Genomic DNA, 1,153,433 nt, shown 5'->3' with positions numbered 1-1,153,433 from the left:
CACAAAGGTTAACTGGAGTGCATTATTTGGACTTTACTGTATTGCCTACTTTGCTGGAGGCTATGCCACTGCAGCAGCGAATACAAATGTGGTTCATGCATGATGGCACACCAGCACACTTCCGTCACAATGTGCGCGAACATATGACGCAGAGATTACAGGACTGCTGGATTGGTCGGGGGGCCCCAAACCTTGACCTGCTCGTTCCCCAGTCCTGAATCTCCTAGACTTTTGGTTACGGAGACACTTGAAGGAATTGGTCTACGCTACGGCAACCAACGACGTGCGGACACTACAGGTTCGCTTCTTTAATGCATACCAGCAGGTACAACAACAATCGGGTGTACTTCAAAGGGTGCGTCATTCTTTTCCCAGAGGGCAGAGGGGTGCACTGTTATGAATGCCACGTTGAACACCCCTTGTAAACACGTGTTCATCGCAGAAATTATGCATTTCCAGACCTATGTTTATTTGACTTATCTCAAAAAGTACGCATTTTTGGACCGTGTTTGCTGGACTTATTTTTATTGTTTCGATGAGTACTACCACCTCTCAAAGTATTCGACACTTTTCTTTAAACACCTTGTATACTTCCGGTCTCTCAAATACCAGGTCAACAAAATTCAGCTACGCGGACGATATCGCTCTTGCTTGTAGAACCAAAGATCTCGGACAAGCGGAGACAGCTCTCACAGAAAATCTAGCCGTTATGGAATCCTGTTTTAGAAAGTGTCGGCTTACATCCAGTACAAGTGAAACTGAAGTATGTATTTTCCATCTGAACAACAAACAAGCTAACACGGAGATCAGAGTTAAACTTAAAGGAAACACTCTTTGCCGCAACAAGTACCCTAAGTACTTTGGTGTCACCCTTGACCGCGTCCTTTCATATAAAAAACATCTCGAAAATACTGCTGCAAGATAAAAACTCGTAGAAATATTATTCAAAAATTGTGTCAAATGACATGGGGAGCTTTAGCAGATACCTTGCGCACATCATCCATTGCGCTGGTGTTCCAGCAACCGAGTATTGTGCTCCGGTGTGCCTCAACAGCTATCATACCAACTTGATCGATGCCTATTTGAACCATACGATGCGGTTAATAACTGGGACAATCCTACCAACACCCACTTTTTAGCTTCCTCTGCTGAGCATCATCTGTCCACCCGCAATCCGAAGAAGCGAAGCTTTGCTTGGGGAATACCGCAAGCTACAGGAGAACCTGGAATTACACATTCGCACAAGAAGACATACCAAGCCTACGATGTAACACGATGTGGATTACAAATCCAGTTACGGATGGGTTACGTATCCAGTTACTGTTGCGTCCATTTTCCAATTTATATGTAACAGACTCCATTCAAGAAACCCACAATTACGGCAAGCAGTATATCGAGGTGAGAGACCTGTGGGGCCAGAACTGTCAAATTATTGAAAATTCTGAAAGTTCAACTGTGATACTGCTGACACAGAACAGGGTAGGAAACTGTGGGTCAAATTGAACAGAGCTCGCAATGGGCGTGGCCAATACACAGACTCACTTTACAAATCGGGTCTTGATGAGTCTCGGGTTTGCAGCTGTGGGACTCCGAACTAGACAATCAAGCACATTAGAGATGAATGCTCCTTGCGTTCCTATCAGGAGAGTTAGAACGACCTCATGAAAGCTGACTATACAACTCTTATATGGATTACGAACTTAGATATTGACATTTCGTTAGTTTTATATATAGTTTTGTCTTTCTTTATTCATGTTATATACATACACGTACTAATGTTATATACCTGCATTTTTACAGTGCATGTGAGACATACGAATAAATCAACAAATCTTCAGTTTGCAGACCTAAGAAAGAGGCAAGTGCATAACCACAATCCGACGACCTACCTTACCTCGCGCTTCACCCCCCTACGCCTCGCCAATTCCGCTCCACCCTGCTACAGCCCCGGAATACAATTCATCCCTTAACACGGCTCTACTGCAGTTAGACGTGGTAAATATATTTAATATTTGTTCTTAAGCCATTTCATTTTACAGTAAACTTTAATTTTGTATAATAATAATAATAATAATATGTTTATTGCAGCCAAACAGCCATACAAATCGTAGTACAATAATAATAATGAACGAAATTAGAAATTTTACGTGCATACGTCACTTTTGGTATAGAGTTTATGTGGCAATGCTTCCATATTCGATGACACAGTTGAGGCTCACACATTGCATTTCGTTCATGATATGACGTGTTGTTGCAAACAAGGCGGTGGAAACCATGGACTGCCTTTCTGTGTCTCACACGTCTCAAATGGTTCACATGGTTCTGAGCACCATGGGACTTAATATCTGAGTTTCACAAGCTGCGACAAAAAATGGCTCTGAGCACTATGAGACTTAACTGCTTAGGTCATCAGTCCCCTAGAACTTAGAACTACTTAAACCTAATTAACCTAAGGACATCACACACACCCATGCCCGAGGCAAGATTCGAACCTGCGACCATAGCGGTAGCGCGGTTCCAGACTGCAGCGCCTAGAACTGCTCGGCCACTGCGGCCGGCTCACACGTCTCATCTCGAAGTTTTCCTTCGTCGATGTTCGGTCAGTCACGGCGCCTGTGCCGTAAAATTCTGGAATTATGTCTTCCCTTTTACCTTCAATGTTTGCAGTAGACTTTCTGAAGCGCACTTTCGTCTGTAGGTCTTCGATGAGGAAGGATTCCTCCGTCATGATGTATACGAGTCTGGATCGTGTTGTTTTGGACATTCTGATCGCTTTCTTTATATAGGACTTATAGGTCGCCATTACTCTTTCTACTGTCGTTAGGTTTTCACTGTGAAATGTGGTCCGATGATTTCCATGCCATTAACACACTGCAATTTCTCCATCCTCTGAAATGCGGAAACATTTAGTCCCAGAGAAAAAATGAAGTGGACTTTTTTCACAGGAAATTTAACGTAGGTTAATTTTGTACTGGGAAACATTTTCGCTGGAAACCACTGTTTTCGAACTGTTCAGAAGAAATATTAAAAAGTCACCTTAAAATGCCTCCCCACCCCCACTCACACATCCCCTGGTATGAATTCGCTACGGTCGCAGGTTCGAATCCTGCCTCGGGCATGGATGTTTGTGATGTCCTTAGGTTAGTTAGGTTTAACTAGTTCTAAGTTCTAGGGGACTAATGACCTCAGCAGTTGAGTCCCATAGTGCTCAGAGCCATTTGAACCATTTTTTTGGTATGAATTTTTAGTACGCTAGTCATAGCAATGCCTCGCACTACTGTACAAAAATTTGCAACTACGCGATTTTTTCCCTGATACGAGCTTTTTTTGGTCTTCTTTGCCTGGGATAAAACGTGTGGATGAGAGATGGTTGTAATCTGAGGGGACGGAGGGAAAGACGGTAATAAGCAGAGCTCCATCTCACTCCCCCAACTCCTCCCCGGGAACGGTACCACGGATTCGGTTCTGATTACTGCATTCTGGAATCTGTACAGGATGTAGAATTTTTCCTTGATAACTCCAAAATTTCAGTGAGCGTCTATCGGTTTTTCTCAATGTGTTCCTCCACTAATTTTTTGCTCATGAAAGCGATTTAAATCTGTAGCTGTCTCGTCATGCGCTATAGACACTATTATCGTAAAAAACTCAACTTTTTCATTTCAGAATAAAAACAGTTTTGGTTGCGAAATTATTGCCGGCCAGTGCGGCTGAGCGGTTCTAGGCGCTACAGTCTGGAACCGCGCTACTGCTCCGGCCGCAGGTTCGAATCCTGCTTCGGGCATGGATGTGTGTGATGTCCTTAGGTTAGTTAGGTTTAAGTAGTTCTAAGTTCTAGGGGACTGGTGACCTCAGCTGTTAAGTCCCAGCCGGCCGAAGTGGCCGTGCGGTTAAAGGCGCTGCAGTCTGGAACCGCAAGACCGCTACGGTCGCAGGTTCGAATCCTGCCTAGGGCATGGATGTTTGTGATGTCCTTAGGTTAGTTAGGTTTAACTAGTTCTAAGTTCTAGGGGACTAATGACCTCAGCAGTTGAGTCCCATAGTGCTCAGAGCCATTTGAACCATTTTTTTTGTTAAGTCCCATAGTGCTCAGAGCCATTTTTTTGTTTTTTTTTGTTTTTTGCGAAATTATTTGATATCAAATGGCGCGATTCGGCCTTTTGGGGCATCTTCAGACTGTGTAAAAGTAGCTGGATATGTAAACCATCCGTCATAAAGACATAAAATGAAAAACGGACGCAACGTTATGACGAGTGGATTACACATCCTGTTACGGACGGGTTACGTATCCAGTTACTGTTGCGTCCATATTCCAATTTATATGGCTTTATGACAGATATGTTACACAGCCAGCTACTTTTACGCAATCTGATGATGCCCCAAAAGGATCAAAAGCGCGTTATTGTTATTAAATAATTTCGCAGCCAGGACTGTTTTTGTTCTGAAATAATTCGTAACTGGTTGCTGTAGCACCCTGCCGCAATGGAATGGAATACTTCTCGACTTTTTCAGTGTCATCCCTTGCCCCGCGAGAGACTGCAGTCTCGGCTACTGCGTCGCCGGCCCGCCTCACGCGACGCCACTTGTTCGGCCGGACAAGGTCGTGCCAAGGAAGTGACGGACAGCCTCCCGGGTATCGACCGCGCAGTGCCAGCCGAGTGCGGCAGCACGCCACGGCACAGCACACAGTACAGAACACCGCAGCCGCCTGCCTCTCTTGGCACCGCTGCCGGACAAACACGGCATCAGTTACAGGAGTTGCGGCAGCTATCGAGCCGCCTGCTGCTCCCCCTCTCGCCCGCCAGTGGAGAGTGCTGTGACGTCACGGGCACTGCCGAGTGGTGAGTCACGCGGCTGGGCTACGTCACGAGGCGGCAGACCAGCAAGAGTGCGGCAAGTTGAATGACCAACCAGCGCGCCGGCTCGAGCGGGCGGACGTAACGGCTCACGGCACTGCGCGCTGGCAGCGCCGCGCTGCTGCAGAATGCTGTACCACCACCCACTTCGCGACAGGGATGTGCGATGTTGGCAGATAGACGACGCTGATTTCGATTTCGTTATCGACGTCTAAACAACACTGACGAATAATAACCGAACCTAAAATATCGCCCTGTACGAGATTCAACAATACGCTTTCTGGATGGTTCTAGTCCGGATCTCGGAAAGAGGGTAGACAAAGGTAAACATTGCTGTCGTCACATCATTGTGTTTTTGAAATAAGTATCATTGCCATATCGCGTAGCTGAAGTCCCTTGCGAATGAGACAGGAACTGAAACTGAGGGTAGCAAAGTAAAAGATGAAATGCTTGACTCAGTTTTCAAATGTCCCTTTACTAAGGTAAATTCAGCAGAATTGCCCCACTTTAATCCTCGTACCACTGAAAAGATAAATGAAATATGTGTCAGCGTCAGTGGTGTCGAGAAACAGCTGAAATAGTTAAAATTGAACAAAGCTCCAGGCCATGGAATCCCTGTGAGGTTCTATACTGAATTTGCGGCTGAGTTAGCCCCTCTTTTCACTACAACTATCGTAGATCCCTCGAACAAACAACCGTGCCCAGTTCTTGGCAAAGGGCTCTATATTTTTCGTGCTAGCTATAGCAGAAAGTTGAGATAGCACAACGACATTGTAACCATGACACTCAGCTTAGGTTGTGGTCTTAACAGTATACAACTGGACGAGGAGGAGATGAGCGTTCAAAGTCTCATCGACTACGAGGTCATTGTAGACGGGGCACAAAATTCGTTTCTACAGTAATACCAAAATACAGGGTGTATCAAAAAGAAACATCCGATCTGGCGCGGCTGGTCCCGGCGGAGGTTCGAGTCCTCCCTAGGGCATGCGTGTGTGTGTTTGTCCTTAGGATAATTTAGGTTAAGTAGTGTGTAAGATTTGGGACTGATGACCTTAGAAGTTAAGTCCCATACGATTTCACACACATTTGAACATTTTTGAACATCCGATCTGGCACGTCTAAATTTATGAAGCTAATAAGCATATACAATGAATTTTGTTTTTTGATGAACGGGAAACTCAAAAACTTTTTTTACATACCTTTTCTCTGGTGTTCAATATGCATATGTTCCTGCGGTATTCAAATTGTACGCACACTGCAGCGAGCATGTCTTGGGTTACAGCTTCCACATCTGCCGTTATACGATGTCTCAGTTCATACATTGTTGTTGACAAAAGAAAGACATAAACAAGAGTCTTTTAAAACCCACACAATAAATAATCACATACAATCAGGTACGGGGATCTTGGAGGCCAGAAATGCAAGGCTGAATCATTTGCTTCCTGTAAAAGTGTTCTCGGCAAAGAAAAATGGACCATACACCTTTTACCGTGAAACTGTACAAAACACAAGAAATTTTGGAGAATCCCTCACATGATGTACAACAGCATGTGGTAGTTCCGTACCCCATATTTTCACATTATGACGGTTCATCTTAAAATTTAAATGGGATGTTGCCTCGCCACCAAACACTAAGCGTGCAAGAAAACTGTCAAAAAATGGCTCTGAGTACTATGGGGCTTAACACCTGAGGTCATCAGTACCCTAGAACTTAGAACTACTTAAACCTAACCAACCTAAGGACATCACACAATCCGTGCTCGAGGTAGGATTCGAACCTGCGACCGTAGCAGTCGCGCTGTTCCGGACTGAAGCACCTAGAACCCCTTGGCCAGAACGCCCAGAAAACTGTCATCCTCTATCTTGCCAAGAACGAAATCACAGAACTCCACACGTTGTTGTTTGTCACCTTCACGAAGAGCTTGCAGTAGCTGAATTTTGTGTGGTTTCATGTGTAAACGTCGACGCAACACACACCAGACGTACATCGCGGGCATGTTGAGGTGTCGAGCTGCATGGCGTACGGATTTCTGCGGACTCCTTGAGAAACTATGGGGAATGCGTTCGACGATTGCGTCAGACATTCGGGGACGGCCCGGCGATTTGCCTTTCGACAAAGAAGCTGTTTCTCGGAATTGTTCATGCCATCGTCTAATGCTCTGTGCTGTAGGAGGATCCACATCATACCTAGTCGAAAGTCACGCTGAACAGTTATTATTGACCCGCACTGCGCAAAACGTAGAACACAAAAAGCTTTGTTGTCCCGACAGCACTTTACTCTATGTTTACATCGCTCTTGTTTGTAACTAGAATATTATGTCAGGTGAGAACGAGAGCATTTTATGCTTTCCGTCTGGTCACTTAAGAAGCGCGCGGTAATGCAGGAGTTTTGCCGAATATTATTTCATTCTCTTTAAAAATTAAATGACATTCGAAGCTATATTGTTTCTATTCCCCCTCATTTTACGTCTGAACTGCAACTGCTCACATTATTCAGGCTAGTTGGACCACTGGGCCGGCCGGAGTGGGCGTGCGGTTCTAGGCGCTACAGTCTGGAGCCGAGCGACCGCTACGGTTGCAGGTTCGAATCCTGCCTCGGGCATGGATGTGTGTGATGTCCTTAGGTTAGTCAGGTTTAACTAGTTCTAAGTTCTGGGCGATGATGACCTCAGAAGTTAAGTCGCATAGTGCTCAGAGCCATTTGAACCATTTAGACCACTGGTTGGCCAGTGCTGTTCAAGTGTAATACGCCGGAAAAGCTGTTGTCCCGCACATTATCGCTCAGTCTATGTGCGTGTAACACAGCATCAAACGAATCATTATGATCGTACTTGACTGTACTGGTCACAACTTGGCTTCCGTTCCATGTGAAACGAAATCCAATGAGATTCAAGCAAACGCGGGAGAATACATGGCGTAATGTTTACATCAGGTTTATTCTTATGATGAACAGAGTACAGAACTGAAGTGGGCACACGTTGCTGCCACCTATCGGGACTCATGTAAAACTCGAGAGTTTGCTCTTGAAACACGTATGTAACGCAGCAGCGATGGCGAGGCATTGTAGCATCTGTGACCAGAGAGTATGCGCTTGACCGCGCGAGTGTTGCGAGCGGTTCTCAGTCAGTAGTAGTCTTTGCGAGTTAGTTGTCGCTATGCAGAGTAGCAGTCAGTCAGTCGTTAGGAGTCTGTCAGTTCAGTCGTTGCGAGTCTGTAGCTCTGTCTAGTTGAGAGCAGTACTCAGTCTGTAGTCGTCATGCAGAGCGGTCGGTCAGTAGTAGCAGCCCAGTGCGGTTGTGTGATGTAGGCGGTCGGCAACAATGGTCAAGATGAGGAATAAGGTATACTGTTAATTAATATAATCATTAGATAATGAAAAATTTTATTTATTGTAATTATTCTCCAACAAGTCTCCCAATAATAATTTTTATTTCAAAAGCATTTTCTCAAAAGTTTAATTTTTTTGAACTAAAGATCTCGTTGCACTTCCCATTTCATTCCACTTCTTTTTGAAGAAAAATTTCACTAGAATTACAAAAAAAAAGGAGAATATTATTATTTGCAATGCAGTTCCTCCAAGTGGTGCGCAACAACAAGAGCAGATATGTGACATCCATTTATTCTGAGGTAAGACTTTAATTCTGATTGTTTTACACAGGGCCAAAGACCGATATTTCGGTTTAATTGAATTTTCTTGTCACTGAATGGACTTTAATTTTTTGAAGGATTTATAATTGAGTCAGATTGCGAATTTCACATTTGTTGCTATTGTCAGTACATTTGATTGTAGGCAGGTTACGCATAGAGCCATGTCCATCAGCATTTCTAATTAGTATCGTCCTTTTCTTTTAAAATTTTTGTAGGGAGGTTACACTTGGCTCCACATTTCTATTAAGTATTGCTATATTTTCTTTTAAAAATTGCGGTGGGGAGGTTACACTTGGCGACACCCAGTCCAGGATCGTATTTCGTTGAGAGTCTTTTGAGCGACAGTCAGATATCTGCTCTTATTTGCTTAGATAATTAGGATTTGGCGCAACGCTTTTAATAATATTGTGACTTTCTTTCTACAGGTCAACGGCAATTTGCTGCTTTGTTGTATTTGTGTGTTGCTTTTGCATTGTGCTTATTTGTTTTGTGAAAAATTTTGACTATTGTAAAAATGCCGCGAAAGACTGTGAATAGTGTATCGCGAAGTATTGTGAATGAAATTACCGACTTAAACAACGTGACCGATAGTAATTGTGATACGCAACGTAATGATGACAATCCTGCGTTCACTAACAATCAGTGCATTCCAACCACTAATGATGACTTTCACCTTAATGATGAACAAACGAACTCAATTGTCTCGTCTGTTAACTTGACGACAATTGATGACGCAGAATGCTCTATGGTAATGAGCGCTGTAGAGCTTAACACACCCGATTTGGAAAATTCAAGTAATGTACAGTCAAATCTGCCTAATGAAAATGAACAGATCACACAAAGTAGGACAGATGTATTTAATTCCGAAACAATGACTGATAGTATACATTTGACTGACAAACCTTTTTGTAAATTTCAAAATGACCAAATGGTCACAGAAAGTGAAACAATTCCAGATCCACTATTGAACAGCACAGAGAATAGAAATGCTGACCTTGAGTCGAATCCAATTATGGCTTTGTTGCGACAAATGAGCAAACAACTTAGTGAACGGGACGAAAAACTTAATAAAATTAATGAAAAACTTGATAAGCAGAACAAACGACTGGAAAAAGAGAATAAACAATTTAGAGAACGGAACAAACAATTTTCTGAATGTATTAAACAGCCGAGGGAAAAACACGATAACCTTAATGAACAGAACAAACAAGCTAGCGAACAGATTACAGCTGTTACCATACAATGTCAGGACACTAAAGTACAATTACGTGTGAATACTATGACTTGTGCTAATAACAGTAATGAAAAAGTTGGCACTGTTGCACAAGAATTAAGTAGCACACGTGTAGGCACAACAGAATCACATAAAGACGAAGTTAATGTAGTCACTGAACAATGTTCAGCAAACGCAACACTGATACACGAAATTAATGCAGTCACTGAAGAATGCCCTAAAAACGAAGTACAGATTCGCGACGAAACTAATTTAGAGTCAGTAGAAGTTTCACACACTCCGAATACGGAAGCTGACGAGAAATTTGCACGACAGATCAAACAAATTGACGAAAGTATTACAGTAACAGAGTTGAGGGCTAATTCAGTCACCAATACGTCACAGAATCCACTGCTTTGCGAACATTTGTCGGACTTGCGCAGCGCGTGTGGTGTGGGCGGTTTACAGAGACTACGAGACGTGGGATCCGAAAGGCCACGCGACTTAAAATCTGAAAAGCTGTGCAACTTGAGATCCGAAACGACACAGACAAACAAATTCACACACAAACCTGAACGTATTATCAAACTAAGTGACGAGAACGTAGATTTCGAGCAATTTGCATTTGTAAGAAAATGTAAGGAATTTAATAATGGCAGAACACAGATACACGATTTGCACTGTATACGACAATTTATCTTTGTACATTCACCGCTACTGCCTGTAAATGACAGCGTACAGGTACACGCTTTGCACTGTATACGACAATTTATCTTTGGACATTCACCGATATTGCCTGTAATGCAGAAGCTGGCTTTGAACCTGATAAGACAATTTGCTATTGTACTTTCAACAGCATTACCTGTAATGCAGAAATTGGAATTAGCAAGAATGCAGCAATTTGTATTTGGAATTTTACCGCTATTGCCTGTAACGCAAAAACTAAAATTTATTCGCAGCGCGTAATTGACCTCAGGGGATTCATTACGCTTTAATGAATATGTGCCGTAGCGAGCATAGGGCCCCGAGCTGTAGTAGTGCTGTTTCATCTTTAGTTTTCTGCACTGCTGCCTTTTCTTCTACTATCCTTTATATCTATCCAAACTGCTCTTTAACTATTGCTCTTTGTAGTATTAAGAAACGTATGTAATGAAAACCGGATACGACAAATCTTTTACCGAATGTGACAATTTTCAGTAGGCACTCCAGTACCGCCGTAATTTTAATTACAGATAAAATCGTAATCATCAGTATGTGTAAAAGTAAAATTAACAGCAAACCACATTTTGGTAACAATAGATGTTTTTCACCACAATAGCATGAAAGTCAACCGCTTAGCATACGTAACCAACAATGCAGTCTACAAGGTCAACCAAACTTTAATGTTTCGCCGCGTGCACGTATAGTCCCAGCCCCAACAAATAGTAACGCATGGCAGCAAAGAAATAACTACGTACAGACAACACACTATTTCAACTCGCATCGCTATGCGCCGTATAGAAATTACTATCATGACAGACGTAAAAATGATGAGCACAATTTTCAGCGTACATTTAATAACAGTCGATCTTTTCAGCAGCAAGAACATTAGCAACAACACATTATCATGAATGATCCAGACAATAGGTGTCATCCATAGCGTAACACGTCAGTATGAAATAACAGAACAGTTCATACAGTGGATATGCCACAACATTCTCCCGTAAATAATAACACGTACGATAGAATTTAACCAGATACAGCACAGATTGCATACTACAGTAACGCAAACATTACTTTTGACAAGCAGAATTTTGCTCACGAGAATGTTATTTGAAGCATGCTTTGTTGAATGCTCCACTATTATCGCACCCAGATCTTACTAGAAATTTTTCCATTGCTACCGACAGTTATAACACCGCTTTAGGCGTACACATTTTCCAGGAAATTGAAGAAGATGGTTCAATAGTAATCAAAAACATCGCATTTGCAAGCCGCATTCTGTCACCTGCTGAGCGAAATTACTCTGTTACAGAATTGGAAACATTATGCGTTGTCTGGGCTTTTACGAGATTTCGGCACTTTCTTTATGGCAGACATACCACCGTTTACACAGACCATAGAGCGATACAATTTTTACTTTCAGCTAAATTCACTCACGACAGGTTAAGCAGATGGAAACTATATTTACAGGAATTTAATTTTACAATAGTTCACATTCCCGGTACGCAAAATGTTATAGCAGACGCACTATCGCGTTCTCTCGGCAACAATCAGCAAGACGTAGCAACCAACTTCTGCAAAACAAATTTCAGCGTCATGTACATTCAACAAGTTGCATTTGAAAATTTCATTTCGTCGTCATTACGAGACATAGTATTCTTTTTTTTTCTTTCACATGCTTTGGTCAGCTGCACGAGCTAATGCTTCTGTCCGTCAGCTGTGTTGTCTTCTGCTGTCACTACCAATTTACGACACTCACAAAACACAAACAAATGTTTTTCAGCAAATGATTAATTTTGACACGTGCAAACTATTACGGATAGTAACAAAGTAGAATCGGAACACAAAAGAACATGTCCGACCTCACTACCATGTTTTTACTACATCTTTGTCGCTGTTGAACTCACTTCAACATTTGTTACTTTCACTCCATTACGCAAAGCTACTGCTAAAACTGTTTCAAATGCATTTATAAAACATTTTCTATTTCATGTAGGGCATGTAATGAAAGTAATTTCTGATAATGGATCTCAATTTCGTAGTAGTGTATGGACACGCATGTTACGAGCTAGAAACATTTCTCCGATCTATATATCCAAGTACCACGCTTCTTCGAACCCTTGTGAAAGATTAATGAAGGAAATTGGTAAGCTGTGCAGAATATACTGCCACAAAAGACATATTGATTGGGATACACACATACTCTCATTCCAAGATGTAATTAATTCCATTCCAAATGAATCCACTATGCTATCTCCGACTGTTATACTGAAAAACGTTGAACCACCGAACAAAATTAAAGAATTAATAGAATTCCCCAAAAATCGTCGCCTACGACACCACGAAATAATTGACATTGCGCTGAACAACATCAAACGTGCCGCAGAGCGCCGGAGAAGACAGCAAAAACAGGTTTGTACACGCCGCGACTTTCACGTTGGACAGAAGATATTAGTACGTACACACTATTTATCCAGCAAATTAAAAGGTAAGTGCAGTAAATTTGAACTTCTATACGCAGGTCCGTATCGGATTCGCAGCATCCCTCACCCCAATGTTGTACACGTCGAAACTTTGAGAACCAGAAAATCGAAAGGCAATCACCATATCTCAAACATTAAACCGTTTATTGAGTGAAACCACTGTATGATTCAACACACTATGATGCCATTTACTAATGCAATTAATTCACCTGACTAATTATTGATGATTATCGTATTTTTTTTTCTTGGCAAGTGCCCGGCAAGGTAAGGTTAGCAGGTCGCTCTTCTTGTCGTCACACATCAGACCGTGCATATTTTTCCAGATGAATTTACACATTTACGACTATTTCTGCAATTATATTTATGTGACTACTTATTGATGATTATCGTATTTTTTTCTTGGCAAGTGCCCGGCAAGGTAAGGTTAGCAGGTCGCTCTTCTTGTCGTTACACATCAGACCATGCATATTTTTCCAGATGAATTTACACATTTATGACTATTTCTGCAATTATATTTATGTGACTACTTATTGATGATTATCGTATTCTTTCTTGGCAAGTGCCCGGCAAGGTAAGGTTAGCAGGTCGCTTTTCTTGTCGTTACACATCAGACCGTGCACATTTTCCATTTTTTTGTGTATATGACTGTACTCCAGTTTTGTTTGTATGCACTATGAAATAGTTAAGATATAACACACACCAGTCGACTTTGACATTTTTTTTTTTGCCTTATGACATCTCAACATCGTGACTGTTTCACATTTTTTTTTGCTACTGCATTGTATTATTCTGTGTACATTTTTTCGCATCCGAACACTGTCAATGTCTTGGACATATTACGTTTTCTGTCATGTTATGCTGTATGGTTAATTGTGTCACCATAAACCAGTCATTATTTAGTGGGTATAGGATTTAAATGCAAGACATTAATCTTTGTTCATCAATTTCAGAAAGGAATGATGATTCTAAGAAATAAATTTAACATAAATGGGAATTTCACCTACGGAATAAACGAAAGGAGATGCAATAACTTTATGAGGAAGAGTAAATGGATCAGGATTAACAAACATTAACAAGACTATACTATACTCATCACAGAATAGCAGTCTTAACTAATTTTTTCTTTCAGAATACAAGGTGATTGATGCAGGCTGTCAGAGAGAACTACACATCTTAGTTTTAGTGATGAAATATGCTAGAGATAAGGAATAGTTATGTAATGAGTAATGAAGTGATTTTTTGCAGATGATAATGAATACTGATGAATAATGATGAAGGATATGCTGTTATGAATAATGAAGTTTTTCTTTACAGGTGGTGATAATAATGAAGTTATGATAATATGGATAATGAAGTGATGGATAATGAAGTTTTTTTTTACAGATGAGGATAATGTTGAAGTAATGTATTTATGCTACGTAGTTATTTAAGTATTTGTTGCAGTTTGCTTTGACAGCAGGTGTTACATTGCATAGTAGGATGACGGAAAGTTTTGGAAAGGACAGCTATGGAACACATTTTATACACATTTCACTACTTGTTAATTCGAAGTTCACTACTTTTCAGCATAGTGTGCGTTTCTTCTTTCAGGTCAATAATCCGTTTTTGTATTTTTTCCAGGAGAAGTTTTTCATGACACTTACTAAACCTGTTACTTATTATACCTGTTCTAGTACTTGCATTTTTATATTTTTTTACCCATTTGTGTTTATCATTTATAAATGTGATCACATGTACTGCCTTGTTACATAATCTTGCTACAGCTGACTCATGACGAATGACGTTACCTATCCTCATTTGCAGCAATAGGTCAAAAGCAAAAAGTATTATGCCTCAGCAATTAATTATCGATCCCAACGCAATGCATTGCTACCAAAAAAAATGTATTACCAGTCCCACATAATGTCACTAGTTTATGATAATTCTGAATAATACTGATCAACTCTGAATAGCATGTCACTCGAGTAATGACCTCTTAATGAGACTATATTCAAAATAATGCTTTGTCACTAGCTAATAACTGCCACTGTTTATTGTAATGCCTGTGATTACTAATGATTTGACTGTAATTAACTGATTTTTAATAATGACTTTGTAATGATCTGAATAATACTGAATGATGAACTATGTTTTATTCTATTGAATACTTGATGGCCACTGAGTGCCAATAATTAATGTCAATCAACGAAATTGTTATTAATTATGCCATTAATTAACTCTTGTTTTCAATGTTCATACTTTGTATTTGGAAATGAATGTGACTGTTTCATAATGCTTTGTAATTAGGAAAAGACTAATGATTCTTAATAGATTGGAATGACACATAATTAATTAACTATGGTACTGTTTAATAATGCTTTGTAATTAATTAAGGCTACAAATGATTAATTAATTAACTGTAATTAGACAAATGATTAATTAACGACAAATGATTAATTAACTGTAATTATACAAATGATTAATTAACTGTAATTAGACAAATGATTAATTAATGACAAATGATTAATTAACTGTAATTAGGAGAAGGTTAATGATTCTTAATTATACTCTGTAACTGAAAAGAATGCGATTATTTCATAATATTTTGTAACCAGGAAAAGAAGGCTACTGATTCTATGTAAAACAATTAATGAACATTTTTCTGTAATACTACATACTTGGTACAGAAATGTTCAATAACTGGGCTATGAATGCCACGAACTATCAATGAAGACTGTAATTGTCAATGTTATGTGACTTGATGTCCTTCACCTCATAAGCTGACTACCCTGAATTACTGCAATGTCCATTTGTCCTGTTTATCCCAGTGATCATGGAGCACTATATTTGGTTTTGCACTAATTCTACGTTGGTGTGCCTTGTAAGAGTGTGGTGTTGACACGACATGCTGTCCACCACCATGAGCGATGAAGACATTATTATGGTCCCACTGTTTGGTGTACCTAATGTACTGCCAAAATGAAAACATGGAACATTACTACGACAGTTCAGTGTCTTGGCTACACTGATAAATTCTGATGGGAAAAGAACTTCAAGTTGTGTCACTTGGTGTTGTACTACTGTGGAAAGATATGGACTTTCAGAGCAGCTGTGTGCAATCTAAAGTGCTACAACCATGATGCAATCCTTCCCTTTCCTATCCTGATTCTTGTCACATAAAGAAAAAATTTTTTTTTGGTAACATCATTTATGTTCATAGGTTATACATTTTTCGATTCGCTAAACTCCAGTGTGAGTACACTTATGTCACTGGTCGACATGATGTTTGCCATTATGTTTATTTGTTGTGAAAATACTAAAGACATTTTTCAGTGCATGTGCACTTTGGACATGAATTTTTTTTTTTGCCATTATGTTTGTTTGTTGTGAAAATGCTAAAGACATTTTTCAGTGCATGTACACTTGTCAACATAATATTTTGCCAGTCTGTTTATTTGTTCTGAATATGCTAAAGAATTTTTTCAGTGCCTGTGCACTTTGTTATCTGTCAAATAATTTGTATATACTTTTCTGATTTGCTACTATGTTTTGTACTCACATTTTGTCTTTGTCTGATATATTTTGTACTTAGTGCGTGTGCACAACATTTACTTTATGTACTACATCTAATTATTCTTGCCAGTCTGTTTATTTGTTCTGCATATGCTAAAGAATTTTTTCAGTGCCTGTGCACTTTGTTATCTGTCAAATAATTTGTATATACTTTTCTGATTTGCTACTATGTTTTGTACTCACATTTTGTCTTTGTCTGATATATTTTGTACTTAGTGCGTGTGCACAACATTTACTTTATGTACTACATCTAATTATTCTTGCCAGTCTGTTTATTTGTTCTGCATATGCTAAAGAATTTTTTCAGTGCCTGTGCACTTTGTTATCTGTCAAATAATTTGTATATACTTTTCTGATTTGCTACTATGTTTTGTACTCACATTTTGTCTTTGTCTGATATATTTTGTACTTAGTGCGTGTGCACAACATTTACTTTATGTACTACATCTAATTATTCTTGCCAGTCTGTTTATTTGTTCTGCATATGCTAAAGAATTTTCAGTGCCTGTGCACTTTATCTGTCAAAAAGTTTGTATATACTTTTTTTTCTGATTTGCTACTATGTTTAGTATTCACATTTTGTCCTTGTCTGATATATTTTGTACTTAGTGCGTGTGCACAACATTTAAATATTCTGTAAATTGTAGGATTTTGTTAATTAAAGAAAAATTTTGCCGCGCTTGGCAAGTCCAAATGACTCACCATCGCTGCCAAATTTTTGCCCCCCGAGTGGAGGGTTATGAAACACGTATGTAACGCAGCAGCGATGGCGAGGCATTGTAGCATCTGTGACCAGAGAGTATGCGCTTGACCGCGCGAGTGTTGCGAGCGGTTCTCAGTCAGTAGTAGTCTTTGCGAGTTAGTTGTCGCTATGCAGAGTAGCAGTCAGTCAGTCGTTAGGAGTCTGTCAGTTCAGTCGTTGCGAGTCTGTAGCTCTGTCTAGTTGAGAGCAGTACTCAGTCTGTAGTCGTCATGCAGAGCGGTCGGTCAGTAGTAGCAGCCCAGTGCGGTTGTGTGATGTAGGCGGTCGGCAACAATGGTCAAGATGAGGAATAAGGTATACTGTTAATTAATATAATCATTAGATAATGAAAAATTTTATTTATTGTAATTATTCTCCAACAAGTCTCCCAATAATAATTTTTATTTCAAAAGCATTTTCTCAAAAGTTTAATTTTTTTGAACTAAAGATCTCGTTGCACTTCCCATTTCATTCCACTTCTTTTTGAAGAAAAATTTCACTAGAATTACAAAAAAAAAGGAGAATATTATTATTTGCAATGCAGTTCCTCCAAGTGGTGCGCAACAACAAGAGCAGATATGTGACATCCATTTATTCTGAGGTAAGACTTTAATTCTGATTGTTTTACACAGGGCCAAAGACCGATATTTCGGTTTAATTGAATTTTCTTGTCACTGAATGGACTTTAATTTTTTGAAGGATTTATAATTGAGTCAGATTGCGAATTTCACATTTGTTGCTATTGTCAGTACATTTGATTGTAGGCAGGTTACGCATAGAGCCATGTCCATCAGCATTTCTAATTAGTATCGTTATTTTCTTTTAAAATTTTTGTGGGGAGGTTACACTTGGCTCCCATTTCTATTAAGTATTGCTATATTTTCTTTTAAAAAATTGCGGTGGGGAGGTTACACTCTTTGCAGCAGTACGTTGTTAACGTACATATCTCAGATAACATAATAGTTATGATTTTTTTTTAATCGGATGATTCTTTTTGATATACCTGTATATTAAATGTGATCTGTCTGTCTATCTGGAAACCATTCGAAAGGGCATACGTCCATATCAAGTTTTTTTGTTCATAATCACTAATACTATCTCCCCTAATAGCATGTAGCTTCTCTCCTGATTCACCCTGTACAGAGTGGCTTAAAAAGAAGCAGACAAACATATTTAATATCACTTTATTAATAAACACAGCAATAATTAGAGGATGTTGATTAACGGTAGTGTGGGTGCACGACAGCGAGGTCTTCAGCGCCTGTACTAAAATGTAATGAGACGAGTGTGGATAATATCGCAAAACTATTAAAATGGGAATTGCAAATAAACGGGGTAGAAACATCCTAAAACTTGCGCGCGTACACACAAAAAAATGGCTCTGAGCACTATGGAACTTAACATCTGAGGTCATCAGTCTCCTAGAACTTAGAACTACTTAAACCTAACTAACCTAAGGACTTCACACACATCCATGCCCGAGGCAGGATTCGAACCTGCGACCGTAGCGGTCAAGCGGTTCCAGACTGAAGCGTACACACACACACACACACACACACACACACACACACACACACACACACACACACACACACACAAATGTACACGCGCGCTTACTCACAACAACGAGGATCACATTTCAGATATAATACTCAGTGGAAAGGGAAAAGGTAATGAGAAGAATTAAAAGTGGACAACAGATACCTACAGCTGGCTGGTCACCGAATAAAATGGATGAGCCAGCACTTCAGCACTGGACGAGTGTCGTTCAGTGATATCGATCTCTCCGTATGCTCTCAAGCCCTTGCACAAGCTGCTCAATGGGAAGTGGTCCGTGACTTGCCCTCAGGTGATCACGTCCCGATCTGGATCCACCCGCCAGAGTTTTGCCCGAAAGAAAGCCGCCGCGATGGCTGCTCAAGAAGAGGCGGACTCGCTGTGTTTGAACACCGTGACATGGTCCAGGAATGGTGAGTCATATTACCCAAATGCGCCACCGCGCCGCTGAAGCACCCATTCCGCAATCTTCAGGCCAGATAACAAGGTAACCAGCCCTTGGTGGAGCGAAGGATGCCGCCCTGCAACAAGGATCAGGTGGGCGGCCCGGAATAGGTTCAAATGCCTACCAACTGCAGAGAATCTCGCAGCCTTTCGAGTAGCGACGGCGGCATGTCGCCGAATTATTAAGGAGAGCCAAGCTATTGGCTAATGCGTACGACGTCAGCGGGAATACTGTTCGGAACTCCGCTCGTTAGCCTTGGAATATTGTCTGCCGCTGTCAGCAAGAGTTTTAACACCAGCCTCCTTAACTGTATGTTGTAAACTGCTGATGCACATTATTAAGCATCGCTTAAATCTAGCCGGTCGCGGTGGCCGAGCGGTTCTAGGCGCCTCAGTCCGGAACTGCGAGACTGCTACGGTCGTAGGTCCGAATCCTGCCTCGGGCATGGATGTGTGTGATGTCCTTAGGTTAGTTAGGTTTAAGTAGTTCTAAGTTCTAGGGGACTGATGACCTCAGATGTTAAGTCCCATAGTGCTCAGACCCATTTTTTTGAACTTAAATCTAAAATTATCAAGCACTTGTATTCTATAATGATAACCACCTTCAGAGACTTAATATTAAGAGCTAGAACATCTTACTGCGTTCAAACATACCCAACATAGCTCAGAAAAATCACGAAGCAACCCACTGAAGATTTCTCTTTGCGGCAAGTTTTTTGTGTTTTCTGGTCTAGCTTGTATGTATAGGTGGCTTATCCTAACGAAGGTTTTTGGGATTACGTAGAGAGAAACCACTTTGTGATACATTACAGGAAACTGTGGCGCTATTGTGGGAATTATCTTTTGCATCACTCCGTCACACTTAGCAACATGTCGCCCATGAAAACTGCAAAATGTCACTTCAAACATATTTAATTTATTGAACCCGTCAGCTGAAGAAGTGAGCCTACCTCTGTATATTGCGAAGATCGAGTCACTAATGATACTGATCTCAAGGAACTATCCATGTAGGATAAAATGTGGCCTGATGTGAAAAACTGTCTAATTTATTGTTTTATTGGAGAAGAAAACTGGTAACTGATTCTAAGTAATGAAAATGTGAAGTCATCTACACGAGTACCAAAAGAAATCCGCTAAATTTCGGTTATACGGTAAAGTACATAAATTTAAAGGTTGTAAATTCAACTAAATACTTACGGATTGCAGTTATGAATAACTTCAATTGCAACGGTCACTGACTGCGATTTATCGGCAAAACACTCACAAAATGCAACAGGGCTGCTAAAGAGACTGCTTACACTACACTTAACGATTGTCCGTCATCTTCTGGAATACCATTGTGCGGTGTGGGATCCGCATCAGACGGGATTGACGGAGGACTTCGAAAAAGTTCAGAGAAGGGCAGCTCGTTTTGTAATATCGCGAAACAGGGGAGAGAGTGCCACAAATACGATACGCGAATTAGGGTGGCAATCATTAAAACAAAGGCGTTTTTGCTTGCGGTAGGATCTTCTCATGAAATTTCAATCACCATCTTTCTCCGCCAAAGGTGAAAATATTTTTTTTTTTGCCGCCCCATGCGTAGGGAGAAATGATCATCGTAATAAAATACGAGAAATCAGAGCTCGACGGAAAGATTTAAATGTTCGTTATTACCGCTGTTTCAGAGTGGAACGCTAGAGAAATAGCTTGAAGATGGTTCGGTGAACCCTCCGCCGGACAGTTAACTGTGAAATTCAGAGTAGTCGTGTGGATGTAGAAGGAGTACATCTGTTTATTGCCACAGCTTATTTCGAATACTTGGCTTGCAGGGCCCTGTTGCTTCTTTTCAAAGTGTCGTCTTCTCTCCTTAGTTTATTAATCTATTTCGTGTTTAGCAGCAACATCTAAGTCAAGAACTACCTCTATGCTGACCGGCTGATCTAATGCAATTTTCTTCAGAGATAAAGCTTCTAAAGCAGACAGCGTAGTCTTCTCTTTTCACATCGGCGATCTCTAAATATATAAAAAAACAATGCTGTAATAAGTCCATAGCCGATAGCACATAAAAACGTGTTTCTAAGGAGGATTAATATCTGGCAATTATATGTACGTTGTCCTTGCTGGTGCTTGCGACAACCTTGGATGCACCTCCGTGCCAATCTCGAATTTTTCTTGATGGTAAAAAGTGACTCTTTAACTACCTTTTGAAAGAAAACCCAATAAGTTCATTTTTGAAGTTCGATCCAAACAAATCCTTGCATTATTCACATTAACATGATCAGCTCTCTTACAGCGTGACACACGTTTGCACTGTAGTGCTCTTATCTTTCGGAAATCGATGGTAAATGAGAAACGCACTTTTTGCATTCAGTAATAGCACAATGATTTCTAATTTTGCTCTTAGTTCTAGAAGGCCACCAGCAAGAAGAACAGCTAATAAGCAACTGCCTTCTATTTATTTCAACGCATGGGTTCGGGAATTTTCTTGCGTTAACAACTCACGTGTAGTGTTCTCGCCTCCCGCTTCTCGCTTTCCGTATTCCTAATGACGTCACGCCGTTCCGGCAACGTCTGCGCGCGATGCCGATATGGCATGCCCTGTGGAGGGCATCGTTCTAATAAGAGTTCAGTCGTATGGGAGTCCATCACGAGGATCTCTAGCAGAGGAGGGAGGTGCCCAGTGGCTGCTGCAGGGGGGAATGACAGTCTCCATACCAACCCGCGAGACATTGCCCAGGCTATGTCGGCCTGTTTTGTTCAAAAACATGGCTCTAAGCGCTGTGGGACTTAACATCTGTAGTCATTAGTCCCCTAGATTTAGAACTAATAAAACCTAACCAACCTAAGGACGTCACACACATCCATGCCCGAGGCAGGATTCGAACCTGCGACCGTAGCAGCAGCGCGGTTCCGGACTGATGTGCCTGTTTTGTCACAGTTACCACCATTGCCAGTCAGGATTCAGCTTTCTGATGCTGCAGAGTGGGTACTGAGAGGGACAGTTGGAACTTCACTTACACCACTCGTGACGAATACAGCTGCCCCTTCTGCGAATGGAAGCTGTATTCTGCGTTATCTGCGTCATCTGGTCACGACGGGTCCATTATACTATACTACGGATTTCACAGGGCCCAACAAAGAAATTACTTCTCGCCCTTTTCAACCTCACTTTCCTACTCGTGGTGAGAGACAATTTTAATTCCACTTTTAAAACTCGGAAAGGCCTGCACATACCAGAGAATTTGCCGTAGTGTTCCCCTCAATAGCTGCGTGATAAATAACCTCAAAATAGATGGTCAATTGCTGCCCTTGTCTGGTTCTGCGAATTCGCACAGCTCCTTAGTCACTTTCAGAGTGGATTCAGGACTCCTGAATCAGGAGATATCGCTCCACTTTGATAAGCTAGCCCTCCTGGAAGCGGCTATACAACCGGATTTCCTGCGCCAGCGTCATCTTCTTGGTATATTTTTTGACATCAAGAAGGCCTACGTACTACCTGGAAGCATGTTACCCTCAGGCAACTCCATGAATGGGGTTTTCGAGGATGTCTTCCCATCTTTATACGGTACTTCCTCTCACACTGCTGTTTTATACATCGAGTCGCTGACGTCCTCTCTGACTGCTTTGTACGGGTAAACGGTGTCTCTTAATATAGCGTCCTAAGTGTGTTTGACTTTGCCATAGTTATCACAATATCACACCCGTTGTTACATAACCTGTCAAGTTTTCTTTCTTTCTTGATGACTTCTCCGTCTTTTGTTCCTCTTCGAACAACAGTTCGTCAGTTGCAACAGACTTCCCGACGGTTAGATGAATGGGCGGAAAAGAGGGGTTTTAAATTCTCGACCGAGAAGACTGTGTCGGTTCTTTTTAACTTTTCGAGTTCTGTTCCAAATTTTCTTGAGTTGAGGATGAGGGACACCCTTCTTCATTTTAAAGATACAATGAAGTTTCTGGGCCTCACATTAGACTCTCAGCTTGCATGGTTGGCTCACCTCAAGGATCTGAAAAGATGGTCTCTAAAGGTACTCAGTATTTTAAGATGTGTTAGCCACAATTCGTGCAGAGCAGACCGTAGTTTTCTGCTCCAGTTTTACAGGGTCATCGTGAGATCTCGGCTTGATTATGCGTTCTCAATATATGAAGGAATTCGGCTGGCCATTGGGGCCTTTAGAACCAGCCGCTTACCGACGCCTTGCAATCAGCCTAGTGAGCCGCTGCTTCACATCAGGAGACCATTCCCCATGGTGCGACAATAGTACATTACTGGCCTTTAAAATTGCTACGCCAACAAGAAATGCAGGTCATAAACGGGTATTCATTGGGCAAATATATTATACCAGAAATGAAATGTGATTACGTGTTTACGCGATTTGGGTGCATACATCCTGAGAAATCAGTACCCAGAACAACGACCTCTGGCCGTAATAACGGTCTTGATACGCCAGGGCATTGAGTCAAACAGAGCTTGGATAGCGTGTACAGGTACAGCTGCACATGCAGCTTGAACACGATACCACAGTTCATCAAGAGTAGTGACTGCCGCATTGTGACGAGCCAGTTGCTCGACCACCATTGACCAGACGTTTTCATTTGGTGAGAGATATGGAGAATGTGCTGGCCAGGGCAGCAGTCGAACATTTTCTGTATCCAGAAAGGCCCGTACAGGACCTGCAACAAGCAGTCGTGCATTATCCTCCTAAAAAGTAGGGTTTCGCAGGGATCGAATGAAGGGTAGAGCCACGGGTCGTAACACATCTGAAATGTAACGTCCACTGTTCAAAGTGCCGTCAATGCGTACAAGAGGTGACCAAGATGTCTAACCAAAGGCACCCCATACCATCACGCCGGGTGATACGCCAGTATGGCGATGACGAATGTGCGTTCACCCCGACGTCGGCAAACACGGATGCGACCATCATGATGCTGTAAAGAGAACCTGCTTTCATCCGAAAAAATGACGTTTTGCCATTCGTGCACCCTGGTTCGTCGTTGAGTACACCATCGCAGGCGCTCCTGTCTGTGATGCAGCGTCAAGGGTAACTGCAGCCATGGTCTCCGAGCTGATAGTCCATGCTGCTGCAAACGTCGTCGAACTGTTCGGGCAGATGGTTGTTGTCTTGAAAACGTCCCCATCTGTTGACTCAGGGATCTAGACGTGGCTGTACGATCCGTTACAGCAATGAGAATAAGATGCCTGTCATCTCGACTGCTAGTGATACGAGGCCGTTGGGATCCAGCACGCCGTTCCGTATTACTCTTCTGAACCCAACGATTCTGCTAACAGTCATTGGATCCCGACCAACGCGAGCAGCAATGTCGCGATACGATAAACCGCAATCGCGATAGGATACAATCCGACCTTTATCAAAGTCGGAAACGTGATGGTATGCATTTCTCCTCCTTACACGAGGCATCACAACAACGTTTCACCAGGCAACGCCTGTCAACTGCTGTTTGTGTATGAGAAATCGGTTGGAAACTTTCCTCATGTCAGCACGTTGTAGATGTCGCCACCAGCGCCAGCCTTGTGTGAATGCTCTGAAAAGCTAACCATTGCATATCACAGCATCTTCTTGCTGTCGGTTAAATTTCGCGTCTGTAGCACGTCATCTTCGTGGTGTAGCAATTTTAATGGACAGTAGTGTATAAGACAGTGACCACGACATACACAGCCGGCCGCTGTGGCCGAGCGGTTATAGGCACTTCAGTCCGGAAACGCGCTGCTGCTACGGTCGCAGATGTGAATCCTGTCTCGGGCATGGATGTGTGTGTGGTGTCCTTAGGTTAGTTAGGTTTAAGTAATTCTAAGTCCAGGGGACTGATGACCTCGGATGTTAAGTCCCATAGTGCTCAGAGCCATTTGAACCATCTGAACGCCATGTACACATGCATACCGTACTGTTGCTCGGCCACCAGTGGTGAGGCTCTTTCATTCTCTACACCGAGCGACGGAGGCCCTATGGGACTCGTGCGAAAGATTGCCTTCTGGGGATGGATGTGCCCTGGTTTTAAAGTTTTACGCCAAAATTGGAGCTGGGCTCCATCTTGGCTCGTATAGAGGCCCAGAATTATTTTAGAACTGGCGAATTTTAAGGAATAGTGCACTCCAGATTTTACTTCTCAATACATACTTTTTTAATATCTTAGACAGGCATCAGAGTTTTACAACTGCGTACACACATGGCTCTCAACAAGAGGACTCCCTCGGCTATTCATTCATATTCCCCGAAAGTGTTTTCCTAATTCGCTTCCACTGTGGGCAGCGATAATGAAGCATGGAAACTACCCATTAGAGTAACGAGGAATAAAAGATACTTGCAGGAAGATACTGAATTTAGAAGTAATATGGAGATGCTAATGTCGAAGAGAACTACATCCTGGAGGAAATAGACACAAGGGACAGTCAACGTATCAAATTTATATTAAACGGGAGCCAGAATTAAGGGAAGTATTAACCACCCACCATAATGTATTCTCCACACACTTGTTGTGAGAAAGAAAGCTGTTAAAGACAGGTAAGCCTCATGCAAACGCATACCGGCTACAATACCCAAAAAGTAAGAGAGAACTATGTCTACGAAACATTGTAGATGTAATTAGATTCTGTAGGAAATCTGCCTCTCTTTGAAGGATATACAGTTTGGCGTACTGTGCGGTCCCAGCTGGATGAAATGTTATTTCCCTTTCAAGTTTCATTTCTTCTTCTGTTCTATATATGATCAGTAAGGAATATACGCCTTCACGTTGCACATACGCTATTAGATTGTAAAATCTTCCTGGTAAGTAAATGATTCCCAAAAATGACTGCATCTGAATGATGACATATAAGGAAATATGAGATGTAATTTACAGTACTAAGTTCTAAAATTAAAATAGCAATGGGTGACTTATGAGCACCAGTGATGGATAAATAATGGTTAAAGTATACAAGTAACAAATAACATCCGCAAAAAGGATTTTTGACAACATACAATAGTAATTTTGCGTTAAGAGAAGTAACTGAAGCTGAATATCACTAAAATCAGAAAGAATAAACTGTAGATAATAATAATTTTCATGTTGGAAGTCAGGTTGCTTGTAGGTAAAAGAGGGTAATAATATGGTGCCACTACAGGCAAGCAGAACCTTTTTGATATTAACTGAAGTAGATGCCTGAAAGTTGTGCGAGAATCACACCTATAATAGGTGAAAATAATTAGGTCAATATGATGAGGAAGATAAAAGAGAGAAAGAAGTGTCGAAACATGTAGGAAAGTGAAATATATGGATAAATGAAAACAGGGAGAAATTAGAGAAATGAAATGGTAAAATGGTTGAAAACTGGTGGTTAATTCCCTCACGTCTCGTAAAAATGGTCGAGAAATGCGTAATCTTACTTAAGGCATATGGTCAATTAACAGCTAAATATTGACACGTAGAGACAAAAACACAGATAAACAAATGTGTTAAGAAATGCAGATTGTAGTGTGTTGGTATGTTATAGAAAAAATGGTTCAAATGGCTCTTAGCACTATGGGACTTAACATCTGAGGTCATCAGTCCCCTAAACTTAGAACTACTTAAACCCAACTAACCTAAGGACATCACACACATCTATAGCCGAGGCAGGATTCGAACCTGCGACCGTAGCAGAAGCGCGGTTCCGGACTGAAGCGCCTAGAACCGCTCGGTCACAACGGCCGGCTATGTTACAGAAAAACAGGTTTTTAGTGGGGTGTGTAACAAAGCAAAGTAACTGTTGTCGAACTAATGACTTCTTTGGCATACTAATCCGTGCGATAATTGAGTTATATGAAGATAGAACTTACAAAAGTTGCTCGATTTTCTGAGTAAAGCAACATCTAAGGTGATGAAATAAATTGCAAACTAGCCCAAAATATGACTATTTAAAATCCATGTTGACGTTCAGACCACAACAGCTAAGATTTATAAAAAATTTTTTTTTGCAAAATTCCTGATTCAAGTGTAATAAAGATGTATTCAGTGAAGGCAGCTGGAGTAACGTCACGATTCTGTGCAGTGCCATGTGGCTAATAACCACTTTGAAAAAGTTAATATTAGTTTTCGAAAAAAATTTTTAAAAAAAGATAAGTTCTTTCTGGTAACTTCTCAACTGTTGAATTATAGAAGGGAAATAGAATATAGAATTGTGTTTTGTCCTCCCTTAGATGCAAGTAGAGAACAAAATCTTAGACTATGTTATCTGTCTTTCAGGGACATGGAGGCTTCGTGAATGGCAGCCTAGTAGCTGTATTGGGAAAGAAAGCGAGAACGACATCAGCCACAGTGCCTCCTCCCCATTCCCTTTTGTAATAGAGAATTATGAAGGACGCCATACATACTCACTTCCCGTCTTGTACGTAAAATGTTTTACTGAAAGCTGTTCGTAAGCACACACTCCACAGTGCCTACTTTTGTGATTAAATGAAAGAGTATTGAAAAGCGAAATGTTTTTGTGTGTTTCTCTTTCAGATAAAGACAGAAAACACTAAATTACAAAATTGCATATGTAAAAAATCTCTAGGTAAAGTTTCTATGATTTTTAAAAATGCTCTATATTATGTTCATACTCACACACACACACACACACACACACACACACACACACACACATATACAGGGTGGTCCATTGATAGTGACCGAGCCAAATATCTCACGAAATAAGTATCAAACGAAAAAGCTACAAAGAACGAAACTCGTCTAGCTTGAAGGGGGAAAACCAGATGGCGCTATGGTTGGCCCGCTATATTGCGCTGCCATAGGTCAAACGGATATCAACTGCGTTTTTTTTTAATAGGAACCCCCATTTTTATTACATATTTGTGTAGTACGTAAAGAAATATGAATATTTTAGTTGGACCACTTTTCTCGCTTTGTGATAGACGGCGCTGTAATAGTCACAAACGGATAAGTACGTGGTATCACGTAACATTCCGCCAGTGCGGACGGTATTTGCTTCGTGATACATTACCCATGTTAAAATGGACCATTTAACAATTACGGAAAAGGTCAATATCGTGTTGATGTATGGCTACTGTGATCAAAATGCACAACAGGCGTGTGCTGTGTGTGCTGCTCGGTGTCCTGGACGACATCATCCAAGTGTCCGGACCGTTCGACGGATAGTTACGTTAATTAAGGAAACAGGCAGTGTTCAGCCACATATGAAACGTCAGCCACGACCTGCAACCAATGATGATGCCCAAGTAGGTGTTTTAGTTGCTGTCGCGGCGAATCCGCACATCTGTAGCAGACAAATTGCGCGAGAATCGGGAATCTCGAAAACGTCGATGTTGAGAATGCTACATCAACATCGATTGCACCCGTACCATATTTCTATGCACCAGGAATTGTATGGCGACGACTTTGAACGTCTTGTACAGTTCTGCCACTGGGCTCAAGAGAAATTACGGGACGATGACAGATTTTTTGCACGGGTTCTATTTAGCGACGAAGCGTCATTCACCAACAGCGGCAACGTAAACCGGCATAATATGCACTATTGGGCAACGGAAAATCCACGATGGCTGCGCCAAGTGGAACATCAGCGACCTTAGCGGGTTAATGTATGGTGCGGCATTATGGAAGGAAGGATAATTGGCCCCATTTTATCGATGGCCATCTAAATAGTGCAATGTATGCTGATTTCCTACGTAATGTTCTACCGATGTTACTACAAGATGTTTCACTGCATGACAGAATGGCGATGTACTTCCAACATGATGGTGTCCGGCACATAACTCGCGTGCGGTTGAAGCGGTATTGAATTGCATATTTCATGACAGGTGGATTTGTCGTCGAAGCACCATACCATGGCCCGCACGTTCACCGGATGTGACGTCCCCGGATTTCTTTCTGTGGGGAAAGTTGAAGGATATGTGCTATCGAGATCCACTGACAACGTTTGACAACATGCGTCAGCGTATTGTCAATGCATGTGCGAACATTACAGAAGGCGAACTACTCGCTGTTGAGAGGAATGTTGTTACACGTATTGCCAAATGCATTGAGGTTGACGGACATCATTTTGAGCATTTATTGTATTAATGTGGTATTTACAGGTAATCACGCTGTAACAGCATGCGTTCTCAGAAATTAGAAGTTCACAAAGGTACATGTATCACATTGGAACAACCGAAATAAAATGTTCAAATGTACTTACGTTCTGTATTTTAATTTAAGAAACCTACCTGTAACCAACTGTTCGTCTAAAATTGTGAGCCATATGTTTGTGACTATTACAGTGTCATCTATCACAAAGCGAAAAAAGTGGTCCAACTAAAACATTCATATTTCTTTACGTACTACACGAATATGTAATAAAATGGGAGTTCCTATTTAAAAAAAAACGCAGTTGATATCCGTTTGACCTATGGCAGCGCCATCTAGCGGACCAACCATAGCGCCATCTGGTTTCCCCCTTCAAGCTAGACAAGTTTCGTTCTTGTAATTTTTTCGTTTGACGCTTATTTCGTGAGATATTTGGCCCGGTCACGATCAATGGACCACCCTGTTGTACCTAGTTTCAAGACTTTATTGTAAATAACAGTCATTACAAGGTATCTTACAGACACATTAGTTAATACATGTCCAAGAAACGGTTCATTTAGATGCTGCTACCTGTGCCTAGTGCGGGTGATAGCAGATGTTGCGTTCGGCGATTCGCTACGCCCATATATAAACATTGGCAGTGAGGCAGTGCGTAGAAGAGACACTTCGCATCGAGATACCAATTTGTCCGTGTCAGTCAAAAGCCAGCTTGCTCTGTACCTCGGATGACTTCAGAGTCATGCAGTTACGAAAGGCGCATTTGGCAAAGCGTCCTGGATCGCTTAGTTTTCATGCAAGTAACGTTTGTGTGCCGCCCGTAATGTTGACAAAACCGCGTGGCAAGTGGCGAGAATATTTTGCACTTTTAAGGCGAGCAAAGTCAGGGCGACAGACCATTTTACTTGTAATTTCCCATAGAGGTCACCTCTGAACTGTTAATAATGCTGTTTCCGATAATGGCATTGTTACTGTTATCAGGTAAATTATTATATTTTGTTCGTGTGAACTTTTATTGATATGTTAATCAGTTAAAACTCAAAACTTTTATTTATAGTCATAGTTCTTGATCCCGCTGAGTAAATAGCATGTAGCAACATTTTCTTTCAGTCAGTAGGAAGAGTAATGTGAACATGCATACTGGAAAGAATGATCACTATGTTCTCCATCGCTATCTTGCTGACCGTGAAAACAGTTTTCAGGCTCTTGTAAACGGCGAAGGTAGGTGTAAAGCAAGCACAGATAATTTTAGATTCATTTCCATAACGGCGAAACAAAAAGTAAGGGGTAGTAATATTATTTACCCGCTGCCTCATACATTTCTTCAAAAATTGCATTTTAACATAACGCAAAATAAAAATGGAAATACATTGTAAGAAAAGAAAAAAAATGACGCACCACGAAAGAATTATCTGATTGGGACGGAATTCGATAGATGTGATGTACATGTATGGACAAACAAATGATTACAGTTTCAGAAAAAATAGATGATTTATTCAGGAGAAGGAGATTCACAATTTGAACAAGTCAGTAACACGTTGGTCTACCTCTCGCCAAATGCAGGCAATTATTTGGCTTGTATCGATTAGTACTCTTATTACATATCCCTAAGAGTGATATCGTGACAAATTGTGTCCAATTGGCTAGTTAAATCGTCGAAATCGCAAGCTTCTTGGATGGCCTGACCCATAATGCTCCAAACGCTCTCGGATGAGGAGAGATCCAGATACGCCTTCAGCCTGGAATAAGACTGGCTGGTGTAATATTGTCTTCAGTGATGAGTACTGATGACCAGCAAAGACGTTCCGGACAGCTGTGGGATACCAACTTGGCTTTCGCCCGTCGTAAGGCCCAACAACAAGGAGTGATAATCTGGAGTGCCATTTCTTTTCATCGCAACAGCCTTTGGTTGCCGTCTATGGTAATCTTACAGCACGGTGTTCTACGCCCTGTTTTGTTGCCCTACATGGCAAGCCGTCCTGGGCTTATATTTCAGCGTAGTAAGGCCTGTCTGCTAAGGGTGAGTGGTTCTACTACTTATTTTCGTGCTAGCCACACACTAGCTTTGCCAGAAAGTTCGCCGCACCTCTCCACAGTTAAGAATGTTTGGAACATTGGGGGCAGGGTCCTCCAACGAACTCGGGACATTGGCGATCTACTGCACCAGTTGGACAGAATTTGGCACGATATCCTCAAGAAGACATCCTCAACTCTATCAATCAGTGATACGCTGAATAACTGCCTGCAAAGGACCAGAGGTGGATAAATGTGCTAAAGACTTGCTCGATTTGTGAAACTCTTTCTCTCGAGTAAATAGTCCTGCTTTTCAGAAATTGTAACCACTTGTTTAAATGTACATCACATCTATTGATTTGCGTCCCATTCAGATTATAAAAGGTAGAATCGCCCCAACAGCGCGGTCGCATTCCATGTTGAACTGTAGAAGGACATCTTCAGATGTTACACTACTGGCCATTAAAATTGCTACACCACGAAGATGACGTGCTACAGACGAGAAATTTAACCGACAGGAAGAAGATGATGTGATATGCAAATGATTAGCTTTTCAGACATTCATACAAGGTTGCCGCCAGCGGCGACACCCACAACGTGCTGACATGAGGAGAGTTTCCAACCGATTTCTCATACACAAACAGCAGTTGACAGGCGTTGATTTGTGAAACGTCGTTGTGATGCCTCGTGTCAGGAGGGTAAATGCGTACCATCACGTTTCCGACTTTGATAAAGGTCGGATTGTAGCCTATAGCAATTGTGGTTTATCGTATCGCGACATTGCTGCTCGCGTTGGTCGTGATCCAATGACTGTTAGCAGAATATCGAATCGGTGGGTTCAGGAGGGTAATACGGAACGCCGTGCTGGATCCCAACGGCCTCATATCACTAGCAGTCGAGTTGACAGGCATCTTATCCGCATGGCTGTAACGGATCGTGCAGCCACGTCTCGATCCCTGAGTCAACAGATGGGGACGTTTGCAAGACAACAACCATCTGCACGAACACTTCGACGACGTTTGCAGCATCATGGACTATCAGCTCGGAGACAATGGCTGCGGTTACCCTTGGCACTGCATCACAGACAGGAGCACCTGCGATGGTGTACTCAACGACGAACCAGGGTGCACGAATGGCAAAACGTAACTTTTTCGGATGAATCCAGGTTCTGTTTACAGCATCATGATGGTCGCATCCGTGGTTGGCGAAATCGCGGTGAATGCAAATTGGAAGCGTGTATTCGTCACCACGCCGGCGTGATGGTATGGGGTGCCATTGGTTACACGTCTCGGTCATCTCTTGTTCACATTGACGGCACCTTGAACAGTGGACGTCACATTACAGATGTGTTACGTCCTGTGGCTCTACCCTTCATTCGATCCCTGCGAAACCCTACATTTCAGCAGGATAATGCACGACCGCATGTTGCAGGTCCTGTACGGGCCTTTCTGGATACGGAAAATGTTCGACTGCTGCCATGGCCAGCACATTCTCCAGATCTATCACCAATTGAAAACGTCTGGTCAATGGTGGCCGAGCAACTGCCTCGTCACAATACGCCAGTCACTACTCTTGATGAACTGTGGTATCGTGTTGAAGCTGCATGGGCAGCTGTACCTGTACACGCCATCCAAGCTCTGTTTGACTTAATGCCCAGGCGTATCAAGGTCGTTATCACGGCCAGAGGTGGTTGTTCTGGGTACTGATTTCTCGGGATCTATGTACCCACATTGCGTGAAAATGTAATCACGTGTCAGTTCTAGTATAATATGTTTGTCCAATGAATACCCGTTTATCATCTGCTTTTTTTTCTTGGTGTAGCAATTTTAATGGCCAGTAGTGTGCATTAGAGATCAGAAAAGATTAAATCAACAAGTGTAATTACACTGACGAAAAAAAATCGCAACTCCAAGGAGATGTGCGACGTAAACGAAAGTTGGTGGCGTGTTAAACACGATGTCTATTCAAATTTCGCGCCAGTCGCATAAGGATGCAAATCAAGTTTGCTTTAAATATACGCTGTAACGGTCGTGAGAGTTAGTTACCTTTGAGATTGGACGTGGTGAACTCATGTTAGTGAAGAATGCCTTTGAGACGCCATTATCAACACCTCATTGAATTCGAGCGGAGTCATGTAATAGGATTACGAGAAGCTGGATGTTCCTTCTGCGACACTGCAGAAAGACTTGGGCAGGAATGTAGCCACTGTACATGATTACGGATAGCGGTGGTAAAGAAAATATGTGGTTGAAGAAGACAGGGCTGCGGACGAGCACGTGGCACTACCGGGAGGAAAGACCATCGTGTTCGGCGTAGGTCTCTGGCGGATCGTACTCCAACTGCAGCAGCAGTTGGCACCACAGTGACACAACCAACTGTTACAAGTCGGTTACTTGAAGGACAGCTCCGAGCTAGAAGCCTGTAGCGCGCATTCCAGTGGCCCCAAACCACCGCCATTTGCGACTTCAGTAGTGTCAAGAGAGAGCTCATTGGAAGGCAGGAAGGAAATGTGTTGTATCTTACGACGGAAGCTGGTTCTGCTTCTGTGCGAGTGATGGTCGACTGTTGGTTAGAAGGAGGCCAACTGAGGGCTTTAACCAACCTGTCTGCGTGCTAGACATATTGGACCTACACCTGGAGCTGTTATGGTCTGGGGTACGATTTCGTATGATTGCAGTAGCACTCTCTTGGTTATGCTACGCACCCTCATTGCAAATTTGAACGTCAGTCTGGTGATTCGACTTGTAATGCTAGCATTCATGACAACATTGTGGGGGTAGGTGCTTTCCAACTGGATAACGTCAGCCCACACATGGCTGTTGAAACCCAACATGCTCTACAGAGTGTCAACATGTTGCCTTGGCCTGCTTGGTTACCAGATCCGTTTCCAACCGAACGCATGTGGGACGTCATAGGACGACAACTCCAGAATCATCCACAAACAGCATTATCCGTCCGTGTATTAACCAACCAAGTGCGACAGGCATGGAACTTCATCCCAAAACTGACATCCGGCACCTGTACAACAAAATGCATGGATCTCTGCATGTTGGCATTCAACATTCTTGCGGTTACACCCGTTATTAATGTGCCAGCAATTCATATTTGCAATGGCTTATCTTGTGCTTGCATTAACCTGTGGTCTTGCAATGTTAATCACTTAAATATATTACCTAGACAATTGTACTGCCGAAATTTCATTACTTTACATTAATTATTTTTTGATGTTGCAATTTTTTTCGTCACTGTACTTTCAATAGATCTACCTGTGAGCTTAGTAAAGTGGAGTGAACTAATTGCCATGTAGATCATTAGTAGAGTACGTAATCTTTCTCTACTTATTGTAATGATCTAATTTTCTGAGAACAGAGTTGGACAGTGGTTGCCTCGTGACTGGCGCCGAGCAGCGCTTGTGGCTGCCTGACCACTCCATGCGGTCTGGCGAACGCCGTGTATAAATATAGCCAGGCGCGAGAAGTTGGTAGGAGCCGTCTGACGGCCTTGATAGGCGCGATAGGAGCCCGGCTGCGTGGCAGATCAACAAACTCGCCTGTCTCGTGAACGTCTCATCACCTTGCAAACGCTGCCCATGTCTTTCAGTAAGTGTCGATGGTGACTGGAAGGGCGGCTGGTTCACGTGTGGTGGGCATAAGGACGCGGAGGAAGTATCGATTTCTGTTGGTATCGAGTTCTTACTCTCGACACCACTTTCATGATCGATACGTTTCAACTGATACTTTTGCTCGTATCAGTACTTTATAGCAGGTCTCGTATCGATGATCCTAGTAATGGTTTATACATTTGTATCACATACCCAAAATTTTGGCGGCATAGCTCGGTTCCAACACTTTAAACAATTGAGCACATGAGTACTAACAGACCAACAATTGAACGAGCGGGGTGTGCTAACGACAGAAAGACTGTTTGAAAATTTTTGCGACACTTCGCCAAACTTGACAATTTTTCGTTCGCAATCTATTGATTCACTTGGAAACCCTCTGTTTTCAAGATCCGATTTACTTGTTTTTTTTTCATAATTTAGTTTTATTTGTTGATATTTTTCTGTATTTGGGCATGTTTAATGAAGAATTTGGAGAGGGCAGCATTTATTGTTTTCATAATTTTAAGAGTGACGATTGTTTGTTTATTCTGTAGTTACATAAAAGATTTGCTGATTAATGGTAATTGAGAGTAAAGTATAAGATTTTTGTGTGATGAATGATGAGATATGGGGGCTACCATTCGTTTGGGTCATGTAAATGTAAAATTTGTTTGTAGACGTGTAGAATAGGTAATGTTAAGTTATATGCGAGGTAGCATTTTATCATCTGAATAATTCTCGCTGTACTAATGACAATAATAAGTTTATTTGCAAGTACTTGGTTAAGTCACGATATGGTCTTTATATTGTTCAAGGTATGAATTGGATAAATTAGAATGTCACTCTATGCTGAGCTAAGGCACGGAACTGAGCATTCAGTTTTCTGTATTTAGATTTTTTGTTTTGTCTGTATGGTTTTTCCACGTTTTTGTTTGTTATATAGCTCTTATGAACTTGGTAGCTTATTTTCAATTTTTTGTGAGAGTGAATGTGATGGATGAATATGATGATTGAGTGAATAGTAGACAAGATGCTAATTGCATTGCATTGTTCAGAGCCAGAAACTGGAGGACTCGCAGGAAGTTTGGCCTTGGTGCTGTGTAGCAAGAAAAGAGACTGCAGTATAATCTGTAAGTGCATCCAAGAACTGAAGAAGTTAGTGTGGCGAAAGCGCTCCAGCGAAAATTTTAAGTGATATTGCTGACAGAAATCTCTGTTTCTATGATGAATGATTGGAATCAATGTTTCCGCAAAGATACTTTTTATTTTCTTTCTTTTACTGAAAGAATTATTTCTTTGGTATGGAATTTCTGTTTTTGTTATAAATGTTAAACAGCAGCACATGGTGATTTAATACTCACAATTGTAGATACTTAAATACAAAGGTACGGGAAAAACATGATTGTTTTGGTATTTTCTAGAGCTCATCTTAAATTTTGTTTCAAATTTATGTTAGGCGCTATTTTCATTTATCAAAATTATTACAAGTTTGATTTGTTGAGCTGCAAACCCAATGAAGGCTGGAGAAAAAACAACTGTTGGTATACAGTTAACGACAACCAAGTGAACTCACACCTTTCACAATTAATTTGCGAATATTTTCTAATGAATCTCTACTGTTACCTTGCATTTTTAATTTGATAGTTTAATAGTTAAGTACCTACATGATATTATTAGTAGTAGAAGTGTCAATTTGTTTGATCTGACCACTTCTAAAATTTTATTTTGTCTTTTGTTTCAACATTACCTATATTATGGGTAACAGCCATTTTTTAAAAAAAAACAAAAGCTGCTCATATTATTTCTGTCAACGTTTTTGGGTGGTATTGCGACAATACAACTCACAGTAGTTGTTTATGTGACCAGAGATATACCTGCATTACATTTGTGTCATAAACAAACCCTCTGTAGTTAGCGCCTGTGATGTCAGACATGGGATGTGGAGAGAACAAGGAGCAGCCATACTGTTATTGGCAGATGTGGGAGGCAATATGTTTCAATAAATGCATTATTTAAAAGTCGAAATTTTATTCAAAGTATTATGGCAAATATTCAAGCGTATAATAGTTGTTATTTTCAAACCGCAGCAGAATTTGATATACTCCTACAATTGTTATTTTCAAATTGTAGTAGACCTTTATACCCTCCTTGGTAAAAGGATGGGGGTTATGGAATTACTCTTATCAAATAATGCGGAGGCAGTATAGAATTCACATCGGAATCAGCAGATAACTGTGCTACTGACACCCAATAAGTTATTTCCTTATACAAACTGACGATACATACATAATCAAGGAAACAAAAAGGGGGGAACCTCACCTTCACAATTAAATAATGACATCTACTCACTTGATGTATTGCATACAGTTGTGTTACTACTGCCTAGGTTACAACAGTTGGAAATATACAGGTCAGCTATTGCCCCTAATTTTAGACACCATGCGGCAAGGATGGGCAAACATTGCCCCATAAGGTACATGTGGCCCACAAAGGGTTTTTGTATAACCTGCCAAGCTGTAGCTTAGGTGCCTTTCGCTGGCCAATTTGAGGGTGTTTCCCCACTTGATGGATCAATAGCGTTCTGTATCAATCTTTTCATCTCGGCTTCACGTACAATCTAAACAGTTATTGTTTATATACGTGGTGAACCGACAAACTGCAGGGACGGTTTCCTGACTTAAAACGGAGGAAAAAAGGTCCTATGAACACGTATCCGGAAAGGTATAGTTGCCACGGTAGACGGCGCTGACGAATGACAGTTCCTTTGACTATGTGCCGTGTGTTCCCTGCGAGTTGCAGGCTGTTTCATTGACGCAGCGTACTGTAAGCAGCAGAATGGTCCGGCATTTATGTCGGGAACAAACAGAGATGGTGTTTGTATATGGCCAAGCAGATGGAAACGGTCGAGAGGCAGCACGGCTATACCAGAACAAGTGCCGTCACAGTCACCAACCACATCGGACAACATTTCAAGCCCTTTTTGGGCGTTTGTATGATCATGGGTCCTTTCAGATAGATGAACGTGCATTGAGGAGGCAGACTGTGCGTACACCAGACTTGGAGGACCAGGTTCAATAAGATATTGAGACGAACCCTAACACAAGCTCCAGGCAAGTGGCCCGCCAACATGTATAAGCCAAAATATGATTATGTGTATCCTGCCTGACAATCGCTACTGCACCTGCACCTGCAATCCCATGGAGCCCACTTTGAACATCTGCTGTGCCGTGGATGCAGCTCTGTACTGTGTTCTGGGACGATTTGTTGTCGTTGCACGCACACCGTCCAGTTCCGGACACATTTTCATAGGATCTTTTTTGTTCCATTTCCAGTCAGGAATCCGTCCCAGTAATCTGTCGTTTTTATTAACGTCCACCCTATACCGTATATATCGTGTGCAGCATTTTTGCATGAATTTTCCATACAGTCAGGAATAATCTTGTTTAATTCTGTAAAAAGAAGTACTTATATTTTTGCTGCAGGTCCTTTTTATTTTAAACTAAAAAGCATAGCTATGCTTTTCACATGCCACTCATAATGTGACACTACTGAAAATCCACTCTTCTTTCTAAAGAGTTAAGTTCTGAGGAGTTTAGTGAAAACTCAGCGCTCTACCAAGCGGTTACGACCATCACATTCTTACGTGAGCTGCATAAGATAATACCTGGGACCCAGAAGAAAGGAGTCTGTGACTTTTGATCAGGTCTTGTACGTATTAACGGAGATTTTTATAGGTACAGTAACATTCATCTGTCACTATCGGATGTTGACAGTAAGTGAGGAAAGGTTAGAGTTTAACGCCCCATCCACCACAAGGGCATTAGGGACAGAGCACGAGGTCGGATTGGGGAAAGGATGGGGAAAGTAATAAAGCCGTGTCTTTTCAAAGGAACCATCCCGACATTTATTTTTGCGGTTTAGGGGAGCCACAGACAATCTAAATCCTGATGTCTGGAAGGGGGGTTTGAACTGCAGTCCATCCGAATGCGAATCCATTGTCTTACAAAAGCACTCCGTGAATCTGGCAGAGTTTGAACGAAAACCTGTACCTCTCGAGAACCACTTCAGGTGCAGTCCAGATGCACACATACACAGTGTGATTCCGTGACGATGTTACAAACTTGCAGGAATGATGAAGAAGGCTAAGTGTATCAGTCTGAGGTAGGAGACCCTGGTCCAGAATGTATGTTAAGTCATCACGGAATCACCCTGCACACAGAATATTTGGTTACTATAGGTACAAAAGAAAGTGGGCGAGCAGAGGACAAAGAAACAAGCACATAATCCTAATAAACACTGGTCCGGAATCAATGATTTCCCTTACAAGATGTATTAGGGAAGAGTACATGAGCATTTCATAACAGCGTCTCCGAGGATCCAAACTGGAGGTATAACTTCAGGACAAACACGTTACAGCAAGTGTTATACACGTCCACCGTTCATGTAAACGTAGGTTTCAGCACGTCTCCTCTTCAATGCTCGAACACGTTCAAAAATCCCAGATGTGTTCGGAATTCACTGACAACCATCCAAAATGCATTTCCAGAGTTCAGCGGCACTGTTAACAGGGTTTGAATATTCCAAAGCTTTTACATATCGGCACACAAAATGTCCAACTGGTTGAATCGGGGGACCTGGGAGGCGGTGTTACTGGTGAGGCACGACCGATACAGTCGTAGCGGAAGATTCGTGCTGCGTTACGTATTTTCGAACAGCCAGATGAAAGTGTGGCGATGCAACATCATGCACATACCACATACGCATCCTTTCATCATTCGGAACATCATCCAAACAGTCCTTTATAAGGTGTTCATGTACTCACTCGTAATGTGTCGTATCGGGGAAACCATTAGTTTCCGGACACATATTTACTGGGATTATTTGGCTGTTTCACTGCCCTCTACTCGCGATTTTCGTTTGTACCTGTAATAGTGAAATACCCTGTATAGTACTAGTCATGCTTCATAGCCACACTGAAACCATGAGCACTTTATTAAAAAGGACAAATGTACGATCAATAAATATGAGCCCTATTACACTTGCAGGGTCGTCTACATTTTTGGTATCATTAACTTAGCCCATTAAAGTTTTTTTCTGAAAAAGGAATAAAGTTAAGTCCACGTTAGTAGCATACATTTTTCCCTTTTACCGCCATGGTTGCCATTCAGGGCTGATAAAAAAATATGAGGGTAACTAAATGTGAGGTGTAACGGCAGAACTGATTTGGTAATGCTCAGTAGTGGCAAGAACGGCAAACTTCGTCGTCATATCCTCCATGACCAGGATACCTAGTGGCATATTCCAGCAGGATAATGCAAGACCCCATGCCGCAGTTCATACCACAAACGCCTCCAGAAATGTACGGACTCTAGAGTGGCCTGCCCAGTCCCAAGCCTTGTCACCCATAGAGCGTGTCTCGGGTGCGATGGGAAGAAGTATACTTCCGTCCAGCAGTCTATCCGTACTAGCCATAAACCAGCAACTGTCGTTAACTGACATGCCATGTGTTTCTGTTTCAGGCATGACAAGATATTCCTCAAGATGGCATGCGACAGATGGTTTCTTCCACGTCGTAACGAATACAGCAGTCTATCCGTGCCCGCTGGAGACAGAGGACAGTGTCAGTGTTAGATAGACGTGTATAAGCTCCAAGAAAAGAACATCAAGCCAGTTTAGAAATAAATACAGTAACAGTTTCCGAAACGGAGTGCAGAGGAACAAAGGTGTGACCCATGAGGAAAACCCGAAGAGTGCCTAATAGCAGCTTCGCAGGAAGACATAAGTACGGGAAAGAGAAATCAATTAGCTACATGTGACAGTTATGCAGATAAAGCACGTGCTGTTTCCACAAAAACCTGCAGCTGAATAAACCAGTGGCAATGAATCAAAGGCAGTGTTCTTCCTCTGTGGCCAGAAGAGCGAGTTCATTGCACCGCGAACGAGTAATGTGATTACGCAGCATTCAGTTCCCGACCACTTGGCCTCTTCTCTCCAGGCTTGTCGTCCTACCTCTACCGTGTTGAAGCTACTTACGTCAGAAATGCGTCCAACAATTCATCTTTCAGTTACTTTTCGGTTGTAAATGCTTTGCAACGTCGGTTAATGCTTTACGATAACACAGGACGCGCAAATTTTTGAAACAAACGTCTACTTTTCATTAAGGAGTGTTGATATGATTATTCCATACACTCGGAAAAGAATTACGTTTGAAATCAAGCCGATTGTGGGAAACCTACAGTTTAATGTGGCACCTAAGTCATTGCTTGATACGTACATTGTTTCTCTAGGGGTGCAGCTGTGTTAGGAGCAAAAAAAAAAATAAATAAATAAATAAAAAATAAACCTATCGTGTTGGTGATGTAACTTGAAACATTTCTACAGAGTGAAGAAACTTACGGCAGCTCGCACCCAAAACCAAAGTAAGTATCCCTCCACCACCCAAGAAGGGGGATTTCCACACAACTTTTATGACATTTTCTGGCTTAATGCCTTTGTGTCTTGCAATTACGCAAAGATGTAATGCACTGCACAGTAGACACAGTGCCCAGCCATCGTGAAAGGCGCTAAACAAGGGATTAGAGAAAAAATCATAAGACACTTTCTCCTAGACCAGGCACTAGAGGGAGATCCTGCTGCGTCAACTATGCAGGGAAGATGCGTAAATTATAAACGTCTAGGTTATATTTGAGTGGTCCACGTGTTACATCTCTTATGTAATTATTAAACGGCAGATAAACAGTTTCTGTGCGTTCTGCCACATAATGGATTGGATGCTTTCACCGGATGTCTTTGAACTAGCTGTACCATCGTTTATAAAATTAATAATTCACTATTTGTACACCCACACTACGTATCATGCACGGGGTGTTCCAATAAGCGATACCGGTAGCATCGCTTCATATGTAACCGGCTTCATTGCATTTATCCGGGAGATTTTGCACAGCTTATACTCACAACTCCTCTTCTGTGGCGTCTGGGTGATGCTTTCGCTCTTATTAAATGAACTCATGACCATAGGTGCTGCGCTTCTCTGGATCTTCTCAATTATATTTCCCATAACGATCAGACAAGCGAGCAATACTTACCTACCGGTCGCAAAAGCCTTTCGTAAGCTATCTCCGTCGTGAGTGTACTAACGTACTGAGGATTCTTACAATTAATAAGCAATGTCAATGGCCTTTCCTACAATTAATACTATGAGATCGTTCCACTCCATATTGCTCAGTACGCGTACTACCAGATATTGAATATGTACAATGTTTTCGCCTATTACGCGCAGTGCGTTTCATTTGTTTTATATTTAGAATCAACTGCTATAATCCGTTCATCATAAGAATAGGCCTAATGTAAACAAACACAAAGGCGATGATTGGTCAGAAGCCGCAGCACACGTACGTTGGTGTTGTTACATCCTAGGAAGTAGGTCCTATTTATGTATTAGATATCTTATTACTAAGTTACGTTAAATGAAACTTTAAGATATTCAAATGTATTAACAGACATCAACGTTTTTCTTAATCACGCTTTAGCTACGTAGGTTTTATTTCAAAACTCGTGTACAGTCTCAGCCTCTGCAGCGTTGTGCTGATTGTCGCGCTGTTAATGCACAGTATGAAAATGGCTCAGGCTGCTTTCTGTCCTGTAGTGAAGCGTGCGTGGAACACGATTAAAAAGTGCCGAGAAATAGGCTGTTCTTAACGTTTTTCATAAATTTACGGAGACAATCGGCTGTTGCTTTTCCCAGCCATATACTGGGAGGTCCATTGATAGTGACCGGGCCAAATATCTCACGAAATAAGCATCAAACGAAAATACTACAAAGAACGAAACTCGTCTAGCTTGAAGGGGGAAACCAGATGGCGCTATGGTTGACCCGCTAGATGGCGCTGCCATAGGTCAAACGGATATCAACTGCTTTTTTTTTAATAGGAACCCCCATTTTTATTACATATAACGGATAAAAAAAATGGTTCAAATGGCTCTGTGCACTATGGGACTTAACATCTGTGGTCATCAGTCCCCTAGAACTTAGAACTACTTAAACCTAACTAACTTAAGAACATCACACACATCCATGCCCGAGGCAGGATTCGAACCTGCGACCGTAGCGGTCACGCGGATCCAGACTGAAGCGCCTAGAACCGCACGGCCACACCAGCTGGCTCAAACGGATATCAACTGCGTTTTTTTAATAGCAACCCCCATTTTTATTATATATTTGTGTAGTACGTAAAGAAATATGAATGTTTTAGTTGGCTCAATTTTTTCGCTTTGTGATAGATAGCGCTGTAATAGTCACAAACGCATAAGTGCGTGGTATCACGTAACATTCCGCCAGTGCGGACGGTATTTGCTTCGTGATAAATTACCCGTGTTAAAATGGACCGTTTACCAATTGCAGAAAAGATCGATATCGTGTTGATGTATGGCTATTGTGATAAAATGCCCAACGGGCGTGTGCGACTGCTCGGTATCCTGGACGACATCATCCAAGTGTCCGGACCGTTCGCCGGATAGTTACGTTATTTTAGGATACAAGAAGTGTTCAGCCACATGTGAAACGTCAACCACGACCTGAAACAAATGATGATACCCAAGTAGGTGTTTTAGCTGCTGTCGCGGCTAATCCGCACATCAGTAGCAGACAAATTGCGCGAGAATCGGGAATCTCGAAAACGTCGGTGTTGAGAATGCTACATCAACATCGATTGCACCCGTACCATATTTCTATGCACCAGGAGTTGCATGGCGACGACTTTGAACGTCGTGTACAGTTCTGTCACTGGGCACAAGAGAAATTACGGGACGATGACAGATTTTTTGCACGGGTTCTGTTTAGCGACGAAGCGTCATTCACTAACAGCGGTAACGTAAACCGGCATAATATGCACTATTGGGCAATGGAAAATCCACGATGGCTGCGCCAAGTGGAACATCAGCGACCTTGGCGGGTTGACGTATGGTGCGGCATTATGGGAGGAAAGATAATTGGCCCCATTTAATCGATGGCAATCTATATTGTGCAACGTATGCTGATTTCCTACGTAATGTTCTACCGATGTTACTACAAGATGTTTCACTGCATGACAGAATGGCGATGTACTTCCAACATGATGGTGTCCGGCACATAACTCGCGTGCGGTTGAAGCGGTATTGAATTGCATATTTCATGACAGGTGGATTGGTCGTCGAAGCACCATACCATGGCCCGCACGTTCACCGGATGTGACGTCCCCGGATTTTTTTCTGTGGGGAAAGTTGACGGATATTTGCTATCGTGATCCACCGACAACGCTTGACAACATGCGTCAGCGTATTGTCAATGCATGTGAGAGCATTACAGAAGGCGAACTACTCGCTGTTGAGAGAAATGTTGTTACACGTATTGCCAAATGCTTTGAGGTTGACGGACATCATTTTGAGCATTTATTGTATTAATGTGGTATTTACAGGTAATCACGCTGTAACAGCATGCGTTCTCAGAAATTAGAAGTTCACAAAGGTACATGTATCACATTGGAACAACCGAAATAAAATGTTCAAACGTACCTACGTTCTGTATTTTAATTTAAAAAACCTACCTGTTACCAACTGTTCGTCTAAAATTGCGAGCCATATGCTTGTGACTATTACAGCGCCATATATCACAAAGCGAAAACAGTGGTCCAACTAAAACATTCATGCCGGCCGCGGTGGTCTCGCGGTTCTAGGCGCGCAGTCCGGAACCGTGCGACTGCTACGGTCGCAGGTTCGAATCCTGCCTCGGGCATGGATGTGTTTGATGTCCTTAGGTTAGTTAGGTTTAAGTAGTTCTAAGTTCTAGGGGACTGATGACCACAGCTGTTAAGTCCCATAGTGCTCAGAGCCATTTGAACCATTGAAAACATTCATATTTCTTTACATACTACACGAATATGTAATAAAAAATGGGGGTTCCTGTTTAAAAAAACGCAGTTGATATCCGTTTGACCCATGGCAGCGCCGTCTAGCAGGCCAACCATAGCGCCATCTGGTTTCCCCCTTCAAGTTAGACAAGTTTCGTTCTTTGTGGTTCTTTCGTTTGACGCTTATTTCGTGAGATATTTGGCCCGCTCACGATCAATGGACCACCCTGTATTTACTGCAGTTGTATAACAAACCTAGATTGAAGGTGTAGCTCAGTAGATAGCATGTTGTTGTTGTGGTCTTCGGTTCAGAGACTGCTTTGATGCAGCTCTCCATGCTACTCTATCCTGCGCGAGCTACTTCATCTCCCAGTATCTACTGCAACCTCCATCCTACTGAATCTGTTTAGTGTATTCATCTCTTGGTCTCCCTCTACGATTTTTACTCTCTACGCTGCCCTCCAATACTAAATTGGTGATCCCTTGATGCCTCAGAATATGTCCTACCAACCGATCCTTTCTTCTAGTCTAGTTGTGCCACAAATTTCTGTTCTCCCCAGTTCTGTTCAATACTTCCTCATTAGTTATGTGGTCTACCCATCTAATCTTCAGCATTCTTCTGTAGCACCACATTTCGAAAGCTTCTAATGGATGTATAAGTCAATCGCAGTTATTCGTGTGTTGCTTCGTAGCTCAAAAAATCATTTTTTTCTCGTTCAATTTGAAATACCTTTATCTCGTAATTTTAAAACTCATCGCCATTTTTTATGAATGTACGTCTTCTTGTTTCTAATTAGATATTGGACGCGAAATTCTTGTTTCCTTTTCAAATACAAATTCTTAATTATCGATGTTTTATGAAAGACTGTTCATAAAAGTTGTTTAAATTAAGAAAACATAACAATTTAATTTTTAATCAAAAAATGAAAAACCAGATCCTCTTTATTGGGACTATGTCCATCGTTTTATACTACAGAGGTAGATAAGAATCGTAGAAACATGAAAAAGAATCATTTTCACAGCGTCGAGCACATCATACAAATGCTGCATTTTTACGTTTGCTACTATACCATTACAATATGAACCCAACAGAAATTGTCTGGAGCGAAGGTGCGGGATTTGGCCCGAGAAGTAACAAGACTGTTAAGCTGCCAGACGTACTGGAACTAACGCACGCACCTTGGGCTTCTTTGATTCTGTTGTTGATAGGCTCGTTATCAACGTAGCAGGTGACACTTTCAGAACTGAAGTGTATTTCTCGGATTTCGGGTAAGGGAGGAGCTAAGAGATTACCAGACGACTGATTGTAAGTAAAACGTTCACTAGTTTCAGTATCAACTATACTGCGAAATCCTTCAATAATTTCTTACGTTACACTCACTTATGCAGAAATATTACCCTGTGGTTAAGTCAGGAATTTTCATCATTCTTGTTTTTAATTACAGTAGTACGTTAGCCAAAACTAACAACGTGCTGCGATTTTCGTCTAGTCGTGTGAGATTTGCAGTGTATTATTTATTAGTAATTTAATTTGTGGAAAGGAATCGTATTTTGATTTCATTAAATTGTATCTAGTTTCGGAATTACGAGATTTCTAGTATAAGTTACGCGTGGTAATGACATTAGAAATACAGCGAGTATAGAAGTGCTCGAGATGATCTGATTGGCTGTTTAACATACTGGCCAATAGGAATTCAGCATTTCCCGCGCATTTGAGTAGGGCTTTGTGCCTCTGATCGGAGTCAAGATAGTCGATCGGGAGCCGTCTTTTGGTTAACGCCTATGTTAAATCGCGTAGATCAAATTTGCGCCAAAAGCAAGAAATCCGAGCGCTTTATTGGTTCTCGTATAGTTGATGAAAAGCAACTACAGTATTGAGTATTTTGAGAAAGTACGAGCTTTGTGATTTATTTTAGGAGGTACCGTGTGTGAGCACTTCAAGTCGTAAATAAACTCTGCGTGGCGTGTTTCGTGCAAATTACGAGAGATTATGGCGAACACTTCTGTACAGGAACACTACTGAACGACTGACTGTGTTAAATCCCAAATAGTCATGGGCCGGTGACTGTTTAGGACGTTTAAAATATAGGGCGGGACTAAATACGAGGGTTGTCCAGAAAGTAAGTTCCGATCGGTCGCGAAATGGAAACCACAGTGAAAACCAGAAAGATTTATTTGCAACAGTTAGGTACATCTTCCACCTACTTCTCTACATAGTCGCCGCTCCAACTTCGAGTTTGTCATAGTGTTGTATCATCTTTCCAATATCCTCGTCATAGCCGGCCGCTGTGGTCTAGCGGTTCTAGGCGCTCAGTCCGGAACCGCGCGACTGCTACGGTCACAGGTTCGAATCCTGCCTCGGGCATGGATGTGTGTGATGTCCTTAGGTTAGTTAAGTTTAAGTAGTTCTAAGTTCTAGGGGACTGATGACCACCGATGTTAAGTCCCATAGTGCTCAGAGCCATTTGAACTATTTTCCTCGTCATAGAAAGCAGCCGGCTGTGCTTTCGGCCAGTTATCTGCTCTGGTCTGCAGCTCGTTGTCTGTGGAAAAATTTTGTCTTCATTGCCAGCGGTTCTTGCGAGCAGAGACGAGACTCAGGGCGAGCCAATTACGGACTGTACTGTGGGTGATCAAACACTTCTAATCGGAAACGCTGCAGGAGCGCCTTCATTGCCCCTGCAGGGTGCAGCCGAGAACTGGCATGAAGAAGGAACTGCTCGACAGTTGTGTTATGTAGGCTGCATGACACAGGCGAAATCTCTAACCAGGCCCTCATACTTGGTGGGAGACGCTATTCCCTATGCATCGCCGGCCGGGGTGGCCGAGCGGTTCTAGGCGCTACAGTCTGGAACCGCGCGACCGCTACGGTCGCAGGTTCGAATCCTGCCTCGGGCATGGATATGTGTGATCTCCTTAGGTTAGTTAGGTTTAAGTAGTTTTAAGTTTTAGGGGACTAATGACCTCAGAAGTTAAGTCCCATAGTGAACAGAGCCATTTGAACCCTGTGCATCTTTACGTGCTCACTGTTCACTCAAAACTGAAAAGAGCGACGCGACACGATCGACGGGCATATTACAGATACTGCCCAACACATCTGCACAAAGTTTTACCGGATTTTCCCAGTGGTTTCCATTTCGCGACCGATCGGAACTTACTTTTTGAACAACTCTCGTATCTTCTGGCTGCTTTTGGGTGTGAACTTTTTACAGAGACAGTCAGTGACATTGCATAAATAGTGTCGGGATATTACATACAGTCCAAGAAGCTACTCCAGGCGGATGTAAAAATAAATGTGCGCAGCGGAAAATAATAAACGCTCAAATGAAGATTTGGCCCTGGCTGACTACCCGCCTGAAGCAGATCTTAGGATCTCTTAATGGACTTCAACATATAAATTACAACCTAAACACAAATGAATGATTAAGGCAACTAGTACTACTATATGATAAACGTTGTTCCTGCTTATATATTTATTGTAGATTAAAAAACCTTTATATTACAAAGTTTACATTTCCTAAGTAAAATTACTAGTCAAATGGTTCAATTGGCTCTGAGCACTATGGGACTTAACATCTGAGGTCATCAGTCCCCTAGAACCTAACTAACCTAAAGACATCACACACATCCATGCCCGAGGTAGGATTCAAACCTGCGACTGTAGCGGTCACGCGGTTCCAGAATGAAGCGCCTAGAACCGCACGGCCACACGGGCCGGCTTACTAGTCAAGTGCCCAACTCTGCCCCTTATTATAACTGCGCGATTTAATATCAATAACGCGAAATGACTGACGTCATCTACATACCAAACACTACTAGAAGACACTACTTTCAAAGATGATCTATGGTGGTGTGGAGCCTCAGTATAAATAAACTAAAGTGATCACAGCTGTTTAGCTTTCATAGCACTAATACGCCGAAGCAGTTTGCGATATCACCATATGTACTGCGTCCGGTGCGTCGAAGTTATGGTCCTCGTACTCGTCTGCGACCATGGAAGAACTGCAGCCACAAATAAACCCTTTCAAACACTAGGACGGCAGAAGGTGGTCCTCTGACTAATTTACTCTAATACTGTTTTCTTCTCTCTGTGTTCTACAGACGAGAAACACGAACTCCCAGCCACAAGGACGGAATTCAAATAACGTCTCAACGTAAGTACAAGCAGAGGAAGTGCTCTCAGTTACTGAACGCTGCATACTCAACGACGACTTCCAACCCGGAGGTGACGTCCAGAATCGTATAGGTTCGCAATAGCGCAGTGGCTAACTGTTCTAACTATAAACTCACCTGAGAGCAAGGACAGCAAGTCCGTCTGTACCAACAAAGCTGATACCGAGCGACCGTCACACACGGACGCTCACAACGGAAGACCTCGTCTCTCCACCGCTGGCTTTCCAGCGAGGCTCGGCTCCCCACCCTCGTAATTCCGAAAACGAATCGTATTCCCGAAACCACGGAATATTCTCCCTCTCTACAGATTCTTTCGAACGCCGACCAACCATATTTTAATCTTTTGTCGTCCAGCGCGGAAAGTTTGAGAGGAAAAATCTATACTCGTACAATGGTACGCTTCTGAGTAAAAATCCTTGGAAATAACCCAGCCTGCGTGATTTCCGAGGTGCCGTTTCTTCGTTCCTCTCACCTGCGTCCAAGCTTTTCAGAATTCGGAAGTATAATCCCTCCCGTCCGGCTACAAAATCCCGACCAGTCACGACTCTATTGTGCCCCAGGGCTCAGGTGTCCCAACGTCCGTCTTGCTGCTTCCTGTGTTTAAGCAGGACCAACACACCTGTGTGGGCCTTCCACCCAGGGCTTGAGTACCGCATGCCGTTTCATTTCCACTTTCGCTCCAACCTCTACTAATATGATAATAAAGACACTCCGTTCAAAACGGTTCAAATGGCTCTAAGCACAATGGGACTTAACATCTGAGGTCATCAGTCCCCTAGAACTTAGAACTACTAAAACCTAACTAACCTAAGGACATCACACACATCCATGCCCGAGGCAGGATTCGAACCTGCGACCGTAGCACCAGCGCGGTTCCGGACTGAAGCGCCTAGCACCGCTCGGCCACAGCAGCCGGCACAGACACTCCGTCACCCTTCATGCAATAAGCGTTAACAACTATTTACAAGGTATACGTGATAATGTCAGTCTTCTTTATATATTCATATATACAATGCACAACCTATAACATGATACAGCGGATATGTGAGCCTTGTTCCTTGTTTTAGAGACAGTAAACAACTAAAACAAAATTTAATACATTTTTTTCAAACGAGTCACGCAAGAATCCCGAACATTAGGTATAACTAACTTTTAGCTTCTACCCAGCTTGTGTGACCTTCGGTGGTAGATATTTAGTCGAATTTTTGTCATCGCTGCTTTTGTGGGCTAAACCAGTATCTACCATCGGGGAGTGAAGGTGCAGATACCCTGAAACCTATCTAGGTATGGTAACGGATTGTTTAGTGGATGGTGAGAGAGCAACCCGCCCCGCCGTAAGATCACATGCAGTTAGGAAGCAGCCCCATAGTGTCCTTAGAGAAGGGCTGAAACGTAGAGGGGTGTCAGCAGTGCCCAACGTCGTCAAGAACGTAGTTGTGTTGCACACCACACCGTGAAGTGTGAACGAGGCCTGGCGAAGCGTGGCACGCGAGGCATTCCCCTCCAGTGGGCGCTTCTCCCTCCAACTCTCTCGCACTGAGTGGCCACGGCCACGCACCAGCATACGACGCGCTTATTTATCTGCAGTCTAGACTTCTAGAGGGTCAGCTTCTTCCTTCGACCGCATTCTGGAAGCATGTGCTCCCGCACCTCGGCAGGCGCACGTTGCACTCGGCGATTTATTCCGATTCACTGTCCTTAATATTTCTCTACCGTTCAGGTTGTCATTTGGGTGGCTGCTGTGGCTATTACTCTGGTTTCGATTCTGCTTATTACTGTGTCTGTTATAGTTTTTGAGAATGTCGAAAAGAAAGAACACTGCAAACCGTTTTTTCCTCTAGGAGAGGGGAATTACGTTTTTTTTGTACACAATTCTGATAAAAAATCCGAACGTTTAATACGTAAAAAGATCTGATCTTGCTCAGCATTCCTCTTCGCTTCACGACAGAACACGCGGGTTTTCTCTCATGACAAACGATGAGATTTGGTGGATAAGTTAAAAACAGTGATACAAAAGTTGCCTGAACCATCAAGTGTTATGCATTTTGCTCAGTATTCGGAAAAGACCAGAAATGCTTCGGTAACGGCATAACCGTGAAAAAATGTGCAATAGATACGGCAAAAGCATTTGGTTACGACGACGACGACGCTGACATTTAGAATAGCTGCTTTGTAACATAGTGCTGTAAAAGGGCTGCCGGCCGTTGTGGCCGAGCAGTTCTAGGCTCTTCAGTCCGGAACCGCGCTGCTGGTACGGTCGCAGGTTCGAATCCTGCCTCCGGCATGGATGAGTGTGATGTCCTTAGGTTAGTTAGGTTTAAGTAGTTCTAAGTCTAGGGGACTGATGACCTTAGATATTAAGTCCCATAGTGCTTAGAGCCATTTTAACCATTTTTATCGCTGCCTTGGTGTGCATGTTCCCCATATCTTCTCACGTAATGGAGAATGATTGGTCATGGCTTGCCGAGAGATTCACATGCCTCCACTTGTCAGTTACCTGGACTGATGAACGTCCACATAGAGGTTGTGCAGAGTTGAATGACATAGACATTTCTGTCATCAAGGTTCAGATGAAGTCAACCTGCACACCAAGGCAACGATGAAAATGGTTCAAATGGCTCTGAGCACTATGGGACTTAACATCTGAGGTCATCAGTCCCCTAGACTTAGAACTACTTGAACCTAACTAACCTAAGGACATCACACACATCCATGCCCGAGGCAGGATTCGAACCTGCGACCATAGCAGCAGCGTGGTTTCGGACTGAGGGGCCTAGAACCGCTCGGCCACAGCGGCCGGCTGACCTCAGATGTTAAGTCCCACAGTGCTTAGAGCCATTTGAACCATTTGTAAAAGGTCTACTTCTTGCTATGAGTCACAGCAGGAAACTAAACAACTTAATTGTAAACTGTCGGTCTAGAGTACTGATCTAACAGATCTCAGTCAACAATTAATTTTTATTCACATAATAATAGACTACTTTTCTGTGCTCGAAGAGCTATTTGCTTTAGCTCCGTTGCTAGGAACAACGGCTTTGGAAATTTTTAACGCTCTTAAAAAGTACCCTGTATAATTGGTGGTTTTCAAAAATACTCTGCAATTTGCACTGGAAGTGTACCAGCTATGATCGGTAGCGCAAATAGCTTCGTTGGTCAATTATGAAAAAAGCGGATTACATTATTTAACTTTTCATCAGAAAATACTGCGTGAGAAAATGTCAGGATGCTGTCCGCAATGAAAAATGTAACGAAAATTACGAAAATAATACGCTGAGGAAATGCACCACTGTTTCATCGGAAGTTTAAGTAATTTTTGGTAGAATATGATGCACTATATGGAGAGAGAGTTCTTCAGTCCGAAAATCGCTTGTTGAGTGCAAAAAACAGGGTTCTCTTTTTTCAGAATTAGCATTTCTAGCAAATGTTACAGATCACTTAAATAATTTGAATTTACGTTTGCTTGTAGGGAGTAAGTAGGGTTCGTAATTCAGGACGACTGACTGTTGTCGCTGGCGAGGCCGTGACGCCAGTGCACGTCTAAAGTTGAAGGGGGGGGGGGGGGGGGATGGGGCACTAGCTGGAGGGGAATGATTCGCGAGCCACGATTTGCCAGCCCTCCTGTAAACCGTCGTATTTGCCTGCGAAATGTGTGTAAATGAACGCCCCATGGGAAGGAGTGGTTTCTTTGGCACCCTTTAAGACACCTCCTGAGGGCTTTCCGTGTCGATTCTGAGCCATGGTATGTTTTCCTCTGTCTGCCATAAGAAATCCGCGATTTCAACACCGGACATCGCAGTTCTAACTGAACTGCAGGGGCCTCAAGAGGATGGTTGAGATGTGGGTAAGTGGGGTGTGACGTCCTTCCCATGGTGTGACACATCAACGGTGGCACTGCGCTTAATTGAGGTGAAATTTGGTGCCCATGTGACATCGTTAACCCATCATACACCTCGCATGAACTTCTGAGCTCTGGCCCCCTCTTCCACATTTGTAAATACCTGTTTGAAGTGTCGGCGAGCCTCAAAGTGACTTTGCAAGACGTCACGCTTTTGCAGCATTATCGAGGAAGGTTGTCTACGCCTGATTTCACACTTCTGCATCGCAATGGCTGAAAATGACGGGCTTTCAAAAAGTGACCCTTTAATTCTTTCTCAAACTATAGAAGGTCAGAAAAAGAGCACCATTTTCGTTATAGGTTCATTTAATAAGCGCAAAAGCGTCACGGAGATCCTCATTCAACTTCTGTGGTAGATTCCGCGAGACAGGCGCTGTGTATCAAAGTGTGTTTCACTATTGAAATTCCTAGAACGTACTGTAGCGTTTATGCCACATCACTCCACAAATTTATTACATTTTGTTGCTGTATTTTAATGCACAATATAGGGAGATTTTGCTACGGAAGGCTAGCGACTAGGTAGGGTCACAAGGCAGACTCATCGAACGCCGCGTCAGCTGGTCACATAGCATGAGAACTGCCGGGTCAGCAACAGTCGTATCGTACTGGAGGAGAGAGAGACAGTAGCGATTCTCTACGACGTTGTGTGCTAAGAAGCTGATCTTGTATTATTTATATTTTCTGTTTACATATTAATATACAGCTCCAAACCTGCTGATGACATTACTTGCACTGAGAATTCGTTAACAACGATTTCAACACTCAATTCATCAGGAAATGATAATTACAAGATTCAGTTACTGTCAGCGCTTATTGACGGAAAAGATGGACCAATCACATGAGCGCTCTGAGAGGGCAGGCGCCAAACTACTAAGATACCGGTTGCTCACGACTAGTCTATGGCCGTTTTCGGAGGAGGCAGTACGCGTGTAAAATGTGACCTCGCGCTAACACGGAATAATTTATTAGAGTTGCCTCGAATGACGTTCTTGTGCCATCTGGTGGAGACTTTTACTATGTCTTTTGCGATGTTCTAGAAATGATTGCCATCCAGAAACTTTGCCATGAATAATGATAGACTAGCTTTCAGAATCTTTTTCTTGATTTTTTCCCAGAACTCTGTAATTTCAATTTTAATAGCACTGAAATCTTCCTCATCTGTGACTTCGTTATGTATTGTTTACTGCATGCACGTCACAGCCAACGGCCAGCGGAAAAGAAACGTATTTGGGAGAAGAGCTATATCTTTACAAGAGGTAAGCAGTTTGCCCTCAGTTATGCTAGGGATAGTGAGCACGGACATTACTTACTGAAATCCGCCGCGTTTGTTAATCACGGCACATGTTTTTCGTGGAAAGCGTTACTTTCAGGAACCCATTCGGTAGTACTTAAAGTTAACAGTTTGCATCTTCCGGAAATTATACCTGATGTACTCTCATGAATACTTTACAGTACGTTCTTAGAAGAATCGGCCAATACATTGTTTTCCCCTACGGATATCCCTCGGAAAGACAATGAAGGTAAAACTCAAGAGATCTGAACTCACACGGTAGCTTACCAATAACCGTTCATCCTGCAGATCATTCACAACTGGAACAGGAAAGGATGAGGGACAGAGTACATAAAGGTCTAATCACATACGGTACCGAGCGAGGTGGCGCAGTGGTTAGCACACTGGACTCGCGTTCGGGAGGACGATGGTTCAAACCCGCGTCCGGCCATCCTGATCAAGTTATTCCGTGATCTTCCTAAAACGCTTCAGGCAAATACCGGGATAATTCCATTGAAAGGACACGGCCGATTTCCTTCCCCATCCTTCCCTAATCCGAGCTTGTGTTCCCTCTCTAACGATCTAGTTGTCGACGGGACAAACAATAAACTCACATAGGCTGGTTTGTAGAGCATTATCGTAGATGAAGAAGAGCAGTCTGGGAAGCTCGCGGATTTACCGCCGGAAGTCAGTGCTGATGCAAGTAGGTTTCCCGATAATGCTTTGTCATCCTTTATGAGTGAACAGGTGAAGCATCAGTGCAGTAGGTAGAGATCTGTGATGCAGATGTCTCTCTGTAGTTGTTCCCACGTAGTGTTTAGTGAAGATGGAAAAATATCGAGATTTAAACAGTGATTGAATACTTCGTAAAGACAGGTGTGAAAGCAAAGTAAATCCGTGCCGATTTTCAGAACACACTGGGACTCTGCTCCATCAAACGGTTCAAATGGCTCTGAGCACTATGGGACTTAACTGCTTTGATCATCAGTCCCCTAGAACTTAGAACTATTTAAACCTAAATAACCTAAGGACATCACACACATCCATTCCCGAGGCAGGATTCGAACCTGCGACCGTAGCGGTCGCGCATTTGCAGACTGTAGCGCCTAGAACCGCTCGGCCACACAGACCGGCTCTGCTCCATCATAACCAACTGTTGACAAGTGGACAAACGAATTTAAACTTGGTGGGAACATCCCAGATGATGCTCCGCCCAGTGGTCGGCAAAGATGGGCCACTACCACAGAAATTATTGCAGAAGTGCATAAAACATCATGTAGGATCGTCGACTGAAAGTATGGGAAATTGCTGAAGCTACAGGGACAACTGAATGAGCATATCACGTTTTAACAGTGGGAGTGTAGATGAGAAAATTATCTACTAATTATCTTAACACAGCAACAGAAATACATCAAATTGGAAATGTCTAAACAAATCACTACTACACCCCGGAGACAAAACGATCAAAGCAGTGGAAACGTGGCGATTCACCACAACAAAAGAAAGCAAGGGCAATGTGTTCCGCCAGAAAGGTCATGGTGTCAGTTTTCTGTAGTGAGAAACAGATTCTACTGATCGATTATCTTCCCACTGGTCAAACAATTACAAGCGAGAACTGTGCTAAATTCCTGGATCGAATAAAGTATTTTACAGATTATAAGATGCGATTATTTCTTCGAAAAATTGCCTTCAAAATTCAGGTGCATCTTATACTCGAAATCAATATAAAAATGGCCAGTGTCCGATTTAAAAGTTCCGCAAGTCTTAAAAATGGCCATATATTTGATGCCGTGAGAAACCTATCTCTATCTGGCAACACTGGATTCAACTGGCTGCAACAGAGTACACCGATGCGACGAACAAGAGTTGGGGGATTCACAAGCTTGCTAACACTGTCTCCCACCTGCCCCACCATCACAAACCCAGAACACTGTACAGCCTATGATGCGTCATTGCAGTCCACAGTGCCAGTGAACTTGAATTAAAAGTGATTTGTGTTACCGGTAACTGTACAATATTTTTGATCGTAGCTCGATTTGTATTTGAAAAATTAAAGGTATTCATACGATGGGGGCTGTAAATTGAAAGTGATAACATATACAGACGAACATGGAAACCGAGCAGCTGAAATGTTAAAATATTCATAAATTCCTCGAATTTCAAAAACGGTCCGAGATATCGAAACAAGATTTTGGCGAATGATAGCGCGCAAACACTAAAGTATATTGCCATATGATTAATACATGTAATTTTCGTTTCTACTCCGGTTTTCAAGTAACTACAATTTTTTTCAATGAAATAATGTAATTGAGGGCCATTGATAGCTGGTGAAACGAGAACTGCTGTGAGTTTTGTAACAATGTAAATGAAGAAGTTACTCGTTTATTTTTATACTGAGAATGGGACATTTCATGAACTATTGACCTGAATCGCACTCAGCTGTTAGTTTAATAATACACTGTTTCACAATTCTGTCGCAATTTCAACTGCATCAGAATGTTAAAGAGATGAATTCTTCTAAGATCTAATGCGTTTCGACAAAAGAAGCAGGTTTTAACATGATAACAATAGAAGCTACGTATTCCTCAAAACTCGTTACAGTCCTTCATGAATCAGTGTCTCCTCAACTATCTTCTTGGTCTGGCGAACAACTCAAAATCAATCCTGTCGTGTAAAATTTTCAGTGGCTTCTTTTGTCAGCATTCCAACCGCAGTGAGCGTAAAATTCTTGCTGTTTTTTGTCACACTACTTTTCACCTAGACCCATATATTCTCAGTCAGATTTAAAGGAGCATAATATGGAGGAAGCCTGATTAAAGCAGGCCCTGTTTACGGTGTCCTTGAATCCATTTCGATATGTCATCTTCTAGTTTTGGCCATTTTGCATTGAGTCCTCTATTTGGACTTTTAGTGTTCCTCATATTTTTCAGTTCTTTCGTAGCCCACAAATCATGAATGGTCTTTCATGACAGAAATCTGCCAAGGACAGTAGTTCTACTTACGGCATGTATCGGTTAGAAAAATGCACCGATGATGACTGATATCAGTCGAAATCGATTTGCAACAAGATAAATAAATTATGTTTCCGCGACTGGTTGCCACATTCTTTATAATTTCATATTCCACGGTCGCTGCACAGAAAGGAAATCTTATGGAGCCAAACATTCAAAAATATTCCATTCTAGTTTTTTTTTACTGACGCACAATTTCTTGACAGAACGCTTTACGTAGATTCCATTTTCTCGAGATTGGAAACAGAGAGGGTACCCACACACAACTGTCGTTGCCCTGGCAAAACTCCATTAACTAAAATAGTAATTGTTGGCACACCAGACTTATTCGCCTGATTGAGCTCCATCACACTTCCATCTCTTTCTCAATCTCCAAATATTCCGTAAACGAAGAACCAACAGTCGGAGTTGACAAATATCTTGCAGTCTTAGGGGAATCTATACTCCTGGAAATGGAAAAAAGAACACATTGACACCGGTGTGTCAGACCCACCATACTTTCTCCGGACACTGCGAGAGGGCTGTACAAGCAATGATCACACGCACGGCACAGCGGACACACCAGGAACCGCGGTGTTGGCCGTCGAATGGCGCTAGCCGCGCTGCATTTGTGCACCGCCGCCGTCAGTGTCAGCCAGTTTGCCGTGGCATACGGAGCTCCATCGCAGTCTTTAACACTGGTAGTATGCCGCGACAGCGTGGACGTTTACCGTATGTGCAGTTGACGGACTTTGAGCGAGGGCGTATAGTGGGCATGCGGGAGGCCGGGTGGACGTACCGCCGAATTGCTCAACACGTGGGGCGTGAGGTCTCCACAGTACATCGATGTTGTCGCCAGTGGTCGGCGGAAGGTGCACGTGCCCGTCGACCTGGGACCGGACCGCAGCGACGCACGGATGCACGCCAAGACCGTAGGATCCTACGCAGTGCCGTAGGGGACCGCACCGCCACTTCCCAGCAAATTAGGGACATTGTTGCTCCTGGGGTATCAGCGAGGACCATTCGCAACCGTCTCCATGAAGCTGGGCTACGGTCCCGCACACCGTTAGGCCGTCTTCCGCTCACGCCCCAACATCGTGCAGCCCGCCTCCAGTGGTGTCGCGACAGGCGTGAATGGAGGGACGAATGGAGACGTGTCGTCTTCAGCGATGAGAGTCGCTTCTGCCTTGGTGCCAATGATGGTCGTATGCGTGTTTGGCGCCGTGCAGGTGAGCGCCACAATCAGGACTGCATACGACCGAGGCACACAGGGCCAACACCCGGCATCATGGTGTGGGGAGCGATCTCCTACACTGGCCGTACACCACTGGTGATCGTCGAGGGGACACTGAATAGTGCACGGTACATCCAAACCGTCATCGAACCCATCGCTCTACCATTCCTAGACCGGCAAGGGAACGTGCTGTTCCAACAGGACAATGCACGTCCGCACGTATCCCGTGCCACCCAACGTGCTCTAGAAGGTGTAAGTCAACTACCCTGGCCAGCAAGATCTCCGGATCTGTCCCCCATTGAGCATGTTTGGGACTGGATGAAGCGTCGTCTCACGCGGTCTGCACGTCCAGCACGAACGCTGGTCCAACTGAGGCGCTAGGTGGAAATGGCATGGCAAGCCGTTCCACAGGACTACATCCAGCATCTCTACGATCGTCTCCATGGGAGAATAGCAGCCTGTATTGCTGTGAAAGGTGGATATACACTGTATTAGTGCCGACATTGTGCATGCTCTGTTGCCTGTGTCTATGTGCTTGTGGTTCTGTCAGTGTGATCATGTGATGTATCTGACCCCAGGAATGTGTCAATAAAGTTTCCCCTTCCTGGGACAATGAATTCACGGTGTTCTTATTTCAATTTCCAGGAGTGTAATTTAAGAGTGGAATCAAGGCGTTGGAACATCGCTGGACCAAGTGCAATACGGTACATTGAAAACTAAAAATGTGTCACTGGCGTAAGTCATTTCCATTCCATTCCGAGAATTTTTCAAACTATCCTCAAAGATTTGTTTGATGAAATGTTTAGTTCATCACATCGTGACTGAAATGAGCAGTTCCATGCATATTTCTATTAATTTTTCTCGTGTTTCTAGACTGCCAACTGTCAACGAAATTATATCTATACTAATAATAAATCTCTAAAACCGTCTTGTCGATCTGTCTTTGAACAAGCTAATCTCGAAAACTACTACACGAATTTTCATGGGGTTTACGCAGGTAATTTGACCATAGTTTGCGGCACCGTACGGGGTCAGTTAATCAAAATCCGATTACGAAAAATCGATATTGTGACCTGAAGTTTTACTGAAACTTTCTTGTCGTGCCTGTCTGCACACGCTAATTTCAAAACCTACTGGACGGATTTTATGGAGTTTTCACTGGTAACTAAGCGTAGCTAGGGGCACCGTATAAGCTGTATTTCATGAAAATCGGAACACACACACACACACACACACACACACACACTATATATACGTTCCACTCCTCCGAAATCACTGTACAGATTTCAACCAAACTTACCGTTTGGGAAAAATCGCTGTCTGGGTAACAACGCCGTGGGGATAAGAAACACCTACTTGTCAGTGGGGAAGGTTGGGGGGGGGGGGGGAGGGGGAGGGGTGAAAAAGAAGTGTAGACCAGTAGTGCGTGAATATTCAGATTTTACTCATCCAGTATCTGAGGACGAGAGCACTTAGCGACTTGCAACAAACTTTACACATAATTTAAAACTTTACGAAGCTTCTTGCTGCTGTCACCCCGCACATAATGACAAAAGGAAAAACGTTTATCGCTTACTACATTTTCACTGTTCATTTTCGCATAATGCATGGCGTTTTGATTTATTACTTCGTTACTACTAACTGTACTTGCGACACATTTTACAGAGAATATTCGCATATACCACTGAATGTATCTGCGAACTTTTATCATTATACAACACATAGTTCAGGATATATGACGTCAACAGCACTAAGATGCGTAAAAAACAACCGCACCTTGCATAAGGCTTAAATTTATTATTAATAACCCACTGGACCGATCTCGATGAAGGAGATAGTTTGAACCCTGAAAAAGAACATAGGCAACGTTACAAAGTGTGTGGTACAAGATACTTCTTGATTTGAAGAGTACTGCGCGAATTAGGGAAAAATATTTACTGTTTGGAAAAGCTATTTACTCTTTGACTTTTGGGCTTTATCATAATTGTGAAAATGGTTTTCTTGATTGATATGTGCCACGTGATACGATTCAAAGTAATAAATAGAATGCTTAGTTTCAAACTTTTTCGAAAATTGTTTCGCTTCCAACTCGCACAAAATGACGAAAGGAAAGAAGTTTATCATTTCCTACATTTCCTCTGTTCATGCAGTAAAACTGTTACATCAGCCGCCGGCCGCGGTGGTCTCGCGGTTTTAGGCGCGCAGTCCGGAACCGTGTGACTGCTACGGTCGCAGGTTCGAATCCTGCCTCGGGCACGGATGTGTGTGATGTCCTTAGGTTAGTTAGGTTTAAGTAGTTCTAAGTTCTAGGGGACTGATGACCACAGCTGTTAAGTCCCATAGTGCTCAGAGCCATTTGAACCATTTGTTACATCAGCCATGATGTTTTAATTTATTACTTCTTTACTGCTAACTGTTTTCACGACTCATTTTGTGGACAGTGTTCTCATACAGTACTGAATATAAGTATTGGACAAAGCTAGTTCTATGCCACTCTGCTTTGTAGCCAGATGTATCCAAGATGGCAGCGATGACATCATACAAGATCGCGGCCATAGCGTCAGCTGATGACACAAGTATCATTATCTACGCTGGCGGCTTTTGGCGGGAAAGTGACACGCCCCCATCCCCTCCCCCCCCCCCCTCCTCCAGAAAAATGGCGAAAAGTTCATATTCCAGCAGGATAATGCATCACACCACAGTTATCTCTACTAACCTAAGAAAATCGCAGGGAAGATAGGTCACTTGAGCTACCTCCATTAACCTAAGTCATCCGTCTGCTACTTCTTCCTATGAACTGGCGCCAAGTTTGAATTCTGGCTGTAAATAAAGGTCAATTCGCGAATCGCTACTAAGCTAAGAAAATGACGTGAAAGAAAGGACACTTGGACTAACCTCAGTCAGCCGACCACCACCACTTCCTCCTAAGGATTCGTGGGGAAAGGACTCGACCAGTGCTGGGTGTAAGTCTTTATTTCCCATGTACCAGTCTTTATTTAAACAATTTCATGCAACACAGCCATCCAGAGTGTTCACCATGAGTTCCGGACTCCAACTGATTTAGGACACAGTACCACCACCAGAGGGCACTCTCATCTGTGACATAATCCAAGATGGCAGGAAACTGTGTGTTCGTCACGAGGTCCAGACTCAAACTGACCTAGTACACAGAGCCACCACCAGAGGGCGCTGTCGTCCAAGATGGCGGTCATGATGTCAGGTGATGACGCAAGTACCATTAGACCTGTGACATCACAGACACACTGATAGGGTTCCCACCACAAATCAAAGATGGCGGTGGCGGCAAATTCAAAAAGGGCCATGCCCCCTCCCAGGCAGGAAATTCAAATTTTGTCAAATTTTCGTGAGTACAACGCCCACCTCGACTTGGAAGGAAATGGTTAAAGTCTCCACCATGATCCTCAACCGACTGCCACATTCCCTTACCAACCCATGTTGGCAGGCTAACATGCACTAACATGTACTAATGTGCACAGTGCATGACATCATCCAAGATGACAGCTATGACATCAGTTGATGACGCAAGTGCCACCCCCCCCCCCCCCCCTGACAATAAGTTTGAATTTTGGAGGGAAGATAGGTCAATTGGGTTACCCCCACTAACCTAATTCCCATCCCCTCCCCTAGAAAAACGGTGGGAAGTTCAAATTCCAGCAGAATAATGCATCACACCATGGTTATCTCTACTAACCTAAGAAAATCGAGGGAAAATATGTCACTTGAGCTACCCCCACTAACCTAAGCCATCCAACCGCTACCTCTTCCCAGGAACTGTCGCCAAATTTGAATTTTGTTGGTAGAGAAAGGTCGATTCGCGTATCTCTAATAAACTAAGAAAATGGCGTGAGAGAAAGTGCACTTGGACTACTTCCACTAACCTAAGTCTTCCGACCACCACCTCATCCTAGGAACTGGCGCCAAGTTTGAATTTTGGCGAGGAATAGGTCAACTGGGCTACCTCTGCTACACTAAGAAAATGGTGCAAAAGAAAGGAAACTTGGACTACCTCCACTAACCTAAGTCACCTGACCGCCACCTCCTAGGGATTTGTGGGAGAAGGACTCAGCCTGCACTGGGCTGGTGGAGAGAGGAAGGAGTGTACCTTATTTATTTTGGAACAATTTATTTAGGGAGGGAGTGTATTTATTACACTGATACAAAACACACTCTGACATGCATGTGGTCACGTCACTCAGCCTACAGACATGCGAACCACTAAAACACTCTGCAAGCATGCTTGCTAATCATCTACTGTCGAAATCATACACCAGTCTTTGTTTAAACAATTTGAGCCACTACCACCATCCGGTGTGTTCACCACGAGGTTCAGAGCCCAACTGATCTAGTACACAGCACCACCACCAGAGCGCGCTATCATCCCTCTCATCTGTTCGACCGCTTTCTCTCTATCGCCATTCTAACGGGACACCTCTGACGCACCGATACTGACGTCACAGATCGTGCTGTTCCTCTTCTCGTGACGTGTGTGTGCGTGCGTGCGTGTGTGTGTGTGTGTGTGTGTGTGTGTGTGTGTGTGTGTGTGTGTGTGTGTGTGTGTGTGTGTGTGTGTGCGTGCGTGTGTGTGTGTGTGACGTATATACGGACGTCACAGATCGTGCTATACAAAAACTGTTCCACCTCTTCTAAATAATTCAGTACACTGATGTGCGGACACGAAATCAACTCTTTAACTCTCCAAATAATTTGCCCCTGAAATTCTAGTAATTTGTCTGTCTGCAGAAAGTAGTGGGCAATGCTCCTACATCGGGCTCTGCTGCAGACAATCCCTATGTGTTCCAAAGTCGATCCAACGACATCAACAATTACGAATGCAGTGGGCACGGGATAGTCAGGACTGAACCGTGGATCAATGGAAACGTGTAGCCTTGTCGGCTGTATCACGTTTCTTGTTATACTGTGTATCGTAAGAATAAACCTGATACAAACATTCCACCATGTATTCTTCTGCGTTTGCTGGAATCTCATTGGATTTTGGTTCATATGGAGCGGAAACCAAGCTGTCTCGAATACAGTCAAGTACGATGATCGAGACAGGTTTTAAGCAATGCGTTACGCGCGTATCAACTGACAGATAATACGGGACAACAGCTTTACTGGCGCATTTAACTTGTACAACACAGACGAGCCAGCTGGCCCAAGTAAAGACACTACTTCGCTGCGACTGCCAGCCCTAACTGCCAACCATCATTGCCTGTGATTTCGTTGAAACTGCTCGCCACAGCTGTCGCGCCACTCAGTGTGCGTAAAAGGAACACGCACATGAGTACGCAACATGGATGCTAATACCATTCTAGATTTTTTGGTGGACGAGGAAGAAGAGGAGAAGCAAATTATAGTAATGGTTACAACATCTTGCCCTCACAGCATTTTCCGAACACAGAAATATGAAGGAATTTATGCTAACTTAGTAACCTGCCACTTGCGAAATGATTAAGAGAGGTTGACTATTTTTTATGCTTAATCTATCTCAGTTCGATTTTGTTTTAAGCCTGGCGAAAGAATATATAGCAGGAACAGCTTGTAACCTACCCATGCCTCCTTTATTGTCGCTACTGGCTGCCATGATAAAGTCTTTCCATAAGATTCGAGAGGAGTTGGATTTACAATAAACTTTTTACTTATCTTTTCACCCGTAGCTGGCTCCAATTCTTCATGTCTAGGGGTCTGATTGTTGAAGCTGAAATTTTCACATTTTAGGTTCTCATGGTCCATTGATAAATTTGAAGAATATCTGTGCAAACTGTTTTTTCGATGTTTATTTGCGTCACGTTTTAATATATCACACTGTCTTTAGAATTTTCACATTAACAAAGCCAAAATTACATTGTTTGTCCAAAATACAAAAACACATCCCATCACATCAGAGGCATGCTTACTACAACTTCACTCGGCAGTAATACCAACATTCCAAATGGTCTGCAAGTTTTCTTGACAAGTGAAATTCTATTAGATTAGATTATTATTTTATAAATGAATCCAGAAATAACATAACAAACAGTACTTGTTTGCGTAATTAATAATAGAAATTTTAAGTATGACAAATATTTTGTAATTTCAAATGTTTCTAAAAAAAATAATTTTCAGAGCTAGTACATACCAATGGTAATAACGAAAATAATGTAATTCCTTTTCATAAATTTTACCTTGAAATATAACATATTGTGTATAAAATTATATGATTCTTTTCAGAAAAGCAGCTGAAATAATACTGACCTATCAAAGACTCCAAAAAATTTTCTGGTATCGACTGCTTCTGTCGAGGAAGAGTAACGCTAGAGGAGGATGTCCCTTTACAAGCTACCAGTGCAGTGCAAACTTCAACAAAAGCTGGTGAAAAAATGGCAGTGGTTTCACGGTAAATAGCAGTATAAACACACAAAAATTCATCAACATCGGTTTAAAAAGGTGATTTCCCATTTCTGTGAGCTAAGATAAAATTCTACGAAATTTATATGGAAATAACTCAGTGCTTGTACAGTTTGTTGTTTATTTTTACATTATCTTTGCGTTGTGTTTATATTAATAATTATTTTCCAAAGTAATAACAGTATCACCTACCCGCGGTTCGACGGTTATTAACAGGGTGAAAGTGTACCCATCGTCTCCAACCTACGAAATATCTCATGGTTGTAAAGTTCGTTCCAGCGCAGATGGAAGGGAACAAAAGCTGGAAGGACTGATGGTGGCAGCCTGTGGCACAAGAGATGATTCTGAAGAATATACAAGTCCCTTAACATAGCTTAACGTTTCTCGCTTTATTAATGAGTTGATGTGGCAGTTCCCTAATAGGCGCTGCCTCTCATGAATATCCCCACATCATCTTGGGACTCCTGCTTATCAACGAAGCACTGCAGTAGTTCCTACCATTGTTGGCACTGGTTGTTGACTGAAATCCAATAGGTTTTCCTCGAACAGCGAAATAGGGATTGGCAGTGTGTGTGTCACTAGAGGACAAGGAAGAAATGGCTTGTGGAGTGTTGCTTCCAGTTTCACCAGTATTTTGTCCGTCTCCATCAGATGACAGTCCTTCAACATTTGTTGGGTATTCTAGCGGAACGCTACAAAAAGAGGATCACTTCCTTTCTACATCGCTCAAGAAATTTAATCTGTCCAACAAACGTCATTTTTGGATGAACTTCATGCTGCAGAACCTGTTTGCAAATTTTTCTTTTCGAAACGTTTTCCAGTAGTTTTCTTTTATGTCTTTCCACCTCTTCTTACAATGGTTACCTAAAACAGAAAGATAATTATTTAGTTGTTTAATTAGTAGAATATACATTATTTATGTTTCATATATTAACAGTAATTATGGTTTGTGTTACAGGTTTATAGCTACAGGGGAGAGTTTCGTGTCCCTTTGGTATGGTTTTCGGATATCACCAAACTACGTAAGCGTCATAGTTCGTGAAACATATTTGCTATGTGCAGATACTTTGCATCTGGCTTCCTCCTTCCTCCGTCTCGAGACTTCGAGAATCTTTCCGTAAAAGTGCAAAAAAATTGTACACTCTTTGGGGTTTCCCTAACTGTTGTGCTGCTGTTGATGGGAGGTATAAGGATACGATGTTCTGGAAAAAGTGGTTCTCTTTTCTGGAATTATAAAGGCTACTTCTCCGTAGTACTTTTGGTATTGGTTGACGCGAACTGTAATTTCGTTGGGATTGACGTCTGTTCATATAGGAAGGAAGAAAACATGGCATATTTAATAAGTCGTCAGTGCGAAAAATTGTCATGAACGGTGACATATTTCCAGCAGCTAAAGAGCTTCCATTAAAATCAAGTTGCCACTTGTTATTGTTGGCAACTAGGCATTCCGTTCGCGAAAACATATTCTCAACCATTACACTCGTTCGGCTGCCCAGCAAGGTAAATCAAAAGCTGCCTTCAACTATAAACTGTCACGAGTGCACGCTGAGCTTCTGGAAATGCTTTTGGACTTAAGTGTCAGGTATTTCGGGTGTTTTACGCAAATGTGAATCCTCAACTAACTCGTTAATCAATCTCCATAGGGATGCCTATTCAGAAAAAAAGAGGACGACTCTTTTAAGAACTTAACCATGACGTGATTTTATCACAAAATATTAATCCTCTGCATCGAACAGGGGGATCCTACCAAGCTGAAGGGTTTTAGGTACTAGATAAATTCAAACATTACTTCTGTGCACCTACAAACCAATGATTACAACCAGGAAAAGAACTAAAGCTCAAATAAAGGAAATAAGTAATTGTTGCTACTCATAATTACTATTGTTGCAATAATTTGGCGACAGGAAGAAGGAAGGTATTGTTCTAACGTCATTGTTGTGAAATTACGTGTCACAGCAAGAGAAAGACATAACTAAATAAATGTGTATATGCAAAAAGAACTTACCATTTTTTTTCACTGCTTCTCCAATCTTCATCCACACCTGATCCTTTGCCCACCACATTTCTGAAATCTGTATAGTTATGAACATATGACATGTGCCTGCTCTCATACCTTCCTTGGACATTGCGCGTCTTTGCTTATTGCAGTTGTTAAAGACCCGGCACTCGCGGCCCAACTGTCAGACAGCCTCTGCAAAAATGGAGCCGCGGCAGTCGCGATAGCGTTACGACCGTTGACTGGGGGCCAACGAGATACACAGGCCCTACAACAAACTTGTGACGTTACGCTAGTCAGCTTGTACGCCACACTTCGTGAACGCTCGGCCCGTGCAGGGCCCACGGGAAATCAACATTTAATTGAAAAGGTGCCCAATAAAGATTTTAATTTTGTCGTGTGCTTTCGAGACCTTCCCAGAATTTAAACACGCAGTCAAGAATTACTAAACTCGTCTCAAGTAGTTACTCGCTCCCCGTCGGAGACGGTTGCTGGTACTCGTAGGACCTGTAGCGTCACGAGCTTTGTCGTGGACCTCGCATTGACTGCCGAGCAGTTACATCGACATAATTATGGTCCTTTGCTTTGCCTACGAACAGCATTCAACTGCCACAGTCACTACGGCCAGCACTCACAGCGAAATAATAAGTTAACCTGCAGTTTTGTGAGCAACTGCAGTTGAGGTGTAAAAAGAGACTTGCAGTGGAACAATATGGCTTCGAATGTCATTTAATTTTTAAGCAGAATGAAGTAATATACGACAAAACTCCAGCAATACTGCACGCTTCTTAGGGCACCAGACGGAAAGCGTAACAGGATCTCGTTCTTAGCCGACATAGTACTGTAACTAAAAACAAGAGTGATGAAAATTCCTAATTTAAACACAGGGCAATTTTTCTGCCCGAGCTGTGTGTGACTCAAAAGCGTATTGCAATGATTTCTCTCTATAGTTACATATTGAAGCCATTGAACGTATTACAGTCATTCGTCTGATAATCTCTGAACTCCTTACATATCCGAATCCGAGAAATACACTTCAGTACGATAACTGTCATCTGCGACGTTGATAACGAGTCGATCAACAAACATAATCCACGAAGCCATCCAAGTGCCACATTTTCTCCTCTTGCTGTTCTGCCTCCTGCCAGAGATCGGCAGTGATGTGTGACAACGCTTCGTGCATTAGTTCCTGTCACGTGTGGCAGCTTAAATGTCTTGTTACTTCTCCCGACAAATCCTTTAACTTGGCTCCAGATCAGTTCTGCTGGGTTCGTATAGCAGTGGTACGGCGGCAACTGTAAAAATGCAGCATTTATTGTTTTCTATGTTTCTACGGCACTTATCATGCTGGCTCGTGCAAGACATCTATGGTGCAAAACAATGGGCAGTCCGAGTAAAGATTATTTGAGTTTTCATTTTCATCCTAAAAATTTGTTCTCTTAATTGAAATGCTCTTTCCACATTTTTTTTATAAAATATCAATAATTCTTCTTCTTCTTCTTCTTGTGTCTTCACAACCCTGTGTGGGTCTTTGCTTTATTAACATTTTCCTTCCATTCTGCCTTCTCGTTTACTTTCCTTTTCCATCCTCTGATTCCTAGGGCTTTGATGTTTTATTCCACACTGTACAGCCATCACTTACGTCGTCTTCCTTTTAAACTTCTTCCTGTCAGTTTCCACTGGAAGACCTTCTTTGTAGTTCTTATGTCCTTCATCCTTAGGACATGTCCCAGCCGGGCTATTGTTTTACTTTTAATTAGCCTTACAATATCAGCTCCTTGTATGAGATGACCCAACTCATAACTGGTCCTTGCTCTCCAGACAACATCATTATTTTGAACCTCTCCATAAATTTTCCGTAATATTCTTCATTCAAATGCTCGGAGTTGTTGTTCATCAGTGCTGGTTAACGTCCATGCTTCACATCCAATGTAACCATTGGCCTAATCAGAACCTTGCATACAGCCATTCTGAGCTGTCAGTTTAACATCCTAGATGTCATTAGGGTTATTTAAATGTATGATAACATCTACTACTACCACCTAAAATTCGGGCTTTTATTGCAGTGGACATGGATTTTACTTTATTACTATTAACTCTTAGATATTCAAAACCCTCTACATGCTGAAAATTAAAACTTGGCGCTGGCAAGTCATCCTTATTGTTGTCCCCTGTTCTATGGAATTTTATATATTTAGTTTTGGATTCGTTGCGCGGCTTCTTTCAGTTCCACTACTACTCTCTCCAGTGACATCTCGTCTACTAACAACTGCAGCATCCATCAGCATATGTAGACAATTGTGTGTTTCCTATATCTATGTGTTCAAATATTTGTAGTTGATGTATAACTCCTTTATTGATACTGAAACAGTTGCTTAATTCCCCATCCACTCTCACAATTGCCTTATAAACTGCCAAGGTTGCATTAATAACCGAAATAAGGATACATCAAAAAAAGTTTTGCATCACCTCAGTTCCGAGATTTCCGGAACGTGTACAGAAAATTGGAATAAAGATCGACATAAACATAATTTCCGCCCTTTTTATTGCTCATGAAAGCCACACATTGCATGTTGTACAACCATACAGCGAGACCTTCAGAGGTGGTGGTCCAGATTGCTGTACACACTACTACCTCTAATACCCAGTAGCACGTCGTCTTGCATTAATGCTTGCCCGTATTCGTCGTAGCGTACTATCCAGTTCATCACGGCACTGCTTGTCCAGATTGTCCCACTCCTCAATGGCGATTCTGCATAGATCCCTCAGAGTGGTTGGTGGGTCACGTCGTCCATAAACAGCCCTTTTCAATCTATCCCAGGCATGTTCGATAGTGTTAATGTCTGGAGAACATGCTGGCCACTCTAGTCGAGTGACGTTATCCTGAAGGAAGTCTTTCACAAGATGTGCACGATGGGGGCGCGAATTGACGTCCATAAAGACAAGTGCCTCGGCAATATGCTGCCAATATGGTCGCACTATCGGTCAGAGGATGGCATTTACGTATCGTATAGTAGTTACGGCGCCTTCCATGACCACCAGCGGCATAAATCAGCCCCACATAATGCCACCCCAAAACAGCAGGGAACCTCCACCTTGCTGCACTCGCTGGACAGTGTGTCTAATGCGTTCAGCCTGACCGGGTTGCCTCTAAACAAGTCTCCGACGAGTGTCTGGTTGAAGGCATATGAGACACTCATCGGTAAAGAGAGTATGAGGCCAATCCTGAGTGGTCCATTCAGCATGTTGTTGGGCCCATCCGTATCGCACTGCATGGTATCGTGGTTGCAAAGATGAACCTTGCCATGGACGTCGGGTGTGAAGTTGCGCATCATGCAGCCCATAGTGCACAGTTTGAGCCATAACACGACGTCCTGTGGCTGCACTAACAGCATCATTGAACATAGTGGCATTGCTGTCAGGGTTCCTCCGAGCCATAATGCGTAGGTATCGGTCATCCACGGCAGTAACACCCTTTGGGCGGCCTGAGCGAGGCATGTCATCGACAGTTCCTCTCTCTCTCTCTATATCTCCTCCACATCCGAACAACATCGCTTTGTTTCACTCCGAGATGCCTGGACACTTCCCCAGTTGAGAGCCCTTCTTGGCACAAAGTAACAATTCGCACGCGATCGAACCGCAGTATTGACCATCTAGACATGGTTGAACTATGGACAACACGAGTCGTGTACTTCTTTCCTGGTGGAATGACTGGAACTGATCGGCTGTCGGACCCCCTCCATCTAATAGGCGCTGCTCAAGCATGGTTGTTTGGGCGGGTTGAGTGACATTTCTGAACAGCCAAAAGGACTGTGTCTATGATACAATATGCACAGTCAACGTCTATCTTCAGGAGTTTTGGGAACTAGGGTGATGCAAAACTTTTTTTGATGTGTGTAATTGGATGGTATGTCAAACAGTTTTATATCTTATAACACCTCTTCCCTATTTAGACTATCGAAGACCTGCTTGAAATCCACATAGATATTGCTGAATTCTATATTATATTGACATGCTTTTTCCTGTATGTGACCCTGTACAAATATTTTGTCCACAGTTGATCTTTCAGGTCAAAAGCCACACTGGTAATCACCCAGTATATCTTCCACATATGGGACTGATCTACTGCATAGGATTCTGGAAAAAATCTTACAGGCCACATTCAATAGAGTGATTTCTCAGTAGATAGAGCTACATGCCTTTGTCACCTTTCTTATGTATGGGCTGGATTACACCTATGGTCATCTCTTCTGCAATTGCTTCCCCCAGCATTCTTCATGAATATTGTTCACGTATCCTTTCACAGGCTTTGTGCAGCTGATAGTAAAAGCTGTCCACCAAGTCCTCATCTGATCCTTCTGCTGAGGTGTATATGTTTACAAAAGTCTTATGATGGAGTCTTCCTTTTATTCTCAAGGTACATATTCTGTCATTATATGGCATAAAGGCAAGGATAAATTTGCACATATTTTTGCTACAATGAACCGAACAACATGATCTACTTGACTATCAGCTTTACCACAGTAATACAAAGTAAATTCTGCTTCTGTACCTCTCCTTGCCTTTCCCTCTGATCTATTTGAGGGAAATTAATTTCAGTCCATAATTCAACAATCTTTGGTTACACTTTTCACTACTCCTGACTGCAGCATGGCACATACACTATGTGATCAAAAGTATCCGAGCACCCACAGAACATACGTTTTTCATATTAGGTGCATTGTACTGCCACCTACTCCGTATCAGCGACCTCTGTAGTCATTAGACATCATGAGAGACTAGAATGGTGTGCTCCACAGAACTCACGGACTTCAAACGTGGTCAGGTGATTGGGTGTCACTTGTGTCATACGTCTGTACACGAGATTTCCACACTCCTAAACATCACTAGGTCCACTGTTTACAATGTGATAGTGAAGTGGTAACGTGAAGGGACACGTACAGCACAAAATCGTACATGCTGACCTCATCTGTTAACTGATAGAGACCGTCAACAGTTGAAGAGGGTCGTAGCGTGTAATAGGCAGACATCTATCCAGACCATCACACAGAAAATCCAATCTGCGTCAGGATCCACTGCCAGTACTATGACAGTTTGGCAGGTGGTGAGAAAACTTGGATTTCATAATCGAGCGGCTGTTCATAAGCCACACATCACGTTGGTAAATGTCAAATGACGCCTCACTTGGTGGAAGGAGCATAAATACTGGACGATTGAACACAGGAAATACGTTGTGTGGAGTGACGGATCACGGTACACAATGTGGCATCCGATGGCACGGTGTGGGTATGGCGAATGCCCGGTGAACGTCATCTGCCAGTGTGTGTAGTGCCAACAGTAAAATTCGGAAGCGATGGTGTTACGGTATGGTCGTGTTTTTCGTTGAGGGGGCTTGCATCCCTTGTTGTTTTGCGTGGCACTATCACAGCAAAGGCCTACACTGATTTTTAAGCACCTTTTTGCTTCTCACTGCTGAAGAGTAATTCGGGGATGGCGACTGCATCTTTCAACACGATCAAGCACCTGTTCATAATGCACGGCCTGCAGCGGAGTGCTTACACGATAATAACATCCCTGCAATGGACTGACCTACCCAGAGTCCTGACCTGAATCCTATAGAACATCTTTGGGATGTTTTGGAAAGCCGACTTTCTGACAGGCCTCACCGGCCGAAATCGATACCTCTCCTCAGGGGAGCACTCCATGAAGTATGGGCTGCCATTCCCCAAGAAACCTGCCAGCACCTGATTGTACGTATGCCTGCGAGAGTGGAAGCTGTCATCAAGTCTCAGGGTGGGCCAACACCATATTGAATTACAGCATTACCGATGGAGGGCGCAACGAACCTGTTAGTCTTTTCAGCCAGGTGTCTGCATACTTTCGGCCACGTAGTATACACGGTGGTCCATTGATAGCGACCGGGCCAAATATCTCACGAAGTAAGCATCAAACAAAAAAACTACAAACAACGAAACTCGTCTAGCTTGAAGGGGGAAACCAGATGGCGCTATGGTTAGCCAACTAGATAGCGCTGCCATAGGTCAAACGGATATCAACTGCGTTTTTTTAAAATAGGAACCCCCATTTTTATTACATATTCGTGTAGTACGTAAAGAAATATGAATGTTTTAGTTGGACCACTTTTTTCACTTCGTTACAGATGGCGCTGTAATAGTCACAAACGTATAGGCACGTGGTATCACGTTACATTCCCCCAGTGCGGACAATATTTGCTTCGTGATACATTACTCGTGTTAAAATGGACCGTTTACCAATTACGGAAGAGGTCGATATCGTGTTGATGTATGGCTATTGTGATCAAAATGGCCAACGGGCGTGTGCTATGTATGCTGCTCGGTATTCTGGACGACATCATCCAAGTGTCCGGGCCGTTCGGCGGATAGTTACGTTATTTAAGGAAACAGGAAGTGTTCAGCCACATGTTAAACGTCAACCACGACCTCAACAATTGATGATATCCAAGTAGGTGTTTTAGGTGCTGTCGCGGCAAATCCGCACATCAGTAGCAGACAAATTGCGCGAGAATCGGGAATCTCAAAAACGTCGGTGCTGAGAAGCTACATCAACACCGACTGCACCCGTACCATATGTCTATGCACCAGGAATTGCATGGCGACGACTTTGAACGTCGTGTATAGTTTTGCCACTGGGCACAAGGGAAATTACGGGACGATGACAGATTTTTTGCACGCTTTCTATTTAGCGACGAAGCGTCATTCACCAACAGCGGTAACGTAAACCGGCATAATATGCACTACGTTCTGAATTTTAATTTAAAAAACCTACCTGTAACCAACTGTTCGTCTAAAATTGTGAACCATGTGTTTGTGACTACTACAGCGCCATCTATCACAAAGCGAAAAAAGTGGTCCAACTAAAACATTCATATTTCTTTACGTACTACACGAATATGTAATAAAAAATGGGGGATCCTATTTTAAAAAAAGCAGTTGACATCAGTTTGACCTATGGCAGCGCCATCTAGCGGGCCAACCATAGCGCCATCTGCCTTCCCCCTTCAAGCTAGACAAGTTTCGTTCTTTGTAGTTTTTCGTTTGACGCTTATTTCGTGAGATATTTGGCCCGGTCACGATCAATGGACCACCCTGTATATTCCATGTTTCAAATTTAAGAGTCCTATTCATATCCTTGTTCCTTAGCTTATTTCGTTTTCAGAACAGCAGTTCGTCTTTCTCTGTTAGGTTATTCGCAACAGTCGAATTAAGTCGAGTGATGTCGAGGGAACTAGATTAGGAAATGAGACACTTAAAGTAGTAAAGGAGTTTTGCTATTTGGGGAGCAAAATAACTGATGATGGTCGAAGTAGAGAGGACATAAAATGTAGACTGGCAATGGCAAGGAAAGCGTTTCTGAAGAAGAGAAATTTGTTAACATCGAGTATAGATTAAGTGTCAGGAAGTCATTTCTGAAAGTATTCGTATGGAGTGTAGCCATGTATGGAAGTAAAACATGGACGATAAATAGTTTGGACAAGAAGAGAATAGAAGCTTTCGAAATGTGGTGCTACAGAAGAATGCTGAAGATTAGATGGGTAGATCATGTAACTAATGAGGAAGTATTGAATAGGATTGGGGAGAAGAGAAGTTTGTGGCACAACTTGACCAGAAGACGGGATCGGTTGGTAGGACATGTTCTGAGGCATCAAGGGATCACCAATTTAGTATTGGAGGGCAGAGTGGAGGGTAAACATCTTAGAGGGAGACCAAGAGATGACTACACTAAGCAGATTCAGAAGGATGTAGGTTGCAGTAGGTACTGGGAGATGAAGAAGCCTGCACAGGATAGATTAGCATGGAGAGCTGCATCGAACCAGTCTCAAGACTGAAGACCATAACAACAACAACAAGTTTCTTTGAAGGCAGGGGTGTTAAGACTTGTGCTCAATCTCCTATTCTTAGGAGGACTATTTCTCCCAGACTCGTCTGCCCTGCCCTGTTTCCTAATGGAGATGGGCAAGCAATCTTCCACAGGGTTGTTCATGATCCCGGGGTTCGCCAACTAGGAGATGAGAAACAGGATTGAATGGGAGAGGCTATGTGACTTTATCTTGCCTGAAGTCGTGTTTTACGCTTCACTACCCCATTTGAACCCCAAAAATCGATAGTCAGGAATTTATATTTGCAATGAAAGCTTGAAAAGTGCATGCAACATATAATTAGAAACAAGATGTGCATTTCTCATAAAAAAGTATGGTTTGTTAGGTGTTAGTAAGCAAGCATTTGATGAGTTTTATATTTAAAATATGTAGGTATTCCAATCTGAAAGAAAGAAAGAATACCAATGCGATGCTTGAACTGTGGTGTATATGTTATCGGAAAACTTCAAAGCCGATTTTTTCTGTGAACTCGTGAGCAACACAGATAACGCTTTGTTGCTCTCCACAGGAATTCCACCTGCGTGTTTCACTAAGGAACAGGAAGCAGTTAGCGATTTTCACACAACAGTACTTATTAACAGCGCGACTATCAGAGCACAACAGTACCGAGGCTGTGACTGTACACGACTCTTTTAAATAAAAACGTAGCTGGCTGTTGACACATTCGAGTACGAAATCTCATTTGCCGTAACATAATAACAAGATATTTAATACTTACGTAGGACCTTCTCCGAAGATCGTACCAACATCAATGTACATCTCTTCGGCAGCTGACCAATCATCGCGTTTGTGTTTGCTTACATCAGGTTTATTCATGGGATGAACAAGGCACACACCGGGTGCAGTATGACGTCATCCAGGCGAACGACTGTCCGAAACTTGCACCACGCCACGGATGTAGGACATTCGCCAGTGTCTCCATGGGACCTGTGGCAAAAATCGAAGGCACCACAACAGCAGTGGATTACGTGTGAACATTATTGTGGAACACCCGCACCCCTTCATGCTCGATGTCTTTTCCGATGGCGTTTGAACATTACTGCCAGAGTCACAGCGCCAAAATCGTGCGTTAGCTGTTTGTGGAGTGTAATAGTGAATTCACATTTGTGTTTTGGCCATCCAGTTCGCCTGTTCTGGACCCGAAGGAAAACATCTTGGACGCCAGCTCCAGCTCTGCGCACGCAAATAACCAGTTCGTAATTTAAGGGTATTGTGTGACCTGTGCATAGGCATTTGATGTCACGTACCTCCAGATACCTACTAACAAGGGAAACTCCCCATCGGACCCCCTCAGATTTAGTGGTAAGATTGCCCAGTGGATAGCCCGTCAGAAGCTGAACACAGATGAAGCTGGAAAACAGGAAGAAAGTGTACTTAACTGTGAAAAAAGCAGCAAAATAGAAACGGTGACCGGTCCAAGTTGAGCGCCGAGCCAACATGAGTGGCAGTGGTAACAAGGTTATATGGTCATGGTGTTGGACTGCGAAAGAGGAGATCCGTGTTCTTTTTTTTACGAAATTACGAACTATCCGCCCGGTCATTGACGTGTCTGTTCGCTGTATTCAGATTTGTCTCTGTCGTGGTTAGTTGGTTGACTGATTTGACAAAAGGGGACCAAACAACGAGGTCATCGGTCCCATCGTATTAAGGAACGATGGCGAGGGAAGCCGGCCGTGCACTTTCAAAGGAACCGTTTGCCTGAACCGATTTAGGGCAATAACGGGAAACCTAAATCAAGATGGTCGGACGCGAGTTTGAACCGTCGTCCTCCCGAATGTGAGTCCAGTGTGCTAACCAAAGCGCCACCTCGCTCGGTGTGTTGTGGTCTAACGTCCGTTTGCAACAGTGAGGTGTAAGGAAGGAGCATACCCGTTTATTTGTTGTCATTTTTGAGAGAGGTCTCTGCAGCATCTCGTCTACTCTCACTATTACTCACATTTAGTAGCGACGGTAATATAATCTTACGGTATAACTCATATTCTATAATCAATGTATAGCTTGACAACTGTCATTGACTCGCACGTCGCCAAAGTGGCGTCAAAGAAAAAGGACTTGCAATACGGCGACCGAACTTCCCCGCAAGGGGCCTCCCGGCCAACAATGCCATACGATCATTTCATTTCACCGTGACATAAAAGGGCACGAGGGAGATTTGAACACGGATTTCCCACTTTATTGTCCAGCCCCGTTACCACACAACCACGACGCTGTGGCTCTTGCAATTTGCTCGATGTTGCCCATCTTTAACTTGGACTGTTTCTATTTTTTCACGGCTCAGTAAACCTTCTTTCTGTTTTCATGCTTAATGTGTGTTCAGTTTTTGACGAGTTATCCGCTGTGTCATTTTGCCACTAAATCTGAGGGGATGGGAGTGTGCGATGGAGAGTTTCTCCTGTAAGGGTGTGTCTGTCGAACCCACGCCACGAAGATTCACTGCTGTATTGCGTTAGAAAGGTGGACCAAGAAGTTACTAATCAGGTAGTCATAATGTTTTGGCTCGTCCGTGTACATACTTCTAACTTGGCGTCTAGTCTCGTGCCGTGACTGTTTGCTGATGCATTAATCCCCTGACCAGCGGAGGGCACTCGCACGGACGGCTCCGTACTCAGCGAGGCCACACCTATTGAGCGTTAAGGCTATCGCCGGCGGAAAAAGCATTTATGGATGTGTAGCACTATTTCCGACTCATCCCACTTTTAAGTTTCAATGTCACAATAAATGTTGAAATATTGTTTGTTAAAAGCTACATCTTCTGTGTAGGCTTAAAATATGTCTACATGCGAGAGGTAAACCTTAAAAATCACACTGAAATTGACCGAAAAAATAATAAACGATCTACGAGTGGTCCAAGACAGTCCCCGCGTCTCAAGTTTGACACCCGAGAGACGGGTAACGAGAAAATCTCGGATTGATTTCGCGCACTGGAAAGGTTTTCGGCAACTCAGTAATGGCACGCACAAGCAATTGAAAGTAGAAAAGTGTAAGACTCAATTTTGGGACTGCTCTGTAAAGGGTCGCATCCGTCTTCGTGGTATCATGACGCCATGAGCACCTCAGGCTAGAGAGAATGGCTTCATTCTACAGAAAACCGTATGACAGACAAACAAACCAACCTAAAAGATACACCAGTTGAGAGGGTCAACGGTAATTTGATCTTGCTCAGTACCGTGACGGCCAAAGCAGTCTGAACTTCACGGTTAAGTAGATTCACGGGTAATCGTTTGTAACAAACTAAGCATTAGAATTCTGAAATGAATAGAATGTTATATGCCTGGATGGGAGGGGCTGGGCGCAATTTTCATTTAGTGCTCTTTATTCTAAATCTCTATTTTATCAACTTCAACTTTTAAAAGACGCTAGTTGACAATGTAAAGAGCCTTATCAGATTATTCGAGCGAATAATCTTTCTTTTCTAACAAAACGTTAAGGTATAATGTTTGTTCTTGGGACAAAATCGCGACGTGCAATGTCCAAAGCTACTTCACTCACGCTTCCTAGCAAAATTAGCACGTACAGTGAGTCCAAAAAGTATTCGTCTAGCTGCATATCTTTTAAAAAACAAAGTCTGTGTAACATGAAAAGAAATGTATACAAAATCTAAAGAGCCAGTCATGTAAGAAGTACCTCGGCAAGTCATTTTTGTTGAAAAGTAAGGAAAGAAATACATCCAAATCGACAGTAAGGTCAAGAAAATAGAAAATAAAATACAAGAGCTCGTTCATAAAGTATTCGTCCACCATCTCAACATGCCGAAATTCTGCGCGCAGTGATGAAACTATAATGCTGACTCATGGCGCACACGAGTCAATCGTGCGCGGCCCCACACTATCGCCTGTTGTGGTTCTGAACGGCGCCTATGATAAGAGTACAATTAGAGCCATGGGCCATAAGGGTGGTGAGACGACGCTGTTCGAAAGGAAACTTATTCTGCGCTTACATAATGAGTGCAAATCTTCTTACGAGATTGTTAAAGTAGCCTGTAGACTTAGATCGACAGTTCAGTCGATAATAGATCGATATTGCGCAACAAAATCATTAAGACACCAACCACATACCGGACACCTTCACACTTTGACTGATGCAGACGTGAGATTTATCATGAGGGAAATGAAGAGGAAACCTAAAACGAGCGCTCCTAAGTTTGCTGGGGAGTTAAGAGTCTAGGGGAAAGAAGGAATGTGCCAACACAATCAGAAATACTTTCTAAACGTATGGGTATCACGGCCGGGTAGCGCGCAAGAAATTTTGGGTCAGTGAACACAATCGAAAGAAACGTCATTTTGCGAAGGAACATAAATTCAAAAAGGAAGACTTCCGGAATTGAGTAACATTTTCTGATGAGAGTAAATATAACGTATTCGGGTCGGATGGCAGGCGAATGGTGAGGCGTAAGAAGAATGCGGAGATGTTGCCACGCCATCTTGGGTCAACGGTTAAACACAGTGGCGGCTCCCTGATGGTGTGGTGCTGTGTAAGTGCTGCAGGTGTTGGAAAATTACATTTCATAGAAGGTACAATGGGTCACCATATGTATATCAACATTTTAAAGGACAAGCTGAATCTTAGAGCCGAAAAATTAGGTCTGCAAGGAAATTACGTTTTTCAACAAGATAACGACTAGACTTGGCCACTGTTTCTATGTTTCGATACAGTGTATCGATACGTGGAACTGTTTCAGTGTTTCGGAACGACTACGGTTCACTGTTTCAAAACAGTGGTGTTTCATTCCACCCCTGTCTCCGATAACTGGACCAGATTCGGTCTCGAGCCAGACACAGAAACTGTATCATTGTTTCAAAATAAGGCTGTTTCAGTCCACCAGTGCTTGGAACGGACTAATTCTATCGAAACAGTGATGTTTCATTCCCCTGTGTCGGACGAGATTCCGGCTCGGCACAGGTACTGAAACACATTTAACATACCACTTCATGAAACACTTTCAAGAGTGTCAAAATCTTTTTGACAAGCAATAGCATGAAGCTTAAGATATCCGAAAATAAAGCTTCGTTTCTAGCTGACTGTCATATTCCGAAATGGCGTAACATCTGCTTTATAAACACTAACCAAGCAATAAAACAACGCACACTATTCACATTCAAAATAATAAATATGTGAAATACGTGGGCAATACATACCCACATGTTTCTCATCTACGTACCCGATACAGTAGGGAAGCTAATTTCTTCCAAAAGCCGCCTCCGATTGGATTGACGTCGTCATCTACGTGTAACTCATTGTTACAGCCAGAGGTTTCTCTGAATATTTCGGACCTGAGTGCTAGCTACCTGTGAAGAATATACTGAAATGTCTCTCTGGTTACAATGTAGCAATCCATTTTTTCCCATTCCTCTTCAGTCTTTGTTGGAGGTGATGAAATTCTCCAAGCTGCTCACATTTAATCCAGTACTCGCTTAGTTTTCGTTTGTTTCTTCGTCTCATGAGGTATTAGTTTTCCAAAACAATAAAACTGACCAGCAGCTGCCAAAGAATCGATGTTATTTGATGCGAGGGGGTTGGATTCGTTGATCAGCCATATTCCTGCTATGTTTGCAGCAGCAGTCTGACGAATACTTTTCTGGAGGATTGCCAAACTCAAGTGTATGTGTCTTCTGATCAGTGCAATTCAACAAACTGTGGATTATACAAATATCTTTCATTCGGTACAACGACGAGCACACAAGGGAATTCAACACATCGGTAACCCACACTGGAAGACCGAAACTGTTTTGTCTCGTCTTGCCGCATTGCATGGAGAGCTCATGTAAAATTACTCCCTGCAAAATGAATTGCCATCGTTTGAAGTTTCCTCTGGTTACAAGACAAGTTGTCCCTTTCAGTGCGACGGATTCACTGCACATTCTTTTACATCACTTCAAGTATCTGCTAAATCTACACTTTCTTACTGACGGCTCAACCTCACCAGTCAAGATCGTTTGGCATCTGTCGTCCGTGAGGATATGATACAAAGCAAAGTACAAGAGAAAACATACTAGTTACTGGCTCACATCTCTGTACAGTGTGACCCTCGAAACTTGCACCATGACTTCAACGCCGCGAAATGTACGTAATCAATAAAGGAAGTTTTTAATACCAGAACGCATCTTTTCATTGCATCATTATTGGCTCTATCTGATTTCTTGCGACATCATAACTGTTGGTAAATTCAAGCATTCAACAAGTTCATCTATAGTCATTGTTTGTATTAACATGCCATGTGGTACTTTCGCATTTAGTTGGGCAACTTATATGAATTACCAGAGAGCCTATTAACACGAGATAACTCTGGCGACAACAACGATGCAAGTTTACCAACATCTGACACAACAGGGTATCTGAGAAACATTTAATCAACCTTATATACAAGCACTGCAACAACCGGTCGAAAGTAGCGTGCTCCTAAAATGGCATAAAACATCTTTCTATGTGCCTAAAATGGAGGCTTAGGTGCAACAACATACAAGGCATAATTTACTACTAAATATCATCCATAAAATACTTGGAAATGGCCTAAGACCAAAATTGTATAATCATTCGTGAAATAAAGAGAATAGCAGCCAATGCCATAGCGTAATCAGTCAAAAAATTTCATCAGAGCTGCTGATCCTATCACACTGAAAATTTCTATGGATAAAATTTTACATTCGAATTCCAAAACTATTCGCACTTTTATACTGTAGGCCTATTACTTGCATGTTGATGGTATTCAATAACATTGCATAAATAGCAAATGACTTTCAACATTGTTTAGCTTTTCATCATTGTTTCCTAAAATATTTTCTATTCTTTCCGCTACATCCTACAAAATGAGTGGCAAAATTGGCCTCCACTTTCCCACCTCAAACAGAGCACAAAACAGTCATGAAAAATGAAACAGTAAGATACGTCAACAGACTCAAGTTCATGATTTGTACATGAGCCTTGGCCAGAGGTGTTTACGTAGAGTTGTTTGGTTAAATTCACTAAACTCTTGCCATTCAACTGTTACTTGCTGAATAACTATCCACCTTCCAAGGTGAAGTATGTAGCAGTTCAGTTAAGGGTGGGCATACTTTTCTGATCCAATAGCCAAATAATTGACACCTAAAAAGGTTGTATTTAGATTAATTCCAAAATTAATGTGTAAAAGATATATCTACAGCAACACTTTTCACTCTAGGTTGACATTTTCCATTTCACATTGTGGAATGTAACACTGAATAAAATGTATATATAAATTTCTACAAGACATCTCTTCTAAATTGAACTATCACCACAAATTGTTGCAAGTGTTTCTCCAAACCAACATTTGGCCTACAAAATCTGTAGGATATTTCACTGTCCCTGAAAAGGACGTACTAATCCAAAAAACTACAAACAAAATAGTTTGTAAGCATTTTAGTAGAAAAGTGCCATTGCAATGTAAAAATATTTGCCTGCTGCCAAAATATATCTTGCATGTCCCTGACAAGGAAATTAATTTTCAAAACATGGACTGAGCCTCAAACGTACAAGTAATCCCTATTTTGCACCTGAATGGGAGCCTATACACAAAAACAGTTCAGTTACAAAAAACAAACGCTATTCTCAGCCCCCTGACCTCAACGGAATTGGTGTAGAATGATTTACAATATGTAAGAAAAATGCAGTTATCGGACGAGAAACTGCCAACATGTTTCACTATCTAATATTCTTTTATAACAAATTCTTACATAAATATGTATTTCAGTATTGGAGGTTTAAGACAAGTGTTAAAGAAGCATCAGCATGTATTATACAATTTAATCAGAACACAGCATACCAGAAAGTATTGTGATTAGAGTACCAATACCAAAATACTATGGGATCCAGTATTACAGCCAAGAGTTTTGATGGGTCGATGAGGTATTGCATGTTCAGCAAGGCACAACCAATAGGTAACATTCCTACTGAATTTCTTAAGTCGATAAGTGACAGTCTTACAATTATTGAAATTAATGAGTAAATTCTATGAGTCCAGACACTGTCTACACGTTTTCAGAAGAATATTATCCACACAATCCCGAACAATACAAGGATATGCAGAATCATTTTGAAATCTGAAGCATCCAATTTACTAATTAGAGTATACAGAAGATTAGAAAACTGAGAATCTACAAAATAACGAAACAAGGATATAGTGAGAATACTTTGGTAAGCACAATCATTCCTCACCAAAAGGAGACTACTGGAATCCAACATGGACCATTAACTTAAGAAATTTGAGAATTAACATCTGTTCATCGTTCTATGGAAGTGATTCACTGCCTGTCAGAAAACTGAACACAGTATTATTACGACAAACATAAATCCACCATCTATCCAGATGAATGTGTTGCTAGCTACCTGCCTTCTTTACTTTGAAGTTGACTAGCCATTAAATTCAAAAGTTAAATATTAATCCCATAGGTTTCTTTCTTTCATTTTGAAATGTTCTCAGTTCTCTCGTCTTGTGTCTTTTGCAAAATATACACAGAAAAATTACGAAATCTGAAGACTAGAAGGGTATCACTCCATTTACCAACAATACTACAGACTCAACAATGACTATCAAACTCTGTGGTCATTACACTAAACACCCAGCAATACTTTCAAATAAAAAGTGACAAATATGCAGAAGAGTGTAACTGCAGGTGTGCTCAAAAGTTTGATGTGCACATTACAACAGGATTTAACAGAATGGACTCTAAGATTCACATTCACACACAAGAATGAGAAACTGTCAAACCTGCCTTACCACAATTACAGAAAATGTTACTGGACTCAATGTAAATTCAGAAGACATGCAACACAAGTGAGATCTATATCTAGCAGTAAAATAATCTAATTTGCGTGGGGAGCGGGGGTGCATCATTACTTGTATTTTTAATCTCTAAGCAATCAGCATGGTTAGAAACATTCTTGAAAGACCACCATCTTTGCCTTCAGTAGCTAGTGAAACTGCAATTTCAGACAGTCATCAAAAGGGCACCCGGATTTGAAGTCTAGCAGATACACCCACAATCCTGAAATAATCTCCTTAATCTGCACAATTGTACTGAACATACTCATGGTGAACGATGTCAAATTAATCCCAAATATAAACTGCCATTACACAACATCCATGCACAAGTTACGATGAGCAATCAAAACTTTCCTAGTGTGTTGTGAGAAAGACTACTCAGAAACAAACTTCTGTAACACTGTTGACACCTCCCTCTTCATAATCTTTCCAAGATATTTAGACTAAAATTGATACCTGCCAAACATATCCATGGGCAAAGACAAATGGAAAACAAGCGCACAATGAAAATCATAATGGACAACACTCAATACATAGTATGCTGAAGTGAAGACCACAGTATACTATTAACTGGATATCTAATATTTTAGTGGAAGAAAAATTAAAATGACTTGCAAATAGCAGTTTCATTAAGACATAGCACTACCTCAGATCATGGAAAGACAAGGAAAGAAATTAGTCACCCTTTTCTAAGAGACGGTCACAGTATATACCTGGAGTGATATAAGGAAACCATGTAAAACCTAAATATGTGTGGTTTAAGAGGGATTTGAACAATCCTCCTCCCAAATGCAAGTCCAGTGGAAAATTGTTGGAGGATTCAGCTAAATTCAGTGAACACACTGGACACTCAAGTGAATAATACATGCTGGAATATCGGTTGCATGCATTGCATGTACTTAACCAAAAAAATGTATGCATCAATATTTCACAATAAGCTATGCATATTTAAATTCTAATGAGGAGCAAAGTTTGGATTCAGCTGATTTAGTAGTCTGCTGAACCTTTATAATCATGTTTAATGTGTTAAGGCAATCCTAGCAGTGTGCACTCTTCCATAGAAGAAATTCACTTAAAAAAAATATCTGCCTGGACTAATTGCTTAATAGATATTTGGCAAATTTTTGCCCAATTAGAACTACTGCTGCATCAAGTCATCATCATGGAAAATAACTGATTTTCTCCCCCCCCCCCCCCCCCCCCAAGTCTCCTTTGAATACATAGTAAGGAACATCATCTTCCCCCAACCCCCTCCCCCCCCCCGATAATTTTATTTTACTACAGCGCACAAAGTAAACAACTGCCATTATGCACCATTCGGAGGAAAAATCTACGTCAATGCAGGCTGAGTACCACATAACTACCTACATTGTCATATTTTTAAGCAACATGTAAGCAAGGTCAAGCAAAGCTGAGAACATATTACCAGTCAATTCAGCTTTAACCACATCAATTTATTTTGTACAAATTTTGATCATGACAGCATAATACTACAAAGGAAAGTGTTGAGAAATAGGATTTATCTACAAGAAATATTTAACTGCAGACAAAAATTTACCTTGATTTCAAGTAGTCTTACAACTGTGTAATAGATTATACTGAACTACATCTGTTACAGTCCCGAGTCTGATATTAAAAAGTAAGTCAAAATATTGTGCAGGTTGGAATTGTTCTGACAAAAACATGATGTCTTGAACCCTTTCAATTAGATCTCACCCACACTATAACAGTGGGAATTTGAAGCTTAAGCTCAAAACACCTATGTCAACTTTACACAAGGTGTTATGAGCAGAACTACTATTGCCTGGCATATTTTCACTAGCAGGCAGTACAACACACAAATGAGTTTCTTTTCTTGAGACTGCAAACACCTAGATGTATCTTTCTTATCAAAGAAGTGTCAGTAATAGTCTACAGCAATAAATACTCTGAAGACTTAGCCAATGACGGTCCTTTAATTTCATGTGTAAAAATTGCTGCTCAAGGTAGTTTGCTCGCTGAGAAGCAACTTTCAGTGTTCTAGTGGAGAGTTTCCCATAGAGATGTTTCACACTTGGTATGTCCTATCTGTTCTCCAGTCGATTGTCAGTATCACGTGAAAGCTTAAAATAACTTTAGGTCTAAAGTTTCACTCATTTTATTGTGTTTCCTTGTGTGTAATTTTTGCACTGTACAATGCCAAGCAAAAATATATAACTAACTGAAAAGAATGCATTTGCATTTGTTATTGTACAATGAATGGATCACACCCACTTTCAAAACATCAGGAACCAATAAATATTAAAATGCAATTTTCTTTAGCTTCAGGCTTTTTCAGTCAAGTTTACCACTATCACCTCTGAAGACAACATGCAACAACATATCTCAGCACTTCACACATGAACACTACCAATAAAAATGAATAGGGGACAGGATGAAAAACTCAATCCTTTGAACATTGTACTATTACAATAAGCTCTGTTAAATTAATTTACCATAAGCCACAGCCTATGATGCATTATGCATCATTTGCCTACTCCAGGGTATGCCCCAAGTTCCAGTCCACTGAGGTTTGATAAATACAGAAATTTCATTATCTAGTTACAAATAGTTGGCTATTGTCAACAACAGCCAGTTACTGAACAAAATTTACTTGATGCCGACACGTAAAAGCCTATATTCTAAATGAAATTTCTGCAAAATGTTAATCATGCTACTCTTACAGCAACGCACCTCTCATTTCGATCAATGCAAAGTGGAGGGTGCTGAGGTCTTCTGGTATGCAATTTAATACTAGGTTTACAAATGAACAATCTTTACTGATATATACATACAAAACTTGCCGAATTAATTACAGTTTCATTTCGAAATCACAATTTACATCAGAACATCAATATAAACAAAACTTATTTATTAAAAGTGGTGCACTATCTAGTAGCATCCACTGCAGAGCTCACATGTATCTGAAAGTTATTTTAAAAGAATACTATGGAGCAAGGAAAAATAAGTGACTAAAAACCAATACTAAGCAGGATGCATCATCAAAACATATCAGAAAAAAAGGTTTTAAAGTGTAATAAATAGTAATGTTCTCAAAATCTATCCCTGATAAATAATTTAACTAATTAATGTTCAATGTTTATTAACAAGATCATAAGTTTCATACATGTCCACTTTAGATGGAGTATGGAGAAAATGTACAATGAGAAAAATTAATATGGGCTCCACATTTGATGTTAAAAGTAATCAAAACCTGGTGCCTTCTTCGCATTCTGCACCACACATTGTTATTTTTCTTGTTCTTTGAAGATCACAGCACTAGTAGCTCCCACCTTAAGTTAGGATTAGAATGGGAGGGCAATGCTATGATAAGTAAATTAAGATGGAACCATGAGACAGCAATGATCAAGTAAACTGGATACAAGATAATGGCAGCAAAATATTTTTACTAACTATATCTGACTTGCATACACAATAAGGGCATACCAAAAGGTGACAGAAGGACAGAGGAACTTCCTGTGACCGGGCATAAAGTAAGTTCCAACATACAATTCCCAAGCCTTTCCTGCCTTGACTGATCAAGTCTCTCGAAATATTTCAACAACATATCACATTTTAAAAAGAAGTAAATCATAGCTAAGTCTAACACCACAAAATAAATCAGGCATTCTTCTTCATTAAAACCACAGAAGTTTAAGTGAAAATTATTCAGTAGGACCAATTGCATTTCCCTTTCTTATTTCTCAAAAAGTAAAAGCTGTGGAGCTTTCTGCTGAAATGCTAGCAACGGTCAGAATCAAAACACCAGTGTCAGGAAGTCCCTTAAGTTGCTTGAAATCTTTTGTTGTTTCATGTTCTATTGTTTTTTGGAAATTAACCGACAGCTGATTTTGGTGAGCCGGGCCGCTGCTGGTGTTGAGAGCATCACATAGCATATTTCCGCGTCCACTCTCTTGCCAGTTCATTATATTTTTCCCTATCTGTTTTGTATATCCTAGCTATCTCTGGCACTAGTGGATCATCTGGATTAGGATCACACAAAAGAGAGCATATGGACAGTAAAACTGAAAAAGAAAGGACATACAGAATCAGAAAAAAAAAAATCACTATGTCTAGCCTTCTAATTAATTTTAATACAAATAATTCATATATATTAAGCAAGCTTACCTTTTGATATAGTAAGCGCTGGGGACCACTGCGATCTCAAAATGTCCAAACAGATACTGCCATTGCTATTTATATTAGGGTGATATATTCTTGTCGTAAATGCAACCTACAACAGACAATTATTTATGTAAAAGCTTATTTTCCTGCATTCACAAAATTTAGCTTCCATTTCAGTACTGAAAAGATTCACATCTTTCTGGGATACATAGATTTACGATTAATCAAAATCTGGAATCTACTTTTTGTTAACTGACAGCCTGATTAACAAAGTAGTGAGACATCACTAAAGATGCACATGGAAATTGACTAAACCGATGTAAATGTCAAGCCTACTTACATTTCACAAAAAGCTTGTTTAAACAGTATCAAACAAATATCTAAAAAGTCTAAAAATTCAAATTAATATGTTCACTAATGTACAGCCGTACATTATGTTACTGCTCACCACCTACAAAATTTTATGTACAGTCTGCAATCGAGAAGAATGCACTTGCAGGAATGAGACTGGGAGTAATGTGGTCCAAACATGTATATGCTGTTCGAAAAACCATTTTCATGAATGTGGTGATGGCGACGTAGTTAACACTGACGAAGAGGTTCTAGCAATGTAATCATATTAAATTTGCAAACTTTTTCAGTACTAAGTTGGCATGGTGGTCTAGTGCTCAAGTGTGAGCCTGGAGTCTTTACAGCCACAGAACTGAATCTCACTCAAGATGAATTTTTCAGTCTGCATTTACAGTGGTCTTCACCTACATGATGTGATGATACGACACGAACAACGTGTGGTTCAGATTCCACATGAAACTGTAGGTCTTTTCCCTGGTATCATTACTACAGTATGTTATGAGCACCAAAGTCGTAAAAGTGGCATCCAATTATGATAACTTGGAAACATGTGCCTTAACATTTCTTTCAGGCTCCTTGTCAGCCAAGGAATATTAATTTGCTTTCTTCAGTGCAATGATACTATCCAAAATATTATTTGTCAAACTGTTCATGTGTCCATTGGATTAATACTGCTATTGGGCATCCAATTACTGAAATGTTTCTCATGACACATGTTTCACTTAAGTCAATTAAAGCATCACCAACACTAATTTTTTCTTAAATTAATGGCTTGTAATATGGCTGTGACTCATGCATTGTTTCCTCACTGTCCAACTCCCCAAAACCATTCTTTTTAACAGCCTACTATAATTACTACATGACAAGTTACACAGCCCAATTTCTATACACACAAGAGTATTTCAACTAACAGCATATTCTAACATCTAACAGTACAAAGCCCCCCCCCCATGTTATTTTTGGACTTACTGTGAACACAAAACAATCATTTCAACAGCAAGCACCAGGAACAAATGCTAGTTATTTTTTAACACTTTCTCAAACCTGTTGCACCTAACAGAAAAGTGTTCTTTTTAATGCAGCATCTTAATAATGCCCAACAAACACCACCTGCTAACAATTGCCTCACTAATTGTACAATATGAATGTACCGACTCACAATTATTTCAAGAAGAACAATTTTAATCCAATTTCAAAAAATTGCAAAATGATTTTAAGCAAGACAACTCTGAAAACTCTGAGGTATTTCAATAACAGTTCCATAACACAGTTCCATAACACTTCAAAATTATATAGCATGGTGCACATTGTCTGGAGAAATGAAAATCAAGACTTCACGGAACACACACTAAAAGTTTACATAATACACACCATATTGTGAAAAATACTGCACGAATGCAATACAGAATTACTCAAAATTTTAAGTGTCTGGTTTCAGAGACATTAACCTGCAGTTTAAAAGAAATTTATATGGAGCTTCGCAGGGCCAATTTGTATGTACAACGAATTCCAAAGCTACACTTCGTCAACAGTTTGGACCGTTATCCATACACTTGGGATGCAGGAAAGTGAAGGTCATCTCATACTTTCAATACGACAGTTTAGTAGTTCAGATAGCCTTACATCAGCAAAAACTTCTGACTTCGAAGGACATTACTAAATGGTGGAGATGCAGCAGTGGTTTTAGTATAATCATGATCAATTCTCTTTACAAGAACTTTGTGGAAGAAAGGGTGAAAGCAGAAAGGGACAAACTTCAAAACTACTTAACTTTGCATCAAGCAGACGTTTGCATTATTGTGAAAAGAAAAGTCGCTACTCGCCATATAGCGGAGATGCTGAGTCGCACAGGCACAATAAGAAGACAGTCACAAATATAGGTTTTGGCCAGTAAGGCCTTCATCAAAATTAAACACACACACACACACACACACACACACACACACACACACACACACACACACACTTAAATGAAGGCCTTACTGGCCAAAAGCTATATTTGTGACAGTTTTTATTGTGCTATCTTCAACTCAGCATATCTGTCTTGCTATATGGCGAGGAGCAACTTTCCTTTTCACAATACTGTTACATTCTATCCTGTATTTTCCTTGTTTAACCATTTGCATTACTAATGATATAGAACAGGCAAAATAGTTTCAGGGAACCAGACACTTTACAGGCACTGGCACAAGTCTATGAAAAAAAAATCAAGTAACTGGTGCTTATTTTCTACAGAACCATAAACCTGAATCAAAAGCTTTTTTTTCTTCACAGCAACAAAGGCTTGTGCTGTATTTACATTTTATGTCTTTCACTGGCCCAATTCACTCATTTTGTAATGAGACTTAGGTTTGAATCTGGTTCAGTAGTTCAGTCTCTCAGGTCTCAGCTTTCTTTCAACTGAAACCACACTTCCTCCTGTGTTTACCTTTGTCAATTTCTCTGAATTTATAATATCTTTTTTAAAATTATCTACACTTTTCTTTGTGATTGCTGTCGTTACTGATCCCATTACATTGCCAATTCTAATTAGAATCTTGTCTCCCGCATCTCCTTGGTACATATTTGTTGAATCATGTTTTGATTACATCTCAAACACTTCTAAGAACTGCCTTTGGGATAGTTTTTCACTCCCTCAACTACGTGTTTTAGCTTATGAAACAGTAACCTATTAAAGTTTTATTTTAATGGAAAACCACATAATGCCATTCATGGCAAATACACATGCTGAAGCATTATTACATACTGTTTCTGATCAAAAATCAATAAACTGTATTGTCAAACAACTGAGCAGGTTCTTTCGGGTTACCTCAGGCAAATTGTGTTGAAACTTGCATTATTACTCATTTGACTTTGTGGTAGGAGGCGGTAGTGCACGATGTCTAAAAATCAATGAGTGAGCATTACCCCCCCCCCCCCCCCCACACACACACACACACACACACACACACACACACCTTTTCAGTCTTGGGAACCCCAAACACGTTTATTGTGATGACACCCTCAGTTTCAGCAGTGTATCTGTACATGCCTATTACATTATGACATTTCAAAGTTGTGCTTCATTGTCGATTTCATTACAGACTGCTGGGCAACTTTCCTTCCCCTCTTTCTTCAAAAGTCAATGGTCTTGCAAACTAATTTTGCGATCATACATTTCATACCTAAAACACCTGTAGAAATCTAATAGCAAGAGCCAACTGAAACGTCAATATCACGAAATTTTCCAACTGATTAGGGGATTGTTCATAAACTTACGTTCCGACACTGGCAAGGATTTGAGCCTTCCAAAGGTTACATCCAGATGATTGTGGCCGACTGATATAGTATTACCACTACATATCTCACTGACACCTTTTCATGATACACCACATTCATCACAAGAGACACGTCCCTATCTTAATAACTGCCCCCTATCACTGCAATGCATCCACCAAACTGTGTTTGGTCAACGTGTCTCCCCCACAATCACACCACTAATCCACCTGTGAATGTAGTCATGAATTACATGCTGTCAGATGCATCACAGAGGGTGTGGTGGGGGGTGGGGGGGTGGGGGGGGGGGGGAGGATTGGGGCTGTTACCACACACAATGGAGCAGTTCCATGACAGCTTAGTACCTCATGATCAACTAGTACACTAACAAATTGCTTTGCAACCCCACACAACCATACGGCTGAATACCCATGGAGAATAAAATTAAATATCTTTCACTTTTTTCTACCACTTCAGCGGCTCGTGCTCGAGTACCCAGGGCACACATTTTCATGACTGTTTTGTAACACTTATACCACTCTTAAATCCAAGTTTTACTCCTACTTGTCTCATGAATAGCAATTTGACATTTCTAAAACTTTGCTGCATTTTGTTCTGGTCTTGTACGAAAAATTCTCTTAGCAACTTTTAAAGAAACTAGATAATTGCAGATACTACCAAAACACATGCAACTTCTATGAGCTGACAACATAATATCCCACAGGTCTGAACCTCCATAACTACTGCAGACATAAATAATAGATTTCAGCTTCATCCACAGTGTGGATGAAGTCCAACAGGCATTACATTCACTGATCAAAAATGATAGTGCACTGAGAATGGCTAATTTCTAGTTGAAATCTAGATCTGCCAATAAAATTTAAAAAGGACAACCAATAGCTCAAATCTATTATTTACAAGTCAATATAACAGTAACCGAGTGCAACAGCTTTCTGAATGGAAGGTAACCTGACTTCAGATGTTACACCACGAAGAAGAACATCACAATCTACAACACATGAAATTACAGCATTCCCATTACATTCTGCATTTGCAACATGTTTCTGTTATGTTATTTGTTCAGAAAATGGTTTTACACGAGTGTTTTGGCTCTAGCCGTGTAAACATTTGTATACATGTATCAAATGAAAGAGGCTTTATTTTGTATAAACTGTTCCCACATCTCAACAGAGATAAAAGTGTAAATTTCTTATTAACACACACTGATGCTTTTACAAGTGACATCACTGGCCCTATTTTTATTAATCTTAAGTTTGTAGCGAATGTATAGGTTATACTTCATACAGAAAAAAAGGTCCTGGCAGTTGGAACCACTTGCCAATTTTCAACTTAAGCACGAAAGGCTACTGGCATTACCAAAGCTGTACGAACACCAAGATGCTGCCATCACGGCATAAAAAAAAAATTGTTCTGCACGACTGGCTTTGGTAACCATACAAAGCAGCTGGGCCAGGTTCACTTTTACTCTCATGCATGCGAACTGTAGGGTGGAAGGTTACACAAGTCTTTCGAAGTTGTTGAAGTCACTGAATGTGTAACAGAAATAGGCTATTTTTAATTAAAGTTGTGGTAACCAACTTTTAGCACAGTTCGAGCTCTAGGTTACAATGGGATGTCATAATTGGATTTTGAGTACATGCTTTTAAACGCTGCACTCCACTATGTATCACTGACAAAAATCAAACTGAAGTGGAAGAGAGATTTTCAAATTTGTGATAGGGCTGAAAGCATTTGTGCTTGAATGTTCTGTAGGGGACCAAACTTTGTTTTTTTTTAAGTTAAAGTGTTTGACAGACATTAAAAGGGCAAATACAAACTCAGTGTGTCCGTATGTCAACTCAAGATGAGAGACCTACCTTTAAACTTAGACCAGTCATGAAGGAAACTGGGCACATTCAATTAAAATGTAAAAATTTTAAGCATAATCTGGTGGATCTTCCTGATGTAGACATGCCTTATACAGTCAGGACAAGATCATTTTTACTTTTTCCAACCAATAGGTCATTATGCTGAATTAATTTACAAGTTAGTGCTGGAGTGTCCTACATGCCACTTCTGCTACAACTTGTCATTTTCCTAGATTTCAATGTGTATTGCTAAACAACAAAATTACACATGCTTAACTTTGATTGTAACAGGGGAAGTCTATGGTGTTTCGGGACATTTAACTCACTGTCAGTGGGAACATTTATTCAAGTATATGAAAGTGGTGAGGAAATTTGGGCAGATTTTATCTTTCTGTATTTCATTAGAATTGTATTGAACTATTTCACGTTTATCATAATTACAACATATTTTCTTTCTCTTCAATCTCCACATTTAAAGACACTAACAGATAAAATTTAAATTTAGGGTTTGTTTCAATGTGTCTTTCAGAACAGCACAATTACCCGAGACAATCCTTACATTCAGTATGACTATGTACACTTTACTTTCCTACCTTACATTCGCAATTCACAATTCACTATCCAGCAGTGCCTCATTCAACAAAACTTAACATACACAGATATGAAGTTGATCATTGCTTCAGGGACTGTGTGACGATGCAATGAAGTGTGGTTACACTGTGTCAGAAGGGTGCAGAATTTCATGGAATATGACTGCTTTATTGTGTCCGTAACTTGAGGGGGAATATGGGATTCTTTAATTTTTTGTTTTAAATCTGACCTTGTACCTTTCTGAACCTAAGAAACTTCAATGTATAATTCTTCTGGCACAAATTATCAAATTTAACCATTTTATGAACAGCAGGAAAGGGAACTAAAACTCACAACAGAGACTAAAAACAACGTTACCGGAAGGACTTGCCTAACAAATGTCAAACCATTGGTACTGCACATGGTTACTGGGTTCTAGATGAAGCAGAAAATATACATAGCAAGAAAAAATTAATGTAGTAGATAGCAGCTTATGTCTGTTCATACAGATCTCTGTTACCAGTATGTGGTTTATTTGTCAACATAGCTGATAATGTGAGCAAACTAATCCCTATTAAAATGAGGCTTAGCACTTTCTTCCACTGATCCATCAAGCTGTGACAGATGCAACAGCTTACATTCCTACAGAATTTTCTATCAGATGGTGTATTTCAAAATATTTATGACGTACAAACACATACCATGCACTACTGCTTGAAGAGTAACTTTCGTCCCTTCCCACGGTTTGCTTTATCCCATTAATTTGCTGAAGTTTGGGAAATGCGAATCAGTGGTAGAAGATGTGGCAGAACTAAATTTTTTTTACAATGCCCACTACTTACAACTGTACCTGTAAACTATGTCCATTTGGTACCTTATACAATCAGTCCGAGCCTATTACAGTACCTTCATACTACTCTGAAAAATGTCGAGTTCAAAAGGATCAAACGCTAAAACTATAAAACCCATTTACATAAATCCATCCTATATTACTGCATTTTCCACGTATCTTGACAAATGCACACTTCTCAGTGTATGTAACAACCAAAACCCTTAAGGTATTTGCATTAAATTAAGAGCCTGAACTGGTGTTCTCAAATTACAGATCTAAATCCAAAAGCCCTGCAACTATTGTGATATAGTAACATTTTTTAGATAAAAATGTCCAAAAGTTGACTTTTTGTTCAAAAATTATGTGGCAAGTAGTACAGAGAAGTCTAAGGATAATAAGTGTTTTCCACTGAATCCCACTGCAGACAAACAGTTGAGCACATTGACAATGGCCTCACAGTACTTTTGCTACCTTAGTAAGCTTGTTGTCAACTATAGTAACTTTCATAAGAAGCCCAAGTGACTTACATCAGCCTTCGTGTGGCACAAAATGGCACGAGATGTTTAGCCATAAGAATCTTTAAGCTTCTACTCCTTCATTTCAGGCATTTCTGAGGTAATACAAGCAACTTCAAGCACAAACAAATCTTGTGTGACAACTAGCCCACAGAACAATTTTTGAATGTATAATGTATATATGTGTTTTTCAATTGTCTATCGGACGTAGAAATAACTAGCTATGGTTATTAGCAAGTTTAACTACAAAATTATGACTGGGGTTTATGTAAAACCCATCTCTTACCTTCGGAGGTTTAAATGGATAATCTGTAGGAAAATGAATTGTTAGGAAGAATACACCTCCCTGGTACGGGCTGTCTGGCTGTAACAAATATAAAAATTTGAGTGTACACAATTTTACCCAGAAGAGATGGATTAAACATAGTTAACATTCCATAATTTAATTCTTCGCTAGTACATTAACAAAACTGAAAATCTTAACTAGAACATTATTCTGTACAGTGAAACCTCTGTATAACGTTCCTCCATATAACATTTTCCTCTTTGTTACATCTGTTTTTTTCGGTCCCGGCTAAAAGCCCATATAAACAATGTTAAATTTTCCTCTTTACTGTGTTTCCTCTATATTACAATTTCCTCCATGTAACGCTCATATTTTTGGAACCCTGGTCAATTATTTACCTCTTTATAACGTTTAAATGACTGGATGTAGACGTATCGTTTTCCGTTCTGTGGATTCACAGTTTGCACCGGCTCGGAAAGCCCACACTCAGCGTATTTCATATGTCAGTGGCAGAACCTGGCCACATGACATGTGACGCACATTCTGCTTGCAATCTTTTTGGCACAATTTACTTTCACCCATCCACCTACTGGGCCCCATGTTTTAATTACAAAAAACAAATCATTTGATACATTGATAATTTGCAATGAATATCACATTACAGTGTTGTGAAAATTTAAAATGTCACCTATGGCACCATTTGTCAAAGCTGATTAATGGTATCCAAATCTTCAGTAACGCCCTATAATTATTATTTGGAAGCCTTCCTCTTTATAGTATTTTCCTTTATACAGTGTTCAGAGTTTGTGGTCCCTTGAAAAACGTTATATAGAGGTTTCACTGTATATCAAAAGGAAAATTACAGAATTTTCAGGTAGTAACACTGGCCAGTACTTGCCTCCACACAGATGTCAGAGGGCCATGAAAGTACACATTATCCCATCTTCAGGCACATTACTCCTTTCACTTACACTTGAAGGAGGAGTAAATATCCTTGCAATGAGATGGGAGACTGATGCTGAATGCCATGAAACCCCTGTGACGTTTGCGTAGATAATAACAGGGTAACCTTGCCATGGGTCCCTGGTCACCCAGGAATTAATGTTAAACATAGGTTATCAGAATGAAATTTTCACTCTGCATCAGCACGTGCACTGATATGTAAGATAGAGCACTACACCACAAAAGGCAAAGGTCCCGAGATTAAGTCTCTGTCCGGAACCAGTTTTAATCTGCCACGAAGTTGCAAGCATATGTTGGCTAGGGCTGGGGCAATGACCATTTGCTGGACTGGAATCTGATGTAACTATAACAAACTTTAACAGGAGGTAGACTGAAATCATAGATCTAATGACAGCTCATGGTAAATATCATGGGTATAAGCAGAAAAATAGCCCTTACATGCAGACTATGTGACCTGGGTAAGAAATTGCACGACACTTAATGTTCAAATACTAAACATTGAAAACCAACAGAAAAAAACATTGTGTCAGTGACTCCAGCAGAAACTGTGCCTACCAGATCTACCAAAGCAACTTACTACCCTTCAAAGGTACCAGTTGGCTCTTTTAGAATAAGAAGGGGTGGGGGGGGGGGGGGGAGAGAGGGAGGGAGGGAGCGCACCCAACCACAAATTGTTTCAGTGTGGGCATCAGGAGAGCTGGGATTACCGTTCAGTCTATCAATGGGATGCATACACTACCAGTAAATATGTACTATATGCGCAAACTAAGTTGACACTCAGTGCAGTGGCTGATGAGAGCAACTGTAAATGAGGAATGGCGTATCAAGTTAGTGTGTGTATTATCCTAAACTGTATCAGGTACCAGTAATTCAAAGCAAATCCCTGTCCATTCAATAATAAAATTATCTCTTTGGCTACTAGAAAAAAGTGACAGCAGGGATAAAACAAAAGTGATGTAAGTTCGAGATGTAAATCTAAGGTTTTTCTTAGTAGCATTTGTTTTGGAAACTGGAAAAGAATCTTGATTGGAACACTGCATTAGTATCTGACTATAAATTGAAAGGCCTGTCACAAGATATTCTCCTGAACTCATCTTACTGATCATCATGATACTATTAAACCATTTTATTACTGCTGTACTTTGGGGTTTGCAAATTTGTGGCCTCTACAAAACAGTCAAGGACGGGATTTGACTCCCCCAAAATAGGTCACACACAAGTTAATAAATTTCGTAACAACACAGTTGCTTGTCAAGCAAGATTACTTATCAAATCAGACATTATAGCTGAGTTGATCCGTTTCCGTGTTATAATCTGCAACAGTTTTTTATGCCACTTCCATCCACCAATGGAAATGATTCGTAAATATGAAAACTGTTTCATATTCTGATTCTACACTGAACTAGTTTGCAGTCATTTCAAATGAAATGAAGGCAGGGACATTTCTCATATTAAGACCATGACGAAGCATTGCTGTGTTTAAACCAACATATCACAAGGTCCTTAAACACCATTTAACCACATCTTTAGTAATATGAAATGACACCAAATTTATGATCCACAAACAAAATGCGTAGTAAAACTTAATGTTTGCGAACAGTTGCACCAGTTTTGGTTCAGTCACTGATGCAAAGCTGTTCACATGTAACAGCCCTAGAATGGCTTGCCAACTGCCAGATTGGAACTAGCAGCTTCTTTCACACTGCTGTTTTATATCTATTCCATTATGAAAATTAATTACTGGTGGCAAATGCCAGTGAACCCAACAAAACCTGGGACTAAAGAAAAGTTTCAAGATATCAGCATTTATTTCTTCTCAACTGAAGAGAACTCTCCCTCCCTCCCCCCTTTTCTGATTTATATTCCAGTGAAATTACTTTGAAAAGGCTATTGCACAGAGTTTCAAATTCTAAGTCTTATTCTGAAAAGAATATCTACAAAATAATGTTCTAACCATGTTTTCTTTTCCCACTTCAAACCAGTGCAAGTGATAAATGGGTCTTCGTATGGAAGGAAAATTTAGTATTGTGAGAAACACACTTTACTAGTAAATCACAAAAACTAAATGAATTTTTACTGTATCTGGCACAGACTTGTTGGTACATAGACAAGAGAAAATTTTTATCATAATTGTACACAACTGGAAGTTTAAATTGAAGTTTTGCACCACTGATTTTGGAACAGCACCCACAGTAAACTGATATGAGCAGGGTAAAAATTACAGTCACTAACAGGTGACTAGTGTGCATTTGCAAACTGGTGTACTAGCACCAAATCATGCTTCAATATCAATGTATTTTCAATTATACTACAATAACCACCACAGATAATTTTTTCACTCTTACTCCTGCATCACTTGACAATATTTTCTATGAAATATTTTGATGAAAGTGTTCAATGATTTCCAGAATAACGAATGCTTCATTACATCTTGGCACACCATTCTGATAAACAGCCTCGTGTGGCATCTCACAACAGGAAGTATTACACATGAGAAGTTTTCAGCTTTAAAAAGTTACACAGTTACAAACTGAAAGTAGTAATTTTTGGTACCTAGATTCTTACAAGATTAATTGTTGCATCCATTCAGAGAGAGGAAATCTACTAGCTCCCTCCTCATTCATATTTCACTACTCTTAAACCCATGTCACAATGGATGCTTTGGTCAAACATTTACTTGCAGAACAGTCAGTAGAAAGAACATAGATGATGTACTTACTGGTCCCATTATTGTGGCCTGCCAGTGGAACACTGCAAAAGAAACGATCAACATAAGGATCAGAAACTAAGAATTTAATCAGTAAACCACAGGCTATGTAAGTTCATGCATGAAAAACTCTACTAAGGTTCCTCAATGTTTAACATCTATTCAAATATGAGCAGAACATTACTTCTGTCTGCTTTTCCCAAATGTTACACAAAATAATAAAACCAACTAATCTGAAGAATTAGGCCTACACATTGCTAGGGAAAGTAACCCTCATAAAATTCACTTTGAATGCCTTTACAACTGTGTTGTAACTTAAAATGCAGGTATTGTAATGTCACTGTCTAAGGGAGTAGCAAATAATTTAAATTCAGAAGGAGTGAACTTTTTTTTTCTCCGGGTCCTTAGTTCAGAGAACAAGACACTAAAGTGGTTCATATTTATCCAGTTATTTCAAATAATCATTACACTTAAGCTGTGTATTATCAAAAAGTACTAACTGTCCCATTTGTTAAGACGAATTTTGTGGTACGTCATTTTAGAAAGAAAAAACTCAAAATATAAAAGCTATTTAATTAGCTCTTTCCACAACACTTAAAATTTCAGTATTTTCAAGTGATTATCAGAGTAAGCAACTGTCACTGCACGATATGTCAACTTCTCTGATAGATTTGAGAGTATCGCTGCTACAACAAAGACATACAGAATTGGGGGATGTTTGACATTACTTGTGAAAATTAATTTTCAACGCTATCGTTCACCCGCCTACACATTTTAGATACCGCACATTTTGTAAGACAGCTTTTGATTTCTTTCATCACATTTAAATTAGCCAATTTTTAAGTAAATACTGTAATCAAGTAATAAATTATGTCTAATATACAGACAAAAACTTACAATCATCGCCCACAGGTCCTGCTGAGCATTGTGCTGGAGGATCTCTACCCAGGTCTTGCAGTTCCTGAAACAAGGGCCGTGCATGTCAAATTATGAAGCCCATGTATAGTTAAAAATAACTAACTGCATGTTATTTGTCACAGTTTATTCTGAATGGCAGGTGCCCAAATTCACAATACTACACGAAGACATACTAAACCAAGTCTCGTATCAGATCACAGCAGCGTATACTGTAAAACCCTGGAACACCAAACCTTCAAATCACCTCCCACGTTGTTCAATCGTCCAGCTCTACAACCAAGTACTGTCTTACTTTACTGTACGACCTACCGAAAAGTACACTTCCTGGTTGGTCAAGAAGCACTTGCAAGGCACGCCGATTTCTACTATGATCTTAATCAGAAACTTAGTATAATATCAACTTTAGGCACTCACATGAGTGCACAATCTACACTGTTCACAATGATAACTGCACCACTTTTGTCACCTGCCATCACTACCACAACGTGCTTTACGAATTTCGAAGTATATGAGGCTCACATTGTAGGCACAAAATCGTTACTGTAGTAACACACGTCCGCAGCGCGTAAACTAGTTGTTTATAACTTATGAGCAGTACACATGTGCAGACATAGATTATTTACCTTATTAATTCGTTTTAACGCCATTTGACGGGCTGTGTATTATATATTTCTGGTTTGAAACCAGACAATGAAACCGCTAGCCAAAGACCTTTGATTGGGTAAGTAAGATGGCTGCTTTCTAATTCTAACGCGATGATACACAGCTAGTCAAGCTGAATCCTGCACTTTCACAGAAGTGACACAAAATCACCGATTAACCACTGAAAACAACGCACACCAACAACGTCAATTAATATGATTTATATATTGATAACCACTGCTCCGAAACGATAAGACATTTCTCCTCTTTCATATGTTTCAACAACTCAGCAATGATAGTGCTTCCTTTCCGCTTGAGACTTCACGTCTGTCCGGCACCACATTCGAAGCTTCACTACGAGAGGGCAGTGATGTTTATACCGACCAGATAGTTCTGCTGCCGCCCGACAGAGTACACTTTATAAAGAGTGTCTTTGACAGAAGACTAGTTACGATTTAGGAAGCACTTCAGAACTTTTAGTTAGTTAGGTTCTTAGATAATTCTTAAATTATGTTGAGTTCACATTGCACTATGCATTTTATAACAGTGCAAGCAATTTTAATGTCAATTTATGAGGAGTGGAATCTCTCTCTACCTCACACGCACTTTCGTTTCAAGCAATATTCTCTTCCTCCTTCCAAATACCTGTAAATTCTATGAATCCACATTAATTTAATGAAGTTAATTTCTTAGAAAATTTCACCTGGTTACACAGGATCAGCGGTAACGATATAAGTCCACAAAAAGTAACTTCGAAGCTCCTACAATTGATTGAAATTCCTTATGAACAATACTTTCAGTACCCACAAATGTATTATTATATTAATATATACTATATTCTTTCTTTACCCCTGCATTCTTTCAACGTATGCCGTGCATTATCGTACGATTTGCCAAACTACTTTTGTCCGTCTCGCATTTCGACGACTAAAAATGAGGAAGTGATAGTCGACAGCGCGGCCATTAGAGACAGAGCACAAACTCGGATTGCGAAAGGATAGGGAAGGAAATCGGCCGTGTAATTTTCAAAGTAACCATCCAGGCATTTGGTTGGAACGGTTTAGCAAACTCCCGGAAAACATGAATACCGATAGCCGGACAGGGATTTGAACCGTAGTCCCGAATGTGAGTCCAGCGAGCTAAGTAACTGCTACTCCACCTCGCTCGCTGGGTACAACCATAGTGAAAAGAAACCATGTGCTGTAAAGTTGCTAGGCGTTATTACATTGACTGGTCAAAAGTCGTGGGAAGGCACAGGATGTGGTGTTGATGGGTCGACTGTTGAAGCCTTTGCGGTGCGTTTGTTCCCTTGCAATCCAAATAGAAATGGATTCCTGACCTCCCAAATTCAAATCGACGACAGTCTGACTAGCAGCTGACCGACGATCGCCCTGGTATGGCTCTGCGGAGGTGACATGACCTCTGCTCGTTAAACACTTGTGATCGTCTTATGTGGCAGTTTACGCGAATGGCAGTATTGTCTCTGCGATTCTGAGGATCCACTCTAAAAGCCTTGATATCGAAATTACAAATTCTTGTGTAATTTCCAATCTCCAACGCATGACCGTGCGTCTTGCGCCGATTATCGTCTCACGTTCCAAATCGGCTAACGGGCGGTGTCCTGCCACGTTCACAGCTGTGTGTGACGTTCTTCTTCAGGTCCCAACATACGCCGCATCGACCGCAACATTCGGATGTCATACACGACATAACTTTCAATGGAACAAGCTTTCCGTGTCTTTTGGCCACCTAAATGCAACATAGCCTATTTACTTCTAAAAGTGATTTTGAAAGACAGTTTTGTGTGTGCTATAAAGCAAAACAAGTAGTTTCTACTCAGTTGAATGAGCAGGGCGAGATACTTTCGTAGACTAAAACAAAAAAAAACTCTTCCAAGACGAAAGCATCCACACCCACGTCACAATCCCAGAAACGTCCAAAATGATCATTGCTAAATGTATGCGTGCGATGTGGCTCTACTGGTTAGTTCAGAATCTTGGTAGAGCACCAATTAGTTTCATGTCCATGGATCATTTGCACGATAAGTCGTAATGATGTGTAACGAGTAATTTTACATTGAAATAAATTTGTTACATGCTGATAATTTGCAATTTTTTATGTACATAAATACACAGATGTGAGTTAATGTTTCCTACCTACAACCTTTTACACATTACAATAGTAGAAACTCCTATAGGGAGTATAGGGGGTCGCCGAGGGGAAATTTATTTCGCTTTGTTTTCAAATTTTACTTTGCATCGTATCACAGAGTAAGTAATCAAAAATTTTTGGTTGCAGCATTGTGCGTTTGTGCACCCCTTTCTGTGCTAAAGACAACCTTAACGTGGATTAATGAATGCCATTTTTAATGATATTGTACTTATGTACATCATCCTTCCTTTTGAACTGCAGTGAATTATTTACAAAAAACTTCACGAGGAAATAAATGTACTGATAAGCAGTAGTCAAAATGCCTAACTCCTTAAACAAATAACTATAAGAAGATCTTGAGCGAGCACCACGTCTTATTCTTACAGGATGTTTTTTCAGCAACGAAGACTTCCTTTCATTAAAATGAGTTACTCCAAAACATTGTTTCATTGGACATTCGACATTATAGTACGAAAACATGAAAAATACGTCAACTTAATGATATGTCTCTCCTCAAGATTTGCAGTGATTTGAGATGCCGGCCGAAGTGGCCGCGCGGTTAAAGGCGCTGCAGTCTGGAACCGCAAGACCGCTACGGTCGCAGGTTCGAATCCTGCCTCGGGCATGGATGTTTGTGATGTCCTTAGGTTAGTTAGGTTTAACTAGTTCTGAGTTCTAGGGGACTAATGACCTCAGCAGTTGAGTCCCATAGTGCTCAGAGCCATTTTTTTGATTTGAGGTGCAAATGTGACTGAACTATATTGTTTTAGGAGTTCCAAAACGTGCTTTTTCCAATTTAAATCGTAATCAATATGGGCACCAAGAAATTTTGAAGTTTGCACCCTATTTATTATTTCCGCATCATATGCTACACTTATCATTGCTGTGGTATCTCTAAACGTGCAGAACTGAATATGTTGTGTCTTCTTCAAATTGAGGGTGAGCCTATTAGCAGAAATCCCGTCAATGGTACTTTTAAGAATATTGTTTACCATTTCTTCTGTTGCTGTATGTATGCTAGTATTGATTCAATACTAGTGTCACCCGCAAAAAGAACTAATTCTGCTTTTTGTCTATTAGTAGGAACCGTTTATCTGTATTGTGAAGAGCAATAGCGGACAAATATAACCGCTTTCAAAAACCGGGAAAATAGTCTCATGCGGCAAAGTCGTCCCAGTTGACGGTAATTTGTCACTTGTACGTTTTGTTTGATTGGAGACGCTGATTTTTATTATACGCAGAAGAGAGATTCTGTGACTCTGAAGACTGCTGCATTTGACGAGTGGTCCTGAGGAAGAATGCCTAGCATTCCTTGCATAGTTCTTTCAACAAATGACACGACCACAGCGGAGGTTAACATATACCCTCTACAGCAACGTACGGCAGGGATATAATAACTTAGAAAAATTAATTGGATTATGAAAAAAGAAACAAACAGCTCTGTGACTGCTGTCCTGGCGAAACCTGAAAGTTGTTGGATGTAAGGGGCTGTGATGATGCAAGTGGACTGGAGTGTTAAGTCTGCGTAGAAAATGATTTGAAGTGCTGATGACGAAAGGTGGTGAAACGTGGTGTCTGGCGGGTCACAGTCTGCTCCGTTCGAATGGCAAGAAGGAGGCCACCACACTTAACGTCCCCATCTGACTGACTCATCACTATCAACATGCCACACACTACTGGAGCCTGCGGAAGGGTTGTCTCGTGATTTGGAATTGGCGCCAACACCTCTCCTAACTGTTCTCGACAAACTGCGGCGGCGAAAATCTTTACCAAATTCGGAATTGGAAGCAGCTAACTCCGGGACTGATAAGAGTTCCAAAGCACCTACGTGGATTACTGACCTCAGCGACGGAAGCGGGTTTCATATTGTGAAATGTGCCCGACATAACAGAACAGGGCGGATTCCAGGATGCGGAATGAATATGCAGACAAGATGAGAAATCGTACATCTGTAATGAACAAATGGTGTCAAGTAGTTTGCTAGGGGACTTGACCTCTATTCCTGACAGTACTGTAGCCAACGTTAAACGCTTCTTCGGTTTTTTTTTTTAGGGAACTAGTGTTACACTTTAACCCTTAGGAAAGTAGTCAGAGCTGACTTAAACTACTTTAGCATCACTGCTAGGATCAGAGTTGCATCGAGATGACTCTGTGCCCCTGGTAGAACTCCCATCCCTCTGCCATCTATCCCACACTTTCTCTATACACAGGTTTATCAAATTTTATAATTTTGTGCCTCAGTTTAATAAAAACGAAGTATTACTGAAAAATATTGCTTAAAAGAATTATACTGATGAAAAATAATGCATACAAAAAATTAAAAGCATCATTGTAGTAAATAAGTTACAAACTGAATAAACTATCTAAAAAACGGAAAGTAAAACAAAATCTATATTTTATTGTCTATAGTAGTTGCTCTGCATTGGTGTATGATAACAAACAGCTTTTATTTGTCCCTCATACATTTTTAATAGTGCCTAAATTATTAGTGAAAAATAAAAGAAAAAGACCGTAATTAATAACTGAGAAAATGACCTTTCTAGGAATTGTTTTCCTATGTGACTGAAGTCAAATTTAGCAGCTATGGCAAATTCTGTCGACAAGGTAGCTAAAGCCGACGGTCTGCTTTCACTCATACTCGACCTTAAGTAGTTTCTTATAACAGTTAATTTGCTGAAACTACATTCGCAAGATGCTGCAGTCACTGGGACTGTCATAAATATCCTCAACTCTAGTTTGGTGTCTCCATAAGCATATCGTAAGCTCTTCCTCGAAGAAACCTTCAAAATATACAAATGAGAAGCCGTGTAAATGCTCTTCATCATCTCTTTCACCTGGAACTTGAATGCAGCTATATTGTTAACTAGCTCCGCTGACCATTATCCCTGCTGTACACTGACGGGAAAAAAGTCGCAGCACCAAAAAAAGAAATGATATAGTGTAATGAAAATTCGACGGTACATCTGGCTAGGTAACATATTTCAGTAGTGATTAACATTGCAAGATCAGAGGTTAACACAAGCATGCGGAATATCAATTTGTGGGATGGAGTTCCATACCTGCTACGCGTCACTGGTCACTACAAGGGAGGTTAATGCTGCTCGTGGATGACGCTAGAGTTGTCGTCCCATGATGTCCTATATGTGATCGTTTGGAGACAGATATGGTAATCGAGCAGGCCAAGACAACATGTCGACACCCTGTATAGCATGTAGGATTACAACAGCGTTACGTGGTCGAGGGTTATCCTGTTGGAAAACACCCCCTGAAATGGTGTTCATGAATGGCAACGCAGCATGTCGAATCACCAGATGAACGTACACATTTTCAGTTATGGAGCGTGGGATAACAACGAGAGTACTCCTGTTGTCATGTGAAATCGCACCCCTGATCATAACTCCAGCTGTAGAACTAGTGTGTCTAGCAAACACACGGGTTGGTTGTAAGTCCTCAATGGCGGCCTTCTAACCAAGAGACGGCCATCACTGGCACCATATTTCAACAGAAAACACAACAGATCTTCACCCTTACCTCCAATGAGCTCTCACTCGACACCACTGAAGTCGCAAATGACGGTGGTTAGTGGTCAGTAGAATGCAAACTATAGTGCATCGGGCTCGGAGCTGTCCTTGAAGTAACCGATTTGTCGTTATGTCACTGTGGTGCGAACTGTTGCTAAAATTGCTGCTGCAGATGCTGTGTGTTGCACCAGAGTCATACGCCAAACACATCTACATCTACATGAATACTCTGCAATTCACATTTAAGGGCTTGGCAGAGGGTTCATCGAACCACAATCATACTATCTCTCTACCATTCCACTCCCTAACACCTAAACCTTTCTGTTCGAGATCTGATTTCTCTTATTTTATTTTGATTATCATTCCTACCTATGTAGGTTGGGCTCAACAAAATATTTTCGCATTCGGAAGAGAAAGTTGGTGACTGAAATTTCGTAAATAGATCTCGCCGCGACGAAAAACGTCTTTGCTTTAATGACTTCCAACCCAACTCGCGTATTATATCTGCGACACTCTCTCCCCTATTACGTGATAATACAAAACGAGCTGCACTTTTTTGCACCCTTTCGATGTACTCCGTCAATCCCACCCGGTAAGGATCCCACACCGCACAGCAATGTTCTAACAGAGGACGAACGAGTGTAGTATAAGCTGTCTCTTTAGTGGACTTGTTGCAACTTCTAAGTGTCCTGCCAATGAAACGCAACCTTTTGTTCGCCTTCCGCACAATATTATCTATGTGGTCTTTCCAACTGAAGTTGTTCGTAATTTTTACACCCAGGTACTTAGTTGAATTGACAGGCTTGAGAATTGTACTATTTATCGAGTAATCGAATTCCAACGGATTTCTTTTGGAACTCATGTGGACCACCTCACACTTTTCGTTATTTAGCGTCAACTGCCACCTGCCACACCATACAGCAATCTTTTCTAAATCGCTTTGCAACTGATACTGGTCCTCGGATGACCTTACTAGACGGTAAATTACAGCATCATCTGCGAACAACCTAAGAGAACTGCTCAGATTGTCACCCAGGTCATTTATACAGATCAGGAACAGCAGAGGTCCCAGGACGCTTCCCTGGGGAACGCTGATATCACTTCAGTTTTACTCGATGATTTGCCGTCTATTACTACGAACTGCGACCTTCCTGACAGGAAATCACGAATACAGTCGCACAACTGAGACGATACCCCATAGGCCCGCAGCGTGATTAGAAGTCGCTTGTGAGGAACGGTGTCAAAAGCTTTCCGGAAATCAAGACCTACGGAATCAACTTGAGATCCCCTGTCGATAGCGGCCATTACTTCGTGCGAATAAAGAGCTAGCTGCGTTGCACAAGAACGATGTTTTCTGAAACCATGCTGATTACGTATCAATAGATCGTTCTCTTCGAGGTGAGTCATAATGTTTGAATGCAGTATATGCTCTTACTGCTCGATAGTGCCATGTGGTACCGTCTGGAGCCCATTCTTCTTGCGACAGTACATTCCCATGACCACGGCTGCCAGAAGTCATGTGTAGTGGCTATATTCCTGCTAAGTCTTTCAGTAATATCGCAGAACGAACATCCAGCTTCTCGTAGCCCTATCACAAGACCTCGTTCAAACTCAGTGAGGTGTTGATAATGGCGTCTTTGTCTCCTTAAAGGCATTCTTGACTAACATCAGCTCACCACGTTCAATCTAAAAGGTAACTAACACTCACGATCTTTACAACGTGAATTTGAAGCAAACCTGATATGCACCCTCATAGTGGCGCTGTAGAGCCACTCTTGTGCGACTGCAGCGAAATTTGAAGAGACGTTCACCTACCAACTTTCGTTTATGTCTTGGTGTTGTGATTTTTTTTACATCAGTCAATTGACCCCAAAATCTCTTGGAAAGTTTACAAGATAAGGTAAAAAGATTTCATTTAAGGTGTTTCCTAACAGGAAACAGTGTGTTACGTGCGAGACATGTTCTTCACTTCATTTATTGTTCTATCAAATGCTTAGGAGCACTGTAGTTCAAACTGTTTCTCAGCACACATAAAGTGTGCCTCTAATTGAGTCATCTTTCCAGCCATCTTCCTCGGCACTCTCAAATCTTTTAATAACAGAACTGCACTGGATGTGTATAGAATCACAAATCTCTTTGGCTCTGTATTTCTGCACTCCTTCTTCGCGTAGGTATTTAATATCCTTCGGCAGACCAGAGATCAAACTCGATGCTACATCAAGCAAAGCAATCGCTCCTTGCAGCAATTCAATCTTATTAAAACATCAGGCCTTACCTCTGAGAAACATAAAGATTCATAATCAGTTTCTCTGAGGTGGATTATAGCACGATGAGTGGTGCATTTGTCTCTATTGGTAACACCTTGTGTGTCTTCTGAAGAGTTGTCACGCTTGACGCCTACGAGACTATCTTGTATTGCAGGGTGGTTCAAAAAAGGCTCTGAGCACTATGGGACTTGGAATCTGTGCTCATCAGTCCCCTAGAACTTAGAACTACTTAAACCTAACTAACCTAAGGAAATCACACACATCCATGCCCGAGGCAGGATTCGAACCTGCGACCGTAGCGGTCACGCGGTTCCAGAATTAAGCGCCTAGAACCGCACGGCCACACCGGCCGGCGTATTGCAGGGTGTTTTGAGATTCCTTTTAATACAATCGATAAAGCGGAACACTTCAAAGTAGAGCTGTTGATGTACTTAATAAACTTAAATAGTTTTCCAGAATAGTTACCTTAAGAACAGAGTTTTCCAAAATAGTGACCTTAAAACCGACACTTAACGCGGCATACGTGCCAACTAGATTTAGGTCGTGTGCTGCTGCAGAAGGCACAAATTCAACAAGGTGTTTTTGATATATGTGCCTGAACGCATTCTTATTTTCCTGCCATTATTGAAACCTTGACCACGATAGCTCTGAATGACCAGATCATCATTTCTCAGCTTCTGCAATTTTTTTTCTAGATAGCCCCTTCCAGTTCCCAGATGATTTATGATGAAATCAACAAAAATTTCTTCCACTGAACATTCTCCATTGTTAACGTAGGTATACATAATGATTTCACTCGTCTGTTATCAATGCACTGTCTGTAGTGTAATCAGACTTAATACCGAAGTGCTAAGCACTTTTTGTCTTCCTCATTATTTCAGGTCGAACCTTATTTCCGAGCTTTCTCTAACCTCGTACTGAATTTAACAAAAAAAAAAGCATGAAACATGATTTCGACTTCCTACATTTTCTAGGCGATCAAACTCACAATTACACCGCAGATGCTCTCATTGATACAGAATCGGAATCTCCTCTTAAAAGTAATTTGTTCCTGGCGCTATGGAGAACGATGTTTATATAGATAAAGAACAGCAGAGGGCCTATAACACTACCTCGAGGAACGCTAGAAATCACTTCTGTTTTACTCGATGACTTTCCGTCGACTACTACGAACTGCGGCCTCTTTGACAGGAAATCATGAATCCAGTTGCACAACTTAGACGTTACTCCATAGACACGCAATCTGATTGTAAGCTGTTTGTGAGGAATGATGACAAAAGCCTTCTGGGCATCAAAAAATATAGAATCAGTTTCAACACTCAGTCGATAGCACTAATTGTTTCGTGTGAATGAGACCTGCTTTTGTTTCACGAGAACGATTTTTTCCGGGAGAGAATGCTTCATTTTATATTGAATGAAGAGTCATCGAAGTCACTTCTTGCGTCCCCCGAGTAATGTGTTAGGACTCTTGCCGTTCATATAGTATATCAATGACCTAGCAGACAATGTTACTTGTAACCTAGCGCATTTCGCAGATAATGCAGTTATGTATAATGAAGTACTCCTCCAAGAAAACGATTTATTCTCAAACAGCCAATAAATCGTTTTCTTGGAGGTAATTCGCAATGTTCGAAAACAGTTTATTTTCAAAATACTGCTACAAATCGACGTTAGTGGTCTGTAATGCAGCTCATCGCTCCTATTTCATTTCCTGCGTACTGGTGCGATCTGTACAAGTTTTCATTCTTTAAGTAGGGGTCTTCCGCCGGGCGAGCGGTTGTCCTTGATTGCTAAGAATGGAGTTACTGTATCAGCATATTCTGAAAGGAACCTGCCTGGTACAAAATCCAGATCGAAGGTCTTGCCTTCATTAAGTGATTTAAGAAACGTCATTGCACTGAATGTGTCTAAAATACCTTTGAGAATATTGCGTCACTTTTTTTTTTAGCTAGTTTGCTCGTTTGGAGGTCGGCATCAATACGGGGTGCCTCAAACCTTTTGAGTCAAATCGAAATTGGTGGTAATGGGTCCACAACCGATTATATTGAGATAGGGAGCCAGTGGTCGGAAACGCTAATTTATTGTGTTTTGGACATTCATGGCGTGCACCGCATGACAACAACATAGCTCATAGTAACTGTTTAAAGTGACGACCACCAGTCTCAACGCATGTATTGTATCGGCGCATGCAGTTCTGCCGCACTCTCGCAAACATCCAGGATGTTTGTTGCACACTGGAACAGCCAGCAGGTGAGAAACAGCGTACACTCCTGGCCACCAAACAGACAAACAGTACTGTACAGAACCCAGCGCATAGCACGTGTTTCGTGGGATGACCGCATGCTTACCCGCATAGTAATGTGTGCCGCACGCACACCGCTATCCCTGGTGTCACTTGTCCGCTGCATCAGAGAGCTTGTGACGTGTCCATGGTGACGTGTAGTACTGTGTGCAGTGCATGGCACGTAGCAAAGATGGAACGGTACTCGTCACGAGAATTGGCAGACAGGTAGTACGAATGCACAGAGAACACTTACCCAACAGGCGTCATTCTAAATGGAAGAAGTTTATCTCTGTGGATACCAACTTATCCCTTTCAGGGGCAAAATAAAAAAAATAAAAAATTAATTTTTAATTTTTCCTTGTTTTTATTGTATTAATTTTCATACAGTGAGACAGAAAAATGTAAAAATTAGATGAAATACACATAAACTGAACATATACAGGGTGGTTTCAAATGGAGCCACTGCCCGCTAAATGTCATCACTTTTGATGATACAGTAAAAAGCAATTCCTTTCTGCAGATAAGGATAAGGCTACCTGGCAGTGACTACATGTCCATATGCTTATGTGGGTTTTTTTCTTTGTGCTGCAGTGCACACAGCGCCTTGAGGTTCCATGTTGTGGCAGATGTTTTGCTTCCGATATACGTTTCTCATGAGGAACAACAGTTTTGAATTTTTTTGCAGATGGTTCTGACGGTGTACTGGGATGGCCAGGACTATCTTTGAAGACATTACTGCCTACCAAGCCTGTGGCAACACGTCCTCGAAAATCCTTTAGCACTTGCTTCGCAGTTGGATTACATAATCGAAACAGAATAAATGCATTTCCAATAGAAATATCAACTATATACCAAAATGATATTAGCCACCACCTTCGTGATTTCCTGTCCATTGCATAAAAACTGTTCATCATATCTGCCTTATCGGCACATCCCGTATTTGCATTACATGATTTCACTATTTTTGGGCAAGGTACCTTTGTGATTTTTCCATCCTTTTCTTTACAGTTGACTTCTTCAACATATACTGGCGAATCAATTGTGGACAGCAACATGACTACACGTTTGTCTTTCCATTTGATGCAGGCAATGCCATCAGAATGAACTGACCAGTCAAACTCTCCTCTTTGCAACTCTTTGTCTGTTTTTTTTTTTTTTTTTTTTTTTTTTTTTTTTGCGTAGGAAGTCCTTTTCTGTGCGATCTAATTGTTCCACAGGCAAAACGTCTGTCATCTTTTAGCTTCTGTAAAAGTGAGACACCGGTAAAAAAATTGTCAAAGTATATGTGGAATCTCTTTCCTTCCAAGCCTTTACACATATCTCTCACAATTCTCTCTCCTAAGGATTTTTCCATATGCCTTCAATTTTTCCAGTATATACCTGAAAATCACAAATATATCCAAGCTTATCAGCTCTGACCCAGATTTTGTATCCCCTCTTGATTGGCTTTTGGGGCATATATTGTTGGAATGCGATTCGTCCTTTGAACTTCATGCATTCATCTATAGCTTGCTCCTTAGTAGGTGCATAGAATTCTTTGACGATTATCCGTATCTGATTGATTAGTGGACGGATTTTATGTAATTTATCATAATTTCTGCTCTCTCTTGAACGCATAATAGCGTTGTCATTGATGTGAATATGTGTCAAAATCCAGCTGAACCTTTTTACCGATATTAGTGAGGAAATGTACTCATCTCGAAGTTCCTTATGGGACGACCAGCAATCACGATAATAACAAGGTTTCTTGGTTCGCATTAGAATGTTTATAGCCAAAAATACTTTTAGTTCTGCTTTAGAAAGAGGCCTGAAATTGCCACCTTTCTGTGTTGCGTACAGGTTAGACTGGAAAACTATGTGTTCTAATATAGTGTCACAAAACAGACACAAAAAAAGATACTGGTTGCATACCTTCACTGTCATTTTTAAGTTATCCTCGTACACCAGCTTCCTCTGAAAAATTGGCGGCAAAGTTCATTGCACTGACGTCCTTTCTCCATGAAAAATTCGCAATGGAAGACAGTGGCAAATCGTCATAAGTGCTGAAACTATCATCACTGTCATTGTCAAAATGGTCCTCACTCTCACTTTCCGAAATAATTTGAGATAAAACTCGTGTTTTCATTCGCAAATCCAGATCACTGTCTGCAGCTAGCACATCACTTTCACTGTCACTGCTAGTGTCAATCTGTGGGTCGGGATCTGAAGGAGTATCTGCGAAAAGGCACTCCAGAATTTCCTCATCCTTTAGTCTGTGAGAATAAATCACGTGAAACTGGAAAAAAAAATTCGTTACACGTACTAATGCTGCCGTTACAGGAGCAGTAGTTTCAAATGGAACCACCACAACATTCACGGAAATAAATGCAGTATTTTGGTTATTATTGCAGTACATATAGTATTAATGTAAACAGAACAGTATTCCGCATTTAATACATGCATAAAAGTTACCTAATACAGAAGAATTCAGTCACAATTTGAGAACAAAGACGTTCGCGCACAGTGTACAAAAATGGCTATCCAACTCGCCTCACTACTTGCTAATATTTACAGATTTTGAAGCGGTTCCAGTGACAGCCGCTAAAGGGCAGCACCAACTAGGCTGCTGAATGGTGTCCCAAATGTAGCCACTGCCCTTTTGCCACAAAATCAGAAAATTGTAGGTGGTTTCAAACGGGACCAACGAATTCTGAGCTGCGCTTTCACTTCTGTCAATGGATTATTCACTGCAATGTTGTAATGCCGAACCTCGTACAGTTTGTTTTGATCACGGATGAGACTTCATTCACCTGTGATGGTGTTTTCAAAAGCCGCAACAGACATGTCTGGAGTGAGGAAAATCCCCACACCACCAACACTGGTGAGCGCCAGCAACGGTTCTCTGTCAACGTACGGGTGGACGTTGTCCAAGGTCACCTAACAGCACATTCTCTTCTACCTCCGCATTTGACTGGTCAGTGTTATCTGGTGTTCCTGCGATATGTGGTGCCACAGTTCTTGGGGACTGTACCCCTTGTTCATCGCGAAAAGATGTGGTTTCAACACTACCGTGCATCAGCGCACTCTGATGTTAATGTCCGCGAGCGTCTGAACAACATGTACCACCATCGTTGGGTTGGAAGGAGAGGTCCTGACCCATGGCCAGCGTGACTGCCGGATCCTTTTCCTCTGGGGTTACTTCAAGGCATTCCTGCGCAAAACCCCCGTAGAAACGGATGACGATCTGCCTGCTAGGATGCAGGCTGACTGTCTCCTGGTACGAAAGACATCAGGGAACTTTGAGAGAGTGCGGCAGAACTGCATGCGACGTTGCCATCCATGCACTAAGACTGGCGGTCGTCACTTTGAACAGTTGCTATGTGCAGTCTGGAACAGCGCGACCGTTACGGTCGCAGGTTCGAATCCTACCTCGGGCATGGATGTGTGTGATGTCCTTAGGTTAGTTAGGTTTAAGTAGTTCTAAGTTCTAGGGGACTGATGACCTCAAAAGTTAAGTCCCCTAGTGCTTATGAAACGTCCCCTTTGAACAATTCTACACGAGACTGTGCTTAACCTGACACACAATATTTTGTTAGCGCAACGCAATCTGACTTTCAAAATTCCCTACAAAAGAATGGCCCTGACAAACATTAAACTATACCTTTCACAAATCACTTACCTCACAAAAATCTTCGCTGCTCAAGCTACTGCAGTACAGCGAGCGCCACTACTGCCAGCTAAATAGAAGATTCAAACTACTGAAGGCACTAACTACTGATAGGGATAGTTAGCGAATGAAAGATATTAATAGAGAGCAAACAATGTATTTACCTTAATATCATCACAAGTCATAATATATATATCAGTTCATGACAAATTACAAACCTCCGCCATCTCTCTCCCCACATCCACCACTGCTGGCGGCTCACCTCCAACTGCGCAACGCTACGCGCTGTTCACATCCAGCTGCCGCTGCCCAACACTACAATGGCAGACAACAATGCAAACTAGCCACAGACTGCACACAGCACAGCCAGTGATTTTCATATTGAGTGCTACGTAACGTTGCCAATAAGAAAACGTAAACAGCCTACTTACATAGAGAAAACATAAACAGCCTACTTACATAGAGAAAACATAAACAGCCTACTTACATAGCCCCCATGCTCCCCACAAAAATTTTACAAAATATTTTTTGGGCAGTGGCCAATAATGATTTGATAAAATTTTTCATAATTAAAATAACAAACATGTCAAATGCACACACTTATTGATACAATGTTGGTCAAAAGCTAAAATTTTCTCACAGTCCATAAAGATAGTCCTGATCATTCATTACAGTAGAATATCAGTGTTTTTCTCAAAGTCTGAGCAGTAAAAGAAAATGCACACGGAAGTAGTGGATTTCCATGGAGTCTTGAAGAAGCAGTGCTGTCCTCCGAACGGAAAGACAGTGCTGACTCTTGACATGCATACAGGTAATGGGCCACAACAGAGCAAACCCACAGCAGAGTCAGTCGTAGTTTGGAAGAATATTGGTAGGTAGGTCATCACAGAACAGACCCACTGTAGTCCTGGTAGAGATTACGGTATTGGTGGGCCACCAGAGGTGCAGACCCACTGCAGTCCTTGTAGAAATAATGGTATTGATGGATCATCAAAGATGTAGACCCACTGTAGTCCTTGTAGAGACAATGGTACTGGTGGGTCATCAAAGATGCAGACCCACTGCAGTCCTTGTAGAGATAATGGTACTGGTGGGTCATCAAAGATGCAGACCCACTGCAGTCCTTGTAGAGATGGTCAGCAGCCATCTGTTGTGACTGTGCAGGTGCACAATCGCCATTGAAGAGTCTTGCGGATAATGTAGCAAGTCCATAACCACCACTTGTGCACTCACAAAGTTTTTGAAATTGTCCTTAGAACCAGCAATGCTGTTTTCCAGTCCCTTGCTGAGTTATTAACACACGTGCAAACACTAACAGTCCCTACTTCTCACATATTGTCCATATACTATGACCAACGGAAATGTGTGCAGTGAAATGAATGCTTACATGTTACTTAGTTTGATAAACTGGTGTCAATTACAGTTTTATAACATGAGAATACAATAACAAAGGTACAGAATACATCATTAAAGAACATAACAATACAGATAACATTTGTAGCAAAACAGGCTTTACAAAAGAATAGAAATAGACATATACATCTGTGTTACAGGAATTATGACATAAGTAGATACATAAAATATCATAATAACTTTTGGAACATCAACTTTATACATGAGCACTTAAACAGAATGAATAATGTCTAACATCTTTACAAAGTAAATAACATATTATTAATGCCAATTATATTTGAGGATAACAGTATTCCTCATCATAGTGAATGTAGCTTAATATTAAAAGAGAAAAAAATTCTATGAAACTACACAGAGACAGGAAGTAAACAAATACACAAGGGTACACAAACACATAGTGGGATAACACCAATAGGAAAGGACAGGGTTCGTTTTCAGTGTAACATTTGGTACTGCAGTCCAACCCAAAACTTCATATATCTTCCCTCTTATTTCATCCTTTGTTTCCACCAAAAAAAATTCTATCTAAGCATGCTTTCTGTATTTATATGTTCACACATTTCTTACCTCAACATTTATTTCCAAGAAAATCCTACCTAAACCTGTTTTCTCAATGCATTTCTTCCAATTCATCGCAACTCATTCTCTTAGAGGCTACCCCCTCTTAAGCTAACTTAAATCTACTGAGCTCAGATGCTAAACTAAGGGACGAGGCAATGCAGCATCACATAACAAATCAACACAAACAGCAATGCAAAAAATGCAAATTGGCAAAGCTAGCAGCATAAATCAGCAAAAGTCAAATTCAATAACACTATGCCTGGCAAACAGCAGCAACTTATACCTAAACATGACATAGCGCAAGCAGAAAAAATATTACACTAAACAACAATGCAGATAAGGGAAATGTATATTCACATCTTAATGTCTATGTAATTAAAGTGGTGCACCACAAGAAGTTATTCTACCAAAAAGTTACCAATTACTTGAAAAGAAAATTATGAATGCAGTTACTAGTTCCTTCTTATTGTTCTTTCCTTTCCAAGTGCTCCTTTTTTAAAGAATGTGGATCATAAAATAATTATTTAATAGATCTGTTGACAGAAAGTGTTCACATTAGCAAATGCATTTTATTTTATAAAAGCAATGCTGCAACACAGCTGGAAAACAGATGTCAAATGAAATAAGCAACTATGAAAAGCAAAGCATAAAAATATCATTCAGTAGTCATGTGACATTTCGTAAGTTAGTAGAAATTCTCTCAACTCTCATAGAAAGACGCTTGTCATAATCAGGTGTGCAGATGTAAAAATATTTCTTGTCATTTTATTAGGCATTTCAGTAAATATCGTAAATTAAGAGCTAGTGTAATCATATGTTTTCAAGTTCGACCGTGTCGTTTTTGCGATGCTTTCTCTAAAGGAATGACAATGGCCAGGATAATGGCCTTCCCTTTCTTTTTTTTTCTTTCTTCCTGTGCTCTGAAAGGCACGCGCTAATGACTTTTTCTCCAGGCGTCTGACACAGCTGGGTGCCCGCGACGCATTACGTGCAGGTGGTCACTTAACTTTCGTACGGAAATATTTACGACAGCAATTTTCGCTAAAGTGACAGTCTCACATAAAAATACTTCACAGGTCAAGAATTAGCGTTGCAAATCTGTAGAAACAAAATCCTATGAATATAACAGTGTCCAAAAAATGTTCAGTGGCATTGTGATACATTCACACATGATTCACACATGTCATAACTCTTAAAGTACGATTCTTGGTTTCCAACATCCTTTTTCACAAGTCAAGAGTCCCTACCCACTATTCATTACTCCTTACCTTATTACACATATACGTATCCATCGACACTCGTCAATATTTCGTCATTATAAATATGAAGCATAATCAAATAACTCATATAGTAGCCTCAGCCTATTAATCGTAAACATACCTCAGCAGCATAATACACATCGTCGTCGTAAAAATAACATCATAACACCTCAGTCAAATCTCAAAATCGTCGTAGCTTCCTCCAATAATTAAAAAAAATTCTCTGCTCATGTCAAAAGTGTCATCTGCCTCAAACGTACTTTAAAAATCATAATCCCTTTACCAAATACATCATTCAAAGCTCTCATAGTATCACAATGGTTCCGAAAAAATATGAACAGTTTACAATGCACAGACAAAATGCAGTTTCATAAGTGTGAAGTTATCCAACTGTGTAATTGCGTAAACATGTGTCACAGATGTAGTAAAAAAAGTTTCTTTCTCAGTTACATGATCAGATAGCTGTGTAATTTGTGTGTTAGAGAAATATGGTACCGATGTGTAAAATTGTATAAGCAAATACCATATTAGCTAGGGTTCCTTGTGGTTGCCACACACATGGTACACAAAGTAAGTGTGTACCCCCCTGAGGATTAATGTAATTATACCCTCAGGTGTTACAGATTACAGCAATGAAATGAAATGTATCACTGAAAACTTTCTTTGTAATTCAAAAATCTTTAAAAATAAATGTTTTAAGTATAAAATTGATCACTGGAATGCGTGTCCTGTAGCGCTAAATGTGCATCTTGTTGTAAGATAATCTCTGTGGAAGTGTCGTAGTTATTTTCCTCCAAAAGCTAAGTTCTGCAGAAGCCAATGTACTTACCTCATGATAAACAAAAGTGAAATGCTTTGCGTATAGATATCGTAGTTATTATGCTTATTGGCGTGATGAAGAAAGTACTGTACAGTAACGTATTGTTGTGTCACGAAAAAAGGCTGTCTCATTGTTGCTATACCACAAAAGTTACTACTAAAACATGTTTTTCTTTCCAGAAGAATTCAGAAAACTGTGCAGATATAAAACAGATACACCGCAAAAGCAACATTGTAAATTGTCACTCATTAGTAGCGTCGTGATAAAAATCGTGTAGCTGTCACATAAACTAACCTCTGTGTCATCTGGTATCTCTCAGAAAGCACTTTAAATTCAGAATGTATTTTCAAATAAACCAAAATGTTGCATTAAAATCTCATTAGCAGTACTGATAAATGTTCTAAGTATGTGAGCCTTATAGTCGTTACGTAATCGTGCAACAAACAAGCAAGAATGTACACACACAATAACACTGTGACGTCTGTTCACTATACAGTGCATTCGTCATTTCTGTTTAAATAAGTTCTCTTGGTTCTTGACTGGATATTTCACTTCAAACATTGTTACATGTTAACAGTTTCTAAAGCATACTAGTAACGTGAAGTGAAACGTTTTATGGCAAAGACAAAGTTAAAAGGCAGATTATCTGTCAATAAATGGTTTTACATGAGAAATATGGTGTAAACCTTTACTCTTCCTAGTACGCAGAATTTCAACTTGAATGCAATTATCATGCGGTATTCGTCCGTAAAGAATACTGGAATTTTGCTCAAGGTTAGCGTCAATGTTATTTTTCTCTGAGCCAGCCGGCGCACGCGGCTGCCTGCGGTGTGAGTCATTGTCTGTTTCTTTGTTGCCGCGCGTCGTTACTGGGATTAGGAGGTCTAACTTCCACAAATTCGCCTTGCCGAGAGGGCCCAGCTCTGTTTAAAGCTCGCCAGTTCTGATGCAATTCAGGTCTGTCGTTACGATCATATCGTCTGTCGTCATGTCGGTAGATTCTGTAGTTTCTTCCTTGTCGGTCATGTAGTGGAGAATTTCTCCCTGAATCGTAACTCCGCGCTGAACTGTTGCGTCTGAAGTTATTCTGTCTCCCCCGGTAATAATTGTTTTGGTTCCCATATTGCCTGTTTCTGTGGTTATCTCTGTCATATTCATTACTACGGAAATGCGATCTTTCTCTGTAACTATTACTACTCTGCCAGCGGTTGTCATATGGGTGGTGTCTGTTTTGGTCACGATTTGCGTTGTAAGAATAGCCTTTTCGTGTCCAGTTATTGTTTCTGTCATCACGGAATTGTGACGTATGTGACCTGTAGTGATTGTTTTCCTGTTTTCGCATCCGGCGACTGTCTGTGTCAATTTCTAATTCTTGTAAGAGTCCCTGAAATGCTTCAATGTCGTCTTTGCAACGTCCTGCTAAAATAATATGTCGTAAATGTTTAGGCAGTTTGATTAAGCAAATGCGGATGAGTTCTGAGGGGCTGTATGGGTTTGACAGGTATTGATTCTTGTGCAACATGTCTTCAAAATATTTCACAAGACTGGAAAATTCAGATTGTTCGAAATGTTTCATCATTATGATACCATGTTTTACCCGGTCTTGTGTGGCTTGAGACCAATATGCTGAGAGGAAGGCATGGTAAAATTCTCCTTCACTGTGGCAATCGTGAATGACCGATCGCATTCTTACAGCTGGTTCATTCTCTAAGTAGCCACACATAAATTCTAACCTGTGCTCCAATGACCAGTTGGGAGGGAAACAATGAGAGAATTGATGGAGCCACGCTTGTGGATGAATGTCGTTGGCAGAATTCTTAAATGTTTTGAATTTACGTGTAGTAACGAACAGCTTATAGTCAAAATCATCATGTCGGCGAGTCGCATATCGGTCATTGTTAGGTCGTGTCGGCCGTTCCATCTCGAAATTCGGTGCACATTGCCAGTTTCTTTCATAACTTCCGAAATGCCCTGTGTTATTATTTTGCGTCTTTTCCGTATTTCTAAGTCCCTCTTCCCGTGTTGGGGCGCGAGTGTCCTCTGAAATGCGTAATTCTTGTATTAACTGTGTCAGCTGATCTTGTACTTCCCGGATTTCTCTTTGGTGTTGCGTATTAATCTGATTCTGATTTTGTTTGAATTTCCTAATTTGTTCGCACTCTTCAGTGTCAGTGAAGGCTACAGGTCTTGTGTCATTCAGATCATCATCTACCTTTGTAGATAAGTTAGTGACCTGATCCGAAAGTTCGGCTACTTTCTCCGATAGTGAACACATTTCCTCAGTATGTTTTTCTGAACCAAGTTTCAGAGTATCTACTGTGTCCTTTAAGTTTTCCTGAGTTTTTGCAAGTTGCGTAACCGAATCGGTAGATGCAACTGAGTCAATTTTAGCCCACAAGGTCTCATGATTTTCATGAACAATGGCTTGCAGTTCTTTTATGGCTGCTTCGTGATTCTGTAATGCATTTTCATGCCGCGAAAAAATAGGTTGAAAATGCTCACAAATTTGTGTTTTTACGTCATTACAGACTTTTTGACATTTCGATTCAATGTTATGTAACTCAGTGGTTAAATCTTCACGTGTTTGTTCAAGTGTAGTGTCTAACTTTTGAAGATTTTGTTCCATTGTGTCTAACTTTTTGAGATTTTGTTCCACTGTGTCTAACTGTTGCTGTGTTTGTCTCTGGTGTTGTTCCATTGTGTCTAACTTTTTTAGATTTTGTTCCACTGTGTCTAACTTTTGAAGCTTTTGCTGTGTCTGTCCCATTTGTTGTATTAATTGTAATAACAATGCATTGGTGTCTGAAACATGTTCCTCAGTGCTTTTCGGCAGTGAATTTACACCGGAAACATTCACATTTTGACAAGCAGAAAATGTGTCTTGACTTATTTGAGAAAACTGTGAGGATCCAAAACCTGAATCTACAGTATTTGCGAGATCGTGTCGTGTCATTTCGGCTCCCTGAGGCGAGCTATTGCCGACCGGTCGATCGATAATACTTCCCTCTTCACTAATTGTTTCACTGTCCACGCCATTGTTTGACGCCCGCTCCATTTCCCTGTGCACAGTTACCAAATTACTACTTTGAACATTAGTAAATTCATTACTCGGCGGCGCTGATAAGCTACGCTCGTCATCACTATTATTTCTCAGTTTAGTTTGGAGCCTAGTGTTACGTTTTTCACACGCCATTATTGTCACAGTATTTCACACGACAACACAGAAAAACACAATTTGAAGATCAAAAATAAGAGAACACATTAACATAGCACTGAAAATAATATCTAGTTAATTGCAAGCGCAGCTGCGAAATACTTGGTGCAAATCTACATGCATGCCACAACTGTTTTACTATACAACAATGAAAGACTGCAACTACAAAGGAAATTCTCTCTACAATTACGCGCTAGCAATAAACAAAAGCTACACTAAATACACAAACTACAAGAAAAAATCAGAAGATTCCAGTGAGGTATCCTAGGCTAAGGGTCGACATATGAAACGTCCCCTTTGAACAATTCTACACGAGACTGTGCTTAACCTGACACACAATATTTTGTTAGCGCAACGCAATCTGACTTTCAAAATTCCCTACAAAAGAATGGCCCTGACAAACATTAAACTATACCTTTCACAAATCACTTACCTCACAAAAATCTTCGCTGCTCAAGCTACTGCAGTACAGCGAGCGCCACTACTGCCAGCTAAATAGAAGATTCAAACTACTGAAGGCACTAACTACTGATAGGGATAGTTAGCGAATGAAAGATATTAATAGAGAGCAAACAATGTATTTACCTTAATATCATCACAAGTCATAATATATATATCAGTTCATGACAAATTACAAACCTCCGCCATCTCTCTCCCCACATCCACCACTGCTGGCGGCTCACCTCCAACTGCGCAACGCTACGCGCTGTTCACATCCAGCTGCCGCTGCCCAACACTACAATGGCAGACAACAATGCAAACTAGCCACAGACTGCACACAGCACAGCCAGTGATTTTCATATTGAGTGCTACGTAACGTTGCCAATAAGAAAACGTAAACAGCCTACTTACATAGAGAAAACATAAACAGCCTACTTACATAGAGAAAACATAAACAGCCTACTTACACTTAGAGCCATTTTTGAATTGCTATGAGCTACGTTGTTGTTATGCGGTGTAGCTGTGTATGTCCATAACACAATACGAGTATGCATTTCCCACCATTGGTTCCCTGTCTCAATACAGTCGGCTGTGGACCCACTATCACCTGCTTAAGTTTGACCCAAAAGGTTTGAGACGCCCTGTAGAAGTACCAAGGCTCGACTGTCACTCACAGCGGAAACGACTGTCCGATGAGATTTGATACAAGAACTACATAGGTTTATCGTTTAGAACAGTGGTTAGCAAAGAGACTTGAGACTTTCGGTGCTTTAGCATATGTCAGAGTTTTATTCACGCTATAATAACAACAGAATATCCAATACATACGTAAGACAGACTTCCAGTGGTTTTACGACACCAGATGCTTGAGCAATGCAGCCGATGACCAATCGCAGAGTATATGTTTGTTAAACATAATATAACTATAGACACGATGACTAAGATCTCCCGCTAAGTCATTAATCAGCCGCAAAAGGCTACTTTTTGAAGCATTTTTATTTGCACAGCATATCGTACCAAACGAACCTTGGGAGCACCAGGAATTCTGGTTTGAAGGACAAGTAAATTAATGTCTCCTCTATCGTTTTCGCTTCCTTCCTCCACTGTCTGTCTCGTTCCAGTCGAGAGTCGGCAGAAATGGACAAAAATCTGAAGCCTTCCGGCTAATAGCATATTAGGTTGAGCGCCTACTCGATGACACTTGAGATCTCTCATACCGTAGTGAAGTAGCAGCGAGAACTCCATAGTTGAACATACTAAGTTAGCTGTGCCAGCAGCTGTGTGAATGAAGCACACTATTGCCACACGGGCCATGTTTGCGATAGACCATAGGCGTATGTTCATCTGCTGACGCTCAATGGAACGCAATAACAAACCAACCGACGCAAAATAATCTAATATCAGTTTCGTTATGTTGGACTAATTGGTTATAACAACAGTGGTCTCACCTAGTAGCCGCAAACAAATATGATAGTGGCCGTTCACTGCCTATTATCAGTGCCACTCGTTGCAACAGGCAGGTCTGCCTCCTTCCAGAAAGAACGTCCAAGTGCCCAGAATCGCTCTCTGGAGCTCTTCACTCAAAAAGTTCCAGTCTCCAGCTAACTCATGTAGTGTTTTGTTACTGCCTGCTTCTCCATTGGCTGTAGGCCATCCCCACCAAAAATACATCATTCTAACATTCTGCAGACATCATTTGAGTCAATCTGATCACTTCCCTGCCTAAACTAAAGTATCACAACAATATTTAAATAAAGAAATATCATAGATATTCGGTCATACTCAAATCATACACAATAATTACAAATAAATGGGTGTTCATAAATAGATAAGCTAGTATTCCTGTGCAAGTACACTCACATTAAATGACAGTGATTTGTTGTTAAATATTATTTAAACAATTATTCATGCCTTCTTGACAGAATCGTCTTTTGGTTCTCTTTTCAACTGTAGTGACCGCTAACACACTCGATTGACCAGTTTTAACTTAGCACAATTTTTAATAGCACTTGCAATCAACATTTAAATAAAATTACTGGCAAAATAGTAAACTGTTCATTAAATAACTTCACAAGTATAACAATATGTAGGGTACTCATACTGTATCCATTTGCTATGTTAGTGTGGAGAATATCATGTTCTAACAAACCATTTGCATAGTAAAAGAGATATAAAAGGCATCATAAGTCAATAAATAAAATAGATGCAGATGAATAGCTTTGTGGGATAATAGCTACCGTGCAGTGCTATCATCTGAGATACCGTCTGTTGAAATCATGAAGCGTTTAAAAGTTGTTAATTCAGAGGTTCATTGTGAAAATGTTTATTCGCTGTGAAATATCAACTTCTGCAGTTTTAAAGATATTGAAGTTGTGTCACTGAATGTACCTCATTTTTTTCTGAGCTCGCAGATGTAATCAGATTTGCTTTAATACTTGACTGTGAATTATTATAAACGCTGTAAGAAGCCATTTTTCAGCTTCTTCGACAAGCCGCCAGTTTTTGGAGTATCGTCTGTCCTCTTACGCGTCAAAATTTAGTGAAGTGATAATTAAATCGACACCCTAGCTGCAAACAGGCTTTGATATAAATCATTGGGGGTATGTTGAGAATGTGTGCCCCGACCGGGACTCGACCCCGGGATATCCTGCTTACATGGCAGACGCTTTATCCATCTGATTGTGAGTCACCTAGGGCACAGAGGATAGTGCGCCTGCACCCTCGCGCGCTCCCCGTGAGACTCGCATTCCCAACATGTCCACACCACTACATTCGTAGTGCGCATAATACACTCCTGGAAATGGAAAAAAGAACACATTGACACCGGTGTGTCAGACCCACCATACTTGCTCCGGACACTGCGAGAGGGCTGTACAAGCAATGATCACACGCACGGCACAGCGGACACACCAGGAACCGCGGTGTTGGCCGTCGAATGGCGCTAGCTGCGCAGCATTTGTGCACCGCCGCCGTCAGTGTCAGCCAGTTTGCCGTGGCATACGGAGCTCCATCGCAGTCTTTAACACTGGTAGCATGCCGCGACAGCGTGGACGTGAACCGTATGTGCAGTTGACGGACTTTGAGCGAGGGCGTATAGTGGGCATGCGGGAGGCCGGGTGGACGTACCGCCGAATTGCTCAACACGTGGGGCGTGAGGTCTCCACAGTACATCGATGTTGTCGCCAGTGGTCGGCGGAAGGTGCACGTGCCCGTCGACCTGGGACCGGACCGCAGCGACGCACGGATGCACGCCAAGACCGTAGGATCCTACGCAGTGCCGTAGGGGACCGCACCGCCACTTCCCAGCAAATTAGGGACACTGTTGCTCCTGGGGTATCGGCGAGGACCATTCGCAACCGTCTCCATGAAGCTGGGCTACGGTCCCGCACACCGTTAGGCCGTCTTCCGCTCACGCCCCAACATCGTGCAGCCCGCCTCCAGTGGTGTCGCGACAGGCGTGAATGGAGGGACGAATGGAGACGTGTCGTCTTCAGCGATGAGAGTCGCTTCTGCCTTGGTGCCAATGGTGGTCGTATGCGTGTTTGGCGCCGTGCAGGTGAGCGCCACAATCAGGACTGCATACGACCGAGGCACACAGGGCCAACACCTGGCATCATGGTGTGGGGAGCGATCTCCTACACTGGCCGTACACCACTGGTGATCGTCGAGGGGACACTGAATAGTGCACGGTACATCCAAACCGTCATCGAACCCATCGTTCTACCATTCCTAGACCGGCAAGGGAACTTGCTGTTCCAACAGGACAATGCACGTCCGCATGTATCCCGTGCCACCCAACGTGCTCTAGAAGGTGTAAGTCAACTACCCTGGCCAGCAAGATCTCCGGATCTGTCCCCCATTGAGCATGTTTGGGACTGGATGAAGCGTCGTCTCACGCGGTCTGCACGTCCAGCACGAACGCTGGTCCAACTGAGGCGCCAGGTGGAAATGGCATGGCAAGCCGTTCCACAGGACTACATCCAGCATCTCTACGATCGTCTCCATGGGAGAATAGGAGCCTGCATTGCTGCGAAAGGTGGATATACACTGTACTAGTGCCGACATTGTGCATGCTCTGTTGCCTGTGTCTATGTGCCTGTGGTTCTGTCAGTGTGATCATGTGATGTATCTGACCCCAGGAATGTGTCAATAAAGTTTCCCCTTCCTGGGACAATGAATTCACGGTGTTCTTATTTCAATTTCCAGGAGTGTAGATGTTTGCCCATCACACTCATGGCAGATTAATCTACCAAGTCCCGTGCGAGTTGGGGCATAGCAGGTGCGTTCGCACAAGAACGTCAGTGGCCGGGTAGCCATATTTTGACTATATATGAAGGTAGTATCTGACCCCTGCAGGTGCACTATCCTCTGTGCCCTCGGTGTCTCAGATGGATAGAGCGTCTGCCATGTAAGCAGGAAGTCCCGGGTTCGAGTCCCAGTCGGGGCACACATTTTCAACATGTCCCCAATGATGTATATCAACGCCTGTTTGCAGCTAGGGTGTCGATTTAATTACCATTTCAGTCTAGAGAAGCTGCACGGTCATCAATGGTATCTGTTCTTTGGGGAACAGATACTACCTTCATTGTTGTTGTTGTTGTCTTCAGTCCTGAGACTGGTTTGATGCAGGTCTCCATGCTACTCTATCCTGTGCGAGGTTCTTCATCTCCCAGTACGTACTGCAACCTACATCCTTCTGAATCTGTTTAGTGTATTCATCTTTTGGTCTCCCTCTGCAGTTTTTACCCTCCACGCTGCCCTCCAATACTAAATTGGTGATCCCTTGATGCCTCATATTATGCCCTGCCAACCGATCCCTTCTTCTAGTCAAGTTGTGCCACAAATTTCTCTTCTCTCCAATGCTATTCAGTACCTCCTCATTAGTTATTTGATCTACCCATCATATAGTCAAAATTTACACATTGGTTTTTCTCCCATTTCAGACAAAGCCTTTGTACCCGTACCCTGGCTCGTCAGCGACGGTCGCTGCCTCTGGACCTGAGCCCTGAGCCAGCTAGTGTTCAGCCGTACAACAATTTCATCTTACGCCGTATCAATACTAGGAGGCCGACTAGCTCGCCTACATATGCCTACATACAGTGCATGTTACTTCTGACTCTGCAGCTGAGCGGACAACAAGTGTGATTGTCATGTGGAGGACCCAAGTTCAGTTCCTGGCGCAGCCAGGGATTTTTCTTTGGTGCTATAGCAGAAACTGAAGCGCGGGATTTTTGCATACCTATAATGTGTATGATGAGGGGACACGCAAAAGTAAATAAAGAAGAAAATAAACTAATTTTATGTAGTTTAATAGAAAAGGGATGTGCAGCATATTTTCTATCTCCGAAAATATTATCTACTAATTTACATCTGGCATTAAACTTTGTCTACCTGGTGAACTGTACGCTGATCTTCACCATCTAGACAGTTAAAAACACTGTCGTAGACTGAACTGTTAAAGATTTCGACTGCAGCTTTACCATAAAGCCACAAAAAAAAATTGTGGTAAAGAACTACCTAGTATCATTTTCATAGAGGGAAGTAGTACAAAAGGAAATAACTCAAATGTTGGAGTGGAGATTGACAGAATGGACTAGAAATGAGCACATCAGCCTTTCATTTGTAGTTCCGAAAAAGGATGGTAGTGTAGATCTGGTTCTAGATCCTCAGAAGCTGAACAAAATAGTACGGAGGGAGAGTGACAAAACAGTTTGGATGGGTTAGCTGCTGCAAAGATATCATGGAGCGAAACTTTTGTCGTCATTGAATATTACACGTGGTTACTGGAACCTGCGGTTAGCAGTGGAATTGTTGAAGTACTCCACGTTCTTGCAAAGCGGTTTGTACTACCAGTTCTGTGTAGCGCCTTTTGGTTTCAATATCTCTGTGCTTTCTTGAGGGCGTTGCATAAGGTACTGGCCCCTGAAGTCGTAGAATCACTATTATTTTATGATGATGCCTTACTGCAAGTTGCGTCAACTTGGGGGCAGCTTGTTAATGCCTACGCAGGATGCTGGGATAAAGTTAACACTCAGTAAGATTGAAGGTGCGAAATTAAATTCTTGTGCCACAGCAGTAGTAGAAGTTATAGCCACGGAAAAATGTGAATTAAGTGCTATAAGGATCCCAAGAGTAAAAAGTAGTCGTGAGCAATGTTCAGGATGTTTAGCTTCTATAGGCACTCCGTATGTTCGCAAGCATTTAACTATCCGCTTTTAAACCAACTTCCTGAGAGAAATGGGATATGGCCCAAGATGACAGAATGCGAAGGACGTTTCGGAAACTTAAGACGAATTACTAAATAGCAAGATTTTTGTCTCATCCCGATTTTACTAAACCTTTTTTTATATCCTCTGATGCTTGTTTCTATGGTGTCGGAAAGGAGATCTTCCAATTTGGAGGTCAGAGGTAAGGAAGGCGATAATCTATACTGCACTGCTTCATCTGCGAATCGAACATGGACAACGGCCAAAAAAACTGTTGTGTGGCCGAACAGGAAGCATTAGCCATAGTGTATGGCTTACGAAAGTTCAAACGTTATTTGCTAGACAATTATATTGTGTTATTAACAGACCACTAAATCCACTAAAAATTAATGAATATTAAGAATTAACGTTAGAGCATCCCAGGTTCCCAAAAAACGCTCAACGTGGATATTATAAGCAATCTCTTTCACATGTAAACTACAGCTCCATATATGAAACTTCCTGGCAGATTAAAACTGTGTGCCCGACCGAGACTCGAACTCGGGACCTTTACCTTTCGCGGGCAAGTGCTCTACCAACTGAGCTACCGAAGCACGACTCACGACCGGTACTCACAGCACTTGCCCGCGAAAGGCAAAGGTCCCGAGTTCGAGTCTCGGTCGGGCACACAGTTTTAATCTGCCAGGAAGTTTCATATCAGTGCACACTCCGCTGCAGAGTGAAAATCTCATTCTACAGCTCCATGTGACTATTTCAATAAATCTTAAACCTGGTATCTGTTACCGAATCCTGTGACTCGTCCTCACTAATGAAGTTCTCAGATGATATGACACCTTATGTCCATTTATACATAAGGCACTGATTTTATTTATGCTTAGACTCAGTTGCTAATACTTGCATCAGGTGTCAACCAACTGTAAATTAAATTCCTAATGATATCGCCCAACCCCTCCCTCCCTTCAGTGCAACGGAATTCCCTGCGAACAGCCCCATAAAGCAACAGACGTTATCCACAAGGTCATTTGTGTATGTCTGTCAAGAACTTCAACAAATTACTGCAGTGGCTCAATCGCGTATTGCTATTCAAAAACCTGAGATGCTTGAAAGAGATTATTTGTCTTTCCTGCTTTTTCTCAGAAGTCTTTAAACTATGTCTAGACTTTATCATACGTTACTGGAGAATATCAAATAATAATCCATGTTTATAGGCTACCATTAGAAGTTGCCTACGCAACATGAGGAAGAATTAGCAAGCACATGATGAACTTCGAGTTCAGAACTGGTGTTAGACAAGTAGGTGGTCTGTCCCTAATTCTCTTCAGCTGCCAGCTGGTGAAAGTTATTCATGCATAGATGAAGATGATTCTGGACTGAGAGTCCGCAACAAAAAGGGCAAGTTAGTACTCAACGGCCTAACCTTTCCAGGTGATCTCACATTTTTGAACACATTGTAGAAGACGCCACTTACGGTCGCAGGTTCGAATCCTGCCTCGGGCATGGATGTTTGTGATGTTCTTAGGTTAGTTAGGTTTAACTAGTTCTAAGTTCTAGGGGACTAATGACCTCAGCAGTTGAGTCCCATAGTGCTCAGAGCCATTTGAACCATTTTTGAAGACGCCACTTGCCCCTCTCACCCCCTCAACCATATGGGACCTAAAACTGTTACTTATTCTCCTTGTGAAAATTTGTATTTATTTTCCAAGATCGCTATGTTAACACATTAGTGGATTACTAGTTTTGGAAATATAAATCGCCATTTTGAGAACTATAAGAGAAAAGATGCTGAGTTTTCAGGCCTAAAGCAATATAAAAACTTCTGTAAATAGTTCAGACATGCGAATACGAGAAACTTTTACGTCATCCTTGGCTAAAGAAAATGATGGGTGTTATCAGGGTGGAGGCTACAATATACAACTACAGAATGGATCGTCTGTTTGATCCTGTGCAGGACTGTTTAAGTGTTTGAAACTCTCGCAAACACATTTTGCAATGTTCTCCACTGTACTCTGTGCTAATCGCATCCATATGTTGTCAGCTAACAAATAACTTGTACAACATGTGCAGTGTGGTGTTTTACAACGTTCTGCAGTTTGTCTCATGAAGAACTAGGAATATCCAAAAACTGACTGGTGCACAACTAACCTTTCCTGGCGCTCAAAAGGGAGAAAAACTGATAAACTATGTTTTGTCTGCATATATCTTTAATGATCTACCTGTAAACTACGTGCAGATTCTTAACACTGACTCCAACAAAGACGACATAAGTATTACAGAGAAGTGCTATATTAAAGCGGGAGAAACATGTTTTTCCCAATCCAGGTCATCGTTCTCCACAATACTGTCAGACAAGGACATCGCCGAATTAGGACTGGTATCCACAAAGCAATGTTGTCCCACAAGTTCTAAGAGAAAGAGTAAACGTATTGCACGGACTTAAGTCATTTCTCATTAAAGAAATAATGCCTTTAAATGGAGTTAAAGTGTTGTGTGTATGAAAAAGATAATTGGAAATGCACGAAATCGAAAACAAGAAACCAAAACTGGAGTATGGGCAAAGGCACCTGCCACAAAGAATGAATATAAACTGAATTTGGAAAAAGAAGACGGTGTTGCAGATGTGCAAGAGAGGTTTACATATTGCTTTAAACGCAGTGCATGGCGAAATCTGGCTGTGACAGGGGAATTAAAATATCTGCATTTACAGTGTACAGCAATGGAAATTGGTCACATGTCAGAGTACTGTACGTAGATAAACCTCTGTTCTCATTTGGATCTGCTTAAACAGAGTGGTTATGTTCTGTCAAATTGTGGCGGTCTGGAAGTTGGGTTCCTAGCAACAGAAAAACCATTTGTAGAGTTTAAAAGCGCTGTAATAACATCATTTAACGGACACTCATTTGCAAAAATTGTTAACTTTAAGTTATATACAGAAATTCAGCGAGAATGTGGAGCAGAAGAGTTGCCAATGTACACACAGGTAGGTGTGGAGGTTTTTAACAAGAGTGTTACACTGGAGGGAAGAGGCAAAATTATACTCCCCGAATGCTCTCGCCCAGAAGAACTGCAGGAAGGAGCAGAACTAGTTGTTAAAGGCACAAAATACATATTTTACAAGAAGAAAATTAGGTATATACTAGAATTCGTGAATATTCCTCCTCTGTATTAGTCAGATTACTGGATAGAGAAGATATAGATTCAAATTATAAATTAGAAAATAAGCTGGATGCTACAGGAACTTCTCCAAATAAAAAAGAACTATTTTCTGTGTGTAGAGTATGTGCATGAATTAATAAAGTTTTTGTACGAGAATATATCACGGTTTCTAATTTGCTGTCCTACCAAAAATCCTAAAAAGTCTCTTATGATGATCTACATATGTGGGATGTGGGTAGTTGCATGCTTTTGAAAAGTACTTGAAACTAGATAGTTGAAAGCGTAGTGACCCTCGATATGATTTCTGGATCGCACATTTCCGATTTTCTTTTATTTTTCGTATACATGGCACATTAACTGTGCTTAGGGGCCTATGACTCCAGTATGCAAACTGCAGAACACCACACGTAGATTGGATTTTTTTTTCTGTATGGAGAGAGGCTCCCTATTGGAATATAACGGCAGACCGATAAGGAGCGCTTCCGTGTTACCGTTACAAGCTGTTATTCCATTAGTTTTAAACTCTGCAAACAGTTACTGTGTTGCTATCGCAAGAACGTTACTTGCAGCTCATATCTATAGGGATTGAATTTCACAGCATTTAGAATATGGTTTAAAGGGTACAAGAGAATCTCATAACTGAGAACAGGATGGATCATAGGTTTTGACCCTGTGCAAGACTCCTTAAGTGTATTAAACACCATCGAAGAGTACTGAGGATGTGGTCGATTCTACTCTGTCCCAACTGCTTCCTCTTCGTGTCACTTAACGAATAACTTACAGAACAGTCACTGTGTGGTGTTTAGCAACGTTTCTGTTGTTTGTCTGTTAGCGTACAGGTAGACCGTTAACTGTATTCTATCTGCGTATAGGTTTAATGACCTACTCTGACTCCGATAAATACGACACAGAAATGGTATATTAATACAGGGGAAAACATTGTCCTCCACAGTACCGCCAGAGGCACAGTCTGTCCGTCATGATTCGGTACTTCTGTCACACACATATCTCGGAATTTATCTTTAAATTATTCCGTTACGTTATTATTCGTCGCCGTTTTGCGTAATATCCTATGACATCATTAATTTATATACGTCACACTTTGAGTTCACATACTATTCTGCCTCACGAACTATATTATAGATCTACATTAACGGTTTGAAACGCTCTCTATGGTTCTTCACCGCCATTACAGCAATCATAGGAATTGTAGGAACTAGCCTGCTTCGGTAGTTCTATAAAGTTTCCTAGGTGGACCGTAATGTTCGCTCAGAGATGGCATCTCACATGGAACTGAAGATTGCAGTTTATATTGCCGAAACTAGTAATCCACTTATGTGCTGACATAGCTATCTTGGCAAATAAACAAACATTTTCATAGGAAGAGTACCTGCACCGACTGATCATGCCAGGTAACCACAACTAAAGGTAAGTTGAAGGTCGTCATGAATAAAACAGAGTTCACCACAAACATGAAGGATGCGCGTAATACGATACCATTGGTGCTAACACATTAATACAGAGGACTAACTACTTAAAATGGCTTTGAGAATACTGAACCCGGGAAATCAGTGAAAATCTGGTCATGAACAGTAGGCGCACCAAACTTGAGAAAGCCTACTAACTCTATAAGAACTTTTTTGGGTCTGAATCTTTTTTCCTCAAACCTAAAGCTCCGAAACTACACCACCTATGTCAGACGTTCAGTGCAATGCTTGAAATTGGCCACAAATGGGTAACTCAGGAAGCTATAACTAAAGAACAGAAAGATACTTAGAAATGTCATGGACCCCATCAAAAAAGTTGTGTCCACAGACTGAGACAAAATTTGAACTCTATCAACAGGAATGAAAAAGCGGAGAATCATCTACTACATTCAGGACGGACAAAAGGATACTGAATTCAAGGATCTTTGGTACTATCTCTAGAGTGTATACGACTAAAGCCAAATGGGCAAGAAATAAGAAAGTGAACTATCAATTGGCCATAACGGCATTCAGGACAGAGTTCAGTACACGAATGCTCGTGGGAGAATCAGATTCTCTCCAGTTACCAACAGCAGTAAAAGTCTGTCCAGGAATTGGAGTGAAACGGACTCACAGAACAGAAAGCACCCATAGCGCCAGTATGAGGGAGTACTGCGATGAGAGTTCAGCTCACCAGAATTAACAACCCTACATGGTCTATTGCAGGCCTAAATGACCTATAATATGGTGGTAAATATAAAATCTCCAATATCTCTGTTGATTTCACTGTGGTACATTGTAAAACATCATTAAAAGCTTAAGGCATGATGTTATGACTTGCTGAACAAATGATAAGAAGGACCAGCACAGAAATTTAAAAAAAACATCTCAAAAGAAATACACGAAAGATGATAGAGACATTTTGCCGTAGACAATCTACCTACAGGTTGTTCCATTGATGTCGAATCACCCTTCTAAAATAAAATAAGTTTGATAAACAGAAATTCTAAGTCAAAAAGTATTTTGTAGAAGAGGGGGGAAACCTGTGGGCTACCTTACCAAAATGGCAGTCATTTTAGAAGTCACCATCTTGGATACAACTCGTACTTTTCAAATCAGAAGGGAATCATCCGACATATCAAACAAATATCTATTTACAAGTTTGTGTTTACAAATGCTCTGTCAAATGGAAAGTGTGTTTATGTAGTCTACGTAAACATGTTTACTCATACTGTGCTTCAAAACCATGTATCCACTACTGGAAACAGTAAGTTATTTTTCGATTTGTCTTAGTTTTGTAAATTTATATTCACAATGCACCGCTTTGTAATATACCGTCTAATCTTACCAAGAACAGAATGAAACTAAATCCGAAAAAAATTGACGTAGGCTCTCAGAACTCCTGGAAATGAGCCCCCCCCCCCCCCCCCCCGAACTTGAAATGCATCTTGTATTGAAATGAAGTCACAATTGTGACTGAAGGCGGTTGTTCTTTATTTTGTGAAAGCTCTACATTCACAGAAGAAACACTGAAAACAGTGAATAAAATTAAGTTATATTTGCATAAGCAGACACTGACGACAGTGCATGCATTTAAAAATACGAAACTTAACCTAACCGCACACTGCGTCGTTAACAAGCAGCCAAAATAACAAGTTGGTTCTCCTAGCAAATAATAATAATGAAATTATTCACCAAGAAAAGAAAAAAGTAAATCAGTGCTCCAATAACTCCAATACAGTCTTTGAAGAAAATAAAGTGTCAGAACAGTTGAAACATAAACTAAATTAATTTGATGCTATCGTTATTAAGGTTGATAAAGGAAACTCCACTGTTGTCCTTTACAGAAATGATTATATTAGTGACAATGACCCAACCACAAAATTCCAGAAAAAAATAAAGAAAATTCTTACACTATTCATTGTACCACGACAGAAACACAAAGTTCCAGAGAAAATTAAAGGAAATGCTTACCCTATTTGACTTCCTGGTGTCTGATTAACAAGTGAAAATTTGAACATTAATGAACTCCACCAACTCCAAACTCAGAGCACAACCAAAGACCCACTAACCTAAATCTGTAGTCAGACCAATTGTCAACGCCAAGAATACCCCAGTATACAAACTTTCCCACTATTAAATAATATCCTCAGGGAATTTTACACTTTTAAATCACATGCTCAATATAAAAATACACATGAGTTAACTATGATCATTAAAAATGTTAAAACCCCCATAGAAGCTTCATTTGGCATTGTTAATCTATTCACAAGTGTACCTGTCAAAGAGACAATCGAAATTATCAGAGAAAACTTTATGAAAAACTAAAAGCTGACCGTACCAGAAAGTTCTGAGTTAGTCGATCTGCTTGTACTGGTACTGCCCCATAACTACTTTTCATTTAATGATAAAACCTACCAATAGAAATGTGGCTTAGCTGTATGTGAAATAAGCGAAGCCTCCTAGCTGTCATATACATCAACCACTTAGAAAACAAATTTTTAAGGAAAAAATATACTTTCTGAAATATTATTTATTGTAGAAGACATGCAGATGACACTCTATTCCTGCTTGATGGTAAAAAAGAACTTCTTACATTATTCAGTTCATTCCACAGTAAAATTAAATTCACAGCTGAACATGAAACAATTAAATTCATAAATTTCTTAGACCTTACAACTTTCAATGAACAGCAAGAACACTTACAGGAAAGCAACCTACACTTGTGTTTCACTACACAGATCAACAGACCATTCAGACACACACAAGTATGTGGCATTTAGATCCACGTTGAACAGAATACACACATCACCTTTGAAACCCAAAGAATTAACACAAGACATTGCTATGATCAAAGGAAATGTAGTAAATAATGAGTATTCAGAAAAATCAATTGCCAAACTATCCATCAAAATATAGGCCAATATCAGTAGTAGAATCACTACAAGAATAACAACTGACACACACATACCTTCACAAGCGTTCCCTATTTAGGCACAGCCCTGCAAAATGTTGTTCACTTGTTTAGAAAAACCTATATTGGAATATCCTTCTCCACAAACAACAAAGTTGGACACCATTTATGACAGACAATAAACAAAAAGATCCCAAAATAAAAGCATAGTGGACTATATAAATTACAGTGTAACAGTTGCTCTGCATTTTACATAGGCAAAACAGGAAGAACCTTCCACACATGCTACAAGGAGCACACTGATGCTTTTAGACTTAACAATTTTGACAAATCCACAATAGCTAATCACATATACATTAAGAGACACTAAATAACACCCAAAACAGCCTAACTTCACCCCAGACAGAATACCATGGTGAAAAACTTGATCTACTGGAAGCAGTAGAAATAATTTTACACAAGAACAAATCTTCTGAAAACATGTTGAATGAACAGAGTTCAGCAGCCCCAGTTTTATCAGTAACTTTTAAAGTTTATTTTTCCAAAAGAAACAAATATATAAAAGTGCAACCATTTAATAATATTCAGTGTATTTGTAGAAATGCAGCTTTTTTTACTTTTCAAATTCTTTGACTTGTATTGTGTTTACAAATGTGCTGTAGAAAGTAAAGTATGTGTACTCGAATGCACAGAAACATTTTTACTCATAGTGCTCTTCAAAACCATGTACCTCTACTGGAAACAGAAAGTAATTTTTCGACTTGTCCTAGTTTTGTAAATTTATATTCACAATGTGCCATTTTATAGTATACCATTGTAATCTTATCAGGACCAGGATCAACCCAAATCTGCAAATATATATATATATATATATATATATATATATATATATGTGTGTGTGTGTGTGTGTGTGTGTGTGTGTGTGTGTGTTTGTGTGTGTGTGAAATAAAATAACTATTGTGACTGAAGGAGGTTATTCTTTAATTTATCAAAGTAATACAATTACGAAGAAATACAGTAGAGTCCCATTAATTCGAACTAATTGGGACCAGACCTTGTTCGGATTACCGATTTGTTCAGATTAGCCGGAATTACGGTGACGAGTTTCTAGATTGAAGTATACCAAGCGGATAAGTAGGTACACCATGGTAACAAATGAGAACAAGTGTGGGAACAATGACTCACTCTCAATCCCTGCCCTTATTGCTGTGCATTGTTGAGACCTTTGTAGTGTCTGAGGTCAGTGCACTGCCAGCTGGCTCGCAAAGCGCTTGGTAATGTTAGTTATCGATCGCTGGCACGCGTAACAGTTGTATTGTATTCGTTCAGGTGTAGTGGTGTACGTATTTTCGTCATGAGTAAACGGAAACATACAACGTTAACCCTCAAAGAAAAACTGAGTGCTTTGAAATGGATAGACAATAGTGAGAATGTATCTAACCTGGCAACGGAAATGGGTGTTGGTAAATCAACCATTTGCGATTGGAAGAAGAACATAGTGAAGCTTGAACAGTCCTGTGCAACGTCTTCGGGAGAAACATTCGAAATTCGTCAGACTTTGAAACAGTCCCAGTACGATAAAGTGGATGAAGTACTTTTCCTTTGGTTTACGCAGGAAAGAGAAAGGGAAACTCCATTGAGTGGAGCACTGGTTCAGGAGAAGGCTGTTTACCTGCCAAGTTAATGAATGGTGATGAGTCTTTTAGTGCGTGTACTGGTTGGTTGAACAGATTCAAAAACCGTCATAGGATCCGTCTGCTAACAATTACTGGAGAGAAGCCTTCTTCTCACCGTGATGCAGCGAGGGAATACTGGGGTGGGCTTGAAAAAATGATAAGAGAGGAAAGTATTCTCCCCAACAAATTTATAACGCTGACGAGACTGGCATTAATTTTAGGGGATTGCCTACAAAAAGTCTGGCATCAAAAGCAGAAGACCATGCACCTGGTTTTAAAATGTGCAAAGATCGTGTGACTTTATTGTCGTGCAGCAACACTGCTGGTAATCATAAGCTGCCTTTAATGCTGATCGGCAAATCTGCTACGCCCAGAGCTTTTAAAAACTGCAACATGAAGTCCCTGCCCGTATATTATCGCAACCAGAAAGCATGGCTGGTAAGCTGTTCAAAGAATGGTTTCACGGCCAGTTTGTTCCCTATGTTCGACGGTTTCCTAAGGGAAATCATTTGTCTCTTCGTGCAATCCTTTTGACTGATAACGCGCCATCTCACCCCAGCACTGATGATTTATGTGATGGAGAAACTGTGGCGAAGTTTTTGCCGCCGAATATTAACACCACTTCTACACCCGATGGACCAGGGCGTACTGCAAACATTAAAACTGATTTACAGAAAACAATTTTTCAGATTGCTGGTCCAAGATGATTCGTTTGGTGGACAAAATCAAAAAGACCAATGTGAAGGATCTTGTTTATTGGGCCGCTGCGGAATGGCAGAATATTTCAGAAAATACTCTAAGGAAATCGTTGAGAAAAATGTGGACGTCTCTTGAATTTCAAGACAACTTAGTTGAAAATGAAGAGGAAAATCTACTACAAATGGTACAGACAATCCCTGGATTTGAAGAGGCTAGTGAAGGAGACGTAGATGAGTGGAAGGCAGCGGATGGGGCATGTGTGGGGAACCTCACTGACGCTGACTTAGTTGCTGCTGTGACTCAAGGCCAGGAAGAAGTGGACTGCTGTGACGGAAGTGACAGTGAGTCTGAAAGCGACAAAGGAGAGCTGATCCCACACAGTGACGCAGCAGAAGTCCTTCACTTCGCGCTACGTTACTTGGAGCAACAGTCCACTGATACACCTGCTAATTTGATGTGTATGAGACGATGGCGCAACTATGCGACATATAACAGACTGTCTCCATTACACCAAAAAACAACGACTGAGTTTTTGTCATCTAAAAAGTAAGGGATAAAGTGTCCTCTGTATTTTAGTAAGTTTGACAGCTTTTCATTCATTGTTATGCATTGTTTACACCTAACGTTTTCTTGCCAATTTTTCTAATACATGTTTACTGTACTGTGTAAATTAAAATAGTGTGTATGTACAGCAGTTTAGCGCACAGTTATCCATACTCAGACTATCGTTTCTTATGTTCAGATTAACCGAACGTTCGTATTACCGGGTTTCGGATTAGCAGGACTCTGTTGCACTGACAACAATAGATAAATTTAACACAAAGAAATACAGAAGGAAAACGATATTTCCCGTCATATGATGGCAGTTTCATTTCTTCTGACTGACGTTTCTTCGTTACAGGTGACGTGAAAACTGATGGTGTTAAGACAATCTGATCGTCCTGATATTAGAAGAGAGGATCACCCGCGTTATCGCATAGGATCTCAACCAAAACCGCTCAGACTCACCGACCATCACACACAATGTGGTGATGAAAGCTCTCGAGAAATTCTATGAAACTAGCTCAGCCGCCGGAAAACGTAAAGCCGAGCGACTGAAAATGGCTACGGATGAAGCAACATCAACAGCTGTGCCGGCATCGTTCAGTTAGAGTACATGTCGCAGTACTCACCACATTGCGCAGGAAATTGGGGTCGTCAATAGTGAGAAATTCGGCCACTCATAAATGGCACCTTTAATAAAATGCAAATTTTACAACGTCCCACTGACGACGATCCATATCGTTGAGTTCAGTTTCCAGAATGGGTGATACGCTAGCTGAACTAAAACCGTCGTTTCCTCTGTGACGTACAGTTTACGGATGAAGCTCTTTTATGTTTGAATGGAAACGTAAATAAACACAATGACAAATACAGGTCAGAAGTCAAAGATACTCGGTGCATCAAAATGATGCACCTGCAGTTGTTAGATGAAAATCTGTTACCATCCAACTTTCTTTCAGCACGATGGTACTCCACCTCACCACAGGCTAGCAGTAAGGGCATACCTGAACATCCAAGTTTCCCCTGATATGGATAGGTCGCAGTAGTCCAGCGAAGTGGCTGCCGATTTTCTCGGATTTAATTTCATTACATTTCTTTCCATTGGGCATGTGAAAGCAATTCCGTCTGAGGCAATCTTGGGAGACAGACATGTGGTCTCCCTTGGTTGGTATCGGTCAAGAATTCAATTAGCAATCTCTGGTTATGTGAACATGTAACTGAGAACAATTTGACAGTTGTAGTTGTTGTGATCTTCAGTCCTGAGACCGGTTTGATGCAGCTCTCCATGCTACTCTATCCCGTGCAAGCTTCTTCATCCCCCACTACCTACTGCAACCTACATCCTTCTGAATCTGTTTAGTGTATTCATCTCTTGGTCTCCCTCTAAGATTTTTACCGTCCACGCTGCCCTCCAGTACTAAATTGGTGATCCCTTGAGGCCTCAGAATATGCCCTAGCAACCGATCGCTTCTTCTAGTCAAGTTGTGCCACAAAATTCTCTTCTCTCCAATTCTATTCAATACCTCCTCATTAGTTATGTGATCTACCCATATAATCTTCATCATTCTTCTGTAGCACCACATTTAGAAAGCTTCTATTCTCTTCTTGTCTAAACTATTTATCGTCCATGTTTCACTTCCATACATGGCTACACTCCATACAAATACTTTCAGAAACGACTTCCTGACACTTAAATCTATACTCGATGTTAACAAATTTCTCTTCTTCAGAAACGCTTTCCTTGCCATTGCCAGTCTACATTTTATATCCTCTCTACTTCGACCATCATCAGTTATTTTGCTCCCGAAATAGCAGAACTCATTTACTACTTTAAGCGTCTCATTTCCTAGTCTAATTCCCGCAGCATCACCCAATTTAATTCGACTACATTCCATTATTCTCGTTTTGCTTTTGTTGATGTTATTTCTTCTCCATGGATTTTAATTCCAACTCCGAATTTTTCTTTTGTTTCCTTTACTGCTTGCTCAATATACAGATTGAATAACATCGGGGAGAGTATTCCACTCAACATTGTCAAAAGCTTTCTCCAAGTCTACAAATGCTAGAAACGTAGGTTTGCCTTTCCTTAATCTTTCTTCTAAGATAAGTCGTAGGGTCAGTATTGCCTCACGTGTTCCAACATTTCTACGGAATCCAAACTGATCATCCCTGTCTGAGGGTATTTCGCCTGTCTCATACATCTTGCTCACCAGATGGTAGAGCTTTGTCAGGGCTGGCTCTCCCAAGGCTGTCAGTAGTTCTAATGGAATGTTGTTTAGCTTCAGGGAGAGCATTAGGGAACGATTGACAAGAATGGGTAGCTTTGAGAGACGAAATAGTGAAGGTAGCAGAGGATCAAGTAGGTAAGAAGACGAGGGCTAAAAGAAATCATTGGGTAACAGAAAATATATTGAATATAATTGATGAAAGGAGAAAATATAAAAATGCAGTAAATGAAGCAGGCAAAACGGAATACAAACGTCTCAAAAATGAGAACTTCAGGAAGTGCAAAATGGATAAGCAGGGATGGCTAGAGGACAAATGTAAGGACGTAGAGGCTTATCTCACTAGGGGTAAGATAGATGCTGCCTGCAGGAAAATTAAAGAGACCTTTGGAGACAAGAGAACGACTTGTATGAATATCAAGAGCTCAGATGGAAACCCAGTTCTAAGCAAAGAAGGGAAAGCAGAAAGGTGGAAGCAGTATATGGAGGGTCTATACAAGGGCGATGTACTTGAGGACAATATTATAGAAATGGAAGAGGATGTAGATGAAGATGAAATGGGAGATATGATACTGCGTGAAGAGTTTGACATAACTCAAGAATGAATAGAACTATGTACACTCAAAAAGACGTCATTGTTTTTCTCGTCTAATTGTCTAACTGTTTCGTGCGTCATATGCACACCTTCCCCATCTGAAAATTACGAATTAAACCCAAAATGGCCGCCATTGTGGTAGCAGTGTCAAAGGTTTTCCCCCTCTCTCGTCTCATAATACTTGATTTTAAATTTCTGTATTGTTTTAGAAAAATACTACGAACCAGGCCTATTTATCCCGACTGACAGAAAATGTGAAGCATTGGGAAGAAATGGAGGAAGCGAAATGAACCTTCACGCGTTGGGAGCGTATGTGATGTTATTTCAGAAATTACAAAACCGAGTCAAATTTACAAGGAACTTTGCAGTGTGAACCCATTTATCAGCGTTACGATGCTAACCCACAGGCCTGATTGGATGACTGATTCATTCGAGAAAGGTGTCATAAAACGATTGAACTCTATCCTGAGGCAAACTGGCCTACAGCCATTGTAAATGCGATATTGCGGTGCTTGTGTTATCTTTGACGACTACAGCCGTTACGAAATACGTGAAATGTATACGCAGTTGCGAATATGGACAATCATTAGCTGTGTAATGGAATGACAACAGTGAAAGTTTATGCTGGAGGGGGAGACAAACTTGAATTTCCCTCTTATCGCAAGCGCTGTTCACGGCCGGACTCAAACTTCCGAATGTCGTCGTTCCTGCATCACAGCTTGTACTGGTACACACATTATGCACGGAGTGATTCAGGAGGAACGTCACATAATTTTCTACATATAAAAATAAACTGAAAGGCTCCTATGAACGTATGTGCGATTTTCGATCGTTACGGAACAGGTTGAAGACTCCACACACCCATAAATGAATATGAAGACAAGTGTGAATATTACTTATCTAAATGCTGTTTAGGTGCTGTGATGGACAGAATAATGGTGGGACAGATGACTGATCCATGCTGAAAGAGGTGTGGGCGTTCCCCAACGGGTGACAGTACTATGACGTCGCACCGAGGCAACAGCTGCGAGTGTATCCAGTGTACAATCGTGGGTTGGATGAGTGGGCAGTCTGTAAATACCAACATGTCGCATACATTCTCTCACGCAAAATACGCAGACATGTTTGTTTAAGGGTACTGAGCTGGCAGTTCCCGTGGTGTTCTGACAGAATACTAGTGACGTCTCCCTGATTGACAAATCCCGTACAGCCAGGGCATTTCCAAGGGTTTCTCAAACATTACGTTAATCTGGAGCACTACCCAGTGTACACAAAACATCAGAACGTGAAGTCGTCTAGTCAGTTGAGGAAAGGGAAGACACTGCACAACCCCCACCACTGCACAGCGCAGTAGCCGTCAGCTCGATATTCCACAAACTCGAGAGTGGTGTACATTACATTCCGAGGGTTTGTACACATTCTATGTGCTGCCCGTGCAACATCTTGGTGACTCAGCAAGCAGACAACAATTTTTGTAAATGGTTGGTCGTATGCAGAGACATCAGTTCATTTACAGATGAGGTAACGTTTACACACAGTCGTATCATGAATACCCACAATTCTCATACATGAGCGATGATGATGATGTTTGGTCTGTGGGGCGCTCAACTGTCATCAGCGCTCATGCACATTCCCAATCTGTACACAGTCCAAGCGAAAAACTTTCATGAATGATGATGGAATGATGAGCACAACAGCCGGGCGGTGGACCGAGCGGTTCTAGGCGCATCAGTCTGGAACCGCGTGACCGCTACGCTCGCGGGTTCGAATCCTGCTTCGGGCATGGATGTGTGTGATGTCCTTAGGTTAGTAAGGTTTAAGTAGTTCTAAGTTGTAGGGGACTGATGACCTCAGATGTTAAGTCCCATAGTGCTCAGAGCCATTTGAACCATTTTTGAGGACAACACAAACACCCAGTCTCCGGGCAGATAAAATCCGCAACCCGGCCGAAATCGAACCCGGGACCCTGTGATCCGGAGGTAGCAACGCTAGCCACTAAACCACGAGCTGCGGACTACATGAGCGATGAAGAACCTCCCTGACACAAGGGAAACAGGCTTCCAAGTTAGCTTCTCTGTGAACGTTGGGTGTGATACTATTGATGACCTGGTGATAGGGCGTGTGTTCCTGCCAAATCGCATGATAACGTCAGCATGCGCACGTTTCCTGACAGAAGATGTACCTGCACTTCTGGAAGATTTAACATTAGAGCAACGACGACAAATGTACCTGCAACATGATGGATCACCGATTCGCTGTACCAGACAACTATCCCAGCTTCTGAATAACACTTTCCCTCAGGGGTGGATTGACTGTAACGGACTCATTAACTTGCCTGCCAGATTACAAGACCTAGGCCCGTTAGTTTTCTCTTTATGGGGCTGGTTAAAGGGGGATGCGTACCCTGCGGAAGTGGATGCACGTGAAGAGCTTGTCGCTCCCATGACCGACGATGTTGCCCGCGTTAAAGCCCGCCAAGATTATGTTCGATATGCAACGCAAAAGACCCTCCAACACGCTGACAAGTGTACTGAGATGGGTGGGGGACATTTTAAACACCATTTGTAGGAGAGATCAGTGATCTGTCCCACCATTATTCTGTCTATCACAGCGCCTACACAGCATGTCGGTAAGTCATATTCACACTTGTTTTCATAATCGTTCATGGATGTGTGTAGTCTTCAAACCGCTCCAGTTCCGTAACCATAGAAAGTCGGACACATGTTCATACGACTTTTTCGTTTTATTTTCTCATGCACAATCGCCTCACAACTTACGCGACGTTCCTCCTGAATAAGCTTGTATATTCCTGTGCAGAGGAGACATAATAATTGAAAGTCGCTTGCCAGTGTCGGCGGTTAAACGCATGACGAATGAACTTTGCATCCTACTTCTGAACAACACAGGTACTGCAATATCGCATCGCATCACAACTGAAAGAGTTGAAAACAAATAAGCAGCCAGCCACGGAATTTCTGGAAAGCGTTCGATACACTGCGCCACTGTAGACTGTCAACTAAGGTCCGCTCATACGGAATGGGTTCCCAGATGTATAACTGGCTCGAAGACTTTTTAAATAATAGAACTCAGTACGATGTCCTCGATGGCGAGTGCCCACCAGAGACAAGGGTATCGTCAGGTATGTCCCAGGGAAGTGTGATAGGACCTCTCTTATTCTTTACATACATAAATGATCTGACGGACAGGGGGAGCAGCAACCTGCGACTTTTTGCTGATGATGCTGCGGTGTACGTAAGGGTATCATCGTTGAGTGACTGTAGGAGTATATAAGATACCTTAGAGAAAATTTCTGGTTGGTGTGATGAATGGCAGCTTGCTCTAAATGTAGAAAACTCTAAGTTAACCTATATGAATAGAAAATACAATCTCGTGATCTTAGAATACAGCATTAGTAATTTACTGCTGCACACAGTGATATCGATTAAACATCGAAGCGTAACGCTGCAAAGCGATATGAAGTGGAACGAGCAGGGAAGGCGAATGGTCGATTCTGGTTTATTGGGAGGATTTTAGGAAAGTGCTGTTCATCTTTAAAAGAGATTGGGTTAGAACACTAATGTGATTCATTCTTGAGTACTCGTCGAGTGTTTGGGATCGCCTACGATTTCGAATTAAAAGAAGACATTGAATCAGTTGAGAGGCGGGACGCCAGATTTGTTTCCGGTAGGTTCCTTCTACACGCTAGTCTTACGGAGATGCTTTGCGAACCCAAATGGAAATCCTTGGAAGGAAGGTGACGTTCGTTTCGTGGAACACTACCGAGAAAATTTAGAGAACCAGCACCTGAGGTGTTTGTAGAACGATTCTATTGCCACCAGTGTACATTCGCTTAAGGACCACTAAGAAAAGATAAGAGAAATTAGGGGTCGTGCGGAGGCATACAAACAGTTGTATTTCCCTCGCTCTGTTTGCGAGTGCAGCAGGAAAAGAAATGACTACTAGTGGTACAAGTTAAAAGGCACCATCTGCTATACACCATACGGTGACTTGCGGAGTACGCATGTAGACTGTAGATGTAGATGTAGGCGTAGAATATTCACTTAAAGACTCCTAGGAAGTTATTAGTATACGAGGCGCAAGGCCTTTAATTTAGTGAGAGAATATAATTATGTTTTTAATTCAGTTAACAACAGTTTAAATCTACTGAGTGAACTTATCTGAAAGTGCGCCCTTGTATCTTCGGTAGCTTTGCATAGAGTGCAGTTTTCAAATCACATCGTGAAGCTGAGGCAAATATTTATATTTTGTTTCAACATTTGGTGTTTTTGGGTTTTGCTTAACGGCGCCAGCAGCAGCAGAACAGTTTTTCATGCAGTTTGATGCTAAATCTAGGGGGCCAGCTACGATCTTTATACCGGTAACTTAAATTTTCCAGCGGTTTTTATTTTCGGTCCTTTATTGCGGTGGTGCACCCGAGGCAGACTGTTATGAGCTATGTTATTACCGACCTCAGTGCTAAATTCAGGTACCATTCTTAAGTAACGGAGCTACCACAGTATTTAGTTAGAGGTGGCCGTTATCCTCCATAGACCTACATGGTCCGGATAGCAGAAACAAGTATTTCAAGAATTATCCCACAAGTATGCAGGGCTATAATACATGTTCGATGATTTTAAGGAGGTTCCTGTAAAATAGTGGCATTTCAAACTGTTAATAATTGGCAACCAATGTTGTACAATCGCAATAGAGTCATGAGATGTTCAATTGACTCTTTTATTAGAACATGTTACGCGTCTCAGGATTTCACCCATCTTCAGACATCACAAACTTCAACTACCTCCTAACCAACAAGGAGGGCAGCCTTGACAACTCAAAGAAAGTGTCGAATAACATTTGACTATAACTGCGACACAAGTAGTCTTGAAGCAGAGCTGTACGGCTGGTTGGTTAGGAAAGAGTTGAAGTTTGTGATGTCTGAAGATGGGTGTAATGCCGAAACGCGTAACATGTTCTAATAAAAGAGTCAATTGAACATCTCATGATTTTACTTCGATTGTAAAGCATTGGTTGCCAATTATAAACATAAAAATGATCGCAGGCCTCAGACGGGATTTTATGTCCTGTATATCATTTCAAAATGTTGCATAGCACATGCGAACCCTGTATACATTGTGAACAATAACGGCCCCATACGCCTTGCTCAGGGCCTCCCCGAAGGTCCTTTTACATCTGACGATTTCACCCTGGACGGTTCTAAAATGCTGCGAAGATTTATTATACAGGGTAAAGGGTGGTGACACGAGGAAACCTTCGGTGCTGTGCGATCCTGCGTTTATGTTGTTCCGTATGACTATGGAAACTGAAGATAATGAAGTCCTCTACCGGTTCATAATCTACTCCAGTCATGTGGCACCAAGCTTAGCCGCGGAACATAACCTTTCCATTTAACGGATCGGCATCGATAGTGTCACATGACTTGACTCTGTGAGACCTATATAGGAGGTGCGACATTGATAAAGCAATGTGAGTCCCCCACCCCCTTCCACTACCACCTCCTTCTCCTTTCTGGAAAATGCTGATGATGCAAACTTCTTCTAACACCCTACTGCAACCAGTTGCCTTTGCGGTGAGAACCATCAAAGAAACGTGTGTTGCCTACCTCGACTATGGAGGTGTGTTTTATCATGGGCGAGGCAAATGTCGTCAGACGGCATTCCAAGACGTTTCATCTCCTTCGCGCCTCTATTTGTGCTGTGTGTCACCGCAAGAGTGACATACGAGACAAGAATGCGTCCCTGTCATCAATGTAGGTCTGTGCGTGATCCAGAGGAACAGCTATCGCCGGAAACTCTCGCAACACGTTGCGAATTGCATGCACGTTGTGTACTCTGTTAAGAACATGCAAAACCGTTGCACTTGAATTACCCAAATTAGAAATAAACTCGTAGATCACAAATAATGAAAATACGTGTTGTTTTGTTTTGTTGAGTAGCTTATTATAATTTTTAGCAGTCATATTAGCAGTATTAGCTTCGTGGAGTGTGGATAATACTGCTACTTTGTCAATCTGAGAGTGATACCTAAGAGTTGTGGGTCCATTTTCCAACGGGGCGATTGTAGTGATGAAATGAAAAATAAACTCAGCAAGACTCTAGCAAGCAAGTGTAGACTAGACGAAAAGACAACAAACAAGGGACGGAAAGATAACATTGATGAAAAGCCATTAGAGCTGTTAATAGGCAATAAATTTAGCTTGTTACGAAGAAGGGTAGAGTCTTGTGATTTACGACCATAGAAACATAACGTGATAGTTAGATGAGACATGTCATCCTAATTGAAAAAGAAGGGAAAGCAGTAACTCATAGATACAGTAATTTCAGCTAACTCATAGCTACAGTAACTTTATTTCATGTGGTCTAGATAAATACATTGTGTTGTTAATTTTGGTACGTTGGATACAGTGCTTTCATATATCGTTACAACGCGGAAGCACTGTAAGAATTATGTACGAAAAGGCGGAAGTACTGTAACAAACTTGTATGAAAAGGACGCGTGCAGAATCACGGTTTGAGGAGGGCGTCCAGGTGCCCGGTTCTTAATTGAGCTAAAAATATGGGGTAAGAAGTGTTTTTGGTTTAGCCCTGACCAGCGGCCATTTGCATAGCCATTCGAACATGTCTTACTGGACCTATGTTACAACGTATTAAGCAACGTTTGAACGACAAATCGGAGCTGGTGCCCAGACAAACTGTACGATCTGAGTTATTCCTTTCGCAAAAGATTTTATTTGGGCTCAAATTAACGCTCAGCTAACGGCACCATGTGTATGTGGACCGTTCGCATTTTATGTGCAAAGAAAGTCCCCCTCATTCGGATATAACATGCGAAAACAGTCACCCTTAAATAACTCCAGACTGGAGAGAGACTGATGGTTCAGATTTGGTCTACCAGTGTATCAGACGTTGGTGTAACGTAAGGTTTAACCGTTTGAAAAAATCTGTCTTCGTGCAAAAAAAAAAAAAAAAAAAAAAAAAAAAAAAAAAAAAAAAAAAAAAAAAAAAAAGTTCTTCTTGGATGTCTTTTTTAAGCTTGCCACGTTTATACTTTAAACTAGTACGAGTCGATCTAAGCTTTGAACTAAGTTAAATAAGTGTACAAAGTCAAAGCGAATTTTTTTTTTATTCATTAATCTTTAACCGTTGTCGAGATACGATGGTTTAAAATCGAGCTAAATGTAGCACGTTAAATTAGTTCAGGCGTCATCTGAATGCGCGAAAACGGGTTAAAATGAATCAAATTAAAAAAAATGGATTCTTGCAATAAAAGTGTAAACTGTCCTTCAAAAAAATCTAGCTTCATACGAATTTTACTTGCAAAAAACACGTTTTTTGTCAGATTTTTACGCGCGCCACTTCTATGTCTCAAAATTGTGCAAATCGGGTCAAATTTTGTAAGAAAGTAGACAAATAAATGTGATTAATGGTCGTGCTGTTGTTTTGTGACATCATGATCGCTTACCACGATGTAACGGTCTGAAGTTGCACATAAAATGCTCGAAAAATTCGGTTTTACGGAATCGCATGTGCTGAGACGGTTTAAAGTGATACAGATGATAATAAAAAACTATGTTCTTACGGTAACCATAAACAGTGTTTGCAAAAATCTTTCATCGTTCGGATTTTACGTGCGAAAAATTACACGTTTGCACGTGCAACTGTGTTTTGTAGAAAAGAGTTGCATTTTAAGTGCTGCATCTGGATACAGCAAAAAACTGGTTATTACAGTTGATTTTCGTTTCGTTGTTTATATGTTACAGATTTTATTCACCAATCATCGAAAAATCTTTGGACGTGCAAAACAATGAATGCACCATAAATATGCACAGCGCTGTACAGAATGAGTTACTGTCCGACCGATCAATTAAAGCTTTATCGATGATCACGCAGGAATTAAACTAATCCGAAAATTACTATAAAAATAATTGTCAGGAAAAAAGTGGCGTTATTTCTAACCAGTAGAAAGTATTCTAGTGCGTTCTTCAAAAACCACTATGCTATCTTGTAGAAAATTTATTTTCAGACAAACCAAGCTTAAGTTCGTCAATTTTCGTGCAGGAGTGAAAATTTGATACTATGCTGTCGTGCATAAATAGTTTCGCAGTTGTTCTTCTAATTTCAGCTAATCACACTCATACTTAATTCCGATTTATTGCGACATTTCGTGCCAAAATTATTCACATGAGTTGTCCCAGTGGCGGGTTGTTAATTTCCAATTTTTATTATTGCGAACTTTAAAACGAACAACGATAAGAATTTTAAGATAAGAGATAACAACAAGATGTATGCTTTTCATTTGTTGCGCAGATCGTCCAGCTTGCGATATAGTAAGCTTTTAAGTAAATTTATCTACATAATATAAATTATTTACATACATTATTATCATAAACTTCGAACAGTATTTCATATTTCGTTCGGTATCGTAACTATGTTTGCTGTTATTTTGTGCACTGTATTAAGTATTTATGCTTGTTTTTCATATGTCTGCGTATACGGTGCCATGTGTACATGAATAAAATGTGTGTAACAACAAAGCAAGAAATTAAAAAACAATAAAAAACAAAACTTTTAAAAAATTTAAAAATTTAAAAAATCATAAAATTAAAAAATAAAAAAAAATTCCACGGGCATGTGAAAAAAATAAAACTATACAAGATTAGTCGTCGCCCGCGTCAACAAAAGTCTAAATAGGTTGCCAAACTGTTGTGGCCTGATTTTAAAATTATGGCAACCACCTCCACTAGGACCTTGCCTAGTACGGCGGTGTGGGTCTCCCGCATCGTTCCCCTACGCTCTGTCACGGAATATGGGACTTCATCGTCATCATCATCATCATCATCATCAGAGTAAAAGTTGAGAACCAGAATAAAAAATTCTCCTAACACAGCACAAAAAAGGTGAATATATGCTGAGCAGAGTTAGGGATGTGAAATAAGGAAACTACCTTTTCCACTCATCTGACAGCTTCAAAGATATTTAAATCAAAACGTCTTGGCATACTCACGCTTTTTTAGAAGTTACGCTAATTCCCGAGCGCAGTCAGTTTTCTTAACTGCAAGGTGTCTGCATATCTGCATCTTGCAATTTATCGGATAAAGTCGCTCATCCTGTACTCAGAATCCAGAAAATTTTTCAGCCGTAGTAAATGATGTATGTCACATGGCTGAAGAGCATACCTGGTTTGGAACTTAAATAGTGGCAACTATTTATTCACAATCGATACAAAAGAGTTACATATTTGCACCTGTTACTGTCCTTCAAAGTAGTCACCAGCGTTGTGTAGAACCTGTTGCCAGAGATGCAGAAGGCGTAGTATACCGTTAACAGAGCCTGTTCTGTTGATGATGCGAATGGAGCGGTCTACTGCCTATCGAATCTCTGGAACAGTTCTGAAGCGAATGTCACGAAGTGGTTCATTCATCTTCGGAATCAAACCAAAGTCACAAGGACTTAAGTCCGGGGAGTATGGTGGATGGTGCAGTATGTCCCAGTCCCAGCGACCGAACAGAGCAGCCACAGCTTGCGCTGTATGCGCGCGCGCATTGTCGTGCAAATTGCACAGAAAGTGTCGCCGCTCCTTTCGGAAAGCTCGTCGTAGATGATGCTCCAGAGCCGCAATTTGCACGATATTGCGCGGGCGCATTCAGCGCAAGCTGTGGGTGCTCTGTTCGGTCGATTGGACTGGGACGTACTGTACCATTCACCATACTCCCCGGACTTAAGTCCTTGTGTCTTTGATTTGATTCCGAAGATGAAGGAACCGCTTCGTGGCATTCGCTTCAGAACTGTTCCAGAGATTCGACAGGCAGTAGACCGCTCCATTCGCACCATCAACAGAACAGACTCTGCTAACGGTATACTACGCCTTTCACATCGCTGGCAACGGGTTCTACACAACGCTGGTGACTACTTTGAAGGACAGTAACAGGTGCAAATATGTACCTCTTTTGTATCGGCTGTGAATAAATAGTTGCCACTACTTAAGTTCCAACCCTCGTACGTACAATACTAAAAAACGTTTTTCTGCGATGTTAAAAAGCTAAAACAATCTTTTTGTTTCTGTGCGTGTGTGTGTGGGGGGGAGTTGATTTTTCCCCCGAGGTGACCATTTATTCCCCAAACCTACCCTGTTAGATGTGAGGTAAGGGGTGCAAGAATGGGCTTCTAGGGAGAGGGTTGCATATACAGTAGGGAGTATCCCAGAGTGAGGGCGTATCTGCAATAAGAACTGTCGCGGAGTAGGTGTTGCATTCATCCTAAACTCTAATGACGCGTTCTCTCATATTGCACGACATGACAAATTCCATATTGGATGACGTGATGGCATGTCACATCATGTATCATGTAACTTTACTTGATACGAAGCGTTATATTACGTGATATGGGTACTAATTTTAACAAGTAAAAAACCGCGAATATTTCAAAATATTTTGATTTAAATGTCATTGAAGTTGCCAGGTAAGTCGAAAAGTTAGTTCCCCTAATTTAAATCCCTAACTGCGCTCAGGACATACTCGCCTTTTGTTGTGCTATAGTAGCAGCATTTTTCAGTTCGGTATTTGAAAAAAATTTACAATTAATCTAAAAGTTCAAAAAATAAAAAACTACTTTTACACTCAATTTTTCCGTTTTCCGTCGTTCCTTAGTTGCTTTAAATCTCACGGTTGTATATTCCGTCTATGCAACTAAATGAAAGACAGCTCGTTTTTTGCCACACGCGTTTCGCTTTTTTATTTATGAAGCATCCTTAGTAACCTGTATACGTGTTTCTTTTCACATCTATAATAAGCGTATTTTGCGGTAGTTACTATATGTTACTATGTGACATTTTGTCATATTTTCTCGTGTTTTACAGATTAGAAACAATTTTTGTGACACAAATTTCGCGAGATTGAATTATCGTTTGGTGTTATGATTTTTAGTGTTGGTTCTGGAGTTGTGTTCACTCGGTCCCCATGCTCCAGCTGGCCAATTTCCACCGTTTTTACACCCAAATTTATTACAACACATCACTTGCGCTTTTCATTTTGTAATTAACATGTATGTGTTCTCAGTGTGTAGTGTTGCCAACTGTTGCTGTGTGTTTCTCTCTCGACTTTTATTTGTGTTGTGTGTGTGATTCCAAAACTAGGTATAAAGAACAAATAAAAAGCTGGAAGTATGAAAACAGGCATTCTATCTTTGCGGAATACCTGATAAAACAAGATCGTCAATCATCCAACAAGACATGAAAAGTATTAGAGTGAACATTCACAACAAAAAACTCCTGACATTACAAGAAAACTTTAAAATACAGAGAGCCTTTGCAATGAAAAAGTAAGTGGTTAAGGAGAAAATCAATATAAGTGATAACACACTGATCATGTTAACCACTAAAACAATAACAAATAGAAACCTGGAACATAACCAGAGCAAATAATTAATGAATCTTACTCTCTTCCCCCCCTCCCCCTCTATCTCTATCACACCCACATACTTTTTCGAATAGTATCAGGTATTTGACAGCACTTTTGCTATTCTATTGAATTGTTTATTTTGTTCGTGTGGTCTTCAGAAAAAAGCTGAGTCAGCACCTCGATGAGCTCAGTAAACCGAAAATTCTTTTGAATTATCCATCACAGATCCTGTAATAATATTGTACAGTAAGATTCGTTAGACTAAAATAGTTTACTACACAATGACAGTTGTTCGTTACTAAATTTTATACCATTCCCTCCTGGATAATCAATATATATTCCTTGACTTCGTATTATAAATTATTTAAGAGGTGTGAGTTGACTGATTTTTTAAATCTTTGGATTTTAGTTGTCTGTTTAATCTCATTCGACAATTGATTGTACTAGCTACAGACACTATAGTCATAGAAAAGAAGAAATTACACCTACAGATCCCCTTAAACGTGCAAGCTGAGGAACTTTTACCCCACACATAAACAGCGAACTTTGGAGATAAGAATGTAATAAGTTTGTTTACTTTACTTACTTTTACAGACCAATGCTTTTGGTCGTTATATTCTGGAGCCACTCTTCACTGAGATAAGACGTGTTAACGGTATGAAAGTAATGTGGATGATAAGTGGTTTCCACTCTATGACCTCTAGTAGACAGCTCTATAAATCAGTTGGACATACTGACATCTAGGGTTGCCAGATTAAATTGACAAAATTACCCAACATTTCGTGGTGAAAAGATATGCTGAGTTGGGGATTGACGCTGAACGCAATAAAATACCGAGTACACATTAAAAAATTATGTTTATTAGTGCTATTTACAGCTTTCAACACATTTTTGTTACGTTTAATACATTGGCAAAAGTCGTTGCATGTAGCGGAATTCAAATTACAACTAACGCATAATTCTGCTTTCGCCATATCGACACTCAATTTGTTTCTAGCGTCAGACCACAGACGATTTATCTGACTGAAGACTCTTGCATTGCTACAGGGAACCGCCATTATGCTTTAGGTATTTTTTATGTTAGGCGTTTCTTCTCCATTTAAAAGCGTTTTCCAGAAAAGCTATTTTGTGGATGTAGAAGCACGATTTTGTAAATGTTGTAAAGATTTGTTTAGAATTCGGATCTCTTCGTATTAACTGTTTAAATGAGTGATAAAAGCAACTGTAAAATTATCACTCATATGTCGGGACCGAACACTGAACACGGGTCCGAAATACGCAACAGTTCGGTAAAAACCGACACCTGGCGATCCAGCTCACAACAGCTTCACAGTACATTTACTCCATCATGAAGTTTGTTGTCAACAACCACTCATGTTGGAAAAGAACACTAACATGCATAAATGTTGTGTTAGAGAGAGAAATGACGTACACAACCCATCACTCTGTCTTAATGTAGAGCAGACAGGGGTGACGTCTCAGCCATATCTTTGATCTCTTACGTATTTATAGTGATGTCAAGCACGTAGGTTGGTGGTTATGTGATTGGGCCGTTGTGTGAATGTAGATAGTGTTAACCATGAATCGTACAAGAAATATTTATCTAAAAGATATCCATGTAAATGTTCAGCTTGTTATCATATAACCATCTGAGGAAGTTTATAACATGAACAATGAAACATTTGACGATAGTAAAAGAAGCGAGTAAAGAACAGATCATTAAAAAAAAAACAAAAAAAAAACAGATGTTAGAAAGTCTTACACATGGAAGTGTGAGTAAAGTAATTAGTTATACGTAAGAGTATGAGAGGAAAGGTAGTGGAATATATTATGCAAAAAAATGTGCTCATTGGTGGAACATCGGTTCTGTCTAATATGTCGTGACAGTTGTAAGTGGGACGACGACGAGCGTCAGAATCACATGCTAATGAATGTGGACCGCAACCGCTGACGTGTCGTCGGCGAGCTTCGGAGAACAGCCACAAGAGTGCTCTCCTAGCATCAGACAAAGCTTACACACGGGTGGATGTTTGATACTACTTCCAGGAAGACGGACCGGAGGTATTTCCTTTGTGTTTCACTTTCATATTTCCATTTCACGCTTTTCATATAAAAACTCTTTGACATAGAAGAAAAAATAATATTTATAACTTTTCATATCGTGCAAATATTAAAAACCTTGCGCACAATATGTCTAAGCCCGACAAAGCGATATTAACGAAACAAACGTGACGTGACTTAACCTGACCCTGTCCCTGCCATTTCGCAGTTATATTCTCGTCATCAAAGATTCACAATGGACCAAAATCAATAACACAGTGACCCCTATCTCAGCAAACATGACTTGTATATCACGTGAAACTTCTCTGGTTGACGTCTTCTATTTCCATCGGAAATCACATTAATAGCATTTCCCCAAACGGTTAAAAACTTTGCAATATTTCTTTCATTTACTTTGGTGATTTCTGCGGGCGATTCTCGCCCATCAGCCCGCTACAATTGACAAAGCGACATTAACGGAATAACACAAAGTGACTTAACCTAATCCTGTTCCTGCCATTCCGCAGTAATTTACAATCCTTAAATAATGTTCGTAACTGAAATATATTTCCCGCGAGGCAGTGTTAGCAAAATTTTTCAAGGTAGTGACTTTTAACTTGCAATTACTCGTTCTACTGCAGGAAATCGCAGGTCTGCTATTCTGATCGTGTTTTACTAAGCACAGCCACGTTTCTATAGGGGTAATATCAACATTTCTAAATTTACCACTTACGCAAACGTTATGAAATGCGAGAGTCACGGTTACCAGGGAAACACTAGCCCCAACTGAAACCGTAAAGTTAATCCCTTACCTCTGTAATCCATTGTCAAATCTGTTATCTCATCCTTCTAACCGTTATTGATTTTCAGATGCTCTTGCGCGCTGCTAGTCGAGCGTCTTTCTTGTTCGCGATATAACATGATCTCACAAACAGCCACGTGAAACCCTCAGTTTCTTTCCTCATACAGGGTGAACCAGGGCTCTACCGACCAACTTTCAGAAGTGGTAGTATGAACAAAAAAAAAAAAAAAAAAAAAAAAAAAACAAGCTAATGTTTACTGAACATTTTTTCCTTGTTCTGCTTCATATTACCTTGTCACAAAATATGGAAAGCAAAGAGCTTGCAGTAAAATAGATTTGTTTCAGAGAACAGAAGATGGTTCAAATGGCTCTGAGCACTATGGGACTTAACATCTGAGGTCATCAGTCCCCTAGAACTTAAACTACTGGCCATTAAAATTGCTACACCACGAAGATGACGTGCCACAGACGCGAAATTTAACCGACAGGAAGAAGATGCTGTGATATACAAAATGATTAGCTTTTCAGAGCATTCACACAAGATTGGCGCCGGTGACGACACCTACAACGTGCTGACATCAGGAAAGTTTCCAACCGATTTCTCATATACAAACAGCAGTTGACCGGCGTTCCCTGGTGAAAGGTTGTTGTGATGCCTCGTGTAAGGAGGAGAAATGCGTACCATCACGTTTCCGACTTTGATCAAGGTCGGATTGTAGCCTGTCGCGATTGCGGTTTATCGTATCGCGATATTGCTGCTCGCGTTGGTCGAGATCCAATGACTGTTAGCAGAATATGGAATCGGTGGGTTCAGGAGGGTAATACGGAACGGCGTGCTGGATCCCAACGGCCTCGTATCACTAGCAGTCGAGATGACAGGCATCTTATCCGCATGGCTGTAACAGATCGTGCAGCCACGTCTCGATCCCTGAGTCAACAGATGGGGACGTTTGCAAGACGACAACCATCTGCACGAACAGTTCGACGACGTTTGCAGCAGCATGGACTATCAGCTCGGAGACCATGGCTGCGGTTACCCTCGACGCTGCATCACAGACAGGAGCGCCTGCGATGGTGTGCTCAAAGACGAACCCGGGTGCACGAATGGCAATATGTCATTTTTTCGAATGAATCCAGGTTCTGTTTACAGCACCATGATGGTCGCATCCGTGTTTGGCGACATCGCGGTGAACGCACATTGGAAGCGTGTATTCGTCATCGCCATACTGGCGTATCACCCGCCGTGATGGTATGGGGTGCCATTGGTTACACGTCTCGGTCACCTCTTGTTCGCATTGACGGCACTCTGAACAGTGGACATTACATTTCAGATGTGTTACGACCCGTGGGTCTACACTTCATTCGATCCCTGCGAAACCCTACATTTGAGCAGGATAATGCACGATCGCATGTTGCAGGTCCTGTACGGGCCTTTCTGGATACAGAAAATGTTCGACTGCTGCCCTGGTCAGCACATTCTCCAGATCTCTCACCAATTGAAAACGTGTGGCCAATGGTGACCGAGCAACTGGCTCGTCTCAATACGACAGTTACTACTCTTGATGAACTGTGGTATCGTGTTGAAGCTGCATGGGCAGCTGTACCTCTACACGCCATCCAAGCTCTGTTTGACTCAATTCCCAGGCGTATCAAGGCCGTTATTACGGCCAGTGGTGGTTGTTCTGGGTACTTATTTCTCAGGATCTATGCACCCAAACTGCGTGAAAATGTAATCACATGTCAGTTCTAGTATAATGTATGTGTCCAATGAATACCCGTTTATCATTTGCATTTCTTCTTGGTGTAGCAATTTTAATGGCCAGTAGTGTAGAACTAGTTAAACCTAACTAACGTAAGGACATCACACACATCCATGCCCGAGGCAGGATTCGAACCTGCGACGGTAGCGGTCGCGCGGTTCCAGACTGAAGTGCCTAGAACTGCTCGGTGACACCGGCTGGCGAACAGAAGATGAACAAATGCTCGTAGCTCTTAAGCTACGTATTTTCGATTCCACGTTTACTATGAATTTTATTCTTGTTGTGGTCCATGCTGCCATCTCTGAAAGTTTGTCGGTTGAGTTCTGGTTCACCCTGTATAAGGAAAGACGCTGCGTGTTTCGCATTCAGAAATCTTATTTGGATGCTGGTTGTTTGTGAGAAGATAGTGTTACATTTTGTTCAAGAAGAGGATCGACCACCACCGTATTAGGTCATCTGAAAATCTATGACGGTTAGAAGCAGCACATAACAGACTTGACAATGGACCGGAAAGATAAGGAATTAACATTACAACTTCAGGTGGGAATAGTGATTCCCTGGTAAGCGTTATTCTCGAACTATAATTATACAGGTTGTGGAAAAATTAAAGTGGCCCGGAGAACAGAGTTCCAGGAAACAAACACAGCAGATGAAAGGAAATACAGCACTAACATGACTGTAGCAGATGTTGGAAGTGACCATCATTGATCTCTTAACACTTTTGGGCCCTAGTCAGAAAGTGGCTGAAGGCGGATCGAAGCTTGATTGCTTGACTTGCTGCAATTTCAGCCGAAGGGTTCTGCTGTAATTCCTGAAGACCATGCGGGTTGTTGCGATACACCTTAAATTTGAGATCTTCCCACACAAAGCAATCGCACACTGACAGAACAGGTGACCTGGATGGCAAGCTAGGGCCGCGACCAGGTTGGCCTCAGTTAACAACTCTGTCAGACATGGAGATTGTGTAAATGTGCTCCTAGGTTCGGCTGGCTGTATGGGCAGTTGCTCCATCCTGTTGGAAGTAATTGTAGGTTCCTTCCTCCTCCGTTAATGCTGCCACAAATGGTTTCCATTCGTCCGGGCCACATTTATTTGCATCTCACTGTAGTTCTGTATATCCAATGTTTTACTGTTTAAACAGCAGTGATCTGCGCTGATTTCCAGTAGCACGGCACTACTTTCCGTAAGTATGAGCTAGGAAAGAAGCTAATGCCGCAGCGTACTCAGTATAAAACCTAACTAGAATTTCATCCGGCCTGGTGCGATGTGCGCCTTAAGTAGTCTCAGTTGTTTTTAAGTTCGTAGGGATGATAATCCGATTCAGATTTTCAATGTGGCGGTTTTTTTTCCCCTTTCGAGCCTGACGCGAAAAACTGCCGCACCATGGGGGCGGTATCTTGGGTGTCAGCGATGCTAGAGCTGGCGTCCGGAAGTATTTCCTTTTTTTATTGTACTGCACTGAATGCTGTTTTTCCCGTCTGCTAGGCTTACTTAGCGGTTAGAAACTTTCCCATAGCGTCGAGTATTTTCCCTGTACGATTTTCGTTGGAAGCACGCTAAAGCATCAATATCTGAATACCGATCAACCGAAACAGGTCTTAACCGAAAATGTTCATGTCGGCAAATTTAAATGCTATTCTGCTGCCGCTGGGCTGGCCATTTAGAGGGACTCCGTCCTCCATGTCAACCGTCATTGTTATTGATTTTCCTTTATGACAGGCCATGCTGTTCTTACGCTATTCCTATTGACGACTAAACGTAGAATCATTATTCTTATTGTTTCGAGTAAAGATAAAATAATAGATTAGTTGAAGAAAGGCGCTATTGGGTCGAGTTTAGCCCGTGGATATGGGGCTGCAAAACAAAATTATACGACATTGAAGAGTCCAGTAGCACCATTAGAGACAATACGAGTGTGGTTGACACTGAAGATGGAAGCTAGCACAGCAAACCGATGAAAATTGCAGAAAAAACAGGACTTAGACACTGCACAAAGCTCGGATTAAGAGCTTTCCTTCGCTCGAGTCTATCGTTGTGCCTGAAGAGCCACCAAAGGACCATCCAGTGAGGCTGAGGAAGCGTTTCGCTGCTCTGTGGCGACAGTGAAGTGTTCAAAACACCAAGAAGAATGTGATGCTGTCATATTGTTGTCTCTTAAAACGTTTTCCTGATTTAGAGGCCAGAAAAATAGTGTGAGCTCTGAAGGAAAAATAAATTTCACACGTCTTTCCTTAAAATGGAGGCCTAATTTACTGAAAATTTTGAACTTTTCAAACTAAACTATGAAGTGATCCGTGTGTTATTTGTAAGATGTCTGCTACAAAACACACTGTGTGAGCCGGCCGGTGTGGCCGAGCGGTTCTAGGCGCTTCAGTCTGGAACCGGGCGACCGCTACGGTGGCAGGTTCGAATCCTGCCTCGGGCATGGATGTGTGTGATGTCCTTAGGTTAGTTATGTTTAAGTAGTTCTAAGTTCTAGGTGACTGATGACCTCAGATGTTAAGTCCCATAGTGTTCAGAGCCATTTGAACCATTTGAACACTGTCTGACAAAAGAATGAAGCACCCGGAAGACATGGTCGGATTTCATTGTAACTTCGTACAAGTACACATCATCGACGGGTATGTAAATGATTCGAATTGCAATTCTGGGTGACGGGCACCAGCGCGCATTAATACTGCTTGTGTTTAGTGTTGATACCAGGCCCGGTATATTGCATAAAGAGCGTGAACGGGGGAATGGGGTCAGATGTTGAGCGTTGACTATATGAAGGAAACAGACATTCCGGTTCACGTGAGTCAGCGTTATCAACACGTGACAGAGTTCGAAAAGGGCCTCATTGTGGATCTGCATTTGACAGTCATGTGAAGTTGGCACCCGACTTTTGAGAAATATACATTTTTTTCAGAGTTCTTGATAGGTATGCCATAGTTCTACAGTTCTCTGTACGAAATTTGAATAGTTCTGCAGAGTTTCGCGAAGAAAACATTAGTAATCGGGAAAATTTTAATATTGTATAAAAAAATTAATTGCTAAATTTGCGAAAAAACAGTAATCACAACTTTGAATATCTCCCCAAGACCTGTACAGAAAATCCTAATGACTTTTTTGAGCAAATGATAGTTTATGAGATAATTGCGATAATGCGGGACGCATTTTCAGTCGTGTGAAGCCGGCACCCGGTTTTCGAGAAATATACTTTTTTTTCAGTGTTCTTGATAGGTATGCCGTAGTTCTACAGTTGTCTGTACAAAATTTGAATAGTTGTGCGGAATTCCGCTAAGAAAACATTAGTAATCGGGAAAGTTTTAATTAACATTGCATAAAAAATTAATTGCCAAATTTGCGAAAAAAATTAGTAATCACAATTTTGAATAGCTCCCCAAGACTTGTACAGAAAATCCTAATGACTTTTTTGTGCAGATAATAGTTTATGAGATAACTGCGATAATGAGGGACGCATTTTCACTGTCATGTGAAGCTGACAGCCGGTTTTCGAGAAGTATACATTTTTTCAGAGTTCTTTATAGATATGCTATAGTTCTAGAGTTCTCTGTGCAAATTTTGAATAGTTATGGAGAACTTCGTGAAAAAAATACACTTCTGAATAGCAGACTAGTTGTGAAGTTGGCACCCGACTTCCGAGAAGTAGACTTTTTTTCAGAGTTCTTGTGAATATGCTACAGTTATAGAGTTTTCTGTACCGAGTTTCGCGAAAAAAACTCTCGTAGAGGTGTGTTGTCCAAGGCGCGACAGCGACTTGCGGCGGCGACGGACCCCCCGCTGTGAAATGGGTCGCCTGCTCACTCAGGTATACGGCGACGCGACAGAATTTCGTCCGCAGTCGCCGGTGTTTCCCCAGGCGCTGCCCAGGCGTAGCTACGACACCAGCGGCAACGGGATGGCGAGAAGCGCTATCGAATTGAATCTGACTTTCAGCTACTTACAAGGGAACCTCCCCATCGCACACCCCTCATATTTAGTTATAAGTTGGCACAGTGGATAGGCCTTGAAAAACTGAACACAGATCAATCGAGAAAACAGGAAGAAGTTGTGTGGAACTATGAAAAAATAAGCAAAATATACAAACAGAGTCGTCCATGTACAAGATAAGCAACATAAAGGGTTCTGTGAGGACAGGAGCGCCGTGGTACCGTGGTTAGCGTGAGCCCCTGTGGAACGACTTGGTTCAAGTCTTACCTCGAGTGAAAAGTTTATTTTCTTTATTTTCGCAAAGTTATGGTCTGTCCGTTCGTTCATTGACGTCTCAGTTCACTTTAATAAGATTAGTGTCTGTGTTTTGCGACCGCACCGCAAAATCGTGCGATTCCTAGACAGGAAAACACGTCTGATATATTCTATACGACACTGGTGACGGCATGACAGGAATATGATGTCGACCCACCTAATTTGTACACTTGGCGAATGGGTAAAAAGATTCTTCTACCTTGCCCGATTTAGGTTTTCTTGTGGATGTGATAATCACTCCCAAAAAAGTGATGAAAACATGAGAGTTTGTCACATAAACTGCAACAAATGAATGCAACAGTTTCACAGTCGCACAGTTTTCCCTGTGCTCTGTCAAAACATATGTTTTAACGTTTTCAAATTTTTCAGTGTGTAGACCGTCAAATCCTGTATATGTCCAAGCAAATCTGAACATGTCCTGGAATTTTGGAGAGCGAAGTTGATTATGCGTGAGTGCCCGAACTCTGATAATTTACACACGATCACGTAAACAATACTGCTCTGTGTACTTGTGCAGCTTCGCAAAATAATTGTCCGAAAATAAAAAAATTGACATCTCACTCGAGGGAAGACTTGAATCAACGACCTCTCGTTCCGCAGTTGCTCACGCTAACCACGAGACCTCGGCGCTCTTGAGCTGATATTAACCTTGATGTTTCCTGTCTCCGGCATGGACTACTCAGTTTGTATATTTTTCTTGTTTTTTTCATAGTTCCACACAACTTCTTCCTGTTTTCTCGATTGATCTGTGTTCAGTTTTTCAAGGCCTATCCACTGTGCCAACTTATAACTAAATCTGAGGGGGGTGCGATGGGGAGGTTCCCTTGTTGGATATTTTACTACAAGATGAAAATGACACGGTAAAATTATCGTGGCGCTTCAATTGGCTGAAGGGGAAGAAGAAGATTAATAGTATTTTTGCCGCACATGACAGTGAATGTTGTCGTAACATCTTGAATAACAGGCATCTTGTAAACGACGACACCAAATTCAGAATTTAGTTTAGGTTAGTTCGCGTGTATTTTGCAGTTTGCAGAAAAAAGTGCAACCTGTTGAAGTAACCCATCAGCGCAGCTGAAAAACACGCAGTTACGCTCATTTTCTTCTGTAATACACAGATTTTTGGCGTAACATTATTAAAATAATTTTTCTCTTTGTCATAGTTCTAATAATTTAACAACTCGTAACGATTTAACACATCATTTATTATTAAGAACGGACGTTTTCATGTGGTAATTGAACCCCTTCCTGCTACATTACGTCACATTTATCCTTTAAGATAAAAACAGTGAAACGTTTGGAAAATAGCCACTTATTCACACTCATTTAGGTAATAGCTTCTGCATTGTACTGAATCACTGCGATAAAAGCCCTTATTTACTCCCCCACCATCGACAGCTTTACAGCAAGGAAGAGAGAGAGAACTTAATATATACTGTATGCATTAAAATTGCAAGCTGCTTTTAAGAAACTTACAAGATGCAGTAAAAAATTAAAGAACACTTTAATTTTATTTTAAAAGGAAATACATCACGCCCATAAGATCATCGTTCTCAAATAGTATGAGCCTGATCTGACACTTTTAAACTTCTTATTTTTGACTCTCATATCCACCAGTTAAATCCTAAATTCCATATGCTTTTGTGACTCAACTAAAATAGTGGGGTGGGATGTTCTCATAGCCATACCCATGCTCAGTAGAAATAAATCTATATATCCCTTCGTAGACGCCTCTAGGTATTTTATTTTCAATTTTGCGGATGCTTTCTCCTTTTGAGCCTGTCTTTTTCTTCGAGGAGGAGATACATCTTGTCCTCAAGGCACATTTTCTTGCTGTTATACTACCTACCGTTTTAAGTTTACTTTAGTGTTGTTTTATTTCATATCACTATGAACACTAGTGCAACATGTTTTCATAACTGATAGGTTCTCCGAACACCAGCTATCGTCAGCCACTTCATCTACATATAGATGGATACTCTGCAAATCATATTTAAGTGCCTGGCAGAGAGTTCATCGAACCACCTTCACAATTCTCTATTATTCCAGTCTCGTATAGCGCGCGGAAAGAATCAGCACCTATATCTTTCCGTATGAACTCTGATTTCCCTTATTTTATCGTGGTGATCGTTCCTCCCTATGTAGGTCGGTGTCAACAAAATATTTTCAAATTCGAAGGAGAAAGTTGGTGATTGGAATTTCGTGAGAAGATTCCGTCGCAACGAAAAACGCCTTTCTTTTAATGATTTCCAGCCAAAATCCTGTATTATTTCTGTGACACTCTCTTCCATATTTCGCGATGATAAAAAACGTGCTGCCTTTATTTGAATTTTTCGATGTATTCCGTTAGTCCTATCTGGTAAGGATCCAACATCGCGCAGCAGTATTCTAAAAGAGGACAGACAACCGTAGTGTAGGTAGTCTCCCTAGTAGGTCTGTTACATTTTCTAAGTGTCCTGCCAATAAAACGCAGTTGAAGTCGTCGCCGACAATATAATTCTCCTGACGTCCTCGAAATGGCGGTGACACATCCTCTGTGTCAAAGGCTGTGCGTTTGTGTCTCTTTGTTCAGCCAGATGGTGCGTAAACATTCGTCAAACGGACATTCCCTACAGTCAGGACAACACCACGAGTCGATGCTAAGTTTTCCATATCTTCCGCCACTATTCCTTCTCGTGCCACCGCTGGCGTCGTAATCTGTTAAACGATAGACGTCATAGCCATAAAACTCAACTGGGTCATCGTTTCGTACCTCCTGCAGAAAATCTATGTCGACGTCCGCTGCCCGCAGCATATCTTGTAGCAATCGGATCTTTTCTGGGGTGCGAATACCATTGATGTTAACTGTACCAATACGGTAGACGCATGACATCTTATCGGTTGTGCACTGCCCTACGAATCGGCTGTCTACGGAGCTTTCTTCCTGGACAGGGACCACACAAAGTAGCCTTATTGGCTGCCAAGGCCGAAGTTGCCTCCCGACTCGTTGTCGGTGGGAGTCAATAACTGAACGTCGACCCCCTGCGTATCATCAGTTTGTGTCCATTTCTTGTGCCCAATCTCCTAAAGCATTGGTGGGGACTCTCGCTGTTCACAGGCATTCATCTCTGTGGACAGCCGTCTCTTCTTTCGCTTCTTCGACCGCTGTTTCCGTGGTGGAGCCTCCACGTCTGCTGAGGGATGCTGTTCAGTGGGATCCTCTTGCGGATCCGCTTCCATACCTGAAGATGGGATCGACTGGAGCGTGGTAGCACCTCGGCTGCGCAGCTGTTGCGGGGCGTCTGTCTGATGGTGTGACGAGGTCATTTGCGCCGTCAGTGACGTGGGATCGGGAGCGATACTCGCAGACTCTACGGGCAACGGCCTCTCATGCGCGTCGCTCACGTCGCTCCCTAACGCTTCCACATACGTAACAGGCAGCGATGTCATCTGCTGTGGCGGGTGCTGGGTGTCCTGAGGAAGCTGTACGAGACGTCGCTGAATACAGTCAGTTCGGACATGGCCTTCCTGCCCGCAGCCAGAGCAGGTTTTCGGTTGACCATCCTATGTAACGGTTGCTCGACAGCCACCTATTGTCACAGAAGATGGTATGTGCTTCCGGAGTTCAATTCTTATTTTGCGCACTCCGTTGAGTATGGGATACGTCTCGAAGCTCATCCATTCTCCGCACCATGATTAAGGACCGTGCCATGGACGCGAAGTGTTGTGATAACCATGTCCGCAGGAACTTCAAGCGGAAGTTCGAATACACGTACCGTTCTCATTCCGAGACCGGCATGATCAACAGAAACCACGCCCACGTTCCAGTCGGTGTGGCAAAAACGATAACCGTCGACGAATGAGTCTGTCGCACGGTGCCTCGTCTACGAGTTTTACGTACACGATGCTGGCCACTACTGATAGGCGAATTCCTATCACCTCCCGGGGATCTAGTTTCACCACTTCGAGCGTGAAACGTTCGATTTCGTTTGCTTTTGGTCACGTGTATTGTACGTCGAACGTGAACTTGATAGTCGCCTTCCGGTAAGAATGAGCCATCGTGATCTGTAGTAATCAATGCACCGCTATGCGAAGCCTCACGGATGTAAACAAAGCTCGCGCTAAACGGGGCGCGGCCGGTGCGCTAGGCACGTCCGAGCCGCTACAACGTGGAAGGCGGACTGACCACTGAATCACGACGCGTCACTCTTCGAGCTTCTTCTATATTGCACTTCTTGTCCTTGGACCGTTTAGTGTTTCTATTTTGCTTTTTTTTCGCAGTTCAGTACACTTTATTCCTGTTTTCATACTTGATCTGTGTTCAGTTTTTGACGGGCTGCCCACTTTGGATCCTCTTACCACTTAATCTCAGCGGGGAGCGATTTGTAGTTTCCCTTGTTGGTACAAATGAGATCAGTCATCGGTCGTAACGTGGAAGACGAATGAAAGAGAGCAATTTTCAAGGGAAGGGGTTCTTCATATACACGTATATATCCCCCTCTCTCCCTCACTTCTCCCACTTGCCATACATGGCATCCTTGGTGGGAATGATCTCTGAAGTCGAAGTGCTTTGTAATTATGAGACTAGAGTTTATTCGGGAGAACTGTGAATTGTAACCGATCAGCACATATGTAAGTACTGTGATTCGTGTGAACTGTAAATGACCAGAGAACTGTGTAAGAACTGTGGTACTTAGGCTTGGAATTGTATTTGAACTGGTTTTTGAAATTCAGCTGAACTATGGAATTTTTTTGGAAATTTGTGGTAAAGTCTTATGGGACCAAACTGCTGAGGTCACCGGTCCCTAAGCTTACAAACTACTTTATCTAACTTAAACTAACTTACGCTAAAGACAACACACACCCATGCCTGAGGGAGGACCCGAACTTCCGACTTGGAGGAGTCGCGCGGACCGTGAGAAGGCGCCTCAGACCGCGCGGCTACACCGCGCGGCGAACTATGATAACAGATGCCGCAAAATCAACTTTTCCTTCAGATGAAAGTAGAATCGGTGTAAATCAGGAATAGGAAGTGCTGAAGTGCTACGAGAATAAAAGTTAACGCTATGTGCGCGGTCCATGGGATTACGTTATAAATCATCACTTCAAGATTCTCAGTGCTACGAGAAGGCGCAGCATGCAGAGCAGCGTGAAGCAACCACAGACAACAGGTGCGGCGCAGCAAGCAGCGGCCGGCGGAGTTAACAGCACAGGGAGCGTCCGACTTGCCAGCTTCAGCGCGGACCTGCAGCCAGCTGTGCAGCCAATAGCTACGAGAATCAGCGGCAGTACGTCGAGGAAGGAAAGTAGTGTTAAGTGTTGCGCCTGCATAGGGCAGTCTATGATTTGTAACTGGAACATTACTATTAGCAAAATGTCTGGGGAAAGGAAGTAAGATACACTCTCAGAGGTAGAGAAGGAGTATTAGTGACGATCCGGTGGGTCAGATACAAATAACTTTAGGGAAGTCAGATATGGGTTTAATCATCCGTCAAATTTAGTCACAAATAACCCAAGCGAAAATGTAAATTCAAAGTTTAGCGATGAATCTTAAATAGTAAATTCAACAAACAATAATCTCATTGAGAATTCTGAAGTAGCCATGAATGATTTCACTGGGAACGTAGAGTTACCTAACAATGAAGACAGTGAAAATATAGATTTAGTGGGAAACAATGATAACGTAAATCCAGAATGTTTGGTACCTAGTCAAAATGAAATGATAAATTGGAATGACGCTGCCAGAGAAAATGACTCTGGCGTCGACTTTACTAATGAGCCAACAGATAAGTTACATTAAGTCATGGTACAGCATCAGCTGAGATTTTGCCAACTCAGATTGATGATGAAGATATAAGGTCTATGTTAAAATTAATTTTGCAAGAATAAAAAGAGGCACAAAAAGAAAATAAGAAGGAATTAAGAATACCTCTAAATAGAGTAGATAAGAGGTTAAAAGAAGTCAACGTAGAAATAGCTCAAATTAACGCTATATTCGATGCTTTGGAACAAAATGTTACAAATCTTGAAGCTAAAACTGAGTGATGTAGTAAAGAAATAGATTATGAAACAAAATAATGAGGTAAAAAATTAGAACTGTGTAGGACAGGAATGAATCAAAAGGTTGACCATGAAATCAACAATTAAATAAGGATCTGCAGGATCAAAGTGGGGCAATACAATCAATAATTAATGACTTTAGTTATGTACCACAAGAGCGAAGCAAAGCTAGCAAAGCATGTAATGATAATCATAAAATACTACTGAATAATTTACAGTTCATCAAAACTGACTTTGAAATACCTAATTGTAACATTTCACATGTAGAATCCTCTTGTAAAGGCAACACAAGTGCGATTCAGGTTACATTGAGAGAAACAGAGCAAAAAATACTTCCCGGAATGCAAGGCAAAATAGAAAACGAAGTTTAAAAAAAATAGAAATTTGGTGTGAACAAGAAAGAAAGGAAGGTGTTGCTCCTGTAAGTGAGATAGCAAATGTCGCTAAGTCGTGTAAATTCCGTCAGTTCTCTAGTAAGGGAGCTATTCATTCGGTAACCTTCTTTAGGTAGTTTGCTGGCATCATTCCTGAAAACATGACAGAACAACAAAAAATAAAATTCTTGGTCAGTGGGTTAGAAGGGGAACCAGTATCATGGGGAACGAAGGTCAGTAACATATGCACGGGTAAAACATAAAGAATTCGTTCAAGCATTTTTGAATCAATACTGACCTTGCAGCACACAAAACAGAGTGAGATATTGCAAATTTGTGGTAAGATCCTATGGGACCAAACTGCTGAGATCATCGGCCCCTAAGCTTACACACTAATTAATCTAACTTAAACTATGATAATTAATTGAAACTCTCAGCAGTCGACAGGTGTTGTTGATATACCTCCATGAGGACAGCTGAAAATGTGTGCCCGACAGGAACTCGAACCCGGAATCTCCTGCTTACATGGCACACGCTCTATCCATCCGAGCCACCGAGGAAACAGATCAATAGCACGACTGCAGGGACTTATCCCTTGCACCTGTCGGCAGCTGAGGATTTCGATTAATTGTCATTTGTTCTAGAGAAGCTGCACGGTCATCAATAATACCTGTTCTTTCGAGAACAGTTACTATCTTCATATATAACTTAAACTATCTTACGCTAAGGACAACACACTCACCCATGCCCCAGGGAGGACTCGAACCTTCGACGGGGAAGAGCCGCGTGAACCGTGACAAGGCGCCCAAGACCGCGCGGCTACCTCGCGCGGCACAGAGCGAGAGGTGAAGTACTTTTGCAAAAATGTTTGATTGTGAAAAAGTCATTATACCACAAATGAATATGAGTAAAGTACTAGAAGGTCCCTGCCAGCGTTCAGTGGCGTCAAGATATCAATAAACACAGACTTTACAGCCAGTTTCTGTTATAGGCTGCTAACAAAAAATGGTGAAATGTATACTGCATTCGTCTATGGGAGACAAAATTATCAGATCAGTTCTAAGAAGCTTCATATGGTGTTAAATTACATGGTTCAATTTGAGAAAGTTGTGAATGAAGAGCCTCATTCTGCGACAGTAATACCGCAACAACGATCATTATATTAAATTTCAATCAGCGACATGAAAACATATTATGATTGCTAAAACCCCAGGGGGCAATAACTTTCTTTGTATCGCTAGGTAATTGACGATTACCAGGTCCCCGAGTTAACTGGTACTATATACTGGTACTATAAGCATGCTTCATTTTCTTTTCCTGCTGTTAGCTCTTCCTCTTCAGAATAAACATCTGCATAGTATGAGTGAAAACAGACATTTGACGGAATATATGTCAACAGGCTAGACTATACGAAGTATAGAATTACAGATACACCGGCAAGAGAACACAGTATATGGTTCCAACAGGACACTAGTACCATATTAATCCACATAACAGAAAACATATTATGAAGAACATAGTGGAACAAGTTTTGAATATTTACTACAACAATAAACAAACCATGCCTGAAAATATTTTAAGAATAGGAAAGCAAGACGATGGCTATTATATATAACACAGGTGAAATAACGCTTAAGAATAAGCTGAATGCTGCAGAAGATGAGGACGATGCTAAATCAAGTAAGTGAATATGACTAAGTTCATAGAAGCAATTCTTGTGTCAAAAAGTAATGGAAATAACTAATATTGTTTTTAAATGATTTACAGATTGTGTCCAATGGACATATCGTTATTCTATAGTAGGAACTGAGACGGGGAAGTGGTTCACGTAGTAATTAATGATGATACACTAATAGACTAGGAACAGTCCTGCCAAAGAGGTTTTGTGGTAAATGGAGAGTTATGTTTATTACGCGACAGAAAAATCGAAAAGTCGGCCAATTATGTACATAGAGAAAGTAGAAGAATGGTTACTAGGCGACAGGAGAGTGGGCCAATTATTTATTAAGAGTAAGAGAGGAGAGGCAAATGGTGACGTGTAAATCGGCCATTAAGTAGTATTTATGTGCAAAGTTGTTTCCCCAATTATTTTATGAAGTACAAGGGAGAAGACATATTGTCGACGTACGACACAACACTGACAAGGATTGAATAGAAGGTCACGTAGTATGAAGTACAGAGAGTAATGACACACGCTGGTTTCAGATATGAAAGGAAGGTAAAATAAAGGTCTAGTTAAGAATAAGGTAATTAGCGCCTATATATTATATAGTGACATAAAGCTCTCATATGAAAGTCAGTATAAAATATACAGTACGGTTTGCAGTAACAGTGACACTCAAATATAGAAGGAATGATACCTCATACTGTGGAACGAAGCAACGATTTGGTAAACGAACGAATGTGCAGTACGCTTCAAGCAAGACTCTAAAAGGTTCTGTCAGTGTTATCTGTGAATCGCAATTATAAGCCACCATATGCCCATCTGCAAGATTTTAAGAAAACGGCGCGAGTCATTACGAAGCGGGCCAGTAGTAACAGATGTTGTGAGCAAGCACCGATCTCTTATAAAGAGTGCGAAGGGCAATGCCCCAGCTGTATGTAAACAGTGGATACAGCTGTGACCAAAACAAAAACGATGATAAACCACTCTCGTCGGATTAAACAGTGTCGTTGTTTACATAAACACAAAACATTACGTGTTATATATTTATATTGTGATAGTGCATGAAAATATGTTTACTTAAAATTTGTTTCAACTTATAAAGAAACTAATTTAAGTAATTTTGTATTGTTCCATGGTATCGTACAGGGGCTGTACGCTGAGTTTGGAGATGGGAGAATTGACTGACAGTTGTTGAACTTGTAAGTAGCCTGTTTGTATGTTGGCAGCGCTATAGACTGTTTTAATATGGCTGACAGCGACGGACTAGCAGTTAGCGAGTGGATAGGGAAGTGTATGGACATGATTTTCTTAATGGAGACTCTATGTTGGTAGGACACGCCATGTAAAGTGAGATGAAATGATATGTTTATAAGAAAATATGCAAGGAAATGTAAGATAATGGATGTATGATTGATAACGTTTGGGCGGTGGAATTATTGGCAACTATATAATTTTTGGAACTGGATGTCACATGAATAAGGTAAAATTTTCTAAATACATTGTTTGCTCTTCAACAAAATATTTGTTTTACTAACCTATGCCACCTAGTTGTTAATCTATAGCAGTTAGAATCTTTTTATCTAGCTGGCTTTAGCTACTGTTTGCTGCAATTGCTGTAGTTCGTGTTATGAACATGTTCTATGAGGTAAGTGACTTATTGAAAAGAATGGGGTTTGAACTATCGGGATTCGTGATTGAAATGAGTTTAGGCAATTAACAGAGTTGGAGGTAGTTTCATATTTCTTTAATCTCATGTTTTTTTGGATTTGTATATTGTTAGAATTTCTTGCAATTCGGGGCCATTATTTTGTGTTACATATTGGAAGTCATGTTGTCAATGTGTAGCAGTCAGATTGCGTTGGGCTTGCATATTGTTGGTAATAAATTAATAGGTTAAGCTTAAGTTGTCTTTGTCAGGGAAAATTCTGTAGGTCAGTGATTAATAAAAAAGAATAATTAAAGAGGTAGTTTCAAACTTAACACCAGTTGGCAACTCTGGAGTTTCACAATGCAAGACCACACTAAAGACAACAGAATCATCAATATAGGTTGCTGTTGGTGACTGCTCGCGTATGTTCTGTTAAAAGGTGTGAGTGTAATGCTCTTCACCCTTGACGTATTTCAGAAATATGTCGATGTTGTGGTTGTTTCAATTGTAACCATGTGAATTGGACGTCTTTATGACGCATTCGACTCTAAATACGTGCGGAAAGGGCATGGCGCCGACGTAATAGGTGTAAAGAATGTTTCATCGTATTGAAAGGACGGCAATGCGTCGATAGTAGTTGTGTAGTAGTGTAACTTTTTATGACAGACAGTTGGTCAATTTAAAGAAAGAAAAAACTAAACATGATTGGCTGAGGGTAACAATTAGTTTTCTCTAACCACAAAATACTTCAGTACATGATTGTATACGTTAATTAATAATATGAGAATGAAAAAATACAAAATAGAATCAGTTTTTGTGAAACGATAACAAATTACAAGTATAGTAGAATGGCATGGCTCTTGAAAGATGATAGATGAAACATTTATAGAAATTTGAGAAAAAGTTTGCTTATATCCAAAATTGATAGCTGCCTGCGAGAACATCCCAATTTTTGGAAATCTCAGAAGGACGGCGATGTGTAATATTTCTGACTTTACAGTCATCACATTCAGCTACAGGAAGATCTTCTTACAGCAGTTGAGAAGGCTGCAGTGGGGAAATGTCGTAATGTGGCGTAAGGTACAAGTTGGTTGGTTGGTTGGTTTTGGGGAAGGAGACCAGACAGCGAGGTCATCGGTCTCATCGGATTAGGGAAGGACGGGGAAGGAAGTCGGCCGTGCCCTTTGAAAGGAACCATCTCGGCATTTGCCTGGAGCGATTTAGGGAAATCACGGAAAACCTAAATCAGGATGGCCGGACGAGGGATTGAACCGTCGTCCTCCCGAATGCGAGTCCAGTGTCTAACCACTGCGCCACCTCGCTCGGTAAGGTACAAGTGACAGACGGCTTATTCGGTACGGCAATCGTAAGAAAGGCCGCGTAAATTATGATCCTTCTCCGTGATTGGCTGCTGCGTTCGGAAGTAGCGCCCCAGGACGATAAACATGTTATCAATATTATTGAATATCATTGCCTTCCATATAAAAGCACCCCTCAATAGAGGTTATCATTGCATTATTTCAAAAATGTTAATTACCAGCAGAATAATAAACAATTGCCAAACGAAAAGGCATACACTTCGGAATTTGCGAGCTTCTTCAAAAAATTAAAGCGACTCGCCTGATTATCGTCTTTGTAAGGATTGTGAAGGACAAACGCGTTCATCACACTTACGTCCAACGTGCGGAAAAATGTCGTCCTTCGTTGGAAGAGGCTTCGACGACCAGCGATATTTTATTTCAACTATATATATTTGTAGCAGAATTCTGCCTTCATCACTTTAATCACTTGTTTCATTGAAGGATTTTATAGGTGGCAAAAAAATCGTCTTCCCTTTCGCACCGATCCTATTCTGAAGTATATTCGCCTTCAGTTTCGTTGTCACTATCTAATCCAACATCACTTCCTAAACTGTCCTCAAACCATTTTAAAACAGTATGCTCAAAGTCAAGGTCCGTAACATGAACAGGAGATGAAGACTAGGCTATTGAATCCATAACTCAAAATCCTCAGTGCGGTCTCAGAGACCGCTAGCACGAAAGAAGCAATAATAGCCTAGACTCACTTCACATTAAAGTGGCTACTGACAAAGGAAACCACTGCAGCTTCGGAAAAGAACAACTAAATAACGTTGTAATCTCTTGACCCACCCCAAACCGTTAGCAACAGAATAACGATAAACGCTAGCGGTCTGTGAGACCGCACCTGGGACGTTAATGGTTGAGGTGCTTCTTACTTTTTGAATGGCTTTTAGTGTTTTGAACACCAGAAACCGTACCTACATCACAGCATCTGCACCGCACCCTGTACGAATCACTATAACGCACTAGCCTATTACGGATCTCTGGTATATTTTGTCATTTTCGTCGAAATTGTTGCAATCTATGCACAGGACGTTCGGTTTTACAGGTTTCACCTCTCTTTAGACGCTTTTTTTTCAAATTCAATTGGGTTTAATCCAAATTCACCATCACTTCCCAACCGCCGAGCCGAACGCGCAGCAGAGCAGCAGCAGCACTTGTCTGATAGACAGTAAATTAATTTAGTCTTTGTTTTTTTGTTCACGTGCTTCTGAAAAGCAGTGAACTGTACATGTGTATTTTACTGTGTATACTAGTGATTAGAAAATTAAACGTAGTTTTTGTTTTTGCGTAAATCTTCTGAATATCCTTGTGTAGAGCGGCTTCCTAGTACACATTTTCAGTGTAGAGAAATTTATTTCTGTTTAATAGCTTGCCGTCCCAGAGTTCAGTGAGAAATTTGCACACCAACTTGTGTATTTTCAAACTCAGTAGCGCCATTTGAGACCACATATCTATTTTATACACCATACGATATGGTTAGGGACTGTGCTTACTGTAAGCGGACACAAGTAGAGTTGGCTGCTGTCCGTAAACAGCTGGAAGCCGCCTTGGCTGCCGTCGACAAGCTCCTAGCTACTGCTCGAAGTTGCGGTGACGTCGGGGCGCCAGTGACGAGACCTACGACACCTTTGGTGCCACTGGAATCTCCTGGTGGCCCGGACGTCGCTGCGGCAACACCTGACCGGTCCGTCCTCACTCAGAGTGGGTTGCAGACAGTGGTGGGTTCGCATGTCACTGGGCGGAAGGCTAAAGTGGGAGCAGGCCGTGCGGCTGGCTCCCTACGTCTTAGCATCAGGTACGAGGTGCTTCCCAGTGTTAACGATAAATCTGAGCCAGCAAGGGATGCCTCTCCTGTTGGGCTAGCGGTCGATTTTCCTGCCCAGTCCGGACAAGTACAGAGGGTGGGTATGCTAGTCATTGGGAGCTCTAATGTTAGGCGGGCGATGTAGCCCCTCAGGAAGATAGCAGGCAAGGCAGGAAAGAATTCCAAAGTGCATTTAGTATCCAGAATGAGATTTTCACTCTGCAGCGGAGTGTGCGCTGATATGAAACTTCCTGGCAGATTAAAACTGTGTGCCCGACCGAGACTCGAACTCGGTTCTGCAAGGTTCGCAGGAGAGCTTCTGTAAAGTTTGGAAGGTAGGAGACGAGATACTGGCAGAAGTAAAGCTGTGAGTACCGGGCGTGAGTCGTGCTTCGGTAGCTCAGATGGTAGAGCACTTGCCCGCGAAAGGCAAAGGTCCCGAGTTCGAGTCTCGGTCGGGCACACAGTTTTAATCTGCCAGGAAGTTTCTGCATTTAGTATGTTTGCCGGGAGGTCGCATCCGTGATGTGGAGGAGGCCCTGCCGGCGGCTATCGAGCGCACTGGGTGCAACCGGCTGCATGTATTGGCACTTGCTGACACGAATGACGCGTGCTGCTTGGGTTCTGAGGCCATCCTCGGATCCTTTCGGCGGTTGGCTAATTTGGTGATGGCAACTAGCAAAGCACGCGGAGTGCAGGCTAAGCTGTCTATTTGTAGCATCGTACCCAGAGATGATCGCGGTCCTCTGGTTTGGAGCAGAGTGGAAGGTCTAAACCAGAGGCTGACACGACTCTGCGATGGTATCGGATTTCTCGATCTCCGCTATCGGGTGCAAAATTGTAGGGTTTCCCTTAATAGGTCTGGCGTGCACTACACGCAGGAAGCGGCTACTAGGGTAGCAGAGTACGTGTGGTGTGCACGTGGAGCTTTTTTTTGGGTTAGAGGACCCGATTTGCCTGTTAAATCAGCCACAGTGACCTCAGAGAATCTGGGTCCTGAAAAGATTAATATGATTCAGTATGCTGCAGGAGCATCCAAGGAAAGGTCTCAGAATTAATATCGCTTATTGAAGTTTATAATGTACAGATAGTATTGGGAACAGAAAGCTGGTTGAAGCCAGACGTCAATGACCATGAAACCCTAAGTTCAGACTGGAACGTTTATCTTAAGCATAGGTTAGTCGCCGCCAATGGTGGTGGCGTGTTTATTTCGGTTAAAAATTCAACAAAATCTAGCGAGATTATCACGGATTCTGAATCTGAATTAATCTGGGTAAAACTGAGTATCAAAGAACGGTCAAAACTGGTGATAGGATGCTTTTATAGACCACCTGGGTCAGGATCTGTAGTAGTAGAGCGCTTCAGACAGAGCTTGCAGAATATCATTAGTAATTTTCCTGATCATGCCGTTGTAATCGGGGGTGACTTCAACTTGCCAGGTATAGATTGGGAGTGTTATGCCATCAAAACTGGTGCCATAGATAGAGAATCGTGTGGCATTGTTCTGGATGTCTTGTCCGAAAAGTACTTTGAGCAGACACAGAACCAACTCGTGATGGTAACGGCTTAGACCTCCTGGCAACGAACAGACCTGAACTTATCGAATCATTTAACGTAAAGGACGGTATCAGCGATCATAAGGCTGTGACAGCATCTATGACGACAGGTCCTACAAGGAATGTTAAAAAAGGCAGGAAGATATATTTGTTCAGCAAGGGTGACATGATACAAATTTTAGAATATCTCAGCAGTCAGTATCATATGTTCAGTGATGAGGACGAAGATGTGGAGAACAAATGGAAAAAATTACAAAGCATCGTTCAATATGGCCTAGACCAGGGGCTCCCAACAAAATTTTCCCGAGGATCCCCTCATCGAGCATGATTGGTACCTTGTCATATCACAGTATCAAGTACCTAAAAAAGCAAGAATCTTTTTATATGTTTTCTATTTTTGGTACTTAGAAAAAACATTGACATATTCATTATTGAAAAAACATTGAGCTTCAAACTTTTTCAATTTAGCCATAATTGTTACTGTTAAATTTTTGATTCTTGCTCAAAACCTTTGGCTTCAAATCTGGGTGTGTAGTATAACAAATTCCTTTAAAAAATAAAAATTGAGTATGAACTGAAAATGACAGGAAAAAATTAAAACTGGGTGTATTGGTCTTTCAAGTGTACTACACTTGAGATTGCACTGAGCAAAATAAGAAAACACTAATTTTATACAGGGTGTTATTTATTTGAAAAAATACAGTTACAATAGAGTGCTCCATCAGTGTACAGTTATTTTTAATTGTCAGGTCTTAATGAGATGAGATCAATCTGACCTTTGAGTCCATTATTTCTGAAATATTAGGTTCCAAACTTGAAAATTTCATCCTGAAATTCGACCGCAAAAATGGCTCTGAGCACTATGCGACTTAACTTCTGAGGTCATCAGTCGCCTAGAACTTAGAACTAATTAAACCTAACTAACCTAAGGACATCACACACATCCATGCCCGAGGCAGGATTTGAACCTGCGACCGTAGCGGTCGCTCGGCTCCAGACTGTAGCGCCTAGAACCGCACTGCTACTCCCGCCGGCTAAATCCGACCGCATGTCGAGCCGATTCCTATATTTGTTTTTTATGAAACACATGGAAGAAAATGCTTGCTCACACCAATATGTGGTTGCAAATGGAAGGATCTTTTTCATTGCCTTATCTCCAAGTTTCTTGTAGTCCTTGCATGCTGATGCCCAGAAGTCTGTAATTTTATCACCGATTAAAATGTTTATCATCGTAACACAGCTGGACAGATCCACAAGTTGATCTTGCTCTTCTACAGTGAGGCCTTGGATTTAGTCTATTTCTTCACAGCTGAAGGGATTTCGAATCCATTTGTCGTCAGGTTCAGGGAAATACTCTCTAAAAGTGGTGGCTAGGTTGCGTAGATGCTCGGCTACATTTATCTTGATCTGGTCAGGCAAACTCTCCTCTGATGACTCCAAGAATTCTTTTAAAGTAGAAAAGTTAGTTAGTGACTCGTTTTTTATCCTTGACGCCTAGATCTGACACTTTTTGACCATAGCACTAATCTTATCCTCAACTTTGAACATGTCTTGTAAACTCAAGTTTAACACATTCAAGTGTTCAAACACATCAGCTAAGTACGCAAAGCAAAGCCAAGAGAAGTTAGTGAGAAAATCCACGTACTTTGTGTCAAGAAGAAGACACGAACCTCGTCTCTATGTTCAAAAAATCTTGACAAGATCCTACCTCGAGAAAGCCATCTTATTTCCGTATGAACAAGAAGTTGCTCATGCTTACTGCCGATCTCTTTACACAACAAAGAAAATAATCTGGATTGCAGATGTCGAGTTTTAATGTAGTTGATGATTTGAACTACTTCGTTAAGTATCTTTAACAAAGGTTCAGGCAATATTTTGGGTACTAAGGTTTCAGGATGTTTCGAGTTTTAATGTAGTTGATGATTTGAACTACTTCGTTAAGTATCTTTTACAAAGGTTCAGGCAATCCTTTGGCTGCTAAGGCTTCACGATGGATACAACAGTGAATCCATTTCACCTCAGGGGCTACAGCTTTGATACGAGCTAGAAGTCCTGTTTTTTTGCCCGCCATTGACTTTGCTCCATCCGTCGACAAGTGTCTGTGCTTTCATCCAATTGTAGAGCGTACATGTCACTCATGCAAAGTCTAGCCAGCAATGTGTCTTCGATGTTAACTGCCGTTTCAGTAATTCGTCTTTGAACAGTATTATTTGAGAGTGAGACACGCAAGGTACTCGTACTATTGCTGATGGCACTATAAGTTCCTCAGCAATTGTGTGGTTTCTCCCACATTTAGCAACAAGCTGAGCCACCTCGTAAGACGCAAGGGTTGCATTTTCATTTACATTTCCACCAGAATGTTTTGCAATTGTTTTACGAGGTGTTTTCAACTCTCCTAATTTATTTTTGAAAAAAAACTAATGACTTACTTTTGTACTCTGGGTACTTTGTTTCAAGATGGCGCCGGAGTTTTGCTGGTTTCATACATTCATTCACAAGGCTTTCATAGCAAATTGCCAAATTACACATTGAGGTTTAGGCTGTTGGTCATTTGCTCCAGTGAACATAAAAACGATTTCCAAGTAATCAGAGTTATATTTTCTAATTTTTCCAGTAAGCTTAACACTGATCTTAGAAGGTTTAGGTTCAAGGGACGCCGACGATTTATGTTCATTGACACTGACAACTTCGGTTCGAGAGTCAGTGACTTACTTGCTTGAACATCAAATGCATAATCTTCCTCTTCATCTGTAGGCCTTTCTCGTTTTAATGAACCACTTTTTAACCAACGGTCCATTTTTAACTACGCGAATTGTAGCTTCCGCGAAAAACAACGCTTTACAAGCACTACCGCTTTAATACAGAATATTGAATATGTAAACAACAAGGTCTGTGAAAGCACTGGCAATAAATTAACAATGGCCGACTGTCGTCTGAAATGCGAGTGTCAGTTGTCAGTTGTCAGTTGTCAGCTGCAAAGAGGCAGCACGCGCAGTCTAGCGGCATACAGCAGAACTATTTGTCTCTATCTAATTCTACTTTTGCGCTAGAGTGTGCTAGTGTCAGTTGGCTCTAGGAAGACGCTAGACGCAGAAGTTAGCGTTCGCTAAAGCTCTGCTCATACAGGAAGCGGCCAAAACAAAAAATCTGTTATCGTACGAAATATATTTAATATATTTTTTATTCTAATAGCATCTTGCGGATTCCTCTGGCATAGCTCACGGGCCCCTGGGTGTCCGCGGACCACCTGTTGGGAACCACTAGCCTAGACAAATATGTTCCGAGTAAGGTTTTAAGGGATGGGAAAGATCCACCATGGTTTAATAGCCGTGTTAGAAAAGCGTTACGTAAACAAAGTGCACTTCATCTCAGATTCAAGAGAAGTAAAAACATACTAACAAACAAAAGCAGAACGATGCGAAAATGAGCGTAAGGAGAGCAATGAGAGAAGCGTTCAATGATTTTGAAAGTAAGACGTTGTCAACCGACCTGAGTAAAAACCCTCAGAGATTTTGGTCGTATGTAAAATCAGTAAGTGGGTCAAAATCATCTATTCCTTCTCTCAGCGACCACACCGGCTCCGAAACGGAAGATAACAGAGAGAAGGTCAAAATACTGAATTCGGTCTTCCCAAGTTGTTTCACCGCAGAAGATCGAAACACTGTCCCTCCTTTCAATGGCAGATATTGAGATAACCGATCGAGTAATTGAAAATCAGCTACAATCGCTTAGTAGTGGAAAGGCTTCATGACCAGACGAGATACCTACAAGATTCTATAACGATTATGCGAAAGAACTTGCTCCCCTTCTAACAGCAATTTATCGTAGATCGCTTGAGCAACGAAAGGTGCCTAATGACTGGAACAAGGAACAGGTCATTTCAGTTTTTAAGAAAGGCCGTCAGACAGATCGACTCATTTATAGATCTATATCGTTGGCGTCAATCTGTTGCAGAATTATGGAACATGTTTTATGTTCAAGATTTATGACGTTCTTGCAATATGAACAGCTCCTCTATAAAAATAAACATGGATTCGGCAAACAGAGATCCTGCGAAACTCAGCTCGCTCTGTTCCTCCATGAGATCCACAGCGCAGTGGACAACGGCGCTCAGGTTGATGCCGTGTTCCTTGATTTCAGTAAGGCATTTGACACCGTCCCACTTTGCCGTTTAATGAAAAAAATATGAGCTTACGGAGTATCGTAGCAGACCTGCGATTGGATTCAAGACTTTCTTGCAGATAGATCTCAACACGTCGCCCTTAACGGAACTAAATCGACAGATGTAAAGGTAATATTCGAAGTACCACAGGGAATTGTGATAGGACCGTTGCTGTTCACGATATATATAAATGATGTAGTAGAAAGCGTCGGATGCTCTTTAAGGCTATTCGCAGATGATGCAGTTGTTCATACAAAAGTAGCAACGCCAGAAGATAGTAAGAATTTGCAGAACGACCTGCAGAGAATTGATGAATGGTGCAGACTCTGGTAGTTGACCCTGAACGTAAATAAATGCAACATATTGCACATACATAGGAAAAGAAATCCACTACTGTACAGCTACACTATTGATGACAAACAGCTGGAGACAGCGTCTGTCGTAAAATATCTAGGCGTAATTATCCAGAGCGACCTTAAGTGGAATGACTATATAAAATAGATAGTGGGAAAAGCAGACTCCAGACTCAGATTCATCGGAAGAATCTTAAGGAAATGTAACTCATCCACGAAAGAAGTGGCTTATAAGGTGCTTGTTCGCCCGATTCTTGAGTATTGTTCATCTATCTGAGATCCCTATCTGGTAGGACTGATAGAGGAGATAGAGAAGATCCAACGAAGAGCGGCGTGTTTCGTCACGGGATCGTTTAGCTGGCGAGACAGCGTTACGGAGACGCTAAGCAAACTCCACTGGTAGACGTTACAAGAGAGACATTGTGCATCACAGAGAGATTTACTATTGAAATTTCGGGACAGCGCTTTTCAAGAGAAGTCAGACAACATATTAGTTTCCCCCATATACATCCCGCGTATTGACCACGAGGAGAAAATTCGAGAAATTGGAGCCAATACAGAGGTTTACCGACAATCATTCTTCCCACGCACTATTCGCGAGTGGTATAGGGTTGGAGGGATCAGATAGCGGTACCGAAAGTACACTCCACGACACACCATTAGTTGGCTTGTGGAGTATGATGTAGATGTTTGTATACACTCACAGCAACACGCAGTAACATGAAACACAGAAACTGAATAGTAAGTGAATGCAGCAGAACGTACTGCGGCTGTGAATCACTTATTGTTGAGAGTATCGTTTGTTGAAGCCGTAACCATGCCGCCTCATACAGTGTCATTCTAAAGCCGTGGTTCGCAACCTGGGTGTTACTACCCCCAAGGAGTAGAATGAAATTTTCTGAGGTGTAAAAAACAATTCACGAAATTAAATTCTTTTAAATGATCATTACTATTACCACAATTTTCTAATACTCTAAAGCTGAGTTATCAATAATTAATTTTTTCCAATTAGTAATATTAGTGCGGTGGAGGTTATAGGTTCCTCACATAGACCACCCACTACACACACATGTTGCGCATTGTCTAGTGAGACATACTCGTATACATAACAAAAGCTAAAGATATCAAGAAAAAGTCTTCTCCAAGCTGCAGATAGTAACTGCAGTAGTCAAGAAATTGCTTGATTACTCGCTTCGAGACAGATAAAAGAATTAATAAACAGCACGACACAGCAGTAACTACATAAGTGCTGCTGTAGTGCTGTACACATAGTTATTATTATGATTAGAGTGGTTAGACACAAAGCAGCAATCAAGTGATTTACAAACAGTAAGTAAAGTCACGCGTCTGATCCTGTCCGATTTTAAATGGGGTTGCGGTGTGCAGGTCAAGCAACTGCCAATGGAGAGGAGTAATGCAGGGGAAGTATGTTTTGTAACCTACCCTCAATTTGGATAGTTGTGGGTAGCACTTGCGATGCACCACGAATTCATTCGTCATTCATTCTAATACACACACACACACACACACATGCACAAACTAAATATCATTCATCTTTCGATCGTTTTAAAAATAAAATTGTTCCAAGAAGGGACAGGGGAGGGGAGAGGGGAGGAAGGAGGGCGAGAGTACTAATGTCTGACTGTCTGACTGCACTTATCACGGTTCTGAAGTTATTATTACTAAGACAGTTGTTTGTATTTAACAATTCCACTAGGGATTCCAGAGTATTGTAGGATTAATTCTTTTATGATTATATGAAAGTATTGTTTGAAATGATGTTTTATCTGTCTATTTCTGAATCTTAAAAATCCGAACTGAGTGCAAAACGCTATACAAAACAAGGTGACTCGTTATTGTTAGCTTTTTCATTTTTTCCCCAAGGTCAAGTTTTGAATCCTCATTCTCGACTTCAGTTGTTGAGCCATAGTCTACGACTCAGTGCCAAGCCTTTATGGCTGAAGTTGTTGATTGACAGAGACGGCATAGTCGTTAATCATGATGATGATGTTGGGTTGTGGAGCATTCAACATCGTGGTCATCAGCGCCAGTACAAGTTCCAAATCTTTCCATTTACAATATTGGCACTTCCTGAATGATGATGAGGACAACACAAACACTCACTACCTGGACAGAGAAAATCTCCGACCCGGCTTGGAACCGAACCTGGGACTCCGTTATGTAGAGGCAGCAACGCTATCCACTGCTAGCTGCGGACATTGTCCTTAATCATGAATCCGTAACACCTGAGGCGCATTAATTAAATATGCAAGATGAATTAATTATTTCACCAGCAAATGTGTATGTGTTGCTAAAAACTTAGGCCTTAGGAAAAATTCTCGTGTGTTTGCGTACGATATTTGCTTTTGCCTCATACCTCGTACAAACGTGAAATTCTCGTATGCGTACGAGAATTCTCGTACATATCACAACCCTGCTCTGAGACAACATTTCCGCTGCTGCCGAGTAAGAATTACCGCACGATACTCCGCCTCGCCAGGGGACTTCACTAGCTTGTTTTTGCTCCTCCAGCGGCGTGCTACACTACTGTGGCGCGGGGAATTCAGCATGTGCCAGGACAGTAAACATGTATCTGCAAGCAAACAAAAATTAATTTGTTAATTTCGTTTTGTCGAGATATAATTAAAACTGTGCCTTGAAAGGATAATATAAGATGAACATCAATGAAAGCAATATGCGGATAATCGAATGTAGTCGAATTAAAGCAGGTGATGCTGAGAAATTAGATTAGTAAACGAGATGCTCAAAGTACTAGATGAGTTTTGCTATTTGCACTCTGTCTTCAGGTCACAAGTGGCCCATCGGGACCATCCGACCGCCGCGTCATCCTCAGAGGAGGATTCGGATAGGAGGGGCGTGTGGTCAGCACACCACTCGCCCGGTCGTTATGATGGTTTTCTTTGACCGGAGCCGCAACTATTCGGTCGAGTAGCTCCTCAACTGACATCACGAGGCTGAGTGTACCCCGAAAATAGGCAACAGCGAATGGCGGCCCGGACGGTCACCCATCCAAGTGCCGGCCACGCCCGACAGCGCTTAACTTCGGTGATCTGATGGGAACCGGTGTTTCCACTGCGGCAAGGCCGTTACCGTTTGCTATTTGGGCAGCAAAATACCTAATGATGGTCGAGGTAGGGAGAATATAAGTGTAGACTGGCAATGGCAAGAAAAGGATTTCTGGAGAAGAAAAATTTGTTAACATCAAGTACAGATTTAAGTGCCAGGAAGCCTTTTTTGAAAGTATTTGCATGGAATGTAGCCATGTATGGAAGTGAAATGTGGACGATAAACAGTTTAGACAAGAAGAGAATAGCAGTTTTTGAAATGTGATGCTGCAGAAGAATGCTGAAGATTAGCTGGGTAGATCACGTAACAATTAAGGAGCAACCAAAAGGAATTGGGGTGAAGAGAAATTTGTGAAACAACCTGACTAGAAGAAGGGATCTGTTGGTAGGACAGATTCCGCGGCATCAAGGGATCACCAATTTAGTATTGGAGGGAAAAAGCGTGGGCGGTAAAAATCGTAGATGGACACCAAGAGATGAATACAGTAAGTAGATTCAGAAGGATTTTCGGAGATGAAGAGGCTTGCACAGGATAGGGTAGCATGGAGAGCTGCATCAAACCAGTCTTTGAACTGAAGACCACAACAACAATTAAAACTTTATGAGTACCTTCATATACAAACCTTCAGCCGTGAGGTAATATGCGGCAGACCTTTTGAGGAGAATCTCAGACAGCAAACTCCTACCCTTATCAGACAGCGGCGCGATGATTAGCGGGGTAGTCTTGTGAGGCAGTGCATTGCGAGACCCAGAACTGCTGTCTCATCCTTCCGCGTCACGCCTTCGTTAGTTTCCTTTAATTTGTCTCGGTCAGGTGAGCGTGGAAACGGCGTTCGCGGTACTCGGTTGGCTAACGCAACATGTTGCAGCTCGCGAAATTCTCTCGCTCAAGGCGGAGGCTTCCGAAATTAAACATTACATCATACAATCATAAATATTCCTGTCGATTACTAGATTATAAGCTCACCGGTCGAAGTATTAGTGTCCACCCAATTACAAGAGCACACTGTTCGCTTTGGAGCGCTTTAACAGTTATATTGTAGTCTGATTAAAATTACTTGATAGTTGACTTCTGTCACCTGCAGCTACAGTGTTGCCACATCGGCTGCTGACTACCGCTCGGTTATAAATGGCGACATAAGAAACACGACCGCTCACTTCAAAAATGAACTGACAATGCGGCAGACGGCGGGTTTTCAAGCCCTAACCACAAGCTCGTGATATGCAACGTATCCGAGAAAAGAGTGATCGACAGTCTGCGGCAGAACTAAAATCACGGTCTCTTTGCTCACGGCCTTTTAAGGCTAATCTCTACGAGCAAACCCAAGAAAGAAAAATTTCATAATGTGTTTGTTTGTTCAGCCACATTTCGCAGCAAAATTTCAGTTTCAGCAGTAAAACGAGCAGTAATTTCTCGCTATCATTGTTTACCAGATACTATCCTCACACTGGCAACACGGGATACCACGTTACCGACCGATGAGCAGTCCAGCTTGGCATTTGGTTGTAGATTACTGGCGACACAAGCAGATAATCAAGAAAGAAAAATAAGATTTTATGAAAAAGTCGATACGATGATGGAAATGACGCGTCAAAGTAATGGAAATAAAAAATTACATTTGAACAAATTAATGGTATAAAATTATAATGGAAGTCTTTTGATTAGGTTTAGAAAAATAAAAAAAATTGACTGTATTTGATAAGACTCAAACTTTCGACCTTCTACACATCAACTTAATACGCTCAGCATTACGCTATGCCTTTACATTGCAGCAGTCTCTTGAATTTATAACTCTCGTGTTCAAGTCGCAACGATTAATTAACAGTCCTTAAAAATTCAGCCTCACGCATTGTCGTGCGAAACTTATCTAATGTAAGCCGATGCCTACCTCTGTGATCGTAAATGACGCTGAATCGCGTCTTGTGCGGAAGTATCCAGTAGTGCTTGTTTAGTGCGTGTGTGAAACGTGTGTATTTCGTTGGCGTCGTTTTGCGTGTGTGTGTGTGTGTGTGTGTGTGTGTGTGTGTGTGTGTGTGTGTGTGTGTTTATCATATGTAATGAAATACGAAATAAAAGGGCCAGACACAGCATTCGGAATCCAAACATATCAAGAAATAAAGAGGGACAAGGTACTGAAAGTAAACCAATTGTTGTGGTAGTTTGACATCGGCGAACGGTTCCGGCGTAACGTTGAGCGTTCCGACTGGGGGAAACCAGCTACAGCTATCAAGTAATCTTAATCGGACTATAGTACTAGGCGGCCATGTGATTAAAAACCGTCTGCTAGAAACGTCTTACACATTATGTATCAATACACAAGCTGCGGGTCACTCGTGTGGCTGAAATACTATATACGGGTGGTGGGCAACAATATGGAAACACTACAAACAACACAACAGTTTAGAAAAATCATTGACATTCAAAACAGCTTCCAGTCGTCCCGAAACGTATAAATACAGGTCCAGTAACATTATTGAGGGAATCTAATACGTCCTGCAAACTAGTAGCAAGTTCAGGTAACGATGGTGGAGGTATTTAGCTGTCATGAACTCTTCTTTCCAAAATATACCACGATTGCTCAACAATTCTGAGATCTTGTGATTTTGGTGGCCAGGGAAGATGCGACAATTTACCCTAGTGCACAGGAAACGAATCCGGGACGATGAGAACTGTGTAAACAGAGGCACTGTAGCCTTGGAACACAGCATCACCATTGGGGATCAAACATTGTGTCATGGGATGGATCTGATCATCCAATATCGTCACATGATCCTTGAAAGTAATGCGACTTTGCAGAATAACCGTGGGACCCAAAGAAAACTACGTACGATATGGCTGCCCAAATCATCGTCGATATTCCTCTATGTTTCACGCTTGGCAGTACTGTCTGCATCGTAGGCTTGGGGCCGTGTGCGCCAAATGTAAACTTGGCCAGAAGTTGCAAATAGTGTGAAACAAAACTCATCTGCCCAAATGCCCAAACGACTTTCTTCTATTGTTCCGTGGTCCAGGTTTTATGGCTTTGGCACCACATTTCCTTTGTATGGGCATTTGGATCACAGATATGTGGTTCTGGAATTCTAGCTCGTCCTGCAATTCTTTAGTTATGGAGCTACCTCCGTGTTGTTCTGGTGCTGAAGGGTTTGATGAGTGCGATATTGAGTTGGGTACATTGGCTGTTCAAGCCGTCGTCCTCTTAAATGGTCCAAATGGCTCTGAGCACTATGGGACTTCACTGACTGAGGTCATCAGTCCCCAAGAACTTACAACTACTTAAACCTAACTAGCCTAAGGGCATCACACACATACATGCCCGAGGCAGGATTCGAACCTGCGACCGTAGCAGTCGCGCGGTTCCGGACTGAAGCGCCCAGAACCGCTCGGTCACTCCGGCCGGCCGTCGCCCTCTTATTTTTTGTCACAATTCTCTTCAGTGATCGTCTGTCACGATCACTCAACCAACACTTTTCTGCGCTTTGTGACTTAGTAGATGATGTTTTACCGCTTTTCCTGTAAATCCGCCATAAGGTGACTCTTGAAGCACCAAACATTTCGGTTCCATTGGTTACGGAAGCAGCCACTATAAGAGCACCAACAGTTTTACCACGTGCGAATTCACTTAACTCCCACATGATGCACTCACAACATAGAACACTGTTCTGACCACGACTGACACTTGCAATGTATTGAGGACATTTCACAGGTGCCGTTCGTGGCCAAACAGAATAGCGCCACCTGTAGGTTTGGCCGTCATCCGCATTTATTTTCAAGCATGCATTACTCGCGGTTTTCCCATATTTTTGTCCAATCTCTGTTTTCCATGCTCTCATCTGTTAGAGAAGCCTTATCTTTGGTCGAGTAGTGAGAACGCAAGTCTTCTAGCTGTCTTTGAGCGCGGAGCCTCGTCAGGCAATCAGGTTGCTTGGTGCAGAGTTTGAAGTTCGAATAGGTCATGAGGAGACACGCATGCCTTGGAACGCCTAGAGATTTTAACATTGTTCTGTCTACTGTTGCCGGCCGCGGTGGTCTAGCGGTTCTAGGCGCGCAGTCCGGAACCGCGCGACTGCTACGGTCGCAGGTTCGAATCCTGCCATGGATGTGTGTGATGTCCTTAGGTTAGTTAGGTTTAAGTAGTTCTAAGTTCTAGGGGACTGATGACCACAGTAGTTAAGTCCCATAGTGCTCAGAGCCATTTGAACCATTTTTTTGTCTACTGTTCAGAAATTTTGTCTTGTGTGCAGTGTTACTAAGAAGGACATTTCTAAGCTGCAGCGTTCAGGATTTTTCGGGAGAGCGTTGCTTGATGGCATTGCATCAGCGAAATTCTGTATTTGATGACTTTCAGGTTTCCGAATGTGTTTTCAAGTGAGCGAAGTCTGCCCTTTGTTCGGTACACGTCTTTGTCTGAGTTAGTGAGGATTAATCCTTCTTTCTCTTCAGTTATCTGCATTTATCAATAGCTTTTCATTTGAATTTCCCCCTATGTTCTGAAATCATACAGGGTTAATTTTCTGCTTTTGTGTATGTGTGGTATTGTTCCCTGAAGAACATTAGTTAAACATGTGACACCTTCTCCATACTCAGTTTACTTGCACTGCACTTCCTGGAAAGTCTATTACTGTAGCTGGGCTCCTAAAAGCCGTTTCTCTGTGTTTTCATAAGATGCTTGCAAGTTTTTGTCGAAATTGCGTAATTTTTTATTTCGTCAGTCTTAGTTGCTTTGATGTACAGTTTTTGCTGCAGACGTTACTGGTTTTGGGCTGACACACACCTTGTTATTAACAGTAACTAGTCGCACAATATGGTACCAAAAGGCCGCGAATAGTTTATGTACAGAAAGTGAAACTGTGGGCAACAAGTACTCTCACTGATATAAGCCTATGTGTCTAGAATTGCACCCGTTGGTAGTGTCAGTCAGGTGCAACAGTAGTCACATGGGCTAATATCAATGAGAGTACACATCTAGCCTAGTCAAATATAGCATGTTAATTCTCAACCAGTTCACGTTTGCTACAAAGTACTGAAGTACAAATGTCGCCTATTCAAGCATTTAAGTCACAGTGGAACGGGATGCACAATTAGTTATAATATATTTTTCTAAATGTTCTGTTGCCAAGCACAGTCTGTCTCACAATATGTTTTTATAAACAGAGAACGATCGCAAGTCAACGGTGCACATTTATATAGAGGGACTGTGTTAGGCGGTTCTACAGTTTCACCATTAAATAAGCAAGACAAAATAACAAGATTTGAGTATCCAGGGTTCTTATTCAGTACTGGAAACTAAATTACCCACTTCACTTGGTACAACAGTGGACTGCCGAACTGCATCTTCTATTATTCCCACAGCCTCATGGACAGGTACACTTGAAGCATCCAGCATCATAATACAGTCAGGAATCCAACTGAAGTGATTCACTTGTATGAAACTGAACTGAGCACTGCAGAACTGTTCTGTGCTGACAAGGATTCACTCACGATCACTGCAGGATCAGAAGAAAGGGCCTCCATCACTGACTTACTGTAAAAAATCGCAACTTCAGTCCACATTGCCCACCTTGTTGTCATTGGATCCGGAGGCAGAGGTACATCAGTAAGCTGCTTCTTGTAACGTTGTACACGATGAGGACATTTCAAGAAAACCTGTTTCGTTGCTGATATCAGTGTATTTACTTCGGGGAACTGATGTCTAACTGCCTCTGCCACTCGTTGCAATGCATGAGCCGTACATGTAACATGCGCTAAGTTTGGATAAAATAAATTAAACTATTTCCCCGCTTTCAACATCTATGGAGCCGTGTACATCAGTCGGACTCACTCTTCTTTTACGTCATGTTGCCATAGTACTCTAAGTCCACCATTAATGACTCAGGCCGCTGTTGACTATTTATTGTATCCAGAGGTTTACTATAAATTAAATAGGGTTTAGAAGCAGCCTCAGAGTCCAGCTTGCCCATGGTTAGATTAGCTATGAAACGACTTATAGCATCTGTTGTCCCATCAGCAGAGATCCACATCGCACATTTTTCAGTGTCAGCCCTGACTTTCTCTAATATGTCAACCTGCTAAGAATCCAGATGATTCCTCCTGAGAGTGGACTCGACAGGAATGTTGCGGTTGCAGTACTTCAGCAAGGAAATGGTTACATAGAGATACCTGAAGCTTGTTCCAGGGTTGTGTTTCCTGTAAGCAATGCAGAACACAGTTCATGTAAAATACACTATTAGATGATGTAAACTGTTCCTGCAACTGTATATGTAGAACCTGTTTCTTTGAAAAAGTCCGTTGTTTGTTTCTAGTATGTAGACTGCTTCGTAAATGTTGTTCACCTAGAGATTTCATCGTACATCTTATATGGTTCGCATGTTTGGCGGTGGACTATTTTACCATCAGTGGTTAAAGCACTGCCAATAGAAATCCATGTTTCAGCTTTGGTGAGAATGAAAGCGCAACCGGTGCCTTGGTTAATTTAAAGGCAACTGACAGTTGCATAGTATGAAGCATTAGAGAACAAGAAAAGAAAATGTATAAAACGAGTCACTGCTGTTCGCAACGAACTTATGCAGTGTGGTTTTTAGTGCATTGGCGCTGGCGACAGTATGAGAAACAGAATAACAAAACTAATTTCTTTTCCTTTCTTGCTGGCCGGAGTGGACAAGCGGTTCTACGCGCTACAGTCTGGAACCGCGCGACCGCTACGGTCGCAGGTTCGGATCCTGCCTCGGGCATGGATGTGTGTGATGTCCTTAGCTTAGTTAGGTTTAAGTAGTTCTAAGTTCTAGGGGACTGATGACCTCAGAAGTTAAGTCCCATAGTGCTCAGAGCCATTTGAACCATTTTTCCTTTCTTGCTAAGTAACGAAAATACATGGGACTCACGAAAATGTATGATAATTCTGCAATAATATTAAAATTTTTAAAAAATTATGTAGTACAGTGGGAAATACGTATTATACCTCAAAATTTGTAATTTAAAACTTTGAAATAAGTGTCCTTTCAGTGTGATTCGTTGACATTTTAGTTTTTCTTTTAACTACATGTAATGGAGCAGAATACCGGGATGTAATTACATAAAATCCGGGATCTAATCAGGACATAAATGGTCAGCTTGCTTTAGGGATAGACCAACTGCAACATTACCCACGCCCAGCAACTAGACCATTTATGTCATGACTTAAGCACAAATCGGCAACCTGCAGATGTTCAGTTAGTTAGTTAGTTAGTGTATCATTTTCCGCGAAAATTCGTAATGACGTGGAACTTCTTATTTTTCAACAAAAGAAACCGGGTGTAACACAATAAATGCGTAATAATACAGCGAAGGTGGCTTTTATTAATCATGAACATTGTCAGCTGTGGTGTTCAACATGATCAACATTATCTTGACGGAGTCCTGAGCAGAACGCAGCGCGACATGCGGAATCAGATTAAAATAAATTCGAATACAAGAAGGAAGAATGTTTCTATGAACTACATGAATAACAAAAACGTAGAAAAAAGTTGAACTTCGTGAATAAATGTCTTACGTTTCTTTTGGAATGACATTCGTCGTAATCCATACACGAGGAGTGTTCAAAAAGCAACTGAATTTGTGGAATTTTCTATGGAATTTTATTTATTCTTCATTGTTGTGGTTTCAAAATAGTCTCCTTTAGATATTATACATGTTCGACAGCACTTTTGTAATCCTCAAAACACTTCATGAACGCGACCTTTGTGATAACTTTCAGGTCTCTTAGCGATCCGTTTGTAATCTCTGTGTGCTTGCAAAGTGCTGGTCCTTTACGGTTTTCTTTCTTTCTGAGAACAGAAAAAGTCACGTGAGACCATTTCTGGTGAATATGGAGGCTGTTGCTTCATTACAGTATTGTTTTTGGCCAAATACCTACACCTTAGTGTGACCAATATTGTGATGCAAAAGCCATGAATTGCTTCGCCACAAATCCACCATTTTTTTTTTCGTATTGCTTCACCCGAAACGGCGTTGAAATAGTAAGTAGTACTCCTTGTGACTGACCTTGCGGCAAGAACTCATGGTACACTATGCTATTAAAACTGAAGAACACAGCACTTGCCGAGCGTTTTCCGGTCTTGGCGATCCAGAATTCTTCTACTGCGACTTTTGAGCCTAAGTTTCGGCGTCATATCCGTAAAATCGTGTTTCACCTCCTGTTATGACACGTTTCAACTGTTCCGCATCGTTGTTAACTTCATCTACAGACTCCTCAGTAACTTCCATTGCTGCAGTTTTCGTTCGAAGTAAACAATTTTGAAACAAATTTTGCTATCACACGTTTCATAGTCAAAAAATAAAAAAAGTCATGGCGTGAAACAGTTGATAAGGCAACATCATCAGCGATTTCTCTGACTGCGATCTGGCGATTGTTTATAATCATTTCTTTCACTTTTTCCACGATTTCGTCTGTCGACGCTATTCTGGGGCTCATCTACCTCTTCGCGGACTTCTCGCAAACGTCTATAACACTCGCAAATTCGTGTTTTCCTCATATCAGACGCACGAAATGCAATATTTAACATTTGTAAAATTTCGCTCTGCTTTATTCCGTTCTTACAGGAAAACTGAATACTTATCTTCTGATCAACTTTAATACAAAACAAATAATTGCCGATACTATCAAAACAAATGTAGTCTTTTAGACAGCTGACAACAGACTAAATATCTGGTACGTCTAACACCGTGTAGATATTTCTCACGCATTCCTACCAATCCAACAATGCAGAAATTGCGGGAATCGATCGTATTTCACCCGAGAAGCAACGCAATTTTCGTTGCTTTTTGAACACACCTCGTATGTACCAACTTTGGTTGAAAATTTTGTAGGTGTTCCGCAGTTACGTTTAGAAGTCACGTCCATCCATCGCCCTACCTTCTCCCCCGTCCCTACGACTGAAAGGAGCGTCCTAAAACTTTTATTTATTTTTTCAAGCTGAAAGTCACGAGTGCACAAGATACACGAAGGATATGAGCGTGTAGTGATAACTGAAAATTGACTTACGCATACACGTCACCAGATTTATGCTTATCTGTCACCACTTTTATGACCTCTCGCAAATAGTAGTGCCAATTTTGTTACGCCCCTGCCCCCAGAGAATCCCATTCTTCGCTAGTAACGAGTATGGTCTGAAGCTAGGCAAAAATGTCTCCATGCGAAAGCAGCCATTAATGTTTGTATCACTGACAGTGCTATTATTATACCTAGGTCAGAAGAACAAAGTGGCTGACAGCTATTTCTCAGTCATCAGTCTACTGACTGGTTTGGTTCTGTGCAACACAGATTCCTCTCTTACACCAAACTCTTCATTTCAGGAGTACCAGTTGTGCCATAATTCCTCAATTATTTGTTGGGTGTATTTCAGTCTCTGTCTTTCCCTCCAGCTTTTATCTTATACAGTTCCATTTACACTCCGCAACAAAATTAAAGTATCGCTTTTTGGAAACCCTGTAATTCCCATCGTTTGCGACACTTACGTTTGAAATTTATCTCAAATGTGCGTACAACTTTTCTGTGCAAAGGTGCAAAAGGTTGGTGCCCTGCGACGTCACCCTGTGGTTTGACAACGCTTCAAACAGGAAGATGTCGATTCTTGCGAAAAAAGGCCACAACTCAGAAGTTCATGTGACGTGTAAGGTGCGTTAATTATGTCACATAGGCACCAAATATCACCGCAGTTCTGTTCAATGCCACGGTTTTTGTCACACGATCGGAAGGCCGCTACATCCCCTCTTACCCACATTTAACTCGTTCTTTTGACGCCTCTGCAATGGAGGTCGGAACCGTGACGCCCAGCTTTGAAATCGCACGGTTTTCTGATGAGGTGGCGAGGAAACCATTACAGACACAGTCACGAAAAGGCCGCAGGGGTGGCATACAGGGCGTCAATGAAACCACCCCCTTCCTTGGGTCATTGATTGCCACACATTTCGTGGTCGAAAACGACAATTTGCAGAGTGATGAGCAACAGGAGGATATTCTTGACAACCTCAGACGTTTTCACCCTTCTCTCAGCACGTTGTGGAGTTGCATCCACATCGAGTGTGATTGCAGCCATTTGGTGTGTAGCACCACCGCAATTTTTGCTCTCGTGTACAAGCGGTACCTCTAGGGACCATTCAAAACCATTCGACGAAACCAGCTAAGGGTGCTTACGATCTTCCAGCACTCCTTTTTTGTGCCCCCCTGTGTTGTGATCACGGCGGGATGCGACACTGACACATGCGAGCATAAAACAGCAAGACCCACCCCCACCCTACCTCCCAGTTCGGCAGAAGTCACGGTAGTAACCGCTCATCGTTATTGGGAATTTTAAAAAAGCATCTGCACAGATAGAACGCGTGACGAGAGTACTAGGCGGCTTCAGGCAGGCTACACTACTGCTCTTTCGCGACTACAATGCCGCTCTTGCGCCTGATAGTAGGCCATCCGGAATGGGGAGTGTAAAAGGGGTTGCCGGCCTGCAGGCGCCTAGGACGGGTCATGGGTTCTGGCTGTACAGAAGTGATCCTTTAATTCTGTTTCGCAGTGTAGTACCATGGAAGTTATTCGTTGGTGTCTTAACACATGTCCTATCGCCTTGACCCTTCTTCCTGCTAGTGTTTTCACGTTCCTTTGATTGGTGATTCTGTAGCGAACATTTCTACTCCTCACCTTTTAAGTCTACTTAATTTTCAACACCCCTCTACAGCACCACGTCTCAAACCCTTCGACTTTTTTCTTTCCGGTTTTCTCACAGCTAGTAGTTTACAAAAGAGTGTAGCAACAACCTACCAGAGAACGAACTTGGTCGCGCTTCTACTAAGTTCGCCATTGTCAAATCGCTGTACGGGTGGCAAGTACGGCCATTATCATGACAGTCGTGATTCGTTTTCACCGTACCTTTTTTGTTTCCATGTGCTTTTTTTCTTCAGAATATGCAAAAGAACATCTGCAGCTAATTGCAAAAATGAGCAGCAAAGAAAAAGTAAGGCTATTAAGTTCTTACTCTGTGCTAAAAAGCAGACTCTACTCAGAGGAATATGCGAAAGGGAGCAGATGCAGTAACATTGCACCGCCGTCATATACAAGAGCCCAGTGGAGTTGGTTTGCCGTTGCTTTCCGCCGATCTGTTGTGAACTATCACTGGTGTAACTGCATCGTGTGGATGGCTTTGATGGGTGCTTGTACAGAGTAATGCTGGATACATGTTGTCACGTACGAATGGATGGGAGAGGGTGAAACTCGCTACTCCTCTCGAAAATCGTTAAGAGTTTCGTATACCCTCATTTCATGAGAGACTGTAGAGAGGTTGGGGCTAAATCCAGGAAACTGGCATAACCACTGGTGATGAGGAATTTCACGCCGCCACCTCTCCTCCCCTTGTCAGCCAAATAGGGGCAATGAAAATTTAATCACCACCTGGATTCGAACCAGCTTAACTCCGAGTCGAGCACGACCGCACAGGCGTGCGTTAGCGACAGCTGCTACATTTTTTTTTCTTTTTGCTTGGCAAGAGGTTTTCTAGTATTCTTTATTTATCATTAATTTATAACTATGCATTTTCTTACAATGTACTTTATATTTTTTACAGTAAATACTCTTTGTAACATATTTTTGTAAATACTTAAAACCTGAGACATTACTTGATAATTTTGCAATTTTGCCTCATTGATATCTCAGGTGCGGCTTAATGAAATGCCATGGTACAAAAATTATCAAACAGCGTTTCAAATTAAAGGAAAAAGTGCAGAAATTGGTATTCTTCTGAAAGCATTATGTTGTATCTAGTCACACGCGAAAACTAAATAAGAGAGTCTAAGACAAAAGCCTGTGCGACACTTTCACAAGAGAATAAAAATACAACAAAATTCAGAGTACTGTGTTGGGAGCACGCCCGCATGAGCAGACCCCCGCTTGTACACACATTAGTAGCACATTATTAAAAACATAATCTGAAGTACACACACACACGCATATATGATACAAATGGACTATTCTTACATATATTTACGTAAATAAAAATTCTGCAATAGTAAAGTGTAGAATGATGATAAACAGGTGCAGATGACAGTTATCATTCAACATCTGAGTTTTAAAATTCTCTCGAGAAAAGTACATAGGTCAATAATTGTAACAATAAAAATTTACAAATCAAATATTTTTCAAACGAAAAATGGCGAGCGAAGAAGATTTGGCAAATTTTGTTTAGTAGTTACTATCTTCTCAGTATAAACGATGTAACAGTTGATACTGACAGATCGTGCGATAAATACTTTGTTGTTGCGTGTTTGTCGGCAGTCATCAACTTTACCACAAATATTTAAGAGCATTTTTGTCGATCCGTTTATCTCTGAATTTCAGATCGTCTTGCAGGCCTCATGTATATATGTTCATGTACTTCTAATACTGCTTCATTAGCTTGAAAAGTGTGTCGGCATATATCCTGTTGGATTACTTTAAAAAAAGTTAGTGTCTAATGCAAAGATTACCGTTATGCCAGTTTGATCTTCACAAATTAAATCAGCAGATTTATTTAACATTGAGGAATTCTTTTACTACGTGTGTAGCTCCATTTTCTCCCAACACAGATGGCCATGAGAGAAACAGGCCCTTTTTAACACTGTGATAACAACTGACCACTGTTGACACAATGTGAATAACATGGATATTGGGAAAATGCTTTGTGCTAAAGCTAAAACACTCAACCCAATCGCCCACGATGTATAGCCCTTTAATTTGCTGACCTCTGAACTACTTGTTGGTGAAGTTATTGGCGGGTTTCTTTATCAGCTACTGTCCCCCACATCTAGATTTATATCTAGCTACCTGACTCCTACGACATTCACGCCGGACGTGACAGCCAAACTGGTGTCACCATGCTCTCCAATCATCCACCCATGACAGCTTGTGGGAGCAACATTTAATTTCTGTGGCGCCGGGAACCGGAAACGAGATGACTCTAAGCTTGTACGAGAGCCATTGTCACGATTCTTTGGAGGGCTATTCAGATTCCAAGCAACATACGTTAGGATATCAACTGATTTAGTAACAATGAGCAAAATGGTATTTGGACTGTGCTTCACCAAGTTCTGAATCATTCCTTTGAACCTAGTAGTGTTTCTATGAACCAAGTCCAACCATAATTCTCCTTCCTTCTGAGAGGTCGCAGAATTCACTATGTACAGCCTTGACCCTGCAACTATAGCACAATCAATGCTAGTAACAATCTTCCCTGTTTTCATAAACGTAAGGTTCGTATTGAAAATCCACCGTTTCACTCTTCAGTTCGACAGCAACCACATGAGGTAGTGGAACTTCACTTGCATCATGCTGTGTCAGTATAATGAAGGCACACAGCATTCCAACCTGGCCGGTTCCCACCACCACGACCTTGTTGCCGGATGTTCCCTGTGGCTCCGCAACTTCGCTCAAGAGAGCACTTGCCATTTCAGCCATTCCGAAAACTTCCTGTCGTCTGTTTTCGCTGCTACAGTCTCCAATGCTATGCACCCGCTCACAATTCCTCTTCATATTCGAACCATGTCTGTAACGGAGTTCGTTGTCCTGTACGAGACGCGATCTATGGCCAGTCGTACAAAGCTACGGAAGCGAGTATTCAGTAACACAAGTTAACGGAAAATATACAACAGTATTTAGTACTAAATTACGCAGCTGTCGCTGCCGCGGCAGAAATCAACCCTACGCATCTCTGACTGTAAATTACGTTATAAAATTGACTGGATTTTCTGTCGATGCTTGGCAGAACATGATAATAATAATAATAATAATAATAATAATAATAATACGAGTACAGTATTAAATAGTGTAATACCTCCTAATGTTTTGCAAAATTATATTTATATAGTCATGAACCGTCTTTGGGCTTCTTAGGCCATCTTCAGCTGACAACTAAGTGCTGTTACACAGGTAAAAATGATGTGCGATTTACATAGACGTTATCTGTACCGAAGATAAAAATGTGACGTTAAGCGTAATTCTTCACTTTCTCGCCGATCTATTCGCGTCCTGAGGTACTGGGTATTCTGCCGGATATCAGTGTTGTTCATGCACGATATTTCGGCAACGTGACTCGTTGTCTTTATGGGGTGCTATCTTAAAGTCGTGCATGCACGACGCTGATATCCGGCGGAATACCCGACACTTCAAGACGTCACGATGCACAGTGTTTACCTATGTAAACATTAAATATTTGTCACACAGAAATAATTACATTAACAAAAAAGGGGGGAGGACAATTTTTATATGAGATACATTTAATAACTGATGAGAAATGAGATGAATTTACTGTTTGAATCTAGTATTTGTGATCAAAACTTAGTTTAATAAAAGAGAAAACGGAAACTGAGCCTGTTTAAATTACTGAGTGCTTTAATTCTCAGATGACATTCTGTCTCATATGTTTGTTGATTTCCAGTGTTTCCAGTAGTATCACCTTTGTGCTTTCTCAACAGAACGTAAAACTTCGCTTTCTACAGCCTATAAACGATTTTCTGTTAAAAAATGATCAGCAAAGATTGAATACTTCTTCCTTAATTTCCAGCTTCTCTCTTGTTCAGGTAACTTAATTTTACATTCTGTTAAGAAAAGCAGAACAATGACCCTACCGGAAATAGTGGAAATCAACAAACACATGACACAGAATGCCAGCTTAGTATTAAATGGTGAGACTAAATTTCCTCTTTCTCCTTTGTTACATTGAACTGTTGTCACAAATACTATATTCAGGTTGCAGATTCCTAATTCATCTTATTTCTCATCAAATATTAAGCGTATCACCACACACAAAAATTGTTCTCCCTTTTTTATAGTTAAAATTTAATGTTCCCTTTCTCAAATACTCCACGTCATATTTGTATCTTCTGTGCAAGTAATATCTGTGTAAGTCGAACATCATTTTAGTCTATGTTTGCGACATTCAGTTGTTACCTGAATATGGCTTAAGAAACCGAAAGCGGGTCCGTGAGCAAATAAACAATTATTCAGATAATTAGGAAGTGCTTCTTATTTAATATTATTAATAATTTGTCTTGACAGATAGGTACAGCTGGACAGATGTATTAATGTGTCATTAATGTAATGTATAGACTGCAGTTTTAATTTATAATCAGTTACATCCAATGTATATTTCACTCGTAGCCCGAGGTCTAACGTCTTAAGCAGTTAGTAGCTTAGATCTTAGTTTTGAGCCATCTGTAACCTGAAGTTTACTTTTGTTATATGCGCGGTTCAGTACAGACAAGCACATGGATTAATTTTTACACAATACTTTGTTTGTATGATTAGCTCACGTAGTTGACACATTGGTGTACAAATGTTATTCCTGTATACATTGACACTTATAGCTAACTGTTTAGTATTATTAGGGAAATGTAAATAGTGTGGTTTTATTTCATAATCAGTCACACCCAATTTATGTTTCAGCCATAGCCCGAGGTCTAAGTTTTCTGTTATTGGCAGCATGTCGTCTGTAGCCCAAGGTCTACATCGTGATACACGCGTATCTTATTGATCTGTAATGTAGGTCTATTCTCTAATATAATTCCCAACATCCCTTGTTTCTACAAATTGCACATTAGCATTTTGTGTTATACAGGGCGTCTCTCGTACGAGTCGTCAGACGTGTATTCTCTGGTTTTTCGGCAGTCCTGTTTCTGCAACACGTAGCTGCTGTCAGCCAAACAAATGCTGCTCATCAAGTCTTTCATGCGACCCCAGCGCCGACAGAAAGCGTACGTAGGTTGGTTTCCGGTTACGAACAAAATGACTCTTAAATCAGCATTTTACGTGCCATTCGATAGAGCGCTCCAAGGTTACTCTAACGCATTATTCATTTTGTCGATACGTATTAACAGGAGCAGTGAAACACGAGGAATAATCAGTACTCCAGCAGCAACCGATCAGCGCAGTCATCACGAGCCAGGGCAGTGCTATCGCAGCTGGAGTACTCGTTATTCCTCTTGTTTTGCTGTTCCTCTTAATACGTATCGATAAAACGACGCTTTCCATAGACGCTGGGCGTCACACGAAAGACGTGATGAGGAATATTTGTTCAGTTGAGTTGAATTACACGATGCAAAAACAAAACTCCAAATAGCTGCCGAAACACCAGAGAAAATGCGCCTTACTACCCTTAGGAGAGACACCCTGCGTATGCAATAGTTTGACCTCATTGTTTTGGAGCACTCCATTACTAACGTACAACAAAAATGTTTTATTGTGATTATTACATAAATGTTCATTTATGCATCCAATGAGATTATATATTATGTTTGTTGACTTGCATTTTATTGGTGGTAAAGATGCCAGTTTTTATTGTAGCGTAGATACACTACTGGCCATTAAAATTGCTACACCACGAAGATGACGTGCTACAGACACGAAATTTAACCGACAGGAAGAACATGCTGTGATATGCAAACGATTAGTTTTTCAGAGCATTCACACAAGGTTGGCGCCGGTAGCGACACCTACAAAGTGCTGACATGAGGAAAGTTTCCAACCGATTTCTCATACACAAACAGCAGTTGACCGGCGTTGCCTGGTGAAACGTTGTTGTGATGCCTCGTGTAAGGAGGAGAAACGCGTACCATCAAGTTTCCGGATTGTAGCCTATCGCGATTGCGGTTTATCGTATCGCGACATTGCTGCTCGCGTTGGTCGAGATCCAATGACTGTTAGCAGAATATGGAATCGGTGGGTTCAGGAGGGTAATACGGAACGCCTTGCTGGATCCCAACGGCCTCGTATCACTAGCAGTCGAGATGACAGGCATCCTATCCGCATGGCTGTAGTGGATCGTGCAGCCACGTCTCGATCCCTGAGTCAACAGATGGGGACGTTTGCAAGACAACAACCATCTGCACGAACAGTTCGACGACGTTTGCAGCAGCATAGACTATCGGCTCGGAGACCATGGCTGCGGTTACCCTTGACACTGTATCACAGACAGGAGGGCCTGCGATGGTGTACTCAAAGACGAACCTGAGTGCACGAATGGCAGAACGTCATTTCTTTGGATGAATCCAGGTCTGTTTACAGCATCATGATGGTCGCATCCGTGTTTGGCGACATCGCGGTGAACGCACATTGGAAGCGTGTATTCGTCATCGCCATACGAGCGTATCACCCAGCGTGATGGTATGGGATGCCATTGGTTACACGTCTCGATCACCTCTTGTTCACATTGACGGCACTTTGAACAGTGGACGTTACATTTCAGATGTGTTACGACCCGTGGCTCTACCCTTCATTCGATCCCTGCGAAACCCTACATTTCAGCAGGATAATGCACGACCACATGTTGCAGGTCCTGTACGGGCCTTTCTGGCTGCAGAAAATGTTTTACTGCTGCCGTGGCCAGCACATTCTACAGATCTCTCACCAGCTGAAAACGTCTGGTCAATGGTGGCCGAGTAACTGGCTGGTCACAATACGCCAGTCACTACTCTTGATGAACTGTGGTATCGTGTTGAAGCTGCATGGGCAACTGTACCTGTACACAGCATCCAAGCTCTGTTTGACTCAGTGCCCAAGCGTATCAAGGCTGTTATTACGGCCAGAGGTGGTTGTTCTGGGTACTGATTTCTCAGGATCTAAGCACCCAAATTGCGTGAAAATGTAATCACATTTCAGTTCTAGTATAATATATTTGTCCAATGAATGCCCGTTTATCATCTGCATTTCTTCTTGGTGTAGCAATTTTAATGGCCATTAGTGTATGTAATCTGGACTTTCTCTTCACTGAATGATAAGCTCATTTATCGTAATTACTATTCACAAATGTTTTACAGAGCTTCTTATGTTTTTACTAAAAATGGTTCAAATGGCTCTGAGCACTATGGGACTCAACTGCTGTGATCATCAGTCCCCTAGAACTTAGAACTACTTAAACCTAACTAACCTAAGGACAGCACACACATCCATGCCCGAGGCAGGATTCGAACCTGCGACCGCAGCAGTCGCACGGTTCCGGACTGCGCTCCTAGAACCGCGAGTATGTTTTTACTCTATGATATTAAACTCTTCAGTCATCTGAGGTTATATAGCCCTGAGATGCCAGTTGCAGGCCTTCACAAAAATAAATGAAGTGTTGTGATGGTCCTCAACTACTTACCCTCAGACTCAGAGTTAAAATATTAAAAGTTTTGGCTGGTTTCGTTGTCTAGGGGCTGGGATACGTAGTTGCCGCATTACAGGCCTAATACTGCTGAGTCTACAGTATACAATATGAATATAGACATGAATCGAATGGTCGAAGGTTCCTATCACTCAGCAATTCCAAATTATTGAATGAAATATTGCAATCACATAAAATCTGCAGATGCTATTCTTAACGACTTTAAATGATGAGTAAGATAGTAGACGTACCTATAATAATGCCGTTTATTACTGCAAAACACTTATTGGTGTGGATGGTCCAGCAAGTAAATAAAATATAAGTTGAATAACAGGGAAACTAAAGATTCCTACTTCACGTAATTAGTTGTGAACAACAACATAGCTTGCGAGATATTCACTTCTAAACGCATATCACGTCTTCACTGCAGAAGCCACTGAAATCTCACAAGTGCACAAGTCGGCACTACGAAATATTTCTATCTCCCGCGAACACGCGCAAACCGCTCCACAGTCTCCAAGTCCCTGTCCGCCGCTCGTGGTCTCGCGGTTGCGTTCTCGCTTCCCGAGCACGGGGTCCCGGGTTCGATTCCCGGCGGGGTCAGGAATTTTCACCTGCCTCGAGATGACTGGGTGTTTGTGTTGTCCTCATCATTTCATCATCATCCAGGACAGTGGCGAAATTGGGCTGAGCAAAGGTTGGGAAATTGTACGGGCGCTGATAACCGCGCCGTTGAGCGCCCTACAAACCAAACATCATCATCATCATCATCCAAGTCCCTCCTGCGACCGTGCGTCAGTCGCGCCGTCCTGTCCAGACTCTCCCGTGTCCTCTCCCGTACCATCCCTCGCGGCGCACTGTTCAGAACTCTTTCACCATGTCCTGTGCGACTGCTTTTGGAACGATCGCTGTGATTGGCTAGAGCGCTCCCGCCCTGTCTCCAAGCCAACGCACACTCACAAACATAATGAAACACATTCGAAATACTGGATTTACATTTAAATAACTCGAAATTAAATAAATATTCTTAAGTCTGGACGATAAACACGCTCTAAAACACGTTATTAAATACATAAACAAATTAAATAAACATATATCAAAGGAATAGTGTAATCCCTGACACAGTACTCGTTAAAGCCTGTGCTATGGTAAGTGAGCGGGATTCACCTTATGAGAAAGGATTTTCGCATAGATATCTACCGTGTGTACCTGAATGGTGGCAAATCAGACTTGCATCCACTCTGTAATAACAATGATCCGTCAAGTAAGTACGGAATGCAATTACACGTCAGGATGGATCAAAAGCAAACAAGAAGATGCTACCAATTAGACAATAATACGGTCGCCAGCCTAATTAGGCATTAACTGAGTTTCTTCCCCGTACAAGTTGGTATATATTCATGCAAAACAACAGGCTGTAACACTGCATAATATAGTAGAATTTTAGAACCAGAAAATCTATTGAACTGATAGTTTCACGTTCTGTACTGATATGGAAATTCATGAATACATAACACTACACTATAATGGTTACTAAAAAACTTTTTACTGTCTATTAATCTGACTAAAATCGGGCATAGGTTACCGTAGAAATTGTACTTTCATGCCACACACACAAAATTTCAATTTTGAGAAAGATAAAACACTGATAAATTTTGACTTTTGTATGGCGAGGCACAGAGCACACATACAATCACAGCTGTGGCTCTTGACGTATCGGCACTTTAATTCTTCTTAGCGTAGCAATACTTTTCCATTTAGTGCCTATGCAATTTTGCCATGCTGTGTGGGCGTTGGAACGGCATACCCGAGGCTCAGTGAAGCTATGTCTTCCAGGAGAGCCTCCTCGCTCCAGAAGGTGTTGCTCAAACCAGTGCCAAACTCCAACTACAACTGCTGAGCCCGTTGTGCCGTGCAGTGCCCGCGCGCATTTTCCCGCGCTCGCCTGCCATCCACCTTTTACCGCTCCCTGACAGACAGGGTATTCACCCGAGGTTTTGCATTCTACATATCCTAACACATTGCCTACGTGTGGACCAGACGCACAGTTACAATTTTAAACATCTTACAACAGTTTCAACATTTGTTACATTTCAATTCTATTAGAATATTACATGACATTTGACATAAACATTAATATTCACATTGAAACTTATTTACAGTTTTCTTAACATAATGGCATGAAACAAAAAGAAATGAAATCAGAACATCTATTACACAAGTTTATCCTAAAATCAGATGAAAAGAATTATTAGATGTACAAAAGTACAGAGTCATTGTTGTTACAATAGGAATAAAAGGTAGGACAGTAGCCTAATGTCTCTGTGCTTTCTAAAACACAGTAAATATTTAACCAATTTCTTCATGAATAGTATATACCGGATATAAACGAAGACATAATTGAATAAATATATTTATAAGCATGCTGCTACCGTTTCCCGTGTAACTGTGGAGTACTTAAGGCCTTACGCGACCGATACTAATAGGCCACTTTGACCCGCAGTATCTCATTTACTATTCAAGTTACTGCCTGAAATTTATACGAATTTAGGTTTACACTAATAGCTTTGTAAAGACACGTCGATCAAAAAAATCGGATGAACCGTTTAGATTTTGGAAATTCGTTGCTGAGTGTTACTTGTGTAATTTATCATCAGATACTAAACTTTAAACTAATAAAGATATTGAAAATCTGATTACACCTTCAGAATTGTCGTGCAGATTATGGTAATATACATGTTTCTTTTTGGGGTATCGTGATTCATCTGGATACTAGTCATTTCTATGCAAAATGTGAAATGGCTGCATTAAGGTTTCACAAAGTCCACCATATTTGGCACTACCGGCATGTCTCCTTCATCGACACAGCGTCACCATGGAATTCCCAGCCATGCGGTGCCTGGACCCTGGCTAATGTTCGGCACCATGTGGCTGCCAACGAGCCGTGGACCGCCGAGCGTGGCCACGCCAACTCCAAACTTAGAATATTTTCGGGGCGCCATAACTCGCCCGTTACCTCACACAGTCGACTGTTAACTGTCAGTAGCATGTATACAATTTGCCAGTGTTTTTCCAGATATTACCAAATTAAAGTTATTTTACATTCCCAAGTTTGTCACCATTTCATTTACTATGCTGATGTGTCGCTATGAGTAATATGCATTTTTGATCCATCAGATGTATAATTTTGTTAAGTACTGTAACCTCCCCGCAAATAATAAAGAAAGATAATGCTCAAATGTAAATGGACATAGAGCTAAGTGTAAGCTCCCCAGAGAAATTTTGAAACACAGTAATTGAATGTTAACTAGAATACAACTTAATGTAACCTCCCAGCAAATAAATTTAATGACAATGACAATTAAATAAAAATAGCAATCTGACCCAAATGTAATCTTCCCACAAAAATGAAAGTCAATTCAGTGATAATAAAATCTCAGTGACAATGAAAACGCAAATAGACCGAAATGTCGATCTTAGGCCCTGTTCAATAATTAAACTGTAATTCTTACCTTAGTAAAACTGCATCTGCTCTTATTTTTCGCCATAGCTTGGAGGAAATTCATTGCAAAAATTTTGAATTTAAGGGAAACTTTTCTTTAAGGAATAGCAAGGGAAATATTTCTTTCATTAAAGGATTCTTTGTTAAAAAATTGCTTTGAAAACAAAATTATTATTGGGGCGATTCTTGGACAAATTAGTTACAGTTAATTTACATCATTAGCTGAGCGCAATGCTGCTTCATTACCTTATTTAATAATAATATACCTCGTCCTGAATCTTGACCAGAATGCCATGTCGACGCCCGCCGACTGCTCACACACAACTGCTAACACGCAACTGAACTGTCTCGTAACTCGACTGCCACAGAACTGAACTCTCGCGCGGTCAAGCGCAGACTAGGAACGACAAATAGCTCTCTGGTCAGAGACTCTGCAATGCCTCGCCATCGCCGCCACACAACATACGTGTTTCAGTACTGTATATGACGTTGATATTCAGAGGTGGTTCTTATGTTTCGATCTTTTCATCTCTGTATGCTACAGCTATTTTTTCTGTTTGTTCAATCTTGTGATGATGGTTGAAGTAACCACAACTGGTCCAGAATAAATTTAAGTATCCGGGTGTTCCACAGTCCATGTAGCACTCCTCTAGAGATTGTAGAAGGGGCTTAGCAGATCAACTTTTTGACATAGGAGCCCATGTCTGGAAACGTCATCCAACGTCGCTACTGTACGTCAAATTTATAGGCGCCAGCGCCAGTAAATGTACATGCATACAGGGTGATTCTCGTGTTCAAAGCTTTCTAGGATGATAGGGGAGAATAAAGGTATCAATTTGAGGTAAGGGTTCCTTTGCCGGAAGCGAAAGAGTCGAAAGTTATAAGCCAAAACCGACTTGATACCTCAGACAGTGGAATACATGTACTGAAACTGTAGTTGCTAAGATTGTAAGGTAGGAAACTTTCGAAGGTGGTAGTATGAACTAAAACAAGGAAGAAATGTCCAGTAAACATGGGTTCTCAAATGTATACCTGAGGGGCTTATGAGCACTTTTCCATCTTCTATGTTGTCAAACACATCTTCTCTATTGAACAAGCGCTCACAGTTCTTACGATAAGCGCTTTAGAGCCCATGTTTACTGGACTTTTTCCCTTGTTTTGGTGTATAGTACCCTATGATCTTAGCGACAACATCACCAGTACATGTATTCCACTATCAGAGGTATCAGAACGGTTTTCGCTTATAACTTTCGACGCGTTTGTTTCCGGTACAGGGGCCCTTGCCTTAAATTGATATATTTATCCTTTTACATCACCCTTGAAAGTTTTTAACATAATCACGGAATCACTCTGTATGTACTTATATTTACAGGGCCGGCGCCTATAACTTTGATGTTCTGTAGCGTCGTTGGATGACGTTTCTGGAAATGTCTCTGTAAGTCCTTCTTCATACAGATGGTTGTGGGACCTAGGCTGTTCAATATAAAATATCGAAGCGAAACACCTAAATTTCCAACTGTTGTTTTATTTGAGAAACCAGTTTCAGCGCTAAATTTTGCTATATTCAGGCCCCATCACCGACGTGTAGGAAGAACCTCATCTCTGGTCCAGTCAAAACAGGGACCAGCATTCAATGACTTGTATCCGCAGATTTCTACTTAACACACCAATCCCTTCGATCGTCACTTGCCGGACATGGGTTACAATGTAAAACGTGATCCACCAAGTTCCTTCTGCAACCTCTAGGGGTATGTAAAATGATTTATGAAACACCTTGTATGCATCTGGCGGCAAAAAATGCTTTTCTTTGAATACTTATTAGTAGTAAATCACCTTGTTGTTGTGATAAGGAATAAATCGCGGATAGGACTCCCTCACGCCTGATCTTGCCTGGAGCATGTGGGTTGCTGCCGAGGACTCATCCTTGGCGACCACATGGAAGATCAGAGATTAAATTAGATTCATTTTTCGTTCCGTAGACCAAAAAAATGAGATGATTCTCGTGACTGTGGAACATATCAGAAAGTATAAGGTAAAAGGCATAAAACCTTTGCATATAATACTTGCTACACTGGTCATTTGTCAGGAGATTGTCAAAACAGGTGAATACATTACAGTAAACTGGAACCGCTAACATTTACAGAACTAATACGTTGTCAGAATGAAACATTGTTATGCACTTTTAATAAATTTATCATACACAGAATACCTAATCATGTCTGTTGTGACAAAGTGCTGTCAGAACTGAAATCTAACATATTTTTACATAAGCTGATTTAACAGTCCCTGATTCATCTATAGAGTAGGAGTTGCCTATTAAGAAGTCTTTCAGACTCTGCTTAAACCGTGTTTTATCTAAAACCAAGTTTTTTAATGGTTGCTAGAAATTCATTGAAAATGTATGTTCCTGGATATTGGACCTCTTTTTCGACCAAGGTAAGTGATTTTAGGTCTTTATGTATATTGTGCTTATTCCTAGTATTGATACTATGTATTAAGCTATTGGTTGGAAATAGAGATATATTACTTGCAACAAATTTGGTTAAGGAATAAATATACTGAGAAACAGTGGTTAGAATACAAAGTTTCTTGAAAAGGTTTCTACATGATGTTCCTGAATTTACACCACAAATGATTACTATTATACGCCTTTGCACGTTAAAAACTTTTGCTCGGTTTGATGAACTACCCCAGAATATGATCCCGTATGGCATAATAGAATGAAAGTAAGCAAAATATGCAAGTTTTTTTATATTTATATCTCCTACATCTGACATCATTCTCATTGCGAATACATCCTTGTTTGTGTGCTTAAGTAATTCTGTGGCATGCCCATCCCAACTGAACCAATTATTGAGTTGCAATCCCAGAAATTTAACGCTGTCGATCTCATCGATCTGCATATCTCCATATGTTATACACATGAAGGAAGGAAAGCTCTTACAGGTTCTGAACTGCATATAGTGGGTCTTATCAAAGTGTAAGGACAGATAATTAGCTTTAAACCATTTATTAATGTCACTGAAATTTTGATTAGCAGCTATTTCTAAATCTGTACTTGACTTGCGACTTACTGCAATGTTTGTATCTGCTAACAAAACAAACTAAGCATCTGGCAATATAACAGCCAAGAGGTTATTAATATACCACAAGAAATAGTAACGGACCCAAGATGGAACCTTCAGGAACACCACATGTAGTTATTTTCCAGTCAGATGAAACTGCTTAGTGGCCAGGTACTTCGCAACAACACCCTTTGTTTCCAGTTAGTTAGATAAGACTCAAACCTTTTCGCAGCATTGCGGGTAACACCATAATATTCTAATTTACTTAAGAGAATACTGTGGTTCACACAGTCAAAGGCATTTGACAGGTCACAGAAACTGGCAGTAGCCTCTAATTTATTATCTAATGAATTAAGTACATTCTCACTGTAAGTGTAAATACCTTTCTCTATAACAGGACCCTTAAGAAAACTGAACTATGAGTTGAACCATATATTATTTGGGGTCAGTTACTTAAGGAGACGCTTGGGCATAAACTTTTCAAACATTTTGAGAAAGCTGGGAAAAGTGAAATTGGTCGAGAATTTGATGGCATCTCTTTATTCCTCTTCTTGTAAAGAGGCTTAACTTCACCATATTTTAGCCTATCTGGAAATGTTCTGCTCATAAGAGACTGATTACACAAATAACTTAAGGTAGAACTCAACTCGCTTGAGCACTCTCTGATTAACTTCGTTGATCCAATAAGTTCTCTCTTCAGTTTGTAGAAGTATACGTAACATGAATTGTGAAATACCTTGTATACAGCTGGTGTCACAAAGCATTTCCTCTAATACACTACTGTCCATTAAAACTGCTACACCAAGAAGAAATGCAGATGATAAACTGGTATTCATTGGACAAATATGTTATACTAGAGCTGGCATGTGATTACATTTTCACGCAATTTGGGGGCATAGATCCTGAGAAATCAGTGCCCACAACAACCACCTCTGGCCGTAATAACGGCCTTGATACGCCTGCGCATTGAGTCAAACAGAGCTTAGATGCCGTGTACAGCTACAGCTGCCCATGAAGCTTCAACACGATACCACAGTTCATCAAGAGTAGTGACTGGCGTATTGTGAGGAGGCAGTTACTCGGCCAGCATTGACCAGACGTTTTCAGTTGGTGAAAGATGGAGAATGTGCTGGCCAGGGCAGCAGTCGAACATTTTCTGTATCCAGAAAGGCCCGTACAGGACCTGTAACATGGGGTTGTGCATTATCCCGCTGAAATATAGGCTTCCGCGGGGACCGAATGAAGGGTAGAGCCACGGGTCGTAACACATCTGAAATGTAACGTCCACTGTTCAAAGTGCCGTCAATGTGAACAAGAGGTGACCGAGATGTGTAACCAATGGCACCCCATACCATCACGCCGGGTGATACGCCAGTATGGCGATGACGAATACACGCATCCAATGTGTGTTCACCGCGATGTCGCCAAACACGGATGCGACCATCATGATGCTGTAAACAGAACCTGGATTCATCCGAAAAAATGACGTTTTGCCATTCGTGCACCCAGATTCGTCGTTGAGTACACCATCACAGGCATTCATGTCTGTGACGCAGCGTCAAGGGTAAACGCAGCCATGGTCCCCGAGCTGACAGTACATGCTGCTGCAAACGTCGTCGAACTGTTGGTGCAGATGGTTGTTGTCTTGCAGACGTCCCCATCTGTTCACTCAGGGATCGAGACGTGGCTGCAAGATCCGTTACAGCCATGCGGTTAAGATGCCTGTCATCTCGACTGCTAGTGATACGAGGCCGTTGGAATCCAGCACGGCGTTCCGTATTACCCTCCTGAACCCACCGATTCCATATTCTGCTAATAGTCATTGGATCTCGACCAACGCGAGCAGCAATGTCGCGATACGATAAACCGCAATCGCGATAGGCTACAATCCGACCTTTATCAAAGCCGGGAACGTGATGGTACGCATTTCTCCTCCTTACACGAGGCATCACAACAACGTTCCACCAGGCAACGCCGGTCAACTGCTGTTTGTGTATGAGAAATCGGTTGGAAACGTTCCTCATGTCAGCACGTTGTAGGTGTCGCCACCGGCGCCAACCTTGTGTGAATGCTCTGAAAAGCTAATCATTTTGCATATCACAGCATCTTCTTCCTGTCGGATAAATTTCGCGCCTGTAGCACGTCATCTTCGTGGCGTAGAAATTTTAATGGCCAGTAGTGCCAGTTTCAAGTACTTAGGATGCATATTCTCACACGATGGCAACATAGTGAAAGAACTGGAAGCGAGGTGTCGCAAAGCTAATGCAGTGAGCGCTCAGCTACGATCTACTCTCTTCTGCAAGAAGGAAGTCAGTACGAAGACTAAGTTATCTGTACACCGTTCAATCTTTCGACCAACTTTGTTGTATGGGAGGGAAAGCTGGGTGGATTCAGGTTACCTTATCAATAAGGTGGAGGTTACGGATATGAAAGTAGCTAGGATGATTGCAGGTACTAGTAGATGGGAACTATGGCAGGAGGGTGTCCACAATGAGGAAATCAAAGAAAAACTGGGAATGAACTCTATAGATGTAGCAGTCAGGGCGAAGAGGGTTAGTTGGTGGGGTCATGTTACACGCATGGGAGAAGCAAGGTTATCCAAGGGTGTCATGGGTTCAGCAGTAGAGGGTAGGAGGAGTCGGTGTAGACCAAGAGAAGGTACCTGGATTCGGTTAAGAATGATTTTGAAGTAATAGGCTTAACATCAGAAGAGGCACCAATGTTAGTACTGAATAAGGGATCTTGGAGGAATTTTATAAGGAGGCTATGCTCTAGACTGAACGATGAAAGGCATAATCAGTCTTAAATGATGATGATGATGATGAGTAGTGTAGTAAATCACTTTGTTCTTGTGATCAGGAGTAAATCGCGGAGCGAACTCTTACGCCTCATCTTGCCTGGAGCACGTAGACTGCGGCCGAGGACTCATCCTTGGCGACCACGTGGAACAGACGAACGTTCGTCGGCTAGCGTAGTGGTCTGTACAAAGTCTTTCAAGTGCTTCGGATAGAGTCCTGTCGACTTGGGTCGCACCCTTGAACGACCAGCTTGTAGAAGGAAATGTTTCTTCCTCTCGGGCGCGAAGGTCGGCGGCCGTCGAGGGGTAGGTGAGGGCGCACCGGCACCACCCGTTGGTCTGCGGGGCGGGGGAATCGACCCACGGGGGGCGCGGCGTAGCGTAGCGCCGAGCGCCAAGCCCGGACGTCAGTGTTTTTGGGTCGCGCGGCGCGGCGCGGCAGTGTGCGGCCTGGCGTGGCGTCTCGGTCGGCTTCGCAGCAGCGGCCGCGGCGCAGCACGGCGAGCCGCGCTAGAGGTAGGCCAGCAGGCGCGCCGGCTCGCCCGCTCAGTGGTTCGCGGACGCTCGGCGCCGAAGCACGCCGCCGACACCCACGCTGCGCGGCGTCGCCTCCGACTCTCCGTGGAGCAGCCGCGATGTACCCCGTCGGCGACGGAGCGCGTCTCGTCGCTGTCAGTGCTACGTTTAAACAACTTCACCGTCTTCTTGTGCTACAAGACACGACTTCACTGCTTCCTTCTGTGATTTAGGTAATGGTTGTGCCGGTGTCGAAGGTAACAGTGCTGCTCCGTTGTCATTAAACGCTAATACACAATTCGATGCACCACGCTTCCGAGGTACCACTCCACCACGATATTACTGCACTTCGCTTGCTGTGTCAGTTACTGGAAAGACGCTGTGACCGTACAGTAAGCAAGTACAGTGGTGACTAAAGAAAACGCAGGGCACTGTGGAGATTTCCAGACAGGCGCGGACATACTATCAAGCGTTCCAGCGTGTTCTCGTGAAACATCATGACAAGCACTTAATCCTACCTTATCGCCCCTACTCCCAGGTGCAGTAATATCATGGTAGACTAATAATTTCGTTGCAACGTCAACTCAATATTATCTCTTCATTCAATGTATACAAACATTCGCTATTTTTAGCAGATAAAAAATTCTCCCTGAGTACTTTGGTGAGCCGATCACGCTGTTTCAATCCATGATAGCTGTGCATCACGAGCACAGTAATGATACCTCAGAAATTACGTGGTGGTGTCTGATCCATCTTTATGATATAAATTGAAGCTTATGAATCTTGTACGTGGCGTGTCAGGCCTGGTGTAAATTTCCCAAGTGCGCTGAGAGCTGATGTTACAGAGTGTCCATTGTAAACTTTTACTCACATGGTAACGATTTTACTAGCGTGGATTACGATTACCTCAAACGTATATCACTATAGTCGACCAGACAGTGGTTTATGCAGGTAGTGGCTCCTCAGTCGCACGCTCTTTAGGATTAAATCATATATTAGAATTTACGTAATAGCGTCCTATAACTAACGGCGTGTGTCAAACGTGTTAACGTCCTCGTTATCGGGTCTATCAACAATGGAAGCGGATGGGTGTCATTGATACAATACCAGCTGTGCTACCAGAAATGTGGATACTTCGTATAAGTTAACAGTTACCATGGAAACCTTGGTCGTCCAAGCATTTTTAATGGTATCAAAGTATCTGATTCCTCTTTACACTTGAGAGTGACAGATCCTCCGTCAGCAATCAGAGTGACGTGTGAAAAAACTCGGCGACGTCTGGGTGTAGTTTGATGCTACTCTCAGTCTGACGAGCTGAGGTGTTCCATCAGCGTGTGACGATTACTGTAGAGCGATATTCGTTGAATCGGCCCTGCACGCGGCGGCTGTAGTGCGGTGGCGGTCAGTGAGGACGATAGTGCTGGTGAGACGCTGGTTGCCTCCAGTCGCCTTCCAGCCGCTCCAGTGCCGCCGGGCAGGTGTTCTGCGGAACGCCGAGGGTCTGATGAGCTACCTCAGCGCGCTCTGCGGCGGATGCCGGTCCTGGGTGAGTACACGCTGTCCCTGCCTGCCGCTGTCCCAACACAGCGGCGCTACGCTACAGACGTGTGAATGTTCTTAGACTCAAGTAGGACTCTTGCAAAAAAAGGCCTTTCATTGAATGTTTATGGCTAATTAAATGTGATTCTTTGCAGTGTACAGATGTGCCACACGTATTAAAAATTTTAATAAAAAAAATATTACACTACTGGTCATTAAAATTGCTACACCACGAAGTTGACGTGCTACAGACGCGAAATTTAACCGACAGGAAGAAGATGCTGTGATATGCAAATGATTAGCTTTTCAGAGCATTCACACAAGGTTGGCGCCGGTGGCAACACCTACAACGTGCTGACATGAGGAAAGTTTCCAACCGATTTCTCATACACAAACAGCAGTTGACCTGCGTTTCCTGGTGAAACGTTATTGTGATGCCTTGTGTAAGGAGGAGAAACGCGTACCATCATGTTTCCGACTTTGATAAAGCTCGGATTGTAGCCTATCGCGATTATGGTTTATTGTATCGCGACACTGCTGCTCGCGTTGGTCGAGATCCAATAACTGTTAGCAGAACATCGAATCGGTGGGTTCAGGAGGGTAATACGGAACGCCGTTCTGGATCCCAACGCCCTCGTATCACTAGCACTCGAGATGACAAGCATCATATCCGCATGGCTGTAACGGGTCGTGCAGCCACGTCTCGATCCCTGAGTCAACAGATGGAGACGTTTGCAAGACAACAACCATCTGCACGAACAGTTCGACGATGTTTGTAGCAGCGTGGACTATCAGTCCGGAGACCATGGCTGCGGTTACCCTTGGCGCTGCCTCACAGACAGGAGTGCCTGCGATGGTGTACTCAACAACGAAACTGGGTGTACGAATGGCAAAACGTCATTTTTTCGGATGAATCCAGGTTCTGCTTACAGCGTCATGATGGTCGCATCCGTGTTTGGCGACATCGCGGTGAACGCACATTGGAAGCGTGTATTCGTCATCGCCATACTGGCGTATCACCCGGCGTGATGGTATGGGGTGCAATTGGTTACACGTCTCGGTCACCTCTTGTTCGCATTGACGGCACTTTGAACAGTGGACATTACATTTCAGATGTGTTACGACCCGTGGCTCTACCCTTCATTCGATCCCTGAGAAACCCTACATTACAGCAGGATAATGCACGACCGCATGTTGCAGGTCCTGTACGGGCCTTTCTGGATACAGAAAATGTTCGACTGCTGCCCTGGCCAGCACTTTCTCCAGATATCTCACCAATTGAAAACGTCTGGTCAAGGATGGCCGAGCAACTGGCTCGTCACAATACGCCAGTCACTACTCTTGATGAACTGTGGTATCGTGTTGAAGCTGCATGGGCAGCTGTAGCTGTACACGCCATCCAAGCTCCGTTTGACTCAATGCCCAGGAGTATCAAGGCCGTTATTGCGGCCACAGGTGGTTGTTCTGGGTACTGATTTCTCAGGATCTACGCACCCAAATTGCGTGAAAATGTAATCACATGTCAGTTCTAGAATAATTTATTTGTCCAATGAATACCCGTTTATCATCTGCATTTCATTTTGGTGTAGCAATTTTAATGGCCAGTGGTGTATATTTTACTTGCCTTTTGTTCGACTCTACTGCAGACCAGTTGATTTCAATATTCATGCTGGTTCCAAGTTGTTCGTAATACCCGTAACTGGAACTGATGACTTTTAGTTTTTCTATTAATTATTTTCTTCTCTTTTCGTCTGGCACAGTGTTTTTTGGCTTTTAATTATACAGGCTGAATGTGAATAAGAAACATAATCCATGGATAACAAACTACACGAAATAGTTCTCCATATGTAAGCTTCACAAAATTTTTACCTATGGGTATAGGTCAGCCCAACGACATAAAAACAGGTTTGGTACACAAAAACAAACTTGTCACAGCTCAGGACTGGCCAAATACAATAATGGTAAGACCAAAAATGGGCACATACCACGATTTTTACCTGAACGTGCTTTTTAAGGATTAGATCATTAATAAAAATTCAACGCAGACGATACTCTAACATCCCTCATGTTTGCAGATGACATGGTGTACTAATCTACATCTGTGGTTGATTTCGGTTGACAGTCACAGGACACACAATGTAAAATGAAAGTTAAATTGCAAATATAATTTAAATAACAATCAAATCGATATTTTCTAATCTAAACATAATCTGTATGTATTATTTCTGGAAAATAAAGTAAAAAAAGCTCATTGCGGATGCCATTGCTGTGGTGAAACGTTTTTTGGTGTTAAAATAATAATTATGTGTACAAGAATTGCTTTGTGGGTTGAAGAAACGTACAGGGTAAATAACCTAAAACTTGCACCTCAGATATTGCGGAAATGGGAAGTGCTATTGGTGCATGGGTACTCAGGGGCTCGTATTGTTAGCCAATAAACAGATTATAATAATAATTAGAAAATCTAGTTTTTGTGCAAGCATACACTTTTTCAAACGGAACAAGGCCTACTGACGTTAAAAAACTAAAAATCAGAACGTCCGTGGTGTTTATTGCAGGAGTGTATTGCGATTCTTTTACGAAATATCGTATTTTGAAGAGTCTCCACACCGACACTTGTTTGTGCTATTCATCCTGCGTAGATGCTAGGTACAATGTTGTGGCGTTTGCTTATAGTGTGCATGTGTTTTCCTTGAGTGCAGTGCGACTGGCTAGTCAGTGTGTGGCAGTTCAAGCAGTAGGTCTTGACTGGACGATGGATTTACCAACGTAGAACAAGCTGATATGCTCATGGTGTATGGAGAGTGAAGTAACAATGCAGTTCGTTCTTGTACGGTGTATGCGGCAAGATATCGCAATAGATTTCAACCGACTCTGCACTTATTTATCAACCTCTTCAAGCATTTGCGCGAAAGTGGTGATGTAAACACCTAGACAGCATAATAGAACGAAACGGGCGACGACAGAAGAAGGGGAAATTAAAGTTCTTGCTGCTGTTGCAGTTGATCCGCACGTTAGAACACGCACCAACTAATGAGAAAGTGGCATGAGACCTATGCATTCTCCATGGACATCGATTCCAGTCCAATCACATCTGTATCCATGACGAGCTGCATGGAAGCGATTATGATAATCGTGTTAATTTCTGTTCATGGATACTCCAGATCTATCACCTATCTTCTCCAGATCTATCACCTATCTTCGATAATGATCGAAGCAGACGAAATGAATTAAAATTTGTGCTGCGGCCGGGACACGAACTCGGGGTCCTCTTGCTTGTTAGGTCGCAATGCTAACCATTACACCAACGCAGTACAATGGTCAATGTTGCTGCACTAAGTACTTACGCCAAGTGCCCTCCTCAACACAAACTTCAATTCATTTTTCCCTTACATATTGTCATTACTGCCAGGGCTCTCCGATATTGGCAAGCACCCCAGCAATGGACGTAATGGGACGTCCTTGTACCATTGGTGATCTTATAGGCCTTATAATTAAATGTTTCCCAGAGACATTTAAGGCCCTTTTTATTATCTACGATAATGATCGAAGCAGACGAAATGAATTAAAATTACGAGTCCCGGCCGCAGCACAAATTTTAATTCATTTCATCTGCTTCGACCATTATCGTAGATAATAAAAAGAGACTTAAATGTACCAGGGAAACATTTAATTATAACATCACGCATCTTGTTTAGATATGAAGCCGCATTTACCAATCATGACTAGGTAAACCACCAGACATGCACAATTGGACTATTGACAATTCTGATTTGTTTCGTCAGGTGGAACGTCAGCATCCATGGAGTGTAAACGTGTGGTGTGGGATAGTGAACCATAAGCTCATTGGCCTGTTTTTCGTAGATCGAACACTGGTGCGCACAAGTATTGCAGCCTCCTAACAGACCATTTCCACTGATGCTAGAAGAAGTTCCTCTGCAGACTAGAAGGAACCTGTGGTACCAACATGACGGCTGTCCAGCCCATAGTACACGAAGTACTACAGCATGTTTTCACGAATTGTTTCGGAATCGTTGGATTGGACGCAGAGGACCTGAACCTTGGCCGGCTCATTCCCCGGATTTGACACCTGAAGACTTTTTTATGCAGGGAAAACTGAAACAATCTGTCTACAAGGACATGCCAACTACACCCGATGACGTGCAACGGAGTTTTACTGCAACCTGCTCCGACATCTCTGCTCAAATGCTAGCACCCTGTGCAGCATTCGTTCCATACTAGACTGGAAGCGTTTACTGCCGCTGCCGGTGGTCGTTTTGAACCCAACCTGTGATGGTCAATTCACTCGTTACTGGTTAGAATCCACATAATTAGAATATGCAGTTGTGCTGTTCTTTAGTGTGTGCTGTCGCAGGTATTGCACAAGTGTCGGCGTGGAACTTTTCAAAATACGGTATCCTGTAAACGACTCGCACTAGATCCTACAACGTATACCACTGACATTCTAATTTATCCTACCTTGGGTTTGTTAATATCAATAGACACTACTCCATTTAAAACGCAGTATGTCTGTACAAAAATGTACTTTCTAAGTTTCATTACGATACGTTTCTTGGCTACCAATAGAAGCTCCTGACCGCCAATCTATTCTGTGAAAACCTTACATCAATAGCATTTTCCATTTCCACAATATTTGCGGTAAAAATTTTAGGTTATTTACCCTGTACGTTTCAATTATTGTTTTATTTTAACACCCAAACGCGTTTCACCACAGTAATGGCATCCGCTATGAGCTTTTTTTTACTTTATTTTCCAGAAATAATACATACAGATTATGTTTAGATTAGAAAATATGGACTTTATTGTTATTTAAATTACATTTGCAATTTAACTTTCATTTTACATTGCCTGTCCTGCGGCTGTCAACCGAAATCAACCACAGATCTAAATTATTACATCATGTCAGCTGCAAACATGAGGGATGTCAAGAGTATCGTCTGCGTTGAATTTTTATTAATGATCTAATCCTTAAAAAGCATGTTCAGGTAAAAATCGTGGCATGTGCCCATTTTTGGTCTTACCATTGTTGTATTTGGCCAGTCCTGAGCTGTGACAAGTTTGTGTTTGTGTGCCAAACCTGTTTTTATGTCGTTGGGCTGAACTATACACATAGGTAAAAATTTTGCGAAGCTTACATATGGAGAACTATTTCGTGTAGTTTGTTATTCGTGGATTACGTTTCTTATTTTGACAGTGTTTATTCACATTTTCTCCTGCTCATCTGTAAATAATGCGTTTTGCTATGTTTTTATGGCTTGGACAAACGTTTCACTTCACAAATTTACGTTTGCGACGCGCTTCCGACTGTCGTTTGTTTACTGTTTTGTTTTGGTTTGACGTCCCCGAACTTTGAGTCTGCTCCTTTTGTTTTCGTTCTGCGTGTTTGTGTGTGTGTGTGTGTGTGTGTGTGTGTGTGTGTTCGTGTGCATGTGCTTATTTTGTGTCGTCCGATATTTCATTTAGTGTGTTCAAAAGTGTTTTGCTGCATAGAACTGTTTGGACATTGATAACTTTTTCGCCCTGTGTAATTGCTTTTTGAATGTGGTAATTTTCTTCTATTGTTGAAAACTGGAACATATGATTACAGTGTTTTAGGATTTGGAGGTCTGTTACAATGCCACTGGCGTGGTGGTTAATTTTGATGCAAGTATTTTACCCTGAGATTTCTGCATATTTGTCCGATGTATACTAAAACACAGTCTTTGTAGGTTAGCTGGTATATATATATATATATATATATATATATATATATATATATATATATATATATATATACACTCGTGGAAATTGAAATAAGAACACCGTGAATTCATTGTCCCAGGAAGGGGAAACTTTATTGACACATTCCTGGGGTCAGATACATCACATGATCACACTGACAGAACCACAGGCACATAGACACAGGCAACAGAGCATGCACAATGTCGGCACTAGTACAGTGTATATCCCCCTTTCGCAGCAATGCAGGCTGCTATTCTCCCATGGAGACGATCGTAGAGATGCTGGATGTAGTCCTGCGGAACGGCTTGCCATGCCATTTCCACCTGGCGCCTCAGTTGGACCAGCGTTCGTGCTGGACGTGCAGACCGCGTGAGACGACGCTTCATCCAGTCCCAAACATGCTCAATGGGGGACAGATCCGGAGATCTTGCTGGCCGGGGTAGTTGACTTACACCTTCTAGAGCACATTGGGTGGCACGGGATACATGCGGACGTGCATTGTCCTGTTGGAACAGCAAGTTCCCTTGCCGGTCTAGGAATGGTAGAACGATGGGTTCGATGACGGTTTGGATGTGCCGTGCACTATTCAGTGTCCCCTCGACGATCACCAGTGGTGTACGGCCAGTGTAGGAGATCGCTCCCCACACCATGATGCCGGGTGTTGGCCCTGTGTGCCTCGGTCGTATGCAGTCCTGATTGTGGCTCTCACCTGCACGGCGCCAAACACGCATACTACCATCATTGGCACCAAGGCAGAAGCGACTCTCATCGCTGAAGACGACACGTCTCCATTCGTCCCTCCATTCACGCCTGTCGCGACACCACTGGAGGCGAGCTGCACGATGTTGGGGCGTGAGCGGAAGACGGCCTAACGGTGTGCGGGACCGTAGCCCAGCTTCATGGAGACGGTTGCGAATGGTCCTCGCCGATACCCCAGAAGCAACAGTGTCCCTAATTTGCTGGGAAGTGGCGGTGCGGTCCCCTACGGCACTGCGTAGGATCCTACGGTCTTGGCGTGCATCCGTGCGTCGCTGCGGTCCGGTCCCAGGTCGACGGGCACGTGCACCTTCCGCCGACCACTGGCGACAACATCGATGTACTGTGGAGACCTCACGCCCCACGTGTTGAGCAATTCGGCGGTACGTCCACCCGGCCTCCCGCATGCCCACTATACGCCCTCGCTCAAAGTCCGTCAACTGCACATACGGTTCACGTCCACGCTGTCGCGGCATGCTACCAGTGTTAAAGACTGCGATGGAGCTCCGTATGCCACGGCATACTGGCTGACACTGACGGCGGCGGTGCACAAATGCTGCGCAGCTAGCGCCATTCGACGGCCAACACCGCGGTTCCTGGTGTGTCCGCTGTGCCGTGCGTGTGATCATTGCTTGTACAGCCCTCTCGCAGTGTCCGGAGCAAGTATGGTGGGTCTGACACACCGGTGTCAATGTGTTCTTTATTCCATTTCCAGGAGTATATATATATATATACACTCCTGGAAATATATATATACACTCCTGGAAATGGAAAAAAGAACACATTGACACCGGTGTGTCAGACCCACCATACTTGCTCCGGACACTGCGAGAGGGCTGTACAAGCAATGATCACACGCACGGCACAGCGGACACACCAGGAACCGCGGTGTTGGCCGTCGAATGGCGCTAGCTGCGCAGCATTTGTGCACCGCCGCCGTCAGTGTCAGCCAGTATGCCGTGGCATACGGAGCTCCATCGCAGTCTTTAACACTGGTAGCATGCCGCGACAGCGTGGACGTGAACCGTATGTGCAGTTGACGGACTTTGAGCGAGGGCGTATAGTGGGCATGCGGGAGGCCGGGTGGACGTACCGCCGAATTGCTCAACACGTGGGGCGTGAGGTCTCCACAGTACATCGATGTTGTCGCCAGTGGTCGGCGGAAGGTGCACGTGCCCGTCGACCTGGGACCGGACCGCAGCGACGCACGGATGCACGCCAAGACCGTAGGATCCTACGCAGTGTCGTAGGGGACCGCACCGCCACTTCCCAGCAAATTAGGGACACTGTTGCTCCTGGGGTATCGGCGAGGACCATTCGCAACCGTCTCCATGAAGCTGGGCTACGGTCCCGCACACCGTTAGGCCGTCTTCCGCTCACGCCCCAACATCGTGCAGCCCGCCTCCAGTGGTGTCGCGACAGGCGTGAATGGAGGGACGAATGGAGACGTGTCGTCTTCAACGATGAGAGTCGCTTCTGCCCTGGTGCCAATGATGGTCGTATGCGTGTTTGGCGCCGTGCATGTGAGCGCCACAATCAGGACTGCATACGACCGAGGCACACAGGGCCAACACCCGGCATCATGGTGTGGGGAGCGATCTCCTACACTGGCCGTACACCACTGGTGATCGTCGAGGGGACACTGAATAGTGCACGGTACATCCAAACCGTCATCGAACCCATCGTTCTACCATTCCTAGACCGGCAAGGGAACTTGCTGTTCCAACAGGACAATGCACGTCCGCATGTATCCCGTGCCACCCAACGTGCTCTAGAAGGTGTAAGTCAACTACCCTGGCCAGTAAGATCTCCGGATCTGTCCCCCATTGAGCATGTTTGGGACTGGATGAAGCGTCGTCTCACACGGTCTGCACGTCCAGCACGAACGCTGGTCCAACTGAGGCGCCAGGTGGAAATGGCATGGCAAGCCGTTCCACAGGACTACATCCAGCATCTCTACGATCGTCTCCATGGGGGAATAGCAGCGTGCATTGCTGCGAAAGGTGGATATACACTGTACTAGTGCCGACATTGTGCATGCTCTGTTGCCTGTGTCTATGTGCCTGTGGTTCTGTCAGTGTGATCATGTGATGTATCTGACCCCAGGAATGTGTCAATAAAGTTTCCCCTTCCTGGGACAATGAATTCACGGTGTTCTTATTTCAATTTCCAGGAGTGTATATATATATATATATATATATATATATATATATATATATATATATATATATATATATGCTTTTTTGAATTTATCTGTGGTGGTGCTGGGTATTTTTGATCTTTTTTGCAGAATGTTGTTCCTTTTATACACAACATGTATGCCGCAACTAATCTTCACAACTAATACAGTCTAACTCCAGAGTTCAGCAATGTCTTCCTCAAGACAGCTAACGCCAAAGATGATGTACCAATCATAGAGATATATCTAAGGAGTGAGCATTCTCAACTACACATGTTACCAACATCAAACTGGGCTAGTCACTTGATTTTGGGATGATGCTGCTTGTCTAAAATTTGCGGTAATAGAGAAACTTGAATATTATATGTATTTGCCTTGTTTTGCCTTGTTTCACTTTCAGTAAGAGTTATAGTAGAATATTGATGTTGCTACGGATGTAAAGATAAGTAGTTGAAACAAGGACTAGTTACTTTTTATAAGTGTGTACAATGAATGTATAATTTAAATGTCATACTGATATGAGGCACTTCATATATGGAAAAATGTCGAGACGTGGTATTATAATGTCTTGTACTGGAGAGATAATTTTTGCCTTTTTTTGGCTGTGTGCTTACGAGACAGATGCTAGATAGAATTGAAAGTATGTTACAGTACATAAACTGCCTGTCAGTGCATACATATTGATACTATGTTCAAATGCAGATATGACAACCTGAATCAGTGCAATAGAAAACATAAAAAGTATTGTTGGTTACGACTTCTTTTATTACTCCAAAATTTGAGCACTGATCTGGTACGTTTTATTTTTTTTGTGCTTATCGTATGGTTTTACTTTTCTGATGAGATGGCGAAAAAATATTATAGATTTTTTATTTGTATATAAAAATCAGAAGGGTAAACAAAGAAAAACAGAAAATTATAATAGGTGGTGCAAATCGCTTTCCATATCTGCTGTAACAGTTTCACAGTTCCAGAGGCGTTGTTTTTTCGTGACGCTTCGGCTCCGTCTACCTTGTCATTGTAACGTAAATAATTAGAGCAGAGATTCGACAATATGAATAAGTGCTACAGAAAACGTAAAAAAATATTGTTGATTGTCATTTCTTATTCCGATATCGAAAAAACGTAAATAATGTGGACTCTGAGCTATGATACTGTGGCGAAAAAGCACAATACCACTGCTCTTCACATCTTCAAGCCAATTCGGTATCTGATGTCAAACTGTTAAGATGTCTCTGAAACGCATACACGAAGTTTCATTGCAATTCTGAAGACAATTTATCCGCAGAAGCGATGTAACAACACTAAAAATACGCTAAGCGCTATACAGGCTAATATGCGCCGTCCCAAAACCACGTGACTTGAGCTGCAGGAGATCATGCGGACAGAATTCTCGTTCTGCAAATCCGAATGCTCAGTCCTTAGCTGTTTATACTTTATGGTACCAATCAGCGATAACTGTACAATGCAAAGATTTGACATTGAGTGTTTGTAAAAATTAAACTTTTTAAATAACTGATTTAGAATTTTTCGTATGTTAACAATATGTATTCAGATTTACATAAATAAAATTTAAATAACGTTCTAAGACAATGTCTTTTTATATTGTGATCAGAAAAACTGAAAAAAATATTAGTAGCACCAGATTTAGAAGTGACAGAAACACACGTACAAGTACCCTTACACAAATACTATCTCAAAAAAAGATAAAAAAGAAAAAAAAAATGAACACTGGTAAAACTGGGCCTCATCTTACGAAAATGATAAAATGAGTTGATCGATTAGCCGCCTGATTTCGATATACATCTCACGAATCTAGCGTAGGCTTGCCCATTCCAATTTTGCAAACGTTGTCTGCGTCTGTAGTTTACTAAAGGGCAGATGAATTTCTCCAAACAAAGTAACAAATCTTTGAGTGGAGAGGGGAGGTGGCGAATCACAGTCTGCTTCCATCATTTTACGAGGTTCTCATTGGATCTTGCACGAGATGAACGGTTATTTGCGTTGTCTTTCGCAGATATCCAGAATCCCCATCTGCAAACAAATTACACATCACAAGAAGCAATATTCTGGTTCTTCCGGTTATGCAGTTTTCTTAGAGCCTTTGTACAAACGTCTACAGTGTCTTACTAAAATAGACATCACCTAGAAATGTGTCATAATATATCCAGTTTCTGCCAGTTGAGAAATTCATCCTGTGTCTTGTTAGAATAAACATTCTTTTTGTTTTTTCTTCCCCGACTTTATCAAATTTTCACCCCTTTAGGTATATTTTCACAGCGTGAGGAGATGCAGTGGTTAAGATACCGGATGAAAACCTCTGAAGAACGAAGTTCATACTTCCATCGATCATTCAGACTAAAGTTTTCACAGATTTTTCAGTAGCACTTTAGTTCACTTAGGGGTAGGGGTGGGGGGAAGGTCTTCAGACAACAGTTTGATTTTCGCGTTTTGGAGGAGAAACTGTTACATGTAATTAAGTTTGGGAGGGGGGGGGGGGGCTACTGCAGAAGAGGAAATACTCTCATCCTGTATCTAGCAACATATTTCTAGCAAAATACTCTTGCACTCTGCACCCACAATCAACGCAGTTATGAGCTGTCATGATGGCGTACCTGACTTCTATGGAAGATCCTCCTCGTCTTCGCTCGAATACCTTAAAACATTGCGATAAAACTCTTTCCCAAGTAGCTGACGAGATTGAACAGTCCCTTATTTAGTACCAGAATAGGACTTCTTAGTTACGAAGTTGTAGCCAGGCAGCAAGATTTGGTCATCAGTAGCCTTTTAGGAAGTATGGATCTTACTGAACTTGCCGCTAAACTTACGAGCGGAGCTGATTTTTCCATAGTACAGTACTCGTGGCGTAAACTTCGCCAGTGTCAATTGCGTGTTTAATTTCTATTTCTATTTCTATTTCTTGAAAAGGCCTTGAGAAAACCAGGAGCGTGCGGTTTGTCTCTAATTACCTCGGCGTCGACGGGACGTTAAACCGCAATTTTCTTCCTTCCTAGCTAAAAATGGAACTTCAGATACACAAAGTATTTTACAAGGCCAGCCACAATAAAACATCTGACTTTCGGAGGCATAGCAGTGAGACCACGTTCGCCGAAAACCGACCCATTCGAAGAGATTGGTGTCGCTTGACGTACAGCTGTAAGAGGAGTACACGGCTGATCTACGAGTAGTAGTACTTGTTAGGCGCACTCACACATACTCTCACCTTATTGGAACTTGTGGACAGTGTAACGTCGTCACTGGAGAGCACATGAGTGACATATAAGTGGATCCGCTGTTCTTCGTGTCATCTACAAATTTGTGTTAGTTCTATTTTGTCAGATAACGACATTATTTGAAAACCACGCCTGTTATGTGACACAGAATGTTGATGTTACACAGAGCAACCAGTCGTAATTTGGTTTTATTGTACTTTATTAAAAAGGCGTTGTGAGCTGCTAAAGAAAAACTCTCTCAACAAGAAACACGGAAAACAACATGAAGATATTACACTTAGCAGAAAAGGCAGCCACTATGAGTGTGTTAGATCAAATTGAGATAAACACACACAAAAACAATTTCCGTTTCCACGTCCCCAGCGAGAACATTGAGTTGGCAGCCCTCCTTTTCTAAAAGGTTTCCAGAAGTTACTTCCCACACTCGACTATAAATAACGTTTCTCCACCAGCCTGCAGGGCAAACTACTTACGATGTATCTATCTTTGGTATAGTAAATAAGTTTTATGGTACTAAATATTAAAAAACTAGTAATGTATTTGACAGCGATATTCAGACAGCACATGTGGTTTCACACTTTTACTTCACAGCACTTATTTCTGTGCTATTTTGTAAAGTAGATTGTTAATGCGGTAAATTCCCAAATGCTATTTTTTCTCTGTTAAGTACGTTATGTTTAGTCTGAAATACTATCTCAATCCAACTTAGCTGCAATATATGCCTCCTTATCTTGAGGTGCCAGGTATTTTGTGCATTATCACTATATCGCAGCAACTCTGGCGCTCGTGTACCTAGTGGCTATCCTGTATGGGTTTTCATCTGATGCGAGTCGAGATCTTGTGTCGTTGCTTTATGAACTAGAATACTAATGAAAATCGCACTATGTGTATGTGAAAACACGAAGAACAACATATTTGTTATTCATTCGGGAAAGACAATAAAAACAAATTTTTCTGGGTTCACTTCAGGTAAGTTTCGTTCCAACACGGGCTTATAGCTAAACCAACATTGTTATGCTCTTGAAACTATAAATTTTTGTTTTTTCCAAGGCAACTTTCCTTTAAACAAATGTCCACGTACTTTGATAAAAGTACGCAACCACCTGAAGATGAATGTACAGGGTGTTACAAAAAGGTACGGTCAAACTTTCAGGAAACATTCCTCACACACAAATAAAGAAAAGATGTTATGTGGACATGTGTCCGGAAACGCTTCATTTCCATGTTAGAGCTCATTTTAGTTTCGCCAGTATGTACTGTACTTCCTCGATTCACCGCCAGTTGGCCCAATTGAAGGAAGGTAATGTTGACTTCGGTGCTTGTGTTGACATGCGACTCATTGCTCTACAGTATTAGCATCAAGCACATCAGTACATAGCATCAACAGGTTAGTGTTCATCACGAACGTGGTTTTGCAGTCAGTGCAATGTTTACAAATGCGGAGTTGGCAGATGCCCATTTGACGTATGGATTAGCACGGGGCAATAGCCGTGGCGCGGTACGTTTGTATCGAGACAGATTTCCAGAACGAAGGTGTCCCGACAGGAAGACGTTCGAAGCAATTGATCGGCGTCTTAGGGAGCACGGAACATTCCAGCCTATGACTCGCGACTGGGGAAGACCTAGCACGACGAGGACACCTGCAATGGACGAGCCAATTCTTCGTGCAGTTGACGATAACCCTAATGTCAGCGTCAGAGAAGTTGCTACTGTACAAGGTAACGTTGACCACGTCACTGTATGGAGAGTGCTACGGGAGAACCAGTTGTTTCCGTACCATGTACAGCGTGTGCAGGCACTATCAGCAGCTGATTGGCCACCACGGGTACACTTCTGTGAATGGTTCATCCAGCAATGTGTCAATCCTAATTCCAGTGCATATGTTCTCTTTACGGATGAGGCTTCATTCCAACGTGATCAAAATGTAAATTTTCGCAATCAACATGTGTGGGCTGACGGGAATCCGCACGCAATTGTGCAATCACGTCATCAACACAGATTTTCTGTGAACGTTTGGACAGGTATTGTTGGTGATGTCTTGATTGGGCCCCATGTTCTTCCACCTACGCTCAATGGAGCACGTTATCATGATTTCATACGGGATACTCTACCTGTGCTGCTAGAACATGTGCCTTTACAAGTACGACACAACATGTGGTTCATGCACAATGGAGCTCCTGCACATTTCAGTCGAAGTGTTCGTACGCTTCTCAACAACAGATTCGGTGACCGATGGATTGGTAGAGGCGGACCAATTCCATGGCCTCCACGCTCTCCTGACCTCAACCCTCTTGACTTTCATTTATGGGGGCATTTGAAAGCTCTTGTCTATGCAACCCAGTTACCAAATGTAGAGACTCTTCGTGCTCGTATTGTGGACGGCTGTGATACAATACGCCATTCTCGAGGGCTGAATCAGCGCATCAGGGATTCCATGCGACGGAGGGTGGATGCATGTATCCTCGCTAACGGAGGACACTTTGAACATTTCCTGTAACAAAGTGTTTGAAGTCACTCTGGTATGTTCTGTTGCTGTGTGTTTCCATTCCATGATTAATGTGATTTGAAGAGACGTAATAAAATGAGCTAACATGGAAAGTAAGCGTTTCCGGACACATGTCCACATAAAATATTTTCTTTCTTTGTGTGTGAGGAATGTTTCCTGAAAGTTTGGCCGTACCTTTTTGTAACACCCTGTATAATTAGAAACCAGTAATGATGCTTTTTGAATAAAGTACTACAAAACCAAATTGCGCTTTGTTGCTCTTATATATTATCAACATTATGCTTTTTGTTAGTTGTAGAGCGAAAGGATAGGCAGTTAATATGCCTACCACCCGAATGAATACCGCAACTGTCTGTAAATTAGTCTGCAACTGCCGGTATTGACGGGCCGCGGCTCGTTAATTCTACTTGTGGATCCGAAATGGAATTGGTTCACCACGGTCCCACGCCCTTCCGTTCTCTCCTTCGTTCGCTACACCACCCTCTCCTCCTCTACCCTCACCACACTGTAAACTGTGTACTTGGTCATCCCACAATTACAACTTGACACGTTAATCTACATTATTCCTATCAGCGACTGTGTAGAGGCTTACTTACCGAAGACGGTAAGATTGCATCGTGCGAATTACTAGTTGAATAATCGGCAACATGTCCTCGCGTCAATATGTGCTCAAACGCTTCAGACCAAATATTCGTCACATGATACAATAAGTCCCGTTGTTGTATTTATCATGGAACATGGCAATCACAAACGACAAAAAATCATCTGCAATATAACGTGAAGTGCAATAATTTTAAGTAAACATACAAGCAGGATATGGTAATGTGGATGAAAGCTTTCCTCTAAGTAAATGTGTTGCATCTTGCATATGGATGACATATACAGGGTGGTCGAAAATTCCCGTTACAGACTTCTAGGACTTGTAGCGGGGAGTGAGTACATCGTATTTTGAATAGGAACCCGTGTCCAGAAACGTCATCCAGCGAGACTACAGAGCGTCAAAGTTATAGGTACGTGCGTCTGTAAATGTACGTATACACGGGGTGATTACGTGATGATGTTACAGACTTTCTAGGATGATGGAGAACGATAAATACATTAATTTGAAGACAGGATCCCTGTACCGGAAACGAACGAGTGGAAAGTTATAAACGAGAAAAGTTCTGATACCTCTGACAGTTGAATACATGTACCGGTTCTTGCGTTGCGAAGAGTGTAGGGCTGGTAACTTTCAGTGGTAGTGTGGACAAAAATGGGAAAAAATGTCCAATAAACGTGGGCACTAAAGTGCGTACCTTAACACCTATGAATACTTGCACAATAGAGGAGATGTGTTTCACATTAGCGAAGATGAACGAATGGTCATAGCTCCTCAGGTATTCAATTTTGAGCCCACGTTTATTGGACATTTTTTCTCGTTTTTTTCCACACTACCACCACTGAAAGTTACCAGCCCTACACTCTTCGCAACACAAGAACCGGTACATGTATTCAACTGTGTGAGGTATCAGAACGGTTTTCGTTTATAACTTTCGACTCTTTCGTTTCCGGTACAGGGATCCATACTTCAAATTAATACATTTATTGTTCTCCATCATTCTAGAAAGTCTGTAACATCATCATGGAATCATCCCATGTATACGTACATTTACAGAGCGCCCAGGCGTATAACTTTGACGCTCTATACTCTCGTTGGATGACGTTTCCGGACATGGGTTCCTATTCAAAATACGATGTACTCACTCCCCTCTACAAGTCCTAGAAGTCTGTAACGGGAATTACCGACCACCCTGTAATCGAAGTACAATACACACCTTAAGGAAAAAGAATCCGACCCACCACGAAGGAATGATCCGAATGGAACGGAAATCGGTAGATATGACGTACGTGTATTGACAAACAAATAGTTACAATTTCAGGAATACTGGACGATTTAATCAAGACAAAAAGCTTCTCAAATTGAGCAAGTCAATAAAGCGTTGATCCACCTTTGCCCCTCGTGAAAGCAGTTGTTCGGCTGGGCACTGATTGTTAGAGTTGTTGGATGCCATCCTTGAGGATATCGTGCCAAATTCTGTCCAAGTGGCGCATTAGATCGTCAGAATCTTGAGATGGTCGGAGGACCTGCCCATAATGTTCTAAACGTTCTCGATTTCGGAAAGGATCCGGCGACCTTGCTGGCCATGAAAGGCAAGTGAATGAGGCGTAGAATATCGTCGATGTACCGCAGTGCTGTGAGGATGCCACGGATGATAAACCAAAGGCGTCCTGCTATGAAAAGAAGTGACACCCCAGACCATCACTACTGGTTGTCGGATCATATGGCGGGCGACAGTCAGGCTGGTATCCCACCGCTGCCTGAGGCATACATGTCTTCGGACTGGAATCTCATTGATTGGGAGTAGAATTGTCTTCAGTGATGTAGCCCTCTTCGAACTGAAACCCAGTCGTAATATGACACTAAAGAAATAATTAAAAACTAATTTCATCTACATCTCCATTAATACTCCGCAAGCCACCCAACGGTGTGTGGCGGAGGGCACTTCCTTTCCTGTTGCAGTCGCGTATGGTTCGCAGGAAGAACGACTGCCGGAAAGCCTCCGTGCGCGCTCGAATCTCTCTAATTTTGCATTCGTGATCTCCTCGGGAGGTATAAGTAGGGGGAAGCGATATATTCGATACCTCATCCAGAAAACGCACTCTCTCGAAACCTGGACAGCAAGCTACACCTCGATGCAGAGCGCCTCTCTTGCAGAGTCTGCCACTTCAGTTTGCTAAACATCTCCGTAACGCTATCACGCTTTCCAAATAACCCTGTGACGAAACGCGCCGCTATTCTTTGGATCTTCTCTATCTCCTCTGTCAACCCGACCTGGTACGGATCCCACACTGATGAGCAATACTCAAGCAGTAGTACCGAGCGGGGTGGCGCAGTGGTTAGACACTGGACTCGCATTCGGGAGGACGACGGTTCAATCCCGCGTCCGGCAATCCTGATTTAGGTTTTCCATGATTTCCCTAAATCACTGCAGGTAAATGCCGGGATGGTTCCTCTGAAAGGGCACGGCCGACTTCCTTCCCTAATCCGATGAGACCGATGACCACACTGTCTGGTCTCCTTCCCCAAACCAACCAACCAACCAATACTCAAGTATAGGTCGAACGAGTGTTTTGTAAGCCACCTCCTTTGTTGATGGACTACATTTCCTAAGGACTCTCCCAATGAATCTCAACCTGGTACCCGCCTTACCAACAATTAACTTTATATGATCATTCCACTTCAAATCGTTCCGCACGCACACTCCCAGATGTTTTACAGAAGTAACTGCTACCAGTGTTTGTTCCGCTACCATATAATCATACAATAAAGGATCCTTCTTTCGATGTATTCGCAATACATCACATTTGTCTATGTTAAGGGTCAGTTGCCACTCCCTGCACCAAGTGCCTATCCGCTGCAGATCTTCCTGCATTTCGCTGCAATTTTCTAATGCTGCAACTTCTCTGTATACTACTGCATCATCCGCGAAAAACCGCATGGAACTTCCGACACTATCTACTAGGTCATTTATATATATTGTGAAAAGCAATGGTCCCATAACACTCCCCTGTGGCACGCCAGAGGTTACTTTAACGTCTGTAGACGTCTCTCCATTGATAACAACATGTTGTGTTCTGTTTGCTAAAAACTCTTCAATCCAGCAACACAGCTGGTCTGATATTCCGTAGGCTCTTACTTTATCAGGCGACAGTGCGGAACTGTATCGAACGCCTTCCGGAAGTCAAGGAACAAGAGTCTTGTAACACACTGAATCAAAGGCGCTCTAAATGAGTTTGTACATTTATCCAGCCTTTGATACTAGAAACGAGGCTTAGATGCAGGCGAACAGATTTCCTTGAACTTGCTAAATTTTGTCTCTTGCTGGAATATGATAAAAACTCATTCAGATGGCCTGAAGAGCATCATAGACCAGTTCCACGCCCTCAAAAGTCTGAAAATGCGTTTACTTTATACTTTATAACAGTTCGATTAAGAATTTCTAACGGTGCAAAAAGGTGCCTATCTATTTCTCTCTCCCTCTCTGTCCTTGTAGTTGTGTGCGTGCGTGTGTGTGTGTGTGTGTGTGTGTGTGTGTGTGAGAGAGAGAGAGTGAGTGAGTGAGTGCAGTTTTATGTACGCATGTGTTTACACTCTGCCTCGTCTAATTAATGTCACAAATATAACAGTAAACCACGCAAATAGCTGTTCGCTGGAGCGTTTATTTGACGTGAGATCACGGGAGACAGTGAGACAGCACGCTTAGCACTCAGCAAGGCGGCGTTCCGGTATAGCGCAAAACATGTTGTCTGAAGGAACAGCGATCAAATCTCGCTTGGGACATCCCCGCGAATAATGTTTTCTCCGTTCACGTACTCCCGCTAGGAAGAACGTAGGAAAATTCTAATTTTCATCGTGGGCGCATGTAACTTAGTGCTAACTGTTTTGTTTAAGATTATTATGAGCCGTAAGGACATCCCACAACTGTAGAAGTGTACGATAATTATGCAGCAACTCTAGATGCAATTTTATTTACTGCAATGCATCGCTTCAACTCATAGGTATTATCGGGTTTCTGCGAATAATTATACGGTTAATGACTGGAGCTTTTGTGGCCACATACAGCAGTACGATTTTTGCGGTGGCTATGTTGTTCAGAACTACGATGCTACATTCCTTCGGAAATGCGGGCATATATGTCCGAGGGAACACTTCTGAACGACATAGGCACTGCAATATCGTATTTATTCGTCAACAACCGCTAACTGACTTTCAAGCAAAATGTCTCCCCTGTACGGGAGTACATATAATGAATGTAGAGTATAGGTTGTAGACGCATGGTTGATGACACATGGAAGTTACGGTCTAGCCGTGAGTCATATTCAGACAGCCTAATGGTAAGGCGACCACTCGAGATAAACGAGAAACCCGGGTTGGAGGCCAAGTCCGGCACAAATTTTCATTGTTGTCATTCCGCATAGTTTCATATTGGCAACTGCGAATACATGTCATCTACATACAGGAGTTGTTACTGACGTATGTAATAACCAACATATTTGCTAGGAAATGATGTTAAATCTGCAACAAACACGGTGAACCAACGGCCGTATGTCATTACACACCTCAAAAGTAATTATTCAAGAGGGTAACTGGTTCTTGGGCTGGACATCATTAAAAGACAGGCGTTTTTCGTTGCGATGTAATCGTCTCACGAAATTCCTATCACCAACTTTCTCCTCTGAATGCGAAAATATTTTGTTGACACCGACCTTCATAGGGAGAAACGATCACCACGATAAAATAAGGGAAATCAGAACTCGTACGGAAAGATATAGGTGTTCGTTCTTTCCGCGCGCTGTACGAGATTGGAATAATAGCGAATTGTGAAGGTGGTTCGATGAACCCTCTGCCAGAAACTTAAATGTGATTTCAGTGTCCGTGTAGATGTAAATAGATGACGTAAGTTCAAATTTCGCGCCAGTCGCATAAGAATGGCGCTAGTACCGCCACTATGAGGATGGGAATCAGGTTTGCTTTAAATACGCGCTGTAAGGGTCGTGAGCGTTGGTTACCTTTGAAAGGCAACGAAGGCGCCATTATCAACACCTCACTGAGTTTGAAAGAGGTCGTGTAGTAGGGCTACGAGAAGCTGGATGATCCTTCTGCGATACTGCGGGAAGACTTGGCCGGAATGTAACCACTGTACATGACTGCTGGCAGCGGTGGTCACGAGAATATACGGTCGCAAGAAGATCGGATTCTGGACGGCCACGTGGCACTAACGAGAGGGAAGTCCATCGTGTTCGGCGTACGACTCTGGCGCATCGTGCTGCGTATGACGGAGCAGTCTGAACAGCACGAACTATTACAAATCGGTCACCTCAAGGACAACTCCGAGCCAGACGCCCTGTAGCGTGCGTTCCACTGACCCCAAACCATTGCCATTTGCGCCTTCAGTAGTGTGAAGCGAGAGCTCATTGGAGGATGGGGTGGAGATTTGCTGCGTTTTCTGATGAAAGCTGGTTCTGCATCGGTTCCAGCGATCGACGTGTGCTGAGCGCCAGCAACCAAACCGTCTGCGTGTTAGTGACACTGGACCTTCATCTGGAGTTCTGGTCTGCGGTGCGATTTCTATGACATTAGGAGCACTCTCATGGTTATCCTGCGCCCCTCCACTGCAAATTGTTTCGACCTGTTGTACTGCCATTCATGAACAGCGTTCCAGGGGCTGTTTTCCCTCTCGATAACGCTCATCCACATACCGTCCGCCCCCTGTAGCTGAGTGGTAGGCGGCACGGTAGCTCAGCGTGTTCGGTCAGAGTGTTAGCTGCCCTCTGTAATAAAAAAATCTGAGTGAATGGATCAATAACGAACTTCAACGGGCATCAGGGGACGTCCGCCACGAACAATTTCAACGAACCGTAATGAACAAAATGAGATTAAAAAAAAAAGTGGTCAGTGCGACAGGATGTCAATCCTAAGATCCTGGGTTCGATTCCCGGGTGGGTCGCAGATTTTTCTCCGCTCAGGGAGTGGCTGTTGTGTTGTCCTAATCATCATCATTTCATCTCCATCGACGCGCAAGCCGCCGAAGTGGCGTCAAATCGAAAGACTTGCACCCGGCGAGCGTTCTACCCGACGAGACGCTCTAGTAAAACGACATTTTTTTTACTAATGATAATTAAAGACGCAAAAAAATCATTTAAGGAGGCAAATAACAAAACAAGATGGGAACGGGTCCCAGATTGCTGTGCTACATAGTCTTGTAAAAGGGACCCATGTTCTCCGGTGGCTTGTTGCAGAATAATAATGCAATTGTGATTTATTTGGTTTGTTGCCACCATTACATTTGTTCCTGTGAAAATTCTTCCAAAGCATTGAAAAGGCCTGAAAACTGCAGTTACTAAAATGGTCAATATAAAACACAGAGTAATGCAACAGCCCTCGGATACGAAGGCACTGTGGTGTTTTTGACGTCGCTACGGGAACAGCTCAGTATCGCGTCGTTGCGTCCCTATTCCACTGAATCCAATGAACTCATGCATGAAGTACATATCGGCCATTTCTTCATCAGTAAACTTATCAGTATTGCGATGTCTCATTGTTAACGTACAATTAACACTGCAGTAAAAGTAAACGCGAGACGTGAGTGGAGCTTTGTTGAATGCAAGCTCAGAGACGAAGAATAAAGCGGCCATTAGTGTTGTCAGCAACAAGTAGGCGTACAGCGAGTGAACAGAACAAGTTTGTTAAACAAGACACACAACGCATTTCGTCTACACTTGCCCTGTTGTGTATTTTCAGGTCAGTACCGTTCTGAGTTAAATGGAGGATAAGAAATCTCACGAAACGCGGTTACGCTGTCGTGAGCCAACTGAGAACGCAGATACTATACACGAAAATGCTCGGGGAATATTTCCGAACAATCTCAAAAGTTTTGTCGATGGAGTTCGGGTTCACCCTGAAGTCATCCTTGCTCGGCTGCAAGAACTGTAAAAATCTAGTGTCAGAGATTGATAAATAATAATAACGATGGCATTTCAGAGGAACGAACAGACGAGAATATTGCCCGTAAATGTATTTTTCTGACGGGTTCCTGTGCTGGACAAATCTCGGTGATTCCAACGGCAACCAATCAGTGTCAAGTTATTGGCAACAGTGTTTTCCGCTGCACGCCGTACCGTAGTCTGTCCTTCACGGTTGAAACTTTAGCTTTGTGTCCGCATAAAAGGAGGACAGCTGACGGCTGCTTGTGGTTTCCATTTTGTGTCAGCGTAACAAAAGGACAAAGACAAATGAAGGTTCAGACGGATTCGTAATCGAAGACCGGAACACTTCTCGATTCAGGGACACTGAAATTTGAAAGTGCCGTTGGGCTCACCAATTGAGAATAACCAACAAAACACTTCAATATATGTGTAACGTAAGATGGCGCACTACCACAATTATGACGCAACAGACGTGAATGTGTTTTAAAATCATAGCTTTGAAAAATATAATCTTGAGGAATCCGCCTTGAACAAAATACAACTGTTTTTTTCCGCTCTGTTTAGCTATGCACGTTTCAGTGATGCGACACTATCATCATTGGGTTTCATTTTTTTCTTAATAATATGTTTGGTAGTTCATGACGCTTTTTGTACAGGGGAGATAGTATTTGTACATGGTTTCATCTGCAACTTTGTTATTGGCGCTAGCGATTTTCACAGTTCTACGGACTGTGACAAAAATGTGGAAACACTAAAAACATGACACATTACCACCCCTACTACGATGTAGAAAAATCGTTGGAGTTCAAAACAACTTCCAGTCGTTCTGGAATGGATAAATACAGGTCCTGTATAGTTTTCAAGGGAATCTTATGCCATTCTCCCTGTGAAGTAAAGGGAAGTCCAGGTAACGATAGTGAAGATGGGTAGCGTTTACATAACCTGCTCTCCAAGGCAGACCGCAAATGCTTAATACACACCTCAAAAAAAAAAAAAAAAAAAAAGTTTGCATCACCTCGGTTCCTACACACCTCAAAAAAAGTTTTGCATCACCTCGGTTCCGAGAGTACAGAATATTGGAATAGAGATCAACATAAAAATCATTTCCTCCCTTATCCACACATGTCGTTATCCTGAAGGAAGTCATTCACAAGAGGTGCATGATGGGGGGCACAAATTGTCGTCCATGAAGACGAATGCCTCGCCAATATGCTGCCGATATGGTTGCGCTATAGGTCGGAGGATGGCATTCGCGTATCGTACAGCCGTTACGACGCTTTCCATGACCACCAGCAGCGTATGTCGGCCCCACGTAATGCCACGCCAAAAAAGCAGGGAATCTCCACCGTACTGCACTCGCTGGGCAGTGTGTGTAAGGCGTTCAGCCTGATCGGGTTGCCTCCAAACACGTCTCCGACGTCTGTCTGGTTGAAGGCATATGCGACACTCATCGGTGAAGAGAACGTGATGTCAATTCTGAGCGGTCCATTCGGCATGTTGTTGGGCCGATCTGTGCCGCGCTGCGCGGTGTCGTGGTTGCAAAGATGGACCTCGCCATGGACGTCAGGAGTGAAGCTGTGCATCATGCAGCTTATTGCGAGCAGTTTGACGTCCAGTGGCTGCACGAAAAGCATTATTCAACATGGTCATGGTTCCTCCGAGCCATAATCCGTAGGTAGTGCTCATCCACTGCAGTAGTAGCCCTTGGGCGGCCTGAGTGAGGCATGTCATCGACAGTTCCTGTCTCTCTGTATGTCCTCCATGTCCGAACAACATCGTTTTGTTTCACTCCAAGACGCCTGGACACTTCTCTTGTTGAGAGCCCTTCCTGGCACAAAGTAACAACGCGGACGCGATCGAACCGCGGTATTGACCGTCCAGGCATGGTTGAACTACAGACAACACAAGCCGTGTACCTCCTTCCTGGTGGGATGACTGGAACTGATCGCCTGTCGGACCTCGTTCGTCTAATAGGCGCTGCTCATGCATGGGAACTGGGGTGATGTAAAGCTTTTTTTGTTACGTGTAATATTGAGGTCTGGTGACTAGAGACCACGGGCGATGCGAAAATTCATCCTCGTGCTCACAAAACTTGTCCTGGACGATGAGATCTGTGTGAACAGGCTCCCTGTCGTCTTGAAACACATCACAATTTAGGAACACACATTGTAGCATGAGATGGACCTGGTCAGCCACAATGTACACATAATCCCTGGCAGGAATGCGACGTTGCAAAGTAACCATAGTGCTCATGGAATACCACTCATCCGACCAAATGACATTCTTTCATTGTTCTATACTCCACGTTTTATGACTTCGGCGGTACGTTTTCCTGTTACGGGTATTTTCCTGCTTTTCCTGTATGCTGTATAAATCTTCATCATGGTGCCTCTTGGTTCAAATTGCTCTAAGAACTATGGGACTTAACACCTGAGTTCATCAATCCCCTAGACTTAGAACTACTTAAACCTAACTAACCTAAGGACATCGCACACATCTATGCCCGAGGCAGGATTCGAACCTGCGACCGTAGCAGCAGCGCGGTTCCGGAACAAATGTAATGGTGGCAACAGACCAAATAAGTCGCAACTGCATTATTACTCTGCAAGAAGCCACCGGAGACCACAGTCCCTTTTACTAGTGTATATAGCACAACATTCTGGGACCTGTTCCCATATTGTTTTGTTATTTGCCCGCTTAAATGATTTTTTGAGTCTTTAATTACATTAGTGTTAGTGACAGATGTGCAAAAGATAAAGCTGTCATTCTGTGATTCCAAGTATAATACCAGGCCCAACTTTGCTAAATTACATTAGTCAGAATAATTTCCTAATTAATTTGAACCATTTCAAGTAACAAGTTCTTCTAAAGCTCAGTTCAGGAAACTAACAGTAATTATTTCATATCCCAGTTACATTGTTGGCATGTAAACGTTTGCAGTTACTACAGTACTGATAAAGTTTGGAAAACAACCAATAAAAACCCTTAAAGTATTCATGAAGCTAATTTAAAGAAAATGGTAGAACATCAGCACTCCTTTAGTTTCCAGGTAACTAACACGTTTATTTATGGTATTGTTTATTTGGCTATTTTTGCAGTTTTAGTCATCGAGAAGGCTTATTTCAGTCGAGACTCTCATTGTAACACAAAGTTCAGCCCAAAACCAGCTTTTGTGCACTATTCAATTAATTTCAGATGTAAAATTCTAATTGTATATTATCGAAATTATTTATTTCATAATGCAAAACTTTAGTAACCATTTTTGCAAAGCTGTATGAGCACTGAGCCTAAAGCCAGTTTAAGTCGGTCTGTTCCGAGATTTCGAGCTTGGAACCCGTGCCACGCGGGATTAGCCGTGTGGTCTAAGGCGCTGCAATCATGGACTGTGCGGCTGGTCCAGGCGGAGGTTCGAGTCCTCCCTCGGGCATGGGTCTGTTTGTCCTTAGGATAATTTAGGTTAAGTAGTGTGTAAGCTTAGGGACTGATGACCTTAACAGTCAAGTCCCATAAGATTTCACACACATTTGAACATTTTTTGGAACCCGTGTCAGTCAAAACAGCTATAATGTACTTGTACATTAATGCATTCAACTTAATATGGAATCGGACTGTGAATTCGAACTATTAATAACGTATGCGGATTAACTTGAATATGAAAGAGAGTTAGTGTTTAGATTCTGAGTGTGGAACCCATGTCAATTTGAACCGTAATAATGTGATGGTGCAATGGTGTGTTGTCGGGAATAAGAAGGCGGGTAGTGATGTAGAACCTTAACAATGACTGCTGATTAACTTTAATATAAAAGTGCCACGTATATTGTTCATCTGAGTGAGACTGTTGTTGGTTGGTTAGGTTATACTGCACGTTGACTACTGTCGTAAAATTAAAAGGTCCAGTCAGTGCATGCCTGATAAATGAGACTTAACTGCGTAATTAAGACTCGGACTGGCCATAACTAATACAGTGAAGGGCGTGGGGTCTGACGTTTATGGAAGAGCCTAGAACCGCTCGGCCACAGCGGCCGGCGATGCCTCTTGAAACACCAAATATTTAAGCTCACTTGGTTACGAGAAAAGCCACTGTACGAGTACCAACAATTTGCCCACGTTCGACTTCACTTGGCTCCAACGTAATGCACCCACAACTATGCAGAACACTGTTCCCACCACGAATAATAATACTTGCAACGTATTGAGACCATTGCACAAGTGCCGATTGTTGTCAGATACAACAGCGCCACCAGCAGGCTTGGCAAGAATATGCATTTATATTCAAGTACGCATTTCTCGTGGTGTTTTGTATTTTTGTCCAACCCTATATTTCCAGCATGCACTATTTCACTATTCAAAATACGTTCATGTGCTGTTAAGAATGAAGTGCAAGGCACTGTGGTGGCGTAAGATCACCGAAGCATATACGAGTACATTTGTTGAAATAATCAGCAAGCAGTTGAACAAAAGAAATTTTATTTCCGTTACCGGATTCAGGCACTTAGTGCTCTTCTTCAGACGGTTATAATTACGGCATTGTTTTCGAGTGACAAAAACATGTCATGCGGCCTTCGGAAATCTTTTCGCATGAATCACCTGAGTACAAATGACAGCTCCGCCAACGCACTGTCCTTTTACGATACCCTGTCTACGTGATACTACCGCCATCTGTAAACGTGCACATCGCTATACCGTGACTTTCGTCACCGCAGTGTACGATGCCACATACCTCCGGAAACCTGACAGCGACTTGTCGAATTCATGCCACGAAGACCGATCGCTATTGTACTGCGTTCCAAAGGCGGACCAATGCGTTCTTAAATCAGTAGTCACAAGTTTTGCTCTCATCAGTGTACCTAGATCTACTGTTGCTGACTATTCTCTCACTGAGACCAGAGAATGTGACTCTTTAGTTTCTCCCAGCGCATTTGTTGGCAGAACAGGTCGTGGGGGTAAGTACACGAGTGAACTGTTTTGTCAATTCTGAGTATGTTTCGACAGTCATAATTCGACACTCACCTCACATGTTTTCTTTGTTGTTTTGTTGTTGTGGTCTTCAGTCCAGAGACTGGTTTGATGCAGCTCTCCAAGCTACTCGATCCTGTGCAAGCTTCTTCATCTCCAAGTAACTACTGCAGCCTGCATCCTTCTGAACCTGATTAGTGTATTCATCTCTTGGTCTCCCTCTACGATTTCTACCCTCCACGCCGCCCTACAATACTAAACTGGTGATCCCTTGATGCCTCAGAACATGTCCCACCAACCGATCCCTTCTTCTAGTCAAGTTGTGCCACAAATTCCTCTTCTCTCCAATTCTGTTCAGTACCTCCTCATTAGTTACGTCATGTACCATCTCATCTTCAGCATTCTTCTGTAGCACAACATTTAGAAAGCTTCTATTCTCTTATTGTCTACACTGTTTATCGTCCATGTTTCACCTCCATACATGGCTACACTCCATACAAATACTTTCAGAAACGACTTCCTGACACTTAAATCTATACTCGATCTTAACAAACTTCTCTTCCTTGCCATTGCCAGTCTACATTTTATATCCTCTCTACCTCGACCATCATCAGTTATTTTCCTCCCCAAATAGCAAAACTCATCTACTACTTTAAGTGTCTCGTTTCCTAATATAATTCGATCAGTATCACCTGATTTAATTCGACAGCATTCCATTATCGTCGTTTTGCTTTTGTTGATGCTCATCTTATATCCTCCTTTCAAGACACTGTCCTTTCCGTTCAACTGCCCTTCCAGGTCCTTTGCTGTCTCCAACAGAATTACAATGTCATCGGCAAACCTCAAAGTTTTTATTTCTTCTCCATGGATTCTAATTCTTACTCGAAACTTTTCTTTTGTTTCATTTACTGCTTACTCAGTAAACAGATTGAATAACGTCGGGGATGGGCTACAACCCTGTCTCCCCAACCACTGCTTCCCTTCCATGCCTCTCGACTCTTGTAACTGCCATCTGGTTTCTGTACAAATTGTAAATAGCCTTTCGCTTCCTGTTCAAAATGACTCGGAGCACTATAGAATTTAACATCTAAGGTCATCAGTCCCCTAGGCTTAGAACTACTTAAACCTAATTAACCTAAGGACATCACACACATCCATGCCTGACGCAGGATTCGAACCTGCGACCGTAGCAGGAGCGCGGTTCCGGACTGAAGCGCCTAGAACCGCTCGGCCACAACAGCCGGCTTCGCTCCCTGTATGTTTCCCCTGCCAACCTCAGAATTTGAAAGAGAGTATTCCAGTCAACATTATCAAAAGCTTTCTTTAAATCTACAAACGCTAGAAACGTAAGTTTTCTTTTCCTAAATCTATCTTCTAATACAAGTCGTAGGGTGAGTATTGCCTCACGTGTTACAACATTTCTACGGAATCCAAACTGTTCTTCCCCGAGGTCGGCTTCTACCAGACTTATTAAACTGATAGTTCAGTAATTTTCACACGTGTCAGCACCTGCTTTTGTTTATAACTTCGAAAACCTGCAGTAAACAGGAAGTGGTTAGTATAAACTCCATATATAGGGAGAAGGAGAAGATTCAATGCCAAAATTGCGGCTTTAAGATGGTTCAAACGGCTCTGATTACTATGGGACTTCTGAGGTCATCAGTCCCCTAGATCTTAGAACTACTTAAACCTAACTAACCTAAGGACATCACACACATCCATCCTCGAGGCAGGATTCGAACCTGCGACCGTAGCGGTAGCGCGGTTCCAGACTGTAGCGCCTAGAACCGCTCGGCCACTTCGGCCGGCGCGGCTTTAAGAGCAGAGAAATTACGTAACATGTAAACCGGCTAAGAAATTTCCTGTGATGCATCATTTTACATCACACTATAATGAGACGACTTAGCAACTTTTATTAACCACACACATTCATTATAATTCCACTTCTGTAAAGAATTGCACTCACGCCACCTTCTGTCGCAATATGAATGAAACTGATACGGAATTTAAAAACCAGCTGCTGTTTTTTTACCAAGTAGTATTAAAGAAATGTTAATAATAATCACTGTTTTTGCTGATATTTAAACCCATTGAAACAAGCGTTAGACAGAATCTTTCTATTCTTCTCTGTCGTTAATGTTCTTTTGTCACTCTAGTCAAGTAGTGATAGCTGATACATATGGATACTTAACTTACATCTACGTTATTTCCTTTTCTAATTGTGTGCTTTTAAATTAAGGTTTACAGTAGGGAACTTCTGACGTAATCTTTCAGGATTACTTCTCGACTAAAGTCGCTAATGAAACGCAACTTTTCCCGAAGTCTCTAATTTTTTTCTTCTTCACTTGAAGCAAGTAAGTCAGGAACTTCGAAACTTTCGACCCGTCTGCAAGTTTACTTGGTGGACAGCTCAAAGAGATAACTTGGCATTAACTCGCCGAAAAAGGTCTACGTTCTCATATACGCCGGAATAATTTATTCCGTGTATCATGGCACATAGTTTCCTGGAATGCTGCTTTTCAAAGGTCTTCATTCACTATTAAATAAAACGACAAACGGTAAAGATAAAGTGGATGTGTTCCTCGTGTCTCTTCGAGTTACCTCTCGGTTGCGCTACACTCTCTTAAACAAGAGGCCTATTTTTTAATCTCTATTGATATTATTATATCATCTATACTACTTTTCTTTTACAGTCTTTCAACAGTCGCTGTAAAGATGCAGTGGTGCGTTGCCTAAGTAATATCAGGGAAACTTAATTGGCCGTGGCATGTCACTGAACTAATTTATACTATTTCGAGATTTAAGACTAAAGCACATGCTGTGTAATGAGTTTTGAGTTTTCAGGGGTTGTGTTCAAACCAACAACTTGTTATCATTTCACTGCACACACCAAATATGTTCTGGAATCAGGAGAGACGTTTACATTGCTAACTTTATACACTTTCATACTCCGATGTGGTTACAAATAATCTGTGCAACCTAATAATTTTAGCTCCCACCTATGGGAGCTTTCTGTTGTAAAATCGAGGTTCGTCCGGCAGCTCGTGATGGTAGGACAAGTACCTGTGATATAAAGTTCGTGCTCAACTGTCTGTAAATGGCTAAGAAACGTACCTATTTTAACGGATACTACGTGCTTACCTGTTGTGTAAATGTTGTTTTAGACTGTGTTGTCAGTGTCAATGAATGCAACAAGTAAATTTTTAAAATTATAACAGCAGTTTATGTATTGAATTCTCGTCCTTCCGTGATATATACATCTGTTACTGCAGTGGCGACATCAGCTCGGATTTTTACAGTATTCCTCAGTGCTTGGTGTTAAACGAAATGAAGAGTCTCGGCTCCAACAGAGCTTGCGTATAATTTTTACTTCTGATATTTTTGAACTGTGGCCGAAAAGAAAGGCCGTCAGGCTTGTCTTAAAATTGTTAAACACTCTAGTTTCGAGCATGAGTTACAACACTCTCTTGGTTTTAATTACAGGGCTTTTCGTTATTTGTAGAAATGTTCTGAAACAGTGTTCGTTTCCATTTCCACCTCCTTTTTTCGGAAAATATGCATACTGTTTTTCTATGCGTATATTTTACTTCACTCAATATAACACTGAAGAGCCAAAGAAAGTGGCACACGTTCGTAATATCGTGTAGGGCCCCCGCGAGCACGAAGAAGTGCCGTAACACGGCGTGGCATGGGCTCGACTAATTTCTGAAGAAGTGCTGGAGGGAATTGCCACTATGAATCCCGCAGGACTGTCCATAAATCCGTAAGAGTACGAGGGGGTGGAGATCCTTCTGAACAGCACGCTGCAAGGCATCCCAGAGGTGTTCAATAATGTTCATGTCTACGGAGTTTGGCGGCCGGCGGAAGGGTTTAAACTCAGAAGAGTGTTCCTGGAGCCACTCTGTAACAATTCTGAATGTGTGGGGTGTCGCATCGTCCTGTTGGAATTGTACAAGTCTGTCGGAATGTTTGGACATGAATGGATGCGGGTCGTCAGGCAAGATGCTTACGTACGTGTCACTTGTCAGAGTCGTATTTAGACGTATAAGGGGTCCCATATCACTCCAACTGCACACGCCCCACACCATTACGGTGCCTCCACCAGCTTGAACAGTCCTGTGCTGACATGCATGGTCCATGGATTCATGAGGTTGTCTCCATATCCGTACACTCCCATCCGCTCGATACAATTTGAAACGAGACTCTTCCGACCAGGCAACTTGTTTCCAGTCATCAACAGTCCAATTTCGGTATCGACGGGTCTAGGCGAGGAGTAAAGCTTTGTGTCGTACAATCATCAAGGGTACACGAGTGGGCCTTCAGCTCCGAAACCCCATATCGATGAAGTTTCGCTGAATGGTTCGCACACTGACACTTGTTGATACCCAACACTGAAATACGCAGCAATTTGCGGAAGGGTTGCACTTTTGTCACGTTGAACGATTCTCTTCACTCGTCGTTGGTCCCATTCTTGCAGGATCTTTTTCCGGCAGTAACGATGTCGGAGATTTGATATTTTACCGGATTCCTGATATTCAAGATACACTCGTAAAATGGTCATACAGGAAAATCCCCCAATTCATTGCTACCTCTGAGACGGTGTGTCCCATCGCTCGTGCGCTGACTATAACACCACGTTCAAACTCAGTTAAATCTTGATAACCTGCCATTGTAGCAGCAGTAACTGATGTAACAACTGCGCCAGACACTTGTGGTCTTATATAGGCGTTGGCAACCGCAGTGCCGTATTCTACCTGTTTACATACCTCTGTATTTGAATTCGCATGTCTATATGAGTTTCTTTGGCGCTTCAGTTTATATTAAATTTAAAATCAAAATGGGATGAAAAATTCAACTGAGTTAACGAATGACTGCTACTAGTATCTCATAGCCCTCCCGGCTAGCCGCGCGGTCTAACGCGCTGCTTCCTAAGCGAGAAGGCGTGCCGATCCCCGGCACGAATCCGCCCGGCGGATTTGTGCCGAGGTCCGGTGTGCCGGCCAGCCTGAGGATGGTTTTTAAGACGGTTTTCCATCTGCCTCGGCGAATGCGGGCTGGTTCACCTTATTCCGCCTCAGTTATACTGTGTCGGCTATTGCTGCGCAAACACTGTCTCCACGTACGCGTACACCACGCAAACATTGGGGTTACAATCGTCTGGTATGAGACGTTCCCCGTGGGGGAAGGGGGGGGGGGGTCCATTGGGGGACGATCCGGACAATAACCCTGGCGGATTCGGCCTGTTGTAGGGTTGTAAACCACTGAGGGCTACGGCGGGACGAAGCCTCTCCGTCGTTTGTAAGTCTCCGGTTCAATACACAATACGCACACAATACACAAGTATCTCCCATCGTTGTCCAGCATTATGTATTGTTTCTGTAGCAGCAATTCGGTATTCAAGCCATCGACGAGTCCAGTATCTGCTTCGCCATTTTCTCCGCTCTTCTTCGACAATCGCTAACAGAGTTAATGCAGCTATTTTAAGGGCGGATATTTTCGTAAAGAAACTTTGTGGTTTGCGAGCTAAATAAAGCTGACAACGGCCGCTCGAGAGAGCTGAGAGCGTAAATCACATTAACCCTTTCAGTTTCGAAATATTGAAACTTATCTTTTTTGAATTATTTTCGTCTGTTATTAGGTTATTAGGCATACATTGAAACAGGACACTGTGAAAATGAAGTGTTACTTACATTAATTGAATAGATACGGGATGGTTACAAACGGAGCGACTGCGCAGACCACACTTCCATCTGAGTCTGTGAGGTTCCTTCTTTCTGCTACAGTGCACACAGTGCCTTGAGGTGTCATGTATTGGTAGAGGCTGTGCTTCTGTTGTTCGTTTTTCAACTGGAACAAGAGTTTTACATATTTTTGCTAATGGTTCGGATGATGTTCTTGGGCGTCCAGGACTTTCTGATTACTCTGGAAAACTATTTGTTGTAGCAGGTAATGGTACTTGAGTTACGCAACCATTACGGCAACTCACCTGAACCTCTCGATATCAGTAATATTCTACTGTGTTTTTGTAAAGTAGTTGACATATTTCTGAGACAACATTCAGATTTGATTTCATTAATGTAGAAGTACTTTGATTCATCGATATGTTTATATTGCAATGATATTATTCTTGTGTGTATTCTTTCTTTTGTCACTACGATCTTTGACGTACTTGTAACTCCGATTTTTGGGCGCGTAAGCGATTATTAGTTAGTTAGAGAGTTAGTGTCGGACCTTGAAAGAGTCAAGTCTTGGACGTCATGTTGGAAAGACGCATATTGTAGGTAGCTTATAAAATGTGAGGAAGATGTTTTCAAGTACGTTTTGTATTGTGAAGTGATGTTTTGTGTGTTTCGTGATATTGCAACAAAAGCAATAAAAAGGAAATGTAACTTAAATTCGGAGTGCTGGTTATTTTTTTACATCACCATTGTGCTAACTTTCAAAGGTTTAATCTTCAAGAATGGTTTGTGAAACACATCTATAAAACTTTTGAATATAGCAGAATAAAACCTAGGCCTCTTTGCATCCGAGTTTGGAATCATCACCACCTAGATTTTCGACGATTGAGCCATTATTTTACAACGAGACCAGCGTGCGAAACACGAAAAGATGAGTGCCTAGTTTAATCATTATTACATGAAATGACTTTATTAACTGTGCTCTAATGACACCTGGCACATGATAACTTTGTTGTTGCCCGAAAATGCAGTATTTAGCAGCGTGAGCAACACCACAGTCATTATTAAATTTTGACCTTTGTTGTGGTAGGGTTGTTAGAAGCATACTATCCCCATATCAAGATCACTGCCTTCAGATAACACATCACGTCTCCTTCCACTGCTGTTATGAATCTCTGAATCGGCATTAGAAGAAATCCCTTCCAAAAGGCACGTCAGAATTTCCTCTTTCTTTTTATCTGCGAGAGTACGTCGTGTGAAACTAAGAATACAACAACCTGGTACAGCCAGTCATGTTGCCCGTAGAACTGCAGTGGTTTCAAAAAGAACCACCATGATAATTACGAAAACAACTGCATAAATTTAATTATTGCCGCAATGTACAGGGTATAAATTTGAACATGACAGTTTTTTATACCTAATCCATGCGTAAAACATGCCTTATAGAGTAATTCAATCACAATTTGCAAAACAGACAGTTATACATTCAATACAGAAATGGCTCCTACGTTTGTTCGTCTAACTGCTAGCAAGGGAAATTCCCCACCGCATCCCCCCCCCCCTCAGATTTAATGGTAAGATGGTCCAGTGGATAGTCTGCCAAAAACTGAACACACATCAAGCATGAAAACAGGAACAAGGTGTACTGAACTGTGAAAAAGAAGCAAAATCGAAACAGTGAACGGTCCAAGCTGAAAATGTGCAACATCGAGCGAATACGAATAACCGATTCGTTGTGGTTATGTGATCACGATAGTAGACTATGAAGGGGGAGATCCGTGTTCAACTCTCCCCTTTGCCCCATTTATTTGAATTTTTTTTCGCAAACTTACGAATTGACCGTCCAGTCACTGATGTGTCTGTTCGTTGCAATCAAATTTGTGTCTGTAACTTACGCCTGCAACAGCGAGGTGCAAGGAAGGAACCTTTAGGCGTACGTTTCTCCTACTATTCTACACAAGTGTCACACGTTATGAGTCTTGCGTTCCGTTTTGGAAGTTTTGACTCTTGAATTCCTTTGTTGTAACATAGTACACACCCATTTATTTGTTATGTTCATTTCTGTGAGAGGTTTATACAGCATCTCGCCTCCTCTCTCTATTCATCATATTTAGTAGTAATATGTTCTTACTACGAGGGTTATTCCAAAAGTAAGGTCCGATTGATTGCCAAATTGAAACCACAGTGAACATCAGAAATGTTTTACTTGTAACAATTAGCTACACCTTTCAGCTACTTCTCTACGTAGTCGCCGTTCTGACTTAGACTTTTGTCATAGCGTTGTACCAACTTTTCAATAGCCTCATCATAGAAGGCAGCCGCCAGTGCTTTCCGCCAATTCTCCACGCTGGCCTACACCTCGTTGTCTGTGTCAAAATGTTGTCTTCAAAGACAGCGGTTCATGTGACCAGAGATGAAACTCAGGGGGAGACAATTGCGGACTGTATTGTGGGTAATCTAACATTTCCATTTGAAAACGATGCAGGAGCATCTTCATTGCCCCTGCAGAATGCGGCTGAGAATTGTCGTGAAGACAAAACAGCACGACAGTTATGTAATGTTGGCTGCATAGCTTCAGGCGAAATTTCTCACCAGGCCCTCGTACTTGGCGGCAGACACTATTTTCTAGACATCTTTACGCACTCACTGCGAGCTCAGAAATGAGAAGAGCGACGTGATGCTAACTGGGGTTATACTAGAGACACTACCCAACACATCTGTGCAAAGCTTTATCGGATTTTCATAGTCGTTTCCATTTCGCGACCGATCGGACCTTACTTTTGGAATAACCCTCGTACATGACTCATATGCTGTGACTAATTAGTATGACAGCTGCCAAGACTACAGAAAAAGAACAAACATTTCAGTGCCCAGACGAACTGTTGATAATTTTGTGAAAAAAATAAATTAAAAAAATGGCACTAGAGAGTTTCGAAAACTCTATCTAAATCTGTGGTGGCTGCGACAGGGGGGGGGGGGGGGGGGCGGCTTCCCTTGTAAGATTTGAAACATATGAAGTAGTTCAAGCTGCAGCTACTAGATGGCAGCACTTGGATATGTCAAGTGTGGCTACAGATGTGCTTATGCCACGAAATGAAAAAATCCTATGTGACTTAAACAAAACAACATCATTTGAAAGCGTTAACCAGCTCATCCCGTGTGCCGACGGCGCTCTCTACCCCGAAATCGGATGCCCCGTCTGCGTCCACGTCAAGGTTAGCTGCCTCGCCCCATGGGAGGATGCGTTTAAAGCCGTGTTAGTGAAACTAGTAGAAGCGGATCCATCTCCTCCTACCGTCCCATCAGCCTTACCTCGGTCATCAGCAAGGTCATGGAATCTATCCTCACCAAACGCATCCACCAGCATCTCCACCAGCACCGCCTCCTTCCCGTTACCCAGTGTGGCTTTCGGCCGTCCTTCTCTTCCGACGATCTTCTCCTTCACCTCACTCATCTCCTTTCCGAACAGCTCAATTCCCATCGCTCCGCAATCTTCCTCTCTCTTGACCTCGAACGCGCTTATGACCGCGTATGGCATTCCGGTCTCCTCTTCAAGCTCCAAACCTTCGCCCTTCCCATTAAATACGTCCGTCTGATCGGTTCCTTTCTCTCCCGCCGTCCTTCCTATGTCACCATCCATAACACCGATTCCTACACCTTTTTCCCCTCCACCGGTGTGCCCCAAGGCTCCGTCCTCTCCCCCCTTCTGTACCTGTTGTACATGGCGGACATGCCGCCGCCGTCACCCCCCGTCCACCTTCTCCAGTTTGCCGATGACACCGCCTTCCTTGCCCTTGCCCCCACCCTGCAACGCTCCCAACGCCTTCTCCAATCCCATCTTGACCGGTTCACCGCTTGGTGCAACCAGTGGTTGCTCAAGGTCAATCCTTCCAAAACCCAGGCGATCATTGTAGGCAAAACCACCCCTTCTTTCCGCCTCCTTGATTTCTATCTCACCATCTATGGCCGTCCCATCGCCCTCACTCCCACCCTTAAGTACCTTGGCGTCACCCTCGACCGTCGCCTCTCCTGGACTCCCCATCTCCAGACAATCCGAGCCAAGGCACGTTCCCGACTCCGTCTCCTCAAGCTCCTTTCCGGGCGTACGTGGGGTGTGGACCCCTCCACCGTCCTCCACACCTATAAATCCCTCATCCGCCCTATCCTTTGTTATGCCCACCCAGCATGGATCTCCGCTCCCCCTACCTTTTATAAATCCCTCAAAATCCTTGAACCCCATGCTCTCCGCCTCGCCTATCGCATCCGTCTCCCCTCCCCCACGCGGATCCTGTATGATCTCATCCCCTTCCCCCACCTCCTCCTTTTCCTTGAAAGGATACGGATCCTGTACACCTCCCGTAAACTTGATCCTCCTCACCCGCTTTTATCCCCAATCCTCTCCCATCCCCACCCGCTGCCGTGCCTGTATTCCCACGTCCCGCCCGGTCTCCATCTCTCCACCCTCCTTACCCTCTCCCAAGGTGGCTTCCACCAGCTCCCTCTCCCTGATGATGCCCTCCTCCCCTCCATCTACCCCTCCTACCAACTTTGATCCTCCCGCCCTCCTCCTGTACTTACTCCTCTGGCCACCCTCCCTCCCTTCTCTCCCTTTTCCCTCCCTCCTCCTTTTCTCCCCCCTCGTCTCCCGGGCCTCCCCTCCCCTGTCCCTCTCCTCCTGCCCCCGTCTCCTAAGCCATTGGCATCCTTTTTTCCTCCCCTCTCCCCCACCTCACCCCTGTTCCCCTCTTGGCAGGTCCCCGGACTCGCACACGCTCAGTGGACATTCGCGCGCCGGAGATCACCGCCATCAGTGTATCGTGTGTGCCGTCATGTTTAGTGTTCAGTTTCGCCGTCACACTCCATTGTTCACCAGTGCCATCGTCTTCTTCAGTGTTTGTGCGTCGTGTCAACAGTTCGTCGTGTGGATTATCATCGAGTGTGAACGGCTTCTTGTGTTTTTATGTTCATGTGTCTCCTGTTTTTTCCCGCCGTTTTTCTAAGTGATGTCTCTTCCCTGTTTATCTCCTTGTAATCTCTTCGGCTGAAGAGCGGCGTATTGTGCTGCTGCCAGCCTACCTGATTGTTCAGGTGTCAAAATAACAATAAAGTAAAAAAAAAAAAAACTAGTAGAAGCGGATGACGAACTTCGCCATGACATCTACCCTTCCTTCCAACTATAACCTGGCCTTGTTCACCCCCCCCCTCCCCAGGGCCCCCTTTTTTCCTCTTCCTTCCTTCTCCCAGAGCGGATTTTCCTCCACTCCCCTCTCCCCTGAGGCCCTGCACCTCATACTTGCCTCTTTCCTTCCCACATCCCTCCCTACCTGGCCCTCCTCCGTGCGCCCCCCGCTCATCTCCCCCCTCTCTTCCCCTCCCTCCCTTCTTCAGGTCTCCCTCATCTCCTTGCGCCTGGCAGATCCTCTGTATTGATCATCATCAGTGTTGTGTTTAGTGCTGTTCCTCCTGTGCGTCAAGAGGTGTGATTTTAATTGTGTATTGCCTTGAGGTCCGCCGTCAGTGTTACGTTATGTGCTATGCCATCCGTCGATACCTTATGCTCCAGTCATACTGTGCCTTGTGTTCTTTTAATCGTCGCCATGTGTGGCTTTTTGTGTGTGCTACTTTTAAACAGTTTTTTATCTCCATTTTACAGTCACCCCGTTTTTTGTCTATTGCCTTCCCTGATGTTCCCCCTTTGTTGTATCTATGTTCACCTTATTCTCTCCTTTGCTGTTTTAAATGTCTTCTATTGTTTTGTTCTATGTCTTTCGGCTGAAGAGCAGCGCATATGCTGCTGCCAGCCCGCCCCGATGGGGAATTGAAATACAATAAAGAAAAAAAAAAAAACTAGTAGAAGCCGACCTCAGGGAAGATCAGTTTGGATTCCGTAGAAATACTGGAACACGTGAGGCAATACTGACCTTACGACTTATCTTAGAAGAAAGATTAAGGAAAGGCAAACCTACGTTTCTAGCATTTGTAGACTTAGAGAAAGCTTTTGACAATGTTGACTGGAATACTCTCTTTCAAACTCTAAAGGTGGCAGGGGTAAAATACAGGGAGCGAAAGGCTATTTATAATTTGTATAGAAACCAGATGGCAGTTATAAGAGTCGAGGGACATGAAAGGGAAGCAGTTGTTGGGAAGGGAGTAAGACAGGGTTGTAGCCTCTCCCCAATGTTATTCAATCTGTATATTGAGCAAGCAGTAAAGGAAGCAAAAGAAAAATTCGGAGTAGGTATTAAAATCCATGGAGAAGAAATAAAAACTTTGAGGTTCGCCGGTGACATTGTAATTCTGTCAGAGACAGCAAAGGACTTGGAAGAGCAGTTGAATGGAATGGATAGCGTCTTGAAAGGAGGATATAAGATGAACAACAACAAAAGCAAAACAAGGATAATGGAATGTAGTCGAATTAAGTCGGGTGATGCTGAGGGAATTAGATTAGGAAATGAGACACTTAAAGTAGTAAAGGAGTTCTGCTATTTGGGGAGCAAAATAACTGATGATGGTCGAAGTAGAGAGGATATAAAATGTAGACTGGCAATGGCAAGGAAAGCATTTCTGAAGAAGAGAAATTCGTTAACATCGAGTATAGATTTAAGTGTCAGGAAGTCGTTTCTGAAAGTATTTGTATGGAGTGTGGCCTTGTATGGAAGTGAAACATGGACGATAAATAGTTCGGACAGGAAGAGAATAGAAGCTTTCGAAATGTGGTGCTACAGAAGAATGCTGAAGATTAGATGGGTAGATAACATAACTAATGAGGAGGTATTGAATAGGATTGGGGAGAAGAGAAGTTTGTGCCACAACTTGACCAGAAGAAGGGATCGGTTGGTAGGACATGTTCTGAGGCATCAAGGGATCACCAATTTAGTATTGGAGGGCAGCGTGGAGGGTAAAAATCGTAGAGGGAGACCAAGAGATGAATACACTAAGCAGATTCAGAAGGATGTAGGTTGCAGTAGGTACTGGGAGATGAAGAAGCTTGCACAGGATAGAGTAGCACGGAGAGCTGCATCAAACCAGTCTCAGGACTGAAGACCACAACAACAACAACAACATAGTGAAACATCTACACTCATGCTCATAAATTAAGGATAATGTTGCTACATGGTGAAACAACGCTCTGGTGGGCGGTTAGCGGGCTTAAATCACCTCGGGGTATCACCATGCGGTGCATTTGACCTGCGGTCGTCGCACGGTGGCGCTGGCGGCAGTCCACATACGCAGAGGTGTGTTGGTGCATATCAGAGTACGGTGCAGCGAATAATCGTGCAGACGTTTTCAGGCGTGACTGTGTGTTGAAAATGGCTCAAAGAACACATACTGATGACGTTTTGAGGGTTAGAATACCAGGGCGACTGGAGGCTGGTCAGACACAGCAGGTCGTAGCACTGGCCGTCCGCCTGCCACAAAGTGTGATCTCAGTATTATGGCAACGATTCCAGCAGACAGGAAACGTGTCCAGGCTCTACAGTACGGGACGTCCACAGTGTACAACACCACAAGAAGACCGATATCTGACCATCAGTGCCCGTAGACGGCCACGGACTGCTGCAGGTAGCCTTGCTCGGGACGTTACCGCAGCCACTGGAACAGTTGTCGCCAGACACACAGTCTACAGGCGACTGAACAGACATAGTTTATTCACCCAGAGACCTACAAGGTGCATTCCACTGACCCCTAGTCACAAGAGAGCCTGTAAAGCCTGGTGTCAAGAACACAGTACATGGTCATTGGAACAGTGGTCCCAGGATATGTTCACGGGCGAGTCCAGGTACAGTCTGAACAGTGGTTCTCGCCGGGTTTTCATCTGGCGTGAACCAGGAACTAGATACCAACCCCTTAACGTCCTTGAAAGGGACCTGTATGGAGGTCGTGGTTTGATGGTGTGCGGTGGGATTATGATTGGTGCACGTACACCCCTGCATGTCTTTGACAGAGGAACTGTAACAGGTCAGGTGTATCGGGACGTCATTTTGCACCAGCCTTTTCAGGGGTGCAGTGGGTCTCACCTTCCTCCTGATGGATTATAACGCACGTCCCCACCGAGCTGTGATCGTGGAGGAGCGAATGGAGTGCCTGCTTGTTCTCCAGACCTAAATCCCATCGATCACGTCTGGGATGCTCTCGGTCGACGTATCGCTGCACGTCTTCAAACCCATAGGACACTTCAGGAGCTCCGACAGGCACTGGTGCAAGAATGGGAGGCTATACCCCAGCAGCTGCTCGACCACCTGATCCAAAGTATGCCAACCCGTCGTGCGGCATGTGTACGTGTGCATGGTGATCATATGCCATATTGATGTAGGGGTACATGCGCAGGAAACAGAGGCGTTTTGTAGCACATGTTTTTCGGGACGGTTTTCTCAACTTATCACCAACACCGTGGATTTACAGATCTGTCTCGTGTGTGTTCCTTATTTTCCTATGCTATTAGCACCAGTTTCGTGTAGTACCACATTGTGTGGTACCACTTTCTGCAACTATCCTTAATTTATGAGCAAGAGTGATGGAAAAGTCTTACTTTATAACATCATTTATCACAATTACGCACTACTTAATACAAATGTGCCAGACTTATCACTCCATCCCCATACTGCGTTGCGAGAATCAAGAAGTCGTGTTCTGCCCGTCAAAAAACTGAAGTGGCGTCACACTCAAACGCTGGATGCCGCGCCGTTCCAGAAGGGACGAGACCGGGGCGCCACAGGGCGGCAGCCGGTGTGCCGCCGCCGCCTGCCGTGTCCGGCGTTCCGTCATTGTGCCGGCAGCGGACAATGCGGCTTCCGGCCCGCGGCGCGGACTTTTAGAATAAAACTCGGCTTGCGCAAGAGGCTGTGCCGCAACCGCCACGTGAGAACTCGCGGCTAAAAAGCGGCCCGTCGGCTGGCGCTAATTTCTCCCGCGCGGAAGCGCGCCTGCGACCGCTCCTGCAGTTGCGTCAGCCGCCCCGTCCACTGCTGCTCCCGAGGCCGGCTTCCCGCATCCTGCGCGCGTACCTCTCGCCTCCCGTTTGCGCTGTTACGACTTCCCCCAGCGCCGCGCACGACGGGTGCTCGCGGAGCGTGGGTGGCGGAACAGGAAAACGCGGCGTAAAAATAGTTCCACATTCGCTGCATCCTGAAACCGTAACGGAGCTCTTACCCTGGCGGAAATGGGGAGTGCTCTTCTTCCTCGGCTCGTCCCCTATCTCCGCGAGATCAGCATGCTATTTCGGTTTCGGCAATGTTGAAACTTCCTGGCAGATTAAAACAGTGTGTCGGACCGAGACTCGAACTCGGGACCTTTGCCTTTCGCGGGCAAGTGCTCTACCACTGAGCTACCCAACCAAGCACGACTCACGCCCTTCCTCACAGCTTTACTTTGGCAATGATACTGGTAGTTGGCAGGGATGGGAAAAACCCACCGGAAAAAACCGATACCGGTATTTCAGTTCTCCATAAGCGGTATTCTTCGGTATTTATTTGGTCTCTGTTTTAACAAATTATTGGTTTTACTGATAACTGGATAGAAAGCGGCATACCAATTTGCCACAGCTCTAGAGCTCAAATTTTTGGTTTTTAATAAAACATTTTTTTACCAATGAGTAATGCATATTTTTAAATTTCCATTGCTTTAAAATATTGGGCTATTACACAAAACGGAAGAAATGATCAGTGCTATTTTAATAAAAATGCCAACAGTTGGGAACTACCAACAAAAACTTAAGAGTCGGTACAGAATTTCTGAGACAATAATGAACCTGTTGCCGTATGGCGTGGCCTATCAGATCAGTGGTAGCCAACCTGCTCCCTAGCGCCATTAATGACCATTCCAGCTTTCGTGGAAGGCAGTAGGCGGTAGAGAATTTAAAAAACATTTTCATTATATTTAACTAAAATTTTGACAAAGTCATATGTTTCTGAGTGGGGTCTGCCTTTAGCAAAACACTGCAGTTGCAGCAGCATCAGTGTGTTTTTTTATTGTTATGGCTGTTAAACATAAGGAATGTTCTTTACTGTTTAAATACATACAAATATTGGTTTCTAAATCGTAATTACCTGTAAACCCACTGATGATGCTGCAACTGCAGTGAAACATGTCTGGGACAAAACAAAATAGTGTTTTGCTAAAGGCGGACCCCACTTAAAGACATATGTTATTGTTAAAGCAAACACAGACAAAAGAGCTTCAGCATCAAGATGATGATTTTCACAAAGTATTTGGCATATAATTATTGTTATTATAATTATTATTATATGCTTTAACTTCCTGAAACTCTGCTTTATAAATTTAATAAACGGGCGGACTGTTAGATAATTTTACTGCTAACAGAGACACAGAAATGGGTGATAGGTAATGAAGGTGTACTATCCCTGTATTAGACGATACACGTGTACGTCCTGAGCGCAAGACTTGCCCCCACCTGGTCTATACGTTAGTTTCTCACCGTCGCCCTCCGACATCGGTTGTATTGCAAAATGGCATGAATCCCTACTCTGGAAGTATTTTACGAAGTGCGGTAACAGTCAAGTACAATGCGCCATTAGCTTTAAAAGATAAAAAACGGAAGGAGGCAACATAAGGAGAAAGCATACACAGTGACCTTTGGGTGGGAAGGTGAATTTGACTGATATACATATACACTACTGGCCATTAAAATTGCTACACCAAGAAGAAATGTAGATCATAGACGGGTATTCATTCGCCAAATGTATTATACTAGAACTGACATGTGATTACATTTTCAAGCAATTTGGGTGCATAGATCCTGCGAAATCAGTGCCCAGAACAACCACCTCTGGCCGTAATAACGGCCTTGATACGCCTGGGCATTGAGTCAAACAGAGTTTGGATGGCGTGTACAGGTACAGCTGCCCATGCAGCTTCAACACGGTACCACAGTTCATCAAGAGTAGTGACTGGCGTATTGTGACGAGCCAGTTGCTCGGCCATCATTGACCAGACGTTTTCAATTGGTGAGAGATCTGGAGAATGTGCTGGTCAGGGCAGCAGTCGAACATTTCCTGTATCCAGAAAGGCCCGTACAGGACCTGCAACATGTGGTCGTGCATTATCCTGCTGAAATGTAGGGTTTCGCAGGGATCGAATGAAGGGTAAAGCCACGGGTCGTAACACATCTGAAATGTAACGTCCACTGTTCAAAGTGTCGTCAATGCGAACAAGAGGTGGCCGAGACGTGTAACCAATGCCACCCCATACCATCACGCCGGGTGATACGCCAGTATGGCGATGACGAATACACGCTTCCAATGTGCGTTCACCGCGATGTAGCCAAACATGGATGCGACCATCATGATGCTGTAAACAGAACCTGGATTCATCCGAAAAAATGACGTTTCGCCATTCGTCCACCCAGGTTCGTCGTTGAGTACACCATCGCAGGCGCTCCTGTCTGTGGTGCAGCGTTAAGGGTAACCGCAGCCATGGTCTCCGAGCTGGTATTCCATGCTGCTGCAAACGCCGTCGAACTGTTCGTGCAGATGGTTTTTGTCTTGCAAACGTCCCCATCTGTTGAGTCAAGAATCGAGGCGTGGCTGCACGATCCGTTACAGCCATGCGGATAAGATGCCTGTCAATTCGACTGCTAGTGATATGAGGCCGTTGGGATTCAGCACGGCGTTCCGTATTACCCTCCTGAACCAACCGATTCCATATTCTGTTAACAGTCATTGGATTTCGACCAACGCGAGCAGCAATGTCGCGATACGATAAACCGCAATCGTGATAGGTTACAATCCGACCTCTATCAAAGTCGGAAACGTGATGGTACGCATTTCTCCTCCTTATACGAGGCATCACAACAACGTTTCACCAGGCAACGCCGGTCAACTGCTGTTCGTGTATGAGAAATCGGTTGGAAACTTTCATCATGTCAGCACGTTGTAGGTGTCGCCACCGGCGCCAACCTTGTGTGAATGCTCTGAAAAGCTAATCATTTGCATATCACAGCATCTTCTTCCTGTGGTTAAATTGCACGTCTGTAGCACGTCATCTTCATGGTGTAGCAATTTTAATGGCCAGTAGTGTAATTTTATTGATGTGCTATAAACTTGGAACCCTAAATTTTGTGTTTGCTTCTGGATGAAAACTTGTATCATAAAAATAGAGACGCAGAAAAGTCATCGACTTGTGATATTTTGTTCTCTCTATCGCGCTCGTCTGCTTCAACTTCGCGTCTTTCCCAGCGACAGTGAAACCTCATATGATCGAGATCTCCTACTCCTTCACTTTCATTAGAATTGTTCAGTCTTTGTTCGAATTCCAAAAAATAGCAGCAATAAAAAATCGGAAACCGGTCACTTCAGAAACCGATTATATTGATAAATTTTAACAGTCAGGTTGAACTGAATACTGAAAAAACGTTATAACCGAAAATCGGTTATGTCAAGTTTAACCACTATCCCTAGCCCGGGGAGGGGGGGAGGGGTAGAGGGGGGGGGGGGGGGAAGGGGGGTTATATAGACAGACAGACAGTCTTACGAAGCACTTTCGAACACATTTTCTGAAAATTGTCTTGAGCAGGTAGTTCGGCAGCCCACCTGCAATGGAAATATCTTACTCCCTGTAGCTACAAATTCAGTCAAGATGGCTAGGAGGGTACTTCTGCTAGAAAGAGCAGATAGGCAGTTGTATGTACCTCACTTGGATATCACTTAGTTCCAGTAAGAGGAATTATTGGCAAAGCTTAAGCCGATTGTAAATCGTGTTCTGGAGAGTTTTGAGCCTAGTAAGTCGATTAAGGATGGAAAGGTCCCACCATGGCTTGAAAACGATATTCGGAAAATGCTGAGGAAGCAGAGGCTGTTGTACTCTCGGTTCAAACGAGAACGCACAAATGATAAAAAGAAAAGGTTAGTAGAGATTCGTGCGTCTGTGAAAAGATCTATGCGTGAAGCACAGAATTACCTTTGTCATAGCTGGCGGGGAACCCGAGTAAATCCTGAACGTATGTAAAGCGCGTCTATAGGCTTCCGTCCAGTATCCTGTCGACCACTCCGACGTGGCAGTTGAAGAGAGCAAAACGAAATCCGAAGTTTAAAATTTCTAGTTCAAGAAATCGGCCATGGCCATCGGACAGACTCCCGTATGGATGACATAGTAATAAGCATCCCTGGCGTAGAGAAACAACTGAGAGATTTGAAAGCAAATAATCACCTGGTCCAGATGGAGTCCCAGTTCGGTTTTACAAAGAGTACTCTTCGACATTAGTCCCTTACTAGCTTGCACTTACTGCGAATCTCTTGCCCGGCGCAAGGCTTATGCCCAAGAACCAGCATGGTTTTAGATTGCATCGCTCGTGCGAAACTCAGCTTGCCCATTTCTCACGTGATACAATGCGAACTATGGATGAAGGGCAACAGCACATTCCATATTTCTAGGTTTCTGGAAAGCATTTGACACGGTGCCTCATTGCACGCTGCAAAGGAGCATATGGAATAGGTTCCCAGATATGCGAGTGTTTCGAATACTTCTTAAGTGTTAGAACACAGTATGTTGTCCCCGACGGCAGTATTAGTGTTCATCGCAGGCAAGAGTATCGTCAGGAGTACCCCAGGGAAGTGTAATGGGACCGCTGTTGTTCTCTATATACATAAATTATTTGTCGGGAAGGGCAGGTAGCAATCTGCTGACGATGTTGTGTCATGCGGTAAGGTGTTGAAGTTGAGTAACTGTAGGAGGATACAAAATTAGTTAGGCACAGTTTCTAGTTGGTGCGGTGGATGTCAGCTAGCTCTAAAAGTCGAAAGATGTAAGTTAATGCGGATGAGTAGTTGCATCGAAAATCGTTCAAATGTCTCTGAGTACTATGGGTCTTAACATCTGAGGTCATCAGTCCCCTAGAACTTAGAATTACTTAAACCTAACTAACCTAAGGACATCACACACATGCATGCCCGAGGCAGGATTCGAACCTGCGACCGTAGCAGTCTCGCGGTTCCAGACTGAAGCGCCTAGAACCGCTCGGTCACACCAGCTGGCCAGTTATGCTGAATTAGGGCTCATACGCGGACATATAGAGAGTCGTTTCTCCCTCGCTCTGTTTGCGAGTGGAACAGGAAAGGAAATGACTAGTAGTGGTGCAAGGTACCCTCCCCAAGCGCCTACGGTGACTTGCGGAGTGCTGATGTAAATGTAAGTGCAGAGGTAATAGATGGTGGGCAGATGCCGTTCATGACGCTACCACTACCTCCTGGGGCGTAAGTTGTACATCTCTACTCCCTGCGTATGGAGCGAATTTAGTGTTCAAGACTGAGAGGGAGAGCCGACAAAAGATTTCCCGTCCCATGCATAGGTTGTCGTAAACATCATAACACAAAAGGCTGCGTCTGGAGTGGCGCCGTGACCGAGAAGCTTGGACTGCTGTTAAATGGCGTCGAACTGTGATCAGCGACGAATCGCGATTCTGCACTACCCCGAATGTCCATCGTTGCCGAGTAAGGCGGCGACCTGGAGAGACGTCACATTCTTCCAATGTTTTCGAGAGGCACAGAGGTGTTACTTCTGGCGTCATTGTATGGGGAGGCATCGGGTATGACTTCAGCTCACGGCTAGTGGAGACTGAGGGGACTCTGACGGCACAAAGATACGCCTCGGACGTCCTACGTCCTCATGTTTTTCCTCTCATGCGACAGTATGGCGAAGCCTGTTTTCAGCAGGAAAATGCTCGTCCGCGAATGCTTAGGTGTCTATAAAGTTTCTTCGTGATGTTGAAGTACTCCTGCCGCCAGCAAGATCCCTAGATTTGTCCTCAAAGGGATCAGATCGGACGTCCACTACGTCTCAGTGCCAGAATACAGGATATCAAAGACCAGTTACGTAACTTGTGAACCAGCTCGTCTCAGGAGAGGGTACAAAGGCTTTACGACACTCTTCCCAACGGAATCAGCGCATTCATCCGGTTCAAATGGTTCAAATGGCTCTAAGCACTAAGGGACTTAACATCTGAGGTCATCAGTCCCCTAGACTTAGAATACTTAAACCTAACTAACCTAAGGATATCACGCACATTCTTGCCCCAGTCAGCATTGGAACCTGCGACTGGAGCAGCAGCGCGGTTCCGGACTGAAGCGCCTAGAACCGCTCGGCTCATCCGGTTCAAAGAGGGTGCATTGTCACACTGATAAGTGGCCTCATTCTGCCAAGTTCATTGTAAATTTGAGTCAATTTGATATTCACTGAAATAATATCACATACCCTCTCAGCCCATGATGTGTAATTCTCACCTTCTCTTCTGGACGCACCACTTTATTTGACTGGCAATGTATATCTATAACATGTAAAAATTTTTTAGAATCTTTTCAACTCTTTTCAGCAAAAATGTTATGGCAGCCCCTGCCCCTGCTGTTTGAATGTTTGTGTGTAAATCACGCGGAGGGTAGCAAAGAAGTAGTTTTTGAGTCATAGGCTGACATAAACTAGCCAGGCCACTGCCGCGAACTACTCAACGACGCCGAAATCATAGTAGTAACATGTGCCCAGAATACTACCCACGCCGGCTGGAGTGGCCGTGCGGTTCTAGGCGCTACAGTCTGGAACCGAGCGACCGCTACGGTCGCAGGTTCGAATCCTGCCTCGCGCATGGATGTGTGTGATGTCCTTAGGTTAGTTAGGTTTAAGTAGTTCTAAGTTCTAGGCGACTGATGACCTCAGAAGTTAAGCCGCATAGTGCTCAGAGACATTTGAACCAATACTACCCACGAACAAAGACGAAATCGTGTCAAATAACAACAGGAACAGAGATCCAGAATCCAAGTCCAGGGTGAGAACGCGAGATAGCCTGTTGTAATTGAGGATCTGCCTTCAGAGGTTTCAACATCAAGATACCAACGGACAACCAACAGCTGCGCCCGTCATTTGTTTCCTGTAGCGGACCAGCTGGCGCCTGCATGTGAGTGCAACTAAAGTCATCCTCTTACCCGCCGCCGTCTGTAGTTCGTGATTGGCTGAAATCGAGCCACGTGATATTTTGCGCCATATTGGGCCTTTAAGTTGTTTTTGTAATATAGGAAGTATTGTGTATTTCCGCAAGCTGCGTGATAATTAATGCCACATTACTGTGCTTTCAGATGTAGTTTCCAAGCTCAGAAGGGAGCTCCTCCTGAAAGGAGAGCTGTAGCAAGAAAAAGAATCTGGATGATGAAAATCGGCATAACTAACTGGCAGCGCCGGCCGTTGTGGCCGAGCGGTTCTAGGCGCTGCGCCGGCCGAAGTGGCCGTGCGGTTAAAGGCGCTGCAGTCTGGAACCGCAAGACCGTTACGGTCGCAGGTTCGAATCCTGCCTCGGGCATGGATGTTTGTGATGTCCTTAGGTTAGTTAGGTTTAACTAGTTCTAACTTCTAGGGGACTAATGACCTCAGCAGTTGAGTCCCATAGTGCTCAGAGCCATTTTTCTAGGCGCTGCAGTCTGGAACCGCGCGACCGCTACGGTCGCAGGTTCGAATCCTGCCTCGGGCATGGATGTGTGTGTTAGTTAGGCTTAAGTAGTTCTAAGTTATATGGAACTGATGACCTAAGTCCCATAGTGCTCAGAGCCATTTTTGAACTGGCAGCCTACAAGGAAAGCTCAGCTGTGTGCAGCAAGTACAATTTTTATGCATCAACGAAAATTATCTGATCTGAGATTCAACAACAAGTATATCACGTACCAAAGACCTGCCGCGTCCTTACTCGAACAAATTCATGATGAACATTGTTGCATAATGTTGTTAGATTAAATTCTTGACATATTGATGATTTTGCTAAGGAGCAGTTGTTTGAAGCGTACAAAAAACAAGACATGTGACTGAGCCAACAAAACTTGTTCTTATCTCGATTTGTAGTTAATGTGAAATTCTTAACCCACACTTTTTCATTTTTTTTGATTTCCGTGTAGTGTATCATTACAGGAAAAACAAAAGAATTGTAATAGGGCAAGAAAAGCATAAGAGTCATATAAATCTGATCGGAATGATCTAGCCGATTGTTTAATTTATCGCTCTTTTATAGCTGTTTCTATATTACAGTAAACAATCTCAGATGAAAATCCTATGCACGCTACGTGTGTTTAAAACCATTGTCATACATGAAACGAACTAACTTTTACACCACCCACCCACACACACACACACACACACACACACACACACACACACACACACACACACCTCATATACGGTATATATAAAGCTAAACTGCTTTCGAGCAGTTTGACAGATGGAAAAATGTATTACTGAAACAAGTTGTACACATTCAGCGTTATCAATGATGTGCGCAAATTTTTGTTGTTCCACAGATGAACATATTTCTTTACTTGTAAAGATAACTCTAACGGGCAATATACCTGAGCCTGCTTCTTCAACAGACACAGATAAGTATGCTATAGCAGTTCATCTGTATGCAGCAGCCGGATAGGAGCAATATGGTGGGCACCGGCAAGTTGCCCATACTAGAGCTTTATACTGAGGTGACAAAAGTCATAGGATACTTCCTCACATTGTATCGAACCTCCTTTTTCCCGGCGTACTGCAGTAACTTTACGTGGGATGGCCTCAACAAGTCGTTCGAACTCCTCTGCAGAAATATTGAGCCATACTGAATGTGTACCCCTCCGTAATTGCGAAAGTGTTGCCGGTGCAGGGTTTTGTTATGAACGGACCTCTCGATTATCTCCCATAAATGTTCTACGGGATTCATGTAGGGTATGTGAATGGCCAAAGCATTCTATCGAATTGTCAAGAATGTTCTTCAAACCAGTCGCGAAAACTGCGGCCTGGTGACATGTTTGGGAGCATGAAGTCCATGAGTCGCAGTAAATAGGCTCCAAGTAGCCGAACACGGCCACGGCCAGCCAATGATCGTTTCAGTTGGACCAGAATGTAAACACGGCCCACACCATTATGGAGCCACCACCAACTTACACAGTGGCTTTATGGAGTCTGCGTCACACTCGAACCTTGCCAAAAGCTCTTACCAACAGAAATCGGGACTCATCTGACCTGGCAACGGTTTTCCAGTCGTCTAGGGTTCAACTAGCATAGTCACGAACCCAGGAGAGGCGCTGCAGGCGATGCCGTGCTGTTACTAAATGATATGGCCTCGGTCGTCTGCTGCCGCAGCCAATTAACGCCAAATTTCGCAGCACTGTCCTAACGGATGCGTTTGTTGTACATCCCACATTGAGTTCTGTGGTTATTTTACGCAGTATTGCTTGTCTGTTAACAACTCTTGTGCTGTCCGTGGTGAGAGGTAATGCTTGAAATCTAGTACTCTCAGCACACTCTTGACACTGTGGATCTCGGAATATTAAATTCCCCAAATGGAGTGTCCCTTGCCTCTAGTTCCAACTAGTCTTCCGCGTTCAAAGACTGTTAATTCACGTCGTACGGCCATAATCACGTCGGACACCTGTCCACATGAATCACCTGAATAGAAATTACGGCTCCGCCAATGCACTGCCCTATTATAGCTTGCGTACGCGATACTACCCCCATCTGTAAATGTGCTTATCGCTATCCTATGGCTTCTGTCACCTCAGTGTGTGTGACAGATGGGAACGTATATTACTGAAGCTAGTTGTGCACGTTAGTGTTAAGTTATCGATAATATGTGCAACGTTCTGTTGTTATGCAGCTGGATATTTTTTTTATTTTTGAAGATAATTCCAATAGACAATGTGTGAGGTACCTGAGCCTACTTCTTTAATGAAAATGGCTAAATATACTGTTGTGGTCAATCTGTAGGCAGCAGCGCGATAGGCCCAATATGGCGGCCGACGGCAAGTTGACCATACTAGAGCTTTGTATGTAACTTGCTTGGCGCGACGTCTGGAAAGGCGGGATGTTAGAGCAGTTGCAGGGAGATGTAGCAAATTCATTCGCACAGTTCCGTGAGCGCGAAACGACGAAGGCTGATGATCTAAGCGACTTTGACAGAGGGCAGATTGTAATCGCACGGTGCCTGGGAACTTCGACGGGAAGTGTGACGATTACAGCGAAGCTCGTTACATGTGCACGTCATTACGATATCTGAGAAGTGCACTGATATATAGTGCGAGGAGGGGTGGAAGGGGTAAAGGGGAGGGGAAAGGGGAAGGCGTTCTTCACCCAAGAGCTTCGCCTGTGTAAGCACGTAGAGCAGAGCAGGGAGTAATCTGTGGCGCAGCTGATATCGCAGTAATCTTTCAAGAATTGACATATTGCCATATTTTCTGTTTCCCGTCTTTCCTTAGTTGCTTTAAATTCGAGGAGGTATGTTTCGTCTATGCAACTGATTAAAGGCAGTTTGTTTATTGCCATACGCGGTTTGCTTCTTTTATGTGTGAACCATTCGGATCGCCTCCCCACGCCACACACGCACATACACACACACACACACACACACACACACACACACACACACACAGACAAATATATATTAAAAAACGAATCGCACTCTCAGAAAGTATGGTATAGTTACACACAGCAAAATACATACACACACAAATATCCACATACACAAAAAAAGATATATTCACACACAGCAAAATACAGACACAAAGGCACACAGAAATATCCACTTAAAAAAAATTACCCCCTCAAGAAAGAATGACTCAATTTCGCACAGGAAATGCGCGCACACACACACACACACACACACACGCAACAAATGAAAAATATCAAACCACACACACACAACACAAACAAAAGATCACGGATAAATACACAAAAACAACTGGCAACATTACACACCGAAAACACTCATATGTTGTTCAAAAAATGAAAAATTGCGAGCGATGTATGCGATGTGACAAATGTGGGTGAAAGAATGCCAGAAATCGGCCAGCTGGAGCATGCAAACTAACGAATACATCTCTAGGACCACACGCAAGAGTTAATAGAGCTGGAAATCGTAAGAAACATCGAACTATAATTACACATTACGAAATTTGTGCTACAACAGTTGTTTTTAACCTAAAAAACAAGAGAAAAACACGACAAAATGTAATGTAGCAACATACTGTATCTACCACATAGTACGTTTATTGTATGCATAAAAAGATACATGTATTACAGGCCACTGAAGATGCTTCACAAATAAAAGAAACGAAACGCGTATGGCAATAAACAAATTGCCTTCAGTTAGTTGCATAGACGGAACATACCTCCATGGAACCACACAACCTTATAAACTTTATATATTACGAGGGTCACTCCAAAAGAAATGCACACTACTTTTTTTAAATCCATCTTTTATTCTACATGTTTGATAGTTTTACAGTGTGTGGATACATCCTTTAGGAACAATATTTTCATTTCTCCATATAATTTCCATCCTTCTCAACTGCCTTACGCCATCTTGGAACCAGCGCCTGTATACTCGCACGGTAAAATTCTGGACCAACCTGTTAGAGCCACTGTTTGGCAGCGTGCACAAGGGAGTCATCATCTTCAAACCTTGTTCCCAACATAGCGTGAAAATTCGTTCACTGTGGTGCGTCTGTCAGCAGTCACCAATTCCGTTAACTCTCGGCACATTGTCTGGAGTGTGTGCAGTACGAGGCCTGCCGCTGCGAGGACAATCCTCAATATTGCCGTGCCCGCTTTCATCACGTGACCTGCTTGCCCACCGACAACTGTACTGCGATCGACAGCAGCATCTCCATACACCTTTTTCAACCTCTTGTGGATGTTTCCCACCGTCTCGTTTTCACAGCACAGGAATTCTATGACAGTACGTTGCTTCTGACGAACGTCAAGTGTAGCAGCCATCTTGAAGACATGCTGTGACGGCTCCACTCATGGGAACAGGTTGAACTAAGTTTGAAAACAAGCGGGAGGGATGTATATACACACTGTAAGACTTTCACACATGCAGTATGAAAACTGTATTTTTACAAAAATAGTGATCATTTCTTTTGGAGTGACGCTCGTATTTTACTAAGTCAAACTCGCTTAAAAATTACAATGTTCATATTACAGGATTTGACAGATGATTGCCATCTTCAGATACGATTAATCCAGTAACAGCTTCGTAATATTATAACTGGATTGTTAGACATGGTGGTTGTAATTAAACTTTCACTACTTGACCCGCTGCAGACAGAAAACTGTTTACTGTATAAGTACCCAACTTACAGGGATGTCGAGACTGTGCATTGTAAGATTTGCGTTATTAGCAGTCTTTGTGTCATGACATTCCGTAAGGTGGCGGTACTGCTACGGCGACGTAGGGTTGGAACACAAGCATCAGTGTGCATGGGTCTGGAACGGACGAGCAGGGTTTTACTCGCAAAACTGTTTCATCAAAACAACAGCAGCAGTGCTGCTGCTCTTCGAGTATTGACACTTTAAAGAAATATCTACATCTAAATCCATACTCCGCAAGCCACCTGACGGTGTGTGGTGGAGGGTTCCTTGAGTATGGAGAGGTCCTCTTTTCGCACCGAGGTTGAAGAGCATGATTCGTAAGTTCGGATTAACTGTCGATTTGGAAATTGCTCCTCGGAGGGGCAGACTGGATCAAAAAATTTTGAATAAGTTACTGTTGCCGTGGCTGAGAATGTGCTGTCTCCAAGCTGTGCACAAGATATGTCACGACAGTTGAACTTTTCATGGTCCACCGTTCGAAAAGCGCTACGAACAGTTGTGAAATGCTATCCATGCAAACTTCCAGGCTGCCGTGCATGCAGATGGTCGTCACATTGTGCAACGTTTGTCACCTGGAACGTAAACATTGTACGCGGTTAACGTGTGTTATGCCCACATGTGGAAATTAAAATGTTTTTCTTTGAATGGTTTATTCATTATTTCTCTTCTGCATGTTAAAAATGCTCCCACAAAGTTTCATTATGCTACAATCAGCCGATTTTCATGGGGGCCCTCTCGAGTAGCGAAATTTTAATTATAACCACCCTGAATATCACGACGAAGCTGTCAGTGGATTAATCACATCTAAAGATGGTAATTTATTGCCGAAACCGATAACGTGAACATTGTAATTATTAAGCGATTCTGACTTAATGAATTATTATATAAATAAGCATCAGAGTAAAACAACAGAGAAAGAACAAGTGTCTTGGACAACAAAACGTCTCATAGTTTATTGTAAGTAGTGCTCGGAAGCGGAAACCCATGTATGTGTGTATGTAGGTGAGTAATAGTTCACCTAACGACATCATCAATTACTATTTCAACGGTCACGGGAGTAATTTTAGTGGACTGTAGAAAAGCGTAAATGAGTCCTCTGGTCTGACGAATAACACTTCCTGTTGCATCACTTCGGTGTTTGTGTAACATAGGTCGAGTTCCAGGAATAAGTCCGCTGGACACTTGCACTGCGAAATGTACACGTGCGGGTGACAACAGCACAATGAGGTCGTGGAGTGATTGGAGCATTGAAGCTGTGGGGCTTGTCATTGACACGACTATTCACTTTATGGTTGTTTTCTTACCTACGAAACAGGCACAATTTCCAACTTGATAATTAGCTTTGTGAAATGCTCGGTCACTGAAACAAGTATGACTACCTATTTAATACGGTAGTGGGCTTCACTTGGCATCAAAAACAACTTGAATCTTCTCGCGTATCTACACACATAGATCACAAAAACTGGTCTCTTAGATTATTCACTGACAAAAGGCAAGAAATACTCCTAATATCGTGTCGGACCTCCTTTTGCCCTGAAAAGTGCAGCAATTCGACATGGCATAGACTCAACGAATTCGTTGGAAGTCCCCTTCAGAAACATTGAGCTATGCTGCCTGTATAACCGTCCATAATTGCGAAAGAATTGCCAATGCAGGATGTTGTGCACGAACTGACCTTTCGGTTATGTCCCATAGATGTTCGATGGGTTTTTTGTCGAGTGATCTGGATGGCCAAATCGTTCACTCGGATTGGAGGAATGTTCTTCAAACCAGTCACGAACGGTTGTAGCCTGTAGACAAGGGGCACTGTCATCCATAAAAATTCTCTCGTTGTTTAGAAACACGAAGTCCACGAATGGCTGCAAATGGTCTCCAAGAAGCCTATCATAACTATTTCCCGTCAATGATCCGTTCAGTTGGTCCAGAGAACCAAGACCATTCCATGTAAATACAGCTCGCACGATTATGGAGCCACCACCAGCTTGTACAGCCCGCACATGGCGAGAGTTTCTACGGCTTGTGTTTGGTCTTGCCAAATCCTATCTTGGCCAGCAAAGTCACAGGATCTTTCCTCAATTGAGAACGTTTGGAGCGTCATGGGCATGGCTGTCCAAGCAGCTCAGGATTTTGATCGTCACACCCCAGACCATCATTCCTGGATGTCGGGGCGTGTGACGGGAGGCAGTAGGTTGATACCCCACCGCTGTCTGAGCCGTCTACAGATGTATCTCCTCTGGTCGTCTGGGCCCAGTTCATGCAGAACTCATCACTGAAGATAATTCTACTCCAGTCAAAGAGATTCCAGGCCAAAGACGTTGACTGGAGACGACCCGGATACCGATGAGATGCTAACCTCTCTGTCGCCCGCCATATGGACTGACAAACAAGAGTGATGGTCTGCGGTGTCATTTCTTTTCGTAGCAAGACCCCTGTGTTTGCCATCGGCGGTATACTTACAACACCGCGGTAGGTGGACGGTATTGTACGCTCCGTTTTGTTGCCCTTCATGGGAAGCCATCCCAGACTTACAGTTCAGCAAGATAATTCCCACCCGCACAAAGTGAGACCTTCTACTGCTTGCCTTCTTGCTTGTCAAACCCTACTTTGGCCAGCAAGGTCGCCGGAACTCTCCCTAATTGAGAACGTTTGGAGCATTATAGGCAGGGCCTTCCAAACAGCTCAGGATTTTGACGATCTAACGCTCCAATTGGACATAATTTGGCACGATATACGTCAGGAGGAAATCTAACGCCGGATGTGAAATGGGTACAAGTTTTTCACATGTTATGTTCCCCATACATGTGTTCGTACGGAAAGTCGGCTTGTGTTGTTTGACACATGCAGAAAGTCGTCGTGTGCTGGTAGGAGCACTACGCTGCACCATTTCAACAATGTGTCGCTGATCCTGCACAGGCGATTGAACTACACTTCAGAAGGAAAATAGGAACTTGGAAGAATACCTGTTTCACACGATGTGCTATAAACTTTGGTACACACTCTACGATCAGGAATTCGATGCGTCGATAAGCGCCGACGGTATTCTTAGACAGCAGCAGGGGCATTACCATCACAGAAGCAGCAAACATACACCGTATCTGCATATTCTTCATTAGTGTAGATGAGTGGAATTTTTTGCCAGCGCGTGCACAAACACAGTTAATCGATGCTTCTCGTTGATATACTCTCAATACCTTGCACTACCTCATTCAACTGCGCATTTAACGGGCTATTTTAATAGAAGAATGACATCCGTAGCAAAGAGGTTGAAAGCAGCAAGGTAGGCTTGGCTCTGGTGAAACGTCAAACAGGTTGAGTGGGTAAGATGCATATGTGCGCGCCACTAGCACAAAAACAAATGTACATTAAATGTGTTCTACACTCCTGGAAATTGAAATAAGAACACCGTGAATTCATTGTCCCAGGAAGGGGAAACTTTATTGACACATTCCTGGGGTCAGATACATCACATGATCACACTGACAGAACCACAGGCACATAGACACAGGCAACAGAGCATGCACAATGTCGGCACTAGTACAGTGTATATCCACCTTTCGCAGCAATGCAGGCTGCTATTCTCCCATGGAGACGATCGTAGAGATTCTGGATGTAGTCCTGTGGAACGGCTTGCCATGCCATTTCCACCTGGCGCCTCAGTTGGACCAGCGTTCGTGCTGGACGTGCAGACCACGTGAGACGACGCTTCATCCAGTCCCAAACATGCTCAATGGGGGACAGATCCGGAGATCTTGCTGGCCAGGGTAGTTGACTTACACCCTCTAGAGCACGTTGGGTGGCACGGGATACATGCGGAAGTGCATTGTCCTGTTGGAACAGCAAGTTCCCTTGCCGGTCTAGGAATGGTAGAACGATGGGTTCGATGACGGTTTGGATGTACCGTGCACTATTCAGTGTCCCCTCGACGATCACCAGTGGTGTACGGCCAGTGTAGGAGATCGCTCCCCACACCATGATGCCGGGTGTTGGCCCTGTGTGCCTCGGTCGTATACAGTCCTGATTGTGGCGCTCACGTGCACGGCGCCAAACACGCATACGACCATCATTGGCACCAAGGCAGAAGCGACTCTCATCGCTGAAGACGACACGTCTCCATTCGTCCCTCCATTCACGCCTGTCGCGACACCACTGGAGGCGGGCTGCACGATGTTGGGGCGTGAACGGAAGACGGCCTAACGGTGTGCGGGACCGTAGCCCAGCTTCATGGAGACGGTTGCGAATGGTCCTCGCCGATACCCCAGGAGCAACAGTGTCCCTAATTTGCTGGGAAGTGGCGGTGCGGTCCCCTACGGCACTGCGTAGGATCCTACGGTCTTGGCGTGCATCCGTGCGTCGCTGCGGTCCGGTCCCAGGTCGACGGGCACGTGCACCTTCCGCCGACCACTGGCGACAACATCGATGTACTGTGGAGACCTCACGCCCCACGTGTTGAGCAATTCGGCGGTACGTCCACCCGGCCCCCCGCATGCCCACTATACGCCCTCGCTCAAAGTCCGTCAACTGCACATACGGTTCACGTCCACGCTGTCGCGGCATGCTACCGGTGTTAAAGACTGCGATGGAGCTCCGTATGCCACGGCAAACTGTCTGACACTGACGGCGGCGGTGCACAAATGCTGCGCAGCTAGCGCCATTCGACGGCCAACACCGCGGTTCCTGGTGTGTCCTCTGTGCCGTGCGTGTGATCATTGCTTGTACAGCCCTCTCGCAGTGTCCGGAGCAAGTATGGTGGGTCTGACACACCGGTGTCAATGTGTTCTTTTTTCCATTTCCAGGAGTGTATCTAGGAAACCATTCGGAATAGGGCGTACGTCCTCATGAAGCTTCCTGCTTCAAATAATCGGTCCTGTCATATCCCAGAATACTGACCATTCCTTCTGGGACACACTGCATACTCACACCATCAGGAGAAAAATAATTAGGTTGATGTTGAAGTGGCCATCCTCAGATCTGACGTCAGGTGACAACTGTACTCATAACTCTGACGCCTTTGTGTCTGGGAGAACACGAAGAAGACCCTGAAGACGATAGTTAGCCATCGTGCACAATTATCAAATGACCATAAATAAAGAGGGATATTTATCAATCACATGTAGCCACAGGTAAAGGTAAATAGTTTCTAGGAGTTCCTGTGCATCATAAGGGCAGGACTACGATCTTCGCTTGTAGCGTAACGCGCAGCGCGCCACCTTGCAAGACCGGAAAGTGAGCTACTACCGGATCGAATCCCTGTGACGGACCGACGACCGTGACTGAGTGAGCTTTTTAGAGGGTTTCCCACGCTCGTTTAGGCAAATGCAGCTCTCCACTTTCCGCCTCAGAGAATACGACACACAAACAGCTAAAATACGACCACGCCGAGAACAAAGTTTACAGAGAGGCGGCCCACATTTCTGCCCCTCCGTGGGTAACTGACGACTATCACGACACAAAGGCATCCGGTCGCGAAGTAATATTAAAAAAATAAATTTGCCGAAACTTGAGTACAGAGGATCCCGTAATTAGACGAGGTAAAAGCTAACGAAAATAAGAAGATAAAGGAGATAAACATTCAGATATTTCTGTAAATGTACTTGCCTTTTACTTGAAATATAGCCCACCTCTGCAGTATTGGCACATTAGAATCCTGATACTGGAAGAATTTTTCAACTCCAGTGTTTCGCCGGTAAAGGAATGAAGTTCATGATCACCAGCCTTCGTTTAGATGCCCTTTATTGAATTGTAAACTTCTCCACAGCGCCTCAAAGAGTGAGCACAGATGAGGCTATTGATGGTCATCCGTCTATTGAATGTGTAACACCTCCGTTTTTATCCTGACCTGATCTGATCGAATAGCAGCCCAATATTTATTATTAACATGACCGTGAACCTAATGGGGCTGGTAATCGGAACTGACTGCTATGGAAGTTGTTACTTTCCATTTCGTCCTGTTCAATACTATAATACTGAATGTATGGTAATAAGGAACACCAACACAGTTTTACTATATACGAACTTATATTCTTCTCAAAACACAAAAAAAGGAGACAGCCACTGCCTTCGTCATACATATCTAATTACGGCTAATATCAGCACAGGCTTTCTTCATTTGCCATTATCGTCACATGCTAATACATCACTGCATCCAACGCTGCAATCCAAGGTTAGGCCGGCGCGGTAGACGCGAAATTAAATATCGGCACTAGTAACGTCACTGATCACTTTTATAAAGATACTTCATCACTTTCCCGGTATTTATTTATTATTTGGGGGTCTAACTACGGCGATGGTGACACCCTCCTCGGTTAAAAACCCTGTATTCCAATAATGGCCTCCACACTCACACCATTCCCGCCAACCACTCTGGCGCATCTCGACACTCGCTCTCACAACACGTCACAATCGATTGTTCGCCCTATCGACCTGTGCCGAGTGCCGAAGGACCCCTTATAAATGGGAAGGTCAAGCCCGGAGGACATCTTCGTACTATTTGAGAGCAATAAGTTATATTCCACCATCGTTTTACCCGCTCCCTTCTCTCATCATCGTATTTTTTTCATTTACAGCCTCGTGATGACTGGGTGTTGTGTGATGTCCTTAGGTTAGTTAGGTTTAAGTAGTTCTAAGTTCTAGGGGACTGATGACCACAGATGTTAAGTCCCATAGTGCTCAGAGCCATTTTCTTTTACAGCACATGTGTGGCCAATCAGTTGCCCTTACACTCTACAGATACACTTGGACACGCAACTCTCGTCCGCAGCTCGTGGTCGTGCGGTAGCGTTCTCGCTTCCCACACCCGGGTTCCCGGGTTCGATTCCCGGCGGGGTTAGGGATTTTCTCTGCCTCGTGATGACTGGGTGTTGTGTGATGTCTTTAGGTTAGTTAGGTTTAAGTAGTTCTAAATTCTAGGGGACTGATGACCATTGATGTTAAGTCCCATAATGCTCAGAGCCATTTGAACGCAACTCTCATATATCGAGGGCAAACGGGTCATTGTGCGCGAGGGAGGAAAATCCTCTCCCATTGGGCGGCTAAAGCTACCACACGGAATCTCTCAGCCAAAATTACTGTAAGCCTCTGTCCTCTCCTTACGCGAAATAACTATAGTTTATTAATTTTCTTCTTTTATACTAACACACTAGCTGTAACTGTTTGAGATAAACCGCAATAAATTAGTCATCTATATTGGAACTGCATATCTACATCCACAGCTGTATCTACACTCAGGAACGTTGAAAACAGCGCAGCGAGAGAGAGAGAAGCAAAAACGCGAAACTTAGCAAATAGGTACACTGAGATCCGATATTTGTTTTATTTTTTTATTTATTTGTTGCAAAATTAAAGACCTGTTACGTGGTGTTTTAAAACAGGTCGTACATCTCACAGTTTTCGTTTGTCGTCTTTTTCGTAGATTTTTTGATTTGTTTTTATCTACAACATCTGACAAAGAATAATACCTTTTTAAAAATAACAATAATTTAAGATTGAAATATAAGTAAAATTTTATTGTTTTAAGAAAAATACAAAAAGATGATGCGACAGGGGAGAGATTTATTAGTGCCATCGCCGATTGTGACTGGCGGTGAATGCCTTGGAATGGTTTCTTCTCGCTGTTGATCACCAGTCGCAACAAAAAGTATAGTTAGTAGTAGAGTAGTAACGCTAATCCTATGCATTAACATGAGGTGCTCGTCTGTGTACAACATTGGAAGCTTTCTTGGCTAGATCACAGCACCTGCCGTCTTCCTATGCCTCTTCCTCTCCCTCTTCAGTGTCACTATTTTCGCTGCCACTGCGGGTGTCATTGTCCACTATCTGGAGATTGTTGTTACGTTCATATAGGCATGTGTGTTATGTCGTGTCCGCAGGTATTCTTCGTGTGTTGCTTTTAAAATACTGTTTGTCAATGTACACTCCTGGAAATGGAAAAAAGAACACATTGACACCGGTGTGTCAGACCCACCATACTTGCTCCGGACACTGCGAGAGGGCTGTACAAGCAATGATCACACGCACGGCACAGCGGACACACCAGGAAACGCGGTGTTGGCCGTCGAATGGCGCTAGCTGCACAGCATTTGTGAACCGCCGCCGTCAGTGTCAGACAGTTTGCCGTGGCATACGGAGCTCCATCGCAGTCTTTAACACTGGTAGCATGCCGCGACAGCGTGGACGTGAACCGTATGTGCAGTTGACGGACTTTGAGCGAGGGCGTATAGTGGGCATGCGGGAGGCCGGGTGGACGTACCGCCGAATTGTTCAACACGTGGGGCGTGAGGTCTCCACAGTACATCGATGTTGTCGCCAGTGGTCGGCGGAAGGTGCACGTGCCCGTCGACCTGGGACCGGACCGCAGCGACGCACGGATGCACGCCAAGACCGTAGGATCCTACGCAGTGCCGTAGGGGACCACACCGCCACTTCCCAGCAAATTAGGGACACTGTTGCTCCTGGGGTATCGGCGAGGACCATTCGCAACCGTCTCCATGAAGCTGGGCTACGGTCCCGCACACCGTTAGGCCGTCTTCCGCTCACGCCCCAACATCGTGCAGCCCGCCTCCAGTGGTGTTGCGACAGGCGTGAATGGAGGGACGAATGGAGACGTGTCGTCTTCAGCGATGAGAGTCGCTTCTGCCTTGGTGCCAATGATGGTCGTATTCGTGTTTGGCGCCGTGCAGGTGAGCGCCACAATCAGGACTGCATACGACCGAGGCACACAGGGCCAACACCCGGCATCATGGTGTGGGGAGCGATCTCCTACACTGGCCGTACACCACTGGTGATCGTCGAGGGGACACTGAATAGTGCACGGTACATCCAAACCGTCATCGAACCCATAGTTCTACCATTCCTAGACCGGCAAGGGAACTTGCTGTTCCAACAGGACAATGCACATCCGCATGTATCCCGTGCCACCCAACGTGCTCTAGAAGGTGTAAGTCAACTACCCTGGCCAGCAAGATCTCCGGATCTGTCCCCCATTGAGCATGTTTGGGACTGGATGAAGCGTCGTCTCACGCGGTCTGCACGTCCAGCACGAACGCTGGTCCAACTGAGGCGCCAGGTGGAAATGGCATGGCAAGCCGTTCCACAGGACTACATCCAGCATCTCTACGATCGTCTCCATGGGAGAATAGCAGCCTGCATTGCTGCGAAAGGTGTATATACACTGTACTAGTGCCGACATTGTGCATGCTCTGTTGCCTGTGTCTATGTGCCTGTGGTTCTGTCAGTGTGATCATGTGATGTATCTGACCCCAGGAATGTGTCAATAAAGTTTCCCCTTCCTGGGACAATGAATTCACGGTGTTCTTATTTCAATTTCCAGGAGTGTATTTGTTCAAATGTGTGTGAAATCTTGTGGGACTTAACTGTTATAGTCATCAGTCCCTAAGTTTACACACTACTTAACCTAAATTATCCTAAGGACAAACACACACAGCCATGCCCGAGGGAGTACTCGAACCTCCGCCGGGACCAGCTGCACAGTCCATGACTGCAGCGCCTAAGACCGCTCGGCTAATCCCGCGCGGCGTCAATGCATTTAGTTGTGCCCATTGTCCTCCGACTCTTATTACTGCTTATGTGTGTATGTCTGTTTCTGTATAGGCTAAGTGCGGTACGTGTTTATTGTTCGTGTACTGCCCGCAGACGAAGACAGTGTCTTCCGGGGAACCTTCCTCCCCGCATGTGCATATGGGTGTGTGTCTCAGACTCGTGCGGTTTAAGTGCGTGGGATAAGGTCCGTGTCCAGTTAAGAAATGTACCATACCGCGGCTGAGATCAACATGTTTCATTCTCAACCGCGCCCTTAGGTTAGGGAGTAAGTCGTGCGTTCTACGTCCCTTATCACTTACATCCCACTCACCTTGCCACGAATAAAAACTCAACCTTTTAAGGTGACATGTCGTCTGTATCGGTACACCCCGTCCAGCCTCCTCATCTTTAACCAATACCTCCCAGCTCTGTATTTGATCGTGATATCTATGGGACGTATTCCGAGCATCACACATAGTGCATCCCCTGACGTGTTTGCCGAAGACTCCAGATAGCCGAAGTAGGACGCTTCGCTACCCTTGTCTGATTGATGCATTGCTGATGGCCAGATTCAGTCTATGCCAAGTTCTAGCTGCGAACAGAGCATTGATCTGAAGAGCGGTATCTGCTTATGACTGGCAGAGGTAATCTATATTGTTTCGAATTTACTCTCACCAGGCTATGTAGTATTTCTTCCGCTTTATCTGTTGGTAGCGTGGAAATTCAATTTCTCATCTGTGTGTACCCCTAGATAGAGGGTAACATGTGCTCGTTTTATGTTTGTGTTCTCTGTTTTAACTGGAGATTTTGTTTTGTTTTTTTTTTTTTTTTTTTTTTTTTTTGCTGAATCCTTTCAGTAATGTGTGTGTTGTTTTGTTTTCCGTTATTCTGAGTTTGTTGTTATGACGTCATCGTGTAACTGTTTGTAGTGTTCCATAAGCTTCTTCTTCTAGCTGGGACCTATCGTTTGCAGTGACTGCAACTAATAGGTCATCTGCGAAGGCGGCAATTTCGTCTGACCTGATATCCCCTTCTGGAAGTTGTAGGAGGAGTTCGATTGTTGTATCCCAGAAGATGGGGCCGCAGATCAACTCTTGAGGACGGCCTTTGGTAATTTTTTAAAATTACTTTCTACTGTCCACCTGCCATTCGACTACTTTGTCTGTACAGTAGTCTAGGAAACAATTGTACAGCGAGGCAGTACCTCCGGATGCCTTAATCTCTGAAACACTGCGGGCCACCAGAGGTTACCGAATGCCCAGTCAGTGTCTGTCATTATTGCCATGGCGTTATTTCTGTGTTGTAGTATTAACTACGTGTAGAGCATGGTTGATGGCGTCATATATGGATTTGCCGGTTCTGAAGCCGAATTGGTGGAGGCTCATGCCCCTGAGAGCTCTGCGGGTTTGCAAGCGCTTACACAGTAGCTTCTCCTGAGTCTTTGCTAAGGTATTTATTAGGCATATTGGCTTGTAAGTCTTTGGATCTGAAGGACACCGTCTGCTGATTTCTTAATAATGAGTGCTTTGCAGATTTTCCATACTGCAGGTACCCTGTCCAGCCGTAAGGCACCGTTCAGTGACGTGACGTTTTTTTATGTTGAGGGCCTGTCTCATAATCAGCACGCCCGTATTCTGTTCGTTAGACAACAATGCGGAACTATACCGAACGCGTTCCGGAAGTTAGAGAAGATGCCATCAACGTTGGGCCCGGTATGTGCCGCTTCCTGTGCCTCGTGAACAACCAGACAGATCTGGCTATCACACGAGTCCACGTCAACTCCTACAGAGGGGATTTTGTGTCCACAGGAAAGTCATAACACGCGAGGATAATACGTGTTCTACAATTTTACAACAGACTGTCGTGTAGGCCTATAGTAGTGGGTGTCTGCTGGATAACCTTTCTTTAAAACGAGAATGGCATGTCCATTTTACGAACACTAGGAAAGCTTCACTTCTTACTAATTTTGCCTCGGTAGAAACATCTTAGCAATTGCTGAATTTATAAAAGGTACTACTAGTTACTATACAGCATACTGGAGTATTCTTTAAATCAGTAAGGTGGTAAGCGTGCTACAAACAGCGTGCAGAATGACCTGTAGGTGGCAGCATAGTGCAGATGCACACATACCGCCGCAGTATCAGTATAAAGATGGCCGCCCCACTTGCGACTTGCAGCAGGGAAGAACAGCGTTCTGTTATTTAGTTTTTGCGTAGTGAACGTGTGAAACGTATTGAAATTCATCGACGAATGAAGGTTCAGTAGGGTGATGCATGTTTGTCACAGCAGCAAGTCTACGAATGGAGTAGGAAGTTTGCAAATGGTGTGACTTCAGTGGAATATGCTCCTCGTTCAGGTCAGGCACAACGAGTTGTGACTCCACAGAACATTGCAGCAGTTGAAGACATAGTGAAGGAAAACCGCCGAGTGACACTGAATGACATTGCAGCATGTTTACAGATTATTCATAGGTCAGCACACCACATTGTGCATGATGTGCTCCAGTTTCACAAACTGTCTGCAAGATGGGTGCCACGACAGCTGACTCCTGAAATGAGAGAACGACGTGTTGATGCTTGTGAAGAACTTCTTCGTCGCTTTGAACGAGAAGGTGATGGCTTCCTTGCAAGAATCGTTACTGGGGACGAAACCTGGGTTCACTTCCACCAACCCGAAACGAAGTGAGCGAGGAACGAATGGCGCCATTCCTCATCACCAAAACCAAAGAAGTTTCGAACAGAACCATCAGCAGATAAGGTTATGCTAAGTCTCTTTTGGGGCGAAAAAGGCGTCATTTTGGAGCATTACATGCCTAGAGGGACCACTGTCACCAGTGCATCATACACAGATCTCCTAAAAACTCCTCTGCGGCCTGCAGTCAAATCAAAGCGATGTGGATTGCTGTCAGCAGGTGTCCTTTTGCAACATGACAATGCAAGGCCCCACACTGCCCGTACAACAGTTGCAACAATCACAGACCTGCATTTTGAGTGTCTTCCTCATCCACCATTCTCACCACACCTTGTACCAAGTGATTTTCATATGTTTGGACCACTCGAAGACGCAATGGGAGGAAAGAAGTTCCGTTCTGATGAAGAGGTACGCTACGCGGTACATGAGTGGTTGCGCGGACTACCAAAAGAATTTTTTTCTAATGGAATTTATGCACTTTGTAATCGCTGGAGGACTTGCATTGAGCATGGGGGAGATTATGTTGAAAAGTGATACAGCTTTGTACCACTTCTGCACAATAAATGATATTTTAAAAAATATTTAAGGTTTTCATTTGACTCACCCTCGTACAAAATAACGTTTACACATAATCTTTAAGATCATATGCACCAAACCCATCTGTAATTCTGTAAGTTGCATTAGTAATGCGTCATTAAATATAGAAGCAATATTCTGTACATATGTTAATGGAAGATAATAACAGAACTCTAACTAGTACTTCTTTTACAGAACACTAAGCATTTCATCTCCTTCGCTCCACTTCACAATTTTTTTGATGTTCCTCTAGCTTCGTTCCCGTTACTCTGTTTTATTTACTGTCGAAGCTCCGAGAAATTCAGTGGCGTTTTGGGTTAAAAATTCTCCAACGATACTTTGGCCACTGTGGAAACTTGTGCGATCACACAAGCTGACATGTGCCCGGTCTTGCTACGGCTCTTGAATACCGGTTTGCCATTTTATTTTTTTGCGTGCGCCCTGTCGTGTCAGGCGATCCACAAGCTGCAACCTGCGCCTGTCACCCATACACGAGGCGGCTGCGGATCGTTTACGTCCTTGTGCGGTCGTGCCGCCCACCTGACAGCGGGTCGCCAGCGTAGCCGTCACCTGTCTCTCGCGAACAACGTGACTGAAGTTGCTGTGGGCCCCGCGCTGCTCATGCGCTGGAAAGGAGAGCAGGCTGGGATTTAATACCCAGTTGTGAACTAGGTCACAAAATGAAGAAGAAGAAGGTGCAATGAAATATGTGAAAAATTTATAGTCGAACTACATAAGCTCATCGGACATCCTTAAAAAACGGACTGATCTCCTTGGAGGGCTGCAGATCACGGATGTCTAACCCGTGACCCAAAGCAAGTATCAGTGCATCAGTGTTGCCCAAGAAGTGAGCATCAATTACACGCTCAGTAAAAAAAAAAAAAAAAAAAAAAAAAGTTATGTTAAATTTGATATCTGCAAATTTAAACTTACTCCGCAAGATAGTGTGGTGTGCGGCACAAAAGTAATAGTCTTCTTCCAGTGAGTGGTACGTAAGCTAAAGGGCTGGACACGCCTGCTGTAGGTGGTACAGAATTGGTACCAGGTGATGATGTCAACCCTTGCCTCAAACATAGGCATTCGACAGAATGACAGAAAGGAGCTATCGGGTTTGGACGATTTAAATTACGGGGTTTTCCGGTCTGGTTTGAGAATATCAGACAACAGACAAATAATAGTAGAAAAAAATGGTTCAAATGGCTCTGAGCACTATGGCACTCAACTGCTGAGGTCATTAGTCCCCTAGAACTTAGAACTAGTTAAAAATAACTAACCTAAGGACATCACAAACATCCATGCCCGAGGCAGGATTCGAACCCGCGACCGTAGCGGTCTTGCGGTTCCAGACTGCAGCGCCTTTAACCGCACGGCCACTTCGGCCGGGAATAATAGCAGATAATGATAATAGTATGTGATGAGGGCATAAATTTCTAATGGTGCTTAATACAAACTGCTGCGCTTGTGTCAGTCCTAGTTGAGGAAAAGGGAAATTTTATCAAAATTCAATGAAGGTGCAGTTGGGCGATGAAATCTGGGGCCGCTGGCAGTGTGTGGTAACAGACGACAGACAGCAGGCCAGGCAAGGTAAACATGGCACTCGCGGGCGTGGAGCTGCGACGGCGATATTGCACGCACAATTTGTTTTGTGTGGAGCAACTATGAGGCAGGAAACGGCAGCGTTGATTTAAGTTACTGCGATGTATGAGGAGGGGCACTAGGCCAGAGCCAGGAGGGCAATTTGTAGGTGGCTGACGGGTGGGAATTTATCCCTGCCATAGTTTCTGTCTCTCTCTCTGACACTACGTCAGAAGTGAGGGGAAAACCAGTGTATATAGATGGGCAATTTTAGCTAGAGACAGAGTGTGCCAGGACAGTCAGCGTCGGGACAGACCTCTGCTGGTCTACGCTTATAGGGCCAGTCTGGCAGCAATGTCATAAGTATTTGGCATGAACTTGTACTTTGAAACTTCCTGGCAGATTAAAACTGTGTGCCCGACCGAGACTCGAACTCGGGACCTTTGCCTTTCGCGGGCAAGTGCTCTACCATCTGAGCTACCGAAGCACGACTCACGCCTGGTCGGTCGGGCACACAGTTTTAATCTGCCAGGAAGTTTCATATCAGCGCACACTCCGCTGCAGAGTGAAAATCTCATTCTGGAAACATCCCCCAGGCTGTGGCTAAGCCATGTCTCCGCAATAGCCTTTCTTTCAGGAGTGCTAGTTCTGCAAGGTTCGCAGGAGAGCTTCTGTAAAGTTTGGAAGGTAGGAGACGAGATACTGGCAGAAGTAAAGCTGTGAGGACCGGGCGTGAGTCGTGCTTCGGTAGCTCAGATGGTAGAGCACTTTCCCGCGAAAGGCAAAGGTCCCGAGTTCGAGTCTCGGTCGGGCACACAGTTTTAATCCGCCAGGAAGTTTCATATCAGCGCACACTCCGCTGCAGAATGAAAATCTCATTCTGGAAACTTGTACTTTGTTTCTATGTACTTGTTTGGGCTATATTCCACCCCCAGGGACACAACACTGGGAGGGATGGAACGGCAGCCTGGAACTTGGAGATCGCATGGTCTGCCTGAAAGCAGTGACAGCTCTCTGTAGTGGGTCCACGAGGGGCTCGGTTCAAATCCAGTCTACGGGCCACGTTTACTTCCCACCTAGCGTACCGGTGCCTGGGCGAGGTGTACGCTGCGTGAGTCACAGCAGCGCTGCAGCAGCGCCAGAGACGGTGGCGGGTGTTGCCATCCGGCAAGCACCACTAGCGCCAAGTTGTGGTACAGCGTCCAGGAGGGTGCTGGTTCGAGTCCGGTCCTGTCCTGAGGGCAGAGGCTGCCTGAGGGCTATGAGTGACCAGTACATCCACCTTCGTCCCATGGTCAGACAGAGCAGGCCAAACGGGGCGGAGGGTGGCGAGGACCAGGGACTGTAGCAGTCTCCAGAATCGTGGACAGCTACATGGCGCAAGACGGGATGCATCGGCGGGAGGCGACCAGGGAGCACTAGGCCGATTTCCAGCTGAGCGGCCTTGATGGCAGCAGCAGCAGCAGCGTCGGCATACCAGGAGTTGCTGAGCCGGCTGGACTCGTGGGACAGCGCTGCGGGCGGCATGCCGACACCACGCTGCACCTATTGAATACTGTACATTAGCTGAATAAAGAAATGCTACCGAATACCACTGTATCACTCTGCACTGCCCCTTGACGCTCTTGAACTTGCTCGACCTCCTGACGAAATACGGTGCGGTGGGTTCCGGCTTCAGCTCGGCCATCTGGAGTCCTGGGTTCGACCCCCCGACCCCGCAGGGAAACTTTGGGTGCTTGACAATGGCTTTTTGCATAAGGTCTGTTCATTGTAAGTTTGACGATGAGTGACTCTTCTGAAAATATTCCTTTATCGGACTTTGTAGATTGAATAATTCCAAATCATTGGCTCATGCTGGACCATTCATAAGATTTGTAACATGGAACGTTTAGCCATGCCAAGATGCTGTTTAATTGGAGCAATAGCTTGCAACATAAATGAAACACAAGATTAAATACGAAGGTTGGAAATTTAATAGTGGCAACTATTTATTTACAGTTCGTACAAAATAAATACGTGTTTCAAAGTTTTAATTACCTTCGCAGTAGTCACCAGCATTGCGTATAACCCGTTGCCAGCAATGTGGAAGTCGTAGGATACTCTTAGCAGTGCCAGTTGTGTTGACAGTTCGAGCTGGGCAGTCTATTGTTCGACGAATTTGTAGTAGTTCTGAAGCGCATGTCGTGAAGTATTTCCTTCAGTTTTGAAATCGAATTGAACTCACGAGGGCTTAAGTCAGGGGAGTGCAGTAGGTGGTATAGCACTTAGCAGCCCCATCAGTCAAACAAAGCAGTAACAGCTTGCACTGTACGTGTTTGACCATTGTCCTGCAAAATGATGGTCAGGTCCTGCAGAAAGTGTCATCACTTCTGTCTCTATGCTGTTCATTTTTGGAAAACAGCCTACAACCAACTTAGAGACAGAAGTGATGACGCTTTCTGCAGGACCTGACCATCATTTTGCAGGACAGTGCTCTAGCACGTACAGTGCAAGCTGTTACTGATTTGTTGGACTGATGGGGCTGCTAAGTGCTATACCACCTACTGCACTCCCCAGACTTAAGCCCTCGTGAGTTCAACTGGATTTCTAAACGGAAGGAAACACTTCACGACATTCGCTTCAGAACTGCTACAAATTCGTCGGGCAGTAGACCGCACCGCTAGAACTGTAAACACTACTGGCACTGCTAAGAATATCCTACGACTTCCACATCGCTGGCAACGGGTTATACACAATGCTGGTGACTACTTTGAAGGTCAGTAAAACTTTGAAACAAATATCTATTTCGTACGACCTGTAAATAAATAGTTGCCACTATTAAAGTCCCAACCCTCGTAGTATCACTGTATTCACAAAACATTACACTAAATTAAATTATATACACTTACATTAACTCTGTTGCTGTGTGTAACTAGGAGTACACCTAGTGAGATTGCGTCTCAATAAAACAATAATAGTAATAATGGCGGTGTGCCAAATAATTATCTGCAGCGATGGCAAATATGCGTCCGATATGGACCGGTACAAGAACAAAAAAGGTGCCGTCTTCTCGGAAAGACAACTGAACTGCGTAATTATTCTAATGTTTCAGCGATTGCACGCCGCAATCGATACAACCGCTTATACTAATTAATATCTAAAGTAATTCTTCATTTATACTCTCAACTTATATCTAAGTTTTTGCAATGTATCAACGATCATACTGCAAATGTGTCTTTAAAACGTGAGCATAAGCAAACCGTGAATGAAGTTGACAAATTTGTTGTTGTATCAACAGGAGCTGCTCAACGTGTTTACAAGGACTGGTAGAGCGTAAGAGCACTGGTTGTAAAAAGATCCTATCCGACAAGGACCAGAGACGTTGTCATGCCTTGTGAAAGACAATCGGCTTCAAACGCGACAAAAATTGCTAATGTCAGCGAATTCATGTCCATCTCAACCAGTTATCGAGCGAACATTGGGAAGTGAACTGGTCGCAGTGGACGCTTGAAGCCGGGTACCTCATGAAACACCGTTGCTCACAGTAGCACATAAAATTACACGTCTTCAGTGGGCCAAAAATAGAAACTGGGCGGTCGCTGACTGAGGCGTGTAATGTGGTGTGACGAGTCGCTATTTTGCTTCTTTTCCAATACCTCAAGGCGTCGAGAGCACAAACGATCCAATGAAGCGTTTAACCTGCTGTGTGTGCAGGGTGTAGGTAAAGCAGGAGGCGATAGTGTGAAGTTTCTGGTGTGTTTTTCGTACCATGTTGTTGGCCAATGCATTTAGGTTACCGTGAACGATAATGTTTATTCCAACATTCTCGGTGAACAAGTATTATTCTTTCTTTTACATCTTCACAATGAGTATGCTGTGGACACTTCCGTCTTCCAAGCCATGTTTGCAGGGCTGCACGCAAACGGTCCGTGTTTGATGAAGGCTCAGTAACCCTATTGCACTGACTATCCTATCCAAAATTTCAAGGACTACTTGGAACCTTGGTTGCAACGTTGCAGTCATTACCTCTCCAATATGGTAGCTTTCCCTGATATAATGATCAATGAATGGCTTCGTCTGAAGCAAAAAAAAAAAAAAAAAAAAAGCGACGTACCACGAAGGAATTATCCGAATTGGACGGATATTGGCAGATGTGATGTACATGTACAGACAAACAAATGATTACAATTTCAGGAAAAAAATTGTTGATTTACTCAAGAGAAAAAGCTTCACAAACTAAACAATTTAATAACGTGTTGGTCCACCTCTGGTCCTTATTCAAGCAGATATTCGACTTCGCATTGATTGACAGAGTTGTTGGATGGCATCCTGAGGCATACCGTGACAAACTCTGTCCAATTGGAGAGTTAGGTCGTCAAAATCCCGAGACGGTTGGAGGGCCCTGCCTATAATGCTCCAAACGTTCTCAATTGAGGAGAGATCCCGCGATCTTGCTGGCCAATGTACGGTTTGACAAGCAGTAGAAACCCTCGCCTTGTGCAGGCGGACATCATCTGGCTCAAATGTAAGCCCAGAATGGCTTGTCGTGAAGGGCAACAAAAAAGGGAGGGGGAGTAGAATGTCGACGACTTACTACTGTGCTGCAAGGATGGCGCGGATGAGAACGAAAGGGGTCCTCCAATGAAGTAAAATGGTACCCGAAACCACCATTCCTAGTTATGGGGTCGTAGTCAGGTTGGTATCGCACCACTGTCCGGAATGTCTCCACTCACGTCTTCGCTGGTCACCTGTGCTCAGTTAGAAGCGGGACTTATCACTACAGACAGTTCTACTCAAGTTTTCACTGAGAATATGGCAGTTCCATGTGAGCCCAAAACATCAATCACAAGTCCAACGAGGGAGTTAATGAACTGGTGTACAGAATCGGAACGATGAGACGCTTTAACAGCGGCCTACAGAAATTTCGTGAGGTGACACCTAAGATCGTTTTGAATGCTCTTTTCTGGGCTCAGAATACTTCTTGTGATAGCCGAGCGGTCTAAGGCGCTGCAGTCATGGACTCTGCGGATGGTCCCGGCGGAGGCTCGAGTCCTCCCTTGGGCATGGGTATGTGTGTTTGTCCTTAGGATAATTTAGGTTAAGTAGTGTGTAAGCTTAGGGACTGATGACCTTAGCAGTTAAGTCCCATAAGATTTCACACACACACACACTTCTTGTGAATGCTCCAAGTGTCCCCAAAACGTAATGGCATAGGATGTAATAAAATGACAGCACTGAAAGTAAACACGTTTTCGTTTTGCAGTGTCAGAGACAGTGGAGATTTTTCTCATGGTGAAGACAGCAACAGTTAGTTGCTGCACAAGACAGTCAATGTGATGTTTACAAGAAAGCTTTCTATTTATCTTCAGACCCAAGAATTTAAAGTGTTCAATCTCACTGTTATTCGATCACCTCGTGACAACAAGATTTCGCTTCTGCGAGAGTCCAGTACCAGAAACTGAATTTACTCTGTTCAGTTGCCACTAAGCATGAATCAGTTTTCTGCATGCCACGAGCTAATATCCTGCACAAGCGTAACTGCTAAATTATTTACAGAAGATTCCACGTCTTTCAGCTACAAACAGAAATTTTTTCTGAATTGCCTATCATTTTCATTAGGAGATCGTTGGTACGTTCAGTGCTGGTCATTAAAGTCGTAACACCAGGAAGGATAAAGAAAAACGAAATTTTACTTATTGTGCGTACAATGTAGCGTACAAAAACTACTTGATTAAGTTTGTAGGTAATTTAGAGGCACACAGGGTACGAAAGTTAGTATAGAGGACTGCCAAGTTTGTCAGCAACACTGGCTGGCCGTTGACTCCATCTGAACCTTGATTACAGAAATGTCTATGTCATTCAACGCTGCACCACCTCTACGCGAACGTTCATCAGTCCGGGTAGCTGACAAGTGGTGGTGTGCCAGCCTCTTAGCAAGCCATGACCAGACGTTCTCATTACGTGAAAGATATGGGGAACCTGCTCACCAAGGCAACGATAGAACGATATCAAGGCAGGCCAGGACAGGATGGGCATCACGCGGTCTTGCGTTATCATGTTGACATAAAATGTCACGGACATCTCGAAGATAAGACACATCATTGATCCTTATATATCAGAACTGTAACGGCTGCTGTCCGAATTAACGACTATGCGATCAAGAGGTCATCGCATTGAATATTCAGTGGCATATCACGTCACTGTGCAATGTGCTGGGCGCGTATGACAATAGCGGATGCAATCTGGCAATCTCCTTTATCATCTGGGCCTCCACACACGGAAACGTCCATCACGATGCTGTATGCTGAACTAGGACTCGTCTGAAAAGATGAGGTGGTGCCATATCTACATCCAGTGTTGTTGGGGCATCGACTATCGGCGGGCTTCCCGCTACTGGAGCGGCAAGGGAAGCTGCTACATTGGTCGCCGTGCCGACAGTCCGTGATGCCCCAGGTATTGTCAATGTGGATACTTGTCTTGCTGTAGACAGGCCTGTTTCGAGACTCAGAGTACGTGTCAAGGCCGTAGGATCCTGTACAGTCGAGTGAACAATGTCTGTCCTCGGCGGGTTCTAGTCATGTGTAACTATTGTGATCCTTCATGGCATTGAATACGGCCTTCTCAATCCATTGATTCCATATTTGCAGGACAATCGTAGGGTCGTGGAATGATTATAGACATTATGGGTAGGCCGCAATTTAACCACTGTCGAATACCGACACGTGATAGTAGAAATTTCTCCTTCTTAAGTGAGACATTACCTATTACTTCACAAAATACCAACATTCATTATATTACGAGAACACAGGACTTGAAACATCTATAGGCATAACATACAACAAATAAACGGTGAAGGCTGAAAATTTATGCCGGACTGGGACTTGGACCCGGATGTTCCGCTTTTCAAGAACGGTTGCCTTAGCCGCTTCGGCCATCCGGGCACACTTCCCGTCCAACCAATTCTCGACGTGTCACGCGCAAGTAGCGCCCCAACCCGTTAGTTCCACTACTCGTAGCAGTAGAGCCACCACCCACTAGTTCCACTACTGGTAGCATTCGCTAAGCAGCGCAGCTGTTCGGAAGACATGGTGCAACTGCTTTGAAAGTACTTACAGCCGTCCTTTCTCACAAATATACGAGCGAGGACGTTCTAGTTATTATCACTCGGGATGCACCCCATCTCGTGAACCCCTGCAGGGCTTAACGAATGCTACTAGCAATGGGACTAATGAATGAGGGCGCCAATTGTGCGTGACAGGTTGAGAATTTGGGTTGGACACGTCTCACAGAACAGACCCACCCCCCCCCCCCCCTCCACACACACACACACACACTTACATACATACATACACATAAATACAAACACACACTGAAGCGCCAAAGAAACTGGAATACGCGTGCCTATTCAGTTACAGACTTACGTAAGGAGGCAGAATACGGCGCTGCGGTTGGCAACGCCTATGTAAGACAGCAAGTGTCTGGCGCAGTAGTTAGATCGGATACTGCTGCTACAATGGCAAGTTATCAAGATTTAAGTGAGTTTGAAGGTGATGTTATAGCCGGCGCATGAGCGAAGGGACACAGCGTCTCCGACGTAGCGATGAAGTGGGGATTTTACAGTACGACCATTTCACGAGTGTATCGTGAATATCAGGAATCCGGCAAAATATCAAATCTCCGACATCGCTAGGGCCGGAGAAGGATCCTGCAAAAATGGGACCAACGACGACTGAAGAGAATCGTTCAACGTGACAAAAGTGCAACCCTTCCGCAAATTGCAGCAGATTTCAATGCTGGGCCATCAACAAGTGTCAGTGTGCGAACCATTCAGCGAAATTTCATCGATATGGGCTTTCGGAGCTGAAGCCCCACTCGTGTATCCTTGATGATGGCACGGCCCAAAGCTTTACTCCTTGCTTAGGCCCGTCAATACCGACTGTTGATGACTGGAAACAAGTTGCCTGGTTGGACGAGTCTCGTTTCAAACTGTATCTAGCGGATGGGTGTGTACGGGTATGGAAACAATCTCATGAATCCATGGACCCTGCATGTCAGCAAAGGACTGTTCAAGCTGGTGGAGGCTCCGTAATGGTGTGGGGCGTGTGCTGTTGGAGTGATATGTGACCCTTGATACGTCTAGGTACGATTCTGACAGGCGACACGTACGTAAGCATCCTGTCTGATCACCTGCATCCATTCATGTCCATTGTGCATTCCGACGGACTTCGGCATTTCCAACAGGACAATGCGACATCCCACACGTCAAGAATTGCTACGTAGTGGCTCCAGGAGCACTCTTCTGAGTTTAAGTACTTCCGCTGGCCAGCAAACTCCCCAGACAAGAACATTATTAAGCATATCTGGGATGCCTTACAACGTGCTGTTCAGAAGAGTTCTCCATCCCGTCGTACTTTTACGTATTTATGGGCAGCCCGGCGCGATTCATTGTGTAAATTCCCTCCAGCACTACTTTAGACACTTGTCGAGTCCATGCCACGTCGTGTTGCTGCACTTCTGCGTGTTCGCAGGAGCCCTACACGATGTTAGGCAGCTGTAACAAATTCTTTGCCTCGCCAGTGATGAGCGATAGCGCCCCTAGGTATTTTCAGGGCAGATGCACAATGTCTTCTGAACCCCTGCGGGACTTAAGTGAACGAATGCTCCGAGCAGTGGGGCTAATGGATGGGGGCGCTACTTAAGCGTGACAGCTTGAGAATTTGGGTTGGACGGGAATTGGGTCCAGATGGCCGACGTCATCGCCGGCACGGTAACTCAGCCTGTTCGGTCAGAGGGCTGGCCACCCTCTGTAATAAGGAAAAAAACTGAGTGAGATGTTCAACGATCAACTTGAACAGGTGTCATCTGACGCCTGCTCACACCATATGCCGAGAACAATAACGATCAAAATGGGGGAAAAAAAAGTTTTTAAGGCTAGTGTTCTAGAGAAGTGGAGCACCTGGAATCGAATACCAGTCTGGCACAATTTTTCAACGTTCACCATCGATTTTTACAATGCCTGTGGGGAGCTGAAGTCCTAATTTCTCATAATATAAATTATTTACGGCCGCTGCTACCTTACACTGTCTTTCGGTGATCATGTCCCAATTTGAAGGTCGTCGTGAACTAGTATTTGTTCCTCCAGCTTCATTATGGAAATCCTATTTTATTATTTATTTCCGTATAATCCAATCATTGCCAACATTGTTTATTCAACATTAAAAGCCAGTCATTCGTACGTAAATGTGTTCCTAGAGCAAAGAAACTAGAGAAAGAGCGTCATTAAAATTCGTTCTGGCGCAAATAACATGGTCACATGTGTCGTTATTTTCGCTCTTTCACACATGTGTGAGACAGTCCAAGATAAAAGGTCGATATTTTCTTTTTGCCACTCGTTCGAATGCTTCATTCTCAAAAATGTGTTCTTGCTGCGCAGAACAAGGAAGAAATTAGAGATAAATGATTTTTTTTTTCATGAAACAACTCCAGCTCTCTGCTCAGAAGTCCAGTAGAGCCTAAAACTGACGGGCTAGCAGTCGGAAAAATCTTACAGCAACAAAAAACGGATTATTCTTTATTTGTTGTCATCACATAATATTGTCTAAGGATTGGAAATTCCTGTACTTTCTAGATCATTGTGTGTATAAATGCGATTATGTCGCAGCCTTTAAAAATAAAGATAACCGAGAGCTGAAGGATAAACTCCTCATGAAAAGATAGTATTCGTTACAAAGGAATAAGGGGCAGTCAAATGAAACTGTGACAGATACAAAAAATTAAGTAAACTGCTTATTATTTAAAGTGTAATCGCCATAACAGTTAATGTATTTATCCTAATGTGATGAAAGACGAACAATGCCTTCATGGAAAAGTGTTTCTGGTTGCCCATGGAACCACGATTGCACGCAGGCGTGGACCAGTTCGTCCTAAGCAAAAACCAACGGCCACGAAAGACGTTCTACAGGGCTCCAAAAATATGAAAATTACGTGGGGATTGATTCGGGCTACATGTAGGATGTGTAAAGGTTTTCCAACAAAACTTCTGCAGCTTAGTCGAAACAACCTTGGCAACATAAGCGCTGGCATTTTTTTAGCAGGTTGTTTCAACTGCGCAGCAGAAGTTTCGCTTGGAAGCCCTTACTCATCCTCCACCGAGTCCCAATCCATCTCATTGCGATTTCCATTATTTTTGACCCCTGAAAAAAAAATTCGTGGCCGTCGATTTCCTTTGGACGAAGAGTTGCACGCCAGGGGAAATCATGGTCTCACAGGCAACCGCAAACATTTTTACGTGAAGGCATTGACCGTTTGTCCCAGAGTGGGATAAATGTGTTGACAGTTATGGTGATTACTTTTGAAATTATAAACAGCTTTATTACTTTTCCCCAACTGTCACGTTTTCATATGAATGCAGCTTATAGTATTATAAACATGATGAGTCGTACTTACCAGCAGAATGAAGCACAACGCTGCCTTGGCATGCCTCCCAGCGAACACTTCGTCATGCAAGGTTGCATAAGTCGCAGGCGTCTCGGTGGCGCTGGCTCGATATTGCTGCTTTATATCCAATGTTCTATACCCTTCCGTTGTCCAAACAGAAAACTTAACTGTGTCGTATAATTTCGCTTTTATGCGTAGCATAGGTGTTATGCAGAAACATCTAAGCTTAATTTCTAGTCGACAAGACGGTCATTAAAAACATAGCACCAATTCCTTTTGAGGTGTATTTATTTATTAGTTGTTTCTTTATTCTAACCAGGTTAAGGCCTTAAAACCTCCTCTTACATCGGAGCTGGAGCAATGCAAACCAAAAAATTTACAAAAACATTCTCAGTTTCTATGCATACTTATAGTTCAGTCATATACATCTGAGAAATTGTTATGTGGAAATTATAATTACCAATACAAATAAGAGCAGTAAATAATAATTATAATAATTGGCATAAGTAGAAATAATAATAAAGGATATTAAGAATAACAATAGTATTAATTAGTGCAGCACATTTGAAACCATGTTTAGTATTATCAGAAACGAAAGGATTAATGAAAGAGGGAAAAATCGAAAGGACAGTGATAGTGGGTATTAAGAAAGAACTGATTTTCAATAGAGGACTCGGTGCCAAGGGGGAGGGGGGCAGGAAAGTGGTGGGGCAGGGGGGGTTCACAAGAGTGAGCCTGCAAGCAAGTATATGGAAGAGATAGCTGTTATGATAGAAGGTGGGCCGGCCGGTGTGGCAGAGAGGTTCTAAGCGCTTCGGTCTGCAACCGCGCGACCGCTACGGTCGCAGGTTCGAATCCTGTCTCGGGCATAGATGTGTGTGATGTTCTTTGGTTAGTTAGGTTAAAGTAGTTCTAAGTTCTAGGGGACTGATGACCTCAGATGTTAAGTCCCATAGTGCTCAGAGCCATTTGAACCATTTGATAGAAGGCGGACCATTGGATACCTTTTGAAATGGGAAAGGAATTTAATTTCTCTGATATTTTGTGGTAGATCGGTCCGAAGTTGGGTTCACGATACAGAAAATAATTTAGAGAACATGTCAGCTTTATACACTAATGTGGGGAGGACTTTCTTGAGTGTGAGTATTTATGCTGTGCTGTTCAAATAGTAGCGTAAGAGCTGAAAGATGCATAAAAGCGAGTGCAAGGATTGAGGAGACGAAACATAGGGTATGATATCTCTACACGTATCGGCACGTACCCACAAAATTGTTCCCAGGCAGGAGTGACGTGGTGGAAATATGGAATTACAAATGTACCGCACACAAAGATTCGTCGGCAGTTCAAACGGGCATGAGCTCCCATATAAAGTCCTTGGAGAATCTTGTATGGGAACTATTAGTGATACTTCGAGTTTATTTTCAAGCTCAAGACGAAATACCTTTATTCTTTAGTGAATGAAGTGGCGATGACGTCTTATAGATTGCAGTTGTTTGTTCAGCTCAGTCTAATTAATAGTCTAGAATTATCCCCAAGTTCTTTTCAAAAGAAGGAAAAGAGTTTTTGCAGTTTAGGTCTTGGGTTGGAAAGGATTATCAGAACTCAGAAGTGACAAGTCTTTTGTGAGCGACTAAGTTTGCTTGCGCATTAGATGGGTTAAGTTTCAAACCTATGTTCTGCGCTCGCTCTGATAAGAACAATAGGGGAAATAAGCGGCTACGGATTGTTTACGGAACATGGAGAGATTTAACAGAACAGAAGAATCAAGATGTCAGGCCGGGGCTTTGAACCTCAAACTACATAATACGAGAGCAGCGTCTCAACCACTGCGTTATACTGCACAGTAATAGAAATGAAATTTTTGTCTTTTTCACCCTTGACTTAATCAGCCGCTATTACCGTTAATGGTATTTCCAGGCATTTTCTGATGAAATGCTTATCGGGAAAACTTTTAAGTGCAAATTAATTGTTGAATTTCAAACTGTGTGCAAACTGCAGCAGACTGGGAGAAACGAGGTCAACTATAGAATTTCAGACAGGGAAATTCTAACAAAATTAGGCTAATAACGATGAGCAGAGCACTGGATATTGATATTTTTCTGGTATTTTGCGTCGATACCATGGTATCATAAAAATACCTTGCTGGCGCAATCTCTTAATGAAAGAAACAAAAATTTTGTAGTTCAGTGTACGACCTCAAAAGATATCTTGTAATGTAGTAAGGGAAAAACTTTTTCTTGTAATTCCTATTAAAAGAAAAGTATTTTCGCTATTTCAACATAAAACTACAAATAACTTTCCTGTTCAGAAATTGTCCCAAAGAACACATTTGTCTATGTTAAGATTCCTGTAATTGATGTATTCTCGGTTTTCTTGCGGCACCAATTTAGAGTAAAAATTCAAGCTTTCTGTTCTAACCTCCAGTCGATGTTCGCAATGCTAGCCGTGCCCAGTGAAATGACTTTTTACAAAGCTTCCTGTCGCAGATTCTTTGAAACTAATCGTAAAGTTTCAGGCAGATATCACTGTTTTGTTTCGGCACGCTCTATCCTCAACCTATTTCATGTTCAACCAACAATATTTTGAACAGACTCACTGCGTCGTCACTGACAGCCTTTGTCTTCCTTAGTGATCAACCTTTCTATGGAGGATTTCGAGGAGAGAAGACTTGGATTTGCTACCCTTAAACCAACTGTATTTTGGAGGCATGTGACCGATATTTTCATAGTGTAGCGTCATGAAGGAAATAAATTGACAGAGTTTCTTCACCACCTCGAGTACATTCAAAACAACATTCGGTACACTATGAAAATAGAGAAAGATGGTTGTGTGCCTTTCTTGGATGTCTTGGTTAGACAAAATAGTGATGGCTTACTAGGGCATTCAGTTTGTAGTAAGCCCACTCATACTGATTTGTATTTGCAAGCCTCAAGTTGTCATCATCCGTCGTAAACAATGAGCGTGCTGAAAACACTCGTACTCAGAGTTCACACTGTCTCAGGCCTAGATAGTTAGCCTAAAAAGCTGGCCCATCTAAAGACAGCGTTCAGAAGAAATGGATATTCCACCCGGCAGATTAACAGGGCACAGTCGGTTAAAAGTAAGGATCGGGAAGTGGATAAAGAGGAGAACATGCCAGCTTAATCCTTAGCTTCTCTTCCTTTTGTGGGCAGAATTTAGTTTAAAATGGAAAAATCCTCCGTAAATTTCAGAGGAAACTGATTTTCTGTCCAACATCTAAGGTTGCAGACCTTTTGAGAGCAGTGAAGGACGACTTGTTACTTCGGAAGGCCAGACTTTGCAAAATATCTTGTAAATTCGGCATGTCTTACACAGGACAGACCCATCTATTGTGAAAGAACGTTGCACTGAAATCAACATTGCACTCGCCTTTTGCAACCAAGCAAGCCTGCTATTGCCGAACACCGCATTTCCATTGGGCATTCAATGGAGTATGACAGAACTATGACTCCGACCACAGAACATGTTTTTGGGACTCCCTTTATTAAAGAATTCGTGGAAATACACCTGGTGGAAAAGTTGCTGAACTGTGATAGCGGCTACCAGTTGGACAGAGCATGGAACCCAGTCATGTCCACTATTTGTACTAATCGAAGAAAGCTGAGTGCACCAACAGCCGAGACGAGTGGTAATGCGGAAGAGTTCCGCCATTCCACCACCAAGCGCGCTGTCGCTGGGAAGTTTTGGTCGTCTGTCAGTTTGATTTTGATGCATGCATTGAATACTCGCAGCACGCTATATATTGCGGAACGGAGCAAGTCTTTGTCATTCTTCGATGGTTCACCTGAAGAGTATTGGCATGTGTCCAGTTGGAATATCGTGGTATGTATTAGATGACGAACGGCTGCAAGCCCGAAATTTGTTTGGACTGCAAATAACTCGGCGACTTTTTCTGCTGTCTGTATAGCGTCTTTACAAGAAACAACGGTTTCGTACTCCTCTAACAAATGTCCAAAATAATTTACTACTCTTCCCTGTAGCGTTTTCGTGGACTTAGGATAACGCGAAATATCTCTGCAGTCGGCATCAGGTGACATGTTTCTTACCTATGATTTCTCATTCCACTTCTTGTTAAATGGCGCTATTGGTACTCTTATTTCTCTTTTGCAAAAAGTATCAAGGGAATATTAGTTTTGTGAGTGTTTTGCCCAATTTGTCGACAAGGAAATATTTATTTGCAGCACATCAAGCCAACAAGACAAAATGAGAGTGGCATAAACTGGAGATCACACTCAATTTGTTTTATAATTTTTAAACACAAATATTATTATTACTATTCCAAAAATTACACATGTAAAAAATTAAACTGTAAAAATATGTTTATTTAAATAATAAATTGTAAGTTAAAGTTTTTCTTTAGTACAACATTAAAAACATATACTTGACCACGCCTATCAGCCAACAAAATATTGGTTGCTTCTTTCAACGATCGTTCTGCTGATCACCGCGATGCATATTCTTTGTGCTACCATCGACTCGTCACAACGAAGTAAATAATTTGTTCGACAAAAACGTTCAGTTCGGAAAATTATATTTAACAATACTAATTTCGTATCGTCTCACTATTTGAAATTTTGAAGATGACGTCGTCCAGTATCCATAAAATCCCAGGTAATATAAAGTTACCACTTAATTCGTCCCTGAAAGTTTTCTCAAGATGCACATTCAGAGAAAGTACACTAGTACACCCGATATGTTGCCACTTGTTGTTGGCAGCGAAATTTATTGATTGTAGAGTATGAAAAACACCAGATCTAAAATTCAAAAGCAGCCATGCTTCACCAAATTATTATAAAGGAAAAGGACGACAAACCTTCTGTAGTGATTATGAATATAAACACCACAAAAATATTAAATGTATTCAGTATTTTTTATTTAGTCGGAACTGCTAATTATTACAAAAATGGCCACATTGCCGGTCATTTCCATCGTAATATGTGATACGAATATTCGCAACACGTCGGGTCCGAACCGCATTTAATAAAACACGAAAAAATTGTAACTGACGGCAATTTTATTCACACTTCCTATGTACAAAACGTTTCGTTCGAGACTATAGGAAATAGCTGTACAAGCTCGAATAACATCTACGATCATTAACACAAATTTACCAAAATACAAGGACATTCCAATTCACTATATAAATGCACCTTCACTTTCGGTATATGATATTCTGCACTAAAACGTATTTTTATTTTGGTAAACCTGAGTTCGTCACTGGGAGAACTATACTCTTTAGTTTTGAACGAAACATTTTGCGAGTACTCATACTCTATCCGTCGATGTCTGTATCTTGGTAACACCGGTATTGTGAGCATTTTTGCAGTTGTTGTTGATGTTAACTAAATAAAAAAAAGGATCGTGTGCCTTCAATTGACATTATGTCAGACCATATTAAATGCATTACAAAAATAGTTTGTTGTTTTTAGTCCTTCACGGATAATCTAATCAATTGCAATCCTCGGAAAACAGTCCCGTATGGACTCAGCATTTAATAAAAGTGTACTATAAAAAGATTCCCGAAAGATAAGACTGAGCCAGCAGATATGGTTTATATATAATACTGAAAACTTTCACTGGCTTCAAAAGACCTGTGTATAAATTATCTGATCCAGTGTATTTCGGATTCATCTTTAACGCGAAAAGAATATGGAAAAAAGAGTTATATCACAGGGAAGTGAACGTAGACATTAGACTCACGTTATCGGGAAAGTTACTGAAGATCATGAAAATTTGGTGGGAGACATTTGCCACACAGGACTTCAAATTTTTTCCTCGAAAAACCCGTTTTCAATATCTGGCACAAAAATAATATCCATTTTTCTTCCTTAGTGACAAGACATTACAGCATATGCACATATTCACAGCTAATTACCTTCATCAGAAATAGGGATAACATTTGTATTACGCGATATGTGCACTCAAAATGACGTATGTTGCCAACATAACAGACTTAAATGCCGGGTGTTTCATAATTACATGATTCTAGGGGTTCTGGAGGGAACTTAGTAGATAAGGTTTTAACAAGGAAGCAATGTCAGGAAACTCACCTATTGGGTGTAAAATTAGTTTTAAGAATGGATAACTTTCAAATCTTCGATGTCACGCTGCGCTCACTGCGGAGACAACGAGGTCTGACCTATGTGCTCCACAGGAGCCTATGGCATGGCCAGTGTTTCGAGTACTCGTCGTCGGCTCTTGTACGAGCGGAAGGTCGTCTTCTATAACGGTTAGAATGTGATGCGCCCGTGGAGCGCCACAGTCAATTCTCCTAGTTGCGAACATACCAGTTTCTCGCAGCCGTTGTTGTAGTGGGAAGAAAATAGTATGTGACGTCATAATTACAACATGAACGAAGCCCTCTTCTCTGAGTGCTAACCGTGAAGCGGAAGATTTGAAAGTGATCTGATCTTCAAACTTATTTTATATCCCAAATGTACATTTGCGGACATGGGTTCCTTATCAAAACTTTATCTACCAAGTCCTCTCTACAACCCCTACAAGACTTTAACAGGAATTGTTAAACACTCTGCACAAACAAAAAAGAAACAAAGTATATTTCTCCTCAGTGGTGATCGAAATATTCCGTGGTGCTTATATCACAAATCTAATTTTTTGCCTTCAGCGTCATGAAACCTGGCTGTACTTTGCTTCGCTTCAAATTATAGTCCCTGGTGAAGCCTGTCTTGTGCAGCAATTTAGTTTCCTTGCTAACATTTTCTGACTTAATCCGTGCTTGCCTCCATGAATCACGCAGTCTGCTATGGCTCGAAGCAGCAATTTTAGCATAATGGCCCTCAGCCAAGAATCAGCCCACGTTGTAGTTGCTATCGTAATACTTGTCTCTCGCTCTAAGTCTAGTGACACTGGACAGTTATGAATCATGCTTTTCCATCGACACAAAGAAAGAAATGTCTTCTGATTCAGCGGTTACCTAGACTTGTATGAAGTATATTGTGTCAGATCGTTTACCTCGGTCGCTCGGCGCTCTCATGACCATAATTCCACACATCAGGCAACTACACCAGTGCACCGTATGACGAAACTAAACGTTGTGCATCTCAGTTCACCAAAAACAGCAAAGATATTTCAGAAGACTCTCAACCAATGTGTCAAGAAGGCAATCGTTAGTTAGTATGAAAACTGCATTGCATAGTTAACACGCTACTATGTGTTCTTATTGTTCACAATACCACTAAGAACATGCAAAATGACTTTCAAATCGTTAGTCTTTCCACGTGTTTCATTTTATGTACCATATCTTCTCTTCTGTTAGGATTTTCACCTCCACGCCCCCCCTCCTTCTCCCCTCCCCCTTCCGTACCAACCGTAATCTGTTTTGCATAGCCTATTCAGTGACTACCACTATAGCTTTTCTCCTACGCTACTGCATCGAATATGCAGTGCGGAAGTCAATGCGAGATGATTTTAATAGTTTCCACAATGAAACATTGTCTCAAAATATGGTAGAAAACCCTAAGAGATTCTGATCGTATGTAAAGTACACCAGTGGCAAAAAACAGTCAATGCAGTCACTGCGCGATAGCGATGGAAATGTTACCGATGATGATGCCACTAAAGCGGAGTTACTAAATACAGTTTTCCGTAATTCCTTCAATAAAGAAGACGAAGTAAATGTTCCAGCATTCGAAACCAGAACAGCTGTTAGCATGAGTGACATAAAAGTAGATATCTTAGGTGTTGCGAAACAACTCAAATCAATTAGGAAAGGCAAGTCTTCCGGTCCAGATGATATACCAATCAGGTTCCTTTCAGAGTATACAGACACAATAATGCCTTTCTTAGCAATCATATACAACCGCTCACTTGACGAAAGGTCTTTTCCTAATGACTGGAAAGTAGCACAGGTCACACCAACACACCAGAAAGGCAATAGGAGTAACCTATTGAATTAGAGACCCATATCACAGACCTCAATTTGCAGTAGGATATTGGAGCATATACTGTATTGGAACATTATGAATCACCTTGAAGAAAATTACTTATTGATACATAACCAACACGGATTCAGAAAATATCGTTCTTGTGTAACGCAGCTAGTTCTTTATTCCCATGAAGTAATGAGTGCTTTCGACAAGCGATCTCAGATCGATTCCATATTCCTAGATTTCCAGAAGGCTTTTGATACCGTTCCTCACAAGCGACTATTAATCAAATTGCGTGCATTTGGAGTATCGTCTCAGTTGTGTGACTGGATTCGTGATTTCCTTTCAGAAAGGTAACAGTTCGTAGTGATAGACGGTAAATCATCGAGTAGAACAGAAGTGATATCTGGCGTTTCGCAAGGTAGTGTCATAGGCCCTCTGCTGTTCCTGATTTACGTAAATGATCTAGGTGATACTCTCAGCAGCCCCCTTAGATTGTTTGCAGATGACGCTGTAATTTACCGTCTAGTAAAATCATCAGACGAGCAATTCCAATTACAAAATGATCTAGAGAGAATTTCTGTTTGGTGCGATAAGTGGCAATTGGCACTAAACAAAGAAAAATGCGAGGTCATCCACTTGGGTACTGAAAGAAATCCGATAAAGTTTGGGTATATGATAAATCGCACAAATCTAAGGGCTGTCAATTCGACTCACTACCTAGGAATTACTACTACGAGCAACTTAAATTAGAAACACCACATAGGCAATATTGTGGGGAAAGCGAAACAAAGACTGCGCTTTGTTGGCAGAACACTTAGAAGGTGCGACAAACCCACTAAAGAGACAGCCTACATTACACTTGTCCGTCCTCTGCTGGAATATTGCTGCGCGGTGTGAGATCCTTACCAGGTAGGATTGACGGAGGACATCGAAAAAGTGCAAAGCAGGGCAGCTTATTTTATGTTATCGCGCAATAGGGGTGAGAGTGTCACTGATTTGATACGCGAGTTGGGGTGGCAGTCACTGAAACAAAGGCAATTTTCTTTGCGGCTAGATCTGTTTACGAAATTTCAAGCACCAACTTTCTCTTCCTAATGCGAAAATTTTTTGTTGACGCCCACCTCCATAGGGAGAAATGATCATCATAATAAAACAAGAGAAATCAGAGCTCGAACGGAAAGATTTAGATGATCCTTTTTCCCACGGGCCATTCGAGAGTGGAATGATAGAGAAGTATTATAAAAATTGTTCGATGAACCCTCTGCCAGGCACTTAAGTGTGAATTGTAGAGTAACCATGTAGATGTAGATGTAGGTCGACTTCATTCCTTCCCCCGACCGGTCTTCTATTTTGATGTGTTCCTAAGACTTCTTTTCTGTCCTATTTCTTTTGTACCCCTTCATTTCATGCCTTACCTAGTGTGTAATTTTTAACAATTCGCTTTTGTTCTACAATATTATTTTTATTGCTAACCGGTTTTCGGCTTACAAGGCCGTCTTCAGACATTTACTGAGTATTGTCACCAAAGTAGTTAAATGTTAGCAGACAACATTGGAAGAGAAGTAACATGTCTAGAGTGAAGTAGAAACATACAGTGAGTAACATCTTTGCAATGAAATAGTAAAAACTGAACAGTACATAAATAACAATGGAGTTGACAGGAAAACCTTTAGCACAAAATAGGAATAGCATGCCTACATAACAGTTTTTATTAATAAACAAAACTAATAAAATAAGATAAAATTAGTACTAGACAAGGCTGCATCAAGAGGTATGAAACATGGAGAGTGATACACAACCAATTAAAAAAGAAGAGACAGTTGTCAATGTAAATACAGAAGGCACGAGGAACTTAAGCGTGCGTGACCGCTATCCACCTTCATCATCGCTACCTCAATTTGCCACTACTTTGCAGCAAGAATATATATATATATATATATATATATATATATATATATATATATAGAGAGAGAGAGAGAGAGAGAGAGAGAGAGAGAGAGAGAGAGGGAGAGAGAGAGAGAGAGAGAGAGAGAGATACTGTGAAAAGTAATGATGCTATAACACTCCCTTGCGATTCGCCCGAAGTTACTTTTGCCTCTGAACGGTTCTCCCCGCTTCAGCCACTCTGAGATATGACTTAGAGTGTTCGGCGCGCAACCTACCTAACAAGTACAGCGACAAAGCTATCTGACATCGTCATTGATTCAGTATTAAGCTGGCGCGAACGAGGTGTTGCCTGACGCGAGCGAAATTCGGTGGACGGTATGTCACACACGATTTAGTGCTACCTGCGCTGCGGGTAGCCTACCACACAGGCGACTCTGGGTACGAAACCGTCACGTGTGTGTCACCCGGCGAATGCAGCTATGATATCGGATACTTATAGATGCTGCTCGTGCAGTATCTCATCACAATGCCTTTGCTCGATTGCACTGTCATTTTAGTTCCTTAACATAACAATTTAGTCCACACTCATCTGGGCAGTGTAGGCTTCAAACTTTTTTTTGACAAAACTGGACGTGTTTGACAGAAATTGTTACCCGCAATTCTTATTTTTACAAAAATATTTATTTCTAAATGACCGGTTTCGGATAATGTCGCCCATGTTCAGATCGTACGACGTACGTATGGGGTAACCTGTGCTAATGCAACTATCAGTTCATTGTCACATACAACAAATATGACAGTGAACTAATAGTTCCAATCAGACAGATTACTCTGTAACTACGACATATGATCTGAGGAAGCGAAACATTACCCAAAATAGGTAGTTCTTAAATTATAAGCAGTGCTCGACAAACAGAAGACAAGCTTTTTTTTATGTCGTATCTTTTGACTGGTTCTATGCAATTCACCATCTTTCCCTACCTTGTGTTTAACTTTTCAACTCTAAGTAACGACTACAACCGATAACCTACTCAATCCTTATTGTTTATTGTAGTCTTCGTGAGCCCTTGCTGTTTGTCCTCTATGCTGCTCCTACCATTGCCAAGTTAACTGTTGCGGTCTAAAGCGTCCTTAATCGATATAAAAAGTTGCTGAAGAATATACACTCATGCTCATAAATTAAGTATAATGCTGATACATGGTGAAACAATGCTCTGGTGGCCGGTTGGCGGGTTTAAATCATCTCGGGGTATGACCATGAGGTGCATTTGACCTGCGGTCGTCGCACGGTGCATGTCAGAGTACGGTGCAGCGAGTAAGTGTGCAGACGTTTTCAGGCGTGCTAATGGTGACTGTGTGTTGAAAATGGCTCTACAACACATATGATGATGTTATGAGGGGTAAAATACTAGGGCGACTGGAGGCTAGTCAAACACAGCAGGTCGTAGCACGGGCCCTCCGTGTGCCACGAAGTATGATCTCACGATTCTGGCAACTGTGCGGCTGATCCCGGCGGAGGTTCGAGTCCTCCCTCGGGCATGGGTGTGTGTGTTTGTCCTTAGGATAATTTAGGTTAAGTAGTGTGTAAGCTTAGGGACTCATGACCTTAGCAGTTAAGTCCCATAAGATTTCACACACATTTGAACATTTTTGATTCTGGCAACGATTCCAGCAGACAGGGAACGTGACCAGGCGCTACAGTACGGGATGTCCACAGTGTACAACACCACAAGAAGACCGACATCTGACCGTCAGTGCCCACAGACGGCCACGGAGTACTGCAGGTGGCCTTCCTTGGGACCTTACCGCAGCCACTGGAACAGTTGTCTTCAGACAAACAGTCTACAGACGATTGAACAGACATGGTTTATTCGACCGAAGACCTTGAAGATGCATTCCATTGACCCTGGTCACAGGAGAGCCCGTAAAGGCTTGTGTCAAGAACACAGTACATGGTCTTTGGAACAGTGGTCCCAGGTTATGTTCACGGACGAGTCCAGTTATAGTCTGAACAGTGTTTCTCGCCGGGTTTTCATCTGGTCTGAACCAGGAACCAGATACCAAGCCCTTAATGTCCTTGAAACGGACCTGTATGGAGGTCGTGCTTTGATGGTGTTGGGTGGGATTATGATTGGTTCAAAATGGCTCTGAGCATTATGGGACTTAACTTCTGAGGTCATCAATCCTCTAGAACCTAGAACTACTTAAACCTATCTAACCTAAGGACATCAGAGACATCCATGCCCGAGGCAGGATTCGAACCTGCGACCGTAGCGGTCTCGCGGTTCCAGACTGTAGTGCCTAGAACCGCTCGGTCACTCCGGCCGGCATTATGATTGCCGCACGTACACTCCTGCATGTCTTTGACAGGGGAACTGTAACAGGTCAGGTGTATCGGGACTTCATTTTGCACCAGTATGTGCGCCTTCTCAGGGGTGCAGTGGGTCCCACCTTCCTCCTTATGGATGAGAACGCACGGCCCCACCGAGCTGCCATCGTGGAAGAGTACCTTGAATCAGAAGATATCAGGCGAATGGAGTGGCCTGCCTATTCTCCAGACCTAAACCCCACCGAGCATGTCTGGAATGTTCTCGGTCGACGTATCGCTGCACGTCTTCAGACCCCTACGACACTTCAGGAGCTCCGACAGGCACTGGCTGTACCCCAGCAGCTGCTCGACCACCTGATCCAGAGTATGCCAACCCGTTGCGCGGCCTGTGTACGTGTGCATGGTAATCATATGCCATATTGATGTTGGGGTACATGAGCAGGAAACAGTGGCGTTTGTAGCAAATGTGTTTCGGGACTGTCTTCTCTATTTATCACCAATACCGTGGACTTACAGATCTGTGTCGTGTGTTTTCCCTATGTGCCTATGCTATTAGCACCAGTTTTGTGTAGTGCCACGTTGTGTGGCACCACATTCTGCAATTATCTTTAATTTATGAGCATGAGTGTATTTTGCGATATCCCTATAGTATGCTATTCCCTAACTACCACAAGTGCATCTGATACTACGCGGTCCAGTCACATTAACGTGACCACCGCCTGTGTTCGATGTCAGCGTTGAATAACCACTCACAGACGACAGGTGACAGCACTAGCAATGGCGGTTACATAAAGCGTATCGGGGGGCGGGGGGGGGGGGGGGACGCGTGAAACAGTGCAGTCGTTGTCATATTGATGGAACGATTTATCTGACGTCCAAAACGGCATCATCATTGGCTTTCAAGCCAAGGGTGGAAGCATTTACGAAACAGCTACGTTTGTAAACTTTTCACGTGGCGCCGTCGGTGAAGTATACTGAATACGGCAAAATGACGCTCTCCAAAACCGGCGCCGAGGCATCTGTGATGCACCACGGGTCGTAGATGACAGAGGTGAATGACAGCTGCTGAGATGTGCACCGACGAATAGATGTGCAACTGTCTAGTACCTGAATGCCTAGATGAACCAAGAGGCCACCAACAGCATCTCCTCAGCAACTCTATCCTTGGGGACCAAGTCTACCCCTACATGCAGTTTGTTTTTCCTCGTCACGGTGGTATCTACCAGCAGAACAACGCAACGTCCCACACAGCTCGCTGTGTACGTGCGTGGTTCAATGACAACAGGGTGATTTTACCGTACTCCTCTGGCCACCAAACTCCCCGGATTTAAACCCAGTGGAGAATCAGTCGGACTATCTTGATCGGGCTGTACGCGCTATGGATCCTCAACCGATAAACCTAGTGCAGCTGGCTACTGCACTGCAGTCGGCATGGCTTCACATCCCTGTCGATGCCTTCCAGAACCTCACTAACTCTCTTCCCGCACACATCGCAACTGTCCACGCTGCAAAATGTGGTTATTCAGGTTTTTGACAGGTTGTCAAATGGTTCAGATGGCTCTGAGCACTATGGGACTTAACTGCTGAGGTCATCAGTCCCCTAGAACTTAGAACTACTTAAACCTAACTGACCTAAGGACATCACACACATCCATGCCCGAAGCCGGATTCGAACCTGCGACCGTAGCGGTCTCGCGGTTCCAGACTGTAGCGCCTAGAACCGCTCTGCCACCCGAACCGGCTGACAGGTTGTCACATTAATGTTACTGGACAGTGTAAAACTTCACTGTCTCCTCCAAGTTAGTAAATTTTTAACTCTTAAGTACGGGGTGTTCAAAAAGTCTCTCCGCAGTGCCGTATGAATGTTAGCCGCGGGTGTCGTATGGATTGTTCGCCTGCATGGGTTACTTCCCTTCAAGTGGACTCTCCCAACATTCCAATGTTTCGTTTGTCTCAGTCAGCGTCATTAGTATCGTTGATGTGCGTCGTTACGTGTTGACGTAAACATTTAAGTTTAGTTCCTTTGTTCGTTTCTTTCGTTTTTGTCACTATTAAAATGCTAACCATTGAAGAACGTGTGTTTTTAGTCGAACAAGTGTTCAAATCTGACAGTAAACACACAGTTTCAGTTCGTCAAACATTTAATTCAGTTTTCCCGGAGAGACCACTCCCACATCGCGATACTGTGCGAGATTTGATTAACAAATTTCGAAGTACGGGTTCAGTGACAGATACGCCGAGAAGTGGGCGTCCTAGCGTTTTGTCTGAGGATAAACAACTCGATATTTCCGATAAAATGTCCATGAGTCCGAACAAGTCAGTAAGAAAATTTGCCCAGGAAATCGATTTTAGTATCGTAACGGTCCACACAGCTGTAAGGAAATAATTAGAACTTTTCCCATAGAAAGTGACAGTCGTGCAAGAACTGAATAATACTTCTCATGGCAAGAGACTGCATTAGTGTCAATGGTTCAAAAATTTCGTTCAACAAAATGGAAAGGATGTGAAAATTTCTAAGTAAAAAAGAATATACAATAAGTTAATGATTTGTATTTCACTGAGTTTCATTTCGGTATATTCACTCCGGCATACGGCACGGGCGGCTAACAATCATACGGCAGTGGGAGACTTTTTGAACACCCCGTATATTGGACTTTTACGTCAGAGCCCACATCGTTTTCATAAATCTACAACATTTCTGTATACAATAAATAATTCCGTTGACTGTTAGTCGTCCGTTTCTTCTACTGAGTCTTTTCGACGATGCTGTTTAAACAGACGCTCAATAAAATCAGTGAATCGTTGTGTTCTGTACTAGCACCTACACTTGGAAATAATATGTTTCAACATTTATTTTCCATAAGATTAATTTTCAGATAATTGGACTGTGTACTTTTTGATTAACACGTTGTTTGTAGCTTTTTCTTCTGCTGAAGCACCAATATATTCTTTCGTAAATATTTTCCGTCAAATATTGTACTCGTGAGATCAAAGCTGTACTTCCGACCTTTAGTGCTCCTCAAAATTAAACAACTTCTTCATACTCATTTAACCAATTAATTATTTATTTATTTAGTGTATAGCATTACATAAAAATGCATCCAGAGGACACTACACGACGTCGGTGAAAGGTCTTCGAGGAGTCCGAGGGCGGTTGATGGGAGCTCTGAACGCCAGATACAGATAATACGTTAAAAAACATTTGCTACGTGCTACGTGCTAATGTCCAGTCTCTTGGCCACGTCGAGTCTTTATGTTGTAGCCACGAAAAAGTCGTTTCGGTCATCAAGGTAGGCTCCTCAACAATGTGCCGGACGGTTTGGTTCACTGTTTCACAATCACAGTTTGGGCTGGACTGCTTAACCCATTTGTGCTGGTTGTATTGTAACCTCCCCACCGTTATTTTATAAGAAATGACATGACTCAATAGAAATGGGAGCCAAGTGTAACCTCCCCACAAAATTTTTAAAGAAAGGACGATACTAATTAGAAATGCTGATGGACATTACGCTAATTGTAACCTCGCCCACAATGAGAGGTATTGAAAATGGCAACAAAAATGTGAAATACGCAATCTGACTCAAATATAACTCCTTCAAAAAATTAAAGTCCATTCAGTGACAAAAAAATTCAATTAAACCGAAATATCGGTCTTTGGCCCTGTGTAAAACAATCAGAATTAAAGTCTTACCTCAGAATAAATGGATGTCACATATCTGCTCTTGTTGTTGCGCACCGCTTGGAGGAACTGCATTGCAAATAATAATATTCTCTTTTTTTGTGATTTTAGTGGAATTTTTCTTCAAAAGAAGTGGAATGAAATGGGAAGTGCAACGAAATCTTGAGTTCAATAAAAAATTAAATTTTTGAGAAAATGCTTTTGAAATAAAAAAATTATTATTGGGAGACTTGTTGGAGAATAATTACAATAAATAAAATTTTCCATTATCTAATGATTATATTAATTAACAGTATACCTTATTCCTCATCTTGACCAGTGTTGCCGACCGCCTACATCACACAACCGCACTGGGCTGCTACTACTGACCGACCGCTCTGCATGACGACTACAGACTGAGTACTGCTCTCAACTAGACAGAGCTACAGACTCGCAACGACTAAACTGACAGACTCGCAACGACAGACTGAGAACCGCTCGCAACACTCGCGCGGTCAAGCGCATACTCTCTGGTCACAGATGCTACAATGCCTCGCCATCGCTGCTGCGTTACATACGTGTTTCATAACCCTCCACTGGGGGGGCAAAAATTTGGCAGCGATGGTGAGTCATTTGGACTTGCCAAGCGCGGCAAAATTTTTCTTTAACTAACAAAATTCTACAACTTACAGAATATTTAAATGTTGTGCACACGCACTAAGTACAAAATATATCAGACAAAGACAAAATGTGAATACTAAACATAGTAGCAAATCAGAAAAAAAGTATATACAAATGTTTTGACAGATAAAGTGCACAGGCACTGAAAAAATTCTTTAGCATATTCAGAACAAATAAACAGACTGGCAAAAAATATTATGTTGACAAGTGTACATGCACTGAAAAATGTCTTTAGCATTTTCACAACAAATAAACATAATGGCAAAAAAAAAATCATGTCCAAAGTGCACATGCACTGAAAAATGTCTTTAGTATTTTCACAACAAATAAACATAATGGCAAACATCATGTCGACCAGTGACATAAGTGTACTCACACTGGAGTTTAGCGAATCGGAAAATGTATAACCTATGAACATAAATGATGTTACCAAAAAATTTTTTCTTTATGTGACAAGAATCAGGATAGGGAAGGGAAGGATTGCATCATGGTTGTAGCACTTTAGATTGCACACAGCTGCTCTGAAAGTCCATATCTTTCCACAGAAGTACAACACCAAGTGACACAACTTGAAGTTCTTTTCCCATCAGAATTTATCAGTGTAGCCAAGACACTGAACTGTCGTAGTAATGTTCCATGTTTTCATTTTGGCAGTACATTACGTACACCAAACAGTGGGACCATAATAATGTCTTCATCGCTCATGGTGGTGGACAGCATGTCGTGTCAACACCACACTCTTACAAGGCACACCAACGTAGAATTAGTGCAAAACCAAATATAGTGCTCCATGATCACTGGGATAAACAGGACAAATGGACATTGCAGTAATTCAGGGTAGTCAGCTTATGAGGTGAAGGACATCAAGTCACATAATATTGACAATTACAGACTTAATTAGTAGTTTGTGGCATTCATAGCCCAGTTATTGAACATTTCTGTACCAAGTATGTAGTATTACAGAAAAATGTTCATTAATTGTTGTACATAGAATCAGTAGCCTTCTTTTCCTGGTTACAAAGCATTATGAAATAATCGCATTCTTTTCAGTTACAGAGTATAATCAAGAATCATTAACCTTCTCCTAATTACAGTTAATTAATCATTTGTCATTCCAATAATCATTAGCCTTTGCCTAATTACAGTTAATTAATCATTTGTCGTTAATTATTCATTTGTCTAATTACAGTTAATTAATCATTTGTCTAATTACAGTTAATTAATCATTTGTCGTTAATTAATCATTTGTCTAATTACAGTTAATTAATTGATCATTGTCATTTCAATATAGTAAGAATTATTAGCCTTAATTAATTACAAAGCATTATTAAACAGTACCATAGTTAATTAATTATGTGTCATTCCAATCTATTAAGAATCACTAGCTGGCATCATGGGTGATCGTATTACAATAAACAGTGGTGGTCCTTGGCCAGTTACAAAGTATATTTAGTACGACAGAATAATGTTCATCAGAAGTCTTAGTTGAAAAGGAGAGTCAATTATTGGCCTAGCATTAACATAATACATTGAGTGATACAAATTATTGGCACTCATTGGCCATTAACCAAAACATGAAAACTCAACATGGAAAACAAGAGCGAATTAATGGCATAATTAATAACAATTCATCGAGCGACATTAATTATTGGCACTCAGTGGCCAGCAAGTATTGAATAGAATCATCATTCAGTATTATTCAGATTATTACGAAGTCATTATTAAAAATCAGTTAATTACAGTCAAATCATTAATAATCACAGGCATTATAAGTGGTATCATTACAATAAACAGTGGCAGTTATTAGCTAGTGACAAAGCATCATTTTGAATATAGTCTCATTAAGAGGTCATTAATCAAGTGACATGCTATTCAGAGTTGATCAGTATTATTCAGAATTATCATAAACTAGTGACATTAAGTGCGACTGGTAATACATTTTTTTGTTAGCAATGCATTGCGTTGGGATCGATAATTAATTGCTGAGGCATAATACGTTTTGCTTTTGACCTATTGCTGCAAATGAGGATAGGTAACGTCATTCGTCATGAGTCAGCTGTAGCAAGATTATGTAACAAGGCAGTACATGTGATCACATTTATAAATGATAAACACAAATGGGTAAAAAATATAAAAATGCAAGTACTAGAACAGGTATAATAAGTAACAGGTTTAGTAAGTGTCATCAAAAACTTCTCCTGGAAAAAATACAAAAACGGATTATTGACCTGAAAGAAGGAACGCACACTATGCTGAAAAGTAGTGAACTTCGAATTAACAGGCAGTGAAGTGTGTATAAAAATGTGTTCCATAGCTGTCCTTTCCAAAACTTTCAGTCATCCTACTATGCAATGTAACACCTGCTGTCAAAGCAAACTGCAACAAATACTTAAATAACTACGTAGCATAAATACATTACTTCAACATTATCCTCATCTGTAAAGAAAAAAACTTCATTATCCATATCATCATAACTTCACCATTATCATCACCTGTAAAGAAAAACTTCATTATTCATAATACCATATCCTTCATCATTATTCATCAATACTCATTATCATCTGCAAAAAATCACTTCGTTACTCATTACATAACTATTCCTTATCTCTAGCATATTTCATCACTAAAACTAAGATGTGTAGTTCTCTCTGACAGCCTGCATCAATCACCTTGTATTCTGAAAGAAAAAATTAGTTAAGACTGCTATTCTATGGTGAGTATTGTATATTCTTGTTAATGTTTGTTAATCCTGATCCATTTACTCTTCCTCATAAAGTTATTGCATCTCCTTTCGTTTATTCCGTAGGTGAAATTCCCATTTATGCTAAATTTATTTCTTAGAATCATCATTTCTTTCTGAAATTGATGAACAAAGATTAATGTCCTGCATTTAAATCATATACCCACTAGATAATGACTGGTTTATGGTAACATAATTAACCCTACAGCATAACATGACAGAAAACGTAATATGTCAAAAACATTGACAGTGTTCAAAAACAAAGATATATACAGAATAATACAATGTAGCAGCAAAAAAAATGTGAAACAGTCACGATGTTGAGATGTCATAAGGCAAAAAAAAAATGTCAAAGTCGACTGGTGTGTGTTATATCTTAACTATTTCATAGTCCATACAAACAAAACTGGAGTACAGTCATATACACAAAAAAGTGGAAAATGTGCACGGTCTGATGTGTAACGACAAGAAAAGCGACCTGCTAACCTTACCTTGCCGGGCACTTGCCAAGAAAAAATACGATAATCATCAGTAATTAGTCACGTGAATTAATTGCATTAGTAAATGACATCATAGTGTGTTGAATCATAAAGTGTCTTCATTCAATAAACGGTTTAATGTTTGAGATATGGTGATTGCCTTTCGATTTTCTGGTTCTCAAAGTTTCGACGTGTACAACATTGGGGTGAGGGATGCTGCGAATCCGATATGGACCTGCGTATAGAAGTTCAAATTTACTGCACTTACCTTTTAATTTACTGGATAAATAGTGTGTACGTACTAGTATCTTCTGTCCAACGTGAAAGTCGCGGCGTGTACAAACCTGTTTTTGCTGTCTTCTCCGGCGCTCTGCGGCACGTTTGATGTTCTTCAGCGCAATGTCAATTATTTCGTGGTGTCGTAGGCGACGACTTTTGGGAAATTCTATTAATTCTTTAATTTTGTTCGGTGGTTCAACGTTTTTCAGTATAACAGTCGGAGATAGCATAGTGGATTCATTTGGAATGGAATTAATTACATCTTGGAATGAGAGTATGTATATATCCCAATCAATATGTCTTTTGTGGCAGTATATTCGGCACAGCTTACCAATTTCTTTCATTAATCTTTCACAAGGGTTCGAAGAAGCGTGGTACTTGGATATATAGATCGGAGAAATGTTTCTGGCTCGTAACATGCGTGTCCATACACTACTACGAAATTGTGATCCATTGTCGGAAATTACTTTCATTACATGCCCTAAATGAGATAGAAAATGTTTTACAAATGCTTTCGAAACAGTTTTAGCAGTAGCTTTGCGTAATGGAGTGAAAGTAACAAATTTTGAAGTGAGCTCAACAGCGACAAAGATGTAGCAAAAACCTCTGTTAGTTCTGGGAATCGGACCAAAAATATCTACTGCGGCCATGTGTCTTAATTTAACAGGTATAATGGGATATAAAGGAGGAATATGTGAAGTGGTGTCTGATTTAGCTTTCTGGCAAATTTTACAAGACGCTAAAACTCGTCGTATACGTTTCTCCATGTTGGTAAAATAACAGTTCTGTCTCAGTATAAGAAAACATTTTCGTGCTCCGTAATGTGCGTAACTTAAATGAGTGTACCAAATTAATTTGTTAACCAGTTCGTCAGGTATGCATAATAACCAATTGTTGCTGTCAGGATGAGAGCGGCGAAACAGAATGTCATTGCGTACAGTGTAGTGGTTCCTAATCGTAACATTATTCTTATCTAGCCAAAGCTGTTTAATTTCTTTCCACACATTGTCTTTGTTTTGTTCTTGTGCTATGTCCTGTAATGACGATGAAATAAAGTTTTCAAATGCAACTTGCTGAATGTACATGACACTGAAATTTGCTTTGCAGAAGTTGGTTGCTACGTCTTGCTGATTGTTGCTGAGAGAACGCGATAGTGCGTCTGCTATAACATTTTGCGTACCGGGAATGTGAACAATCGTAAAATTAAATTCCTGTAAATAAAGTTTCCATCTACTTAACCTGTCGTGAGTAAATTTAGCTGAAAGTAAAAATTGTATCGCTCTGTGGTCTGTGTAAACTGTGGTATGTCTGCCATAAAGAAAGTGCCTAAATCTCGTGAAAGCCCATACAACACATAATGTTTCCAATTCTGTAACGGAATAATTTCGCTCAGCAGATGACAAAATGCGGCTTGCAAATGCGATGTTTTTAATTACTGTAGAGCCATCTTCTTCAATTTCCTGGAAAATATGTACGCCTAAAGCGGTGTTGGAACTGTCGGTGGCAATGGAAAAATTTCTGGTAAGATCTGGGTGCGATAATAGTGGAGCATTCAACAAAGCATGTTTCAAATAACATTCTCGTGAGCAAAATTCTGCGTGTCAAAAGTAATGTTTGCGTTACTGTAATATGCAATCTGTGCTGTATCTGGTTAAAATCTATCGTACGTGTTATTATTTACTGGAGAATGTTGTGGCATATCCACTATATGAACTGTTCTGTTATTTCTTATTGACGTGTTACGCTATAGATGACACCTATTGTCTGTTTCATTCGTGATAATACGTTGTTGCTAATGTTCTTGCTGCTCATAATATCGACTGTTATTAAATGTACGCTGAAAATTGTGCTCGTTATTTTTACGTCTGTCAAGATAGTAATTTCTATACGGTGTATTGCGATACGAGTTGAAATAGAGTGTTGTCTGTACGTGGTTATTTCTTTGCTGCCATGCGTTACCATTTGTTGGAGCTGGGACTATACGTGCACGCGGCGAAACATTAAAGTTTGGTTGACCTTGTAGACTTCATTGTTGGTTACGTGTGCTAAGCGGCTGACTTTCATGCTATTGTGGTGGAAAACGTCTATTGTTACCAAAATGTGGTTGCGACTGCCGAAAATTTTGTACATACTGATGATTACGATTTTATCTGTTAATAAAGTTCTCGTGATTCTGGAGTGCCTAATGAAAATTGTCACAGTCGGTAAAAGTTTGTCATATTCGGTTTTCATTACATATTCTTAATCCTACAAAGAGCAATAGTTAAAGAGCAGTTTTGATAGATATAAAGGATAGTAGAAGAGAAGGCAGCAGTGCAGAAAACTAAAGATGAAACAGCACTACTACAGCTCGGGGCCCTATGCTCGCTACGGCACATATTCATTAAAGCGTAATGAATCCCCTGAGGTCAATTACGCACTGCAACTAAATTTCAGCTTTTGTGTTATACGCAATGGCGCTACAAATTCAGAAATAAATTGCTGTCTGCATGCTAATTCTAGTTTCTTCATTATAGGCAATGCTGTTGTAAATACAAAAATAAATTGTCGCCTCAGGTTCAAAGCTAGCTTCTGCATTACAGGCAGTAGCGGTGAAAGCATAAAAACAAATTGTCGTATACAGCGCAAATCGTGTATCTGTGTTCTGCCATTATTAAATTCCTTACACTTCCTTACAAATGCAAACTGCTTATTATCAACGTTCTCGTCACTGAATTTGAGAACACGTTCGGGTTTGCGTGAGAATTTGTTTGTCTGTGTCATTTCGTACTTCAAGTTACGTAGCTTTTCAGATTTTAAGTCGCGTGTCTTTTCGGATTTTACATCTCGCAGTCTCTGTAAATTGCTCACATTATACACGCTGCGTGAGTCAGGCAAATGCTCGCAAAGTGGCGGATTCTGTGACGTATTGGTGACTGAAATAATTGTTAATTCTGTTACTTTAATACTTTCGTCAATTTGGTTGTTGTGTCGTTCACTTTTATTAACAACTTCCGTATTAACAGTGTGTAAAACTTCCACTGACTCTAAATTAACTTCGTCGCGAATCTGTACTTCGTTTTTAGGACATTCTTCAGTGACTGCATTAATTTCGTGGATCTGTGTTGCATTTGAATTATCTAAGCCTTGTGCAACAGTGCCAACTTCTTCATTACTGTTATTAGCATTTTCGATAACATCAATACGACTGGCCAATTCATCACATCTTTCAGTCAGTATTTTAACCTGATCATCGGTTTTAGAATCAGACGCATTAATCTGTTTTTGCAACTTGCGCGTAGTTTCGCTCAGTTTTTTAACATCAGCTTTGATGACATCGCAATCCTGTGTTAGATCTAGTTGTTCGAATCTATCTGTCACTGTTTGAATATTTACTGTGTGTGTATCTGTTTTTGATTTAAGGTCAGAAATTTCATCCCGTAATTCCGCGTTCAATTGTTCTATGGTATTAATTTTGTCGGACACTGTAGTAATATTATTGTCTACATACGTCTTCGCTTTCGCGAATATTTTACGTTTGTCCTCTTGTCTTTGTGCAGTGATTGTTTCCATGACTTGTCGTTTTACTTTGTTTTGATCCTGAATAAATCTGCGGAAACGCGTATCACTGTTCTGTATGTGCTGATTAAAGCGCTCGTTAATCTGAGTGTTCTGCTGTTCGAATTTCGCGTCTATCTTTGCGTCCACTGAGCGCGAAAGTTCTACCGTCATTGCTTTAAACTCGTCCCGTAATTGTGTAGCTTTTTCAGAGCATTGTTTAGCGACTCCGCTAATTTCGTCTCTGAGTGTTTCTGTTGCGGCTGTTTGCATTTCCCTTAATTCTTGTGCAACAGACTTTATTTCTTCGCTATTTTTTTGTGAACAAGCCTCAATTTCCACGCGCAACTGTTCCTTAGTGTCATGGCACTGCGCGGCAACGTCTCTAATTTGTTCACTAAGTTTGTCTTGTTTTTTGTCATTATTGTCAAGTTTTTCGTTCTGTTGTTTGAAATTTTCATCGATTTTATTAAATCTTTCATTAAACTGTTTGAAATTTTCACTCTGTTGTTGTAGCAATCTTACCATAATTTGTTCAAAGCCAAAGTTAGCGTTTATACTCTCTGTGCTGTTTAGTGGTGGATCTGGAACTCTCTCGCTTACTGTAACCATTTGGTTATTCTGAGATTTACAAAAAGGTTTGTCAGTCGGATGTACATTGTCAGACGTTATTTCGGAATTAAATAAATCCGTCGTACTTTCACTACACTGACCATTTTCATTCGAAAAATTTGTTTGTATGTTACTTGAATTTTCCAGATCGGGTGTGTTAAGCTGGGCAGCGCTCATTACAATAGAGCGTCCCGCGTCATCAATTGTCGTCAAATTAACAGACGAGACAATTGAGTTCGCTTGTTCATCATTAATATAAAAGTCATCACTAGTGGTTATAATGCACTGATTGTTAGTGGACGCAGGATTGTCATCATCACACTGCGTGTCGTAATTACTATCGGTCACGCTGTTTAAGTCGGTAATTTCATTCACAATACTTCGCGATACACTATTCACAGTCTTTCGCGGCATTTTTACAATAGTCAAAATTTTTCACAAAACAAATGAGCACAATGCAAAAGCAACACACAAATACAACAAAGCAACAAATTGCCGTTGACCTGTAGAGAGAAAGTCACAAGATTAATAAAAGCGTAGTGCCAAATCCTAATTATATCTAAGCAAATAAGAGCAGATATCTGACTGTTGCTCAAAAGACTCTCAACGAAATACGATCCTGGCAGGGTCGCCAAGTGTAACCTCCCCACCGTTATTTTATAAGAAATGACATGACTCAATAGAAATGGGAGCCAAGTGTAACCTCCCCACAAAATTTTTAAAGAAAGGACGATACTAATTAGAAATGCTGATGGACATTACGCTAATTGTAACCTCGCCCACAATGAGAGGTATTGAAAATGGCAACAAAAATGTGAAATACGCAATCTGACTCAAATATAACTCCTTCAAAAAATTAAAGTCCATTCAGTGACAAAAAAATTCAATTAAACCGAAATATCGGTCTTTGGCCCTGTGTAAAACAATCAGAATTAAAGTCTTACCTCAGAATAAATGGATGTCACATATCTGCTCTTGTTGTTGCGCACCGCTTGGAGGAACTGCATTGCAAATAATAATATTCTCTTTTTTTGTGATTTTAGTGGAATTTTTCTTCAAAAGAAGTGGAATGAAATGGGAAGTGCAACGAAATCTTGAGTTCAATAAAAAATTAAATTTTTGAGAAAATGCTTTTGAAATAAAAAAATTATTATTGGGAGACTTGTTGGAGAATAATTACAATAAATAAAATTTTCCATTATCTAATGATTATATTAATTAACAGTATACCTTATTCCTCATCTTGACCAGTGTTGCCGACCGCCTACATCACACAACCGCACTGGGCTGCTACTACTGACCGACCGCTCTGCATGACGGCTACAGACTGAGTACTGCTCTCAACTAGACAGAGCTACAGACTCGCAACGACTAAACTGACAGACTCGCAACGACAGACTGAGAACCGCTCGCAACACTCGCGCGGTCAAGCGCATACTCTCTGGTCACAGATGCTACAATGCCTCGCCATCGCTGCTGCGTTACATACGTGTTTCAGTATGCTCTACCGAAACTATCTTCCTCTTAGTAAATAAAATAGTTGAGTATCAGTCAAAGAATATTCGTTAGTCTTCATAAAACAATTCAACTTCATTTATTCATATCACAGATGTAGAGTGATTGGTCACGTAATGAAATGCATTAACTCATGCCATAAAGTGAGGTTTCTGTCGATGGAGGTCAAGAGGAAACTAACTACATTTTTTAAACACAAAGCGGGGGTCGAAGGAAGCAAGCTCGGACCCCACATAGACAGCGATGGGGTGAGTTGCTTGAGGGTTTCCTGTGAGTGGCGTAGAGCCAAGTTCGAGTCCCTGGTTGAGAATAGAAGAGAAATCTAAGCTCCAGATGAAAGATTATTTTTTACAAAGGCTGACAACTTAGAAATAAAGTAGAGGGCGATTAAAGTCTTAAGCCTTGTACACACCTAGCGACAAAATCCCGCGAAATTATATACAAACTATTCGATACACTCTACCGCGACTGTCCTTATACAAAGACGCGCTTCCACCTCTTCAAAATCAGTTACACTACATTAGAGGTCAAATGTTAAAAGAAATGGGTTAATAACTGAGATCAAGCGGGAAAGACAATATAAACAACAACAATGACGGTAGAAAATGATTTATTATAACATGTGATATTAAAATGCGGATGAGGGAATATTAATTTACTGAATATCTACACATACATATAGTTTTTAATCAAAATGATACATTTTAATCAAAATGATACTTACATATGTATACTTATATAAGCAGTATTTCTCATTGCAGTACTGATGAAAGTTAGTGAACCATACTGTCAGAAGCAAAACAGAACATTAAGTTAATTGGGAGTTTGTAGGTGACTTCCCCTGGATTCCACGCCTTGTCGTAGAAACTTTGATGGATGGTAACCAAACCAGTTCGATTTCTTCGGAGAAGAACACTTTTGTTTTTAGTCGCATAGCTCCATGGTTCTCTCCCGTATTGGGATTTTAAATTGTGTAGTTTTTCCATGTATTGTGACCGTTTGGTATTTTTAGACGAAATACTCCATAGCATGCCTTCTTTGCTTCTGTTTTTGTAGTTTTCTGCTGATACATCTCAGAGACATGGGAGGACCTCAAGATCTTAAATTATTTTCAATGTTACCTGAATGGCAACCAAATAGAAACGGACTCTGGTAACGTACAGACCACCATCAGCCGAGTAAGATTGTCGCACGTTCCTTGTTTGTCTGTGGAACCTGAGACATGCGACTTTAGTACCGTGACAGTCGCTGAACAAGATAAACATGCTGCGGAACAGCTCTGATATTGTCCCGCGACTCGTGTTCCTTGACTTGACAGTTATGCCGTTAAGCGTTCACGTTTATCTAGAATGCCATGTATCTGCGTACCCCACACACACAGAATTTCAGTTATTTTCCGGCATCGTAGACAACACTGTCCCACAAATAAAGTAATTCCAAACCCGCAGTCCTACCAAGTTTTCAGGAGATTTCCTTGCTCATCAAGTGAACGCCGCAACGGAGAGTCATCTACCTAACAAGTTACCAAGTGGGATTACCTCTGCGCACAGCCAGCCTGCTGGGATAGTTGGCTGAAAACAACGAAGTTCTACAACGACGTCGGAAGGAAATACGTAACAAAAAACTTTTAAAAATGCGTCAGAGCTTACTACATTCTGCTGAACTAATGGCGCTCGACGTTCCACATCTACATCTACACCTACAAGACTCTTCTGCAGTTCACACTTAAGTGCCTGGCAGAGAATTCATCAAACAGCCTCCGGACTATTTCTCAACGGTTCCATTCTCTGCGTGGTAAAAATGAACTCTTACATATTTCTGTACGAGCTTTGATAGTTCTTATTTCATTACGATGGTCATTTCTCTATAAGTAAGCTGGTGTGAATAAAATATTTTCGGATTCATGGGAGAAAGCTGGTGATTGAAATTTCCTGAAAACATCTCGTCGCAACGATAAACGCCTTTGTTTTAATGATTAACACCCCCAACTCGCTTATCATATACGTGACATTCTTTCCCTATTTCTTGATAATGCAAAACGAACTGGCCCTTTTTGCGCTTTTTCGATGTTCTCTATCAATCCTGCCTCGTAAGGATCCCATACTGCACAGCAGAGGACCGAGAAGCATAGTGTAGGCAGTCTCTCCACAACACCTACTGGATCTAAGTGTTCCCCCAGTAAAATGCAGTCTTTGGTTTACTTTACCCAATACATCGTCTATGCGATAGTTACAATTTAAGTTGTTCGTAATTGTACTTCCTAAGTATTTAGTGGTATTGATAGCCTTTAGATGCGTGTGATTTATCGTGCAACCGGATTTGAAAGGATTTCTTTTATAGTAACCGCGTGGATGACACTTTTCCTCATTTAGAGTAAACTGTCACTTTTCGCACCATACAGACATCTAATCTAATCATTTTGCAATTTCTTTCAATATTTTAATGACTTTACTAGGCGTTAAATAACACCATCATCAGCAAACAATATAAGAGGGCTGCTCAGATTGTCTCCTAAATTGATTAAACAGATTAGAAACGGCAGAGGGCTTGTAACACGTCCTCGGGAAACGCCGGGTATCACTTCTGTTTTACTCGATGACTTTCCCTCAATTACTATGTACTTACACATTTCTGACAACAAATCACGAATCCAGTAGCACAACTTAGATTATATTCCACAAGCATGCAATTCGATTACAAGTCTCTTGTGAGGAACGCTGCCAAAAGCCTTCAGGAAGCCTAAAAACATGGAATCCATTTGAGACCCCCTGTCGACAGCACTCATCACTTCCTGTGAATAAAGAGTTGGTTCTGTTTCAAAAGAACGATATTTCCTCAATCCGTTGCAGTCATGGACTGTGCGGCTGATCCCGCCGGAGGTTCGAGTCCTCCCTCGGGCATGGGTGTGTGTGTTTGTCCTTAGGATAATTTAAGTTAAGTAGTGTGTAAGCTTAGGGACTGATGAACTTAGCAGTTAAGTCACATACGATTTCACACACATTTGAACATTCAATCCGTGCTATGTGTCAATAGACCATTTTCTTGGAGATAATTCATGATGTTAGAATACAATATGTGTTCCAAAATCCTACTGCAAAACGATAGCAGTTGTATGGGTCTGTAATTCATCGGATTACTCCTATGTCCTTTCCTGAGTATTGCTGTGATCTGTGCAACTTTCCAGTCATTAGGGTAAATGAGTTGTTTCGAACTGCACTGTTCGAATGATCTTTCATAACTGGAATTCCACAGTCGGTATTGCACAGGCAATGGTATATAGTTCGAAGGACACCATAATAAGTTAGTGATCAGAGTCACATCGAAATCTCGTTTCATTGTCTAGAGAGGAACACTGGTAATCCTAGAGGTAGTAATAGTAGTTAGTAGTAGTTTTCTTCATATGTAGATATCCTTTGGAAAGATACCGGGCATATTTTAGTATTACAATTTAAGAACAACATAAATAAAGTAATTCGCTCATACAAACGTTTACGGACTTCCAGGTCTAGAATGATAAGGATATGACACCTCGCACTAGACAATGTTCTGCTTTTCAAAGAAATGAAATTCAACATTAGCGTTCCACTGACAGCGAGGGATTTTTACGAGGGGCGTTCAATAAGTAATGCATTCCATTTTTTTCTGAAATCGAATTGGTTTTATTCAGGATTCCAATACACTATATTATTGCCCACTCTTTTGGCTACAAAATACTGTTTTTCAGTGCAATCTCCGTTCAATACGACGGCCTTATACCGCTTTACTGGAAGGGCCTGCATGCCCGCACGGTACCATTCTAATGGTCGACACCACAGCCAAAGTTTTGCTGCATCAATAAACCAAACTCCTCGCCATCCGCGTACTGCTTCCGGCGGAGGGCATCTTCAATTGTGCCAAACACATGGAAATCGGAAGGTGCGAGATCCGGGCTGTAGGGCAGGTGAGGAAAACAATAGAGTTAAGTTTTGTGAGCTGCTCTCGGGTGCGCAGACTTACATGAGGCGCTGCGTTGTCATGGAGAAGGAGAAGTTCGTTTGCATTTCTGCGGCGATCACCTCAATTGAGAGTGTCCACACTTCCATCATTGCAGGAGTGCCTATGCAGAAGTCACAGCTGTGTGCGGCAGGCCGGCACGCGGGATATCGGAGAGGTTTGCGCGACCTTGTTGTGATAAGAGACAACGGCCAGCCGTGTTTTTGTTCACTGCCAGGACTCTGTAGACATTGTGCGAAAGCCTAGAAATATCTGCGATGCTTTGGTTTTCCACTAGAAGAAACTCAGGGACAGCTCTCTGCTTGGAACACATCTCCGTTCCAGACGCTATTTTGAAGGCAGCGTACAGCACCGCCACCTACCGCAACTAAATCAAACTGTAGACTATAGAGGCTGAAACGATAATATCCCACGATGTCCCACAACAAATGCCGCGTTTTTTTCAACCGAAACTGGCCGATAAAAAAAAATGTTTCATTACTTACTGAACGTAGCTCGTACACTACTGGCCATTAAATTTGCTACACCAAGAAGAAATGCAGATAACAAATAGGTATTCATTGGACAAATATATTATACTAGAACTGACATGTGATTACATTTTCACGCAATTTGGGTGCATAAATCCTGAGAAATCAGTACCCAGAACAATCACCGCTGGCCGTAATAACGGCCTTGATACGCCTGGGCATTGAGTCAATCAGAGCTTGGGCTTGGATGGCTTGTACAGGTACAGCTGTCCATGCAGCTTCAACACGATACCACAGTTCCTCAAGAGTAGTGACTGGCGTATTGTGACGAGCCAGTTGCTCGGCCACCACTGACCAGACGTTTTCAATTGGTGAGAGATCTGGAGAATGTGCTGGCCAGGGCAGCAGCCGAACATTTTCTGTATCCAGAAAGGCCCGTACAGGATCTGCAACATGTGGTCGTGCATTATCCTGCTGAAATGCAGGGTTTCGCAGGGATCGAATGTAGGGTAGAGCCACGGGTCGTAACACATCTGAAATGTAACGTCCACTGCTCAAAGTGCCGTCAATGCGAACAAGAGGTGACCGAGACGTGTAACCAATTGCACCCCATACCATCACGCCGGGTAATACGCCAGTATGGCGATGACGAATACACGCTTCCAATGTGCGTTCACCGCGATCTCGTCAAACACGGATGCGACCATCATGATGCTGTAAACAGAACCTGGATTCATCCGAAAAAATGACGTTTTGCCATTCGTGCACCCATGTTCGTCATTGAGTACACCATCGCAGGCGCTCCTGTCTGTGATGCAGCGTCAAGGGTAACCGCAGTCATGGTCTCCGAGCTGATAGTCCGTGCTGCTGCAAACGACGTCGAACTGTTCGTGCAGATGGTTGTTGTCTTGCAAACGTCCCCATCTGTTGACTCAGGGATCGAGACGTGGCTGCACGATCCGTTACAACCATGCGGATAAGATGCCTGTCATCTCGACTGCTAGTGATACGTAGCCGTTGGGATCCAGCACGGCGTTCCGTATTACCCTCCTGAACCCATCGATTCCATATACCGCTAACAGTCATTGGATCTCGACCAACGCGAGCAGCAATGTCGCGATGCGATAAACCGCAATCGTGATAGGCTACAATCCGACCTTTATCAAAGTCGGAAACGTGATGGTACGCATTTCTCTGCCTTACACGAGGCATCACAACAACGTTTCACCAGGCAACGCCGGTCATCTGCTGTTTGTGTATGAGAAATCGAGTGGCAATTTTCCTCATGTCAGCACGTTGTAGGTGTCGCCACCGGCGCCAACCTTGTGTGAATGCTCTGAAAAGCTAATCATTCGCATATCACAGCATCTTCTTCCTGTCGGTTAAATTTCGCGTCTGTCGCACGTCATCTTCGTGGTGTAGCAATTTTAATGGCCAGTAGTGTATTATCAATAGGACAGCGTAGTTATACTGTCAGTTATATTAAGGTATTCTATGAGGCTATTGATTCCGAATAACACTGTGCGATAATGATCATTAGAAAGGATAAGGTAAATTAAAAAGATCTACCCAATAGAAGAGAAAGGGAGAAAAACATTCAGATTTTAGGGAACTGGGGATCGAACATAGCAAAATGTGAATGGGGGGGGGGGGGGGGAGGGGAAGAAGATGGTCGACAGAGAAGGCGGAAGAAAGGCCAGCGAAGCTTCCGGGCGCGGTGGAAAGAGACCGACTAATTAAGAAGACTAATGAACGCCCACGGAGAAAGCACGCCGGAAGTAAAGAAGACTGGGATCACCCAACCAAAGAGGCTTCTTAACGGCAAACGAATGCTACAGACAGGTATTTATTGACCGCATCGGGAAGAAGAATTGCGGAATCTGTTCCGCCGAACAGTGAAAGCTTCGATGACTTGGAAAAGAAAGGCTCGCAATACTCAGAGAACTGCTGGTCATAAACTAAGGACGAAATGCTTCACTCATCGAATTACAATCTGATACTTCCGTGCTGGTAAAAGGGTAGCCTCTTCGTGAAACTGGCTTAGTATATAGCGCCAGTCACTACTTTATTATATCCACTACACGCTCCAGTGACCGTGCCACCAATATCACGTAAATTCTAATCATGTGATTAGTGAAGTGCATAAACGACTTTTTGCAACAAGGAGTCAAATAATGAACAAATTATTTGTCGTCTTGATGGAGGTAGAAGAACAATGAGAATGTTATATACTGCTGATGGTAGCATGCGCACTATTCACACTACTCGCTCAAATAGTTTCATTGTAAAATAAATAAAGATTGCTTCATAACATTTGGAGAAGGACATTGTAAACGATCAAAAATCTGCTCCTATGAGATGTTCTTTATTGTAGCGCCTAGTTTCTAAGGCGAGATCATCACAACTCGACCTACACCTACACAGAAACATATAAATTATCATTATTGCAAAGGCTGTATAAATAATCTCACACATTCATATAATTAATTAAATTTCAAGCATATGTTGTATCATATGTTGCGTAACGATCTACATCTACATGTATGATTACTCTACTATTCACAATAAAGTGCCTGGCAGAGGGTTCAATGAACCTCCTTCAAGCTGTCTCTCTACCGTTCCACTCTCGAACGGCACGCGGAAAAAAAGAGCACTTAAATTTTTCTGTGCGAACTCTGATTTCTCTTATTATATCGTGACGATTATTTCTCCCTATTTAGGTGGGTGCCAACAGAATGTTTTCGCAATCGGAGGAGAAAACTGGTGATTGAAATTTCATGAGAAGATCCCGTCGCAACGAAAAACGCCTTTGTTTTAATGATTGCCACTCCAAATCACGTATCATGTCTGTGACACTATGTCCTCTATTTCGCGATAATACAAAACGAGCTGCCCTTCTTTGTACTTTTTCGATGTCATCCGTCAGTCCCACCTGATGCGGATCCCACACCGCACAGCAATACTTCAGAATAGGGCGGACAAGCGTGGCGTAAGCAGTCTCTTTAGTAGACCTGTTGCACCTTCTAAGTGTTCTGCCAATCGCAGTCTTTGGTTTGCTCTACCCACAATATTATCTATGTGATCGTTCCAGTTTAGGTTATTTGTAATTGTAATCCCTAAGTACTTAGCTGAATTTACAGACTTCGGATTTCTGTGACTTATCGCGTAATCGAAATTTAGCCGATTTCTTTTAGTAGTCATGTGAATAACTTCACACACTTCCTTATTCAGCTTCAATTGCCACTTTTCGCACCATACAGATATTTTATCTAAATCATTTTGCAAGTCGTTTTAACCATCTGATGACATTACAAGACAGTAAATGACAGCATCATCTGCAAACAATCTAAGACAGCTACTCAGATTGTCTGCTATGTAGTTAATATAGATCAGGAACAACAGAGGGCCTATAACACTTCCTTGGGGAACGCCGGGTATTACTTCTGTTTTACTCGATGACTTTCCGTCCATTACTATGAACTGTGACATTTCTGACAGGAAATCACGAATCCAGTTGCGCAACTGAGGTGATACTCCGTAGGCACGCAGTTTGGTTAGAAGACGCTTGTGAGGAAATCTAAAAATATGGAATCAATTTGACATCCCCTGTCGATAGCACTTATTACTTCATGAGTATAAAGGGCTAGTTGTGTTTCACAAGAACGATATTTTCTGAAACCGTGCTGACTATGCGTCAATAAGTCGTTTCCTTCGAGGTACTTCATAATGTTCGAATACAGTATATGTTCCAAACCCTACTACAAATCGACGTTAGTGATATAGGCCTGTAACGATCGTCTGTATTCAATTTCATTTTCAGTTTTTTAGCTACCGTCCGCTGGCAGGTGATGCTCGATTGTTATGTTCAGTTTTTTTAGACCTATATGGCAATATCTCCCTTTTACAGTATCCTTTTCTATGTCCTGTACCTCTTAAACAGATGTAACAGTTACGTGCCTGTGGCTAATCTTCTTGCTACAATCGATCACCCAGATTTCTTTGACTTGGTTAAACGATTATCGCTGGACTCCTTGTGTAACACGTACCAGCTGATCGAACGTTTAGTTTTGTAGGAACTCTGACTAGCATCCATAAAAGTTTGACAAATCTGTTGCTGTAATGTCGTTTGCAGCTGAGGCGTCTACAGCGCAAACATCTAACAGACAGAACAAGGTTGTATATTGCCAGCAGTATGATTTTTTATTCGTTTTGTCTCCTAGGACTCTGCTCATTTTTCAGTGTTCGCTTCAAATTTAGAGAGATTCTTTGTACAGCCTTTCAGTCTTTCTTAACTTACATGTGTCTGTATATGAATAAGTCACCTGAGGACGATAATTTGAGAGGTATTAATCACGAGAGTTAAGAGTATACCCTTGCAGCAATGTTTTTGTGTAAATGATTCTATTCTTAAAATATTTAGAATTTTAAGAGCATTGCTTACAAAAATGTTTTTAAATATTTGTAACATATCATGAAGGTAATCCCGGGATCACAGGATAAAATATGCCTATGAACATATGTCCTGCAGTATTGACGATATTCGGCCCCAATATCAATCTATGATTACTGCCACAAGATGTTTCGGGGCAACGTTATCCCATTTTAAGCGCTAAAAACAAGGAAACCAGATAAAACAGTCTTCCTTATACCGACAGACACATAAGGATTATATACGTCCTGAGTTACAACCGGTCTTAAAAAATTTAGGCCTCGTAACAACTTGAAAACAAGCTGCACACCTGCATTGTCATTTAGGCGTAGAATTGTATACGTAGAAGCGTAGCGTGGACATTCGAAACTACGGAGAAGAAAGAACTGGATGCATCAACAATATTAGCTATGAGTTCACACTAAATGTGTGTCAAGCTGCAGTAAAATCTTCTCTTTTCCGTGGCCCAGAAACACAGATTACTTACAGAAAATATCTAAAGCATCTTGTAAGTTACAATCATCTATGCACCGAGAAGATCCCTTGACTGAAGAGGTGAGACTTGTGTTTTGGAAGTGGGGGTTACCAACCAGCAATGAAGACAAAATTTTATTTTTGTTCGTCAGTCCTAAGGTTGGTTTGGCGCAGTTCTCAAATCCTGCCGCTTTCCGCATTACACGCCATTTCAGCATAAGCACTGCTTTCCATATAATCCTAGTTCTGTCAAACTTCGTAACTATAGCGCTTACCCGGGGCATTGTGCCATTTACTAGGTGTCTATATAACAAACTTCCACGAGCAACAAACATTTGATTTTCAATATTTTATACAGTTACTGGCCGAATTCGAAAACTTAAAAAGTTGTCATAATAAACTCATTAATAGCTACAATCTTATGCTAAAGGTTTAACGCAGTAAGTTAACATCTAGAAACTGTGTATATGTCTTGAGGAGCATAACTCACATCATGAAAATTACCAGGACTATACTCATCCAATATTTGAGATTGAGAACATTTAGTAACTTGCCACAAACTTTACACATCATTTCAAACATTTACGAAACATTTTCTCGCTGACACTTCCACCACAACGATTGTAACCTCTCCACCGTAATTTTTTTTATATGAAAATATAGCAATACTTAATAGAAATGGGGGCCAAGTGTAACCTCCCTACAAAAATTTTAAAAGAAAAGGACGATACTAATTAGAAATGCTGATGGACATGGCTCTATGCGTAACCTGCCCACAATGAAATGTACTGACAATGGCAACAAAAATGTGAAATTCGCAATCTGACTCAAATATAATTTCTTCACAAAATTTAAAGTCCGTTCAGTGACAAGAAAATACAATTAAACCGAAATATCGGTCTTTGGCCCTGTGTAAAACAATCAGAATTAAAGTCTTACCTCAGAATAAATTGATGTCACATATCTGCTCTTGTTGTTGCGCACCGCTTGGAGGAACTGCATTGCAAATAATAATATTCTCCTTTTTTTTTTGTAATTCTAGTGAAATTTTTCTTCAAAAGAAGTGGAATGAAATGGGAAGTGCAACGAAATCTTTAGTTCAAAAAAATTAGAGTTTTGAGAAAATGCTTTTGAAATAAAAAATTATTATTGGGAGACTTGTTGGAGAATAATTACAATAAATAAAATTTTTCATTATCTAATGATTATATTAATTAACAGTATACCTTATTCCTCATCTTGACCATTGTTGCCGACCGCCTACATCACACAACCGCACTGGGCTGCTACTACTGACCGACCGCTCTGCATGACGACTACAGACTGAGTACTGCTCTCAACTAGACAGAGCTACAGACTCGCAACGACTACTACTGACTGAGAACCGCTCGCAACACTCGCGCGGTCAAGCGCATACTCTCTGGTCACAGATGCTACAATGCCTCGCCATCGCTGCTGCGTTACATACGTGTTTCATAACCCTCCACTCGGGGGGCAAAAATTTGGCAGCGATGGTGAGTCATTTGGACTTGCCAAGCGCGGCAAAATTTTTCTTTAATTAACAAAATCCTACAACTTACAGAATATTTAAATGTTGTGCACACGCACTAAGTACAAAATATATCAGACAAGGACAAAATGTGAATACTAAACATAGTAGCAAATCAGAAAAAAGTATATACAAACTTTTTGACAGATAAAGTGCACAGGCACTGAAAAAATTCTTTAGCATATGCAGAACAAATAAACAGACTGGCAAGAATAATTAGATGTAGTACATAAAGTAAATGTTGTGCACACGCACTAAGTACAAAATATATCAGACAAAGACAAAATGTGAGTACAAAACATAGTAGCAAATCAGAAAAGTATATACAAATTATTTGACAGATAACAAAGTGCACAGGCACTGAAAAAATTCTTTAGCATATTCAGAACAAATAAACAGACTGGCAAAAAATATTATGTTGACAAGTGTACATGCACTGAAAAATGTCTTTAGCATTTTCACAACAAATAAACATAATGGCAAAAAAAAAAAATTCATGTCCAAAGTGCACATGCACTGAAAAATGTCTTTAGCATTTTCACAACAAATAAACATAATGGCAAAAAAAATTCATGTCCAAAGTGCACATGCACTGAAAAATGTCTTTAGTATTTTCACAACAAATAAACATAATGGCAAACATCATGTCGACCAGTGACATAAGTGTACTCACACTGGAGTTTAGCGAATCGAAAAATGTATAACCTATGAACATAAATGATGTTACCAAAAAAATTTTTTCTTTATGTGACAAGAATCAGGATAGGAAAGGGAAGGATTGCATCATGGTTGTAGCACTTTAGATTGCACACAGCTGCTCTGAAAGTCCATATCTTTCCACAGTAGTACAACACCAAGTGACACAACTTGAAGTTCTTTTCCCATCAGAATTTATCAGTGTAGCCAAGACACTGAACTGTCGTAGTAATGTTCCATGTTTTCATTTTGGCAGTACATTAGGTACACCAAACAGTGGGACCATAATAACGTCTTCATCGCTCATGGTGGTGGACAGCATGTCGTGTCAACACCACACTCTTACAAGGCACACCAACGTAGAATTAGTGCAAAACCAAAGATAGTGCTCCATGATCACTAGGATAAACAGGACAAATGGACATTGCAGTAATTCAGGGTAGTCAGCTTATGAGGTGAAGGACATCAAGTCACATAATATTGACAATTACAGTCTTCATTGATAGTTCGTGGCATTCATAGCCCAGTTATTGAACATTTCTGTACCAAGTATGTAGTATTACAGAAAAATGTTCATTAATTGTTTTACATAGAATCAGTAATCTTCTTTTCCTAGTTACAAAGCATTATTAAATAATCGCATTCTTTTCCAGTTACAGTGTATAATTAAGAATCATTAGCCTTTTCCTAATTACAGTTAATTAATCATTTGTCATTAATTAATCATTTGTCTAATTACAGTTAATTAATCATTTGTATAATTACAGTTAATTAATCATTTGTCGTTAATTAATCATTTGTCTAATTACAGTTAATTAATCATTTGTATAATTACAGTTAATTAATCATTTGTCGTTAATTAATCATTTGTCTAATTACAGTTAATTAATCATTTGTCGTTAATTAATCATTTGTCTAATTACAGTTAATTAATTAATCATTTGTCATTTCAATATACTAAGAATTATTAGCCTTAATTAATTACAAAGCATTATTAAACAGTACCATAGTTAATTAATTATGTGTCATTCCAATCTATTAAGAATCATTAGTCTTTTCCTAATTACAAACCATTATGAAACAGTCACATTCATTTCCAACAACAAAGTATCAACATTGGAAACAAGAGCTAATCAATGGCATAATTAATAACAATTCGTGGAGTGACATTAATTATCGGCACTCAGTGGCCAGCAAGTATTGAATAAAATCATCATTCAGTATTATTCAGATTATTACGAAGTCATTATTAAAAATCAGTTAATTACAGTCAAATCATTAGTAATCACAGGCATTACAATAAACAGTGGCAGTTATTAGCTAGTGACAAAGCATTATTTTGAATATAGTCTCATTAAGAGGTCATTACTCGAGTGACATGCTATTCAGAGTTGATCAGTATTATTCAGAATTATCATAAACTAGTGACATTATGTGGGACTGGTAATACATTTTTTTGGTAGCAATGCATTGCGTTGGGATCGATAATTAATTGCTGAGGCATAATACTTTTTGCTTTTGACCTATTGCTGCAAATGAGGATAGGTAACGTCATTCGTCATGAGTCAGCTGTAGCAAGATTATGTAACAAGGCAGTACATGTGATCACATTTATAAATAATAAACACAAATGGGTAAAAAATATAAAAATGCAAGTACTAGAACAGGTATAATAAGTAACAGGTTTAGTAAGTGTCATGAAAAACTTCTCCTGGAAAAAATACAAAAACGGATTATTGACCTGAAAGAAGAAACGCACACTATGCTGAAAAGTAGTGAACTTCGAATTAACAAGTAGTGAAATGTGTATAAAATGTGTTCCATAGCTGTCCTTTCCAAAACTTTCCGTCATCCTACTATGCAATGTAACACCTGCTGTCAAAGCAAACCGCAACAAATACTTAAATAACTACGTGGCATTAAGAAAAAAACTTCATTATCCATATCATCATAACTTCACCATTATCATCACCTGCAAAGAAAAACTTCATTATTCATAATACCATTTCCTTCATCATTATTCATCAGTATTCACTATCATCTGCAAAAAATCACTTCATTACTCATTTCATAACTATTCCTTATCTCTAGCATATTTCATCACTAAAAATAAGATGTGTAGTTCTCTCTGACAGCCTGCATCAATCACCTTGTATTCTGAAAGAAAAAATTAGTTAAGACTGCTATTCTGTGATGAGTATAGTATAGTCTTGTTAATGCTTGTTAATCCTGATCCCTTTACTCTTCCTCATAAAGTTATTGCATCTCCTTTCGTTTATTCCGTAGGTGAAATTCCCATTTATGTTAAATTTATTTCTTAGAATCATCATTCCTTTCTGAAATTGATGAACAAAGATTAATGTCTTGCATTTAAATCCTATACCCACTAAATAATGACTGGTTTATGGTGACACAATTAACCACACAGCATAACATGACAGAAAACGTAATATGTCCAAGACATTGACAGTGTTCGGATGCGAAAAAATGTACACAGAATAATACAATGCAGTAGCAAAAAAAAATGTGAAACAGTCACGATGTTGAGATGTCATAAGGCAAAAAAAAAATGTCAAAGTCGACTGGTGTGTGTTATATCTTAACTATTTCATAGTGCATACAAACAAAACTGGAGTACAGTCATATACACAAAAAAATGGAAAATGTGCACGGTCTGATGTGTAACGACAAGAAAAGCGACCTGCTAACCTTACCTTGCCGGGCACTTGCCAAGAAAAAAAATACGATAATCATCAATAAGTAGTCACATAAATATAATTGCAGAAATAGTCGTAAATGTGTAAATTCATCTGGAAAAATATGCACGGTCTGATGTGTGACGACAAGAAGAGCGACCTGCTAACCTTACCTTGCCGGGCACTTGCCAAGAAAAAAAATACGATAATCATCAATAATTAGTCAGGTGAATTAATTGCATTAGTAAATGGCATCACAGTGTGTTGAATCATACAGTGGTTTCACTCAATAAACGGTTTAATGTTTGAGATATGGTGATTGCCTTTCGATTTTCTGGTTCTCAAAGTTTCGACGTGTACAACATTGGGGTGAGGGATGCTGCGAATCCGATACGGACCTGCGTATAGAAGTTCAAATTTACTGCACTTACCTTTTAATTTGCTGGATAAATAGTGTGTACGTACTAATATCTTCTGTCCAACGTGAAAGTCGCGGCGTGTACAAACCAGTTTTTGCTGTCTTCTCCGGCGCTCTGCGGCACGTTTGATGTTGTTCAGCGCAATGTCAATTATTTCGTGGTGTCGTAGGCGACGATTTTTGGGGAATTCTATTAATTCTTTAATTTTGTTCGGTGGTTCAACGTTTTTCAGTATAACAGTCGGAGATAGCATAGTGGATTCATTTGGAATGGAATTAATTACATCTTGGAATGAGAGTATGTGTGTATCCCAATCAATATGTCTTTTGTGGCAGTATATTCTGCACAGCTTACCAATTTCCTTCATTAATCTTTCACAAGGGTTCGAAGAAGCGTGGTACTTGGATATATAGATCGGAGAAATGTTTCTAGCTCGTAACATGCGTGTCCATACACTACTACGAAATTGAGATCCATTATCAGAAATTACTTTCATTACATGCCCTACATGAAATAGAAAATGTTTTACAAATGCTTTCGAAACAGTTTTAGCAGTAGCTTTGCGTAACGGAGTGAAAGTAACAAATTTTGAAGTGAGCTCAACAGCGACAAAAATGTAGCAAAAACCTCTGTTAGTTCTCGGAATCGGACCAAAAATATCTACTGCGGCCATGTGTCTTAATTTCACAGGTATAATGGGATATAAAGGAGGAATATGTGAAGTGGTGTCTGATTTAGCTTTCTGGCAAATTTTACAAGACGCTAAAACTCGTCGTATACGTTTTTCCATGTTGGTAAAATAACAGTTCTGTCTCAGTATAAGAAAACATTTTCGTGCTCCGTAATGTGCGTAACTTAAATGAGTGTACCAAATTAGTTTGTTAACCAGTTCGTCAGGAATGCATAATAACCAAATGTTGCTGTCAGGATGAGAGCGGCGAAACAGAATGTCATTGCGTACAGTGTAGTGGTTCCTAATCGTAACATTTTTCCTATCTTGCCAAAGGTGTCTAATTTCTTTCCACACATTGTCCTTATTTTGTTCTTGTGCTATGTCCTGTAATGACGATGAAATAAAATTTTCAAATGCAACCTGCTGAATGTACATGACACTGAAGTTTGCTTTGCAGAAGTTGGTTGCTACGTCTTGCTGATTGTTACTGAGAGAACGCGATAGTGCGTCTGCTATAACATTTTGCGTACCGGGAATGTGAACTATTGTAAAATTAAATTCCTGTAAATATAGTTTCCATCTGCTTAACCTGTCGTGAGTGAATTTAGCTGAAAGTAAAAATTGTATCGCTCTATGGTCTGTGTAGACGGTGGTATGTCTGCCGTAAAGAAAGTGCCTAAATCTCGTGAAAGCCCATACAACACATAATGTTTCAAGTTCTGTGACGGAATAATTTCGTTCAGCAGGTGACAAAATGCGACTTGCAAATGCGATGTTTTTAATTACTGTAGAACCATCTTCTTCTATTTCCTGGAAAATGTGTACGCCTAAAGCGGTGTTGGAACTGTCGGTAGCAATGGAAAAATTTCTAGTAAGATCTGGATGCGATAAAAGTGGTGCATTCAACAAAGCATGCTTCAAATAACATTCTCGTGAGCAAAATTCTGCTTGTCAAAAGTAATGTTTGCGTTACTGTAGTATGCAATCTGTGCTGTATCTGGTTAAATTCTATCGTACGTGTTATTATTTACGGGAGAATGTTGTGGCATATCCACTGTATGAACTGTTCTTTTATTTCTTACTGACGTATTACTCTATCGATGACACCTATTGTCTGGATCATTCATGATAATGTGTTGTTGCTGATGTTGTTGCTGCTCATAAGATCGACTGTTATTAAAATGTACGCTGAAAATTGTGCTCGTTATTTTTACGTCTGTCATGATAGTAATTTCTATACGGCGCATTGCGATACGAGTTGAAATAGAGTGTTGTCTGTACGTAGTTATTTCTTTGCTGCCATGCGTTACTATTTGTTGGAGCTGGGACTATACGTGCACGCGGCGAAACATTAAAGTTTGGTTGACCTTGTAGACTGCATTGTTGGTTACGTATGCTAAGCGGTTGACTTTCATGCTATTGTGGTGAAAAAAACATCTATTGTTACAAAAATATGGTTCCGACTGCTCAAAATTTTATACATACTGATGATTACGATTTTATCTGTAATTAAAATTACGGCGGTACTGGAGTGCCTACTGAAAATTGTCACATTCGGTAAAAGATTTGTCGTATCCGGTTTTCATTACATACGTTTCTTAATACTAGGTAGAGCAATAGTTAAAGAGCAGTTTGGATAGATATAAAGGATAGTAGAAGAAAAGGCAGCAGTGCAGAAAACTAAAGATGAAACAGCACTACTACAGCTCGGGGCCCTATGCTCGCTACGGCACATATTCATTAAAGCGTAATGAATCCCCTGAGGTCTATTACGCACTGCAAATAAATTTCAGCTTTTGTGTTATAGGCAATGGCGGTAAAATTCCAAAAGTAAATCGCTGTATTCTTGCTAATTCCAGTTTCTGCATAATACGTAATGCTGATGAAAATACAATAGCAAATTGTCGCCTCTGGTTCAAAGCTAGTTTCTGCATTACGGGTAATAGCGGTGAATGTACAAAGATAAATTGTCGTATACAGTGCAAATCGTGTACCTGTACGCTGTCATTATTAAATTCCTTACATTTTCTTACAAATGCAAATTGCTCGAAATCTACGTTCTCGTCACTGAATTTGAGAACACGTTCAGGTTTGTGTGAAAGTCTATTCGTCTGTGTCGTTTCGTACTTCAAGTTACGTAGCTTTTCAGATTTTAAGTCGCGTGGCTTTTCGGATTTCACGTCTCGTAGTTGCTGTAAATTGCTCACATTATACACGCTGCGTGACTCTGATAAATGCTCGCAAAGTGGCGGATTCTGCGACGTATTGGTGACTGGAATAATTGTTAATTCTGTTACTTTAATACTTTCGTCAATCTGGTTATTGTGTCGTTCACTTTTCTCGTCAACTTCCGTATTCGGAGTGTATGAAACTTCCACTGACTCTAAATTAACTTCGTCGCGAATCTGTACTTCGTTTTTAGGACATTCTTCAGTGACTGCATTAATTTCGTGTATCTGTGTATCGTTCGCTGAACATTGTTCAGTGACTGCAATAATCTCGTCTTTATGTGATTCGGTTGTGCCTACACGTGTGCTACTGAATTCTTGTGCAACAGTGCCAACTTCTTCATTACTGTTATTAGCACAAGTCTGAGTATCCTCACGTAATTGTTCTTTATTGTCCTGGCATTGCACGGTAATAGCTGTATTCTCTTCACTAACTTGTCTGCTCCGTTCGTTAAGGTTGTCTTGTTTCTCGTTCGTCAGTTTGAAACTTTCATTAATTGTTTCGCTAAGTTGTTTGTAATGGTTGTCGACACTTTCATTTCGTTGTTTGAACTGTTCCCTAAGTTGTCTAAAATTTTCATTTTGTTGTTTGGACTGTTCCCTAAGTTGTCTAAAATTTTCATTTTGTTGTTTGAACTGTTCCCTAAGTTGTCTAAAATTTTCATTTTGTTGTTTGAACATTTTATTTAGTTCTTCACTGAGTTGTAGTAAAAATGCGATAGCTTGAGCCTCAGTAACATTACCCATTTGTTGTGCCAATACTCTAATTTCATTCTTAGTAACATCACCTACTATATTCTCTGTGCTGTTTAGTGGTGGATCTGGAACTTTCTCGCTTACTGTAACCATTTGGTTATTCTGAGATTTAGAAAAAGGTTTGCCAGTCGAATGTACACTGTCGGTCATTATTTCTGAATTAAATAAATCCGTCGTACTTTCAGTACACTGACCATTTTCACTAGACAAATTTGTCTGTATATTACTTGAGTTTTTCGAATCGGGTGTGTTAAGCTGGGCAGCGCTCATTATAATAGGGCATTCTGCGTCATCAATTGTCGTCAAGTTAACAGACGAGACAATTGAGTTCGTTTGTTCATCATTAAGGTGAAAGTCATCATTAGTGGTTGGAATGCACTGATTGTTAGTGAACGCAGGATTGTCATCATTACGTTGCGTATCACAATTACTATCGGTCACGTTGTTTAAGTCGGTAATTTCATTCACAATACTTCGCGATACACTATTCACAGTCTTTCGCGGCATTTTTACAATAGTCAAAATTTTTCACAAAGCAAATAAACACAATGCAAAAGCAACACACAAATACAACAAAGCAGCAAATTGCCGTTGACCTGTAGAAAGAAAGTCACAATATTATTAAAAGCGTTGCGCCAAATCCTAATTATCTAAGCAAATAAGAGCAGATATCTGACTGTCGCTCAAAAGACTCTCAACGAAATACAATCCTGGCAGGGTCGCCAAGTGTAACCTCTCCACCGTAATTTTTTTTATATGAAAATATAGCAATACTTAATAGAAATGGGGGCCAAGTGTAACCTCCCTACAAAAATTTTAAAAGAAAAGGACGATACTAATTAGAAATGCTGATGGACATGGCTCTATGCGTAACCTGCCCACAATGAAATGTACTGACAATGGCAACAAAAATGTGAAATTCGCAATCTGACTCAAATATAATTTCTTCACAAAATTTAAAGTCCGTTCAGTGACAAGAAAATACAATTAAACCGAAATATCGGTCTTTGGCCCTGTGTAAAACAATCAGAATTAAAGTCTTACCTCAGAATAAATTGATGTCACATATCTGCTCTTGTTGTTGCGCACCGCTTGGAGGAACTGCATTGCAAATAATAATATTCTCCTTTTTTTTTTTGTAATTCTAGTGAAATTTTTCTTCAAAAGAAGTGGAATGAAATGGGAAGTGCAACGAAATCTTTAGTTCAAAAAAATTAGAGTTTTGAGAAAATGCTTTTGAAATAAAAAATTATTATTGGGAGACTTGTTGGAGAATAATTACAATAAATAAAATTTTTCATTATCTAATGATTATATTAATTAACAGTATACCTTATTCCTCATCTTGACCATTGTTGCCGACCGCCTACATCACACAACCGCACTGGGCTGCTACTACTGACCGACCGCTCTGCATGACGACTACAGACTGAGTACTGCTCTCAACTAGACAGAGCTACAGACTCGCAACGACTACTACTGACTGAGAACCGCTCGCAACACTCGCGCGGTCAAGCGCATACTCTCTGGTCACAGATGCTACAATGCCTCGCCATCGCTGCTGCGTTACATACGTGTTTCACGATTAAAAGGAAAAAGTTTATCGCTTACTATATTTACGCCGTTCATCCAGTAAAAGTGCAGCGTCAGGCATGACATTTTAATTTGTTACTTCTTTGCTAGAAACTCTAGTCGCAACACAATTTGCGAGCAGTACTGACATACACACATCAAAAGAAGTTTTGCATCGCCCCGGTTCCCAGAACTCCTGAAAATAGACGTTGACTGTGGATACTGTATCACAGTCACTGTCCCTTTGATTGTTCAGAGATGTCTCTAAACCCGCCCAAAGATGTAAACAACCATGTACGGGCAGCGCCTATTAGACGGAGGGGGTCCGACAACCGATCAGTTCCAGTCATTCCACCAAGCAGGAGGTACACGGTTCGTGTTGTCTGTAGTTCAACCGTGCCTAGAAGGTCAATACCGCGGTTCGATCGCGTCCACGTTGTTACTTTGTGCCAGGAAGGGCTCTCAACAAGTGAAGTGTCCACGCGTGTCGGAGAGAACCAATGCGATGTTGTTTGGACATGGAGGAGCTACAGAGAGGCAAGAACTGTCGATGACATGCCTCGCTCAGGCCATCCAAGGACTACTACTGCAGTGGATGACCGCTACCTACGGATTATGGCTCGGAGGAATCCTGACAGCAACGCCACCATGTTGAATAACGCTTTTGGTGTAGCCACAGGACGTCGTGTTACGACTCAAACTGTGCGCAACTTCACTCAAGACGTCCATGGCAAGTTCCATCTTTGCAACCACGACACCATGCAGCGCGGTGCAGATGGGCCAAACAACAAGCCGAATGGACCGCTCAGGATTAGCATCACATTCTCTTCACCGATGAGTGTCGCATATGCCTTCAACTAGACAATCGTCGGAGACGTGTTTGGATCAACCCGGTCAGGCTGAACGCCTTAGACACACTATCCAGCGAGTACAGCAAGGTAGAGGTTCCCTGCTGTTTTGCGGTGACATCATGTGAGGACGACGTACGCCGCTGTTGGTCATGGAAGGCTCTGTAACGGCTGTACAATACGTGAATGACATCCTCCGACCGATAGTGCAACCATATCGGAAGCATACTGGCGAGGCATTCGTCTTCATGGACGACAATTGGCGCCCCCATCGTGCACATCTTGTGAATGACTTCCTTCAGGATAACCACATCGCTCGACTTGAGTGGCCAGCATGTTCTCCAGACATGAACCCTATCGATCATGCCTGGGATAGATTGGACAGGGCTGTTTATGGACGACGTGACACACCAACCACTCTGAGGGATCTACCCTGAATCGCCATTGAGGAGTGGGACAATCTGGACCAACAGTGCCTTGATGAAATTGTGGATAGTATGCCACGACGAATACAGGCATGCATCAATGCAAGAGGACGTGCTACTGGGTATTAGAGGTACCAGTGTGTACAGCAATCTGGACCACCACCGCTGAAGGTCTCGATGTATGGTGGTACAACATGTAGTGTGTGGTTTTCATGAGTAATAAAAAGGGTGGTAATGATGTTTATGATGATCTCTGTTCCATTTTTCTATACAGGTTCCAGAACTCTCGGAAACGAGGGGATGCTAAACTTTTTTTGATGTGTGTATATCACTGACTGCACCTTCAAAATTGCTTCACAGTGCGACACATAGTTCGAGAGGTACGACATTTTATACATGGAAATTATTTCTTTAAAGAAGGCTTTACTGATTGCGTACTAAGCGATGTGAAGTCGAATTTTAAGAAGTATCAAAGCAGCTTTGGTAGCTCAGGAAATATCGCTTCTGTTCGACAGCATGGCGTCGTCTTGTCCACGAAGGTCCACAGTGTTTCGAAAGAGGAATTCGAAAATATGACTTAGACAGCCGGACGGTTAGGGAGAGATAGACAGCCGAGCAACCAATTCCCTCCATTTACTGCCAGATGCGGTCATTAGGTCTGCAACTCAAGAAATGGACTCTACTGTCACCAATGTAGACAAAATCGTAAGAATAACTGAGGAACACAACTATACTCGTTAGTATAGGATGATGGCCTATGATGGTGATGGTTGAATCAGGGGGCATTCAGTTCAGCGGGAAATTAGAAACAGTGTATAGCTTGATATTTTTCATATGTACAGAGCATTTGCACATGTGGAAGTTCTTATATGTTCTAGAAGAAAAAGCCTTCAAATCAACTAGGGGTGGAACACCGAACATTTGAATTTCTAGTCTGACATTTACTGGTGTGCAAAAATACACACGAGGAGTAGAATGAAGTAAACGATTTAAATTTAAGGTTTACCGCATTACATTCAACGATCATCATGTTCTACTGGTATCTTTAGCTGAATTAAAAGCGTCTCCTCACTCTGGTGTTGGAGCGACAAAACATCTGACGTATTTCACTCGCAGTGGTTAGCACACTGGACTCACATTCGGGAGGACGACTGTTCAATCCCGCGCCCGGTCATCTTGATTTAGGTGATTTCCCTAAATCGCTCCAGGAAAATGCCGGGATGGTTCCTTTGAAAGGGCACGGCCGACTTCCTTCCCTGTCCTTCCCCAATCCGATGAGACCGATGACCTTGCTGTTCGGTCTTTATCCCCCAAAACAACCCAACCCAACGTATTTCATTGCCTTTGACCCAAATTCAGTTACTCATTTATGTTTACTACCGAAGAGGTTCATGGGATAACTAAGGAACCATCATAAGCCATATATGTCTTGCGGTCGACGTCTCTTGGTATCTGGTAAATGTAGGATGAAACCTTTCTTGCTGTGCTGTGAAGACCACACAAATACTCTGATACTAATGAGTAGGGCATACTCTTGAACCATGTTGTACGAAATGGAGAAACTCTGGTCTGTACAATTTCCCTCTCTGTTCGTCGCGTAGGAAAAACATCGATTATTGACAATTAGCCATGAGACCTCAAAGGTTCAGTCTTGTTGGTAATTCAATGCAGTCTCGAAAACGAAAGCTGGAGCGTGATCGTGAACTGTAAGTGCGTTAACGTTTTTCAATAGATCGCTCTGCCAGCCGATTATCGCTTTAGGAGAGAGCTTCGTTTTCTATGTGCACTTGATAATTCATACAAAGCAGACGTGATGACTTCGTCTATTTCGGATATCATAAGCAGGTTCCGTTAGTAGTGGCTGTTGTTGATCCCTGCAGCACTTATTATGCCTATGGTACTGGAGAACGCAAAGCCACAGCCTTCCTTCACCAAGCGGATTGGGTTATACACTCCTGGAAATTGAAATAAGAACACCGTGAATTCATTGTCCCAGGAAGGGGAAACTTTATTGACACATTCCTGGGGTCAGATACATCACATGATCACACTGACAGAACCACAGGCACATAGACACAGGCAACAGAGCATGCACAATGTCGGCACTAGTACAGTGTATATCCACCTTTCGCAGCAATGCAGGCTGCTATTCTCCCATGGAGACGATCGAAGAGATGCTGGATGTAGTCCTGTGGAACGGCTTGCCATGCCATTTCCACCTGGCGCCTCAGATGGACCAGCGTTCGTGCTGGACGTGCAGACCGCGTGAGACGACGCTTCATCCAGTCCCAAACATGCTCAATGGGGGACAGATCCGGAGATCTTGCTGGCCAGGGTAGTTGACTTACACCTTCTAGAGCACGTTGGGTGGCACGGGATACATGCGGACGTGCATTGTCCTGTTGGAACAGCACGTTCCCTTGCCGGTCTAGGAATGGTAGAACGATGGGTTCGATGACGGTTTGGATGTACTGTGCACTATTCAGTGTCCCCTCGACGATCACCAGTGGTGTACGGCCAGTGTAGGAGATCGCTCCCCACACCATGATGCCGGGTGTTGGCCCTGTGTGCCTCGGTCGTATGCAGTCCTGATTGTGGTGCTCACCTGCACGGCGCCAAACACGCATACGACCATCATTGGCACCAAGGCAGAAGCGACTCTCATCGCTGAATACGACACGTCTCCATTCGTCCCTCCATTCACGCCTGTCGCGACACCACTGGAGGCGGGCTGCACGATGTTGGGGCGTGAGCGGAAGACGGCCTAACGGTGTGCGGGACCGTAGCCCAGCTTCATGGAGACGGTTGCGAATGGTCCTCGCCGATACCCCAGGAGCAATAGTGTCCCTAATTTGCTGGGAAGTGGCGGTGCGGTCCCCTACGGCACTGCGTAGGATCCTACGGTCTTGGCGTGCATCCGTGCGTCGCTGCGGTCCGGTCCCAGGTCGACGGGTACGTGCACCTTCCGCCGACCACTGGCGACAACATCGATGTACTGTGGAGACCTCACGCCCCACGTGTTGAGCAATTCGGCGGTACGTCCACCCGGCCTCCCGCATGCCCACTATACGCCCTCGCTCAAAGTCCGTCAACTGCACATACGGTTCACGTCCACGCTGTCGCGGCATGCTACCAGTGTTAAAGACTGCGATGGAGCTCCGTATGCCACGGCAAACTGGCTGACACTGACGGCGGCGGTGCACAAATGCTGCGCAGCTAGTGCCATTCGACGGCCAACACCGCGGTTCCTGGTGTGTCCGCTGTGCCGTGCGTGTGATCATTGCTTGTACAGCCCTCTCGCAGTGTCCGGAGCAAGTATGGTGGGTCTGACACACCGGTGTCAATGTGTTCTTTTTTCCATTTCCAGGAGTGTATTTGATCACGACGTGTGATTACTTCTAGCAACAACAGATGAAGTCTTCTGTCTGGAGCGGATACTGTTCATTTCCCAATTAGCTGTTTGGGCTAGCATTTGATCGTGAAGCTCATTTTAGTGAACTAGAAGTGTTACTTAAGAAAATAACAAGCCTGATGAAGACGATCAGTAAGTCATCAGATTTAGACAAGATATCTGTATGGGGTGAAAAGTGGCAACTGACTCGAAATAATGAAAAGCATGAAGTCATCCACACGAGTAATAAAAGTAATCCGCTACATTTCGGTTACACGATAAATCGCACAAATCTAAAGGCTGTAAATTCGACTAAATACTTAAGGATTAAAATTACGAATAACTTAAGCTGGAACGGTCACAAAGATAATGTTCTGAGTAAATCAAACCAGAGACTACTATTTATGGCAGGACAATGAAAAAAATGCGAGAGGTCTACGAAAGAGACTGTCTACATTACACTTGTGGGTCCTTTTCTCGAATAATACTGTCCATGTGGGATTTGCATCGGATATGATCGACGGACGACACCGAAAAAGTTCAGAGAAGACAGCTCGTTTTGTGCTACCGCGAAACAGGGAGAAACCGCCTCGTATATGATACGTGAATTAGGGTGAAATCATTAAAACAAAGGAGTTTTTCATTGCGGCAGGATTTTCTCATGAAATTTTAATCGCCGACTTTCTCCTCAGAGTGTGAAAACATTCTGTTAGCGCCCACCTATGTAGGCAGGAGTGATCATCACAATAAAATCGAAGCTCGCGCATAAAGATTTAAGCGTTCGTTTTTCCCGCGCGTGGTTCGAGAGTAGAACGGCAGAGAAATAGCTTCAAGCTGGTTCGATGAGCCCCCAGCCAGGCACTTATTTGTGAACTGCAGAGTAATCATGTAGATGTAGACCACTAGTATCGTACACCATGCTGTGGCTATATACCCATGAAACGTTTATTCAGGGTTGCTCTGACTGGACTGAGATTTGTGCTTACACATGGCTTAAAAGTGTACCACAGAAGTCAGTATGGACAGAACACTGGTGGTATAAACACGACATTAAATGACTATCTGCTGAAAAGAACCCGCTTCCATAAATCTTTACTTGGAAAAAACTACAGTTAATCATCTCATATGTACAGCATCTAACTGATTCTGAATACACTAATGGCCATTAAAATTGCTACACCACGAAGATGACGTGCTACAGAGGCGAAATTTAACTGACAGGAAGAAGACGCTGTGATATGCAAATGATTAGCTTTTCAGAGCATTCACACAAGGTTGGCGCCGGTGGCGACACCTACAACGTGCTGACATGAAGAGAGCTCCCAACCGATTTCTCATACACAAACAGCAGTTGACCGGCGTTGCCTGGTGAAACGTTGTTGTGATGCCTCGTGTAAGGCAGAGAAATGCGTACCATCACGTTTCCGACTTTTGATAAAGGTCGGATCGTAGCCAACCGCGATTGCGGTTTATTGTATCGCAACATTGCTGCTCGCGTTGGTCGAGAGCCAATGACTGTTAGCAGAATATGGAATCAGTGGGTTCAGGAGGATAATACGGAACGCCGTGCTGGATCCCAACGCTCTCGTATCACTAGCAGTCGAGATGACAGGCATCTTAACCGCATGGCTGTAACGGATCGTGCAGCCACGTCTCGATCCCTGAGTCAACAGATGGCGACGTTTGCAAGAACAGTTCGACGACGTTTGCAGCGGCATGGACTATCAGCTCGGAGACCATGGCTGCGGTTACCCTTGGCGCTGCATCACATAGAGGAGTGCCTGCGGTGGTGTACTCAACGACGAACCTGGGTGCACGAATGGCAAAACGTCATTTTTTCGGATGAATCCAGGTTCTGCTTACAGCATCATGATGGTCGCATCCGTGTTTGGCGACATCGCGGTGAACGCACATTGGAAGCGTGTATTCGTCATCGCCATACTGGCGTATTACCCGGCGTGATGGTATGGGGTGCAATTGGTTACACGTCTCGGTCACCTCTTGTTCGCATTGACGGCACTTTGAACAGTGGACGTTACATTTCAGATGTGTTACGACCCGTGGCTCTATCCCTCATTCGATCCCTGCGAAACCCTACATTTCAGCAGGATAATGCACGACCGCATGTTGCAGGTCCTGTACGGGCCCTTCTGGATATAGAAAATGTTCGACTGGTGCCCTGGCCAGCACATTCTCCAGATCTCTCACCAATTGAAAACTTCTGGTCAATGGTGGCCGAGCAAACTGGCTCGTAACAATACGCCAGTCACTACAATTGATGAACTGTGTGATGAACTGTGGTAACGTGTTGAAGCTGCATGGGCAGCTGTACCTGTACACGCCATCCAAGCTCTATTTGACTCAATGCGCGGGCGTATCAAGGCCGTTATTACGGCCAGAGGTGGTTGTTCTGGGTACTGATTTCTCAGGATCTATGCACCCAAATTGCGTGAAAATGTAATCACATGTCAGTTATAGTATAATATACAGGGTGTTACAAAAAGGTACGTGCCAAACTTACAGGAAACATTCCTCACACACAAATAAAGAAAAGATGTTATGTGGACATGTGTCCGGAAACGCTTCATTTCCATGTTAGAGCACATTTTAGTTTCGTCAGTATGTACTGTACTTCCTCGATTCACCGCCAGTTGGCCCAATTTAAGGAAGGTAATGTTGACTTCGGTGCTTGTGTTGACATGCGATGCATTGCTCTACAGTACTAGCATCAAGCACATCAGTACGTGGCATCAACAGGTTAGCTTTCATCACGAACGTGGTTTTGCAGTCAGTGCAATGTTTACAAATGCGGAGCTCGCAGATGCCCATTTGATGTATGGATTAGCATGGGGCAATAGCCGTGGCGCGGTACGTTTGTATCGAGACAGATTTCCAGAACGAAGGTGTCCCGACAGGAAGACGTTCGAAGCAATTGATCGGCGTCTTAGGGAGCACGGAACATTCCAGCCTATGACTCGCGACTGGGGAAGACCTAGCACGACGAGGACACCTGCAATGGACGAGGCAATTCTTCGTGCAGTTGACGATAATCCTAACGTCAGCGTCAGAGAAGTTGCTGCTGTACAAGGTAACGTTGACCACGTCACTGTATGGAGAGTGCTACGGGAGAACCAGTTGTTTCCGTACCATGTACGGCGTGTGCAGGCACTATCAGCAGCTGATTGGCCTCCACGGGTACACTTCTGCGAATGGTTCATCCAACAATGCGTCAATCCTCATTTCAAGTGCAAATGTTTTCTTTCCGGACGAGGCTTCATTCCAACGTGATCAAATTGTAAATTTTCACAATCAACATGTGTGGGCTGACCAGAATCCGCACGCAATTGTGCAATCACGTCATCAACACAGATTTTCTGTGAACGTTTGGGCAGGCATTGTTGGTGATGTCTTGATTGGGCCCCATGTTCTTCCACCTACGCTCAATGGAGCACGTTATCATGATTTCATACGGGAAACTCTACCTGAGCAGCTAGAACAAGTACGACACAACATGTGGTTCATGCACGATGGAGCTCCTGCACATTTCAGTCGAAGTGTTCGTACGCTTCTCAACAACAGATTCGGTGACCGATGGATTGGCAGAGGCGGACCAATTCCATGGCCTCCACGCTCTCCTGACCTCAACCCTCTTGACTTTCATTTATGGGGGCATTTGAAAGCTCTTGTCTACGCAACCCCGGTACCAAATGTAGAGACTCTTCGTGCTCGTATTGTGGACGGCTGTGATACAATACGCCATTCTCCAGGGCTGCATCAGCGCATCAGGGATTCCATGCGACGGAGGGTGAATACATGTATCCTCGCTAACGGAGGACATTTTGAACATTTCCTGTAACAAAGTGTTTGAAGTCACGCTGGTACGTTCTGTTGCTGTGTGTTTCCATTCCGTGATTAATGTGATTTGAAGAGACGTAATAAAATGAGCTCCAACATGAAAAGGAAGCGTTTCCGGACACCAGTCCACATAACATATTTTCTTTCTTTGTGCGTGAGGAATGTTTCCTGAAAGTTTGGCCGTACCTTTTTGTAATACCCTGTATTTGGCCAATGAATACCCATTTATGATCTGCATTTCTTCTTGGTGTAGCAAATTTAATAGCCAGTACTGTATATTCTTACAAACTACATCTGGTATTTGTTTTCGGATGCAAACACGAATAGCTTTCAAGGTTTTCAATACGCGAATATGCTACGCATAGTTATACGTGCGAGAAACACGATTCTTTCAAATTCACTACGCAACAATGAAATATTTGCCCTTATGCTTTATTGTACGTTAATCTTACTTGAAATTTGAGCGTTTTAAAGTTGAATGGTAAGTCAGCTGAAGTGAGTGAAAGTGAAGTTCGTAGTATGAATACTGACTTTCCTTGCTCCTTCCGCTTAACATTTCCGCTTCTACGGTGTTGTTTAGAAGTGGCTGAACAAGGTCATTTTTGTTGCTAAACTTGTTCGCCCACGCCATCATTCTTTGTTTACGTATTTTCTCTCTATTAGCTGATAGACTTGTTCGGTGAGTCCTCCCTCTGTGTTTACTACGTTGCAAACAGAAAATACCTGATTTCCTGCAATAATGTGGATTTATTAGTCCAAAACTTTAAAGTAAAATTACATACATGTGGGACAAATTCAAAGCATTTGGATCAATTCCTGTGGGGTTTAGTAATTGCTGCCTGATCAGTCGACAATATTACAGTTTTTTGGTTGTTTAGTTACCTGATTGGTCCTCATTTGCTTCCTTAATAAATCGTCGAGTTTTTGGTCCAGTCATTTCTGCAAAAGAAACTGTCTTGAGGTCTTGAGTATTTTTTTTTTCACAAAAATCATCACCAGTGTCTTGAAATTACTTTACACTTATACGTGTTTATGATTATTTTAAACAATTGGTTTCATACACTCGTTAACGTTCTTGCAAATGAAAGAACCATTTCTAACCTAAAAAGTTAACGCTGGCATCACAACCTCAAAGAACTGTTAACGATATTTGTGTGCACAAACACATTTTTTGTTTACTATTAGCACCTACATTCTACTCACGTTGCATTAAAAATGAAAGAAAGCGCCAAAGAGAGTGACTGTCAGCACATTCTATTGCCATAGAGATGAACAATAACCAATAATTACCAAGGAACTTATGGGAACATACCTCAGAGTAACATTGATAGCTTCGAAAATAACTCTTACATCTACTTGGATACAATTAGCGGAAAGCTCTCGAGTTTCCAGTTGAGTGGCGGTATTATAAAACTGCGATGTTGCAACGAGTGACATACTCTTTTTCTTCTGACGAAGACACCGAGAAAGTCTACATTCACACATGCTTGGATATAGTGTCATGTTTCTTTGTTCAAAAGAATACGCCACAACTATAGCATACAGCTACTGAAAGACCAGTAGAGTCCCCAGACTGCAGAGTTTTTATCAAACTTGTATGCTACAAAGTAAAAAAAAAGTCCAAAAAATGTTATCTGAACACTGATATTATTCTCCAGAACTTCTTATTGTGAGCAGTAAAATTACCAAAAACATTGACTGCTTGCAACGTGTATCCTTGTACGCAAAATAAAAACGTTGGATTCGTTAGTGATAATCTTGAACTAACAGCTAGTAACTTAATAGCACAGAGTCCCAGTGCATTTATAAGTAAACAAACACAGTTTCTCTCTTTTTCTCCTTTTGTTTAATTAAGCGCATGTCGTTACGGCCTACTACAAACTTACTTTCACGATTCACATGTGCTCTGCCTGGGTGCTGTCTTCCGCTGGAACTTAAAAAGCGCGCCGCCGACGGATGTTCTGCAGCTGGTCAAGAGTAGTACTCCAGCTGGCCGCGGCAGGAAGTGGTGGCGCGGTGGTCGCAGAACAGTCGGCGCACGCTCAGAGCTGAGTCAGACACGACGGCGAGCAGTATGGCGACATGTCGCTTCGTGCGTAAACAGTGAGTGTAGGCACTTGTCTCATCGTGGCGGGATAAATATTGTCTGACTGGCTAAAGTGTGCTTCTACACGTCGTTCAAGATCGTACAGCTTACAGGACGTCTCATTTAAAGAGCAGAAACAGTGATATTTCTTCGCAGTGAGCATTTGACAGATTATCACCTTTGCTTGCCGTTTACAGTTATGTGTTAGCTTATCAATGAGAAAGGACAGAGCTTTGTGACTCGTGGAAAAGGCGTGAATATTCTATTGCGACTGAGAGGAGACGAAATGAGCGGGTCTGCAGTGCCCTGGCGTGGAAAATTCCGACTGATACCGTGTTAGCTGAACCGTAGCGAGAAGATTTGGATTATGTGGAGTGTTAAGACCAGCAAGACGAAGAATTCTCAAGGATGAGCCGTGGGTACTACGTACCCTGTGCGCCGTTCCTCTACTTGGTAAGTACGAACTCAAAATACCATCCTTTCTGTATTGCAATAAGAACAAATCATCCAGAAGAAACAGATGGCATTGCAAGTGAATATGTATTATTTTGGTACTTTACGAAGATAATTGAGCGTATTAAGTGACAAAGAACGAAATAATTGCATATTTTCGCACTGTTGTTGCAGGTTTTTACTTGTACCATTGTTAAGTCAAATGCTAGGTACACATTGGTTTTTTAATGTTTCTCTTGTGGTATGTTACGTTCCGTGCATTTTCGTGGATTTCTTTGACTGGAGAAGATAAAATTTTATTTCTATCAAAAGTGTACTCAAACTGTTGGCATTACGCGTTACATCCCACCCGGTTTTAGAGGCGCTGTTTTCAAAAAACTATCTAGATATTATATTATTGACTAATTTACTGACTGAAGTGTAGGGACTAGTGTAGCAGGGGATACAACCCGTGTAATATTGTAGAGGAAATGTTTTTCATCAACAAATGCCAGAGGACAGGAGCTATCTTCATGTCGAACAGCTTTTTCTGTTTGAAACTGAGATAAGAATCAGTGGAGGGTTTGCCGATGGGGTGGGAGTATATACAGAAATCGTACGTACACTGTATCGACGCGCAGAAGTTGGCTTTTGTGTGTTTTCTCAGTTTTGTGTCATTTTAATTGTTAACGGGCAGAAGTGCCCTGTTGATTAAGGAGTTCATAATGGGTGCCTTGTTCTCCGTAACAATATCAGCCGGCCAGCAGATGTTTGGTTGGATACCGAAAGTACTAAAGCCATGATATGTGGTGTACAGCCAGCTGAAGATATTGTCTGATGTGTGTAGTGTATGCGTGCGCCGCTATTGAGTTGTTTGTCGCCTGGTGCGAATCGCAGCTGCAAGGCGGTGCGACCTTGCGCAGTCAGCTGTTTGGCGCATCTCCAGGCCACCGCCCGCCACATATGCAAGACCCTTCTCGCTTTCCTTCCTGTCACTTCTTTTCTGCCTGACGTGCTTGTAGCAGTTAAGCGACCTCAAATGGCAGCGAATTATTCCTTGTGAAATGTACAGCACCGCGAGATAAATTGTCACAAGTAAAGAAATACGATTTAACTTGAAACGAAACTTCAGCGAGTAATGATTAATTACCACTTTTATAACCAGTAATCGTGTACAGGCAGTGAGTGAGTCTGTTAATGTACTATCTTACACTGCATAACTGTTATAGTACGTACGAGTTCTTGTATGCCTTCATACATTAAATTTTCTAATCCTTTTTGCGCGATGCATGCACTAGTTGACCAGCATATGAAAGGGCTATAGGCTGCAGCTAGGTTCCTCACAAGATGCCTAGTGCTTTTACCGAGCTGTTTTTCATCAAATAGTAGGCATTTTTTATTCAACTTTCTGCAGTCGAAACTTGTTCTCGCTTTTTCTACCTCTGAATTTGTGTGGTATTTCTGTTTCGTGAAAATTATTGCTTCCAGGTGTGATTGCAGGCCCACTGTCAAACGCCACTGCATATTTTGTGAATGCCATTGTTGTACATTTGACTGCTTTTAGAGCTACTTGCCGATGTTACGAGCGTGTAGCAATCTTGTCGAAATGGAAGCAACCATCTGTGGTTTTCTACATTGCAACGTTCAGGCTTATCACACCAACAAAAAATATTTTAACGAGTAAAACGCCTAGTTGTTAAGCATCTACCTTTCGTTTTTGATTTTTACTTATTTAGGACTACTGTGAAACAACCGAACACAAACATATATTCCATATAATCAACCATCGTCAACTGGAGTATAGGACCTTATGTTCAGGATGAAACAAGAAACCAAACTTTCATTTTTTTCATTTATTCCTTTTTAATTTTTGTTTACTGTAGTAAACACGTTCATGCTTTACAATTAGTCATGGTAACATTAAGTTGAATCTTAATAAAAGATAAATAAGTTGTGCATTGCCCACAAACATGCAAGGTATCAAATAAAAACTAATAACAATTAATGACTTAGCATTGCAAAATTCACATAAATGAGACGTGTTCGTTGAAAATATATAGGAAGATTTAGTAGTCCTTCCTTTGGAATTAAATTCGTAGTTCCGAAGCCTGTATTTACTGTGGTCCATTCAACCATGTGATTTTGCAGATAATGCGCTTGGTAACTATCAGCCGAAGTTACTTTGCAAATAAAACTCCAGGTGTGTAATACTCATTGCGATTTATTATGTATTTCGAAAATCACCTCATTTCGAATGCCATGTTTCCATGGCAAGGTTCTTCCTGGATCGAATTTGGCCGTAAAGGAATTCGCTAACCAGGTTCGTGCTATATGAATCCGTCTTAATGTTACAAGTCACTGCCTTCCAGGTTAAATGCGATTTTTGAAGAGAATCTGATCATTTCGTGGTACCGGTACTTGCTAATTCATTTAGTCTAATAAATTCTGTTAGACGTCTGCGTTCTGTAACTGCTGGTATATAACAGTTATTGACACACCCAGCTGTCAAACTCGCTTTCTCTTATCATGCAAAGTTCTCTGCTTGATATAAGTTATGAGAAGAGACACGAAATTGGGATCTGTTGCAGAACCTACGTGGGGAGTGTCTGCCACAACGTAACCGCAAATCATCAGCTTTTTTAGTTCGTGGATGAATATTGTACATGTTACCTACTTAGAAAACAAAGGAAGACCATTTATAACTCCGCCTGATCGTGGCTTGAACTCTTATTAAATGCAATACTAATTCCCGTAACTCGACGCTTATTGTTTGTTTATCGCGAGGGCAGGTTCTCCTTAACGAATTTTCGAAAATAGTTTCGCTCTGGTGTTGCAAGAGTTCATTCTACGTTAGTCGGAGCCTTCAGTATTCCTCTGTGCCACAAAATTATTTCCACTCATTAAAGTAATTAAAAACTGCACTAGACGCTCGGCAACTGTCTTAGCGCCGCAAGTTTACTTCATTAAGGACTGATACGTGTGTGTGTGTGTGTGTGTGTGTGTGTGTGTGTGTGTGTGTGTGTCGATAGGTGCAGTCATAACGCCTCCCAGTAACCGACCTTCTGCAGTGTGTGTTTTGCTGCTGAAGTTGCTATCATTCCTGCCACTTTACATGTCAGCAGTTTGCCCACCTTCTTGTTGCGTTCATTCTCCTGACGAAACTGTCGACTTCCTGTTGTTAAAAAAAGACATTACTCTCCTCTAATTTTCCCCTACGCTTTTTCGTTCCCCAAGATTATTTAATGACAAATAATAGCTTGAATATTGGTTAATCTGTCGTGATGTGACTAAGCTGCAGGATGCAGCTGGACCATAAATTGTTTTGAGTCGCGACATAATTTACTGGTGGACTTACAGCTTCCCGCCATTGTTTCGGACAGTAAACCGCGAGATACACAGTACTTAGCCACTGATAAGTCCTCTGGCTTCCAGTCGAGTATCAGTGTTGCAGTACCGCTACCTTTCGATGAGTATCACACCCATTATTTTGTGGTTAACTTTTCGTCAGCAGTTTTTCTGCAAGTCCTGGTCCAAGATTTCGGTTTTATTTTTGGTTGTGAAAATTTAAACGAAATAGATGCAACAAATTATCCTGATCGGTGAGAAATCTTTGCCCCAGTTTTAAATAACTGTGGCATTTTTACAGTTTCTATTGTTTTCACTCAACTATTCGATCAAATTAGATTTATGTGCAGTTGAATGCTTTGTGACGCTAGTAAATTCCAGGCTACATATCCCAAGTAACATCTCATAACATGTGGAAGCATGGGCATATCCGGAGGGGGTAACTACACCTACCCGCCTTTTTAAAATAAAATATAAAGAAAAATAGCCTCACAGACCGAACTTTCTCTCCCTGCCAAGCCACACAGACAGGCGTATCAGTTCAGCATCATCCTGAAGAAAAGTGTAGTATGTAAATAATACTAATAGCTAGTGCACCCAGAGTCATTCACCACGAAACTAATGAGTAGCACCCCTTCCACCCCAATTCAGATATTGGGACCGCTCTTGTGAGTTTAAGATTTTCTCAGTAATTGTTGTTTTTTTGTCTAATTGGCTCTGAGCACTACGGGACTTAACATCTACGGCCATCAGTCCCCTAGAACTTAGAACTACTTAAACCTAACTAACCTAAGGACATCACACAACACCCAGTCATCACGAGGCAGAGAAAATCCCTGACCCCGCCGGGAATCGAACCCGGGATTTGTCTAATTCTGTTGGCTTTCATTTATATGAGCATATACGACGATTTTAGACAGTAACGTTTATACTTTGCACTTTCTTTACGGCCGAGTACTGGTGCATTTTTAAATAATAATGAAACGTGGTGCTGCAGAAAAGTGTTGAAGATTAGACGTGTTGATCGGATAACTAATGAGAAAGTACTAAATCTGAGAAAATGTTACGGCACAACTTGGTTAAAAGATGAGGTCGGTTGATAGGACACGAGGAAGGAGTCGTCAGTTTGGTAAATGAGGAAAGTAATGGTGGTGATGAGGTGGAGGGGTCATTAAAGTCGCAGAGGGATTACAGTAAGCAGGTTCAAGTGGATATACTCTGCATCAATTAATGTAGAGTGAAGAGATCTGCATACGATGGACTAACGTGAAAAGCTGCATCGAACCAATCTTCGGACGGAATACCTCAACAACGATAACACACTTATTCCATGTTAGCATCACCGTACATTTCAACTGTACTACTGTTTGTAAAATCGTACGTGCCCTGTTCGGAAATAAACTGTGAATTACTTTTTCTAAGCAAGTAAGGCTTCTGAATGCATGAAACTTACCGAGCAAGCTACCAGCAACGGAAAACGTACATGAGTCACTAAAGATGGGTGAAATACAGGGTGATCTTTACATGGTTACGAAAATTTATTTCTAAGGAACTATGGTAGATACAACATAGGTAGATTATTTTGTGCCCTGTCTGTTGCTCGTAGAACATCTAGATTCTACGTCATATGCACTTTATCTCCATATCTTTGGCGTCAACGCCTCTGCATTATCTCGTATTCGTGCCATAATAGTTTGTACATCAGCAGCTGGTGAACGGAACACTTTATCCTTAACGTAATCCCATAAAAAATGCTTGAAGGGTTATGCCCGGCGAGCGTGGTAGTAATGTTATTGACTTAAGAGTTAAGCTACAGTTTGCAACAGACCACATAGGTATGTTTCGCATAGTTCCTTAGAAAAAATATTTGTGATCAGGGCAAGACTTTATGCTCACCCTGTATTTCTTTGGGCGTTGAAACCAGCATTTCTTAAAGGTCAGTTACTGCATACGTGAATACTGGATTTCAGCCGGTGTCGGAGAAGCTGTAAAATGAACTACGACATAGTCTGTTCAAGACAATGATTTCATTTGACAGCGAGATTATTTTGAAGCGATCAGCTACTTTGTTAGAGAATAAATAAGTAGTTTTTCCTAGTTTCGAAGGTAATTGATTTGTTTGCTTGTAGGACACTCAGTAAATACAATGCCTGATCGTCCTTCTATGTAAATGCGACAACTGGAAAAGATCTAGCTGATCTAATTGTAAATATGGCGTACTTTGTGCAGCGCTATGTTGTCGGCTGTGCCTAGAAAAATGCGTCCGTTGTCTAAGCTGAAACAAAACAAGCCTGTTCGCTTGAGTAGGTTGGCCGCCCTTCCTCGCGCTGCCAGCTAAGCGTAGCCGCTTTTCTCCGACACTTTTCCTGTGTTCCGAAACTGCCGTTGGTAATGAGCTTCGCGGTTTCCCAGTGAAACTGCAGGGCGCTCTCGGATGCGACATCTGGCTTGGCGAGCTACGGTACTTGGCGCATTGTGTATTGTCACGTGCCGTATATGTAATAAAACCAGCTTTTTTTTTTTTCAAAAATTATATATCTCTATTTTTCCGCCTTAGTTGCATATTCTTACTACAGTATGACTAATTTCGATCAAGCTCGATTATCCTCAAATCTAAAAACTAAGTAAAACTGAAAGTTTACTTTGTTCTTAGACCTGAAGATGACCGAGTGTGATTGAAATAGTCATAGCGTAAAAAAAGATGGGAAAAATCACAGCTGAATTCTACCACGGTGAATATGTCGGCTCTAGTGACCAATTTAGTTTTTTATGTATGTTACAATTTACGTATGTGTACGAAACACGGAAGTGACTAGCTTGGACATAATTTGTGAATCTCCTGCGTAATCTCGTACTGCTTTAAGCAGGTTTAGGAACAAATTGGGGGAAAGGGGAGGGGGGGATTTGTTACAGACACAATGTGTCAGAGAACAATTTTCTTTTTAGTTCTTCTTTCATTTTCAGAAAGAAATTGTAGCTGCAGTGGTTCGCGTCAGCCGAGTAGCACTGCCAACACTGTGTGTGCCATTTTTGTTTCACGTCACACGACTTGTCTTTGTTGTAAAGAAGGGGTAATTTAATGGGTAATTATACAGCTGGCGTAGTTTGGTCACAAATGAGGACGTCCATAGATAATGTCAATAGGTATTTCCGGACTATTTTAGGTGCGATAAGATGCTAGGAAGTTTTTCTGACTGCACGATTAACTTGACACACTACACATTCGCAGGAAAGAGGATAGGAAATAGTTTTAGAAAAATACAGGTTAGTTCTACACTCCGCGGAGGTCATAGACAGCGAGTACTTCGCTTAGACTGCTATGTTTTAGTGGAAAAAACTGACTGCGACCTTGTTGAAGAGTCCACCCCACCGTGCGCCCACCGTGATTCAGCGGGGCTACGGTAAACTGTATAGCCGGACGCCGGTTTGAACCTCACACTCCCCTCACACTCTGGGTGCCATCTCTTTCCTACAGTTTGTTAAATGAAGTCATATTGTAAACCGCTCCAGACGCACACTGCTAGATATTTAACGACTGCGACTCTCCATGGATTTATCGTCTGTCGAAATTTAAGGGCTCTTCGTGATCATTTACGCAAAGTAGCGCGATACTGCCAATCACTGCATCATGCACACCTTCTTGCTTTTCGCTACATGTTTCTGGCGTTGCGAATTCCCTGCGCGTTCGCAGCTCGTGGTCTAGTGGTTAGCGTTGCTGCCTCTGGATCACTTCGTCTCGGGTTCGAGTCCCGGCCGTGTTGGGGACTTTCTCTGCACGGGGGCTGGGTGCCTGTGTTGTCCACGTGATCTCATCATCGTCATTCGTGCTGTAGCTAGATTGGACTGTGTACAAAATTGGACTGTGTGCAAAATTGGACTGTGTGCAAAATTGGACTGTGTGCAAAATTGGACTGTGTGCAAAATTGGACTGTGTGCAAAATTGGACTGTGTGCAAAATTGGACTGTGTGCAAAATTGGACTGTGTGCAAAATTGGACTGTGTGCAAAATTGGACTGTGTGCAAAATTGGACTGTGTGAACACTGGGACTTTGTACGGGCACTGATGATCGCCCCACAAACCAACCATCATCGTAATTCTCTGCGTACAAACAGCTTCATGTTCCAGGTCATATATACACATTCCTGTATTTTAACCATAGTCCCATCTGGCAAGAAGAAACTTTTGATGTATTAAACACCTTGTCTGACGAAATTTCACAAAAGGTCTTGAAAGATTTCTTACAGGAAAATGGCCAATAGTAGAACACACAGACGTAGCTAGGTCGCACCTGTCCGTTGAGGAGGAAAGTGCGACGATTATCATGAACCTGACAACAGTCCTTAATTTAGTACTAGTATAGAATTAGATTTAAGGTGGGAAGCATATTTCATTTGGAAGTTATCTTTTAAGAAGACTGCAGTGAGAGATAAAGTCTTGTGGGCCAGCCCAGTGTCTGCGGCACGCCCACTGAGATTAGCTGGGTGGGCATCAGCCGATAAATTGTGCTAGGCTTGTATATCCACTGGCACAACCTGTAACGCTGTAGGCAGGAGATGTAATTCTTAGAAATTAACCAAATTATAAATTATTTTTACTTTTATCATGATTTCTGTTGGAAGTGTAATATCGCTGCAGTTGTCATGTATACTAATAGATCCCACAAATTAGCATCGGAAGTGGGTTTATTGTAGATTTGATCAAGTAAAGAATTCTTTTAAAAAGGTATTGCATGAAATATTTCACCAGGAGCAGCAAGTGAAAGCAATTTGATGACAAACGTGACGTATAAGACATCACTAAGAAAGGAGGAAAGGGTAGAGAAATTAAAAGAAACATGAGACAGAAGAGCCATTTATGAAGATATTAATATGTTAAAGTTCTTATGACTCTAAGAGTACTTTTGAGTACGACATAATGAGGACATGTCGTTTCCTTTGTATTTATTTCATTTTCCGTACTCTTGTTCGAAGAGCCGGCAGTCTCCAATCGTGCAGAGAGAGACAAAAAAAAAAAAAAAAATTCAATGCATGCTGATTAGTCAAACATTGATCTCACCTTCACTACGTATTAGATAAATTATTCTCTTTCATTTAACTATTATGTTCTTATTTCTCACGGGGTATTTCCTTTTGAAATTGTGTCTCAACTTATCATTTTTCAGTTGAGAGTTAAGGTGCCTTGCAGTTCAGTATGGGATGTTGTGCGACGTAAGTTATGCTCCAGTTGCATAGCGCAACTTAACCAAGTGTCCGTTTGGACACAGACACTTTCGTATTCTTTAAACGGAACTACGAGTGGTTGATGTGCACAAACGGCTTATTGTTGCTTTGCAACGTACTCTGTGTTGGAATGGATATACCAACGATTTTAACTCTAATACTTGACATTATACTGAACAAAAATTGCATATTTCAGTGAGCTCATGTTGGAACGGTTCCTGTTACAAATGCACTTCTTTATGCAGCTTGATTACAGTTATAAACTAAAAACTCCTTACAGCTGCACTTTTTTTCCATATCCTCCGATATTCTTATGTTAGCAAACACGTTCCTAATATCTTGTTATTTGCCGTTACTATCTTAGCTGTTATTGCACGTGACAGGTGTGCTGGTATGCAGAAGCTCTTATCATTTCCTGTTCTGCTCGAAATACATACTCTTATCCCAACTCACCCAATCCACCGACACCTGTTATCCAATCAGGAAAAGCAGTCGCGCGTCACTGCTAGAGAGAACTTCCGTGTATCTTTTTGTCGAACCCAGCCTTGATCTTTCAGTATGATAGTCTCCACTCACATACTGATAACAGTGATCGGGAACAATGTGATTTGATGGTACTAAAAAAAAATACACAAGCCATCATGATACTGAACAGTGTAAAAGGAAAAGAAGCCTTCAGTAAAAAGTAATCAGGTTTTATTCAACGTTAATCGTTTACTCGACAGTTAAATCTTTGTAGACAATGATGCTAATCCGTAGCAAATATGCAATGAGGGAGTGTGTCATGATTACTTGGCAACACCTTTGTGGTTAATGGCAGTGTTTGAAACACTAGACTCTTGTTAAGTAGCGTTCAGATTCAAACGCCGTCTGCCATCCTAAACTAGATGTTTTTGTCTTCTAATACCACGTGATGCAAACGCTAGTGTAATTCATTTCGATGAGGCCACGCCCATTGGCCGTATTCTTCTACAGTACTAAGTCGATTCTCTCTCTCACATGCAGAGTAATAACAAAGTCTGAAAAGCTTGTAAGGCTGTTAAAGAGGAGGTGGTGCTGAGAAATAACTGTTAAGAAGAAATTTCGATATGTTGGACTGTTTCTGGGTTAATAAGCGTTGAAGTTAGCCAGTCATGCCGTTAAGCCGCAAAATCATGTGACCCACCAGAGATGGGATAGCCGAACGTTTTCTGCTTTTGGTTTCCTAAAAGCAAACAAGAGAGCGATGCAAAAATTGGACACGGGCCATAGTAAGGACATAACCCGAGCGAAAGGCTGAGCAGTCTCGTGCGCTATCATTTACACTATGAGATCAACTGACAATTGTGTCTGCTGACCGCGTGAATTTGCGCGCGGAGCGATCTGATTGGCTAAATTCAGTGCTAATTAATATGGAAACAACGCAACATACCGAATTTTTTTCTTATCACTTATTTCTCAGCACAACCTACCCTGCTGTACCCTTACAAGCTTTTCGGGGTGTTTCCTACCACCCTCTATACTAATGAGTATACTGTTTCATACTGAAATCAGTGATGGCTCTTAACCACACATTTGCAAGCGGCTAGAACGGTGTGAATTTCCTAGAGATTTAGCACGTTGACTTCAGCAATCAACAACTCACTCGCAGAGAAGTAATAGATTAAATCATTTGCCATGGACCAGAATGAATTTTCACTCTGCAATGGAGTGTGCGCTGATTTGAAACTTACGTCCTGCGAGGTTAAAACTGTGTCCCGGACCGCGGGACTCGAACCTGGGGCGTTTAGTAGGTAAATTAGGTAGGTAGACTAGAGTTTATATTTAATTTCACTGATTACAGTAAATGTTTACGCACGCACAAAACCAGTGCTGGACGGTGATAGCTGTGTGAATTGTGACCCGTCGTCTGGGAACACCGCGACACTATTGGGGAACAAAAAATCGTACGATGGGATGGATCTGATCAGCCAAAATGGCCACACAATCCTTCACAGCAATGTGACGTAGCAGAGTAGCCGTGGGGCGCTTGGGATACCAAGCTATGGCTGCCCAAATCATCACTGAACCTCCGCCACGTTACACTCTTGGGACGTGAACTCGGCTAGAAGTTGCAGACTTTGTGAAACAAGACTCATCCGACCAAATGACTTTCTTCCATGTCTCCGAGCTTTGTGGCTTCGGAACCACGATTTCCTGTTAAGGGCATGTGAATCACTGATAGTGGTTTTGGAATTGTGGCTCACCTTGCAGTTTGTGGAGCTTCCTTCTCGTTGTTTTGACGCGGACAGGGTACAAGTTTCGGAATTCAGTACTGCAATGATTTTTGCAGCTGTGATCCCCTTATTTTTCCCCACTATCCTGTTCAATGGCTGCCTGTCACGATCACACTTTCGCCCGCATTGTGACGTAGCCTATTTTTTTCGCTTCCCCTGTATGCGGTATAAACCTTGCAAACCGTGACCTCTTGAAGCACCAAACACTTCGGGTACTTTGGTTACGGAAGTACCCACCAAACGAACTACAACAATTTTGCCTCGTGCGTATTCAGGTATCTTCGACATAATGCGCTCGCAATTACACAGAACACTGTTCTGACTACGACGGACATTTTGTAGCTCGTCTATTCGCTGACTAGGGAATGATGGAATAAGCGGCTTCGGGTGATTTACTGACTAGCGTTGTTCCCTAACAGATCACTCACCTGCTCATCTTCTGTCACAGCGGTCGGACTTTGTCTCCTATTACAAGTGTTTCATCGCCTAGTAATGAATTAAACAAGAAGGGACGGTAGGGAAGCTAAAAACCAATGAAAGTTAGTAGATTCTGGTAATGAAACCATCAATTCAGAAATAAACACAGAAATGCGGGGTAGCTCTGTCACAAGTCCCCTAAAGGTATCTCATACATGTAAGAGCGATTTGGCGAGCATTTGACTTCCTGTAGGCCAAGTTAGAAGTCACAAATGGCTCCATAACTAGTTACACGTACAGAGAGAGTGTGGAAAGTATACCAGATTTAAACACAATAAAAAAATAAGCCAGCCGTGGGTAGTGAATGCTATGACAGAAAACAGGTGTCTGGCAGTAAAGCTTAACTCGCTACGACATGTGGATTTGTAGTGCTGATACCTCATGGTGTAGATCTCACGATAGCACAGTCACACCACAGAAGTTGCGCCGCTCTCCGTGACATAAACCATGACGAACATATCGCGGATGGCTAGACGCAAGGTTATCCGCAGAGTATTGGAAGGCAAAACCTGAAGCAAAATGGCGTAACTTCCGCACAATAACTCTCACGATGTAGTTTTATTCAGAAACTGCAAACGAATGGTGCCAGAGGGGGGCGCTGTGTGCTTTTGGTAACCGCGGGTGGCGCACAGTTATGTGCGTCCGCGAGTAACAAATAGTTTCCCGCAGCCAACATAACAGGAATTGGAGGCGTAGTTCACGTAGCCTCGACCGGACGGGGCAGCACCGTCCTATGATGCCCAGGTTAGGACACCTGTTGGGCACTAATTGTCAGAACGAGGGACGGAACTGTTATCCTCCGCCACCGCACGGCATTAGCTTAAATTTTAACCAACAGCTGGCCCTCCATATAGACGAGATATCGGTGGTCTGCTGGCGTAGGGATGTTAATATGAGTTGCATAAAAAGCGGAATTAAGTGTGGAAAATTATTAATTAATGAACTGACTGGTCTAAGCTGACTGTCCAATTCCTCGGAATTTTATCAGGAGTCCGATTCTGTGAACGAAATTAAACAATTAATTTCATTTCGCTCTCTTATTTGTGGTAGGGACTGGTTTAGTCAGTAGCTGTGGCCTCACCATGTGCGATATCCATGCTTATATAAATCACTGCGTTACAACTTGCAAGGTACTGAGGGCATTTCACAGGTGCCGATCGCAGTCAGATATGCCAGCATCACCTGCAGGCTTTGCTGGAATCTATATTTACGGTCAAGCATGCACTTCTCTTGTGGTGTTTCCATGTTTATGTCCAAACCACCTCAATCTTGCGTGTGCATGTGGGACTAGCAGGGAGTAACAAACGTTGTTACGTAGTACCCACTGCCACGCACTGTAGAGTACGGGATCGACGAGAGCCTCCAGCCTACATTGACACAGGCGCCCAGTGGGCCAGAATCCTGAAAAGGTGGCCACAAATAAAGGAAAAAAAGTTCAGAGTTCAGAAGTATCGTTTTATCGGTCGGTTCTCTTAGGTTGTTCGCAGATGATGCTGTAATTTACCGTCTAGTTAGATCATCCGAAGACCAGTATCAGTTGAAAAGCGATTTAGAAAAGATTGCCGTATGGTGTGGCAGGTGGCAGTTGACGCTAAATAACGAAAAGTGTGAGGTGATCCACATGAGTTCCAAAAGAAATCCGTTGGAATTCGATTACTCGATAAATAGTACAATTCTTAAGGCTGTCAATTCAACTAAGTACCTGGGTGTTAAAATTACGAACAACTTCAGTTGGAAAGACCACATAGACAATATTGTGGGGAAGGCGAGCCAAAGGTTGCGTTTTATTGGCAGGACACATAGAAGATGCAACAAGTCCGCTAAAGAGACAGCTTACACTACACTCGTTCGTCCTCTGTTAGAATATTGCTGCGCGGTGTGGGATCCTTACCAGGTGGAATTGACGGAGGACATCGAAAGAGTGCAAAAAAGGGCAGCTCGTTTTGTATTATCACATAATAGGGGAGAGAGTGTGGCAGGTATGATACGCGAGTTGGGATGGAGGTCATTAAAGCAAAGACGTTTTTCGTCGCGGCGAGATCTATTTACGAAATTTCAGTCACCAACTTTCTCTTCCGAATGCGAAAATATTTTGTTGAGCCCAACCTACATAGGTAGGAATGATCATCAAAATAAAATAAGAGAAATCAGTGCTCGAACAGAAAGGTTTAGGTGTTCGTTTTTCCCGCGCGCTGTTCGGGAGTGTAATGGTAGAGAGATAGTATGATTTTGGTTCGATGAACCCTCTGCTAAGCACTTAAATGTGAATTGTAAAGTAGTGATGTAGATGTGGAGTGATGCTGGTACTATTGAATCCTAATCTTAGAATCGGCCAGCTGTTTCTTACAAAGGAAGTTGGAAAATACCGTTATTTACACTAAGAAAATAGAATTGAAAATTTTAGTAAAATGCGAATAAAGAACATATGTAGACATAATCATACAATCTCTATTTCTATTGACTGCTAATAAACTGTTACAAAATAAAAATATAACTACTACAGTTTTACCAATCAGTCGACTGTCGGAAGGTGCACAGGAATCAACAAACAAGTTAGTAGGCAATATAGCCTAAGAATAGTCCATAAGTCTTCTCGCGTGAAAAATATGGAGGACGTGTTCCGGAATCTTCTTTGAAACAACCGATCTTAATATTTCTTCTTTGCGGAAACAATCTCCGAGAAGAGTGAAAACTTTGTTTCGGAATCTGTTGCCCTCTTGGTATCTTCTGCAGAGCATCACGGGGAATCAGATGCTAAGGATGATGAAGAGGATACAGGTGTCGGTCAGGAAGAAGGTGGCGGAGGAAATGAAGAACAAGACTCACAAGAAGAAGATTTTTGAGTCATTTGTCTTCTGACTGGTTTGATGCGGCCCGCCACGAATTCTTCTCTTGTGCCAAACATTTATTTGTTGGGTGTATTCTAATCCCTGTCCTCCTTTATAGTTTTTACCTTCTACACTCCCTCGAGCTCTATGCAAGTTATTCCCTGATTTCTTAACATGTTCTATCATCCTGTCCCTTCTTTTTGGCAGTGTTTCCCATATATTTCTTTCCGGTTCTGCGGAGAAACACCTCATTCTTTACCTTATCACACCGCACAATTTTCAACATTCTTTGTAGCACGACACTTGAAATGATTCGATTTTCTTCTCTTCCGTTTTTCCCACAGCCCATGTTTCACTACCAAACAATACTGTGGTCCAAACGTACATTTTCAGAAATTTCTTCTTCAAATCAAGCCCAAATCGTACTGGTAGACTTCTCTCGGCCAGGAAAGCTCTTTTTGCCAGTGCTACGTTGCCTTTTATGACCTGCTTGCTCCATCCGTCATGGATTGTTTTGCTGCCTATATAGCAGAATTCCAACTTCGTCATTTCCAATTCTGAGGTTAAGTTTGTCGATGTTCTCATTTCTGCTACTTCTCATTACTTTTTTCCTCGGTTTTCTCTCAATCCATATTCTGTACCCACTATTATAATGTTCATTCCATTCAACAGATCGTGTAATTCTTAATTTCCCCTCAGCAAAAGTATTAAGACGACTTATAAGACGTTCAGTTTTTGGAACTAATATATATATTTTCTGTAATGTAAACAGTAGCAGAGGCAATTTTGTAATAAAGTTCAGAATTAAAATCATAAATGTTATTGAAAACGTTTTTTGTGCACCTCTTTTTTTCCAGGGTCTTTTCGCCATATTGGATCCTTTATTTAGAATTTGGAAATTTTGATATAAAAATTATCAGAAAAGTCAGAAAGCCTATTGTACCCCTTTTTGGCCATATTCGAGCATATTTTGAACTTTTGACAAGGTTTTCAAGATTCTGACACTCTTGGCAGCGCTCTATTAAGACAGCACCTGCACCAGCGAATGCAGATGTGATTCGCCGGCATTGGCAGCCATCAGGCCCCCCCGTTTTGGCCGTCTGGCGCCCGCCGTTGGCCCCTGACCGCAGCCGCCGGCTTAACCAGCTCAAGTGGGTCCTGGCGGACACCATTGTGTGTCGCTGCGGGCGCATTCATCCGATCCCAGCCTCGCCTCGACCCCTATTTCTCTCGGAATTGTCTGCGGATCTCGCGCGCCGGCTGCCTTCACACGGCTCTGCAGCTGGGAGCGCGGCCAGGACTTGGCTTCTCAACTGCAGCCTGCCTTGGCAGCGCCTTTTGTTTCTCGTGGCCCACTTTTGAATGCGGCGGTGTTTGGGTGCGTTGCCAAGCCCACCAGGAGGAGATGAGAGTCACTCGAGCGGTATCTGCGTGCGCCTTTCTTTTCGGTCAAAAGTCAAATTAAAACACCAATCTGCGCTAGTCACGCGTACTTTCTTCTGGGACGCGTTTTCAAGGCGTAGATCCTCATCTCGTGGTGGGTCAGTGTGGATTAAATGACTTTTTTTTCTGGGTATGGAAAGGTGTCTGCTTACACTTCCTTTCGAAGAAGTTCCAGCTAAAAGAACACTGAGGTCCGTTATATACAGTACTGGGCAAAAGTACCCCGACACCGGTATGTAATGCGGAACTGACCGGTAGACGTCACGAGACGAGGATCCGCCAGTATAAAACGAAACAGGGAGTACTGTGTTGTGAGAGAGAACCAGCAACAATGAGACGGTCAAAACAGATCAGCGCCTTCGAACGTGGACTAGTCATTTTATGCCACCTCAGTAACAAATCAGTTCGGGACATTTCATTCCTTATTAAGCTGGCCGGCTGCTGTGGTTGAGCGGTTCTAGGAGCTTCAGTCCGGAACCACACGGCTGCTACGGTCGCAGGTTCGAATCCTGCCTCGGGCATGGATGTGTGTCATGTCCTTAGGTTAGTTAGATTTAAGTAGTTCTAAGTCTAGGGGACTGATGACCTCAGATGTTAAGTCGCATAGTGCTTAGAGCCATTTGAACCATTTGGAACCTTATAAAGCTGCCCAAGTTGACAGTTGGCGATGCGATTGTGGAGACGCGAAAGAACAACCACAGCTAGTAGTCGGAGACCAGGAACACCTCATGTACTGACTGATAGGACCGTCGATCGTTGCGAAGGATGGCTGTAAAAAGTCGCATGAAGTCAGCAGAAGGAACCATTCGTGAGTTCCAGAGGGTTTTCAACAACCCAGCTAGCACAGTCGCTGTGCGGAGGGAGTTGAAAGGAACAGATTGCAATGGTCGAGTGGCGCCTCATTATCTACGAATGTCTGTAGTCACTGATACGGTACCCTTGACGTGGTGTAAAGAGCGACGCCAGTGGACAGTGGATGATTGGAAACGGATGATTTGGAGTGATTAATCACGCTATACCCTGTGGCAATCTGTCGAGGGATTTGTGTGTGGCGAATACCAGGAGAATGTCACCTTGCCACCATATGTAGTGGCAACATTGAAGTACGGAGGACGTGGTGTTACAGCAAGAGATTTTTGTCGTGTAATATTATGATCCCCTTATTGCCCTTAAGAAAACTAAATGCGGAAGGATATGAACACATTTACTGCTTTGTGTAATGTGTACAGAACAAAAACTGTTCAGAGAGGATAACTGATTGTATCAGCGTGACATTGCACCATGTCATAAAACAGCATCTGTAAAGCAACAGTTTGTAGGTGATAACATTCCTGAAATAGACGGGCCTGCACGGAGTCCCGATCTGAATCGAATGGGACTCCTTTGGAATAAGTTACAATGTCGAATTCGCTCCAGACCCTAGCACCCAATATCTAGTTTCGGCCCTTGGGGAACAATAGGCTGTCATTTGTCCACAGACCTTGAGACACGTCATTGACACTGTCACCAAGGGGTTCAAGCAGTTATAAACGCAGAGTGTGAGCACACGCCATATTGATGTCGGATAATATGTGTTAGGACACTTGTGATCAGATAGTGTACATACATTTGTGTTACCGAATAGCGTGTTTGTATTAATACAAAAGTGACTATGCAATGATCCTCAGCTTTAGTTTTGGTCGAAATGAATTGTAAGCTAGAAATCTTTGAATATCCGCGATAAAATTTTTCATGCCATTGATAAACAGTAAGTCTCGAAACGCATCGTGGGATAGAATGAGAGTGAATGAAGCAGATATTGGTTTAATTTGTCTTTTGTGTCACAAACAGTCCCAGTTCCCAAATTACATTACAACATGGACACTATACATGGTCTGTTCAAAAAATTCCGGAACTTTGTCCACAGAATTATTCTACGCTTACTTTTTACTTATTGTGCATGGTCTCCTTTGCAATACTGTATTCCACGATTGCTCCCAAAGCCCTTTTCACTTCCGGAAAAAGTCTTGGTACGCCTCTTGCTGGACCGCGCGAAGCGCCGTCTGCGAATTCTCTTTTATCTGATCTATCGCAGCAAATCTTCGTCCTTTCAACTGGGTTTTCAACTTTGGAAATAAAGTCTACAATGGCCAGGTACGGAGGATAAGGCAGCACAGTGATTTCGTTTTTTGCCCAATAGTCACCTCAACAGGGATGAATGTGCTGGTGTATTTTCGTGATGCAAGAGACATGAATTTACTCGCCAAATTTCAGGCCATTTCCTTCTCACATTTTTTCTCAGGCGTCGCAAGATATCCCGACAGTATTATCGAGTAACAGCTTGTCCCTGCGGCACGAATTCGTGATGAATAACTCATTCACCATGTCAAAGAAAACTACCAGCATAGCTCAGACATTTGACTTGACGATCTTTTTTTTTTTCTTGGAGAACCTTTCCGGGCCATTGTGAAGACTGAACGTTGGTCTCACCGTCATAACAGCTGGCTCACGTCTCATCACTAGTTATGATTTATCTTAAGAACCATCTGGTCCTCATTTGCGCGATCCGAAAGCTCTTCACATATCGTGAGGCAAAGTTTTTTTTTTTTTTTTTTTTTTTTTTTTTTTTTTTTTTTTTTTTTTTTTTTTTTACCCCGCTATGGGACTTAACATCTGAGGTCATCAGTCCCCTAGACTTAGAACTACTGAAACCTAACTAACCAAGGATATCACACACATCCATGCCCGAGGCAGGATTCGAACCTGCGACCACAGCAGCAGCGCGTTTCCGGACTGAAGCGCCTAGAACCGCTCGGCCACAGCGGCTGGCAGTTCTTTCTGGTCTTGACTCATTATCCCTGGGACGGCGTTGCCGGCAACACGATGCATTCCAAGATGCTGTGTCAGGATTTCATGCCGTGATCCAACTGAAATGTTAACATTCTTCTGCACTCTCTCTGACAGTCTGTCTACGATTGGCAGGCACAACTTCGTTGACGTCCCTGATATGAGCGTTGTCGGTAGTGGTCGAAAGGCGTCCTGAATGAGTGCCAACTTCAACTTCCGTCCGGCCATTTTTAAACTGTGTGGACTTCCGTTACACTTCTTTGCAAAGGTTTGTAAGTAGGCTTTAGCCGAATAATTGGCGTATATCTGCAAACGCCTGTTAGGCGCCATTCTCAGCACACAGTTGTTCTAAAGTCTCTAAAACTACTTCTCTGTGTTTGAAGATAGACCGTTTGCGTAGGTTAACTTGTACCAATAGCTATACACAAAGAGAATAGATCGGATGCAAAACATGATAATGCTGGACACTAAAGAGCTGTGAATGTTGTAGTTAGCGTCATCATTACAAGCGAAAAATCCACCCAGTATGTGAATTACAGAATGGCTTCATGTTTGTTCACAGCTGAGAAGTGGCTTATTGTTTTACATATTCAAAAATGAATCTGCTCTCGAAGCAGAGCGTTCGCGGCAGATTGTTCAGCTTGTCGACATTCGCCCTATGTTTCTAGCCACAGAGAAAATGTCAATACAGATTGACAAATAAAAGTCTGTTGTATCCTCTCTGCTGTATATAATAAGGAAATAATATGGCGGTGTTTTCGCGCAGCTATAGTTGCCTCGTTTCGCACGGAATTTATTCCCCTCGCCCAGTCGCAGTCAGGTAGTGAACCGGTTGTTATCGGAGAGCAACGGACGATGGGGGGTGGGGGGGGGGGGGGGGGAAGACTGGAAATTTAACCCCCTCGAGCCTGGCGCGAACTGTATTGCCTTACCCGCTGCGGAGCTTGCGGTTCCTTTCCACACCCTGCCTCGCCGCTTAATTTCAAGCAGCTTCTCAAGAAACTCTTAAAAATATTATTTTACTCATTTTCTTTGCACTGTTATAGGCTGTTACTGAGGGAGTCTTTTTTTTCATGTGGGCGGTGTAGGTGAACGTGATGGATGAATAACGTGTACCAGTGTTTCGTTAAGTGCACTGGTTCACCAGAAAATTTGGAGTGAATGTCGCTCTAGCGAAGCAGTGTGTATCTGTGTGTGTGTGAGGGGGACATGTCACGTTTCCCCTCAGGAATAAATACTGTTTGTTTCGACTGCACTATTCAAAAGAAAATTGGAGAAGAAAAGCAATTGTTGCTCTGACGCTTTTCTCCCTTACCCGAATTCCGCGCCGAGAGCGGTGACACAATATTTAAGGTACTGCAGACATATTAGGGTAGGGGCAGGTGTCTAATTCTCGTTCAGCCATTTAGATTTGGATTTTACTGAATCTACTACCGCGAAGGAGACAGCCAGTTCCCTTCACCATTCGTTGTCAGGAGAAAGATTATTACGCACAATTGGCCAGCCGTCGAGGCCGTGCGGTTCTAGGCCCTTCAGTCTGGGACCGCGTGACCGCTACGGTCGCAGGTTCGAATCCTGTCTCGGGCATGGATGTGTGTGATGTCCTTAGGTTAGTTAGGTTTAAGTAGTTATAAGTTCTAGTGGACTGATAACCACAGCTATTAAGTCCCGTAGTGCTCAGAGCCATTTGAACCATTTTTGAACAGACTGTTGATGACTGGAAACAAGTTGCCCGGTCGGACGAGTCTCGTTTCAAACTGTATCGAGCGGATGGGCGTGTACGGGTATGGAAACAACCTCATGAATCCATGGGCCCTGCATGTCAGCAGGGGACTGTTCAAGCTGGTCGAGGCTTTGTAATAGTGTGAGACGTGTGCAGTTGGAGTGATATGTGACCCCTGATACGTCTAGGTACGATTCTGACAGGCGACACGTACGTAAGCATCCGGTCTGATCACCTGCATCCATTCATGTCCATTGTGCATTCCGACGGACTTCGGCATTTCCAGCAGGACAATGCGACATCCCACACGTCAAGAATTGCTACGTAGTGGCGGTTCTAGGCGCTTCAGTTCGGAATCGCGCTGCTGCTACGGTCTCAGGTTCGAATCCTGCCTCGGACATGAATGTGTGTGATGTCCTTAGATTAGTTAGGCTTAAGTAGTTCTAAGTCTAGGGGACTGATGACCTCGGATGTTAAGTCCCATAGTGCTCAGAGCCATTGGAACCATTACGCACAATTAGTCGAAAATCATTGATTTATTTAACACGCGTTTCGGGAGCACATTATGTAAATATCAAGCTCCGCGCAAAACAAACACAAACCGTTACTTCGCATTATTGCACATACTAACGTTCGTTCATGTATGAAAATCGTTCTATACTGTCATGTAGTATTACGTACTCTAAAATTAATATGCCATTACGCACAACCAAAAATAGGAAGCAAGCACCGTGCATTGTCAAACCTGTAAGACGGGACATTAAACCTAAGTCGTCCTTCCTATGATATTCGTATCTAGTTCAAAGATTCTGTCTTATGTACTGTTTATCTAAGTCTTTGTTAATATGCAATCTAGCAACAGACTCTGCTGGAGAAATGTCTAGTAAGTATGTTTTGGCTTGTGAAGTGTCTTTGAAGGCCCAGTTGTCGCAGTGAAAATTAGTGCTAACTGGAGCTATCCTTGGTTCTGACATCACAGTTCTGGGCTGACTTAACACAGCGTGCTGCAGGACGACCTGCAGTGTAATATGGACCCCGGACCGCACTGCACTTAACTATTTATCACATAATACTAGACTAGCGAGGGTAAAATGGCCCCTTTGAGAGAACAACAGCTGCTTCTCGTGAAAGCGACTCTGGCATCCCAGTACTGCACAACCAGGCTTTTATCTGGCGAAACCTGGCAGACGTTGCTGAAACTCAGGTTGCTTATCTGGGCAAGGCTCGTGGATGCCAACAGCTGCAGGCTTCTTTCGACATTCTTGTACTTACCGTTCACCAAGTGGACACAGGAACAAGTCACGTTTTATTCAAGGCTATAACCACTTCGTCTTCCTTTAAGACGTCTATTACAGTACACGATTAATCTACGTGTGGTTTGTGTGTTGTTCGTCTTTGGTTGCTTAGTGGCCGCACTTCTACCAGATGCGTTTCTAGTATGCACGTTCTCCACTACCGCCAAAATACCGAATCAGACTTTATAACGTCGGTGACTTCTATTAACGATACATGTTTTCATATACCATTAAAAGCTCCTATTAAATAAAATTTTATTCTGGTGCAGCTAGCGACGTCGTAGTGCGATTATCAAGCAGATTTGGATTTAGTGCATTATAAGAGCATACAGTTTTTTTTAAATCAAGAAAGAGTATTTATTACACCATAATCGCCTTACATAGGTAAGCCCTTCTTTCACTGTTCGAAGTTGTGTAAACAACGTGTAGATGATAACAGTCCATATCTAATACATAAACACCACTGAGAAAGCAAGTGAATATACAGATACCAGCATAATAGGCATCAGAACCAGTATTACGTGTCAATATCTGCATCGGCTAGTTATACTTGATCGGGAATTATCTGTCGTTGAGACACACTTATATTTTAAATGACTTTAGTTCGAGCCCCCAATGATAACGTAGTTCCCAAATCCACTACTCCCATGGGTATATTTACCTAGTAGTCATTTGTTGTCAAGGGCTACAGTCGTTGGGTTCATATGTTGAGAAAGAAGTACGAGTAATTTTGGTTTACTATTCTGTACGTAAACAATAACACGAGATTTCTACCATTTATATACTTACTGCCATAGTGAGCCCGTGTTGCCATCTTTACCCAAGGCGAAAGCAATACCACTCCACTTTAGAACATCTGAAACTGGTTCAAATAGCTCTGACCACTGTGGGACTTAACTTCTGAGGTCATCAGTCCCCTAGAACTTAGAACTACTTAAACCTAACTAACCTAAGTACATCACACACATCCATGCCCGAGGCAGGATTCGAACCTGCGACCGTAGCGTCGCGCGGTTCCAGACTGTAGCGCCTAGAACCGCTCGACCACAGCGGCCGGTTATCTGTAACTGTTGGTAGCTGTTACGATTGTAGTAACTGAATAGTACTGTTAATTCAGCCCAAACATCCACGGTAGCAGGAAAGCGTTTCCCTGCTATAGTTGCTGTGATTAGGAATGTAGTAACTGAATGGTGTTTTTAATGCAGCCCAAACATCCACGGTAGCAGAAAAGTGTTTCCGTGATGTAGTTCCTAAAAGGTAGGCATTGCACGCTATGTTTATTAAATACTTGCCTGACGGAAAGGTGCTATAACACAAGGGTGGCAAAAACAATAACAAATGACATATTAAGAGTATGTTACAAAATAGTACTTCGCTATGGTACAATTTGTTGTGTGACACTTGTGGTCGTCAATCTAATACAGTGATAACTAAATATTAAGTTGGCGCGTAAGTTTGTAGAGATTTTCCAAAGGTTTAATAAACACAATAGGTACACATAACAGAGGCTTTAGACATAAAATACATTGTCCTTCACTGTTTACAACAGTCTGTCGACGCTAAGATAGCTTTTCAATTCCGCGACTGCAGAAATCATGTGGTTCTGAGGCGAAGAACTCGTAGAGCCATCTTCGGAGCGCACTTTCATTTGGAAAAGAAGTTCCTCCAAGACATGTTAGTAAAGCTGGAATTTCTAAAAGAGAAATCGAATATGAAAACTTGAACCGCGCGAAGAAAGCTGACAAAATAAAAATAAGTAAAAATGTCAGTTTGATGAGTGACATAATTTCAAACAGTGTCGTTTAGTAGCCGAAAGTGCGTATATGTAATATCGCAACTAACTTTTATTAGGTAGAATTTAGGTTTTGACGAACCATGCAGTTTTCATATGAAGCAGTCTATTTGGAATACATCGTTTGGTCGCAATCAATCTCGAATTTATGAAAAGTGTAATGACTAAAATATGACAATTATATAATCGTGTTACATAGCCAAGCGCTTCATTTACTACTCAGTGATTTAAACCACAGGTCCATAATAACAATGTGGGCCAGTGTCGCTTACGTAATTAACAATGTGGGAGCAAGTAGTACTATAAACACCCGCGTAATAGACATCAGTCATTGTGCTGTATGTCAGTATCAGAACCGGCTACTTGTACTTCCTCAAGAATTATATGTTGCAACGCACGACATCGTCCACCGCTATAACACAAGTGAGCGGGAGGTCAGGGCTGCGTATCGTACACAGGAATTTACGTAACGTGTAGCATGGAATCGCAAAGTTTTAAACATGGCTGCTTGGTTCAGTGACCGTTTATAAATTAAAATTGAAACAAATGAGCCCTCGGTCACAATTTTTTAGTCTTATTAACAAGGTTTCAACACTTCGTCTAAGAGTGCCTTCATCAGAATTGAGACATTTAAACTGGTCTATAACATAATTACAAATACAAGGCCACCACGCTGGTGAAGGGTGTTTTCATATTTCGGACGATATATCTGTGCTACTAAGTTCGCGTTCATTGCGTTTGCAGCGGCTGCCTTGAGTGGCAGGTGCTCATAAAGCGACCAGAAGCCGGTCAGCTACAGCCGCCAGGAATTCGGTCAGCGACGTGCAGAAAAAAACGCGAGCCTCGGTAAACTTTCACCCTCTGCCCGCGTCCAGTTAGAAAGTCGCCGCCGCTGCTGCAACCGCATATCTTTTGCAGCTCCCGTTGTCGTCTGGAATCGAGTGGGTGCGCAGTTCGCACAAATGACTCAAGGGCGTTCGGTTTATGCCCATTGCATCTCGTTCTGCTTTACCAACAGTGAAGCTCCTGTGTTTGTTTCATCTCGTTTCTGCGTCCGTCTTCAGTACCAGGCATCTGACCACCTTGAGTGATTCCTGCTATCGCTTGATTGTAATGTAAACAAAGGCTTTTTTAGGAGATATGTTTACGGGTACCCAATCGGGTCCAGGAAACCATTATACTGCACAGTATTTCTACAACTATCGTCTGTGGGTCCTGTTTTTTTTTACTGTGGGGAGCGTGGGTCCTGTGCCGCTATAAACTGCTTACGTTTCATAAGAAACCAGTCAGCCGCCCCGATGTCGGTGCAACTCAGAACCGAAATTCCTACCACTTGTCCTTTTCATTAAATATTCATCTCCGACCAATGCTTCCTGCAAGTACTCAGTCTAGCCTCTTCTGCACCTGTATAATTATAATCCTAAAGTTTTGGTTCTCCCTGCGCGTCAAACTCTTACTTTGAAAGAATCATGCAAGGTATGACGTAATTTCCCGCTTGGACTATTATTTATTTATTCAGAATCGCGATTTCGGGTATTGTGTCATTCTCAAGGGTCAGGTAATTACGAAGTGCATCAAAGTATGAGGGTGGTTTGGTAAGTACGGTAAAAAAACAAGAAAAATGTTTCTTTGCTAGACAATTAACCGTACTTCTCGACATAGTCTCGTTTGAGGGATATACACTAGTTCCGCGATCCTCTAGTTTTTTTTCACCCTATCGGAAAAATTGTTTCTGTCCGACTCTGCAAAGTACTCGTTGAGTGCAACTATCACTGATTCACGCGATGAAAATTTCTTCCCAGCAATCCAAAGTTTCAAGTTAGGAAACAGGAACAAGTCACTCGGATATATTGATAGTTTTTACTTATGGACCGTCTGACAGCAACTGAATAAAACACAATTTTAGTGCCATACGCGTTTCGCCTTCATTTTCTGCAAGGCATCATCAGTGGCAAGTTGGGTGGACAATTTCCTACATATTACGTTCCTGTTCCATTTTTGGTGTTGTTCTTCTTATAAATGCCAATTTGAGGGGTTTTTCCCTCACATTTCGCTGTGAAATGTTCTCTACTCTCACAGGGAAGCTTGTAATATCACTAAGAAGTAGCGTGCCTATGAAGGATTTCAGCTTCTCTTGGGCCAAAAAAAATTTTTTTTTTGTTCTTGTATTGGCAAACATCAGTTTGATCTTGTTCTGTAATAGTATTCACTAGTTCCTCAGGAAAAAAATCCTCGAACGCCTAGGGTGGTATCTTATTTGCTAGACGTTATGAACGTATTTTTTGTTGCTCTTACCTGGTTCCTTAGGTTTGTACTCGTTGGTTCACAGTTATGCCAGTTAAATTTGTATTGTTTTTGTATGCTTTCCGCTTAGCTTGTGGAGATAAATCGGCGATATTAGCTTCATCCCTTCTGGTTATAAATTCTAAAGTACTGCTACATCTTGTTCAGTATAGCGATTGTTCAGTGCATTTTCTTCAATGTTTTCTTCATCTGTTATTTCATATACATAGGGTGGAATAATCTCCAGTTTTAAATCATCAACATCATATTCACTCACTTCATTGTTCTCCAGTTCTCCTAAAACATCAACTGTAAATCCACACGAAGTGTTTTTATCCAATTGAAATCGTAAAATGTGAAAGGAAATACATCATTCTATTACCTACCCTGGAGAAACACTCATACAGCGTAAACATAGCAAATCACAACGATGTAAATGCTAATTTCTGTATATGTGTGCAAATAGGCACACCTACAAAGGAGTGATAGTGTAACATGCCATTGTCCCATTATTGGGACGTTTAAAATAAATTGATACTGCACTTACTTCGGGAAACCTAAAATACACTGAATGTTGCTTGGACATCCGTGCCGGGCGGTGTGTTGGAGCGGTTGTAGGCATTTCAGTCTGGAACCGCGCTGCTGTTACGGTCGGAGGTTCGAATCCTGCCTCGGGCAGGGATGTGTGTGATGTCCTTAGGTTAGTTAGGTTTAAGTAGTTCTAAGTTCTAGGGGACTGATGACCTCAGAAGTTAAGTCCCATAGTGCTCAGAGCCATTACAACCAAATACTTCCAGAAACGACTTCCTGACACTTAAATCAATACTCGATGTTAACAAATTTCTCTTCTTCAGAAACGATTGCCTTGTCATTGCCAGTCTACATTTTATATCCTCTCTACTTCGACCATCATCAGTTATTTTGCACCCCAAATAGCAAAACTCCTTTACTACTTTAAGCGTCTCATTTCCTAATCTAATTCCCGCAGCATCACCCGATTTAATTCGACTACATTCCATTATCCTCGTTTTGCTTTCGTTGATGTTCATCTTATATCCTCCTTTCAACTGCTCTTCCAAGTCCTTTGTTGTCTCTGACAGAATTACAATGTCATCGGCAAACCTCAAAGTTTTTATTTCTTCTACATGGATTTTAATACCTACTCCGAATTTTTCTTTTGTTTCCTCTACTGCTTGCTCAATATACAGATTGAATAGCAACAGGGAGACGCTACAACTCTGTCTCACTCCCTTCCCAATCACTGCTTCCCTTTCATGTCCCTCGACTCTAATAACTGCCATCTGTACAAATTGTAAATAGCTTTTCGCTCCCTGTAATTTACCCCTGCCACCTTTAGAATTTGAAAGAGAGTATTCCAGTCAACATTGTCAACTTCCTTTCTAAAATACTGAGGGACTGTTGACGTGCGTCAACAGTAAATAATGTTATAATCTTATCGTGTAAGAAACTGACGTCTTGCGTTTCAGCGTGAGTCACCGCGCCGATGTGGACGAGCAGGCTGCGCGTTTATGTCGGAAGTGGGTAAATCGCCCGCAGTTCCAGGAAGTATTAAGCGAAACGGCGCTGTTCGCGGCATCTTAATCCTGCAATTGAATGCGTTAATACGTCCGCAGCGGAGTCGCTTGACGGTTTTGAACAGCAAAGCGGAACAAAGAGCCTCCCCAGCTGTGGCCCGCGGACTGCTGGCTGCAGCTGTCTCCTACAGCCAGCAGGTAGCGGCGATAAGGCACGGCTGGGGCACTCGTCCACTGATAACCTCGCCTCGCCTCGGCCGCAGCGCGCTCGCCACTCCATTGCGGCAGTAGCTGTGCTGACACGTTACGAAAGAAAACAGCTACTACCGTGGCCGTCCGCAGAAATTTATCAGAGAGCGTTTAATTAATATTGTGTTTATACTGGTTGCTGGCGAGGAGGAAAGTTAGTTATTAGTATTGTATTAATGACCTCATTCATAAGCAGCTATATCACAGTCGCTCACGAAAGCTATAATTAAGCTTTACTTGTTTAATCAGAATCGGACGATGACTCTCCTTGTCCGCAGTCTCGATGATTCGAAGCGATCTGCAATTCTGTGTAAATAAAATGTCTTGGTTTTCTTGCGTTGCGTAGTCAGCCGGGAAACCTCAGATCAAGCGGAAAGTTTGCTTTGATAGAGTTTAATTATCCGATGAAATAATGGAGCTCTTGGATCTGATAATTGTAGGTTCGTTTCCAGTTCATCGGAAGTTCCCTTCTGATTACCAACGAAACGACACCTCCGTGCAAATTTCCAATTAGAGAATACATATATAATGAAATTCCTTACACGCCTTTGATGTAAATGCTCACTATATAACTTATTGAGTAGCATGCAATATATTTTCAATCTCTTTCTTCCAGTAATCTCGGTAGCAAAATTACAATTATTCAGTGCGGCTATTCGGCACGGAGAAGATCCTAGAAGTCCTCTCAACACACCAGAGAGAATATTACAAAGAGTAATTATGCGCTCATGTAATAGTACTGTACTACTTTGCGCATAGATTCTGCGAGTATATAGATGGTCAAGTAGGAAACGTAATTCACTTATAGAATTGTGCAGGGATAATTAGTAGAATATAAAGAGATATTACAAGCGGATGCAGTATTGTGAACTTTTTCATGCAACTTTTTCGGCGAGTTTGAGAACGTGTTATGCCCAGGGAACGATTTTCTCCATACATTTTCCAAATCTTATCACAAAAAACAGTAATCCATTCAGTATTTATTGGAAGCGATATTATTTTGACACATAAAAGGTAGGCATGTTTCATTAGTTAGGAAATATCCAGAGAAGATATTTAGATTCACATACCCGTTAAGCTGACATTGCACATTAAAAATCTCGGTTCGAATTCTGGTGGTGGCCGTGTTGTGAACCACGACGTATCCTAACAGGCGTTGCACTGCGACCGGAGCTCACGTATCGTGCAGACGTATAGAACAGATAGCGGCTCTAAACATTACAGTACTTGCGCAGTGTTTATTGCCTGCACACCTATCTATCATTTGGAGAACAGACGTGGAAGTGTACGATGAATGTTGCAGTCACAGAAGAATTTCTCTAAGCAAGTCCGACGTTATCTGTATGACATCGTTTCAGGACCTTGTGTTGGAAGAGGAGATGCAGAAGATGAACTTCATCGTCGGTGGCCTCCCAGGTCTCCAGATCTCACAACTTGTGACTTTTACCCGTGTCTTTATCTCCCCCCCCCCCCATGCCTGACACTGTATTATAATTAGATTAGAAGCTGTGAATTCAATTTCGAGAGACCAGCTGCTTCGTGTTCCTTTAGTTCGGAAGCTTAAATGTTTGAAATCCTCTTCCTTCTTTATGAATACCCCCCTCACACACACACACACACACACACACACACACACACACACTGGTGTTTCGCGAGGATATTTATACTTTCGTTTCTGCAATTTGCAGATGAAGTCATCCCAAAGGAATACTGTGCGAGTGTATCATATGTTTTATGCAACGCCCAGTGACAGCGCAAGGCGCCGGTTTGTTTCCATTAAAAACAGAATAATTTAAGCGGAATTTTACGCGCCCATTCGATAGAGCGGTCCCAAGTTACTCTTGTGCAATATCCGTTTTATCAGTGTGTATTAACAGAAACAGTAAAACAAAGAATAACCAGTACTCGAGCAGCAATTCCCGTGTCGCACTGCCCCGCACTGTCTGGTATTGTCATGTAGCAGCGCTACTCAGTCGCTGCTGGAATACTGGTTATTTTTATTTTACTGTTAATACATACTGACAAGGCGGATATTGCGCAAGACTAATCTAGGACAGCTGTAACGGATGTGTACGCCTAATTCCGCTTTAAAAGTTATTTTTTTTTTGTAACAGAAACAAAACGAAGCTTTCCGCTGACGCCGGGTTTTGCATGAAACATGATTTACACTATTTGTCTGTGATGATTTCATCTGCATACTGCAGAAACGAAACTACAAATATGTAACGACCGTCGAAACACAAGAGGATATATATATATATATATATATATATATATATATATATATATATATATATATTGTGTGTTCACTCTTATTATTTGGACTTACGGTGTGTCCAGATGACATGAGACCCATTTTTCCTGATACGGCTCTGAGCACTATGGGACTTAACTTCTGACGTCATCAGTCCCCTAGAACTTAGAACTACTTAAACCTAACCAACCTAAGGACATCACACACATCCATGCCCGAGGCAGGATTCGAACCGGCGACCGTAGCAGTCGCGCAGTTCCAGACTGAAGCGCCTAGAACCGCTCGGCCACTGCGGCCGACTTTCCTGATATGTTTCAGTATTCACCTACTGAATTTTTTTCGCCTCTTAAGTTGACAAATTCATTATTGATAATCGTGTACGCACATGAATCGCTTTCAGTAACGAACCTGCCTGACACCTTTTATATTTCTTTTTTTTTTTTTTTTAACTTTTGGATAATTTATTTCGGAGGGGAGAGGGTGCAAGATACAGGGTGATCAAAAAGTCAGTATAAATTTGAAAACTTAATAAACCACGGAATAATGAAGATAGGGAGGTAAAAATTGACACATGCTTGGAATGACATGGGGTGTTATTAGAACAAAAAAAAAACAAAGTTCACAAAATGTCCGACTGATGGCGCTGGACAGCAAAACTGCTACCGTGACGGGTGAGAGGTACGCCGATATGGTACACAATCGCATCATCTCCAGCCTGGCTGATAAACGCCTACTGGAATGTACGATGTTCATGCAGGATGGCGCTCCACTCCATATTGCTAGACGTGTGATAGATCTCTTGCGCGCGTCGTTTGGTGGTGATCGTGTGCTCAGCCACCACTTTCGTCATGCTTAGCCTCCCCGGTCCCCAGACCTCAGTCCGTGCGATTATTGGCTTTGGGGTTACCTGAAGTCGCAAGTGTATCGTGATCGACCGACATCTCTAGGGAAGATGAAAGGCAACATCCGACGCCAAAGCCTCACCATAACTCCGGACATGCTTTACAGTGCTGTTCACAACATTATTCCTCGACTACAGCTATTGTTGAGGAATTATGGTGGCCATGTTGAGCATTTCCTGTAAAGAACATCATCTTTGCTTTGTCTTACTTTGTTACGCTAATTATTGCTATTCTGATCGGATGAAGCGCCATCTGTCGGACATTTTTGAACGTTTGCATTTTTTTTTTGTTTTAATAAAACCCCATGTCATTCCAAGTATGTGTGTCAATTTGTACCTCTATCTACATTATTCCGTGATTTATTCAGTTTTCAAATTTATACTGACTTTTTGATCACCTGGTATTAATTCCCCTAACAACACTCAACAACTCGACATGACAGATACTTTTTCATCCAAATACTAACTATTTTAGTGATCTAACTGTGAGTACTGTATCGGATCGAACCGCAGAGACTACCGCAAGCCGTTTCGGCCAAGCAGCAGACGGCTCGATTGCATCCATAATACTGCCGGGAATTCTGATGCGTGAAAAAGAGCAGTTCGTGCAGGTGATATGAGAGAAGCCGCTGGGAACGGGATTGGAGCCGTGTTCTGGGAAGGGCTGCCTGGCTGCATCGCGGACCGCTGTGGGGTAACCAGAGCACGGCCGGTCCCTGCACGCACCTGCCGCCGCCCGCAGCGCTTCCGCAACGCAATCTGGCCATCTGGCCACCGGCGTCTCTGTATGTCGTGGTTCTGCGTCCGCAGGTGCGTGCTCACCGACGCACAGTGCAAACTAGCCATGCGTCGAAAAATCAACGAACACTACATCATAAGTCTATGGTCGAGGGTAGACTCGAATACAAATTCCACAGAGGGGCGATATATATTAAGCTACCGCTTCTGTTTTGCTCTTTTCTGCTGATGGGTAAGCCTGCGAGCCGAACGTATAAGTGAAAAATTTTGCACAACGGATTTTATAACGCTAATTTGTCGCCCTGACACTTATACTCTCTCCAGAAGGGTAAGCTTATCCTTTGGTCTATATGTGACGTTAACTAGTCGTATGCAAATCTTGTTGGTTTCTAACCATATCCTCAGTATATGGTAGAATGTTCAGATGTGCTGAGCCACAAACACTGCCTCCACCAGATTATTGCAAACATGAAATACACAAATAAGGAGATAATAAAATGAGAAAGGAAAGTACTAGCTATGAAATGATACACTCAGTAGTGTTAAATTCTTTACTCTTCTGCAATTTACTCTATACAAGAGTACACAGTACCAGCAACATTTTAGTTGTGCCTATTCACATTTGGTAATCGCTCTGTCTGGCACTGTCCTGTGATATATTCGCGGTCGTTAATTCAAGCGCGGAATACTGACATCAGCTATGGCAATTGTAATTATATTTAGAACTACACTCGCGACTAGCAACGTGAAGCCTCAGCATAGAACGAAAAAGACACGTGATCAGCAGTTCACTTTACTTCCCTAACCGCCGTTGCGAATGTGCGACCACTACTGTGATCTAACAGTTATCGCTGCAAAGGTTCTCGCCTCAGCGAGATAACATAAATTCTACCTCACCAAAAGCTTCCGTAGGCACCTCCACGGCTGCCGTGGAACACCAGACGATCCTCAGGCTCTCGCTACAAGTACTCTGTCCCAGTAACGAGGTCGCACACCTCGCCAGGATCAACCTCTCTCCTCGACACCCCAGGAACAAGTGTTTCTCAGTCGCTACGCTTTTTCGTAGGTCCTGTTCTTTTTTCTTCCCCCTTTTAATGTGCGTGGCCAATCATGTTGCTGGAAGGCGTTCGTTTCCGAGCGCCGACCAATCTCATTTTTGCAACCGACCGAAGCTTCTAAAAGTTTCCAGACTGTTCCAGAAGCTTCCGCTCCGGCCGTTGGGAAAACCACCTACACGCCGCCACGCCTTTTGTGAGCGAGCCCCTGTGTCTTCTTCTAGTCCTCGGCCACGTGGCTGCCGCTAAGCCGCGGTCCACCCGCCTGGTGTTTCCAGGAGCTTACGTTCGCTGTTGTCTTCAGCTCTCAGGCCTGCCTGCCACGCTTTTGTCTTTCCCGTTCTCCTGCCAGCCTCCGGTCTCCCTCCGCTTCACTATCGCCCAACGTGCAGATATTCTGCTACAAATTAAGATCCCTAGCCGATGTCAGTATCGTTAATGGTTTCCTGTCTCGATGTTTATACTATTAAAGGGTCTTCTTTCCGGAGTGGTAGTTGTAATGTGGCTCAAAATGATGCCATCTTACAATATATATATAAGATTACATTTAGGCAAGCTTTCGGAGCCAGTGGCTCCTTCAGACAGAAGGGTTGAAGGAGAAGGCTGAAGGAAAAGGACTGAAGAGGCGCAGGAAAAGGGGTAGACTTCGGGGAAGTCACCCAGAACTGCGGGTCAGGGGATCCTTACCGAACGGAAGTCCTTCCTTCTCATCCCGTCCGGGAAGTCTCCCCCGACACGCGGTTCTGGGTGATTTTCCCGAAATCTGCGCCTTTTCCAAGACCTCTCCAGTCCTTTTCCTTCACCCCTTTTCCTTCCCCTTCAACCCTTTTGCCTGAAGGAGGAGCCACTGGCTCCGAAAGCTTGCCTAATTGTAATCTTTTATGCGTGTGTTCCTCCGTCTCTTGGTGAGTAGATTTTTTGGCGACTGTGCTGCGGTAAAAGTAAAACTGTGGTTTAAAACTGGATGCCGGCGAGTTCCAGCTGCTAGTTGTCGACGGCGATTCAATAGGAATATATGGACGTAATAAAAATACACTGACAGAGAAAATAGAAACATCAAGATGGAGATCTGCGACATAAACGAAACTTGGTACCCGTCTTTCTACATCTCGTACATAACAGCTCTTCAAATTTCGATCTAATCGCATAGTGTGGCACTAGTAGCGCGTATGTGAGAATGCAAATAAAATTTGTCTTGAATGCACTCCTGAACGATCGTGAGCCTTAGTTACCTTTGGTATTGGACTTGTTGTTATTCAAGAACGCTTTTTTTATTTTTTATTCCACAAAAACAGTACCAAAAATGGCTATCTTACAATGAAATGAGATAAATTAGGTGACAGATAACAGCAGTCATAAATTACAGCATTCAAAGAGTAGGGTATGACATTCAATCTTTAGCAGTAGCACAGTTTAGCACCTTCAACTGGTGGCAGTTCATCATGCATATTTTCTTCTTCTGCAGCTTGAAGTTCCTCATCATCATTTCCCAGACCCGAATTAATCATTCAGTGAATCCTTGATGTGTGTTTCTTCCAGGGTAAATGATATGGACAGAAGAGCAGTCCCGAACAGCGACATCGCAAAATCCGTCACTGCCTTGTTATTTTTGTCAGCTCCTGCCTTCTAAACGCATCCTTAGAGGTTAAAGATTTTCCTTTATAACCGACACCAGATGTTTGCCGTCATATTCTTGTATCTGCTGTACTACTGATTTATTTTTCATGTGTGACTTGCAGGTGAGGTTAGGGTCTGGAGCGTGACCCAGCCCATCCCCTCTCCACGAGGAATCCAGTTCCTAACCTATACCCAGTCTGTTGAAGACAATTCGGAGCATGTTACCATATTTCTTATTGTGATTCTGATGCTTAAGTGTTTTCTCGGATTCATTTACCATATACATCTTGTATTCAATATGTTAATCGCTCCCAATATTGTTAAAAATGTAACTTGTATATTTGCCCATTAACCAAATCACTGCGTTATTTTTTGCCTGAGGGTAGTAACTTTGTTCTGGTCTGAAGAAAGTGGTAGTCGGTACATTTCTCCCTGGTCCACCTCCAGTTGATAATCCGATCTCCACATGTGTAACGATGAGGTATACTATCAACGACAACACTTCAGTGAGTTTGAACATGGTCGTGTAATGGGGCTACGAGAAGCTGGATGTTCATTCTGCGATATTGCAGATAGACTTTGCGTGAATGTAGCCATTGTATTTGATGGCTGGTAGCTGTGGTCGCGAGAATGTTCCGTCGCAAGAAGACTGGGCTCCGGACGGTCCACGTGCCACTACCTAGAGAGGGAAGACCATCATGTTCAGCGTACGGCTGTGACAGATCTTTCCGCATTTGCAGCAGCAATTTCAGCAGAATTTGGCCCACAGTGACACAAAGAACCGTTACAAATCGGTTACTTGAAGGACAGCTCCGAGCCACACGCCCTGTATCGTGCAGTCCATGGACACCAAACCACCGCCATTTGCGACTTCAGTGGTGTCAAGTGAGAGCTCACTGGAGAGCGGAGTAGACGTCTGTTGTGTTTCCTGATGAAAGCACGTTCTGCCTCGGTGGCAGTGATGGCCGTGTGTTGTTTAGGAGTATGCCAGTTTAGGGCCTGCAGCCAACCTGTCTGCTTGCTACACACACTAAACCGAGACCCGTAGTTTTGGTCTGGGTTACGATTTCGTAAAACAGCAGGAGCAATATCGAATTGTGTAAGCAATATCGTATCCCACGCTTCCTGACTGCAAAATTGTACCTCGAGCTGATGGTTCGACGTGTTGTGCTGCCATTCATGAACAGCAGTCCAGGGGATGTCCTCCATACGCGATAACTCTCGGCCACATTCCGTTGCTGTAACCCAAGTTCTACAGTATGTTGACGTTTTGTGTTTGTGGTATCGATAGCTCCGATGCCACAGTGTAGGCTAAAGTTCTTAGGTTGGTACTAAGACACCGACACCGAAGAGAGCGCCCTCTAGCCGGCACTGTACAGCTCTACGAGCGCTGCTCCACATTCTCCCCATTTGTTCGCGAGCTGACTACCAACCAACATTGGTTCATCTTCATAGTGGGCGAGCCACTACAGATTTTGCCTGTGTTAGTTTTGATACATCCGGTTTCGCACCTACGTGCTCATCTTTACCAAAAGTTACGTGTATGTCATTGACTAATATTCTCTATTAAATGTACTTTTACGTTAAAAGCAGTACCGAGATTTTTACCTCATCTGCTCCTACTCGGTTCCTATATTCGGCCTACCCTTCAGTTTACAGGAGCGCCGCCTTCCAGGCGGGATACAAAAATCTTGGCCTGCTCGATCACGAGATCTTTCTCCAATCGAGCACCAAGTGCAACAGACATGGAATTCTGTCCCACAAACTGACACCTGGCGCCTGTACAGCACAGTTCATGCACTTTTGCATGATTTCATTCAACATTTGGTGTTTACACCGGTTACTAATGTACCATTTCGCATACGCGATGGCTTATCCACGCTTACATTAACCTGTCGAATTATTCTTTGGTGTTGCTGTTCTTTTTACATCGCTGGAGTACACTTACTATCAGGCAGGGGGGGGGGGGCAAATGGTTATACATTTTCTTTTGTCGTGGGATAAATTTTGTAAGAACCGTTGCTGTTCTTTTAACATCAGATCAGCTGTATGATTGGAAAGAGAACACAACATGGGTTTCTCAAAGGAGAAAAGTCTCCAGACGAAAAAGTAATTTCGGGCGTGCCGCATGACAGTGCTATTAGACCATTACTTTTCACAGCGTATATATGAATGATTTAGTAGAACGTCGGAAGTTGCGTGAGACTTTTCCCGGTTGATACCGTTGTATACAGAGAAGTCGCAACTCTGAAACAGCAGAGGGAGAGTTCAAATTCCTGTCGAGTGTTTGATGTGGGCGGAAGCCGATGTTTTCTCGGGATGCAGGATATCACGCAGTTGACGTACTGTGACTAATGGGGAGTTAAGAGAAGCGCCTGCGCGCACTGTGCCAGCCAGTCGTCGCAACGAAAAACAGATGTCTGCGTTCACCCAGTAGTGGAAGCGGTCTGTCAAAGATTTACGCGACCAGCTTCTTTCAGCTGAAATTGTTTGTAAAGATTACGCAGCCGAAATGTCTTTAGCCAAGATGCTCTTGTTCTTCCGAGGCGTAATCCGAACTCAGACCCCTGCTGTTGCCAGTATGCCACCTTTAAGCCCACGGCTTCCCCATAGTATGGTGCTCCAGTTTGTTAGGCGATCGCTATTCCTATCGAAGGGGCGTCATCTGAGCGACTGCGTGTTCGGCAGCCTGGCATCTGTTAACCGAAACTGGTGAGACGCATCAATGAACGGAGAGGCATTTGCGCAAATTGTACCTACTATTTGGAGGTGAGAGACGAACTAAATTGACAAGTACTCGTATTTCGATTCTTATTCTTTTTGATCGCTCTGCTTGATGAGTCCTTAGTGAACTTTCTTAATGTCGCGTTGTTTCACTTCGAGAAGCGTCCAAAACCTCGATCTACAAACACACTGTGCAGCTCAGTGTGCAGTCTCTGGTGAAGGGTACTTCCAGATGTGCACGCCGGCTGCAGAGAGCGCTGAAGGCTGAGTCCACGATCCTTCACCAGGCTAATTATTAATTTGTTCTCAGAGCTAACATATTAACGATTTTATTTGACTTACTAAACATGAGCAACACATTCCGTCATGTAAGTAAGAGGCTTCCAGACATTTGTGAGTTGCATGTTTAATTTGGCCTTCGTTTAAGTCAAATTGAAATTAGCTTCATCGAAGGATTTTTTGAATACTAAAGCTCGGAAACTATATTTTCACTAAACATATTCGTTATTTTTTAAATTGTGTAAATGATTATATGTTTCATTGTTGTATACGTGATGATAAATTGTGTTACAAAATGTGTTCTTTTGCGAATATTAGAACTAAAGAAAGTGCTGCTCCGACGAGAAGAAGTTGGCACAGGAGAGGAATTCTTGGCGGATCGCTTTAAACCAGTCAGAAGGCTGATGACAAAAAAAATTAACATTTCAATCCCAAGGTATTGGATAACTAAAGGGGTTTCAGTACTGAACGTCAGGTACAAGGAATTCCATAGGCTGTTCAGTAGAGTTGAAGAGCATCTCGAGTCAAGCCTTGGAAACTGTCAGGCTGGTTTCCGTAAAGGTGGGAACTGTAACTAGCAGATTTTTGGACTCAAAAGGATATTACAACATCGTCACAGGAAAGGTAAAACCGCTGTAGTGATCGTCGTGGACATAACAAAAGCTTCCGATTCTGTAGACAAATTGATACGGAACACTTTGAAAGGTAAAACTGCTATTCAAGTACCGAAGCTCTATGTAGGGAAGCACCGAAATAGAGTCGAGAGTTCGTCAAGGAGAAGGGTTGTAACCGATTGTGTTCAACTTGTTGCTGGATGAAATAATCAAACAGTGGAAACAACTGGACAGAACCGTGGCTATTGAAGGCGTAAAAATCGGGTACAAAGTAGAACACAGCATCTCAGTACACTGCGTAGCCTTTGCCGATGATGCGATTGCTGCGTGCGAACGAAACGCGCCGCTCTTTGTTGGATATTCTCTATCTTTTCTACCAGTCCTACCTGGTATGGATCCCAGACAGGCGAACAATACTCAAAAATCGGTAGAACAAGAGCCTAATAAGCCACTTCTTTCGTGGATGGGCTACATTTTATTAAGATTCTTCCTACGAATCTGAGTCTGGCATCTGCTTTTCCCATTCTTTGTTTTATGTGGTCATTCCACTTAAGGTCGCTCTGGATAGTTACTCGTAGATATTTTACGGTAGATACAGTTTCCAGCGGTTTGTCATCAATAGTGTATCATAACGCTGAAGCAAGTATATTTTATGAATTAACAAGCATTGAATGTCGATGTTTCCATTTTTAGATTTCATTTGCGATCAGCATCGGAAATAAAACCTAAAAAGAGGACGTATTCGTTCCATGTGCCACACGAGACCATTACGAACTCGTTAAACAAAATGAAAAGTCATTCATTTCTTGCGTTTACATTGCTATACTCCTCGCACGACGTGTCCCACAAACATCTGCAGTCATTCAGTTTCTCCAGAAACCTGCCAAAATTTTGTTTGCCTCACACCATGTCATGTGTATTAGAACTGCACTTAATCCCGCGCGCACTGACAAAAGACGAACTCGGGAGGCCGGTACAGTCCACAAGCGCGAGTGACCGGATGCCGGTTGTCGGAGGATGGTGCCCGCCCGACAACCCGGCAAGGAATGTTCGTCGGTCGGCCAAAACGCCAACACTAGTGCTGTTTGTCGGTCGGTGCGTGTGTTGGGTCCTTTATTCGCACTCGGTTGGCGCCGCTAAGGACTGAGCGCAGCGCTCAGCCGTATTACCGTGATGAACAGCGCATTCACGCCGCGGCAAACTGTCGTGAGCGTACGCGCTGCAGTCAGTGTTGTTCTGTCCACAGCTGCACTCGCTAATTGCGTGTCGCAGGTGAACACTGGCGGGCTTGTTAGGCACACTCTGTGCACACGTCCTGTGCCAGTGACTGTGCGCCGCCGGCATACCGTTGTCTGGCCGCGCCGCTACCCAGCCCTGGAGCGTGAAGCGAAGGCGCCCACCAGCACCGCTGCTGCTGCTGCTGCTCTCTGTCCCAGAGATCTCCGCTTTTGAAGATAAATCGTCAGGTAGGCATACTAGTTGTTGCCGGTGCATTTCTGTACAGTGTGTGTGTGTGTGTGTGTGTGTGTGTGTGTGTGTGTGTGTGTGTGTGATTTCATATCATCTGCGAAATATTAATGGGCCCTATAAATGCACCGACCGACCGACAAACTGGACATGTCTAGGCGTTTTGATCGACCGAGTCACGAATTTTCCATGTCGGGATGTCGTGCTGATACGACCACATGACAGCGGAGTCCCCGACCCCCACCACCACTCCATCCAACTTTTTTTTTCAGTGTGTAGCAATATCGAGGCAGCCGCCCTACAAAAGTATATATAATTTTTTGCGCTGCGCGCGGGATTAAATACTGTTGTGAGGCGGATGAAACTTTTACAAAGCTTCTAAAGAAACGTACAGACTGGAGACGTTTTCGAGGCCTGTCGTGCGCGAAGTATAGCAATAGACATTCAAGGAATGGAGCACTTGTTTCATTTTGAACAAATCCTTAACGACTTACGTGGCATATAGAACGAGTTCAATGGAATGGACAGTGTCTTGAAAGGAGGATGTAAGATGAACATCAACAAAAGCACAACGAGGATAATGGAATGCAGTCGAGTAAACACGGGTGATGCCGAGGGAATTAGATTAGGAAATGAGAAACTTAAAGTAGTTAAGGAGTTTTGCTATTTGGGGAGCAAAATAACTGACGATGGTCGAAGTAGAGAGGATATAAAATGTAGACTGGCAATGGCAAGGAAAGCGTTTCTGAAGAAGAGAAATATGTTAACATCGAGTATTGATTTAAGTGCCAGGAAGTCGTTTCTGAAAGTATTTGTATGGAATGTAGCCATGTATGGAAGTGAAACATGGTCGATAAGTAGTTTGGACAAGAAGAGAATAGAAGCTCTCGAAATGTGGTGCTACAGAAGAATGCTGAAGATTAGGTGGGTAGATCACATAACTAATGAGGAAGTATTGAATAGAATTGGGGAGAAGAGGAGTTTGTTGGCACAACTTGACTAGAAGAAGGGATCGGTTGGTAGGACATGTACTGAGGCATCAAGGGATCAGCAATTTAGTTATGGAGGGCAGCGTGGAGGGTAAAAATCGTAGAGGGAGACCAAGACATGACTACACTAAGGAGGCTCAGAAGGATGTAGGCTGCAGTACGTACTGGGAAATGAAGCAGCTTGCACAGGATAGAGTAGCGTGGAGAGCTGCATCAAACCAGTCTCAGGACTGAAGACAACAACAACAACATAGAACGAGTAAAAGATGTATATTATATGAATAAAAGTCCGTCGACCTGTATTTCGGTTTTTAGATTTTTATTTCCGATAATCATCGGAAATGAAATCTAAAAACCGAAATACCGACAGATTAGGTCTTAATTTCATAAAAAACAAAGACCAAGCCTACAGCCAAACCTTCTGCTATGAAGAGCAAAGTGTGGGAGTTTCTTTTTTTTTTTTTTCAGTCCTAATAGTTGCTAAATGCCTCATTCCTTATATACCTGTTGTATGTATTAGATGTATTCTCATTTGAAATAAGTTTCTTAAACTTACAGGGGCATCTTTTATGCTACATAGATATATAAATTAATAAAGTTTACATGTACAGCTTTCGTTGTATTTATTTTGCTTTACCATGCTGTATTTCTGCAAGCAGCTATAAATCACGTTGCAAGTTTCAGGAATAATTTTACATAATAATTGTAGGGATACATCACTGAATTTGAGGTTCTCTTAACTTTTGCCGACGGCTAGAAACCGCAATATAGCGAACGGCCTCTCCTCGCAGCTTACAGCCTCTGACTATATTCGTTTTCGTTAAGAATACTTTGATGATTTCGGCAGCTCCGAAAAACATGTTTCATGCGTTCCCACATAATTATGAAAATCATGGGCTCGCAGCTGCTTAAGTGACAGAGCGTGGGTTATTTCTTTTTTTCGCATTAGCCACTTCCTTGCACACAGTTTGACCTCTCTTTTTTTTATATCTAAAACAGCCAAGGCAAATATGTTTCTGTTTCTGTGTAAACCGAGCAGGATCTCGTAGAAGATAAGTTCAGTGAACTAAAGACAGACAAATCAGAGCAAAAGGGCGGCGGTGTAATCGCTAAGCACAGTCGGTCGGGACGTGTGTAGGATGCCACGGCATTCCTCGGTCGGTCGGCCGGCCGATAAATTGTCGCCTGTGAAGGGACCTTTAATTAGTGCTGGCGCAAGTTTGTCGTGCGTTGCCGGTGGCATATAGCAACACTGTGTTTTCAGAATGTCTTGCACTCTGCACAATGCGTACGTACTTTCGAAACTTCCTGGCAGGTTATAACTGGGATTCGAAACCTTATCCATACCACAGCTTTGAAACTGAGAGGGGGCGGATCATGCGTCGTGCCTGGATAACTCAGAAGACAAGAGTATTGGCTGCGAAGGGTGACGTTAACGGTTCGCAGTTGTAATCCGCCAGGATGTCTCAAAGTTGGACTCACTCCGCTGCAGAATGAAAGACTCATTCTGGAAACAATGCCCTAGGCTGTGGATAAGACACTTATAAGCAATACACTCTCTTGCAGCAGTGCTGGACCCACGAAGTACTCAGGGCACAGCGTGTATGCGTAGTTCAGGAGGTAGAAGAGAAATGTTTCATATCTTGTAGATTATGAGGAATTACTATCCGTGACATTACTCCTTTCCGCTGATCTTTATCTTTCTGGTACTCATTACGGTAACAGTCCCGGTCGATTAGAGGGTCTATCGGACAGAATTGAACAGAGGAGAATGTTCGCACTGTAGCAGTAGTCTCACTGTAAGATCAAGGCATCTCCTATAGTGTAACTCCTCGCTTTCTAAATAGAATCAATATCCTGAATGTGTTGTTTCACATGAACAAGCAGTGAAAGTAATGAGATAATAAAAAGTTGCTATCCTCTTTCTCTGAAGAGCAAGTCTTCGATTCTCAGTCCAATTGCATCTAGACGCATCAGTAAAGATACCCAGTAAATTGCTTCACAAAAATATCCACAAAATATCTCCTCGTTCTCTGCACGTTGCGAAGGAAAAAGTGTCAGGTGTCGTCATAAGTCATAAAATTGTACTCTTACATATGTGAAAAGGAACGGAGTTCAAAGTCCCGCTTTGTTTTTCGTGTCGTCGGTAATAAACGCAAATGTTTGGTTAGTTCCTTCGAAGATACAGCCAGTTTCCTTCTCCCCTCACTTTCGTCTCCATTTCACGCATCTGCGTGCATGTCGATCGCCGTTCGTAGTGTCGGCTACGTCTGTGACGTTAAAATCAAGCTCTTCTTTCTCGTCCCCGGATTGAGGAATCACAGTTTCGTTCTTCCCCACCTGTGAACCGGCAGATACCTGTCAGTATTTTGATACCTGTCAGTATTTTGTATCTACTTGTATCATTTGCAGGTATGCGCTTTAAATTTGCGAATTGTTTGACGAATTAAATGGCGGGATCGTAATGTTTGGTGTCGAGGAGCACTTTCCCCGCTTGTCAGAATATATTCTGACGATGCAGAACCGTGCCTAGATTGATAGTGAAGGTAAGTGCTCGCATGCAGGTATGTCTCCATGACAGATATTACATATTCGTTACCTATGCGTGAATAATTATTTATGGAACGTTTCGTCGATCTCTACTGAACTTAGTTGCAGCTCTCGTTCTGCCTTCTGAAGATACAATTCCGGTGTCCCACGTTATCTGAGGACTTGTAAACATCATTTGTTTGATCGGTAAACCCTGCTGAGTAGGATAATATTAAGAGTCTGTTACCCCAAGAGGAAGTGGTGACGTGAGTGAGTGTTCCTGCAACGACTGTTACATTTCAGGAACGGTACGTTGTCTCATTTGTCGTGTTGGCGTGCTGTTGCTTCTTGTAGTGGAATAAAAAAAATTACCTCGTCTGATAGAAGGTGTGCCTTTCGGCCACCGGTGAGGGCAGAAATACTAGCTGCCCCGTTCCATTTCATAAAAACGCTTCTAGACGAAGATAGCACCTCCAGTATAAATCTAGCTTTGAGAGACAGCCGTACTCAAATACATCTATGTACCACTACTCATTTGACCATGCCAAGCGACCTGTGACAGTGCTTCGAACTGCCGTGTGACACCTGGTTCGCAAGCTTGCTCACGTAGATTTGCGGCTTTTCAACTCCGGCGCCTGATTCTGGACATTATCAAACGTTGTTGCCACTCTGATCTGCTAAGTAATGCGATGTAGTGTTGTCCCTATAGCCACTCCTACAATCCCAGGTGGCCGATGGTGTCATTTTGTGAAACACTTTGTTGACGTCGGCAGTTACCTGCCTCACGTATAAACGTAGACTATGGGTATAATGGCCCGTCGAAATCTGGGCTTTGTGGGTCTGGATACGGTGCCCAATAGGAGTGGAGTCGGCCAAATGCAGGGATCCTGTGTAGCATTGCCTGTCACATTACAGTACAAGGCCAAACTATTTTACGGTTCTGGCGTATCACCGAGAACCTCTTACATGTATCCTGTCGTTACTGCCTTCCAGACCTTTGTAATATTGTCAAGGAAGTTCGAAAAAACACTTTTAAAAGCTATGTGCCAGCTCATAAGGTGTATTCGCTTAGCCCAGCTAACTATCCATGGTAAGAAATGACAGTCATTTCAGTCATTAGCGCAGTTTGGAAGTCGACGCAGTGCAGAATAATTAGGGTCGCTAATTTCTGTGTGTAAGTAACGAGTATCTTTGGAATTTCACTTGTTAACTCTGCGATAATTCTTACTGCGCTAAGAAAATTTCCCCCCTATCATGAGAAGTACGAAGGCATAGCAAAGGTTGGGTTCCATTATAAAGTGTAAGGTTTTCTATGAGGCACTGGGACTCATTCTCAGATTGAAGGAAACTGAGACAGTATTTTTTCCACTGAGGCAGTCTCTCTTTGATATTCAGATTGAGTTAATGGCTGATTCACTTCTCAGGCTGTTCCAGCCATAAATCCGATGAGCAGTGTCACTTTTTATCTGGAGTATCAGCGTCTTCGCCGCGTCTTCAGTACCGAACACATTGGAAAGCACATGAAAAGGACTTAACAAGGAATAACCAATGTGGGGATCTGTATCTTACGTTTTTTACTAGCTCTGATTTTAAAAGGTCTTCGTCGTCGTGATATTGGCTTTGATGGACAGAAGAGAAATTTAATCTTGTTGAGTTTATTGTAGATATTTCAGCGACGTGATGGAGTGTCATGTGTAAACGAACATTCGAAATCCACAACATAAACTTTTTGTTGAATTCTTCTGGATTGTTAACTACAGCACATTTTCATTATTCTTTATGTATTACTCTTACATGATCAGGAAAGTAGTAGGGTGACGTACTTCAATTTTGAGCTTTCACTGTGACTCATACATTGCCATCCTGAAGCTCGCGTGCTGACGCGTGTTTTCCCGCAGTAATTACAGCAACATGAAATAAACGAAATTGCTCGCTTTACTAGCGTACTGTCTCCTCTAGAATATTAGTGAGACTCTGTTTTTCGACCTTGGACTGTGTTCGTAGGCTGTCACCTTTCATCAGAACCGATCAAGTCGTTAGCAGCTGACGAGCAGTTAATTACAAGCACGTATGTCCTTGCCTCCACTGGAAGGCAAAAAGGCAGAGCTTTTGCGCAGCTTCGTGGAAGGCGACGTGTAGAAGCGTCTTCAGACGTGAAGTAAGCTAATGCAGCCCTGAGTGGTGTCAGATGCGTCATACTACGAAAGCCACTGCTGGTTGAACGTAAGTAAAATTCTTAAGTACACGTATTTGCAGCATCTTCCCTAATTCTCGTAGACGTCATTTTCCAGTGGGATGCAAGAGCAAGACTGTACTAAACTGCTCGTTCACTGCAGCTGAATTTTTCAGTGAAACATGTCACAGAGTAAGGGCATCACTGATGAGGCAAGAACTCAATAAAGCGGAAATTCTTCGATTCTGTGTGGCATGAACCCCACAAGTCCTCGGTGGGTTTCCGGAGGTATGTGGCTCCTTATGGCTACGCTCAGGTTACGTATTCCTCGTAAATAACAGGCCAGAGGTTAGTGGACTCGGAGGTAGCGGCCAGTAGCTTTCCGTATGTGTTCCTTCGAGTTCACATCAAGCGAACTGGGTGGTCAGTACATCAATGTGAGTTCACTATCATTTTGCTCAAACCACTGTTGCACTATTTTGGCCTCATGCCCGTGACAGCTATCCCGCTGGAAGGTGTCGTCACCATCGCAGAAGACATCAAGCGTGAAGCGAAGCAGGATCCGAAGTTACATTTGCATACCTCACAGCTGTCTCGGTGCGTTTTATTACCACCACAGGTCCAGTGGAAGCCCAGGTGAATGTCCCTTATAGCATAATATTGCCCCACTGGACTACACTCTGCATTCGTGATTGACAATGTCGTTGGATCAACATGGGTACAGGTAGGAGTCGCCTACTGTGAAGCACAATTTTCAACAATTTTTACTGAACGGTGTACTCGCACTCACTTATGTCTTCACAAGAATTGTAATCTGTCGTCAGATCTGCCATACATCGCCGCCTATTCTGTTATACACGTTTGGACGTCCAAGTACTCGCCATCTTCTCGTGGTTTCATCGTCCTTCAACCACTTTTCAGAGAGGCTCACGGCAGCCGACCAGTTTCTCAGTTCCCGAGATGACCTTTCCTAGGGGCCAGGCATAACAATCAGCCCTTCGCCAAAGTTGCTTACGCCAGTGGTTTCTCCCATTTGTGATCCAGAGGGTGAGGGCGCAACATAATGCCTCAGTAATACGTCAGGACAAGTAGTTTCTTTCTACGTTTCTTGTGTGTTTATGCAGACACATTCGTGTCGGCGCCAATACACGCGAGCGTCAGCATGTCGTTGTAAGGGGCTCAGTGAAAGTTGAGATGATTTCACGATGAAAGTTGAAGCGAAAGTACGAGAAGTCGGAAATGTGACGAAAATGGAACTAGTTGTGGTGCGAGAGGAAGTGCGTGTTTGCGTGTCTGTCTCTGCTGAAATACGCGCCGTGGAAGCAGCTGTTTTTAACGGAAACAGCTGTACACGCTACTCCATTGCGCCCAACTTTCTTCCGACTGCCGCTACATATTTCAGCTCTATGTGCTATTTCTGTGAGTTACAATTTCTTAACAACGTATATTACACGCATGAAGAAGCAGTAACCCCTCAGATGATGTCTCAAGGTGGTGAAAGCATCTTCGGGTGAGAAAACCAGAAGTGTGTAATTCATAACAAACAAACAAATTACTTCTTTTTGCAAACACATACGAGAAAGTATTCTTTATGACGCCTTTTATTTTGTCATTCCTATACTTCTGTTTGTGTTTAAAGTGAAACCTTGTCACTTGGACATTAATTTCGTGGCATCCGTCTTCGCATACTGAGCGAGGGGCCCCTCACACATTCAATAATATTGTTAAATCGTCAATATAGTGACGGTCTGAGGGCGCGTATTAACGTATTTTCATTACTAGAAATATGACGAGCAGTATTGTTGGCCCTAAAATTAATCTCAATATTGTCAATACGTAGTGGACATTTGAGGTCAAATATTGACAGTTTCACAATATTCTCTATTCGTATGTTGACAGAGCTTTATGAACTAACCACACGGTTTTAGTGTGTGCTGTTTATTTTCAATTCGCCTTTGAGCATATCATACCTCAGATTCAATTTTTGAATTAGTCTTCTAACACAAAATAATTTTAATAGGCCTACGCAAGAGTAATATACGACTCCGCGATAGTTAGCGGAGAATTCTCTATAATACTGTTTACTTTATTAATTTTAAAATACGTTATATGCTGGTGGATTACATAATAGTTCGGAAAACGCTTCCTCTTCAAAACAAATGAAATGAAATGATCGTATGGCAATGTTGGCCGGGAGGTTCCATGCGGGGAAGTTCGGCCGCCGTATTGCAAGTCCTTTTTAGTTGACGCCACTTCGGCGACTTGCGAGTCAATGAAGATGAAATGATGATGAACACACAACACCCAGTCATCACGAGGCAGAGAAAATTCCCTGACCCCGCCGGGAATCGAACCCGGGACCCCGTGCGCGGGAAGCGAGAACGCTACCGCAAGACCACGAGCTGCGGACTCATTAAAACAAATTCGTTATATATGTGCAACGACTAGCCGGAGGTATGCGAAATGCTTTACAGTTTCAGCAAATTGTCAGAAAATGTAAGATGGTGTTTTATTGTAATCGGCTGAGCTTCTCTTCGCAAGGCAGACATAAAATTGCTTCACAGGTTACCGTTGCATTTTAATTATTGTGTTTTCTGATGTAGCAGAACTAAACTTCAAGCATCCGAATGGCCTTCCTGTCGTCAGAAATTTCGAAGTTACCCCAATATCTCGTCGACTGCGATTGCCTCTCTCATTACCGTACTTTGCTTCTCTATTTTATCTTGAATCAACTTTAATAACTTTTACGATGCAAGACTAATCGGAAAATAATTTACCGTGGCTTTCGTGTCTATGGTCTGATGTCAGTCAATAAATTAACATATGACCAGTCGCTTCTTTTTTATCACATTCTCGGACATATCTCCTCTTTCTCGTCGTTTCCTTTTGCTTGCAAGCTGTAACTAATATAACTGCAGCACACGCTTTCTTTTGGGTGTTCGGCCTTGTAAAACCGTGTTGCCAATTGACAATTTTTGCCCCTATTTTCTATGACGTGAGGTTGCTTCATTATCTTGACGGTTTGACAAACTAGTATTGTCAATAAATGTTGAACATGTGCAGCCCTCATAAGACACTGGGCTTGCGTTCTGGAGGATGACAATTCAAGCCCCATTCTGGCCTTACAGAGTTAACTTTCCCCTGGTTTCCCCAAGGCGCTCAACACAAATGACAGAGTGATTTCTTTGAAACGGATACGACCGATTTCCGTACCCATCCTGCCTTATTCCGGACGTTTGCTTCGTCCTTAATAACATAGAAGTCGACGGGAGGTTAAACTCTATTTTTCCTCTTGCTCTAAAAAGCACTGGGTATTTCCGTACTGATTTTCTCGTCAGCTGCATTTGTTCACATTATTTGCAATCGATTGCGAATTCTTTATGGCTTAATCTTTAGGTACTTGGGTACAGTTACCGAAATGAAATATCTGCATGTGCATACATTCTCTGCAAGCCACCGTACGACGTGTGGCGGAGGATACCTCTAACACTAGTAGTCATTTCATTTCCTGTTTCACTCGCTAGTAGAACGAGGAAAGATTACTGTGTACAATATGCCTGCGTGGGAGCCCTAATTTCTGTTCTCTTCGTGGTTCTTAAGCGAAATGTATGTTGGCGGCAGTAGAATCGTTCTGCCCTCAACTTCGAATGGCGGTTTTATAAATTTTCTCAGTAGTGTTCCTCTGAAAGAGCGTCGCCTTCCCTCCAGGGGTTCCCATCTGAGTTAGCGAAGCATCTCCGTAATACTTCAGTGTTTAGCGAACGTAATAAATCTAGCTTCCCACATCTGAATTGCTTCGATGTCTTCCTCTAGTCCGACGGCGGATCAGAAAAACTTGAGCTGTACTCAAGAATAGTTAGCACCAGTGTTCTATACGCGGTCTCCATTACAGATCAACCTCACTTCCATAAAATTCTGTCAGTAAACCGATGTCGACCATTCGTCTTTACTAGTGCAATCTGTATATGCTAGTTCCATTCCGTATCGCTTTGGAACGTTACGTTTGGATATTTAATCGATTTGACTGTGTCAAGTAGCACACCACTGATGTATTCGAACAACACGGGATTGTTTTTCCTGCTCATCTGCATTAACTTACATTTTTCTACTTTTAGAGCTAGCTGCAATTCATCAAACCAGATAGAAATTTTGTGTAAGTCTTCTTGTATCTTCCTAAAGACACTCAACTCCGACACCTCCCCGTACACGACAGCATCATCAGCAAACAGCCGCAGATTGCTGTTCAACTTGTCCATCAGATCCTTTATGTACACACAGAATAATACCTGTCCTTATCAAACTTCGCTGAGGCACTCCTGACGACACTTCGTGCCTGATGAACCCTCGCCGTCGAGGACAACATACTGGGTTCAACATACTGGGTTCAACATACTGGGTTCAACATACTGGGTTCAACATACTGGGTTCAACATACTGGGTTCAACATACTGGGTTCAACATACTGGGTTCAACATACTGGGTTCAACATACTGGGTTCAACATACTGGGTTCAACATACCGGGTTCTATTACTTAAGAAGTCTTAGGGCCACTCACATATCTAGGAACCTATTCCAAATGCTAGTATCTCCGTTAAGTTTGCAATACGGCACCATCTCAAACGCTTTTCGGAAATCTAGGAACATTTTTGCCCTTCATCCATAGTTGGCACGGTATCATGCGAGAAAACGGTTAACAGAGTTTCGCGGGAACGATGCTTTCTAAAACCGTACTGGCTCGTGGACAGAAGCTTTTCCTTCTGAAAGAACTTTATTATATTCGAAATGAGAATATGTTCAATGATTCTGCAGGAGAACCGTTGTTAAGGACATTGGTTTGTAATTTTGCGGGTGCGTTCTTTTACCTTTCGTTAGTACTGTGGTCACATGCGCTTTTTTCCAGTCGCGTGGTACATTGTTTTGGGCGAGAGATTCGCTATAAATGCAAGCTTAGTGAGGGTTCAGTGCCACAGAGTACTCTTCGTAAAACCGATTTTGCATTCCAGGCGGACTTGGCGACTTAAAAGACGGCCGTCGTTAATACTGCCGTGCCCGTACAGCCACTGTTTGTTGCGGCGAGCGTTCCTGTTTCCCTGCAGACTGAGCTCACAACTCACTCGTTAGGTGGCAAGACGGACGAAGTTCCCTCCCCTCCCCTCCCCTCCCCTCCCCTCCCCTCCCTCTACACGTCCGCGGCAACTTGTTCTCGAGAAGCTGCGAGCAGCAGGAAGCGTCCGTCTGCGGCGAGAGGCCGTTTCCTCCCCTATTCCGCCCTCGTCGTCGTCGCTTGGCTGGGAAACAAGGCCTCGCTACTGTCTCCCCTGTTTACACACCTTTACGGTGTGTCGAGTAGTCCGCTGCTGGTGATGGTACTTAACGCCTTCCTCCATCCGGCCAAGGTCCGGCGCGTCTTCCCGCCTGTAGCGCCTACCTTCCGGTATCTCTCGGCCTCGGGCGTAGACGTTTCCCATGTCTACAGAGTGCAAAGCGGGATGTAACTAAGAGGCACGTGGGACGCTTCGTCCAAGATGTCTCCCGTGACAACACTTTATCGAAAAGTAGAAGAGCCTTCAGAGAATCGGCGATTGGGGCAGGGGTTTGTTTGTTGACTCTGAACGTAAATAAATGTAATGGCGAAGAGACTCGCCATTGTTCGATTATGCTGTTGACGAAAAATCGCCATAAACGAAATGCGGAATGACCACATAAACTAAAGAAATAGTGAGAGAGAATGTGCACCTTCAGGGAATGCAGTTCGTCCACGAAACAAGAGGCCTACAAAACTCTTCGAGCTATTCCTGAGGTAGAGCGACACACACACACACACACACACACACACACACACACACACACACACACACACAATTTCCTCACGTGATCGTTTGGTGGATGCGTGTTTACTGTAGAATTTCCGAGACCGTACGATCCAAGAAGAACTGGGTGGTACGCTATTTTCTTTTACATACGTCTCCCGAAACGAATACGATAATAAAATTAAGTAAATAAGTGCTCGTATAGAGATTCACTGACAATCATACCACCCACATACAAACATCAAAAAAGTTTTGCGGCCCCACGGTTCCGAGAGTTTTGAAACCTGTACCGAAAATTTGAATAGACATCATTTCCGCCCTTTTTATTGCCCATGAAAACCACACATTGCATGTTGCACCACCACACAGCGAGACCTTCCGTGGTGGTGGTCCAGATTGCTGTACACACCGGTACCTCTAATATCCAGTTACACGTCCTTTTGCATTGATGCATTCTTCGTGGCATGCTATCGACAAGTTCATCAAGGCACTGTTGGTCCAGATTGTCTCACTACTCAACGCCGATTCGGCGTAGATCGTTCAGAGTGATTGGTGGGTCATATCGTCCATAAACAGCCCTTTTCAATCTATCCCAGGCATGTTCGATAGAGTTCATGTCTGGAGAACATGCTGGCCACTCTAGTCGAGCGATGTCGTTATCCTGAAGTGTACGAAGGGGCGCGAATTGTCGCCCGCCAATATGCTGCCGATAAGGCTGCACTATCGGTCCGAGAATGGCATTCACGTATTGTACAGCCGTTGCGGCGTCTTCCATTACTACCAGCGGAGTACGTCGGCCCCACATAATGCCACCCTAACACATCAGGGAACCTCCACTCGCTCACCCAGGACAGAATGGGATGAGTGATTCGTATTCATAACAGCGCGTCTTACCACGAGACACGTTTGAATGATCTCTTGTTCAGTGTCTAAGAGAGGAACTTCGGTATCGCGAAGAAACAAAATATCTGAAGAGGTTGAAAAATCGACCAACCAATTGCAAATAAAGATATATTAGCCCTTGATCATGGTTTCGATGTTTGTACAAATATCGTCTTCAGAAGTAGTGGCCTTATTACATCACCTGATGACACAATAAGGTAGATGAAGCCGAGCGGCTCTTGTCGTAAACAAAATTGATAAATTAATAATTATTGCAAGCCATGGCTTTTGATAGCGCCGGATTACCTATATCGTACTTACGCCAGAGACTAACGCCTTAGTCTCTGGCAGAAGGGACGATATAGGTAACCTGGCGCTATCAAAAGCCTTTGGCTTGCAATAATTCTTGTTTTATCAATTTTATTTGTGACAAGAGCCTCTCGGCTTCATCTAAAATATTATGCCACCATGTGATGGAAGGCCATTACTTTCGAAGAAGATATTTTTACAAATATCGATATCGTGGTCAAGGGCTAATAAACTTTCATTTGCAACTGGTTGGCTGATTTTTCAACCTCTTCAGATTGACACATTTGCTGTTTCGAAGCCATGTTTAAGATTTGAAACAAAATATCGATATAATAGCACCAAAAGCACAAACATTTCAAAGTCGTGGCTTATTGCTATTTTCCCATGGCTTAATTACCCTAACTGAACAACAACGTACTTCTACTGACCTGATAATGTTGCAGAGGTATTTAAATATGAGTCTTCAGAGTCTAGGTGTAGTAGTTTAAAGAAATGATCAAACCAAAGTAGAACAGAGTAATATCCAATCCGACTAAAGGCACTTTTTCATTTTCAACGTTTCTACAGTGAAACATTCTAATACCGAACGCAAGAGTAATTTGAGTTTCAAACGATGGTATTGGTATGTCAGTGTCATTATCTGGCGTTTGCCAAACATATTTTAGCATAGGCTTGTACTTCAGTACAGAAAGTTGACTATATAGCACAGAGTGAGGCCTGATGATGAAATGACGATTGTGTACTTCTGGTACGTAGTACGTCGTGACTTTGCATATAATATTTTGACATCCATGGATTAAGTCGCCTCATGATAAAGATACACACTACGTACTCACTAGCAGATAACCGCACACTCCAAAAGATGGTCTGCTACTGCAGTTGTATTGTTGTTATAACTCTAGAGAAGTGCTTATTAATTGAGTTACAGTGTGCCAACGTGAATGGCGCTAATAGAGAAACACGTGTGTTTTGAATGCGAATGGCTCGTATAACTGTTTTCGGGATGAGCGATTTATTTTCAAAGTACTTATTAGTGCGCCGGCCGAAGTGGCCGTGCGGTTAAAGGCGCTGCAGTCTGGAACCGCAAGACCACTACGGTCGCAGGTTCGAATCCTGCCTCGGGCATGGATGTTTGTGATGTCCTTAGGTTAGTTAGGTTTAACTAGTTCTAAGTTCTAGGGGACTGATGACCTCAGCAGTTGAGTCCCATAGTGCTCAGAGCCATTTTTGAACTTATTAGTGCGGTTCTGAGAGTTACCTTGGGAGTGGACTGGCAGTTCTTAAACGATCTACACGTGGTAATCGAACCATCCGCAGATACTGTTTTCATCTAGTTTTTCTCCTACACTACCCTCGCACTCGTTTGACGGGCAGATTGACAAGACAGCAAATTTAGCATCCTCAGGTATGCTGCGTACTTTCGACCTCCCAAATACGGTAACTTTTTCTTACGTGTCATTGACGTCGTCTTTTAAGCATTTTGTATAAATACACAATGTCACATTGCACTCCGTATGCAATTTCTGTGATCTAGTTTGCGTTTCACCACAGCAGAGAGGATTCTATTCTGGCTACCAGTCGTTATCTGAGGATGCCCACCCGTATCGTTGGAGTGTTCAAAGTTTCTGTCCTAGTGCTCTTGTGCTATTAGTGTACACGGTTCCTCGAGCTGTGATCCTCAGTAAGAGCACGACGCGACGGCGCGGCGGTCGGAAAAGCTGGCCAGAGGAGGATCTTCGGGGAGAGTCGCGTGTGCCGGCGGCAGTTGGTAGCCAGCCGCTGTCCCACTGGAACACTTGGCAGGACTGGTTCCTGCTCTCAGGGCACCGACTAGTCCCAGACGCGGGTTGCAGGCGCGTACCGCAGCGCACACTGGAAGCAGCCAAATACCACCAAAGCTGACGGCAACACTGTTGCGGCCATACACTGTAGTAAAACATGGCTGGTACTACGTACCAGAAGTACACAATCGTCATTTCATCATCAGGCCTCACTCTGTGCTATATAGTCAACTAACTTCGAAGTCGGAAAGTGAATCGCGACATGTCTTACTGAAGTCAGTTAAATCGCTATTGAAACACAGTGGCCCTGACTTACCGAATCAGCCAGCTCCTCTGGACTCTTTCTTCAGCATCGCCACTTAGCGATGTTGTGCAGCGACTTAGGGTGCGTTTTCGCGGGCCATGTTTTACTACAGTGTATGGCCGCAACAGTGTTGCCATCAGCTTTGGTGGTATTTGGCTGCAATACACGGTAAAACTGCGGATGGAGCAGGCAGCTTAAAGTAGCTGCCGACGTACTGCCCAGGACCGTAGGTGCCATTGATGTCCACGGAGGATGGAGAGTATTTCTGATCGGCGTGGCAAATTACCTCTGTACTTGTCTATAAAATGTCAAAAACAGCCTGCCTGCCTCTCTCTCTCTCTCTCTCTCTCTCTCTCTCTCTCTCTCTCTCTCTCTGTGTCTGTGTCTGTGTGTGTGTGTGTGTGTGTGTGTGTGTGTGTGTGTGTGTGTGTGTGTTCCTTCCTCTCATGTCGATTGCGCTACAGTGCCAATGCACACAATGCGAGCGGTGAAACATTACTGTTTCGCTTCAATTTGAGGGATGGCGCGCATATGTAGAGTCACTCCATTTGTTTGTTTGCCACAGGAATACAGAAGTGAAAAAACGAGACGACCTTGACTACAATAAATGTGGTTACGTACATTCTGCGACCAGAGCTATCGAGCACAGAAAGTGATAACACTAAAACTCCAATCTGCAAAGGACGTTCTCGCTGCTGCCGTCACAAATGCAATAATGACGCATAATTTAATTCTTCGAGGCTCATAAGACTTCTAAAATTTCTGAAGGTTCATCACGTGTTTTTCCGTTGTCACCTCGCCAGTTGTCTTTTTTTGTATTACTATCTGTATGTAAATTACATTTCATGTCCCATAAGCCAGATCGCAGATGTATCGCATCCTTGGCCGGCCGCGGTGGCCGAGCGGTTCTAGGAGCATCAGTCTAGAACAAGGCGGCTGCTACGGTCGCAGGTTCGAATCCTGTGTCGGGCATGGGTGTGTGTGATGTCCTTAGGTTAGTTAGGTTTAAGTAGCTCTAAGTTCAGGCGACTGATGACCTCAGCTGTTGAGTCCCATAGTGCTTAGAGCCATTTGAACCATTTGTATCGCATCCTTATTTCTATCAATGTACTAGTGAACCTCAATAAAGTTATAAGATAAACACCTGATTCTTGTTAACAGAATCTTCCGTCGGTTCTTGGCAGAACAACATTATAATAAATGAAAAGCACCAGTTTGCTTTTGTAGAGAGGTGAATGAATCCTTTTTTACGAACCACCAGTAGTCGAAAAAGGAAGCGCGATAACCAATTTGGTTTCACTTGTATGCAGATTTTCATACTGGTATTCGCCTTAAGTATTCGTAGAAAAATTGCTATTAAGTGATAACACTCTAAAATGCGTTTCAGCTTTTCAGTATCACTTCACAAGTTTAAGTTTCGGAAGCAGTTCGTTTACTTAAAGAATGGATTCACTAAACGGATTTGACTCATTTTTATCTAACATGTAAATGCACGAGATCCGAATACACTGCCACTGGCTCGCTTACGTCCACTTCGCTGCCGTAGTTTTTCCTCTGTGAACACTTTTGGTCTGGTAATACATTTCACAAACATGTTGTTGTTGTTGTGGTCTTCAGTCCTGAGACTGGTTTGATGCAGCTCTCCATGCTACTCTATCCTGTGCAAGCTTCTTCATCTCCCAGTACCTACTGCAACCTACATCCTTCTGAATCTGCTTAGTGTATTCATCTCTTGGTCTCCCTCTACGATTTTTACCCTCCACGCTGCCCTCCAATGCTAAATTTGTGATCCCTCGATGCCTCAAAACATGTCCTACCAACCGATCCCTTCTTCTAGTCAAGTTGTGCCACAAACTTCTCTTCTCCCCCATCTTATTCAATACCTCCTCATTAGTTACGTGATCTACCCACCTTATCTTCAGCATTCTTCTGTAGCACCACATTTCGAAAGCTTCTATTCTCTTCTTGTCCAAACTAGTTATCGTCCATGTTTCACTTCCATACATGGTTACACTCCATACAAATACTTTCAGAAACGACTTCCTGACAAATCTATACTCGATGTTAACAAATTTCTCTTCTTGAGAAACGCTTTCCTTGCCATTGCCAGTCTACATTTTATATGCTCTCTACTTCGACCATCATCGTTTATTTTACTCCCTAAATAGCAAAACTCCTTTACTACTTTAAGTGTCTCATTTCCTAATCTAATTCCCTAAGCATCACCCGACTTAATTTGACTACATTACATTATCCTCGTTTTGCTTTTGTTGATGTTCATCTTATATCCTCCTTTCAAGACATTGTCCATTCCGTTCAACTGCTCTTCCAAGTCCTTTGCTGTCTCTTGACAGAATTACAATGTCATCGGCGAACCTCAAAGTTTTTATTTCTTCTCCATGAATTTTAATACCTACTCCGAATTTTTCTTTTCTTTCCTTTACTGCTTGCTCAATATACAGATTGAATAACATCGGGGAAAGGCTACAACCCTGTCTCACTCCTTTCCCAACCACTGCTTCCCTTTCATACCCCTCGAACCTTATAACTGCCATCTGGTTTCTGTACAAATTGTAAATAGCCTTTCGCTCCCTGTATTTTACTCCTGCTACCTTCAGAATTTGAAAGAGAGTATTCCAGTTAACATTGTCAAAAGCTTTCTCTAAGTCTACAAATGCTAGAAACGTAGGTTTGCCTTTTCTTAATCTTTCTTCTAAGATAAGTCGTAAGGTCAGTATTGCCTCACGTGTTCCAACATTTCTACGGAATCCAAACTGATGTTCCCCAAGTCGGCTCCTACCAGTTTTTCCATTCGTCTGTAAAGAATTCGCGTTAGTATTTTGCAGCTGTGACTTATTAAACTGGTAGTTCGGTAATTTTCACATCTGTCAACACCTGCTTTCTTTGGGATTGGAATTATTATATTCTTCTTGAAGTCTGAGGGTATTTCGCCTGTCTCATACATCTTGCTCACCAGATGGTAGAGTTTTGTCATGACTGGGTCTCCCAAGGCCATCAGTAGTTCTAATGGAATGTTGTCTACTCCCGGAGCCTTGTTTCGACTCAGGTCTTTCAGTGCTCTGTCAAACTCTTCACGCAGTATCTTATCTCCCATTTCGTCTTCATCTACATCCTCTTCCATTTCCATAATATTGTCCTCAAGTACATCGCCCTTGTATAAATCCTCTAGATACTCCTTCCACCTTTCTGCCTTCCCTTCTTTGCTTAGAACTGGGTTGCCATCTGAGCTCTTGATATTCATACAAGTGGTTCTCTTCTCTCCAAAGGTCTCTTTAATTTTCCTCTAGGCAGTATCTATCTTACCCCTAGGGAGACAAGCCTCTACATCCTCACAAACATTGCTGGGCAATAATGACCGGTGATCTTGGTGAACATTTTGTTGCAATTTTTAGGGCCAGCACGTTGCCTGACAACATTGCTGTACTATATTATTGGTAATGTGAAATTTTTATGCCCCGTGTAAACGTGTCTTTAGCCACTGAAATTACATCAGTGAAGGTATTGAGAGGCGCGGATTCACCGACCACCACCCCCACACCACCCACACTCTCACTGGCCCAAAGAAAAAAGTGTTTGTATTTTTCCCTACACACTTCTCCAAATTTCTCCGTTAAGTTTCGGAAAATAAAGTAGCATGTAAACTAAGAGCATCTACAATGGTAAGGAATTAGAGAAAATGCAGACTGTGGCTGTATTCTTGACCGAAGCCGCTACTGTTGGGTCGAGTAGCTCCTCAATTGGCATCAAGAGGCTGAGTGCACCCCGAGAAATGGCAGCAGCGCATGGCGGCCTGGATGGTCACCCATCCAAGTGCCGACCACGCCCGACAGCGCCTAACTTCGATCTCACGGGAACCGTTGTATCCATTGCGGCAAGGCCGTTGCCTAGACTGCGGTTAACACAGGATTTTTTTTTTTTTTTTTTGCATCTTGGATGGCCTTGCTTCCTCACCACTTGCGGAGAAAATTTCTACCAGATATACATCGCCCTCTCGCAAGATGATGATCCCTTCTCCCTACAACAAATGTCAAATGGTTGGAGTGTCTACAGTTTCAGCCGGAAAACCATAGGAATATTTGTGGCTCGTTGCGTTATTCACCTACAAAAGTCGTTGTGAATTGAGTAGGGCAAGACAAAAATGTGGAAAATCATTCGATGAGAAAAGAAGTAACAAAGACTGACATCGCCAATGTTGGAGGAAATGACTGAAAGAAACACCATTTTACTCATTTACACTCCAGCACGGTCATAGTCTGCTGATCTGTGTCCATTATCGCAATGCTAAGTCAAATACTGATAACGCTTAAATGCACATCTCGACTTCGTGAAATGCGCATTTTGATGTTAAAGGTGAGCGTTTGTTGCTGTCAGAGTTCTTAAATAATGTGCATGAGACACGTACTTCCCAAATTTTCGGACAGATTCATTCTGGAAACATCCTTGAGACTGTGACCAAACCGTGTTGCGCAATATCCTTTCTTCCCGGAGTGTGCTGGTCCTGCAAGTTTCGCTGGAGAGCTCCGAAATTTGGAAGGTAGACGACGAAGTGCTAGCGGAAGTAAAACTGTGAGGATAGGTCGTGAGTCGTACTTACGTAGGTTAGTTGGTAGAGCACCTGCCCGCGAAAGGCAAAGGTCCCGAGTTCGAGTCTCGTTCCGGCACACAGTTTTAATCTGACAAAGTTTGAATTATTATTTTATTATAACCTTTTATATACTTCATTATTAAAATCGGGGCATCTGTGATACGTCGAAAGTTAATGGTACCAGCAGATTACATTAAGCGGATCGAGAGACTGTAATAACCTTACAGTGAATCTTTCATCTGCACAACACACGTCTTCTTGCATGAATAACAATGAAGCCATATTTCTGTAGGTACGAAATGAAAGTAGACTACCTGGCTCACCCACAGATAGCCCCCTCGACCTTTTCGCTTAGTTTAACGCGCAGCGCGCCAATTTAAAAGAAACGGGTGTGAGACAGGGGCACGGATGGAATCAGCTCGCCGATTTAGCATCAATCACTCAGGCACACGTAGGAGTCCTTTGTAGTTTTTAGGCTTTTTCCCCATGCTTGTTTAGCAAATACTGGACAGTTCAGAATCCCTGCTCAGAAACGCGAACAGTTAAACCAAAATGAAGCATAATTTTGTTTCCACGATTCACTGACACAGGAGGGCGGATTTCCTCCCTTTAGTTAACTGACGACGGGGAGGGATATGCTATCATAAAAGTTAAATAAACTGCTAGACCATAAAACGGCACACTCCACTAGTCGAATCCCATAACTACGAGACTGTAGCTAGGGAGAGAAGGCTAAGGAGAACAGGGAAGACGAGGAGGAGAAGTGTTGCGATTATTTACTCAGAGTCGCCTGCGGTGGTGCATTGTAGGTCTTAAATCCACCTTTCTGTGCACTTTGACATTATACCCCATCTGCAAAAGCTACCAGCTTTCTCGAGCTTTGCAGTAGAAATGGGAACTGTCGGTCGTGAGCCACGTTTTACGAATGCACCGTCTCTGTAAGAGCATTGCTGCCCGTTAGTCATTTCCAGCAACCGCCGGTAAGCGCTTCTAGCAAGCGCATAAAACGGGAACCCGCGATTTGTGCTGCTACTGCTGCTGCATCGTGCTGCGGATTAGCCGCCAGGTACTGTCGTAATATACGCCTGCAAGCCTGTCAGTGCCAGTAAAATTGGCATTTTACCAACCGACATTCCTCCACTACTACGTGTCACGAAATGCACAAAACACCTCCTGAGATGCTTTATCTTATCAGTTTCATCTAGAGATGTAGTCATGGAGAGCAACGAAAAACATTCAGGTAAAATACAGAGCATTTCGGTATGCACTTGACTCGCAGAATTTTTCTCCACAAAGCGTGCACTGCTGCTCTGAATTCGACAGGCATGATTTAGCTGGCTAGATTTTGGTTCCGAACGCAGCGTTCCTGTGTTTCTCAGGTCTCGGCCTTCAATTCCTTGTTTATAACTGTATTTATTTACATTTTAGAACGCACTGCTACACCCAACAGTCTTATAAATTTATACCAAACTAATGTATTGTAAGACCATAAAATTACAGTCTCTACTGCAAGCCTAGGTAGTATCCATTTCAGTTTTGCTTAAATTTATGAAATAAATATTGAGAACTTATTTTCTTTATTGATGAATTTTTTTTATCTGTTTATTATTTTCGGCCCTGTCGACCAAGAAATCGTATCGCTGGTGCGAGTCTATGTCCCAGCGCTTGTGTTAGAAGTTACTCTATCTTTTGTTATTCCTATTCTGGGTTGCGATGAGCTAGTGAGCGGTACGTATTCTGGTTGCTCTTGGAATTCCTGTTACTATAAGCCAAAACGCTTGCATTGTCAATTCAGGACTTGAATTTTGAGTATACGGATAGGTACGAGGAACACATGCCAAGTCATTAAATAAATAAAAGTAAAGAGTATATATCGACACTACACATATCTCTAGGAGACGTGTTCAGCATGACACGCAGTAGAGGTTCCATGGAGTATAGATTGTTGTAGAGAATACCGCTAAGATTGCAACGTTAGAGTCGCTCCGACATACGCACCCGGATGACACAGATGAACAGCGAAGGGCAGTCTTGAGCAGACACTGTTAATTATCCGGAATTATGTCGGGGAGGGGCGGGGGAGGTGATTACACTTCCTTTATCGAGCGAATGTTTAGTTACTCTGCGAATGAATACACCCAGAGAGGTGCCGAAGAAACAATTCTGGCCATTATAAGAAGCCAGTGTCTTGCAACCTAACGCCGCCTTTCCAGAACGCTTCAGATGGACACGGTTAGGCTGCTTAAGAAGAGCAGAGGAATCGGTGCAGTCAGCGGTTCGATTCCGGCGGGGTCAGGGATTTTCACCTGCCTGGAGATGACTGAGTGTCCTCATCATTTCATCATCATTCATGGAAGTGGCGAGATTTGACTGAGCAAAGGTTTGGAATTTGTACGGGCGCTGATAATCGCACAGTTGAGAGCCCCTCAAACCCATCATCATCTACCTCACTGGGACCAAATTTGTTTTGCCATAAATAAGCGTTTCCGCGATTGGGACGGGCGGTCTCCAGTTCACGTGGTTCTACTATTTATATACCATGTTAAAGCAATTGAAGCGCTACACGCATTAGCAGGTCTATAAAAATACGTTTTCTTCTATCCATTAGAAATTATTGAACAAAGGCTGCGATTTTTACTGTGGATTTGTTAAAAAAAAAACTTCTACATGTAGCGATTTTCTTTAGATTTACAGTTTGACATGTTTCGGGAAATGATTACCATTTTTCAGTGCGTTTTTCGTGTGCTGTGCCATGTATTGTTGATGTTGACCTGTGAGATTCTATGTTGTTCTGTTGTCTTTATTGGAGTATATAAAATGTGTAATTTCTAATTAATGAGGAGTTGGTGGCGAATTTGGAAAGAATTTTTACTTACGATTTCCTCGTGGTCCCCTTGCGCAGAAACTCCAAATTAAACTTCACACATAGTGTGATGTCACAATATGCAATGAAAACAGCAAACTTACCAAAACAAAAATTAAACCTTTCGTGGTTGTTGGGATACACACATTAATGAACCAGACCATTATGGCCACTTGCTTAATAGCTTGTTTGTCCGTCTTTGGAACGAAATACATCACTGATTCTGAGTGTAAGGTATCCGACAATTTGGTGTTAGGTTTTTGGAGGTATGTGGCATTAGACGTCTACGCCAGTCATGTAATTCGCGTAAATAACGGGCCGCTGATTTGCGTACGCGATGATGCCGCCCGATAGCGACCCAGATGCGTTCCATAGGATTTACATCAGGCGAATTTGGTTGCCGAGAAGTCAACGTGAGTTCACTATAATGCCCCTCAAACCACTGTAGCACCGTTCTGGCTCCGGGAGACGGACAGTTATACTGCTGAAAGATAACATCGCCTTCGGGGAAGACATCATCAAACACGAAGGTATGCAGATGGTTCGCTGCTGTAAGCGTTTCTTCGATTACTACCACAGGTCCCACGCTAGCGCAGGAGCATGTGTCCCATTGCATAAATCCTGCTCCTACCAGCCTGCGTCCGTGGCGCGCTGCACATTTCGAGCCGCCATTCGCCACGATGACGGCATTCGTGGGGACGACCCTCGACGTACAGTAACAAAAATGTTATTAACCCGAAGAGCCGACACGTTTCCATAATCGAATCCCTATGATCTCGTGCCCACTGCAATCGTAACTGACGGTGTCGTTGGGTTAACATGTGAACTCGAAGGGGTGGCGTGCTGCGGAGCTCAATGTTCAACAATGTACGATGAACAGTGTGCTCCGAAACACTTGCGCGTGCACCATCATTGTGCTCTTTCAGCAGAGATGCTACAGATCACAACATCTATCCTACGTTTCAGAGCAGACAAGCCTCCGAACCCCACGTTCTGTGAAGAGTCGTGGACGTCCAACCACTTAGCGCCCAGTGGTAGTTTCACTGTCGTCCTCTCTCTTTCCGTAGATGCTAACGACATGTGAAAATTTGACCAGCTTTGCCGGTTTCGAGAGACTCGTTCAAAGGCTCCGCGTGATAATAATGTGCCCTTCGTCAGAGCCACTTATCTCAATGGATTTCCCCAATTGCAGCCCATATCTTCGCTAGGGTGATCCCCGCCTGTGTCGGCTCCGCTTATACTTTTCTGTTACCGCGTCACGTGTCCTCAACACCGCCAGGCGGCATCCAACGTTGCGGTGAGCAGTAGTCATAATGCTTCGGCTTACCAGTGTGTGTCCCACTAAAGTAATAGGCAGTTACGAGCGTAGGGGCGACTTTATCTCATATCAGTGGAGTGCTAGCATCTAGCGAAAGGCTTTCGGAACTTGGAGAAAACTACTACGGACGATGGAGTGGATATATAGCAGGCTGTTAGCGGTCATTTGATGCGGCGTGTGTTTATAGCGTGCCGGTTTCACGAAAATCAGATCGGATCACAATCTTCTTAACTCCAAGAACGTCTGAAATAACTGACTTTTTTCTTGCACATCGTAAATATTGTTTTGAAACACTACTACACACCTTATTAATTCTACTGATTTGTACATAATTTGTATATAATGGGGCATATGTGCCCCAGAAAATTTCAGAGAATGCAGAAAGCGTTACTGTGTGATCCGTCAAAGCAATCTTCAGATGTTAAGTTGGAATAATTCATGTCTTTCTCAGGAGAATAAAAGTTTTGGTTGTACTGATTTGTCATATTTTTTCCATAATTTCTATCCTGGCGAAATAATTCTGAATTTAAGAATTCAAGTCTGAAAATCCTAGATGCACACGAAAACATCAATCTAGTTAGTTTCGTGAGACACAGGTATCCCGAAGTCAGTTTTTGATCTTTTATTTTTCAAATACAGGCAAAATAAATTTTAAGCATGAAAGAGTTAAACAGAAATTTTCACAGTCAACAGAGATTACGCTCTAAGTGATCTATGTATGATATTTTGTTCTTTCGTACGCCGGCTAAATAAATGGTATAAAATGGATACAGATCTGTTGCAAGAAATGGAGATACAGTCCCACAAAAAATATGAAGACAAAATATTAAATGGAAAAACTAGTAAGTGAATCAGTGAATTTCTTCAGAAGATCCGATAGTATACGGTATTCACGTAAAAATAGTGACACATATAAATAACTACAAATGGTTCAAATGGCTCTGAGCACTATGGGACTTAACTTCTGAGGTCATCAGTCCCCTAGAACTTAGAACTACTTAAACTTAACTAACCTAAGGACATCACACACATCCATGCCCGAGGCAGGATTCGAACCTGCGACCGTAGCAGTCGCGCGGTTTCTAGAACCTCTCAGCCACCACGGCCGGCTATAAATAAGTACCTTCCCAAATATGTGTAAGCAAAGAATGATCCATATTCTTAACAAATACCATCTGTATGAAAAAGCCGGCCGCTGTGGCCGAGCGGTTCTAGACGCAACAGTCTGGAGCCGCGCGACCGCTACGGTCGCAGGTTCGAATCCTGCCTCGGGCATGGATGTGTGTGATGTCCTTAGGTTAGTTAGGTTTACGTAGTTATAAGTTCTAGGGGACTGATGACATCAGAAGTTAAGTCCCATAGTGCTCAGAGCCATGTGAACCATTTTTTTGCATGAAAGAATAGCAAAACATACTCCATGGAATTTTCTCTGTCGACTGTATGTAAAAATATCTTTGTATCTTATTTTTACCAGTGTTTGAAAAAACAGACATTGGTGAGGATCTTGCAGCTGCCTCTATGGACAAAATGACGAGCGTAATACTAACGTTGAACACATTCGTCTCTTTGAAACCCTGTGGCGGGAATCCAAGTGATGGGGTCGTAGTTGGTGTGAAATTTAGAAGTATGGAACTGCCCTGGAAGCATTCTCGGGTAGCCTAACTAGTTACGGCGACCGCCCGTGATAAGCTGGAAATGCTGGCTCGAGTCCCAGTCCGTCACAAATTTTCATGTGTCAGCCAATAGGTGATATCTTCATTCCTAATGCAGTTAATCTCAGGAAGATTGCGCAACTGCAAATAAAATTCATATGTTTGTAACTGGCTTTTTTGTATGTTCGCTGTTTTAATTGTGTTTTGTGCACAGAAAATCGTGTCAGTGAGAAGTTCTGCTCAAGGGGATCACAAGTAAATTGTTAAGACAACAGATGAATGTAGCACCTCACTCGTCGAAGTTCGCAGCTCGTGGTCTGCTTCTACATCCATACTCCGCAAGCCACCTGACGGTGTGTGGCGGAGGGTACATTGAGTACCTCTAACGGTTCTCCCTTCTATTCCAGTCTCGTATTGTTCGCGGAAAGAAACATTGTCGGTATGCCTCTGTGTAGGCTCTAATCTCTCTGATTTTATCCTCATGGTCTCTTCGCGAGATATACGTAGGAGGGAGCAATATACCGCTTGACTCCTCGGTGAAGGTATGTTCTCGAAACTTCAACAAAAGCCCGTACCGAGCTACTGAGCGTCTCTCTTGCAGAGTTTTCCACTGGAGTCTGTCATCTCCATAATGCTTTCGCGATTACTAAATGATCCTGTAACGAAGCGCGCTGCTCCCCGTTGGATCTTCTCTCTCTCTCTCTCTCTCTCTCTCTCTACCATATCTAGTACGGATCCCACACCGGCGAGCAGTATTCAAGCAGTGGGCGACAAGTGTACTGTAACCCACTTCCTTTGTTTTCGGACTGCATTTCCTTAGGATTCTTCAAATGAATCTGTCTGGCATCTGCTTTACCGACGATTAATTTTATATGGTCATTCCATTTTAAATCACTCCTAATGCCTACTCCCAGATAATTTATGGAATTAACTGCTTCCATTTGCTGACCTGCTATATTGTAGCTAAATGATAAAGGATATTTCTGTCTATGTATTCGTAGCACATTACACTTGTCTACAATGAGATTCAATTGCCATTCCCTGCACCGTGCGTCAATTCGTTGCAGATCCCCCTGCTTTTCAGTACAATTTTACATTGTTACAACCTATCGATATACCGCAGCATCATCCGCAAAAAGCGTCAGTGAACTTCCGATGTTATCCACAAGGTCATTTATAGTGGTTAGCGTTGCTACCTCTGAGTCACGAGGTCTCGGGTTCGATTCCGGGCCAGGTTGAGGATTTTCTCTTCCCGAGGACTGGATGTTTGTGTTGTCCTCCTCATTTCATCATCATCATCATCATCATTCGTGACAGTGGCTAGATTGGACTGTGAAAAGAAATTGGACTGTGAATAAATTGGGTCTTTGTACGGGCGCTGATGACCACGCAGTTGAGCGCCCTACAAACCAATAATAATAATAATCAGCAGCAGCAGCAGCACTCGTCGAAAACGTCAGGAATAAATGGCATAGCACACGGTAGAAGCGCTTGCAAATGGGAATCATTGCCCGAAACGCGCCGTACAAAGTATAGATAAAAAAGCGTGACAGGTGGCGGAACGTAAATTTTATAAACAAACTCATCGGTAAAAGACGGAAGAGGAACAGTGCATTCTACTAAACGCATCGAGATGCCTTCAGAATCAATTCACGCGTGTGATTTGTGTGTTGTGGTGGAGCAGCCGGCGCCGTAGCCAGGCCAGTGGGTTAGTGGTGTGGCCGCGAGCGTCGACGGCAGAGCCAGTGAAAGTAGCGGCTGAGGTGTGTGTGTGTGTGTGTGTGTGTGTGTGTGTGTGTGTGTCCCACTGTACCGCTCTGCTGGACGCGTGAAATCTGCCGCGCACACCGCCTCGACTTGCGTCACGCCCCAGCCGCGCGCGACGCAATTAGCGCCCTCTTGTTCCCATAATGACGCATTGCACGGTACCGATGCCGAGCAGTCGCTATCTCATTTCGTTCGTATTCAATGCTCACTTCTTTTTTTTACGAACGCATCTGTGCTCCTTTTAATCAGATTCTACCTTTGGCAGAAAATTGAGATTGCACAACGAAATTGTAGCGATTACACTTAGCCTGGATCGTGGTTTTAACAGAACTGAGCTGGAGGAAGAGGAGGAGATTAGTGTTCAATGTCCCATCAACAACGAGTTCATTAGTGACAGAGCACAAGCTCAAGTTAGGGAAGCATTGGGAAGGAACCATCCTGGCATTTGCCTGAAGAGATTTAGGGAAATCACTGAAAACCTAAATCAGGATGGCCAGACGCAGGTTTGAACCGTCGTCCTCCCGAATGCGAGTCCACTCGGTTAACCACTGGGCCACCTCATTAGATAGTACTGAACTGCAATGGCGTGTGAGTATTTACTAGTTAATATTATCTGAACCACGTACGATTAGTGTGTGGCATTATTTTGTTCGTTCCGACTGGAGCCAAACAAAGACTGATTGAACTGTAAATTATAGGAAACGAGCTATCAAAATTCGTTGCTACAGTAAATCAAATATTGCATCTTACGAAATTAAAGCCGCCCCGCTCGTTTTTCTGTCTGTATGTGAAGGTTAATATCACGAACTACTGCAGAAAGTCTGATACGATTCACTGACAGTGATTCACGAGAAAGGTTTGTGTATATAATTGTATCACCGCTACGCTACACAATTAGTGCCTCCCGTGCGAAGCTGAGGTAGGGTGTTACTGAGGTATAATTTGCAAGCCACTGGAAGATATTTAAAATATTTCGTTCGGTTTGCCGCCTCAGTTACTCACTTATTTTCTTAATATGCCTGGATTTGATGTCACGCAGTTCTCGGTTTCTGGATGGTTTAAGGATTAAGAACACAGCTTCAGTTGGGATTCGAAAGATACTTGTGCCTCTATGTAGATCTTAAAATGACCGGCTTTGATCTAAACTGTTCGTATCATAAAAATGAATATGGAACTGAGAAGGTAGCCGGCCGGTGTGGCCGAGCGGTTCTAGGTGCTTCAGTCTGGAACCGCGCAATCTCTACGGTCGCAGGTTCGAATCATGCCCCGGACAAGGACGTGTGTGATGTCCTTAGCTTAGTTAGGTTTAAGTAGTTCTAAGTTCTAGGGGACTGATGACCTCAGAAGTCAAGTCCCATAGTGCCCAGAACCATTTGAACCATTTGAGAAGGCAAAAACACGATAAATTTTAAACATCAACGCAGTTGCGAACTCGCAGAAAATGTGAAAACGAGGTATTGATCTCCGATAAAAAGAACAAAGGAATAAAATTGTTTCGGAATTGATCCATAAAATTGTTGCCTAAGACGGAGAAGATCATTATCAGCCTAAAGCTGTGTCCTTAATCCTTAAACCATCCAGAAATAGAGAACTGCCTGACAGAACACAGTAAGAATAATCTTTGCGAGTAACGGAAACGATTAGGAAAACGAATTAATGGTTCCTAGGAAAGTGGTTTCTAGGATGTCATGGTGTGACTCATGTGTATTCGCAACACAGCCAAATGGACTATCTGACTAAAAAGTAACCTGTATTCTTCGTAAAACGAAACCACCTACGTGAAGGCTGATTGGTGATTGAAGGGAACGCGAAACTATGTTCCATGTATTACTTTTTATGAGAATTTACCTCATGACTTCAGTTTTCAATAAAATATATATGCGTCATAATTTTCTGTGCCACTTTGCTTTTCTTTAAACATGTCGACATATTTAAATACGTTTTAATCTTTGACTCTCAAATAGTTGGTGGCTTCCAAAATAGCTGGCCAGAGTTATCAGGAAGATCAAAGTCATGATACTGACGCGGAGCAGACAGCACGGAGCGAGACTTCGCGGTAGTCATGGCATTGGACTCGCACACGGGAACCTGGGGCTCAAATACCTCTCAGGTGATCTGTTATGAAGCCGTCGTACAACTGTATACGAATCAATGCTAAGATTATTACGCACCGGCTGTTGAAAGTGTGTGGTACATTTGACACAATTAATTACATTATAACATTATCAAGAGAGCTAATCTCCTTAATTTTCATTAGTTAATGATTCTCATTCGTTATTGTCAATGGACGCAAACATTGCAAAACATGTGCGGGATTGTTTTTAGGATTTGCTACGACTTGACACACAAACGCTCAAAAAGTTTAAAGTCGACGGCTATCTGTAATACATACGTAAAAATACAGTGCAGTCATTGATAGGTGCGAGCAGTTGACTTAATAAATTGAGCTTGGTGAGAGCGAAACCATGGCATGTACACGGAAGTGTCTCATATGCTTGATAGCGTATATTTTCTGCTTGCTTAGTATTTTTGCCTGTGACTAATGCCACATTAATTTTATGATATATAATACTACAGGACAATGTAGGTAGTTCTACATTATATGTGTGCTAGTGCGTGTATTAATGCGAAATAATAATTTGTTTCCTAGTTTTATAGTACTTCATAACGGAAGGGAGTAGTTACGAAACATTTTCTGTTGAATAAAACACACTTGAGACAACTGGTGCGTAATAAGTCTGGTACCGCGCGCGCGGAATTTGAATCCGCGCCAGACGTCATGGACGTCGAAGACCCCTAGAGGTCTCTGCACCATCGCGCCGTGAGCTGTGGCGGCGCGCGCCTCCTGGCCCGCTTTTGGTGTGAGGGCGCCACAGTTGAACACGTGGTCCCAGCGGCCAATAGCGGCGGCCCCGATAGCGTACTTACGCGCCTGCCTCGCGCTCAGCCAGCAGTCTGTTCCGGTCGCCGTTACAACAATAAGCAGCATACCTGTCAGGCCATCTATAAGTAGGTTTTTGTTTCCCTAAAGTGCTTAAGACAAATGCTGGTCCGGTTTCTAGGAAACGACGCAGACTATTGCCTTCTCGGTCTTTACTGTATCTGGGAACGTACCCTACTCCCACCCCTCCCCGTCCCCCGTCAGTAAAGACCGCGTCAGCGACGGAACCATGAATCCTCTGATTCTTCTTTTGAAAGCTGATTTTGTCCAGGCAAACACTCACTTTTGAATATGGAAGTTAAAACGTATGGTAGAACACTGTGTGCCTTGGTGTGTGCGTGTAAGCTTCAGCAGATAAACGTCCTTATTAGTTTCCCTGTTCATATGTGTATTCGCAGGACTCCGCGCCGAGAAACTGCTGGAAGTGCTTGAAAGGGATCAGTCCGCCCCCGTAGGCAGTGCGCTTGCCCTCAGCGCAGAGACCAGACTAGAGACGGTAATCGACAAGACATAACTCTGGCGAAACAATGGGTGACATGAATATATGGTAATTAGAATTCATAAAGATGCGTGTCCTGCCTGCATGCAGCCTGGAGGTCGTACGCGGCGCGAGATGCTATCGGCGGCCTTTGTTGCTGGAACGGCCGGCCACGCGGCCTGCCGCTCGCCTACTTGGCGTGGGAGCAGTCCTGCCGGCCAGACGCCCACGTACACAGTACGTAAGTCTTGCCGCCGCACCGCGGGCTGTCCTCTCGTCTACTGTGCACACCGGACTTCTGTGTGCTGCACCTCCATAGTCACTATGTCCGCATTCATTTCCCGGAGTTTTCGTCAGTGACGGCGGAGACTCGACGACTTCGATGCAAGGTGTCCTAGAAGGAATGGTCAGATTTCTGGGCTATGACAGGAGGAACGATCATTTGAAGCTGAAGGCTTCTCAGGGACATATGTCCTATTCCGAATGGTTTTGGAGATAGAACACATTTAATGTAGATCGTAACTCATTTTCTTTACTAGTCAATTCATTCTCAGGTTTACAAATCTACAGCCACAAGCATACTTCGCAAGCACCGTGCGATGCAAGGCGGAGGATACCCGTATCACTACTACTCATTTCCTTTCGTGTTCCACTCGCAAATAGGACTAGGGAAACACGGCTGTCTATATGACTCCGTATGAACACGTGAGGCAATACTGCCCCTCCGACTTATCTTAGAAGCTAGATTAAGAAAAGGCAAACGTACGTTTCTAGCATTTGTAGACGTAGAGAAAGCTTTCGACAATGTTGACTGGAATACTCTCTTTCAAATTCTGAAGGTGGCAGGGGTAAAATACGGGCAGCGAAAGGCTGTTTACAATTTGTACAGAAACCAGATGGCAGTTATAAGAGTCGAGGGGCATGAAAGGGAAGCAGTGGTTGGGAAGGGAGTGAGACAGGGTTGTAGCCCCTCCCCAATGTTATTCAACATGTATATTGAATGTTATTCAATCTGTATATTGAGCAAGCAGTAAAGGAAACAAAAGAAAAAATTTGGGGTAGGTATTAAAATCCATGGAGAAGAATAAAAACGTTGCGATTTGCCAATGACATTGTAATTCTGTCAGAGACAGCAAAGGACCTGGAAGAGCAGCTGAACGGAATGGACAGTGCCTTGAAAGGAGGATATAAGATGAACATCAACAAAAGCAAAACGAGGATAATGGAATGTAGTCGAATTAAATCAGGTGATGCTGAGGAATTAGGTTTAGAAATGAAACACGTAAAGTAGTAAATGAGTTTTGCTATTTGGGGAGCAAAATACCTGATGATAGTCGAAGTAGCGGAGATATAAAATGTAGACTGGCAATGGCAAGGAAAGCATTTCTGAAGAAGAGAAATTTGTTGACATCGAGTATAGATTTAAGTGTCAGGAAGTCTTTTCTGAAAGTATTTGTATGGAGTGTAGCCATGTATGGAAGTGAAGCGTGGACGATAAATAGTTTGGACAATTTCGAAATGTGGTGTTACAGAAGAATGCTGAAGATTAGATGGGTAGATCACATAACTAATGAGGAGGTATTGAATAGATTTGGGGAGGAGTTTGTGTGCACAACTTGACTAGAAGAAGGGATCGGTTAGTAGAACACGTTCTGAGGCATGAAGGATCACCAATTTAGTATCGGAGGGTACCGTGGAGGTAAAACTCGTAGAGGGAGACCGAGAGATGAATACACTAAGCAGATTCAGAAGGATGTAGCTGCACTAGGTAGTGGTAGATTAAGAGGCTTGCACAGGATAGAGTAGCATGGAGAGCTGCATCAAACCAGTCTCAGGACTGAAGACCACAACAACAACAACAACATGAGACCTGATGTCTCGTATCTTATCTACGTGGTTCGTAAGCTCAGTGTTTGTTGGCGCTAGTAGAATCGTTCGGCAAACAGCTTCAGATTTTCTAAATTTTCTCAATATGTATCTCGAAAAGACTGTTGTTTTCCCTCCAGCGATTCCCTTTTGAGTTCCCGAAGCATCTCCGTAACACTTAGGTGTTGTTCGCACCTACCGGTAACAAATCTAGCAGCCCTTCTCTGAATTGTTTCGATGTTTTCCTACAATCCGATCTGGTACGGATCCCAAACACTCGAGCAGTACTCAAGAATAGGTCGCACCAGCGTCCTACCTGCGGTCTCCTTTACAGGTGAACCGCTTGAAACACGTATGTATTGAGTCGCAGCGATGGCGAGGCATGACAGAATCTCTGACCAGAGAGTTATTTATCGTTGCTAGTCTGCGCTTGACCGCGCGAGAGTTCAGTTCAGTTGCGAGAAAGTTGTTGTACGTAGCGAGTCGCGAGAGCATGTAGTTCAGTCAGTGCTAGTAGCGCGCACGAGACAGTCGGAGTTGTGTGTGAGGAGTCGGCGGGCGTCGACATGGGTCTCTGGTCACGGTTCGGGACGAGGTATATTGTTAAATAAGGTAATGAAGCAGCATTGCGCTCAGCCAATACCATCTGTTAATTGTAATTAATTTGTTCAAGAAATGCCCCAATAATAATTTTGTTTTCAAAGCAATCTTTTTTAAGAAAAGAATCATTCCAAATGAAACAATATTTCCTATGCTTTTCCTCCCAGAATCAATTTATCAGATTAATTATTGCACAGGGCCTAAGGTCAGCGATGCTGCCCTTATAAAATTTATCAGGTTGATCTTAACGTTAATTTTGTGGGGACTTAACATTTTTGCACATTTTTATTATCAATGAGTTTTATTACTGTGGGAAGCTAAGATTTGGCACTATTCGCAATTCTATTCCATTCTTTTCATTTTCATATTTTTATGGGGAGGTTACACTTGGCTCCCATTTATATTTAATAATTATCATTCATACATTTTTGTGGGGAGGTTACGCGCTTTTCGCTGAAATTCTCCCAATAAACCCAAGTTGACGATTCGCCTTCCCTACCGCAGTTGTCTCATGCTCGTTCCACCTCATATCACTTTGCAGCGTTGCCTCCAGATATTTAAACGACTTGACTGTGACAAGCAGGACGCTAGTAATAGTGTATCTGAACGTCCGCATTAACTTAAATTTTTCCATATTGGTCACACCACCTGGGAATTTTGTCTAAGTCGTCTTCCACCTTCCTACAGTCCCTCAACTTCGATGCCTTACCGTACACCGTGGCATCATCAACTAACAACCTCAGGATGCTGCCAACCCTGTCTGCCAAATGGCTTACGTATATCGAGAACAGCAGCGATCCTATCAAACTTTCCTGGGGCACTCCTGACTATACCCTTGTCTCTGATGAACACTGGCTGTCGAGGTCAGCATACTGGGTTTTATTATTTAAGAATCCTTCAAGCCACTCACATATCTGTGAACTTGTTCCATATGCTCGTACCTTCGTGATCAGCCTCCAGTGTGACACCGTGTCAAATGCTTTCCGGAAAAACTTAAATGAGCGTTTGGCATTGTTGGCCGGGAGGCCCCATACGTGGAAGTTGCCCTTCATCCATAGTTCTCAGTTTATCATGTGAGAAAAGGTAAGCTGAATTACGCACGAGCGTTGCTTTCTTAAACTGGGCTGATTCGCGGACGTAAACTTCTCGGTCCCAAGACAGTTCATTACATTCGCAATGAGAATAGGTTCAACGTTCTGCAGCAAACCAGTGTTAGGGATAATCGTTTGCAATTTTTCAGATTCAGTCTTGTACCCTTCCTATATGCGGAAGATACCTATTAGTCACTGTTAATATTCCAACATGCGTTTTACAATTTTTCATTTCAAAAATACATATTTTCAACACATTCCTCTCTGAGCATTATCGCACACGTCACATTACGGTTCACAATAAATGTTCGACTACCCACCCTCAACTTCAGTGCATTTGTTAACTGTTGGAAGAACATGTTGTGTTGCTTGTCTGAATGCCTGTACACGTTCCCTAAAGAGGGCAACAGCGTCCATGATGCGACCAAGCAGATCATCTCGCGTATTCACCTTTCGTTTACCTCACACCTCATCCAACCCCATAAACAAAACTCTAATGCGTAAGGTCTGGTGATCTTGGTGCCCAGTTAACTGTACTACAATGATAATCGCTGTTGGAACAGGAAGCTAACTAACATCTGGTAAAATGTGGAGTACATTGCAGTCCTCGCAGCCAAAGGGACATCCTCAAGGTGCTCAACAAACGAATTTAAAAAAATGTTTCCACTGTAGCGTGTAGATTTTCCTGCAGCCATCAATGATAATTACGTGTGTTGTTGATTCCATTGCGTGGAGACGTAGCTTCATGGCTTCATGGGTGAACACTATTAATGGAAACGACTGTCATTTAACCAGTGACAAATTCAAGTCGATGTGAATATTATGGACACAGTATGTGAAATAGGCACAACTCTTTCGCATGTAATGTACGCCTTACACTTGTTTGTCGGACAGAAAGTGCAGAAAGTCATCGTGTGCTGGTAATAGGTCTACGCTGCACCATTTCAACGTGTTGCTGGCCTTGCACAGGATGTTAAACTACACATTCAGTAGAAGAAATGGGAACCGGAAGAATACCAGTTTCTCGCAGTGTGCTGAAAGCGCTGGTAAACTCTCCACGACCAGAAATTCGACGCTCTGGGAAGCGCAAACTGTATTTTCGACAGCAGCAGCAGCGGCGCTGCCATTGCAGAAGCCGTAAACATACACCATATTTGCATATTCTTCATTTGTGTAGATACGTGGCATTTAAGCCAGCACGTGTAGAAACACAGTTAACTAATTCTCCTTCACATACTCAAAATCCCTCACACTACACTCAAAACACGCCGTGGGCAGTTGCAAGCTAACAGGGTTAGTTTAATGGCTGAAAGACATCCCGAACAAAGAGGTTGGAAAGCAATGAGGTAATCTAGTCCGGAATCAAACGTTAAAGAGGCTGGGTGGGTAAGACACATACGTGCGCGCCACCAGCCCAAAAACAAATGTACATTAGATGTGTTCTATCTCAGAAAACATTTAGAATAGCTTTTTGGTTCAGATGAGCGTTCCTGTCATATCCCGGAATAATGACCATTCCTTCAGGGATATCTAGTATAAGGTGTAGACGAAGAACCTCGTAATGTCAGAGGAGGGTGATGGTAGGGCACAAACACTCCAAAAACATTTTCCCCGTGGCGGGACCTGATGTTCTTACAAGTTGTATAGCCTTTGGGCCGGACCTGTCCAGGAAGCGATTGTCCTTACCTTCGTTTCTCCTTCAGCGGCGCACACTTTACTGCTTGGATTAATTCTGCTTTTGTATTTATTACAGGACTTGTCCTTTCGCTAGTACTACGTCATACTCCACCTTCGAGCTTCGTATTCAGAGAATTCCGCGCTATTATCTGAGGACGTCGCTGAAAGCTGTAGTCTGAAAATCACGCTAGCGGCATGCAGTAATGAAGTTCCAGTAACGCAGTTACCGACGAAAATTGGGCGTATACGAGGTCCGCGGAACATAATATCCGACGCTGTTTTCACCTGTTATTAATGAGCTGTATACAACAGTAATGAGAACGCTGCAGCAGTTCTCATATTTAGCCGGAAATATTGGATTTAGCGGACAGATTCCGTTCCTGAGCTCAAAAGTCGCTTAATATCAGTTCTGCTAATTTGGCTCGGGATATGTGACGTTAATGGGGGCCTGACATAAAAATGTCGGAGTATCGGAACTTACCCAGTACGTAACGGCCTACTGCGCATAAAATTTGTAATCTGGCTTCGTTTTTGGTCCCAAATTTTCTGCGCCTTTGGACGCGGAAAAAAATCCAGAGAATAATTCGCCATAATCAATAAGTACCACTCCGCATTTCACGAAACATTCACTAAATAAAGAGCATGTGTAACGTCCTTGCTGCCCTGTTTGTTTTCTCGGTTTCGCCCATTACGCGTCGTCTTCCCTTGGTTGGAGCAGCTGCGTAGCGGTTTGGTACTCTAACTTGTTATAATTTTCTTAAAAAACAATTAATAAAATGATTTTCTCGAGCTTGTAACCCTTATTCCATCACTATGCAAACATTTTTACATTAACATAGCTTTTTTTATTTTGAATTAATATTGTAGGAGGAGACACACAAATCCTAATGCGCAGTGAATATAGTCCGACCGTTACAACGCGCAGAAGTGATTCCATTTTTGTGTCTGTACTACTGTTATGTCCTAGAAAGTGATTTGCCCAGTCACCTCCTATATAGCGAAAATTTTCATTTGTTGGAATGAATTCTAGGTATCTGTCAATGCGGATAAATGGAAGAGAGAGAACTCGACATTATCCGGTCTGAAGATATGCCCCGAATATCTGGATTACGTCGCGTCGTTGAAATATTTACAGTAATATTAAGAAGCGATACGAAATGGGATTAGGCGAGTGGAAGACTTGGATTTCTTAAAAGGGTTCTCGTGAAGTGCGGGGGATTTGTCAAGCAAATTGCATGTGAGGCACTAGCGTAACAACTGTTGTTCCAGCGACTGGAATCCTTTCCAAGTAGACATCGTAAGAGTTCGGAGATGCTATTTATTTAATTATTTGTCTATTCTGAGTGTCCATGACTTAGATAATACAAAATAATAAAAAGAATAACAGAAATCTGCCACGCTCTGCTGATTTTTTGCTAGGTGGGCCTTAAGCTCCAGAATTCCGCTGTCTTGAATGCCTTACCACTTGCTCCATATAGATCTTCTACGGTACGAGGATCGTGAAGATTTCAGCAAACCAGTAGATGTTACGGGCCCTCACAGTCATGAAGCCCCACTTGTTCGCTTTACCTCGTGACCTCAGTCTGTTTAGCGCCTTCCATGTAGCATACAGCAGATGGAAATCCTGAAATCCCGCAGCAGCTTCCTCTTCGACGTTCACGCTAATGCATTGACTTAATGAAATTCGCCATAGCTGTGTTGGGCACCTTCCAGGTGTTGATGAAATTGCTCTTGTTGCTCTTGTTATGTACGTGAAGCTCCTCCTAGTCCTCAACCTAGGTTTTTGTGGTTCATGGCCGGGCAGGGGGTGTGTAGGGCCGATTTCTGGGTCTCCATTTCTGCTACTGTTCTCCCGTGGATGCCAGGTGGCCAAGTACCCTTCATTTGATAAAATTTTGGTGACACTCATTTCACGCAACCTGTTCGGCATTTGTGGAATCTCACCAGACTGGTTCCGCGTATTCTGCTGCAGCGAAGCATAGTGCCAGGACAGATGCAAGGAGCACGTTTGGCTATGAGCTCCAGGTGGTGCCATTAACTTTAGGGGATGATGATGATGATCCGGGCAGACTTTTGGCTTTCTTTCTGGGCAGTGAGCTCTGAAAGTGAGGCTACAATCCAACTTTACTTCCAGGGACTAGAACCGTAACAGGTCGGTATAGTATGTAACAGAGATGCTCAGAGGACTTAGATGGGAACGTGTGGAAGAAAGACAACTTAGTTAACACTAATCCCAATTCGGTACATTCAGAGAATCGATATGCTTGAAAATAGTGCGACCATTCTGTTGTCGCCATCGTAAATCTCGCATACGAATTATGAGAATAAGGTAAGAAAGATAACGTGCATGCAGACAATTATGGACACCTTTCCAACACTCGGTATGTGGGTGGAATAGGAGAAAAAATCGTTAATATTTGTACGATGTACTTGTACACTCCGCCACAGTACTACATCCGTGAAGAATCCATCCATACCACATCCTTCTGTGTATGGTGAAGGTTACTTAGTGTACCGCTGTCACCCCTCCCTCCCCCCCCCCTCCCCGCCCATCCCCCTCCCCCACCCCGTACCAGTCGCGAGTGCTGCGAGGGAAGAAAGGTTGCTAGGAAACCTGTAACGAAAAGCGCTGCTCTCCTTTGTATCTTCCGTTATTTCCCCTATTAATATTTTCTGGTACGGGTCCCAGACTGACGAGCAGTATTCGAGTATTGGTCTAACGAGTGTTTCGTACGTTCTTCCTACGTTGAACGGCTTCTTTTCCAGAGAATTCTTCCAACAAATTTGTTTGCCATTTGTCTCACCTGCTACCCCTAAATATTTTTTTTATGTGGCTGAATCTAGTGATTGTTCTACAGCCGTGTAATCATAGAGTAATAGATCTTTCGGCTTGTTCATGCACAATACGTTACATCCTTTTATGTTGGGGTCAATTACTAATTCGTGCACCAAACGTAAACTCTGTACAGGCCTACCCGTATTTCGCTAAAATTTTCTAACTGTGCGACTTCTCTGCGTATACCACTTCATCATATGCTAAAAGGCTCGTGTAACATCGGTATCTGCTAGGTCGTATTTATGTAGGGTGAAAAATAACGAATTTACTTTTACGTCTGTAGCTTTCTCTCCGTTAGGAGTGATGTTGTATTGAATCATTCTGTTTGCTAGGAACTCCTCAATCTAATCACAAAGCTGTTCTCATATTCCGCACACTCGTATTTTGTTCATTAGGCGGCAGTGCGGATCTATAAAGCAAACTTTGCAGACGTCAACCGGAGCGCCGGTGTTTACGTGTACTGCTTTCTGGATCTCGTGGACAAAGAACTGAGCTGTTTTTCAACACAACCATTGTATGCGACCGTAGTGATGCCCACAGAGGAGATTTTCAGTCTGCAGAAGTGTCTTAATACCAAAGCATAAAACGTGTTCTAAAATGAAATTTTTATGAAAAGTTAAAGGATGGACTCTCAGAGATAATTTACAAAGCATATTACAGGAGAAGAACTATATATGTATTGCATAAACAGGGCCAGTTTAAGGCCTAAGCGGCCACTTGGCGTCGTGCTGAGAGAAGAGCCAGAGGCATGGGATCATTGAGATGGACCTCGGATCAATGAAGACCTGTCACCTGGGTAGATGAATCACGTTTCTTGTTACATGAGGTCAATGACAGTCCGCCGGGACCAGCCGCACAGTCCATGACTGCAGCGCCTGAGACCGCTCGGTCTGGAAGGTTATTTACTTCTTCAGACTTCAGATGTCATTTTCACCGATGCTGCAGGATAAAAGTATTTAAATTATACACGAATGTTAAATTACCTGTTATTTTAAGTGTGTTCGGTAAATGTAGGTTATTTATTAAAGTTGATGAACACAAAGGTACCCTCTCTGTTGAGTATATCACAGTCATAGTACCATTTTTCACTGGGTGTATCATGGTTCAAATGGCTCTGAGCACTATGGGACTCAACTGCTGAGGTCGTTAGTCCCCTAGAACTAAGAACTAGTTAAACCTAACTAACCTAAGGACATCACACACATCCATGCCCGAGGCAGGATTCGAACCTGCGACCGTAGCGGTCTTGCGGTTCCAGACTGCAGCGCCTTTAACCGCACGGCCACTTCGGCCGGCCTGGGTGTATCATGAGTAATAACGAAAACAATTTCGACGGTCACTAGGTTCAGATTTATTAATGAATGAACGGCACCTAACATGGGAGAGGAAGGCAAGGGAGGGGGGGGGGGGGGGGCGCCAAATCATACATCGCTTAAATAAAAAATGGAGAGGTGGCGCCAAATTATATGTCAGATTGTGTGGAAAGATGTTTTCGAACCGGCCCTGTGTATAAATGACAAAACAGATCAAGGAGACATCAAGCAGAAACATTTTAACATAATGGGGAAAGACATTTAAACAAGGAATCGATTATAAAGCAATAGAAAAGAGATACAGGTCGATCGAGAAGAAGATGGCTTCAGTGAAGATGGAATAGACTTTAAGTTAAGGAGAAATCTTACAACCGATTGACGTCAACGATGTAGGCCTATAGTTGGGTGCGTCTTTTCGACGACACTTTGCAATTACAAACAACAGTTCACTCCTCTAGCGACCTACAGTACTATTGCAGTAAGAAGATCTTTTGCATACTCCGTCTCATACATGGAACGACTCTCCTAACGCTTGCTAGCAACGGGAGAATCACCCAAGACGGCCAGCCACCATTGTGTAGAGCGCAGCGTGGGTTGATGCACATCCGCCCTCTGACGACCTCGAGCGAGGAAGAGAGTAACACATTGTTTGGCGGCGTGATGAGGAAGAGTTTACAGCCAGAGGCGTCGATGCGCCGCGGACAATGGGTGCGGAGAGTTAGGACCTCGTTAGCGGATTGCCGTCGGGTGGGCGTGGCGGGCGTCGCCGTGTGGAGAGCAGAGGACCCAAGGCCGTCTGCGGCGCCCACGCCACGCACTGTCTCCAGACTGCGCTTCCCGCGTCGCGTTCGCCTCGCGACGGACGCGCCGAGCCGCAAGGTCTGGGCCGCTGCCAACAAAAACTGCTGCCAGCCGGCGTTACTCACCGCCACACATCATCACTCAGGGGACGGCGCCCAACCTTGGCGGCCCTTACGTAACAAGAATGTGCTTCTGTTCCTCCCGTGCGCTTCCGCGTCCCCAATACGTAATTTTGCCACGTTCTTCTGGTACGGACTTGAGCGATCGCGTTTCATTTCGGTACAAGTTGCCGGGCCAAGCTGCTGGAGTATGTAAGTGATAAGAGCGGCACCCTCGTGTGACTGTGGTGCCGAAACGGGTACACCGGATCACGTGGTCTATGAGTGTCCCCGTTTCGACGACGTTGCCGCTGAGTTAAGAAATTCATTGCCAAATACAGACACCTTCCATCTTATTAGCGATCCAATCACCTTCACTATCGTTGATAAATTGGCCAGCGAGGTATCCGCCAAGGTCCTGAGAGAATATCGTTGGGAGATTCACTCAACTGTGATTACTTCACTCTTTCAGAAACACAGTAACCGAGAACACAAACAGTGTTACCGTTAGGTACAGTTTGAAAGACTGAGCGCAAGGTCTCTGTTTCTCAGGCAGTTGTATGCAGAATGATGAGCAACTGTTACTTGCATATAAGCGCAGAGGTTATTGGTGTAACTAATAGATTGGATAGTTGGGTGCCTTGGACTGTCTCCAAGAACATAAACTGAAGATCGTTACCCGAGACAAGTAAAAGTTTTGTCCTGATTTCAGTTTGTACCGAAATCGCCTAAGTTGCGACGATGGCGGTGACAAATTGAACAGAATACGGTAACAAACCGCCCCGTCCATTTAGTGTATCTGCAAATCACCCTTGGCAGTGACCTGGTTCTAGAGATACTGTAGCGATAATGGGGTCGCCGGATGGCCGGGTCTCACGCAGGAGGTAGCGGCAGCCTCCAGTGCTGCCAACCCCCTCCCCCCCCCCCCCCGCTCTACCCATCCTCCCCTCCGCCTCCCTCCCCCACTACCGATCAAGCTCTATGCTGTGTATAGTCCCACCAGGCACCATCAGTGCTCCACCTGTGTCGCTATGCACTTACCATTAGTCCCGTTTCTAGGACACTTGTATCGCTTACGTCATTCATCATGTGTTCGTTTCTGTGTCATCTTCTTTTCTGTAAGTGTATTTATTTTTCAATCACTTTTGACATATTTCGACTTCCTTATTAATGTATCTTCATCCGTAACTGTGATTATTGAAATGTGACAAGTTTCCATTTTGCTTGTGTACCTTCTGCGTCCCGACTAATTCCATGCACCTTATACTTCTCGTCATTTCCCTTCAAATTATTCTTGGTCAGTTTCGATATAGTGCACTTCGAGCCATTACCCTCTTCGCCATAGTTTTCACTACTTTGTCTTTTCAGGAAAAGATTTTTCTCCGAAAAGTATCTGCTACAAAAAATCAATTTGCACGTTACTTTAACTCCGGTCGATATGACGCTTTACTTCGCCAGTACGTACGCTGCCATGAGTTTGGCAAAAATGGTGTTTTGCGTAACTAACTGATGATGCCCGAATCTCTCTTCTAACATTTCAGAAATAAGCAAGGTTTCATTTTTCTATCGTTCGTAGCAAAAGACCGTTCAGTTTACTTTTTACCTTTATTTTTCATAATAAAAGGTGCAGTGTTTTCCGTAGTAGTAAAGGTAAATTCGGCGTGAACTGAGTCAACATAATGTGTCTGCATTTTAAATTGCGATTGTGAATGACAAAGATTGGGAAATGGATGATGACATGGTAAATTACGTTAATTTTGATTGATTTAGAAAAGTTACTTTACAAAAGTACTCGTCATTATAATAAAAAATTGCAAAGAAATGAAAAACTCTGAAAATACTTGTAAAGTTCTTTAACAGTGCAATGTTTAAAGAATTATTACGAAATATATACTGGGTGGTCAAAAAGGCAGTATAAATTTGAAAACTGAACAAATCACGGAATAATGTAGATAGAGAGGTACAAATTGACACACATGCTTGGAATGACATGGGGTTTTATTAGAACCAAAAAATACAACAGTTCAAAAAACGTCCGACAGATGGCGCTTCATCTGGTCAGAATAGCAATAATTAGCATAACAAAGTAAGACAAAGCAAAAATGTTGTTCTTTACAGGAAATACTCAATATGTCCACCATCATTCCTCAAAAATAGCTGTAGTCGAGGAATAATGTTGTGAACTGCACTGTAAAGCATGTCCGGCGTTATGGTGAGGCATTGGCGTCGGATGTTGCCTTTCAGCATCCCTAGAGATGTCGGTCGATCACGGTACACTTGCGACTTCAGGTAACCCCAAAGCCAATAATCGCACGGGCTGAGGTTTGGGGACCTGGGAGGCCAAGCATGACGAAAGTGGCGGCTGAGCACACGATCATCACCAAACGACGCGCACAAGAGATCTTTCACGCGTCTAGCAATATGGGGTGGTTCTAATAAAACCCCATGTCATTCCAAGTAAGTGTGTCAATTTTTACCCCTCTATCTACATTATTCCGTGGTTTTCAAATTTATACTGATTTTTTGATCACCCGGTATCTTCATCATAGATTACAAAACGTTATATTAATCTGTCTCAAATGATTGCTAGTCTTACCTAATTAAGAAGAGGGGAAAGTTCTTTGTTGGATACTAAATTGTTGTAATGGTGTGCAGGTAGCAGCTCACGCACAATTAAAGCAACGAAAATTAATTATTGTCCTAGTGTGAAGTCTTCATCAATCAATCAAAAAAATCTTTCTTTCTTGCAGTAAAGATAACAAAAAAGTATTTTGAAATCAGTTTTCTGAATTGAGATAAATTTTCATCATTGTTGCAATGCCGCTTTCTCGGTGTGCGTCACTTCACGATTTACACTTCGCGGACTGACTGTCTTTGCGACCAGCATCCGTGAGGAGCGGCCGATGCAAAGATGCTATTGCAGACGCGCCGTGTCGCAGATGAAATTGCGCGCTGGCCGAGAAACGAATCAGTCGCGACCGCCGCCTGTGTATCCAGGTTAGAAGGGAAGATGACAGTGAACAAATATCACTCATTTCAAACTTTCTATGTTTCTGTCCATTGTCCGATTTCCTGCTCAACTGACTTACCATAGTTTTTCGGAGCGGTGGACATGTTCGGAGCTGTGGACGTGTGGTAGGTGAAGTGTCTACTGCCGTAACGAAGAGAGGAGAAGCCTTGCCGACGGTCTGGGGCCCTCGGCTGTAGGCTGCCAGGGAAAGGCGAGCCACAGCGCTAGGTAACCCGAGCGCCCGCCGAAGGCAGTGCCCGCCACAGGACCACAACCCGACACCCACGCCGAGGACAAGCCGGCCGGTCACGGCACGCGGATTACTGGCCGCTCCGCTCCTGTCTAGCTGGCGGTCCTACCTGCTGCAAGGGTGCCTTACCCAGTACCAATACATAGTGTCCAGCCGAAACCTTTCCTTATTTCCAAATGCAATAATATCAGGCAAGTTCAATAAGTAATGCAATGCTTTTTTTTCTGAAAGCAGACTCATTTTATGTAGGATTCGAGGACACCGTGTTGTTTCCCCCACTCTCTTTGGCCACAAAACCGTATTTTTCACCATAATCTCCGTTCAGTGCGACGGGCTCTTCATAGTCTTCAGCTAAGCGCCGAGCAACCCAGCGGACACACACACACACACACACACACACACACACACACACACACACACACACACACACACCTTCCTTTGAGTACCCCAACTGGTCGACGAGTGAGACAGCACTACCAACAGAGATGTCCAGGTGTCCGATTGTGATCCGTCGATCACCTCGAGTGAGAGTGTCTGCACGTTCCAACATTACAGGACTCACAGCTGCGTGCGGTCGGCCGGCACGCGGGATATCCGGACAGGTTTGCACGACCTTGGTGCAATAATGACAGATGTCCCGCCCAACGACTCACCATGATTCTGTTCACTGCCAGGTCTCCGCATACATCCTGCAAGCGCCTATGAATATCTGCGATGCTCTGGTTTTCCGCAAATAGAAATTCAGTGACAACTTCGTGCTTGTAAAGCATCTCTGTTACAGATAGCATTTTGAAGGCTACTTACAGCACCGCCACATATCGGAACTTCTTGAAACTATGGGAGCTGAAGCGGGAATACGTATACAACTACGTCGCACAGCAAATTTCGCATTTGCTTCAACCGAAACTGGCCGAGGAAAAAAAAAGGATGCATTCCTTTTTGATCGCCCCTCGTAGATAATTGGGGTTTGCGGCATCACACAAAATAACTCAAAGTTCTGTCCGCCCCCGGTAGCTGAATGGTCAGCGTGACGGAATGTCAATCCTCTGGGCCCGGGTTCGATTCCCGGCTGGGTAGGGGAATTTTCTCCGCCCAGGGACTGGGTGTTGCGCTGTCCTCACCATTATCCTTTCATCCCCCATCGATTGCAGGTCGCCGAAGTGGCGTCAAATTGAAAGACCAGCATCCGGCGACCGGTTTGCCCGAAGGACGGCCCTAGCCATACGATTAAATAAAACTCAAAGTTTTGTACAAAAAATTAATACGCCTCTACCCAGGCTCCTTTCATAACCCGTAAAATGTCACGACATTACTCTGTCTCAATCCACATGAACACAAGCATGTCTGGAGCGCTGGAAGCCATGGCATCAACAGTACTTATGCGGAGATCGCCAAGACGACGTAGAGATGAGACGTACACTATGTCTTTTACATAACACTATAGGAAGAAATCCAGAAGGCTTATGTCCGGAGATCGCAGTGACCACTAGGTCCATCATGTCCCACACATCGCCGTAGAAATATTCGGTCCAGGAAGTCACGAACGCGTAAACTCGAGTACAGTGGTGTACTATCCTACTTGAAGATCTCATTTGGTTCAAGCGGAAGAAGCTGAGGGGCTGCCTTTCATTAGCACGCTATACACATTAACCTTTTCGCTGTCTCTGGCATATTCCCGGAAACTGTGTGGGTTTTCCGAGCCCCAGAAGCGAATGTTGTGCCGATTAACCTTTCCACATGTGTTAAATGTTGCTTCGTCAAAGAAAGCGACATTTGCTGGATAGTTGTTTTACTCGATCCGGCCCAACACCTTAGCAGTAAATTCGTGGCGAAGCTGCAAGACGTTCCCCTTCAATCCTCAGACAATTTAAACTGCAAGCGTGCAAGCGAAGTCGTTACGTAGCACCTTGTGAGCTATTGAGCAAGGGATGTTAAGCTCACGTAATGCTCGGCGATTTGGGTGTTCTTGTTTTCTTTTCCTTTTTCCTCCTCTACCATTTCATCAGACGTGCATTTTATGCCATAGCCTGTCGATCCCCAGTGGCTAGAGACTTCAACTACTTTGCATAATGTCGCAAGCTCCAACTATGTATGTGATCCAGTTTTTTGGTTTTTAATTACATTCGGGAATCAGGGAGGTATCACATGTACACCCTGTACTACACTACTTGGGTGAAACGTTGGATGAATGATCTCTAAAGTTGTGGTGAATCGCACCGAGCAGACCATCTAGACTTAGCTAGATGGTAATTTTTTGGATGTCTTCTTCGGGGATTGGATTGAATCATAGTGATACCATGAGCTAGACCCAATATGTGATAACGATGTGACATGTAACGTCATGCTTGCAAAAAATAGAGATAAAACGAAATTCTGTCTTTTAAAGTTCTTGACAGAGTAAAACCATCTACCAGACCATGATTCGAACACAGGACCTTAGCTTTTGCGGGCGATGCTCATACTGACTGAGCGATCCAGGCACGACTCCTGACCGGCCATCACATCGTTACTTTCGCCAGTTATCTTTGTAAATATGTTGGGAACAGCAGCGATAGCAGTGAACTAGTAATAAAATATTATATAGAACAGTCCTGATAGCATAATGAACTTTTATTCGTAAGTGAATAGGTGCGGGCGCGCGTCTCTGTGATTTTATCTACATGGTCTTTCCGCGAGGTATACGTAGGAGGAAGCAATATTATCTGACTCTTCTAGGAAAGTACGCTTTGGGAATTTCAGCAGTTCACCATACCGGGATGTAGTAAGCTTCTCTTGCCTTGGCTGCCACTGGCGTTGATGAACATTTCCGAGACGCCTTCGCCCTTACTAACTGTACCTGTAATGAAACGTACTGCTCCACTTGGGTCTTGTCTGTATCCTCTAGCAATCCTATCTGTTGCGGATCGCAGGTTGACGAACAATATTCGAGACCTCCTTTATGGCCGAGTTCTCTCTGTCTTTATGATGTGGACTAGTACTTACTACATTCTTGACGACAATCTGATCCAATAACAAGAGGAAAATACAAAGTTTCGCCGATAAAATGGGGGCGGGTGATGTTCAGTCGAAGAAACTGTTGGAAGATAAAAGGTGCTCCGATTGCAGCTAGAACTAAAAGAGCAAACTTATGTTACTCGCAAAGTTGTCAAATGGTAGCGCGTTACTGTTCATTGTGTGGGAACGAAACAACTGGAAGACCGGGACAAGTAGTATGTAACTTCTTTCTTTCAATCGTAGACCAGCACTGATAAGGTACACTGCTCATGACATAAACAATCCCTAAATTAAACACAATATCCCGCAAGGTAGTTAATTCTGTGTAACAACATTGACAAGACCCATTGTTTCGTTCACATTAGCTGGAGAGAGAAGGCAGTAGTATTATTTCTGTCATAAATTCAAAAGTAATCGGGAAGGCTCTCTTGTATTCTGCTCCTCTTACTCATGATTGAAACCAAAATTGAAGTATGTACTGTCGATTTGACGTAGTGTCCTTCAACACTTGTCATCCGCCAGGAGTGTGAACTTTATGCGTGTCATAAAATGACATACTTTGTGCGTCATGGTGGGGTAGGTATTCACGTTCACCTTTGTAATCGACACACTGCGCGAGGAGGGGCGAATAGTCAACGTGAGAGAACTGTAAGCCCGCATGGCACTTCCGCGTGTAGTGTATGTTTTATTGTTTCTAGTGAAATGTTTGTGGCTGAGTCAGTAAGCTAAGACGTAAACGCTGGATCAGCTCACCACACTGCTTCATGAGTGTAGGGAATTCCTGGAATTCCCGAGTCTCTTGATAGAGCGGGACTGCGGTTATCTCCGTAACAGCCCCCCTTGCTGTCCTGTGACACACACACACACACACACACACACACACACACAAAGCGCTCTAGCTCTCGTCCTCGCTATTCAGTCTGTAAGATTCTACGGGTAAAGCATTGTCTTCCTCTGTTGCGACGTCTTCGTGGGTTAGCTATTTCATATCGAGCTAGTGTTGTGATGTAGGGCGTGTCATTTGCACAACAGTTACACCGTACTGCAACAGGGCCACGTTTTCTTACTTATTAGCCATTTACAGGTACGTAACTGACTACTTACTTCTGTAAAGCATTCGTCTACGCTTGTCGAGGATAAAAACTTTCCTTTGTAAATTTTTGCTGTCTCTGACACACTTATTTCCCCTGGATACTTCAGTCCTTATAGATTCAAAATAAATTTTGATTAACGGAAGTCATTAAAATGAAAGTGAGAAATTGACTAGAAAGTGAGACGCAGGAATACCGCAACAGTCGGTTGGGAAGTGTGCAGGTATTAGTGCTTTACTGTTTTCTTTGGTCAGTGAACTGATGACTCGATTAAGACTCATCGAAAGTAGGTTGACGGGAAGGGATTCTTGTTAACGAATCCTTTGACGCGGCCTAAGTCTGTGACACAGTCTTTCTAGCGCTCCTATGGGATGTTTATAGTTCTCGGACGCTGGTAGTATTTTCCAAGAAGCACAGCAGGAATAGAGGAGACACGAGTAGAAAGTTCTCTCTCAAATAACTGTTGCGCGTCGCTTATCACGAAGTCAGATACTTTCGTATAACCTGATTAACTGCGTCGTATCTTTAGATCTTAGTGACTGCTTGAAATCTGTGTCATAAACATACACACTACGCCTTGCTGCGAACGCACGCTCTGTCCGAACCTCTTGGTCATGGTATCTAATTGGACGCCGCTAACAGTAGCAGAAGGGGGACTGCCAGCGTAGGCCGTTAATAGTACAGTCAGACTTTATTCTGCGTGGGCACATCTGCCGAGTGTCGAGTGTACAAAAGGTGATCTGGTCTAAAGGCTTGCTTTCACTGTCTGAAAGTACGTTGCTCATTGGGTAAATTTCACTGGGATAATTCCCTCTGACATATGTGCTCAGTAACAAATAGGTTACATACGTGCGCACCGAGCGAGGTGGCGCAGTGGCTAGCACACTGGACTCGCATTCGGGAGGACAACGGTTCAATCCCGCGTCCGGCCATCCTTATTTAGGTTTTCCGTGATTTCCCTAAATCACTCCAGGCAAACGCCGGGATGGTTCCTTTGAAAGGGCACGGCCGACTTCCTTCTCTGTCCTTCCCTAACCCGATGAGACCGATGACCTCGCTGTTTGGTCTCATCCCCCAAACCAACCAACCAACATAAGTGCGTTTGAGGCTATTTCTGACTCTGTAAGTGTCCTTCTGTTATGCAATACATTGACTGTACTTTTTTGTGTATAGCTTTTGTGTGACTACTCTGATGTTCTTTATGCCACCGAATCACGGCCAGTTTTCCGGTAGCTGTAGATTCCTCCTCACCCAAACGTTGTAGTGTAAGGCATTTGAATCAGGTTTTTGTTCGTCAGTCAACTAAAACAAATTTATGATCGTTTGCGCAAAATTCGTATTATTTAGGTAAGCGCAGCGAGAGCAATTCGTTACCGATTCCATAGAGTCTATTAAAGAAAGGATCGAAGAAATGTTTCAGCAAATATCGACAAACGGCAGTTTCTTAGTGTCCCAACTGAGAATTCTTCCATAAACCCCCCCCCCCCCCCTTTCCGACACGCATTATTATTCTCAGACATTTGTACTCCAACGAAGTGAAGTGATGCAATATTCTCGTTATAGAGCAAGTTTCAATTCACGTAGCATACAAAAAATCGGCTTTGTTCGATAAGTTTTTTTGTTGTATTTTCGCCAGGTTTCTATTTTAAGTCACCAGCTTTTCTACTGGTTTTATTTTATCTGTCTTACAGTGTTGTTATTTTTAATCAATGCGTCTCTACTGCATCCAAGGCACAGGTGTTTCCTATCTAATCTTTGTCAGCCACTTCGTCTTGTCACTTAAGGCTGTACCATTAGGTATAAAGTTAGCCATTCATCCATCGATGTCTTCCTAACATGTCCTCTTCTGATAAATTGCCACGCATATTGTTTTTAGTCTGTTCAACAGCATATTATACTTCCATCTGGCTGCTTAATATTTAACTTCGTTCTATAGCACTACGTTTCAAACGCTTCGTTATCTCTCCTTTGGGTGTTTGTACCATATCATGTGTAGTGAAAAACACTTAACATACATGAAGTAACCTGTGTTTTCAAATTAAATTTTCACAGCTACGCCAGTTAAATAACAAGTATTACTTCATTCCATCTACATTTTATTACTAATTAAAACGTCTCGCTAAATTAGTACTAAATTCCTCATAGCTTGAAGCAACACTTGTTTTGTCCGGTGTAGCTATTGTGAAAACTTACTTTTTTTTACCGGTTCACTGCTATCAAATATGACAGCAGATTTTTCATCTGTAATCTGTTTGACAGCCTTCCGCGCTAGATAAAATTCTGTAAAATTCTGGCAGTCGAGAAGCAGCCATTTCAACCACAAACGCGGCTGGGTACGCCTTAGGAACACTGCGAGCGGGAGAAGCGAGGCTCAAATACCCCTACGGCTCTCACATTTGCCTTTCCGCGTTCCCCTAATCACTCAACGTAAATGCCGGAATGGTTCCTTTGAATAGGACGCTAGCGATTCTCATCCTGTCCTGTCCGAGCTAATGATTCTTCTCTAATGAAGTCGTTGTTGACAATACGTTCCATCAGACAATAGTCATTTTTCTAGTACCGATTTTCTGAAAATCTAAGAGCGCAGGATCCACTTAATTCCTTCGAATACTTCCTTACAAGATACAGCCTCGGTACTGTCGCTTTTCGCTCGAGTCACTGCAGTTACAGTTGGGGAGCGAATTTTCAGACGTGCATTGCCGCCGTGTGGACACTTCCGGCTCTCGACGTAATTAGCGCACTTCCTGGTCCCATCACGCGGGAAGTGGGAAGCAACGTGCTTTCACCGCCTCGGCGCGTCATCGGGCACTGACGAAACAGTAGCGATGGATCTCGCTCGCTGCTACAAATAGCAAAACACTACTGTCTCGGTAGTGAGGGGGACCCTACATCCTCTCTTTGTATCGTATCGTTTTAGACAGTGAGCGCATTCACAAATAATAACGACGTTACAAAGTTTCTTGGGAACGACTCGCGGCATCACTAAATTATTCAGGGTAGTTCATTTTTAGTGTGCGTTTCGGCAGCTCAGTGATGAAGTGTGAGACTATGGATCCAAACGTCAAGGGTTCGATCTCCGATCAACCATAGGATTTATACGATATTGTAGTGCCTGTGTTGTTACGTATTGCGATGTAAAGTTCTTTCGGACACGCATGCTTGTCCTAAGGAACAGGCACTGCGGCGACTACAGCCGTTATCAAATACAAGAAATGTATTTGCAGATGTGAATATGTACAACCATCTGTCGTATAATGAAATGATGACAATGAAAATTTGTGCCGGACTGGGATTCAAATCTGGATTTTCCGCTTATCGCGAGCCGTCACCTTACCATTTGGCTATCCGAACACGTCTCACAGCGAAGCCAAAACTTCCATATATCGTCAACCATGCGTCAACAGCCTGCACGCGTACATCCACCGTGTGTATAGCCGTACAGGAGAGCCATTTTACTTGAAAGTCACGTGCCCGGTGTTGGCTGATAAATACGACATTGCAGTGCATGTGTTGTTACGAATTACGATGCAAAGTTCCTTCGGACATGCATGCATCATATTTATATATTTATCCCCCAATACCAGGCAAGCGGCTTTCAAGTAAAATGTCTCCCCTGTTCGGGAATATACATGATGGATATTCGTGTACAGATTGTAGACATATGCTGGATGACATGCGGAAGTTTCGGTTGGGCGCAAGCCGTGCTAGGGTAGCTAAATGGTAAGGCGACCACTCGCGATAAGCGCGAAATCCGGGTTCGGGTCCCGGTCCGGCATAAATTTCCATTGTCATTAAAGTATACAGCTGATGGTTGCAACTGCGAAAACGTTTCTTGCATAGGATTTTTATGCCACTTTTCATTTTTTTCATCTCTGGTAATGTTTGTTAATTTGAAAAATGTTGAGTTACCCCATAGTTCTGAGACCTCAATAAGCTATACGTCCCGCTATAACTGGCACGGTAAGTCAGTTCAAAGATTGTGGAAGACAAGAATGTACCGCCTCCCGCAGGTCCTCCCATGCCTAGTGAAGCACTGTGGTGTTCAAACCAACCTACGGGTTGACGATAGTTTCATCTTTCACACCAGTACATAGTGGCAAGTCACGGTACGTCTTTTTAAATGTCCTGCATAACTTAAAAGGACCACAGGAGCGTGCGATGGCAACCGCTCGCCCTGTCATGCTCTGCCATACGGCATCATGCGGATGCCGTATGGAGACGGGCACGGGGCTAGTGCACCGCTCCCCCGGCCGTTTTCGACGTTACACAACTTTGAATCCCTGCTTTCCATGCAAGTAGCTTCTCAGCTGTCATCGTGCGTTTGAATGGTCCACTTTCCAGTCCTACTCCCAACGAAAAATCGCTGTCACTGCCGGGAACTGAATCCGGATAGTCCGCGTGGCAGTCAGACGCGTTGGCCAGTCAGTTACGGAGGTGGGAAAAAGTACTGCGTAGTCAGCTAAGCACAATATATGGTCAGCTAGGTTGTTTTCAACACAACGTTGCCAAGCGTGCTCGTTTCGTAGGTTGTATCCTTCTCCCATTTTTCGACCATCGCCGGGAACCTATAGATCAACGTTACATCCGTACTACGATGCAAGGTGATCATTGCTACACATTTACGGCAATACTAGAGATTAAAGACACAGCAATTATCAGAAAAGAATAAATCTTAATGTCTGGTTAGGAACTTTTGGTCAGCCACCTTGCAGCTTGAGAAATCAGTGTGCAGTAGAACGCAACATAACACACTTTCGGCGAACAGTAAGGGGTGACGACGTCTTACAATGCAGGATCACCGTGTGTTACATGCGGTCGCAGGATGGACAGAATGCGCTTTAGCCGCGGGAAGTCGCCTGCACACCGCAGCGCAAAGTAGCATTAGCATATAATGTCGCCGTGGGTGGCTGGTCGCCGTCTCCTTGTTCTCAGCCCGCCGAGATCCGGCGGGGAAACTGCAAACCCATCCCTGTCTGCACCGAAGTCCGCCTCCGGCAGTTCTCTCTGGTTCATTGAAGTTGAATCGTACTGCACTCTATAATACCCCGAAGAATAACAAAAACTGTCTGCTGATAACAATGGGACGTAAGTTAAGCTTAAAACGCTCACTCGAAAAACGTCCCTCAGTTGCAACAATCCTGTTTGCATAGCACTATCATTTTTCAGCGGTAGTGCGTGCATGGGCGATGTTAGCGCATTTGTTGGCGGACACATCGTGCACTGTAAACGCATAGAACGCACCATCTCTGACATCATGCAGGCACCAGCGTGTCAAGTGAATGCCGCGAGTATTTCGATGCGGGGAGGGGGGGGGAGGGAATTGCCGCCACCATAGTGCTAACTACCTGTTGATGACACGGGCTGCATACAGTTGTAACAGCGGATACACCGCTCACAGAGAAGTGGAACGCACATCGAGAGCCATTTGACAAACCACACATCCGGAACCCAACTCCACACATTGGGGTAAAATAAAACAGCCATTCTGCCTCGTCATACATATACCTCTGCTCATCGCATGTCACACGGGAAAGAGGTTACTATTCGCGCAGGGGCGCAGGTACATGAGCCCGAAGCACGGAAAAAAATTCGTTCGGGCTGTCTAGTTGCAGTACTTTTGGATACGTCCATAGGCAGCATGAGAGTGTACAGTATGTCGAAAACCATTGGGTCTGTGTGTCCCCTTGCCAACAGCGAACTTAGAGCTGTTGAAGTTATTCACGTGTAGGAAACATTTACAGGGGATGAAATGCGGCCGCTGATGAGTCACTCGCCGGAATATGAACCTATTGTCTGATAATGTACGTCCATTTGTTCAGTTGGAGCACATCTCAGGCAGTCCATTTCCCCGTTGCTCCCAAATACCTCAGAACAGGTTGAGCACTCCACGGATATGATGGTGTGCTTCCGTAAACCATTTTACCTCAATCCTGTTACGAATTCTTGAGCCGTCTTCGACCGAGACGAGTAAGTCTTGAACTCAGTTGCGCCCACTTTCGGAGAGTTGTGGGCGAAGTTCGAGCGATTATGTAGTAAATCTTTCCAACGTCGGTGTTTCGTACAGCTTTCATGGGTGTTTTGCTCCTGCTACTATTACTATATTATAATTATTATTATTATTAATTTTGCTCACAATGGCGAATGTGTTGAGGGATATAGTGAGGTCTGCTACAGGTTTCAATTTCCTCAGTAGTAGTCCTGGTGATTTGAATGTCTTTACAGTACCCAACGCATGGTACGGGCCGTTACGAACAGTATTATATCTTATATATCATTGCCTGCACTATACCTACCCCTGGTTTCAGAACAGAGCGCTCTTCAAGCTATGTGACATCGAACCCACAGCCCCAGTGACGAAAGGTATGACATTTGTTATAACATTCTACTCCTCTCAATGCTCACACCCTTACATTTCAGTTACTTCTGAGCCGCCTTGTCGTTACTGTTACCATCACGTGGTTATGTCATGTTAACCGGGGACCTAGAAACGACCGAGAGGCTCCGTCCCCGCCGCAGCCGCAGTGGTCCACAACCCCACGACGACTACCGCAGTCCACTTCACCCATCCGCCGCCCCACACCGAACCCAGGGCTATTTGTGCGGTTCGGCCCCCGGTGGACACCCCCCTCCCCCCGCAGGGAACGTCTCACACCAGACGAGTGTAACCCCTATGTTTGCGTGGTCGAGTAACGGTGGTGTACGCATACGTGGAGAACTTGTTTGCGCAGCAATCGTCGACATAGTTACCATCACATGGTTCTGATACATCGATAAAGCGGCCGATTCTTGTGTCTGGCTGACATACAACAGTTTCAGGATTGTTGGCTGCTAGAGTTCGGCGTGTATGCACTCGAATTTCCCGATCGTACATGATAGTGTTACGTCCAATTTTCGTGACCACAGTCGATTTGATCGTTCGATTTGTTGGAGAGATCTCTTCCTCATATAGCGCTGGATATTTGCCAATAAAGGTATGAGCAAACCTTATTGTCCTCCTTTATGTATTCACTTTCCGCCGAAGTAGGATAGTTTCATACATTGTGGCCTGCGATGGGAGAGTATCCACAGTCGATATTTATCGTCTGAAGTCATTTTCCTTGTAACTTTTTTGTAGTTCTTCCTCAAAGTTTGATATTGTGCCGACGGTAGTATACTTTCTCATTCTTTCCCTTTAAGCTCCAGAAGCGTCTGATCACTATCAATATTGAAATCCTACAGGTGCCTCTTGTACTGACCATGAGGATACTTTTGTGTAAAGGTTTGTTTGAAAGTTTTCTAAATGTCCAATCTGCTTTAGCTTTGCAAATATATGGCAGATCAGCACATTATAAACTCTGTGAGAACTTTTTTAGCGTGGGCAATAATTCGTCCGTGTCCACTTGCCATCGCAAACTGTATTATTATTATTACTACTATTAATTTTTGTGAATTATGTTGGAGAGATTTACAGAGGTTGTCTGCCTTTTTCTGATTATTTAAGAACATACTCATTTTTAAGCAATCGTCACTGGCCTTATCTAACTTGGGGTGTGAAAATGGAGTCGCTGAAGTTTAGCTGAGTGATAGAGGTTTGTAACTAAGACCTTCCAGAATATCAGCGATTTTCTACCAACGCCGTAGCTTTGTCACATCGTCAGCGATCGTTTGGATGCGTACTATAAGAAAGCTGGTTTAGAAAATAAGAGCGGCTTGGGCATTCGCGGTTGACTAAAAAATCGCAAAATATTTGCGGGGTTAGTGTCGATAATGTGTTGTTGGTGCCGTTGGACAGGTACGGTGTATTTCGTCAAGGGTTTCTTACCAGTCTCCCCAACTCACAATCAAGTGACACGTGCAGTGCTGGGGCGATGCCTGTTTCTGCGGTGTAAGTACGTTACCTGTTTTTGTGTGTCATTATATATCATAAAGCTTTCAGTGATACTGGATAACGTGGTAAGAGAGCACTACGTTCTCCTCTAATAGAAGACACTAACAGCAGCGAAGGCACCTCTTTTTACATGGTAGTGCTAATTGGGAAAGACCTTTTGTTATGTGCATTGTTACGATTATTTACCTAAAATGAGAATGGTTCATTCAGAAATGCTCTCTTACCTGAATGCGTCAACAAGCTCTTTTTTTTTCATTTGTATTGCATAAGCACTGGTTTCTTACGATCCGTTAGAATAATTCTGTTTTCTCCAGTATTCAGTAACCATTCACTTAATTTACTCACAAGCTGCAACAATTAAAATATTTCATACATCGCCTTTATTCATCCAATTACGTCTTATTGTTGCTGAACAAGGCATACTCCGTTATGACATTCTTCAGCCGGCCGTTGTGACCGAGCGGTTCTAGGCGCTGCTGCAACGGTCGCAGGTTCGAATCCTGCCTCGGGCATGGATGTGTGTGATGTCCTTAGGTCAGTTAGGTTTAAGTAGTTCTAAGTCTAGGGGACTGATGACCTCAGATATTAAATCCCATAGTGCTTAGAGCCATTTGAATCATTTGAAATGACATTCTTCCTTACGGACACGTAAAGTTACTAAAAATATGACAGATGTTGTGAATATACACGTGTGTAACAAGTTTATGATACTACTACGACGGCTGAGTGACATAAAACACCATTACTGAACTCTTAAAACTGGTATTCCCGTCGCTAATGTACGCTAGTGCAGGGGCGAAATCCTCGGACACAGTGTGTCAGCGAAACTAACGTCTTCGGACTTCTTAACGTTGTTCAAGAGAGATTCTTCACGTAGTACGCCACATTCATAAATTTATTGGAGGACAATATTGTTAACATTTTAGGCAAGGGGGATTACTCTGTACGATGTGCCCGGGTTTGTCCCTCCTATTTCCTTTCGTTGTCATAATCACCCATAACTAACGGAAAAGTAACACTATATTACACGATCACTGAACATAGATATAAGAGTAGGTCTATACTTCACGGACTACTCTAAATAAATAAACGGAAACATGCAATGAGGTGACAAAAGTCGTGGGATAGTTATACGCACATATACAAATCGCGATACTATCGCGTACACGGGGTATAAAAGGGCAGACCATTGACGGAGCTCTCATTTGTAATCAGGTGATCCACATGAAAAGGTTTGCGACGTAATTTTGGCCGCATGACGGGAGTTAAGACTTTGAACACTGGATAGTAGTTGGAACTAGACGCACGGGACATTCCATTTCAGAAATCGTTTGGGGATTCACTGTCCCGAGATCCACAATTTCGAGAGTCTGCCGAGAATACCAAATTCACCCAGACAACGCAGTGCCAACTTCCTGAACGATCGGGAGTAAGGCGTTTCCGTAGAGTTGTCAGTGCTAACAGACGGGCAACTCTGCGTGAAATAACCGCTTGAATCAATGTGGGACGTACGACGAACGTATCCATGAGGAGAGTGCGGCGGAATTTGGCGTTGGTGGCCTGTGGCAGCAGACGTCCGACACGAGTGGCTTTAGTAACAGCACGATATCGCCTGCAGAACCTCTCCTGTGGTTGCGACCCTCGACGACTGGGAAACCGTGGCCTCATTAGATGAGTCCTGATACCTGTTGGTAAGAGCTGATGGTTAGGGTTCGTGTGTGGCGCAGACCCCCAATAAGCCAGGGATCCAACAGTCAAATGTTCAAATGTCCGTGAATTCCTAAGGGGACAAACTGCTGAGGTCATCGGTCCCTAGATTTACGCACTTCTTAAAGTAACTTAAACTAGCTCATGCTAAGAACAACACACACACACACACACACACACACACACACACACACACACACGCACGTCCAAGGGAGGACTCGAACCTCCGGCGGTAGAGGCCGCGCTATCCATGACATGGCTCCACTAACCGAGCGGCCACAACTGTCAACAAGGGCTGTGCAAGCTGGTGATGGCTCCATCTACATCTACATCCATACTCCGCAAGCCACCTGACGGTGTGTGGCGGAGGGTACCTTGAGTACCTCTATCGGTTCTCCCTTCTATTCCAGTCTCGTATTGTTCGTGGAAAGAAGGATTGTCGGTATGCCTCTGTGTGGGCTCTAATCTCTCTGATTATATCCTCATGGTCTCTTCGCGAGATATACGTAGGAGGGAGCAATATACTGCTTGACTCTTCGGTGAAGGTATGTTCTCGAAACGTTGACAAAAGCCCGTACCGAGCTACTGAGCGTCTCTTCTGCAGAGTCTTCCGCTGGAGTTTATCTATCATCTCCGTAACGCTTTCGCGATTACTAAATGATCCTGTAACGAAGCGCGCTGCTCTCCGTTGGATCTTCTCTATATCTTCTATCAACCCTATCTGGTACGGATCCCACACTGCTGAGCAGTATTCAAGCACTGGGCGAACAAACGTACTGTAATCTACTTCCTTTGTTTTCGGATTGCATTTCCTTAGGATTCATCCAATGAATCTCAGTCTGGCATCTGCTTTACCGACGATCAACATTATATGATCATTCCATTTTAAATCACTCCTAATGCGTACTCCCAGATAATTTATGGTATTAACTGCTTCCAGTTGTTGACCTGCTATTTTGTAGCTAAATGATAAAGGATCTATCTTTCTGTGTATTCGCAGCACATTACACTTGTCTACATTGAGATTGGATTGCCATTCCCTGCACCATGCGTCAATTCGCTGCAGATCCTCCTGCATTTCAGTACAATTTTCCATTGTTACAACCTCTCGATACACCACAGCATCATCTGCAAAAAGCCTCAGTGAACTTCCGATGTCATCCACAAGGTCATTTATGTATATTGTGAATAGCAACGGTCCTATGACACTCCCCTGCGGCACACCTGAAATCACTCTTACTTCGGAAGACTTCTCTCCATTGAGAATGACATGCTGCGTCCTGTTATCTAGGAACTCCTCAATCCAATCACACAATTGGTCTGATAGTCCATATGCTCTTACTTTGTTCATTAAACGACTGTGGGGAACTGTATCGAACGCCTTGCGGAAGTCAAGAAACACGGCATCTACCTGTGAACTCGTGTCTATGGCCCTCTGAGTCTCGTGGACGAATAGCGCGAGCTGGGTTTCACATGACCGTCTTTTTCGAAACCCATGCTGATTCCTACAGAGTAGATTTCTAGTCTCCAGAAAAGTCATTATACTCGAACACAATACGTGTTCCAAAATTCTACATCTGATCGACGTTAGAGATATAGGTCTATAGTTCTGCACATCTGCTCGACGTCCCTTCTTGAAAACGGGGATGACCTGTGCCCTTTTCCAATCCTTTGGTATGGTATTGGCTGTGTTTACGTGGAAAGGAACCGATCTTTGGCTGGAAATGGGTTTGTTCGGCTTCGGCTCCTGGAGTTAATGTTCCCAAACAACGATGGAATTTTTATGGATGACAGTGGTCATCGGGCCACAGTTTTCGCGGTTGATTTGAAGATTCTGGACAGTCCCAGCGAGTGATTTGGCTACCCAGATCCCCCTAAATGAACTCTATCGAATATTTGACATAATAGAGGAGTCAGTTACAGCGCAACATCCCACACCGGCAACACTTTCGCAATTATGGACGGGTATACAGGCAGTATGGCTCAATATTTCTGCGGGAGGCTCCCGACGACTTGTTGAGTCCATGCCACGCGGAGCTGCTGTACTACACCAGGTGAAAGGAGGTCCGACACGATATTAGGAAGTATCCCTTGACTCTCGTCACATCAGTGTGTTTCAGTATTCTCCAAGAACACCCAAAGTTCGGGAAAGAAAGGTAAATATTTAAATTCCCAGTGAGCATAAAACGTCAGTAAAGGTGAAGCACAAGCTGCTTTTGGACAAGAGTGGGGAAGGAGATTATGGTGACTTACGCAGTAAAGCAGGTCTACTGTTGGAAATTTTCCAGACGCTGTGCTTGTTCGTAGGACAGTCTGGAATCAAAATGAATACAGTTAGTTACGCATATTCCAAAGTATACCAAAGAGTGAGCGGTCCCTGGTGGTCTGGGCTGAAGCGACCGCTGACTTGTGTGGGGCTGCCTGGTGTTGAACGTGCCGCAAACAGCGCCGATCCATTTGCGGCCACCCACCCGTGTGCATCAGGGAAATGAGGACTAGAAGCGAGTGGGAAGCACGGAGCCAAGAAGAAATTTTCCGTTTCACTTGCCTCTAACGCAGCGTGGGCAGAGCTGCACCCAGTAAAACTAATGGATGGCCGTATATATCAGTAGCAGGTTTGAGAAACGGACTGTCATTAAAATGTCAAAATGCTAAGCTGTGCACTCAGATTTTATTCATGCTCTGAGGCAATGCGTGGCTTGAGGAATACCACGTTCATGGAACTATCTGCATTTGTGTCGTCTTTTTCTCCAATTCAAGGTTTGCGTAATTACTAGTTTTTGTTTGTGATCGTACTATTTTTCTCTCGTATTACACACCATGGCAAGTTTTCGAAATAAATACGTTTTAGTTTTTATTTCCAGAAGAACAGCAGGCATGTATGGCCGAGCGATTCTAGGCGCTTCAGTCTGGAACCGCGCGACCGCTACGGTCGCAGGTTCGAATCCTGCCTCGGGCGTAGATGTGTGTGATGTCCTTAGGTTAGTTAGGTTTAAGTAGTTCTAAGTTCTAGGGCACTGATGACCTCAGAAGTTAAGTCCCATAGTGCTCAGAGCCATTTGAACCAGATGAACAACACTTTCTCTAGCACTTTTTTCTTGTTTTCTTGTCCTCCTCCTCCTCGCCCGAACCTCCGTCCCCCGCTCTTTTGTTTATTCTAGTGTGAAATAAGATTGACGTGACTAAAAACTTGCATGCTAAAATGAAACTTGCTAAAATTAATCAAAGACGCACGTGAAATGCTGTCACTGGTGACGGTTGATGCGTAAGTTCTGATAAATGGCGTGCACCATGCCGCTTTTTAAGCTCCAAATTAAATTTTGGTGCAGAGTTAGATTTGAATTAATAAGTGTGTAGTGGGTTGAAATAAAAGTTTAGTTTCTGAATGTGGGAGGAGGACACAAACTCTAGAAGCCCAGAGACGGGTACAATGTCAGTTTCGAACATTCCATAACTAAATTACCATAGATTTGCTCACCAAAGCTTACAATTTCAGAAGCTAGCCCTCATTCCCTGGAAAATGTCACTGTGTGAATGAAGTTCCGAACCAGAATTCCATACAGATGAAACGACAGAGCGGGATACAAAACCCCGTCTTGACATGCGTATTTTCGCCGAACGCTCCAAGAGAACCTCTTCGTTTTTGTTTCGCGTGTTCCATGAATACGTTACAGAACACTGAAACACAAAATGTACATAAATTTGAAAATGAATGTTGATCATGGAATGTTAGCGTTTAACACAATATATCAAACTTATTGACATTAATGTCACTGACGGACCGTATTTCGTGTTTGTTTAAAAACCTAAAATGTTACGGTACGGTACTGCACACTTTTCTTTATTCGAAATTTGTACTCCATGATGACTGATGCAACGACTTGAAAAGCTCCTCTTTGCAGAGACAAGGATTATCCCGTATGAAGTTGCGAATAATATACTGCATTTTCAGGTATTATTCACTACAATAAGTAGACGTCTTTAACTTCCATTAGAATCAAATATTCGCAGTAAAGGACGCTGGAATTTGGCTTCAGCTTACATTTACGTTGCCGTGAAGCAACTTGTTCAGTTCACACACGACTGCACCACTTTCAATTCCGTATCAAATAGCGATAAGTGAGGCATCTTCATAATAACTTCTGTCATGCTTGAAAATATTTAAAATCTTTGGAATATTACGCTATTATTTAGGATGTCACACACTTCATGAAGTCCTTTTGTTAAAATACACAGATTACCAGTAACACAATTACTACAGTAGTAGCCGGCCGGAGTGGCCGAGCGGTTCTAGGCGCTACAGTGTGGAACCGTGCGACCGCTACGGTCCCAGGATCGAATCCTGCCTCAGGCATGGATGTGTGTGATGTCCTTAGGTTAGTTAGGTTTAAGTAGTTCTAAGTTCTAGGGGACTGATGACCTCAGAAGTTAAATCCCATAGTGCTCAGAGCCATTTGAACTACAGTAGTATGATAATTGTTTATTGCCTTCATATGTCGACTAAACGAATTGATGTGTCGCGTCGTTAGAAGACATTTACAACTCTCCTTCGTGGAGGAACTTTGAAGACAAAGCGCAATTAGCAACGGGTTTTTGTTTATTCTTCACGAGTCGTATTCAAGACGCCTGCAACAGCTTATGTTAGAAGCAGGATTATCTCAAAATACTATTTATATGGTCTCAGAGTACATTCCATTCTCTGTCATTCATCTCTTAATTGCCAACAAGGAAAAATGTTTCTTGGCGAAGTTAACAGTCCTCTCCGTGTGGAGGAAACGTTTACAAAAAGCAAAGAACTGCAGTAAATGCCATTTGCATTGCCTAGAGTTACATGTGACATCATTATGACTTGCCAACACAAGAACGTCTACAAAGAACACAGTGCGCAGCTTACGCAAAGAATCACGCCGTGAAACTGCGCATTATTATTCTACAGTTTTGCATTATTCAGTTGTGAGATAAAGTTCTAGCGAGACACCGGTATCTCTTCTTACACAAGCACTAAAATGATGCTGTAAAGAATGTAATTTAAAGCAGCATTAGTTGAGGTCGACTGTTCCTACAGGGCGCAGTCAATCGCTTAAAATGACAATAAGATTTCGATACTGTAGGACAAATTGCGCTTACACATAAGCATCTGTTGGGTACCTGACACAGTTATCCGAACGACACTACAATAGTGACTGCAAAATTAGATTTCACTGAGGGTTGCTGTATTTTATCCTGCTCGAAAGGTATGATGGATACTTACCACGTGACGTTTTATCCTATCGGCGTAAATCCGCGGCACTTTGGCACTTGGAAGAGATGTGTGTCAAGTGCTAGCAGGAAGCAGTGAAGATATCATCGGTATATGGTCTAAAAAGGAACAATAGAGTGAATGAAAGGTAGCAACCATATGCTGTTTTATTAAGAAAGATATTAATCCAGAACAGAATTCTGTTCACGCAGTGCTTGCCTTCATTGGGGGCACCATATTGCACATCACATCCTTCACTCCTGTGTACAACTTCTACTGTACTTTTGCAAAGCAAATATGCTGCAGCTGATGGTAAAATATAGTGACAAACTAAAACATCGAACTAAAGCAGCAGGAATTGCACACCTCAGAACGCAGTTTAAACAAGAATAAGCATGTGTAGCCCCGTGGTCGTATGTGGCTACGAACGGGATGTCCCGTGTTCTGAATTTTTGGCTGACTGTGTTGACATCTATTTGTCCCACATTATGCAAATTCAAACAGATGTGCAAGGCAGCCCATGGGGAACGTGATATATGTGTCATTGTATTTCAACAGAGGATGTTGCATGTATTTACAGTTGTGTGTAAATTCTTGCTTCAGAATGGCTGAGAAAATTTTCCACGTTCCACACACAGATCAATCTTCACGGTGATGTTGCTTTCGTAACCTCTGCCCACACGAGAAACCTTGGAATATAATCGCCTAATAACAGGTGGAAAACGTGTTAATTGCCTGCATACTGAATTGTTCAGTAGACTGACAAGCTGTAACATTTTTTCTAAGTATGCGAATAAACACTGCAGTAGTTGGTAGAGATATTTTTATATTGACCTTCAAAACACTTGAGTTCGAGCTTACAGGATTTGTGAAGGATAATAGTATAAAAGTATTATACATTCTAAGCATTTACAACTTAGTGCAATAATTTCTTGCAACACTGTCCGGGAATTAACAACAAATTTTCAGATACATGTTTTCTACTTTTTTCAGTTTGTTGTTTGGGGCAAGTTATTACGGCAAGAACCCTGTGAATGGGGCACTGCAGTCCAAATTTAATATCTGCACCTGCCTTACATTTGCCACGAATACAAACACACAATACTATTGGTGCAGAACTCGTTGTCATAAGACTGCTGAACATAGATTACATTAACCCAGTTCCATTAACCGAGGAGCTGCTCTCGCAGAAGAGAGAGTTTTGAAGCGCTTGGCAGTTTAAAAAGTGAGGCGCTGCTTTACATTTAGAAGACTACTTTGAGGGCTACTATACTAGCTAATATGCTATGCTACGTGATATGTATGAAGTCTGATTTTATAGTGACCAGTAGGATATTTAAGTACGGTGTCATTGGGGTAAGACTGACACAGCGTTGCTGCAGGTAAACGGGAGCATCAAACAAAACGGCGCCTCTAATGGCAAATACGTCATGCCAGAAAAAAAGAACGAACCTAAGTGTTCTGGAAACACCTGGTGTTTCACGGAATACTGGTGCTGTGCATAATGGCCTCAGAACTGTGCATGCTGTCATGCTGCTGCTCATGTGACCCTCCCGTGCCTTCATGGTTTTGTGATTGCAAATATTCTGGATCGGTCGTTTATTTGTGAAGCTCGATTTTGTGTTGAAGTGCTGGGACCTACTAGTTTAACACCTACGATCCAATTTTCCTCAGATGCAGATGTCTGTGATTCCGTGTTTACTTGTGTTATTAAATTGTGTGTTTCTTGGCTGCAAAAATAAATAAATAAAAAATAAAAAGGTCTGCAGTTATGATGATGATGATTGCTTTATGGTCAAATGGCGTATTCTAGTCATATATGCGCAACTACGGTGACGTTTTTAAGGATTTGCCTCTTGCTTTTTCATAATATTTTTTTTTTGTCTTATTTTCTTCTTGCTTTCATTGTAGTGTAGAGATCTTGTGATAATTTAGTTGTATATAAACTAGCTGTTTATGATGTACCCTGCACGTACGAAAAAAATAACATGTGCTGTGTGAGCAAGCTAGAAACCAATAGCGTTGTTAAAATTTATGACAGACATAGAGTGAAGTGGCTCCTGTTTTTGAGGCACCGAACTCGAATCTTGGAGTTGCGGAGTTCAAATAAACTATGACCAATTTCTTCTCCCTTCCTTGAACTGAAATGCTCAGTCTTAATAACCTTGTAGTCGAAGAGTCGTTAGACCCTAGAATAGTTTCCTGTCTTCGTTTCACTCGAACGAAAGAAACGAATATCTAACGAGAAAGACAGAAAATCAGAAAGTATGGACGTTGGGGAAGACAGAAATGAAACAATTCCAGGACTTCAATGTGTGGTCTTACAGGAGAGTGTCGAAGATCAGATAGTGAGATCGAATAAAGAATAAAGACGTCTCGCCCGAGTCAATGAGTAAAACAGTCTACTAAACAAAATAATAAATGAGAGGGAAAATTTTATCGTATGTTACAGCACTAGTCGTTGCTGGAACATTATCGTTAAAGATACGGTGGAAGGAAGGAGTCGCTGGGGCAGACCTAGATATAAGCCTGGTGATTGATGATGTAGGTTGCTACAGGTATTATGAAATGAGAGGATAACTGGCAAGCTACATAAATGTCGAGTTGCATGAAACCGAGCTGAGGGTTGACGACCAAGGCAACGCTTTTCGCGCATTTATCATCGTCCGAGAAGACGGGAAAATGTATATCCTATTTTGTTCAGTGGAGCTTTCGGGTTTATATTGATGTTATGTAACACGTATTTTTTGTATGCCTGCTGGAGTATTGTTCACTTAGTGGATGTGTATTGCATGATTCTAATGCGTTTTATATAGGGGCAGCGATGTTTCGTAACTGGGAAGCATCTCGACCATTGATCTCAAGTGCAGATTTCCATCTCTGTTGAAATCGAGGTGTGCTGGAAATAACTGCATTCTCACCAAAACAAGTTTTCAGGAGAATGATTTCCACTTTCTACAAAGACACTCCCCGACGCACGGTCTGCGGTAAATATGACGGAGAAGGGTTCCTTTAATTAAAGCAGTGGTGTCTAGTTCGTTAGCCGCTCGCGGGAAAGCGTATGCAACACGTGCTCGGATAGCGTGAGAGAGCGTATCTGCCGGACAGACGCGGAACACGGCTGCGTCCACAGAAATGACGACTGGCTGGCACGCAGTCCCAGGGACCCGACTGTCGTTCCGCTTTCGTGCGCCGACACTTTCGTGGGCAGCCCCACACCTGGTCGTATGACCGGCGCGCTTTTCAACCCCTGGAAAGCTCCGTTTACGCGATCGACTTTCTTGTTACAATCGACTACTCGAGACAAATGCGTCTACTGCAGCGCCCCTGGCGTTCTGTTTCCGTTCCGAGTCTTGTCTGTTTCGAGTGGTCATTTTCGTTTACACGTCAGCGCCAAAATCACGTGTGTTACGACAGCTGTCTTGTTGTGCAGTTTGTCACGTGAGCGGTGAAAGTGGCGTTATGAGGGACGATATTTTTTTCAAAAAAAATCGAAATATAGTAACAATGTAGGAACAAGCAACAATACAGTTTACGAATGACCAAAGAAAAATTCATCGTGAACGTCCCTGTCAAAGGTCGTGTAGTAAAATCTCTACACTCCTTAGAACTGAAAGTGTAAGAAAAATGTCGTTCAAACAATTCAAAACGTGTACATTTATTTACTCGAGAAAATATACACTTTTGAGGACGTTAAAACAGTATCTATAACGCAGTAAATAGCGCCTTTTTACTTTATCCTTTCTTTATAGCTTCTGTTCTTGCTAAGTGCCGAACTTCACCGAAAATTATTTTTCTCGTCAGATAATTCTGACTTTTTCACTATTCAAATAATTTTCATTATCTGTTTACCATCTTTTTTACACTTAATACAGACTTTACCTCTGTAAAACCTAAATATCTATAAGAGGCAATCAAAAAGTTTCTGCTTGAGGGCTTTGCTGCAGCGCATACGCGAAGTAACGCGACTCCGATGAGGGTATATAAGCACTGACATGTAGACATGGGATTAGTGTGACATTCGTTCCGTTCCTCGGTGCGTGCGGCAAATGCGGAAACGTGAACTACGACGAAATTACCACAAAATGCGTCCAAACAGGACCATCGCGCTTCTATATTTTTCTTAACTTCCAAAGGACAAAAGCTGGTAGAAATCCATCGGAGAACGAGTAATGTGTACGGGGCAGCATTTCTGTCGAAAAGCATCGTTGCAGAAAACTGCGACAGGGGGTGCTGCTGCTGTTTAATAAATAAATGTCGTGTGACTAGGGCCTCCCGTCGGGCAGACCGTTCGCCTGGTGCAAGTCTTTCGATATGACGCCACTTCGGCGATTTGCACGTCGATGGGGATGAAATGATGATTAGGACAACACCCAGCCCCTGAGTGGAGAAAATCTCCGACCCGCCCGGGAATCGAACCCAGGCCCTTAGGATTGACATTCTGTCGCGCTGACCACGCAGCTACCGGGGGCGGACTGCTGTTTAATGATAACGCGCGTCTCCATATCGCGAATGTCGTAACGCAAAAGTTACGCCAACTCAAGTGCGAGACACTCCAGCACCTTCCCTGTAGTCCCATACGATTATTATGCCTGAGGTCCCTTATAAAACACCTTGAAGAGTAGACAGTTCCAATCGGACGAGGATGTGGAGCAGGCAGTTACGGACTTTTTCACGTAGCGGGACACGGTGTTCATCAAACAGGTGTCCTCAGTCTGGTGGGTCGTTGATCAAGGAGATTTCGCGCGAGTGGCGAAAAGGTTCTGGACTGTACGGCCTTTCACCAGAAACTTTTTGTCGCCTCTACGGTTTTGTTTTAGAATTGCGGATTCTCTAGCACGAAAAACGTCAGGACCTCATGCAACCTTTTCAGTGTGTCACAGAAGCAACGCAAACAACACAGTAAATATTAAGAAGACACAAGAGCACAAAACCTATTTCTATAGTAGTAGTTAGCTGGGCCAAAACTGGTTTTCCGATGTTAGCAATCGCCGTCACAGTTGCCTGTTTCTGCGCATGCACATTGTGTAGCACTCACAGAAATTAAGAATTCCGCACTGTGCACAGTCTATAGAGCATTGACGTCATAGACACACTCGCGACGTGATTGGCTGCTGATTTACGCGCAGGAACGAAAGTCGCACACACTTCGAGTAGTGGATTGTGACCAGATAGTCACTAGTGTAAAAACCCGCCAGCGTAGCCGAGAGCGCTAACGCGCTGCTTACTGGACGCGGGATTAACGACGAGGGCTGGTGTGCCTACCAGCCTAGATGTGGTTTTTAGGCGGTTTTCCACATCCCACTAGGTGAATACCGGGCTGGTCCCCACGTTCCGCTTCAGTTACACGGCTGTCAGAGATCTTAACACATACGCACTATTCCATGGATTACACTAGATGCAGACTGTTTGGGTACACAAATTCCTTCCCAGGGGGTAGGAGGTGGCGACAGGAAGGGCATCCGGCCACCACTTCAAATTAACATGCCACATCCGATTAACCAGCAGACCCCGCAAGTCGGGATAAATGCTTGGAAAGAGAGTCGCTTAGGCGTGGATCCAAGATTCCGATCTGGTTGGGGTTATGCGTAGTTCCTGATTTAGGATAATTTTCAAAATGTTTCGTCTTTGGCGTGTCTGTTGAGGAGGGAGGGGGGGGGGGGTGCGATGAGAGTGACACCTGAACGCCCTCCAGAGTTTTTTTGCTCGTGTCTAGTAAGTAAGTTACCTTGGCTGTGCGTTCCCCATGTCAACAGTTTCTGCTTCCCTCTCCACACCCATCCCTACGAGCATAACTTGAGATTACTTCAAGTTTTAGTATTGCACACATGCCAAGGATTTTAATTATTTCAGAAACTTCAAAATATATGAAATATATTAATATAGTGATTGATTTCCATCAACACTTCGTCCATCGCTATAGCGTAACTTAAAGGAATCTGAAATTCAGAAAAGTACATCATTTCAAGAGAAACTCTTCCGAAATTTGAGACATTACGTGGATAATGCAATTCTTTCAAGGATTTTAATAGAAGCCTTCACAACTTTGCCGACGTCATAATTTACACGACACAAAATCGAAATGCGGATTCAGTATTATCAGTATTTCACGTAGCACAACGATTTTGGACATAGGTCTGCACACTGTGACTATGGAAGTGTGTAAATTGGGGGATGGTCTTTGCTTCTATCTTTTGGAAAAGATTTATCTTTCTTCCATGCCATTATCAAGATCTTTGTTATTTAATAAACATCATACTCGATAAGTTGGCTAAAAATAAATTAGTAAATTTACCCTCGCCTTGGATCCGCGCCTTTTTCTTGTGTCAGCCGCCTATCAGTGGCTAGTGAGATGGCTGTAGCGTCCCTAACGTTTTAATCCTGTATTGAGTCTCGCCTGTCGAGAGTTTGTTTATACGTTGGCGTCAAATTTACGTGTGTTCCGAATGCTGCCTGCTGTAAAGATTGGCTCCTGAACGGTGACATTGGGTTAAAGAGGGATCGCCCTTAAAAAAAAAGAGTCGTAGGCATGCAACAGCATTAAGGAAATGGTAGTGACAACAGAGTTTATGAATAAAAAAAGCAAAATTAAGAGTCGATGTTCCTGACAAAGACAGTATGCTATATTCTTCACAATGCTTATAACTGAAAGAATGGGAGAAGTATCGTCCAAACATTTCAAAAAAATCAACACTTTCTTGCTCGAGAAATATGTACGTTACGAACACGTAAGCAGTACTTAGAAGGCAGTAAGCAACCCCTTTTTTAAATCGTATTTGCCTCTTCTTGCTTTCTGAGTGCCGAATGTTGAAAATTATTCTTCAGGTACAACAGACACGAGTTTTTCACTGTCGGAGGAGTTTTTATTAAAAATCTTTCATTTATTTACGTTCTTCCTTACGCACAGTATAGGCTTTATCTTTGACCACGTATTGTATAAAGGAAAGTTTTCAGATATTTTGTATCTCTTGTGGGAGAATGTTAGTGGGAAAAATATGAAATCCTCATGCAGCTTCTGCAACGTATCACGAAAACAAAGGAAACAAGAAAATGAAGATTAAGAAGACGTATAAGCATCAAATCCCGCACTACAGCACGATAGATCGCGGCGAGTGCAGATTAACTTCCACAGTTAGCAGACGGAGCCCGGGCCCGCTGCCTTCGCCTATGAATAGTCTTCAGCTTCCTCAGGATTTTGGAACTCTGCTGTCGGCGCTGTCGCCCGCATCTCGTGGTCGTGCGGTAGCGTTCTTGCTTCCCACGCCCGGGTTCCCGGGTTCGATTCCCGGCGGGGTCAGGGATTTTCTCTGCCTCGTGATGGCTGGGTGTTGTGTGCTGTCCTTAGGTTAGTTAGGTTTAAGTAGTTCTAAGTTCTAGGGGACTTATGACCACAGCAGTTGAGTCCCATAGTGCTCAGAGCCATTTGAACCATTTTTTGTCGGCGCTGTCAGTTGTTTACTGACGTCCCTGGCCCACTCGCGACATGGTCGGCGGCTGGTTTACACGCTGGCCTGTGACGCACACCCACCGCGAGACACCGGAAAGCCGTTCGTGTGTAACGGGCTTTACGGGGATTGCCGCCGCCAGGTCAGCGGCTGCGGGAGTTTTCATTACGACGCGACGTGGCGTGCTCTCCGACGGCTTCCGGGAAGGCAGTGCTCTGAAGAGAGCCCTCTCCCGCAACTCTTCCACGCTGGCAGTGAAGTCGATACTAGCGGCATTGTTCGCGCAGCCCCTTTTGTCGCCACTGTACTTCCTCTAGTCCCCCCCCCCCCCTCTCTCTCTCTCTCTCTCTTTATCTCTCTGTCTGTGTGTGTGTGTGTGTGTGTGTGTGTGTGTGTGTGTGTACGCACACTCCATTTTCTCTTTTTTTCCTTCGTTCGTCCTTACGGCCGTGTGGAAGGCAACGACCTACGACCATTCAAAACAGTTCATCGCCTCCAACCTGTTGCTGCGTAGGCCTTTCATTTGATCTCATTCCTGTAATAAATTCCTTTCTTAAGTATTACACGACGAAAGGACACACAAAAAAGACCACTGTAATCGGACTAATCTGTTAAATTTCTATAGTTTCTGTTCACTGTTACCCGGATTAAACTGGTTATTGGCTGTCACATTTAAAGTGTCTAGTACCGGGCATGATTATACGCTGCTTCTACGAGGTGCGACAATAAACTAATGAGACTGATGTGAAAAAAAGTTGCTCAAGTAGTTCCCTTCTGATTGCACACACTTTTTCCAGCGCTTCTGCCATTGATGGTAACTTTCCTGGAACTCGTTTTCTGTAATGCCCTCCAAGTGTTGTTTGAAAATGATGTCCCTTGACCGCCGTCTTGACTCTTGTAAATAGAAAAAAGTCGCACGGAGCAATATCTGGTGAATAAGGTGGCTGTGGTAGTACTGAAATTTGTTTTGAGGTTAAAAATTGCTGTACTGACAGAGCAGTATGGGATGGCGCGTTCTCGTGGTGCAGAATACAGTTATCAGCAATGTTGGCAAGGACACGAAGAACTCTTTTTACGAAGTGTTTCTAAAATTTCTTTGTGGTAATATTGGTTAACTGTTTGTCCAGGACGCACTAACTCCTTACGAACAATTCCCTTGGAATCAAAGAAGCACACAAGCATGTATTCACTTTTGACTTTGACATGCGAGTTTCTTTTGGTCTGGGTGATCCCTTTCAGCACCATTGGGAACTTAAGCGTTTTGTCTCTGGATCGTACTGAAAAAAACAACTTTCATCACCAGTGATAACACGGCTTAACAATTCTGAATTGATTTCCGTTTGCTCTAGCAGATCGACTCCCACATTTTCCCGTGTATCTCGCTGTTGTGGTGTGAGATTTTTTGTGACCATTTTTGCACAAATCTTTCTCATACCAAGATCTTCAGTTATTATTAGATGAACCGTTTCTCGTTTGATGTTCAGTTCTTCTGCAATCATTTTCACGGATAATCTTCGATCAGATCGTACGAGTTCACGCACCCTGGCCGAGTTGATATCCGTCCGTGAGGTTCATGGTCGTCTACTACGGTCTTCATCTTCAACATTCGTTCTCCCTTGAAGCTTACCGTAAGTTGTCGCGTTTTCACCCAATTTAACGCAAAAAGAAATGGCATACCGTTGGCAATATTATGCGGTTCCACTTCCATGACGAGAGACACAAACACGTGTTAACTTATTACAGCACAACTCACGACTGAGCAGTTGCATCGATGTGCCGCTTGGACTAGAAGTACCTTATAGACCAAGGTCAGAGATATTGTGGCTACGCAAGCCTGCAGGGTTGCCACATCTTGCAAAGAAAATCAGTCTCATTACTTTATTGTCGCACCTCGTATATCCCCTAATACAGCGTCTCTCTCCTAAGAGTCGCTTGGCGCGTTTCCTCTGTTGTTTCGGCATGAATTTGCAATTCCTTTCCTGCAACGTAGCTGTAGTCAGTCCACACACATCCTGCTCCTTACGTCTTTCATACGACACCTAGCGTCAACAGAAAGCGTCGGTTTGTTTCCCGTTACAAACAACCTGTTTGTAAAGTGTATTTCTGATGGTCCATTCGGTAGAGCGCTCCCAAATTAGTCTAGTGCGATATTCTTCCTATCGATATTTATTAATAGGGGCAGTAATACACGAAGTACTCCAGTACTCCAGCAGCGACAACAGCACCCTGACCGGAGGTGATTGCTGCCGTCTTGCAGAAGCGCTGCTCAGTCGCAATGGTTATTCTTTCTCGTGTTATTAAACTAAAACTAAACTCCGCCCGAACAGGCCGTGAAGGCCCGACGGTACTGACCGGCCGCCGTGCCAACCTCATCCCACAGGCGTCACTGGATGCAGATATGGAGGGGCACTTCGTGAGCCACCACCAACTACAATGGTGGTGGGTCAGCACACTGTTCTCCCAGCCGTATGTCAGTTCACAAGCATCTCTTCAGCGTGCCTCACAAGGTATGAGTGCACCACGCTTGTTAACAGCGCTCGGCAGACCGGATGGTCACCCATCCAAGTGCTAGCTCAGCCCGACAGCGCTTAACTTCGATGGACTGACGGGAACTGGTGTTACCACTGCGGTGTTCCTGTTAAAACATATCGATACAACGTATAACGCACAAGACTAATCTGGTACTGCTCTATCGAATGGGCACGTAAAATTCCACTTCAAAAATTATTTAGTTTGTAATGGGAAACAAACCGAAGCTCTCACTCGACGCTGGGCGACGCATGAAAGACGCGATGAGCATGACTGCTTTGGGATGACTCCAGCTACACATTGCAAAAAAGATGTTAATTCCTGCAGAGCACGAGATAAAATGGTACTGACGACCCATGTATACTGTCCATCGATGGCACTGATTTGCTTACTCTCGACAGATAGACGTATGGATCACTAGGGCTGTTTCTATTATTTCACAGATCTGTAAACACGTTGTGGTAAGGTCGCAGCGTCGCTCTACCGTGCGGAGTCTCTCTCGTTATTCCAAGAATCTTTAATAATTTCAAACTATGTACAAGAATGACTTGCGCTGAATGAGCGGGCTTTCTACCATTCTTAGTACTGAACACGCCTTTTTGTGTATCACATATTTATGTAGCCTTGTATTCAGTGTCGAAGGCAGTTCCGTACTGACAGACAATCACAAGATACACGAAATTGGCATCGTTACATCAACAAAATAACGTACATAATCTTCGCCTGACTCCGCAAGCACCTATATTACAGACAAGACTATCTCAAGTTGAAAAAGTCAGTTAATACTTCAACTATCTGGACAGGCTCCAGTGCGACTACAGTGCTTTCTACTTCTAAGGTACTGCACTGCGCCAAGATTGATATCTTTACAATTTTGAACTGTCTTTATGCATCTTCGTAAACTTTCGTGTATGATCCTGCAACAGACTCACATTAGGTATACTGACATCCATTTCTGCACATCCATTCTTTTAGTCTTCGTGTCATCAAGTACCTTCGCAGGTCCTACCACCAGATTTTGACGAAAGTGCATCCTGCTTGGCAGGATGTGGGCTGTGAGGTCTACCAAGGTACCTTTACAGGAGTGAGGAGGAGGAAGTGTCTTAGTGTGCTTGACGGGTTGAGTTTGGAAACGAGAGGAAAAGTTACTGGCTTCATAGGAAGTGAATAAGGGTCCAAACACTTAACGATACAATTTAAGAAGAATTTATTTTCCAATAGTTCATCCTTATTCGCAAAGGTGTCGTACAGTGGCTTTAGATCATTGCAAATCACTGAGTATATTCTGCCACTCTGTGTGTTAGTCCTTCCCAGTAGCTCCCGGCTCCTGACAGTTCTAAATTTCGACATCAATGACGAGCATTCTTGCTTACAACTCGCTCCGATAATACTCAAATACTTTAACCATATTGGACGACAAGTGCAAAGCAGCACTTCTTCCTTCCTGTATTCTGGCGCACAGAAAATGTCAAATATTACTCGTTGTGAGTATACTCATTCATTACAACAGGAGACGAGTGCGAGACAGTGCTTCCCTCTCTCTATTCTGACACAGAGAAAATTTTAAACTATCACTCATTGCTTCTGCCAGACATAAACTGCTCAGAAATTGTTTTCTCACAGGCAGAAAACTGAAGATAACAACAGTTATGAAACTTCCTGGCAGATTAAAATTTTGTGCCGGACCGAGACTCGAACTCGGGACAGAATTTCATTCTGGATAATAACTGTTGCTGAATACGTGTCGAAAACTCAGTTGCCCTCCCTCAAATCTATACTAACTTCTTGTAGTTTTCACTGCGTCACCATCAAAGTGTCACGTTCTAGTGTCTGCTCCCGACAACTCGGCTGCTGTATTTCTCCTAGCTGCTTTCTGGTAACGACTAATTCTAACTCAAGATACTGATTGCGACTGCCTTGTTCTTGTGCACTAGTCGCTTACGTATTGATTGTTCAGTGACTGCTGGATAAGTTTCTCTAACAGCATTGCCTTCCCCTGACGCTGTCGAAGGTCTTTCAAATGAACGAATTCTTTCCCGAACCTTGCAGAAGTTTCTCGAACACACTAGCTGTAGGTTCCTGTTTGCTATTCACGTTGGCGCCTGTGGCTGTTGCCCTCGCTAGACCTTACCGTACTGGCGTGGCGTCAGCAGTTTTGTCAAAAAGTTTTACTTCGTACGGAGTGCTAGCTCCTTCCAAGATGCCCATCTGGCATCACGCTTTGTACTTAGTCTGAATATTAGAGCTTCCTGCCCTTTCTTTGTAGCTATACTACATTTTATATTAAAAAAATTGATAGCCATGTCACTAAACAAAAGTGAGCTACGCTCCTTTCCATAAGTAGGTATACAGCGTGACTGAGCTGCCCCTACCTGTGGGTTGTATAAAACCCACAACGCCTTCCAAAACCACGCACAACAAATTCATTTTCTCTCACTCGCTACGCGCAGACTATTAGCCGTACAGATAAAGTAAACAGGACCTTTTTGTAAGAGTTAAGTGAAGGTACATTTTGTGGTGTGGTACGTTTTCGCAAGAGACCGTAGTTTTCGAATTGTTGTTGTGGTCTTCAGTCCAGAGACTGGTTTGATGCAGCTCTCCATGCTACTCTCCCTGTGCAAGCTTCTTGATCTCCCAGTACCTACTACAACCTACATCCTTCGGAATCTGTTTAGTGTATTCATCTCTTGGTCTCCCTTTACGATTTTTACCTTCTGCGCTGCCCTCCAATACAAAATTGGTGATCCCTTGATGCCTCAGAATATGTCCTACCAACCGATCCCTTCTTCTAGTCAAGTTGTGCCACAAATTTCTCTTCTCTCCAATTCTGTTTAATACCTCCTCATTAGTTACGTGATCTACCCATCTAATCATCAGCATTCTTCTGTAGCACCACATTTCGAAGCTTCTACTCTTTTTTTGTCTAAACTATTTATCGTCCACGTTCCAGTTCCATGCATAGCTACACCGCATACAAATACTTCCAGAAAAGACTTCCTGACACTTAACTCTATACTCGATGTTAACAAATTTCTCTTCTTTAGAAACGCTTTCCTTGCCATTGCCAGTCTACATTTTATATCCTCTCTACTTCAACCATCATCAGTTATTTTGCTCCCCAGATACCAAAACTCATTCAGTACTTTAAGCGTCTCATTTCCTAATCTAACTCCCGCAGCACCAAACAATGGCTCTGAGCACTATGGGACTCAACTTCTGAGGTCAGTAGTCCCCTAGAACTTAGAACTAGTTAAACCTAACTAACCTAAGGACATCACACACCCATGCCCGAGGCAGGATTCGAACCTGCGACCGTAGCGGTCTCGCGGTTCAGACTGCAGCGCCTAGAACCGCACTGCCACTTCGGCCGGCCCCGCAGCATCACTCGATTTAATTCGACTAAATTCAGTTATCCTAGTTTTGCTTTTGTTGATGTTCATTACTCGAGAAAGAAGCGTTTGAAGGTAACTGTTATACGTTTTTCTTGGAAAGTTACCTTCAAACACATTTTTCTTGAATAATGCAAAAACTGTGGTTTTCCGCAAAAAACAGATCCCAGTAAAAAATTCACACACATTCAGTTTTATACCGGAAGATCCTCTCGATTTTTTTCTGTAGGACTAATGGTTTGTGTGTAGCGAGAGGGAGAGAGTACGAAAATATCGTGGGTGGTTTTGAAGGTGCTGCAGGTTGCATAAAACCCATAGGTAGGGGCAGCTCCTGTGTAGCCTTGTGGTATTCCGAAGCAATTAAGTCTTTTCACTAATCGTCCCCGCCCAGCATCCTCACTGCCAAAGCCCTCGTGATCTCTTTCCGCTGACTTCATTCCGTTCGCTTTTCCCGGAGATTTCAGTTTCGGTAGCGACCCGACGAGTTCTTCCATCGGAGGCTGTTATCCGTGTCGCCTCGTCCCCGCGGCGCGGAGAAAAACGCGTTCTGCACGGCGGGAGAGGGGTCGTCGTTTCACGGTGGACGCGCCGTAATTTGTCGCTCGGCTGTAGACGCGGTGTGCGCCCGCGGCGCGGGCTGACAGCCGGTACCGCCGCCCGGAGAGATTGACGGCGGCCTCCAGGAATAGGAGAGGCCCGCACCGCACCGCATTCAATCTGGTAACGGTGCGCTGCGCCGGCCGCCGGATGTGCAGTGGCTCGGCTTCCCGTGCCGCGGGCCGTTACCGCGGCGGGCGCTTCTGCCGACGCGCGAGCGGACGCCGCCGCTTTCAAGTCGCCGGCCGTGGCGGAAAGCCGTTCGGGAAAGTCGTTCCAGGACCCCTCACGCAACTCTTGACAGTTTCTGCTCGACGTGGCCGCCTATGCTGGACTTCACGAAGGAGGGATGGTGCGCGGCATAGGTCCTGTTGAGGTGGAAAAAATTGACATGCTCACTCTGCGTTCTATGTCCGTCCCGCACGACGTGGTTCAGTACCCTGTCTTGCGGCGTTTCTTGTACTTGATGGTGTTAGCTGGAAACCAGAGTCTGCACTCAAACTTCAGTAAGTTTATACAGGGTAGTCCACTGATCGTGACCGGGCCAAATATCTCACGAAATAAGCGTCAAACGAAAAAACTACAAAGGACGAAACTTGTCTAGCTTGAAGGGGGAAACCAGATGGCGCTATGGTTGGCCCGCTAAATGACGCCGCTATAGGTGGCTCTGAGCACTATGGGACTTAACATCTGATGTCATCAGTCCCCTAGAACTTAGAGCTACTTTAACCTAACTAACCTAAGGACATTACACACATCCATGCACGAGGCAGGATTCGAACCTGCGACCGTAGCAGCAGCGCGGTTTCTGACAAGCGCCTAGAACCGCTCGGCCACCGTGGCCGGCGCTGTCATAGGTGAAACTGATATCAACTGCGATTTTTTAAAAATAGAAACCACCATTTTTATTACATATAGGTGTACTAGGTAAAGAAATATGAATGTTTTAGTTGGATCACTTTCTTCGCTTTGTGACAGATGGCGCTGTAATAGTCACAAAGGTATAAGTGCGTGGTATCACATAGAATTCTCCCCCCCCCACCCCCACACCCCTTCGAGTCCTATTGTATTCCCCTCCTCTGCCTTTCCCACTCCCTGTCGCGTCTGCCCAGCACCCCCTCCCTTCCCCCCTCTTATGGGTACTCGTCCTCCATCGGTTCCTTCTCCCCCCCCCCCCTTCGTTTTTCCTCACCTTCTCACTTTTCTTTCCCATCGTCTGTCAAGGTTCCCCCCGTCTGCCCCCGGCTGTCCTATGTCATATTTGTGCCAACTTTTTAGTGCAGTGTTCAAGTGAATGTTCAGTGCTGTTCGTCTTTCCAAAGTGTTGCGAACAGAAACCAGACTGTCGCCGTGTTTTTTCACTGTCTATTATTTTACCTGTCTGCTTTATATGTATTTGATTAGCATTATCAACCCTTTGTTCTATGTTTTAAGTTCCACGATTTTCCGCCATGTTAGCATTTAAATCTCCGATTTTATCACCTGTTTTTATTAGTTATTATCTTCATCTTTTTAAAACAAATTCTGTAGTCTGAAGAGCGGCATACTAAGCTGCTGCCAGCCTGCCCCCTTCGGGGGGAATCGAAACTCAATAAAGAGAAAAAAAAACATTCCGCCAGTGCGGACGTTATTTGCTTCGTGATACATTACCCGTGTTAAAATGAACCGTTTACCAATTGCGGAAAAGGTCGATGTCGTGTTGACGTGTGGTTATTGTGATCAAAATGCCCATCGGGCGAGTGCTATGTATGCTGCTCGGTATCCTGGACGACATCATCCAAGTGTCCGGACCGTTCGCCGGATAGTTACGTTATTTAAGGGAACAGGAAGTGTTCAGCCACATGTTAAACGTCAAATACGATCTCAACAAATGATGATGCCCAAGTAGGTGTTTTAGCTGCTGTCGCGGCTAATCCGCACATCAGTAGCAGACAAATTGCGCGAGAATCGTGAATCTCGAAAACGTCGGTGTTGAGAACTTTACATCAACATCAGTTGCACCCGTACCATATTTCTATGCACCAGGAATTGCATGGCGTCGACTTTGAACGTCGTGTACAGTTCTGCCACTGGGCACGAGAGAAATTACGGGACGATGACAGATTTTTTGTGCGCGTTCTATTTAGCGACGAAGCGTCATTCACCAACAGCGGTAACGTAAACCGGCATAATATGCACCATTGGGCAACGGAAAATCCACGATGGCTGCGACAAGTGGAACATCAGCGACCTTGGCAGGTTAATGTATGGTGCTGCATTATGAGCGGAAGGATAACTGGCCCCCATTTTATCGATGGCAGTCCAACTGGTGCAATGTACGCTGATTTCCTAAGCAGTGTTCTACCGATGTTACTACTAGATGTTTCACTGCATGACAGAATGCCGATGTACTTCCAACATTATGGATGTCCGGCACATAGCTCGCGTGCGGTTGAAGCGGTATTGAACAGCATATTTCATGACAGGTCGTCAAAGAACCATACCATGGCCCGCACGTTCACCGGATCTGACGTCCCCGGATTTCTTTCTGTGGGGAAAGTTGAAGGATATTTGCTATCGTGATCCACCGACAACGCCTGACAAGATGCGTTAACGCATATGTAAATGCATGTGTGAACATTACGGAAGGCGAACTACTCGCTGTTGAGAGGAATGTCGTTACACGTATTGCCAAATGTATTGAGGTTGACGGACATCATTTTGAGCATTTATTGCATTAATGTGGTATTTACAGGTAATCACCCTATAACAGCATGCGTTCTCAGAAATGATAAGTTTACAAAGGTACATGTATGACATTGGAACAACAGAAATAAGATGTTTAAACGTACCTACGTTCCGTATTTTAATTTAAAAAACCTACCTGTTACCAACTGTTCGTCTAAAATTGTGAGCCATATGTTTGTGACTATTACAGCACTATCTATCACAAAGCGAAAAAAGTGGTCCAGCTAAAACATTCATATTTCTATACTTACTACTCGAATATGTAATAAAAAAGGGGATTCCTATTTTTAAAAAAACGCAGTTGATATCCGTTTGAACTATGGCAGCGCCATGTAGCGGGCCAACCATAGCGCCATCTGGTTTCCCCCTTCAAGCTAGACGAGTTTCGTTCTTTGTAGTTTTTATCGTTTGACGCTTATTTCGTGAGATATTTTCATATACTTGTCTTCTTTTTTTTAATGCGAGGGCGAAATAACAATGCTACTAAAAGTTTGTCTGTCCATTCGGGGAAAGTTGATTTGATGATCAGGCTCAGAGTGTAATATTTCCTTTAGCGCATTTTCCTCTCTCAATTTCAACCATTCCTTGAAACAGCTTATTTGTTTCCTTTTTCTTCTTTATACACAGTGCTGAAACCAATTCAAGAAACGCTTTATCTGTATTTGTAGCCATTAGCACTAGTGTCAATATGTCTCATGACACGAACAGCATCTGCTTGAAAACTTGGTACATGTGTGGGCGTGTTTGGCAAACCCGTGTATTGAAAAGAGAGAATTCGACAAACTAGTACGATCCTGTAGCTAGTGTGGGACTTGGGTATTCAGCCCGGTATTCACCCAGTGGGATGTGGGAAACACGTAAAAAGAACATCCCGGCTGAACGGCACGCCGATCCTCATCGTTAAATCGCCGGGCGTGAATGGATGTAAATAAAAATAAAAAATAATATTGTTCTGAGAAATGTTATTGGATCGCGAAGCGAATAATGTGTATCGAAGCCTTTACGAGAAACTGAGATTGTGCCATTAACCAATTCCATTACAAGGTGCACCAGAGATGAACAGTCATGAAAAAATTTCATTGTTTTCTTCCCAAATATGTTCTCCGGAGATTTTGGGAGCGAAGATGAAGAAAAACAATTTCAGCACCGACTGAGTATTTAGTATAGTTCCGTTTCACGCTGAAATATTGTAATTGCAGTGCCTAATTTGTTTATCCTGCATGGCTGCTTAGCAGTAGTTTCTGAATTCGGCTGAGGATCAATCCAGAATTTCTGAGGGTCCATTGTGCGCTCATTCTATCGTCGGAATTGCCAATATTTGATTCTTTTGTGCAAGCTGATACGGTTCGCTGAACCTCATTGTGACGCCGTATTGAGCACCGGTTTTTCATTTGTAGATTGATCCAACGCTTCCTGTGCGGCCTGCGAAGAGGATGCAGTACCGTTCTGTGTGTGTGTGTGTGTGTGTGTGTGTGTGTGTGTGTGTGTGTGTGTGTGTGTAACGAGCTGCCGTGGTTGGCTGCAGCAAGAGTTCTCAGAACTCCTGGAGCGGTGGCCGTACCGGGAATGGCTTGCCTGGATGGCCACGTAACAGCTCCTGGAAAGATTGGGGAAACTATTTGCCCAGTGCAAGGGGCTACTCATGCGCCTGTCTTCTCTGTTAAGAATGAAATGTTGGGTGCGGGATGCGATGCAAAACTCTGGAACAACGCTTTGAATTAATGTCTTGGGATGATGGGTTGCTTTTATCGAGGATACTTCTAAAAGAATTCTATGTCTACTTCTACATCTGTATTCTACAAACTACTGCGAAGTGCATGCCAGAGGATACTTCCTTTTTTGCCGCGTATTAAAATTTTTTCCCGTTCCATCGAGTGCCGGAGATAATGACTGCTTAAATGTCCCTGTGCGTGCTATCGTCAATCTGAACTTGTCGTTAGGGTCTCCACAGCAGCGATACGTAGGATCCTAATAATATTTCTTGAAACGTTCCACGTAGTATACCAATTAGGTACCTTTGGGAGTATGCTGATGCATTAGCTTAATACTTAACAAGCATATACAACCGTTCGCTCGACGAAAGATCCGTACCCAAAGACTGGAAAGTTGCACCGGTCACACCAATATTCAAGAAAGGTAGTAGGAGTAATCCACTAAATTACAGGCCCATATCGCTAACGTCGATATGCAGCAGAATTTTAGAACATATATTGTGTTCGAACATCATGAATTACCTCTAAGAAAACTGTCCTTTGACACACAGTCAACATGGATTTAGAAAATATCGTTCCTGCGGAACACAACTAGCTCTTTACTCACATGAAGTGTTGAGTGCTATTGACAAGGGATTTAAGATCGAATCCCTATTTTTGGATTTCCGGAAGGCTTTTGACAGTGTACCACACAAGCGGCTCGTAGTGAAATTGCCTGCTTATGGAATATCGTCTCAGTTAAGAGCCTGGATTTGTGATTTCCTGTCAGAGAGATCACAACAGTTCGTAGTAATTGATGAAAAGTCATCGAGTAAAACGGAAGTGATTTCTGGCGTTCCTGAAGGTGGTGTTATAGGACCTTTGCTGTTCCTTATCTATATTAACGATTTTGGAGACCATTTGAGCAGCCGTCTTCGGTTGTTTGCAGATGACGCTGTCGTTTATCGGCTAATAAAGTGATCAGAAGATCAAAACAAATTGCAAAACGATTTAGAAAACTTATCTGAATGGTACGAAAAGTGGCAGTTGACCCTAAATAACGAAAAGTTCGAGGTCACCCACATGAGAGCAAATGAAACTCGTTAAACTTCGATTACATGATAAATCAGTCTAATCTAAAAGCCGTAAATTCAACTAAATACCTAGGTATTACAATTACGAACAACTTCAATTGGAAGGAACACATGGAAAATGTTGTGGGGAAGGCTAACCAGAGACTGCGTTTTATTGGCAGGACACTTAGAAAATGTAACAGATCTAATAAGGAGACTGCCTACACTACACTTGTCAGTCCTCTTTTAGAATACCGCTACGCGGTGTGGGATCCTTACCTGATAGGGCTGACGGGGTACATCGAAAAAGTTCAAAGGAAGGCAGCACGTTTTGTATTATCGCGAAATATGGGAGAGAGTGTCACAGAAATGATAAAGGATTTGGACTGGAAATCATTAAAAGAAAGGCGTTTTTCGTTGCGATGGAATCTTCTCACGAAATTCCAATCACCAACCTTCTCCTCCGAATGCGAAAATATTTTGTTGACACCGACCTACATAGGGATGAATGATCACCACGATAAAATAAGGGAAATCAGAGCTCGTACGGAAAGATATAGGTGTTCATTCTTTCCGAGTACTATACGAGATTGGAATAATTGAGAATTGTGAAGGTGGTTCGATGAACCCTCTGCCAGGCACTTAAATGTGATTTGCATAGTATCCATGTAGATGTAGTCTTTTGCGCGGCAGTTCTTGTCTGTCTTAAAGCGTTTGCCAGTTCAGGATATTCAGCTTCTGTGACGCTTTCCTGTTGGTCACACACCTGTGGCAATTAGTGCTAATCTGCTTTTCGTACGTTCAAATCCCCTGTTCTTCCTATTTGGTACAGATCTCTCACACTTTGGCAGTGATACAGGATGTTTTGTAAACAATTTGCTTTGTGGACTCGGCGCATTTTCCCACTATCCCACGAATGAAACGGTGGCTGCTACCACCTTGCCCAAGAATGGGGCGTCCTCTCACGTGACATGAAAATATTCGTTGACGAGAAGCCTGTGACGCTACAACGTGGAATTTCACGTTCCACTACATTGCATGGCGTGAAAGGATGAATCGGCCATGTGAAATTTTTCCTGCGTGGAGAGGAACGTGGCCAATGAGATGCAGCGTCGGTTTCACGTCGCAAGCAGAAAGTAGAAGACGCCATATTGTATTGTCATGGAACTGAACTCTGTATTCGGTAGTTTGTATATAAGTAGCGATCAAAAAGTTTCCGTTCGAAGACGCTACAGTCCAGCAACGGTATGTCAAACAGCACTGAGGCAATCATCCCTCTGACGCACCGGGTTGAAGATATCCGTTTGGTAAAGCATCGTGTCCTCCTGAGGAAAATAGTCCATAAGTGCCTGCAGCACATCGACAGGAATCCTCGACCCGTCAGTGCTTTTTTTTAAAAGGCCGAAGGCGCGATTATCGCGTGGCGAGAGATCAGAACTATACGGCAGATGCTCGAGTGGCTTCCACTTGAGATGACGTAAATTCTGCGTTGCGACATTTGCAATATGGGGACGTGCGTTATGATGAAGCAGCAGCACACGCTGTCGGACCTTTCGCCTTAATTGGATATAAATTCATCTTTCTCCGATGTATGTCGACCGATCTTTGTCCTTAGGCAGCCAAGAAAAGAATAACAGCACGTTGGTCCTGTCTGGACACATTTCATAAGAACATCACCAAAGTTCGCGTTTCAAATAGTTCAAAAGGCTCTGAGCACTATGGGACTTAACATCTGTGGTCATCAGTCCCCTAGAACTTAGAACTACTTAAACCTAACTAACCTAAGGACATCACACACGCCCATGCCCGAGGCAGGATTCGAACCTGCGACCGTAGTGGTCTCACGGTTCCAGACTGAAGCGCCTAGTACCACTCGGCCACAGCGGCCGGCCAGTTCGCGTTTACGCCTTTACCGTACGCACGTCGGGAAGACGCGAAATACCACACTAATCCCTCGCCTGCACTTCGGTGCTTATACACCCGCATCGGAGTTGCGCTACTTTCTAGGTACGCTGCAGCAACGCCCTCAGACTGAAGCTTTTTGATCGCGCCTGGTGTTATAGCGTATGTAGTACGAACATAAACTGTTTCAGATCAGCAGACCATTGAGAACTCCTCGAAAACCTGTCGGTTTTAGTGCGGTCTATTGTAATAAGATGATGGGAAATGATCCATCGATAGCTAAAGGTTTCTCATAGTTGGTGGTCTTCGTATTATAATTTGGAATCTATGAAAGTAAGTCGTTTCAGTGCTGTGGCACCTTGGTGCTTAGTCAAAGGCACGTCGTTTTTGGTACAGTTCGTCCCGGTAAGTGTCAAACAATATGTTGCTATATCCCGTGGAAATGTGTAAAAGTTATTGCATGTAACTTAACGGTGTTGTTTTGTTCAGTACGTAGCGTAATTGATGGCACCGTCAACTAGCAAAGAGGATGCACGTTCGCGTCTGGCTACCTATTTTTCACCTTATGCTTGCTAAAAGATTCTACGAGATGCAGGATTCACAATAGTTGCAGTTAATTATTATAAATAATGTATTTGCTGCAACTGTTATTGCATAGACCGAAGAGTGCAATGTTTTTCCAATGGCCAGAAATCATAACGTGTTTATGAGAAAGTATACAGAAGTTACTCACTGTAAGATTTTGCTCTTACAAAATTTTGTGGAAAAGATAGATATGATACAGTCCACAAAACTAAGCGATATATGTTTGTATCTTTCCGGTAAATATCTCTTTCAATTATGGCGTGTAACTTCGAACGTCACTTCACAGTGACGGTAGTCAATACGACATCGACATATGGATATAGCATGTGGAAAGTGGCATTAAAAACTGCACTTCTACTATTCTCAATTTAAGACTGAAATTGTGATGGAAATTCAGTTGAATTAACGAACAACCAGCACTAGTACGTCTGCTGTGCAGCCATCGACGAGTTCAGCGTCGTCTTCGCAGTTTCCTCTGTCCTTCTGCGATGGTCGCTAAGGAGTTAAGGCAACTATTCTACGTGCATTCGTTTCCGTAAACAAGATTAGCGCGCGCTAGATGCAGTCGACAGCTGCTGCTGGTCAGCGCTATGGTCGCAAATCACGATGAGGAGCACGTTCTGTGTGATGTAGTATGCGTCTTCTCAAAGCGTGTAGCAACCGCGGCAGACAGCATCTGCGGCGTGCTTCACGATCTGAAACACGCCCTGTAAGATAACGGCATATGTCAACTGCGAGCTATTACACGCAGGTGTTTGTATGAGTTGAGTGATTCCAATAGTGCGTAACACGGAATCTTGTAGTCATAATTTGTGACGTTTTTGCGGTTTGTGAAGCGGACAGTTTTACATTACTGATAATTACAAGCAAGATGGCAGTCTTTGTACCATTTTGAAATGTTATCGATATCTGACGGAATATTTGTGCATCTCTTTTTAGACAGCACTGCACTGTAGATAATTGTCATCTGGAGAAGTGTGAGGCTATTATTAATATTGCCTTCTAAATCATTGATATACGACATGAAAAGCGACGATCCCAAAGCACGTTCCTGCGACACACCTGAAGTTACATGAACAGCTGTTTTCCCACTATCGACAGCTTTATCTGAAAAGCAACTTGGTGATACGCTTATCAAGACATAGGATAAGAACACACAGTCAGATGAAATAAAACTAGACACGTAATGACCTACTCTCCATAAAACTGTTTGATAATAGAACTGCGCTGACGAAATACGTGTAGTGTTGTTGATGCAGTCTTTTTTTAGTGACGTTAGGGATGGAGGTATGGTGTAGTTCAAGAAGACCCAGTCGATGAGGGCATCACTAGTGAGGAAAAGTGCGCCATTTGCTTAAGGGGAGCAAAATGTATCGGATGTGTCTTTGGCAGAACTTTACCAACGTTTCCCGAAAGTGTTCCGCGGAAAACATCCATTTTTAACAACAGTGGTCTTGCAATCACTGCGCTAGAAGAGGAGTATACTTCAAGTCCAGCTTTTTTCATTTCACATTGGTGCTTCAAATATATCTTATCCATTTATGTTGTTTGTTTTGACTTGTGGGGTATTCAAGTCATCTAAACGATGAAAGGTTATGCATTTATACTGTATTGTTCGAGTGATCTGAGGCTCCTTGTCCGAATATGCTGGACGTCTAGTAGTTTCACATGTTACGCGATACCTAATCTTTAATGACCCCTGTTTTGTTTTTAATAAACTTCTGCTCCAAGAGATTACCAGTGCAGACTTGGTGAAAGAAGAGTGCATGCAATAACTCAATTTTAGCACTGCGTGAAATTTGAAATGTTTTGTCTCCCATTGTGCTTCACGTCATTCTACCTATCGCTTTTAAAACGTGTATTGTAGAGCAACGGAGAAATTTCCTCAGCTACATTCATGGTACTAATGTCGCCTTTGCTGAGATTACTCCAACGCTACTGTCACAGGTTCGAATCCTGCCTCGGCCATGGATGTGTGTGATGTCCTTAGGTTAGTTAGGTTTAAGTAATTCTAAGTTCTAGGGGACTGATGACCTCAGAAGTTAAGTCCCATAGTGCTCAGAGCCATTTGAACCATTTGAGATTACTACGTTTCGTACAAAGTACCAGATCCAAATGTACTGCGTTCGTGGTCTACTTCACAGGTCTCGCATGTTTCCCAGTCGTCTAAATATTACGCGGAGCTCATAGACCACGATAGTGACATTCGAATTTTCCTATTCGGTGCAGATTAGCACTGTGCCCCATCCACTCTCCTGTGTATTATCGTCTGTCTTAAGACCTGCAAACCATCGAAATATGATTCAGTAGAAAAATTCGCGCCAGCTAACGAGTCCCGCGAAAACGTATAGTACGTTGGTGATCGCTGCATGTTAAGTCGAGATGGAAGTTAGAGTACAAAGCAGATCGCAGCACTGGAGACGATAACCGAAAGCAGAATTCCGCTTAGCTGTTAGTGATGGGGAAGCAGATGGGCTGCTAACGTAGAACGCGATTCGTTGGGGGTGTTGAGTAGACGTTTGGGATGAAGGGGAGGTCGATGCGTTGTTCGCGGCGGTCCACCTGCGGAGGCTGCGCTGCCGTGTATTGATTGCCTGCGCCCGTCCTCCCGAGGGGTGGGTCCAGGCTAGGAGGGCCTACCCGAAGAAGCAGCGTGCTGTGCTGCCCTCTCCTGATACGTATTCCTACTATCAAAGTGGTTACGTGCCAACCTTTGGAAGCAGTATCGTTCAAGCCTACTTATTAACCTTCAGGTTGGTCTGAACTTTTACAATGCCATACTAGGTTTAATCCAATTGGATAACGTATGCCTTTTCCCTTCTCTGACCTCTGGACACATATAAACAGCCCGTTAGCCGGCCGCTGTGGCCTAACGTTTCTAGGCGCTTCAGTCCGGAAGCGCGCTGCTGCTACGGTCGCAGGTTAGAATCCTGCCTCGATCATGGATGTGTGTGATGCCCTTAGGTTAGTTAGGTTTAAGTAGTTCTAAGTGCTAGGGGACTGATCTCAGATGTTAAGTCCCTTCGTGCTTAGAGGCATTTGAACCATTTGAAACACCCTGTTATTGGAGGACCTGTAGTTCTACTTCCACATAGATACTCCGCAAGCTACCATATAGAGCATGGCGAAGGGTACCTTGTACTACTACTACTACTACTACTACTAGTGATTCATTTCCTGTTCCTTTCGCAAACGGAGTGAGGGAGAAACGAATGTCTGTACACCTCCGTACGAACCCTGATTTCTCTTATCTTGTCTTCGGGGTCCTTACGCGGAAAGTACGTAGGTGGCAGTAGAAACGTTCCGCATTCAGCCTCAAATACCGGTCCGGTTCTCTAAATTTTCTCAGTAGTGTTTCGCGAAAAGAACGACTTCCCTCGATGAATTCACATTGAGTTCACGGAACATTTCCATAATGTTCTCTGAGGAGGAGGAGCAGCAAGAAAGAACCAAACGTGCACCACGAAGGAATTATCCAAATGAGACGGAAACCGGTAGAGGCGATGTACATCTACAAACAAATGATTACAATTTGAGAAAAAATTGGATTATTTATTCAAGAGACACAGTTTCACAAAATGTGCAAGTCAGTAACTCTTTGGTCGCCTCATGCCCTTGCGCAAGAAGTTATTCGGCTTGGCATTGATTAATGAAGTTGTTGGATGTCCTCCAGAGGGATATTGTGCCAAATTGTCCAGTTGGCGGATTAGAACGTCAGAGTCATGGGCTTGTTGGTGGACCTTGCCTGTAATGTCCCAAACGTTCTCTAATGTCGGAGAGATCCGGCGACCTTGCTGGCCAAGATAGGGTTTGACAAGCACTATGATAAGTAGTAGAAACTCTGGCCGTGTGCAGACGTGCATCATCTTGCTGAAATGTAAGCTCAGGATGGCATGTCATGGATGGCAGCAGAACGGAGCGAAAAATATCGTAGACGTACTGCTGTTCTGTAAGGGCGCCGCGGATGACAACCAAAAGTGTCCTGCCGTGAAAGGAAATGTCACCCGCAGACAATAATTTCTGGTACGTGTATGGATATGGTGTCTGTTCTTTCGGACATGTCCGAAAGAACAGACACCATTGATGAACTGCAGGCGTCTAGAACGAAATTAGAATCAATTTAATAACTTCATCTGCTGATGGACGTTGATATATATCAACGGGGACAGGTGAAAATCTGTGCCCAGACCGGGACTCGAACCCGGAATCTCCTGCTTACATGGCAGACCCTCTATCCATCTGAGCCACCGAGGGCACAGAGGATAGCGCAACTGCAGGGACTATATGTATCAACGCCCGTCAGCAGCTAAAGTTATTAAATTAGTTCTAATTTCGTTCTAGACGGCTGCAAGTCATCAATGGTGTCTGTTCTTTGGGACATGTCCGAAAGAACACACACCATATCCATATACGTATATAGTTCTGGCAATACTGGCCATGGCCTCCTTCTTCTGTGCGGAGGCACACATATTCCACGAACTCTTACGGGACTTGGTAAGAATGTCTTCCACGAGTAATGAGTGTGTTGGGGTGGGACACTACCAATGTAGTGTATGGACATACATGGCTAGAATGTGGGTCTCACGGGAGGCGTGCGCGAGATTGTTCCTGCAGTCGCAGCATCCTCTGTGCCCTCGGTGGCTTAGATGGATAGAGCGTCTGCCATATAAGCAGGAGATCCCAGGTTCGAGTCCCAGTCGGGGCACAGATTTTTTACCTGTCCCCCTTGATACATAAATCAACGCCTGTCAGCAGGTGATGGTATTAATATATGATTTTAATAATTCGTTGTTTGTGAGCCTTATTGTGGTGGACGACAGTCAGTCCCACCGCTGTCTGGGGCGTCTCCAGACACATCTTCGGCCTGAGATCTCATTGATTGGAGTAGAATTGTCTTTAGTGACGAGACCCGCTTCGAAGATGCATTTGGAGACGCCTTTGTGGGATAACAACCCGACTCTTGCCCACCCTACGACCGCCGGCCGAAGTGGCCGAGCGGTTCTAGGTGCTACAGTCTGGAACTGTGCGACCGCTACGGTCGCAGGTTCGAGTCCTGCCTCGGGCATGGAAGTGTGTGATGTCCTTAGGTTAGTTAGGTTGAAGTAGTTCTAACTGATGACCTCACAAGTTAAGTCCCATAGTGCTCAGAGCCATTTTTGAACTACCCTACGACCCGACAACCAGGAATGATGGTCTGGGGTGCCATTTGCTTTCATAGCAGGACCCCTTTCGTTGTCATCAGCGGTATCGTTACAGCACGTCGGTACGTCGACTATATTCTACGGCTCGTTTTGTTTCCCTTCGTGGCAAGCCATGCTGGGCTTACATTTCAGTATACATTTCAGTAAGATAATGTCCGCCCGCACATGGCGAGAGTTTCTTATGCTTAGGTGAACCACACTTCACTAAATTTCTGCCAATAAAGAGGAGTGGTCCATTCGCCTTCCCTCCTATCATACTTCAGTGCTTGTATCATTTCATATTGCTTTGAACGTTAAGCTTAGATATTTAATCGACGTTAAGCAGAAAATGACTAATACTCTGTTTGAACGTTACGGTATTGTTTCATCTATTAATCTGCATTAAATTTTTCCACGTTTAGAACAAGCAGCCATGCATCACACCAAACAGAAATTTGTCACCAACGGCGACTATTTGTCGTACCCCACAGCGTCATCAGTAAACAGTCGCTGATTGCTGCTTACTCTATACGCCAGATCATTTTTGTATATAGATAAGTCTTATCGTACTTCCCTGAGGTATTCCTAAGGATACCATTGTCTCTGATGAACATTCGCCGTCGAGCGATCGTGCTGGATTCGAGCCATACACGTATTTGGGAACCTATTCCGTCTGCTCGGATCTCCGTTAACAGCCTGAAGTGGAGCATTTTCTCAAACACTTTCCTGAAATCTAGGAATATTGAATTTATGTGGCTACCCCTCATCCATGTTTCGGAGGATATCGTATGTGAAAACGGCAAGCATCATTTCGCTCACAGCTATACTTCGTAAATCCGTGCTGATCTGTAGCCGGAAAATTTTCAGCCTCAAGGAAATTAAACTTTGACTGCGCTCAAGAATTTAGCGAGGACTACGAATGAAAGTGTTAATATCACACACAAAACTCATTGACAGTGGTAGCAGAAAAAAATTCCTGGGATCGACCGAGGATAGAATCTAGGAACTCCACACACACACACACACACACACACACACACACACACACACACACACACACACACACACTCTAGTACATACAGAACGACACAAGAATACATGAAACAGACATAAAAATTAATATAAGTGTAAAAAATTGTATATTTCTAAATAGTTCCGTAACTGAAATCAGCTGACAAGAATCACTATAATTTCTTATTGAAATATGTATAATTAAATTATTTTATTTATATTATAGACCACTGATGATGCCTAACATGAATAGGCGAAATAGATTTGGTAGACACAAGTGAAACATTCAGTTGTAAAAGAAGATTCTTTATTATGTGCATGATAAGAGTAACTGAAGCAACAATTGAGAACAACTGGCTGCACACATTAACAAGTTGTAGCTACGTCAGCAGTCAGCACCAGGTACTAACAGGCTCTCGCTGCTTGCAAACTGTCCCACTCGTATTTCTCAGTTTCGTGTCGTCCCACCTCCACTGACAACTTACGAAGTACCATTACACATCGGCTTTCTGGAAAGCGTATGTATTCGTAATACGAGTAAGCGTTTATCTACGGCCTTCAATAATTGTCTGTTGACCAACAAATCACATTTGAAGCGATTTCTTTTTCCCTGAAACACAGTTTCTCCTCTTCCCTGTACGAAGTTACAAAGATTGAACAGCACTAACATATTAGGACTAAAAACGGTAAGCTGTGTAATATTTAGGAGAAATACAGAAAGACTGAACTCTCTCACGAAGGAACTAAGAATACAGCAGCGCTCAAAAGGGAATCAAGGTACTTCGGCTGAACATAGACTACGAACTTACTTCTAGGGAAATTCTATTTAATTGCGGGTAAAGGGTGCAGGGTAATTGTTCTCAGTCAGGAAATGTTAAGGGGCAAGGTTAAAATATCCTGCACGCACATGTAACGTTAATTACAGTACCACTCTTTTCGTTTCTAAGTTAATCAACCTTGAAACTCTGTACTTGGCTACCTGAAATGGAGTTACACAAACTGCTTTAAATATCCCATTTACTCTTACAAAGCAGCATAGTGCACCTTTGAGGACATTGAGAGCAACAAGTGGAACTGTAGTCCACTGGAAAGCAAAAATAAAATAAAAGCAATAAAAATTACAGAAATTAGCGTAAGGGCGTAAGGTCACAGGTATGGAAATTTATATTGTCACTCAAAAACGAGATTATTTGTTTTATAACCACAGATCTCGAATACATTTTTCTCTCAACGTAATTATATGTTCATAACAAGCATTCAGAAAGAAATACCGTATCTAATTGGGATGTCATGTTCAGATAGTTCATTGGTAACCGCGTCGATGTCCATAGGTAAAGAGAGTTTGATGGTCCACCCTTATTTCACTTTTTGACCTCCACAAAACATGATACACTGATTGTTTCATCATAAGTAACTAATTAGGAATATTAAGTAAAATTTGCTGGCTACGAATTACGCTTGTCCGCATAATTAATTACGAAATTTAAAGATCAAGAATTGCCCGTCTCAATCTGTTATGGAAGCGTTTTCCTCTCAGTTGTGGTTTTACGAGTGTTCCTTAGTACCGTTAACATTCTTCCGATTAATTTTCTCCCTTGAAACTAGCACTGACATAGAAAATACCTACCCTTTTTTCCATGTTTGCTTTCAGTTAATGTGCCACAGTTGTACTTTCAGTACTGGTCGTTCGAGAAAACGATAGTGTAATGTGTTCGGATGTACAACATATTTATTCTTTCTGCGAGTCAACTACTCAGTAGGATTTTATATTGGTATGTTTTCTTTTTGTTTGTGTCTCATATCGTATGTAACACTGTTGCGTCAATAAATATATTATTAATTTAATTCTTTCTGTTTCAGGTAAGCTCCCTTGTACGCTCTTGTTCGCCGTGCCGTAAGTACTGAGACCTACGACGAGTTTCACTACTGTTTAATATCTATCCTCTACGACATTATGTCTTTGAATCAGAAGTTACCGCGTCTGATCCTTTTAATTCAAGGCGGGTCATCATTGACACAAAACCACAAAACAGCCAACGAGATGGCACACTGGACTGGCATTTGGGCGTAGCAGAATTCAAATCCCTGACATTCCTTGATTCCTTCAGCAAATAACTAGGGACAGTGCGTGCCATAAGCTCACGGCTGATGCCTCGTCTCATCATCCTCCGCGCTTAGGTCCTAATCACCAGGGCGTCGACGGGTCGTTTAACAACTTGCGACCGTCTAAGGAGTGAAGAAATAAGAAGCTGCAGTTTCTCTTGACGCAGATACTTAAGTCGGATATCTTTCTAGAAATTTTTGACAGTACTGGGCTGTGTGTCCCTGTCTTCACGCCCGCCCACTGAGGCGTCAGTCTGATGCTACCGTAGTTCGACGCAGCCCATAGTGGCTTGCCTTTTATGTATTCTGTTTTACAAATATTGTGAGTAAAGCTTTTTCGCTTGATTTTTAGTTTAATACGTGACATGACATGCCAGTTCGAGAGTTTTATTTGTGATGAAGGCACTCACAGCAATGCCGAAACCTGGGTCAAAAGACTTATTTTTTGCGACCAGGGGCTGCTGTTGCTGTTAATTTTAATCATAAAAGATACCGAATTCGCATAAGTGCCAAAACTGGAGTTGTAGGGAGAGGAAATTGTCTTCCATGGCTACTGCAGCCTGTTTAGATGATGATGATGATAATGATGATGATGATCCGTTGGTATAAAACCAGCTAACCCCCCATTCTTTAAACATTCGAAATCCCATGTGTAAAACGAATTAAAATTTTTAATTACTTCACGAATGAATTGATGTACTAAATATTTGATGTTAAACATGTAAGCAAGAAATGTTTGAAACTGTGTTTAAAGTTCGTTGGAAGTCGCCCAGTGCTGGCATGAAATACTGGATGAATGTAGTCTGATTGATTTGTGCTCCGTTGTAAGAAAATCTGATTTTTCACCAGTCTCATTGTTTATGACGTTGTACGTCCTGAACTGTGTGTCGTACAGTTGTGTATAACTTTACAGGGACATTCAGTTCTGCATGTGAATAATGTTTGCAAAGTGTGTCGCGGACAGAGTAGTTAATAAAGAACTAATAAGTTAACATCACTCTTTATGCGTCAGTTTTACTGCTTTCACCATAAAAAAATATCTGTATGGTGCGAAAATTGGCAGTTGACCCTAAGTAATGAAAACTGTGAGCTCATCCACATGAGTGCTAAAAGGAATGCGTTAAACTTCGGTTGCACGATAAATCAGTCAAATCTGAATCCTTTAAATTCAACTTAATACCTATGAATTACAGTTACGAGCAGCTTAAATTGGAAAGAACACACAGAAGATGCTGAGGGGAAGGCAAACCAAAGACTGCGTTTTATTTGCAGATGCAACAGATTTACTCAAAGAGACTGCCTACATTACGGTTGTCCGTCCTCTTTTGGAATACTGCTGCCCGGTCTGGGGTTCTTGTCAGATAGGAGTAACGGAGTACATCGAGAAAGTTCGAAGACGAGCAGCACGTTTTGTATTATCGTGAAATAGGGGAGAGTGTGTCACGGACATTATACAAGATTTGGGGTGGACGTAATTAAAACTAAGGCGTTTCTCGCAGCAGCAGAACATTCTCACAAGATTTCAATAAGCAACTTTCTCCACAGAGTGCGAAAATATTTTGGTGAGGCCGGCGTACATTTGGAGGAGCGATCATCACAATAAAATAAGGGAAATCAGAGCTCGCACGGAAAGATAGACGTGTTCGTTTTCCCCCCCGCGCGCTATTCGAGATTGTTGTAATAGAAAATTATTGTGAAGGTGGTTCGATGAACCCTGTGCCAGGCACTTACGTGTGATTTGCAGAGTATCCATGTAGACGTAGATCATTTTGTGGGGTTGTCAGCGATAAACAGTTTCGTAAAGGTCGTGTAAAGTTTGTTGGAAGTCACAGAGTGCTGTCATACTCAAATACTGGACGAATATAGTCTGGGTATTTGGGCGCTGTTAGTCAACGCTGACTCCACACACACACACACACACACACACACAACACACACACACACACACACACACACACACACACACACACACACACACGCACACCTCCTAACCGTAATACTTGTCTTACTGTGTTAAACCTTTAACATAAAATTGTGCCTCTCAATGAGCAGATCATAAGAGTATTTTAAAGTTTCACATCAGGTCAGTAATTGTATGAAATATTGTAAATCAGTTTTATGTTGCCACTGGAAGCCGTTACTGAGGCAACTTTCCACTGGGTCTTTCTACGATGAATCATGGACCGGGGTGGTCGTTTAGTAACATAGGTCGTTGAGGGTGCCTGGATATACTTAAGCGATAACACACCCAGAAAATTCCCGTTCCCGGGTTCGATTCCCGGCGGGGTCAGGGATTTTCTCTGCCTCGTGATGAAATGAAATGAAATGAGCGTTTGGCGTCATTGGCCGGGAGGCCCCTCGCGGGGCAGGTCCGGCCGCCATAGCGCAGGTCTTATTACATTCGGCGCCACATTGGGCGACCTGCACGCCGGATGGGGATGAAATGATGATGAACACAACACAACACCCAGTCCCTGAGCGGAGAAAATCTCCGACCCAGCCGGGAATCGAACCCGGGCCCAGAGGACGGCAATCCGTCACGCTGACCACTCAGCTACTGGGGCGGACTGCCTCGTGATGACTGGGTGTTGTGTGATGTCCTTAGGTTAGTTAGGTTTAAGTAGTTCTAAGTTCTAGGAGACTGATGACCATAGATGTTAAGTCCCATAGTGCTCAGAGCCATTTGAACCATTTTTGAACACCCAGAAAAAAAATCAGCAAACGTTAGGCCAGCATATTTTGTGGAAAATACTGTAAATGGACGCTTTGTCAGCAGCGGGTATAGGGAAACGATTCGCTGAGGACTGCTCCCGGCTGCTGTCATAAAATATTGATGCTGCGTGTGGCCGTCCAATCAACGTCAAATAGACCAGCTGAAAGAGGTCGTGACTGGCGTGTCTTCCGTGACTGACGGAAAGCGGTGGCGCCGTGTACAGCGGTTATGGAAGTTTCGCAAAGGTGGAGTGCGCTGGCTTCTCACATTAGCTAAATAGTTGCCTCAGTAAGTAGTACACTGTGGGTTGCAAAGTTCAGGAATACAACTGCGAGGACTACGCAAATATATTGTTTAAGTTTTGTCAGAATCGCAATTTTATTCATGAAATAACACCACTTTCGCCATACGAAGTGGGCATATGATGTCCATTTTTTATTCCACGAACAGCTGTTCTCAAGCAGTTCGGCAGTACCGTGACTAAATTACAACATGAACATTCACACGTATTTCCAGTATGAAATTAGAGCAGCAACAGCTACTTCGGCAACAAATTTTTTTATTGTAATTTTCTCGCAGTAGCGTTTTATTAAGATGGCAACTAGTTTCGAACCATCGAGTTGCCCTGGCTTGAAAAGCAACTTGGTAGATCGGAACTAGTCGCCAACTTAATAAAACACAACTGTGACGGAATTGCAATAGAAAAAATTAACCTTTTCGCACTATAGGAGCCATATTAAACTGAAGTGCCATAGACACACACACCTTAAGTCATACCAACGTGCCATAATATTTGACACTGTAGCAGTCCAGAGCTGTACATTCTTCTTGTAAATAAACGAAATCACATAACGAAACCGATCGTGAATAGAACTGGACGACAGCAGTCGTCAGACAATTTTGTCATTTCACGGATAGGCTGAATTTAAAAAAATCGTTTGGAGAATGTAGAACGGCAATTTACGTAGAACTGCTGACTGCAATGATTCACAGTGAATCAGTTATGAAAGAGAAACGGCAGGTGCGTGTAAGTATTATTAAAGTTATTCTGTCGCTCAGTTTCACACAAGAAGCCCAAATCTTTCAACATTTCGTGCCATGTAACATGTTTCTCATCAGTCGTTATAATGATGTACATGAAAAAAAAAGTGTGATGCATGTGTTGTTCTAATCTAAAAGTGTCAGAATAATTGAATGGGTGAAATATTTCTTACATCTCAGAAAGCTGTGTCCGGCAAAGTACTGTAGTTTTTAAACTAACCTTCGGATTGTCAGTTGTTTTACTTCATGTAAGCCATTGATACCTGTCATTTTCATAAACGAAAATAATAGCAATCATTTAGAAAATTTTGTGCGTTTTATGTGCTTTCTAAGAAGTTGTGAGTTTAATAACTGAAAGCACAGAATATTTGAAAGTCAACCAAAGATTGCGTTTATTTGCGCAACGTTTACAGAATGCAGCAGGTCTACTAAGAGAGCGGCCTACACAACGCTTGTCCGTCGTCTTCTTGAGCACTGATTCGCGGTATGGGATACGCATCAGATAGAATTCACGGAGGACATAGAAAAAGTTCAAAGAAGGGCAGCTCGTTTTTTATCATCCCGAAATGGGGGGAGTTAGTGTCACGGATATGATTCGCGAGATGGGGTTGGCTAACTTTAAAACGAAGGCATTTTTCGCGCGGGAGGATCTTCTTACGAAATTTCAGTCACCAACTTTCTGCTTCGAATGCGAAAGCATGTTGTTGGCAGCCGCCTACACATGGAGAAACGATCATCATACTAAAATGAGAGAAATCAGAGCTAGCACGGGAACATTTAAGTATCTGTTATTCCAGCGCGCTGTCCGAGAGTGGAACAATAGAGAAATGGCTTGAAGGTGGTTCGATGAACCTTCTGCCGGGCACTTAGTTGTGAGTGACATGTTTCCAGATGCTGTACTACGATAAGCCCATAAGTATCTGATATACAGAACGATGACTTTTAATTTTTAAATTTTAATTTTGGCTTAGAACGTTCTTAGTCACCTTGTCATCGACTGTAAACGCAGTTTTGAAATGATCCCCGGTTGGTAATGGAACTAATGCCACACACTTTGTCCAGACATGCTGTCCGCCATGCGATATATTGGAAAATTTGTGATGTCGACTTGCTGTAGCGCTGTGTAACGAGTAGGTGGCGGCGTGGCGTCACGTTCTCAAAGTCGTGCATTTCAGAATGCTCGATAGACCGCGGACCGGCGTTTTAATGACCTCACTTGCAGGTGTTGCCGACTCACGCTTCTAATCTGCTCATATGAAAGCCTCAGCAATTGGCACCTGCGTGCAGATTGCGTTCGGTCACGAAGTGAAACTAATTTGCTTCGCATTATGACTTTAACCCGATCATTACCGGCTCCATACGCTCAGATCAGGGGAAAAAGAAACACGCCTACATGCTGTTTTGCGCGACTTTACCCGGGTGTAGTCGCACTCGTGAGTCAAACAGGCCACGCCCAAGGTCAGTGTCTCGTGACATGATCGTCACTGTCGGGTCAAAAGTGATGTAACACCTTCTTGAGGCATGCACTTGAATATTTCCTCCTCTTTCAGTGTGGCAGAGTACTACGGGATGGTACGAACAAGATAGACAGAAACAAGACCGTTCATCTTCGCCTTGATGTGGAGTGGCAGTGTTAACATACGGTACTCCACCCTGTTCACAAGTGGAAGTTGAAAGTTTACCCACTGAAACGCCGCGTGAACACGAGCAGACTCCATTTTGCCTATTTTTTTTATTCACGTTATTGTGTCCTTGAGCAAACTAAAGCTATTTCGGTACCGGTACTATTCTTTTTCACTCTTCCTGCTACGACTCGGCGTCCCGAAGCATAGTTCGCCTTGTTCTTTAGGTTACGCTTCTCAGTTAGAACCAAATTTATTTATTTATTTATTTATTTATTGGCAAATTATAGACCTGTTACCTGATGTTTAAAACAGGTCGTACATCTTACAATTTTCGTTTTTCATCTTTTTACAATTTTCTTTCCTTTTGTTTTATCTACAAAATTTACAAAGAATGATTCAAAATAACAATAATTTGAGGTTGAAATATAAATAAAATTTTGTTGTTTTTAAGAAGAATATAAAAAGATAGGATAGATGAGAGATTTGTTAGTACCATCACCGAGTGTGACTGACGGTGAATACCTCGGAATGGTTTCATCGAGCCGTTGACCGCCAGTCTCTCTCTCTCTCTCTCTCTCTCTCTCTCTCTCTCTCTCACACACACACACACACACACACACACACACACACAAATGGTTATTAGTAGAGAAATGTTTCTTATCCTATTTGTTACTAATCCTATGTATTAACTATATTAGGTGCGCATCCATGTACAACATTTGGTGATTTCTTGGCTAGATCGCCAGCACCTTATCCTTGTTTACTGTCACATCTCAGCTTCTTCCTCCTGTTCCTCCTCATTTTCACTATTTTCGCGGTCACTGTGGGTACCGCTGTCCATCCTCTGGCGATTGCTGTTACGCTGCACATAGGCATGTCTGTGACGTCGTGCCCGCATATACCCTTCATGTGTTGTTTTTGAAATACTGTTTGTCAGTGCGTTTAATTGTGCCCATTGTTCTTCGTCTCTTATTGCTGTGTATAGATCTATGTCTGTATCTGTGTAATCTAAGTGTAGTGCATGTCTATTGTTCGCGTATTGCCCGCAGAAAAAGACAGTGTGTTCTGGGGAACCTTCTTCCCCGCATGTGCATGTAGGTGTCTGCCTCAGACTCACGCGGTTTAAGTGCGTGGGATAAGGTCCGTGCCCGGTTAAGAAATGTACCATACCGCGGCTGGGATCGATATGTCTCAGCAAACGCTACAGCACACATGATCTGCCCAGTGGCCTTACATGGGATACGTTATGTGCATCTCTAGTCCACAGGTAACTGAACGGTTTGTGGCCGTAGGTACGTCGACTACCATTGTAGTTTCCCCACCCTTTCCTTTGTTCTATCAAACGCAGCGTCTCTTGTGCCGTCTGCCACTGGTTTTCGATGAGTGTTGCCGTGATACTACATATCCTGTACTACTCTTACCTAGTAATGGCTCAGCATGACGAGGCTTGTATTAGTTGATTCGCTCAATGGCGAATTAAATTTTCTTAAGAGTTCTTCTAATGAACCTCAACATGGCATTTGCTTTTCCTACCACTATTTTTAAATGATAGTTCCGCGTGACGTGGTACCGCATACATCCTCTTGGATATTTTACGGTTGTTCCTGTTTTCATCGTATGGTCACGAATCGTGTAGTTGAACAGAAATAGCTCCTTCTGTCTGTAGTTTAGGTTGAGTATCGGTATCTAGTTACCGTCCTCAGTAGATCCTCCTGTGTTTAGCCATGATTAGTGGCGCTAGAAAAACATGTGCTGCTATGGGTCGCTGTCGTCCCTGTTGTTGTTGTTGTTGTTGTTGTTGTTGTAGTTGTGGTGGTCTTCAGTCCTGAGACTGGTTTGATGCAGCTCTCCATGCTACTCTATCCTGTGCAAGCTTCATCTCCCAGTACCTACTGCAACCTACATCCTTCTGAATCTGCTTAGTGTATTGATCTCCTGGTCTCCCTCTACGATTTTTACCCTCCACGCTGCCCTCCAATGCTAAATTTGTGATGCCTTGATGCCTCAAAACATGTCCTACCAACCGATCCCTTCTTCTGGTCAAGTTGTGCCACAAACTTCTCTTCTCCCCAATCCTATTCAATACCTCCTCATTAGTTACGTGATCTACCCACCTTATCTTCAGCATTCTTCTGTAGCACCACATTTCGAAAGCTTCTATTCTCTTCTTGTCCAAACTGGTTATCGTCCATGTTTCACTTCCATACATGGCTACACTCCATACAAATACTTTCAGAAACGACTTCCTGACACTTAAATGTATCCTCGATGTTAACAAATTTCTCTTCTTCAGAAACGATTTCCTTGCCATTGCCAGTCTACATTTTATATCCTCTCTACTTAGACCATCATCAGTTATTTTACTCCCTAAATAGCAAAACTCCTTTACTACTGTAAGTGTCTCATTTCCTAATCTAATCACCTCAGCATCACCCGATTTAATTTGACTACATTCCATTATCCTCGTTTTGCTTTTGTTGATGTTCATCTTGTATCCTTTCAAGACACTATCCATTCCGTTCAACTGCTCTTCCAAGTCCTTTGCTGTCTCTGACAGAATTACAATGTTGTCGTCCCTAACAGGATTAAAAACGCAGTTGCGATTCTCGGCTATTTCTCTCGGTATTCCCGTAAAGACGAACGTATCAGACATGAATTGCCCAGTAACCAATCCACTCTTCGCAGTCCGAAGGTGTGTTCGTCGTTGAGACTGACCAACTTGAGGTATGAAATTCGCAAGCATATTTTTCTTTCTTATTTCAGAAACATGGCCCTTTTCTTGCGCTATTCTGATAGTTGTGCTTCGCTTAAGTGGAACTCTAGTACCATTTGTAATGATTATTATATTGTGTACTGGCAGGCCTTGGTACATAGTTTGTGTCGATGTCGGAAAAGTGCTTTGGGGCATAATACCTCATTGCTCTGTAAAGTGCAATAAATAAAAGGCGACGATTCTACGGGTAAGACGGTCTTCATCGGCAGTCTCGGAATTCTGCAGCGACGATTTTATTGTAGTTTTCTCCTGTCGCGGAAGCAGTCACTTGCATATGTTTTGCTCTAAATCGAGATGTCAGTATTTAGTTCCGTACAAAGTGATGGGTACAGGGATAGTTGCTGTAGTCAGTTGAGTGGAGATACAGAGAAGCTACTGCGGATGGAAAAATCGCAACATCAACAGCCACGTGTAATGTATTCAGATGTTTGCCCCTGTCTGAGTTACTGGTGCACCCACAGAGGGCGAATCCAGGCTCGATGCACACGGAGATGCAGTGTTCCAACCCAGGACCGCAGAACCAGTCTGAAGTCCCCCTGCAAGTTGGCGGGAATTCCGCTGAATGCCTTGAAACTCGTCTGACAGCTGCTGCAGGCAAATCGCTAATGGCGGAACAGAATCCTGGTGACGGCTTCATCAATCACGCTGTACTTACCGATAACACTGGAGGAGAAATTCCCCGACCGGTAGATATCGTAAGAACGTTACACAAGTTGCATCCGTCAGTAATCTGGGCGCTTAAAGAAAACGAAAGAAAATATTTTAGCCAGGTATTGTACTCTGCTGTCAATGACGTAATAGGGCAGAGCTGACTGGCCAAGTATGAGATTTGACGCCTGTGGAGGTGTATTGAAGAGGCGCGTACGAGAATCAGTGTGCCAATGTGGTTGAGTGGGAGACAGTGTAGCATTTTATCCATCCTCAGAAACTGTAGTCGTATATCAAGAAATAATAAATAACCAGTTGCATAAAAGAAATTTAATTCCTTTACCCGTTTGGGCACTGGTTACACCTATCGCATTATTTGCGAATGTCAGTAACAATGTGCATACAGCAAAATGCTATGTTCATGTGGTTCATAGTGTCTGTAAAACGTTCGTGTAAAGAAGCGAAAAAAGGGCAGACATCAAGCCAGAACAGGAGCTGATCAGGTAATAATTAGCTGATCAGCTCCTATTCTTCACTTCTGTATCGGAATTTTGTACAGACTCTTGAGCCACTATGCTGTATGAATCTTATTGTTGAGACTCGTGTGCAGCGCCTCTCACGGGTTCTTGACCAGATTGGTTGGACCCTAAACATTGGAAAATATTGGCCTGGTCAGATGAGTTCCGATTTCAGTGGGTAGGAGTTGACGTAGGGTTCGAGTATGGCAGCGACCCCACGAAACCCTGGACGCAAGTTGTCGGCGAGTCGCTATGCGGACTGGTGATGGTTCCATAATGGTGTGGGCTGTGTTTACATAGACTAGTCTGGGTCCTCTCGTCACACTCTACCGGTCATTGAGTGGAAATGTTTATGTCTGGCTACTTGGAGACCATTTGCACAAATTCATGGGCTTAGTCTTCCCAACAACTATGAAATTTTTTTACACTACTGGCCATTAAAATTGCTACACCACGAAGATGGCGTGCTGCAGACGCGAAATTTAACCGACAGGTAAAAGATGGTGTGATATGCAAATGATTAGCTTTTCAGAGGAATCACACAAGGTTGGCGCCGGTGGCGACACCTACAACGTGCTGACACGAGGAAAGTTTCCAACCGATTTCTCATACACAAACAGCAGTTGACCGGCGTTGCCTGGTGAAACGTTGTTGTGATGCCTCGTGTAAGGAGGAGAAATGCGTACCATCACGTTTCGGACTTTGATAAAGGTCGGATTGTAGCCTATCGCGATTGCAGTTTATCGCATGGCGACATTGCTGTTCGCGTTGGTCGACATCCAATGACTGTCAGCAGAATATGGAATCGGTGGGTTCAGGAAGGTAATACGGAACGCCGTGCTGGATGCCAACGGCCTCGTATCACTAGCAGTCGAGATGATAGTCATCTTATCCACATGGCTGTAACTGATAGTACAGCCACGTCTCGATCCCTGAGTCAACAGATGGGGACGTTAGCAAGACAACCATCTGCACTAATATTCCGACGGCGATTCCAGCAGCATGGACTATCAGCTCGGAGACCATGGCTGCGGTTACACTTGACGCTGCATCACAGACAGAAGCGCCTGCGATGGTGTACTCAACGACGAACCTGGGTGCACGAATGGCAAAACGTCATTTTTTCGGATGAATCCAGGTTCTGTTTACAGCATTATGATGGTCGCATCCGTGTTTGACGACATCGCGGTGAACGCACATTGGAAGCGTGTATTCGTCATCGCCATACTGACGTATCACCCGGCGTGATGGTCTGGGGTGCCATTGGTACACGTCTCGGTCACCTCTTGTTCGCATTGACGGCACTTTGAACAGTGGACGTTACATTTCAGATGTGTTACGACCCGTGGCTCTACCCTTCATTCGATCCCTGCGAAACTCTACATTTGAGCAGGATAATGCACGACCGCATGTTGCAGGTCCTGTACGGGCCTTTCTGGATACAGAAAGGGTTCGACTGCTGCCCTGGCCAGCACATTCTCCAGATCTCTCACCAATTAAAAACGTCTGGTCAATGGTGGCCGAGCAACTGGCTCGTCACAATAAGCCAGTCACTGCTCATGATGAACTGTGGTATCGTGTTGAATCTGCTTGGGCAGCTTCACCTGTGCACACCATCCAAGCTCTGTTTGAGTCAATGCCCAGGCGTATCAAGGCCGTTACTACGGCCAGAGGTGGTTGTTCTGGGTACTGATATCTCAGGATCTATGCACCCAAATTGCGTGAAAATGTTGTCTCATGTGAGTTCTAGTCAGGGTTGCGATTTGTGCTTTTACCAGTGGGGGGGATGTCTTCGGGGTTTATTAGAATTATATATGTTACCAGCTTGGACCGTGGCGTTACGCATGGTTAAACAGCTATTTATAAATAGATGTTAATGCCGAAACTCACTATTCACGCATATGCACTATCAGAAAAGCCATCCCTTGTTATATCTTTAAAAGTACATTATAGGTAAAGCTTATTTACAAAATCCTCTACATACAGGTATATGAGGGGAATTCAAAAAGTAGATTCACATTTGTGAAAAGCTGTACTTATTCTGATGATAGAAAATTGAAACATATTAATAGTATTAATAGTAAGACTTATTAAAACCTTTCAGCATTCGGCGCCACAAATTTAAATTATATGTAAAGTTTTACTCCAGTGCTTGGGAAATAAACATCCCAGGTTGGGACACACAAACTAAAACCAGAGGAGGGGATGGTCTGATGCAGAGGGGGGGAAATCCCCCCCTTCCGTCCCTGCAAATCGCACACTGGTTCTAGTATAATGTATTTGTCCAATGAATACCCGTTTATCATCTGCATTTCTTCTTGGTGTAGCAATTTTAATGGCCAGTAGTGTATATGAAAATGAGCCCTGTTAGATCATACTGGAGAGTTGGAGCGAATTGTTTGGGCACCCTTTGAACGGTTATGGGACGTAATAAAGAGGTCGAATCGTGCACGAAATCCTGCACCGGCAACACTTAGACAAATATGGACGGCTATAGATGCAGCATGGCTCAATGTTTCTACAGAGGACTTCCAACGACTTGTTGAGACCGTTCCACGGGGAATTGAACTACGCCAGGCAGGTGGTGGTCTGGCACAATGTTAGGAAGTATCCATTGACTTTTGTCACCTCGGTGTATATTAATTTTGGATGTTACACAATTATATTTTTGTGACTGTTGATAAATTATCGTGCAGCTTAACGACAGAATTTCAGTCTGGTACGTAGTCCTCATTAACTCTAGAAACAAAATATATTGTCAATTACGGTACAGCAACTGACGGGATTCATGTGTGGCTGCGTACGTCTGCACAGTGTATGAGGCTGCGACTTCACATCTCCCTCCACGTGTCTCTTCCTCCTCAACACGTGATCTGCAACGTGTTCTGCGCCAGGGTGAAGGGGTGGGGCGACAACTGTGGAACGTGCAGTCCTCAAAGCGGGCTGCTGGCATCAGTTACGCGTGCGGGTAGCGGCGGCGGCGGCGCGTGTTCCGCCTGCGGCTGCACGTGCATGCCGCAGCCTGCCACGTGGATCTCTCTCTCCCTGCAGGCTCTCCTTGACGGTGACGGATAGGGCTGCCGCGCGGACGGACGGACGGCGGCCATTATTAGTTTCCGGCCAGCCTGTTGTCGGGGCTTAGGCACGGGTGCACCCAGGTGGAAACGGCGCATGCGTAGAATACTGATGCAACTTGTGGTAAACAGGAAGGCGTTGCACGCGTTTATCTTGTTTTAACTGAAATGCGGGGGAAATGGTAGTTTTGTGTATTTGTAGTCGGTGTTTTCCTTTCGTGCTCGCTCTCTTAGCCAAGGTTACTAACGCAAATATGTGCCCCTAACACGCTCAATATTTATTGCACAGTATCTGATATCGGCGTTGCCGGTTTCTTCAATATGTTGAAGAAGACTGCAGATCTTGAACACTGCAGATTGAAACTTCCTGGCAGATTAAAACTGTGTGCCGGATCGAGACTCGAACCTTTGCCTTTCGCGGGCAAGTGCTCTACCATCTGAGCTACCCAGGCACGACTCACGCCCCGTCCTCACAGCTTTAATTCCGCCAACACCTCGTCTCCTACCTTCCAAAGCTGTGAGGACGGGCCGGCCCGGGTGACCGTGCGGTTCTAGGCGCTTCAGTCTGGAACCGCGTGACCGCTACGGTCGCAGGTTCGAATCCAGCCTCGGGCATGGATGTGTGTGATGTCCTTAGGTTAGTTAGGTTTAAGTAGTTCTAAGTTCTAGGGGACTGATGACCACTGATGTTAAGTCCCATAGTGCTCAGAGCCATTTGAACCATTGTTGTGAGGACGGAGCGTGAGTCGTGCTTGGGTAGCTCAGTTGGTAGAGCACTTGCCCGCGGAAGGCAAAGGTCCCGAGTTCGAGTCTCGGTCCGGCACACAGTTTTAATCTGCCAGGAAGCTTCATATCAGCGCGCACTCCGCTGTAGAGTGAAAATTTCATTCTAGAGACTGCAGATTGTCACTCGTTCATTGGATGAATTCCCGTAAAGAACTGAAAAATATAATTGAAAAGTGGACTGGAAGCTGTATATGAAAGCACTATGTGGTACTTCGACGAAATGAAGTTCCTGATTGACCAGGAAATGCACCATAATTCGTTTTCCGCAACATCGGAGGTAAGTAAAGATCATGGTATCATTAGAGTAGGCAGAGAAGTTCATTGTACTGGTAGCAGTTGTCAGAATTGACAAATAAAACAAGGTCAGGTGTCCAGCAAGCATAAGTATTTTTTCTGGCAAGAGTTGTCACAGTACACACACGTAAGATAATGTAAGCTTTCAGTAAGCACAATTATTTTATTTCATTTGCAATAGTAGTTAGGGCAGAGAAAAGCGTAGAAAACAGTACATGAACACGATAAAGTTTACTGTTCTCTTTTTTAAATTGCAGTAGTCTTTTTTTGTTGGTTTCGAAGATGCGATGCTAGAGCCTCTGGTCCACACAAAGTCACAGAAGGCTTGCCCGACATCGTTCGTCCATTCTTCACGATTACTGTGTGTGTGTGTGTGTGTGTGTGTGTGTGTGTGTGTGTGTGTGTGTTGCAAGGTAAACAACTCGGTAGCAATACGTCGCAGGCATGTTTGCTGTGAAGGCAGAGTTTTAACTGCCGCGTTCCTGGCATAAATATCGCGTGCATTCTTGGTCTTGCGCTTACGCTCACTGTATCGACACAATATTATTGTCCCAGTAATACTGAACGTGTGAGGGCCACTGTGAAGCGGCTATATTCTTCGTACGGGTAGATTAATTGTAAATCGTTTGTATTCGTTAGACTCGAAGTACCAATTCGTGACTCCCTAAAACGTTTCGTACCAGACTCGACTGCCGTATTCCACTAGTACGTCTCAGCGGGCCGAGTCGATGAAGTAACGAAACGGCTCACCCATTTCTGACCGACCCGGGAAGAGCTTGTGCCGACGCAGAGTAGCGCTTAGGTTTTCCATTTCGTTGCTCTTCATGCCTTCCTGTACTCCTGTGAATTTGCTCTCGCCATGCGTCTGGTCAGCAAACATAAATAGCGTAATAATAGTTAGTTTGTACATTTCACACGTCAATATTTTTTCAAAACTTGAATCTCATTTCTTACCTGTGCCCTATAAATACCAACAGTGTTGATACCGTAACCCTAACATGATTTTATTTAATTTTTAGTCGTAATTCACCTGTTTGATTCAACAAATAATAGACGTTTCATAAAGAAGTGAAGTATTTGCTGAGATTTGCGCAACATTAAATTTGGTGCTGTCAATGAAACGTTTCGTTAGATACAGTAATTTTCAGGTGGATATAATTGAATGTGGGATAAAAATACGTATTTTGAACCAGCGACCAATAACCTACCTATTCACCCATTGGTTCCGTGGCGCTAGAAATGTTAACGTATGCTTAATTATTCATACGCAACATCCTAAATGGATGGTAAAACTTAATATACTTACATTAAGAAATTTAAACAGTGTCTCCAGCTTGAAACATTTTTTTAGGAAAAGGTCTGTATTTACAACACGATTGCTGTGCTCAGCTTTTCTCAAAGACCCCTTGCACATTAGTTGCCCATAGTAACTACATTGCTTTATACGGTGAGAGACAACAGAAATAGCCAGTTAGTATTTACAATTAGACTAACGCGGGATTGACCCTTCTTAATGAACATAAAGGATGATGTTGGTAATGATCACCGTTGACTTCTAGTCAGCGCTGTGCTCGATTTATCAAACTGTGAGAGACGCGAATCAGCTCTGCCTGGGGGATAGCAGCAACTGTGTTTCCAGTATCCTGCTGTAGCTCCTCGAGTGTGTGAGGATTATTTGAGTACACGTGATCCTTCAATTTTACCCGCATGAAAAATCACAAGGAGAGAGATTAGGTGATCGAGATGTCCAGGAGGTTGCACTGCCTCTGCTGACTGTCCTCTCCAAAATACCTCATGCACTGTTGACGAAGTTGTCAAGGCGGTATGTGCTGCTGCTCCGTCTTGCTGAAAGGATCCGTGCAGTTGCTCATCTTGTGTCTGTTGGTCCACATAATGTATTAAACAGTTTCGCGACGTAACAGTTAGCATTGACGTGTTTGAGAAACCGCCGTGTTACATTGTGGGCAATCAGATTCTGCGCATGAAGCACCAGTCTTGAGGCGATGCAGCGGCTGTTCAAAGCAGTAATAGCGATTAATGGGGTGTGTTCTGTGAGCTCACAAAGCCTGACAGGATGAACCAGGCCTCAACTTAAGAAATGAAAAACTGAGGTTTCAAAAGTCGTGATTCCACATAGAATCCAACGGCAGAACTCAACACATGAAAGTTCCTGTGGACACCTTCAGTCATGTCCAGCAGTAAATCTGTAAGGTTATAGATGTAGATGCTTCTCGACAATATTTCGACACGAAGATCTGTTGCGTTCCACTTGCACGGATTGAGATTCCGTTGGATATGATTTCCAGGTTTTCCTCCACTCGACAATATTTCCTGTTGGTCGAACTCATTTCGGACAGTTGCGGCTTTTGTTCGCTACAGAGATCGTTTCGCGCCATTTTGCCAGTGACTTTTACATTGCAGACATGGCTGAAGATTTTGCCAAAAAATCTGCAGTCTTAAACTGTAGTGCAAACAGTTCCACGCTAGTTTTTCACGAATTCGCTTGACAGTCGAAAATGAACGGACACAGTTTTACCCCGAGTGCCATTTTGTTTTGCATTCAGCTGGTCACTAAACAAATCTGCTGCTCTCTCACTCACTCAAACTTAATGGCACAGTAGAAATGTAATACCCGTCTGGTCAAGGAGATTGAAACATTAGGTTTTGTTATACTTTAATAATAAATGTTCGTAAATTTGTATTCGAAATGTAGTCTACTCAGTTTTCGACGTAAATTTGATTCTGGAGCATGAAATCACGTAGTATTTACGAACTCCTACGTTGTGATTACTCAAGTAGACGTGCAGTATTTCTTGCTAGAAATTTTTGCAGCAAGTAGAACGAGAATGATGTACCGCTGAGGAGGTCGCTCTCAAAAGTCTCGGAGCGCGGTTAACAGTTTCCAACCTGCCAAGTCTGCCCGCTTTGCGGATGACTCGCCAGAGCGGGACACTGTTATCCTTTTGTATCTGCTTGCTACCATCAACGATCCGCTAACTCTTGTACCGAAAGCGACCGACCGCCTTTTGTGCTTTCTGAACGTAGTCTGAACTTGGACAAGATCCTAGAGATTCCGACTGTGTATGCCGTCATAGTCTCATCAGCATAATGATGTAATGCTTTCCTGATTATGTATTTTAAGTTACGTCAAGTTTCCTTTATTTTCTTCAGTCACCTTCTTTACGTATTCTGGGAAGTGTGTCTTCCGTGTCTAGTGGAGAGATCTATCGGGTGAGGATCTGGTCCTTACAAATCATGATTTTCAAAGGTCGCGTTACATTTTAACTAATACCTGAGACATGCGACGAATAATACGGTACTCCAGAAATTCCGAATTCTACCGCCACTCGAGATTCCGCATCCAACTTCCATAGTAATTGCCTTCCTTTGACACAACACTTCAAGCAAGAGTAAAAACTCCAGAACTATTCGTTTGGGATGTTAAACAGTTTCCTTGGAAGGAAAAAAACTATTTTTTTTGAGCTTGTACGTTGCGCTTTGATTAGACTCGTGTATTTATTGCATGAAGCGAGTCGTCTTCATGATACGAACTGTGTGCTTACTTCGATCGTGTAAAACGTCAAAGACGTGAAGCAATTACGTTTTGATTTTTTAAAAATGTTACGTCTCATTTTTAACACTGTGAAAACCAATATTTTGTAAAGCGAAAATTGTAGCATGCAGAGAAGAAAGGAAAATTGTAAGTCGCAGCTAACTAAAAGCTTGATTATATATCCAGTTATGTTTTCACTGATTTCTAGTTTCATGAAAACCCCATCCTGACGACAATAAAACCATACCGAAACTAAACGCGTTTGGGGACGACATGAGGAACAATCGTTTGCTTCATGCGAAGCAAACAAGCCAAAAGAAGTAACACTTAAGGGAATGCACAATATCAGGTGTTGGGTTTCCTGATTTTGATGCAAAAATTGTAGTTTCTCGGATTGTGCGTTACTATTTCGAAGGAATATGTATCGTAACACTTAGACTAGCCTGATAGTGTTTCTGCCATTTGCAATATAAGTAGCTTAAAGAAAAACATAAAACAAGCACCGTGTGGTACTGCATTCTTACAGATGCTATACTCATTAGCTTCACCGTCTATATCAATTTAGACTAAGTATACTACGAACACAAAGTAGCGGCTAATGACTGAGAAACATGTTTTCGAAGAATAAAATGCTTTGCGGTAATGTTAAGTCTAAAGAATGATCTCTCTCTTGCAAAATGTTCGCGTTAGTCTACAGAACTTAGTAATTTAATAATTTCTATACTTGATTTTATATGAAACCTGTGACTGTTCCAAAACATAAGACAGATGTAGCATATTGTTTTAAAGTCATCACCCACACTGCTCAATTAATAGTACCGTCCACCTTAACATGAGGGATTAAAAGTTCTCAAAACGTGCCGTGGAATAAATAAATAGGAGTGCCAGTGTGCAGAACATCGTAAGACAATTGGAATTTATTTGCAGTTCTTCAGAGCCAGGCGAACAGAATTAGTCGTAACGTAAGGACAGTGAAAATGATTAATCACTAGTAAGTCAATACAGGTCACAGTCGTCGTCTGAGAATGGCCGCGCTCTCAGAAAAGAACTGTTACGTCGATTATCTTGGGTGCTCTTCCGCGAATCCTGTTAAGCGGAAATCGCCTTATCGCCCACTAAGATAACCGGCCGTCTTTGGAGAGACGCGTTGTTCGTTAAGTTTTTAGTCTACTTCCGCTGGCAAAAAGCGGCGCTTTTCCGCGGAAAGAGGATAACGAAACAATGCGATGAGGTTGCTCCAGTATGTCATCCCATTACAGATCGGATAGATAGTTCCAGTTAATGTCTTGTCGTTCCCAAACGCGCGGAAAGCTGCTGAAAATAAAGGACTAAAGCAAGAGCAAACGACACCTTTCTATCGTGTCCTCTGTTATTGGCTTTCGTTTTTTCTCCATTTTTATGACATTGTATCGAAAAAATTTCGTTAGCGATCACGTTCGACCATTTTCTTTTCTTTAGACTCGTAATATCTTTATTACAGGATGAAGAAAGAAAATAAGAAATGAAACATTTTGTGATTCTCGTGGTGGCTATAACTGGATAACTGAATCATCAGGCGCTAAAAATGATATGGCCATTTTGATGCGAGTTTTGTGATGTGCTCGTGACTTAAATATGGCGCTCAGCTTTTTCCGTCGACAGACATAGCAACCGCTTTGACACTTTCTTCATAGCTGTTGGTTTTTGAATGACGTGTAACGTGCTGCAGTGTGTGTGAATAACTGTTCACGAACGAACTACGGTGGTAGTGCGTACCTTACTTAGGTATTTGTGAAGTTTACACTTTGAGAGAGAATTGTCACGGTAGAAACGGCACTGAGCTCGTGTTCAGATTGACCAATATTTAAATCCCCCTTCGGCTGCCTTGCTTGTATTTCCTGGGATTTCCGTAAACGGCTTCAGGCGAATGATGGGTGATAAGATGGTTTATAAGAGAGCGATAAATTTCTTTAGCCCGATTTTGTGGGAACTCTGTCGACGGAGCCATTGAATCTAACTTTCCAAACGTGTTCCGCAATGAAATTAGATGGGATGCCCCTTCAGTCGCATAAATTTGATTCTGTTTCACCAGTAACACGAATACTGCTTGTTTTATTGTTTTTTTTTTGTGTCATCAGTCTTTTGACTGGTTTGATGCGGCCCGCCACGAATTCCTCTCCTGTGATAATCTGTTCATCTCAGAGTAGCACTTGCAACCTACGTCCTAAATTATTTGCTGGATGTATTCGAATCTCTGTCTTCCTGTACAGTCTTTGCCTTCTACAGCTCCCTCTAGTACCATGGAAGTCATTAGCTCCTGCGCAAAATCTCTTCTTTCCTTAATTTATCAGTCAACCTAATTTTCAACATTCGTCTGTAGCACCACATCTCAAATTGACGTTTAAACGTAGATATCTCTTACAGTACTACAGTCAAAATGTTAAAACTTCAGAACATAGTGCACGATATTCTGTGCTGCTTTTATTTGATCATTTTCATTGACCTTCATTTATATGAATTTCAATTTTTTAAGTACCGGTGTGCATATAATGTACCTTATCTCGTATACTAATCAAGCATTAAAGTTGAAACTTTACAGCTTACACCTGCATAAAAGGTTGGTAGATGGTAAAACGTGTGCAACGGATTTTTGTTTAAGCTCATACTTACTTTCAAATTAGTTTTTCAGCTTTATGTTAAAAGCAACTGCGCAATATTGCTCATGCAGTAAAGGAAAACTGTTCTTACACACCTGAAGTAGTACTGCACAGGATTGTTCAGTAAGTGATTTTGAAGAATTGTACTAAATATCAAGATGTTAGCTTTTAAAGTTGCTGAAAGGTAAAGCTCAAAAAAATCACTCTTCGGAAAATCTGATACAAAATTTTTATTTCAGTTTTTACCAATAACGGTTTTTACCAATAGCAGTTATCATATTCATAACCATAATCCTCATTATTTTCCCTTGCCTCCTTTTCCTAGCTAACTTTTGCGTGTTCCCTTCGGCTGCTTTGGCTTTGTCAAGTCATGCTTCATCGGTGCTTCGGAGTATTTTCAGTATGAATGCACGTGGATGGGAGCCTAATCTGTCGAGGCACTGAATCCTACCTACAAGTCAATATTAAACACAATAGGCATCACATGCAGCTATCTTCGCAGCATTAATACTGTTTTTGGACAACGCATCGTTATAAGGTGTTTGTAGGACTCATTCACATTTTGTGTTTTCACTTGTACGCATTTTTTCGGAGGTAAAGGGTTGGTGAGGTATCTGAAAGTTCGTTTTATAACATTTAAAACAGCAGGTGGCAAACCATGCTTATGGGTGTACGGTTTTCCTCTTTCTTCCGCGTGACGATATTTGCACCGCGATATGGTTCAAATGGCTCTGAGCACTATGGGACTTAACATCTGAGGTCATCAGTCCCCTAGAATTTAGAACTACTGAAACCTAACTAACCTAAGGACATCACACACATCCATGCCCGAGACAGGGTTCGAACCTGCGACCGTAGCAGTCGCGCGGTTCCAGACTGAAGCGCCTAGCACCGCTCGGCCACTTTGGCCGGCGCAGCGCGATATGTCGCAGAGAATGTGCTGAGGATTCTAATCTGTGAAAAGTTACTGAAAGAACATCGCTCACAACTACTTGCTCCATTATTTTCACATTATTTACATTGCCCCTGACGATTTTTCTGTGATGTATTTGTAATGTGTCAATTTCTTTGCCTGAAAGTCTGTTAGCACTTCCCAGTGGCTTTCCATTTTCTAATTCCTTGGCCTTCATTCCTTTCGCAGCCTTCTTGATACATCTGCAGTTTGTTTCGAGTGTGTAATCGAAGAATCAATACAAGAATAGTCTAGCTTAGAGAAGATGTGGATCACAGCACGGAAACACGGGGCGTGCCAGGCGCAGGCGGTCAAAGAACTTAAAAAAAAAATGTTTCTAGGCAGATTTAGATTCTAAAACTTTGAGATGTCATTCTTAAAGTATCAGCCTAATAAATTAAGAAATTAAAAAAGATTCCAGTTTTTCCGCTATTTTGCCCTGCATCTGCTCTTAAGCTTGTTGCTATGCGTACACAGAATTTGCCCCGGCGAATGTTCGCTGGGGGACAGTCTGTTACGCGTAATGGTTCCATGCTTGGCGACATTTCTGTGGCTGACAGTTCTTGTTCGAGCCCTCCAAATAACCGATATTCGCAGCGCGCAGAAGCGCTGTCGCAGATGGGGCACCCTCCTGCTGAGACTTGCAGCTTCCCACGGCGCTTTCACTGCATCTAAAAATACCGGCCACTTGTATTGTGAATTGGACAGGCCCGGCCAGCAGGAAGGGCAGCGTTCTGGAAGATGGCGCTCCGTGTGCCAGCCGCGAACGACTAGACCGCAGGGTACTTACCTGAATTAAGCCTTCCTCCCCCTCCAGCTCCGAGCAAAAACCGTCAGCGAGATGGCAGGGAGAAAGTGCACGCTGAATGGGTACTTCATTTCCGTACTCTGGTGCCACTGCAATCGAAGAGAGGCCACTTGCTCTTCGCTGGAGTTTTTCTGTCTGACCAGTAAATGCAGTGCACTGAAGCCCTTTGCTGGGAGAGTTGCCGTTCTGTAACTGCGGTTTTTCCGCCACTGTCGAGTCGTGCTAGGACCGAATTTGAATAATGACAAGAGAAAGGCGTCTATGCAATGAGAGTTAAAAGTATCCAGTGCCTGTAGTACATTGCGAAGTATTGCCTGACTACGTGTGCGTGAAGGAAAAGCAGACTGTTGGTTTTGTGGGTATTTAAAGTTATTTTTTCTTGGTACAGACGTAGGGACAAAAAGAATTAAGTTCGGGGAAAAGCACAAGAAAATAATCAGGGAGACCTGTCATAAAACAAACAACTGCAACTTTGGCACTGATCGAACTTCAAGTAAACCAAACACCCATGCAGCCAAGTGGGTTCTACGTGTATAAAAATTTTCTCTCGGTAGTGACACGCTGATTTCATGATTACTGTGGTTCTGCGCACGTTTGAAAACAAATAATTATGCAGGAACTCCAATCACAGTTTGTCTCCTGCAACATTGCTGCTGTGACACAAGCTTCTTAAGTTTTACGTTATATGTTAACAGTAGTTCCGATAGTCGCGTTTTCACGCGTATTGTAACCTGGGCCTAGATAAAAGCTTTGTACTAACAATTCTAGATATTACAACAATGAAACAAAATTACATGAGATCGCAATGGAATTTTGAAAATTTGCTCTCACCGGAAATATAGTTGACTTAATAGGATAAATCCAGTAAATGGTTGACTAGATACTAGAGCAGAACATCATACAGAAGGCCAATATTGAGTCGCAAGCTGTTTCTTAACGATAATACGGTACTTGCAGTCCCTTATTTTGAGAATCTTATCCTTTTAGAAATATCTGCTTCTGCATATTTTTCTGACAGCCGCATCAAACGCCAGTGCACTTTGTGTGTGTGTGTGTGTGTGGGGGGGGGGTTTAAAGACATACTTCTGTAAGTAGTTTTAAATTAGAAAATGGTGGCGAATGTGCGGCTAGTGACAAATGAGTGTTACGTTAGGTTCGCTTGCAGTGGTTCCCAACATTTCCGAGACCGTTACCCCTGAATGCAATCAGATGTTAGCTAATTATCCCCGCCATCACCAACAGTAGTGCCTAATTAAACATTAGAATGGAAAAGAATTTTCTTTGAACAATTTTATTTTTGAAATAAGCAAAGGTAAATAATATTCAACTTTTGGTTCGTCTATGTGTTACATTAAACCATGAACTAACTAGTTAGTGACAAAATGGGCACTGCTTATTTCAATGACCCAGTTGTATGATGATCAAGTAATTCTCGGTGCATTATGAATGAAACCTACAACGCCTCCTCAGAAAAGAAATACGCCAACTATCCGCTGGTCTATTGCAGGAACTACCAGCAACTCGGAGAATGTATTTCCACGAGATATTTAACTACATGCCACGTATATATCTCAGTTTTACTACCATAGATGATTGGCACAAAGTGCAAAGTATGTGTGGAAGGACTATGTGAGGAAGATGATGATCCTACATTCGTTCACAACCTCTAATCTCCTTAACTTCGTGTTAGGCGTTAATGCTAGTATTAAAAGAAAGTAATTACTAGTAACTAGTATCTTAGGAGATAGTGATAATAGTAATAATCTTTTAAAAATAGTTTAGTTTCGTGACGGAAACACAGTCGGACAGTTGTGTTTTTACCACTCAGAAAATTAAATTTCATCCCTCAGGAGGTAATTACTCCAGATCGGGAACTACTCGCCTGCACTAACATTTCCCATTGCTGGATTAGATGGACTAGACTATCGCCGGGCGTGAAACGGAAAACCGTTAGTAGATAAACGGTCTAACATTTCTTAGACAGTATTATTGTTTGCTGACTGCTTACATCAGTTGTCATATTCCTCAACGAAAAAACCTTTCAAAAATTCCGTGGCCTAATTTGGTGATTATCTTCCGACACGAAGCAAAGTACGATTCGTATCAACAAAATAGTGATTTCAGCCGGAACTGTCGCTAGAGGATGATGTTTTTGACGGTGTTTGTTTTGAAAGGTGAAGCACTACCTTTTTGATTAAATGTGTTACCACTCTTGTCGTATTATATTTAATACAATGAATCTTTCCTTTGTAATCATCTGATAGAAGTGCATGACATTACTGGAGCTTGACTAGTACCGTGAGGTCGCTGGATCCAATCCAGTGCTGCAGTTGGCTTTCGCTGGAATGCGCTTTCCCTTCTCACCCTTGGAACTCATGGCTGTCTTCCGTTGTTCCTAGTGAGAGTATTTTGCTGTGCTGTGCACAATAATCAGCTTTACAATTCGATCAGCATTGTAACGGCTTGCGTGAACGGAAAATAGCCCTGTTTTTTAATAGCAAAGTTGTTTTCGGACCCGGGGCCAAATGGATGCAAAGAGACTGGCATTGTGTTATACAGACGCTGTGGATTTGACTGAAAAAGACCGATCTCGCTATTACAAATTTTCACTGAAACTGGATGAATTACGTTAACGATCCCTCCCTGAACGAGATACAAACTACCACATCAGACCATGTTTGTTTACGGAATTCTTATCGGTATTTCCTCTTTCATATGCTCGCATGTTAGAATAGTTCTACATTTCAATTATCACTGAATGTAAGTATAAAGTAAAGAGTTCCGTTTTTGAATGTTTTAGAGTGACTACTGATGGAGGCGTAACGGCCCAAGTTACCTACGCTTCAGTTGATGCGTTTTGATGAGTCCCCTATCATCAAAGCACTAAAGATCACAAAAAGGCAATGGCTCCCGAAAAATGAGCTGCGTTAAATGACCTGTGAAATCGAATTAAACAGTTTTAGAGCATATTGATTCTCGTGAAAAGAAAGTTTTACCATTTCTAAAATGTATTTCGACAAGAACCGTTTCACGTGTGGCTGAACGTATTTGGTAAATAATGAGTTGCTGTCGTTTCTCATCCAGTCCCATCCTGCACGAGGGGAAACCAACTCATTAACTTTGTATGCACTACAGTTTGTTTCCTTGTCCTTGGGGTCCCCTTGTCAATTATTCAACGTACGAGTAAACGACAGAAATGAGTGTGTTTCAAATTCTGGCGCACAAAATCAGGCAACTATTCCAGCTTAAAACCATTGACCTAGTAATGTTCTTTAAATCGGTCTTTTAACGTTCTGGCAGCAAATATCAGAATTTCTTCAACCTTCGGTTTGATTAACTTGAAAAGAAACCCGATATTCTGCTAATAGATTTGTCGCACAATAATTATTCTGCGCACGTTTTTCTTTGTTTTTAGTTTTCGTACTGCCAAAATTCTTTCAGTATGTGTAATTATGCCATTTGCTTCCCTGAAAGTTTTGTGTGTCTATACAGCTGCTGAGACATGGCTCGCTGTTATTGATGCCAGGCGTACATAATTTGTTAGAACTGAAAATGAAAATTTGTCGCCGTTTATATGTCTTGTATTACTTTATTTTCTGTATGTTATACAGTTTTTAGTCGTGTTTCGTACAGTATTTTGGAGGGATGTCGTGAGATACATCATGATTTTATTTCTTTGTTAACAGACTGTGTGATTAAAGAGCTTCAGTGTTCTTACTGTCGAGAACAAAATATTTGCATAATGCATTGCCTGTAATTTAGGCTCATCATTAGTTTTCACATTTGTAAATAGGCATATAGGCATTACACTACAGCTTACTTTTGCTAAAATCCTCAATTTAGACTTCCCTCGCCACCTTGCCCCCCCCCCCCCTCCCCTCCCCTCCCCACTTTCCGGAGTTCTTCCCGCCCCTTTTTAACCGTTTCATCCCATCTGCCTCATTCATCTCCATTCCGTGCTGCTTTCTTTTCCGTCTCCCCTTTCCATTACCCCCTCATCTCCTTCCGCTGGTCCTTTCCTGGTAATTCTATGGATTCCTCAGATGCTACTGTTTGTATAATTACGTTTATTTTACGAAATTACTTCTGCATGTGACCTTGCTGTTGTATCTCCCTCAATGCTGGTCCATTTTTAATTCAAAAGTGTAAAAAATGACTAGGCTTGTGGATAGCTTTTAATAGCATGGTTTTTAAGCGTTGTTTGAACATTCGTTTATGGTTTATGCTCATGTTTGGCGAATTTACCGTAGCTATGCCACGGAATGGCAATGCTGTATAGGCTACAATGTAGTAATTCTATGACGACGTATTGACATTTTCAGTGCTTATGGCACGTAGATCTTAACCTCTCTGGATTTATGTCAGACCGTAGTATTACATTGTATTATGTGTGTAGATAAGCTAACTTAAAATCATATGCATGTGACATGTCTGTTATGTAAGGGTATTGTATACTGCTTGTTTTTTAAGACCGTGGATTGCTATGGAAACATCCTTCCCTGAAATAAAAGAATCACAGCGCCACCTCTCCTAGCTTTCCTATAGCTTCCATCTCGACCTGTATCATTCGTTAACGAGCTTTACTTGGAACCATACGCATATGTAAGCACTTTGTTTCACTGCTGTTTTGACGAACATTTTACTTGGCAAACATCGGTATGTACTGGTTGTGATATGCTATCCATTTATGCTTTGCACTCGTATTTAACGTAAACATGTGTTTGTATATATCGTAATTTTTAGGTTGTGACTGGCATGCCTTGAGAACTTACCAAGGACGCGCTGGCATGGATTGTTTCGGCGCCACATGCCTTTAGGCAAGATTGGGCTTCTCATGAAGATGTGAAAGCGATTTGTTGTTATTCACAATGTATGAAGAGAATCGTTTTTAATTTTAAGAAAACCCTTTAACATCGTAGACATCTTCCTTTAACTTAACTGAATAAAAAACCTGTACACCGCGCTTCCCTAAGATACATTTAGATTATGTCACCTGCATTACTGAACAAAGAAATGCGACTGTGTTAAGCGGAGAGCAAGAAGAAACGAATAATTCGCATTTCTGCTTTGTTAACATTTTGTATTTACGTAAGAGCAACGGTAATTATGGCCGACTGCATTTAAGTTGCGTCAAGCTCGATAACATTTCAGAATCACGACTCACCATCAGTACGAGTTGTTACGATGAGTCTCTTGTAACTACGACGTAAGTGAAGATGCAGTCTAATTTGCAGTTAAATATTTCGCACAGTTTCTAATTCTCTCTCTTTACTTACCTATCTACCTGTATCTCCCTCCCTTCAGAACACCCGCGCTTCCAATCTTTCATCCCCCCGTACACTTCTCTCCCGAGTTTATTTCGAAACCCGATATACAGGGTGCCCAAAATAATGTATACACTCTTTGAAACTGAACATCTCTTTAATGAAAGGGGTTAGAAATACTATTTTAGTAGTGTTAGGTGCCTCATGGTCCGAATTAAGATGGTAAATGTTCAAACTGGTGTCCGTCGACGACGACTTACGACTGAGCGATGTGCCAACTTTGTTTCCAACGGAATAGCATCACAGGCTTGCTAAATTTGGTCTCTGAGATCATCCAGTGTGTGTGGTCTCGCGGCGTAAACTGTGTTCTTGAGAGTACCCCACAGAAAGAAGTCTAGAGGAGTTAAATCTGGAGATCGAGCGGGATACTCAATACTCCCTCTTCATCCTATCCATCTGACAGGCAATGTACGATTGGGAAATGCCCTCACATCCAGGTGAACGTGAGCGTCGCCTCATCCTGCTGAAAGTAATAATCTTACTTTCGTAACACAACGCTAAGACCAGGAGTTACCATTTCCAAGTACGAGTCGCCCGTGACAGTATTATCAAAGAACTACGGCCCGATTAACTCTCTAGAAGACACACCACACAAGACTGTTGCTCCTGGTAGATTAACATGCCTTTGCTCGGTTACGTATGGATTCTCTCTGGCCCAGTACACGCAATTATGGCGGTTAATTGTTCCATCAAGTTTAAACATCGCTTTATCTGACCACAGAATTCGATGTTGGAAATGTTGCTCTTTTTCACATCTGTTTCTCTTTTTCACATCTGGTAATGAACCACTCACAAAATTCGTTTCGCCTATCAGGAACATCCTCGTTAAGAGCGTGGGTGGAGAAGACTTAGAATGTAAGACTTAAAGTTCAGAGACCGCAAAATTCTATGAACACTGTTTCTGCAGATTCCAGTCTGACGAGAGCATTGCCTCACAGATTTCTTCGGGGATCGTGTGTGCGCCTGGGTTACTGTATCAACACTCCCATTGCCTGTTGAGCTTCTCTTTCGACGCTATGTCCCTTCTTCATATCGTGCACCGTTCCTTCGACTTCAAACTTATCTCTGATTGTTGTAATTGTTACTCTTATCGGTAGTGGTGTTCCAAATTCAACTCTCCAACGTCGGCGCACCGCACTCACATTCTCTGTTTTTCAGTAGCACTTTAGCACTCATTTCCGTTGTTGAAACGATAACGCCTTGTTCGCTGACAATCCTTAAACAGAAGAAAGCATTGCTATGTTTTTCACCGCCTTCTAAATCATTACCCATAAAAAATTGTATTTCTTTCTTCTTTAATTAAAGAGGGATTCTGTTTCAAAGAGTTTGTACATTATTTTGGGACACCATGTAGAATAGGTCTTTGATTATAATCGTATCCCTTTTCTTTTGGTAACAGCTACTTCTGCTTCTGTAGGTGACAATTGTCACTGTTAAAATAGTGTATATAAACTTCAGTGCTGAAGCGATTGTCGGACACTTCGCTAAACTGTAACGCTTACATTTAAACTGTATGTCTCGTGTGTGCAGAGAGTCGTTGATACCTTTGGAATCTATGATCATGTCTATTTCATGAATATTCGGATTGCAAGTCACGATTTTTCTCTCTTGTCTCCATGTCCTAATAGGTGGTGTGCATCAAAGGAACATCAGTTAACGACTATTCACTGATTTATTCGGTAGGTCTATCTAGCTCCAACCGACCAAACAGGAGCAATGTCAAACATGGAACTGGTATATAGGAGGCGTGAACTTCAAACTTGGTTTAGTCTTCTTGGTGCTATAGGTTTTCGGTGGTGCTCTTAAATCACGTCGAAAGACAACTTGGTTATTCTTCAAACAGTCCGTAGCGTTTATATGTCTCCCAGCTCCTCCGGTCCGCAGCTCGTGGTCGTGCGGTAGCGTTCTCGCTTCCCGCACCCGGGTTCCCGGGTTCGATTCACGGCGGGGTCAGAGATTTTCTCTGCCTCGTGATGACTGGGTGTTGTGTGATGTCCTTAGGTTAGTTAGGTTTAAGTAGTTCTAAGTTCTAGGGGACTGATGACCATAGATGTTAAGTCCCATAGTGCTCAGAGCCATTTGAACCAGCTCCTCCGAATGAACTCGGTCTTCACCTGTACAAGGTCTCGACGTTGACGAGACGCTACAAATTCTGACCTACATTCCTCAAGGCCTTTATACTCTTGTTCCCGTCTCGTAACTGTCAGGAATCGAAAAACCGAACGTTGAGTAGTGGAAATATCGCATACACTGTTCACGTTTAAGAAAAGACGCAGTATCGAAGTTACTTATAGCGGTGATGTAGCTACACATGTACTGAAGTCCCAGGAGGAGATTATCACTTCCATAAGTGCTCTCCAGTTAGAATAAAAAATTGTAATCTAACTGAACACTCTAAATAAATGGCGCTGTCCTTGGAATTAATTGAAAATTTGACACCCGACATTAATAAATCACTATAGCGATGCAGTTTGCATCACTTTATCGGAGACTACAATATCAACAAATTCTTCACGTTATATTCCACTCAGACAAAATTCCTTTTTAGTGTGTGAACGATCGATACCATGATTCATAGGGCTCGGTTGTATATAATTAGTTCCTGTAGTGTTCTCTCAAAGTCAGCATGTAACCCTCTCGCAAATGCGTAATCTAACGGAGAGTGTTAAGTTTTCCCAGTTGCTATTGTTGCTGGTTCTTACCTTTTTGTTAGTAACGTCCGACTAATCGTGTCTTAACATAAGAACAGGAAGTAGACTGCTTATCATGTGGACTTTTGTAGTGACGAACACAGTGTCTGTCAGATAACAGCCGAGAGGAGACAAGCGGTGGACCCGACACGCGTGCGCAGTTGGTTCTGCCGCGCTGAGCGGACACAGTAATTGAGACTCGGTTTCAACATGCTTTCGCAGGCGCAACTCCGCCTAGAAAGTCGCGGTTTCTCCTTTTCCTCGCTGTGCGCATTCCGAAGACGTGCATTAATGCTTCACGACTATAAGCGAGCACTTACTGCAACAAAAATGCCGACTAAACTGCAGCCCAGCGGATTTGCGGCAACCCGCAGCGTTGGAAGCCGTGAGATGCGCCAACCCATACCGGCACGCACCCGACGGGGCCGAAGACGCTTTCGGAAGAAAGCGTCGCCGAGTATTTCTTGCTCTGGTGTGCCGTGAAACCGCCTCAATTGCTCAGAAATAACCGTGTAACTCTACCGTCGCCTCTCTTAAGTAGCCAAGTCGAATCTTTTTTCGTGAACGACGTGTAGTGAAAAAGCTGCCCTACTGTACTCATCGTCATGCAACCCGGTTTCTCCGGTTTCTAGTTGTGAGCATGTTGAAATTGCGATGCTAGTATCAATCGCCCGCACAGGTGTTTCCGACATCGGAAGAGAGCTCTGTGTGTATGACGCCACTGGCCCAGCCCAACTTGCTGCTTATTAATTATTCCGAAGATCTGAATGTTGAGCCAGTCATAATTCCATTCCTGGGATTAAAACAACGGGAAACGCTAAACGCGCGGCCAAGATATTGTCTTATATGTTGTTTTCTAGGCTAACTGAAATAGATCTTGGGTTCGTAGCGAATTGCATAGATCTTGTAAATCATTTCGCTACACTTACGTTACGGTTAATTGAAGCAAGATGATTTATGATTTACAAATAATCTGGTCCACATCACTACCTGCTTTCCTCCCTCACTGCTTGACTTTCGATAATACTTTGCCGATCGCCAGTACATACTACAGTACATAGCTACTTTTTAAGTTCTAGTACCCGTGCAGTTCAGAAGTCAGTCGGTCATCAAGCAGATATTGGGATTGAACTTTGCAGTAGACATGGTCTCACCACGAGTTGATTGCAGTGCCCTTGTAGACATAGTCTTACCAGGAGTACATTGTCGTTTAATGCTTGTCATCCGTCCCGTTACTATGCCAGGTGACGGTTCCTTCGAAGAGGGATTTCCATCCCATTCTTATCCAGTTCGAGGTATTGCTCCTTACTGCGCCATGACTACGTAATTCTCATTTGTTCAATAGGTCTGTCCTTTTTGCAATGTCAGTGATGGTTGTTCTCCTTTCCCTAAGTTGCATAGTTCAAGGGTGGTACAGACTGCTCGGCAGTTACGCACCAATTGTTGCCCGCCACTAGCAGGTATTTACCTCACACGTCTTAAACAAATCTAAATGGCTTTCGTACAATACAAAACGCAGCTACAACAGCTACGAAACGGAAGGTGACAATTTGCGGGCGACAATGAGCAGTCTAGTACTCGGGGCCAGTTTATCGCACGCCACCCGAAATACTCTTCTTCACCCCACCAATAATCGCTTCCAAAGTCTTCCCCCCTGTCTTCTTCCAATTTCTCTTCATTGAAGAACCCTTTTTGTTGATCTTTCACTGTCCGTTCCTAGAACATGTGCCAATCATGGTGCTGTTCTGCTCTTTTATCTGCAATGTCAGCCCCTTGTATGATATGGTGAGTTCGGCAATTATTCTGTAACTCCGTGTGCCATCTCTTTCAATCGTCCTATAGATTTTTCGGAAGATTCTTTCCTTAAATATTCGAAGTTGTCGTTTTCAGGATTTATTAGCGTCCATGCCTCACAAGCATGGGTGACACGATACCTGATCCTTACCTTGAGGTTATCCTCGAAGACATTAATTACCCTAGAGGATTTCTTCGTGTATGCCAAGATCACTTCTCTTCATGAATTTCTGTTGGCCAGTTGTTTCGGTTTTTCGTCAGTAAGGAAACACAATATTCTTTGTGAGCCCATTGTTCATTCTGAGTAAATGACTATGAAGTTGTAACGGCCGAATGTATCTGTGATCTTTTTCTGTTTCTTGTTAATTTCCTTGGATTTAATCATCGTCCACATTCCATTTTAACTTATCGGTCCTGGAATTTTCCTCGTTTTTTTTCCCCTTGGTGGAGAAACCTACATAAGCATGCGCTTGCTAAGAAACAAAAATAACCGCCGAGAGCCTGTGGAGGTTGTCATTCACCCTTCTTGTGATGTTTGTGTACTTGGTCTTAAATTCATTAATCACAACTTCTCCTGATTGTGATGCCTCTTTCAGATCCGTCACCAGTTTCTCTAGTACGAGTTTGTCCTACGTTCTTAATGGTATCGTCATCCACACTTCGTTGAACGCTTATGCTGCTTTCGTACGAACTATTGTCATAGATGAAAGTCGATGAAGTTAGCTAGTAAGTCAATTATTTACGTGTTCCTTAGATCATATGGCGGCATTATTTTATTGAGATGATGCGGAACGAGTCAGTTTACAGCATATGTATACGTGATTAGGGTTGACATTAATAATTAACGAAGATACTATTTTTTCGTTCTGGTCATAGTCATACACTCAGTTTTTTTTTTGTTTTTTTTTGTTTTTTTTTTTTTTTTTTCAGGCTTCCAGATTTTGAATAGAAATTCATCCGTGGAAGAGACGGAACTGTCTAGGAGAAATGATTTTAGGTTAGATTTAAAACTTGCTTTTTCACCAGTCAGATTTTTTTGTTATTGGGAAAAATAACCAAACACTTGTGTTGCTGCATAATGACTTTCTTTGTGAGCCAGCGACAGCCGTAATAATGGGTAATGTCATTTTTTCCCCCTCAAGTGGTTAATATGTGGAAATCACTATTCTCAAATTGTGATAGATTATTTATGACGAATATGTTTTGCGATGATGCAGTTAAAACGCCTAACGACTTTAAGAGGTATCTACTTGACGACCGCAGATGAACACCACGTATTATTCTTACAAGTGCGAGATTCAAATCGTAGGGTGACGAACTTCATTGAGAAAGAGTGATACACTGTCGCACTTTCAGCCTGTAATGATTGTTGCTCAAGCAGCGGCCGGGAAAGGATCAACACTACAGCTGCAAATTGCCTGCTTAGCAGCTGTAGATGTGTAGCGGTTCGCTGTAATTGCTTGCCGCTATGTGGTCGGGAGTTGCGTCCCGTGTACGCTCGACGCGTGCTGGTACAGTGGCAGTGGAGGAGATAGCGGGCGCCGGCGGCTGCTATCTGCAGGCGGCATCAGCTGCACGGGTCGTGAGAGACGCGTTATGCGCAGCCTGGAGGTGGAGTTCTTGGGGGCGGGCGCGATCGGCAGCTCCGCCGGGCGCGCTAATTGGATCTGGGACGTGCCATCGCAGCGCGCCTTCGCCGGTTCACAGACCGCGCGGCGGGCGTCGTGCCAGTGTCGGCTGCGCGCCTCTAGCGGTCTCCGCTGAAGGGCTGCCACATTCTGATAATACACCAGGACACACAAGACCGAATTTAGGAAACCAGGACATAGGACATCTAATATGCAGACAAGATGACTGGAACTCTATAAACAACATCGCAAACGAATTATAGCGAGCACTGTATGCAGCATACAAACAGGAGAGACCATATACTAGAATAAGACAGGCTCCACGTCGCACAAGTCAGCAGTACATACCAAACGATACTCTCACAAGCACAGACATGGAGTCCCTAAATTTGTGATCCCTTGATGCTTCAAAACATGTCCTACCAACCGATCCCTTCTTCTAGTCAAGTTGTGCCACAAACTCCTCTTCTCCCCAATTCTATTCAATACCTCCTCATTAGTTATGTGATCTACCCATATAATCCTCAGCATTCTTTAGTAGCACCACATTTCGAAAGCTTCTATTCTCTTCCTGTCTAAACTTTTTGTCATCCAGATTCCACTTCCATATATGGCTACACTCCATACAAATACTTCCAGAAACGACTTCCTGACACTGAAATTTATACTCGATATTAACAAATTTCTCTTCTTCAGAAACGCTTTCCTTGCCATTGCCAGTCTGCATTTTATATCCTCTCTACTTCGACCATCATCAGTTATTATGCTCCCCGAAGACTACTTCGTCTCATTTCCTAATCTAATTCCCTCAGCATCACCCGACTTAATTCGACTACATTCCATTACCCTCGTTTTGCTTTTGTTGATGTTCATCTTATATCGCTCTTCCAAGACATTGTCCATTCTGTCCAACTGCTCTTCCAAGTCCTTTGCTGTCTCTGACAGAATTACAATGTTATCGGCGAACTGTAAAGTTTTTAAATTTAGACATCTCGGGTATCCGACCGGGTAGCGTCGTAATTTCTCCTCAATACTTCCGCAGACGTACACGCTGCCATCTTCAGGTGGTTCCTGACGAATGCTGTGCTGTTCCTCTCGGCGCCCTATATATACTATCCGTTACCCCCTCCACTGTTCCTCTCCTGGTGTCTGGTGTAAAGTTTTTGTTTCTTCTCCATGGATTTTAATACCTACTCCGAATTTTTCTTTTGTTTCCTTTATACTGCTTGCTCAATGTACAGATTGAATAACATTGGGGAGAGGCTACAACCCTGCCTCACCCTTTTTCCAACCGCTGGTTCCCTTTCATGCAGATCAACTCTTATAACTGCCATTTGTAGTGTCATGTTCGTGTTAGAGACAAAGAGAACGGAGAGTGTGAAACCTGTTGCTGGTAATCACAAAGCACCACCAGGTGCTTACCGTTGTGTGGGCCAAATACCCGTTGAGTTGCTGTCCTGATACGGCGCGTCATGACTTACAGGATGTATCAGCGCCGAGGCGGCCGAGCTTGCAGCTGTGCCCAGTGCAGGCAGGATCGGGGCTGTCAACTGTACTCCACTCGGCTGCGGTCGCTAATTACGGGAAGCAAGCACGGGCTGGGCAGGGCTAGCCGCGGCTTTGCGCAATTCTCAGGCAGGCAGGCAGCGAGCGCTGGCGGTGCATTGCGTCAAGCCGGAAACTGCCGCCTCCATAGCGCCCGCCCACCGTGGGCGGTTAGCGAGCGGCTGCGAATGGCCGCGGAACCACGCGCGTCAGCGCCGGTGGCGAAGGAAACCGGCAAACGTCAGGTGCGCACACGTCCTGGCTATCACAGTCGCAGGGTCCCCTACGTGACTTGCTTTTATAGCTCTTACATAAGGAGATATATTTCGTAAAGCTCTATGCTCGTAAGTATTTAAAAACAAGTTCAACAAACAGGAAGTGCAAATAAATATTACATTTTGTGAATAAAACCATGTAGATTGCTTAATAAGTGTCTTTATTTATAGCGATGTTTCGTCTGCTGCTATTATAAGATCTATAATTAAGATTGTTGTTGTTGTTGTTGTTGTTGTTGTGGTGGTGGTGGTCTTCAGTCCAGAGACTGGTTTGATGCAGCTCTCCATGCTACTCTATCCTGTGCAAGCTTCTTCATCTCCCAGTACCTACTGCAACCTACCTCCTTCTGAATCTGTTTATTGTATTCATCTCTAGGTCTCCCTCTACGGTTTTTACCCTCCACACTGCCCTCCAATACTAAATTGGTGATCCCTCGATGTCTCAGAACATGTCCTACCAACTGATCCCTTCTTCTAGTCAAGTTGTGATACAAACTTCTGTTCTCCACAATTCTATTCAATACCTCCTCATTAGTTATGTGATCTACCCATCTAATCATCAGCAATCTTCTGTAACACCACATTTCGAAAGCTTCTATTCTTCTCTTGTCCAAACTATTTAACGTCCACGTTTCACTTCCATACATGGCTACACTCCATACAAATACTTTCCGAAATGAATTCCTGACACTTAAATCTATACTCGATGTTAACAAATTTCTCTTCTTCAGAAACGCTTTCCTTGCCATTGCCAGTCTACATTTTATATCCTCTCTACTTCGACCATCGCCAGTTATTTTGCTCCCCAAATAGCAAAACTCATTTACTACTTTAAGCGTGTCATTTCCTAATCTAATTCCCGCAGCATCACCCGATTTAATTCGACTGCATTCCATTATCCTCGTTTTGCTTTTGTTGATGTTCATCTTATGTCCTCCTTTCAAGACACTGTCCATTCCGTTCAGCTGCTTTTCCAGGTCCTTTGCTGTCTCTGACAGAATTACAATGTCATCGGCGAACCTCAAAGTTTTTATTTCTTCTCCATGGATTTTAATACCTACTCTGAATTTTTCTTTCGTTTCCTTTAATGCTCGCTCGATATACAGACTGAATCGGGGATAGGCTACAACCCTCTCTCACTCCCTTCCCAACCAATGCTTCCCTTTCGTGCCCCTCGACTCTTATAACTGTCATCTGGTTTCTGTACAAATTGTAAATAGCCTTTCGCTCCCTGTATTTTACCCCTGCCACCTTCAGAATTTGAAAGAGAGTATTTCAGTCAACATTGTCAAAAGCTTTCTCTAAGTCTACAAATGCTAGAAACTTAGGTTTGGCTTTACTTAATCTATTTTCTAAGATAAGTCGTAGGGTCAGTATTGCATAGGGTCAGTATTGCCTCACGTGTTCCAACATTTCTACGGAATCCAAACTGATTTTCGGCGAGGTCGGCTTCTACCAGTTTTTCCATTCGTCCGTTAAGAATTAGCGTTAGTATTTTGCAGCCGTGGCTTATTAAACTGATACTTCGCTTATTTTCACATCTGTCAACAACTGCTTTCTTTGGGATTGGAATTATCATATTCTTGAAGTCTTAGGGTATTTCGCCTGTCTCATACATCTTGCTCACTAGATGGTAGAGTTTTGTTAGGCCTGGCTCTCCCAAGGCTGTAAGTAGTTCTAATGGAATGTTGTCTAGTCCCGGGGCGTTGTTTCGACTTAGGTCTTTCAGTCCTCTGTCAGACTCTTCACGCAGTATCATATGTCCTATTTCATCTTCATCTACCTTCTCTTCCATTTCCATTAAAGGAAGATAAAAAACGAGATGCCTTTGCTATAGATTATGAAGTTACAGCAGGCTAAAAATTGTGAAGTTAATGTTTTAAAGGAAGTTCTCATAAAGCTTAGAACTTGTAGGAGGTTCGATGTCAGTATCAATAAAACCCATACGTACTCGGGGCGTCGATCGTCAACGTGGCTGAAGAAATTTTACAAAGATGTAAGTTTTAACCGGCAGAGGGCGGGATGTTACGTCCAATTTTTTTACCGCGTCACACTTAAATAATTACACCGTCTTCAAATTACAAACGTTCGAAGACAAATTATAAAACACAATCAAAATTATATTAGTTGGACAGTCACAAAATAAGCTTTTCATTTCGTCCATATATCTACACCTACATTCCTCGACACACCATTCGGTGTGTGGCAGAGAGTACTTTATGTACCACTGTGAGTTTCCCCATTTCCTGTTCCAGTCGCGAAAGTTTCACGGGAACAAAGATTGCTGGTAACCCTCCGTGTGTCCTCGAATTTCTCTTAAGTTATTTTTATCATCTTTCCGCGACATAGGTGTAAGAGGAAGGAGTTTTTGGTCGCATCTCCTAGGAAGGTACGCTCTCGAAACTTTGAACGGTAAACCACACAATGGTACAGAACAGCTCCCATGAAGCGTCTGCCACTGGAGATAGTTGAGCATCGCGGTGATGCTTTCCCGCTTGCTGTTCGAACCTGTAACGAAACTCGCTGCTCTTCTTTGGATCTTCCGCTTCCCGTTGCGGCTTCCATACTGATGAGCGGCACTCATGCTTTGTTAGAGCGAGGGTTCTGCGAACTGCTTCCCTTCAAAAATTTTTGGAACACATTTATAGAACGGACTACATTCCCTGAGTTTATTGCAATGAATCTGTCTGGCATCGGCCTTACTCGCGATTCATTTTATGTGATACTTCCATTTTATATCTCTCCATACGCATACTCATAGACATTTTACGAAGGGAACTTTTCCCAGTGATTGTTCGGCAGTCGTGTAGTCATGAAGAAATGGGTCTTTCTGTATATTTACACGCAGTATGTTATATTTATGCTGAAGTCAATTGCCACTTTCTGCACCAAGCGTCTTTTTTCTGCAGGTCTTCATGGATTTCGCTACAGTTTTTTTGTCGTCATCAAGCAGAACCATCTGGGAAAATCCTCATGGGTCTCGCGATGTTCTCTAGTATATCATTTATACATATGCGGTGCAAAGTAATGGACCTATAACACTCTCTTGGGGCACTCCCAGAGTTACTTTTTCGTCTGAAGAATTCCCTCCCTTTAGAACGGAGTTCACCAAAATTTTAGAACAAATGTTTGTTAACTCTTGTTTAATCTGTATTCATGATGTTGTGATTATAAAAGTTGTATTTGTTCTACAATTTCGCTTGTCCGATAAATAAAAATTGTGCCATATGAACTAAAATTTCGTGCAAAAAAAAAAAAGAAACTGAAACCAAACTTCGTCCGAACAGGCATTGGAAGGCCCAACGGTACCGACCGGCCGCCGTATCATCCTCAGCCCACAGGCGTCACTGGATGCGGATACAGAGGAGCATGTGGTCAGCACACTGCTCTCCCGGCCGCATGTCTGTTTACGAGACCGGAGCCGCTACTTCTCAATCAAGTAGCTCCTCAGTTTGCCTCACAAGGACTGAGTGCATCCCGCTTGCCAATAGCGCTCGGCAGACCGGATGGTCACTCGTCCAACTGCTAGCCCAGCCCGACAGCGCTTAACTTCGGTAACCTGACGAGAACCGGTGTCACCACTGCGGCAAGGCCGTTGGCAAAATTTCGTGCAACAATGTACTAAAATGTCTGGCCTTGTAAAACAATTACAAAGAACAAAACAACCTAATTATTGTTTAAAATATTTTATAAGGGAGCTCCATCTTGCGAAAGGATGACTTGACTTGATCCACTGTTCATTGCGTAAAAATCGGCAGCTCCACCTGTGACCCAATCGCCGACGGAGAGCACGCCACGGTCAGCATACGTCATACCAGCAGTTCTCGGAAAACGCTAAAAAGCAGCTACGGCTAAATTCACTCTGTTCTTTCAAATTTATTTGTAGAGATACGTTTTTGTGAATAAAAATTTCTGGGTCCTCCAGTATGTTTAAGGGATGTTCTTCTGGGGCTCTGTGCAACAGTTAAATGCATTCACGTACCTGATCTTATTCTGCCTTTTTAAGTGCGTCGTCAGTACGCTACCGCTCCCACCGTTAGAGTGTTTACTCTTAGGGTTGCGTATCACAATAGTTGAAAATGAAACCCTCATTAGGATCACGCATCAACTTGAAATTTGCATAACATATTACGGTCAATGGTCCCGTGGCGATGTAAAACATTGAAGTGTCCAAGTCAAAACAAGCAAAAAATACAATTCGCATCACATATTTCGATACTCGTAAACTCACTCATCAAAAATTATATGGCACTTCCTGATGACCCAGAAGCCTGAAATTTGGCAAGAAGGACGGTTTTGCAGTATAGGTAAAGAAAAAAAGGTAATCTGTTTCGCTAATTAGCGTAGCATGTTACTATAACGTCAGACTTAATGACACAGTTGAAAAACAATAGAAAACGCGAAATTATACAAAAAAATTTAGTTTAAAATTTTATATTAAAACATCTCAAAAGTTACATATATGTGGTGTCTGTTCTCTCGGACATGTTGCAAACAACAGACACCATTTTGATCCTGCAGCCACTATGAACAAAAAGACAGAGGGGGACTTAAAAGACATTAGCTGCCAGCGGTCATCTGTTTATATAACAGGGCAAATTGGAAATTCGTGCCGGACGAGATTCGAACCCGTGTCTCCTGCTTATCAGGCAGATGCGCTATCGGGCGTAATGGTCAGCTCATCTGCTTATTAAGCAGGAGACCCGTATTCGAATCCCGGTCCGATAGAAATATTCAACTTGGCCGCCTCATACAGATAAATGCCCAGAGGCAGCTTATGTCTTTAATTCCTTCATGTCTTGATTCTCGAAAGTCTTTGAATTCCTGGGATCGATTTCATATCAGTAGCGATGCTGATAATAAGTAAAGTTTGTACGGAACTCTCAGATCGCTAGTCATGCTTGCACTTGGCCAATTTTTTAATCTGTTGTATATTGATAATGTAAGGCGAAAGCATCTCGCTCCTTACATTCTTTTGATCCTAATTACGGCAGTATGTACGGTTTTTTTCACAAAATATTCACAATCATCGCGGGCTCCTACGACATTTAGTTCTTTTATTTTATTAATAAATTCCTCTTTATTCACAACCTTCAAATCAAGTGTCTTTCAGTCCTTTATAACAGCTTCCATAGCAAAATTAGAACTGTGGTGTCAAACAGTATATAATTCATCTTACGTAATTGCTGCCAAGTAGTAAAAAAATTAAATTGTGAATAGTACAATGTACCAAACACTGTCAATCTTTGTATGCGTATGCAGTTGGGTTCCAGCATTGTGTGTCGAACCAACTTCCTCGTAAGGAAGAGCCCACAGATCGTCGGATAGCGAATTCCGTAGGGAAACCAAATTCCAATTTGGCGTCGTGGTAATAGTGGAAACAATCGGCTAATTCATTTAAAGATGTTGTGCTGCGCTATATACTACATCGGTACTCTCTAGAGTACTTCTTGACAGATGCAGACTTTGGCTGAACGGAGAGAAACGTACTTTTCGTGTGATAGAGCAGCTGGGCGGACTGAAATAGTGGTGGCAAGGTCTATTCGTGTTCTCCCTTGGCGGGTCCAGAGGGGCTGCGGCGCGCTGATCACGTAGTGTGCCGTTGAGGAACGCTAGGCGGGTCGGGACAGGCCGCGACCCGCAGCTTCCGAAATAGACGCCCAGGCGTCCGGCCGAACCACACTGTTCTACCACTGCTGCACTGGGCACCTCTCCGCCGACAGCGAACCTGTGCTCTGGTGTTCGGTGATAGTAGCTGTTCTGCAGGAAATTCCGAAAGCACATCACATTACATATATATTCAAAAATGTCGCTGATGTTTGATAGAAATCAAATAGGTAACTACACATGATTGTTTCTTTTATTGTTTGGCACTATCCTTATCTACCACACCAATATCTTCAGGTTGCTTGGGACCACAAGAGATGTCCTGCATGCCATCTTCCTAAAAGTAACGCATTCGCTTTATTAATTTTTGTCCGCACGTAGTATATTGTAGTAGTATTTGACTTATTTTTGCGGCGGGGGGAGGGGGGGGGGGGTAGGAAACTCGATGGAGAAAAGTTGTACGTCACATAAACGGCGTATTAAATTTCTTCCCAATACTTGCTCAAATGTTTGACACTACTGGCCATTAAAATTGCTACACAAAGAAGAAATGCAGATGATACACGGGTATTCATTGGACAAATATACTAGAACTGACATGTGATTACATTTTCACGCAATTTGGGTGCATAGATCCTGAGAAATTAGCACCCAGAACAACCACCTAAGGCCTAATAACGGCCTTGATACGCCAGGGCATTGAGTCAAACAGAGCTTGGATGGCGTGTACAGGTACAGATGCCCATGCAGCTTCAACACGACGACACAGTTCATCAAGAGTAGTGACTGGCGGATTGTGACGAGCCAGTTGCTCTGCCACCATTGACCAGACGTTTTCAGTTGGTGAGAGATCTGGAGAATGTGCTGCCCAGGGCAACAGTCGAACATTTTCTATATCCAGAAAGGCCTAACAGGATCTGCAACATGCGGTCGTGCATTATGCTGCTGAAATGTAAGGTTTCGCAGGGATCGAATGAAGGGTAGAGCCACGGGTCGTAACACATCTGAAATGTAACGTCCACTGTTCAAAGTGCCGTCAATGCGAACAACAGGTGACCGAGACGTGTAACCAATAGCACCCCATACCATCAAGCCGGGTAATACGCCAGTATGGCGATGACGAATGCACGCTTCCAATGTGCGTTCACCGCAATGTCGCCAAACACGGATGCGACCATCATGATGCTGTAAACAGAACCTGGATTCATCCGAAAAAATGACGTTTTGGCATTCGTGCACCCAGGTTTGTCGTTGAGTACACCATCGCAGACGCTCCTGTCTGTGATGCAGCGTCAAGGGTAACCGCAGCCATGGTCTCCGAGCTGATATTCCATGCTGCTGCAAACGTCGTCGAACTGTTCGTGCAGATGGTTGTTGTCTTGCAAACGTCCCCATCTGTTGACTCAGGGATCGAGACGTAGCTGCACGATCCGTTACAGCCATGCGGATGAGATACCTGTCATCTCGACCCACCGATTCCATATTCTGCTAACAGTCATTGGATCTTGACCAACGCGAGCAGCAATGTCGCGATACGATAAACCGCAATAGCGATAGTCTACAATCCGACCTTTATCAAAGTCGGAAACGTGATGTTACGCATTTCTCCTCCTTACACGAGGCACCACAACAACGTTTCACGAGGCAACGCCGGTCAACTGCTGTTTGTGTATGAGAAATCGGTTGGAAATGTTCCTCATGTCAGCACGTTGTAGGTGTCGCCACCGTGGCCAACATTGTGTGAATGAATGCCCTGAAAAGCTAATCATTTGCATATCACACCATCTTCTTCCTGTCGGTTAAATTTCGCGTCTGTAGCACGTCATCTTCGTTGTGTGGCAATTTTAGTGGCCAGTAGTGTATTATTGCGATGTATTGTAGATAAATTACAAATAAGTACCAGCCCTCTAATGAGTGTTCCCTGAGTTCAGTGCAGTATTTTATTACCATGCGCGCTATTACACACGCACATATCTTGAAACCTTTGACCATAAGTCTGGTGGTAATGTTTAAACAAAGGAAACAGCCTCGTTGTCAAGTTCAGAGTATTTCTCAGATTTCGGGTCTAATATTTCCGTGATGGTAGGGCAGTTCGCAGCTTAGTCTACGTAATGCCGCATATGGAATTTGTGCGTCAGTTGTGCAACGATGCTGTTATGTAACGATGCTGGTCCCGCGAACATCCTCACATGTGCAGACGTGGTTACGGACGTCCACGTAGCACCGACGCCCGCCAGGATACCGTATTGTGAGGACATTAGTGGCAGATCGTACAGCTACCACAGCACAGATAAGCGGGTTTGTGAGCCCAGACATGTCGACACTAACTGTTACGAACCGGTTATTAGCACTGGGACTAGGGGCACGGACATTCACTCTCACCACATCATCCACGTGCACGGCTCGACCGGTGCCGCAAGAGGATCACGTGGAAGTTGGAAGAGCGCGCCTGCTCTTGAGCGCTGAAAGCAGGTTCTGCCTGCATGCAAGTGATGGTCGTCTGCATGCACGAAGTAGACCGCGTGAGTGCGGTCTCGTATAGTGCATTGCTACAAGACATACTAGCCTCATCTCACCCCAGACCTTATGGTCTAGTGTGCGGTAAGCTAAAACATTAGTTCCCCTTTGATGTTTATGGAGGGGACCCTAAGCAGCGCTTGGTTCATGTAGGATTTTCTTAGACCTGTTCTTTTGCTATTCTTGCAACAGCAAGGTGATCTGTCATTCCAACAGGATAATACTCGCCCACACACTGCCCGCGAAACTCTACGTGCTCTGCCGTGCTTGCAACAGCCTCCCAGGCTAGCACGATCTCCAGACCTGTTTCCAGTCGAACAGGTGTACGATATGGTGGTACGAGAAGTGACTCATGCGACACGTTAGCCAACAACTCTTCAAGAGCTACGTGAACAGTTAGAGCAGGTGTGCCATAACTTACCCAAGGATAGTATTCGTCATTTGTACGATCGACTGGACGCCGAGTCAGCGCCTGCATTGCCGCATATGTGTTTCAGCGTGGGTCGATACCTGAACCGCAGAAGTGTTACTGCTATTAATCTCTAAATGTAATCAATTCATGTACTCCATATGAACTGTTGCGACGATAAATCTTGTGTGAACTGGAAACCTGTAAAATGGTGTACTAATTTTTTCCCGGCAATGTATTTCAGTTTCAGTACTCGAGGAAGACATTTAGCTGTAGCACATCTTTAATTCATGTACGTAACCTGCAAGTTAAACTGAACCTGCAGAGTCAACGAACTGGATGGGTTGCGTCTGCAGAGTAAAGGGGGTAAATATGACGTTTCCGCAGCTGCCGTGGGCAACAGCCGGTGGTCCGCTAGGCAGGCGGCCGGCCGGCACCCCGCCTGCGATCCTCGGGAGGCAACGGTGCCATCTGCGGACTCTTGGTCGTTACGCCCGGCGCTCGTACTTTCTTCTTGCTGTCAGAGCACAAATCCTGCTCTCTGCGCTGACGCAGCCTTGTTAAGCATTAATTGTGCCGGAGCCGGGCTGCCCCTCGACTTCCGCATTCCCGCCATGCTCGTTTCCGGCAAGCAGGCAGCTATTGTGCGGCTGCCCTGTGACCGGCGGGCTCAGCCGCCTGCTTTGTGAATGAATCTCCTTTTCCTGTTTTTCAGAACTTGCCTTCTCTTCCGGAACCTACGTTGTTTTGCATGAAGCTGTTATTTTTCGATAAAAGTATGGCAGAGATAATTTAGAGAATTTCGCTTGAAGAAATGTATCATAAACACTGGTCAGCCAGAACATTATAACCAAATACCTAATAACCGGTACCTCCAGTTTTGGCACGGGTAACAGCGGCATGGAAGCAATGGGGCCTGGCTAGGTCGCTGGAGTGAGTTGATACGTCATCGGCACACACGTCACCTAATTCCCACAAATTCCGGGGAGGAGGCCGATGAGCTCTGACGCCACATTGTCACATCCCAGATGTATTTGATCGGGTTCAGATATGGCAAACTGGACGGGCTAGCACGTCAATTGGAACTCGCCACTGTGTTCCTCGAACCACTCAGTCACACTCCTGGCCTTGTGACGTGGTGCTTTATCTTGTTGAAAACTGCCACTGCCGTCGCGAAACACGGTGACCGTGAAGGGGTGTACGTAGTCTGCAAACACTGTAGTATACTTGTAATTTAAAAATTTAAAAACAGTGATATGTAAAAAATATACGGCAGTCTGCTAATGTAATCGTATTCTTAATGATTAAGTAGTAGCGGCTGAAAACACTTCTCCTAAAATGACTCACAAAAATGTTCTTAATAGTGCAGTATCTTCTAAGTTAGCCCGACACAGATCAGTAATCAATAAACTAGCTCAGTTCTCAGGGTAGTTACGTAATCGTCGATAGTTAATTGTCCTTTCCGTCTTTACCCAACACCACAGATATTATTACAGGCTCGTGAGAAGTCGTGTGCTAATTGCACCAGAGAATATTTCACAAGTCTGTTCGATGTAAACTACTACAATATGTAACATAATATCGTGGTTTTGCCTCGATTCCCCAGTAGAAGATAACAAGAGTAGCATCTACAAATGAAATCCTATAATGGAACTGGAATCCTGTGACCAGACCTTTTCTGCCTGGGATGTTATCTCGTTCTATAAAGAAAAGCTGTAAGTAAAAATTGCTAAATTATTGTCAGCAGCCGCCGGGCTCGTAGGATCTTCAAGAAAGTTAATTGTCCTAACCGAGCGCACGTCTCGTAGATGAGCTAAAAGAAAAATGTTAAAGATTTTCTAAGATGGCGCCTAACAATGAAAGTTGTTTTTTGAGGCCCGTATCTACCTAGGACAGCCCAGGTATCAGATTACAAATTGATTGACCGCATACACAAATTCTTTTGACAAAATAACCATTATATTTTTCTGGTATTAAGTGCAACTTACATTATCAGCTGGTACAGCAAGATGAGCTTTACACAAGAACGTCCTCTTAGGTCCTAATCCAAGGAGATAAACGAATGATAAAGGAAAAATGTTTCATGCATAGAAGCGCAAGATTCCATGGAGTAACATATCCATTGTAGTTCTCTCTCTTCTTCCTTAGCGTAACTTGTCGGTTCTTTCTAAAATTTAGCGTATTATTTAGTTTACATTTTTTTAACCCAAGACCGCTACGTCGCAGGTTCGAATCCTGCCTCGGGCATTGATGTGTGTGTTCTCCTTAGGTTAGTTAGGTTGAAGTAGTACTAAGTCTAGGGGACTGATGACGTCAGAAGTTAAGTCCCATAGTGCTCAGAGCCATTTTGAGCTTGACGCAATCTGATCGAACCAGGCTTCTCAATGGACAAGAAGACACTTGACTATTCAAATTGCATTTCCGATCACTACAAACAAGTCGCAGTACCAGGATTGTATTTACCAAATACCGTCTTCACCCACGGACAGTTATATATAGCATTTCCAAGGGTAACTAAATCAACTAACATTTTTGAATCTCTTGAAGAAAACAAAAAAAAATTGAAGTTCACGAAGATTACATTCTTGTGTCAAATATCGTGTACTCCAAGGTAATGTAATGCTCGGTAAAGAATTTTGTTCAAAATAATGTGCATAGAAATGTGTATATAAGGATGTATGACAAATTCATGATAATTATTTCACTTCGTTCGGTTCATTTTAAAAAATGTTTTGTCTTCATTCCCACAACTTTCCCTTATCCCAGCGACGACTCTTATTCCAAATACAGACAATTTAAAACTATGGAAGTACAAAAGTTTCGCACGAGACCCGCGGTCCATAGATAAAACAGTTGTTTACATGGATGTTGTAATGTTACTGCCGACGCAAGGCTGCACAACTGAACATAATTCTTTATTGTACCCTGAAAACTCGAAATTAGGTCTGTAAATCGTGCGATATAAATAAAAAGAAACCAGACGAGTGTGAGTAGGACTCTGGTTGTGAGAGTACCGTACGAACTGTACCGTACGAAATGTACTTGGAGGGCTCATCTCCATGTTTTGATGAGCGAGTGTGGGAGTATCAAAATATGTGACGTAAATCGCCATATCTTATGATTACATTCACTTCCAAGCTTAAATTTCATACGTCGCCAAGGGACCGTAGTCCCTACAATTTGACATAAATTTCAACTTGATACCTGTCCCGTTCCTGAGAAAAATGGGTCTTGACGGGCGTACAGATGGACGTAAGGACAGCGTAATGATCCTATAAGGATTCCGTTTTTACCGATTGAGATACTGAACCATAAAAATCAGGAATTGTGATTTCTCTCGGTATTTTAACTAATTACTGTTGACAGCGTTCGCATTAGATGTAATTTTCCGCAAAATATCTACGGATACCAGAATTATCTTTTCATGACGTACCTCTGTTTGAGCCATTGCAGTAATTAGGTGGCAAGAGAAATTTCTCCAGTAAGGGAGTTGGGTTGTTTGGGGGGGAGGAGACCAAACAGCGAGGTCATCGGTCTCATCGGATCAGGGAAAGACGGCGATGGAAGTCGGCCGCGCCCTTTCAAAGGAACCATCCCGGCATTTGCCAGGAGCGATTTAGGGAAATCACGGAAAACCTTAATCAGGATGGCCGGACGCGGGATTGAACCGTCGTCCTCCAGAATGCGAGTCCAGTGTGCTAACAACTGCGCCACCTCGCTCGGTTCTCCAGTAAGCATTTGCTGAAAAGTGTAATAGTATCTACTGTAAAATCTGAAGAGAAGCCTACAGAATAAGACTGCTCCAAGTCATGTTTGCAAAATATTACGTACCAAATAATACAGATATTGGTGGTGGTGCCCCAGCTTATTCTGTACATAACACCTTTTCTATGGAATGGGACATTTATTACATGACAAGGGATGATATTTTTTTTTAGCATATAATCCATATGGCCAGTTATGAGCTACCTGACGGAGAAGTAGCGGCACCGGTCACGTAAACTGACAACGGCCAGGAGAACGGTGCGCTGACCACACTCTCCTGTATATACGCATTCAGTGAAGCCTATCGCCTGCGGATGACACGACGGTTGGTCGTTGCAGCTTTCCCCGGAGAGTCCCGTTTTTAACGTAAATATCCTAGTGTCCCAAGAAAATAGTCGGGACACAGAATTGTTCCGGTTTTGAATCGAGAAAAAAATATGTGCAGTAACATATCTAAGTATTAAAGAAAAACAAGTTTCCTAGAAGTAGAACGGTATAAAAATATATTTTTTCACAAAAAAATGGTTCAAATGGCACTAAGCACTATGGGGACTTAACATCTGAGGTCAACCGTACTCTAGACGTAGAACTACTTAAAACTAACCAACCTAAGGACATTACACACATCAATGTCAGAGGCAGGATTCTAACCTGCGACCACAGCAGCAGCGCTGTTCCCGACTGAATATATTTTCACAATATATAGAACTATCACATTTGGTTTAACTAGTCTTATGCCTAAAGAAATAGTACGAGATACGTTCAAAACGAAAGCAGGTATTACGTACCTCCCGCCTAACTTTCCGGCCTTCCACTGTATGGTCTTAAGAGACTAGTAAAACGGAAACAAAAGAAAGTATAACGGAGACTCGCGTAAACCATTTCTTCTAGCGGGACTGCAGCTATATGGAACTCAGTTTTGTGAAGAATGTGAGCGATGCAACGTGTTAGCAGTGCTTATTGATTGTTTGCGCGCTTGCCCTAAGAGTCTGTGGTCAAACTAAATCTTAAATTTTAGTAAGAAATATATAATTTGTATCTGATTACTGATTAGTAATATTACATAGTTTTCAGGATTAACAAACTGTACCTAAGTACATAGTGACTAAACATTGCGGAAAACGTATGCGGGTTGTTAAAATCAAAAAGTATACATCAGTCTTTTTTTTTATTTTCGAAGAAAATAATTTTAATTATTTGTAATGTACCTACATTTTGCTTTCCAATTCTCAGAATGAAGATACGTTCTTCCTATGGGTATTTCAGCTACTGCATCGTCATAGGCCTGTTAATCGATTTCAGAATATCAAGTTAACTGATAGCCAAGGTAAGCGTAACTGTAGTAATGTGGTTAGTTACAAATACAAGTATCCCGGTGTTTTCCCGTGGAAATATGCTCGGCCTACAGTTGAGCATTGTGACACGGGGTTTGGTGTTTTAAGAGGTGGCTCCAAAATTGAAGCCTATGGATCTCAGTTTTTCTCTACTTATGGTATTGTTTGAATTACCTAGTACTGCTTTTTGCATTCTTCTTAAGTTTTATTTAGGTGAGATGGTTGTAACATCTTTAGTTCAATAAAATTTAGGCTTTAAGATGTCATGATCTATAAGGTGATAGTCACAAGTAAAGAAAACCGCTCCCCGAGTTTGAAATGACACATCAGCGAATATTGCGCCTAGGGGATGGGCAGAAATTCTTGGTTGTATGCGTGTAGACGGCGTCAGAGCCACAGACGTTGCTGCCAAGTGCCATCAAATTACTCTGCATGTAAGGATTTCAGTGCGAAAAGCATAAATACAGAAAAGATGCGTATGTTTTGGAGGGAGGGCGGTGGGAAGGATAAGGCCTACGAACAACCCAACAAAAAGAGGATAGGGAACGTAAAGAATAAGGGTATCCATCATCAAACAACCAGAGATGCATATAGTGTTCCAGATGCTGGCAATAGGCCCTGTAAGCCCAGACAAAGGTTTAAGTGTGGCGAGCAGCTGTTGTGTTTAATTTTGTATGTCAGTTGGTGTGTGGGCGCTGTTGCAGCGGAGCAGGAGGGGGAGGCGAAAAGACACTCGTGGTGGAGACAGGCGGCAGCTGCGAGGCGGCGAAGCGCTGCCGGGCGTCTGTTGCGGTCGGCCAGAGCCTTGTGATGAGGGCGTGGCGTGGCGTGGCGTGGCGTGGCGTGGCGTGGCGTGGCGTGGTGTGGGCCGCTAACACGGCCGCATGATTGTGGAAATGGACTGCGGCCTGTCCTGTGACAGCAGGCGACAGTTGACGCTCCCTAACTCATTTGTCATTCGCGTCTGATTATCCCATCCAGACTCAAGAAAGAAAATAGAAAAAATGGATTTAACATCCGGCTATCGTCGAAGACATAAGAGGGACAGCTATAATTTGGAATGCAGTCTCTTGATAAACTACCAGGGTAGTAAATATTATATTAAAATGTTTTATGTTTTGTATGTTAGACTTTCTGATATGTTCCACTCTCAGAGAACCATGTCATGTTTTTGGGTCTATGGAACGAAACTGAATTTAATCTAAAGTCAGTTCCACCGTCTCTAAAAGCGTTAAAAGACGCCTTTGTTAGTAAATGAAGCTGTGAGTTAAACGATTATCGCCAGTGGATAAACACGTAGCGTTCGAGAAGGCAGGAGAAACCGTTTGGAAAGCTGGGTGTAAATGTTTACGCGGCCGCGCGTGCGCGCACGCCATGTGCCGCGTGCTACCGGTTCGTGGCCTTTGCAGCCGTGACGGCTCAACACAGTGACATCCGCTGTGTGTGTTTTACTGCTGAGAGCGGGCTTTCCCTGCGCCGTACTGCCGGGCTCGCCTTACTGCCGTGTGTGTGTGTGGCTGGGACATTTCACTCTTTCCGCGCTCCCAAAGGTCGTTCTGCGGGCGCAGAGCGCGCCGCTGTCTGGGACCGCAAGAGGCGGGTGACTCACCGGCCAGCGGCGGCTGCCGAGGCGGCGTGGCGTGAGCGGGCCCACGTCCGCAGCGTAGCCGCGCCGTCGCTAATGAGCCCGGCGTAGACTGCACATTCAACTGGGGCCTGACTGCCTTCGTGGGGCAGCGGTGCCCGCTCCCTCACAGCACGGTCCGAATGACGTGACCACTGACGAAGCGGGAAAACAAAACAGATGCAACAAACTCGTTGATGTTGTTGTGGTCTTCAGTCAAGAGACTGGTTTGATGCAGCTCTCCATGCTACTCTATCCTGTGCAACCTTCTTCATCTCCCAGTACCTACTGCATCCTACATTCTTCTGAATATGTTTAGTGTACTCATCTCTTGGTCTCCTCCTACGATTTTTACCCTTCACGCTGCCCTCCAGTAGCAAATTGGAGATCCCTTGACGCTTCAGAATGTGCCCTACCAACCGATCTCTTCTTCTAGCCAAGTTGTGCCACAAATTTCTCTTCTCTCCAATTCTATTCAGTACCTTCTCATTAGTTATGTGATCTACCCATCTAATCTTCAGCATTCTTCTGTAGCACCACATTTCGAAAGCTTCTACTCCCTTCTTGTCTAAACTATTTGTCGTCCATGTTTCACTTCCATACATGGCTACACTCCATACAAATACTTTCAGAAACGACTTCCTGACACTTAAATCTATACTCGATTTTAACAAATTTCTCTTCTTCAGAAACGCTTTTCTTGCCATTGCCAGTCTACATTTTATATCCTCTCTACTTCCACCATCAGTTATTTTGCTCCCCAAATAGCAAAACTCCTTTACTACTTTAAGTTTCTCATTTGTTAATCTCATTCCCGCAGCATCACCCGATTTAATTCGACTACATTCCATTATCCTCGTTTTGCTTTTGTTGTTGTTCATCTTGTATCCTCCTTTCGAGACACTGTCCATTTCGTTCAACTGCTCTTCCAGGTCCTTTGCTGTCTCTGACAGAATTACAATGTCATCGGCGAACCTCAAAGTTTTTATTTCTTCTCCATGGATTTTAATTCCTACTCCGAATTTTTCTTTTGTTTACTTCAATGCTTGCTTAATATACAGATTGAATGACATTGGGGAGAGGCTACAACCCTGTCTCACTCCCTTCCCAAACACTGCTTCCCTTTCATGCCCCTCGAGTCTTAGAACTGCTGTCTGGTTTCTGTACAAATTGTAAATAGCCTTTCGCTCCCTGTATTTTACCCCCGCCACCCTTAGAATTTGAAAGAGAGCGTTCCAGTCGACATTGTCAAAAGCTTTCTCTCAGTCTACAAATGCTAGAAACGTAGGTTTGTCTTTCCTTAATCTATTTTCAAAGCTAAGTCGTAGGGTCAGTATTGCCTTACGTGTTCCAAATTTCTACGGAAACCAAACTGATCTTCCCCGAGGTTGGCTTCTACCAGTTTTGCCATTCGTCTGGAAAGAATTCGTGTTACTATTTTGCAGCCGTTACTTATTAAACTGATAGTTCGGTAATTTTCACATTTATCAACACCTGCTTTCTTTGGGATTGCAATTATTAAATTCTTCTTGAAGTCTGAAGGTATTTCGCCTGCCTCATACATCGTGCTCACCACATGGTAGATTTTTGTTAGGCCTGGCTCTCCCAAGGCTGTCAGTCGGTGTTCAGGGATATGAGAGGAACGTCGATGAGTTTCACACTACTGGCGCATCTACAGAATTCAGTAAATTAATAGTAACGCATGTATTACATGAAATTGTGCCAACGAGTCTGGGTAACTACTGACTTCCGTAGTTCATAGGAAGATCCTGCTTTAGACAGCGTAAACCGCACTAGTCAAAAAGTAAAAATTGGATGGAGCGTAACCACAGTATCAAACATAACACCGAAACCCTGAAAAGATAAATAATTTTTTATAAAAAACTCGTTATGAATCATGTAGCTACTAGAACGGACTTACGTATGTATGGGCACGAAGAAAGTAACTAGGAGTTACCATCAAATCATGGAGAAAAAGAGTGCGGTGAACGAGCCTATCTGACAGCAGTGAACAGTAACTGCGCTATACAGCTTGTCTGCGACAAGAAGCCGCGTACTGATCCGATGTGAATGAGCAGTTGATTATAAGTGTCAAGCGAGGAAGCCAGTTTTGACTCGTATGTGGCCATTATCTACGTAACGAAGGATAATGAAAATTTAATTATTTTTCATTAAAATTTACACTACGGTGCAAAAAGAGAGAACCAGATCTGCAAGTGAAATTGCTGTTTCTTTAGTCGATGACCGATTTCGGGTTACGTCCATTCTGAAACCAAGCAATGTTTGTCAAGAAAAATGTGCATCAGAAACAGCAGTAAATAAAGTGGGTGCATATGTGTGTGTGTTTACAGCTACACTACTGGCCATTAAAATTGCTACACCATGAAGATGACGTGCCACAGATGCGAAATTTAACCGACAGGAAGAAGATGCTGTGATATGCAAATGATTAGTTTCTCTGAGCATTCACACAAGGTTGGCGCCGGTGGCAACACCTACAACGTGCTGACATGAGGAATATTTCCAACCGATTTCTCATACGCAAACAGCAGTTGACCGGCGTTGCCTGGTGAAACGTTGTTGTGATGCCTCGTGTAAGGAGGAGAAATGCGTACCAACACGTTTCCGAATTTGATACAGGTCGGATTGTAGCTTGTCGCGATTGCGGTTTATCGTATCGCGACATTGCTGCTCGCGTTGGTCGAGATCCAGTGACTGTTAGCAGAATATGGAATCGGTGGGTTCAGGAGGGCAATACGGAACGCCGTGCTGGATCCCAACGGCCTCGTATCACTAGCAGTCGAGATGACAGGCATCTTATCCGCATGACTGTAACGGATCGTGCAACCACGTCTCGATCCCTGAGTCAACAGATGGGGCCGTTTGCAAGGCAACAACCATCTGCACGAACATTTCGACGACGTTTGCAGCAGCATGTACTATCAGCTCGGAGACCATGTCTGCTGTTACCCTTGACGCTGCATCACAGACCGGTGCGCCTGCGGTGGTGAACTCAACGACGTACCTGGGTGCAAGAATGGCATAACGTCATTTTTTCGGATGAATCCAAGTTCTGTTTACAGCATCATGATGGTCGCATCCGTGTTTAGCAACATAGCGGTGAACGCACATTGGAAGCGCGTATTCGTCATCGCCGTACTGGCGTATCACCCGGCGTGATGGTATGGGGTGCCATTGGTTACACGTCTCGGTCACCTCTTGTTCGCATTGACGGCGCTTTGAACAGTGGACGTCACATTTTAGATGTGTTACGACCCGTGGCTTTACCCTTCATTCGATCCCTGCGAAACCCTATATTTCAGCAGGATAATGCACGACCGCATGTTGCAGGTCCTGTACGGGCCTTCCTGGATACAGAAAATGTTCGACTGCTGCCCTGGCCAGCATATTCTCCAGATCTCTCAACAAATGAAAGCATCTGGTCAATGGTGGCCGAGCAACTGGCTCGTCACAATACGCCAGTCACTACTCTTGATGAACTGTGATATCGTGTTGAAGCTGCATGGGCAACTGTACCTGTACACGGCATCCTAGCTCTGTTTGACTCAATGCGCAGGCGTATCAAGGCCGTTATTACGGCCAGAGGTGGTTGTTCTGGGTACTGATGTCTCAGGATCTATGCATCCAAATGGCGTGAAAATGTAATCACATGTCAGTTCTAGTATAATATATTTGTCCAATGAATACCCGTTTATCATCTGCATTTCTTCTTGGTTTAGCAATTTTAATGGCCAGTAGTGTATTTTTGACGGACATTTTATTTGGCAAACATTGATTGGTTTGAGAATGGGCGTAGCCCGATGCGTTTAAAGACCAAATAAATACCAAATTTAGTTGCACCTCTGGCGGTCTTTCTGCATCACAGTCTTCCTTCTCTCGCACCATTCTCGAACGGAACAAGGAAGGAGGGAAAACACTGTAGTACCAGAAGTACCCTCTGCCACTGACCGTAAGGTGGCTTGGTCAGAATAGAGGTCGGTGTAGGCCATACGGCCCCTCTTGTGGCTCTCATTTGACTTCTGCTCAGCATCTCCCCACGGGACAGCGCTTAGAGCGCGGCGGTAGGGCCGGCAGCTGGCTGCCCGCGGCTTTTTCAGGGCAGTCGCCAAACCCGCTTGTCCAGGGGACCCGACGCAGTCCAGTTGATTAACGGGAAGCGTGCACGGACAAAGGGGAGGATGCGACGGCCGGCCGCGCAACTGGGCCGCCACGGAAGCGACGCGATGCGATGCGACGCGACGCACTAGTGATGGGGCGACCGAAAGCGCGCGTCATCCGACAGCTTCCCACGACGCGGTGCCGGCGCCCAGCTACATTTCACCCGTAATTCTCTCGACCCAATGTCGGGCGACTGTCGGAATGACAACAAACACCAAGACTACAGTGCAGGTGCCTACAGTGGAAGCGGAAGCCCGGTACGGACAGACGCGTTGACGGACCAAACTTGTTTCTTTACAGTTCGGTATCTCAACCCGACAGCACATGGTGAGGGCGATTATTTATTGTTTCAACCTCATACATAGTTCTATGTATTAACCGGGGGCCTAGAAACGACGGAGTGGCTGCGTCCTCGCCGCAGCCGCAGTGGTCCACAACCCCACGACGACTACCGTAGTCCACTCCACCCCTCCGCCGCCCCCACACCAAACCACTCTTTCAGGGTTATTGGGCGGTTCGGCCCCTGGTGCCCCCCCCCCCCCCCCCCCCCCCCAGGGAACGTCTCACACCAGACGAGTGTAACCCCTATGTATGCGTGGTAGATTAATGGTGGTGTACGCGTACGTGGAGAACTTGTTTGCGCAGCAATCGCCGACGTAGTGTAGCTGAGGCGGAATAAGGGGAACGAGCCCGCATTCGCCGAAGCAGATGGAAAACCGCCTAAAAACCATCCACAGACTGGCCGGCTCACCGGACCTCGACACGAGTCCGCCGGGAAGATTCGTGCCGGAGACCAGGCGCTCCTTCCCAATCGGGAAGGCCGTGCGTTAGACCGCACGGCTAACCGGACGGGCTTATTCATAGTTACTAATTAACAGCTCGTTATTAACAATAGCCAATATCAATGTGAAAATGTTATTCAGCAAAGCTAATTGTAATCAAGGGTGGTAAATTTTTCTTCGAAGTGTTGCGTCCTCAGAAGTTAAAATCTTTTTGAGTCCATACCATGGAGTTGCTGCACTACACAGGGCAGGAGGTTGTCCGAGGCGATGTTAGGAGTCGCCTCAGTGTCTCTTTAGTCGCCTCAGTGTCTCTTTAGTCGCCTCAGCGTTTTGTGAAGACACAGACTGTGTATAGAAAGACATTGATGGTTGCAATCTCTAAAGAAGCATTCGCAAGAAGTACGGCTATCTATTTTCGCGATACTCTTCCTGCTCGCGTCTACTGAACGAAGATTTTATTTATTGTGGGACCATTGTCTCTCAGCCTCCAAACTGCAACAGATATTCGCTGTGTAGGAGTCCGACGCCGCTTGGCACACATCACGCCGGCTGAGCAAGTAGAGCATCCCATCCCGTCGCACCCCAGGCCAGGCCAAGCGCCGGCGGCTGGGATGATGCTCGGGCTTTCCCGGATGCAAATAAGAGGACCTGCCTTCTTATTTCCTGCCACCCTCGGCCAACTGCGGTTTCCAGCCACCGGCAGCCACTCGGACGCGGACCGTAATTTGTGCCATGGAAACCGTAACAAAAGCGCCCGTCGCGGGCTTTCTACGCGCCGCGACACGATCCGGTGGACAAGTAAGATAAGGGCTGCAGGGGAGAGAGAGGGAGGGAGGGAGGGAGGGGGGGAGAGAGAGAGAGAGAGAGAGAGAGAGAGAGAGAGAGAGAGAGAGAGAGAGAGACACTGTCACCGTCTTCCAGGTCATCTCTGTTTGCCGTCTGCGGTTTGCGGGTGGGCAGCTACGCAGGAAAGTTCTCTGCTGAAACACTTTCCGCGTCAAATACTTGTAATTTCACGCTCTCTAGTGAACACACAATAAAATGCGATCTGTGTCGAGCAGTGCAGCTTGATAATGTGGTCAGGAACATTTGAATTATGCGTCCTGTGTTGTGTGACTTTAACAATGTAACGATTTGACAATTATTTACAGCTGAAATTGATATTGCTGCAGACCTGTGTAGAGACTTTCTCAGTTATTATAGTACGCATTGATGCATTATGGAGAGCATGTCTTAGTTTCATATACTTCTGCACAATCAAAATTATTGATTTAAAGTCCTCTGTGTTTATTTTAAATCAGTCCCAGCCATCGTTCACATAAATTTTTTATTTAAGTTGAATTCGCATTTCGACTTCTGGGACGTCATCTTCAGGTCTGAAGGCCATTCAGCCACTTTTAGCCATTAAACAGTATCAATAAACCATATATCTAACTAGTAGAAAACAGTTTTGAATCGCTTTTCTTGCTATGATCATTCTTCCAGTGCACATGCGAAGTAAATAGAATGGGTTGAAGTACGTTATTTTTGTCATGTGCTGTAACGCCCACCAATGCACAACTCGTGTAGCACTTGTTACTAAGTACCATGGCGTCATGTAAACAATACACACAATTGTTTCCCGATGTTCAGGGTGAACCAGAACTCCATAGACAAACTTTCGGAGGCGGCGGACCGAAAGAACAACATCGGCTCTAAAATGCATACCTTAAAAGCTATGAGCATTCGTTCAGTAGAAGAGATGTTTCACAGTAGCGAAGATGAATTTTTGAGTTTTCCTTCACCATGCATACGTCGAGACGGGCCTGATAAAGGAGTTGCTTACCAGAATGTAACTACATAAAACCATTATTAAGGCACAATAGCTGCTGGGAGGTCGCCCTTCTACATATTTTCTGTTAAAGTAAACGTTCGAAATTTGAAGTAGGCGTATAGAAGGAATTATACAGCAATAATGGTTAGGTTATTTTGTGAATACTCACTGTCGATTAAATACAGATAGGAATATTTTGTCATTACTGTTGTAAGCTTCATATAAAACTTAATCTATGAATCAAAACAATGAGAACAAACGAACACTAATCATTAATGTTATTCGTTACCCGAAGGACAAAGATTTCCTCTAATGAATGTTTCTGACAAACAAACATGTCATTCTTGCGCATGCATTGGTTACCTTGAAAAACTGCTCCAAAGAAACGTCTGCATCAGTCACATTTGTTTGCAAACAAGTTTTCATCTCCATAATAAAGTATTCCAGATAATCTCCCTTGCATTTATAAATATTCTGATCTCATTCCCTAAAACTCAGCTGCTCGAAACTATGCCTCAAATAAGAATGCCCCATTGTTGTAAAACTGACTGGCGATCAAGCGCACCACAGATTATATTCAATACAAAGCGCGCTCGTGCATTTTTTGTCCCGGTACAGTGCAGGAGAATTACTTGCAGTGGCAGATAAAATATTAAAACCTTACGCAGTAATCACAGTTTTCATACTACTACACTTCTGTAGGTATGTGTGTCGGAAAAATATCTGCACCAACCTTGCTTTCGATTCCTGGTGCAGCACCCAGCTGTAATCTGACGGGAGGTTTCATCAGAACGTATGCGCCGCAGCACAGTGAGAAATTTACCCTATTCGGACCTAAGCAATTACTCTGACTCTGGTCCCATTATTTATCATTCACATCCTTGTTACATAATGTTGCGGGGTGCAAATGAATGCCTCCGTATGAGACCTAATCTCTCTCGTCGTTTTTTAATTAATTTATTTTTTATTTGTTTGCAATAAAGAACGGAAACGGTGGAATGTTTTAAAGAAAGTCTGAATATGGGGTCTAGACATTTACCAGTCCGCGTTTTGTGACAGCCTTTCATTGAACAAGTCTCATTTGTTTTCGCTGAAGATCTCTGTAATACTTCAGTGTGATCGTAGACTACCATCTAAGGGTGGGCATTCAGCATTCTCTCAGAGGCCGCCACCCTCCCTCCATTTCAACTCTGTCGCACTTTCTTTGCACTTGTTTGTCTTGGTGATCATCTTTTCCCTACATGTGTTCATCTCGCCTTGTCTTTTTGGGGTGGACATTCTAGTGTGTTGCAGAGTGGCTGGCTCATCCTCTTTTATTATTGTGATGAGCCAGCCCAGACCATCTGATTTATGGTTTTAATACCTTCTTCTACTTTTCCTTGTTGTGTATGTTTTCCCCGTTTTTTGATCGTTCCGTTAGTTTTCTTTTTAGGTGTGGTTCCCTATTCCTTTTGCCCTTCTTACTTTCTCAAACGTAGTTTGGGTGTTTTTGTACCTTAAGCCTTGCTTACTTCAGGAAAAATGGACTAATGACCCTGTAGTTTGATCCCTTTATACCCCAAACCAACCAAGCAACTTCAGTGTGCACTAAAGCGACTGATCACAACACTAACAGCTCGTCTCTACCTCTTGTTTAAACCATACTTCGTGAGGAGCCTGAGACTCCCAAACAGTGTTCAAGAATTGGATGCAAGGAAATATTGACTGTGTCACCTTTCTAGACATGCTACACTTTCTCAGAATTGTCGCAAAAAAGTGTTTCCAATTGGATCAGACTACGGTAGTTACTTCGAATTTCCTTGCAAACATTGTCACAGGAAGTGATAAAAACCGCTGGTAGACATCGTAATTTGATTTATAAGCACAGTTATACACTGTTCCAATGTTACAGTAACAACAAGTCTCGTCCAGGCCGAACCTCGTAGCTGTTCCTCGAATTCGACTCTTCCTCCTCGTTTTTCAGTTCTCCTCCTCGTTTTTCAGTTCTCCTCCTCGTTTTTCAGTTCTCCTCCTCGTTTTTCAGTTCTCCTCCTCGTTTTTCAGTTCTCCTCCTCGTTTTTCAGTTCTCCTCCTCGTTTTTCAGTTCTCCTCCTCGTTTTTCAGTTCTCCTCCTCGTTTTTCAGTTCTCCTCCTCGTTTTTCAGTTCTCCTCCTCGTTTTTCAGTTCTTTCCAGTAAGGAAAGCAGGCAGAGAAATAGTGTGCAAGAAGAAATTCCAGCGCAGTTTTGCAAGGAGTCACCTTCGTAGGAGTTATTAGAATTTTTCCTATTAATCTTAGATTTGCATTTGCGACAGATTTACATGATCATTCCACTCTCAGTCGCTACAGACGATAATACCTATATACGTGAAACTTCCTGGCAGATTAAAGCTGTGTGCCGGACCGAGACTCGAACTCCGGGCCTTTGCCTTTCGCGGGGAAGTGTTCTGCAGACTGAGCTACCCAAACACAACTCACGGACGGTCTTCAGAACTTTAATTCTGCCAGTATCTTACCTCCTACCTTACAGACTTCACACTCCACTGCAGAGTGAAAATTTCATTCTGGGAACATCCCCCAGGCTGTGGCTAAGCCTTGTCTCCGCAATATCCTTTCTTCTAGGAGTGCTAGTTCTGCAAGGTTCGCAGGAGAGATTCTGTGAAGTTTGAAAGGTAGGAGACGAGGTACTGGCAGAAGTAAAGCTGTGAGGACGGGGCGTGAGTCGTGCTTGGGTAGCTCAGTTGGTAGAGCACTTGCCCGCGAAAGGCAAAGGTCTCGAGTTCGCGTCTCGGTCCATCACACAGTTTTAATCCCTCAGGAAGTTCCATATCAGTGCACACTCCGCTGCAGACTGAAAATTTCATCCTCTAAACCTAGATACGTGTTTCTGGTCTTCTCATTTGGTCCTGTCCGCTCGTAAGTCCTCCTTATCTTGTCAAATATGTCGTAACTTCGTTCAGTGACGATCAACATGTCTTCCAGGGTTTTTCAACAATCTGCTAATGCCAATACGTATAACGGCGTCTTCTTCGAATAGTGACACCGACGTCACCCGTTGAGTCATCAATATACGTCTCGAATGGCAACAGTTCCTTCTTACTTCCTAGAGGGGCGCCCGGCGCCACCTTTCACTTCCAGTGACGTCCCGCTAGTGAGGACGACGTATTTGGGTCTGACCGCTTGCGTAGCTGATGCAATATACCGTAAGCTTGAGAGAATGAAGAACATCATACGCTTTCCACAGTTCATAAATCTGAGCGCCGCTGTATACAGCCATTTTACATGAAAGTTGTAAACGAATACGAGGGCAAGGAGAAATTTCCTTTGCCTGGATTGAAGAATATGTTTTTGAGATAAAAAAGTCACAATGTAATCGAATTTCAGGGCGGTGCACTTCCTCCACCATTTTCCCCGTCAGCAGCTTCCACCTATGAAGTGAGACTGTTGAAGGCCTGTAGGATACCCATATACGGATCCCATAATCTCTTCATTAGATTAAAAAAAAAAAAAAAAAAGACAGCCACACATTTCTTTTTGCAAGAGAGCTGGTGTAGGTCAGAGAAGCAACAGCATTTTGTACTTCAAATATCACGGTTTTCGCATTGCTGAAACATCTTCCATTTTCCTTATGAGAGATTGCGTATTCCTCACTTTTACTATCCTTGTACATTCCAAGGTTTGAGTGATTCGTTCTTACCATGTAGAAGACATGTTTGATATTCGCATTGTTATTGTTCTACACATTGCAAGGTCATCAGGAAGGAGAAACCCATTTTGCATCCAAGAAAACACTAGTCTCAATCTTTTTCGGCACCTGAAGACAGCTTCGCTATTATTGGTGTCTGACCACCGGCTTTCGCTAAGCAAAGTGATAGTTGGTTCATTTTTACGATAAATGTGGCACCAATGTCTCATCTGCAGTAACACATCGACGCATAAAATCTGTGGGATTCTTTTTAAAACGGTTCGAACGTAGTTGAGAATTTACCTTTTTTTTCAATTCCTTTTGGTCAGTGTTCTACAACTGAGGCGTTCACTGGAACGGCGATGTACTAAAATCCAAATCAGTCAGTGGGTCTTACATATTATGCCATCGCGTCATATATTCTGAAACCGCAATATTTGCTTTATATTTGGCTGAAATTTAGTCCATGTACGAGAGTTAGAAATTAATAGAAACACTATTTAAAACGTTTGACGCTGTATATCTCGGTCTCAGCATATTTCAGTGAAGTCGTTTTTCCAGAGAACGCCTCATAGCACCACGATAAGCCCCCTGATAGTTTATTCAACGCATAAAGTAGACGGTGTACTTTATTCAACGCATAAAGTAGACGGTGTACGGTACCTAGTGATATGGCTGCAGCCAGTTCACACACGTATACACATTTAATCGTCGATCATGCAGTGTTATAATTCGCTTTGTCTTTGTATTTGCATCGGTCATGGCAGTGTTATTATGTCACGTGAATCATCCCCAAGCCACATTTAAGTCAATCATTTCTTACTTGTTGGATCTGAACAAGTCGACTCCTTATGACCCATCACCAACATTGGGTAAATTTCCGTTGACGAGAAACATTTCAGAAATAAATTTCCTTTTAGCGGCACGGTATTAAAGTTTATCGATTTGAAGTACACACACCGAGGACTAATACCTTCATAAGTCACGTAACTAAATCTGTTCCTCGTATCAATTTAACACTTCGTAAATGTTATTGTTCAGCATGTACCAATGTTACAAAACATTTTTATTGGTATGAAGGCCATTCCTATGGCAGGACGATACTTTCCTCCTTGCCCGCAAAGGCCGTTCTGAATTTTACACGGCCGTAGCTGGCTGATTCTGTCAGGGTTCCTAGCAGAGCTGTGGTGCGTGGAAGAACAACGTAAACCGAGCAACGACTTGCTGTTTGGACAACTGTGAAAGTAAATCAAAACGGTAGAGGTTAGCTTGTCAAACACGATGGCAAAACAGCAGAGAGCAGAAACAAAATTCCTTGTATCACCCTGAGGTAGGTGGCAAATTGTTGTTCTAGCTGAGAGACCCGTCAGTAACCTAGGTGACAATTACTTTTTAGTAACAAATTACAAATGGGCTTCTTGTTGCTGGCCCAATCATCGTTTTGTACTAGTCTCTCCGTACTTTGCTAGATAAAAACGACCAGTGTGGAAGTCGCTTTTTTGTGTTATTGTAGTTGGAGGGCAGACCATTGTTTGTCCGTTTGGAGAGTAACATAAAGCAAATTATATGCTGGCAGTACTGCGTGTGTCCATGTAAACCTTAATCTTTTTTTATCCTTCATTCTCTCTTTCTTTAACTCTTTTGGAAAGTGAACAGGAAAAACCAATAGGTAGATTGTAAGCATTAATTGCGTCTTGAAGCATTCACGAAGTGGGACCTAGTATGTATCATTCGTCATCAAATATTTCGTAATGCTTATTATACTTACCAGGCAAGATGATTTCTGCATTTTCGCCGATTATTTCATTTTTCAACTAAATTTGCTGGGTGAGAAATGCTGCAGGTGAAGAGGACTCTGGGTAGGATAAAGAGTTACAATTTATCAATGTCGACAGAGAGTGACTAGATGATCAAGTGGCATCGCTGAAGCGAGTTTCGTTAAACGTGACCGAGCGAGGTGGTGCACCGGTAAGGCACTGTAGCGTATTCCGGAGCACGGCGGCTCAATCCCTTTCCGGCTATGCAGATGTAGCTTCCCGTATTTTCCATAACTCGCTTGCGTGAAATGCCTTGAAAAGGACACCACCGATTTCCCTCCTCGTTTTTTTTTCCCAAAAAATCTGAGCTTCTGTCTCCTCATCGTCGACGGCACGTGAAACCCTATTTTTTCTTGCTTCTCCCGTGGATGGCACGTAAATCGGCAAGATCGTAAGACGCCATGCGGCCTTAGGCTTGCGAGTACGCTTTCTCACCACCGCATTTACTGGTGTGCTCACAGACGAAAATGTCAGTAGGAAGTGAGGGGAATATTGTGGACGTCATTTAATGGTCTGGACGCTGCGACACAGCTGGCAGACGCGAACCCACGTCACGTGCGCAGCTGTAGGAGTCCCCTATGAAAGCGCTGTGACAACTCGATTTCGTTGTGAACTTTCACCGAGAGAGCTTCTGCCCGGTCGGGTCACCCAACATCTGGTTAGGCATCTGTATGCGAGAAAGCAAATTTCGAACAACTCTCCATTGGCACAGTCCGACATTCCACGTAACATTTGTATTCTTTTGTAAGTTCATGCGTGCAGTGTTTTCTCTTGCGCTTGAGGAAGGATTTTAGAGAGTAAACTTGCCTATTGTGCGACACTCGCCGAAGTCCAGTAGTACCATAGCCGCTTCGGATTTCATGGTAGAGGTGCGTAATAGTTCCAGCTATGAAAAAAAGTTGTAATTATTGAATCATTTCAGGAGTATTCAGTGTCGCACGAGTTGCCTTAGGGTAGCTCAGTTAACGGCTTATTTCATAATAATTTACTAGATTATTAAAAAAAAATTTTCTCACTTTGTGCAAAGCTGTTGAAGTAATTCGCCGTGGTTCACAGTTTCTAACTTTCAAAGTGTGGCACAGTAATGTGAAAAGAGGCGGAATCACGAGGGTCGTTGGGTAAGTACTGCAATAATTTTTTTTTTTTTCTGCAAGCAGGTTTGTTTCACTCAGGACTCCAATACATACTAAGATTGCCCACTCTTTTAGGCTACAAAAGCCTATTTTTCAACATAATCTCCGTTCAGTGTGACGGTCGGCTGGTTGGTTTGGGGGAGAGGACCGAACGGTGAGGTCATCGGTCCCATAGGATTAGGGAAGGACGGGGAAGGAAGTCGGCCGTGCTTTTTCAAAGGAACCATTCCGGCATTTGCGTGAAGCGATTTAGGGAAATCACGGAAAATCTTAATCAGGATGGCCGGACGCGCCTTTGAACTGTCTTCCTCCCGAACCACTGCGCCACCTCGCTCGGTCAATGCGACGGCGTTAACGCCACCTTCCGAGAAGTCTATACGGCCGCATGGTACCACTCTACTGGTCGATGGCGGACCAACGTCTTGCTGCATCAGTAACCTCCCCATCATCCACGTACTGCTTCCCGTGGAGTGCATTCTTCATTGGGCCAAACAGATGGAAGTCCGAAGGTACGCGATCAGGGCTGTAGGGTGAATGAGGAAGAACTATACAATGAAGTTTTGTGAGGCCTCACTTAGGTGAGGCCCTGCGATGTCAGGGAGAATGCGAGATTCGTTTGCATTTTTGTGGCGAGGAACATGATGAAGTCGTTTCTTCAGTTTCTTGAGGATAGCCCAACATGCCTCAGTGTTGATCATTACACCAGGAGGGGAAACATACAGAACAACCTCCCCAGAATTCAGAACACCGTCGCCAAGGCGTTACCGCTGAGGGTATGGCTTTGAACTTTTTATTCGGAAGAGGGGTGGTAAGACACCACTCCACGGATTGCTGTTTTGTTTCCGGTTCGGAGTGTGAACCTACGTTTCATCGCCTGTGACTGTGTTCGACAAAAAATTGTCACGATCAACCTCGTAACGCGCAAGCAACTCCACGCAGATGGTCCTTTGTTGCTCCTTTAGGCGGCGTTGAACCGAGTGCGCATGCACTCTTGGAGTACCCCAACTGGTGGGCGAATGTGTCAGTGCTACCAACAGATACGTTTGATTGTGATCAGTCGATCACGTCGAATGAATGTTTCCGCATGTTCCAACAGTGCAGTAGTTGCAGGTGTCTCTGGCCTACCGGCACGCGGGAGATTGGAAAAGCTTGCGCTACCTTGTTGCGATGACGAAAGACGCCTCGCCCAACCACTCACTGTGCTTTTGTTCATTGGCAGGTCTCCGATGCTCTGGTTTTGCACCAAAAGAAATTCAGTGACAGCTTCCTGCTTGGCATGCACCTCTGTTGCAGGCACTATGTTGAAAGCTACGTATAGAGCCACCATCAAACTATAAGGGCGGAAGCAGGAATATTACGCGATGTCCCACAAAAAGTTCCGTATTTGCTCAACCAAAATTGATCGAGAAAAAGGTGTGTTGCTGTACTTATTGAACATCTTTCGAATTTAACTCTTCACTCAATACATTGTTATATCTCAAGTTTTCGATGTGTCATTGAAAATCAACGTACGTTTAAAATACCACAGCAGGAAAAACCACCATGTAAGCGTAGCGTTCTGTGGTATTGTGCTAATTTGTGGAAACAAAAATGCGTAGCCGGCCGCGTTGGCCATGCGGTTCTAGCCGCTGCAGTCCGGAACCGCGGGACTGCTACGGTCGCAGGTTCGAACCCTGCCTCGGGCATGGATGTGTGTGTGATGTCCTTAGGTTAGTTAGGTTTAAGTAGTTCTAAGTTCTAGGGGACTGATGACCTAAGATGTTAAGTCCCATAGTGCTTAGAGCCATTTGAACCAAAAATGCGTAACACTGCCAGCTTTTCAACTGAAATGATAGGATGTGATGAGCAGAGTTATCTTTCTTTATTCACTGAAAGCCGCTGCTGTAAAATTACGTATGTGCGCAATTCTTTTCCGAATTGAGTAAAATGCAACGTATTTACATTATTTACTTCACAGCAGCTACTCCTCTTGCACTCCATGTTTGTCTTAACAAATGATAGACTATAGTCTTTCAAATTTAAAGTACAAAGTTCTTCTCAAATTCAGTTCGACTTCAGGAAAAAACCACAGCGCACGTCGGAACGCCATATGAGGAAGTGTTGCGTTACAACGCGGTCCGATCGATAGGTTACGACCAAAGCCGTATGCAATCTTTATTATAAGAGACAGCGTTTTATTTTTCACAGTGTAAACGTAAGAAAGTAAGCAGTCGTCAATCGGATACTCGTTTTGAAAACCACAATGGTTCTTCACAGTGTAAGCTCAGTCTCCGACAGTAAATTTTGCATAAATTGTATCAGACTTCTTGAAAATATTTAAAAATTGCCATGATAACCAGGATAAGCTGTTACCTGAAACTTCCTGGCGGATTAAAACTGTGTGCCGGATAGAGACTCGAAGTTCGGAACGTCGCCATTCGCGGGCAAGTACTATACCATCTGAGCTACTGAAGTACGACTCACGACCCATTCTCACAGCTTTACTTTCGCTAGTAACTAGTCTTCTACCTTCTAAACTCCACAGAAGTTCTCCTGGGAAACCAGTAAGACTAGCACTCCTGGAAGAAAGGACATTGCTGAGCCATGGCTTAGCCACAGCCTAGGGGATGTTTCTACAATGAAATTCTCACTCTGCAGCGTAGTGCTTGCTGATATGAAACTTCCTGGCAGATTAAAACAGGAAACATCCTCCAGACATTGGTTAAGCCATGTCTCCGCAATATCCTTCCTTACAGGAGTGCTAGTCTTGCTGGTTACCCAGGAGAGATTTCGCTCTGAAAGCTGCTACTTGAATAAACACCATCTATTGACTCTGTTGATGTAACACTGGTCCCTGTAGGTCGCCTTTGTATTGGGGACTTGATGATGATTGGATGCCCATCGACAGTAGCAATCAGTAAAAGGTTTGTATTCAAATAGCAGCTTATCGTGGTAATCAGCACGTTCTTCCGTGCTTCACATTATACTATCTGCCTTCAAGCGTCCACTTTTGAGTGTCTCGTAATGAACTGCTGTGTTACTACTGGGCATTAGTGGAACATCACGAATGCAGTTTTTTCATTTTGCAATTTTCAAGTAAGGTGCCTTTACATAAAAATTGTTAATTTTGTCTTATTAATCAAGCAACAGGACTTACTGGCATTCATGATTCTTTAACAGCGTCTCGAAGCGGCGTTGGTTATTTTGCGCCATAGGGCGAGGGCAGTCTCTCTCTCTCTCTCTCTCTCTCTCCTCTCACCCCTCCCCCCTCCCCTCCTCCCCCTCCCCCTCCGTGTCTCGTGTGTGTTTTTTCCTGCATTTTCCCGTATTGTGTAGTTCACTTATGTTGGGGTTTGACGTTTATGTTGTTGACTTTTTTTCCTTGATATGAAATAGATTGTGCTTGTAGTTACAAGTAAAAGAAGAGACTTTCAGGACGACATCGCTTCTACAACACACTGCCGCCATCTTGATATCGTACCAAATAGATCCAGTTTCATTCTCATTGTACATTATAACGATGCGATGCTACTTGTTGAATAGCTGTCGTCGACCACCGGGTTAAGGGCACTTGTGGTGATAGTGCATGTTCCCCTGGTTTTCAGTGTGCGGGACTCTTTTCTTTCACCTTGGTGCTACTGGCTGGTATGCACGACAGCGTCGTGCGGGCTGCGGGCGCGATAGCATGACCCAGGTGGATGCGTCTGTACAGCTGAAGGTAGGCAGCAATTTGACAGCCGTTCTCCAGCGACTCGGAGCGCGCCTGTCACAGCCACGGGAAAGCAGAAGACTGGTAATAGGTACAGGCATAAAGTACAGCGATAGCGAATATCACCACCAGGTGTTGCTTACCCTACTTGTGCGCGCAGTGTTACTACGGGTGTGTGATTAATCCGAACGCTGGATAGGAAACATCGATCAAAACCGGCTAACCTTGCGAGAAGAGTGAAATGTTGTGGTTAGATAATTCACTAGGAAAACTATTGGAGTATCTTAAGCTTAAAAGCGACTTGCTGTACGAAAACCACCGCTCTGCACCACTCTTAATTAGCACGAATTCTAAAAAGGAAGGTAGAACTAAGACAAAATTCAGCCTACAAGAAAGAGTTCTTAGATATGGATTGTGTTGACAATAAACTATGGGAAACACCAGAGTCTGGTTTTACAATATTGCAAAATCACTTGCAAACTCTGTGGGAAAGCGTATGTTGCTTGGTAAAGCGGAGCTGTGGCAATGAGGTTACCGGAACATGAGAGAATCTGGTTACTAGAAATGACGGATTCAACAAATACTGAACATAGTGTAACAGCAAACCACGTATACGTTGTAGTTCGTGATGTTTTAAGTACTACTAAGGAAAACAAAGATCATCCTACTTCAAATACTGGAAACAATGCCAGCTTAATTTTACATGACCAAACTAATTTTCCTTTTCTCATCTCTCTGTCAAATTAAGCTTGTTATACAACAAATAGTTGATTACATTTGTAAATTCAATTTTACCTTTAATCTGTTTCTGAATACAGTGATGTCTATATAAAAAGTTTAGATTTCAATTAAAGTTAAATGTAAGTATTTTTGATTGGCGAAAAAATGCAATACTGCCCTTCGTAAACACAGTAAATGTTGTCATCTTTGGCATCTTTTCTTATCTTCTGTAATAGTAACATCTGCGTAAGTCGCACGTCATTTTATCTGGTTCGCGACATACTGTTGTCACTTCACGGTGACCTAAGAAACCGAAAGGTGTGATGCGTGACCAAATAAGGGTATTTTGCAGAAAATTAGGATAAACGTTTCTTACTTGATATTAATGTATTACTTAGTAATTTAAGTGATGATCCATGACTGGACATTGGAGGTCCGCATTGTAATTTAGTCTTTGTTCACCACCATTCGGAATAGGTCGTGGTATACAGCCTGAAACTAACGTCTTACATTTCCACCGTGTTAGGTGGAGTGCGTAAGACGCAAAACTCTCTTTCAGAGGAGTGTGATTCAAATCCCTGTTGGGCAACACAGATTTAGGTTTTCCTAAGTTTTCCTGAATGCTGGGTTGGATCTTCCGAAGTGGACACGAACACTCCTCAATCATCATCCTATCCGAGCTTGTTTTTTCAATAACGACGTTCCTTCTTAAATTTCAGGGAAATTAGATTCTTCTCGAGCATCCACATCTGCAACGTAATGAAATAATTGATACTTGTATTAGTCTGGGCCTCTCATGATACTTCAACCCACGAACGAATTAAAGTTTTCTCTTTGTCTTCTGCCTTTACGTTGATAACGCTGTCCAAGTATTGGCAATGTCTTGCAATTTGGAAACACTGAGAAATAAGGAGTGTACGCCTGCAGCTCCACGTTTCAGAGGCGTTTAGTTTTCTTTGTGGTCATGTTCATTTTTCTTACTTTGCTCCGTACACAAGAACTGCGACGGCAGTGGCTTTAAAATGGCTGTAGTTCCGTCTAAACGCTTAGCTGGTGACCTTTCAAAGCGGATTGTTTTATCAATTGTGCAACTTCCTGTTCAGTAGCACAATAACTACTACTAGGCCCTATTTCAAATAAGCTACAAGTGTGTTCTTCTCCTTCTCATAGATACACTATCAAATGTGACATCTTTGATAGCTGCAGCTGGGAATTATGTCCATCTTCAGACCAATCCATGAACAATTTCCTCAAAAACAACTCTGGGTACGCGAAATCAAAACTGGGCATTAGCAAACAATTTTATCATTGAGACGATAGCGGTGCGTAAACTCATTAATTTGGTGCAAAAATGGTTTTTTGGGGGGGGGGGGGGGGGGGTTTGGTCTGGGCATTGTCCTAAACGTTTCTGCCAAGTTTCAGCTTCTAGTAAAAAGCCTAATTTGAGTAGACTTAAAGGACAGACGTCAGAACAGCAGACTGACTTAAGTAGCTCAGTCGGTAGAGCACTTAGTCGCAAAGGCAAAGATCCCAGTTTAAGTCCCGGTACGGCACACAGTTTTAATCTGTGATGAAGCTTCAAATCAGTACAAGCACTCAGCTGCAGAGTTAAAATTCATTCTGGAAGCAGACTTTATGTTATTTTATAGCATACTGACGTGTTGGACGTACGCATAAGAAGGCACCAAATGCTTGGCAAAAGTTCGAAACACGTGGCACTGTGCCACTGTCAGACACAGGTGATGTAAAAATAAAATAGCTTAGCATACTTTGCTTACTTTTATTTCAAGATATCATACGGGCTCATTTGTTGGGGGAACCCATCAAGCCATGTTTCAGAGTATAAAAGCGTGTAATAAAATTATTTGCGGTGTGAACTCGAGAGCTTCCTGCAGAGACCTTTTTAAGGAACTGTGAGTACTAACTACCGCCTCACAGTATATTTATTCGTTAAAGAAATTTATCATTAAAAGTATCTCTTTCTCAAACCAACAGTTCAATTCATCGTATCAATATTTGAAATCAGAATAATACTCACAAAGATTTAAATAACATCGAGTTTCTTGGCAGAACCGACTGATGTGTGTATGTTATTAATAATATCAGACAATTGAAGTACTGCGTTCATTCTGACTTCTGCACAAATTCGTGTAGTAATGCGATCAATATAAATAAGTTATAAAATGTTGGCGATGTATGGTGATAACAACAAACAGTTATCATATGCACCTCAGTCTATTTAACACTTCCATGTTTTGTGACAATTTTGTTATTACTTTTAAAATAAAAATAAATTAAGATTTTTTTGACTGACTCTACATTCATGAGGACCATTTCAGTTCGCATATGTGGAAGCTACATTATCATGTATTTCTTTTCTTTCCTTGTTAATATTAGTTTTTTTTTTCATATTCTACGTCCTAGTGGATCTCCTCAGTGCGAATGTATTGGAACGAAAAGTACGTCACAACTACACTTATCTAATGTTATAGACAGTAGAAACATACGCATTGCAGTTTAAAATAACTGGTTGCGACCATAAACATATCTACCTTGTAGAAAATTGTGGTAATGTGGCACTTCATCGTATCGGTTCTCGTTGGCAACACGACTTGTAGGGAAGTGAAAACGGTGACTTAGCAAGGGGTGGACAAATATTGTGGAAACACCACGAGAATTGCGTACTTGAACGTAAATGCAGAAGCTTGTCCAGCCTGCAAGTTTCGATGTTGTGTCCACGAATGGCTGGCTTGTGTGCAAGTGTCAGTTGTGGTCAGTGTTGTGTGTAGCTGTGGGTGCATTGTGTCGGGGCTAAGTGAACTCGAACGTGGGCACATTGTGGGTGCCTCTGCAACCAACGGGGCTGAAATGTTTGGTGTTTCAAGAGACGCCGTATCGAAGATTCACTCTGCAGACTGGGAAATCGAGAAACATCATCCGCTAAGTCGCAACGCAGACGGAAATGTGCGGTTGATCGTGATGGACGGTCATAGAAGAGGATTGTCACGAAAAATGCTGCATAACTGAATACCTCGCTCTGGAAGCCTGTCAGCACCAAAACAGGAAGGGAGCTCAATAAGTCGGGCATTGCAGGGCCAGCTGGAATTCCAAAACCACACATCAGTGACGCAAATGGCTGTAACAGGTTAAGGTAGTGTTTAAGCCATAAAGCCTGGACTGCGGAACAATTCGCTTGGACGAATCTTGTTTCACATTGTTTCAAACTTCTGACCAATTATACGTCCCAAGAACGAAAGAAGGCGGGTGGGCTTGCTTATAATTTTGGCAGCTATATCGAGGTATTCGATGTGCCCCTTGGATACTCTAAAGGTCGCACTGTTGCCAAGGATTACATTCGTATTTTGGCCGATCAGGTCTATCCTATTGTACTATGTTGGTTCTCCGACGGTGATGCTATGTTCCAAGACGCCAGGGACCCTTTTCACACAGCTCGCATCACCCAGAACTGGTTTTTGAGCACAGGATAAATTGTAACCTCTGCCCTTGCCACCAATGTCACCATATGGCAGTATTATTGAGCCTTCGTGGTCTACATTGGAGAGAAGGGTGCGTGATCGCTTTGCATCTCCATCGTCGTTATCTGAACTTGCCACTATTTTACTGGAAGAATGGTATAAGATTGCTTTTAAAACCACGCAGGACCAGTATTTATCCGTTCCGAAACAACGAAGTAGTTTTCAAATGCCAGCGAGTTTCCTTTACCGATTACGCATGGTAATGTGTTTTGGTTTTCGTGTTTCTATTCTTTTGTCCAATCCTGTAGATGCCTGGGTTTACTTCGTTGGTGGGCCTTCTTTAAGAGTGGGGTGTTGCACTAACAAGCAGTAGGTGGTTGCACCCGTCCCCCTCCCCCCACGTAGATTGGGACTGCGATGCCGGCCGCGTCCTCGAGCCACGCAGGCTAGCGGAAGTGCGTGCGTGCCTACGCATCAGTGCCATCGCACGCACCCTGGCCTCGCAACACCTGCAGGCACGAGTCAGCGGCAAGGCACGGTAGACCTGCAGATTCGCTCGCGTCGTGCTACTGCGGAATATTACAATAACAGTTCAAAGTGAAAGTAATGCGATTGCTTCAAGCTTCGAAATTACGCGTAAGGGGAGTACTTTAGAACGACAGCAATAATTATGTCGTTGCGCGTGGCAGTCAACTATTTTTGGCAGGGGCGTAGTGTCTGAACACATTTAGTAAATGAAAACCGTGAATTGTTTCTACTGAACACTGTACTGTCCCTCGATCGTCGTGTTTACCTTGTAAATCCTAGTACTCATCACAAGCTGAAGACGACATGGCTCCAGAAACCAGCGGAAGCTGTAAGTCACGCTACAGAAGGTCAGAATCCACGCGCTCTTGGCGCGCGACACAAATTACGCAACATATTGCTACGCAGATTAACTGGGAAACTTACTGGCGGACCCCAGATCAATTTTCGGCATTGATATATTAAACATATTACATAATTTTCGTCAGGGCTAGATTTGTCTCGCGAGGCGGGGTTAAATCTGTCAGTGATCTGTAGCCATATAATTGCATTCAGAGATTCCTTGATCTGACCACGGGATTCGGGAACTTAGGACCGTTAGCAGTCAGTAAACCACCTACATCTGGTTGCTTCCAACATCCAACGGAGGTCTCCACAAAGACTAAATAGGATAACAACTCAAAGTCCATAGGTCAAAAGCCTACGTCTACGACTAATACATACTCCGCAAGGCACCATACGCTGCACTGCGGAGGGGACCTTGTGCCACTATTAGTCGTTTCCCTTCATATCCCACTCCCAAATCGAGCGAGGGAGAAACGACTGCCTATATGCCTCCGTACAAGCCCTAATTTCTCGTATCTTATCTTTGTGGTCCTCACGCGCGATGTATGTTGACGGGAGCAGAATCGTTCAGCAATCGGTGCTCTAAATTTTCTCACGACTTTTCCGAGAAAAGAGGGTCTTTCCTCCCGGGATTCCCATTTGTGTTCACGAAGCATCCCCATAATACTTGCGTGTAGATCGAGCCTACCGGTAACAAATCTAGCAACACGCCTCTGATTTTCTTTTGTCTTCCTTTAATCCGACCTTGTACGGATCCCAAACACTCGAGCAGTATTCAAGACTAGGTCACACTTTTGTTCTGGATGTGGTCTCCTGTATAGATAAGCTGGTCATTCTGAAAATTCTCTCACTAAACGAAATGGACCATACCTTACATATTCGTTCCAATTCGTATCGCTTTGCAACGTTGCACTGTGATCTTTAATCGACCTGACTGTCAAGCAGCACACAAGTGTGTTTAGACATAACAGGATTGTTCTTCGTACTCATCTGCATTAGCTTTGTACATTTGGAGCAAGCTGCTATTCATAACGCCAACTAGACGTTTTGACTAACAAAGTCATCCTGTATTCTCCTACAGTCACTCGACGACGACATCATCTCGAACACCACAGCGTCATCAGCAAACAGCCGTAAATTACTGCTCACGCCAGAGAGTAAGAGCAGTCCTATCATACTTCTCTGGAGCACTCCTGAAGATACCCTTGTGTGTGATGAACATTCGCCATCCAGGACAACGTACCGACTTCTGTTACCTAAGAAGTCCTCCACTCACTGATATATGTGGAAAACTATTCTGTATACTCGGAGCACAACACTGCAAATATCCACGGAGCAAATGTAAGCAGTTGACTTCAGTTGGACCTTTCCGAGCCCTCCTTTTAACTAAACCACGCCCCAGCTAGCTAATGGCTGCACGACACAATACGAAGCCCCCTTCCTACTGAGCCTTGCACGCTCATATAAACCGCATCACTTCTCCAGATAACCGGACAGGAACTTATCAGAATTCTGGTACGCCCACGCACGGACACACTGTTGTAAAAATATTATATGCTGTCCGTATTAGGAAAAGCTTTCTCGAATATCGAAGGATCACAGACATCGGGCTTCATAAATGTTCAATAATCCGAAACACATCGTGGCAGGAAGTTACTGATATCCGGCAGTTCTCCCGTGTTTTTATGAAACAATCCGAAACACTACTTCTTACCAAGACGGCCACAATTTATCTCCTACATCTAGGAAGACTGCCGGTAGAATCTCCGGTTGCACGAGATGCCAAAGGTCCCGAGAAACGTTTAACATTGCCAGATTCGAGGACAGAATGCAAGCACTCTCGTTGGTCATTTCTTCCTCCAAGTAGTAGCACTCGTAGTACCCCTTCCTGTGTGTACTTCTCGCTAGTTTTATTCCAACAAGTAGTGGAACTACGTCTGTCATCTCGGGAAAGCCACGATCCCTACGCCGACCTGGTGGGCTCCGATCAAAACAAACCGTAAACGGATTAGGGGGGACCAGTCCATCAGCTGTGTACTGGACGAAGTCCAACTTCATCCGATGCCCGCTCTTGCATCCCTGACTGTCAAGAGTACGATCCCAGGGCGTATGTGGGAATGATATGTTACACTGTCATTACCTAATTGGCTCACTTGAAGCTTGTGTAACCACTGTTTGTGTTCCCAGCTACGATGCCTCTACTTACTACCAAGTCATGATGACAACGACGCTCAACAGGGCAGCGTGTATGTGAAGGGCGTGCACTTTAAACGATGACTTATTTTATATACTACGCACATGAGCATGAAATCTTAATCAGGAGATGAAACTAAGCCAGAAACTGATGCGTATAATGGTGGTGGTGGTAACTTAAACCATTACCCCATGATAAGCCTTTTGTTAGAAACGTAATGTGAAGTTAATTCTAAAGGCAATTAGCATCTTCAGTTTATCTTTCCTTGGTGAAGTATGCAGTTATATAAAACATGTTAAAAGACAACTTTTTTCACATGTTAAAATTACTTATTTATGAAGGTCAAGACTGCTGTTTCGGCCTTAGATAATTTTCAAGATCAAAAATTTCCTTATTTGGAACATGGAAATTTAAAAAAAAAATCAGACAGTGAACGCTATTTAATCAAAAGTCTCTGGACGCTATCTTGGTGGATCTTGATGTCTTCTGGGAACACTTTCAGTGAAGTGTCCGTGGAGGAATTGCAGCCTATTCTTTCTCGATAGCCGAAATCAGACAAGCTGGGGTCTGGAGCAAAATGGACGGTGCAACCCATTCCATTGGGTCCCGGTGGGACTGTGGGCAGGTCAGTTCATTTCAGGAATGCTATTGTTTACAAACTATTGCCTCACAGAAGCTGGTTCGTTATAGGGTGCGTTGTTGTACTGATATAAGCAATTATTGTGTCATCTACATCATAATTATGGTGTGTGGCGGAGGGTACTTTCGGTACCACTGTCTGATCCCTCCAACCCTGTTTCGCTCAAGAATAGTGCGCAGGAAGAATGATTGTCGGTAAGCCTCTGTATTGGCTCTAATTTCTCGAATTTTCTCCTTGTGGTCAATATGCGTGATGTATGTGGGGAGAAGTAATATGTTGTCTGACTCCTCCTGAAAAGTGCTGTCCCAAAATTTCAATAATAAATCTCTCCGTGAAGCACAACGCCTGTCTTCTAACGTCTGCCAGTGGAGTTTCTTTAGCATCTCCGTAACGCTCTCTTGCCAGCTAACCGATCCCGTGACGAAACGCACCGCTCTTCGTTGGATCTTATCTATCTCCTCTATCAGTCCTACCTGATACGAATCACAGATCCCTCCGAAATGTTCCTCTACTGTACGCAGCACACAATGCTGTAAAGTGTGTTCATATCCTTCTGCATTCAGCGTTTCTTTAAGCGCAGCTAAGAAGAGACATCCTAACCACTAAAGACCCTCCCGTATGATAACACTACCTCCTCCGTATTTCAGCGTTGGTTCTACACAAAATGGCAGGTAATGTGATAGCTGCAGTTACAACAAAACGGGCAACCAGCTCTCATTTCTCCACATGAAAAGAAGTCCATAATAGTGAGGTAACCACTCTGAAATAATAGTCAACGCAGGGCAGTTTGACCACTGTCCCTCAACATCACTAGCGTCAAAACTTTCAGCGAGCCATAGGGGGGAAACAGTGCCCACGTGAAATTTGTCACTTAAAAAAAGCTGTACTGAACATGACAACTTCTGACGACGTACAGTGTATCTATCCTCGTATTTAAGGTTCCGTACTACAACCAATAAAAACTGTACGCTTACAGTACCACTTTCTTGTTCGTCTGTCCTTATGTCTGTCAGTCTGGTCGACTCTTTCAAGCCCTTTTTCTAGAAATGAGTGGACTCATCAAATTGAAATCCATGGCACACACTGAGGTCTACGGTCCCTTGCCGATGTAAGAAAGTGAAACTTCTAAGTCATTGCAATCAGAAGATTCGGCCATATAGATCGCATATTTTGATACTTGCAAGCGCACTCATCAAAGCCTGTAGGGCACTTTCCGTTGGTCTAGAATCATGAAATTTGCCGATAAGCAAGGTTTCTCTGTACAAGTAAAGGAAAAACTCAGAAAATTAATTCGCAATTAATTCGCATACGGAAAAAATATTACTTTTGTCATTTATTATGCGACTTGAAATTTAAAACAATCTAGAAAGTCTTGGAATCCGTGGGACCATTATCTTGGTTTTATCAATTTGGATAACCGGCAAAAATCGTCGAGATCCTCGATTTTCGGGATGGATGAACTGTCTATAAATAACTAAGTTTGAAATTTTCTGGAAGATTAAAACTGTGTGCCGGACCGAGATTCAAACTCGGGACCTTTGCCTTTCGCGGGCAAGTGCTCTACCATCTGAGCCATCCAAGCACGACTCACGACCCGTCCTAAGAACTTCAATTCCACCCGTACCTCGTCTCCTACCTTCCAAACTTCACAGAAGCTCTCCTGCAGACCTTGCACTCCTGGAAAAAAGGATAATGCAGAGATATGGCTTAACCACAGCCTGGGGGATGTTTCCAGAATGAAATTTTCACTCAGCAGCGGAGTTTGCGCTGATATGAAACTTCCTGGCAGACTAAAACTGTGTGTTGGACCGAGACTCGAAATCTGCCAGGAAGTTTCATATCAGCGCACACTCCAATGCAGAGTGCAGATTTCATACTGGAAACATCCCGCAGGCTGTGGCTAAGCCATGTCTCCGCAATATCCTTTCTTCCTGCAATTTCTGCGGGAAACCTTCTGTGATGTTTGGAAGGTAGGAGACGAGGTACGTGTGGAATTGAAGTTCTTAGGACGGGTCGTGAGTCATGCTTGGATGGCTCAGATGGTAGAGCACTTGCCCGCGAAAGGCAAAGGTCCCGAGTTTGAATCTCGGTCCGGCACACAGTTTTAATCTGCCAGGAAGTTTCATATCAGTGCACACACCGCTGCAGAGTGAAAATTTCATTGTGGATAATTAATTTTGTACGGAACCCTCAGTGCGCGAGTTCTACCCGCTTCTAGCCAATGTTTAATTTTTGATCCGATAATGGCTATGTCTGTACGCGAGTTAGGCAAATTCTGTGTGTGAATGCTAAGAAGGATCACTAATCTCTGTAACGCTTTTTTAAGATCCTGTCTTGACGTCCTCTGCACAAAAAGCAGCCAACTACTGCACATATTCACGGTTTGATAGTTAAACGCTGATATTGCAAATCATGGACTTCATAAATAATTAATTTTAACAGTCGAAGGCGGTAGTGCGACATCTTCTAAACAATGTATTCGTTTTCTTCAGTCAGAGATTGTCGTGGGCACTATTCCACCTGACAGCCTACAATTTTGAGAACTTGCTACACTTCGGCACAAGGGAGGAGGAGTAATCTTGTTCTTTAACGAAGTAAATTCATAAATATGTAAAGAGTAATTCTGAACTGTGCCTTAAGATGTGTGTCAATTGTGTCTGTAAATTTGTACCTTCGGCAGCCGTATGATTAAGAGGCGCTGGAGTGCTTGTTGTAAATGCTCGCTCTTTATTTTGTTGCAGGTAAGTGGCTGGTGGATGCGCGTCCTTGCCGCCGATTTCACAAGCGCTCTCTCTCCCCGCGGGCGGCACGCAAGCGGCGTGCGGCCTGCGGCCTGCATGCGTAGCGTCCTTCGCCCGCCGGCGCTGGCAAGTACTGACTGTGTCATCACCACTACCCGCCTAACCGGCTACCCGCCCCGGCGTCTGCTGGGTTTTATTGCGCCGCGGGACCCACTCGTTACGCTAATAAGCTGCTGCTCGTGGTGTGAAACGCAAAGCCACGTAAGCACCTACATTCTTCTGTTGCGTGCTTTTTCACTTGATAAGTCCCTATTTAGATCCAAGGGCTTCCATTACCTCCAATACATTTAATTATAGCTAATATACGAGGACTAATTCTTAGAAAAAAAGCATTTCTTCCAATCACCCCGCCCCGCCCCACTCTCTCTCTCTCTCTCTCTCTCTCTCTCTCTCTCTCCCTCTCCCTCTCCCCCTCTCTCCCTCCCCCCTCTCTCCCTCCCCCGTAATCCCCCGCCCCCACCCTTTCGTATTGTGATTTCCCATCGATATTTACAGCTCTCTGTCACTGAAGAGTTCTTTTGAAAAGACACGGCCCTATTCCTTAGAATTTTTTCCAGCAGACCTAATTCCAACACTGTGATTTCTCTACTGTCTCCGTGACAGCCTGCTACCTAGTATCGTTCCAATAAAGTACGTATTCTGGGTTGTTTAGCTGCATGGATCTTTAGCCATCTTCAGAACTGGGACTCCAGAGGAAGATTGCTGCAGTGAGGCCGAAACGATGTGTATGAAGGCAAATGGAAAAATAAAGCTTCTTAACAACATAAGCCGGCCGGAGTGGCCGAGCGGTTCTAGGCACTTCAGTCTGGAACCGCGCGACTGCTACGGTAGCAGGTTCGAATCCTGCCTCAGGCGTGGATGTGTGTGATGTCCTTAGGTTAGTTAGGTTTAAGTAGTTCTACGTTCTAGGGGACTAATGACCTCAGATGTTAAGTCCCATAGTGCTCAGAGCCATTTGAACCATTTCTGAACAACATATAATATTGTACTCGGACTGATGAAGATCGCGAAAGCTTATGAACGTAGATCACTCTCACCGAAATTCTAGGAAAGAAATGCACTGAGGTGACAAGTCATGGAATACCTTCTGATCTCGTGTCGGATCCCTTTTTTCCCGGCGTAGTGCGGCAGCTCGACCTGGCACGGTCTCAACAATTCTCTGGAAGTCCCCTGCAGAAATATTGAGCCATGTTGCCTCTATAGCCGTCCATAATTGAGAAGTGTTGCCAGTGCTCGATTTTTCCCACAAACTGACCTCCCGATTATGGCTCACAAATTTTCGATGGGATTCATGTCGGCCGATGCGGGTGGCCAAATCATTCGCTAGAACTGTCCAGAATGTTCTTCAAACCAGTCGCGAACAGTTGTGGCCTGGTGGCATGGCGCATTGTCACACATAAAAAGTCCATCGTTGTTTGGCTGCAAATAGTTTCCAAGGAGCCGAACATAACCACCTGCAGTCAATGATCGGTTCAGTTGGACCAGAAGACCCAGTCCATCTCATTCAAACACAGCCCATACCACTATGGAACCACCACCACCAGCTTGCGCAGTGGTTTGTTGACACCTTGGGTCCATGGCTTCATGGTGTCTACGCCACACTCGAACCCTGCCATCAGCTCTCACCAACTGAAATCGGGACTCAACTGACCAGGTCACGGTGTTTCGGGATTCTAGGGACTAACCGATATGGTCACAAGCGCAGGAGAGACGATGTTGTGCTGCTAGCAAAGGCACTCGCGTCTGTTGCCTGCTGGCGTAGCGCATTAACGCCAGTTTTTGCTGCTCTGTAGTAACGGACACGTTCATCATAGGTCCACATGGATTTCTGCGGGTATTTCATTCTGTGTTGGTTGTCTGTTATCACTGACAACTCTACGCAAGCCCCGGTGCTCTCGGTCGTTAATTGAAGGCAATCGCCCACTGCTGTGTCCGTGGTGAGAGATAATGCCTGAAATTTGGTAGTCTCGGCACACTCTACACTGTCGATCTCGAAATATTGAACTCTCTACCGATATCTGAAATTGAATTTCCCTTGCGTCTAGCTCCAACTACCATTTCGCGTTCAAAATCTGATAATTCCCGTCGTTCGGCTATAATCACCTCGGAAACCTTTTCGTTTTCACACGACACACCTGAGTACAAATGACAGCTCCGCCAGTGCACTTTCATTGGATACCTTGTGTCCGCGATACTACCGCCATCTGTGTGTTTGCATATCGTTATCTCATGACTTCCGTCACCTGAGTGTATAGCCATGTGTATCTGTCGCTGCAATTTCGTACTGTTTCTTACTATTCCGTTGCATCATCCATCTGTGCGTCGCTTATTACAGTATAATCAAAGCATTTCATTCCCGGAATGAACAGAAGGTCCAGGGTTCGAATCCTGGTCCGGCTCATAGTTCTAATCTGTCAGGATGTTTCAAACCGTCTCATTGTCTTGCTAAATCATTAGAGGAGCACACATGTTCATATCTTCAGTCTACTTATAAGTAGTACACACGAAAAAGTTGACACTAGAAATTAAGGCCGGCCGCGGTGGTCTCGCGGTTCTAGGCGCGCAGTCCGGAACCGTGCGACTGCTACGGTCGCAGGTTCGAATCCTGCCTCGGGCATGGATGTGTGTGATGTCCTTAGGTTAGTTAGGTTTAAGTAGTTCTAAGTTCTAGGGGACTAATGACCGCAGCTGTTGAGTCCCATAGTGCTCAGAGCCATTTGAACCATTTTTAGAAATTAAGGCGAGAAGGAAGGCTTGCGACGGGAGCTGAAATACAGCATTGTTTTTGTCGTATCTGTGAGTGGCAAGTTAAGAAAACTACGCAGTATTCGCTTCAGCGTCGAAACTCCAGTACCAGTGTGAAGCGAAGCTGGTCTCATTAAAAATAGGCGTAGTGTAGACTTGTCAAAGACAGCCGTCCTTTCACTGTAGACATAACATTATTTGTTTAAAAAGGAAAGGAAGCTGCATTCCGATATCTTGAACTAATAGTAAAGTCAGCATAAGTAATAAGCGACCGAGGATCAAAGCAGACGGAGTACGACGACAGATCATCAATCGTGTTGCTGTGTGACGGACAAGTGCCGTTCTGCTTTATTGTCGAGAAGTACCAGACAGACGGCTGCTATACTGTAGTAAATGGCACCGAATGCTGAGCGAAAAAACAACAACGATCCCACTATGTCAGTAAATTTGTGACTCGATAGCGTTTCGGCTGCCTGTCGGGGACGTCTGCAGCTTACGCCATCGTTAAAATGATCGTTACGCCCATTTCGAAACGCCTGCCATTCGTGCAACGTTATTGCGAAAGCTGGTGAACACCTACTGCCGTTTACGACGCAGTCAGAGTAATATAATTCGATGAGTCGTAAAGCCCAGTGCGGATGCGCCGAGCAGTTGAAGGCGCGAACGTCAGATAGAGGGCACCACGAGGAGAGAGTTCCACCTTCCGTCGACTTTACTGACACACGGTGCTAGCTCACCTTGCTAAACAGGATGAATCGACTAATACCTGCACCACAAATAGAGCGGAAATGGATAGTGCTATTGATGTGCGATTTTCACAGACTGGATTTGTAGTTAGGAGCTCGTATTCTTAGCCAATAAACATTGTAATAAAACTCAGGAAGTGTATTTCTTGTGCAAACATACACTTTTCTAGATGGAACAGTGACTGTTGACATAAAAACAACAAGTAGAGTAAATTAGAATATTAGTAATAGGTTTGTTTATGAATAACTCATCTGCTACCAGTCGCGTTTCGGGGAATGATTCCCATTTTCAAGTGCGTTTTTTGTGTTTATTATATCATTCCTATGTGATGTTGTCGATGTGTGAGGTTCTGCTTCATTTCGTTGACTTTACTGCAATATGTAAGAAAACACGCGATTTTTAGTTGGTTGTCGATCTTTTTGTGAAGTTAGTGGCGAAATTTAGAAGAATTTGTACTTACAGTTTCCTTATGGTCCATTTGTGCAATTCTTCTAAATTTCGCTATGTTTATCAGTTGTAGTCTGCTCCTTTGGAGAGAATTAGTAGTGAATGAGAAATGAATGATAGAAAAACTTCTCCAAAATCACTTTCCTCGTGCTTTTACAAGCTCTTTGATTCCTGGGAGATGTTTCGCCATTCGTTTCAACTGATTAAACCTCTCTCTAGATGTCGTGCTGGTAGTAACACATGTTTAAAACCAAGTCCAGCTAGTATCTTCAGAAGTGTAGTTACCTTGGTAATAGGATCATTCGCCATTGACCACAACCCTTCCTTCTCCTCTTAAGAACACTCTGTTTGTAAACAAACCTGGTTAATCTTCAAAACAATACGCAAAAGTGTTGCGAACTATCCAGTGTGATTTTACGGTCTCCAGGCCAGGACAGCTGTGGGCTCAATGTTTGCGCCAGCGATGTGAGAAAACGGGATTTATTCGGTACTTACATATCCTTCACGGAAACGCTTTTGCCTCTAGAACCCTTCAGAGTTTTTTCATTGCCACGATTGCATGGGCTTCCGTCGGAGTCTCACATCTTGATTTCTGCATCAGCAAACACGTTGCGATGTTTACTCGCTCTTCACTATCTTATGTACACCAAAGGTTAGTGCCCTATATGAAGGTAGCAGGATGGGAACAGCCTGCCATAGATTTCCTTAGGTAAATCGCAGTGGACTGGTTGCACGCTATCTACAACTCTTCACAGGGCAGTGTGTGTAAAAGGGAATAACTGGACAAAATTTGAGAAACAATAACAACAATTTATTAGATACTGTAGATCAACATACATGGTGTCCCAGGAGTAATGATCCATGTTCAGCGGTATGACAGGAACGATCATTCGATGCAGAAAAGCCTAGTAAACAAGGCCTGTAAAATGCGTACCTTACGATCTATGAGCCCTTCATCCTCTCCGATACTGTGAAACAAATCTCTTCTACTGGATAAGTTCACATAGATCATAAGGTATGCATTTTGGAGCCCATGTTTACGTGACAATTTATTCTTATTTCGGTTTATAGTACCTCTTCCCGAAATATGGAAAGCAGAGACCTTGCAGTAGAATTATGGGGCCTATGTTTCCTAGACTTTAATTGCTTCGAATGATCGTTCCTGTCATATCCCTGAATATTGACCCTTCCTCCAGGGACACCCTATATACTCAACTTTGGCTTCCAGAGAAGGCGTGGCACTGATATAAAGTCTGCATCTAAGCTAAACTAACGCAGTAGATGATCACTAAATAATCTACGTGAAGTTCAGCATGGAGAGAGCGTAAGTTCTCTCTCTTAGTAAACAGACACTTTGAGTGATGTTAGACACTCGGCGTAAACTGTCCGATGGATAGACTAGTTGGCACTGCGGGTAACTTTGTAGGCAACTGTAAAACTGAGGAACTGCTGGAACTGAGCAGTAACTACGTGGTCACTGGGCGATGATTTGGCAGACTGTCTGCGTGCGGACGGTTAAATCACGTTCTCGGCGTATGAATGTCATCCTGTGAGCCATTTAGCGGATGCAGAGAAATAGTTCCAGATTTCAGCACTCCCTATTGGTGGCAGACATAACTATTGGCGGATGAGTGGCCTACTTGAATGTCGTGAGAGGAGACTTAAGATATTTACTGATACGAACGCCATCGAGGAGGCGAGGCCATGATGTTATTGCCTGTTGTGGGGCGTTCTCTGTAGGTAACGCTGTGTACAGTTTCTGGCGGAGGTACAGCTCAGTGAATAAAATTTCGATATGGAGTGACACGTAATTCCTGCTTAAATTACGGCGCCGATTAACTCGTGGCAACTTTTTTTTTTTTAAATGTTTAAATGTGTGTGAAATCTTATGGGACTTAACTGCTAAGGTCATCAGTCCCTAAGCTTACACACTACTTAACCTAAATTATCCTAAGGGCACACACACACACACACACACACACACACACACACACACACACACACACACACACACACACACACACACACATGCCCGAGGGAGGACTCGAACCTCCGCCGGGACCAGCTGCACAGTCTATAACTGCAGCGCCTTAGACCGCTCGGCTAATCCCACACGGCTCGTGGCAACTTAAAACCACCAGTACACCTTTTCTGGTAGTGATGCCATCAAGACAAATAAAAGCGCTCCCACCGAGAGATTATGCTGCAGATTCGCAAACTGACTCCGGTAAGTACAGAGACCTCGATGACCTAGTGGGTGGGCGTCGCTACCGCTGGTACGCTACTTGCGCCCTGCTGTGCAAACGGCCGCAGCCGACGCCCTGTTACGCAAGGCCGCAGTCTGCGCAGACAGGCTGGCTGGTCAGGCGGCTGTGACTAACGCCGGTCCTCCGGGCGATCAGAAGCCGCAATCTGTTGGTGCCGCGTCTGAGCCGGCACGGGAACCCACGTGGGCGTTGCAACGCGTCGGTGTGACAGCGAACAACATGCTCAGTGCAGGGCCTTGCGAGACGACCCACATCATTTTTCTGTAGCTACATTTATGTAAACCTTCGCTTCTGTGTAGATTACCAGTCACAGAGCAGCAGTAGTTCCCCGGTAAAGTCACAAGACATGTGTTGAGGTCGGTTATTTACATCGACACACGAGTGATGTATGTGCTCATATTACTAATGAAGTTCTATCTTGGAGAACACAGTCTGGTCAGAAGTATGTGAACACCTGTTAAAAAGGCTACCCCATGCTCAGACACTGAAGACAACGCGAAAGTCTACCGACCGCTGTGTCATCCTCATTCATCAACGAATGGAGTATGGAGGGTCATGGAGTCAGCACACCGCACCCTCCGGCCTTTGTCGACGTTCCAACTTTGCAGCCGCTACCTCTCAATCAGGCAGCTCCTCAAATGGAATCGCGAGGCTGAGTGCACACCGGTCCAGTCCTCCAACCAAGGAAAAATCCTTGGCAGTACCGGGAATCGAAACCGGATCAACGACTGCTTCAAATGTTCTTGGGAAATATTCAACGAAGCGCCTGAATGTCTGTAGAGGAATGGCAGCCGATTCTTCCTCAAGAGCCACAAGCAGGGGAGGCCGTGAGGCTATACGCTCTGGTCTGGAACCAAAAGGACGTTCTAACTCGCGTCCTAACTCACCCCAAAGGTGTTCCTTTGGGTTCACATCTGGGCTCTGGGCAGCCAGTCCATTTCAGGAATGTTGTTCTCCACAAACCATTGCTTCACATATCCTGCTATATTACAGGATGCATTGTCATACTGATGCAGTCAATCGTCTCCGAACTGTTATTTTGCTGTAAAATGTGTTCATATCCTCCTGCATTTTTGTCTTACGCACAATAAGGGTACCACACTAGCTGGACTGCTTGTAGCACTTTGGAACTCTGGAGTGATCCATTCCATTGTTTTCATGTGATTTTTTTTTACAACCACCCTGCGTAATGCCCTAAAATCCCTGTCCTACATTACATGTGCTCTGCCTTGTCTTATTTTAACTATAATTGTTTCCCGTTTCTACTTCACAATCTTACCACCAACAGTCGACTGGGTGGCTTTAGAGGGGTTGGAATTTCCCTGACGGATTTGTTACCCAGATGCCATCCGGTTGTAGTTAACGTACGAAGTCAATAAGATCTCCTTACCGACACATTCTGCCGTCACCGCTTATCTACTAACAACAAAATACTCTCAACTTCCTTTTATACTGGAAGGCCCGCTTCTGATGACATTTACGCAATTACGTAAGGGTGTCAAGATACTTACGAATAGATAGTGTATTAATGTGCAACGGTTTTTCAACATTCCAATTTTTACTTCCACGATGATGAGTTATATCATTCAGTGCCAGTGGACAAGCAGTTTACCCGGAGTCGCGGTCTTGCGCTCTGCCGGAAAATGTGTACCTATTCTGTTACGAAACACGCGAGATCCAAGTACTGGTTGCCTTTGAAGTAACAGCTCATTTGACTCTACACACATCTGCATTTGTTGCTTCCACTGCATAAAGCACTTTCGTAAGTCGTGTTCCATGAAGCATCACAGTATCTTAGCCCGTTTGTACTTTCCGGCGGAGTGCAATAACACAACTGTAGTAAATCGCTCGTTTGCTGTCATCAGATTGATAGACTTTATTGAAGCTTGTCGTAGCTTGAGAATACAGTTCAAAGACGTAAACAGTTCCGCAATAATGTGCGACGACACACAGTTTCTTAGTAATGCCAACAGTCCAGTTACCTTTACGTTGAGGTAATACTTTGGGAAATAATGTATGTAGTTTCTCCATCGGACTGCAATAAGAAGACTACGGCTTGTAATGAAATCTTTTAAAGTCTTCTTTGAAACAATTTTATGCATCAGTACTGATTTCTAATATCCAGAATTACGTGAAAATCAGTCTCATTGTCTACAAACATTTTCATCGACAAGCGAAGAGCACAAACAGGTTGTCTTTTGCAAGATGAGAAAGTGAGTGCCACGTACTGCTTAGTGTTGTCCTGCATTTAACTCTCTCATTCATACAGTGATAAGCAAAAAGTCTGATCACGTCAGAAATACCAGTGGGGTTGTAATTTTTGTGATTTTATTGCGTCTCCATTAAGTCGCATAGTGGAAGTAATAATAATCACACACACAGAAAACTCTTTCAATCAAGAAACAATGCAGCGCTACAGAAATCGTTCTATTGAGTCGATCCACGAGTTCTTGCACTTACGAAAAGAAAAAAAATTACAAGGACATTGTTTACTGTTTGTAGCTGTCATTCATTATTTTTAAATATTGTGTTCGTAACATGCTTCGCTTTTGCAAGCCGAAGTACATTCCTCCGTTATCTAAGCTAAGCAAGTATAAAGAAATGAAGTTTACGAAATAGTCTTCCTTTGATTTTAGTGCCTTACGCAACGAAGGAGGTAAGTCGAAATATTTCTGAAAATGCTCTCGGAAAAAGCATGAAAGAAAATTCGTTTTTTAAATGGAAATGCATTTTTCTTGCTGCATTTTCGTATTTGTTTACGTTCAAGAAGAGTTTCGTCTTTTGTATCAAAGGCATCTTAGTGGATTTAATTACAAATAATACAGTTCTATTTTTACATGTGATACTTGAAGACTGAAAGTTTACACCATGATTTTTACAAGAAAAAAATGTTACTTAGTCCTTTGTCCTGCAAGAAAAAACAGATAAATGAACGTTGTTCCAGCTGGTTCAGTGACAGCTAAATTGATGCGAGTGATTGCCCAAACTTATTGTTCAAAGACTGTTTTGTAGTCATGGTTCATTCGTTAACCTGATAGAGGCGGCTCGGTTAAGATTGATTACACTAGCTGATTGTTCGATAACATTCACAACGGTTAAAGCAGCAAATAGTGTGTTGTACAAGAATTATTGAGCAGTAAAACTAATAACTGCTGTTCAAAGAGCTCAGAATTACACATTTGTTATGTTGAAATTTGGCTGTTTTCGTGCAGTCATCTGACCTCGCGGTATTCCCCTACACAAGCGTTAGCAATTTAGCCAACGATGATTTTACAGCTAACTTTTGCGGGACCTCGTTCCGTACGTTACTGATTCCCGCCCCCCCAACAAGAATGATTTTCGTAGCATAATACCGACACAAAATGGTACGTCGAACTCAAACACACAGCTTTCGAGGCGAAGCGTGACAGGCAATTTTTTATGCGGGTGATTGTAATACGCCCTCATTTCTGAAATGCATTGCCGGTATTATGCACCGTCTGTCGCAGCATCGCGCAACTCATTAGCTTTCCACGCTGTTTCACAATGGAGGGGTGGCTGTTAACGGCGGTGCAGTCTTCGACTGAATTACCGCGGCGTAAGCTTTATTCTCGCGGTGACGAAGTACTGCACAGAAAATCAGCGGCGGGGCGAGCGCTTGAGTAAAACCCGTTGCTCTTTGCAAAACACAGTTACGCCTTACGTCATATCCTGCCAGTTGGTACATTGCACGTTCTCTTAAGCCCAGTCCGCACGAAGCGTAGGAGCTGGCCAATATGTGCTTGGCCCACTATAGTGACCGCTGGCGATCGTATCGGAGGTAGCGCTCAGCACCTCTCGTTCGCCTGTTGCTTCATTCGGCAATTTGTGTGTGTGTTTTAAGTTAACGGTAGCGACGTAACTCCCCACACAGAGCTACAGATCTTGATGCTGAAAGCACTACTTCTCGCTGCGGCGAGGTGCGGATTCCCAGTAACAAGCGCGGATACGGAAATTCTTGATTGCATGGTTGACCATTTCCAGGCCAGTCAGAGTTCTTGCTCAAAGTCTTAGATAGCTCAAAAGCTTTCCCTCTCCTCCGTGACTGCGGTCGTCATTAATTGTGAGATTAAAAATTTTGATTGCGTCCTCGCACTTTCGAAAACCCGCTGGTATTGAAATATGCGCATTTCAGTGCTTATTTCCATCTTTTCAGCTGAACGCCATTTTCTTATAGGTCTGTTGTAGTTAGCTTCATTGTATCAGCATTCATGTATAATATGCAGAAGGAAGTGAACCCATGACACACTGTCTGCTCGACCTTGGTCGTGTACTACGATCTGCCGCGCGGGAATAGCCGAGCGGTCCAAGACGACGCAGTCATGGACTGTGCGGCTGGTTCTGGCGGACGTTCGAGTCATCCCTCGGGCATGGGTGTGTGTGTTTGTCCTTTGGATAGTTTAGGTTAAGTAGTGTGTAAGCTTAGGGACTGATGACCTTAGCAGTTAAGTCCCATAAGATTTCACACACATTTGACCATTTTTTTTGTACTACGATCTGATTAAGATCGCCATATCTAAAAACGTTTAACCCAAGTAAACGCAGTATTGAATAGCTACGAGGGTCACTCCAAAAGAAGTACACTGTTTTTGTAAAAATACTGTTTTCATTCTGCATGTGTGAAAGTTTTACAGTGTGCAGATACATCCTTCGCGCTTGTTTTCAAACTTAATTCAACCTGTTCCCGTGTGTGGCGCCGTCACAGCATGTCTTCAAGATGGCTGCTACACTTGACGTGCGTCAGAAGCAACGTGCTGTCATAGAATTCCTGTGCTGTGATAACGAGACAGTGGAAAACATCCATAAGAGGTTGAGAAAGGTGTATGGAGATGCTGCTGTCGATCGCAGTACAGTTAGTCGGTGGGCAAGCAGGTTACGTGATGAAAGCGGGCACGGCAATATTGAGGATTGTCCTCGCAGCGGCAGGCCTCGTACTGCACACACTCCAAACAGTGTGCAGAGTGTTAACGAATTGGTGACTGCTTACAGACGCTTCACAGTGAACGAATTGTCACACTACGTTGGGATAGGGGAAGGAAGTGTTTGCAGAATACTGAAAGTGTTGGCGTTAAAAAAGGCTTGTACCAGATGGGTTCCCAGGATGTTGACACTGGCTTACAAAGAAACAAGAAAAACGGTATGCAGCGAATTTTTGGAACAGTACGACAATGGTGGAGATGAATTTCTTGGAAGAATTGTGACAAGTGATGAAACTTGGCTCCATCATTTTTCACCCGTGACGAAGAGGCACTCAGTGGAGTGGCATCATGCAAATTCACCCAAGAAAAAAAAGTTCAAAACTACACCTTCTACTGCAAAAGTTATGGCTACGGTCTTTCTCGATTCCGAAGGACTCTTGCTTGTGGACATCATACCAAGTGGAACCACTATAAATTCTGATGCATATGTGACGACGCTGAAGAAACTTCAAGCTCGACTGAGTCGTGCTCGACCACATCGGCAAAAGCAGGATGTTTTGCTGTTGCACGACAATGCACGGCCACATGTCAGTCAAAAAACCAGGGAAGCGATCACAAAACTCGGATGGGCAACACTGAAAGACCCGCCTTACAGTCCGGACCTGACATCATGTGACTATCATCTCTTTGGGAATCTGAAAGACTCTCTTCGTGGAACAAGGTTTGAAGATGATGACTCCCCTGTGCACGCTGCCAAACAGTGGCTCCAACAGGTTGGTCCAGAATTTTAGCGTGCGGGTATACAGGCGCTGGTTCCAAGATGGCGTAAGGCAGTTGAGAGGCATGGAAATTGTGGAGAAATGAAAATATTGTTCCTATGGGATGTATCTACACACTGTAAAACTTTCAAACATGTAGAATACAACAGGGATTTTAAAAAAAATAGTGTTCATTTACATGGTAGTAAAATGAAAAGACGGCGGAAGACTTACAATTTTTATAGCTCATCAAACAATCGAAAAAAAAGTCTGAGACAAAGTGGTGAAAGAAGAACAGAAGAAGGGTAGCAGAAGTGATCTACAAAACTACCGTTCAGGATCCTTAGATACGATATTGGAGTGCATGTGTCGATCGCGAGTGGTCGCCTTTCCATTTGGCTATCCGTGCACTACTCGTGGCCAGACACAAATGTCCATATGTCGTCAACTATGCCTCTACGACCTATATTTGTACATCCATCATGTATACTCACTTACATGTCAGATACTGTATATCATATTTATCTCTCGATACAGGGCAAGCGAGTTTAAAGTATAACGTGTGACCTGTACGAGAATATACGTAATGGATATACGAGTACAGGTTGTAGACACATGGTTGACGTCGTGTGGAAGTCTCAGTGGATAGTGTAGTAGAATTTCGCGACTGTCGCACTGGGAGTTTCCCCTTGCGCTGCTGAGCGGGGAGAGCAGCTTCTGCGGAGGGAGACTGGTTGTGGAGCGGCGACCGATAGCCATCAGTGCTTCCTGCGGCTGTCGGTGACTCGCCTGGACGCTCCGGACAACGTCTCCGCTAGTGAGCCTAGAGCTGCGGTCCGTATTTAGAAACCTGAGCCGTGGACGCGACCGCAGCCCGTCTAGAGAGCGGCCGTTGCCCTCTGCACTCGGCGGCGATTAGCTACACGCTGTGGTCCAGCCGGCCCAGGACGGCGGGGATGGGGGCATTGTGACAGGTCACAGCCCTACGAGATGTAACACGCCAAGAAACCCGAAAACCCAAATAAGAATGTCACGATAATTTAAAGTAGGGAACAGTGTTATTCTGACAGGTACGACAACTTCGACAATAATATAACACCTTAAAGTTTTGATGAACGGGCAACGGCCTTGCCGCAAGGGTTCCCGTGAGATCACCGAAGTTAAGCGCTGTCGGGCGTGGTCGGCACTTGGATGGATGACCATCCAGGCCGTCATGCACTGTTGCCAGTTTTCGGGGTGCACTCAGCCTCGTCATGCCAATTGAGGAGCTACTCGACTGAACAATAGCGGCTTCGGTCAAGAATACCATCATAACGACCGGGAGAGTGGTGTGCTGACCCCACGCCCCTCGTATCCGCATCCTCCACCGAGGATGACACGGCGGTCGGATGGTCCCGGTAGGCCACTCGTGGCCTGAAGACGGAGTGTTAGTGGGTGTTCAAGTTTTGATGAACACCAATTTCAATAATTACTGAGTATGTCATGATATAAAGGTAGGAAGAAAGAAAGAAAGGTTATTTTTAATTAGCTATCAATCATCTCAGTAATAACTGTAAATAAGTACGACAAAAGTTAAGTCCCAAGTCAGAGATAACATTTATTGTGAAAGAGAGTTGTAAACGCTGCGAAAAGGATATCCAATGCGTCTACAATGCTCGATCATGGAAAAAGTTAGTCGCTTGCTAGCTTGCTTGCTATCAAGTCGAGAGAGAGCACCGTTTGTTATAGTACCACAAGTGGAACGCTACGAGATTCTCTCTCTCTTTTTTTCTTAAGGAATATTGTGTGATAGAAATGCGCGGACTTTGTTCTTAGTTATTCTGACTTGAGAACTTGAAGTGATATTCTGATAGTGTACGACGAGTTAATGAACTTCAGATATTGGAGATCTTATTGTTGGACTCAACCTTCATCAAAGTGAGCAGTTACAACGAAGAATGGACGTAGTATCGAAGACTGCAATACCTGATTAGCCTGCAGTAGGAAACATTAATACGACCACACGAAGATAATACAAATACGCCGATTGTAAAAGTTGTCGTAATTGTCACGATCACCGAACTGAAAAGAATCGTAATTGGTCTGATCAATTGGTGTGCGTGTGCTGTGATGATTGTAAACTAACTGCTAAGAAGGAACAATAAAATTGTTCGTCAGTAATGGAAATCTCACGTGTTGGCTCCATCATTAACTGAACTGTGTGATAGTTTATGATCAAAATTAATTAACTGTGAACGTTTTAATTGAAAGAGTGACTTGATGAACATTGAGCATTGAAAGGAGTGTTTTGCCGAAATAATATCACGACGCGCGAAAGAAAGATAGCATTATAGATTATCTCTGGATTTGCGTCGTGCCGTAGTGAACAATTCTGCCTAGCAACGTAACAACAACTACTGATACTGAACCGCAAGTGAATGTTTCCTCGCTTCAGTGGTGTGAAGCGACGCCTGTGATGAATGATTCACTCAGTACTGCAATAACTAACTAACCGGGCATAGCAAATCATCATAAAACATAATAGACAATTAAAATCAGCAGTTCGCATCGCTGAGAAGACTGTGTGGACTCGCAAACGGACTTCCATACATTACGCGAGGAACAATTTTCTTTAGAGATTTTCAGGTGCTGTTCCACGTTATCCGACGGGGACAACCATCATCGCGCGTCGCCATTCCACCGACCGAGCTGTAGCAGTAGCGGCTCAACATCAACAGCGTCAACAAAAAGGGGAGGGGGGACGTCACGTCATTCTAGACCCGGTGTCATTCACGTTCCTACGGCTACGGTAGTCATTACCAATATTGGTTTTGTTTCCGCCATCAAGCCTGCTAAGGTTGGTTTGAATCGGTTCTGCATTCCTGTTACCAGTTTATCATCTCCGATTTATCACAACTTTCGGATCTTAAGCTACGTTGACACAGGGATCTGTCGCGCAGACTTGGCCCCGGCACATGAAGCCGATTAGGTCTAGCACAATTTGCAAGTTCCTGCGCAATATGCCTGCTACATAGACGCTAGAATTTTGGAGAAATCTTCTGTTTTGGCACATGTGCCTGTATCCGTACGCTCATCGAAAACAAGCCACAAATCCATGACACATTTTCTTCTGCGCATACGCAGTCAGTTCAGATGCAGACTCTTGGTGTTGCATGTTTGTTACACTGATCAGCTGTATACATTCAGTAGCGGTTTATGAAGATGAGTAAATCCGTGAATTGTCTTTATCGTAGCCTGGTGCACTTCTGGTATTATTTCACTGATTTTGGATTTGGAAATACTATGCATGTACATTAAGGAGCCGTGCGAATCTCCAGTAGCTAAAAAGCATAATGTAACGGCAAGTTGTTCGGCAATGTTACAGCTCCTCGAAAATTTGTGACCTTTAATGTGTAATATTCAGCTGTCATATTTAGTAATACTTTAAAGTTAGTCGTTGACATACGATCAAAATTTTTGGAACCCTGTCTTGAAGTTTTAGGTCACTTATCACTGAACTGTGAGCTCCATGACTAGACCCTTTACTGGCAAAGCTACGCACCCACCACATACCTTCCAGTCACCTATTATTCTCCCTTCTTACGTTCATATTCACAGCGCTAGCTCGAAGACATAGACGTTCTGCGTCGGACGCCACGTTCCATGAAACTGGCTGGCAGCTTGTCGCCAGTGAGAATGGTCACATTGGCTACTTCTGGCGGGCACATGTCCCTGTACTAAGTAGCGATATGCATGCGCCGAGATACATTTTGAAACAGCCTGTGTACTCGTTTCAAGGACTGCCCTTACGATTATTTCCTTCCAAACATTCCCTCAGCTACAATTTCAGCAACATCTCATGTCGTAATACGCACGTAACGGATCTAATTAATTGATTCGTTATGTTCTTTTTTTTCCCTCGTGCACTATTTTCAGAACGTTTTCATTCCTTACTTGATCAACCTGACCCTCAAGTCACCTGTAACGCCTCTTTTCAAACATTCTAATCGAATTAATTTCTACGTGTTTCCACGAGAAATAGAGCAAGACACTCAAACATTGTACATATGGAAAGACCAAGGTGTTTATAGATAGTGAAGTGTAGAAACGTGTTACGTATAACACATTTGCAGAACCGCCACTGATTGTGGTTTGTGAAGAAAAGCGAAACGCGTCTGATGTAAAACTGTGAAACTCCAGTACGCTTAAGAAGAAAAAATCAAATAATAATTCTTATGCTTTCGTACCAATTTTCTTTATTGTCTACGTTGCACGCCTAGAGGGAATTGTGCTACACAAATTTTCCCTTTCATTCTTGTATAAAAGACTCGTATGATTATTTTTTACATGCGATTTTTCGGCTTTTGTAGAAACTTTTAATCCTTCTCGTTTTCCTCATGGACCTAAGAGTACGTTCTTAGTCACGACTGAAGGAAACTTTACGAATTTTTTGCCGTTAAACATGGTAGTGGATCTCTATTTCTTTGTTTATGGAGCATTACTGTTCCTGCCAAAGATAAACGCCCAGCTTTGTATCCACGCAAAAAAATTTCAACAAGTTATTGGCGTACTAAACACTTGATTGATTTCTATGCATAGTGCTCTGTGTGTTTCGTTTTGCGTTCACGAATCGAGAAGTCGGCTCCACTTCTACGTTTTACGCCGTGAAATGTGGTGAACGTGTATGTGACAGAGTGGAGGTACGGATAGTAAAGAAATGTGGTATCGGAGATCATTCATATGTAGAATATGAAGCGTGAATTTGACCCGTTACGATACATCGCTATTCGCTGGAACAATTGCACCGACTCTGTGACATTGGGAAAAGTTAAAAGATCCAGAATATTGTGTTGATTACTAGTAGTTACATTTAGCGAAAAACATGTTTCAACTTTTCGCTGATGGAATCAGTGACGTACAGTGTCGGTTACAAGCTCTAAGTGATTCCAGGAAGAGGCAAAGGTGGAAATGTAATCGCGTCATCTCTCCGCCGAATTTGTGTATGCTATTATTGTTTAATATTACTATTTACTTGTGAACAAATCATTCGCAAAATGCACACAGGTTTGGCAACAGTTGCGTGACACTGTTGCCTTAGCAGAGAAGCGTTTCACAGTGATTACTTTGCATGTCGTTGTGCGCAAAAAGAAAATCCGACCGGCGCTCTGTTTTCGCTGTTCACTAGTATCACATATCGATGGAGGCACCTGCAGAATTTGCTTTACACAACACCGCCAATCAGCCTTCACAACGTGAATCACGTACAGAAATATACGGGACATTTGCTGTTGACCTCTAGGGCAACCGATGTTGCTTAAATGAGTTACTTTTTTGCTCTAACTCCGTAACGAGTTTGCCGCGCGGAATGGATAGTTAGCGTGCTCCACTCATATGCAACTTGTTCGCAAGTTCGACCTCCACAAACATCCACGGATCATTTCTTTAAAATGCATTCGTTTCTCTCTCTCTCTCTCTCTCTCTCTCTCTCTCTCTCTCTCTCTCTCACACACACACACACACACACACACACACACACACACACACACACACAGAAGTGAAAATAAATCCAGTGCAAGATAAGTCGGGTGCTTTCGCAGTTGTGGCCACTTCCATTGGGCAAACACTGTCCCACCCACCTTATGAAAAATTTTTACATCTTAACTGACTTCTCATATCTTTTTCTCCTGTAACTGACTGGGGCGCGAACCCATACCCTCCCCTTGGACAGCAATGCTGTGATCGTCTGAACTATGCAGACACGACTCACAGCCGGGCTTTAAAGTTCCCATTCTGTCGCTGCTTCGCTCCCGAATCATCACGAGCTAAAGGCAATGTATAGTATTAATGATAAGTTTAACGTTCATTTCTGCTCAACTGTTTGTTATAGTTAGTGTACCATACGTAAGAGGTATAGAGACGGGGAAGAGATAGATACGAACGAGACTCGCACGGTATAGTGCTGACGACTGTTGATCTGGTACACTGGCTAGTTTTGTACGATATGTGGTTTTTCACGTCAATAGAGTCGAGTGTTCGGCTAGTTTCCCACTCTGCATTAGAAACAGCAGACACAGTTACTGTTCGTGCTTAGATACACACTGCATTTTGCCTCGTGTTAAAATGGTGCTGTCGTGGCCAAGGGGTCATCCGAACGTAATTTGCAAACAGCTACCAGATTGGCGACATGGAGATACTTGTACGCGTGACCTGTAGGTAAAGTGAAAATACTTCTTGGGAAAAAAAGGTAAAAACCAGTTTAGTTATAGTCACAGTGGCTGTTCTCAGGAAAACGAGACAGTGAGCGGATGGAAAACTTAACAGTATTCGTATATCATCTTATTAACTGCGTTTTTACTTCACCAGTGTATGTTTCGAAGGACAGTTCCATCTTCGTGGTTTCAGCTGATATGTAATGACCTTCTTGCGATGTCACCAAGAAGAAACACTTTTATGTGGAAGTTGAAGTGCACTTTTAATTGCAGTTTGCGAAGTTGTACTAAAATATACAGAAACTGACCCAGGAATGTATGTAGTTTTTTTTTTTTTTTAGACTTATAGTATACCTGCTCATTTTGCCGGTTGCGTTGTATGACAAAAGTCATGGGCTAGCGATTTGCACATAACACAGATGGCGGTAGTATCGCGTACACAAGGTATAAAAGGATGGTCCATTTGCGGAGCAGTCGTTTGTACTCAAGTGACTCGTGATTATGGCCGCAGAACGGGAATTAACAGATTTCTAACGCGGAATGGTAGTTGGAGATAGACGCATGGGACATTCCGTTTCGGAAATCGTTATGGAATTCAATATTCCGAGATGGACAGAGTCAAGAGAGTGCCGAGAATATCAGATTTCAGGCATTACCTCTCACGGACAACGCAGTGGCCGACGGCCTTCACTTAACGACCGAGAGCAGCTGTGTTTGCGTAGCTTTGTCATGCTAATCGACAAGCAACACTGCGTGAAATTACCGCAGAAATCATGTGGGACGTTGCGGACGTATCCGTAACATCTACATCTACATCTATACTCCGCGAGCCACCTTACGGTGTGTGGCGGAGGGTACTTATTGTACCACTATCTGATCCCCCCTTCCCTGTTCCATTCACGAATTGTGCGTGGGAAGAACGACTGCTTGTAAGTCTCCGTATTTGCTCTAATTTCTCGGATCTTTTCGTTGTGATCATTACGCGAGATATATGTGGGCGGTAGTAATATGTTGCCCATCTCTTCCCGGAATGTGCTCTCTCGTAATTTCGATAATAAACCTCTCCGTATTGCGTAACGCCTTTCTTGAAGTGTCCGCCACTGGAGCTTGTTCAGCATCTCCGTAACGCTCTCGCGCTGACTAAATGTCCCCATGACGAATCGCGCTGCTTTTCGCTGGATCATGTCTATCTCTTCTATTAATCCAACCTGGTAAGGGTCCCATACTGATGAGCAATACTCAAGAATCGGACGAACAAGCGTTTTGTAAGCTACTTCTTTCGTCGATGAGTCACATTTTCTTAGAATTCTTCCTATGAATCTCAACCTGGCGCCTGCTTTTCCCACTATTTGTTTTATGTGATCATTCCACTTCAGATCGCTCCGGATAGTAACTCCTAAGTATTTTACGGCCGTTACCGCTTCCAATGATTTACCACCTATGGCATAATCGTACTGGAATGGATTTCTGCCCCTATGTATGCGCATAACGAGAAGAATTGGCGATACCTCTGAGGCATTGCTAGGGAAACATTATGTCGAGGCGTAAAGTGCTTTCTTTAGCTACTGGATATAATCGCAGTGAACGGGAGAATATCTGCTAGCCCTCAGGCGTCGATTGGTTTTTATCGACGTGAATTGTCTCGGCAGGTCCATGACTAAAAAGTGCAAGGACGTAAGTGGATCACATGCGCGGTCTTGCAGTAGCTGGGACGGGACTCCATTGTTCTGGCGGAGACTGCTGTGAAAGTTGCAGTGGCGGCTTGATCACGCTCCCGGTGCGTCACGACCACGACCGCCAGGACCGCGACCACGCCGGTTGCTGACTCAGTGCAGGCTTGCATCGCGCCGTCCTTGCCCGCTCCTGTCCGTAAAACAAAATCAAACCCATCTTGTTTTCTCTCATGCACGGACGAAACGGTTATTAGCATGCAGCATAGTGGATAGCTCTTTGGGATTGTCCCTGTCAGATTAAGGTTTCATCATATCGAGTAGCTGACACGGTAGTTCCTGGAGAAGTCTCCAAAGCTATTGCACAAACAGGCCTTTATCGTGAGGTACCTGACAAACGTCGTCTTACACCACCGTTAGTTCATCCAGGCGCTGCTAGTGGGCTGGTCTTGAATGTGCCAGTCGAATTCAGCCACACAGTTTTTACAGGCGGTCATAATTGCATGGTTGTGAGACATACGTCGTCGATCTAAATGGCCCATCCATTATTCTCCCAAACACATTCAGATGAGTTTATCACTGCCTATCTAGGTTGCCTTTTTGCCAGAGTAAGTTTCGACACCTGTACCTCATCTTTAGTGTGTGTCATTTCATTTCAGAAAAGTACTATACAAACTTCAGCGTCGTTTCGTATTTAGGCCTAAAAACTATAACATGTGTATTTTATTTTGTTGTGGTTGCTAACGTGGCAGGGCATTAATTTTAAAGATAGGATTGTACATGTTAGCCTGCTTTCATCCGATTTACGGCTTCATAGCATTTTTTTATTCATTCAAGGAGTTACACTTTTCGCGTACTTTACCAAAGATTAACGTTAGGAAGTGTTCTATGATTATTTTCCGCCACACTGCACAGCCTTGATGTGTTTCTTTGTGGGTTGAAATTATACATAGTATTTTTCACAACTTTTTCATTTCTCTGGACAAAGAAACATTTTTCCTATCACTCTGCAGATGACGTGTTGTCATGCTGTCAAGCCAGAAATTGCGTAAAATCAGGTCAAATTGTGGTACAGTCCAGTTCATAAAATTAATAGAGCTTCAGGCCAGCAACCACAACAAAATAAAATGCACGTATTGTAGTCTTCACGCCTAAAATGAAAAGCCAATCAAAAATTTGTATAATATTTTGCAGAACTAAAACGAGACCCACTGAAGATGACACGTTTCGAAAGATGTTTGGGTAAAGAACATGGAAGGGAAACTTATTTTTACAGAAGGCAGAGTTTAAAAACTAAATTTAATTCGAAAACTCGTAAAAATGGTAACAGGATCTTCCAACTTCGGCAGCTGCCAGCTAATTGTGAACACTATTTCGTCCATGATAAGGCGCAGTAACATCCTAGAAATTGAGAGTTTGATAGTGTACTTGTAATCCACGGCAAGGGTGGCGTGATGGCCTAACAGTGGAACATAGCAATTCTCAGTGGCTCGGAATCACCGGGTGGGCCAAAGCATTCCATGAAAATAAACTCCTTTTAAACCCAGCACTGTGTTCAGAATGAAATTTTCACTCTTCAGCGGAGTGTGCGCTGATAGGAAACTTCCCGACAGATTAAACCTGAGCGAGTTCTGGACCGAGTCTGGGTCTCGGGACCTTCGTCTTTCGCGGGCAAATGCTCTTTTGGCTGAGTTGCCCAAGCATGACATAGGACGAGTCATCACACCTTTACTTCTGATACTATCTCATCTCCTATCTTCCAGACTTCACAGAAGCTCTCCTGTATATCTTACATGACAGGATACTGCGGTGATATGGTTCACTGGCCATGTTTTCAGAATGAAATTTTCACTCTACAGTGGAGTGTGCCTGGAGTGTGCGCTGATACGAAACTTTCTGGGAGATTTGCACAGAAAGCAAACGTCCATGACAGGTATGCTTATTGAAACTTCCTGGCACATTAAAACTGTGTGCCGGACCGAGACTCGAACTCGGGAGCTTTGCCTTTCGCGGGCGAGTGCTCTACCATCTGAGCTACTCGAGCACGACTCACGACCCGTCTTCACAGCTTTACTTCTGCCAGTACCTCGTCTCCTACCTTCCAAACTTCATAGAAGCTCGTCTGCGAAACTAGCAGAATTGAAGCTGTTAAGACGGGTCGTGAGTCGTGCTTGGGTAGCTCACAAGGTAGAGCACTTGTCCGCGAAAGGCAAAGGTCCCGAGTTCGAGTCTCGGTCCGGCACACAGTTTTAATCTGTCAGGAAGTTTCATATCAACGCACACTCCGCTGCAGAGTGTGGATGCTGTTATTGGTTTGTTATTCGATGAGCGTTGTGGTTTTCTTGTTCTCTCAGGCACCTTCTCAACATAGGAATAAAACTTAACTGACTATGCTGCAAGGGTTTGGTGCGGTAGGAAGCTGCAAGAGGCATTGGTAGCGTGGCGTCTATTCCTCCGTGCGTCGCGACGCTCTTTCCCACACTGACTGCTAGAGTGAGACGCCATCACTCTTTCGACGCGGGAGTTTTTCTGTCTCCAGCAGGAGGGAGGTCCCGGCGAATCAGTGCCACAGCGATCTGTTAACTTACCCTCTCGCCAGCTGCCACACAGAGGCCCACATTCCGACTGCTGGGCCTTGAATTCTGTTTACACAGTGTTGTCGGTCCACAGGAAGTCGAGCTATTTATGTGGCCTTAAGTTTACCTGATCCGGAGAATGCGGTGACGCTTCCATATACGTGTCTCAGGCCTATCTTGAGCACCGGGATTCTCAGATGAGTCTGTCTAGATGCGTCACTGCCTTTGGAAATTTCTTGGTTTAGTACAGTGATAGCTGTTCAGTCAAGGAGCTTAACTTTGACAGTCTAGGACTACCCGATTTCTTGATATTAAGATTTAAAATCACAAAGAAAGTATCACAAAGAAATTTGGATGGGGATTCTTGTGATTGTAAAGGCCACAGTTTGCAGTGGAATCCGCACAGTGTTGAAAGACTGAGAATTTCACCACTGTCGCCAGCGAAGCGCTACTAAGGCGTAATTTTCTTTCTCCTCGTTTTCTTACTTTTTTTATAGCAATTAACTGTATGAATTGAGACACCTTGCTTTCGCTATCTGAATAATACGTTGTTCACATTGCTGTAGGAAACGCTACACTTGGGTTCATTGTCTGTCTGAGAAGAGAGAGAAACAGTTCATGAAGTGCGCGAAAATTTCTACTACACCATTTTAAGATTGAGGTATCAACTTTTTTTTACCGCGCCAAAAAACGCTATTGAAAAGACGGTAGCCAGTCTATATTACTGAGTTTTTCGTCCATTTCACTGTCTCGGTTTTGCCAAGAGCAGCCACTATGACTACCATGAACTCGAAACTTTTAGTAAAAGTTAAATAGCCCTAGCCTCAATGCTGGATTCAAATTCCTGTTCACCCAGCTTGACAGAGTTAGCAAATGCTGCGAGTGGTTCTGCAATAAGTTGTGTTCTTTAAAATTACACTGTGTATTCCAGCACACATTGGTCATAGTTTCTTGATGAATCAGGACAGTTACTTTCGTTTCAGTGAAAGTACCAAATGACTTGAGCATTGTTTCAGTACGATATCCCACTATAGATACTAATCTAACAGTAATAGAAAGAGCTATTGGTCTTCAGTTTCTTTACGCTATTTGCATAATATTGAAGACAGCGCTAAGTGTCATCTATGCAATGCAAGAGCGCACGAAGTAAGGGCACAGGAACAGGTTCAAATGGCTCTGAGCACTATGGGACTCAACTGCTGAGGTCATTAGTCCCCTAGAACTTAGAACTAGTTAAACCTAACTAACCTAAGGACATCACAAACAACCATGCCCGAGGCAGGATTCGAACCTGCGACCGTAGCGGTCTTGCGGTTCCAGACTGCAGCGCCTTTAACCGCACACAGGAACACCGCTATTGGGTATAAATAATGGAAAAACATTCCAGATAGTATCGGAGTAGAGGAATACTTAAAGGACATAGGAGTAGTTGTGCGGCCACTGAGCACATGTGGGATGCCATCGGGCGAGATATGCACTCGTTTGACTACTTTTCGACAAATCTCCTTGAGTTTCGGTCACTTGTGGCTGCCGTCATGAATGAGAAAGAGGACGGTACATCTTACTAAGTAAAATGTGTCCAGCTCCGTGTATTTAAGTACGAAGTATCGTACTGAAACCGATTACTAGCGGTGACTCACACTAGAGTAGCGTGCCTTCTGAAAAATCGACTAATGATTTAAACAACAGAGTATTTACCAGACGAAACATAGTCTTGCGTGTCAACGTGTTGAAATGGTTGAACAGCTTATTCGACTGCGCTGCGGTGAACGAAGAACTGGAAGGTCGGGTGACGCTGTATTTCTCAGCGTGCTGTCAGGACGCGTGCAGAGATAATATTTTAAGGCTCGTTCAAAAGCGGCTTTTGGCCGGAATGCTCGTTACGAAACGCGACGACGGCCTGGGATGGCTTCGCTTTCGTAAGCACTGACTGCAGGGCTATCTTGCTAGATCCATGTGGACACGAAGTCTGTCAGCATCCCAGTATCTATCTATCTATCTATCTATCAATCACTTAGGAATAGTGATGCCCCAGCAATCTATGTTCATAATTAAATTATCGGTCGCTGGAAAGCCACCACTGTATTATAGATCACTTCATTTTAGTCCCAAATTATGGAGTATATACGGGCTCGTGCGTGTAGAACGCATTGAAGAAACTAGAAGTGCACAGTAGCTATTTCTGTAACTTCTATACCCATATATTAGCTGAACACAAACTGCGCCGACCACGGGTCCCTCATACCAAAATACTTCGAGAATATCCCTGAACAACCTACGAAATTTTGTCTGTGAAGTTGGGGTTCCGCTTGCAGTAATGATCAAACAAGTACAACAACGAGTACGATGGCGGAGACGACAAAAATTTCGTTTTCCTGGCGTCCTCTCTCTTTCGTGGCAGGGTCCGTGCTCAGTGAACCATTAGCGGTCTACCACTACCTTATATACCGTGGTGCCAATCCTGACGCTGCCTCCTTATCTTAAACTAGCAAAGTAAACAACACGACCATCATTTCTTTGAGAGTAAAGTACGTCTACTGCTCCGTTTCTTCGAAATTCACTCTTTCGGAATTTGAAACGTGGAATCAGCGAAACATTTTTCCGCATCGGTGTGAAAAATATGCTAGGTCAGTACTCGTTTGTCAGGTGCTCTGCTACTACAGCATTCTTGCATTTTTGTGCTCTAGGCTTGTAACGTAGAGCTATTTGTGGCACGGTGGTCCGGAGAACGATGATTCAAATCCGCGTTCAGCTCTCCAGTTCCAGGTTTTTCATAATTTCCCTAAATCGCTCCAGGCAACTGCCTGGATGCTTCCTTTGAAAGAATACAGCCGATTTCTTACTTGATCCTTGAAATATTCCGAGCCTGTGCTCCGTCTGTAATGACGTCTATGTCGACGGGATGTTAGGGTCCTAACCATTTCTTTCCTTCTTTCTTTTAGATCTTTGAAGCAGCTGAACTGACCAGCTATAAAGATGCATTTAGTTTGTCGTGGAATTCAAATGACGATGTGGATTAATATCTTTGACGACCTCACACATCTTTAACCAGATTGTTTCGTATTCTACATTGGTATTTGTCACTACTTCGCACAATCCTCTACAGCGCTAAATACACTGCTACCATTCGCGTAAATCTGTTCTTTCCAATATACTAGGCTCTTAAAGAAAATCTGTAGAATTCTTTAGAAAGTAATTGCAGTAGTCCACGGCTGTTTTTCAGCTTTAAATTGTCCTCTTAATTCGTTACCGGCATGTCCTTGCCCCCAGCCAGAAAATAATTAATAAAAGTTCTTGCATAAAGATTGTCTTCGAAAATTTGTGTACTTACACTGATTTGTTCTGTTGTTGTTGGTGACATTCCAAGTAAGACCTATTTGTCTCTGCAGAAAGGTCTGTATTAGTTCGTTCCAGCGCTCAAAACGGCTCTCTATGCCATTTTCTTTGACGATGCGCAGAAACGCCGTTGTTTTTATCTTCCAGCAGAGCCCAAAAGTAAGTTTATAGTTCGTCCAGTAGTACAGAGTTAACCAATTTTGAGGAAGCTTATCGAATTGTAAGGATCACCGTACGAGTTTTCTTGTCTGTTCCGACTCTCTTAGTGCACTGCAAGCGCTTCACCAAATGTACCCGGTAGACCCGCTGATTCAGCTCATCCATGGCTATTTACAGCGGCTCCAACGCCGTGGCACGGAGGTGATCTTTTGCTGGGTACATGGCCACGTTTGGATACAGGGTAACGACATGGCTGATAAAGCTGCCAAGGAAGCATGTTGGGATGGTGCCGTCCATCAATGTCCCATCCCGTTGCACGCCATTATCTCATTTTCTGACAGATGCATCATGCGTCAGTGGGAGACTGAATGGTTGCAGGTGTCGGACAACAAACTGCGGTCGCTCAAACCGGCCACAAAAGCTTGGCGGACTTCGTGTCAGCCTGGCCGCTGGAAGGAGGTTCTGCTTACCAGACTGCGCATCGGGCATAGCCCTTCCACACATGGGAGATCCACCTTTCTGTGAAGTTTGTGGCGTGCTGCTTTCAGTTCAGCATATTGTGGCCATGTGTGGCTTGTATACTGATATTAGGGCAGCCCTTGGTGTCGCTGGAGATCTGCCCACCGTCCTCGCAGATACCGATACCAGTGTTAAGAGTGGGGAAATTTTGTGAACTGTCAGGCCTCATCCCTAAACTGGTAGGGAAGGGCGGCAGACTTCAGTACGTTATAAACTGCTCTGCCTATGGGGTCAGCCTTCGTCCCCACCCATGAGATTTCATGTTGACTTTTCGTCAGGGCGCTGATGACCGTGATGTCGAGCGCCCCCTCAACCCAACTCATCATCATCATCATCACCACCACCACATTGTAAGGACGCAGCTCGGGGTAAAAAATCTGTCACACACCAACAGACTGAAAGAAATCTCAATTATATTTTGTTCTCCTTCGTTTATTCCTTTTGGATTTTCTGATTACGCTGCGATAAGTTTTGGGTATAGAACGCTTACCGACGGTCTCCAAGCACTCGCCAAATGCAAAACCCAGCCGTACGATCGCCATAGGGTGTAGCACGATTCATCATTCCAAATCACTATCTTTTCATGTATCAATTGTCCAGCAGCGTCACCCTTTCTACTCCCCATTAACCTCATACATGACCGAGCGAAGTGGCACAGTGGTTAAACCCTGGACTCGCATTCGGGAGGACGACGGTTCAATCCCGCGTCCGGCCATCCTGATTTAGGTTTTCCGTGATTTCCCTAAATCGCTCCAGGCAAATGCCGGGATGGTTCCTTTCAAAGGGCACGGCCGACTTCATTCCCCGTCCTTCCCTAATCCGATGAGACCGATGACCTCGCTGTCTGGTCTCCTTCCCCAAAACAACCCAACCCTGACCTCATACATGTATGTCTCGTGAGGTGCTGCTCGATCATTGGGCCCCATTCTTTTTAATTCCGTACGCACAGCCATTATTCTGGCTCGTGCAGCACTCGGAAAAGCAGGAGTGATTATCTCCGGTGGTTTCATGTTTTACAGCCCCCCACGGCTGTGTTACATGGTCCCTGTCCAGTAAATGAGGTCTGCTCGATCTTGTTTTAACTGTGTTTGTACCTTCAGGTTCCTATTTTACAGTCACATCACCAACATGCGACTTGACCAGTTTTTGGAGGGCTGAAATGCCCTGTCGTATTTGTTACCCAGGTGACATCAAACGATTAGTTCACAGTTGGAGTCACTCAGCTCTGTTGACCGGCCCATTCTGCTTTTGCTGCGTGCTTACTGCCAACACAGTACCCCTCGCATACTTTTGTACTAGGGGTCCACCTTTCGTGACTTACGTAAGATTGTCCCAGTGACGTCTCCTGGCAAAACACGTATGTTGTAAAAAAATAATTGAACTGGATGATTGTAATTTTATTTCTGCATGAACAATAATTGCGTGAAGTTATGTAATAAAGAGAAACCATTGTGTCATGTTTTATACTTGTATAGTATTATGTATAGATTTTTTTAAAGATAATACCTGTGTCGGCGAGTACTGGAACCGCCACAGACGATACTTATTAAATATCAAAAAAATATGTAAATCTATTAAACCGAGTATAAATAGTAGTAACCGAGCATTAATTTCTCTGTCGTCCTTTTGGAGTTGTGAGCAGGCAGGGCCTGTGACGCAATATTGTATGCTTGTGTAGCATGCTTTTGTTAAGATACAGTGCAGGACGCCATTAGGCATTGATTTGTAAAGGTGTGTAAGAATTTAATCTGTCTAATTGTTTTGAATAGAGTTACTTAGTGACTTGGATTATGATTTGTAATAAGCTTGCCCGGTATTTTATCCCATCCTTTTAAGACATTTTCAGCTATTTCAATATTATTCGTGATGCAGAGCTGCGCTACGAACGAACGAGCCGCTGCCGCGGCGCATTCAAACTGCATTAAATGAAACCAATCATACCGCAAAGAAGCGGACAGCTAATAGTGAACTAAAATTATTTCTTACAGTTTTCGGGATTGCAGGGCAGAGCAGCAGATTTTATGATGTGTCTTACAAGTGGACGCGGGCTGCGGATGATGTTATATTATTAACAGTGCAAAAAGATAATTTACCTTCATGACATGCAAGAAATCTTGCTGTGCGTAGTTCTGGTCTGGCAAACATTATAGTAAAAACATTTTTTCTCTAATAACAGTCTCATGTTAGTCGTGGTACTTGTTGGTGTTTTAATGTTAACAAAAACCCACTGCAAAATTTTGATGTTGTACAAACATTGCGTACTGTATCATCAGTATTGATAACGAAATAATTTTCAGTAACCCTTTCAATAACTGTAAAGAAAGAAAGATATGTTGTGCTTTATAGCCAGTTACAGTACAATGATCCTTTTATAGAAAGCCAGATCCAGAATAACAACATAATATATTTTGTTTTGTTGAAAATTAATGATCCAAAGAAAGTCACAGCACAGCATCCCAAAAATGTATTTCAGGGCTCTTTTCGTAGCAACATATTTTACCTCATGCATTTAACAATATATTAGTTGTTATGCGAGCAATAACAAAAAAAGCGAAATCCCGATACTATGGATGCGATAGTCTACGTGCTGCTAATAACGAATCGGTTTTTCTTTTTCTTCCTTCAGTTTACTCCCTCCCGCCCCTCTCTTTCGTCCTACGAGAGTTGTGCTAAAAGGCTTCTAAGAAATAGTTAACAGGCAATTATTCGCACGCAGGCTGTAAATGGAAGATTTAACGAATAATTAAAAATAGCCATATCAGGACTGCTTTCAGCAACGGCCCAGAAAAACGGTAGTAAAACGTCGATTCGCAGTACCGTCGTGACTAAAGGTATTTTTATATCTCTGTGCGAAAGGTGTACATTACCTTTATGCTGGCGATAGAACTTCATTTTAAACTGGTGCTAAAGCTGACGGGTGCTGTTCGGCTGAACATTCACCAACAGTTCACAGCCCGTCGTCACGCAGCGCGTTTGGAGCAAGGATGTTTGCCGAATGTAACTTCTGGACGAGGCAAGCGAGCGTTTCTGTTGCTAGGTGTCACGTGCCGCTATGCCTTCTCGTTGATTATTACTATTTCCATTCTCCATTTCGCTTCAGCAACAGTTGCAAGCCAGCTTTCGTTGCTCTATAAATGCAGCCGCTAACCGAGTACAATGCACCACTACGCAAGCACGTAGGCTTTAGCGATTCACAACGCTTTCTATGGAGACCACGCTTCTATTGTCGATTTGCTGAACCTTAACTCGGCGACACGACACGGCGCGAATGGAAATCACTTGACGGGTTTCTCCTCACGCGAGGAGTGGTGTTGCTTTCTTAAGTGGATCATTGTTCGCATGTCGGGATTTCTGTCGGGAGCTGAAAGGATGTTAGTGTAAGAGCGCTACTACTAGTGATCTTTATTTACTGTCCTTTGTAAGGTCCATGATTTAAGTAAAAGGGCACTAATTTAGGGGGAGAACAGTTGATATAGCACTGATCAGGCGTACTGACTAAGGTTAACGCAGTTACCGACTTAAAACGAACTTCATTTGTTGTACAGTGTGAGCATCAAGTCTTCCTGTGATTACAAAAAATTATTTCTAAGCAACTACGCTAGATGCAGCTGTGTTTCTTTGCAAAGTGTAGCTTAACTCGTGCAGTTCTTTTGGGTACATTTCTGACAGCATCTGATTTCTTTTATGTCTCTCGTATTACTGTTAGCGTAATTCAAGAGTGTTGCTGTCGCAATGATGTCTTTCCAGGAGAAAGCGCAATCTTTCAATTGCTTCACGAATTACATCCACCTGTCACAGTTCCGCCACAGTTCCGAAGTGCCTATTGTCGATATCCGCCAAATTTGAAGAACGTCAAAAGAGTTTCAAAGGGAAGTTTAAGTAGAATAGCAGTGTTGGTGAAATGGCAGGAAGCGCTAGACTTGGAGTGTGACGACATCGTGGACACCGTTCGTACAGCATGTCAGCGCAGTCCTTGGATATCGCCGCGTCTCGTTTCAGAACAGGCATACCTCTGAACACTGTTGTGAACATTTTACTCCACAAGCTGCATTCACACGCATGTAAAGTGTGACTCATGTAAACTTTACAGCCAGATGATTGGATATTCTAGGAACATATTGTAACGAATCGATGTAGACAATGACGACCATAATAAAGCTTGTTTTTCTGACGAAGCGACTTTCCACATCTCGCCAAGGTAAACAGGGGGGATCGGAAAGCCCACGTATTGTGGTACAGCAGGTAAGAGAGAGCCAGGAAGTGAATGATGCACAACGCAAATACTGGACTGGTTTCTTTCCTTTTTCTTATTCAATGTACCATTACGGCAGCTGATAACCGGGGACGTTGGGAATTCAAATTGCACTTCAGGTAGAGGAATATCAACCACGGGTAGCGTTTCAATGAGACGGTACACCACACACAGGGTTATGTTTTCACCAGTTCTTGGGAGACATCTTTCCAGACAGATGGGTGTATAGAGATGGCACATCATCACGCCACCATGTTGACCACACATAGCACCTCTTGACTTTGTTGTGGTGTTACCCTAAGGATAAAGTGTTCAATTCACAAGTTATTGATGTGAAAGTTCTTACGGTAAGAATACGAAATGCTGTAGAGGCGGTGACGGAAGAGATGTTGGCAAAGACATGGAGAGAAATTGAGTATTGCCTAGACGTTCTAGAAGCAACAACTGGAGCACATGTGGAAGTGTATCCATGAAAAATTGTATGTCACTTGCAACAAACCGTATAGCAGTATCTGGCATAGTCCCTTAGAAATAGTTTTTTTGTAATCCTTTCCAGCCTCCAGTCACCAAAAGAGGCACTGACTCTGGAAACATATCTGCAGGAGAGGAGAAGTCGAAACCAATCATGGTACTTTTTGCATGGCCTTGGCGTAACAAACACCACAAAAGAATTTCTGTGGATCGGGCCTTTGCTGTGTGCTGTTTTCCGTTTTATCTGACATTTGATAGATCCATGAATGATGACGCCAATGTAATCAACCAGTCAATATACTCTGCCTGCCTAACAACAGTGAAGCTCCAGAAAGGGAGGACTAAGAACTTGCCAGAAAGAACCCGGTTGTCAGTATGAAGTCGCAACTACCCTGGCCTGGATATATGTACTGATTAGGTTGGGAAGGGTGCCATGGAGCCGTTGTAGCATCTCGTGAGACAAACTAACCCATAACTGTCGTAACTGGTACTTGGTTTGCTGGATACTGGCACTGGGACGCGCTTTTACACACACACACACACACACACACACACACACACACACACACACACACACACACACACTGCCGGGCAGAGAAGTTGGGATATTGTTGGCCACAAGAGTACTTCAGCATCACACAGAAATCTCATATACACATGTGAAATTTGTGGACGAGCGTTGCCCTGTTGGAAAATAGCACCACAGTACTCTTGCTTGAGAGATACCACTGTGCCGTCAGGATTCCCTCAGTGATTACAAGCTGTGACCTGAAATCATACCCCATGCCCCCCTCTCCCACACCATGACGCCAGAAATAACGCCATTGTCTCCACCTCCACCTGCACCCGCATGAGCCAGATAACTGTAGCCAAGCCCTGGTCGCCCTCTACAACCTCCTGCTCCCCCCCCCCCCCCCCCCACACACACACACACACAATCTTCCCTCTATTACCAAATGACGATTCTTTGAAGTAGCAGATTGTGTCCTATCAATCGATTCCTTCTTTCAGCCAAGTTGTGCAATAAATTTCTATTTTTTTCTTATTTCGATTCCGTATCTCATTAGTAACTCGATGTAAACAGCCAACCTTTGGCATTCTTCTGTAGCACCACATCTGCAAAAACTTCTTGTCTTGTCTGAACTGCTTATTGTCAACGTTTCACTTCGATGCAAGGCTACACTCCAGACAAATATCTACAGGAAGGTTTCCTAACACTTAAGAACTATCAAGGACATATAATATAGCTACTATGCTATGTGTATTACTCTTATTTGAAGTACAGGCCTATTTCGCCTATGCAGCCGTCATCAGGTTATATTTTCAAGTCTTGACTTGAAAAACACTTTATTCCGCAGCAGGCACAGAAGATTGCAAGTTACTTAAATCTGTTTGATGTAAATTGGAGGAGGAGAGGTGAGAAAGGAAGGGGAAGGAACTGATAATATCAGCTGCATCGAGTCTTCATGCGGAATCAGTGGCAACGAGCGAAAATGTGTGCCACACCGAGACTCGAACACGGGATCTCCTACTTACAAGGCAGTTTCGTAAACCACAGCGTCACCCGTACAGAATGTTTTTCGGAAATGCGCGGACTATTTTGGCACACTTCCCGGTGACCCACACTCCCACATTGCCACCTATCCGCATCTCCATCCATATCGTCCTTGCTTGCTAATTTCCGAAGGAGTGGACATAACTAAACCTATATTCTGTTAACGCAGAATTGCTTTTTTTGCTGTAGCCAGTATGCAATTAATATCCTCTATACTTCATAGTTAGTAATATTCTGTTAACGCAGAATTGCTTTTTTTGCTGTAGCCAGTATGCAATTAATATCCTCTATACTTCATAGTTAGTAGTTCTGCTGCCTAAATGAGAGAACTGATCTGCGATTTTTAGGGTCTCATCTTCCTGTTTTCCTCGCTTTATATACATGTACGTATTAATTTACATAAGTTAGTTTTGTATTAAATACTTGGTTTCGATGCTGGCTGAATTGTGAACGTATCAGGCAAGAAAAAAGCAAGCAGTTAAGACTTTAATGCGTGCCGCCGATGTATCTACTACCGAGTCACATTCCCGTAAAGGCAGAGCAATAGACACAGACACACGCACTGTGGGTGGGTGCGTGATAGTAGTGGAACGACGCGTCGCTCGCTGCACGCTACCCGGAGAGCTCTGGGACACGGGCGGGACCTCTGTCCTAATGCGTGCCGCCTATGTATCTACTACCGAGTCACATTACCGTAAAGGCAGAGCAATAGACACAGACACACGCACTGTGGGTGGGTGCGTGATAGTAGTGGAACGACGCGTCGCTCGCTGCACGCTACCCGGAGAGCTCTGGGACACGGGCGGGACCTCTGTCCCGCTTCTCACGCGCGGCTGGGTGGCGCACAGCTGTTTCCGCTGGTAACGGTACCTACCCGGCACCCGCGGCTCCGGGTTCGACGGCGCGACGCAGTGTCATTGCGGGGAGACACTTGTGTTCTGCATCTGAATTCAGAATAGCCCGGCATTGTTCACACCGCTCCCTTACAACCCAGAAATCTTCGCGGATGTACGCAGGGAGGATGGAGGAACTTTTCGATGTTCCCTGCAAGTTCCTGTCACCAATGCCGCCATGAGACTGAAACAGAGTGCTTCGCGTTACTAGGTAATCCACTTGTCCATCGGTATAAACGGATACTGCTGGCCGTTAAAACTGGTACACAGGAAGCTGGCATACATCCAACTACAAATCGAATTCAAAGAGTGTTACATGGTAGGATATCCAAATTATAAGCTGCAGTGCAACCGCAGCTTAGTTAGGCGTAATGTCGTCTACATTATTTGTATAAGGAAGGATTATACACAATGAGTTTCTTATGCGCGAATCGCATTTGGACCTTGACTCTTCATGAGAGCAGGTAGTGCTACGCCTCATCTTGCCCGCATCTCGTGGTCGTGCGGTAGCGTTCTCGCTTCCCACGCCCGGGTTCGATTCCCGGCGGGGTCAGGGATTTTCTCTGCCTCGTGATGGCTGGGTGTTGTGTGCTGTCCTTAGGTTAGTTAGGTTTAAGTAGTTCTAAGTTCTAGGGGACTGATGACCATAGATGTTAAGTCCCATAGTGCTCAGAGCCATTTCATTTACGCCTCATCTTATTGAGACAGTCGATTTTCGTTTCGCGATATTGCCGTTCACTACGTCCAGGATTCCACGACTGTCATGCGAAATGGGTTCAAATGGTTCAAATGGCTGTGAGCACTATGGAACTTAACTTCTGAGGTCATCAGTCCCCTAGAACTTAGAACTACTTAAACCTAACTAACCTAAGGACATCACACACATCCATGCCGGAGGCAGGATTCGAACCTGCGACCTTAGCGGTCGCGCGGTTCCAAACTGTTGCGCCTAGAACCGCTCGGCCACTCCGGCCTGCCGCGAAATTGGAAACGGTGGGTTCAGAAGGGCCCTACTCATCGCCATGCGGGATAATTTCGGCCCCAAGCGCCTGGCGCCCGAGAGGACACAAACATTGTTAGCTCGGCCCAGGATCGTATTGCCTCATCACTTGAGTCAGGTAACGGGTGTGTTTGCAACACAACAAGTACAGTACTGCAAGGGCTCAAGCTTCACCGACTGTCAACAGGCGACCATTATTGCGTCGTCTGATGACGCTGCAACAGTGTTTCGCCCGACGACAACCCTGGGCTAAGGAGTGGTTCGGCGTCGTCTTTCAGGATGAGTCCCGGTTCTGCGGACAGCCTAGCAATCGATGTATCCATGTGTGGAGGCTCAGAGGTGGTCGAACGTAACCATATTGCTTTCATCGTAGTCATACGGGTCCAACACCTAGTGTGACGGTACGGCATTCCATTGGGTACAAAGGACAATTATGTCTGGTTCACATAGCCGGTAATTCGGACAGCAAACGTAACATTCCTGAGGTGTCAAGGGTTGTGGCTATGCCCGGTGTTCGGGGTCTCCGTGACATACCAACTGATGAATATGGCGAGCGGGTTGAAGGGGATGTATGTTGCAATTGCTGTTCGGAGCGGATAGCATCGAGAGGTGGTACATCAGTCAGTCTTCAGACTGAACACAACAACAACGCAAGACCGAATTTGACCGTACTGTCCTGACCTACTTCGATATAGACGGTGCTAAATTGTTGCCATGGACAGTATGTTCATCCAATGAAGACACCTGGTCAGGCGTTGCCTAAAGACTGGTACACCACCAATAGTCAGTCAGTAACATTGATATTTAGTTCAAGCGGCGTAGTAAGAGGTACCTATACGGAATTGTCAGGAACAGTCTGAGCTTCTAAGGGTGCTGCAGGGTAGGTTGTGTTGTTAAAAAATTGGGAAGAAAAAAATTCGATACGTCGCGCTGTTCCCGATTTAGTGAGCATTGAAGTTACCCAATCAGCTCGCGCAAATCCAATTAGCCTGCTTGGGACGCTGTTACCATTGATTTGTTTAGCTGAAAATGAATATAAATTTTTAAAATGCCGGGAAACCATTGGATGTTAGGGAGTTAGAACCACGCTACTGATCAGTGCCCAATCTTTGTATCGCTCTGTTGTTCGCTTTGAGTGAATCAAACGAAGAACACGTTTGACGACTCCTTTTATGCAGGCTGCTCGAATCGGTGCTGGGAAAGGTCTAATTGGCTAACTTCAGTGTTGATTAAATCGGAAACGCCGCAACGTATCGGTTGTTTTTCTTATCAGTTATTTCTCAGCACATCCTACCATGCAGTACTCTTACAAGCTCTTCATACTGTTTCTGGCCATCCTGCAACTTTGTCATTGAATCACAGTTCGACTCGATACCCAGCCGAACAGGAGCCATTGTTTCTGCAGTGGCGGCAGCTCTAAAAACCGAATTTCGCGCACTGTATACCTCCAAAAAACTTAGAAATTGAATCCGTTATTCTTCCTATTCTATTGTATATTCAAATCTCACTGAAAATTTCGTTATATCGTAATATTCCCAGTGCTGCAATAGTAAGTTAGCTGTTGATTGATACGCCCATGTTGCTACTAAATATCTAAAATGAAATTAGATGAAGTAACGTGGCAAACTGACTCCACCGCTGGCAAATACACCCATTTCGTCTAAGGACTTCGAAAACAACTTAAAAGAAATTAGGGCTCTTATGGTGGGATATAGACTGTCGTTTTTCCCTCGCTCCATTTGCGACTGGAATCGGAGAGGAAATGACTATTAGTGGCACAAGATATCCTCCGCCACGTACAATACGGTAGCTTGCGGAGTATGGAAGTATGCGTGTAGATGCAGAAGTCCGAAAGTTCTTCTGTTACCTGCGCGAATGTTGTTTCTCAACCAATATGTTATTTTACTTGGCCGTTGTGAGACACACGCGGTGATGTTACGATAGACCAAGTACAGTGGTGACTAAGGAAAATTCGTGGTAGTGTCAGTGCTTCCTCGTCAGTCTGCATATACTATCAACACTGATTACGCGCTGACAGGCTGGCCGAAGCATCCTCAATGCCAGATGCAGTAATATTGTGGTCCGACTACTACGTTTCGTATTTAAAACTTTTTAGTAAAACAACCCTTCCGTCATATTCAGTCTGAGCGAAATTTTGTGTATTATCCGACATACGATGTTCATTGACGAATCTTGCACTCTGTGAACGGAGTTTGCTATATCCACGGTACCCCAAATGCGCTTTTCTAGACCACTTAACGTTCTAGCCCACGTGCAAACAAAACTCGGCGTTCGTGTTTATTGACTTCAGATGCAATCTTCTGCAGTCACGTCGGCAGCTGCGGCCTGGCACGGAGGCGTTCCGTTAACTCGCGCAGTCGGCGGCTGTTAGCACGCCACGCCAAGAGGTCGTTGGTTCAGCCCCAAGCTAGGCCGTCGCCCCCTCGGTGTCGCCGTATAGAGTGGGAACTGTCTTTCTGTGCTGTGAGTGCCTTATTAGCATCAAATCATGTTTCTTTTACCCTGGCAGCAGCGGTGCGCCACTTGATCAGTGTCACGAGCTGCACTTCCGCTGAAAATTTTCAGCGGGTGGTGGTGGTGTACAAAGTGCTAGTGATGACACTCTTGATACACACAACTATATATATTCGCTTCCGCTGCAAATGAATATTAAAAGAAAAGAAACTTCAATGAAATCGAAAGATATACGAAACACTTGGAATAATTACAGTGCCACGCAGTTGCTAAAGAAACGGGGAAGTGTTGTGAAGTCTAGTGTAGTGGAACAGAAGGAATATGTGAGGAACTGATCGATCAAAAATTCATTAAGAATAAAATGAGCAGTAAAGATAGTATTTCACCTCAGACTCCAATGAGGAAAAGATGTTGAAGTAGGTAGCGCATGACTTCTTACAGCAGTAGTGTAGGTATTTTTGTATTCGAGTTCCCCTGTCAGTTATAAGGTATTAAATGCTTTACACACACACACACACACACACACACACACACACACACACGCACACAGAGCGAGAGAGAGAGAGAGAGAGAGAGAGAGAGAGAGAGAACAATTTCTCGCAAACACGTCGCGCTCGGCTTAAAATGTGGTGAGGAACTGGCAACGGATTTACAACTTCTCTTCTCTTGTCCAAGAGAAATAATTTAGCAGTAGTAATTACACACATCTACATAGACTGCTGTCGCTTAGAAGCTTTATCGGGCAGTATGTGACACCAGAGTTGCCATTGGTAATTAACACGCACTCAAGAGTTTGAGTCTTCTGAAAGTAATTGATTTTCCGGCACATTCACAATAATTTCAGACGAAGTGACCTGTTTTGGCTGGCATCGACCATCCTCAGATCTTAAAACGCATGCTGTGGGTCAATTACACGACTGTGGAAACCACATTGTCAATCAATTTCCAAAACAATCACTGTGCGTTTCCAAGTGGGCTAAAATTCCGTTCTTTCCGAAGCGAGTGTATTTTGTCGGATATTTCTCCGCTCTGGAGGGAAGAGTATTCTGGGATGCACGAGAAGTTGCTTCGCCGCCGGCAGCGACTTTTGTTTTCCGAGAAGAGATTACCGGCGCAGCGACAGCGCATAGCCACCTCTTACGTAAGCTGAGCCCCGGCGGCTGCTGCTGCTGTTGCTCGGAAACTCCCCGTCGCGGAAGATGTCAGACACAGCGTGTCTATTTCCTTTTGTCAACTATCTTACATCTTAGTGAAAAGACGTTGATCCGTGCAAGAGAGCAGACAATACTTTCATTTGCTCCGCCCTCATAAAGCAGTTACATACTGGTCACTTTTTATTGCCATTTCGTTAACGATTAATCTCAATTTGCCCTAAACGACCGGGGAGAACCGCGGAAAAAGCTAAATCTGAATAGCCGGACGGGGATTTGAACCGTCGTCTTCCCAAATAAGAGTCCAATGTTTGTTACCACCTTGTCATCTCGCTTGGTCGGTCATCTAGTCGCTTTCATTTGAGGTAGAAAAAAATGGTTCAAATGGCTCTGAGCACTATGGGACTTAACTACTGAGGTCATCAGTCCCCTAGAACTTAGAACTACTTAAACTTAACTAACCTAAGGACATCACACACATCCATGCCCGAGGCAGGATTCGAACCTGCGACCGTAGCGGTCACGCGGTTCCAAACTGACGCGCTTAGAACCGCACGGCCACACCGGCCGGCAATTTGAGGTAGAACACATGGTATTCATCCCTTTGACAAGCTCTTTGGATAAAAGTCACCAGGCGTGCCGAAACTGAGAAATTCCATGAGCGTGTATTTGGCGGAAAGGGTGCCAACTGCATGCAAAGGGAGTGAACTTTTAATATTCAGCTTGTCCACGGAAGTGTCACAATGCACTGGCTGTCTCGTTGAACGTGTAACAAGACGTACACCGTCCGTCCAAAAAGTTACAGGACAGGTTTTATTCATGGGATATAAGCGATGTCACCGCAGTAACTGCGTTGCTATCTGGAAACAAAAGCTGTGCATTTTTGACCAGTTAGTTCTGAGCAGGCAGAGTTAAGCAGTGGCCGTAGTCTGTCTAAGTTGTTGTGCCATAAATCGCAATGGAGCAACATCTTTAAATTAGATGTTCAAGACATTCTCAAGAATGTTGCGAAGAAGACAAGTGTGTGCGAAGTTTGTCCCGCACGCCTTGGCTCCCGAACGAAAGACAATTGGCGCCTCCCGCGACTTGACCGAAAAGCAAACACGGACAATTCTTTTCTGGAAAAAATCACGGTTGACGAGACATGGTCTTGTCAACACGAAGCTACCACATAATACCAAAGTGCGGAAATTCCCATGGACAGTGAACGATTTGACGACATAACACACAGTCAAGCCATTGTGGCGCTCGAGTTGAACTTCATCGCAAAACAAGGACGTCTATGACATCTTCAACTTTTGTAGTCCTGTCTTCCTCAGTTGCGTGTAATATTACGGTATATTGATAATTTTTACCTATGGACCGTCTGACACTCGAAGCATTAAAAGGCGAAACGCGCATGGCACTAAAATTGTGTTTTATTCAGTTGCTGTCAGACGGTCCATATGTAAAAATTATCAATATACCGTAACATCTATGACAGTTTCTCTTGGTTGTATGAAGGTTCCGTGCATTTCACTCGATTTGGTGGACACTACGCAGAACACTCGAAGCATTAAAAGCACTATTTTAAGGTCTCTTATTTTTATTAACCTAGTTCCGAAATTTTTTGGACCGAGGGGGTATGTGACCGACTGGCCAAACGGCGATGGTGGGTTACTGGTGTTCCAGTTGTCACCCTGTGAATAGTGCGCCCGGTTTCGCAGTTGGTTCGCCACGTTAATGTTTTTCCAGTTTGTAGATATTGGTAAGCTTCCCGGTGTCTGAGAATTGGAAAACCGATGATGAAGTTCCCGGAACACACACGTTTCATGGGTCGTTGCTAAAATTTTCTCTCCTACAACTAGGTAGACCCCTGCAGGCACCAACATTCTTCCTTCTGGGCTTGTTATTCCTACGGAAGGTACGGAATCCAGTTAATTTTGGCGTGCTGCGTACGATTCCGTTCATTGTACGTGAAAACGTTTGTGGATGGCTTGTTGCGTTCGGGGCCTGAGGATGACACCATGTGGTGTCGAAACTGGTAGCATGTTTGAAAAAGAATAAATGACGTTAGATTCAAATATAGCCGCTGGTTTTGTCATCATTATTAAAGTTATTCGTTCCCGTCCCACTTCCAAATTGATACTTAAACTCACGGACCGACGTACGTCACGCAGATGTTCAGTGAGAGGGAAATTAGATAGTGAGGCGTGTTACAATTAAGAGATCGTTGACATGTTTGCGTCAGTTCGTCTAGTGTGATTATCTCCTAAGGACACCACAACCATCTACAGATTACTTGCAGAGTGCTTGTGAGAACTGGTCAGTGATACGCCACCAAATTTTCATATGGCACCTACGAAGCGCCTTTGGTAGGTCGTGAACGCGTACGAATGATCGTCTGCGTCGAAGTTGCGTGTAAACTATCGAATAGGGAGACTGTCTTAGATTAATTTCCGTGCCAATTGACCATCCACAGTCATTTGTTCGTCGTGTAAGACGTGCTACGTCTTCTTTTGTCACCTAGTCAAATGTCATTTGGCCAGTGTCCGACATGTTTCATTTTGCGTAATATTAAAAATGCAGTTCTCAATTTCGAGTGTGTTTCTTCGCATAGCCATTTTCCATGGAAACTTACATAAGAAGTCGTTTTTTCCGTTGTTAAGCATGCTGCATTAAAAAAAAAAATCCTCCATTTCCTGGTGACCAAAATAACAAGTTCGGAAGATTACATCCCAACCTATATTAACATATCCAACACAGAAGTTTAAAAAATATGTATCATTTGATAAATGACAATTATTTCGACCACCTAATGATCGTCTCCAAATTCATAAATAAAAATTAAGAACTGTTTATTTATTTCGGGACACACAAGAATTAATCACGTTTAGCTGCTAGTGGGCATTCGTTGACATCTGTGGGGAAAGTTGAAAATTTGTGCTGGGCCGGGATTCGAACCAGGCTGTCCTGCTCGCTAGGCGGATACACTTAGCAATTTGTGCTGGGTTGGGATTCGAACCAGGGTGTCCTGCTCGCTAGGCGGATAAACTTGACTACTGAGCCAACGTACGCAGTGGTCATTGCAACTGCACGGACTGCCCGAGTGCGCCTCACGTCAGACCCTAATGCTCAACTTATCCACATACTACTGACGTAGAGCTCATGCGCATTGTCCTAATTACTCGCGACCCTTCGCCGATTCCCGTAAGAATTCCGCTGAAAGGATCACACTGGCCAGCCTCGCTTTGCCTATACATGCCGGGCCTGTCCTTTGGGACATCAAAAGAACAGACGCCACGTGTATATGTATTTGTTTGGTTCATTTCGATACTTTAGGAGGACGGTTAACTTGTTCAGTGCGTCTTCTTTCTTTCCTGTATCCCTATCATTCTCTCGCTGCTCCTGGTTCTCCCTGCTTGCGTCATATTAATTTCGATTCTGGTATGAGTCCACCTATGACCGTCCACTGTGCTCCTATAGCTGCATCTACCGTGATGGTTTTCTCGCTTATTGCGGTGTTTTGCGATACCCCCTGGCTTCTTTCATCTAGTTGCTCCCCGTTTAGCATATTGCACTCCGTATCTTCTTGACCAACGTGTGATCTTCCATCTTCATATATTCCTGGCAAATACGTCCTGTCTTCCGTATCATGCTTAAAAGTGGCACAACACTCTTACACAGCGTCTGCCTTGAAGCTAGCTCTTATTTAAGTAGATACGATGGAATGAAAATATTTAAAATGTTAAGTTTTAAAATTATATGCAATAAATCACGAGGTGTGAAAAGTGAAAACTTGCTATTAGACAGGTATAATTTTAAGAATTTCATGTTTTTAATAATTTCAGTCCATGTTATCTACTTACATACTTATTAGTATTTTATTATTTATAGGTCTGAAAAGGTCATTGAGAGATGGAAACCAATTACCATTTGACAATTTGCGACAAAGAGCGTTATACAGGGTGTTACAAAAAGGTACGGCCAAGCTTTCAGGAAACATTCCTCACACATAAAGAAAGAAAATACGTTATGTGGACATGTGTCCGGAAACGCTTACTTTCCATGTTAGAGCTCACTTTATTACTTCTCTTCAAATCACATTAATCATGGAATGGAAACACACAGCAACAGAACGTACCAGTGTGACTCCAAACACTTTGTTACAGGAAATGTTCAAAATGTCCTCCGTTAGCGAGGATACGTGCATCCACCCTCCGTCGCATGGAATCCCTGATGCGCTGATGCAGCCCTGGAGAATGGCGTATTGTATCAGAGCCGTTCACAATACGAGCACGAAGAGTCTACATTTGGTACCGGGGTTGCGTAGACAAGAGCTTTCAAATGCCCCCATAAATGAAAGGCAAGAGGGTTGAGGTCAGGAGAGCGTGCAGGCCATGGAATTGGTCCTCCTCTACCAATCCATCGGTCACCGAATCTGTTGTTGAGAAGCGTACGAACACTTCGACTGAAATGTGCAGGAGCTCCATCGTGCATGAACCACATGTTGTGTCGTACTTGTAAAGGCACATGTTCTAGCAGCACAGGTAGAGTATCCCGTATGAAATCATGATAACGTGCTCCATTGAGCGTAGGTGAACGAAACTAAAATGAGCTCTAACATGGAAATTAAGCGTTTCAGGACACATGTCCACATAACATCTTTTCTTTATTTGTGTGTCAGGAATGTTTCCTGAAAGTTTGGCCGTACCTTTTTGTAACACCCTGTATATGATCGAAATAAAATTTAACAGTAATTGTATATCCAATGGTGAATAACGATCTCAGTTTGCAGTGCGCGTAAGATAGGAAAAAAAATTCGTAGTTGGCTGGATGTCAACATCTGACCAGCGTCTTATTCCGCTGTGCATGGGAACTGGGTACAGTGTCCTCGCGACCGCCTTGCGTCAGAGGATGGCCGTGCGTGCCAGAAATTCATTTGCTGGAGGCCAGCCAGCGGTCCGCAAAATTCGCCCGGGCGTCGACTGCCGCTGCTTGCCGTATCGTGACCGGCTGGGGCGGCGGGGCGCTCCGTCCCTGGTACGGGACCAGCCGCCACCCCGCCACCCCCGCTATCGACTGGCTGCGACGGCCGCTCGCTCGGCGCCCACCCGCGCCGCACTGCGTTGGCTGTATCGCTATTCCCGCCACCCGGCACCGCCGTGCGTGCGTCCCCAGGCCGGCGGCAATCGCTCGGCACGCGCGGCTCTGACCTCCAGCACTGCGGGTCAGGTTGGCTCGAACGCGGAAGGTACCCACTACGTCGCTGCCTCATCTGCGCTCCGAAATTTGCTTTAAAAGGGAAGTAGCCGAATTTCGCAGCGGGGTTCAGACCACGAGAAGCACAGACCGGTATTACCTACGAGGGCTGTCCACAAAGTAAAGGACGTTTCGAAATTTAAAAAAAAACTAACCATACGGAAAAACCAAATTTACAGTGTGTATTTTAAAGTTACACCCTTACTGGGAAGGGAAGCAGTGGTTGGGAAGGGAGTGAGACAGGGTTGTAGCCTCTCCCCGATGTTATTCAATCTGTATATTGAGCAAGCAGTAAAGGAAACAAAGGAAAAATTCGGAGTAGGTATTAAAATCCATGGAGAAGAAATGAAAACTTTAAGGTCCGACGATGACATTGTAATTCTGTCAGAGGCACCAAAGGACTTGGAGGAGCAGTTGAACGGAATGGACAGTGTCTTGAAGGGAGGATGTAAGATGAACATCAACAAAAGCAAAACGAGGTTCATGGAATGTAGCCGAATTAAGTCAGGTGATGCTGAGGAATTAGATTAGGAAATGAGACGCTTAAAGTAGTAAAGGAGTTTTGCTATTTGGGGAGCAAAATAACTGATGATGGTCGAAGTAGAGAAGATATAAAATGTAGACTGGCAATGGCAAGGAAAGCGTTTCTGAAGAAGAGAAATTTGTTAACATCGAGTGTTGATTTAAGTGTCAGGAAGTCGTTTCTGCAAGTACTTGTATGGAGTGTAGCCATGTATGGAAGAAAAAACATGGACGATAAATAGTTTGGACAAGAAGAGAATAGAAGCTTTCGAAACGTGGTGCTACAGAAGAATGCTGAAGATTAGATGGGTAGATCACATAACTAATGAGGAGGTATTGAATATAATTGGGGAGAAGAGGACTTTGTTGCACAACTTGACCAGAATAAGGGACCGGTTGGTAGGACATGTACTGAGGCATCAAGGGATCACCAATTTAGTATTGGAGGGCAGCGTGGAGGGTAAAAATCGTAGAGGGAGACCAAGAGATGAATACACTAAGCAGATTCAGAAGGATGTAGGCTGCAGTACGTACTGGGGCATGAAGAAGCTTGCACAGGATAGAGTAGCATGGAGAGCTGCATCAAACAAGTCTCAGGACTGAAGACAACAACAACAACCACCCTTAATGGATTTTTCTACGCAATCGCCATTCAAAATAAGGCAATTATCATATTGTGGCATACGTTTATCAATACCATCTGCGTAGAAATCTGCCACCTGCCATTGAATCTACTGGATTATACCGTCAGGCAGTTTGGTGTCAGTGCGCACAGAATAACACGGCCAGTAGCTTTGCGGTCGGCAGTCCTCATGTGGTGGGTTCGTATCCCGCCTGGGAGGCGGCGCGTGGGTTGGAACGGGAAAAGGTAATACATGTCGGTACTGCAAGAACGTGTTTTACTGGTGCAAAAAACAAGGTGATAAACGATTACGTAACTTTGTACGTAGGTACGATGCTGAAGCGAAGTGTCCTAGCTGGCTGCACCTGATCAAATGGGCTGAAGCAGTCGCGGAGCTCGTAGACCTCGACAGCACCGGCTAGCGGACGCTGTCGTCGGTGTCTCTCGTAGTGCCAACTTAAGAAACTATTCCGTGGCATCGTTGTTTTTTTTAACGATTTGGGACTTTCAGAGAAGCGTCATGAGTGGCGAATTTTAAGTAAAACCTACACATCTTTATTAAAATTTCCTCCTTTTGTCAAAACACAGCAGAGTTTATACAGTCTTACTTCACTACAGGAGGAAGCAAGGTCAACAGCTTATCAAAAAGTACATCGCCGATACAAAAATAAACATGTGATGTCTTCATTTGTGTTGTTCCAAAAACCCATAGCACTTTTCGTTTCGCCACCTATCGATGGCTCTTAAAAATTACATTGTTTCATCGAAAAAAGTCTGTAGTTAGTGGAATAACACAACATATAATGAATTTTCGCATAATAACCATATGGCACAACACACTCCTCTTTGTGTGCTATTATTAGCCATAATCTCTCTTCGATATTTCAGATCGTCTTTGAAATACGAGGAGTGTTATCGATATTTCACTATGGCTTTTCGTTGGCGCGACACAGCCGCAAATGAGTGTGCTACGGCAGATAGATTTTCTCGAGATTAGTGACCGACAGAGACCTCCACCGAAGTCTATAGAAAAATAGTAATGGTAACTAAATCTCAACCGCAGTAATATGTAATACGCACCAAATGCACAATCATGGCCACCTCTATTTTTCATTGCAAACTTTTTGAATTTCGCGCGCTGGTACTTCCTTGTAAATATCACAATAACCATGACCATCAAAGAAATGATGGGCACATCATCATGAACCTGACATATGAAGCTACAAATAACGCCAAAATAATTCTTTTTTTTTTATTTTTTTTTTACCGAATAGTTTCTGTAAAGTTGGAGAGAGATTCCAGGGCTTGCTCCTCGATTCTGTCATCGCCGATCGGCGGAAAGGGGGCAACACTCGTCGGCTCCCCCTTCTGACCAAACGAAGTCGCCCAACGCTTTGGAATAAGACTGTTCATTGTGCATCGGCCACCGTATCCTCCGCGGTCTCTACCAAAGCGTTGTGTAGCGAGCCACGTCTTCATTGCTGGAAAGTGGCGGTGGTCGCTCGGCTCCAAATCCAGGCCCACGGTGGATTATCAAACACCTCCCTGGAGCTCTCTGGTACGAATGGCTTTGTGGTAACGTTTCTTGCCGTTAAAAAGCAAATCGCCGACGCTTGTCTGTATTGCCCACCGTAACTTTGTCAGTGTTAGACAATACCTCTCTGAGTTAACTGTTGTGCCACGTCAAGGAAATCAACGAGTATCACTCCCTTACAATCGCAAAACACAGTAGCCATGCTCTTTCTTAATGACAGCGTTTGCATACTTTTCCTTGGATTATTGTGACAAATTTTGTGTCCACATTCCATCCACTGCCTTTTTGTTTCGCAATTGACATGCTTCACCCAAGTCCCGTTCCCAATTACGATACCACCGATAACTTTGTTGCCCTTTTCGTGTAATCTTCGAGGAAGCTTAGTGCCGCTGCCAGTGTATATTTTTTGTGGTCTTCCGTTAGGATTTCAGCAACTCCACCAAGCATCTCCGCCACAATTTCATGCAGCAGATTCCGTGAAATTTGGGGAAAACGTTGGTAAAGTGTCGTAGTCGTGGAACGTCGATTTTCAAGAATTTCGTCTGTAATTTTCATCGCCAACTCGTCAGTCAAAAAGCTAGGCCTACCTTTGCGGTCTTCATCGTGAACATTGGTACGGCCGTTTTTAAAATTAGAGCACCATTGCTTCACTCGGCTTGCACACTATACCTTTCCCGTACACATCACAAAGATCGCGAAAAATATCAGTTGGTTTGAAATTTTTTTGCCAACAAAACCCTAACTACAGAACACACTTCACAAGGGGAGGGATTTTTCAATGCGTTTTAATACGTCACAGAAAGCAAAGTAGGAGACAGACCGAACGCTACCACCGCTGGATGCGAACTGAGTGTAGGAACGCTATGGCTCCAACATAGACTATAGCCTAGCCCACCGCTGAGATAGACCGAAACTTTCTGGATAGCTCTCGTATTGGTCCCACTCTGATATGTGAAGGAAGCACATTACTGTTCACTCCACAGAGAGAACTTTAAACACTGCCATAGCGGCAACTAAATTGGTCACTGACTAGCGGCAGCTACTTGCCACATCAAAATAGAGCACATTGCTATCTCGCAGTCTGAGCACGGAAAGTGTCAGTACTACAGGTGAAGGTCTTAACGGCTAATTGGGTTCTTAGGCAGCGGTTACTGCGGTATTACGAACACTAAAAAGAACTGCCAACTTCACAAAAACTTCACAGATTTTGTCACTCAGAACTGGACTTAAAGACTGGCAAGAAAACTCTGATAGAAATTGTTCCGTTTATGGGATTTGGTTTCAAAAATACGCCACCGTAGTTTCAAATTTTTTACGAAAAAGTGAGGCATCAGAAATAAAACAACTAGCGGCATATTCAGGCATCGGAAATAAAGCAACTAGCGGCATATTCAGACGACACGTGATTATCACATACGCATTCTTTCGCAATAAGGAACGTTATCGAAACGTAGCCTTAGTTATCTAGATGTTTTGCAACCTTGACAGTATTGCACTTGTGCATACATCGTTCCTGGGGAGGCCACCTATGTTTGTTAGGATTACGTGCGTGTGCGTGTGCGCGTGCGCGTGTGTGTGCGTGTGTAATGCGACGCGACATTGTACGGACAATATTTTACAGAATGACCCAAAAGTCAGTTAACATTTGGAAATACACTAATTCACAGAATAATGTGGGTAGAGAGGTAAAAATTGACGCACGTGCCTGAAAGAACATGAAGTTTTATTGAAACCAAAAAGTGTGCAGAAACTGGTCACAGATGGCGGCGGACGCCAATAAGTCAGTGATGACGCACGAGAATTGTGCGAGGTGCGCCATATGTTAGAGAAATGCATCATCCCTAGCCTGGCTGACAAACGCCCGCTGGAAGGTACGATACTTACCGCAGGATGGCGCTCCGCCACACATTGCTACAGGTGGAAGGGATCCCTTGTGCACATCGTTTGGTGAGAATCGCATGCTGAGCGGCCCCTTCCGTCATGCCTGGCCTCCCCAGTACTCAGATCTCAATCCGTGTGATTATCGGTTGTGGTGTTATCTGAAGTCGCAGGTCCACCGCTATCGTGCGACCTCGTTACAGACGCTAATAGACAATATCCGAAGGCAGTTTCTCACCATACCTATAGTGTTGTTCACAAAATTGCCCCTCGACCACAGGTATTGTTCGTGAATGAAGGCCGACACGTTGAACATTTGTGAGGAAGAACGTAGTCTTTGCTAAAAATAAATTACACTAATTTTTGCTTTTGTATCGTATGGGGGCATCTTTTAGTCATTTTGCGCACTTTTTCGGTTTCAGTAAATACATTTCAAACATGCCTTTCAATTTCTACCCCTCTATATACAGTATTTCGGGGTGCACTCAGCCTCGTGATGCCAATTGAGGAGCTACTCGACCGAATAGTAGCGGCTCCGGTCAAAGAAAACCATCATAACGACTGGGAGAGCGGTGTGCTGACCACACGCCCCTCCTATCCGCATCCTCCACTGAGGATGACAAGGCGGTCGGGTGGTCCCGATAGGCCACTCGTGGCCTGAAGACGGAGTGCTTTATATACAATATTCCGTGAAGTGTTGCAGTTTCAGATGTTAGCGGTCTTTTGAGTCACTCTGTAGAAACAAGGAAATTCATCCCCTGGTTGCAATGGCCCCCCACTTGATGATACATTTTCTTGGTACGGTCATTTCTAGCACTGAAACGAAACTATGTGCTGTTTTCCAGATGGGTCAGACATCTTGGTGTACAGCGGGCAAGGCTTCAGTTAGAGGAAACGAATTGTTGCCCTGCATTGTATTTTCTCCGCTGCCAATCTCTTAAAGGGGTTTGTAGGATGCTCCAGTGTATTTCACCCTGTATTCATCTGAATAACGTTCGTGTAAAGGATGCACTTGGTACAGATGATAACCTTGCCTTTATCACAGATAGGCAACATCTCAGCTAATCAGGGAGCACTGTTAACAGCAAAGACGACGTTTCTATCGCTCTTGACATTAATAATAAGTCAACAAAGGGACAAGTTGATGTGTGAGAAACTGTTCTACACGAAGTACGTATATTTCGTAGTACACTAGCACGAGGAAGAAGAACAGAAATAACCAGCGATTTTGATCCAGTTCGGTAACGGGAGCTTCTGTATGAGGCTGTTGTGTGCTCTTTTTTCCGTTCCCCGTTCTCACAGTGTTCAAGCTGAGTGCGGCCCAGACCTACTCCCACGGGCTGCGCCTTGTTCTTACATGACGTTTCTGTGCCACACAGTTTTAATGTCAGATTTCTAATGCGTTCCTCTTTGTCATAGTGAGACGTGAAAAATCCAAGCAGCGCTAGAATTTTACTGGGCCGTGTTCATTTCATCGAATTCTGCGAGAGGCCCTTTAGACAATTACTTGGTGGTTTGCTGAGTTAATAATTTCTTTCTTTGATCACACGTCACATTCTGAATATTTTTGCTAATCACAATACTTCAGTTTCGAAGCAAGGCCTTTTATCTGAATCTGAAGGGACTTCGAGAAAGGGCTAAATAGCGTAATGTCCTATTGTTCAGTACGAACAGACAGCACAATCGAAATAATTATGGCACTCCTGGCGTACTGTGGACTCCATATGAGTAATCAGTTTTTAGTTGTAAAGAGATAGGAAGACAGGAGGATATGTATAGGGAAATATCACGTAATAACTTCATCAACCCTTTTACCATGGAGCCTCGCAGAAGCGGCTTATAATAATCATACTGTAAAGGATTTGACGTCTTTTGTTGATCATAATTTATTGACAGTCTTTGCTAAGGTTGACTCTCTCTCTCTCTCTCTCTCTCTCTCTCTCTCTCTCTCTCTCTCTGTGTGTGTGTGTGTGTGTGTGTGTGTGTGTGTGTGTGTGTGTGAGAGAGAGAGAGAGAGAGAGAGAGAGAGAGAGAGAGAGAGAAATCTTATGGGACTTAAATGCTAAGGTCATCAGTCCCTAAGCTTACGTACTACTTCACCTAAATTATCCTAAGGACAAACACACACCCATGCCCGAGGGAGGACTCGAACCTCCGCCGGGATCAGCCGCACAGTCCATGACTGCAGCGCCCTAGACCGCTCGGCTAATGCTGCGCGGCTAAGGTTGACTGTGACCTAGTGCGTTTCCGTTCATGAGTGCACATTCCAGACGAGAGCACAGCTGTTGTGAGTACTTCAGCTGTTCCCACGAGTCACAATAGGTACGCAGGTTAACGACTTGTACTTCTGAGTCATGCTGAGACGGCTTTCCAACACATTGGCTAAGTCAGTCAAGACGCACGCCTTCCATTTTACGAGAACGAGCTGAGAAGTAATGTTTCCGAATTTTTATGTGAAATCTCTTAAGGCTTGTTAAATAAAACTAATTTTATTACTATTCTACATCTTTATTCTTCATGTCTACATGTTTGTACCCATGTGCAAGAATGCTTTAGAAAGTGAGGTTAATACATGCGCTTCGCCTTGAAAAGAGCATTTGGACTGTCTATTTCTGTCCGTTTCATTCTCTCTGTCGGCTAATTGATACATACTTTCATCCGCCCTGCATGCAGAGCTTCTTGTTTTCACATAAAAATTTGATAGTAGCATTTTTGTACAATTTTTTTGTGCAAAACCTTTCTGTAATCAGTCGCGATTTTTATTTTTTATCATTTGTTCCTGGACTTACGTAAGTTATACTTCTGCCTGTAGCATATGTGAGAAATGTCAAACCTGTGGTTCAATAGCCACGTTAAACGGCAGACATTCCATACGCCCCATCTCCCCTGCTTCCGAACTTCTTTCTCCTCTACACATCATTTACTGGGTGAGTCAGTTCACAAGTCAAGGTTAGACAAGGACATACCACCTCCATCATGTCCATTTCGGAAGTCAAACATAGAGGAGATAAATGATTTGCTTACGCGTGATTTCTCCAGCGGTGGATATTTTGAAGTCGACAGTGATTAGTCTAGCGGATTGGGACGTTAAACTCTGCGGCCCCTTGGTACTATTCTAGAGGAGTGCACTATTTGATGGCAGTGCATTTGATCTATTCCCTTCTCCCAACATCGTCAGCTGCAGGACTGATGCAGCAATACTGTACGTATGGAGTCAACAGTCGGCTGGAGTAAGTGATTGTACTCTTCCCTCCTCCTCCCCCACTCGCAAACCTACCACCCCCGCCCCGCCACAACATTCCTGAAATCTTGGTTGTGATGGAGACTGATTTGTGGCTTAGCCTCGTGTCTAGCTTAGGCTGAAAGGTGCAATTTGGCTAAGAGTTGGAGACCGTAACGAACGTGAATGGCCATTAAAGGATGTAGTAATAGACTGACCCGTAGCGTACCCTAATGTTCACAATCACGGCATATTTAATGGACTCTGCCACATTTAACGCAGTTTGCGTCATAAAAACCAAAACTGCAAGGTAAACTCACAAAACGTGCGTTAGACAATGCGTAAGTTTCCAAAGAGTATTTTGACGCATATTATGTACGTTTATCGTAAATAAGCTGCGAAGAATGCAAGGGGAAGGAGAGGGGCGTCCGTTACGTAACGTTTACCCAGCAGTCACCTATATCTGACAAGGGAAGAAGTAGTGCTATTGTTCGTGAAGGAAGAAAAAAGTTTCCAGTTGGGCCGTTGAACGTTCTAGTCGGGATCTGCTAGCCGTTCCTTTCTTTTTACTACTGTAGCCTATAAGTTTGGAACTACTTTCGCAGGACCAGGTTTTAATTAACAGAACAGTGGCTTCGTCATAATCTTTCTGTGCGTATTAGAGGTTTTCCACACGCTGTCTATTAAGATCTGTCTGTTGGTGATGGAGCTTCTGTGCTTGCTGGACAGGTGATGGACTTTCAAACGCACGACGTTTTGGAATTATCGACACGCTTCAGTTCTCACTTCCGCTGGTCGTCCCTGTCATTAACCTTGTAATTGGCGGAGAAAGCGAGAGGGAGAGGGAGAGGGAGAGGGAGAGGGAGAGGGAGAGAGAGAGAGAGAGAGAGAGAGAGAGAGAGAGATGGATTCGAATTCCGCGTCTGACCAGTAGCGCTGCTTCATGCTCTGCATCCCCGGGTCATTAAAAGCTCGGCGTTTATCGTGAAAGCTCCTGGTCACGCCACGCCTATGACTGAACTGAGCTACTCAACTCTGCAGTATAAACTCGTTTTCGGCGGGCGGCAGCTTCCCTTCGCGGCAGCAGCCAGTGAAAGGCCGCACCACTGACAATGGAAACCATGGAGTAGGCGCGGCGAGGCGTTGCGGACAGTAGCGGTCGCAGCTTTTTCTGCCGCTGGAGAACAGCCATTGCGGCGTGCTGGAGAACAGCCATTGCGGCGTTCTGCCATGCTGCGGGCCACGTAATCTGTAAGTATGGGGCCCTGGCCCCGCCGCCATATCAGATGTGACCGCCCCTACGGGTAATGACGGGGGACGCGGCGAGAATGGTGAGTAGCTGGCTGCCACCTCGTCTCTCAGCTGATCCAGTTCGGGGATCAGAGACGTGTTACTGTGCTGCGCGCCTTGGCGATTTCTCTTGCGTCGCGTGCTACGGACGTTGCGAAAGCGTAATTTCGTGAGGGCTAGGGTGGTCGTACAGCTGTACACAATTTTGACACAGCTTCAGGTGTTCGCATGTGCAACTTACAATTCGCTTCGAGACGCTCCAGGAAACTTTCACCGCAGAACAACCTTTTTGATACGAAGTGCCTTCGGAAAGCGACTTTGCAGCAGACAGAAACTAGTATGTAATAATGGCGGTAACTACATCGCAGATAGGTGTTTAGTGAGTTTTGTACCAAGCAGTTACTCGGCCAGCTGAGTAAGTTTCTTGAAGAAGACTAGTTTCTTTGCTTCAGCCCGTTGCTCGTGTTCTCGCAGTCCTTCCTTTTTCGAGAACAAAACTGTACATGAAAGGCAATGTCCTCACTCACTCACTCACTCACTCACTCACTCACTCCGACTCCTCATCGCCCAGCCCAAACCACTAAGGATAGAAACTTCAAATTTGCAGAGGTTTTTGGTCTTAAACTCTAGGCGTCGTGTATGAAGAGATTTTTTTCGGTATTCCACCCAAAAGGGGGTGAAATTGGGAATGGAAAGTTTTTTTAATACGTCGCTAGTAAGGCAGTTTTGTAGCTAGACCTACGAAAATTGGTATTTGGTTTCTCGGGCAGAAATAAAGCAATACGTGTCTAAGCATGTTTGGAAACTTAATCCCTATGGGGGTGAAATACTGCATTGGTGCATTATGTTGGCGAAAGAGCACTTTCTTGCATGCCAAACTTGGCCTTTGTCAGCCAACGTAAGTTTCAAACGATCCAACGACGAAAGCATAATACGGTCTGCCTTTTTCCAAGTAATCTAGGATTATTCCTCGGGAATCCCGAAAGTTGCTGACACCATATCAGTTGACAAAATGGTCTCTGCTATCTTCGTTTCACTGTCACTACTCTTCGTCCATTGTTATGTTTCACTCTGGTGTCTAATGATGTGGAGAAATGAAGAATAAATATGCTAAACATTAACAACGTCTGTTTTATGTAAAAAACTGAAATTTTCACATAAATTCGGAGCCATTACTTTTCAATACGTTCTCGTAGATAGACATAGCCATGTGGTCAAAATAAAACTTGTCCATAAATTGTGCTGCAAACACCAATCATAACATTATGCCACTGATGACAATTTTTGGAGAAGGGCGAAATCACAGAATGGACCATAGAATATAATCTCCCATATAAACGACCATGTCGTAGCTGAAACGATTTTTGAATGCTGCGGACTCATTACTCTATTATATATATACAATATGTTATGACATGACGGTCTTGAATTTCTTACAGGCACAGCTAATTGGAGTTGCGATTTTGATCGAACTACCTGCACTCAGATTTTTTTTTTCTCTTGAGTAATGTTTTCTGATGTTAGAGATCGTTTCGGATATGTATATGTAGACTTTCCTAGCGTATTCTGCTGACAGAAAGCTCTTGGGTCTTCTGGCGGAAGGCAGTGTCAAGATAGCGCAACGTTTCGGCGCGTGTGATACTCATCTTCTTTTAGCTTTGAAACCGATACTGATTAACAAAACAATGCAGAAAAACGACTGACTGCGTTTTGATCGTTGCCTTCGTTATTAATTCTAGCTTAGAGAGAAGTTAACGGAAAATACATAAAATTGGTTGTGTTTAAAGTGCGGGAAGCAAACTTCTTACAGCGTATACAGCTTAATACGTTTGTATAAAATCTGTTGCTGCAGAAACACGTTGAGGTGCTGACTAATTAGATTAATTAATGTTCTGTGCAATTTTTTGAAACAAATGAGCACTATGGGACTTAACTTCTGACGTCATCAGTCTCCTAGAGCTTAGAACTACTTAAACCCAACTAACCTAAGGACATCACACACATCCATGCCCGCGGCAGGATTCGAACCTGCGACCGTAGCGCATGTTTCTCTATCTGCATATCATATAACGATCGCGCTAGTCACCACAGCAATGTTTTAACTATATTAGCTTGCGGGTGAATACGCGAAGCTTTCATGCAATTGCCCAACAAAGAGTCGTACGTTAAATGCTGGAAAGCTGCATGTAAAACGTGACGCGAATAACCGTGACGAAGTTAAAGCGTCGACGCCTTTTAACTCCGAGGACGGCAAGCACACGAATACTGCAGACAATTGCTATTTGAAAGCGCGGAGGATCGTTTGTCGGCAACATCAGTGCGCGTTGCAGAGTTGTGGAATGCTGGCTTTCGTAAACCGCTTTCATCTGCAGAGTGTACGTTTCGGCCGAATTCAGTAGCGGCTATTTGCAACGGTACTTCCAGTACAGACTGGAATACAGCAGTCTTCTTATTCGTGGCCTTATCGCTTGCTTGTAACGTGTAGGCGTGTTATTACAGATTTGACAATGCTCGTGGTAGTGAGTGGCGAGATGTGCTTCCTGAAACACCGCACACGCACACAAATGTACGCACATATGTGCAAAAAAGATTGAAGATTGATATATATTTTTTGTGTGTGTTCCGTAACTGTGCTGCATTTTGTGTACATGTATGTGTTTAACTTGGGCAATAAAGCTTGTTTCCTCCAACTTTCCGTATAAACCTGCCTCAAGCCTTATTATGTTCCCAGAATTTCGTGACAATGGAGAATGTTGATGAATGTTTGCATCATACTTTGTAGCATTTCTGAAACGTCAGGAGCATGAGTTGTAAGTTTTTGTCACGATTCATAACCTAGTTACTGCGTGGAAGACATGGTGAGTTACGGGTTTTTTGTATAAATATTGTAAGGGGCGATCAAAAAGTTTTCGTTTGAGGGCGTTGCTGCAGCGTATATGCAATACAGGCAACGACGATGCGGGTATATAATCACCGCCACGTAGGCAAGGCATTAGTGTAGCATTCATGTCTTTTCGACATACGTACGGTAAGTGCAGGAACTCTAACTATGGCGATGTTGCTACCGAATGCGTCCAAACAGGACTAACGTGCTGCTGTTATTTTTCTTGGCTGCCGAAGGATAAACACCTGTAGGCAGCATGCCTGTCGAAACCCACCGTTGCGGAAAACTGCGACTAGGGGTGCTGCTGCTGCTTCATGATAATCCGCGTCCGCATATCGCGAATGTTGTAATGCAGAAGTTAACAGCAATTCAAATGGGTGGCTTTCGAGCACCCGCCCTATAGTCCCATGCTATTATCACGCCTTCAAGAGCCGACGATTTCTGTCGGACGAGGATGTGCGGCAGACAGTTGGAGAATTTACAGACTTCTTCACGCAGCAGGAGACGGTGTTCCAGGGGCTGACGAGGGAATATTCCACGATGTCCCAATTTTGCAATTCTTCAACCAAAATTGGTCGAGGAAAAAAAAGTATTTCATTACTTAGTGAACGCCCCCTCCCGTTAAGTCCTGCTGAATGCGCAAATTTATGCTACCAACGCTCAAGCATGCTTGTCAAGCACGCAGTGGCACGTACAACTTAGCTACCTTTAGGCGACATGAAGCCCTTGGCCAGCCAGCTCTGCTTGCGGCTGGGCGCCTGCCTGCAGCCTTGGACGCCGGCGCAGGCTGTTACGAACTGCCACCTCCCCCCCCCCCCCCCCCCCCCCCCTTCACCTGTATCGACGAACGACCTGGTAGGTCCCGCTGCCAGCTGTTCCGCAGATGGGTGACGCTGTGCGCAGTACCAGTCTCTCCCTTGCGGTCACCTGTGACCTTCTGCCGCGAGCGCTACCGATTCGGTGCTCTAGTTCTTTCTCTGGCGTCCGTTCGATAAATTCAAACATATACAGCGTGTTACAAAAAGGTACGGCCAAACTTTCAGGAAACATTCCTCATACACAAATAAAGAAAAGATGTTATGTGGATATGTGCCCGGAAACGCTTAATTTCCATGTTAGTGCTCATTTTAGTTTCGTCAGTATGTACTGTACTTCCTCGATTCACCGCCAGTTGGCCCAATTGAAGGAAGGTAATGTTGACTTCGGTGCTTGTGTTGACATGCGACTCATTGCTCTACAGTATTAGCATCAAGCACATCAGTACGTAGCATCAACAGGTTAGCGTTCATCACGAACGTGGTTTTACAGTCAGTGAAATGTTTACAAATGCGGAGTTGGCAGATGCCCATTTGATGTATGGATTAGCAAGGGGCAATAGCCGTGGCGCGGTACGTTTGTATCGAGACATTTGCAGAACGAAGGTGTCCCGACAGGAAGACGTTCGAAGCAATTGATCGGCGTCTTAGGGAGCACGGAACATTGCAGCCTATGACTCGCGACTGGGGAAGACCTAGAACGACGAGGACACCTGCAATGAACGAGGCAATTCTTCGTGCAGTTGACGATAACCCTAATGTCAGCGTCAGCTAAGTGGCTGCTGTACAAGGTAACGTTGACCACGTCACTGTATGGAGAGTGCTACGGGAGAACCAGTTGTTTCCGTACCATGTACAGCGTGTGCAGGCACTATCAGCAGCTGATTGGCCTCCACGGGTACACTTCTGCGAATGTTTCATCCAACAATGTGTCAATCCTCATTTCAGTGCAAATGTTCTCTTTACGGATGAGGCTTCATTCAATTGTGATCAAATTGTAAATTTTCACAATCAACATGTGTGGGCTGACGAGAATCCGCACGCAATTGTGCAATCACGTCATCAACACAGATTTTCTGTGAGCGTTAGGGCAGGCATTGTTGGTGATGTCTCGATTGGGCCCCATGTTCTTCCACCAACGCTCAATGGAGCACGTTTTCATGATTTGATACGGGATACTCTACCTGTGCTGCTAGAACATTTGCCTTTACAAGTACGACAACATGCGGTTCATACACGATGGAGCTCCTGCACATTTCAGTCGAAGTGTTCGTACGCTTCTCAACAACAGATTCGGTGACCGATGGATTGATAGAGGCGGACCAATTCCATGGCCTGCACGCTCCCCTGACCTCAACCCTCATGCCTTTCAGTTATGGGGGCATTTGAAAGCTCTTGTCTACGCAACCCCGGTACCAAATGTAGAGACTCTTCGTGCTCGTATTGTGGACGGCCGTGATACAATACGCCATTCTCCAGGGCTGCATCAGCGCATCAGGGATTCCATGCGACGGAGGGTGGATGCACGTATCCTCGCTAACGGAGGACATTTTGAAAATTTCCTGTAACAAAGTGTTTGAAGTCACTCTGGTACGTTCTGTTGCTGTGTGTTTCCATTTCATGATTAATGTGATTTGAAGAGAAGTAATAAAATGAGCTCTAACATGGAAAGTAAGCGTTTCCGGACACATTTCCCCATAACATATTTATTTTCTTTGTGTGTGAAGAATGTTTCCTGAAAGTTTGGCCGTACCTTTTTGTAACACCCTGTATTTCATCCGAGACTGACCTCCATTATTCCTAATACATTCAAGTTGCATAATTTTTCTTAGTTTAGTTGTTCATCTTCTTTCTTTTGTTGTTTCTCCTTGTTATTCCGGCGTCTTCAGTTGTCTCAGGCACCCACTTTTCAGATCCGGCCACTCTCATGGAATCAATTGCTAACAGTGATTGTCTCATATTAAACCCTGAGTATATTCCTAGAGACTCTAAAGCATCACAGCTGCTGACTGCCCTCCTCCCCCCATTAAAACAAAGTACAGGCATAATAAATTTCTACAGTGACAAAATAGGAGGAACTGGAACTACAGAAAATTTTATAGGGGAAACAACTCTCGAAAACCAAGTACTGATTAAGAAAAAAAATCGAGGCACAAAAAAATAATTAATGTAGAATGATGAACTTTCGGAAACACATTTGACTAGGTAACACAGCCAAGTGGTTACCATTGCAGGATCACGGGTTAACGTAAGAGCAAGGTAAGTAATTGTACATGTGAGATGCTGGTATATTAATAGCCGGTGTAAGCGCCAGAATATTGAATACAAGCATGCAAACGTACGTGTATTGTGCTGTACAGGTGCCAGAAGTCAGTTTGTGGGTGGAGTTCCACGCCTGTTGCCATTTAGTCGGTCAGTACAAGGACGGTTAATGCTGTTTGTGGATGATAGTGAAGTTGTCGTCCGATGATACCCCATATGTACTCCACTGCAGACAGATTTGGTGATGGAGCAAGCCAAGGGACATGCCGATATTCTGTAGAGCATGTGGGGTTATAACAGCGGAGTGTGAGCGAGAGTTATCCCGTTGGAAAAAAAAACCTGGAATGCTGGTCATCACTAGCACCACCACAGATCGAATCACCAGATTGACGCAAAAAAATTTTCATTCAGGGTGCTTGGGGTAACCAAGAGAGTACTCCTGCTGCCATACGAAATCGCACCCCAGACAGTAACTCTAGATGTAGGTAGGTCCAGTGTGTCTAGCACGCAGAAAGGTTGTTTGCAGACCCTTCAGCTGGCATCGTCCTATCCAGCACACGGCCATCGCTGACACCGAGGCAGAACCAGCTTTCATCAGAAAACACAACACACGTCTGTCCTGCTCTCGCTTGACACCACTGGCGTCGCAGATGGCGGTGATTTGCTGTCAGTGAAATGCACGGTACATGGCGTCTGGCTCGGAACTGTCCTTGAAGTAAACAATTTGTAACAGTTCGTTGTGTCACTGTGGTGCCAACTGCTGCTCAAATTGCTGCTGTAGATGCAGTACGATGTACCAGAGCCGTAAACCGAAAACGATGCTGTTCCTCTCGTTACTGCCACGAGGCCGTCAGAATCCCGGTCTTCTTGCGACCGTACATTCTCGTGACCATCGCTGCCAACTATCATGTATAGTGGCTATATTCATGATTCATGCCAAGTCTCTGTGCAATTTCGCAGAAGGAACGTTCAGCTTCACATAGGTCTATCTCACGACCACGTTCATACTCGTGGGATTAGTCGAGCGGTCTAAGGCTCTGCAGTCATCGACTGTGCGAATGGTCACGGCGGAGGTTCGAGTCCTCCCCCGGGCATGGGTGTGTGTGTTTGTCCTTAGAATAATTTAGGTTAAGTAGACTGATGACCTTAGCAGTTAAGTCCCACAAGATTTCACACACATACTTAGTGAGGTGTAGCTAATGGCGTTATTGTCAGCTTTAAGCCATTCTTGACTAACATCAACTCACCATGTCTAATCTCAAAGGTAACTAAGACTCACGACAGTTACAGCTTGTATTTAAAGCAAACCTGATTTACATTTTCATAGAGGCGCTACAAACGCAACTCTCATGCGACTGGCGCGAACAAACTTTCGTGTATGTCGGACAACTCCTTAGTGGTATTCTAATCTTTCCTTCGTCAGTGTTGAAACGTGGAACTGCCGGCCGGTGTGGCCGTGCGGTTAAAGGCGCTTCAGTCTGGAGCCGCGTGACCGCTACGGTCGCAGGTTCGAATCCTGCCTCGGGCATGGATGTGTGTGATTTCCTTAGGTTAGTTAGGTTTAATTAGTTCTAAGTTCAAGGCGACTGATGACCTCAGAAGTTAAATCGCATAGTGCTCAGAACCATTTGAACCAACCAAACGTGGAACTTCGGGAAAGCAGGAAAAGGTGTGCAGATGGTTCAAATGGCTAACCTAAGGACATCACACACGTCCATGCGCGAGGCAGGATTCGAACCTGCGACCATAGCAGTCGCGAGGCTCCAGACTGTAGCGCCTAGAACCGATCGGCCACTCCGGCTGGCCAGGAAAAGGTGTGGACGGGGCCTAATCAGTTACTGTTGATTGCACAGTTAACACACATACTTTATTTAAGGAAATAATTTTTAAGACAATCATTTTTTAAAAACTTGACTGTAACACAAGCTACATTGGCGGCTGAAGGCCTTATTAAGAAGAATTCTAATCATTTGTCGGCTGAAGGCCACAAGCAGTAGGAATAATTTAAACAAAATATTGTTTTTAAGCGATTGACACAATCAGACCAAATAAGAAGGGAGTGATCCACAGACAGTACTCCAAGGATCGACCTGAGAAAAGTCCCTACAGCTGCGTAAGCAGTTAGACAGGCAGCCAAGAGTGATGCTCACTTAACATAATGGCAACTCAAACTAGGGACACCTTGAACGCCGACCAGCACACTCGCAAAATCCACCTAAGATGCGATAACCAATACCACGATAGAATAACAGTTAACATCGTCAAATGACAAGCATTCAGTTACACAAATTGATTCCACCCAATCCTGGTATGCAGACAGGGTTAAGACCAAACTGCCTATTCAAAATCTGACTAGATGCACATGGAACCGCAAAAGACAATTCCACAAACAACCCAAACAGTGCTTAAACAGTCACTATACAGCAACAAGACCAATTGCACGTAGACATGAACGTTAAGAATACAGTAACGCCCGCATCTCGTGGTCGTGCGGTAGCGTTCTCGCTTCCCACGCCCGGTTTCCCGGGTTCGATTCCCGGCGGGGTCAGGGATTTTCTCTGCCTCGTGATGGCTGGGTGTTGTGTGCTGTTCTTAGGTTAGTTAGGTTTAAGTAGTTCTAAGTTCTAGGGGACTGATGACCACTCGTGTTAAGTCCCATAGTGCTCAGAGCCAATACAGTAACGGTCGAAAGACCAGATACACGTCGTCCAATGAGACGACCGACCGAACGACCAACCTTTGGTCGTTGCCAATCAAGTCAGGCAAGGGAAACGTCGGAGTATAAAAGCGCCAACCGACAGCTTGATGGCATGAGGTCACACACACACACACACACACACACACACACACACACACACACACACACACACACGAAAGTTGCACTACTCGACTAAAACGATCCATTCAACTTAAATTCGCTGAATCCTGACCTCGACGTGACCGTGCACTCTGGCGACCGCATCCTTCCATCGGGCAGTGCTTTTACCGCCAGTTCTCTCGGCGATTACTGGCGCTGTCGGACCTCACTGCTGTCCCGTCCCAACTGAACTGCGCCCCCCCCCCCCCCCCCCCCGCCCCCCACCAAACACACGACGACCCGGAAATACTAGAGGTCGCTCCAAAGATAGTACGACAGTACTCGCTATCGATAAACGCTGCCGCTGCCACTCACGGACAGACAAAGCGAGCAAACGTAGTGGCGCCAGTGAACGCAGTAAGAAAACGAGAGGTCACAATCCGAATACACGACGCCAACCTGTCAAAGGCACAAACGCGAGTCGGAGCACGGCTCAAGTGTATATACAAGGGAAACGTAAGAGCGTGGCAGAGTATATCTTCTAACACGGCTGACAACTTCAAAAACAGTTTTATGTTTCTCGAACAGAAATTTAAAGATAACACCGACATGTGGAAGGGAGCGTAAATAAGGGTGTGGACGTAGACGGAAATATCTTTAAGATTATTTTGAAACAACTTCCTGATGACCAAATCAGTTATGTTAACCATTTTCTTAAAAAGCTCTTAAGATCAATTTAAGATGGAAAACAAAAGATCGATTTTTTTGAGCAGATTCTCAGAAAATTAACTCAAGTGCAAGTTTAGTACGTCAGCACTTGGAAAATTCTTCTTGCAGAAACGCATTTCTCTTACTGCTTTACATTTATCTTCGAAGTTACTGGTGATGAAAATGGCGTGGTTCTAATTATGCATTACATATGCCTTAGAAGTGGAGCGTAAAGGTAATTACTAGTTTGATGTGTGACGTGGGATGCAGGTACAGTTTTCTGCTACTCACACCTCTGTAGTGTCTTCTGTTTCAGGATACCTTAATCCGATAAACCTACTCACTTCTCGTGCTACCGGTCGAGATACATGTCGGGCATGCGATTACAGTATTAGCCATTTGCCTTTCTTTGGCGTTCATTTTCTACCGAAAATATTCTCGGAACGAAATGTATTCGCACTGTCGCGTCCGACTGTACGAATTATAGTTTGCAGATTGTAGAACCTAAACTTCAGATTAGGCCTATATCGAGCAGTGGATGTCAAATGATATTATGACGATACCGATACACATGTGGAGACTCTCGCTCTTGTTATTTTGACTCCTTCGTAAATCTGTTGGTATTTAAAACCATGTGACCGCCACAACTATCCTAACACCCACGATACCAGTGCGGGTGTTTAAAATGGGCAGAATACAGTCTTGTGAAACACGTTCGTTTCAGGTGGTCATCAGCGGACGCTGGTGCTACTCTTGGCACTTCAGATCAGGGCCGGAGAATTGAAGCGTTCCCGACGCTGTGTTGTTTATTTTGACGGGGGGACTGGGCTTTTAATCCGGAGTCTGTTGTGCCTTCCAATCCCGTAATTGCCCTTCGCAGTAGCCAAGCGGACAAAACATCCGTACCGAAAGGGGATTGGCGCAGCGGACCTGAACGTCTCCTGGCGTAGTCGCTCCGATTGTTAACAACTTGCTGCTCTTCTAGCTCGGCAGCCGCGTTGCCGATGTGCTCCAGAAGCGCCGGTGCAAGTCACCGCCTGGTAACTCCACACTTCGCACTCTGATGCTGTCTGCCTCTGCGCTAACTCCTCCTGCAAACTGGGCGTTTGTTCGGAGCTGACAGTTTGCGCGAAGAATAAAACAAGCGCCTTCTGTAGTCCACTCCGTTGAAATAGCTCTAACAAGGAGTTTCTCTGTATATAGCTCGCAATATTGCGAATCTTCTTCTTCTTAACAACCTGTTTCACCCTACCTCGTTGCACACACAACGGCGCAGAAGCTGATGAAAGAACCTCAATTCCCAGTACTTCTTTCGCCGCTAATTCGCTGTCTGGGTGTTCCCTGTCGGCGGTCTCGTTCATTCAGTACACGTCGTGACGAAAGACAGCTCAAGGGGAAAACCGTCTGGAAAAGGATCGATCGATGAAGTGAACGGCTTATTTTTCGCCCTGATGTAAATGTGGTAATCGCTGTACCACGACGTCGCACAACCGCTACCGACACAAAGTTGATATTGAGGAGACTGCCAGGCGTCAGAGATTTTGTTAACTTCACTCTAATGTAGGAGTGTCTTAGTAAAAAAATAAATATATTAAAACTTCATTCATGATGCGGAATTTTTCACGCATCTCAGTGTTAATGACGTCGTATCCTCTGCCGCTATGTGCCATACAGAGATATAATTTTGTAGTTACATTTAGCGGCAAATGTGGATACTGCCTGCAAAATGTTTTGCGAATGGAGTTAGTAGGACAGAAGTAATAAATTTAAAAGTCATGGGGATTGTGGCAGTTTCTCACGCATCTCGATGTCCATGAATACATATCCTCTGAAGTATGTCTGGTACCATGATATAATGCTGTAGATGCATATTAGTAGCACAGAAGTAATCAATTTAAATGTCATGCATGACGGGCCAGTGTTTCATACTTCACATTATTTATGATGTCATATCTCATGAACTATGATAGGTAGGTGGTTCTTACCCCGACAGCGATTGTTGCCTAACTAACGGATGTGTGTACCTTGTTTAGTTGAAATCGGTCCAGTGGTTTAGGAGATACGACACGCACACACTCCCGAATTTCACACTCAGGTTGTCTGATGACTTTAATGCATTACGTAATAAGTACTTGGCTGAGTTTACAGCACGCTTTTATAGGAAAAAGGGCTACTTATCGAGTGCGCATGCTACCGTGACTTTCACGTCTCAACACGCCATAGAGCTTTTTTGTTTTTCTTTTTTTTAACATTCAGATAAACAAGATAAATGTTCAAATGGTTTAGCATAGAAAAAGCAAGTGTATAATAGGAAATTGCTTTGCAGTATCGATGTAAGTATCAGGGAAGTAATTACTCCCGCGGGGTTTATTTATTGTTGATTTGTTACTTTATTTACATATGCTGTGCAGTACTTATTGAACACGATCCCCTGTGTTTCTACAACGGGTGGTATGTTCTTACTCACGTGTGGTAGCTATGTTAGGTTACTTCCTCCTTTTATTATCTAATGGCTAGATTCCAGCGGGAAAGTTTATGTACAGGAGTAAGGTATACGTCAAGAAAATGCAGATATCACTGAGAAAATTTAGATGTGTCGTTCAAAATAAAATAAAGCGCAAATTAAAAAAAATATATAAAATAAAATACTTGCTATTACGAAATATCTCAAACAGAATGCGAGAAGTTTTGTGTGACAACTTAAACTGGTCACTGCTAGTCGACACAGCGTATAGTCCATCATACTAAGTGGGCTTTTCAAAACTAGGATAGGCAGGGATTTTGTCCCGAATCTTGTACTACAAGCTAGTCTAGTACTGCCTACTTTCCTCAACTATTGTGCTGCGTTCCACACCAGGGGACCTATCTCTCTCGCCGGCCGAAGTGGCCGTGCGGTTAAAGGCGCTGCAGTCTGGAACCGCAAGACCGCTACGGTCGCAGGTTCGAATCCTGCCTCGGGCGTGGATGTTTGTGATGTCCTTAGGTTAGTTAGGTTTAACTAGTTCTAAGTTCTAGGGGACTAATGACCTCAGCAGTTGAGTCCCATAGTGCTCAGAGCCATTTGAACCTATCTCTCTCGGCAGATAGGCCAATCTTCCTCATCCGAGTAGTATGCTAATGAAGCGAAGCTGACCTCAACCCGTGAAATGTGGTTGAGAAGCACAATGTTTTACGAGGCTAAAACATCGTTGTTGGTCTACAGCGACTGTGGTTCAAATTTAAAGCGCATCTCGGATCGTCTACCATGCGTTATGCGTCCTCCTACACCATTTCCAATTTTGCTACGGATAGTTCTTTTTTTCATAAAATTCGAAGTGAGGACTGCACCCAGGTTCCATCTCGAACAATGTCATATTTGGTCTGCAACGTACTGTGTTAGTCTTGTTTACTTGAAGCTAAATGAAAACAACAGAACGCATGTTTACACAATTAACTCGAGTTAAATACGATGGTCATTTCAACAGTCCGGCACACTGCGCATGCGCGACAGTACGTTAGCGTCGTCCAAGTTGAAATTCATGTCAGTTGCGAGCAAGACTTCAGGCGTGACGATGCATTCGCTGGTTCATGTGGTTGTATCGTAATTGTTTCAAAATAGAAGCTCAAACAGGAGTCAGATCGGATTACACTTAGTGAACAGCGTTCGTACATAGAAATCGAATCCCCAAAGAGGAAAAGAACAAACGGAAATTTGCAACGCTTTGAGAAAGGTGTATGGGACTAGTATAATCGATCGTAGCACAGTATCACGGTGGTCTGCTCGTTTCCGTGAAAGTCGGTTAAGGACTGAGGACTCCCAAGAAGTGCAAGGCCACCAACTGCAGCACACTACACCTCTCAGGTTATTGTTAATGACGTTTCGAAAGAGGAAGGGCGAAAAACGTACGAAGAAATTGCTTATGGGGCCAAAATGTCTGTCACTTCAATTTACACAATCATAACTGAAAAGTTAAATGAGAAAAGTTGATGCCAGTTCGGTTCCTCAAGATCTGAGTGAAGAGCAGAAATAGATCGCTAAAGAATCACAGAACACCTGCTTCAACGTTGTCGAACAGAAGAAGAGATTCTGAAAAGGGTTAATGCACTTACTGAAACCTAGATACGAGATGTTGAGCCAGGCGTCAGTTATCACAATGTAAAAGCGCCGGCAATCCACGACCGAAAATATCCCACCACCACCAACAATCAACGCTAAAACTGACAATGATCTTTGCGTATGACATGAATGGAGTCACAGCTATAGAGTACGCCAGGGTACGTTGTAACAGCCGCGTACTAAAGCTGTTTCTGCAAAATGTTTTGCGCCAGAAAATTCGCCATGGGAAGCCTGACATACTTGCAGCTGGTGTTCTCATTTTGTACGATAATGCAAGACCACATATTGCCCTGCCAGTGAGAGAAACTCTCGATAAATATAGATGGAAAATACTACCCCACCCACCGTACAGCCCTGATATGAGCCTACCAGACTTTGATTAGTTTCTCAAATAGAAGGAACAACTCGGTGGGAAACGTGTTGATACAATTGATGTGAGACGGGTAATCAACCATCTCAGCAATGAAAGTGCCCTATCCGGAATACAGAAGTTGCCATAAGCCTGTCTTAAGAAAGAGTGGAGTTTATGCTGAAGGCATGTATAGGAATTTTGTAAAATGAATTATTTTCGTCAGTTCAGTCTCACAGAACTTTTGGAATGACCCTCGTGTTACTAAGTGTTCGATAGTGAGCAATCAAAATTGTTGTTGTTGTTGTTGTTGTTGTTGTCTTCAGTCCTGAGACTGGTTTGATGCAGCTCTCCATGCTACTCTATCCTGTGCAAGCTTCTTCATCTCCTAGTACCTACTGCAGCCTACATCCGTCTGAATCTGCTTGGTGTATTCATCTCTTCGTCTCCCTCTACGATTTTTACCCTCCACGCTGCCCTCCAATACTAAATCGGTGATCCCTTGATGCCTCAGAACATGTCCTACCAACCGATCCCTTCTTCTAGTCAAGTTGTGCCACAAACTCATCTTCTCCCCAATGCTATTCAATACCTCCTCATTAGTTATGTGATCTACCCATCTAATCTTCAGCATTCTTCTGTAGCACCACATTTCGAAAGCTTCTATTCTCTTCCTGTCCGAACTATTTATCGTCCATGTTTCATTTCCATACATGGCTACACTCCATACAAATACTTTCAGAACTGACTTCCTGACACTTAAATCTATACTGGATGTTAACAAATTTCTCTTCTTCAGAAACGCTTTCCTTGCCATTGCCAGTCTGCATTTTATATCCTCTCTACTTCGACCATCATCACATATTTTGCTCCCCAAATAGCAAAACTCCTTTACTACTGTAAGCGTCTCATTTCCTAATCTAATTCCCTCAGCATCACCCGACTTAATTCGACTACATTCCATTATCCTCGTTTTGCTTTTGTTGATGTTCATCTTATATCCTCCTTTCAAGACACTGTTCATTCCGTTCAACTGCTCTTTCAGGTCCTTTGCTGTCTCTGACAGAATTACAAAGTCATCGGCGAACCTCAAAGTTTTATTTCTTCTCCATGGACTGTAATACCTACTACGAATTTTTCTTTTGTTTCCTTTACTGCTTGCTCAATATACAGATTGAATAACATCGGAGACAGGCTACAACCCTGCCTCACTCCCTTCCCAACCGCTGCTTCCCTTTCATGCCCCTCGACTCTTATAACTGCCATCTGGTTTCTGTACAAATTGTAAATAGCCTTTCACTCCCTGTATTTTACCCCTGCCACCTATCAAAATTATGATTAAAAAATCTGTGGAAGAAGACAAGCCCATGTACATTTGTCTCTTGAAGCTACTGTATAGATAGTACAGAGCTTGTAAAACTCAAATGTACGCAGTTGACTGCTTTGGTTCGTGCGGCTGCTACCGACCGACCGAGCTGGCTAGACGGTCTAGTCTGGGTGACGTCACACAGTAGCTGGCGCGTATCGCTGTGGCAGCTGTACGGTACGGCGCCCTTCACCTCGCGTGACCTCTGGAGGCGGCGGCCGGATAGCGTTGCTCCGCCGTTAAAAACAATGGCCACTGGGTCTGGAGAAACGTGTTGCTACTGAGCGCGCTGGAGCAGACCATTTCAAATGCAGTTCCAGCATAGCGTGCAGGGTTCTCCTCCTGTTGAATCTTCACTGTGTGACTCGCGCCTGAGTGCGTGTACAGGGTGGGGCAGGAAATTAGCCGAAATTTTAAGTTGGCACTGCGAAGAGAGGGGGGACAGTAGAGGAGTGGGGATTTGCTCCAAGGTCACAGTGGCAGTGGACGTTCACGTTGGTACCGCTGTTAACTGCATACATGGCATTGTCGAACGAACAAAGTGCTTTTGTTGTCGAAACCTATTTTACCGAACACCAGTCAACAGTCGGAGTACAGTGTGTTATGCGTACTCGATGCCGAATCCTCCCCTCGAAACATTGTTCCCGACCGTAAATCGATTTTGTTATGGGTAGAGAAATTTCGTCGATGTGGCAGTGTTATGAAAAAGGGAGTTGGAGCACGGAGGACCGTTAGAATACCTGAAAACATTGAGCGTGTAAGGAAGTTTGTGTTGCAGTACCCTAAATGTTTTGCTCGCAAGCATGCGTCGTCACTTGCACTGTCTAGCCGCTCTGTGCGCGGATTTTCTGTGGAGACCTTCAGTTTCATCCGTATAAAATGGTGAAGGCTCAAGAACTGTCGCAACAGGACCGGCAAAATCGATGACAAGCTTGTGAAGACTTGATTGAAGAAGTTCCTCAAGACGCACTGATTTTCTTCAGTGATGAGGTACACAGTCAAATTTCTAGATATGTTAATAAACAGAATATGCGTTGTACGAGTTGTTTGAATCTTTGAGAAATTCATGAGACACATCTCCACAGTGATAAGGTAACAGTTCGGTGTGGAGTCAGTGCTGAGGAAATCATTGGAAATTTTTTTCTTTAGGAGAACGACCATGCTGTTCTCGTCAATAGTGGACGGTATGTGAACATGATCCAAAACATTTTTGAACCATAGCTTCAACAATTTCATCTGAGACTCGTTTCGTTTCAGCAGGGTGGTGCCACGATCCACACTGTTCGACATTCGATGAGTGTTTGAGGGAAATCTTTGCCGGTCGTTTGATCTCACGGTACGGCGACATTCCATTCCTGCACGCTCGCCTGCGTTTTGGGATTATCTCAAAGCTGAAGTTTACAAATACCGCCCAAGGATCCAACGAGCCTTCAAGGATGCTGTACGTCTTGAAATAGACCGTATTCCACAGCAAATGCTTAATAGACAGATACCGAAATTCAGAAATCGGCTGCAGCTGTGTATTGACAACGAAGAACGCCACTTGCCGGATTTGATGTTCAAAACTTAATAAAGTACAGTTGCAAGTTTAATTTTATTGAGGTAATAAATAAATGTTTTGTAGTGTTTTTAGTTTTTCTTGTATTAATTTTTACAGTTACGGATAATTCCCTGCTGCACTCTGTATAACAACATTGTTCGCTCGTTGTTTCCTTCCACTCAGTGGCTGGCCTCTATGCGACATTTCTTTGCAATTGTTATCCCAGTACGTTGGCACACTGATTACGACACTGAACTCACGTTCGAGAGGAGCAGAATCCCATACGGGTCGGCCCATGTGATTTAATTTTGCTGAAATGCTCTTAAGCTCCTGTAGTCGAATATCACTATGATTCCTTCAGTATGGCTAGGCCGGCTTCATCACCCATTTCGAAATGAGCTGGTGCCACATCTATGATGATGTCGACAAGAGGTTGAATTTCAGTCTTCCTTGCACAAGCATACGTACAAGGTGACCAGACAGTCTCTTTACACCTAAGCTAAATGCATGTAACAGTGTAATATGGGTGTTGTGTGCTGTCCTTAGATTAGTTACGTTTAAGTAGTTCTAAGTTCTAGGTGACTGATGACCATAGATGTTAAGTCCCATAGTGCTCAGAGCCAGAGTAATATGGTAAGCGATTTAAGATTCGAGCCTCCCATCTTGATCGTTGATATGAAAACAGTGGTCACGCGAATTCCAGCCTGACTGTTGCATAACTGCCATGCGATTGCCCGGGGAGGAGAATAAAGTTTGTGCATTGACCAGTCCATTTTTCGTCTTCCGTGTGTGGTGAAGAACGAAGGCGTATATACCAGCCACTTCACTTTGGAGGAGCGCTTAGTGAAGAGTGTGCTGGTCCATCGACGAAAGCCCAACAAAGAGGATATGACACAGGCGATGGAAAGATTTCGTGAACAGTTCGAGTTCGGTAAGGAGCTACCAAGTCGTCACCAATTATGTGATTGGATTGAAGAGTTCCTAGATAACAGGACGCAGCATGTCATTCTCAATGGAGAGAAGTCTTCCGAAGTAAGAGTGATTTCAGGTGTGCCGCAGGGGAGTGTCATAGGACCGTTGCTATTCACAATATACATAAATGACCTTGTGGATGACATCGGAAGTTCACTGAGGCTTTTTGCAGATGATGCTGTGGTGTATCGAGAGGTTGTAACAATGGAAAATTGTACTGAAATGCAGGAGGATCTGCAGCGAGATGACGCATGGTGCAGGGAATGGCAATTGAATCTCAATGTAGACAAGTGTAATGTGCTGCGAATACACAGAAAGATAGATCCTTTATCATTTAGCTACAAAATAGCAGGTCAGCAACTGAAAGCAGTTAATATCATAAATTATCTGGGAGTACGCATTAGGAGTGATTTAAAATGGAATGATCATATAATGTTGATCGTCGGTAAAGCAGACGCCAGACTGAGATTCATTGGAAGAATCCTAAGGAAATGCAATCCGAAAACAAAGGAAGTAGGTTACAGTACGCTTGTTCGCCCACTGCTTGAATACTGCTCAGCAGTGTGGGATCCGTACCAGATAGGGTTGATAGAAGAGATAGAGAAGATCCAACGGAGAGCAGCGCGCTTCGTTACAGGGTCATTTAGTAATCGCGAAAGCGTTACGGAGATGATAGATAAACTCCAGTGGAAGACTCTGCAGGAGAGACGCTCAGTAGCTCGGTACGGGCTTTTGTCAAAGTTTCGAGAACATACCTTCACCGAAGAGTCAAGCAGTATATTGTTCCCTCCTACGTATATCTCGCGAAGAGACCATGAGGATAAAATGAGAGAGATTAGAGCCCACACAGAGGCATACCGACAATCCTTCTTTCCACGAACAATAGGAGACTGGAATAGAAGTGAGAACCGATAGAGGTACTCAAGGTACCCTCCGCCACACACCGTCAGGTGGCTTGCGGAGTATGGATGTAGATGTAGACTTTGATCACGTGGTAGAAGAAAGTGTTTCAGCTGGAAAGTGTTTTGGATGCCCCCGCTGTGGTCGTCCATTAATCCGAATCGGCACATGTGCTGCAATTGGTGCGCCAGCGATGCGTTCAACCAATAAATCGAAGAGGAAAGCTTGCCACGTAACTTGTAATTAAAAGAAGAGTAATGAAACATCACATGAAAATGCACTCAGGCGCGCAAGCATTCCGAACATTGGCCATCTGTGAACCTACGGACGGTGACTTAAACCACCGGAGGCGTATCAAACTCTGCATGGATAATGGTGGTGCACATACGAACGTGTTGGACTGAGTACTTGTTCGTAAAATTTCATGAGATTTTTGGGCAGTCACTTGGTGTCGTTCGTTATGCGGTTACGAATATCGGAATTTTTGAAGAAGTGTGTACTACCCTCAGACCATTTCAACCAGTGACACTGATGCAACCTCTCGAGACGCTTGGCATACCAATGTTGATTCGACTTTATACGTATTCTGTCAACTCGAGCAGTATTTCACTGGAAGTCATGGAATTTCCCAGTACTCCTATCAATAAGCGTATTCTTTTTATTTATCTTTACTGAACCTATACAAACTCTTACATGGTTGCTTCCAGGTGTCACAGGATTTGGTTGGTTCCTGTTAGATTACTTAACTCTTTCATCAAAGAGTCTTCTAGAGTCCGTTCATGAATCTGCCAGTCTTCTACGTATTAAATAAGTTCCAGAATACAGAATTCAGCAAATTAAGCCTTATCCATATAGAACACTTAGTCTGTTTTACAACATTCTTGAAGGATAAAAACACGTATCAGGAAGTTCATCGTCTCATGAAATTGTTGAACGTGTTCAATTCCCGTGGAATCATTGTATAAATTGCTTTACCTGGCAACAGAACTCATCAGAGCGTCCCATAACAAAATTTCTTGCTCTCATTGTTCTTGTGTCTGATCATTGCACGAAACTTGTATTTGGTCAGTGCTATCCCTCTTCAGTCATCGCGAACGGTGAGGATGAAAGTAGTTACAAAGTTTTGCCACGTGCTCTGTATACAGAATTCTCTGTCCGTCCGTTACTACCTTCCGAGAGTACAGAACTAAAATACTGAGTTTGGAGGAACGTGTTGTGTCGAAACGAACTTGATTAATAATGCCCACGCTGAAGTCGGCCGGGGTGGCCGAGCGGTTCTAGGCGCTTCAGTGTGGAACCGCGTGACCGCTGCGGTCGCAGGTTCGAATCCTGCCTCGGACATGGATGTGTGTGACGTCCTTAGGGTAGTTAGGTTTGAGTAGTTCTACGTTCTAGGGGACTGATGACCTCAGAAGTTAAGTCCCGTAGTGCTCAGAGCCATTTGAACCCACGCTGAGTGTCTTCTGAGGATAAAGGGCTTTTTGAGTAGGCAGGCGAACGCCGACTCTGTTTTGATCTTAAACCAGAAAATTTCACATTCCAAGAATCGAAGAATCTTCCAGTTACAACGTTATAGGGTGTAACGATGCATCTTTTTGTGAACTCATATCATCTACACAGGCATTAGTACATATTGCCATTTTAACTTGACGTCCTCGTGACGAGGGAACGTAAAAACCATAGTGACAGAGCTACCTTAGTAAACAAGGTAGTCCGAAAGAAACACACTGGCAGTTCTGTCGTTAACTCTGTATCATTACTTAGCGTACGAAAAAAAAAAAAGATATGTAAGTCGTTACGTTATTCGTGTTTGCTGTCTCATGATCATGCGTCTTGGGAAACAGGAAACATGCGATAGTACCGTCAAATTATATTGTCATTAATGTCCGGGCACTTGGAGTAAATTACGCGTCTCGAAAAACTGTGACGTACAGGTGTTGTTCTTCGAAGAATTTCCAGTACGTTCTCGTACGCACTTCCAGGTATTTTCTTCTGTTCACACTGGATTTTAGTAAAAGTCTTGTAGTAGCTGTGTGTGTGTGTGTGTGTGTGTGTGTGTGTGTGTGTGTGTTTTTATATCAGCCCCGCCAGATGTAACCCAGTAGATGATCAGTTGAACCGAGGTCAAAGCACTGTGGACAGTCGTTTTAGTTCAATTCACCCCCCTTTCACCGAGCGAGTTGGCGCAGTGGCTAGCACACTGGACTCGCATTCGGGAGGACGACGGTTCAATCCCGCGTCCGGCCATCCTGATTTAGGTTTTCCGTGATTTCCCTAAATCGCTCGAGGCAAATGCCGGGATGGTTCCTTTGAAAAGGGCACGGCCGACTTCCTTCCCCGTCCTTCCCTAATTCGACGAGACCAATGACCTCGCTGTCTGGTTTCCTCCCCCAAACAACCCAACCCAACCCTCACCCCCCTTTCGTCGAAACACTCGCCCACAATCTTCGCTTTCCGACCGGGATAACGTTCTTGATAATACAGAAACGATACTGTCCACGAGGGAATTCGACCAATACTGATGCCTTCATCTATAGATGCTTAGAGAATTACGATGAGGTTAATAGGATATGTACGTTAGTGAGAGACCAAAGTGGCTCCACTTACGACCAACATGAAAGCGATATGAAATTTGCTTCGCCAGCGTGAACAGGGACCTGCACAGTACAGAGCCCTGTTCCCTCAGTGAGTTCGGGCAATGTCCGGCGCCCTCGAAGCGGAAGCTTCCAGCGATACGCTCCGCCGGCAAAACCGCAGAATTGGCCTGGTACCATCTCAGCAGAAAAATCCAGGAGCGGAGGTCAATTTTCGGTTAGTGTAAAACATCCATTTCTTCCGCTATTTTACCGCCACGCCATATTAAACATAACGAAATGATTCACATCTCTTTACCGCTAAACATTTCCTGAGAACCAGCACGAATGGTCACTTGTATCGTGTGCGAAAATCCTAAATTGGCGAGGTGTAACGCTGATTCCCTTAAATCAGCAATTGGAGAACATGCTGACAAGTGGTAATTGCAGTCTTTAACACTGAAGTCTTCTTACATCTCGCTCCCGACAATTAGCTTTATTCAAGATGATTATGGCGATAACCGTCATCGAAATCCTGGGTTCCTCATCAAGTTTGACGTATCTTATCGACGGAGAAGTGACTGTATGTTTAGCAGTGAAAGTTGTCTCATGGGTCGCCCTGTGATCGTGTACCTGTTTTTAGTGCCTTAAAAGCAGTTCAAAAAAATGGCTCTGAGCACTATGGGACTTAACTTCTGAGGTCATCAGTCCACTAAAACTTAGAACTACTTAAACCTAACTAACCTAAGGACATCACACACATCCATGCCCGAGGCAGGATTCGAACCTACGACCGTAGCGGTTGCGCGGCTCCAACTGTAGCGCCTAGAACCGCTCGGCCACTCGGGCCGGCATTAAAAGCAGTCTCAACTTCGCGTTATGCAGCATGGAAGATAGCTGGGAGTAAGGACGGGAATAACGAACCGGTTAAAACCGATACCGTTATTTTAGTTCTGAATAACTGATATTTTTCGGTATTTGTTTGGTCCCGGTTATTACAGATTTTTGTTTTACTAATAACCAGGTAAAGATCCGCTATAGCAGTTTGTCATAGCAGTGATGCTAAAAATTTTTGTTTTCAATTAAGTCGTTTTTTAAAAAAAGAATAAAGTTTATTCGTAAAATTTCCATTGCTTATTATTATAGCGTTTGGGGAAAGCGATCAGAGCTGTTCTAATAACAACGACAGAAATGAGAAACAAACGCATGGCATAAGAATCGGTACAGCATTGCTGAGACAGTATTTTACGTACTGTCCTTTGCTACCTAGAACCAGTGATTCTCTCGTGGTTTTTTTTTTTTTTTAAATATATTGTAGAACGAAAGTTTATGAATATATTGGACGATGAATATTGGTCAGTGCATTAATTTAACACTGAAATTTTAACTGTTGCCATGTAAAAGTAAAAAGTGTCCAAACTGATCGAAGTCTAAGGGTGTATTGGTGTATTGCGGGTTCATAGTATCCAACGAGGCCATTGACTACTAGTCAGCAAGTTAATATTAAGAAAACAGTCTTAATCGCGTTTTTTATTTGTTTAGTGCCGACCGGTTTCAGCCCATGGCAGGGGCCATCTTCAGGGCGCACATATGGTCGATTGCTGGTGGTGTCAAGTCTATCAAGGTGTGGCAGAATACTCACACACCTTATTCACTCCCAAATTTTCTGTCATTGGCTGCGTTGAATTTAGAGTTGTTCGCGACAGCTCGACAGTTTCTTCAATGGACTGCATGTTTTCAACATTTTCATGTGTTCGGGCCGTGGAAGGACAACTAGAACTATGTGATTCTTCAGTTTCTCCCGGCGTATTTGTTGCTCGAACAGTCCACGGGTATACTGCCAGTTCATAGTGTCCAACGGGCACAACATTTCGGCGATCAGACACGTCGCCATCGTCAGCGCACCTGACGATGGCGACGTGTCCGATCGCCGAAATATTGTGCCCGTTGGACACTATGAACTGGCAGTATACCCGTGGACTGTTCGAGCAACTAGAACTATGTTTGTCGTCAGTTGAAATTCCACAATTTTTGAAATGATAAAACGTCTCTCACACTTAAGTCTCCCCCCCCCCCCCCCCCAGAATCGTCCTTGTACGCCTTTTTTTAACATTTCAAGAGTTTCTTTTCCACTTTTTCCGAGAAAAAAGTAAAATTTCACTGCCGTACGCTGTTCACGATGATCAGCCATTAAAAAAACAATATCAAAAAACGACGCAGCTCGGCTTACTGACTCTGGAATGTTCGCTCTGTGCGCTCCTAGCGGCAAAACGCGATACTACAAAAGCTATGCCCACCAAAAATTAGTTCGGTTTCTTTTGGGTACCCCTCGAATTTGTCGTAGTTTAAGTTTGGCGGGAAGTTGGAAGTGATATCCGCAGTGTTAGCTACTCTGACATTTGCTGTATTCCCGTTAAATCTCGATAAAAAGAACAAGTTTAAGTACCTGACTTGTGCTTCATGTGAAACTGTCGTACTTTTTTATGTAGGTCATAACGAAGTCTCGTCAGTTTCACTGGGTGCCTGCTGAGTCTCGCGGCAGACGCTCCTACGGCTCCAGCCTTCGAGATACCAGCAGTTGCGCCTTACCCCCAGAACGTGAACTTCCCCTGTGTACCCTTGGGCTTCCATTATTCAGAGGCCGCCGGTGTACAGATGCGACTTAAGGGAGTGAAAGCGCCACATTTCTGCTCCGCCATGTGGGATAGCCATGCTTTCCCCAGTGGACACGGCGCTGGAAACAGAGCACCGGAACTACAGCCACTTGGCCTTTTCAAACGCAACACGGCGCACTGGAGGAGCCATATAGTTACGTCAGCGCCGCCAAGTTTCGCTGCAGAGCCCGCAAAAATTTTCTCTGCGCGCCAAGCAGGTGCGTGTCACGGCTGGAATGTCGCTGAGCGAGTTGAGCTGCAACGCTCTTTTATTTCTTTCACCCACTCTACGCCTTTCGTTGTTTGGGCACCTGCTGCGGCGAGCGGTGTCTATATAGGGCGTTCACAATATCCCTCGAGGTGACACGAGAGCCGCGACTCCATATAAGCCGAGCTGTCTGCAGTGCGGTGTAAGACCTCTACAGCCGCTGACCATGGACTACATGGCTCTGGTTCGTCAAGGCAGCGATCATCGGCCCGTCGGCCGGTTACTTAACTCCCACACCTTACTGCACTTACGTACAACTCTCCCGTCGTCGTCCCCCATCACCACCACCTTGATAATACCTACTACTTACAAGAGTCTAGCGAATCTGGCTGTTTTTGCGTTGACCACTAACCTCTGCATCAGGTTGTTCGTTTAGCATCGTTTTCTTACAGATTAACTTTCCTTGAACATATTCATATGTGTGAAATGAATTCCCAGCTGCGAATAAGGACTATCATCAGCTGTAGAAGGGAACGACGACAATGAAATTTGTGCGGGACAGAGACTCGAAAACGGATTTCCTGCTTATGGCGAGCGGTCTCCTTACCATTTCGCTATCCGTGCACGACTCACAGCCAAACCCAAACTTCCATATGTCGTCAACCATGCGTCTACGACTTGTACTCGCACATCTACTACGTATATTCCCGTACAGGTCAGACGTAGTACCTTGAAAGTCGCTTGCCCAATATCGGCAGATAAATAGGATTTTGCAGTGCCTATGATATTCTGATTACGATGCCTTGATCCTTTGGATCCTGTCCAACGGAACTCTGCATCGTAATCGGTATAACACCGGCACTGCAATATCGTCGTATCTTCACTTGTGCAGTTGTTTTGTGTTTGGTTGCGTATAATATTATGATATGTTGATAATTATTGGTTTGGCACCGTCGAATCACAGCTGAATAAAACATCATTTTTGTGCCATGTGCGTGTCGCCTTTATTCTTTGTAAGGAATATGCCACTGAGGACGTCTTGCATGGAATTTTGATATACAAGCCAGGAATCAAGCAAAAGCAAGTTGTTTCGACAAGCTATTGGTCAAAAGCAGTTTTAATTCTCTTACACCCTTTTTTCCACTCTTGCTTGCTGTGATGTAAATATTCAGAAATAACAGTAGGGGTCAGAGCACCTCCAGCTTCTTGCAGCACAATAAATAACTTTCCAGTCAATTTACCACCCAGATTAACAGTTGGCATAATTATATATGAAAGGATTAAGGCACTGATGTTAGTTGATCTTGCGAACCGCTGTGGCCGAGGGGTTCTAGGCGCTTCAGTCCGGAACCGCGCTGCTGGTACGGTCGCAGGTTCGAATCCTGCCTCGGGCATGGATGTGTGTAATGTCCTTAGGTTAGTTAGGTTTAAGTAGTTCTAAGTCTAGGGGACTGATGACCTCAGATGTTAAGTCCCATAGCGCTCAGAGCCATTAGTTGATCTTGATACAACTTTCTTGGTACCTCTAATTTCCAGGGTTCCGACATATGCACTTCATCAAATCCTGATTGTCGGCATTGAAAACACATTCCTTACTGAATCATGGGATAAATGTGTTTACCTACCTTCCACAGTTTGCTATGCATTGTCAAGTTGACGTTTTGAAATTTCATTATCTTATGTCTTCCAATTCCGTATCAATGTTTGAAGTTATGCACCAATCCACTGCCTCTCTTGAAATCATTGTAACCTATTTCATGTGCAGTTTGATATAAACAATGTAGTAGGTCACTATCAGGCACATCCTGTAAATTGTTTCGAGCATCCTCGAAACACGCAAATACCAATTTTTGTAATAATTGCATCTATCCTCCCTTGAATATCCATAGTTTTTCTATTCACAACATGGTCATATTACTGTGGACTTACTTGAAATCTGTTCATAATTGTTTTTTTACCATGCTGTGGATGATCTTCCATGTATATAATTATGTTTAGTATCTGCTTCTTGAGCAACGATTGGGCTTTACTGTTTTTCACTGGAGACAGGATTCATGGCTCTATGTCCAACAAGGATGGCAAACTACATGGCTAAACACCTGTTTCAATACGTCATTTCCCTCAATCACTTCAGGCAAATGCTGGGATAGTTCCTATGAAAGGGCAGAGCTGAATTCCTTCCCAATCCTTCCCCAACCCGATGGGATTGATGGCCTCACTGTTTGGTCCTTTCCCCCAAATCAACCAACCAACCGTTTCCATATAACTTTCACTTATTAAGCAGGTATCATCATCATTATATTCCACGTATACATTTCTGCACAGTCAAGCATGTATGACACCACACTTTCCAGTGACTCATCTTGCAGGAATGCTAATATTTCATCTGCGAAACGCTTATGACACAAGAAATTTGTTTTATTCAATTGTTATTAAAAAATCCCAAAGTATTAATTATAACAAACCGCAGTAACTTTTCTTGACGCGGAATTACAGACAGGGCGGTGTATTTACACAGGTTTTATGCCCAAAAGTGTCCTGAGACGCCAGTGATGTAATTATTAAATAGAATCAGTGGGTACGTAATAAGTAAATGACGATGAAGGGTATCGTGAAGCGAAAGGTACCGCACTTTCCTGTCGATGACGTGACACGCCGATTAACCGGGTTGCCGTGCGGCAGTTGCGAGGTTATCCTGTCCGCCAACGCTGAAGGCCGTTAGTGGCTGGAAAAGGCCCACAAGCTGCCTCCTCCAGCAGCCAGCCGACGTCTGCTAACGCTGGTATCACCCCGCTTACAGTTCCTACAGTAACATACCTTGCTGCCTAAACCGTGTAAATTCCACCTGGTTTTATTATTTCATCAGGAGCCTGACTGTGTAAGATAGGGCGGAAACGAGAAAATTTGGAATAAACGATAGATTTGCTGGATAGTGATGTAAAGAGAGATAAATAACTTCCAGGTTTCTGGAAGGACTCTGATCGTGGACTCGATGGATCCAACGATTGTCACACGCTCATCAGGTTGAACCAGTGTCTTGAAGTTCAGCAACGATAGCAGATTGTTGTCTGAATGGCGCCGGAACGAAATCCAGCGATATTTGGGCTACATTTCCACTTGGTGTGATGAATCGAAGTTCTCTTCAACGTTAATGAATCCGAAATAGTACCTGTAACAAAGAGTAAGAACCAGATAGCATCCGATTACAAGATTTGTGGTGGATGAACATCGGGAGAACTTCACACCATTGAAATATATAGGGTTAATACTAATAAGCCATGTGAAACAGATCGAAGCTGTAAAATCTGTAATAGGTGAGGCGAATGGAAGACTTAGATTTATTACTAGGGAGCAGTTGTAAAAAAAAAGGCATAAAAATGCTTGTTGCCAAACCTCGAGTTGTGGTCCAACGTGTGGAGTGCTTCTTAGCAAGTAGGTACGAAAGCAGACATCGAATGAACTGTCTTACACCAAGCTAGGGTACATAAAAAGTGTGACAGATTGTCAGGGAATTTCAGTTGTGATATTTTGAAGAGATACTATGTTCTTCGCGCGAAACCCTGTTAAGAGTACTTTTAGAGAAGCGTTGTTAGAGAAATACGGTGCGACATTTCTGTTTCCTCCATCGTGTGTCTCATTAGATTAAGAGACCTTAAAGCAGGGTATCAACGCTTATAGGTAGTCATTTATCCTTCGCGTTTCAGTACGCAATGCGATAAAACGTATTCAACAGGGGAAAACAAGCTTTTAGCCACCAGCATGTGTTACTGATTACTGTTCAGGAGGGTTGTTGTATCGTAGCTTACACTGTTTACTATAGAGATACAAAATCAACATAATTTACACACGAAAATATGAGTTGTGAGACAGGATTGTGTGCGTAATTCTTATGTATAAGAAGGAAATGTAAAAGACAGCACTTCTGTGCTGCAAGAGGAAGGAAAAAAAGTTTGAAGAACTGCGTAGCATGATCTTACATTTGTTCTCATTGCCTCCTCTTCCCAAAATAGAGATAAAACTAAGGCTTTGATTCGAACCTCGAACATCTGATGTTGCGCCCTTATGGTCAGACATAAAGTGCTCCACAATTCACCTCTTCAAAGATGCTTGAAAACGCTTTTGAAATGACGTCACTACTTTTTATAGTAAATGCTATTTGAACCGCCGGCAAAGTAACATTTTCTTGACCTTAGACCGGCATTAGCACAGTGTTAGATAGCGAACACGTGGGAGACCGAGTATTCGTAGCGTAATGTTGTACTGCTGAGGCGTAAAGTAGCGTGCCCCGTGTGGACGCAGGGTGAGAGCTTCGCGCCGTGACGCGTGTGGGCGGGGTAAGCTGCGCCACGCATGGGCGGCTGAGACTGCGGCGTCCACGGGCAAGGCCGGGCCACGCCCCTGTGCGACCCTCCCAGACTGCTGGCTGTCACGGGCCGCTAAATATACCGCGCCGCTGCGTTACGCGTGGGAGGAACCGGTCACAAGCGAGCAGCGTGGGTGCCCCTCTCTCCAGCCTCGTGTTCCCCTCGGTTCCAAGCGAGAAAGGTTACTCCCCAGACTACAGTCTTCATATTAACACACGACGACGACCGTGCGACGGGGGAGGAGGAGGCGACTAAGAAGAAGAAGGCGACCGAGTAGTCAAAGATGGAGGAGGAGGAGGAGGAGGAGGAGGAGGAGGTGGTGGTGGTGGTGGTGGTGGTGGTTATGGAGGAGATGACGATGTTGATGGGATGGTGGTGATGGGATGGTGGTGATGGGATGGTGGTGATGGGATGGTGGTGATGGGATGGTGGTGATGGGATGGTGATGATGGGATGGTGATGATGGGATGAAGGCGGTGGTGGTGATGGGTTGATGATGATTATGGGATGATTTGATATTATGATGATGATGGTGACGGTGGAGGTGGCGGCATAACAAGAGGAGATAACTATGAATGGCTGCTGCTTGCTTCTGTGTCAGTATCACTGTTTTTCATAGAACCAGAACAACTCTTATTTACAAAAGCTTCTGTGAATTACGAGACAACCAACACTGTCTCAGAGAAACAAGCTGGCACCGAAATTGTGTTGTTACCACAGTAGTACTTGAAAAATATAACATATACAAATCAGAGGCGCTACAACCCACTTGCGTCTTCTGAGCATGGGAGTGACAATTTTTCCCGAGCAGAAAACGAGCCCCGATCTTGTGATTATAACTGCAACTGTAATATCTAATTGGGCAGTCGAAGTTCGTACCCAGAACCGAACCAAATATTGTAAGCCACTTACCTTCCCCCCCCCCTTTTTTTTTTTTTTTTTTTTTTTTTTTTTTTTTTTTTTTTTTTTTTTTTTTTTTTTTTTTTTTTTTCTTCGAACAACAGAATCTGAGTTCTCCATTTTAAAATAGAGCAGAGCTCTACATGTGGTCGTATTTCTGAACAAATTTCGCTGATACGATGATACGATTTAATTCCTGTGAGCTTTATTTAACGATATTTATGCTGGGTGTGCGACATCGTCCCTGTTGATCACTTGTATCTCGTTGTCGTAGCAGTAAATTCACCACTCGTTTCCTCTTTCGCATGAATGTTCCGTCACCATCAGTCAGTTCAAGAAGCTCCTTGCAGTATCAATTTGATGCTCTTTCAGCTCTTAAGTCGTCAATCGAGGAAGTAGTTTTGCTGTGCCTCATAGCTTCGTGAACTTCTCGGTCGGTATCTCATGACACGAACAGATCTAGATTTCAGCATCTTCAGTGAGTTGTCCGTCCGTTAAACAAATATTGGCTACCACCAGACCCTTAATTTTCTGACTTTTGGGATCACCTACAACTGACCGACCACAGCTTGTGAACCTTTCCTCCATTTTCACACGGAATTTCACATTACAGCGTTATTGCTGTAGGTCATTAAAAAAATGGCTGCGAACGTCATGCCTGTCACTTAAATAACAATAGCTAGCAAAACAAATGGAATACCAAAATACGTGAAACAATTTGATTGCGCGGAGTAGATTATTCGGAAAGAGTAGATCTTCGTTGTCGCGTGTAAAGAAAAAGATAATAAAAGAAATTTAAGACCTTGTGCAATTCCACTGAGCGAATCGGTGCAGACTTCTCTTGTGTAATGACCAGTTGGAAGACTTAATTTTTCCGCATTTCTTGCATCCTAAATCAATCATAATTTGGTCTACATACCTGAGTCTTGATCTTCTATTAATTCACTCTGCATTTACATACCTCTCTGTTACTGTCTCGAGGAGTCCCTCATGTCTCATTAGCTGACCAATACGTTGCACTCTACCTTTGACAACTGCTTTCCACAGTCTTCTTTTCTCAACCACTCCTTTTAAGGACCTCTTCACTTATAGAGATGTCAGTCCACATTTTTAGGAAGCGTGTACAACATCAGATCTGGATAGGATTTGTTTTCCTCAGCCCAAAGAGTCCAGAATTGTCAGCCATAGCATGCCACACCACAAACATAAGCTTTGAGAAACTTTTTCCCGTCTTCAAGGCTGGGATAAAATACAGGGAGCGAAAAGCTATTTACAATTTGTACAGAAACCAGATGGCAGTTATAAGAGTCGAGGGACATCAAAGGGAAGCAGTGGTTGGGAAGGGAGTGAGACAGGGTTGTAGCCTCTCCCCGATGTTATTCAATCTGTATATTGAGCAAGCAGTAAAGGAAACAAAAGACAAATTCGGAGAAGAAATAAAAACTTTGAGGTTCGCCGATGACATTGCAATTCTATCAGAGACAGCAAAGGACTTGGAAGAGCAGTTAAACGGAATGGATAGTGTCTTGAAAGGAGGATATAAGATGAACATCAACAAAAGCAAAACGAGGATAATGGAATGTAGTCGAATTAAGTCGGGTGATGTTGAGGGAATGTAGATTGGCAATGGCAAGGAAAGCATTTCTGAAGAAGAGAAATTTCTTAACATCGAGTATAGATTTAAATGTCAGGAAGTCGTTTCTGAAAGTATTTGTATGGAGTGTAGCCATGTATGGAAGTGAAACATGGACGATAAATAGTTTGGACAAGAAGAGAATAGAAGCTTTCGAAATGTGATGCTACAGAAGAATGCTGAAGATTAGGTGGATAGATCATATAACTAATGAGGAGGTATTGAATAGGATTGGTGAGAAGAGAAGTTTGTGGCACAACTTGTCTAGAAGAAGGGATCGGTTGGTAGGACATGTTTTGAGGCATCAAGGGATCACAAATTTAGCATTGGAGGGCAGCGTGGAGGGTAAAAATCGTAGAGGGAGACCAAGAGACGAATACACTAAGCAGATTCAGAAGGATGTAGGTTGTAGTAGGTACTGGGAGATGAAGAAGGTTGCACAGGATAGAGTAGCATGGAGAGCTGCATCAAACCAGTCTCAGGACTGAAGACCACAACAACAGCAAGGCTGGTGCTTTTTGAAGTTAAGCTATTCTTTACGTTTTTGCTTGAGCAATTCTACTTCTGACTTCGGTTTTGCTCTCTCCATCGCTACTGATCTTGCTTCCTAAATAAGTGAATTAGTCAACTTGCTCAAGTAGCTCACTACGTACGTATATTCGAATTAGGCTTTCTCGTGATTATGACAAGCCGTCGTTTTTGATTTGGGCTTGTTTATTTGTGCGAAGACACTGGACTGGTATTCGCGAGGACATTTCTTCGTTGCCAGTTCAGCCACTCTGGTATAGGTTCTCCATGGTTTCGCTAAATCGCTTAGGGCGATTACTGGGACGGTTCCACTGAAAGGGCCAGATTTCCTTCTCCAATCTGGGCTTGTGTTTCGTCTCTAAAGACTTCATCGTCGTCGGAACGTTAAACCCTGATCCGCCGTCCTCTTCCTTCATGTTGGTCATTTTTTAAGTGCACAACTGAATTTGGGTAACGTGAGCAGAACTCGCTGATGCCTCGGTAGAAAGCGTTGATATCTGGCGGGAACAGTGCTACTGAGAAAACGCCTGGCAGTTTGGTGAGGAAGCGGTGTTAGTCCGGACCGCAGCTTGCGGTTTTGGCGAAGGTCACGCGAGGACGGGTTGCTCCTAACAGGACGCGCATCGCTGCACTGCGCCCGGACCGGTCCGTGAGCCGTCACGGGGCGCCGCGCCAAACGCCTGCCTCACACACGGGCCTCCACGACGGCTGCACCGAGAATCCACCTGCGCTCAACACCCCTTGTGACCTGTGAGCAACCATCCCGACACTTTCGGTTCGCATTCCCGTCTATCTTGACCATCCCAAAGAGCTTTTTATCCAGAAGCAAAATAAGAAAATGTATCAAGTAAATTTTGTTTAGCTATCTAGAGGATTAGCATAACTCCCTTTCTCGTAACTTCGTTCGCTACGAAGATATGAGCAACATTGTGTCCTTTTTAAAGAGTAGCATTTCTTTTATTTTTAAAATCGGTAATACACTTACACTCCTCAAGATTTGTTCAAATGCGAATCACAGTGTACTATTTACGTAAACATGATGTTATTAAAAACTCCACCGCGCGACCGCTACGGTCGCGGGTTCGAATCCTGCCTCGGGCGTGGATGTGCGTGATGTCCTTAGGTTAGTTACGTTTAAGTAGTTCTAAGTTCTAGGGGACTGATGGCCGCAGCAGTTAAGTCCCATAGTGCTCAGAGCCATTTGAACATTTTAAAAACTCTAGACGATATTGATTTTGACTGTCTTGTACTAGTGCACACTGGCAGTACCTGGGGCAAGGGGCGTGCATTAATTACATGAGGAGTTTTGTTCAAAATTTGGACACCCCCTTTCCTTTATGGTGAGGTTTCTCCCGTAGTTGGGTAAAAATATGAAAAAATGAGTATTATTTGTTTTAAACATTAACACACTTTAGTGAAACCATGTTCTGTTTATGAAATGTAGGAAATACGCGATTAAGAACACTTTAGTTCATACATACTACACCTGACTAATATTAGGACGGACGGAACGAAGGGCCGACAGACACAGACAAGGGCAAAAAGGCTCCACTAAAGTAGCATTAACTGTTTTGATACATCCATAAAATATTAACCTTTTGTTGGTATGTTTTATACGTTAAATGTCATTGAAATTTTACTTACTTTGCAGATGAAAGAAAACTTTGTTTGTATCTTCTGTTGAGCCGTATAATTACATAGTTTTTGGATCTGGTCAATTATTTGATCACGAAGAGAAAGGGGATCAGTGCTGTCAGCTGCAGTGGGACGTTACGCGGAATCAGCGGCGACGAGCGAAAATTTGTACCGCACCGGGATTCGATCCAGGGATCTCCTACTTACTAGGCAGGTGCGGTAACCACTGCGCCATCCGGGACACAAGAGTCCTCGCATCTGCGCGGACTACCTCAGCATGCCTCACGACCCATCCACATTCCCACCGAGCGCCACATATCCGCAGTCCCTGTTCATTGACTCAGCTGTTCCCTACTCTGAGATTCCCACAGGTGGTCGGACGTACTTGTGCATCCGCACTGGAGAAGGTGGATCCGTCGGGTTAGCCGAGAGCACTAACGCGCTGCTTCCTGGACTCGGGTAGGCGCGCCGGCCCCGGATCGAATCCGCCGGGCGGCTTAACGACGGAGGCCGGTGTGCCGGCCAACCTGGATGTGGTTTTTAGGCGGTTTTCCACAGCCCACTAGGTGACTACCGGGCTGGTCCCCACGTTCCGCCTCAGTTACACGGCTCGCAGACATCTGAACACATTCGCTCTTTTCCATAGATTGCACTAGACGCAGACAGTTGGGGCACACTAATTACGTCCCGGGGGGTACGGGGTGACGGTAGGAAGGGCATCCGGCCACCCCTTAACTTAACCTTGTCAATTCCGATTAACGATGCCGACCCTTTGTCATTGCGGGCAAAAAGGCACCAGTAAAAGACAAACAGAAAGAAAGAATGAAGGAGGTCGATCCATTGTCCAGCTAGGCGTATGAAATTACATGAATGCGTGGTGTCTGTTGTTCCGGACATGTCCGAAAGAAGACACACCATCCATTCATATAAGTTCAGGTTGGGTTTCTTCCACGAACGATTAACTTCTTGCTCGCGCGTGTGTTTAGACTGGTCAGCATGCCGCTTAACATGCGCATTGGCGCGGCAGAGAACTCCTCGAATGAAATCTTACACTTCCGCGGCACTTGTTTAAAACTGGGGAAGCGCGGTCATGCGCACGTGTAAAGCGTTCAATTCAGTTCAGAAAGACCTTAAAGGTTGGGCGACAGTATTGTATGTGCTCGAGGTTATTATGTATATTCTGTGAATGAAAAAGTTGATGTGAGATTTTAATTGCCCTTTAATGTGATTTGGTGAGATTTTGCCTGACCCCTCGACCCAGTTTTTGACTTACGTAATTAACGGACGTCCGCTAACGTAGCCGCGCGGTCTGAGGCGCCTTGTCCAGTTCGTGCGGCTTCCCCCGTCGGAGGTTCGAGTCCTCCCTCGGGCATGGTTGCGTGTGTTGTCAATAGTGTAAGTTAGTTTAAGTTAGATTAAGTAGTGTGTAGGCTTAGGGACCGATGACCTCTGCAGTTTGGTCCCATGAGACCTTGCCACAAATACCTACACCCTAACGTAACTCGCCCGCTTGCTGGACTTGACAAACAGTAAACAGGAGGAATATGCACACCCATCATCAGTCAGTCATCTCCAGAAAAACGTTTGTGTAGGTGCAAAAAATATTGCTTCAAAAGTATTGTAGTACTGTACTGAATGTACTTGTATTGTAAATGAGAAATCATTATTGCTGCTAGTGTTCCGTTAACTTACGTAGTCCGTAGAGGAGTAGCATTACTACCTCTCTTCCTTGGTTGACCTTGTACTCACGCAAACATTCAACTGTGAAGACGCTTGACTGAGTGTTTTCTTGTGTATCCATTTGTTCACTGCCGACACCAGCAAGTGAAAGAGTGACGTTACCCCAGGTAACGTCGCACTGCGTGCCAGTATAGGAGAATCAAAGTCAATTTTGTGTTAACTTTTTAATAATCTCGTTTCTACACAGGGCCCTAAATGTGACACTATGATACTTTCTTGAACATGTCTTGAGGAATGGATTACCGAATAAAAAACAGGATGCTGTTAAAAAAACACGCAATGCTGTTCATGTCTTCGTAAAGAACACAGTTAGAAAAAAGGCGATCATGCTGGTAATGTTCCCCGGTAGCTATTTTTTTATTTTCATTCTGGACAAAAATGTATTTCAGGTGGCCAAGAAGGCGGGACACTCCATATCTGAAGAGCGTATTTCCAAAGTGAAGTACTCCAAGGAAAATATATTTTCGAGAGACAAACATTCTAAATAGTCCGCTCATGTGGCTGTACTTTTTGTGTTCTAAATACGAACATAACGGAGAGAGAAATCCTGGTTCTTAGGATGTGATAGAAAACATCATTTGGGATTGTGAGTTAAATATACTATGGAGTAAAACAGCAGGGTTTGTTCGGTTGTTGGTAGGGATCTGCATGGATAAGAGAGATGCTACTCGCATCCACAAGAGTCGTATCCCGTCCACACCTCGAAATCATCTATCGGCATCCGCCGATATTAATATGTTGTAGAGCATTTTAATCTAGTCGTTAGGCTGGAATTATGACGGTGGACGTGGCTCTGCTTGACTTTTCGTCTGCTGAAGTCGGAGTTCGCAATTTGAGTCCATTTTCTGAAGACAGAGGTCGATAACGACAAGTTATTTCTAATACGTCCCTAAGTTACATCTTCCTTTCGTAATTACAGCATTAGACATCCGTCGTCCACGAGATTTGCATGGAGTGAATCAATCCTAGAAATATTGGCAGTTATAAAATATATTGTTTTAACGAAATAAGTGACCTTTTCGGTACCGAGAAACCAGCCATGCGAGCTACTGTTGCTTTGTATTCGCGCACCACTTCGTCCTGCGTCTAATATCAATTCTACGGTAGTGTAGGTTTTTAAATGCACAAACAGTGCTCGTCAGTGACTCGTTATCGTAACCTTACAAAGCTTTCCAGGAAGAAAGATCAAATATACTTCAGAAAGTAGGTGAAACGGAGCTATCACCACCTTTCAACACTCGCAAAAATAATTCTCCGTAGCTGCTGCTGTCTCTATGTGTTAAATGTTGTAACCATGCGCACAGTAAGTCTGTGTGTAATTCTGAGCTCTTGGGAGCGTCGAAAACAAATATCATTGATATTTTTGATGACACGAACGCCGATTGTAGGTCAAATAATGATAGATGTAGTTCCTCCGAACTTCTCTGCAAAAGGACCCGGCAAGAGGCACGTATTCTCCGCAACAATACCGGCAGTAGCAGTCTTCTGGAGTGACGGAGATTTTTATGGCGACTTTAAAAAAAAGCAAGTGGCCATGAATATTCAAGAGAGTGACATGGCAAGAGACGGCTATCCGGAGTCGGCGGCGTTTACGACCGAGACGGTACCCAGACAGCGGGGTCGTACATTACACAGTAATTACTGTGAGGGAGGACTGAGCGCAAATGTTGCAGTTGACAAGCTTTTCACATGACGCAATGTGTGTCGCTGTGGGACAGTGGTCCCCGGAAGCAAGAGTTACCGGCATGGCGTCTCCCTAAGTGGAGTAGATTATTATTTTATTATTCGCCACCAGATACATGGAGTTTCGTTTTTGCATTTTGTAGCTGGAATCTGCCCAAACAAATAGTGCCCAACATGTCTTCGGTGTAACTCTGTGTCGACGGTTTGTTTCCCGTTGCAAAGAAAATGATTTTTAAAGCGGAGTTTTACGTGCCCGTTCGATAGACCGGTCTCAGATTAGTGTAGTGCGATATTCGTTTTATCGATATGTCTCAGCAGGGACTGCAAAATACTGCTCCCGCCTGACATCCAGCGCTACCGATTCACGGTTGGACTGCGGTTTATTCTCGGTGTTTTACTGTCCCTGTCAACACATGTCGATAAAACGAATATCGGGCCAGACTGATTCGGGAACGCTCTATCGTATGGGACGTACAATTCCCATTTAAAAATAATTTTGTTTTCAACGGGAGACAAAGGGACGCATTCCATGCCGCCCGCTGTGGCCGAGAGGTTCTAGGCGCTTCAGTCCGGAACCGCGCTGCTGCTACGGTCGCTGGTTCGAATCCGGCCTCGGGAATGGATGTGTGTGATGTCCTTAGGTTAGTTAGGTTTAAGTAGTTCTAAGTTCTAGGGGACTGATGACATCAGATGTTAAGTCCCATAGTGCTCAGAGCCATTTGAACCATTTTTGAACGCATTCCGTCGACACTGGGCGTCGCGTGAAAGACGTGATAATCACTATTTGTGTGGACTGACTCCAGCTATACAAGGCGACAACGAAATTATAAGTATCTGCCGAAACCCCAGAGAAAACGAACCTGATTGCTCTCAGGAGAGACGCGCCAGTATAAATACCTCATGCTCTTTCGCGCCTTTTTTATTTATTTTTATTATTTTGAGTGGAATCCGAAAGTAGCAAACTAAATATTTGTGTTGTGCAGAAAAAACACTTTTTCTTGCTGCACTCTATTTTATTTCTCCCAGACGCCTTTCGCCTTTTTCACGTAAAGTCGTCATCAGTGGGATAGTTTTTCTCGTTTTTGAGTGGCATCTCGTCCTCTCATGTTGTCAAGTGCTGGCGGTCGCACTACACCTCTATTTACGAAACGTAAGAATGTTTTTATGTTCCGAACGTCTTTCTTGCCACTTTTTATCTTGTTTGTCCTTATTGTTGCGATGCACTGCCAGTCTTCCGTCACTATAATAATTGTAAATATTTGATCGGAAACTGTGATTTCAAGACGTAACTACTGTGAGTTCATTGTGTCTCAGGCTGATAGTGCATCTCAACAATAAGGGAAAACAATGCAAAAGTGGGAAGAAAAAAAAAGGTTCGGAGCATAAAACATGCTTATACAGAGGGTCCAAAACAATGTATCCACTGTTTAAAAGTCCAGAACTTGCAAACTAATTGACGGTGTTGTCTCATTTTTCGTGAAAGTGTAGCTTGAAGTCCAACTTAAAGATATCACTGTAGGTGTTCGAAATGGTCACCATTAACATCCACACAAACGATGCAGCCGAACTGCAGCACGTACTACTGACTGCAACGTGTTCAGTTGGCTATTTGCACATGAAATTACGATGGATTCTCGAAGTTCATCCACTGTGCGTGGCTTTTGTCGATAAATGACGTCCTTCTGTGTTCCCCACAGCTAAAAGTCCAGAGGAGTTAGGTCTGGGGAAAGTGGTGGATACTCCACAGCACCTCTACGGCCTATCCATCTTCCTGGTAGATTTTCGTCGAGATACGCCCTAACACGATTTTGGTAGTGGGCTGGGGCACCATCTTGTTGAGAGTAAACTCTTCCCTCTCCATACAAGTCTCAGATGGCAGGTAAAATGGATGTCTGAAGCTTCTGAAGGTACACCTCACCGGTAACTGTGCAACTAAGAACAAAACACTGACTATCTGGCGACTGTCATCTGACAAAACAAAACAACACAATGTAACACTTGTGTGGCGATTGCCGGAACTACAAACTATTACACTACCAAATATGAGGCAACTCCGTCAATCAGTTTACCAGTTATGGACTTTTAAACAGTGGATACATTTTTTTGGACCCCTCTGTAGATAACTGCGAAAAGTCTGAGGTTACTAGTAGTATTGTCTGCGAGATTGTTTGTATCCAACAGGAACAGTAAGCGTCAAATCACCCTTCCTGTCAAAATATCTTCAATCCAGTCACAAATTTCGCTTGATAACTCCAAACGATCGTTCTTTTGATAATAAGCGTAGCTGTGATACTGACAAATGTTTTTCGGAAATCGAGCAATACGGCATGTACCTGAATGCTTCGATTCACGGCTTTCCGGAGTTGGTGTGAATTCCATGTGCTCGATGTTTTTGTAGTCCATGCCATCCACATTGGCGATGTGTCCGCTCACACAGACATCGCTGGTGGGGCCGAAGGAAGGCGCGTCGTCCAGTGAGGGCGATTATCGCAGAAACGGTCGAAATGTGAAAGGGCGCTTGGGCGTGGCCGCGAACTAAGGGACGCCGGGTCATCCGCCTCTTTCCGGATAGCAGTGGCGGAAGGCAGCGGCGGGGACCTCCATCTGGGCGTCGAGTCACCGCGGGAGCCACCTCCGCGGTCTTGGCAGGCTTCTTGCGGCGCACGATGGGCGGATAAGCGGCTCTAGCTAGGCCCATGCTTGTGTTCGGAAATACTGTAAACGCGACGTGTGGGCTGGAGCAATGTGCTGCGCACCTGGAGTGCACGACTCGCAAAATTAGAGTAAAAACAACAAAAAACACTCTCTCCCAGATGTATAACAAGTTTTTTTCTCTTGAAAGTGAGGCGAGCTTAATAATGTGACTACTTTCTCTTCTTACTGCGTTAGGGTAAATAGGCATGTTTTTTTACATGTTACTACAGTAAGTCCATTCCCTTATGACAAATAATGGACTGTATTCTAGTTTTACATACATTTTAATCTAAAAATTAATCTTACTTATTACAGTGGTCTCACCACAGCATCATCAGCAAACAGCCACACATTGCTATCCACGCTATCCAAAAGATCATTTATGTAGACAGAAAATAACAGCGGACCTACCACACTTTCCTGGGGCACTCCAGATGATACCCTCACCTCCAATGAACACTCATCATCGAGGACAACATACTGGGTTCTATTACTTAAGAAGTCTTCGAGCCACTCACATATTTGGGAATCAATCCCCTATGCTCGTACCTTAGTTAGGAGTCTGCAGTGGGGCACCGAGTCAAATGCTTTTCGGAAATCAAGGAATATGGAATCCGTCTGATACCCTTCATCCATGGTCGCTAATGACATCAACGTCGACGTGACTTCTTTCTTTCAGTGTGCGCTGTGAGAGGTTTGTTCTGATAGGCATAGGTTACATACTAGAAAGCAGTGCCAAGCCCTTGAGGGAAGACCTCAGTGTTTTGTTGGTGGTTTTGACGTATGAGTGATCGGAGAGGAGTTGGTGCCAGATGGGGGCCTGCTGCGGCATCTCTGCGTTTATTTTTGCTTCGCGCGATAACACGGTAAGTGAGGAGGCGGCAGCCGCCGGCCGCAAGGCCCCCGTAATGTCGGGCCGTTCTGGGGCAAGGAGCGCCGTAATTGGCGGCGGCGAGATGAGATTTTCCGAGGCGGCGACTTTCCGCTTATCCCGCGCGTTCTCCATTAGCGCGCCGCTCCGTAGTTAAAGGCGGCAGGCGTGCCACACATCGATCAGCCCGGCTCCTGGGAGCTGTCGGCGGTCACCTCACCCCCAGTCTATCGGAAATCTCGGCGCAGTCGCTTGTTGAACTCGCTTAATATTCTGACCGCATTACTCCTCCAACAGCTCTTTACTTTCTACTTCAGTGCAGCTACGGCTTAAATCCTGCCCTTTACAAGCTCACAGAAAGTGCCGATCCTCGCTCCACGTTCGAGCCTTTCTGTTTTCAAAATTTACTCCTTTACGAATGTTATGATGGTTCAAATCGCTCTGAGCACTATGGGACTCAACTTCTGAGGTCATCAGTCCCGTGGAACTTTGAACTACTTAAACCTAACTACCCTAAAGACATCACACACATCCATGCCCGTAGTGGTCGCGCGGTTCCAGACTGTAGCACCTGGAACCGCTCGGCCTCCTCGGCCGGCCGTTCCAGACTGTAGCGCCTAGAACCGCTCGGCCTCCCCGGCCGGCCAATGTTATGATGCGTAGTGGCTGTAACATGGGACGGACGTCGCTGACATTTTCGTATCAAGTTATTTCTTCAGATTATGGTTACGCACTGGCCATAAATTCATTTTCTTCGTGTACGTCTTCCTTTCTTTAATCCAGTCTCCGTAAGTACGTGTTATTTCGAAAATACCGGTATTCCAAGAGTCATTTACATTGAGAATGGTGACGGAACCGGTCATGATACTAAAATGTAGACTTTCACGGACGGAAATGTCATGTCCATTATAATTATGCGGGCTGTTATGCCGTGATCGGTTGACGAATTCTGTGTCAATTCCCAACGTTTCGTACCCGTCTTCGTTTCAAAACGTTTGGAAGAGCACAAGGGCAATTGTAGAAGAGGAGAAACGGAACGATCAGCTGTTGCGGAGCATGCTTTCCACTCAGGTAACCACCATATTCGTTTCGAAGAGACGCAAGTACTAGCGGTCACAAGCGGATATTACGAAAGGCTCTACAGGGAGGCAATCGAAATCGCCAAACACCCTAATAATTTCAGTCGAAAGGAGGAGGGCGTGAAATAAAATGGTATATGGATGCTGGTGTTGAAGATGTGTACCACCCGTCCACCACTGGGTGATGGCAACGGCGATCGACGGCAGCGGCCAGCGGCCAATTGCACTGATGTTTTGAACACACGTGACGTCACGCCTCGGTGCGGGAGCGCGCAGACACGGAATTTAGCGGCAGTCAGTAGCGAGCCAGTGGGTGTGTTGGACCTTTCCTCGAGCTACAGAGACCCCTTTGAAGATGTCCTCCGCAGACGTGGACGATACGTTGGGAGTTGACACAGAATTCATCAACCTACCACGGCATAACAGCCCGGATAATTATAATGGACATGGAACCGGTCATGACCGCTTGAAGTATCTGTCCCGACACTGGAGAAAAGAGAAACTTGGAAATTACGGAAAAAGTTAGGGAGGCTGTTCGGGCTTAGTTCTGGATCCCCCATGTGCATCCAGCGGATTATTGCTTACAACTCCGCTTCGTCCAGAATATATTTTTCGGTATCGGTGGTAGCAAACGAGCATATGAAAGATAACATTACTGAATGTGTCTAACGGCCCGAGCTCGAGAAAAGTGCCAGATGTATTTGATGGTTAACTGAAAATGTTTGCAGAACCTCTGTTCGAGTTCCTTGCAGTGTCACCGAGCTCTGCTCAGGTATCATGGACTCTAGTTCCCAAAACTGATTTTCTTGCTCACCAAAACATAAACGCTTTTCGGGACGATCTTTCACTTTCGCCAGTCACATGAGGAATATAATTTGCTGCACAGTGCCGGCGTGTTCTCTGCAATAAATATTTGGCCCATTGTAACTACATGCCTAACTCGAACTCGCATTTCTGTCCGTTAAGTTAAATGTTTCACCATTTGAGCGCGCCTCACTGAGTTGTTTAAAGCTACAGGCAGCCTCAGTTTCTGCATCAGCGGACACTAGCGAGTGACAGATTCGGCAATGGGTGGTGGACGACTTTCTTGGAGTCCATGGCGTACCATTCATACAAGTATAATTACTTTTTATCAGTAACAGTCTCGTGCCCTGTGTGCAGCTATGTCTTTTTCGATGTAACTGTCGTTTTAGGAGAGGCTTCTCTCCACAACTGGAGACGTCTTACACTTGAAACTGCAAATTGATAATGCAGTTGTTCGCCATATTAAACTCCAAATAGATCTATCCTTGGCTCTGTTATCAAGTCACGAAGGTCTCGCATACAGAACTAGAAGAGACTGCGGGGCCACCAAACAAGAATACAAGGTGGACCAAAGCCACAGGACATAATTTTTCGAATATATTTTGTGCTGATCGCACAGATTTGGAAAAAATTCATGTTTCGAAAGCGCTGGGAGCTGCTGCTGGGATAAATCTGTAATAACTACTGGTTCCGATGATGTGATATTCTCCATTTTACTATTGAAGGCAGTGAGAGCAAGTGGAGTTTCATTCCATGTCATATTAAGAACGTAGCAATATACGCGTTGTTCGATATATCTTCGAGAGCCGCAGAAATCGGTATTTACTATGGAGTTACTTTATCAACAGCTGTTAGCGATTGTGATAAATGACTTTTCAATTGTAATTTTTCGACTGGCACATCGCCTACCCGAACTAACCTTTCGACGTGCTGCAAGGATAATCGATTAAGCGGTATTCCGACTTCGTATTGATGCATGGTCCTTAATGTGCTAGTGAGCATATTTAGTTGGTTCAGCAGCGCTCACCGTTGCTACAGACAATGGAGCTCGGTGACGTCAGCGCAGGCGCCAGCAGCAGCCAGCCGTGCCGCGTGATGTCGTCATTCTGTGACGTGGTCTGTGCAGCATCTGTCCTGCATCTGAGCGCTTGCGCTACGAATCGCTGTGTGTTCGCCGGTCTCGTACCTTTACAGCCTTCGCGCCAACTTCCAACGTAAGGCAGTTTCTGTTGTATCAAGATAAAGGCATTCTTCTCCAAGTGTTGATCTGTTGCCTGGTGTTGGCAGTCCACATAGAAATTTTGTCTCGTCCATCAATACTTAGAGAAAGCGACTAGATTCTGAAAATAACGTCTACAATTTCGTAGTTGTGAGATCCTTCCACATCTTCAGAAAAATGTTTTACTGTAATGTGTCAGCTGCAGAGGACTAAGTCTTTAAGAGTTTTACTTTGCTGTATTATGAAGCTTCAACCTTCGTGCAGTTTCGCGGTGCACAAAGTAGTCATTCCAACAGACGTTGAGTGTGAGCGTTTACGGGACCACATATAAAAAGCCTTCATTATTTATTTTATTTTTTTTTCATTGCGATCTCTTTCACTGGCCGTGAGACTGCCCCGGTATTGTACGAAAGTAACACCTTCGTATCCTCTAGCTTCAGCTGAATCTTCAAATCATGTATTGTTAATTTTATGAATACTAGACACCGGTTTTCTATAGAACATTAAATTTAAACTTGCTGTTCGATTCTGAAATAAAGCTGATCTCCACTTAGTTCCTATAATTTTTTCTTTACTTGGGTGTAAACCGTAACACTCACTCACTTCAGTTATTCCGTATAATAGTTCTTGAAGATCTTCCACCTTACCTGCTGATCCTGAAGAACCTTCAACGTACTTTATAATATCAAAATACGCACACATAGCAAGAATCTCTTATTTCATGTTTCTGAAAGTGCTTGCGGAATCATATCTGAATATAAATTTAAAATCAAGGGGAACCAAATGCAAGCCAGTGTTACTCCCCGTTGACTAGTGACATATTTAAGTTGGCTCTTCCAACTTCGACATTTGCTGATTCATTCCAATACAAGATTTTGATAGTAGGTACGGTTTTTGACGCGGACACATTTCTCCTTCAGTATATGCGCCAATTATCGAAAATCGCCTCGTTTTCATTGCAGCACCTGCAAATGCTCATATCGCTGGAGAAGAGTCAGCAGGGAGAAGAGGCATAAGGTTAATGACTTGATGTATAACACAGGGAAACGCGTTACCTTGTTCTTTCCCACTGAATTTGCAGAAAGCCTTCCCTTTCATGTAGTAAACGGGTGTTTCGAGTTCATTTCTTGTTTTTTTTTTACTTCCTGGTTTAGGATCGCAAAGCGTAAAAAGGATTGTTGAATGTTCCACATGTGAGCTATGAGTGAGCGACAGTGTCTGACGTGTGTGGTGATGTAATAGCACCTTCTCATCGTTTACGAGCAGGAATGTCGTACATCTTAGTCAACAAACGTAGATCGTAAATTTTGTGGCCAGCGACTGTCTTCGAAGGCAGTTCAACAATAAGACAGGCGCCGATGTGACTTTCAGATGACTTATGAGTAAATCATCCATGGGTTACATTTCCCTCTTATAAGCGGCTTCTGTGGGAGCTTCCCGATTCGGAATCACAGAAAGAACAAGTTACGGAGTGTTAATTTGATCAAAGGGTTGGCTCGTTCGTTGCTTTGGTATTTCACTGTTTACCAGGACAGCGTCCATTCACCTGCAAACAAACCAAAAATTAGTGACATAGCTTAATTTTTCTTATGCGGTATTTAAAACTTTGTGACTACCCCTAGTACAGTGGCTGGTGGAGTGTATGTTTATCTTGTCTCCATCGCAGTCGTAATGAATAAGAAACTGTACTTTACATTTCATTGACACATATGGACAGATGTCGAGTTTACTCCAGTTTCGCGTGCCATCCGTTACGTATGGATCTCGAGATAATTCGTGTTTTCTAGACGATGCCTGCTGATGTCATCTCCTGTGATGCATTTTAATTACTTCGTCTGTTTAGTTGTTTACACTAGTATTCATTGCATGAATCCTGATTTCCTTCATATACTTTATGCTTATTAGCATTTTCATTTCATTTTGATACTTCAAGTAGTTACTTCGTCTGTCTTGGAGTTCCTCCTGCTTTTAGAGATGGCGTATTCAGAAGGCGAAAGTAATTAAACGAATCTGAAATACTTTGGGAGATTTTTGACGACTGTTGTTCAAATAAGATATAGAAGACTGTGTGAATGAATGTGTTGATGGTTCTGACGACGCGTCCAGTCGGCTGGTCCGGCGAGGTTCGAGTTCCCCCTCGGGCATGGGTGTGCGTGTTTATCCTTAGGATAATTTAGGTTAAGTAGTGTGTAAGCTTAGGGACTGATGACCTTAGCAGTTAAGTCCCATGAGATTTCACACACATTTGAACATTTTTGAACGCGTCCAGTGACATAATCAGACCCGTAAAGAATCGTAAGGTGACAGTGTTTTCAAATGATTCCGACAATAACACTGAATGTGATTCTGTTTTTGCGATTGATTTGTTTTGTCATAATGTTAACCCTTTCGAAACTACGCCTGATTCTTAGTCAAGGTCTGGCTACACCAAAAAGTCTGCTAGCTAGAATCTAACGCTACTGTTAAACACGTGTATTTCTCTGAATAGGTGCCCATAGCTCTTAAGGTATGCTTTTCAAGGCTAGAAGATTTTTTCCTTGTTTTGGTCCATACTACCTCATCTCAAAATACTGAAAGCGAAAAGCATGCAGTAGAACAGATATGTTTCGCAGTATCGAGGACCAAGAGGTGCTCGTCATAGGTCTTCCGGTATGCATTTTAGAGACAATGTTTAGTAGGTTTTTTGCTTGGAATGATTGCTCCTCTCTTATCGCTGAATATCGAGCATTTACCCTGTACAGTAAAATGTCTACCACGAATTGGGCGACGTCCCTGAAATGAATACAACGCCCAACAATATGTCCGACGTTCCAGTTTGTCCACAGTAACAGTCACTGTGGAGTCGACGTCCTATTCTGTTGAGATACGTGCGGTAAGCTTAATGTCCTATAAGAAAGTGGATCATACTTATCGGGGGTGGAACATGTTTCAAATGAAGCCTTTCGCGCATACTGGGGAAGAACACGCATACGCATGGTCCTGTTGTTCCTGCGTCGCAGTCTTCCTACCGTTGTCTCATATTTCGATCCTAAGGGCCCGGGTTCGATTCCCGGCTGGGTTGGAGATTTTCTCCGCTCAGGGACTGGGTGTTGTGTTGCCCTAATCATCATCATTTCATCCCCATTGACGCGCAAGTCGCCGAAGTGTCGTCAAATCGAAAGACTTGCACCCGGCGAACGGTTTACCGGACGGAAGGCCGTAGTCATACGATCATACGACGTAACCATTCTCTCATTATGCACGAACGGATTTCCTGCTTGGCAATTGACATTTTTCTGCGTCGTCTGTTCGTGACCAGCATTGCGCTCCTGCGTCTCTGAATACTGGTTCTCGAGAACAGTGACAACACCTAGATGTACATAGTGTGTGTGACACGCAGAGGCCCCGATACGGGTCGTCAGGAGCCGAGGTGAGATGGAGGCCACGTTGGATGCCGCGGGCGGCTGCGGATCCGCGCAGCTCGCGGCTGCGGCTGCTCATGTCGCACTGTAAACTGAGAACGAGTTTAGAAAGCGGGGCGCGACGCGGGGAGACCCGTATCACCGACTCGCCGATCCGGGACGCCAAGTCATCCGGAGCAGGCCATCATCCGCGCCGCTCCAATTGATTGCTGCCCTGCACTTCCGCTGGCACCACCTGCCGCTTATTACCTTACACCTAATTTGTGCCCCCTCTTAACTACCGCCCAGTGATGCTGGAGCCAGCCGAAACGCGAGCGGGCCAAATTTCCGGTCGTTACTTCGAAATCAGCTTGCCCCGTACTCCTTCCATTGACTGCGGAAACGTTATATCCTTGCTGCCCGAGGGCTGTGTGTAGAAACGACGGAGAGATCCAGTACACACTACTGTTTGTGAAAACTGAACACACATAAGGAATATAGTATGAATCACTCCAAAATCGTACGATATGCGGAACCGTAGAGCCATAATTAGTGATATATTTGTTTAAAATTTTGTATTTGTGGGGATCCACAGCCTCCAGATACTTAATAACCGTAAACATGGTCCGCAGTAGGCTGTAATGGGATTTTTATTTAATCGTGCGATTAGCTAGTTTTGACCAAGTGCCTCTGCCAAGCACGTTTTTGTAACATATGTATTTCATGTCATTTTCAAATCACTCTTAATTACGAGTAAAAAGTAGCCATATTCCGTCATTTTACGAAATGATTCACACTACAATGCTACCTTTAACAATGTATTCTGAACTTCGCTCTATGTACGACAGTTTGGTTAGTTGCCATGTTGTTGTGCGTAGAGCGAAGTTCAGAATGCGTTCTTAAAGGTGTCACTGTAGTGTCGATCCTTTCGTAAAATGACGGAATATGGCTACTTTTTACTTGTAAATAGGAGCGATTTGAAAATAACATGATATGCAGATCTTACAAATGTGCTTGACAATGGCGCTTAGTCGAAGTTAGTTAATCGCATTATGGCCTACTATGGACCATGTTTACGTTTGTTTGTATAATTGTTTGTTTGTATAATTGTTTGTTTGTATAATTGTTTGTTTGTATAATTGTTTGTTTGTGTAATTGTTTGTTTGTGTAATTGTTTGTTTGTGTAATTGTTTGTTTGTGTAATTGTTTGTTTGTTTAATTGTTTGTTTGTGTAAATGTTTGTTTGTTTAATTGTTTGTGTAATTGTTTGTTTGTGTAATTGTTTGTTTGTATAATTGTCTGTTTGTATAATTGTCTGTTTGTATAATTGTCTGTTTGTATAATTGTCTGTTTGTATAATTGTCTGTTTGTATAATTGTCTGTTTGTATAATTGTCTGTTTGTATAATTGTCTGTTTGTATAATTGTCTGTTTGTATAATTGTCTGTTTGTATAATTGTCTGTTTGTATAATTGTCTGTTTGTATAATTGTCTGTTTGTATAATTGTCTGTTTGTATAATTGTCTGTTTTTGCTGCGTTCTTTTTAATGACACACCATTTGATTCCTTAAGGTGGGTCTTGAACTGGCCACTTCGCCACTATGTTCGGTTTAGTTGTCTGAGTGTGGTTGATTACAACTCTCTCCAGCAACCATCTCCGCGCACACGTTCCGCCATGTGGAGACGCGCCTATTATTATTATTATTATTATTATTATTATTATTATTGCAGAGACAAGCTGTGCGCCCAAACAGGTCATTGACAAGCCACGCTCAGTCGGTGCAGAGCCTTCAAAGGAAGTGGAGATTTGCAACCAAATGCCATGATGTCTCGTCGACGTCAAAGGACACAGTATCTGCATGCGCGTGAGTTCGAACGGAGCAGGATGATTGGTCTCCGGGAAAAGTTTGTCGTACCGTGACACTGCAGCTCGTACAGGGCACGTTTCTTTGACAGTGATGCATGTGTCGGACCAGTGGATAGGAGAGGGTCGTACACAGTGACGAGAGGATAGCGGACCTCAAAATCACAGTGCGGGCTGACCGCCGTGTTGTCCGCGTGGCAGTAACCGATAGAACAGTTTCGTCCACTGCGTTGGCTCGAAGTTGCAGCACTACAATGGGAGTGTGTGTGTGTGTGTGTGTGTGTGTGTGTGTGTGTGTGTGTGTGTGTGTGTGAGAGAGAGAGAGAGAGAGAGAGAGAGAGAGAGAGAGAGAGAGAGAGAGAGAGTCTGTCTGGACGGTTTGACGCTTTCTGGTGAAGTCTGGACTGGTGGCATGCATACCATTGTTCAGATACCATTAACGCCTCAGAGTGTTATGGGACACGTGAATGCCGTCACTGGCGTGCTGAGTCGCAAAATTTAGATTTTTCCGCCGAGTCCCACTTCAGTTTGTCCTACAGTGACTGAATCACACGTGGTAGACGCCACGGTGGTCACCAAGGCCGGACACCAGGGGCAAGATTTGTATACAGTGCTTATTAGAGTTAGTAGCGAAAACTGACAGGGTTGAAACTGTAAGAGGAAAAGGGGGAAAGAGGGGCGCTCGAGTATTAACTCATGTGGATGGAAACGAATTCTCGAACCGGTCCTGGTGATGACAGGTATCCGGAAGACTGCGTTGCTGAGCGGCCAAACGCCAGATGCGATGGTTGGGGCAGCATTGGCTATAAGATGCGATCTCGCCTAAGTACTAATGGAAATATGTATAGCAGCCGCTACATGAGGTACCTCTTAGAGCCCAAGGCAATACCCGTTCTTTAGGCAGCGCCACGTGTCATATTTCAGCAATATAATGCCCGGCCACATATGAAGAGGAATGTGCAAGCCTTCTTCAAAGACAACTTGTACCACTGCATCCCTGGCCTTCGCCTCACGTGTCACCCACGGAACCTGTATGGAATATGATCGGTCGGCAGTTTGTTCGTTGTGGTCCTCCTGCAACTACTGTCGATGCTATGTGGACGCACCTAAAAACAGCATGGCAACGTGTTCCCCAGCATCATATGCAGGTCCTCTGATACCCTACCACGACGTCTGGAGGCTGTGACTACAGTAGGTGACGGTTTCACCCTGTACTGTATTCTCAAGGTCAAATTGCATGTACAGTTCGGAAATTCTAAGCATTTGTGTATTGTCGTGTCCCTAATCTCTGGAATAAATTTCATTGTAATCAAGTCTCCACCTTGATGTTGCACTTTTCGCATATCTTAGTGTATTCTGTGGAAGTGATGCCCCCACAGCTCCTACATATTTGATACAGGTCTTATATTAAAACCTCAGAGCTGCTGCTAAGGGTTATTCTTTACTACCACTGTAGATCACCCTGACGTATCGTAAAATTATTCGCAGCGGCCTAAAATTGCACGCAACAGTTGATAAGTCGCGAAATTTTCTCAAGGGATCTATTCGTGTAGTAGCACTCCATATACTGACAAACTCCACACGACAAGGTGCCACCTGATTTGCCTGATTGACAGCTCATGAGGAGTATTTTGCTCACATTTCGACAAATACCCTCGTCGTCGTTGCCATTATGGGTCTATAGCAGTTGCCCTAGATGTGTTCGTTGCTTGAATGGACTCCAACAGGACTGGAGGTATGATTGATAGCGAAATATTGTATACAGAATGAAGTTGTTATTGGACTAGAAGCTCGAAACATGCAGTCATATTCACGATGCCAAGTTGAGACAGACACACAGGCAGAGAGAGAGAGAGAGAGAGAGAGACGGAGTGATATTAAAACCGATTAGATCGTTCCGGGTAGAATTTGAGTCACAGCAGCGTAAGGAAATGTTACCGCGGTGAGAGGAACGGAGTGATCTCATAGGCGAGGGCAAGTGAAACGCCGCTTTGAAGTGTATGAGTGAGTGGTCTTGGCGCGCAGCTGCGCTACTCCGCTTTGGCCCGGTACTGTGGTAGCGAGGGCACCGCTCGGAAGGGCCAGTCCCTCGTCCCTGCAGCGGCACAATGACGTGCAATCGCCGGGACCGCCTCGCATGGCAGCTGTTGCCGCACAGTCAGCGTACGCAACACGCGGCGCTGCCGTCACGCAAAGTTCCCCGCAAACGACCACGTGAATGAGCCCTCTTTCATGTTCAGTAGGCAGTTTTTGTTACCACAAACGTTCCTGGAGGCCCCAATGGAAGTTCAAAGTCAAGCAGCCGCCGGTTTCCTTAATGTAAATTCCAGAGCACGCTGCTGGTCATCATGCAGCTGGTAATGTATACATTCATTTACTTGGGTCGCCTTTTAAGTTTTTACAAAAATTACGAAGGAAACATGTTTTGGCACAAATCGTTTTGTTGCCTCTCAAAATACTACATTTCAAAATTTATAAATATTTCGTACGTTTAGCAAAGTGGCCCTGCGGTCTTAGGCGCCATGTCACGGATTGCGCGGCCTCTCCCGCCGGAGGTTCGAGTCCTATGTCGGGCATCGGTGTGTGTGTGTGTGTGTGTGTGTGTGTGTGTGTGTGTGTGTGTGTGTGTGTGTTGTCGTTAGCATAAGTTAGTTTAAGTTAATTTAAGTAGTGTGTAAGTCTAGGTACCGATGACTTCAGCAGTTTGGCCCCTGTGATGCTGGTATCTGAAAAATACAATTTTGGAATGATCCAGCAGGTTCTTGTTGCGAAGAAAATCACTGTCCACACATTTTTTGTTTGGCATGAGAGAACGAAATGAAGTATGCAACTATCTCTCTCCATGTATTTTGCTGACAGTTTTCCTTGCGGTGGTCGGACACACGTGTGAGGGGGTGGTAAACATAAAATAAGCTTCGTACGAAACCCGACTGTGTTGCCTAAAACAAAATGCCTCCCTTTCCTAAAATTGTGGTATCGATAGCTACAATGCCACGGCTTAGGTACAAGTTCTTAGGTTGGCACTACGACACCGACCACAGCGCCCTCTAGCCGGCGCTGTACAGCTCTACGAGCGCCGCTGCAGATTCTACCCAGTTGATTCTGAGTAGACGACCAAGCAAGTTAGATTCTCCTTCATAGGGGGCTAGCCATTACAGACTTGGTTACCTCAGTTACTTCAATGATAGTTTGTCCACTACTCGTAGCTGTTAGCGTTGATACCTGTACGGCATCGCACCTACGTGCTCAACTCAGCCAAAGTTAAGTAAGCCTAATGTAATCCTAATTCTGACTATAGTAAACTTGTGAAATCTACCAGCAGTACCGAAACATTTCACCTTTTCGTGCTCCTACTCACTTCCTGCATTCGGCCTACCCTTCAGTTTACAGGAGCAGACCCATGCGCCGCTTTCCAGGCGAGATCTTTTTTTTTTTTTAAAAAGCAACTTTATACACTGCTGTTTCCAAAGAGAAAATACTGATATTGTTATGCTAGAGAAAGCGTTCTGTCACTTCAACACTGTAAGTTCTTCAGTTGGCTTTAAAAGGTTAATAGTTAATACCATTTACTTCGTTTATTGAGTTCATAGGTATCACATTTCCTAACAGTGGCTAGGCCCAAATATAATCACGTTAGCAGCTAAATTTAGTTCAGCTTTCACATTGAAGACTGACATTGTCGTGTTACTTTTAAACAGCTCGCAAAAAAATACCGACTAAAAATGACGGCACTAATTTGTCCCGGATTTCGTGTCTAATTACACGTACCCTCCCCGAGTGAACGGATTATTCACTCACTCATTTTCTCCCTACCATTCCACGGAAGACTTGAAAACTCATATGTCATCAACATCTGCAAACTGTTTATATTTTTCTGGTGTGTGTCGAGGACACTGCCGATTTCCCTCCCCATCCTCCCTTAATCCGAACTTCTGCTCCTTCTGTAATGACTTCGTTGTCGACGGGACGTCAAACACAAGTCTCCTCCTCCTGTTGTGAATCGACTGTTTACGGCCGCTTCACGCGAAATCTGCACGTCGTCTCGCATCAAAACAATGCCTCCTGCAGGAAAAGGCGCGCTCGGCTTGGAATGTTCCCGATAACCACGTCATACCACAGTCGAAGTAGTGTCCCGTACAAAGTAGTAGGCTGTAAATCCGATGAATATGCGATGGTTTCACATGCTGAGAGACAGATGGCATTGACATCATTATCAATGTTTCGACGTTTTAGCTTGCTTCTCCAGATCTCATCGACGACTTGTGACGAATTCTGGGGCGTCATTCAGCATTAACAGTTCTTTCATCCTGCAAAACGGTAATCTCGACAAGTCCATTGCGTCCAAAGAAACAAGCTATAATCCTCTGGGAAGTGTTTCGCGAGCGAAACATTTCTGACGTTTTCAGCTGATCGTGAACACCCAAACAGTTCATTGCTGCTTAGTTTCTAACTCGTATCGCCATATCCATGTTTCGTCTCCTATTAAGCAGTGTGCAAATTTTGCATTCCTCGATCGAATTTTTTTCTTTTTTTTGTTCATTTCCTTGCACCAAATTGTGCAGAATCCATCGGGGCAACTGATGTTTCACAGCTAAAGAATGTACTGCAGTATACGATACGCCAAAGGATACTCTTCGGGAAATTTTTTTTATGTTCTCGGTATAGCCAGACCCCGTAAGCTGTCCGTATAGCGTAATGCCAAAAGCAATAGTTTGTTAGGTGATTCTATCAGTCACGGACTGTCTCAAAGCAACGGATTGATGTATGTTATAAAATAGTTTAGTACAATGGCCACCTGGTTTTTAGGTTTCTCAGTTCCGTTTGGAAGGACATCAAGATTCTTCCTTTCATCATCTTAAAAGCGCAACCTTCAAATAAATAACAATAGACCCTACACGGTTCCCTTATATTGCTTAACTGTCAGAGTTCTTTCACCGTGCAGACTGGGGTGCCACCTTCAGGTGTGAGACGCGCGCTGAACAGAATATCGCAAAGAATCTCGCTCCATCAGCCCCATGTCATACCTCCAGAAAGTAGTTAAAAAAATGTGTATGAAATCTTATGGGACTTAACTGCTAAGGTCATCAATCCCTAAGCTTACACACTACTTAACCTAAATTCTCCGAAGGACAGACACACACACCCATGCCCGAGGGAGGACTCGAACCTCCGCCGGGACCAGCCGCACAGTCAGAAAGTAGTTCGAGAGCTAGCGTAGAATGCACATCAAACGGTTTTACTTACTCTCCCTAACGGTCTATAAAGTCTCTTCACTGCAGTCAGGAGAGGCTATAAAGTGCTAACACAGAATATAAAGAACCAAATAGCAAAAGTTGAGAAACCTTCAGATAGTTACACTTCCCTAAAGACTTCCTTGCAGCAACGTTGTTTTACGCAGAAGAAATCAAAAAATTAGACATAGTCAGCATTTCTTTAACTAAAAGTCCAGAAGAGGTTCCAACGGAGTGGGACGCACATCAAATTGCTGCACGCAGAAGATTGTGGCGTCGTCTTACTCAGACGGTCGCAGCCACTATTAAACACGAAATTAGTGTCTTCTCCTGCTGCCGTTAGCTGCGTGATGCTATACGCTTGAAGTAATTATTGCCGATTTAAAATACTAATCTTCCTGGACAAACATTTATGTTTTCTTCAGGAAGTGATGTGATGTGATTCACCAGTCACATAAAACAAATAATAATAATAAAACGGTACAGCACTTTCCTGGTGTGGCAGGTACATTTTTCAGTGTAGATTAGAGGGACCAAATGGAAAGTAAGTCGTTGTACGGAGTATGTTTTACGATTTCATAATCAGAGGTAACGATCAAGTTTGAGCTTCGCGTCTGCGTCGTAAATCCGAGCTATTTTTGCCAGACACTTACTGCAGACGTACTCGTATCGGACACGTGGAGAGCGTTCAGATAACTGCGAACACCTGCCGGCCTATTCGGGCTTGACTTTGCCGTGTGTTTGGCATACTGGAGATTTCCGATGTTGCTAGCTTGCTAGCTGGATGGATTATTGTGCTGGCAGACGCAGAAAACGTTCTCTCTCGCTACAAATGCATGTACTGAAGGGTATCACATGTAGAATACGACAGTAAACGTATGGCTCTTCAGCTGAGCATTCAACCGACGTGTCACGACACTTGGTGTGTCGCGAATACATGTCAGATGTGTCGCCAGATTTTTAATGTCTTCCAATCTCCCGCAGATAAAATATCAAGAACATTAAAAAAACTGCCGTCAAATATTTTCTTGGAGTAGCTCAATTTGTAAGACGTTGCACATCATCATACTTCATTATACGGATAATAATAAAAAAATATTGTATGTACTTTGTGTTCGCTTTTTTGCATTAGGAAAACAGTCACGTGTAGGAGTGTCGTGAAAGGTTGAAACGTAAGGTGGTTTGCCCCCAAAGAAAGAACGAAGGAAAGAAAGAAAAGGTTGAGAAATGCGGCCTTAGATCAAAGCCCATACCGTTGAAATCACCAATAACGCTTTATATCCGTTTGGAAGGTCGAAATTTATACTGAAAAGTTCGCCATGACCATTGAATCGTGCGCCTTTGATATCTTCATTTCTTTAGTAGTGATTCGTTATTTGGTGTTAAGAAATTAAAAAATCTACACAGAGTTGGTTGCGCAATGATCAAGCACTTGGCTCGTATTGCCCATGCAGCTTTCTTGATCTAGGTTTTCTTCCTCGTCCAGTCGAATGGGTGGCTCAGCAATTGAGGCAACTGGCTCGCATTTCCCGTACAACTTTCCTGAGGTAGGTTTCTTTCCTCATTCAGCCAGACGTACTGCTCATCTCTAACGTCGTTTATGTCGACAGTACGTTAGGCGGTAACCTTTCCCTCTTCTTTGTGAGGAATGTTACGGAGCGTTAGTTCTCAACGACACAACGCTTCATTATTGCGAAATCAACCACTGTTCGAGCATCGCACCGGCTTTTCCCCCTCTTTGACACAAATGTTACTGATTTACAAGCCCGTAATCATGTTTCGAATAAAACGCGGGAGACTTTGCTCAACGAACAATACGTGATTGTCCTTTGTTTCAATTTTCAAGAACCCTGTCAGGGTATTATACGGAGACGTAAGAGTCTTTGATTGCAGTTAGGAACAAGAACAACATACCTGCATACTGTCTGTCCGGAATGTTCCCAGACTGATTTGGTGTGTAAGCGACGTCATCGCAGTTAGTAAAAGCTGTAAACAGCAGATGTGCAATCGAGAAGAGACAGTAGTATGCCAACGTTGTTGTGCTGTCACAGATCGCAGTGGAGCAACGAACTGAACATCTCTAAACTGTTCAGGCATTCTCTAGAACGTTAAGAAGAAGATAAAAGTGCGTGGGGTGTTTGTCTCGCACAGGTAGACTCCCTAACAAAAACTGAGACGCGTGGTCGCCAGCCGCGACGTGACTGAAAAGAAAAACGCGTACATTTTTTTTCTGGAAAAACATCAGTGCTGGCGAGTCGTGGTCTTACCAATACGAACATACCACAGAACGACAAAAGTGCTGAAATTCACATGAGGAGTCAACGCTTTGACGACGTAACAGACATCATTCAAGACAGTGTGAAGCCCGAGTTGATCATCATCCTAAAGGAGGACTTCTCAGACGGTTCCAAATAGTTAAATGAAAACTCTGTGCGTTGTAATCAAGCTTTTTTGGGATGGGTGAGTGTGTAGAGCACCTAAGTGATTTTTTAAAATCCAATCTAGAAATTTTTGAGCTGCAGGAACCCCTACCTCCTCGAGATTTTTAAAAGCGTGTGCTGTTAGGTGGTCTATATCAGAAACAGAACCGAATTTTCATTATTAACAACACTAGGCCCTGATTCGCTACAGAATTTATGCACATAGCCTGTAGCTACGACGTTTTTTCTTTACTGATCTAATGTTGGGTGGGCTGTTCGAGATCTAGCTCGCTGTATTTACTCAGTTACTTTCAGCCAAATCAAAGCAAACTTGCAAGTGGGGCAAAGGGATTTAAAATTTGGAAAATATGGGCGAGAATTACCAGTTTCAGAGTTTGCCTTACGCCATTACAGCCAAGAGCGCCTCCCGAAAAAGTTAGTCGGAACTTAAAGATCAGAGCTATTTCTAATTTTTTGCGCGGTCGGTATACCTCCGAGCAAAAATAAGAAGACGTAGTGTTGTGTAACATGGTGAAGTCGACAATTACGCCAACATGTAATGTAGTGTACTACGCGGATTCACGACTTCGACGGTTTAAATATTTAGGGAGGTTTCATTGAGGACGTTTTGTAAATATATTAAGCACTGCACACGGTCGCCGCAGAGGATAATCATAATAAGAAGGTAGTAACCTCAGTGACCTGTCCGAGATGATAGGTTCTGCTATCTCCGAGGGAGTCTTTTATCTCATTTCTGCCGTTATCAATCGGGAACAGTCGTGTTGTTGGGATGCCTGTCGGTGCTGTTATTTCGACATCTGTCTTATCTTCAGCGTGTTCTTCACACACACACACACACACACACACACACACACACACACACACACACAAGCGCACGCACGCGCGTCTGACTCACGAGTTCAGTTCAGAAGGCACCAAACCTTTTATTTCCACAGACAGCGACTTTAACTGGAAATGTATGTCAAAAACGTTCTTATCAATAGTCACATTGTATAATCCGCTTGATGTCCCCATTACTTGGAGAACTGGTAATCCTCTTACATTCGTAGCGATCACTGAGTCATCTCACTTATTCTTGTGCTCAGGCTTCTTATGTTAACGCTTCATGCTATGCTAGATAATGCTGCAAGGGAAAAAACGTATTATTAGCCGGCCGGTGTGGCCGTGCGGTTCTAGGCGCTTCAGTCTGGAACCGCATGACCTTTACGGTCGCAGGCTCGAATCCTGCCTCGGGCATGGATGTGTGTGATGTCCTTAGGTTAGTTAGGTTTAAGTAGTTGTAAGTTCTAGGGGACTGATGACCACAGATGTTAAATCCCACAGTGCTCAGAGCCATTTGAACTTTTTTTGGATAAAACGTATTAGTTGGTGTATCTCTCTCGAATCAGTTCCGATTCGCTGTTGTCTTTTTGTGTGAGACTGCTTTTCAGTATGATCGTACCCGATTTAAGGTAATTAAAGCACCTACAGAAACAAATTTTACTTGCGTATCAACATAGTTTGTAAGCTCCATATATAAGAGCAAAGATTACAAATACTTAGCGAGTTACTGCAGTTGTGAATGTAGTGGACTTTAAACCAGGAGAAGTGGGTCTTGAAACCTGGTTCCGGTCATGCACGCAGGTTTTCCTTGGTTTCCCTAAGTCTGTTTAAGGCGAATGTTTCCTTCACCATCCTTGCCGCACCTCTGCGGATGCTCCGTACCTGATGACTTTGAATCGATGGAGGACTAAATCCTAATCTCCTCCCTTTATTTACGAGAGAAGAAGATTCCATTCTGGTTGAGGTTTTCCGCGCTTCCCCTAAATGGCATCAGACGATAGTCGAGGTGGTTCCTGTAATTAAAATAATTCATTACCAATTCTCTTCTTATTATTTGTATTGCTTCTTTGATATAGTCTTCTTTATCTGCTGGATGATTTATGTGTAAATATTTTTTTTTCTCTTCTTCCCCTGCAAGTTCTCTCCTCCTCTATATCGCGTTGTATGCACAAAGTTAGTTCTTTTTCCTGGTCCACTTCAGCTGCAACTAACGGCTACTGTCCTGATGGTTTTTTTGTGACTTCTACTTTAATCAGCAGTTCCACCTAATTTCATCTTTTAGGGCAAGTTTTCGTAATATCAAAAGCGATCGTGTCTTCGCCCTTCTCCCCACTTCTCTCCCTTGTACTCGTACAGTTAATTTGAAATCTCGTTCCTCGTTCTTTTTCCATTTTTTTTTTCGATCTGCCTTTCTTTACAAGGATCACCCTTTTACCCTGCATTGGATGCGTACGCTTGTGTTGAAGGTAGACGCGCTACTGGTAGTTGTCATGTATCTAGAATAAGGAAAACAATTTTTAAATGATTCCTTCATTTATTTGACAAAAAAGGTTAATTACAGGCTATACTTTCGATAGTTCGCGGGCTCTGCGGAATATAAAGGGCTTCCTTTCATGACTGCTGGGCTGACTCTATGCATGTTACACAAATCTTCTACATTTCAAACACCACTTCCTCGTGATTTTCTCTCTTCCTCTTCCCCTTCCACACGCGTAACACCTTCCTGTGGAGCCTGATGGCTTCTCAAGATCGACTCTCTCCTCTTCCTCAACACCGAGTAACAGTCAGCCCCTTCTCGTTATTTCAATATGAACTTGGGGAATAGAGCATACTTATTGTACCTAAAATTTAAACATTTTTCAAGCGTATCCCCCCCCCCCCCACACACACACATTCAAGCGTATCTCCCCCCCCCCCCCCCCACACACACACACACACACACAAACCACCTTCGTGACAACTGAGAACAACTGGTTGTTTCCTCATAACTCACCTTCGACGAAATGAATCCAGTTTCCTCAGCATTCACATCTTTTTACCGATTCGTTGTCGTGGTCGCTTGCCATCACGTCATCAATTTCCTGATCACTTTTATCAGAACACATATCCAGCTCCTCATCTTCCTTCTCAAGCCACTGCATAGCAAAATTCGTATCTTTTGTCGTTTCCGGCTTCCGACGTTTTGAAGTTTTAATTGTTACGTATATAGCCGTGCAGTTGACGAATGTCAGTCCAACTTGCTTTTGCAGAAATAATTTGTTTCTTACAAACTGTAGACGGGAAAGTAAGTGTGCTGCTTCACCAACAGTAACGTGCACCTGCTGAAAGATGCTGACTCCGAAAATCAGCGAACAGTGTTGCAAATGTACGAAAAATATCGCTAGGGGACACCTGTCCCCGACGCACTTAATGTACGCCAAGTTTTTCTAAACGTCCACAAGGTGGCGCTATTAAAACGTGACAGTTTTTTTTAAATGTCATTTTTTTCACTTTTATCACAATTACAGATAAGAAATTGTTCATTTACATTGAGCATGTAAAAGAACAGTGCGGTGAAAAGTGCAAAATTAACGTGGAAATTTTCGCTGGATGATATTTGTACGATTGTCGTTCCGGCCTAACTTGAAAACAATGCCATGAATCATTTCATTCAACTTCTGGTAGTCAGTCATCTTCAGATAAGACTGCATACAATCAGTTGGTTGGCAGAATTTCGTAGTGACCGTGCTTCCTTCAACGATAAATTTCGTGAAGATCGGCTCAAATCGGTTGTTGTTAAAAAGGAGCTGCAACGGCCGTATACATCATCGTAACAGGAGACGGACCTTGGGGTATATTTGCACGAGCCTGAGAGCAAACAGTAACGAATCATCTGGGTGTTTAAAAGGTAAGTCGACACCAACAAAATTGGTTCGTTCGCGATGCCACGAAAATGATCGCTTGTTTCTTTGACTACAATGGACATGTAGCATCCATTGCCTTAGAACACCTAAGAACAATTAATGCTGAGTAGTACACAACCATTTGTTTACCACAAGTCATCGACGAAATCGGTTAAAACAACCGAAAACGTCTCATTAGTCTTCATCATGACAGCACCTGTTCTTACACATCAACTAATAGATTTTTCGAGGAGAAAAAAATTGAGTAAATGTCTCACTGTCGCTGTTAATCTGATTTGTCGCTTAACGATTGCATTTTGTTCCTTTGTGAGGAAAAAAAATTGTTGACACCGATTTTGATTACATCAAGATATGCTGCTGAAACCCTCCAGAAACCATGCTTTTTTTTTACCAATATCATAACGGAAAAATGTGTCGAATATTGTTTCAAAAGCTTGCAAAAATCTCGTATTTTAAAGGCACACATTTTTAGTATCTTCGTATCGAATCGTTAAAAAAAAAGTTTTATATTTCAATGGTTCTAGAAAGATGTAAGAGAGGTCCCTTGTACCTGCATGTATTACACAAAGCTGTTATGGTCTCTCATGACATTAAGATTTTTTCATCGGCGACCGTTACCTTCATTGGTAAGGTGACAGAGAGATGCCACAAACTGCAAATGTGCATTCCAATACCTGGTGTAGTTAATCCCTGTGATGCCATCAGTATCAACATGTGCTATGGAGAAACCGTTCTGTGGCCATCTCTTTAAACGGCTGGGTTTTTTGTGTCTGTTTCTACATCTACATCTACATATGCATCTGTATCTGTACTGCGCAGTGTTTGTGGCGGAGAGTATTTTGTGTACCACTTTCACTTCCCCCTTTTCCTGTTCCATTGCCGAATTGTTCGCAGGAAGAAAGATTGTTAGTATGCCTTCGTGTGAGCTCTAGTATCTATAATTTTACATTCTTAATCTTCAGCGCATTATACGTAAGAGGTAGCAATATATTGGGAACGAACTCTCTCGGAACTTTAACCGTAAAGCACACTGTGGTGCAGAACGCCTCTTACGCAAAGTCCGCCACTGGAGTTGGCCGAGCATCGCCGTCACGCTTGCACGCTTGCTAAATGAGCCAGTAACGAAACGCACAGCTCTTCTTTGGATCTTCTCTTATTTCCTCAAGCAATCCTCTCTGGTACGGATCCCAGACTGACGAGTCCAAGTACTGAAGCTGAGCTGGAATCATTGCGCTAGCAGTTACCTTCCCGGTGACGTGCCCCGTGCCTGAGGTGAGCAGGGAAAGGTACTGCGAGACAGGGCAACCGGCATTCCGTTCGCCTCTCGCGACCTTGTAAGTCGGCGGTACGTAGGCGTAAGCCACTAAATTTGCCACCGCACCGCAGCGCCCTGGGGCGCGCGGTAGATCGGATCGTGACGTCACATTACGTGACGTCACGTGACGCGGCCGGGTCACGGCTGCTGATTCGCGCCGCCGTAGCGGATCTCCGGTACCATTAGCGCAAGTGGCTGAATAACTCTCCGCCGTCGTTGCCAGTTGCTACCATGTCGTGTCTGAGAACATGGGAGTCGCCGATTCCATTCTCATATCAACATGAGGTATGATGATGATCATATTACAATTTTTTCTACCGTGTTCCAAGAGAGGCCAACTAGAAATACAGACTGTGGCGCGTACGTGACAGCATGCGACACTACAGGTCTTACGTGCGCCAACAACCGTCTCCGGCGGCGAGAGAGTAACTATCTCATACGAATTTAATAATTCAGACGAGTTTAAATGCATGGAAGCTCTCGACAGAACACGACCAAGTTAAGACCTGTAGTGGGTACTTTCCAATTACATATTGATCTTCCCGTGAGCTCTGCAGGGAGCCTAGCGTCCGCAAAGTGTGGCGGACAAGGCGGCTTCTGTGGCGTCGCAACTTCGTTGCAGGGCCTGTATTTCTCGTGGACACCGACGTAGAGGGACATCTCATTTGCGCGAAAATTTCGTTACTACTCACTTGCTTTGGTGTGGAGAAAACGTCTCATCTCGAAATTTTCGTCATACTTCCAAATTGAAAATAACGTGTGGAAACTAGGTCTAGCTGTCTTACGGTGGATCAGTGAAGCAGCAGTTTGTGACTGTTAAATTTGTATTAAGACAAAGTACACATTTGAATGCATGGAAGGTAGGAGACGAGGTACTGGCAGAAGTAAAGCTGTGAGGACGGGGCGTGAGTCGTGCTTGGGTAGCTCAGTTGGTAGAGCACTTGCCCGCGAAAGGCAAAGGTCCCAAGTTCGAGTCTCGGTCCGGCACACATTTTTAATCTGCCAGGAAGTTTCGAAGTACAGCTAGTGTTGAGGATCAGTGGACAGAGTTCAGAATCATCGTACAGTATGCATTAGATGAGTGTGTGCCAAGCAAGATCGTAAGAGATGGAAAAGAGCCACCGTGGTACAACCGAGTTAGAAAACTGCTACGGAAGCAAAGGGAACTTCACAGCAAACATAAACATAGCCAAAGCGCTGCAAACAAACAAAAATTACACGAAGCGAAATGTAGTGTGAGGAGGGCTATGCGAGAGGCGTTCAACGAATTCGAAAGTAAAGTTCTGTGTACTGACTTGGCAGAAAATACTAAGAAATTTTGGTCTTCTGTCAAAGCAGTTGGTGGATCAAAACAAAATGTCTAGACACTCTGTGACCAAAGTAGTACTGAAAGAGAGGAGGACAGGCTAAAGGCCGAAATACTAAATGTCTTTTTCCAAAGTTATTTCACATAGGAAGACTGCACTTAGTTCCTTCTCTAGATTGTCGCACAGATGGACAAAATGGTAAATGTCGAAATAGATGACAGAGGGATAGAAAAACAATTAAAATCGCTCAAATTAGGAAAAGCCGCTGGACCTGATGGGATACCAGTTCGATTTTACAGAGAGTACGCGAAGGAACTTGCCTCCTTCGTGCAGCGGTGTACCGTAGGTCTCTAGAAGAGCGTAGCGTTCCAAAATATTGGAAAAGGGCACAGGTCATCCCCGTTTTCAAGAACGGACGTCGACCAGATGTGCAGAACTATAGACTTATATCTCTAACGTCGATTACTTCTAGAATTTTGGAACACGTATTATGTTCGAGTATAATGACTTTTCTGTAGACTAGAAATCTTCTCTCTAGGAAAGAGCATGGGTTTCGAAAAAGACGATCGTGTGAAACCCAACTCGCGCTATTCATCCGCGAGACTCAGAGGGAAGGTAGATGCCAGGTTTCTTGACTTCAGCAAGGTGTTTGATACAGTTCCCCACAGTCGTTTAATGAACAAAGTAAGAACATATGGACTATCAGACCAATTGTGTGATTGGATTGAAGATTTCCTAGATAACAGAACGCAGCATGTCATTCTCAATGAAGAGAAGTCTTCCGAAGTAAGAGTGATTTCAGGTGTGCCGCAGGGGAGTGTCGTAGGACCGTTGCTGTTCACAATATATGTAAACGACCTTGTGGATAACATCGGAAGTTCACTGAGACTGTTCGCGGATGAAGCTGTAGTATATCGAGAGGTTGTAACAATGGAAAATTGTACTAAAATGCAGGAGGAAGTGCAACGAATTGACGCATGGTGCAGGGAATGGCAATTGAATCTCAATGTAGACAAGTGTAATGTGCTGCGAATACGTAGAAAGAAAGATCCTTTATCATTTAGCTACAATATAGCAGGTCAGCAACTGGGAGCAGTTAATTCCATAAATTATCTGGGAGTAGGCATTAGGAGTGAATTAAAATGGAATGACCATATAAAATTAATCGGCGGTAAAGCAGATGCCAGACTGAAATTCATTGGAAGAATCCTAAGGAAATGCAGTCCGAAAACAATGGAAATAGGTTACAGTAGACTTGGTCGCCCACTGCTTGAATACTGCTCACCGCTGTGGGATCCGTACCAGATAGGGTTGATAGAAGAGAGAGAGAAGATCCAACTGAGAGCAGCGCGCTTCGTTACAGGATCATTTAGTAATCGAAGCGTTACGGAGATGATAAACTCCAGTGGAAGACTCTGCAAGTGAGACGCTCAGTATCTCGGTACGGGCTTTTGTTGGAGTTTTGAGAACATACCTTCACCGAGGAGTCAAGCAGTATGTTGCTCCCTACTACGTATATCTCGCGAAGAGACCATGAGGGTAAAATCAGAGAGATTAGAGCCCACACAGAGGCATACCGACAATCCTCCTTTCCACGAACAATACGAGACTGGAATAGAAGGGAGAACCGATAGAGGTACTCAAGGTACCCTCCACCACACGCCGCCAGGTGGCTTGCGGAGTATGGATGTAGATGTAGATGCGTGAAATCGCAGTTACTTGTGACCCTATGATCGAAACATGCTTACGGCGTACGGAGAAGATTACATTTGGTAAGAACTATTACGAAGTCGCTGCATAAAATGGACCGACCACTTGATTCACGTAGCGGTAGAAGAAAACAATGGACTGATACTCGAAGATTTGGCGAGGCGCAGCTTCTCTGCTAACCGAGCGAGGTGGCGCAGTGGTTAGCACACTGGACTCGCATTCGGGAGGACGACGGTTCAATCCCGTCTCCAGCCATCCTGATTTAGGTTTTCCGTGATTTCCCTAAATCGTTTCAGGCAAATGCCGGGATGGTTGCTTTGAAAGGGCACGGCCGATTTCCTTCCCCATCCTTCCCTAACACGAGCTTGCGCTCCGTCTCTAATGACCTCGTTGTCGACGGGACGTTAAAACAACACTCACCTCACCTCACCTCACCTCACCTCACCTCACCTACTCTGCTAAGGCAGTAGCTGTGGTGACACCTGAGCCTTCCGTCCTGAGTAGGCGTATTTTGTTTCTGGCTCGTCTTGAATGAACTGAATAATATGGAACAGTTGAAAGATGACCTATACGAATTGATACACATTTATTTATTCCGTATGTTTGTGATGCGAAGATTGTCATTGAACTTAGTAAGGCACTCTGCAAATAAGGTAGCGCATCGCATCTGAAGCTTTGCTTCCAACATGGCGTGGCACGCAGAAACAGCATTGACAAAGTCTATTAAGGAAGAGAGCACGGGAGCACAGTATTACTAGTACGAGTCACCCACTCCCACACACCATCTTGCGATGTATTGCGGTGCGTGCACGCAGACATGGTTCAGATTATTTGCAGACAGGCAAAGAACACGTTAGCTCAATTAAACCACGCTTGTTGACAGACTGCATTGTTCAGACATTTGGGGTACAGATGGTTTTGCTCAAGAAAGAGCTAGCCGCTATGGCTTGTCTAATACACTGCTGGCCACCGTAAATGCAACACCCTGAAGGAAGCATCTGAATCAAGTGAAATTTACACCATGGGTTTGCAGCGATGAGATATGCAACTGATTAGAATTTCAGCGCAGACGCACATCACGCGCGCCTGTGGCGCCACCTCATAGCGCCATTTAAGGCTTAGCGATTTCGACGAGTGTACGTTCGGCACGTGTGTTTACCTTGTGGTTGTTTCACAAGACGATCAGTTATGCCTCGTAGACAACAGCGAACATATTTTGATCGAGTATCCGAGTTCGACAGAGGAAGGATAGTGGCTTACCGAGATTGTGGATATCATACAGAGAAATCGTGTTGGACGAAACCAAACAACTGTAATGCGGATATGTGACCGTTGGATGCAGGAGGGTACGACGGACCGACGTGGTCGATCGCATTCACCTCGGTGCACCACTGCACGTGCTGATAGGCAAATTGTGCGCATGGCAGTGACGGATCGCTCCGTGACATCCCGAACCATAGCACAGCACATTGCGTCTGTAACGCATCATTCAGTGTCTGCGCGTACCATTCGACACCGTTTACAGCAGAGTGGTCTGTCCGCAAGACGTCCATTGCTTCGTCTACCATTGACGCAGAACCACAGACGTCTCCGTCGCCAATGGTGTGATGACGGACGGATGTGGACGGCAGAATGGAATGACGTTGTCTTTACTGACGAGGCACACTTCTGTCTGCAGCACCACGATGGTCGGATTCGAGTGTGGAGACACCGTGGAGAGAGGATGCTGGACAGCTGCATTATGCACCACCACACTGGTCTTGCACCGGGTATTATGGTATGGGGCGGTATTGGATATTACTCTCGCACGCCTCTAGTACGCATTGCCGGTACTTTAAATAGCCGACGCTACATATCCGAGGTGCTGGAGCCAGTTGTCCTTCCTTACCTTCAGGGCTCGGCCACAGCCATATTTCAACAGGATAATGCGCGACCACACGTGGCACGCATTGTCCAAAGGTTCTTCGTCAATAACCAGATTGAATTGCTTCCCTGGCCGGCTCGCTCTCCGGATCTTTCGCCGATAGAAAACATGTGGTCCATGGTTGCTCAACGAGTGACCCAGATTACATCCCCAGCTGCCACACCAGATGATCTTTGGCAACGTGTGGAAGCTGCTTCGGCTGCTGTACCCCAGGAACACATCCAACGTCTCTTTGACTCAATGCCGAGACGTGTGGCAGCGGTGATCTCCAACAATGGCGGCTACTCTGGCTACTGATTCTGGCAGGAACCACATGTCACAGACGTCTGTAAACGTAATCGTTTGATACTTGGTCAACATGTTATCTACAAAATAAATCTTGTTGTGCTAACTCTTGTCGTTCTTGATGTTGCATTTACGGTGGCCAGCAGTGTACTTTGCGAGCTAAAAGAATCTCATTTTAAAACATCTAAAATTGGACGCCTATGTTCAAATTCCGGGGAGGCACACAAGAATAACGTTCCAACTTTCCTATATCGCAACCAGACCTGTGTACATATTCGACGCAGGCCGGTTGCTAAATTACTTGCCCACTCGCCGTCTTTGCGGACACAGGGTCGTTCGGATCAGCAGGGAGGGGTCGCTTTCCAGCTGCAGTGGCCAGCGAGAGCCAACGCTCAGCCTGTTCCGCGAGGCGGTTTGCAGGCTTTGTGGGCGTCGCTCGTGGGCGATCCGCTTGTTGTCTGCCTCTGCGGACGGAGGAACGAGTTTCCCCTGTCGGCTGAATCCCACGGCCAGTCTGCAGTTATCCGCAATCTTAAATCGGTTATCACCTTACCTGCTTACCATGCAAACGTTTATAGGGACGTTGAGAGCGCATTCGGATCCGATCTCTAATGTACTTTGATTCTCTAATGGCACTGTCAAGGTTTAAATTAAAAGAAGTGAGCGATTAACTGCCCCTTATCGTTAATCTATGTTACTTTTCGCTGTAAATAACGTGTCATGTTGTTCATATATGCGTACCAACCGAGATTACTAGCATGGGACTCGCGTTCCAGAGGACAACAGTTCTAAACCACACACCCAACCATCCATCTTTAGATTGTCCTTTTTTTTTCCATGAATTATTGTAGGCAAATACTGGGGTAGTTGCTTTGAAATGGAGAGGGCCGATTTCGTTTCCGATACTTCCTTGATCCGAGCTTTTACTCCGTCTTTAACGAACTCGTCGTCTTTAACGAACTCGTCGCCGACGGGACCTGGAATTCTAGTCTTATGTATTTCTGTACCTACCAGTAATTCAGCCCCCTCTCATCCTTCCTCACCCCCCAACACCCAGCATTCCGTAAAGAATTCAAGAGCTAGATTTTGATGCATCTCAGAGTTTCTCCGGTCATACGTGCTGAACTATGAGTCGTACAATGATGTAATTGTACGGGTACATTCAGTGGTCTAAATGGATACTGTGTGCAAAATATGTTGGGAGTAGAGGTAGTAGTAAAGAAATAATCAATTAAAATGTCATGCCGGATGCTTAAGTTTTGCAACATGAACAATGGGAGTGTGGCAAGCGGTGAACTTTCTTCCCTTTCATTGTGTGTGTGTGTGTGTGTGTGTGTGTGTGTGTGTGTGTGTGTGTGTGTGTGTGCCGCTAAGAGCTCTTCTTCTCAAATATTGGATGAATATAATCTGGGTAATTTGCGCGCAGAGAGTTACGTTACAGTTTCTAACTGCAATACTTGCATTACTGCGTTAAAATTTTGAGCACCAGTGGTCACTGCATCACACCACCACTAATGTTTTTTTAAGTGTCAAAGCTTTTCGCATGTAACCACCGATATTATTTTAAGACAAAGACATCTACTTGTATGCTAAGGTACGTCTACGAATGTAGTACATTGTAGCAGTCGCTTACTAAGAAACTTGCTGACAGATTAAAACTGTGTGCCGGACCGAGACTCGAACTCGGGACCTTTGCCTTTCGCGGGCAAGTGCTCTACCAACTGAGCTACCCTAGCACGACTGACGACCCGTCCTCACAGCTTCAATTCTGCCAGTACCTCGTCTCATACCTTACTACTCGGCGCGGAGATAGCGCTACGCGATTTAAGGAGCTTGTGGCACGTTGCCCTTCTCTCTCTCCCTCTCTCCCTCCCTCCCTCCCTCAGTAGTAGTAGTAGTAGTAGTAGTAGTAAACCATATTGAGATCATTGACAGTAAAGTAACCTGAAGTTACTGTTACGTAAATTTGACTTTGTACTATTGCTTTTATGGTGGTGGTAACCATGTAACCATATTGAGGAGATCGTAGACAGTGAAAGTAGATATACCTGAAGTTACTATTACGTAAATTTAACTCTGTACTATTGCTTTTATGAGGGGTTTCGAAATGAAACCACAGGGGCAGTATGTACTTTTGATATAGATTTATTACATTTTTTGGTCCACTTTTGCATGTTTAGGGCTATATTTTGTGCGTTATGAGGTCATTGGAGTTTCGACATATGGGATTCTGACCAGGAAAAATGTGAAATTGCTTTCAAATATATCACTTGAAATGACGAGAGGTTAAAGTTGTATGTACCAGTGGTTCCACAAGAAAATCTCCTTAAAACAATGGATTGTTTACTTTCTGGCAATTTCGTCTTGTACTCGTTGCTTACTTTGATAATACAGATCAATTTTGTGAAAAAGTTTAAAATAATATTTTTTTCATTTTGTTGGGGACTCAGAGGGGTTAAATCTGTAAAGCAGGGCTATAGCTCTCAATCAGTAAGTTATGCTTTGCTTTCGGTCAGCAACTATGCGAAATATCGAAAGCCAAATTTTTGTTGCCTCTGGAAGCAGTTAGATACGCAACCTGTCAAATGCGAGTGTGAAGCATCACAGCCGTTCAGTGTGCAGGTTCTGCGTGCCCCTCGTCAGACGGTGGACAGCCACTGGAAACCAGATGCCTGGGAAGTTCTGTGAAGTATCGGCGGGGAAAAATAAAGTGGGCGGTGGTCCCAGAAATCAGGAACAAGGTGAGAGAAGAGTGGTGCATGCTGAAGGAAAGGAGCAATTAATTACTCTGCCACCTTCGTGCAGTAAAAGAATGGGGCGTCATTCGCGTGTACATGTTGAACAAAGAACAAGCAACATCGCCCCGCGACCTCGAACAGTCGCATGTCTTCCCATGTTCCATCGCTGGCGCTTCTTCTCCGGTCACGTCACTCAACTCGACGTGGCGTGGCCTTGTCTTGCCAGCCAAACAGACACGCTTCCCTCAGAGCAGGTCTTCCGAAACGCTACCGGCTCCTAGGCGATGGTTATATGAGCATTTTACGCTGTTAGATTCCGTCTGGAACGAGAGTGGAGTGACTTGATGAGGGGCTACTGCGTAAAATTTTTCGATGCTTGCGGCCGTGGTTTGATTGTTACATGTGGTTTCGAGGGACTTCCGCCCTCCATCTCTTGGTCAGCTCTTACATGTCAGCGCTGCTGCCTAACGAGTCTCCAGTACTAAGTACTGGAGAAATGTCTGGCAGGCGGATGAGTTTGTTCAGAGCCAAGGAAGCCTTTTATGACTTTGACAATAATTTAAATAATGCAACAACGTATGCCATAATGCATTTATTGTCTGCTTTGAACGACACTGAGGCAACACAAATCATGGGATAGTGATTTGCACATATACAATGGCGGTAGTAACGCGTAAACAAGGTGTAAAAGTGCAGTGCGTTGGCGGAGCTGTCATTTCTACTTCAGTGATTCATATGAAAAAGTTCCAGCTTTGGTTATGGCCGCCCGACGGAAATTGGCAGACTTTGAACATGGAATGGTAGCTGCAGCTAGAAGCATTGGGCATTCCATTTCGGAAATCGTTAGGGAATTCAATATTCCGAGATTGTCAAGAGAGTGCTGAGAATACCGAATTTCGGGCATTACCTCTCACCACGGACAGTGCAGATGCCGGCGGCCTTCACTTAATGACCAAGAGCAGCGGGATTTGTGTAGAATTGTCAGTGGTAAGAGACAAGCAACCTGCATGAAATAACGGCGGAAATCAACGTGGGACTTGCGACGAACGTATCCGTTAGGATAGTTTGGCGAAATTTGCTGTTAATGGGCTATGGCAGCAGAAGACCGACGCGAGTGCCTTTGCTAACAGCACGACATCACCTGCAACGCCTCTCCTGCGCGCGTAACCACATCGATTGGACCCAAGACGACTGTTTGTAAGAGGAGATGGTAGGGATCGAGTGTGGCGCAGACCCTACGAGACCATTGACTCAAGTTGTCAACAAGACACTATGCGAGATGGTGTGGTCGTGTTTACATGGAATGGACTGGGAACTCTGGTCTAGCTGAAGGAATCATGGACTGGAAATGGCTTGGTTCGGCTACTTGAAAACCATTTTCAGCCATTAATGGAATTCATGTGCCCAAACAACTTTTATCGATGACAATGCGCCATGCCACTGGGCCATAGTTGTTCGCGGCTGGCTTGAAGAACATTCTGGACGATTGGAGCGAATGATTTGGCCACCCAGGTCGCCTGAATGAATCCCATCCAACATTTATGGGGCATAATCCAGAGATCAGCTCGTGCACCGGCAATACTTTCACAATTATCGACGGCTATAGAGGCAGCATCGCTCAATATTTCTGCAGGGGACTTCCAGTGACTTGTTGAGTCCATGCCACGTCGCGTTGCTGCACGACGTCGGGCAAAAGGAGGTCCGACACGATGTCAGGAGGTATCTCACGGTTTTTGTCACCTCATTGTATACTACTAGCAACAACGTATCGGTAGTGTGATTTCGCCCTGCAAACCGGGGAAACTCTACTCTTTAGGAAGTAATGAGTGTGTGTTTCAATTGAATCGACCGCACATCGACTTCTGTGCTCTGTGTGTGGATTCTTGTTTAATCCTGTATACCTGGTCCGTAGCATTACTTTCCATGTTCTTTCCGTATGGTAAAATGAACCACAATTCTGACTGAAGGATTTGAACAACTGAACTGCATCCTGACCACTTCACCACGTGCGGGGTGAGAAAAAAGTCATGTGAAGGTAGTTTCGTCTTAAACACAGTATCATCAGCTGCAATTTATAGCTACCCTATGGGGAACGAAAAAGTCACACTGAGTTCAGTCTAATTGGGATTGTTGATATTAGGACTCGACTGTAGTTTCGGTGCGCTACCCGTCCAGTATATGCAGCTGATTATTCTTCTGTATTCTACTGTCCTTTGTATGGCACTACTCCACTTCCACTAAAATAATAAGTGGGTGCCTTGTGCACTGGAGGGATGTGTGAGGTCATCAGTGCCGTCGTTTCGTGGTAACATTTTGCATTTTCTGATCTCTCTCTCTCCTTTCGTTTTAGGCAACCTAGTCTTAAGGTTCTTATGGAGAGTATTTAGTACATCTGAAATGACGGGAAAAGTTCGAAATGAATAACCTGATTATGGCAAGCGTTGGCCGTGGCCTTGCAGGTGACATTCCAGGGCATTCTTGTTCTGTTATGCACTTAGAGCGTTAAGTCCGAAATAAGTTGCCTGAGAGTGCAAATCGTGGCCACTGGAGAAAAGAAACATGTGCTGTTTTTGCAGTAAGGGTTATATTAAGATGGTACCTAAGGTTTCGTGGACATCACTCATTTTGCTGATTCGGCTCTTAGAATTCCTGGCTGGCAGACTGCCCTTGGTCGGAAGGACAAACGGTTTTGTGTCTGGTTCGGACGGAGAGTTGTTTCGCTACATGCCCGTTGAGCCGATTAAGGTTAACAGCGCCGGTCCATCTGGTTCGTCAACATGCCGTGCACTCTGACTTCTGTTAAATAACACGTCCACGTGTCAGTTCCCCTGTTTGTGATGCTGTTCACTGGGATTACGTCGATACGGTTTGGTTTGCTTGTCCATGTAAGTCTGTGGTCGAGTTTAGCCAGACTACAAAACTTTAAGAGAAACTTCAACTGTAGTTATTTTTTCCACGGGCACTTAATGATTTTGCCGACGCGGTGTTCTCACTTCTCTCCGGCTGTTACATCAATTCCTTATTCAGTAGTCCATGTGGTCGGATCTTTCTTCACGAAATAGGTTCTTGCCTTCTCAAGGACTTTGCTGTGTTACAACCCTCGGTCTTTCAGTGTTTTGTTGTGTAAAGATACGACCCAAGATCCTGCGTCACTCATGGACTGTAAATGTACAGTCTCAATATGGCGCGCGCTATATTGTTAGGACTGCTCTGATAATTTAATTTGAAATATTGTAGTTCCTATCTTTCTTATGAGATATTTATTTATACACTACGTGTCCCCGCGATTCCCCCCCACCTTCATCAGCAGGTTGAAAGTATCTTTCACATACCTGTTGTAAATGGATATAACTGTGTGATTCTGTGCAACGGCTCACAAGGTGGGCAGAGAATTAAATCTCGGTCGTATTTTATTTCAAGCAAGTTAGAGGCATGTATCGCTATCGCATGTAAGGAAACAGAGTTGGGATGTGTAGCGTGTTCCTCGCATGAGGTAAACGTCAGAAACACTTCGTAATACTGTCATAGACGCATGGATGGTGTGTGACCTTGTATTGTACTGCATGAAATTGGCACATGTCTTTTAATTGGTTATTACTGTGTTGTTGCACAAGTTCGTATCGTTTCTCCAGAGACCTTAGTCGTCAATAATACACTCCTGGAAATTGAAATAAGAACACCGTGAATTCATTGTCCCAGGAAGGGGAAACTTTATTGACACATTCCTGGGGTAAGATACATCACATGATCACACTGACAGAACCACAGGCACATAGACACAGGCAACAGAGCATGCACAATGTCGGCACTAGTACAGTGTATATCCACCTTTCGCAGCAATGCAGGCTGCTATTCTCCCATGGAGACGATCGTAGAGATGCTGGATGTAGTCCTGTGGAACGGCTTGCCATGCCATTTCCACCTGGCGCCTCAGTTGGACCAGCGTTCGTGCTGGACGTGCAGACCGCGTGAGACGACGCTTCATCCAGTCCCAAACATGCTCAATGGGGGACAGATCCGGAGATCTTGCTGGCCAGGGTAGTTGACTTAAACCTTCTAGAGCACGTTGGGTGCACGGGATACATGCGGACGTGCATTGTCCTGTTGGAACAGCAAGTTCCCTTGCCGGTCTAGGAATGGTAGAACGATGGGTTCGATGACGGTTTGGATGTACCGTGCACTATTCAGTGTCCCTTCGACGATCACCAGTGGTGTACGGCCAGTGTAGGAGATCGCTCCCCACACCATGATGCCGGGTGTTGGCCCTGTGTGCCTCGGTCGTATGCAGTCCTGATTGTGGCGCTCACCTGCACGGCGCCAAACACGCATACGACCATCATTGGCACCAAGGCAGAAGCGACTCTCATCGCTGAAGACGACACGTCTCCATTCGTCCCTCCATTCACGCCTGTCGCGACACCACTGGAGGCGGGCTGCACGATGTTGGGGCGTGAGCGGAAGACGGCCTAACGGTGTGCGGGACCGTAGCCCAGCTTCATGGAGACGGTTGCGAATGGTCCTCGCCGATACCCCAGGAGCAACAGTGTCCCTAATTTGCTGGGAAGTGGCGGTGCGGTCCCCTACGGCACTGCGTAGGATCCTACGGTCTTGGCGTGCATCCGTGCGTCGCTGCGGTCCGGTCCCAGGTCGACGGGCACGTGCACCTTCCGCCGACCACTGGCGACAACATCGATGTACTGTGGAGACCTCACGCCCCACGTGTTGAGCAATTCGGCGGTACGTCCACCCGGCCTCCCGCATGCCCACTATACGCCCTCGCTCAAAGTCCGTCAACTGCACATACGGTTCACGTCCACGCTGTCGCGGCATGCTACCAGTGTTAAAGACTGCGATGGAGCTCCGTATGCCACGGCAAACTGGCTGACACTGACTGCGGCGGTGCACAAATGCTGCGCAGCTAGCGCCATTCGACGGCCAACACCGCGGTTCCTGGTGTGTCCGCTGTGCCGTGCGTGTGATCATTGCTTGTACAGCCCTCTCGCAGTGTCCGGAGCAAGTATGGTGGGTCTGACACACCGGTGTCAATGTGTTCTTTTTTCCATTTCCAGGAGTGTATATTCTCCTTCCACATTTACAACAGTCTGCCGACGCTGGGGTAAGCTTTCGATTTCGACTGTAGAAATAACGTGGTTTTGAGGTGACGAACTCGTGGAGCCACGTTCGGAGCACATTTTCATCGGGAAAGGAGGTTCCTTGAAGGGGTTTCGACAGAGAGTTGAAAGGGTGAAAAATTGAGGATTCAAGATCATGTGAATAAGGTGGGTAAGGAATGTCTTGCTAACCCAACTCCTATATAGTGTTGTTTTTTTTTTTTTCTGTCGGTCTAGCAGAATGTGAGAGGGCGTTATCGTGGAGTAGGATCACTTCACGTAGTCTACCTGGCCGTTGTTCATGGATTGCATCTGCAAAACGTCTCAGTTGCTGACAATAAATGTCATCAGTCATGGTTACACCTCGGTGAAGCAATTCCAGTTCACTGCACCGTCGCTGTTGCACTACATGCATAACATTGTCTTTTATGGATGCGCGGAGGTTTGTACGGGAGTTGCCACTTTTAGCATAAAGACACTAGTAACAGTACAGGATAGGAATGGTCGGTGTTGTTCACGAACCAGTTGAGGAGCAAACAGAGATCCAACAGACGGCCACCCGCTGTCCTAGAGCTTGCCTTACCCATCTTTCCGATTTTTGAATCTTCCCCATTGCTTGAAGATACCACACGACTGTGGAATGATCACAGGCCACCACATTTGCCAGTTAACGAGCTCAATGACGTGAATCTTCATGGATTAGTGCGTTTAAACGATCATCAAACCCCAAAGGTCTTCCTGAACGCGGACAGTCACTAACATCAAAACAATCCTCCTTAAAACGAGAAAACCATTTTCTTGCCGTGCTATGTCGTACGGCATTATCCTCATACACGGCACAAATGTTTCTGGCAGCTACTGCTGCTGTCACCCCTCCTATGGAACTCAAACAGAAAAATGCTGTATGTGGGAAGCGTTCAGATTTCTCCACTTGGCACTCAATTTTCTAGCGTCCACAGCTCCACTCACTATCTCCAAATGACAGTGTGTAAACTGAAATAGCGACAGTGAACTACAAATAAAAAACGGCAATCGACAAACTCATAGCAAGCGGAATATCAACAAGCAAAACAAAAACGCTACGAACTTCGCCACCAACCTAATACATACAATTTCCATGTTTAAAACATAGAAATATGTGTCCTACTGAAGTATTACTGTAGGAATTGCGGATTTCGTACAGTTCAGCGTTTATCAAATGACTAGCGATCAGTAAGTGGCGCGCTCTACACCACGTGTAATGTCATCGCAACTGTAAAGGCCAGTGTCTGCTCTTGTAACAAGCTGTATCTGTGTAACAATTTTTATTGTTTCCTTGGAGGACTTTATTCCATATTTTCTACTGTTAGACTTAAGCACCTTAGCTCGTCAAGTACGTTTACAATTTTGTCAAGTAACATATGTAAGTGCCAGTTTTATCCCATATACACAGTTTCAGAATTGTAAAGTATTAAGTTTATCATTAGACGTTTATCTTATATTTAAAACATTATAGGCGACTTTCTTCCTGAAGAAGATACCTGTAGTGGTACTGAAACCTGGTCAAAGTTTTTGCAGTAAACTTACGCAGGGAGTTGGCTATATACTTTATGTATTGAAAATTTATCTACGATTGCTGCTGTCAATCATTTTTTAAAATCGTGGGAACTCCACTATCGTTTGTTGCGAGTTCAGGTAGCCCAGTGAGTGCAGACGTGCTTCATCAGAAAGAGAAGAGCGTTTCAGGATCGTCCTCTCCATCACGGACAGACTGCAATAGCGAGCTGTTGCGCTAACGCTGTCCAACGGTATCTGACTTGGTCAGTCGACGCACTAATGTTGCTTTGCAACGCCCCAGTTCGGGTTTGTGCATAGTCCCGCGAGCAGGTGCTACTGACAATCCAGAGTGAAGTACTAAATGGCACAACGATTTTCTCTTACTTCCTTCCAAGACCCCTCAGCTAATCTCTCTCTCTCTCTCTCTCTCTATGAAATTGAAATGTACGATCATACTTACCAAACAGAATGCAAATGATTGTGTTGAATAATTCAGACTATGTCATAAAGATAGAAAATTTTACAGACTGCGGAAAAGAAACTACAAAGCAAGTCCGACGGGGTTCAATTTTAGGTCCGCCCCACGTTCAACAAGCAAAATTGGTACTTTTTGCAGACCTTACTAGTGTTACAATAAATCGCATGAGAGAGAGAGAGAGAGAGAGAGAGAGAGAGAGAGAGAGAGAGAGAACGCATCCGAAGATATTTTCCAAGAATTATTGTTTCTCTGAAAATAGACTCCACCTAAATTTTAAGGAAAAACGCTACATCCAGTTCTGTACAACGAAGAGAGTCATACCAACAATTCACGTAGCACATTAGCATGTGTGAGCAAGTCGTGTAGAACCCTCCAAATTTTTGGGTGTACAGATTGGTGAAAACGTGAACTGGAGGAAGGCTATTACTGAGCTTGTCAAACAATTAAGTTCAGCTGCTTTTGCTGTTCCTGTCATAACTGATCTTGAAAGCAAGTATATCAACCTTCTGACATATTTTGCGTATTTCCATTCAATAATGACTTACGTAATAATTTTCTGGGTTAAATCATCACTTAAAGTATTCACAAAAGCCAGCAGTAAGAATAAAGTGTAGTGTTCAACCACGGACATAATGTAGGTGTCACTTAAAGAACCCAGACATTTTTATATCTTAACTACGACGTTACAGACGTTACTATACATATATTTCCAATGAAATGCGCCATAAATAATCCATCACAATGTGAGAACAGTGATGCCCACACCAATAGTAGTAGAGGGGGGAAAATGACCTTCATTACCCATTGTGAAAGCTGTCAGTGGCCCAGAAGAGCGTTCAATATGAAGCAACACAATTTTTTGTCCATTCGTCCAATAACGTAAAATGCAAGCAAGTTTTAAATCTAATTGTAATCATGTCTCCTAGACAACTCCTTCTGTTTCATTGACGGATTGCTTCTTAAAAACTAATAGCCAGTGAAAAAGGTTTCATGACTAGCACCAAGAATGTGTTCATTAATGTTAACACTAATGATGTATACATATCCTCTAATCTGACGGGTTCCACAACATTTCGGTAAAAGAATCGTTCAAACGGTCTGTGGTAACTGACTACCTAACTAACTACTGTAGATAGCTATGTTCGCTGATGGGATAGTTATTTTCCATGTGTGAAGTAATCTTCTTTGCTTTTGGATACGCAGAATTCTGTTAGGATTCCTAGAAACTCGCATCCAGCCAAGCAGAGTGTTAACGTTCTTAATGACACGCCCAATAACTGATGCTTGCAAAGGGTGCCCCACAAAGGAAGCAACTTTGAATGTGCCCTCTTCCCCCTCCCGGCACTCCCCCAGCCAGCTCTGTTGTAGCACATTGGTAGCACTCAATGTTGGACGATTCTCATCTGTTTTCCTTGTGGAATAGATCCCATTGGGTACTTGCAAAGCAAAGAGCGGACAATAATTTCACTAAGAAAATAATGTTAAGTGATAAAGCCGACTTCGTGTTGAATAGCTTTGTGAACTAACAAAATTGCAGTATTTCGACCACAAAAGACCCTCAAGTAATTATGGAGGAAGCATTAAACCAACGACGAATGATTGTATGATTTGCAATTCGGGTTGAGGGCGAATGGGCCACACTTCTTCGAAGATGGCTCCGGAAACCTTGTAACTGGGAACGCCGATCGGTACTACAATATATTACGGGAGTTTGTGTGTTCTGGACTGGATCGTGTGAATGCTGAAGAGGTACGGTTTCAGCAAGACGGCACAGTCAGTTACCCATCGATAGCCACAAGGGACTTTCTACGATGGAGGGTGATCTCTCGCAACTTTGACCTGAAATCGGCACAGAAATCTTGTGATATGACACCTTATGATTTCTTTTTGTGGCCGTTTTTGAGATCTTGTGTGTGCTCTGACCTACCACGATTACTTCAAGAGCTCAGTGTCGAGATCGACCATGTATTTTCAGGCCTACAGGTTGAAGTGCACCGAAAAGTTACGGAAAATAATTCGATTTCGTCTGCACATTTGAAAGCTGTTACGTACAAACATGTGTGTGAAATCTTATGGGACTTAACTGCTAAGGTCATCAGTCCCTAAGCTTACACACTATTTAACCTAAATTATCCTAAGGACAAAAACACACACCCATGCCCGAGGGAGGACTCGAACCTCCGCCGGCACCAGCCGCACAGTCCATGACTGCAGCGCCCTAGACTGCTCGGCTAATCCCGCGCGGCGAAAAGCTGCGTTCTGTATATGACAAACTTTATATGCAGAAATCTCTCTACAGAATCAGCAAGTAGCACAAAAAATTTTGCAGTCAAAGTTAACCAACGCATAGCCAGTACCCAAATTGATTTTGACAGAGCATTGATATAATACGACTAACCTCCGTCCAGTCAGCTTCTATTAAGACAATTCGTGTACTCCCGCTCCTAAGAAGTTCTTGCCCATTTGTTCGTATTCTTCTATTCCTACAGTAAACAACAACTGGCTTTTCTAGCGACCTCGCTGGCTTGCAATGTTCGGAATACTTAGCTCCGCGTGACGCAGCGCCAGTGACGTCGAACACACACACACACACACACACACACACACACACACACACACACACACACGCGCTCGCTCGCTCGCTCGCTCTCGCTCTCGCTCTCGCTCTCGCTCTCTCTCTCTGTGTGTGTGTGTGTGTGTGTGTGTGTGTGTGTGTGTGCGCGCGCGCGCGCGCGCGCGCGCGCGCTGACGTGAACACGAGCAACACCTCCGGTGTGCCAGCTGCTAGATCGTCACGACTCTCTGACGTCATTACCATTGCGTAACACGCGTCGAGACCACGCCCCGCCCAGCGCGACAAGAGAAAGGTCACGATCGAGATGGAGGGGATAAGCAGACCTCTTAACGGCTGGTGAGCGCAACTCCCAGCCAGGTCGCTGCCACGTTAATTACTGCCGTCAAGTTTTATTTTCCGCGCTTTGTTTGCTCTACAGCGCTGTTTGCCCAAGTGTACTTCCGTGCGTCGTGGCAGGTCACGCTACCATCTCCACAGTACTGAGCTCCGCCCAAAAGGAAGCGCAGCCGATGGACGAGCCAGCAACTACTTTTTCTGAAGTGGTCTTCTTACATTCTTCTTCGTTACTAGCGTTGAATCGGTTTGCCTGTGCAGGTTATTGGTATTTTTATTTATGTTGTATAAAATAAAAAAACATATATTTTCCGTTCGTTGTGTTGCACCATGCTGTGTCATCCAGAATTGTAATTCTACACGGGAATTGGTAATAGTTGACACGTGTAACATATTGTCACGCGTAAAATTTCTTGATCGAGACGATTTGAACTTTATTTTAAAGTACTGCCGAATTAACACGTTTCTTTTTCCTCTGTTGCAGGTGAGTCCCTGGTCATGATGCTTTGCGGAGCTGAAGCGTGAGTACTGTGGAGAAGACTGGACGACGGGTTGGCGATGTGTTCTGGCCTGGAATATCTCCTAAAATAATGGGGAATTACTACAATGTTTCTATATAGACAAAGCAGTTGATAAAGAGGCCGCTCCGCTCATGTTGAGTCGCGAATTGGCCGCTTGTTTGAAAAGCGGCGCACTACTCAAGTATTGGAGTGGTGTGTCTCAGCTGACCCATTTACCGAAGTTTGTGGCACAGCCAGACGTTGGTAGTATAGAAGCTGGTTGGTGGGAACTTGAGTTAACAAGTCCCTTTGGAGGTTCAGAGATCTTAATTCTACAGTTACGGACTTCTTTTGAAATGACAAGACAGTCAAGGAATTTGACAACCGGGAATAGTAATTGCCTTTTGCTCGTAGTCCGCCGAAAAAGACAATACACATCTTACCTGCAGCCACCCTTGAAAATAACTACAAGAAGCGTTACGTCAAAAGAAACTCTCTGAAAAAGGCGTTCAGAAGATGTTTTATTAAAAACATTAATAAATTATCGTATTATCCGAAGGTATTGGACCAAGTGGTGATACACTGATCAGACTTACTTTTAATCCTTTCGTGAGTCTCTATTCAGTCTCGAGCCGATAAAAAAAATATTTTCATCTGTAGCGAGTGTTAAACATGAAATAAGCGCAGTTTGTGTGAAAAATATTCTACACAAAAAATGTTCACCTACAGCATGCATAAAATGTGAAACAAAATTTGTGTGAGAAACATTCTACATCGTGGTGACATATTGACTGTGTCGACAGGCATCATGACGGATGTACCGATTTCCATGTCACCCGAAATTGGCTATCGACAGCTTTGAAACTGGTACCTTGACCGATTCTTTCCTTCTTGTGGAGGGTTAAGCTCCCCAGTTTATGAACGATATGCATGATGAGAGTGCTGCCTGAATGTGCTGTACACGATTCTTGAACACACACGGAATTTATTGGGATGTTCTGTTTAAACGTGGCCAATACCCCTTGAAATTTCTCAGTACTAAAGTGTAGCCAATTTTGAGGAGCTCCAAACTTTCATCGGATCAGTGTCTCTGCATTATGAGAAAGTCATTACGGTTGTTTCACTCATGTTGTGGACTGTTGCAAGAATTACCACTTCGCATGTTCAGTCATGTAGAGAAAGATTACGGATCTCGCACATCTACGTTTTCCAGTGTATTATACTGTTTATGAAAATTCATTTTCGTGTGTGTGAAATCTCATCAGATTCGGTAAGTGATATAGGATAATTGAGTTTCAGACTCGCTTACTTTCTCCAACACGGCCTCACTCCCTCCCCCCCCCCCCCCCCCAATCCTACACACACACACACACACACACACACACACACACACACACACACACACACCGTTTCGACATGCTGTTTCGACCTTTGTTACATGTGGGTCAGCAGACTTGGAAGATAATGGGCTCATGTTACGAATTTAATCTCACTAAGTGCGGAAGAGAGGTGGCCGCTTTCGGACGCACAGGCTTGTCGCCGCAATACGTGTATCTGCCATGGCACGCTCGGCATGCTGATGGCTATCCACACGCAAACTGGGTCTAGCGGGACACTCACATGGGGCGTGGTGGGCAGTGTCCACCAAACGTAATTTGGTTTTGTACATCCACTGCTGAGCGCCAAGGCAAAATCAAGAAAACGTCATATTTCATCAGTCATCAATTGTTCACTATTTATCGTACCCTTTTAAGTAAAAAATCCTCAAGAACACTACATTCGGCGCAGTTCATTACTTTTCGTACCAGATTTAAGATATACAGAGGCATAATTTATGCTCGTTAAAAAATAGAGTAATGGGTTAAAAAAAAGTAAAAGTCAATTGAAACACACAAACCGTACATAGCTGTTCAACTGTTTGTATAACTCGTAGCATTTCGAGCGCTTCAGTACTGACTTTTTATCTAGGACACTGAGCCACAGATATCTCGATAATTCGTCCGTATTCTGTTCTATTGTGGAAACTCTAAAAGTGAAGCTTTTGTACGTATTAATCCTCAACACTTTTATTTCTTCGATCTCCATGCTCATTTTATATACAGGTGCCAAATTGCTCGCGTTGGAAGAACCGCAGTGAGAATCCGTGAAAACAATGGTGAAGAAGGACAGTTTGCGAAATATTTGCGTTAACTTTCCTTGGCACAATTGAACTAAAATGGAGTTACTTCCGTCAAATTTTGGATTTAACTCCAACAAGTTGAACATACTCGCATTTTATAAGTTCAGCGCTCTCTTCTGTAACACCACAAAGCTTTTCAGATGGACAGTAACTCGGGTTTTGAAAATAATGTGTAAAATCATATCTTAAAACAATAGGTTAAAAGAATGTCTTTAAGATAACTGTTTAAAACTTCAAACACGAAACACATTATTAACAAAATCATTTGTGATTGGTTAAAAGCCGCGCGGGATTAGCTGAGCGTTCTATGGCGCTGCAGTCATGGACTATGTGGCTGGTCCCGGCGGACGTTCGAGTCCTCCCTCGGGCATGGGTGTGTGTGTTTGTCTTTAGGATAATTTAGGTTAAGTAGTGTGCAAGCTGAGGGACTGATAACCTTAGCAGTTAAGTCCCATAAGATTTCACACACATTTGAAGGTTTTTTGATTGTTTAAAATGTCGATTTGCTTTCACACTTTCAGTGAAAAACTACACTGGTGTCCAAAATTGAAGCAAAAAACCGCTATTTCCACGTCCTGCGTCTAATTCACGATACAACCATACAAACTGTCAACGGATATCGGTACGATAGTGTTCTATACTCAATATGGTATTCGGGTCAACGGACAACCACGCCAACGATGACGTCAGGGCACCTATCAAACGGGTTAGTATTCGCTCGTTAGTCCCACATCCACAATCGCTGTGTACACGGTAGCAGACAGTGCAGTATGGCACAGAGAAGACGCCTACCAGACACTCTGCGGTGGAGAACCAAAGGAAGAATGGAGGCAGCCATTCGCAAACTCATGTGGCCCGATGGCTTAATGTGAGACGTTCTGTTGCTTCTCGGATGTGGTGACAATTTATATAGACCGATACCGTATCCCGAAGACCAGGCCAGGGCCGACCACGTGTTGCATCAGAAAGAGAGGATCGTTATTTGGGTATAAGGGCACGACGGTGCCGTCTTAGTACTGCACGGCAACTGGCATCTGACCTCGCAGCATCCACTGAACGTGTTGGGTTGAGGCAAACGATGTACAGAAGGCTTCGGCAGAGTGGCCTTCATTGTCTGAGATGTGCTGTATGTGTACCTCTGGCACGTTCTCACAGAAGGGAACGTCGACAATGGAGTCGTCAACATGCCACGTGGACGGGCGGACAGTGGGCCAATGTTCCTTTCACAGACGAGTCCCGATTTGGTCTTGAAGAGAGAGAGAGAGAGAGAAATTCCTAAGGGGCCAAAGTGCTGAGGTCATCGGTTCCTAGACTTACACACTACTTTAATTAACTTATGCTAGGGACAACACACACACCCATGCCCGAGGGAGGACTCGAACCTCCGACAGGAGGGGCCGCGCAATCCGTGACTTGTCGCCTCAAACCGCGCGGCTTGAAATGTGACTCACGGCAGATTCACATCTAGAGGGAACGTGTAACACTATTTCAGGACCCAAAAATTGTGGAAGGAGACTGTTATGGAGGAGCATCCCTAATGACGTTGGCAAAGATTATGTTGACCATTCGAACACTTCTTTATGAAGTTGTACCGGTGAATCGGCAAGGTTTAACTGCTGTCAGGTACCGTGACGAGATCCGGGGGACCTCATCTACGGTTGTTGCAAGGTGGTGTGGGCCTGTACTTTGTAGTGATGGACTGTAATGCTTGACTCATGGAGCACAGGTGGCTGATGTTTTCCTGGGAACGGAAGTTATGTACCCATGTCGTGGCCTGCTCGCTCTCCCTACGAGAATCCCATATACCACGTCTGGGATGCGCTAGGGAGACGGTGTGCATCGCGTCAGCATCCACCAACCATTCTTTAAGACTTGTGAGCAGCTCTGCAGGAAGAATGGGCATTATTTACTCGATGTAAGATTGATGACATCCCGCTACGGTCGCAGGTTCGAATCCTGCCTCGAGCATGGATGTGTGTGATGTCCTTAGGTTAGTTAGGTTTAATTATTTCTAAGTTCTAGGTGACTGATGGCCTCAAAAGTTAAGTCGCATAGTGCTCAGAGCCATTTGAACCATTTTTTGGTGACATCCACAGCATGCTCCGTCGTTGTCAGGCATGCATTGCTGCCAGAGGTGGTCACTCTCCATACTGAACACATTAACCAGTTGTCGGAATGTGTGTGTGCAAATCCGTTAAGAAAAACGAAGAACATTTTTGTCTGCCGTTATGCAAGTTGCAGTTGTTTACTCTACTAACACCTGTTTATAATGTTTTGTGGCAAAATAAATGCAACTTCGAAAAACTGCTATTTGTTGCTTTAATTTTGGACACCAGTGTATTTGCCTTTGTAGTTACCATTTGCTAACTGATCTTGTGAATAGTTACTTACGCTAAAGTTTTCCGTAATCCTAATAAGAAAGATATACATTAATTTCCTCAGTAAAATGACGAGTATGTTCGCGATATGCTGGAGGATGTTTTTATCGCGTAAAGGCCAAGGTCAGCTTCAGCTACTGACAGGCACGCGAATAAAGTACTTGCTTTCAAGAACTGATGTTCTATCGCAGCCGATTCGTTAGAAACCAAACATTCTGTTCTGTTGGCGAATACTATTCCAAGTAAAGCAATTTTCGTTATGTGATAACGTTTTAACGCCATGAAATAGCATGTACTAAAGACGATTACTTCCATTATTGCCTCGCTGAGATGGAATATGATTATGCGTCATGTTTAACACACATAAATGGCTTTTCATTTCTAGCCTTCGAAAAAGGAAAAGGCCATCTTACCCCCATCTATAATTTTGCATCCAGCTGAAGGTGACAGACGTGTTCGCTTGTTGTGCATTTTGTAAACTATACTAGCCATCTAAGGTATTTTTGCGATTGGAGTCCTCTAAGATTGCAATGTTTTCTCGGCACTTAATGTTCCATCCCTGTAAAATGCAGTTCACTTATCTATAGTGATTACTTCCAGCTATCAGCAATGTTGTTTCTGAATTCATAGCAACTGTACTTCCGCATTGACTCCACAGTCATACCAGGCACCTTAGTTATCGATATTATGACAGTGCTAGTACATTATAGACTGAACTAGATATAATTGTAGTTCTGCTTACCTCTCTTGCACAGCAGTTACGGCTTAGTTTCGTAGGGAATATCAACCATCTGTTTAACTTAATAATTTACGCCTGTAAAGTAGAGACAGGAACACACGAACGTAGTATACTATACAGGGTGATTCAAAAAGAATACCACAACTTTAAAAATGTGTATTTAACGAAAGAAACATAATATAACCTTCTGTTATACATCATTACAAAGAGTATTTAAAAAGGTTTTTTTTCACTCAAAAACAAGTTCAGAGATGTTCAATATGGCCCCCTCCAGACACACGAGCAATATCAACCCGATACTCCAACTCGTTCCACACTCTCTGTAACATATCAGGCGTAACAGTTTGGATAGTTGCTGTTATTTCTCGTTTCAAATCATCAATGGTGGCTGGGAGAGGTGGCCGAAACACCATATCCTTAACATACCCCCATAAGAAAAAATCGAAGGGGGTAAGATCAGGGCTTCTTGGAGGCCAGTGATGAAGTGCTCTGTCACGGGCTGCCTGGCGGCCGATCCATCGCCTCGGGTAGTTGACGTTCAGGTTTCATAACTAACCTTTTTCGTAGGACTCTCCATACAGTTGATTGTGGAATTTGCAGCTCTCTGCTAGCTCTGCGAGTCGATTTTCCTGGGCTGCGAACAAATGCTTGCTGGATGCGTGCTACATTTTCATCACTCGTTCGCTGCCGTCCAGAACTTTTCCCTTTGCACAAACACCCATTCTCTGTAAACTGTTTATACCAACGTTTAATACACCACCTATCAGGAGGTTTAACACCATACTTCGTTCGAAATGCACGCTGAACAACTGTCGTCGATTCACTTCTGCCGTACTCAATAACACAAAAAGCTTTCTGTTGAGCAGTCGCCATCTTAGCATCAACTGACGCTGACGCCTAGTCAACAGCGCCTCAAGCGAACAAATGTACAACTAAATGAAACTTTATAGCTCCCTTAATTCGCCGACAGATAGTGCTTAGCTCTGCCTTTTGTCGTTGCAGAGTTTTAAATTCCTAAAGTTGTGGTATTCTTTTTGAATCACCCTGTATATTGAATTTTACGATGTATCATACGATCAGTTACTTCAGTTTTTGTAGCTATGCAATATGCGTTAACTACATTTTAAAGTTGTTAATCTAGACACTTTTTTAGGAACAATCAATATGTCCCTTTTTTTAAGATACTTTAAATGTCTGCTCTTAAAATCTGCTATTTGGCAACAATGCGTCTCTTCAGTAATCGAGAAGAGTGGGGACAAAATAAATTAACGTATCACTCAAGTGTTAGAAGAGTCATCGCTGCCGACTCACAATCTGTCACAAAAATTGTCATTGCAACACGTTTTTGTAGGCGGATTAACAGTATAAATCCTTTACATTGTCAGTACGATGTATAGACGTTAATTTAAAAACTAGGCTCACTTGACACTCTCTCTAGGTTTGTACTTGTTTTCTAGTTCACCTCGCGACATTAGCGTATCTATTCTCATGGCAGAGACTAGACACATTTAGAATGTGATGTTCTCTCCCCAGTAGGCAGTCTGTGCTCTTTTGCACACAAGTATGTATATCAGTGTCATTTCCATTACGCACAAGGTATTTCTGAAATTGCTGTCAGGAAGGTAGCAACATATCACTTGGAAAGTAATGCATTTCATCCTGTTCGCTTACCATTAAACGATACCCTGACGTCCTATACTTGGCAACAACCACCGTATATCAATTGAAGCATGACCTATTTATGCGTCGTTACATCTATCTTGCTTGTGAATGACATGAAATATGAAGAATGATCCACACAATGTTAGGGGAGGGGTGATATACTGTACTGTCAGCCCAAGTGCGGTGTTGAAGGAAGTGATTTCGTACAAAGAAAAATATGTCGCTCTTTCTGACCTTACTTAGTTATGCTTTCGTTAATTATCTTGTGGCTGGCCAAATGACCAAGAGTTGTCAAATAAGTGAAGGTTTGACAGGTTCGTAGCTGATAAGGAATATTCGTAGCTGATAAGAATCAGAGATAATTTCCAGTTAAACTAAATTGCGAGGAAATGTTTCTGGTAAAAACTTATTGTTGATAGTCTCTCTTCCTCGGTTTCAACAAGAAGAAGAAATGCGGATATGATTATTATTATTATTATTATTATTATTATTATTATTATTATTATTATTATTATTACTATTATTTGTTCTGGCAGATAGAACTCAGAGCAGCATTGAAGCGAAAATAAGCCGAATCATATGTAACAGCAGAATCCTTCTGCCAACGACGGAAATATATAAATGAATCAGTGTTCACCGAAACATGTGGTTTCCTCATTCACTAACGAGTTACAAATATGTCACGAAAACTACGGAATAAATTATTTTACTTTTGAAATGTGGTGACCTGAACGCATGTAACACTGATCCTCGAATAATAGTAGTTACAGCGTTAATCATTCTCCCAGTACCTTTCAGTTTCCTATAAATATAACTTGTTATTTAATTGTATTTTAGCAAATCATCGAGGGTTCAATTTGTTACCCGACAGATTGAGCGACGCGGTGCTGTGGTTTAAAGGCGTTGGACTAGGATTCTGAGGCAACAGCGTTCCAATTTGCGGCCGTGGTAACAGATACAGATTAGCAAGGGCTCTGTATACTGAATTCTAGGATGGTTCGTTTTACGTGACCATGGTCCATTTCGGACTCCCGTCGTTAGCACAATACCCCTGGCATTCTCAGTGATTCTGTAGCTTAATGTAAAAGGGTTCTGGGTATAAAGCGGAGTCCTGTTGCAAAACAATTGTCACTGGACGAAAAAAACGTACGTTTCGACCACGTCTGCAGTGTCCTTAGTCTGGCTTTTATTAATTTATGAGAACTTTTATTTTAACTTATTCTGGACGCGGAAACCTAAGCACTTGCAGCCTCTAACTTACTATCCTTCTTTTATATGAGCTCTCGTCGGCGCAGTATTATGTTACTGCGATGCACTCAACCATTCGAAAGAACACCCCATGCTCTGAAAAAGAAATTGTATGCTAGACATATTTAGACGTTAAATTTCTCACAATCATTCGAAATATAATTGCAACAAAAGCCCGCACTCGAAAGAAAAATATTTGCACACCCATATTTCTCGTTTTTATACTGATTGCACAGTTAGGCGTAAGTGTTTGCATGCAGACGTATTCATACAATTATCAAGAGTTCCGCGTCGAGGTGACTGTTTTAACTGCCGCTAACTCACAAGGTTTCTCGACGCATCCGAGTATTGGCTATCTGCCGCGTGTGTCGTTTTTTATTTCTCGCCGAGCACTCGACAGCAAAGCCATTACGCCGGTGATGGACGAATTCTGCTTAAATGGCGGATGTGTGCTCGGAGCTGGTCCACTGACGCTGTCCAGATTTAAATCGCGAATCTGCCGCTCCCCCACTTGTCTGAGAGCACAAGGAGCTGCCTGTGCGTTCCCTACCGCGCCTGGGGACTTTTCTTTTTTGCGTACTCGTCGCGAACACGTGCTGCAGAGGCGTACGACGTCTTCCAGCGCACTTCGCTGCTGTCGGCACTGCAGTCCTGCCGTTACGCACATCTAGAGGCCGATAGGGCTCGCGGCTCTACCGGTAAATTCTGTTACTGTTCATATGCAGATTCCTCTTTTCGCACTGTTTTCCATACTACCGTACTTAATCGCATGATTGTAGGAAATGTGTAACGGCCGCTACTGTTCACTATACTTACAACGTGCACCGTAATTAATACGCACTCTCTGCAATGACATAAATAGTTTTTTTTATCTTCGTTAACTAAATTTGATACGGGCGACATTTTTGATGCGTCGCTTATCCAAACAATCTTTTGCAATTCTTCACATATACTGCATGATGCCTCATTCACGGAAATTGTGTACATAGCGAACTTCCAAGGCGTTCCTCTTTGTCTTTCCTCCTGTGCCCATCCCTAATTCTCCGATCATCGCTCTTTCTGCGTTGCGCACAGCTCGCTGATTCTCCAGCCGCCAACCTACATTTTGCGTAAGGACCACGAATACAAGAGAAATTAGAGCTCGCACGGAGACACATAGACAATCGTTTTTCCCTCGCTGTATTTGCGTGGGGAATAGGAAAAAAAATTACTAATAGTAATAAAGCGTACACTATGTCACTGACCGTAAGGTGGCTTTCATAGTATGTGTATAGATGTAGATGCAGCTCCCTACTTTTCCGGCAGCTACACCCTCACCCCCATGATAAATAATTCCAGTTGTATCAGAGTTGGATTGGTTACGCAATAGGCCCTTCTCCTACCGTTCTGCTGCAGGTGATATCGTTCGTTAAGCACATTTTGGAAGTAGCAGTTGTAACAGGACGCTTTTCTGATGGTAAGAAAACAGCCCGCCTGCATAACTCCTCGGATTGTTTTAAAACAGAAACTGACCTCTCCGCGGAGATGATCGTAGCTACCATTCATGCAAAGAAAAAGGGTCCTGTACCTTTTGGTCTAATACACACAATTGACTTGCTTTTCACATACTTGTCTGCTGACATGAAAAGCTGTCTCGTATGCGAAGACCGTCTGATTCAAGCAGTCGCTCACATACCAAATAATATTCTGAGAACACCGTTCGTAATTACACCGCTAGATATCGTAAGATGCCTATGTTTCTGGTTTGCTCTGTAGCACGCAGAAGAAATCTAAACAACTTATAAAATTTTCCATCGCGTGAAGGCTAAGGTCAGCAAATACTGCAGAGCTTTTAATGTACCTTTTGCTAATAGACAGACAGATTCACGAGGAAGATGTGTGTGTGTGATTTATTACCTTTGCGCTAGACAAGTCGTTCTACCGTAGACAGTGCTACCTGTGCGACGCTGGAATGGATCGCTAGTAGCTAAATGGACAAGAGAATGTGTGTTGTTAAAACCGTATGGTACAACCTTTCTGTAGTGTCTGCTGCAACTATTCTTCCAAGTTCCAGGTTTAATACAGATCTCATTCGGTTCGCCTTTGTAAATGTGAGACCTCGTCCAAGGTACTGTAGGGCCGATCATTTTGTAAGAACTAAAGAGGGTAAAAAAATGTTTAACAGTCTTTATACCGCCTGTTACACTCCACGAGTAAAAAAGTGCATTGAATGTGCACTCCTCAGCTGCAGCTACTTGCTCGGTTGGCACTTGATACGTGAATGGGATCCCTTTTCACCATCCAGCTCTCACTGCCACTTCCGACCGTTACACCGATATATTTCTGGTTGTGTGTGTGTGTGTGTGTGTGTGTGTGTGTGTTAGCCATCGAGTTTCAGTACATGGGAAAAAGTGAAACGATTTATAGCCTCTTCAGGAATGAGTTACGGGGTCCTTTCGGGCGCTTCATTCGTGAGAAATTCTATTAGAAATTAAAAGTTAGATCCGAGCGCCCATGCTCAAGCCGTTTTTTGTCCGTCAACGGACGCCGTATAGATCTGAGTTTGCAGCAAGCCTTGTTACCTGTAACCAAGCGTTGCTGTCCACCATGTAAACTATTTTGACAATTTCTGTAAAAATGTTGTTTCCTAATCTATTTCTTTTGATTTTTGGGTAATGCAGTGAGATGTTTCAGAAGCATTAACCGAAAAGTTGTTTTCATAACACGAAACTGTAAGAGTTTGTGTTCGAAAAAAGCCACAGATAACTTGCTGTTGGATACACAGTCAAATAAGATACGAGGGTGAGTCAAATGAAAACCTTAAGTATTTTTTTTAAGTATTATTTATTATGCAGAAGTGGTACAAAGCTGTATCACTTTTCAACATAATCTCCCCCACCCTCAATGCAAGTCCTCCAGCGCTTACAAAGCGCATAAATTCCTTTAGAAAAAAATTCTTTTGGTAGTCCGCGCAACCACTCATGCACCGCGTGGCGTACCTCTTCATCAGAACGGAACTTATTTCCTCCCATTGCGTCTTTGAGTGATCCATACATATGAAAATCACTTGGGGCAAGGTCTGGTGAGTATGGTGGATGAGGAAGACACTCAAAATGCAGGTCTGTGATTGTTGCAACTGTTGTACGGGCAGTGTGGTGCCTTGCATTGTCATGTTGCAAAAGGACACCTGCTGACAGCAATCCACGTAGCTTTGATTTGATTACAGGCGGCAGATGCTTTTTTAGAGATCTATGTATTATGCACTGGTGACAGTGGTCCCTCTAGGCATGTAATGCTCCAAAATGACGCCTTTTTCGTCCCAAAATAGTGTCAGCATAACCTTCCCTGCTGATGGTTCTGTTCGAAACTTCTTTGGTTTTGGTGATGAGGAAGTGCGCCATTCCTTGCTCGCTCTCTTCGCATCCGGTTGGTGGAAGTGAACCCATGTTCCATCCCCAATAACGATTCTTGCAAGGAAGCCATCACCTCCTTCTTCAAAGCGCCGAAGAGGTTCTTCAGAAGCATCAACACGTCGTTCTCTTATTTCAGGAGTCAGCTGTCGTGGCACCCATCTTGCAGACACTTTGTGAAACTGGAGCACATCATGTACAATGTGGTGTGCTGACCCATGACTAATCTGTAAACATTCTGCAGTGTCATTCAGTGTCACTCGGCGGTTTTCCTTCACTATGGTTTCAACTGCTGCAATGTTCTGTGGAGTCACAACTCGTTGTGCCTGACCTGGACGAGGAGCATCTTCCACTGAAGTCACACCATTGGTGAACTTCCTACTCCATTCGTAGACTTGCTGCTGGGACATACATACATCACCTTACTGAACCTTCATTCGTCGATGAATTTCAATAGGTTTCACACCTTCACCACGCAGAAACCGAATAACAGAACGCTGTTCTTCCCTGGTGCAAGTCGCAAGTGGGGCGGCCATCTTTATACTGATACAGCGACGGTATGTGTGCATCTGAACTATGCTGCCACCTACAGGCCATTCTGCATGCTGTTTGTAGCACGCTTACCAACTTACAGGATAACAGCGCGAAATTTCGATTTGTTGTTACAAATTTAAGCTTTTCATTTGACTCACCCTTGTAGGTATCCATTACAAAGAACTTTGTATGATAGGCAGATAGACTCCTTCTCAGACGTACAGGAATACTTTTTAGATAATCAACCATCACTTTAGATACCGTGAGACTAACCCCAGGCTGCATCTCCACAGCCCTGCAGTGTGTTGGTGCCAGCAGTTAACCATTTAAGAGGTTTTAAACAACGTGCCGTTCTTCGAACTGTTGTATATGTTTAGATTCATGTGATTAGTTACGTTTAACAGAACTTTGAAGCTAGTCTGCCGTTCAGCTGTTCTGTGAGTTTCATTTTTGACACACAAATGCTTATAAGAGCTGCTCGCATTAATTTTGTTTTATTTATTCAAATTTTTTTGCCGGACGACTTTCGGCATTATCGCTCATCAACTGCGACTAGAGCATGTTTGTAGTTCTTATTATAGCCTGTTACGTACAACTTCTTGTAAGCTGATACAAGAAACAACCTGGTGCAAAGTGGTTCTAACTCCTGCAAGATTCCGTAATCGGACAAATCCAGTACGATCAGTTAAAGCGTGCGTTGTCGGATAACTGTACGACACGTCCGTTATTACTGATACGCGTGTTATCGCTTTATCTGCTCACCTGTGTCATTATCACTACAGCGAACGCGCGAGCTGACGCGGTGCGTTGCAGCTAAGCGCGTTCACGAATGATGATAACACAAGCAGAAGATTGCAGAATGACTTCTTTTTAATCGCTTCCCAGTCCCTCTTGTGCCGAAACATTGCTATTCGCTGCTGCAACGCCTTCACTAGTATTGTAAGCTGCAACGTTGTAACTATCAACCTTATACTAAACTGAACGTAAGAATTACAATAAGGAAGTGCTATAGAAGCAAACAAGTTCAACGTTTTACGGGATGATGAGGCGGTCCTATAGACGTGATGGCTCGCCATTACTTCTGGTGCAGCGTAATGGCCTATCTAAATTGTAGCATAACTACTCATAAAGGGGTTATATGCGGTAGTAGACTGACATGACGTGTAATTTGTTGCCTTGCTGTACAGTTTACGTTTTGATTTTGTTTCTGTGAATAGGCACGTAAAACAATAGACAGTTCCATTGTGGCCATGTTGGCTAAGTGTAGGAACCGTGACTGCTTGGAATACTAATTTGCAATTTCCTGCTACCAGTCAGATTTATTTGATAATTAATTTAACATATTGCAACGCATTTCAAGAATGTTTTGCTTATATCATATTTTGGCATACCGATAATGCTTAATGATAAAACGTCTAAATTGACCAAGATCTGGTTTTGTTCTCCATTCTCTTGCTGCAGCCGCTATTTGAGAGGGTGCCGGCAGTGGAAGAACCGAAATCAACGCGCATAGTTATCTTTCTGCTGGTATGGAACTAAGCCTCGTTGTTGCGATCGATGCCACTGCCTGTGCAGGATTCAGACAGTTTTGCATCAGTTGTTGGCATGATAATCAAGTGTTATACTTTTGTATGTGTCGGTTGTTTGCTCACAATTTTGACGTGGCAAAGTTGCATCTGCGTCTTTGCTACACCGATAGAGCTGTTGCTTAAAATTACACTATTGAACTGCTTAGTTAACACTGTTCTTGACGTATTCTCTCTTCACAAACAATACGTCTAACACTATTTTGATGTATTTCCTCTGCACAAACGTTTCTCCATAGCTGTAAACAGTATATCTTACGAACAATATGGCGGCTTTGCAGCGTATTAAGAAGTTTAGACTATCGTTTCTTTCCAGCGATGTTGACGATACTGACAGTCTGGTAGTTTCTAAATTCGACTATCAAATTAAAAATATTATCACAGTTCTTAGTGTATCGAACGAAAATTTCCACTTCTTCCATGATATCGTTTCTTCTAGATTTTTCAATTTTAAACAAAATTTCAAGGTTGTTTTTGGTTTTCAAAGGGTGGTTCAAATGGCTCTCAGCACTATGGGACTTAACATCTGAGGTCATTAGTCCCCTAGAACTTAGAACTACTTAAACCTAACTAACCTAAGAACGTCACACACGTCCATCCCCGAGGCAGGATTCGAACCTACGACTGTAGCGGTCGCGCGGTTCCAGACTGAAGCGCCTAGAACCGTTCGGCCACAACGGCCGGCCTTCAAAGGGTGCCCTGTTGCATTAATGTGTGTTGGTACTGCTGGTCTGTAAAATTTCTGTAGTTTGTAGCACTATATATGTCCTTTAAATGGCGTTCTGAAATTACTGTCTGGCCTATATTGAATTTGTTGCGTTGGTTGCAGGTAATTTTGTAAATGCCAGACGCGTCGGTATCTTTATCTGATGACTTTATATTGTCAATAGGCTCCTACTTAGGTTGGTGGTTGTGCTAAAGCTCATTCTCACATCTGTGTTTTTGAATATCGTAGCTAATTTTTCAGGCATTATACTAAGATGTGGAATTTTTACATAATTCAGAATCATATCCACTGTTCATTAGAATACATTTTATGGTTTCTGTTTCTTGGAGTTCTGTACATGCTATGGATCTATATTCAGTTTTTCGGTGGAGTTGGGATGAGTAGGAGAGTATAGTATGTCGGTGTCTTCACCAGTAGGTTATTTGTGAACTTTGAAGGCATAAACTATTTGTGTTTTGATGTCTAGAAAAGGTATGGTTTTGTTCTCTTCACATTCGAGGATGAACTGGATATTTTCATGCAGGCTACTGAATACACTGAAGAGGGTTGTCACTTCATCACTTGTTACATCAAATATGATAAGGGTGTCATCCACATACCTTGTACAGAATTTAACTTTGCTTTTGATATTATCTTTTACTTTCAGTATTCTGTCTTCTAAACAGTCGATCAATATTTTCAGCTGTTAGGCTACGAAGAGGGCTTCTCTTTGCAAGCCCCGAGTCTTGCTTGTGAATTTTGTTGTTGAAAGAGAAGTAATTATGTGAGATACTAAATTAGGTACATCTATAAACTCCATTATTTTTAGTATGCTCATTGTCTTATTTTCCAGTATTTTCTTCCTTATTGTTTCAGCTGTTTCATCTACAAGTATACTGGTGTATAAAATTGCGATGTCTACCGATAAAAATTTTAGCTTGAGGCAGTGGAGTCGGGCAATTCATAAGTTCATAGTTGTTATTTACTGTTGTCGAAGCATTTTTTTTTTTTTTTTTTCGGGTTGCAATTTTATACAGGAACATGGGCGTGATAGACGAAGGTATAGTGTGACTATATAAAAGTTGTGTTAATGTTAACATTCGTAACATAGAGGTAGGAGTGAAAGAACGCCCGAGAGGACAGTGATAGTGCCCGTTGAAAAAGGAGGGCTAAGTATTGTTTTACTTGTAGGTAAATCGGACGATTTTGTGCCACACTGCCTGTCGCCGATTAGTTCGAAAAAGACAGGTGATTATCATGAAGAGATGAACGGTGTAGTTTTGCAGAAGTGGTAGAGACATCGGTTATGCTTGAGGTTCCTGTTTGGCAGAGTGCGCTGCAAGTACTCAGGGGCCTGGTGCCAACCGAGGCCCACGAGAAATACAAGCCGTGGCCCGTACGTCACAGCACGTGACACTGCCGGTCTTAAGAGTCCAAGCAGCCGTCTCCGGCAGGGAGCGAGTAACCATTTCAGATGAATTTAATAATTCTTGTCCGCTGCTTAGCTGAGTGGTAACGTGCTTGCCTACCACGCATCGGGCCAGGGTTCGATTCCCGGCCGAGTTGGAGATTTGATCCGCCCGTTGACTGTCGTCATCATCATCATCATCATCATCATCATCTCATTATCACCGACGCGCAAGTCGCCCAGTTTGGCGTCACCTGAAACAAGACTTGCACCCGGCGGTCGAATTTCTGCGGAAATGCCAGGCGAAATCGCATTTAAATGCGTGCAGGCTCTTTCAATTTCATATTGATTTCTCCTTGGGCCCTGCACGGAGCCGAGTGTTCTCAGGGTGCGGTAGGTTGAAATGGTTCAAATGGCTCTAAGCACTATGCGACTTAACAAAAAAAAAAAAGGCTCTGAGCACTATGGGACTTAACTGCTAAGGTCATCAGTCCCCTAGAACTCAGAACTACTTACACCTAACTAACCCAAGGACATCAGACACATCCATGCCCGAGGCAGGTTTCGAACGTGCGACCGTAGCAGTCGCGCGGTTCCAGACTGTAGCGCCTAGAACCGCTTGGTCACAGCGGCCAGCCAAAGTGTAGTAGGCAAACCGAGTAGTGTGACGTCACAAGTTCGTTACAGGACCGTATTTCACGGGGGTCCCGCTGCCAACGCAGCGACGTCACGATCCACTTCATCGAACGTGTGCTTTTTTCCCCTCCAGTATGAAGCTATACAACTTGGACCACAGTAAAGTCGGTTCCTCCGGCGTGTCGGTGTACAGAAGCAGAGGCGCACAGTGGGGGCGCGTTTCCGCGGCCGACGACCGCACGCGCTGTGCGGCGCGCACTCGCTGGACAGCGCTTCCTGTGTGGCTGGCGGCATACAGGCGGCCATTGTTGGCGGCGGTGGCGGCGGCATTCCTGGGCGTGGGCGGCGCTTCCAAATACAGGCGGCCGGCCGGGCTCGGCTGCATACGGCGAGCGGCTCTGCCGCCTAACCGGGTACACCCCACCTCATAGACAGGGGCACCGACGGAGCCGGCACGCCCACTGTGTCTACATCTGTACTCTAGCTAGGATCAACACTCTGAGCTACAGATTACCCATGACAGTAGCAGAGGGGCCTCCACCGGCTAAAGTGGCCGAGCGGTTCTAGGCGCTACAGTCTGGAACCGCGCGCCTGCTGCGGTCGCAGGTTCGAATCCTGGCTCGGGCATGGATATGTGTGATGTCCGTAGGTTAGTTAGGTTTAAGTAGTTCTAAGTTCTAGGGGACTCACGACGTCAGAAGTTAAGTCCCGTAGTGCTCAGAGCCATTTGAATCATTTGAGGGGCCTCCATAGCTACGCAGCGCTTTTTCTTTGGACGGTAGGTTGATTTTATACACAATTCTAATACACCGTATTACTCCCCATTCTGTTTGTCTACCAAAACGTATTTGTCAACATAACCTCCGTTCAGTGCGACGGCCGTACGCTGCGTTACCCACATGGTACCACTCTACTGGTCGGCGTTGGATCCGACGTCTTGCTGCTTGGGTCATATCGCTGGTGCAGAAGCAACGAAAAAAAGCATGCCAAATTTAAAAGAACGCAAAATCTCCAAGACTGGCAAAGTTTTGCAGAAGTTCGAAATATAGCGCGTAGTTCAATGCGCGATGCTTTTAATAATTTCCACAACGAAATTCTGTCTTTAAATCTGGCAGAAAACGCAGAGAGATTCTGGTCTTACATAAAGCACACCAGTGGCAAGACGCAATGAATACCTTCACTGCGCGATAACAACGGTGAAGTCACTGGTGACAGTGCCACCAAAGCAGAGTTATTAAACACGGTTTTCCGAAACTCCTTCACCAAAGAAGACGAAGTAAATATTCCTGAACTCCAATCAAGAACAACTGCCAAGATAAGAAACATAGAAGTAGATATCCTCGGTATAAGAATGCAGCTTACATCACTTGATAAAGGCAAGATTTATACCAGTCAGGTTCCTCTCAGAGTGTTGTTGTTGTGGTCTTCAGTCCTGAGACTGGTTTCATGCAGCTCTCCATGCTACTCTATCCTGAGCAAGCTTCATCATCTCCCAGTACGTACTGCAGCCTAAATCCTTCTGAATCTGCTTAGTGTATTCATCTCTTGGTCTCCCTCTACGATTTTTACCCTCCACGCTGCCCTCCAACACTAAATTGGTGATCCCTTGATGCCTCAGAACACGTCCTACCAACCGATCCCTTCTTCTAGTCAAGTTGTGCCACAAACTCCTCTTCTCCCCAATTCTGTTCAATACCTCCTCATCAGTTATGTGATCTACCCATCTAATCTTCAGCATTCTTCTGTAGCACCTCATTTCGAAAGCTTCTATTCTCTTCTTGTCTAAACAATTTATCGTCCATGTTTCACTTCCATACATGGCTACACTCCATACAAATACTTTCAGAAACGACTTCCCGACACTTATATCTATACTCGATGTTAACAAATTTCTCTTCTTCAGAAACGCTTTCCTTGCCATTGCCAGTCTACATTTTATATCCTTTCTACTTCGACCATCATCAGTTATTTTGCTCCCCTAATAGCAAAACTCCTTTACTACTTTAAGTGTCTCATTTCCTAATCTAATACCCTCAGAATCACCCGACTTAATTCGACTACATTCCATTATCCTCGTTTTGCTTTTGTTGATGTTCATCTTATATCCTCCTCTCAAGACACTGTCCATTCCGTTCAACTGCTCTTCCAAGTCCTTTGCTGTCTCTGACAGAATTACAGTGTCGTCGGCGAACCTTAAAGTTTTTGTTTCTTCTCCTTGTATTTTAGTACCTACTCCGAATTTTTCTTTTGTTTCCTTCATTGCTTGCTCAATATACAGATTGAATAACATCGGGGAGAGGCTACAACCCTGTCTCACTCCCTTCCCAACCACTGCTTCCCTTTCATGTCCCTCGACTCTTAGAACTGCCATCTGGTTTCTGTACCAATTGTAAGTAGCCTTTCACTCTCTGTATTTTACCCCTGCCACCTCCAGAATTTGAAAGAGATTATTCCAGTCAACATTGTCAAAAGCTTTCTCTAAGTCTACAAACGTAGGTTTGCCTTTTCTTAATCTAACTTCTAAAGTAAGTCCTAAGGTCACAGTATGCTGATAAAATAGCTCCATATTTAGCAGTTATTTACAAACACTCGCTCACAGAGAGATCCGTAACTAAAAACTGGAAAATTGCTCAAGGTACACCAATACCCAAAAAGTGAAGTAGGACTAATCCGCTGAATTACAGGCCTATATCACTAACGTCGATTTTCAGTAGGGTTTTGGAACATATACTATATTCGAACATTATGAAGTATCTCGGAGAAAACGATTTATTGACACATAGTCAGCACGGATTCAGAAATTATCGTTCTTGTGAAACACAACTAGCTCTTTATAGTCATGAAGTAATAAGAGCTATCGACAGGGGATGTCAAATTGATTCCCAATTTTCAGAGTTCCAGAAGGCTTTCGACACCGTTCCTCACAAGCGTCTTCTAACCAAACTGCGTGCCTACGGAGTATCGCCTCAGTTGTGCGACTGCATTCGTGATTTCCTGCCAGAAAGGCCACAGTTCCTAGTAATAGACGGAAAGTCATCGAGTAAAACAGAGAAGTAATATCCGGTGTTCCCCGAGGAAGTGTTATAGGCCCTCTATTGTTCCTGATCTATATTAACGACATAGGAGACAATCTGAGTAGCCCTCTTAGATTGTTTGCAGATGATGCTGTCATTTACTGTCTATTATAGTCATCACATGACCAAAACGACTTGCAAAAGATTTAGACAAGATATCTGTATGGTGTGAAAAGTGGCCTTTGACCCTGAATAAAGAAAAGTGTGAAGTTACTCACATGATTACTAAAAGAAATACACTAAATTTCGATTACACGGTAAGTCACAGAAATCTGAAGGCTGTAAATTCAGCTAAATACTTAGGAATTACAATTACAAATAACATAAATTGGAACGATCACATCGATAATATTGTGGGTAGAGCAAACCAAAGACTGCAGCTCATTGGCAGAACACTTGGAAGGTGCAACAGGTCTACTAAAGAGACTGCTTACACCACGCTTGTCCGCCCTATTGCCCGCATCTCGTGGTCGTGCGGTAGCGTTCTCGCTTCCCACGCTCGGGTTCCCGGGTTCGATTCCCGGCGGGGTCAGGGATTTTCTCTGCCTCGTGATGGCTGGGTGTTGTGTGCTGTCCTTAGGTTAGTTAGGTTTAAGTAGTTCTAAGTTCTAGGGGACTTATGACCACAGCAGTTGAGTCCCATAGTGCTCAGAGCCATTTGGACCATTTTTCCGCCCTATTCTGGAGTATTGCTGTGCTGTGTGGGATCCGCATCAGGTGGAACTGACGGATGACATCGGAAAGGTACACAGAAGAGCGGCTTGTTTTGTATTATCGCGAAATAGGGGAGATAGTGTCACAGACATGATACGTGATTTGGAGTGGCAATCATTAAAACAAAAGCGTTTTTCGTTGCGACGGGATCTTCTCATGAAATTTCAATCACCGGTTTTCTCCTCCGATTGCGAAAACATCCTGTTGGCACCCACCTAAATAGGGAGAAATAATCGTCGCGATATAATAAGAGAAATCAGGGTTCGCACAAAAAAATTTAAGTGCTCTTTTTTTCCGCGTGCCGTTCGAGAGTGGAACGGTAGAGAGACAGCTTGAAGGTGGTTCATTGAACCCTCTGCCAGGCACTTTGTTGTGAATAGCAGAGTAATCACGTAGATGTAGATGCAGATCAATAACCTCCCCACCATCCATGTATTGCTTGGTCGCAAGGTGCGAGATCCGAGTACACACCGCTGAGTACCCCAGTTGCTGGACAAGTATGTCAGCACTACTAACGAGACGTCCATTTGTGCAGCCATATATTTGTGATCTATCGGTCACCTCGAATGAGTGTGTCCGCACGTTCCAACATTGCGGGAGTCACAGCCAGTCGGGAGATGGGGCAGGTTTTGCGCTACGTTGTTGAGATGATGACAGACGCCTCGCCCGACGACTCGCAGTGCTTTTGTTCACTGCCAGGTCTCCTTAGACACTCAGCAAGCCCCTTTGAATATCTGCGATGCTCTGCTACAGGGGCTGAAGCGGGAATATTCCACGTTGCCCAACAACAAATTCCGCATTTTTTTACCGTAATTGGCCGAGAAAAAAATGTTACATTTACATATAGAACGCAACTTCTAAGAACTTACCACTGCGCTTTCTTCTGTTAAAAACTATGTTTTGCTCCAGTGCGTGGGCACATCGACTCCGCACCGCCGGTGGCACCGTATCAGTTGAGGCACTGTGTGTAGTGTTCGGGATATACCCAATAGACATGACGGTTATCAAGCGGCGACATATTCGCCGAAAACGGGCAGACCACTCACGGTGACAGGCCTCCCCGCAAATCCTGGGAGGGCTCAAAACCTGGAGAGTGAATCCACGGCAAAGGGAATGGGACAACAGGTAAAAGGCCCGCGGGGTATATGCATTCTTCCGCGACATGAGCGAGCGGCTGAGGATGAAATCTGTTAATCCCAGCCACGCGTCCTTTGTTTCTTAACTGGCTACGGGCCGTACAAGTAGCTTTTGGTGCGTGTAAAACGAGGCTGATTGTGCCTGTGTCGAGAGGGGGACTCAAGAACGCATACTTCTACACTACGATCGTTGGTCGCAGGAAAGACGACTGGCACACTCACACGACGACTTAACACAGTCACTTGCAGACCAGACTTTTTGCATCAATCGCAGTGAATTTGCAGAGAGAATATCGAGGGCGCTGTCTGACGAGTACAGGCGGCAACTATGACAGCACAGAAAATAATAGCGGGACAGACAACAGTAGTTGTGGTAGATCAGACGACAGCGACAGAGGCGATGATGGGCAAACGTAGAATACTGCCACAGTGGCTTGTCAAATACATAAAACAGAGTACTTGACAAGCCAGTGTGGAGCCTTTGTTTTATATATACACTGTGTTCTTATTATGGTTAGACGATCCATTCACAGTAATGTCAGTTCCTGAAGATCCGAAGATGACAGCTAGAAACCGATCATTGAGTAAGTAAAAACATTTCAACAAGCACTCTTGGCTGCAGACAGTCTTATTTGTTGCTAAAGATCAGATCGCATGGATGGGGAATCTAGAAGTAACGTTAATTAGTCTAATGGGGGAGGCGGGGGGGGGGGGGGGGGGACGGTGTCATTTATTGACAATTTGATAGTGGTTTATTCACCACTTTAACTGATATTATAGTTCTGTTTCTGACTGTTGCATAAACGCTAATGTCCGTGATTCAAACTCTGGCCGCGCACTAAAAGGACTGAGATGTTCTTGTTGTCCTAATGAGGCAAGATGTTAACAGAAGCGCTGTAGTCCCACGCAAGCAGTCTGCCTGTGCGAATGAGCAAGTTATAGTATGCCTCCCAGGGCCGCGGTGTTGACGGGTTCACTCGAGTGTGTCAGTGGCTTTCCACATATGTAACCGCATCATCAGCCACAGAGGATGACTACTGGTGCCAAATGCCAAGACTAATGCGAACGATGTTACCGAACAAATGACCATTGATCCTTCAAATAAAAAGTATTGCCTGTTCAAAATTATCCCATCGAGCAGTTTGTCATTTTTCTGTCCCACTTTATGTGGACGGGTTCATTCCTTCTTTAAAATCGCATGGCCAGTTCCCGGTTTCATCTTTGTTATCTAGTCTGGAAGCCCCACAGTCAGTGCGGGTTCAGCATTTCTGTTTATGCGAAGGCTACGACGATTTTTCAAATTCTATAGATGTCTCTGTGATGTGTAGGATTAAATGTAATCAAACAAAATCTAGAAAGCAAGATATAGTTTTAATCCGACGTTGCATAAGTCGATGGAGCTTCCTACGAAGGTTACGACAAGTGGAAAAAGACTGAGAAGGTAGTTACGACTGGGTGCATGTAGAGAAGCCCCTCTTGAGGATACTTCGCTTTGATGCGCCCACCAGTCTCTGGATTGGGCAAAAGAAAGCCATTGTCTCAGTTTCTTATTTGTTTGATAACCACGTGGATCGTTCTTCATTCTCGTTTTCACCCGTGCATGGCCTGATTGGGATGCCCAAGTTGTTGGAACTGTGTGACAAGATCCCTTTGAAACATTGACAGCTAAGGCAACGGTGTTTCATACTTTCGCCCTTTTAAGTCAAACATTTAAAAAAGCGTGAAATTATCAGTTGGGGGGGGGGGGGGTGATGAATAGAGCGTAAAAATATGTGTTCAACCCTAGGATGATGTCCATTGCTATAGTTCTCGAAACGTAACAAATTGTTATGCTTGGATAATCGTCGAGAAGTTCGAAAATACACTGCCGGCAAAAAAATTGTACACCCTTTCCAGGTTTCCAATCCATTCAAGATTTATAGTTGTACAGTGCATGTGGAGTATGTGAAAGGATTACATTTACATATCAATAGCACAAGCGGTTTTGAGGTACCAGGTATCGCCACATGGTGAATCACACATATTAGCACGTGGTGCAGTCTCCATTGGCGGCAACGCAAATTCTGACTCTGACATCCAGTCAATCATACAGATGGCGAATACTGTCCTGGGATACTCGACCTGTTCACGTAGTTCTCCAAGAGCTGTTGGTTGACGAGTCGCACGAGTCACTTCTCGTCCCATCATATCCCACACGTGTTCGATTGGAGACAAGGTCGGATAACGTGTTGACTAGGAACATTTAGTTTCACGGCAGTGTGTGGGTGAGCGTTATCCTGTTGGAAGAACACATCACCTTCCTGTTGCAAGGACGACAATAGAATGGGTCTGACAACATCCAGCATGTACCGAGCGCTGGTTAGTGTGACCTCCAGAAGGACCAAAGGTGAACGAGAGTTGTAGCTCATCGCAACCCAGAGCACAAGGCCTGGGATGGGCCAGTGTGTCTTGGACGAACGCACTCTACGAGACAGCGTTCATCAGGTCTACGTCTTAGGCGCAAACGACCATCGCATCCGTGCTGACAGAATCTGCTTTCATCGCTGAGCACCACGCCACGCCATTCCATCTTCCAAGTGACACTCTGACGGCACCAGTTGCGCCATGCACTTAGATGCTGTGGACCCATAGTCCCCCTGCTAATAAACGATTTGTGTTTGGACATCTGGGCTCACATGTCCCCTTTCCCGCACTGTGGCAGCTGTTCGATCTTCCACTGCTGCCCTAGCAATACCACGATCGTGGCGGGCGTCTCTGCTGTGTGGATGCCCAGAACCTTGTCTACGCTTGCGAGAATTCTCACGTGACCACTGACACCAGCATCGTTGCACAATTGACGCAGCACGTCCAACTCTTATTCCAGTTCTTCGAAAGGACCATCCCGCCACTCGTCACAATTCGACCCTTTCAATCTCTCCCACTGGCTGTACGAAGCACGGATGCATGGTTGCCTGCTTGCTGCACACATTTGCACCAGACTGAGTCTTCTGACTCTGATCATTCTCTGTTAAAGGGTAGATACAGATAGCGCTCTGGTTGCTATGACACTACTCTGTTTGTTGGCGGAGACGTTGAAACCATTATTAGTACATCTACTACCCCTCTGGTGGCATATGCCGTCATCGGACCAAAGTCGACATCCTCTTTCTAGGTGCACCATTTTTTCCGGCTTTGTACTTCCTGTTTCGCGAAAAATATTACTTTTTCGAAAGTGTTGGCAGCAGCACTGTTGCCCAGGTCGGCGATGTTGCAGACTGATGGCCCGTCCTTGGCGCGACACCTGAGGGTCTTGCGTAACTGCCGCAGCAAGTGAGAAAAACCAGGCAAGGGCGACCGTCGGCTCCGATTCTCAGCGCCGCCCCTTCCTGCTGTTCGTTTTGTGCCGTGCAGAAATTTTCGTTTGTTTTTTGGATTGTTTCCTGTCACGGCCGCGTCATCGCTCAACTTGCGCCACGTGCCGTGCTTACACAGCCTCACTACAAAAAATGTTTCGTTATCTTTAGTCCCGAAACACCACACAAGCAACTTCAGAGTTTGAAATGCCCCAGTTAAAATTCATTTGGAAAGCACCGTGGCTCCAGCGTATTCGGCAGTGCCATATTTGATTTTTCGGTGATCGCAACTGTAAGCATAAAGAAATCGTTCATCCTGTGAGAATGTGCATCTTCAGCTCTCAGTGTGTGCATTCGATCTCGCTAAGTTCGCTCCAGCCACTAGGTGTTAGGGAGACGACTGTTGTTCCAGTGCCAGATCTCAAGTAGAGATTAATCTCCGAAACCGAAGAAACTATTATATTATTATCATAATCGAAAATAGTAGATACACACGACAAAATTTCAAATCAAAAGTATTTTTAGTCTCTGCGGATTACTGTCTTTCCGTAGTGTCATATTTACATTTCATAACATGCGCTCCGCGTCCTCGAATTTTGATTGTACTGGACTGTGTTGAATGTATGAAAATCTGAAACTGCGCCATGGTGTGGATGCAACTTAAGCTATTGTTCGCTGACAGGGTGGACTCAAGTTGTTTCTATGGTCGGAGGACGTCAAGGTCATACTACGCACACTAGGTCCATTTTTTGCAACGCAGTGTTCTATGCGAACTGATCTTGCGATTCATCGCACTACAAACTATTTTAACTGCGTTCGTATTTCTCAGACTGAAGTAAAACTTTATGCCAAGTTTGTCTTCTTACTACAGTTACTACCCCCTCTGAAACACTACTTTCGTGACTTACGTTCTGTTCTCTTACTAGTCCAGAATGTTTACTTCGCAAATTTTTGTGTTACTTGTAGTATTTTCAGTTAGAATGTGAGGATGGATCTTTGAAGATTTGCTGCACGGAAGGACCTTCACTACTCAAATATTGGTTTTTTAGAATGTCCGCGTGTCATTCACTACTTGTAAACTTCGAAATCATTCAGTTTATATTATTTTTTACGGCTTGGCTAAAACTATTCCTAGTGCGTGTGTGACTGCGTGCTCTCTTTTGAGTGCTGACGGAGGCTGCTTACGTAGTTTCGGTTCATTTTGCGTGATGCTTCAGTTCTCAGACATTGAAAACTACTGCTATCATTTGTTAGCTCTACAACTGCCGATCTTTCAGCGTCCACAGACGTCTGTTCAAAGAGTGTATTTCACTGAATCCTTCTGACCGTCCTGTAGCCGACGGGCTTGCAAAACTCTATAACTTTACATCCGTTTCTCTTTTTTTATATCGTGTCAGTTTTGTTGTTGTTGCCGCCGCTGCCGATGACGACGCCACTTCGACCAACGTGATCGTTACCACAGACCTCCCAGTGGTTAAGCACTGAACCCACATTCTGGAAAATCCGTTTATTTTATGTTTTTATTTTAAAAATTTCTGGCTTTCGGTACAAGCTTCGACAGCCATCTCAGCAGTGGAAAGACGATACGACAGTGTGCTTCCTTTACGATATTCATTACGGTCAAGCCGTACCCTGGTACGAAGCTACATAGACTTAACCTTGGCCGGCCGCTGTGGCCGAGCGGTTCTATGTGCTTTAGTCCGGAACCGCGCGACTGCTACGGTCGAAGGTTCGAATCCTGCCTCGTGCATGGATGTGTGTGACGTCCTTAGGTTAGTTAGGTTTTAGTAGCTCTATGTCTAGAGAACTGCTGACCTCAGATGTTAAGTCCCATAGTGCTCAGAGCCATTTGAACCATTTAGATTTAATCTTGTGTGACACCATGCGGATGATTTTCATGTTAGTCACGACGATTAGAGGATATAGCAAACACTACCGGGAATGGAATTCAGAACCCTTCGGTTAACAATGTGCCGCGCTCACCCCACAGCTGTCGAAGCGGACGAAAATAGGGTTTCAGATCACCGTCTGGCCATTCGGACTGGGGCTTCTCCGATTTCCTTTCCATCCTTCCGCAATCTGAGTTTGTGTTCCGCCTCTGATGACCTCATCATCGACAGGACGTCGATCCCGTATCTTCCTTAGTCACCTTCCGTACTGTCTATTTCCTTAGGCTAATGGTCCTCGGTATACTTTCGACCTTCTTGCTTTTATTTCAGCTTCCGTTTCATCTCTGACCAATTCGTGGGGCTTGCACTGTGCGCTTCGTGGATATCGTTCTGATACACGAGATAACGTAGATTTTTCTTACACTCTAGCTTCTGAGGAGACGGAAGCGCTGCTGCCCTGTCAGTTGTGAGCACGCAGATCGCCTGAGGCGGCGCGGCTGTTGTAGCGTGGCGTCCCGAGGCGATGGCGGAGACCGCATGTCGCGGTTTTTGCTCTGCTGCCCCGTATTTAAAAAGACCTCCCGGCCACGACGCCATCTGCCCGTTTCGCGCGGCCCAGCGGCAGATGGCCCTCTGTCGTTGTGTTATTTTCTGATCGCTGCTGTGTTCGAAGAGCACCTTGAGGCACGCCATCGCTCGTATTGCTTAAGCCGAGAACTTTGTTCCCAGGGCAGATACAGACGCGCGTGTTTCATTTTCTTTCAGCCTTTTTTATATCACTTCCAATTGTTCTGCACGAAGTATCATTGTTCCCGTTGCTTACAAATTTCAACCGTCATGACATGCGAGAATTGTGATGTTGTGTATCTTGTAGAGCCTAAGCGGGGTGCACTGCAACATAGTGATATCACACAGTGTTTGAGTTACTGAATTACATTCGTGAGGAACGGAATTCAGTACGTATTCCAGGCATTCTGATTTCTTTGGATTTTCAACAGTCACTTCAGGCGAATTTCTGGATGATTCCTTAGATAGTTCAGACGCCTGCTTATCTTGTACTATAGTTGAACTAATGCTCCTTTGGTAATGATCTGGAGATACGTGAGACTGAGTGCTATTCGGAAAGTAAGGTCCGATCAGTCGCGAAATAGAAACCATTGTGAAAAACCAAAAATGTTTTATTTGCAACAGTTAGCTACACCTTACAGTTACCTCACTACATTGTCGAAGCTCCGGCATTTGTCGTAGCATTGTACCAACCTTCTAATACCCTCGTCATAAAAGGCAGCCTCCTGTGCTTTCCGCCAACTCTCTACGTTGGTGTACGGCTCGTTCCCTATGCCAGAATGTTATCTTCATAGCCAACGGTTCACATGAGCAGAGATGAACCTCAGGGGGAACCAACCACGGTCTGTATTGTGAGAAGCACTTCGCGTCGAATACACTGCAGCAGCATCTTTATTGGCCCTGCATTATGCGGGCGAGAATTGTCATGAAGGAAACGTATGACACTCATGTTACGCAGCCTGCATGACATCAGGCGAGATAGTTGGTGTTGGGAGTGCCTAAATTGTTTGCGACACCCCTAATTGATTTCGGCTCCCCGAACAGTGTTCGGTTTTTACTGCAGAGCTTTACGCTGTTCTCCAGGCTGTCCACTACTTCCGTCGCCATCAGCGGGTACAGTATATTATATGCTCTCATTCGCTAAGCGCTCTCCTCAGTCTCCAAGCTCTCTACCCTGTCCATCCTCTGGTCCCCCGGATTCAGGACTGCCTCCACTTGCTCCACTTAGGGGAAGTCTCTGTGGCGTTCTTCTGGATCCCAGGTATCTGTGGAAACGAGGCGGCCGATATAGCGGCCAAGGCTGCAGTCTCTCTTCTTCAGCCTGCTGTTCGCATGGTTCCCTTCGCCGATCTACGGAGTGTTTTACGTCGTCGTGTTGCTCTTTTATGGCACGCACATTGGTTGACACTTCCCCATGATAAATTGCGGGACGTGAAAGCTCTTCCCTGTGCTTGGACCTCTTCCTCCCGAACTCGTCGTCAGGAGGAGGTAATTTTAACTAGACTCCAGATAGGGTACTGTCTTTTTAGCCATCGACATCTTTTAAGTGGCGATCCTCCCCCGTTTTGTCCCCACTGCTCTCAACTGTGGACGGTGAGACACCTTTTACTTGAGTGCCCCTATTTTACTCCGCTACGCGCCCGTCTACAGCTGTCGCCTGATATATCTTCCAGTTTAGCAGATGACACGCGCTCAGCCGTTCGCGTCCTCTAGTTTATTAGTGTCCGTGAGATGACGTCGGCCATTTTTTGAAGCTCTTCTTGGGGAAAACAACCCCCTATAGTGGTTCTCTAGGCTTTTCTTCTGTCTTTTAGTTTCCCCACTTTTTGAGTTTCGCTCCCATTGCTGCTGATTTCCAGTTTGGTTTATTATTATTATTATTATTATTATTATTATTATACCACCTTTCCCTAAGCCAGAGACCGGGCGCTAATGACCGTAGCAGCTTTGCGCCCTGAAACCATAACAAACAAACAAAAAAAATCTGACGAGGTTTCTGACCAGACCTTCATACTTGGCGGGAGACACTATTTTATAGGCTTTACGTGCTCACTGTGCACTCAGAAAGAGCAATGTGAGGCATTCTAGAGACACTGGCCAACACACCTGTGCAAAGCTACATCGGGCTTTCAGTGCGGTTTCCATTTCCTGGCCGATCAGTCCGTACTTTCCAAATAGCACTCGTACAGTGGCTTTCTGGAGTTGTAACTGGTTGTTTAAGGTGGTTGGTGGTGATGTTACTTCTCTAATGTTGTCATGGTACTCGGGTACCGTTACCAGAAAGAACCTGTCACTCAGCAGTAATGTGTGCGCTGTAAAGAAATTACCTCTTAGTCTAAAATTGCGTTTCCGGCCGGGAATCGAGCAGCGATTTTTCACTTGGGCCATCTCGTACGTCTTGATGTATCTGAACACTCCACTCGGCCTGGCGAAATTTCAGTCTGTCTGTGCAGCTTAAGATGGGCACATCTTTCCTCTTTGCGGCAGACATCATCAAACAGCATTTATGGTGTCGTGTATGTTATCCAATCATGGAAATGAGGTTCATAGTATGAGTACAGTATTTTATTGGTCCGTATCGAGTTCCGAATGTCACGTTCTTTTATTTCGGTGGACTATTTCATTCATTTCTCGATACTGCCTATGAGAAGACAGCGAGCAGTCACAACTGACCGAAAAGGCGAAGTAGACTTTCTCTCCGAAGAATGACGAATTTCTCCCGTCTTTCGTTCATTTTATGGTTGAGAGAACAGAGATATCGGAAATAATTTCTAGAAAATATGAATAATTTCTGGAAAATATGCTTATTTGTTCCGTAAATACCTTTTTAAGGATGGATCAAAGAGAGAGGTATTATAGAAAAGTTACATATTTTTGTTAGCGTTTTCTGTAGCCATCACGAGAGCGTCATAGAAATACTCTATATGCCGTGGGAGATGCTACAGAAAGTCGTGTGATCCACGACGAGCGAGCGAATGGATTTTCGTCTACACCGCATTGCGTTAATATACCTGGCGCGTAAGCTGACCAATACATTTGCGTTATCTTCACAGTCTGTGTAGTTTACACGCTAGACACAAGTACTACCCAGTTACGGCCCAGGCGATTGTCCACTGTTTCGCTCCTCGGGTAACGTAGGCTCCAGTCTTAAAATTTCGAGATCAGACATTCCAAAGCGAGTCAATAAGGAACGGCAAAATAATAGCTATTCGGACTTTCAGGGACGGATTAGTAACAGTCATTCTTCCCGCGCGCCATCCGCAAATCGTAACTAGAAAATAAAATGATCATTATCATGTGTGTCTGCTGTCGCTGCTAAAGTCGTTTCGTAGTCAATAAATTGTGATTGCTTTCTTCGATTATTAGAGCCGTTTATGCTACTTGAGAAAAGGCTTTTTCATGCCCCTGTGCGCGTTTCACTCAGTACGGCAAAGATGTGAATGAGAGAATTAAAAAAAAAGTGCCTTAAATAAAAGAAGCGGAATGCTGTTTGCGAAGCAAGTGAAACACCTTTATTTCGTCGCAAAGGCAGTCCATGTACAGAAAAAATGTTCTCATAATGATAGCAGTAATCTATATACAACAGTATTGTAGGTAGCCGAATCTAAAGGGGTAGGCGCAGTAAGGTAGAATGCCTCTCATCTGACCTCAGAACCACTCAGTCAGTCCCTAGGTTAGGTGGTGAACTGCATTCTATGCGTTACGTATATATTTACTTTCGGCGGACCCAAAGTATTGCAAGAGCTACAGTTGGTGTTAAGTATCAAAACCAGTAACTAACCGAGGTGCAGACCCATAGATGAGATTTATTTCGTCGTTGCCATAAATAATCCTAATGACCATATAACGGGGTGTGCATAAGCTCTTGAGAACGAATCCACTACACTTACCTGCGCTTCGATACACTACTGCAGCGACTTTGAGCACGTTTGGTTGGTACGACGGCGGAGCAAGCAGCGGCAGAAACCAGTTCCATTGGCGGGGCTGCCTATTGTTACCTGCAGCCAGATGAGCGTATTTCCGGCGACGGGACGGCCAGGTCAGTTTCCAGCGGCGCTGAATGAGGGGCGTTGCCGGCGCTGTCGCCGTTGGCTGCTGCTGTTCGGCCTGGGAAACCCGCGCGGTTGCTGGGCGACGCGGGAGCTGGCTGGCTGGCGGGCGATTATTGTCGAGTCACACCTTGACCGTGCGGCGGCTTCTGGGGAACGCCTGATCCGCTACGGCTGCTGGTTTGTTGCTTCAACTCCTGAAAGCGGACATTCACGAGGTACATCGCCTTGCCGGCCCAGTATGTGCAACGGTCCGTGACTGGCGTGACGTGCTGCGGCACACAGACGGCTCTTGCACGGAATTGCTCGATAGAGTTGCCTCTGCAAGGATTAAACCTCTAAGAATGACAACTACTCGTTTACAACTTACACAAAATAGATACGTATTTCCAAGTTTTACTGCCCTTCAAAGTAGTAACCAGCATTGTTTATAACCCGTTGCCAGCGATATTGAAGTCGTAGGATTACGCTTAGCAGCGCCAGTTGTGGATAATACGAGAGGAGCGGTCTGCTCTCCGACGAATATCTGTAACAGGTATGAAGCGAATGCCAGGAACTGCTTACCGCAATTCAGGAATCAAGCTGAAGTCACAAGGTCTTATGTCCACGGAGTGTGGTGGACCAAATCAGTCACAACTTGCGCCGTATGCGACCGACCATTGTCCAGCAAAACAATGAGCAGGTCCTGCAGAAAATGTCACCGCTTCCTTCTCGAAGCTCTTCGTTTTCGGAACTCAGCCTGCGACCAGAGAATGCAGGGTTTGTACTTACTGGAAGACCTCCCCCCACCCCTCCCCCGATTATTTTGCAGGACAATGCTCGGAGCATGTGGGCAAGTTGTGACTGATTTGTTTGATCAATGAAGCTCACCACACTCCCCAGGTTTAAGTACTTATGACTTCAACTTGATTTCTAAATGAAGGAAACACTTCATGGCAATCGCTTCAGAACTGTTAGAGATTCGTCGGACCATAGACTGCTTCACTCTGACAATGAGCGCAACTGGTGCTGCTGAGCTTCTTATGACCTCCAGTTCGCAGAGAACGGGCTGTACACAATGCTGATGAATACCTTAAAGAACAGTAAAACTTAGAAATATGTCTGTTGTGTGTAAGTTGTAAATAAATAGTTGCCACTATTAAAGTTCCAATCCTCGTACATAATAGCTAAGTAATCAGTCCCTAATGACACTCTGTAAATTAGAGTGTGTGCGTGTTGTTAGGTGTCAAACGTGTGATTCAGGTTCATGTTGCTTCAGGACCACATTCTGCTGAAAATTTCGCGTGGCCCAGCAGCGTGGTGCAAGTTTTTAAATTGGAAGCCACGTTGGTGACATTCATGTCCCTAACCTACCTCACTTACACTACCCGGGAGAGAGAAACGTGGAATCCTAACCACAAGTCGTTCCAGACGAATCTTCGTCATTGAGCGGTGAAGGGTTGCATAGCCCGAGGTATAGGTTCGGTTGTGAAAGGTTATAACTTCGTTGTGGGTTCAATGAATATAATGTGACACTGCCAACAGTGTTCGTAACGGATCCTCACAGAACTGTGCCGATATTATGAGTCGGAAAGTCTCATCGTCCAAAGTAACGCTGAAGGCAAATGATTCACAAGGCATGTGTGTTACGTAAGACGATTAGACTTGGTGAGTCACGATATCGGTACAGTTATGTGAGACTCTGTTACGAAGACTGTTGACAGCGTCATGCGATGATCATTAAGAGAAACCAGTCGTGAGATAATAAGTGTACCATAACACAGTTTTGGTGGTTCTTCTTAACATTAGTGTGAGAATAGGCTAACTTTCGGTACGGTACGTGTGCCTCAGTATGGTATATGCGATCGCAACGTGCTCCATGTGCTGGCTGGCAAGTCACACAGTTTGTTCAGGAAAGACGCAAGTGCAAAATTGATACGTTAGCTCTGTTAAAACGCACAATATTCTGTCATGTCTGTACGATATTCATGTCGTAAGTCAAAAAGTTAAGTTACATGACCAATCAGTAGGAAATAAGCTTATAAAAGTTCCTTCACAAATTACGTGATACACATTTACGCTAGCCTTGCTTACATGATAAAAATTATTTCATCTTTCTCACTTTGTAGTAAAACCCTGAGGTCGTTCTTACATGATCACTGTTTCCATTCAGTAGCAGAATCTCTAGAACATGTGAAATACAAGACTTTAAACAAGGAAGTGCTAAATATATTAATGCAGGTAGTGCAAGTTCTCTTAGAGATACAGCGAATCGAACAAATACACTCGTGAGGAGGAGCAGACTTACATTTTTGTCTCATCGATTATTGTAGAATGTAAAAAACAACCACCGTCCGGACAGGCCCAACGATACCGACCGACCGCCGTGTCATCCTAAGACGTTACGCGTCACCGGCTGCGGATACGGAGGACCATGTGGTCATCACACCGCTCTCCCTGCCATTGTCAGCTTTCGTGACGATGTCGCTGCTTCTGAATCAGTAGCTCCTCAATTGGCTTCACAAGCGCTGAATGCACACCGTTTGCCAACAGCGTTCGGCAGATCGGGCGGTGACACATCCAAATGCTAGCCAAGCCCGACAGTGTTTAACTTCGGTGATCTGACGGCAACCGGTGTTACCATTGCGGCAAGGCCGTTGGCCGTGGTAGAATATACTTCTATTAATTTAATAAGTCTCAGAATCTTACAGCAAACGCGAAGGTGAGTAAAAAAACTCGGCTGTAGTCAGACACAAACCAGCTACACATCACTTCGTAATTCAAGCGCTAAAGACATTGTGTCGTGCGCCCACCAAACCTTACCATGACTACTTCCTTCCTCTGCGCCTGTACTCATTATGCTACCCGGAACTCCCATAATACATGCCTTTCTCTTGCACGTAACTACTGTGTGGAGCCTTTAATGGCAGATATGATGAAAGGGACAGTTGCTTCTCCCCATATGGTGGAGATGCCGAGTCCCAGAAAGGCACAACAAGAAAGGTTGTCGAAAGGCAGCTGGAGCCTGTGTGTGTGTGTGTGTGTGTGTGTGTGTGTGTGTGGGGGGGGGGGGGGGGGGTCTACTTTGGCAAAGCCCTTGTTGGCAGAAAGCTAACTTTCCAACAGTCTTCTTGTTGTGCCTTTCTGCGACTCAGCATCTCCGCTATATGATGAGTAGCAACTACTATCCTTTTCATTATATTGTTACATTCTATTCTGGATTTTCCATTGTTGGATATTCTGTTAACTGACACTTAATTGTAACAAATCGTACCAAGAAAAAGTGGTTTTTATTATGACTCTTCAGTATGCCTTGCCTTGAGACGGCATAGTCTTGTAATACACAGGTTACAGTTCGAAAATTCGTTAACAACCAATACGACTTTTCACTGCTCTTTATTGTACTGATAAGCGACGGGTTTACAAGAGAACCTAAATTTACCGGTGCTTTAAAACTGCATTTATTCATTTATAATATAAAACCCACGAAAATGGGCCTCAGCTGAAAGCCAATAAGGCGGCTCCGAACTCTGCACTGAAAAGAGATGACTTGCATATGAGTGAGGTGGCGTCCTCCCATGTTATTGGTCTACGTTAATCTGCATGTTCAGGATATACAGGGTGGTCGGAAATTCCCGTTACAAACTTCTAGGACTTGTAGAGGGGAGTGAGTAGATACTATTTTGAATAGGAACCCATGTCCAGAAACGTCTCCGACGAAGCCGCAGAGCGTTGAAGTTACAGACGGTGGCGCCTTTTAATTTATGTATGTACATGATGATTCCGTGATGATGATACAAACTTTCTAGAATGATGGAAAAGGATAAATGTACGAATATGAAGGAAGGATCCCTCTATTGGAAACGAACGAGTCGAAAGTTATAAGCGAAATTCGTTCTGATGCATCTGATTGTGGAATACATGTACTGGTACTGTTGCTAAGATTTTACGGTAGGCAACTTCCAGAGTTGGTAGTATGGACCAAAACAAGAAAAAAATGTGCAGTCAACATGGGCTCTAAAATGCACGCCTGAGGAGCTATGAGAGCACTTGTTCCATAGAAGAGACCCGTTTCACAGTAGTGAATACGTGCTCGCAGATCCTTAGATATGCATTTAGAGCCCATGTTGACTGCACTTTTTTTCCCTGTTTTGGTCCGTACTACCAACTTTGGAAGTTGCCTACCATAAAATCTTAGCAACAACAGTACCAGTACATGTATTGCACAATCAGATGAATCAGAACGGATTCGCTTAAAACTTTCGACTCGTTCGTTTCCAGTAGAGGGATCCTTACTTCATGTTCGTACATTTATCCTTTTCCATCATTCTAGAAAGTTTGTAACACTATCACGGAATCATCTTGTACATACATAAATTAAAAGCGCTGCCGTCTGTAACTTTAACGCTCTGTGGCTTCGTCGGATGGCGTTTCTGGACATCGGTTCCTATTCAAAATATTATCTACTCACTCCCCTCTACAAGTCCTAGATGTTTGTAACGGGAATTTCCGACCACCCTGTATTTCATACTTGATATTGCTCTCCATGTTCGGAAAGACTCTCCGACACACTTTTTTCCACGCTATGACGTCAGAAATGTGCGGTCCTTGTGACGACGGCTTTAGACGGTGTTCGACGACAGCCCACGGCGATCGTTATCCGCCTAGCGCTTCTGTGGTCAGCGGTCGGTCAGTGGAGCCTCACGTATGAGGCGGGTAAGTGTGTCAGGCGAGAGGGCGGCTGGCTGTACTGCAGCCCGGCGCAGACTTCCGCGTCAGGCGCCGCCTCTGACTCACCAAACAGCGCGGCGGACGTGTTTTTGCCGCGGACAGCTGCCGCCGCAGCATGTAAGCTGCGCCTCGTGCAGTAGCGCGCCTCGGCGGCCGGTCACCTCACGGTCGCTGCGGCTAGCACAGCTACTGTGTGTCCAGTATTTGCTGATCACTTAAGGCTGGTTCTCACTAGGCCACTAATTCAGTCACGTTGCGAGTGATCTAGTAACTAAACGCTTGTGAATAACATTGTTTAATCAAGTAGTTTACTAGGCCGAATCCAGTTACTGGGATTGAAACCTGTCAAGTAGCTTCCTCCGTGGAACTACTTCGTCATGATTGATAGACCACTGTGGTTAGAGGTATGCGAAAAGACGAGAAATGCTAGCCGCATCCTCGCGTTCGCAAGTCCCCTTAACCGTAGAGGTCGATCATGGCTACATTTTAATAAACATAGCCTGTCGTATTCGTAATACCTTCCAAAAGCTGCTGTTTTGTGAGGTAATTACTAAAACTTACTGTGTGAATTATTTTGTCTAACATTTCCACGGCATCGGGAAGTCATATGAAGGTGTTGCAAGTTATCGTCGTATGTTGCATGTTGTCATATGTTTGTAATGCAGATTATTGATCGACAGTACATTAATTCCCCGTAATATTAAATTATGTTGACTACTTACACTTCTCAACATAAGTGTTAAATGTGCACTTGCAGATATAGTTACGAGAAATGTTGACAAGCTGACTGATTCTCATACAATACTTTATTTATGTCGTATGTGAAATACAAACAGGATTCAGAACATGAAGTGGAGGCTTCGAACTTCGGAGTGTTGCATGTTGCTTTGTGGCAGCTTCCAGTAACTACATAACACAAACCAATGAGGAATTTTCCAGGCATAAGGCAGCTGCTGGTGAGACGGAAATCGCAACTGCATCTAATTGTGCCGAAACACGGGAAGAACGCCATACTCCCTGCAAGTCAAGAGCACGTCTAACCTACCCAAGACAGAATGACATTCCACCTGATATAGTGAAACTGAATCCGAATGGGTTACAGTAGTGATTTAAACAATAATTATTACTGTCACACACAGTCCAAGCCGGCAGCGGCGACCGAGCGGTTCAAGGCGCTTCAGTCGGGAACTGCGCGACTGCTACGGTCGCAGGTTCGAATTCTGTCTCGGGCATCGATGTGTGTGATGTCCTTACGTTGGTTAGGTTTAAGTAGTTCTGCGTTCTAGGGGACTGATGACCTCAGAAGTTAAGTCCCATAGTGCTGAGAGCCATTTGAACCATTTGGACACAATGCAAATAGACGCACATCGTAATATTGACGTCATTTAGTCCTTCACCATAAGGTAATTATTACTGCAGAAATCTGCACTAACCCTCAGGTATTCAGCTTAGCATGCACTTGTATCTGCAAAGTGATAATTACTAAAAATATCCGCATCCATGCAGACCTGTAACTATATTGTGATGGATGGGGCACAGTGGCGTAATGGGAAGTTGTCCTCACCCTCTTAAAGGAGGCAGTGCACAGTGGGTCAATAAATTTCAACCTTTTCTACATGCAGACCCACTCCATCATGCGCGGCTGCAAAAAAAAAACTGCTAACAACAATGAATTGATGATATATAAATAAATATTAAATATTTTAGCCACTGGGAAATGTGTAACACGCTTTTTCCAGTATCATGTATTAGTATCCTGGCTGAATGAGTGATGTCTGGAAGGAAACAAAAGAAAATCTGACTCAACACATTCGTCTCATACAGTAAACGTACGGGCGCTGATGATAGCGATGCTGAGCGCCCTAAGGATGCAACAACAACAACAACAACAACAACTGACTCACGATAAGCGCGCTGTTGGCCGTGTGTGAACACCGTCAGTTTAGTAGAAGGCATTAGTAATCTATCTTCATTCAACTCCGTGTTCGAAGTTAAAAATGGTTCAAATGGCTCTGAGCACTATGGGATTTAACTTCTAAGGTCATCAGCCCCCTAGAACTTAGAACTACTTAAACCTAACTAACCTAAGGACATCACACACATCCATGCCCGAGGCAGGATTCGAACCTGCGACGGTAGCGGTCGCGCGGCTCCAGACTGTAGCGCCTAGAACCACTCGGCCACCCCGGCCGGCCGTGTTCGAAGTCATCTATGCATTGTATTCAGAGGTATGACAATACTACGATTAAGTTTTTACTGCTTATCTACAAGCAAAGTGCTTGTGACTCTAAAGTTGAATCCGGTTTGCGAAACATTTCTGACATTGTTCTTCACAAACGATTTATAATCTAACTGTACGTCCCTGGAGTACGGTCTGCTGTGCGACTGGGTTTGTAATTACGTATCAGAAAAGTCTCAGTTCGTAATAATTGACGGAAGTCGTCTAGTGATACCAAAGTTGGACCTGGGGTTCCCCGAGGAAGCGTTGCAGGGCCTCTAGTGTTCTTAATCCATAGAGGCGTTTTAGGAGACAGTTAACTAGCTGATACTCGCAACGGACGCGGCCACACTGAGCGAAAAAAGCAAGATTGAGGGTAACGTCCCGTCGACATTGTCATTGGAGCGGAGCCCAAGCCCGGATTGTGTCAGTAATGCAGAAGGAAGTCGGCCGTGCACTTTCAAAGGAACCATCCCGGCATTTGCCTGGAGCGGTTTAGGAAAATCGAGGAAAACCTAAATCTTAATGGCCGGACGCAACGATGCGAGTCCAGGGTGCTGACAACTGCATCAGCTCCCTGTAGTGTTCATCCCTCGACGGCAGCGCCTTATCTCTCGCTTTGGTGGATGGCGTACAGATACGTGTTTCGAGACGTCGCTTTGGTCAGCCACGCTCCGTGCATGTGGCACGTGGCCCGCGCCAGGTGGCGGGCGGTGGGCGTGTCCCAGGTCCGCTGCATCGCGTCCCGGGCGCGCTCAGCGGTGCTTGCAGCGCCGTAGTACGCGCGCCGCCCTGCGATCAATACCGACACAGCTGACGCGGGGCTCGGCTGTTCTGTGCTCACCACTGCGCGAGCGGGGCACCGTGTCTGCCAACTCTGCCACTGGGTCTGTGCACCGTATAGACCGCCCCAGTATTTCATTCTGGAAAGAACAAGGCCGGTATCACACAGTCGTATTTCTTTGTCAAAATTGATATGTCAAATATTTATGTCAAAGAAATTTGATGGCGTAATAGGTTACTTCGTCAAATCTCGCCTGTCGCCAAATAAGTACACTACTGGCCATTAAAATTGCTGCACCACGAAGATGACGTGCTACAGACGCGAAATTTAACCGACTGGAAGAAGATGCTGTGATATGCAAATGATTACCTTTCCAGAGCACTCACACAAGGCTGACGCCGGTGGCGGCACCTACAACGTGCTGACATGACGAAAGTTTCCAACCGATTTCTTATACACAAACAGCAGTTCACCGAAGTTGCCTGGTGAAACGATGTTGTGAAGCCTCGTGTAAGGAGGAGAAATGCGTACCATCACGTTTCCGACTTTGATAAAGGTCGGATTGTAGCCTATCGCGATTGCGGTTTATCGTATCGCGACATTGCTGCTCGCGTTGGTCGAGATCCAATGACTGTTAGCAGAATATGGAATCGGTGGGTTCAGGAGGGTAATACGGAACGCCGTGCTGGATCCCAACGGCCTCGTATCACTAGCAGTCGAGATGACAGGCATCTTACCCGCATGGCTGTTACGGATCGTGCAGCCACGTCTCGACCCCTGAGTCAACAGATAGGGACGTTTGCAAGACGACAAACATCTGCACGAACAGTTAGACGACGCTTGCAGCAGCATGGACTATCATCTCGGAGACCCATGGCTGCGGTTACCCTTGACGCTGCATCACAGACAGGAGCGCCTACGATGGTGTGCTCAACGACGAACCTGGGTGCACGAATGACAAAACGTCATTTTTTCAGATGAATCCATTTTCTGTTTACAGCATCATGATGATCGCATCCGTGTTTGGCGACATCGCGGTGAACGCACATTGGAAGCGTGTATTCGTCATCGCCATACTGGCTTATCACCCGGCGTGATGGTATGGGGTGCCATTGGTTACACGTCTTGGTCACCTCTTGTTCGCATTGACGGCATTTAGAACAGTGGGCGTTACATTTCAGATGTGTTACGACCCGTGGCTCTACCCTTCATTCGATCCCTGCGAAACCCTACATTTCAGCAGGATAATGCACGACCGCATGTTGCAGGTCCTGTACGAGCCTTTCTGGATACAGAAAATGTTCGACTGCTGCCCTGGCCAGCACATTCTCCAGATCTCTCACCAATTGAAAACGTCTGGTCAATGGTGGCCGAGCAAGTGGTTCGTCACAATACGCCAGTCACTACTGTTTATGAACTGTGGTAACGTGTTGAAGCTGCATGGGCAGCTGTACCTGTACACACCATCCAAGTTCAGTTTGACTCAACCAGGCGTATCAAGGCCGCTATTACGGTCAAAAAGGTGGTTGTTCTGGGTACTGATTTCTGAGGATCTATGCACCCAAATTGCGTGAAAATGTAATCACATGTCAGTTCTAGTTTAATATATTTGTCCAATGAATACCCGTTTATCATCTGCATTTCTTCTTGGTGTAGCAATGTTAACGGCCAGTAGTGTAATATCAGATTTAGGGCCTCGCCGTAGATTTGATCATAGAAGCCTTCTGTTCACTGCAATGTGAAATGTAACCGCTTGGAGCGCTGGCGTCGCTATAGTTATTCGATGCCCTGTAGTGTGTTTGTAAACATGGATTCAAAGATAGTGTGTTCTTTCGATTATTTTTTGTAATAAACTTGCTTCGACTAGGGTGGAGGGTGAGCAAGGGGCACAGTGAATGCTATTAATTGTGTGTTGATGGGCAGGTGGAATACGCTGCGGGCGACTTCAAGTCCACAATCAAAGCTACAGCCATCCACCTCCACCTCTGCATCTGGAAACATCCAGGCAGCTTTACAGAAAGGCGGAATAGAGGACATGGTCACACTCTAAAATTAAAAAAAAATCTTAGCTACTACTTCTATTTTTTTAACTATCGATGACACAAGTTAAAAAGCGCTTCATCTGTTTCGTACTTTTTGTTAATTTTGTCGTTGTCGGAACACTAATTCCATTAATTAAATTATTCAAAAATAAAAATAGTTCTTATGGCCCATATAGTGTACTAAACATTTATTTACCTTCACGTTTCCCCCTTCAGTGCTTTATAAATCGCTTCACAAGTTTCTTGAATTATTTTGGTTAATGTGCAATTTTATATTCGAGTGCTGTGTTGTAAACTAGAGTAGTTCTCCCCTGTATCGAGAAATCGCAGTTCGCCTGTCTCCTGCACATATAGCATTTCTCAAGAGATTATTCTGTTTTGTAATGCGAGAAACCACTGTAATGAGCAAATACTGAAATACACTCTCATCCATTCGTAAATAATTTATATATTAAGCCTTGACTTCCTCCACTTGCAGCTCTCGTAACAAATTTTGTTGAATGCTTTCATCACCTCGACGTAGTACCTATGGCTCCTTCCAAGTATGTTTCCTTTTTTCCACCGCTTTGCTTCCAAATACACACCCAATGCAACTGTGATACCAGCAACTGCAGCGCATGATAACAAGTTGTCCGCCATCTTGAAATTTGACGAAAAATATGACGACAGTGTAATACCCCCTCCTTATCGCCACGTCGAAGATCTTTGTAAAAAGAAATATTTCTTTGCCAAAGAAATACGATAGTGTAATTCCGGCCTAAGAAAAGGTGGTCTCCAGGGCAATGTACGTAACCAAGACAACAGTTTCTCGGCTGGGCACCAGAGGAGGTGTATACATGTAAGTCTGGAAGATCCACCTACCCAGCAGTGAATGATGGATAGATGACAATGATGAAGGAAAGTCATTTCTAACGTCTGAAATTGCTATAGAATAACAATAGCGTACCAGCCCAAGACCTAGGGCGCACATAGTGAAAACTGCGGTTCAGATGCCCATCTAGCAACCCAGTTGTCAGTTTTATGTAATTTTCCCCAATCGTTTAAGGCAAATAATGGAATCGTTCCTGTGAAAAACACACCGTTGATTTCCTTCCACGCCCTTCTCCAACGTGTGTTTTACGTTTCTAATGATTTCAGCATCGAGGGGCACTGAAGCCTAATCTTCCTTCCTTCGTTTACTTTTTTTAGGCCAAAATACACGAGCGTACTACCCTTAGAGAACAAAATTTGTCAACATTTTTCCAATGTATGATGCCTGGAGCGCAAATCTGAGGTATCAAAATATCCATCGATCGCTGCCGTAGCCTCGCCACTGGACTCAAAATATCTTACAACCATGAACGTTTATGCGTAAATACAGAGTGCACTGAACGTCTCCAACAAAGTACTCCAAAATCTTTTAGTTTCCCCACTGATTGCTGAACACTGTTCCTTCACGAAGGAAGTTTCTTTTCCTGAAATTTAGATCTCTTCCAAAACATGTTTTCATTCTGCAGATCCAGTATACTTTGCAAGTGTTTCCTATTATTGTTTATCCCTTCGCTCGGTGCAATATCCCGCGGTGTGTGAGACTGTGAAACCTATCAGAGTAATGGACGTACCCAGCCCTCCGTCGGACTTCCATTAAGACTCCATGTTAATCGTAAATTCTGCAACGTAATGGCTTTCCTGAAATGCCCCACCATAAAATCACGAGGTGGGAAACTGCAATCAGTAGAATAAATCACGGAACTGGAGGGAGCTACGTGCTTCTTCAAATAAAAATGCAAATGAAACATAACAGAATATTATATTATCAGTTACAGAGTATGGGTATCAACATTCTATGAAAAACAAAGTTAATTGTTGTCAGCAGTTAACAAGATAGGCAGTCGGAGGGATGGCTATCATGTCCTGGCTACAGATTTAAATCCTTAATCGAATACAACCGAACGATTAATTTAGAGACTCCAGTGGTCGATTGAATACCACATCAAACGATACTAAGGCATGAACCGGGTTTAGCGGAGCTGTGGCAACGGTACGCTTTCGATCTAAACATTAACCCCATCTAGTGAGCCTTACTAGTGTATACGCCCACCAATCTGCTGTGGCGGTAAGTCGGAGTACTGTAGTCGTAGTGGAGAATCAGAATCTCACTCGTCAGGACTCGGACACCCCCAGGCGCCACCACACCTGGAACCAGCGACCTGTCTCCATCCACAATCAAACCAAGAGTGTCTCTTTTTCTTCCACCTGCTCTCGACATGGCAGTTTGCGCCAGTCTGACCCCAAACGCCAATCAGGAAAAATATTACTCTTTTCTGCTAGTAGCGCATCAGTGCAACGTTTTTACAGATTCCCAACCCGGAACGTCGTCAGTCATGGGCCAATTAGAGCACATATTTCTCTCTCTCTCTCTCTCTCTCTCTCTCTCTCTCTCTCTCTCTCTCTCTCTTTCTCAGCGATCACAGGCCCTGTAGACCGCGCGCTGCATCAACGATCTGCTTCCACCGCCTTCTGTCTCTCGCAGCTTCTCTCCACCCTGCGGAAATTCCTAATGCTGCGATGTCCTTCTCTGTGCCATCTTTCCACCTTGTATGAGGTCAGCCCAATGGTCTTGTTGCCTGGAGAGTTCCTTCAAATGATTTCTTGGTGATTCTGTTGTTTTCCATTCTGACCACATGTCCAGCCCATTGCAGTCTCCTACTTTTTAATTTCTGGATGATAGTGGGTTGCTTCATTAACTGATAATTTTCATTCTTCTTTCGAATTCTCCATACGCCATTCTCCAACACAGGTCCCCAGATTTTTCTCATTCTTTCAAAAACATATTCCTCGCTAGTTAAATTTCCCGAGGCCAAACAAATGTGACGTGACATCTGCGATGTCTCTGTTCTCACTGTGGATTGCCCCAACATTCCAAGAATTGTACTTTTCCGCCAAAAACTGTGTAGCAGTTAATATAGCGTCCTTCAGAGTAACAAACTGACAAGCGCGCAAAAATGGTCCTCCAATACCCTATTTGGTAACTCGGAGGACGGTCCAATATAATTAGTTGTTGTCTTCAGCCCTGTGACTGGTCGGATGCAGCTCTCCATTCTACTCTATCCTGTGCAAGCTTCTTCATCTCCCAGTACGTACTGCAGCGTACATCCTTCTGAATCTGCTTAGTGTATCCATCTCTTGGTCTCCCTCTACGATATTTACCCTCCACGCTGCCCTCCAACGCTAAATTTGTGATCCCTTGATGCCTCAGAACATGTCCTACCAACCGGTACCTTCTTCTTGTCAAGTTGTGCCACAAACTCCTCTTCTCCCCTATTCTATTCAATACCTCCTCATTAGTTATGTGATCTACCCACCTCATCTTCAGCATTCTTCTGTAGCACCACATTTCGAAGCTTCTATTCTCTTCTTGTCCAAACTATCGTCCATGTTTTACTTCCATACATGGATACACTCCATACAAATACTTTCAGAAACGACTTCCTGATACTTAAATCTATACTCCATGTTAACAAATCTCTCTTCTTCAGAAACGCTTTCCTTGCCATTGCCAGTCTACATTTTATATCCTCTCTACTTCGACCATCGTCAGTTATATAACCTGTTAGTATAAATAGTAATGGCCTTCAAAGATAGAAAAGTAGCTCCCCCGCCGCCCTCGCCTGATTTCATAACCTGGCCTGAGTTTTGCCGGTGCAGACAGAAAGTTGAGAGAATTCACAGTTTATCGCACTTCTGAACCCTGCATTGCACTGGTATTGTGTAGTGTCCACAGATATTACACGAGTCGAGTGGAGTGGAGTGACTGTGCAGAGATTCGCTGTCGCTCTGTGTCAGGAGAGCTAGAGGGCGTCGCTGTGTGCGCTGCCACTCAGGTCGGCGCCAAATGCGGGCAAGTAATTGAGCCACTTGGCTCAATAGGCACTGCCCTGCGGACGCCGCTCCACGCATGAGCGGCGGCGACGCTGGCGCCACACTGCTCTACAGTGTGCGCCCGCCGGCTGCTGCTTGCTTATACGAGGCTCACTCCAAAAGAAATGCACACTATTTTTGTGAAATACATTTTCATTCTGCATGTGTGAAAGTTTGTGTGTAGATACATCCTTCCCGCTTGTTTTCAAACTTAGTTCAACCTGTTCCCGTCAGTGGCGCCGTTACAGCAGGTCTTCAAGATGGCTGCTATACTTGACGTTCATCAGAAGCAACGTGCTGTCATAGAATTCCTGTGCTGTGAAAACGAGACAGTGGGAAACATCCACAAGAGGTTGGAAAAGGTGTAAGGAGATGCTGCTGTCGATCGCAGTACAGTTAGTCGGTGGGCAAGCAGGTTACGTGATGAAAGCGGGCACGGCAATATTGAGGATTGTCCTCGCAGCGGCAGGCCCCGTATTGCACACACTTCAGACAATATGCGGAGAGTTAACGAATTGGTGACTGCTGGCAGACGCATCACAGTGAACGAATTGTCACGCTACGTTGGGATAGGGGAAGGAAGTGTTTGCAGAATACTGAAAGTGTTGGCGTTAAAAAAGGTTTGTGCCAGGTGGGTTCCAGAATGTTAACAGTGGCTCACAAAGAAACAAGAAAAACGGTATGCAGTGAACTTTTGGAACAGTACGAGAATGGTGGAGACGAATTTCTTGGAAGAATTGTGACAATGATGAATCATGGCTCCATCATTTTTCACCAGAGACGAAGAGCCAATCAATGGAGTGGCATCATGCAAATTCACCCAAGAAAAAAAAATTCAAAACCACACCTTCTGCTGGAAAAGTTATGGCTACGGTGTTTTTCGATTCCGAAGGACTCTTGCTTGTGGACATCATGCCAGGTGGAACCACCATAAATTCTGATGCATACGTGACGACACTGAAGAAACTTCAAGCTCGACTGAGTCGTGTTCGACCGCATCGGCAAAACTAGGATGTTTTGCTGTTGCACGACAATGCACGGCCACATGTCGGTCAAAAAACCATGGAAACGATCACAAAACTCTGATGGATAACACTGAAACACCCTCCTTACAGTCCTGACTGGCTCTATGTGACTATCATCTCTTTGGAAAATGAAAGACTGTCTTCATGGAACAAGGTTTGAAGATGATGACTCCCTTGTGCACGCTGCCAAACAGTGGCTTCAACAGGTTGTTCCAGAATTTTACCGTGCGGGTATACAGGCGCTGGTTCCAAGATGGCGTATGGCAGTTGAGAGGGATGCAAATTATGTTGAGAAATGAAAATATTGTTCCTAAAGGATGTATCTACACACTGTAAAACTTTCAAACATGTAGCATAAAAGATGGATTTAAAAAAAAAATAGTGTGCATTTCTTTTGGAGTGACCTTCGTACACCAGGGCCGCTCTTACACGTTGTTGACGTTGTACGAGGTGTTCACGAAAGAAAACATGTATTCGGCATTATTGTAAAATACAAACACGCTCAGTCACGTGTATTTAATGTTAACGTTGTTAACACTTTCCGTAAGTTGGCAAGCATCAGACCTCTGCTCAGCCCGTCTCGGATACCATTCGGTATTACCTTGAAGGCCACGTCGTCGCTGCCTTAAATATTGTCTCACGATGGTCTGCTGACAGATGTCTTCGTATCTGCAAGAATACGCCTCCCTACATACACTTTAACCTGGTGTCTGGTCTCCCTCTACTATTTTTACCCTCTCCCTCCTCTCACCCAACTTAAAATGTGAAGAAGGGAAATTTGATTGGTCGAAATGATTTACATGGAAACTGGAGCACCAGTGTGTATGTCTAACAGAGCTTGAAGTTGAAAGCAAATAGAACTCTGTCGCTAATAGCTCGTAGTCGACGGCTCGTTGAACTGTTAATCTTCCTTCATTTATCGTTCACTCCTGGTTAAAGACCTCTTCCAGCCTTCTCCATACATTGCCATTGTCGGCTTTGTCTCCCTTACTTTGTGTCTTCAATTCATGTTAAGTTAGGTGGCCTCTACATCTTTTCTACCAGGAGTAGTCAATACAGAAGCGTTTTAGACTACCTACTGCTGCCGCTCGCTCTATTCTCAGCCATCTACATTACATACTTACTTCGGAAGCCACCATACGATGCATGGTGGAAGGTACCTTGTAGCACTACTAGTCATTCCTTTTCCTGTTCCACTCGCAAATAGAGCGAGGGAAAAACGACTATCTATATGCCTCCGTGCGAGCCCTAATTTCTCTTGTCGAGTCGTAGAGAGCCTTACGCGATATGTACGTTGCTGGCAGCAGAACTGATAGCAGTCTGTCGCAAATGCCGGGTCTCTAAACTTTCTCTTAGCGTTTCACGAAAAGAACGTCTTCCTCCCTCAGCGGAGTCCCACTAGAGTTTACAGAGGATTTCCGTAACGTATCGTACCTACCGGTAACCAATAACAGCACCGTCCTGAATTTCTTCTGTCTCCTTGAATCCGACGTGATGGGCATCTCAAACACTCTAGCATTACTTCAGAATCAGTCCCACAACTGCTTTGTACGCTGTCTCCTGTATCTTGGGGCTACACTTCCCTACAATTCGCCCAACAAACGCAAGTCGACCAATCGCTTTTCCTGTACCCGACCTTACGTTTTCAATACATGTTACTTCGCAACATTATGCATAGATCTTCAATCTATATCAGTGTGTGAAGTATATACCACTAATACTGTATCCGAACATTTTTTCCTACTCGTGTCCATTAGCCTACAATTATTTCCACATTTAGAGCAAGCCGCCATTCATCACATCAAAGAAGTATTCTAAGTCACCCTGTATCCTCCTACAGTCACCCAACGGCGACAGTTTCCTGTACACTGTGGCGTCGTCGCCAAACAGTCCCAGATTGCTGTTCACACTAGCCGTCAGACCTCTTATGTATATAGAGAACAAGAGTGGTCCTATCGCATTTCCCTGCGGCACTCTTGGCGATAAGGAAATTTGGAAATTTATGATGAGGTTTTATGGGACCAAACTGCTGAATTCATCGGTCCTTAAGCTTACGCACTACTAAATCTAACTTACGCCAAGGTCAAAACACACACACACACACGCACACACACACACACACACACACACACACACACACACACACACACGAGGGAGAATTCGAACCTCCGACGGGGGGAACCGCCCGGGCCGTGACAAGTCGCCCCAGACCGCGCGGCCCTGGCGATACCTTTATCTGCGTTGAACACTCGCCGTTCCAGTTAAACTAAATGGTTTCTGTTTCTTAAGAAGCCTTTCAACCACTCTCACACTGAATCTGAGAACCTATGCCGTTCACCTGCCAAACACATGCTTATCCTTAGTCCTTACTCTACATGCTAATTGGTCCGATCCTGCCTTTTTTGCTGGAAACTACAGTGCAAACCCCAGGAAGAGAAAGGAAGGGGGAGGGGTTGTAGGAATACCACAATTGCTTAATTAAGCCGGCCACTCAAAAGGATGCAAGAATGTGAAAGTGACTGGAGGATATAAACAAGCCCACAGTGGGAGACGAAAGAAGCACTCATATTCCCGAACTTCAGTTTCCGATAAATTAAAAATATAAACGATACTCCCATTTTCGGGATCCACTAACTACCAAGAAAAATCTAAAACATCACTTAACCGTGCCACAAGAAATAAAAAAAGTACAGAAATAAATGAAAAAGTTTCCTCTCGACCATTTGTTTTTCACTCATTTTCACATTATTCGATTTAAACGATTTCCAACAAAATTTAAAAGAACATTGTAACCTGAAAAATTGTTTATAGTCGCCAAAATCAAACATTCCGGGCCTTCGCGCAAAAACATTTACCTTGGCGACAGTTGTAAGCTGCTAGTTGGCAGTCCGACACGAACGCCCCATCGCCTCACCAATATTTATTACGTCGAGGAGCCGTTAAACAGCAGAGCTGACCTCTAATTAAAGCAATATGTGAAGCTCTAGTAACGGTATAATGACGTTATTATTTAAGTGTATTGGAACTGAAAATCGAAACCTTATGGTATTGCCGCAGAGTAATATGAAGACTGAGCAGTAATGTACACTGTCTTATTTCCAAGGTACTACTTATAGGGTATTAGCATGTCTATGTTGACCTCGGACGGAGTACACATATTTACAGCGTCATTCGCGCATATTTTGTGTCAGTTCTCGTACACATTTTCCAGATGATCGTAAGGACACGTCATTAATAAATTGCTCGTCCACTACTTCTAAGTTGTTAGAAAAGGTTTCAACTTGTCACAACGTTAGAATATAGTTGAAAGTAAAAAAAGAATACCACGATTATACGCCACAACAAATAATTCCTTGAAAATAATTATTGTGCAGCATAATCACACTAATTTCAAAACGGAAACCGGTTTCGGGTATCACCTTCTGTCAGATCATAAAACAGATTCCGTGATTGAGTGATCTGAGGGTCGCCGGTGACGACCGATACGTTTGGTTTTGAAGGCAGTGTGCTTGTGCCGGGCAGTAAACTATTCTCAAAACAGTCAGTCACTGCGCGTCTCCAGTTCGACATAAACATTTTTTTTTCTAAATAGTTCTTTGGTAGTTTCGACCTATCTTAATTTAAGTCTCGGCATTCGTGACTGCATCTTTTAAGAGCAAAAAAGAAAAACATATATAATTTGAGAGTCGGTCATAAAAGTATGCGAAGAATTAAACGAAAAGAACTACTACTTACCTAACCATAGGTAGAGCTACAGAGATAAACTAAAATATGAATGACAAGGCAGACAGAAATTTTTAACATGTACACAGCATTGCAAGAATGAAGACCACTACATAAGTATTCGAGAGAAAATCCTGAGTGACTTAATTAAACTTACGCATCCACTGAGCTCCGTGCTCAAAATGTTTACTTCTATGAATGTCTATTATGCTCACAATTCTTTGGCATTCACTCAACTTTCTCAGATAACAGAAGTGAGTGACGGCTTGTTTCGGGGCCGTTAGTGGAAACACAAAAAAAATACAGGTCTCATGGAGTGTACCTAGGGCGAGCTTTTCGACCGTATCTGGATCAATACTGAGCACAACTGCCAAGTCCAACTACACCACGAAATCCATAAACGGAACGCAAGGGGCACGTGACAGTAGGTGGTGACATGAGGAATATCTTGGGCACTGTAGGCAGAGGACGCACACTACAGTTCAAAATCGCAAGAAAACAATGACATACCCGGCAACTTCGTTCATATCCGTACAATCAGCTGCACAGAAATGCGCGCAGCTTGTAATCAACCAGTGGCCGTGTTCTTTATCTACCGGCCTGTCTTTAGCCAGACACGAACTTTTAACGAGGTTTCACCACCAAGGCTTAACACGGTCATCCGCTTCTGGCAGCTAGCGAACTTTCGCGGGAAATTAATTGCAGAAATTCGCGGCATTGATCGGGGCGAGATGTGTATCTGCTGCTTGTTACAGCTAGTCCGGATAATTCTGCTCGCCTTGCGCTGCTGGAAGTAGATTACAGTTGAAGGTGATTCGTTGCCGCAGATCCTGTGTTATTTCTAACGAATCACTGGCGCGATCAGTTGTTTCAGGTCGTGCTCTATGCGTTACTAGCGGTACTGGCAATTACCAGCCGTTGTACACGAGTCCTTGCTCAGCCTTTGATCTGCGCTGTCATCATCGGATCTTTTAATATTATTAGATGTAAATGCTTTTCACAATACTGAAAGTCACATAGTGATGTTGCGTCAAATTGTAATCAAAAGTGGCAGGGAAGACCAGCATGTCACAACTAAAATACCACACAATTAGAACATAAGCTGATCACTTGACACTACAGTCAGTGTATGCCAGGACATCAGCACATGTATGTTCTAATTGTGTGGTATTTTATCTGTGTCATGCTGGCATTCCTTCTCGCTGTTTATTAAAATTTGGCACAACATCACTGTGTGACTTTCAGTATTGTGAAACGCTTGTACATATAATAGTGTTACAATCTCGGATGATGACAGTGCAGATCTGTCGAAACCGGTAACAGTAATAAAAAGACTTACTAGTGATTTACTAGTGATCTTGGCCAACTTGATTCTTCAAGATTAATATAGAATTTATAAACATCATTTGCCTCACATAGTGCACCCACTGCATACCTACTTAGTACTATACATCTATGGTAGTAAAATGGACTCGCATACACTCCTGTATTTAATTAAAGATCTTGTTCAAATGCCTTTTCCGATTTATAGGTAGTTTCTGCAGTTGGCCAGAAATTGCCTAATTATTCACTTCGCCACATTAAACGACGTAATTGAGAACACAACAGTAACTACATAATTACTGTACAGCTGTAGGGCCTACACAGTATTATTATTAGTGACACTGGTCGCACACAAGGCATTGACAGCTTGAAGTCTTCAAAGTTCTGCTAGTTCAGAGACAAGGAATCCAGCAATTAAGTGATATACAAGCAACAAGTATTGTGTATCAATTTTAGCTTATTTGATTCTAAATGGGGGTGCAGGGTGTGGGTGAAGCAAATATCACTAGGGAGAGGAGTGGTGCAGAGAAAGCATGCTTTGTAACAAATGGTTACGCTCAGTATGGGCAACTTTCTTGTCTGGAGGGAGATGTAGATAGCACTCGCATTGCACTGAAAAGTCTTATTAGAAATAAGCAGTATCAGTCGTCTGATGACGCATTAATTTATGATTTAATAAAACAGCTACAAAAATTAAATATCAGTTATCTTTAGTAATTTTAAAAATGGAAGTGTTCAAAGAAAATTCATTTCGTTGTAAACTTTAGCGTGGTGGTGGTGGTTGTGGTTTTGGTAGGGTGGGGGAGGAGGTTACTAGTAGATAATATTTGATTGCACTCGGGGTAATGGTCTCCGAAATAAGGATAGAAATTGAAGCGATGAATTAAAATTAGTGCCATGACCGGGACTTGAACCCATGACTTCTGCTTAATAGGTAGATGTGCTGACTACAACATCACCATAGCCGCAGGGACTAAACTCCAGCCCACACCTTCAGCCCACTTTGCCCTTCTTAAATCGTCGGTATTGCTGAGGCTCCCAGATTTTGGAATGGCACCCCAGGATTTCCCCATTACGTACAAAGCTGGGTTGCTACTCCAGCATCGGAGAGCCTCGGCAATACTGACGATTTGAGAAGGGCACAGTGTGCTGAAGTTTGTTAGGGAGGACACTGGAGTATAGTAGTCCGTCCAGCTGCAGTGCTACAGTAGTGTGGTTAGCACACCTGCCTACTAAGCAGAAGACCCGTGTTCAAGTCATTGCTTAAGATTTTATCCTTATCGAAGATAAAGTTGAGACGCATAAGTCTTCAGGAAAACGTGATACCATCACATCAGTAGGTCTCAGAAATATTGACAACCACTACTACAGAATCCGGCTCACGACTAGACCCGTACACTGATGTCACGAAGTCACTTCTTGCCGCGCGGGGTAGCCGTGCGGTCTCAGGCGCCTTGTCAGGGTCCGCGCGGCTGCCCCCGTCGGAGGTTCGAGTGCTCCCTCGGGCAGGGGTGTATGTGTTGTCCATAGCATAAGTTAGTTTAAGTTAGATTAAGTAGTGTGTAGGCTTAGAAGTTTGGTCCCATAAGATCTTACCATAAATTTTCATCACTTCTTCGTTCCTTGCCGGCCAAATTCTGCTCATATAAACCACTGCTTCCTCCATCAGGATTCGAACTTGCTGCTCCCAAATGGAGAGTTACGACGTTGACAATCTCCGCTGCCGAGAAAGGTTTCGAGTGAGGGTTAGAGGACGGGAGCTGTCCCTACAACACCCCACCCGCACCCGCACAGGAAGTAAATTTCGCAAACTGAGCTCTTATTCTGCTCCACCAGGCAAACATGAACTCGGCATCAGCTTGAAGAAATGCAGAACATGTAATGAATAACGACTGGAGCTGTTTGGGGGTGAAATTTCAAAACTATGTCTTCATTCACCGCGAAGCCAGCTTACGTTTCTCCCCATCCCCTCCCAGCTCAGGTCCTGGGAAAGTAGTCGGTATGGAGCTTCTTACATGGTTGGTTAGTCAGCAAGATTTCCCGTGCTTGTCTGATACTTTTGGTGTTCTCGCTTCACAAAGAGAGTGGAAAGAAACCTCAGTTTTGCTGCTGCAACAATAAATGAAAGTCCAGAACCCGCATGCACAGGCCGGTGAATGTCGCTCTAGGACCTTGCTAAGTTTTACCGGCGCGTAGCGATTTTGCGGTTACGGCCTTGGAAGGCCGGCGGCCTCTTAAGTAACGGCTCGTTGGAGGTCACACACATACCCACCTCAGCGTGCCGGTGTGCGCTTCATAGAGCGCCGTTTCATTACAGGCTCTGAAGTCAGATCCGGCATCCTTTATTCCTTCTGTAGGAGCCGTAACTATTGCACAGGGTCTGTCGAAAAGATTCAGCCGATTTCACGCTATTATATCTTTGACATCAGCGAAAATAGAAACTTGGGATAAATTCTAGCTTGTGTTTCGAAACTAAACTCGAATCGCTTATTTCTAAAAGGGGACGACTCACGATTGACACTTTATTCAGAAGGAAGAAAAAACATTCCACAATCTTCTTTATCCCTTTTTCATAGCAGAATTTCTTTCTGCCATATGAAATAGCTCATTTTCTAGAATCTATAAGGCTAATATTAGCTGTTTTGAAAAACATTTGTAGATGCTATGGTGATTTTCGTCACCTGGTGTTCTCCTCTTATAGCAATAAACGAGGAAACAAATATATTTAAGGCACTTTTTTAAATTACATGAAAGTAAGAACTTACAATTAATTCTTGACAGTATATCGAGGGCAGTAAATGTAATGTTTTGAGCTCACTGTTACACAGAAACATCCATTATTACCGAACATTATAATGTTACGACGTAAATTTAAATGCTAATCAAATAACTTACTGTTTCTCACTGCTTTTGAACCTTAACTACTCAATGTATTCACTTTATGTATAAGCTTTACAGCTAATTGTTCACAAAACTGCCCTAAGTTCATGCCAAAATGGATACGAAAAGTTTTATAAAAGATGATTGGCCACCTGTTCACAAAATGGTCTTTCGTTTACACAGATATGAATGTGGAACATGTTACAAAATATGATTGGTTGTAGTCACTTTACAGTTATTTTCATTCACTTTTTCGCAAGTCACACCTTCAGCTGATTATGCAAGACTTGATACTGTGGATATATAATATACTTCAGGAGTTCCTCAATATCATATTTCTTCTTCTTGTTTATGGGAACTTTCCCATCATATGCCTTCCTTTGAGAGTGCCCGATGTTCTATGTCGTAAATTACATCCTGATTTCCACCAGGTAAAGCTATGGACTTAGAGTCCTCCGATATAGAGCTTAGCAACTAATTGCTCTTTCTTTTCCGAGTAGTACTCATAGTGTAGAAACTATTGGGGGCAAATGATACATTGTCTTATTTTCTATCCTCTCTTCCCATTTTTTCAGCCGAGATGAAGACTTTTTTTTATTTTTTTGATATATATAAAGGAATACATCGTGTTCTAAAATCCACTATTTGCTTGTTTCTGCTGCATAAACTTTCAAGTGACCACGGCGGCTACGTTCGGTGACAGTGGACACCTACTGATCTGGAATAAGCACTCGGTGGCACATTCGTTTCTTTTGACGACACTTAAACAGCAGTCAGATGGTAGACAAGAATGATCTGCAGTGGGGAAAAAGAGGTAGATTTCGTCAAATCTACAACGGTCTGCAGAGAGCAATTACATTCTTATAGCCATATTATTGCGACTGTGGCCTCAATATGCATCGCTGAACTAATGGACTTACCTTCTGTTTTTGGGGCCAAAGTTCTCAGTGTAATGGTATAGAAGAGTGCACACTTTATTCGGACCTTCCGTGCCTCAGACTTAATGATAACAAAAAAATATACCTTCAGCTGTTTCATATTATGTATCTCAAAATTAAAAACCCACAGCATACAAAAAGTAATCGAGCTTATTTTCCTCTAGTTTTCTTGATTTTTCATCATAATTTGAAACCTCGAACTCTGAGCTGCTCATGTTAATGTTTTCTGTGGAATAGTTCACCAAAGTCTACCGATTGGTTCAGCATAATTTCAGGCCTGCCACAGGTTTATTTCTGAAGCGTGAGAACTCACGAGTTTCCCCGAAACAATTGCAGAATAAATTCACCCTCTACAAGCGGCAAGGCAATGACGTTACCCCGCTTTAGTTCCCACCGAGGCTTCTGTGACGCACGACACTGAAACCAACAAAATCTGCGTTTACTGTGGTTGAGAAGTTGACCACTTTTAGTAACAAGTGATTCAATTTTACCTTGACGCCAGTTGTAAGCTGCCAGTTCATGTTGCCTGCAGGATTGTCCTCGGTGTAGCTATTACGCCCATAATATCTTGTCACACACGGGCAGATTTAGAACGGGCGGCGAATATTTCCCGCGTATTTTGGCAAGCACGCTTCTAGCGCTGCCTGTGTGTTAGTCGAGACACGACCTCCAGGCCATAACCTGTAGTTCTCGGAGCCGCCGATCCCGCCTCCCTAGTTGGCAACGCACGAGCGGATTTCTGCGATGGGTCACGTTCAGATCGTCAGTCAATTTTTCCGTAGTTTCCACGTGACAGCAAATTTTAATTGCTTCAAATATGGTGGAGGGGGTGGACCAAGGACCGCGACAAAAACCTTAGGAAACTGTACCGCGAAAGAATCACGTACCCCAGCATTTCTGCTGCAAACCTTGTTGTGAATTACAATTCCTCGAAACTCCTCCCCGTGGCTAAATATGTAAACGTGGTGGACGATCAAATGTTTTAACGCGTTACTTGCCTTGTTTCTGTAGCATGATGTCCACAGTTCGTAAAAATTACATTAAAGTACAGGATGCTGTGCCAGATGCTCTACACAGTGGTTGTCAAACTCTTTTGCTCTATAGAGACTATACAACGATAAGCCAAAACATTATGTTCACTGCACACCGCGACATTCGATGCAGCCTGGTGGCGATACAGGAACGTGACGCGGTAACTTAAGTGTGTAAGCGGAGCAGATACGAACGAGGCATAACCCTAGCGAAGATATGGGCTGCTAATAGGGAAATCCATTGGGATAAGGGACTTCGACAAAGGGCAGAATATTATTAGGCAGAGCCTGTAAAAAGGTATCTTGAAAACGGCGAAGCTGGTCGAATGTTCACCTACTACTTTCGTAAGCATCTATAGAAAGAGGTACGAGGACAGTGAAACTGCCACAAGGCGCTAAGTGGTTGGACGTCCACGACTTCGCAGAACGCGGGGATCGGAGGCCTGTCTGCTCCGTAAAGTAGGGTAGATGGTGATCTGTGGCATCCCTGCCGAAAGAGCACAAAGCTGGTGCACGCACAAGTGTTTTGGAGCACACCGTTCATCGTACGTTACCGAACATGGAGCCCCGCAGCAGACCACCCATGTATGTTCACATGTTGACCCAACGACATAATAAATTACGATTGCAGTTGGCACCGGACCGTCGTGATTTGTTCGTCAATGGAAACGTGTCGGCTCTTCGGGTCAATCACTCTTGTTTCGCTACACTATGTCGATGGTCATCTCCACAAACGTAGTTATCGAGGTGAACAGCGGCTCGAAACATGCAGCACGCCACCGTCACAGGCTGATGGTAGCAGAATTATGCGATGGGAGACATTCTCCTGCGCTTGCATGGGATCTGTGGTAGCAATCGAACGAAGACACGCTGACAGCTCCGAACCACCTGCATCTCTTCATGCTTGATGTCTTCCCCGACGGCGATGTCATCTTTCAGCATAATAACTGTCCGTGTCTCGGAGCCATACCCGTGCTACAGTGGAGCATTATAGTGAACTCAAGTCGATGTCTCGGCGTCCAAATTTTCCTGATGTAAATCGTATAGAACCCATCTGGCTCGATATCGGGCCCCATCACAGCTTACACAAATCAGCGCTCCGTTATTTACGCAAATTACATGACCTGTGCGTAAACATCTAATGCCACATGGCTCCCCAAAACTAGTAGAAAACTCGGATACCTGATACGAAGAATCAGTGATGTATTTCATTCCAAAGACGGACAGGCTAATAAGAAGCTGGTCGTAATGTTTAGGCTCATCAGTGTACTAACAACGTGGCGCGTCACCTTGGACGGCACATGCAGCGATCTTATTTTTAATTGGTAACGCCCCCAGCAGACTAGCTATAGTAATGGCGCGATAAGTTGTCCGCCGCACCCCAAGTATTGATCGTCACAAGTCGGCACCACTCGGAACACTTAGTTTTCTTTTTCAGATTGCTGCCGCTCTGAGACTCCAAAGTTGCGACACTGATTTCCTGACGAATTGTTGTGTGTTCTGTCTGAACAGATGGTTAATTGATTAATAACTCTAATTTTACTTACATTTAAAGGCATAATGCAATAGGAGTCACGATCACAGATGCTTACTGAATGTTCCCAATGCCATTTTCCTATTATTTATTGCACTGTTTTACAACAGCTTTAATTTAATTTCATATTCTCTGCTGGAAATAAGTACCCCATTTGAAGATGACCGTCTATGTAATCTGCATTTACAAATCCATGTTACATCCTGGTCAAAAGTCGTACAATGCCAGCTGATGGGTGCAAGTCGCAAAGGCTGCTGAGTTTTCAATAGTGGAAGACAAACACTGAAACCTTCCCCTCTCACATCCTCTATTCCACAACGGCGCTCTACTTTCCCCCTATGCCCCTGAAGTTATATAGAGAAACTTCACGTAGCTCACGGCCGAATGCACCAAATTCAATTAAAATTAAGCACATACTAAAATATTAATGTCCTTGTAAAAACCTTTGTCTGGTACTGAGCAGGAAAACTACGCTGTTCATAAGTTCTTAACGTTAGTTGACGTTTTTGGTTTCGGCTGTTAGCTGCTAGATGCATATTATTATAAAAAACGGCTGAGAACCGTGGGCCGTAGTTTGACGACCATTGCTCTGCATCAACTATTGTGTGCCGACAAAAATTAATGTACGCACGTAAAAGTGCGTCGAAATGACTCTTGCATTTGTCCGGTTTAGTATCTCTGCTACTCTGTATCAGCTCGATATGGTTGGGTTGTTGCCTTTTGGAAATCAATTTTAACTACTTTTCTTTCGAGAAATATATGTGTACATGATGTAGAATCCAGCTTCATCACAACGAAATGAAGGAGTTCAAAATGCGAAAATACAGTGTAGTAAAATGTCTATAAAAAGGCGCACAGCACGGCGTACTTTCGGTGAGACAGTCACATATGCTGAACTGTTTCTTCTGGCCTACAGACTGCAGTTCGCCACTAGCAATGGAGGGTGAATCTTCGACAATGCCAGCCACTTGTGTTGGCGAAACTCCAGAAAAGTCGTAAAACAAATGTCTCCCGGAGAACCAAAGAGAAAAAGCAAGAGGCAGTTGGTGAACAAGTGACCACGAAAGCCTCAGTTGTTGTGAAATAATATCTTAGTGCTTACTCGGATTAGGTGAAAACTTGTTTCCGCCTGTTCCCGTTTTCGGCAGTACCGGCGTAGGAGTGCGCATACAGCCACTGTCGGTGACCTATGTAATCGATGTATTTGGCTGGTTTTCGGGAATACGGTAGTACGTACAGTTTCTTACTCTCCAGCGTCAGGAAGCGTGTATGAATGAGAAACGTCGACTGCAGTGAGGCATTTTCCATTTCCTGACTGGACACGGCTCTTATCCAGTGCATTCACACCATGTGCACACACATACGAGAATTTACACAGTTCGATCCGAGGCGAAACAGCATGGAAAGGAAACGACAGTACGGCGTACTCGATCTTGAAGGACCAGAACCTAAAGTTCACACATGAACGCTGAAATAGCCGGCCGGAGTGGCCGTGCGGTTCTAGGCGCTGCAGTCTGGAGCCGGGCGACCGCTACGATCGCAGGTTCGAATCCTGCCTCGGGCATAGGTGTGTATGATGTTCTTAGGTTAGTTAGGTTTAATTAGTTGTAAGTTCTAGGCGACTGATGACCTGAGAAGTTAAGTCGCATAGTGATCAGAGCCATTTTTTGAACGTCGAAATAGACCTGACGCAAGACATAACGAACGAACTACCCGACCGGCACTTCAGAGGAAGATGAGGAAACTGATCCAAGCAATAATATAGATGACGGCGACGGCTACAGTAGCTTCACTGACTAAAATCACTTAGTCTATCGACTGTGAGGAGTTATGGAACCTAGAGTCACGTAAATGCTATAACGTAGAAGTACGTACATTAGTTAAGCAACAATATCGCCCAACCGCGAGTGCGTGGTTCGATGTCCTTCCGAGGTATCCACACGCCCTCTCCAGGACCTTTGGTACCAGGAATCCACTCTCACCTGTAATATACCCTGTCATCTGTAAACTTCCTTCTGTTTCGAGAGATAATTTGTAAACCTCAAGTTTCCAGTAGATACCATACGTATTTCGTTTCAACAGCAACTGGACGGGAAAACGAAACAACACTACGCCCAAAAGATTAATATGTGGTCCTCCTCAATGTTTCTGGGCATTGTGCACATTGCGTCGGGAACCAAGAGGTCCTCAACGTCATCAATGAGGACGTTTCGGGTTCGGGCACTGGCGTAACTGCTAAGGGGCTAGGGTGAAACTACGACCCCTAATGCAAGCAACAAGTGCGAAAAAACACGTAATTCTATTAAAAATATTTTCTGTAGTAAATCTCTCGATAAAAGTCAGAGCCATACAGCAAAAGATCGCGTGGTTTACACATTATCACTTATCGAAGGCTTACTTTGATACCTTAAACCGTTTGTAGTTATTAGGGGTATGCCCTTCACGCTTTTGTATGGTGAGGGGGAACTGCAAGTACTTTTTGCGTGCTCGGAAGGATTTCAGTTTTTGCTGTTGTTATAACTTCCTTGCACGCTGCGTGGTTCTTCAGTGGATACAGGAGGGAGAAAAGGATGTCGTTCATGAACAGAGAATTCAGATATTAATTTATTCTACATCTGATATCAAAGAGTAAAAATGATACGTAACGTTGTTGTTGTAGTAGCAGCGTCAGTTGCTAACAATAGCTGTGGACATAAACGGATAACGCAGGTTTACTAATTAGTCTTCAGTACAATAACTGTTCACTAGACCACGAGCCCTGGCCACTATGAAAGTCTGCAAATGTCATTCATCTGGCAAACACACAGGACAGGCTCGGGGCATAAATGTCCGAACTTACGTACACCAGCCGCTGGGCCAGCGTGCATCGGTGGCGGCAGTGAGAAACGGTGCGGCGTATTTGAAAGTGCGGCCGGGGCTCTAAAGGCGTCCCACGTTACAAAATATTAATTAATCCCGGCAGTACCGCAACACTGGACTTCATCACAGACAAAAATCTGCTGTTATCGCTCGCCGCTGCTTCATTCGGTTCTTTCGGCGCCATCGGCTCCCTCAGGTTCGTGCGATGCGTCATGTGACTGGCGGAGCGGGCTGCAGAATTGCGGGGATCACTGACGTGTCAATCTGCTCCCGCTCCAGCAGTGGCGTCTGCGTGGGACGTGAGTCATACGGGGAGGGTGCGTGGCCGCCATCCCGCCTGCCAGTCTGTCTGCCGCCTCCACGCCTACCATTGTTCTGCAGCCTCCTCGCTGGCTGACGTCTGGTGCCGCATCGCGAGATGATACATTGCCTTGCGGTACCTCCCACATCCCGCGCTTCCTGCTTCACTTTCTAATCTGGCGGGGAGTAAGTGTCACTACTCAGACAAATTAAACAAAAGTTTGCATTTACTTCAAATGTTCAGATGTGTGTGAAATGTTACGGGACTTAACTGCTAAGGTCATCATTCCCTAAGCTTACTCACTACTTAACCTAAATCACCCTAGGGACAAACACATACACCGATGCCCGAGGGAGGACTCGAACCTTCGCCGGGACCAGCCACACTGTTTCCCTGACTGCAGCGCCTGAGACCGCTCGGCTAATCCCGCGTGGCTTTGCATTCACTAAAATACTCTTAAGACAAAAGACGCACCACGAAAGAATTATCCGAGTGGGACGGAAATCGGTCAATGAGATGTACACGTAAGTACAGACAAACGATAATTAAACAAAAAAAATTGATGAAATAGTCAAGAGAAACAGCTTTACCAATTGAGCAAGTCAGTACCGCGTTGGGTCCACTTCTCGCCCTCGTGCAAGCAGTTATTCGGCTTAGCATTGATTAATAGCGTTGTTGGTCGTCCCTCTGACGGATATCGTGCTAAATTATGTCCAATTGGCGCGTTAGATCGTCAGAATCGCAACGTGGTTTGAGAGCCCAACCAATAAAGCTACGAACATTTTCAACCGTTGAGAGATTCGGCGCGCTTGCTGGCGGAGGTACTGTTTGCCAAGCACGAAGACAAGGTGTAGAAACTGTGGTGTGCGGCCGGGAATTATCTTGCTGAAATGTAAGCCCAGTATGGCTTGCCTTGAAGGGCAACAAAACGGGGCGTAGAATATCGTATAAAAGACCCCCTTCCTGTAATTATGGTTTTCTGCCTGGCTGCTGTGTCATTCATCATTAAGAACACAAGAAAGCAGCTTGATCTCTAGTCTCTTTGTGTATGTCTGAGAATTGTTAGCTGACAGGTAAAATTCGTCTTCTTACCCGCAGAGTCTTACTTCGTCCATTGTATATACTCGTAGCAAATGTCCTATTAAGCTGGTCCACAGACAGAGCCTGGCGGACATCCTTTCCCTAAAGTCTCCCTTATTGAGTGTTCAGAATACGTATCACACAGTCGTATAAGACGATTTTCTTATGCAGTTAAATAGCGGATAGTCTTGAACAATTACCAAACGCCTCAACAATATCGTCCTTATAGTGGTTGGTTGTTTTGGGGAAGGAGACCAGACAGCGTGGTCATCGGTCTCATCGGTTTAGGGAAGGAAGTCGGCCGTGCCCTCTCAGAGGAACTATTCCGGCATTTGCCTGGAGTGATTTAGGGAAATCACGGAAAACCTAAATCAGGATGGCCCGAACGTCTTTGTAGTGATCATGCCTTGGTGTTTTTATTGGTGACTGAAGGTGTCACTGTATTTATATTCTCTTTTACAGGTAGAGACTCGTGTCCCAATGTAATGTTTTAAGTTGTTGTGCACTAATCTTTCTAGTATCTTACATAGTGCCTTCCAATAAATGTGAGCCACATTAAAGGATATGTTTCTCTCGTTCCTGCTTAGTGTCAGTGTTTCACGGCACTCATTTGTGTTCTGTTTATTGCTCGTTGCCGAAACAATTTCAAGAATTTCGATTTCATCGTTGCCCGTTCCGCAAAGGCCTTTCTTTAGAAAAGACGACTGTTGTAGCAGCAAGAGTGAGAAAGCCGAGTTATTACTTGACACGCAGCGGGCTGTAACGAGACGTGGCCTCTGAAAGGGGGCCGGCGGACACGCTATTAATGTGAGCAGTGTGATTTTCACGGACCAGGGAGCAGCGCAGCTGCGCAGAGACGTAACGGGGAGAAAGTCCGTGTACGTGCGGATCCCTCTTCTGCGGATAAGCCTTCCTAGTCACGGTTGCAGGATGCTGAAGTATGCACACGCATTTGTTTACTTGGTCTCTGGGAAGCAGACCGAGCGAAGTGAGCAGTGGGTAAGGACTTGATTTCGCATTATGAAAGGTTCGAGGTTCAAATCTCATACGGACCGTGCTGATTAATGTTCTCCATCGTTTTTGACGAATGTGTCATTCCTTCACCAGGACCACCAACATTTACTTTCCCGGCGCAGTAATGAGATTGAGAACCCGGCGGTTCAATTCCCCGTCCTGCCATCCAGATTTACATTTCCCGTGATTTCCCTGAAGGCGCCGGGATGATTCGTGTGATACGGCACGTCTGATCTCCTTCCCCAGTCCTAGCTGGTGCTGCATCTCATCGTCGGCGGGACGACAAACCCGTATCTTCCTTCCCAAGTGAACGAGTACTGTAGTTGACAGAACGTTTAACTATTCCTTTTGTCAGGGAAGACAACGTGTGTTGGCTGTTGCTACATGCGGAGTTTATAAGCGTTTTTGAAAAATCGACAACATCTTTGAAACGCAAGATGGTCGCGAGTAACTGCAAACCCATTAAATTTATCTCAGAGAAGCAGCACACTTTTCCTGTTTCAAAAGACGAAATAATCTTCCCAATTTTTTCATGATACGAAGAGAACAGGAAATTTAACTTGGAAAAATTGCTAACTTCATTACCCCTTCGTAACACCTGTAAGTATCTACCTTTTAATCTCTAGATGTATTTAATTATATTCACTGTCATGGCTCATTTCGTAGAGTACTACTCCGGCACAAAAGAAACAACAACGCTGAGGTGACAAATAATGGGAAAGCGAGCCCGCCCGTTTAGCCGCGCGGTCTAACGCACGGCTTTCCGGACTGGAAGGAGCGCCTGGTCCCCGGCACGAATCCGCCCGGCGAGGTCCTGTGAGCCGGCCAGTCTGTCGATGTTTTTTAGGTGGTTTTCCATCCGCGTCGGCGAATGCGGGCTGGTTCCCCTTATTGCGCCTCAGCTATACTATGTCGGCAATTGCTGCGCAAACAAGGGGGTGGGGGGGTGGGGGGGGGGTGTCCACAGGGTGCCGAACCGCACAATAACCATGAAAGAGTGGTTCGGTGTCGGGCGGCTGATGGGTGAAGTGGACTGCGGTAATCGCCGTGGGGTTGTGGACCACTGTGGCGGGGACGGAGCCTCTCCATCGTCTGTAGGCCCCCAGTTAACTAACAATACAATACAATAGCGAGTTGCACATACTCAGGTGGCAGTAGTATCACGTACAGAGGGTATAAAAGGGCAGTGCATTGGCGGAGCTGCCATTTGTACTCAAGTGATTCATGTGGAAAGGTTTCCGACGTGATTATGGCCGCATGACAGAAATTAACAGACTTTGAACGCAGAATGGTAGTTCGAGATAGAAGCATGGGACTTTCCGTTTCGGATATCGTTAGGGAAATCAATATTCCGCGAGATTTACAGTGTCAAGATGATGCCGTGAATACTTAATTTCAGGCATTACCTCTTAGTATGGATAACGCAGTGGCCGTCGGTCTTCACTTAACGACCGAGAGCAGCGATGTTTGCGTAGTTTCCAGTGCTAACAGACAAGCAACACTACGTGTAATAAACGCAGAAATCAGCGCAGCACGTACGACGAACGTGTCTTTTAGAACAGTGTGGCCAAATTTGGCGTTAATAGGCTATGGCAGCAGACGACCGACACGAGTGCCTTTGCTAATAACACGACATCGCCTGCAGCGCCTCTCGTGGACTCGTGACCATATCTGTGGGACCGTAGATGATTGGAAAATTGTGGCCTGGTCAGAGGAATTCCGATATCAGGTGGTGAAAGCAGATGAAATTGTCAACGAGGCACTGTGCAAGGTAGTGGTGGCTCCATAATGATGTGGTCTTTGTCTACATGAAATGGACTGGGTCCTCTTGTCCAGCAGAACCGATCATTGACTGGAAATGTTTATGTTCGACTACATAGAGACCTTTGCAGTCACGGACTTCATGTTCCTAAGAACAATGGAATTGTTTATGGATGAAAGTGAGAACACACTGGACATTTCGAACGAATGATTTGGTCACCCACATCGCCAGACATGAATGTCATCGAACATTTATGCAACATAACCGAGAGGTGAGTTCGTGCGCAAAATCCTGCATCAGCCACTCTTGCGCAGTTACGGACGGCTATAGAGGTAGCATGGACCAGTATTTCTGCAACGGACTTCGAACTTTTTATTGAGTCTATGCCACGTCGAGGTTCTGCGCTACGCCAGGCAAAAGGTGGTTCGACTTTATATTAGGAATTAATTCATGACACTTTTGACTTCAATGTATTTGTCGTGGCGTATCAGTCTGCGGCTCCTTTCGAATTCTAAATGTGTCCTAATGCTGTGACGAATTTCAGCTTCCTCGAGCAACTCAGCGGTAGTGAACGAGCATTTTACTCAAAACCGGTGCTCGCGCTCTACTAGAAAGTTTCATGTACGAAGTCTAAAATAGAAAAGAAAAAAAACCAAACGCTGTAAATTATTGTCAGCTTAAAAGTAGGCACCATTTGAGTCCAAACATGCTTGTAGTCGTTACTTCTACGACTAAAAGTGTTTCATCCAGATGTATCTGTGAGGCAGCTCAGGATCACGTCCGTTTTTGCCTTCCGATAGAGCGAAATTTGTATTTGACAAAAGTCAGCCAAAGTCAATGTTGACCACTACTGCAATGTTACAAAAACTTAGCAACGGCAACATCAGTCCATTATCAACAAACGAGAATAATGAACAGAGTTGTAATCTGTCCCCATTTTTATGATACTGTTCTTTAGTCGACAACAAGCTTTGGGAACCAAATTTTCAGAAGGCGCCAAAGTTTAGTGAAATAAAGCACTCCTGTGGTTTGGCTATTGAAGTTTTCTCTGAAGATCGGTTACTGATAATAGATATTACTCAGAACAGTGCATGTTAGAAAGAAGCAAATCTGAAATGGGGCGGGGGGGGGGGGGGGGGGGGGGCTTAGTGGAGAAGAAACTATGATATCTGTCAAATAGTTAGAAATAATATTTCTGCTGTATCATAAATTTTACTTATCTCGTCTAAAAGACTCATCTAGAACAGAGAACCTGTTTTGTGACGAACGTGATAGACAACGAGAAAGAGTCCTAAGTGAGGTCTGTGCTATAATAACGGATGCTGAAAGCGTGGATCGAAATTGGATGGAGGTTACGGAAATGAAATTTCTCAAAGTTGTTTCCTGAGAATATTAACCACATTCGCCTTAAATAAATAAGTCATTATGATAAAATTATATAGATTGAAACTACGAAAACATGAGCTCCATAATACTGAGGTATTTGGTAAGACCAAGGTATATGTAAAGGCGGCCTCAACGTAACTATAGGCTTGCCAAGCGTGTATGTGAAAGTGTTTTGCGCAAGTATGCACAGATCCCCTTCATACAGTCAGGCTTCTGCAAGCTTCGATATGTGCTCTGATTATGAGGAGCTCTGAAAACCACAATTTGCTTGATTTGGCCGGCATTGTCATTGTGATGCGAACAAAAACAAGAAATAACGAAGGAGGAAGTATGGTGTGTGGTATAAAGACTGGTTAATGAAACGAAGAACATATTCTCGCAATAAGTTACAGTGCGAGTTGAAGATATATCCACACGGCTGGTACAATTATGTCAGGATCAAAGGAGAAACGTACTTGAACCTCACGTCAATCATAAAGTCATTGATTGAAAATCAGGATACAATCGAGAGATGTAACGATAAACGAAAGGCAGACAGCAATTTTACGATTTCTTCTAAGCCTGTAAATCGTCAAATACACGTTCACACTAATCTTAAATAGACAAGTGTTGAGCTGTGTGCATCTCTTTCTGCAACAAGTTAATAAATACCTTAAGTTTTTTCCGTCCTTTAATTGGTTCTAAGAGAATTTATAATAACGAAATGTCAGTACTGTGACTGGGTCGTTTGTTTCGTATTTCGTTAAAAGTGTAACATATGTAACACCTTACTTCGCCTTAGCATGAAGGCTCACGAAATACGGCTAACTTCGGTACACTCGAAGAAACTCTTTCAGCAATTTCCAGTTACTGTTTTGCTTCACTTCGCTCTACACAGCGCCGATAGTAAGATTGCTTCACGAGAGATGTTTGCTTGTACAGCTCTGCACATTGTCGGTACACTCATTAAGCGTGTGCACGTTGGCGTTCTTGCGTGAACTTACGTAATTGAAAATCGTTCAAGCCACAAGTAGCTTGAACAGTCCAAATACTTCCACAAAATTACTCTTACAGACAAGCACGCTTGCACAGAGCGCTTGACCATGCATGCTAGTGAGGTTTGCAGTTACGTGTTTGACCACGTTACATTAATGCACGAGATGAGACATGTAGACTATACTCTGGGGAGCGGGGGATGACGACAACAAAGCTCGCGTTCGGGGCGGTGAGCAGGTCATCAATTATCCGTTAACAGCGGAAGCAAAATGTGTGTTAGATGACGGTAAGAAGTGGAGTGACCTGGTCCGACTCGTAACGGTCTTCCGTGTGAAAGGACAGAGCGATTGCATCTGGCGGAAGCGGAGAAAGCGCCGCCCTCACTTGTCACGACGAGATATGAGTAACTCGGCTCGCGGTCTCCGCGGCTATAATCGGCCGTAGACAGCCGTGCGCGGTTCACGGATCACGGAGCAGGGCAGCCGCAGGGAAAGTCGGCAGTGAGTTACGCGTGCGGCGCCGGAAACACACAACAGAATCACCGCGCCGGATGCACCGCGAAAGTGAGCCGACATCCGCCCCGTCGGCTGCTGCGCCGACGACGTTACGTTCCGTGTTCCTCGACACGCCAGCTGTCCGCGAGTGGCGACCGCCTTGTCCGAAGCCCACACCCATGTTTAAAAAGTCCTTGGAAACGCTTTTATGTAAATGAGAAGTAGCACGGCTAACCGCATTTTGGTGTTCGTGTTACTCATTTTACGACGTGCGTGATTTCCTGCGTGGGTTCTTCAGTCGGGAGGGAGAGGCAAGTGCTACCAATTTCAATAGGACCGCGCTAAGCAAACCGTTATTCTCAAGCTGACCACGATAAGTGGGCAGTTAGGAACCAAATGAAAATTTCCCAGGTGCGACTAGGGCTCGCACCCTGAGGGTTCCGTACGAACTTAATTATGTATACACACAGTTCTTCCATTTCGGGAATCGAGGATCTCGATCGTTTTTGCCTGCTATCGACATTAATACTGGTAACATATCGATCCCAGGGATTCCAAGATTATCGAGAATTTTTTTTTTTTAATTTCAATTATATGGATGTGATATAAAGCCATGCAGGAGGCAAACGACAATGTTATAATAATAATAATCTCTCCATTCATGCTGATGCGGTGTTAATGGTAAAAAGTAAGACATCAGACAAGGAATGACTGTATTGCTCATGTGACACGTTTCAGAGTTTATCTGTCATCGAATATCCAGGTGCGTTTGTTGCATGTAGATGTGCCGTTTCAAGTTGAGTGAGTAGACTGCGAATGTTGGTTTCCCATACAACTTGAAACGCCGTGTGTACGTGCAGTAATCGCTCCTGGATATCTAATGGTAGATAAATTCCGAAACGCGTCATATGAGTAATAAAAAATTCCTCGCCTGATGTTTTACCAATGCCACCGAGTCAGCCAGGATGCAAAACTACTGATTGTGTTAGATTCAAGTTTGGCGTCGCATAACAAATAACAGAAGAAATTTTTTTCGTGTTATATGATTACAAATTAACAATTTCGGGATTTTTTCTTTTCTTGTGAAGACTTACTTCTTACCAGATTTCGTCATTGTAGGACAACGGGAAGCACGCCTTAGGTTTTTATAAGTGAGTTTGCGAGTATCAACATATGTGAAATAAATGGCCGTACATTTTGATTGCATTGACTTAAAATCTAACGTTTATTGTACCGCCAAGGAACCATAGACCTTATTATGTCACATAAATTTCAACTTTATATGTCTGTCCATTCCTAAGAATGAGTGGTATTAAGAGACGAGCGAAGAGGCAGACTCAGATAATAAACTGTAATTTTTTGTATATAATTACAAATTTACAGTTTGATTGTACTGTGAAAGCTTCCTTTTTGCCAAGTTTCGTGATTCTAGGCCAACGGGAAGTACACTGAAGATTTTGATGAGTGAGTTTGGGAGTATTAAAATAAGTGACATAAATGGCCGTATCGCTTGATTGCAGTAACCTAGAAGCTTCCATTTCTTTACACCACCAATGGACCATAGACCTCGGTATGTGACAAAAAATTTAAACTTGATATGTCTACCCTTCCGTGAGAAACAAATACTTTTAAACAGTCGGATGGACAGACACACAGACAAAAAAGTGATCCTGTAAGGGTTCCATTTCTATAATTTATGCACAGAACCATAAAAACTGAGCAAAACATTAATTCTAGTACTCACAAAGTGCTTCGCAGCTACTACAGCATTGGAAGTGGAAATTGGAGAACATTTGTTATTTATTTCAAAGTGAAATTTATAACGAAAGTCAAGAAAGAAAATTAAACTTTTTTTCTGATGTGGTTAAAAGGAAACTCAGATACTCGGCAAAACTTAGTACATGGCTTTGCAGAAGTCTGCACCAAAGAAGGGAATCCGCTACTTAAAAAACTTCTATATTATTTTAAATGTGCTCCGTACCAAAATAAACTGTGGAAAAACTTTGCAAAAAGGCGAATTCCGTTGTCAAAAAAATATTACAACAATGAGAAAGTAGAAGCTCAACATCAGCAGTCATCTGTACGACGAGACATTAAAATCTGGTCTTCCTTCCTTCCTTATCTGCAAAAAGCGGTCATAAGTCTCTGACGTATCAAACAGTGAAATTTTTAGTTTTTTTGTGTGTACATGGGAACTTCAGAAAGTAATTATGCATGTAGTCCCACGACAAGACCGTTGCGCAACATGAGAGGCGCATTGTCAGAAAAGAGTACGTATTCCGGATTTCCTGCAGCACAGTTCAGCTGCAGTACGAGTAACAAATGCAGTACACTGTGCGCTTGTAATAACGCAGCAACTGGAAACATACTCTAAAGTGGAAGTGCACGCAACACTGCGATATGCACTGATCAGCCAGAGCATTATGAGTACCGATCTGCTGTCGATATAAACGCGTCCAGGCTATAGCAGCATCATCTGGCGAAGAATGACTGCTAGTCAGACACGCGCATGGTACGTGTCAGTGAACGTGCCGTCCGCGTGTAGAATGGGGAGGGTGCGCGATCTATCTGAATTTGAACGAGGGCAGACTGTGATGGCCCGGAGACTCGCTACGAGAATTTCGGAAACTGCACGACTTGTCGGGTGTTCGAAGAGTGCTGTGGTGAGTGTCTCCAACACGTGTCGAAACCAAAGTGAAACCACGTCCAGACGTCGTGGGGTTGGGCAGCCACCCCTCGTTACATATTTCGGACATCGTAGGCTGGGCAGACTGGTAAAATAGGACAGGTGGCGAACTGTAGCGGAACTAACATCAGAATTAATCCTCGGCAGAGTTCAAGTGTGTCTCAACACACAGTGCACCGGCCGGCCGGAGTGGCCGAGCGGTTCTAGGCGCTACAGTGTCGAACCGCGCGACTGCTACGGTCGCAGGTTCGAATCCTGCCTCGGGCATGGATGTGTGTGATGTCCTTAGGTTAGTTAGGTTTAAGTAGCTCTAAGTTCTAGGGGACTGATGACCTCAGAAGTTAAGTCCCATAGTGCTCAGAGCCATTTTTGAACACAGTGCACGGAACACTGCTAATGATGGACCTGTACAGCCGACTACCGATGCAAGTGGCAGTGTTAACACCACGACATTGGCAACTACGACTGAACTTGCACACGTGACCGTAAAACCATGTGCTAAACTAGTAAAGGTGAACTTCCTGGTCAACATGACCCTCTTCCGCTTGTCTTAGAGTGGATGATAATCTGCATTTACCCCGGTACTCTGCCAATCACAGTTAAGGGCCTGGCAGAGGGGGAAGTTATTAAAATCTCTCCTCAGAGAAGAGTGATGTAAAACAAGTTATTCAAGTCTGCGAAACAATGGCTTCAATGGATCGTCGTCGTAGCAAAGACCAGTGGGTAGTAAGGGAGGAAGGTGTGCGGAATCCTGACTGAAATGAGTTGCTCGGTTGTGGCTAGAAGCGAGAGCGAAATCCAAAGACACGAGAAAGCAGAGGGATCTATGGCGTTCAGAAAATAATGATATTGTTATGTATGTTGTAAACACTTGCAGAACACAAGGACAAACTACCGTTTGAAATTTCCATTATCATCCAGAAGAAATGACTGTTGGCAGAATAGAAGGCGGACGCAAAAGGCACAAAATAGACGCTATAACAATTCGGCTAGTTTACTGCATGAAATAACAACAGTAAATAATAATAATAAATAATAATAATAATAATAATATACATGGATGATCTAAAACTACTGGCAGCAACAAATCAACAACTCAACCAATTACTAAAGGTAACAGAAGTATTCAGCAATGATATAAATACGGCTTTTGCTACAGACAAATGTAAGGAAAATAGCATAGTCAAGGGAAAACACACTAAACAAGAAGATTACATATTGGATAACCACAGTGACTGCATAGAAGCGATGGAAAAAACAGATGCCTATAAATATCTAGTATACAGACAAAAAAAATAGGAATAGATGATCAAATATTAAAGAAGAACTAAAAGAAAAATATAGACAAAGACTAACAAAAATACTGAAAACAGAATTGACAGCAAGGAACAAGACAAAAGCTATAAATACTTATGCTATACCAATATTGACCTACTCATTTGGAGTAGTGAAATGGAGTAACACAGACCTAGAAGCACTAAATACACTTACACGTTCACAATGCCACAAATATAGAATACATCACATACATTCAGCAACAGAAAGATTCACATTAAGCAGAAAGGAAGGAGGAAGGGGATTCATCGACATAAAAAACCTACATTATGGACAGGTAGACAATTTAAGAAAATTCTTTCTAGAACAAGCAGAAACTAGCAAAATACACAAAGCAATCACTCATATAAATACATCGGCTACACCACTGCAATTTCATAACCACTTCTACAACCCTTTAGATCACATAACATCAACAGATACGAAGAAAGTAAATTGGAAGGGGAAGGCACTACATGGCAAGCACCCGTATCATCTAACACAGCCACACATCGATCAAGACGCATCCAACACGTGGCTAAGAAAAGGCAATATATACAGTGAGACGGAAGGATTCATGATTGCAATACAGGATCAAACAATAAACACCAGATATTACAGCAAGCATATTATTAAAGATACCAATACCACAACAGATAAATGCAGACTTTGTAAACAACAAATAGAAACAGTAGATCACATCAAAAGCGGATGTACAATACTAGCAAATACAGAATACACCAGAAGACACGGCAATGTAGCAAAAATAATACATCAACAACTTGCCATACAACATAAACTAATAAAACAACACGTTCCCACATACAAATATGCACCACAAAATGTACTGGAGATTGATGAATACAAATTATACTGGAACAGAACCATTATAACAGATAAAACACCACCATATAACAAACCTGACATCATACTCACCAATAAAAAGAAGAAATTAACACAACTAATCGAAATATCCATACCCAATACAACAAATATACAGAAGAAAACAGGAGAAAAAATTGAAAAATACGCCCAACTGGTTGAGGAAGTCAAGGACATGTGGCATCAGGATAAAGTTGACATTATACCAATTACACTATCAACTACAGGAGTCATACCACACAATATCCACCAGTACATCAACGCAGTACAGCTATATCCAAACGTATATATACAATTACAGAAATCTGTAATTATTGATACATGTTCAATTACCCGAAAGTTCCTAAATGCAATGTAACATATACCGTACAGTTAAAAGGAAGTCCCGCTTGATCAAGGTCACTTCCCATTTTTGACCAGACGTAACGTCTGAGAAAGGAAAGAAATAATAATAATATACAGACGGGATTTTCTCCTTGAGTCTTTTCCTGGCATGCGCTTTGATGGTGTGATAATTTTAGCAGAGTTGAGGAGACTAACACCGTGGCCGCTGTTACACAACACGTCGCCGGTCCGGATTCTTAAGGCTGCACCGTCTGCTGCACGCAGCTCCCTCACGTTGTCCACACGTGCCACGTATTATAACAGCTTGCAGCCACGCAGCGCAGAAGCCACCCCGGATCGCCTTTTCCCCAGCTGCTCAGTGCGTTTGAGCTCTTACTAATAGGCAATACTTACGCGGGAATGCGTAGGTTAAGAAAATCTCGCATTTAGTATAGACCAAAATAATCTTTCCGCATAAACTCTTGCATATCTCCATCGGTGTGCTTAGAGGGTTACTTTCCCTGACGTTATCATCAGTTTATATATTTCGCTTTTAATTGTGAAGTCTTCAGAAACGAGAAATCGAGAGACATCCTTCAGCAAAGTACAGGGAGAATATACAGGAGAGTTATTCGAAAATTCTCATGTGCCTCTTTTACTTCGTGCCACTTTAACTCACAGTTTTGTTTGGAATTGGTTACCCATCTGGGACATTCTCACCGTCGAGCGACGGAGGGCTAAATTTCTTTTTTTCGCTGAACATTTCTGTTTGGAAAAAGTGCAATATGTGGGCGAAGTGGAAGCTTCTTTACGAAACGTCTGGACTCGAAACCAAGAGCACTTAATTACATTATTAATCTATACCATGGGAATTGCAGGAACGTGCTTTCTTTCGCTAGTCTACTTCAACAGTGTAATTCCTAAGAATCTAGTAACCTTCACATTGAGTGGCTGAAAATTTTGCACAAGTATGATAGTTTCTCTTTCGCTTGCTTATTTTCAATTAACGCCAGAGACTGACTAGTACGCGTAGCCTGAGACTAAATTACACCCATCCAGAACTAAATTTTTCGTGGATTTGCTGACTCGCAAGGTGGATAGTATTTCACGCTTGTATTAGACATTCACTTTGTTCTTTCACTCACGAGTGGAGCTTAGTGAAAATGACTGACATTATTTCCATGCGTTCCTTCATTTAAATCTTTGTACTGACTTTAAACGACTCTTTCAAGCACCAGACAGTAGAATACTTTACAACCAAGCTCTTTAAATCAATTCTGAAACACTCGTTTTGACTAAATTAACTGGTTTAAAATGTAGCAAGTAGCAACAAAGAACTAGATCCCTTGATCTCTTCCATCGCCCACCTTAGGATTCCAGACATTCAAGCAGTATTCTCGACTAGATAAAGTATGAAATTGTGGAAGCACTACATACTCCCAGTAATCTCCCAAAAAATCAAGCCGCCTCATTAGTTCTACCTGTAACTGTTTCTGAATGTTAGTCAGATATTTATTACATCTGACTCATCATTGCTGATGTAATAGGTTGCTACCGGACGTTTGCCTTCTCAGGAAGTGTGAATAGTAACGCCTTCAGATCAAAGAAAACAAAATTATGTTTTGTTAAATCACATGATTCATTTCGGATCTGTGGGTTCATTATCAGGTGCAAATCTCTTATTACATAATTTACTTCTGCTCTTGCGCAAATTAATGGAAAATGTATGCTCTCCTTATGAGAAGGTTAGATAACAAATTTAGAAATTCGCCAATCATAACGGAACATACGTGGAAACACTGAGATTACTCGGACGGCCGCGGTGGTCTAGCGGGCGGTTCTAGGCGCTTCAGTCCGGAACCGCGCGACTGCTACGATCGCAGGTTCGAATCCTGCCTCGGGCATGGATGTGTGTGATGACCTTAGGTTAGTTAGGTTTAAGTAGTTCTAAGTCCTAGGGGACTGATGACCTCAGAAGTTAAGTCCCATAGTGTTCAGAGCCATTTTTTGAGATTACTCGTATATTTAGAAATGTATCATCTAACCTTTTTACATCACATCACTCAGGACCAGGCTTAAGTAATTTATTAAACGATTTGCACTTGATGATGGACCCACAGGGTCTGAAATGTATCGTATGATTTAATGAAATCAACTTTTTTGTACTGACTTTTTTGTGACTGAAGGCGTTTTGTTCATACTTTCTGTGTACTGAATACTGCTACGTCCACAAATGCAAAAAAAAAATGGATAAAGCTGGAGCGTTTGTTTTCTGTTTACGCACTGTGCCTTGGTCCAACGTAACTGGTTTTATTCGTCAAGAATTTCTCGAATGAGTCATGTGTTTGACACTTTATTCAGAGTGCATTTAACTTTACCAGTAAGTACTTTAGTACAGTGGCGACGATTAACAGGATTCGTAAGGATCTGGACTCTTTAATTGTTCGATTATGCATACTGTTTAATTACACAGAGAATGGAGAGAGAAAACTATGTTGCACACGAACGGTAATTACTGAATGCGTTGTTATTTTCGGCCAGAATTTTCTTAGGAAAAACCTGTTCAATAAAATGAATGTATCAACAGACGTAAAGCTCAGGCACTGCAAAATATTTATGAGAAATGCGTAACTATATGTTGCTGATACAATAATACTACGAAGCCATAATGCATGTCAACTAGAGAAAGAGCAGAGAGCATTACTGAGCTCTGAAAGTAATGGAAGACATAGAAATGTGCTGGAGCGTGAGGACGATCTAGGAGAAACCAGACTGAAAAATACATGATTTGCGGGATGTGTGATCAAGATGAGTAATTGTGGATACAGATACCAAAATAGTATGGGAAACAAATGGAAGGTCAAGAGTAAAGATAGAAACTAATCAGATTTTCGTAGCTGCGTAAATTCCGTGTTCATTGGTTGTTGAGGTAAGAAAGGATTGACGGCCTTTCGGATATGGTCAGCACTGGGGTAAAGGTGGAAGGCAAGGAAAACAAGTGAATTAAATACATACCGATCAATGTACCAGAGGTTATCGTCAGAGGAGGATACGGGAAAGGGATATAGTGTCATCAGTGGAGCAGACAAGACAAGACAAGACAAGACAGTACTGAAGATCTCTGTTGAACAATGGGAGGGGAGAGGGAAAGGATGAAAAAGTTTTGGGAGAATAAGAAGAAAATGCAATTCATCAAGGGACTACTTGTGGTCCTGCAAAGACCGTGATGAAAGAAGGAGAAAAACCTGTATGTGGAAGCTTACAGTAACCTGTATGTATTGGCCCACTAAAATACTAGCGGAAGGAAGGCACTGTGAGTGAACTGCGGCACTGTCGGACTGTGTGTGTGTGTGTGTGTGTGTGTGTGTGTGTGTGTGTGTCTGGAAAGATCGACTTGCTGGTCGCCCTGTGTGCGCAGCTGGCGCGGTGTTACGGGAGAGGCTGGCGGGAGTCGTTTTGAAATGCAGATGGGCGGCCCACGCTGGAGTCTTCGGCAGAAAAACCGGTGTGACACCCGCGCTAGCAGGCAGCGTCCGTGCCTTCGTTCACAACACTTTCTGATCGCAGCCTCCACACCAACTTTCGCCGAAGTTGTTGTTCTCCCGGCTGCGTAAATCTCGTGTTCGCCGGTCTTCCGTTGCTTTCTCTTGTTGTGGTTCTAATGCAATGGAAATATTGGCAAATGGCTCTGAGCACTATGCGACTTAATTTCTGAGGTCATCAGTCGCCTAGAACTTAGAACTAATTAAACCTAACTAACCTAAGGACATCACACACATCCGTGCCCGAGGCAGGATTCGAACCTGCGACCGTAGCGGTCACGCGGTTCCAGACTGAAGCGCCTAGAACCGCACGGCCACACCGGCCGGCAGAAATATTGGGATTTAAGGTAAGCCAGATCTTTCTTTGCAGACCGAAAACATATGATTCGACGTCGAGTTTAGTACATCGGATCATACATATGATGTCATATCTTTCTCGGTGACAGCGCTGCTTTGTTACGTCCTTACTATGACACTTGCAGTTTGTGCTGCACGGTGAACTCTCCAGCAGGCAAACATCCTTCAGGTTATTTACTCATTTATGAACAAAACCCCTTTTGATGCTTTAACATTGATATTATTTTGTTTCTTGGGCCGGTTAAGTCCCAAATATCCATACGACTTTCATCTGTTAGTTATTTATTCCAATAGAAGTTAATTTCCTTGCAGGTATATTTTTCATTTTATTTTGATGTTTACGTCACGTACATGGGTAGGATAAAAAGGTAGTGGCAACTTTGTTATAATTCATACCAGACTTCACATACAGCCGTCCGCCTTATTACATGTCTCTACATAATCGCACCGCATCTCGATCACCTTCCCCCTCACAGATGAAAGGCATCGTACAGCACTAGCGTGTCCATCGCTGTTGATGCCTCTCGAGGACCGCCCTGTAGCACGGATGATGACTCTTTTGTTGTAGCGGATGCCACGAAGAATTTCCTTCATTTTGGTTAATAGATCATAACTGCACAGACTTACATCGGATGAATTCGGGGGATGGTCCTGAATCTCTCACCTTCATACACGCAGGATCTCCTGCATGGGGCTTGCCATGTGGCATCATGCATTGTTATGAAGGATAATCAGATGCAGTCCGTCAGCGATTCACATACAGCAGGGAGCTCTGTTGTCATGTTGTCCAGGGGGGGGGGGGGGGGGGGGGGGGGCGAAGGCGGCCGATCTTGAATGGCATCCCTTCCATCCCGAAACACTTTCACCCATCTCGTCACCGTACGATATGGGCAATGCTGCATCACCACACGCCTCACGCAGTCCATGAAATCACTGTTGTGCGCTCTGACCACTTGCAGTTTCAGTATCGATCCACGCATGTTCTTCATGTCTCCCAAACATACTATCAGGGCTCTTGAACTGGCCTCCCGCACTTCTAGACACTACTCACAGCAACTGATAACAACACAGCTGTTGCGGCTCAATGCACTACTTTGACTGACCTTTTGCTATCAATCACAGACAGCGCGCGTGCAAATGGATGGATGCACATCCTTCACGTCAAGGCAGCGTTACCAATACTGTTTATCCAACTCTAGTACGTACAGTTGATTTCAAGACAATGTTGTCTCATCTTCAGAGATCTGTCTGGCGTGCTTCATGAACCGAATGCTACCATCAAGGGAGGTGCGTATAATACACTACTTCCGCAACAGTTTGATAATTTGTTCAAACACTAATGAACTTAAAGGAAAACAATCATTGTACCAATAAGGGGAGGATGTAAAAAAAAAATCGAAAACAGCCTATATTAGTGCCGAATCGAAAGTACAGCTGTACAAATCGCAACTAATATAGAAACACATGACCAGAAGCTGCAATGGCGGTTTGTAAGTACTGTTTGAAATGACGGCCACGATGTGTGTGGCGAAGTAATGTTAAACACGATCCAACATGTCTATATTTCTTTATGTAATATCACATGCATGTTGTATTCTGCATTGAGGCAGTTAGTTGATTAATGACAGTACCTGTGACAAGTCCTAGTTAAGTCGAACTAATTACTGTGATTTGGATGTGGGACGGTAATGTTTCCCGCTGCGATAAATTTACTTATCGTTCTAAAGGGTTAGTTCAGTCAAAAATGTATTTCTACTTGTTCTCGAGGCGGAAATTAAAAAGAAGTTGTAAAATCATTTACAGATTATCTATATTATAATTCTTAATTTGTTTAGTCTTCGTAAATTTGTCCTATAATTATACTTTTGGAAACATTTAAACAATATTGAGTAGATTTTACACTGTAGGTAGATTCCTTCTTGTATTTAATGAATAAATGTGATAAATAAGTAAAGGGCTGGATCATCAGCTAATAATTCCATAACAATTTAATACAAAGCGTCTTTCCTTTAGTAGGCACGGGTGTTACATCCATTTGTTTACAAAGCAGGTCACGTTGGTCACAGAACTAACATATTCTGTTAATGCTTTTTTAACAGCGTCGGAACATTGCATTCAAATATTCGATAAAAAGTATGCCGCAGAGTTCATATTCAAATGAAAGCAGCGACGTCTTTGGCAGTTCTCGCGAGCTCAGGTGTTTCCACTTTAAAGGCGAACGATTGGTTTCTGTCGCGAACAATGCACGTTGCATTGGCAGCTGGTTAACGAGTAGAGGCCCACGCAGATGCATGCACGCGACTCCGTAAAAGTGAGTAGAAGCTTCTCATTTTATGGCAACGGTAGACTTTCTCGCGAGATTCCCATTATCTGCCAGGGAAAGGCAGCAATGTCCGGTAGGAAACAACATCCTCTATTCTTTAAAGACAATTTACTCCCCATACGGGGAGTCTTATATGCGAAAGTGAATCGAGTTGCTCCGAGATTTTGCAGGTGCAACAGTTTATGATGAATTCCGAAACGTGCTCTCCTTCTTGACATTTTTCCGATGTTTTCATGGCTCTGCAGATCTGTTTTATTTCAACTTTGTTGCCTGATGCCCTTCCAGTTGCCACCGTCACCAGTTAACCTGTCGGAGAAATGGAAAAGCTAAAAGGTGGAAGGAGTAAATAGAGGGTATATGCAAGGGAGATGAAGGTATTATTAAAGAAATGTAAGAGGATGTTGATAGAGATGAAATGGTAGATTGATACTGCGAGAATAATTTGATACAGCACTAAAAGACGGAACAACTCCCCAAGAGTAGACGACATTCCGTCGGAACTACTGAAAGGCAAAGCTACACTTATAGTATTTGTAAACTTAGAGATAGCTTTTGACAATGTGTCTGCACAGGCGAGCAGTGCAATGATGACAAAATCGCGTACATCGCGGAATGTGGGGAGGACGTCTCTGTAGTAGCGAAAGGGTTAACGCGGCTATGGTGGCTTCGCTTCATAAACTGCGCACTCCCCCCTAAACGTAAGTTTGCGAACTATACTATGGCGCTGCTTCTCTTAGCGCGTACAACTGGCACCGCAGCAATCTCCCGCGTCTGGGCGGGCATGTGCGAACCGCCAAGATAAAAGAATTGAACTATAGTGTCTTAAGACCTGCACTGTTTACATACAGGAGCACTTGCATTTTCATTTGTAAGCCATTTTCATGTTAATTCGTTCAAGCGTGCATCTTGAATATGAGAGCCGTCTCATCAGTATTTGAAATTGTAGTTTATGTGTGGGGGGGGGGGGGGGAGGTGACATTGCCCTGTGTTGGCTATATTGAGTCACGCGCTGCGCTGAAGAGGCCGCGTAGAGGCGTGTAGGGTACAGCAGAGAGGAGCAGCTGTACGTAGCCTTGGCAGGTGGCGCGCGGTAGGTGGGGGCGGGCCGCGTTTCCAGCTGAGTGGCGGCTGGTCACGGCGCGCCCTGTTTTGTGAGGCGGACACAGCCACTGCGGCCCTGCCCTTCCTCTGCTGTGTAGCTGTAGCGGAGCTGCTTGCCGGTAGCCGCTCTAACTGCGGCCGCCGATGCCACTTCTGCCCACCACCTGCCGTCTAGCAGCTGCCGGTCCGTAGACAGCACCGGCGAGATACAAACGCACCTGCTGGACGCCGGCAACACTCCCCCCCCCCCCCCCCCCCCCCCCCCTCTCGTATTGGCTCATTGTACCTGGGTCACAATAACACAGTGATTTGAAAACCGGCGGCCAGCACGTATTTGATAAAGCAAATCTTCTTGCACACCATGAAATGCACTTCAAAAGTGTCATTTGCCACATCGGATTTCGGGAACGCAGCCCATCATCAGTGGCAAGTAATGTTCACATCTACGTCAAACAGTGTGTGTGTGCGCTAATTATAAAACTTACAAGTGATTAAAAACGACGGCGATCTCCGCTCTAAACAGACAGATTTACACGGTATAAAATGGAAGTAGGCACTCACCATTACAGCTATGCGGAGGACCCGGGATCGATTCCCGGTAGTGCCAGGGATTTGCTTTTCCTTGGTGGTAGGACTGGAACGGGGTGCACTCAGCCTCCTGAAGCCACTACAGGAGCTACCTGGCCGAGTATTAGTGGCTCCAGGTTACGAAAACAAAGACCGGGAGAGTGGTAGGCTGGCTATACGCACTTCCATATCGCATCAAATAATGCCATCGATAGAGGATGACACGGCAGTCGGTCGGTACCGCTGGGCCCGCCAGGGCCTGTGGACAAAGCTTAGGTTTAATCACCATTATCCGTATTTGACGTAATTCGACGATTGTGAACACAGGTCTGCAGGCTATATCTGCGAGAGCGTGTAAATGGAGGAGGAGGAGGAAATGCTGCTCCTTTCAGTTTTTTCTGCCAACCATCAGGAACGTCAGTCTTTCTGTGTCTGTGTTCTTAGTTCAGGCCTTTCCCCTTTTCGTTTTGCCTTGCTCACCTTCTGGTGCTTTATCGGTTCTGTTTCTAGATTATCTAACCGTGTCGGAATTGTTGTTGCAGTAGTTTTGGTCGGCCGGTGGATGATTCTGTGTCTCTTTCTGGTTAGAACGTTACGGTCGCAAATCCATCCACGTCCGTAAACCTCCACGAAAGCAACCGAAAAGTGTGTTAACCGGAGATTATAGCTCCATGTAAACCCTTGCTATTTTCGAGGTACTTTAGTTTTCATTCTACTTCTCTTTCCTCCGAAAGTGAGATGGCGATGTTTGTAAATAGCTATATTATATATATATATATATATATATATATATATATAAACTCATTTAGTAACAGCCTGTCTTTCAGTGTAAGCCGGCCGGAGTGGCCGTGCGGTTCTAGGCGCTACAGTCTGGAACCGGGCTACCGCTACGGTCGCAGGTTCGAATCCTGCCTCGGGCATGGATGTGTGTGATGTCCTTAGGTTAGTTAGGTTTAATTAGTTCTAAGTTCTAGGCGACTGATGACCTCAGAAGTTAAGTCGCATAGTGCTCAGAGCCATCTTTCAGTGTAGTGGCGTGGGCCGGGGGGAAGAGGGGGGGGGGGCGGGGCGTCAAATGATCGATCCATCTTATGCGCGCGTTGTTGTGTTACATGACAGTCATAATTAGGGGTGGGCGAAGTACTTGACTGTTACAAATTGCAAGTGATTGAGAAGTCAAACTATTCGTAATAAAAAGTTATCGGTATCCGATTGTGACTTCAGTCGCAACTAGATTTCGCGCCATTGTTTTACGGTATTCATACTACTGTGGAATTCACATGCTATTTCCACTGTCCTCAAGGACAGTACAAGTCACAAATAACGACTAAAAGTACTAGCATTATAACATTTATCGATGAACCTTCAAGATTCTCTCATCTAGACGGAATGAAAATTTAGAAATTTGTGATAAGGACTATGGGACCAAACTGCAGAGGTCATCGGTCCCTAAGCTTACACACTAATTAATGTAACTTAACATAACTTACGCTAAGGGCAACACATACAACCATGCCCGAGGGAGGACTCGAACCTCCGACGGGGGAGCCGCGCAAACCATGACAAGACGCCTCAGACCACGCGGCTACACCGCGCGGCCTAGACGTAATGGATAGTTAGGGCAGCTAGTAATCAAGAATGGAAACTGCGTCTGGAAAATCCCTAGGGTGATAAATAGCAATGTTAGTCACAGTGTACAAGTAGTAATATTTCCGATAACGAAAGAAATTAGGCGAGGGAAGTCTTCATACCTGCAATAAACAATTTCATTTAATCTCAAAAAATGGTTCAAAATGGCTCTGAGCACTATAGGAGGTCATCAGTCCCCTAGAACTTAGAATTACTTAAACCTAATTAAGGACATCACACACATCCATACCCGATGCAGGATTCGAACCTGCGACCGTAGCGGTCGCGCGGTTCCAGACTGAAACGCCTAGAACCGCTCGGCCAATGATGTTCTGAATTCTCTCTCTATCGAGTGAGATAGAAAATGTAGTTCACAGGCAGCTTTGAGCACGTCAAAGCGCTTAGAATCAGTATTCTGAACGTGAACCCGTATTATACTGTGTGGCAATTTGTGTTATGTATTATGATTGTCAACCATCTCTCCTAAATTTTTGTTGTTTATGTTACTGAAAACGATGACGTGTGGTCCTGACACGATCATGAATAACAGCAAGAACATTTTAACGTTGGTGGATTGCGGAAGGATAGAGATTGTGAATTCGTAAAATGTGATTTAAAACAACTGAAAACACCGTTGGCCGAAATGTTGCATTCACCGAAATAGCTGTTACGGCTAAGTCACAGTTTAGCCGAGCCCCATTCAGGACTGTTGTATTGCAGTAGACAGGCAGCCACAACGAGCAGAGCCGCCCTACCATACCCCCCCCCCCCCTTTCCCCCTCTCCTGCCACCCTTCTCTCTTGACACAAAGCTTAACGAGACCCAACCGCCGTCCGGGGACTGCCCCTGTGAGTCAGCAAGGCTGCCGACCTTGCGGGCTGGCGGTAACAACCAGCCTCACCTCGACTGGAGAGAGAGAGAGAGAGAGAGAGAGAGAGAGAGAAGAAGGGGGGGGGGGGGCGGACTGTGCTTCGCCGCAGTACTTAGCGAAACTCACATTGCATTCACAGAAGCGTCCCCACACACAGGCCTTCTGTGAAATTTTTACAACTTTCTGCCATTCCCCACGAGGTAGCTGATGTTACTGACGTTCTGAGGCTGTTTGTGGCCGACCTACTGGTAAGCCAGCGGAAGCACGTCGCTGAAAAATTGTTGCGTAATGCTGAAGACTCCGTACTGAATCTGGAAAGTGACTAAACAATAGAGAATGTGATACGGGGAAAATATGCGAAATTGTTTCATTAAGCCATTTGTGATCAGTTATTGCAATATATGTCAACATTCGTATATGCAGGACTACAGAGCTGGAAAGGCCCTGTAAACTAATAATTTACACCAGACCGGCATTATTGGGAGGAGCGTTAGGAAGTGGAGGTTTCTATTTATTTCGTCTATAAACAAGGGCACCACGACTGCGAGTGATAAACACAAAAACTCTTCTGCGTCGATCATTTATTTTTAATTCGCCGTTGATTTTGTGTGCCACATCGAATTGGAAGTCAGGAGTCTTCGCATTGTGTTAGCGAGTACTAAATGTCTGCTTCCTGTGAAATTGTTTATTTTCTTTTCTAGCTTATTTCGGTAACTAGCTTCAGGCATTATTTTTTTCACAAATTTTGAAATCAAGGCTAAGCGAGTTTAATTTTTAAATAAAATGTCAAGATATATTCTCGTTGATTCATCTCCTTTCGTGCTACGTACATCCCATTAGACCACTCACATGTTGTAAAATTAGTCAGGGCGTTAGGGAAGTTAAAAGTTGCAATAATATTGTTCTTTGCCAGAAAACGACTATACTATTCCTCTGGTTTTTATTAAGGACATCGAGCAGTTGCTGAAGTACTGACATGACAACATCCCACTCCAAGCGGTGCGTCAGAAAAGCTTTCATTGCGATAATTAGCTTGTCTGCCCTCTGCCATTTCTGGCAGTCTGAGTGATAGATGCACTAGTGTTCCTTCATTTTGCATCGTAACGTCATAGCTATATGCTGCCGATATAAGTTTTACGTAGTGTCGTTACTCCCGCCCATGAGAGAAGAGTGATTAGAACGTATGTGTATAATAAAAAAAAAAATTGTTGAATGATTTTAAAGTATTTTATCCAGGCAGACGTTCGTTCTTTTGCTGCTTTCTTCTTCTGCCAGAAGATTAGTTTTAAGCTCGTCTTCATGTTAATTTATCCTGTTCCACCTTCAAATCTCAATAACCACTGCAATCGACATCCTTTTGAACCTATTTACTGTAGGCGATTGTTAGTCTACCTCCATACTTTTCACCCCCCCCCCCCCCCCCCCCCCACACACACACACCTCCAAATTAACTAGACAGATTTTCACTCCCAAAACCTCCGCCTGCCGTATATGCGATACAGACTATTTCTTTTTCACTTATTTCGTGTTGTACTCGTGGTTCCTTGTAACTTATTTGAAGGGAATGCTGGTATTATTATTTTTTCTTCAAGACAACATCTGATGAACCGTTTCCTTAGAGTTTCTTCTAATGACCACACTGTCAACAGGGTCAATCAAAGCAAACACACGTAACAGAAATTGCGATGGGACGTTCTTTGTGTGTGTGTGTGTGTGTGTGTGTGTGTGTGTGTGTGTTCTTCGTATCTCACGAAATTTCGTTAGCTGTGATGAACGCGTGATTCAACACAGAACATGTCACGTGACTCACACAGTGCCGAAAATCCCTGGCAGTTGTGTCGCGTGGCTGTATCGACCGCTTCTCGGCGGCCGATGCTTGCGTCACTACCCAATGCCCTTCAGTGGTGGAGCACGTTTTCGCATCCGTCTTGCTTCCGACGGAGATAATGTCAGTTGGTACTGTTTGCACTCTCGCCTCCATTTGCAACATCATTTGCTTTCAGATTTTGATGAAAACAAATTCCGCATTACAACGTGTGCCTATGGACTGAAGTAGCTATTACCATTAGCTTTCTTGTACGTCAGGTCTTCATTTGTGCTCTTTCATTTTCTTGCTAAGCGATATTTATTTAAGAAACTGTGGCTTTGGGATAGTAGTTTCTTCTATGGATGCTGCTCGGTGACTAGTGTCAGTCTTGGAGAGGAGTGGACGCAGAGCATTTAGGTGAAATTTTCTGTAGAGAACGGGGTTTACGCTCTTGTATTGTAATCTGGCTGGAGACTGGCAGTCTCCTGTACAGGAATCAACATGGATACCACAACATCCATCTGTCAAACCCCACTCACTCTTTTCGTCGACAGAACACGCAGACGGTAGATTCCCGCGCCCGGATTCACGCCTTGTTGCTTGACTTCCGGAACGCGTTGGCATAGTTCCTCTCGATCGCGTGATAGACAAAATAAGAGCGTACTGAATGTCTGACCAGCGGTGTCACTGTATTGAAAAATTCGTGTACGTCGTTCATCACAAGACGTGATGTAAACAAACGCAAATGCGATGACTGATCAGCAGCAGCAAGCTCACGTACACTGGTGGTGATACTCTTTAAGTAGGTCGTACCTATGTAGTAGGTATGTTATTGTTAAGTTACGGTAAATCGTTTTTAATAACATTCTAATGTGTTAACAGCCGTCGACGTTTTTCTTAATAACGCCTTAACTATGTAGTTTTCATTTCAAAAATCGTGTACAGTCGCGGTCTTCCCTTCCTGATCCGTAGAACACAGTTAAAAAGTGTCGAGAAACAGATTGTTCTTAATGTTTTACACACGTTTACAGGAATGATCGGTTTTGAAGTTTTCCGAGAAACTGCATTTAATACAGTTACGTCGTTCCTAAAAAATGGGATGCGTTGAAGAACGTTAATGTGGTACAACCCATCGGTAAGCTGCTCAAATCACTATGGTCTTTCGTTTTCGTTCATTTTGGAAGAAAGACAAGTACGCCGATTAGTCAAAAAGTTGTCGTTAGCGTCATGATTACTGAACTGAACAGAAGTTAGGCCCTAATCTTGAATGACATATCGGTGTGCGTGTGTTAATTACAGAAAGAACAATAAAATCTGAGTCAAAAAGATAAATCTTACGTGTCGCCTAAGTCTTTAAACATTTTAAGTGACTAAGTGAGTACATGAATAATGAACAGTGAAGAGTGATTAGTTTAAACCAGTATTAAGGCGTATTAAAAAATATAAAAAAAATTACTCCAACATAAGTTATCTCTGGAATTACGTCGGACCGTTGTTAATAACTGGACGTAGCAACGGCATAGTAGACAGCAAATTTTTCATCCTCACTATGTATGATGTAAGAAACGACCGTAATGATGAAATCAAGAATTAAGATTTTATTTAATCATGGAACTAACCGGGCACAAAAAATAAAAATAAACGATTGCAGTTTACCAGTTCGCACAAACTGAGAAGACTGTTGCGGACAGATAACAGAAGTGTTATTACGAGAGTTACAGGTGCTGTTCCACGTCACACCGACGGGGACGAAAATCGTTACGAGTCGCGTTTCTTCCTGGCGAGTGTAGGAGAAGGGAAGGGACGTCACAGCTTCCAACAAGTTCTTGAGTTCATGTCACGAAGAGTTGCTGAACTATGCCGGGCAAAAGGAGGTCCGACACGATGTTGGGAGATATCCCATGACGTTTTTCACCTCAGTGTAGAATGGCCTTTACTTTCATACGGCCAGTAATGTCAAAACAGTTGTAGGCACTGGTTCGGAAAATGCGTTGTTACATCTGTATCCGCGAGGGGACGACGAACTATGTCGCAAGCTACTTCTATGTTGCAACTGTCGTGTAGTACTGCGTAGAAATCATAACCATGATAGCTATTACAGAACGTACAACTTAACTTTTGGAAATAACCACAGTTACATGGCATGATAGGTCTGACACATGGTTACGAAAAGATATGATGTGAATCTTGTTATAGCAATACTGATATTACATGGTGCAGTGAATCTTGATAACAAATGCTCATCCTCATCTTTGTGGGGTCACAAAAGCCGCATAATGGCGTTGATTGGTCTGCATTTGGATGTAGGCTCTTAATGGTGTGAGCAGGAGGCACAGCAGTAGCTGCCACTGCCGTTGGTGGGAAAATATAAACGAGAACGCCTTTGGAGTGACATAAGCGGATTGGGGGAGATTATATGTCGTTCCTTTGGCAGGTGCTCACCTCGCTGCGAGGTAGAAGCTGAAGCTGACGGAGTGCATCGTTAACCTGTCCCAGGCCGTTGTAGAGGAAACGAGATACGGCGACAACTGGCTTGGCTGTGAGTGGCTTTGCGGTCCGACGTGTGTGTACACACACACACACACACACACACACACACACACACACACACACACACACACGCGCGCGCGCGAGAGGGAGCACGTTGCGGCAACGTGCGCCTGCAGGGCGTTATCGAGGAAACGCACCTGGCTTCCATCACATCCCTGCGCATGACTGGAAATGCGCCAGATGCATCTGGAACAGGGGTACGGTCAAGCAGTGTGTAGGATTCGGCAAGGTTATCACTGCAGTAATAGAAATACAGGGTGCATCAAAATGAATTATCCGATTAAAAAAATCGTAACCATTATATTATTTGAGATACGAGCGTGAACAAGGTACTGTTAGACAGAGCAAACTCTCGAGATTTACCTGCTTCCTGCTAAGTAGCAACAGTGAGCGCCCACTTCAGTTCTAGTAAAAATGGTGTCGGGACAACAGAAAGCGTTTTGTGTTCTACGTTTCGCGCAGTGCGGGTCAGTAATAACTGTTCAGCATGACTTTCGTACTAGTTACTGTGTGGCTCCTCCTACAGCACAGAGCATTAGACGATGGCGTCAACAATACCGACGAACAGGTTGTTTGTGTGAACGCAAATCGCCCGGCCGTCCCCGAGTGTCTGACACAGACATCGAACGCATCTACCATAATTTCACAAGGAGTCCGCAGCAATCCGTTCTCCGTGCAGTTAGACCTCTCAACATGCCCCTGATGTCCGTCTGGCGACTGTTGCGTCGACGTTTACACATGAAACCATACAAAATTAAGCTACTGCAAGCTCTTCGTGAAGGTGACAAACAACATCGTGTGGAGTTCTGTAATGTGGTCCTTGACAAGATGGAGGATGACAGTTTTCTTCCACACTTACAGTGTGTAGTGACTAGGCAACATTGCATTTAAATCGAAAGGTAAATCGTCATAATGTGAGAATACGCGGTACGGAACAACCACATGAAGTTGTATAACATGAGAAGGTCTTTCCAAAATGTAATGTGTTTTGTGCAGTTTCACGGGAAAAGGCGTAGGGTCCATTTTTCTTTGCCGAGAGCATTGTTACAGGAAGCACATATACTCGATATGCTTCAGAACTTTTTTTCCCCGATAGTTGGAGACTGATTCGAACTACTTCATTTGCCAACAGGGTGGGGCTCCGCCACACTGGCATCTGGCACGTGCGATAATTTTTAAACCAAAGGATTACTGAACGATGAATCGGTCGTACTGGACCAGATGATTCACCCTCACATTACTAACCTCTATAAATGACTTTGTTTGTGTGCATCCTTTACCAACAATAATGAATGAACTGAGACATCGCGTAACAGCAGCTGTGGAAGCTGTAACTCAAGACATGCTGGATGCAGTGTGGGAACAATTTGACATACGCCGTGCATCTCAAGGTTTGCGCATTGAACACTATGAAAAAGGCATAGAAAAGAACTTTTTGAGTTTCACGTTCATCAAAAAACAAAATATACACTCCTGGAAGTTGAAATAAGAACACCGTGAATTCATTGTCCCAGGAAGGGGAAACTTTATTGACACATTCCTGGGGTCAGATACATCACATGATCACACTGACAGAACCACAGGCACATAGACACAGGCAACAGAGCATGCACAATGTCGGCACTAGTACAGTGTATATCCACCTTTCGCAGCAATGCAGGCTGCTATTCTCCCATGGAGACGATCGTAGAGATGCTGGATGTAGTCCTGTGGAACGGCTTGCCATGCCATTTCCACCTGGCGCCTCAGTTGGACCAGCGTTCGTGCTGGACGTGCAGACCGCGTGAGACGACGCTTCATCCAGTCCCAAACATGCTCAATGGGGGACAGATCCGGAGATCTTGCTGGCCAGGGTAGTTGACTTACACCTTCTAGAGCACGTTGGGTGGCACGGGATACATGCGGACGTGCATTGTCCTGTTGGAACAGCAAGTTCCCTTGCCAGTCTAGGAATGGTAGAACGATGGGTTCGATGACGGTTTGGATGTACCGTGCACTATTCAGTGTCCCCTCGACGATCACCAGTGGTGTACGGCCAGTGTAGGAGATCGCTCCCCACACCATGATGCCGGGTGTTGGCCCTGTGTGCCTCGGTCGTATGCAGTCCTGATTGTGGCGCTCACCTGCACGGTGCCAAACACGCATACAACCATCATTGGCACCAAGGCAGAAGCGACTCTCATCGCTGAAGACGACACGTCTCCATTCGTCCCTCCATTCACGCCTGCCGCGACACCACTGGAGGCGGGCTGCACGATGTTGGGGCGTGAGCGGAAGACTGCCTAATGGTGTGCGGGACCGTAGCCCAGCTTCATGGAGACGGTTGCGAATGGTCCTCGCCGATACCCCAGGAGCAACAGTGTCCCTAATTTGCTGGGAAGTGGCGGTGCGGTCCCCTACGGCACTGCGTAGGATCCTACGATCTTGGCGTGCATCCGTGCGTCGCTGCGGTCCGGTCCCAGGTCGACGGGCACGTGCACCTTCCGCCGACCACTGGCGACAACATCGATGTACTGTGGAGACCTCACGCCCCACGTGTTGAGCAATTCGGCGGTACGTCCACCCGGCCTCCCGCATGCCCACTATACGCCCTCGCTCAAAGTCCGTCAACTGCACATACGGTTCACGTCCACGCTGTCGCGGCATGCTACCAGTGTTAAAGACTGCGATGGAGCTCCGTATGCCACGGCAAACTGGCTGACACTGACGGCGGCGGTGCACAAATGGTGCGCAGCTAGCGCCATTCGACGGCCAACACCGCGGTTCCTGGTGTGTCCGCTGTGCCGTGCGTGTGATCATTGGTTGTACAGCCCTCTCGCAGTGTCCGGAGCAAGTATGGTGGGTCTGACACACCGGTGTCAATGTGTTCTTTTTTCCATTTCCAGGAGTGTATGTTGTTCATTAGTTTCAGAAATATAGATGTGTGCCAAATCGGACGATTCTTTTTGATGCACCTTGTACTTTGGCTTCTATTGAAGTCAAGAGATGGACATTGATTTAAATCAACGCGGAAAGTTAAAAATTTTTGCTGGACCAGGTTCGTTCGAATCCAGGTCTCCTGCTTACTTGGCAAGGAAGATGTAACATGAACATCAACAAAAATTAAACAGTTATAATGTAGTAGAGTTAAATCAAGTGATGCTTTTATTCCGATCTCGATGAAATTTTACACCATTTACCTGCAAAAAAAGGGGAAGATCACTATATACGTAAGATTTCGCAGTCTGTCTTGCAACATACAGCATGTATGCAATGTATAAAGGGGAAAGATTGTTACAAAAAAATCCCTAGATGTTCTTGACCGATTTACTCCAAATTTATACATTCAGATGAAATGTTGAAGAAAGTTAATGAATAACTAAGTACCTAAGAAACGAAATATATCGTGGTGAACTGACAGTAATTTCTATCGCGAGATTAAATTAAAGCGGCGATACTCGTCTAGGATATAATACTATCAGGCGTCACTAGAAACATAATTGCAAACTCTTAGTTATTGATTAATTGCCGTTGCTACACGTGACATTTACCCTGAAAGATATTTTACTCCGCGTTTCACTGTTATTTCTATTATAATAATCCACAGTGCCATTCAAACGCTTAGGCAGGCTGTGGATGTAGGTTCAACAAAAGTCACTAGATCGCGGGTTGGTCAAAAAATCCAACAGAATCAGAGATGTCCCTGACTTTGACGTAAACTGTTCGAACAGTTCGAGTCGTGATCTAACACAGCTCTACCTCGAAACAGTGAAATCTGAGCTGAAACAATAGAAGAAATTCTCAGCAACACAATGAGATACTTACCGCAAAATGCAACGACAGATGGCGAAACTAATCATGTTTCCGTAGAGTTAAACACTTCCTCACTCGTCGCATTCTGATGACACTCAGTGATTCCAGTATTTCCTTCGACTTAAAGTAATTCCAGTTTCCCATGCGGCTTTGAATCCCTATGAATCTCAACAAGACTCAGAGCCAATCACTTTTTGTGGCAGATATTAAACACGCAGGGCAACGCCGCGCACTGCAGCCAATATTTCATATGCACGTGTATGTAAACACTGTGAGCAACAATACTTTCATTTCCCTAGCGAATAGAGTTCACGTCAATAAAAATACTTTCTTTCGATTATTCACAATATCCAAATCACATTGGAATGACACATTGGTAGAAAGATTACCGTGTTCCGCATACCGCGATTTACTTCGTCTCACACCAGACAAGTATTCCCCAATGTTTGCGTGGTAGAGTAATTATGGTGTACGCGTACGTGGACAAAGTGTTTGCGCAGCAATCGCCGACATAGAATAACTGAGGCGGAGTGAGGGGAACCAGCCCGCATTCGCCGAGGCAGATGGAAAACCGCCTTAAAAACCATCCACAAACTGGCCGGCACACCGGACCTCGACACTAATCCGCCTATAAATGCATTGAACATTTTGTTTTCATTGAATCTGTTAACATTTTGACTCTACTCTTTGAGACGCCAGATTGTTGCCGTTGCTACTTCACAGCTGTTTGCGATGCATTTATCTTGAGTTCTTTGCTGTTGTGCCCTACCTCAGTTTGTTTTTATATGTTGTTCGCAGCTCTTCGTAACTGTGTTCCCTTTCTGTTTAATGCATCCTGTGCAGTGTACTATATTCACACTAAGGCATAGTTGAGTCTGTATTCCTCCACGTACAATCGCAGTCGTTAGTATTTAAATCTTTTGTTGGGACTGGGATCATGGAAATAACATTCACTACACAGAGAAAAAGCAAGTGTTACAGGGCTATAAAACCGTTATTTAGTGAAATGTGCGTGCGCTTGCTTCAATCATTTAAAGGAAGCGCGCAGGAACGTAAATGAGGTGCAAGAAAGGTGCATTCAGCGGGACTTCCGATCCCTCAACACTGCGCCTAGATGCGTAACGTCAGACTTCTCCGCGCCACTCTCTTGCGTTGCGTGCAACATAACTTTCCCCTGCCGGCTGAAGAGCACCCGTAAACTACCCAGGCTTAAAACTCAGTTGTTCTCATTCTGACGTAGTAATTGAGATGCTTCAGTTATCATCGACGTCAAGATGTGTAATTTACGCTGCCACCATCCCTTTTAATTTTCGTGTCGCCCCAGTAACGAAAAAAAGTAACGGCACCCTGATTTTCATCTCACATTTGAATAAGGACAGCACGTTGAAGGTGTGAGGTATGTTTTTTTTTTTTTGCTTAGGGATCAAACTGATGTCAGTATAGAAGAAACAGCTAGACGTTATACGTATTGACCCATATTCAATTTCTGTGAAAGTCATTGCACGAACATAGTTCCTTTGACTTCAAACCAACCAACGTTGTATTTTTATGTGGGACAGTACAGGGTTCCACATCCTCAAAGAGGAAAACCGTTGTCTGTATTAATCAAATTCTCTGCCGCCTTATTGTCTATTACCTATTGGAAATGGAAATGTCGTGTGGCTAGGGCCTCCCGTCGGGTAGACCGTTTGTAAACACAGTTGTAAAAATCGGAAGTACTGGCAACAGTCTCATCAAATTTCACCCCGTATCCTTCGATTAGGCAGTGTTCTGGTACTGACAATTTTTCCGGTCGTTGTAGCCTCGTGTGATACATGTTCCATGCATGTGCCCTAAACTGTGAGAATCGAACGACTGATGTAAGCCTTCTCTCGCTGACACAGGATTTTATACGTATGTGCCAGGCTTCCTAAGACTAAAATCATTTTTAACAGAGCCGAGTAGTGCCGTATTCTTGAAGATGGTCAGAACAAATTCTTAACGTTATAACTCCCTAAATTCTTCTAATCTTAAACGATATGCCCCCAGCAAAAAACATAAAGACTATAGTTCTGTGCTCTCCCTCATGCGCTTCCGGGAATGGTCCAAACTCCACAGCCCTACGAATGTGTTATCGGAGTATAAATTTCCCGACATAGTCATCAAATAATCAGGTTCGTGGATTAAACTCCGCGTCGAAAATGGCATATGCTCTGCGTGCCAAGTACGCCATTGTGTTGCTACGGTTGTATGGCAACTTCTCGCATGCACACACCGATCGGTGTGTGTGTGGGGGGGGACTAGGTACCAGAGTACCATCTCGTTTTTGTGATGGTCTCAAAAGATTTTTGTACCATTCCAGCCGTCTTCATCCCAGCATTAAATTCACCATGGAGAACGAAAGTGATGGGAGGCAGTCCTTTTTTGGACGTCGTGACTTAGGGGAAAAATCGGCGAAATATCCAATCATGTTGAATTTAGGACCCGACAGCAAACCCTAGGATCCTATCAAGAATTATTACGCCGGGGAAACCTGCGATGTGTATTCCATGTTTTGGTGATTACATACCGTAGCTTGTTTATTCCTGTGAAGGTTTTTCGCAGAAGTAAAGATAATTGAAATAACAAACTGAATTCTTACTCTGTAAGAAACCACGAGGGACTACACGTAAACACTCAGAAAATATTTTTGAAGAATCTGGATCGCCCTGCTGATGTATGGGTAGTGTACGTTACGGAGAGTAATGTACACATGCGCTGTTTTTGTGTGTTGGCAGGTAGAGAAAATGCATAGAACAGCGGCGCGTTTCCTGACAGAAACGTTTGGTAGGCTCGAGAGCGTAGTGGAGGTGCTCGTCAATCCCCAGTTACCGTTGTGTGTCCCGCAGAAGTTTATTGTTGAGTGTAGGAGAGCGTGCGTTCCGAATCAGGCAAAATTATTGCCTCCTCGCGAAATAATCTCGACTGTACTTTCGAACTCAAACGGAGGCTTGCCGACAACCGTTCTTCCCACGCCGCTTCAGAAATACAGCAGGGCAAGGGGGGCGGGGCAGTGATAGTGGTGTAGGAAATACCCACCGCCACACACCGTAAAGTGGCTTGCGGAGTGTAGATGTAGTGTCTGAGACGTGATTCGTGTCAGGTTACGGTCGCAGTGCGAGGCCGGCCCTTGTTAGCTGCGGCTGTACGGTACGGCTGCTGTCGACCTCGGGCTACTTGTGCTCCCTGCAGGGTCAGTGGCGGGCTGTGCGGCGGACCGCTGTTCCGGTGCAAGCGCTGCTTGACCCACGCTTACGAGCTGCCGTCGCTACCGCTGCTGCTGTCCGCGTTGCACCAGCCCAGTCCGGCTGCACAAAACGTTCCCAGTCTAGCTCAAGTTCAGGAGTCGTCGGCAATGAGGAGTGGCGACGTTTCGACGCTTGGGTGTAACACCCATCATCAGGCAACTTTCTCGCAACAGCGTGATTGATAATTTTGGGTATATTACGAAATGTATCGCATTGTGTTGGTTCAAGAAAGAAAGGTGACCAAATGGAAACTCTTCAGTAGTGCGGCAAAAATTACTGTAATTATTAGACGTTACAAACAAGAGCCAGAAAAAATAGTTAGGTTTCCAAACCACGCGAAGCGTTTACAACTGAAGTCCCTTCCCATAAATGCTAAAATTCATGGTTATATCTCTTTCTATATGCTTGTAAGTGTCTTACGGCCTCCGAGAGATGCGTGTTAGCGGAATAGTTGAAGGAAAAGAGAGGAAGATGTTAGTCAGTACATTGGGTGCAAATTGTAAAAACGGATCTACATTAGAAATGTAAAAAACAATTATATTAAATGTGGTAATGCAGGGTTTCTCGGTGAGTTTGTGATGAAATTGACTTGGGCTATAAGCCAAGTCGTAGCGGCGTGTTGTCGAAGCATTTCGACAAGTCTTCGCGTGAAGATGACGTGTAGGAAACTCGTCGAAACGTTGCGACCCAAGCCGCCACGACTCGACTGATAAGCCAAACAGATTTCATCAAAGAAATGTATGTCCTTAAAGCTCAACTGTGCCGTAGCACATTGTGTTTGTAAAAGAAAATAAGTTACAAACACACAGTACCAGGGTACAGTTCAGCTTTAAGGCCGTATCAGCGCATCGGACCAGAAATTATTCACCCGCAGATAAATCATTTTAAGCATCATTTAATAGGGTATAATAAAGCTCCTGGACTTGCGCCTGGCTTCGGTTAGCAAGTGAATCCACAAGGTTGTGCAGTTGCGTTGAACCCAGGCTTAGTCACTCGCTGAGGCTCTGGTTGCGCAGTTCCACCAAATTGCGGAGATGTTGATGTCGGAGTTTTACCCGCTATTTCAACGTCCCACAGATTTTCTATGGGATTCAAGTCAGGTGATTTCGCAGGGCATTCCAGATGTATCAGGGTGGGGGAGAGTTCAGAAAACTAGTCACATATTCTTCCTTCTCGATGACCTTTGCTGTTGCCGTCTTTATATGCCTGTGTGAGCAGTGGCCACTTGCGCCGTGACAGACGCCAGTTGTTCATTGCAAGCAGTTCCCATCGCGATGTCCTCCCGCTAACAGGTTGGAAAGGACCTTCATTCATTGCCTGCGGCATTTATTATTAGATTTGGAAGCGGCTGTGACTCACAAGCCGTGAAACGCGTCTCCGGTCCTTCTGTCAGGATATTTTTCCGACCACGATTCCGACGTCGTGTTTCATGGTCACGATTGTTAAACCACGATTTGTGGACGTTGAACAGTCCGTCGCGAAACACCAACAAATCCAGCGACTTCACACACCTTATGGCCTTGGGAACGATGCATCTTTTTTGTCACTCTGTCATGTTTACGTCCAATGTCCGCATGAAACATCAGTGTGTTGCTGATCGCTGCTGCCTCACTCTCACGTAGATGTCGTGTATGCGTGGTTGAGAACTTGACTCTTTTGCTGCGCTACCTGTAGGGGCTTAACAATTCATCTGTGCTTGCGCATTGGGGTGACTTCGTGTGCGGTGAACGTAAGAAAAATGAATGATTACATGTGGGCGAAACGCTTCTTCAACATGGTATAAAGACTCTGAACTGAAAACAAGAATATCCTGGAGTATAATCGTCAAACAATATTTAGGGGAAAATAGCCAGTAGACGCGTAACACCGAAACATCTTTGTTATAGGAGCAGTGACTGGGATTTTTCGAGTCGAGAAACGAATAATTGGTGCTAGATGGTGTAATAGGTGCAGTGACTTTCGGAATTTTCGAGTCTGCACAAAGTATCTAGGTCGGACGACTTGTCTGCGTAGAGGTTTCACTTTCACATAAACAATTTAAGCAGCTCACGCCACTGCAGCACCTAAAGGCGTGAAACACGCTAACAACGCGAGCTTTTCATCAAAGACTCCGCGGCCGCTAGTTGCTCTCTATTAGTCAAATCCGAATCAAAATCCCTACGGTATTTCCTGAGATTAGCCCGTACATATGCACAAAAGCGAGCAGGCGAACTGTCAGAGGGACTTACCAGCAGTAGACAGAAGAATCTGCGAATGTTTCTTCAATGTGACTGACAATTTCTGGCTGAAATCTGTTACCTCCGTCGGCAGTTTTGCTCCACTGCTGATTACCCACGGCTTCTACGCAGTGTACGCGTTGAAAGTCTGTTAACAGCAAAAGACCACTTGCGAGCGTGTACACGGCAGACTTCTCAGCATCGACTGCTCACCCTAGTAAATTTAGAGGCTCATGGTAAACAAATACTTCAAACGAAGGAACCCAAAGCAGCGCTGAGGGATGGTTTTGAGCTTTCACGTTTTGAATAACATGTAGTTTTATCAGAAACACCTTGGACAAATGGCTGTGAGCACTATGAGACTTAACAGCTGTGGTCATCAGTCCCCTAGAACTTAGAACTACTTAAACCTAGCTAACCTAAGGACATCACACACATCCATGCCCGAGGCAGGATTCGTACATGCGACCGTAGCGGCCACGCGGTTCCAGAATGAAGCGCCTAGAACCGCACGGCCACTCCGACCGGCTACACCTTGGACAAATACGTGTGTTTACTAACAATACTCGTACCGTTGCGCAGTAACCATCACAGTGCTAAGAAATGATGTCTTTGTTGTTCTAAGTTTAGAGTGCTGTGTTCGAAATTGTGTAATCATACTGCCCCCCTAGCATCAAACAACCATTCACGACTCATCGCTGGAGAGTAGTTACAGGAGAACTTTAAATCTTCATTATCTTCACATCTACATACACTGATCAGTCAGAACGTTATGACCACCTACCTACTATCGATATTAATCCGTCCAGGCGACAGCAGCGTCACCTGGCGAGGAATGAGTGCTAGTCAGACACACGCATGATGCACATAGAATCAGTGAGGTGCTTCCGTGTATAGAACGGGGAAGGCGCGCGATCTAAGTCTGACCGAGGGCAGATTGTGATGGCCCGGAGGCTCGGCACGAGCAACTGCGGGACTTGTCAGGTTTTCAACGAGTGCTGTGGTGAATGTCATCAACAGACAGCGTCCAGACGTCTTGGGGCTGGGCAGCCACCCCTCATTACAGATGTCGTACGTCGTAGAGTGGGCAGACTGGTAAAACCGGAGAGGCGGCGAACTGTACCGGAACAAACATCAGACTTCAATGCTGGACAGAAGACGCGTGCGTATAAACACACGGTGCACTGAACACTGCTAATGATGGGACTCCGCAGCCAACGACCCATGCAAGTGCCAATGTTATCACTACGGCATCGGCAACGACGATTGAAATGCTCACATGACCATCGGCACTGGACGTTGGTGCAGTGACAGAGCCTTGCATGGTCTGATGAATCCCGATACCTTCTTCATCATGCCGATTGGAAGGTGCGAGTCCGTCGTCTACCAGGGGAATAGCTCCTCGACACCTTTACTGCGGGACAGAGACAGGCCGGCGGCTGCCATATTTTGCTCTGGGGAACGTTCACGTGGACATCCATGGGTCCAGTGGAGCTCGTGCAAGACACCCCGAGGGCCAAGGAGTATCGTACACTTCTTGCAGACCACATACACCCTTCGTGACGATCATGTTCCCCGAGAGCAGTGGCATTTTCCAACTAGATAATGCGCCATGTGACAAGGCCAGAAGTGTGATGGAGTGGCTTGAGGAATACAGTGGCGAGATCCAATTAATGTGCTGCCCCCCCAACTTGCCAGAACTGAACCTGATCGAGCACATTTGGGATATGATTGAACCTGGAGTCAGAGCTCATCGCCTCCCTCCCCAGAATTTACGGAGTTATGTGACTTGCGTATGAAGACGTGGTTTCAACTCCCTCCAGCAACCTACCAATGCCTCATTGCTTCCACGTCACGATGCTTCGCCGCTGTTATCCGTACCAAAGATGGACATACCGGCTATTAGGTAGGTGGTCATAATGCTCCGGCTGCTAAGTGTAGGCCTATATATACTCTCCAAGCAACTGCACAGTTCATGGTGGAAGGTACTTCATGCGAACTTTAGCGGTCTGATAACACCTCAAAGGGCTGGAGAACTATTCTAGAGCTCGTCCCAGTAGCGTCAGGTGTGCGATTTTCTTTACAGATGAACCTCGCATTCTCATAACACAAGCAACGGATCTTTTAGTTTTCACCCATAATACTGTTTTCACAACTTCGTCCCGTTCCATACCGTTTCGTAGTATTATTCTTGGAACTTCAAACGATATGACAGAATCCGTAAGTTTAGCACTAAACTTCGTCCTCTTGTCCGTCTCGGTAGCTGCGCGCAGATTGTTGACCAAAGGCGTCCGGCTTCGCTTCCCGGTCGGGTCGGAGGTTTTCTCTGCTTGGGGATTGGATGTTCTGCTGCACTAACGTTCCTATCTTCATAATTGATCCTTCAGTGATGAGACGGCTGTGAATTATAGAAATTTTCTCATCGACCGCACACGCTGCGGATAATCCAGTAGGTGCTCGGTATAATGCATGTAACAGAGATTTTAGGTACTTACATGCGATTTACTGTGTCGTAGGCAAACAAAGCAAATCGTTTATAAGTACCTATAACCACTGTTACATGCATTACACAGAGCACCTTCTGGGTTATCCACGCCACGTATTTTCCATGACAAGAAAACTTACTACTTAGCAGTAAACTTGTTGTTCTTTTCATTCTGCCATTGTGACTTTGGTAGACTTGTGATTTCTACGTCCAAACTTCGCTGCTTTATTCAATTTGTAGAACTGGTAAGTTCTCTCTGAAATATGTTGCTTTTAATGAATACACTGTACGTTATTGTAATTTGTTCCTTTTTAAGTAAATCATGTACGCCTTTTTTGATGCAGAGTACAAGTGTACCTCAATTTACGACACTACATTCCTCTCACTATATTCATTTTTCACAATGGAATTGCTTTAGTCGAATGACAGCGGCTACTACAGATTTTACAGCTCGTGCAAGATATCAACTCACGTCTCCGGAAAAATGGCGCCAACTGACGTTGCAATCCATTACGAAATTAGTCCCCTAAATGATAACGCCATTTCCGGAGGCGTGGCTGAGCTTGGATAACTGCAGCAAAGTGCAGTACCGCAAATTACGTACGCCTGAGGACTTCACCCGCTCTTCCATCGTGCAAAAGCTGATAGACTGTGGATGGTGGGGTATCTGCATTAAAAACTGCAGTGGACGCACAAACCGCCTGTAAAACAGCCATATTTTTTTTATGTCATGGGCTGCCGCTCTTTAACGGCGTCGTCGTAAGCGTTGTGATGACCTCACAGGCGCGGAACTACCTCGTCATTTGCTTTGCGTATGTCCGCTCGAGAGTCAGCGGCACTAACCGCTTTAGTAACGATGTCGTTGCGGCCAGACGCAACTACGTGCATTCTGACGGCGATGTCGGACGTCAGTTGCGAAGAGCGCAAGACAACAACGAATATTGTGCAGCAATCGACACAGCCGACTGTCATCGCCATGAAGTGAAGTGTGCTCTGTAACCGGCAATCACTGCCGATGTTACAGTATAAAGGAAACATTTGTTTCGCAGTAAACAGCATATCTGTAGAGAAAACACTTTTTATTCGAGCCTTCTGACTCGTTTGTTACTGCAGTGAACGATATTACCCTCGGACACACTTAGAAGCGTAGTACGACGTGAGTACAAAGGCGTAATGCAGAATCGGAAGCACTCGATTTTGAATGGCACCAGTTACTTGGATGGCGATTAACAGGAGAAAGTTTGTAAAAGATCTTTAGAGTTTTGCTTGCGTGATGAAAGTATCCATGGCGTCGGTGATTAGCAAGAGTAGTAATGGCACTTCGTGAGTGAAGAATTGCGTACGATGAAAACATACGCTATTGGAGAGGGAACCGAGCCCCCGCTAGATCCCAAGCAATGTCAGAAGTCAAATCAGAATCGCACATTTCTTTCGCAGTACTGACACCACCGAACGATGTGTAATAAAACTAAATGAATTCGAACTGAATCTGGGTGTGGTGTCATATGCACGTATGGCATTCTCTTCGGTGTAACGACATAGTAAAACGATTCATACTTTTATGTTAGAAATGCTTGTCACTAGTTTCTCTGAAACAGTACTTCGCAAGGCTTAAGTCTCGTTGTCTAATGTGGAATATTGTGTAATCTCGAAGGCTGTTGTAGCCTCAGAATCAAAACTCACTAAAAAAGTCTGTGTGTGTTGCGAATTCCGTTTCATCCCTCAGTGGAATTAAGTGAGATATAAAGATCGGTATCGAACCGTCGTTATAATTGTAAGTTGAAAACTAACAATGTCTTGCTCCCAATAATTCTTCAATTTGTTCATCTGGCTGTTGAAGAGATACAGTAAAACAGTCTTACAGTTAAAACCACCAATGGAAAGTAATTTTCAGCGATTCAGTGTAGATTATGTGTACATATTCATTTCATTCGTTCAAGATGGCTGCGTATGGATTTCCGGTCTTACTGAGACGCTTCGTTGCCCTACCTAACGCCGTCCTAGAATCTCTCTCTTCTTGTGAACGGACGAGTGATAATTTGTACTTGGAACACTGATAATCAAGAGCATCTATGTTCTTTAGTAGTCATGTCCCTAGCTATGATGATGTCATAAGATGATGTGAAGTGAGACGTTCGAAACGTTCACAGTGAATTTGTGTCCCCTACAAGGGGAACAGCTACAGTTCCTTTCTCCCTAAATCCCCCTTGTATACAATAGCCGAGACTGGACAGGGCTGTCTGAAGGCAATTACAAGGGACTCCGTGACAGACTCCAGACGACTTCTCAGAGATAGCATTGTCAGCTTGTGCACACAGGCCAAATCAACACAAATGGCGGGTCTGACGACAAAAGGACGTGCGTCACGAAGATGAAAGTTCAAGTAAGCCTCAAACTACACGCTGACTACCGGTTTTTATTTAGTTATCCCTGCTCTTTTTTCTTTAATTATCCCTTATCTTGCATGACTATTGGTTTGTTTCTCATGTCTCGCGATTCATCCATGTTATTTTATTCTGTGCGTCGAACATTAAAAGTGACGCGATCTCAGCGCCCGCTACAACTATTTTGAGGTCTGAAACACCAGTAGTACGCTTTGATTAACCGAAGTAATGATTACGTTTAGTCTCATATGTGGCAAAGTGGTGTTGAATGAAACGCAATATCGTGGGGAACAAGCAGTTCGTAGGAACCAGTCTACCACCATTCTTACTTGACACATCGCTACGGAAATTACAACGGTGTTTATCTTAATGTGTTTATAGTGCTGGAAGCTGTCCAGTGCCAGTGGTTTTCACATTATGCTTCGTCTTGTTTATTGTCTAGCTGTGGTGGACAAGTACTTCTATTCTAGACCCCTGACATGTTAGGCAATGGTAACCAATATTTGTATGTTCGCAGGAAGTTTGTGAGACAGAAAAGGAAATAAATGCACAACATAATGCATAAACTGTACTCGTGTGTATCTTCATCTGCAAAACAGTAGTAACCATCTAAGGACAATAGTGGTGTTTAGACCATTACAAATACCTAGGGCTGTATTTGAACATGATGCGAACTGTTCGAACAGTTTACGTCTCAGTTCGCGAAATCTCGGGCTCTGTTCAATCTTTTGATCGACATGCGATTTAGTGACTTTAGTTAGGACAATCACAACGACCTGTCGTAGCCTTAGCATTAAAATGCACTGTGTATTTTAACAAGAAAAATAACTGTGAAACACGCATGTCCTGTAGTGTGCAGGTTATGCATAACAATGAAAACAAATAAAATAATGCAATCGCGATTCTGTGTAATTCTCGAGTATTCGAGAGAGGTTTGACGGCACTATCGTGAAGAGGGTCATTCCGCTGTAATTTTTTTCGCGATAAAAATTACAGTCGCTTTATTACGATACAGCTCGTTTGTTTGGCATTTAATTCTTGATTAGTTGCCTTGACTGTTTCATGTGAATGTTGCCATCTTGTTTGCATACGGATTAAAATATGGTAAAATTTTTATCTGTTATTCAAATACGACAACAGGGAATGAATTGCTCGTTTTCAACCTACTTGGTAAATCATTACTGCCTCTCTTAGTCAAATAAAATATTATACTTGGTTCAGTCAAGCAACATTTTTTTTAGAGAACGACAGTTCCGTCTCTTTTTATCTTTGCTTAAAAATCGCCATAAATGTTTCTTATATCCATACATATTTTATAAGAATGCTTATTGTAAATTTGTCCAAAGGCAATAGGAGTTCGTTCAATGGTAGGATTTCATGTTTCCTTCACCGTTTCACGGAATTGTGAAATTTGTGCAGAGCCCATAGCTTACTGTTGTGGCTAGTTCGTTGTTTCTTGCGTATCCCATGCATTCGCGCCGCGCGAGTCAAATGTCACATGACTTTTCGAACAAGCTCGATACTGTATCGAGCGCTGCGGCTTATCGGGAAATACCGAGCCCGTTGGAACACAAGTATCGTTTGCCCAGCCCTACAAATATCTGTCAGTAAATATCTGAAGCAGCCTCACATGTGTCCTAACCGAAGTAGAATAGAAAAGGAAATAGAAGAACTGATATGGAAAGCTGAGAGAGATACGGCATGACATTTAAAACACGAGGTTCAGAAATGCCCAGATCTTAGAGAGCAAGAGCTCGAGGATAATGTTTGATAGCTACGAATTTTTTGCAAGGACAGTATAAGAATTTGGTCTCGTGTCATGGGTACAGTTGCTTCACTTTCAGTTCTTACCTGAGACGTGACTTGATTTTCATGTTGAATTCATTGTGCGTGCAATACCTCTCTGATTGGATCTATTATTATTATTATTATTATTTTCTTTGTATAGTTTTGATTGCTCGTTTGACCCTTTTCTTGATAGTGTCGATATCACTAACGGACTCTTGAAAGGGGAGCCCCTAGAATTATTCCGTATTAGGCGGGAAGCAGTGTCCAATTTTATTTCTGATTCCGCAGTTACAGTGACAACGATGAATTCCATACATGGATACCATGTGTGTACTTCTCCGAAAGTATCTACAGATCTTTACAGGAAGAGTTTCCACGATTTTTAATTAAGAAAAAAAGGGGCTATTGGAATACTCGCCGACAGTCGATGAGTGTTGTGTAGTGGGTGGAAATGACGTAGCAGAAAGCGAATTGTTTGTTACACGTCTTTGTACCTTCATGTAGACAAAATATTACGAGCATGCTGTCGCCTGCCCACGATAAGGAGGCACTGGGACGACAAGTCCGGGAAGCGAACGACTACTTCCGGCGCCGGGTTTTCTCCCACGACAGCCCCCCCCTCTCCTTCTTCCCCCCCCCCTTCTCCCCCCCCCCTCCACACCTGCCCCATTTCTCCCACGCAGTCACCTGTCGTGTAACACCTACCACTACCTCATCAGCTGCCACCCGTGACTGCCGAAGAAAGGTTCTCTTATTAACTGGAACATGGCGTCCTTATCGGGTTTCGAATATCTCGCCAGAGACGTGAGTACTGCAGCGCCTCATTGGGAGGATGGGGCGTCAACAATACCGGTCAACAAATCGCAGAGAACTTTGGTTTTGCTCTATCTATGACACACACAAAGTATTGTTTTAGTTTAATACAACAAATAATTTGCCCTAAAAAGGATTTCCTGTAGATAAATCATAATATCCTTCTAGAAAAACTGAGGTTATGTGGAACTGATGTGTCCAATCAGTGGATAATTTCACACACAACCAGAAGAATGCAGAGATCTGTACTTCATAATTCAGCCAATATAATCAGGCGGAAGACCTGCTGACAGCGTAGATATTAGTTACGCGGTCCCACACGGCTCCGTCTTATGCCCACTATTGTTTCTCGTATATATAAACGACTTCCTGTCTAATATATAATAAACTGAATCTTCTTTTCGCAGATGACACTAGTAGTACGTTAAGCAAACCAAACATAAATACAACAACAGATGAGATAGTGAATACCGTTCTTCAAAGTATTGCTAACTGGTTTTCTGCAAATGGTCTCACCCTCACTTTCGAAAAGACACAACTTACTCATTTCTGCACGTCTTCAAGTAATACGCCAATGGTAAATGTGAAGTGGCAACTAGAGTGGAAAAGTCAAAATTTATAGATGTCCGTATTGATCATTTAGACGGGAAAAAGCACTTCTTAACTCCTAAAATAACGCAGTTAAGACAAATTTCCACTTCAAATAACTGAAAATCTTCGGGAGAGACAAATTAGTAAGCTTATAATATTTTTGCGAATCTTCATTCAGTTACGTCATGTACACTACTGGTCATTACAATTGCTACACCAAGAAGAAATGCAGATGATCAACGGGTATTCATTGGACAAATATATTGTACTAGAACTGACATGGGATACATTTTCACGCCATTTGGGTGCATAGATCCTGAGAAATCAGTACCCAGAACAACCACCTCTGGTCGTAATAACGGCCTTGATACGCCTGAGCATTGGATGGCGTGTACAGCTACAGCTGCCAATGCAGCTTCAACGCGATACCACAGTTCATCAAGAGTAGTGACTGGCGTATTGTGACGAGCCAGTTGCTCGGCCACCATTGACCAGACGTTTTCAATTGGTGAGAGATCTGGAGAATGTGCTGTTCAGGGCAGCAGCCGAACATTTGCTGTATCCAGAAAGGCCCGTACAGGACCTGCAACATGCGGTCGTGCATTATCCTGCTGAAATGTAGGGTATCGCAGGGATCGAATTCAGGGTAGAACCACGGGTCGTAACACATCTGAAATGTAACGTCCACTGTTCAAAGTGCCGTCAGTGCGAACAAGAGGTGACCGAGACGTGTAACCAATGGCACCCCATACCAACTCGCCGGGTGATACGCTAGTATGGCGATGACGAATACACGCTTCCAATGTGCGTTCACCGTGATGTCGCCAAACACGGATGCGACCATCATGATGCTGTAAACAGAACCTGGATTCATCCGAAAATATGATGTTTTGTCATTCGTGCACGCAGGTTCGTCGTTGAGTACACCATCGTAGGCGCTCCCGTCTGTGATGCAGCGTCAAGGGTAACCGCAGCCTTCGTCTCCGAGCTGTTAGTGCTGCTGCAAACGTCGTCGAACTGTTCGTACAGATGGTTGTTGTCTTGCAAACGTCTCCATCTGTTGACTCAGGGATCGAGACGTGGCTGCACGATCCGTTACAGCCATGCGGGTAAGATGCCTGTCATCTCGACTGCTAGTGATACGAGGCCGTTGGGATCCAGCACGGCGTTCCGTATTACCCTCCTGAACCCACCGATTACATATTCTGCTAACAGTCATTGGATTTCGACCAACGCGAGCAGCAATGTCGCGATACGATAAACCGCAATCGCGATAGGCTACACTCCGACCTTTATCAAAGTCGGAAACGTGATGGTTCGCATTTGTCCTCCTTACACGAGGCATCACAACAACGTTTCAACAGGCAACGCCGGTCAACTGCTGTCTGTGTATGAGAAATCGGTTGGAAACTTTCCTCATGTCAGCACGTTGAAGGTGTCGCCACCGGCGCCAACCTTGTGCGAATGCTCTGAAAAGCTAATCATTTGCATATCACAGCATCTTCTTCCAGTCGGTTAAATTTCGCGTCTGTAGCACGTCATCTTCGTGGTGTAGCAATTTTAATGGCCACTAGTGTATATATATAATTCCACATTAAGTACGCTATAGTACGTTCGATCACTGAAGAACTACATAAAGAGCACATAACGACAGAAGACTATACATAGGACACAAACAGCATACCTACGATCAAAAATTAATCTGAAGCGAAATATGAAAATTTGTACCAACGCGAGGATTCGAACCCGGATCTCTTGTTCGCTAGGCAAATGTGCTAACCACTACGCTACCATGACACAGTGGCTTTGCACAACTGCACAGACTACCGCGTGCCTCCCTCCTCAATCCAAATTCGCATTGACGCCTCAGCACACTTCCGGTATTCCCCCTAAACTCGAACAGCGTTACAGAGGCTCTCCAACTGTACTTGAATGGCACCTCAGCATCGGACGAACTGTTGGAATACTAAGCGGGCTGAGGCGTAAATGCGAATTTTGAGTTGAGGAGGGACGCGCGCTAGGATAGTCGTTGTAGCTTTACAAAGTGCCAAGAAGGCGTAATGGTCAGCGCAGCTGCCTAGTGAGCGGGAGACTCAGGTTCGAGTCCTGACCTTGGTACAGATTTTCATTCGTCTCTTCAGACAGCACATACACTTCGTAGATGTCTGAAGTTTGAAAAGGTCCGTGGAACGATATTGTTTCATATGATTAAAGATGAAATGGTCTTCTCGATTGTAGCGAAGTACCGGTACTCGGTGATATAGTAAGATGTGGTGCGCTGTGCTGGCATACCTCGTACATTCATCTGCAAAAGGCGGAATGCTAGCTAGACATTTCGCGATTCGCTAGCTTCAAGCTGACACTCTTAAGCCCTTGAGCTTGAAGCACGTCGAATTCATCTGCCTCCATCCGTCCCGATATGAATGCGGCGGCGTTCATTTAGCAGAGAGCCTGCCTGCTCGCCCAGTTCCTCTTTTTTTTTCCTCTCTCCTCTCTCCCACCTCCTCCCCTCCCCTCCCCTCCCCGCCCATCTCCCTGTTCGGCGTCTCTGCGCCTCTTTGGCGCTTGCTCGTCGCCGCAGCCTGTTTAGCTGCGAGGACTCTCAAGATGATTACAAGCAGCGGAACTAGCACGTCTTCTGTAAATACTATCATCGGAGTTCTCTCATAGCGCTGCGCTATCGCGTTGGATGGTTAGTCACCAGTCTTCCGCTGTTCTGTTCCGGTACGGCGAAAAGGACTGTACGCTGTCATCTGTCCTCAGGCAATGTATAAAAAAGGCAAGTCATAAATCATTGCCTGTAACACGCATCATGTAACATCCAGATAAATAGTCATATGGTTTAAACTATCCTCTCACAAAAACAGTATTACACAATGACTTTCTTTTCATCATCATTTAAGACTGATTATGCCTTTCACCGTTCAGTCTGAAGCATAGTCCCCCTTAAAAAAATTCCTCCATGATCCCCCATTCAGTGCTAACATTGGTGCCTCTTCTGATGTTAAGCCTATTACTTTAAAATCATTCTTAACCGAATCCAGGTACCTTCTCCTTGGTCTACCCCGACTCCTCCTTTCCTCTACTGCTGAACCCACGAGTCTCTTGGGTAACCTTGCTTCTCCCATGCGTGTAACATGACCCCACCATCTAAGCCTGTTCGCCCTGACTGCTACATCTATAGAGTTCATTCCCGGTTTTTCTTTGATTTCCTCATTGTGGACAACCTCCTGCCACTGTTCCCGTCTACTAGTACCAGCAATCAACCTAGCTACTTTCATATCCGTAACCTCAACCTTATTGATAAGGTAACCTGAATCCACACAGCTTTCGCTCCCATACAACAAAGTTGCTCGAAAGATTGAACGGTGCACAGATAACTTAGTCTGGTACTGACTTCCTTCTTGCAGAAGAGAGTAGATCGTAGCTGAGCGCTCACTCCATTAGCTTTGCTACACCTCGCTTCCAGTTCTTTCACTATGTTGCCATCCTGTGAGAATATGCATCCTAAGTACTTGAAACCGTCCACCTGTTCTAACTTTGTTCCTCCTATTTGGCACTCAATCCGTTTATATCTTTTTCCCACTGACATTACTTTCGTTTTGGAGATGCTAATCTTCATACCATAGTCCTTACATTTCTGATCTAGCTCTGAAATATTACTTTGCAAACTTTCAATCGAACCTGCCATCTCAACTAAGTCATCCGCATATGCGAGACTGCTTATTTTGTGTTCACATATCTTAATCTCACCCAGCCAGTCTATTGTTTTCAACATATGATCCATAAATAATGTGATCAACAGTGGAGACAGGTTGCAGCCTTGTCTTACCCCTGAAACTACTCTGAACCATGAACTCAATTTACCGTCAACTCTAACTGCTGCCTGACTATCTATGTAAAGACCTTTAATTGCTTTCAAAAGGTTGCCTCCTATTCCATAATCTCGTAGAAAAAACAATAACTTCCTCCTAGGAACATGGTCATATGCCTCTTCTAGATCTATAAAGCATAGATACAATTCCCTGCTCCACTCGTAAGACTTCTCCATTATTTGCCGTAAGCTAAAGATCTGGTCCTGACAACCTCTAAGAGGCCTAAACCCACACTGATTTTCATCCAATTTTTCCTCAACTGATACTCGAGCTTTCAACAATACCTGAGGAGATTTTACCCACAACGCTGATTAAGGAGATACCTCTGTAGTTTTTACAATCTTTTCTGTTTCCATGTTTCTTTTCGACGCATTGAAAACCCTGTTCCATAGTATCGTAGCACGTCGCTAGAGAAGGCAAGAATGTCACAGAGCGTTGATAACTTGGAGTATCGTGCGGTAATTCGTTTTCAGCAACAGCGGAAGTGTTAAAGCTGTGTTTAATCAGACGGTCTTCTGGACTGGCGTGACATAAACTGTCTGATTATAAAAGTATCGAGACGCCTAGTAGTGGACATAAATATCGACTGTCTCCACCCTTCGCACGATGCTTCGGCGTGGAGTCTCATTGACTGGAGAATAATTGTGTGAGTGATGAGTCCCGCTTCGAACTGAGACCCGATGACCCACGAAGACCTGTGTGGAGACGCCCCCAGACAGCGGTCGGATATCAACTTGAATGTCGCCCGCCATACGACCCGAGAAAGCCAGGTTTGAGGTGCTATTTCGTTTCATAGCAGGACTCCTTCGGTTGTTACCCGCGGCATCCTTGCAACACAGCGGTACGTCGACGACATTTTACGCCGCGTTCCGTTGCCCTTCAGGGCAAGCCATCCTTGGCTTATATTTCACCAAGCAAATGCACGCCTGTACAAGGCGAGAATATCTACTGCTTGTCTTCCTGCTTGCCAAACTCTAACTAGGCCAGCAAGTTCGCCTGATTCCTTTCCAACTGAGAAAATTTGGAGCATTATGGGCAAGGGCCCCGCAACCAGCATGGGTGTTTGACGACCTAACGCGATTTGGACAGAATTTGGCGCGATATGCCTCAGGAGAACATTCAGAAACTCATTCAATGCTAAGCCGAATATCTGCTTGCATAAGGACCATATATGGACTAACGAGTTGTTGGCTTGCTCAATTTGTGAAGCACTTTCTCTTGACTAAATCATCCTGTTGCTCTAAAATTGTAATCATTTGTTTGTCTGCATGTACATCACATCTGCCGCTTTTCGCTCCATTCGGATAATTCCTTCGTGACACGTAGCTCGTTAGTTTATTCTTCGAGTTTATTAAAGAACTGGATCACAACGTTAGAAGCGCTGAGAACCAAGTGGTTTGCTGCAGATTTTCCTGAACTTCGCAGCAGAACTCTGTAACTACACAGAAAAGTTTATAGTGCATGCAATATGAAACGTCTGCCAGTGCACGAAACGCTTAGCAAGGAAAAAAAAAAATGGTTCAAATGGCTCTGAGCACTATGGGACTTAGCATCTGAGGTCATCAGTCCCCTAGAACTACTTCAACCTAACTAAGCTAAGGACATCACACACATCCATGCCCGAGGCAGGATTCGAACCTGCGACCGTAGCAGCAGCGCGGTTCCAGACTGAAGCGCCTAGAACCATTCGGCCACACCGGCCGGCCGCGTAGCAAGACGTTAAATTAAAGCAAAATAAATACTGTGGCTGGTAGGAATACAAAAGAGATAATATATTCATGCTAACACTTAGCCAGTATGGACAACTGTGTTATTTAGTGAGGCGAGCATAGACAGGCGCAGGGGCATTAATGCGGGCCTCCGAGGTGATCCTCGAAGTTGGCCGTCGGGAGGAAGACGTCCCAAAGTTTGCCGGGCGCGATGACAGCGCCCCGCCGCATTGCTTATGCAGGACCCCGTCCCGACTTCCTGCGCCGGCGCGGCTGCGGCTAATGAACTTGGCGGATACACGCGCGCCTCTTGTCAGCGCCGCACAAAAGACCCACACCCGTCAGCCCTCAGGGAGAACAGCAGCTGCCCATTGCCGTTTGTCCCGTGTGTCTGTTTACGTACTGTCCGTAAAGTAGTAGTGGTGCTGTCTGTATCTAACCTACTTATTCATATAGTGTTGAACATCCTCAAAGCACTTGCAAAATAATCAGTTAACTCGTAGAGTCACGTATGTGAGCAATACTGTCGGCTGTGCTTTCTACTTGCTGCTTTACGCACATACAAGTGGTACTCTAGTTTTTTTTGCACTTAACTAAACTGGTCTGGTGTGTTAGCAAGACAATGATTCGTTCACAGTTTCTTTGAGGGTTTCAGACAGGGATGCGTCCAACAGACGGCAATCCCCCGTCCAACGCAACGCTTTCAATGTAATATAAGAAACAGCAGTTGTGTTTTCGTCCTTCATCCTGAGCAACTATAGATTTAAAGCCGGTCTGAGTAGATAACACCTACCCTTAGAATACTCGAAAACGACGAAGCAGAAGACCGTTTTAACAACAGTAGCGGTAACAGGGGTACCTGACGGACCGGCAACTTTGGACTTTCTCCATGTTTACAGAATTTCAAGACCAGCGCCGAGACATCGATTTCCTATGGTAGTACGACGCATTGCTCAAAAACACTCCAAAAAAAAAAAAAAAAAAAAAAAAAAAGGCTCCGACGATGAGCTTTCCCAGCGCTGTCAAGTACAAAACATTTCAATCGTGTTCACATATTCACCGATAGCTGAGTGCGTAGCGTCTTGTAATCGTGAAGGTACTGGTTCGATTCTTGTTACCATCTATATTTATTATCAAATGAAAATGCTAATTAACAAATATTGAATCATAATTTTTAGTAAAAATATCTTTTTATTTTTAATTACTGGTTGTATGAAAACGTATTAAAATAGATACAGGCATGTGTTAACCGATATTGTGAAATGAGGAAAAATAATTTACGTCAGTATTACTGTTCACTGTAGAAATAAAGAGCGTTGGATTCTCTATTTAAATGTTTCGCATTTTTACACAAAATTTTAATCTGTTGGGATTACTTGCATGCTATTATTAATTAAAAACACATTTTTTATTAAGAATTATGATTCAATATTTTTAATTAATATTTTCATTTTAATAAAAATTTAACGCAAGAAAAGTAAAAAAAAAAGGTCCTAGCGTCACTACAAGCCGTGCGCTTAACTTAATCGTGAATTCTCTGGTATACACAAATCAATTGCGTCGTGTTGAATTAGGGAACTGACACCCTAGCGCTAAACTTCAACTCCTATAAGTATGAAAGAAACTAGAAAGGGTCAGTTTGCAAGATCGCCTTGATTGTTCTTAAAGGTTGGCAAAACGTGAATCACGGACTTCTGACTAATTATGAAAAGTTAAAACTGTATTCTGGGCTGATAATCGAACCCGAATTCCAACATTTTGCAGACAGCGCCACCAGTTGTTTCATCTGGACACGCACACCGCACAGGCCCAACGCTTCAGTTAGTTACGTGCTCCTCCCCTTTCTTCCGAAACATTGCAAACGATTCCCCCAGCATCGCTAGTCTAGCGACTCGGAGAGAAAAGATGCAGAGGGTACTCTGGCTTATCCATGTCTTGAAGGTTGTTGAGAATTCGTTGTTTTACTCTGAGCAGAGTATGTAATGCGACCGCGTAGGCTTCCCGGCGTAGTATCTCTTTGCAGTATCTTGAGTTCGCTGCCGGGTCCTAAAATCAACATGCTCGATGTTTTGGTGGTCCATCGATGAGCCATCTTCGGGAGATGCCCCGGGAACCTATATAAGAAGGTGGTTTCCAGCCTTGGTGTGAGTTTTCAGTGGAAGTCAGCATTAGTAACAGCGTCTCACCTGAAGATGAACAGATGAAACACCGAAATATCGAGTCATGTTGATTCTAGGATCCGGCAGCAAGTCCCGGGAGAATACTCAGAGTATTTGCTGCGCCGGCCGGAGTGGCCGAGCGGTTCTAGGCGCTTCAGTCGGGAACCGCGTGACCGCTACGGTTGCAGGTTCGAATCCTGCCTCGGGTATGGATGTGTGTGCGTGATGTCCTTAGGTTAGCTGGGTTTAAGTAGCTCTAAGTTATAGGGGACAGATGACCTCAACTGTTAAGTCCCATAGTGCTCAGTACAATGGAGTACATATACCACTGTCCCGGTACCGTCGTTGCTAAGATTGTAGGGTAGGCATTTTTCAGAGGTCATAGTATGGACCAAAACAGAAAAAGAAGCGTTCTAAGCATGGGCTCTAAATTGCATACCTTAAGATCTGTAAGCACGTGTTCATCTTCGCTACTTTGAAGCATCTCTTCTACTGAACAACTGCTCTTAAGAGCCCATATTTACGAAGCTTTTTCCCATACTAGCACCCCCGAAAGCTCCCTACCTTAAAATCGAAGATAATTCCTCTGTCATTGATATCAGAACGATTTTCGGTGATAACGATTCGGTTTTCCTGTCCCGACGTCACTCTCCTCAAACAGATACATTTACCCGTTTCCATCATCCCTGAAAGTTTTTATCATCATCACAGAATCACACTGTATTTCAGAACTTACCATGTGACAGTATTTTAGTACTGAAACTGCACCGCTGGTCTACACATACTTGTGTTACATGAGTTATGTGTTACATACATATTTTTTGAAGTGTGGATATTTTGTAATTTATTAGTCCGATTCGTACGATTATTTCGTTGTTTGGCCAGCAAAAATGTCTGAAAAGTATCTATATAATGCTGACAATAATGAATGTTCAGTCTGTTGTCAGCTGTCAAGGAGGTTACATGTCTTTCGGTAGAATCGGCGATTATTTATTTTGTATAAATACGGATCAGAGAATCAGTTTTATATTTTGATGTGAGAACGGAATAAAGCGCACCAAAATATTAGAAATGTCAAATACAGTATTGCCTTTTGTGAATCTCTTACGTTAAAAACAAGGATTTACGCGTAACGCAAGCGTTTCGAAAAAGGCCGCGAAGACGTTGAAAATAAAGCTCGCCGTGGGCGCCCCAACCCATCATCAGCCGATGAAGTCGTAGGAATAGTGAAAAAACGTTAGTCAACGACAGCCGGATCGCAATCAGAGAAGCGGCTAACGTTATTTTCGCATATCAACTGTCACATGACATTTTTTTAATGTTTTGGGTATGAAACGCATGACAGCAAAATTTGTTCCAAAACTGTTGAATTACGAACAAAAACTGCGAGGAATGCAAGTAGCTGAGCGGCCGCTAGATGAAGTTAGCAAGGATGCATAATTACTGAAACGTTTCATAACACGATATGAGACAAGGTTTTGCCGTTTATGTCTTCGAAACTAAGGCTCCATCGTACCAGTGGGACCATTCTGGACCGCCAAGTATGGAGAAAACTCTACAAGTGCGGCCAGATGAGAAGGTGTGTTCTTCGATTTTACCAGCATGATGAGTTCTTGCTACATGGATGAACGATCAGTATGGAGTACTGCTTAAAAGTTCAACGCCGTTTGCGTGAAGCAATCCGGAAAAAAGGTCCGGATTTGCGGCGAAACAATTCGTGGCTGTTGCACCACGATAATGCACATGCAAGTTCTTTTTTTGTAAATTCTTAGCCAGAAACAATTTTCTAATGATGCTCCAGCTTCCATATTCGCCAGAAATGTTCTCAAGTGCTTTTTTTCTGTCCGAAAGGTACAGAAAATCTTAAAGGGGAATGAGATTAAAAAGACATCACTGAGAGAGCCAGAAGTTATCACAGAGATAAAGTGTTCGGTATTTTGGAAAAAGCTTTCGTATGAATTTGTGATGTGTCCTTCAGGCTATTTTGCATGGGATAACGCTTATGTACGCGGTTAAATAAAATTGCTTTCAAAAAACTAAAAAAAACCGGGGCGCCTACATAACACAGAGCATAGTATCTTGTATGGCTTTTTGTTCTGTTTCTGCAGGGCAGTGTCGGGTTGCGGCGCGGCCTTGCTGCCTTTTGCGAGTAGACAGCTGTGCTGACGAGAGCCGTTTCTGTTCGTGTTGCAGGTTCCGGACAGTGGGGGCATGGACTGCATGCCGCTCCAGCCGGCGCATGCGCACCAACCGCATCGGCCGCCGGGGCCATTCCAGTACCTCATGCACGAGCAGGCCAAGTCGCTCGTCGCACTACAGGTATGCTTGCTTACCACCGATCTACTGATGGTCCGCGTTTACTATAGGACAGTGTTTCCCAACCTGAGCATAATTACTTACTAAATGAAAAATAGGTACAATGGTGTTTCGGTCAAGAAACCAAATTATTTTTAATAGAGCATTATTGTCATCACTCTCTAGTACTGGTCATATGAGTAAACACTAAGTACATTTTTTACAAATTCTAGCATTAACGTGTGGCACAATATGGTGGAAGTTCAGCTTGTTAAACAAATGTGTGCACGTCATCTTCCTCACATAGCCCCCACTACACTTATGCTCATAAATTAAGGCTAATTTCAGAATGTGGTGCCACACAACATGGCACTACACAAAACTGGCGCTAATAGCATAGGCACATAGGGAACGCACACGACACAGATCTGTAACTCCACGGCATTGATGATAAGTTGAGAATACCGTCCCGAAACACATGTGCTACAAAACGCTACTGTTTCCTGCGCATGTACCCCGACGTCAATATGGGATATGTTCGCCATGCACACGTACACAAGCCGCACAACGGGTTGACATATTGTGGATGAGTTAGCCGAGCAGCTACTGGGGTATAGCCTCCCATTCTTGCACCTGTGCCTGTCGGAGCTCCAGAAGTGTCATAGGCGTTTGAAGACGTGCAGCGATACGTCGACTGAGAACATCCCAGACGTGCTCGATGGGGTTTAGGTCTGGAGAACAGGTAGGCCACGCCATTCGCCTGATATCTTCTGTTTCAATGTACTCCTCCAAGATGGCAGCTCATTGGGGCCGTGCGTTATCATCCATCAGGAGGAAGGTGGGACCCACTGTACCCCTGAAAAGGCGGACATACTGGTGCAAAATGACGTCCCGATACACCTGACCTGTTGCAGTTCCTCTGTCAAAGACATGGAGGGGTGTACGTGCACTAATCATAATCTCACCCCACACCATCAAACCACGACCTCCATACAGGCCCATTTCAAGAACATTAAGGGGTTGGTATCTGGTTCCTGGTTCACGCCAGATGAAAATCGGCGAGAATCACTGTTCAGTCTATACCTGGACTCGTCCGTGAACATAACGTGGAACCACTGTTCAAATGACTATGTACTGATGTACTGTGTTCTTGACACCAGGTTTTAGGGCTCTCCTGTGACCACGGTTCAGTGGAATGCACCTTGCAGGTCTCCGGGCGAATAATTGGTAGCCCTGCGCCTGCTATACGGACGTCTGAGTCACAGCTCTCGTACAAGATAAGTTATTTAAGTAGTCGTAAACTGTTTTTAACACTTTAAACTAATTTATTAAGTTAATTATAGTGCTCTTCAAGCGTACCATTAAAGGTTTTTGTCTTACTCGCGTATTTTCACAGTAATCACGTAAAGTTCGTTTTCTTTACTTATCGCGGCCAGGCCGAACTTTTGAGCTTTCAGATTAAACTTCATACCGCAATTTTAAGTGCATTTACTGATAGTTTAGTGTGCTAAATACGTTTGCTGCCCCTTTATATCTGTAGAGTATCGTCATCTCTTAAGTAATTTCCAGTAATAAACTTCTGAACCACTGTTTACATTGTCGCGAGTAGGCCTAATTATTCGTACACGTATTTTCATTGTTTTCCGGTAACTTAATTGTCTTTCTGTCACTAAAATCGATTTGTACCATGAGTGTAAAGTGCCTGACGTGCCGTAGAATCGTTAGCTCCGGGGTCTGGTGTGATAGATGTAGTAACTTTTTTCATTGGGGCGATTGTAGTGGCGTGGGAATTGGGAAAATGAGCGAGACTCATCAGTGGTTCTGTAGGCTACGCAGTAGAGATAGAAAGATTGTGGAACAGGAGGGGAAAATTGTTGCCCTTCAGGCTGAGTTAGATGAGGCTAGGCGAGAACTGGGCAGGTTAAGGGGGGAGAAGGGTAAACAGGGGTGGGAAGTGGCAACAGGCATAAGGAACAGGCCAAGAAATTCTTCTGACAGCTTTGTTATTAATGTACCAAATAGGTTTGACTTGTTGCCTCAGTCAGAAACTGATGAGCCTCTCACAGAAGTAGATGTAGACAGGGCTCAACAAGCTTTCAGCAGCAAATTGAATAAGAATGTAGGGAAGTCTGCAAGGAGAAAGAAAGTCTTGTTGCTAGGTAGTTCGCATGCTAGGGGTGTGGGCCAACTGCTGCAGGATGAATTAGGGTCAGAATACCAGGTCACAAGTTTTTTCAAACCTAGTCCTGGACTGGGGCAGGTTACAGAGGATTTAGGTTCACTATGTAGAGGCTTTACTAAGGAAGATACCGTGGTTATTGTGGGTGGACCGGGCAACAGTATTGACAGAGATCCGGGGTACAGCATAGAGTGTGACCTGGCAAAGATTGCATCAACATCGAGTCATACCAGTGTTGGGTTTGTGTCGGTTCTGGAGCGCCACGACCGTCCTCATTTGAGCTAGCTCTTCTGTCAGGAGAGTTAATTTGGAGTTGGAACGGCTACTTGGATCTGGTGCAGGGTCACACATTGGTGTGGTTCCTGTTGATTCACTCTGTAAGTGGGACTATACTAGACATGGCCTACACCTCAACAAGAAAGGGAAGAGTAAACTGGCTGGGCTGATAGCAGGAAATTTAAAGGGGAGAGGAACTACATCTCATGGTGGAAACTCTTTTTTAGTGTAAGATAAGTGTCCAGTGCGAAACTCAGCCAGGTAAGTAGTAAAGATGTTAAAAAAGTTCAAGATACTCACAAAAGTAAAGTGAAAAACAATGTTAGTATATTTCATCAAAATATTGGGGGATTGAAGAATAAAATTGGTGAGCTTCTGCTTTGTTTAGAAGATATAGAAACTGAGAATGTAATAGATGTACTATGCCTGTCAGAGCATCACATTGTCACTGATATGCAAAAGGTTAGCATCAATGGGTACAAATTAGCTGCACATGTAAGTAGAGATAATATGATGAGAGGAGGAGTTGCCATATGTCAAAAGCTTCCACGTGTACAAAATTTAGAAACTAAAAAAATTTGTATAGAGCAACATATGGAAGCATGTGCCACTGAACTAAAACTAAATGATGGCACTTTCATAATTGTAACAGTGTATAGCTATTTCTAGAAAACTTGGATGCTTTGTTGTGCTATCTGTCAGACACGGGGAAGCAAATTATTTGTGTGGATTTCAATGTTGATTCCCTGAAAGAGTGTAATAGGAAGAATGACCTTGTAGTATTACTCAGTTCTTTCAATTTGAGCTCCGTCATTGATTTTCCTACTCGGATAACAAAGAACAGCAGGACATTGATAGATAACTTTTTTATAGACCAAGATAAGTTTAAGGACATAAATGCTTATCCTGTTGAGAATGGTCTTTCAGATCATGGTGCACAGCTAGTTACAGTACATGACATAGCTCCATGCAGTATATCAAATCAGAATTTCAAAGCAGTGCGTTCAATTAACAATATAAATATTGCAAACTTTAGGGAAAGCCTAAAGCAGCTAGACTGGGATGAAGTGTATAAGGAACCCGATGCAAACTTGAAATATAACTTATTTCACGATACATTTTTAAGGGTATTTGAAAATTGTTTTCCCAAGAAAATAGTTAAACATAATTCCAAGAAAACATACAAAAAACCTTGGCTAACTAAAGGAATAAGAATATCTTGCAACCGTAAAGGAGAACTGTATCTAACAGCAAGAGGGAGTACTGACTCCGAAATTGTTCAATATTGCCAGCCGAAGTGGCTGTGCGGTTAAAGGCGCTGCAGTCTGGAACCGCAAGACCGCTACGGTCGCAGGTTCGAATCCTGCCTCGGGCATGGATGTTTGTGATGTCCTTAGGTTAGTTAGGTTTAACTAGTTCTAAGTTCTAGGGGACTAATGACCTCAGCAGTTGAGTCCCATAGTGCTCAGAGCCATTTTTTTGTTCAATATTATAAAAACTATTGTGCAGTACTAAGAAAAGTTATTAAAAAGTCCAGAAGCATGTGTATCATGTCTGAGATCAGTAACTCTGATAATAAAATTACAGCAATTTGGAATATTATTGAAAGGGAAACAGGGCAACCAAGAGCACGGGAAGACTTTAGTGCCATAAAACTGAATGACAAGTGTACTAACAAACAATCAGATATTCAAAAGATTTTCAATAATCATTTTTTAAATGTTGTGGAGAAAATAGGATCTAGATCTTCACTAGAAGAGGCAAGGCTTCTAATAGAAGAGGCCATACCTGTGCAGTTTGAAACAACTGTATTTCCACCAACCTCTCCCTCTGAAATCAGTAAAATAATAAACTCACTGAAAAGTAAAAGATCTTACGGAATTGATGGCATTTCCAGCAAGGTACTTAAAGCTTGTTCCCCACAGATAAGTAGGATTCTCAGCCATGTATGTAATAGCTCTTTGGAGCAGGGTGTTTTCCCAGATAGACTGAAATATGCCATTGTAAAACCATTGCATAAAAAGGGGGATAGTCGGATGTCAACAACTATCGCCCAATCTCTCTTCTGACAGCTCTATCAAAAATTTTTGAGAAAGTAATGTATTCAAGAGTAGCCTCCCATATTTGTCAAAATAAAGTACTAACAAAATGTCAGTTTGGTTTTCAGAAAGGCTTTTCAACAGAAAATGCTATATACGCTTTCACTGATCAAATATTAAATGCTCTGAATAACCGAATGTCATCCATTGGTATTTTTTGTGATCTCTCAAAGGCCTTTGATTTTGTAAATCATGGAATTCTTGTGGATAAGCTAAATCATTATGGTTTGAGGGGGGCAGTGCACAAATGGTTTAATTCATACTTAACTGGAAGAATGCAGAAAGTTGAAATAAGTGGTTCATGTAATGTTAAAACAACAGCTGATTCCTCCAACTGGGGGGCTATCAAGTACAGGGTCCCACAGGGTTCGGTCTTAGGTCCTTTACTGTTCTTGAGATGCATTAATGACTTACCATTCCACATTGATGAAGATGCAAAGTTAGTTCTTTTTGCTGATGATACAAGTATAGTAATAACATCCAAAAACCAAGAACTAAGTGATGTAATTGTAAATGATGTTTTTCACAAAATTATTAAGTGGTTCTCAGCAAACGGACTCTCTTTAAATTTTGATAAAACACAGTATATACAGTTCCGTACAGCAAATGGCACAACTCGAGTAATAATATAGACTTTGAACAGAAGTCTGTAGCTAAGGTAGAATTTAAAAATTTTTGGGTGTGTCCATTGATGAGAAGTTAAACCGGAAGCAACACATTGATGGTCTGCTGAAACGTCAGAGTTCAGCTACATATGCTATTAGGGTTATTGGAAATTTTGGTGATAAGAATCTCAGTAAATTAGCTTACTATGCCTACTTTCATTCACTGCTTTCGTATGGCATCATATTGGGGGTAATTCATCGTTAAGTAGAAAAGTATTCATTGCTCAAAAGCGTGTAATCAGAATAATTGGTGGAGCCCACCCACGGTCATCTTGCAGACATCTATTTAACGATCTAGGGATCCTCACAGTAACCTCACAGTATATATATTCACTTATGAAATTTGTTGTTAATAATCCAACCCAGTTCAAAAGCAATAGCAGTTTGCATAGCTATAACAGCAGGAGAAAGGATGATCTTCACTATGCAGGGTTAAATCTGACTTTGGCACAGAAAGGGGTAAATTATGCTGCCACAAAAGTATTTGGTCACCTACCAAACAGCATCAAAAGCCTGACAGATAGCCAACCAACATTTAAAAATAAATTAAAAGAATTTCTAGATGACAACTCCTTCTATTCATTGACTGAATTTGTAGATATAAATTAAGGGAGGGGAAAAAAAAACAACTTAAACCTTAGTGTCATGCAATATTTTGTGTAATGCAATATCTTGTACAGACATCTTTTATTAACCTGACACGTTCCACATCATTACGAAGTGTCGTATTCATGATCTATGGAACAAGTATTAATCTAATCTAATCTAATCTAAACCATGTCTGTTCAGTCGTCTGTAGACTGTGTGCCTGGAGATAACCGTACGAGTGGCTGCGGTAAGGTCCTGAGCAAGGCTACCTGCAGTACTCCGTGGCCGTCTGCGGGCACTGATGTTGAGATACCAGTCTTCTTATGGTGTTGTACACTGTGGACATCCCGTACTGCAGCGCTTGGACACGTTTCCTGTCTGCTGGAATCGTTGCCACAGTCTTCAGATCACACTTTGTGGCACACGGAGGGCCCGTGCTACGACCTGCTGTGTTTGACGAGCCTCCAGTCGCCCTAGTATTCTACCCTCATAACTTCATCATTATGTGTTCTTTGAGCCATTTTCAACATACAGTCACCATCAGCACGTCTGAAAACGTCTGCACACTTACTCGCTGCACACCACTCTGACATGCACCAACACACCTCTGCGTATGTGGACTGCTGCCAGCGCCACCGTGCGACTACCGCAGGTCAAATGCACCGCATGGTCATACCTCGTGGTGATTTAAACCTGCAAACCGCCCACCAGAGCGTTGTTTCACCATGTATCAGCATTATCCTTAATTTATGACCATGAGTTCAGATACAATCGCTGATGTGACAAGCCGTAGGGAGCCTCCTAATATCGTGTCGGTCCTCCTTTTCACGGTGTAGTCCAACAACTCGACGTGACATGGACTCAAAAAGTCGTTGAAAGTCCCTTGAAGTCCCTTGCAGAAATATTGAGCAGTGCTGCCTCTACAGCCGTCCGTAAATGGGAAAGTGTCGCCATTGCAGGATTTTGTGCAGGAACTGACCTCTCGACTATGTCCCGTAAATGCTCTGTGGAATTCGTGTCGGGCGACCTCCGTGGCCAAAATATTCGCTCGAACTATTCAGATTGGTCTTCAAACCACTCGCGAACATTGGTGACCCGGGTACATGGCGCAATATCAGGGGAACACGAAGTCCATGAATGGCTGCAGATGGCCACCATGTAGCCCAATATAACTATTTCCAGTTAGTGATCGGTTCAGTTGGGCCACAGGTCCCGGCCCATTCCATTGAAACACAACTCACATCTTTATCGAGGCACCACCGGCTTGAACAGCCCTCTGTTGACAATTTGGGTTCATGGCTTCGGCGGGTCTTCAGCACACTGGAACCCTACAATCGGCTCTTACCAACTGAATTCGGGAATCATCTGCACAGGCCACTGTTTTCCAGTCGCCTACGCACCAACCGATATGGTCACGAACCCGGTGGAGGTGCTGCAGACGATGTCGTGCTGTTAGCAAAGGTACTCGTGTCGATCGTCTGCTGCCATGCATAGCCCAATGACGCCAAATGACTGTCCTAACGGATACATTCGTCGTACGTCCCACATTCAACCTGCGTTTATTTCATTTTGTGTTCCTTATCTGTTAGCACTGACAATTCTAAGCAAACGCCGTGCCATCGGTCGTTAAGTGAAGGCTGTCGGCCATTGCGTTGTCCGTGGCGAGAGGTAATGCCTGAAATGGGGTATTCTCGACATATTCTTGACACTGTGGATCTCGGGTTATTGAATTACTTAAATTTACGGAATGGAATGTCCCATGCGTCTAGCTCCAACTACCATTCCGCGTTCAAAGCCTTTTTAATTCCCGTCAGGTGGCCATAATCACGTCGGAAACCTTTCCACGTGAATCGCGTCAGTACAAATGACACCTCTGCTAATTCACTGCCCTTTTATACCGTGTAATGCGATACTACCGCCATATCTGTCTATGCATATTGCTATCCCATGACTTTTGTCACCTCAGTGCACTTTGACTGTGTGCGATGACAGAGAAACTGAAACACATGGATCACATTTGCTTAAATACCTCATGAAAATGTCTTCTCCGGCTTGTAAGTCAATTCCCTCAATAGCACAGTACGAGGTGCGGCTAGAAAAAAACCGGACTGATGCTGGAAAAAACATTTATTTACAATTATTTACAATTATTTACAATTTCATGTTATCTCCTTCAATGTACTCTCCTCCTCGGTTTCTACACCGCTCCATACGAATTTTCCACTGTTCATAGCAATGCTGCAGATCATTTTCGGTAAGTCCATACATTACTTCCGTCGCTTTTTCTTTTACTGCTTCAACAGTCTCAAATCTAGTTCCTTTCAAAGCTGACTTGACTTTAGGGAAAAGAAAAAAGTCACAGGGGGCCAAATCAGGTGAGTAGGGTGGATGATCTAAGATGGGAATGTTGTGTTTTGCCAAAAACGTCTTCACTGACAACGCACTGTGAGCTGGGGCATTGTCTTGGTGAAGGATCCATGACTTTTTTTCTCCGCAAATTGTTCCGTTTTCTCCGTACTCGCTCACGTAGGGTAGCCAGGACGCTAATGTAATAATGCTGCTTCACTGTTTGTCCCTCTGGTACCCAATCAATGTGCACAATCCCTTTGATGTCAAAAAAAAAACAATCATCATTGCCTTGAATTTCGATTTTGACATTCGTGCTTTTTTTTGTCGTGGAGAACCAGGAGTTTTCCAATGCATCGATTGGCGTTTAGTTTCGGGATCGTAAGTAAAAAACCACGATTCATCGCAAGTAATAACATTTTGTAAGAAGGTGGGACCACTTTCAATGTTTTCCAGGATGTCAGAACAAATCATTCTTCGGCGTTCCTTCTGTTCAATTGTGAGACACTTTGGAAACATTTTTGAACACACTTTGTTCATGTTGAAACTTTCATGAAGAATCTGCCTAACACTTTCCTTGTCAACTCCTGTTAACTCAGACACTGCTCTGATTGTTAAATGGCGATCTTGTCGAACAAGTTTACCGATTTTTTCAATGTTTGCATCAGTTTTTGCTGACAATGGTCTGCCAGTGCGAGTGTCATCACTGGTGTCTTCGCGGCCATCTTTAAATCGTTTAAACCACTCAAACACGTGTGTTCGCGATAAACAATCATCGCCGTACACTTGTTGTAACATTACAAACGTTTCACTTGCAGATTTTCCTAGTTTGAAACAAAATTTGATGTTAACACGCTGTTCTTTCTGTACACTCAACATTTTCCGACGCACAGACAAAACGTCAACTACTTAAAACAGACGCCACGGGAAGACTGAGTGCAGGAGGCAGATGAAACTCGAGCAGTAGGCGGAGCGAGAGTCACGTGACAGGCCACGCGACTTTCAGCCTTATTGCATTCGTTTTATTGTTTCACCAGTACTAGTTCGGTTTTTTTCTAGCCACACCTCGTATATGCTCCAGTTTACGAACTAGTTGATAGTACAACAGAACACCAGATATGTATGACCACTAAACTGTTGTTATATCTACACACTATTATTATTATTATTATTATTAGACACCGGCCAGACTCTATGCATTAGCAACCTGAAATGGTCTAGTTTCTGGCGGTTCAGAAGCAAGTAATTAGGTGATTTGGAAACAGTATATCTGCTTCTAATTTGCTTGATTTTAAATGAGGGTCTAGCAAGTGCCGCGAGGTAGAGGCTTGGTGCACGGAAACATGTTTTGTAAGAAGTGTCTGCTGTCAATGTAGACAGCTTTCTTGTATGCAAAGGTTTGTAGGAAGCACTCGCGATGCACTGAAAATTGCTTCACCATTCTAGAAAAAAAGTTATTAGAAATAAGCAGTATCACTTGTCTCATTCGCTCATTAGGTCGTGGTTTAAGGAAACCTTTACAAGAACTAAATATTAATTAAAATGACGAGGGTATTCCCAAAAGTAAGGTCTATGTTTTTTATAAGTACAGAACTCTGTTTGTGTAGCAGTTGGTCAGCTTATGAAGAGTGCTTCACGCGCTTTATGTAAACATGAGCACACCGCGCTTGAGGTGCTCAGGGCAGCCGTTGAGAATGGAGCTCCCGTTGGATGTTACCGCCAAGTGCAAATTGCGCGCAGTTATTCGGTTTTTGAACGCAAAGGGCACTGCGCCAATTGAAATTCATCGCCAATTGACGGAAGTATATGGTGAGTCGTGCGTGGACTTGAAAAGTGTTCGTAAGTGGTGTAGAGTGTTTGCAGATGGTCGGACCGAAATTCACGACGAACAAAGGAGCGGGGGGACCGTCAATTTCTGAGGAGACTGTGTTGAAGGTTGAGCAAATGAGTAAAGCATGCGTGAAGATCGACGGATCACTCTGGATGATCTCTGCACGTTGGTTCCTGAGGTTTCCCGAAGCACTGGTCACAGAATTTTAACGGAAACATTGAACTACCGGAAAGTGTGCGCAAGATGGGTGCCACGCATTCGGACTGAGGACCATATGCGCAACGAGTTGATGCTTCCCGAGCATTCCTTCACCGCCTGGCAGACGAACGGGACAGCTTTCTGGACTCAATTCTCAGGGGTGACGAAACCTGAGCATACCACTTTACACCTGAGACCAAGCAACAATCACGCCAGTTCATAACTTTCTGAACAGCACGGCGGTGAGCTGGTATGACATGAGCATACAAAAACTGCCACGGCGTCTACAAAAATCCACCGACAGAAATGGTGATTATTTAGAAAAACAGCTAAATGTTCAAGCGTCAAACTGAAGTAAACGAGTGTAGAAATAAACAGGTCTATGTACTTACAAAAAAAAAATAAGAGACCTTACTTTTGGGATTACCTTCGTAGTTATTTAAGATATAGAACTGTTAACAAAAAATCTTATTCGTTGTAAAGCTAGGCGCTAATGTTGATGACGTTGGGGAAGAGAGGGGTGGGTGCAAGTTAATACCTAGTTGCACTCACGGATTAAGTGTAGCAACCACTGCTATAGAATAAACGCTAAGCATCGTGGGGTGTGTGCGCAGTAGCGAGATGCGACGCTTACATAGGAGCCGACCCTGCAACCACTCAGTAATCGCCACTGCACTAACGTAATGCGTTTTTGAGTGTACACGGCATTGTTTAATGGATGTGACTGCTTGCAGTGATAGTCCTGCAACCATGTAAAAAAAGTAAAGTCTGTGACACACGCCCGTGAATGGACTTTCGCCCTCGCTGTAGATAACAGAGCAGGCTTTCTTCTCTGCGGTCCTGGGAGGCACTTTTACCCCCGCAAAATATTCATGATACTCTTTTGATAGCACACTGAGTGGCCGGTGGCTTGCCCCGTCCTGGAGAGACTGGAACGACCAAAAGTCCTCGCCCCTAATACGGGATTGGACGTAGATCTTTCAGGACCGGAAACATGTGCTCTGCAAGCTAAACTACCACAGCCTCCTGCAACCCTGTAGCCATACTATAATTTGAGGCACTGAGAAACGTACAGGCTCAAAACAGACACAAAGTTTTGAGAACGGGAGATGTTTATGAGAATCAGGCCAACCACCAGTGTCAAGTTTGCTTTGTTTTTGTAACTAAGTATCAACATCCTATATTTCCTATGAAAAAATAATATCCCACCTTCATGTTATGGAATGTTAATTAATATTTCCGATTATTATTCATGATAATTCTCAAAAACTTCATAGACAGGCTAGTTGATAGTACAGGATGAGCGAGAAGTCGCTGTACCCCTGTAACTCCTGTTTACTACGAAATGATGTTATGCAGGTTGGTAGCTACGTTACTTCTTATCAATTGTTGGAGTCATTTGTTGGCATTCATGTTTGCTTGTTTTCGCAGTCGCAGTCTAGTTTTAATCTGTTGCCATGGCAGAGCTGAGTGGTCATAGTTAAAACTACTGAGGAGCGCTTAGTGACAAGTGTGTGGTTGCGTGAATGACGACATATAGGATAGACAGTGACACACATAATGAGAGAATTCCTGAAAAGATTTAATGAAGCTCCATCGCGAAAGGCAACACTTCTGGATTGGGAAAGACGTGCTCTTGCTTTTGGCAGTGTTAAAAACAGGCCGCGGAGTGGAAGGAAGAAGACACAAGACGAAACAAGCGCCAGAGTCACTTCTTCGATTGTTCAGTTTCCTATGAAATCGACACGTAAAAGTGCTTCGGAAATCCGTATAACGAGAACAACATGCAAGATCACAGAAAAAAAAAGAACTTCCCGGATATAGACAGGAATGAGTTCGGTTTAGTACGCCGTGCTTTGTGCACTGAATTTCCATATGCAGTAAACCGTGCCAAGGTTATGTTTCGAGATGAAAGTGCTATTTATCGCAGCTCACCTACTGGAAATATTGTCGGTTGTGCCAAAGAAAATCCTCATCACACAGTCGAGTTAGAAAGGAATCCACCTCACGTAGTGGCATGGGCAGCGATGACATCACATCTACTTTGAAGGGATTGTGAATGGTGCAAATTATTTACACATGCTGGAAACATAGTTAATACCACAGCTTGAGGAAAGAGGCTTCACAGAACGCGTATGGTAGCAACGATGATGATGATGATGATGATGACGATGATGATTATGTTTGGTTTGTGGGGCGCTCAACTTTGCTCAGTCCAAACTCTCCACTTTCATGAATGATGATGAAATGATTAGGACAACACAAACATCCAGTCATCTCGAGGCAGGTGAAAATCCCTGAGCCCACCGGGAATCGAACACGGGATTCGTGAAGCGAGAAGGCGACCACGAGACCACGAGCTGTGGACGGTAGCAACGAGGTGGGGAGCCTCCTCTCTACTCTCTTGCAGTGCATGACTTCTTAAATGAACACCTTCCAGTTCGGTGGATAGGTCCTGGTTAATCAGCAACGTCACCTCCCTGACCTCATCTACACCTGACATCCATTATGGGGAATCATTAAGGTGCATGTATCTTCACATCCTTAAGCTACAAACGAAGAACTGGGCAATGCTGTTGAGGATGCATTTGGCACTTAAACATCGGACATGCTCAAAAATATATCTAAAAGAACATGGAGGCTTACGGAAATGTGTTCACAGCAATATGAGGAACATAAAAATACACTCCTGGAAATTGAAATAAGAACACCGTGAATTCATTGTCCCAGGAAGGGGAAACTTTATTGACACATTCCTGGGGTCAGATACATCACATGATCACACTGACAGAACCACAGGCACATAGACACAGGCAACAGAGCATGCACAATGTCGGCACTAGTACAGTGTATATCCACCTTTCGCAGCAATGCAGGCTGCTATTCTCCCATGGAGACGATCGTAGAGATGCTGGATGTAGTCCTGTGGAACGGCTTGCCATGCCATTTCCACCTGGCGCCTCAGTTGGACCAGCGTTCGTGCTGGACGTGCAGACCGCGTGAGACGACGCTTCATCCAGTCCCAAACATGCTCAATGGGGGACAGATCCGGAGATCTTGCTGGCCAGGGTAGTTGACTTACACCTTCTAGAGCACGTTGGGTGGCACGGGATACATGCGGACGTGCATTGTCCTGTTGGAACAGCAAGTTCCCTTGCCGGTTTAGGAATGGTAGAACGATGGGTTCGATGACGGTTTGGATGTACCGTGCACTATTCAGTGTCCCCTCGACGATCACCAGTGGTGTACGGCCAGTGTAGGAGATCGCTCCCCACACCATGATGCCGGGTGTTGGCCCTGTGTGCCTCGGTCGTATGCAGTCCTGATTGTGGCGCTCACCTGCACGGCGCCAAACACGCATACGACCATCATTGGCACCAAGGCAGAAGCGACTCTCATCGCTGACGACGACACGTCTCCATTCGTCCCTCCATTCACGCCTGTCGCGACACCACTGGAGGCGGGCTGCACGATGTTGGGGCGTGAGCGGAAGACGGCCTAACGGTGTGCGGGACCGTAGCCCAGCTTCATGGAGACGGTTGCGAATGGTCCTCGCCGATACCCCAGGAGCAACAGTGTCCCTAATTTGCTGGGAAGTGGCGGTGCGGTCCCCTACGGCACTGCGTAGGATCCTACGGTCTTGGCGTGCATCCGTGCGTCGCTGCGGTCCGGTCCCAGGTCGACAGGCACGTGCATCTTCCGCCGACCACTGGCGACAACATCGATGTACTGTGGAGACCTCACGCCCCACGTGTTGAGCAATTCGGCGGTACGTCCACCCGGCCTCCCGCATGCCAACTATACGCTCTCGCTCAAAGTCCGTCAACTGCACATACGGTCCACGTCCACGCTGTCGCGGCATGCTACCAGTGTTAAAGACTGCGATGGAGCTCCGTATGCCACGGCAAACTGGCTGACACTGACGGCGGCGGTGTACAAATGCTGCGCAGCTAGCGCCATTCGACGGCCAACACCGCGGTTCCCGGTGTGTCCGCTGTGCCGTGCGTGTGATCATTGCTTGTCCAGCCCTCTCGCAGTGTCCGGAGCAAGTATGGTGGGTCTGACACACCGGTGTCAATGTGTTCTTTTTTCCATTTCCAGGAGTGTATATTGGTCACTTAATACGTAAGTAAGTACTTGTGCTAAAGCTAATCAAATCAATTAGCATTTGATACTAGAGGGTATAGTAGTTACTGTAGCTCGAATGCAACCGTCAATTCTAGGGCAGGATGTGAATCGTAACCACGTTAAATGGCGCGCCACGAAGTCGCAGATGGTGGCTTTCGGGGTTTGCCTTGCAGCGAGGAGGCGGCAAGCACGTGCTGCAGAGCAAGTGTCCGGTGGCTGCACAGGTGTTGCTTCGCGAAGCCTCAGGCTATTTACGATATGCTGCCTCAGTGTGACGGCTGACCAGCTTACACGGCCGGCGCGGAGGTCGCGCTAAGACCGAAGCCTGCCAAGCTCGTGCACAGAGGCGTCAAGAATGCTGTCACAGCGCGTTCCTCGCAGCGCCTCGTCCGGAACGCGTCCAACACTGCTGCCCGAGTACCGCAAGTAGTGCTGCATACCGCGGTATGGCCTTACAGTCCAAACGGATCAAACCATTCTCCTCTTCTTTATAGTCTATTCAGCAAACTCGACAAACTTCTTGTAAAGTGGGTCCACAGCATCTATAAATTCCTTAAGTGACGTCATTTTCCGCTTTAAGGACATCCGCTGTCGTTTTAAGACAAGAGGACATGACGTAAAATTAAAATTATGAGACTAAGGAATAAGCTAATTATCTTCGACTAATTATGAATACTACAGCATCATAGCAAAAGGAAGACGACGACTAAGACACTCACAAGTCATTAAATGACGCATCATCGGCGCTTCAAAAGAAACATTGGTACAGACATGTGACAGAAAACCCAAAGAGATTCTGGCCATATTCAAAGTACACCAAGGCACAGTCTGTACCTTCACTGCGCGATAGGAGCGATAATGTTTCCGAGTGCCACTAAAGTGGAGTTACAAAACACGTTTTACCGAAATTCCAGAAGGGTTTTGACACTGTCACAGTTGTGTCACTGGATTCGTGATTTCCTGTCAGGAAGGTCACAATACGTAGTTACTGGCGGAGAGTCATTGACCAAAACAAAAGTTATTTCTGGCGTTCCCCACGTATATTTTAGGCCCCCTGCTCTTCCTAATCTATATAAACGATTCAGGAGACAATCTGAGCAGCCCTCTTAGATTCTTTTATTTATGATTAAATTAATTTACCGTCTCGAAAGGTCATCAGAAGTTCAAAACCAACTGCACAGTGATTTAGACAAGACATATGTGTGGTGCGAAAAGCGGCAAAATACTTTATGTAATGAAAAGTTTGAAGTCATCCACTCGAGTTCTGAAAGGAATCCGCTAAATTTCGATTACACGATTAAACACGCAAATCTAAAGGCTGTCAAATACTGAAGGATTACAGTTACTAATAACTTAAATTGGAACCATCACATAGATCATGTTGTGAGAAAAGCGAATAAAAGACGGCGTATTATTCACAGAACAGAGACTGCTTACACAATGCTTTTCCGTCCTCTTCCGGAGTATCGCCACCCGTTATGGCATCCACATCAGTTAGGATCGACGGAGAACATCGAAAAGTCCAAAGACGGGGAGCTCGTTTTGTATTATCGCAAAATAGGGGAGAAAGCGTCACGGATATGATACACGAGTTGAGGTTTCAGTAGCAAAGCTGTTTTTCATTGCAGCAAGATCTTTTCACGACATTTCGATCACCAACTTTTTCCTCCGAATGCGAAATATTTTGTTGGCACCCACCTAAATACGGAGAAATGACCATCGTAAAAGAATAAAAGAAATCAGAGCTCGCACAAAAAGATTTAAATGTTGGTCTTTTTCGATGCGCTGTTAGGGGTGGAACGATAGAAGAATAGCTTGAAGGTGTCTCGATGAACTCTCAGCGAGTAGTCACTTAGATATACATGAAAGACCTTTATTAGACCCGTTTTCGAATACGTTCCCGGTAAGGATGGTCAACCAAAATCAAGCAAAAAGATTGTTCAGCACTGAAAGACTAATGCTGAACAGACTAAGCACTATTACACTGACGACGGAAATACTTAACGATAGTATCTTTAATTTCAGTTTTGTGAGAGTTAGTACACTTACTCGCCATATACAGTATCACAGTGTGTCAGGAAAACATACCAAGAACACAACGAAATTTAACTAGAAACGGGACCAACCAGCAATATCAACCAACTCTTGTAAGAAGACCCATGATAAACAAACTAGGAAGTAGCTGTCAGATCTACTGTCCGCGAAATAATCCCAGGTCAGCTTTTAGTTTGGTTTCCCTCCCCTGTAAGCTGAATGTTGGGATTTATCCCTTCAAACCAAAACCAAAATTGTACCAGAAAAAAAGCAAAACTGCACTACATTAAAATTGTTCTTTCTCTTGATCAGAAAATAATTGGTTCCAAAACAGAAAAAATGAAATCTTGGGTTGAAACGAGCATAACCTCTCATCAACTCATTTTCTCCCTTCAGGATTGAGTATGAAAGATACCAAAAAGAGTTTAATTATGACAACGTAAATAACATAAATTAGGTGTCATATTACTCGCGTTGTTCATAACAACCGTTAACTCAATCACTCTACCAACAAGGGCGACACATCCCTACAAGGAGCTTGCCGTTCATGCGGCATTGTAATTAGGAAATTGCTACTGTTTATGAAATAAAAACAAAATGAGTACCGGCATCGTCATTGTTGTTTCTTCAAACGCGTTTTGAAGGCTTACACCTTCATTTCCTGATGATCGGTGCATTATTCGCACTTTCAATGTACATTGCGGGATGAAATATATATATATATATATATATATATATATATATATATATATATATGATTATTCGGATTGATATTTTGGCCTTGACTACCAGCTATTCGTAATTTCAATCACTGTAAGTACGCTTAAAAGTTATTTTTCTTTAAAGAAGTCTAATTTTATATGGGTGGAAAAAATGGTTCAAATGGCTCTGAGCACTATGGGATTTAACTTCTGAGGTCATCAGTCCCCTAGAACTGAGAACTACTTAAACCTAACTAACCTCAGGACGTCACACTTACCCATGCCCCGGTTCCAGACTGTAGCGCCTAGAACCGCTCGCCCACAACGGCCGGCTATATGGGTGAGTTACGAAGATGTAAAGACATTGTGGATGTTCACTATCGTTGATTCGCAGTGTGAAATGGTAGTTAGTTCCCTTCGACTTACAACGCACCGTATTTCTGTACCTGTGCAATGATTGGACTGTTTTTGTTTCGTGTTTGCATGCCTTACAGTAAAACAACGCACATCTCGGTAGGCAGCTTCGTTACTAGAATGAATTATTCGCTCTGCAGCGGAGTGTGCGCTGATAAGGAACTTCCTGGGGGATTAGAACTGTCTACCGGATTGGCCCCGTACCTAGTATGTTTGCCTTTCGCGAGCAAGCTTTCTGCAGATTGAACTCCCCCAAGCAACACTAAAGACCCGTCCTCATAGCTTTGCTTCCACCAGTACCTCACCACCTAGCTTCTAAACGTGTTAGTATCCCGGTCCGGTCCACAGTTTTTGTCTGACAGGAAGTTTCATATCTGCACACACTCTGTACCAGAGTGAAAAATCATTCTGGAAGCATCCTCCAAGCTATGGCTAAGCCATGTCTCAGCAATACCGTTTGTTTCGGGTGTGTTACTCCTACAAGTTACACAGGAGAGTTTCTGTGAAGTTTGGAAAGTAGGAGATGGGATAATGGCGGAAGTAAAGCTGTGAGAAAGGACCGTGATTCGTCCTTGGATAGCTCATTTGGTAGACAATTTGCCCATGAAAGGCAGAGGTCGTGGGTCGAGTCGCATTTACTCTGCCAGGAAGTTTCAGCTTTGCTATTGTTTATTGTGTGTGGCTTGAGTGCGATATTATCATAACAAGTGACACATAAAAACTACTTGTATATGCAGTGAAAAGAAGGGTAAGGCAGACTACTGGCTACATTCAGAAAAATAAATCGTCATGTAATCCACTGATCTACCAGAAACTGAGTGTGTAAGCCCTCTAAACGTCTCCATGAAGAAAATAAAAATGACTTGCAGTATTATTATTTATTGTCCGCAGCTCATGGTATGCTAGTTAGCCTCACTTCCTCTAGATTGTGTGGTCTTGGGTTCAGTTCACTTCCAGGTCAGAGATTTCGACTCTGCATGCCCTCTATTCTCCTTCTCTTTTCCCCCTTTCTTCTCCCCTTCTCCACTATTCTGCCTCTCCCCCCTACTTCTCCCCCTCACCGACCTTCTCCCCCTCACCCACCTTCTCCCACCTCTTTCTACACCTTCTCCCACCTCTTTCTACACCTTCTCCCACCTCTTTCTACACCTTCTCCCACCTCTTTCTACACCTTCTCCCACCTCTTTCTACACCTTCTCCCACCTCTTTCTACACCTTCTCCCACCTCTTTCCACACCTTCTCGACCCTCTCTCTCTGCCTCCTCTTCACTCCCATTTCGCCTATTGTTTCCTCCATGTCTCTCTTCTCTTTTATGCTTGTCTCTCACTTGTTTCTTCCCCCTTACTCGCTTCTCTCTTTCTCTCCTCATTTCTTCTGTTCTCTCTTACCTCCCTTCTTTCCTCATACACACTCTCTCTCTCTCTCTCTCTCTCTCTCTCTCTCTCTCTCTCTCTCTCTCTCTCTCTCCAAACCCTTCCCCCACACATACTGATGACATATATTACATTTTAAATTTTAGATCACCTTACTGATGTGAAACGTTGATTTAGCGTACCCTTGCAATGCCTTTGATGTGTCCTGCCTTCAAATACTCGTTTCCTAGTTGTTTAACTAGACACAAACTGTGTCAGTATTAACGACACCCTCGTGTGCCTGTCAGCCCGCCCCTAGTGACGCCCTGCTGTTGCCGCAGGAGCTGCAGAATGAGGTGGGCGCGCTGCTGGAGTTCCGGGACCTGGTCATGGAGACGTTCCCGCACCTGCGGCAGAAGCTGGCGGCCAGCGAGCGCGGCGGCTCCTCGTCGTCGTGCTGCACCAGCACCGCCTCCTCCACGGCGGCCACGCTGCCGCCGGCGCACCTCCACCAGCTGCACCACGCCGCCGCCTCCGCCTCCAACGCCGCCTCCGCCAGCCCCTCCGGCGCCGCCTCCCGGCACCGCCCGCCGGCTGCAGACTGGGAACCGGGCGTGCGCGTGCGTCGCAAGCTGCTGCACGGCGCCGCGCACCACAAGGAGATCACAGGTAACTGCCTGCTCACTGTAGCGTTAATTTTAATTCTCAAATATACGAGGGTTGTAACTTAAATATTGGCAACTACTTATCCATAACCGATACTAAAGAGTTACATGTTTGAACCTGTTACTGTACTTGAAAGTAGTCGCCAGCGATGTGGATGGCGTAGTATACCGTTAGCAGAGCCTGTTGTGTTGATGGTGCGAATGGAGCGGTCTAAAGTTATGGTGATTCTCGCGTACGACTGTGATGGTGTTATGCTAACTCATTAAGTTCCTCCACGGCAGACCGTCAATGTACAGTATTACTGTTCGTTTTTGGAGCATCACCAGCGACCAGTTATGCGAAAGAAGCGGCGGCACTTTCTATGCAACCCACCCATCATTTTGCACGACAATGCGCGGGCGCATACACGCCAAGCTGTGACTGCTCTTTTCGGTCGATGGAACTGGGAAGTACTGTACCATCCACCTTACTCCCCGGATTTAAGCCCTTCTGACTTTGATTTGATTCCGAAGATGAAGGAACCACTTCGTGGCATTCGCTTCAGAATTGTTCAAGAGAACCGACAGGCAGTAGACCGTTCCATTCGCACCATCAACAGGACAGGCTCTGCTAACGGTATACTACGCCTTCCACATCGCTGGCAACGGGGTCCACATAACGCTGGTGACAACTTTGAAGGACAGAAACAGGTGCAAACATGTAACTCTTTTTGTATCGTTTGTGAATAAATAGTTGCCACTATTTTTAAGCTCCAACCATCGTATATGCTTCAAGCGGTGGTCGGAGGCGTGTTTCGTGAGTAACATTTCGTCTCCCAATCTTGACACATCCTCAGAGGCTAGAAAGAGTTTCAGTTCATTTTCCAACTCGGCAAAATCTAAAATCAACTAACGAAGCTTTTGTAACCTCTAAATCTGTCTGCAGTATTAGGAGACGAAGCTTTAGGCACAAAACGTGCTTTACACCGAGGCCTTACGCTCGTATAATGAAAATCACCGAGGACGTAAATACCGACCACGAAACCGTCCATTCTATGAACACAAATTAGTTTGTTGTTAGTCTCCGTGAAAGGAGAGGTAGATTGTAATATTATTATACTTTGCCTACTGAAAGAGGAAATTGGGTGTCTGAGTGCTTGCCTGAAGGACACTGAATGTATTATGCAGACACTGTAGAAACAGACATTGTATAAATCATTGGTATACAAATATATGCCTCGACCGACAAAAATAACATCATCGGTATACAAATATATGCCTCGACCGGCAAAAATAACATTAAAAAGCCGTCCTACCCTGTGTAGGAATCACAAAGTGCGAGGATAGGTGATACGGACAACTTTACGGATGGTAGTTTGGAATGGTACAGGACTCTTGCTCGGATAGCCGAAGTATTTAAGATGACCTTTCGCGATAACCGGAAATCCCGGTTCGTGTCCCAGTCCGGCACAACTTTTTATGTATCATAATAAAATGCACAGCCGACGTAAATACGTGTTCGCAGTTCGCGAATCCACTTCCTAACACCTAATTAAGTAGTCGCCCACCGCTTTTATAGTCAGAAACGTTTCTTCGCTATTATAACTGAAGTAAGATTATGGTGCGCACATTGTTTCACACACTCTGCAGTCGCAACGTGACCACCAGACTGCTTCTTTAACGGTCGAGCCGCAGCAGTTGCAAGAGCGATTCGATGACGCGACAGTTGACTGCCGAGATGTTCGAGTGACAGTAGATTCGTTGCGTTGCATGCAGTCAACAGCCAGCTTCCACTACCAGGCGCTCCGGTGGGCACTTCGGGGAAATAGTACCTTTAAGGCCAATTTCAGTGAGATTCTTGTGGGTCTGCGAAAAACGTTGTCACATACTATCATTCATAGCTCTGTAAGCACAAAATTAATATGAGAACGAGATCGAAAGACCCTAAAACAGTGTGCAGTATTGCCATGTAGGCGTACTCGGACAACTTACTCGGCATCAGATAAGCCAGATAGTGTGTGGAATGGATTTCGTTGCTAACGAGATGGAGGTGTAATGTAGGTGTAACCAGAATTATTGGACCCATTTCGTGTACCGAATACGGCAGCAAGGCCCTGGGCTGTCTACATGGGATTAATGATTTCGCAGGTAATTGTGCAAGTACCTGACACATTCTCAATTTTAAGTCATGAATTTATCAGATCTTAGGTACTATGAAGTCATAGTGTCTAATATGGGGTCTCCATTGAATCAGAAGTGGAGGGAAGGATATCAAGTTGTACATAGGCAAATGGAATGACATACAGCAGTCACTCACTCTTACGAAGACTGTGGAAAATATAAGCACTGTTCCGTTCGTGTTTAAGATTCTGTATCCCAGTCGGTAGAAACGGAATTCTTATAGGGTCACTTTGTTGTCAGTTTGATCTGCCTGTCCGTTAAGGCCACTTTTTCTCAGGAATGGGCAGAGATATCAAGTTTGAAGTTTGTCGTATACTGAGGTCTACATACGGTCCCTACGTGATAAAAAAAATTTTTAAGTTTCTAAGTCAGTACAATGAAAAGAGACTGCAATATGTATGACATATTTTCATACTCGCAAACTCACTCATCAAAACCTGTAGATCAACTACCTGTATACATAATTATGTATGGAGCCCCCAGAACGCGAGTTGCACTGTAAGCACTTCTTGGTATCCAGCGACTTACGTAACTGTGTTAGTACTCTGAGAACTTGCCAACGATAACATATAGAAAACGTGACGGCTGTCACCGCGACCACTGCTTCACCAGAATTATTTCCCGGGCGCATTGTTTGGTGCCGTGACACCGCACGGGGTCGTTTCAGACGCACGAATCATGGATTCGATGTAGAAATAAACTTTTTCTCGCACCTCCATCATAGTATGTAAAGACTGGAAGCGAACTGCGGCTAAGGTGGCTTTCTTGTTTATGCTTCACAGGCTTGATAATTTAGTAATGTTCCATGATACACCTGGATACGGAAGAACCATTTATCGTGACGTACTATACTCCGTTCAGCATAAGAATAAACCTGATGTAAAGAAACACAAACGCGATGATTGGTCAGAAGCCGTAGCAAACGCACACGTTTTGTCAGGCTCTTGGAAGTAGGTCGTACTTACGTATTAGGTATATTGTTACTAACTCACGTTAAATAAAACTTTAAAATATTCAAATGTATTAGCAGCCATCAACGTTTTTCTTAATCACGCTAAAGCTGTGTAGTTTTTATTTTAAAAATTGTGTACAGTCACAGCCTCTGCACTGTTGTGCTCTGATTGTCGCGCTCTCAATGCGCAGTATGAAAATGGTTGAAAATGGCTGAGGCTGCTTGCTCTTCCATAGTGAAACGCGCGTGTGGAACACGGTTAAAAAGTGCCGAAAAATAGTTTGTTCTTAATGTTTTTCATAAATTTACAGAGATAATCGGCTTTGAAGCTCTGCGAACAACTGTATTAGAAACTCTGCAGGCACATTCGACGTATAGCGGAATCCGTAGCATGGTAGATTAGAAACAAGGACACGTGCATTATGTAATGTCCCATCTGCAGTTTATGGTTCGCTGGTTCTGATCTCGCTTGAATAATTTTTTTCTCGTTCAATTTGAAATACCTACATCCCATAATTGTAAAATTTATCATTATTTTTATGAATAATGCACGTCTCCTTGTTTCTAATTACATACTACACACGAAATTCCTGTTTTCAGTTCAAATATAAGTTCTTAATTATCGATATTTTATGAAAGACTGTTACTAAAAGTTGCTTAAATTAAGAAAACGAAACGGTTTAATTCTTCAAGGCAAAAATGAAAAAAATGGTTCAAATGACTCTGAGCACTATGGGACTCAACTGCTGAGGTCATTTGTCCCCTAGAACTTAGAACTAGTTAAACCTAACTAACCTAAGGACATCACACACATCCATGCCCGAGGCAGGATTCGAACCTGCGACCGTAGCGGTCTCGCGGTTCCAGACTGCAGCGCCAGAACCGCGCGGCCACTTCGGCCGACTGCAAAAATGAAAAACCAGGTACTCTTTATTTTGACATGGTTCCCGATGCGACGGATTACGACTGAACACATGAACACCTTGTAACGGAGTTCACGAGGATCAAAGCTGCAAGTATGCTCTTGAGCACAAACATATTACAATTATTGTTTCACAGAGCCTCCACCGTTCGTTTGAAGCCACGCTTCAGCACTTCTCCTCATCAATGTCGTTACACGTTCAAAAATCCCAGGAGTGTTCCGATTGCATCGACAACTGTCCACGTTGCATTCCCAGGGTTCAGCGACACTATCAGCAGGGCTAGAATAATATAAATATTCCCACACAAAACAATCCAACGGATTGAAGTCAGCGGACGTAAGAGGCCATGCTGTTGGCGAACCACGGCCGAAACACCTGGTGTCGAAGATGCGCGCCACGTATCCCAGTACAACTACGTGGAAGTGTGCCGGTGCATCACGCATGTACCTCATAAGCATCCTTTCACCGTAAGGAACATCATGCAGATTGTCGATTCTTTTGTGTTTCAGTAAGTCAGCAGGATAAGAAATGTGGCCGTACCACGAAAGACAGCTGCCCAGACTAACGGAAAATCTTCCCTAATGTGCTGTCTCAGTGGTAAGGTGCGAGTTCCCATAAACTCGAATCTGTGTACTATGGATGTTCTTAATACTGCCTGGGGTAAAGCATGCTTTGTCTGTAAATAACACATTAACGAGAGACCTGTTAACCATTCACACACTGCATAAGGGTCTATTGGTAGAAGGCAATACGGACTAGAAAGACTGGTGCCCACAGGGTTTGCACCCTTTGATCATGATACGGGTGCACCTGTTCCTCTTGTTATATGCTCCATTTGGTGGTGGGCGAAACGTGTTCATCAGCAGCAATCCTTCTCGTACTTACGCCGGCCATTGCGTCCACTTGCTGTAATACACGCTCCTTCGTGGTGTCGACACTGTTCCTTGTCTACCTGCCCCTTTCATGCTGGGTTTAAATGAACAGGTCTCGCGCAGATGCTGATGGGATGTAGTGAACACTCTGCTGTCTCGCTGTTTCCTCTGAGGATATGCTTTGTCTTACAACCATGCTGCATCTTGGGTACCGACTTTAGCAGACCATCACTAGGAATGGATATCAGCCATTTCTTCACTTGAAAATGTTTGGAAATGCTTGAAATACTACACGTACACATTGCATTTGCCTTTCACTGTGGGAGCTGTCACCTGGAACATACATACATGAATGGCGTTTTAACATTGTCATAACTGCACTTGCGCGTGCGTCGTATCGGGGAAACCCTTGGTTTCCGGACGTGTATTAGATCTGTACCTATAATAGTCCCAAACCCTGTAAGTTCATCTAGCGGTGCTCACTTTCAAAGTAAGGTCCATTTGCGTCCGCATATCACTGGATTCGTTCCTTCAAGTGCTCAAGGCCTTTCTGTATATCTTTCTCCGTGAGCTGCGTGGGATCTCCGCCGATTTAGCATTGTAACGGATCGCAAGAACATATTTGTAGTAAACTGCTCATCTACTGCCATTGAGTAGATCGATTTTGATATTTCGTACAGCCGTAGGACATGATTCAAGGTAATACGCCATGATGAGATAGTTTCCCAGTAATGCGAGGAGTCTCATTTTGTATTCAGGCAATACATTCTCGTACAGCCGTTCATTATGGAGCGATCGCCTCTAATGGGTGACTGGTACCAGCGTACGTTTCCTTCGAGAGTTACACGTGCCACTCTATTCTGGACTGAGACCATTTCGCATGTAGGGTCTTTTGCCGTCGACCGACGACCACTTCTCCGTGCCCCACCTAATGCGCCGTGGGCTGTCAGTATGGAGGAACGTGATCCTCCCACCTCTTCCCCCTAAAAATAGCTGTTGCTAGTCGTTTTCAGAGTAGCTCCTCACGAGGCTGACTGGACACCTTTTCGTTTCATCCACCAAGGGAGAAATTTTTGGTAGTACGAGGAGTCGAACCCGAGTTCAGAGTGTGACAGGCAAACATGTTGGTCACTCAGCCCCTAAGATTGGAAGTCGCTTCTTATTACCTGACTAACTGATTATGCGGTGTCACGTGGTTATTTTTGTGTCACCCGTCACCCCCTACACAACGTGTTGGGGTGAAGTGTCATGGCGAATGTAACCAAACACTCAATAACTCCTAAGTCGCTAATATTAATCATATTTTGTTTCCCGCCTCAGCAGCTTCCTACGTTGACATAAGTCTTACCCTCTATGTTTTTGTAAGTAGTATGTGGTTTGAGCACAAAGTTTGTTGTTGTTGGACACATTCCACACTTAGGTTTTACATATTATTGTTTTTCCACACACACCTCTATGGGTGTCATCAGGACTGTTACCATTCAGCTTAGCAGTCCGGAATACTATGGACAGAATACAAATATTTATCAGTCCCCTAGGAGTGATACACTATGTGATCAAAAGTATTCGGACACCTGGCTGAAAATGACTTAAAAGTTCTTGGCGCCCTCCATTGGTAATGCTGGAATTCAGTATGGTGTTGGCCCACCCTTAGCCTTGATGACAGCTTCCACTCTCGCAAGCATACGTTCAATTAGGTGCTGGGAGGTTTCTTGGGGAATGGCAGCCCTTTCTTCACGGAGTGCTGCTTTGAGAGAGGTATCGATGTCGGTCGGTGAGTCCTGGCACGAAGTTGGCGTTCCAAAACATCCCAAAGGTGTTCTACAGGATTCAGATCAGGACTCTGTGCAGGCCAGTCCATTACAGGAATGTTATTGTTGTGTAACCACTCCGCCGCAGGCCGCACATTATGAACAGGTGCTCGATCGTGTTGAAAGATGCAATCGCCATCCCCCAATTGCTCTTCATCAGTGGGAAGCAAGAAGGTGCTTAAAACATCAATGTAGGCCTATGCTGTGATAGTGCCACGCGAAACAACAAGGGATGCAAGGCCCTTCCTTGAAAAACACGACCGCACCATAACCACCGCCTCCGAATTTTACTGTTGGCACTACACACGCTGGCAGATGACGTTCACCGGGCATTCGCCATACCGATACCCTGCCGTCGGATCGCCACATTCCGTACCGAGATTCGTCACTCCATACAACGTTTTTCCACTGTTCAATCGTCCAGTGTTTACGCTTCTTGCACCAAGCGAGGCGTTGTTTGGCATTTACTGGCACGATGTGTGGCTTATGAGCAGCCGCTCGACCATGAAATCCAAGTATTCTCACCTCCCGCCTGTCATAGTACTTGCAGTGGATCCTGATGCAGTTTGGAATTCCTGTGTGATGGTCTGGATAGATGTCTGTCTATTACACATTACGACCCTCTTCAACTGTCGGCGGTCTCTGTCAGTCAACAGACGAGGTCGGCCTGAACACCTAAAGTTTGTTCGTGGGTGCGTCAGTCTAAAGAAGACAACAAACCAAGACAGTCTCGGCCTTGCCCCATTTTGTCTGATGACATCAGAGAGAGAGAGAGAGAGAGAGAGAGAGAGAGAGAGAGAGGGGGGGGGGGGAGTATGTTATTTTGGAGGCTCGCCGAATGATGGATTACATTCCATCCAAATTTGGCATTTCCGTGTGGTCTATGCAGACAAACCTGCATGAAGACCTGAAAATGTGAAAAGTCTCCTCCAGGTGGGTGCCACGAATGCTGACGTACGACTTTCTCCCAAGCAATGTTGTCGCGTTATTATGGCAGGAATGGCACTGTCCTTTCATCGATTGTGACCTGAAATTAAGCGCGAGTCAGTTAAATGAAGAAACACAGTCACCGCCACAAAAAAGAAAAGAAAAAAAATCGCGTTGTCGCCAGGGCTGAAAAAAAGATGGTAGTAATGTTCTGGGACATAGCGTTCCAAAGGGCACTGTGGTGAGAGGTGCATCCTGAAAAGATGTTTCGAAGTACAACAGGGTGTATACGTCCCAGGACAGCAAAGATATCCCGGAAAAATCCGAAAACTTTTTTCATCCGGGAAATACCCGCGAATTTTTTACGATTCCTCAGAAATTTTTCATTATTTTAGTTTTCAGTTAAATTTCTGTAATTTTTACTGGTAAGAACTGATACTCTAACAAAGAATTTGATTTTAGCCCGCTACTGCAGAATAATATTGCAACAAGAAAACACAAGCGAGGGAATAACACGAAAATGAAACTCTAGTTGCAAAGAAAACGCACTATGTACAAGAAGAAAACACATTGCTTACACGAGCAAAATGCTGACACAGCAAAATGTGCCAAACGCTTTAGGACGAAGACTACGCAATACTTCGTAACAATAAAACTTCTTTTGATGAGCGTGATGTCACAACTGTTCACATTTTTAAGAGGTCGCGGGAAAATATTGCGAGTTGTGGTTTGAGAAGCGTTACTTTCAAACCAGAATTTCCTTTACGCAAGACGAATTTTATTACGTGTGAGAATGTGCGACGAATTTCTTAAATCGTGGAGCGTTTGACTCTTTCAAAATTTAACGCTCGGTGGACCAGTCACTTAGGCCCAGAAGACCAATCGTTTATGCCATCAATTAAAATTTTACTGTCACATTTGTCTTTGGAAATGCTAAAGGGGAACACACCGAAAAAAAATACGCACCTTAAAGATTAGTTTCTCATATTTATTTTAGTTCTTTCATAGATTACAAATTGTACGACAATGATAGCAAAAATATAATTATTCTTAAAATAAAGTGCAAGATGAGATCTGGAGCAAAATAGACTTTTCTGTGGAAAAATCGAAGTGCTCGACAGAACATGTATTCAGCCAGATAACCCAGGAAATGTTGGACCAAACTGCTGAGGTCCACGGTCCCTAGACTTACACACTATTTACACTAACTTACGCTAAGGACAAAAAAACACACACACACACACACACACACACACACGAGCCCGACGGAAGTCTCGAACACCCGGCGGGAGGGACATAGCGCCTCAAACCGCGCGGTCACACCGCGCGGCGGGTTCTTGTCAAAAATATTCAGCTGTTGCAGTTTAAGTTGTGCTCTTAAAATCCTGCTCAACCACTCGCTCAGAAAAAAAACAGCAAAAAATTTTTGTCGATCAGAATTAGATCTGAAATTTTCTTAATGAAAAATATCATCCAGTGGTTGTATTTCGCAAAGCAAGAATTCGCATTATCGCACCATATTTTCCCGATTTCGAAGTTCACTGCCAGGCCTTTCGGAGCGCTACTACGGTTTCTTGTTTCCGTATCGTAGCAGGGCGATCCACTTCTTGTATGTCGGTGTTCTGTGTTCGGAAACTACCGTGCTGTATTTGGTGAATTCGTATTTGTACTGCCGTAATATTAAAATATGCAGTATACATCTTGCCGCGCATTTAAGATCTTTCCAAAATGTGTTACTGTTTGTTGGGAGTGCCGGGAAGTTCTACGCCGGTGATGAGCACACTTACCGTTCAAGGAATTGATACGTTTTACAGCTCCTGGGAAAGGATGTCACTTATAACGGAAAGAAATGTACTTTTACCCGGGGTATAGTGTCTTTTCACCCCGAAAAAGTGCGTTTTCACCCCGAAAAAGTGTATTTTCAATGGGGAAACCCGGGAATGTTTTATTCTTGTCCACGTATACAACCTGTAGATGCTCCTTTCAGCACTGCGTATAAAACGGCCGGAAAAGACTGCCCGTGTGTCCTTTCACCAAGGCAAAGCGTCAGCACGTCGGGCGAACGCGACGTTGCGGTTTCTTCATAACAACTTCGAAATGATTTCTTTTGCTCCACGCTCACTCTGCCTGGTTCCTAGCGACTTTCGACTGTTTCCAACGATGAAAGACATTCTCCGTGGTCACACATTCACTACCTGTGCCGCCACTGAATCAGCTGTTTTTCCAGTGGCCAAACAAGTCTCCTAAAGCAGCATTCATAGCGGCCATGTAATAGTGGCGTCGACGTTGTAAAAAATGTGTACTGCTGCAGGGAGATTACATCAAGAAGTGAAGCAAATATCACAGTTTTCGCGTAATTATTCTGCGAGGAAAAAGAAGAGGTGTTATATTTTGAATTCACCTCGTAGATGTAAAATGTTCACTGGCACTTCCCGACCACTTCTAGGCGTCGCTTAATTTTCACCAGGTCTGAGACGACGAGAGTTCACCGAACTCGATGGATTTACTAACAAGGTGAACTGCTTATCACCTACCGCAGTAAACTGATGGAGGAATTTCGAACAAGAAAACATGAAGACTAAGTGCCTCTGAGCGGAGAAAGATACTTTAGAAGCGAGGCAGAAATTTTTAATTTTACTCGGTCTACCGTCTTTCACGCGAAGCAGATGACTGGATCATAGGCAACACGCATTGCATACGCGCGCCGCAGAATGCTTACGCCGTGCCGCCTCTGAGAGTATGTATATCTATGGAAATAGCATATCCTACTGCGCATGTTCTCAACATCAAACCGGGCTAGTCACGTGATTTTGGGACGATGCTGCTTGTCTACAATTTGCGGCAATAGCGAAGCTTAAAGATTATACTTACTAAAGATTATACCTATTTGCCTTGTTTTATATACATTTGTTTTATGTATGTTGCTGCATGTTTGATTATTGAAGATTACGTATATTCACCTTGTATTATATGCGTTGTTGCACTTTTGAGTATTAGAGTAACATCTATGATACAGTATTATCTTTACTACGAATGTAAAGAAGTATGTGAAAGGAGTACCTGTTACTTTTCATGCATAACTGTAAATGTCAAATTGATATGAGGCGCTTTATATATTGAAAAAAATCTGGGCACGGGATTATAGTATTGTGTTGCTGAGATAATTTTTGCGACTTCATGACTAAGTGTTTACGAGACAAGTGCTTCATAAATTTGCAAGTGTGTTTGAGTAAACTGCCAGTCAGTGTATGCATATTGGTGCCATGTTCATATGCAGACAAAATTTATACGTGATGGGTAATTTCCTCCAATTTATGCGGGTTCTCAAACCCTTGTGTGTATGTAATATTTTTGCGATAAACAGTTTCTTATACAGTGTCATTGTAAAGTACTTAATGAGAACAGAGATTCCACAATATGAACAAGTGCAATAGAAAACTTAAAAAAAACTATTGCTGGCTTTACTTCCTATCTCTTTACCAAAAAAAGTAAATAAACTATAAAATGAGTTATGATAGTGTGGCGAAAAAGCACAAGATGAATCGCTCTTAACATCTTTCAGCTAACTTCAGTTCCTGCTGTGAAATTGTTAAAATAAGTGTTAAACGCGTAATCAAAGTTTCACGGTGCTTCTGAAGGTGATACAACCGTAGCAGCGAAGTAGTAAGACTCAAAATATGGTAAGCGCTACACGTATTAAAATGCGCCGTCCCAAAATCACGTGACCTGAGATGCAGATGTTGCGGACAGAACTGTTGTTCTACACATCCGAATGCTCACTGCATAAGTATTCATACTCTGGGTATAATCAGTACCAAAGAACACTTAGAGAGAACTGTTAGTGAACATTTTGTCCCCAACAAATGTTGTTTCCTACGACGTGATCTATCACCGCTAGACGTTTGCGCAAAGACTTTGAAACATCATGCATATTCAGAGTTCCGTCAAATTACTCAAGAGGTATCGTGGAAAACACACACACACACACACACACACACACACACACATTATGACCACCTGCTTAATAGCTCGTTGGACCATCTTTGTAACGCAACATATCATCGATTCTACAGTTCGTTGGCAGATTTGTGGAGCTGTGTGGCACCAGGTGACACCAGGTCTCTACGCACGAGTGACGTAATTCCCGTAAATAATTGTCCTCTGTCCGCAGCTGGTGGCTAGCGTTGCTGCCTCTGGATGACGAGGTCCCGGGTTCGATTCCCGGCCGGGTTTGGAATTTTCTCTGCCGGGGGACTGGGTCTTCGTGTTGTCCTAATCATATCATCATCATCATCATCTTCATCTTCATCATTCGTGACAGCGGCTAGATTGAGCTGTGAAAAACATTGGAGTGTGAAAAAATTGGGACTTTGTACGGGCGCTGATGACTGCGCAGTTAAGGGCCCCACTAACCAATCCTCATCATCATCGTCATCATCAACTGGCCTCAGATTTGTGTACGCGATTATGGCGCTCGATAGCGACCCAGATGGTAACCATCGTATTAACATGAGCCGAATTTGGTGGCCAAGACACTAACGTTACATCACTATCATGCTCCTCGAATCACTGTAGCACGATTCTGGCTTCGAGACACGGACAGTTATACTGCTGAAAGATGACATAGTCTTCAGGGAAGACATCACTCAAAGGGGTACGAGATCCCGTGCAAGCCCAGGAGAATGCACATCGTAGCGCAATACTGCTCCCACCAGCCTGTGTGCGGGGCGCGGTGGACGTCTCGAGGAACCGTTCGCCTGGATGATGGCATTTGTGGAGACGTTCATCGACCTGGTGTAGCAAAAGCGTGTTTCATTTGACGAGCGGTCACGGTTCCACTGATATGCCGTCCAATCACGATGATCCCGAGCCCACTACATTCGTAACTGATGTCGTTGGACCAATATGTAAACACGCATGGGGTCTTCTGCCGAAGAACATAGTGTTCAACAACGTCTGCTGAATGGTGTGCTCTGAAACACGTGTGCGTCCACAGGCATTGTGCTTTTTCGCCATCTATTGTACTTTACAGAGCAGAAAAGCCTCCAAACCCCACATTCTGTGTGTGTGAACGTTCAACCACTGAGCAGCTAGTGGTAGTTTCACTGCCCTTTTACTGCTTTCTGTAGATACTCACGACAGTACCATATGAACATTCGACCAGCTTCGTCGTTTTTGAGATACCCGTTCACAGGGTCTGCGTAATAATACACACATCAAAAAATACTTTTGCATCATCTTGGTTCCGAGAGTTCCGGAACCTGTACAGAAAATTGGAATAGAGATAAACGTAAACATCATTTCCGCCCTTTTTATTGTTCATGAAAACCATACATTACATGTTGTACCACCATACAGAGAGTTCAGAGGTGGTGGTCCAGATTTACTGTACACACTGGTACCTCTAATGCCCAGCAGCACGTCATCTAGCATTGATGGATGCCTGTATTGGTCGTGGCATACTATACACAAGTTCATCAAGACACGGTTGGTCCAGATTGTCCCACTCAAGGGCGAATCGGCGTAGATCCCTCAGAGTAGTTGATGGGTCATGTCATCCATAAACAGCCCTTTTCAATCTGTCACAGGCATGCTCGACAGGCTTCATGTATGGAGAACATGCCGGCCACTCTAGTCGAGCGATGTCGTTGTCCTGAAGGAAGTCATTCACAAAATGTACACGATGAAGGCGCGAATTGTCGTCCATGAAGACGAATGCCTCGCCATTATGCTGCCGATATGGTTGCACTATCGGTCGAAAGATGGCATTCACGTATCGTACAGCAGTTACGGCGCCATCCATGACCACAAGCAGCGCACGTCGGCCCCACATAATGCCACCCCGAAACAGCAGGGAACCCCCACCTTGCTGCACTTGCTGGACAGTGTGTCTAAGGCGTTCAGCCTGACCGGGTTGACTCCAAACACGTCTCCCACGATTGTCTGGTTGAAGGCATATGCGACACTCATCGGCCAACACAACGTAATGCCAATCCTGAACGGTCCATTCGGTGTGTTTTAGGGTCCATCTGTACCGCGTTGCATGGTGTCGTGGTTGCAAAGACGGACCTCGCCATGGACGTCGGGAGTGAAGTTGCGCATCATGCAGCCTATTACGCTCAGTTTGAGTCGTAACACGACCTCCTATGACTGCACGAAAAGCATTGTTCAACACGGTGGCGTTGCTGTCAGGGTGCCTCCTTTGACAAAGTCGCTTATCTCAGTGGATTTCTCCATATGCAGCCAATATCTTCCGTCTCTGCTCGGCTTAAATACTTCCTTACCGCGTCACATGCACATAACGTCACCAGGCGGCATCCAACGCCGCGGTGGGCAGTGATCGTAATGTTTCGGCTTATCAGTGTGGGTGTACAATACTACTCTGATTTCGTATTTGTACGTGCTTTATGTTAGTGTGAATGAGCGTATGTGCGCGTGAATGAAGTCACCTGTCATAGAAAAGGGAAGACGGAAGACTTACTTGGAACTGAATTGGTTTCGTAAAACGGTACGGTAAAATTTCACACTTTGGTTATTATTATTATTATTATTATTGGTAGTAGTAGTAGTAGTAGTAGTAAAAAACCTCTCTCTCTCTCCTCTCTCTCTCTCTCTCTCTCTCTCTCTCTCCTCTCTCTCTCTCCCTCTCTCTCTCTCTCTCCCTCTCTCTCCTCTCTCTCCTCTCCTCTCCTCTCCTCTCCTCTCCTCTCCCCTCTCTCTCTCTCTCTCCTTATTTGCACAAATGTCACGGTTGCTATGGGGTTGTAGGAGGCAGCGACGGAGCGTCGAGCGGCGCGACGCATCGGAAGCAGCCCAAGAGCGGCGACGGCAGCGGCACGAGCAGTGCGGGCAGCAGCGCCGTACAGGACTCTGGCTTCGGCACCGAGACCTCCTCCAGCAAGGCCGCCTCCGCAACCACCGTGCTCCCTCCCGCTCACCACCACCAGGTAACACAGCCGCATGCTGCTGCAGTCTCGCTAAAACTGCCTGTCACTGCACGCTTAGCGCCTTGCAAGTTAAGTCCGATTGCGCTGTCAAAGTTCTTTGATCATTGTTGTTGTTGTTGTTGTTGTTTTCAGTTCTGAGACTGGTTTGATGCAGCTCTCCGTGCTACTCTATCCTGTGCAAGCTTCTTCATCTCCCAGTACCTACTGCAGCCTACATCCTTCTGGCTGCTTAGTGTATTCATCTCTTGGTCTCCCTCTACGATTTTTACCCTCCACGCTGCCCTCCAGTACTAAATTGGTGATCCCTTGATGCCTCAGAACATGTCCTACCAACCGATCCCTTCCTCTAGTCAAGTTGTGCCACAAACTCCTCTTCTCCCCAATTCTATTCAATACCTCCTCGTTATTTATGTGATCTACCCATCTAATCTTCAGCATTCTTCTGTAGCACCACATTACGAAAGCTTCTATTCTCTTCTTGTCCAAACTATTTATCGTCCATGTTTCACTTCCATACATGGCTACACTCCATAAAAATACTTTCAGAAACGACTTCCTGACACTTAAATCTATACTCGATGTTAACAAATTTCTCTTCTTCAGAAACCTTTTCCTTGCCATTGCCAGTCTCCATTTTATATCCTCTCTACTTCGACCATCATCAATTTTTTTTGCTCCCCAAATAGCAAAACTCATCTACTACTTTAAGTGTCTCATTTCCTAATCTAATTTCCTCAGCATCACCCTACTTAATTCGACTACATTACATTATCCTTGTTTTGCTTTTGTTGATGTTCATCTTATACCCTCCTTTCAAGACACTGTCCATTCCGTTCAACTGCTCTTCCAAGTCCTTTGCTGTCTCTGACAGAATTACAATGTCATCGGCGAACCTCAAAGTTTTTATGTCTTCTCCATGGATTTTAATACCTACTCCGAACTTTTCTTTTGTTTCCTTTACTGCTTGCTCAGTATACAGACTGAATAACATCGGGGATAGGCTACAGCCCTGTCTCACTCCCTTCTCAACCACTGCTTCCCTTTCATACCCCTCGACCCTTATAACTGCCATCTGGATTCTGTACAAATTGTAAATAGCCTTTCGCTCCCTGTATTTTACCCCTGCCACCTTCAGAACTTGAAAGAAAGTATTCCAATCAACATTGTCAAAAGCTTTCTCTAAGTCTACAAATGCTAGAAACGTAGGTTTGCCTTTCCTTAATCTTTCTTCTAAGATAAGTCGTAGGGTCAGTATTGCCTCACGTGTTCCAACATTTCTATGGAATGCAAACTGATCTTCCCCGAGGTCGGCTTCTACCAGTTTTTCCATTCGTCTGTAAAGAATTCGCGTTAGTATTTTGCAGCTGTGACTTATTAAACTGATAGTTGGGTAATTTTCACATCTGTCAACACCTGCTTTCTTTGGGATTGTAATTATTATATTTTTCTTGAAGTCTGAGGGAATTTCCCCTGTCTCATACATATTGCTCACCAGATGGTAGTGTTTTGTCAGGACTGGCTCTCCCAAGGCTGTCAGTAGTTCTAATGGAATGTTGTCTACTCCGGGGGCCTTGTTTCGACTCAGGTCTTTCAGTGCTCTGTCAAACTCTTCACGCAGTATCATATGTCCCATTTCATCTTCATCTACCTCCTCTTACATTTCCATAATATTGTCCTCAAGAACATATACGATGTGTATCAGAAACGTAATGAGACTGACAACACTGCGAGCGATCTGGCAACACTGTGTTGTTCTACCTGTGTTGTGACCGAGCGAGGTGGCGCAGTGGCTAGCACACTGGACTCGCATTCGGGAGGACGACGGTTCAATCCCGAGTCCGGCTATCTTGATCTAGGTTTTCCGTGATTTCCCTAAATCGCTCCAGACAAATGCCAGGATGGTTCCTTGAAAGGGCACGGCCGACTTCCTTCCCCCTCCTTCCATAATCCGATGTAATGTATTGCGAATACATAGAAAGAAGGATCCTTTATTGTATGATTATATGATAGCGGAACAAACACTGGTAGCAGTTACTTCTGTAAAATATCTGGGAGTATGCGTGCGGAACGATTTGAAGTGGAATGATCATATAAAATTAATTGTTGGTAAGGCGGGTACCAGGTTGAGATTCTTTGGGAGAGTCCTTAGAAAATGTAGTCCATCAACAAAGGAGGTGGCTTACAAAACACTCGTTCGACCTATACTTGAGTATTGCTCATCAGTGTGGGATCCGTACCAGGTCGGGTTGACGGAGGAGATAGAGAAGATCTAAAGAAGAGCGGCGCGTTTCGACACAGGGTTATTTGGTAAGCCTGATAGCGTTACGGAGATGTTTAGCAAACTCAAGTGGCAGTCTCTACAAGAGAGGCGCTCTGCATCGCGGTGTAGCTTGCTGTCGAGGTTTCGAGAGGGTGCGTTTCGGATGAGGTATCGAATATATTGCTTCCCCCTACTTATACCTCCCGAGGAGATCACGAATGTAAAATTAGAGAGATTCGAGCGCGCACGGAGGCTCTCCGGCAGTCGTTTTTCACGCGAACTATACGCGACTGGAACAGAAAAGGGAGGTAATGACAGTGGCACGTAAAGTGCCCTTCGCCACACACCGTTGGGTGGCTTGCGGAGTATAAATGTAGATGTAGATGAGACCGATGACCTCGCTGTCTTGTCTCCTCCTCCAAACAACCCAACCCAAACCCTCTACCTGTGTGGACTAATGGTACGTGGCTTCCGGATACTCAGTCCGAGTTTCAGCTCTGTACAGCCATCACGTGATCATTGAGACCGCCGTCATTGTTGTTGTGTTTTAGTTGCGTGTTACGAAAATGGAACGGCAGAATTGAATTTAGAGCAACGTTATGTCTTAACGTTTTGTGTTAAACTTGGGGAAACCTTGAGTGTGACCTTTTGAAAAGTTGAAACAGGTATGTGGGCAGCACTCCTTACCAAGAGCGCACGTTTTTAGCTGGCACAGACCGTTTTTGGAAGGCCGAGAACACATTGAAGATGAACCTCGCTCAGTGTGACCTTCAACTTCAAAAACCGACGAGAAGGTAGAACATGTGCCTGGCCTTGTGAGATCGGACCTACGCTTAACAATAAGGATGATGGCTGACCTGTTGAACTCTTTCACCGTCAAATTTTGACCGTAGATTTGCGCGTGCGAAAGAGTTGTGCCAAAATGGTGCCGAAAAACCTCACAACTGAGCAGATGGACAGTCGAAGAAGCGTGTGCATTGATCCTCTTGAGAGGACTTCCAGTGACCACGAATGGTCCTGTCGTGTGATCGCAGGTGATGAATCCTGGCTTTCTGATTACGATCCTGAGACAAAGCGGCAAAGTGAGGAGTGGCATACTGAGACATCTCCTCCACCGAAATCAGCTCGGATGAGCAATTCAAAAATTAAAACAAAGTTGATTTGCTTTTTTGGCAGAAGGGGTATCGTGCATAAAAAATTTGTTCCTCCAGAACAAGCTGTTAACCAATTTTTTTTTTTTACAAAGATGTCCTTGAAAGGCTCAGGAAAAGGGTGAATCGAGTGAGACCCGACATCGCAGACAAATGGATATTTCATTATGACAACGCCACATGTCAAACGGCCACTTCCATCGCGGAATGTTTGACCTCAAAAGACATTCCTGTTGTTCCACAGACCTCATATTCGCATGATATGAGTCCTTGTGACGTTTTTCTGTGCCCAGAATTGAAAAAATGTTGTAAAACAACATCATTTTGTGACTCCGGAGAACATTCAAAATAATGTGAACGACATGTTAACGAACCTACCAGTTGAAGACTTTCAGCGCTGCTGTAAAGACTGGGAACGACGACTCCGCCGATGTATAGCTCCCAAAGGCAACTACTTTGACTGTTCAAATCCCTGTCCGGCCATCCAGATTTAGATTTTCCGTAATTATCCTAAATTCCTCCGGGCAAATGCCGAAATGGTTCCTTTGAAAGGGCACGGCTGATATCCTTCCCCATACTTCGGTAACCCGAGCTTCTGCTCCGTCTCTAATGACATCACAGTCAACGGGACGTAAAACCCTAATCCCCTCCTCCGACAAACGCCAAGTAAGAAGCGGTTTTAATCAGAGTATCATCACCCTGCATCTACAGCGGTGTCACTCATGGTACTATCATTTTGAAGGACATCACCTCCCATTTTTGGAGCGTTACGAGGATGATTGAAATACCAGTGCCTATAAACTAACAGTGGATTTCACTAAAATCTTAATCTTTACTAGCATATTCCCCGTAGAGCTCGATGTAGTATAAACAACATTTTCTAGCTTATTTCATCATTCAAGAGATACAATTCCTCGATTTTACCAGAGGTTTAACTTGCTGTTGTTGACGTTGTTGTTGTTGTTGTTGTTGTTGTTATTGTTGTCTATAGCCCAAATACTGGTTTGATGAAGCTCTCCCTGCTACTCTATCTTGTGCGAGCCTCTTCATGTCCGACTAGCTACTGCAGCCCACATATTTCTGAATCTGCCTACGTACTCATCCCTTGGTCTCCCTCTACGACTTCTACTACCCACGCTCCCCTCCAATACTAAACTGGTGATCCCTTGATGTCTCAGAATGTGTCCTATCAACAGATCCCTTCTTCTGGTCAAGTTGTGCCACAGATTCCTTGTCTCCCCAATTACACTACTGGCCATTAAAATTGCTACACCAAGAAGAAATGCAGATTATAAACGGGTATTCATTGGACAAATATACTAGAACTGACATGTGATTACATTTTCACGCCATTTGGGTGCATAGATCCTGAGAAATCAGTACCCAGAACAACCATCTCTGGCCGTAATAACGGCCTTGATACGCCTGGGCATTGAGTCAAACAGAACTTGGATGGCGTATACAGGTACAGCTGCCCATGCAGCTTCAACGCGATATCACAGTTCATCAAGAGTAGTGACTGGCGTGTTGTGATGAGCCAGTTGCTCGACCACCGTTGACCAGACGTTTTCAACTGGTGAGAGATCTGGAGAATAAGCTAACCAGGGCAGCAGTGGAACATTTCCTATATCCAGAAAGGCCCGTGCAGGACCTGCAACATGCGGTCGTGCTTTATACAGCAGAAATGCAGGGTTTCGCAGGGATCGAATGAAAGGTAGAGCCACGGGTCGTAACACATCTGAAATGTAACGTCCACTGTTCAAAGTGCCGTCAATGCGAACAAGAGGTGACCGAGACGTGTAACCAATGGCACCCCATACCATCACGCCGGGTGATACGCCAATATGGCGATGACGAATACACGCTTCCAATGTGCGTTCACCGTGATGTCGCCAAACACGGTTTCGACCATAACGATACTGTAAACAGAACCTGGATTCATCCGAAAAAATGACGTTTTGCCACTCGTGCACCCAGGTTCGTCGTTGAGTACACCGTCGCAGGCGCTCCTGTCTGTGATGCAGCGTCAAGGGTAACCTCAGCCATCGTCTCCGAGCTGATAGTCCATGCTGCTGCAAGCGTCGTCGAACTGATGGTTGTTGTCTTGCAAACGTCCCCATCTGTTGACTCAGGGATGGAGACGTGGCTGCACGGTCCGTTACAGCCATGCGGGTAAGATGCCTGTCATCTCGACTGCTAGTGATACGAGGCCGTTGGGATCCAGCACGGCGTTCCGTATTACCCTCCTGAACCCACAGATTCCATATTCTGCTAACAGTCATTGGATCTCGACCAGCGCGAGCAGCAATGTCGCGATACGATAAACCGCAATCGAGATAGGCTACAATCCGACCTTTATCAAAGTCCGAAACGTGATGGTACGCATTTCTCCTCCTTACACGAGGCATCACAACAACGTTTCACCAGGCAACGCCAGTCAACTGCTGTTAGTGTATGAGAAATCGGTTGGAAACATTCCTCATGTCAGCACGTTGTAGGTGTCGCCACCGGCGCCAACCTTGTGTGAATGCTCTGAAAAGCTAATCATTTGCATATCGCAGTATCCTCTTCCTGTCAGTTAAATTTCGCGTCATCTTCGCGGTGTAGCAGTTTTAATGGCCAGTAGTGTATATTCTGTACCTCCTCATTAATTACGTGATCGACCCATCTAGTCTTCAAAATTGTTCTGTAGCACCACATTGCAAAAGCTTCTAGTCTCTTCTTGTTTAAACTGTTTATCGTCCATGTTTTACTTCCATACATGGCTACACTCCAGACAAATACCCATCGTCAGTTTTACTGCCCAAATAGCAAAATCATCTACTACTTTAATTGTTTCATGTCTTAATTTAATTCCCTTAGCAGTCGACTACATTTCATTATCTTTGTTTCGCTTTTGTTGATGTTCATCTTGTATTCTCCTTTCAAGATACTGTCCTTTCCGTTCAAAATCTCTTCCATGTCCTTTGCTTTCTGTGACAGAAATACAATGTCATCGGCAAACCTAAACGTTTTTATTTTTTCTTCCTGAATTTTAATTCTTACTTCAAACTTTTCTTTTGTTTCCTTTACTGCTTGCTCAGTTTACTGATTGAATAACATGGGCTATAGACTACAGCCCTGTCTCACTCCCTTCTCAACCACTGCTTCCCTTTCATGCCTTTCGACCCATGCCGTCTAGTTTTTGTACAAGTTGTAAATAGTGGTTCGCTCCATGTATTTTATCCTTGCTATCTTCAGAATTTCGAACAGCGTATTGTAGTCAACACTGCCAAAAGCTTCTCTAAGTCTACAAATGCTGTCAATGTAGGTGTGCCTTTCCTTAACCTATTTTCTAAGCCGTAGGTTCAGTATTGCCTCACGTGTTCAGTATTGCACACGTGTTCCTACATTTCTTCGAAATCGAAACTGATCTCCCCCGAACTCTGCTTTTACCAGTTTTTCCATTCTTCTTTCCATTCTTTAATTTAGAAGATGTATTTACAATTTTATGCGTAATATTACGACGGCCGACCTGATCGTCTTCCTCAGGTCTCACGAACGATGAATTTAGAGGTACTTCGGTTACTCCAGACCGACCGTTTTCACTATCGTTTCATGTCGTCGTCGTCGTCGTCGTCGTCATGTTCATGCGCTGCTGGAAAAAGGCTCTTCCATACTTACTCACCCTTATGAATCCGAATGTTTCCTGGTTGTTGCCTGGTGTCGTTTACCTACCTCATCACCCAGGTAGTTTCGTATCGTGGAACGCATGCAGATAAGTTCCTTCCCTGAATTTATCTAGACAATAGCGTTTGCCCCATTATTTCTGATCCAGTTTTTTAACAACTGCGACAGCATCGCAGATTCATGTCTTTACCGTGGCCGTCTTACTTCTGTTCCACTCCCTTATTGTCATCTAAAATTGCTCTTATCCGTTATCCGATGTTAACTGAATGGTTTGCGCACTTACGATACCTATCTCATTGCCGTAGATTAGAAGCATCTGTACGTAATAGTAAAAGCTTTTCTTTTCAGGCACACTGGAAACTTAAACTCAGAATGCTGTGTTCTACTCTCCTAGTGAAATGCAAGGAAGATTTTTTTTCCTTTTGTTTGTTTATTGCTGTATCAATCGCTTGTGAGTACGCTAATTGATTAGCTTTCATATTCGCTTGAATAAATTTTGATTCAGCTATTACTAATGACTCATTTCCTGTATACCACCAGTTAGTCTTTCGTAATGAGTTACCCAATTAACCTGTTACTTTGTAACTGTATCCCTTTTCCTCCTTTCCTTTCCTGCGTTTCATTTTATTAAATTTTTTGTTTTAACCTTCTTGACATCAATAAATTTCCTATAAAGTGTTTATCCATACTCATTATTTCGTCCTGTAACGTCGTTTACAATACGCAGGTGGCAAACTATGTAGTGTCGATTTCGAAGACCAGTTTGTTTTTTGCACACTAAAAGTCTAATGACTCTTTAAGCCAAGTTAGCATTTTGTTAAAACATCTTACATACTACCGAGGAGAGGCTACTGGTACAATATACTGATGTATTGGTTAAGATGTAGGACTTAAATTTGCGGGGTTCAGTTCCCCATCCAACCTTTCAGATTTAGTTTTTCTATGGTTGCCGTAAGTCGGTGAAGGTGGAACGCAGGATGGTTTATTTGTAAGGCCAGGAACGACTTCTTTTCCCGTTCTTGTACGGTCCGAGATTGTGCCCCGTGTCTAATGAGCTCGTTGTTGATGTGAAGTGAAACCCTAACTTTCTTTTCTTTTAATGAACTGGTTAGCTTTTGGCGTCGTCTAGTCTTCTTTCGTGTTATCGCGTCTGGTCAGAAATACGTGAAGACTATTCAGGAAGTGTGCTGCAGACAAGGTTACGTCACCTATTGCGTAGAGCACACAGGTAACGTTCACATCCCAGTTAAACAGTAACCGAGAACGGATGGGACACCCAATGGAACTCATGGACTTCGAATATAATCGGGCCACTGGGTACCACTGGCATAAGAGATAACGATCTTCATGAAACCTTTGCAGGACGATTATTTCCGGAATTACCGCGAAGAAAACCGCCCAACATTAACCGGAGGATCCCAGAATGTAACTTTCGGAAAAGCCCATGCGTTGAGAGAACTTTTCTGAGAACATAAGTAATTCCCAATTACACAGCTGATTTTTAGGTACATTTGTTGCGCTTTTGCAATACATTTTCTGTAAATTTTTCGGCCTTACCATCTGCAGTTCGTCGTCCTTCTTTACATTGTGCTTTTGTGCTGCGCTTTCTCTTTATTGTTCGTGATTTTTAAATTTAATTACTTTTCCCCTTCCGCGTGCTTGTACCTGCGAATGTTCTTTTCCGAGAAGTTTACTGCGTACTGGACTACGTTTCCGACACACAACGCCAGACATACCGAGTTCTCCTCAAAGTTCCTCCAGGTTAAACTAGAATTCCTATTAGAACAGACGAGTCAGTCAGTGCTGGAAGTTTGAGTAACGGAAAGTGCGTCAGACATTCGTTATCAGCAAGTTGCTTGCACGTTCCACAGATATCGAGAACTAGAGGAAACTTGTGTGTAACTATACTGTTCCCTTTTAGAAGCGTACTAGCTTTACCTGCACAGTAGATTTTAATAAGTTATGTTCCAGCGTCTTTCAGTTCCATCTGAAACGAAGACAGAAGTTATGAAGATTTATTTTTGTAGTATCGTAATTGTGGATGTTCCTGTGGTTTCAGATGGCAATAGTCCGCAGCTTGTAATCTAGTGGCTAGCGTTGCTGTCTCTGGATCACGGGGTACCCGGTTCGATTCCCGGCCGGGTTGGGAATTTTCTCTGCCCCGGGGACTGGGTGTTTGTTCTCATCATCATTTCAGCATCATCAACAAATGGCAATACATACGACAATTGTCTCCTTGTTTATCTGACTTGTACTGCACAGTCCCTTCCTCTTCCACGCATCCCTTCCTTTGAGCTTCCTGGAAAACGTACGCTATAATCTCTTGTTTCGAAATGTGTTACCCGTATCTGTTCTGGTTGCCAATACGGGGAGTAGTAGTCCAATGTCTTGACCCTATTTCTGCTTTGCAATAATTCACTATCGGAGGCTTCTAATTATAAAATAAAATTGTATTAATTTTAATCTCCAAACACATTTAGACACCTTGTCTGACCTTTGTTTAAGAACATGATTTTTTTCTTCTCAAGACGGAAAGTGTCACTTACAGGATAAATACCGTGTTCCCGAGAGACTTTGTCGTGACTATTTATAGCTTCTCTTGCCTTCTTTAATGTAAGTTATCCAGAACTAGAGCAATTGAGACTTCCTGACGAGAAAGGTAAAAATGTGTGCTGGACTGGGGCTCTTCGGATCCGGAACCTTGCCTTTTGCGGGTAATGATTGTACCGAACGAGCTACCCAGGCAGGACTCAATCCACTGCAGAGTAAGATGTACACACTGAAAACAGTCCCCAAGGCTGTGAATAATCTATTTGTTAGCAGTATCCATGTTATCGATAGTACTAGTTCAGCAAAGTGAAATGTGGAAGATAGGAGAGGGGTACGAGGTGGGTCGTGAGTCGGAGTTGGTGACAGCTCTGCTGACTTACCCTAGTGCGGTGCTGGAATGTGTTGATATTTCTTCAGAGTCTAAGACACTTCAGGTAGTTTATTGCTTTCACCTTTGATGGTTTCGCCAACTCAAAGCCAAACTAACGTCTTCCAACCTAACACAGATCTCGTCGGAAGGATGAGCAAACCAACTTGAAACTGGTAAAAGTGAAACGAATTATCATAAAGTGACTAGTTGCAGTTTTTTCACCGTTTCAACATACGTTAAAAATAACTCGTTTTAAAACGTATCGTAGACTGCAGCACGCTGCGCTGCATTGCTAGACAGGAAACAATTTCTTCGTGTCCCAGCAAGAACCCTAGGCTCCACAGAAATGTGTCTCCGCAGAAGTGTCACTCCGCACAAGTGTTCAAGCCCTCTTGAGTGGTCCTCGATAGCCCAGTCGGTAAGAGCACTACCCACGAAAGGCACGGTTCCAGGCTCCAGCCCCTGTCTGGCAAGCAGTTTTAATCTTCCAAGAATTTCCAGAACAACACAACCTCCTCTGCAGAGAGAATAAGTCTTTCTGCAAGGCAGTCTAACGCCGATTCCATGGTTGTAATAAGGGTTGTGCGAATCGTAACAAAAGGTTTCCAAATGTGCTCTTCTGATGTCTTTTCAGACATTAGGAGTCTTGTAGATTTGCTAGATTTGTGGCCCTGTCCGTCCATCGTATATCCAGGAGTCTCCCTTAGCTCTCTAGTGTGCTGTCAAGAGTAACGAAGAACCTTGAAGGCATCTATAAAAGGGAGTCAAATGGAAATTAGACAAATGGAAAAAAGTAAGTAACCTGTTTATTATTTGATAAGTAAGGGCCGTAACTGTTAATACATGTATCATACTGAGAGACAATACGGTCAGTGCCTTTAAGGAATAATGTTGACCTACGTATGATTGTACCCAGGGATGCACATCGACGGCTACGAATTTCTTCCTTTACGGCTCAAAAATATGGAAACCTCATGGGGAGAGATAAAGACTGTATGAAGGACGTGTAAGGGCTTCCTAGCGAAACTTCTGCAGTCTAGTCCAAACAAGTTTGCCGGCCGGAGTGGCCGTGCTGTTCTGGGCGCTACAGTCTGGAACCGAGCGACCGCTACGGTCGCAGGTTCGAATCCTGCCTCGGGCATGGATGTGTGTGATGTCCTTAGGTTAGTTAGGTTTAATTAGTTCTAAGTTCTAGCCGACTGATGACCTAAGAAGTTAAGTCGCATAGTGCTCAGAGCCAGAGCCAAACAAGTTTAGCAAAATGAGGGCCCGTACACATGTTGCTGAGGGTGTTTGGACGAGGCTGTAGAAGTTGCGTTGGAAAAGCGTTATACTTCCTCCGTACAGTCTCCATCTCTCACCACACGATTTCTTCATTTTTGGAACCCACAAGAGAGACATTCCTGGCCGTAGAATTGGTTCGGACGAAGAGATGCTCTCATGAGTCCGTAGGCAACCGCAAACATTTTTCTACGAAGGGGTTGACCGCCTTGTCTCACAGTGTAATAAATGTATTAACAGTTACAGCGATTACTTTTATATTAATAAACTGTTTACAAACTTTTTTCGATCTGTCTCGTTTTCGCTTGACTGCTTTTTGTACGAGTTGCGTTTAGAGCTTCACTTAGAATACGGTACTGCTATCTCTCATACAATGAGCTGACAAAAGTCACGGGATACCTCGTAATATCGTGTTGGACCTCCTGTTGTCCGGCGTGGGGCAGCAACGAGCGTGGTATGGACTCAGCAACTCACTGGAAACCCACTGCAGAAATTTTGAGTCAAACTGCCTCTGTAACCGCCCATAATTGCGAAAGTGTTGCCGGTGCAGGATTTTGTGCACAAACTGACCTCTCGATTTGTCGCATACATGATCGATGGGATACATATCGGGCGATCTGGGTGGCCAAATCATTCGCTCGAATTGTCCAGAATGATCTCTAAATCAGTAACGAACAGTTAATGGCGCGGTAACGTGGGACATTGTCATCCATAAGAATTGCATCGTTGTTTGGGAACATAAAGTACATGAATGGCTGCAACTGGTCTCAAAGTAGCCGACACAACCATTTTCAGTCAGTAATCAGTTCATTCCACGTAAGCACAGCCCACACCATTATGGAGCATCACCAATTTGCACAGTGCCTTGCTGATAAATTAGGTCCATGGGTTCGTGGGGTTTGCGCCACATTCGAACCTTACCAGGAGCTCTTACCAACTGAAATCGGGACTCATCTGACTAGGGCACGGTTTTGCAGTCGTCAGGGGTTCAGTCGATATGTTCACAAGCCCAGGAGAAGCGCTGCTGGCGATGTCGTACTGTTAGTAAAGGCACTAGCGTCTGTTGTCTGCTGCCGTAGTCCATTAACGCCAAATTTCGCCGCAGGGTCCTAACAGATTGCTTCGTCGTACGTCCCACTTTGGTTTCTGCGGTTATTTCACGCAGCGTTGCTTGTCTTGTGGCAATGACAACTCTACGCCAACGCTGTTCTGCAGGTCGTTAACTGAAGGTCGTCGGTCACTGTGTTGTCCGTGGTGAGAGGTAATGTCCCAAATTTGGCGTTCTCGGCACGCTCTTGACACTGTGGGTCTCGAAATATTGAAGTCCCAAACGATTTCCGAAATGAAGTGACGCATGCGTTCAGATGCAGCTACCATTTCGGTTCGAAGTCTGTTATTCACGTCGTGCGCTCATAATTACGTCGGAAACCTTTGCACGTGAACCGCTCGAGTACAAATGACAGCTCCTTCAATTCTCTGCACGTTCATGGCTTGCGTACGCAACGCTACCGCCGTCTGTATATATGCATCTCACTATCCTACGACTTTCTTCACGTCACTGCATACTGTTCTACACTACTGGCCATTAAAATTACTACACCAAGAAGAAATGCAGATGATAAACGGGTATTCATTGGACAAATATATTATACTAGAACTGACATGTGATTACATTTTCACCCAATTTGGGTCCATAGATACTGAGAAATCAGTACTCAGAACAACTACCTATGGCCGTAGTAACGGCCATGATACGCCTCGGCATTGAGTTAAACAGAGCTTGGATGGTGTGTACAGGTACAGCTGCCCATGCAGGTTCAACACGATACCACAGTTGATCAAGAGTAGTGACTGGCGTATTGTGACGAGCCAGTTGCTCGGCCACCGTTGACCAGACGTTTTCAGTTGGTGAGAGATCTGGAGAATGTGGTGGCCAGGGCAGCAGTCGAACATTTTCTGTAGCCAGAAAGCCCCGTACAGAACCTGTAACATGCGAACATGCGGTCGTGCTTTATTCTTCTGAAATATAGGATTTTGCAGGGATTGAATGAAGGGTAGAGCCACGGGTCGTAACACATCAGAAATGTAACGTCCACTGTTCAAAGTGCCGTCAATGCGAATGAGAGGTGACCGAGACGTGTAACCAATGGCACCCCATACCATCACGCTGGGTGAAAAATCAGTATGGCGATGACGAATACTCGCTTCCAATGTGATTCAGCGTGATGTCCCCAAACACGGATGCGACCATCATGATGCTGTAAACAGAACCTGAATTCATCCGAAAAAATGACGTTTTGCCATTCGAGCACCTAGGTTCGTCGTTGAGTACACCATCGCAGGCGCTGTTGTCTGTGATGCAGCGTCAAGGGTAACCGCAGCCATGGTCTCCGAGCTGATAGTCCATGCTGCTGCAAACGTCGTCGAACTGTTCGTGCAGATGGTTTTTGTCTTGGAAACGTCCCCATCTGTTGACTCAGGGATCGAGACGTGGCTGCACGATCCGTTACAGCCTTGGGGATAAGATGCTTGTCATCTCGACTGCTAGTGATACGAGGCCGTTGGGATCCAGCACGGCGTTCCGTATTACCCTCCTGAACCCACCGATTCCATATTCTGCTAACAGTCATTGGATCTCGACCAACGCGAGCAGCAATGTCGCGATACGATAAACCGCGATAGGCTACAATCCGACCTTTATCAAAGTTGGAAACGTGATGGTACGCATTTCTCCTCCTTACACGAGGCTTCACAACATCGTTTCACCAGGCAACTTCGGTGAACTGCTGTTTGTGTATGAGAAATCGGTTGGAAACTTCCCTCATGCCTGCACGTTGTAGGTGTCACCACCGGCGCCAACCTTTTGTGAACGCTCTTAAAAGCTAATCATTTGCATATCACATCATCTTCTTCCTGTCGGTTAAATTTCGCGTCTGTAGCACGTCTTCTTCGTGGTGTATCAATTTTAATGGCCAGTAGTGTAGTTAGGTCAGGTATACTTCGCTTTTCAAACAATTACCATTTCTGTCTTGCGGGCATGTAGCTCAGAAGTGAGGCGAGCTTGCGCAGGACGGAATGTAGTGAAAGTTTCCGTGTGGAGCGGCGTGTCAGCGAGGCGCGAACTTGGGGCGGTAAGAGCTGGCCGCGCCAGTGATTCAGCGCCGGCGTTATCAGCGGACCGTCACGTCGCCTCTCTCCCTCCTTTCCTCTCCAGCCCCTCCCTAGCCGGCTGTGCTGCGGGCCCTCGGCGCCCGCGGCCGGCGGCCTCCGCAGACGCAGACAGCCCGCCCGCTGAGCCGCGATGCGCTATGTCCGCAGGCCAGCTCGTCGTCGGTGGTGGTGGACGAGGCGGAGGACGAGCTCTGGAACCTGCTGGACGTGATCCAGCGCAAGGGCACGCGCCTGCGCGACGAGGTGGCGCAGCTGCAGCAGCGCCTCGCGGGCTCCGCCGCCCCCGCGCCTTCCGCCCCCGCGCCTTCTGCCCCCGCCGCCGAGCAGCCACAGCAGCAGGTGCGGCCGCCCCCGCCACCGACCCCTCGCCCCCGGAGGCCGCTGGGCGCTCTGGACGCGATCCTCAGCGCGCCCTCCACGCTGCCCAGGGCGCGCCCCGACGCGCGCAAGGTGGCCGCCATCCTGCGAGAGCTGGACCCCGTGGAGCTGCAGAGGCACCTGCTCACCACCACCGCGCACAACCAGGTCGGTACCAACTCTCCGTCTTTCTCATCAGCAGGGATTCTGTTCGATAACACCTCCAAATAGCCGCTGAAGCAATATCTATGTGCCCAATTTGTTTTTAATATTCAGATTACACTCGCGATGAATTTCTTAAATGACATCTTCACCATTTTGTTACGAGGGTCACTCCAAAAGAAATGCACACTATTTTCGTAAAAATACAGTTTTAATTCTGCATGTGTGAAAGTTTTATAGTGTCTAGATACATCCTTCCCGCTTGTTTTCAAAAGTGGTTCAACCTGTTCCCGCGAGTGGCGCCATCACAGCATGTCTTCAAGATGGCTGTGTAGTGTTGGCAGAAGAGCCAACCACGTGTTACTAGAGGAGGCCGAAATGCACACGTTTTAGCTCACGCAGGCTGCCGTGAGGACGGAAGGACTATACTGACGTTAGGTAATATTATCTGTTCAGATTATAGTAACTGAATATGGCGCCTTTCTAGGTCGTAGCAAATGACGTAGCTCAAGGCTATGCTAAACGGTCGTCTCTGCAAATGAGAGCATATGTAGCCAGTGAACCATCGCTAGCAAAGTCGGCTGTACAACTGGGGCGAGTGCTAGAGTGTCTCTAGACTAGACCTGCCGTGTGGCGGCGCTCGGTCTGCAATCACTGACAGTGGCGACACGCAGGTCGGACGTATACTAACGGACCGCGGCCGATTTAAATGCTACCACCTAGCAAATGCGGTGTCTGGCGATGACACCACAGGCTGCTACACTTGATGTTCGTCAGAAGCAACGTGCTGTCATCGAATTCCTGCGCTGTGAAAAGGAGACAATGGGAAACATTCACAAGGGGTTGAAAAATGTGTATGGAGATGCTGCTGTCGATCGCAGTACAGTTAGTCGGTGGGCACGGCTATATTGAGGATTGTCCTCGCAGCGGCGGGCCTCGTACTGCACAAACTCCAGAGAATGTGCAGAGTGTTAACGAATTGGTGACTGCTGACAGACGAATCACAGTGAACGAATTGTCACGCTACGTTGGGATAGGGGAAGGAAGTATTTGCAGAATACTGAAAGTGTTGGCATTAAAAAAGGTTTGTGCCAGGTCGGTTCCCAGGATGTTGACAGTGCCTCACAAAGAAACAAGAAAAACGGTATGCAGTGAACACTACGAGAATGGTGGAGATGAATTTCTTGGAAGAATTGTGACAGGTGATGAAACATGGCTCCATCATTTTTCACCAGAGACGAAGAGGCAATCAATGGAGTGGCATCATGCAAATTCACCCAGGAAAAAAAAGTTCAAAACTACACCTTCTGCTGCAAAAGTTATGGCTACGGTCTTTCTCGATTCCGAAGGACTCTTGCTTGTGGACATCATGCCAAGTGGAACCACCTTAAATTCTGATGCTTATATGACGACACTGAAGAAACTTCAAGCTCGACTGAGTCGTGTTCGACCACATCGGCAAAAGCAGGATGTTTTGCTGTTGCACGACAATGCACGGCCACATGTCAGTCAAAAAACCATGGAAGCGATCACAAAACTCTGATGGACAACACTGAAACACCCTCCTTACAGTCCTGACTGGCTCTATGTGACTATCATCTCTTTGGGAAACTGAATGACTCTCTTCGTGGAACAAGGTTTGAAGATGATGACTACCTTGTGCACGCTACCATACAGTGGCTCCAACAGGTTGGTCCGGAATTTTACCGTGCGGTTATACAGGCGCTGGTTCCAAGATGGCGTAAGGCAGTCGAGAGGGATGGAAATTATGTGACGAAATGAAAATATTGTTCCTAAAAGATGTATCTACACACTGTAAGGCAGTAAGGCAGTTGAGAGGGATGGAAATTATGTGACGAAATGAAAATATTGTTCCTAAAGGATGTATCTACACACTGTAAAACTTTCAAACATGTAGAATAAAAGATTATTTTTTTAAAGTGTGCACATCTTTTGGGTGTAATGGTTCAAATGGCTCTGAGCACTGTGGGACTTAACTGCTGAGGTCATCAGTCCCCTAGAACTTAGAACTACTTAAACCTAAGTAACCTAAGGACATCACACACATCCATGCCCGAGGCAGGATTCGAATCTGCGACCGTAGCTGTCGCGCGGTTCCAGACTGTAGCGCCTAGAACCGCTCGGCCACCCCGGCCGGCCATTTCTTTTGGAGTGAACCTCTTAAAATGAAACTATGTGGACCAGAGACCTTTCAAGTCTCCAACAAGTCTATATGCAGACTGAGGTGACGAATGAAAATTTGTACCAGTGTCAGGAATCGAAACTGGATTTCCTGCGTACTAGGCAGACGCGCTAACCCCTACACCACTCTGGCACAGTGGCGTTGCGCAACTGCATGGACTACCGAAGCGCGCTTCCCTCTTTAGTGAAAATTTCTGTTCACGTGTGAGCCACTGGTGTTATCCATGAACTGGAATAGCATTTCAGAGGCTCTCCAATTGTATTGGAATAACACCTCAGCATCGAGCAAATTGGGTATCCTGCCCAAAACCGAGGCATAGGTACCTGCTTGTATACATGTTTCAGACTCGAAAAGGTCTCTGGAATTACTTGATTAAATTACCTGTGCCAGGGTTTCAGGCAGGATACCTCGTTTAGTTCGATGCTGAGTCGCTATTCGAATACAGTTATAGATCCTTTGCAATGCCATTTGGGCTCATGGGAAATACCACTACGCTCAGGCGTGAATGGGAATTTGCATTGAGGAGGGAATCGTGGTGGGATAGTCCGTGCAGTCGTCCAAAGCCACTGTGCCACGGTGGCGTAGTGGTTAGCGCATCTGACTAGTGACCACGAGACCCGGATTCGAACTGTGGCCTTGGTACAAATTTTCATTCGTCGCTTCAGTCTGCATATACACAACTTTGTATTATTTGTTACAATTTTCGTGGTTAGGTCCTAAAGTAATTTTCAAGTGGGTAGCTGCAATCAACTCAGGGCCTATACACTGAAGTTGGATATTCCACTGACATCAGGCATACGAGGTCTGGCAAAAAACGGGACAGATTTTGTAATGGACAAAAGCGCTGGCATCAAGATGAAAAGCTGCTCTGCAGAGCCATGTGACATCTCCTCTCAAAACCTGCGCAGCTCCGGAAGGTAGAGTGCAAGGGGGGGGGGGGGGGGTTGTTCGCTGGACGGCAGACGCTAGTCACACGGTCGGCTTACTCAGAATTGATGATATGTACGTGTCCAGCAGCTTATTTCGAGCACTGACACGCCAGTGACATCGCAGGGACAACATTTAAACATTTCACTCGCAGCAGTTCGAGCTGTCCTCTTAGGTTCCTGCCTAACCACATTTTCGGAAATCGCAGCATACTCGGAAATAAACAGCCGAATATTTGTGACAAGTAAGAATATGAATTTTATTGTTTCTCGTAGCTGTCTTCTTAGGTTGCTGCCTAACCACACGCTCGGAAGTGGCGACATATTGGGAAAAAAAGGCAAACATTAGTGACAAACAGGAATACAAATCTAACTGCGGGTCGTTTCACTCTGAGTAATTTCATATTTCGTTTTCGAGGCACAAAATCGAAGCAGCTCATTCCTGAGTGTGTGCTCTTATATGTACGGTTCTAGGCGCTACAGCCTGGAACCGCACGACCGCAAATTCGAATCCTGCCTCGGGCATGGATGTGTGTGATGTTCTTAGGTTAGTTAGGTTTACGTAGTTCTAAGTTCTAGGGGACTGATGACCTCAGATGTTAAGTCCCATAGTGCTCAGAGCCATTTGAACCATTTTTTCTTATAGGTAAATAACATCAAATATTGCAGAAGATATTGGATTGCATGCATAACAAAGCCTCAGCTTTATTAAAAAATGCTAAGATGAAAAAAACTGAATAGAGTACGACACAAATCTACGACCTTAACCACTACGTTACACCAAAGACACACGCCTTTCAACGTTAGTGCTGTTCATCTTACTATCTCTTGGAGGCTTTTATCGGCAATGTGTCATTGACATTTAATTATGGGAAACTGTACCAAGGGTGAAATTTTTGTGATAAATCGTCAGTGGCCCGTTGCTTTGAAACTGCATACTGCATGTTTTATACGACTTAACCAGTATACCGTTTGTAAGATCGATTTGCACGTCATTCTGACGTCACTGCTCACAGCTGCTTTTAGGGGGAAGTGTGGGTGTAGGTGGAGAACGTGAGCCGCGCAGACTTTGTTTCCTCTTTCTCCTGCCGGCCCCTCAGTCGGAAGCTGGCCTTGTTTGTGTCCTACTGTGTATGCGCAGCCCGTCAAAATAATTTTGTTAAGAGCTCCAGATAAATATGAAATTTTTAGTGAAGCTTGGAAAGCTGTCGCACAGAGGCCTATTCTTTATTGAAACAAGGGAACGGTGATGAACGTCTTTCATGCGCTCATGTTTTTGAGTAGTTTAAGCGTTTCGGACAGGGACGAGAAGGGTTTGAAGAAAAGTCACATTTAGGGCGCCCTCAAAATCAACAACGTACGAAAACAATTGGCGTTTTAATCCGAAAAGAATTACATTTGAGTATTCGTGTGGCTGCTGATATTGTAAGAATTGACAAAGAAACAGTTCGACATAATCAGTAAAGTTTGTTCGACAATGTTGCCCAAGAACCTGATGCCTGGCAAGTCGCTTTTGGCTTAGCAGGGGACCCCTGTGTTGGAACATCCCCCTACTCATCAGATTTTGCTTCTTGTGACTTCATTCTGTTCCCGAAGGTGAAATTTGCGCTACAAGAAATAATATTTGAGATAGTTGAAGTCGTGAAAGAAAAGGTGATGGAGACTATGAACATGCTTTCTATCAACATCATAATTCACAGTGGCAAAATTCTGGAAGGAAAAGTCCAGCACAGCAGATAGAAATAATTGAAGTCTGATCACCAAACCCACGAGACAATCAACGACGGGAATGCAGTACAGGTAAACATCAAGAAGCTACAGGTTGGACAGAATATTCTGGTTAAATTTCATCCTGTATCATCAAACACGGATTTGAGCAGTGGGAAATTGGCGTGGAGCGGTGTAAGGATCTTGGAGGGGAGTATTTTGAAGGGAAGAATACAAATGGTTGGTTCAAATGGCTCTGAGCACTATGGGACTTAACATCTGTGGTCATCAGTCCCCTAGAACTTAAGCCTAACTAAGCTAAGGACAGCACACAACACCCAGTGCCGGCCGCGGTGGTCTAGCGGTTCTAGGCGCTCAGTCCGGAACCGCGCGACTGCTACGGTCGCAGGTTCGAATCCTGCCTCGGGCATGGATGTGTGTGATGTCCTTAGGTTAAGTTAGGTTTAAGTAGTTCTAAGTTCTAGGGGACTGATGGCCACAGATGTTAAGTCCCATAGTGCTCAGAGCCATTTGAACCAACACCCAGTCATCACGAGGCAGGAAGAATACAAAAGATATGAAGAAGGAATGGTAAAGAATGTCGTGACCCTAACCCAGGTGCTTTTGCCAGTCCTCGTATGTGTTTCACATTAGATCTGTGAAAAATGTGGATTGAGAAATAACAAAAGTTATTCATGTTCTGTGAAAAAAGTAGATATTGGAAATTATTTAAATCCGTTGAAGCTGGTCCCCTCCTGTTTTTTGGCAGTACAGTGCTCGTTACTAACATTTGCAGAAACCACGAATGTAGTTTCAAGAGATTTGCATACCGGTACAGGCAGGGTTCCGCACGGGGGCTGAGGGCGGCCGCTTTCGGCACACGGGGAGCGAACCAGACTCGCATCGAACTAACGACGAGGGCTGTTGGATCGTGCAGCGTGGTTGCGGTTTTTAGGCGGTTCCTACATTCAGCTAGGTAAACATATTTGTAGTACCCACGTTCGGCCTCAGGTACACACTACGCAAACGCTTACGCTGCTTTCACAGTGACACCGATAATGGTAGTCAGACGACGTCGCCCGATAAGATGGGCAGTCAGTTTGGTCACAGTGCATCCGATCTCCTCCCCCAGTTCTTGGCGGGATCAAGGAGGTTATGTTAGGTTACAGTCTATTCTGTGTATGAAGTAAGTTGTGTTTCGAGAAGAGTGCTGCAATGCTGCTTTCGCTATTAAAAAAATACCGAGTGCATTTGAATGAGTTATACCTGTCTCGAAATAACGTGACGAGCACTGTAAACTCGATCAGTTATTGGAATTATCAGACAAGTTTTACGAGTATGTGAGATGAAGGGACAAACTTTGTAACATACTCGAGGTTATTCGTGGTGACCTTGAAAAGCAAGATTACGAACAACCTGTTTTGCTGAATTTATTTGAAGTACGCAGACCTACGACAATTAACCTTCAATGGTTGTCACTCAGCACACGTATGGAAGATAAAGTTCAGGATAAGATACTCAGAACATCTAAAGCACTGAAAAGCGCAGAAACATTCAACACGTTTGCAAACCACCTCATGAGCAGGCCAGTAAGTAGTAATAATAAGTTCGAGTCTCGGTCCGGCACACAGTTTTAATCTGCCAGGAAGTTTCATATCAGCGCACACTCCGCTGCAGAGTGAAAATCTCATTCTAGTAATAATAATAATTTGTAGCAGCTAAGGCCCAACTACAACAACCCAAAACAGATCCAGTACAGTAATTTTAATCTTAAAATACGCCGCTCGACTCATTTCAACAAACTATTTTTTGACGTTGTAATAGGCGCCTAAAATTTCCGATAGCAATTTGTCTAATTGTGGTTTCCAAAGAAGCAGCGATTTCAGTCAGTAGATTCCGATTATATCCCGACTGTGATGATGTTTTTCTTCCTCAGGCTCCCACAAAGTCCTTCTTAGGCTAACCTTACCAGTTTCTCACAGTCCATATTTCTCATCGTGTCGGTCGATATGACAAAACTTATTCGAATTTCAGCGACTGTTGTCCGAAGTCTTTACGTTCGGGCGATGAGATCTGCTGCAATGTTACCGCGCACATACTGGCGTACTCATTTGGAAACACCGGCCTTCTTTCGCCGATGGCCGTCGTCGACGAAATCCGCCAGTATTGATGCCACTGAGGCTGCAGCCTCAGGAAACGTTACCAAAATTGACCATGAAATCTACTGTAGATCCAGGAGATGGAGTACATAGGTTCCTTCCTGAGGGTGGGGGGGGGGGGGGGGGGGGCGGGGGTCGTGGCCTCAGGAAGGGCATCCAGCTACCAAATGTGGAAGAAGAAGAAGAAGGTTGACTAGTGCTGTTTGGTCATCGTGTGGTAATCTGTTGTTAATTCTCAGTCGAGATTTTTCGTGAATGTACTATGAAACAGACATGCTTTGTGTCGGTAGAACGTCTGCCTTTAGTGTTTATATTGATTCTAGCTTACCACTTGAAAATGACATACGATCCAAATTGCAGTCGTGGAAACTGTAGTAAATAATACAGGTAATGCAATATTTATTTGGATATATACCAGTATGGCTCAGCGGTAAAGTGCGAGACTTTAGTCCTAAAATCTCAAGTTCAGTCCCCGTCATTCCTAGAATTGTTACGTCACTTGCCACTTTTTTTACTTGTGGCAGTCTTTGTTAATGTGAAAATGCCAAGTTGCCTCGTAGTTTGAAATCCACGTTAAGCTGTAGCCCCCCCCCCCCTCCCCACCTACCGCCCGTGTAATTGACTGGGTAGGTCAGGTCAGAGATAGGAGTATCAGAGAAGCAAAGGCATACCTCTTCCATTACGACCATGCGTAGTTAAGCACTTAGGTGTTCAAACCAGCCTCGGGTTTTATGACTTTACTTACAGGGATGCTAACTAGAAACCTTAAAGACCGCATAGCTTTTTGCTGTATGTATCATCAGTTACTAGAATTTCATTTGACAGTACTTTCGAAGAGATAGTAAATTCCAGCTAATTCAGTAATTACTAAGATACTAGTAATTGCTAACTAAATATTGACATACTACTAAGATATCAGTCTTTTTCTAAACCACACTTGACTGCAAGCTTTATGGAGTCCAGCACTGGCATATTCTTTCTCAAATTTGGAAGGTCATTGCAGCTAACTTCTGGTGTTCTTTAAAAAATTTCTACTGATATTCACTTTCTGTATTACTATGAAGTTGCCTCAGTGAATCTACGAAGGACATAGGCTGCAACAAATACAAGTGTCCAGTCTTCTGTAATATTTTCAGTAATGCATCTCCTCTTTCTTATATAGCCTTGTGTTGAAATTTGTGAGGCAAATCTTGCCGTTCTCTCCCTAATGTAGCTTGATAATAGACAGAGTAACCTTCTTCACATTTGAGTTTGATTTTCTACGAGTTCTTCGTCTCAACACTGCAAAGTCTGTGGTCTGTGGACCAAGTAAATCGTTTGAATGCCATTTTGCGCTCTGGAAGTCGACCACGAACTGTCTTTCCTCCTTCAGACACGTGTAACGCCGCTCTCATTTCTGCCGTCACCCTATTGAGGACGGCGTTTTGATTTCTGTTTGCCTGAAAGTGAGCAATTTAGTCGTATATCTGGTCCAGTACAGCATCGGCACGTGTTTCGTTTATTAAGTGGCAGAGTATAACATCAAACGCTTTGTGAAAGCCGAGAAACTTATGATCCTGAACACCGCTGTTCGCTATTCGCATTTACACCCTTCTAACTCAGGGCGAACTGTATTCTGCGCTCCCGCGTTTTGCGGAATGTACAAGATTATCGAGATAGTTCAATAGGTTGACGCAGCTATAATTTTCCTGTAAACTAGAACGGGCTGCGTGCGTTAGAAACGCCGACAGTTCAGCGAACATCATTAAACGACTGATAGCGTAGTGCCAAGTTACATCACCTTATCGATATAGAACATGTGTATCTTATCGGGTTCAGTAGCCTTGTCTGTATAAATTAACTTCAATAGCTTTCCTACACTTCAGTCGCTCTTTCTGTATCAGCCACAAATGCCCTCGCGGCGATGATAATCGTAGGGTCCGCAAACCGATTGGGCTACACCAATATTTTCGTTGTCTGTTTGTAGGAAGGAAAACGTGACCTCTTTGATTTCAGCGTGGCACAGTTAACACATTGGACTCATCTTAAGTTATCGTTTCTCCGATATTAATGTCGTCGTTGTCGTCGTCGTCGTCGTCGGAGTGTAAAGCAAGGGACACGGCTGCCTTGGGGCAGTTCCTCTGCATCCTCTTACTATTCATGAGTTCACAAACTTTGACCATTCACGCAGCACATAATATCTTCAGGGACATAGAACTGCACTTGTGGTACCTAACAGCATACACAATCACACGAAACATTATCCAACTATTATAAATAAGTAAGAAGTCATCGTCGGGCCCGTAATCAATGCCTGGCTTTGGATACAGTGGAAGAGAGAGGAAGGGAGGATGGATAGGTATCTAGCACTGCTTTCCTTGCAAAATCGTAGTGGAGACAGTTTGCTGTTGCCTTCCTCCTACCTATGAGGGAAGTAGCAAGTGAGTTTCAGAACCTTGCGGTTATTCGAAAGAGTGCTCGGGCAAAAAAGCGCGGTATTGTGTTCATATTGCAAAGTATGGGTATTAAATGAAAAGTGGAAAAAGGCTGAAACAATGCCAATAAAATAGTCGTCAACACACAGTCCACTCCACTCGAATAGCACCAAGTGGGGTGGGGTACCTATCGTTTCCATTCGGCGGATGGGTCGCTGTCTGCAATGTGACCTATCCTCACGCCAAAAGGGGCCGCGCTGAGGTTTGGAACTTAATTTGTGAATCTGGCACATTTACTGATGACAAAAAACGCACAGTGCCACTTCTGTCCCAGTAACTCGAGTACATCCACTGAATCAACATTAATATTACCTTCATTTACTTGTCAATAATAATTGTTTCGTAAATTTAATCTCGGATTAGTTTGAGGAATTCCTGTGTGTGTGTTTCGCACATCCAGCCTACACAATAAAAGTATAAGTTTGCTACAAAGAAAATTTGAAATACAAAAACTATTTCGATTACTTATTTGCTACACTCTGCAGAAAATACCGGGGAGCAAGAAAGATTCAGTCTTACCCATTGAACTCCCGTTAACACTAATTTTTTTAGCTCCCGAGAACGAATATGAAGAACTTCACTGTTTATTTGGTTTTCTGTCTTAGTTACGTTCGCATTTGAGTAAATGCTGACTAGTTTCGAACATATTTGTTCATTTTCAGATCATTACCTTAGCATATGTCGATGTTTTTCCGCACAGCAAACGCTTTAGCTTGAGTTCGATGTTGACACAAATCTTAGATTATTTATTTTCTTCTCCGTTATGTCGAATAACGCCGACATACGCTAAAGTAATGTCTGAAAGTGAACAAATACGTTCGAAACTCAAATGTGAAGCAACTAAGAGAGAATATTGAAGATATTAAATGGAATTCCTGGTCCTTCTGCCAAGGCTGTGTTGGAATTCCACAAATATTATACATGCATTTAGATATGAGACACCAGCCTACTAAAGTGTTGCACCCAGTTGCGCCTTGATGACGGCGGCGATACATCGTGGCGTGGACTCTACGAAACACCAAAAACGTTGGGTGACGTTTCTGGTCCGTGACCGATCAACCGCCGCTCACAGCTTACCGAGATTGGTCGAGCTTAGAGCACTTCGATTCACCTAAAATCGTCGTCTTGAGGTCAAATGCTCAGTTCGGGAAACCTGGACGACAGATGCACCATTCCGCGCTCAGACTGTGACGGCGAACAGACCGACCATAACTCTGTTGTACATTGAGTTACGTGCTGGGCTCGTCACATGAGAAATCGTATCATCTAGAGCCGTCTCCTTGCTCAGGGTACTGTGACCTTACAGCTCTTTTCGTTATGGGACTTAAAGGATAATAAATACGGCTGTAATTAAGAGAAGAGGGAGTGCGCTTTCACCGTTACGTCCACCGAAATCTAATAAGGTAATCAACAATCGGGATAGCGATTTAAAATGTAGTGACACCGATCTTTAAATGAAACAGTTAACTAAAACCGATGACTGCATTTATTACTTTCTCTGCATAGTTACCCAGTGCGAATCCCACTTAGTTTCGATAGCCTCTGTTAAACGAACATAAGTTTTGTTTGTTGTCAATTCCCACTTCACATAAATGTATGCAAGGTCCAAACTTCGTCCGAAATATTTCTAAGTCCAGAGCAGCCTACAAACTAGAAAGCTATATTCCCCGCGAGCCTGCTTTACTCAGTTCACAACTGTCATAAATAATTCAAATCCAGTAACAGTCTAAAATATTTCAGAGCCCAGCAACACTCGAAAGCCCCACACCAACCGGAATATATCGAAGTCCTGCAACTTAGCAATCTTACAGAACTTTTCTAAGCCTGTGTGCGTTCGATTCACCGCTCATCGCACAACTATCATTAGCTTGACCGGCCGCAGCCATAAACAGAAATAACTACTACAGTGTAGGGTGTATCAAAAAGAATGATCCGATTTTGTATGTCTGTATTTCTGAAACTAATAAAAATGTGCAATGAATTTTGTTTTTTGATGAACGGGAAACTCAGAGCTTCTTTATACCTTTTCATAGGTGTTCAGTATGCCCCCCCCTTGAGATGCACGTCATATACACCCCCCCCCCTTCCGAAGTAAATCCCGTCAAGAACGTTTGGGTTAGGATGGGGAGACGTATTACAGCGCGTCCAAATGCCCCAGCGACCATCCTGCAGTTGTCAACCGCGCTGATGGGGGAATGAAACGTCCTGCCGCAAGAACTGCTCACAACCGTATGGCCAGCATAGAAGCACGTTTCAGAGTATGCACTGCCATCTATGGTGATTACACACCCTATTAAGTACCATGTTTTCCCTTTTGCAATGTCCAGGGGACCATAATAAATCTATTTAATTTTTGTATTTGAACAGAAGTGTCATTTCTGTTCGTGTGACTGCGTATTTCTTCCAGTTACTTTCTGTACTATACTGGAGCAGTTCCCTCTACTTATGGTCCAAGTTTCATCGAGCTGTGTTACTTGCCATTGACATTTCATGCGAAAGTTACATTTGTGCGTAAGTTTTGCACACCACTGTGGAAGTGAGCGCTTGGCGTCATTGGCCGGGAGGTGGACGACCTGCGCGACGGATGGGATTGAATTGATGATGAAGGTAGCGCAACACCCAGTCCCTGAGTGGAGAATCGAACCCGGGTCCGTAGGACGGCAATCCGTCACGCTGACCACTCAGCTGTCGGGGCAGACTGCACACTGTCTAGGAGTCAATGAGTCGTACTTTCTGCTTTGTAACGGAAACGCGATTATTTTGTTTAGTACAAACTTGTTCAAAATAAGTATATATGTCAGACAAGTGGAGGTATTCGTATATGAAGAATGTTTACGTGGTCTGTTTTCGGACCCCATGGCAGTCCCACGTGGTCGTACGACAGATTTAAACGAAAAAAATGGGCTGATAGATCATACGCATCAGTTTATTCGTCTTCAGCGATGTGTTGGAGACTTGTACGTTCAGCAAGTCAGTGCACCAGTCCATAGGTCTTTGAAGTGTCATATTAGTTAGACGAACAGTTAACACAATGGCAGGGGGAGGGGGAAGGGGCGGGACACTAGATTGTCTTCAGACATCGCCAGAACTCAGTCTTACCAAGCAAATTCGTGGTGTTACTGGAAGGGCTGTGGGTTGTGCAGGTCTCGGACACTAGCCGTGGGCTTCACACTGCTACTGTATGGTAGTGAAGCTAAATAACTTCCAGTGTCTCTGGAAGTCGACAAATCGACAGCTTAATCAGGGTAAAAGCGTGTGCTACACGCTGCTGCTGAAGTGTGTCGAATTCGATTTTTGGTTGGTGAACATAAGAAAACAACACTGCTGTGAAAATAGATTGAGTCAGGGGGAAAAAAAAAATCTGCACGGCCACGCTGAGCGATTCAGCATCTCCAGACATCTGTAAGCGTTTTTGGTATTCTCGCTACATCCAAATATTTCTTACGCTTATAAATACTCATTTAGTCCGTAATGGACAGCATACGGGAAAAACTTAAAAATTAAATTTTAAATTTGGTTGCGTGAGTAGAACTAAAAGTAATGTGTCCATTAATGCTAACAATAATCTTATATACACATTCCGTAAACTAACTCGTGCCCCATTATTTCGATAAAATAATCGTTCAAATGAAATGTGGAACACGTAACTAACTGTGACTGAAAGTGAAATATAAATACTACCTATCTCATTAATTCATTTATTCTCCGCGTTCCATTGGCTCACATCACCACTTTATATGGAAAATCACATATTATACGTGCTCATCACTAACGACTGGTAGTATGTAATTTTCCATTTTGCATTTGCTTCTGTGAGACACTGATAGGTGTAAGTGCGTGACACAGAAAACTGTTTCATTTGTATGTTCTTGTGATTGCCGTAAATATTTCTCCGTAAGACTGCCAAGTTCCAAGAAGACCCCACCTTTGTTTTTGAGAGGGTTAAAAAAGAAACCCTCACAGTCATTTTTTACAGAAATTTCATTCTGCTTCAATAGAATTTTCACGCCTTTGAGTTAAGAGTTCGAATATCAGTGAATAAATGTTGTGCAAGCGTTTGTGCAAAACAGTATTGGAGCAGCACTTCACACACGATCGTTGTTCAGAAGGTTTCATTCACGAAGGATTTTCAGTTGTTGGGCGCTGAATCTGTGCTGCAGCATGGATGCTGCAACGTAGTTTTTCGCTGCATCCTTGACAACATTTCTGTGCACTGGAACATTGTTACAAAATAGGCGAACGTCTGAACAGTTTTCCTTGTCTCTTCTCTTTATGTAGTCTCGGAGTGGAGGTGGAAGTGAACCATAAAAGATGAAATTGCGGTGGTATTCCTTTTCGTGAAGAAATTCCAAAACATGGTTCTTGTAATTGTCGTGTAAGGTTGGGTGTGTTTCGTGTGATTTACGTAACTCTCCTGACTGCTTTTATGAAGAGGTCAATAACAAAGAATCACTGCAAAACTAGCATGGTTATCGGGGGTATTGTGACGACAGAAGACATGAAACTGCGATGAAGTATCAGTCAAAGAATCATCAACGTAGTGGGATGGAACCATGGCCCGTGTTTTATAATATGAAGATGACCGATGGCTGTCGAAGTTGGTCGTTTCGTTAGAAGTAGATGTGATTATACGGGATAATAAAATCACTTCAAAACAATCAATCATTGTGGTTTCCAATGTGACAGAAATTTCCTTCTTTCCAAACAATCATTTATTTCTCATACCTTACGCGTTTCAGTGTGTTGACCATCATCAGAATATCAGTCCCGCTTGTATGAGACGGTCATTTAATATCGCATTTGCTGTAGAATTCTCGGCTTGGATGTCAGCGGCTTTTTTGTTCCGTCTGCTGTCGGCAATTCGTTATAGTTGGTCGTTACCGGTTAGTTGCTAGTATACAGTAGCCAATAATAATCGCTCAGTTTTTTAGTCTTGGTTATCACAAATCTTTGGCTGGTTTTCACAATGTCACGATTTCCACGATATGATTAGATTCGAATCAAATAACACAGCTTAAATTGCTGCGGGGGAATTTATAATCCCTTATTGGTGCAAATATTTAGATTTTTTATAATGTCACTTTATCCTAGATTCTGATTAGAATATGATAAGAAGCCGCAAAATGCTAATCACTTCAAAATCAGAAGTGTATTTAGTATTACTTCTTAATAAAATGGCAAGTGTGATCACAGTTTCACTTCTCAGAGTGTTGGTGCTCCCTTAACAGCTATAATTTAACGTAAAGCTCTTACTCAATGAGGGCGAAAGTACACAACTACATAAAACAAGTTAACCACTTCTAACAAGCCAGGCATAGGTATTACATATAAGAATCGCATGCGATCCATCAGTTATTTGGGATTTCCATGCGATCAACGATCAGTGTAACCAATCGCTGCCATTTGTCCACACACATGCTATCTATCAAACGATCGCAAGCCCAGGTGACGAATCCCTGCAATGCACACAACTCACTTGGCGTCAGTAAGAAGTGTAATATATTCTGTAATGTAACCTATCGTTCCCGAGAAAAACATTTCAAAACTAGTTCAATAAATTACACTTCTTGCTTTTTTAAATTTTTTCTTTGCTAGTATTCGTGGCGATAGAGAAATTATCTGCCACTCCTGATAGACATAGTTATTTTTCTATAGCAGAACTTCTTGACACAGTGCCGTTAGTAATATAGCCCGGAAATTGCTTGACAAATTGCTCGTGTGTGGCGGTGAGCAACCGATGGCAACGATGTCGCTTGCTACGGATCGCTACGATCCGTCGGTCGTGTGCGGGGTTCTTTGCGAATCAGGAAATTACGAGCGAGCGATGTGGTCGGCTAACCACATCAGATTCATGATTCGTCGTGGTCACTTTCCGTCATTCATCACGCTAACCGTTACCAAGTGAGTGAGTGTTTTCAGATCATCTTGTGTAAGCTGGGTCTCCGAGCCTTTTATTTTCTTATATTTTGGTGATAGAGGATGCTTAGAATGCGTAAGGTATTGTAAAATAAATGATAGTGTAATTAAGACTTTACCGTAAGTACACTGACTAGAATAAATGACAAGTCCAAAAAATAATTAATGTAGAGAAATGAAATTTCAGGAATACGTATATTTAAGTGATCAACTTGTGCAGGATCGCAGGTTAATGTAAGCGCAAGATGGCCATTGCAAACGTGAAATGTTGGTGCTTTAATAAATGGTGTAACCACCAGAAAGTTGAATGCAAGCATGCAAATGTCAGTTTTTGGGATGAAGTTCTATGCCTGTTCCACATGGTCGGTCAACACAGGGACGGTTAATGCTGTTTGTGGGTGATGCTGGAGTTGTCATCCGATGATGTGGCATGTGTACTGCGTTGGAGACAGCTCTGGTGATCAAGCAGACCAAGGCAATATGTCGGCGCTCTTAGAGCTTGTTCGGTTGCAACAGCCGCATGTGGGCGAGCGTTATCCTGTTGAAAAACACCATGGAATGCTGTTCATGAATGGCAGCACAACAGGTCGAATCACCAGACAGGCGTACAAATTTAGAGTCATTGTGCGTGGGATTAAGAAGAGAGTGCTGCTGTCATACGAAATCGCACCCCAGACCATATAACAACAGGTGTTGGTCCAGTGTCTCTAGCTCTAAGACAGATTGTTTGAGGCCCTCAACTGGCCTCTTTCTAATCAACACATGGCCACAGAGCCAGATTTCATCAGAAAATACAACAGACCTCCACCCTGCCCTCGAATGAGCTCTCGCTTGACACCACTGAAGTCACAGATGGCGGTGGCACAGAGTCAGTGGAATGCACACTACAGGGCGTCTGGCTCGGAGCTGTCCTTGAAGTAACCAATTTGTAACAGTTCGTTGTTCACTGTGGTGCCAACTGCTGTTCAAATTGCTGCTGCAGATGCAGTACGAAGCGCGAAACCCATTCACCGAACACGCTGGTCTTCCCTCTCGGTAGTGCTACGTGGCCGTCCGGAGCCCGGTCTTCTAGTAACCGTACATAATCGTGTCCACTGCTGCCAGCAATCATGTAAAATGGCAGCTTCCTGCCAAGTCTTCCTGCAATAACGCAGAAGGGATTTCCGGCTTCTCGTAGCCCTATTACGCGACCTCGTTCAAACTCAGTGAGGTGCTGACAATTGACTGATGACCATAGATGTTAAGTCCCATAGTGCTCAGAGCCATTTTTTTGCTGACAATTGCGTCTTCACCAACGTCAGATCACCACGTCCAATCTTAAAGACTGATGCTTACGACTGTTATAACTACTACTAGCGCCACTCTTATGCGACTGGCGCGAAATTCGAATAGACATCGTTTTTCATATGTAGAGACAGGGCTGCCAACTTTCGTCATGCCGCACAACTCCTTCATGGTGTTGCGATTTTTTTTCCGGCAATGTATTTAAGCCTGAGCGTTCTTTGACTGTTTTTTATGATAATCTACACCGGAACCATCCCGATTAGTAAGCGGTAATACGAAAATAAACACACATGTCGTACATAAATCTGATAGTAGTTATCCAAACGGGATCGCTTATTTACGATCGGTATTGTATCCCTTGAAAATGAGCTACTTATTTTTACATAAGACACTAAATCACAAGACTGGCTTATTTGAGACGAAAAATATATTTTTCATTTTGGTTAAAGGTCCGTAGAGTTGTGTGATTGATTAACGCCTAGAAAAAAATGGTTCAAATGGCTCTGAGCAGTATGGGACTTAACAGCTGTGGTCATCAGTCCCCTAGAAGTTAGAACTACTTAAACCTAACTAACTTAAGGACATCACACACATCCATGCCCGAGGCAGGATTCGAACCTGCGACCGTAGCAGTCGCGCGGTTCCGGACTGCGCGCCTAGAACCGCGAGACCACCGCGGCCGGCCTTAACGCCTAGAACTTGTACCTTTAGGGTAATCTCTAAGACATCGGTGCGTGCCGTCAAAGAAGCTGATCAAGTAATGTTCGAGAGCTGTTTATCCCAAAGAATTAAAAAGTTTCTCGCCAATTAGTGGCAGTGTATTTTTGAGGATTCTTCGGCGTGATTAATAAGACATAAACTCCTTTATGTTCTTCTGGGCTATCGGCTTCAGTTGCCCGCACCTCCAAGGCGTCCCAGTAAACAATTATTTAAGAGAACTTCGCTAGCAGTACCTGAATATCATAATAAATTCAATCGTTAAAATATTATGCGGTGATATTGAACCAGTAACTTGTCTAACTCTTCTGAAATTTGTACTTTCAGTGGGTACCAATCTCTACGGAGGGGGGGGGGGGCGGAACTCCGCAAACGCAACACGTTACCATGGTTAATATGGTGGAGAAAACCCGTTGGCATTGAAAACAGCTTCCAGTCGTCTCGGAATAGATAGATAATCATGTTATGTGTGGTTTTCGAGGAAAATAGGGGTAGGGTCATATAACCAAGATGGAGGTAGATAACGGTCACGCATCTCCAAAGTAGACCACAAAGTTTCAATAATATTGCGATCTGGTGTTCAGGGAAGATGCGAATGGAAAGTAAGCGTTTCCGGACGCATGTCCACATAACATCTTTTCTTTATTTGTGTGTGAGGAATGTTTTCTGAAAGTTTGGCCGTACCTTTTTGTAACACCCTGTATAAATGACCTAGTAGATAGTGTTGGAAGTTCCATGCGGCTTTTCGAGGATAATGCTGTAGTGTACAGAGAAGTTGCAGCATTAGAAAATTGCAGCGAAATGCAGGAAGATCTGCAGCGGATAGGCACTTGGTGCAGGGAGTGGCAACTGACCCTTAACATAGACAAATGTAATGTATTGCGAATACATAGAAAGAAGGATCCTTTATTGTATGATTATGTGATTGCAGACCAAACACTGGTAACAGTTACTTCTGTAAAATATCTGGGAGTATGCGTACGGAACGATTTGAAGTGGAATGATCATATAAAATTAATTGTTAGTAAGGCGGGTGCCAGGTTGAGATTCATTGGGAGAGTCCTTAGATAGTCCATCAACAAAGGAGGTGGCTTACAAAACACTCGTTCGGCCTGTACTTGAGTATTGCTCATCAGTGTGGGATCAGTATTAGGTCGGGTTGACAGAGGAGATAGAGAAGATCCAAGGAAGAGCGGCGCGTTTCGACACAGGGTTATTTGGTAAGCCTGATAGCGTTACGGAGGTGTCTAGCAAACTCAAGTGGCAGATTCTGCAAGAGAGGCGCTGTACATCGTGGTGTAGCTTGCTGTTAAGGTTTCGAGAGGGTGCGTTTCTGGATTAGGTATCGAATATATTGCTTCCCCGTACTTATACCTCCCGAGGAGATCACGAATGTAAAATTAGAGAGATTCGAGCGCGCACGGAGGCTTTCCGGCAGTCGTTCTTCCCGCGAACCATACGCGACTGGAACAGGAAAGGGAGGTAATGACAGTGCACGTAAAGTGCCCTCCGCCACGCACCGTTGGGTGCCTTGCGAAGTATAAATGTAGATGTAGAATCACCATTCAGAAACAAGCGTTATACTGCGGGGTGGACCGCTTCTGTTGGAATAGTCACATGATCCTTGACAGTGGGGCGATTTTGCAGAGTACCCAAGGGGCCCATGGAATATCACGATATGGCTGTGCAAATAAACACCGAACTCCTGCCAAATTTCACCATGGGGACGCAACTCGGGCAGAAGTTGGAAACAATATGAGACAAGACTCATCCAATGCTCCATAGTCCAGGTCTTGTGGCTTCTGCACCACGGTTTCCGGTTACAGACGTTTGCATCACTGACATGCTGTTCGAGAATTCCGGCTCGTCCTGGAATTCCCAGCTAATGGAGATCTCTTCGTGTTCTTTTGGTGTTGACTGGGTTCGCGAGTGCGACATAGCGTTCTGCAGCGACTTCTGCAGCTTTCGTCCTCACAGTCCTCTTGAATGACCGTCCGTCACGATCACTGAAAGTGCACTTTCGTCTGCGTTGTGACCTACCGGATGATGTTATCCCGCTATCCATGTATGTGGTATAAATCACCGATGCGGCGTGTGGCTCTTGAAATGAACAACACAGGTTCCCTTGGCTACGGAAGACCCACCACACGAAAAATTTTCCGAAGTTCGACTTCACTTAACTCCGGCATAATGTACTCACAACTACACAGAACACTTTCCTCACAACTGATACTTACAACATGTAGAGGACAATGCGCAGGTGCCGTTCGTGGTCAAATAAAACAGCGCAACCTGCAGGCTTGGCTAGCACCTGCATCTGTAGCGGTGTTTCCATGTTCTCGTCCAACCTCTGTATTACTATATGTACTGTACTTTGCCCACGTTTTTATTGTTCCTCTTCTTTTTCTGTTGACCGTAGTTAGAACATAATGTGTGACTAAGTTTAGAAGGGCTTGGAAGACAATGCTTAGGGGGCAGATGTGTGCGCTGCTACCTTCTACATATACATTTATACTCCGCAAGCCACCCAACTGTGTGTGGCGGAGGGCACTTATCATGCCACCGTCATTACCTCCCTTGCCTGTTCCAGTGGCGCATGGTTCGCGGGAAGAACTACTGCCGGAAAACCTCCGTGCGCGCTCGAATCTCTCTAATTTTACATTGGGGGTATAAGTAGGGGGAAGCAATATATTCGATACCTCATCCAGAAACGCACCCTCTCGAAACCTGGACAGAAGCTACACCACGATGCAGAGCGCCTCTCTTGCAGAGTCTGCCACTTGAGTTTGCTAAACATCTCTGTAACGCTATCACGGTTAACAAATAACCCTGTGACGAAACGCGCCGCTCTTCTTTGGATGTTCTCTATCTCCTCCGTCAACCCGATCTGGTACGGATCCCACACTGATGAACAACACTCAAGTATAGGTCGAACGAGTGTTTTGTAAGGCACCTCCTTTGTTGATGGATTACATTTTCTAAGGACTCTCCCAATGAATCTAAACCTGGCATCCACCTTACCAACAATTAATTTTATATGATCATTCCACTTAAAATCGTTCCGTACGCATACTCCCAGATATTTTACAGAAGTAATTGCTACCAGTGTTTGTTCCGCTATCATGTAATCATACAATAAAGGATCCTTCTTTCTATGTATTCGCAATACATTACATTTGTCTACGTTAAGGGTCAATTGCCACTCCCCGCACCAAGTGCCTATCCGCTGCAGATCTTCCTGCATTTTGCTGCAATTTTCTAATGCTGCAACTTCTCTGTATACTACAGGGTCATCCGCGAAAAGCCACATGGAACTTCCGACACTATCTACTAGGTCATTTATATATATTGTGAAAAGCAATGGTCCCATAACACTCCCCTGTGGCACGCCAGAGGTTACTTTAACGTCTGTAGACGTCTCTCCATTGAGAACAACATGCTGTGTTCTGTTTGCAAAAAACTCTTCAATCCAGCCACACAGCTGGTCTGATATTCCGTAGGCTCTTACTTTGTTTATCAGGCGACAGTGCGGAACTGTATCGAACGCCTCCCGGAAGTCGAGGAAAATGGCATCTACCTGGGAGCTTGTATCTAATATTTTCTGGGTCTCATGAACAAATAAAGCAAGTTGGGTCTCACACGATTGCTGTTTCCGAAATCCATGTTGATTCCTACAGAGTAGATTCTGGGTTCCCAGAAATGACATGATACGCGCGCAAAAAACATGTTCTACAATTCTACAAAAGATCGATGTCAGATATGTAGGCCTATAGTTTTGCGCATGTGCTCGACGACCCTTCTTGAAAACTGGAACTACCTGTCCTCTTTTCCAACCATTCGCAACCTTCTTTTCCTCTAGAGACTTGCGGTACACGGCTGTTAAAAGCGGGGCAAGTTCTTTCGCGTACTCTGTGTAGAATCGAATTGGTATCCCGTCAGGTCCAGTGGACTTTCCTCTGTTGAGTGATTTCGGTTGCTTTTCTATTCCTTGGACACTTATTTCGATGTCAGCCATATTTTCGTTCATGCGAGGATTTAGAGAAGGTCTTCCTCTGTGAAACAGCTTTGGAAAAAGGTGTGTAGTATTTCAGCTTTACGCGTGTCATCCTCTGTTTCAATGCCATTATCATCCCAGAGTGTCTGGATATGCTGTTTCGATCCACTTACTGATTTAACGTAAGACCAGAACTTCCTAGGATTTTCTGTCAAGTCGGTACATAGAATTTTACTTTCGAATTCACTGAATGCTTCAGGCATAGCCCTCCTTACGCTAACTTTGACATCGTTTAGCTTCTGTTTGCCTGAGAGGTTTTGGCTGCGTATAAATCTGCGGTGAAGCTCTCTTTGCTTTCGCAGTAGTTTCCTAACTTTGTTGTTGAACCACGGTGGGTTTTTCCCGTCCCTCACAGTTTTGCTCGGCACGTACCTGTCTTGCGGGTTTATCGTCGGAACTGTTACGTGTTGGGCAGGCACGTGGGCTGGGAAGAGCAGCGCCACACTTGTGAATTGGCCGTGTCGGAAAGCGAGGCTGGAGGCTCGCGAGCCGCCGATTTCTCCGCAGGCCAGAACAGGCGCCGGCGCAGCCGTGCCAACCGCCGTCATCCGGCGCGGCCGCGCGCAGTCTTGCTGCCGCACTCTTCGCCGTGCTTCCTGGATGTACCAAATCACTCTCTCGGCCCCCTCTTTACATCACCTCCTCCTTGTTATTCGCTTCCATTTCTCGTTGCCGTAGCTGGAAACCAAATACTCATGAAGTAAGCAAAATTTTTCAGAGCCCAAAAGCGTGTAATAAGAGTGATTTGTTGTTCGAACTCAAAAACGTCCTACACAGGCCTGTTCAAGGAACTGCAGATGCAAACTCCACTAGTCTCCAAAAGTTAAACATAATCACTATAATAGAACTCCATCAAAAAATATTTGGCATACAGTGGTGCCCGAAACATAACGTTTATAAGAAAATAACACAACTGGGAAATTTATTCCACAACAAATGAAGCTGTTAAAAGGGAATGGGGCTACCCCTAACAGTCACACATGCCGCACAGCGACGTGACACGCTCTCTGCGAGATGGTTCGAGAGATCTCTTATCAGTCAATCCCATTCTTCAGCCACAGATCTGGAAGTGTCCGTGGTGGACGCTGACGGGATGGTATTAGCCTCCCTAATGCATCAGAGGCACGTTCTGTAGGATGCATATCCGAGGATCTCGCTGGCCAGTCCGTGCAAGAGATACCTTCACCTTTAAGAAATTGATCCGCTAGAGCAACTCGATGCAGATGGGGGTTATCATCCATAAAGAGAAAGTCTGGACCAACTGCACCTCTGAAAAGGAAAACATGTGGTAGCAGTGCCTCAATCTGTACCTCTGAGCCTTTAAGTATTCCTCTGACCACCAACGAAGATGGGCAGCTCCGTGCACCGTTGCAACACGATGCCTCCCCACACCGTGATGCCATCACCACCACACCGGTCTCTTTCCACAATTTCCCTGAGGTTGTATCAGCTAACGTGTTCTCTCCAGAGTACTGTGCGACGTCAGTCATTTTGCAAACGGAAGTGTGATTCCTCTGTGAAGGGCACATACTTCGATTCATTCCTGGTCCAATATTGATGTTGCCTTCTCGGTGCTGTAGTTAGTGGGATGCACACAGTCCGATGTCTATCAAACAGTGCTTTTGTTTTCAGCAGCCAATGCACAGTTGTCAGGAAACAGCTGCAAGCTTTTCTGCCAACTGTCTTGCACATGTACTCCTATTTCGTTGGGAAGTTACGGCTTGATATCGGCCCTGCTGTGTGGTAGTTATTCTCGGTTGACCTTATACTGGCCTATGACAAACATCTGTTTCTCAAAACCGTCGCCAAAGCCTTGAAATGACACTTTGTGTGCACATCCAAGAATACTGAGACTTCAGTCGGTGTCGTACCTGCTTCCAGGCGGCTGAGTATTCCACCTTTTCAAAATAAGGCCAAAAGGTCCTCCTTGTGGTATTATTAAATTGTCAACTTAACCAAGAGATTACACACTCCTTGCTATGGACAGACAAGAACAGATAGAAATGAGAGGACTCGTGCACTGTTTGTGTTTATAACCTGGTTAAGCCACTATTCACAGCCAACAGTATTACTTTCCTACACAGAATGAACAAATGGGTTCATTTGTAAATATTTACGGTGATGTTGGTTGACTCCTAACCATTACTCTTTCCATTTGCATGCTTTTGTGATAATGATTAACTTTTGGATACTAGTGTTCCTCTTCCCAATATAATTATTGCTTAATGAAATTTGTCATATATAATATTACTTTTTCAAAACACCAGCTCAGTTCATAGAATAAATGCTATAAATAAAGATAATCTTCATAAAGATTCAAAGTCACTTACTTTGGTCTGTTATTCAGGAATACACATTTTCTGTAGGTTGCCAGCATCTGTTTCTAAAATTATGTTTAAGAAGAACCTAAAGGGTTTATTGGTGGCCTGCTCCATTCCCTCCACTGATGCCTTTATTAGTAAAAGCATTTGATGTATATATGTTGTTAATAACAGCAAATAATGTGGGTAAGCTATTACATAAAATCTGACCTCTGCAAATTTTCAGTGCAGTAATGAAATAAATGAAAATATGTGTCATAATATGATTTTCTCCATTTACATGTTTTGCGATTACTTTGTTATTACCACTTAAATGAAAGTATGTTCAAGAATTTTTTTACTTTTTCTTCTTCCATGAGGACCATTTGATTTACGATATATGAAAGAGACATTAGCGTCTCCCTTTTATTTGTAAATATGTATTATGTATTCTCATTTTATGACATGTTTTACATTCTTGAGAGGATCTCCTCATTATGGATTTATGGAACAAAAAGAAATGTAACCTAATAACTACAAAATCTTGTGTATCCCATGCTGTCATCAAGCCATTTCACAAAAGGAGGTAAAAAATTAATAATGATTACCAAACCATTGTGTTGTTGGCATTAGTTAAAAAAATCTAGATTAAAACGGAATACAAATAATTTTCAAATACAGACATGTCTTTCCTATCAGCCTTCAGGTATTTATTAGTATAATTCTTCATTTTCTCTGAAGCAGTGACCTGCTGTTTCAGAAGTTCTCATTGGAGCCAACTACAGTCCCCTGAATCTAGATTTTGTCAATAGTCGTCTATATGGCGGCACTGACAGATCCTTATGTTCCGGTCATGTTGTTACATCCTCTTTACTGTCAAAGCTTCGCAATCATTGACTGGTTCTTCAGTTTCCTTTATCCTCCCATTATCGATTTGCGCCTCTGGACTGTAGTAGCATGTCATACGGGTGATGTGGATCATGTGTCTGTGTGATTTTCTCTTGTTGATGAAGGATCATAATCTTAGACTTTGTATGTAACACCTGACAAGTGATGAAGGATACGACATAGCTCAAAGTAGTGCTTTAGTAATTTTTATGATAGTTACACTTTCCATACAGGAGTAGAAATCCATACCAAGTGTCCCGGTCTGTACCTCACTTACTACAGCACTCGTAGTCTTTACCCTGGGCATCCAGGGTCTGTATATGAACCAACTAACTTGCTTCTTCAGCTCCACTGTTGAGGTGTTTCACACCATCAACCTGAGTGTCATCTGTTTGAAGCAGGAATAGTGTATACATTGTTGTTTTGGCCTCATAACTGTGGAGTAGGAAGAACGGCGTGAAGCATGTAGCATCTTACTTCACTTTCTTGTGTGCAGATGCCATGATGGGAAGTACTGTATCCCAGTCTCTCTGTTCTGTATCACCATACATTGAGACTGTGTCTGCTAAAGACTTATTAAAGTGTACTGTGAGGCCATTCATTTGTGGGTGGTAGGCAGCTGTCATCTTGTGGACAATATTACAACATGAAATTCTGTGATACTGATCTTGAATGGAAAACTTTCCCACAATCAGAGATCATCACATGTGGTCTTCCGTGCTTCAAAATTATTTCTTCTGCAAGTAACTTGACAGTGTTTGGAGCTCTGTAGTTGGCACAGCATTGATCATCCATTGATTCTCATTTGTTGGCTTCAGGAAGCACACAAAGAGGTCCAGTTTGGTGGAAGGGTGGTGCTGCAGGCAGGATTTGTACCCAAGGCCCTGGAGATAAATGAGGCACTTACTTCCATCACTGGTATTCCTCACAGTGGCTTCCATAGTGTCAAATGGATTGGTGGGCACCTGACCAGTGATACCTGTGTCTGATTCTGCCTAAAGCCTTCATGAATCCCAGGTGACCAGGTGTTGGAGAGTCATGGAAATACTTCAAGGTAGATTGCCATAGATTAGTGGGGATGATGAGCAACCATTTCCACCCCATTGGATCATAGTTCCTCTTATAAAGAGATCCATTTATTAATTGGATTTCTCCTTTGATAAGTTCCTCCTCTTTCAAGGCTTATTTGGTTTTCAACAGTGCCAGACCTTTCCTTGGTTCAGCAGCAATGTCATTTGATGTGGAGATGATGGAGAATTTGTCCATTCCGCTGTTTTCTACTAAAGGATTTTTTGAAAGCCAGTTGACATCCTTGTGTTTGTGTCTGTTTTGTATATCATGGTGACACTGTACTCCTCAAGCCTCAGTTTCCATATCACCAATCAACCTGACAGGTCCTACAAGCTAGTCATCCAGAATAGAGAATGATCGTTCATCACGATGGTGAATGGTTTGCCAAATAAATACAGCCAGAAATTGTTGACTCGTTCCAAACAATTGCAAGATACTCATGTCGTCGTAGAGTAGTTCATCTTGGATCTCGGAGTACTCTGCTCTGGAAGTGTAAGCTATTACCTTTCCAGCCCCCCTTCCTGAATTTGTATCACAACTGCCCCCATTTCAAAGCCACTAGTTCTGTCTTGGCATTCTTGTCGTACAGTGCTAGTGCCTCTTTAAAGACAAGGAAAGATCTGTGTTGCACCTCTTCTCAGGAAAGTTTGGCACCTCCTTGCATTAGTTCTTGCAAGGGATGTGCCTTCATGCAGAAGCCCTTTATGAATTGCTTGTAATACAAGCACACTCCGACAAAACTTCTAACATCAGGAATGTGCTAAGGAGTCAGAAAATCAGTGACTTTTCTTACTTTCTGAGGATCAGGATGGACTCCATTGTCATTTACTAGGTGCCTCAAAATTTTTATTTCTTGGACAACAAAAAGGCACTACTTTGAATTCTGGCTGAGGCCTGCAGTCTGGACATGATACAACATGGTTATCAGGCAGCTTAGATGTTCTCCAAATGTCTTTGATAAAATGAGTGTCATTCAGAGGGCAGAGACACATTGACCATTTAGGACATTGGAGCAGGTTTCCATCATATGATCGAAGGTGGCTGGAGTGTTCTGCAGTTCATGTAGCATAATTTTACTCTCAATAGAGGCTTTCAGGAGTTTCTGCCTCATGAATCTCATATTGCCAGTAGCCTATCTGCATGTCCAAAGTTGAGACATACTGGGCCCTTTCAAGCACTCTAGGGTCTCATCAGAGGAGAGGATCAAGGCTTCTCCAAAGTTCCAGTGATCTCATCTTGTAGCATTTTTTCCACTTCCTCCTAGATTGTGTGTTGTTCAGCCAATGGCACAGTATATGAGGGCTGCTAATGATGCACAATGTTGATATGTTTTGCCATGGGTCACTTGGTCTGTCTTTTCTCCTCTCCAGATATGGAAACTTGAAAAATTGATGCAGTATGCCTATCACGCACTGACATTGTTAGTTGATCATGTCAGGTCCTGTGGGCAGTTCAATAGTAGCTTCCTACCCTACATTGTATATGGTAGTAACATTTTGCACCTGACAAAACCTCTGCACAGTTTAACAGAGCATCTCAATTGATGACAGAAACTAGTCTCATTGAAGATCATGGGATAACATTGTCTTCCATGGCAAACCACCACCCAGAGCAATACTTGTTATGTGTGTTTGCTGGAGCACTCTGTCACTGCACGCTGTGCCCCATCTAAGAATAAATTCCATTAATTCAATGCAGTAGGTGATAGTTATTGTTGCAATTCATGTTTCTATCAGCCGTACATATTTTCCATTTGCAATGTTCAGCACTGTCACTTTCATATCATAGGACATAGCCTGTTCTAGCTGGCAATGTTACAGAAAAATAAGCCCATGAGTGTGACTAGTAACTTGACAGGTTGGCTGTCAGTGACGACATCAGTGAAATTTCCTGCCGTCTTGGTAAATCCTGTCCATGGAGGATTTTCATCTGCAGCAGCCTTGCCTAGTTTTCCTGCATTTGACAGCAAGGTGAGTACCAGGTACCTCTGTATGGCAGTGGATGGCGTGTTGAGCAGAGACCTCATTCAGGGGTTTGGAGATGAGTTACAACCTACAAGTTGACTATATTGTCTGAAGTTGACTATGTCTGATCATCTGCAGGATGTTGTACTTGGTGGTGTTGTGTGTTTGTGCCTGTGCTGCTTGGATGCTGTGTTTTGACAGCAGTGGCATGGGTCTCAGTTGGTCGAGTCCATTCTTCAAGGAATTTCAACTGATGGTGGAGTCTGTTACCAAAGATCAATAAACCTCTTCTTTGACATAATCTATTACCTTATGCCATATGAGTTCAACATTCATTGCTGTTCTCTCTTGTGTAATCAGTCTGATATTTCTGGCTGCCATACACTGCTGTATCTCTTCTCTTACTCTGTGGCATGAGAGAGAGACCGAATGAGTATGGTCTTTCACGACTGCTATAGGGAAACACATTTGGCAGTTGGTCATATCGCTTTCATCCGACTATTTTCTGTTGTGTTTCCTCAATTTGCTGGAATCACTTGATGAATTATGATGTCACTGTGACGTCATTTACAAGAACAACTTGGAATCTGGCTTCTGTCATTCCCTTCATCAAATATGAGGTTTTGTCGGATAGAGATCCAGAACATTCTGTATGTTCAGCTGTGTTGTTTGTTCATGACTTCGGGCTCTACACCCAGTTTTTCTTCTGCTAAGTGGACTCGCTGCTGGTGTTGCCGAAAATTTTCTTCACTTTGTGCTGGGCTTTGTCCCAGCTATTGAGCTTCTCTTCATTGTTCTCAAAGCACTGCTGGGCTGCCATCCAAGTAAAGCAATTCTTTTGCCAGATGTATCATGTCATCCCACTTGCTGTGTTGCCTAATTGGAGCCAAGGTGATGTAAATGTTTTGAAATATCTGACGTCTCCACCAAATGGTCTCTTGTCATAATCAGAATCAAATCCAAATCCGAAAGCAGGGTTGTCAGTGGAATAAAACACTTAGCACTGAAAGCACACATATTAAGATCACCAACATAAAGCTAGAACAAAACTGATTTCCTGGACAATGTGTGCAGCTATTTTTACAAACATCAAATACTCCACAATGCTAGTATTTATACATACATGAAATATTCCTGAATATACAAGTACTGCAAAGCTAAGATATTCAGGAACCTCCCAGAACTGATAAATACTAAATGAGAAGTAATTGTTGGTTGTCGGGTTTGAACTGCAGCATGCCAGCCAGAGATGCTAATCACTACACTGCACACACACCACAATTTATGGCAATATTGTGCAGATAATACTAATAAGGCATACAAGCAGTTATTCCTCCCAGACTCGATCCACGAGTGGTGGAAAGGAACATGAAAACTTCTTACTCTAAAAAGTACCCTTTACCATGTAATTCAGTGATTCACAAATTGTCACTGGATATGTAATTGTACTGATAGAGTTATTACTCAAGATGAGTTTTTTGTTCTACCATATGATTTTTAAGCCATATGGTAAGTATTGTTTATGCTGAAATGTGATTTAAAGTTCTGAAACTTCCTGAAGTCTTTACTTCTGAACTTTGGATCCATAAGTTTTATTGTAATAGATCAGATACTGTCCTACCATACCAACTGTTCACTGTCCTGCAGGCAGAGATATGCTATGTTGTTGATTGTGTATCACTTTGTTTCACAATATGGGATTTGTTTGTTATCCTCAAACTGCATCCAGCAGCAATTTGTCATTGTTATTCTTTATGTGTCACATTTTGTTTTTCATGCAGCGTGTCATACAGGGTGTTTCAAAAATGACCGTTATATTTGAAACGGCAATAAAAACTAAACGAGCAGTGATAGAAATACACCGTTTGTTGCAATATGCTTGGGACAACAGTACATTTTCAGGCAGACAAACTTTCGAAATTACAGTAGTTACAATTTTCAACAACAGATGGCGCTGCAAGTGATGTGAAAGATATAGAAGACAACGCAGTCTGTGGGTGCGCCATTCTGTACGTCGTCTTTCTGCTGTAAGCGTGTGCTGTTCACAACGTGCAAGTGTGCTGTAGACAACATGGTTTATTCCTTAGAACAGAGGATTTTTCTGGTGTTGGAATTCCACCGCCTAGAACACAGTGTTGTTGCAACAAGACGAAGCTTTCAACGGAGGTTTAATGTAACCAAAGGACCGAAAAGCGATACAATAAAGGATCTGTTTGAAAAATTTCAACGGACTGGGAATGTGACGGATGAACGTGCTGGAAAGGTAGGGCGACCGCGTATGGCAACCACAGAGGGCAACGCGCAGCTAGTGCAGCAGGTGATCCAACAGCGGCCTCGGGTTTCCGTTCGCCGTGTTGCAGCTGCGGTCCAAATGACGCCAACGTCCACGTATCGTCTTATGCGCCAGAGTTTACACCTCTATCCATACAAAATTCAAACGCGGCAACCCCTCAGCGCCACTACCATTGCTGCACGAGAGACATTCGCTAACGATATAGTGCACAGGATTGATGACGGCGATATGCATGTGGGCAGCATTTGGTTTACTGACGAAGCTTATTTTTACCTGGACGGCTTCGTCAATAAACAGAACTGGCACATATGGGGAACCGAAAAGCCCCATGTTGCAGTCCCATCATCCCTGCATCCTCAAAAAGTACTGGTCTGGGCCGCCATTTCTTCCAAAGGAATCATTGGCCCATTTTTCAGATCCGAAACGATTACTGCATCACGCTATCTGGACATCCTTTGTGAATTTGTGGCGGTACAAACTGCCTTAGACGACATTGCGAACACCTCGTGGTTTATGCAAGATGGTGCCCGGCCACATCACACGGCCGACGTCTTTAATTTCCTGAATGAATATTTCGATTATCGTGTGATTGCTTTGGGCTATCCGAAACATACAGGAGGCGGCGTGGATTGGCCTCCCTATTCGCCAGACATGAACCCCTGTGACTTCTTTCTGTGGGGACACTTGAAAGACCAGGTGTACCGCCAGAATCCAGAAACAATTGAACAGCTGAAGCAGTACATCTCATCTGCATGTGAAGCCATTCCGCCAGACACGTTGTCAAAGGTTTCGGGTAATTTCATTCAGAGACTACGCCATATTATTGCTACGCATGGTGGATATGTGGAAAATATCATACTATAGAGTTTCCCAGACCGCAGCGCCATCTGTTGTTGAAAATTGTAACTACTGTAATTTCGAAAGTTTGTCTGCCTGAAAATGTACTGTTGTCCCAAGCATATTGCAACAAACGGTGTATTGCTATCGCTGCTCGTTTAGTTTTTATTGCCGTTTCAAATATACCGGTCATTTTTGAAACACCCTGTATATTGGCCTCATATTGCTCTCTCTCTCTCTCTCTCTCTCTCTCTCTCTCTCTCTCTCTCTCTCTCTCTCTCTCTCTCTCTCTCTCTCTCTCTCTCTGTCTCCCCCCCCCCCCCCCCCTCCCCCGCCTCTCTTCCCCTCCGCCTCTCCCCCTCATACAAATTTTGGGTGAATGATTATAACTGAAAGTCAAACTTTGATACTGATGTCATGACATATGTTTTTAATTAGTTTTTACTTAGAAATCTTTATAAAAGAAACTTTGTGGTTAGGCCACAGCTATTTTACTTGCGAGAATAGTGTGTATGAAAAAATTACTTTTTTTTTTCAGGCTTTGCAGAATCGACTAGAGAAGACAGCAAAGCTGCACACTAGTCTCCTGGAGCAGCTGGATAAAGTGAAAGATGAAAATGATGATCTACGATTTCAGGTAATGTTGTAATGATTGAAAGAATTTGTCACTTACTTTGAATATAATGCAGTAAACATACAGTCATTCATTGCTAAAATTTTGTGTCATATTTGTTACATCACATGACTTCTTCTCGTTGCCAATGATTCATTTCAAAAGAAACAGGTGTTCAGTTCACAAACAATGGAACAACTGTAATGTAGAACCCAAATACATTGTGTTTAAGGGATATTGTTTTCTTTCTTTGACAGCTTGCAGAAAAGAGTATAGAGCTGGAGGGAACCAAGGCACGCATGCGAGTATTACAGCAACGGCAAGGCAAGGCAGCTGAAACAAACACTGCAGCAGTGTCAACAGAAACAGATGATGAGCAGCCTCCTCTACTTCCCCCAGAGGAAACGTGCAATCCAATCCTGCCTCTACTAGCATTGCCAGTAGCTGGTTCAGATGACCACAACCACCAGCACCACAGCAGTAGTACTGAGTCAGCACACGATCACACTGAACAGCGCCGTGTGCAGTCATCTAATTCTCCCCGTCGCAGGCCTAGCAAGATACCTTTACTGGGAACTAAATCGTACTGTGCACCCAGACCGCCATCTGGGAAGACAGGTGCTATCACGGCAGCACATTCTAATAAGAGCAGAGATTCTCTGTCAGCTAAATCTGGCCGGGAAAGTTCATGGAAAAGCAAGGCTGATGGTGCCTCTCTGAGTGGAAGCAAGAGCAGAGAACCTATTTCTGTGGTTAGGAACTCTTCTCTTTCAGTGAGAAACAATAGTAGAGAATCACTAAATGGTAGTAAATCTAGAGATTCCATTCTGAGCAAATCTCGTAGTGACTCAGTAAATGGGCGAAAAGTATCAGCCGTGGAAGTGACAATGGTTTCTACTAGGTCGAGAGATGGTCATAGTCAAAATAGTTTCTCATCAAATGCATCTAATACTAATAAGCGAGATTCTCTTTCTGGAAAAAGCAGAGAAGCTTCTTTCTCATCATCCAGTGGTTGGAAAGGAACTCAGCATCCAGTGAGGAGGGCCAGTAGTGCAAGCATCACAAGAGGCAACGTGATTGATCAAGCTGATCGTAACTCTAAGGTACGACCGACTAAGCTTTCGTTTTGGAGCAACTGGTTGAAAATTCTTGACAATGGTCCTTCTTAGAATATAGTTAAATTGGCACAATATGACATAAGTAGCTTTGTCGCACAGTGTTAATCAGACAGTTGAATATGATGACATATGTTAGTGTGTTTTTGAGAGTTTCTTAATCATTTGAGTAGAATGAGAAGGAATGGAAGTATAGTTCCTCGTAAGTGGCTGATTTGATTTTTCAGATTTTTCTATACTAGGAAGAACAGCATATCAGAAGCACTGTTTGACTGATCTCAAGGAAACTTAGAATTTTTGTTACTTCTAATGATTTGTTCATTAATAAATCTCATAAAATTGTATGTTTTTATGTATGAGTAACTCTGTCTGTAAAAATGCTCGTTTGTAGTATTGAAGCTTGTGTGTAACTTACAATCATTGTATGTGTTTCCTGCAAATACAGTACATCCCTCATATATAACATACTTTGTAATTTAGATTGTATGTAATAATTATTTTCTGTTTGCTATATGTATATGCAATGTTTGAGCATGCACGCATTTAAAATTGTTTCCTAGCTCTTTATATTTATTTTTGAGCTGTTTCTTTCTGAGCACACAGTAATTTTGGCTTTTTTTTTTATTTTGTTACAGTAAACTCACATTCCAATAACAAGAATGCCTTTCAATAAAAGAAAATAATCCACAGTTCTTATTATTTCACTTTTTCCATCTGTATCTCTCTTGGTGATGGTGGTGTTGGTGACGGTTGGCGAATTATGTATGTTTGCTGTGCCATTGTGAATAAAACTTTGAGAAGATGTAACCTGCTCCTCCACTACAAACATCAAAGGCCCTCTTATTGAGGTATTATTTGGCAGCTGTACAGTGAAAAAGTGTGATAGGAGACTAAGTAATACTTGTCTAACTTAAGTTACTTGTGGTAATGAAAACCAATCAGTTGTCAGGATTTCTGAAAATTTTAAGCTAAATCTGAATTGCATGTTTGTATGAAACTTTGTAGTCTACATTTATTGTAATCTGGAAATGGTTTCAAAGTAAAGGGGGTCCATATGAGATACTGGATTCTTTAAATATCCTGCCATTGTAGGGAAGCAAGGAACATAAGTACTAAAGAATACCCCTCATTCCATTCTTTTGTCTCTCATTCTTGCATGAATTACATTCAGCATCTGACTGACATTTGTTGGAGAGTACAGTGTTATTAAGTTTTCAAAAGTGTATTTAAATATGTTATTTGGCAATTAATTCAATGCAGTCATCTTTGGTAGCTTAACTTCCAGGCAGTAACTTTGTGTACTACACTTACAATACATATTTATGCATTCTTGCATGTGAATAAAGAAATGTAGTGTACAGATATTTGATTTGTGCTACCCAGTAAATTTTGTTACAAAGCTTGTTATCCATTTGCGTTGTGACTAAATTATTAAATGTAAAATGCCTAGACCTATCAGATACACGGAGAGCATTCTTAGATTCCAAAGTGTTCTTCTTTGGAAAATAATTTGGGTTACATATAGAACTTATTTTGAAATATGATGCAACAAGACTGTGAAGTATCCCCAACAACATCTGTATTTTTTTCCTGTAACACCATTTCATATTTGAGGTATTGAAATCAAGACATCAATTTTAGTGACAGTAATTTGGTTGGTTTTGTAGAACAGGTTTCAGTGGAATATATTCGTGTGTTTTCCACTATTACGTTAGTCTACCACAGCAATATTTGTTTAGGTACTCCTGCAGAAACTGTTCAGTCCTCATGAATGCTGATTATACTGAGTGTAAGAATGTTAAAGTTAATCACAGCAATGAGCTGAGTAAATTGTTTGAAGAAACATAACTGAATATTTGGAATATGATATTGTTACACAGCACTCCTTGTGGCAGAGATGAGTAGTTGGAACATGATAAATGAGTTTTATTATTTTACCTGTGTAAAAAAACCTAATATATGAAATGAAACATTTATGTCCCCCAAATACAGTAATAAAAGTAAGGATGACACATTTTCTACATAAAGCAGATTTGTTCTCATAAATACTAATCCCTTAAAAAACTGTAAATCTTTTGATCTTCAAAAGCAAGATTGCTATTGCTTTTGGTCAATTGGAACTTTGTTTGCTTTGTATAATTTTTTTAGTCCCATCAGAATGGGCAAAGGTGGAAGAAACTTCAGCATCTAGGGTGATATGTAATGAGTACATACTGTAGTTAAAACAGATTTCAGGTTCTGTGACAAAATGAGTTTTCTGTACGAATGATCCATAATTCAGTTTTGATGCAGTTACTTTGTCTTGTAGGGAGATTATTATTTTTGTCATAACTTCCACTTTATAATGTTCCAGAACATGCCAAAAGTAAACGAATGTAGAGGTAATGTCGAGCTCTGGACTAGACATTTGTTGTTTGCTGTTGCTACCCAGGGATTGGGCTCCTTTTTTTTTTTAAAAAAAATATGATAATTATCCTTCTGGTATTTAAAGAAACAGAAACACTTTAAACTTTCGGCAGCATGACCAAAAATTCCGTGAATTGATAGTAATAATGCAAATAACTGACAGAACAACTTTTCTTGTCTGTTTTTTGAAGAGTTATTCAGCAATAACTCTAGCATAGCAACTGTAAATTAGCTATGAATTGTAAATTCTTTATACAAATAGTCCAGCATGATGGCTGTGTGTATTTGAGGATATTTTGTGTTCATTTTGATATTATTTTTCTGCACTCGCCAGCATGCTTATGATGCTGTTATCAATGCCCCCCCCCCCCCCCCCCCCCCCCACACACACACACACACACACACACACTCTCTCTCTCTCTCTCTCTCTCTCTCTCTCTCTCTCTCTCTCTCTGTATATAACGTCACATGCTCTTCAGTTCCTGCTACATCCAATGCCATCATATGTTAAATTCATATTATGTAGCCTGGTCAGTTTGATTTATTGTAATTGTTTACTATTAAAAAAATTATGTATGTGTAGCTCATTTTGAAACCCACTTCTGACAGCAAAGCTCATAAGTATGAATGTTAATATTTCATTTTGACATGAAAAGGATGGATTGCTACTCACCACACAGAGGTCATGTAGAGTCATGGACATATACAATGAAAAGACTACTAAACTTTTTTCTGTTTCTGAAGAAGACCTTTCTTGTCCAAAAATTCAAAGTTTAGTAATATTTTTATTGTGTCTATCTGTGACGCACAACTCCTCTTTGTGGTGAGTAGCAGTCTATCGTTTCACACTGTTGTTATTCCATTCTGAACTTTGCATTGTTCGATATTATACTGTGGTCACATGTGAAAAACTTCTCACTTGTCAGCACTTCTCTTTCAATCATTTATCAGTCAAAGAGCATGGAAAACCTTGCATTATAATGTCTGTTTGCCTGTTTTTCCTTTTGTATATATGTAACTTGCGTTGGTGGTGGCAACAGAAGTGATAACATACTGTAAAATTTCTGTTTGATTAAAAGAAATGATGTTTATTTTTAGGGGGAATATTTCAAAAGTTATTGAACTCCTTTCTACAACATCTACCAGAATGTTACACTGGTTTGGAATAAATAGTGCATTTTTTGCTGGTATCCATTTTGATATGTGGAAAGGGGTTTGTACAGTGTAATATTGATGGACATTTCATAATTATTTTCAAAAAAGAAAGACTAGGACAGGACACTTTTTTTCTTACAGAATGCCATAGCAAACGCTTGTCCTTTCAGAGTGAAGTTGATGTAAATGGTCCGATTTTTGCAACACTTAATTTCACACTTCCATCATTTCGAGTGGTGTCAGTGTTAATAAGCTCCCACTGAGAGTAATGCAGATATCATGATGTCTCCTCATGTCCCTGTTACATGTTTCGTCAGAGCTGATTTTCAATTTCTTGTTATTTTCTTACTTCAACATTGCTTGTATCATTTTTACTGTCGTGAGTGTGTCATACTCACTATGATATTAAAATAAGTATTTTTGCTGAGCCTTACCCATAATACTATGAAATAATGGAATGCAAATTAAAACTGTACGTAGCAGTTTCTTAATCATTTGGCTTTAAAGATAATCTGGAGTAACTGATTACATGTGAAGTAATGAATGAACACATAATGACTCATGTATTAAATACAAACCTTTTTTTAATACGTGCTGCAGTAGATCCTAAAACTTTTTGCATTTAGGGGCTCTGCTAATACCCTCCTCATCCTCCAATTCAATGTAAAGCCTTTTTTTCCAGCCTGGATCGACTTCACAATTTGCTGTTCTCTTTGTGACTCAAAAAAATTAATATAGCTTAACTCCACTCTGTTGAAACACAAATTTCGAATGCACATGTGAAATTGCTATTAATATAATAAGACAGTTGAAGAAGACATAAATTTGAAAAAGCACTTCCAAAATGGTTTTTTCAGAGTCACAGATGACAATTATCGGGGTATTTCAAAATGAAAACTGCTTCTACATTTTTAACATTTTTATTTTTTGTGAAAAAATTCAGATGATGTTGTTATGAAAATTCTCACTTCAAAACAACGAAAAAGAATGAGGATGAGCAGCCACTCAGCTCCAAGTGAAAGATGTAGGAACGCCCCCACCCCCTCCCTCCAGACTTCCACTGTGTTTGGGAGCCATGTGTCCCATCTGTGATCTATAGGTGGTGTAAATGTATTTAGTTTCCAGATGCTGATGCAAGAGCTGTTGAATCAGGAGTAAAAACATAAAAATTCTGAATTTAGTAGTGTCTAGCATTTGTGTATTCTTAGTTTGTCTTTCCTGACACTAGACAGTATGACAGTACTAGGCATTATAAAGGTGACCAGGCACATATCCATGCCTATCTTCTGGGGAGGCAAGGGAGTTACATATTGATTCTCCCACAGTCCCTCTCCCTATTTCTCGAAGTACTTAGTACTCAACTTCCCAAAAATTGCCGTTTGGAGAAACACAACACCTGAAAAGCATTCATCTGAAATTTTCAGGAGGACATGTGTCACATAGCTGGTCTAAGCAATACAACATCAACAAACTCTCATAAAATGACTACATTGTAATTTATAAGATACAAAATTGAAGTGTGCCCTTGGTGTTATCAGTATTTTATTCAGCACTACAGCTGTGTACTCATACCTGCAGGCTACGTATGTGTGAGTGTATAAGTGACAAGAATACTATTCTTTCAGTCTTTCCACCTACATTCCGGAAGTCACTTGTTTTACTATTTTTTCTTACTGTAGGGTCTTTCCCTTTCTGGCTTGCTTCACACAACTTTCCGTTATTTCCCAGTTCTGTTTGTGGGCTCTCAGACTGAGTCAGGTTTGTTGTTTTCAGCCAATATGGTCAGCATCGCCAGTTGCTTTGGAGAGAAAACTGCAGCATATATTGCATACCAGGGACCAAAAGTGCACTGATGATAGTGCGAAGTATTTTTAACAAAATAGAAAAAAAAACTTGCAAATTATTCTAATTGCAAGCTAAAAGGGATGTGTAGGGGTGCAGGGTAGAAGTGAAAGAATGCAGTCAAAGTATGAGTAATATACGTATTTTTCATGTGTCTTTTCAGTTGTGATTGTGCCCTCCAGCTGGCATTTTTTGTTCATAGTTGTTTTATTTTCATGCAAGCTGCTTCTGTAAATGCTATCAGTCTTTCTAGCTGATATAATTGGATAGATAAAAAATCTGCTCATGAAGCAGCTGCAGTAGAAGATACACACAGAAGTTACAGAAATCTGCAAGCTTTCAGAGCCAGTGGCTCCTTTTTCTGGCAGAAGGGTGGAAGGGAAAGGAAGGGAATGAAGAAAAAGAACTTAACAGTTTTAGGAAGTGGGGAGAGTTACAGAAAAGTTACCCAGAATTCTGGGTCATGGAAGGCTTACTGGACAGGGTGAGAAGGGGCTCTGGATGATTTTTACGTAACTCTCCCTGTGTTATAAACCTCACCAGTTCTTTTCCTTCATATCTCTTCCCTTTCCTTTGACCCTTGCCAGGATAAGAAGCCACTGGTTGTAAAAGCTTGCACATTTCTATCACTTTAATATTTGTTTTCTCCTGCTGCTGCTTGGTGAATAGATTTTTTGTCTAGGTCTAGCCAATTACATTATATTTTCAAAAATTGGTTATTTTTGTTGATGTATTATCCCTGTAGTTGATTAATATTTTTTCACAACTGATGAGTGCTAAGAACATCTCTTTATGCCCACAACTGGACTCTTACTATAGTTCTCCTATTAATTTGTCTCAGCAAAACAAGTTTTAATGCAGCACAACAGAGTTTATGTTATAAGACAACCTGTAAATGATAGAATGTTACAGTTCATGTAAAATTTTTAGTACTGAACATTCATAGCTTTTTAACTAGTAGAGTTTCCACTTGATAGAAATCTAATTCCAAGACCTTGTAGGAAATTTCATTAAGCATTTATTCAATGCTCCAAGTGAAATAATGATAAGAAATGTTATATTTGTTATCTTTGGTGGCTGGAAGTGCTGTGACAATATAATGCTCCTGATTTTATAGCAGATATTTTTTATGCTTAATGTAATGCATAGTATGAAAGAAATGATGGTGTCGACTGTTTTGCACATGATATTTTCACGCTTTCCACATACATTTTAGAGAATAAATTTCACATGCTTTAGCATAAGCTATATCACCCTTGTTCTTGCGTGACAGAATCTTATGCTTCAGGAACCAACTTGCACTTACTAATAATAGAACAATGTAGATATGCTGATATAGTATTTTAAATCTTGCTGTGGGTCTGTAGATGATCACTGGCTTCAAGGAACTTGATTGAAATAAAATAGATGTCTTTAAGTGCTTACATAATATAACTAAGGGACTTCATGAGTACAGCAACCAGTAAGACTTGCTTAGTTTTCTAACTTCTCTAACTGCGACCACTTACATTTATTTTGGAACGGGAATTATCTTGTGCATAATTGTAATAGGGACACACATGGTTAAAATAGCTTTAACTGTTTCAACCCATCAAACTTGTGCATCATGTTTGCAATCTGTGACATTTGTTTGCTTACTTTCTTGTGTCTGCTGACAGGTTTTAACAGCATCTGATAGTCTAGAGCCAAAACAGTGTTCTTCCGCAACAGGAGAGACACATGGCAGTCACCATGATGATCATCATGATGCAGATTCATTTTCGGATTCCCTCAACCATTTTCCTGACCAAGAAGTGGAACTTTCACCAAAAACAAGTGATGAGATTGATTTCAAAAGTTTGACATCTCAACTTAACTTACAAAGCCAAGATGTAAACAGTGACAGTAACATTATTGTTGATGGCAACTCCTCCTCCTCTGAATTTTTTGACAGTATCAATGACTCTGAAAGTGTATTGAATAATGAAATTGTATCTAGCAAAAATGTACACGTCCAAGACCATCACCTGCATACTTCATCACGATGTGAAGGATTGACAGAGTGTGATTCATTGGAGAACAGGGCACCTGAAATGATGATAGAAGCATTTCATACACCAACAAAATTTTTATCAAAAGTAATTTCTACACGAAACTTTTGTATCACACCAGGAGGTCAACATACTGAATACTGAAATTAATTTGAATTGTTTTCCTTTCTGATCTTCTAATGGTGAGACACTGTTTCATTCTATTTACAACCATGAACTACTGTGTGAAAAGACATTAACAGTTAATGTGCAGCATATGTCTATTACAAATGAAATTTTAACCACAGATTAGTAGGAATATGGTGGTTAAGAATGCTGTTTGCATGATAGAATGCTGAAAGTATGTGGGGATGCCATCTCTAATTAGTACTGCTTATGGTTACTGATGTAAAATTTTCTAAAAATACATCTGTTGTATTTATGGAATGGATGTTCTGAATTGGATGTTAGTAATTTGGTGACATAATATGGTGCTCTTTTGTAATCAATATTTTAATGGAGCATTTAATTGCATTTGCTGGTGTTTAGACTTTGCTTTTGTAAGATAATTTCCAAATCTTTGATGTAGTTTGACTTTTGGCTTTTGTTATGAAACCAAGCAAAGCATAAGCTTTTTGCCTTTGCTGACTGTAGTTATGCTAAAAAGAATCTTCACACTTTTTTGTCTTAAGTGAGATGAAGAATAGGCCAGATGCGCAGTACAGAAATTTGCAGAGAACAGGAAGAAAGTCACTCGGTATCTTCCTCCTCCCTTTTAGGAAACACTATCATTATTCCTTAGTTTCATTTGTAATGTGTTTCATGGGACCCCATGCATAAATTAAACATGTTTTGTATACTGGCTACATAATTCCATGTATCTGTATTCTGAATCCAAACAAAACATTGTTTTTAACATGTAAATAATTGAGGAGAGAAAAACATAAGATGAAGAGCTTTCCATTTATGAAAAATATGCCAATATCCTTTCTAGACAAGAAATACACTGTCAGCTGCTAAATTTATTTGCTCTTTTGTATTGTTCTCTACTCATTTTACCCAAGACAAATTAATTAAAAAAACACAGATGTCTAAGGTGAACTGTTGGTTATTAATTTGATTTTCATTCTCCTACAAAGTTTATTTATATTTTGAGGAATGTTAGCCAGGCTGAGGTCATGTGAGTTGTAGTGTTGTATCTGATATTGAAGAGATGCACCAAACATCTATAAACACGAGTAAAATTTTCAGTGTTTCCAGTCACATCATTTTGACTGGATAAAATTGCTGTTACTGGCACAGTACTCCACATGTATAGGTGAGGAAGCAACATCTGGAATCTTTCCAAGAGGAGCCAGAATGATGCCTGCACCTTCCGTGGAAGATACCAGTTATTGCTGTATCATCTGTATGAGTGGAACATTGTGCTAGTCATTGTGGTCATTAGTGTTACTCCTGATTATGGCCCAGACAACTGTAGAAGTCAAGTATTTATTTTGAAATGACTTGGCTATAAGCCCAAGGGGATTTTTTTCAGACAAACAACCATGAAAGATTATGACAACCCAAATCATTAAAACTGTGAGCTATGAACTGAACATAATGTTTTGTATTAACTCATTTATTTATGAATATTAGAGCATTTCATGTGACTGGTAGTTCATACTTCAAGCAATGTGTGCTGTGGTAATGAGGTTGAGATAAGGAAAAAGGAGCAAATTCATACATTAATACCAGTGGGAGAATAGAGGGAGGAAGTTTGTGTGTGTGTGGGAGGGGGAGGGGGATGAGTCAAAGTTAAGTGGCTGGTAAGTAGAGCAGTAGCTCTCACCCCCCCCCCCCCACCCAACCCACACCTCTACCTTGCTCCTCTTCCATTTCGAAGTATTTATAACGTAGCATGCTAGATAGGTGTTCCGTAGGTTTAGAGAATTCCCAGCCTGGCAGCACTCAGTTTTTCAAAAACGGTAGCAGTTCTGAAAACTATTTATTGTGGATGTTCCAATGCTAATATAATTACAGGAATATCTTTTTGCAACTGTTAGTGCATCTTTTCTTTTTATTACAGCTGTTATATTGGTGTTAAAATATACAGCTGTAAACCATGCTAAGATATCTGTTTTTACAATATTTAGTGTGTTTTCTTTACTCACCTGACTTATTAAATCTGGCATATTTGTTACACAAAATCAATTACTTTAAAGTCCCGTCCTGGAGAACTGAGTATATATGGGGACACTGTTAGAAGCAGTCATCAACAACAAAATGCACATATAATGTTGTAATGAAAAAATAATTTCCCATCTTCAAATAAATTCATGTATACATCTGGTGCTTTATATGTCTGGTGCTTACTTTTTATCATTTTGAAATTTGTTTTCCCATGAACTGGCAAGAAGAGAATATGCCACTTTGGATATGTTTGCACTGATTCTCTCTCTCTCTCTCTCTCTCTCTCTCTCTCTCTCTCTCTCTCTCTCTCTCTCTCTCTTTCATTCCCTCCCCATCCCTCTAACACATTTCCTTTCTGAATAGGTATGGTCTCTAATCACTGAATTGTAAGTACACACGTATTTGCCATAAAACTAGATGAGTACTTATTTTGTTGTTGATTTTTATGGAGATTTCAAGGTAACTCAATAAGATGGCTGTTGGGTTCTCTCATTTTCCTGTGTTTAAACATTGTTAGGACATCTTCCAATTATATTCCAGTCTTACGTTCAACATTGAAGGAAATGATAGATTGTTACTTAGCATAAAGATGACACTTTAAGCTGCAGACAGGGACAATTAAATGACACTTACTAAGCTTTCAGCCACAGCCTTCATTGGAAAAAGAGAAAGTGAAAGCTTATGTGTGTCTATTAATCGCGCCTGTCTGCAACTTAACGTGTCATTTTTATGATAAGTAGCAATCTATCTTTTCCTACATTGTTGATATTCCTAACTGGCATTTCCATTGTTTGATTTTTGCCAACATTATGTTCACTATTTTTGCTTTGATGGTTAATAGCACCCTCTCAATGGCACATTAACTGAAATACGTATTCAAAGGAGCTAGTTGTGATAGGAAAGTGACTGTAAAAACAGTTAACAAAAACATTTCCTCTGTAGTTTTGAGTACATATTAGTTTCAATCTGACCCTGTATTTCCAGACACTGCATGCATTTAAGGTATGTTTTGTTAGTTGTGCTAGATCATTTATGAACCAGGTTCTTAACACTGAATACACACAAGGCACTAATAAACAAGAGCCTTGGAAAAAGTTGCTAAATATACTTACACCTGCATGTTAAATCTCAGAAAACTGAATTAGAAATATGTTATTGTTGCTGTTGGAACTCTTTCATATCAGTATACTTGAAATTACAATATTGAGAGATATGTTTCAGTTTCCTGATTTTTTGCGTGCATATATATATATGAGAGAGAGAGAGAGAGAGAGAGAGAGAGAGAGAGAGAGAGAGAGAGACAGAGAGAGAGAGAGAGAGAGTGTGTGTGTGTGTGTGTGTGTGTGTGTGTGTGTGTGTGTGTGTGTGTGTGTGTGTGTGTGTGTTCAAACTTTCGTTGTGAGTTGGAACCAGTCTTTTCTTTGTCTGCTCCTTACTGAATTAAAACCTATGAAATGCTACTGAATTGCTTTAGACAGAAATTCTGTACTTTAGTATAGTACTCTGTTGTTATTTTTATTATTTCAGATTGTCATTCATGGATAATTGTGGTAATGTTTTTAACAGTATTTGTTAAAAGATTTATACTCCTTGTTCAGACAAAACTGAACTGCAATAAAATTTAGTTCCTGTAAGTATCATTAGATGGCTGTAGCAGCTGTTCACAGTATGAATGAGAAAAAATTATTGATGTATGTGTATTTTTGGAATTCAGTGTAAAAATCATACGATTTTGTGAGACTACCAACTTACAAACAAGGAACAAAAGAAAAAACAACAGTTTTTGTCAAAAGTTTCAATAGTGTTTCAGAAAATCATTGTTCCAATTTTTCTTAAGATGAGAGTGAAAATAAAATCATTCAACTAACACTTTCAATATGGTATGCAGTGTTGTAAAGGATACTGGATTGGATAAAATATGAAAATACTAGTTTCTTTTTTAGATTTGACTTCATCTGGAACCTGTAAGTGCTCAGTGAACATACTTATTTCGAGTGGTAAAAGGAGGCACAGTAATGAAATGCAACTTGGGATTATTGTAGCAGATTTTGGTCACTGAGTAACCATCTTCAACACAGTGGATAAAGTTAACACATTTTAGTCATTATTTGGCATAGTCTTTCTTGTACTATACACATCAGAAGTTGAAATTGAACTCTTTGGTACAATGAAGATTGTCACTCAGTGACTGAAATGTAGATCTGCTACAGTAATCATGAGTTGCGACTGATTGCTGTATCTTCTTTCACCAGTTGATATTAGTTTTTAACAAGTTATTTAAATCATGATTGTAAAGCAATAAATTGTTGTATCTAAGCATACCTTTAGTAGAGTTTGTTTTCGTGTGTTGTGACATACTATCCCATTTTTGGTCGAAGAGTAGAGTGAGAGTGCTTATTTGTTGCTGCTATAGCCATCATAATTTAAACATTTGTATTTGGTAAATGAATCAAAGAATACATTTTTACCTTCAAGTATGCAGCATTCTTATGATCTATTAAAAGCAGCAGCTACCTTTACAACGAGACAAGGATTAATAGTAATATACTGTGGTAGTATCAGTAACCACCCCCTCCCCCCCCCCCCCCCCCCAACCTCCTTTCCTACACATACCATTTCCACCTCGAGAACAAAATATTACCAAAGGACATTGTTTTATTAGTGGTAATAACAGCTTATAAAACATGGTCTCCCCCAGTGTAGTTAAATGTTGACTGAGTGACTGACAGGATCCAAAAGTATTACATATGTATCTTCCCAAAGCTCATTAACATGAGTATATGCTGTATCTTAAGTCTCTTTTTTATTTATGTAAATTTTTTTCTTCTATGTTGTCCTCTATTTGTGGAAGTTGGTACGATTTATTATAAACATGGACTGTGCTGTTTGAGTATGGCTCCAAGAACTATATTCTGTACATCCCATTACAAAGATTATAGCTGGCAAAGAACTCATATTTTTTTTCTAAAATTAGCTGATAGTCTGTGTTTTTTAAGCAAGTGATATGTACTATTACATTTAGAAAGATTGTCCACTCTTCATGTCACTGAAGATAACATGACATATAAGATAAGAAATGCCAAAAATGTATCTTTGTAGTATAAAAAGATTTGTATATCCCTTATCTCCAAGCTTCAGAGAAGGTGATGGACTTGAACTTAGACTTGGCTCGACTTTTTCTGGCTTTCAGTTGTTAGAACAACTGGTTGTAAAGCTCTGATGCTGCAATGAATGTTATCTGCATGTAAGAATTAGGTTTCAGATTTTTATATCCGAAATACTCAAAAGTGGAATTTCACATCTGAATAATTGTAGTTTTTGTATAACTCCAGGAATAGCTCAGCAATAATATGAAAATTCATTCCATTGGTGCTCAGGACAGTCTTGAGTGAATGTGTCTTGTATTATTGTTTACATGAATTCTGGTTATGAGCTTAAGTGGTTGCTTGGCATCTTGAGAGCTTGGCAAAGTATTTGTGGATTGTAATTATGTGTTGTTATACATGTGATATATTATACATTATACAATCACATACATTATAATGTTGTGTATATTTTTTATGTTTTGTGTATCATATGAACAGTGTAAATACTAAAAGTGTGTAAATTATTACCAATTAAACAAATAAATGTACTGAGTATTAGCATTCCTAAATGTGTCTGTCATTACTCATCCTTAATATTCATTCTGAAAGAGGAGATTTCCTGAAGTTTATCATGTGTTGTATAGGGTATTAGTTCTGCTTGTCTGCTGTAATCATAATTGTGTCTTTGAAGTGAAAAAAATGGAGAAGCAAACTCAAATACTATATTCCACTCAATCGTACACAATTTGGAAAGTTCAGCAGAGTTAAACCCAGTTAATGGTATCTGTTAGGAGTAGGACAGTCTACATAGCAGATAATTTTCATCTAAGGAAAACTTCTTTTATCAGGTAATAATATGAATGCACACTCTTAAGGAAGAATTAGAAGAAGAAGAAGAAGAAGAAGAAGAAGAAGAAGAAGCATAATGAATTAATTACCCAGTTGGGATGGAAGATGGTGGATGACATGTACATACAAAGACAAACAAATTATTACAATTTCAGTGAAATTGGATGATTTACCACCCCTGGCCCTTACTCAAGTAGTTACTCAAATTGGCATTGATTGATAGAATTGTTGGATGTCCTGCTGAGGGATATTGTGCCAGATTCTGTCCAATTGCTACAAATCCCAAGCTGGTTGGATGGCCCGCCTCTAATGCTCCACATGTTCTCAATCAGGGAGAAATATGATGACTGTGCTGGCAAAGGCAGGGTTTCAAAAGCACGAAAACAAGCAGTAGAAACTCTCACTATGTGTGGGCGAATGTTATCTTGCTGAAATGTAAGCCCAGGATGGCTTGCAAGGGCAGCAAATGGGGCAGAGAATATCGCCAACATATCACTGTGTTGTAAGGATGCTGTAGATAACAACCAAAGGGGTTCTGCTGAGAAAAGAAACGGCACCCTTGACCATCACTCCTGGTTGCTGGGCCATATGATGGATGATGGTTACAGTTGGTATCCCACTGCTGTCTGGGGCACCTTGAGCCACATGCTTCGAATTGAGCCATGATGACCAGTAAAGATGTGTCTAGAGATGCTCTGACAACAGTTGGATACCTACCGTACTGTTGCCAGTGGTATGGCCCGACATGGTCTGGTGTAACACTACGTTTCATAGCAGGACCACAGCAGTTGTCATTTGTGGCACCCTTACAGCACTGTGGTATGTCGACTATATTCTGTGCCCTGTTTTGATGCCCTTCGTTTCAAGCCATCCAGGGCTTACACTTCAACAAAATAATACCTACCTGCACGCAGTGAGAGTTTCTACTGCTTGTCTTCATTCTTGTTGAACCTTACCTTGGCTATCGAGGTCACCAAATCTCTCCTCAACTGAGCATGTTTGGAGCAATAGGGGCAGGACCCCCAACCAGCTCAGGATTTTGACAGTCTAATGCACCAATTGGGCAGAATCCGGCACACTATGCCTCAGGAGGATATCCAATAACTCTATCAATAAGTGCCAAGCTGAATAACAGCTTGCATAAAAGACAGAGGTGGACGAATGCATTATTGACTTGCTCAATTTGTGAAGTGCTCTTCCTCTTGAATAAATTGTTCAATTTTTCTGAAATTGTAAATGATTTGTTTATCTGTACACGTACATCGCAGGTACAAATTTCTGTCCCATTAGGATAATTCCTTCACAGTCCATTGTTTTTATCATTCAAGAAACTAAATACATGTCCTTAATCCTGTACTCTTATGTCATATGATGTTCAGGATTCTTAAATTTAGAAAACACAAGACATAAGCACACAAGCAAATCTCTGGCAATGTTCTTAGTATTACACATAATTACTCGTATTACAAGAAGTCAGTACTACAGAAAGCACACAGATAAACATTATACAGATCAATATTTACAACCATATCCATAATGGGCCTTCAATCTGTGACACTTCAGTTACATCCTGCTCACCTTAGTGGTTTGGTTTCACTGAACTGCCAGTGCAATTCGTATCATTTTAAATTATTGTGGTTTAAAAGCTGCTGTGGTGGTGGTGGTGGTGGTGGTGGTGGTGGTGGTGGTGGTGGTGGTGGCAACAACAGTGATGACGATGACTGTAATGATTTATGGTTAAGTCATATCATGTGAGAGTAACATGTGAGAGTAATATAATGAAGGTGAAGTCGTGCTGCTTTTAATGTACTGTTTTTTGAGAGGTGAGAATTTTAAGTAAATAGAAACAAGAGTAATTACAATAGTTAAGGCTGAAAAGCAAAGTTAATACCAATACTGTTGTGGTTAATACAGCTTTGAGAAAGAATATATGTAATTGAATGAGCACTTGCTTCCTCTTTATATGTGTGAAAACAGAATTTCAATATCTTAAATGATTCCAGAATATTATTACCTGAATCAGCCTCTATATTACAAGTAGAGGCTGGATGCCAGTGGTGGTGCCTTATTTAATGCTGTAAAAAATTGCTGTAATATCTGGTGAAGTTATTAAAAGATGCAAAATAGTGTGAGTGAAGATTAAGTTTCAAAAGTGGAGCAAAGATGGTAATTGGATAGTTTTGTAGACTATCATCTCAGGAGCTGTGGTGGCAGGATACTTGGACAGTACTGCTGGTAAATTTGCTGATCATCTGTTACAATAAGGAAAAATTTCAGTTCTCCATCTGTCTAATGGGAGAGTAACATGATTAAAACAAATGCTGGGACAAGATACTGTATGAGATTTTTTTTTCAACTATCTTTCTCAAAACTAATTGAGCAGTGAGCTAGATAACAATACCATGAGGGCAGCATCTTACCAAGAGATATAAATGTTTCTATTCATTCACCATAAAGTAGAAAAACAGTGAACATAAAGCTCTTAAAGCATTGATAACTACAGGTGGTAGGAAATATAGGAAAACATATATGATTAGCATCCATGTCAAGCATTCATTCTTCATGATGAAGATATGGAGTATCAGTGGAAGAACTTGAAAACCATCCGCCAACATGCTTTACACAGGTATTTCGATCTTTCTGGGGGATGAAAATCTTGTTTATGTGAATCGGCATGCATTCCACCAACAGTGATCTAGTGAATATAAACTTACTCTTTTTAAAAGTGAAACCATATTTTGTTTAGACAGTTAGTAAGATTATATATAAATGCAATTGTGGGTGTTGTGACACTCTCAAGTAACAGCTCACTATGCAATATGTCAGTAGTTATTCATTCCGTTAAGAGGACATTATCCTTGTATCAGTCATATTTACATATTTACAAGAACACAGGATTTTTCATTATTGTAATGATTCCTATCAAATTCATATCAATAGCCAGCTGTGGTGGCCGAGTGGTTATAGGTGCTTCAGTCCAGAACCGTGCTGCTGCTACGGTCGCAGGTTCAAATCCTGCCTCGGGCATGGATGTGTGTGTTGTCCTTATGTTAGTTAGGTTTAAGTAGTTCTAAGTCTAGGGGTCTGATGACCTCAGATGTTAAGTCACATAGCGCTTACAGCCATTTGAAACATTTGAAATCATATCAGTACTGTGCCTGCACCTAGTATGAAATTTGACAGCAGTAGTAAGCAACAGAAAATAAAGATTTTATGAGTGCAAAAAGTAGACATACATCAATTCAGAGAGAAGTCAAGCAAAGTGGTTTAAAGTTCAAACACTAGATCTATTACTTCACCTCACATGTTGTTTCTGATGGTATGAATTTCTTTCGTTTGATTAGAGAACTTTTGAATCTATTCGAGTCTCTCTCTCTCTCTCTCATTCTCATTCTCACTCTCTCCCTTCCCCCTTGCGACATTTGCCTGCTTTATTTCTTCATTGACAGTCTTTGATGTCAACATATTGCATTGTTAAACTGCCTGAAAAATGGGAGGTGGAAGTTCAACACTGACTCCTGTAAATGATGTAGCTGACAGTTGCAGAATTGCATTTCACAGTTTTTTACTTTCACTGTTCACAACCCCCCAATATTATACAATTTTATGGCCAGCTCACTACTGGTAAATGTTCATTAGCCCCATTAACAGTTTGCAGGCAGCATCAGCATACTACTATAATAGTTTGCTGTTGAACATCTGTGATCAGTAAAAACCTAACCACACAGTTCACAGTTGTTGGAGAATAATACAATATTTGTGACACTACTTTTCAAATGATTTAAACAGACATTTTCATTAATTGTTCTAACACACGTCCTGTTTGTGTTACATTTATTTCACTGTTAAGTTGATGCATTGTTGTTAATCTAATCAGCACATGTTTCACGTCTGAAAATCGGCTGTGGACTGACTGTCTTGGGACCAAACATCGGTCCTTTATATATCTTCACAATAACGGACACTGGAACTATACATTGCTTGATGTTTACATTACAGAAATTACAATTCAAACATAACTCATTCAGTTAACTGAATACATCGAAAAATTCCTCCTTTTTTAATAGTTCCTTCTACCACAAAGGTTAGGCTGAATTATTTGTTTAAATAATGAAACTAACAGATGTAGTTATACAAACAATACTTTTAACAAACCTGGTAATTGTTTTGGAATTACTGATGTGTTTTCGAATGGAGCCAAATAAATACTTTAAGACTCCTAGTAGCTCTTCTTTCAAATTTTTATAATTAGTACGGAATTTATATTTGTTTATTATTCAACAATAGAATCTAAGTCACAAAACAGTTACTAATTCCCCCCCCCCCCCCCCCCTGTAATGATCTGTAGCAAAAGATATTAACTAGGAGTGGTCAAAATTAGGAAATTAATTACATACATAAAACTAAGCCCAAAATTAGACCTGGCGCTATATTCCTTAAGACTGAGGACCAACATTCCTCTTCTATGGAAATGCAGATTATACGCATGCATGTTAATAGTAATTATGCAAAAATGAATTTAAGGAGGCAGATGGCAAAATGAGAGGAAGTAAAGAGATCACAGCTTGCTACGGTGCTGTGATGCAAGGATTTGAGTGTGTACAGGGACTACAGATCTCTATAAGATAAACTGAGTGGAAGGAACCTTTTGCAGCTCATACAAAAATTTATTGAGTAAAAATGTATTGAATGTGGGGATATTTGGCTGTTTTTGTGGCTGTCTGAATGATGTGCCATCTGCTTGCTTACTCCACTCTCTCTTGAGGATGCATTAACTCCTCCAGGTACTGCTTGCCTCAGTGATACTAATACATGGCTTTCAATCTTTCACATATGTCATTATACAGTGTGACATTCTACCTAGGCATGTATGAACTATACGTCATGGTAATGATCACCTCGAAAAACTTTCTACATCTGGACTTCAGAAGAGTAATTAAAGTTCATTCTGTAGTACTTGGAGAAGTAAGTACAATACTTGTGCTGATATCAGTAGCATCCAGTGGAATGAATCTTGTGCTTAACATCTTAACTGACTACTCTGTATTAGCTTGGATTTCTTTTCCAAAGTAATAATGGTTTTAAATCAATAATGCAGTTAAACATCTGCTTATTTATATCAAATAACATTTTGTAAATGATCTAGAAAGTGAGTGTAAGACTGTCAGGGTATTAAATGAGGTCTCCATAAGATGTATGGTTGTATGCCTTATGTGGTGTATATACAATTGATCTGAAAGGTATGATTTTCTGGGGAATGTGAGTCATTAACTTTTTAAGACTAAAAGTATCTCTAGAAGGTGGCTGTGTGACTATGAAACAGCTGAAAATCTCTTACTTTTTCTGTTTTGTATAGTTTATTATCTCTAAAAGAATACAGGAAGCAACTTCTTTTTCTGTCAGTGCCAATCTCAGAACATTATAATATGTGTCAAATTAGACAGCATTATTTTTTATTCATTTAGTTGCATCGAGGTAAACACACTCAAAACTATTAGCAAAGATAGTGTATGTAACTAATTCCACTTTCCTTCTGTGTCTGTGGGATGCAGTGACTTATAATAAATCTGTGAGTGAATATTAAATACACCTATCACAAGCTACAACCACAAATATTTTCAAATAGACACTGGTATACTAAGTATCAAACTAATAACCTAGAGAAGCACACTATATTTTGGTGTAGAAAATACTATTTGTAGCCTTTGCAACTTGGATGTTCCTTCCTTAAGAGGTAAGAAGGGAGCAGGAGGTCACCAAAGTCATATCATTGAATATCCTGAATTAATTCAATGGCCTGGTTTCTTTGCAAAGTATTACTGGAGGTAAATTATCAACAAATAATATTATCAACAAATAATATTAAGATGAAAATGATCTGGAAAATGAGTGTAAGCATTAAAAAATATATGTATTTCCTACCTATCCCAACAATGTTCTCTTTCTTCCCCCTCTACCAAAAGGAGAGTAAAGTATTTTCTAATTTTAAAGTCTTTCTATCAGCAGTACAAGGAATTTCACCTCCTTATGGTATGCATTTGCCAGCCATTCTGCTCTCTATAATTTAACTGTTTTCTTGACTAATTTTTCCTACTATAGTTTGGCTATGTTACAGTATTTAAAAAATCATCTGCTTTCAGTACCTCAAGACTTACACTTTTTGGAATGTTACATAGATTTTTTAGTTTTTAATGATGATACATTCAATCCTCTGCTCAGTATTTTCATGTGGTTGTTGTTTTGTTTTTACAGTGGCAATTGACAATACTGCAAAAGAAGTAATTTATGGGTTTCAAGATTTTGGCAGCCACTTCAATTAATTTTCAAAACACATAGTGAGTCATCTAAGCTGTAAACCTCAATTACAGAATTTTTGGAACCGTTTGTGATGATATAATACTTTTTCACCCAGATAAATTATAAGGAACACATCCTAAATGACAAATGCAAGCGCTATTCAGAAAGTTACTTCCAGCTTGCCCTGAAACGGAAGCCACTGTGAAAATTTGATGAAGCTTTGCACAGATGTGTTGAGTACATCTGTCGATCATGTCACATCACTCTTTTCAGTTCTGAGAATGTAAACATGCCTAGAAAATAGTGTCTCCCACCAAGTACAAGGTCCTGGTGAGAAATATTTCCTGAAGTTACGCAGCCACATAGCATAACTGTCATGCATTTTGCTCTTCAAGAAAATTCTCAGCCACATTCTGCAGGGGCAAAGAAGATGCTCCTGCAGCATTTTTGATGGGAAGTGTTTGATCACCCATAATACAGCCTGTAAATGGCTCCCCCTGAATTTCATCCCTGCTCACATGAACCTCTGGCTGTGAAGACAACATTTTGGATTTTCACAGCGGTTTCCATTTCGTGGCTGGTCGGAAGTTACTTTCCGAATCTTTTTTTCCAAATAGAACAATAGTAATTTCTCACTGATCTGTAACATTTGGATTTTACACTTGGTAATACTGAAAGTAATTTCAGAGAATTACTTTATTTAGAATTTCTCCAATTTGAACATCAAACTGATCCTTGTCTTATAAAAAACTTCATTAGTTCATACTCAAAAAAGGACATTCATCATGTTAGTATAAGGAGTAGTCTAATAGAAAGAGGGAAGAGATGAAATGCAGCTGTAAATTATGTCTGTGTAGTTCACATGTGTCTACTGCTGATTATTTCACTAACGAAGAGCTATAAGGTATACTACTCGTCTATAAGGAATGCAGGAGAAATGTGAATAGTACAGTAGAGCTGTAATATACACATGTACTCTGATCAGCCAGAACATTATGACCACTGACTTACTATTGACATAAACTCATCCGGGTGATAGCAGTGTCACATGGTGAGGAATGACTGCTAGTCAGACACACACCAGGCACATGTAGTATCAGTGAGCATGCTGTCCATATGTAGAATGGTGAAGGCTCATGATCTGAGTTTCACCAAGGGCAGATTGTGATGGCCCGGAGGCTTGGCACGAGCACTGTAGAAACTTCACAACTTGTTGGGCGTTCAAGAAGTGCTGTGGTGAGTGTCTTCAATGTGTGGCAGAACCAAGGTGAAACCATGTCCAGATGCAGTGGGGTTGGATAGCCACCCCTCGTTGTAGATGTTGGACATCATAGGCTGGGCAGACTGGTAAAACAGGACAGGCAGTGAACTTTGGTGGAACTAATGTCAGACTTTAAAGCTGGGCAGAGTAAAAGTATATCTGAACACAGTAAATTGAACACTCATAACAATAGGTCTCCACAGTCGATGACCTATGCATGTGCCAATGTTAACACCACAGCATAGGCAACTACGACTGAAATGGGCATGTGACCCCCGACACTGGACATTGGTACTGTGGCAGAGTGCTCCATGGTCTGATGAATCCTGATACCTCCTTCTTCATGCCAAAGAGAGGGTGCGAATCAGTCGTCTTTCGTGGGAACAACTCCTTGACACCTGTACTGCAGGACAGAGACAAGCTGGTGATGGCTCCATTATACTCTGGGGAACATTCACATGTGCATCCATGGGTCCAGTGGAGCTCTTCAAAGCACCGTGATAGCCAAGGAGTATCGTATACCGGTTGAAGACCACATACACCCCTTCGTGGCAGTGGCATTTTTCAACAAGATAATTCTCTATGTCATAAGGCCAGGAGTATGGTGGAGTGGTTCAAGGAACAATGAGGAGTTCCAGTTGATGTGTTGACACCCCAACTAACCAGATCTGAATCTGATCGAACACATGTGGGAGGTGATTTGAACATGGCATCAGAGTTCATAGTCCCCCCCCCCCCCCCCCCTCCAGAATTTATGAGAATCAGGTGACTTGTGTGTACAGATGTGGTGCCAACACCCTCTAGTGACCTACCAAGGCCTCATTGCTTCCATGCCACTATGTGTCACCACTGTTATCTGTGCCGAAGGTGGTCATACCAGCTATTGGGTACATGGTCATAATGTTCTGGCTGATCAGTGTAGCCTAACAGGGTGTGTCTGAGGTTGATGGTGATTGTGGAAATGTCCAAAAAAAAAAAAAAAATATTGTTGAAATGACAATCAGAGTCTTTGGTAAGGGTAAATAGTATTCTGTGACAAGAAGATCTAAAGAAATTACCGAGCGGGGTGGTGCAGTGGTTAGCACACTGGACTCGCATTCGGGAGGACGATGGTTCAAACCCGCCTCCAGCCATCCTGATTTAGGTTTTCCGTGATTTCCCTAAATTGTTTCAGGCAAATGCCGGGATGGTTCCTTTGAAAGGGCACAGCCGACTTCCTTCCCCATCCTTCCCTAATCCGAGCTTGTGCTCCATCTCTAATGACCTCGTTGTCGACGGGACATTAAACTTTAATCTCCTCCTCCTCTAAGGAAATTAATGTCTAAAAGATTTTGCTTAAAATCTACTTGGGAACTTTAGTTACATATTATTATGGCAGCCCAAGTAGCTTTTACTGGATACAGCTCTATGCTTCAGAGGGACAAAGGTACCTGACAGTATTTTTCATCATATCCACAAAGTTTCTATAAACAACGGTCAGAAAATTCTACCAGTAGTACATTTCCTCAGTGTTAGAAATTTGCTCCTCTGTTATGGAGCCTTTTGAGAACCACTGTGTGAATGTCCTCACCGGTGGAAATTTTGTGACTTAATCAATACCTTGATTGCTTGGATATAGCCGTCAGTAATCAATGTCATTGGTCTTCCTTCCTGATCGGCATCGCCGCATGTGTACAGCCTTGGTCAGATTGTTGAAACCATTTCATTGAGGCTGAATAGAACACTGTAGTTGGTCCATACATCACCAGAATTCTACTGAGAGTCTATGAACAGTTTACTGACAAGAATACTACCGTCCAGTGTACTTCAGCTTTGGAGTACATTTCCAGTTGCCGCAGCTTTTCACACTCTTGTAACTTACTTTTCAAAGTCTCATCCTACGCAGTGTATGCTGAGGTGGTGACAAAAATTAAACATAAAATCTCTTATCTGATAGGTTTCTGATTAGAGAACGTTAAGATACCTTGGAGATTTTTGCTTTTGGTGTGCTGTTCCTTTGTAGGAGAAACAAGTGACGGGCAACAATTGCTTGCATTTTTCAAAAATATGTTCATTAGTAGAAGACATGCAATTGGACAAACAGTGTGTAAGGTAATTCCAGCGTGATGAAGCTACTCCACATTTTACCATATGCCTGAGCCAACATCTCAACCACACTTCCCATAATCAGTGGACTGGTTGTGATCTGAATATTAGAACAGCCCTGTCCTAAAAATATTAATTTTTTGTTTGTATTGGGGGACATTTGAAAATACATAATGTATGAACTCTTTTGCTTCAACTGGCCACTTTTGTCTAACCCCGAAGAAATGCCAGAGGGAGCACTTGTCTCTCCTGGCATCTGGGATCACACTTTTTATTCATTACTTAATTATGATGCATTTCTAAAAATGATTGCCCGTGATCGTAATAAATCATGGGGATATGTTGCTGAGTGTGACTGGAAATACTGTGTTCCGTGTAATAGTAACATAAATATATTTATTTGCTTGTCATGCTGTTATTGGCAAATTGTCATTTCTTTTTACGGTGATTTAATTGTCACCCTACAATGAAGACAGTTTCAGATCTTTGTGGAACAATATCAAACTAAGTCCCTAAACTTTTTCGTGTTGCTTATTTGTAAACACCCTTTTGAACTGCAGGAAATTACCTGTCCAAAACCTTGATGCCTGAACACAGCCACCACTTTCCTGGACACTCCTCTCCTTCCTCACCAGCATAACATAAAATAGGACACAGTATACCTGGTCAGTTCACAGAAAGGGCACTACCTACGTCCTCATCCAACTTAATCTGAGCATTAGTCAGGACCACACATTCTTCTCTGCATACAGCCTAGACTTGTGGCAGCTTGCTGTGACTACACCAAAATTTATATGCCAGAGTAATTGTAGTAGATGCTGAAAGATATTTCACCTATGGGCCCAAAAACACCAGTCAATGGTAAAATGCTTCATTTCCTGCTCTAGAAGTAAAAAATCAAATAGTATGAAATTTCCATCAAGTCTGAAGAAAGGTGATCTCCAGAAGTTCAGTATCCTGTAATACACAGGCTGGACTGCTCAAGGACATGTCAAATGGTGACATGAGTGCTGTCTCACCCACAAAAAAAATTTCTGTTTCATGTCTTCCAAAAGTTGAATTATGTGTAACAAGACTGAAGATACAAACTATAGATTTGCCAGCTTGTGACATAAGCCATTGAGAAAGGTTCTTCTCTGGTCAATTATTGGCAGGAAAAAGGGTGTACTAACTGACGGTGCTATAGATACATGAAATACCCATGATATATCTGCCATTTAGGACTACAAGATGTATCACACACTATGGCAACATATGAAACCATTGGACTAAAGACTGTAGTAATGCTGTTTAAAAAGATCTTATAGTCTGTTGTAACACTGAAAGAAACAGCTTCCTGACTTAAACACTTGTAGATACTAAGGGTACTTAATAAATGATACACTTATTGCAAAGATAAGACTCTTTATTGGTTTGCATATTATCACATGTACATCACACTGGCTATTTCCGCAACACACTCTGATCCCTGCTCTATGATAGGTAGTGATGTACTCTCTGCTGGAGAGCTCAGTCTTTCCGGTGTTAGTCATTTGCGATGTTGCCAGTGGATAAGTGTGGAGTGACTTGTGAACTGAGATCGCCACACCATACTCTTACAAAGGAAAAAGAAAAAAGAAAAAAAATAGCTTGCTTTGTAATGTTGGCTGGCTCGATATATAACTTCACTTTTTGTCTGTAATGAGTATCTGTTGTGACTAGATGCTGGTGGGTCAGCTGGTGTTGGAGATGACTGCTGCCTTTGGGTTGACAGTGGCTGATCAGTTTCCAGGTTGGATGGTACTGCTCTGGGTGACATCTGGTGCCAGCAACTGCAGTGAAGCTAGTGTTCTCTGTCCAGTAGTGGCCTGCATTTTGGTAGCATCTTCTGCACGTAGGTAAGCTTGCAGTAGTCAGTGGACACTACTGTGTCTACCCATTTAACAAAGAGGATGAATGTCCTATCAGCTCATCTTGTAACTACGGACAAAAGTAGCCTTTTTTCTGTGCCACATAGTTCCACTCAGTTGCATGACCTTCATTTGCCTCCAGAGGCCTGGATTGCAGCTGAAAAATTCTCCTTACGAACACAGAGGTTTGACATACACCAGCTCCACTGAGGTGGCCTGAGGGCCTTTTCTGACACAATACACAATTGCAACAGCACTTGGAGTGTGGCAATCCACAAATCCATCATGTGGCACATTATAATGGCTTTCAAGAAATGGTGTAGATGCTCCACAAAGTCATTTGCAACTGCATGTCATGGTGGCTTTTTGTAATGTGTATCCCATGCAGTCAGGCCATTGCACATAATATTTGTGCTGCTCACTGCTGACCCTGGTCAGAACTAACTCACTGGGGACAGCCAAAACATACAATCCAAATGCAGGTAAAAGTTCATGCCACAGTCTTGGCAGCTTGTTATTCCAATGGGAATACCACTGGCCACCTAGTTTCTGTTGATCACCATGAGGCAGTACCAATAGCTATGTGTGAGACCAGAAGTGGTCCTACCAAGTCCATGTGGATGTGTGAGAATTGTGTCTCTGGGACGTCAAAACTTCTGAGAAGAAATCGTATGTGCCATGTCATTTTACACTTCCAGAGGGTAATGTGGGTCCAAGTTGTTGGGCACAGTCCTACTGTATACTAGACAATACAAAATGCCAAGTTACAAGTACCCTCATAGCTTGGGATGTGTCTGAGTAGAGAATTGAAAACCCATTGTTAATTGCAAAATAAAATTTATTTGGTTTATTTGAACTGAGGAATAGTTATATCATGGCTGCAAAACACTAAAGTCAGTGGCCAATAGGCTATCTATATAGAGAAGGCATGACCTTCTACCAAGAATCGTATCTAACAGCTTTATAGACTGCTAAAATTTCTGTGTAAAATTGTGGCCAAGAGTGGTACTTCTCTGTGACATTCTTGGAGAAGAAACCCAAAGGCTACAAACGCTCCTTTACATTCCGTTGTAGCACAGCACCAGTACTGACAGTGCAGTGTAATGTGTCTGAGAAAACTGCAAACGGGATATCAGTGATCGGATGTGCAAGGGGGTGCATGTGGCTTGTCTGATGCACATAAAAAAGTGCTGCCTCTAGTTTGTTAATTCAAGTAACAGGCATGAAACCATGGCTTATGGGGCCAGCAAGGATGGCATGGAGTGGTGCCTGGGCCTCAGCTGTTGGGGTAAAAAATGATGGCAAAAGTTCATCAGCCCAAGGTAACGATGTACTTCACACACACAGTTTCTGGAGCCAGAAAATATGTAAGTGTGATGATGTGCTCAGCTGGTGGATACATACCAGTCATGAAAACAATAAAATCCCAGAAATATCACTTCATTATCACCAATAATGGATTTAGCCAGATTTATGAGGATTATTCAGTCTTTAAACCTTTGGAAAACTAGGGGTAGATGAATACTTATCGAGTACAGTAGTACAGTAAAGTCTTTACTATGCACTTCATGACTATCTAGCCTTCATATTGTCCAACCTACTTAAATTATATCATAATAATACTTCTGCATGATAAACTGGGGTTTAATTCATTGTGAGTACTGCATTTTATTTTATTTTTATTTTTTTTTAAAGCTTTAGCGAGCAAGTGCTGGCTACAATGCTGCATGGCCTTTTTATGCGTCTTTCATGCTTCTAGCACATCTGGAATAACATTTATCACAGTTATAAGGTACATACTGTACTGTTAATACTGAATAAATTACTGGAACCCTCTTCAACAAAATATTTAGAACCCCCTTTCAGCACTCGCAAACAACAATAAACACACATAGAGAGCAGCTTTGTTGGCAAACCTGTGTTCTTTGTTTCTTCAGCTGCATATCAGATTCCCAAAGTATGTGCATTGTTAAACTGTTGTTTTGTGCACTTGTTTGTGTTTTAATTAAGAGTCCAAAATGAAAGAAAATCTTGCTGTGACTGTGGATCAGAAATTATGTGCTGTAATGTGACAGGATTCTAGGGCAGCACCAAAACTATTGCTCTGAACTTAGGGGTAGGGAAAAGCACAATTGGAACCTGGAAGAAAAATGGACAGAAACTGAAAATTGGTAAGCATAAAGAAGTTGAGGAAGTTTTATTTTTGTGCCATGAACATTTAAGAGGAAAAGGTCTGTCCATTGATGGGCCAATAATGCAAGAAAAAGCACTCCATTTTCAGCAGCAAATACAAAAAGAAGACTTAGAATTTACTGCCGGTGATGGATGGTTGAATCAGCAGAAAAAACAATTCAGTATTCGCCAGATTACAATTGTCGGGGAGTCTTTATCCACTGACAAAAAGACTGGGCCATTGTCTAAAGATTCTCTTTCAATGTTAATTGATGAGGAGGAAATTTCTGGAGGACAGTTGTACCAATGCAGTGAGCGTGGTTTAAATTACAAGATGCTCCCTACAAAAATGCTTGCTTCAAAAAAGGAAACTGTGCCACATGCTTGCTTCAAAAAAGGAAACTGTGCCACCCAGATATAAGAATAGGAAGGAGGTACCACATTGGCTTGCAGTGATGCAACAGTCAACCACAAGCTTAGGCTTACATTAATAGGGAAATCATGAAAAACTAGAGTTTTAAAAATCCTGAAAAATAAGGAATTACTGTTCTTGTATTACACTAAGCAAAAGAAAGTGTGGATGAAAGCACAAATCTTTAAAACCTGGTTCCAAAATGAATTCTTATGATCTGCAGAGAGGTATTTGAAAGATGGCAATTAACTGAGGAAACCTCTGCTGCTTCTAGATAACATGTCTTCACATTATGCCAGTGACAAGCTCACAGATGAAGGTATCAGAGCATTATTTTTACCACCAAATGTGACAGCTCTTTGTCACCTGATGGACCAGGACATCCTTGAAATGCTACAGAAGAAGTATCGCCATAGTCTCCTCTGTTTGTTGTTATCTGCAATTTGATAATAATGAAGCATTTGTAATCATTCTGAAGAGCATTGAATTGCTAGATGTCATAAGATGGTTGGATGAAGTGTAGAAAGAGATTGTGAACATAATACCTGTAAGGTCTTGGAAAATTCTTTTGGACCATGAAGGTGGACATTTTAATTTTGAATCCATTTGTGAAACTGAAGTCAAAGATGAAAATGATGATATCATTGTGTTGCTCGAAAAATACTGGGCTGTGAGGATGTCAGTCCAGAATACACCACAGAGTGGATGGCAAATGATGTAGTTTATGAACTAACCAACAACAATATTGTGGAAGTGGTGATTCAGGGGAAGTAAAACAAGAGGATGAGGCAAACTTAGATGACAGGCAAAATCTCATCTCACATTCAGAAGGGTTCAAGATGATTGATGCAGTGTTGCAGTACATTAGTGAGAAAGAGGAAGCAATGCCTGTTGTTGTAATCTGTCTGGGTAAGTAGAGGTGTATTGCACCACAGAAGAGGGCTAAAGGAGGAAAAAAGTCACCTATCAAAGACTATTTTTAAACCTCCAATTTGTAAGTTTCATCTTTTTTTTACATGTGGGTAATCATACAGTCATAGTTCACACTACAGATCAATTTGTTTCCTGTAATACTTTTTGAAGGATGCAATATGTACAGTACAAAACAAACGCATAGCTAACTGGTATTATATAAGAAGTCGGAGAATGTTGGCAAAATTGGTTTTGAGTATAAAAGAAGAATGTTTTGAAAGGTATGACTGGGGTTGAAAAAAAGAACTTACAGAAGTTCGGCCTAACTGGCGTTTTTATTATCCGGATTAAACTTTTTCCACATTAGTCCAGATAGTTGAGAGTCTACTGTATTTAGCCACATAGCATCACCCAGATGGTGTGTTATTTCAGCAAGCCAGCTCCCTGCCATCTTCAGGCATTCCTGATGACTGGCTGTGATCTGCCGTGCACTGCCTTTATATCCAATTACCACCATTAGCGGCCTTTCGTTAGCCTTATGGACCTAGTTCAGTGATGAGGAAAGCCTGACCTTATTTGTTCAAGTGCATATGCCAACACTGGAAGCAGGATGAGGACGAAATAGAAGACATGTTTGACGAAAACGGTAAAGATCAATATGGACAGTGATGATGAGAGATCAAAATAGCTTGTTGGGAAGATGTAGGCAGGGAAAAGTTGTTGGAGATTATGGACTAGGACAACAGAATGAAGGAGGAGATAAACTGATAGGGTTTTGTGAGAATCTTGGCTTTTGTATTGCCAACAACTGGGCCACAAATCATAAACAAAGACTGTATATTTATCAAAAAGTGCTGGTGATAAAGCCAGGAACCAGAGAGATTATGTTTTAACCAATCAAAGATTTAAAAACAGGATCAGGGTGTCTAACTTCACTGGAGTAGATGCCAATACAGATCACAACTTGCTTGTAGCAGACATAAGAAATATTCTGAAATGTGTTAAAAAGAAACAACTTGTAAAGAAGAGGAATCTGGCAAAACTGAAAAACGAAGATGCTGAGCTCTTTACAAATAGTGTGGAGGGAAACTTGGGAAGGGTGAGACTGGGTCTGGATATAACAGAAAAATGGGTTACTACCAGCACACAATGCTAGAAACTTTAGAGATAGAAGTTGGTAAAGTGAAAAAAAAGGAGAAATGCGAAGGAATGGGTCACACAGGAGTACTTTATTAGATAAAATGGATGAGTGGACAAAATGGAAAAGTAACTCTTCAGAAGAAGGATATTGGCAATATAGAAAACTGAACAATGAACTGAGGAGACTACTGCCAAAGCAAAAGAAGTTTAGATGAAAGAGCAGTGTGAGGAAACAGAACAGTTAGAAAGGCAAGGAAAAATAGATCAAATGTTCAGAGATGCAAAGTATATAACAATGAAAAAATGGTGAAAAATTAGCAAGAAAGGAATGCTAAGCAAGCACCAAAAAGTAACAATGACTACTGAAAGAAACAAAGATGTATGGAAGGCATACATACGAAATATATATAACTAGCTGCTGCCCACTGCTGTGCTCGCACATCAGTAGTTTTGTTATGATGTTGTAGTGAGTAAGTAAGCTATTATATGTGCAATAATATCAGCTGCCCTCATGAGTATGCCTGTTCAGGTAAGCATAGCTTGTGACATGCGCCACACCCCCAACTGCATCAACACATGATGACATAGCCAGTGCCGCGTCACTGGTGAGCAGAGGGGCATGTGCGTACTACATACAATGTGTGCATTATGTAACAAATTTAATTACTTTTTAATATGGTTTATGTTTGTTGATGTAAAAAAAATTTTATTCCATTCCTTACTTCACCTTCTTAATAGCCAATTTTTTCTACTGTTATTGTTCTTCCTGAGGGTTCAAGTTATCTCCATACCAAACTTGATTGAAACCAGTTCAGCAATTTAGTCGTGAAAATGGAACCGACAGAGTTACTTCCCATTTAATAATATTGGTATGGAAGTATGGATAAACACATTGAGGTTTGTCTGTGCATTGTATTCCAGCTATTACCCAGCTGTGCATGTCTGTTTTCATGGCCCATGGCTAATTTGCTGCAAATAATAATTTATAGCTGCGATCCTGCAGTCAAATAGTCTACACATTGGCTAGAACTGCAAATTAATAAAATACACAGAAATACAAAAAGTGAAACGATTAATTTAATAACAAGGGCTCTGTTCTAATGCCTGTAATTGATATAGATGACAGAGAATTATGTTAAATAATGTTTATTCTAGAAAGGACATCTCAAATAAATGGGAAGTGGTCCTACAATACACAGTTAAAACGCATACAGAAAATACCCTTATCAAATGCGTAAGTTATTTTGAGATTGATAGAGAATGGTAGCAAAATCCATAAACTACGTAGTCATCAAAGACTCATAAAAACTAAGTCCACCTCATGATCACAACACATGAAAGATTCGACTGTTCAAGACAGTTCAGAGTTCAACATGATGATTCACAAATTAACACATGTGATATGGAGAATAGTGACTCATATTCTGTCTATTCTCAGTTCTGTAAATCAAACAGAATAAATTACGAGTCCTATTCTGGAGCACATACAGAATTCTCAAAATATGAAGTCCTCTCAAAAGTCATAGGATTGTAGTGGCCATTTCCCACCCAAGTCATTTCATTTGAAGAAATTTCGGGGACTTGCACATCAATAATGATAAAAGAATATTGAGACCAACACGTGCACACCATGTCCTGAGTGGAGAAATTCTGACCCAGCTCTGATTCAAACCTGGACCTCAAAATGAAGGGTCAGCAGTGCTAACCACAACACCATGAGCTATTGATTCATATCACAAGTTTTGTTACAATGAGTGATGGTGACAGCATAAATCTAAAATTGGACTTTCTAAAATTATTAAATAGCATTAAAGTGGTGTAGAAAGAACATGTTGTTGTCATTGTGGTCTTCAGTCGTGAGACTGGTTTGATGCAGCTCTCCAATCTGCTCTATCCCGTGCAAGCTTCTTCATCTCCCAGTACCTACTGCAACCTACATCCTTCTGAATCTGCTTAGTGTATTCATCTCTTGGTCTCCCTCTACGATTTTTATCCTCCATGCTGCCCTCCAATGCTAAATTTGTGATCCCTTTATGCCTCAGAACATGTCCTACCAACCGTTCCCTTCTTCTTGTCAAGTTGTGCCACAAACTCCTCTTCTCCTCAATTCTATTCAATATCTCCTCATTAGTTATGTGATCTACCCATCTAATCTTCAGCATTCTTCTGTAGCACCACATTTCGAAAGTTTCTATTCTCTTCTTGTTCGAAGTATTTATTGTCCATGTTTCACTTCCGTACATGGCTACACTCCGTACAAATACTCACAGGAACGACTTCCTGACAGTTAAATGTATCCTCGATGTTAACGAATTTCTCTTCTTCAGAAACGCCTTCCTTACCATGGACAGTCTACATTTTATATCCTCTCGCCTTCGACCATCATCAGTTATTTTGCTCCCCAAATAGCAAAACTCCTTTACTACTTTAAGTGTCCCATTCCCTAATCTAATTCCCTCAGCACCATCCGAGTCAACTCGACTACATTCCAGTATCCTTGTTTTGCTTTTGTTGATGTTCATCTTATATCCTCCTTTCAAAACACTGCCCATTCCGTTCAACCGTTCTTCCAAAACCTTTGCTGTCTCTGACATAATTACAATGTCATCGGTGAACCTCAAAGTTTTTATTTCTTCTCCATGGATTTTGATACCTACTCTGAATTTTTCTTCTGTTTCCTTTACTGCTTGCTCAATATACAGACTGAATAACATCGAGGAGAGGCTACAACCCTGTCTCACTCCCTTCCCAACCACTGCTTCCCTTTCATGTCCCTAGACTCTTATAACTGCCATCTGGTTTCTGTACAAATTATAAATAGCCTTTCGCTCCCTGTATTTTACCCATGCCACCTTCAGAATTTGAAAGGGAGTATTCCAGTCAACATTGTCAAAAGCTTTCTCTAAGTCTACAAATGCCAGAAATGTAGGTTTGCCTTTCCTTAATCTATCTTCTAAGATAAGTCGTAGGGTCAGTATTGCCTCTTGTTCCAATATTTCTACGGAATCCAAACTGATCTTCCTCGAGATCGGCTTCTACCAGTTTTTCCATTCGTCTGTAAAGAATTCGTGTTAGTATTTTGCAGCTGTAATTTTCACATCTGTCAACACCAGCTTTCTTTGGGATTGGAATTATTACATTCTTCTTGAAGTCTGAGGGTATTTCACATGTCTCATACATCTTGCTCACCAGATGGTAGAGTTTTGTCAGGACTGGCTCTCCCAAGGCTGTCAGTAGTTCTAATGGAATGTTGTCTACTCCTGGGGCCTTGTTTCACCTCAGGTCTTTCAGTGCTCTGTCAAACTCTTCATGCAATATCATATCTCCCATTTCATCTTCATCTACATCCCCTTCCATTTCCATAATATTGTCTTCAAGTACATCACCCTTGTATAGACCCTCTATGTACTCCTTCCACCTTTCTGCTCTCCCTTCTTTGATTAGAACTGGGTTTCCATCTGAGCCCTTGATATTCATACAAGTGGTTCTCTTTTCTCCAAAGGTATCTTTAATTTTCCTGTAGAGAGTATCTGTCTTACCCCTAGAGAGATAAGCCTCTACATCCTTACATCTGTCCTCTAGCCATCCCTGCTTAGCCATTTTGTACTTCCTGTCAATCTCATTGTTGAGACGTTTGTATTAATTTTTGTGAGCTTCATTTACTACATTATTGTATTTTCTCCTTTCATCAATTAAATTCAATATTTCTTCTGTTACCCAAGGATTTCTACCAGCCCTCGTCTTTTTACCTACTTGATCCTCTGCTGCCTTCACTATTTCATCCCTCAAAGCTACCCTTTCTTATTCTACTGTATTTCTTTCCCCCATTTCTGTCAATTGTTCATTTGCTCACCCTGAAACTCAGTACAACCTCTGGTTTAGTCAGTTTATCCAGGTCCCATCTCCTTAAATTCCCACCTTTTTGCAGTTTCTTCAGTTTTAATCTACAGTTCATAACTAATAGATTGTGATCAGAGTCCACATCTGCCCCTGGAAATGTCTTACAATTTAAAACCTGGTTCCTAAATCTCTGTCTTACCATTATGTAATCTATCTGATACCTCTGAGTATCTCCAGGCTTCTTCCATGTATACAACCTTCTTTCATGATTCTTGAACCAATTGTTAGCAATGATTAAGTTATGACCTGTGCAAAATTCTACCAGGCGGCTTCCTCTTTCATTTCTTACCCCCAATCCATATTCACCTACTATGTTTCTTTCTCTCCCTTTTCCTACTGCTGAATTCCAGTCACCCGTGACTATTAAATTTTCGTCTCACTTCACTATCTGAATAATTTCTTTTATCTCATCATACATTTCATCAATTTCTTTGTCATCTGCAGAGCTAATTGGCATATAAACTTGTACTACTGTAGTAGGCGTGGACTTTGTGTCTATCTTGGTCACAATAATGTGTTCACTATGCTTTTTGTAGTAGCTTACCCTTACTCCTATTTTTTTATTCATTATCAAACCTACTCCTGCATTATCCCTATTTGGTTTTGTATTTATAACCCTGTAATCACATGACCAGAAGTCTCGTTCCTCCTGCCACTGAACTTCACTAATTCCCACTATATCTAACTTTAACTTATCCATTTCCCTTTTTAAATTTTCTAACCTACCTGCCTGATTAAGGGCTCTGACATTCCACACTCCGATCCGTAGAATGCCAGTTTTCTTTTTCCTGATAACGACATCCTCTTGAGTAGTCCCCACCCAGAGATCCAAATGGGGGACTGTTTTACGTCTGGAATATTTTACCCAAGAGGATGCCAACATCATTTAACCATACAGTAAAGCTACATGCCCTCGGGAAAAATTATGGCTGTAGTTTGCCCTTGCTTTCAGCCGTTCACAGTTCCAGCACAGCAATGCCATTTTGGTTAGTGTTACAAGGCCAGATCAGTCAATCATCCAGACTGTTGCCCCTGCAACTACTGAAAAGGCTGCTGCCCCTCTTCAGGACCCACACGTTTGTCTGGTCTCTCAAGAGATACCCCTTCATTGCGGTTGCACCTACGGTATGGCTATCTGTATTGCTGAGGCTCGCAAGCCTCCCCACCAATGGCAAGATCCATGGTTCATGGGGGGGACGAGAAAGAACATAAATTATTTAAAGTTTGGTGCAGTGTAAATATTATATATGTACATGTAAAAACATCAGCTCCCTTCACATGTCTGCACATTACCCACGGCTGTGCTTGCTTATCATAATCAAATGCCACCTCACTAAAATCCTCCCACATTTTACAAGCAAAGGCACAATGTCTCTCTGTTTCCCATACAGCATTTAAATGATGTCATCGTCATGAGCCTTTAGACATCTCAGAAGCTATAAGAGATGCCTGACGCTAAGCGGCTGAAATGTGATGGGTTTGTGACTGATATTGGTATGGAAGTATGGCTAAACATGTTGAGGATTGTACAAACATTATATTCATTATGCTGAATCATACTCTGTAGAATACATCAAACAACATAAGAGTTTTCACAAATATTATAAAAGTCAAACAGTAAATAGATTTCTCAAAGAATAATTATTCACGTTGTATTTTTTTGAATCAACAAATATCTTGTACTACTCACTTTCTAAAGTAACCTGTGTTCTTCCTATCACAATCAGTTCAGCGATTTAGTCATGAAAGCATAAGAGACAGAGTTACTTTTGCATTTATAATATTAATATGGACTCCATGGCTGATCATGAAGAATTAGTCTTAGAGGATGAACAAGAAGGTGATGAAAATCACTGGGGATCAATAAAAGAAAATATGAAAGGTGGAGAAAGTGATTCAGGTTCTTAAGGAAAGGAAAGTGATGAGTTGTGATCAAATATCATCTGAGGTACTGGAGACCTTAGACAAGATGCTATAACTACAATAACAAATCTGATAAACAGAATATATAACACAAGTATCTGGCATGAAGCTCTCTATAAAACCACGATTGTTCCCTCACCAAGGAAATGCAATGCCAATCAGTGTAAAGATTATAGTGCAATTTCGTTTATATACCATGTTATTACAGTTTTGAGCAGAATAGTGGTGAGAAGAATAGAAAGGAAAATGGAGGAGAAGATCAGTTCATACTTAGATAAGGAAGAGGGACCCTTCAGTCTGGCACCGCGCGACCGCTACATTCACACGTTCAAATCCTTCCTCGGGCATGGATGTGTGTGATGTCCTTAGGTTAGTCAAATTTAAGTAGTTCTAAGTTCTAGGGGACTGATGACCTCAACTAAGTCCCTTAGTGCTCACAGTCATTCTGAAGAGGGACCAGAGATGCAACTGGTTGTCTGAGGATGATCGCAGCAAGTTTTTTGGAAGTGAACAGAGAACTGTATGTTTGTTGCATTGACGGGAAAAAGCATTTGACAAAACTGACTGGGGCATGCTGCTGAAGATTCTGAAAGATACTGGTATAGAGTGGACAGATAAGGGAGAGAAAGTGGTAGTATGAGAAGAAGAAACTGAAACTGAAGAGGTGGATAGTGGATGAGGTGAGAGACAGGGTTGCTGTATGTCACCAGCACTTTTCAATAGATGTGCTGGAAAGCTGGCCAATGAAGCCTTGGAAAAATCAAAAAGGTTTGTATTGGGAGGAGAAAGCATAAAAATCATTATGTACACTGATGATTTGATTGTGCTACTAGAAATGGATGATGATGGTGATGATGATAAGGTTTTGAGGGCACATGACTGCAAGATCTTTAGTGCCCATAATAAAATATAATGAGACAAGTACTAAGGAATATAAAATTGCTAACATGAAAACTGGGAACAAAAACGTAAAGGAAGTCCTGAAAATCTTACAGACACATACAAAAAGCGATGAAAATCACTATGTCAAGTCTAACACAAGGCAAATGAGGGAAAAAGCAGTGAAAGGAATCAAAAGAAGACAGCAGATACCTACAGCTGGCTGATCACTGGAAGAAAAGGGTGTCAACCAGCCATTCTGCAACACACTAACACCTCCAGCCTAAAAGCTTAGGTCAGAGTCCAGACATATCACAAAATTTTAAGCTTCACCAAACTCGTCTCATCATCAAAGAAAGTAGAGGGCAGATACCCACCTAAATTTGCTTCTGCACATTTGTCATGAAATAAAATGCACTCAGTTAAAATTTGGCATACACTGACTTTTACACCACAGGTGTCACAGAAAGGAGGGTCCTCTCGCTGGAGTAAAAAGCCACACACGAGGGGACAGTTCTCAATGTGGAGGCTGGTTAGGGCCACCTCATTGCCTCAGATCAATCGGCATGCGGATCCCCAAGGCCAGACAGTTGGCTTCAATAACCACAGCTTATTGTCTATGACTGCCTGCCACTTCTCTTCCCGTAACTGCAGGGATCTATGAGGGCAGCCTGTGAGGGAATGGCACATTCTGTAATGGTATGTTCCCAGTAGGACTCCTTCGCAGCTTTGTCAGCCTGCTCATTACCCCAAATTCCCATACGCCTGGCACCCAGCAGAGTGATACCTTCTTCCCCTGCTGCTTTGGGCACCACAGTTGGTTCACAGCTACACCAATTTCTCTGCTGAGTACATGTGCTGCAATGATTGCAGGGCACTAAGGGAATTGGAGTAGATGCGAAACTGTTTGCACTGAAGAGTCCTCACCTGCTCTAGTGCCTTCAGAAATGCATGGAGCTTTGCAGAAAATACAATACGGGTATTGGGAAGGTGAATCCTGAAGACTTGGTCAGGGAAGACAATGGAACAACCAAAGGCGTCGCCTTGTTAGGACCCACCTGTATACACAATGATAAAACTGTGATATTTTGGTAAAATGTTGAAAAAACAAGAGACTGAAACATAAAACTGGGAGTGCAATTTTTCATAAAATTTGTCAAATCTTAATTAATCCTGGGCCCCTCTAGGAGCTACGGTGGAGATATGCTCCAACCTTGGTGTAAAGCGTTAAAACCAGCTCATCCACCTCTAACAGGAGACCCTCCACACAAATCCCATAGGGCCTAATCACTAGTTGCCGATTATGAAATAGCCTTACCAACTGAGTCTGAGCAGTGGCAGGATACACAGGTGTATATGGTGTGGGGGGTGTTTTATATAGCTGGCGCACAATGAGCAGCTGTCACCTGTTGTGAAGCAGCAGCCTCAGTGCAGAGGTACTGTAATGATGCTTGTTCGGAACACCCCAATGGCTAGCCAGATTCCTTCATGGTGCACCTCGTCCAACATTTTTAAATAAGATGGTCTTGCACACCCATACACTGTACACCCATAATCAAGCTGATATCACACATTTCTTGGAAAGATCTTTCATGAGCAGCAACATGTACGCTGCATATTTTTGTATTACGAAAGTAAAAATTCTAATTCTACCAAACACTGCATATTACTTCCCGAAGCGTTGAAATCGAGATTGCGATGTGATTTTGTAAGCCAGTCCTACCTCATTCACTTGATACGCCAGCCGATGACACCGGATATTCAGAGCACAGGACATGTGATGTACTGTAGTCAGCCAATAGCAATATCACTGTTAAGTAGCGCGTACACACAAATATATGAAAAGTTAATTGTTTAAATTAATATACATAGTGTCGCAACAAGAAAAGCACAGCTTTCACATATAATATTGGTCTTGAAGATTAATAAGCTGAAAGAGAGGCTAAGCTTTCACACATTACGTTGATTTTTTTGTGCGTGTTACACTTTAAGATACATCATACAAGCGTGCCAGTAAAATTTTTAATAACGACATTAATATCTGATCTGGTCTCAAAATTTTTCTTAATCGTCATCCTCAAAGAGCTGATTTTTAAATGAGAGTTGAACGCTCTGTGATTTAAGAAATTCATCGTACATTCTTGCACATAGTTCATCTTGCGTAAAAGGAAAGCAATGCTTTTCAAACAGCCATTCGCAATATTTTCCCCTGACCTGTTAGAAATAGGTTTGTTTCAGCAGTTGTCAGAGAGCACCAGATAACAGGCGTCACCTCGCTTGCACAGCTACGATGACGCAGGAAGCCCTTATGTTCGTTACCTATAAAACATTACAAGATGGTACATAATGTCGTAGGAGAAACAAGACACCGGAGGATACTCCAAGAGCATTAGAATTTCGTGAACCATACTACAATTCATAATTCGGCTTAAAGTGCACATTCGTGTATTCAGATTCAGATGTAAATTTTCTTGGAGTACCAGTACTGTATTATCTTATGTTTGGTTCTTCATTATGGCATAATGCCACACTTGCTAGAAGATGAAAACACACACTTTTGATATGCAGCGAACAGTGGAAACTAGCCAATAGTGTGGAATTAAACACTTCGTTTTAAATAAATTGACTGCCTCAGAGGAAAAGATAAATAAAAGCCAAATATCCTTAGCAAACCAACAAAATTAACTTCACTGTTCTGCAAGGCGATTAATGCTTGACTGTCAGAATGGTGGAAATAAAATCTGAAAATAACAACACATTTTAGCCTTCCATAACCATGTGAAAGTATTTTAATTCACTTGATAGCTCACGGCCACAGAAAACCGTTTTGTTTTCATTTGACATGAGAGAAATAAACGATGAGGAAACAGTGAAATCACTAAGCATAAACATGGGGCACGTGGAGACTATCCACTTTCCCACTACAACTCAGACTGCTCTGTGCATCAGCTCCGGAGCAGCAATATTTCCGAACTGCGGCAATACTAGATAGTGGTGACTCCCGGGCCCCTCCAGTGTGTTTGAGGTAGGACGCCAAAAACTTTACAAAATCGTCTTTTCAAAAATATGTTCATTTTGTAGGGCACAGCTTTCTGAAGAGTCTGATATATAAAACATATGTGTTCGAAGAAATGTAAGACGTGTTATTTGGTTTCAAGTGTGCCAAAGTGCAGTGCCACGTCTCTTCACACAGCATTCTTATATCGCATGTCACTGTATTTCGCTCTGTGGAATTCAAACGTGTAATATTTTATAATGGATGCCATCAAACTATATTCAGGGCAGTGGAAATTAAAAGTCCTGTGGTGACTCTCCTGCTTCCAGTTGGCCAGTTTGGCATCCAGCTCCTCTTTTCCTTTTTTTCTTTTTAAATAAAAAAAAAAAAATGGGAAAAAGACCCTCGTAATTAATATTAGATTGGATTATTTGTAACTAGGAGAACAAGAACTCTTCAGAAAATTTGCACTCTTCATTGCCTATTACCTCATAATTTGCTTTCTTGTGTGACATAAAATGAAATACAGAATACACAAAACCCGTAAAGACGGGAGACAAGCAAGACAGTACAACTGGTGAAGAGTTCTCGGGCTTCCAGCCGGGTGGCGGTGTCTTCAAACTCCGACGTTTCGACGAGTGGCATACTCATTATGTTCTGGCGAAGTGCCGAGACTTTGTGGATGCCGGTCCCTTTATACCTGCGGTGTGCCCTCCACCACCTGGCCGCGGGAGGCTGGGTCCAGTGGAGCCGGCGGGTGGGGTGGAGGGGGAAGCGGGTGCGCTGTTCGTGTCTCCGTCAGAGCATTCTGATCGCGTCTCGTGAGCTGGACGGTTCTTGTTGCGTTCCTGGCATATTGCGGCTAATGCTGGATTCCAGGCCGCGCTCAGTTGATAGCCTTCGTCCCTGTTCACAAGATTCTCATGGACCCGTATTTCTATTGATTCTTTAATGACGCTATCCCAATAGCTCCCGGCTCGGCACAGCACCCTGGTGATTTTGAAACCAAAGGTGTGGTTTTCTTTGATGCTATGTTCAGCTATAGCAGATTTCTCTATCTGTCCAAGTCCAGCATGCCTGATGTGTTCCTCGCACCTTTTAGAGATGCAGCGCTGCGTTTGACCAATGTACTGCACACCACATTAGCAGGCAATGTTGTATATACCAGGTGTGTTTAGTTTGAGTGGGTCTTTAGCTGAGCCCAGCAGCTCTTTCGTCTTCGGCGGTGGTCGGAAGACGGTATTTATTTTTGGTTTTCTTAATAGCCTCCCGATTTTGGCTGATTTGGGCCCCAAATATGGAAGAAAGGCGAGTCTCTTGTTAACTTCCTCTTCCTCTTCCTGAAATTTGTCAGCCTGTCTCCTCTTGAAGGCCCTGCCAATCTGTGTTTCACTGTACCCGTTTTTCCGAAATACCTCTCTTAGGTGGTGTAATTCGTCTGAGAGGCTTTCTTTGTCACAAATGACATGCGCCCTATGTACCAAGGTGGTCAGTACTGACTGGCGTTGCGCTGGATGGTGGCAGCTGGTTGCATGGAGGTACAGGTCTGTGTGTGTCTTTTTTCTATATACTGAATGGCCCAGCGTGCCATCCGCTTTCTTCCTGATCAGTATGTCCAGGAATCGAATACTGCCATTCTCTTCTACTTCCATCGTGAAGGTGATATTCTCATGTATGCCGTTTAGGTGGTCCATAAACTCTTCCAGTGCCTGCCTGCCATGCTGCCAAATCACGAAAGTGTCGTCCACATAGCGGAAGAAGTGCCTGGGTTTACGGTGAGCAGTTTGTAGTGCCACCTCCTCAAAGTGTTCCATATAAAGATTCGCGATCCCTGGAGCAAGGGGAGATCCCATGGCCACTCCATCCACTTGTTCATAATGCTCTCCATTGCACTTGAAGTAGGTGGTCGTAAGTGCATATTCAAAGAGCTTCACTGTTTCAGGCTCGAAGTGCTGATTATGGAGCGCCAAGGGGTCTTGTAGTGGTACTTTCGTGAACAAGGAGGTGTCGACTGCAGCATGTGTAACTGATCTTGTACCAACAAGTTGTATGTTGCAATTTGCTCACATAGCTGTTGCAGTTGTTCAGGTGAAAATGTATGTCGTGAAGCAGTCTGCTGTGAAATGAAATGATCATATGGCATTGTTGGCCGGGAGACCCCATGTGGGGTGTTCGGCCGCCGAAATTACAAGTCGTTTTTAGCTGTCGCCACTTTGGCGACTTGCGAGTCAATGATGATGAAATGATGAGGAAAGACACACAACACTCAGTCATCATGAGGCCAAGAAAATCCCTGACCCCTCTGGGAATCGAACCTGGGACCCCGTGCGCGGGAAGCGAGAACGCTACTGCAAGACCACGAGCTGCGGACAAGTCTGCTGTGTATCACTGAGTAAGATGGGGTCAAAATCAAAATCAGTATCTATCAAAGGGTAACCTGGCGTACAAGACAAGGTCGGTGGCACAGTAGTGACGTAACAGTTCGAGTATAAGAGATCGTATGTGCGATCGCGAATGTGAATCTCAGTACTCGGCAGCGATGGAGTGAGAACACATTCACTGCTGTATGAAGCATTGATATGGCTGAAATTGTCTTCTCTGGTGGGTGAACAAGTTGCGGGTGTGATCAAGTAATGAACGGCCAGGCGGTAAGCGTGCGTAGTGTCGGCGAGTTGCTGACAAGATGCAGGTGCGGTAGCCATGGCGGGATCGTATGTCGCGCAGCTGTTTGTCTTGGCTGTGTCGAGGTCAGTGATCCAGCAGGCGGCGGCCGTGACATCGCTGTCGGTAGTGGTCAGGCAGAGTCGGTGCGGCTCGGGTGCTGCGTAGAGGGAGGCATGGCATGTCCAGTGTTGCACTGAGAAACAGCCGGCATTGTTGTCGGTGTAATTGGTGTATTGTCATTGATCGGTAGGATGTCCTTGATGAAATTGTTCCTGTGATGTTGGTGATGGGTGCTGAATTAAAGCGGCTTTCACTCTGGTGTACTTGTCACTCAAATTGTCACACATAATGTCCGTAATTATATAATGATAATCCTTCAGATGCCTGAAGAGTACGAGGTATTTTTCACTTTTGTCAGTGATGCCATAAGAGGAGAATATATACTCCGCGGCCATGAACCACATTGGAAGTTGGTCCGAGAGAAATGTTGGTAGTTGAATGCTGCAAATGAGGGACAAGTGTGGAGAAGTGGCAGAAAAGTTGGTGTGATCATTCGAACTCTGAAAGACGGGCTGTGCGGAAACTGGGTTGAACGAATTTGCACATGGTGCAGAAGACGTGGTAGCCATGACGGGAGTTTGTGAATTCGACCAGGCATGTGATTTAGCCATAGTTCAGAGTTCTTGTGAACTGGGATTTGCAACATAGTCCCCGTTTGTTGCAGTCGATTGTTTGCCATGATTGTCCGGTGTCAAAGCACTGCACTGACGAATGACACTGTAATAATTATCACATAAAAGCAAGTCAAAATTGTCCAAATTAATCGACGAAGGAGCACTGGACTGTCCAGAAGTGAAATTACCGACGCGTTGGGCGGGTTTTGACAGACGACGTGTGTGTCTTGATTGCATTGTCGATGTGTGAGAAGGTGACAAAAGTTAGCAAAAAGCACGATTCACACAAGAGTCGAGAATTTACACACTAATTACACTTCCTGTACACTGCATTCAGGTGCAGCGTGATGCAAAGTCGATGGACGTAGAAATCCGACAAAGGGTTGCTGCATTGTTTGTCCATGGTGATATTCCAGTACGCATTTCTGGCGTCATAAGTGGCGTTCATGAGCGTCGGGGTCACCAGTATGGGGATCGAGACGTTACATATGGTAATATCGAACCCAACATAAAGTATTCACTCATTTGTATTGAATTAACTTTATTTTGATCATGTCGGTACAAACACATCCACTCGAATACAGAGTTCAGAACACACTGAGTCACAGTTTTCAAAGAAGTTCATTCTCAAAGATGAGGCGGTGGACGCTTGCAGTCGATAACCACCACAAGGTACTATCCAGACCAAGCTAACAAACACGAAGCAGTTATGAAAGAATGATATTTTAATAAAATCTACAATTCTAGTAGCAAAGTACATATCCTATTGACGTTTAATGACTTTTATAGACATACTGAGGAGATAAAAACATTACTTAATCTAAACTTTCAAAACACACACACACTGAACACAAATAACTGCAGTATCTTCTTTTTCTAAACAGCTGTGAAATTTACTTTCCACGGGGTGTTATCTTTCTCTTTTTTTACGCTCCAATCGTTCCAGAACAGTATTTATCTTTTTGCCAAGTCTATCAATAAACTGTTCCATGTTCGCTACTCGCATCTTCAACCTGCAAAATTCAAATGTTATCTTACACTATATGTCTAGCTGGAGACAAAAGAAAAAATGTTTGGCCATTAATTTTATGTGTACTAAAAGTTGATAGTACATAAAACAGAAGAAGAATGCCTGTATGCTAGTTTAAAGAATTACTGGATCGGTCACTAATGGAATGTAAATACTTCTGAAGGATTGCCTAACATCTAGAATTAAATTATCATGTGCTAAGATAAGAGAACTTTGTTTTATTTATTCGATATGTGGAAAATGCAAATGAGGTTAAAAGAATAAAGCAAAGATGATCAAGAATAACATTATCAGGGAACAAATGAAAAATGTTAAATTGATTGTGAGGCTGATTATAAAAGGATACTTTTGAGTTGGGGCAGAAAGCACAGGAACTAATAGCCCAAGATGAAGATCAAAAAAGGTCCATAAAGAGTTGCCAATTTCTATGAAAATGATTCCATATACAAAATTAAATTACATTACATTTCCTATAAATGAGGTCCTATTAATTTTATTTCTAGTTTCCACATTGAACAGAAGGAAAAATTGTAGACTATTAAAAATGAACAAATATTAAAGGTGTGTACTATGTATAAGTGCATTAGACCTGTATTATGACATAAAAGTGTGTTCATGGAGTGTAACAAGGTGGAGGGGGTGTGGAAAGTAGAAGAGGAAGGGAAGTTAGGTCACTGGATTGTGGTCACGCACTTCTCTCCATCAAATGTCTGCAAAATAAAGGAGATATAGTGCCCCTTGGTGCAGGGTGGGGTGGCTGTGAGACAGGATTGTGTGAGCCGGTGTTGCAGGCGAGTTGGGTGCTCAGATGGCTCTAGAGAAAGGCAGCTGTAAATGTAACAAGTACTTTTATTGCTGCATCTGTTCTGCTTGGTTCAACAGATCAGCACCTGGCTCGCAGTTGAATTCCACTAGGCTAGCTACCTGCATGCCCCACTATGCTGATATGTACTACACTGCACAGGCAGCCTTATTATATCCACCAACTGCACGGTATCTGTGCCAGCAGTGTCTTTTCAACTATGGCATGCCTGCTACGGTCCTGGCAACACCTTTGATACCTGTCACATGGAGATGCCCACCCATTGATGGTGGGTGTTGTGTCTGGCATGCATGGGTGCAACATGGAGCCCCCTGGGCAGGAGCCAGCCATGCTGCTAGAGATGACCTGGGATGGCCAGCTGGTCATGCCACTCAGTCCAGGGAGGGACTTAGTGTGTAGCACTGATGCACTGCTATGGCCTTGATGTGGTGACTTCTTCAGGCAAGTTCTTGTGACATTTTGTGCAGCACAATCCCATCACCTGGTTCGGCTGTGAGAGACAGAATATTTCTATTACAAAAATGACCAGTGCTTACAGTCAGCAGTAAGAGTCACAATCTTAAGACACATTGCCTTGTCCTTTCTGCATTAATCTGTGCAACACTGCTGAGTTTAGTGTTTCAGCAAGCTAACCTATCTCACAACATTACACTGGCCATGTTGAATTATTTCAGTGACAACATCCCATGCCTGCACAGTTTCAGCACTGATGCAATACAACACTTATGATCACACTAATATGCCCATTTTAGAACGTTACCCATAGGTCAGATACTCCCATCCAATCTCATTTGCTATGCTTCTTATGCTATTTGCTTATGAGTCTACTTATCACACTTGCTTTATGCTTCTGGCAATTTTACCTTTTGAAACTTTAAAAAACACATTTCTCTCCAATACTACAATATTCCTCATGCTCTTTCTAAATGTTACTACCACCTTGGAATCTCTCCTCATATTTCTTAATCTCACAACATCTTTCAAGGATCCCTTGCCTTGCTCATTATTTCAAACACTATGAAACATATTTCCTGCTAGGCCTCTTGCCATGCACACACAACTTCTAACTCTCTGTTCCACACTTACAAATTACAAATGACACTCTTTTTTCTTAATAAATTATCCTTAACACATCACCTTTAACAATACACGGTCTGGCACTATTAAATTGTTACATTTGGCATCCTTTCTGTCTATCTGGTGATATTTTAACCCTCTATTGAGGGACAACTTTCAGAACTTTGTCCTTGCGACAACAGTTACCCTTTCCCTTAGGCTCATGTTGTACCCTTCACCCACATCATACTCATTGTATACACAAGACTGTGACTGTGCTGTAAACAGATCACTGTACACATCGGCTGCTTGCCCTGCAAGGCTGTGACCCAGTACTTGCACCCACACTACATTCTGAATCTCTGGCATACACTCTTTGACAGATTCAGCCCTGTTAACTTGGCTGTCTGCTCTATGAACTCTTTATTTTCCCCCATTCTCCCTGCTTCTGAGGAAATATACATGCCTGTACCACCTCCTGCCACAACATCTGCAACATGACCATCAACAGCTTCTTTAGTATCTAAAACAACAACATTGCCTGCAGTTCCACTCTGCACTATGGAAAAATCACCAGCACATGGAATTCCCTGTGTTTCCAGCCCAGGCTCTCCAGCCTCAACACAACACCCATTATCACCCAATGGTCAGATACTACTGCACTTAAATCACCCATTTTGCTGTCCCCATACTTAATCACTCTGGTACTGTCCACACTCAATCCTGCTACCTCAGACTCCACAACTCCACATAATACTAGAGCTGATACTTCCACATTACTCTTCTTAACATCACTGTATTATTATTCTCAGGAATTTGTACATCACTGCTTCCTTTAAATATCTTAATTTACCCACTAAAATATTGTTCACCCAGTTGCCAAGAAGAAATAAAGAGAAAAAGAAAGTCTACACTCATCCCACCTATTGTTGAAAAAACTGCACCCATGCAGCACTTGAGTCATCTTCTTCACCCATGGATGGTGGTTGTACATGTTGCTACTCCCCCAACTGTTGCCAAATGGCATGGTGATGAGCTTGAAGATCCCACTTCTGACACCAAACTATAGTGCGCCATGGTGCAAGGTGGGGGGGGGGGGGGGGGGGCTATGAGACAGGATGGTGCAAGCAGGTGTTGGAGGCAGGTGGCTCCAGAGAAAGCCAGCTGCAAACATAACAGTCCTTTTATTGACACATCTGTGCTGCTTGATTAATGGGTCAGTAGCCAGCTGGCCACTGAATTCCACTGGGCTGGCTCTCTGCATGCCCCGCTATGCTGACACAGTACTCCACTACACCAGTGGCCTCATCACATAAACAGGCCATGCAGTGTCCATGCCAGTGGCATGTTCTTGATGATGCCATGTCTGCTTCAGTACTGGGTGAAGCATGGTTGTGTCATGGCAGGGGATTCCCATCACGTGCAGATGCTCATCTGGTGAGGACAGGTGGCAGCTAGTGTGCGCAGGGTGTGACCCACTGCCCACTGGCATGAGTCAGGTGTGCTGCTAGAGATGATCTGGGACGGCCAGCTGTGCCGTGGCACTAAGTCTGGGTAGGGCTTAGTGCATAGAGTTGTTGTCCTGCTGTGGCTTCAGACAGATTGGGGTGAAACAGGCACTGTGTAATTGTAAGAGGTGCAGAGGTGAGCAAGTATGATGAGGCTTATCCCAGTTCACTGCTACCAGTGCCTGAAGTTCATAACGCATCTGTGCTTGACATACAAAGGACTGAACCATAATTTGAGAGTGAAATTAAAAACGAAAATAACTTCTCTAAAGTTCATCAGTGTATGCTTCAGCATATTAATTTTAACATAGTAAGGTCCCAGAATGATGAAATGAATATGTTACACAAAATATATGATCTTAAGAAAAATATAAGTGGCATTGAATAATAAGGCTACAATGCTGAAATTGTTCATAATATGCAAATGTACGTCACAATTAAAAAGTTACAAGTCTCAAGTCGATGAGAGCAATATTTTGGTCAAAATTGGAATTTTTACAAAAAATTGATCCCAGACTCAGAAAGATGAAAATTCATATGTAGCCTTAGTTTCATATAAAAACATTAACTATGTGACATCAAAAATCTACCTCTACTAGCTTTCAAGTTATTTACTAAAAACCAGATCTGGAGCAAAAATGTCCTTATTCATGATAGATTATGTGTCATTTACATTTGTAATAGAAGGTTCTAATTACAGCACTTTATTACAATAATGCAATAATACAGCTGCACCAAGTTTCAAAACTGTATTGTAAGCCGTCATAATTACAAGGAATCTTAAAGAGACAGATCAGAGGTCATGTTCTACTGTTGGCAAGGCTTAACTCGAGTTGAGCTAAAACCTTCTCAATAACTAAAGTAGTCTTAACTCCATTTATATAAAAATTAAGAAGACTGTAAACGGTTGAATGATAGAGCTATTAATTAACAGTTGTCTGAGGAAGGAGCCATTTAGGTACTGCTGCCTGTGCCTGAGGTGGTTGACAGCAGATGTTTTATTTGGTGGTCCGCTGTACCTGTATATAAATACAGCCAGCGAGGCAGGAGGAAATACGCTTCACAATGAGATATTAATCTGTCCACATTGGTCAAATGCCTGTGTGCACTGTGCATTGGATGACATCAGAGTTGGTTAGCTACCAAAAGCATCTTCAGTAAAAGTAGGAAGTGAACTTATGAGGCCAGTACACTGTCCTGGATCACTTGGATTTCACAGAGGTAACTGTATGTGTGCCACTTGAACATTGACAAAACCGTGTGCCAAGTAGCAAGTTTATTTTCCACTTTGAAGGCAAGCAGTTAACTTTGGTAATTAGAAGTCAGGGTGATAGACCATTTTACTTGGAACTTTCTGTAGAGGTCACCTCTGAACTGTTAATTGTTAATAGTACTATTTCTGATGGGGATGTTATTATTACTATTTTTAGAGACTTTATTATATTCTGTGTGTGTGAACTTTTACAGAATATGTCAATCCGTTAGAACTCAAAACTTTTATTTATAATAATAGTTCCCGTTTCTGCTGAGTAAATAGCAAGTAGGAACATTTTCTTTCAGTGAGTACAAAGAGTAATGTGGACTTGTAGACTGGAAATTATGGTCAGTATGTTCTCCATTGCTTTCTGGATGACCGCGGAAAGAGTTTTCAGGATTTTTTGTAAACAGCAAAGGTAGGTGTAAAGCATGCACAGACAATTTAAGTGTCTTTCCATAAGGACATAGGAAAAGTATAGACCATAACAAAAGCATTGACCATTAGGACATTTACCTGCCACCCCACAATGCAACTTCTGATTGCAGGTCCATGTGGCATTCTCATCTGGCACAGCCCCATCCTCCTGGTTGGGCTGTGAGACTCAGAATATTTCTATTACAGAAATGACTATTACATGCACTCGGTAGCCATGCACTCAGTAGCCATGCACTTGTTGTGTGCATGTGCCACCACCACTACCAATCAGGTATCCTAAAACACCAATGCCACTGTGTGTGTGAAAAACCAGCCTTGACCCTTGCTGCACTAGTCTGTGCAGTACTGCTGAGTAAATAGCAATTAGGGACATTTTCTTTCACTGTGTGCAAAGAGTAATGTGGACTTGCAGACCGGAAATTATGGTCAGGATGTTCTCCATTGCTTTCTGGCTGATTACAGAAAGTTTTCAGGCTTGGTAAACAGCAAAGGTAGGTGTAAAGCATGCACAGATAACATTGCACTAGCCATGTTGAATTATTATAATGACAACATCCCATGCCCCCCTGCTGTCAGCACTGCTGTAATACACAGCTCAGTTTCACACTAATATTCAATGATTTCCTATTCTATCTACCCCACCATTTCACAAGAAGCATCTGCAGGGTATTTCATGAAATTATACCAACTGACAATAGTGTGTGATATGAATGACTGGTGATGCACTCCGCAGATGTGCCCAGGGCTGTTTATTTTCCACAAAGTGGATTAACGTTAGACAGAATGCAAATGTGAGTCACAAACAATACCGACACATGAAATGCATTTGAACAGAAACCACATGTCTCTGCAAACTATTATGCACTGCTAAAGAGAAAACTGATTCTTAGCCATCCTGTATGATCGCTATGACATTCTTCCAGGAAAAACAACTTCCCCCACTGTGACTGCTGCTCACTTTTCAGTTTACAGACAGACTACACCTCCTCAGCATATCCTGGCCAGTACTCTTATGTGAGTAGGCAAGATAATTTCATTAAGACCATATTTATATAGTGGAGTTATTTTCAGTTAATCGAGTACTTATTTGCAGTTGTTAAGTGAGCTATTATGTAAAAATATTCAACAGCTGGAGCTGCCATCTGTCTACCATGCTGAAGAACCTGTCCCCAGAGTTAAAAGCTGTCAATATATATTCCACAATGCTTATTTCACTGTCTCCACTATCATCAGCTGTAATACTTTTCACAGTGTGAGGGGTATCAAAGGCATCACTCCTGCCTCAACTCTTTCAAATCTGAAGAGGCTGATATTTTAAATTAGCTCACTCTGTAACTGAAGTGGGTCACCTAGGTGTTATGGAATCCGAGGCATTTGAACATAAGTCAAGATGCATTACAGCAGGTTACTGTTTAGACTTGAACATGATCAGTCATATTCCATCAGAAATATTCATGTCGGCTTTGGAAGATGTGCTGTGGATGTGTGGTAAGTTGTTCCACTCAGTGCAGCCCACTCTAAAAGTGCCAGTGGTTCCAGACTGGAAGAGATTTCTTTCATCTAAGAGTAATAAATTAATGGTGAGAGAAGTGCAGTAACTATCTAGTCATTCATTAATTCACAAACAAATGACTACAACACAATTACACAGCTTTACAATATGCTATCAACAACAGACAGCTGCAAGGTACTACATTTACCAATACAGACCCTTTCTCACCAACACTACATAGGTCACTGAACATCTCACTTAAAAATTAAACACTTCTCAGCCATCACTTACAGGAATGTATTTTACATAAAAACTCACTTAACAATGCAAATAAGTATCAATTTAATAAACTGAAAATAACTTCACTGTATACATATGTGCTCAGTGAAGTTCTAGGGAAATGTAATCTGTCTGTAAACTGATAAGTAAGCAGGAACTCGTGTTGGGGAAGTTTTCTTTTCCTGAAGAAAGCTACAGCTGCTGTATGGATTGACTAAGACTGAGGCTCTAGCAGTGTAGAACACTGCACAAAGATTTATGCAAATTATGTCCAAAAGCATTTCTTGCATTAGTTCTGTTACTAAATTGTGGAGATATTGATATGTACGATTGTAGGACTGCAATATCTGTGACTTGATTAAAGATGGCAGTGCATTCTGAGCTGTGTCTGGGTATGGATGTGATTTTATATCATCACTCCTGTCTCATTACTGGTACATTCCTACCACCTCATAGTGAATTCTACCAAAGCGGTGACCCCGGGTACAACCGTGACACACAATACCTTGATTTTCATCACAAACGGCCTATGCTCACTAACAATGCAGCCATATTTTGTTGGATTCTCAATACCACAAGCTCCATGCACCTCCACATCTGATTAATCTCATGTGAAATGCACTGACAGTATAATTACTGTGCTCAAAACCACTCAATTATAGAATGGGAGTGGGCCAGAACATTAAATGATACACCAACCACCGAATCAACAATCATCAAGCCATGACAACGGCCAAAGACAGACAACCTACAGCCAGATTTTTGCACAAGATTACCCTGTGAATTCACATTCCAATGCAGTGAATCAGTAACTGTGTCTAATAATTTTAAAGTTCACAAAACTACCATACCTTGCCACAACAAGTGTTTTTCTGGAACATTTGCACATTCCACATCTTTATTGTCATGAAGTCCTGAGTGCCATCAACATGGGATGTCAAACTGATTCCAAATTTTTAGATTTCCAGAAGGCTTTTGACACTGTTACTCACAAGCGACTTCTAATCAGACTGTGTTCCTATGAAGTATTGTCTCAGCTGTATGACTGCATTTGTGATTCCCTGTCCCAAAAGTTGCAGTACATAGTAAATGATGGAAAATTATTGAGTGAAAGGGAACTGACATCTAGCATTCCCCAAGGAAGTGTTATAAGCACTCACTGTTCCTGAACTACATTAAGAGACAATCTGAACAACCCACTTAGATTGTTTGGATGATGTCTTATTAAGTTATCAAATTATTAAAACAAATTTCAAAACAATTTAAACAATATATCTGTATGGTGTAAAAAGTGGCAGTTGATTCTAAATAATGAAAAGTGTGAAGCCATCCACATGAGTACTAAAAGAGATCCACTAAATTTCAGTTACAGGATAAAACGCACAAACCTAAAGGCTGTAAATTCAACTAAATACAATTAAAATATCTCAAGATTTTAAACATGGCTGCAGCAGCAACTGTTAAAATTCTTCACAATCTATCCTGCAACTGTTTTTGGCTGCCATCCTTTATTGTGAACAATTAAAATAACTTAAACTGGAATGAGCACATAGATAATGTTGTGGGGAAAGCAAATCAAAGACTGTGATTTATTGACAGTACACTTACATAATGCAAAAGGTCTTCTAAAGAGACTGCTTATACCACACTTGTCCGCCCTCCTCTGGAGTATTGCTGCACAGTGTGGGATTCACATCAGACAGGATTGACAGAGGACATCAAAAAAGAAAGACAGCTCATTTTATACTATCATGAAAGTAGGGGAGAGAGTGCCACAGATATGACATGCAAACTGGGATAGATTTCGTTAAAACAAAGGCACTTTTCATTGCAGTAAGATCTTTCCTGAAATTTCATTCACCAATTTTTTCCTCAGATTGTGGAAATATTTTGTTGGTGCCAACCTAGATAGAGATGAATGATAATAATAATAATAATAATAATAATAATCTTTATTAGTTGCTTTACTGTAGACAGAAACTTGGATAAGGAATTTATTGTCTGACATTAGAACACCCTGGTGCACAGTGGGACTTTGCATGAGGTACAGTGAGGCAGATATATAAAACAAACAATGGCAAATCTAGGCTGGAATAATGACATAATGTCTGAGACAGTAAAGAATAATAATAATAATAATAATAATAAAGAGAGAGAGAGAAATCAGATCTCATTTTTCCTGTTCACTATTTGAGAGGCAAACAGTAAAGAAAGAGCTTGAAGGTGTTTCTGTGATCCCTCTGCCAGGCACTTAATTGTAAAATTGCAGAAATTAACGACTCCAGCAATAAAATCAAATCAATATGGAATGTTGTTAGAAGGGAGACAGGGAAAGTAACCACTGGGGTAGGTAGTATTACTGTTAAAGATAATGAGACCATCTTAACCAACAGTACACAGGTACCCAATGTATTTAACAATCACTTCTTAAGTGTAGGAGAAAAAATTGGTAGAAATAGTTCAAAAGAAAAAGCCACGCAGTACATGGAAGAGTCAGTTTTGAAAAACTTTAGTCAGATTAAGTTTCATCTAACAACCTCTTGTGAAATAAGGAAAATTATTAAATCTTTGAAAAATAAATGTTCTGTTGGAGTAGATGACATCTCTAACAAGTTAGAGCTGATGTTTTGAGTCACATATGTAATGCATCACTGAGTTGGGGTATTTTTCCACACAGGTTAAAATATGCCATTGTCAGGCCTCTCTAAAAAAAATGGAGAAACCACAGATGTCAATAATTACCAGCCATTACAGCATTTTCAAAAATCTTTGAGAAAGTAATGTACTCAAGAGTGGTTAGCCATCTCAACAGTAATGGGATACTTAGTAAATCACAGTTCAGATTTCAGAAATGCTGGTCCACTGAGACAGCAATATACAATTTCACTGTCCACATAATAGAGTCTTTAAACAGTAAAATGTCACCAGTAGGAATATTCTGTGACCTATCCAAAGCATTTGATTGTGTGAACTGTGACATTATGTTAGAGATATTACAATTCTATGGTATAAATGGTACAGCATATGAGTGGTTTAAGTCATATCTACAGAACAGGAAGCAAAAAGTCTCTTTATATGCTTCAAGTGATTCGAAGGAGTTTGCCACTTCATCTAACTGGGGTGGAATTACATTAGGTGTTCCACAAGGTTCGATCATGAGTCCCCTCCTGTTCTTGATATATGTGAATGACCTCCATCCTTATGTGAAACAAGATGCTGAACTGACACTGCTTGCTGTTGATACAAGCATAATTATTAAACCAGCAAAAGAAAGTCCAATAGAAAATGATATAAATAAGGTCTTTCGAAAAGATATTAATTGGTTTTCTGCATATGGGCTTGCTCTGAACTTTGGAAAAACACAGTACATCCAATTTTCTGCTGCAAAAAGTATAATTCCTTCAATAAACGTAACACATCAAAAGAAGTCAGTAGCTAGGGTAGAGCACATTAAGTTTTTGGGTGTACATATAGATGAGAATCTTAATTGGAAAAGTCATATTTTGGATCTCCTACAGCGACTAGGTTCAGCAACTTTTTCAATCAGAATAATTGGCAGTTTGGAGGATGTAGAAATTAGTAAGCTAACATACTTTGCATACTTCCACTCTCTGATGTCATACGGAATAATATTCTGGGGTGACTCAACATTTAGACAAAAAATATTCACTGCTTAAAAGAAAGAGGTTATAATAATGTGTGGGATTCAGAGTCGCACATCTTGTATGCATCTGTTTAAAAGGTTAGGAATTCTTACAACCGTTTCACAGTACATTTACTCAGTAATGAAATTTTTTCTCAACAACATGGACCAGTTTAAAATCAACAGTGACATTCATGACTACAATACCAGAAAAAAGAAAGACCTACACTATCTTTTCTTAAACTATCTTTGGCACAGAAAGGGGTAAAATATGCTGCTATAAAACTTTTTGATAAATTACCGGATGAAATAAAATGTCTGACAGACAGCAGTAATTGTTTCAAAAACATAACTAATGAACTAACTGAGTAATCATGCAGATGTAGATGTAGATCCAATCCCCAAACAATCAGTTACTGTTCACATCAGTGTGTACTGACCCGTCAAGTGGAACTAGTCACTAACTGTGGTATGTTTCACAAATTGTCCGTGCGTCCCACAGCATGTAATGTGTCTGAACTTACTTCCACCCACATCACACCTGCTGACACAGACTGTTGAGTGTGATGATATGATTCCAAATTCGTTACCTCAGCACAGTTTCCTGTGGTTTCAAAATTGAACTGGCCAACTGTGATTACACTATCCTTTGGACCCTCGCATTCACACAACTTGTGTAGAACAGAACAACTGGCACTATGGTTTGCCACTGCTTAGTGTATGTTCAGTTGCAACAACAACACCAAATATGTCACACTCTTCAGTAATCTCATGGAACATACTGACTTAATCAGTGAAGTCATCTTGTCACCGCCCACCAAAAATAAATACAATACAGCTAATACAGTTCTGTTACAAAGACTATCAAAAACAACAGAGCAACAATTATAACAAGCCCTGTATGGTGAAATGCTGTCTGTGGATGTATTTGTGCCCTTTATCAGAATACTTGTACCATCAGCAAACATAACAGTTATTACAAATCTTCCGAAGTCTTCAGAAAATTGTTTAGTTCTACCATAACTGAGTATATGACATCATGTATTGCTTTATCTGTAGAGAATTCTTTAGGACACTAAACTGAGCAGTTTTTAAAAGCTTATTAGAAGAAAAGTTGATCAGTAGCCTTTTATACGATATCTTATCAAACATTTCAGGAACAAGAGAAGGAGAGACAATAGAAGGAGGGACATTGGTCTATTATAAGAGGTCATTTGATTATCTTCAAGTTCATGAATGGGTGTTACTACTGCCTATTTCAGTCTTTCAGGAAATGCAATTAACTCATCCTCACAATCTCTATAAGACAGTTAGTGATAGTTGTGGATTGTGTTATGTCCCTAGATTAATTATTTAAACCTGGTTCTTGAAACTTTGTAATTATGCTTTTCTGGATAGTTTGAATCTATCTTCATTTGTCTGCCAGTTCAGTTTCTTCAGCACTTCTGTGACACTCTCCCATGGATCAAACAAACCTGTGACCATTCATGCTGCCCTTCTCTGTTCATGTTCAGTATCCACTGTCAGTTCTGTTTAATAGGGGATAGTTTACTATTATCAAATTAAAAAACTATAATTGTCAATGGAATTTGTAAGTTTTTAGTCTACTGACTTGAGTTTTTGTTGGAATTGTATTTGATCTTTAGTTAACATTCCAAAAGTTTCAAGATTGACCTGTCTTTATTAGTTGCTTTACTGTAAGCAGAAACTTGGATAAGGAATTTCTTGTCTGACATTAGAACACCCTGGTGTACAGTGGGACTTTGCATGAGGCACAGTGAGGCAGATATATTAAACAAACAATGGCAAATCTAGGCTGGAATAATGACAATATTACGAAAAGGACAGTTGCTACTTACCATTTAGCAGAGATGCTATTCATCATAAAAAGACTGTCAAACAAAGCTTTTGGTTAAACAGGCCTTCATCAGAATACACACACACACACACACACACACACACACACACACACACACACACATATGGTCACAGTCTCTGGCTGCCAAGGCCAGACTGCACGCAGCAGCGCATGATGAGAGAAGCAAACATGATGGTGGGGTAAGGACGAGGCTGGGGAGAGGAGTGGAAGGAATAGTAGGGTAAAGTGCTGCTTGTGGGACCATACAGGGATGAGGTGGGGAGAGGGTAGGGCAGCTACGTGTAGTCAGGAGGATAATGGAAGGGAGGGGGAGGGGGTGGAGGCAGCAGAAAAGAAGAGAAGTAAAAAGACTGTGGTGTGTTGGTGGAATAGAGGACTGTGTAGTGCTGTAACGGGAACAGCAAAGAAGACAGGTAGATAAAGGAAACTAATAATGAGTAATGAAGGTTGAGGTCAGGAGGGTTGTGGGAATCTAGGATATATTGTAGGGAGAGTTCCTGCGTGCTCAATTCAGAAAAGCTAGTGTTGATGGGAAGCATCCATACGGTACAGGCTGTGGAGCAGTCATTGAAATGAAAAATGTTGTGTTGGGCAGCTTGCTCAGCAACTGGATGGTCCAGCTGTTTCTTGGCCACAGTTTGTCGGTGCAGACAGCTTATTGCTTGTCATATCCACAAAGAATGCAGCACAGTGGTTGCAGCTTAGCTTTTAGATCACATGGCTGCTATACAGGTATCCCTACCTTCGATTAGGTAGGTGCTTGCGACTGGACTGGAGTAGGTGGTGGTGGGAGGACATGTCTTGAGTCTAGGTCTATTACAGGGATATGAGATACGAGGCAAGGGGTTTGGAACAGGGGTTGTGTAGGGATGAACAACAATATTGTGTAGGTTTGCTGGGTTGCAAAATACCACTGTGGGAGAAGTGGAGAGGATAGTGGGTAGAACATTCTTCATTTCAGGACATGACGAGAGGTAGTCAAAACTCTGGCAGAGAATGTGATTCATTTTCTCCAGTCCTGAGTGGTAATGAGTCATGAGGGGAATGCTCTTCTGTGGCCAGACAGTGTGACTTTGGGAGATGGTAGGTGACTAGAGAGATAAGGTACGAGATCTGTTTTTATACAAGGCTGGGGGCACACTTTCAGTCTGTGAAGGCCTCAGTGAAACCCTTGGTGTATTTTACGAGGGACTGCTCATCACTACAGAAGCAACAGCCACAGGTGCCTAGGCTGTATAAAAGGGACTTCTTGGTATGGAATGGGTGGCAGCTGTCGAAGTGGAGGTATTGCTGGTGGTTGGTAGGTTTGATATGGATGGAGGTGTCTTTGAGGTGGAGGCCAACATTGAGAGAGGTGGCTTGCTGGGTTGAGGAAGATCAGATGAAGCGATTGGGGGATAAGCTGTTGAGATTCTGGGGGAATGTGTGTAGGGTGTCATCCTCAGTCCAGATCACAAAGATGTTGTCAATGAATGTTAACCAGTTGAGGTGTTTGAGATTCTGGGTGGTTAGAAAGGATTCCTCTACATGGCCCATGAATAGGTTGCCATAAGATGGTGCCATGCAGGTGCCCATAGCCATGCCCCAGATTTGTTTGTAGGTGGGGATATAGTTGGTCATGGCAACTAGGAAGGAGATTGTAGGTTTGGAATCCATTGGGCATTTTGAAAGGTGGTGTTCAGCAGTGGTGAGGCCATGGGCAATATGAATATTAGTATAATGCAAGGTGGCAGTGACGAGCAGGGCACCATGCAGTAAAGGAACAGGAACTATGGAGATTTGGTGGAGCAAATGGTTTGTATCTTTCTGGCCATGGACAACATGAATATTAGTATGAAGGTTAGTATGAAGGGAGATGGCAGTGACAAGCAGGGCACCATGTGGTAAAGGAACAGGAACTCTGGAGATTTGGTGGAGGAAATGGTTCATATCTTTTGTAGATAATAGGATGAAGGTATTTGTCTATGAGAATGGAGATTCTCTCAGTGCAGGCATAATGGGGGCATCCTGGGTGGTTGGGTTTATGGACTTAAGGAAGCATGTAGAAGGAAGGAATGCAGGGAGTGTTAGGGGTGAGGAGAGGGATGGACTCTGGGGAGAAGTTCTGGGGTGGGCCTAAGGATTTGAGGAGAGACTGGAGAGCCTGCTGGATTTCTGGAATGGGGTCACTGTGGTAGGATTTTTAGGTGGATGAATCTGAAAGCTGGCAGAGTCCTTCTGCCAGGTGATGCTTGTGGTTCACAATAACAGTGGTGGAGCCTTTGTCAGCAGGTAGAATTATAAGGTCAGGATCAGATTTTAGGTGGTGGTTTGCTGTTCTTTCTGTGGATGTAAGGTTACCTTGCAGGTTGAGGGATTTGAGGAAAGATGGTGATGCGAGGTTTGAGATTAAGAAATTCTGGAAAGTTAGCAGGGGGTGATTTAGGGGCAGTGGGGGTGGATCACAGCTGGATGGAGGAGTAAACTGAGTCAGGCAGGCTCAACATTTATCTTTGGTTGAATCTGATTGGTAGGGTTAATGGCAAAAAAAGTGTCTCCACTATAGGGGCCAGGAGAACAAGAGATGGTCTTTAACGAATATTGCACAATTGGATTTGGGAGTGGGGCAGAACATTTGTTTTGGTGTATTTTTGCCAATTTTTTGGATGTATTTCTACATTATTTTCATATTTTTATGCATTTTTATCTTCCACCACGAATCCTTGCTCCTTCCATCTGCATCAATCCAGAAAAGTTTCCTTATCCTTAGCCAGGACCCAGTCCCACATACTGTTCCTGTGTTGTTGCTTGGCTTTTGGAATCTCCCAAATAACCTTAGAATCAAATTACCCAACTCCAGTTGCAACTCCTCCTTCCACAATGACCTCCATCCGTTCAGATCCCCAGTCCTTAACCCACACCAACAAAAACCTGCAAAACCACATCAATTAGGGTCAAATCTTTTTGCAGTACCTGCTCTCCATCCACAAAATTCTCCTGCTATGCAATCCCAAATTCCTGGATCTCACATCACACATGAAAACCCTTGCCCTCCAGGAACTAGAACAGCATGCACAATGCCATCTCAAAAAACTCTCCACCCCGTTCACTTCCTACTCCTGCCTTGTTCTACCACTATCTACAACCTCTACAACAACCTCCAAACCTCCCCCGCATCTCCTCATAGTTGACAAACCCTGCTTTCACAATTAATAAAATTTTCCAGGCTATTATGCCATAGTCGAATGGATTTCACCTTAAAACCCAATGTTTCGTCCCCTTCTGTGGAGGACAATTTCAAGGGGGATCGTAGCGTCTTTGAATGTCCAATTTACATCCTGGCTTGCTACAGACAGCAGCAAAATTCTCTTTCTGCATGGTTCCATGCAGAGGTGTGACATCACATTTTGAATATGCGAGCGCAATTGGCCATTGTCGACTGCTGTCATCCCCTGTTGCTATCACCCCATGGTGGAAGACTGCTATACATCTTCTTCAGCAATGGAATCCAGGTGAGATTCAATTTCATGCACTCCTCCTTCATACTGAAATTCCTTGGGTGTTTTATAGCCTCTATGGCCTCTCTGTATAGCCTTTCATGGTATCTGATTGTGTCTGCCAGAACTTGAGGCCTATCAAAATGAATATGGTGGCCTGCTGGCTGCAAAGCATGTTCTACAACAGCTGATCTGTCTATACCCTTCTCCTGCAATTGCCCTTGTGCTCTTCTAGTTGTTTATTGACTGATCTTTTTGTAGTACCCACATACACCTACCCACAACTACATGGAATCCTATAAATTCCTGTGTTTTCCAGTGGTTGGCGAGCATCATTGGCTGATTTTAGGTGTGTTTGTAGATTACTGTGAAGTTCGACTTTTTCAAGATTTTTTCCTTTGCGGTCAGTAACGTCCTTAATGAAAGGCAGGAAAACTTTTGATTTCACTGGCACTTGAGCATCACTAATTTCTACATGGTCTCAATGCTCTCTTTACCTCAGTGAACAAATAACCATACTTGACCAATGCATTCATGCGATGTTTTAATTCTGCATCAAGCAGCCCTAGTTTACAGATTTTCCTTGTTCTATCTGCCAATGTGTTTATGATGCCTCACTTTTGTTGTGGGTGGTGATCCAAATCCCAGCGTAGGTAATGGTCTGTGTGTTTGGGTTTTCGGTAAACCATGTGACAACACTACCACCTTCTTTCTTGAAAACTAGTAGATAAAGAAAATTTTAATATGTGAGTATGAAAAATAGATACTATCAGTGATACAGGCCTACCTTCATGTGGATCTTACCTATGATCCTCTGTGGAGATGAAGATGACCTGGCTTTTTCTTTCAGTCACTACATACCCTTCTTTGCTCCAGTGACCTATAATAAACTGCTGCTAGAAACAGTGCAAATTATTTTGCATAATGTATGTACAGTCTTACTGGTATCTCATCTGCTTTTCCACTACTAATAAATTTTTTGGCTTTTCTGTTCCGCTATCATTTACCTCAATATCTGCCGTTTTGGCATTAGTGTGTTGATTGAAAGGAGGGACCATATTACAATCTTCCACAGTGAAACAGTGTCAAAAGACTGAATTTAATGTTTCCGCCTTCTCTCTGCATCCATTTTTGTACCAGCATGGACTGAATGGATGATTTTGAATCACTTACAGATTTTACTTAAAACTGAAACCTCTTTTTAGTCAGATTTGTTGGCAAAATGTTTCTTTCTAATTCACGGAACCCTTCTCTTGTTGCTCTTCTTATTTCATTTTTGCTTCATTCAACATTTGTTTGTCAGCTAGGTTTGGGCTTTTCTTAAATCTGTCATGAAGACTGCTCCCTGCCGCCGTTGGATAAGCAGCTGCAGCAGCAATTCGTATACCCCTAGCTTACTTATTTGTTATATAGTTTAATTCTTAATTTCTTTGTGTGTTTTTGGGTACTTGCATTGTTTAATTCATAAATTTTGGGCATATTATAGTATTTGAGAGTTGTAGCATCGCACTTTAGTACCTGAATAGTGTAAATTCGCGTAGTCGCCTGTCTTCTGTTTTTGTTTTGAACGGCCAGTGTCGGTTGGTCACAGCCAGTGCGCTCCCTGCCGCTGTTGGATAAGCAGCTGCAGCAGTAAGTCGTATACCCCTAGCTTACTTATTTGTTATATAGTTTATTTCTTAATTTCTTTGCATGTTTTTGGGTACTTGCATTGTTTAATTCATAAATTTCGGGCATATTATAGTATTTGAGAGATGTAGCATCGCGCTTTAGTGTTTACTTCATAGATCTTACTTAAATTTCGTGTGAGTTTCGTATAGGAGGTGTAATTTCGAGTTTTAGTTACTGTAATCGTAAATTCAGGCAGATTGTAGCGCAGTCATTAGGCATTTGTACAGGTTGGTTCATACATTCTTTGCGTGTTTCCCTTGTGTTATCTAGGCACAGACTCGCCTTTCAGTAACTGTTGTTCAACATCGATTAGAATGGACAGGGACTGTGATTGCTGTGTTTGGATGAGGGCTGAGTTGGCATCCCTTCGCTCACAGCTGCAAGCGGGGCTGACTTTGGTCACGCAGCTTGAGGCTGTTGCCAATGGGCACCACTGTGGGGAGCCGGACTTGGGTATCACGGGGATGTCAACCTCGTACCGTCTGTCCCCAGATCGGTCTGCCACTGTGGTTGCCCCAGTTGCTGCCCGCAGTGGGGCTGAGCCCTCGCCTGTGGTTGATGGGGAGGTCGTTCCAAGGCATGGCAGGCAGCGAAAGATGTCCCCGGAGGCTGATCAGAAAGCCTCCCCGGTGCATCTGACAAACAGGTTTCAGGCACTGTCTCTGGCTGAGCCAGATACAGCTGTCTGCCCTGTTTCAGAGGATGATTCTCAGCCTTCAAGGTCCGGGCAATTGCAGAGGGTGGGCTTATTGGTAGTTGGGAGCCCCAATGTTAGGCGCATAATGGGGACCCTTAGGGATATGGTGACTAAGTAGGGGAAGAAATCCAGTGTGCACTCCGGGTGGAGTCATTCCTGATGTGGAAAGGGTCCTTCCGGATGCCATGAAGAGTACAGGGTGCAGCCAGCTGCAGGTGGTGGCACATGTCGGCACTAATGATGTGTGTCGCTTTGGATCTGAGGAAATTCTCTCTGGATTCCAGCGGCTATCTGATTTGGTGAAGGCTGCAGGTCTTGCTTACGAGATGAAGGCAGAGCTCACCATCTGCAGCATCGTTGACAGAACCGACTGCGGACCTTTGGTGCAGAGCCAGGTGGAGGGTCTGAATCAGAGGCTCAGACGGTTTTGCGACCATGTTGGCTGCAGATTCCTTGACCTGCACCATAGGGTGATGGGGTTTCGGGTTCCACTGAATAGGTCAGGAGTTCACTACACTCAGCTGGTGGCTACACGGGTAGCAGAGGCTGTGTGGCATGGACTAGGTGGTTTTTTAGGTTAGAAGGCCTCGGGAAAGTACGGGGTGGGCTGCAATCTCAAAGGGTGCATGGCAAATACAGGACGTGCTTGGATCAAGGAACAGTCAGAATTGTAGTTGTAAATTGTTGTAGTTGTGCTGGGAAAGCCCCTGAGCTACAAGTGCTAATAGAAAGCACAGAAGCTGAAATCGTTATAGGTACAGAAAGCTGGCTAAAGCTGAAATAAGTTCTGCAGAAATTTTTACGAAGTCTCAGACAGTGTTCAGGAAAGATAGATTAGGCAGAATTGGTGGTGGAGTGTTTGTGTCTGTCAGTAGTGGTTTATCTTGCAGTGAAGTCGAAGTAGATACTCCGTGCGAATTGGTATGGGTGGAGGTTATACTTAACAGCCGAACTAAGTTAATAATTGGCTCCTTCTACCGACCCCCAGGCTCCGATAATATAGTTGCTGAACAGTTCAGAGAAAATTTGAGTCTCGTAACAAATAAATACCCCATGCATACGGTTATAGTTGGTGGTTCAACCTTCCCTCGATATGTTGGCAAAAATACTTGTTCAAAACCAGTGGTAGGCAGAAAACATCTTCTGAGATTGTCCTAAATGCTTTCTCTGAAAATTATTTCGAGCAGTTAGTCCATGAACCCACACAAATTGTAAATGGTTGTGAAAACACACTTGACCTCTTAGTCACCAACAATCCAGAGTTAATAGAGAGCATCATGACTGATACAGGGATTAGTGATCACAGGGTCGTTGTAGCTAGGCTCAATACCGTTTCTTCCAAATACACCAGAAACAAACGCAAAATAATTTTATTTAAAAAAGTGGATAAAGTGTCACTAGAAGCCTTCCTAAGAGACAATCTCCATTCCTTCGGAACTGACCATGCAAATGTAGATGAGATGTGGCTCAAATTCAAAGATATAGTAGCAACAGCAATTGAGAGATTCATACCTCATAAATTGGTAAGAGATGGAACTGATCCCCCGTGGTACACAAATCAGGTCCGAACGCTGTTGCAGAGGCAATGGAAAAAGCATGCGAAGTTCAGAAGAACGCGAAATCTCGAAGATTGGCTAAAATTTACAGACGCGCGAAATTTGGCACCGACTTCAATGCGAGATGCCTTTAATAGGTTCCACAACGAAACATTGTCTCGAAATTTGGTAGAAAATCCGAAGAAATTCTGGTCGTATGTAAAGTACACAAGCGGCAAGACACAGTCAATACCTTCGCTGCGCAGTGCCGATGGTACTGTTACCGATGACTGTGCCGCTAAAGCAGAGTTATTGAATGCAGTTTTCCAAAATTCCTTCACCAGGGAAGACAAATGGAATATTCCAGAATTTGAAACACGAACAGCTGCTAGCATGAGTTTCTTAGAAGTAGATACCTTATGGGTTGCAAAGCAACTCAAACCGCTTAATATGGGCAAGTCTTCAGGTCCAGATTGTATACCGATTAGGTTCCTTTCAGATTACGCTGATACAATAGCTCCCTACTTAGCAATTATATACAACCGCTCGCTCACCAATAGATCTGTACCTACAGATTGGAAAATTGTGCAGGTCGCACCAGTGTTTAAGAAGGGTAATAGGAGTAATCCATTGAACTACAGACCTATATCATTGACGTCAGTTTGCAGTAGGGTTTTTGGAGCATATACTGTATTCAAACATTATGAATCACCTCGAAGGGAACGATCTATTGATTCGTAATCAGCATGGTTTCAGAAAACATTGTTCTTGTGCAACGCAGGTAGCTCTTTATACGCACGAAGTAATGGCTGCTATCGACAGGGGATCTCAGGTTGATTCCGTATTTCTGGATTTCCGGAACGCTTTTGACACCATTCCTCACAAGCGACTTCTAATCAAGCTGGGGCCTATGGGGTATCATCTCAGTTGTGCGACTGGATTCGTGGTTTCCTGTCAGGAAGGTCGCAGTTCATAGTAATAGATGGCAAATCATTGAGTAAAACTGAAGTGATATCAGGTGTTCCCCAGGGAAGCGTCATGGGACCTCTGCTGTTCCTGATCTATATAAATGACTCGCAGATGATGCTGTAATTTACTGTCTAGTAAGGTCAACCGAAGACCAGTATCAGTTGCAAAGCGATTTAGAAAAGATTGCTGTATGCCATGGCAGGTGGCAGTTGACGCTAAATAACGAAGAGTGTGAGGTGATTCACATGAGTTCCAAAAGAAATCTGTTGGAATTTGATTACTTGATAAATAGTACAATTCTCAAGGCTGTCAATTCAACTAAGTACCTGGGTGTTAAAATTACGAACAACTTCATTTGGAAAGACCACATAGATAATATTGTGGGGAAGGCGAGCCAAAGGTTGCGTTTCATTGGCAGGACACTTAGAAGATGCAACAAGTCCACTAAAGAGACAGCTTACACTACACTCGTTCGTCCTCTGTTAGAATATTGCAGAGTGGTGTGGGATCCCTACCAGGTGGGATTGACGGAGGACATCGAAAGGATGCAAAAAAGGGCAGCTCATTTTGTATTATCACGTAATAGGGGAGAGAGTGTGGTAGATATGATATTCGAGTTGGGATGGAAGTCATTAAAGCAAAGACGTTTTTCGTCGCGACGAGATCTATTTACGAAATTTCAGTCACCAACTTTCTCTTCCGAATGTGAAAATATTTTGTTGATCCCAACCTACATAGGTAGGAATGATCATCAAAATAAAATAAGAGAAATCAGAGTTCGAACAGAAAGGTTTAGGTGTTCGTTTTTCCCATGCGCTGTTCGGGAGTGGAATGGTAGAGAGATGGTATGATTGTGGTTCGATGAACCCTCTGCCGAGCACTTAAATGTGAATTGCAGAAGAGTCATGTAGATGTAGATGTAGATGTAGAAGATCTCTTTGTTTATGTGACAACTCTCTAACCAGGCTATTAAATCATGGTGCAACTTTCCCATCCCTTAAAACTGTGCTCAGAACGTATTTGCCTAAGATGTATTGTATGATGCTTATCAATTTTGTCCGTTCGTGCTCCACATCCTCATCCTCAGCACTGTGGTGTTGACTACTTGTATATACTGCAGTCTGTATCCTGTCACTTATGCTTGGTAAAAATATTTTCCTAACATTCTTAATAGTTCTTATAACACCCATGGAAGCTAATGCTATCACAACCTTATGATCACTGACACCCTCCTCTGCTTTAACTAATTTGAAAAGTTCAGACCTCTTTGCTGCTAGGAGGTATAAGATGTTACTATTGTGAGTTGGTTCTCTATCTGCTCAAAGTAACTTTCATACAAAACAGAATAACATCACACACATCTATGTCTCTGGCACCAGGTTTGGTCACATGACTCTCCCATTCTATAGCTGTCAAGTTGAAGTCTCCCCCTATTATAGTGGCGTGATTAGGAACCTTGTTCATGTAATTCTGCAAGTTCTCTGAAGTGCTCGGCCACTACAGCTCCTGACACAGCCAATATAGAAAAGCATCCAATTCCCATATTCAATGCATCTTTGATGCTTAACATCACACAGATTACTTCTAATCCAAAACTGGTAATAGCCCTTTACTGCAATAAATATGCTGCAACTATTGGTGTCTAACCTACCCTTAAGCTAAATGTTCTAACCTATATTTATTTAATTGCATAGATAAAAAATCTACTCACCAAGCCGTAGCAGAACACACACATAAAAGACTGTTGTGATTGCCAGTCTTTTATGTGTGGGTTCTGCTGCTGCTTGGTGAGTAGATTTTTTATCCATCCAACTAAATAACTTAATGATATGAATATAATAGAGGGAAACATTCCACATGGGAAAAATATATCTAAAAACAAAGATGATGTAACTTACCAAACGAAAGCGTTGGCATGTTGATAGACACACAAACAAAGGCAAACAGACACAAACACACACACAAAATTCAAGCTTTTGCAACCAACGGTTGCTTCATCAGGAAAGAGGGAAGGAGAGGGAAAGACGAAAGGATGTGGGTTTTAAGGGAGAGGGTAAGGAGTCATTCCAATCCCGGGAGTGGAAAGACTTACCTTAGGGGGAAAAAAGGACAGGTATACACTCGCACACACACACACACACACACACACATATCCATCCACACATATACAGACACAATCAGATTTGTAAAGGCAAAGAGTTTGGGCAGAGATGTCAGCCGAGGCGGAAGTACAGAGGCAAAGATGTTGTTGAATGACAGATGAGGTATGAGCGGCGGCAACTTGAAATTAGCGGAGGTTGAGGCCTGGTGGGTAACGGGAAGAGAGGATATACTGAAGGGCAAGTTCCCATCTCCAGAGTTCTGACAGGTTGGTGTTAGTGGGAAGTATCCAGATAACCCGGATGGTGTAACACTGTGCCAAGATGTGCTGGCCATGCACCAAGGCATGTTTAGCCACAGGGTGATCCTCATTACCAACAAACACTGTCTGCCTGTATCCATTCATGCGAATGGACAGTTTGTTGCTGCTCATTCCCACATAGAAAGCTTCACAGTGTAGGCAGATCAGTTGGTAAATCACGTAGGTGCTTTCACATGTTGTGACAGGATACTTTCCAGGACTGGATCAGACTTTGAATGTGGCTCTCCAGCAGGGATAGGACTTCCTCAAATCCTGCCCTGAAATGAGATCCATCCTTCATGAAATCCTCCTGACTCCACCAAGAGTGTCTTTCCGCCGTCCACCTAACTAACCTTCGTAACCTCTTGGTTCATCCCTATGAAATCCCCAGACTACCTTCCCTACCTTCTGGCTCCTACCCTTGTAACCGCCCCCAGTGTAAAACCTGTCCCATGCACCCTCCCACCACCACCTACTCCAGTCCTGTAATCCGGAAGGTGTACACGATCAGAGGCAGAGCCACGTGTGAAAGCACCCACGCGATTTACCAACTAGACTGTGAAGCTTTCTATGTGGGAATGACCAGCAACAAACTGTCCATTCACATGAATGGATACAGGCAGACAGTGTTTGTTGGTAATGAGGATCACCCTGTGGCTAAACATGCCTTGGTGCACGGCCAGCACATCTTGGCACAGTGTTACACCGTCCGAGTTATCTGGATACTTCCCACTAACACCAACCTGTCAGAACTCCGGAGATGGGAACTTGCCCTTCAGTATATCCTCTCTTCCCGTTAGGTGTTGTGCATTTTTTATTGTGAAGTATCTGCTGACTCGGGGGCACCACTGTAGTTACTGATATCTTAGTGGGCCATAACTAATGATGGTCAGACACAATGATGGACAATAACTACTTTACTGAATGCTGCTTCACACAACATAGGACACATACAAACACATTGCACTACCAGAGCACACTAACTCGTTTGTCCCAAAAAACCCACCCTTCTCAGTCTGTTGTGGGGCAAAGTTTGTTTCTTCTCTCTATCAATTCTGACTGGTTTGATTATCTTCAACTTTTGATGCTATTGTTCCTGTTGCTGCTACATATGTCACTGCCATGATTTTACAACCCAAACAGTTATTTAGTTCTTTACTCTGTTACTTTACTTTTTCGTCAGTAACATGGCGAATTGTTCAGATAAATTTTCCATGTTGAACAGTTTTCCTTAACACAACAATTAAAAAAATATTATAGTTCACATGACTTAACCACTGGTTTCACTACAGTATAGAAGAAAAAAAATCTGCTTGCTTTCTTCTCTTCTTTCCTTTTATCTTGATAATTTCTTACCACTACACGAGTATAAGATTTCTCAAGCATTTTCCTGTATTCCAGATTTTTCTCCTGTCTTATTCTCTTACATTCTTCATCAAACCAGCAATTCCTCAGTTGTTTTCCTTCTTTCTGTAGCACTTATACTGCTGCCTTAATGACTGCATCCCTGCAAGTGTTTTATTCCTGATCCAGATTATCACTTACACTAGGGGTGTATAATGCAAGATTCTCAGCAACCTTCTCAGAGTACATTGTAGATATGTCTTCATTTTTTAGCATTGATACCATATACTTACTTTGAGGTGTTCCTTTGACTTTTCTTGCATTGGCTTGAGCTCTTAGTTTCACAATTACAAGGTAGTGGTCTGAATCTACATTAAAGCCTCTGTAAGTACATACATCTAGTAAGTTTGAGAAATGCCTGCCATCAATAATTACATGATCAGTTTCGTTGAAGGTAAGCTGATCAGGGCTACACCATGTTGCTTTAGAATTTTTTGTGTGGGAACATAGTGATACCTACAGCCATGTCATATGACAGTGCAAACTGAATGACTCTGTGGCATGGGGGCTGTGCTTTCATATTGCTGGGAGGTAATGGTCTTCTTTGCCAGTCTGTGCATTGAGCTCTCCAATAATTATTTTGGTGTCATACACAAGGCATCTGTCATAAGTCCTCTCGAGGTTCTCAAAGAAGGTGTCTTTATCCTGGTCATCTGATACTTCTGTGGGTGCATGTGCATTGATCAATGAGTAGTTTCAGAATCGGGTCTTCAATCTCATATATGAGATTCTAGATGTTATTTCAGTGAATCCACTCACTAGATGTTTAAATTTTTTTCAGCATCGTCCATTCCCACAATTTTGAATTTTTTGCTTAAAATTTGGTTTTTGTGATGCATGGAAGTATGAAACTTAAAAGCTAATTAATGTGGCTACCCTGACATTTTCAATGTGTCCCAGCTCCAATCGCGATGTCAAAAAAATAACCTAATTTTGTGGCTGCATTTCAGTTCTGATAATTCATGATCTCAATTGAGGGTTGTAAATCAGATTTGTTGTATTTCTTCCATCTAAAATAACTTCTGGATCCAGTTTCCACATGTCATGCAATTTTTGTTGAGTTAATCAGATAAATAATCAGATAACAATACAGCGGAGATACTGAGTCGCGATAGGTACAACAAAAAGATTCACACAATTTTAGCTTTCAGTCATTAAGGCCTTTGTCAGCAGTACACACATATATACACACCACACACACTCACGCAAACACTACTTGCACACAAGTCTGCTGTCTCAGAGAGCTGAAACTACACTGCGAGCAGCAGCACCAGTCCATGATGGGAGTGGCGACTGAAAGGGGGTAAGGAGGAGGCTGGGGCAGGAATGGAAAGGGATAGTATGGCAAGAGTGGCAGACAGTGAAGTGTTGCAGTTTAGGCAGAGGGCAAGAGAGAAGGTGTGGAGGGGGGAGGGGGTAAGTAGGGGAAAGGAGAGAAATAAAAAGAAATTAAAAGACTGGGTGTGGCAGTGAAATGACGGCTGTGTAGAGCTGGAATGGGAACAGCGACTAACGAAAGTTGAGGCCAGGAGGGTAATGGGAACATAGGATGTATCACAGGGAAAGATCCCAACTGCGCAATTCAGAAAAGCTGGTGTTGGTGGGGAGGATCCATATGGTACAGGCTGTGAAGCAGTCACTGAGATGAGGGATATCATGTTTGGTAGCGTGTTCAGCAACAGGGTGGTCCACTTGTTTATTGGCCACAGTTTGTCATGCCTACATTCCATCCTGGATTTTCCATTGTTCGATTTGAAATAATCAGATAAACAACATAGCTGAAACAGTCAGAATACTTTTAAAATATGTTTATTGTATCACAACACTGATAAACTTACACTGGTTTTGTGCCTAAAACATAATGTAGGACTGATATAAAAACTGAAGCAATACTAACTCAATTTGGCTACTGCTGCGGCTGCTTATATAGTTTTCGGCAATTGCAAACTTACATTATATGTTGGTTCAATCAAACTTATTTCATTTTACAATCAAGATTTCAATGCTTTTACACAACAAGTAATAAGCTTGGTTTTACAATTCACTGCATCATTATCATGTTGAAATATTATAATTTCATATCAAAATTATGTGCAATGCATATCTATAAGAAAGTCTTAATCATTATCATTAGTTAGTTTACAAATACAGTTTGGTTTTAGTTCCTGACATAACTCCTTTGTCTTTACAGTTGGCTTTGTTGTAATTACCCTCAGTTTTCTATGTACAAAATTCATGAATGATAAATTGGACTTTTGTTTGCTTTATTTTTGACAATTTTTACTTTGTAGTTCAGTATCTTTATAAATTATTTACAGTTCTTCTTAACTGATAACAATTCATCATAAGTTGACTTATTCTCATCAATACAGTACTCAAAGTCTTGCATTTATGTAACTTTTTGTTAACTTCACACTGTTGTTATGGTCAGAATCGTAGTTTTCATTAAGTGTTGTCCTATTCTGTAACATGCCTCAAGAGGATTGGATGTTTGCGTTGTCCTCATCATTTCATCATCATTCAAGAAAGTTGTGGTATTGGGCTGAGCAAAGGTTGGAAATTTGTATGGGTGCTGATAACCGCACAGTTGAGTGCCCCACAAACCAAACATCATCATCATCTTCATCATCATTCTGTAACATTACAGGCTCCAGGCATACGCATTCAGTGTACCTTGTTTTCCTTTCTGTCCCTAACTACCATTTCCCTAGTGAGCTCCATTATTTGCAATACATTTAAACTGCTAATTATTAACTCACCGTTTCAGTTTTGGTTTCAATGCAGGATATCACCTCGAACTTTTTATTAGAGGGACGGGATTACCACCCTGAGTTCACTCTGACCTTGTCTTCCCTTGTACAGGTTGTGTAGCAATTCCATCACATGCCACTCACAGTCAAGTGGATGAGTAGTGTTGGACTGAGTACTGAAGGATCTCTTGCTTCCTGCAGAGGAGACAGAGTCCACAGGAGAGGATAGTACTTGTGGTACCTCTGGTATGACTCTCTGGAGACCTTCCAACATGTTCACAGCAGTTTCCAACTGCTTGAGTGAGTCCCATAGCCATTAATTCAGTTTCTGAATGTTAGTACAGAAGTACTTTCTGCCTTATCATTAGTTTCACATAAATTATAAAGAAGGTATTTTGTATAAAAAATTACATTTTTTGAACTACACAGTGTATCTGCTTGCTGTGGCACTACTAAGTCACCTGCTCTGATACAAATATCCAGTCAATGTGGTGTCTCAAAGTTATCTGCATCTACTGAAGAAAGGGACAGACTGCTCTTGGTAGGAGCACACATATATAGTCACAAAGTCCCTCCCAAGGAGCAGGTTACACTTGACATGTTGACTCGCCCAACTACAAAAATATTATTGAGCCACGTCATGAATCAACATATTGTGCCTGGCTTTTGTGCACACTTATCTTCGGCTAGAGTGTGTCTGTAGGTAGCTTCTAAGAGGTCACTGGCAAGGAGGCAGATGGTGCCTAGCTGGCAAACTCGTGGCGCATGCGGAGCACCTGATGGTCTGCGATTGGTGGCTGTGCTTTTGATGACAGGCATGTTTGACGCATTCCGCCATAGCAGGTGGTATCACAGGAAATCTTTTCCACTGCAGCCTAAGAACTGGTACTACAAACTGCCCTCTGTTCCAAACTTCTATGCTACTTGCTGCCACAGAACTGCAAGCTGCGTGTTTATGTCTCTCCAATTAATACCCAATGAGGAGCTTTGAAGTGGTTGCTTGTGTTTAGCATTTCAGCAGAACTGTTGTAACTGCACTAATGACACATTACACCAGCTGAGTGTCTTGCAAGGTGTGCTGACAAGGGTAATGCTCATTAACTGGACAGACCTCTGAGAGACACCAATACCCACTAATTGTCATCTTGCTATTTAAATCATTTGATTTTTCTGACAAGGTTTAGCCTCCCATAGTAAAACTTCCTTCTAATTACATGCTTGTTGTTTGTTGCATTGGTCCTTTGGTGGGACAAGTGGATAAGGCGTGTGATCAAAAATGGTTCAAATGGCTCTGAGCACTGTGGGACATATCTGAGGTCATCAGTCCACTAGACTTAGAACTACTTAAACCTAACTAACCTAAGGACATCAACACATATCCATGCCCGAGGCAGGATTCGAACCTGCGACCTTAGCAGCAGTGCGGTTCTGGATTGAAGCGCCTAGAACTGCTCGGCCAAAGGACGTGTGATCTTACATTTAGTAAATATTGCTATTGTGAACAACATAAAGTTTTGGTGTGACTTTTGAAACTCCATGTGGGTTCTTGTGGCTATCCTTATGGAGTTGGTCCAGCCTGGGCTCTCTAAGTATTAATGGGATTGTGTATTGAAGACTGATAGTATGGGTCTTGCAATCAAAAATTTTCTACTTCTTGTAAATCAAGCAATATTTTAGTAACTTATTGCATCTCTCTGCTATACCCCTTAGTACCAGAAAGATTTTACTTGTCATTTCTTACATTGTAAAACAGAATGGTACTGAAGGAAGTGGGCAGCTAATCCCTAAATCCAATTCCCACAGTGTGAAATTCAGCTATTTGTTGCCACACTATGTTTCGTGTGTTACTTTTATTGTGTTTGTAATAATACTCTTGTGTATGTTTTAGACTGAGTTAATTCGTATTACTTGGTCATGTTCTTGTGGAGTGTCATGGGTTCTACTGCCATGCAAAAACCACTTGCAATACCAGAAGGCTGTTTGGAATTTCTTTTTATAGATGTTGTATTCATCTTTTTTCCAAATGTTATTTAAATTGATTTAAATGCTGTAGGATGCGCCCAGTTAAAGTTCAGTTGGGTGTGACTGTGAGTTTGTGTACACTGTTTCATGCAGTGCTAAAAGCTTTTCAGAGTTGTATGATTTTATTTAAAGCCTGTACAATTCAGATTACATAATTTTGCTCTCAAATGCTCGCTGATGTGCAGAACATTTGCACTGCTCTCAGTTCAGAAATTGGTAACTATACTCTTTGGTTTCTGAGGACCATCCTTTTAAGTTTGCTGATTTATGTGAAATCTTGATACATTGTAATTCAAATGTGCATTAATGAATTATGTTCAATCCCGATTTCCCCAGGACCGTCCTAGTAGAAGTCTGTTTAGGCATCTCAGTTATGCTAGATGCCACTAAGAATGGTAAAAATGACAGAAGAATAAGTACATCAAGTTCACAACATACTTCCACTGGCAGATAAGCCTTCCCATTTTACCAATTAAGCATAAATCTAATACTAGCAGCAAATCAAACTGATGTTACAAATGGGTCAACTCATGAGTACTAATGTAATCTTGGCATCAGTCATTAAACTTGATGATGAACTGCTGTGAAAACGGTTATCAGCCAAAAAGACTTATATGGTGTGCATTGATGTTTGCTAATAACACTAGGATGCAAGGAAAACATGATAACTGCACCATTGACTCCACAGTAAATTCAAAACATCATAGGAAGGACCATTGACAGTGTTCGCATAGATTATATGTCAATGAGATTACTTTGTCAAAGGCCAATCCCAGTATTCTACAAAACAGTGAATTTGGGGATTTGTGCCTTTTTGTTGTGGATGGGTATTTTGCTTGTGGAAGGCAGGTTAATGAATGTGGATGTACTGCAGGATTAGTAACATTCTTTTATCATACCAGGTAAGCACCATTTGACACAAATAAATAGAGGACATTGAATTCTCTCGCATTATGTACTCAGAAACTAAATTTCTGAACAGAGGAGTGAGAGGCCTATATGTGAACAAATGTATACAGGTAGTGAAACTTACAAAGGTTGTTTTCTTCACTGAACTACATGCTAGCAAATATTAAGACCATATTAATTATTTTTTGATGGTACGCCAACATAACATTAACACATGAAAGAAAGTGAATGCCTTTAAATTAAATTTATGGCAGAAACTTCCAGTAATTTTTTGCTGTCAGTAGCAGATACTCTAGGTCTGAACATTTTCTTAGCAGACAGCCCACAGTTCCAAACAAAAGCCATAAAAAAGAAGTTAGATAACTGAATCTTCTATTGGTTTTCATTAGAACAACATTATAATAAACAAAAAGCACTAGTTTGCTTTTGTTCTACAGTATAACATTTATTGTGTTAAAAGGTTTTCAGTTTACAAGGCCACCTTCAGATATTTACTGAGGATGGCTTTGTAAGCTGAAAACTTGTTAACAGAATAAAAGTAATACTGTAGAACAAAGCAAACTAGGACTTATCATTTATCAAGCTAGATAAAATTCAGCTTTGTCCTAGCCCTACAAAAAAGTTCTCAATGTTGTCAACTCTATTAAAAACTAGCTTGCTTTTCTTGTGTAGATGTATGGCACGCATTGACTTTTTTGTTTTTTCTTTTTTTTTTAAATCAAATTTTTATGTTGCTCACAAAATGAAACTTTTCATAGAAACTTAGTCTTTTCCAAATGCTCAACGGGCGCTCAAAAAGTTTTGCACAGTCCTCTCTATTTTTTTTTACTTTTTGCAGGAGGAGAATGAAATTTTTTGTGAACATACTTGGAACATTTAGCTATACATTGAGCCTAATCCATGAAGCCTCCATCATCTGTGACGCATCTGACCCAACACTCTTTCCATGATGTAAATGCACTTTGGTAAAATTCTGGGGATTGACTTTTACACCATTGCTTGACATAGGAAATGAGGTCTTTCTCACTATCAAACATTTTACCTTGCAGGTGGACCTGCAGAGGTAAAAATCAGATGGAGCCAAGTCCGGACTGTAGGGAGGATGAGGGGTTGAATTTCCAAAAACACTGAAACACATACGTTTTTTATTTCTAACCAAGAAGTCAAATACTAGTTTTCATAGATGTAACTTTAAAATGCTTTAGTAGGTCTTTAATAATGATTTATTTTCAAAAAACTTTCACTCATAATTTTACACCCTTAGTGGTTGAATTTCCAGAAAACTGAACACATGTTTTTCTTTTTATTTATCACTGAGAAACCAAATACCAGTTCTAGCTTAAAATTGCCTTAATAGCAACATATTTTCAAAAAGCCTCTCATTTCCCCCCCCCCCCCCCCCCCATCCCCCTGTCCGCCCCCCCCCCCCCCCTCCCTCATTTGGAGTGCAATTTTGAATAATCCCTTCTTAAATGATACCTACAGTATAAGACCCACACCCTCTCCAGATTTCAAGTTTCTATCCTTGGCTAGGCAATGATGAATCAGTGAATCATTCAGGTCCTATTTCACCCATAGTGAAACACACATTTTTTTGTCCCTAACAAAGAAGCCAACACCAATTTTCAAAGATTTAGCTTCAAAAATGCTTTTGCAATGAAATACTTTCATAAAATGTTTCACCCCCTATTTCCCTCCCATACAGGTTGAATTTTCAAAAACAGTGACATAAAATTTTTTATTTCTATCAGATAAGCTAAATATAATTTTTTATAGCTTCAGTTTAAACAATGCTTGCATAATGAAATATTTCCATAAAAACTTCCATCCCTAATTTCACCACCATAGGGATTGAATTTCCAAAAACAGTGAAACACATTTTTTTTCTAACTGAGACCCAAATTCGAATTTTCATAGATTTCGCTTTAACAATGCTTTCATAATGAAATTCTTACATAAAAAATCTCATCCTCTATTTCAACCCCTTAGGGACTGAATTTCCAAAAACACTGAAACACATATCTTTTCATTTGTAACTGAGAAGTCAAATACCAATGTTCATAGCTTTAAAAATATTTTAGTAGTTCTTTATAATGGTGTTCTCAAAAAAGCTTTCAACCACTATTTCACCCACAATGGGGTTAAATTTCAAGAAATACTGAAACAAATATTCCTTTATTTCTGATCAAGAATCCAAATACCAATTTTCGTGGGTCTAACTCCAAAATAACCTTAATAGCAACATATTTTCATAACCCCTTCACCCCCTATTTCACCTGCTTAGGGATGGAATACCGAAAAATCTCTTCTTAAACTATGTCTACAGTATAAAATCAACACCCTCTGCAGATTTCAAGTTTCTGTCCTTGGTGATTTGGGCAAGCGATGATGAGTCACTGAACGAGTAAGTCAGTTAATCAGGACACTGCCTGTTATAGATAAAGATAAATGTTCAAGTAGTTATGATGAAATCAGCAGAAAAATAATGAAATGTTGTTCAGCTGAATTTAATAATGTATTGAACAATGGATAGTCTGGTCAGGCCCTAGTACCTGGAGACAGTAGCCATGTGTGTGTAAATTGTTGCTGGGTGAATGTGCAAGAGTCCTACTTCTGAGGAAAAACTCTGTCTGGAAGCTTGAATATTTATAGTATTCTTAAATTTGTGGTCATCTGTGGGGCAATGCCTTCTCTATGTGGTGGGTAATAATGTATTGAATTACTTGTGAAATGAATATTTTCAGTGTGTTAATTTCCCAGATAGACTTAAACATACTGTTTCACATCACTTCAGAGGAAAACAGACAAAATATTGGTAAAGAGTTACTGATTCACCAGATTACTGTAAGTATTCTCAAAATGTTTTTACAGTATTACGTACAACAGATTTTATAAACATCCAATACAGGAAAAAACACTCTGTAGCAAATAGTTCAGATTTCAACTGACTGGGATATATTTACCTTGACAGATGATATACTACAATGAATAAACCAGAAATTACTACCATTAGAAATATTTTGTACTTGACTAACACCTCTTATTGAACTGTGATATCCCAACGGAAAAGTTAAAATATTATGGAGTAGTGGACACAACAGGCTTATGGTTTTTATCTTATCTTAGTGACGGAAAGCAATGTGTGCCAGTTACATCAAACACGTAACAATAAGCACTCAGAATTTGAAGAAATCAGTGATGGTGTACCAGACAGTTTGGTTTAGAGTCTGCTGTTGTTTTTGATATACATAAATGATTTTTCACTTGCAGTTTCAGGAGGTGCAGATTTTGTTCTTTTTGCAAATGATATTCACATAGGAATAGGAATAAACAATAGTACCAATGCATTTATTGGAAAGGCAGCTCATGAAATATACAAGAAATGTTAACAGGTAGTTCTACGCAAATGGATTATTATCATTAAATTTTGACAAGACTCAGAACAAATAGTTCAGTAATTTTCATATCACTCCACGCACTATAAAACAGGTTTTGTCAAACAATGAAATACAGGACGTAGAAAGGGTAATGTTGTTGGGATTGTAGATAGATCACAACTTTAACTGGGAAACCCACTTCCTGTAATAAATGAAGTGCCTGAGTTCAGCTATGTTTGCACTGTGCATGATCACTAGTGATGGGATTTTAAGATGCAAATTCTGGTCATAAAAGGGGGAAAATGTTCCGAAAATACATACAAAAAGGTGAAAAAAGGCACTGATAAAATTACATTATTTGGGTTTAAGCCAACTACATTAATGTTCTTTGTCTCAGTTACAATGTTACATTATAATGGATTACATACATCACTTCAATATTTTTCACACTAAGTCACTGGCACTTTAAGCTCAATAACTCCTTATATATGGAGAAACTTCACTCACATCCACAAAAAGTAATGGAGCAGATCTTGTCAGTACCCATAAAGGAATGTTGCAAATGTTTCCAAATCTGGATTGTTCTTAAAATTTATCTTTAGCAAATCCATCAAGGAAGTCCCTAATGCTCATTAACTTCTCCCTTTGTTCCTCCTCCTCCAACCTTCTTCTTCCAAACTCTGAATCACATCAGGCAAATATTTGGTCATACAATGCAAAAATTTTCAAATCTAGGTCTTTATTGTTGACTAATTGTTGGGGCTGCTTGATGGCTTCTGTGTCCATTGAGTCCAGGGCGCAACTATAGTATTTGATTTTATCAAAGTTTTTGCACAAGAAAATTGCACATCTTATCCAAGAACCACAACTCACGATGAAAAGAAACTGTGTAATGTGGAGCCATGTCATTTCACAATCAGTATATAGGAACCATTAAATTCATCCCAGCACTGTCCGCCTCCATAGCTGAGTGGTCAGCATGGCTGAATGCAATGTAAGGGGCCCACGTTTACTCCCTGCTGCATAAGAAATTTTCTCTGCTCATGGAGTGGGTGTTGTGTTGTCTTCATCCTTACATCATCTTCATGACACGCAAGTCGTCAAAAAGACTTGCACCAGGCAACTGGTCTGCCCAATGGGAGACCCTCATCACATAACATTTTATTTCATTTCATGCCAGCACTAACTGAATTTGGGTTTCAACTGTTGCATTATCACAGCTTAAATTTTACTTAATTTCACAGCTGCAGGTTGACCTTTGTTACTGAGGTTGACTATTACTGCTGAGGTTGGCCATTGTTGCTTGGGGTATGAATAATTACTAGTGCATTCCACAAATTAGATTTCAATATTTATTGACCATTGTTGAATAGTGATTAGACAAAAATCTTAAAATCTTATGCAAGAAGAGAAAAAAAATATTCAAAATGCAGATGAAAATGGGTGAGAGGGGGAGGGAAGGTGCTTATGCATGGAATAGATGTAGTAAGCTCACAAAAAGGTGCAAAAAGATGCAATAAACTGTGCTTATTTTGCTTTATTTCATGTCCCCAAATGCATCCATTGACCTGTCCAAAAAAAGCCATATTTTTAGGAAGATATTGAATTTTAAAATCCTTTCTTTAATTATTACTGCTATAGCTGACTTAAAAATGAAGAAACTACTTTATTCTGCATACTTCCACTCATAATCAGGCATGGAATCATTTTCTTGTATTTTGACACAAATATATGGATAATATATCATCACCAACATATCTCTTCTTCCAAAAAAATAATGAAAAGCATTTATAAGACAAAGGCCAAAAGTAACACCGACAAAGACTTCGTAGGGCTAACATTATTACAGAACAGATACATGGATGCACATGTGTTCAGCAACCTACCAAAGCACATTAAATGTAATGTAGATAATGTGGTCAAGTTTAAGAGTGAATTGAAGAGCTTTCTGTTTGGCAACTCCTTCTGCTCCATTGAAAAGAATCTTTGCAGGAACTCTTAAATTTAATATCTTAGCTTAGTTCATAATTAGGAATGATCACTGTAATACAGTGATCTAAAGTTATTTTACTGTGTAGCACTTAAATTAAATAAATGAAGTAAAATGTACATCTTTGATTTCTTTCCACATCCCAGAGACCATTCAATTAAACAACAGCTTGTTGTCACTTAACAATTTAGTTAAAATAACTGCACAAACATAAATGGAATATAGTGTTGTTACATTTCCTAGGCAACATACTTACTCTTCAAATTCATCTACAGACACACCAGAATCTTCTTCTGGTTCCACATCTGTAAACCAATATGGTAATATGTTAATATTACGGTACATGAGATTTAACATAAATGAATGTCTCTAATACTAATGTCTGTATTAAGTTAAATATTATTTGAGGCTTGAAAATTTTTAAAAATTGAATCAAAAATATTGGAAAACTTTAGAAATTCTCAATTAGGTACAAATAAATCACACCAGAATGGTACTTTATTATAGAGAAATTCTCTGATTCAAAGTCAAAAATGCCTCTTTCATAAACTCATGGAAGCAAACCTCTCACAGAAATATATCAAACTATCAATTTTTGTAGCAAAATTAACAAGTGCTTGAATAATACAGTAAATGGTACATTGTATTTTACAGACTGACAATTATTGGGGATAAGTGATAAGGTCAAACTTCATGCAATTTGAAGGGCGTACCATACAAATTTGAATAGCTGTATGATGTTCGAATAATTTAAAATAATTTCAAACACATTTTACCCAGTAATGAATTACTTGCTCAATGATACTTTTATTTTGATTTTCAAATTGAATTTTATTTAGCTACTGGGAATTACCAAACTGCCCCTATGATTAGGCCTTAATTAAAATCTGAGTCATAACCAACCTTCATCTTCCTTGTCCACCCATCCCATATCACGTAACATTCTGTGTGTGTCATGTTCAGTTACTATTCTTTCTCCTGTGATGTCGTATTTTGCAAAAAACATTTCTATCTCCAAATCTGTAAATTTGCACCTTTAACAAAAACAAATGAAGCAAAAGTCAGAAATGAGATAAGTTACTGGAATTAACGCAGATTGTAATGTTATTTTAACACACTCACTCTCGTAAAATTTCTCTAATATCATTATATGTGAGCTTCTTCTCTTTGTCCTTAGACTTTGGCTCATATGTGCTGTATATGCCAAACTTCTCCATCACATTTTTAAAGTGTCTTTTCAAAAAGTCAGTCAAATGTAAATCATCATCCATAACAGCTATCTCAGCTTTTACTTCTGAATATGAATATACAATAATTGCAATAAACATATTCTGAAAATATAAGGCATTTGCTTCACAATTACATTCACCATGGCTGTTGAAACACTTATTCTTATAATTTTTTAAAGTAGCCTTACCAATAATATGAGGAAAACAAATACTACATATGCAATATAGTATATAGGAGCAAAAAACCAATCAGCTTTCTGAATTGATTCATAAATATTATATCCCACAATAGTTCGCAAAAGAGTCACCACAGATATTCCAATTCCTCTGAAGTCCCTTGCCTGAAAGATAAATAAATATTTGTGTTAATATGACATCCACATATTAGTGAAAGAGTCATCAACATTTGTATCATTAGCCTATACTACTTGCTTCATTTCATAAATGGTCATTGCTGATAATTTGTGTCAATAAAGAAAAGTGAGAATAATTTTTTTACTTCTCTCTCTCTCTCTCTCTCTCTCTCTCTCTCTCTCTCTCCCCAACATGTTAAAAATTGGTCCAAGAAGCATGCTCAGTTGGCATACCGAGCGAGGTGGCGCAGTGGTTAGCACACTGGACTCGCCTTCGGGAGGACGACGGTTCAATCCCGTCTCCGGCCATCCTGATTTAGGTTTTCCGTGATTTCCCTAAATCGTTTCAGGCAAATGCCAGGATGGTTCCTTTGAAAGGGCACAGCCGATTTCCTTCCCAATCCTTCCCTAACCCGAGCTTGCGCTCCGTCTCTAATGACCTCGTTGTCGACAGGACGTTAAACACTACCCGCCACCACCAGTTGGCATAATGCACTGTCCATCAAAGGCAGTGATTCAGTTTCAAATACCTTTCCATCAGTCAGTTTTAACTTGTCACATATTCTCATATACTCAGGTGACATACATTCTGCATAGAGTAAAAATCATTTATTGCAACTTCTCTGTGATTGCCATACACTGTATTACACACACAATTAAAATTAAAAACAGTTCAAGGAAACAGCTGCATTACTTCTAGTACAAAAATATTGTGCTCAGAAATAATTCCTCCAAACCGTTTCTGAACTGTAATCATCATCATCATCATCTTCTCCACCTCCACTCACCGGCAGAGTCGGCTTGGAATGCATGCCTCTCCGTCAAATGGTTCAAATGGCTCTGAGCACTATGGGACTCAACTGCTGAGGTAATCAGTCCCCTAGAACTTAGAACTAGTTAAACCTAACTAACCTAAGGACATCACAAACATCCATGCCCGAGGCAGGATTCGAACCTGCGACCGTAGCGGTCTTGCGGTTCTAGACTGCAGCGCCTTTAACCGCACAGCCACTTCGGCCGGTCCTCTCCGTCACTTCTGGTATCCAACAACCTCTCTGCCGTCACTGCGGCCCAGTCTTTTCCTCAGTTCTGAATGCTTTCTCCCACTCCTCTTTGCCACTTGTTCCTTGGAATTCCCATTTATCTCTTATCATTTTTTTCCCCTTCTTGTGCATCTTACTAGGCACCATCTCCTTCATGCTCTTCACATACCCATACCATTTCAATCTTTTTTTCTGACTTAGCCTGTAGCGTGTTTTATTTTTGTGTTATTTTCCTAACACTTTCATTTCCCTTCTTTCTCATGTATTTCTTTCTTCCAACAACTATCCAACTTCTCAAAAAACTTAATTTCAGTTTCATGCACTTTACTTGTTTTCCCTTGGCCCCATGGAGGTCCTATACACACTCTAAAAAGTGTCAGTAAATTGGGGTGTCTGGTGTGGACATGGTAAACCCAGCAATAAATGGCTACGACCAACCTGACCAAGAGCAGAGTTGTCCACTCGGTGGCAGAATATGCGGCTGCAGAGCTCAACATTTCAATGGCTGCTTCACAACCATGCCATGTGCATCCTTCTACCCACATCAGCTCTTCTGAACTATGCAGATGGCATTTTCATTGCAACAGAGCTCTCATTCCTGTAACCCTCATTATTGCAGTCTCCATTAGCCCTCTGCTCCATCTGTCTCCCCCATCAGAACCCTACTTCACTCACACTGTATCCCCACTTTCATCCCAGTGTCTCTTCTTCCTCTGTCTGTCACCCCCTCCGAATACAGGATTTTGTGTGTGTGTGTGTGTGTGTGTGTGTGTGTGTGTGTGTGTGTGTGTGTGTGTGTGTGTAAGTGCACCTGGCAAACTTATTGTGTGAATGTATGAAAAATCTCTCATAAAAACAAGACAAGTATATTCATGAAAAATGGAGCAGATAGATAATACAATATTTCCCATATCAAATGTACCAGTTACACATACTTTTTGTTCAATATATCCATCATGAAGAAATCCTCAAGGATGGTGAACATGCCAACACATGGGAATATATAATACACAAATATTTTTTCAAAAAAAGAAGAGATGTGCTATTGTTTATTCCACTGATACTAAATGAAATGATTCCTATAAATATAGAAAAAGTCAAAAGATCTGAAACAATTTTCATTTAAGAGATAGTAAAAAACTTGCCCCAAATGTGTAGACATACACCATTGGACATAAAAACTTGACCAGCAGCTGTCTGTACAAGGTTTATGCCTGCACTGATCATGACATGGGATAAATAATGTGTCCACATTGATAATACTCTAAGTCCACCAATCTACACAATCTGGCATCATTATAGGCTGTGGCAATTCCATGAGGAAGTCTTGTCTTTTGTTTCAGTTGTTATGCTGCATATACACTCATAGTCTAGCAGTAAACAGCATCTTGCAGTCAAAACTGCTTGTTGCCTAAATGTTTATAGCACCTTCCATCTGAACGCTACCATTCTGAGTGTAACGGTAGCACAGCTATAATATATTTTACTTTCTGACAAGTCAGTAATGACAGTTCTGTCCCATAACATTTTGTGGCAGATCTCTTAGCAGACTGTCTGCCTTCGAATGCCACATGCATTAGACCCCTCCAGGGCCCAATTGGTGGCAGCTGGCAGTGGCTGCTCAGAGGAGCTGCACTCCTCACCCTGTGTCAAAAGCATCATCTACTGTTCATTGCTTTGGAGAGTATAAAATACTTTACTGTTGTTGAGTGATGCTCCACAAAAAAAACCTACAGTATGATTTGCATTTCAAGCTCAATGGCAATGGAGGCAGACGACCAATTTTTATATGATGAATAATGTATTACATGAATATACAGTGCTTGAGTATGGCTCAAAATTAATTTTCTAGTTTGTTATTCAATCAGAATAGCTCACTACATTGTTTACTGTTATTATTAATGCTTTACATGTCACTTATTTCTCTTTTAGAAGTGATGCTTCATGCAATTTTTTGTCAGGAATTTGTGTGCTTTTGTGAAGCCACAGTGAGTAAATGTAGAGTAATGAGTTTTATTGTTGTTGTTTGATTTCTCATGCTAAATGTATGTGATAAACTGTCTGAACACTTCACAGTGCATTCTCTATGTGATGCAAGCACACTGCACATTTTGAGGTCCATGTATGGATTCATGGAGAACTTAACATTGATCAAAAGTGATATTTAAGGTACTGAATTAGATTTGAACCAACAAAAAATGACTATTTTTGAAGCTACCCAGGGTGGATGAAAGTTGCTAATGCTGGTGTCAACAAGCATCTACAAGGGTGCCTAATTGTTATTAAACAGATTTAGCACAAAGTAAGTATATTCATTTCATAACCATTCCCCTGATTTGGGTCCTGTGAGATGAACAAAACAAATTCATGTTGTTGATAGTTTAATCATAGTTCTTCAGAGACGTGTATAGTGACAAAGCTTGGTATTTGCGAAACAGACATCTGTGACTGTTATAACCAGGAATAACACAATAACCTCTTCAGTCTGGTTTATTAAATCACAAATCACTTTTTAACAATTATGTTAGCCAAGCGTCTACCCAGGCTCACACTCAGAAGTAATGCATAGTTAAAGTTTGGTTATACCAATGTCCAAATGTGCATGGTGGGGTGCACGTCCCGTAATTATTCCCAAGTCCAGTGAAGTTCAGTCTCCCCAAGTGAAGTCACAAGATTTCCGCCGAGCAGCCAGGTAACCTCGAGTGGTGTGGCGAGTCATTCACAAGCAGCTGGAAAACGGCGTACTGCACTTCCCAATGAGAACTGTCGTTTGCAGCGGTGGCCATGTTTATATAAGGCTTGCTAGTTAATGGAGCCGTCGGCTGGGGTCGCTGTTTTTCCAGGGAAAACCAATCGCAATGTTTCCTGGCATAGCCAATTGCTGTGTGCTGACAAACGCGCGCGCGCGAAGGCAGCCAGCGATGGTAGCTGCGAGTCGCCCGGAGAAGTGCGGCCAGTGATGTATTTCTCGGCCACGTAAGCAAGCGTGCGTGTGAAGACGGCCAACGATGGAAGCAGCGGGCCGCCCAGAGAAGTGCGGCCAGCGATGTATTTCGGCGGCCGCGTACTGGAGCGCGTTGTTCGGTGTTTGTTAGAAGTGGTGTATACCACACCCCTTCCCCCGTGGGGAAGCGTGGAAACATTGGCTGCGAATGAACGCCACGTCCATGGCATCCTCCTCCTCTGAAACCTCGGCGTTGGCGGTGAGACTGGGTACAGGAGCATACAGGCAAAAACGCCCTGGCCGGGGGCGAAGGTTATAGCGCGTGGACCGCGGCAGCAGAGGAGGCAGTGCAGGAGGAACCAGTGGCATGTCTTCATCGGCATCCGGAGTGACCTGGGGGTGGCGATTGGGGGAGACCTCTGAGTCCCCGGCTGGCTGTGGCTGGGTCTGGTCCATGTCCGGGAAAAGAAGCTCTGGCTGGGAGGCGTCGTCCGTGAGCCGACCGGAGGCCAACTGCGAGGACCACCCTGGCGTGTCCTCCTCTGGTTGGCGTGGGGAATCAGGGGAAGCAGGGGACGGGAGGAGAATATGCTGAGGGGGGAGGAGAAAAATGATTGGGAAGGCAGGCGAGGGCGAAGCTGATTGGCATGTCGAAGAACCTCCCGGTCGGGAAGTTGAACCCAGAAGACTTTCCTGCCCCTGCCCCTGGATGATGGTGGCCGGAATCCAGGCTGGTTGTCGGCTGAATCCCTTCGCCCACACCAGAGTACCTGGGTGGAAATGAGAAGCAGACAGCGACAGAGCCAACCGAGATGTCGGCATAAGCAGATTCAAGAGGGTCTGGGGCTGCCGTCCATGAAGAAGTTCCGCCAGGCTTTTATCTCCAATGGGCGTGGACCTGTAACTGCTCAAGAAAAAAGTAAGAGATGCGTCGGGGGAGTGATCCTGGAGGTATTTCTTCATCTGCGTTTTGAAGGTGCAGACCATCCTCTCTGCCTCACCATTAGATTGAGGATGTAAGGGGGGCGTCGGAATGTGGCGAATGCCATGCCGGGCACAGAAAACCCGAAAATCCTCACTGCGGAACTGCGGACCGTTATCCGAGATGAGAACCTCTGGCAGACCTTCAATGGCAAATATTTTTTCTAAGGCTGCAATAGTGGTGGAGGTGGAAACGGAGTTGCAGCGGAAAATATATGGCAACATGGAATATGCATCGACGAGAATAAAAAATATGGCATTAAACACCGGCCCAGCAAAAACAACGTGAACCGGTTCCCAAGGGCGAGCACATGGTGGCCAAGAGGCAAAGGAATGTCATCGAGCTGCCTGCTGGCGTTGGCAGGAGGGACACGCCTGCGTGAGGCGTTCAATCTCCTGAGTCATAGTGGGCCAGAATGTGAACTGGCGAGCCAAAAGCTTTGTCTGGGATATCCCCCAATGACCTTGGTGTAACAGGTGCAGAACGTGCTGACGTAAAGACTGCGGAATGACGACCCGTGGATGTCCGTCGTCCGAAAGAAGTAGAAGGAACCCGTCAACCAACTGAAGCTGATGGCAGGCAGTAAAGAACTCACGAAACGCCGCAGAAGCCGTGGGGGGCGGTTGTTCAGGCCATACATTACGCACGTGACAACCTAGCGATGTATTTCTCGGCCACGTATGGGAGCGTGCATGTGAAGACAACCACCGGTGGAAGCAGCGGGCCACCCAGAGAAGTGTGGCCAGCGATGTATTTGGCGGTCGCGTACTGGAGTGCGTTGTTCGGTGTTTGTTAGAAGTGGTGTATACCACAGTGACCATTAACACAGCTTTCTGAGTTGAGCTTGTGAGAACACTTAATGTGTAAAGGTTTTCTGTAGATTTTGTTAAATAATTTCTCCTAACAGTTCACAGCTCCATTTAATAAAATGGAAAAAGGGACCTAGAGTGTACTGGTCTGCACTGTGATTTAGAACTAAGAACTCACACCACCCTTGCATCACGGTAGTTGAGGGTAAGCACTGAGCTAATGAGAGGCTGCTGGAAGCCAGATTCCCTCATCACATTGTTGGTCACTGAGCCTCAAACACAACATTAAAGATAAAAATAGCTGTTACTTACCCTGTACCCTGAAGTATGGCATGGAGTCCAAAAATTAAATTTTACATCTCAGTGTCTCATCTTACACGAGAATTATGTAGCATAAGTGGAAAGAGAGTCCCAAGTGAATTTAGTGGCACAATTCAGAACTACATGCATAAGTAAGAGCACTATCCGAGGATTATCCAATATTTGCAACAATGGTGCTACACCGTAGCTGTGCAAGGGGCAGCTATGTGGCAAAATGCTTGTCATGCTCATCATAGACAGGCAGCATTACCTCCCAATACTTTCTAATGTCACCTTTCAGGCTATCTGTATTTAAGACATTGAATTAGATTTAATCTAAAATTCCTCGCAACAATGGTGCTACACCGTAGCTGTGCAAGGGGCAGCTATGTGGCAAAATGCTTGTCATGCTCATCATAGACAGGCAGCATTACCTCCCAATACTTTCTAATGTCACCTTTCAGGCTATCTGTATTTAAGACATTGAATTAGATTTAATCTAAAATTCCTCATTTTTGAAGCTTTCTGGTGTGGAAGGGGGCTGTTAGAGCCAGTGGTAGACAATTTCAGAGGAGGGATATCAAAGCTAGTGATATTAGATTCCACTCATACAGCATAAAGCATATGAAATATTGAGGAATATAATTTTCCATCATGATTACTGTATAATTTCCACAAAACACATACAAATAAAACACTTATTTTGATAGTTTGCAGTGAAAAGTTATTTCAGTGGAATAAAAAGTAACTGAAGATCAGTCTACACATCACGAATCAGTAAGATATCAAACACTTTGCACCTCACAATTAATTGTGTCTATATGCAGTCTTGTGCAACATACAAACAGAATTTCACAACTACTGCAAGAATGCAGAAGTATGTTGGTGGGAATGGAAGCAAGAAAAAACACAGTTAACCAATTACTCGATGCTGACCAACAATCAATTCATTTGACGATTCAGAAGAGAAGAAACTTATAGTTATGTTCATTAACATGGACACTAAACAATAAATGTGGGCAATGTGCAATTCTGCATATTCTTCACATATTCAGATCCAGACTTCTAATGTAGCACATTGTCTCATGCTAGATTGATTGTCCAGATCTGATCATGCAAAATTCCAACTACAAAAATAGTTGCCACTAATGCAGTTGAGACTTTGCAACATCATAGGCATTGTTTGCCAATTCTGTTGTCATGGTATATATTTGCGAGTGTGGGACTGATTGAGCCTGCTAAATTTGTTTTACTTTTCCTTGTCAGCTTGATGAAATAATCTGAATAATTTCCACTTATGATACCATACTTGGTTAGTAAAGTAAACCCTTTTGAATCCAAAAAGGTTATTTCATGCATAACCTAACCCTACTCTCATCTTACACATTTCATGCTTCTGCCTAAGCTACGATTATGGAAATGAGAGAGTGTTTACTGCAGCAGTGCCTTGTCCGCTTAGTTATAAAGGGCTCACTTTCTAAAATGGTAGCTGATTTTGAAATCAGTTCCAATTTTATTACAATGAAATGAACACCCCTAGCTGCATACAGGCATTGATAAAAGTCAACTGGGACAGTTGAAAATGTGTGCCCTGATCAGGACTCGAACCTGGGATCTCCTGCTTACATGGCAGACACACTATCCATCTGAGCCACCGAGGACATAGAGGATAGTGCGACTGCAGGGACTTATCTCTGGCTCTCTGGCACGCCTCCCATGAGACCCACATTCGCAACTTATTGTCCCACACTATATTCACAGTGCCCTGTCCACCATACTCATATTACTCACGGCTTTACTGCTGATTCCCATAAGAGTTCGAGCACTGTTTGTGCATCCGCACAGAAGAAGATTGTCAAATGGCCATCTCCACACACACACATACATATATCCAATTTTGCTGTAAATGCTGTATCTTATTACTGCCTTTCACTACTACTTTAACTGAGCTGCTAACTGTCACTAGTAAGTGGTGAATCTTAATCCTCCATGTCATATATCTCCTGGCAACCTTCCAGGGGTATCTACAGTTGTCTGATTCATAAATATCATCTTACATCACCAACAAAACAAACAAAAGTCTCTGAACAGATCTCAAGCAGCTGTCAGTGACAAGATTCTGCACCTTGTTCATCATTTCGCGATCAGACAAGATGGACAAATCACGAAAACATTGAACATGCTTGTTAGTGTGCATTGCCTATGGTAGAGTTTGAAGTGAAAAATGTATGAAAGAGCACAACTGCACATTTGCCGATTTATTCTGTTTTTTTCTTCTTCAATAGTAATACTTTTAAATTTTTCCTTGTGAATCCAAAATTTGAAGTTTTACTCTGTGGCAGTGATGTATTAGTCCATTATCCATAATGTCTTCATATTTTGGTATTATTCCTGACATTTTAGCTGTGTTTGACACAAGACTGGATGTAGAAACAGTCATCTGACGTCAACAGTGCATAGTATCTCACCATTTCTTGACATTGTGGACAAAATTGTCTTGTTCACATTTTTGGTTTTGTTAAAATACGCTCTCACTAAAAGTCAAATGGAATAGGTGTGAAACTCATTTGTATTTTTCAACGGTGTAATCTGGTGTTGGTTTGAAGCCATCCCTAAGATGGCTGGTAGTGCGGCTCCACTGAGAGCTGGTTGGAGCACGCTGTGGAAAGCAGTGAGGACATCGTGAGCTAACCATGAACTTCTTTGTATAGCCAGTGCAGTTGAGGCAAGGCAATATTGTTGTTGATGTTTAGCACCTCATGATCATTCACTTACTTTCAGCATTACTGCTGAGTGATCCTGCTAAATTCTCATAATATTCTCTTTTCATACTAATGAAATAATCTGAATAGTTATCGCATTTATGTGAGATAGAAACCATAAACTTAATGTTTTGATCCTTGGAAGGTAATTCCACACTTAAATTACGACCGAATTTGTATTTCATCTTGTGAAGTGTCTGCATCGACCATGATCAGAGTAAGGCAGAGGGCTAAATGTAGCATTGTCATGTTTGCTCTATGGCACCAAGCTTGTTTTATTATCTTGTGATCTGGTTAGTCACTGGTTTAGCACTCACTGGACCACCAATGTGTATCACTTCAGTTTTCCTCCTTTGTCTCTGAAAATAGCCACAATAAAATTCTGTAACAAAAAGCTATGAAAACCTTTGCATTGCACCAACTGATCAGCCTATTTTTATTTTTAATCATCAGCCTTCTTATGTAATCCAATAAGCTCACTCATTTTAATTTGTCATTGTTACTACAATAATAATAATAATAATTATTATTATTATTCATTCATTCACAAACAAGAATTTTCCTATCCCTATTTGTTACTGATGCACAATACCAGTGAATCTGGAAAAATGGAATGTTGGTGTTTCACCATGCAGAATACGAACATTTACCTTGGGGTCTCATTTCCAAGGAAACAGGAGGAGCCCACTAATGAACAACAGCTATGAGAAGCTGATAATACAGGCAGAACTCTGCAACAATTATGTTGATTTAACACTGAACCATGAACCATAGACCTTGCCGTTGGTGGGGAGGCTTGCGTGCCTCAGCGATACAGATGGCCGTACCGTAGGTGCAACCACAACGGAGGGGTATCTGTTGAGAGGCCAGACAAACATGTGGTTCCTGAAGAGGGGCAGCAGCCTTTTCAGTAGTTGCAGGGGCAACAGTCTGGATGATTGACTGATCTGGCCTTGTAACATTAACCAAAACGGCCTTGCTGTGCTGGTACTGCGAACGGCTGAAAGCAAGGGGAAACTACAGCCGTAATTTCTCCCGAGGACGTGCAGCTTTACTGTATGATTAAATGATGATGGCGTCCTCTTGGGTAAAATAGTCCCCCATTCGGATCTCTGGGCGGGGACTACTCAAGAGGACGTCATTATCAGGAGAAAGAAAACTGGCATTCTACGGATCGGAGCGTGGAATGTCAGATCCCTTAATCGGGCAGGTAGGTTAGAAAATTTAAAAAGGGAAATGGATATGTTAAAGTTAGATATAGTGGGAATTAGTGAAGTTCGGTGGCAGGAGGAACAAGACTTTTGGTCAGGTGATTACAGGGTTATAAATACAAAATCAAATAAGGGTAATGCAGGAGTAGGTTTAATAACGAATAAAAAAATAGGAGTGCGGGTTAGCTACTACAAACAGCATAGTGAACACATTATTGTTTCCAAGATAGACACAAAGCCCATGCCTACTACAGTAGTACAAGTTTATATGCCAACTAGCTCTGCAGATGATGAAGAAATTGATGACATGTATGACGAGATAAAAGAAATTATTCAGGTAGTGAAGGGAGACGAAAATTTAATAGTCATGGGTGACTGGAATTCGTCAGTAGGAAAAGGGAGAGAAGGAAACATAGTAGGTGAATATGGATTGGGGGGAAGAAATGAAAGAGGAAGCCGCCTTGTAGAATTTTGCACAGAGCATAACTTAATCATAGTTAACACTTGGTTCAAGAATCATGAAAGAAGGTTGTATACCTGGAAGAATCCTGGAGATACTAAAAGGTATCAGATAGATTACATAATGGTAAGACAGAGATTTAGGAACCAGGTTTTAAATTGTAAGACATTTCCAGGGGCAGATGTGGATTCTGACCACAATCTATTGGTTATGAGCTGCAGATTGAAACTGAAGAAACTGCAAAAAGGCGGGAATTTAAGGAGATGGGACCTGGATAAACTGAAAGAACCAGAGGTTGTACAGAGTTTCAGGGAGAGCATAAGGGAACAATTGACAGGAATGGGGGAAAGAAATACAGTAGAAGAAGAATGGGTAGCTTTGAGGGATGAAGTAGTGAAGGCAGCAGAGGATCAAGTAGGTAAAAAGACGAGGGCTAATAGAAATCCTTGGGTAACAGAAGAAATATTGAATTTAATTGATGAAAGGAGAAAATATAAAAATGCAGTAAATGAAGCAGGCAAAAAGGAATACAAACGTCTCAAAAATGAGATCGACAGGAAGTGCAAAATGGCTAAGCAGGGATGGCTAGAGGACAAATGTAAGGATGTAGAGGCTTGTCTCACTAGGGGTAAGATAGATACTGCCTACAGGAGAATTAAAGAGACCTTTGGAGAGAAGAGAACCACTTGTATGAATATCAAGAGCTCAGATGGCAACCCAGTTCTAAGCAAAGAAGGGAAGGCAGAAAGGTGGAAGGAGTATATAGAGGGTCTATACAAGGGCGATGTACTTGAGGACAATATTATGGAAATGGAAGAGGATGTAGATGAAGATGAAATGGGAGATAAGATACTGCGTGAAGAGTTTGACAGAGCACTGAAAGACCTGAGTCGAAACAAGGCCCCGGGAGTAGACAACATTCCATTAGAACTACTGATGGCCTTGGGAGAGCCAGTCATGACAAAACTCTACCATCTGGTGAGCAAGATGTATGAGACAGGCGAAATACCCACAGACTTCAAGAAGAATATAATAATTCCAATCCCAAAGAAAGCAGGTGTTGACAGATGTGAAAATTACCGAACTATCAGTTTAATAAGTCACAGCTGCAAAATACTAACGCGAATTCTTTACAGGCGAATGGAAAAACTGGTAGAAGCGGACCTCGGGGAAGATCAGTTTGGATTCCGTAGAAATGTTGGAACACGTGAGGCAATACTAACCTTACGACTTATCTTAGAAGAAAGATTAAGAAAAGGCAAACCTACGTTTCTAGCATTTGTAGACTTAGAGAAAGCTTTTGACAATGTTAACTGGAATACTCTCTTTCAAATTCTGAAGGTGGCAGGGGTAAAATACAGGGAGCGAAAGGCTATTTACAATTTGTACAGAAACCAGATGGCAGTTATAAGAGTCGAGGGCCATGAAAGGGAAGCAGTGGTTGGGAAAGGAGTGAGACAGGGTTGTAGCCTCTCCCCGATGTTATTCAATCTGTATATTGAGCAAGCAGTAAAGGAAACAAAAGAAAAATTCGGATTAGGTATTAAAATTCATGGAGAAGTAGTAAAAACTTTGAGGTTCGCCAATGACATTGTAATTCTGTCAGAGACAGCAAAGGACTTGGAAGAGCAGTTGAACGGAATGGACAGTGTCTTGAAAGGAGGATATAAGATGAACATCAACAAAAGCAAAACGAGGATAATGGAATGTATTCAAATTAAATCGGGTGATGCTGAGGGGATTAGATTAGGAAATGAGACACTTAAAGTAGTAAAGGAGTTTTGCTATTTAGGGAGTAAAATAACTCATGATGGTCGAAGTAGAGAGGATATAAAATGTAGACTGGCAATGGCAAGGAAATCGTTTCTGAAGAAGAGAGATTTATTAACATCGAGTATAGATTTAAGTGTCAGGAAGTCGTTTCTGAAAGTATTTGTATGGAGTGTAGCCATGTATGGAAGTGAAACATGGACGATAACCAGTTTGGACAAGAAGAGAATAGAAGCTTTCGAAATGTGGTGCTACAGAAGAATGCTGAAGATCAGGTGGGTTGATCACGTAACTAATGAGGAGGTATTGAATAGGATTGGGGAGAAGAGAAGTTTGTGGCATAACTTGACTAGAAGAAGGGATCGGTTGGTTGGACATGTTTTGAGGCATCAAGGGATCACAAATTTAGCATTGGACGGCAGCGTGGAGGGTAAAAATCGTAGAGGGAGACCAAGAGATGAATACACTAAGCAGATTCAGAAGGATGTAGGTTGCAGTAGGTACTGGGAGATGAAGAAGCTTGCACAGGATAGAGTAGCATGGAGAGCTGCATCAAACCAGTCTCAGGACTGAAGACCACAACAACAACAACAACACTGTGATGACAGACAGAGCCATACCACAGTCTATTAATCATCGATCGAACAGACAGTATTGACTCAGCTGTTGCTACAGATAGCTACAAGTCTGTGACCATGAGGATAATTTTGTTCTGCTGCTGTTCGAATGAGTTGTGCCAATTGATAAATCATAATTTCTTCTTGCTTTTTATTTACAAAGCTACATAAATTAATATGAAAAATCTGGGTAATCAAGTGTGTGTTTCACTTGTGACATTCAATTTCAAACACAATTCGTGAGCCTTCTGGCAACCTTGATCTAATATCTCAAAGCAGCAGACTTAGTGGTCTGCTTTATGAGTACCATGCAACAGCACACAAAAGAAGTCACTCGAAAGATTCAAAGGCACTGTCAGTGACATGGATTTGAATTCTTTTCATTATTTAGGGAACAAACAAGAACTAACATTCAGAAAGCAATGAACAGGCTTGTTAGCATGGATTACATGTGTAGATCTCAAGATGAAAAACATGAATGCACAGAAGTACACATTGCCCACATTTACTGTTTAGTATCTATGTTAATGAACATAATTTTCAGTTTCTTCTCTTCTCAAATGAACTGATTACTAAGTGGAACCAGACAGTGTTTCTTCTTGCTTCGATCCCCACCAAAATACTTCTGCATTATCATGGTAGTTATGAAATTCTATCTGTACATGGCACAAGAATGCGTGCAGATACATTCAATATTGAGGTGCAATTCATTTCATATCTTACTGATTTGTGATGTGTGAGGCAATGTTGATTTCCAATTACTTTTTATTTCATTAAAATAAGTTTTCATTGTGAACTATCAAAGTAAGAGTTTTATTTGTTTGTATTTAGGAGAAATTGAACAGTAAACATTATTTAAAATTATATTAAACATTAATTAAAATTATATACCTCAATATTTCAGATGCCGCATGCTGCAAGAGCAGAAACTAATGTCACTATCTTTGCTATCCCTGAGCTGAAATTGTATAACACTAGCTTTAAGAGGCCCTCCCCCCTTTCAGTACCACAACGCTTAAAAAATTTGGGAGTCTACAATAAATCAAATCGAGTGGCTTATACACTATGTGATCAAAAGTATCCAGACATCCCCAAAAACACACATTTTTCATATTAGGTGCATTGTGGTGCCACCTACTGCAAGGTACTCCACATAAGCAACCTCAGTAGTCATTAGACATCTTGAGAGAGCAGAATAGGGTGCTCTGCAGAACTCATGGACTTCGAACATGGTCAGGTGATTGCGTGTCACTTGTGTCATTTGTCTGTATGTGAGATTTCCACACTCCTAAACATCCCTAGGTCGACTGTTTCCAATGTGATAGTGAAGTGGAAACATGAAGGGACACATATGGCACAAAAGTGTACAGGCTGACCTCATCTGTTGACTGACAGAGACCGCCAACAGTTGAAGAGGGTCGTAATGTGTAATAGACAGACATCTTTCCAGACTATTACACAGGAATTCCAAACTGCATCAGGATCCACTGCAAGTACTATGACAGTTAGGCAGGAGGTGAGAATACTTGGATTTCATGGTTGAGCGGCTGCTCATAAGCCACACATCATGCCAGTAAATGCCAAATGATGCCTTGCTTGGTGTAAGTAGTGTAAACAATAGATGATTGAAAAGTGGAAAAATGTTGTGTGGAGTGAAAAATCACGGTACATAGATGTAAGGAGCGTAAACAGTAGACGATTGAACAGTGGAAAAAATTTGAGTGGAGTGACGAATCATGGTACACAATGTGGCGATCCATTGGTAGGGTGTGGGTATGGTGAATGCCTGGTGAATGTCATCTGCCACCGTGTGTAGTGCCAACAGCAAAATTTGGAGGCGGTGCTGTTATGGTGTGGTTGTGTTTTTCATGGAGGGGGCTTGCACAACTTGTTTTGTGTAACACTATCACAGCACAGGCTACATTGATGTTTTAAGTACCTTCTTGTTTCCCACTGTTTAAGAGAAATTTGGGGATGGTGATTGCATCTTTCAACACAATCAAGCACCTGTTCATAATGCACGGCCTGTGGCAGAGTGGTTACACGACAATAACATCCCCGTAACAGACTGGCCTGCACAGAGTCCTGACCTGAATCTTACAGAATACCTTTGGGATGTTTTGGAATGCTAACTTTGTGCCAGGCCTCACCGACAGACATCGATACCTCTCCTCAGAATGTATGCCTGTGAGAGTGGAAGCTGTTATCAGGGCTAAGGGTGGGTCAACACCATATTGAATTCCAAGCATTACTGATGGAGGGTGCCATGAACTTCTAAGTCATTTTCAGTCAGGTGTCTGGATATTTTTGATCACATAATGTATATAGATGGCATGATAGGTGATGTCAGAAAGTATCAGGAGGCAATCCTTCATGAAAACCAAACACTTCCATGCCTCTCCTCTGAGAGCCCTTGTAAGATGACCAAACAAAGCATTTCACTACATAGCTGCCCCTAGCACTTCTAAGACCTGGCAACATGATTACAAATATTTGGCAACACTGTGACAGTGCATTTACCTCTGCATGTAGTTCCAAATTGTTCTCTTAAATTCACTTGGCATTCCCTTTCCACTTCAGTGACTTATGCTATGTAATCCTCATTTCAGATGGGTCACTGTAGCAGAAAATTTAATTTTTGGACTCTAGGAATGCTATACTTCACATAAGTAACAACTGTTCTTATCTTTAACATTGCATTGTGAGGTTCAGAGACCAATATTATGATGAGAGAATCCAGCTCCTAGCAGTGTTTGTAAAGGGACATCCTCCTCTAGCATTACTTTTCCTCAACAGTAGTAGCTGATACCAGAAATATTTTTCAAATTTTGGACAGATCAATAATATCTCAGCCATTTTTCTGAAAAATTTCATATAATTTTATACAAAATATGTGATATTTCAATCTAAAATCTATAAAAAGGAATTACTTTGTTTTCGTTGTTACAATCAATATGTACTAGCTCTGAACGTACAGTTAAATTTTTTTTAGAAACATTTGAAATTACAAAGTACTTGGCACACTTAAAAATTCTATTATTAATTACACAACCTAGTTATGTTTATTTCTGGATTCATTTATAAAATAATAATCTAAACCAACAGAAATTCGCTTGTCAAGAAAAACTGTAAACCCTTTGGAATATTGTTCTTACCGCAGAGTAAAGTAGTAGTAAGCATGCCTCTGATGTGATTGGACATATTTTTGTATTTTGGATGAACAATGTAGTTTTGGCTTTGTTAACATGAAAATTGAAAAGACATTATGATATAGTACAATGTGAGAATAAATTATTGTGAAACAACAAATTCTGCAAAGATATTCTTCAAAATTATTTAGACCAATTGAACCACGAGAACCTAAAAACATGAGAATTTCAGCTTAAAGAATCAGACTCCCAGACATGAAAAACTGGAGCCAACTGTGCGAGAAGAGATATGTAAAAAGTTTATTGTAAATCTTACTCCTCTCGAATCTTCTGAAACAACTTCACCATCATGGACAGTAGCAACAACAAGTAAGGGAGGGGTAGATTACAGTCTCATTATCTCAGTGATTCTCCAAATGTGTTGTGATGGAAGGGTGCCACAATTGTGTGTGTATTTTGTGTTTTTTATTGGTTCCATAAATTAACCTTTTGTAAAGCTATGTACTTGTAAAACAGTACATGTCATTATGTCTACAATCTAGTTTTTATATATATATATATATATATATATATATATATATATATATATATATACACACACACACACACACACACACACACACACACACACACATATAGAAAAAACAGGTTCCACAATAAATACTCATAATAGCTTGCACAGTATATATGAGGTGTGATTGGAATGTTTTAAGAATGGGCTTGCAATTGTACAATGGTGGTACTTACATGCTACTGTGATGCATCTCCTTCAAAACAGTCTACTTCTGACTGAACACACTGACTCCAATGGTGTTTCCACTTTCGGAAACATTTCTGGAAATTGTTTTCCTGAAGTGTGCTCAGGACACTCTCCTTATTTGCCTGGATGTCTGCAATCGAGTCATATCGCTTCCCTTTCAGTGAAAATTTCAGTTTAGGAAACAGGTAGAAGTCCGCACGGGCCAAATCAGGGGAATATGGCAGTTGAGGAAGCACAGGAATTTTGTTGGTCAAAAATTCAACAATGGAGAAGGCACAATGAGCTGGAGCATTGCCATGGTGTAGCACCCAACTCCTGTCTTTCCACAATGAAGACATTTTCTTCCGCAAACGCTCAAGGACGCATTTATAGTATTCCTGGTTAAGTGTCTGTCCTCCAGGGGTAAATTCATGATGCACAATACCAGTAGAATAAAAAAAAACACCAACATTGTTTACACCTTCGACCGACTTTGCCGTGCTTTTTTCGGTTGTGATGAACCTGGAGTCTTCCACTGCGAAGACTGCACTTTGGTTTCAGGATCATATCTATATACCCACAATTTGTCACCTGTAATTACCCTATTTAACAAATCTGGGTCATTTTTAGTCTGATTAATCAGTTCTTTTAGTCACTGTTGTCTCTGGTCACTTGACAACACTTTTGGAATGAATTTTGCAGACACTTGATGCATGTTCAGATCTTCAGTTAAAATTGACTGAACTGCACAGAAACGTCATCAGCCATCTCCCTAATTGTAAGTCTACAATCAGGTTGCACTAAGTCATGAACTCTCACAACATTTTCATTCATTTTTGAGGTGGAAGGATGGCCGGATCATGGTTCATCTTCACATAATTCACGGCAATTTTTAAATTTGTTGAACCAGACAAAGACATTTGACTGGCTCATACAAATATCTCCAAAAGTTGATTTAATAGTTTGTAAGTCTCAGAAGCTGATTTCCCAGTTTTAAAATAAAATTTTACACAAACTCGTTGCTCCATTTTTACATCAATTTTCAAACAGATGGAATCCAGCAACGAGCCCTAACAGACTTGCACTCAACCAGCTGCCACAATGAACTGAATAAAGGAAACAGAGTTTCCTGTCAGAGAGCTTTCAAGGACAGTGCAATGACTCACTCCCCACCCTCCATGTACCTGCTCACCAAACCAGTAAAAAGTAGCAGATCCATTCTTAAAACTTTCCAATCACACCTTGTACATATAGAAAATCCAGGATGAAATATAACAATATTACGAAAAGGAAAGTTGCTACTCACCATATAGCAGAGATGCTGAGTAGCAGATAGGCACAACTAAAAGAATGTCACAAATAAAGCTTTCGGCCAGTTAAGGCCTTAATCAAAAATAGATGACAGATATACATACACACTCATGCAAATGCAACTCACACACACAAGACTGTAGTCTGAAGCAATGGTCGCCTGAGACTACAGTCATGTGTTTGGAGTTGCGTTTGCTTGAATGTGTGTGTGTGTGTGTGTGTGTGTGTGTGTGTGTGTGTGTGTGTGTGTGTGTGTGTGTGTGTGGGTGGGTGGTCATAGCTGTCATCTATTTTTGACGAAGGCCTTACTGGCTGAAAGCTTTATTTGTGACATTCTTTTTGTTGTGCCTATCTGAGACTCAGCATCTCCGCTGTAAGGTGAGTGGAAACCTTCCTTTTTATAATATTTCTTTTTATAATATTGTTACAGTATATACATAGTGTTATATAATGATCAATAATGTATAATGCAAACACCAGAGCTAAAAATGCAATTTTGTGACATAAACTGTCACACATGAGTAGTTTTAATTCTTGTTAACTTCCTAACATTAATTTCTAATTCTAGTTTCTCTTAATATGGTACATAAAATTTATCACCCACAGGATGAACTTTTGCTCACTATCGCTCATGTACTCAGTCACACTACAGAATTCTTCTACTATTAGAAACTTTTTTAGGGTTATAGGAAACATCTAAGTTTTGAAGTTTTGTAAGTCTCTCGGTAATGCATGTATTAACTTTATACTGAAGTATTTAGGTTCTTTTTTAAAATCAGAAGTCTATGTGAAACATACCACAATTCTTTTCTGTTCCTTGTATTATGAGGATGAATGGTCTCATTGGTCCCCAGTTTCGTGGGATCTCATAAAGTAGCCACAATTGTCTTGAGTTATACAGTGATGAAAATGTCAAAATATTAAGATCTTTGAAACAGTTTCTACAATCAAATGAAAGATTCTTTTTTAATATAATCTGAATGGCTTTCTTCTCTTAGTACAAATATTTGTTTCATTCCTGTGATGGTTGAGTTCCCCCATACTGTGATTACATATTGCATGTATGATTCAAAAAGTCCATGATAGAGACTGCAGAAGAGGTCTTGCAATGCATACTGAGTCAGTTGTTTTATTACAAATATCATTGAGTTTAGCTTATTGGAAACAATATTTATCTGCTACTTTCAGTTAAGCTTACTGTCTATTGTTATACCTAAAAACATACCTGAAGTTACTTCCTCTAGTTCTCTTTCACCTAGAAAAACGTCTGCGTGTTGTTCTTCTTGTTTAGTGATGAAAATCATGTACATAGTTTTTTTCAGATTAAGAATTAACTCATTACCCATGAGCCACTGTTCTGTATTGTTTTTCTCAAGTGCTTCAGAAGTGTTGGAAAGATTTTGCATAGTCATATCCTCTGCAGACCATATCTTACTTTCATTTCCATATGTTTGTACATTATTTACAAATAAATTCAAGAGGATAGATCCCATTGCAAAACCATAGTTAATGTTTCTAACTTCTGGTCTGTATACATTGTTAATGGTTACATATTTGCTCCCGTTGCTGAGATATGATGTTATCCAGTCTGCTGCTTGACCACAAATAGCAGTGTTCTGTACTTTCCTTGGCAGGACTGCATGATTAATTTTGACAAACAACTTGGTTAAGTCAAGATCAAATCCAGAAACTGCCATCCTGTTATCCAAGGCTTGTGCAATAAATTGTGTTAATGAGTTCTTAGTTCTAATCATGGTGTAGACCAGTGCACTCTAGGTTCCCATTTTGTGTGTTCTATAAATTTCAACTCAGTAAGCTGTGTCAGTGATCATAGATGTCTATTTTATGGATATCAAGCTTTGTCACTGCACAAACTTCTCTGAAGAACTTTGAATCAACCGTCAACAACTCAAATTTGTGTGTGTGTGTGTGTGTGTGTGTGTGTGTGTGTGTGTGTTTTCTTATTTTTCATTATTTAGGACCCACAGATAAGGAGAGTAGCTCCTCTGTGCTTAATCTGTGTGACAGCAATTAGGCAGCCATGTAGACATTTGCTGACACTATCAGTAGCAACTTCCACTAACTCCGGGTAGCTTCAAAAATGGGTAATTTGTTGGTTTAAATCTAATTCAATACCTTAAATATCCCTCTTGATCAGTGTTAGGTCCTTCATGAACCCTTATGTGGACCTCAAAATGTGCAGTGTGCCTGTGTTGTTATAGAGCATGCACTGCAAGGTGTTCAGATGGCTTACCATATACATTTACCGTAAAAAATCAAACAATGATAGTAAAACTCATCACAGTTTATTATTGTGGCTTGATGAAAATATATGGATTCCTGATGAAAAACTGCATGAAGCATCACTTCTAAAAGGACAATAAATGGCGATATAAAGTGTTAATAGCAGCATTAAACAATGTAGTGAGGTTTTCTGATTGAACTGTGAAATATAAAATTAATTTTAAGCCATAATCATGTCTTGTATATTGATTAAATACACTCTAAGGCATAAAGAAAACAATGCTGCACCATGAGGAAACTATTTGAATGGGCCAGAAATTGGTAGATGTGCTGTACATGTACAGACGAACAAAAATACAATTTCAGAAAAATTGGAAGATTTATCCAAGAGAAAGAACTTCACAAATTGAGCAAAATAGTAATGTGTTGGTGTACCTATAGCTCTTATGCAAGCAGTTATTCTGTTTGGCAATGAGAGATGTCCTCCTGGGGGATGTTGTGCCAAATTCCACCAAAGTAGCGCATTAGATCATCAAAAACCCAAGCTCATCGGAGGGCCCTGCTCATAATGCTTCAATTGTTCTCAGTTGGGGAGAGATTTGGGGACTTTCTTAGCCAAGGTAGGGTTTGGCAAGCATGAAGAAAAACAATAGAAACTTTTGCCATGCACGGGTGGGCATTGTGTTGAAATGTAATCCCAGGTTGGCTTGCCATGAAGGGGAACAACATGGGGCACAGAATATACTCAGTGTAGCACTGTGCTGTAAAAGTGCCACAGATAATAATCAAAGGGGTCCTGGTATGAAATGAAGTGGTACCCCAGACCATCATTCCTGGTTCTCTGGCCATATGGCAGCTAACAGTCAGGTTAGTATTCAACCGCTGTCTGGTATTTCTTTGCTGGTCATTAGGGCTTTATTTGAAGTGGTACTCATCAATGAAGACAATTGTACTCCAGTCAATGAGATACCAGACCAAAGGTGCCCGACACCACTGCAAATGGGCTTGTTGGTGCACAGAGGTCAACAGCAGTCAGCACAAGGGGTGCTGTGAGCTCAGCCCCAGTTTCTGTGATCCACCTATTAATGCTCTTCAAGGTCACTGAAACACCAGTTGCACATCAGATTGATGACATTGTATTGTATTGTATATTTATTGGTCCTGTGAATCATACACTGTACAGGGGTACATAATGATATAGGACAAGTCAAATAATTTGCAATAAAGTTTAACAGAAAAAGCTGTTGTATGGTTTTCAGTATATAGCAATATAACTCTAACATATGGGAATAACATTTCACAAATAAATTTTACACGCACACGTTTCATATTTTTGGCCTTGATTATACAGACACACACATATATGTAATAGACCACATATAATACACAGATAAATCTAATGTACACATTTCTTATTTTGGCCTTAATTGTATAAACTATTTAAATTTTTCACATATTTACATTGTAGATAAAAATTCATCAACACTATAGTAACAATTCTGTAGCAAGTAGTCACTCACTGCAGTTTTGAATTTATGCATGCCAGTTATTGCCTTAATTTCATTAGGTAGTTTGTTATACAGTTTTTTTCCTGCTTGCAAGGGTCCTTTTTGTTTTAGTGTTGTATGTGAAAACTGCATATGTAAATCTTGATTATTTCTTGTGTTGTATGAATGGATATTTTGGTTTTTTGGAGCAATCTTGTTATTTTCATCTATGATTTTCCTTATGTTTCTAGGATATATAGGCATGGTAATGGAATAATATGAAGCTTTTTAAATGAGGGTTTGCATGAAGATCGAGGTGCTAAGCCTTCCATGGCTCTTATAATTCTTTTTTGTGCAATAAAACAGCTTTTGCTGGGTGGTGAATTTCCCCAGCAAATTAAACCATATCTTAGTAATGATTCTGCTTGGGCATAGTACACATTTTTTATGGCTTGCATAGATGTGCATCCAGCAAGAATTTTTATACTATAACAAATGGTATTTAATTTACTACATAGGTGTTGTGTGTGTTTCTGCCATCTTAGGTCATCTTGGATCCAAACTCCCAAAAATTTGGTGCTATTTACAATTTCAAGTCTTTTTCCTAACAGTTCTATGGTTGCAGTTAAAGGCTGTTTATTCTGCACTGTGTGTAGATGCATAGTGTTTGTTTTATGTGTGTTTATTATTAAGTTGTTCATTGCGAACCATTTTGATACATGTGTAGTGCTCTTTTTTATTTCATTTTGGAGCTCTTCTTGGGTCTTTCCTTTGATAAGTATATTTGTATCATTGGCGTATTTAATGTACTTACAGTTAGGGCTGGATGGTTCCAGGTCATTTACAAACAGCAAGAACAGGATTGGTCCCAGTACGGAACCCTGCGGCACACCGTATTTAACACACTGTTTTTCTGATTGATAGGAAGTTAAATTTTTTCCTTCTTTGTACAAGACTTCAACTATTTGGTGTCTGTTTTGTAGATATGACTTTACCCATTCATAGGCTGGGCCTCTGACACCAACATTTTCTAGCTTTCTAAGCAAAAGACCATGTTTAATGATGTCAAATGCTTTTGAAAGATCGAGGAATATTGCTGCTATGTGTTCTTTTTTATCTAATGCATTTAAAGCTTCATTTAAGAAATCGATAATAGCTGTCTCAGTAGATTTACATTTTCGGAAACCATGCTGTGTAGCTGAGAAAAGTTTTTTTTTTTTCAATGAAATCTATGAGTCTTTTATAAAAGATTTTTTCAATTATTTTAGAAAAAACAGATAGTAGAGAGACTGGCCTATAATTTGTTATATCTGTTTTTTCACCCTTTTTGAACAATGGCTTCACTTTAGCTACTGTTAGCCTTTCTGGGAAGATTCCCTGAGAAAGTGAACTATTGCATATGTCTACCATGGGCTTAACTACTAAGGGTGCACGTTTTTTAATGATATGGTCTGGTATGTTGTCAGTACCAGAGGAAAATTTTGATTTTAGCTCCCCTACTGTTTTTAGCATTTCCTGTTCATCTGTTGGGTGTAGGAAGAGAGACTTGTTACTAGGGATAGTTTTAATCTGATTTGCAGTGACAGCATTTTGAAAGTTTTGCTTCACCAGAACCTCAGCTGCCTCAGAGAAATATGAGTTAAAATTATTTGCTATCTGCTGGGGATCAGATATTACAGAAGTGTTTTCATTCAGTTTGATATTATTGTATTCTCTCCGTTTTACTCCTGTTTCATGCCTTACAATCTCCCATATGGCTTTCATTTTATTTTGTGCATTTGCTATGAAGGAACTATTTGCCTTTTTTTTTTTTTTTTTGCTTCTTTTATGACTTTAGTTAAAATCTTTTTGTAATTCTTAAAATAGGAATCAAATTCTGGGGATGTGGTGTGCTGTCTAGATATTTCATGAAGTAGTCTCTTTTTCTTCACAGATATTTGTATCCCTGTTGTGACCCATTTTATTTTCAGATCCTTTTTTGTGACTGTCTTTTTATGGAGTGGAAAGCAAAGTTCAAAATAATAGGTAAAACTATTTAGGAATTTATTGAACTTATCATTTGTACTTTCACATTCATAGATGTCTTCCCAAGTTTCTTTACGCAGATAGTTAACGAAATGTTGTATATTCTGGTCATTATACTTCCTAGATGTATTAGTTAGACATTCAGTTCAACTAAGCGGTTTTCCTAATCTTATATTAATTTCTTGGGCTGTGTGGTCCCCAAAGCCTGTATTGTAGGTTTGTGTTGTATATTTCAAGGGCACATTTGTAAATATTTGATCAAGGATTGTGGCTGAGGGTTTTGTGATGTGTGTTGGCGTTTCTATAGTAGCCTTTAAATTGAAACTTGCTAAGAGGTTCAGTAAAGCAGTTTTTTGATTAGACTCACTTGCAAAGTCAATGTTGAAATCCCCACATATAATTAGTTTTCTATTTTTTTGTGTAGTCTTGTGTAAGATATTTTCAAGGTTCTTTAACATAATGTTAATATTGCCAGTTGGCACCCTGTATAGACAAATTGTAGCAATTTTTTTGTCTGTGATTTCAATTCCATTTACCTCAATATCTTTCTTTATGGATAATTTTTCTACATATGGCATACATTTAAAATTTATGCTATTTTTAACATAAATGCAACTACCACCATGTTTATACAATTTATGACAAAATAACTACCCAATACAAAATTTGGAATGCATAGCATATGAAGTTTCTCTTTGTCAAGCCAATGTTCAGTAAAACATAATACAGAGGTGTTTTTCGTGTCACTTTCCAACAAAATTTGAAATTCGTTTACTTTGTTGGATAGGGATTGTACATTTTGATGAAATACTGTCAGGTTTGGAGTTAAACACGAGTTCTGTAACTTACTATCCTTAGTACTTATATTTATATTGGAATTTCTGCCTGGAAGATATTTTTTATTTTCAATTTTCACTTTTGAATTTTCACCCCCTCCACACGGTATCAGTTTCCCTTGTTCTTGATGATTTTACAGATGTCTGTAACCATTTTACTGAAATTCATTGAGCCTAGTCTGTTTAAATGCACACCATCCTTTCCCAGGCATTTGTCACTTAAAAATTTGTTGGGGTCAACGAATATTGTCCTGAGTTCGTCGCACTGTTCCCTGATAGCACTGTTTATGTTGCTTATATAAGAACTGCTTACTGACCTTCTGTGCAGAATTCCACTTATAACCAGTCTTGAGTTTGTGTAGAATGCTTTGGCTGAAAGAATGATGTTTCTCGTTTCACTTACAATTTCTCCCTGATGCTGCTTCGTATTGAATTCATCCCAGAATGAATAAAAACACCTTCGTAATTGGTCTTTGGATCGTTTCCATTTTTAGTTGTAGACTGTTTTGCACTTAACAGATTTTTAAAATGTTTGTTGAGCTGATGATGTCAGATACCAGGGCGATGAGGTCGGATACCAGGGCAAACATCTATTTCACAGTTTGGTGAAACTACATTTTTTAAATATAGAATCGCCAATAACAAAGAACTCCTTTTTGTTACTCTGCTTTTGTGAGGCAATTTCACGTTTCACCCTTGATGAATCTGGGGCTCCCTGAGTATCTCTCTGAAGATTGCTCAGTCTTCTTATTCTGTCATAGCTCTAGGTTGATCAGTTCCTTCTTGACACTGTGTTCAGGCAAGGTTCCCCATTTATGCCCATATTGTTGATAGTGACATCACTACTATTCAAATGTCAAGCAATTTGCCAATTACTCCAACTGGCTGCTTTGAGCCAAATACTTGCTCTGTCTGAAATGCTGACATCTGCATGTATTGTTCATGAACTTGTCTGAAACGCACAGTTAATGCCCAACTGAGTACATGGAATGAAATTCACAAAGACTTTATGCCCTAGTATTGACAGTCACCTTTTCCTATTCCTAGCAGCTGCATGTTGAAATTGTGCTGCAGCATCACACATTCACTCGTCAGCTGCAAGTTTTTATGGTTTTGCTTTTTCCATCAATACTTATATGAATATCAATTTGTGACCAGTTTGCTTTAGCCCTTCATGGTGTATCATTTTTTTGTCTTAGAGTCTACATTACTCATCATATAAAAATGTGTCATCTGTCTCCATTGCTCTCAAGTGTGAAGTGCAAATCATACTGTAGATATTTTTTGTGGATCACCACTCAACAACAGTAAGCATTTTATACTTTCCAAAGCAATGAGTGGTAGCCAATGCCTTTGACACAGGGTCTCGGCTCTGCTATGGCAGCTGCTGCTGGGTGCTGGCAAGTGGGTCCTAGAGAGATCTGACAAGAAATCTGTCACAAAAATATTATTGGACAGAACTGTCATTATTGATGTCTCAGAAAGTGAAATACATTGTACTGAACTTCACCTGCCATTTTCTATGCATTTCCCTGTTTTAAAATTTCCAATATCACTTGAAGTCCACTTTATTTGCGCCAAGTGTAGTTACTGGCAACTGAAAATAAACAAGTCCATGAGCTAGAGGAAGTTTGCCTTATACCCTCATTTAACTGCTGTTCAATCCTTTCTTCTACAACTGACTAAATGACAGCAAATGTGGTAAGACTTCTGAGCTATTAGCTGCATATCCCTAGTTGGAATTTCAAGCTGCATTAAATCTGTGACCAGTGAATACTGTGTTTCCTAAAACAGCCACACTAATTCCTCTTAACACTGGAAATAACAGGTTCCTATCCAACTCTGTCAACTGTATTAATTTCTCTCTCAATTGGATTTTGGTAGATGGCATAACTGTATACACTTCTTACTTTGGCAACACACATCACATCACATCACTTGCCATTTCTTCTAACACAATTGTGAGTTCTTGAAATTTCCTGATATTATTTCTTCCTGTTGATACTGTTCAATAGCTACTTCTTCTGTTTCTTGCACACTGCCTCCAATTGGAATTATTACCTTTTGTGTCCCAAAGTTATCTAAGCACATAGGAACACACATTTTTCCATTAAAGCTTACTTGGAGGTGATCTAGCTCTTTGATTCTGGTGAACAAATTGACCAGAAAGATGGTTCCTACAGGCTCTTGGGTGCTATCCAGAGAACTCCCCTGTTCCACCACAAATAGTTTCAGGGGAGTGCACTATCAACACTATGATAAGTGGTTTGGTGTAAACTCGGGGAACAGGACTTTTACCCTGGTAACTCATGCCTTTGCAATGCTATCACAGCCAACTTGTTGCACTGAGTCAACAATTTAAAAAGTTGTGACCTAAAATATACAACTCCCAAAAAGTAGCACAGGAAATCATTCCCAAGAATAACATCAAATCCTGTCCTCTTTTTACTAAGCACTTTCATGACAAATTTATGCTCTCCTTCACCAATCTCCATGTTGACATGACATGTTCCCAATGTATAAATAATTTCTGTATTCAATCCACTGATGTGGCAGTGAGGTGGTTTCAATGCTGTTTATTGCCATGGGGATTTATCTGAGTGCCCACATCTACTAAAATCATTACCAGTTTTCCTTTTATGTTGCCTTTAACAATCGTGTTTGTTGCCTCTGTTACTCCCTGAAATTTAATGAGATTAATCAATTTTAATGGAAGCACTGAGCAGTGGTAACACCAGTTCCTTTTCCACCTCCTCGATCTCAAACATTATCCACAAATGGTCAAATTCAGCACTTCAGTGACCAATCTCTCTACAGTGAGAATAGCAGGGGGGTCCAAGCCCTATCGGCTGTGAGCACAGGGCATTTACAATGTCTACAATTTGTCTCCGCAGTGAAAATTTTATGGGAGCCATCCCCACAAAACATTTGACTAGACAAAATGGTTAGCTCCTTTTCTCTGCAGTGTCAGGTATACAGCCTCTTGCAAAGATGGGGGTAATGTAAATTTTATTTCCACAGCTCTCACCTCTGCCTTTTCAAGAAGCACATCACTTCTCCCTTTACCTGACAGCACAAAATAGGTATGGCACAAAACTGAGTGGATGCAGTCAGCAAAAGCTTCAAAATCTTCCCTAGTCCACTGACAGAAGTTGGACAGCTTGCCTTGCTAAAAACTTTTTGCCAGTATATCATTAGTTAATCCTTTGGTCAACACACCAAAACTGCTAACACTGTGCAGCAATTCTACTGAGTCTATGTAGGACCTTGCATCTCCAGTTAACTCCAGGTGCATGATATACAACTGAAACCCATCAGGCCAACATTTGGTGGTAAGAAGTTAACAGTGAGAAAACTGCTGAATACAATGGATTACAATACAGGAAAAAGGATTTCAGCACATGTCACGGAATCTTCAATAGTTGCTTGTTCACTTAAATCTACTGGTTGATGAGATAGCAACTCTTGTTTTGCTTGCAATTGTTCAAGTAGTAGTAAGTTCTTAATAGCAAGGGTCACTATCTAATTCAGCAGAAGTAGATCACTACTGCTCATCTATGAAGTACTTTCCCCTTGTGAATGAGTAGTATGCATTTTTTCCCACTAAAGTCAGTGCAAGAGATGCACAGGAAAATTTTAAACATAAACATGAAGATATGTTGTGATTTCTCTCTTGGGTTTGGCACCTAAAACACAGAATTATTGTTTTCTTCTCCAATGCTTGTTGCATCTCCAGCAGTTTGGAGCTATAAAATGGTGCTTTAGCATCACTTACAGTAGCTGTTTCGATGTTGAGATGAGGTTGAATCAATGGGATGCTAACATCCCAGGTAGAAAGATGCAGGCCCTCATAGCTACTACATACTGTGTGGCTGGGTTGGCTTGTCTGTCAGCAGCATGAAGCATGGTGAGGCTACTGGACGTGATATTGTGGAATCTGCTGACCCCAATAGCACAGAGATCAGTGGTGGCAGGAAGCAGGCAGATAGTGGTGGACTGCGTACCAACTCATGGCTCTGTCAGTTTCTCACTGGTCCTATGTAGCTTTTGATGCTTAATTCATGGTAAATGTTGCCACAAAAATTATGGCCTCCCTTATAGGTTGTAAGTGGGGGGATCCCACTAATGGCACTGGTTTGTGCAGGTGCAGAAAGGCTCTGACCAGAACATATGAGGATATAAGCATCTGAAGGGAGCTCTTTTTAAATAAAAGACTTGATCTGGAAGCATATTCTTCAGTTCAGAGTTGCAAAGTGAGGCCATTAGCTAGCCAAGGTGCTCGTGGAAACATGTCAAAACAAAGTCTGAACAATAAAGAGAGAGAAAATATGGTTCACATCATAGTTAGTTGAAAGCTGGAGCCAGACAGAGTGCCCAATCTTGGACTAATGTTCCAGCAATGGGCTGCAGCCAACACGCAATTTCTCTCCCTCACTCTTTATTAAATATTCGAAGTTTAGCACAGCAACTTGGTCAGTATGTTCTATGAGAACAATCAACCTCTGTTCAAGCAGTTATTCTACTCAGCACATAGGCCACAACAAATTGTACTCAAACATTACAGAGAAAAATTAAGTGAGAAAAAAAATTAGAAATAACAATAAAAAATTGCAGTTCCCTCTTGATTGTCTAGGTGATCTGGACATTAAAAACAATAGTTGAGTTGTGCAAGAGTTGGAGCAGTGGCTTTATTTCAAAGTATGACAGCTGTTTATATCATAATATTCACACCAGCATATGAACCAATCAGTGTAAGTAAATTAGCACTAGCCATAATTTGTTGATGTATTCTTTACAGAAGCTGCTTGATATTGCAGTTTCAGCCTTTTAATGGGTAAGTTGACTTGTTCCACATCCCTGAAGGCTCTCCTTCATTATGGAATGTGAATGACTGACTAAATGAATGGCTGAATGCATTACTGTGTCTCTCAACTCATTAAAATTTCACTTGTGAATCTTGTGATGTGTGACCTCCTTTAATTAAAATTCATAGGTTATGGATGGGGTCAGAAAACTAAACAACCAATATATATTCATAAAATATTTTTGTGAAAAGTACACTATTGCAGCTTCTATCTTATCTGATTCTTGTAAACATATGTACTGTTTATTTTTGCAACTTATTGTTTTTGTAAGTGGTGTTATGCAGTACTGTTGTTTTCACACACTAATTTTATTGATTTTTTTGCCACCTAAGTGATGGGAACCAGAAAGCATGCTGCTTTTGCTTTCACTGATCTTACCTCTAATGAACTTGCCACAAGACTTTCTTACACCTTAATTCATTCACAGTGTTACAATAAAAAGTGCCAACAACCACCTTACAGTATTTAACTGGCAGCCACATCTTGCTTTGGAGATGCATGTGTAGGAAGCACATATGTCCAGTGCAGCACAATAAAATTGATGATAACCAAACAATATTGACCCAAAAATGTTGAACTAATGTGATGAGAAAAATAAAGAGTCAAAATTTGTAGTTTTATTTGTTGTTTTGCAAATATTTTCTTCTGGACCTATCTCAGACATTATGGCTGCAAGTCTGAATGGCATATAATTTCAGAAGAAAAGAGTGTGCTGGGATTCCTGTATAATGATAGCTGAATACTTTTATTTTACAACTTACCTTTGTTCCAAAAAGGCTATATCCCAGTTGGGCATATGCACAAATAGCAATGAAAAACAGTAATCCAAAAGCAGCAAGATCTTTAGCACACTGAAAAGGAAAGATTATATTGTTTTGTTAGCTCAGTAATTAAAAATTATAATATTTATTTATCAGGAAATGGCATGTGAAGGCTTTACAGTACCCGTCTAAGTGCTTCATTGAGTTGAGCTGTTGTATGGGTTATGTTAATATACTTCAATACTTTTATCCAGATGAAGAAAACAAGAAAGGCAGCTACAGCATTACACTGTTTTTCCCATAATGCTATATACTCTAAATTTGAGTATTCAGTTGTATTTTCTATTAATTTTTCCAACACACCTCTTGTGATGACAAGTTTATGCAAGCTGTAGGCAATGGAGATGTATGACAGCTGTATAAAAAAGTGAAATAAATTATTAAATACATTATTTAGGCCTACACCAATTCCTTGCATAATGAGGAAGTGAACATGCTTCTTTCTGTTAAAATAATCTAGCAGAAAATGAATCAATTACAGAAGTTTTCTAAATTAAAATATTTCTCTTGTGAAATAATCAGTAAGAGAATATTATAAATACAATGCTACATTTGTATGGTTATGGAGATTCAACAATAATGTAGCTCATGAAACTTATGAGTTTTAATGAAGAGCTAGGTAATCAAATAACTAAGTGATCACAGACAACTTATGCAGGTCCTTTCAGTCTCATCAGATATGTCATAGTATTTTTCATACTGTTTCTATTCAAGTGACTTAGATCCATATACCTCAAGTCTATGCATGGAGTAAGATTTTAATTTGTCAGTGGTTTCACTGAGCTATAAATCTGTTTCAGTGTGAACAATATGGTAGATTAATATAGACAGAAGAGCTAAGTTTTTGCTTTCTAATGTTCACAAATGTCTTTGCCAAAAGAACAAATAATGCCTGCAACTATAAAATGATGTTAGGTCCTCTGTAGGCGCTGAGTTCATGTAATAATGATAGTGATTTTTGTGTGAATCTCAAAACAGTTTCTCCAGAATAGCTAAGCCAGTTTCTCCCTCTTCCTTCTTCACGTCAAACACCAATGACAGAACAAAATCAAACAGTGGAAAATCCAGCTTGAAATATCAATAATATTATGAAAAGGATAGATTGCTACTAACTGTAAATATAGGACACTGAGTTGCAGACAGACACAATGAAAATATTGTTTGACAGTACTGTTGGCAGAATATCACTTTATTCCTTCAGTTGTTTCATTATATGCTATAGTGGCTTAGAGGAGTTTAAACAAAAAGCAATGCAAAATTTTCCATCAGCTGGGGAATTAATAGCTCATGGATGTTACAGATGGTATCAACTGCTCACAGGATTGTGTACATGTGCAGCTAATCATATAAAAATTGAAAGAAAATTGTATATATATGTTCCAGAGCTATTTAAACAGACAGGACTTGATAAAGGAAAATAAATGTAAACTTTGTAGAAGAGTATAAGTAAAGTACAGCCATCCACAACCTAAAGGTTAGTTTGACCAACACAGTGCTTTACTAGATATAGTCTTGATGTAGGTGATATGCCCATAACTTTTTCTAACTTTGAAACTGGCTTATGTAGATAGATATTTAGTTAGCTCCATGTTCTATAGATCATATTCACAGTAAATATTATGATGAGGAACATCTTGGTTGAAAAAATTGATTGCAGAGACAGGGGGCAATAATTTTTGGATGGCTATGTGTTGGTAATTTTCATGTTTATAATAGATTAATTACATACAATCAGGAATTTCTGTATAGTATAGAAGGAGTTGTTATGGAGAAACAATTATAATCTAAATTCAAATACACTACTAGCATCTGTCAGACATTTTCTTTCAATGGGCATATTATCAGAGAGTTTTATAGCTGTGTATGACTCTGTGTATTGTGAGGCTGTGATTAATTCTCATGTTAAGTGGGTAGTCTTTCATACAAGGAATATTTTTTGCCTAAGTGAGGAGTTACCCAAGAATACCAACCCAATGGACAGCACTGGATGAAAATCTTTCATTTGCTGATGCCCTGTCCCGTGGTTTCGCAGGGCCGGCATGGCTAGGTGAATTTTAAGGGGTGACTGGATGCTTGTCAACCCGCCACCCCATACCCCCAGGACGGAATTTGTGTACCCCACTGCCTGTGTCTAGTATAATTCATGGAATAGTCTGAATGTCTTCGGATGTCTGAGAGTCGTGCAACTGAGGTGGAACATGGGGAGCAGCCTGGTATTCATCTAGTGGGATGTGGAAAACCACCTAAAAACCACATCCAGGCTGGCCAGCACACCGGCCGACGTCGGTAACCCACTGGGCAGATTCGATCCGGGGCTGGCACACCTACCCGAGTCCAGGAAGCAGCGGATTAGCACTCTCGGCTAACATGGTGGGTGATGAAAATATTCAAAATATATTAAATTAATGACTTGTATGTTCCCAAATTGGGCAATTGTTTTAATGGAAAAGTAGCTGAACTTAAACATATTGGCAAGTTTACTATATGACTCTTCCAGTTTAAGTTTTGTTCAATATGCACACCCAAGATTATATTTATTATTTTGTATTGGTAAACTACAGGGTGTTTATAAATGAATATCTGGGTTTTAACACTTTATAATATTTATTGTATTAAACTTACGGTTATAAATGATATGTCAAATGAAAGAGCAACTCACACAGTTTTACCAAGAACCTTATAAATGTTCAATGTGAGCACCATTTGTAGCTCAGCACACATCAAGTCTATAGCTGAGTTCCAAAATGTTGATAAGTGTGTCTTCAGTGATTGTAGCAACAGCTGCTTCTATCCAGTTTCTTAATTCAGGGACATCTGCTGGTAGTGAAGGCACATACACGCGATCCTTGATGACGCCCCAAAGGAAGAAAATCACATGGCATTCCGTCGGGTGAACGTGGAGGCCACACAAAGCAAGCCCTGTCATTGGGCTCCTTGCGGCCTATTCAGCGCTTGGGTACAGTGAAGTTGAACCAATCACATACTTCGCTATGCCAGTGCTCACATTGAACATTTATAAGGTTCTTGGTAAAACTGTTTGAGTTGCTTTTTCATTCGACATATCATTTATAACTGTAAGTTTAATGCAATAGATATTATAAAGTGTTAAAACCCCAATATTCATTTATAAACACCCTAATTTTTCTTCCTAATTCAAATAAAATGGAGGTCATTACAGTAACATATATATCAAGAACTGTTATAACACCACGATTGAACACTACGGAATGCCCACTGCATTTGGACCCTGCAATGAATGTCTGCAGAAAATGTTTCAAGAGGGGGGCAAGAAACAATATTGTGAGTTTTGCTATAAAAGATTTGATGAGTTTGAAAATGTGTTATGCACCATGAATTAAATATGAAAATAAATAAGTAGGTCTACACAAAACTTTTTGTATCTCAAAATCCTGCTAGTTATCTATTTGGTTTCGTGTAGATTACTTTGGTACAAAATGATAAGTATATTTCAATTGTATATGCAAAGCATATTTTTTATGTTATTAATGAAAATGTGGATGCCATTTTTTTATTCATTGGTCTGAAATCACACCCATATATGATTAAATCCAGGGTAGGTATCCAAGGAAAAAGGTAAGAAAATAGCTAAAAAATATTGTCAAAAACATTTATTCATTCTCCCATAACATTAGGTTGAAATTAAAATTCAGAAATTGTCAAAGTAGTCAGCATTACTGAGAAAATCCTGCAGGATATCAACAAAAATGCCACTACATTAATACCCCTTGAAGAGGACGCTTGGGGGAAATGCTTTAAAAATGGCTTTTCAACTTTGATGTTATCTGTTATACATACCTTTGTTTGGTTATAAAATTTCATTTCTGTTCAATGGATTTACTGGAATGCTTTCATGATTTATGTTTTTTAGTGTTGGCAGGCATAACCGGAGGTGAAGAAAATGTGTTTTGAAAGCCATATTTTTGGGGTTGATTAGGTAAAGCGTTGCCCAGGGCCAAAATAGGACTAGTCGAATGTAAGAAACCTCCAAAATGCTATCTCAAGTTGGCTGGTAGAATGAACATTTAGTAGGCTAGGACTCCAACAAGGTAACCCCGTCCCTCCAGCATGTCACTGTTGAGTAGTATGCCAACTGGAATGCAGAATTCATAGCTCTGTGTAGTGCTGTTAACACCTATAGACTATAAGGAGGCCCTAATCTTGGAGAGCACATTCTTTCCACATTGAAAATTCATTCTTTCTTCCTTTTCTTCTAGCGCAGAAAATTGTACTTTTTCCACTATTGTGTTTGTGATTAAGTAAAGATGTACACATCTACAATATAGCGTGGCTGGTTCTTCTGATACACAACAATAGCTCTGTCATGTTAAATTGAATGCAGAACTACCAAGCCATTATGAGTTTTCTTTTTCCACAGACAAATGGCAAATTATTGTTGTGATTCTGCTGTGCATCAAGCTCATTACATTGAGCTCAGAATATGTTCTAACATTCTGCAATACACGGATGTCAATGATACAGAATGGTAGTTTTGTGGATCATTTGTGCTACTCTTTCTGTAGATGGGTGTGACCTGTGTGCTCTTCCAACTACTGGCCACAGGTTTTTGTTCAAGGGATGTATGGTTTATCATGGGTAAAATGGGGGCCCAGATCATTCCAAAATTCTATATAGAATTTCTAAAAGCAAAATTTTACTGTCCAAAGGTGGCCAAACAGACAGTTAAGTTAACCATTTTAAATTCTTAGGACAGAGGGTAGATGTAAGGCCTTATTGCATTCAAGATGATGTGCAGAAAATGAGCTTCTGTCTTTGCAATAACAATGACCTCCACTGTGTTTGATACTACAACATGAGGCTTTGTTCACTTTACTTACTTTCACTCTATTATCTCATATCATGTTATACAGGGTGCAACAGAAACAACTTACAGAACTTTGATTCACGGGACACTCACTAAGCACTGCTGTAATACCATGCGCTATTATGGGCACTATTATCTGGAGTTTACTTGAGCTGGAACACTGATCTGTGGAACACTGCATCGCGTTGGTACAGGAGTTTACAAGTTGACCTCCTTCAGTGCATAAACCGGAAAACATGAATCGTGTACAGGATGCGATTTTGCATAGTCCTCAATGGTCAGCTTGGCTTTAAGCTGTCGCATCTACATCTACATGGTTACTCTGAAATTCACACTCAAGTGCCTGGCAGAGGGTTCATCAAACCGTTTTCATACTACTTCTTTACCACTCCACGCTCAAATAGCGCGTGGGAAAAAGGAACACCTAAATCTTTCCGTTAGAGCTCTGATTTCTCTTATTTTATTATGATGATCATTTCTCCCTGTGTAGGTGAGTGTCAACAAAATATTTTCGCATTTGGAAGAGAAAGTTAGTGATTGAAATTTCATAAATAGATCTCACTGCAAAGAAAACCGCCTATGTTTCAGTGACTGCCACCCCAACTCGCTTATCGTATCAGTGACACTCTCACCCCTATTGCATGATAACACGAAACGAGCTGCCCTTCTTTGCAATTTTTCAATGTCCTCCATCAATCCTACCTGGTAAGAATTCCATACTGCGCAGCAATACTCCAGCAGAGGACGGACAGGTGTAACGTAGGCTGTCTGTTTAGTGGGTTTGTCGCATCTTCTAAGTGTTCTGCCAACTAGGCGCAGTCTTTGTTTCACCTTCCCCACAATATTATCTATGTGGTCTTTCTAATTTAAGTTGCTCGTAATTGTAATTCCTAGGTATTTAGTCGAACTGACAGCCCTCAGATCTGTGCGATTTATCGTATACCCAAAATTTATCAGATTTCTTTTAGTACCCATGTGGATGAACTCGCACTTTTCTTTGTTTAATGCCAATTGCCACTTTTTGCACCATACAGAAATTCTCTCTAGATCATTTTGTAATTGAAACTGATCATCTGATGATTTTACTAGATGGTAAATTACAGCAGCATCTGCAAACAATCTAAGGGGGCTGCTCAGATTATCACCTAGATCATTTATGTAAATCAGGATCAGTAGAGGGCCTATGACACTACCTTGCGGAAAGCCAGGTATCACTTCTGTTCTACTCGATGTTTTACCGTCTATCACTATGAACTGTGACCTCTCTGAGAGGAAATCACTAATCCAGTCCCACAACTGAGACAATACTCCATATGTACGCAATCTGATTAATAGTTGCTTGTGAGGAACGGTATCAAAAGCCTTCTGGAAATCTAGGAATATGGAATCGATCTGAGATCCCTTGTCGACAGCACTCATTACTTCATGGGAATAAAGAGCTAGCTGTGTTGCACAAGAACGATATTTTCTGAATCCATGTTGGTTATGTATCAATAAGTCATTTTCTTCAAGGTGATTCTTAATGTTCGAGTACAATATGTGCTCCAAAATTCCACTGCAAATTGAAGTTAGTGATATGGGTCTGTAATTCAATCGGTTACTCCTATTTCTTTTCTTGAATATTGGTGTGACCTGGGCTACTTTCCAGTCTTTAGGAGCAGACCTTTCGTCAAGTGAGCGGTTGTATATGATTGCTAAGAAAGGCGCTATTGTGTCTGCATACCCTGAAAGGAACATGATTGGTATACCATCTGGACCGGGAGACTTGCCTTTCTTAAGTGATTTAAGTTGTTCCGCAACATCTAAGATATCTACTTTTATGTCACTCATGCTAACAGCTGTTCTGGTTTCGAATTCTGGAATATTTACTTCTTCTTCTTTTGTGAAGGAATTACGAAAAACCATATTTAGTAACTCCGCTTTAGTTACACCATCACCGGTAACATTTCCATCGCTATTGCACAGTGACGATATTGACTGTTTTTTGCCACTGGTGTACTTTACATACGATCAGAATCTCTTTGGGTTACCTACCATATTTTGAGACAATGTTTCATTGTAGAAACTATTAAAAGCATCTCACATTGACGTCCGCACTAAATTTCGAGCTTCCGTGAAACTTAACCAGTTTTGGGGATTTTGCATTCTTCTGAATTTGGCATGCTTTTTTTGTTGCTTCTGCAACAGTGTTCTGAGGTGTTTTGTGTACCGTGGTGGATCAGTCCCATCTCTTATTAACTTATGCGGTATGAATCTATCTATTGCTGTCGATACTGTATCTTTGAATTTGACCCATATCTGGTCTACACTTACATAATTAGCTTGAAAGGCATGGAGACTCTCTCTTAGGAACGCATCAAGCAAATTTTTATCTGCTGTTTTAAATAGATATATTTTGCATTTATTTATAGTGGTTTTGGTTAATATGGTTTTGAGCCTTGCTGCAATGACCATGTGTTCACAAATCCCTGTATCCATCATGACGCTCTCTATTAGATCAGGATTATTTGTGGCTAAGAGGTCAAGTGCATTTTTGCAACCATTTACAATTCGTGAGGGCTCATGAACTAATTGTTCAAAGCAATTCTCAGAGAAAGAATTTAGTACAATTTCGGAAGATGTTTTCTGTTTACCACCGGCTTTGAACATGTATTTTCACCAGGGTAGATTGAAGTCTCCACCAATTATAACTGTAAGAGCGGGGTACTTACTTGTAATGAGATTCAAGTTTTCTTTGAACCGTTCAGCTATTATATCATCTGAGTGGGGCGGGGGGGGAGGGGGGGGTCGGGGTCGGTAGAAGGAGCCAATTATTATTTTTGTATGGCTGTTGAGTATAACCTCCACCAATAGTAATTCGCAGGAACTATCTATTTCAACTTCACTCAAGATAAACTGCAACCAACAGACACAAACACACCACCACCTACTTTATTTAATCCATCCTTCCTGAACATGGTTTGCGACTCTATAAAAATTTGGGCAGAATTTATCTCTAGCTTTAGCCAGTTTTCTGTGCCTATAAAGATTTCAGCTTCAGTGCTTTCCATCAGTGCTTGAAGCTCTGGTACTTTTCCAACACAGCTACGACAATTTATGATTACAATACCGACTGGTGCTTGGACGATTCTCGTCGTTTCTTTGCCCTGTACCTTTTGAAACTGGAGCCATTTTTTATCTTTCCCGAAACTGTCTAACCTAAAAAACCGCCCAGTCCATGCCACACAGCCTCTGCTACACATGTGGCCGCCTTCTGTGTGTACTGGACACCTGACCTATTTAGCGGAACCCAAAACCCCACCACCCTGTGGCGCAAGTCAAGGAATCTGCAGCCTACACGGTCGCAGAACCGTCTGAGCCTCTGATTCAGACCCTCCACTCGGCTCTGTACCAAAGGTCCGCAATCGGTCCTGTCGACAATGCTGCATATGGTGAGCTCTGCCTTCATCTCGCTAGCAAGACTGGCAGCCTTCACCAACTCAGATAGCCACCAGAAGCCAGAGAGAATCTCTTTAGATCCATAGTGACACACGTCATTAGTGCCAACATGAGCCACTACCTGCAGTTGGCTGTACCCTGTACCCTTCATGGTGTCCGGAAGGACCCTTTCGACATCTTGGATGACTGACTCCCCCCAATATGCACACGGAGTGCACAATGGCTTTGTTCCCGTCCTTAGCTGCCATATTCCTAAGGGGCTCCATCACCCGCCTAACAGTGGAGCTTCCAATTACAAGGAATCCCACCCTCTGCACTTGTCTGGACCTCTCAGGAAGACTGTCCACAGGTGAGGCCGCCCTTTCTGGCTCAGAAGTGCTTTCAGCAGTGGGCAGTACCTCAAACCTGTTACGGAGGCATAAGGATACAGCCTTGCAGCCAGCACCAACTTTCGCCTTCCACCCAGGGATTCGTGACCCCGCCACATTTCACCAATCTCCATCAGTCAAGTGTCGGCCAGCAGGCACGTCCGAATCCGAGGGCGCAGTGGCATCAGAGATCCCAGGCGATTCTACAGGTTCCAGAGGCGCCAAAGCGCTCGCCTATGGCGTCCTAATGTCACCATAGCCCAGGGCAACAGCCTGGAGCCTGTTGGCCATGGGCAACACGGTGGCCGATTCCCCATGAATCCGTACACAACAGGTGCAGTCCCTATCCATCCCTAACAATTTTTTTCCTCTTTTATCTCACAAGCCATTCAAAACAAACACATGACCGACGACTACACAAATTTAAACTATACGGGTAGTAAAACGCAATGCTGCAACTCTCAAATACTATAATACGTGCAGTCATGGACTGTGTGGCTGGTCCCGGCAGAGGTTCGAGTCTTCCCTCTGGCATGGGTGTGTGTGTTTGTCCTCAGGATAATGCAGGTTGAACTATAATACGCCCGAAATTTGTGTATTAAACTATGCAAGTACCCAAAAACACGCAAAGAAATTGAGAATTAAACTATGAAACAAATAAGTGAGCTAAGAGGGCGTCTTGCTGCTGGCTGCTGCTTATCCAACGGCGGCAGGGAGCTCACTTGGATTGACAGATACCAGAGTTCACCATATCCTGCCTAAATATTTTCACTATCGTGTGTACAAGATCCAAGATGTCCACAAGCTTACTGAGAGGGACAATGTGATGAGACTTCAATTTTGCAATAAGTCCTAGGAGCTTCTGTAAGTTTCAGAGTACACTATGAAGAGATTACTGTCAGATGAGACCCTTTTCCACTGTTCTGGGTATGTAAACAAACAGAACTGTCAGTTCTGGGCTGCACACAACCCATGTGAATTACTGGAGCATCCTACGCAAAGTGCAAAAGTGACAGTATATCTTCAAGTGCATTACTGTCTGAATTTTTCTGAAAATCAGGGCCATACTGTAAAAGCAAATTCTGAGCGTTACACAGTCATGTTTCAAACATTTCTGTGTCCCATACTACACTTCCTTCCACGGGAGCCCCGAATGAAATGTTTCCCAGCAAAGTCATTTCTGGCTTTGGGAAGATCAAGTGGATTGCTCATTCACCTGACCTGTGCACGCACTCCGCCCAGAAGTGAGCAGTCAGACTAATCTGCACTATCAGTTCACGAACTTTGTGTAGGCTGTTGTTCAGGTGCTGAGAATTCTACCTCTGCTGTCCCACTACACGTATTCCATCATGGGACTTGTTGTTGACAACACTGACTCATTCAGAAAAAAACTGCAATATTCATTCAATGAACACTGCACTGAAAAATTAAGTACAAAAAATGATATACACTTGCATAACACTTCCTTAAGCATTGTATGGAAAGGTGTGCACTATTCAGCAGGATTCATTTTCAGTAGGCTGCCAGTAGAACTGAAAACGTTGCATGATAAACCCATAGTACTCAAACCCAAGTTGAAAAGTTTCTTTGTGGTCCCTGCCTTCTGTTCTGTACAGGAGTTCTTCAGAGTAGATGAGAACTTTTCTCTGAAATGTGTTATTTATTATGGTACACCTTGTTTTTATGTTTTATTGCTCTTTGTTTATAAATTTTCGTATCAGCATCCTGTAAACTATGTACTAACTCATTGTATGAGCAAGTAGCTTCAGCTCACATGGTCCTACAGAATGTGATAATAAAATAAATGAAGATTCCTTGGTGCCCTGTGGCCTTGTTCGATTTCAATGATTTTAACCATTTCTCAATGCGACTAATATATGTATCACTCATATTTGTAGTGGTGTTAGAATTCAAATAGAGTGTACTCCTGGAGCTTCCTTTGTTAAGGAACATTTGAATGTGGGGACCAGTATGTGTACTTTTGCTTCATTGCTCACAGTTTCACTACCAGTGTGGGTCATGGGCATTTGAACGCTAACATTGATACCATTGACTGCCATTATACAGGGTGTCCCAGCTATCTTGTCCACCCAAAATATCTCTGGAACAATAACAGCTATTGGAAAACGACTTTCACCGATATCAATGTAGGGCTGGGGCCCATGAATGTACATATTTGGGAACATTCTAAAATGAAAGCACATGTGTTTTTAACACAAAACTTATGTTTTTTTAAATGGACCTCCCATATTTTTTCTTCACCAATCCATAGCATGACAAAGCACATACACAATGGCGTTGATTGCATCGCAATATTCCCATTTATCCCGAGATATTAAGACGCGAAGTTGACGCTTGAAACACCCGACATGCGCTGCTAGCGCATGTCCTGAGGCTCAGGCGTGAACCCCATGCTGCCCGTAATCGCGATGTGATTGACATGCGCAATCACACTTCTATACTTATCAAGAGGTCTGAAACGAATAATACGGTCTGCTGCCATCCTGCATTAACGTCGTACATTCCAGCAGGTATTTATCCCATAGGCTAGGAGTGATGCGGTTCTGTAACATATCTGTGTACCGCAACGTTAGTCACAAAGTTAACTTCGCTTATCGTTAATCCATTACTAAAAAGGTAATGCCATTCAATGTTAAACTTTACTTTACTGTAGATCTAGCGCAAGTGACAGTTAATCATTCACTCGTAATAGTAAAATTCATGTTGATGGTTTTAGTGAAACGAACAAGTGGACTAAAAGTTTTACCGTTGTTTAGGTAAAAATGTTTTGATTTGGTAAGTCCAGGTAGAACACAGAAGATGAATGTAAACATGTTTAACCAATTAGTTTTATTATCACATAATTATCAATGTTGTGTTTATCTAATGCGTTAAATGACAAACTGTTGCAAACAAATGTTTCTTAACATCACTGGGTAAAATGGCCCTTTGTAGAAACTTCCACTGTGATACCAGCACTACATACTAAACATAGCGTTCACATCTCTTGCTCAAAGTGATGCCCATTGGCTTGCATACGTAGGGTCACTCTGCGGATGAAGTATGCCCTACTTCGTGCTACTGTTTCCTCTTTGATGGCTGTACAAGCATCAATAATGCGTTGCTTTATGTCCTCTGGTGTTGTTGTTTCATGTTGGTAAACAGCATCCTTCACTGCTCCCCAAAGACAATAATCCAGCGGTGTAAGGTCCAGAGATCGGGCAGGTCACCTAATTGGGCCACCTCGTCCAATCCACCTACCAGGGAACTTACGGTTCAGAAGTCGTGCTTGTAAGGCGTTATGTGCAGGGCATCCGTCATGCTGATACCACATGACCATTCTCCGGTTCAGAGGTACGGTGTCCAAGAGAACAGGACGATTGTGTCGTATAAATCTGGAGTATTGTCTGCCATTTTGGATACCATTTATAAAGAAAGGTCCGATAATGGTATCTCCAATAATCCCACACCAAACATTAACTTTCCACGGACGTTGATGCTCTACCTGACACAGCCATTTTGGATTGTCTGCGGACCAATAATGCATATTCCTCATATTGACAATTCCTTTGTTGGAAAATGATGCCTCATCGGTAAAGAGAACATCTGCAAAAAAATTTGGATTAGTCAGAAGTTTTTGCTGAGCCCACCGACAAAATGTTACCCTGTTGCAGAAGTCATTTCCATGAAGATCCTGGTGTAAATGAACATGGTAAGGATGAAATTTATGATGTTTAAGAATACGCTGTGCACTTGATTTCGACACACCAACTTCACGTTCAATTTGCCGTGTGCTGATTTGAGGATTCACAGCTATGGTAGCGAGCACAGCAACTTCAGCACGTTCATCTGTGCGTGTTCTAGGATGATATCGAGGTCTTGGATTTAAGCTTCCCGTTTCACATAGACGAGATGTGAGACGACCAAACATCCGGCGCGAAGGCGATGGCTTGTCAGGGAATTGTCTTCTGTACAGTAGTTCTGCCTGAACAGCATTTCGTCCACCTACAACAGGGTACAGTACAGGTATGTAGAGTAGGGTAGAAAACAGACATATTAACTTAATAATCATAATGTTCGCTAACAGTACTATCAACAAACAAGCAATCTCATAACGTATTTCCCGTCAACGTACATTCTCCATAGATCAGCAGCACTTCTACCATATTTTCATGCGTGTACATTATAATGTACAGTATAAGTTCCACAACACAACATTTATTCCCAATGTGTACTACCTCCGTGCCGTCACTAGATTACTCTGATGCACAACTACACTGGCAAGCAGTGTACTGCACGCCAAAGCAACAACAAATGGGATGCTCGGAGGGTGGTGGAGTACAGGAGTTTGCATGGGTCGCAAATCATAAACAAGGCGAAGTGGTAACTGTGGCAGTAGTGGGAACTACATTGGACACTTGACCAGGTAGAGCCAGGACCTGCGCGACAGGCACAATGGGTCATATAATGCATTAGATAAACCTTATTTTGGGTGTGCAGGATAAATAAGACAACCTGACGGGTGTACACCGATCGGTACTGGTTCATATTGTGTACGTAGATACGTAAACCGTGCAAGAGGGAAACCATTATGTGCTTATGAGAGTTGATGGCAGCAGACCGTATTATTCGTTTCGGACCTCTTGATAAGTATGGAGGTGTGATTACACATGTCAATCACACCGCGATTACGGGCAGCATGGGGTTCACGCCTGAGCCTCAGGACGTGCGCTAGCAGCGCATGTCGGGTGTTTCAAGCGTCAACTTCGCGTCTCAATATCTCGGGATGTAATGGGAATGTTGCGATGCAATCAACGCCATTGTGTATGTGCTTTGTCATGCTATGGATTGGTGGAGAAAAAATATGGGAGATCCACTAAAAAAAACATAAGTTTGTGTTAAAAAACACACATGCTTTCGTTTTAGAACGTTTCCAAATATGTACATTCATGGGCCCCAGCCCTACATTGATACCGGTGAAAGTCGTTTTCCAATAGCTGTTATTGTTCCAGAGATATTTTGGGTGGACAAGATAGCTGGGACACCCTGTATATAACCAGAATTTCTACGCAGCGCTGGATTAGCCGAACGGTCTGGGGCGCTGCAGTCATGGGCTGTGAGGCTGGACCTGGCGCAGGTTCAAGGCCTCCCTCAGGCATGGGTGTGCGTGTTTGTCCTTGGGATAATTTAGGTTAAGTAGTGTGTAAGCTTAGGGACTGATGACCTTAGCAGTTAAGTCCCATAAGATTTCACACACATTTGGACATTTTTTGAATTTCTTGAACTTTTTGAGAGGCCCTTCCACATCTGCATCTACGAGGGTAATTCCAAAAGTAAAGTCTCCTATTTTTTATAAGTACATAGACCTGTCTATTTCTACAATGGTTTACATCAGTTTACAGCTTGAACATTTAGCTATTTTTCGACATAATCATCATTTCTGTCGACGCATTTTTTTAGACACTGTGGCAGTTTTTGTATGCCCATGTCATACCAGCTCGCCGCCATGCTGTTCAGAAAGTTATGAACCTCTTCTTTCACCTTGTCGTCGAGCTGAATCGCTTTCCAGCCAAATGTTCTTTTACCGTAGGGAACAGGTGATAGTCACTGGGTCCCAAGTCAGGACTATAGGATGGGTGGGTGATAATGTTGCACTGAAACTGTTGCAGGAGAGCAACGGTTTGCCGAGTGATGTGTGGCGAGCATTGTCATGGAGAATGTATACGCCCATGTTCAACATTCCTCTTCTCCGGTTCTGAATTGCCCGTTTGAGTCTGACAGTACCTGTCAGCGTTAATTATAGTCCCAGCGATTCAGCTCCAACGACGAGGCGAAAGAAGAGGTTCATAACTTTCTTAACAGCATGGCGACGAGCTGGTATGACATGGACATACAAAAACTGCCACAGCATCTACAAAAATGCATCGACAGAAATGGTGATTATGTCAAAAAATAGCTAAATGTTCAAGCTGTAAACTGATGTAAACCATTGTTGAAATAAACAGGTCTATGGACTTATAAAAAAATAGGAGACCTTACTTTTTGGCCGCGCGGGATTAGCCGAGCGGTCTCGGGCGCTGCAGTCATGGACTGTGCGGCTGGTCCCGGCGGAGGTTCAAGTCCTCCCTCGGGCATGGGTGTGGGTGTTTGTCCTTAGGATAATTTAGGTCAAGTAGTGTGTAAGCTTAGGGACTGATGACCTTAGCAGTTAAGTCTAATAAGATTTCACACACATTTGAACATTTTTGAACTTTTGGGTTTACCCTCGTATATCTACATCTATACTCATCAAGCTACCTTACAGTGTGTGGCGGAGGGTGCTTTGTGTACCACTTCACTTCCGCTTTTCTGTTTCAGATGCATACGGTTGGCGGGAAGAACGATTGCTGGCAAACTTCTTTGTGGGCTCTAATCTCTCTAACTTTATCTTCACGGTCTTTTCATGAGATATACGTAGGAGGAAGTATTTTGATTCTTCTAGGAGCATACGCTCTCAGAATTTTAACAATAGACCATAGTGTGATGCAGAATGCCTCTCTTGCACTGTCCTCTACTGAAGGTAACTGAGCATCTCTGTGGCATTTTTGCACTTACCAAACAAAACAGCAATAAGTTTTACATTGATGTAAGTACAGCTTAGATAAAAAGAAAATAAACTGCATTACACAGGTACGCAATAGTTATGTCCGAATCACTTCCCAGTTAAGTTTACTTTCATTAACACTGCGTTCGTCACAAACATACAAGAAAACTTTAGGAATTTCAGTAGGAGAGCCTATTGTTGTCAACAACAACTGAAGGAACACAACACAATGAAGAAGGTAGTGCATCCCAGAGTGCTAGCTGGTGTACAGGTCCCTGCTCGGCTAGAAAAGCAGCAGTGATGGAATCTGTGTGCTGCGCGCAGTGCTGTTCGCCATGCGCTAAAGCATTATCGTTAATGTTAAACAAGGAAGGGTACGAAATGTTTGCTGACACATTTCTATTTGCTTCTCGTTAATGAGTTTCCAGAGCTAAATTGAATGTAAAAACATATTTTTAAATAAATCATAGTCAGTTTGCCCCCACCCCCAAATATGGTGCCTCTTAGTACGATCGGTGCCCCCCCCTCCCCTCCCCCTAGGCACTGCAGGGCATTATTTACGCCGCTGCCAGGAACACTGAACTGGGGTACGCCCGAAGTTACGTTTACGTCTGAAAACTTCTCTCCGTGCAGAATGACATTCTGTGTTCTGCTTGCTAGTAACTTTTCAGTCCAGTCACACAACTGGTCTGATATTCTGTACGCTCATATTTTGCTTATTAGGTGGCAGTGTGGAACTGTACTGAATGCCTTTCGGAAGTCATGGAACATGGCAGTTATCTGGGTGCCTTTACCTCCTGCTGTTTGGATCTCGTAGACAGAGTGAGCTGGGAACCCGTGTTCATTCCTACACAGTAGTTTTTGGTCTCCAGAAATGTCTTAACACGCGAGCAAAACATGCTCCAAAATAGCGCAACCCGGGCCATACTTAGGATGTGTGATGCCCCTCTATAGTAATTTATTTTACGACCCCGGTCCTAAACTTGAGCATTACTATTCGTTTATGGATTACCGGCAAAAGAGCAGCATAATCATTAGTTGAATTCTAAACTTTACTGAAATATTTAATTAACATAAAGCACATGTGCAAGTCAAATATTCAAAAATAACTACTACAGCATTTACAGAGAGATGTACGTGCTCTTTTTTTCCGCTTACTGTTCAAGAGTGGAGTAATAGGAAATTAGTGTGAAGGTGGTTTGATGTATCCACTGCCAGGCACTCAAGTGTAATTTGCAGAGTAGCCACATAGATGTAGATGTACAGTTCTGTACCCCCTTATATTGAAAAATTACCACAGACATAAAACTTGGGTACAGTTGCGGTAAAAGTATAGAGAAATCATTATAGTTTAATACCATATACTAAAATTACTTCACTTAAATGTACAATTTAGTCAGCCCCAAATACATGATACAATATCATTTAACTGAGCTTTTCCAAAACATAGCGAACTTAGAGAAATGACTCCCTTCTCACCTTTGTATTTGCGAACTCATTCATCACTTCTTGAAAATCCAAACTGACTTTCATGCCTGCTTCTATGGTTTGTTCTTGAACTTACGTTGTCTGTAGATGGTTAAAACAGAAAAGAACATTTCTACAGAACAGTATGTTGCTGGAGTAGGCTACAGCTGTAAATCTTGAGTGCTGTGTTCACATTTGGATAGACATCACCATATTGTTTTGAAACAACATTCTACAGAAAAATGGAAGAGAGGACACATTCTCACCATCTTCTTTTTTTCCTATTAAAATCTTTTACACCTTTTAAAATGTGTACATTCTTCACCAAAGTTGCTCTCTAGGTCATAATTATAGTTGGCTCTAAGTTTCTCTGCAGTATCATAAATTTGAACAGCTTCTTTATTTATTTATTTATTTATTGTTCCGTGGGAGCACATTTAGGAGAAGTCTCCATGGTCATGGAACGAGTCAATACATGAAATTATAACACGATTGTAGAAACAGATAAAATGAAACAAGTCGTTAGTTTAAATAAAGAAAATCAAGAATGTAACACTGGAATTTGCTTAATTTTTTATCTCTTCCAGGAGCTCCTCGACAGAATAGAAGGAGTGAGCCATGAGGAAACTCTTCAGTTTAGACTTAAAAGTGTTTGGGCTACTGCTAAGATTTTTGAGTTCTTGTGGTAGCTTATTGAAAATGGATGCAGCAGTATACTGCACTCCTTTCTGCACAAGAGTCAAGGAAGTGCATTCCACATGCAGATTTGATTTCTGCCTAGTATTAACTGAGTGAAAGCTGCTAACTCTTGGGAATAAGCTAATATTGCTAACAACAAACGACATTAAAGAAAATACATACTGTGAGGGCAATGTCAAAATTCCCAGACTATTGAATAGGGGTCGACAAGAGGTTTTCGAACTTACACCATACATAGCTCGAACAGCCCGTTTTTGAGCCAAAAATACCCTTTTTGAATCAGAAGAATTACCCCAAAAAATAATACCATATGACATAAGCGTATGAAAATATGCGAAGTATACTACTTTTCGTGTTGAAATGTCACTTATTTCAGATACTGTTCTAATGGTAAATAAAGCGGCATTTAGTTTCTGAACAAGATCCTGAACATGGGCTTTCCACAACAGCTTACTATCTATCCGTACGCCTAGGAACTTGAACTGTTCCGTCTCGCTTATAACATGCCCATTCTGTCTGATTAAAATGTCAGTTCTTGTTGAATTGTGGGTTAGAAACTGTAAAAACTGAGTCTTACTGTGATTTAGCATCAAATTATTTTCCAAAAGCCACGAACTTACTTCATGAACTACATTATTTGATAATGTTTCAATATTACACACAAGATCCTTCACTACCAAGGTGGTGTCATCAGCAAACAGAAATATTTTTGAATCACCTGTAATACTAGAAGGCATATCATTTACATAAATAAGGAACAGCAGTGGCCCCAGCACCGACCCTTGGGGAACGCCCCATTTAACAGTGCCCCATTGGGACTGAACATCATTACCACTCTCAATATTGCGGAGGATTACCTTCTGCTTTCTGTTCTTAAAGTAGGAGGCGAACCAATTGTAAGCTACTCCCCTTACTCCATAATGTTCCAACTTCTGCAGTAATATTTTGTGGTCAACACAGTCAAAAGCCTTCGTTAAATCAAAGAAAACACCTAACGTTCTCAACCTTTTATTTAATCCGTCCAAAACCTCACAGAGAAAAGAGAATATAGCATTTTCAGTTGTTAAGCCATTTCTAAAACCAAACTGTACATTTGACAGCAAATTATGTGAATTTAAATGCTGCAGTAACCTTGTATATACAAGCCTCTCGATAACTTTAGCAAACACCGATGGCATAGAAATAGGTCTATAATTGTCAACATTATCCCTGTCTCCCTTTTTATAAAGTGGCTTCACTACCGAGTACTTTAATCGGTCAGGAAACCGACCACTGCTAAAGGAAAAGTTACAGATATGGCTAAGTACTGAGCTAATATACGTGGAACAATACTTCAGTATTCTGCTAGATACCCCGTCATATCCATGAGAGTTCTTGGTCTTTAGTGATTTAATTATTAACTCAATCTCCCTCTTGTCAGTATCATGGAGGAGCATTTCAGGTAACAGTCTCGGAACACTTTTTTCTAAGAGCGCTGTATGATTCCCTGTTGGGACTAGGTTTCTATTTAGTTCACCTGCTATATTCAGAAAGTGATTATTAAGTACTGTACATATATGCGACTTATCAGCAACACGGACATCCCCACTACGCACTGATTCTATATCCTCGACCTGTCTCTGCAGACCAGCCACTTCCTTTACGACTGACCATATGGTTTTAATTTTATCCTGAGACTTAGCTATTCTATCTGCATACCACATACTTTTTGCCTTCCTAATAACTTTTTTAAGCACCTTACAATACTGTTTGTAATGGGCTGCTGCATTTAGATTTTGACTGTTTCTAACGTTTTGATATAATTGCCACTTTGTTCTACAAGATATTCTTATCCCTTTAGTCAGCCACCCAGGCTGCCTGTTTGTGCTAGTACCCTGTTTTAAACGTTCTAACGGAAAGCAACTTTCAAAGAGCACGAGAAAAGTCTTGAGGAAAGCATTATATTTATCGTCTACTGTATCAGCACTATAAACATCTTGCCAATCTTGTTCCTTGATAAGGTTTACAAAAGTCTGTACAGCAACTGGATCAGCTTTCCTAAAAAGTTGGTAACTATATTTAACATGTGTTGAAGCACAAAAATCTTTTAGACTTAAAATTTGTGCATCATGATCTGAAAGGCCATTCACTTTTTTGCTAACAGAATGCCCTTCTAATAATGACGAATGAACAAAAATATTGTCTATGGTTGTTCTACTGTTCCCTTGCACTCTCGTTGGAAAGAATACGGTTTGCATAAGATTGCATAAGATTCTAGTTCGGTGATAATTGAGAGAAATGAAAATCTTAAGTTATATTCTTTTTAGACACTAAATCTCTTCTGTTATTCATCCTGAAGAGTTTGTATAATCTTTGAATATGACATTGTCACTCTTCTGCAGATCTCAACACAATCTGAAAGATTCATCAAAAAATCTCTTGCACCCTATTTTGACTCTCAGTAGCTGAAGAAGGTGCAACTGATTCCAAATTCCTGTTCTCCATAAGTTTCTTTTCAGCTAAATTCTTGTGAGCTGAAAAAGATGACTGAAGCTCAACTAAAAACATTGCACAAGAAACACACACTTCAACAGGTAGAAATATCTACATCTTCAGCTTGCAGTGTTGTCATTGCTTTGCCAAACTGTTGCAGGATAGAACAACACACTGATGTCATGAGAACCACGTCAATACTACTTGGAATATATTTAAATCAAGACCCTAAGCTGTCGACAGGCTTTGATATATGATATACATCAACGGGGACAGTTGAAAATGTGAGCCCCGACCGAGGCTCGAACATGGGATCTCTTGCTTACATGGCAGATGCTCTATCCATGTGAGCCACCGAAGGCACAGAGGATAGTGCGACTGCAGGGATTTATCCACTGCACACACCCCGTGAGACCCACATTCCCAACTTAATGTCCACGCACTACATTCGTAGTGCCCCTGCCCATTACACTTATTACTTGTGGCAGACAATTTTACCGAGTCCTGTAAGAGTTCAGGCAATGCTTGTGCATCCAGCACAGAAGACGAAGATCGGTGGCCGGTTAGCCTTAACTATATGAAGATGGTATCTGTTCTTTCAAACAGATACCATCTTCATATATCAATATTACTTAGCTTTCTAAGAAGACCCTCAGCTTCACATCTGACTCTACCACTCTCATTTTCTGAAATTGTTGTTAATGCAAAAAAACACAGCTTTATGATCTGCATTCAAATTCTTACACGCAACCTAATGTGCACACCATCGTCTTGCAGACAGCGACTTTAGTGTCATACTCGCAGAATCAAAAAATGTTTCCAAGATGTTCCACCTGCCTTTAGAATCTGCAAAGAAATTGTATAAACCTTGAATTAACCCAAAAGACGATATTTCAGCTGTGCAGCATTCTGCAGCTCATAAGCTGGCTAGATTCAGAGAGTAAGCCGAACATGGAATGCAGCAAATTAGAGTTTCGGTCCTGGAGTCCTCCTTGCAGACCTAATATGCACTAGCCCTGTTGGCTGCGTTATCGTATGATGATCTCTGCATTCTGTTTATTGTTTAGAACTAAATTCATCCAATCGTGGATTTTCTGTAAAAGTTTACTATCCCTGTGTCTATTTTCTTCAGCTTTCATTTGATACGCAGCACCACTTAACCTAGATCGTCTATCCATACCGCTATCGTGTAATGAAGAAAAAAGAGAGAGAGAGAGAGAGAGAGAGGGAGAGAGAAGAAAAGAAAAGCTACGAAGTAGTGTGTTGGAAACTGAAGATACAGTAGTCTTCCGCCTAATCACGTCGAAGGTAAAGCTGGACAACAAAAAAACCACTTAGACTGAGGTTTCACAAATTCTCTCCTCTCACCCCAGCAGTACCAATAACCAATTTTTACACAAGTATTTTCCTTTCCTTAGCTATTCTGAACTCTTTAACTGAAACACAAAGGAACACACGAAATAGTTTCACAATGCACACACTTTGGCCGTCTGACATCCAACTGAAGAAACAAAAAACACAGGGTTGCCAACTGAACTGCGTTTTACGTGTGTTCATTGTTGTTTGTGAGCGCTTGAAAGTATCGTTTTTTGGAGAGTGGCTCTCGTAATTTATTCAATATTATACACTACTGGCCATTAAAATTTCTACACCAAGAAGAAATGCAGATGATAAACGGGTATTCATTGGACAAATATACTATACCAGAACTGACATGTGATTACATTTTCACGCAATTTGGGTGCATAGATCCCGAGAAATCAGTACCCAGAACAACCACATCTGGCCGTAATAACGGCCTTGATACGCCTGGGCAATGAGTCAAACAGAGCTTGGATGGCGTGTACAGGTACAGCTGCCCATGCAGCTTCAACACGATACCACAGTTCATCAAGAGTAGTGACTGGCGTTTAGTGACGAGCCAGTTGATCGGCCACCATTGACCAGGACTCGAACCTCCGCCGGGCAGCCGCACAGTCCATGGCTGCAGCGCCTGAGACCGCTCGGCTAATCCCGCGCGGCCAAAAAGTAAGGTCTCCGAGCTGATAGTCCATGCTGCTGCAAACATCGTCGAACTGTTCTTGCAGATGGTTGTTGTCTTGCAAACGTCCCCATCTGTTGACTCTGGGAACGAGACGTGGCTGCACGAGCCGTTACAGCCAAGCGGATAAGATGCCTGTCATCTCGACTGCGAGTGATACGAGGCCGTTGGGATCCAGCACGGCGTTCCTTATTTCCCCTCCTGAACCCACCGATTCCATATTCTGCTAACAGTCATTGGATCTTCGACCAACGCGAGCAGCAATGTCGCAATACGATAAGCCGCAATCGCGATAGGCTACAATCCGAACTTTATCAAAGTCGGAAACGTGATGGTACACATTTCTCTCCCTTACACGAGGCATCACAACAACGTTCACCAGGCAACGCCGGTCAACTGCTGTTTGTGTATGAGAAATCGGTTGTAAACTTTCCTCATGTAAGAACGTTGTAGGTGTCGCCACCGGCGCCAACCTTGTGTGAATGTTATGAAAAGCTAATCATTTGCATATTACAGCATCTTCTTCCAGTCGGTTAAATTTCGCGTCTGTAGCACGTCATTTTCGTGGTGTGGCAATTTTAATGGCCAGTAGTGTATTTTTTGCTGATATAATGACAAATTACAAATTTTGGGATTTTTACTTTCACTTGTTCTGTGAAAGTTGCTTCTTGACAAATTTCATGACTCTAGGTCAACAGGAAGTAACTTATAGGTTTTGAAGATTGAGTTTGCGAATATCGAATTATATGACATAAATGGTCGTATCTTTTGACTGCATTGACTTAGAAGGTTAAATGTTTCACACCGCCAAGGGACCGTAGACCTCAGTATTGACATAAATTTCAACATGGTATCTCTACTCGTTCCTCAGCAAAATGGGTCCTGACAGACAGACAGGCAAACAGACAGACAACAAAGTGATCCTATTCCGTTTTCACCGATTCACTTACGGAACCCTAAAAAGGTTTATTTCATGTAGTCGAATTAAATCGGGTGATGCTGCAGTAATTAGGTCAGAAAACGAGACACTGAAAATACTAGGCGAATTCTGCTATTGAGGTAGCAAAATAACTGGCGATGGCAGAAGTAGAGAGGATCTCAAATGCAGACTGGTAATGACGAGAAACCCGTTTCTGAAAAAGAAACTTTGTGGCAAATTAAAGCTGTGTACTGGACGAAGATTCGACCCTGGGACCTTTGCCTTTCGCGGCTAAGAGGCCAAGTACCTTAGCGACTGAAGCATCCTGGCTAGCTCACAGTTTTAATCTGCCAGAGAGCTTGACATTTGTTAGTGGTGAAGTATCAGGAAGTATTTGCTGAAAATATTTGTCTGGAATGTAACATAAGGAGTGAAAAGTGGACGTAAATAGCACAGGCAAGACGAGAAGAATAAATATTTTGCACAGACGGTGTTGACTAGCTGTTACGAAGAAATTACATAGCTGCACCAATATTTTTTATTGTAGACAATCGATTTCGTCCAACATCAGATCATCTCGGGGTCTCAAAAGCAACTCAACTATGAACCCTCTCACAGCTGCAATATCCTGTAACTTATAAACTGCTCCATTACTAGTATCAACTGTCTATTCGCAACCTTCATGTCTTGTCAAAATCAGAGATGGTTTGACAACCATCCATGGCTGCAAGGTCTATCTCTGATGTTGCCATGACATAGACAGTAAACAACGATATTGGAACAGTCTACAAGTTACATTTGGTGGCGCAACTGAGAAAATGCTTAGCTTAATTGCTTTTGATGTTGCTTTACTGTTCAACAACCAAGTGCGGTACAGCTATGCATTTCATAATGCAGTTTTAAAGAAGATAATGTAAGTTTTTGACCTGTAGTACTGCTACAGAAAAATGCTGAGAATTGGAAGGATAGATCTTATTACGAGGTACGGAATCGAGTTGGGGAGGAAAGAAATTTATGACACTTCACTAAAAGAAGGGAGCGACTGATAGGGCAAATTGTAATGCACAAACAAATACTTAAAGGGTGATTATAATTAAACTTTCATACTGCTGTAGAAATAATACCATTGGTCAGAATGACGCCAAATTGCAACGGAATATTATCGGAGAAGGGGAAAACGTATGGCAGAAGAAAAATAAATGGCACCGTACGCATCATAATTTAGTAGTGCTCGACTGCAAATGACAAATGAATCATACAACAATGCTTTAGGTGTACGTTTGATGTTAGACAAACTGTACTACTCAGTGTGCATGGGTGTACATGTGTGATAGTGTTACTTACGTAAGACCATGCATCACAGCAAGGTCATATCACATCGGATGGGAAAAATCGGTTTTTAATTGTCCTGAGGCCAAAAACCGCATAAAAAGCATCAATCAAAATCAAATCGGATTATTAATTTTCGTGTGACTGACGTAAAAACATGTTCAGTATGTTGTCCACCGTTTTCTGCAACAAGTTGAAATCGAGAAACAGCATGTTCCACAACTGATCGAAGTGTTACTGCGTTGCGCAATGCGTGCCTTCAATGCAGCTAAGTTTACAATCGGAACACAAACACATCTTTCAGACAGGCCCACAGCCATAAGTACCACGGATTATGATCAGGTGATCGAAACGGTCACTGCTTAACTCGATTTGCAATGTTTGGAGGTGCGCCATCTTGCATAAAAATGATCACATCCACGCTGTTGGAGACCTGTAATGACGTGGTTGCACAAAAGACACTCATAGTGCTTTGCTTACCAGTGCCAGTACATGTAACAGGACCGGAAGCACCTGTCTCTTCCAAAAAATTATGGCCCTACGATAAATGATGCCATAAACCTCCACCACACAGTGACCTTTTCGGGATGAAGTGGTACTGGTTGATTTGCGTGTGGATTTTCCGTTTCCCATATTCGACAGTGCCGTGTATTGACATATCCTACCAGATGGAAGTGGACTTTGTCTGTCCACAAAATCTTTCACGACCAATCATTGTCCACTTCCATGCGGGCAAGAAATTCTAAAGAAAAGATCTCTCTTACTGGCAGGTCAACAGGAAGCAACTTGTGCACATGGGTAATTTTGAATGGATAGCAATGAAGGATGTTTCGAAGGATTTTACGCACTGTGCTCACGTTATGTCCAAAGTTCGGGCAATTCGCCGTGCACTACACATTTGCAAACTACCTTTCATCTCCTATTGCATAGCTGTGGCCACTCCTTCCACTGACGTCGAATCAATTCGTTTCCTCCCTCTACCAGATTGCACACCAAAAGAATCCATCTTTTCGAATTTCCGAACCATTTTCTCCAGACCCAAGACAGTCATTGGACCAACGCCGTTTTTCAAACCCTTCAGTGTCTGGAACTTCTGCAGAGCGACGTGTGCATAGCCATCATTCTTGTAATACAGCTTTACAAGCAGAGCGCGATCCTGCATTGAGACAGTCATGGCGAACGTCGCAGACACGAAAGAAGGAAAAGCCGTGTACCCTGCGTGTTATACCAACTTCAGTGGGTCGTGCGCGTGACAGGTGTTTGCATTTACGTATTCTGACACATACAGCGCTATCTATTGGTCAACTTCCTCACTATTTTTTGTCTTCTGCCATACGTTTTCCCCCTTCTCTGATAATATTCCGTTTCAATTTGACGTCATTCAGACCAGTGGCGTTATTTCTAAAACATTTTGAAAATTTAATTATAGTCACCCTGTACTGTGGCAATTGCGGATTGCCAAGCGAAAGGGCCTGGGTTCGATCCCCGGCTGGTCTGAAATTTTCTCCTCTCGGGGACTGGGGGTTGTGTTGTCCCTAAATTCGTATCGTCATAATTGACCTTCCGTTGTTGGGCTGGATGAAAGGGCATCTCCCGAAAACCAATAAATTGAAAAAAAAAAATTGTCAGTCGAGGGATGCGTGACGGGTTGAAATTGTAGAGTGAGTGCAGTGAGCGGATTCAAATGGGTGCACAGTCGAGTCGGTATAAAATGAACCCTGACTGCTGACAGCGCTGCTGCTAGATTTCATCTGCCTAGCGCTAACAGCTACAAGTGAAAACAATAGTCGTCTATATAGCTGTGACAACACTGTGGCGTTGCCATAGAGACGTTCACAAAATCACTTTACGTGATTGGTTGAGGAATGCGCGCGAAGCTGCGGCGTCCAGTCCGTTGTAATTGTCAGGGATCAACTTGCAACGACTCAACCGTAGGGTGCAGTACCGGCAGTTGCTCAGACACGTATAAGCTTGTCCAGGTTAGACTAGTGTGAAGAGCTGTATCGAATCAGTCTCCGGATTAAAGACCATAACGAGAACATTCAAATTCTGGCATATCCATCTTCCCTCCGCCTTGTTTACACTACTTAAGGTAACGTTTGTTAAGCATTAATACATACCAGTAAAATCACCAAATCTATGTAATTCCAGAAGTGAAAGAGGTATTGTAATTTGAAAAACATCATTTCTATCACTTCTTCCATAGTGAAGAAAAGGACAAAAAATATAAATAAAAATTCAAAGCCCATTACAGCGTAATCTAATGGTTCAACATAACGTATTAACTTCATGGTTGTGAAGTCATGAGAGCTGAGGACACCACCCGTCGGCGGGAATTCAAAGAGCAGCCTGAAAACATAGTAAAATACAATCATCAAATTTTAGTAACAATTGCAATGTGTTAGGAAGGCTTGTGCGGTCTGAAGCCTCTTACTTTATTACGCAGAATAAATTGATGTTTGCGTTATATACGGTAAAATCCAAAAATACAGCTCGGGTTGATCGGTTAATCCATAGATTCTTTTTCAAACTTGCCACAATATTTACTGTCTCATTTGGTACAATAGACAGATCCTGGTAATAGCCTCCTCCGTGATAATTCGAAATAGTTCCCATATAACTGATACCATCTAATTCTTCACTAGAGGTGTATCTCCAGCTGAAAATGCAGAAAATGGAAATTGGGTTAGGAGAACAATGGCAGGTGACGGGCGGGTTATGAGAAATAAGTACAGTGGCAGTAAAAACATGTAAAAGTGTTTTAAAGACAGACATTGTCACCTACGCTGTAGTGTTCCTCGGTCCGAATGGCTCCTTTTCTTCTGCAGCAGAAGAGTACGCATCGTAACAGGTAGAAAAAGTTCTGGTGAATATGGCTGGTACTTCACAAGAATCATTTCGAACCCTTAGCTGCAACAGGAAAAGAAAATCACAAAAAAATGGTTCAAATGGCTTTGAGCACTATGGGACTCAACTGCTGTGGTCATAAGTCCCCTAGAACTTAGAACTACTTAATCCTAACTAACCTAAGGACATCACACACATCCATGCCCGAGGCAGGATTCGAATCTGTGACAGTAGCGGTCGTGCAGTTCCAGACTGTAGCGCCTTTAACCGCTCGGCCACTCCGGCCGGCCAAGAAAATCACACATCAGGGTACACCATTGTGGGCCTTGATCTGCTTGAAAAAGAATAACGCTCTTAGACACGCTGTGAATATCATTTCAATTACGCTGGAGTGAAAGTAGCTTATTAAAACAGCATCCTAGTTATTTTAACAATAACACAATCTAATTTCTTTCCTTTATGACGTGTTCACAACAGGCAGTCCTCTCAGTCCCGTGGCTTGCGTACCCCATTACTGAAGCACTATGTTTTAAAGTCACAATAGCCGGCCGCGGTGTTCTAGCGGTTCTAGGCGCTCAGTCCGGAGCCGCGCGACTGCTACGGTCGCAGGTTCGAATCCTGCCTCGAGCATGGATGTGTGTGATGTCCTTAGGTTAGTTAGGTTTAAGTAGTTCTAAGTTCTAGGGGACTGATGACCATAGGTGTTAAGTCCCATAGTGCTCAGAGCCAAAGTCACAATAGAGCAATGTTAACTGATGGTCTGCAACAGGCCACACAATGATTACATCCCCTGTTTAATTGTACCGGCACTCACAAATACCTAGTACATGTATTTCACAACAACATGAATACTTTTATACACTGAGACACAGGCGGCCCTAGCGTATCCGTCGCCGGGGTGCGAGCATTACCATGATGCCCTCCCTTCTCCTCCCCACTTTTACTACTCAAAAATTTAGTGCCGTAATTTCGTTTTAGGATTTAGAGAAAACACATTTTACTGAATCTTCATTTTTTATCTCACATACAAAACAAAAGCAGTATTGCTTATTCAATTTAAAAAGAGAACAACAACAAAAATCTACAGAAAATCCGCTTTCCGAGCTTTTGTTTTCGCAAAATCGTTGACAACGCCACTGATTTCAACACTGATATCATGTTCAATACTAATTAAAGATAAATAGGCTAGTCTACATCGCGACAACGTCGACCTGAGGTAATTATTTTTATATTTTTAATTTAGAAAAAGATCTTTCACTGTGAGGTACTGTGACTGGTTATGTCTGATAAATTCTAAGTGCTGTAGACAAACTCGGAAATACAGGAATTAAACTGTTGGAAAATAAGTAACTTAATATGTCCAATGGAGTTGTGCAATAATCTACGAATAACTGTCAAAGTTCTATTTCATTAAACAGATCGTTTTCATCATTTTTTAAACTTGAACATAGTCTCCTTCTTTCTTCTGATTCTAATTTTCTCCAATGACATAAGTTCTGTAGACAGGTGAAAGCTGCGCGGTTTTCATTTAAAAGTTCGCAACGTTTGTCAAATTTTGTTATAATGGTGTACACCAAGTAATAGTAAAAATGTGTGTTGAAATATGTTTCTGGGTCTATTATTGGTTCATCTGCACCCTTATAGGTAAAATACTTTTTCCTGGGATGGGGACGAGTTGGTGCGGGAAATTTTGTCCCAACTTCAAGCTCTTCAGTTACCATACTTGTTTTGAATTACTGATCATTTCTCTGGACGCGGATTCAGTCCAAATTGCGAGTAATTCATTTCTAGCTTGTGGTGTCATCTTGTCCGCTTCTGAAACAACAGAGGTTGATTTTTGCAAAGCTTTGCTGCCCAATATTAATTTTGGACAGTATGTCGTGCCAGATAACTTTGGAGTAGATTAATTTAAACGACTTTAATTCTGCTATTAAAGATTTGGCCATGTTTCTACTTTCAGTACCTGTATTATCATCAGGGTAAATTTTATACAAAGCATTAGGGATCTTTCCTGGGTTGAAACGAAGTGCTTTCAACGCGTCGACTCTACTCTCCTATCGGGTAGTGGACTACGGCTTTAAAGTCAAATCAGCAACTTCGCTAATAAGTATTTGCCAATGTGCTGTGGACGCGGCCAAAAGCACACAGATTTCTTGAACTCTAGGGAAAAAAGCTGTTATTTCTAGTGGACTTATAGCGTCATTCACTACTAAATTGAGACTGTTTGCCGCGCAAGATATGTAAAATGCACGTGGGTTAAGGTATAGTATTCTTTTCTGAAGACTTATATTTTTACCTCTCATATTCGCGGCGGTATCGTAACCCTGACCGCTAGTATCTTGTAAATCAATATTACAAGTCGATAAGAAATCCAACAGAAATGTAGTTAGTGCCTGGCCAGTAGATCATGTGAGAGCAAAAAATCCTTAAATATGTTCCATTACATCAGCTTTTTTTGTAAAGTAACTAAGAAAAACGAATCTAAACACTATTGAAATCCGTTCTTCGTGTGCTAGTCGAGTGCGCAATGTAAAATAATAGAAAAATATTTTGATTGTTTTGAGTTAAAAATAACAGTGCTTTTAATTCTTTCCCCCAATTAATAAATAATTCCATTTTGGATTTTATGACCGAGATAATGTTTAATTCAGAACTCACCTTTTTGGAGCGAGCGACGTGATCGTCTAACACATCATCGAAATTAGTAAGTAACACATTCCATCAGTTTTTAAAAAATTCCATTATCAGGCTGGAAATGTTTTTCTGACTTCCCACTTAGCGGTAAACATTGTAGTGCTAAAAAGCAAATTAGATGAATTATTCTTTCTATTATAGTCATCCATCTTATTTTCTCGCGTTCAGTTTCAGACTGGGTCATGGAATCTAGTCCTTCCTTTAAAACTATCAGTTTTCAAATCCAGGCGTTTTTTGATGCTCAACAGACGTCCTATACTTTTTTCTTGGCGTTCTGTACTTCTAGACAAATCTTTGTAACCCTTTTGTCATGGAAGGCAGTGACATCGACACTAAAAAGTTTATAGTGAAAACAATAAACGGGATCACCTGATATTGAATATACATGGCAGTCTCTTTTAACAGCTGCTTTTTATAGTATTGGCTGGATAGGCAAATTTATTTATCCGTGCTGGTCCATGATCTACTAAACACATCCTGAAGTTATCTGCTATCGCTTGAGGCCATAACGCAGCATCAGTCATGGCATGTAAACTGACCAGCTCTCTAGATGACTCATCACTACTTTCACAGAAATCAGTTCCAACAATTACCGGCGACGGTGAAGAAATAACTTTCTGATTGTCCTCTTTAACCAGATCTTTCAGATCTTCGGAAGCAGAAGACGGGCCTATTACAGAAATAAAAGCAAATAGATTCGGTAATATACTGTACAGACCCTTGTTGTCACCAAATTGGTGTCTACGTAAATTATTAAATACAAAAAAGGCACAACCACACGTAACTCAAAATAATAGTCGGAAGCCAAGAAACGTAGGCATTAAGCAGAATGTAGTCGACTAAATTATAGTGTAACTCACAGGAGTAAAGAAATCTTTCTATGAAACTAGTAACATTCTTTAAATTCTCTTCTTTCTCCAGTTTTTTTTCTGTTCTGTGCATCAGAAAGCTTCTCTTTCCGATCACTTTCAAACATCTATAAACATTAAATTTTATATGTTCATGCTCCACTGAATATATCCTATATTATCTGCAATATAAACCCGTTTTTCGGTGTGTCATGAACGTGTCTGTCATGAACATTTGCTGTCGCGCGTGGCTTGTTTAGCGGATTCCAGAGGCAATATTTAGCCTAATTATTGGCCTTGCTGTGCTGGTACTGCGAACGGCTGAAAGCAAGAGGAAACTACAGCCGTAATTTTTCCCGAGGACATGCAGCTTTACTGTATGATTAAGCAAAACGAGGATAATGGGATGTAGTCAAATTAAATCGGGTGATGCTGAGGGGATTAGATTAGGAAATGAGACGCTTAAAGTAGTAAAGGAGTTTTGATATTTAGGGAGTAAAATAACTGATGATGGTCGAAGTAGAGAGGATATAAAATGTAGACTGGCAATGGCAAGGAAATCGTTTCTGAAGAAGAGAAATTTGTTAACATCGAGTATAGATTTAAGTGTCAGTAAGTCGTTTCTGAAAGTATTTGTATGGAGTGTAGCCATGTATGGAAGTGAAACATGGACGATAACCAGTTTGGGCAAGAAGAGAATAGAAGCTTTCGAAATGTGGTGCTACAGAAGAATGCTGGACATTAGATGGGTAGATAACATCAAATGTTTACAATCCGCTGCTGTTGATGCTCAAGCTGGATCAGCCACTTTGTATTCCCAGTGGCTCAATAATATGAATTTCTTACTGCACGTGCATATCAAGTTGACTGCTACAGAAGAATGCTGAAGATAAGGTGGGTAGATCACGTAACTAATGAGGAGGTATTGAATAGGATTGGGGAGAAGAGAAGTTTGTGGCACAACTTGACTAGAAGAAGGGATCGGTTGGTAGGACATGTTTTGAGGCATCAAGGGATCACAAATTTAGCATTGGAGGGCAGCGTGGAGGGTAAAAATCGTAGAGGGAGACCAAGAGATCAATACACTAAGCAGATTCAGAAGGATGTAGGTTGCAGTAGGTACTGGGAGATGAAGAAGCTTGCACAGGATAGAGTAGCATGGAGAGCTGCATCAAACCAGTCTCAGGACTGAAGACCACAACAACAACAACAATTGGGCGAATTTAAGAATTTAACATCCTGCCACAATCTACAAATTAACAGCTAAAATGTTGTGTTACGATTTATACGATAAGACAAGTATTACAATTAGAAACTGTGTATTTGTGTGAAGCTAACGGCACTCAAAGATTCCAACTTCGTAATTCTTCACGCTTTCCCGGCGATCTAATGACATCTTGGTTTATCGGGTGTTCTGCCGGGTATCAGCGTCGTACTTGCACGATATTTCGGTAACGTAGCTCGAGACCTTCATCAGGTGCGACCTGAGACTATTACTCAGGTGGACCTGGTCCAGTCTCAGGTCGCACCAGATGAAGGTAACGAGCTACGTTACCGAAATATCGTGCAAGTACGACACTGATATCCGGCAGAACACCCAACAACCCAAGATGTTATTCCAACTTTGTTCATCCATTACTCAAAAATGATAAAACCTAGCGACTTCCAGCAAAATTCACAATAATTTCAAACCTTCACGAGACTTCTTGTCGGTGACACCCTCCACAAAATGATGGAAGGGAAAAGTTCATCGGTTACTACATTTTGGCTGTTTATGCGATCACACTTCCGCATCTGCCATGACGCCTACATCTATTACTCCTTTGTAACCAATGCTATTCGCAACATATTTTCCATTTAGTATCTACATATATCACTGAACACACCTGCAAAATTATATCACTGTACAGCACATAGTTCAGAGGGTATGAAATGATAGACACTTACACACATCAAAATGTAACTTATGTTTATAATGGGGTGCAGTAAAACTTCAACATCTGCCATGACCTTTCAATTTATTACTTCTTTACTATTAATGCTATTCGCAACACATTTCGTATACAGTATCTACATATATCACTGAATGCACCTGCAACACCATATCACTGCACAGCAAACAGTTCACGAGATCCAACGTCGTAAATAATGAGAATCGTCAAAAACGTGCTTCTGCTAAAAATAGAGGGCAAATTACCCAGCTCTGAAGAAGGAATTTCAGTACTTTATGCCAGTTTATCTTTAAAGCGCCAGAAACAAATTTACTTTAACGACTTTTGAGGCAACAATTATATATGCAAACAAGAGGGAGGCAGATGGAGGTATTCTTACGTGGCTTAATGGCTGCCATCTTTAATTTGAGTAATTATGTAAAGTTAATGTTCTGATAAAGCAATTTTAAAGGTAAGAAATCTCATTAAACTGAAATGTACAATGATATATCGAAACGACCACACTTCTTATCCCTTCAGTTTGAAAATAAACAATAATTATTGGAAGTTACTTTTATATGACACTGCAAGAATGTCGTAACACCACCGGCAAATGACTTTGGGACGATGATTCTACCAAATATTTTTAGCAAAACTATATTGGAACTTTGTCAAACTATGGGGTTGAGTGCAACAATCTGATAAACTGCTGCTGTTTGTTGTGGTCCTCAGTGCAGAGACTGGTCTGTTGCAGCTCTCCATGCTACTCTAGCTTGTGCAAGGCTCTTCATCTCCGAATAACTACAGCAACCTACATCCTTCTGAATCTGCTAAGTGTATTCATTTCTTGGTCTCCCTCTACGATTTTTACTCTCCACGCTTCCCCCCAGTACTAAGCTGGTGATTCCTTGATGCCTCAGAACGTGTCCTATCAACCGATCCCTTCTTCTGGTCGAGTTGTGACACAAATCCCTCTTCTCTCCAATCCTATTCAATACCTCCTCATTAGTTACGTGGTCTACCCACCTAATCTTCAGCATTCTTCTGTACCACCACATTTCGACAGCTTCTATCCTCTTCTTGTCTAAACTGTTTATCGTCCATGTTCACTTCCATACATGGCTACCCTCCATGTAAATACTTTCAGAAAAGACTTCCTGACACTTAAATCTATACTCGATGTTACCAAATTTCTCTTCGTCAGAAACGCTTTCCTTGCCATTGCCAGTGGTCCACAACATCAGTTATTTTGCTCCCCAAATAGCAAAACTCATTTACTACTTCAAACGTCTCATTTCTTAATCTGATACCCTCAGCATCACCTGAGTTAATTCTACTACCGGTTCGCTTTAGTTGATGTCCATCTTTATTCTCATTTCAAGACACTGTCCATTCCGTTCAGCTGCTCTTCCAGGTCCTTTGCTGTCTCTGACAGGATTACAATATAGTCGGAAAACCTCAAAGTTTTTATTTCTTCTACATGGATTTTAATTCCTACTCCATGTTACTCAGGACACGGATATTTTTTTCTTTTTCCCTTGGTATGCTGTGAGAAGATTGTCGCATGGCTTGTAAGTGAGTTGCATACCATGTGTCGTCTCCACTTCCGAAGAGTGCCAACTAAACTTTTTCCATTTTGTTTCAGCTCATCTGCCACTTTCACAGAGGTGAAGTTATTAGTCATGACGTTCTGTAAGGGCGACGCGCCTATAATCTGCTGTCGTGTAAGAGAACTGTTAGCAGTGCCCAAGACAGCAGTTTAGAAGGGGACAGGGGGATTTCAAACTGTATAATATGTTATTCTGTAGCTTCCCAATGTCACTGCGTAGGTCTGCATGTCTCCAGTCCATAGAAAACGGAAAGCCGCGCTGTATAAAGTATCTTCCACCTCCGCATAGTTCGTATTTCACGTTATTTTTGCCCCAAAGTATCATAATATACTCTAACATCTCGTGAGTAACGTCGAGGCACGCCCAGAAACTATTCAGTGTCTAAAAACCAGTGTTACTGATATAAAATAGAATTAAAATGCAACTGGCTGAAAAACGACCCACATGGTACTCCTGGTACAACAGGTAAATTTTTCATACTTCTAAGTGAGCTAGGAGGATGAAATTTTGGTGCGTTGTGCAACTCCACAAATAATGAAAAGTGACGGGAGCGTTTGGTCCTGCAGTGATTATGGAGGGGGCTACGGCCCTCGAAAAACCATCGTGGGTCAAAAATGACCCACATGGTACTTCTAGTGTTAGACGATCTTTCGATCTGTGACAGTGTAATTATGTGATTCCTTACGCGATTGGAATGAAAAAGCGCCGCAGTTGTTTAAATATTCCACATGCTACATACGATTTCCTCACAAATTCTGTAAATAAACTATATTCCATACGCCAAATTGTATCCTGTAAATTGTTTAAATGAACAATATCCCACACATTGAAATTTCCTAGTAGATCAAAACTGTGTGCTGGACCGAGACTCGAACTCGGGCCCATTGCCTTTCACGTGCAAGTGCTCTACCGACTTTTTTTTTTAATAGTGTAATCTAGTCTCTCTTCAGAATAGATTGAACAAGCTAACAGTACATATACAGTCACAATGCAACACTTCTTCAAGGTACAATTTAAACATATACAAATGATTTTTAGTTTAACAAAAATATTAGAAAAACATTGAATACAACAAAATATAACACACTCTGTGTTCTTCTTTTTTTTTGTCGGTTCATGAGAACGTGGATAACGGTGTTGTATCATGTGACGGGTAGGCATGGCACACCCCAACTTTGAGGGGGGTCAAGGAAGACGCTGTGGAGATAACCGGCAAAAGTTTGTCGGTAAGATGGTTTTCGCGTGAGGGTGCTATGCGCAGTCACAACTTTGTATCAGAAGTCGAGGACTGTATGTGGACCACTCTGAAAGAGGTAGTCTAAAGCCTGTCCTCGAAACCAGATGAGTGTATGGTGCTTAGCAAGAGGGTAGTGAAATGTCTGGGCTAACAACAAGAAATTTGGGGTTACCGTCGTTGGCGGGGCACGGAGCTAAAAGCCCACGATTCGTTGGATGAGGAGCCAAACGTTTCGTTTTAGGGGGCACGTAAGACGGTGCTCGTCGGTGTCTTCGAGCTGACAGTCAGGGCAGAGTGGGGAGGTGGCCAGTGCTATGCGATAAAGTCGACTATTAGTCGGGAATTTGCCATAGACTAAAACATACCAAAGTGCAGACACAGACAACGGTAAAAAGGACGCATGCACACGCCCCCAAACCGTTCGCCAGTTAATGTCAGGGTGCTGTAGCACCATGGGGTCGCAAGGGTTGGACAGCGTAAACAAACGATAATAGTCTTTTGTACGGGGAGGACGGGTGACTGGGAGATCGGCCCGAACGTAGCTGAGTTCTATGAAACAATTGGCTACATGGTACAATAATGGAGAAATAGGTGCCACATTGATCAGTGGATCGAGAGAAGGTGGTCGGAGAATACCTAAGAGACTGCGTGTTAAGGACGGGACCGGCCCCCGCCAGTGCCACAACATAGTATGGACAAGGAGTGCAGAAGATCGTGCTAGCACGTTGACGAGTCCGAGGCCACCTTTTGCAGGAGGCAGTGTTAGAGTTTTGTAGCAGACTTTGAAAAGTGCCCCTGCTGACACGAAATATCCAAAGGCTGGTTGGATGCAGCGGCCAAGGTGTAACGGCATTGGTAGGATCTGGGCGACGTGTACCAGTTTAGGGGCGACATACATGTTGACATAGGACACACGTTGGAGTTGGTTTAAGTTAAGGTGCACTTGACCGCGAACATGGTGCCGAATCGACTGCAAAAGCCGCCGGTAGTCGAGGTCCACTGTGCGGTATGTGGAGCTCGTAGATTCGATACCCAACTAACCGACTGGGAGTGGGGTCGGCACCATAACCGGGAGGCCACGCCCAGTGTGCATCACAGTCGATTTGCGGACATTAAGAAAGCTACCCTAAATACGTCCATACTAGTGGATCCATTGGTTGGCGTCATTGAGTTCCGTGGAGGAGCAGATGAGAAAGAGGAGGTCGTCAGCATAAGCCGTGCAGTGAAAGGTGCAGTCACGTAAAGTGAGACGCTGCAGTCTAAAGGTAAGACCAGTGACGAAGGGCTCAAGTGCAATGGCGTATAGTAAAGTAGGCATAGGGCATCCTTGATGCACAGAGCGGCGTATAGGAATCGGTCCTACAAGCCTTCCATTGATTTGTACCATCGAAACCGCGGGAAGTAGTACACGGCGAATGGCATCAACAAAGAGTAATGGGAACCCCATATGTGTCGTCACCATGAGGAGGAATGGGTGTCGAACGCGATGAAAGGCACCCGTGAAATCGTTGGATACCAGTGCTGCACGATGGCGACAAACTGTCGCCAGCGCGATGAGGTCACGGCATTCTCCTAGGGCTGTTTGTGGGGTGGCCCCATAGCCACGTGCAGTCTGCTCTGGTGAAAGGACCGTAGGTAAGACGGTGCGTATGGGCGCTGCTAAGAAGTGTTCATAGATTTTATAGTCTGCATTCATTAATGTAAGTGGGCGATATGCAGAGATATGAGACCCTCCCTTCGGCTTAGGCTCAGGTAGAAGAATGCCAGTGACGAATACAGGTGGAATTGGGAAGGACGGAGTAAAGAGTTCCTCAATCATTTCCATCCAGCGAGGAAGCATTAACGTGGTGAACGCCCGGTAAAACTCCACGGGGAGACCATCCGGTCCTGGTGATTTGTTCTTGGCCCCCCAAATGATCGCATCTACCACCTCTTCTGCGGTGATTGCAGACATCATGGACGTTGACTCCACTACGGTGAGGGTCCGATCAGGGGGAGGATGGAGATCATCAGGGATTGGCGTTGCCATCGATTTGTCGTCATAAAATTGGCGATAATGTTCAGCAGACACCACTGCCGCCTATGTTGTGTGGTGAACACCGTCGGAGGTCGTGATGTTGGGGACGAAAAATCGACGTCGACGACGATGGTCGGATGCGGCATGGTTTATGGATGGCGTTTCATCGTGGAGGAGGTCCTGTCGTCGGGAACGCACCACGACCCCATACAGTCGTTCCCTATGGGTTTCAGGTGATGTAGGGAGCGCAACGAGCTCACGGAGGAAGGCGTAGTGAAAATTTGTGGTGTCTCGATGCCGTGCTGCTGCTTCCTTGCCACACTGCATGAAGACCTTTCTGATCGCAGGTTTAGCACATTTGAGCCACCAATGGAACGTGGATGTGTACTGCGGGAGGCGTCGTTCGCAAGACGCCCATGTAGTGGCAATACATTGTCGGCAGTGTGGATAATTAAGGAGGGAGGCATTAAACTTCCCGTAACCTCTGCTGCGCCATACTGACTGTGGGCAAGCCAGGGAGCAAATAACGGCGCAATGGTCCGAAAATGCAAGGGGGCATCTTTCTGCTTGGGAGACGTCGTTGCCAAGGTGGGCAGAGACATAAAACCGGTCCAGTCTACTCTCAGAATGTGCTGTACAATGGGTAAAACCGGGGGTACTGCCATGAATTTTTTCCCAAACGTCCACTAGATGAAAATCTTCGATTAAGGTGAGCAGCGCCGGGGATGGCGAATAACCAGACATTTGGTCCTGGGGATGGAGGACGCAGTTGAAATCGCCTCCCATGATAAGGCGATCATAGCGCCCAGAAAACAGGGACGCCACGTCATATCCAAAAGAAGTGGACCGCTGCAGACAGTTCTTGGAGCCAGACGGAGCGTAGATCTTGATGACGCGCATGTCGAAGATGGTAACAGTCATGCCCCTACCAGTGAGAAGGATTGTCGTGTCCGTGAGTGGGATTCCTTCGCGTATGTAGAAAGCCACTCCACGCCCTGATTGATCACATGTGGACGTGTATGAGTCGTAGCCGTAGACCGGTGGTAGTGTGGCAATGCAAACTTGCTGAAGAAGGGCGACGTCGACGTCAGAGGCCCGAAGCATGTCACATAAGAGCTGCAGCTTGGGTGCAGTGCTGATCTTGTTTATGTTCAGTGTGGCGAACCGGTTCGTTTGTTTCAGTGGTGGTGGATGTGTATCTACCATCACCAAGGGGAGTACGAGGATGGCACCGACTGGAAGACCCGTCCCATCATCTGCGTGCCTCGCTTTTGATGTTAACAGGCAGCCTCGTCCTGGGGAGGCAACTCATCCGGAGGAGGGGGCGTACCTTCCTCAACGTCGTCGGCACATGCTCCTGTGCCGTGGGTCTGTCCAATGTCCACGGGAATGGCATCGTGGTGAGAGAGATCTGGAGCTGTCGGCGGGTAGACAGGTGTCTCAACCTGTGCACCGATCGTTTCATTGTGCGTGGCGACCTCCATGGTGATCCCGTCCTGCGAAACGTCTTGTTCAATGTGAAAGCTGTCCGCCAACCTCTGTGTGGAAATGTCGGCTGGTTGGGTGTCCTCTTCGTCGTCTGGGGTGGCGACGCTTTGAGAGCCCGTGGGTGAACGGCGGCGGCGTTTGCGCCTACGTGGCGAGCGTTGTTTGCGCACGTGTTCCTCAGTGTCGGACGAAGGCAAGGAGGAGCGTCGACCTGGTTCGAAGGCGTCGGTGGGTACAATGAAATTGTCAAACAGCTGTACTGGTCCCCTCAGCGTCCGGTGCGGTAGCCTGTTCGGCGGCAAGGTTGTCAAGTGGGACGTCTGCACCGTCCGTAGGTGAATGGGACGGTGGGACGTGCCGATCGGAGGGATCGGGGCTACGAGCTGGACGAAACTGTAGACGTGGCAAGAGCCGCTGCATTAAGTGGCTGGTAGGGTGGTCATCATGGGTGTGACGGACGCTTCCGACCGGGAGCTGCGCGACACGTCGCTGAATGCATTCAGACCATAAATGACCTTCTTTTCCGCAGCCGGAACAGGTGCGAGGTTGGCCGTCGTACATTATAATGGCACGGCAGCCTCCGATACGTAAATAGGAAGGCACGGTTTCCTGCAACTCGATGCGGACCCCAAAACGGGATGGGTTTGAAATTGTACCCATCGTTCGGCGACATGTTCCAGAACTTTGCCATAGGGACGAAGCGCCCCGATGACGACGTCTGCAGGTAGTTCGAACGGCAGTTCGAAGATCCTTATCGTTCGTGTGCCGAGACGGTAACGGGTCCGACGTTGCCGTAGGAATGACAGAAACACGGTCCACGTTTTGCCTCTTGAAGCACCTTGTCGCACGCCGCGTCGTTGATCATTTTGACGTATACGGTACTTCTAACTATGGACAAAGTGGATACCAATTAGATCCGTTGGCGGTATTTCAACTTCGTCGTGAATAAATCGTTCTACCTCCAGGGCCTTGGGTCGGACGAAGTCTGAACAAAAGTTGGAACGTAATGTCTTCTTTTGATAGTTGTACGCCATGGTGGTCTAGAAGGAAAACGGCACTTACAGCGGCCGAAGTAAACATAAACACAGTGACCGCGTCGCAGCTCTGCCGGCGGCAGATGCCTGACTGAGCTACCTAAGCACGACTCACGACCCGTCCTCACCGCTGTAATTCGGCCAGTGCATCATCTCAGACCTTCCAAACTTCACAGAAGCTTTCCTGCGAGAGCTCGCTCAGTTTTCCTCGGAGCTCGTCGGCAGAGTCCGGAACGTTCCGTAGTTTAACGCACTGCTGCCAACGAATGCGATTTGCAATGTGCAGCACTACAATGAACGGACGCGATAGTGTTAATGGTGATGATAGTGATGATGATGATGATGGTGATGACACTGAAATCTAGAGTCCAGAAGAAAGCACTGCCTGTGACTGACTTGTTAATGATTATATCTGTTCTGAGTATTAAAATAAATTTTTACAAGATTTTCAATGTAATTCATGTCTCACTCGTTGAATAACTGTGTCACATCGTGATTTACTTTTTTCTGTATTTCATATTCATTGATATAAAAAAGAATCGCAACTTAATATGAACTTGCACATATACGCTCTTTCAGCAAATGTGTTTACTTACGTGCTGTTTACACCACAATAGCGAGGACTGCGTGCCCGTTGGCACTATTGCGAAGAAACCTTTCCACTGTTATGCTTTGGCTTTTGCTTCCGTTCCTTCTTGCCGCGCTTCCCCCTCATCCCAGGAAACTAGAAAAACTTTACAAGGAGTCGTGGCCCATGACCATGCGTATTGTAAGTTTTACTTCTAATTTGCATGGAAATGACACATGCAAAACAAATTGTTACTGAGCAATTCAAAAACTGTTGAATGTAATACTCAAGGAGAATAGATCTAGTCTCCATGGTAATGCATTAGACTCGTTCATTTCCTAAATATGGCGCAGTGTTATCTAAAATTAGCGCTTCTGTTAGTAGATGTTTTTTACTTTTTAGTTACAATTCAAATTTCTAAAATTTTGGCATAAACACAACAGGCCTGTGACTTTCCTATTACTAAAAATTTAAAGTTTTTATTGTAATAATGACATGAATCAATCTTTATTTATTTGCAATTCATAAAAATAGTTAGTTGATAAAGCCTACCTCTGGAATTCATTTTAACTACGTTTCGAATTTTGCACACCAAAGTACATGACGATGAGCACGAGAAAGTCCAATGGAAATAAAATAATGTTTTTCTCATTGATATTAATTTTCGTTTCAATGGCCTTCAGTCACACAAAAATTGACGTAACACTTGCAATCGTATCGCTAAATAAAGATGTCATCATTTAAAAAGAGAAGCAGTATACTCTATGGTTGGTTAGCCGAGAATCCGCCAGGAACAAATTCCATTCTTCGTATTTGTCGTCTCAGTTGGCGTTCGTTACGGCGCTCTGAGCTCACAGTGCATCAACAGTTCAGCGCAGGTGCGTTTCCGGCACTGACAATAGCCCGCCTCCGTATGTAGTATCTACTTTCCTCTGTTCCATACGTGTAGTATTGTGTGGTATTGTGCTATCTACGTACCTACAATTATAAGGGATTGTGAGGAAGAAAGTGACCGTTCGTGTACTCTTATACTCCACCAAGAAAAATATCCAGAAAAGGCGGCTAGACAAGAAAAAGACAAAAGAAGACAAAAGAATCTGGCTTTTAAGGTCTGGCTTATGCCAGACACCAATGATTCAACTAAAACTAAGTGTGCATTTTGCCCGGGAATATCGATGCTAGCTGAAATATCTAATTTGAAAACTCACGCCATTACCAAAAAACATATAAACAACAAACCTAGTTCTAGCGTAAAAACACAAACATTAACATCCCTTGGATTCCAAAAAGGTATAACTCCACAAAATAAAGAAAAAGCATGTGCAGAAATTAAACTTGCTGTTTTTTTTTCATAACATTGCATTTTCGGTTGCTAACCACTGGATACCTTTATTAAAAGAAGGTGTGATGGACTCTAAATTAATAAAGGAAATAGAGCTCAAACGAACTAAAGTAACGGCAGTCGTAAAGAACGTTCTTGAAGAAAATCATAAAGCAGAATTAGCCCAAAATCTACAAAAAATATAGTTTCGGTCATAAAGGACGAGATAACCGACATTTCGACGGTCAAAACTGCTTGCGTTGTGGTAAAGTATTTTGATCAAGAAACTCAAAAAATATGTAACACATTTTGGAAGTTGCACAACGTTTTCAAGGAAAGAACCGATGCTGATGATATTCCCACAGGCAGTGCCGAGAGTTTATGCAGATTTATCGATTCATTCACCAGCTATAATGTCCCACTGAAAAATGTTATAGGCTTTGGTTCAGATGGATGTAACGTCATGATGAGTGAAAACGACCCGGTAAAAAATAGAATACAACGTGATTTTAAAGGAATCACAATAGTGAAATGTGTTTATCACTCAGCCCATTTGTGTGCCAGCGAAGCATGTAAACATTTACCTGAAAGTGTAGAGCAACTAGCTCGTGATATTTATAACTTTTTTAAACACAGTGATAAACGCCAGTTTGATTTTCGTAACTTCCAGTCGTTTGTTGAAGTGGAGCCCCACAAAATTCTTAAGCCATCTCAGACTAGATGGCTCTCAATGTCAGCAGCGAGCGAGTTTTCAGTAAGATTAATTTGATAAAAACAGACATAAGAAACCGGCTAACTGTGGAAAGTGTGAACGGGTCACTTCTTGATGCAGAGAGCGTGAAAGGGCTAACACGTATTGGAAACTATGTCCATTTTGAACCGACAAAAGACATGTATAGCCGTACGACTAGCGAAAAATTATACAGCAAAATAAATAAGAACGATTTCAGTAAGGCTGAGGATGTGGCTGATATTATATCTGGAGACATAAACTAAGACTAGAAAATGCAACAAAAATTTTCAAAGTTGAATGCAAATATAGGTTACATGGTGCCACGGTTGAGTGATCTGTGGTGTTCTCGTGGCCTAAGTCGCATCTCTAATAGCAGACCAGGAACGAAAAACGCTTCAACATCACTAAACATTTGCCAAAGCAACTAAGAGGTTTTTCTGGCTAATGAGAGGGGAGTATATTCCAGGCAGCTAACAACACAGTTATCTAAAGTGCCTCAAAGGTCATCTAACTAATAATAATATATCATGTACCTGTGTAATTTCATAAACTAATAAATTATCACCTAATTGTTATATCTCGTGGTGAAATTATTTATGAATGTGCGTTCTCATTTAACCTCAGTTATAATGCGCTTTCGCGAATCCTTGTTTCTTCCGAGAGTGAAATAAAATTATATCATAGTTGTTAATCGATGTTAAGTAAGCACTCACCGCATTTCACTACGTCTCATCTAACCGCCTCAACACTCGAGACGAGTCATGTGTTCAAAATTTGGGACTTGTAAATATGGCCACCGTAATATTTTATTAGTTTAATTCAAAATTTTTAAATTAACAAATGCCTGCTAAATTCACACTCATTTAATATGTCTTATTTTTGGCTATATGACTTTTTAAAAGGTTGATAGATGTACGAGGTTTGAAAGTTAAGGTATGAGATTTTTAGTTGTTTATGTACGAGGAAGAAAGTTCTATGGTTGGCAACCCTGACTCGATCTCCACCATATAGCCCTGACTACGCACCATTTGAATTTCATCTGTTTCCAGAACTAAAGGAAAGTGATGAGATGTTGAAAGAAACTGTTATTAGTTGATTTAACGGTCAAGCGGCAGAGTTCTGTGATTCTGGGATCCAAAAGCTGGTGCCACGACTTGACAAATAATTAAATATTCATGGTGACTTTGATGAAAAGTGAAAAAATGCGTATATTGTAGTTTGTGATGCAATTTACGTTCATAAATAAAGTTTCTCGTAGTCCATTACTATGTGAAAGGAATGGGAAGAGACCATAATAACTGGTACTATGGGATGCAATCTCTGCCATGCACCTCACGATGGTTTGCAGAGTATAGACGTAGATGTAGCTGCCGTGAAACCATATATCTGCTTACTCACACACTCCCTATGTGAAAGGAATGGGAAGAGACCATAATAACTGGTACTATGGGATGCAATCTCTGCCATGCACCTCACGATGGTTTGCAGAGTATAGACGTAGATGTAGCTGCCGTGAAACCATATATCTGCTTACTCACACACAAACTTATCCATGCATCATATAATAGAGACATCTACTTTCACCACATAAATTAACGATTATGTGCTCGTAACCTCACTGGCAAAACCTTTATACCGTACACTGAAGTAGCACATTCTGATACTCTAAAATAATTAACCATACTCTGGATAATGTTGTTCGGGAGAGAACCTTAATGTGATGTGTCACTGAAGCTACTTACTTTTGTAATAAATAAGTCAAAGATTACTTACGGCATGTTGTTAGCTTCTGACGCTAATCGGTGGTGAAAGGAGGAAAGTGGCGTCACAAAGTTAAAGCTTTTGTAACTTTTGTAGCATGGCGTTTTTCCCTTCATCTCATGTATTCGTGAAACCTGTCTGGTAATTTCAGTAGCTGGGGACAGAGTGTACAGACTGGCCACGTTCTCTCCGCGACAAACATAACTCATTTACATGCATCAGGCACCTCTTTAATAGCTACCGCCGCACTGCAGCACTCGTCTCCAAGCGCAGGGACATAGTGGCACCCATCACACACTTCACACACAAAGTAGATTATAACCTAAACTAACCAAACTTCCTGGAGACAGCAAAAACTGGCGAATGAGATCGGACACACTGTAACACCATGGCTCTACTACCCTACTGATTTATTTTGGTTTTGTTTTATTTAATGTTATAACATTGAGTATCTGTAAATGTGTTTGATTGAACAGATAACACAAAATTGTATACTCTTTTCTTTGTCAAACCTTTGATGTCGTGATTTGATTCTAAGCAAAGTAGTGTATCTGCAATTTATATTCTTTGTCCCATTTGGAGGGAACAAAACTTACTGTATATAATTGTAATTTTGTGTGAATAATTTTTTGTAAAAGTGTCAATATGTGAAAATGTTCTGTTTTATTTAATGCGTTTGTTTGCTGTTATGTAAACTGCTGATCCTCACTTAGGAATCTTAGTAATTTTGTGTATAAGAGGTAGTGTGGTTCCCCTCGGGAACGGAACTGTGTAACGCGCGCAAATTGTGGTTGGCCTAGGTGGAAAAGGTGGAACTGATAGTCAGTCGGGGACGAGCCAGCAGTCGGGGACGAGCTATGAGTCCGTGCACCGCCATGTAAAAGATGCATATGGTGCTAGTTCTGAGAGAGGCTTTTCCTGCTTCTTTCCAAGGCCTCGGGTGGATGGATAAATAGCTGGAACTATTCTGGAGTTTGTATCTATCATCGCCACCAAGAAATGACAAAGTCCAGCAATTCTGCCTGCAATTCCACCTATCAACATGCAGTTGCCACCACATTGCGCAATCATTGCAACGTAATACTATAATGATGTACAGTGAAGGATCAGCTTAATGGATGTGCTAATGTGCTCAAATATAAGGTAATTTATATTTGAATTTATGTACCAACCTTGATTTTACTCCTCATCATAACACCTCTCAGGTTCCTTTCCGTTTGAACTAAAGTAATCACCGAGTGTCCCTACTGAAAGAACTTTTATGACCAATATTGTGCTAATTAATGCCTCTTGAACTTTGTAAAAAGAAAGTTAAAGTTAATGTGGCAAGAGAGTGAGTTAAAGTAAATGTTTGCTGAAAATAATTTTCCCATTAAAACTGTTTGTTAAAGTGCTGTTGCCAACTGCAAAATTAAAAGTTCTTAAGACTGATGCTTCTAAAGTTTTGCTTAGCTAATGATCACCTTCATATCTGTAGTAAATTCTAAAAGGCGAGCCAGTTTCTTGCAATTTTGTTAACATTGTGTTTCTATGTAGTAAAAGTGAGAAAGCTGCTGTTGTGAAACGTTATACACTCTTGTTTGCTAAGTATTTGTCTCTCTTGTGTGCATATTAACAGTATAAAGACCACTCGGTTTGTGTAAGCCCTGAAAGTGATAGTGTTTTTCTGTACCTGTTATAATTTTGCAAATAGTTTGTGCTGCTCCAACTGTTAGTTTCACTCTCACTGTAAACATATGAGTGTGTCAGAGTTCATTGCACTCGCTTGTGGTCAAGTATAGGTTGTGTTTACCCATTAGAGTCACTAATAACTATTTTCTTGAACGAGAATGTTAATCATTCTCTTGCCTAGTTAGGCTGGCGACCGTTTTCTTTATCAATTAAACAGTGCAGATAGGCAATATTATGTTTATCACCGTTTAATTATTTACGTAATTCTGACTTTCACTTCCGATAAGCCACCCCCATTAGGAATAACACGGTCAACACAACAAAATTCCTCTCAGAGGGTAACACTGCTCTCTTGCTTTATACCATAATTACTATAACAAAATAATTCTGTTTTGCAAACTGCCTCCAGCTTCGAGGTTATGGTATAGCAGTAGCAGACGGGAGTGTTATAACACTGTTAGCGATTTGTCGGCCGACGATATCGGGCTGCCTCTGGCGACGGCGTCTGACGACCGTTGTCGCCGCCACTGTGAACACAGCCCAAGCGTGTACACTTGTTTGTACGAGATAGATTTTAGGATTTGCTGTTAAGTTTTATTGTGACGCTGTGGAGGCCCACGTCCCTACCGAACTCATCCACCCTCACCACCCTATGCTTCCTCCTCAGGCCGTCCTTCGTCTTCATGAATCCCGCAGGCTCTACCGCCCCTTCCTCCGCACCCGTGACTGGGATACACTCATCTGCCACCAGCAATTACGACGACACATCCAGAACCTCCTTACAACAAAGAAATGCCAGGACTGGCGCCAGACATGCACACGCCTCAACTCCACCCCCCCCCCCCCCCCTAATCAACTCCTCCAAGTACTGGTCAGCCTTCCAGCGCCTTACTGGTAGCCATCCCACCACGCATTACCCTATTCTCCACGACAATCATCCCTTCCCTGACAACCTCAGTAAGGCTAACCACTTTGCTTCCCACCTATCCGAGTTCTTCTCCATTCCTGACGATCCCCATTTTGATTACTCCCTCTTCCCCACCATCCTTCACCGCACTGATAACTCTGTTCCACCGCTCGCTACTAGTTTCCAGTACTTGGATCAGTTACCCCTCTCATACATCAACACTCCTATCACCACACTCGACATAACACTCGTCCTCCACTCCAAATTCAACACCGCCCCTGGTCATGTTTGCATCACCTACCACTACCTAAAAGAATTCCCCCCTCCCCCCCCCCCCTTCCATCCTCCTGGCTGTCCTTGCTACCCTGTACTACTGGGTATTAGCGTTATTGCTCCCGCCTTTAGTTCCGATTGTATTCGTTCTTCTGTCTTCGGCTATGGCGTTACGAAGCCCAGGGTGGGATTATTTACTGAAGATGAATCCTGAGAAAATTAAATGTAACTTGTGCTCGGCAGTGTTGTCATTTAAAAGTAGTTCAACTTCTTGCTTAAGCAGACTTTTGCCACTTAAGGGTCCAACAGTTAATTTAAGTGAAACTCGTTCAAAACCAGTTTTTATGAATCTGGGCAGTCACGAAGCCATTTCATTTGTAAGGTGGCTATAATTTTGCAACTTACAAGAACTCATCAACACACTTTGCCGTGATTTACAACTGGAATTAGGTATCATTTGATAGGATGTATATCGTATATTTGAATGTTTAAAGAAGACTCACATTGTCACGTACACCTTGTAAATAATCGTTAATGCGTATTGCATGAAAGGTGACAGAGTGTCTTTATTATCGAAACGGTGTAATGAATGATTGCCTATACCAGTAGAGGTTGGAACGCCAGTGGAAAAGAAACGGTAGGCGTAACTCAAGCCCTGGGTGAAAAAGCCCGCACAGGCGAGTTGGTCCTGTTAACACAGGAACTGTCCAAGACGGACGGTCGGGGCACCTGAGCGCTGAAGCGCAATACAGTGGCAGCCAGCCAGTAGTGTAGCGGGGCCAGAAGGATAACTGGATAATGTTTCGGAAACTCTGAAAATCTTGGACGCAGCAGAGAGGAATGAGGAAGCGTTACCTCGAAAATCACGCAGGCTGGGTTATTTCCGAGTTTTACTCTGAAAGGCGTACCATTGTATGTATTCCCAATGATCAGGAATAGGTATTTCCTTGCAAACTTTCCGCGCTGGACAACAAGAGACTAAAATATGGTTGGTGGGCGTTCGGATGAATCTGTAGAGAGGGAGAATATTCAGTAGTTTTGAGAATATGATTCGCTTTCTGCAGTTACGAGGGAGGGGAGTTGTGCTTTTCTGGGAAGCCAGCGGTGGAGAGAAAGTGGGTCTTCCTTTTTGAGCCCCCGTGTTTGACGGTCAGTCAGTATAAGCTTCGTAGGTACAGTTGGACTTGCTGTCTTTGCTCTCAGGAGATTTTATAGTTCGATAGTTAGGTACTGTATGGTTGCGAACTTATACGTTTCTGGATTTCGCCTCTGGGTAGGGAGTCGTCGCTGAGTACACACGTCCAGTGATTGAGAGCACTTCTTCTGTCTATACTCCTGTAGAGACGTTATCTGAATTCCGCCCTTGTGGCTGGGAGTTCGCGTTTCTTGTCTGTAGAACACGGAAAGGAGTAGGCAGTATTAGATTATACTATCAGAGGACCGTCTTCTGCCGTACTAATGTTTGAAAGAGTTTTTGTGTTGTGGCTGGAGTTCTTCCACTGTCGCAGACGTGTACGAGAACCATCATTCCAACATACTGGACACAGTACATATGGTGATATTGCTAACTGCTTCGGCATCTTTGGGCTATAAAGCTAAAAAGATGTGGTCACGTAAGTTGTATTTCCACTGAAGTTGCACACCACTATTGATAATCTTTGAAAGTATTGTCTTGGCACGAAGATGATGTCAGTCATCTTGCGTTATTTATATTAGATCGCGTAGCCATAAAAAGGGGTAGATTTGGGCAATTTGTTAGGAAATTCATTTGTACCTCTTATGTCTATTAGACATTGATATATAAACATTTGTAATATATAAAGGGGTTTTAATCTACAATATATGTATAAGAAGAAACAGCATTTATCATTTTGTAGTTACTAGTTCCATTAATCATTCATTAATGTTTATGTTGTAATTTATATGTTATAAGCAAGAAGGAGGAGATAATATCACCATTAAGAGATCCTAAGATCTGCTTCAGGGGGTAGTCAGACAGGGCCAAATCTTCGTTTTTTCAGTATTTTTCATTGCGCACATTCATTTTACACCCACCTGGAGTCCTGCTCTGTGTGATGAACAATAGAAAATTTAACTGTGAGTAAGAAAAGTGAGAATGGGACACTCATAAATGTGAATCATTCACAAGGAGTGCTATACTTCAACGACCACAAGCGGATAAGTGAAAAAAGCTAAATAATAGTGATTCAGCTTTTGACTTGTGAGCTGACTCAAGGTTTTTTGGTAGGTCCATTTCATGTCTTTAATATGTTCATTGTGCTGTTTAGATTAGATTAGATTAGATTAGATTAGTTTTTCGTTCCATAGATCCGTGCTGAGGAGATCCTCGTGGATGTGGAACATGTCAATTTATTTTTTTTTCTTAAGCTGAAATAACAATACTAATAGTATGAATATCTACAATACATCATTTGTTTCTATTAAAAAATTCGTCAATGGAGTAGAAGGAGTTGGCCACTAGTAAGTCTTTCAGGCTCCTTCTAAACTGATCTTTATTTGTAACTAAATTTTTTATGTTTATTGGCAAATTATTGAAGATGAATGTTCCTGAGTAGTAGACCCCTTTTTGAACTAAAGTAAGTGCTTTTAAGTCCCTGTGCAGATCATTTTTGTTCCTGGTATTGTATGTATGAACTGAGATGTTTGTTGGAAAAAGAGATATATTATTTAGGACAAATTTCATTAATGAGTAAATATGCTGAGAGGCAGTAGTTAGTATACCCAGTTCTTTGAAGAGGTTTCTACAGGACGTCTGTGAATTTACTCCACAAATAATACATATTACACGCTTTTGGACTCTGAAAACTTTTGTTTGACTTGAAGAGTTACCCCAAAATATTATACCATATGACATTATGGAACGAAAGTAGGCAAAGTATGCAAGCTTTTTCATTTTTATGTCGCCTATGTCTGCTAACACTCGAATTGCAAATACAGATTTGTTAAGGCGTTTCTGCAGTTCTGTGGTGTGCTCTTCCCAACTGAATTTATTATCAAATTGTAATCCCAGGAATTTAAGACTGTCAACCTCTTCTATCTGCTCTTCTTCGTATTTTATGCATATGCTGGGTGGAAACCTATTACAGGTTCTGAATTGCATATAGTGAGTCTTTTCGAAGTTTAATGTCAGTGAATTGGCTTTAAACCATTTATTAATATCCATGAAAAAATTATTAGCAGATCTTTCTAGAACTACACTTGACATATTATTTCTTGCAATACTTGTGTCATCTGCAAACAAAACGAACTCTGCTTCTGGCAGTGTAACTGATGAGAGATCATTAATGTACACAAGAAAAAGCAATGGCCCTAAGATGGATCCTTGTGGGACACCACATGTAATTTCTTCCCATTCTGATGATGACTGATGATTTAATTCACTAGTCCCTTGCACTGACACCCTGTGTTTCCTGTTAGTGAGGTATGACTTGAACCATTTTGCAGCACTGCCCGTGACACCATAGAATTCTAATTTACTTAAAAGGATGTTGTGGTTCACACAATCAAATGCTTTTGACAAATCACAGAAAATACCTGCTGCTTGTAATTTGTTATTTAATGAATTAAGTACATTTTCACTGTAGGTGTAAATAGCCCTCTCGATGTCAGAACCCTTCAGAAATCCAAACTGTGTTCTTGATAATATGTTATTTGTGGTCAGATGGTTGAGCAGCTGCCTGTACATTACTTTTTCTAAAATTTTTGAGAATGCTGGCAAAAGTGAAATCGGTCTGTAATTTGATGGTATCTCTTTATCCCCTTTCTTGAATAGAAGCTTAACATCTGCATATTTTAGCCAGTCAGGAAATGTCCCAGTTATAATTGACTGGTTACACAAGTAACTTAGAATTGTACTAAACTCACAAGAACGTGCCTTAATTAATTTTGTTGATATTTCATCGTACCCACTAGAATGCTTTGTTTTTAAAGATTTTATTATGGAAGTTATTTCTTTTGGTGAAGTGAGTGATATATTCATGTACTTGAAGCTATTTGTGAAGGCTACTTTCAGATATTCAAGGGCATTATTTACTGATCCTGAAAGTCCCATTCTATCAGTAACGGATATAAAGTACTTGTTAAATAGATTTGCCACACTATGCCCATTAGTTACTAATGTGTCATCTACCCTTAGTGCTATTTGCTCCTTTTCCTTTCTGGTTCTACCAGTCTGCTCTTTCACTATATCCCATATTGTTTTTATTTTGTTCCCTGACATTGCTATCTTCTTCTCGTAGTGCATTTGTTTAGACATCTGAATTACTTTTTTTTAATGTTTTACAGTATTCCTTGTATTTAGCTAAATCATCAGCATTGGAGCTATTCTTGGTCGACAGATACATTTTCCTTTTTGTCTTACAGGAAATCTTTATTCCTTGTGTAATCCATGGTTTTATTATAGACTTCTGTTTAATTTGAGTAACTTTTAGAGGAAAACAGTTTTCAAACATGGTACTGACATTGTTCATGAATGTGTTATATTTTTCATTCATGTCATGAGCACTATAAACATCTTTCCAGTTCATATCTTTGAGCAGTTTTCTAAAACACTCAATTTTTGGTTGATTGACTACTCTCCTGTACTCAGATTTAGCAGTCTTGATAATCTGCTTAGAATTTACATCTAAATAAGGAGCTGCATGTCATGATCTGATAGTCCATTTATAACAGGTTTTATGATATGATTTTGTTCCTTTGATTTGTCTATAAAAATGTTATCAATGGCTGTCCTTGAGGATTTAGTGATCCTAGTTGGAAAGTTTACAGTATGAGTTAGATTGAAAGACAACATTACTAACTGCAGTGAATGTTTACTGGAAGATTGCATTAGAAAATCTGTATTAAAGTCACCAGCAATCAAAATTTCTTTGTTTCTTCCTGTTAAATAACCCAAAAGAGCTTCTAGATGATCTAAGAATAGATTATAATTTCCTGCAGGTGCTCGGTAAATAGTTATTATTATATAGGATCTGTTATGGAACTCTACTTCTGTTGCACATGCTTCTGTGACTGTTTGGTGAACATAGTCCAAACAGACAACATACTTGTTTATCTTCCAATGTCTAGAGGTATACAGAATACATCAAAATAGTTGTCAATAAAATGTAAATGACAATTAAAGCACTTGGATGGTTCTACAGTTGTATGTTTAAAATTGATAAAATACGAGCTTCATAAAAAATCTACATGTTTGTAATCAATGTCACAAATTAAAATATTATCAAACTGGCTTAGAACCACAATTATGGTTCTATTTCTTGTGGACTGGCCTCCAAATATTTCTCCACAATGAAGAATACTGCTGTGTTCAAGTACTTTTCTTTTGAAGTCTGGTAATGCTTCCACATGCTTCAGACTCTTACTTAGACTATTTAATAATGAGCATAATACCTTTGTGGGATCCTTATCAGCAAGTTTGTGTCTTGAAATGCTGATATAATAATTATTTTTGTCTCTTGTGTGATAATTGTGCCCTTCTTTGTTTAACATAAGCACACTGTTTATTTTTTAAACATGATCCTCCTATATATGTACATGTAGGGAACCATTATTATTCAGCATTCATTGAAATTATTTCTGCAGGACAGTCTGGGTAACAGCCATGCAACGCATGTTACTGATTTCTTCTGATGCTTTTATAATCTGTTCATGTATGTATATTTGCTGCTGTGGTGCGTATTATTATGCAGTATAACAAATGCGACTGAGTTAAGACCACTGGACTGATAGCAAAATTTTTCAGTTTTGTGTCACTTAATTCCAAGTTTACAAGAATCAATAACTTCTGGCTGCTGCCAATAGGAAGAATTTATAAAAGCCCATTTTAAGGTATAATTCATGCTGGCAAAATGGTGTTAACAGATAAGTGTCCCTACCGTTGTTACCATTCAGTCGCTAAATAAATAATGGATAAAGTACTGTATGCCTAATGGGCATAATTTCTTAATTCAGTGCCTCACTTCCCAGAATGCTACCTCAGTAAATTATACCTCATGATATGCCTTTTCAAGAACACATACAGATTGACAGTTATAAAACCTATCAAAATTAGGTACTAGAATATAGGAAAACAAGTTTGGCAAAATCTGTTATGTCAAAGACATAAACATCTATCCTCAGGCGATTGGAAAGTATGGAAGTTACATGAGACGAAAGCAGTGCATTTGATGCAGGAAATACGAAACTGCCAAGATACCTGACAAAGTTTCATATTTTCTCCGATATGATTGGGGCTCTCACACCTCATTTGTGTTTATATTGCAATATTTATACGGTAGACACTATAAGATGATATAATATGTAGGCCTATACGACTACAAAGCACAAATTGTTTCATTGCTTCGAAACAGCGTTTCGAAACATTACATTGTACTGTTTCATTTGTTTAGAAACAGTTAGACGTTTCAGTTTGCCCATCTATACTGCAGGACCTGCTGCTATCACCTGGTTGCCACTCAGGGTTGCCAACCATAGAACTTTTATCCACGTACATAAACAACTAAAAATCTCGTATTCTGGCTTTCAAACCTTGTGCATTTATCAAGCATTTAAAATGTTATAAAACCAAAATTAAGACATATTAAATGAGTGTGAATTTAGCAGGCATTTGTTAATTTAAAAATTTTGATTAAAAGAAATAAAATATTACGGTGGCCATATTTTCCAGATCCAAATTCTGAACACATAGTGAGATGAGACGTACTGGAACATAGTAACAAGGATTCGCAAAAGAGCATTATACATTGAGGTTATATGAGAATGCACATCAATGCACATCAATAAATAATTTTCCCACGAGATACAACAATTAGGTGATAATTTGTTAGTTTATAAAATTACACAGGTACATGATATTATTTAGACGAACTTTAAGGTACTCTGCCGGCCACGGTGGCCGTGCGGTTCTAGGCAATGCAGTCCGGAACAGCGCGACTGCTATGGTCGCAGGTTCGAATCCTGCCTCGGGCATGGATGTGTGATATGTCCTTAGGTTAGTTAGGTTTAAGTAGTTGTAAGTTCTAGGGGACTGATGACCTCAGAAGTTAAGTCCCATAGTGCTCAGAGCCATTAAGGTACTTTAGTTAACTGCGTTGTTAGCTGACTCGATTATATTCCCCTCTCATTGGCGGGAATAACCTCTTCGTTGCATTGGCGAATGTTTGGTGACGTTGAAGCGTTTTTTGTTCCTGCTCTGCCATTAGAGGAGCGACTTAGGCCACGAAACCGCCACAGATCACTCAAGTGTGCCGCCATCTAAACTACATTTGCATACAACTGTGAAATTTTTTGTGGTATTTTCTAGTCTTAGTTTATGTTTCCAAATATAATATCAGGTACGTCCTCAGTCTCACGGACATCGTTCTTATTTATATTGGCGTATAATTTATCCCTAGTCATACGTCTATACATGTCTTTTACAGTTCTAAATTGACGTAGTTTCCAGTATGTGTTGGTCCTTTCACGCTCTCTGCAGCAAGAAGTGTCCCGTTCACGATTTCCACAGTTAGCCGCTTTCTATGTCTGTTTTTATCAAATTAACCTTACTGAAAACTCGCTCTCAGTCAGCATTTGTATTAGGTAGGGGCAGTATGTAGTCAGAGCAATCTTTAACAAGTCAGTCACAGGCACTGCATTCTTCTGGACTCTTGATTTCAGTGACATCATCATCATCATCATCATCATCATTAACACTTTCGCGTCCACCGCACACTGAACTTCTGTTCATTGTAATGCTGCACACTGCATATCGCATTCGTTGGCAGTAGTGCTTAAAACTACGGAACATTCCGGTCTCTTCCGACGAGCTCTGAGGAAAACTGAGGGAGCTGAGGGAACTAGGAAAAACTGCCTATTAGCTTCTGTCTCGGGTTCTTCGGCCGACGTTCATCTGATGATTTTACTGAGGTTTCGCCAGCACGAGTGGCTGGCATTGGCGGCAGCGAGCTCGGCTCCAGTTCACCACTGGCAGTGGAGGGTGAAGCTTTGACAATGCCAGCCACTCGTGCTGGCGAAACGTCAGTAAAATCATCAGATGAACGTCGGCCGAAGAACCCGAGACAGAAGCCAAGCCGGCCGGAGTGGCCGACCGGTTCTAGGCATTACAGTCTGGAACCGCGCGACCGCTACGGTCGCAGGTTCGAATCCTGCCTCCGGCATGGATGTGTGTGATGTCCTTAGGTTAGTTAGGTTTAAGTAGTTCTAAGTTCTAGGGGACTGATGACCTCAGAAGTTAAGTCCCATAGTGCTCAGAGCCATTTGAACAGAAGCCAATAGGCAGTTTGTCAACAAGTGGCCACGAAAGCCTAAACAATTTTGAACTAGGAAAACTTCAAAAGCTACATTAAAATGAAAAAAAAAAATCCGCGAACATTCCCAATACGTCTACTTTTCATGTTTCACACTCAATGTAGCCAAAGTGTAAAGACCCATTTACGCTATAAATTATTACCCACAGTAAAAAATCATGTTATAAAATATCCTATGTCGGAATCTCGTGTTCTCGTAGCTCATACAGCGGACCACAAATCTCGCATTTGTAGGAGGAACCTCGTACGTTTGACAACCCGGATGCCACTACGGACGCCGATGCTCACGTGTCACGTGGACCGGAACCCGGAACCAAGGCGGGTTTGTCGCATGAAGTCCACAACCCAGCGCCGGTTTCTGCAGGCTTGACCCAACGACCGTTTCCCACCCTCTCCGTACAAAACTGGAAGCTGTATCCAGTACAGAAGATGAGTATTTCCAGCATTCAATTTATATAAAGGAGGGCCCAAATAAATACGAGGGTCACTCCAAAAGAAATGCACACTATTTTTTTTATTCTATCTTATATTCTACATGTTTGAAAGTTTTACAGGGTGTAGATACATCCTTTAGGACAATATTTTCATTCCTTCACATAATTTCCATCCCTCTCAACAGCCTTACTCCACCTTGGAACCAGCGCCTGTATACCCGCACGGTAAAATTCTGGACCAACTTGTTGGAGCCACTGTCATCATCTTCAAACCTTGTTCCACGAAAAGAGTCTTTCAGTTTTCCAAAGAAATGATAGTCACATGGAGCCAGGTCAGGACTGTAAGGCAGGTTTTTCAGTGTTGTCCATCCGAGTTTTGTGATCGCTTCGATGGTGTTTTGACTGTCACGTGGCCGTGCATTGTAGTGCAACAGCAAAACATCCTGCTTTTACCGATCTGATCGAACACGACTCAGTCGAGCTTGAAGTTTCTTCAGTGTCGTCACATATGCATCAGAATTTATGGTGGTTCCACTTGGCATGATGTACACAAGCAAGAGTCCTTCGGAATCTAAAAACATCGTAGCCATAACTTTTCCAGCAGAAGGTGTGGTTTTCAATTTTTTTTTTTTCCTTGGGTGAATTTGCATGATGCCACTCCATTGATTGGCTCTTCGTCTCGGGTGAAAAATGATGGAGCCATGTTTCATCACCTGTCACAATTCTTCCAAGAAATTCATTTCCACCATTCTCGCACTGTTCCAAAAGTTCGCTGCATACCGTTTTTCTTGTTTCTTTGTGAGCCACTGTCAGCATCCTGGGAACCCCCCTGGCACAAACCTTTTTTAACGCCAACACTTTCAGTATTCTGCAAACACTTCCTTCCCCTATCCCAACGTAGCGTGACAATTCGTTCACTGTGATGCGTCTGTCAGCAGTCACCAATTCGTTAATTCTCTGCACATTGTCTGGAGTGTGTGCAGTACGAGGTCTGCCGCTGCGAGGACAATCCTCAATATAGCCACATCCGCTTGCCCACCGACTAACTGTACTGCGATCGGCAGCAGAATCTCCATACAGCTTTTTCAATCTCTTGTGGATGTTTCCCACTGTCTCGTTTTCACAGCACAGGAATTCTATGACAGCACGTTGCTTCTGACGAACGTCAAGTGTAGCAGCCATCTTGGAGACGTGCTGTGACGGAGAGACTCACGGGAACAGGTTGAACAAGTTTGAAAACAAGCGGGAAGGATGTATCTACACACTGTAAAACTTTCACACATGCAGAATGAAAACTGTATTTTTACAAAAATAGTGTGCATTTCTTTTGGAGTGACCCTCGTATATGCGCCACAGGTGTTTAGAAGCCTGAGAGTACAAATTAATAACTAGCCGGGTGATCGATCGATCGTTCAGCATCCGGCACCCCCGTGGAACCGAAGCCCGGACGCGGTGTACCCCTAGCACCCCCCCGGTAGAGCCGCCTCTGCAATGAGATGACAAAAGACTTGGGATACCTCTTAATATCGTACCGGCCCTCCTTTCGCTTGACTTAATGGAGCAACTCGACGTGGCATGCACTCAACAACTCGTTGCAAGTCCCCTGTAGAAACATTGATCCGTGCTGCCGCCACAGCCGCCCATAAAAGCCAAAGCGTTGCTGGTGTAGAATGTCGTGCATCAACTGGCCTCTCGATTGTGTCTCATAAGTATTCGATGGGATTCATGTTGGACGATGTGGCTGGCCAAATCTTTCGCTCGAATTATCCAGAATGTTCTTCAAACCAACCGCGAACAATTGTGGCCCGGTGACATGGCGCACTGTCATCCATAAAAATTCCATCGTTGTTTGGGAACAGTCAATGGTAGGTTCAAATGAACCAGATGACCCAGTCCATTCCCTGTAAACACAGCCACACCATTATGGATCCACCAACAGCTTGCACAGTGTCTTGTTGACAACTTGGGTAAATTGAGACTCATCCGAGCAAGCCACAGTTTTCCAGATGTCTATGGCCCAACTGATATGGTCACAAGCCAAGGAGAGGTGCTGTAGGCGATGTCATGCTGTTAGCAAAGGCACTCCCGTCGATCGTCTGCTGACACAGCCCAATAACGCCAAATGTCACCGCACTGTCCCAACGGATGGATTCGTCGTATGTTCCATATTGATTTCTGCGATTATTTCACGCAGTGCTGCTTGTATGTTAATACCTGACTACTCTTTGTAAGACAAGGTTGTTGTTTATCACCAACACTGTTCAATATATGGTTCAAATGGCTCTGAGCATTATGGGACTTAACTGCTGAGGTCATCAGTCCCCTAGAACTTAGAACCACTTAAACGCAATTAACCTAAGGACATCACACACATCCATGCCCGAGGCAGGATTCGAACCTGCGACCGTATCGGTCGCGCGGTTCCAGACTGTAGCCCCTAGAACCGCTCGGCCACTCCGGCCAGCTGTTCAATATATACCTGGAGGAAATTATTAGTGAAAGTTTTGATGGAAGGAAAGGAGTTTGTATAGGGGGTCGGAGAGTGGAGTGTACAAGATTTGCAGACGAGATGGTTGTGATGGCAGAGTGTGTAAGAGAGATGGAACAAATGTTAGATGATATAAACACAAAATTAGAAGAATGCGGAATGAAGATTAACAAGAAGAAAGCGAAAAACATGGTAATTGGAGGAAAGGGGAGAAAATACCGCGTGAAAATAGGGGGAGAGGAAATGGAGCAAGTGAATAACTTCAATTACTTTGGAAGTGTAATAATATGTGTTGCTCAACAGAAATTAGGAAAAGAATTGCAATGGCAAAAGAAGGATTAAAGAGGAAACAGAAATTACTTTGTGGACCACTAAACAAAGATCTGAGGCAAAGACTTGCCAAATGTTACATCTGCGGTGTTGCACTATATGGTGCTGAGACCTGGACATTGAGGAAGGAAGATGGAAGAAGATTGGAGGCACTAGAGATGTGGATATGGAGAAGAATTGAAAAAGTGAAATGGGAAGACCGAGTTAGGAATGAAGAAGTATTAAGAAGAGTTGGAGAAGAAAGAAACATGCTGAAAGTCATCAGAAAGAGAAAACGGAACTGGATTGGATATTGTTTGAGGAGGGAATGTTTATTGAAGGAAGAAATAGAAGGAAAGATGGAGGGAAAAAGGGGAAGAGGAAAAAGAAGATATCAGATGCTGGACAGTATCAAAGAAGACAAATAAATATTCAGAAATGAAGAGACTGGTAACAGACAGACAAAAGTGGAAGAAGCTTAACCCTTGACAAGACCTGCCGTAAGGCAGAATACAATACTACTACTACTCTATGCAAACGTCCCTGCTCTCGGTCGCTAAGCAAAAAAAAAAAAAAAAAAAACTGCTGAGATTATCAGTCCCTAAGCTTACACACTACTTAACCTAAATTATCCTAAGGACAAACACAGACACCCATGCCCGAGGGAGGACTCAGACCTCCGCTGGGACCAGCCGCACAGCCCGTGACTGCAGCGCCCCTGACCGCTCGGCTAATCCCGCGCGGCTCGTCGCTAAGCGAAGGCCATCGGCAACTGCGAGAGATAATGCCTGAAATTTGGTATTCTCGGCACACTCTTGACACTGTGGATCTCGGAATACTGAATTCTTTAACGATTTCTGAAATGGAATGTCCCAAGCATCTAGCTCCACGTACCTTTCCGCATTCACAGTCTGTTATTCCCGTCATGCGGCCATGAATAGAGTTGCCATCTGTCCCAGTACATCGAGACCATTACCATTATGGGCCTTCTCGTCCCGACAGCCCAGCAAGACCCAGCTTTGTCCTGGTTTTGCGAAATACTGTTATGAGCTTGGCTCAAGTACTGAAGTAACACCACCTGTTACCGCAACATAATAAATGCAGCCCCAGTTAGTTTTATTTGTGTCGACAAATGGTTCAAATGGTTCTGAGCGCTATGAGACTCAACATCTGAGGTCATCAGTCCCCTAGACCTAACTAAACTAAGGATATCACCCACGTTCATGCCTGAAGCAGGATTCGAACCTGCGACCGTAGCGGTCACGCGGTTCCAGACTGAAGCGGCTAGAACCCCTCGGCCACATCGGCCGGCTTGTGTCGACAAGTGTATTTTGACAAGGTCGCCTCACAGATGACGTTGCAAGCTGCGTATTCTCTATCAACGATGCAAGCACCTTCTAGATCTAGCGCCATCATTCGATAAAATACCAGACTTCTCCAGTAGTACGGAGCTGGAACTATTTAAGCAGCCCGACGCGGAAGACTCGGGCAGGTCCCATTTCAATAGCGATCTGATAAGACGAGTCTTTCTAAACGTAATACGAACAACGAGTGCAAGTTGGTAATGTTTTAAGTGTTTACTGCAGATCTATAAGCCGTGAAGTATACTTCGATGACTAAAGTGCTACTGTCAACCGTATCGTATAATAAACTTACCTTATCATTGCTGCAAAAAGGTGGGAATTTGAGGAGATGGGACCTGGATAAACTGAAAGAACCAGAGGTTGTAGAGAGCTTCAGGGAGAGCATTAAGGAACGATTGACGAGAATGGGGGAAAGAAATACAGTAGAAGAAGAATGGGTAGATTTGAGAGATGAAATAGTGAAGGTACCAGAGGATCAAGTAGGTAAAAAGACGAGGGCTAATAGAAATCCTTGGGTAACAGAAGAAATATTGAATTTAATTGATGAAAGGAGAAAATATAAAAATGCAGTTAATGAAGCAGGCAAAAAGGAATACAAACGTCTCAAAAATGAGATCGACAGGAAGTGCAAAATGTCTAAGCAGGGATGGCTAGAGGACAAATGTAAGAATGTAGAGGCGCATATCACTAGGGGTAAGATAGATACTGCCTACAGGAAAATAAAAGAGACCTTTGGAGAAAAGAGAACCACTTACATGAATATCAAGAGCTCAGATTAAGCCCAGTTCTAAGTAAAGAAGTGAAAGCAGAAAGGTGGAAGGAGTATATAGAGGGTCTATACAAGGGCGATGTTCTTGAGAACAATATTATAGAAATGGAAGAGAATGTAGACGAAGATGAAATAGGAGATATGATACTGCGTGAAGAGTTTGACAGAGCTATGAAAGACCTAAGTCAAAACAAGGTCCAGGGAGTAGACAACATTCCATTAGAAATACTGACAGCTTTGAGAGAGCCAGGCCTAACAAAACTCTGCTATCTAGTGAGCAAGATGTATGAGACAGGCGAAATACCCTCAGACTTCAAGAAGAATGTAATAATCCCAATCCCCAAGAAAGCAATTGTTGACAGATGTGAAAACTACCGAACTATCAGTTTAATAAGCCACGGCTGCAAAATACTAACACGAATTCTTTACAGACAGATGGAAAAACTGGTAGAAGCCGCCCTCGGGGAAGATCAGTTTGGATTCCGTAGAAATGTTGGAACATGCGAGGTAGTACTGACCCTACGACTTATCTTAGAAAATAGATTAAGGAAAGGTAAACCTACGTATCTAGCATTTGTAGACTTGGAGAAAGCTTTTGACAATGTTGACTGGAATACTCTCTTTCCAATGCTGAAGGCAGCAGGGGTAAAATACAGGGAGCGAAATGCTATTTACAATTTGTACAGAAACCAGATGGCAGTTATAAGAGTCGAGGGGTATGAAAGGGAAGCAGTGGTTGGGAAGGGAGGGAGACAGGGTTGTAGCCTGTCCCCGATGTTATTCAATCCGCATATTGAGCAAGCAGTGAAGGAAACAAAAGAAAAATTTGGAGTAGGTTCTAAAATCCATGGAGAAGAAATAAAACTTCGAGTTTCGCCGATGACATTGTAATTCTGTCAGAGGCAGCAAAGGACCTGGAAGAGCAGCTGAACGGAATGGACAGTGTCTTGAAAGGAGGATATAAGATGAACATCAACAAAACCAAAACGAGAGTAATGGAATGTAGTCGACTTAAATCGGGTGATGCTGAGGGAATTGGGAAGAGGAGCTTGTGGCACAAGTTGACTAGAAGAAGGGATCGGTTGGTAGGACATGTTCTGAGACATCGAGGGAATACCAATTTAGTATTGTAGGGCAGCGTGGAGGGTAAAAATCGTAGAGGGAGACCAAGAGATGAATACACTAAGCAGATTAAGAAGGATGTAGGCTGCAGTAGGTACTGGGAGATGAAGAAGCTTGCACAGGATACAGTAGCATGGAGAGCTGCATCAAACCAGTCTCAGGACTGAAGACCACATCAACAACAACTGTGCACGTCGGCCGCAGTTATCCAACACTGTTGTATCACAAATCACAATGGAGCAACATCTCTAAATCAAGTGTTCAAGATATTCTCCATAATGTTTCTAAGAACAGAAATTGGTGTGTAAAGTTTGTCTTGCATTCCTTGACTCCTTGACAAACATGACGACGAGTGGGCGCTTACCGCAACATGATTGAAACGTAAATTGTGGACAACCTTTTCTTGAAAAAAATCTTGGTGGCTGACAGGATTTGAAGTTATAAATACGAACCTACTGCAAAACGATAAAGTGCAGAAATCCACATGAAGGGTTGAACGTCACAAAGAAAGGCTTTACTGGATTATTCCACGATTATGTATGAATAGCCTACGCGTTATACCAAGGGGGGAGGGGAGATTACGTAGAACACACAAAGCATTGAAACCGCATTCTTAGCGTTTCTCTATTATTTTATTAAATCAGTTTCGAAAGTGTTTGATCTGATGGGCTATTATAAAGGCAAATGCATTTTCACTAGTTGCTGGATAAATTACTGAAACCAGTTACCTATAATTCAGATCATTTTTTGGTTAAATAATTGTTTTAAAAAGACAGCAGTTGACTTTAGTCTATGTATACATCTATACTTCGACAGTCGTTTAAGGATGTGTGGTGGTGGGTTAAGCTCGAATTTCTTTGATGTGCGTAGAACGAAGTAAGAAGTTGCCTGACTTCTTGGAAGGTATTTCCTCTGTATTTTATCGATAAATTTTGCATGATGCACGACGCTCCCCTTACACGAGCAACGCCTGCCACTGAAATTTAAATGATCGGAAAAAATTCGATATGAAACCTACCGACCATGTTGCACTCAAAATTTCAAATTGTCTTAGCCACATAGCTTATTGATTGCAACTAGGACTATTGATAAAATATCGAAATATGGATTTTTTTACAAAAAATATTGACCCATATGGGCGATGTTCAATTCACCGACATATCGATATCGAAATGGCAATGTCGAGTGCCGATATTTTTATTTTGTATTATGTTCCCTCCCCCCCTTCCCCCCCCCCCCCCCCCCCATGAACCATGAACCTTGCCGCTGGTGGGGAGGCTTGCGTGCCTCAGCGATACAGATGGCCGTACCATAGGTGCAACCACAATGGCGGAGTATCTGTTGAGAGGCCAGACAAACGTGTGGATCCTAAAGAGGGGCAGCAGTAGTTGCAGGGGCGACAGTCTGGATGACTGGCTGATCTGGCGTTGTAACATTAACCAAAACGGCCTTGCTGTGCTGGTACTGCGAACGGCTGAAAGCAAGGGGAAACAGCAGCCATAATTTCCCCCGAGGGCATGCAGCTTTACTGTATGGTTATATGATGATGGCGTCCTCTTGGGTAAAATATTCTGGAAGTAAAATAGTCCCCCATTTGGATCTCCAGGCAAGGCCTACTCAGGAGGACATCGTTATCAGGGAAAACAAAACTGGCATTCTATGGGTCGGAGCGTGGAATGTCTGATCCCTTAATCGGGTAGGTAGGTTAGAAAACTTAAAAAGGGAAATAGATAGGTTAAAGTTAGATATGGTGGGGATTAGTGAAGTTAGGTGGCAGGAGGAACAAGACTTCTGGTCAGGTGAATACAGAGTTATAAATACACAATCAAATACGGGTAATGCAGGAGTTGGTTTAGGAACGAATAAAAAAAAAATAGGAGCGCTGCTATGCAACTACGAATAGCACAGTGAACACATTGCTGTAGACAAGATAGACACGAAGCCTTCGCCTACCACATTAGTAAAAGTTTATATGCCAACTAATTCGGCAGATGACGAAGAGATTGAAGAAATGTATGATGAGATAAAAGAAATTATTCATACAGTGGAGGGAGACGAGAATTTAATGGTCATGGGGGACTGGAATTCGATAGTAGGCAAAGAAAGAGAAGGAAAAGTAGTAGGTGAATATGGAATGGGGTAATGAATGAAAGAGGAATCCTCCTGGCAGCATTTTAATCATATCTAACACATGGTTAAAAATCATGAAACAAGGTTGTATACGTGGAAGAGGCCTGGAGACACTGGAAGGTTTCAGATGGATTGTATAATGGTAAGACAGAGATATAGGGACCAGATTTTAAATTGTAAGATATTTCCAGGGGCAGATGTGGACTCTGAACAGTAGATTAATGCTGAAGAAACTGCTAGAAGTTGGGAATTAAAGGAGATGGGATCTGGATAAACTGAAAGAGCCAGAGGTAGAAGAGAGTTTCAGGGAGACCACTAGGGAGCAATTGACAAGAATGGGGGGAAAGAAATACAGTAGAAGAAGAATGGGTAGCTTTGAGAGATGAAATAGTGAAGGCAGCAGAGGATCAAGTAGGTAAAAAGACAAGGGCTAGTAGAAATCCTTGGGTAACAGAAGAGATATTGAATCAAATGACGAAACGAGAAAATATAAAAATGCAGTAAATGAAGTAGACAAAAAGGAGATTGACAGGAAGTGCAAAATGGCTAAATAGAGTTGTAAGGACGTAGAGGCATATATCACTAGGGGTAAAATAGATACTGCTTACAGGAAAAGAGAACCTCTTGTATGAATATCAAGAGCTCTGATGGAAAACCAGTTCTAAGCAAAGAACGAAATCAGAAAGGTGGAAGGAATATATAGAGGGTCTGTACAAGGGCGATGTACTTGAGGACAATATTATGGAAATGGAAGAGGATGTAGATGGAGATGAAATAGGAGATATGATACTGCGTGAAGAGTTTGACAGAGCACTGAAAGACCTAAGTCGAAACAAGGCCGCGAGAGTAGACAACATTCAATTATAACTACTTATGGCCTTGGGAGGGCCAGCCCTGACAAAACTCTACCATCTGCTGGGCAAGATGTATGAGACAGGCGAAATAACCTCAGACTTCAAGAAGAATATAATAACCCCAATCCCAAAGAAAGCAGGTGTTGAGAGATGTGAAAATTACTGAACTATCAGTTTAATGAGCCACGGCTGCAAAATACTAACACGAATTCTTTACAGACGAATGGAAAAACTGGTAGAAGCCGATCTCGGGGGAAGATCAGTTTGGATTCCGTAGAAATGTTGGAACATGTGAGGCAGTACTGACCCTACGACTTATCTTAGAAAATAGATTAAGGAAAGGTAAACCAACGTATCTAGCATTTTTAGACTTAGAGAAAGCTTTTGACAATTTTGACTGGAATACTTTCTTTCAAATTCTGAAGGTGGCAGGGGTAAAATACAAGGAACGAAAGGCTATTTACAATTTGTAGAGAAAGCAGATGGCAGTTATAAAAGTTGAGGGGCATGAAAGGGAAGCAGTGGTTGGGAAGGGAGTGAGACAGGGTTGTAGCCAATCTCCGATGGTTTTCAATCTGTACATTGAGCAAGCAGTAAAGGAAACAAAAGAAAAATTCGGAGTAGGAATTAAAATCCATGGAGAAGAAATAAAAACTATGAGGTTCGCCGATGACATTGTAATTCTGTCGGAGACAGCAAAGGACCTGGAAGAGCAGCTGAACGGAGTGGACAGTGTCTTGAAAGGAGTGTATAAGAGGAACATCAACAAAGCAAAACGACGATAATGGGATGCAGTCGAACAAAATCGGGTGATTCTGAGGGAATTACATTAGGAAATGCGACGCTTAAAGTAGTAAATGAGTTTTGCTATTTGGGGAGCAAAATAACTGAAGATGGTCGAAGTAGAGAGGATATAAATGTAGACTGGCAATGGCAAGGAAAGCGTTTCTGAAGAAGGGAAATTTGTTATCATCGAGTATAGATTTACGTGTCAGGAAGTCGTTTCTGAAAGTATTTGTATGGAGTGTAGCCATGTAAAGATGTGAAACATGGATGATAAATAGTTTAGACAAGAAAAGAATAGAAACTTTCGAAATGTGGTGCTACAGAAGAATGCTGAAGATTAGATGGGTAGATCACATAACTAATGAGGAGGTACTGAATGGAATAGGGGAGAAGAGGAATTTGTGGTACAAGTTGACTAGAAAAAGGAATCGGTTGGTAGGACATGTTCTGAGGCATCAAGGGATCACCAATTTAGTACTGGAGGGCAGCGTGGAGGGTTAACACCATAGAGGGAGACGAAGAGATGAGATGAATAAGCTTGCGCAGGGTAGAGTACCATGGAGGGTTGCATAAAAACCAGTCTCTGGACTGAAGACCACAACAACATCATTGTCTTCGCAATTTTCGCTAAATATTTGTAATCGTTCTATTGAAATTGTATTAGAAAGTAATTTTATTTTCAATGTGTGAAGAAGTCTTACTCTTTTTTGAGCGTTCATTACGTCTAATCTTTAACTTTGACCGTGTGAAGCAAGTATACGTGGTACAAAGAAGTCCGACTGCACTGGCGGGATGGGTGAGTGGGTGGCAGTGTGAATGTAATAACAAGATATCCGATGTGAAGAAATAGCATACCAGTTGCGTTTAAAACAGTTTTTGAGACAACTAGTGCGCTATTTCTTCACACTGGCTTTCTTCAAAAATAGTTGCTGAGTATGATGATTAAAAATCTGAATGACAAGATTGGTCTTTGCGGTGGGCGTAAACGTGTGAGAGGAATCGCTGATGTAATCGACGCTCGGCGCTACCAACAGAAACTACAACGTTTAACTTCAGCATGTAATTTTGACACGACAACTGCTACTTCGTTGACGCTTCAGAACTGAAAAAAATAGAGAAGTCGACATGAAGTGTTCCGGACAAATCGGATATGTGACGAAACAGATCGACTGCCCCATCGGACACCTTATATTGTGCCACTTACATGCAGTTACCATTGTTAGAAAAGTGTTTATTGCCAACCGTGAACGTGCATCTTTTTCCTTTCAATCCTTGCTCTAAGATGGATAAGAAGGCAGCTACCACTGATGTACAGAATATCTAATAATAAATCAATACCTAAGTATACAGCTCTAAAAACGACAGTATATTCACAATGTGAAGCCGATATTTGTATAGGTAGGTAAGTAGATATTTTTTCCGTCGACATATCAATATCTTTCTTTGATGAAATGACGGTCGATAATGTCATTAATATAGGTATAACGAATTCCCGATATTTTTAAAAATAGCAACAGTCCTAGTTGGAACTGCCTTTCGCATTTTGGTTATACATCATTTTCAAAGGCACTTTTAAAAGTCTTCATATTAAAAACTCTGCGTGTACTGAACTATGGGTCCATAGAACCTAGTCATCTGTCGTGAGCAACAGACAGTGCAAACTAATAATTATTAGTACATTATCGGTATTCATTTTCATTAGTCATAATGTTTCTGTCTTCCATTGATTCTTTTACAAGTTTTACGTGTTCATTGGACCCATCATGTGTTAAGCAGTCTTTGTTATCTGTTCGTTTACTTTGTAGAATGGAGAGCAAAGCTTTGTCAAATTTCGTAAGCATCGTTTTCATGCTGCTCGTCTTTGTTACCACACCGTAGAAGCAGTACACAGTATACTACAGTCACTATAACACAACAGAAAACGCAAGTGACGCATGAAAAGCCCGCATTTACACGAAATACGGGAACGTCATGGGCTTTTAATTACATAGTTATAATCATATAAAATCGTTTCTTCAAACCCTGTCGCGCACAGTCGCCCAAAAAGAGTTTTCATCACACATTAACCGTAGAGATCGGAAAATTACGAAATTGCCCAGAAAATGTTGTTTTGAACATATTCCCCCAGTTGGCTAGGACATTGTTGTTAACTGCCTTGAACTCACATTGCTGCCCTTCGAAAATCAACAGTGTCGTTAATGACGCCTTCAACGACATTTTCCGTATTTACGTCGTTGTGAATATTGTTTCTGAGGAATCTCATAAAATATATATCGCTAAGAAAGTGGAAAAAAAGAATCCTAATCATACTATCGTTGATCGTTTCAACTGACTGGTAACCAAGGTAATGTATGGCAGATTTGAAAGTAATGTATTTTATGCAACATTGTTACCTGTCTGAGGCGTGGCACTCCAAGCACCTTATTTTCGTTTAACACCTTTCTGTCTTGCCCTGCTATTTCCGCTTTCGTTGTGGTAATTATGGAACTCCGGTAGAGGCCTTCAATCATTGGGTTTTCCAGAAACTTGAAATATAAGAATTTCTTGATTAGCAACGATTAGTGAGTATTTGTAGCTACTGATACGTTGAAAGTATTTTCCTTACCCCCCAGAAATGACGCATTGTTGTCACACCATCAAATGTAACTATTCTTGTATTGTTCCCTATTGAAAAAGGAGTCTGTAGAAACAGAAGCGACAGAAGCTCCGTGTAATAGTACGCTGACCGATTCACAGCACCGATCGTCACTACAAGTAGGAGGTAATTAAAGAACTGTTATTTATTCATAATACATATAAATATAAGCACACCGAACAAAGAATTAGTCACCCCGGGAGGCATCTCGTTAATGCTGTGTAACACCGAACAAGAGAGCCCACAAGTTTCTTGAGTTGGTAGTTCCCAGCGGAAGCGTTTCATTGATGATTAGACCCATAGAAATACCAAGCTGCGATGTTGATTGATACCAAATAGTCCTAGTTTTTTATGGAATTAACATCGTGTGATTTAAATGGCCAGCCGAGGAGCAACAGGGCGCCCAAATGTTCGTCAAACAAGATACGCAACACGTTCAACACTGTGTACATGACCGTTGTCATCTTGGAAGATGGGAATGTCCACAGCATAATCTTCATGAAAATGTAGAAGAAAGGGCAGCACTTGGCCATCGAAAATATTGAAGTAAACATCCTGGTTCATGAAACTTCCTGAGAGATTAAAACTGTGTGCCAGACCGGGACTCGAACTCGGGACCTCTACCTTTCGCTGGCAACTGTTCTAGTTATGCAATGTTCGCAGAAGAGCTTCTGTGAAGTTGGGAAGGTAGGAGGCGAGGTAGTGCCAAAATTGAAGCTGCGAGGACGGGTCGTGCGTCGTGTTTGGGTCCAGTTTTAATTTGTCAGGAGGTTTCATATCAGCGCACACTATGCTGCAGAGTGAAAATTTCATTCCGAATACATCCTGGTTCACGTTCACGGTATTCTAAACGAGTGCACGAAAAACACCATTTTGTTTTAGGTGGCGAGAGAGGTCAGCCATGCCCGCACTAGCATGTTGACCACAAAAATTTCTACTTTCACCTCTGCATTTGTTAGTTATTCGAATCATGGAGATCACTGGAGGTGGAATTGTAATGCTGTCCATAAGTCTGGTTGAGATTACCGACTGATATGGGCCCATCAAAAGACAATAGTGGACATAAACATACGAAGAAATCGCGGGTTTAGGGCAGAGGGAAAATGTACGTTGGAAGCGCCGTGGGAAAAAACCCCTGCGCCAGTGTATATGGGTATTAAGGATAGTAGTCTTCTTGCATGCTATCTGTGACAGATCATGCAAGGATAGATTATGTTAGTAGCGGTATCATATAGCTCGATACCAGTGTCATAGCCTGCTGCTTGTCATAAATAGGTCATTGCTCAAAGGTTAGCCGCATTTGGATATTGAAATGAATCGATGGTAACAAGTGAAAAAATGTGCCAGACCGGGAAACGAATACAGATTTTCCGATTAACGCGAGCGGTCGGCTTCACAATTTCGGATATCCGTGCACACTTTCTATTCGGCCCAAATTCCCAGCCTGTTGCACACCTACCTACGAACCTCTCACTTGACATTTCAGGTTCCCACGGGACATCGGGCTTGGTGTGAATCTTTGTTCGTCTCACCTTATATATCCGGGAGAAGAGACGCCTTATGTGATCTAGCGGCCACACAAATACCATTCAAAGGTTTTCATGACACACACACACACACACACACACACACACACACACACACAAAGTGCAAAGACTTCATTGTCATTGATTTATTTCAATTCCTAATTGCGGCTAATCTAAGCGAAACCTTTGAATAGTATTTGTATGTCCTCTGGATCAAACAAGGTATGTGTTCTTTCGGTAATGCCAAAAGAACAGACGCAACATACATATATCAATAGGGTGTCGACGACCAGTGGTCCTGTCTTTCAGTGCCTATGAACATCATGACCGATCTCATACGGAAATCAGGAACTGTGAGTAAAGGGTTCAGGAGTAGTTTGTAATAGGTTGTAATTTGGGTCGGATGGCAAGTGTGTTTTCTTGGCCGAAATGGTTAAGGTGATTGCTCGACTTAAGCGAGAAATCAAAGTTTGTGTCCCGCTCCCGGACAAATTTTCAAATGTTACCATTGATTCATTGCAATCCCCAAATGCAGCTAACGCCATTAAAACCTTTGGGCAATGTATTGTACGGTCCCTGGATGAAATAAGGTATCTGTCAGAATCTGTGCGGCAGTGTCAATAGCTGCTGCGCCTCCCCCCCCCCTCCCCCACACACACACCACAAGTTCCCCCTCCGATGTACTGGGCGCAGCAGAACGCCCAGGTGTGGCTGACTTTGCAGCTTCGTAGCTGCGCTGATGGAGCTCCTTGACCGCATAGTGGCACCACTCTTCTATCGTTGCTGTTGGCGATAGGTGGTTGTGCGTTGGCGTTTAAACGATCCTCGGGTGGTGGACGACGTACCTGAGCCATGCGAGCCCTACCGTCACTAGTTCGACCTACTCCTTGTCAGTTGCCACCACTGGGAAGCTGTCTTACACGTTCTGTGTTAAGGCCTCCGTGGTGCTTCCAAAACATCACAGAACCACATCAGGCCTGAACTACACCGTCTACACACATCGGGTTAGAAGACTTATTGGACAGTCAGTGCACTCGACATCTTACATTTGAGAAAAGTCTGTTGAATCTTGTGGTCTAGTGGTAAAGTGCGTGTCTGGAAACTGAGAAGCCATGGGATCGAAACTCGGCCGGACTAAGGAAAATTTCAGGCTGCCTGAAGTAGACTTCACGTCTCAACGATGAGGGTAGTCTCCAGGTACAGCATGTAATTCGGATTCCACGTTAAAAAAAATATGGGTCCCTTTCCCCAGTTAAATAAGGATGATAGATAGAAACACACAAGTCGCTGAAGTGGCGTCCAATTGAAAGACTGGCATTTAGTCACTGGATTATTATTATTATTATTATTTGAAGCATGACTCTTTGGATCACACTACAAGCCTTCAGTCAGCTACTGTCCAGTGGTCTGTGTTGTCGGACCCAATGAAGACGTACTGCTCGATGTACTGCTGTGAACAATGGCATTATGATGGATAGCTGACTCTAGATGTCAACTGCATACAGTTCCCTTCGCAGTGTTTGGTTGAGACGGATTGCATTGACAATGCATGACACTCGTCTCCATTCCCTACTGGTTAAAATCTTTTTGGATCAGTGCTGTGATGTCATCCTACATGGCTGTAAATGGTAGGCAATGCCTTGTGGACTCGTTTGGTAGTCCGCTTTAATACATTAACGTACAGGCCCACTTCATTAACAGTGTGATCAAGGACATGTTTATTCCACAGCTCGTGGTCTAGTGGTTAGGGCTGCTGCCTCTGGATCACTGGGTCCCAGGTTCGATTCCTGGCGGGGATGGGGATTTTCTCTGCCCAGGGACTGGGTGTTTGTGTTGTCCTCATCATTTCATCATCATCATCATTCGTGACAGAGCTTAGTTTGGACTGTGTAAAAATTAAACTGTGTAAAAATTGGGAATTTGTGCTGATGACCATGCAGTTGAGCGCCCCACAAACCAAAACGTCTTGGACTTGTTTAAACACGATATCATTTTTCCGCTGTTCTGTCACGTCTCCACCCATCTTACTCCATTGATTACATACAGCCGACTGGCACATACTCACCGCTTCGTTACCATGACTTACACCAACGTTGGTGGGTCCTATGACTGTCTTGTGTCAGTTATAGCCCATCTACAGCACCCAAAAGCGAACAGTGTGCTCTGTTAAGGGGGTAACTAACATTTTGTCCAGTGAGCTTATTTCTACCATAAAATTTTTATCTACTAAACGAAAATATCTTGTGGTTAATTTGACCAAGTACATAACACAGCCACAGGTAATCACAGCTTTTCATACAGTATCATAAATACTAGCAAGGGGAACACTCCCAAAATACTGAACAGATAGTCAGATGGCTACGAAGTCTTTCGCGACGTATTTCTTGAATAAAAATCTCTCGGTGTACATGCCACGTCAATTTTTGCCGTGAACTATTTTTTTTTCTTTATTGTATTTCAAATCCCCATCGGGGCGGGCTGGCAGCAGCATATGCGCTGCTCTTCAGCCGAAAGACATAGAACAAACAATAGAAGACATTTAAAAATAACAAAGGAGAGAATATGGTGAACATAGATATAAAAAGGGGGGAACATCATGGAAGGCAATAGACAAAAAAAGGGGCGACTGTAAAATGGAGCTTAAAAACTGTTTAAAAGTAGCACACACGAAAGAACACAAGGCACAGTATGACTAGAGCATAAAAAGCATCGACAGATGGCGTAGCACATAACAAACACTGACGGCGAACCTCAAGGCAGTACACAATTAAAATCACACCTCTTGACGCACAGGAGAAACAGCACTAAACACAACACTGACGTGGCACACTGATGATGATCAAAATAAAGGATCTGCCAGGCGCAAGGAGATGAGGGAGACCGGAAGAAGGGAGGGAGGGGAAGAGAGGGGGGAGATGGGTGGGGGCGCGCTGAAGAGGGCCGCGTAGGGAGGGATGTGGGAAGGAAAGAGGCAAGTATGGGGTGCAGGGTCTCAGGGGGGACGGGAAGGAGGAAAATCCGCTCTGGGAGAAGGAGGGGAGAGGAGAAAGGGGGCCCTGGGGAGGGGGGGGGGGAACAAGGCCAGGTTATAGTTGGAAGGAAGGGTAGATGTCATGGCGAAGTTCGTCATCCGGGAGAGTGAGGCGCTGGAAATTGCCCTGATGAAGGAGATGGATGGTGTGGAGGTGGAGAGAGGGAGGGATACAGCGATAGAGGCGCGGCAACGGGCGGGGGGTGGAGAGGATGGAGGAAACCAGAGGGTGGGGGGGGATCAAGCCTGCGGACAATGTAAAGGATGCGAAGATATTGGAGCAACAGGAGGAGGTGGAGGAAGCGGATCAGTTCATACAGGAGCCGTGTGGGGGAAGGAAGGCAGATACTGAAGGCAAGGTGGAGCACATGGCGTTCTAGGATTTGGAAGGCCTTGTAAAAGCGGGTGGGGGCGGAGATCCAGGCAACACTGGCACAACAGAGGATGGGACGGATGAGGGATTTGTAGTTGTGGAGAATGGTAGAAGGATGCAATCCTCATGTCCGGCCAGACAGGAGTTTCAGAAGGCGGAGGCGGGAATGGGCTTTCTGCTGGACGGTCTGGAGATGAGGGGTCCAGGTGAGGTGTCGGTCGAGGGTGAGGCCAAGGTATCTCAGGGTGGGGGTGTGCTGGATGGGACGACCATAAAGGGTGAGGTAGAAATCATGGAGGCGAAAGGAGCGAGTGGTGTGGCCTATGATGATTGCCTGGGTTTTGGAGTGGTTGAGACGGAGGAACCACTGGTTACACCAAGTGGTGAACTGGTTAAGGTGGGTTTGGAGGGTACGTTGGGACCATTGAAGGGTAGGACAGAGAGCCAGGAAGGCGGTGTCATCAACATATGTCGTGAACTAGCGAGGCTCCTACTTTTATATGCAAAGGACGGCTTCTGATTGGCTGGAATACGTCATAGCAACAGCGATATGGCGCGTAGTGAAGTGGTACCCTCTACTTCCATAGATGTAGTTTCTATCCCGCATTGCTTGCAGCGCCATCCCTTGAATCAGGAGGTAAAGTGCGGGAAGTTTTTCTCTGCGATTTTTCTTTATCCAGTGCACTCTTCCAAGTGTTGCTAAGTGCATAGCTGTTGTCTCTGTTAAAGTTATTATCGCTAAGTCTAATTTCGCATGCTTCCCGGATCACAGAGTCCCAGTAATTCGATACGTGGGCTATTACTCTGGTTTCTTCAAATAAAATCTTATGCTTGTTAACCAGGCTATGTTCAGCCACCGCTGATTTTTCCAAATACCTGTATTTCAGGTGGCGCTGGTGCTCGATGCAGCGGTCGGCAACGGTTCTTACAGACTGGCCCACGTAATTCTTGCCGCATTCGCAAGGAATAGTATAAATTCCCGGCACTCTTAAGCCGAGACTATCTTTGACTGGTCTCAACATTTCCTTAATTTTCCTAGCCTTGCCTCTTTAGGACTCTGCCTATCTTGCTTGTTGTAGCACCGCAAAAGGAAGCCGCGCTATGTGTTGGTCCTCTTCTTGTATATGGCCGGCATCGTGTCTTACTTTCTTGGACAATACTGATTTAATTTCACCGGCAGAATAACCATTCCTCTTGAAAACAGTCGTCAAATGGTTAATCTCTGGACCGACGTGGTCCTTGTCGGAAATAGTCCTGGCTCTGTGTACTGAAGTATTCAGCATAGCTCTCTTCTGAGATGGATGATGGAAGCAGATATAAGTCTGTATGCGTTGGCTTCCTGTACACAGAATGGCCCAGTCGTCCATCCGGCTTTCGCTCAACCAACACATCTAAAAACTTCCCGCACTTTACCTCCTGATTCAAGGGATGGCGCTGCAAGCAACGCGGGATAGAAACTACATCTATGGAAGTAGAGGGCACCATTTCACTACGCGCCATATCGTTGTTGCTATGACGTATTCCAGCCAATCAGAAGCCGTCCTTTGCATATAAAAGTATGAGCCTCGCTAGTTCACGTCAGTCAGTTTTAGCCCTGACGACGACCATGGAGGTAGTGGTCGAAAACTTGGAGTTTTATCCTGAATTGACGTGGCGTGCACACCGAGTGATTTTTATTCAAGATAGTCAGTCAAATACAAACCGTTCCTATGGAATAAAAGTAAACGCAGAGTAGCAGTATTAGATTTAATGTTCTTAACATACGTAAATGAGTGTCTTGAGCACGCCAATTGGTAAAAGGACTCCTGTTGTTCAGTTGTGAATGTTTGAGAATGGCCTAAGAGCCGAAATCGGTCGCGTAAATCATCTTGGTGCAACTACAGCTGCATTTAATAAAACAATAAAAATATGTAAATCATGTGCAGAAGACGATACTGGAAATTTCTAAAATCTAATACATGATGACAGAGTTGATATACAGACCATTGAATCAAAATTGATCACATGAAACACAACTAATTTGATAGCTGAATATATTTGTAATATCTTTACTGCTAACACAAACTCTTAAACTTATAAAAATAAACATTCTGTAATCAAAAACAACTGCTAGTGACAGAAACAGATATTACTGGTCTTGCACTAAATACACGCCAAATGTAAAATATCTTGCGCCATACGGATAATAAACTAAATTGGTATCAACAACTGGCAGGCTGACAGAAGAGCCATTTCATATTGATCTGCATGCAGGAATGTTATTCATGCTTTAGGCAAAAAATGTTACGTGATTTTGCATTCACTTACTAAAGTTCAGTCTACGAAATAATTTTATGAATACTGCAGCATCGCTAATCGCCACATTTATATGAGAAAATCCATCACTGGAATCATTGTATAAAGCTAATAATTACACGAATAAGAGGGTCTTAAAATAATTTGAAGATTCTACATTTAAATGCCAATGTTTTTACTGTTTAATGGTATTAATGAATAATAACAAAAGTCAAGCTGTTGTGCTCTGTGGAGTACGCTTGCCACAAAATAACATGTAAAACTAACTTCCCCTCGATTTTCCACACTTGTCTGATTTTTCAGGAATAAGGCTTGTATTACGGTGCATTTGTCTTCAAGACGTTGCCTACAGACACAAGTAGGAAATATGGAAAATTATAAGCCTAAAAAAATTAAAAGTATATTTTAGAATGAATTACATCAGTTAAGTATTCTAATACAGTGGATTGGGGATTTAAGTCTCAATTAATTCTACAGATATCGATATTCCAGCAAAAACTGGCCTTCCTTTCCATTACTGTACATTGATTTGTAAGTTTTTTCAAACATATATTGTAATTTGTTAACAACTTCATAAGCAAATGATAGAATCATGGAAACACTATATATTCCTATATCGTTTCGATAAGCAGAAATGCATATTTTTTTCTACTGGATAGGCAGCTTTTTGTGCTTTCATCTTGAAAGGGAGAGGAGTGTTCCAACAGCCAACTGCGTACGTGATGCTCATCTACTGCATTGTCGCTGGAAGCGGTTCTCCTGACTCCTCCACCAGGAGCTCAAGCACATGGAAGTCACGTGAGTATAAAACTGTGTGGAGTTCGCCACTGGTAAATACAGCTGTACATTTTAGCTTCTTGTGCGTCTTGTGTACCAAATGCCAGACTGTACAATCTCTCCAGGTGCTGGCCCGCCATGATGATGATGAATGTTTAGATTAGATTGGATTCAGTTTTTGTTCCATAGACCCAAAAATGAGATGATTCTCGTGGGTGTGGAACAAGTCAGAAAGTATAACGTAAAAAAGCATGAAACACTTGAATATAATACTCACTAATCTGTTTATTTGTCAGGAGATTGTCAAAATACGTGAATACATGACAGTAAACTGGAACTGCAAATATTTACAGAATTAATACACTGTAAGAATGAAACATAGTTATTCACATTTATTATTTATCATAGACAAAATACCTAACCTTGACTGCTGCTGTCAAAATTGAAATCTAACAGACATTTTTACTGAAGCTGGTCGTACAGCTCCTGTTAAGATATTCATCTATAGAGTAGATGGAGTTGCTTATCAAAATGTTTTTCAAACTCTGTCTAAACTGTGTTTTATCTGAAACCAGTTTTTTAATAGTTGCTGGAAATTTATTAAAAATGTGTGTTCCTGCATATTGGACTCCTTTTTGGACCAAAGTAAGTGATTTTAGGTCTTTATGTATATTGTTTTTATCCTTGTATTGACACTATGAATTGAGCTATTGGTTGGAAACAGAGATATATTACTTGCAACAAATTTCATTAAGGGATAAATATACTGAGAAACAGTGGTTAGAATACAAAGTTCCTTGAACAGGTTCCTACATAAATTTACACCACAAACGAGTCTTATTACATGCTTTTGCACGCTAAAAACCTTTGCTTGGTTTGATGAGTTACCCTGGAATGCGATCTCCATGTAACATAATTGAATTAAAGTAAGCAAAGTATGCAAGTTTTTTTATATTTATACCTTCTACATCTGGCATCATCGTCATTGCAAATACAGACTTGTTTAAGTGCTCCAGCTGTTCGGTTATATGCCCTTTCAAACTGAATTTATTATCTAGTTGTAATCCCAGAAATCTAACACATTCATACACATTTTGGAAGGAAATCTCTTGCACGTTCTGAAGTGCATATAGTGGGTCTTTTCGAAGTTAAATGACAGTGAATCAGCAGTAAATCATTTATTAATGTCAGTCAAAATTTGATTAGCATCCATTTCTAAATCTGTACGTGACTTGCTACTTATTGAAATGTTTGGATCATCTGCAAACAAAACAAACTTTCCATCTGGCAATGTAACAGACGAGAGGTCATTAATGTATACAAGCAAAAGCAACATATCCCAGATGGAAACTTGAAAACTCTGCGAAATTAATTCCCACCCAGATGAAGACTGGCTGCTTACTGCACAAGTACTTTGCAACGACGTCCGTTGTTTCCGGTTAATTATGTAAGACTCGCACCATTTCTCAGTACTTCCGGTTACACCATAATATTCTAATTTACTTAAGAGAATGCTGTGATTCACACAATCAAAGGCTTTTGACAGGTCACAGAAAATGCCAGAAGCCTCTAATTTGTTATCTAATGAATTAAGTACATTCTCACTGTAAGTATAAATACCTTTATATCGGAACACTCAATGAACCCAAACTGTGACTTGGATAACATATTATTTGCAGTCAGATGGTTAAGGAGATACTTGAACACAATCTTTTCAAATATTTTTGAAAACGGCAGCAAGACTGAAACTGGTCAGTAGTTTGATGGTATTTATTTCTCCTCCTTATCGTAAAGGTGGTTAAATTCACCATATTTTAGTCAGTCTGGAAATGTTCTGCTGATAAGAGACTGGCCGGACAAATAACTGAAGACAGTACTCAACTCGCATGAGCACTCTTTGATTAACGTCTTTTGATATTTTAACCATAACCACTACATTTATGATGGATGCTATTTCTCTGGGAGAAGACTAGTCTCAGATACTCGATTGCTATGTTTACCGAACTTGATACCCCAAACTGCCAGTAACAGAAACAAAGCACTTGTTTAACAGGTCTGCTACACTTCCTGTAATTATTACCAATGTCTCATTTAGTTTTAGAACTATCTGTTTCCCTTGCCTTTTGGCCCCATCTATCTCTGTCTTCACTATATTACATCAGGATGAACCTCATTTTTCTGTCAATTTCTGGATATCTCCAGTTTCAATCAGGGGATGTTTGTCTGAACCGTGTACATTAAAATTTGCTTTCTGGCAGCCTGTTTTATCAATGTGAATGTCATTTTCAGCCTGTATCTGAAAATCTTTTATTTCTGTCCTGCCTACTCTAAAAACTGCTGTTCTGTCACTTGTAATCACTGGTTCTTTACCACTTGTGATGATGCCCCCCCCCCCCTTAAGTTATTTGCTGTTAGCCCAGATAGTTTTCTCTTCCCTTTCCTGTTGAGGCGAAGGCCATGCCTAGAATAGTCCCACCTACTGATAAAGTCAACAGGAACCTCACCAATATGATTCCATACCAGATCCAAGTAGCTGTTCCATCACTAAATTAACCGTCCCTACAGAGGGTTTTAAATGAGGCCATTCATGGACAGACACAAGCCCAACACCAGAATGTCTCATTGCTGAAACTATCTTTACTGGGTCACCATCAATTGAATAATTAGAGTCCCTATCTATGCTGTTGCCCGTCCCATCCACTATTACCATGTTGTCTTCCTTTGTGAAGTCTTTGCAAAGTGAACCTACATCCTTCATCACCTGACTCAAACTTGTAATCTATTCATTCTCCTCAGAGGCTCCATACACGGATACATCCGTAGTGTGTTGTGAGAAGAACCCCGACTCATCTTAAAAGACGAAGCGGTGCCACTCTATATGTCCAGAGCTGTCGTTGAACGCACCATTTTCGGCGCGCCTCCCTGCTGCTGCGCCAGAGAATGCTGCGACAATGGACGCCATGCTGACAGTCCGTGGTGCTCCAGACGCCATCGCTCTGGTCTTGTGGATATTTGTCTTACTGCAAACAAGCTCATTTCCTGAAACAAGGTACGTGATACGGCTGCACAATCCCACACAGCCGCTCGCACAATATGTCTGTTCTCTCGGGAGTTCGTTGCGTGCGGCAATTGACATGTTGCTTAGAGTTGAGTACAACCCTCTTGAACCCATCAATCTTGTATTCACGTGACAGGCGTGTAATCCAGACCAATGCGAATAGTGAGTTCGAAAAAGTTCAAAGGAGGTCAGATGATATGCGGATCGGGATGGTAATAATTAAAACAAAGGCATTTTTCGTTGTGGCTGAATCTTCTCATGAAATTTCAATCATAAATTTTCTCATCCGAATGCGAAAATATTTTGTTGGCATCCATCCACATACGGAGAAATGATCATCATAATAAGATGGATCAGAACTTGCACGGGAAAGATTTAAGCGTTTGTTTCCCTGCTCACTGTTCGAGAGAGAAGCGGTAGAGAATAGCTAGAAGGTGGTTCGATGAACCCTCTCCCAGGCACCTAAGTGTGAATTGTGGAAGAATCATGTACATGTAGATCAACAAAGAACTACAGCCTCCAAAGACTTCGCTCCTGCCTCTGTCGAATATTAACACGTACTGGTAGATCTTTCTTCTTCTCACATGGAGCCTAAAACCATTTCTCATAAACATTTCTGAGTAAGAAACCAGCAGCGTGATATTTCTATATAAAAATGTTGATGGTGTTACGCAATCCTAAATCGTGCTAGTAGGCTGAAACGTTAATTATTTGCATATCCAGAGATGTAGACCTCATGCAGTTCGACGATGTTGCATGCCGCCCTCATTATTTGCAGTTTTAATGGCCGGTAGTGTAGTAGGTTAGTGACGTCCAGAATATGACAAAAGCTAAGAGTTGAAAACAATTTCAGGTAACATAAAAAGAATCAAAGAATCATGTCGTTGTGTAGATCAGAGGCAGACGAAGGCTTCTCGGGGCTTATCTATTGCGAGAAACAACCACCCGTCCCTCCCTCCCTGAAAATCCGACCGCCATCCGATACGAGAAGTGAGTAAAAGAATGGAACAATCAACAATTACTTTCTGAGCAGACAAACGTGCAAGTATAGGGGGCATAGAACTAACAGCGTAGCAAATGCCACAAAAAGATATGAAAGATAACAAAAGTAAGGTAAAAGGGAATGACCCGGGCAGTAACTGTATCAGACACAGACTATGTCAGAAATTTCGAATTTTAGTAATTGAAGCCTGTTTGTTTGGGGCGTGCATTAAAGCTGGTGAGAAATCGTGCAAACGACGAAACGCAGAGCTTGAACTGTAGCTACTAGTCGTGAGAAAACCCTCTCTCACATTAACCTTTCAGGTCTGAATTTTTGCCACGAAAACATCTAAAATTGGTTGAAGATGCATGAATATACGAGTAGCTTCTCTGCTATCACTGATCACTCCATTAATTACGAAAAAAATAGCTACAGCTATGCAGGTAGCTACTCTTTATGAAGGAACGAAACAAAAACATCCAAAAGGAACATACTGAGACAAAAATAGAGACAATATAACAGTAATACTTTAATCCACTACAATCAGAGGACGACCCTATCTTGATTGAATCTTTATGTTTTAGTTCTTCTTTCCTTTGTTTTAGGTGGTAACTTGAATAGTCATCTTTCATGTCATTTGGCTCAATCCCTCTCAGTTAAATAACAGTACTGGATATCTGTTCGTCTGTAGGCAATTAATAAACGGTACACTTCACATGAAGGTAAAAGTCTTTATGGGTCCGCACAGCAACTACATCAATAACTGTAATCCCATAACCTACTCTTGTACATGGTGTGTCAAAAAGAATTATCCGATTTAAAAAAAAAAATCATAACTATTATGTAATTATAGACAAGTGCGTGAACAGTGTACTGTTGGAAAAAAGTAAACTCTTGAGTTTTACATGGTTTCCGCTAGGTAGCAGCAGTGCGCGCCCACTTCAGTTGTGAAAATGGTGTCGGGACCATAGAAAGCGTTTGGCGTTCTACGTTTTGCGCAGTGCGTGTCAGTAATAACTGTTCAGCGTGGCTTTCGTGGACCCTTCTACAGTACAGAGCATTAGACGAAGGCATGAACAATTCAGAGAAACAGGTTGTTTGTGTAAAGGCAAATCGCCGGACTGTCCCCGATTATCGCCCGTCTGGCGTGTGTTGCGTCGACGGTTACACATGAAACCACACAAAATTCAGCTACTGCGAGCTCTTCGTGAAGGTGGCAAACAACGACATGTGGAGTTCTGTAATTTCGTTCGTGGCAAGATGGAGGATGACAATTTTCTCCCATGCTTAGTGTTTAGAGGCGAGGCAAAATTTTGTTTTAAATGGAAAGGTGAACCGTCATAATGTGAGAATATGGGGCAAGGAACAGACACTTGAAATTGTACAACATGAGAGGGACTCTCCAAAATTTAATGTGTTTTGTGCAGTTTCACGGGAAAAGGCGTATGGTCCATGTTTCTTTGCCGAGAACTTATCTCGATATGCTTGAGAACTTTCTTTTCCCACAGTTGTAGACTGATTCGAAAGACTTTATTTACCAATAGGATGGGGCACCGCCACACTGGCATCTGGAAGTGCGGGAATTTTTAAATCAAAGGATTACTGAACGATGGATCGGTGACACTGGACCAAATGATTCATCCTTCCATTACTGGCCTCCAAGTTCACCGGACCTGGCTGTATGTGATTATTTCTTGTGGGGGTTCAATAAAAGACTATTTATATGCCTTCGTTACCAACAACAATGAATGAACTGAGACATCGCTTAACAGCAGCTGTGGATACTGTAACTCAAGACATGCTCGCTGCAGTGTGGGAACAATTGAATACCGCATTGACATTTGTCGTGCATCTGAAGGGCGGAATATGGAACACCTATGAAAAGGTGCGAAAAAAAAACCATTTTGAGTTTTCCGCTCATTAAAAAACCAAATTCACTGTATATGGTTATTAGTTTCAAAAGTATAGACGTGCAATGGGATGATTGTTCTTGGTACACCTTGTATTATCGTGCCGCTAGTTACTGTCCGTAAAGCATTCCCAACAACCACACACACTACGATCCGCGCAGCGCGATAGGTACCAATATACTGTCTGCTGGAGAGCGGGTTCTTTACGGTACTGGTCGTCTGCAAAGTTCCTAACGGAGATGTGTGGAGCAACCTGCAAGCTGAGGTAGCTACAACACACTTTCATAAGGCAAAGAAAAAAAAATTAACTTATTTGTGCTACGACATGCCTGCCGCTCGAAACGGAATTGCACTTTCTGTACGTAAGTTTTCTTCAGGGATGAGAAAAACTGACTGGTTAAAAGCGATACCGGCATTTTAGTTCGGAATAGTCAGTATTTGTTTGATCTTGGTTATAATAGTTTTTTTTATTTTTTTACTAATAACTGGCTAAAAATACCGGTACATCAAATTGACACAGCATCAGTGCTAAATTTTTTGGTTTTTAAATAAAATCTTTTTTTTAAAAAATGTGTAATGTTTGCTTGTAAAATTTCTGTTGTTTGGAAATACCGGGTTATTTCAGAAAATGAGAAAAGCTATCACTATATTATTATAACAACATTGTTAGTTAGAAACGATCAACAAACAAGTGACGTAAGAATCGGTACAGCATTGCTGAGACAATAATGTACCTGTTGCCGTGTGGCGTGGTATATTAGACGATGTTCAAGCAAGTGCAGTATCCAAAACTTGTCCCCGCCTGGTCTATGCGGTAGTTTCTGAATGTAGTCGCCGGATATCGATTGTATAGCAGAATGGCGCCATCCTTAGCCACGACGTTTTTTACGGTGTTTGGTAGTAATGAAGGACAATGTTCCATTTGCTTTAAAAGACTGGAAACACGAGGTGGCACAAGAAACTTACGATATCATACAACGAGAAAAATGCACAATGTTTCCTAGAAGAAAAGGTAAATTAGATATACTCACAATTCCATTGACGTACTATAAACAATAAAAATGAAACAACCAGAAGTCGGTTATTTTGAGCAGTTTTAACAGTCAGGTTAACTGCAGGTGAAACAAACCGGTATAGCCGGGAACCAACTCAGCTGTCCCTGATTTCCATCGTGGCTGGATACTGGTGTGCCGGCTGTTGTTGCAAGATGACTGCTGCCTCTAGGAGGGGGGTGACCGGTCGGTTTCCAGGTGGGCGGCATTGCCTTAGATCCAGAGCCGCCGCCTGTGGTGGAAGTCGGTGTACTGCGACTGGTGGTGGCCCGCATTTCGGCGGTATCTTCTACTCTCAGGTACGATAGAGACTGCTGTGTCTACTCCTTTAATACCAGGAGTGTCCTATCATTTCATCCCCAACTGTGTATGCGCCTTGGTAGGGCGGTCCCAGTTATCTGCGTAGCGTGCCGTGTCGGAGTAACTTCTTCGTCTTTGCCAGGCCTTTAAAAACAAAAGTAGCTGATTTCCATGCCGTGTAGTACCACACGGTCCCATGGCCTCCATTTATCTATGGAGATGGCGCTGAAATCTTGAGTAGAGCGCGGAGGGGCGGGTTGCTGCTCAAAAAACTATCCTGGTAGATGCAGAGGTTCGCCTACACCAGCTCCCCTGGTAAAGCCTGCAGCACTGCGCAGTCCCAACAGCACTACTTGGAGGGCCTCAGTCCACGAAACCGTTCTGTGGCAGATTATAACGGCTTTCAAGGGAAGTTGTAGGTGCTTCACAATGCCGCTGCGGCGGCTGGTCCCGGCGGAGGTTCGAGTCCTCCCTCGGGCATGGGTGTGTGTGTTTGTCCTTAGGATAATTTAGGTTAAGTAGTGCGTAAGCTTAGGGACGACCGTAGCAGTTAAGTCCCATGAGATTTCACACACATTTGAACATTTGAAGAATGCCGCTGCGGCTGCCGGATGTGGTGGAGTCCTTGTCATGTGTATCCCATACAGCAGGGCCTCTGCTCGAAATGTTTTTGCCTCCCACTGACGACCCTGGTCACTTGCTGCGGACAGCCAAATCGTGAAATTCAACCTCAGACGAATACATGCGCCACATCTTCAGCAGTTTGTGTTTCCAGTGTAAATACCTCTGGCCATCTGATGTACTCGTATTTGTGGATCACCGTGAGACAGCACCAGTAGCTATGTGTGATCAGGAGTGAACCTACCAACTACAGATGTATATGTGAGAATCGTGCCTCTTGCGAGGTCGAAACTTCCGAAAGGAACCCGTTGATACCATGTTACTTTGAACTTCTGGCAGGAAATGCAGGCCTTAGTCCTTGTACGGCATCCCTTCTGTACACAGACCACACAAAACGCTGCGTTCGTAGCGCCCTCGTAGTGGAGATTCCCAGGTGGTTTAGTCTATGTAGACCGTCGTAAACCAGTCGTCACAAAGGGGCAGGCGCATACAGCTGCTGTCGGCCTGCTGACTTGTCGCAATGTATCAGCTCCTCTGTGCCTGGCTGTGGCACGCGATCCAAGTACTGGGCTCTCTTGCCTTTCGGTAGGTCCTTAACCCCTCGTCGTCATTTTGCGCTGCCTCCAGCTCGCCGAAATCCACATACGTGGAAATGCTTTCCACAACAGCCAAAGTGTCGGCAGTGACATCAATTGCGAAGCTGCGAAATAAAATAAAGTTGTTTGATTTCCACTGGGGGACAATTATTTCATGGCTGCGGAAATGCGAAAGACCCTGGATGACTGTATATACAGGGTGGTCCATTGATAGTGACCAGGCCAAATATCTCACGAAATAAGCATCAAACGAAAAAACTACAAAGAACCAAACTCGTCTGGCTTGAAGGGGGAAACCAGATGGCGCTATGGTTGGCCCGCTAGATGGCGCTGCCATAGGTCAAAAGGAAATCAACTGCGTTTTTTTTTAAAATAGGAGCCCCCATTTTTATTACGTATTCGTGTAGTACGTAAAGAAATATGAATGTTTTAGTTGGACCATTTTTTCCGCTTTGTGATAGATGGCGCTGTAATAGTCACAAACGTATAAGTGCGTGGTATCACGTAACATTCCGCCAGTGCGGCCGGTATTTGCTTCGTGATGCATTACCCGTGTTAAAATGGACCGTTTACCAATTGCGGAAAAGATCGGTATCGTGTTGATGTATGGCTATTGTGATCAAAATGCCCCACGGGCGTGTGCTATGTACGCTGCTCGGTATCCTGGACGACATCATCCAAGTGTCCGGACCGTTCGCTGGACAGTTACGTTATTTAAGGAAACAGGAAGTGTTCAGCCACATGTGAAACGTCAACCACGACCTGCAACAAATGATGATGCCCAAGTAAGTGTTTTAGCTGCTGTCGCGGCTAAACCGCACATCAGTAGCAGACAAATTGCGCGAGAATCGGGAATCTGATAAACGTCGTTGTTGAAAATGCTACATCAACATCGACTGCACCCGTACCATATTTCTGTGCACCAGGAATTGCATGGCGACGACTTTGAACGTCGTGTACAGTTCTGCCACTGGGCACAAGAGAAGTTACGGGACGATAACAGATTTTTTGCTCGCGTTCTGTTTAGCGACGAAGCGTCATTCACCAACAGCGGTAACGTAAACCAGCATAATATGCACTATTGGGCAAGGGAAAATCCACGATGGCTGCGACAAGTGGAACATCAGCGACCTTGTTGGGTTTATGGTGCGGCATTATGGGAAGTAGGATAATTGGCCCCCAATTTATCGATGGCAATCTAAATGGTGCAATGTATGCTGATTTCCTACGTAATGTTCTACCGATGTTACTGCAAGATGTTTCACTGCATGACAGAATGGCGATGTACTTCCAACATGATGGATGTCAGGTACATAGTTCACGTGCAGTCGAAGCTGTATTGAATAGCATATTTGATGACAGGTGGATTGGTCGTCGAAGCACCATACCATGGTCCGCACGTTCACCGGATCTGACGTCCGCGGATTTCTTTCTGTGGTGAAAGTTGAAGGATATTTGCTATCATGATCCACCGACAACGCTTGACAACATGCGTCAGCGCATTGTCAATGTTAGTGCGAACATTACGGAAGGCGAACTACTCGCTGTTGAGAGGAATGTTACACGTATTGCCAAATGCTTTGAGGTTGACGGACATCATTTTGAGCATTTATTGCATTAATGTGGTATTTACAGGTAATCACGCTGTAACAGCATCCGTTCTCAGAAATGATAAGTTCACAAAGGTACATGTATCACACTGGAACAACCGAAATAAAATGCTCAAACGTACCTAAGTTCTGTATTTTAATTTAAAAAATCTACCTGTTACCAACTGTTCGTCTAAAATTATGAGCCATATGTTTGTGACTATTACAGCGCCATCTATCACAAAGCGAAAAAGGTGGTCCAACTAAAACATTCCTATTTCTTTACGTACTACACGAATATGTAATAAAAATGGGGGTTCCTATTTAAAAAAAACGCCGTTGATATCCGTTTGACCTATGGCAGCGCCATTTAGCGGGTCTACCATAGCGCCATCTGGTTTCCCCCTTGAAGGTAGACAAGTTTCGTTCTTTATAGTTTTTTTGTTTGCCGCTTATTTCGTGAGATATTTGGCCAGGTCACGATCAATGGACCATCCTGTATAGTGAAGGCATGCTCTGCCGCCACGAATCGGAGGTATCCAACTGCGTCATGTGCCACTAAAAATCCTGTGTAAAATGGTAGCCACTAGCATTGCGTCTCTGTGTTCTTCTTGGAGAATAAACCCAAAAGCTGCCAGTGGTCATTTACATTCTTTTGTAGCATGGCATCGACAGACAGCATGGAATGAGGGTTTCGAGAAAATCACTAGTGGGGCTATTGGATGTGCAAGGAGGTTGGCTTCAATGGGGCTGATCTGGCAGGCTTCAAATCCTGCCTGTAGTTCGATGAATGATGTAGTAACAGGCGTCTAATCCCGTACTTTGGGGCTGGCAAGGACAGCATGGAATGGCGCCTTGGCCTCAGTGGCTCAGTAATGCATCATTTTTGGGGACAGGTAAGCATCGTAACTGTTTTTCACGCAGATATTTCATTGCCAAAACCAAATACACCATGGCATCATGAAATATATACCTTGACTATTTTTTGACATAGTCGCCACCGACATTGAGACATTAGTCGTAGCATGTAATCAGTTTGAATAAACCACTCTGGTAAAGCTTGGTGCCCTGCGATGCAAGAAATGGTCGCGTATCCTGCTCCAGCTCAGCATTGTTTTCGAAGGGACATCAGGATAATGCGGATTTCAATGCAGGGAAAAGGTGACAGTCTGATGGGGCAAGATTGAGGCTGTAGCCTGGGTTATCCAATCCCTACCATCTGAAGTGATGAATGTGATCATGTGTGAGCCTTGCTGTGTGTGGTTTTGCGTTGTCATCCAAGGGTACATCACCTTCACTTAACGGCCCAGGTCTGTTTCATAGAATAGCAGACCTGTGTTTGGTGAGGTTGTTACAGTAGCGTGCCACATTGATGGTGCCTTGATGGAAGAAATCAAGGACAATCACATCTTTCGCATCCCAGAATACTGTGGCCATAATCTTTTATTTGGAGGTAGTTAGAAATTTTTCCTCAATGGTAAACTGGTTGCTTCCATGTTGTAGAGGTGGCCCTGGTTTCTGGAGTAATGTGGTGCACCCATGTCACATTGCCTGTGATGATTCTGAATGTGGATTCATTTCCCTCTTGTATGTACCACATCAATTGATCAACGCTGATTCCCATTCTTACACTCTTATGATCCAGGGTCAGGCTCCTCAGCACCAATATTGCAGACACGTTTTAGTAACCCAAATTATCATGAAGCATGTGATGGGCCTGAGCATGGCCAGTAGACTGTGTGGATGCCGAGTCGGACACCCTAACGAACCTTCCAATAATGCCGTGTCCTGTACGCTAGCAATGTTGTTTTCATTTGTGGCTATGGCTAGACGCTCACTTGGACCTTCATTCTCCACACTCTTCCTTCCATCTCTGAACACGCAACACCAGCGACCAACCATTACAGTGTCCCGGTGTAATGTTAAGCCCTCTCTATACAGCTTAAACGTTTTCGTCGACTTACTTGTTGAAGAATGCTGGTTCTGCTTTCTTGCAGCGTCGATGTTTTCTGCTAGCACCGGACGCTTCTCCGAAGATTTCACTGCTAGGAAGGGAAAATTTTCACTCTCTCGCTCTCTCTCTCTCTCTCTTCTTATTTAAAAAATACTCTACTCTTGGAATATCATTCAATGCACCAGAACATATTTATTTTCACTTTGTACAAAAAACAGCTAAACTTTATGACGTAAGCTCACACATTACTAAGCACCCAGAATCAGTTAATCACACATTTTTGAACACAATTAATACATAAGCTTTTATCGTGGCTGACTATCCACGTCCAGTCCACGTACTCTCAACAGCAGTTCAGCGTCTAATAAACAGTCACTATCTCGAGTCACTCCATTTGTTTTTCAACAATACAAATCTACATTACTCTTTGAAGCCGGCCACGGAGCTTCCGGGCCGTATTTGATTGTTCTTGGCAGGTCGCGCTGAATACTTGCCAGCGCCGACGAATTATCTCCCTTCCAGTTTCGCCTGCACAAACAATAAATGGGTGCAGTATTCCATGCTCATCCTTACGCCCTGCTTTAAAATAACGCGTGTTCGAAACGGCTGGAACATAAGTGTCTCCGGACGTTCGTAAAATTCTGGGGGCACTACACCATGTGATCAGAAATGACCTCTTCACCATAAACTCGCTGTAGGCATTCAAGGATAACGGACACACTAGTCTTATGTGCCCATTCATACACTTCCATTGGGGACCACACTGTCAGTACACATTCATCTGCCATCATGATGCATACACAAATAACCTCGAGCACGCCAACCTGCTGCTATTCTCTCTTCTTGAGCGCCCTGTGTATTCGTCATTTGCCGGCCGGTGTGGCCGTGCGGTTCTAAGCGCGTCAGTCTGGAACCGCGTGACCGCTACGGTCGCAGGTTCGAATCCTGCCTCGGGCATGGATGTATGTGATGTCCTTAGGTTAGTTAGGTTTAAGTAGTTCTAAGTTCTAGGGGACTGATGACCTCAGTAGTTAAGTCCTATAGTGCTCAGAGCCATTTGAACCATTTTGTATTCGTCATTTCTCCTCTGCTGACACTCCTTCTGTCATTGAATCACCAACGGGTGTGGATTCATATGGCATTCATATGTGTCACATGGGGAACCATATTCCCTTTTAGAAGCAATGACAAACTTACTTTCAGACTGTCACTTGCAAGTGCGGCAATGCACTCACTCAACTGGAGCATACAAAATCCTAGGAACGACACTTTGTTAGTACCATTGACATATTTAGCTGGATTTTTGAGGATTCCACAATCATCAAACCTTTGGAGAAAAATGCGTTGACCTCGTTCGTGTTTGTTTCAGGGTGACGATGCCACCAACACATCATCCACGTAAGCAAATCAGAAGTCTAGTCCACGCAAAATTTCACCAATAAAGCGGTGAAAAGTCTTTACTGCATTCTGTAGGTCATGCGGCACATATGGGAATTCAAGTAGTCCAAAGGTCGTAGTTATTGGAGTTTTATGGAGGTCCCCTGTTGCCATAGGTATTTTGTTAGAGGGTTTTACTACGTCCGACGTCGAGAAAATGGTATGCCACACCATGTAACATGCAAAAATTCCCGACAGGGCGAATAGGATACCGATCGACAGTTTTCCGGGCACTGAGTCCTCTAAGTCGCCACAAGGGAGGCAGTCATTCGGTTTCTTTGGTACCTGATGAAGGGGAGAAAACCCAGTTGCTCTCTGACGGTTATTCCATGCCTGCTTCAGTCACTACAGTACGGAGTTTGTTGGGGGCCAGCTGTCCAGGCTACGAGAAAACAGTAGTATCTGGCGTCGTCCTGATGTGATGCACTGTTGAGCAGCAGGGCGGTGACATCACTGAACTATGTCGCGTGGGTGATGGGAACTCGTTTTGTAGGCGCTGTGTTGTATGCAACCTTCGATGATGTGACGAGGTCCGAAATGGTAGTGTTCGGACATGCAGGCTGAGGTCGCAGGAGGACAGGGAATTTATCTCGATGACAGCGTGGATCACATCTGTGACTGTAAATCGCCACTTGAATGACATTCGTAAACCAGTGTTCAAATTTAAAGCCATGAGCCCACATGTAGCTATGAGTGAACGATTTAGAGTTACTAAGGAGGGGAGGCAACGACGTTAAGATCACTGTTTTACTTCAAACTTCGTACACCTTTAGTAGGCCATTAAAACAACAAAATGGCAAGTAGTAAGGTGCACTACTCTGGCAATTCCGAGATAATCGCAAGAGAAGTTTTACGCGTCTATTACGTAACTGATATATCTATGCGTAGGTAGTGGACGTCAGAGTTTATGTTGGTCCAAGGATTAGTGTTGGAGCTTCGTAAGTCGCGCGTATATGAGACTGTGGTTCGACTTCCACTCAAACCTTCATTTTTGTAGTACAAGTGTAAATAGTGTGATATTCAAAAATTTTGCACCTACACAGTTTGTTCTTGTTACATTGGCAACGTCTCACCGCGACGCCAAATGGGCCTTGCCTCTGTGTCTGCATCTCAAAGCGTCGAGGTCCTCTGCTGTTCTTAATATATATTAATGACTTGCCATTCTATATTCAAGAAGATGCAAAGCTGGTACTTTTTTCCGATGATACAAGTATAGCTATCACACCCAACAGACAAGAATTAACTGGTGAAATTGTAAACGATGTTTTTCAGAAAATCATTAAGTGGTTCTCTGCAAATGGGCTCTCATTAAACTTTGACAAAACGCATTATATACAGTTCCACGCAGTAAATGGAATGACACCATTAATAAATATAGACCTTGATGAGTAATCGGTAGCTAAGGTAGAATATCCAAAATTTCTAGGTGTATGCATTGATGACGGGTTGAACGGGAAAAAACACACCGAGGATTTGCTGAAACGTTTGAGTTCAGCTACTTTTGCTATTGGGGTCATTGCAAATTTTGGCGATATACATCTGAGTAAATTAGCTTACCACGCTTATTTTCATTCTCTGCTTTCGTATGGCATCATATTCTGGGGTAACTCATCATTGAGTAAAAGAGTGCGCATTGAAGGAGCTCATCCAAGATCATCCTGCAGACACTTATTTAAAGAGCTAGAGATCTTCACTGTAGCCTCACAATATATATATTCACTTATGAAATTTGTTATTAACAAATTCAAAAGTAATAGCAGTGTACATGGCTACAAACTAGGAGAAAGGATGATCTTCACTACTCAAGGTTAAATCTAACTTTGGCTCAGAAGGGGGTAAATTATGGAAATTAAAAGAATTTCTTAATGGCGACTCCTTCTACTCATTAGATGAATTTTTGGATGTAGTAAGTGGGTAATTTCCCCAACCCCCACAAAAAAATTAAGTGTAATGTAATATTTTGTGTAATGTAATATCTTGTATAGACACCTTTTATCAACCTGACACGTTTCACATCTTTACGAAGTGTCGTATTCGTGATCTGTGGAACAAGTACTAATCTAATCTAATCTAAAAGTAGTTCCAGGTACGTTACCAGATCGCATGTATAACGGATTTCGCAAATCATGACAGGAACGCATTTTCAAGAAAACTCTATACGCTTTTTTCATTTACTTGTGGATAGTTATAAATATGTTTGCTCGAATAATTAAATTTAATTAAAATGGTATGCAGTCAAAGAACACGAAATTTGCTAAATCTGAGTGGAATACACAAGTTTTTTTAAAAAAATTACATTACCTCTTAAATGTCATATAAATTAAACAGTATGAGCAGTGATGAAAAAAAATATAGATTAAAAATTATGTTTGAGCAGGAATCGAATCGTCGCCTCGTACATGTTCGTTTTACGTATCTCGAACTCTACCGTGAACTCTAACGCCAGTCCCCTACGTAGAGATACATTAGTTACGTAATAGACACGTAGAACTTCTCTTCCGATTTTCAAGAAACTGTCAGAGTAGTGCACCTTACTAATTGCACACTATGTTGTTTTAATGGCCTACTAAATGCGTACAAAGTATGAAGTAAATATGTGATCATAACGTCGTGACCTCCCCTTGCAATCCGCGCGCTGTCGTGGTTGCCACAGCAGGCACCTGGGGAACACACGCAAGTCAGACCCGTTACCCAGAGAAACTGCACATTAGTCGTCCTGTCTGTTATTACTGAACGTCACGGTGGTTGATGCTGGCGCTGCTGGCGGATTTACCTGCTGGGCGTGGGAGTCTGCCGTTCGCGTTTCTCGCACAGGAACGCACCTAAGTGCACTGTCGCCAAAACGTCGGTGGTAAAAACGCTGATTCCTGTAAGACAAGGGCGACGAGTGCTCGCTGCGTGGTATTGTGCAGTCTCATCGATTGTTGACCTGCCGTGTCAACTAGTCGAGACAATAGGTGATGTAGTGTCACCTGTCTCTGACGTTCGTTGTTGTAAACGCCTGCAGAGCGGCGCCCTCGGATGTTTCGTTCACTATCTCTGCCAGCTTGCTCAAGTTCGCATCTTGCGCTATCGAGAGCAGCGTGCAATATATCTCCGGCAGGTCAGACGTTCTGCTTGAGGAACCAATCAGTTGTTGCAAACACACTTTTCCAACATCACAAACGAAGAAGGCCCCTGGAGACCTGAGGAGACAACAGATTGATTACATTCTAGTGAAAGCACGTTTTAGGAAGCAGATAAAAGACTGCAGGAGCTATCCATCTGCAGACAGTGATCATAAACTGGTCCTGATGAAAAGTTCACTGAGGTTCAAACGTTTGAAGAAGAAGCCAGTAAAACTTAAATGGGAACTAGAAAACTGAAAACTGAGGGACTGGCAAAGCGCTATGCTCATGAAACAGACAACCTAGCTAAGAATTTTCAACGTGGTGGAGTAAATGAAGACTGGGCTCAAATTAAATCTGGTATATACAAAGCAGCACAAAAGATAGTTGGAATAACTGAACCCAGTAACAAGAGGAAATGGATTACAGCAGATATTATTGAGCTTATAGAAAACAGGAGATTATACAAAAATGCAACTGATGAACAAGGAAAAGCTGAATACAGAAGATAAGGAATTTAGTTAATAGAGAAGCTAGGAAAACAAAAGAAAATTTTCTTGAAGAAATATGCAGAGAAGTGAAAGAAAATATGCGAAACGGAAGAACTGATTTAGCCTACAGAACAGCAAATCAATTTTTTTAACAAACGTAAAACAGCATTCTCAGGCACAATAGAAAATAAAGAGGGGAAAATGCTGTTCGGTGAAGACATGGTGAAGAAATGGAAAGAATACATACAGGAGTTGTATGCCGAACACCTCTTTCGGAGGAAGTAATAGAAAGAGAAGAGCAAGTAGACAAAGATGACAAGGGAGATGACATTCTGCAAGAATTTGACAGAGCTCTAAAAGAACTACGGGACAACAAAGCAACGGGGATTGATGACATTCCTGCAGAACTAATAAAGAATGCTGGTGACAGTATGAAAATGATGCTGCTTAAACTTATTAGGTCCATCTATAACACAGGCGAGATACCGACAGCCGCGAGGGATTAGCCGAGCGGTCTGGGGCGCTGCAGTCAGAGACTGTGCCGCTGGTCCCGGCGGATGTTCGAGTCTTCCCTCGGGCATGGGTGTGTTTGTTCGTCCTTAGGATAAGTTAGGTTAAGTAGTGTGTGAGCTTAGGGACTGATGACCTTAGCAGTTGAGTCCCATAAGATTTCACACACATTTGAACATTTTTAGATACCGACAGACTTCCAGAAATGTATCATTGTTCCTATACCAAAGAAGGCAGCAGCTACAAAATGCGAACAGTACCAAACTCTAAGCCTAATATCAAATGCATCAAAAATTCTCATAAAAATAGTTATGAAGAGAATTGAAGAGAAGGTGGAGGATATGCTGAGTGAAGATCAGTTTGATTTCAGAAGGGGATTGCGGGCCGCGGTGGCCGAACGGTTCTAGGCGCGTCAGTCCGGAACCGGGCGACTGCTACGGTCGCAGGTTCGAATCCTGCCTCGGTCATGGATGTGTGTGATGTCCTTAGGTTGGTTAGGTTTAAGTAGTTCTTAGTTCTAGGGGACTGATGACCTCAGATGTTAAGTCCCGTAGTGCTCAGAGCCATTTGAACCATTTTTTTTTCAGAAGGGGATTCGGAACAAGAGAGGCGATTCTGGCACTGAGACTCGTTACCTAAAAGCAATTACAGAAAAATAAACCAACTTATATTGCCTTTGTAGACATGGAAAAGGCATTTGATAACGTTATCTGGCAAGAGATGTTCAGAGTGCTGAGGGAAAGTGGAATAAAGTACAAGTACATCCGTGTGATACTCAGTTTCTATAAGAATAAGTGGCAGTAATTAGGAACTGTCACCAGCAACAAGAAGCAAATATTAGAAAAGGGCTAAGGCAAGGATGTGCTCTCTCTCCTCTTACATTCAATGCTTACATCCAGGAAGCATTAGACAAAGTTCGAGAAACTACTGAGATGGGGATCAAAATTAATTGGCAGAAGATAGACATGCTACGTTATGCAGATGATATTGCTATAGTCACAGAGACAAAAGAAGATCTAGAGGAAGTTTTCAGAACAATGGAAAAAATTCTGTGCAATTAGTATGGAATGAGAATAAACAAGAAAAGACTAAACTAATGGTATGCAGTACAGGAGCAGAATATGAACCTCTGAGAATGAGGATTCGAAGAGAGGAGCTGGAAGTGATAGAGGAATTTACTTACCTGGAATGCAAAATCACAAGAGATGGTAGAAGCCGGAAAGAAATTGCGACCAGAATACAAAAGGCCAAAATTGCATTTAATCGGGTAAGGAACTTACTCACCAGCAACAACATCAGTCTGAAAATAAGGAAACATATCATGAAAGGTTTCGTTTGGAGTGTGGCCCTATAAGGATGTGAAACTTGGACAGTTGGAAGAGAAGAGAGACGACGGCCAGAGGCCCTGGAGATGTGGTGCTATAGAAGGATGATGAAGATCAGCTGGAGAGACAAAGTAACAAATGAAGAGGTGCTTAGAAGAGTGCAGGAAACCAGATCTCTGTGGAGGCACATCCAAACAAGAAGAGACAAACTTGCAGGGCACATCCTACGACACAAGAACATCATTGGAACAATAGCAGAAGGAGCTACTGAGGGAAGGAATTGGCGGGAGCGACCAAGAATATCAATAATGCAACAGATCATGAATGACGTTGGATGTAACACATACATGCAAATGAAGAGAGCAATGGCGCTCTGCTGCAAACCAATCTCAAGGTTGAACACTAAAAGAAAGAAGAAGGAGGTCAGACGTAGGAATGTGTCGGAGACGTCCGATACGGCCAGGGTGCGGAAGTGTGACGGCTTCCTGTTGGCAGTTTCCTCCCTGTGCAACAATTTCCTAAGCTCTGCATGTTACGGAGGGAAAGCGTTTTAGTAACTTGTACTTTCCTGTGGCAGGTGGTTCTGTCATAATGTTGCTAACCTAACTGGCGGAGCGACTATCTAATAGTGTCATCACATGTACATATTTGATAGAGTCTTGCGCGATCCCGGTGGTGACAAAATGGTTTTCGACGTGTGAACGAAAGTAACAGACAATGTGCCCAGATGACTGGCGCTTTAAATGCCGCGCGGTTCACCTGCACTGATGGGTCAATCCGGGGGGTGGTGACAGGTAATAAGACTCGCCAGATTTGTGGCTGCTTGGTTGCGCCCGGGGCGCTTGTAGGGTGGTGCTGTCCTCGACGGGCAGCTAGTAAATGACGACAGGGTACCTGGACACATGCTTTCCTAGCTGCGTGACTGCGGCAGCTCTAGCAGTTTCATCGTAGGCGATCCCTCTGCTTCTGGCCGTGTTCGTAGCTGCTGCTGGTTTCACTGTTGAGGCGGCCATTTCTTCCACGTGCTGCCGCTGCTGATGGCACGGTAGCTGCGGCTGTTGTTGTATCACTTGTTCCTGGTGCTTAGTTGTTGCTGTAGTTGTTCCAGTTGTTCTAGTTCCTGTTGTAACTGCTCCATGACACTTGCGTTGGTGTTACCACTTATCATGAACTTAAAAAGCCCTACACCTCACTTTAAGGTGAGATTCTTTCTTGATCTACACAACAACATAAATAACCGTAATCACATAATATGCTACTATCGTCCCGCTCGTTAATTTCCATAATGCGCGTCCCACAACCGCACACACTCCCATCCTTGAGCAGCAACAGGTAGCGATGCACTGTCTATTGGAGAGCGGGGTCTTTCTGTTGTTGTTGGTTCGCAGCATTGCCAAGGGATAGATGTGGAGTTACCTGTGATCTGAAGTAACTACACTTCATTTGATTTCTAAAGCGGTATTTTTTGCTTTCTCGCTGCCATATGGTAGGGCTTCACACTCTGTATTTTTATAAATTCTTTCAGTTATCGGTAACTACTTATGACAGAAGATACATGCGACATTCCTTAATTAAAGATACAAACTGACGTACGAAAAACTGTATGTTTTACAAAACGAGATTCTTACTACTTCTCAACAGAATCCCCAACAATATTAATTTATTTGTTTCAACAATGAACTTGTTTTTTAATTACTGATGCAAAGAAGTCTTTGTCTTGTTGTTTGAACCACTTTCCCACAAATTCTTTGACGGTACTGCTCTGTATACATTTTGTATTTGGATGTTTGCTTTTAAAGTCCCATATTTATATTCATGAATCGCACTACTCATTTTAAGTAATGACTAATGCATTATGGTGGCTTAAACCATTTTAACCTTTCATCCGTGAAACTGGTCCAAGACCAAAACCGGTAGAATTTGGGTTTAAAATAAAAACAGCTGATGGTTCAAATATGCATTTTACACGCTATTAACGGTTGTTAGCTCTAGTATTCCAGTGATGCCAAGTACAAAACTCCTCCTACAAACTGTTACATTTCTGTGTCAGCTTGACTCTCGAATTATTGAATATACCTCATGTCAACAAAATGGTAAAAATTACATAAAAGGAAGGAAGATCAGAACGTAAGGACGATGAGGCCGTTAGAGATGGAGAATATACACTCATCAAAAAAAGTTTTGCATCACCTCGGTTCAGAGAGTTCCGGAACCTGGAATAGAGATCAACATAAACATCGTTTCCGCCCTTTCAATTGCTAATGAAAACCACACAATGCATGTTGTACCACCACACAGCGAGACCTTCAGAGGTGGTGTCCCAGATTGCTCTACACACCGGTGTCTCTATTACTCAGTAGCACGTCCTCTTGCTTTGTTGCATGCCTGTTTTCGTCGTGGCATACTATCCACAAGTTCATCAAGGCACTGTTGGTCCAGATTCGGCGTAGATCCCTCAAGAGTGGTTGGTGGGTCACGTCGTCCATAAATAGCCCTTTTCAAACTATCCCAGGCATGTTCGATATGGTTCATGTCTGAAGAACATGCTGGCCACTCTAGTCGAGCGAAGTCGTTATCCTGAAGGAAGTCATTCACAAGACGTGCACGACTGGGGCGCGAATTGTTGTCCATGAAGACGAATGCCTCGCTAATATGCTGCCGATATGGTCGCATTATCGGTCGGACGATGGCATTCGGGTATCGTACAGCCGTTACGGCGCCTTCAATGACCACCAACAATGTACGTTGGTCCCACATAATGCCACCCAAAACAGCAGGCTGCACTCGCTGGCCAGTCTGTCTAAGGCGTTCAAGCCTGACCGGGCTGCCTCCAAACACGTCTCCGGCTATTGTCTGGTTGAAGGCACATGCGACGCTCATCAGTGAAGAGAACGTGATGCCAGTCCTGAGCGGTTAATTCGGCATGTTGTTGGGCCCCTCTGTACCGCGCTGCATGGTGTCGTGGTTGTAAAGATGGACCTCGCTATGGACGGCGGGAGTGAAGTTGCACATCATGCAGCCTATTGCGTACAGTTTGAGTCGTAACACGACGTCCGGTGGCTGCACGAAAAGCATAATTCAACATGGTGGCGTTGCTGTCAGGATTCCTCCGAGCCATATCCGTAGGCAGCGGCCATCCACTGCAGTAGTAGCCCTTGGGCGGCCAGAGCGAGGCATGTCATCTACAGTTCCCGTCTCTCTGTATCTTCTCCATATCCGTACAACGTTGCTTTGGTTCACTCAGAGACACCTGGACACTTCCCTTGTTGAGAGCCCTTCCTGGCACAGAGTAACAATGCGGACGCGAACGAACCGCGGTATTGACCGTCTAGGCATGGTTGAACTACAGACAACACGAGCCTCGTACTTCCTTCCTGGTGGAATAACTGGAACTGATTGGCTGTCGGATCCCCTCCATCTAATAGGTGCTGGTCATACATGATTGTTTATATCTTCAGGCGGGCTTAGTGACATCTCTGAACAGTCAAAGGGACCGTGTCTGTGATACAGTGTCCACAGTCAACGTGGATCTTTAGGAGGTCTGGGAACTGGGGTGATGCAAAACTTTTTTTGATATGTGTACTTGGATTGGTAAAGTATAGAGAAGTAAAATGGCAATGTTCTTTTGAAGTGAGCCATCTCGACATTTGCCACTGGCATTCAGGGAAACCATGGAAAGGATAAAGTTGAATTACAGGATGGGGGCGTGAACCACCATCCTCTAAAGTACAGTTCCAGTGTCTTACTGTTGCGCCACCTCACTTGGTAACTGGTCTAACATGTATCTGGTAAACTAAATAGAGTTTGTAAACGAATGTACCAATGTGTTGAAAAGGAAAGTTTATGATCTGATTCTGACAGGGAGTCATGGGCTTTTAAAGAGAAAATCATTCAAAAAATAAAGGTCACTCAGCAAGAATAGGAGAGATGCGTGTTTGGAATTATTAAGAGAATTAGGAAAATAATCATCTTGATCAGACAGCAGGCTAGGGAGGAAGACGTAAATAAAAGAGAACTGAAGTGCATAGTACATGTAGCCAGGTGAATGGTTAATATGTGGACCAAGACAATGCTGGTGGGAAAGAAGGGATCATGATATTTTAAACTATGCAGGAGAATTATGGATGCAAAAAGTTGAAGATTGTAATGCATGAAAAAGTCCAAAGGATACCTTTATCCAGAAGAGTAACCAAATGGCTGATGATGTCGGAGGCAACTCATACAGTTGCGTGTAGATGCATATGAAGCTCTGATATATTCCAGATTCACGTGTAAGTACTGATTAACTTTGAGCAGTGCAGAAAGTTGTCGTGTCAACGCTTTCCTAGTGGGGCAGATGGACCAGTGTTCTGCCTGCATAAACCTGATGTATGGGCTGGAAAAGGGCTGAAACGACCTGACATAAGCCTCCAGCCCATCGCAGTGGAGCGCTGTATCACCTCGAGCTCCACTATCCTGGCCCCTTGGTGGGTCCAGAAAAGGCGCTTTGTCATAATAGAACCCGGCTAAGTGAGTATAAATATTGTCCACTTCAGCCTAACAATAAGTGTCTTCGACTGCTGCCTGCAGGAGGAACTACCCCATTCCAGATGTCAACCCAATGTGGGTCATCCATCCTCTGCTAGCCGCTGGGCTGTGCATCGCACCTTGATCTGATGCTGCCGAGGCTTGAACTGGTGTCTTACAATCTGCCCTCGACTGACTACAGGGTATCTCTGGGAGCTCCTCAGTTCACTGTCTGTGCCCAGGTGCATCTGATACCCGACCTACTGTGAGCTGTGGTCTGACAGTCACACTTGCACTCTGATGCGCTACTGTGTATTTTGCTAAGGCAAGCTCGTTGCCCAAGATCAACACACACCACCGAGATGCCATCTTCAGCAATTGTATGAGTTTTGGCTGAATAATATATGATGTTAGCTAACGGCATTGTCGGAATGGTAACACCAGTTCCCGTCGGATCACTGAAGTTAAGCACTGTCGGGCTGGGATAGTGCTTGGATGGATGACCATCTGGTCTGCCGAGCACTGTAGGCAAGTGAGATGCACTCAGCCCTTGTGAGGCAAACTGAGGAGCTACTTGATTGAGAAGTAGCGGCTCCAGTCTCGTAAATTGACTGGGAGAGCCATGTGCTGATCACATGACACTCCAACCCTCATCCAGTGGCACCTGTGGTCTGAGGATGACACGGTCGCCGGTCGGCAGTGTTGGGCCTTCATGGCCTGTTAGGGCGGAGTTTAATATATGCCGCAGTTCCGATTCCGCAACCACCAAGATACTGGTTCTTCACACCTAATACCCACCTCACCATCCTGAGACACCATCCTGTCAATTACAGTATTAATACCTATCAAACCATCAAGGCACCATAACAATGTGATTTTGCCAAATAAAAAAACGATGACTTTTTTTTAACAGCAGTGAAAGGCTTTGTAGTAACTCAATCTTATGACAGGACAATATGTGAATTTTTTCTATGAATCCTTATAAAGCAAGTTTCTTGGCATTTGTTTTGTACTTCTGTTATCTTATTTTTCAGTTTATACATATGTGGGTTACAATGAGAGGACATTACAACATCATTTTACTGTTTCTTTTCCTTGTAGGCTAAATAATCCTCTGAGACATTAATTTCACCCTCTGTATCTATGTTTTAATTTTATGACTCGCCACACGATGTAATCATGTAAATAAAATAACAGAGGTGATGCATAGTATCACATTTAACTTATGTCCTAATAAAACAAATACTTACCAAAATGCACAGTCACTATAAATGATAGGTAAATGAAGAATTCTCTGATTGTTGCTTTTACCTCAGCTTCTTTCCCTCGTTTTTTAGCTATTTGCCTTGTTGTCCATAAGTCTGGAAAATGAACAAGTAACGGACCATTTTTAAAGAATCTTTTTTACTGTAGCTGAATGTATCAGCAGAAATACACCAGGCACAGAAAAATTGATGTTACTATCATTTCTAAGAGGTGCAAGAAATAATGCTTGTGGTTAACATAAAGTCTCAATGGCTTCATATTATCCTGACAAAAACGTATCTCCCTTTAAATAAATCATACACTACAATTTAAGTTGACTCAGCTTCTTGGTGACACACTGTATGTTCTATAAGTTAATAATTTTTTCTCGTGCTTTACAAAACTTGATTTTCAAATAGCCTAGGTTGGGTTGTAAGCTCATTTTCCAGTACACAACTGATTCCAGATGACACGCAAGTAACTCCTTAATCTATCACTATAAAATTAATCTCTGTTGACTATTTTAATTATGAAATAGATAAGTCTGTAGTGCACAACTTCATGACATTCATTAAGATAACACTTACTCTATTATTCAACATGCATTGGAACAGAAAAATGTGTATGCAAATTATTATGAATGATGACATGAAAGTTTAAAACTGTCATCAGCTTCTCTCCTGTGTAGTAATCTTTTTCATAGACATTCTGCACCAAATCGTCATAATGACTGAAAGCTGCCCACTTTGTCTCTTATCATGCACATTCTTATAGTTATTTTTAAAAGGTCTAAGATTTCGATTTGAAGCTGTAGCATGATATGGACATTTTGTAAATATAGTATTATCATTCCCATATATTTCAGTTCGCTAATCATGGAGACAATTTATTTTCTTGTGTAAGCAGTACACTCGGCTTCTATTGAAAAAGCTTGATTACTAATCAACAAAAACAATTTTAGTTCTATCTACAAAAATTTTTATTACGTTTATTGTAACAATAAATGTTATACTACTAGCCATCATCTACCAAAAAATAAATTAATGACTAATCAAAAACATTATCATTCAAATATGGATCTGACCAAGAAGTTCAGCCTGAATAACATTCCATCTTCGATTCTTCTGAGTTGCAATAATTTTCAATAGTTTTGATTTACAAATTGCATTAATTCTACCAATTGTTATGAAACATCAATAAATAGAATCTGAACAGTATCAGTAACCCTGTTTATCTTAGTCCTTTTAGGAGGACTATACCATGAATGAAATCAAGGAGCTCTTCCATGAGCATAATAAAGGGTTTTTGTTAACTGTAATAAAAGGTATGGAGTGAGCCAACTTTACATTGAATAAGAAGTGAATTATAGCAGTTAGATTTGACCTGAATGTCTGTTAACTGTAACCTTATTCCCTATTAACTGAAGAAAAAGAAAGGAGTATTCCTGTAAATAATATAAATGAACTATTAAGTTCCAATTAATGATATGTAATGATTATGAAAGCTGCCAAATTTTTGTATTAGTGATTAAATTTGTTAACATTTCTAATATTTACATTGTTTGAAAAAATATATTTCCACTATAAAAATAATTTATTTACCTTTATAAACACATCAGATATAAGAATATTTCGTTAAAATCTTCAGTGATATACTCTAATTTAGGTATTGTAAGAAAAATAATATAATTAAAATATATATTCAAAAGATAGATGTTAAAGAATAAATCTTAAAATTTGAGTTGTATCGTCCTAGAATATAACTAATCATATAAGTAAAAAATCAGTATAAATCATGACCATATAATAATTCACCTAACCCATAATCAAAAGACTTTGATGAATAATAACCCACATTTAAATGTAATTATTTAATAAACATTTTTGAAAGAAAAGAAAGAAAAGTAATAACAATACAAAACCAGTAAAAGTAACGAAAGACCTTACATTTAAAGAAAATAAATTGTGAAATAAACCAAATTTAGAAATAAGGTAACCTAAATGTGAACCTTAACTGAGCATGGTAATAATTAAATACTTTAAATAATAAGGTAAAGGAATCAGGTGAGTAGTAGGAAAAACTAAGCAAGACAAAAGTCTACCATAAAAAACAGCAAAAAATAATAAACCAGTTGTGGAAATAGAAATATAATAACCCTCATCGTGAAAAGAAAAGGTTCAATAAAAATTATTATCACTGAATGTAGTACAATAAATGAAATAAAATGAATATGAAGCTATTAAACCAGTAGGAAAGAAATTAAAATTAATTAAACAGTTAATTTATATCAAACAAATCAGTTCAAGAACTTATGGTTTGAATGAAGAACTCAGTTAAAAAAAGGCATTCCACATAAAGAAAATCTAGAAACATTAAAGCAAACGGAAGATGATGTTGTTGTGGTCTTCAGGCCTGAGACTGGTTTGATGCAGCTCTCCATGCTACTCTATCCTGTGCAAGTGTCTTCATCTCCCAGTACCTACTGCAACCTACATCCTTCTGAATCTGTTAACTGTATTCATCTCTTGGTCTCCCTCTACGATTTTTACCCTCCACGCTGCCCTCCAATACTAAATTGGTGATCCCTCGATGTATCAGAACATGTCCTACCAACCGATCCCTTCTTCTAGTCAGGTTGTGCAACAAGCTCCTCTTCTCTCCAATTCTATTCAGTACCTCCTTATTAGTTATGTGATCTACCCATCTAATGTCCAGCATTCTTCTGTAGCACCACATTTCGAAAACTTCTATTCTCTTCTTGTCTAAACTATTTAACGTCCACGTTTCACTTCCATACATGGCTACACTCCATACAAATACTTTCAGAAGCGACTTCCTGACATTTAAATCTATACTCGATGTTAACAAATTTCTCTTCTTCAGAAACGCTTTCCTTGCCATTGCCAGACTACATTTTATATCCTCTCTACTTCGACCATCATCAGTTATTCAGCTCCCCAAATAGGAAAACTCCTTTACTACTTTAAGTGTCTCATTTCCTAATCTAATTCCCTCAGCATCACCCGACTTAATTCGACTACATTCCATTATCCTTGTTTTGCTTTTGTTGATGTTCATCTTATACCCTCTTTTCAAGACACTGTCCATTCCGTTCAACTGGTCTTCCAAGTCCTTTGCTGTCTCTGACAGAATTACAATGTCATCGGCGAACCTCAAAGTTTTTATTTCTTCTCCATGGATTTCAATCCCTCTTCCGAACTTTTCTTTTGTTTCCTTTACTGCTTGCTCAATACACAGATTGAATAACATCGGGGATAGGCTACAACCCTGTCTCACTCCCCTCCCAATGACTGCTTCCCTTTCATACCCCTCAACTCTTATAACTGCCATCTGGTTTCTGTACAAATTGTAAATAGCCTTTCACTCCCTGTATTTTACCCCTGCCACCTTCAGAATTTGAAAGAGAGTATTCCAATCAACATTAGCAAAAGCTTTCTCTAAGTCTACAAATGTTAGAAACGTAGGTTTGTCTTTCCTTAATCTATCTTCTAAGATAAGTCGTTGGGTCAGTATTGCCTCACGTGCTCCAACATTTCTACGGAATCCAAACTGACCTTCGCCGAGGTTGGCTTTTATCAGTTTTTCTATTCGTCTATAAAGAATTCGCATTAGTATTTTGCAGCTGTGGCTTATTAAACTGATAGTTCGGTAATTTTCACATCTGTCAACACCTGCTTTCTTTGGAATTGGAATTATTATATTCTTCTTGAAGTCTGAGGGTATTTCGCCTGCCTCATACATCTTGCTCACCAGATGGTAGAGTTTTGTTAGGACTGGCTCTCCCAAGGCTGTCAGTAGTTTTAATGGAATGGTGTCTACTTCGGGGGCCTTGTTTTGAGTCAGGTCTTTCAGTACTCTGTCAAACTCTTCACGCAGTATCATATTTCCCATTTCATCTTCATCTACATCCTCTTCCATTTCCATAATATTGTCCTCAAGTACATCGCCCTAGTATAGACCCTCTATATACTCCTTCCACCTTTCTGCTTTCCCTTTTTTTGCTTAGAACTGAGTTACCACCTGAGCTGTTGATATTCATGCAAGTGGTTTTCCTTTCTCCAAAGGTCTCTTTAATTTTCAAGATAAAGAATAGTGCCCATAAAACAAGATCTTGTGAATCCTTTAAATTATGGATTCCTGGGCTGCACATATAAATTATAATGCCTTATATAATGCATGCATCAATAAATGTAAAAAGCCTAGTTTTGGATAAACTTTTGCCAAAAGCCTTTTCATTAATCTAAGCTGACTTGACATAAAAGAAGCTAAATTCTTTTCACGTCAAATTCAAAACTGCTTCAAGATCAGTTACAAATATAATATACAATTAGTTAATAATAAAAACCAACAACAATTGTAAGTATAAAGTAAAACAGATTAATAAACAAACACTAGCAGTAACAAGAGTAGATGAATGAACCAAAGCAGATACAGAAGTAAGAGACCTTATAACTGCAAAACAAGCAACACACTAATAAGCCTTGTTCCAAAAGAATTAGAAATAACATCACAATAAGAATAAATATAACTATATAATATATTTAGTATCCAAGCAGTAGAAATTGAAAAGCACAAGTTCACAACATTTTTCAGCCTTCACCCAACTTTATCATTTCTGGTTTAGATAATGCATTTTGGCTAATTGCCATCATCAGCTCTGTCATGAGACAAAAAGTATAAACATCAGATATAAAACTCCTTTGCTCCTTGTGATTACTACAAGAATATTTTTACCTTCACTGGGAAAGGAATATCCATAGGATACACATTATTCCAGTAGATCACAATATGAAAAGTACTCATCATTATACCATACACTCATAATTATACCATACACATATAGTAATGTACATGTATCATACGTACCAAATACTGTAAACTGTCAGTACAAATCAAATTGACAAACAGCACATACTTGTGAGAAGAGTAGGTGCATACTGGTAGCGACACAGTCACATACAGGAACATAAATTATTCTACTCCTATTTCCCTCATGCTAGATCTGGCAATGGAAGTTAGCTGAAATGCATAATCTACATCAGAAATAATAAAGTGTGACCACAAATAGAAAATTTTATATGGGTATGTATTGCTATAGCTGCTGATGAATACAAAGACATCCATTCTACTATTTCGAAATTAAAATACTAACATCACCAATATGATTTGATAAAGCAGTTATGTACCTGCACTATGAGATGTTACATTTGGATAATAAATAACAAAACAATATGTGACTGATCCTACCCCACCTCAACAAAATAATATTCTAATAAAATCTGAACAAATAATTAAAAAGCTTATTGGGAGAATAAACATTTAATCAATAATAATAAAACGTTTTATCTTCCTTTCGTGAGACATACATGCTTGTCTGTAATAAATAGATAAAGAAGAAGTATATGCAAAAAAAGATACCAAATAAGAGGTAATCAATACATAATAGATGTTATTACCATCACAGAAACACTCAGATTAAAAAGTTCTCACTTAACAAAGACTCTATAATTAGCCATCGAATAGTAAATATCTAAAATAAAGATTAAAATTCATGATAAAAATAAAAAATCATAATGAACAAATAGAAATAATACTTGGGCTAAGATGAAAAACTTCTTATCACTGATCCCACATAATGGTATTTTTATCAAAGTAATTAGGCAAAATTAATGAAATAACCTTTCACCTTTAAACAAAGATGATTTACAGGTAATCAATGTAAAAATAAATGGTGATATTCATGCAAATATCTAGTAGAACAAGTACACAAACCAGCACAATTAGATCTATCTTGAGATTAAAAAACATAATATTATAATGCTTAAACAGACCTAACAAAAGAAAAGAAAATTAATATCAGAAATCTAAAACAAGATCAAGCGATAATTCTATTGGCCAAACTTTCACCTAGCAAATTTAAAGAATGAGGAGATGCTATAATTGATCATCTTACAAGGAATCATCAAAGTGTCATACTAGATATAAGATTAAATGTGGCATTATTAATTAATAATCTTCACCAACCTAAAGGTTCATAAATAATATTTAATAAACCAGAAGAACAAAAAACAAGACCAACCATTAAAGAAATTGTATCTATACAACCCCATCAACTAATATATATTAATCTACCAATAACCATTGTTATATGCAAAACAGAAGATTATGTGAGGTGCTAGGGTGGAAAGATGTAAAGGTCACCTAATTTCCAAAGAATCTGTATCAGAATACAGATATATATTACCCTCCTCCCTTGAACTGCCACTCTTCCTGTCATGCAACAGATAAAAACTAATGCAGAAAAACTATTTGGCCCCACTGGTGGACAGTTCAAGATTTGGCACTCTTGTCAAAATTTAATAATACAATGAATAATTAATATCTGTCAAAATTGTCTGATAAGGACTAGATATTAAATGTGGATGTTGTAAGCATAGAAATGATAGAGGAATTTTGGTATAACAATTATATTTATTCGCTTAAGCATTTTAAAATACTTCACTATATGACCCTATAACTGAATATAAAATACAAGCACAGGCCTTAATAGCATGAGCTGCTGCCTAAGTAAAAATGGAGTCCTACAATGTAATTATGGCACCTATTGCTTTGTTGCAAGTACGAGCAAATTTGCTAAGCGAATGAATATGGATTCTATTACACAGCAGTGATTGAATAGGGTAGCTTGCAAATGGTAATCAACATGCAAATTGTGCTAGCTGTGGCGGCGAAGTGAATGTGTATGTTGTTGATCAGATAGATTAGATTTACTTTCATTCCAATCGATCCTTAGTGAGGAGGTCCTCCAGAATGTAGAACATGTCAGAAAAACAACAGTACATGACAAATATTTACAACTCAACCAAATAAGCTAATGTAGCATTCCACAGGTCCCAAGTGGCATGGTTGTCATTTTTTAATGAACTTTATATGAAAGAATCATTTAACAAATACTAATGCACTAAATTTAAAATAAAAAGTTTTTTATTTATTTATAAGGTAATAAATGTGTAATACAACTACTAAATACTTATTTATTATGAACACATTACTGCACTGAACTGGTGCAGAAGTTAGATTGTACTTACACACACACACACACACACACACACACAAATATATATATATATATATATATATATATATATATATATATATATGTAAGTACGATCTAACTTCTGCACCAGTTCAGTGCAGTAATGTGTTCATAATAAATAAGTATTTAGTAGTTGTATTACACATTTATTACCTTATAAATAAATAAAAAACTTTTTATTTTAAATTTAGTGCATTAGTATTTGTTAAATGATTCTTTCATATAAAGTTCATTAAAAAATGACAACCATGCACTTGGGACCTGTGAATTTCTCAGTATATGTATATATATATATATATATATATATATATAAAATCAGCTGCTTCTACTGAGAAATTCATCAATAAAGTAGAAGGAGTTGGCCACCAATAAATCCTTTAGGCTTCTCATAAACTGAATTTCATTGGTTGTTAAGCTTTTTATGGCTGGTGGCAAATTATTGAAAATGTGTGTTCCTGAATAATGCACACCTTTTTGTACAAGACTAAGTGACTTTAAATCCTTGTGGAGATTATTCTTATTTCTAGTATTGATTCCATTAATTGAGCTATTGGTTTGAAAAGGTGATATATTTTTAATGACAAATTTCATTAAGGAATAAATATATTGGGAAGCAGTAGTTAGTATCCCTAGTTCCCTAAACAGGCTTCTGCAGGATGTTCTTGAGTTCACACCACTTATAACTCTTACTGCACATTTCTGGGCCTGGAAAACTTTAGCTTGGCTTGATGAATTGCCCCAGAAAATAAACCCATATGACATTATGGAATAAAAGTAAGTATAGTATGCCAGCTTTTTCATTTTTATATCCCCTATTTCTGACACAATTCGCATTGTAAATAGAGATTTGTTAAGACGCTTCAGCAGTTCTGTGGTGTGCTCCTCCCAGTTGAATTTATTATCAAGCTGTAATCCCAAGAATTTAACACTGTCCACTTCTTCTATCTGCTGAGAGAATCAGAACAAATAAACAAGTCCCACACTTTGCCATTGCAGCAAATACTTTACCAACTGTGAGATCGGCTCATGAGTAGACAGCTTTGTGCACATGGTCGCACTGCAATTGTGGTTGTACACGGAATGACACACATATCAAATTTCGTGCAGTATGCTGGACGACCCCACCAAAATGACACAAACAATTCTGCTCCAATAGCAGGCATTGCCAACAAATTTTACCAGCGCTTTTTCACGTCAGCCAGCAACTTGTCTGGTCCTCTAATCAGCTTGCGTTTTTCAAAGCGCGCACAGGAAGACAGAGGCTTGAGAACTGCACCTGAGAAATACAAAAAACGGCATGTGTATGTGGGCGCCACACTGACGTAGCTCCCGCTGAGGCAGACATCTAAATCTGAGAAAGCCGCTCTCACAATGCAACCGCCGAGTGCCCAACTGGCGGCCAGCGAATTGTTGTCGGCAGTAAATCTACTATGTGAGCGGTCAGCGAGTCGTCTCTCACTTGTGCTGACTGCGTGTAACGTCCATACAGCCAGATACAATGGCGTGGTGCAGGAGGGTTAGATTAGATCAGTACTTGTTCCATAGATCATGAATACGACACTTCATAATGATGTGGAATGTGTCAGGTTAATAAAAGGTGTCTATACAAGATATTACATTACACAAAATATTACACGACATTCAATATTTTTGTTTATTTATTTCTTCTTTTGTGGGTGTTGGGGAAACTACCCACTTACTATATCCAAAAATTCATCTAATGAGTAGAAGGAGCTGCCATTAAGAAATTCTTTTAATTTCCTTTTAAATGCTATATGGCTATCTGTCAGACTTTTGATGCTATTAGGTAAGTGACCAAAGACTTTTGAGGCAGAATAATTTACCCCCTTCTGTGCCAAAGTTAGATTTAACCTTGAGTAGTGAAGATCATCCTTTCTCCTAGTGTTGTAGCCATGTACACTGCTATTACTTTTGAATTCGTTCCGATTGTTAATAACAAATTTCATAAGTGAATATATATATTGTGATGCTACAGTGAAGATCTCTAGCTCTTTAAATAAGTGTCTGCAGGATGAACTTGGATGAGCTCCAGCAGTTATCTGTTTACACGCTTTTGTGCAATGTATACTCTTTTACTCAATGTTGAGTTACCCCAGAATATGATGCCATATGAAAGCAGAGAATGAAAATAGGCATGGTAAGCTAATTTACTCAGATGTGAATCTCCAAAATTTGCGTTGAGCCTAATAGCATAAGTAGCTGAACTCAAACGTTTCAGTAGATCCTCGGTGTTTTCTTTTCCAGTTCAACCCCTCATCAACGCATACACCTAGAAATTTTGAATATTCTACCTTAGCTACCGATTTCCGATCGAAGTCTATATTTATTAATTGTGTCATTCCATTTACTGTGTGGAACTGTATATACTGCGTTTTGTCAAAGTTTATTGAGAGCCCATTTGCAGAGAACCACTTAATTATTTTTCTGAAAAATATCGTTACAATTTCACCAGTTAATTCTTGTCTGTTGGGTGTTATAGCTATACTTGTATCATTGGCAGAAAGTACCAGCTCTGCATCTTCGTGAAGATAGAATGGCAAGTCATTAATATATATTAAGAACAGCAGAGGACTCAAGACCGAACATTGCGGCACCCCATTCTTGATTGTTCCCCAGTTTGAGAAATCACCAGTTTTTTGCATATTATGTGAACTGTTTATTTCAACTTTCTGCACTCTTCCAATTAGGTGTGATTTAAACCATTTGAGCACTCTCCCATTCATACCACAGTACTTGAGCTTATCTAGAAGTATTCCATGATTTACACAATCAAAACCCTTTGATAGATCACAAAAAATCCCAACAGGCGACTTCCGGTTACTCAGAGCATTTAATATTTCATTAGTGAAAGTATATATAGCATTTTCCGTTGAAAAACGCTTCTGGAAACCAAACTGACATTTTGTTAAAACTTTAGTTTTACAAAGGTGTGAAGCTACTGTAAAATACATCACTTTTTCAAGAATTGGGCGGTAGTTGTTGACATCAGACGTATCCCATTTTTTATGCAGTGCTTTAACAATGGCACACTTCACTATATCTAGGAAAATACCCTGCTTCAGAGAGCTATTACATATATGGCTAAGAATCCCACTTATTTCTTGGGAACAAGCTTTTATTATCCTGCTGGAAATGCCATCAATTCCATGTGAGCTTTTATTCTTGAGAGAGTTTATTATCTTCCTAATTTCAGAAGGAGAGGTGGGTGGAATTTCAATTGTATCAAATGGTGTGGGTAAGGCCTCTTCCATTAACTACCTTGCTTCCTCTAATGAACATTTAGATCCTATTTTCTCTACAACATTTAAAAAATGATTATTCAAAATGTTTTCGACTTCCAGCTTGTTGTTTATCAAGTTTCCATTCGCTTTGATGGTGATGCCGTCATCCTGTACTCTTGGTTGCCCTGTCTCCCTTGTCCCTAGGGACCGCCTATATCGACGACTCGGTATTCACAGCGTCTGGTAGTTCGAGGAAGAACGCACTGCTTGACCTGTCACGACCCGCGTCAGCGCGCTACTGGCTGCAGAGTCACCAAAAGTACCCACAGACGAAAATATAGGAAAGAAACAAGTGCTATGACCCAAGTAATTTGATGAGAGCAAACGAAATTAGAGCTCCCATTATCCAATCACATGTTACTGTGTGACCTTACACGACCTACTCCCACTGGGAATATTTCGAGTGGGTGTCAGTCACATTGAAAAAAAGAAAAAAAATGGAAGCCGACAAGCCAGTGAGTGAGGGCTTGTCGTCTTTCATGCCCCCCCCCCCCCCCCCACTCACAATAGATTTTTTTTTATATGATTGACTTACTCAGATTAGGGATAGTGTGATATTTACACAAAAAAATCTGAACTAACAGGTTACATACATCACTCTCAAGAACTTGGCTTTCTCCTTTCGATTTCGCGCAGATTGTGTCTCAGATATAAGCCCCAGCTCATGAAATAGGCTCTTAAATGACTCGACATTGTCCCACATATTCCTACCAGTAATGGCTGGTAATTACTTGTTACTTATGAGGAGCAAAATCTAATTATCTCGCTCTCTCCATTGGGCACTTCTAAAAACTGGTTCCTTTTAATGAGTCATTCAAATAACTTGTATCCCAATGATACAAGCACCAGAAAGATTCATTTCCTGTTTTGTTCTCTCCTACATTTCTTGCAACCAGCATATCCTGAGAAATGCATCGTTGAATTCTTTATATAAACGGCAGGTTGCCACTACTCCACGCATTCTTTCTGTTGTTGGGCTCTCAATATGCCCCCAATGGCCATGATGCAGGCAATGAATGACTAAAATGCGACAGCCAGACGTTGGGGTGAAGCGGATTTTTATTCTCGAAGAAATTCTGGAATTTTAGCACTGAGTGAAAATGCTTGTAATCAAACGCCAGTTCACTTCTCTGGCTCGTAGTTGATCCAGAATCAGACACTCAAGTATTCTCCACATGTCCTGGGATTTCATGTCGAGTACTTTGACCAACAATTGCTTCATCACTGTGGTGGTACGGAACTCCGCATTATACCTCCTGTCTGGGCTGCAATTATGCGAGAGATTGGTTTACATCTTGGATGATGTGCCTCGTGGTCTGTTACCTTGGCCTACACAGTCCATGGCGAGCTTCTATGTGCTGCTTTGATGTCATCTGAATGTGAGGTGACCTTGTGGAACTCCTGTTACAGTTAAACAAGCCTTTCCTCCATCCTATCGAACCTTTGTGAGGTCCCCATAATTGCCTTCTGTCCCTCCATTGTGAGGAAGGTAATAGCACATGTATTGCTGTTTGCAGTACATCTGACTAGTCTGGCATGATTGTTTGCCATGTCTGCTGTTTTCCTGGCACCTGCTGCTTCTACTCTTGCTACAGCAGCCTCCTTCTTCGCAACTAAAGGAGTGTGCCTCACTTAAATGCTGATCTGCCCTACTTGTGTTACGTACTCATCAATTTTGTTCAGTAGATTAATCGTCTCTTGTGTGTGTTCCTTCAAATCTCTTTCCATCTTCACAGTTCCTTTCTAATTCGTGCACTTCCTGTTCACATTTCCTTTCTGCCTCCTTTTGTTTCCTTTCTGATTCCAGCATTTCCTGCTCACGTTTCATTGCTACTTCCGCATATTAAGTTTCTAATTCCTTCATTTCCTGCTCACATTTTCTTTGTAATTCGTGCATTTCTTAGTAATGTTTCCTGTTTATTTCCTGCATTTCGTACTTTCTATACGCTTTCTGTATCTTTCAGCAACATTCACTTCACTCATAATTTAAAACAGTAAATTATACTCCTGTTTGTGCTGTGTCCCTCATTCTGGTGACACAACATGCATTTCATGTGCACTGCTACTCCAACATGGCAGGATTGTCTAATATTCTCTCTCATTTATGTCATTACTGGTGTGGACACTAACATCAGTATGCATTTCACATTCGACCGTGTCTTCTTCCTCACTCGTACTGTGTATTTCGTCCAAATCATCACAATCTGTAAGTAAATTTTTTCTTTCCTACTGTTTTCCCTGCTCCATGGGAAAACATACCATCTCATCCTCCAACTCATTTCTATCACTGTCCAGTACGAAGTCAATCATACTAGCTCCTTCTAACTCAGACCTACTTTGTAACACTCTCGCCTTACTGCGTGTTAATATTCATGCAAAAAAAATCCGTGCATATCTAGTAAATGACGTGAAAAAAAGAAAAACTTAAACTTTTCCTGTCCGACAAATATTTCTTTATACAAATTCAGTACAAGTCACTGATACCCCCTCCAAAATTAGACAACAACACTGTTGGTAACACCAATTATGAGCACAAAAAAATGAAATGTGGTACAGAAACTAAATAGACTTGAACAAAAAAAGATAATTAAATGAAATTGGAAAGAAGACAAGTTAGTAAATTCGCACTTACAGCTTATTCTACCATGAAAGTAAAAGGATAAAAAAAACTGCGAAATTTAATGAACTGAAATGACTGAATCTCAGTGCCAACCAGTGAGATCAATGGTAGGGTCGCCATTTTGTGTGAGGTGCTGGGGTGGGGAGGTCTAAAGTTCTTCTAATTTCGAAAAAAATTGTATCAGAATCAGAATACCGAAACACGCTGTTGATCCCCTCCCCCCCCCCCCCCCCCCCCCCCTTGAGCTTCCACTTCTGCCACACAACAGATATAAACCAATGCAGAAAAACTATTTGATCCTGCTCGTGGACTGTTCAAGAGTTGACACTCTTGTCTTAGTTTCATAACAACATGAACCAGGAGAGCTTCTGTCAAGTTTGGAGGGTAGGAGACGAGGTACTGGCAGAAGTGAAGCTGTGAGGACGGGGCGTGAGTCGTGCTTGGGTAGCTCAGTTGCTAGAGCACTTGCCTGCGGAAGGCAAACGTCCCGAGATCGAGTCTCGGTCTGGCACACAGTTTTAATTTGCCAGGAAGTTCCAATTATTTAATTTTTTCTTGTTACCTTTCTTATGAAGAGGTTTAACAACTGTACATTTTAATCACTCTGGAAAAATATCCTGTACCAGTGATACGTTGTATATTTCACTCGGACATTTTTTATTAAGTTATAACAACTTTCCAAAGAGATCTTTTAAATTCGATCAACATCACTTGAGCTTTTTTTACAGTTTTTATAATTCCATTAATTTCAGTGAAAGATGATGAAGCTGTTTCCAGTTGCTTAAAGTTTTCAGTAATGAGATTTTTAATATATTCTCTTGCTGCTTCAGCTGAACCATTTAGTCTTATTTTTGCTGCTACATTTAAAAAAGTGGTTGTTAAAAGTACTTGCAGTGTGTGAATTTTCAGTGACACCATTGTCATTTAGTTTAACTGACATGGTATCTTGTACACCGACTGGCTGTTCTATATCCCATTTGACAATATGCTGTATAGTTTTTATCTTATTATCTGAGTCATTAATTTCGGTTGAGATGTACATATATATGGACATTTTAATGGCTTTCCTTAAAATATTACAATATTTTTTGTAGTATACTAGTTGTGTTGGATCTTGACTTACTCTGGCCTATATATAAATGTCCCTGTTCCTCTTACATTAGATTTTAATTCCCTTAGTTATCATGGCCTACTACTTTCTAGTTCCATTTTCTGGGCAACTTTTTGGGGAAACCTCTTTGAAATATTGATACAGGTTTATAATGGAATAAATTGGATTTGATATTATGTCACCTCTTTTAACTTACTCTTAAAACACTGTGTCCTGTTCTCATTAATAAGGCTCACTGCATTGCATCAACCTCCCACAGCACTGCACGGTTCTATATTTCTTATTTCTATTAATTGTGCAACATGAGCAGATAGTCCATTGACTACTGGGTAGACATTAATTCTTTCCGACCGAGCGCTATCTGCAAGAATATTGTCAGTCACTGTTGTACTGTCTAATTGCATACGAGTTCAGCGTAGTACCACCAAAATCTGTTACTACTAAGGCGATAATGTAGCTGCTTCTGATGGAGGCGCTGCTGGTGTTGCCAGAGAAAATAATGATGACCCCATATGGGTTGTATCGGAGGAAGAGTTGGCTCTCAATGTATGGCAAATTCTAGCACAAGCTTCTCCACTCTGTTTGGCTTGACCAATCAGCTGTACATTGTTGCACAATCTCTACTTCAATTTGCGATGGAAAACTTGATGTCTGACGCCATTCCAACATTTATGTGTTTCGATCTGCAAGTGGTCAAATAAAATTTACCTATGAAAAGCAACATCGCTTCGACAGCTAAGCAGATGGGCGAACTGATGGGATTTTTACACCCCAGCCCCTCCCACACCAGTTGTTGTCTACCAGTCATGAGACTCTACATAACTGTGGAGTGGTGGCGAGGAATACTACGAGGGTTATCCACAAAGTACATTACTTTTTGGAATTAAAAATAAATAAAGTATTGGATTTTTTTTTTATATACAGATGAAAGCCACACTTGAATACTACTTCTTACATAGTTGCCATTTATATTAAGGCACTTATCGTAGTGATGGACGAGCTTGGAAATTCCTTCGTCGTAAAATTCGGCAGCATGCGCATTCAACCACGTGGTTACCTCCTCTTGAAGCTGTGTGTCGTCATCAAAACGCTGCATAGCCAACCACTTCTTCATTGCTGGGAATAAGTGGAAGTCGCTCGGTGCCAGGTCGGGACTGTATGGCGGATGAGGAAACAGCTCCCACTTAAAAGATTCGAGAACTTCACTAGTGGCATTTGCCGTGTGGGCCCGGGCGTTGTTGTGCATCAGCAAGATCTTTGAGACCAACTTTCCCCTGCACTTGTTTTGTATTGCTCTTCTGACATTGTGCAGAGTTTGGCAATACCTTTGAGAGTTTATTGTAGTGCCTCTTTCGAGGAAATCCACAAAAATCACACCTTTTCTGTTCCAAAAGACAGTCGCCATCACCTTCCTTGCCGACATTGTCTGCATGCATTTCTTGGGTTTTTGGGGGGAATTTGTGTGCCCCCACTGCATTGACTGCAATTTTGTCTAGCAGTTCACATGCTTAACCCATGTTTCGTCACCAGTAACGATGCGATCGAGTAATGAGTCGCCATCTTTCTCGTAAGCGTCCAAAAACGTTAACGTTGGAGTCATTCGCTGATTTTTGTGGATCTCTGTCAAGATTTTTGGTATCCATCTTGCACAAAACTTGTGGTAACCAAGCTTTTCGGTAATGATTTCGTGCAACAAACTTCGTGAAATTTGTGGAAAACTCATAGAGAGTTCCGTTATTGTGAAAATACGGTTTTCACGGACCGCGCATCGACTTTTTCGACAAGTTCGGCAGTCACTATGCTGGGTCTTCCACTTCGCTCTTCGTCGTGAACGTTACTTCGGACATTTTTATATTTTATGACCCATTGAGGCACTCCACCTTCAGTGATTATGTTGTCCCCATACACTTCACAAAGCTGCCGATAGATTTCTATCGGTGTACAGTTTTTTGCAGTGACAAACCTTATTACAGCACGCACTTCACACTTCGCGGCATTTTCAATTAACACTGACATTTCAAACTGTCACAGTAACTCAACGGAGTACATCACGAACCTCTCACTAGCACGGCAGGATGCCGACTGAGCGGCGGAATGCCATGACACCAAGATAGCCGCGCTAGCTCCGCCCCTAACGGACACAAACGAAAACGTAATGTACTTTGTGGATAGCCCTCGTATTTTGAATTTCCTGGCTGAAAGTAGGTAAAGAACTATTTTTATAAACAAGCGATCAGTAGCAGTGTGGTAGTGTTCCATAGATAATAAAGTGAGAGTAGTTTACTTCGATTCTTGTAAGGATAGGGCAATTTACAGTACACGATTTTTTAAATATGCTACGTAATCTACAATATGGCTCTATGACCCAGAACTCCACACAGCACGTGTTTTGTAATAGCTGTAGCATTTGAGGATACTTTATCTACCAGACAATGATTCCTGTATGGGATCACAATCAATGAAACGTTTCACTATATTGGGACTTTGCATTATGTATCGCTTTGCTGCACAATGATGCTATTAAGTTACAATGAAAGTGTCACATTAACATATCTAAATTGTTAAATCTTCTAACTAAGGAGGTGTTTTTGGGTGGAGAGTAACAACATGTGTACAAAACAGAGGCACGTTGCTTATTGTAATATGCAAGTATTATTACAGATCTCCAATCACAAACGAAAATAGTCGATCTTGTGCTAAAATAAAAATTGCTTATATTGTTATTTATCAATATGTACTGGTAATGCTACTGTTGTATCTTCATTATGCTGCAGCAGTAAAAAAATATTCAAAGTTCACATATTGGTATTCCCAAAAATGTTGTTGCAGGGTGGCTTGGCTGTGGCTGATTCGCGAAGCCACTGAATCAATGTAAATGATGCTGTGGCTAATGTCAGAAGCTCCATGATGCTGGCCACAGACGATGCGGCTCACTATGAGAAGAAGACAACAACGCCAAAAGACTGTAGAACTGCAGGAAGACCTGTAGAGGAAGACCTGTAGAGGATTGATGATCGGTATAGGAACTGGAGTTGACAGTGAATGTAAGTAAATGTAACTCAATGCACATAACTATTCCTAGAAATCCAGTACTGTACAGTTCCAATATTGACAATAAATCACTAGAAGCAGTAGCAATCATAAAATACCTGGTAGGAGCTATGCAGAGTGAGCTAAAGTGGAGTGACTACATAAAACGGCATGCCACATTGAGGTTCACTGAAGGAATCTTAAGGAATTTTAAGCCATCAATGAAAGAAACAGCTTACAAAGCACTTGTCTGACTGAATTCTTGAGTATTACTCATCCTTTTGTGACCTTCATGAGGCTGGATTAATAGGAGAGGTAGACAAAATCCAAAGTGGAGTAGCATGCATGGGGTCATTACAGACATGCCAAATCAACTCCAGTGGTAAGCACTGCAAGAGAGGCGTTGTGCATCAAAGTAAGGTTTACTGTAGAAAATCAGAGAGAGTACACTCCAGGCAACATATTGCTTCCTTCGTAATATGTCTCGGAAAATGACCACAACGAGAAAATTCAAAGAATTAGAGCTAATGTGGAGGTTTATCGACACTCATTCTTTCCACACGCCATTCGCGAACGGAACAGGGATGATGTTATCCATGTGTTTGGTGTTGCTTTGTTCTGTTGCTTGTACTGTAATATGTGGGACTGGTATTATTGCAGTCATACCGTAAGTGGAGCTTCTAATGTTGACTATTGTAAACAGAAGAGAGGGGGATGGAAGCACTTGATTAGGTAAGGGTAGCGAGGCAAATCGATCATTCCCTTTTCTAAGGAATCAGTTCTTGTTTTAATATCAGTCTACATAGTCAGATTTCTATCTGATGGAATGGTACTGTTGGATCGTGATGAGATTCCAAGAGAATCCCCGAGAATATTACGCCACCCTACAATAAAACAAAATACTTAAAATGCCTAGAATTTCATTTATAACGCTGAGGTGAGAAACCTGTTCTTGAATTGCATATGTGTGTGTTTGAATAAATGAAAGTCTTAACTGTTTAGGAAAAAGTCTTAACTGGTTAGGGAATACCCAATGTATTGTCCACAATAGCAGAGGAAACTGAAGATCATGGTGTCATGGCAGCAAGCAGAAATATTTATTTTACTTGTAGCAGTTTTCAGGATTGGCAAGAGAGACCTGGTCGGCCGTCCAATGAGCATACATGTTTATTTTTTTCTTGCAACAGTTGTCATACCACTGACTTAAGACCATGTAAGCTTTCAGTCGGAATTAGTAAATGATTGTTTTAATTAGTTTGCAGTATTTTTCACAAAAGAGAAATCATAGAAAACAGAACATGTACACGACCTGTGTGCCAGACAAATGGTCGCAAGTCCTACATCTGTGTCTCAGCCTTGCCAGTCACGATTTTCTTTGGCAGTGCACAGTGTCAGCTGGTTACTCCTAGCCAAAAACCTGTATGCAGAATGGACGAAATAACTGCGCAAAGCTTTCAGTAAACATTTCAATAGACCAGGGGCTCCTTCACTGGAGGAGAGATTCGTAAACAACAACAACTAAGTTGAAATTAAACAACTTAACAGTGTAATTTACCGTGTAAATGTACTATTTGCTATTATTTCTCTACTGAAACAAATGCTGCAAACCAACTAAAACAATTATTTACTAATTACGGACTGACAGCTTACTTGGTCTTAAGTCAGTGATGTGACGACTGTTACAAGAAAAAATAAACGTGTATGCTAACTGGACGGCTGACCAGATCTTTTTTGCCAATCCAGAAAATTGCTACAAGAAAATAAACATTTCTGCTTACTGTCCTGACACCATGATCTTCAGTTTTCTCTGCTATTGTGGAGAAGGTATTGGGTGTTTCCTCAACAGTCAAGACTTCCATTTCTCAAAGTAACACATGGTATTCCTATATACACTCATGCTCATCAATTAAGGATAATGATGATACATGGAGAAACAACGCTCTGGTGGGCGGTTTGCGGGTTTAAATCACCTCGGGGTACGACCATACGGTGCATTTGACTTGCGGTCGTCCCACGGTGGCGCTGGCAGCAGTTCACATACGCAGAGGTGTGTTGGTGCATGTCAGAGTACGGTGCAGCGAGTAAGTGTGCAGAGGTTTTCAGACGGGCTAATGGTGACTGTGTGCTGAAAGTGACTCAAAGAACACATATTGATGACGTTATGACGGGTAGAATACTAGGGCCACTGGAAGCTGGTCAAACACAGCAGGTTGTAGCACTGGCCCTCCGTGCAGCACACAGTATGATCTCAAGATTATGGTAACGATTCCAGCAGACAGGAAACTTGACCAGGCGCTACAGTACGGGACGTCCACAGTGTACACCACCACAAGAAGAACGATATCTCACCATCAGTGCTCGCAGGCGGCCACGGAGTACCACAGGAAGCCTTGCTCGGGACCTTACCGCAGCCACTGGAACAGTTGTCTCCTGACACACAGTCTACAGACAACTGACTAGACATGGTTTGTTCACCCAGAGACCTACAAGGTGCATTCCACTGACCATGGTCACAGGAGAGCGCGTAAAGCCTGGTGTCAAGAACACAGTACATGGTCACTGGAACAGTGGACCCAGGTTACGTTCACAGACAAGGCCAGGTATAGTCTGAACATTGATTCTCCCCGGGTTATCATCTGGCGTGAACCAGGAACCAGATACCAACCGCTTAATGTCTTTGAAATGGACCTGTATGGAGGTCGTGGTATGATGGTGTGGAGTGGGATTATGATTGGTGCACGTACACCCCTGCATATCTTTGACAGAGGAACTGTAACAGGTCAGGTGTATCGAGACGTCATTTTGCACCAGTATGTCCGCATTTTCAGGGGTGCAGTGGGTCCCACCTTCCTCTTGATGGATGATAACGCCACGCCCCACCGAGCTGCCATCCTGGAGGAGTACCTTCAAACAGAAGATATCAGGTGAATGGAGTGGCCTGCCTGTTCTCCAGACCTAAACCCCATCGAGCACGTTTGGGATGCTCTCGGTCGACGTATCGCTGCACGTCTTCAAACCCCTAGGACACCTCAGGAACTCCGACAGGCACTGGTGCAAGAAAGGGAGGCTATTCCTCCACAGCTGCTCGACCACATGATCCAGAGTATGTCAACCCATTGTTCGGCCTGTGTAAGTGTGCATGGTGATCATATCCCATATTGATGTCGGGGTACATGCGAAGGAAACAGTGGCGCTTTGTAGCACATGTGTTTCGGGACGGTTTTCTCAACTTATCACCAATACCGTGGATTTACAAATCTGTGTCGTGTGTATTCCCTATGAGCCTATGCTATTAGCGCCAGTTTTGCGTAGTGCCACGTTGCGTGGCACCACATTCTGCAATTATCCTTCATTTATGAGCATGAGTGTACATCCTACAGCACATTTCCTTATGTTTTGTCGTTTACTTTTTTCACTTCTTTGCGGAAACTCATTTGGAGAGAATTCAATTTTTCTAGATCATGGCGGGAACTGTTGTTTATTGTACAGTACTAGCCTCACATGGTACAATACAGGTATACTGCATTATTTATTGAGCGAGTGTCAATATTCTTAAGCTCTGTAGTCCTTTTTAGGATTCAGTATTGTGCAATTAATATTGTGCATGTGAGGATTCGTCAAGCCATTGAATCACTGTCAGGGTGGGAACGCTCTGAATAAAACAAAGTGGTAGAATTCGTCTGCAGCTCATGATTGCTTACTAATATGGTGCTCTGTAATCTATGATTATTTAATACATACTCCACATTAGATGTGTTGAGAAAAGATGAATTTTTAGAGAATTACACATGACAGTGATCGAAACCAGAACCTCACTAGAACCTTACAGTTCGTGGCTATGATACAGTTGGCGGAGGCAGCATAATACGCTACTTGTTTCATCGTAGTAATATTCATCTAAGAAGGCTTGATGCAGGGCTGGGCAGTGCGAGTGTTGGCAATAACTGGTTCAAGGACATGTATTATCTCCTCCTGGCATTGGAGGCGATATGGCAATTCATGTGCATTTAAACACAAGTGCTGCTGGTAGATCACGATGTTAAGAGTCAATACAGGCTGGACATCCAACTAGATACGACATGGTGTGTGCTTTCGCTCGCTGTAGGCTGAGCAGCGTAGTGCATTCAACATGTGGTTACTTTTAGCCTATAATGGTGGCGCTCGACCTTACATGGAGCCATCTGTCAGAGCATGGTCAGTGGCGCAGTAGAGGCCCTGAACAGTATTTTCTTAGATACAGAGCTGATGATGCCTGTAACGTGTTTTAACATCTTGGGCATCCATGTTTTTTGTGGTGGCTATGTCATAAGCTATAGCGATAAAGAAAGGGTGACATAAATGTATAGAAGTGGTCATCTTGGAAAATAAATTATAATAATAAAATTAAGGGTGACATAATGATATAGGCAGTCATCATAAATTATAGCAATAAGGGCCTAAATCTGGTAATCATTCAGGTTGTGCCAGTATGTGAGGCAAACAGGACAACAGCCCATCTCCAGTTTTGAATCTGAGACTAATGAGACAATACCCCATCTCCAGTTTTGAATTTCCCGCCTTATATACCTGAGGGAATTGGCCTAGAAGGAAGGGGGAGATCTACAACAGTGCAATCTGGGAACACTAGTTGTATCAATTCTTAATTATCACTCACTTCGTTAATTATATTCAAATGCCCATTCACTGCAGTTGTTTACTGTTAGCAAATGGTTCAAATGGCTCTGAGCACTATGGGACTTAACATCTGAGGTCATCAGTTCCCTTGACTTACAACTACTTAAACCTAACTAACGGAAGGACATCACACACACACACCCATGCCCGAGGAGGTTCGAACCTGCAACCGTAGCAGCTGCGCGGTTCCGGACTGAAGCGCCTAGAACCGCTCGGCCACAACGGCCGGCTTACTGTTATTCCTTGAGACTCTACTCAGGCAAACGATTAGATGCAGTATGACATTTCAATGAAATTTCAACTTATCCTTAAGAGGAGGAAGTTACTACTTCATACCAGCATTTAGTCTCACATGAAAGCAGAGAAGCACAAATGCCTACATTTCCTTCAGCTGCTAGTCACTAGGGATGGTGACACCTATAGGTTGATAGTTACCTACCCTTACGAATCAACATACAAACCAAAAGAGGAGCATGTTTAGTACACTTATATGTGAGCTGCAGCATCTCGGATGCAAGGTAAAAAAAAAAAAAAAAACACTTGTGATGTATTCTGAGGAGCAATGGATATTTCAAGGAGGACATCGAAAGTATGACACAGCTGAAAACCTGGCAAAATGACACCTATGAAGTAGAAATTTCGGGTAGAGTGTTCCTGTGTAGTGTATAGTTCCTCCATCTTTAGCATGGATGGAGACTGCAGTAGCTGTGTTCAGATGCAAGCTAAGTTGGTGAGCCTTTGCTCACAGCTCGATGTGCGATGTGGTGCTGGCTTCAGTCATGCAGCTTGAGATTGTTGCCAGTGGGCATCACTGTGTGGGGGATCCAGGTGTGGGGATCTAGGGGATGCCCAGTATATCCCTCATGGCTCCCGATTCGCCCACTGCGTGGCCGGCCTGATTACTGCCTGTACTAAGGACTAAGGTAGACTCCTGACCCATGGGCAAGTGGGAGGTCGTTCTAAAGCGTGGTAGGCAGCGAAAGACTTTCTGGAGGGGGGGAGGGGGGGGGGGAGATGGGAAGGATGAGGCAACTGAAAATTCCCCCCAATTCATCTGTTAGACAGGTTTCAGACGCTATCTGTGGTTGACAAAGCTCATGATCCAGATGCAGTCGCTTGTCCTGTTTCTGAGGAAGCCTCTCTGCCTGCACGTTACAGGCATTCACAGAGTGTGTGATTACTGGTAGTTGTGAGATCCACTGTTAGGCTTGTAGTGGGGCTACTTAGGGACATGTCAGCCAAGGACAGGGAGAAATCCAGTGAGCATTGTGTGCTCACTAGGGGGAGTCATTCGGGATATGGAACGGATCCTTCTGGATGCCATGAACAGCAAAAGTTGTGGTGATGGTTGTGATGGCTCATGTCGGCACTAATGATATGTGTCGCTTTGGATCGGAAGATGTTCTTTCTCGTTTCGGGTCTATCTGAAGTTGTAAAGACTGCCAGTCTTACTTGCTAGATGAAAGCAGAGCTCACCATCTATAGCATCGTGACAGAACTAATTGTGGACCTTTGGTACAGAACCGAATGGAGGATATGAATCAGAGGCTCAGACGGTTCTGTGACCTTGTAGGTTGCAGATTCCTCGACTTGTGCCATAGGGTGGTGCAGTGTCGGATTCTGCTTAATAAGTCAGGGGCCCGTTAACCACAGGAGGCTGCTACACCAGTAGCGGGGGGTGTATGGCGTGGACTTGTTGATCTTTTAGGTTACATGGTCTAGGGAAACTGCAGAAAGAGGTTTAGTCTCAAAGGATGCAGGTCAAACGCAGGACGATGGTAGACCTAGCAACAATTGGTACTGTAGTTGTAAACTGTAGACGTGTGGGGAAGAAACACAGAACCAAGTGCTAATACAGAGCAAATGATAATTAATTGAAACCCGCAGAAGCCGACAGGTGTTGTTGATATACCTCGATGGGGACAGCTGAAAATGTGTGTCCCGAACGAGACTCGAACCCGGAATCTCCTGCTTACATGGCAGACGCTCTATCCATCTGAGCCACCGAGGAGACAAATGAATAGCGCGACTGCAGGGACTTATCACTTGCACGCTTTCCGTGAGACACACACATTCCCAACTGTCCACAATCTACACACGTAATGTTCCTAACAGATATGTGCCCATCCACTCATTACTTGCGCAAACTAAGGTGACAACTCCCGTAAGAGTTCGGGCAACCTGTGCGTATTTGCACAGACGAAGGTCAATGGTCGTGTAGCCATTTAACTATAAATGAAGATTGTAACTGATAATAGAGAGCACTGAAGCTCAAATTGGTATAGGTGATGGCTACTGGCTGCTGGCTAAACCCGGAGATAAATTCAGTCGAAATTTTTACAAAGGACATACCGATGTTCAGGAAGGCAGAGTTGGCGGTGGCGTGTTTGTTGCTGTTAAAAGTAGTTTATCTTATAGTGAAATTGAAGAAGACAGTTCCTGTAAGTTAATATGGGTTGAAGTTTTATTTGAGGACCGGAATAAATTAATAACTGGTTCTTGTTAGTGAGCCCCAACTCAGATGATACAGTCCATGAACAGTTCAAAGAAAACATGTGTCATACTTCCAATAGGTCCGCACTCATAGAATTATAGTTGGCGGTGACTTCAACCTATTCTCGATATTCTCGCGAAAATGCATATTTAAATTCGGTGGTGGCCATTAAATGTCGTCCGAAATCTTACTGAATGCTTTCTTCGAAAATTTTTTGAACAATTAGTTGACACGCCCACTCTAACTTAATGAATGACAGACATACTTGACCTCTTAGCAACAATCAGTCCTGAGAAAATAGCATCATAGCGGATACAGGGATTAGTGGCCGCAGGGTCGTTGTAACAAGACTGAATAACGTAACATCCAAGCCTACCAAACATAAACGCAAAAACATATCTATTTAAAAAAGCAGATAAAAATTCACTTGACGCCTTCCTTGGTGGCTTGAACAGGTATAGGATTAGTACACTTGCTGCAGTTGACAGTGACAAAGAAATTGTACTAAAAATAATTTTTGGCATAAGTTATATTATAAAATACCTTATTAGTACTAAAATACGTGCACTGTCTTTACTCGTTCCACTGCTCTCGCTCTCTATCATTTTTCTATTCCCCACACTGTGCATGTTACGCATATTTAAAAATTTTTGTTTGACATTTCTCTGATGTCGGCCTGACGCATTTCAGTTATCACTTCGCAGCACATCGACATGCACCAACTATCATCCGCCAGTTGTCACCAGCGCTGGTGGAATAATGAACCCCCTACCATAGGACCTCCATACATGCTTTGTGGCCAAAATAGAGTACGTTGCAAAACATGCATTACCTACTCTCCATGGTGGCCACATACGCTATTAACAAACATGCCTCTCCTTTTATGATTTCCAAAGGAGCGTCAAAAATCGCGGTGACTTCAGTGTACTTTTGTCTTGTCTTTGAATAAAACTGTAATTTCTGTTCGTCTCATTGCGTATTTCTTTACCTTCTTCACTATACTGTAGCAGTTCTTTCTACGTATGGTCCAAGTTTCATCGAGCTATGCTACTTGGTATTGACACATCCCCCAAAAAGCACTTTCATCGTAAAGTTTTGCACACCAGTGTGCTTTTAATCATCTGTACATCCCATAACATCTTAACCGACTACGAATCTGGAATTCTCCCTATTGTGAATGTGATAATATCTCCTCTGCTGATTTGAATCATACTTTCTTCGCCTGTTCTAAACACAGCGTTGACAGACGGGTTTTTATGTAAGATTTGAGAGAAGCAGGCGTCCGTCTACCTCGCGTTTATACCAATATCCTTTCGGCTCTAACGCATAATGCATAGATACTCAGGTTTCAGGAAATGAATATTTCAGATATATTACTAACTGCTCGTAGTGTATGGTCCTTGTAATATGTATGACTTTATGGTGCTTATCTTGCCACTTGGCAAGTAAAATATACTAAAAAAGTAAAAAAACTACCTTTGAATGACAATCACGACTGTTACGTAAATAGAAGTGTCATTTGTTGGAAATCTTGTGCACTATTAACTTTCCATTAAAAGGAATGCAGTGGGGAAGACATTTACACCTATCCTCATTAGTCACAGAAAATAGTTTCGAGCAAACTACGGACTACAGCGTGTGCCGAAAGACATATGAAATACGTACCAAGCAGTCGTAGATACCATTTTTTCTTCGGCTTCTGATTTTCGTCATGCGATATTTCTACATTAACGGCGCCCACCCTCGTTGGTGAGGCTTTCTGATGGCGTTCTTGTCGTCGTTCCATTTTTCTGTCGACCGTGACGTCAGTCGTGATTATACGTAAGTACAAGTGGTATTCGAGGGTTTATTTACGTAGTTCTTTCCTTGAAATATTTCACAAAATAACATTAAACAGAAACACTGTCTTACATGGAATAAACACCTACTTTCATGAAAACATCCAAAGATTATCTAAATCACAAGTTGGCGTAAGTTTCAGGGAAGTATAAACCCATACGCTACATCTTTCTTCTACTTTAACGTCTCATCGGTGGTAAATCGGATTGACAAAAACTGATGTTAGTCTACCTCATTACACGATGTTTATGCTTGACGGAAATTCACCAATATACATGTTATTCCGCAGATAGCGCTTGAAAAGTCAACATAAAAACCGTGCAAATAGTAGATAATGTTTTTCACAACAGTGCGAGAAAGAAACATTTCCGTTCACATTTATTTTCAGTATCACCCTTATGGACAAGCGGATGACCTTATCCATTCGTGAAAGAACGAAACAAAGTTTCGGTACTCGCTTTTACGGTTGTATAGGCTGTTTGTATATTGTACGGAAAAATTTTACAGTGTACTTTTCTCCGGCAAACCACTGCTTGCACTTTCTTCCCTTGCAGATTCAGTCCATTCAAAGCAACCTCAGAAGTTACTCATAAACCTGAGACATTACTAATTTACACTTTCATACTACAAGCGAAACAAAATCTCATATACAGTGAAATAAAACCGATAACGAGAAAATGAAGAAAATGTAACTAAATCATAGTCAGCCACACTGTATTTTCGAAGGATATTTATATAATGGTATCGGTACTTCCGGTCTGAGGAGATCACTAGTTTCAAGAACCTTTTCACTGCAAACTGTCGTCGCTGTCACAACTAATTATTTTTTTTGCTAGAATTAAAGAAGTGTCGTATTTACCATAATCAAAAGGTGTAACTAAACATATGGCTAGAATTACAAGTACGGCTCAAACAAATGATAAGGCGGAAGCTGAAGCAGAGACAAATGAACAGAGGTTGTCGGCTGCAAAATCCTGGAAGTTATGACGTGTTTTTGGAAACTGTGTAGTCCGTGGTCAGCTTCCAGTGAACCTGCGCCGGTTATAGAAGGTAGGAGCTCAGAGACCATCTCATTTAGTACTTCTAGTAGTCTTTTGTCAGGATTGAAAACCCAAGCGACTACCACTACATCAGATCATACACTTATGTAGCATCGAACATGCACCAACAATACAGGCAGAAGGTATCAAATCAGAGAGATATCGAGCAGTACCAAATTTAAACTCTTTCGAAAATAGTTTAGTGTGTGACTCTTATGAGAAACATTTGTAATACTTATGAAGTCATAAGTTCGCATACAAGCTCATTTGTATTTCGAACGCGGTAAAACTTTAGCAGATGTCCAAAAAAATTGCATGACATAAATATATGTATGCGGTATGTCTATCAATGAAATCATGATACTTTCCATACAGTACGATAAGAATAAATTAAAAAAGAAGAAAAACATACCCGAATTTCGGAATAACAGTTGGTAACACGCTGAATACATAAGATGGCGGAATCAATGAGATTTTGGCATTAGATGAAAGTTATCATGACGATACGTGTTTTTAGTATGTAGATAGGGGCGGTATAATGAAATATCGGTAAATTGTGCAGGACATGATACTGAGCAAAACGTGCAGTTCATGTTTAGCTGTGCTGACAGGTACCAACCAAGGGCCCTCTTAGGATGGTTTGTAGGTGGAGGGGAAGACGTGGGAGTATGGAGCGTTTTTAAAATTTTTTGAAGACGATTGGGTCAAAAATGGCTCTGAGCACTATGGGACTTAACTGCTGAGGTGAAGACGGTTGGCGACTTGTAAGTAAGCATAGAAAAATTTCCAGTTACGACCCTGTTAAAAACCTACGTACTGACTTTTAAATAATTTTCTTGAAATAACAACACCTGATTATATAGTTTCATTACCTTGAAAGCTGGAGGGCGGGGGAAGGGTTGGCCGTCCCTTGTCCCCAGGTATTGGCGCCCTTGGTCCAAACCTCAAGTACCCCGTCGGAAATCGCTATAAAAGGTATTTCAGCTACACTGTTGACCTCAAATATTTCCAGAACCGTTTAAGACGTTGTAATTCCGTTTTAACCGAGATTAACTGTAAGAAAGTTATCATGAAACGGCGTTTAGTTTCTTTACATTGTTGTATTAATTACAGAAATACCAGCATCAACTTCACGTTTTCAAATACAACAATGGTAATTCCTGTTGCTAGTATCGTAGTTGTTAAAGAGACAAATTCAAATGAGTTTCATTCTTCAAATTCCGAGAAACAATTTTGGAGAAATTACAGTAATTGGAACTTAGGAACACGAAACCGACTGCTGTCTTATACGGAAGTTCGTGATTCTATACCCAAATAAGAAATACGTCACATCGTATAAGGAGGAAACGATGTTGTACCGTCACGATACCCGTATAATACGGGAACAGAGGAAATGTAGCTTTCATTCTGTCTGTATCGTTCATGTGTCGACTGCTGGTTGGTTAGAAAACACAAGTGGCTTTCACCGAATAGGAGAAACTTCTTTACGGAGACAGCAGAAGAAACGCGGATCTAGTGCAGCAGGGGATACAACCCGTCGGCTTTGAACAATGACGTCATTCCTTAGTCATAGATCGTAATGTCTTCACTTCGAGGCATAGATAATAAAGCAGTTCTGTGTTCTAATAAGCACTATCATTAAAATAATTGAAGGTTAATCTAAAAGCGATCGCTTGATATTCGGTACATCATTAAACGTGTGATTTAATTAACTTAATTGTTTGTTTTTTATTCGGCCGGTACTTAATATTTATTTCACTTTCTTATTCCACCAATATGTGTATTTCCGTGTTGCCAAGTACGTAACAGAAATTTGGGAGCTGGCGATCTTTTTTCGTTTTCCAGCTCTAGTATCAGCATGACATTTTCGAATGTGTACTTCCGAAACCCCCATCACAACAACATCCTTCACTTCACCTTTACACTGACGACACAACTATAATAAATAATAATAAAGCTGTTATGTTTTAGTTTCGTTTCTTTACTGATTGCTTAGTGAAGTAGGATCAGTTTATTCTATCTCGTGAGATTTTTTTTTTTAAAAAAGCCTAAAAACTCTTATTACGTACTGAAGGGAGCTAGAACACTAAGAAGAATCGCTTCTCGGCTTTTGACAAGATATTGCTTAATAAAGTAGGATCAGTTTATTCTATCTCATGAGATTTTTTTTTTTTTAAGCCAAAAAACACTTATTAGGTACTGAAGGGAGCTACTTAATAAAGTAGGATCGGTTTATTCTATCTCGTGAATTTTTTTTTTTAAAGTCAAAAAACCCTTATTACGTACTGAAGGGAGCTAGAACATTAAGAACAATCGCTTCTCGGCTTTTGACAAAATATTGCCTAATAAAGTAGGATCAGTTTATTCTATCTCGTGAGATTTTTTTTTAAAAAGTCAAAAAACACTTATGCTTTTGACAAGATCAATGTTTATCTCTCTCGCATTCCTTTGTTTCTCAACATTCTCCTCAGCTCTTTCATCTCTGTAATACATGCTCTCTGGCGACTTGTGACGTCATTGTTCAAAGCCGACGGGTTGTATCCCCTGCTGCACTAGTCCCAGAAACGCGAAGAGAGCTGTTGAGTTACATCTTTAACCCTTCACTGTCGACGTGTGTGGTTTCTGAAACCGCGCTAAAATTTTGGTGCTCGCTCTCCAAGGTCAGTTCTGGCGGAACCCTTCTGTATCCCCTCCCCCTTTTACCTCCTTAAATTGCCAACCCTACAACATTTTGCTGTCGGTTGCATTATCGCCTCCTCTGTTTGTTGCTGATATGCGTTACTGGCACGTTTGGGGTCTCCTAGGCCCACATGAACTACGTACCTGTTTTCTTCAGTACAGTACAAAACGTGTTCGTTGGAATGTGACGGTTTCAAAGGTCCTAAGTTTGATGAAATTGTTAATCAGTGGATGGAGGAAGATGTCAATGATACAAGTCAGAAACAGACGAACAAGGCTGTGAATTTATAGTGTTCAGTGGCCACAGTGTCCGCCCCCGGTAGCTGAGTGGTCAGCGCGACAGACTGTCAATCCAAAGGGCCCGGGTTCGATTCTTGGCTGGGTCGGAGATTTTCTCCGCTCAGGGACTGGGTGTTGTGTTGTCCTAATCATCATCATTTCATCCCCATCGACGCTTAAGTCGCCAAAGTGGCGTCAAATCGAAAGACTTGCACCAGCCGAACGGTCTACCCGACGGGAGGCCCTCGTCACACGACATTTCGTTTTTTTTCAGTGGCCACAGTTCTGCTGGCGAAGGATAATTCAGAGGAAGAACTTCAGCACATTCGGGATGAAGACCTTTCTGTTTATCTGATAAAATTTTTAAAGTTCTGAGCAGTGATAAACAAAAATATGCATCACAGCACTGAACGTTAATTTTGCAGACATTCTTTTTGTACCTACCGAGGACACCTTTTATGTGAAGTTTAAACCCTGGAATTTAGTGTTATGTAACAGTTTGCTTACTACAGAGACAATATAATTTTCAGAACGTAAGATTCAATTCTTTATCAGTTTGTTTATGTGTAATATTTAAAAAACCGCACAAAAGTATCTGATCTTGTTTGATAAAGAGTGAAATACTGCAGGCCTTTTTAGTGCATTAAAATCAACAAGAAATATTTAAACAATACTTAAATAATTGTAAAAATAAATGTTATGTAACTTAAATTACAAATTTCAAATGGTTTGTGTCTCAAAACTTGGTTTAAATGTAGGGGTCCCAGAGAACCCACCTTGCAGTATACATTACAGAAAAGTCACCTCATGAGTTAAGGGTTAACTTTTCTTGTGGCAGTTTCGGGTGATATTGTGTTGGTAATCATCACTTTTAATCTGTCTAATTACAACTGAAAAAAAAATTTTTCGCGCAGTATGCGTCTCGCTTTCACTGTTTGAAAGACGTCACCAGTGCCAAATTTCGTAAGCGCTCTCCTAAATGCGCTCTTGTTCCGGTTTTAGAGTAGTACTATTACACTGCCATTCGAAATTTGATTTGCACAGTACTATAGCTCTGGCCAGGCTTAGCAGCGGGTGCCTGCAAGCGCGCTGATGCAGCACTCGTTCCTATTATTCGTTTTATAATGATTGACTCCAGACTTTGAGCTCATATTCTGGTCACATCACATGACGAACATCGATATGTTATACCTTGCAGGAATCGTGGAAATGTTTACTTTTATTTAGTGTAAGAATATTACGTCTTAGTTGAAATGGGGGCGACATCGAGGTAATATTTAAGACAAACCGTTCTTTTCTAGCTTTTTTCGGCGATTGTCAACTTACAGGACGCATAAAAATCTGAGGCTAATAAGGAAAAAAATTTCCTTTGCATAGTTTGAAGATACAACTTTCTTCCATTTAAGGCGTATTTCGATATTTTCTGGTAACTCGTTTCACCGCTGTGATGTCAAACGCAAGTCTGCGCGATATAGCTTACCTTCTAACTGTTGCGACGGAAAAAAAGACACTGTTGTTAAGCTTGAACTTTTGTTGGTTACATCATATGGGTTTGCTAATGAATACTCCTTATGTTTGTTAGTTAACAGTTTGTAAAGCAATTGCGTTAGCAGCTGCAATATACCGGCTGATCAAAAAGTCAATATAAATTTGAAAACTGAATAAATTACGGAATAATGTAGATAGAGAGGTACAAATGGACACACATGCTTGGAATGACATGGGGCTTTATTAGAACCAAAAAAATACAACAGTTCAAAAAATGTCCGACAGATGGCGCTTTGTCTGATCAGAATAGCAATGATTAGCATAATAAAGTAAGACAAAGTAAAGATTATGTTCTTTACAGGAAATGCTCAATATGTCCACCATCGTTCCTCAACAATAGCTGTAGTCGAGGAATAATGTTGTGAACAGCACTGTAAAGCATGCCCGGAGTTATGGTGAGGCATTGGCGTCGAATGTTGTCTTTCAGCATCCCTAGAGATGTCGGTCGATCACGATACACTTGCGACTTCAGGTAACCCCAAAGCCAATAATCGCACGGACTGAGGTCTGGGGACCTGGGAGGCCAAGCATGACGAAAGTGGCGGCTGAGCACGCGATCATCACCAAACGACGCGCGCAAGAGATTTTTCAAGCGTCTGGCAATACTTTTTTTTTCCTTGGTTCTAATAAAACCCCATGTCATTCCAAGCATGTGTGTCAATTTCTACCTCTCTATCTACATTATTCCTTGTTTTATTAAGTGACTTCATCAGCGACGAACGACAGCTTCGTACTCGCATTCCAGTACACCATTACCGCGTTCAGTTATTGTTAGTAGAGAGAAATAATATTGGAAACTGCAAATAAATGCTCGAATAGAAACAGCTCACAATAATTGAACATTTCATTTTAATTGAATCAACTGTGGGCTCTCGGTGAAACAGTGTAAATTAACTAAAGAAATACCGTTTTTTGCCTTGTTCACAAATTTTGTTATTAATTTTACTGCACAACCTAGGTATTGGGTTATAAGCCCATTGTCAGGCACATTACTGATTTCCAAAGATGATAATATGCAGATAAACATGATGATAAGGCAAAGATAATCATCTCAACTTCTTAAGGTATCAGTCCACAACTGAATGTAAAAGTACGTCAGTGACCATTTTTAACATATTACACATAGTTACACAATTCAACCATTACACTAATATGACAGGACTAAAGTTATGCATCAGCCAAGAACTTCTTGTCTACTGATGGATTGAGTTCCAAAGTTTTGCTTCTATCCTAGTGTTGTGATCTCATCTAAAAGAATAGAATTACAATTAAATCAATACCATTAGCTGCTGACAGGCGTTGATGTAGATCAACGGGGACAGTTGAAAATGTGTGCCCCGACCGGGACTCGAACCCAGGATCTTCTGCTTACATGGCAGGCGCTCTAGCCATCTTTTTTTTTTTCATTGTTGATCGTTATGTTTGGTCGTTGCGTACGTCACATGACATCCGTTCAAGTTCGTTGTTGATCCTTTCACTCAGTTTTTTTATTACAGAGACCAAGAAGCTCTCTGACCGAACACGCTGAGCTACCGTGCCGGCAACCATCTGAGCCACCAAGGGCACAGAGCATAGAGCGACTGCAGGGATTTATTGCTGGCACGCTCCCCGTGAGACCCACATTCTCAACTTATAGTCCACACACTACATTCGTAGTGTCCCTGCCATTATACCCATTACTCGCGGCAGACAACCCACCGAGTCCCGTAAGAGTTCAGGCAAATCGTGAGCATCCGCACTGAAGAAGGTCATCATCCGGTTAGCCTCAAACGTAATGAAGATGGCATCTGTTCTCTCGGATGTGTCCGAGAGAACAGATGCTATCCTCATATCATCTAAAAGAGGTGAATAACTGAACTGGCTTTGATCGTTTAATAACAGGTGTGGGGGTGTACACAACTGTCTTTGAATTTCTAAAATTTCTGATTGGTTAAGCCTCCTTTTCCTCTGTGTGTAAGACTTGTACATCTATTATTTATTTAAGACTTGTACATCTATTATGTATTTGTGGTTATTGTTCAAGCAATGTTCCGCAAAGGCTGAATCAGATTTCTTCAGTCTCCAGGCTGGTGCGGACTGACTTCCCCGTCTGTTCAATGTAGCATGACTGACACAACTATAAAGTATCATTTATTTATAAACTCTTGTTCTCTTTTGCTAACTTGTTCTTGACAAATGCCCAAATAAGTTCAATGGCGTTCAGTTCGAGGTGCGCTACAGGCAATCTAGAAGTTTAATTACCTTGTCCACTGATCGCAATAAACTTTCGAAAAGGTATTCCTGCACCCAATGTGCGGTCGTCCGTCTTCCAGTAGACCAGCTTCAATTCAATAATACAACACTTTCTACATTTCGTAGGTGGATTTTGTCGTATTGGATTTATCATCGTGTGATATGGAGCCTGACCTAAAACAATCGCAGATCTACTGGTAATTTTTCGAGGAGCTCCTAAACCACTCTTCATAGTGTCTGGCATTCATTTCAGAATGATAATCTGCACCTCCTTTTCGCCGATAAAACATACGCAAGCATACTGCACGAACCCATCTGCGTTCCCAGTGTGGCGCACTATAATCCTCCTTCCAGAACCGGACGGTGTTTCAATTCCTTCTTTCCAGTCATTCCACTGTTTAACTTTTCCTCTAGAATTTTTTGATGCATAAGGCATTTTTTGTTCCTGCCAACCAAACTTACTGGAATTATTTGCACCACGCCAACTTTCATCAGTGTAATAAATAGTCCATCGAGTGTTGCGCGAGTGTCTTATTTCCCACAATAACTGGTCCCTTTTTCTTGCTACTTGGTTATTTTTCATTCGCACAGGTTTTTTGTTGAACTTTTTGTATCTGAAGCCCAACTTTCGAATAGCACGACAAAGGGTTATTTCTCTCATATCAGAAAAATGGTTCAAATGGCTCTGAGCACTATGGGACTTAACATCTGAAGTCATCAGTCCCCCGGAACTTAGAACTACTTAAACCTAACTAACCTAAGGACATCACACACATCCATGCCCGAGGCAGGATTCCAACCTGCGACCTTAGAGGTCGCGCGGTTTCAGACAAGCGCCTAGAACCGTTCGACCACACGGCCGGCTTCTCATATCAGAAAAATCTCCCATTTCAGTCTTCAACTTTTCCAACACGGCTGCCACTCTTGGAAACTGCTTTTCCTCATAGAAGTCGTGGATTTGTCTTCTTAAGACCCCCTGTGTAAACTCGTCCAATACAAATTTCTGTCGCCTGTCAGAATTCGTTTTTGGTGATACAAGACATTATTCTATTTACTGGCGGTGATATGGAACTGCTCGTGCCCTATTCTTTTTCGGCCTCAAAGTAAGCACGCGCACTGATCACCATAGACTTTCCACAACTTCGTAAATGATGCATGGTTTCATACAAGTATAAGGCAACTAATTATCTTATGAGCGCTGTCCCGTACGACTACACAACAACGAATGGGAGCACGATTGTTTCTAATACGATGGGAAGCCGAGATGTAACACTACAACAACGAACAATGAAATGGAAATACTGTTCGGAGGTCCGGCGACATAGCACACGCGACGCACAGAAACGCGAAAGGAAATAAATTAAAGATTTGATATTAGGGCTTTATGTAGATTTACATGCATAAAAACATAACAGCCGTGAAAGGCAACAACAGAGCTTGCATTTATACTTTCTGTCTTGTATCACCATTAGGGAATTGCAGCAGTCTACGCCCACCATTATTAGAACATAACGACTAATTGGACAGCAATGACAGTTCGTCTGGTAGTTGAGTGTAGTTATATCTCTACAGTACAAAGGAAATTTTTCTCGTAATTGTGGTCTGCCTTCTATGACTCCTCAAATTTGACACTAGCCAAAAAGTAGTCGAAAAAGCGCGCTGTCTCTTAAATATTACCGCATATGCCGCCCCCTATTCAACTTAAATGTGATATTCATACACCAAATAAAAGTAGACATTTCCACGATTCCGGCAAGGTATAACACATCGATGTTCGTCATGTGATGTTACCAGAATATGAGCTCAAAGTCAGGGATCAATCATTATGAAATGGGTAAGGGTCTCCCGCAATTCTTCTTTCTCTCTCTCTCTCTCTCTCTGTCTCTATCTCTCTCTCTCTAACATTCGAAAATGACAACGCCGATCGTCTGTAGTAGCCTAATTCGAGAGTCAGTTGAGCGTCAATAGCGAGATGCCGTGTAGATTTTCGCAGTTTTTGTTCTCCTGCAGATGATGCAGTTATCTATAATGAAGTACTATCCGAAAGGAGCTGCATAACCATTCACTCAAATATTGAAAAGATTTCGTGGTGCAGAGATTGGCAACTTGATCTAAAGGTTCAGAAGTGCAAAATTTTGCACTTCACAAAATGAGAAAACGTAGTATCCTAGTCACTGTTGAAGTCGGCTAACTCATACCAATACCTGGGTGTAACACTTTTTAGGAATATGAAAAGGAATGATCACATAGGTTCAGTCTTGCGTAAAGCAGATGGCAGGCTTTTGTTTATTGGTAGAATACTGGGGAAGTGTAATCAGTCGGCAAAGGAGATTTCTTACAAATCACTTGTGCGACCGGTTCTAGAATTTTGCTCAAGTGTGTGGGACCCGTACCAGACAGGACTAACAGGGGATACTGAAAGGGTAGCACGAATGGTCACAGGTCTCTTTAACCCCTGGGAGAGTGTAGAGTGTCACAGAGCCGGCCGCGGTGCCCGTGCGGTTCTAGGGGCTGCAGTCCGGAACCGCGGGACTGCTACGGTCGCAGGTTCGAATCCTGCCTCGGGCATGGATGTGTGTGATGTCCTTAGGTTAGTTAGGTTTAAGTAGTTCTAAGTTCTAGGGGACTGATGACCTAAGATGTTAAGTCCCATAGTGCTCAGAGCCATTTGAACCATTTTGAAGTGCCACAGAGAACCGAACTGGAAGACTCTTGAACATAGACGTAAACGATCTCGAGGAAGTCTGTTTACAAAGTTTGAAGAACCGGCTTAAATGATGTTTCTAGGAATATTCTACAATCCCCAATGTATCGCTCACGTAGGGATAGTAAGGACAAGATTAAAATACACACATCAAAAGAAGTTATGCATCATCCTGATTCCCAGCACTCCTGAAGATAGACGTTGACTGTGGGTATTGCACAGACACAGTCCCTTTGACTGTTCAGAGTTGTCACTAAACCCACCCAAAGATGTAAACAACCAAGCATGAGCAGCGCCTATTAGACGGAGGGAGTCCGACAGCCGATCAGTTCCAGTCATTCCACCAGGAAGAAGGTACACGGCTCGTGTTGTCTGTAGTTCAACCGTGCCTAGACGGTCAATACCGCCGTTCGATCGCGTCCGCATTGTTACTGTGTGCCAGGAAGGTCTCTCAACAAGGGAAGTGTCCAGGCGTCTCAGAGTGAACCCAAGCGATGTTGTTCGGACATGGAGGAAATACAGAGAGACAGGGACTGTCGATGGCATGCGTTGCTCAGGCCACCCAAGGACTACTACTGTAGTGGATGACGACTACCTATGGATTACGGCTCGAAGGAACCCTGACAGCAACGCCACCATGTTGAATAACGCTTTTCGTGCAGCCACAGGACGTCGTGTTATGACTCAAATTGTGTGCAATAGGCTGGATGATGGTCAACTTCACTCCAGACGTCGATGGCGAGCTCCATCTTTGCAACAACGACACCATGCAGCGCGGTACAGATGGGCCCAACAACATGCCGAATTGACCGCTCAGGCTTGGCATCACGATTTCTTCACCGATGAGTGTCGCATATGCCTTCAACCAGACAATCGTCGGAGGCGTGTTTGGAGGCACCCCGGTCAGTCTGAACGCCTTAGACACACTGTCCAGCGAGTGCAGCAAGGTGGAGGTTCCCTGATGTTTTGGGGTGGCATTATGTGGGGCCAAAGTAGGCCCTGTAACGTCTGTACGATACGTGAATACCATCCTCCGACCGATAATGAAACCATATCGGAAGCATATTGGCGAGGCATTCGTCTTCATGGACAATTCGCGCCCACATCGTGCACATCTTGTGAATGACTTCCTTCAGAACAACGACATCGCTCGACTAGAGTGGCCAGCATATTCTCCAGACATGAACCCCATCGAACATGCCTGGGATAGATTGAAAAGGGCTGTTTATGGACGACGTGACCCACCAACCACTCCCACTCTGAGGGATCTACGCCGAATCGCCATTGAGGAATGGGACAATCTGGACCAACAGTGCCTTGATGAACTTGTGGATAGTATGCCACGACGAATACAGGCTGCATCAATGCAAGAGGACGTGATACTGGGTATTAGAGGTACTGGTGTGTACAGCAATCTGGACCATCACCTCTGAAGGTCTCGCTGTATGGTTGGTACAACATGCAATGAGTGGTTTTCATTTGCAATAAAAAGGGCGGAAAATAAGTTTATGATGATCTCTGTTCCAATTTTCTGTACAGGTTCCGGAACTCTCGGAACTGAGGTGATGCAAAATTTTTTTGATGTGTGTCATTACTGCACGCACAGATGCATTCGAATAACCGTTCTTGCCGCGCTCCATCCTGAATGGAACAGGGAGAAACCTTAATAACTGGTTCAGTGGGACGTACCCTCTGCCATGCATCTCACGGTGGTTTGCAGAGTATAGATGTGGATGTAGAGTTATTAGTTTTGGGAGCTGTACTCGAAATAAAAATCTGTATCTTGCGGTATTGATTGTGCAGTTTACTTACTGAGCGTAAGTGTTTGTGGAAGTTGAAACGGAAAAGCAGGAAGAGTGGTTTTCGCTGTGCCATTTGGGTCAGGTTTCCGAACAACTCGTACAAGACGAGTTTCACTGCAGGAAGAATGCGACTGAAAAAGGCAACTGAGTAACGGAGGCAAAGCAAATCCATAATCCACATTGTCTATAAATATTTATAAGTTCTTGAAGACAACGATGATGAAGTGTTACCCTGTACATGCTAGCTCGTTAGGAAAGATTTACGGGAAGTGAGACATATTCAGTAGCGATGACACCAAGAAATGCAGTAATATCTTACAGAGAAAATCAATCTTTATTAGAAAAAAACCCCAACGTGCAATTCTCGAAGGAAAAATATCAAACAAAACAGCTCTTAATCAAACTAAAAGACTTTGATAAAGACGTTGTAAGGCGGACAGTCTATGAATTTTACAATGCCGAGTACCCAACATCAGAAAAACTGAGAAAAAAGTTAATTGAACAAATGAATTTTACTGGATCTGCTAGACCTGTGTAATGGTTGTGAAACGATATAGATTTGAATACAAGCGTCAGAATGACGGTAGATTATCTTTACTTGACCGCAAGGACATAGTGGCTTCCAGAATAAAATTTTTGCGCTCGATGAATTTGCAGGGGACATGCGACCTATATTCCATTTATATGAATATGGTGTCTGAAAGAACAGATACCATTGGTGATCTTGTAGCTCTCGAAGAATGAAATTACAGTGAAATCCAGACCTTTGTAGCTGCTTACAGGCGTTGATGAATATCAACTGGGACAGTTGGAAATTTGTGCCCTGACTAGTACTTTTTTTTAAAGACATGATCCCACTGCCAAACTGTCATTTCGAAAAAAAATATGTCCATTCAAGGAAAAATAATCAAGCGAAAGAGATAGGCCTACGAGGTCAATAAGTTCATTCACCAATTATAAATCTGTTTTCTTATAGAAAATAAGATTATTCCGAACTAACTCTGAAGCTTCTATAATAGGAATGAACATTGGTGTATAAATTAATGATATACGAAAACAAACACACACTGCGCGAGCACGCCGTGAATGCCCAACAGTAACAACCGACCGCCGTGTCATCCTTTTCTTAAAATTTCTTTTGCTCTACCAACTTCTTTTTTTTTCCTACTTCGTGAGTAAGAAGTCTTAGATGCTGACAAGGCAATTAAAAATCTCTGGTGTACTAAAATAAATTACGGCCTTCTTCATAAAATTGAAAAAATATTTCTTGAAAACGTAAAGAAGTATACACTTTCAACCTCAGATCATGTATCATACCAATTTTTTTATATTTTATTTGTTATATATTTTTTGTTGAGATTACATAGGACGCCCTTCAGGCGAAAAATAATGATGTGTAATTACCATCAATAACAAAACATAAAGGGAATCAAAGAAATTAATGAAAACGCTCTCCTGGCTGAAACAAACAAAATGGCATCCGCTTCCCACCAACTTTTGTGTAGACGCACTCTGAATCCCAAGGCCGTCAGGCATGTTCCAGACACGTCTTCACGAAGAATATTACTTTTCGCCGGTACATTGGACCGAGTTCTGGTATTACACAATCTCACTGAAATCACCTTCTCATACCTGGGACACCCCACCTGCGGGGAGGATCGAAGAAGGCACCACCCAAAAAGTTGGCATAGTACTGACGGTATCGTGGATGGTGCAAGAGAAAAGTAAAGCGATCTTGCAGGAACGTCCAAATATCAATAACATTCTTATCACCTTCATGGAACAAATAATAGATCGAGAGCCCTTTTATCAAGATCACAGCATTGGTCTTCGTACGTGGGAAATATGTCTCATCTGGGAACAGAAATGACTTTGGTGTAATAGCATGGGGAGCAGTACGTAGAAGAAAGGCAAGCATCTTCTGAATCAGCTGCAACGCCTCTGCAGAAGATCTACATATCAGTCGATGTTCGCCCATATCAAGCGTGTGACAACGAGGACACAGCGGCGAATCTGTCATATTTATGGCATGTAGACTAAGTTGTGTCATGTATTTTCCATTAACGATCAGTTACCAGGTCGCACGAGCGCTCGTCTCGAGGAGGAACGCCAAAGCACGGGCCACGCAATTGTAGGATATCGGCCTTCCACAACATTCTGTGCATGATTTCTCATCATTAGGTGGTATACATCACGTGCCTGGTACATCCTGGTATTAGGCAAGTTGGCAAGGACATAACTGTATTCGATGGAAAAGGTCCTGACATGTGAGAGCGAGGAAGAAATTTGGGCTACTGCAACGGGTGTCACTCGAGAGGGAGGGGCCAGTTCGTCAATCACGCTTGCCGATAATCTGGTTCGGCGGCGGGTCCACGATTTAACTATCGTACTTACATAAAGGGTAGCTGTTCTCCCTTGGACGTTGACAAGGCCGAGGCCGCCATCTCGAGGAGGAAGTGTCAGTGTGTCGAAGCGGATTTTGAAGATAAGACCCGCACTTACAAAGTAGCCGAACGCTGCCTGAAGTCTGTGTGCCACTGTCTTTGGCATCGGTAAAATCTGTGCTAAATGGGGTAGTCGCGAGGCTAGATGAGTGTTAACAAAATCCGCTCGTTGTGACATATCCAATCCACTCAGTTGGTTGCCACGAACGTTCGTGCGGATAGCTTGAAGCAGGCGTTTACAGTTACACGAGATTGTGCGCATTATCACGTTTGAAGTTGATCCCAAACATTTTAGCTTGTCCACTGATGGCAAAGGAGCCACACCCTCTGCTGGAAGACCTCTACCAACGAATAAAACACTAGATTTCGTCAGGTTCACATGGCTGCCCGCAGCAGTCCCGTACTGGTTGATCCATGCCAGTGCCTCTCGCAGTTCATCCCTCGATAGAACCAAGAACACCACATCATCTGCATAGGTGCGGCAGATGAAAGCATTCCCCCTCATCGTTATTCCTGCCAGCCGGCTCCTCAAACCGTGTAACAATGGCTCAAGGGCGATGGCGAAAAAGAGCATCGACAACGGACACCCTTGACGGACTGACCACATGACATTAATAGGGCCCTCCACACGGCTATTGACCATCACTCGCGACGTGGCACCTCAGAGGAGCCGCAAGACGATGTGTCTTAACATGTGAGGGAAGGCCATCTGTCGGCCTATGTTTTCTAGAAAGTCACGACTCACTCTATCAAAGCCATGTTCGAAGTCCACTGTCACTAAGGCACTGCTACTGTGGCAGGTCCTGGCCGGGGCTATGACGTCACGGTAACAGCTGAGTGCCGTCTGAATGTTACTGTCACCACCAAAGCACGTTTGATCCAGAGAAATGACTTGAGGGATGACGTGCCGAAGGCGGATCACAAGAACCCGTGTAAAAATCTTGAAGTCACAGTTTAACATGGTCAACGGCCGATAATGTCCAACTCCCCAACCACCCAATGGCTTGGGGACCGTGATAAGCAAGCCTTCTACCAATTCAGGTGGGAGGGCAAAGTCAGTGTTCAGCAGTTCTTCATACATCGCAGTCCAGTGTGAGCCCATGATGTCGTGGAATGTGCAGTAAAATTCCAGTGGAAACTTGTTGGGACCTGGGGCTTTGTTCGCCGCATCCTTATGAAGAGCATCAGCGACGTCGTCAGCCGTAATTGTCGCTGTGAGAATCTCCACAGCAGCCCCGTCAAGGGTACCTGTCAAGGAACAGAGGACATCTGTCGTTACCGCCATGTTCTGGTCCTCTGCTGCATAGAACTGCTTGTAGTGATCGACAAAGGCGTTTACGATGTCATTCTGGGATGTCACTCGACGACCATCTGGCATTTCAAGGGCGTTGACGAGCTTTCTCCGACAGCCCTACTTCTCCCGGATAGTATAATGCTTGTATGGGGGTTCTAGTGCACAATCGTGACATCTTGTGCGTACTATTGTCCCTTCAAGGCGGTGACGCACAAGAGAAATAATCGTCGCCTTATTCTGTTGAATTTCAACCTGTCGTTGAATAAGGGGGGCATGGTTTGAGAGCTGCCAGAGAATTGTGAAATAGTGTTCCATGGTATGTCGTTGTCACAGCATTTTGTCGCGACCATAATTCATCATCGAACGACGTAAAACAGGCTTAGTGCAATCGAGCCACCACTGGAGTGTTAAAGGATACGCTGGAAGGCGTCTCCCACAATTGCTCCACATCGTCTCTACGACCTGTCAGCATTCCAGATCCTTGAGATGGGTGACATTCAGCTTCCACAGACCTCGACCGCGCCACAACTTCTGCCTCTGAAGAGAAATAGTGCAAATGTAGGCGATGTGGTCGGAGAAGGCGATAGGCCATAACTCAGGGTCAAGCGTGGCAGGTACGATTCCTTGGGAAACGTAGACACGGTCAAGACGACTTGCTGTATGACTGGTGACGTACGTGTATCCAGATTGATCACCACGTATGCGGTCCCAATTATCAGTGAGGTTCAGTTCATGCATGAGCAGCTTGAGTTCCTAGCATGTGGTGAAATGGGGATGTTGGTCCTTCTGGGATAACACAAAGTCACCGCCAAGAATAATATGGTTGTAGTGGCCTACAAACAAAGGAGCGACCTGTTCTGAACAGAATCGCGACATTTCCCGTCGCTTGGCTGTGCCTGAGTGAGCGTAAACATGGATGATTCGGACACCGTGGAAAATCACAGCAAGACCCCTAGCCGATGGTAGGTAAATCACGTCGTGTACCTCAATGCCTTCCTTTAAAAGAATAGCTGTCCCACTGCCACTGTCAGCACATGTCGTAGGTAAGAAACATAGCCACGGGCATTAGGAAACGTCGCTAGGCGAAATTCCTGCAGAAGGGCCACATCGAGGTCCGATGCCCTCAACATTTCACGGAGCAATTGTAGTTTGACAGCGGTGCCAGTGGTGTTGACATTGATGGAGCCAATCCTGTACGCTTGTCGCGGAATTGGGACTACATGGATGTTTATGGAGGCACGAAGAGCGGCAGCGAACAGGAATATTGTCTCAGCAGGCTGCACATCCCCATCCAGCAACCCTCTCGATTAGCAGTGATGGGTTGGAGCAGCAGCATTCGCTGCTATCACAACGGTGGGTGTTTCGTCGTCTAGATTGTCCGACCACGCAATGGTGTGTGGATGGTGTGCTTCCAGTGGAGTACCTATGGAGTCTGAAGGCGGCGTCACGTCGGCGATGAAAGAGTGGTGCTGGCGTCAAAGTCCATAGGTGCAGCGTCTGGTACATGCAAAGGTGGTTGCACTTCCGATGGGGGACAGACTGGTGCTTCCACCACGAAATCGTTCATTGGGGGAACACCTTGATAGCTGTGATCCTCATCGTTTTGAGACTGCATCCCACAGGTGTCAAACGGGGCGATCCGTCGTTTCGGATGTCTCTTTGGTGACCGTTGCTTGCGCACGTGACCTTCAGTGTCCGAAGACATCTGGGGATCCAGATGGTCAGGCACAAAAGCCTCACTAGGCACAACCACGGAGTCAAGGGCCATCCCCCGCACTAGAGATTGCTCACCACTGCACATGATGCGAGGAGGAGGCAAGGGCATTGGTCCTTCCGCAACAGCCTAAGGCATTACTGTAGACGACGATGTGCCAATAGTACGAGCCAGTTGTGATCGCAGTCGGGGGTCTTATGGAGAACTTCGACAAACGTCAGCGGTAGCGTCGTCTGAGGGGTCGTGACCTGCGGGTCCCCAGGCAATAACTGTGCGATTCTGCGTTGCAGACAGCTGGAACGGAGGTGTTCTTCTTTGCCACATCCCGAGCATGTCTTCGGCTGGCCATCATAAATTATAATTGCACGGCAACCACCAATATATAAGTAGGACGGCATATGTTTGGTTAACTCTATGTGGATCTGCTGTACTCCATTAAGAACTGGGTATGTAGTGAACTGAACCCACTTTTCGGCTGTATGACTAATCACCTTTCCATATGGGCGGAATACAGATACCACTGCCTATGAAGGCACCTCGAAAGGTAGTTCAAATACACGGATCGTCCGCAGTCCAAGTCCCGCATGTTCCCCAGTTACGTCACCGATGTGCTCATCAGAGTGACGGAACTTAAGACCACTTCGAGTTGCACTTAGAATTTTGTCACGTATGTCTTCGTTAACCAATTGCACTGCTCACTACAGACAGGTGGATGCCAACAAGATCGTTGCAATCAATCTTGACTTCATCTCTGATAAACTGTTCGATTTCAAGTGCTTTCGGTAGGGCATATTCATGTGAAAAGCTAATCATCAGTGTCGATTTTCTGTGGGCATAAGTCATTCTCTTTCGAAGGAAATATCTAATACGGCAGAATCACGTTAACAACTCTGCGAGCAAGCTGCGCAGCGAGGACGTAAACAAGACGTCCGTGCCGCTAGCGTGCCGTAAGGTGACAGGACTCGAACATAGGATCTCCTGCTTACATAGCAGACGCTCTGTCAGACTGACCCATCGAGGACACAGAGGATAGTGCAACTGCAGGGACTTATCTCTGGCACGCTCCCCATGAGATCCACGTTTCCAACTTATGAAATTACAATGAAATCCAGATCATTAGCTGCTTATAGGCGTTGATAAATATCAACAGGGACCGTTGAAAATGTGTACCCCGACCGGGACGCGAACCCGGGAACTCCTGCTTATTTGGCAGATGCTCTATCCGACTGAGCAATAGGGAACATAGAGGATACTGCGACTGCAGGTACTTATCTCTGGCATGCTCCCTGTGAGACCCACATTTCCAACTTACTGTCCACGCACTATATTGGTAGTGCCCCTGCCCGTTATACTCATTACTCACGGCAGTCAATCTGCCGATTCCCATCGGAATTCGTGCAAAGTGAGTGTATCCCCACTGAAGAAGATCATTGGCTGGTAAGCCTTATCTGTATGAAGATGGTATCTGTTCTTTCGGACACGTCCAAAAAATAGATACCATTGGTGAATTTGCAGCTCTCGAAGAATGAAATTACAATGAAATCCAGGCCTTTGTAGCTGCTTACAGGCCTTGATGAATATCAACTGCGACAGTTGAAAATGTATGTCCTGAACGGGACTCGAACCCAGGATCTCCTGCTTACATGTCAGATGATCTATGTGACTGACGTAGTGTGTGGCCAATAAATTGGAAATGCGGGTCTCACAGGGAACGTGCCAGAAATGAGTCCCTGCAGTCGCACTATCTTCTGTCTGCTCCATGGCTCAGTTGAATAGCGTATTTGCCATATAAGCAGGAGATCCTGGGTTCGCATCCCGATCGGGGCACACATTTTCAACTCTCCCTGCTGATATTCATCAACGCCTGTAAGCAGCTACAAAGGTCTGGATTTCACTGTAATTTCATTCATCAGTCATATATTCCATTTGGATGAAACTTGGGTTACTCAAACCATTCAATAAAGTGCATCTGTCAGAATTCAACCAAAGTGGGGTCCTTAAGGTACCTGTTGGGAAATGGGCCAGATTGATCGTTGTCCATGTTGGGTCAGTACGAAGACTGGTTTTCTTAAGGAAAGTAAATTAGTTTGCAGATGTAGCAAACCAAACAAGTCAGAAGGTTACTGTTTGGAAGTGAACAAAGCTAAATGGTTCAAATGGCTCTGAGCACTATGTGACTTAACATCTATGGTCATCAGTCCCCTAGAACTTAGAACTGCTTAAACCTAACTAACCTAAGGACATCACACAACACCCAGTCATCACGAGGCAGAGAAAATCCCTGACCCCGCCGGGAAGAACAAAGCTAAATTTGACCAATTATGCATTTTAGTTAGCATGCTAATTTGCTTGAAATTCCGATAGTTATATTTTTTACCGTGATATGAATTTTTGTCATGATTTGCGTACATTTACACTTCATACAAACATATAGTACCTGATGTTATCCATAATAACTTTAAACACTGTAGTCTGCAAATAACAAAGTGAATGGCAAGGCTCTTAAAATGTTTTTCAATTGCTTACGAAATGCTGTGACTGACGTAGCCTAAATCATTATTTCACTGCAAAAACGTAATTATATTGCTTTTGACCAAAGGAAAAATTGTTTCTACGAGTAACAAAGGTGCATGTGACTATGAAGTGCGTTGTGACTCATGGTCTGGCAACAGCACACTAACAGCCACCCGCCAATACGCCTGACCAAAGCTATAAAAGGCGGCTGATGGGAACAACCGTTAGTAACGCATCACATTTACCGTTGCTTCCATCAGCCACCGCATAGAGTGTCAACTTGATGTTGTTGTTGTTGTGGTCTTCAGTCCTGAGACTGGTTTGATGCAGCTCTCCATGCTACTGTATCCTGTGCAAGCTTCTTCATCTCCCAGTACCTACTGCAACCTACATCCTTCTGAATCTGCTTAGTTTATTCATCTCTTGGTCTCCCTCTACGATTTTTACCCTCCACGCTGCCCTCCAATACTAAATTGGTGATCCCTTGATGCCTCGGAACATGTCCTGTCAACCGATCTCTTCTTCTAGTCAAGTTGTGCCACAAACTTCTCTTCTCCCCAATCCTACTCAATACTTCCTCATTAGTTATGTGATCTACCCATCTAATCTTAAGCATTCTTCTGTAGCAGTCAACTTGGTATGCACGTGCAGTAAGAAATTCATATTATTGAGCCACTGGGAATACAAAGTGGCTGAGCCAGCTTGAACATCAACAGCAGCGGATTGTAAACATTTGATGCGCATTATTGGAGACTATGTGATTGGTTCTTACTCCGTTGAAGAATCCTTAACGGGTAGAGTCAGTGGAGGGTACAGTGGCCGATGCGCAATGACCTCTTTTCTTCCAAAAGGCTAGATGAGTTCATTGATTTGTTTGGAAGGGGAGGCCGACAGTGTTTACCCTGTTTCGTCTGGTCAGCGATTACAGAATCGAAGCGCACGCCCTGCAATCTTTCTCAAACGATTCTCAGAAACTATACTGTAAAAAAAAATTCGTTTTTGGGTTACTTGTAGCTTTATATGTCAACTTCATGATGATGTGCACATCATTCTGTTAATGGTCATAGCAGCATACTGTGCAACATTCGAAAAAGTTTGCAATGAAAACTAGGGGTCGTTATGATTTTACGTTTGTTGCATATTACATACTATGTTGCTGCATATGAAATTTAGCGAACGTATTGAATATTCCTTTAGAAGTGGGTGGTGGTCTCTATCTCTCATCAATCTTAAGAAAATTGATCTGATGTAGCACTCTCATTTGCGATCGCGCACTCCAGCGATAAGGCCTGAGTGAAATATATGTATACAACATTTCTTATATTTAATAGATGTTTTAAGATAGCGGTGGACCAACTCAGGTTTACACCAAACCGAGTTAACCAATTTGAAAGTTTGTGTAAACCAAGTTCAAATCGAATTTGGATGAAAAAACTGAGGTAACATTCTCTCTTTCTTATTTGTGCAGATTACGATTAAGTGCAGTGGAGCAACCTGAGCTTCCCTCTTTCCCAATTAGTGACTATATACATATATACCAATCAGCCAGAACATTACGACCACCTACCTCACAGCTGGTATGTCCACCTTTGGCACGGATATCAGCAGTGATGCATCACGGCGTCAGAGCAAAGAGGCCTTAGCCAGAACATTACGACCACCTACCTCACAGCCGGTACGTCCACCTTTGGCACGGATAACAGCAGTGATGCATCACGGTGTCAGAGCAAAGAGGCCTTGGTAGGTCGCTAGAGGGAGATAGCATGACATCAGCACACACAAGTCACCTAATTCCAGTAAATTCTGGGGAGGGAGTGATGAGCACTGATGCCACATTCGATCACATCCCAGACATGTTTGATCAGGTTCAGATCTGGAAAGCTTGGAGGACAGCACATCAACTGGAACTCGCTACTGTGTTCCTTGAACCACTCTATCAAACTTCTGGCCTTGTGACTTGGTACATGATCTTCTTGAAAAATGCCACTGCCATCAGGAAACATGATTGTCATGAAGGGGTGTACGTGGTCTACAAGCAGTGTAAGATACTCCTTGACTGTCATAGTGCTTTGCATGACCGCCACTGGACCTATGGATGCTCACGTGAATGTTGCCCAGAGCTGCTGCCAGCTTGCCTCCATCCCGCAGTACAGGTATCAAGGAGCTGTTCCCCTGGAAGAAGACGGATTTGTGACCTCCCATCAGCATGATGAAGAAGGTATCAGGATTCATTAGATTATGCAATACTCTGCCACTGCGTCAATGTCCAGTGCCATTGGTCATGTGCTCATCTCAGTTGTAGTTGCCAATGTCATGGTGTTAACATTGGCACATGCATGAGTCATCAGCTGCGGAGGCCCATCATTAGCTATGTGTGGTGTACTGTGTGTTCAGACACACCTATACTCTGTCCAACTCTGGTGTTAGTTCCACCACAGTTCGCCACCTGTCTTGTTTTACCAGTCTGCACAGCCTACATCATCTGACATCTGTAATGAGAGGTGCCCACCTAACCCCATGATGTCTGGACCTGGTTTCACATTGGTTTTACCATGTATTGAAGACGCTCACCACAGCACTCCTCACACACCAGACAAATCGCATAGTGCCTGAAATGCTTGTGCTGAGGCTCTGGGCCATCACAATCTGCACTTGATCAAACTCAGATAGATTGCACGCCTTCCCCATATGGACAGCTGGCTCACTGATACTACATGCACCGTGCATGTGCCTGACTAGTAGTCATTCCTCGTCAGGTGACGCTGCTATCGCCTGGAGGAGTTTATACCTATAGCAGGCCGGTGGTCATAATGTTCTGACTGATCAATGTATAGTCACGAGTGTAATGGAAGTTAAAAAGGGTGCAATTTTTGATATTTAGACTTGAAATTTTGAAAATACTTACGAAAAACCTGCAACATGCTGTGCAGACTTTGATGGTTATTTGGCGATCATAAGGTCGCCAAATTGCTGTTCGTGGTTATGACTGCATAACGCTGTATACACAGCAATATTGGGGATTTTTGTTCGAAATTTTGAGAGTAGACTTATGAAACATCCGAAATTCGCAGGATAAATTTTGACATCCATTACTGGATCGCAAGATAGCCAAAAGCCTGTTCAGGAACATGATTGCATACCGCGCTACAGGCCGCAATCTCGAGTCTTTTGACATGAAATTTTGAAGATGGTAACTCTCCCGGAACTTACTGTAATGATTTTTCGGCGATCTGACGATCTTAAGGTAGATAAATGCCTCGCCACGAACGTTAATAGATGCCACACTACAGGCTGATTCGAAAATACACTCATAAGACACTCTGAATTTTCTATAAGATTTGGATGGTGATTGGATGATCTTAAAGTAGTCAAATGCCTTGTCATGTGCATGAACGAGTGCTGTGCTATAGGCTGCGATTCACAAATACACTCATGGAACCCCTGAAATGTGCTGTAAGGATTCTGACGATGATCGGTTGATCTTCAGGTAGGTAGTGAAATACCAGGGCTCGAACATGAATGGTGTTAAGTTACCACTTCATTATCGTTTCCCAGATCATATTGCAACACACACACACACACACACACACATATATATATATATATATATATATATATATATATATATATAGGGTGGTCCATTGATCGTGACCGGGCCAAATATCTCACGAAATAAGAGTCTACTGAAAAAACTACAAAGACGAAAATTGTCTAGCTTGAAGGGGGAAACCAGATGGCGCCGCTATGGTTGGCCCGCTAGATGGCGCTGCCATAGGTCAAACGGATATCAACAGCGTCTTTTTAAAAATAGGAACCCCCATTTTTTTATTACATATTCGTGTAGTACATAAAGAAATATGAATGTTTTCGCTGGACCACTTTTTTTCGCTTTGTGATAGATGGCGCTGCAATAGTCACAAACATATGGCTTATTTCCAAATGCATTGAGGTTGACGGACATCATTTTGAGCATTTATTGCATTAATGTGGTATTTACAGGTATTCACGCTGTAACAGCATGCGTTCTCAGAAATGATAAGTTTACAAAGGTACATGTATCACATTGGATCGCTGGATAGGATGTGGAGGTGTAATCAGTTGGCATACAGTTTATCATGATTTGATGCTAGTGGACTTTATACTCTGGGGTAAAGTCAAAGATGAAGTCTGTTTCAAGGATGGAGGTAAAGATAGGGGGAGATGGCGCTACAGACTTACGATGTACATTGTTTGAAGCAGGCGCCGCCATGTTCGATGTCCCAAAACATTAGCAGACTGTTGTTCACATGGATATTGTTTATGATTTTGTTCGCAACTTCTGTCCTGCACACAACACTGTTGTTTTAAATTGTAAATCTACTGTGTTTACACTTATAACAAAGTATTAGGAAGGCTGTTTTAAACGTTCTTCTGATCTTAAATACGTGTTTTATCCAGTAATACGATGCGTTTGCACTAGTAAATATAACTTTCTTTTTGTTTATACATTTCAGACAAGCCAAAAGAGAAGTATGTGATGTGAAAAGCATGCTTTTGTAATACATTTAACTCATCTTTTACTGTATTTGTTTAGATATCTGATGCAGATAGAACTCAGAAAACAATGCTCACTTGAGTGGTATTGATTCTTACTAGTTACATTTTCAGTTTTCAAATTATAGGCATAATGTGTTTAATGTTAATGTCTGCAAAACACTTACCTATGTTTTCTTTGCTAGCCCATATATGTTCGCAGTTACTGAATCTCTTTAACAGTAGCCTATTCGCTTCATTTTCTGGAATATTTCTCGCCAGTTATTCTCTGTCTCAGTTATTCGGGAATAACCAGCCTGAGTTTCCTTTTGAATTTCATTTTGAGGTTTCAAAGCACATGAGCCTACAGCAGTTTTGGTGATAAACCAACAATAATACTAGTATGCCATGCAACTACTGTTTTCATTTATGTATTCATACATGCTTCATTTGGCACAGTGTACTTGTCAGATGCTGTCATGAACATAAGTGTGCATAATAAGAAATATCACGTATACTTATGCAGCATAGATGGCAATAACGATCAAGAAGTGTCAAATTTTAAAATTTTGTTCATAATACAATGTTATAGAGGGATTGAATTACTATAATGTAAATTACTATAAAGATCAAGGAGCTCAGACATCTGTGCTAAAGTTTGATGTACTTGAGAAAACGACTAAGATCCACTTGGTGCTGAGGAAGAACGATCAAGATCCATTTTATATTTAAAGCTTTTCCTTTTACGTTTCATTTTAAAATGTTGTAGCGTGTTTTTACTGGCTTTCCAACAATACTTGCCAGTCACTCACACATTGTAAATGAAGTTAGATCTGTTACACCGTTTAATAAAAAGACCGATATGAAACTGCACCACATTGTGGATCCAGAGAAAGCAGTTTTTCTTGGTAACTTGCCCTCAAGTTACCATCGAAAACGTCAGAGAATGAAGATGAACAGTCCAGTCCTGTGGGGACACAAGTACAGGGAAAAAAATTTGGGACGTATTTCTGATTTTTCAAAAAGGTTGTAGACCATGAGTCTCGTTACAGGTGAATATTCTGAAGTGCTTACGATTTAGATATTTTCACAATGTTCCATCATAGAAAGCAGTAGTGGAGGAATTCAGTCAAATAGCTCTCTATGGTACACAAAACTGACCTGTTTGAACTTACCAGTGTAAATATTGTTATGCAAAGAAGACCATAGAAAAATCCAGATGAAGGTACATCCCATGATTTTTCCTGTGGCTATAAGGTGTTTATTAATCAGGTATGTCAAACACTAACCTGGGCATTGCACGGCATCAGCAAAAGACATCTTATTACTCTTAAAAATGCACTGGCTACTGCATTAAAGCACATGTGAACAGCAGAGGAAAGCATAACACTGGATCAAACAAACTTAAAGGATAAACCGTACCTAAAGCGCATCAACCTATACAGTCACTGAGAGTCTGTTAACAACATCCATGACAGCAAACGGTTCTATTTACCAGAAGAACTTAATATTCGAAAGCTACACCTGTTACATTCAGACAATAATACCCCTGTGTCATAGCAACAGTAACGATCGGTTTTCTGTGACGAATTACGATGTAAGTTTTGCCACAACTTATGACTTATTTAGAGCCAACTATTTGTAAACTTGATTTACAGATAAACAACGAGAAACGTGCAACTCAAGTACAAACTGAATTCGCAGTAACATCTAACGACTTACAATGGACTACATTAGAGGAAAGCAGATTTGCTTTACGAGATTAAATTTTCCGGGCTTTTGAAGTCCAGAAATCCGATTCCTAATACCGCAGCCAATTAAATGTATAAACTCTCTCGTCCTGTTCTAACCTTTAAGGTTTCTGAGTAGAGAAAGAAATTTTTGTCTTCATCAGATGGGTATTTTTTACAGTTGCTCGATTCAGTAGATGAACAATTCTAGAGTTTAGCTCGCTCTGCCTGGCAAATTATATACATATGTTGAGCTCAAGAGTGGTGATACAACTGATATATAGATTTTTTTTTTTTGCAGGTGGAACTTGGATTTCCGCCCCACCAAGTTCTGTCACTCCCTGCAAGTGCTTGAAGTGCAAATTCTCTCCACTTAATTACTAGTGCTCAGGAAGGAGATTAACAAAATGAATGACACAAAGATTATGGCTAATCCCACCACACTGCGACTGGCTGTGCGGCTACCACCTTTCAGGCTACAGAATCCTTTTGTGGTTTGTACAGGTGAAGACTAACTTTTTTCCACTTTGGAAATTCGGCGGACGCTACCAAATTTCCACTGGTAGTAAGACAATTAGACCATTTCTTTTGCTGGCGCCAGCAGACAGTATTTCAATGGAAATTTAGCCTTCATTTTGTGCTGCACTGGGTATCACGATTCAACTGTCGACCATGGGCGGCAATTTGATTCCGTTCTGTTCGCCCAACTCTGAATGTTGCGTCACAGTCAACCACGAAACGTCAACCTACCCCACCCGACCAGCGACGAGATGACTGAGAGAGATGCCATCACTCACTTAAGGCAGCAGTGATGTGCCATGGCACCGAGTGGACTAAGGCCCTTCCCTGATACTGCTGGGCCTCAGGACTTAGATGTTTCATTGCTTGAACTACCGTATGGCGAGACATTCCTTCTACCAAGTGAACTTGTGGACTCAACACTCTGTCATCTCTGGATGAGAAGATCAAACGACTTTGTCCGTCAACTCAGAGACCATGTAACCCAGATCCGTTCTCCCTATCCTTCCAGACACGGAACACCAGCAAAAAACACAAGACCCGGCAACGTTTTCATTTTCCGGCCCTCTTTCAGGATTGCGCTTCGCTTCCACAAGGGGGGGGGGGGGGGGGACTGATGCAGCGACCGACCGTCTGACCGTCTGCCGTTAAGTAGTGTTGTGTCATACGCACCGTGTGCGTGTGCTTGCAAATGTTGCACTGTCAAACATTTCGCATCAAGCACCAGAGGCTTTGTGTTTTATATTTGTGTTATGGTTTTGTTTATTCTCAGAGTTATGCTTTCTATGTTTGTGTATCTTCCGTGCCTATCTGTTCATGCATAGTTATAGTATAACTTGTAGGTACTTTTGCTTCCAGATTAATGTTGAGTTGTTAGCTTGTATTCTCAGAACCTACTATTTTTCTTCGCCGTCTCTCCTGTGACCGCCGGCCGCTGTGACCGAGCGGTTCTAGGCGCTTCAGTCTGGAACCGCGCGACCGCTACGTCGCAGGTTCGAATCCTGCCTCGGGATGGATCTGTGTGATGTCCTTACGTTAGTTAGGTTTCAGTAGTTCTAAGTTCTAGGGGACTGATGACCTCGATGTTAAGTCCCATTGTGCTCGGAGCCGTTTGAACCATTTCTCCTGTGACCGCATTCGATAAAGTTTGTCACTGGTTGCACGGGAGATTTTACCGTGTAGCCCAGTTTGCCGTACTGACATATGTGCAGGATTAAATTGTCGAACGACACTCTACCCGTCTTGTACCGACATCTTCGTGTTTCATTTTATAAAATACAAATCCCATAGCATACATCTATAACAACCATTACAAATGACCTGCATGGAGCTCTTGTTGCCTCTATTACCTTCGTTTCCCTGCCGTCATCGACTCATCAGTATTACGCAGCCTCATGTCATGAATAGATTGACCATCAATATCATCGTATTTTGTATATGTAAATCTCATGTAAACCTCAATTAATATTGTAAATATTCGTAATAATCTTTTTTTTTAATTGTGTAGGCTGATGTGCG

General features: G+C 42.8%; 4 protein-coding genes, 2 non-coding genes and 2 pseudogenes across 6 annotated transcripts; 2 read left to right on the top strand and 6 right to left on the bottom strand.

The window, feature by feature from the left end:
• Window positions 1-85,505: 85,505 nt before the first annotated feature.
• On the bottom strand, window positions 85,506-100,763 carry LOC124617200 (ubiquitin-conjugating enzyme E2-17 kDa). Its single transcript, XM_047145245.1, has 6 exons — window positions 100,416-100,763; window positions 99,772-99,835; window positions 98,887-98,918; window positions 95,205-95,282; window positions 87,531-87,636; window positions 85,506-87,427 (listed from the first exon to the last, which is right to left on the bottom strand). The coding sequence occupies exons 1-6, from the start codon at window positions 100,437-100,439 to the stop codon at window positions 87,288-87,290; spliced, it is 444 nt and encodes a 147-aa protein (XP_047001201.1). The 5' UTR covers window positions 100,440-100,763; the 3' UTR covers window positions 85,506-87,287.
• Window positions 100,764-183,711: 82,948 nt separating this feature from the next.
• Window positions 183,712-183,829, bottom strand: LOC124558366 (annotated as a pseudogene).
• A 12,498-nt stretch (window positions 183,830-196,327) lies between these two features.
• On the bottom strand, window positions 196,328-197,254 carry LOC124596279 (annotated as a pseudogene).
• Window positions 197,255-255,192: 57,938 nt separating this feature from the next.
• Trnas-cga lies at window positions 255,193-255,266 on the bottom strand. The gene has a single exon. It is a non-coding gene; the product is annotated as a tRNA-Ser (tRNA).
• A 92,734-nt stretch (window positions 255,267-348,000) lies between these two features.
• LOC124596275 lies at window positions 348,001-897,311 on the top strand. Its single transcript, XM_047135358.1, has 9 exons — window positions 348,001-348,477; window positions 804,770-804,895; window positions 824,025-824,177; window positions 824,316-824,352; window positions 838,762-838,940; window positions 853,540-853,917; window positions 885,243-885,341; window positions 885,575-886,420; window positions 893,494-897,311. The coding sequence occupies exons 1-9, from the start codon at window positions 348,433-348,435 to the stop codon at window positions 894,007-894,009; spliced, it is 2,379 nt and encodes a 792-aa protein (XP_046991314.1). The 5' UTR covers window positions 348,001-348,432; the 3' UTR covers window positions 894,010-897,311.
• On the top strand, window positions 493,593-493,667 carry Trnap-cgg. Its single transcript has one exon. It is a non-coding gene; the product is annotated as a tRNA-Pro (tRNA).
• A 68,699-nt stretch (window positions 897,312-966,010) lies between the features above and the next one.
• Window positions 966,011-1,014,480, bottom strand: LOC124596266 (polycystin-2-like). The gene is made up of 6 exons (XM_047135345.1): window positions 1,014,427-1,014,480; window positions 997,656-997,745; window positions 967,176-967,328; window positions 966,881-967,089; window positions 966,662-966,792; window positions 966,011-966,063 (listed from the first exon to the last, which is right to left on the bottom strand). Exons 1-6 carry the CDS (start codon window positions 1,014,478-1,014,480, stop codon window positions 966,011-966,013), a joined length of 690 nt encoding a protein of 229 aa, XP_046991301.1.
• A 4,523-nt stretch (window positions 1,014,481-1,019,003) lies between these two features.
• LOC124596256 (polycystin-2-like) lies at window positions 1,019,004-1,093,979 on the bottom strand. Its single transcript, XM_047135333.1, has 9 exons — window positions 1,093,861-1,093,979; window positions 1,090,506-1,090,718; window positions 1,082,537-1,082,657; window positions 1,066,003-1,066,170; window positions 1,065,791-1,065,922; window positions 1,024,660-1,024,784; window positions 1,024,309-1,024,533; window positions 1,023,995-1,024,223; window positions 1,019,004-1,019,021 (listed from the first exon to the last, which is right to left on the bottom strand). Exons 1-9 carry the CDS (start codon window positions 1,093,977-1,093,979, stop codon window positions 1,019,004-1,019,006), a joined length of 1,350 nt encoding a protein of 449 aa, XP_046991289.1.
• Between the last annotated feature and the right edge of the window lie 59,454 nt (window positions 1,093,980-1,153,433).

The sequence above is a fragment of the Schistocerca americana genome, chromosome 1, assembly GCF_021461395.2.
Source record: "Schistocerca americana isolate TAMUIC-IGC-003095 chromosome 1, iqSchAmer2.1, whole genome shotgun sequence".
Taxonomy (NCBI): Eukaryota; Metazoa; Arthropoda; class Insecta; order Orthoptera; family Acrididae; genus Schistocerca; species Schistocerca americana.
Note: the sequence above shows the minus strand (reverse complement) of the source record. Positions and strands in the feature narration are given on the sequence as shown.

Bases quoted from the DNA above. Each gene is read 5' to 3' on its own strand.
- LOC124596266 (XM_047135345.1), bottom strand. From the start codon at position 1,014,480: ATGAAAGTCAGTTTGGATTTTCAAGAAGTGATGAATGAGTTCGCAAAT. The intron at 967,090-967,175 runs GTAAGGCTACTT...TTATATTTTCAG, and splicing joins TTGTTTTCCTCATATTATTG to AATATGTTTATTGCAATTAT. The intron at 966,793-966,880 runs GTGAGTGTGTTA...TTTTTGTTAAAG, and splicing joins ATTAGAGAAATTTTACGAGA to GTGCAAATTTACAGATTTGG.
- LOC124596275 (XM_047135358.1), top strand. From the start codon at position 348,433: ATGAGCCGTGGGTACTACGTACCCTGTGCGCCGTTCCTCTACTTG. The intron at 804,896-824,024 runs GTATGCTTGCTT...CTGTTGCCGCAG, and splicing joins AGTCGCTCGTCGCACTACAG to GAGCTGCAGAATGAGGTGGG. The intron at 824,353-838,761 runs GTAACTGCCTGC...ATGGGGTTGTAG, and splicing joins GCACCACAAGGAGATCACAG to GAGGCAGCGACGGAGCGTCG.
- LOC124617200 (XM_047145245.1), bottom strand. From the start codon at position 100,439: ATGGCGTTAAAACGAATTAATAAG. The intron at 99,836-100,415 runs GTAAATAATCTA...CCCTTGTTTCAG, and splicing joins CGTTAAAACGAATTAATAAG to GAACTGCAAGACCTGGGTAG. The intron at 87,637-95,204 runs GTAAGAGATGGG...TGTCTGTTGTAG, and splicing joins ATCCATTTAAACCTCCGAAG to GTTGCATTTACGACAAGAAT.
- LOC124596256 (XM_047135333.1), bottom strand. From the start codon at position 1,093,979: ATGGCCGCCTCAACAGTGAAACCAGCAGCAGCTACGAACACGGCCAGA. The intron at 1,065,923-1,066,002 runs GTAAGGAAAATA...TTATATTTCAAG, and splicing joins CAATGCGTCATTTCTGGGGG to TTTCTGGAAAACCCAATGAT. The intron at 1,024,534-1,024,659 runs GTAGGTGACAAT...CTGCATTTTCAG, and splicing joins GGACCGAGGAACACTACAGC to CTGGAGATACACCTCTAGTG.